Below are 1095449 nucleotides of genomic sequence, written 5' to 3' on the forward strand. Positions count from 1 at the left end.
TCCACACCTGGGCTCTGCAGCCCTCAGCGTTTCAGGCTGATTGGCAACCTTCAGTACTGCCTTGGGAAATCCGTCCTCGGGTTGTGTTGGTTTTTGTTGTTGTTTTTTGCTGGATCAATAATTTTAAATTTTATGTATTTAAAATTGAATGATTTGAATTGAATATAATCAATTATTTCATTTTGGGTTTTTTGTTTTTTAATTTTTTATTGAGGTATAGTTGATGTACAATATTATGTAAGTTACAGGTGTACAATATAGTGATGCCCAATTTTTAAAGGTTACCCTCCATGTATAGTTATTGTAAAATATTGGTTATATTCCTTGTGTTGTACAATATATCCTTGTAGCTTATTTTATACATAATAGTTTGTACCCATTAATTCCCAGCTCCTCTATTGCCCCTCCATCCTTCCCTCTCCCCACTGGTAACCACTAGTTTGTTCTCTATTTCTGTGAGTCTGCTTCTTTTTTGTTATATTCACTAATTTGTTGTATTTTTAGATTCCACATATAAGTGACATCGTACAGTATTTGTCTTTCTCTGTCTGACTTATTTCACTCAGCATAATACCCTCCAAGTCCATCTATATTGTTCCAAATGGCAAAATTTCATTCTTTCTTATGGCTGAAGAGTATTCATCTAGATCTATCTATCTATCTATCTATCTATCTATCTATCTATCTATATCCCACATCTTCTTTATCCGTTCATGCATCGATGGACACTTAGGTTGCTTCCATATCTTGGCAATTGTAAATAATGCTGCTATGAACATTGGGGTGCATGTATCTTTTCGAATTAGTGTTTTTGTTTCTTTCGGGTATATACGCAGGAGTGGAATTGCTGGGTCATATGGTAGTTCTATTTTTGTTTTTTTAAGAAGCCTCCATACTGTTTTCCACAGTGGCTGCACCAATTTACATTCCCACCAACAGTGTTCAAGGGTTCTCTTTTCTCCATATTCTTGCCAACAACCGTTATTTGTGTTCTTTTTGATGATAGCTGTTCTGACAGGTGCGAGGTGACATCTCATTGTGGTTTTGATTTGCATTTGCCTGATGCTTAGTCATGTTGAGCATCTTTTCATGTGCCTGGCTGGTCATCAGGGTTGCAGTAGTTTATTTATTTATTTAGGCTTCACTGGGTCTTAGTTGCAGCAGGTGGGATCTTCGTTGTGGCATGTTTAGTAGCGGCATTGGAACCCTTAGTTGTGGCATGCACGTGGAATCTAGTTCCTGGACCAGGGATCGAACCATCCATCAAAACTCCATCTAGCCAACTCCATCAAAACTACTGCAACCTGGTGATTTCACTGGTGGTCCAGTGGGTATGACTCCACACTCCCAATGCAGGGGGCCCAGGTTTGATCCCTGGTTTGGGAATTAGATCCCACATGCATGCTGCAACTAAGAGTTTGCATGCTGCAACTAAGAAGTCCGCATGCCGCAACTAAAGATCCCGCATGCCGCAATGAAGATCCTGCGTGCCGCAACTAAGACCTGGCACAGCCAAAATGAAAGAAAGGAAGGAAGGAAGGAAGGAAGGAAGGAAGGAGGAAAGAAAGAAAGAAAGAAAGAAAGAAAGAAAGAAAGAAAGAAAGAAAGAAAGAAAGAAAGAAAGAAAGAAAGAAAGACATCCTCTTCCGTAGGGATGGTGGCTCAACTCATACCTAAGCCTAGGTTGATGGCACTACCAGCATCTCCTCCCACTTCTCCCATATCTGCAAGGTCTCCTGGGCACTATGTTCCACCCTACTCAGTCAGCTTAGGTAGACTAGGAGAAGAAAGCTGGCCTTAGGCGAGAACCACGGTTAAGAAAGCGTTTCCACCTTTCTTTCTGTGTCCCTTCATGGAGAAGAGGGGTCAAGCGAAAGAAGGGAGAGGTCTGACTAGAAATGAAAGTGAAGGGGTTATTGAGCATCTGCTGGATGTTCGGTTACATTCCAGGAACAGACACTGGATACATTGGGTGAGTGGGTCAGTCTGTGTGTACGATGAAGAGAAAAACAAATCACACAATAATTGGAACAGAGAAAGTTTACTACAAAGACATATTAAGTATAACAGCGGATTGGAGTAATGAGGGATTGGCTAGTAAGAAAAAAAACTCTAAAGAATATAGGAATAACAGCTGTGAGGAACAGTTACTACCTCTAGGGCTGATAGTGGGCCCAAGAGGGCACAGCTATGACTGAATGATACAAATCACTGTGCTGCTGTACTGGTGGAACTTGCTGTAAATCGACCCTCTGGAACTTGCCGGCAATATGCCCTGTAGGATAAAACTTGTTCCCTCTACAATCTCTGTCCAGCACCTCCTACTGAAAGAAGCTTAAACTGTGCTACTGGCAAAGGGAAAAATTAAGGGTCCATATCCATTTCCACAGAGCAGGCTAAAAGGTGAATGTGAAGTTGAAAGGGAGTACCAGTGTCAAAAGTTCAGAAAAAAAAAAAGTGAAACCGATGAATCACTGAGGCAGTAATTAGTAAAAAATTTATTTTGCACACACCAAAAGGACAGTTTGCAAACCAGGAGCACTGAAACTGAAACACGGAATCAGACTCAGAAGTATATTGTTATAAAGCGGCTTATATAGTGTGGAGGCAGTGGTTTTCTTCACAGTGATTGGTTATAATATTAGAATTTTCTTAAATGAAACGGAATTGGTTAGTGGTCACCTCATCAATTTTGGGGAATAACTTAAGTTTCACCTGTGATTTTCAGAGGCATAAGCAAGAAGTGACCCAGGTTAAGTTAGCCTCACTTGCTTTGCAAAATAAACTAAATTAAGCTTTGCTTGTGTGACTGACCTGGTTTTGTATGCTCAGGGAATTTTCAAGACTGGTTTCTGTTTGTGTTTGATTTTAACACCAGCATAGTGCATCCTTTCTATTACTCAGCTTCCCTGAGCACCCTCTTACACATACTTACCCTCCCATACCCCAGTGAAGCAACTCGACATTTCTACCCAAGGAGTGGGTAGAAACTTACGAGTGAAGAAACTCTCTCTCACTTTTCCCCCCAAATGAGGAGATGCACAGTGCCAAGACGCACTGTATAACTGCCACAGTGAAACGGAACCAAAATTCCAAGCACTGTGGTGGGCGCTCTATATTTTATAACGTTTAATTCTTAGAACCTTGTAAAGGAAGTGCCATTTAAATATAAATAAGATGTGGTGCTTCTCTCCAGGAACTTAGGCGAGAAGACTGTCTACAAAGATTTCTAATAACAGGCAAAGTGACTTAAGTGCTAAAAGGAGGTGACAGGAACCCACTGTGGAATCCTAGAGAAGGAGCTACTCATTCCTTACCAGGGGGCTGTAGGAAAGTGTCTTGGTGTAGGTTTTATTAGAATAGATGTCCTACTGGAACAGGCTTCAAGGGATATGAGAAAGTTCCAGAAGCAATTGAGCAGGAGGTAGAATAACAGGGGATGCGAGCATGTGCTATGGGGTGGGGGTAATACGTGTGTTCAAATGATAACTCTGCCACTAGCTTTGTGGCTTTGAGCAAGTTAATGAAACTATCTAAGCCTCAGTTTTCTCATCTTTAATATGGGACAGTAATACTGACTTCTTACAGTGGAAAATGCCAAATAGAGAGTGGTGCTGCAGGGCAGGGTGGCACAGATTTAGTGGGCCTTACTAAGGGCACTTTTCGAAAGATGGATTATTCCCGGATTTGTTCCCAAAGCTGGTGTTGGATATGAGTACAAACCCCAGAAAACCTTAGACAAAGTCTGAACTCAAATCTCTTACATTCTACACTTTTTCTATGATGAGTTGTATGTGAAGAACATTGTGGAAAGGGTGGAATTACCCTGGTGGCTACCAGTTCACATTGCTTTTTGTATGTGTGGAAAAAAGTACACTTAGGGCTTCCCCGGTGGCGCAGTGGTTGAGAGTCCGCCTGCCAATGCAGGGGACACGGGTTTGTTTGTGCCCCGGTCCGGGAAGATCCCACATGCCGCGGAGCGGCTGGGCCCGTGGGCCATGGCCACTGAGCCTGTGCGTCCAGAGCCTGTGCTCCGCAACGGAAGAGGCCACAACAGTGAAGAGGCCCGCGTACCACACACACAAAAAAGTACACTTAAAAACATCTACATATAGGTAGAAAGTGAGGGAGGCAGGGCACCACACTTCCCGTCGCGCATTCAGCCCCCCCCCCCTTGCAGGCGAGTGCAGACGCCCGGCGCTACTGCGCAGCCGCAGAAACCTGGGGGGTTTGCGCGCCTTCTTTTCGCCGCCTCAGTCTGTTTCAGTCTTCCGGTGTGAACAGTCGCGAAACGGTTGTGGCGCAGACGCCTAGTCTGAGGCACTCAGAGCTGGGCTCCCCGCCTCACGATGTCTGAGGAGCAGGGTAAGGGGCCCTCGCCCTCCCCGAAGCTTCCCCAATAGCTTCTGCCTCTCCTCACCCCACCCGGGGAAAGGCTCTAACAGGTTTCGAACCCAGCCCACCTAGAGGGCTGCGCAGGTGACCGCGGGACTGGCTGGTAATCGGCCACGGTGCGTCAGGTGGTGACCTCTCGAGAGGCTGCGGTCCGAGCTTGGTCAGGGCACACGGGGGAACCCCGGTTTTGCGGGCAGAGTCGGTCCAGGGCGTCCCTGAGGCTCGAGGCATCCCAGGAACTCAGGGTGTACCCGAGGTTCATGGCGTTCCAGAGGCTGAAGCTGGTCTTGGGGCTTTTGGGGTCAACGGTTCATGGTGTCCCAGGGACTCGAAGCTCTGGGACTTTCGAGGTCCCAGGGTTCATAGTTTCCAGGGGCTGGCGGCCATCCGGGGCTTTCGTGGTCCCCGGGGTTCATGGCGTCCCTGAGATTTGAGGTGATTTGGGGCTTCAGGGGTCCCGGGATTCATGGGCTCCGAGGGGCATGAGGTAATCTGGGGCTTCTGGGGTCCCCGGGGTTCATGGCATCCCTGAGGCTTGAGGCAATCTGGAGCTTCCGGGGTCCCAAGGTTCATGGCGTCCCAGAGGCTTGAGGTGATCTGGGGCTTGCAGCGGGGCACAGGATTCATCTCAGGGGCTGGAGGCGTTTTGGGGCTTTCGGGGTCCCCGGGGTTAATGGCGTCCCTGAGGTTTGAGGCAGTCTGGAGCTTCCGGGGTTCCAAGGTTCATGGCGTCCCAGAGGCTTGAGGTGATCTGGGGCTTGCAGCGGGGCACAGGATTCATGGCATCCCAGGGGCTGGAGGCATTTTGGGGCTTTCGGGGTCCCCGGGGTTAATGGCGTCCCTGAGGTTTGAGGCAGTCTGGAGCTTCCGGGGTTCCAAGGTTCATGGCATCCCAGGGGCACGAGGGGATCTGGGACTTCCGGGATCTCACGGTTCATGGTGTCCCGGAGGCTTGAGGTGATCTGGGGCTTGAAGCGGGGCACAGGGTTCATGGCGTTCCAGGGGCTTGAGAGGAACCTGGGGCTCGAGGTGTCTGCAGAGTACATGGCGTCCCGGGGGATGGAGGGGATCCTGGGGCTTTCAGGTCTCCAGGGTTCATTGCGTCCCTGGGACTTGAGGTGACCCCTAGCTGAATCCGTCCCCGGGGTTCTCGTGGTGCCAGCACGTGGTGAGGCCCGGCCTCGTTTCCTGCATGAGGGTGGTGTTTCCTTACAGGACCTCTAGTGGCCGTAGAACAGCCGTCCTCACGCAGGAGGGTGGGCCACCGCAGTTGTTTCCTGCGCCCTCCAGAGGGCGGCGTGCCACCCTTTAGCTCCAGAGCAGTTCTGTGCAGCAACGGTTTTTCCTTTGAACTTTTTTTCAAGGCCTCGTGCGCATACGCCACAAGCAGCTGCTGAGCACCGCTTGTTGCTCCAGGAAAGCGATATGGCTTAGCGGCTGGGACACTCCTTCGAGTCTGCATTTGGCAACCTCAAATTGCAGCAGCGCTGCGGGGGGTGGGGTGTGTTTCCCACCATCTCTCCCGGGATGCCAGAACGTGTGAGCTTTTGAGATTTGGCTACTTATTTTTTAAGTACTTGGTGCTGACTTTCTGGGACAAGTTGATCCTTTATCCTTTCTGTTTCCCTGTCGGAGGAGGTAGGGGTCCAGGAAGGACCAAGACTCTCAGACGTTATATAGAATTTTTTTTTTTAATATTACAACTTTATTTTTATTTCTTTTTAGATTTGCTTTTCATTGAGATAACATTGATTTATAACATTATACGTTTCATGTGTACAACATTATATTTCTGCTTCTGTATACCCTACAGCATGCTCACCACCAAAATTTTATATAGAATTTTGAGTTTAAAGAATTGACAAACTAGCGAGTTGATTCATTATAACATTTTTTTTTCATTATAACATCTTTTGAGATTGAGACGTTGATTTTGAGGCTTAGATTGTAAGTGCGTTTGACCAAAGACAGTTTGGGCAGCCTTGTTGTTTTATAGTAAATATGCAAATGAGGAGAAAGAAAATAAAGATGTGTGTGTGGAGAAATTCCCGCGCATAGAGCCAGTTCTTTGCTTCAAGAGGGCAGGTGCGGGAGTCAGAACACTGCAAAATGAATGTGAGGACCGCTGTAAAGCAGGGGAGTCCTTCGGTGCGAGCTCCAGGACCCATCCCGCCGGCAGTATGGTTGAGCACGGTCGTTCGGTAGAAAAGACTCTAATTTAGTCTGCTGGGGATCGCTTCCCTCCCTCTTCTACCCGGTTCTCCCCGAATTAGGACTGCTCTGGGGTTTTATGACACGAAGTGGTCAGCTGGTTCAATGTTTACAAGTAGAGATTTTACAAGCAATTTTTGTACGCTTTGTTTTATAAAGCAGGGCATGGGTTCGATTCACTTTCAAGCCTGCCTGCAGCAAGTGCTGGGCGATGGGACACATTTTGGTGGTATTATCCCCCAACGGGCCAACTTTGTAGTCTCTAAAGTTTGACTAGGAGAGTAGAAGGGCTGCTTTTTAGAGTCCTGGGCAGTGGATTTAGAAAGTGATTGTTCAGTGTACTGAGGCACAGTTTTGCTAAAAAAAATCGGAATGATCTGGCCATTGTAATCTGCCCTGTTTTGCTGTGTATATTCTTTGCAGTAGTTGTCATGTGAAACGCAGGTTTCAGCCCTCACCATTGTGAACTATGCCTTATCTGGTAAGTTCATGGCAACTTAGTTCTTTGCACCTTGGGAGCATAATCTTCAAAAAACTTCTAAATATTATAATGTCTTAAAAATTGCCTCTGAAGGCTATGCATATACCTAAAGGAATTAATTAGAATTTTGCGAATTAACTGAGAAATCTTTGTGGAGTTGTCAGTAGCTTTACTCATACTAGTTTGAAAGATCAGTTGATATACAAAAACTTGTCTTAAAAATAAAATTTCAGTTGCCTTTGTTATTTTCTTTTGATTATAAAGTCTAAGCTTTACTGTAGAGAATCTTAACAAATACAGAGAAGTCTAATGAAGATAATTTTGTCACCCAGAGATAGTGACATAGAGATAACCATTGGTATGTTTCCTTCTGCTCTCAAAGTTAAGATTATGCTGTATTTTTCTGCTTTGAATCTTACCCCCCTTTAAGAAGCAAGCATTTCACAAGCATTTCTAATATTAATAAATGTTCTTTGAGAATGTGCTTCTCATTGGCAATATACCATTCCATCATATGAAAATACCATAATTTATTTAACCAGTTTCCTTTTGTTTGGATGACTAGGTAGTTTCTAATGTTCTATTTTTTTTTTCCATGAAGACTATTAAGTCTTGGGACTTAATAGTTGGGACTCTCCAACTATTAAGTTTTATGGATGAGAAAACAGTTTTATGGATGAGAAAACAGAGGCAAAAGAGTAGATGTATCTGGCCCGAAGTTAATACCTCTGGATAGCTAGAGAGCCTAAATTGGAACCTACACCATGTGATTCCTAATTTAGTACCACTTTCACACCACGTTATACTAGCTAGTTATTTTATTCTAATACTTTGGTCTATTGCAAATAAATGTACTGAATCCAAGATATGCAATGTAAAAGTGATCTACGAGTTAATACTTCAAGCTTAAGCATGTTCTTTTTCAGATGAACTTTAAGAAATAAAAAAGCCCATTTAGAGACCATACATTTTGCATATTGTGCTATTTTTCATATTCATTAAAATGGTTTGCCAAGTTGATATTTCACATCTGGTTTACCTGTAGTCATCTATTTCACATTTTGTGAGATTCAATTTGAATTTAATTTGCTTGATAACAACATTTACTTTTGTACATTATTTCTGCATTATTTATTATAAGGATTGATATTGATTTTTATATTTTTATTTTTAAATGTCACCTTTAAAAATAAAATTTTATTTATTTATTTATTTTTGGCTACATTGGGTCTTCGTTGCTGCGCGCGGGCTTTCTCTAGTTGCAGCAAGCGGGGGCTACTCTTCCTTGTGGTGCACAGTCTTCTCATTGTGGTGGCTTCTCTTGTTGTGGAGCACGGGCTCTAGGTGCGTGGGCTTCAGTAGTTGTAGCACGCAGGCGCAGCAGTTGTGGCTCTTGGACTCTAGAGCGCAGGCACAGTAGTTGTGGCACGCGGGCTTAGTTGCTCCGCAGCACGTGGGATCTTTGCAGAACAGGGCTCAAACCTGTCTCCCCTGCATTGGCGGGCGGATTCTTAACCACTACACCACCAGGGAAGCGTGATATTGATTTTTAGAGAACAAGTTTGGGAATTCATGGTCACCACAAAGTGTGGTTGTGTAATACCAGTTGTATCCTTTAAAAGATAAAAGCATATCATTGAACAGATAGTACATGGGCCAGGTGGTCCAGTTTCTTTTTTTTTTTTTTAATTTAATTTTATTTATTTTTTTAAACAGCAGGTTCTTATTAGTTATCCATTTTATACATATTAGTGTATATATGTCAATCCCAATCCCCCAATTCATCACACCACCATCCCCCCCTCCCCTGGCCACTTTCCCCCCTTGGTATCCGTATGTTTGTTCTGTACATCTGTGTCCCAATTTCTGCCCTGCAAACCGGTTCATCCATAGGTTCCACATATATGCATTAATATACGTTATTTGTTTTTCTCTTTCTGACTTACTTCACTCTGTATGACAGTCTCTACATCCATCCAAGTCTCTACAAATGACCCAATTTCGTTCCTTTTCAAGGCTGAGTAATATTCCATTGTATATATGTACCACATCGTCTTTATCCATTCGTCTGTCGATGGGCATTTAGGTTGCTTCCATGTCCTGGCTATTGTAAATAGTGTTGCAATGAACATTGCAGTGCATGTGTCTTTTTGAATTATGGTTTTCTCTGGGTATATGCCCAGTAGTGGGATTGCTGGGTCATATGGTAGTTCTATTTGTAGTTTTTTTAAGGAACCTCCATACTGTTCTCCATAGTGGCTGTATCGATTTACATTACCACCAACAGTGCAAGAGGGTTCCCTTTTCTCCACATCCTCTCCAGCATTTGTTGTTTGTAGATTTTCTGATGCTGCCCATTATAACTGGTGTGATGTGATATGTCATTGTAGTTTTGATTTGCATTTCTCTAATAATTAGTGATTTTGAGCAGCTTTTCATGTGCTTCTTGGCCATCTGTATGTCTTCTTTGGAGAAATGTCTATTTAGGTCTTCTGCTGATTTTTGGATTGGATTGTTTGTTTTTTTAATATTGAGCTGCATGAGCTGTTTATATATTTTGGAGATTAATGCTTTGTCCGTTGATTCATTTGCACATATTTTCTCCCATTCTGAGGGTTATCTTTTCGTCTTGTTCGTAGTTTCCTTTGCTTTGCAAAAGCTTTGAAGTTTCATTAGGTCCCATTAGTTTATTTTTGTTTTTATTTCCATTACTCTAGGAGGTGGATCAAAAAAGATCTTGCTGTAATTTATGTCAAAGAGTGTTCTTCCTGTTTTCCTCTAAGAGTTTTATAGTGTCTGGTCTTTCATTTAGGTCTCGAATCCATTTTGAGTTTATTTTTGTGTATGGTGTTAGGGAGTGTTCTAATTTCATTCTTTTACATGTAGCTGTACAGTTTTCCCAGCACCACTTATTGAAGAGACTGTCTTTTCTCCATTGTATATCCTTGCGTTCTTTGTCATAGATTAGTTGACCATAGGTGCGTGGGTTTATCTCTGGGCTTTCTATCCTGTTCCATTGATCTATATTTCTGATTTTGTGCCAGTACCATATTGTCTTGATTACTGTCGCTTTATAGTATAGTCTGAAGTCAGGGAGTCTGATTCCTGTAGCTCTGTTTTTTTTTTTTCCCTTCAGGACCGCTTTGGCTATTCGGGGGTTTTTGTGTCTCCATACAAATTTGAAGACTTTTTGTTCTAGTTCTGTAAAAAATGCCATTGGTAATTTGATAGGGATTGCATTGAATCTGTAGATGGCTTTGGGTAGTATAGTCATTTTCACAATATTGATTCTTCCAATCCAAGAACATGGTATATCTCGCCATCTATTTGTATCATCTTTAATTTCTTTCAGCAGTGTCTTATAGTTTTCTGCATACAGGTCTTTTGTCTCCCTAGGTAGGTTTATTCCTCGGTATTTTATTCTTTTTGTTGCAGTGGTAAAGGGGAGTGTTTCCTTAATTTCTCTTTCAGATTTTTCATCATTAGCATATAGGAATGCAAGAGATTTCTGTGCATTAATTTTGTATCCTGCAACTTTACCAAATTCATTGATTAGCTCTAGTAGTTTTCTGGTGGCATCTTTAGGATTCTTTATGTATACTCTCATGCCATCTACAAACAGTGACAATTTTACTTCTTCTTTTCCAATTTATATTCCTTTTATATCTTTTTTTCTCTGATTGCCATGGCTAGGACTTCCAAAACTATGTTGAATAATAGTGGTGAGAGTGGACATCCTTGTCTTGTTCCTGGTCTTAGAGGAAATGCTTTCAGTTTTTCACCATTGAGAATGATGTTTTCTGTGGGTTTGTCACATATGGCCTTTATTATGTTGAGATAGGTTCCCTCTATGCCCACTTTCTGGAGAGCTTTTATCATAAATGGGTGTTGATTTTTTTTTTTCTTTTGCAGTACGCGGGCCTCTCACTGTTGTGGCCTCTCCCGTTGCGGAGCACAGGCTCTGGACACACAGGCTCCGTGGCCATGGCTCACAGGGCCAGCTGCTCCTCGGCATGTGGGATCTTCCCGGACCGGGACACGAACCTGTGTCCCCTGCATCGGCAGGCGGATTCTCAACCACTGCACCACCAGGGAAGCCCGGTGTTGAATTTTGTCAAAAGCTTTTTCTGCATCTATTGAGATGATCATATTGTTCTTCTCTTTCAATTTGTTAAAATGGTGTATCACACTGATTGATTTGCGTATATTGAAGAATGTTTGCATCCATGGGATAAATCCCACTTGATCATGGTGTATGATCCTTTTAATGTGTTGTTGGATTCTGTTTGCTAGTATTTTGTTGAGCATTTTTGCATCTATATTCATCAGTGATATTGGTCTGCAATTTTCTTTTTTTGTAGTATCTTTGTCTGGTTTTGGTATCAGGGTGATGGTGGCCTCATAGAATGATTTTGGGAGTGTTCCTTCCTCTGCAATTTTTGGAAGAGTTTGAGAAGGGTGGGTGTTAGCTGTTCTCTAAATGTTTGATAGAATTCATCTGTGAAGCCCTCTGGTCCTGGACTTTTGTTTGTTGGAAGATTTTAAATCACAGTTTCAATTTCATTACTTGTGATTGGTCTATTCATATTTTCTATTTCTTCCTGGTTCAGTCTTGGAAGGTTATACCTTTCTAAGGATTAGTCCATTTCTTCCACGTTGTCCATTTTATTGGCATAGAGTTGCTTGTAGTAGTCTCTTAGGGTGCTTTGTATTTCTGGTGTCTGTTGTAACTTCTCCTTTTTCATTTTTAATTTTATTGATTTGAGTCCTCTCCCTCTTTTTTCTTGATGAGTCTGGCTAATGGTTTATCAATTTTGTTTATCTTCTCAAAGAACCAGCTTTTAGTTTTATTGATTTTTGCTCTTGTCTTCTTTGTTTCTACTTCGTTTATTTCTTTTTAAAAAATAATAATTCTTTTTTATAAATATATTTATTTATTTTTGGCTGTGTTGGGTCTTCGTTTCTGTGCGAGGGCTTTCTCTAGTGTGGCGAGCGGGGGCCACTCTTCATCACGGTGCGCGGCCCTCTCACTATTGCGGCCTCTCTTGTTGCGGAGCACGGTCTCCAGACGCGCAGGCTCAGTAGCTGTGGCTCACGGGCCCAGTTGCTCCGCGGCCTGTGGAATCTTCCCAGACCCGGGCTTGAACCCGTGTCCCCTGCATTGGCAGGCAGATTCTCAACCACTGCACCACCAGGGAAGCCCCCTATTTCATTTATTTCTGCTCTGATCTTTATGATTTCTTTCCTTTTACTAACTTCAGGTTTTGTTTGTTCTTCATTCTTTAGTTCCTTGAGGTGTAAAGTTCGATTGTTTATTTGAGTTGTTTGTTGTTTCTTGAGGTAGGATTGTATTGCTATAAACTTCCCTCTTAGAACTGCTTTTGCTGCATCCCATAGGTTTGGATCATCGTGTTTTCATTGTCATTTGTCTCTAGGTAGTTTTTGATTTCCTCTTTGATTTCTTCAGTGATCTCTTGGTTATTTAGTCACGTATTGTTTAGCCTCCATGTGTTTGTGTTTTTTACGGTTTTTTTCCTTGTAATTGATTTCTAATCTCATAGCATTGTGGTCAGAAAAGATGCTTGATAGGATTTCAATTTTCTTAAATTTACTCAGTCTTGATTTGTGACCCACAGTATGATCTATCCTGCAGAATGTTCCGTGTGCACTTGAGAAGAAAGTGTAATCTGCTGTTTTTGGATGGAATGTCCTATAAATATCAATTAAATCTATCTGGTATTGTGTCATTTAAAGCTTGTGTTTCCTTATTAATTTTCTCTTTGGATGATCTGTCCATTGGTGTAAGTGAGGTGTTAAAGTCCCCCACTATTATTGTGTTACTGGCCATTTCCTCTTTTATAGCTGTTACCAGTTGCCTTATGTATTGAGGTGCTCCTGTGTTGGGTGTGTATATATTTATAATTGTTTTATCTTCTTGGATTGATCCCTTGATCATGAGGTAGTGTCCTCCCTTGTCTCTTGTAACATTCTATATTTTCAAGTCTGTTTTATCTGATATGAGTATTGCTACTCCAGGTTTCTTTTGATTTCCATTTGCATGGGACATCTTTTTCCATCCCCTCACTTTCAGTCTGTATGTGTTCCTAGGTCTGAAGTTGGTCTCTTGTAGAAAGCATATATATGGGTCTTGTTTTTTAATCCATTCAACGAGCCTGTGTCTTTTGGTTGGAGCATTTAATCCATTCATGTTTAAGGTAATTGTCGATATGTATGTTCCTATTACCATTTTCTTAATGTTTTGGGTTTGCTTTTGTAGGTACTTTTCTTCTCTTGTGCTTCCCACTTAGAGAAGTTCCTTTAGCATTTGTTGTAGAGCTGGTTTGGTGGTGCTGAATTCTCTTAGCTTTTGCTTGTCTGTAAAGCTTTTGATTTCTCCATTGAATCTGAATGAGATCCTTGCTGGGTAATCTGGGTTGTAGGTTCTTCCCTTTCATCACTTTAAATATGTCATACCACTCCCTTCTGGCTTGTAGAGCTTCTGCTGAGAAATCAGCTGTTAACCTTATGGGAGTTCCCTTTTATGTTATTTGTCGTTTTTCCCTTGCTGCTTTCAATAATTTTTGTTTGCCTTTAATTTTTGCCAATTTGATTACTATGTGTCTTGGCATGTTTCTCCTTGGGTTTATCCTGTATGGGACTCTCTGTGCTTTCTGGACTTGGGTGGCTATTTCCTTTCCCATGTTAGGGAAGTTTTCGCCTATAATGTCTTCAAATATTTTCTCGGGTTCTTTCTCTCTCTCTTCTCCTTCTGGGACCCCTCTAATGCGTATATTGTTGCATTTAATGTTGTCCCAGAGGTCTCTTAGGCTGTCTTCATTTCTTGTCATTCTTTTTTCTTTATTCTGTTCCGCAGCAGTGAATTCCACCATTCTGTCTTCCAGGTCACTTATCCGTTCTTCTGCCTCAGTTATTCTGCTATTGCTTCCTTCTAGTGTATTTTTCATTTCATTTATTGTACTGTTCTTCTCCGTTTGTTTGTTCTTTAATTCTTTTAGGTCTTTGTTAAACATTTCTTACATCTTCTAGATCTTTGCCTGCATTCTTTTTCTGAGGTCGTGGATCATCTTCACTATCATTATTCTGAATTCTTTTTCTGGAAGGTTGCCTCTCTCCACTTCATTTAATTGTTTTTCTGGGGTTTTGTCTTGTTCCTTCATCTGGTACATAGCCCTCTGCCTTTTCATCTTGTCTATCTTTCTGTGATCCAGTTTTTTAAAGGAGAAGAAATTTATTGCTCTATAGAATTGGAAGTCCTAGATATAATACTATTTGTGTGTGTGTACATATACATATATCTCAAAGCTTCATACTAAGCTGTTGATTTCTTAGCTAACTTTCAATTAGAGATATGAAAATATTTAATGTATTTTGTTTTTAGCTAAAATGTTTTTTAAACACTCCGTAACTTTTCAAGGTAGTTTCCTCTAGAAACTTTTAATTTAATGTGGTATCTAATCTACCCTTTCTCTTTGCTTCTTCTTAGCTTATATTACTGTAACTATTGGAGAGGACAGTGATGCCAGTGATGATGCTGATGTTGTGACAGTACACGATTCTGATACAGATGTTACTGAGAACACAGTTTCCAGTGATGATATCTTGACTATACAACCAGATTTTGAAGGCGACAATGATACCTCTGCGGAACCATCCCAATTGTCATATGGTAATTTTGTTAAATTTCCTCCTGTGTGAAATTTTGCTCCCTGGTCCTCATTTCCAGTAAATTGCTTAAATATTCCTCTAATTTTTACATTAATTAGTTATTATCAGAGGGCGAAGCTTTGTGGTAATAGCACAGTGTTTACTTGTGCTTTCATGTTCTCTTCATTTAAGCTTTGTCTTTTTTTTAAAAAACATCTTTATTTGAGTATAACTGTTTTACAATAGTGTGTTAGTTTCTCCTTTACAACAAAGTGAATCAATTATACATATACATATGTTCCCATATCTCTTCCCTCTTGCGTCACCCTCCCTCCCACCCTCCCTATCCCACCCCTCTAGGTGGTCACAAAGCACAGAGGTGAACTCCCTGTGCTATGCGGCAGCTTCCCACTAGCTATCTAATTTACTTTTGGTAGTGTGTATATGTCATGTATCCTTTTCTATTTTTGTTCTATGGGGAGTGGGGAGGTAGCCTTGGAAAGTGTTGGGGAGAATATATTTTGTTTCTGAAAAATTATTTATACCTGGCAACTAAAATTATAAATATTTGGGGGCAAAGCAAAAACTGAACTTATGGGAGAAACATCTTGGGCCAAGAGTCCATGGAACAGATGACATGATTGTCTTTGTTGAAGATCTCAAAGAATCAACAAAAAACTCCCAAGCAAGTGTAGCAAGATTCTCAGGATACAAGGTTAATATGCAAAAGTCAATCCCTTTCCTATATACAAGCAGTAAACAATTGAAACTTGAAATTAAAAACACAGCATCATTTACATTAGCACCCAAAAAAGAGTCCCTGAAAAATAGAATCCTGCAACCAGAACTCTAGCTACTTGTCCTTCCAGTGGTTGCTTCTCAACCACAGTAACAAGGAAATGGGAGGCCATTCACCTCCTCACTTATACACAGAGCCAAGAGACGTTAACCCCTTGGGAACATTCCTTCAGTAACTATATGATAGTATGCTCTTTGCCATTTGCTTAGAAATTGGAGTTTCCTACTCTTTAAAACATTGAAATATTGTTGCTTAGATTAGAGGTCAGGAAACTTTTTATGTAAAGGACCAGATAGTAAATATTTTAGGATTTTCAGTTGTAAGGGCTCTGTTGCAACTACTCAGCTCTGCTTTTGAAATGTGAAAACAACATTATATTAGCAGATGAGTATGGCTGTGTTCCAGTAAAACTTAATGGACACTGAAATATGAATTTCCTATAATTTTTCCATTTCATGAAATATTCTTCTTTTGTTTGTGTTTTTTAAAAGTTAAAACTTAAAAATGTGAAAAAAACCCCACCAAAAAAATAAAACCATTCTTGGCTCCTGGACTATACAAAAACAGGCAGCAGGGTGGGTTTGGTCTACAGGCTGTAGTTTGCCAACCCCTGGTCTAAATGATGCCAAAAGTCATTTGATACCACTTGTTATCAGTTCTGGTTTTAAAACTATATTCAAGATCAACAGGATGCTTTCTTAGTGTATTACAAAACATCTGACTGACTCCTCAATAGTGGGGAAAGAACTAGAGGAGAATTTTCAATTGTGGATGCCCTTTGACATCTCATTTCTACTTCTAGGAATTTACCCCATAGAACTACTTGCAGAAATGCATGACTGTTCAGCAGCGTTCTTTGCAAGAGGGAAACTTTAGGAGTAACTTAAATATCCATGAATTGGGGACTGGTTAAATAAATCATTCATGGCCTATCTGCATGATAGGAAACTGGGAAGCTGTTAAAACTGATTGCAGTATGCCTAAAGGTATTAGTTTGGAAAGACTAATACATGTTTAGTGGAAAAAGGAGGTTGCCGAGCAGTACTTATAGTCTGATCCCTTTTATCTATCTAACTGACATAAAAATTCAGAATAGGAGATTTCAGAAAAGGTGGCTAGGTAATTTTTTTATTGTGGTAAAATATATATAACATTATATTTATCATTTTAATCATTTGTAAGTGTTCAAAGTAGCATTTGACAGCCTAATAGCTCTGGCTAAAATTTTCAGTACAATATTGATAGCAGTGGTGAAAACGGGCATCCTTGTCTTGCTCCTAATCTTAGAGGAAAAGCTTTCAAATCATTCACAATTGAATGTGACGTTAGCTGTGGGTTTTCATAAATACCCTTTATCTAGTTGTGGAATTTCCCCTCTGTTCCTAGTTTTCTGAGAATTTTTATAATGAAATGATGTTGGATTTTGTCAGATGCCTTTTTGGCATCAATTGAGATGATCATGTGTTTTTTTTCCCCCTTTATTATATTAATGTGATGTGTTACATTGATTGGTTTTCTCATGTTGAACCACCCTTGCATTCCTGGGATAAATCCTTCTTGGTCATGGTGAATAATCTTTTTTTTTTTTACATTTTGACTGTGCCACATGGTATGCAGGATCTTTGTTCCTCAACCAGGGATTGAACCTGCAGCCCCTGCAGTGGAAGCACAGAGTCTTAACCACTGGGCTGCCAGGGAAGTCCCAGAATAATACTTTTAACATGCTGTTGGATTAGACTTGCTAATATTTTATTGAGGATTTTTGCATCTATATTCATAAGGGATGTTTGTCTTTTTCTTTTCTTGTAATGTCTTTATCTGGCTTTGGTATCACGGTAATTCTTCAGTTTTCTGGAAGAGTTTGAGAAGGATTGGTGTGTTAATTCTTCTTTAAATGTTTGGTAGAATCCAGCAGTGAAGCCCTCTGGTCCAGACCTTTTCTTTACTGGGAAGTTTGTGATGATTGATTCAATCTCTTCACTTGTTATAGGTCTGTTGAGATTTTCTATTTTTTCTTGAGTCAGTTTAGATAATTTTTTAAATTATAAGGATAAATTGTCTTCTCATATACCAGCATCAAGCAATTTAGAAAATATATAGGAAAAAAACCCAATTGATAATGGCTACAAATAAATATTTAAAATTATAAGGAATAAACAAATAAAAAATAGCGGAACCTATATGAAAGGAAAGCAAATACTTTACTGAGGGTCATAAAAAAAGGCTTAAGTGGAGAGACACAAAGTGTTCCTGGATGAGAAAAAATACTTCAGTGTGCCTTTTGAAAAAACCTTGGGAAAACCTGTTTAAGGGACAGGTGGTAATTTACCATATCAAATGGACAAAAAGTTTAAAAGGACAATTATCGAAATATTATGATACTAGTTTTGAAACAGGGAGCCAGATTTAATGCAATAGGAAGATCATAAACAGAACAAAGAATTTAGAGTTAATATACTACAGTATATTAATATGAGAAACATATTACATAGTAAATCATGCTGGTACAAATGGTTAACTATTAGGAGTAGGGAAACCCACTGAATTTTGCCTCATGTCACACTTAAATAATTTCAAGATGGATTAGAGAGCTGAATATCTAGTAAATGAAAGTATGGAAAACTAGAAGAAAATATAGCTGAATGTTTTTTTCTAATCCCAGTGAAAGACTGAGTACAGAAGTAGTTTGAGAAGTCACAAAAATATTAATGAATTTGATGAAATTAAAAATAAAGAACCACTCCCTATCTCAAAAGCATCAGACTTCAAAAATCACATCACTACCTGGGAGAAGTATTTGCCGAAAATATACATTTTCCAGAGTTATTATCCTTAAGATAGCAAGACCTCACACAAATCAAACAGGAAACACTGAAACATTGCCCAATAGGGCAATGATCAGAGGACATGAAAAATAACAAGTCACAGAACAGGAAATCTTAATAGATAGCAAACATCTGAAAAGTATTCAACTGCATTAGTAACAAGAGAAATGCAAGTTAAAATGGGATACAAAAATGGGATAGAACAACTTTCATCTATCAAATTAGAAATTTTTAAATGATTCATTTTAGTGATACTGGAGAAAAACCATTGTACTTCAGTTTTTTATGAATGTAAATTAGTACAACCTTTTTGGACATTTTGGCAGCACCTATCAGGAGCCCCTGAAATGCTCACAGCTTTTGACCTACTGACTCTCCTATATATCCATTATAAAGAACTATTTAGAGATGTACATGAATATTTACATTTGAATGTGTACACATCATTATAGCAAAATAATGAGCAACTGGAAGCCGTATTAATGTCTTACAACAGAAAACAGATAACATAACCTATGGACATACACATGATGGAATATTATGCAGGCATTTAAAATTATAAATGACATACAAAATTGCTCAGAATACATGTAGAATATGAGTCAAAGTACTATATAAAATATATAGAGGGCTTCCCTGGTGGCACAGTGATTAAGAATCCGCCTGCTAATTCAGGGGACACGGATTCGAGCCCTGGTCCAGGAAGATCCCACATGCTGTGGAGCAATTAAGCCTGTGTGCCACAACTACCGAGCCTGCACTCTAGAGCCTGCGTGCCACAACTACTGAAGCCCGTGTGCCTTGAGCCCATGCTTGGCAACAAGAGAAGCCACCGCAATGAGAAGCTCGTGCACCGCAACGAAGAGTAGCCCCTGCTTAGTGCAACTAGAGAAAGCCCATGTGCAGCAACGAAGACTCAATGTAGCTAAAACAAATAAAATAAATAAATATATATTAAAAAAATAAAACAAAAATTAAAAAATAAAATATATAGATAGTAAGAAAACCAGAAGGAAATACATCTAAGGGTTATGATATTTCTTAGTGATGGATTACTTTATTTAGATTCTGAATTTTTTATAAAGAGTTTAATTTTAGGTTGACTTTTTATAGAAATCTATCACATACAAAAATATGCACAAATCATAAATATGCACCTTAAATAATTTTCAAATTAATGCACACATATAACCAACACTGAGCCCTCCAGAATCAGCTCTCACCTCCCTTTCAGTCACTACTCTCTTGTAAGGTAGCGCTATCCTGACATCTCCCACCATTGATTATATTTGCCTGTCTTTAGATTGAGCTTTAGCTCAATTGAATCATACACTATTCTTTTAGGTTCCTGAACCCAATTCCAATGTGTGTGTTGGGGCTACCCACACAATAGCAAGCAATTCTCGGACACCCGCAGGGTGTCTGAGAATTCAACTCAATTCTGACACTATCTATTGTAGATAGTGTCAGATTCCACAGGTTGAGGGCTCAGTCTTACAAGACTGCCCCCTGCCACCCCTCCTCACGCCAGTCACAAGCCCAGGCTGTTACCTGTGCTTCTGACCTACTTGCTGTAAATCAGAGGTTCCCACAACCTCCTGCTTGGGTTCAATTAATTTGCTAGAGCAGCTCACAGAACTCAGAGAAACATTTTACTTACTAGAATAACAGTTTATTATAAAAGGACATAACTCAGGAACAGCCAGATGAAAGAGATGCACAAGGCAAGGTAAGGGGAAAGGGCACGGAGCTTCCAAGCTCTCTCCTAGCTCCACTCTCCTCAATCACCATGTGTTCACTAACCTGGAAGCTCGCTGAACCCTGTCCCTTTGGGTTTTTCTGGAGGCTTCATTACATAGTCATGATTGAGATTAAATCATTAGCCATTGGTGACTGATTCAACCTCTAGCCCCTCTCCCCTCCTGGAGGTCACGGGGATGGGACTGGAAGTTCCAATCCACTAGTCACATGGTTGGCTCCTCTGGTGACCAGCCTCTATCCTTAGGTGATCCAGGGGCATTCCAAAAGTAACCTCAATAACATAACAAAAGATACCTTGATCACTCTCATCACTTAAAACATTTTAAGGATTTTAGAAGCTCAGTGCCAGAAACCAAATATGTATTTCTTATTATAAATCACAATATCACAACTATATTCTCTCCTTTTAAAAATAATTAATTAATTAATTTTGGGCTGCATTGGGTCTTCGTTGCTGCGCGTGGGCTTTCTCTAGTTGTGGAGAGCAGGGGCTATTCTTCGTTGCGGTGTGCGGGCTTCTCATTGTGGTGGCTTCTCTTGTTGCGGACCATGGGCTCTAGGCACTAGGGCTTCAGTAGTTGTGGTGCACCGGCTTAGTTGCTCCGTGGCATGTGGGATCTTCCCAGACCAGGGCTCGAACCCTTGTCCCCTGCATTGGCAGGCGGATTCCCAACCACTGTGCCACCAGGGAAGTCCCAGTATATTCTCTCTTTTGTGTCTAGCTTTTACTCAACGTTATTGTTGTGAGGTTCATCCTCATAGTGTGTAGCAGTAGTTGGTTTATCCCATTGCTGTGTAGTCTTTCTTTGTATGAAAACACCACAGTTTAATTATTTATAGCTTGCATTAGTCAGAAAAAAAACAACCAGTTTAAAAAATAAAAATTGAAGTTACAGCTCAAATTGGAGGTATTTCATAATTGAATTTTCCCCACAATATTAGTCTGCATTTATGTAACTTAAGAGTCTTTAACTCCTCTGATTTCTTGCTTCTGAGCCTTTGTTCCTTAGTATCTCCACTACAGAATGAAAGGGAAACAGGAAAGGAGGTAAAACTCGAAACCCTTCATTCCGCCTCATTTCTGCCCTGGCTCAGGATGGATAAAGGGAACCTAGCTCTCTCGTTAACGCCCCTCCCAGTACTGTGATGCCAGCGTTCAGATCTACTACAAGATATGATATGACAGCATTGCACTCAATGTCTCCTGGTGGCAGAGATGAATGACTCAGAACCATAACCGAGCCCACATAATTCTAGAAGAGTTTTTGGCTTATTTTTCATGTACAGTCCTTTAGATTTAATATAAAATTTAACTACGGAAGCAGTCATAATCTTAGCGCTGAAATGACCTTAGACGTAATCTCACCCAGTTTTCACCGGGTAGGGGAGGAGGCGATGTCTTTAGGGGTCTTTCCAGGCCACACTGTGGTGGGCGGCCCAAGCCAGAAGAGACTCCTGACTCACATGTGGAGGCCCGCAGCCTCCCTGAGTAAAAAGCCTCTGAGCTCCTTAACAAAAGCAGTTGTTAGGACTCATGCTCTGCTGTTCATTTGTCTCCAGCACTTACTCTGTAGCCTTTAGGTTGTGGAGCATCCGCTTCACAATTTGGAACTGTGTTTGATCTGGGTTCTTATTCCTACGTGTGGGCAATAAAGCCCTTCAGTTTTTAAAGGTTTATTCTAAATCACTAATGGAAGAATTCTCATTTTGTCGCTCTCTCAACTTCAGCCAGGACTCCAATTCAACTTGAGTTGGTATTCTGAGAACATATCCGTATTAAGTTTATTAAGGTGGTAAGTGGGTGAAGTAACTTCTTTATGCGTTGCTTTTCAGGAGTTGAAGGTTTAGCAGAGCTAGGTGACCAAGCAGTTTCACAAAGGAACCGTCTAGCAAATTTAAGAAGACATGGCGCCTACTCAGCGGAAACGGAGTTCATCCCGTTGTGCAAAAAATGGCGATCATGTATTCCAGGAGAGGATAACATGGATTGTATGGTAAAGAGAAAATCATTCTGCTTTATTTCTTTTTAGTAGATTGAGTTTAATTTCATACAGTGAAATGCACAGATCTTTAAGTGTATACAGTTCAATGAGTTTTGACAAATTTGTCCGTTCACCCCTCATCAAGGTAAGAACACTTCCATCATCCCAGAAATTTCCCTAATGCCTATTCCCAGTAAGTCCCCACCCCCTGAACCTTGGTGAAATACCATTCGGATGTTTTTTTCCATCATAGATTAGTTTTGCCTATTCTAGAACTTTATATAAATAGAATCATATAGTACGCACTCTTTTGTGTCATGGTCTCTTTTCCTTAGAGTAATGTTTGGAAATTCATCTGGTTGTAGCAATATTTCATTCCCATTTATTGCTAAGTAATATTCTGTTGTATGAACATCCATGATTTGTTTATCCCTTCTCCTTCTGATGGACATTAGGGTTGTTTCCAGTTTTCGGCTATTATGAGTAAAGTGGCTGTGAACATTATTATGGAAATCTCTTTGTGAACATATATTTACGTTTAATTTGGGTAAATGCTCAGAGTGGAAATACTGGGTCACAGGGTAGATTAAAGTTTATGAGAAACTGCTAAACAATTTTCTGAAGTGGTTGTGTTGTTTTACATTTTCATCGTATTCTGCTGTGCTTCTAAATCTTTGAAGTTGAATAAAATAGATTATTAAACTATATATAATTAAGCTTAACAGAAAATGCATTTATTTACTTACATAAGAATGAGGATAGTAATACCACCTAATCAGTATAGGCAATTCTCCTAACTTCTATCAGCCCCAATATTTTAATCTTTGGGGGGATAATGTTATTTGCCTCCCAAGAGCCATGGTTTCTGACATAATTATGTGAAAGCCCTTTGAAAAGCATAAAGCATTATAGAAGGGTAAGATGACAATATTGTTTTTATTATTACTAATCTATATTATAATTCCATATAAGTTTTACTGCCTAATAAGTTTGTAATGCAGGCTAATTCAGATAATTTTTTAAAACAAAGACATTGATAACTACTTGGTATGTTTCTATTAAAATTATCCTTATAGTCCATAATTCATCCTTAAAATAGTTATTATCATTAAATCAAATGGTTATTTGCTGTCTGTTCATTTATTTATACTCTATTTTATTCCAAAAGAGGATTTGAGGTGTCTTAGAGATTAATCTATTAAGAAAAATAGGTGCTTATGTGCTTCCTATTTTGTCCACAGAGCGTCACTGTTGGATTATTTGAAAATTAAAAGCCATATAACATTTGGTTCTTTGTGGTTAGAAATATTTGCTTTTAAAGCAGTTCTGGTGCCGGATTACTAGAAGACTAGTCTTTCCATCCTGAAGTACATAAGGGGTTAAGCTTGATGGAAAATGTTATCTTAAGTGTAGTTGACTTAATGAGAAAACAGTTCTGCAAATATCTTTCCATGTTGTTGTATTTGCAGGGGGCAGAGGTCCTTTAGGCTTTTGGTGCTTCTTTTTTTTTTTTTTTTTTTTTTAAATAAATTTATTTATTTATTTATTTTTTGGCTGCGTTGGGCCTTCATTGCTGTGCATGGGCTTTCTCTAGTTGCGGCGAGTGGGGGCTATGCTTCATGGCGGTGTGCAGGCTTCTCATTGCAGTGGCTTCTCTTTGTTGCGGGGCACAGGCTCTAGGCATGCGGGCTTCAGTAGTTGTGGCTCTCGGGCTCTAGAGCGCAGGCGCAGTGGTTGTGGTGCACGGGCTTAGTTGCTCCGTGGCATGTGGGATCTTCCTGGACCAGGGCTCGAACCCATGTCTCCTGCATTGGCAGGTAGAATCTTAACCACTGCGCCACCAGGGAAGTCCCCCTTTGGTGCTTCTTGAAAGCAAAATTGAAATCCTAAAACTTTTCTTTCAGTTCCTTCTTTTATATTTCCTTTTGGTTTATTAATAAATCCTTCCTATACAAAAACATGAACACCTCATTGTAAAAAAGGTGGAAGTGTCATTAATGAATGTACATCAGACTGAATATTTAAGTAATATTAATTTATAATTGCCAAATATATTTACATTTACTATCATAAAGAAAATGATTAAAATTCTTTTTCAGCCTTCACTGACAATGGAGTAACTCTGAACTTGTGAGCCCAAGGAAATATTTCTCTCACATGACCAGTTTACCATTTTATTTTCCTCTTTTCCTTATCTGTTAGAAATTCATAGTAGTTTTGTACCCTGTTTCAGTAGCTTTTCTAATTTTTGAAATACTTTTAGATTTATGGAAGAGTTACAAATGTATTACAAAGAGTTCTTGTGTATACACTTCACTTCCCTTAATGTTAACTGACCTATATAATTTAAAGTTATGGTAATTGTTTAACCACAGTACAGTTTTCAAAACCAGGATATTAACATTGGTACCTTACAATTAGCTAAACTGCATCCTTGTTTGAATTTCACTATACCCCCCAAAATGTCCTTTTTCTGTTCCAGGATCCGATCCAGTATCCCAATCCAGTATCCGATCCAGATGGAAATTAGTTGTGTCTCTTTAGTTTCTTCCAATCTGTGACTACTCCTTATTCTTTCCTTGTCTTTTGTGACCTTGACATTTTTTTTTTTTCCCATATGCGGGCCTCTCACTGTTGTGGCCTCTCCCGTTGTGGAGCACAGCCTCTGGACGCGCAGGCTCAGCGGCCATGGCTCACGGGCCCAGCTGCTCCGCGGCATGTGGGATCCTCCCGGACCGGGGCACGAACCCGTGTCCCCTGCATCGGCAGGCGGACGCTCAACCACTGTGCCACCAGGGAAGCCCGACCTTGACATTTTTGATGAGTGTACCCATCAGTTATTTTGTAAAATGTCTCTCGATTTTGATATGTCTGATATTTTCTCTTGAATAGATTGAGATTATGCATTTTTGGCAAGAACGCCACACAAACCATGTTGTCTCCTCATTGAATCGTATCAGGAGTATGAGATGTCCATATATCTTTTTACTGGTGATGTTAACATCAATCATCTGGTGTCTTCTGGATTTTTTTCACTGTAAAATTGCTATTTTCCCTTTGTAATTAATAAATATCTTGGGTAGGAGTGTACTTTGAGACTATGCTAATATCCTGTCCTCAACTTTTTGCCCTGTGTTGAGTTAGCTCATGGATCTCACCTGCAACATTCAGTACTGTGGTGTTTGCCTAATGGTGACTTTCTATTTCCCTTTTTCCTTTGTATTTATTAATTGGAATTGATTTGTAACGAATAACTGTCCTTTCTCCCCTATTTATTTATTCATTCAATTACATATTTTATATCAATATGGACTCATGGGCATTTATTGTATTATATAAATTATAATCCAATATTATCACTATTTTATTGATCAAATTTTCCAGCTTTGGCTATCGGGAGCCCCTGCCAGTTGGCTCGTGTGACCTTTTGACATGCCCCCACTTCTTTTCTGAGCAATTCCTTTTTTTCTGACATCACAAGGTGTTCTAGTCTCATTTATACTTTCCCTGTTCCAGCTCGGGAATTCACCTCTCTTCAAGGAGCCTGGGAAGCCAGGCCCACCATTTTTTAAAGAGTTTATTTTACACAGTTTTGAGGGGATTTTGTAAAAGATGACATGTTGGTGGAGATTAATAGAAGTATATAATTATCAAGGATTTTGTGAGCGGCATACTCTACAAGTAATGAACATTTATAAACAAATACATGTTTCTTAACATATAAAAAAGTTTCTTGAATACAATGAACTAACATACTTTGAAAAGTAAAAAATGTTTATGGGAGTCTTTATCATTATTGAGAACAGCAGTGGAATACTTAAAGGGAACATGTCTTGTCTTCCGGGGAAGGATGTACAGAGAGTGGGAATGCAGGGACGACGTAGGGAGTTCTGATTTTTGAGCAGTGCTCTCCCCTGCTTGCTTTACATCAGCATCCATGATGAACTGGGTTGACACTGCTCTGCCAGGGCCTTCTCAGCGATTGTGCAAGATGTGGTGGGATAGAGTATCTCCGCTAAGACATGCCCAGGTTCCAAAGTCACAGCTAAGGGTTGCTCTCCATTTCCCCTAATGTGCTAGCTCCCTCCTTTCTTCAGCGCCTTCCCTTACCAGTCTAGACCACACGGTGCAGCACTTCCACCTGTTCTTTTGTAATCCTCGCCCAGCACCCCGTTTAGTAAAACCCCAGCCCTGTCCAGGCTGGGAAGCAGAGGGGAGGACCTCCACTGGGGACTGGTGATCCTCAGACAACCCCAATCCTGTTCTCTTATTTCGTGGAGAAAACGGAGGGTGTGGAGCAGAAATCCCCTCCAAGTCCTGATTCCTCTCCCCACAGCCCTCACACTTGCCTGGATCCATCTCTGACGACCTCCTTCCTGACCACTGGAGTGGGAAAAGTGTTTCCTCTGTAAGGCTAACACCTCTGCTGGTTTCTGCATCTGACCCTCTTTCCCTGTGCTCAGACGCCTCCCTTCATCCCCCTGTCTCTTGTGTCTTCAGCCTCTGTCTCCATCACTCTCAGCATAGTCATTCTCCCACAGGTTTGAAAAACCACTTCTTTTTGCCTCCCATCCCTCTATAGAGAGCTGTCATCCTCTCTCTCTCTCCTTCCCATCATAACCCAGCTCTTTGATCGTCATTTATGTTCACTTGCTAAACATTTGACTTCCTGTTTTCTGTTTGGGTGTTTTAAATTTTTTTTTTATTGAAGTATAGCTGATTTATAATATTGTGTTAGTTCCAGGTGTAGAGCATAGTAATTCGGGGTTTTTGCTGATTATATTCCATTATAGGTTATTATAAGATTTGGGGTATAATTCCCTGTGCTCTACAGTAAATCCTTGTTTATCTGTTTTATGTATAGTAGTTGATAGCAGTTAATCCCATACTCCTAATTTGTTGGGTATTTTAGAATATACTGCTCCTTCCGCCCTGTATGCTCCTCTGTACATCTCTGCCTAGTGAACACCTTCTCATCTTTTCATTCTCAACGCAGATGCCTCCTTCTTTGCAAATCCCGCCACGACTGCCGGCCTGGCTTAGGGCTTGCTCTTCTGTGCACGCTTAGCCTCTTGTTCGTATCTGTATCGCGGCAATAATAATACTATAGTAGATGACTGAGCACTATCAGACCAGTCATCATGTACTGTTATTATTATGTTGGTATTAATACTGTAGCACGTTGTTTTGTCCTCAACAGAACTGAGAGAGGTTTTCATCCAGATTCTATCTATAAGGAAATTGAACAACAGAGAAGTAACTTGAACCCACGTTACTTGGGTTCCCCCAGAGCCTGTGCTAGTTATTCAGGGCTGAGAGCCAGTGGGTCTCGCGCTTCATCGTGCATCAGAATCACCCAGAGGGCTTGTGAAAACACAGATCACTGCCCTCGATCTCAGAGTTCCCAATTCAGTAGATCTGAGGTGGGAGATTTTTCATTTCCAGCAAAGCTAGTAGATGGCGTTGATGCTGCTGGTCCACGGAGCGCACTGAAACCCACTGCACCAGGCTGCTGATCACTTTCTCTGTTGACCTTCGCTCTTTACTTGTCTCTCTCAGCTAAAATGGGAGTTCCTTAGGGTAGGAGCTGTTTTTTTTTCCTTTTTCTTTCTTTTTTCTTTTTAATGTCCACATTCCCAGCATCTAGCAAAGTAGTTCTCACAGGTGGTAGGCCTTCAATAAATGTTTATTTAAATGAATAATGTAATGGTTCTGGCCTTTTAAGTGTATTTTCGCCCGAATGAAATTTCTGTGTATTTCAAGAATTCTCCGGTTTTATCAGTCACATACTTGATTGGCATACAGGGGCCGTGTACTCAAAGGTTTTGTAAGGTTGTTAATTGCATGACTTTAAAATACTCTGAAGCCAAAGGTCACATCCGTTGTATTTGGCTCACTGTTCTTTCCAGAGTGGACCCCTCACTGCCTATTAGTTTATACCATCATTATATGGAAAGAGGCTCTTTGGCCTTTTAGCAGATGTGAAAATTTCTTTCCTAAAATAGCACCTTCCTTGATGTAAAATGACTCCATCATAAATGTGATGGCTTATAGGAATTGTGATACATTTACTTCCCAGTATTCAAGCTTCTTAAAATGCCTGTGTGACATGGAGTAGTTGAGTGGGAGGTTTGGGGCGCCTTATCTCAGCCAGCTCGGCTCTGGGTCACCAACAGCCAGGCATCAAGTGGGAAACGAGATTTCTGACGGCTTGAAAACTTTCAAACTTTGACTTTGGCTTAGTGGTATTTTCTTATATGTTACTTTTGTTTCAAAATAGGAACTACTAAAATTTTTTTTTATTATGACAGGATGTGCAAGAACTTATTGAAAACACGAATGGGCAGGTTAACCACCTTTGTGGAGTCGTTTCACAAATGCAGCATTCTTTGGAGAAACCATTGTTGCCTAACTATGTTATAAGAAGATTTCTACTACTTCCATAAACCTCTAGTTCCTAGAGATACCAATCAGTTAGAAGTGAGAGAGAACTAATAACTCTGAGATTAGCAAGACTGATCTATACTTACTTTAGCAGTAGGTTGGAGAATAACCTCTCTTGGAAGACTGCTGAAGTCTAGGTTTGAGACATGATACTGAATATTTTTATGTTTGTAACCATAATGTATAACATGCAATCAAAATGTAGGGTTGAAGAGGATTAAAAATCATATAATCAAAATTCAGCATTTATACTTGACTATGGAAAATGATGTTGCAAGGAAAACAGGTATTAATGCTTTTACTGACGTTTCAATTCTTATTTTTACTCACAGATGATTTATACTGAATTTGTGTCATTTTAGAGGTCATCTGGATTTACACAAAAAAGTTTTGATTGTATACTTCATGGAGAAATTACAGAAAGGAGCTTAACCCATTCTGTTCTTTTACCCTGGACAGGGAGATTGTAGCCCATCTTTACCTGTGGAAAGGCAGGAAGACAATGCCGGGACCAACCCTGTAGGAACATCTCTTCAGCCAGCAGCACTCCCTGAACTGCAGCAGCCGGTCCTCAGGGAGAGTCCACCACTGCCCAGAATTGTCTCCACATACTCATTAGAGCCGTGTTTAACACCACGCAGCCCGTCTCTTGGGCTTCCTGTTCTATCCTCCTATCTCAGTGAAGGTGCCGAAAGTACCAACAGTGTTGTCTCATCTGCCCAGGCTACTGTAGCAGTACCTGTAGCAGTTCTGCCACAAGGAGAACCCAGTCTGGCAGATACCTCTGAGACAGTGCACTACTCAACTATAATGGGAAATAACAGCATGGGCCCAGACACTGCCTTGCCATTTCTCTGCATCCCTCCCAATACTGGTGAGTTTGAAATGGCACACATTACAAATAGCATCCTGTAATCTATATTCAAAAGCATCCTTAATGCAAACTAGTGATAGCTATTTTTTAATTAGAAGTTTTATATTGAGATAATTATAGATTCACATGTAGTTGTAAGAAATAATACAGAATGATACCCTTTACCCCAATTTCCCTCAGTGGTAGCATCCTGTAAAACTATAGTAAAATATCACAACCAGGATATTGACGTTGATATAACCCATGGATCTTATTCAGCTGTTCCCAGGGGAACAGCTTGTATTCATTTGCGTGTGTGTACTTTTAGTTCTATGCAGTTTTACCATATGATAAAGTTTGTATGTCCACCACCATAGTCAAGGTACAGAATATTTCCATCACAGGGATCACTTTTGTTGCCTTTTTATAACTACCCATCACCCTCTGGTGACCCTGCTCTCCCTATTCCCCTATCCCTAACTCTCCCTATTCCCTTATCCCCTTGGTACTCAGGCAACCACTGATCTATTCTCCATCTCTAGAACTTAGTCATTTCAAAATTGTTATGTATTTGTAGGCATATGGTATGTAACATTTTGATATTGGCTTTTTTCACTAAATATAAGTCCCTAGAGATTAAAGCAAGTTGTTCACTAGTTCCTTCCTTTTTATTGCTGAGTACTGTTACTTGGTATAGATGTGTCATAGTTTAACCATTCATCTGTTGAAGAAAATTTGGGGTTTTGTTTTCTAGTTTTTCACTATTAGGACTAAGGCTGCTATGAATATTCATGTACAGGTTTTTGTGTAAACAGAAGTTTTCATTTCTCTGACATGAATACCCAGGAGTGCAGTTGCTGGTTATATGTTAACTGTGTGTTTAGTTTTATGAGAAACTACCTGTTTTCCAGTGTAGGTTTACCATTTTGCATCCCTGCCAGCAATGTATGAGTGATCCAGTTTCTCTGGAGCCATATTTCTGCTCTTTCCATTGTTCTTTCTTCCTGCTGATGCTTCCTGATTCCTTCTTTCATCATATCCTATCTGGTAGAAAATTTTCTTTCTTCTTTAAGAGTAAATCTGCTGGGGACAAAAATCTTTTTTTAAAAAAAACATCTTTATTGGAGTATAATTGCTTTACAATGGTGTGTTAGTTTATGCTTTATAACAAAGTGAATCAGCTATACATATCTCCCCATATCTCTTCCCTCCTGCCATCTCCCTCCCTCCCACCCTCCCTATCCCACCCCTCCAAGTGGTCACAAAGTATATGCGGCTGCTTTCCACTAGCTATAGATTTTATTTTATTTTACTTTTTTTCCCCCCCCTGGAAAATTTATTTTATTATTATTATTATTTTTTTAACATCTTTATTTGAGTATAACTGTTTTACAATAGTGTGTTAGTTTCTCCTTTACAACAAAGTGAATCAGTTATACATATACATATGTTCCCATAACTCTTCCCTCTTGTGTCACCCTCCCTCCCACCCTCCCTATCCCACCCCTCTAGGTGGTCACAAAGCACAGAGGTGAACTCCCTGTGCTATGCTGCAGCTTCCCACTAGCTATCTAATTTACATTTGGTAGTGTGTATATGTCCCTGCCACTCTCTCACATCGTCACAGCTTACCCTTCCCCCTCCCCATAGCCTCAAGTCCATGCTCTAGTAGGTCTGTGTTTTATTCCCATCCTACCACTAATCTCTTCATGACATTTTTTTTCTTAGATTCCATATATATGTGTTAGCATATGGTATTTGTTTTTATCCTTCTGACTTACTTCACTCTGTATGACAGATTCCAGGTCTATCCACCTCATTACAAATAACTCAGTTTCATTTCTTTTTATGGCTGAGTAATATTCCATTGTATATATGTGCCACATCTTCCTTATCCATTCATCTGTTGATGGACACTTAGGTTGCTTCCATGACCTGGCTATTGTAAATAGAGCTGCAATAAACATTTTGGTACATGACTCTTTTTGAATTATGGTTTTCTCAGGGTATATGCCCAGTAGTGGGATTGCTGGGTCATATGGTAGTTCTATTTGTAGTTTTTTAAGGAACCTCCATACTGTTCTCCATAGTGGCTGTATCATTTTACATTCCCACCAACAGTGCAAGAGTGTTCCCTTTTCTCCACACGCTCTCCAGCATTTATTGTTTCTAGAGTTTTTGATGATGGCCAACCTGGCCGGTGTGAGATGATATCTCATTCTAGTTTTAGCTATCGATTTTACATTTGGTAGTTCCTTTGTGTGACAATGTCTTCATTTCCCCTTCTTTCTGAAGGATAGTTTCACCCAGTACGGAATTCCTGGATGAGAGTTCTTGTATTACAGCTGTTGAAAACTTTTTATTTATAGAAATGTCAGGAAAGGCAGAAACCAGCCTTGGAAACAGCACTGAGTCAAGGTACTCTCCAACTTTTGGGGGGAAGGACAGTGGCCAGGATACTGCCTCTTCATCTATCTTCATCCCTCCCAGTTTTGGTGAGTTTGAAATGACACATATTACAAGTAGCACTGTTTAATTCAGATTCACTAACATCCTTAATGCAAGTCAGTGGTAGCTCTTTTTTAAATTAAGCTTTTCATTTTGAGGTAATTTTAGATTCACGTGTAGTTGTAAGAAATTATACAGAGCTCCTGTTTGTGCTTTACCCATTTTCCTTAATAATACCATCTTGCAAAACTATAGTACAGTATCACAGCTAGGATACTGACATTGGTTAAATCCACATTTGTGTGTGTGTGTTTAGTTCTATGCAATTTTATTCCATGCCTCAGTGTATTTGCCCACCATCACAGTCGTGATACAGAACATTTCCATCATTACCACAAACACCCTTCATATTGCCCTTTTATTAACCACAATCACCTCCCTCTGGTCACCCTTTCCTCCCACCCTGCCCCATCCTAACCCCTGCAAGCCCTGAACTGACTTCCCTTTCTATAATTTTGTCATTTGAATATTGTTATTTAAATGGAATAAAATACTATAGAACCTTTTGGGCATGGCTGTTTTTTTAACTGAACATAATTTCCTGGACATTTATACCAGTTGTTGCTTGTATCAAGAGTTCCTTCCTTTTTATTGTTGAGTACTGTTCCATGCTATGGGTGTATAACTGTTTATCTGTTCGCCCATAGAAGGACGTTCGGGAAATTTCCAGTTTTTGGCTATTACAAGTTCAGCTCTATGAACAGTCCTTTACCAGTTTTTGTGTAAACATAAGTCTACATTTCTTTGAGATGAATGCCCAAGAGGGCAATTCTGGGTCATATGTAATTCCATGTTTAGTTTTAGAAGAAACTGCTAAAATTATTTTTCAGCGAAGCTGTATAATTTTACCTTCTACCCATAATACATGTGATATAATTTTTCTGCATGCATATTTCTTCTCTTTCCATTGTTCTCTCTTCTTGATACTCAAAGATCCATTCTTTTATCATATTCTTTCTGTTTGAAGATTTTCCTTTAGCCTTCCTTTAAGGGTAAGTCTGCAAGAGACAAGTTCTTTTAGTTTTCCTTCATGTGAGAATGTATTTATTTCCCATACATTAATGAAGGATAGTTTCACTATGTATAGACTTAATGACTGAGAGTTATTTTCTTAAGCACTTGAAAAATGTTTTTCCTGTAGCTATGCCAGAAACAGCAGAAACCAGCCTGGAGAACAACCCTGAGACAATGAGTTACCCAACTTTATTGGGAAATGACAGTGACCAGTGTTCTTCTTTACCTGTCAACCTCCCACCCAGTTTTGGTGAGTTTCAAATAATGCATACTATAAGTAGCACTGTTTAATCTAGATGTATCAACATCCTTAATGCAAGTTAATGGTAGCCCATTTTTTTAATTAAACTTTTGATTTTGAAATAATTTTAGATTCACATATTTGTAAGAAATAATATTAAAAGATCCCTTTTACACTTCACCCTTTTCTCTCAATAATTACATCTTGCAAAATTAGTAAAATATCACAACTGGGGTATTGACATTGATATAACACACAGATGTTATTGAGATGTCTCCAGTTTACTTGTAGTAATTTGTGTGTGTTTATATTTATTTCTGTCTGATTTCATCAGGAGTAGGTGTGATATTCACCAACATGGTCAAGATCCAGAAACATTTCCATCACCATAAGGATGCCTCTTCTTGCCCTTTTATAGCCACACCCACCTCTCTCAGGTCACCCTTTCCTTCCCCACTGTTTGTTCCCCAGCCCCTGGCAAACACTGGTCTCTATAATTTTGTCACTTCAAGAGTGTTATATAAAGGGAGTCTTACAGGACATAAACTTTGAGGATTTTTTTCACTCAGTATAATTCCTTGAGGATTCATCCATGTTGTTGTATGTATCAAAACATCCTTCCCTTTAAAAAAAAAATTTATTTTTGGCTGCATTGGGTCTTCATTGCTGCACGCAGGCTTTTCTCTAGTTGCGGCGAGTGGGCTTCTGATTGCGGTGGCTTCTCTTGTTGCAGAGCACAGGCTCTAGGTGTGTGGGCTTTAGCAGTTGTGGCTCATGGGCTCTAGAGCGCAGGCTCAGTAGTTGTGGCACATGGGCTTAGTTGCTCCGTGGCATGTGGGATCTTCACAGACCAGGGTTCGAACCCGGGTCCCTTGCATTGGCAGGCAGATTCTTAACCACTGTGCCACCAGGGAAGTCCTGCCTTCCTTTTTTTTTTTAAAAAAAAAATTTATTTATTTATTTATGTCAGTGTTGGGTCTTTGTTTCTGTGCGAGGGCTTTCTCTTGTTGCGGTGAGCAGGGGCCACTCTTCCTGGCAGTGTGCGGGCCTCTCACTGTCGTGGCCTCTCGTTGTGGAGCACAGGCTCCAGACGTGCACGCTTGGTAACTGTGGCTCACGGGCCCAGTTGCTCCACGGCACGTGGGATCTTCCCAGACCAGGGCTTGAACACCGTGTACCCTGCATTGGCAGGCAGATTCTCAACCACTGCGCCACCAGGGAAGCCCCCCTCCTTCCTTTTTATTCATGAATAGTTTTACAGGATTTCGATATGCAGTAATTGTTTTTAACCATTCAGCCATTGAAGGACATTAGTTTTTTTTCCCCTTAGTTTTTGGTATTAAGAGTAAAGCTGGGCTATCCTGGTGGCACAGTGGTTGAGAGCCCACCTGCCGATACAGGGGACGTGGGTTCGTGCCCCGGTCCGGGAGGATCCCACATGCCGTGGAGCGGCTGGGCCCGTGAGCCATGGCCGCTGAGCCTGCGCGTCCAGAGACTGTGCTCCGCAACGGGAGAGGCCACAACAGTGAGAGGCCCGCGTACCGCAAAAAAAAAAAAAAAAAAAAAAAAAGAGTAAAGCTGTTATCAACACCCATGTATTGGTTTTTGTATATATGTAAGTTTTAATTTCTCTGTCATGAATGCCAAGAGTGCAATTTTTGAGTCTTATGGTAATAGCATGTTTAGTTTTATAAGAAAATGCCAGTAGAGAGGCTGTACCTTTATTTTTTTTTTTTTGCGGTACGCGGGCCTCTCACTGTTGTTACCTCTCCTGTTGCGGAGCATAGGCTCTGGACGCGCAGGCTCAGCGGCCATGGCTCATGGGCCCAGCCGCTCCGCGGCATGTGGGATCTTCCCAAACCGGGGCACAAACCCATGTCCCCTGCATTGGCAGACGGATTGTCAACCACTGCACCACCAGGGAAGCCCTGTGCCATTTTTCTTTTTACTTTTTGGTTTTTTTTAAAAAACATGTTCAGGTTTTTCCTTCGCTTTATTTTTTAAAAAGATTTATTATTTATTATTTATTTAACTTATCTTTGGCTGCATTGGGTCTTGGTTATGGCACACGAGATCTTTTGTTGCAGCACGGGCTCTTCGTTGCAGTGCACGGGCCTCTTTCTAGTTGTGGTGCATGGGTTTTCCCCTCTTTAGTTGTGGCGCGCAGGCTCCAGGGAGCGTGGGCTCTGTAGTTTGCGGCATGCAGGCTCTCTTGTTGAGGCGCGTGAGCTCAGTAGTTGTGGCACGCGGGCTTAGTTGCCCCATGGCATGTGCGATCTTAGTTCCTGACCAGGGATTGAACCTGCGTCCCCTGCATTGGAAGGTGGATTCTTTACCGCTGGACCACCAGGGAAGTCCTGAGGCTGTACCATTTTTCATTCTCACCAGCGATGGTCCAGTTTCTTCACATTGATGTTTCCATTCTTCCTATTGTTCTTTCTTTCTTCCTGATGCTCCAGATTTCCTTCTTCATCGTATCCTTTCTGTTTGACAGATTGTTTTAGTTTTCCTTTGTTTCAGAATGTTTTTTTCGCCTTTTACTTGAAGGATAATTTCACTTCATGTAGCGTTCACGGTTGAGAGTTCTTTTCTTTCAGTGGTTGAAAAACACATACTTCTAGAAGCTCCAGGAACAGCAGAAACCAGCCTGGAAAACAGCTCTCAGACAATGTATTACCCAGGTTTACTGGGAAACATCAGTGGCTCAGATACTGACTCTTCATCTCGTTACCTCCTGTCCAGTTTTGGTGAGTTTGAAATGATATATATTAGGAGTAGCACTGTTTAATCTAGATCCATCCACATCCTTAATACAAGCCAGTTGCAGCTGTTTTGTTTCGTTTTTTTCAGTTGCAGCTCTTCTTAAAACTTTTTGGTATAATTTAAGATTTACATGCAGTTGTAAAAAATAATGCAGAGAGATCCTATTTATGCTTTACTTATTTTCCCCAATGACTACACGTTGCTAAACTATGGTACAGTATCACAACCCAGATATTGACATTGATACAACCCACAGACGCTATTGAGGTGCCTCCAGTTTTACGTGTATGTGTGTGTGTACACTTTACGTGTATATTTAGCACTATGCAATTTTATCACATGAATGAGTCCATCACAGTCAAGGTAGAGATCATTACCATCACTCAAGGATCCCTTGTTATTGCTTTTTTACAACCACACCCGCCTTCTCTTCCTCCAAGACCCATCCCTAACACCTGGCTACCATTGATCTCTTCTCCGTTTCTATAGTTTTGTCTCACGTTGTTATATAAGTGAAATAACACACTGTGTAACCTTTGGGATTGGTTTTTTTCACTCAGTCTAATTCCCTAGAGACTCATCCAGTTTGTGGCATGTATCAATAGTTTATTACTATTATTGCTGAAGAATATTCCATGCTATGGATATATAACATTTTAACTCTTCACCTGTTGAAGGGCATCTGTTTTTTTTTCAGTTTTTAGCTATTAGGAGTAAAGCAGCTATAAATATTCCTGTACACACTTTTATGTAAATATCAGTTTTCATTTCTTAATAGTTCCTTTCTATTAATGAAGAGTTTTCCATGGTATATATATATATGCAACAGTTTTTTTTTTTATAAAAACCATTCACACATTGAAGGACATCTTTTTTTTTTTTCTAAGATTTTTGATACTACAAGTGCTGTTAACATTGATGTACTGATTTTTGTGTAAATATAAATTTTCATTTCTCTGTCATGAATGCCAGAAGTGCAGTTGTTAGGTCTTACAGTAATAGCATGTTTCTTTCTTTCTTTTCTTTTTAAAAAAATTTTTATTGGAGTATAGTTGATTTACAATGTTTTGTTAGTTTCTGCTGTACAGCAAAGTGAATTGGTTATACATATACATATATCCACTTTTTTTAGATTCTTTTCCCATATAGGTCATTATAGAGTATTGAGAAGAGTTCCCTGTGCTCTACAGTAGGTCCTTATTAGTTATCTATTATATATATAGTAGTGTGTATATGTCGAAAACTTGTGTTTTTAATTCCAAACTTTCTCATCTCCTCTGGAAGCATAGCATGTTAGTTTTATAAGAAACTGCCAAACAGTTTTCCAGAGAGGCTGTACCATTTACATTCCCAGCAGCAAGGTGTGCGTGATCCAGTTTCTCTCCATCCATATTTCTGATCTTTCCATTGTTATTACTTCTTTCCTGATGCTCCAAGATTCCTTCTTTCATAATATCCTTTCTTTTTTGAAGATTTTCCTTTAGCTATTTTTAAGGGCAAATCTGCTAGGGAAAATTAAAAAAATCATTTTTCCTTTGTGTCACAATGTCTTTATTTCTCATTTGTTCCTGAAGGATAGTCTCACCCAGTATAGAATTTACAATTGAGAGTTGTTTTCTTTCAGGATTTGAAAAAGTTATAGTAACAGAAATGCTGGGAAAAGCAGAAACCAGTGTGGAAAACAGCTCTGAGACAACGTATTACCCAACTTTGGTGGGAAATGACAGTGGCCCAGATGCTGCCTCTTCAACTCTCTCCATTCCACCCAATTTTGGTGAGTTTGAAATGATAACATATATCAGGTAGCACTGTTTATTCTAGATCCATCAACATCCTTAATGTAAGCCAGTGATAGCCCTTTTTTAACTAAAATTTCAACTTTGTGGTAATTTAAGATACTCATGTGGTTTTAAGAAATTAATACAGAGTGATCCTGTTTATACTCTACCCATTTCTCCCAACAATAACATCTTGCAAAACTGTAACAATATCACAACCGGGATATTGACACTGATACAATCTATAGATCTTATTGAGATTTCCCCAGTATAATTGTATTGATTTGTGTGTATATGTGTTTAGTTCTATTTGATTTTATCACATGATCAGGTTTGCTATCCACCATCCAGTCAAGATACGGAACATTTTTGTCACAATAAGGATGCCTCATCTTGCCCTTTTGTAACCACACCCACCTCAGCATGATTCCCTGGAGATTCATCTGAATTACATCAGTAGTTCCTTCTTCTTTATTGCTGAGTACTGTTCCATGGTGTGGATGTACCACAGTTTGTGTTTTGATTCATAGTTGAAGAACATCTGTTTTTTTTTTTTCCAGTTTTTGGTATTACAAGTAAAATTACTATGACCGTTCCTGTACAGGTTTTTGTGTAAACATAAGTTTTGATTTCTCTTAGATAAATGCCCAAGAGTGCAAATGCTTGGTTGTATGGTAATTGCATGTTTACTTTTGTAAGAAACTGCCAAACAGTTTTCCAGAGTGGCTGTAGCATTTTACTTTCCAGTCAGCAATGTATGAATGATCCAGTTTCTCCATATCCATATTTCTGTTGCTTTCATTGTTCTTTCTTCCTTTTTCATGCTCCAAGATTTGTTCTTTTTTTTGTCACTTTGAAAAAGAAAATTTACTAAATGAAGCAGGAGGTTGGAGGGAATGGGTTATAATTTTTTTTAACATCTTTATTGGAGTATAACTGTTTTACAATGGTGTGTTACTCTCTGCTTTACAACAAAGTGAATCAGTTATACATATATATATGTTCCCATATCTCTTCCCTCTTGTGTCTCCCTCCCTCCCACCCTCCCTATTCCAACCCTGTAGGTGGTCACAAAGCACTGAGCTGATCTCCCTGTGCTATGCGGCTGCTTCCCACTAGCTATCTGTTTTACATTTGGTAGTGTATATATGTCCATGCCACTCTCTCACTTCGTCACAGCTTACCCTTCCCACTCCCCATATCCTCAGGTCCATGCTGTAGTAGGTCTGTGTTTTATTCCTGTCCTACCCCTAGTCTCTTCATGACATTTTTTTCCTTAGATTCCAAATATATGTGTTAGCATACGGTATTTGTGTTTCTCCTTCTGACTTACTTCACTCGGTATGACAGACTCCAGGTCTATCCACCTCATTACAAATAACCCAGTTTCATTTCTTTTTATGGCTAAGTAATATTCCATTGTATATGTGTGCCACATCTTCTTTATCCATTCATCTGTTGATGGACACTTAGGTTGCTTCCATGTCCTGGCTATTGTAAATAGAGCTGCAATGAACATTTTGGTACATGACTCTTTTTGAATTATGGTTTTCTTATGTTATATGCCCAGTAGTGGGATTGCGGGGTCGTATGGTAGTTCTATTTGTAGTTTTTTTAAGGAACCTCCATACTGTTCTCCATAGTGGCTGTATCAATGTACATTCCCATCAGCAGTGCAAAAGGGTTCCCTTTTCTCCACACCCTCTCCAGCATTTATTGTTTCTAGATTTTTTGATGATGGCCATTCTGACCCGTGTGAAATGATATCTCATTGTAGTTTTGATTTGCATTTCTCTAATAATTAGTGATGTTGAGCATTCTTTCATGTGTTTGTTGGGAATCTGTGTATCTTCTTTGAAGAAATGTCTATCTAGTTCTTCTGCCCATTTTTGGATTGGGTTGTTTGTTTTTTTGTTATTGAGCTGCATGAGTTGCTTATAAATTTTGGAGATTAATCCTTTGTCAGTTGCTTCATTTGCAAATATTTTCTCCCATTCTGAGGGTTGTCTTTTGGTCTTGTTTATGGTATCCTTTGCTGTGCAAAAGCTTTTAAGTTTCATTAGGTCCCATTTCTTTATTTTTGTTTTTATTTCCATTTCTCTAGGAGGTGGGTCAAAAAGGATCTTGCTGTGATTTATGTCATAGAGTGTTCTGCCTATGTTTTGCTCTAAGAGTTTGATAGTGTCTGGCCTTACATGTAGGTCTTTAACCCATTTTGAGTTTACTTTTGTGTATGGTGTTAGGGAGTGTTCTAATTTCGTACTTTTACATGTAGCTGTCCAGTTTTCCCAGCATCACTTCTTGAAGAGGCTGTCTTTTCTCCACTGTATATCCTTCCCTCCTTTATCAAAGATAAGGTGACCATATGTGTGTGGGTTTATCTCTGGGCTTTCTATCCTGTTCCATTGATCTATATTTCTGTTTTTGTGCCAGTACCATACTGTCTTGATTACTGTAGCCTTGTAGTATAGTCTGAAGTCAGGGACCCTGATTCCTCCAGCTCCATTTTCCGTTCTCAAGATTGCTTTGGCTATTCGGGGTCTTTTGTGTTTCCATACAAATTGTGACATTTTTTGTTCTAGTTCTGTAAAAAATGCCAGTGGTAATTTGATAGGGATTGCATTGAATCTGTAGATTGCTTTGGGTAGTAGAGTCATTTTCACAATGTTGATTCTTCCAATACAAGAACATGGTATATTTCTCCACCAATTTGTATCACCTTTAATTTCTTTCATCAGTGTCTTATAGTTTTCTACATACAGGTCTTTTGTCTCCTTAGGTAGGTTTATTCCTAGATATTTTATTCTTTTTGTTGCAGTGGTAAAGGGGACTGTTTTCTTCATTTCACTCTCAGATTTTTCATCATTAGTGTATAAGAATGCCAGAGATTTCTGTGCATTAGTTTTGTATCCTGCTACTTTACCAAATTCATCGATTAGCTCTAGTAGTTTTCTGGTAGCATCCTTAGGATTCTCTATGTATAGTATCATGTCATCTGCAAACAGTGACAGCTTTACTTCTTTTCCTATTTGGATTCCTTTTATTTCTTTTTTTTTCTCTGATTGCTGTGGCTAGAACTTCCAAAACTAGGTTGAATAAGAGTGGTGAGAATGGGCAACCTTGTCTTGTTCCTGATCTTAGTGGAAATGGTTTCAGTTTTTCACCATTAAGAACAATGCTGCCTGTGGGTTTGTCATATATGGCCTTTATTATGTTGAGGAAAGTTCCCTCTATGCCTACTTTCTGCAGGGTTTTTATCATAAATGGGTGTTGAATTTTGTCAAAAGCTTTCTCTGCATCTATTGAGATGATCATATGGTTTTTCTCCTTCAGTTTGTTGATATGGTGTATCACGTTGATTGATTTGCGTATATTGAAGAATCCTTGCATTCCTGGAATAAACCCCACTTGATCATGGTGTATGATCCTTTTAATGTGCTGTTGGATTCTGTTTGCTAGTATTTTGTCGAGGATTTTTGCATCTATGTTCATCAGTGATATTGGCCTGTAGTTTTCTTTCTTTGTGACATCTTTGTCTGTTTTTGGTATCAGGGTGATGGTGGCCTCATAGAATGAGTTTGGGAGTGTTCCTCCCTCTGCTATCTTTTGGAAGAGTTTGAGAAGGATAGGTGCTAGCTCTTCTCTAAATGTTTGATAGAATTCACCTGTGAAGCCATCTGATCCTGGGCTTTTGTTTGTTGGAAGGTTTTTAATCACAGTTTCAATATCAGTGCTTGTGATTGGTCTGTTCATATTTTCTATTTCTTCCTGGTTCAGTCTCGGCAAGTTGTGCATTTCTAAGAATTTGTCCATTTCTTCCAGGTTGTCCATTTTATTGGCATACTGTTGCTTGTAGTATTTTCTAATAATCTTTTGTATTTCTGCAGTGTCTGTTGTTATGTCTCCTTTTTCATTTCAAATTCTTTTGATTTGAGTCTCCTCCCTTTTTTTCTTGATGAGTCTGGCAAATGGTTTATCAATTTTGTTTATCTTCTCAAAGAACCAGCTTTTAGTTTTATTGATCTTTGCTGTCATTTCCTTCATTTCTTTTTCTTTTATTTCTGATCTGATCTGATCTATATGAGTTCTTTCCTTCTGCTAAATTTGGGGGGGGGGTTTTGTTCTTCTTTCTCTAATTGCTTTAGGTGCAAAGTTAGGTTGTTTATTCGAGATGTTTCCTGTTTCTTAAGGTAGGATTGTATTGCTATAAACTTCCCTCTTAGAACTGCTTTTGCTGGATCCCATAGGTTTTGGGTCGTCGTGTCTCCATTGTCATTTGTTTCTAAGTATTTTTTGATTTCCTCTTTGATTTCTTCAGTGATCACTTCATTATTAAGTAGTGTATTGTTCAGCCTCCATGTGTTTGTATTTTTTACAGATATTTTCCTGTAATTGCTATCTAGTCTCATAGCGTTGTGGTCGGAAAAGGTACTTGATACGATTTCAGTTTTCTTAAATTTACCAAGGCTAGATGTGTGACCCAAGATATGATCTATCCTGGAGAATGTTCCATGAGCACTTGAGAAAAATGTGCATTCTGTTGTTTTTGGATGGAATGTCCTATAAATATCAATTAAGTCCATCTTCTGTAATGTATCATTTATAGCTTGTGTTACCTTATTTATTTTCATTTTGGATGATCTGTCCATTGGTGAAAGTGGGGTGTTAAAGTCCGCTACTATGATCGTGTTACTGTCGAGTTCCCTTTTATGGCTGTTAGTATTTGCCTTATGTATTGAGGTGCTCCTATGTTGGGTGCATAAATATTTTCAATTGTTATATCTTCTTCATGGATCGATCCCTTGATCATTATGTAGTGTCCTTCTTTCTCTCTTGTAATAGTTTTAATTTTAAAGTCTATTTTGTCTGATATGAGAATTGCTACTCCAGCTTTCTTTTGATTTCCATTTGCATGGAATATCTTTTACCATCCCCTCACTTTCAGTCTTTATGTGTCCCTAGGTCTGAAGTGGGTCTCTTGTAAACAGCATATAAATGGGTCTTGTTTTTGTATCCATTCAGCCAGTCTGTGTCTTTTGGTGGGAGCATTTAATCCATTTACATTTAAGGTAATTATTGATATGTATGTTCCTATTACCATTTACTTAATTGTTTTGGGTTTGTTCTTGTAGGTCTTTTCTTTCTCTTGTGTTTCTTGCCTAGAGAAGTTCCTTTAGCATTTGTTGTAAAGCTGGTTTGGTGGTGCTGAACTCTCTCAGCTTTTGCTTGTCTGTAAAGGTTTTAATTTCTCCATCGAAGCTGAATGAGATCCTTGCTGGGTAGAGTAATCTTGGTTGTAGGTTTTTCTCCTTCATCACTTTAAATATGTCCTGCCACTCCCTTCTGGCTTGTAGAGTTTCTGCTGAAAGATCAGCTGTTCACCTTATGGGGATTCCCTTATGTTTTATTTGTTGTTTTTCCCTTGCTGCTTTCAATATGTTTTCTTTGTATTTAATTTTTGATAGTTTGATTAATATGTGTCTTGGCATGTTTCTCCTTGGATTTATCCTGTATGGGACTCTCTGTGTTTCCTGGACTTGATTGACTATTTCCTTTCCCATATTAGGGAAGTTTTCAATTATAATCTCTTCAAATATTTTCTCAGTCCCTTTCTTTTTCTCTTCTTCTTCTGGGACCCCTATAATTGGAATGTTGGTGTGTTTAATGTTGTCCCAGAGGTCTCTGAGACTGTCCTCAGTTCTTTTCATTCTTTTTTCTTTTTTCTGCTCTGCAGTAGTTATTCCCACTGTTTTATCTTCCAGGTCACTTATCCATTCTTCTGCTTCAGTTATTCTGCTATTGATCCCATCTAGAGTATTTTTCATTTCATTTATTGTGTTGCTCATTGTTGCTTGCTTCCTCTTTATTTCTTCTAGGTCCTTGTTAAATGTTTCTTGCATTTTGTCTATTTCCACGATTTTGGATCATCTTTACTGTCATTATTCTGAATTCTTTTTCAGGTAGACTGCCTATTTCCTCTTCATTTGTTAGGTCTGGTGGGTTTTTACCTTGCTCCTTCATCTGCTGTGTGTTTTTCTGTGTTTTCATTTTGCTTACTGTGTTTGGGGTCTCCTTTTTGCAGGCTGCAGGTTCGTAGTTCCCATTGTTTTTGGTGTCTGTCCCCAGTGGCTAAGGTTGGTTCAGTGGGTTGAGTAGGTTTCCTGGTTGGGGGGACTAGTGCCTGTGTTCTGGTGGATGAGGCTGGATCTTGTCTTTCTGGTGGGCAGGTCCACGTCTGGTGGTGTGTTTTGGGATGTTGGTAGCCTTATGATTTTAGGCAGCCTCTCTGCTAATGAATGGGGCTGTAGTCCTATCTTGCTATTTGCTGAGCATAGGGTGTCCAGCACTGTAGGTTGCTGGTCGTTGAGTGAAGCTGGTTCTTGGTGTTGAGATGGAGATCTCTGGGAGATTTTTGCCGTTTGATAGTACGTGGAGCTGGGAGGTCTCTTGTGGACCAGTCTCCTGCAGTTGGTTCTCCCACCTCAGAGACACAGCCCTGATGTCTGGCTGGGGCACCAAGAGCCTTTAATCCACATGGCTCAGAATAAAAGGGAGAAAAAATAGAAAGGAAAGAAAGGAAGGAAGAAAGGAAGAAAGGAAGGAAGGAAGAAAGCAAGACAGGAAGGAGGGAAGGAAGGAAGAAAGGAAGGAAGAGGAAGAAAGGGAGGAAGGAAGGGAGGAAGAAAGGAACAAAGGAAGGAAGGGAGGGAGGAAGGGAGGAAGGAAGGGAAGAAGAAAAGGAGGAAGAAAGGAAGGAAGGAAGGACGACAGGAAGAAAGAAAGAAAGAAAAGATAAAATAAAGTAGGATAAAATAAAGTTATTAAAATAAAAACTTATTAAGAAGAAAAATTTTATTAAAAAAACCGGTTCGGTCAGAACCCTAGGACAAATGGTGAAAGCAAAGCTATACAGACAAAATCTCACACAGCAGCACACACATACATACTCACAAAAAGAGAAAAACGGGAAAATAATAATATATCTTGCTCCCAAAGACCACCTCCTCAACTTGGGATGATTCGCTGTCTATTCACATATTCCACAGATGCAGGGTACTTCAAGCTGATTGTGGAGCTGTAATCCGCTGCTCCTGAGGCTGCTGGGAGAGACCTCCCCCTCTCCTCTTTGTTCGCACAGCTCCTGGGGTTCAGCTTTGGACTTGGCCCCACCTCTGTGCATAGGTCGTCCGAGGGCGTTTGCTCTTCGCTTAGACAGGACGGGGTTAAAGGAGCAGCTGATTTGGGGGCTCTGGCTCACTCAGGTGGGGGAGGGAGGGGCACAGATGCAGGGCGAGCCTGCAGCGGCAGAGGCCGGCGTGACGCTGCACCAGACCAAGGCGCGCTGCGCGTTCTCCCGGGTAAGCTGTCCCTGGATCCTGGGACCCCGGCAGTGGCGGGCTGCACAGGCTCCCGGGAGGGGAGGTGTGGAGAGTGACCTGTGCTCTCACACAGGCTTCTTGGAGGTGGCAGCAGCAGGCCTAGCGTCCCACGCCTGTCTCTTTTAAGCGGCGCGCTTAATCCCCTCTCCTCACGCCCCAGGAAGCAAAGAGGGAAGAAAGGTCTCTTGCCTCTTCGGCAGCTCCAGACTTCTCCCGGACTCCCTCCGGGCTAGCCGTGGTGCACTAGCCCCCTTCAGGCTGTGATCACGCCGCCAAACCCAGTTCTCTCCTGGCTTCCGACCGAAGCCTGAGCCTCAGCTCCCAGTCCCCGCCCGTCCCAGCGGGTGAGCAGACAAGCCTCTCGGGCTGGTGAGTGCTGGTCGGCACCGATCCTCTGCGGGAATCTCTCCGCTTTGACCTCCACATCCTGTTGCTACGCTCTCCTCCGTGGCTTCGAAGCTGCTCCCCTCGTCCGCCACCCGCAGCCTCCGCCCGCGAAAGGGCTTCTAGTGTGTGGAAACCGTTCCTCCTTCACAGCTCCCTCCCACTGGGGCGAGTCCCGTCCCTATTCTTTGTCTCTGTTTTTTCTTTTTTTCGTTTGCCCTACCCAGGTACGTGGGGAGTTTCTTGCCTTTTGGGAGGTCTGAGGTCTTCTGCCAGCGTTCAGTGGGTGTTCTATAGGAGCAGTTCCACGTGTAGATGTATTTCGATGTATTTGTGGGGAGGAAGGTGATCTCCGTGTCTTACTCTTCCGCCATCTTCTCTCCTCCCCCCACGATTTGTTCTTTCATCATTCTTTTCTGGTAGAAGATTTTCCTTTAGCCATTCTCACGTGTAACTCAGCTAGTGACAAATACTTTTAGCTTTCTTCATGTGAGAATGTCTTTATTTCCTCTTCATTGTTTTTGTTTTAATAATTTGGATGTTCTTTTCTTATTTTGAACTTTACTGAGGGATAGTTGACAAATAAAATTGTAATATATTTAAAGTGTACAATGTGATGATTTAATGTACATATGCATTGTGAAAGGATTCCTGCCATCGAGTTAATTAACAGATTCAATCCTTTCATACATTTACTTTTGTATTTTTTTGTGGTGAGAACGCTTAAGTTCTACTCTCTATGCAAATTACACAATATAGTATTATCAACTATAGTCACCTGTTATACATTAGATCCTCAGACCTTATTCACGTTATAACTGAAAGTTTGCACCCTTTTCCCAGCCTCTTGCTATTTCTCCCACCTCCCAGCCCCTGGCAGCCACCATTCCACTCTCTGTTTCTGAGTCTGAAATTTTTTTAAAGATTCCACATATAAGTGACACCATGCTGTATTTGCCTTTTTCTATCTGGCTTATTTCAGTGAGTGGAATGCCCTCCAGACTCATCCATGTTTTTGCAAATCTGCTTCATTCTTTTTAATTTTTAAAAATTATTTATTTATTTTAATTTTAAATGGTCCAATTCTTCTAAGTTATCAAATTTATGAGGGTAAAGTGGATTGTAGTATTCCCTGTTATCCATTTTGTTTTTTAAAAAAATTATTTATTTATTTATTTTTGGCTATGCGCAGGCTTTCTCTAGTTGAGGTGCGTGGGCTTCTCCTTCTGGTGGCTTTTCTTGTTGTGGAGCACGGGCCCTGGTGTCTGGGCTTCAGTAGTTGTGGCACGAGGGTCAGTAGTTGTGTCTCGCGGGATCTACAGCGCAGGCTCAGTAGTTGCGGCACACGAGCTTAGTTGCTCCGTGGCATGTGGCATCTTCCCAGAGCAGGGCTCCTACCCGTGTCCCCTGCATTGGCAGGCGGATTCCTAATCAGTGTGCCCCCAGGGAAGTCCCAAATCTGCTTCATTCCTGAAGGATTGTTTTGCCCCATATAGAATTCATGGTTCAGGGAATTCTGTGACTGTCCTGTGGTTAAGACTCCGCACTAATGCTGCAGAGGGCACAGGTCCAATCCCTGCTCTGGGTACTAAGATCCTGCATGTTGTGTGGTACAGCCAAAAAAAATAAGGCAAAATAGAATTCATGGTTGAGAATTCTTATCTTTTAGTACTTCAAAGTGTTTTATTTTGAGAAATGTTATTAAAAGCTCAAACTACCTAGAAAAGAGCCATGAAACAACAAATTATCCACTGTTACTGGAAAACAGCAGTAGCCAAGATATTTCCTCATTATGTCACTGCATTCCTCCCAGTTTTTGTGAGTTTGAAATGATACTTTGACATGTAGCGTATTGAATCTAGAGTCATCAGTCTCCTTAGTGTAAGATAGTGGTAGCTCTTTCTAATTAAAGTTTTTATTTTCAGAAAAATTTAGCTGCACATGCAGTTATAATAAATAGTAGAGAAGGATCCTGTGTTCTCTTTACCCACTTTTCCCCAATGGTATTTACAACTGTAGAATGGTGTCAACTTGCAGACTGAGAAAAAATTATCACAACCAAGATAGTGACATGATACCATCCACAGATATTTTTGAGCTGTCCCTAGTTTCACTTGCATTAATATGTGTGTGTATGTAGTTCTATACAGTTTTATCATATGTGCAGGTTCACGTACCTTCTACCACAGGCAAGCCCTGAGACAGTCCCGTCACCACCACCATCTCTCATATTGCTCTTTTATAACCACACCCGTCCCCTTCCAATAAACATTTGCCCCTACTCCTACCCTCTGCCCTGTTGCATGATAACTATGAATCTCTTCTCCAGATCTATTATTTGTCCCTTCAGCGTTGTTATATACATGGAATCGTGTGGTGTTTGAGATAGGCTTCTTCCCTCCGTGTAATTCCCTGGAGATTCATTCACACTGTGGTATCAGTGGCTCCTTCTTTTTTATTGCTGAGTAGTATTTCATGGTGTGGGTATATCAGGGTTTATGTTTCTGTTCATCTGTTGAAAACCTTTGTGTTTCGTGTTGTTGACTGTTAGGGGTAAAGGTGATATGAATATTCATTCATAGTTGGAAATTTTCCTTCATTTCACTCTTTCACACAAATTTTCACTTCTCTGGATGAATGCCCAAGACTGCAATTTCTGGGTCCTATGGTAACTGCACCCTTAGTTTTATAAGAAATTGTCAAACTGCTTTCCAGTGTATCTGTACCATTTTCCCTTCCTGCCAGCAATGTATGAGCAACCTACTTTCTCCTCATCCATATTTCTGTTCTTTCTATTGTTCTTTCTCCTTCTTATTGCTCCAGAATTCTATTACAGATTTTCTGCTAAAAGGTCTTCTTGGGCTTCCCTGGTGGCGCAGTGGTTGAGAATCCGCCTGCCGATGCAGGAGACACGGGTTCGTGCCCAGGTCCGGGAAGATCCCACATGCCGCGGAGCAACTAAGCCCGTGAGCCATGGCCGCTAGGCCTGCGCGTCCGGAGCCTGTGCTCCGCAACGGGAGAGGCCACAACAGTGAGAGGCCCGCATACCGCAAAAAAAAAAAAAAAAAAAAAAAAAGGTCTTCTTGTACCTATTTTTTAAAAAAATTTTATTTATTTATTTATTTATGGCTGTGTTGGGTCTTTGTTTCTGTATGAGGGCTTTCTCTAGCTGTGGCGAGCGGGGGCCACTCTTCATCGCGGTGCGCAGGTCTCTCACTATCGCGGCCTCTCTTGTTGCGGAGCGCTGGCTCAGTAATTGTGGCTCACGAGCCCAGTTGATCCGCGGCATGTGGGATCTTCCCGCACCGGGGCACGAACCTGTTTCCCCTGCATCGGCAGGCGGACTCTCAACCACTGCACCACCGGGGAAGCCCATGTAGCTATTTTTCAAGTATAAGTCAGTTAGTGACAAATACTTTTGGTTTTCCTCTGCCGGTCAATATCTATTTTTGCTTCATTACAGGAGGATAGTTTCATCAGCTATCGGTATGAGGGTGGGAGTCTTTTCTCACAGCATTTGAAAAACGTTTTCCTTACAGAAATGTTGGAGAAAGCAGAAAGCAGCCTGGAAGATTACACTCTGATGAAGTACCCAGCTTTGTTGGAAGGTGACAGTGGTAAGTTACTTCATACTTCTTCATCCCTCCCAATTTTGGTGAGTTTGTAATGATACACATTACAAGTAGCACGATTTAATCTAGGTTTATTAACACCCTTAATATGAGCTAGTGATAGCTTTTCCTAATTAAAAATTAAAAGGTTTACTTTAAGACGATGTTAGCTGGGCATGCCGTTGTAAAAAATAATGCAGAGAGATCGTGTGTATACTTTACTCGGTTTTCCCCAAAGATAACACCTTGCAAAACTATAGTACCATATCACAACCAGGATATAGACATTGATAAAATCCGCAGATTTTTATTGATATGTCTTCAGTTTTATTTGTATTTGTGTGTGTTTATGTTGGTGTGTGTGTGTGTGTGTATTCAGTTTTATATAATTTCATGACATCCTCCATCACAGTGAAGTATCAGAACGTTTCCATCACCACAAGGATTCTCCCTTTTGCCCTTTAAAACCACACCCACCGTTGTCCTCTAACGCTCCTACCCCTACCATGCCTGTCCCTGCCCTCAGCAACTACTAATCTGTTTTCCTTCTTTATAATTTTGTCATTTCAAGAGTTTTACATAGACCCACATAGTATGTAACCTTTTGGGATTGCCGTTATTCACTCACTGTAATTCCCTGGAGTGTCATCTAGGTTGCTGTGTATATCAGTCTTTTATTTTTGAGTACTACTCCACGGTGTGGGTGTACCATGGCTTGTCTGTCTGTTCACCCGTTGAAAGATGTCTGGGTTGTTTCCCGTTTTTGGCCGTTTGGAGTAAAGCTACTGTGAACGCTCATGGATAGGTTTCTATATGCACATCAGTTTTCATTTCTCTGGGCTAACACCCAAGAGCACAGCAGCTGGGTCCTATGGTAATAGTAAGCTGAGTTTTGTAAAATACTGGCAAAGTGTTTTCCAGTGTAGCTGTACCATTTTACATTCCCACCAGCAATGTATGAATGATCTAGTTTCTTTGCATGTGTATTTCTGCCCTTTCTTTTTATTATTCTTACGATTAAAAAAGTTCTTTTGGCTGCACCACGCAGCATGTAGCATGTTAGTTCCCTGACCAGGGATGAAATCCGTGCCCCCTGCAGTGGAAGCGCTGAGTCTTAACCACTGGACGGCCAGGGAAGTCCCTGTGGATTTTGTTCTTTCTTCCTTCCTCATGCTCCAAGCTTCCTTCGTTCATTATATCCTTTTGGTCAGATGAGTTTCCTTTAGCCAGTTTTTAAGGGTAAGTCAGTCAGTAACAGTTTTTTTTTAGTTTTCCTTTGTCTGCGGATGTCTTTATTTTTCCTTCATTCCTGAAGGATAGTTTTGCCTGAAATAAAAATTACTGTTGAGTTTTCTTATCTTTCAGCACTTGAACATGTTTTACTTACCAAAATGTTGTTCAAACAGAATCCGGCACAGAAATGGGTTGTGAGACAAATAGTTATCCAATGATACAGGAAAATGACAGCGACGAAGATACTGATTCAGAAAATTCCTTCCTCACTCCTGGTTTTGGTGTGCTTGAAATGATCCCTATTATGATACACTGTAACCTAGATCCATCAGCATTCTTAATATTAATTGTTAGTGACTGCTTTTTCAACATTAAACTCTTCAGTTTGAGATATTTCAGAATCACATGTAGTTGCAAGAAAAAATCGAGAGATCCTGTGTACCCTTTACCCAATACCTCCCAATACTAGTATTCTGCAAAAATATAGTAAAATATCACAACTAGATTTTTGACATTGATGTGATCGACAGATCTATTCAGATGTCCCCAGCTTTACTTGTGTTCGTTTGTGTGTGTGTCTGTGTGTGCATGTAGTTCTCCTCACTTTTATGACGTGTTTAGGTGTAGGTATTCACCACTACAGTCATGATACAGAACTGTTCTGTCAGTTCCAGGAACCCTCTTTTGGCTTTGTATATCCAGACCCACCTCCTTCTTGTCTTGTCATTCCTTCCCTGCCTTCATCTTTAATCCGTACAAATACGAATGTGTTCTCCATCTTTATAATTTTGTAATTGCAGGACAATGTTCTATTGATGGACCCATATAGTAGTTAATATTTAAGGATTGCCTTTTTCTCACTCAGCATAAATCCCTGGAGATTCATCCAAGTTGCTGCATGTATCCGTAGTTCCTTCCTTTTTCTTGCTGAGCACAACCATGATTTGTTTATCTGTTCACCTCGTGAGGGACTTCTGGGTTGTTTCCGGACTTTAGCTGTTAGGGGTAAATTTGCTGTGAACATTCACGTGCAGGTTTTTGTCTGAACGCAGTTTTCATTTCCCTGTGATAAAGGCCCAAGAGCAGAGTTGCTTGGTAGTATGATAATTGCCTGTCTAGTTTTGTAAGAAACAGGCAAGCTATTTTCAGAATGAGTGATTTTACATTCCCACCAGCAATGTATAAGTGATTCATTTTCTCTGCATCCTCACCAGCATTTGGTGTTTTCAGTATTTTAAAAATTTATCCATTCTGGTAGGTGTATAGAGTAATAATATTTCATTGTGGGTTTAGTATGCATTTGCCTTTGGATAGTGATGTACAACATGTTTACATATGCTAATTTTCCATGTGTATGTTCTTTCTCTGAAATATCTGTTCTGTCTTATAATTTGTTTTCATTTTATTACTGCTGACTTTGGGGAGTTGTTTAGATATTCATGGATACTGGTCTTTTGTGGATATGTGGTTTGCAAATATTTTCTTCATTTCTGCAGGTTTCCTTTTCATCCTGTCTACAGGTTTTTTTTTTGGTTTTGTTTTGCAGAGAAAGTTTTTAATTTTTGTGAGGTTCCTGCAGTATTTTCCTTTCATGGATTTTACTTTAGGTATCGCGTCTATGAACTTTTTGTTTAGTTGTTGATCCCAAATTTTTTCTCCTTTGTTTATTTCTAAAGGTTTTGTAGTTTACATTTCACATTTGTGTTAATTTTGTATAAGGTGTGAGATGTAGGTCGGGGTTCTTTTTTCTTTTTTTCCCTATGGCTATCCAGTTGCTGCAGTACTATCTTTGCTCCATTGAATTGCTTTTGTACCTTAATCAAAAACCAGTTAGGCATATTTGTGTAGCCCTATTTATGGTATCTCTGTTGCGTTCCACTGATCTATGTTTCTACCCCCCTGCCAAACCACAGCCTTGTGATTATTGTTTTTATACAGTAAGCCTTGCCATCAGGTAGAATGATTTCTCCTACTTTTCTTCTTCTTTTTCAAAAGTATTTTAAATATGGTAGGTCTTGTGCCTTTCCATCGTAATTTTATTTTTTACTTTTATGTATTTATTTTTAAACATATAGTTATTTGGTTGTACCGTGTCTGAGTTGTGGCAGGCATGCTCCTTTTTTGCCGCACGCGGGCTACTTAGTTGTGGCATGCGAACTCAAACGCTTAGTTGTGGCAAGCATGTGATTTCTACTTCCCTGACCAGGGATTGAACCCGGGCCCCCTGCTTTGGGAGCGCAGAGTCTTAACTACTGAGCCACCAGGGTAGTGTCCCTCATCCTAGTTTTAGAATAAGCTTGTTTATGTTTTCCCCCAGAATTGGTGGGATTTTGATGGGAATTGTGATAAAATCACAGATCAGCTTCAGAAGAACTGACATCATGCGTATATTGAGTCTTCTCCTCCATGAGCACTGTATGTCTGTCTGTATGTATTGAGGTCTTCTTTGATTTTTAAAATCATCATTTTGTTATTTTCAGGATATAGATCCTATACATGTTTTAAAAATAAGTGTGTATTTGGCACTTCCCTGGTGGTGTGGTGGTTAAGAATCCACCTGCCAAGGCAGGGGATGTGAGTTCGATTCCTGGTCCGGGAAGATCCCACATGCTTTGGAGCGAATAAGCCCATGTGCCTCAACTACTGAGCCCCTGCAGCTAGAGCCTGTGCTCTGCAACAAGAGAAGCCACAGCAATGAGAAGCCCGCGCACTGCAACGAAGAGTAGCATTCGCTTGACGCATGTAGAGAAAGCCCGAGCGTAGGAGCAAATACCCAGCACAACCAAAAATAAATAAAGAAGTAAAATAATATGGAATAAAATAAAAATTAAAAGAAAATCAGATTTTGCTGAAGTATTCTATTTTTTTAGAGATGCAAATGGTATTACGTTTTTAATTAGGGTTACACGTGGTCATTGTTAGTACAGTTGACCCTTAAACAACGTGGCTTTATACTGTGTGGGTCCACTTACATGTGGATTTTTTTCGGTGAATACTATAGTACTATAGAGCCCGAGGTTGGTTGAATCCACAGATGGGTAACTGCAGATACGACCACCATTTATAAAGTTACATGTGGATTTTGACTGCGTGCAGAGTCGGTGCCCCTAAAGCTCACATTGTTCAAGGGTCAACTGTATATGGAGTGGAGCTTAAGTTTAGAATGCTGATCTTGTATTCTGTGACCTGGATGAACTCACTTATTAGTTTTAAGAGTCTGTTTTGAGCAGTTCCTTGGGATTTTCTACATAGCCATCCTTCTTGCATTATGCCAGCTGTAAGTGGGGACCATTATATTTGTTCCTGTCCAATGTGTATGCTTTTTGTTCCTTTTTTATTGCAGTATTGCAAGTGGCTGGAACCTCCAGTATTATGTTGAATAAGAGTGGTGAGAGTGGACATCCTTGCTTGGTTTCTGATCTTGGGAAGAAAGCATTCAGTCTTTCACCACTTAATATGATGTGAACTCTTGGTTTTGATGGATGATCATTATTAAGTTGGGGTGGTTTCCCTCTCTTCCTAACTTGCTGAGAGTGTTTTGCAAATGTTTTTTCTATGTCCATGATCACATGGTTTTTGTTCGTTAACCTGCTGATACGATGGAGTATATTGATAGGTTTTCCATTGTTGGACCAGCCTTGCATACCTGGTTAAAATCCTACTTGGTCATGGTGTATAATTCTTTGAATACATAAGTGATTTGGTTTGCAAACATTTGATTAAGAATTTATGTGTCCAAGTTCATGGAGGATATTGGTGTGTAGTTTTCTTTTTTGTGTGTTATCTCTGTGTGGTTTTGGTATCAGAGCATAGTAGCCTCATGAAATGAGTAAGGATTTCCTCTTCTTGTATTTTATGGAGAAGTAAATGATAAATTAGTGTTAATTCTTTAAATGTTTGGTAAAAATCTCCAGTGAAATCATCCCGGCGTGGAGATACCTTTTTGGGAGCTTTTTAATTGCAAATTTAATATCTTTGACGGTTATAGGACTCTTTAGATTATCTGTGCCATCTTCGTTGAGTTTTAGTATGTGGAATTTTGGAAGTATTGGTCCATTTCTTCTAAGTTATCAAATTTATGAGGGCAAAGTGGATTGTAGTATTCCCTATTATCTTTTTTTTTCTTCTTTAAAAATTAATTAATTAATTAATTTTTGGCTGTGTTCGGTCTTTGTTACTGGGTGCGGGCTTTCTCTAGTTGCTGTGAGCGGGGGTTACACTCTGTTGTGGTGCGTGGGCTTCTCCTTGCGATGGCTTTTGTTGTTGCGGAGCACGGGCTCTACGTGTCTGGGCTTCAGTAGTTGTGGCATGAGGGCTCAGTAGTTGTGTCTTGCGGGCCCTAGAGCTCAGGCTCAGTAGTTGTGGCACACGGGCTCAGTTGCTCTGCAGCACGTGGGATCTTCCCGCACCAGGGCACGAACCTGTTTCCCCTGCATCGGCAGGCGGACTCTCAACCACTGCACCACCGGGGAAGCCCCTTTCTCCTTCTTAATGCTCCAGAATTCTATTATAGATTTTCTGCTAGAAGGTCCTCTTGTGGCTATTTTTCAAGTATAAGTCAGTTAGTGACAAATACTTTTGGTTTTCCTTTGTCGGTCAATATCTATTTTTGCTTCATTACGGGAGGATAGTTTCATCAGCTATAGGTATGAGGGTGGGAGTGTTTTCTCACAGCATTTGAAAAACGTTTTCCTTACAGAAATATTGGAGAAAGCAGAAAGCAGCCTGGAAGATTACACTCTGATGAAGTACCCAGCTTTGTTGGAAGATGACAGTGGTAAGTTACTTCATACTTCTTCATCCCTCCCAATTTTGGTGAGTTTGTAATGATACATATTACAAGCAGCCTGATTTAATTTAGGTTTATTAACACGCTTAATATGGGCTTGTGGCAGCTTTTCCTAATTAAAAATTAAAAGGTTTACTTTAAGAAGATTTTAGCTGGGCATGCCGTTGTAAAAAATAATGCAGAGAAATCATGTGTATACTTTACTCGGTTTTCCCCAAAGATAACACCTTGCAAAACTATAGTACAATATCACAACCAGGATATAGACATTGATAAAATCCGCAGATTTTTATTGATATGTCTTCAGTTTTATTTGTATTTGTGTGTGTTTATGTTGGGGTGTGTGTGTGTGTTTTCACTTTTATATAATTTCATGACATCCCCCATCACAGTGAAGATAGACCATTTCCATCACCACAAGGATTCTCCCTTTTGCCCTTTAAAACCACACCCACCATTGTCCTCTAACGCTCCTACCCCTACCATGCCTGTCCCTGCCCTCAGCAACTACTAATCTGTTTTCCTTCTTTATAATTTTGTCATTTCAAGAGTTTTACATAGACTCACATTGTATGTAACCTTTTGGGATTGCCTTTTTTCACTCACTGTAATTCCCTGGAGTGTCATCTAGGTTGCTGTGTATATCAGCCTTTTATTTTTGAGTACTACTCCACGGTGTGGGTGTACCATGGCTTGTCTGTCTGTTCACCCGTTGAAGGATGCCTGGGTTGTTTCCCGGTTTTTGCTGTTTGGAGTAAAGCTACTATGAACGCTCATAGATAGGTTTCTGTATGAACATCAGTATTCATTTCTCTGGGCTAACACCCAAGAGCACAGTAGCTGGTCCTATGGTAATAGTAAGTTGAGTTTTGTAAAATACTGGCAAAGTGTTTTCCAGTGTAGCTGTACCATTTTACATTCCCACCAGCAGTGTATGAATGATCTGGTTTCTTTGCATGTGTATTTCTGCTCTTTCTTTTTATTATTCTTACGATTTAAAAAGTTCTTTTGGCTGCACCACGCAGCATGTAGCATGTTAGTTCCCTGACCAGGGATGAAATCCGTGCCCCCTGCAGTGGAAGTGCTGAGTCTTAACAACTGGATGGCCAGGGAAGTCCCTGTGGATTTTGTTCTTTCTTCCTTCCTCATGCTCCAAGCTTCCTTCGTTCATTATATCCTTTTGGTCAGATGAGTTTCCTTTAGCCAGTTTTTAAGGGTAAGTCTGTTAGTAACAGTTTTTTTTTTAGTTTTCCTTTGTCTGCAGATGTCTTTATTTTTCCTTCATTCCTGAAGGATAGTTTTGCGTGAAATAAAAATTACTGTTGAGATTTCTTATCTTTCAGTACTTGAACATGTTTTACTTATGAAAATGTTGTTCATGCAGAATCCAGCACAGAAATGGGTTGTGAGACAATCAATTATCCAACGGTACAGGAAAATGACAGCGACGAAGATACTGATTCAGAAAATTCCTTCCTCACTCCTGGTTTTGGTGAGTTTGAAATCATCCCTATTATGATACACTCTAATCTAGATGCATTAGCATTCTTAATATTAATTGTTAGTGACTGCTTTTTCAACACTAAACTTTTCATTTGGAGATATTTCAGAATCACATTAGTTGAAAGAAAAAATCGAGAGATCCTGTGTACCCTTTACCCAATACCTCTCAATACTAGTATTCTGCAAAAATAGAGTAAAATATCACAACTAGGAATTCTGACATTGATATGACCACAGACCTATTCAGATGACCCCAGCTTTACTTATATTCACTTGTTTGTGTGTCTGTGTGTGTGTGTAGTTTTCTGCAGTTTTTTTTTTTTTTTTTTTTTTTGCGTTACACGGGCCTCTCACTCCTACGGCCTCTCCGGTTGTGGAGCACAGGCTCCAGACGCGCAAGCTCTCGGCCATGACTCACGGGCCCAGCCGCTCCATGAGGCATGTGGGATCTTTCTGGACCGGGGCACGAACTCGTTTCCCTGCATCAGCAGGCGGACTCTCAAACACTGCGCCACCAGGGAAGCCCTCTCTGCACCTTTCTGTAGTGTTTAGGTGCAGGTATTCTCCACTACGGTTATGATACAGAACTGTTCTGTCACTTCCAGGAACCCTCTTTTGGCTTTTTATATCGACACCCACCTCCTTCCTGTCATTCCTTCCCTGCCTTCATCTTTTTTTTTTTTTTTTTTTTTTTTTTTGCTGTATGTGGGCCTCTCACTGTTGTGGCCTCTCCCGTTGCGGAGCACAGGCTCCGGACGCGCAGGCCCAGCGGCCATGGCTCACGGGCTTAGTTGCTCCGCGGCATGTGGGATCTTCCCGGACCAGGGCACGAACCCGTGTCTCCTGCATCGGCAGGCGGATTCTCAACCACTGCGCCACCAGGGAAGCCCCCCTGCCTTCATCTTTAATCCGTACAAATACGAATATGTTCTCCGTCTTTATAATTTTGTAATTGCAGGACAATGTTCTATTGATGGACTCATATAGTAGTTAATATTTAAGGATTGCCTTTTTCTCACTCAGCATAAATCCCTGGAGATTCATCCAAGTTGCTGCATGTATCCGTAGTTCCTTCCTTTTTATTGCTGAGCACAACCATGATTTGTTTATCTGTTTATCTTGAGAAGGACTTCTGGGTTGTTTCCAGTCTTTAGCTCTTAGGAGTAAAGTTGCTGTGAATATTCACGTGCAGGTTTTTGTGTGAATGCGGTTTTCATTTCCCTGTGATAAAGGCCCAAGAGCAGAGTTGCTTGGTAGTATGATAATTGCCTGTCTAGTTTTATAGAAACAGGCAAGCTGTTTTCAGAATGAGTGATTTTACATTCCCGCCAGCAATGTATAAGTGATTCATTTTCTCTGCATCCTCACCAGCATTTGGTTTTTTCACTATTTTTAAAAATTTATCCATTCTGGTAGGTGTGTAGAGTAATAATATTTCATTGTGGGTTTAATATGCATTTGCCTTTGGATAGTGATATACAACATGTTTACATGTGCTAATTTTCCATGTGTATGTTCTTTCTCTGAAATATCTGTTCTGTCTTATAATTTGTTTTCATTTTATTACTGCTGACTTTTGGGAGTTGTTTAGATATTTGTGGATACTGGTCTTGTGTTGGATATGTGGTTTGCAAATATTTTCTTCCTTTTTACAGGTTTTCTTTTCATACGGTTTACAGGGTTTTTTTTGTTTTGTTTTGTTTTCCAGAGAGATAGTTTTTAATTTTTGTAAGGTTCCCGCTGTATTTTCCCTTTATGGATTTTACTTTAGGTATAGCGTCTATCAACTCTTTGTTAAGTTGTTGATCCCAAATTTTTTCTCCTTTGCTTTTTTCTAAAGGTTTTATATTTTACATTTCACATTTGCATTATTTTTGTATAAGGTGCGAGATGTAGGTTGAGGTTCTATTTTTTTTTTTCCTATGGCTATCCAGTTGCTGCAGTACCATCTTTGCTCCATTGAATTGCTTTTGTACCTTAATCAAAAACCAATTAGTCATATTTGTGTAGCTCTATTTCTGGTATCTCTATTGCATTCCACTGATCTATGTTTCTACCCTCCTGCCAAACCACAGCCTTGTGATTATTGTTTTCATACAGTAAGCCTTGCCATCAGGTAGAATGATTTCTCCTACTTTTCTTCTTCTTTTTCAAAATCATTTTAAATATGGTAGGTCCTGTGCCTTTCCATACTAATTTTATTTATTTATTTATTTATTTATTTATTTATCTTTTAAACGTGTGGTTATTTGGTTGCACAGGGTCTGAGTTGTGGCAGATGTGTTCCTTAGTTGCGGCACATGGGCTCCTTAGTTGTGGCATGCAAACTCAAACGGTTTGTTGCGGCATGCATGTGGGAGCGTGGAGCCTTAACTACTGAGCAACCAGGGAAGTGTCCCCCATCCTAATTTTAGAATAAGCTTGTGTATGTTTCCTCCCAGAATTGCTGGGATTTTGATGAGAATTGTGTTAAAATCACAGATCAACTTGAGAAGAACTGACATCTTGTGTATATTGAGTCTTCTCCTCCATGTGCATTGTCTCTGTGTCTGTATGTATTGAGATCTTCTTTGATTTTTTAAATCATCATTTTGTTATTTTCAGAATAGAGATCCTACACATCTTTTAAAAATAAGTTTGTACTTGGCACGTCCCTGGTTGCACAGTGGTTAAGAATCCACATGCAAATGCAGGGGATGTCGGTTCAATCCCTGGTCCCGGAAGATCCCAAATGCTGTGGAGCTTCTAAGCCCGTGTGCCTCTACTTCTGAGCCCGTGCACTAGAGCCCGGGCTCCGCAACAAGAGAAGCCACAGAAATGAGAAGCTCGCTCGCCGCAACGAAGAGTAGTGTCCGCTTGACGCGAGTTCAGATAGTCTGCGCGTAGCAGCGAAGACCCAACGCAACTAAAAATAAATAAAGAAGTAAAATAATATAAAATAAAATAAAAATTAAAAGAATCAGTTTTTGCTGAAGTATTTTATTGTTTTGGAGATGTAAACGGTATTATGTTTTTAATTTGGTTTACACGTGGTCATTGTTAGTACAGTCGACCCTTGAACAACATGGCTTTGAACTGTGTGGGTCCACTTACATGTGGATTTTTTGCAGTGAATACTATAGTACTATAGAATCCAAGGTTGGTTGAATCCACAGATGGGTAACTGCAGATACGACCACCATTTATAAAGTTACATGTGGATTTTGACTGCATGCAGAGTCGGTGCCCCTAAAGCTCACATTGTTCAAGGGTCAACTGTATATGGAGTGGAGCTTATGTGTAGAATGCTGATCTTGTATTCTGTGACCTGGATGAACTCACTTATTAGTTTTAAGAGTCTGTTTTGAGCAGTTCCTTGGGATTTTCTACATAGCCATCCTTCTTGCATTATGCCAGCTGCAAGTGGGGACCATTATATTTGTTCCTGTCCAATGTGTATGCTTTTTGTTCCTTTTTTATTGCAGTATTGCAAGTGGCTGGAACCTCCAGTATTATGTTGAATAAGAGTGGTGAGAGTGGACATCCTTGCTTGGTTTCTGATCTTGGGAAGAAAGCATTCAGTCTTTCACCACTTAATATGATGTGAACTCTGGATTTTGATGGATGATCATTATTAAGTTGGGGTGGTTTCCCTCTCTTCCTAACTTGCTGAGAGTTTTTTGCAAATGCTTTTACTATGTCCATGATGACATGTTTTTTGTTCACTTACCTGCTGATACGATGGAGTATATTGATAGGTTTTCCATTGTTGGACTAGCCTTGCATACCTGGGTAAAATCCTACTTGGTCATGGTGTATAATTCTTTGAATACATAATTGATTTGGTTTGCAAACATTTGATTAAGAATTTATGTGTCCAAGTTCATGGAAGCTATTGGTGTGCAGTTTTCTTTTTTGTGTGTTTTCTCTGTGTGGTTTTGGTATCAGAGCATAGTAGCCTCATGAAATGAGTAAGGATTTCCTCCTCTTGTATTTTATGGAGAAGTAAATGATAAATTAGTGTTAATTCTTTAAATGTTTGGTAAAAATCTCCAGTGAAATCATCCGGGCGTGGAGATACCTTTTTGGGAGCTTTTTAATTGCAAATTTAATATCTTTGGCGGTTATTGGAGTCTTTAGATTATCTATGCCATCTTCGTTGAGTTTTAGTATGTGTAATTTTGGAAGTATTGGTCCATTTCTTCTAAGTTATCAAATTTATGAGGGCAAAGTGGATTGTAGTATTCCCTATTACCCTTTTTTTTCTTCTTTAAAAATTAATTAATTAATTAATTTTTGGCTGTGTTCGGTCTTTGTTACTGGGTGCGGGCTTTCTCTAGTTGCTGTGAGCCGGGGTTACTCTTTGTTGCAGTGCGTGGACTTCTCCTTGCGGTGGGTTTTGTTGTTGCGAAGCACGGGCTCTAGGTGCCTGGGCTTCAGTAGTTGTGGCACGAGGGCTCAGTAGTTGTGTTTTGCGCGCTTTGGAGCTCAGGCTCAGTAGTTGTGGCACACGGCCTTAGCTGCTCCGCGGCATGTGGCATCTTCCCAGAGCAGGGCTCATACCCTTGTCCCCTGCATTGGCAGGCGGATTCCTAATCAGTGTGCCCCCAGGAAAGTCCCAAGCCTGCTTCATTCTTGAAGGATTGTTTTGCCCGATATAGAATTCATGGTTCAGGGACTTCTCTGGCGGTCCTGTGGTAAAGGCTCTGTGCTAACACTGTAGGGGGCAGGGGTTCCATCCCTGCTCTGGGTACTAAGATCCTGCATGCCGCGTGGTGCGGCCAAAAAAAAATATGGCAAAATAGAATTCATGGTTGGGAATTGTTATCTTTTAGTAGTTGAAAGTGTTTTCTTTTTAGAAATGTTGTTAAAAGCTCAAACTAGCTAGAAAAGAGCCCCGAGACAACAAATTATCCACTTTTATTGGAAAACAACAGTAGCCAGGATATTTCCTCATTATGTCACTGCATTCCTTCCAGTTTTGGTGAGTTTCAAATGATACTTTGACATATAGCGTATTGAATCTAGAGTCTTCAGTCTCCTTAGTGTAAGATAGTGGTAGCTCCTTCTAATTAAAGTTTTTATTTTCAGAAAAATTTAGCTGCACATGCAGTTATAATAAATAGTAGAGAAAGATCCTGTGTTCTCTTTACCCACTTTTCCCCAATGGTATTTACAACTGTAAAATGGTGTCAACTTGCAGACTGAGAGAAAATTATCACAACCAAGATAGTGACATGATACCATCCACAGATATTTTTGAGCTGTCCCTAGTTTCACTTGCATTAATATGTGTGTGTATGTAGTTCTATACAGTTTTATCATATGTGCAGGTTCACGTACCTTCTGCCCCAGGCAAGCCCTGAGACAATCCCGTCACCACCACCTTCTCTCATATTGCTCTTTTATAACCACACCCGTCCCCTTCCAATAAACATTTGCCCCTACTCCTACCCTCTGCCCTGTTGCATGATAACTATGAATCTCTTCTCCAGATCTATTATTTGTCCCTTCAGCGTTGTTATATACATGGAATCGTGTGGTGTTTGAGATAGGCTTCTTCCCTCCGTGTAATTCCCTGGAGATTCATTCACACTGTGGTATCAGTGGCTCCTTCTTTTTTATTGCTGAGTAGTATTTCATGGTGTGGGTATATCAGGGTTTATGTTTCTGTTCATCTGTTGAAAACCTTTGTGTTTCGTGTTGTTGACTGTTAGGGGTAAAGGTGATATGAATATTCATTCATAGTTGGAAATTTTCCTTCATTTCACTCTTTCACACAAATTTTCACTTCTCTGGATGAATGCCCAAGACTGTAATTTCTGGGTCCTATGGTAACTGCACCCTTAATTTTATAAGAAATTGTCAAACTGCTTCCCAGTGTAGCTGTACCATTTTCCCTTCCTGCCAGCAATGTATGAGTGATCTAGTTTCTCCTCATACATATTTCTGTTCTTTCCATTGTTCTTTCTCCTTTTTTTTTTTTTTTTGTGTGGTACGCGAGCCTCTCACTGTTGGGGCCTCTCGCGTTGCGGAGCACAGGCTCCGGAGGCACATGCTCAGCGGCCATGGCTCACGGGCCCAGCCGCTCCGTGGCATGTGGGATCTTCCCGGACCGGGGCACGAACCCGTGTCCCCTGCATGGGCAGGCAGACTCTCAACCACTGTTGCACCAGGGAAGCCCCTTTCTCCTTCTTAATGCTTCAGAATTCTATTATAGCTTTTCTGCTAGAAGGTCTTCTTGTAGCTATTTTTCAAGTGTAAGTCAGTTGGTGATAAATAGTTTTGGTTTTCCTTTGTCTGTCAATATCTATTTTTGCTTCATTATGGGAGGATAGTTTCATCAGCTATACGTATAAGAGTGGGAGTCTTTTCTCACAGCACTGGAAAAACTTTTCCCTTACAGAAATATTGGCCAAAGCAGAAACCAGCCCGCAAGGTTACACTCAGATTAAATCCCCAGCTTTGATGAGAGGCGACAGTGGTAAGTTGCTTGATATTTCTTCATCCCTCCCAATTTTGGTGAGTTTGTAATGATACATATTACAAGTAGCACAATTTAACCTAGGTTTATTAACACCCTTAATATGAGCTACTGGTAGCTTTTCCTAATTAAAAATTTAAAGGTTTACTTTAAAAAGATTTTAGCTGGGCATGCCGTTGTAAAAAATAATGCGGAGAGATCGTGTGTATACTTTACCCGGTTTTCCCCAAAGATAACGCCTTGCAAAACTATAGTACAATATCACAACCAGGATATAGACATTGATAAAATCCGCAGATTTTTATTGAGATGTCTTCACTTTTATTTGTTTTTGTGTGTGTTTATGTTGGTGTGTGTGTGTGTGTATTCAGTTTTATATAATTTCATGACATCCTCCATCACAGTGAAGTATCAGAACGTTTCCATCACCACAAGGATTCTCCCTTTTGCCCTTTAAAACCACACCCACCGTTGTCCTCTAACGCTCCTACCCCTACCATGCCTGTCCCTGCCCTCAGCAACTACTAATCTGTTTTCCTTCTTTATAATTTTGTCATTTCAAGAGTTTTACATAGACACACATAGTATGTAACCTTTGGGGATTGCCTTTTTTCACTCACCGTAATTCCCTGGAGTGTCATCTAGGTTGCTGTTTATATCAGTCCTTTTATTTTTGAGTACTACTCCACGGTGTGGGTGTACCATGGCTTGTCTATCTGTTTACCAGTTGAAGGATGTCTGGGGTGTTTCCCGTTTTGGGCTATTTGGAGTAAAGCTACTGTGAATGTTCATGGATAGGTTTCTGTATGCACATCAGTTTTCATTTCTCTGGGCTAACACCCAAGAGCACAGTAGCTGGGTCCTATGGTAATAGTAAGTTGAGTTTTGTAAAATACTGGCAAAGTGTTTTCCAGTGTAGCTGTACCATTTTACATTCCCACCAGCAGTGTATGAATGATCTAGTTTCTTTGCATGTGTATTTCTGCTCTTTCTTTTTATTATTCTTACGATTAAAAAAGTTCTTTTGGCTGCACCACGCAGCATGTAGCATGTTAGTTCCCTGACCAGGGATGAAATCCGTGCCCCCTGCAGTGGAAGTGCTGAGTCTTAACCACTGGACCACCAGGGAAGTCCCTGTGGATTTTGTTCTTTCTTCCTTCATCATGCTCTAAGCTTCCTTCCTTTGTTATATGCTTTTGGTCAGATGAGTTTCCTTTAGCCAGTTTTTAAGGGTAAGTCTGTTAGTAACAGGTTTTTTTAGTTTTCTTTTGTCTGCAGATGTCATTATTTTTCCTTCATTGCTGAGGGATAGTTTTGCGTGAAATAAAAATTACTGTTGAGATTTCTTATCTTTCAGCACTTCAAAATTTTTTTACTAATCAAAATGTTGTTCATACAGAATCCAGCCCAGAAATGGGTTGTGAGGCAGTGAATTATCCAACGGTACAGGAAAATGACAGCGACGAAGATTCTGATTCAGAAAATTCCTTCCTCACTCCTGCTTTTGGTGAGTTTGTAATGATATCTATTATGATACACTGTAACCTAGATCCATCAGCATTCTTAATATTAATTGTTAGTGACTGCTTTTTCAACATTAAACTCTTCAGTTTGAGATATTTCAGAATCACATGTAGTTGCAAGAAAAAATCGAGAGATCCTGTGTACCCTTTACCCAATACCTCCCAATACTAGTATTCTGCAAAAATATAGTAAAATATCACAACTAGGATTCTGAGATTCATATGACCACTGATCTATTCAGATGACCCCAGCTTTACTTGTGTTCGTTTGTGTGTGTGTCTGTGTGTGTGCATGTAGTTCTCCACACTTTTATGACGTGTTTAGGTGTAGGTATTCACCACTACAGTCATGATACAGAACTGTTCTGTCAGTTCCAGGAACCCTCTTTTGGCTTTTTATATCCAGACCCACCTCCTTCTTGTCTTGTCATTCCTTCCCTGCCTTCATCTTTAATCCGTACAAATACGAATGTGTTCTCCATCTTTATAATTTTGTAATTGCAGGACAATGTTCTATTGATGGACTCATATAGTAGTTAATATTTAAGGATTGCCTTTTTCTCACTCAGCATAAATCCCTGGAGATTCATCCAAGTTGCTGCATGTATCCGTAGTTCCTTCCTTTTTCTTGCTGAGCACAACCATGATTTGTTTATCTGTTCACCTCGTGAGGGACTTCTGGGTTGTTTCCGGACTTTAGCTGTTAGGGGTAAATTTGCTGTGAACATTCACGTGCAGGTTTTTGTCTGAACGCAGTTTTCATTTCCCTGTGATAAAGGCCCAAGAGCAGAGTTGATTGGTAGTATGATAATTGCCTGTCTAGTTTTGTAAGAAACAGGCAAGCTATTTTCAGAATGAGTGATTTTACATCCCCACCAACAATGTATAAGTGATTCATTTTCACTGCATCCTCACCAGCATTTGGTGTTTTCAGTATTTTAAAAAATTTATCCATTTTGGTAGGTGTATAGTGTAATAATATTTCATTGTGGGTTCATTATGCATTTGCCTTTGGATAGTGATATAAAATATGTTTACATATGCTAATTTTCCATCTGTTTGTTCTTTCTCTGAAATATCTGTTCTGTGTTATAATTTGTTTCCATTTTTCTTACTGCTGAGTTTTGGGAGTGTTTAGATATTTGTGGATACTGGTCTTGTGTTGGATATGTCGTTTGCAAATATTTTCTTCCTTTTTGCAGGTTATCTATTCATACTGTCTACAGGTATTTTTTGTTTTGTTTTGTTTTGCAGAGAGAATGTTTTTAATTTTTGTAAGGTTCCTGCTGTATTTTCCTTTCATGGATTTAACTTTAGGTATTGCATCTATCAACTCTTTGTTTAGTTCTTAATCCCAAATTTTTTCTCGTTTCTTTTTTTCTAAAAGTTTTATACTTTACATTTCACATTTGCATTAATTTTGTATAAGGCGTGAGATGTAGGTTGAGGTTCTATTTTTTTTTGCCTATGGCTATCCAGTTGCTGCAGTACCATCTTTGCTCCATTGAATTGCTTTTGTACCTTAATCAAAAACCAATTAGGCATATTTGTGTAGCTCTATTTCTGGTAACTCTATTGCGTTCCACTGATCTATGTTTCTACCCCCCTGCCAAACCACAGCCTTGTGATTATTGTTTTCATACAGTAAGCCTTGCCATCAGGTAGAATGATTTCTCCTACTTTTCTTTTTCAAAATCATTTTAAATATGGTAGTTCCTGTGCCTTTCCATACTAATTCCATTTTTAATTTTTAATTATTTAATTTTTACACGTGTAGTTATTTGGTTGCACTGGGTCTGAGTTGTGGCAGGTGTGCTCATTAGTTGCGGCACGTGGGCTCCTTAGTTGTGGCATGTGAACTCAAATGCTTAGTTGCGGCATGCATGTGGGATCTTGTTCCCTGACCAGGGATTGAACCTGGGCCGCCTGCATTGGGAGTGCGGAGTCTTAACCACTGAACCACCAGGGGGGTGTCCCCCATCCTAATTTTAGAATAATGCCTGTGTCTGTTTCCTCCCAGAAATGCTGGGATTTTGATGGGAATTGTGTTAAAACCACAGATCAACTTGAGAAGAAGTGACATCTTGCGTATATTGAATCTTCTCCTCCATGAGCATTGTATGTCTGTATGTATGTATTGATGTCTTCTTTGATCTTTTAAATTATCATTTTGTTATTTTCAGGATATAGATCCTATACACCTTTTAAAAATAAGTGTGTACTTGGCACTTCCCTGGTGGTGCGGTGGTTAAGAATCCACCTGCCAATACAGGGGATGCGGGTTCGATCCCTGGTCTGGGAAGATCCCACATGCCGCGGAGCATCTAAGCCTGTGTGCCTCAACTACGGAGCCCGTGCACCTAGAGCCCGTGTTCCGCAACAAGAGAAGCCAGAGCAATGAGAAGCCAGCGCACCGCAAGGAAGAGTAGCGTCCGCTTGACGCAAGTAGAGAAACCTCGCGTGTAGCAGCAAAGGCCCAGCGCAACCAAAAATAAAGAAGTAAAATAATATGAAATAAAATAAAAATTAAAAGAAAATCAGATTTTGGTGAAGTATTTCATTTTTTTGGAAATGTAAATGGTATTACGTTTTAAATTTGGGTTACATGTGGTAATTGTTAGTGTAGTTGACCCTTGAACAACATGGCTTTGAACTGTGTGGGTCCACTTACATGTGGATTTTTTTCAGTGAATACTATAGTACTATAGAGTCCAAGGTTGGTTGAATCCACAGATGGGTAACTGCAGATACGACCACCATTTATAAAGTTACATGTGGATTTTGACTGCGTGGAGAGTCGGTGCCCCTAAAGCTCACATTGTTTAAGGGTCAACTGTATATGGAGTGGAGCTTAAGTTTAGAATGCTGATCTTGTATTCTGTGACCCGGATGAACTCACTTATTAGTTTTAAGAGTCTGTTTTGAGCAGTTCCTTGGGATTTTCTACATAGCCATCCTTCTTGCATTATGCCAGCTGCAAGTGGGGACCATTATATTTGTTCCTGTCCAATATGTATGCTTTTTGTTCCTTTTTTATTGCATTATTGCAGTGGCTGGAACCTCCAGTATTATGTTGAATAAGAGTGGTGAGAGTGGGGCTTCCCTGGTGGCGCAGTGGTTGAGAGTCCGCCTGCCGATGCAGGAGACACGGGTTCGTGCCCTGGTCCGGGAAGATCCCACATGCCGCGGAGCAACTAAGCCCGTGAGCCATGGCCGCTGGGCCTGCGCATCCGGAGCCTGTGCTCCGCAACGGGAGAGGCCACAACAGTGAGAGGCCCACATACAGCAAAAAAAAAAAAAAAAAAAAAAAGAGTGGTGAGAGTGGACATCCTTGCTTGGTTTCTGATCTTGGGAAGAAAGCATTCAGTCTTTCACCACTTAATATGATGTGAACTCTGGATTTTGATGGATGATCATTATTAAGTTGGGGTGGTTTCCCTCTCTTCCTAACTTGCTGAGAGTGTTTTGCAAATGTTTTTTCTATGTCCATGATCACATGGTTTTTGTTCGTTAACCTGCTGATACGATGGAGTATATTGATAGGTTTTCCATTGTTGGACCAGCCTTGCATACCTGGTTAAAATCCTACTTGGTCATGGTGTATAATTCTTTGAATACATAAGTGATTTGGTTTGCAAACATTTGATTAAGAATTTATGTGTCCAAGTTCATGGAAGATATTGGTGTGTAGTTTTCTTTTTTGTGTGTTATCTCTGTGTGGTTTTGGTATCAGAGCATAGTAGCCTCATGAAATGAGTAAGGATTTCCTCTTCTTGTATTTTATGGAGAAGTAAATGATAAATTAGTGTTAATTCTTTTTTTTTTTTTTTTTTTTTTTTTTTTTTGCGGTACGCGGGCCTCTCACTGCTGTGGCCTTTCCCGTTGCGAAGCACAGGCTCCGGACGCGCAGGCTCAGCGGCCATGGCTCATGGGCCCAGCCGCTCCGCAGCATGTGGGATCTTCCCGGACCGGGGCACGAACCCGTGTCCCCTGCATCGGCAGGCAGACTCTCAACCACTGAGCCACCAGGGAAGCCCAGTGTTAATTCTTTAAATGTTTGGTAAAAATCTCCAGTGAAATCATCCCGGCGTGGAGATACCTTTTTGGGAGCTTTTTAATTGCAAATTTAATATCTTTGACGGTTATAGGACTCTTTAGATTATCTGTGCCATCTTCGTTGAGTTTTAGTATGTGGAATTTTGGAAGTATTGGTCCATTTCTTCTAAGTTATCAAATTTATGAGGGCAATGTGGATTGTAGTATTCCCTATTATCCTTTTTAAAAATTAATTAATTAATTAATTTTTGGCTGTGTTCGGTCTTTGTTACTGGGTGCGGGCTTTCTCTAGTTGTTGCGAGCGGGGGTTCCGCTTTGTTGCGGTGCGTAGGCTTCTCCTTGCGATGGCTTTTGTTGTTGTGGAGCACGGGCTCTAGGTGCCTGGGCTTCAGTAGTTGTGGCACGAGGGCTCAGTAGTTGTGTCTTGCGGGGCCTAGAGCTCAGGCTCAGTAGTTGTGGCACACGGGCTTAGTTGCTCCGCGGCATGTGGGATCTTCCTGCACCGGGCCCCGAACCTGTTTCCCCTGCATCGGCAGGCGGATTCTCAACCACTGCGCCACCCGGGAAACCCTTTTCTCCTTCTTAATGCTCCAGAATTCTATTATAGATTCTCTGCTAGAAGGTCTTCTCGTGGCTATTTTTTAAGTATAAGTCAGTTAGTGACAAATACTTTTGGTTTTCCTTTGTCTGTCAATATCTATTTTTGCTTCATTACGGGAGGATAGTTTCATCAGCTATGGGTATGAGGTGGGAGTCTTTTCTCACAGCATTTGAAAAGCGTTTTCCTTACAGAAATATTGGAGAAAGCAGAAAGCAGTCTGGAAGATTACATTCAGATGAAATACCCAGGTTTGTTGGAAGGTGAGTGGTAAGATACTTGATATTTCTTCATCCCTCCAAATTTTGGTGAGTTTGTAATGATACATATTACAAGTAACACGATTTAATCTAGGTTTATTAACACCCTTAATATGAGCTAGTGGTAGCTTTTCCTAATTAAAAATTAAAAGGTTTACTTTAAGACGATGTTAGCTGGGCATGCCGTTGTAAAAAATAATGCAGAGAGATCGTGTGTATACTTTACCAGGTTTTCCCCAAAGATAATGCCTTGCTAAACTATAGTACAATATCACAACCAGAATATAGACATTGATAAAATCCGCAGATTTTTATTGAGATGTCTTCACTTTTATTTGTTTTTGTGTGTGTTTATGTTGGGGTGTGTGTGTGTGTTTTCAGCTTTATATAATTTCATGACATTCGCCATCACAGTGAAGATTCAGAACATTTCCATCACCACAAGGATTCTCCCTTTTGCCCTTTAAAACCACACCCACCGTTGTCCTCTCATGCTCCTACCCCTACCATGCCTGTCCCTGCTCTCAGCAACTACTAATCTGTTTTCCTTCTTTATAATTTTTGTCATTTCAAGAGTTTTACATAGACTCACATTGTATGTAACCTTTTGGGATTGCCTTTTTTCACTCACTGTAATTCCCTGGAGTGTCATCTAGGTTGCTGTGTATATCAGTCCTGTTTTATTTTTGAGTACTACTCCACGGTGTGGGTGTACCATGGCTTGTCTGTCTGTTCACCCGTTGAAGGATGTCTGGGTTGTTTCCCGTTTTTGGCCGTTTGGAGTAAAGCTACTGTGAACGCTCATGGATAGGTTTCTATATGCACATCAGTTTTCATTTCTCTGGGCTAACACCCAAGAGCACAGTAGCTGGGTCCTATGGTAATAGTAAGCTGAGTTTTGTAAAATACTGGCAAAGTGTTTTCCAGTGTAGCTGTACCATTTTACATTCCCACCAGCAGTGTATGAATGATCTAGTTTCTTTGCATGTGTATTTCTGCTCTTTCTTTTTATTATTCTTACGATTAAAAAAGTTCTTTTGGCTGCACCACGCAGCATGTAGCATGTTAGTTCCCTGACCAGGGATGAAATCCGTGCCCCCTGCAGTGGAAGCGCTGAGTCTTAACCACTGGACCACCAGGGAAGTCCCTGTGGATTTTGTTCTTTCTTCCTTCCTCATGCTCCAAGCTTCCTTCCTTCATTATATCCTTTTGGTCAGATGAGTTTCCTTTAGCCAGTTTTTAAGGGTAAGTCAGTCAGTAACAGTTTTTTTTTCATTTTCCTTTGTATGCAGATTTCTTTATTTTTCCTTCACTCCTGAAGGATAGTTTTGCCTGAAATAAAAATTACTGTTGAGATTTCTTATCTTTCAGCACTTCAAATTTTTTTTACTAATCAAAATGTTGTTCATACAGAATCCAGCACAGAAATGGGTTGTGAGGCAGTGAATTATCCAATGGTACAGGAAAATGACAGCGACGAAGATTCTGATTCAGAAAATTCCTTCCTCACTCCTGCTTTTGGTGAGTTTGAAATGATCCCTATTATGATACACTCTAACCTAGATTCATCAGCATTCTTTTTTTTTTTTTTTTTTTTTTTTTTTTTTTTTTTTTTTTGCGGTACGCGGGCCTCTCACTGCCGTGGCCTCTCCCGCTGCGGAGCACAGGCTCCGGAGGCACAGGCCCAGCGGCCATGGCTCACGGGCTTAGCTGCTCCGCGGCATGTGGGATCTTCCCGGACCAGGGCACGAACCCGTGTCTCCTGCATCGGCAGGCGGATTCTCAACCACTGCGCCACCAGGGAAGCCCCATCAGCATTCTTAATATTAATTGTTAGTGACTGCTTTTTCAACACTAAACTTTTCATTTGGAGATATTTCAGAACCACATGTAGTTGCAAGAAAAAATCGAGAGATCCTGTGTACCCTTTACCCAATACCTCCCAATAGTAGCGTTCTGCAAAAATATAGTAAAATATCACAACTAGGATTCTCACCGTCATATGACCACTGATCTATTCAGATGACCCCAGCTTTACTTGTGTTCGTTTGTGTGTGTGTCTGTGTGTGTGCATGTAGTTCTCCACACTTTTATGACGTGTTTAGTTTCAGGTATTCACCACTACAGTCATGATACAGAACTGTTCTGTCAGTTCCAGGAACCCTCTTTTGGCTTTGTATATCCAGACCCACCTCCTTCTTGTCTTGTCATTCCTTCCCTGCCTTCATCTTTAATCCGTACAAATACGAATGTGTTCTCCGTCTTTATAATTTTGTAATTGCAGGACAGTGTTCTGTTGATGGACTCATATAGTAGTTAATATTTAAGGATTGCCTTTTTCTCACTCAGCATAAATCCCTGGAGATTCATCCAAGTTGCTGCATGTATCTGTAGTTCCTTCCTTTTTCTTGCTGAGCACAACCATGATTTGTTTATCTGTTCACCTCGTGAGGGACTTCTGGGTTGTTTCCAGTCTTTAGCTCTTAGGAGTAAAGTTGCTGTGAACATTCACGTGCAGGTGTTTGTCTGAACGCAGTTTTCATTTCCCTGTGATAAAGGCCCAAGAACAGAGTTGCTTGGTAGTTTGATAATTGCCTGTCTAGTTTTATAAGAATCAGGCAAGCGATTTTCAGAATGAGTGGTTTTACATTCCCACCAGCAATGTATAAGTGATTCATTTTCGCTGCATCCTCACCAGCATTTGGTGTTTTCAGTATTTTAAAAATTTATCCATTCTGGTAGGTGTGTAGAGTAATAATATTTCATTGTGGGTTTAATATGCATTTGCCTTTGGATAGTGATATACAACATTTTTACATGTGCTAATTTTCCATGTGTATGTTCTTTCTCTGAAATATCTGTTCTGTGTTATTATTTGTTTCCATTTTTTTTACTGCTGAGTTTTGGGAGTGTTTAGATATTTGTGGATACTGGTCTTTTGTTGGATATGTGGTTTGCAAATATTTTCTTCCGTTTTGCAGGTTTCCTTTTCATACTGTCTACAGGTATTTTTGGTTTTGTTTTGTTTTGCAGAGAGAAAGTTTTTAATTTTTGTAAGGTTCCCGCTGTATTTTCCTTTTATGGATTTTACTTTAGGTATAGCGTCTATCAACTCTTTGTTTAGTTCTTAGTCCCAAAATTTTTCTCCTTTGGTTTTTTCTAACGGTCTTATAGTTTACATTTCACATTTGCGTTCATTTTGTATAAGGTGTGAGATGTAGGTTGAGGTATTTTTTATTTATTTTTTGCCTATGTCTATCCAGTTGCTGCAGTACCATCTTTGCTCCATTGAATTGCTTTTGTACCTTAATCAAAAACCAACTAGGCATATTTGTGTAGCTCTATTTCTGGGATTTCTATTGCATTCCAGTGATCTATGTTTCTACCCCCCTGCCAAACCACAGCCTTGTGATTATTGTTTTCATACAGTAAGCCTTGCCATCAGGTAGAATGATTTCTCCTACTTTTCTTCTTCTTTTTCAAAATCGTTTAAAATATGGAAAGGTCCTGTGCCTTTCCATCCTAATTTTATTTATTTATTTATTTATTTATTTATCTTTTAAACATGTAGTTATTTGGTTGCACTGGGTTTGAGTTGTGCAGATGTGTTCCTTAGTTGCGGCCCGTGGGCTCCTTAGTTGTGGCATGCGAACTCAAACGGTTAGTTGCAGCATGCATGTGGGATCTTGTTCCCTGACCAGGGATTGAACCTAGGCCGCCTGCATTGGGAGCGCGGAGTCTTAACCACTGACCCACCAGGGAGGTGTCCCCCATCCTAATTTTAGAATAATGCCTGTGTCTGTTTCCTCCCAGAAATGCTGGGATTTTGATGGGAATTGTGTTAAAACCACAGATCAACTTGAGAAGAAGTGACATCTTGCGTATATTGAATCTTCTCCTCCATGAGCATTGTATGTCTGTATGTATGTATTGATGTCTTCTTTGATCTTTTAAATTATCATTTTGTTATTTTCAGGATATAGATCCTATACATCTTTTAAAAATAAGTGTGTACTTGGCACTTCCCTGGTGGTGCGGTGGTTAAGAATCCACCTGCCAATACAGGGGATGCGGGTTCGATCCCTGCTCCGGGAAGATCCCACATGCCACGGAGCATCTAAGCCCGTGTGCCTCAACTACGGAGCCCGTGCACCTAGAGCCCGTGTTCCGCAACAAGAGAAGCCAGAGCAATGAGAAGCCAGCGCACCACAAGGAAGAGTAGCGTCCGCTTGACGCAAGTAGAGAAAACCTGCTCGTAGCTGCAAAGACCCAGCGCAACCAAAAATAAATAAAGAAGTAAAATAATATGAAATAAAATAAAAATTAAAAGAAAATCAGATTTTGCTGAAGTATTTCATTTTTTTGAAAATGTAAATGATATTACGTTTTAAATTTGGGTTACATGTGGTAATTGTTAGTGTAGTTGACCCTTGACCAACATGGCTTTGAACTGTGTGGGTCCACTTACATGTGGATTTTTTTCTGTAAATACTATAGTACTATAGAGTCCAAGGTTGGTTGAATCCACAGATGGGTAACTGCAGATAAGACCACCATTTATAAGTTACATGTGGATTTTGACTGCGTGCAGAGTCGGTGCCCCTAAAGCTCACATTGTTCAAGGGTCAACTGTATATGGAGTGGAGCTTAAGTTTAGAATGCTGATCTTGTATTCTGTGACCTGGATGAACTCACTTATTAGTTTTAAGAGTCTGTTTTGAGCAGTTCCTTGGGATTTTCTACATAGCCATCCTTCTTGCATTATGCCAGCTGCAAGTGGGGACCATTATATTTGTTCCTGTCCAATGTGTATGCTTTTTGTTCCTTTTTTATTGCAGTATTGCAAGTGGCTGGAACCTCCAGTATTATGTTGAATAAGAGTGGTGAGAGTGGACATCCTTGCTTGGTTTCTGATCTTGGGAAGAAAGCATTCAGTCTTTCACCACTTAATATGATGTGAACTCTGGATTTTGATGGATGATCATTATTAAGTTGGGGTGGTTTCCCTCTCTTCCTAACTTGCTGAGAGTGTTTTGCAAATGTTTTTTCTGTGTCCATGATCACATGGTTTTTGTTCGTTAACCTGCTGATATGATGGAGTATATTGATAGGTTTTCCATTGTTGGACCAGCCTTGCATACCTGGTTAAAATCCTACTTGGTCATGGTGTATAATTCTTTGAATACATAAGTGATTTGGTTTGCAAACATTTGATTAAGAATTTATGTGTCCAAGTTCATGGAAGATATTGGTGTGTAGTTTTCTTTTTTGTGTGTTATCTCTGCGTGGTTTTGGTATCAGAGCATAGTAGCCTCATAAAATGAGTAAGGATTTCCTCCTCTTGTATTTTATGGAGAAGTAAATGATAAATTAGTGTTAATTCTTTAAATGTTTGGTAAAAATCTCCAGTGAAATCATCTGGGCTTGTAGATACCTTTTTGGGAGCTCTTTAATTGCAAATTTAATATCTTTGACGGTTATAGGACTCTTTAGATTATCTGTGCCATCTTTGTTGAGTTTTAGTATGTGGAATTTTGGAAGTATTGGTCCATTTCTTCTAAGTTATCAAATTTATGAGGGCAAAGTGGATTGTAGTATTCCCTATTATCCTTTTTAAAAATTAATTAATTAATTAATTTTTGGCTGTGTTCGGTCTTTGTTACTGGGTGCGGGCTTTCTCTAGTTGTTGCGAGCGGGGGTTCCGCTTTGTTGCGGTGCGTAGGCTTCTCCTTGCGATGGCTTTTGTTGTTGTGGAGCACAGGCTCTAGGTGCCCGGGCTTCAGTAGTTGTGGCACGAGGGCTCAGTAGTTGTGTCTTGCGGGGCCTAGAGCTCAGGCTCAGTAGTTGTGGCACACGGGCTTAGTTGCTCCGCGGCATGTGGGATCTTCCCGCACCGGGCCACGAACCTGTTTCCCCTGCATCGGCAGGCGGATTCTCAACCACTGTGCCACCGGGGAAGCCCCTTTCTCCTTCTTAATGCTCCAGAATTCTATTATAGATTTTCTGCAAGAAGGTCTTCTTGTGGCTATTTTTTAAGTATAAGTCAGTTAGTGACAAATACTTTTGGTTTTCCTTTGTCTGTCAATATCTATTTTTGCTTCATTACGGGAGGATAGTTTCATCAGCTATGGGTATGAGGTGGGAGTCTTTTCTCACAGCATTTGAACAACGTTTTCCTTACAGAAATATTGGAGAAAGCAGAAAGCAGCCTGAAAGATTACATTCAGATCAAATACCCAGGTTTGTTGGAAGGTGAGTGGTAAGATACTTGATATTTCTTCATCCCTCCAAATTTTGGTGAGTTTGTAATGATACATATTACAAGTAGCACGATTTAATCTAGGTTTGTTAACACCCTTAATATGAGCTAGTGGTAGCTTTTCCTAATTAAAATTAAAAGGTTTACATTAAGAAGGTTTTAGCTGGGCATGCCGTTGTAAAAAATAATGCAGAGAGATCGTGTGTTTACTTTACCCGGTTTTCCCCAAAGATAACGCGTTGCTAAACTATAGTACAATGTCACAACCAGGATATAGACATTGATAAAATCCGCAGATTTTTATTGAAATGTCTTCAGTTTTATTTGTATTTGTGTGTGTTTATGTTGGTGTTTGTGTGTGTGTGTTTTCACTTTTATATAATTTCATGACATCCTCCATCACAGTGAAGTATCAGAACATTACCATCACCACAAGGATTCTCCCTTTTGCCCTTTAAAACCACACCCACCATGGTCCTCTAAGGCTCCTACCCCTACCATGCCTGTCCCTGCCCTCAGCAACTACTATTCTGTTTTCCTTCTTTATAATTTTGTCATTTCAAGAGTTTTACATAGACTCACATAGTATGTAACCTTTTGGGATTGCCTTTTTTCACTCACTGTTAATTCCTCGAGTGTCATCTAGGTTGCTGTGTATATCAGTCCTGTTTTATTTTTGAGTACTACTCCACGGTGTGGGTGTACCATGGCTTGTCTGTCTGTTCACCCGTTGAAGGATGTCTGGGTTGTTTCCCGTTTTTGGCTGTTTGGAGTAAAGCTACTGTGAACGCTCATGGATAGGTTTCTATATGCACATCAGTTTTCATTTCTCTGGGCTAACACCCAAGAGCACAGTAGCTGGGTCCTATGGTAATAGTAAGTTGAGTTTTGTAAAATACTGGCAAAGTGTTTTCCAGTGTAGCTGTACCATTTTACATTCCCACCAGCAATGTATGAATGATCTAGTTTCTTTGCATGTGTATTTCTGCTCTTTCTTTTTATTATTCCTATGATTAAAAAAGTTCTTTTGGCTGCACCACGCAGCATGTAGCATGTTAGTTCCCTGACCAGGGATGAAATCCGTGCCCCCTGCAGTGGAAGCGCTGAGTCTTAACCACTGGACCACCAGGGAAGTCCCTGTGGATTTTGTTCTTTCTTCCTTCCTCATGCTCCAAGCTTCCTTCCTTCATTATATCCTTTTGGTCAGATGAGTTTCCTTTAGCCAGTTTTTAAGGGTAAGTCAGTCAGTAACAGTTTTTTTTTCATTTTCCTTTGTCTGCGGATGTCTTTATTTTTCCTTCATTCCTGAAGGATAGTTTTGCCTGAAATAAAAATTACTGTTGAGATTTCTTATCTTTCAGCACTTCAATTTTTTTTTACTAATCAAAATGTTGTTCATACAGAATCCAGCACAGAAATGGGTTGTGAGGCAGTGAATTATCCAACGGTACAGGAAAATGACAGCGACGAAGATTCTGATTCAGAAAATTCCTTCCTCACTCCTGGTTTTGGTGAGTTTGAAATGATCCCTATTATGATACACTCTAACCTAGATGCATCAGCATTCTTAATATTAATTGTTAGTGACTGCTTTTTCAACACTAAACTTTTCATTTGGAGATATTTCATAACCACATGTAGTTGCAAGAAAAAATCGAGAGATCCTGTGTACCCTTTACCCAATACCTCCCAATTCTAGCGTTCTGCAAAAATATAGTAAAATATCACAACTAGATTTTTGACATTGATGTGATCGACAGATCTATTCAGATGTCCCCAGCTTTACTTGTGTTCATTTGTTTGTGTGTCTGTGTGTGTGCATGTAGTTTTCCACACTTTTATGACGTGTTTAGTTTCAGGTATTCACCACTACAGTCATGATACAGAACTGTTCTGTCGGTTCCAGGAACCCTCTTTTGGCTTTTTATATCCAGACCCACCTCCTTCTTGTCTTGTCATTCCTCCCCTGCCTTCATCTTTAATCCGTACAAATACGAATGTGTTCTCCATCTTTATAATTTTGTAATTGCAGGACAATGTTCTATTGATGGACTCATATAGTAGTTAATATTTAAGGATTGCCTTTTTCTCACTCAGCATAAATCCCTGGAGATTCATCCAAGTTGCTGCATGTATCCATAGTTCCTTCCTTTTTCTTGCTGAGCACAACCATGATTTGTTTATCTGTTCATCTCGTGAAGGACTTCTGGGTTGTTTCCGGACTTTAGCTCTTAGGGGTAAATTTGCTGTGAACATTCACGTGCAGGTGTTTGTCTGAACACAGTTTTCATTTCCCTGTGATAAAGGCCCAAGAGCAGAGTTGCTTGGTAGTATGATAATTGCCTGTCTAGTTTTATAAGAAACAGGCAAGCTATTTTCAGAATGAGTGATTTTACATCCCCACCAGCAATGTATAAGTGATTCATTTTCGCTGCATCCTTACCAGCATTTGGTGTTTTCAGTATTTTAAAAATTTATCCATTCTGGTAGGTGTGTAGAGTAATAATATTTCATTGTGGGTTTAATATGCATTTGCCTTTGGATAGTGATGTACAACATGTTTACATGTGCTAATTTTCCATGTGTATGTTCTTTCTCTGAAATATCTGTTCTGTGTTATAATTTGGTTCCATTTTTTTTACTGCTGAGTTTTGGGAGTTCTTTAGATATTAGTGGATATTGGTCTTTTGTTGGATATGTGGTTTGCAAATATTTTCTTCCGTTTTGCAGGTTTCCTTTTCATCTTGTCTACAAGTATTTTTGGTTTTGTTTTGTTTTGCAGAGAGAAAGTTTTTAATTTTTGTAAGGTTCTCACTGTATTTTCCTTTTATGGATTTTACTTTAGGTATAGCGTCTATCAACTCTTTGTTTAGTTCTTAATCCCAAATTTTTTCCGCTTTGTTTTTTTCTAACGGTCTTATAGTTTACATTTCACATTTGCATTCATTTTGTATAAGGTGTGAGATGTAGGTTGAGGTACTTTTTTTTTTTTTTTGCCTATGTCTATCCAGTTGCTGCAGTACCATCTTTGCTCCATTGAATTGCTTTTGTACCTTAATCAAAAACCAACTAGGCATATTTGTGTACCTCTATTTCTGGGATCTCTGTTGCGTTCCACTGATCTATGTTTCTACCCTCCTGCCAAACCACAGCCTTGTGATTATTGTTTTTATACAGTAAGCCTTGCCATCAGGTAGAATGATTTCTCCTACTTTTCTTCTTCTTTTTCAAAATCATTTAAAATATGGTAGGTCCTGTGCCTTTCCGTCCTAATTTTATTTATTTATTTATTTATTTATTTTTTAAACATGTAGTTATTTGGTTGCACTGGGTCTCAGTTGTGGCAGATGTGCTCCTTAGTTGCGGCCCGTGGGCTCCTTAGTTGTGGCTTGCGAACTCAAATGGTTAGTTGCGGCATGCATGTTGGATCTCGTTCCCTGAGCAAGGATTGAAACCCAGGTAACCTGCATTGGGAGCACGGAGTCTCAACCACTGAGCCACCAGGGAAGTGTCCCCCATCCTAATTTTAGAATAAGCCTGTTTTTGTTTCCTCCCAGAAATGCTGGGATTTTGATGGGAATTGTGTTAAAACCACTGATCAACTTGAGAAGAACTGACATCTTGCGTATATTGAATCTTCTCCTCCATGAGCATTGTATGTCTGTATGTATATATTGAGGTCTTCTTTGACCTTTTAAATGATCATTTTGTTATTTTCAGGATATAGATCCTATACATCTTTTAAAAATAAGTGTGTACTTGGCACTTCCCTGGTGGTGCGGTGGTTAAGAATCCACCTGCCAATACAGGGGATGCGGGTTCGATCCCTGCTCCGGGAAGATCCCACATGCCACGGAGCCTCTAAGCCCGTGTGCCTCAACTACGGAGCCCGTGCACCTAGAGCCCGTGTTCCGCAACAAGAGAAGCCAGAGCAATGAGAAGCCAGCGCACTGCAAGGAAGAGTAGCGTCCATATGACGCAAGTAGAGAAAGCCCGCGCGTAGCAGCGAAGACCCAGCGCAACGAAAAATAAATAAAGAAGTAAAATAATATAAAATAAAATAAAAATTAAAAGAAAATCAGATGTTGCTGAAGTATTCTATTTTTTTGCAAATGTAAATGGTTTTACGTTTTTAATTTGAGTTGCATGTGGTAATTGTTAGTGCAGTTGACCGTTGAACAACATGGATTTGAAATGTGTGGGTCCACTTACATGTGGATTTTTTTCAGTGAATACTATAGTACTATAGAGTCCAAGGTTGGTTGAATCCACAGATGGGTAACTGCAGATACGACCACCATTTATAAAGTTACATGTGGATTTTGAACTGCGTGGAGAGTCGGTGCCCCTAAAGCTCACATTGTTTAAGGGTCAACTGTATATGGAGTGGAGCTTAAGTTTAGAATGCTGATCTTGTATTCTGTGACCTGGATGAACTCACTTATTAGTTTTAAGAGTCTGTTTTGAGCAGTTCCTTGGGATTTTCTACATAGCCATCCTTCTTGCATTATGCCAGCTGCAAGTGGGGACCATTATATTTGTTCCTGTCCAATGTGTATGCTTTTTGTTCCTTTTTTATTGCAGTATTGCAAGTGGCTGGAACCTCCAGTATTATGTTGAATAAGAGTGGTGAGAGTGGACATCCTTGCTTGGTTTCTGATCTTGGGAAGAAAGCATTCAGTCTTTCACCACTTAATATGATGTGAACTCTGGATTTTGATGGATGATCATTATTAAGTTGGGGTGGTTTCCCTCTCTTCCTAACTTGCTGAGAGTGTTTTGCAAATGCTTTTTCTGTGTCCATGATCACATGTGTTTTGTTCGTTAGCCTGCTGATATGATGGAGTATATTGATAGGTTTTCCATTGTTTGACCAGCCTTGCATACCTGGGTTAAATCCTACTTGGTCATGGTGTATAATTCTTTGAATACATAAGTGATTTGGTTTGCAAACATGTGATTAAGAATTTATGTGTCCAAGTTCATGGAAGATATTGGTGTGTAGTTTTCTTTTTTGTGTGTTATCTCTGCGTGGTTTTGGTATCAGAGCATAGTAGCCTCATAAAATGAGTAAGGATTTCCTCCTCTTGTGTTTTATGGATGAGTAAATGATAAATTAGTGTTAATTCTTTAAATGTTTGGTAAAAATCTCCAGTGAAATCATCTGGGCTTGTAGATACCTTCTTGGGAGCTTTTTAATTGCAAATTTGATATCTTTGACGGTTATAGGACTCTTTAGATTATCTATGCCATCTTCGTTGAGTTTTAGTATGTGGAATTTTGGAAGTATTGGTCCATTTCTTCTAAGTTATCAAATTTATTAGGGGAAAGTGGATGGTAGCCTTCCGTATTAACCTTTTTAAAAATTAATTAATTAATTAATTTTTGGCTGCATTCGGTCTTTGTTACTGGGTGCGGGCTTTCTCTAGTTGTTGCGAGCGGGGGTTACGCTTTGTTGCGGTGCGTGGGCTTCTCCTTGCGATGGCTTTTGTTGTTGTGGAGCACGGGCTCTAGGTGCCTGGGCTCCAGTAGTTGTGGCATGAGGGCTCAGTAGTTGTGTCTTTCGGGCTCTAGAGCTCAGGCTCAGTAGTTCTTGCACACGGGCTCAGTTGCTCCGCGGCACGTGGGATCTTCCCGCATCGGGGCACGAACCTGTTTTCCCTGAATCGGCAGGCGGACTCGCAACCACTGCACCACCGGGCAAGCCCCTTTCTCCTTCTTAATGCTCCAGAATTCTATTATAGATTTTCTGCTAGAAGGTCCTCTTGTGGCTATTTTTTAAGTGTAAGTCAGTTAGTGACAAATACTTTTGGTTTTCCTTTGTCTGTCAATATCTATTTTTGCTTCATTACGGGAGGATAGTTTCATCAGCTATAGGTATGAGGGTGGGAGTCTTTTCTCACAGCATTTGAAAAATGTTTTCCTTACAGAAATATTGGAGAAAGCAGAAAGCAGCCTGAAAGATTACACTCAGATGAAATACCCATCTTTTTTGGAAGGTGACAGTGGTAAGTTACTTCATACTTCTTCATCCCTCCCAATTTTGGTGAGTTTGTAATGATACACATTACAAGTAGCACGATTTAATCTAGGTTTATTAACACCCTTAATATGAGCTAGTGGTCGATTTTCCTAATTAAAAATTAAAAGGTTCACTTTAAGAAGATTTTAGCTGGGCATGCCGTTGTAAAAAATAATGCAGAGAGATCGTGTGTATACTTTACCCGGTTTTCCCCAAAGATAACGCCTTGCAAAACTATAGTACAATATCACAACCAGGATATAGACATTGATAAAATCCACAGTTTTTTTATTGAGATGTCTTCAGTTTTGTTTTTGTGTGTGTTTATGTTGGGGTGTGTGTGTGTGTTTTCACTTTTATATAATTTCATGACGTTTGCCATCACAGTGAAGATTCAGAACATTTCCATCACCACAAGGATTCTCCCTTTTGCCCTTTAAAACCACACCCACCGTTGTCCTCTAACGCTCCTACCGCTACCATGCCTGTCCCTGCCCTCAGCAACTACTAATCTGTTTTCCTTCTTTATAATTTTTGTCATTTCAAGAGTTTTACATAGACTCACATTGTATGTAACCTTTTGGGATTGCCTTTTTTCACTCACTGTAATTCCCTGGAGTGTCATCTAGGTTGCTGTGTATATCAGTCCTCTTTTATTTTTGAGTACTACTCCACGGTGTGGGTGTACCATGGTTTGTCAGTCCACCAGTTGAAGGATGTCTGGGTTGTTTCCCGTTTTTGGCCGTTTGGAGTAAAGCTACTGTGAACGCTCATGGATAGGTTTCTATATGCACATCAGTTTTCATTTCTCTGGGCTAACACCCAAGAGCACAGTAGCTGGGTCCTATGGTAATAGTAAGCTGAGTTTTGTAAAATACTGGCAAAGTGTTTTCCAGTGTAGCTGTACCATTTTACATTCCCACCAGCAGTGTATGAATGATCTAGTTTCTTTGCATGTGTATTTCTGCTCTTTCTTTTTATTATTCTTACGATTAAAAAAGTTCTTTTGGCTGCACCACGCAGCATGTAGCATGTTAGTTCCCTGACCAGGGATGAAATCCGTGCCCCCTGCAGTGGAAGCTCTGAGTCTTAACCACTGGACGGCCAGGGAAGTCCCTGTGGATTTTGTTCTTTCTTCCTTCCTCATGCTCCAAGCTTCCTTCCTTCATTATATCCTTTTGGTCAGATGAGTTTCCTTTAGCCAGTTTTTAAGGGTAAGTCAGTCAGTAACAGTTTGTTTTTCGTTTTCTTTTGTCTGCAGATGTCTTTATTTTTCCTTCATTCCTGAAGGATAGTTTTGCCTGAAATAAAAATTACTGTTGAGATTTCTTATCTTTCAGCACTTGAACATGTTTTACTTACCAAAATGTTGTTCAAACAGAATCCAGCACAGAAATGAGTTGGGAGAAAATGATTTATCCAATGGTACAGGAAAATGACAGCGACGAAGATTCTGATTCAGAAAATTACTTCCCCACTCCTGCTTTTCGTGAGTTTGAAATGATCCCTTTTATGATACACTCTAAGCTAGATGCATCAGCATTCTTAATATGAATTGTTAGTGACTGCTTTTTCAACATTTAACTTTTCATTTGGAGATATTTCAGAATCACATGTAGTTGCAAGAAAAAATCGAGAGATCCTGTGTACTCTTTACCCAATACCTCCCAATAGTAGCGTTCTGCAAAAATATAGTAAAATATCACAACTAGGATTCTGACCTTCATATGACCACTGATCTATTCAGATGACCCCAGCTTTACTTGTGTTCGTTTGTGTGTGTGTCTGTGTGTGCATGTAGTTCTCCGCACTTTTATGACGTGTTTAGTTTCAGGTATTCACCACTACAGTCATGATACAGAACTGTTCTGTCACTTCCAGGAACCCTCTTTTGGCTTTGTATAACCACACCCACCTCCTTTTGTCATTCCTTTCCTTCCTTCATCTTTAACCATCTAAATACGAATGTGTTGTCCCTCATTATAATTTATCATCGCAGGACAGTGTTCTGTTAATGGACTCATATAGTAGTTAATATTTAAGGATTGCCTTTTTCTCACTCAGCATAAATCCCTGGAGATTCATCCAAGTTGCTGCATGTATCCGTAGTTCCTTCCTTTTTATTGCTGAGCACAACCATGATTTGTTTATCTGTTCACCTCGTGAGGGACTTCTGGGTTGTTTCCAGACTTTAGCTCTTAGGAGTAAAGTTGCTGCAAACATTCACGTGCAGGTTTTTGTCTGAACGCAGTTTTCATTTCCCTGTGATAAAGGCCCAAGAGCAGACTTGCTTGATAGTATGATAATTGCCTGTCTAGTTTTATAAGAAACAGGCAAGCTGTTTTCAGAATGAGTGATTTTACATTCCCGCCAGCAATGTATAAGTGTTTCATTTTCTCTGCATCCTCACCAGCATTTGGTGTTTTCAGTATTTTAAAAATTTATCCATTCTGGTAGGTGTATAGAGTAATAATATTTCATTGTGGGTTTAGTATGTATTTGCCTTTGGATAGTGATATACAACATGTTTACATGTGCTAATTTTCCATCTGTATATTCTTTCTCTGAAATATCTGTTCTGTCTTATAATTTGTTTCCATTTTTTTTACTGCTGAGTTTTGGGAGTGTTTAGATATTTGTCTATACTGGTCTTTTGTTGGATATGTGGTTTGCAAATATTTTCTTCTGTTTTGCAGGTTTCCTTTTCATACTGTCTACAGGTATTTTTGGTTTTGTTTTGTTTTGCAGAGAGAAAGATTTTAATTTTTGTAAGGTTCCCGTTGTATTTGCCTTTTATGGATTTTACTTTAGATATAGCGTCTATCAACTCTTTGATTAGTTCTTAATCCCAAAATTTTTCTCCTTTGTTTTTTTCTAAAGGTCTTATAGTTTACATTTCACATTTGCGTTCATTTTGTATAAGGTGTGAGATGTAGGTTGAGGTACTTTTTTTATTTTTTTTATTTTTATTTTTATTTTTTTTATTTTTTATTTTTTTTTTTTTGCGGTATGCGGGCCTCTCACTGTTGTGGCCTCTCCCGTTGCGGAGCACAGGCTCCAGACGCGCAGGCCTAGCGGCCATGGCTCACGGGCTTAGTTGCTCCACAGCATGTGGGATCTTCCCGGACCAGGGCACGAACCCGTGTCTCCTGCATCGGCAGGTGGATTCTCAACCACTGCGCCACCAGGGAAGCCCTTTTTTTTTTTTTTTTTTTTTTTTTTGCCTATGGCTGTCCAGTTGCTGCAGTAGTGTCTTTGCTCCATTGAATTGCTTTTGTACCTTAATCAAAAACCAACTAGGCATATTTGTGTAGCCCTATTTCTGGGATCTCTATTGCGTTCCACTGATCTATGTTTCTAGCCTCCTGCCAAACCACAGCCTTGTGATTATTGTTTTCATACAGTAAGCCTTGCCATCAGTTAGAATGATTTCTCCTACTTTTCTTCTTCTTTTTCAAAATCATTTTAAATATGGTAGGTCCTGTGCCTTTCCATACTAATTTTATTTATTTATTTATTTATTTATCTTTTAAACATGTGGTTATTTGGTTGCACAGGGTCTGAGTTGTGGCAGATGTGTTCCTTAGTTGCGGCACGTGGGCTCCTTAGTTGTGGCATGCGAACTCTAACGGTTAGTTGTGGCATGCATGTGGGATCTCGTTCCCTGACCAGGGATTGAACCCGGGTGCCCTGCATTGGGAGCGCGGAGTCTCAACTACTGAGCCACCAGGGAAGTGTCTCCCATCCTAATTTTAGAATAAGCCTGTTTCTGTTTCCTCCCAGAAATGCTGGGATTTTGATGGGAATTGTGCTAAAACCACAGATCAACTTGAGAAGAACTGACATCTTGCGTATATTGAATCTTCTCCTCCATGAGCATTGTATGTCTGTATGTATGTATTGAGGTCTTCTTTGATCTTTTAAATTATCGTTTTGTAATTTTCAGGATATAGATCCTATACATGTTTTAAAAATAAGTGTGTACTTGGCACTTCCCTGGTGGTGCGGTGGTTAGGAATCCACCTGCCAATGCAGGGGATGCGGGTTCAATCCCTGGTCCGGGAAGATCCCACATGCCGCGGAGCATCTAAGCCCGTGTGCCTCAACTACCGAGCCCGTGCACCCAGAGCGCGTGTTCCGCAACAAGAGAAGCCAGAGCAATGAGAAGCCAGCGCACTGCAAGGAAGAGTAGCGTCCGCTTGATGCAAGTAGAGAAATCTCGCGCGTAGCAGAGAAGACCCAGCGCAACGAAAAATAAAGAAGTAAAATAATATGAAATAAAATAAAAATTAAAAGAAAATCAGATTTTGCTGAAGTATTTCAATTTTTGGAAATGTAAATGGTATTACGTTTTAAATTTGGGTTACATGTGGTAATTGTTAGTGTAGTTGACCCTTGACCAACATGGCTTTGAACTCTGTGGGTCCACTTACATGTGGATTTTTTTCTGTAAATACTATAGTACTATAGAATCCGAGGTTGGTTGAATCCACAGATGGGTAACTGCAGATACGACCACCATTTATAAAGTTACATGTGGATTTTGACTGCGTGCAGAGTCGGTGCCCCTAAAGCTCACATTGTTCAAGGGTCAACTGTATGTGGAGTGGAGCTTAAGTTTAGAATGCTGACCTTGTATTCTGTGACCTGGATGAACTCACTTATTAGTTTTAAGAGTCTGTTTTGAGCAGTTCCTTGGGATTTTCTACATAGCCATCCTTCTTGCATTATGCCAGCTGCAAGTGGGGACCATTATATTTGTTCCTGTCCAATGTGTATGCTTTTTGTTCCTTTTTTATTGCAGTATTGCAAGTGGCTGGAACCTCCAGTATTATGTTGAATAAGAGTGGTGAGAGTGGACATCCTTGCTTGGTTTCTGATCTTGGGAAGAAAGCATTCAGTCTTTCACCACTTAATATGATGTGAACTCTGGATTTTGATGGATGATCATTATTAAGTTGGGGTGGTTTCCCTCTCTTCCTAACTTGCTGAGAGTTTTTTGCAAATGTTTTTTCTATGTCCATGATCACATGGTTTTTGTTCATTAGCCTGCTGATACAATGGAGTATATTGATAGGTTTTCCATTGTTTGACCAGCCTTGCATACCTGGGTTAAATCCTGCTTGGTCATGGTGTATAATTCTTTGAATACATAATTGATTTGTTGTGCAAACATGTGATTAAGAATTTATGTGTCCAAGTTCATGGAAGATATTGGTGTGCAGTTTTCTTTTTTGTGTGTTATCCCTGTGTGGTTTTGCTATCAGAGCATAGTACCCTCATAAAATGAGTAAGGATTTCCTCTTCTTGTATTTTATGGAGGAGTAATGATAAATTAGTGTTAATTCTTTAAATGTTTGGTAAAAATCTCCAGTGAAATCATCCGGGCGTGGAGATACCTTTTGGGGAGGTTTCTAATTGCAAATTTGATATCTTTGATGGTTATAGGACTCCTTAGATTATCTATGCCATCTTCATTGAGTTTTAGTATGTGTAATTTTGGAAGTATTGGTCCATTTCTTCTAAGTTAGCAAATTTATGAGGGCAAAGTGGATTGTAGTATTCCCTATTATCCTTTTTAAAAAATTAATTAATTAATTAATTTTTGGCTGTGTTCGGTCTTTGTTACTGAGTGCGGGCTTTCTCTAGTTGTTGCGAGCGGGGGTTACACTTTGTTGCGGTGCGTGGGCTTCTCCTTGCGGTCGCGTTTGTTGTTGTGGAGCACGGGCTCTAGGTGCCTGGGCTTCCGTAGTTGTGGTACGAGGGCTCAGTAGTTGTGTCTTGTGGGGCCTAGAGCTCAGGCTCAGTAGTTGTGGCGCACGGGCTTAGTAGGCGGATTCCTAATCAGTGTGCCCCCAGGAAAGTCCAAGCCTGCTTCATTCTTGAAGGATTGTTTTGCCCGATATAGAATTCATGGTTCAGGGACTTCTCTGGCGGTCCTGTGGTAAAGGCTCTGCGCTGACACTGTAGGGGGCAGGGGTTCCATCCCTGCTCTGGGTACTAAGATCCTGCATGCCGCGTGGTGCGGCCAAAAAAAAATATGGCAAAATAGAATTCATGATTGGGAATTGTTATCTTTTAGTAGTTGAAAGTGGTTTCTTTTTAGAAATGTTGTTAAAAGCTCAAACTAGCTAGAAAAGAGCCCCGAGACAACAAATTATCCACTTTTATTGGAAAACAACAGGAGCCAGGATATTTCCTCATTATGTCACTGCATTCCTTCCAGTTTTGGTGAGTTTCAAATGATACTTTGACATATAGCGTATTGAATCTAGAGTCTTCAGTCTCCTTAGTGTAAGATAGTGGTAGCTCCTTCTAATTAAAGTTTTTATTTTCAGAAAAATTTAGCTGCACATGCAGTTATAATAAATAGTAGAGAAGGATCCTGTGTTCTCTCTACCCACTTTTCCCCAATGGTATTTACAACTGTAAAATGGTGTCAACTTGCAGACTGAGAGAAAATTATCACAACCAAGATAGTGACATGATACCATCCACAGATATTTTTGAGCTGTCCCTAGTTTCACTTGCATTAATATGTGTGTGTATGTAGTTCTATACAGTTTTATCATATGTGCAGGTTCACGTACCTTCTACCACAGGCAAGCCCTGAGACAGTCCCGTCACCACCACCATCTCTCATATTGCTCTTTTATAACCACACCCGTCCCCTTCCAATAAACATTTGCCCCTACTCCTACCCTCTGCCCTGTTGCATGATAACTATGAATCTCTTCTCCAGATCTATTATTTGTCCCTTCAGCGTTGTTATATACATGGAATCGTGTGGTGTTTGAGATAGGCTTCTTCCCTCCGTGTAATTCCCTGGAGATTCATTCACACTGTGGTATCAGTGGCTCCTTTTTTTTTATTGCTGAGTAGTATTTCATGGTGTGGATGTACCAGGGTTTATGTTTCTGTTCATATGTTGAAAACCTTTGTGTTTCGTGTTGTTGACTGTTACGGGTAAAGGTGATATGAATATTCATTCATAGTTTCAAATTCTGCTTCATTTCACTCTTTCACACAAATTTTCACTTCTCTGGATGAATGCCCAAGACTGTAATTTCTGGGTCCTATGGTAACTGCACCCTTAATTTTATAAGAAATTGTCAAACTGCTTCCCAGTGTAGCTGTACCATTTTCCCTTCCTGCCAGCAATGTATGAGTGATCTAGTTTCTCCTCATACATATTTCTGTTCTTTCCATTGTTCTTTCTCCTTTTTTTTTTTTTTTTCTGGTACTCGGGCCTCTCACTGTTGTGGCCTCTCCCATTGCGGAGCACAGGCTCTGGAGGCACAGGCTCAGCGGCCATGGCTCACGGGCCCAGCCGCTCCGTGGCATGTGGGATCTTCCTGGACCGGGGCACGAACCCGCGTCCCCTGCATCAGCAGGCTGATTCTCAACCTCTGTGGCACCAGGGAAGCCCCATTCTCCTTCTTAATGCTCCAGAATTTTATTATAGATTTTCTGTTGGAAGGTCTTCTTGTAGCTATTTTTCAAGTATAAGTCAGTTAGTGATAAATACTTTTGGTTTTCTTTTGACTGTCATTATCTATTTTTGCTTCATTACGGGAGGATAGTTTCATCAGCTATAGGTATGAGGGTGGGAGTCTTTTCTCACAGCATTTGAAAAACGTTTTTCTTACAGAAATGTTGGCGGAAGCAGAATCCAGCCCGCAAGGTTACACTCAGATTAAATGCCCAGCTTTGTTGGAAGGTGACAGTGGTAAGATACTTGATGTTTCTTCATCCCTCCAAATTTTTGTGAGTTTGTAATGATACATATTACAAATAGCCCTATTTAATCTAGGTTTATTAACACCCTTAATATGAGCTAGTGGTAGCTTTTCCTAATTAAAAATTAAAAGGTTTACTTTAAGACGATGTTAGCTGGGCATGCCGTTGTAAAAAATAATGCAGAGAGATCGTGTGTATACTTTACCAGGTTTTCCCCAAAGATAATGCCTTGCTAAACTATAGTACAATATCACAACCAGAATATAGACATTGATAAAATCCGCAGATTTTTATTGAGATGTCTTCACTTTTATTTGTTTTTGTGTGTGTTTATGTTGGTGTGTGTGTGTGTATTCAGTTTTATATAATTTCATGACATCCTCCATCACAGTGAAGTATCAGAACGTTTCCATCACCACAAGGATTCTCCCTTTTGCCCTTTAAAACCACACCCACCGTTGTCCTCTAACGCTCCTACCCCTACCATGCCTGTCCCTGCCCTCAGCAACTACTAATCTGTTTTCCTTCTTTATAATTTTGTCATTTCAAGAGTTTTACATAGACACACATAGTATGTAATCTTTGGGGATTGCCTTTTTTCACTCACCGTAATTCCCTGGAGTGTCATCTAGGTTGCTGTGTATATCAGTCCTGTTTTATTTTTGAGTACTACTCCACGGTGTGGGTGTACCATGGCTTGTCTATCTGTTCACCCGTTGAAGGATGTCTGGGTTGTTTCCCGTTTTTGGCCGTTTGGAGTAAAGCTACTGTGAACGCTCATGGATAGGTTTCTGTATGAACATCAGTTTTCATTTCTCTGGGCTAACACCCAAGAGCACAGTAGCTGGTCCTATGGTAATAGTAAGCTGAGTTTTGTAAAATACTGGCAAAGTGTTTTCCAGTGTAGCTGTACCATTTTACATTCCCACCAGCAATGTATGAATGATCTAGTTTCTTTGCATGTGTATTTCTGCTCTTTCTTTTTATTATTCTTACGATTAAAAAAGTTCTTTTGGCTGCACCACGCAGCATGTAGGATGTTAGTTCCCTGACCAGGGATGAAATCCGTGCCCCCTGCCGTGGAAGCTCTGAGTCTTAACCACTGGACGGCCAGGGAAGTCCCTGTGGATTTTGTTCTTTCTTCCTTCCTCATGCTCCAAGCTTCCTTCCTTCATTATATCCTTTTGGTCAGATGAGTTTCCTTTAGCCAATTTTTAAGGGTAAGTCAGTCAGTAACAGTTTTTTTTTCGTTTTCTTTTGTCTGCAGATGTCTTTAGTTTCCCTTCATTCCTGAAGGATAGTTTTTCCTGAAATAAAAATTACTGTTGAGATTTCTTATCTTTCAGCACTTGAACATGTTTTACTTACCAAAATGTTGTTCAAACAGAATCCAGCACAGAAATGGGTTGTGAGACAAATAGTTATCCAATGGTACAGGAAAATGACAGCGACGAAGGTTCTGATTCAGAAAATTCCTTCCCCACTCCTGCTTTTGGTGAGTTTAAAATGATCCCTATTATGATACACTGTAACCTAGATCCATCAGCATTCTTAATATTAATTGTTAGTGACTGCTTTTTCAACATTAAACTCTTCAGTTTGAGATATTTCAGAATCACATGTAGTTGCAAGAAAAAATCGAGAGATCCTGTGTACTCTTTACCCAATACCTCCCAATACTGGTATTCTGCAAAAATATAGTAAAATATCACAACTAGATTTTTGACATTGATGTGATCGACAGATCTATTCAGATGTCCCCAGCTTTACTTGTGTTCGTTTGTGTGTGTGTCTGTGTGTGTGCATGTAGTTCTCCGCACTTTTATGACGTGTTTAGGTGTAGGTATTCACCACTACAGTCATGATACAGAACTGTTCTGTCAGTTCCAGGAACCCTCTTTTGGCTTTTTATATCCAGACCCACCTCCTTCTTGTCTTGTCATTCCTTCCCTGCCTTCATCTTTAATCCGTACAAATACGAATGTGTTCTCCATCTTTATAATTTTGTAATTGCAGGACAATGTTCTATTTATGGACTCATATAGTCTACGGGGTTCTTTTGTTTTGTTTTGTTGTGTTTTGCAGAGAGAAAATTTTTCATTTTTGTAAGGTTCCTGCTGTATTTTCCTTTTATGGATTTTACTTTAGGTATCGCGTCTATGAACTTTTTGTTTAGTTGTTGATCACAAATTTTTTCTCCTTTGCTTTTTTCTAAAGGTTTTATGTTTTACATTTCACATTTGCATTAATTTTGTATAAGGTGTGAGATGTAGGTTGAGGTTTTTTTTTTTTTTTTTTTTTGCCTATGGCTGTCCAGTTGCTGCAGTACCATCTTTGCTCCAGTGAATTGCTTTTGTACCTTAGTCAAAAACCAACTAGGCATATTTGTGTAGCTGTATTTCTGGGATCCCTATTGCCTTCCATTGATCTATGTTTCTACCCACCCTGCCAAACCACAGCCTTGTGATTATTGTTTTTATACAGTAAGCCTTGCCATCAGGTAGAATGATTCCTCCTTTTCTTCTACTTTTTCATAGTCATTTTAAATATGGTAGGTCCTGTGCCTTTCCATCCTAATTTTATTTTAAATTTTTATTCATTTAATTTTAAACGTGTATTTATTTGGTTGCACTGGATCTGAGTTGTGGCTAGTGTGCTCCTTAGTTGCGGCACTTGGGTTCCTTACTTGCGGAATGAATGTGGGATTTTGTTCCCTGACCAGTGATTGAACCCAGGCCCCCTGCATTGGGAGCGCGGAGTCTTAACCACTGAGCCACCAGGGAAGTGTCCCCCATCCTAATTTTAGAATAAGCCTGTTTCCGTTTCCTCCCAGAAATGCTGGGATTTTGATGGGAATTGTGTTAAAACCACAGATCAACTTGAGAAGAACTGACATCTTGCGTATATTGAATCTTCTCCTCCATGAGCATTGTATGTCTGTATGTATGTATTGAGGTCTTCTTTGATTTTTTAAATTATCATTTTGTAATTTTCAGGATATAGATCCTATACATCTTTAAAAAATAAGTGTGTACTTGGCACTCCCCTGGTGGTGCGGTGGTTAAGAATCCACCTGCCAATGCAGAGGATGTGGGTTCGATCCCTGATTCGGGAAGATCCCACATGCCGCAGAGCATCTAAGCCCGTGTGCCTCAACTACTGAGCCCATGCACCTAGAGCCCTTGCTCCGCAACAAGAGAAGCCAGAGCAATGAGAAGCTCGCGTACCGCAAGGAAGAGTAGCGTCCGCTTGACGCAAGTAGAGAAACCTTGCGTGTAGCAGCGAAGGCCCAGCGCAACCAAAAATAAATAAAGAAGTAAAATAATATGGAATAAAATAAAAATTAAAAGAAAATCAGATTTTGCTGAGGTATTCTATTTTTTGGAAATGTAAATGGTGTAACGTTTTTAATTTGGGTTACATGTGGTAATTGTTAGTTGACCCTTGACCAACATGGCTTTGAACTGTGTGGGTCCACTTACATGTGGATTTTTTTCTGTAAATACTATAGTACTATAGAGCCCGAGGTTGGTTGAATCCACAGATGGGTAACTGCAGATACTACCACCATTTATAAGTTACATGTGGATTTTGACTGCGTGCAGAGTCGGTGCCCCTAAAGCTCACATTGTTCAACTGTATATGGAGTGGAGCTTAAGTTTAGAATGCTGATCTTGTATTCTGTGACCTGGATGAAGTCACTTATTAGTTTTAAGAGTCTGTTTTGAGCAGTTCCTTGGGATTTTCTACATAGCCATCCTTCTTGCATTATGCCAGCTGCAAGTGGGGACCATTATATTTGTTCCTGTCCAATGTGTATGCTTTTTGTTCCTTTTTTATTGCAGTATTGCAAGTGGCTGGAACCTCCAGTATTATGTTGAATAAGAGTGGTGAGAGTGGACATCCTTGCTTGGTTTCTGATCTTGGGAAGAAAGCATTCAGTCTTTCACCACTTAATATGATGTGAACTCTGGATTTTGATGGATGATCATTATTAAGTTGGGGTGGTTTCCCCCTCTTCCTAACTTGCTGAGAGTTTTTTCCAAATGCTTTTTCTGTGTCCATGATCACATGTGTTTTGTTCGTTAGCCTGCTGATACGATGGAGTATATTGATAGGTTTTCCACTGTTGGACCAGCCTTGCATACCTGGGTTAAATCCTGCTTGGTCATGGTGTATAATTCTTTGAATACATAATTGATTTGGTTTGCAAATATTTGATTAAGAATTTATGTGTCCAAGTTCATGGAAGCTATTGGTGTGTAGTTTTCTGTTTTGTGTGTTATCTCTGTGTGGTTTTGGTATCAGAGCATAGTAGCCTCATAAAATGAGTAAGGATTTCCTCCTCTTGTGTTTTATGGATGAGTAAATGATAAATTAGTGTTAATTCTTTAAATGTTTGGTAAAAATCTCCAGTGAAATCATCCGGGCTTGTAGATACCTTTTTGGGAGCTTTTTAATTGCAAATTTGATATCTTTGACGGTTATAGGACTCTTTAGATTATCTATGCCATCTTCGTTGAGTTTTAGTTATGTGTAATTTTGGAAGTATTGGTCCATTTCTTCTAAGTTATCAAATTTATGAGGGCAAAGTGGATTGTAGTATTCCCTATTACCCTTTTTTTTCTTCTTTAAAAAATAATTAATTAATTAATTTTTGGCTGTGTTCGGTCTTTGTTACTGGTTGCGGGCTTTCTCTAGTTGCTGCGAGCGGGGGTTACGCTTTGTTGCGGTGCGTGGGCTTCTCTTTGCGGTGGCTTTTGTTGTTGCAGAGCACGGGCTCTAGGTGCCGGGGCTTCAGTAGTTGTGGCATGAGGGCTCAGTAGTTGTGTCTTTTGGGCTCTAGAGCTCAGGCTCAGGAGTTGTGGCACACGGGCTTAGTTGCTCCACAGCACGTGGGATCTTCCCGCACCGGGGCACGAACCTGTTTCCACTGCATCGGCAGGTGGATTCTCAACCACTGCGCCACCGGGGAGGCCCCTGTCTCCTTCTTAATGCTCCAGAATTCTATTACAGATTTTCTGCTGGAAGGTCTTCTTGTGGCTATTTTTAAAGTGTAAGTCAGTTAGTGACAAATCCTTTTGGTTTTCCCCAAAGATAACGCCTTGCCAAACTATAGTACAATATCACAACCAGGATATAGACATTGATAAAATCCGCAGATTTTTATTGAGATGTCTTCAGTTTTATTTGTATTTGTGTGTGTTTATGTTGGTGTGTGTGTGTGTGTGTGTTTTCAGTTTTATATAATTTCATGACATCCTCCATCACAGTGAAGTATCAGAACATTTCCCTCACCACAAGGATTCTCCCTTTTGCCCTTTAAAACCACACCCACCGTTGTCTCCTCGTGCTCCTACCCCTACCATGCCTGTCCCTGCCCTCAGCAACTACTAATCTGTTTTCCTTCTTTATAATTTTGTCATTTCAAGAGTTTTACATAGACTCACATAGTACGTAACCATTTGGGATTGCCTTTTTTCACTCACTGTTAATTCCTTGAGTGTCATCTATGTTGCTGTGTATATCAGTCCTCTTTTATTTTTGAATACTACTCCACGGTATGGGTGTACCATGGCTTGTCTGTCTGTTCACCAGTTGAAGGATGTCTGGGGTTTTTCCCGTTTTTGGCTATTTGGAGTAAAGCTACTATGAATGCTCATGGATAGGTTTCTGTATGCACATCAGTTTTCATTTCTCTGGGGTAACACCCAAGAGCACAGTAGCTGGATCCTATGGTAATAGTAAGTTGAGTTTTGTAAAATACTGGCAAGTGTTTTCCAGTGTAGCTGTACCATTTTACATTCCCACCAGCAATGTATGAATGATCTAGTTTCTTCGCATGTGTATTTCTGCTCTTTCTTTTTATTATTCTTATGATTTAAAACTTCTTTTGGCTGCACCACGCAGCATGTAGGATGTTAGTTCTCTGACCAGGGATGAAATCTGTGCCCCCTGCAGTGGAAGCGCTGAGTCTTAACCACTGGACCTCCAGGGAAGTCCCTGTGGATTTTGTTCTTTCTTCCTTCCTCATGCTCCAAGCTTCCTTCCTTCATTATATCCTTTTGGTCAGATGAGTTTCCTTTAGCCAGTTTTTAAGGGTAAGTCAGTCAGTAACAGTTTTTTTTTTCATTTTCCTTTGTCTGCGGATGTCTTTATTTTTCCTTCATTCCTGAAGGATAGTTTTGCCTGAAATAAAAATTACTGTTGAGATTTCTTATCTTTCAGCACTAGAACATGTTTTACTTATGAAAATGTTGTTCAAACAGAATCTGGCACAGAAATGGGTTGTGAGACAATGAATTATCCAACGGTACAGGAAAATGACAGCGACGAAGATTCTGATTCAGAAAATTCCTTCCTCACTCCTGCTTTTGGTGAGTTTGAAATGATCCCTATTATGATACACTCTAACCTAGATGCATCAGCATTCTTAATATTAATTGTTAGTGACTGCTTTTTCAACATTAAACTTTCCATTTGGAGATATTTCAGAATCATATGTAGTTGCAAGAAAAAATCAAGAGATCCTGTGTACTCTTTACCCAATACCTCCCAAAAGTAGTAGTCTGCAAAAATAGAGTAAAATATCAGAACTAGGATTTTGACATTGATATGACCACTGGTCTATTCAGATGTCCCCAGCTTTACTTGTATTCTTCTGTGTGTGTCTCTGTGTGTGTGCATGTAGTTCTCTACACTTTTTTTTTTTGTTTGCGGTATGCGGGCGGCTCACTGCTACGGCCACTCCTGTTGCGGAGCACAGGCTCCAGGCGCGCAGGCTCAGCGGCCATGGCTCGCGGGCCCAGCCGCTCCGTGAGGCATGTGGGATCTTCCCAAACCGGGGCACAAACCCGTTTCCCCTGCATCGGCAGGCGGACTCTCAACCACTGCGCCACCAGTGAAGCCCTCTCTGCACCTTTCTGTAGTGTTTAGGTGCAGGTATTCACCACTACAATCATGATACAGAATTGTTCTGTCACTTCCAGGAACCCTCTTTTGGCTTTGTATAACCACACCCACCTCTTGTCATTCCTTCCCTGCCTTCATCTTTAATCCATCCAAATACGAATGTGTTCTCCGTCTTTATAATTTTGTAATTGCAGGACAATGTTCTATTGATGGACTCATATAGTAGTTAATATTTAAGGATTGCCTTTTTCTCACTCAGCATAAATCCCTGGAGATTCATCCAAGTTGCTGCATGTATCCGTAGTTCCTTCCTTTTTCTTGATGAGCACAACCATGATTTGTTTATCTGTTCATCTCGTGAAGGACTTCTGGGTTGTTTCCGGACTTTAGCTCTTAGGGGTAAATTTGCTGTGAACATTCACGTGCAGGTTTTTGTCTGAATGCAGTTTTCATTTCCCTGTGATAAAGGCCCAGGAGCACAGTTGCTGGGTAGTATGATAATTGCCTGTTTAGTTTTATAAGAAACAGGCAAGGTATTTTGAGAATGAGTGATTTTACATTCCCACCAGCAATGTATAAGTGATTCATTTTCTCTGCATCCACACCAGCATTTGGTACTTTTACTACTTTAAAAATTTTATCCATTCTGGTAGGTGTATAGTGTAATAATATTTCATTGTGGGTTTAATATGCATTTGCATTTGGATAGTGATATACAGCATGTTTACATGTGCTAATTTTCCATGTGTATGTTCTTTCTCTGAAATATCTGTTCTGTGTTATAATTTGTTTTGTTTTGTTTTTTTTTTTTTTACTGCTGACTTTTCGGAGTTGTTTAGGTATTTGTGGATACTGGTCTTTTGTTGGATATGTGGTTTGCAAATATTTTCTTCCCTTTTGCAGGTTTCCTTTTCATACTGTCTGCAGGTTTTGTTTTGTTTTGCAGAGAGAAAGTTTTTTATTTTTGTAAGGTTCCCAGTGTATTTTCCTTTTATGGATTTTACTTTAGGTATCGTGTCTATGAACTTTTTGTTTAGTTGTTGATCCCAAATTTTTTCTCCTTTGCTTTTTTCTAAAGGTTTTGTATTTTACATTTCACATTTGTGTTAATTTTGCATAAGGTGTGAGATATAGGTTGAGGTTCTATTTTTTTTTGCCTATGGCTATCCAGTTGCTGCAGTACCATCTTTGCTCCATTGAATTGCTTTTGTACCTTAGTCAAAAACCAGTTAGGCATAGTTGTGTAGATCTATTTCTGGGATCTCTATTGCCTTCCACTGATCTATGTTTCTACCCCCCGGCCAAACCACAGCCTTGTGATTATTGTTTTCATACAGTAAGCCTTGCCATCATGTAGAATGATTCCTCCTACTTTTCTTCTTTTTCAAAATATTTTAAATATGGTAGGTCCTGTGCCTTTCCATCCTAATTTTATTTTTATGTATTTATTTTTAAAATATGTATTTATTTGGTTGCACTGGTTCTGAGTTGTGGCAGGAGTGCTCCTTAGTTGCGGCACATGGGCGCCTTAGTTGTGGCATGCGAACTCAAACGCTTAGTTGCGGCATGCGTGTGGGATTTCGTTCCCTGACCAGAGATTGAACCCGGGCGCCCTGCATTGGGAGCGTGGAGTCTTAACCACTGAGCCACCAGGGAAGTGTCCCCCATCCTAGTTTTATAATAAGCCTGTTTCTGTTTCCCCTTAGAAATGCTTGGATTTTGTGTGTGTATGTGTATTCAGTTTTATATAATTTCATGACATCCTCCATCACAGTCAAGATTCAGAACAGAGAAGCCCCAATGCAGCTTTTTTTACAAGAATTGTTGGTGGGATTGGGCTGTGGACTCTAGTTTGCTGATCACATCCTAGAGGAGGCCCTTTTCCTTTAAATAATTGTAATACCGAAACTAGAAGATACTTGAAAAATTGTGGTCTTCATGTACAATGGGCACTGTGGTATGCTGTTGTTAGAAGTATAATTTGGTGAAAACTCTCTGGATGGTAAGTTTTTTAAAAATCCATAAAAGTATTTATTCTAGTTGACTCAGTAATCCCACTTCTATCCAAAGGTATAATAAAAAAGATTTGTATTAAAATTGTGGTACAAAAATTGTTTTTTATAGACTCATGAAAAATTGGAAACCGTCAAATAAGCAACCATAGGGAATTAGTTAAATGACTCCTGGTATACCACGGTATGTGAGGCAGTAAGCATAATGGTTAAAAGCATTGGCTACTTAGTCAGACTGCCTGTGTTTAAATGCTGGTTTTATGTTTACTAACCATGTGACCTTCAGTCACTTGTCTGACCTAAATATTAGTTTATTCATTTGTGAAGTGGCAAAAATTATAGTACCTACTTTATAGAATTGTGAGGATCAAATGCGATAATTCATTTAAAGCTCTTAACACAATGCCCAGAACATAAGTGCAACACAAATGTCACCTGTCAGGAAAATTATGATGATAGGGATGCCGATATGGAAAAAGAAAATGGAGAAATGTGCAAAATATAATGATAACTGAAAAAGCAGGATTCAAACTATATATAAGGTTTGGTTTCAATTTTGTGTTTTAAAAAAAGATATAGAAAAAAGATATAGAAAAAAGAATAGAAAACATTAGAAGAAGATTAATGGTTCAAGGCACTTGGCATATAAACAGAGAGACTTAGCTTTTAAAACTGGCTGTATAACTAGCAGTGTGATCTTGTTCAAATAACTTACCTTCTCTGGGCCTCAGTTTCCTCATCTGATAAGTGAGAATAAGTTTTTAGGATAATGAAACTGAGCTTATATATGTAAAATATTTAGCACAGTGCTTGACATATAGTAGATACTCTTTAAATGCTAAATATTGAAAAATTTTTAAAATTATATACACCCATATTTTCTAAATTGTCTTCAGGGAACATATACTCAGTAATATAGCTCTGAATGTACTTTATATATATATATATATATATATATATATATATATATATTTTTTTTTAAATATTTATTTATTTATTTGGTTGCACCAGGTCTTAGTTGAGGTAGGTGGGCTCCTTAGCTGCTGCTCGTGGGCTGCTTAGCTGTGGCACGCGGGCTCCTTAGTTGTGGCATGTGAACTCTTAGTTGGGCATGCATGTGGGATATAATTCCATGACCAGGGATCAAACCCAGGCCCCCTGCACTGCGACACCAGGGAAGTCCCCCCTGAGTGTACTTATAGAACGTAAAAGGGAGCAATGGGATCACACAGCAACATGGTTACATATACACTTGTGGCCTCAGAATTAAATTTATTCAAGACAATGAACCGATTAGTTCAAGTACAGCAAATTCAAGACTAGCAAAGGTGAAAAAATGCTAACAGTTGTGCAGATGGCATCAAAGAGACTCATTTAAGGAAAAGAAGAGATAAGTATAGAAAAAAATTCACCCAGGTAGAAATTTGTGAATTAGAAATCAATTAGTTTAATTTTCTTGGGCACTTTCATGGTAGCCTTGCATGAAAAAACAAGGATTTTAATTTTTCCCTGTATTTTTAAAGCATATCTTGGTGATCCAAGAAGAAATGTCAGGATGCTTGATATTCATTTGATGATTGCACAGAAGGAGGCCAAACCTAAGCATGCAGCCCGCTACTTGGTTCATATTTTGTTCTCCGAGGAAATCATGATTTCCAGCTCTGTAGCTGTCAATTCCCAAGGCCGTCAACCCTTGGATCCAAACAAAATGGCTGCAATAAGAGGTATGTAGGGACTTCCCTGGTGGTCCAGTGGTTAAGACTCTGCACTTCCACTGCAAGGGATTCCCAGTTGGGGACCTAAGATCCCACATGCCGCATGGAGTGGCAAAAAAAAAAAAAGTATATGAAGTCATTATGGAATCTTTTCATTTGGTTATCTGATGAGTGTCATTGGTAGTTGAAGAAATAATGATGGGGGCTTCCCTGGTGGCGTAGTGGTTGAGAATCCGCCTGCCAATGCAGGGGACATGGGTTCGATCCCTGGTCCTGGTAGATCCCACATGCAGCAACTACTGAAGCCCGCTCACCTAGAGTCCGTGCTCCACAACAAGAGAAGCCACCACAATGAGAAGCCTGCGCACTGCAATGAAGAGTAGCCCCCGGTCACCGCAACTGGAGGAAGCCCGTGCGCAGCAACGGAGACCCAACGCAGCCAAAAATAAATAAATAAAATAAATAAATTTAAAAACAAAAAGAAATAATGATGAAGTCTGTGTGAATCTTAGAACTGTTCATTTTTTCACCTAAACCAGACTTTACAATTTAGTAGTATGTAATGGGTAACAACTTCTAAAGAACAAAACTTGTCCATAGACTGATGGAATAAGGTAAACTTTATTGGTTATAGTTGCTTATGGTTAGTACTAGGTCAGTTCTTCAGTGCTGAAACTTGGTACTAAAAAAAAAGAAAAAGCAAAAAAACAAAGTGGGAAAATAAAGCACATTTCACTGCTACTAACTGGCAACACAGAAATAGTGTCTCATAATTAATCCATTCTAGCCTCCTGCTTTGTTGTGTTCCAGAAATGTGTATGGAGGTCCTAAAAGTCATAGGCACTAAGGATACAACGATTAATAAGTAGTTCTGCCCGCAAGGAGTTCACAGCCTAGAAAGGGACACACTGAGGGAAACAGATCAATTCTAATCCATTGTGGTAATGTGGAAGCTCAGAGAGCAGAGCACCTACTTTGAGGGTATTAGGGAAGGCTTACTAAGGACAAGACATTTGAGCTAGATTTGGAAGGATTCCTTAGCTACGTAAAGAAAATAGGAAGAGTACTCTAGACAGAGGAAATAACTTTTGGGGAAGATAGACATGTTTTGTCCACAAATAACTGGGCCATGGTGTAATAATGTTTGCAATAACACTATTTTCTCCTCACAGGTTTCCTTCTATTTTTAGATCTAATTTATCCATAGGGTTATTAAAGGGCATTAGCACCTGAAATAGTTAACTTTTTATTATACATTTTTTTCTAAATCACCAAAACCTCATTATGGGCTCCCTAGGTCAGTGTTTTAGGGAATTGCATATTAGAAGAAATGAGATATTCAGCTAAGCATCCTCTTTGAGTAGAATTTCTAAACTCTTAGAAACAGAGAAAAGGATGACAATTAAAAATAGAAAATTTCAGTATTTTAGATAAAAAAATTTTTGTCGGTATCTTTGTTAATTTTTTCCCTAATTTTTATGAATACTTCCCACTATTTGCAGAACATCTGGCAGCAATTTTTCCCAACCATGATTTACGTGAATGTGGAAATGACTGGCAAGACTGTATTTCTGATATCAATTCTCTGATCTGCTATTTACGTTCCCAAAGAACACCCGTAAGTTATTTTTCATTTAAATACGGTCATTGCTGTATAAGTGCATACTGTATACAACTCTAGAACTGATGGCATGTTGTACAGGATTTGCAGTCCATGTGCTCAAAATCTTGTTTATGTAATTTAGGGGCAGGGTGTGTTCTCTCAAAAGCATACTGCCTATTTATTTCACTCTTGGACATTTTGTGCCCCATAAAAATATCCTAAAGATAAAATAAATCAATTATGGTGTAATAATTAGTATATTTGAAGCCAAGGGCTATACTAGAAAAAATGTCAACTACAAAGATATTTGGCCAATCTTCTTCAGGATCCCAGTGAGTAACACATAAAAGAGCAGACTGTGGCGCTACTTAGCTGTTGTAATAGTAGTTAAGGGTGGCACAGGAGAAAAGGAAGGTACTTCATTATTCGTTCACTTTCAGTGATGGCAGAAACTGGTGAAAATAATGCATGTCATGAGGTTAAGTTTTCACAGATATTTTGTAATCTGTATAGTTACATGGTAAGCGGGAATCTGACTTCTCTCTCACCCATCCTATCTTCAGAGTGCATTAGAGTTTTGGTTTTTTTAAAAACACAAATGGGTCGCTAGGGAAGAGAGTCATGTCTATTGCCTTCTCCTGATGAAGCATTTAACATAATGACAATTCCTCATTTCCACCCACCTCTTTAAAGCCCCCATTTTATTCTCACCGTATCTAGTCACTCCTGTGTCTCTAGAATAAGTTTCTGGAAACTATTTGCCAAGAATATTTGTAGCTGAGCTTATGTTTTCCTGGTGAACGGCTTGATTTCAGTGATAGCTCAAGCACCATCTGTATGAAACCAAATTTGCTTATTTTTCACATTCCCTTTTATATCCTACAAAAATTGCACCTTAAACATTTGAATGTAAAATCATGATACTGCTGGGAAATGGTAATTTGCATATTGCTTAGGCATCAGAAGAGAAGTGGCATCTGCCAAGTGCCTGCTGTGTCCTTGATTAGGAGAGGGATATGTCCTCACTACTCAAAGTCGGTCTGCGGACCAGCGGCAGCAGCACTGGAAAGCTCGTGAGAAATGCAGAGACTTGAGTTCCACACCAGACTCACTGAGGCAGAATTTGCATTTTAGCCAGACCCCCCAGGTTATTTTTGTGCACATTGAAGTTTGAGAAGCCCCAGCCTAGGGCAGTGCTTGTCAACTCTAGGTATATATTAGAAACGTGTGAGACACTTTTTAAAAAAGTTTGTAATGCTTGAGCTCTCCCACTCCCTCTACCAGAGATTCTGGTTGAATTTGCCGTGAGTGGGTCCCCAGCACAGCTCAAAAAACCCCACAAGATCCCTAGGGTAATTCAAATGTTCAAATGTGCAGCCAGATTTGAGGACCACCGGGGAAAGAGAAAACAAAAACGCTAAAAAAAACACCCCAAAGTTGTCATCTTTGAGAAACTCATGTATTCATTTATTTATGACATGTTTATTAAGCACTTATTTGTGCCAACAATTATTCAGTCCGTTAGACAGCTACTAAGTCCCCCAAGAAGCAGCGAGTCATGGCAGCTGGAAGAAGAATCCACCTACACATCTTTTATCACACCAAACAGCATTCGTGGGCTTCAGCCCACCTTATTAGAAACAGTTGCTTCCCCACCAACCTGGGGGTCCCTGGTAGATGATGGAGCATGTCCCTGTTTTCCCACTATGGGACTTTGTTTATAGGTACAATTTTGTGTTTCAGCAGAAAACTGTTAACAACAATATAGAGCCTACCAACCCCGATACAGATTCGAATGATAAAAGGGATGGTGATGACAGTGAAAGTAGTTCCCTGTTACCTCAGCAAGCAGCTGGCTCAGAAACAAGAGACAATGGGAATTCTCAGCAGAACAGCAGTGCTCTCGCTGAAGGAATTAAAGAACCTTCCACTGATGATTCAACGGTATCTTATGAAACACTGGGTGAGTTTTAAAAGAAGTTCTCTTAATGATAAATGTTGAATCTGGATGATGGATTTGTGGGGCTCGTACTATCCTCTCTACTTCTTTGTACATTTGAAATTTTTCAAAAGAAATCTAAACAACTTAATCTTTTATATTAGTGAATTAATGAAATATAGATACCTAGTTCTGAGACTGATAGTTTTTTAACTATAAGCTAAATCTATTATTTTTCCTTTGGAAAGTAGTTCTCAGCCGACTCCCTTGACTAGTGTGAACTCTCAGGTTAGTAACCTTTCTCCGCAGGTAGAAGAAAAGGAGCTACAGCTGGATGGGCCAGAAGCAATTCAGGGGTCTTGTTCTCTGTGTGCCAGGCACATTGCAGATACTTCATAAAGCGTTTGTGCATGAACTAATGAATCCCATTCCTCAGAATATTGTGCCCTCACTGCTAGCTATCTGCTGCAGGCATATCCTGCTTCACTAGTGTCAAGTGACAGTGGGTTCTGTAGGTGACTGCCATCTGCCACTGCCACTTCCCAATGCCTTTCCCGAGGATGCTGGGATTTAGTGACACCTGAGGTAGCAAAACTATTTTCTGTCTCTCCCTTGCCCCCATATCAACCCTAAGTAGAATATTACCTGTGAACCTGATCAAGTAAAATTATTTAAATAATGTATCTTTATAGTATATTTTTTCCATTATAATCGGGTTATATGCCATAGAAACAGACTCTGTTCAAATTAAACCACCACAACAAAAATCACTGGATGATCCTAGATTAAAAGAAGCAAAGAACAAACAGCCACAGGCAGGAGCCAGAGCAGCCCTGAGACCGTGGCATCTGGGGTCCATTGAAGTCTCTGAGGCTCTGTGTCTGTAGCTTCCATGATTTTTAGGTTTTAGTTTTCTCTTGTCACTGTTCTGATTCCCAGGAGAAGGAATCCAGTTTGGGGAGCTTGGGTCACAGGTCTCTGACCCTGACTCAGCTAGAATCAGGGGACAGGGCAACGAAGCAAATTGTAAGCCAGGCAGCCCCCACAATTTGTGTGTAGTCTATGCCATTTTATTGAAAAACTGGAAAATACTTAGGAGGGAAGAAGAGTTTCCACAATCAAGATACCTTAAAAAACTATTGTGAGGACTTCCCTGGTGGTCCAGTGGGTACGACTCTGTGCTCCCAATGCAGGGGGCTCGGGTTCGATCCCTGGTTGGGGAGAGTTTGCATGCTGCAGTGAAGATTTCACGTGCTACAACTAAGACCCGGCACAACATAAATAAATATTTTTTAAAAAAATCAACACCTCAGTAGGGAAAAAAACCTATTGTGGACATTTTCATTTTCTTCCAGTTTTTTTTCTTATGAACCTTTTAAAGAATTATGGTCTCCAGATAATTACTCTTCTTTTTAACATGTTTTTCCTTAAGAATCTCCAGTCTTCACAATCATTGCATTTAACAGGCATATAACATTCCACTGAGTAAGTAAAATGTAATTTATTTAACTACCTCCCTCTTTTTGTTATTGTTGTTATTTTGGTTTTTTTTGTTGTTTTGTTTTTCATTTGTTTGAGGAATTTTTTGGAGAGGATTATCAATCATGCAAATCATGCCGTGAAGAAAAGAATTGTACGTATTTTGGATTCTTTTAAAATAGGTTCGCAGAATTCAACTTACCAGGTTAATGAGTATTTACCTTTTTTTCTGACTCTTGATAAATACTGCTAGATTAATCTTATAGATGTTAAGTCTTTGGACTCACTGAGTGAATTTTTAAAATAGTTTAATCTCTCTTGCTAAATGTTGGATCTGGGTGATTCAACAATTTATACTCTCGCCCATTAAATGATGGATGTTCCAAGATGAAAAATATGTTTATTAACTTGTAAGAATCATATCGTATTTGTCTAATATATTTTCTTACATAAGTCTGTTATATGTACAATATAATATTTTTAAAGTATGGTTAATTTGAATCACTATGGACTGAAGAGAGATGGTGATGATTAGGCTGTAGAGTTGAGAAATAAAAACAGGCTTAAAATTTATTTTTCAGTTCAAGTAAGTTATCTAAAATATGATATTTTAAGATGAGTTTTTTGAGTTTTAAATGATAAATTTAATACCAAATAAAAAACCTACATTTAAAAAATTATAAATATTTTAGTAAGAATCATGGTTCTTAATTTTGAAAAAGCCTTTTCTATAAGTAGGAAAACAATTCATTAAAACTACTTAGAGTTTTTGATACAATAAAAATTAATTTTAAGAAAGCTACTTAGAACTTGTTACCAAATGTAATGTTAAAGCTGATTGTATTCTAAAAGGTAGCAGAATACTGAATTGTCCTCTTGAACAATCAGAGCACATGTAATTACATCAGAAGTGATTCCTGTCTCATTTTTCATGCTGTCTCGTGATACACTAAAGACTTAAAGCTTTAATTTTTTTAACCTCAAATTCTTGAGCCTAAAAATTCAGAAAAGTCAACTTTTCTGTTACAGCCTTTTAAAAAACTTGAACCTAACATTTGCCATGAAAATTGACATCTTCTTTCTCTTTTGCTTCTAGAATATCTTGGAAATCCGTGTAGAAATATACAGATGCCAGAATCAGTTCTGAATATAGCAAAAGCGAAGTCTCTCCCAGAGCTGGCAGCCAGATACCTTATTCGCAACCTGTTCACAGAGGAAGTCCTGATAAAAAGTAATGTCTCTGGCACTCTGGGGCGTGGCACATACATCCTTAACGCCAATAAGATGAACGCTCTCCGAGGTGTGTTACATGTCGAGTATGTGAGAATAAATAGAAGCAAAGTGTGTTAGAGAAGGACAGAAAGAAAAATTCATTCAATGTGTATTTTGAAGAGAGGGAGCTCTTTTACTAATTCCCTCATTTGGGTATAACAGCAGCAGGTTCACGAATGTGTTTCTTTTCGCATTTGTGTTCTCAGAGCTAATTGCTCTGTCTTGAGCAGCTTTATTAGAACGGGAAAGTCATTATTGACTGTGGCTCCTGGTATGAACTGCCAGATGTATGGAAACTCAAACACCTTCATTTCAAGGTCGAAGCTGCTGGGCTTTGTCAATTTGCAGAAGTGTCAACAATAGCACAGCAGGTTAATTTGCTAGTTTTTCCTTGTGCACATGAGCACAGTGTAGTCTTTATTTATGACATAAATAGATGAAATAATAAAGCTTCCAGAAGCAATTCTGTGAAATTTTAAATTTAGACCAAGCAGGAAGCAGAATATTCCTTACTTGTGTCACTGGTACCCAGTAAAGATATAGTTCTGAGCCCTGGCCTAATTTCAGTTGGCAGGTTCCTGCCTTCATATCACACGTTTCACATCCATCAGATTTGAAGAACACTTGTGTTTCACACTAAACTAAAGAAATCTGGCTCATAGCACCTTTCATAAGCATTTGCCATCATCTAATCCAAATGGTTTCAATTTTTTTCCCTACAACCCATAGTAAGAAATATATTTTACACTGTGACTGAGTATGTGTGTGATTTTTTAAAAACTGAAGCAAAAATTTCACAAACAGTACTTACTCTTCCTATGAGAATTACATTCCAATGTTTTCTATTACTTTTTTTTAAGTGCTGCTATCACTAATTTCATGACCTAGTAATTGGTCATCATTTGCAACTTGAACATCGCTGAACTAACCCACCACGCAGAAAACCACAACCCAATTCCTCTTACCTTATAGTAAGAAAAGAACACAGAGTTTGTAACCAGTTTGGAAATGAAGGTGTTTATAGAAGAAATAGTGTCTTTCTAATTAAAAAAATTTTTTTTAAATGAGAGGTAAAAGGTGACTTTTAGAGTTCTTTAATGTTTGGAATAGATTAGTTCCTTAAAAGTGGACTAAAAATATTATTCTATGTATTTTGTTTTGTTTTATCCCTTAATGAATTATATTACAAATCAAGAAGATGTCTCTTGTAGTGAAAAATATTCAGCATGAGTTTGACATACTATCCACTTAGGGCATATTTTAACAAATTTCCCATAAGACTCAAAGTTCTACTCCTTTGTAGAAGGGCAGCCATGTAAGTCATTTCAGCAAAGAGAATGCAGTAGAATCATCATTGTTCTGGGGGGCACAGCCAGGCCCAGGGAGGAGAAGCTGACAAGAAAGCATGTTTTACTTTAATATGAGGACACGATGAATTTGGAGAATGAAAAGGCTCAGAGTAACAGCTGAATGACCAGAGATGTGAGGAGAGATTCCTGCATTAGTAGGAGAACTAGGTTTTATGGGCTGTAACATAACATCTTTACAAGTATTGGTTCAGTATCAACTATTTAAAACATACAGAAATGTATAGAAAATAATATAGTAATAAATTAACACCTGTCTACCCAGTATAGATATATTTTGCTTTTTGTGCTCTAGTTTTTTTAAAATAATAAATCATTACTGATACCATTAAAACTCCATCCCAACATCTGTTTCCCCTGTCTTTCTCCCCCAAAATAATCACAGTCTTGGAGTTGGATATATCATTCCCAGGCATATTTTATACTTTTGCTACCTCTGTTGATATGTAATATTGTTTTGTAGTTGTTTTAGTGTACATAAATGGGAATATATAGTACGTATCCTTTTGAAATTATTTTATCACCCAACGTTATGTTTTTGAGATCTAACTCATGTATTTTAACTGCTGATTGGTATCAGCAGTTGGTAAACCAGATTATTCTTCTATTCTAATATCACTTCTTATCCTAAGATTTTATTATTTGGGGGGAACTCTTCTGGAAATTAATAGTCAAAGGTAAATATGTCCAGTAGCCAAAGGTATTGATTTCACCTAAGAAACTGTTATGTGATGCTCTCTGAGAGTTCAGTTATCACTTAAGGTCTCTTTAAAGAATGGTCCATATGGAGAAAGTTAGTAGGCTGCAGATTTGCAATCAGCAAGCAACCCTTACTCCTGCCCCCTCCCCTCCATTTCTGAACATAACAGAACTGTAAAATCTTAGCAGGGAGTACATTAGGTCCTCTAATACAGCTTCTCACCCAGGGCAGGAGTTCCCATCTCAGCTTTGGCATATAGTTGCCTCCCCTTGGCTTGAACACTTCTGTTGATGGCAGTCCACTACATTTTAAAAGGGTTCTAATTCATAAGAAAGTTCTTCTTCCAAGTGTCTCAAAATTTACCTCCCTGCGAGTAATGCACATTTGTCCTACTTATTCCTTCTAGAGCTAAATTGGGTGGATCTAATCACTTTTCACATGATAGGCCTTCAAGTATTTAAAGACAGCTATCACTTTCTGCTGTATGCGTTAGGAGAGAATAGATATACCCTCTCCTCCCACTTTCAAGTTCAGAACCAGGTGAGTGACACAGCCACTAGAATCTGGCAGGTGGAGATTAAAATATCAGCTTTATTTTTGAATCATACATGCCCAGTTCTTCTAAACTTTCCCATTTAGAGATCCCTCTACATCGAAGTGTAAGGATTAGAGACTAAGGCTTTGAGGACTGGAGAATAAGTGTTTGAGGATTGGAGAATAAGTGTTATTCCTAGCTTTTCCCCACAAAGTCTTAAACTTTTACGGTTAAATATCTCCATTTTGTTCAGTAATTCCTCATATAAATATTGTCCTAATTTTTCATGATCTCGTTCAGTGACTAACTTCATATGTGCTCAAGTTAACCCAGAATGCAATAGTACTATTACCTACAGGGCTGTTAATGCAGCCTAAAATGGCACTTGCCATTTAAAAATTTATGGTTATCTAAACCCCTAGATCATTTTTTTCTATATACTGACATTTATGCAATACTCGGGCCTCTCACTGTTGTGGCCTCTCCCGTTGCGGAGCACAGGCTTCGGACGCGCAGGCTCAGCGGCCATGGCTCACGGGCCCAGCCGCCCCGCGGCATGTGGGATCCTCCCGGACCGGGGCACGAACCCGTATCCCCTGCATCGGCAGGCCGATTCTCAACCACTGTGCCACCAGGGAAGCCCAATCCAATACTTTTTATTTTATTTTATTAACTTTTTTAAAATGAAAGATTCTTTAAAGTCTGTAGTGCTTTACTATCCAGTACTTCTATTGTTAGTGTTTAGGCTGTTCCTATTTATACTGTTAGTATTTTTTTAATGTAAATGTAGGATTTTGTATTTATTCCTCCTGCAGTTTATCCTGTTAGTGTAGAGCAGCATTCCCCAAACTATGTTTCTTAAAGACAGCTGAATGTTAATAGTTTCTTCCTGAATAAAGTGCTTTTTAGTCAAATGGCTAGGAAAGATCTTGATCTGGCACCCCAAGGGCCTCAGTCCATAGATCTGCTTCCTTTGACTCTGTTTTAAAACATGTTTTGAATGCCTTTAGGTGTCCAGCCTGCCTAGATCTCTATGGTCCTGACCCTCTGTTGCCTTACGTGTTACCACCTCCCTTATTTATGTGCCCCACCAAATCTGCATCTGTCACCTTTGATTCAGCACGTCTCTCATTTTTAAAATAAATAAATAAATAAATAAATAAATAAATAATTTTTGGCTGTGTTGGGGCTTTGCTGCCACACGTGGGCTTTCTCTAGTTGCGGTGAGTAGGGGCTGCTCTCTGTTGTGGTGCGCAGGCTTCTCATTGCAGGGACTTCTCATTACAGTGGCTTCCCTTGTTGTGGAGCTCTGGCTCTAGGCGTGCGGGCTTCAGTAGTTGTGGCCTGTGGGCTCAGTAGTTATGGCTCACGGGCTCTAGAGCGCAGGCTCAGTACTTGTGGCACACGGGCTTAGTTGCTCCGCGGCATGTGGGATCTTCCCGGACCAGGGCTCAAACCCATGTCCCCTGTGTTGGCAGGCAGATTCTTAACCACTGCGCCACCAGGGAAGTCCCCAGCACGTCTCTTTACTGTGGGATTTTTCAGTGGAGACTAACTCTGGAGTTAAGCATTTCTTATTTGCATAACCAGAATCTTTCCCCCCTAAGAAACTTCTTTTATGACTAATGTTTCAGAGAATACATTTTAGGAAACACCAACCAATTGAGGTTCCTTGTTGCAGTCTATTGAAAGCTTTGCAGGTACTTGTCTTCCAGTCTGTTAGTTATCTGTTCCAGCTTTGCTGTCATTGGGAGATGGGGCAAGCCTGCTTTCCATAACTTCTTTTTTGTTAATAAAAATGCACAGCAGGATAGAGCTTGATACTGAATCCAGTGACATATGACTAAAAGCCTCCTTCCAGGCTGCCAACGATCTGTTAGACCTTTGAGTATGAAAGCTTTTTAACTTTGTCACATGACTTGCTAAAATTTACATATACTCTGTGTTTATGGCATTGTCCTGATTTCCTAGCCTTAATCCTATCAAAAAACAAATGACATTAATGTAGCCAACTAATGCTGGCCTGTAGTGATTGCCAGATCCTTTCCTAAGAGCTCGAAGGTACTTAGGAAATTACCTAAGAAACTATCCAAGAGTAGCTCTGCTCTTCTAGTTAACACCCTCTTCCCCACCTTTCCCTTAGTCCTCCCACTTTCTCTGAGTGCTCCTTGAGATATGTTGCTCTGTTATAGAAGTTTTCATTTAACTGCAAGATCTAAAGACTCTTATTCCTTTTGTCTGAGATAAACCAAGCAGTGCCAAAAAATTTAGCAGTAATAGCTTCTTGCCTTTAAAAGTATGAAAGACATGGCAGCCTCTAGTGTACTAGAACTTTATTAGCATGTCTCTATTTGATATAATGAATAACATACTAGATGCGTGTTTAATAAATTTAAGAATAAGAAAAGTTTATGTAGGGTACTAAAGAGAGCAGATCTTGCTACATAACCAGATCATGGGGTATTTTGGTGTTTTTTTGTGTGATTTAAGAATGGTGCTATTTCATATTACTATCCTTTCTGATGAAAAGATTTGTTCAGCTAATTTAATAATAGCTATAGTCCATGTGTTTTAATTAATTAAAGTCTTAATGACCCTTTCACAGACATAGCAATAATACTAAGGTTGAATAAATTCATTTCTCTGAGAAGTGATTTCTAATTAACTGTTATATTTTTGGACTTTACCACCAGAGTTTCTCCAAGACATCTACCCGACTTATGATCTATCAGAAACTGGATATGACTGGGAATTGTGTGTGACAGCTATCAATAGTTGTATTCGTAGTCTTAGATATGACCACAGGAAGTCCACATCCCAATCACAGCCGCCTCCAGCAACGACTCCTTCGACAGAATCAGAGCGAGATACCGGCTTAGCTGACTGAAGTACTTGAAAGTCAGTCATCCAACTTTTTTTTTTTTCACTATTGTACCATCGTTTAAGTTTCTCAAGTTATTAATTCCCTAATTAGCCTGATGTAGTGGCATTGTAGTTCAGCGTTCACACCTAAAGAAAGAACCTATGTTCTTTGTTTGCCCACAAGGGAGGCAGAATTGCATTATGAAGATGTGTAATGTTTCATCTCATGAATAAAGTGATGGGCAATATTGCAGTAAGAACCTCTGAATGAAGGAATGGTTGTAAACCCCTAAAGATAGTTTTTATTGCTGTTTTAATGTAGAATGAGAATAGTACATTTAGCTGTTAATGACAGATGAAATCTGAGTGTCAGTGATACAGATACAGGTAGTGATGTAGAGAGCCACAGTTGGATAGGCAAATCATAATTCCGAGCATAGGAACTTGCAGGTAACAGACACTCAGTATGTCAAGTGAATCTTCAGTACAGAGCTTAGGTTAAGCTACACTGATTCAGAAGGGTGGTATGGTTTACATATAACCAAAACATACGTGCTGGCTTTTTTTTTTTTTTTAACATCTTTATTGTAGTATAGTTGCTTTGCCATTTAGTTTCTGCTTTATAACAAAGTGAATCAGCTATACGTATACATATATCCCCATATCACCTCCCTTTTGCATCTCCCTCCCACCCTCGCTACCCCACCCCTCTAGGTGGTCACAAAGCACCCAGCTGATCTCCCTGTGCTATGCAGCTGCTTCCCACTAGCTATCAGTTTTACATTTGGTACTGTATATATGTCCATGCCACCTGGCTTTCTTATACATCCATCCGTAGGGAATTCATAGGATTGAATCATGTTGTTTAACGTAAGCTTTCCAGAGATGAGACCTATGTTCTTTTGATCTACTTCTGATAAGAACAGAATTCTTTTAATTAACTCCTGATAATATTTTATCACCGAAGTTTGCTAAGAGTTAACATAGAAAATCATATTAGGAGACTTTCTGGCTCCATTTAAGTAATTTAAATTTAAGAATATATCACTATTAATATAAAGAATCTGACAAGATTTAGACACTAACTTTTTTTTTCTGAAATGTCTATGTAAAGGTTTTAATATGTTTACTGTGTTTTTATGATTAATTCTAGTTGAAATGCATACAAGTTTAAATCTTACAAAGTTTAAATGAAAAAAATTTTTTATCAGGAATTCAATTAGAAAAAAATGATCTTAAAGGATATTGGGGGGATTACTGGAGAATTAAAAAATCATTCCATTTTGCTCATAAATAGATTTTTTTTTTTTTAATACTCAGGGTGCAATCCATCGGCTCCCCAGCTTGGCCACTCCTGCCTCTGCTGCCTACTGTCACATCTGAATCCTCACACTGAATGCCACTTCCTCCATGAAGGCTTCCTGCTTACTCCCTTCCTAGGATTTTTTCTTTTATTGAAGTGCAGTTGATTTACAGAGTTGTGTTAGATTCTAGTGTAAGGCAAAATGATTCAGTTATACATACACATATATTCTTTTTCAGATTTTTTTCCATTATAGGTTATCAAAAGATATTCCCTGTGCTGTACAGTAAATCCTTGTTTATTAGGATTTTATTTTTAACTTAAGCACTTTATTTTAAAGTTCTTGAATGTTTCAGCCATAGGAAATATTATATAATTTCATTGTTTGATCATTTGTGTTTAAGAAACATTTTGTCAGTTACAGTGCCATCTTTCAGCTTTCAACCTGTTGAACAGTCCTCAGTTACATTTGTTTTATAGTGTTCCTTGTTATTGTGCAAAGAGCAAATTTTTTTCCTTGTGATAGTTCAATCTTTAGTTATGGCCATTTGCTTGTGACCCATGGCTTTGTCTTAGATAATAGACATTAAGTTCTGTTTTTTAATAAGGCAAAGAAGAAATTCAACAGAAAGTAATAAGTAGGTCAAACAGGATAGTTTGTGTGAATTCTTGTTATTTTTGTGACTTGTTAGATAGTTTAAGATGGTTTTATGTGATCAGTTGGTAGAATAGATACATATTTTCATATATCTTTTGAAAATTAAATTTAACTTTGAGTATTTAGTGAAGTATAATATAGTTTTATAAAGATAAGAAATAAGATTTAATTTTTAAGACACTGTTCTTCAAATAAATAATTTGCTATTAGTTGCCTTTAGTTTAATAAAACTATAGTATTTCTATGCATATCTTTATATGTTTAGGCTATGCCTACAGTGGTCTTAAGAAGTAGATAACTGAAGCCAAAAAGTCTTCCAGACTTTTAACTTCAGATTAATTCATCTAAATTAGTCTTTGGCTTCACCATTCAGTTTCACAAAAAATTTTACGAACTACTAGTAAGAGAGTTAATATAGAAAAGTAAATTTATATCCTAGGCAAGATTAAATTTCAAATTGTATATGGAGATTTCAAATTTGATTTGTATTTTGTGGTATCTGAAAGATTCCCTGGATTAGAAGCAAAATTACAAAAACAAAAACTTCATATTTACAGAAGTTTTTCAAGATTTATATGATTAACTTTATTATGGTGGTTGCTTATGTAAGTTATTTGACCAGCCCTGTCCAATAGAACTTTCCATTCCAATAGAACTTTCCATTATGTTGGTAATATTCTATGGTAATAACTAGCTACACGTGGCTTTTGAGCACTTGAGATGTGGCTAATTAGATAGAGGAATTAGATTTTAAATTATATCTCATTTTAGCTAATTAAAATTAAAAGTCACATGTGAATAGTGGCTACTATACTGGATAGCACAGTTTAGAATGCACTTTTTAAAAAGTGTTTAAAATCGTCCCCACAGTTTGAGTCATAGTAATATACACATAACTTCTTTAAAATCACACTGAGCAAAATAAGTTTCATAAAGGTGTTTCAGATCTTATTTAAACTAAATTAGACCTTTTCTAGCTACAAAATTTCACAGGTCAGTTTTGTTATTGTATCAGTCCAACGTTAAACACTTTAAATGTCGGCTCATAAGACTTGTTTTTGAAAAATTTATCGTTAATATATTTTGTTTTCCAAATAAATACAATGAATAAACATTTAAAATATTAATACAGACGCTTATTATTTTTTTAATGTAGTAATTTTATAGAATTTTTACTAATGTCATCTATAGTGTTTTTAATTTAATGATAACATTTTCCAGCCAGTTTCATAAATGTGGCACAGTGAGAATGTTTGCTTTCTTGCTTGATAAGAAAAACAGAAATAGTTTAACCCAGTAACGGTAATTGTGGATATAATTGAAAGGATGTTGAAAACTTTGGAAGTGTTTTGTCCTTCGTGGGTAAAACATAAGTGTTACTAAAGCGTATTATTTTATACTTTAATATTTATTAAAATATATGCCAATATTTTAATTTTGGTCAGCAAGGCCTCGATGTTCAGCTCTGGTTTTCGCCTTTCTTTATAGCCCATATCCACATCGAGTAAAGTATTATCTTTGCAGCATTCTGCAACAGTAGCAGTCTAACCACATTCACTCTTGTGTAGGACTAAAAAGCACTTGTCACTCCTTCCTTCACCCTAACTTATTTTAGTACGTTAAATGTGCAATGAATTTTTTTCACCATGATAAAAAAGATCTGCTCATCCACTTTGAGATGGAATAATTGGTAATCTCAAATAATTAGCAAAATTAATCTGAAAGATTGACGGATGACAGGTTTAAATCTCAGGACACCAACACAGGTGGGCAAGAAACATTATTTTTCTATAACAACGTAATTTCTATTTTGATTACACAGCTTTCAGGTAATCTTTCCAGCCCCTTTGGTCCAATCGCCCCGCCCCGCCCCGCCCTCGGGAGTCACAGTGGGCAGGGCTCTGTTTTAGCTCACTTGCCTTATCAGGACCGGGTGGGGTAACGCCAGGCTTTCCAAGCAGGGTGGGCCGGCAACTACTGTCAGCCTCGGCTCTGAATTAATTCCCCCCATTTGGGCGGTAGCACGGGAAGCCGCCACGCGATTCCGGCTTTTCTCGGGAGGCTGTCAGCCCCGCCCACCCACCACTCAGCTCCCGCGCTGTTGGCCGCGCAGCTTCCAGGTGTCCGCTCCTCTGGTGAGACAGGGTCGGGAGACGCTCTCCTCAGCTCCTTGCCTGGGTGGGCAAGTCAGGCCCTAGGGCCAGCAGAAATCCTCGTTTGAGAGTCCCACCGAGTTCCCCGGTCAGAGTGCTGCGGCTGAGCAGAGCGGCTGCTTGGGACTACTACTCAGGGCGCTGCAGGTACGAACTCAGCCCAGGTCCAAGTGCTGGTTGTTGCCAGTGCCTCGGTCACAGGCAGAGTCCCACTGGGCAAGCCCTGGGGAGCGTCACTGGAGTAGGGGCTCCCACACAGTGACCCACAGTGCTGGGCGAGCTGGCTTCTCCCCCCACCCCCGCCCTTTTCGCACTGGAGGACCCGGAGGCTCAGTGGAGACGACCGTGTGGGGCTGCGCTGGCCTGGGGGAGGGGCAGTGTGGTTTGTGTAGCCGCTTTCCTGACCTTTCTATGCCGTCTGTCTTGGTCTCTACGGTGTAGAGGGGTGCTTCCGCCTCACCCCCGCGTTCTAGGCTGCTCTCAGTGGTGTCCAGTTCACCAGTGGTCGTTGGTTGGTCCTGAGAGGGTGAGCGAAGTCTGAGTGGGGTGTGACGCCATCTTGGTGACGTCACACTTAGTCTCGGATTTCAGCCTCCACGTGCTGGAGTGGAAACTTAGCCTTAGTCATACAAGGCTCGTGAGTTTCCCAGAACTACAAGGAGAGACCCGAGGACGTGAACGGAGATAGGTTTGGGAGAATACCAGCTGGCGGGGATTTTCATCAGAATTGCTCCTATGTTGTAGGGGGTCTTACACAGTGCCAAGGCTGGGGGGAGGGTTTCAGAATCAGTTTCTGTTCATTTTTCTTAGTCATCAGCTGAGATAGTTATTTGTCCCATCTGCTCCTTAGTCGTTGGCTCAGAACCATCCTCATTTCTGTCCACAAGACCCATCACATGGAGCAGCTCTTATCTCTGCTCCTTCCAGGTTCCCCTGAAGCTCATGGGAATTGTTTTGTTGCCGCTTCGTTATTTTGCATCACAGGAAACGGATTTTACCCAGTTTTCCATATGCTTCTGTTACCGAATTAGGTCGTCTGGACCCCCACTTGGGCCCTAGCCCGGCCAAGGCCCCCCTGCCTCAGGGGGAAGTTTCTTTTTCTGTTTAGGTTCTGACAGCCAAAAGCTAAACCCAAGCTGAGATCGAAGCTGAGGGCAATTATGCTTGAGGGCAAACATAATTCAATGGCCCAAGGATGGAGAAGCGGAGAACTTAGGTCGCCAATCAACTCACCTGGGTGAGGGTTAAGACAAGATTTTAAGGGCAAGGTTAATGAGAGGGAGTCATATACATTGCTTTTTCTGGGAATAGGTGGGGTTCTTCCTGGAACTGGGGTGCCACCTCTCTTCTGCCCTTGTATGGTCCTTTGGCATTTGGGTCTGAAGCAGGTCAAACCATCATGGTGAGGACAGGTGGAGATCTTAAGATTACAATGAGATGGTAATGAGCTGCAGGGCAACCTTTGTCCCACTTTTGAAGCTGAATAAGTTTCACCAGTTTTCTTGTGGATGGACTCTTTTGTTCCTGTCCTGTGAACACAGCTAGAGGATATGCTTTTCTGCAAGTTTACTTGGTTCTGGGGCAACAGCCTTGGTAATACTTTCATGCAGGACCAGCTACATAATTCGCAGGGCCCAATACAAAATGATGAATTCAATTTTGATACCAATTAAATAGCACGGTTTTAATTTTTAACATTTTGGGATAATTTTGGATTTACAGAAGAGTTGCAACAATAGTACCGAGAGTTTCCATACACTCTTCACCCAGCTTCCCCTAATGTTAACAGCTTCCGTAAATGTGATACAATTATCAAAACTCACAAAGTAACATTGGTACAATGCTATTAACTCCAGACTTTATTTGTATTTCACCAGGTTTTCTGTTAAAATTCTTTTTTGCTTCAAGGAGTCAATCCAAGATACTATATTTTATTTAATTCTCATGTCTACTTAGTCTCCTCCCATCTGTGGCAGTTCTCAGTCTTTCTGTTCTTCCTGACCATGACACTTGTGAAGAGTACTGGTCAGTCATTTTGTAGAATGTCCCTCAATTTGAGTTTGTCTGATGTGTTCTCATGATTGGACTGAGGTTATGCTTTCTCGGGAAGAACACCCCAGACATGATGTGCTCTTCTCAGTATCACAGCCTTTCGAATTTTTCAGTGAAACAGTTATAAGAAGGTTCAGTGGTTTTCCTCAAATCATAGAGCTGCTAGTGCCAAAGCCTGGGCTAGACCTCAAGTCTCACTTTCATGCTAGGGTTGTTAGTACAAACCTGTAAATCCTTTCATGTATTTTTCAGTACTACTGAATTATTTAGCAGTTGCCTTCTAGGATTGTGACTGCAGAGTCCCTGTTTGGCCTCTGCACAATGAAGTATGGGAAAGGGGAGACTGGACAATCAATGGACAGAAATCCTACAAGAAAAATGGTACAGTTGACCCTTGAACAATGTGGGGGTTAGGGGCTCTGACCCTCTGCAAAGTCAAAAACCCATGTATAATTTATAGTTGGCTCTCTCCGTATACCTGGTTCCTCTGTACATGCAGTTCCTCCAAATCTGAGGTATCGCATCTGCGGATTCAACCAACCGTGGATTGTGTAGTACCGTGATATTTACTATTGGGGAAAATCCACGCATAAGTGGACCCACACAGCTCAGACTTGGGTTGTTCAAGGGTCAGTTGTACTTTCAAATGCTGGGAAGTTGCACACTTGCTCAGTGTCCCTGCCACTTCATGGACGGCAGAGGTGATAGTCACCACGTAGTGAGCCCCAGCTGTGTGCCAGGTCTCAACTCAGCATCACCACCTCCCCCTTCTAGAATTTCTGCTTTGCAGAAGAGAAGCTGAGAACCGCATTTCCCAGAACTCCTGTCTCAGTATAGTTCTGGTTTAGAGTTTGTTGATGAGAGGAACTGGCTTGAAGTTTGAAGGTAGAAGAAAAGAAGCCGTTTTTCTCCACAACTGGGACATATGGGCAGACTGAGATTTACAGAAGCTTCCTGAAGAACTCATGAGAATCACAAACTTCACTGCTGCAGACGCGTCAGGGTAGGGTTGGGGATTTTCAGAGATTCTTCATCAGCTTCCAGTAATCTTTCGAGAATTTTCCACCTTCGTGCTTCAAGCTGAGGTCTCCAGTGTCTGTTTGCTTGATCTTTGGTGGCACCATCTTTGACCTTGTCTTTCCTACCTCTTTTAATAGTCCTGTAAACCACTAATTCCTGAGCTTCTTGAAGGCAAAGGTTGTGTCATCAGTGCCTAACACAGTAGTCTGGGATTAGTAGATGCCCAATAAACAAAGGCATTCCTCATTCACCTTGTCTTACTATGCTTGAAATTCTACCATTAGTTTGATTTCTTTGGTTTGAGCCTAATTTGACCTTTCCCCTTGTTACAGTACAAGTTCTGTCTATTCGTCTTCTGTGCCTTCATGTAGCTGAACTTGTTAAATCCATTCCTCAAAGTTGGTTTGATTAGGAGTGTGAGAGAGCATGAGGACTTCTTAGTCTTGAGACTTCTCTGCAGAGATATATGTGCAGTAAGAGTTGCAGCATCCTCTGTAACAGGATAAAAAATTAGAAACAATGTGTTAAAGAATAATTTTTAAAAAGGTAAAATATGCCTCATGTACAGATATAAAAGGAACACATGTTAGAGATTTTATTAACTCATGACTAATGAGGGAACTCGTTAGATGTCACAACCATTTTAAAGGACAATCCAAAGAACAGACACATTTACATATTAGAAATATTAAAATTAAAGTGCAAATAAAGAAAAAATTGGCTTTCCCCATAACTGGGGAGGAAAGTCAATTGAATCTTCACCAGGCAATTTATTTGCACATCTATAGATAAGAATTATTTTGCATTGCTATCAGTTATATACAATTTATAGAATGGAAAATCAGAATCAGATAACCAAGAGCAGTGTTCTCTAAACAATGTACAGTTTTCCACTGAAGCTCAAAATTTTCCCTATGAGTATAAATATCCATTAATAGATAATGGTAACATAAATTAAGAAACTGCTACTACAGTGGGAAAAATGTGCATCCATTAAAAAGAATGTGGCAGATACTAATGTGAAAAGCAAGCCCTAGACTGAAAATATTCACAATACATGTGTCTGATAGAGGACTTGTATCCATTATATGTTAAAATTTCTATAAATTGACAACAAAACGATGAGCAACCCAATTTTTAAATGGGCAAAATTCTTGAATGAGCACTTCATAAAAGAAGATATAGGAATGGCCAATAAGCAAGTGAAAAAGTGCTCAATATCACTGGTCATCAGGAAAATGCAAATTAAAATTGTAAGGCGATACCAGCATGCATCCACCAGAATGGCTAACAATACAAAGGACTGACAATGCAGAGTGCTGGCGAGGATTGGAGCAATTGGAACTCCATACACTGTTGGTAGGACTATAAAATGGTTTAGTCTCTGTGGAAAAATGTTTGGTAGTCTCTAATAAAATTAAACATACACTACCTATGATCCAACAGTTATAAGTATATTCTCAAGAGGATTGAGTGCACATGTCCACAGAAAAGTTTCTAAAAGAATGTTCACAGTAGCTTCATTCACAAGAGCCCCAAACTGAAAACAGCCCCAACTGTGGTGGGAATACCACTCAGCAACAAAAACAAAAAAATGCAAAACTACCAATATGTGCAAAAACATGGATGAAACTCAAAGGTATTATGTGGCATGAAAGAATCCAGACACAGAAGAATAGTTACTATATGAGTCCATGAATGTGAAGTTTAATAGGAAAACTAATGCTTGGTGTTGGAAGTCTGAGTAGTGGTTACCTCTGTGGGCGGTGGTATTGACTTGAAGGGGCATAAGCGAATCCTTCTCAGGAGGTAGAAATTCTACATATTGATCTGCATGGTGGTCACACGAGGATATACAGTCCTCAAGCTGTACTTATGTGCATTTATTGTATATAAATCTTTCCTCAACAAAGTACTATTGAAAAAAAGAATGCAGTCAGTCTACATAAACTGATTTAAAATTTGTCCTGACTCACAAAGACATATCTCTTTAAGTTCAGACAGCAAGTCACAGAACAGTAAATGTAATGCAATTCTATTTGCATTATTAAAAACCATTTATGTGTGGTTATGGGTAATACGTGAATGCATCACAAAAGGCAGAAGATACTTGTCTGGATGTTTACTGTGGCTCTTCTGGGCAGTGGATAAGAGTAGGTGTGGAGAGGCTTTATTGTTTGGATCATTTACAATGTAAATGTATGCATAATTTTAAAAGGCTTATTTTAATTCAGGTAATATTCACAGAGAATGGAATACGTGATCTAAAAGAAAAGTGCTGAAAGGGACAGTTATGCAGTTGGACCAGACTGGCCCTGAGATCTCAGCTGGACATATTTTCAGTAAAGGTTCCATTGGCAAATAGAGGAATTTTAGTCAGCTCTAAGTAAAGCCAGAGCCAAAGATCTTCTGTGAATCCACTCTAGTGCAAAAATACAGTTTGGGTTTTGGCCCTCTAGCATTGTGTCTTTCACACTGCAGGTCGTTTCCCGTCAGTGGTGGTGACCTCAGTTTAATGAGTTGGGACTAGCATTTTTAAAAAATGAAATAGAAAATATCAGAGGGCGGTATTATTTTGGAAAATGTTTGTCTTAGTTTGTAATCTATACTGTATTTAGGAACTGGGTTGCCATGTAAAATGTGGTTTCTTATTCAGGTCACAATTCAAAAATATGTGGAATCTACTGGGTCTAGTAACTTTAGCTCTGCTCTGTTTAGTTCACTGCATTGACAAGTGCAGGGTGACTGGTTTTTCCCTTAACTGGTAATTTAGAGAGATTTGAGGGACAGTGCTTGGGAAGGGGAATGACTTTCCCTCTGGCTACAAGGAGAGCACTAGCCTCCCTTCAATCTGAGTCACGAGTGATACCATCAGGGATGGTCTTTGGCATCCAGATCAGGCTTGGGAAGCAGGGGCTGGACCACAGTGGGTTGTGTTTAGTGGAATGAACTTCCTTGTTCTCACATTCTACCTGTCACATGACTCTTGAAATACTTGCTTTTTAATCCTTGAAATCCATGTTGTTGTTTTAAACAAAAAAAACAAAAGTTATTTTAGATGTCTGTTTAAAGGAAATGCCAGCTGCCAGCCTTCAAGATGTAGGCAACGGTAGGTTTCTTTTCTTTTCCCATCTCAAACACAGGAAGAGTGATGTGTGTGCGCGCGTGTCTGCACGCATGTGTGAGGAAGCACGCGCGCGCGCCAGAGTGGGGGGGGAACATATATATGCATGCTCATGGTCCAATATATTATCCTTATCCCTAAATGGCCAGATAAAGGCCCTGCCTAACTGAGATATCTGACTTGGACAGGATCATTCAAGCCCAGCTTGAGGAGGCACTTGTACATTTGCGTTGCTAACATAATCATTTCCCAAGAATGTTGATACTTCAAGTTTTAAATGGCACCATTTAAGTGAATTTCCAAGTAAGTCACTTTCTTAAAAGTGATGTTCCTGAAATAAAATGTACATTTTAGTGGATATCACTTTTCTCTATTAGTGCTTTTGTTTTCAAATTAATTGGTTTACTTAAGTGATGAATGATGTCTATTTAAGGAAGATATAACACATTGATATGTTTTTGTGGTGCCTGACAATGCAGTATCCTGTACTTATACTTACTTGCTGGGCTCCTAGAGTAATTTTTGTTTTAACACCCTTTTCATCACCTAAGAATACTAATAAGAAAAGCTGTTACCAAATTTACAAACTGTGGGCTTGAAAACAGAAGTGTTCACATAGGCACACTTCCCAGCTTGTCAATTACTAAAGGATATTAACCAATTCATAGACCTTAGCATGTATCTGTGTATGCAGGTAGGTATTCTAATGCGTGATGGATGTGATACACTAGGCTATAGAATACTGTTTGGGTCTGTTGCTGGGGGGCAGTGGGAGTCAAGCTTTGTTAGTTACTCTTATATTAAAGATGGATCCTTTTTTTTCTCAGATGGGCCTGTGCTTTCTAGGTTATTACTCTAGAAAAGTGGTTTTCAAACTTCATTCTAGGAAACCCCAAGGGTTTCACAAATGTTTGATTAGAGTATCATTGAAAAAAAAATTGAAAAAATTTAAACCTGTCATTAATGCAATTATTGTTAATTTTCTTAGGTGTGATGATAGCATTGTGGTGGTGTAGATTGCATTTATTTTTGAGTGATGCCTACAGAAGTACTTAGGAGACAAGGGAGATGATGTCTTCAAACCTACTTTCAAATGGTAAAGGAAAAAGAAAAGATAGGGGAGAGAAAGTATGCTAAAATGCTAATAATTATTGAATCTCAATGGGAGTATGTGAGTGTTGGTGGTGTTAGTCCTTCTGTAGGCTTGACAATTTTTGAAGTAAAAATTTGGGGAAATATGTGTGTGTGTATATATGACACATATATATGTAATAATATGTATATATGGAGAGAAAGAGTTAAAATATAGCAAAAGGAGAGTACTTGTTGGATCCAGGTGTAGGCTACATGGGTATTTGTTGCATCTTCAACTGTCTGAGATGCTGAGACAGATGTTTACCTGCAGAAGTTAATGGTGGAGTGCTCTTGTGGGGGAATGAAGGCAGCAGGATTCAGCAGGGGGAGGAGTCAGTCACTACTAAGGCCTCAGCTCAAATCATGGGAGCTCTGCAGCTGGGATGGCCCTTCCCTGTTGTCTTCCCTGAGGCAAGGGGGTCAAGGCTTTATGCCTCCTCACCCACTGGTCATTGGATGTGTGCTACCCACTGTTGGGGGTGTGACTTTGGGTGAGGTGGCTCTCTTTCACTGAGGGCAGTTCCCAGATGGAGCCTCAGCTGAGAGCTGTCAGCCTCAAACACAGCAGCTGGGGGATGAGCATGTCTGTCCTGAAGGCCAGGGATGGTGGCTCACCACAGCATCCACCACACCGCTTTTCTTTCTGGCATGTTAATTTGTTTATTGGAGTCACATTCTTTTTTTTTTAATTAAAAAAATTTTTTTTGGCTGCGTTGGGTCTTCGTTGCTGCGCGTGGGCTTTCTCTAGTTGCAGCAAGCGGGGGCTGATCTTCGTTGCGGTGCACAGGCTTCTCATTGCAGTGACTACTCTTGTTGCGGAGCACGGGCTGTAGGTGTGCGGGCTTCAGTAGTTGTGGCACGCAGGCTCAGTAGTTGCGACTCGCGGGCTCTACAGTGCAGGCTCAGTAGTTGTGGTGCACCAGCTTAGTTGCTCCACAGCAGGTGGGATTGTCCTGGACCAGGGCTTGAACCTGTGTCTCCTGCATTGGCAGGCAGATTCTTAACCACTGTGCCACCAGGGAAGTCCCGGATTTCACCTTTTAAAACATGGATACACGAGGAGCTCCAAGATGGCAGAAGAGTAAGACGTGGAGATCACCGTCCTCCCCACAGATACATCAGAAATACATCTACGTGTGGAACAACTCCTATAGAACACCTACTGAACATTGGCAGAAGACCTCAGACCTCCGAAAAGGCAAGAAACTCCCCACGTACCTGGGTAGGGCAAAAGAAAAAAGAAAAAACAGAGACAAAAGAATACGGATGGGACCTGCACCGGTGGGAGGGAGCTGTGAAGGAGGAAAGGTTTCCACACACTAGAAGCCCCTTCACGGGTGGAGACGGCAGGTGGTGGTGGCGGGGGGAAGCTTCGGAGCTGCGGAGGAGAGCACAGCAACAGGGTGCGGAGGGCAAAGCAGAGAGATTCCCGCACAGAGGATCGGTGCCAACCAGCACTCACCAGCCCAAGAGGCTTGTCTGCTCACCCGCCAGGGTGGGCGGGGGCTGGGAGCTGAGGCTCAGGCATCGGAGGTCGGATCCCAGGGAGAAGACTGGGGTTGGCGGTGTGAACACAGCCTGAAGGGGGCTAGTGCGCCATGGCTAGCTGGGAGGGAGTCCGGGAAAAGGTCTGGAACTGTCGAAGAGGCAAGAGACTTTTTCTTGCCTCTTTGTTTCCTGGTACGTGAGGAGAGGGGATTAAGAGCACCACTTAAAGGAGCTCCGGAGATGGGCGAGAGCTGCGGCTATCAGCGCGGACCCCAGAGACGGGCATGAGACACTAAGGCTGCTGCTGTCACCACCAAGAAGCCTGTGTGTGAGCACAGGTCACTCTCCACACCTCCCCTCCCAGAAGCCTGTGCAGCCCGCCACTGCCAGGGTCCCGGGATCCCGGGACAACTTCCCCAGGAGAACGCACGGCGCGCCTCAGGCTGGTGCAATGTCATGCCGGCCTCTGCCACTGCAGGTGCGCCCCGCACTCCATACCCCTCCTTCTCCTTGGCCTGAGTGAGCCAGAGCCTCCGAATCAGCTGCTCCTTTAACCCCGTCCTGTCTGAGTGAAGAACAGAGGCCCTCAGGTGACCTACACACAGAGGTGGGGCCCCATCCAAAGCTGAACCCTGGGAGCTGTGCGAACAAAGAAGAGAAAGGGAAATCTCTCCCAGCGGCCTCAGGAGCAGCGGATTAAATATCCACAGTCAACTTGATGTACCCTGCATCTGTGGAATACCTGAATAGACAATGAATCATCCCAAACTGAGGAGGTGGACTTTGGGAGCAGCGATATATATATATATATTTTCCCCTCTTTTTCTCTTTTTATGAGTGTGTATGTGTATGCTTCTGTGGGTGATTTTGTCTGTATACCTTTGCTTTTACCATTTGACCTAGGGTTTTGTCTGTCCGTTTTTTTTTTTTTTTTTTTTTTTAGTATAGTTTTCAGCACTTGATATAATTGGTGGATTTGTTTTTTGTCTTGGTTTTCTCTTCTTTCTGTTTTTATTTTTATTTTTTATTTTTATTTATTTATTTATTTTTTAAATTTTTTTTGTGGTACACGGGCCTTCCATTGTCGCGGCCTCTCCAGTTGCGGAGCACAGGCTCCGGACGCGCAAGCCCAGCGGCCATGGCTCACGAGCTCCGCGGCATGTGGGATCCCCCCGGATCGGGGCACGAACCCGTGTCCCCTGCATCGGCAGGCGGACTCTCAACCACTGCGCCACCAGGGAAGCCCTGTTTTTATTTTTTTAATAATTATTTTTTGTTTTTTATTTTAATAACTTTTATCTTATTTTATCTCTTTCTTTCTCTCTTTCTCTCTTTCTTTTATTCTGAGCCGTGTGGATGACAGGCTCTTCGCGCTCCAGCCAGGTGTCAGGGCTGTGCCTCTGAGGTGGGAAAACCAAGTTCAGAACATTGGTCCACCAGAGACCTCCCAGCTCCACGTAATATCAAATGGCGAAAATCTCCCAGAGATCTCCATCTCAACGCCAAGACCCAGCTCCACTCAACAAAAAGCAAGCTACAGTGCTGGACACGTTATGCGAAAAAACTAGAAAGACAGGAACACAACACCACCAATTAGCAGAGAGACTGCTGAAAATCATAATAAGGTCACAGACACCCCAAAACACACCACCAGATGTGGACCTGCCCACCAGAAAGACAAGATCCAGCCTCATCCACCAGAACACAGGCACTAGTCCCCTCCCCCAGGAAGCCTACACAACCCACTGAACCAACTTTAGCCACTGGGGACAGACACCAAAAAGAATGGGAACTACGAACCTGCAGCCTGCAAAAAGGAGACCCCAAACACAGTAACTTAAGCAAAATGAGAAGACAAAGAAACACACAGCAGATGAAGAAGGAAGGTAAAAACCCACCAGACCTAACAAATGAAATAGGCAGTCTACCTGAAAAAGAATTCAGAATAATGATAGTAAAGATGATTCAAAGTCTTGGAAATAGAATAGACAAATTGCAAGAAACAGTTAACAAGGACCTAGAAGAAATAAAGAGGAAGCAAGCAACGATGAGCAACACAATAAATGAAATGAAAAATACTCTAGATGGGATCAATAGCAGAATAACTGAGGCAGAAGGACGGATAAGTGACCTGGAAGATAAAATAGTGGAAATAACTACTGCAGAGCAGAAAAAAGAAAAAAGAGTGAAAAGAACTGAGGACAGTCTCAGAGACCTTTGGGACAATGTTAAATGCACCAACATTCGAGTTATAGGGGTCCCAGAAGAGAAAAAGAAAGGGACTGAGAAAATATTTGAAGAGATTATAGTTGAAAACTTCCCTAATATGGGAAAGGAAACAATCAAGTCCAGGAAGCACAGAGAGTCCCATACAGGATAAATCCAAAGAGAAACACGCCAAGACACATATTAATTAAACTATCAAAAATTATATACAAAGAAAACATTTTAAAAGCAGCAAGGGCAAAACAACAAATAACATACAAGGGAATCCCCATAAGGTGAACAGCTGATGTTTCAACAGAAACTCTGCAAGCCAGAAGGGAGTGGCAGGACATATTTCAAGTGATGAAGGAGAAAAACCTACAGCCAAGATTACTCTAACCAGCAAGGATCTCATTCAGAATCAGTGGAGAAATTAAAACCTTTACAGACAAGCAAAAGCTAAGAAAATTCAACACCACCCAACCAGCTTTACAACAAATGCTAAAGGAACTTCTCAAGGCAGGAAACACAAGAGAAGGAAAAGACCTACAATAACAAACCCAAAACAATTAAGAAAATGGTAATAGGAGCATAAATATCAATAATTAACTTAAATATAAATGGATTAAATGATCCCACCAAAGGACATAGACTGGCTGAATGCATACAAAAACAAGGCCTGTATATATGCTGTCTACAGGAGACCCACTTCAGACCAGGGACACATACAGACTGAAAGGGAGGGGATGGAAAAAGTTATTCCATGCAAATGGAAATCAAAATAAAGCTGGAGTAGCAATTCTCATATAATACAAAATAGACTTTAAAACAAAGACTATTACAAGAGACAAAGAAGGACACTACATAATGATCAAGGGATCGATCCATGAAGAAGATATAACAATTGTAAATATTTATGCACCCAACATAGGAGCACCTCAATACATAAGGCACATATTAACAGCCATAACAGGGGAAATCGACAGTAACACAAACATAGTAGGGGACTTTAACACCCCACTTTCACCAATGGACAGATCATCCAAAATGAAAGTAAATAAAGAAACACAAGCTTTAAATGATACATTACAGAAGATGGACTTAATTGATATTTATAAAACATTCCATCCAAAAACAACAGAATACACATTCTTCTCAAGTGCTCATGGAACATTCTCCAGGATAGATCATATCTTGGGTCACACATCTAGCCTTGGTAAATTTAAGAAAACTGAAATCGTATCAAGTACCTTTTGCGACCACAGTGCTATGAGACTAGATATCAATTACAGGAAAAGATCTGTAAAAAATACAAACACATGGAGGCTAAACAATACAGTACTTAATTACCAAGAGATCACTGAAGAAATCAAAGAGGAAATCAAAAACTACCTAGAAACAAATGACAGTGAAAACACGACAACCCAAAACCGTTGGGATGCAGCAAAAGCAGTTCTAAGAGGGAAGTTGATAGCAATACAATACTACCTCAAGAAGCAAGAAACATCTCAAATAAACAACCTAAAGTTACACCTAAAGCAATTAGAGAAAGAATAACGAAAAAAACCCAACGTTAGCAGATGGAAAGAAATCATAAAGATCCGATCAGAAATAAATGAAAAAGAAATGAAGGAAATGATAGCAAAGATCAATGAAACTAAAAGGTGGTTCTTTGAGAAGATAAACAAAATTGATAAACCATTAGTCAGACTCATCAAGAAAAAAAGGGAGAAGACTCAAGTCAGTAGAATTAGATATGAAAAAGGGGAAGTAACAACTGACACTGTAGAAATGCAAAGGATCATTAGAAATTACTACAACTGTATGCCAATAAAATGGACAACCTGGAAGAAATGGACAAATTCTGAGAAATGCACAACCTTTTGAGACTGAGCCAGGAAGAAATAGAAAATATGAACAGACCACTCACAAGCACTGATATTGAAACTGTGATTAAAAACCTTCCAACAAACAAAAGCCCAGGACCAGATGGCTTCACAGGGGAATTCTGTCAAACATTTCCAGAAGAGCTAGCACCTATCCTTCTCAAACTCTTCCAAAAGATAGCAGAGGGAGGAACACTCCCAAACTCATTCTATGAGGCCACCATCACCCTGATACCAAAACTAGACAAAGATGTCACACAAAAAAGAAAACTACAGACCAATGTCACTGATGAATGTAGATGCAAAAATCCTCGACAAAATACTAGCAACCAGAATCCAACAGCACATTAAAAGGATCATACACCATGATCAAGTGGGGTTTATTCCAGGAATGCAAGGATTCTTCAGTATGTACAAATCAATCAACGTGATACACCATATCAACAAACTGAAGGAGAAAAACCATATGACCATCTCAAAAGATGCAGAGAAAGCTTTTGACAAAATTCAACACCCATTTATGATAAAAACCCTGCAGAAAGTAGGCATTGAGGGAACTTTCCTCAACATAATAAAGGCCATATATGACAAACCCACAGCCAACATCGTCCTCAATGGTGAAAAACTGAAACCATTTCCACTAAGATCAGGAACAAGACAGGTTGCCCACTCTCACCACTCTTATTCAACATAGTTTTGGAAGTTCTAGCCACAGCAATGAGAGAAGAAAAAGAAATAAAAGGAATCCAAATTGGAAAAGATGAAGTAAAGCTGTCACTGTTTGCAGATGACATGATACTATACATAGAGAATCCTAAGGATACTACCAGAAAACTACTAGAGCTAATCAATGAATTTGGTAAAGTAGCAGGATACAAAACTAATGCACAGAAATCTCTGGGATTCTTATACACTAATGATGAAAAATCTGAGAGTGAAATTAAGAAAACAGTCCCCTTTACCACTGCAACAAAAAGAATAAAATATCTAGGAGTAAACCTAGCTAAGGAGACAAAAGACCTGTATGCAGAAAATTATAAGACACTGATGAAAGAAAGTAAAGATGATACAAATAGATGGAGAGATATCCCATGTTCTTGGATTGGAAGAATCAACATTGTGAAAATGACTCTACTACCCAAAGCAACCTACAGATTCAATGCAATCCCAATCAAACTACAACTGGCATTTTTCACAGAGCTAGAACAACAAATTTCACAATTTGTATGGAAACACAAAAGACCCCGAATAGCCAAAGCAATCTTGACAACGAAAAACGGAGCTGGAGGATTCAGGCTGCTGGTCTTCAGACTGTACTACAAAGCTACAGTAATCAAGACAGTATGGTACTGGCACAAAAATAGAAATATAGACCAATGGAACAGGATAGAAAGCCCAGAGATAAACCCATGCACATATGGTCACCTTATTTTTGATAAAGGAGGCGAGAATATACAATGGAGAAAAGACAGCGTCTTCATTAAGTGGAGCTGAGAAAACTGGACAACTATATGTAAAAGTATGAACTTAGAACACTCTCTAACACCATCCATAAAAATAAACTCAAAATGGATGAAAAACCTAAATGTAAGGCCAGACACTATCAAACTGTTAGAGGAAAACATAGGCAGAACAGTCTATGACAGAAATCACAGCAACATCCTTTTTGACCCACCTCTTAGAGAAATGCAACTAAAACCAATAATAAACAAATGGGAGCTAATGAAACTTAAAAGCTTTTCCACAGCAAAGGAAACCATGAACAAGATGAAAAGACAACCCTCAGAATGGGAGAAAATATTTGCAATTGAAGCAACTGACAAAGGATTAATCTCTAAAATTTAGTAACAGCTCATGCAGCTAAATATCATAAAAACAAACAACCCAATCCAAAAATGGGCAGAAGACCTAAATAGACATTTCTCCAAAGAAGAGATACAGATTGCCAACAAACGCATGAAGGAATGCTCAACATCATTAATCATTAGAGAAATGCAAATCAAAACTACAATGAGATATCATCTCACACCGGTCAGAATGGCCATCATCAAAAACTCTAGAAACAATAAATGCTGGAGAGGGTGTGGAGAAAAGGGAACCCTCTTGCACTGTTGGTGGGAATGTACATTGATACAGCCACTATGGAGAACAGTATGGAGGTTCCTTAAAAAAGTACAAATAGAAGTACCATATGTCCCATTAATCCCACTACTAGGCATATACCTTGAGAAAACCATAATTCAAAAAGAGTCATGTACCACAATGTTCGTTGCAGCTCCATTTACAATAGCCAGGACATGGAAGCACCCTAAGTGTCCATCAACAGATGATTAGATGAAGAAGATGTGGCACATGTATACAATGGAATATTACTCGCCATAAAAAGGAACGAAATTGAGTTATTTGTAGTGAGGTGGATGGACCTAGAGTCTGTCATACAGAGTGAAGTAAGTCAGAAAGAGCAAATCAAATAACCATATGCTAACAGGTATATATGGAATCTAAAAAAAAAAAAGGTCATGAATAACCTAGGGGCAAGATGGGAATAAAGACACAGACCTACCAGAAAATGGAGTTGAAGACACGGGCAGGGGGAAGGGTAAGCTGGGACAAAGTGAGACAGTGGTAGTGTGTATATGGACATATATACACTGCCAAATATAAAATAGATAGCTAGTGGGAAGCAGTCGCATAGCACAGGGAGATCAGGTCGGTGCTTTGTGACCAGCTAGAAGGGTGGGATGGGGAGGGCGGGAGGGAGGGAGATGCAAGAGGGAAGGGATATGGGGACATATGTATATGTATAACTGATTCACTTTGTTATAAAGCAGAAACTAACACAACATTGTAAAGCAATTATACTCCAATGAAAACGTTTAAAAAATAAATAAATAAAACATGGATACAGAGAGTGGGCAGGTTTGCCCAGACAAGATTGCTGCTTTCATGGAAGGTCTCCAGAGAACGACCAGTCCCCACTGAAAGTGGCAGCGATGTTTGGTGTTACAATTCCCACCTGGAGACCCGACTGCAGTCTCAAGGTGCCTCTGGAGATTTGACCTGTGCAGCTTTTTTAGAGCATACATAGGCAAATCATTTGTGAAAACCAAAATATGAAGAATTGCTAACCCCTCCCTGGCTCCATGTCCTTACTAAATTCCAACCTTAAATAGTCTATTCTTCGTTAGTACTTTCTCCCTCTGCAGTAGCATAGTACAGCCCTTACTCAGTACTGTAAGTGGTGTTGTATTGTAAATAAGGCTATTAGTACCCAGCTGTGCACACTGGGGTGCTCCCTAAATACCATGTTCATTGGTTATATTTTACCATGAATTCCATACATTTCAGAAGATCAAAACCAAATGTTAATGACTCAGTTTTCTCTGACATTAAGCAATAGGTAGAAATTGTGCAAAACATGGTGTAATTTTTTTTTTAGTGTGAAAGATTGTCCTAGTTTGAGTTCCTGTGGAAGTAGATCCCAGGACAAGGATTCAAATGCAAATCATTTAATTGAGAGGTTAAGGAAACACTGGCGTGGGGTGAGGAAATGAGCCAGGCATGGGAAAGAGCTAATATAGGGTGCTACCGGAGCTTCAGCCTGCGGGGATCTCTGGGAGGTGGTGTAGGAAACTCAGAGTTCTCCCACCTGAGGGTGAGGAAGCTGAAGCATTTCATATACAAATCCTGTCAGCTCTGTGTTGAGGACTGTTGGGGGAACCATAATTTCATAGCACTTTCAGCCTGCTGCCCTGGTGGCAAAAATGGGCTTTATGCTAGTGGGTTAGGGATATGGGTGGGTGCTACAAAGATACTATTGGATATCCAGAGTAATATTGCAGTATTTTTCAGCAAGGTCTGGCACTTCTATCATTAAAGAATTGTTTTTTCTGATGATGGGCAAGAGGCTGGTTTCGTTTACTTGAGTTTAGTAGCTAAGAATGTTAATACTTTTTCAACCTCACAGGTTTATTGTGAGGATGAAGTGAATTAGTACTATCTGTGAAAGTACAACAGAAATGGAAAATGGCAGTTGAAATTATTTGATTGTTTGCAGTTGGATAAAAAAATGAACCAAGGAAAAACAGTAAACTGGAAAATAGAACTATCACAGTTTTTTTCTCATTTTATTGTGTTTTAAGTGGTTTTGCTTCTGAATCCCAAAATGTGGAGTTTCGCGTGATTTAGTTTATTTCATGTTTTCTGATTCATCAGAAAGCCTTCTTGGAATCTGACATGTTATCACTTTGGGAACATTGGCCAGCTGCCCCTGACTTGGCCACGTGAAGGCTCAGGCTGTTCCAGTCTCTGAACTGAAGAGGACCAACACTGTTAGCGTATCTCTCACCACCATAAATGCAAGGTTAGTATTCTTTTTGTAGTCAATTTTTGTAAATGTTACATGTGATCTCAAAATGAGTGTGTATTCTCTATTCGTTGAGTGCAATATTCTGTGTATGAATATTAGATCAAGCTGTGTTTTTAGTGTGGATTAAATCCTCACTGTTTTTAATGTATGTATATATATTGCCCACCTTATTGATAACTTTTCGAGAGAAGTTAACTGAAAATATTCTATGATGGTGGATCTGTTATAAAAATGTTGCTTTATGTACTTTGAAACTACATTATTCAATGCATACAGGTTCCAAATTGTTATAGCTTCTTGGTAGATTGTTTTTATCATCTAGTGAGTTCCTGCTTTATTTTTACTGTCTTTCTGCTTTAAGTTCTGTTTTGCCAGATATTAATTTTGCTAGATAGATTTTTGTTGTTATTTGTCTAATATATATTTCCCATTCATTTTATTTTAGCTTATGCATGTCATTGTGTTTTAGGTGTGCCTCCTATAAATAGCCTATGTCTAGTTTTTGTTTTTCACCCACAAAATATAAATAGATTTACTTATCTATTAAAGATTAAAAGCATAGATTACTGCTATATTTGGGTTTAATTTTTGCTTTCTTGTTGTTCCTATTTATTTTTTCATTTTTGTTTTCTTCTGGTTTGGAAGTTATCGATTCTGTTTCTTTATCATTCATTTCTTACTCTCATTTTCCATTGCCTTTTGACCTTTTATGTTGCTGATGAGATGTTTTCTGCAAGGTTGTCTTTCCTTAGCTTGGAAAAGAGTAAAAACATGATAAATATTTATCTTCTGGAATAACATTCACTCCATATTTGAGGGTTGTTGCTGTGTACCTAATGACATATAGTGTATATGTTGCTTTACTCCCTGCTCACAGAGGGTATGGGGAAAATTAGTGAGATCTTCCCAAACTTTCTTTGGCATTTCTATCCACAGTACTTGGCTGACCCTCCCTCTTCTTCCCTTTCTCTTTCCTCATGGTTTTTCTCGTGGCCTTTAAAAGGAGCCTTAAATAGTGACAGGAGTTGAAAGAGGTAGCATGAAGGGGAAAGTTCAGTATATCAAGTTATGAAGCCTCAGCTACCCAATTCTGTAAAGTTAATAGTTTTTAAAGGGAACCTCTTTTTTTCTTTCTCTCCATTTGTGTGACAGCTTTGTCCTGTGACACATGCACCTTCAGCTGACTTTCGAAAGCCTTCTATTTTTGAGGTCATAATTTTGACTGATGGGCCTATAATTAGTAAGTGCTCATTAAGTACTCTGTCCTCAGTATTTCTGTGGGATGGTAAAGAATGTTCTTAGCAGCTGCCAGGGTGATAACAGTCCTGCCAATTGGCATGACTCCAAAAGTAACCAAAGAACTTTATTAAGATTAAAAGCAAACGAAAAAAGCAGCATAGCAGTAGCTATAGCAGCAACTATGGCAAAGGAGAAAATAGTGTGAAGGCCTCCTAGTCACCAAATCCTTTTTCTCCATAGTGTTCAAAGCTTGATACACTCTCAGTTTTCCTCCCACCCATCCGAAGTCATGCCTGTCTCTACTGACTCTTTGTCCTCCTGCCTCCTAGTTACAGGTGTTTTCCACATGTTGATCTGGAGTCCTTTTGTTTCTTCTGTGATCCTCCCCCACACAGAGTACTCCATTACATTGGCTTCTAATATAAACTTTATGTTGATGCCTCCCAAATCCACATCTCAGGCTTCTGCCTAAACTCCAGTTCCACATCTTTAATTGCCTGCTAAATGTTTTCCCCTAGAGGTCCTTCTGAATCCTTGACTCAAGTATGACTTGAATATGACTCACCTAAAGTCATCCTCTTTCCTTAAAACCAGCTTCCACACTCTATGACCCAGCAATTCCACTCTTATATATGTAGCCAAAATAAATGTGTGCACAATGCACCAAGAGACATGTGTAAGAGTGTTCATAGAAGATGATAGAGACCAAATAGAGATTGATTGACTCAGGAATGCAAAGTTGGGTTAAAATGAGAAAATCCAACAGTTTAATTCATCATATTAATAGAACAAGGGGGGGGGTGAATCACATGGTAATTTCAATAGCTGTAGAAATTCATTTGATAATATTAAACATTCTTTAATGGTAGAAACTCTTAGCAAAGTCAGAGAAAACAGGAACATCCTTAATCTCTAAAAGACTTACTGCAAACATACTAAATGATAAAATGTTGAAAACTTTCCCTTGGAGATCAGGAACAAGACAAGAATGCCCTGATAACCACTGCAATTCAACATTGTTCAGAGTGTTCTGGCCAGGGCACAAAGCAAGAAAAAGGCATGAGAATTGTAAAGAAAGAAACAGAAAACTGTCATTATTTACATATATGATTATATTCATAGAAAATCCAAATGATTTGGCAGATAAACTGTTGGAATTAATAAGAGAATTCTAGCACAGTCCCTGGATGTGAAAGCTCAATACCCCAAAATCCAATATGTTTCTCCATACCAGCAAGAAACAGAAAATGAAATTAATATAAAATACCAAGAAATAAATCTAATAAAGGATGTGCAAGATTCTACAGAAAAAAATGATAAAACCTTATTCTCAGACATTAAAGGAGTATAAGAACAGGGAGATACACAGTAGAAAATATGAGAAAAAAAGATGCCCATTCTCCCCAAATTCATTTCTAAATTTAGTGTAATACCAGTTAATGTTTTTTGGTGGAACTTGACAAACTGATTTTAAAATTCATATGGAAATATAAAAGGCCAAGGATAGGCATTACCCGTTTGAAGCAGAGGAATAAGGGAGAAAACTTGATCCATTCGATAAGAAGACTGTTATAAATCTATAGTAATCAAGACAGTATATTACTTTTTCAGGGATAGAAAAATAGACCATGAAATAAAATGAATAAGCCAGAAACATATCCACATATAAGGTCAATATTTGATTATATGTTGCACTATAGAAGAGAAATGTCAGTCCTTAGAATAAATAGTACTGAGACAATGGGTAACTGTAATTAAATTAAACCTCTATCTCACACCATATCCCCACATCTATTCTAGGTGTACTGAAAACCTAAACATGAAAAATCAAAAAGCTCCTAAAAGATAATATAAAATATCTTCATGAGGTTCAGGGGTAGGGAAGAATTGCATAAACAAGATACAAAAGATACCTATTCATAAGGAAAGGGGAAATATTGATAAATTAGATATTTACTTTAAGAATTTCTGCTTATTAAAGAACACTGTAAGAGTGAAAAGGTAAATCACAGGGTGAGGGAAGGTATTTGCAGCTCACGAAACTGACAAAACTGGTATTTTGGTGTATTAAGAAGTCTCATGTAGGTAAGTCCTGGGGAAAAGGATGGGGGTGGTGCTGACAGACAAATTTGGGGAAAACTGAGACCAAGGAACTTTTGCCTTATTTACTGCTTGAAAGTTTTAGAGGAGTCTGCTGGACGGAGACCCTTTGCCAACATGGGATGGCTCAGCCTAGTAAAGAGAGACATTGTCAGACATAGTGAGTGTCTTAGGTCATGTTCACTAGAAGCAGAGCTTGAGACAGGGATTGCAGTGCATGCTCTTCATTGGAGGAATGCTCTCAGGAGAAGGGGAATGAGGGAAGTGGGATAGGGCAGGGGAAGGTGCTAATCAAGGATGTGTTCTTAGCTTCAGCCTGAACCCATAGGGAGTTCTGTAGCATGAATTGCACCACAGAGCTGTTTCCCCTTGAGGCAAGGAGGCCAGAATTCCATACCTCTATGGCATTTAGTCACTGGCTGTGGGCTGTACCCCAAAGGTGGGGGTGAGTATAGCTTCCTAAGCAAAAGCAGCTCCTGCTCACCTGGGGGAAATTCTCCAAAGAAGGGGACATTTGTAAGCTATTAGCAACCATCACACAACATCTGGAGGCATGGGTGAATTGGTTTGTAAAAGGCATCACTGTGGAGCACCATGAGTGTCCTCTGCAGTGAGTACCTGGTTAGCATGTCTGAGTCAATCTCAGTTCCCATGTGGTGTGGATCGTATGTTGGAGCCCAGAAGCCTGCGTGAGGCTGGACCTTACAGGGCACAGTGATCTAGAGCAGAGGATAAAGGGTGAGCTCTGTTCTCAGAGGGTGAGGAGGAGGTTGCGACAGGGACTCAGAGGGATTTCTAGAGATGAGATTGAAACAGCCACAGGGAGAGGGTCAATATTCTCCTAGAACACTGAGCCAAAAAACAAAATCAGAAACAGATCACAAGTTCACCAGCTGCCAATGCTGACCTTAAGGCCTGCAGGGAACACAGAGCAAGAGAATATAAGGACATCTTCTCTCTAAGACCAACCCCATTTTCATCATCCAGGCTCTAGCCTCGAGAAGACCCTAGGGCTTGGAAATAAGTGCCGTTGGGGTTTGTGAAGAATAATATATGAGGTTTTTAAGAAATAAACTACATTTACACTGCACATCTGAATTGTAGTGTAAGTGAAATTTCAACACCCACTTTAAAACACGTTATATCCACTAGATTGTTACAGTCAGACACATAAATGGAGTAAACAAAAGTTTGATCTTTGACAACAAGATTGTAAACCCTTTGAGAGCAAAGTGGTGAAGCCCACACAGTGAAGTGTTAGATAATTCTCTTTTTATCTCATATTATTTCCCCTAATGAGATTTGAAACTCATCCTCTTTTGTTTCAACCCACACCTGTTACCAAGAGCCACTGGTAAAATTCAAAAGACACCGTGGAAAAGGAAACTTGACTAGAAATTGCATTGGGATATCTGTTACTGATTTAGAGAAAAATCATTTTAGACCCACGCCTTATACCACAGTTCCAGATGAATAAAATATGTATAAGAAATTAATTCATAAGGAAAAACATTGAACTTTATGAGGTCTCTGGCATTCTCTATAAGTTTTATAAGCTTTTGAAAAATTTTTATTTTTTTAGTTATTTATTTTGGGCTGTGTTGGGTCTTCGTTGCTGTGCGTGGGCTTCCTCTAGTTGCGGCGAGCGGGGACTACTCTTTGTTGTGGTATGCGGGCTTCTCATTGCAGTGGCTTCTCTTTGTTGCGGAGCACAGGCTCTAGGCACGCGGGCTTCAGTAGTTGTGGCATGAGGGCTCAGTAGTTGTGTTCCACAGGCTCTAGAGCACAGACTCAGTAGTTGTGGCACACAGGCTTAGTGGCTCTGCGGCATGTGGGATCTTCCCGGACCAGGGATCGAACCCATGTCCCCTGCATTGGCAGGTGGATTCTTAACCACTGTGCCACCAGGGAAGTCCCAAGTTTTATAAGCTTTAAAGTGAAAAAACATCACAATTATAACTGACAGTTTCTGACTACATAAAAATTTAAAGCTATGTATACAGGAAACTAAAAAACACAGGGGAAATATTTTTAACAAATATGGAAAACAGGTTTAATATCTTAGGAAAATTCAAAAGAAAACATTAATACCCCAATAATAAAGAAGAAAGACTGGCAATTCCGAATGAGGACCTATGCTAAGTAAAGAAATATATGGGAAAGTGTTAAACTTTTTACTTCAACCTTAAACAAGTTCTTATTGAGTATAATATTATGGGCTAGATACAGTTCTAGGTAGTAGTCATTGAAGAATACAAAGCAAATTACTAATTTGATACTAGCAAAACTGATACTTTCATACACTGCTGATGGAAGTAAAATTACACAATCCCAGTTGAATTTGGCCATACCTATCAAGTGATAGTATTGTTTTAAGTCAGGAATTCTACTTTGGGGAACATATCTCCAAAGGAAAAAGTAATCCCAAGAGGGGAAGAAAACATATGCCTGAAGATGTTCATCACATTGTATTTTATAAAGGGGGGGGAGAGAGAGAGAATATATATGAAAGTGCTTAAAGTATTTAGCATTTTTATTGAAGGTTTCTCAAATTAATTTTTCTGTATAATCTTTTTTTCATAGAATATCTATTAAGTTTCTTGAGAACATGCCTTCTGGAAGAAGGGAGCCCCTCATTTTGGTGATCTTCCTCTTAGGGTTATAAAATTAATGATGTGGTTCATTTGGCAATAAGATTTCAGTTGGGTGAAAAGTTTGGAGCTCAGGCCCACCTAAGCACTACCCTTTCACCAAGGAGAGAGAGAGCTTCTAGAACATAAACAAAGAGAATGAAGTCCCTTGATTATGTACTCTTCTAGATTTTCTGATGTGTGAGCACCTTATGTGGCCTTTAGTAAGGCTAGATAAGACAGCTCCAACCTACTACTGGACACAGGCCCTGAACTTCTCAGAAAGAATGAGAATGAATATCTTATTCTATAGCAACTAAGACATGAACAGAAAGGACAAGACCCCTTTATCAGCTAGAGCGGTCAGAAGGAAGGGCAAACTACCTGATTGGGCCTCAGAATAAATAATCTCAGAGCAATGGCACTCACCAGGATCTCTCCAAGGTCCTGAATCACTGCCTGCATCTCTCTACAGCCTAATAGAACCTTCCTCTCACTAGTGTCTCTCACCTTAAGGATTCACTACCTCTGCTTGCCTTGGCACTTGCCCTCTGGCCTCTGACTCCCTGACACAATCTGTCTATGACCATACCTAATGGTACTTCAGTCACTTTCTGTCCTCTGCATGTACTGGCAGCTTCATTTATCAGGTTCTTTCTAAAGGAAGTCTATTTGAGGCTATGTCAGTAGTGGAGAATATATGCTTTATTAATTCTTGGTTGTACTATCAGGAGGAGAGGGAACACAGGAGAGGTGATTTGCAGATATGAGTGCTCTTAGATCAGTAAAGCCTAGTACCTGTCACTGTATTTGGTTGTTGCTGGGATGCTTGGGAAAGGAACTACAAGAAGATCACATAGAGGGAACAAAAAGAGGAGACCATCAGAGAGTGGAGAGATATAAAGAGCCTGTCATACTTCTCAGTCCTTCAATTACTGGATTACAAACAGGGTGCCTTACATATGGTTGGTGCTGTAAACAAATGAATATTAAACTAAGCACTAGAAGAACAAAATTCTAGTTCTCTCTCTCTCTCTTTAAAAACTAACTATTTGTATAACATTGGGTAAATCATTTAAGTTCTCTGTATTAATGCAGGGTAACTGCTGCAACAAACCACCCCCAAATTCCAATCACTTAAAACAACATAAGTATTTTTCTCACTCACACAACAATCCAATACATATTCCTGGTTGACTGGCTTTCCTGGACAGCTCTCTTGAGTCACCAAGTGGTGACTCAAACTTCTTCCATATTGTAGCTTTGCTGTCCTCTGAGTTCTTGGAGTAATTGTCATTCAGTTAGCCACTGAGGAAAGAGAATAGGAAGCTTATATATTGGAGGGTTTTATGGGTCAGGCCATGAAATGGTACACATCACTTCTACGCACATTCTATTGGACAGGAATCATCACATGTTCACACCTAACTTCAAGGGATCATGGGAAATGTAGTCTTGCTATGTGCCAAAAAGGAAAAGGAACACAGTTTGGTAAATAACTGGCTAGTCTCTACCATAGTCTCTGGGTTCTGGTTTCCTCAACTGTAAAATGATGCAAATAATATCTGCCTTTCCTTCTTCGTTGAGTTATTGTGAAGATCAAAGGAGATTATCTGTGTAAAAATGGCTTGAAAACTGTAAATCAACATACACAGGAAGGGAATAATTATTGCTTGGCTTACCTATCTTTGAATGTTAATTTTAGGAGTGAAAGAAAGATGTTCTTTCTTTGGTAAGACTCTTTATAGTTGATCCCAGTATATACCAGGTACAAGTATATGTAACAGGGTAATATATTTTTTCATGTGGAGTAAAAATAGAGATTGTAAATGGACCTTTGACATTTCATAATTTGAATCCCTTTTAAAAACATCTTTATTGGAGTATAACTGTTTTACAATGGTGTGTTAGTTTCTGCTTTACAACAAAGTGAATCAGTTATACGTATACATTGAATGCCTTGATAAAAGTATACTAGGATGAAATTAAGGGAAAGTGCCATTTTGCATTCAAGCCTAATTTCTTGCCAGGCTCCTTAAGATGCTATAACCTCCCAGACAATAAAACTACCACAGGATTCATAATGTATGGTAAGTTCTATCATCGTTGACATTCTTCCCTGGACTGGTTATTGGAAGTAGGATATCTATTATGACTTTTGTATATGACATCCAATTATCCACATATAAACAATGAACATGCACACACAGCTCCTTTTTAATTTCTGAAGCCCTCACCCTCAGCAGCCAGAAGCTCCTATTTCGTCTAACTTTCCAAACAAGCAAACAAAGAAAATAAAAACCAAAAACAAACAAACAAAAAACGAAAAAGCCTCCTCCAACTTCTCCTCTCCATCTCAGGTTTGCCATGAAGCAGAGGATCTGATAGAGTTGCGTTATGCTTACACACCCAGCAACATGCCAAGGATTTCTTTTTTTGTTTTTTAATATTTATTTATTTACATCTTTATTGGAGTATAACTGTTTTACAATAGTGTGCCAGTTTCTCCTTTACAACAAGGTGAATCAGTTATACATATACATATGTTCCCATATCTCTTCCCTCTCGTGTCTCCCTCCCTCCCACCCTCCCTATCCCACCCCTGTAGGTGGTCACAAAGCACCGAGCTGATCTCCCTGTGCTATGTGGCTGCTTCCCACTAGCTATCTGTTTTACGTTTGGTAGTGTATATATGTCCATGCCACTCTCACTTCGTCACAGCTTACCCTTCCCCCTCCCCATATACTCAAGGCCATGCTCTAGTAGGTGTCTCTTTATTCCCGTCTTGCCCCTAGGTTATTCATGACCATTTTTTTTTAGTTTCCATATATATCTGTTAGCATACGGTTATTTGTTTTGCTCTTTCTGACTTACTTCACTCTGTATGACAGACTCTAGGTCCATCCACCTCACTACAAATAACTCAATTTCGTTCCTTTTTATGGCGGAGTAATATTCCATTGTATACATGTGCCACATCTTCTTCATCCAGTCATCTGTTGATGGACACTTAGGGTGCTTCCATGTCCTGGCTATTGTAAATAGAGCTGCAATGAACATTGTGGTACATGACTCTTTTTGAATTATGGTTTTCTCAGGGTATATGCCTAGTAGTGGGATTAATGGGACATATGGTAGTTCTCTCTGTAGTTTTTTGAAAGAACCTCCATACTGTTCTCCATAGTGGCTGTATCAATTTACGTTCCCACCAACAGTGCAAGAGTGTTCCCTTTTCTCCACACCCTCTCCAGCATTTATTGTTTCTAGATTTTTTGATGATGGCCATTCTGACCGGTGTGAGATGATATCTCATTGTAGTTTTGATTTGCATTTCTCTAATGATTAATGATGTTGAGCATTCTTTCATGTGTTTGTTGGCAATCTGTGTATCTTCTTTGGAGAAATGTCTATTTAGGTCTTCTGCCCATTTTTGGATTGGGTTGTTTGTTTTTTGTTATTGAGATGCATATAATTTTTGGAGATTAATCCTTTGTCAGTTGCTTCATTTGCAAATATTTTCTCCCATTCTGAGCTTGTCTTTTGGTATTGTTTATGGTATCCTTTGCTGTGCAAAAGCTTTTAAGTTTCATTAGGTCCCATTTCTTTATTTTTGTTTTTATTTCCATTTCTCTAGGAGGTGGGTCAAAAAGGATCTTGCTGTGATTTCTGTCATAGACTGTTCTGCCTATGTTTTCCTCTAAGAGTTTGATAGTGTCTGGCCTTACATTTAGGTCTTTCATCCATTTTGAGTTTATATTTGTGTATGGTTTTAGGGAGTGTTCTAATTTCATACTTTTACATGTAGCTGTCCAGTTTTCCTAGCACCACTTATTGAAGAGGCTGTCTTTTCTCCACTGTATATTCTTGCCTCCTTTATCAAAGATAAGGTGACCATATGTGTGTGGGTTTATCTCTGGGCTTTCTATCCTGTTCCATTGATCCATATTTCTGTTTTTGTGCCAGTACCATACTGTCTTGATGACTGTAACTTTGTAGTATAGTCTGAAGTCAGGGAGCCTGAATCCTCCAGCTCCGTTGTCAAGATTGCTTTGGCTATTCGGGGTCTTTTGTGTTTCCATACAAATTGTGAAATTTTTTGTTCTAGCTCTGTGAAAAATGCCAGTTGTAGTTTGATAGGGATTGCATTGGATCTGTAGGTTGCTTTGGGTAGTAGAGTCATTTTCACAATGTTGATTCTTCCAATCCAAGAACATGGGATATCTCTCCATCTGTTTGTATCATCTTAATTTCTTTCATCAGTGTCTTATAATTTTCTGCATACAGGTCTTTTGTCTCCTTAGGTAGGTTTATTCCTAGATATTTTATTCTTTTTCTTACAATGGTAAATGGGAGTGTTTTCTTAATTTCACTCTCAGATTTTTTATAAGGATGCCAGAGATTTCTGTGCATTAGTTTTGTATCCTGCTACTTTACTAAATTCATTGATTAGCTCTAGTAGTTTTCTGGTAGTATCCTTAGGATTCTCTATGTATAGTATCATGTCATCTGCAAACAGTGACAGCTTTACTTCATCTTTTCCAATTTGGATTCCTTTTATTTCTTTTTCTTCTCTCATTACTGTGGCTAGAACTTCCAAAACTATGTTGAATAAGAATGGTGAGAGTGGGCAACCTTGTCTTGTTCCTGATCTTAGTGAAAATGGTTTCAGTTTTTCACCATTGAGGGCGATGTTGGCTGTGGGTTTGTCATATATGGCCTTTATTATGTTGAGGAAAGTTCCCTCTATGCCTGCTTTCTGCAGGGTTTTTATCATAAATGGGTGTTGAATATTGTCCAAAGCTTTCTCTGCATCTATTGAGATGATCATATCGTTTTTCTCCTTCAGTTTGTTGATATGGTGTATCACGTTGATTGATTTGTGTATTTTGAAGAATCCTTGCATTCCTGGAATAAACCCCACTTTATCATGGTGTATGATCCTTTTAATGTGCTATTGGATTCTGTTTGCTAGTATTTTGTTGATTATTTTTGCATCTAGGTTCATCAGTGATATTGGCCTGTAGTTTTCTTTCTTTGTGACGTGTTCGTCTGGTTTTGGTATCAGGGTTATGGTTGCCTCATAGAATGAGTTTGGGAGTGTTCCTCCCTCTGCTATCTTTTGGAAGAGTTTGAGAAGGATAGGTGTTAACTCTTCTCGAAATGTTTGATAGAATTCTCCTGTGAAGCCATCTGATCCTGGGCTTTTGTTTGTTGGAAGATTTTAAATCACAGTTTCAATTTCAATGCTTGTGAGTGGTCAGTTCATATTTTCTATTTCTTCCCCGTTCAGTCTCGGCAAGTTGTGCATTTCTCAGAATTTTTCCATTTCTTCCAGTTTGTCCATTTTATTGGCATACAGTTGCTTGTAGTAATTTCTAATGATCCTTTGTATTTCTGCGGTGTCTGTTGTTACGTCTCCTTTTTCATTTCTAATTCTATTGATTTGAGTCTCCTCCCTTTTTTCCTTGATGAGTCTGGCTAATGGTTTATCAATTTAGTTTATCTTCTCAAAGAACCAGGTTTTAGTTTTATTGAGCTTTGCTATCATTTCCTTCATTTTTTTTCATTTATTTCTGATCTGATCTTTATGATTTCTTTCATTCTGCTAAATGTGGCGTTTTTTGGTTCTTCTTTCCCTAATTGCTTTAGGTGGAAAGTTAGGTTGTTTATTCGAGATGTTTCCTGTTTCTTAAGGTAGGTTTGTATTGCTATCAACTTCCCTCTTAAAACGGTTTTTGCTGCATCCCATAGGTTTTGGGTTGTTGTCTCTCCATTGTCATTTGTTTCTAGGTATTTTTTGATTTTCTCTTTGATTTTTTCAGTGATCACTTCATTATTAAGTAGTGTATTGTTTAGCCTCTATGTGTTTGTGTTTTTTACAGATATTTTCCTGTAATTGCTATCTAGTCTCATAGCGTTGTGGTCGGAAAAGGTACTTGATACGATTTCAGTTTTCTTAAATTTACCAAGGCTAGATGTGTGACCCAAGATATGATCTATCCTGGAGAATGTTCCATGAGCACTTGAGAAAAATGTGCATTCTGTTGTTTTTGGATGGAATGTCCTATAAATATTAATTAAGTCCCTGTTGTTTAATGTATCATTTAACACTTGTGTTTCCTTATTTATTTTCATTTTGGATGATCTGTCCATTGGTGAAAGTGGGGTGTTAAAGTCCCCTACTATGATTGTGTTACTGTCGATTTCCCCTTTTATGGCTGTTAGTATTTGCCTTATGTATTGAGGTGCTCCTATGTTGGGTGCATAAATATTTACAATTGTTATATCTTCTTCATGGATCGATACCTTGATCATTATGTAGTGTCCTTCTTTCTCTCTTGTAATAGTTTTAATTTTAAAGTCTATTTTGTCTGATATGAGAATTGCTACTCCAGCTTTCTTCTGATTTCATTTGCATGGAATATCTTTTTCCATCCCCTCACTTTCAGTCTGTATGTATCCCTAGGTCTGAAGTGGGTCTCTTATAGGCAGCATATATATGGCTCTTGTTTTTGTATCCATTCAGCCAATCTATGTCTTTTGGTGGCAGCATTTAATCCATTTACATTTAAGGGAATTATCGCTATGTATGTTCCTATGACCATTTTCTTAATTGTTTTGGGTTTGTTATTGTAGGTCTTTTCCTTCTCTTGTGTTTCTTGCCTAGAGAAGTTGCTTTAGCATTTGTTGTAAAGCTGGTTTTGTGGTGCTGAACTCTCTAGATTTCCCTTGTCTGTAAAGGTTTTAATTTCTCCATGAAATCTGAATGAGATCCTTGCTGGTTAGAGTAATCTTGGCTGTAGGTTTTTCTCCTTCATCAGTTTAAATATGTCCTGCCACTCCCTTCTGGCTTGTAGAGTTTCTGCTGAAAGATCAGCTGTTCACCGTATGGGGATTCCTTTGTGTGTTATTTGTTGGTTTTCCCTTGCTGCTTTCAATATGTTTTCTTTGTTTTTAAATTTTCATAGCTTGATTAAGATGTGTCTTGGTGTGTTTCTCCTTGGATTTATCCTGTATGCGACTCTCTGTGCTTCCTGGAGTTGATTAACTCTTTCCTTTCCCATATTAGGGAAGTTTTCAATTATAATCTCTTCAAATATTTTCTCAGTCCCTTTCTTTTTCTCTTCTTCTTCTGGGACCCCTATAATTCGAATGTTGGTGCGTTTAATGTTGTCCCAGAGGTCTCTGAGACTGTCCTCAGTTCTTTTCATTCTTTTTTCTTTATTCTGCTCTGCAGTAGTTATTCCCACTATTTTATCTTCCAGGTCACTTATCCGTTCTTCTACCTCAGTTATTCTGCTACTGATCCCATCTAGAGTATTTTTCATTTCATTTATTGTGTTGTGCAAAGTTGCTTGTTTCCTCTTTAGTTCTTCTAGGTCCTTGTTAAATGTTTCTTGCATTTTCTCTATTCTATTTCCACGATTTTGGATCATCTTTACTATAATTATTCTGAATTCTTTTTCAGGTAGACTGCCTATTTCCTCTTCATTTGTTAGGTCTGCTGGGTTTTTATCTTGCTCCTTCATCTGCTGTGTGTTTTTCTGTCTTCTCCTTTTGCTTATCTCACTGTGTTTGGGGTCTCCTTTTTGCAGGCTGCAGGTTCGTAGTTCCCATTCTTTTTGGTGTCTGTCCCCAGTGGCTAAAGTTGGTTCAGTGGATTGTGTAGGCTTCCTGGGGGAGGGGACTAGTGCCTGTGTTCTGGTGGATGAGGCTGGATCTTGTCTTTCTGGTGGGCAGGTCCACTTCTGGTGGTGTGTTTTGGGGTGTCTGTGGCCTTATTATGATTTTAGCCAGCCTCTCTGCTAATGGGTGGTGTTGTGTTCCTGTCTTTCTAGTTGTTTGGCATAGGGCGTCCAGCAGTGTAGCTTGCTGGTCATTGAGTGAAGCTGAGTGTTGGTGTTGAGATGGCAATCTCTGGGAGATTTTAGCCATTTGTTAGTACATGGAGCTGGGAGGTCTCTTGTGGACCAGTGTCCTGACATTGGGCCTCCCGCCTCAGAGGCACTGCACTGACTCCTGGCTGCAGCACCAAGCACCTTTCATCAACACGGCTCAGAATAAAAGGGAGAAAAAGTAGAAAGAAAGAGAGAGAGAGAGGGGGAGGGAGGGAGAGAGAGAGAGACAGAGAGAAAGAAAATAAAATAAAGTAAGATAAAATAAAGTTATTAAAAGAAAAAATAGAAAATAATTATTAAGAGAAAATTGTTTTAATTAAAAAAACAAAGAAAAAAAATGCACGGACAGAACCCTAGGACCAATGGTGAAAGCAAAGCTATACAGACAAAATCTCACACAGAAGCATACACATACACACTCACAAAAAGAGGAAAAGGGGAAAAAATAATATATCTTGCTCTCAAAGTCCACCTCCTCAATTTGGGATGATTCGTTGTCTATTCCGGCATTCCACCGATGCAGGGTACATCAAGTTGATTGTGGAGATTTAATCCGCTGCTCCTGACGCTGCTGGGAGAGGTTTCCCTTTCTGTTCTTTGTTCACACAGCTCCCCGTGGTTCAGCTTTGGATTTGGACCTGCCTTTGCGTGTAGTTTGCCAGAGGGCATCTGTTCTTCGCTCAGACAGGATGGGGTTAAAGGGGCAGCTGATTCGGGGGCTCTGACTCACTCAGGCCAGGGTGAGGGAGGTTTACAGATGCGGGGCAAGCCTGCGGCGGCAGAGGCCAGCATGACGTTGCACTAGCCTGAGGCGCACCGTGCATTCTCCCGGGGAAGTTGTCCTTGGATCCCAGGACCCTGGCACTGGCGGGCTGCACAGGCTTCTGGGAGGGGAGGTGTGGAGAGTGACCTGTGCTCACACACAGACTTCTTGGTGGTGGCAGCAGCGGCCTTAGCGTCTCATGCCCGTTTCTGGGGTCCGTGCTGATAGCCGCAGCTCATGCCCATCTCAAGCTCCTTTAAGCAGTGCTCTGAATCCCCTCTCCTCGCACAGCAGGAAACAAAGAGGGAAGAAAAAGTGTCTTGCCTCTTCGGCAGGTTCAGACTTTTTCCCAGACTCCCTCCTGGCTAGCCGTGGTGCACTAACCCCTTCAGGCTGTGTTCACACCACCAGTCCTCTCCCTGCAATCCGATGGAAGCCCAAGCCTCAGCTCCCAGCCCCCGCCCACCCCGACGGGTGAGCAGACAAGCCTCTCAGGCTGGTGAGTGCCAGTTGGCACTGATCCTCTGTGCGGGAATCTCTCCACTTTGCACTCCGCACCCCTGTTGCTGTGCTCTCCGCCGAGTCTCTGAATCTTCCCCCCTTTGCCACCCACAGTCTTTGCCTGCAAAGGGGCTTCCTAGTGTGTGGATACCTTTCCTCCTTCACAGCTCCCTCCCACTGGTGCAGGTCCCGTCCCTATTCTTTTGTCTCTGTTTTTTCTTTTTTCTTTTGCCCTACCCATGTACATGGGGGAGTTTCTTGCCTTTTGGGAGGTCTGAGGTCTTCTGCCAGCATTCAGTGGGTGTTCTGTAGGAGTAGTTCTATGTGTAGATGTATTTCTGATGTATCTGTGGGGAGGAAGGTGGTCTCCGCGTCTTACTCTTCTGCCATCTTCCCCCTCCTCTCTACTTTTGTTTGTGTTTTCATTACTCTAGTAGGTGGATCAAAAAAGATGTTGCTGCAGTTTATGTCAGAGAGTGTTCTGCCTGTGTTTTCCTCTAAGAGTTTTACAGTATCCCGTCTTCCATTTAGGTCTTTAATCCATTTTCACTTTACTTTTGTGTATGCTGTTAGAGAGTGTTCTAACTTCATTCTTTTACATGTAGCTCTCCAGTTTTCCCAGCGCCACTTACTGAGAGACTGTCTTTTCTCCATAGTATATTCTTGCCTTCTTTGTCATAGATTAGTTGACCATAGTGCATGGGTTTATCTCTGGGCTTTCTGTACTTTTCCATTGATCTATATTTCTGTTTTTGTGCCAGTACCATACTTTTTTGCTGACTCTAGCTTTGTAGTATAGTTTGAAGTCAGGGAGCCTGATTCTGCCAGCTCCATTTTCTTTCTCAAGATTGCTTTCTCTATTCGGGGTCTTTTGTGTTTCCATACAAATTGTAAAAATTTTTGTTCTAATTCTGTGAAAAATGCCATTGGTAATATGATAGGGATTGCATTGAATCTCTAGATTGCTTTGGGTAGTACAGTCATTTTCACAATGTTGATTCTTCCAATCCAAGAACATGGGATATCTCTCCATCTGTTTGTATCATCTTTACTTTCTTTCATCAGTGTCTTATAATTTTCTGCATACAGGTCTTTTGTCTCCTTAGGTAGGTTTATTCCTAGGTATTTTATTCTTTTTGTTGTGATGGTAAATGGGATTGTTTCCTTAATTTCTCTTTCTGATCTATTGTTGTTAGTGTATAGGAATGCAAGGGATATTTGTGTATTAATTTTGTATCCTGCAACTTTACCATATTCATTGATAAGCTCTAGTAGTTTTCTGGTAGTGTCTAGGATTTTCTATGTAGAGTATCATGTCATCTGCAAACAGTGATGGTTTCACTTCTTCTTTTCCAATTTGTATTGCTTTTATTTCTCTTTCTTCTCTGATTGCCATGGCTAGAACTTCCAAAATTCTGTTAAATAAAAGTGGGAAGAGTGTACATCCTTGTCGTGTTCCTGATCGTAGAGTAAATGCTTTCAGTTTTTCACCATTGAGAATGATGTTAGCTGTGGGTTTGTCATATGTGGCCTTTATTATCTTGAGGTAGGTTCCCTGTATGCCCACTTTCTGGAGAGTTTTTATCATAAATGGGTGTTGAATTATGTCCAAAGTTTTTTCTGCAGCTGGTGAGATGATCATATGGTTTTTATTCTTCAGTTTGTTTATGTGGTGTATTACATTGATTGCTTTGTGTATATTGAAGAATCCTTGCACCCCTGGGATAAATCCCACTTGGTGATGGTGTATGATCCTTTTAATGTGTTGTTGGGTTCGGTTTGCTATAATTTTGCTGAGGATTTTTGCGTCTATGTTTATCAGTGATATTGGCCTGTAATTTTCTTTTCTTGTGATATCTTTGTCTGGTTTTGGTATCAGGGTGATGGTGGCCTCATAGAATGAGCTTGGGAATGTTCCTTCCTCTGCAATTTTTTGGAAGAATTTGAGAAGGATACGTGTTAACTCTTCTCTAAATATTTGGTAGAATTTGCCTGTGAAGCCATCTGGTCCTGGACATTTGTTTGTTGGAAGTTTTAAAATCACAGTTTTAATTTCAGTACTTGTGATTAGTCTGTTTATATTTTCTATTTCTTTCTGGTTCAGTCTTGGAAGGTTGTACCTTTCTAAGAATTTGTCCATTTCTTCTAGGTTGTCCATTTTATTGGCATATAGTTGCTTGTAGTAGTCTCTTATGATCCTTTGTATTTCTGTGGTGTCAGTTGTAACTTCTTTTTCATTTCTAATTTTATTGATTTGAGCCCTCTTGCTTTTTTTCCTGATGAGTCTAGCTAAAGGTTTATCAATTTTGTTTATCTTTTCAAAGAACCAACTTATAGTTTCATTGATCTTTTCTATTGTTTTGTTTGTCTCTATTTCATTTATTTCTGCTCTGATCTTTATGATTTCTTTCCTTCTACTAACTTTGGCTTTTGTTTGTTCTACTTTTTCTAGTTGCTTTAGGTGTAAGATTAGGTTGTTTAATTGAGATTTTTCTTGTTTCCTGAGTTAAGATTGTATTGCTTCCCTCTTAAAACTGCTTTTGCTGCATACCATAGGTTTTGGATCATCATGTTTTTGTTGTCATTTGTCTCTAGGTATTTTTAAAATTTCCTCTTTGATTTCTTCAGTGATCCATTGGTTGTTTAGTAACATATTGTTTAGCCTCCATGTGTTAGTGTTTTTTACATTTTTTTCCTGTAATTTATTTCTAATCTCAGAGTGTGGTCAGAAAAGCTGCTTGATGTGATTTCAGTTTTCTTAAGTTTACCAAGACTTGATTGTGTCTCAAGATGTGATTTATCCTTGAGAATGTTCCATGTGCACTTGAGAAGAACATGTATTCTGCTGCTTTTGGATGAAGTGCCCTCTAAATATCAGTTAAGTCCATCTGGTCTAATTTGTCATTTAAGGCTTGTGTTTCCTCATTGTTTTTCTGTCTGGATGATCTATCCATTGGTATAAGTGGGGTGTAAAATCCCCCCACTACTATTGTGTTGCTGTCAATTTCCCCTTTTATGGCTGTTAGCATTTGTTTTATATATTGAGGTGCTGCTATGTTGGGTGCATGTATATTTACAATTGTTATATCTTCTTGGATTGATCCTTTGATCATTTCATAGTGTCCTTTTTTGTCTCTTTTAGCAGTGTTTATTTTAAAGTCTATTTTGTCTTATGTGAGAATTGCTACTCCAGCTCTCCAGCTTAGTTTTGATTTCCATTTGCATGGAATGTCTTTTTCCATCCCCTCACTTTCAGTCTGTATGTGTCCCTAGGTCCAAAGGGGTCTCTTGTAGACAGCATATATACGGGTCTTGTTTTTGTATCCATTAGACCAGTCTGTGTCTTTTGGTTGGGGCATTTAATACATTTACATTTAAGGTATTTATCGATATGTATGTTCTTATTCCCATTTTCTTAATTGTTTTGGATTTGTTTTTTTGGTCTTCTTTCTTTTCTTTTGTTCTCATCTCTTGTGGTTTGATGAGTATCTTTAGTGTTTTGTTTCAGTTGCTTTTTCTTTTTTGTGTGTGTATCTATTGTAGTTTTTTGGTTTTCAGTTCCCATGAGGTTATGATATAGCAGTCTATAAGTTTATAAGGTTGTTCTAAGTTGCTGGTCGCTTAATTTCAAATGCATTTCCCATTTCTTGCATTTGTACTCTCCTCACAATTGCTGGTTTTGATATCATATTTGTGTGTGGATGATAGCATAGTTTTACTGTATGTTTGCCTTTACCATTGAGCTTTCCCATTTGTGATTTTCTTGTTTCTAGCTGTGGCCCCCTCCCCCCATCCCCCCACGTAGAGAAGTTCCGTTAGAATTTGTTGTTAAGTCTGGTTTGGTGGTCCTGAATTCTCTTAGCTTTTGTTCATTTGTAAAGCTTTTGATTTCTCTGTCAAATCTGAATGAGAGCCTTGCTGGGTAGTATTCTTGGTTGTAGGTTTTTTCCCTTTTGTCACGTTAAATATATCCTGCCACTCCCTCTGACCTGCAGAGTTTCTGCTGAAAAATCAGCTGATAACCTTATGGGGATTCCCTTGTATGTTATTTGTTGCTTTTTCCTAGTTGCTTTTAATATTTTTTCTTTGTATTTAATTTTTGTTAGTTTGATTACTATGTGTCTTGGCATTCCTCCTTGGGTTTATCCTGTATGGGACTCTCTGTGCTTCCTGGACTTGGGTGACTATTTCCTTTCCCATGTTAGGGAGTTTTTGGCTGTAATTGCTTCAAATATTTTCTCAGGCCCCTTCCCTTTCTCTTCTTCTTCTGGGACTCCTGTAATGCGAATCTTGATGTATTTAATGTTATCCCAGAGGTCTCTGAGACTATCCTCATTTTTAAAATTCTTTTCTCTTTATTGTGTTCTGTGGCAGTGATTTCCACCACCTTGTCTTCCAGCTCACTTATTCATTCTTCTGCCTCAGTTATTCTGCTGTTGATTCCTTCTAGTGTATTTTTCACTTCAGTTATTGTGTTGTTCATCTCTGTTTGTTTCCTCCTTAAATATTCTACCTCTTTTTTAAACATTTCTTGTATCTCCTCAGTCTGTGCCTTCATTCTTTTAACGAGTTTTTCTATCATCTTTATTATCATTACTCTGAATTCTTTTTCTGGTAGATTGCCTACTTCCTCTTCATTTAGTTGTTCTTGTGGGCTTTTATCTTGTTCCTTTGTCTGCAACATATTCCTCTGTCGTCTCATTTTTTCTAACTTTCTGTGTTTATGGTCTCCTTTCTGCAGGCTGTAGGATTGTAGTTCCTCTTGCTTCTGGTGTCTGCCCCCTGGTGGGTGAGGTTAGTCAAGGGTCTTGTGCACGCTTCCTGGTGGGAGGGACTGGTGCCTGCCCTCTGGTGGGTGGAGCTGGGTTTTGTCCCTCTGGTGGGCAGGACCATGTCAAGGGGTGTGTTTTCAGCTGGCTGAGAACTCAGTATGACTTTATGCAGCCTGTCTGCTGATGGGTGGGGCTGTGCTCCTATCTTGTTCGTTGTTTGGCCTGAGGCTTTCCAGCACTGGAGCCTGCAGGCTGCTGGATGGGGTTACCTCTTGGTGCCAAAATGGGGACCTCTGGGAGAGCTCATGCTGATCAGTATTCCCTGGGGCCTCCACTACCAGTGTCTTTGTCCCCACAGTGGGCTACAGCCAACCCTCACCTCACCAGGAGACCCTCCAAGACCCCTAGGTAGGTCTAGCCCTGGTTCCTATGGAGGTACTGCTTTCTGCTGCATCCTCGTGCATGTGAGGTCTTGTGTGCACCCTCCAAGAGTGGAGTCTCTGTTTCCCCCAACCTTGTGGAGCTCCTGCACTCAAGCCCTGCTGGGCTTCAAGGCTAAATGTTTTGAGGGTTCTTCCTCCCAATGCCAGACCCTCAGCCTGTCTTGGAGAGCTATTTTTATGTGGGAATGTCCCTCTGTAGCCTGCATGTGTTTACTATTTTTTGGTCCAAGGGCTGTTTTTAGAATGGATGTCTGCCACCTCTTTCCTCAGTGTAGGCTGGCCTTTATCCCCTTCATCGGAGGTGTGACTGATGTTGTGGTGATCAGAGCCTGCACTGGATATTGAGCAGGGCCTTCCCTTTGCTCTTTGGTTGTCACTGCCCTGTCAGGAGCAGGTTCTCCTCCCTAGTTGTTGGAGTAGAGGCCCCCCGATCTGTTCCCTAGCTTTGTTTCTGATCTGTGCTTCAGGGTAGGTGGCATTGGAGCACTCCCACTGGGAGAGAAGCCACTGAGTATTCCTCCTTTGGAGCTGTTCACCTGTGGGTGTGCTCTGTTGTGTCACCTTTCACACTGTTACACTGTTGTTGGCCCTGCTTTTGGCCTCACTTTAACTGTGGGTGTGTCAGCAATTGGTCCTGGTGTCTCTGAGGCATTGTTTCCACCAGGCCAGCAATGTAGATATACTTGTAGTAATCATGGATCTGGACCCACTGTGGGCACTATGGAGGCAGCTCAGACTCTGGCCTGGCCCAACCCCCGCATGTACCTGCCCACAGATTCCACAGGTGCTAAAGCTAGACCCATCTCAGCTGCAGGAGCATTCATTATCCTTTCAGATGTTCTGTAGGTGCTGAGTTTACAAAGCCAGTTGCCAGGGTATAAACCCATGGTTCACACAGCTGCGAGGGGAGATTTCAGCTCTTCTTCCTTAGTCATACAACCCCCGGGGCTCAGCTGTGGTTTCAACCCTGCCTCTGCATGTGGGCCACCGACAGGCATCTGCTCCCGAGACTGCCCCGGAGCACGTGAGCCTGCCTGGGTGGGAGGTGGCAGAGGAGGCGGCGGCAGCTGGGGGTGTGCAAACCCACTCCAGCGGGAGCCCTTCCTAGTGCCTGTGGAGGCAGGGGCCTGCACATGGAGAGAGAGGCTGCAATGGCGGACCCCGCCCTTTGCACATCACTCAACAATGGCACTTTGCTTCTATGGCTGTCGTGGCTTCCTCCACAAGCATTTCCAGTTGCAGGGCTCCTCACTCTCATCCCCTCAGACCGTCTCCTCACAGCTGGCAGCAGCCCTCTCCCTGGGTCTGCTCTCCAAACCCCCAAGTTCCAGCACCCAGTCCCTGTGCATACTGGTGGACACATGTCTCGGGCTGGGATGCACAGGGCTGTGGCACACACTGCTTGTGCAGGTTTCACTCTGTCCTTCCTGCCACAGACCTATTGCTGCACTCTCTTCCTGGTTTCTGAAGCTCCACTTCTGTCCCAGCTGATCTCCCCACCAGTGAGGGGTCTTTCCCAGTGCAGGAACCTCTCCTTCAGCTTCTCCTCGCAGGGGCACAGGTCCCATCCCGCTTGCTCTTCTCTTCCTTTTCCCTTCTTCTTTCCTTCATTGTACCTAGTTACACAGGGATCTTTCTTGTCCTTTTGGGTATCCGAGGTCCTCTGCTAGTGTTCAGCACATGCTCTGTGAGAATTCTTCCATCTGTAGATGTATTCTTGCTACATTTGTGGGGAGAAGTGAACTCCACATCTTCCTACTCCTCCACCATTTTGACTCCCCCTCTATTCTGCTATTTTTGGATGAAGTTGTCTATAGATGTCAATTAAATCCAGTTGATTGGTGGTGCTCTTGAGTTCAACTATGTCCTTACTGATTTTCTGCCTGCTGGATCTGTTTCTGATACAGGGGTGTTGAAGTTTCCACCTGTAATAGTGGATTTGTCTATCTCTCCTTTCAGTTTTGTTTTTGCCTCACATATTTTGATGCTCTGTTGTTAGGTGCATACATATTATGTCTTGGAGAATTGACTCCTTTATTATTATGTAATGCCCCTCTTTTTCCCTGATGACTTTTCTTGCTCTCAAGTCTGTTCTCTCTGAAATTAATACAGCCACTCCAGCTTCCTTTTGATTATTAGTGTTAGCGTGGTATGTCTTTCTCCATTCATTTACTTTTCTATATGTGTTGTTATATTTAAAGTGAATTACTTGTAGACATATAGTCGTCTTGTTTTTTTGGCCCACTCTGACAATTTGTCATTTTTTTTTCTTTTCTATCTTTTTTATTTTATTTTTTTGAATCTCTAAAATGATTGTATAACCTCACAAATTCAAATATTAATTTTCTACTGGGGGGCACATTTTTCTAATTAATCCTGAAAAGGTGAAAGAAAATTGGGGCTGAATCTCAGATGTGGTATCACTGAAGGCAGTAGGGGAGGAATGTGGACTGTCCTCTTTGGTTGGTGAAAATGAGGAGGGGGAACATTACCTTTCAAAAATTAATAAAGCAACACATTAAAAATGCTGTTCATATTTTCTATTTTTTCCTGGTTCCATCTTGGAAGATTATACCTTTCTAAGATTTTGTCCATTTCTTCCAGATTGTCCATTTTATTGGCATACAGTTGCTTGTAGTAGTCTCTTAGGATGCTTTGTATTTCCGTGGTGACAATTTGTCTTTTAATTGGTGTATTTAGACCACTGATGTTTAAAAGTGATTATTGATATAGTTGAATGACTATCTACCATATTTGTTACTGTTTTCTATTTGTTGCCCTTATTTTTTTTCCTATTTTTGTCTTTCACACTTTTTCTTCCTTTTGTGGTTTTAACTGAGCACTTTGTATGATTCCATTTTCTCTCATTTTTAGCATATCACTTATACTTCTTATTTACTTTTTTAATGGTTCCTCTAGAGTTTGCTGTATATATTTACAGCAGATATGAGTCCACTTTCAGGTAACACAATACCACTTCATGGGTAGTACCGGTACCTTATAACAACTAAATAGTCCTAATTCCTTCCTCCCATCCCTTGTATCATTACTATTATTCATTTCATTTATACATAAGCATATGTGTGTGTGTGTATATATATATATATATATATATATATGTATATATATATATATATACGTATATATATATATATACGTATATATATATATATATATACACATGTAAGCACACATAGTTGAATACATTGTTGCTATTATTATTTTGAATGAACTGTTATCTGTAGAGCAGTTAAGCATAAGAAAAATAAGAGTTTTTATTTTGCCTTTTAAAATTCATCCTCTGATGTTCTGTCTGTCTTTATGTAGATCCAAGTTTCTGACCTATATATCATTTTTGTTCTCTCTGAAGAACTTCTTGTAACATTTCTTGCAAGGGAGATATTCTGGCAACAAATTCCCTCAATTTTTGTCCTAGAAAATCTTTATTTCTCCTCACTTTTGAAGGATAATTTCAAAGGTTACAGAGTTCTAGGTTGGTGAGTTTTTTCTCTTAACACTTTAAATATTTTGCTCCACTCTCTTCTTGCTTGCATGGTTTATGAGAAATCAGATGTAATTCTTATCCTTGCTTCTGTATTGGTAAGATATTTTTGCCCTCTGTCTTCTTTCAAGAATTTTTTCTTTATCTTTGACTTTCTGCAGTTTGAATATGATAGACCTAGGTGTAGTTTTTTGGGCATTTATCCTGCTTGGTGTTCTCTTGAGCTTCCTGGGTCTGTGGTTTGGTGTCTGACACATGCCTCAGTTAATCCATCTGTAAAGTGGGGATTATAATAGCAGCTACTTCCTGAGGTAATTTTGGGAATTAGGATGAATTCAATGTGTGACAAGCACTTAGAAGAGTACTTGGCATGTAGTTAGTACTACATAAGTGTTAGCTAATATTTAATAGACACTTGCTAAGCAGCAAGCTAAGTCCTTTTCATACAGGATCTCGTTTCTTCCTCACAACAATCCTATCCTCAGGAGGTACTTATTAGCTCCATTTTACAGATGGGGAGACTAAAAGCTTAAAGAGAGTAAAGGTCTTTTTTTCTTTTTCTTTTTAAAAAAATTAATGTTTGGCTGCATTGGGTCTTCGTGGTTGTGCTCAGGCTTTCTCTAGTTGTGGGGAGCAGGGGCTACTCTTCATTGTGGTGCACAGGTTTCTCATTGCGGTGACTTCTCTTGTTGTGGTTTATGGGCTCTAGGCGTGCGGGCTTCGGTAGTTGTGGCTCGTGGGCTCTAGAGCACAGGCTCAGTAGTTGTGGCGCACGGGCTTAGTTGCTCCGCGGCATGTGGGATCTTCCCGGACCAGGGCTCGAACCCATGTCCCCTGCCTTGGCAGGTGGATTCTTAACCACTGTGCCACCAGGGAAACCCAAGAGAGTAAAGGTTTTGTCTATGATCACACAGCTAGTTAAGTAGCAGCTCTGCAACTCCAACCCAGGTCTGTCTGATTGCCAAAACCACATGTTAAATTATCAAGGAGTAGCATCTCAGAAGGGGGTTGGATTCTAGTTAATCTCTATGATCCCTTTCAGTAATAAAATTCTATTGTATGAAGTTTGAAATAATGCCAGAATAATACTGTGGTAAAGTGCACAGGCTTGGGAGTTGGAAAGCCTGTGTTTAAGCCAGTCAGGCATACTCTCTGCTTTCCCTACTGTGACATGAAGCTAATCCACCTACCTTTCTTCTTGAGTTGTTTTGAGGATTTAAAGAGCTGCTGTATGTAAAACATTTTTGCGCAGTGCTTTGTAAGTTGTACTGGCACATTGTAGGTGCGCAAAAAAGTTAGATAATAAAATAGTTATAATTTTAAAATCTTCTCTAGTAGTTATATTATTGGAAAGAATCGTGAAATGCATTGATTTAGAAGCTCCCAGGTTGTCGAGGCAGGAGGGCATATGGTAAAAAACTGTTGATATGGAGCTTGGCTAGAAGAGGTCAGAATAACTTGCATAATAGAACGCAGCCCTTGGGCTGCACAGAAGCCGTCCTGCAGAAGAAGGTGAAATGACTCTGGTATGTGGAGATTTTATTTCTAATGCTGGCAGTCATAAGAGAACTGGGACACTCTTGGGCATTATGGCAAGGCTCTTATTTATGATCAATCTCATTCGCAGGAAGGATTAATTTGGAGGGAGTATTCCCAGCATGGCTGGTCCTGATTAGAGAGGGACCAGATGGCCTTTTAGCTGGACATCAGCCATGCCAGACAATGTTAGGACTGCCTGCTTTCTGAGCTTCTCAGAGTGAAAGGGCTGCCATAGTGATGTGACTCGGGCATGGCATTTCTTAGAGTAGCGTAAAGGGATATATGATTGTTAGAATTAGAGGTGACAGCTGCTGTGGGAGCCAGACCTATGGGTGAAAGGGACGAAATTCCTGTCTCTCACATTTCTCTGTGTGTTTGTGTGTGTGTGTGTGTGTGTGTGTGAATGATTCTATTACTGCTATTTCCATCTCCTCTGAAGTAGCAATTCTACTCCCTTTCTTTGGCTGCCCAAGTAGCCCCACCTCCAAAAATGTGAATTACAATCTCAAAGCCCCTTGCTAGCCTTCTTCAATAATCCCTGCTCATCACACATCACATTTTACACTGCTACAGTTTTGGTTTTCAGATCTCTCCCCTTAGTCGATAAGCATGGATGGAAGGCATATTAGGTGACTGGAACTGTGTTACGACCTGAGGATACAAGAAGAATGATAGAGTTGAGAGTGCTTAGGGTGATAGGGATGTTTAAACAGAAGTACAACACTATGTAATGGGCTGTGAGAGAAGTGTCGTAATTTGGGTTTCTCTCAAAGCAGGCCTGTGCAACAAGGATTCGAATGCAAGTAATTTATTTGGGAAGTGATGCTAGGAAACACTGGTAAAAAAGATCAGGGAATTAAGGCAGGGAACAGAAGAAAGCTGATCAAGGGTGCATTTTTAAGCTAGTTACTACCATAGGCAACTAGGGTTCAGTCTCTCTGGGGAACTCTAGCAGCCGGTGTAAATATGCCTCATTCTCCCAATCAAGGGGCCACACAGCTGGGGCAGTTAGCCATCAGATCCCTCTTCATCAGTATTTGAAGGCTGTCTGGAGTGGCATTAACTCCCTAGCACTACTCCCAGCACCTGGCCAAAGGTGCGTTGGTGGGCCAACATGCAGCCCCAGGTGGAGTGACAGGTGTTCATAGCAAGCATCCTTCTGTGTCTTCCTTGTCATAGTAAGCATCTCTTCCAAGGAGATGTAGGCAGGGCCCCAGCAGCATCTGCTAAAAGAAGTATGTTGGGTTTATAGGGAGGGCACACAGAAAGGATTCGCCATTTCTAGTTTGGGTGATCAACAAAGAGTTCCTAGAGAAGAGCTTTCCAGGCCAGAACAAAAGCACGCAGTGTTTGGGAGAATGCAGTGAGTTCAACATGGTTGGCGTGGATGCTGCCAGGGAGAGAGCTTGGAGTGCGGGAAAAGACAGTGCTTGTGGGCAAGCCAGGACCAGCTCTAGGAGGCCCATACAACAAGCTACACGCCACACTCTGCTGGAGATGCAGAGAAAGCCACGGATTTAAGAAGGCTTGTGACCTGGCCGCATTTGCTTTTTAGAAAGATCCGTGCGGCAGGACAGGTGGCTGCTGTTTCCTGTTTGCTTCCTGTGAGTTTAATGTCTATTTCCTGTTGCTGTGAGCATCACCCTGGCACTAATTGATTCCCATCCAGTTTGCATTTTCCCCAACACTCTCATAATCAGCCTCATTACATCCCTTCATAGATGGGTGTTGTCTCCTCTCTGGGGCTCTGGGTCACAACCCCATGGGGTCCCTTCCCCAGGCTTCTAAGTTCTGATAACCTCAACCTCTTCCCTTTGTTCCTCCACATCCCGGGGAGGCCACTGATTCCTGTGTTATCTCAGCGTCCTCTGTCTACCTTTTGAGTTCTTCAGTGTCTTTTTCAGCAATTTCATCTCCCATCCCTGGTTTACCTCTGTTGAAATAACTGGTGCTTTGTCTTTCTGCCTGGATCCTGGTTGGTGGAGTACACCGATGGCATACCAATGGAGTACCTGGGGAGTGGGCTTAGCTTGGAGAACATGAGTTTGCAGTCCACACACTTGTTTGATTTTCCCCAAAACTCTCAACAGCCAGGACACAGGCATGGAGAAGTCAGATAGTTGGGCTGATCAGACTTTGGGGGTTTGAAGAGGAAGATGTTCAAGAGGACATATAAGGGCTTCCCTGGTGGCACAATGGTTGAGAGTCCACCTGCCGATGCAGGGGAAGCGGGTTCGTGCCCCGGTCCGGGAAGATCCCACGTGCCGCGGAGCGGCTGGGTCCGTGAGCCATGGCCGCTGAGCCTGCGCGTCCGGAGCCTGTGCTCCGCAACGGGAGAGGCCACAACGGTGAGAGGCCCGCATACCACAAAAAAAACAAAAAACAAACAAACAAAAAAGAGGACATATAAGCATCACAGGCAGGTGAACTAGATAATAACAACAGCAGCAGCAGCAACAATAATAATAGATATACATAAAATTTTGTTTACTGTGTGCCAGGCACTGTTTTAAGTGCTTTATGTATACTATTATTTAACTTATCCCCACAACAACCCCAGGAGATCTGTATATACTTTTATTCTCCATTTTGCAGATGAGGACACCAAGGCACCAAGAGGCTCAGTAATGTGCCCAAGGTCAAATAGCTAGTAAGGGACAAAGTTGCTATTTGAACCTGGGCAGTCTGCCTCCATAGTTGGGGCTCATCATCATTACACGGGGTGAATTGCCTCCCCCACAGTTCTGACTGCACGGATATATGACTTAATGCCTCTGTGACACTGCAACTTGGCTGTGAGGTTTTAGTGATGATGACACATTTCCAAGAAGCCCTTGCAGGAAGTCAGAGAAAGCTGAGCTTAATCTACAAAGATGAGACTGAAAAGAAAGCTGGAAGAAAAGGCATGGACCACTGGGCGTGTGGAGCTCCTCTTCTGCAAAAGCACGGGTGGAAACGAGACAGAGGAGCTGAGAGTTTATCATTCACTGAAAGCTTAATTAGGTCATTGGCGAGGACAGAATATTAACAACAAAAAAATCCCATCAGCTAAAGACCTGTGGGATTTAATTCCCTCATTCCTACTCCTTAGTCTTAGAATACATGAAGCCTTTTCCTCGTTACAAAAATGAGGTTGAGAAATGATTGATTGTCCTAATGAGGAAAGCGAACAGCTGCCTGAAGAGCAGATGTAACTTTGATAATCATTTCCTCTTCATTGGTTTTCTCCCTAATGACCCCAGCACTGATGGTAGTATTTAAGAAGGAGGGGGTGTGGTGGGCAGAGGCCTGGAATGAGCAGGAAGCTTTGGGCAAAGAAGTAAATGGTTGGCCTGAGTCCCTCGTGATTGGCTGCATTAAGTTACGGCTATTCATCAGGCTGGTTGAAGACAGCATAACTAGAGTTTGCGGCAACCCAGTGTCCCAGGACTGAGGGCCAGACCTGATAGAAAAACCACCCACGGCTACCACATGTACTTAAATCTGCTCCAGCTTCACTAAGACCCTAGGGTAAACAGTCATGCAGAGAGGAACATCCCCACCAGGGGACATTTAACAGCAAGCCTGCAAAGAAACTGAAATGTGATAGCATAGGCAGCAGGCATGGTGGTTAGGAGCACGGGCCCCGACAGCAAAGACTGTAGTCATATCCTGACTCTACCACTTACCAGTTGTGTGATAATGGGCAAGCCACTTAACCTCTCTGTGCCTTGGTTTCTAGCTGTGTGACCTTGGGCCAGTTTCTTAACATCTCTGGGCCTTATTTTACGGTTTCCTAATCTGTAAAATAAGGATGATAAGAATACCTATTTCATGGGATTGTTGACGGGATTAAATAAGTAAATATAAAGCACTCAAGTGCAGTGCCTGGCATTATAGCAAGTCTATTTACATGCTTCTTAAATATCGTAAATGACCTGCCACTGGCAAAACTATGAATCAGCCAAGTTTTACGCTATCTGCAAAAGTACGATGCAGCCAAGTTAGTCTTCAGTGCCCTCCAGATTCTTGGACTTCTTTCTCTGTCCCTTCACTTCCATGGCATGTTCCTTTATTCTGTACAAGTATCGCACACAAATCTCAGGCGGGGCTAAGACCTCAGTTTATGGTGAGGTGCTAGTGACTGTTAAGCTTCATCGTGTTCCTCCTCTCAGCCTTAGATCAAGGGGCTCATGTGGCATTTCAGGCACTGGCCAGAAGTGGTGGACCTCTTGGGGCCACTTGGTGCTCATTTTGAAGATCAGTTTTGTGTGACCCTCCTGGTGTCCCTCACCACAGCTCAGAAGTCTTGAGCTTACTGTTCCCCCAGCTGGGACTCCAGATCCCAGCACATCCTGTTCAGGCAGTCCTGACCTTGCACCCACAAAGCAGTCATCTCTTTGGCCTATGGGTGTAGCCATTGCTGGTTCTGGACGTGTTGGATCAAAGCTGCTTGGTAATACTCTTATCCACATATCAGGGTAGCTGTCCCAAATTTTGGTTTGGTTCAAGTAGATATAATTACCCCTAATGTTAAAGAGCAAGATTTCTTCTAGTCAAAACATTTGTCTTCATTTCTTTTAGCCTGCTTTTCTTTTAGCCTCATCCTATCTCCATTTTGCAAGTGAGAAAAATCAGGTTTGGTTGTATATGCTAGGAACCCGATCTTAAAGTGTCTTCAAAAATATGGGAAGTTAATTGCTCCAAGTAAATGATGAGCCCATTGGCAGGGCATTGGTCAGCTTTGGTCCTATGAAGACCATCTTCTCTTGAGAATCTTTCAGCTCTCCTCCTCCACAGGGTGGCTTGATTCTCAGGCTGGTAGAAGGTGCTACGGTACCCCTGGGGCTCAGATCCATACCCCAAAACGCCCGATGAAGACAGGAAGCATCTTTTCTGGTGGTTCTCTTTAAGAAGCACCCCAAAAGTGTCCTCTTGTGCCTCATTGGCCTGAATCTGGTCATACACCAACCCCTGAGTAATCATGGAGGCTGGGAGGATGCCATGTGCTAACTGGCTTAGGTGTGGAATTTTGAGCCAATCACTGTCAAAGGGGCTGTAATTACATTTAGCTCTATTAGTCTCGCCAGTGGTATCGGGGAAAGAAAGACACCCAGACAAGTCTGTGGTTTTGTCAGGAAGTGGTCACTGTCAAGATGCTGGATAGGTAAGCAGGCAGTCAGCCTATTTAATGGCCTCCACTCATTCTTGCCTCCTGGTAGTCACACCCCTCCCCTCCCCTCCCCTCTCCTTCCCTCCACCACTGAATAGGGCTGACCTATGTCACCAATAGGATGTTGCAGAAATGACAGTGTGACTGCTGAGGCTAGGTCCTAAGAAGCATTGGGGCCTCTGTCTTGGATCCCTCCCTCTAGGAGAAGCCAGCACCATGCCATGAGGACACCTCTGTAGCTCTGTGCAGGGGCACACAGAGAGAGGAACTGAGGCCTGCAGACAACAGCCTGTACCAATTCGCCAGCCATGAGTGTGAGCCATGTTGGAAGTAGATCCTGATCCAGTCCCAGACAAGCTGACATCTTAATGCAATTGCATGAGAGACTGAGCCAGACTCACCAGTTAAGCTGTTCCCAGATTCCTGAACTTCAGAAAACCATGAGAGGTAATAAATGATTCTTATATTAAGCCACTAAGCTTTGAAGTGATTTGTTACACAGCATCCTACAACCGGAATGGTGACCTTCAATGGACACTGCAGCGATTTATTTTTAGATCCAAGAGGTTTCCTCCTCCCTTTCCTTTTCTTTCTAGATAATTCAAGTAAAATGAGTGCTTTTAAAAGAATTCCCTGTCTTTGCTCCCCATTACTTTCACTGCTTCAATGAACAGGTAGCTACTAACCAGATATGTTTTCTGAGGAATTTCGCTTGAGTTCTTAAAAAATTCAGAACTTCTAAGTTGTGCCACAGACAAGGCTGGCATGGAAAACATTGAACTGGGAAGTTGCCTGAGTAACAAGGTGAGAAGTTTACCAGGCCCACCGGGATAGCTGACTTAGAGTCAGTCCTTAGCTTATACAGGCTCTGCTAAGTCGGAAACAGAACATTCAGCTTTACGAATAATCAAGATAGAATTTCCCCCTGGAAATATGGTAAAGCTAAAAAGGATTATAACATTTCATTTGCTTTTTTCCTGATTATAAAGGTAAAAACTTTTAAAGTTAGAAAATGTGGAGGATAAACACTGAAAAGAATAAAGAAGAAACTAGAAACCACCCATAATCTCACTACAGAGACTACTACTAACATTTCTTCATTGCATTTCACTATAAAATTGTGACATGAAATATACAGTTTTATATCCTGCTTTTTCCGTTATGTTCTGAGCATTTTCTCGTGTCATTAAATATTCCTCAAAAATGTGTTCTTTACTGGATGCTTAAGGTTTTATTAAATAAGTGTGCCATCATTTATTTAGCCATTCTTCTAGGTGATTCCCAATTTTTTCTATTATAGACAAAGCTGGGGGGACAATTCTTGTACATTCATCACTGCCCACTTTTCTGATTACCTCTTTAGTAGCTATAAGTCCTAGAAGTAGAATTATTGGGTCAAGTTCGTGGTATTTTCTAAAGCCATTGATCTATATTGCCAGATTGCCTTTCAGGAAGTCTTAGCAGTTTATAGCATTCTAAGAAGGTAATGAGACTGTTCATGTCATTGCACATTTATCAAAACAGAGTAGGACAATTTATAAATGATCATTTCTAAATTATTATCAGTTTGAAAGGTAAAAATAGTATGTTTTAATTTGCATTCATTTATTAGTGGGAAATTGAACATTCTCTCGCACATTATTAGCCAGTTTTATTTCTTCTTTTGTGAAGTGTCTATCACAATCTTCACCTCTTTTTTCCATTAGGATTTCATCTTTTATTTATTTTTTCATGTTCTTATTTTTTTAGGATTTCATCTTTTAAAAGACACTAATTTTTAAAGTATTTAGGTCAATAATATTAAATGTAGTACAGATATTTTCCTTGCTTGCTCATTTGCCTTTTAATTTTATTTCTAGTGTTTATAGATGATCATATTGATTTCTTTCTCTGCTTTTATATTTTGGAAGTTTGTTACCATGTCAATATGATTTCAGCATTTGTTTTAAAATTTGTGTTTCTGGGGCTTCCCTGGTGGCGCAGTGGTTGAGAGTCCGCCTGCCGATGCAGGGGACACGGGTTCGTGCCCTGGTCCGGGAAGATCCCACATGCCGCGGAGCAACTGGGACTGTGAGCCACGGCCGCTGAGCCTGCGCATCTGGAGCCTGTGCTCCGCAACTGGAGAGGCCACAGCAGTGAGACGCCTGCGTACCACAAAAAATAAATAAATAAATAAAATTTGTGTTTCTCTTTTATTTTATTTTTTTTTTGCAGTACATGGGCCTCCCACTGTTGTGGCCTCTCCCGTTGCGGAGCACAGGCCCCAGACGCGCAGGCTCAGGGGCCATGGCTCAGGGGCCCAGCCGCTCCGCGGTATGTGGGATCTTCCCAGACCGGGGCACGAACTCGTGTCCCCTGCATCGGCAGGCGGACTCTCAACCACTGCGCCACCAGGGAAGCCCTTGTGTTTCTCTTTTAATTATCAACCCATCAAGAATTTATTTTCTGGTATGGTGTGAAGTAAGAATCTAACTTTGGGGCTCTTTTTTTTCTGATTTAGTCAGCTAGTTGGCCTGAGACAGTTTATTTAATAAACCTTTAGTTCACCACTGATTAGTATGATGACCTTTGTTGCATACGAGATTCTTATGTATATATGTCTAGCATGGTTCACTATAGCTTTAGGTAGGGTACATTTAGATAAAGTCTCCTTTTAATATTCAAAATATTAATAGGGACTGACCCAGTTTCTACTGGACTCTGTGTTCTCTACAGCAACAGAAACAGAATTGGTGGTTTACCAGTGAGTGAGATGGCACCTGAAGTTCTCTTTTTTAGGGGAGCTGGAAGCTGGGCTGGTCCATAAGCTCCTGGGGTAAATGGGAAATTTAACTGGGGCTGTTACAAGAGAAAGATACTATACGTCTCGCTCAGCCATGGGAGGGGGAGAAGGATAAGGGAGAATGACTCATGCAATAGTCATTATTTCAAGATAAAGTCTTGTTTGAAAACTTCATAAGAAATGGTGTCTTCTAACATAACCCTTGTGACAGAATCTTCAGGGTCTCCTGAACAGTTGAAGAGATGTGTTACCTCAATAGTAAGTTTTTAGTGTTGGTGATTCAGGTTTCTTTTGAAAGCAAGCACCTTTTAAAACTTCACTGTATTAGTTAGGGAGATTCTAGCTGCTGTAAAAAGTATTCCCCCAAATTTTAGTGGCTTAGCAGAATAGAATTTATTTCTTGCCTTCATAACTGTCCACAGGGAGTTCCTGGTCAGCAGACAGTGTTCCATGCAGTCATTCAGGAACCCAGGCTCCTTCCATCTTGTGTCTCTGCTGTCCTATAGGGCATAAGACTCCACTGCTTAATCCTTTGTATCTAGCTAGCAGCCAAGTGAAAGAAAAGAAGATGGAGAAGGCACACCTGCTTCCTAACCACCTGAGCTCAGAAGGGGCACACCTCACATGTGCTCACTTTCCTTTGTCAAAAACTAGCCATATGGGGCTTCCCTGGTGGCGCAGTGGTTGAGAGTCCGCCTGCCGATGCAGGGGACATGGGTTCGTGTCCCGGTCCGGGAAGATCCCACGTGCCGCAGAGCAACTCAGCCCGTGAGCCATGGCTGCTGAGCCTGCGCGTCCGGAGCCTGTGCTCCACAACGGGAGAGGCCACAACAGTGAGAGGCCCGCGTACCTCAAAAAAACAAACAAACAAAAAACCCAATAAACTAGCCGTATGGCTCTACCCATATGCTAGAAATATAGTACCTGACAGATAAACCATTTCTAGCAACAATTTTATACCATGGAAGCAAATGCATGAATTTTATCGTATGGTTAGCTGTCTCTGCCATATTTGGTAACTAACAAAATTTTCAGATATATAATTCATGGGGTTGATGAGACATTGGTATAAGAGAGTTTATCAACCTCATCACTGTTGACATTTTGGATTGAATAAGTCCTTGTTGCAGGGGCCTGTCCTGTGCATTTAAAGATGTTTAGCAGCATCTCTGGTCTCTACTCATTAGATGCCAGTAGCATCCCCCTAGTCGTTACTGTTTTCTGTTCATTGCCCTTGTCCTTTGTTTGTTTGTTTGGTCTTCTACTTTTTTCTGTCTTCTCTTGTCTTAATTGAGCATTTTATATGATTCCTTTTTCTCTCCTCTCTTAGCATATCAATTATACCTTGTTTTCAAAATAACTTCTATTTAGTGGTTGCTCTAGAGTTTTCAATATATATTTACAATGATTCCAAATTGACTTTCAAAGAACACTATACCACTTCATAGGTAGTGCAAATACCTTATAACAAAGTATTTACAATTCCTCCCTCCCATCCCTTATAACCTGCTGTCATCTGTTTCACTTATTCATAAGTTACATTCACTGAATACATTGCTGTTATAATTATTATGAACTGTTTTGTGTTAGGTTAATTGAGAATTAGAAAAAGAAAAATATTTTACCTTTATTTATTCCTTCTATTGCACTCTTCTTTATGTAGCTCTGACTTTCTAACCTATATCATTTTTCTTCTTCTAGAAGAATTTTTTTTAAAAACATTTCTTGCAAGGCAAGTCTACTGGCAACAAATTCCCTCAATTTCTGTTTGTCTAAAAAAGTCTTTATTTCTCCATCACTTTTGAAGGATAATTTGACTGGATACAGAATTGTAGGTTGGTGGGTTTTTTATTTCAATACTTTAAATATTTCACTCCAGTCTCTTCTTGCTTGCATGATTTCTGAAGAGAAGTCTGATGTAATTCTTAACTTTTCTCCTCTATAGGTAAAGTGTTTTATTTCTTTGTCTTCTTTCAATATTTTATGTCTTTGATTTTCTGCAGTTTAAATATGATATGCCTAGGTATAGATTTTTAAATATTTATCTTTTTGGGTGTTCTCTGAGCTTCTTGGATCTGTGGTTTGGTGTCTGTCATTTTGGAAAATTCTCAGTTATTATTACTTCAAATATTTCTTCTCTTTCTACTCGAGCTGGTATTTCTATTATGCATATATAACACTTTTGTAATTGTCCCATAGTTCTTGGTTATTATGTTCTATCTTTTAATTTTTTCTCTCTTTGTATTTCAGTTTTAGAAGTTTCTATTAACATATCACTGATCCCTTCCTCAGTCATGTCTAATCTGTTGCCGAGCCCATCAAAGGCATTCTTCATTTCTGTTAGTGTTTTTGATTTCCAGCATTTCCTTTTGATTCTGAGAATTTCTGTCTCTCTGTTTACATTTCCATCTGCTTTTGCATGTTATCCACTTTTTCCATTAGAGACTTGAGTATATTAATCATAGTTGCTTTAAATTTTCAGTCTAATAATTACAAATCTCTGCCATATCTGAGTCTGATTCTGATGCTTGGTGTTTTTTTTGCCTTTTGGAATGCCTGGTAATTATTTGTAGAAAGTCACACATGATGTAATGATAAAAGGAACGGAGGTACATCTCCCTCTAGTCTGAGGTTTTTATGTTTTATCTGCTTAGGAGTTAAGTTGTGCTTATTGTTTGCCGTAGCTGTAGGTATCAAAAGCTAAAATTTCCTCTGATGTCCTTATTTTTGTATCCCCTGTTGTCTTTGGGTTTCCCTAGAGTCTTCTTAAATAATGTCTGAGATGTGCAATTCTCTCAGTTGTATTACTTTATTATTATACAAGAACCCATATGTATGTGGTAAGGTGTGGGATATAGTCTATAATCCTATGATTAGGTCTTAGTCTTTTAGTGAGTCTGTACCCCCTACAAGTGCCCTTTATCCCCCCCTCAACCTTAGGTGAGATAGGAAGGCTAGAGGTGGCTGGAGTTGGGTGTTTCCCTTCTCCCAGGTCAGTTAGTAAAACTCCAGTTGGTAAGGCCCTGGAAAAATAGTTTTCTTGAGAATAGGCTTTGTTAAGAAGCACAGAATGATCTAGGCATATTTCAAAATGGCCATGTTGGGGCTTCCCTGGTGGTCCAGTGGTTAAGACTCCACGCTCCCAATGCAGGGGGCCCGGGTTCAATCCCTGGTCAGAGAACTAGATCCCACATGCTGCAACTAAGAGTTCGCATGTTGCAACTAAAAGATCCCGCATGACACAACTAAAAAAGGTCCCACATGCCACAACTAAAAAAAGATCCTGCATGCCGCAACTAAAAGATCCCACATGCTTCAACTGAAGATCCCACACATGGCAATGAAGATCCCACATGCCATAACTAAGATCCAGTGCAGCCAAATAAATAAGTAAATAAATATATTTTTTAAAAGGCCATGTTTCCCCTGCCTCTGCTAGAAACATGAGGAAATTTCCCTTTAATCTTTAAAAATAACACAAAGACAAAAGAGCATATGCTTCACATGCCTGATTCGAAGGTCAAGACTCATTATGTTTTAACCTTTGTAAATTTCTCACTACCTGATTCTGAATTAATGCCTTAAGTATGATGAAGGATAAGCAAATTAATAGGTTATACATAAGTTTATATGGGTCAAGAAAGGCATGTAACCCATTTAAACTCTTTGGGAAACAAACCATTTTCAAGTTTTTGGCAGCATTAAGTGGTAGAAAAGGGACTTCCCTGGTGGCGCAGTTGTTAGGAATCTGCCTGCCAATGCAGGGGACACGGATTTGATCCCTGGTCCAGGAAAATTCCACATGCTGTGGAACAACTAAGCCCATGCGCCACAACTACTGAGCCTGAGCTGTAGAGCCCGCGAGCCACAACTACTGAGCTCACGTGCCACAACTACTGAAGTCTGCCTGAGTGCCGCAACTACTGAGCCCCTATGCTGCAACTACTGAAGCCCATGTGCCTAGAGCCTATGCTCCACAACAAGAGAAGCCACTGCAACGAGAAGCCTGTGCACCGCAATGAAGAGTAGCCTGTGCTTGCTGCAACTAGAGAAAGCCTGCGCACAGCAACAAAGACCCAATGCGGCCAAATATAAATAAAATAAAATTTTAAAAAATACATTTTAAAAAGTGGTAGAAAAGTATATTAATTAGAAATAACTTACTAAAGCAAGTCTTTGAGAAATTCTAATGGTAATGTTTAGTTAATTGCTTGTATTATATTAAAGGACTGGAATATCTTTTGAATATTTAGAACTTCCATGAGTCTAGACTTCCTTTGCTTCAGTTGGTCCTAGTTAATGTGGTTTTATGCTGCATCTTGTACTTCTGAAAACTGGGTTTTTGTATGTATTGAGGCTGAGGAACCTTGAGAACTGCCACTAGCCGACCAATGGCTCAGTAATCATCAAGACCATTGGGAGTGGGAAGGTGGTTAAATGGTGCCCTTGAGTGACTTAATGGGAAGGTTCTTTATGAGAGGTTTCCTGAATAAACGTGTAGTCTTTTCATTCCTTTAGATATGCTAAAATTTTTTCTTGGAATCAGCCTGACCCTGAGATAGCTCTTCATGTAACTTGTTATTTTGGTCCCAGTAGAAGTGCCTTTGCTGATTTGTGTTTAGCTGTTGCAATGCTGACTGGCATTGAGAAACTTGATATCATATTAAGTTCAAGGTTGTTATTTCTCCCTCTATCACTATTTTATGTAGTATCTGCATTATGAGTACCCGATGAAGAAGCTTCTCTGAAATGTCACTAGCTAACAATAGACAAAGTGAGTCATAGAACTCATTGAGTTTCCCACTATGGGTAGACAGCTAGGAAGCTCAGAACTGAGAGTGAACCCACTTCTTACACAAGACTATGGGATCATAAATTATGCATCTGTTTTTCATATCGTTATTCTTCCTTCCCCTCATTGTCCCCTCTCTCTCCCTTCAGTCTTAACTGTGAGAACCTGATAGGGCTCCTGGAGGTAAAATTCAGAAGAGAGTGGGGCTCCCTTAAGGCTGGGACCCTGTGGCATTTTAAATTCACAAGCTTGTCCGTATTGAGCTTCCAGCTTTTGTTAATTAAAGCTTAGATTTTCCTATCCTGTACTGGTTCCAGTAGTGATTTCTGCTTCTGATGGTAAAACATGATTCCTTGTATCTGTCTGTCTTTCTGTCCAAATTTGGGGGCAGTAGTTTGCCCTATGACCTCAGTTCTCTGGAGAATCTAAGAAGAGTTGTTGAATTTCACTTTCTTCAGCCTTTTTCTTATTGTGGAGCTGGGAGTGATGATTTCCAAGCTCCTTATATGCTGGACAAGAAACCAGAAGCTTACTCTGCCTTCCAGTTGTGACTACCAAAAATGTCTCCAGACATTGCCAAGTGTCCTCTGGAGAAGAGTCAAAAATCACCCTCAGTTGTGAATGACTGCTATTATATCATGTAGAATACTAAATATGATATTTAATAATATGTAATTATATAGTTAATAAAAATAGAATTAGGTGAATGAGGCTTCTTGGCGATTTGATGGAATCGAACAGTGCGGTTTCTTTTGGTATGTGGCTGTGGCAGAGACCGGCTAAATGCGCGTCAAACCCATTTCCTCTTCCTGGGCACTCAGTTGACTGTATTCTCTGCCCCCTTGCGTCTAGGCGGAGCCATGTGACTAATTGAATAGGGGTGGAAGTGGTGCACCTCATTTCTAGGCCCCTAAACCATCCCATGTGCTCTTCTATATTCTCTCACTTTATTCATCAGTCAGCCAAATTCAGAGGATCCAAAGCATGTAGGGGATGACAGGCTTACAAGGGAGAAGGAACCTGGACCCCTGAATCAATGCTTGAAGAAAAGCCACCTGGGAGCCTTTCAACTCGAACACCTACAATAAATTTTGTGTGAATGAGAAATAATCTCTATTAGAATTGGGAATTAATTCACTGCTGTAGCATAGTGTAGTTCAACCTGAATAATTCAGGGGCTCAAAACATTTGCTGTTAAAGAATAGGGTGACGCTAGAAGTTTGGAAGACTTGAGGAAATGTAGGGACAGACCTTAGTGTTGATGCCTATCAGTTAACAAAATGCATTTATTCCCATTACTTTAAAATGATGTATTATAAATAATTCTAATTTCAGAAAGCTGTATCAGCAAAATGATAAAGTCCTTCAACAGTCCTCAGTTCTGCAGAGTCTACCTGAGGCTCTAGTGTCTCAATTAGACACCTAAGGGTCTGGGTAACTGTAAGGTGGGACCCACACTACTTCCCCACAGTCTGATTCTGATAATGCTGACCAGTACATTCTTTTCCAAGGCAGGAGTCAGAAGAAATTTTCCATTTTGGTGCTTTTCATAGAATTTTGAAGAATGACAGTAACGGACTCATTCAGCCATATGCGGACAATAAACCAAGCCAACCGAATGGCAGATATTAGCGGGAAGCCAAACATCCAGATGTTTAATCCTTCCCATTAATTAGAATAAAAATCCTGTGGAATGTGAAGGGTTGGAGGTTACTGGGTTAAATTAATCTATGGTTTTTCTTAGACTACTTAAGAGAATTCGAAGTTGCTGTCTTAAAAATGCAAATTGTGCTGCACTATTTACATATTTTATGTGGGAAGTGGCAGGTTTTAATTTTAGCTGCATACCACTGTCTCATTTGTTCCCTGAACAGAGTAGAAACTTAGAGAAAATTAGATGGACGGAAAAAAACGATAGTAAAATGAGAAACTGATATGAGTTTAAAGTTCAAAGTGCATTCCAAAGTGCTGGCACGTTCTGTAATCCATGCACATTTGATCAGGAAGACGACATGGTCTCTTATTAGTGTTTTTGACTGCCTGAAGAGACTCAAAGCAAGGAAAATTCAATGTAGAAGAAAAAATAGACTCATGCTATGCATGAAGAGATGGCTCTAGGGTTTTAAGAATTTCTTCCAATCTGATAGTAAACTCTTTAAGAAGAAAAAAGGGGGGGTTGGTTTTATGCTTTAGCCTTCCTTGGTTTTGTGCTTTGGAATAGAACCTATCTTCTACTTAAATTGTGTGAAGGAATGTTAAATGACAAATGACAGATAAGTTTAAATCTTGAGCCACGTGCAAAAAAGAAAAAGCCTGAAAGAAAGGATATTTTTTCCTTTTTTTTGGTCAAGTTCTTCTGTGTGCAGCTTCATGAATTGAGGTGCCTGACTTCAAGGTGAGGACATAACTCTTGGAAAAGTGACCTTATCACTTTAGAGAACGCTTTCTTCAGGCAACATTTATAGACATCTGCCTTCTGCTTGCGTTAGGCTCTCTGCCCTCTCTCACCGGATATATTATATTAGTCAAGATAGATAGGCTGTACTGCAGTAACAAAACTGCCTTTCTGAGCAGTGTGAAAACTGCCCTTCTCTTTCTATCAAGAGACATTCCTCTCAACCAATCCTGCTTTCTCCTACAAAATGATGTTTTTCCTGCGGGCTTCAAGTTCTTATTTTGGACAGTAGTATCTGAACATCTTCTCTTTGCATTCCCCCTTCAGTAGTCCTCAAGGCAACATGGATGCCCCTGACTGTCCAGATGAGAGTCACTGTAAGGAAGTGCAGAAAAGAAAAACCGCAAAGTGAATTTTAATTCTCAGCGATTATTCCTGTAACACACTGCTTCAGTTCTTGGTGTTCACGTGTAATTTTGTGACAAGCTTTTGAGTGCAGGGCACTTGGGCTCAGCTCTGTGTCCCCCTGGGCTTGTGAGCAGTATGTGAGGAGATGTGTGCAGGCCTGGAGATTTTTTAAGTCTCTCACTAGGCATTCACTTTCTAATCAAGGGCTCTTTCACAAGAAGCTCAAATATACTCTTAGGGACAGCAATAAGGCATTAAAGTGTGCTGAAAGATATGTCCAACCAGCATGTTAATAGCGGTGCCATTTTGTTTATAACTATTGGAATGTTTTTTTTTTAATTGAGGTATAGTTGATGTATGATATAAGTTACAGGTGTACAACAGTGATTCACAATTTTTAAAGGTTATACTACATTTACAGATATTATAAAATATTGGCTGTATTCTCTGCATTGTATAGTATATCCTTGTAGCTTATTTATTTTATGCATAATAATTCATACCTCTTAATCCCTACCCCTTTCTTGCCCCTCCCACCTTCCCTCTCCTCACTGGTAACCACTAGTTTGTTCTCTGTATCTGTGAGTCTGTTTCCTTTTTGTTAAACTCACTAGTTTTATTTTTTAGATTTCACATATAAGTGATATCATACAGTATTTGTCTTTCTCTGTCTGACTTATTTCACTTAGCGTAATACCCTCCAAATCCATCCACGTTGTTGCAAATGCAAAATTTTATTCTTTTTTATGGCTGAGTAGTATTCCATCATGTATAAATATATACACCACATCTTTATCCATTCATCTGCTAATGGATGCTTAGGCTGCTTCTGTATCTTGGCAATTGTAAATAATGCTGCTATGAACATTGGAGTGCATGTATCTTTTCAAATTAGTGTTTCTGTTTCTTTAGGCTATATATCCAGGAGAGGAATTCCTGGGTCATATGGCAGTTGTATTTTTAGTTTTTTGAGAAATGTCCATACTGTTTTCCACAGTGGCTGCACCAATTTACATTCCCACCAACAGTGAACGAGGGTTCCCTTTTCTCCACATCCTTGCCAACATTTGTTATTTGTGTTCTTTCTGATTATAGACATTCTGACAGGTGTGAAGTGATATCTCATTGTGGTTTTAATTTGCATTTCTCTGATGATTAATGATGATGAGGATCTTTTCATGTGCCTGTTGGCCATCTGTGTGTCTTCATTGGAAAAATGTTTATTCAGGTCTTCTGCCCATTTTTTAATTGGGTTGTTTGTTTTTTTGATGTTGACTTGTGTGAGCTGTTTATATATTTTGGATATTAGCCCCTTATCGGTCATATCATTACCAAATACTTTCTCCCATTCAGTAGGTTGTCTTCTTGTTTTGTTGATGGTTTCCTTTGCTGTGCAAAAGCTTATATGTCTAGTTAGGGTCCCATTTGTTTATTTTTGCTTTTATTTCCTTTGCTTTAGGAGACAGATCAAAAAAAATTTCGCAATGATTTATGCATATTAATGGTTACACCATTTTGTCTGTAACTAGTGGAATGTGTTGGTTTTTTAAATAATGTAAACATTTTATATATAGGTAAGAAACTCATATTAAATGTTTATACAGATCAGCTTGAAAATCACTGCTTTATTAATTAACTGATAAGGCTCTTTGTAAAATCCTGATGATGTGAACACATGATAGGGAAGCTGTGATGGAACAGGGAAGGACTAGCAAAGCGGTCAGAAAGTTCTTGGTTCTGAAATGTTGCATTTGTCTTTGGGGGAAAGCAAGACAATGGAAGATGAATCCTGTCAGACCAAGAAGACCCATTTAACAAACTACTGACATTTTCTTCCCAGAAGGTACAGAACTACTTCAGTAATCACAGTAATATGTTAACTAGCAGCCCTTGGATAAACTTTAATTTTAGTACAATTGTTGCCTTGGCTGTGGGTGATGCGGGAAGGTACCCAGACTCTTCAAGGCTGTGTCCCAGAGTCTGATACAAGGAGAAGAGGAACAGAGGGAGGAAGTGGGGAGAGAACGAAGGGGAGGGGGAGGAGACGGTATGGCAGAGACCTTGGGGCATTCTTGTGAGTGCAGCTTCGGAGGGCGTGGGCCCAGACGTGGACACAGGGCCTTACTCCCAGGGTCCTAGTCACTGAGGTCAGGGAAGGCCCAAGCTGCAACCACAAGCTTTTGTGCCTCTGGGCCAGGGATATTTCCTGAAGAGAAGCCAGAATGCTGGAGTGTGGTTTCAAAGGCCAGGAAGCTGGAAGCCAGAGACCACCCCCAAAGGAGAAGCCTCGTTGCCTCAAGGGGAAAAAAGGAAGAAAATGAGTACCTATCTGCTATGGTCTGAATGTTTGTGTTCCCATACCCCCCAAATCTATATAATGAAACCCTAACCCCCAATATAATGGTATTAGCAGGCGGGGCCTTTGGGAAGTGCTTAGTGCCTTTGGGAAGTGGGTAGAGAAAAAGATGAGTGAGTGGTAGAGTTAGACCAAACAGAGCTCTGTCCTTGGCTGGGGTTTTGAGGTCCATGCTGTGTGGGCAGTCAGAGGTGGTCAGGAGGTGGGAGGCATGGAAGTGACCTAATAGATGCTGCTAGAAGAGGGGCTGGGACAAAGTGGCCAGGTCCTGGAGGTGGGGTGGGAAAGAGTGGTTGAATATCTGTGGGGTGGAGACTGCTGGCATTTACCTCCCTGATTTCAGAAACTCCTCAGGGCATAGGCTGTACTTTGGGAACATTCTTTTCTTTTTTTCCCTCTTCAAGGCTCTTGCTGACTGTTTAACCACTTCTTACCTAAGAACAGTTCTGGGAGTGGAAAGGGTTCCCTCATAGTATGATTTGCCCCACACTGAAGAGTGGTTGCTGGGGCCTTACTGTGTGTGAGTTGGGACTGAGGGCTGCCCAGCCAAGAAGCAGAAACTAGACAGGGCTTGCATTCTTCCTAATTTCTCCAGACATGCTCTTCTTCACTGTTCACTCTTCTCACCTGCTTATTCTTCAGTGTAAATGCTACAATCAATTTGGCAAGTTAAAAAAATTCCAGTGAGATTTTTAAAAATTAATTAATTTTTGGCTGCATTGGGTCTTTGTTGCTGCGTGCAGGGTTTCTCTAATTGCGGCGAGAGGGGGCTACTCTTCGTTGCGGTGCGTCGGCTTCTCACTGCGGTGGCTTCTCTTGTTGCGTAGCATGGGCTCTAGGCACGCAGGCTTCAGTAGTTGCGGCACGCGGGCTCTAGAGCGCAGGCTCAGTAGCTGTGGTGCACAAGCTTAGTGGCTCTGCGGCATATGGAATCTTCCCAGACCAGGGCTCGAACCCGTATCCCCTGCATTGGCAGGCAGATTCTTAATCACTGCCACAAGGGAAGTCCCTCCGGTGAGATTTTGATTGTAATTGTGTCAAAGCAATGTATTACTGCTTTTCATTAAAACTGAATTTGAGCCTAAATAATAAAGTACTTTTTTATTCGGAAAGGACTTTTTTTTGCTCATTCATTTATTTAATTACCTAGCAATACATATTGAGCACTTAGGAAAGTTCTAGAAAAGTGGCCCCATTATCTAGTGACACTGAGAGCCACTTGAGGCAAAGGAAAGAAGAAGGACAGTCCTTGTACTTGCGCCACCCACCTTCCTCACCTTGCCCCAATCCCAGCCCTGGTGGAGCCTGTTATTGAAAATTTTGATATCATCTTCATCATGAATTTTTGCATTAATTTTAATTTAGAAATATTGTATTAAAATATTTATCTTGATTACTGAGTTTTTTTTGACATCCCTTTAAATTTTAAACCCAAAGTGAGTGCCTTGCCTGTCTCCCCCATGTCCCCAGTCCATGGAGTTCTTAACAGCAGGTGAGAGTAGAGAGGGAACAGGGTTGTAGACTGCTCAGGGAGCCAGGATGACTGAGTCCCAGGAGGGAGAAACTTCTCTGCTTAACTCCTAAACAGAATCATGCAGCGCTTCTTAGCTGCAGTGTAGAGATACCTATTCTCTGAAGGGCTGCCCTGACCACAAGTATGGCAGGTGGCTTGCAGCTGAAGAGGAGGAGGACACGGCTCAAGCATTGCCATCGCAAAAGGAGTACTGCAGTGTCCGGTATGGGAGCCGCCAGCCAATTTGGCTCTTAAGCACTCGAAACATGGTTAATCCGAATTGTGATGCGCCATAATTATTAAGTTTGCACTGGATTTTGAAGACTCAGTATTTTAAAAAAAGATCATATATCTTATTAAAATTTTGTTTTATATTGATTACCTGTTGAAATGATAATATTTTGGGATACATTAGTTTGAATACAACGTATTATTAAAATGAATCTCACTGGATTTTTTATTCTTTTTTAATGTGGGAACTAGCAAATTTTAAATTTCATGTGTGGCATGTGTTTGTGGCTCATAGTATTTCTGTTGGACAGCACTGGTCTGCGTGGTAGCAGGGATATGTCCTTGAACTCATACAGGGGTCCTGATCACAGAGCCCTTGGGAATTTCATCACACATTGAGGCACTTCCTCTAACCTCTTCTGTGTGACTGGGTGCTTAGCATGTAACCTGTATTAAGAGGCCGCCAGCTAGGCAAATGTAAGTTGGAGTTCACAGGTAGTCAGAGATAGGGCCTGCTATTATGGCAGTAGGGGAGGGCGCTGGAGAGTGACGGATAAGGAAGTGTAGTGGAAATCCTTGTTGACCTAGCACCTTTGAACACCTTTCTAATATTTGGAAACTGCCCCACAGTGGATGAGATTCTTACTCTCTCAACCTCCTTTGCAGGTAGGGATTAGGGCTCAGCCAATCAAACACACACAGGCCACATTTGAGGTGATGTGGAAGCAGCCAGTGTTACTGCATGAATCCATGAGGTTGAGGTTGGCAGCACCAGCTTCCAGGAGCAGGGAGGCGGAGATTCAGCATTAGTGGGTGGGTGATACCAGCGGCTATGGTGCTGCCCAGGAGGTGGCAGGAGTGTCTCTACCAGACCAGTCCTTGGTGAAATTTGTGGCATTGTTCTTTACTACATAACCTTTAAACTGGTTTTCTGGTCTTTCAGAGATTCTCTGTATCCTTCCAGTTTTTCCTAGCTAGATTGCTATTGTCTGCAATAAAATCCTGACTGATATACAGTGGTTTCTACACCTGCTGTATAGTAGTACCCAAATACCCAAATGGTGCTTCAAGCAGTCAACTACTCTTACTTGAAGACCTTCTTTGTGTTTAGCACTGTGATAACAGCTGGAGGGACTCAGAAAAAAATGAGCCTTCATTGCCTTGTTTCAGTAACTCACACAGGTGATGTATGGTGATTGGCATCCTGGTGCCAAGGTCTTCCCCAGGGCAGAGGAGAACAGGTTCTGATTCCTCTTCAGCTTAGAGCTACATTTAACTCTTCAATTTGAATTCTCTAAAAATAATTGGCTGCCTTCCCTCTTTCCTGGCATCTGTTCTCAAATCAACCTTGAGACCAAGGCTGCTCTGGACACACACAGAGTCACAAAATCTCACTTACATCACTGCCTCTAAGTGAGTTTACTACTCTACTTCCTGCTTCCAGGAAGTAAAATGATGGGGTGTGTGTTCCTTGTAAAAAGGAGGACATATTTTCAAATCATACACTTATAATTTTGCAAACGTCAACTCTAGTGTTTGGGTTCCCCCAAAGCTAGACTCTGAGATGAGGATTTAGATGCAAGTTGTTGATTTGGAAGGTGATCCCAGGAAGCACAGGGAGGGAGCAAGGAATAGAGGGTGTGTTGATGAGCAGGTTATTGCTGTGAGCACCTGGGCTCCGTCCTGCTAAGGATCCTCCGAAAGACTGCGCAGAACGTAACTCAGAACCGTCCCACCAGGGGACAAGGAAGTTGGGGTATTTATCTGTCAACTCCCAGCCCTCATGATTTGAGAGTTATTCCTGGAGGTGTTAACTCCCCAACACTTCTATTATAGTTTGCCCTGCATGGGCAGAGACTGCTACTATGGCCAGAGAAAAGTCCTCAGGTAGAGAGACCCAGGTGCTTGAGGCTGCAATCTGCCAGTGTGTGTGGGGACTGTCCACCATAGCTGTGGATGACCTTCAGGTGGGCCAAGGGCATATTGACTATATTGGTTGGCTACATCTAGTTAATAAAACTTTCATCATGAATTCATTCTTGCATTAAACATATATTTATAGAGCACCCAGTATATTCCCAGCATGCATTTTGTCATGGCGATATAACAGTGACCAAAACAGATGCAAAGCCCTCCCTTAATAGCTTATTCTAGTGACTATTCTCAGGAGTATCAAATTCTACCAACCACAAATGCCTAACAGATTTTCAGTAACATATGCATTCATTTAATACTAATATTTCATATTGTACTAATTGGATAAAATATGACACTTTTTGTTATCTTTCTTTGTTAAGAAAACATAATTTCAAAGAATGTGGGAGCTTGAAGTGTTCCTAATGATAACTGAGGCATGATATATATGGAAGTTAAAAAAAAGCGATACTGATGAACCTAGTGGCAGGGCAGGAATAAAGATGCAGATGTAGAGAATGGACTTGAGGGCACGGGGGGAAGGGGAAGCTGGGATGAAGTGAGAGAGTGGCATGGACATATAGACACTACCAAACGTAAAACAGAGAGCTAGTGGGAAGCAGCCGCACAGCCCAGGGAGATCAGCTCGGTGCTTTGTGACCACCTAGAGGGGTGGGATAGGGAGGGTGGGAGGGAGGGAGACGCAAGAGGGAAGAGATATGGAGATATATGTATATGTATAGCTGATTCACTTTGTTGTACAGCAGAAACTAACACAACATTGTAAAGCATTTATGCTCCAATAAAGATGTGGAAAAAAAAGATAACTGAGGCATGCAAAGGTGAACTAAACTTTCCTAAATACACATAGCAGAACCAGGACCAAAACTTCAGGTTTCTTCACATATTTCTGAAATAGCACCACATTGTCTGAGACTGATGATTTTTTACAGCAAAAACGAAAAAGCAGTTTGAGTGCACCCTTATACATTGTGGTAGGAGTGGAAATTGATGCAAACTTTTTGTAAAACAATTGGCAGTAAGCATAAGCACTTTAGAGGTAAACATTCCCATTGACGTAGTAATTCAGCTTTTAGGGATTTATCCTAAGAAAATAATCAGAAAATTGCAAAAGATTTATATACAAGAAATATTAATTTAGTCAAAAAGTATGTTTTAAAAATATTTAGTTTTATGGGAAAATACAGTACAATACTTAGTGATGAAATGAGAATATACAACTTCATATGCTGGATGTCTAATTTTTTTCAGAAAGATACACACAGAGAAGAAAATAATAGCAAAGCAGCTGTTATATCTTCATGGTGGGACCATGGAATATTTGTTTTTTCTGTATTTTCTGCAGTGGACATGTGTTACTTTTATAGTCAGGGGGTAAAAATCGAAACATTCTTTCGCCTAATATTTCACCTCTAAGCATTTTGCTGAGTGCCGGGGAAGTGTTAAGCAGATATTTTTGTGTCCCTCTACCTTGAAAAAAAATCATAGTTTAAAACTAGGCTCCCAATGTTCAGAAGCCTTCCAGCCAGTATGGCTGTGGAGGGGATACATTTTGAAATGCCTTCCCTCATGGCCCTGCATTCCCCTCTGCAGCGTCATCTCCCTTCACTGGAGTGCTTCCTTTCTCCCCATGCGTGTCCCATGGACATGGGTCCCTTGTCTGCATCCTGCTAGTGTATTCCTGCTTTGTGGCTTCTATTCCTTTGTTTCCTTCTTCGCCATCAGCTCCGCCTTCATTGTGTTTCTTTCGGTTCCTCTTAGAGAAGCAGAATCCCGTGCTGCTGTTTCTCAGCCTTTCTCCCCTCTTAGTTTCAGCTGCAAAGTGTGATGGGGACTTCATCTCATTTTACCTGCTGTGTCTTGCCTTTGGGATTAGACACTTACTATGAAGATGAAAGAAAACCAGCCGCCTATTAAATATATCACCTTTGGACTTTCCAGAGCCTCCAGCTTTGCCAAACACCACGGGAGCCTTTGGCCCCCTATGGCAACACTTCCCGAAATGCATGCTCTCTTCCAAAGCAACTGAAGAACACAGACCCCCTTCTTTCTCCCAAACAAGGCTGTTGTTTTTATCTCCCAGGTTGCTACCATGTGGGAATGTCGTTGTGTGAGAAAACATCAACACCCAAAATGCAGATCGCACTTGCTTCCCATCAACTATGAAGGGGCCATTAATCATTCTCCACCCTCCCATCTTTCCCCGTCTTTATTACAGAGAAGCTGTTCTTGTAATTTCTGAGGAGTATCTGTGGGTGGTGACTAACCTTTGGCATTGTCCATGTGGTCTGATAGGAATGGTCTCGTGTCTCCTAGCATCAGCCTGGAGAGTTCAAGGGCGTTTGAGGAGGCCCCATGGCAAGGTGCAGCCAAGCAGAAGGAAATGAAGATGTTAGGATGGGAGCAGCCTGAGGCTGGCTCCCTTAGGCCTGGTGGTGATGCATTCTTGCTTCTTTGTTAACTTAAGCTCTGAAGGCGTTTGCTTTTTTAAATTCCTGGCTCAGCTGAGTAAAAAATGCTGTCTGGGCAACATTTATTAGAAAACCTCTGCTCACAGGGGTGCAATAAATATCATTCTTTTTGGAAAACCTGTGGTACTTATATGGGTGCTACTATAGTTCAAGCCCAGGAGAGATACCATGCTGTAGGTATTGGGGTTCAGTGCTAGAAACAGAAACCCCTTTAGGTATTTAAATAGAAAGGTTTTGAGTTCAGAGAATAAGGGGCTTACCATATTGTTGGAAGGGCTGGAGAAACAGGAATGATTGCCAGGGTATCACAGAACTGACCAACCCCAAGAAATCCTACCTCTGTCACAACTAGGAAGGTGGAGGGTCAGAGGCTGCTGCTGGAATACACTATCCAGGGTCCAGGAAGCCACCACTGTTGCACTTCTTGACACCCCAGAGGTGCAAATTAAACATTGGAAATCTGCTTCAGAAACTCCACATCTCTGCTTAAAGGCAGAAAAGCAGGAAGATGATCTCTGCCTCATGTATTCTTTCCCATTGGTGAAACCTGTTTATGTACAGAAGCCTAGCTGCAAGGGAGTCTAAGGAATATAGTATTTAGCTTTCTGGATTTCTTAGTGTAGTAAGACACAATGGAAGGAGGTGGGAATGGAGGCCGAGTGCCAACAGACCATACCTTATAAACACACATACGTTACAAAATGGCACTGGATTTAGAGCATGGAGGGGGCCCAGTTGGGGATGGTTGAGTCCCAGTAGGGTCTGAGACCAGAAACAGTGGGGTTAACAGAATATATGGTAGAGTTTCTTCAGGGAAAAGAGAAGGTAGAATCCATCACAGAATTGTCCCTGGTCTGATTTTTAGCAACACAAAGGAAATAAGGAGACTGTATCCCGGCTAGGGAAGTGGCTTGACTTTTGGCTTATGGGAATTGCTGATATTCAGTGTTAAGTGCAGATAGCATCATTACCTGGGACTTCAATTAGATGGGAGATGGAGTGAATCATAAACAAAGGTATAGTTCTTGGAAAGAGCTGGTGATGGAGGCAGGTCTCTGGCAGCCAACTTCCCTGGCATGGAAAGAGCTGTGGAATGGGGTTTAGGGGAAGGCACAGCAAGAATTCTAGGGTCCTGGCAAGACCCAGGGAGAATGAGGTCAGATGATTGGGTGGGCTTTTTGGATCTGATACCAAAAATGGGCCTCTGTACATCAGCACTGAATTAAGTCTCAGAGACAGAGTTTGGGTGAAGTAGAAAAAAATAGCTTTATTGCTTTGCCGGGCAAAGGGGGCCACAGAGTGCTCATGTCCTCAAAGCTGTGTGTCCCAACCTGGGAGGGTCTGTGAGAAGTCTTATAGTCAAGGGGCAGGGTTGCTCAAAAGGATCAGGGTGTGTGCAGGGCCTGCATTCATTCAGTCTAGAGATCATCTGGTGTCAGGTGGTCTCATGGTGGGCTTTTGTGGTTCTTGAGGTTATTGAACTGTGACCTTCTCTCTGAAATGAAGAATGGTTCTTCAGGTAGTTAACATCTTCCATTTAGTGGGGGTTTTAGTTCTGCAGAAGAGCTCAAAGATATTGTCACGTATATCCCTTGAGGAGGAACCAGGACCCTGCCCCAAGGCTGCACTATTGTTTTTTGACTGCTTCTCCCTTGTCTCCACATCACCTCCCTTGCCTGATTAGCAACTGTTTGAATTGTCCTTTGGAACTCACAGAAGATTGTGGAGGCTGGATGAAGCCTACTTCCTACAAACAAGAAATGGGGGACACAGAAAGGCTTTTGTGCCCAGGAGCCCCACAGGGTCCTGCTCAGTTTCAGGCCCAAGTAAGCAGATGGAAGATTGTGGGAAGTTGGCTTAATTAGCCCCAGTTCTGCATCCCTCCCTGTATCCATGTCCTTTGCCTTGTAATTTTGCATCTTCTCTTACAAAAGGCAAAATGGGTTTCCCTACCCCTTGATTTTGGGCTTGGCCTCGAGACTTACTTTGGACAACAGAATAGGGGAAGAAGCAGCACAAGTTCGGTTTTGAACCAAAGCCTTAAGAGGCCTCACATGTTTCTATTTTCCCTCTCTCATGCTTTTGCCATGTTCATGAGAAGAGCTTCCCCTGGGTTCTGCTTATTCAGCCTAGGCCCAAGAATTAACCCATGTGGGAGAGACTAGAGCCCAGCCCATTACAAGGAACCAATCCCAGTGGACCTACAGCTTGAAGGAGGGCCTTCTAGCTGAACTCAAGCTAGTTCTACTGGACCCCAGGCAAACTAATGGTGTGTGAGAAATAAATGCTTATTTTGAACACTGAAATATTTGTGATTGTATAATAGTTATGCAGAAATAGCTAGCTGATACAGAGACTGTCACTGAATACCAACGGGTTTATCATTTCCAGGTATTTCAATGAAGAGTATCAGGAGGATATCTACAAATCCCAGTCTGGCATGTGCAAGCTCTGAGGAATGGTGGAATAACCCCAATGCATCTGGGTGACCTTTGGAGACAGCTGAGGTAGAACTACAACAGGGCAGTGGCTGACACCCAAATCATAGCCTGTCTTCTCCAGGTAGGCTTTCCTGATTGGCCAAGCCCACAGAGATCTCTTCATCCTCTACTCTCATCACTTATTGCCTGTTTTCCTCCTTCAGCTCTGATCATATGCCATCACATTTAGAGTGACCTAATTCCAAATCTCTCCAGATAAATGGATCTACCTCACTTTATTTTTTATCTAACCACATGTCTATATTTTTTCTGTGTAGATATAATAAGGGACTGGTTAAGCATCTTGTTCAGATCCACATGCATTATGTTTAAAGCAGTGGTTTTTGAGATTCAGTCACTTCTGAACCATCTTCATGATGTTTGTCTATTTCCATGTATAACCAGGGAACAGTGTCTAGCGGGTGAGAGATTGTAGGTGAGCTGAGGCTGTGACTGGCTGGGACTCATAAAGGACTAGAATGCTGAGAGAAGAGAAGAGTCTTAGAAGGAGTTCTGTAAGGGAGAAGGGGAGGCTGGAGGAGGCAGAGGACTGGGCTAGAATTAAAGTGCAGTAGTAGTTAAAGAAGGGTACTGAGAAGGAAGCCATTTGAGGGCAGCATTAAGAACCAGGAAGGAGCACTGTAAGAGGTAGAGATGGGAAGGTATAGGGGAGGGCTGCAGAGTCAGTGCTGAGGAGTCTCACAATAAGACAGGGCAAAGGGAAGATGGTGGAGGAGAAGCAGGAAGATGTCAATGTTGGGCAAGTGAAGTCTGTGGACCATCATTGTGCCAAGTAAAATCATCTTGTTTTCCATGTGAAGAGATGTCTCTGTATTGAATACCACACTGAGGAAACTTTGGTCTAAATCAGTGGGCTTCCAAATCTTTTTCTGCTTGCATGTCCTCTAAAAGAATTTTGAAAAACTACATGTTCCCTCACACTTTTAAAGTTGATATCTAAAATCCTTTATAAGTTTAAATATTGTAATTCTAAAAGATGTAATATACAATAGTATATTATAGCTATTGAAATTTAAAAATGAAACTCATACTGTACTTGCTGGTATCAAAACATCATTATGGGTGGGGACCTTCAAGATGAAGGAGGAGTAAGACGTGGAGATCACCTTCCTCCCAACAAATACATGAAAAATACATCTACATGTGGAACAGCTCCTACAGAACACCTACTGAATGCTGGCAGAAGACCTCAGACCTCCCAAAAGGCAGGAAACTCCCCACATACCTGGGTAGGGCAAAAGAAAAAAAGAAAAAACAGAGACAAAGAATAGGGACGGGACCTGCACGTCTGGGAGGGAGCTGTGAAGGAGGAAAAGTTTCCACACACTAGAAGCCCCTTCGCAGGCGGAGACTGCGGGTGGCGGACGGGGGTAGCTTTGGAGCCGCGGAGGAGAGCACAGTAACGGCACGGAGGGCAAAGCGGAGAGATTCCCGTACAGAGGATCGGTGCTGACCAGCACTCACCAGCCTGAGAGGCTTGTCTGCTCACCTGGCAGGATGCGTGGGGGCTGGGAGCTGAGGCTCAGGCTTTGGAGGTGAGATCCCAGGGAAAGGACTGGGGTTGGCTGCGTGAACACAGCCTGAAGGGGGCTAGTGCACCACAGTTAGCTGGGAGGGAGTCCAGGAAAAAGTCTGGAAGTGCCTAAGAGTCAAGAGACCATTGTTTCGGGGTGAGCGAGGAGGAGGGATTCCTTCCCTGTCTGCCCACAGAAGGCAGAGCACCGCCTGAACAAGCTCCAGAGACAGGTGCAAGACGTGGCTATCAGCACGGACACCAGAGATGGGCATGAAACGCTAAGGCTGCTGCTGCCGCCACCAAGGAGACTGTGTGCAAGCACAGGTCCTATCCACACCTGCCCTCCCGGGAGCCTGTGGAGCCCGCCACTGCCAGGGTCCCGGGATCCAGGAACAACTTCCCCAGAACACATGGCGCGCCTCAGGCTGGTGCAACATCACGCCGGCCTCTGCCACCGCAGGCTCGCCCCGCATTCCGTACCCCTCCCTCCCCCCGGCCTGAGTGAGCCAGAGCCCCCGAATCAGCCGCTCCTTTAATCCCCTCCTGTCTGGGCGAAGAACAGATGCCAGAGGGTGACCTACATGCAGAGGCGGGGCCACATCCAAAGCTGAACCCCAGGAGCTGTGCGAACAAAGAAGAGAAAGGGAAATCTCTCCGTGCAGCCTCAGGAGCAGTGGATTAAATCTCCACAATCAACTTGATGTACCCTGCATCTGTGGAAAACCTGAATAGACAACAAATTGTCCCAAAATTGAGATGGTGGACTTTGGGAGCAACTGTGGACTTGGGGTTTGCTCTCTGCATCTAATTTGTTTCTGGTTTTATGTTTATCTTAGTTTAGTATTTAGAGCTTATTATCATTGGTAGATTTGTTTATTGATTTGGTTGTTCTCTTCCTTTTTTTAAAAAAAATATATAAATATATTTTTTTCCCTTTTTTTCTTTTTGTGAGTGTGTATGTATATGCTTCTTCCTGTGGTTTTGTCTGTATAGGTTTGGTTTTACAATTTGTCCTAGGGTTCTGTCTGTCCGTTTTTTTTTAGTATAGTTTTTAGCGCTTGTTATCATTGGAGAATTGTTTATTGGTTTGGTGGCTCTTTTTTTTTAGTACCTTTTGATTTTTTTATTTTAATAATTTTTTTATTTTAACAACTTTGTTTTTTCTTTCTTTTTTTTCTCCCTTTTCTTCTGAGCCGTGGGGCTGACAGGGTCTTGGTGCTCTGGTTGGCTGTCAGACCTGAGCCTCTGAGGTGGGAGAGCCGAATTCAGGACATTGGTCCACCAGAGGCCTCCCTGCCCCGTGTAATATCAATCGGCAAGAGATCTCCCAGAGATCTCTGTCTCAACACTAATACCCAGCTCCACTTAATGACCAGCAAGCACCAGTGCTGGACACCCCATGCCAAACAACTAGCAAGATAGGAACACAACCCCAACCATTAGCAGAGAGGCTGCCTAAATCATAATAAGTTCACAGACACCCCAAAACACACCACTGGACCCAGTCCTGCCCACCAGAAAGACAAGATCCAGCCTCATCCACCAGAACACAGGCACTAGTCTCCTCCACCAGGAAGCCTACACTACCCACTGAACCAACCTTAGCCACTGGGGGCAGACACCAAGAACAACAGGAACTACGAACCTGCAGCCTGCAAAAAGGAGACCCCAAACACAGTAAGATAAGCAAAATGAGAAGACAGAAAAACACACACGAGATGAAGGAGCAAGATAAAAACACACCAGACCTAACAAATGAAGAGGAAATAGGCAGTCTACCTGAAAAAGAATTCAGAGTAATGATAGGAAAGATGATCCAAAATCTTGGAAATAGAATGGAGAAAATACAAGAAACGTTTAACAAGGACCTAGAAGAAGTAAAGAGCAAACAAACTGATGAACAGCACAATAAGTGAAATTAAAAATTCTCTAGAAGGAATCAATAGCAGAATAACTGAGGCAGAAGAACTGATAAGTGACCTGGAAGATAAAACAGTAGAAATAACTACTGCAGAGCAGAATAAAGAGAAAAGAATGAAAAGAATTGACGACAGTCTCAGAGACCTCTTGGACAACATTAAACACACCAACATTCAAATTATAGGGGTCCCAGAAGAAGAAGAGAAAAAGGGACTGAGAAAATATTTGAAGAGATTATAGTTGAAAACTTCCCTAATATGGGAAAGGAAACAGTCAATCAAGTCCAGGAAGCACAGAGAGTCCCATACAGGATAAATCCAAAGAGAAACAACGCCAAGGCACATATTAATCAAACTATCAAAAATTAAATACAAAGAAAGAATATTAAAAGCTGCAAGGGAAAAGCAGCAAATAACATTCAAGGGACTCCCATAAGGTTAACAGCTGATCTTTCAGCAGAAACTCTGCAAGCCAGAAGGGTGTGGCAGGACATATTTCAAGTGATGAAAGGGATGAACCTACAACCAAGATTACTCTACCCAGCCAGGATCTCATTCAGATTCAATGGAGAAATTAACACCTTTACAGACAAGCAAAAGCTGAGAGAATTCAGCACCACCAAACCAGCTTTACAACAAATGCTAAAGGAACTTCTCTGAGCAGGAAACACAAGAGAAGGAAAAGGCCTGCATTAACAAAAACAAAACAATTAAGAAAATGGGCTGGAGAGGGTGTGGAGAAAAGGGAAGCCTTTTGCACCATTGATGGGCATGTAAATTGGTGCAGCCACTATGGAGAACAGTATGGAGGTTCCTCAAAAAACTAAATATAGAACTACCATGTGACCCAGCAATCCCACTACTAGGCGTACACCCTGAGAAAACCATAATTCAAAAAGAGTCAGGTCCCAAAACGTTCATTGCATCTGTATTTACAAGAGCCAGGATATGGAATCAACCTAAGTGTCCATCATCAGATGAACGGATAAAGAAGATGTGGCACATGTATACAATGGAATATTACTCAGCCATAACAAGAAACGAAATTGAGTTATTTGTAGTGAGGTGGATGGACCTAGAGTCTGTCATACAGAGTGAAGTAAGTCAGAAAGAGGGAAACGAAAACCATATGCTAACACATATATATGGAATCTAAAAAAAATGGTTATGAAGAACCCAGGCGCAGGACACGAATAAAGATGCAGATGTAGAGAATGGACTTGAGGATGTGGGGAGGGGGAAGGGTAAGTTGGGATGAAGTGAGAGAGTGGCATGGACATATATACACTACCAAATGTAAAATAGATAGCTAGTGGGAAGCAGCCGCATAGCACAGGGAGATCAGCTCGGTGCTTTGTGACCACCTAGAGGGGTGGGATAGGGAGGGTAGGAGGAAGATGCAAGAGGGATGCGATATGGGGATATGTGTATACGTATGGCTGATGCACTTTGTTATACAGCAGAAGCTAACACACCATTGTAAAGCAATTATACTCCCATAAAGATGTTGAGAAAAACACATTATGATATGACAGCCACCATCGTCCATTTAAAAAGTACAAGACAAGCTCTTTAACAATCAGACATTATACTTCTTTCCTTTTACTCCTTGAAATTATATTTCCATTTCACTTCTCCCACAGAATTTTATCCTGATGTGATACATTGATATCTTTATGCCTGACAGTCTTTTATTGATCAGTCTCTCATGTATCACAGCAACAAAACATGTATGCAAATTTGTTTAAAATTTGTTTCCTATAACCGTAAATAATAAATAATTATTAAATATAAGAAGTAACATTTTATTGGAAAAACATCTCTTAATGAGATGGCTGGAGTAGGGGAGGTAGGTCATGGTCCCTCCATTAGAGGAAACTTGGCCAACGCTGGTGTCCCGAATTGTACCTTCCTTAAGCATTTCAGAGGTTTTTACACCCAGGGCATCGTGTCTTGGTCAGGTTTGGAACCTTGGATATGGAGACATCTGTATGCCACCTGTACTAAGACAATGGCGATGGTAGCTGCCATCATGGTAAACTGAAGATCCCCTTTGCCTATTTCCTGGGTATCAGAGAAGCGTCCCAGATCTTTGTGTGATTCCAGGGCAAGGCAGGGGGGGACCCAATAATGCCAAAGATTGGATTTCCTGCAGGCATGACAGAATGGGCATTTAGAGCCTTATTTGCTTTGATTCAAAGGATACAAAGAAATGGGGCATTTTTGGTACAGTTGAATTCCTCACATTCAGCTTCATGCCTACTATGTGGGGAGGAGGGGGAGAGAGCTTGGGACTGGGTGATCATCAAAGCGGCGGATATCTGCGTCTGATTGTCCACGTGTAAGATGGGATTGAAATCTACTCTGTGCATCCTCCTGTGTTACTCTGAGGCTCGTATGACATCAGAGGATGCTTGTGACATCATTTTGTGAACTGTCAAGAATTCTTTCTTATTTTTATTTGTAAACTTTTTATTTGGAAATAATTACATGTTCACAGGAAGTTGCCAAGACATGTCCCGGAAGGTTCTGTGCATCCTACAATCCACTTCCATCAATGCTGACATCTTGCTTAACTACAGCATAATATCAAAACCAGAGCTTATTCACATATAGCCAGTTATCGCCAGTTATACTTGTACTCATTTGTGTGTGTGTCGCTTCTGAAAATTTATCACGTGTGTAACTTCGAGTAATTACCATCACAGTCATGATACAGGACACTTCCATCATCACCAGGCTCCCTCGTGCTTCCTCTTTATAGCCACATACTCCTCTCTCACAATCCCTAACCCCTGGTAATGACCCTGTCCACCTCTATAGTTGTGTTATTTCAGTAATGTTATATACATCAAATCACAGTATGGAGTTGTTTGAGATTGCCTTTTTCATTTGGCGTAATTCCCTTGAGGTCCGTTTCGGTTGTCACCTGTATCAGTAGCTCGTTCCTCTTTATTGCTGAGTTGTATTCCATGGTATGGGTGCACCACAGTTTGTTTAACCATTCACCTATTGAAATACATTCAGGTTGTTTCCCATCTCTGGCTATTATGAATATAGCTGCTATGAACATTTGTGTACAGGTTTTTGAGTAAACATAACTTTCCTTTTCTTTGGAATATGTGCAATTCTGGGTTGTATGGTAAACGTATATCTATGTTTATAAGAAACTGCCAAACTTTTCCAGAGTGGCTGCACCATTTTACATTTCCACCAATAATATATGAGTTATCAATTTTCTCTGTATCCTCATCAGCATTCAGTGTTTTCACTATTTTTTATTTTAGACATTTTCACATTCCCATAGGTGTGCAGTAATATCTCATTTTGGTTTTAATTCACATTTCTCTAATGGCTGATGATATTGAACATCCTTACATGTGCATATTTGTCATCTTTAAACACACCTGACTCCATATTGGATCTATTCCTTTAGCTCCATCCTTTGTGCTCTGTTGCCTGTGCTTAGTCATGCTGGCTCTGCACCTTCCTAAAAGAATGTTGCCTAGAGTCTGAAATATACATAGAGCTCTTTTTCAAGGCTCTGCCTCCCAGGCTTGATCTTCATATAGAGATTAAAAGTTGCATAACAGAAAATAAGAATTATCTTGTTGGAGGTTTACAGGAACGTTGTGACCAGACCTATGTGGACAGCTGCAAGAACAAAGGATTATCACGTACCCTCCGGGGTCTGGCCAGCACCAGGAAGTTTCCAACAGCAAGCCACATCCCCTCCCCTTTGTCTAGGCCTAGATCCCAAAGAATTTCTCCTAATTTTTTTTCTAAAAGTTTTATAGCTTTATGTTTTGCATTTAAGTCTGTGATCCATTTTGAGTTAATTTTTGTCCATGGTGTGAAACTTAGGTTGAGGTTCATTTATTCTGCCTATGGATATCTAATTTCTGCAACGCCATGTGTTGAAAAGTCTATCTTTCCTCCATTGTATTGCTTTTGCACCTTGGTCAAAATCAGTTGGGCACATTTGTGTAGCTCTCTTTCTGGGTTCTTTGTTCTGTTCCATTGATCTATGTGTCTGTCCCTCTGCCAGTATCACAGTGTCTTGATTACTGTAGCTGTATAGTAAGTCTTAATATCAGGTAAAGTGTTTCCTCCAATTTTATTCTTTTAAAAAATTGTTTTAGTGATTCTAGGTTTTTTGCCTTTTCATATAAATTTTACTATAGTCTTATTTATGTCTCCAAAAATCCTTGCTAAGATTTTGATAGTAATTGCACTAAGCCTATAGATTTCAATTTGGGGATAATTGACAGCATCCATTTATTTAGTTCTTCTTTGATTTTTTTCATCAGCATTTTGTAATTTTCAGGATGCAGATCCTGAATATGTTTTTCTAAGATTATACCTAAGTATTTCATTTTCTTTGTAGTGAGTGTAAATGGTACTGGGTTTTAAATTTTGGTTTCCTTATGTTTATTGTTAGTATATGTAAATGGTATGAGCATTTTTGTGTGTTTATCTTGTATCTGCAACCTTACTGAATTCACTTATTAGTTCTAGGAGTTTTTTTGTAGATTCTTTGGAATTTTCTGTTTAGAGAATGTCATCTGCAAACAGGGAGTGGTTTTCTATCTTTCTTTCTGAGCTGTATGCAACTTATTTCCTTTTCTTGCCGTGTGCTTGCTAGGACTCCTGGTACTGTGTTCAATAAGAGTGGTTAGAATGGACATCCTTTTCTTGTTCCTGATCTTAGAGGGAAAGCATTCAGTCTTTCACCTTTCATTAAGTATGATGTTAGTTGTAGGTTTTTTAATAGATGGTCTTTATCATGTTGAAGACCTTTACCTCTCTATTCCTAGTTTTCTGAGCTTTTAAAAGAATTATGAATGGCTGTTTTCAAGAACTTTTAAAACGTCATTTTCTTTTAGTACTTTAAAAATGATGCTTAAATTGACATCTTGGTTCTGTGTGAAGTTCTGATAATATGAGGGCACATCATTTTCCTTGTCAGCTCTGCCCCTCCTGGGTGGACTGGGAGGACACAGGTGACGGAAGGGCTTGTTGTTGGATGGGACTGCGGAAAAATGGAGGGGAGAGATCTCGAGGCGTTGCCCGAAGGGGTCTGTTACGAAGTTATCCAACAGAAAACCATGGTGCTGAGAGGGTTATCAGTTTCCCAGGGCTGCTGTAACAAATTGCCACAAACTTAGTGGCTTAAAACAGCACAGATTTATTCTTTTACAGCTCTGGAAGTCAGAGGTCTAAAATCAAGGTGTTATCAGGGCTGTGTTCCTTCTGGAAGCTTCAGGGAGAGCCTGTTTCCTTGCCTTTTCCAGCTTCTAGAGGCTGCCTGCATTCCTTGACTAGTGGCCTCTTCCTCCATCTTCGAGGCACATCTCTCCACCCTCTGGTTCCATTAGCACATCTCCTTTTTTCTCTTTGGCCTTCACTCTACAGCCTCCCTCTTTTATAAGGCCTCTTGTGATTGCATTGAGCCCACCAGGAAGATCCTTAATTACATCCGCCAAATCGCTTTTGCCATATAAGATGACATAGTCACAGGTTCCAGGGATTAGGATGTGTACATCTTTTGAGGGAGGGGGCATTATTCAGCCCAGCACAGAGGTGTGACCATGGACATGATGATGAGGTATTCTAAAGGGCAGCACTATGGAATTATACTGTGGTTTGAATTCGCATTCCAGGTTTACAAGCTGTATGACTTTCAGTCAGTTTCTTATTCTGGCTAAACCTTTGTTCACCTGCAAAACTGTAACCCCTACTGTGATAGAGATGACAACTGCCCATCAGAAATTTACACAACTTTTCCAGAGTATGCAGTGGTGACTGGGAAGCGACTTTCCAGACAGGAACTACATTTCTCTGTACCACGTGCATCTAGGCGAGGCCCATATGACTACCAATGGGATGTGAATGGAAGTGATATGTGTTACTTCTGGCTGAGGGTACTTATGAAGAAGGGGTGGACACCTGTGTGGGCCTATAATATGAGCCAGAAATAAATTTCTGTTGTGTTACGCTGCTGAAATGTTAAGTTTATTCATTCCAGCAGCCAGCATTATCTTAAGCAGTAATCTACCTTGCAGACCATTACTATCCCCTGGAACTATAAAATGAAATCCTGTGTGTAAACCACAAGTGGAGGGACTGAGGGACTCACAGATTAGAAAATTATGAAGTTTTCTGCCTAGAGCAGTGGTTCTCAAACTGGGAAGTGCATCAGAATCCTGAAGGGCTCCTAAAAACACGGATGCGAGGCCCCATTTCAAGAGTTACTGATTTGGGGTGGGCCTCCTACACCCAGAACTTATCCTTAGGCTTTTCTCTCTTGCCTGTGTTTTCTGCGTGGCTGTCACCTCCATGAGGGCGGGCACTGGGTCTAACTTCTTGGCAGTTCCATTCCAGAACTGGCACAGTACCTGGCAAATAAAAGGCCCCCAACCAGCAGTGGAGGAAGCAAAAAGGAACACATTGGCAGTCTGTGGCTCCAAGGGCTGAGTTAGAGGCAATATGCTTCAGTTAGAGGTTTGACGATTTCCTCATTCTTAACTAGCCTCGAGTGGGATTCTTTGCTCCTCCATCATCCTGTTAAGGTGAGAAGAAGCTGCCGCGGTAGTAGCCTGTGCTGTTGTCTGCCAAGTAGATTTTCCCTTTTGCTGGTATCTCTTTGGAAGAGCTCCTGGGATTGATGAAATATTTTGCATCCCAGAAAGTATATCCATTCTCCTATCAGGCAAACTTTATTTTGCCTTTACATTCTGGGGGCGTATTCACTTGATCGCGCTGGAGGATTTCATTTCAGAGAGCTGCTGCCCATTCGAGGAAGCGTATGGACTATGTTTCCTCTCAGTGGAGCTTCCCTGAAGAACATAAAGCGCCCCGTGCAGAGGCTGAGGAGGTAGCCTTCTCCTGGTGTGAGGAAAGGCCTGGGGGGACGGGTGAGCCCTTGGAAGCAGCTATTAAAAAGCAAATGTTAAAAAAAAAAAAAGCAAATGTTATCTGGGAAAGAGGGAGATGGGTTTAAAGAGACAAATTCTGTGTAGTTGGCGATTTTGCCCATGGCGAGCTCTGAATTCTATCTTTCTGTGAAGTTAAGAAGTTTGGTAATAGAAATTCCAGAGTCATTCGGATTTCAGCAGCTTTGAGAGCTGACGGTGGGCCAGGGGTGGGGAAGCAGGAGTGTGTGGGGCTGCCAGAGGACCAGGCGTAGGCAGGAGGCTGGTTGCGTTTGGTTTACCCTCCCAGAACTCTGGCAAGACAGGGCAGCCTCTCCCGGATCACCGCCCGCTGGGGTCACCTTTGGAGGCCTGAGCTAAACCCAACTTCAATTTCTTGGGTTAATTTATACTCCACTATAAACAAACTTTGTAAAAGCTGAGAACCAGCAAGGGTAAAGAAGCTGTTTTTCCATTACAGTCTTTCTTCTGATTGGTTGTGAAATGAGTTTTTGGATAACATAGACCCCACATTTTGCTCCGGGCATCTGGAGGGTGTGTACTGGGGAGGAGGTGAGGGGCAATTCAGCACGAGCCTGCTTCGTGCTTGGCTCTGTATTGGGGGCCTTCACTTGTATTGAAGCGAGGGGAGGGGCAAGTTGTGCCCTGCCCCCCAACCCCTGTGACCTGGAGTTTAAACGTAATCCACAGTGTGGTGCAGTGTGGATAGTGTAAACAGGGCTATGTGGCCAGCCTAGGCCTCTCAAACTCAAGTTCATTGCTGCCTAAATCTCCTTGCTCAGCTGATGTTTCAGTATCAAGCTATTCTCTAATTGAAGTTTTAAATTTTACTTGGAGTATTTGGGGAGATGTGGTGTCTTATGTGGTAATTTTCTGAGAACTCTATTTTCCCCATTTCAAATTGTTGCTAATGTAGCATATTTGGGCGCCTGTATGGTTTTTATTCATTAACCTCATCAGAACCGCTCAGCTGAACTGATCCCAGATCATCTCCACTCTTCTGCGTGCTTTGTTTCTGTTTTCTCATTTTCATTCCAAACCTTTCAGAATTGGTTTTCCTGCTCTCGGTTCTGAGTACCAGGCATGCCAATGATTTGGTTCATATGTAGGTTCATTTCTTTGTGTCGCCAGTTAGTGTCCACTGATGGAATTGTGGGAGATCTGATTCTCAAAAGCTTATAATGACTTGATTGCATTTTAATTTCAGATTCTTTCTTCCAGATGTGGTAGTAAAAAGAGAGGTTATGAATAAGCACGCGTGGTTTTTTATGTATGTAAATAAATTTGGGGTTTATGATTGCTGAGAGATTACCTTTCAACTTTCTCTTTTAGTCTCTAGTTAAATGTAGTTTATAAATAGTTGCTATGGATTTTGCACCTTTAGAATATTCAAGTATGAGCTGAGATTTTTTTCAGCTTTACTGAGGTATAATTGACAAGTAAAATGGTAAGATATTTAAAGTATACATTGTGATGACTTGATATATGTATATGTTGTGGAAGGTTTTCCCCATCTAGTTAATTAACACATCCATCACCTCACATATTTATCTTTTTGTTCTGTGCGAACATTTAAGTTCTATTCTCTTAGCAAATTTCAATTATACAATAAAGTGTTATCAACTATAGTCACTGTCCTTTACATTAGATTCTCAGACCTTATTCATCTTATACTTGAAAGTTTGTACTCCTTTACTAGCCTCTCCCTACTTCCCCCACACCACTCCCCCCAGCCCCTGGAAACCACTTTTCTGCTCTCTGTTCTTATGAGCTTGACTTTTTCTAGATTCCACTTATAAGTGATAGCATGTAATATTTGTCTTTCTCTGTCTGGCTTATGTCACTTAGCATAATGCCTTCAGGGTCCATCCATGTTGTCACAGATGGCAGGATTTCCTTCTTTCTCATGGCTGAATAGTATTCTTCTCTGAGTGTGTGTGTGTGTGGGGGGGGGGCACATCTTTTGTTTGATTATGCAGATCACTTTATTTAACACCTCTGATGTGGAAGGACAGTACTAGGTGTTATGAGGATTTGGAGATTAATAAAGACAAGCTTAGGGAGCTGACAATCTAGTGATTATGTGACACCAATCATAACAACACCAACAATATCTAATATTTCTGAGCATTAAAAGTGTGCCAGTGTACTAAAAACCATTGAGTTGTACACTTAAAAATATGTGTCAAGTGTTGTCATAACCTGTAATGGAAAAGAATCTGAAAAAGAATATATCTATATCTACATATCTATATAACTGAATCACTTTGCTGCACCTGAAACTAACACAACATTGTAAATCAACTGTACTTCAATTTAAAAAAATATGTGCCAGGCATTCCACGTACATTTCTCATTTATTTCTTTATATCTCTAAAAAAAAAAGTAGATATAGTTGACATATAACATTATATTAGTTTCAGTTGTACAATAGAATGATTTGATACTTGTGTATTTTTCGAAATGATCACCATAATGTCTAGTTAACATTCATCACCACACAGTTATAGAATTTTTTTCCATGTAATGAATGTTTAAGGTCTGCTGTCTTAGCCACTTTCAAGTGTACAATACAATATTATTAATTATAGTCCCCATGTTGTACATTACATCTTCAGGACGTATTAATTTTATAGCTGGGATACCACATCTTCTTTATTCATTCATCCGTTGATAGACACATTGGGGGCTGAGAATATTTTTAATTCTAAACTTTATGTCAGTAACAAATTGTCACACGAATAGTTTCCTCTAGGGGCAGTGAATGCAGGTTTGAGTTCGTATAAAATCTAGGAAGAAGAGACAACATTTGAGGGGCAGTGAGTGTCTGTTGTCTGGCTTGTTACTCCCACCCAACACACCCATCCCCCACTTGCAGATAAAGACCAGTCAAAGTCTGTTTGCAATCCTTTTTCTGGGCCCTTTTCACCTGTTTCTGAGTTTTCTACACCTGAAGCTTGAAGCCAGTCCTGATCCTTCTTGGAGCTTCCTCCCAGGTTCTGTCCCCCTCCCCATGTCATCTATGATGGTAGGAGTCTGGCCTGCGCCAGTCACTTGGCTAGTGCCTCAGTTAATGCAGGGCAGAGGGGCACAGCCCTTTGCCCAAAGGAATATGCTACCAGGAAAATTTTAGTTCACAAGGGCCTAGGCTACTGGAAGGCAGACCCTTATTCTTATGGCCAAGGCCCAAGGAACTGTCAAGATAACCTATGTATTGGGCCCCAACAGTCATGAAGGGGGCCTGGGCCTCTTCTGGCTGAGGGAGAGAGACTCAGAGCTGGGAGGTATTTAACTCCATTGTAAGACTTCACCGCAAGTGTGAAAGAACTATTATACTTGATGATGGAGATAAACTGGAGGTGATAGAATGTATTTTATACAGTAACTGTGCCCAGTTAGGAATTTTGAAAATGATATCAAATTGACCTAGATATATATATATATATATTTTAACAGCATGTTAATTTTTGGCTGACTGAAACATTTCATTAAAAAAGAACGTTCTATGACCTTGATACTCAAAGGAAGGTCTGTGAACAGCTTCGGCATCGCCTGGGAGCTGGTTAGAAAACACAGTCTCAGGCCCTGTCCTAGCCCTACTGAATCTGAATCTGAAGCTTAATAAATCCCCCAGGCAATTTATATGCACACTAAAGTTTGCATGTTTCCTCTCTCTACCCCCTCTCTCTTTTGCTTTTTCAAAAACTTTTTATTTGAAAATAATTATAGATTTACAGGAAGTTGCAAAGATAGCATAGAAAGGTCTGATTAAACTCTTCACTCAGTTTCTCCCAGTGGTTATATCTTACATAATTATAATATTATCACTTCTCCACAAGACTGCAAAATCATTATGCTTCCCCACTGAAAGCTACTGTACCTGTTGGCACTCATCTGGCTTTGAGGCCACCGTACTGCCTTGTTCTACTTGGCAGGATTCTGTAAGTAAAGGAGCTGGTGCTGCCAGGTGCAAGGTGGGGCAGCATGGCTCACAGAGGGATGTGTGCTGGTGCTGTGCAGTTGTCCCATTGTGGGTTCCGTAGTGGGGCTTCAAATGGTCAATGCCAAGAGGGGAGCTATGGGGCTGGACATGGGGACTGGGCTGAGGCCAGACACGAGAGCCGGAGAGATGGGAAAGTTAAGCCAAGTCATCAGACCCTAGGTAAGCACAAATGAGGAGAGGTAAGTTTGAATATGAAAGCCAAGGTCTTTGGGACAAACCTAGAATCAGTGTTGATGTGGTTGGAGATGGGAGAGAAGGAATTGACAAGATCATCCCAGTGAATTTGGGTGCACAGTTTTTGGTTTTACAAGGAGTCTCCTTTGAAAGCTCGGAAGGATCTCCATTGGCCCTAAAGGCGCAGAACTCTGAACCTGAGTGAATCATTTTATTAAAACAAGGTGAATTTGGGACCAGAGAATCTGTGTTTAATGGGCCAAGGTTGACAGCAGGTTGAATAATCGGGAGAGGGCTGAGCTTGCCAGAGTCAGGTAGAAACAGAGGCATGAAAACAGGAGGCCACACAGCACTGAGGACAAGGCAAGGGAGGTTGGGCTGAAAACCTGAGCCCCAGTTTAGCAGGAGTGGGGCCAAAGGCAGGAGGAAACGCTGCCTGCGTCTGGTTCCAGGAAACCCAGAGGCAGAGACGACTGGAAGAAGCTAAGTTATAGGGGGACCCAGAAGCAAATGGGCCCAGGCCAGACTTCCTGCCTCACCTTGCATCAGAGGGCCTGCACCCTCAAAGTGCTAGGGGTTGCCCATTTCCTGGGAGGGAATAAAGACCCTGTGGGTGCTGAACTGAGAAAGCTAATGTGCACTGGGGATGGCAGCAGTGTCACTTACAGCCACCGTCTGTCTCTCCTCTGATTTTGAAAGCCACACAGCTTATTGCCTTGCTGCTGAAGTATGGTGGGGAACCAGCCTCAGCAGCAGCAGCAGCTGGGAGCTTGTCGGAAACGCAGAACCTCTGGCTCCACCTTAGACCTCATGCAGTAGAATCTGCAGTTTAGCACAACCCCACCGTTCTGGCTACTTCTTTGCCCTTTAAAGTTAGAGAAATGCTAGCTTATTGCTTTAGCACACATCCCGAAGATCTGAATTCTAAATCCTCTGCCAACAGTCGCCTATTTGTGGATCTCTAAGTGTGTTTCCTGCCTCTTGAGAGTGACCTACTTTCTTATAAGGCAGTGGTTCTTGACCGTGGCTGACCCTTAGAGTAAGTTGAGGAGCTTCTTAAAATACTGATGCCCAGGCCCCACCTAGGGTCAACTGGGATGAAATGTTGATTCAGTTGGTCTGGGTGGGGCTCCTCGGGTGATTCTAATGTGCAGCCTATTGGAAACCTGGGAACTGAGGTGAGAGGAAAGGGGAGGCAGCACAGGGCTATCTCTGTGACAAGGGGACCAAGACCTCGAAGTGGCCGCAGTAAAAGGATCCTGCATCTCATGTATCATTACTTCATTCCTTTTGGTTGCTGAGTAATATTCCATTGAATGGCTACGTCACAATTTGTTTACCCATTTTCCTGTTGATGAACATCTAGGTCGTTTTCATTATTTGAATACTAACAAAGCTGCTGCGGACATTCACGTACAAGTATCTGTATGGATGTATGCATTCATTTCTTTTGGGTAAATACACAGGAGTGGAATGCCTGGTTTTATGGCAAGTATATGCTTAACTTTTTAAGAAATGGGGCAGTTAAAAAAAAACACCTCATTTTTAGTTGTCAAGTCCATATCTTATGTCAGTAATTCCAGCTTCCTGTTCCTGTGGTCTGCTTGGAAAGAATATTGTTTTAAGAGTCGGAAGTCTGGGGATTGGCCTGAGCAGCTTAGTTTTCTAGACTTGGGGTTTGAAAAAGGGGTCATTTAGCTTCTCAGAGCTTCAGTTTCCTCATCTTTAAGTTGGGGTTAATAGTTTCTTTTTTCTTTTCTTTTCTTTTTTTTTGGCCTCACCATGCAGCTTGTGAGATTTTGGTTCCCCAATGGGGGATCAAACCCAGGCCCTCAGCAATGAGAGCACGGAGTCCTAACGACTGGACTGGCAGGGAATTCCCAATAATTTCTATAACAATAAAAAATTGGAAGTAGTCTCAGAATTCATTAACAGGAGACTGACTGGTCAAGTAAAATACATTCCTAAATTAGAATACTGTGTAGCCAGGGGGGTGGGGGAGGGACGGATTGGGAGTTTGGGGTTAGCAGATGCAAACTGGTCTATATAGAATGGATAAACAACAGAGTCCTACTGTAGAGCACAGGGAACTATATTCAATATCCTGTGATAAACCATAACGGAAAAGAATATTTAAAAAAAGAATGTATATATGTATAACTGAGTCACTTTGCTGTACAGCAGTAATTAACACAACATTGTAATTCAACTATACTTCAATAAAAAATAAATTTAAAAAAGAATACTATGTAGCCATTAAAAATGATGATGTAAAATTCTAGTAATTGATGTGGAAAGCTCTTTTCAACATACTCTGGTTGAAGAAAGCAGGTTAGAGAAGCAGGTATAGTATGATAGCATTTAGGTGAATTATGCAAATGGAGAGATATATGAAAAGCATATTTACTAAAATATTAATAGTGGTTATCTACGGGTAGTGGGACTTAGGGTGTTTTTTTACTTTATAATTTTCTATATTGCTTAATTTTATTTGCAACAAGCATGTATGAGTCCTTGCAAAATACTAAAGCTATTAAAAATATAAACTAAAGGAAAAAAAAAGGATCCTGCATCTTGAGAGTCAGGAGTTCTGTGGATAGGGCTCAGTGCAGAGCAGTCCTCCAGCAGGAATGCCCTTCACCAACCCACTGACCAAGGGTACTGGGTCCTTGTTATCCCCAAAATGGCAGGTTGTGGATTTGGGCCACTTTGGGTGGGAATGGGGTATGAAGGGAGAGCCTTTCCTCTGAAGCAAGAGGGGCCTGATCAGAACCATTTGGAAAGCCAGAGCAGGGGCCAGGGAGACAAGTTGGGAGACTCATTGCTGAGACTCAGGCCAGAGATGGTGACTAGGATAGGGTGGTGGCCGAGGAGATTTGGATCATGAGAAGGTCAGGACCTTGTCTTAATCCAAGCCCTACCCTGACTCCCTCCTCCCTATAGTATGCCTGGACCCCATTGGCTGGCTCAGCCTGTCAAGGTCAGAAGACACTTGAGTGCTTGTCCGTCAGTGTTCTGTGGCTGTGTGACATCCAGCCTGGATCTGCATCCTTCATCTGGCTTTCTGCCTTGATTTCTGCTCTCAACATGCTGAACCCTGCTCAGGACTCATTGCCTCCTGGAACTCGAACTCTGCTTGCTTGTACTTGTCCTTCTCCCAGTCTCTTCACCTCCTTACCCAGCAGCCAGCCTATCTAGATCAAATAGAGAAATATATGTCCAGAAACTGCAAATTGTCCCCCAGAATTCACTCTCTCTTTCTTTAATAATAAGAAAACTGTTGATTTTTAGTAAGGTTCCTTTCCCAGGTTTCCGTAAATCTGGATGTGGCCATATGACTAAATTCTGGCCACTAGGGTATGAGCAGAAGTGACATGTCCCTCCTCCCTCTTGCTGGAAAGTGGGTCTGGTGAGGAGCCATCTTGGTGATGGATCAAAAAGAGGGGTGAAGCCTGGGTCCTTGATGAGTTCATTAAGTGGAGCCACCACACCAGTTTGCACTTCTTTGTGAGTCAGAAGTAAACTGTCGTGTTTAGGCCACTGTCATTTGGGGTCTCTTTCACATGCTGTTGAACTGATTTCTTACCTCATAGAGTTTAATGTCATAACCCTTTCTGAGTGCCTATATGTGCTGGACACTTCTACAAGCTTGAGATCACAACACGCTAAAGCTTTGAGGTAGACATATATCACCACCATATTTACACATGACGATTCAGTCTCAAGGGTCAATGAAAAGATCTGAGATTTCACCTAAGTCTGTGTGATCCCAGATCTCTGGCCTTTGTGCATTAAGCCTCATAGGAGTTGATACAAATTCAGGCCTTTTGAGTTTGATTAAGTATACAATATGGGTGGAAGCCAAATGGAAATTCAGATTTCCAGAAGGAAGTCTAGGCTCTCAGAGGTGAACTAGCGCAAGGCATCGCAAGCTGGAATGTGCATAGGAGTCTTTGGGGGATGATCCACCCCTGCCTAGAATTGAAAGAGGCAGAACAAAAAATGTGTGGGCCCAGTCTTTTCTGCCCCTGGTGTTGGCCTGAACAGCCCATGGCTAATTTAATAACAAAACCTTGTTTTCTGATTTTAGTAACACTTTACAGCGATACTCCTGGGATGGCGTTAGTTTGAGTGGATTGATGTAGAGCAGAGGCTCTCAAAGCCTGGTCCCTGGACCAGAAGCATCAGTGTCACCTGGGAAATTGTTAGAACTGTGGATTCTCAGGCTCTGATCCAGAGCTGCTGAATCAGAGACTCTAAGGATAGGGCCCAGAACGCTGGGGATTTCTCCAGGGGATTCTGACGCACGCTGACGTTTGAGAAACACCGCTGTAGAAGAAAAACCCGGGAAGAGGCAGTTATGGTATAATGGAATAAAAGCCTTCAGCTGGAAATTGAAAAAATCTTTCAATCCTAGCTGTCTCTTTGTTCTTAAATGGAGGTGGAAGCACTAACTTCACTAAATAATGTGCACTATTAAACATAATGATATTTTTGCTATATACCAGTTAAGAGCACAGACTCTAGAGCACAGCCTGGCTTCACATCCGAGCTCTGCAATTTTTACCTTGGACAAGTCGCTCCTTCCTCATCTGTTAAAATGGGGATAGTAATAGTGTACCGCTCTCATATTTTTACAAGGATTAAGTGGGTTAGCATTTGTAAAGCCCTTAGAAGAGTATCTGGGACTTCCCTGGTGGTCCAGTGGGTAAGACTCCACGCTCCCAATTCAGGGGGCCCAAGTTCGATCCCTGGTCGGGGAATTAGATCCCGCATGCATGCAGCAACTAAGAGTTCGCATGCCGCAGCTAAGAAGCCTGCATGCTGCAGCTAAAAAGCCCACATGCCACAACTAAAGATACCACATGACGTGACTAAGACCCGGCACAGCCTAAATAAATAAATAAATAAATAAGAGTATCTGGCATTGAGTAAGTGCCATATATTTGTTAAATAATGATAATAATAGTCATAATAATAATAAATGCGGTGCTTGTTGTACACAGTGACTGCTCTGAAAGTACTTTTGGTTTAAGAAAGAAAATGGAGCAAACTGGGATTATGGGGAAAGGAGATTAGAAAGACTCCCAGGGAATCAGTATTCCTGAAACCAGAACCGAATGCCAACTGCTTGAGAACAAGAGAACCCCCCCTTCCCACTTAAATCCCATCCCCATCCCCAGGGAGACTGTCCTGGCACAACCCAGAGATGTGTAAGAACTATCTGTCTGCTGTGGCGGGATTCAGCAGGCTTTTGGTGGGAATTGTCCCCCTGATGGCCCGGCATCTCTGCACAATGTCCACTCAAGTTTAAGGGTGGTGGAAACCTGGCCAGTGCAGTAGAAGGTACCCCTACCAGCCCTCCAGGGAACTGAGTGGACTGTAGGGGCCTCACGGGGCTGAAGACCACAAAGGGACCCCAATCAGCTGAGCTGGAGAAAGGAGTGGCTCGTGTTATGTAAAATGTAACTCTTTAACAATTTTTATTAATTTTTTAAACAGTGGTATTGTGGTATACTTTACATACCATGAAATTCACCTTTTTTTTTTTTTTTTTTTTTTTTTTTTTTTTTGCGGTACGTGGGCCTCTCACTGTCGTGGCCTCTCCTGTTGCGGAGCACAGGCTCCGGACGCGCAGGCTCAGCGGCCACGGCTCACGGGACCAGCCGCTCCGCGGCACGTGGGATCCTCCCAGACCGGGGCACGAACCCACGTCCCCTGCATCGGCAGGTGGACTTTCAACTACTGTGCCACCAGGGAAGCCCCACCCATTTTTTTAACCTTAAAATATTTTTCCTTCTAGTTTTACTGAGATGTAATTGACATACAGCACTGTATAAGTTTAGGGTGTACAGCATAATGATTTGACTTACATACATTATGAAATGATTATCACAATAAGTTTAGTTGAACATCCATCATCTCATACAGATGCAAAATTAAAGAAGTAGCAAAAAATTGTTTCCCTTGTGATGAAAACTCTTAGGATGTACTCCCTTAACTTTCATGTATCACACGCAGCAGTGTTAATTATATTTATCATGCTGTACATTACATCCCTGGTACTTACTTATCTTATAACTGGAAGTTTGTACCTTTTGACCACCTTCCTCCAATTCCCCTCACCCCACCCCTCTCCTCTGGTAACCACAAATCTGATCTCTTTTTCTATGAGTTTGTTTTGTTTGAAGTTTGATCTGCAACACTTGTTAATTCCTTTTATACAACATAGTGATTCAGTATTTCTGTACATTTCAAACTTATCACAATAAATCTAGTTATGATATGTCACCATACAAAGATGCTACGTAATTATCAACTATATTCCCCACACTGCCCACCCATTTTAAGTGTACAATTTAATGACTTTTTAGTAAATTTACCAAGTTGTGCAACCGTCACCGTAGTCGAGTTTTTTCTTTTTTAAAAATTTTATTTTATTTTTATTGAAGTATTGTTGATTGACAACCATAGTCCAGTTTTCAACATTCTTATCATCCCCATAAGATCCTTCATACTCATTTATAGTTGATCTATCTTCCCACTTCCAGCCCAGGCAACCACTAGTCTACTTTCTGTCCCTATAGAGTTGCCTTTTCTGGACATTTCCTATAAATGGAGTGGCTTTTTGCATCTGACTTCTTTCATTTAGCATCACGCTTTTGAGTTTCACTCATGTTCTAGCATGTATCATTATTTCATTCCTTTTTATTGCTGAATAGTATTCTCTTGTTATGGTTGTGACACATTTTATCTAGCCATTCACTAGTTGGTAGACATTTGAGGTGTTTCCACCTTTTGCCTATTGTGAATAATGCTACTCTGAACATTTACATGCGAATCTTTGTGTGGATGTGTGTTTTTAGTTCTCTTGATTAGAGAGATACCTAGGAGTAGAATTGCTGGGTCATAGGGTAAATTTAGGTTTCAGCTTTAAAGAAGTTGCTGAATGGTTTTCCAAATTGGCTGCACCATTTTACATTCTCATCAGCAATGTAATGAGGGTTCCAGTTTCTCCACATCCCTACCAATGCTTGTTATTGTCTTTTTAAAATTATTATCACCATTTCAGTGGGTGTGAAATGGTGTGTCATTATGGTGATGATTTGTATTTCTCTGATGACTAATGATGTCGAGCATCTTTTCATGTGCTTATTGGCCATTCATATATCTTTTTTGCCAAAATGTCTATTCAAATCTGTAGAATTTTTGTGTTTAAAAGTAGATATGAGATGGCTACCACCTCATCCTGCCTCTGGGCACCCAGACAGGAGGACTCTTTCCAAGATGAGGTCAAGTCCCTCAGGCTGGTGGTAGGCTGGGGTTTCCAGGAGACAAGCTCTTGTATCTGTCACTTAAAACCTTTTCACTGGAGGATTAGGGAGCAATTCTGTAAACTGCTGAACTAGAAGAAAAGTGAGTTGGTTAAAGTAAATGCTTGGTTCGTTTTCTGTGAATTACATTTTTCCTTATTTTTTTAAAGCCAGTTAACCTTGTGTGGAAAAAAAAATCACCAAGCTAAGGTTAAATTTATTTAGCTGTTATTCAGATTGTACATATTTTAAAAGATGGGGATTTCAATTGTTTTCTATTTATGCCTTTTCTTTTTCATTCTGAATAACCACATTGCCAAGTGAATTGGAAGATTCCAAGTGATTTTCATTTGTGTGAATCTGATTAACAAATGATGCCACTAAAAAGGGCCCTGCCACTTTCTTGGATGAGGAATATAGATGGCACATAGTGAGTAAGAATAAATTTCTGACTACCAAATAGCAGTGCGTCATTAGTGGGATGGCACGTAGAGCTAATCGCATTAGGGATAATGGAGAAGGGGTGATGAATGGGAGCCAATATGTTTCTTAGAGATTTGCAGTATGGTCCTGATAGGCTCAGCAGGAAAGCCTGTATTACTGGAAAGCCCAAACCATTCCCTGGCCCTTGTAGAGAAGCACCACAGAGTTTACACCTGATTTTTCAGAATGGCCTGTAGCATGTTCTAGGTATCTTGCTGTCAAACCTGGACAACTCAGGGGCTCAGAATGTGAAAAAAAACCCTGTGATTTCAGTAACTATCAATACCAGGAGGGTGCAGAGTACCGTTATTACTTGAGTCAAAACTACCTTTAGTGGCCAGTGGTGGTCACTGGTCAGCAGAAGGATGCTATAGGAATATAGGCTGAGAGCGTCTGGGTTCCAGACTTCCTCCTTACTCCATCCATCTTGTCCCAAAGATACTGAGGGGTATCCTTTCTCCAAAGGGACACGAAGAGGACGGCCCTGGTTACAAAAGATTCCTGCATAACTTGGTTTTTATTCATTTGTAAAATGAACATAACAATAATCATGTAGTAGAGCTGATGTGAGATAAAATGTATGCGTTGTGCCAGCAGAAAGTAGGCACTCAGTGAACAGAGGCTGTTGTTATGCTGTGTTCATACATTTTGAGTGTTTAGCTTGTAGGCAAGACAGTGCACATGGTTGCAGTTTTCCCAGCCATTGATCGTGTCATTGATGGAGTCATTCCTCAACACACATTTTTGAATACCTACTAGGAAGCATCGATTGTTCTGGATACAGGGCATGCAGAGGTACAAAACAGGGTCTCTATACCCAAGTTGTTAAAAATCTAGTCAGGAAATTAATTCTAGAAGACTGTGTGAATGACTGTGACAGAGGGTTTATAAGGTTCCATTGGAGGACAGGAAAGGAAGTGATTCACTGTGCCTGGGATTAAGGAGGGAGCAAGAGTCATGGAAGGTGTTCCAGAAGAGGTGATATTTGAGCTGAGCTTTGAAGGATGGATAAGAGTTCACTAGGTAGAGATGGCAGGCAGAGCGTTTCCAGAAGACAAAATAGGAAACAGCATGGAACTAGTCATAAGGGTGTGATGTGTTTGGAGAACTTTAAGTATCCTACATTGTGGGTGCAGGATTGGGTGGTGGCAGGGTTGGGAGGGTATGGACTGAAAATCTACTTCACAGTGAGATTTCAAAAGGCCCTAATTGGGATTTGAAGGACTTTAAGATAAACACTGAAGGCAAAAAGAAAACAGAATGGGTTCTGGCAGGAGTGGCATGACTATTTTCCCCAATTAAAACTGTTTTTCAACTTGCTGGGCACATGTCAACTAGTAAACATAACCCAGTTGTCCAGTCTCTGTAGAAAAATGACTTATGGAAGGGGAAATCCAAAATTTAATCAGAAACCTGATAGATCACCTGACCTCTGACCATCGATTTAAAAAAAATCCCATTACAATAAAAACCATTATAAAGACTGCCTGCTACATTGCTATTTCTCTCTCTAGGCAGATGGCTTAGAAAGACCATTTTCTTTTTATCTAGTCACAATAACTTATATAGAATGGATAACCCAGTGCAATAAATTCCAACTTTGTTCCCTACACACGTAACAGTCCCTTTTCTGCAGGGAAAGCAACTGCTCCTGGACTGCAGGCGGGAAGAGGAGGCTGAGTTGAACTGTAGTTGAACTCCATTTAGTTTTCCTCTTTAGCTATCGATCCCCAACTATTCTTTGACCTCCCTTTACCACCTCCCCACAAATATTTCAGTCCCTTCATCCAGAAAAGCTCATTGAGACTCCCAAGCCACCTACCCAACTTCCCAAACAAAACACTCTAACCCCAAATATCTGCAGCTCAAAAAGGAACCCCTGCTGATTTCCAAATATGGTGGATTCTTGGCATCTGAAGATTCAACAACTGCCATTCCAACTCTTCGTGAGTGACCCTGACAGTCATTTCTATTTTTGGTGGGGCATGGATTTCGGGCACTGCAACAAGCCTCCTTCTAAGGGAAGTCCAGGCAATTGCTAGCCTCCACATCTCAAGGTGGTTTTGTTTTCTCTGCCTGTCACATACACGTTTTTGCTCAGGAAGTTCTGTTTCACTGCATTTGATGAGAGATGCTGTGTTCTATGGATATTAACCAAGTCAAGAATTCATGGAAGGTCTTAAGGTTAATACCTTAGGAATGTTAAAGACCTATTCTGCTTCTAACACTTGCTGATACTGAACGGGGATATGGTCCTTGTGTGTGCGTGTGTGTGTGTGTGTGTGTGTGTGTGTGTGTGTGTCTTTTTAAACCTTATTTATGAAAAAAATTAAACCTACAGAAAAATGATGGAAATAGAATAATGAACTTCCACAAACTTTCACTTAGATTTACTTATTAACATTTTTCAGACAGTAGGACAATAAGGCCAAGTAATTGATGAGACAGAATATTAGTTAAGGTAACTCTAGCTACTCTAACAGACCTTCAAATCTCTCTGTCGTTGTAGGTATAGTTATCATTATTGACCTAACCATTTGAGACTAGTATGCAGACATCGTGACCCTTTTCCTCTAAATATTTCAGTATGTAATGGCATTGTCTTACACAACCACAATCCAGTTATCCAATTCAGGAAATTGAGCATTGATATTCCACCATTAGCTGGTATATAGAGTCCATATTAAAATTTTGCTGATTGTTTCAATAATGTCCTTTAGAGCAATTTTTAAAAATTTGTATTGGAGTATAGTTGTTACAATGTTGTATTAATTTCAGGTGTACAGCAAAGTGATTTAGTTATACATATACATATATCCACTCTGTTTTAGATTCTTTTCCTACATAGGCCATTACAGAGTATTGAGTAGATTTCCTTGTGCTATACCGTAGGTCCTTATTATTTATCTATTTTAAACATAGTAGTGTGTATATGTCAATCCCAGCTTCCCAATTTATCAGTTATGGTTACCCCTGGTAACCATAAGTTTGTTTTCTAGGTCTGTAAATATGTTTCTGTTTTGTAAATAAGTTCATTTATAACATTTTTTTAGATTCCACATATAAGTGATATCATATGATATTTGTCTTTCTCTGTCTGACTTACTTCACTCAGTATGACAATCTCTAGGTCCATCCATGTTGCTGCAAATGGCATTATTTCATTCTTTTTTGTGGCTGAGTAGTATTCCATTGCATATATATATGTGAATACACACACACACACACACACACACACACACACACACACACCCCACATCTTCTTTATCCATTCCTCTGTCGATGGACATTTAGGTTGCTTCCATGTCCTGGTTATTGTCAACAGTGCTGCAATGAACATTAGGGTGTATGTATCTTTTTGAATTATGGTTTTCTCCGTAGAGCAATTTTTTGTTTGTTTGTTTGTTTATACTGCAGGTTCTTATTAGTCATCCATTTTATACACATCAGTGTATCCATGTCAATCCCAATCGCCCAATTCATCACACCACCACCACCACTCCCCTGTGGCTTTACCCCCTTGGTGTCCATACGTTTGTTCTCTGTATCTGTGTCTCAACTTCTGCCCTGCAAACCGGTTCATCTGTTCCATTTTTCTAGGTTCCACATACATGTGTTAATATATGATATTTGTTTTCCTCTTTCTGACTTACTTCACTCTGTATGACAGTCTCCAGGTCTGTCCATGTCTCAAGAAATGACTCAATTTCGTTCCTTTTTATGGCTGAGTAATATTCCATTGTATATATGTACCATAACTTCTTTATCCATTTGTCTGTCGATGGGCATTTAGGTTGCTTCCATGACCTAGCTATTGTAAATAGTGCTGCAATGAACATTGCAGTGCATGTGTCTTTTTGAATTATGGTTTTCTCTGTGTATATGCCCAGTCGTGGGATTGCTGGGTCATATGGTAGTTCTATTTGTAGTTTTTTAAGGAACCTCCATACTGTTCTCCATAGTGGCTGCACCAATTTACATTCCCACCAACATTGCAAGAGGGTTCCCTTTTCTCCACACCCTCTGCAGCATTTGTTGTTTGTAGATTTTCTGATGATGCCCATTCTAACTGGTGTGAGGTGATACCTCATTGTAGTTTTGATTTGCATTTCTCTAATGATTAGTGATGTTGAGTAGCTTTTCATGTGCTTCTTGGCCATCGTAGAGCAATTTTTAAAAACAGTCCATGTTCCAATCCAGGCTCAAGCATTGCATTCAGTAGTCATGTCTTTAGTCCCCTTTAATCTAGAACTGTTCTTCCATCTGTCTTTGTGAAGTTTCATGACACTTATTTTGAAGAGTACAATCCCATTGTTTCATAAAATGTTCCTTGATTTGGGTTTATCTAATGCTTCCTCATGAATGGATTCAGGTTATGCATTTTGGGCCAGAACTTTACCTGGATTTTTTTTTTACTCTAGTCAATTAAGAATGTGATTTTTCAAACAGTGCAGTCATTATCAAAAAATTCTCCTGCCACAAAATATCATGGGTGGATTCCAAGGAAACTCATTTTAGTGGAATTAGTGCACCTTTACTAACACAGATTATGAAAATCACTTCCCAGGTTGCTGATGTGGAGTAGAAGTCAACCCAGCAGACAGTTCTTCTGGTGGGTCACTTCCTTTCGACATTGCCAGTCTGTTCACGGAGTCTTGGTGCATTGCACTGCTGTCCCTCAGTAAAGCATCTGAAAGTCAGTAATGGAGGGAGTGTGCAGGCATGGAATGGCATTTACCAGCAAACAGCTGGCAGTGACTCACATTACTAAGTCTTCATTACTTTTACAAAACACACCACAAAATATAATAAACAATTCACCTTAAACTGTGCTTATCAAAACATGAATAGTTCATTGTATGATACAGCACCTTGGGTTGGATAGTTGTATATTCTCAATTATTCACTAAATGGACATGGATTGATGTCCACTCACTGACACTAGTAAGAATTGAAGAGCTTTCACTGATTCAAATGTGGATTGCTGAGCCTTGTAAGATGGGATGCAGAAACAAGATAAACTTAAATGTGTACTTATTTCTTCCTTCTTTCATACACTCAACAAAATGTGGGCTGAAAAACTACTTAGTGTCAGGCTTTTAGGGATTAAAGATCTAGTCCTTGGCCTCAGGGAGCTCTTCTTAGAACTTGATATTTGGACTCAAAAGCCGGAGCCCAGGTTATCCTCTTGCTTAATGGCATCACTTCACATTGTGTCCTAATTTAGGTGGTGATAAGGCAGAGAGCTTCCCCGTGGTAATTTCGTGACTCTTGCTTCATCCTGTTGGCTCAACGTTGCTGCCATCGTATACAGGCATGTCCCTGTACCTTCCCAACAGCTAAGAAGCCCCCTTTCAAGGTTGTCACATGGCATGACCCTGTTTTCTACCTGCCAGTGACCTTTTTAGACTGCATTCTCCCAAATTTCAGTGGCCCTCAATGCCTCTCTGTGTTAAGGTCTGCAGAGGTGTACTCCATGCCTTGGATTATGCCATGTAGATGTATTAACTCATTAAAAATCCATTACAGTGTGAACCTAGTATAATAGAAGTAACACTGATCTTGGATTCAAGTGATACGGTTTTCTGGCTGTGGCAGGGATGGGCCAGTGTTATTGACCACAGCTGTGTTCTCCTCTTCTTGGGTGCACAGCTAGTCTTCATTTTCTGGGCTCTGTTGCAGTTAGGTGTGGCCACGTCACTGAGTTCTAACCAGCAGAATGTGAGCAGAATTGATATTTATGTATATCACTTCTAGGCCTGACTCATAGAAACATCTGTTCTGCCATGCTCTTGCAGTTCATGCCTTTCTTACAGGGAAGCCACATGGTGGTGGTAGAGCCACAAGGTACCAGGCACCTAGATCCCTGAATCACCATATGGACCCCTGTTTTTCCCAGTGAACAGGGATACCCACCTTGGATTATCCTAGAACCAAGAAATACATGCCTATATATTAAGTCCCTGAGATTCTGGTATCTGTTACTTAACAAATACCGTCACACCAACACCTTTGACTTGTCTTTACGTTCTATCTACCCTTGGGCAAGTCACCTAGCATTTCAGAGTCTCCATAACCTCCTCTGTCAATGGGGTAATAAGATAGGCATTCTTGGGCTTCCCTGGTGGCGCAGTGGTTGAGAATCCGCCTGCCGATGCAGGGGACACGGCTTCGTGCCCTGGTCCGGGAAGATCCCACATGCTGCGGAGCGGCTGGGCCCGTGAGTCATGGCCGCTGAGCCTGCGTGTCTGGAGCCTGTGCTCCACGACGGGAGAGGCCACAACAGTGAGAGGCCCGCATACCGCAAAAAAAAAAAAAAAAGATAGGCATTCTTGGCCCCATTTTACAGATGAAAGAATTAAGTGAGGTAACATTTGCAAAGATAGTTTGTAGATGTTTTCACAAATGTAAGATGGTGCTATTATTATTGTATCTTGTCCCCATAGGTAGCTAATATAATGTTTTCCATTTGCATACCTCTATTCCTTCCCTAACCAAGTAACATTTCCTGGTAAATGTATAGCTGGGGCTCTCGGGCACCTGTACTGATCAGCCATATAGATCACGGTGAAGGAGCACTCAGACCTTGCTGACTCCCTCTGACACGTCAGTTTGCGGACCATGCCTGCCTTAGCCAGCACTGAGTGCTTCCTACTGCCTAGGTGATGTTCCAGAGCTTGAACTCCTAACCAACTAATTCCTGTGGTCATCTAAGGCCCAATCATAGGCATCAGAACTGTGAATTTCCCAAGGTTTTCCTGGATCCCTAACGGTCTCATTATAATAGCAGACATAATATCGAGTGCTCCTGATATACTATTGTTGCATGCATTACCCCAGGTCATCTTCACAACCACCCAAGGAAGAGATTCTTTCTCACCCCCATTTTGCATCTGGTAAAGCTGAGGCTTACAGAGGTTAAGAATTTCACTCGAAGTCACTCATTGTAGATGTATTCAAACTTGTGTCTCTGAAAGACCTATGCTCTTAACCTCTACGTATCCAATGGTTAACTCTTTGCTTCACAGCCCAGCATTGCCCATTCCCTCGTAAGAGTCTCATTACTGAGATAGCCAAATCTCCCTGTAGGAGAAAAGGATTTTACTTTTCTTTTAACTTTCTTTTTTTACATTTTTGGCTGCGTTGGGTCTTCGTTGCTGCGCGTGGGCTTTTCCTCTAGTCGCAGTGAGCGGGGGCTACTCTTCGTTGTGGTGCGCGGGCTTCTCATCGCGGTGGCTTCTCTTGTTCTAGAGCTTGGGCTCTAGGCATGCTGGCTTCAGTAGTTGTGGCACGCGGGCTCAGTAGTTGTGGCTCACGGGCTCTAGCGTGCAGGCTCAGTAGTTGTGGTGCACGGGCTTAGTTACTCCACGGCATATGGGTTCTTCCAGGACCAGGGCTCGAACCCATGTCCCCTGCATTGGCAGGCGGATTCTTAACCACTGTGCCACCAGGGAAGTCCAGGATTTTACTTTTTGAAAGGAGCCAGCAACAATTATCCCTTTGGGTGTTTCAAGTGGACACTAATATTCCTGTACACTTTCCTCCATATTTTATTTGCAGTATAGTTAATTTGCAATGTTGTGTTAGTTTCAGGTGTACAGCATAGGGATTCAGTTTTTTATATATATATATATATATATATATATATATATATATATATATATATATATATATATATATTCATGTATATTCTTTTCCAGATTCTTTTCTATTACGGGTTATTACAAAATACTGAGTATAGTTCCCTGTATTATACGGTAGGTCCTTATTTACCTTTTTTATATGTAGTAGTGTGTATATGTTAATCCGCAACTCCTACTTTATCTCTCCCTCCACCCACTGCTATCCCCTTTGGTAACTGTAAGTTTTTTTCTTTTTCTTAAAAATATTTATTTATTTATTTATTTTGGCTGCTCTGGGTCTTAGTTGTGGCACACGGGATCTTCATTGTGGCATGAAGGATCTTTTAGTTGCGGCATGTGAACTTTTAGTTGTGGCATGCATGCGGGATCTAGTTCCCCGACCAGGGATCGAACCCGGGCCCCCTGCATTGGGAGCATGGAGTCTTACCCACAGGACTACCAGGGAAGTCCCTAAGTTTGTTTTCTATATCTGTGAGTCTGTTTCTGTTTTGTAAATAAGTTCATTTTTATCATTTTTTTAGATTCCACGTATAAGTGATAGCATGTGATATTTCTCTCTCTCTGTTTGACTTACTTCACTTAATAGGATACTCTTTAGGTCCATCCATGTTGAGAGGACAGTATGGAGGTTCCTTAAAAAACTAAAAATAGAGCTGCTGTATGATCTAGCAGTCCCACTCCTGGGCATGTATCTGGAGAAAACTCTAATTCCAAAAGATACATGCACCCTACCGTTCATAGCAGCACTATTTACAATAGCCAGGACATAGAAGCAACCTAACTGTCCATTGACAGATGAAGGGATAAAGAAGATGTGGCACACGCACGTGCGCACACACACACACACACACACACACGCACGCATGCGCACACACTGGAATATTACTAAGCCATAAAAAAGAATGAAATAATGACATTTCCTCCAAGTTTGTTACTTATCTTAGTCATTGTACCTTAATCTGCCTGCAAGCTATATTAATGCAATTTTTTAATGTTAAGGAAGAATTCTCTGTGGGCAATTGCACAACAATATTGTGGCACCAATGTTCAGCATCTGAGAGAAAGTGCAGGGGTGGGTGGTCTTCCTACTTGCATAGGGCCAACTGCCTTCAACAGGTTCTTTGTTGGCATGGGAACTTAAATCCATCCCAATGTGCTGGTCAGCACAGTGCACGAAGGGTATGCCCCACACATTTCCTGCTCTACCAGTTGTGATTGCCTGACAAGGGGTAAAATCATTGGTTTATTTCACTTGACATCTGATGGGGACTTAACATTCCAGATTGCACGTCTGTCTGTGCTGAACCAGTATCCCATGGGATCTTTCTATACTGATTCCCAGTTTGTGCCCTATCACCTACGGAAGCTGAAGAATTCAGTTTTCAAGCAAATGTTCTGTGTTGTTAAGGAAAGGCAGTATGTGACAGTTTGTTCTTATGAAGTGTATAAAGTCAGGAGTGAACTAGGTCTTAGCTGAACTCTTGAAATTTCAAAATGTTCAATCTCTCTGAAATTCTGAGAGACTAAATCTCATCTTGACATCTTCATTATCATCAAAAGTTTCAACTCATGAGGAAGGAAACGCTTCCCATGGGACAATATCACTGAATTCATCAGTGCAGTCAAAAAGAAAGCAGTACTGGATCAGCCAATGCTTCATGTAAATACATCTCCCCTAATTCCCCAACCACTTTTCAGGGTAGGTCTTAGCTCCATCTTACAGAGGAAGAAGCTATGCTAAGCAGACCTAATTAACTGGCCCAATATGCACAGCTAACAAATGGCAGATCCAGGCTTTGAAGCCAGACAGTCTTGGCCTCACAGCCCACATCCAGCGACCTCTCTGCTCGGAACACATCTGTTTCCTAAGTAAGGAATTCCTATAATCTAAACATCCATAGGAAGTTGTTATGAAGGGACTACGAAGCAAGAAACAGAAGGCCTGCTTTGTCAGAACCTTTCTGGTCAGCTGTTGTGAGCCTGCCCTCTTCATTGTGCGTTCCCTACAAAAGAACCTCGCTGATGCCAGAGCCAGCCCCCCCCCCCCCCCACCAGGGAATGAAAGAGGACCAGGCAGGGGAGATCTTAGTGAATATCGGGAAGATGGAGCCAAAGAGACCCATGCACTTCTAATTAAAGAGCACGCCTTCCATGGCCCGCTCAATGTCCTGCCCCTTCTGAAGGCGTACCCAGAGAGTTTCAGCTTTGGCAAAGGCCTGTGAGATTTCATGCTCCTTTTCCCCATGTAATAAAAAAGTCATTTTTGCCTCAAGCTAAGGAAAACACTGGCATTTTTAACTTTTAAATGTTTGGGTGAGGGTTTTGTTGTTGTTATTGTATTTTATTGTTGCTGTTGTTTGGAAATCTTGTGGACATTTGCAGTTTCTGGTTCCCTTGCTGAACTTTTCTGGAAACTTCTATTGAAAGGAAGGTTAAAAGCAGAGGAAAGAGGTTGGTTTTTAAACTCCAAGTCTTCAGGTAGGTGGAAGACTTTAAAAACTGTGCCTACTGGGTTTCAGATGGCATACAATTTAGTCCTGGCCTTGGTGGAGAGCAGAGGACTGGCGAGAATGCCATCTTGCTCTTTACTCCTTGTAAAAACTAGGGTAAGATGCCCCGTTCTGTGTTCACTGACCAGCCTAGGGGAGGTTTTACCCATGTGCACATCTTCATTTGCTTATTAATTCCCCCTAAAAGGAAAGAAGGAAAGAAAGATCCAACCCTTCATAATTCGAACCATTCAGGGAAGAAGCAAAGCAGAGCCTTCACCAAGAATTTAGATGTTCAATGTGGTGGTCAGACCTCACCACACAGGCTCCAAATTCCAAATGAGCTTTGCCTGTTTCCCCATTTCCTCTCTCGCCATCTTGGGCCTACACCAAAATATGTCGCCCTTAGCTGTTTTGCAGCCCACATGACTGCCTTGTACAGCCTCACCCTCTAACGATATTCCCTTTCTGCTTTAAGGGTCAGGGAACTGACCCTAAAATGATATCCTCTTTAAAAATGCCCCACCCTGTCCCTCCCAGCACCATCCTCTCTCATCCCAGTCCAGTTGGACCCCTCCAGTTTTTCTTTCTTCCTCTCAGTTTCTGAGGGTAGAAAACACTCCATTTTCCTCTTTCCTTTTGGTGACTTGAATGTCTCAGAGGATATTTATGAGGAAGTCATGCATGCCCCACTCCACCTCCTACTCACGTTTCCAGATCCTGAGGCTTCTTTGGTAGGACAGCATCTGCCCCATCTCCAAAATCTTCCAGCCTTGGGACCCAAGTGAAGGGAGTGAGTCATTCAGTCAGTCGACAGATTTCTGTGCAGTGCCCACCAAGCGCTAGGCCCTGGAGATGCAGTGGGGGAAAGACATAGTCCTGCTGTCATGGAGACTCCTCAGTTACGTGGCAGGCTTGCCACCATCTAGACTCCTCTGTCGCCCACCCTAATCCCAGCCCCAGAGGATCATATGTAAGCAGTGCCAGAGCCTTCCATCCTAACTTTGACTCCCCACCACCTACCGCCATCGCTTCTGCCACTTTCATAGTGTGTCCCAGAGCTCTCCACCTAACTGCACACTCACATTTGGGGGTGCTCATGAACATCCCCAACTCCTAGAGTCTGTGCACTTAAAAAAAAATTTTTGGCTGCATTGGGTCTTCGTTGCTGCACGCGGGCTTTCTCTAGCTGTGGCGAGCTGGGGCTACTGTTTGTTGCTGTACGCAGGCCTCTCATGCGGTGGCTTCTCTTGTTGCAGAGCACAGGCTCTAGGTGTGCAGGCATCAGTAGTTGTGGCACGCGGGCTCAGTAGTTGTGGCTCGCGGGCTCTAGAGCGCAGGCTCAGTAGTTGTGGAGCACGGGCTTAGTTGCTCCGCGGCATGTGGGATCTTCCCAGACCAGGGCTCGAACCCGTGTCCGCTGCATCGGCAGGCGGATTCTTAACCACTGTGCCACCAGGGAAGCCCCCGTGCACTTTTCTAGCCTCTTTCTTACACACATGATTTGATAGGTACATTTGGGCTATGCCAGATCTGGATTCTTGGCGGTTCTCCCCAAGTTTATGTGAGTCAGGTAAGTGACTTCCAGTTAAGAGCAGGTCACTATATCCTTAGTTTCTACAAATCTCTCTCCACACATTCTCCTTTGATTTAGGGGTTGACTAGAAAGAAAATGATTATCTTAAATCTTATTTTGCACGTCACAAAATGGAGATTTATGCCAGATACAAGCATGCATTCTTAATTATAATCACAGCATTGATCTGAGCCAAGTATAAGATATATGGCTGCAAGTTGCTGGTGGTTTTGCATTACCATTTTAGTGCAATTAACGTCTACCACTAAAGCACCATCTTACGCATAAGACAAAATTTAAAGGAAGCTTGAAAGGTTATATCCTATCCAGGAACTGTTGTTACTATTGCATTTTAAAGATGAGGAGTTAAAGTTTTCATTTTTAATTACGTTACTGAGTGATTCCGCTTAAGGGAACCTAATTGTGAAACACAAACCTACTAGAGCATGAACTTGAGGATATGGGGAGGGGGAAGGGGAAGCTGGGATGAAGTGAGAGAGTGGCATGGACATATATACACTACCAAACGTAAACTAGATAGCTAGTGGGAAGCAGCTGCATGGCACAGGGAGATCACCTCTGTGCTTTGTGACCACCTAGAGGGGTGGGATAGGGAGGGTGGGAGGGAGGGAGACGCAAGAGGGAAGAGATATGGGAACATATGTATATGTATAACTGATTCACTTTGTTGTAAAGCAGAAAGTAACACACCATCGTAAAACAGTTATACTCCAATAAAGATGTTAAAAAAAAGAATATAAATTACTTTGCAAGTTTATGGTGAGGGACTAGTAATCCTTTTGGGAAGCAAACAAACAAGGAAATTAGAATTCAGTAACATTCAATAGTAAAGTGTAAAATTTCTGTCTGGTTGTAACTCTTTTAAAAAGCCGTTTTACAAGAATATTGTAATAGATAATTTAATCATTCATGAAGCATTTTTGCTGTGATTCGTGGGCAGTACAATGGCAGAAAGCTTGTACAGCTTCAAGGCTGCTGCCACCCACCCCTTCTAGGCCTGTCTTCTTCCCTGAAGTGTTCCCTCTCCTCTCACAGGGGCCCGATCTTCCCAGAGCCCTCATTCTCCAGGGCAGCGCTCCAGGTTTGCCAATTCTCCTTTCCTCTGCTCCCTTCAGAGCTGCTCTTCTTTCCTCCAAGCCACTCAGCTAGCTGTTAGAGGAAAGAGGCCGATTAAACAAAGTCGCACTCCAGTGTTGATGAATAAAAGCACTTAACGCTCCCTGGGGTGTGTAGCTGGGACTGTGAGCCTATAATGGCGGAATTTCAGGCTGTACTACAGGCTGGTGGGGATATAAGTTTTGGTGTGTTTTGATGCCACTCAAATCATACCACCTGTAGATGCTAAAGGAGCTGCCATAAAAGGATTTCATAAAATGACATTTTGCCTAAGGGCTTTCTTCTAGACCTTCAAATGATCAGGAACAGGCTTTAGTGCTCTCCTAGTCCCAGGAAAGTTTTGTTTGGGTCCCATCCATCTGCCCCTTCTTGGAATTACTCTGTGACCTTCAACTGTAGATGCTGCCTCGAAGAGCTGTAGCAATGTTCCTTGTGCCGATTCATTCCCCACGAATGGCATCCTGACTTCAGTAGAAAGATCCTTAGCATTTGCCAAGGAGGCATTCCCAGGCCTTTTATTTTCCCATGAAAAAAAGTATAGTATAGCTTCCCAGGTGTTAATACGCATGAGGATAACATCAGACGTTTCCTCTGTTTCCGGCACTGTCCCGTGTGCTCTCCATATACACAAAATGAATTCAGGACACTAAAGTGTAAAACTAATTTATATAATTTAACTTTTGAGTGATGGTTTTTGTGAGTTTGTAGCATTTATACTTCTGAAATTATTAAAGCTTAAAGTGGCACTAACACTTTCAGGTCATCCTGTATTAACTCATTTAATCTTCATGACAATTTTAACACGTAGGTAGCATTGTTCACCCCATTTCATGGATGGGAAAACAAAAGCACTGGGAGATTAATTTGTCCAATGTTAAATAGCTAGTAAGGGACAAAACTGGGGTTATAAACCCAAGCAGTGTAATCCCAGTGTTCGTGCTCTTAGCCACTATGCCATACTACCTCTTGGTAGTCACTAGGAGACAGCAGAGATGCTGCCATGCCTGAAGGACAGCTAGACGCAGTCATTAATCAGATGTTTCACTCTCCACCCCAGCCTCAAATGGTCATAATTGAACTTCAGCCATAGCAACATGGCACCTTCCCACATGTCATGGATTATCAGGGCCCTCACTGGAATCAAAGCCATGAATGACAAATCTAGGACTGCTAAGGGTCCCCTGTATCCTCCACTCTTGTGTTTCCCACGCTTTTACAAAGCACGATCCAACCCACACTTGTTAAATTGAATTAAATGGAATTGCCAAGACCCTTCGGCATTCCATAGTGAGTTTGCACAGGTCCTCCTGTCTTGCCCTCCACTTAATTCCAGACCTGTTGGATGGCCTTGGCATGGCCCGTTTCCCTCCTACATTCTCCTTGTGCATCAGGTGGCAACTTTCTCCATAAACCCCCCACACTTGCCCCAGCCTAGAGAGCCATAGTGAGGGCCTATTACTGCTACGTAATAGCCCCCAAGGCTGCTATATCCTCTAATGATAGACAAGGCACAGTGCTCTATTTTGGGGAGCCAGTCCCATCTGGGCCAGAACTAGACCTGAAACTGTTTATGCCTGTGGTTCAGGCAGTCAGTCAGCCTCCTCTAGCCCATTCCAGGGGCCTCATTTGTTCTTCCCAGACCACCTGCGTCTCCTTTCCCAGACTCACTGGCCTCCAACTGACCTTGGCTGGGGGGCCCTGGTCTCCTCACCCTGTTTTGTTGGCAGTCCCAGCCCTTGTGACCCTGGCAAGCAGGAGTCATTAACACCTAAGATCCAGGGAGCCTCATCTGTCTTTCATGGCCCACAGACAGAGGGCCTGCTTGTTGACCTAACTTTATGGCACTGTCCCTGGCACCTGGAACCCCCTGAGACTGACCTGGTCCCATTCGCCAAGGCTCTATCAACAGTACTTTATTTCTTGCTGGCATTTCTGAAAACTGAGAGGTTGCTCAGGGATTTCTGAGCCTTGAGTTGATTAGCAGTTAATGATGTGTGTTTTCATGAGAAAATAAAAGATTTTGTTTATCCACTTGAGAGGAGGAAAATTAGGAGTAAAAATGAGAGAAGGGAAAAACACAGATTCTCAGCTTTTCAATGGGGTTTTAAGTGGTTTGGGTCTGCTGAGTTCCCAGTCAATGCTGGAAAATTCTCTGGTTGTTGATTTTATGTATCAGCTCTCAGAAAAATTCATGAAGTGTTCAGCTCTGCCTAAAGCTGTCAGGAGACACACAGAAGGCCAAAAGGGCTGCCGGACAAGCCATTTTACTATTCAGAGAATGCGTGGATACAACCAGGAGGTGCATGTATACTTCCACTTGCAGCAGAGGCAGAGAGGAGCCCACTGGGACCAGAGGCAGTTCCCAGCGTTGGGCCTTCCAACCAGAGCCGCGGTTCACAAGGATGCCCCCAACTGGGTCAACGTGTACAGAAAGGGTGTTTTCTGAACTAAGTCTTGGTCCACCATTGTTTAAGTCATGGGAGCATGCAGAGGGGCTCCACAAAGGCAGGATGTGGTAATCTAAAAGGAATAGGCTTTGGAGTCAAACCAATCTGGGTTTGAATCGTAACTATTCCAGATTTCTCAATCTCTCCGCGTTTCATTTCTCATTCATAAAATGGGCCAGTACTATTTATTAACTTGTAGAGTTGCCACAAGATTAAATGGTTCAATAAGTGAAATTAGCACAGATTTAGCCTCCCCACCCCTTCCCTTTTTTCCTATAGAAAGTCTGCCTTCTCCCGTCTCTAGAGCGCACATGGCTTTTATCGGCTGACATTCAAAACAAATAGAACAAGGTGGTTAACATCTTCTGGGGGCTTGGGCTGTTTTTTGCAAAAACAACTCACTGGGGAACTAGTAATTCATAATCCTCCCTTTCAGCTATCCCCTGATCAAATCAACAGAGTGTCCTTTATTAAGTGCTGATGTTGGAGTTTTACAGACGGCTTGGGCCAATAAACTCAGTTGGCTGGAGTTAGGCAGTCAAAGCCTTGATTTCTAAATGTGTCCATATAAGGGCTGTTCTTTGACATTAGTCTTACTTAGACCAGTTCAGCCAGTCACGTAGCAAATAAGTATTGACGGTTATATGTGGAGCTAGGTGAGAGGCAGGGTGAGTGTCTTTCCCTATCACTATTCCTAAAATGACCACTTGGAGCACATCTTATTGGCCAGCGCCATTTCCTTTGCTTGGCAAGACCAGTCCATGGGGTAGGAAGTGCCCTTTGGTGAGAATATGTTCTGAAGACTTTATTGATGTTCATGGGTAGTCCTAAGTCTGAGGGCAGATGACGACATGAGAGGATCTCAGCTCTTCTGGAGTAGTCTCCTCTCACTAAACTACCTTTGCCTATGGGGTTGGAAGAGTCAAACTTGTGACTTGGGTCATCTAGAAAGGAGTTATTGAGGGAGCAACTTATATGTGGGGTTAAACACTGTAAAGATATTGCCACCACCCAGTAGAAGATACACCAAGGTCATAGACACATTTAACAGCAGGTCAAAAAAAGAAAGCCTAAGACTGCAGTCTAATTATTCTTTATTTCTCATTCTTCTTTATTTCTGGTCTTTGAACACATTAAAATTGTGTTCTTTCCACTTGGAGGGAATTTTTCAGTCAAGGTTAGGGGCTTATCAGAACTTCCTTTCCATTCTGGCACCAATACAATTCTGTAGGATAATTTTAATGGAGGAGTTGTTTCCCAGTTAAGCAACAATTTTCAGGAACATCTCTGGGTTTAAGGTAGCTTTAGTATGCCTGTAAAAAGCCAAGAGCCATTCAAAGCAGCTGGTTATGAATTCCTCATGAGATGGGTGATAGTGAGTTCAACACTAACATTGGCAATTATTTTTAAATGAATTTATTTTATCTTTATTTTTAGCTGTGTTGGGTCTTCGTTGCTGTGCGCGGGCTTTCTCTGGTTGCAGCAAGCGGGGGCTACCCTGTTGCGGTGTTCAGGCTTCTCATTGCAGTGGCTTCTCTTGTTGAGTGCAGAGCACAGGCTCTAGGCGTGCAGGCTTCAGTAGTTGTGGCACATGGGCTCAGTAGTTGTGGCTCGCGGGCTCTAGAGCACAGGCTGAGTAGTTGCGGCGCACGGGCTTAGTTGCTCCGCGGCCTGTGGGATCTTCCCAGACCAGGGCTCGAACCTGTGTCCCCTGCATTGGCAGGCGGATTTTTAACCACTGCACCACCGGGGAAGCCCAACGATTTCTTTAAAAATGAAGAAATGCACCTTGGAATTGCTCAAAGTCCTAGAAGGATAAAAGAAATGGCCAGGTTTTCTCACATGAGGATGGTGGTGGTAATGGAAGTGAGGGGGGCTGTCACCTGCAAACCAAAGGACATAAGTCAATTGGGAAGCATTTGGGGTGAGTGTGACTGAGGTCAATATCATATGGTGAAGCTCAATGGGATATTTTATTTCTTGTTTGGGGAGAGATGGACAAGAAGATTTTCTTCAGCAAAAGCTAAGCCTCTCCATATTCCCTAAAAGCTTAGAGGTATCATCCGCAACCCACCCCAAGCCAGGAAATAGAACACTCCCTCCTGGTGTCCAGAGGCCCCTTGCATTTGTCCAATGAGGGAATTGCCTCCTGTACACAGCAGTGTGAAGTGATATTCCTGCAGCATGTTTGATCCTTCCAGAATCTTCTTTCTAAAGCCTTTTGCGCAGCTACTGGTGTGGTTCTTTAAAAGCTGCCTGCAAGACAAGATCCACTGATAGGGGCTAAAATTAGTGGGTGAACATTTGTGGAGAAACAGGCTCTCTCTCTCAAGGTATTTATTAATTACAAAGGGAAAAACAGTAACAGTGTGCAGCCAACGTAACAATCACACCACAAGCAAGTGATCAAGGTTAAGGTCACTAATAATCAGGTGTGTCAACACCATGTACCCTCTGATATGATGTCCTGAGAAGGGTACATTATTGCTTCTCTGGTATTCTTACCCCAAATGCATAGCAGCTTTAACTTAATTATGAGAAAACATCAGACAAACCCAAATCGAGGGAAATTCTACAAGATAACTGGCTAGCACTCTTCAAAAGTGTCAAGGTCAGAAAAGACAGGGAAAAACTGAGGAGGTGTCACAGATTGAAGGTGTCCAAGGATGAGTAGATTCTGGAACAGGAAAGGGACATTAGCAGAATAACTGGTGAAATCTGAATAGGGTCTATAGTTTATATGATAGTACCTGTGCTAATGTTAATTTTCTGGTTTTGATGATTGTACTACGACTATGGAAGATGCTAACATCAGGGAAAGCTGGGTGAAGGGTATATGCATATGAATGCTCTGTACAATTTTTCTGACTTTTCTGTAAGTCTAAACTTATCTTGAAATAAAAAGGTAAAAAATAAGTTTCCTGGGGAAAAAACCCGACCAAGCAGCATAATATTGCCCTACGAAGTGCCTCAGAGAACCAGATGGGGGTGCATAATTATCTTCCTTCACATTCTGTGTTTGATTTCCACAAGTTCTAACTTGTGCAGCCTCTCTGTATCCCGTGGGTAGTCTAGGAAAATGATATTTCATGTTTCAAGACTAAAAGGGTAAAATTGAGAAGAGCCTCTCCAACTTGGTTTCACAAGCTTTATTACTTGTGAGAAATGTGTCTGTGAACAGGGAAATACCAATGATGTAAAAAGATATATATTTTTAAAGGCTAAAACATGAAAGAGGGAATTTAAGGCAGGAGGACTGCCAATTATTTGATTTTTTTCCCCCTTAAAAGCTATGTACTTCTTTGGAGTCAGAATCTAGTTGTTTCAAGTCTTCATTAATCAGTGACACCATTCATCAAATGGACACATTGGCATAACGAGCTCTCATAAATACAGTGTTTGTGATCTTTCTTGAATTATTAGAGTGAGGAATGGGGGTGGAGTGAAATCACACAGTACCCCATCTACTTAGTCTAAAACATACTTACATATGCCACACCAAATTAACATCCTGTCATGTTTTCTGTTTCATCTCTCTCTCTCTTGTCTATTTCTCTGTCTCCCTTCCTTCTCTGTCTTGCATGTATAACGAGCAAACCAAGGGCACCCCCCAATCCCTTAATTGAGGCTGTTCAGGTCAAATCATGATTGTTAATGGAAAGAAACCAAATCATTTGTCACAGAGCTTAATTTCGCCTGCATTGCCTGATTTCCTGCTGTTATTATACTTACAATAGATGATAAAAGCAGTTGGTACAGCCTCTTCACAGGAAAACAAATCCCAGCTGCAATCTGAATCAAAGTACCTGAGGCTGTGGATCAGCTGAGTTTGAACAGCTATTTTTCCAGCCTCGGTTGCTCCTCAGGTTGATGGAAATGAACAGCACCAGTTTTGAATGAAAGTTAACACCCTTATTTGCAAGACTATGTTTAGTCTCAAATGAGTGAGTATTTGAGGTCACTCCTGAGAAACTATGGAGGCCCCAGGTTTCTGAAACTGCAGTTCACAGGCTTGGAACCACTTGTGTGTTAAGATGGAGATTAAGCTGGGTACACGTTGAAAATTGGAAAGCCATCACCAAGAGGCCGGGAGAACAGGTTCTTCTCATAGAGAAAGGATAAAGCATTTGACTGAGCATTTGTAGAAATGATAATTCCCTGGAACCCCATGATTTCAGTACTTTCTCCAGTTTTCGCCTTGCTAATGGCCTGTTGACTACGGAGGTGGTGCTGTCTTACAGATGGACAAACAGGTATGACAGGCATGACTTTACTCACAAAGGAGGCTCAGAAATAACATGATAGCTGCTGGTCATGATCAGCCTTCTGGCCAGCCATGTCCACCACACATGGGGCTCCCCTGGGGCCACCCTAAAATGCACATCAGTAAGAGTGTAATCTTCCCTTTCTAGAACCCAACCCTGGCCATGGCTCTATCCAGGCTGTGGTGTGTGAGTAGGGTATGTGTGTCCTGCATTTATGTGTGAGTGGGGCGGAGTGTTATTTGGCATGAGAGAGGACACAGCCTGAGAGGAGAGATTGAGGGATGCCAGGCATACCCCTGAATGAATCAATTGTAACTTCCAAAACCACTGCCTTTGAAGATTTGCTGTAGGTCAGAGATTTCCAAGTCTGGCTGAACATCTAAGTCACCTGGAGAAGCTTTAAAAAATACTGATCCCAGGACTTCCCTGGTGGCGCAGCGGTTAAGAATCTGCCTGCCAATGCAGGGGACATGGGGTCGAGCCCTGGTCCAGGAAGATCCCACATGCCACAGAGCAACTAAGCCCGTGCGCCACAACTACTGAGCCTGCGCTCTAGAGCCCGCTTGCCGCAACTACTGAGCCCACGTGCCACAACTACCGAAGCCTGCGCGCCTAGAGCCTGGGCCCCACAACAAGAGAAGCCACCTCAATGAGAAGCCCGCGCACCGCAACGAAGAGTAGCCCCCGCTCACTGCAACTAGAGAAAGCCCGCGCGCAGCAACGAAGACCCAAAGCAGCCAAAAATACCAAACCAAACCAAAACAAAAAACAGATTCCAGGGCTCATCCTAGGGGAAGGGCCGAGGAAAAAGTCTTTCCCAAAAGCCCAGCAGGTGACTCAGACCATGGTCCAGGTCTGGGAGCCACTGGTCCTGACTACTACTAACCAATCACTATCCACTGACTATATGGGATACTGTGAATAAGTAATAGTAACTTAATGTTTATCAAGCATTTGCTCTATGTACAGTGCTAAGAGCTTTACATGCATAGTCTTATTTAATCCTTACAATAGCCCTATGAGAATGGTACTATTATTCCCTTTTTAAAGATGAGGAAACTGAAGTTCAGAGAAATAAAGTAACTTGCCTCACATTTCACAGCTAATAAGCGGAAGAACCAGGATTCATACACAAATGGTCTGATTTATGAGTCTCGGTTCTTACTTACTAGGCCATAATACTTTGGGATGCTGAGTATTTATTCTCTTAGATAATTTTGGCCCTAGGATGAGGGAGTGGAGGAGGGAAGTAACTCTATCAAAAAAGAATGAAGCACAGTGTGTGTGTGTGAGCCCGTGTGTGCTTACACACATGAGTGTTAGCAATGTGGGGAGCAGATGGAGAACTGAAGAAACTGATAGATGGCTGAGCCTGAGGGAAGAAGAGTACGATGCGAGAGAGAGACAAGAATGAATTTTGGTGCCAGAGAGTTAAGTGTGATTCCCGGCTCTGCCATTTGCTAAATGTATGACTTTATGCAGGGCATTTAACCTCTTAGGACCTTTGGTTTCCCTGTCAATAAATAAAAATAATAATACCTATGTTGCAGGCTTGTAGATTGTAGATAAGGTTTATAAACTGCTCTGTGCAGAGTAGATCCTCAGTTATGGAAGTCATTATTAGATGTTCCCATATTGCCAAGATAAAAGGGCAACAGTTCTCAAAGGACTGATGTCCTGACCCCAAACTGAAAGTTGTTATCAGAAATAATCTGACTGAAGACATAATTCAAAGTGGCTAGCAAAAGTTCAGAACAAAATTCTTTTAGAAAACTGCCTGGGAGACATTGAATCTTTAGATGTGGGGGGGGGGGGGTTAGAAAAAAGTAATCCAAAACACAGTTGTTCTCTGGTCCATATGAAGAGTTATAGGAAAAGTGGGGGGTTGATAAAGACCTGAAGAGTGGATCTAAGTGCTTTCAAGTATCATGATGCTTATAAAGGATTAGTTGATTTTCTCCCCTCTTAGCATCCTCTTCTCAAAGGTGGCCTTGTGTTTTTAGACAAGACAATGCTGGTTCTAATCCGGGGGCACCAGGGAAGAGACCTCAGGGAAGAACAGATTCTTAGATGAAGATTGTGTACAACCCACTGTGTGTCCTTTGGCTGGACATGGTCCTTGGAATTTTGCTGATGGGTTTGGACCCTGAACTTGAAAATGATGGCAGAAGATAGGAAGACATTTAGAAGTTGTTCTACAAAAGCAAGGAGAAAGGCACTACTGCCAAAAGCTGACTAAGAGGGAACAATAATAGTCTTCTATCATTGGAAGAATATAATGGTCCCAGGGAGAGTAATTAGATTACATAAAAAGGATTCTTGGGAAGGAAAATTCAGACTCTCAGGAACATTTTCTACATGTCAGGACTTGTGAAATAGTGTTCCAAAAGAAGAGGCAGAAACTGTCTTCACTGAATCATGAAAAGTCAAGTGAAAATTGAACATGATAAAACACTCCAGCTGGGCATCTCCAATCTAGTACTTGAAGATGCATTTGACATGATATAGATTTAAGAAAGATTTTGAACTATAGCCACAAGAATGAACAAGCTATTGCTGCATGGAAAACATAGATAAGTCTCATTAAGTATAATGTTAAATAAAAAAAGCTAGACACAAAGATGCATACTGTGTGATTCCATTCATAGTAAGGTCCAATAGAGGTAGAACTAATCTATGTGTTAAAAGTCAGGCATCATAGTTATCTTTGGAGTATGGTGATTGAGAGGAGACACAAGAAAATTTTCAGGGGTGCTGGTAACATTCTGTTTCTTGATTGGGGTACTAATTATGTGGGTGTGTTCAGTTTGTGAATATCCACTGAATTATATACTCATGGTTTATGCATTTTTCTGTATGTATATTTCAATAACTGATAAAATAAAGCGTTTTTTGGGGAATTTTTATTTCTCCTTTTATTTTTTATTTTGTGAACAACTTTACTGGAGTATAATTTACATTGTTGTGTTAGTTTCTGCTATACAACAAACTGAATCAGCTATACGTATACATATATCCCCATATCCCCTCCCTCTTGCGTCACCCTCCCACCCTTCCTATCCCACCCATCTAGGTGGTCACAAAGCACCAAGCTGGTCTCCTTGTGCTCTGTGGCTGCTTCCCACTAGCTATCTTACATTTGGTTGTGTATCTCTGTCAATGCCCTCTCTCACTTCATCCCAGCTTACCCTTGCCCCTCCCCATGTCCTCAAGTCCATTCTCTACATCTGCGTCTTTATTCCTATCCTGCCCCTGGGTTCTTCATAACCTGTTTTTTTTTTTTATATTCCATATATATGTGTTAGCATATGGTATTTGTTTCCCTCTTTCTGACTTACTTCACCCTGTATGACAGACTCTAGGTCCATCCACCTCACTACAAATAACTCAGTTTCGTTTCTTGTTATGGCTGAGTAATATTCCATTGTATATATGTGCCACATCTTCTTTATCCATTCATCCGATGATGGACACTTAGGTTGATTCCATCTCCTGGCTATTGTAAATACAGATGCAATGAACGTTTTGGTACCTGACTCTTTTTGAATTATGGTTTTCTCTGGGTATATGTCCAGCAGTGGGATTGCTGGGTCATATGGTAGTTCTATTTGTAGTTTTTTAAGGAACCTCCGTACTGTTCACCATAGTGGCTGTATCAATTTACATTCTATCCAACAGTGCAAGAGGGTTCCCTTTACTCCACACCCTCTCCAGCATTTATTGTCTGTAGATTTTTTGATGATGGCCATTCTGACCGATGTGAGATGATATCTCCTTGTAGTTTTGATTTGCATTTCTCAAATGATTAATGATGTTGAGCATTCTTTCATGTGTTTGTTGGCAATCTGTATATCTTCTGTGGAGAAATGTCTGTTTAGGTCTTCTGCCCATTTTGGGATTGGGTTGCCAGTTTTTCTGATATTGAGCTTCATGAGCTGCTTGTAAATTTTGGAGATTAATCCTTTGTCTGTTATTTCATTTGCAAATATTTTCTTCCATTCTGAGGGTTGTCTTTTCATCTTGATCATGTTTTCCTTTGCTGTGCAAAAGCTTTTAAGTTTCATTAGGTCCCATTTGTTTATTTTTGTTTATATTTGCATTTCTCTAGGAGGTGGGTCAAAAAGGATCTTGCTGTGATTTATGTCATAGAGTTTTCTGCCTTTGTTTTCCTCTAAGAGTTTTATAGTGTCTGGCCTTACATTTTTAATATAAATTTATTTTCATTTTTGGATCTATTGGGTCTTTGTTGCTGTGCGTGGGCTTTCTCTGGTTGCGGTGAGCGGGGGCTACTCTTTGTTGCAGTGTGCAGGCTCCTCATTGCAGTGGCTTCTCTTGTTGTGGAGCACGGGCACTAGGAATGCGTGCTTCAGTAGTTGTGGCACATGGTCTCAGTAGTTGTGGCACGCGAGCCCTAGAGCGCAGGCTCAGTAGTTGTGGTGCATGGGTTTAGTTGCTCTGCAGCATGTGGGATCTTCCCAGACCAGGGCTCAAACCCGTGTCCCCTGCATTGGCAGGCTGATTCTTAACCACTTTGCCACCAGGGAAGCCCTACATTTAGGTCCTTAATCCATTTTGAGTTTATTTTTGTGTATGGTGTTAGGGAGTATTCTAATTTTGTTCTTTTATATGTAGCTGTCCAGTTTTCCCAGCACCACTTATTGAAGAGACTGTCTTTTCTCCACTCTATATTCTTGCCTCCTTTATCAAAAATAAGGTGACCATATGTGTGTGGGTTTATCTCTGGCCTTTCTCTCCTGTTCCATTGATCTCTATTTCTGTTTTTGTGCCAGTACCATACTGTTTAGATTACTGTAGCTTTGTAGTATAGTCGGAAGTCAGGGAGTCTGATTCCTCCAATTCCGATTTTCTTTCTCAAGACTTCTGTGGCTCTTTGGGGTCTTTTGTGTTTCCATACAAATTGTGAAATTTTTTGTTCTAGTTCTGTGAAAAATGCCAGTGGTAGTTTGATGGGGATTGCATTAAATGTGTAGATTACTTTGGGTAGTAGAGTCATTTTCACAATGTTGATTCTTCCCATCCAAGAACATGTAATATCTCTCCATCTGTTGGTATCATTTCTAATTTCTTTCATCATTGTCTTACAGTTTTCTGCATACAGGTCTTTTGTCTCCTTAGGTAGGTTTATTCCTAGGTATTTTATTCTTTTTGTTGCAGTGGTAAATGGGAGTATTTCCTTAATTTCTCTTTCAGATTTTTCATCATTAGTATATAGGAATGCAAGAGATTTCTGTGCATTAATTTTGTATCCTTCTACTTTACCAAGTTCATTGATTACCTCTAGTAGTTTCCTGGTGGCATCCTTAGGATTCTCTATGAATAGTATCATGTCATCTGCAAACAGTGACAGCTTTACTTCTTCTTTTCCGATGTGGATTCCTTTTATTTCTTTTTCTTCTCTGGTTGCTGTGGCTAAAACTTCCAAAACTATGTTGAATAACAGTGGTGAGAGTGGGCAGCCTTGTCTTCTTCCTGGTGTTAGTGGAAATGGTTTTAGTTTTTCACCATTGAGGATGATGTTGGCTGTGGGTTTGTCATATACGGCCTTTATTATGTTGAGGAAAGTTCCCTCTATGCCTGCTTTCTGCAGTGTTTTTATCATAAATGGGTGTTGAATTTTGTTGAAAGCTTCATCTGTATCTATTGAGATGATCATAAGGTTTTTCTCCTTCAATTTGTTAATGTGGTTTATCACATTGATTGATTTGTGTATATTGAGGAATCCTTGCATTCCCGGGATAAACCCCACTTGATCATGGTGTATGATCCTTTTAATGTGCTGTTGGATTCTGTTTGCTAGTATTTTGTTGAGGATTTTTGCATCTGTTTTCATCAGTGATATTGGTGTGTAGTTTTCTTTCTTTGTGACAACTTTGTCCGGTTTTGGTATCAGGATGACGGTGGCCTCATGGAATGAGTTTTGGAGTGTTCCTCCCTCTGCTGTATTTTGGAAGAGTTTGAGAAGTATTGGTGTTAGCTCTTCTCTAAATGTTTGATAGATTTCTCCTGTGAAGCCATCTGGTCCTGGGGTTTTGTTTGTTGGAAGATTTTAAATCACAGTCTCTATTTCAGTGCTTGTGATTGGTCTGTTTATATTTTATATTTCTTCCTGGTTCAGTATCAGAAGCTTGTGCTTTTCTAAGAATTTGTCCATTTCTTCCAGCTTGTCCATTTTATTGGCATAGAGTTGCTTGTAGTAATCTCTCATGATCCTTTGTATTTCTGCTGTGTCAGTTGTTACTTCTCCTTTTTCATTTCTAATTCTGTAGATTTGAGTGTTCTCTCTTTTTTATTGATGAGTCTGGCTAATGGTTTATCAATTTCGTTTATCTTCTCAAAAAACCAGCTTTTAGTTTTATTGATCTTTGCTATTATTTCCTTCATTTCTTCTTCATTTATTTCTGATCTGATCTTTATGATTTCTTTCCTTCTGCTAACTTTGGGATTTTTTTGTTCTTCTTTCTCCAATTGCTTTATATGTAAGGTTAGGTTGTTTATTTGAGATGTTTCTTGTTTCTTGAGGTAGTATTGTACTGCTATAAGCTTCCCTCTTAGAACTGCTTTTTCTGCACCCCATAGATTTTGGTTCATCGTGTTTTCATTGTTATTTGTCTCTAGGTATTTTTTGATTTCCTCTTTGATTTCTTCAGTGATCTCTTGGTTATATAGTAGTGTATTGCTTAGCCTCCATGTGTTTGTATTTTTACAGATTTTTTCCTGTAATTGATATCTAGTCTCATAGCATTGTGGTTGGAAAAGATACTTGACATGATTTCACTTTTCTTAAATTTACCAAGGCTTGATTTGTGACCCACAATATGATCTATCCTAGAGAATGTTCCATGAGCACTTGAGAAGATTGTGTTTTTGGATGGAATGTCCTATAAATATCAATTAAGTTCATCTTCTTTAATATATTATTTAAAGCTTGTGTTTCCTTATTTATTTTCATTTTGGATGATCTGTCCATTGGTGAAAGTGGGGTGTTAAAGTCCCCTACTAATTGTGTTACTGTCAATTTCCTCTTTTATGGCTGTTACCATTTGCCTTATATATTGAGGTGTTCCTATGTTGGGTGCCTAAAAATAGTGCTGCAGTAAACATTCTGGTCCTTGTCTCTTTTTGAATTATTGTTTTATCAGGGTAAATGCCCAGTAGTGGGATTACTAGGTTGTATGATAGTTCTATTTTTAATTTTTAAAGGAACCTCATAGTGTTCTGCATAGTGGCTATATCAATTTACATTCCCACCAGCAGTGCAAGAGGGTTCCCTTTTCTCCACACCCTCTCCAGCGTTTATTGTCTGTAGATTTTTTGATAATGGCCGTTCTGACCGATGTGAGGTGATACCTCATTGTAGTTTTGATTTGCATTTCTCTAATGATTAGTGAGGTTGAGCATCCTTTCATGTGTTTGTTGGCAATCTGTATATCTTCTGTGGAGAAATGTCTGTTTGGGTCTTCTGCCCATTTTTGGATTGGGTTGTGCCTTATGTATTGAGGTGCTCCTATGTTGGTTGGGTGCGTTGGGTGCATAAATATTTACAATTGTTATATCTTCTTCTTGGATTGATCCCTTGATCATTTTATAGTGTCCTTCTTTGTCTCCTGTAGTAGTCTTTATTTTAAAGTCTATTTTGTCTGATTTAAGAATTGCTACTCCAGCTTTCTTTTGATTTCCATTTGCATAGAATATTTTTTTCCATCCCCTCACTTTCAGTCTGTTTGTGTCCCTAGGTCTGAAGTGGGTCTCTTGTAGACAGCATATATATTAGTCTTGTTTTTGTATCCATTCAGCCAGTCTATGTCTTTTGGTTGGAGCATTTAATCCATTTACATTTAAGGTAATTCTTGACATGTATGTTCCTTTTACCATTTTCTTAATTGTTTTGGGTTTGTTATTGTATGTCTTTTCTTTCTCTTGTGTTTCCTGCCTAGAGAAGTTCCTTTAGCATTTGTTGTAAAGCTTGTTTGGTGGTGCTGAATTCTGTTAGCTTTTGCTTGTCTGTAAAGGTTTTAATTTCTCCATTGAATGTGAATGAGATCCTTGCTGGGTAGAGTAGTCTTGGTTGGAGGTTTTTCCCTTTCATTACTTTAAATATGTCCTGCTACTCCCTTCTGGCTTGCATAGTTTCTGCTGAAATATCAGCTGTTCACCTTATGGGGATTTCCTTGTATGTTATTTGTTGTTTTTCCCTTGCTGCTTTTAATATTTTTTTTGCATTTAATTTTTGATAGTTTGACTAATATGTGTGTTTGCATGTTTCTCTTTGGATTTATCCTGTATGGGACTCTGGGTGCTTCCTGGACTTGATTAACTATTTCCTTTCCCATGTTAGGGAAGTTTTCAATTATAATCTCTTCAAATATATTCTCAGTACTTTTCTTTTACTCTTCTTCTTCTGGGACCGCTGTAATTCGAATGTTGGTGCATTTAATGTTGTCCCAGAATTCACTGAGACTGTCCTTAATTCTTTTCTTTCTTTTTTCTTTATTCTGCTCTGTGGTAGTTTTTTCCACTATTTTATCTTCCAGGTCACTTATCCGTTCTTCTGGCTCAATTATTCTGCTATTGATTCCTTCTAGAGAATTTTAAATTTCATTTATTGTGTTGTTCATCATTGTTTGCTCTTTAGTTCTTCTAGTTCCTTGTTAAACGTTTCTTGTATTTTCTCCATTCTTTTCCCAAGATTTTGGATCATCTTTACTATCATTACTCTGAATTCTTTTCCAGGTAGACTGCCTATTTCCTCTTCATTTGTTTGGTCTGGTGGGTTTTTACCTTGCTCCTTCATCTCATGTGTGTTTTTCTGTCTTCTCATTTTGCTTAACATACTGTGTTTGGGGTCTCCTTTTCGCAGGCTGCAAGTTCGTGGTTCCTGTTGTTTTTGGTGTCTGCCCCCTGTGGCTAAGGTTGGTTCAGTGGGTTGTGGAGCCTTCCTGGTGCTGGAGACTAGTGCCTGTGTTCTGGTGGATGAGGCTGGATCTTGTCTTTCTAGTGGGCAGGACCACGTCCGGTGGTGTGTTTTGGGGTGTCTGCGACCTTATTGTGATTTTAGGCAGCCTCTCTGCTAATGGGTGGTGTTGTGTTCCTGTCTTGCTAGTTGTTTGTCATGGGGTGTCCAGCACTGTAGCTTGCTGGTCGTTCAGTGGAGCTGGGTCTTAGCGTTGAGATGGAGATCTCTGGGAGGGCTTTTGCTGTTTGATATTATGTGGAGCCGGGAGGTCTCTGGTCGACCAGTGTCCTGAACTTGGCTCTCCCACCTCAGAGGCACAGGCCTGACACCCAGCTGGAGCACCAAGACCCTGTCAGCCATATGGTTCCAAAGAAAAGGAGGAAAAGAAGAAAGAAAGAAAGAAAAATAAAATTAAATAAAGTTATTAAAATAAAAATAAAAAATCATTATTAAAAATGAAAAAAAATTAAAAGTAATAAAAAAAGAAAGAAAGAAGAGAGCAACCCAAACAAATCACCCATTGATAACAAGCACTAAAAACCATAATAAAAAAAAATGAACAGACAGAACCCTAGGACAAATGGTAAAAGCAAACCTATACAGACAAAAATCACACAAAGAGGGCTTCCCTGGTGGCGCAGTGGTTGAGAATCCGCCTGCCGATGCAGGAGACACGGGTTCGTGCCCCGGTCTGGGAAGATCCCACATGCCGCGGAGCGGCTGGGCCCGTGAGCCATAGCCGCTGAGGCTGCGCGTCCGGAGCCTGTGCTCCGCAACGGGGGAGGCCACAACAGTGAGGGGCCCTCATATCGCAAAAAAAAAAAAAAAAAATCACACAAAGAACCATACACATACACACTCACAAAAAGAGAAAAAGGAAAAACATATATATATCATTGCTCCCAAAGTACACCACCTCAGTTTTTGGATGATTCATTGTCTATTCAGGTATTCCACAGATGCAGGGTACATCAAGTTGATTGTGGAGATTTAGTCCGCTGCTCCTGAGGCTACTGAGATAAATTTCCCTTTCTCTTCTTTGTTCACAGAGCTCCTGGGGTTCAGCTTTGGATTTGGACCCGTCTCTGCAGGTAGGTCGCCTGAGGGCATCTGTTCTTCACTCAGACAGGATGGTGTTAAAGGAGCAGCTGCTTCGGGGGCTCTGGCTCACTCAGGACGGGGGGAGGGAGGGGTACGGATGCAGGGCGAGCCTGTGGCAGCAGAGGCCAGCACGATGTTGCAACAGCCTTGGGCGCACTGTGCATTCTCCCGAGGAAGTTGTCCCTGGATCACGGGAACCTGGCAGTGGCGGGCTGCACAAGGCTCCTGGGAGGGGAGGTGTGGACAGTGACCTGGGCTTGCACACAGGCTTCTTGGTGGTGGCAGCAGCAGCCTTAGCATCTCATGCCCGTCTCTGGGGTCCGCACTGATAGCCACAGCTCGTGCCCATCTCTGGAGGTCGTTTAGGCAGTGCTCTGAATCCTGTCTCCTTGTGCACCCTGAAACAATGGTCTCTTGCTTCTTAGCCCTGTCCAGACTTTTTCCCGGACTCCCTCCTGGCTAGCTGTGGCGCACTAGACCCCTTCAGGCTGTGTTCACGCAGCCAACCCCAGTCCTTTCCCTGGGATCTGACCTTTGATGCCTGAGCCTCAGCTCCTAGCACCCACCCCTCCCGGCGGGCGAACAGACAAGCCTCTCAGGCTGATGAGTGCTGGTCGGCACCAATCTTCTGTGTGGGGATCTCTCCGCTTTGCCCTCCACACACCTGTTGCTGTGCTCTCCTCCGTGGCTCCGAAGCTTGCCCCCAGCCACCTGCCATCTCCGCCAGTGAAGGGGCTTCCTAGTGTGTGGAAGCTTTTCCTCCTTCACAGCTCCCTCCCACTGGTGCACGTCCCGTCCCTATTCTTTGTCTCTGTTTTTTCTTTTTTTCGTTTGCCCTACCCAGGTACGTGGGGAGTTTCTTGCCTTATGGGAGGTCTGAGGTCTTCTGCCAGCGTTCAGTACATGTTCTGTAGGAGTTGTTCCACATGTAGATGTATTTCTGATGTATTTGTGGGGAGGAAGGTGATCTCCACGTCTTACTCTTCCGCCATCTTGAAGGTCTCTCTACCACGTCTTCTTTATCCATTCCTTTTTCGATGGACATTTAGGTGTCTTCCATGTCGTCTTAGCTACTGTAAATGTGGTACAATGAACATTTGGGTGTGTGTAACTTTTCGAATTAGAGTTTTTATCTTTTCTGGATATATGCCCAGGAGCAGGATTGCTGTATCATATGGTAACTGTATTTTTAGTTTTTTAAGGATCCTCCATACTGTTCTCCATAGTGGCTGTACCAAATTACATTCCCTCCAACAGTGTAGGAGGGTTCCCTTTTCTCCACACCCTCTCCAGCTTTTTTTTTTTTTTTTTTTTTTTTTTGCGATACACGGGCCTCTCACTGCTATGGCCTCACCCGTTGCAGAGCACAGGCTCCGGACGCACAGGCTCAGTGGCCATGGCTCACACGCCCAGCTGCTCCGCGGCATGTGGGATCCTCCCTGACCGGGGCACGAATCCGCGTCCCCTGCAACGGCAGGCAGACTCTCAACACTGCGCCACCAGGGAAGCCCTCCAGCATTTATTGTTTGTAGATTTTTTGATGATGGCCATTCTGGCTGTTGTGAGGTGGTACCTTATTGTCGTTTTGATTTGCATGTTTTTAATAATTAGTGATGTTGAGCATCTTGTTATGTGCCTGTTGGCCATCTGTTTGTCTTCTTTGGAGAAATGTCTATTTAGGTCTTTTTTTGGTTGGGTTGTTTGGTTTCTGTTACTGAGTTGTATGAACTGTTTGTATATTTTAGAAATTAAACCTTTGTTGGTCTCATGGGTTGTGAATATTTTCTCCCATTCCAAGGTTGTCTTTTCATTTTGTTGATGGTTTCCTTTGCTGTGCCAAAAGTTTTATGTTTTATTAGGTCCCATTTTTTTATTTTTGCTTTTATTTCTTTTGCCTTGGGAGACTGACCTAAGAAGATATTGCTATGATTTATGTCAGAGAATGTTTTCCCTATATTCTCTTCTAGGAGTTTTATAGTGTCATGTCTTATATTTAATGCTTTAAGACATTTTGAGTTTATTTTTGTGTATGGTGTGAGGAATTGTTCTAACTTCATTGATTTACATGTAGCTGTCCAGCTTTGCCAAAACCACTTGCTGAAAAGACTGGCTTTTGTCCATTGTATATTCTTGCCTTCTTTGTTGTAGATTAATTGACCGTAAGTGTGAGTTTATTTCTGAGCTCTCTGTTTGTTCCACTGATCCATATGTCTGTTTTTGTGCCATGGTACTAGCTGTTTTGATTACTATAGCTTTGTAGTATTGTCTGAAATCGGGGAGGGTTAGAGGCATTTCTTTGTGTGTGTGTGTGTGTGTGTGTGTGTGTGTGTGTGTGTGTGTGTGTGTGTGTGTGTGGTACGTGGGCCTCTCACTGTTGTGGCCTGTCCCGTTGCAGAGCACAGGCTCCGGATGCGCAATCTCAGAGGCTATGGCTCATGGGCCTAGCTGCTTCGTGGCATGTGGGATCTTCCCGGACCGGGGCACGAACCTGTGTCCCCTGCATCGGCAGGCGGACTCTCAACTACTGTGCCACCAGGAAAGCCCGCATTTCCATTTTTGATGACAAATTTACAAAAAGGGCAAGCAGAAAAATGTGACATCTCTTAGGGCCTATGCTCAGAACTGTCACATCATCCCTTTTGCCCATATTGGCAAAGTAAATTGTGTGGCTAAGACCAGTATCAGTGTGGTAGGAACATGTACTTGACTTCTAGTGGAGCTACAAAGTCACATGGATGGCAAAGGTCATAAGTATATGGAGGAGTAAGGATTCAAGGAATTAAAGCAATCTGCTGGAACTGGAACAGAGGTGGAGAGCCCCTGTGTTGAGAATGACGCAAAGGAATTGGATTAGTGTGCTTGGGCTGCCATAACAATACTGCAGACTGGGGTCTTAAACAGCAGAAATTTATTGTCTCACAGTTCTTAAGGCTTGAAGCACAAGATGAAGTTGTGGGCCAGCTTGGTTTCTTCTGATGCTTGCAGATGGCCACCTTCTTGCTGTATCCTCACATGATCTTTTCTCTGTGCGCACGCATTCCTCATGTCACTCTGTGTCCTAATCTCCTCTTCTTATAAGGACAAAAGTCATATTGGATTAGAATCCACCCTAATGGCCTCATTTTAACTCAGTCACCTCTTTAAATTCCCTATCTCCAAATAAAGATTCAATTCTGAGCTACTAGGGGTTAGGACTTCAGCATATGAATTTTGGGAGGACATAATTCAGCCCATAGCAGGGATTGTCTTCTAAGTAGCTTAAAGCACTTTATAGAGGAATTTACTGAATTGGTTGTTACATGGTGAGGAATTTAGAGACAAGGGGAGTGGGATGGGTCTAGACATGGCTATTATGTGAATTAGACCAACTTGAGGAAGTCACTACAGAATAAAGATTTGAATACATTTCCCTGTGACAAATGCCTGGGATTTCCCACTGCCTGAGTCCACCTGAGGTGCCTGTCACTGAAATAAGTCAAAGAAACATAATAGGGTGATAAAACCTGCTTTTGACAACAGGGGTCTTTGCATATTTTAATCCCACTGACCTCAGAATCAGTACAATTCAGGCCAGGTGTTCTGGTCATTTTGTCTTGATCACCTCAACCAAAATTACCTGCCAGCAGTAGGAGAGAGAGAAAAATCCATTCTGCAGCATGAATATTCCTAGTGGAAAGGTATAGGAAGCCCCTCTACCTACAAGTCAGGAAGCCCTGGTGGACTCATTCTTTGTAAAACAACAAAATCTAAAAGCATCATCAACAACAAAAACCCTTAGTAAGACCAGTGATTTAAACTTTACCCCAAAACCCCAGATGAATACATTAATGTAACTAGTAATCTGCTTTATTGTTCACTTGGAGGAGATTTAATCTGTGTGGTTTAAAGATGTTAGCTCCTTTCTTACTTTTAAAGAGAAACTCTCAGTGGAGTAGGGGCTACTAATGGATTTTCTAGTAATGAAATTAGTGTTAATGGATCTAATATCAAAAGGCAATAGGAACCATTTAAAAGCAAAGGAAGCAGAACTCTATGATCACAGACTTCTAAACCTTTTTGAGCTAAGTTTCCTCTCTTGTTCTTAAACTCACTGTGCTTTTTAACTCTTGAAACTTGTGAGTTAATGAAGTGGGGAGTGTAGAGATAATGGTAGATTTCCAATTTGCAAAGTAAACATATCTCTTTCTTGTTATGTAATTCAGGGATGTCAAGCATCAAGATTCAAGTGAACACTGAACAGCTTTTCTTTTCTTCCTATTCTTTGGGGGGGTGTTAGAGAAAGGGGGAAACATAGAGGGAACCTTTGATTTTAAAGCAAAAATAAAAATTTTTAATGAAACGGATGCACATTGAATTAGAAAATGGACTGAAATAATGCTTATAGCTTAGGAGTGTGCTGCAAACCAGCAGTTACCGTGCATGGCAGACAAGGGTGGCTTCTATTCATTCATTCATTTATATATTCTTTGTGAATATATGTATTTATTTTTATTTCCCTATTTTGATGACTTCTATCATCATGGATGCTGAATTCTCAGGAGCCACTTATGCTAACACTCTAAGCATATCTCCCAGGGAGAAAAACTTTTCTTATAGTTGCTGGGCATGTTTGAGTAACATCAAATTAGATAGGGTTTCATCAACAATCTGGCACCAAATATGGATACACAAAACAGCTCTATTTTACATATCATTTGTCCCTTCCTTCTAGCCTAGGCAACCCGATTCCAAGCTGTCTAAATCAACACAAAACTCAGGTCAACACAAAAACATTTATTTGGTCATCCATTAAACCAATTTTTTTTCATCCTTTTAGGTTGTCTTTCTTTTTTTATTTTAACATCTTTATTAGAGTATAATTGGTTTACAATGGTGTGTTAATTTCTGCTTTACAACAAAGTGAATCAGTTATACATATACATATGTCCCCATATCTCTTCCCTCTTCTGCCTCCCTCCCTATCCCACCCCTCTAGGTGGTCACAAAGCACCGAGCTGATCTCCCTGTGCTGTGCGGCTGCTTCCTACTAGCTATCTATTTTACGTTTGGTAGTGTATATATGTCCATGCCACTCTCACTTTGTCCCAGCTTACCCTTCCCCCTCCCCATAACCTCAAGTCCATTCTCTAGTAGGTCTGCATCTTTATTCCTGTTTTGCCCCTAGGTTCTTCATGACCATTTTTTTTTTAGATTCCATATATATGTGTTAGCATATGGTATATGTTTTTCTCTTTCTGACTTACTTCACTCTGTATGACAGACTCTAGGTCCATCCACCTCACTACAAATAACTCAATTTCATTTCTTTTTATGGCTGAGTAATATTCCATTGTATATATGTATCACATCTTCTTTATCCCTTCATCTGTTGATGGACACTTAGGTTGCTTCCATGTCCTGGCTATTGTAAATAGAGCTGCAATGAACATTGTGGTACATGACTCTTTTTGAATTATGGTTTTCTCAGGATATATGCCCAGTAGTGGGATTGCTGGGTCATATGGTAGTTCTATTTTTAGTTTTTAAAGGAACCTCCATACTGTTCTCCATAGTGGCTCTATCAATTTACCTTCTCACCCACAGGGCAAGAGGGTTCCCTTTTCTCCACACCCTCTCCAGCATTTACTGTTTGTAGATTTTTTGATGATGGCCACTCTGACCAGTGTGAGATGATATCTCATTGTAGTTTTGATTTGCATTTCTCTACTGATTGATGATGTTGAACATCCATTCATGCGTTTGTTGTCAATCTGTATATCTTCTTTGGAGAAATGTCTTCTGCCCATTTTTGGATTGGGTTGTTTGTTTTTTTGATGTTGAGCTGCATGAGCTAATTGTATATTTTGGAGATTAAGCCTTTGTCAGTTGCTTCATTTGCAAATATTTTCTCCCATTCTGAGGCTTGTCTTTTCACCTCATTTATGGTTTCCTTTGCTGTGCAAAAGCTTTTAGGTTTCATTAAGTCCCATTTGTTTATTTTTGTTTTTATTTCCATTTCTCTAGGATGTGGGTCAAAACAGATCTTGCTGTGATTTATGTTAGAGTGTTCTGCCTGTGTTTTCCTCTGAGAGTTTTATAGTGTCTGGCCTTACATTTAGGTCTTTCACCATTTTGAGATTATTTTTGTGCATGGTGTTAGGGAGTGTCCTAATTTCATACTTTTACATACAGCTGTCCAGTTTTCCCAGCACCACTTATTGAAGAGACTGTCTTTTCTCCACTGTATATTCTTGCCTCCTTTATCAAAGGTAAGGTGACCATATGTGTGTGGGTTTATCTCTGGGCTTTCTATCCTGTTCCATTGATCTATATTTCTGTTCTTGTGCCAGTACCATATGTCTTGATTACTGTAGCCTTGTAGTATAGTCTGAAGTCAGGGAGCCTGATTCCTCCAGCTCTGTTTTTCTTTCTCCAGATTGCTTTGGCTATTCGGGGTCTTTTGTGTTTCCATACAAACTGTGAAATGTTTTGTTCTCATCCTGTGAAAAATGCCAGTGGTAGTTTGATCGGGATTGCATTGAATCTAGATTGCTTTGGGTAGTAGAGTCATTTTCACAATATTGATTCTTCCAGTCCAAGAACATGGTATATCTCTCCATCCGTTTCTATCATCTTGAATTTCTTTCATCAGTGTCTTATAATTTTCTGCATACAGGTCTTTTGTCTCCTTAGGTAGGTGTTTTCCTAGATATTTTATTCTTTTTGTTGCAGTGGTAAATGGGAGTGTTTCCTTAATTTCTCTTTCAGATTTTTCATCATTAGTATATAGGAATGCAAGAGATTTCTGTGCATTAATTTTGTATCCTTCTACTTTACCAAGTTCATTGATTACCTCTAGTAGTTTTCTGGTAGCATCCTTAGGATTCTCTGTGTATAGTATCATGTCATCTGCAAACAGTGACAGCTTTACTTCTTCTTTTCCGATTTGGATTCCTTTTATTTCTTTTTCTTCTCTGGTTGCTGTGGCTAAAACTTCCAAAACTATGTTGAATAACAGTGGTGAGCGTGGGCAGCCTTGTCTTCTTCCTGGTGTTAGTGGAAATGGTTTTAGTTTTTCACCATTGAGGACGATGTTGGCTGTGGGTTTGTCATATATGGCCTTTATTATGTTGAGGAAAGTTCCCTCTATGCCTGCTTTCTGCAGTGTTTTTATCATAAATGGGTGTTGAATTTTGTTGAGAGCTTTATCTGTATCTATTGAGATGATCATAAGGTTTTTCTCCTTCAATTTGTTAATATGGTTTATCACATTGATTGATTTGTGTATATTGAGGAATCCTTGCATTCCTGGGATAAACCCCACTTGATCATGGTGTATGATCCTTTTAATGTGCTGTTGGATTCTGTTTGCTAGTATTTTGTTGAGGATTTTTGCATCTGTGTTCATCAGTGATATTGGCGTGTAGTTTTCTTTCTTTGTGACAACTTTGTCCGGTTTTGGTATCAGGATGACGGTGGCCTCATGGAATGAGTTTTGGAGTGTTCCTCCCTCTGCTGTATTTTGGAAGAGTTTGAGAAGTATCGGTGTTAGCTCTTCTCTAAATCACAGTTTCAATTTCAGTGCTTGTGATTGGTTTGTTCCTATTTTCTATTTCTGCCTGGTTCAGTCTCAGAAGTTTGTGCATTTCTAAGAATTTGTCCATTTCTTCCAGGTTGTCCATTTTATTGGCTTATAGTTGCTTGTAGCAGTCTCTCGTGGTCCTTGTATTTCTGCAGTGTCAGTTGTTACTTCTCCATTTTCATTTCTAATTCATCGATTTGAGTTTTCTCCCTGTTTTTTCTTTTTTTAAATATCTTTACTGGAGTATAATTGCTTTACAATGGTGTGTTAGTTTATGCCTTTCTCCCTTTTTTCTTGGTGGATCTGGCTAATGGTTTATCAATTTTGTTTATCTTCTCAAAGAACCAGCTTTGAGTTTTATTGATCTTTGCTATCATTTCCTTCATTTCTTTTTCATCTATTTCTGATCCGATCTTTATGATTTCTTTCCTTCTGCTAACTTTGGGGTTTTTTGGTTCTTCTTTCTCTAATTGCTTTAGGTGTAAGGTTAGGTTGTTTATTTGAGATGTTTCTTGTTTCTTAAGGTAGGATTGTACTGCTTTAAACAATAATTCTGGGCTTCCCTGGTGGCGCAGTGGTTGAGAATCCGCCTGCCGATGCAGGGGACACGGGTTCGTGCCCTGGTCCGGGAAGATCCCACGTGCTGCGGAGCGGCTGGGCCCGTGAGCCATGGCCGCTGAGCCTGTGCGTCCGGAGCCTGTGCTCCGCAATGGGAGAGGCCACAACAGTGAGAGGCCCATGAACCACACAAAAAAATAAAAAAAAAATTCTCCATTCTCCCCTCCCCCCAGCTACTGGCAACCACCATATTATCTTCTGTCTGTATGATTTTGACTATTCTCAGTACCTCAGATAAGGGGGATTATAGCATTTGTCTTTTGGTGATTGGCTTATTTCACTTAGAATAATGGCCTCCATGTTTTACCATATTGTAGAATTTCCTTCCTTTTAAATTTTAAGTAATATTCTGTTGCATGGATAGACCACATTTTGGTAATCTATTCATCTGTTGATGGACACTTGAGTTGCTTCTTGTTTTAGCTATTGTGAATAATACTGTTATGAACATGGGTATACAAATATCTCTTTGAGGCCTTGCTTTCAGTTCTTTTGGTATATACCCAGGAGTGGAATTGCTAGATCATGGGGTTCATATAAATACAATAGTAGAGTCACTACTCTTTTGTGTTTGACTTGTTTCAGTTGAATTTTGTTGGTGAGGTGTATCCATATTGATGTCTGTAGCTATGTTTCATTCATTTTGGGAGTCTCATTCCGTTGTATGCATATGTTACAGTTTATCCTGTGTACTCTTGATGGATCTGTGAGTTGTTTATAATTCGGGTCTACAGTACTACAAACAGTGTTTCTGTGAACATTTTGGCAGGTGCCTCTGCTGCACACATTTCTAATTTGTATGCACCTAGAATTGGGATTGCTGACTCATAGCGTGTGTACCTTCAGCCTTAGCTGACTTGGATTATGTTACAGTGAAGAGAATGAGAAAACCTGAGTTAAACAGATATTGTTTTGAATTTTATTTTTAAAATCCTTTCAGAAGATAATTTCATTTTTTAGGTCTTTTGCTCTTGGTAGATGTATACTCCACATTTTGTAGTGCAAGGTTTCTGTGTGTGGGCTATGACCCATAGGACACAGAAGGATGATTGTTGATGTCCCCTAGACATCCAGAACAGGGGCTAGCAAACTAAATCCCCATAATCTGTTTTCATAAATGAACTTTTATTGGCACACAGCCACACCCATCATTTACATGTTGTCTATGACTGCTTTTGTGCTACCATGGCAGAGTTGAGTGATTGTTGCAGAGATTGTATGGCCCCCAAAGCTCACCCCAAATCTCCTAAATGGCTATTGCTGCCATGACAAATTACCACTTATATAGTGATTTAAAACAACACAGATTTCTTATTTTACAGTTTTATAGGTCAGAAGTCTCACAGGGTCTCACTGGACTAAAATCAGGGTGTTGGTAGGGCCAACATTCTCTTCTGGCAGCTCTAGGGTAAAATCTGTTTCCTTGCCTTTTCCATCTTCTAGAGGCTGCTTGCATTCCTTGGGTCATGGCCCCCTTTTCCATCTTCAAAGCTAGCAATGTTGCATCTCTCTGTGCCTTTCTTCATTACTCACATCACCCTGTGACCACTGCTGGGAGAGCTTATCTGATTTTAAGGACCCATATGATTAGATTGGGCCCTAGACTACTCACATAGTCCAGGATAAGCTCCCTCTCTCAAGATCCTTAATCACATCATTGATGTTCCTTCTACTATGTAGGCTAACATATTAATAGATTCTGGGGATTAGGACAAAGGCATGTTTTGGGGCCCTTATTCTGCCTAGCATACTAGTCCTTTCCAGAAAAAGTTTGCCAACTCCTGATCAAAAACAAAACGTTGAGGAATTTCGAGTTGGAATCTAATGTAATCTGATAGGAATATAACTTCCTAGTCAAGAATTTGGCACTTCCATAATCTTTAGCTTCTCCTGCAATCTACCTAAAGTCATCCTGGCAAATGAGACAAGTGGCAGGGCTATATTATGGACACTTGAGCACAGTGGAGGAATTAAAGTACAGACAATCCCTTGATGCCTTTCTCTTGCAAAATTCTATGTTCTCTGACTTTCCCAGTGGACTTAAACAGCATCAGATTCAGTAGCAATCTCTCCCAACAGGCCAGCAAATCCTCATTCATCTTCTAGTATTCTGACAGGTATTAGCATTTTCCAACTCAGCCGAAAATGACCTCACTGAGATCACATTATAAAGTTCTGTTAAACATGATTGGCAATATAAAGTGATCAAGAGCTACCTTTCCCATATTTACTGAACATATTAATAGTCTGAAATGATTCTAATATTTTAGCTACCTGGTATGTATATATACAGTGGGATAGATAATAAATTTTAGAGCAAGTTTTTGAAAGACTGAAACATTAGGATTTCATGTTTTTTGAATATTTTAAAAGGTCTCTGGTGGGGGAGGGACAAATTGGGAGATTGGGATTTACATATACACATTACTATATATAAAATAGATAGCTAATAAGGACCTATTGTACAGCACAGGGATCTCTCCTTAATTCTCTGTAATGGCGTATGTGGGAAAAGAATCTAAAAAAGAGTGGATATAGGTATATGTATAACTGATGCACTTTGCTGTACATCTGAAACTAACACTAACATTGTAAATCAACTATAACCAATAAATTTTTCTTTATTAAATAAAATAATTATCAAAGAAAAAAATTTTTTAAAGATCTCTAATTGAATTTTTCAATCAAAATCTATAAAAATAAATCCAAAATTCTTTCCTATTATGTGCAATTAAATGAATGTATCTTGAATTTAACCCAGCTTTTTTGTGTGCACAATATAAATATTTCTGAATAAAAATTCCACACTAAGTAAGACAAATTCTTGTTATCATATAAGACAGCCCAAGAAATAGCATCTCCCAGGGAAGTCACTAGTGTGGGGCCAAGGGGCTGGCCACTGGGGCTTTCTCTGAAAATGTAGAAGGCATGAATGTCAGTTCTGCACCTGACCTGAGTCTGTGAGGGATCCCAGGTATCCAAGGGATGTACGTTCAACCCATAGGTATTAGCTGGGAAGCTGTGGCTACAGCTGCAAGATGATGGTTGGGGGTAGCCAAAGGCTGTCACTAGTGAATTGCCTATCAAAGCCTTGAGTGATAAGGGCTTTGCTGAAAGTGTCTTTCATGGTGAGTGGGGTGTGGGGTTGGGCATATATGAGTGCTGTGCTAAAAAGTCTTGATTAGCTTTAGTTAATCCAGTGTATTAATCAGGATAGGACAAGTTATGCTGTAAGAACAAACATCCATCAAATGTCAGTGGCTTAAAATAACAAAACTTTATTTCTTTTTTTTTGAATTTTATTTAATTTATTTTTTTATACAGCAGGTTCATATTAGTTATCCATTTTATACATATTAGTGTATATATGTCAATACCAATCTCCCAATTCATCACCCCCTCTCCCCCGGCCCCTTCCCCCCCTTGGTGTCCATACGTTTGTTGTCTACATCTGTGTCTCTATTTCTGCCCTGCAAACCGGTTCATCTGTACCATTTTTCTACGTTCCACATATATGCGTTAATACACGATATTTCTTTTTCTCTTTCTGACTTACTTCACTCTGTATGACAGTCTCTAGATCCATCCACGTCTCTACAGATGACCCAATTTCCTTCCTTTTTACGGCTGAGTAATATTCCGTTGTATATATGTACCACATCTTCGTTATCCATTCATCTGTTGATGGGCATTTAGGCTGCTTCCATTTCCGGGCTGTTGTAAACAGTGCTACAATGAACATTGTCGTGCATGTGTCTTTTTGAATGATGGTTTTCTCTGGGTATATGCCAAGTAGTGGGATTGCTGGGTCATATAGAAATTCTGTTTTTAGTTTTTTACAGAACCTCCATACTGTTCTCCATAGTGGCTGTATCAATTTACATTCCCACCAACAGTGCAGGAGGGTTCCTTTTTCTCCACATCCTCTCCAGCATTTGTTATTTGTAGATTTTCTGATGATGCCCATTCTAACTGGTGTGAGGTGATACCTCATTGAAGTTTTGATTTGCACTTCTCTAATAATTAGTGATGTTGAGCAGCTTTTCATGTGCTTCTTGGCCATCTGTATGTCTTCTTTGGAGAAATGTCTATTTAGGTCTTCTGCCCATTGTTTTATTGGGTTCTTTTTTTAAAATATTGAGCTGCATGAGCTGTTTGTATATTTTGGAGATTAATCCTTTGTCAGTTGCTTCATTTGCATATACGTTCTCCCATTCTGAGGGTTTTCTTTTTGTCTTGTTTATGGTTTCCTTTGCTGTGCAAAAGCTTTTAAGCTTCATTAGGGCCCATTTGTTTACTTTTGTTTTGTTTCCATTTCTCTAGGAGGTGGGTCAAAAAGGATCTTGCTGTGATTTATGTCATAGAGTGTTCTTCCTATGTTTTCCTCTAAGACTTTTATAGTGCCCGGTCTTACATTTAGGTCTCTAATCCATTTTGAGTTTATTTTTGTGGTTGTTGTTAGGGAATGTTCTAATTTCATTCTTTTACATGTAGCTGTCCAGTTTTCCCAGCACCACTTATTGAAGAGACTGTCTTTTCTCCATTGTATATCCTTGCCTCCTTTGTCACAGATTAGTTGACCATAGGTGTGTGGGTTTATCTCTGGGCTTTCTATCCTGTTCCATTGATCTATATTTCTGTTTTTGTGCCAGTACTATATTTTCTTGATTACTGTAGCTTTGTAATATAGTCTGAAGTCAGGGAGTCTGATTCCTCCAACTCCGCATTTTTCCTTCTAGACTGCTTTGGCTATTCGGGTTTTTTTGTGTCTCCATACAAATTTGAAGATTTTTTGTTCTAGTTCTGTAAAAAATGCCATTGGTAATTTGATAGGGATTGCATTGAATCTGTAGATTGCTTTGTGTAGTATAGTCATTTTCACAATATTGATTTTTCCAATCCAAGAACATGGTATATCTCTCCATCTGTTGGTATCACCTTTAATTTCTTTCATCAGTGTGTTACAGTTTTCTGCATACAGGTCTTTTCTCTCCCTAGGTAAGTTAATTCCTAGGTAGTATATTCTTTTTGTTGCATTGGTAAATGGGAGTGTTTCCTTAATTTCTCTTTCAGATTTTTCATCATTAGTGTATAGGAATGCAAGAGATTTCTGTGCATTCGTTTTGTATCCTGCAACTTTACCAAATTCATTGATTAGCTTTAGTAGTTTTCTGGTGGTATCTTTAGGATTCTCTATGTATGGTATCATGTCATCTGCAGATAGTGACAGTTTTACTTCTTCTTTTCCAATTTGTATTCCTTTTATTTCTTTTTCTTCTTTGATTGCTGTGGCTAGGACTTCCAAAACTGTTGAATAATAGTGGCGTGAGTGGACATCCTTGTCTTGTTCCTGATCTTAGAGGAAATGCTTTCAGTTTTTCACCATTGAGAATGATGTTTGCTGTGGGTTTGTTGTATATGGCCTTTATTATGTTGAGGTAGGTTCCCACTTTGCCCACTTTCTGGAGAGTTTTCATCAGAAATGGGTGTTGAATTTTGTCAAAAGCTTTTGCTGCATCTATTGAGATAATCATATGGTTTTTATTCTTCAATTTGTTAATATGGTGTATCACATTGATTGATTTGTGTGTATTGAAGAATGCTTCCATTCCTGGGATAAATCCCACATGATCATGGTATATGATCCTTTTAGTGTACTTTTGGATTCTGTTAGCTGGTATTTTGTTGAGGATTTTTGCATCTATATTCATCAGTGATATTGGTCTGTAATTTTATTTGTAGTATGTTTGTCTGGTTTTGGTATCAGGGTGATGGTAGCTTCAAAGAATGAGTTTGGGAGTGTTCTTTCCTCTTCAGTTTTTTGGAAGAGTCTGAGAAGGATGGGTGTTAGCTCTTCTCTAAATGTTTGATAGAATTCACCTGTGAAGCCATCTGGTCCCAGACTTCTGTTTGTTGGAAGATTTTAAATCACAGTTTTAATTTCAGTGCTTGTGATTGGTCTGTTCATATCTTCTGTTTCTTCCTGGTTCACTCTTCGAAGGTTATGCCTTTCTAAGTATTTGTCCATTTCTTCCAGGTTTTCCATTTTATTGGCCTAGAGTTGCTTGTAGTAGTCTCTTAGGATGCTTTGTATTTCTGCTGTGTCTGTTGTAACGTCCCCTTTTTCATTTCTAATTTTATTGTTTGAGTCCTCTCCCTCTTTTTCTTGATGAGTCTGGCTAATGGTTTATCAATTTTGTTTATCTTTGCAAAGAAACAACTGTTAGTTTTATTGATCTTTGTTATTTTAGTCTCTATTTCATTTATTTCTGCTCTGATCTTTATGATTTCTTTCCTTCTACTAACTTTGGGTTTTGTTTGTTCTTCTTTGTCTACATCCTTTAGGTGTAAGGTTAGGTTGTTTATTTTAGATATTTCTTATTTCTTGAGGTAGGCTTGCATTGCTATAAACTTACCTCTTAGAACTGCTTTTGCTGCATCCCATAGGTTTTGGATCATCGTGTTTTCATTGTAATTTGTCTCTAGGTATTTTTGATTTCCTCTTGATTTCTTCAGTGATCTCTTGGTTATTTAGTAACGTATTGTTTAGCCTCCATGTGTTTGTGTTTTTTACGTTTTGTTCCCTGTAATTGATTTCTAATCTCATAATGTTGTGGTCAGAAAAGATGCTTGATATGATTTCAGTTTTCTTAAATTTACTGAGGCTTGATTTGTGACCCAAGATGTGATCTATCCTGGAGAATGTTCCATGTGCATTTGAGAAGAAAGTGTAATCTGCTGTTTCTGGATGGACTGTCCTATAAATATCAATTAAATCTATCTGGTCTATTGTGTCATTTAAAGCTTGTGTTTCCTTATTAATTTTCTGTTTGGATGATCTGTCCATTGGTGTAAGTGAGGTGTTAAAGTCCCGACTATGATTGTGTTACTGTCTATTTCCCCTTTTATAGCTGTTAGCAGTTGCCTTATGTATTGAGGTGTTCCTGTGTTGCGTGCATATATATTTATAATTATATCTTCTTTTTTGGATTGATCCCTTGATCATTATGTAGTGTCCTTCCTTGTCTCTTGTAACATTCTTTATTTTAAAGTCTATTTTGTCTGGTATGAGTATTGCTACTCCAGCTTTCTTTTGATTTCCGTTTGCATGGAATATCTTTTTCCATCTCCTCACGTTCAGTCTGTATGTGTCCCTAGGTCTGAAGTGGGTCTCTTGTAGACAGCATATATATGGGTCTTGTTTTTGTATCCATTCAGTGAGCCTGTGTCTTTTGGTTGGAGCATTTAATCCATTCACGTTTAAGGTAATTATCGCTATGTATGTTCCTATGACCATTTTCTTAATTGTTTTGTGTTTGTTTTTGTAGGTCCTTTTCTTCTCTTGTATTTCCCACTTAGAGAAGTTCCTTTAGCATTTGTTGTAGAGCTGGTTTGGTGGTGCTGAATTCTCTTCACTTTTGCTTGTCTGTAAAGCTTTTGATTTCTCCATCAAAACTGAATGAGATCCTTGCCTGGTAGAGTAATCTTGGTTGTAGGTTCTTCCCTTTCATCAATTTAAATATATCATGCCACTCCCTTCTGGCTTGTAGAGTTTCTGCTGATAAATCAGCTGTTAACCTTATGGGAGTTCCCTTGTATGTTATCTGTCATTTTTCCCTTGTTGCTCTAAATAATTTTTCTTTGTCTTTAATTTTTGCCAATTTGTTTACTATGTGTCTCGGCGTGTTTCTCCGTGGGTTTATCCTGTATGGGACTCTCTGCACTTCCTCGACTTGGGTGGCTATTTCCATTCCCGTGTTAGGGAAGTTTTCGTCTATAATCTCTTCAACTATTTTCTCGAGCCCTTTCTCTCTCTCTTCTCCTTCTGGGACCCCTATAATGCAAATGTTGGTGCATGTAATGTTGTTCCAGAGGTCTCTTAGGCTGTCTTCATTTCTTTTCATTCTTTTTTCTTTATTCTGTTCCGCAGCAGTGAACTCCACCATTCTGTCTTCCAGGTCACTTATCCGTTCTTCTGCTTCAGTTATTCTGCTATTGATTCCTTCGAGTGTATTTTTCATTTCAGTTATTGTATTGTTCATCTCTGTTTGTTCTGTAATTCTTCCAGGTCTTTGTTAAACATTTCTTGCATCTTCTCAATCTTTGCCTCCCTTCTTTTTCCGAGGTCCTAGATCATCTTCACTATCATTATTCTGAATTCTTTTTCTGGAAGGTTTCCTGTCTCCACTTCATTTAGTTGATTTCCTGGGATTTTATCTTATTCCTTCATCTGGTACATAGCCCTGTGCCTTTTCATCTTGTCTACCTTTCTGTGAATGTGGTGTTTGTTCCACAGCCTGCAGGATTGTAGTTCTTCTTATCTCTGTTGTCTGTCTGATTGTAGATGAGGCTGCCTAAGAGGCTTGTGTAAGTTTCCTGATGGGAGGGACTGGTGGTGGGTAGAGCTGGGTGTTGCTCTGGCGGGCAGAACTCTGTAAAACTTAAATCTGCTTGTCTGCTGTTGGGTGAGGCTGGGTTCCCTCCCTGTTGGTTGTTTGGCCTGAGGCAACCCAACACTGGAGCCTAACTGGGCTCTTTGGTGGGGCTAATGGCAGACTCTGGGAGGGCTCATGTCAAGGAGTACTTCCCAGAACTTCTGCTGCCAGTGTCCTTGTCCCCACAATGAGCCAGAGCCACCCCTGCCTCTGCAGGAGACCCTCCAACACTAGCAGGTAGGTCTGGTTCAGTCTCCCCTGGGGTCACTGCTCCTTCCTCTGGTCCCACTGCACACACTGCTTTGTGTGTGCCCTCCAAGAGTGGAGTCTCTGTTTCCCCCAGTCCTGTTGAAGTCCTGCAGTCAAATCCCACTAGGCTTCCAAGTCTGATTCTGTAAGAATTCCTCCTCCTGTTGCTGGACCCCCAGGTTGGGAAGCCTGATGTGGGGCTCAGAACCTTCACTCCAGTGGGTGGACTTCTGTGGTGTAAGTGTTCTCCAGTCTGTGAGTCACCCACCCAGCAGTTATGGGATTTGATTTTATTGTGATTGTGCCCCTCCTTCTCTCTCATTGTGGCTCTCCTTTGTCTTTGGATGTGGGGTATCTTTTTTGGTGAGTTCCAGTGTCTTCCTGTTGATGATTTTTCAGCAGTTAGTTGTGACTCCGGTGCTCTTGCAAGAGGAAGTGAGTGCATGTCCTTCTGCTCTGCCATCTTGAACCAGTCTCTCCAAAACTTTATTTCTTATTTATGCTATGAATCCCTCAGGGATCAATTGCGGTTCTGTTTTTGTCATCATCAGACCTAGGTTGAAGGGAGAATCACCATGTAGAGCACTGCAAGCTACTGGAGCAGAGGGAGAAGAGAATATGGCAAAACATGCACTTGCCCTTAAAGCTTCTACCCCAGAGATGACACATACCCCTTCTGTTCATGTTCTATCAATCAAAGTAAAGGGATGCAGTTTTGAACTAGATATGAAGAAGAATTTTCTGAAAATTTGAATAAAGCCACCTGCTGGTCATGGCCTGTAAGGCCCTGCAAGATCTGGCCCCTGTTGGCCACTCCAATCAAATCTCATGCCCTTCTTTCCTACCTGGCTTGGTTCTAGGCATGCTCACCTTTCTAAGAATGCCAACAACACATCAGACTCTTTTCTGCCACAGGACTTTTGCACTTTCCGTTCCCTTTTCCTGGAAGGCCCTTTCTTTACCTTTTTAATAGTTAGCTCCTTCCCATTCTTTTGGACTCAGCTTCAGTGTTGCCTCCACATGGAGGCTTTCCCTGACCATTCAGTCTAAAGTAATACCCACCTCTTGTCACTTATTTTCTCTCCCAGTACCCCCATACCTCAGTCTTAGCATTAGTCATAATGTATAGTTACTGTATGTATGTATGTATGTATCTATCTATCTATCTATCGATCTTCTGACTCCATCCATATACAAGCTCCATGTGAGCAGAAAACTTATCTATCGTTTCACCACTATATCTCTAGCACCTTTACATACTAGGTGTTCAATACACGTTTACTGAATGAATAATAGGCTCTCTTATGGATTTTTTTTTCAAGCATACACAAGAGTAGAGAGAATAATATAATGAACTCTTACATCCTCATCACCAACCTTCAGCAGTTTTCAACCCATGGCAAATCTTGCTTCATCTAGATCCCCAGCCAGTCCTCTCCCGAATTATTTTGAAGCAATCTAAGATATCATATAACTATTATCTGCAAATAATAAATGTTTCAGTATGTATCTCTAAGAGATAAGGATTCTTTTTAAAAACATAACCACAATAAGATTATCACACCTTCAAATCTTATCAGTACAGCTTAGAGCTGTCCATGAAGAGCACAGGCTGCTTCAGAAAGATGTAAACTCCTGGTTGGTTGACAAATGTTTACTGAGCCCCTACTCTGTGCCAGCCATAGATTTCGAAGTGAATCATACAGACAGGGTTCTAGGAGCTGATGTTCTGAAGAAAGGGCAACAGTTAGAAATGTGAGCTGGGGCCTCCTTCCCTGAAGAGCTCCCCAACACGGGCTGTGTCCAAGTCAGTCTCTGTGAACAGGGATGTAAAGATGTCATGGTGAGGAGTTCTGCTTTACAGGGGGACTGGTGCATCTTAAAGTTTATGGATTCTTATTTTCATGCTGTTTTTGCTTTCATTTGACCCAATTCCTTATTTAAGTCTCAGAATATTTGTATGAAAAGCGTTTTCTTTGGTTTCTCTTTGCAAAAAGTGACCTGGATTTTTCTCACTTCTCTGTGATTTACCCATTATGTTTACCAAACAGGTCACTAAGGGGGTGGGTGGCCAGGACTGCTCCTAGCCCATATGCCATCTCTGTATGAATGTAAAAGGCATGGCTTGCCCTGGACAGAGCAGCCTATATTAGGGTACAAGGCTTGGTGTGCAGACCATGGAGTTGAATTTTAGACCCTTCTTGCCGCCTCAATCAAGCACTCACCCTTGTGAGTAAACCACCTCTAAATCAGTACATGGCAGGCTGGAAGGTGGTTATCTGTTCAGGGTGCTTTCCTGACTATTTTAATTCTGTGCAACTTATGTTCTTGCCCCCAAACACAAGTAATTCAGTAAAACCATTAAATGCAAAGCTGAGAAATGGCATGTGATTTGTGACAGATATCTGCTGTTCATTTGTCAAAATCCAACTCTGTGTGTGAGGAACAGTTAGTGGGACGATAGCGTTATGATTATAAAGCATGGTATTTTACAAAGTCCTCAATTCTACTGACAGCCAACTATGTGAATCATTTCATAAAAGTGTGGTATTCCTGTCTCATTCTGATGTATTTGTAAAAAATGATACATGGATAATAAATCCAGGGTTTATAAATTTACTTCTTGTCAAGAACTAGATGTCATTATAATGTCCATTGTCATGGAAATAGTTGGGATTTTTCAGACATATGAGGCCACCTCAATAGGTTTAAAATGTGTAGATATGTTACACTCCTTCTGTCCCTTAAATTTTCTTCAAATTTTTCCTATTGGAGGAAAAATCTATTGCAAGAATAAAAAAACCTAAAACATGTTGAAATAGCACACTTTCAATTTGGGAAAGCTAGTTTTCCCCCACTATTTAAGCAAATGAAAAGGTAGTAGTTCTGGGTACCAAAGAACTAGCTGAAGTTCTGCACTTCTGTTTAGCATGGTATAGAATTTATATGACAAGAGGCTGGAGGAATGTTATGTGTTACCTTGCTCTGTACTGGAACCGGCAGTTCAGTGGTGTTCTGTCCAGTGTGTCGGCCACAGCTACGTGTGGCTACCGAGCACTTGAAATGTGGCTAGTCGGAACCAAGGTGTGCCATAAGAGCAAAACACACCCTGCATTTAGAGACTTGGTTTGAAAAATAATGTAAAATCTCTCATTAATAATTTTTTAATATTGACTTCATGTTGAATGGTATTTTAGATATGTTGGGTTAAATGTTATGATATTAAGATTATTTTTTACCTGTTCCCTTTCATCCTTTATAATGTGATTACTAGAAAAGTTTAAATTATCTATGTGGGTCACAGTGTGTATTTTTATGGAGAGTGTTGATTTAGATATAAACAGTGCCAGCATGATGCCTAGATGTCTGGTCAACGGTGACAATCAAAAACTCATCCATTCCTGTGAATATTTTCTCTGGCAGCCAGCTAGACTGCTGGCCTGATTTTCTCTGAGCGGACACAGGCAGAGAGGAAGGTATTGTGGAGATGGGGTGGGGAGGGGCACATGCATTATAAAACAGGTTTCCAGCGGCATACTTACTAGGTGAGTTGAGGCCAGCTGCAATGAAACCCCCTTGACTGCTCCAGCCAGACCTCCCCTCATGGTGGTCTGCCTGACCCCAGGTGTTCTATTAGTCTCTTTGGAGCAAATCACATTATCTAAGACATTTAACTATTTGGAAGAATTTGTCATTACATGGTAAGGGCTGTAAAATGCATATGGATATTTTATTTTATGGGGAATTTTTGGCCAGGAAAAGAACTAACCTAAGTCCAATGAATTTGGAAAAGGTGGCAAACTTTTGGCAGAGTCCTGGGTGATATACTTCATTGCAAATCCATCCACACTATCTGAAAGTCCAGATTTCTCTTATTAGGGTTTATAAGGTGTAACTCTCTTTTTAAAGAGAAAAATCCCTGCTGCTGAAATTCCTTCGTGATACCCATGTATATATTTGGATTCAGTTAGTGTACCACATTTTCAGCAATTGCTGAATGCCTCCTGAATGTTGGGTCTTTATTTATTTATAAGAAACAAACTATTTTACCATATTTTTGCAAGGTAGGTACTTTGATCCCATTCTACAAATGAAGAAACTAAGATTCAAATGCTTATGTAAGTTTCCCAAGGCCTCAAAACTGCTCAGTGGTAGATGGACTGAAGATTTGAAAACAGGTCTTTCTGGCTCCAAAATTTAAGTTCTTTCCTCCAGAACTCACTGCCTCCTTTTAAAACACGGAGCAAGAATTGTTACAGAGCCACAAAATTCTACATGTAAGCTGAAGGCTTGGGTCTGCTGTAAAGGCTGGGCTTTATTCTAGATTCTGAGAGGTCCTCAAAGTGGGAGGGGCCACTGCCAAGGACAAATGGGCAAGGAGGAAATCAGTGAAGACTTCAGAGAAAAGCAATAAAGAGAACAGGACTGTAAGCCAAATGTCAAACTCTTCATCATTGGCCTTCAGACCCTGGGCAGATCATTTAATTTCTGTGGGTCTTACTGCCTTTACTTGAAAAGTCGAGATGGTATTTGTCCACTCTGCCTCCTTTAGGGGTCACAATATGGACCAAATTTAGATATTGTCTGGAAAGTGCTTTGTAAACTCTAAAATGCTCTACAAATAATGTATTATTAAAGTAAAAGTATGTTTTCATATTGTTCTTTTTTAAAATTTTAAAAATTTTTTCTAAATTAATTAATTAATTTTTTTGTGTGGCACGCGGGCCTCTCACTGTTGTGGCCTCTCCCGTTGCGGAGCACAGGCTCTGCACGTGCAGGCTCAGCGGCCGTGGCTCACGGGCCCAGCTGTTCGGCGACATGTGGGATCTTCCCGGACCGGGGCTCGAACTCGTGTCCCCCGCATCGGCAGGCAGACTCTCAACCACTGCGCCACCAGGGAAGCCCTTTTGAAATATTTTTTTAATATTAATTCATTTTTTAACATCTTTATTGGAGTATAATTGCTTCACAATGGTGTGTTAGTTTCTGCTGTATAACAAAGTGAATCAGCTATATGCATACATATATCCCCATATCCCCTCCCTCTTGCATCTCGCTCCCATCCTCCCTATCCCACCCCTCTAGGTGGTCACAAAGCGCAAGCTGATCTCCCTGTGCTGTGCAGCTGCTTCCTAATAGCTATCTATTTTACAAAAAAATTAATTCATTAATTTTTGGTGCGTTGGGTCTTCGTTGCTGCATGCGGGCTTTCTCTAGCTGCGGCGAATGGGGGCTACTCTTCATTGCAGTGTGTGGGCTTCTCATTGTGGTGGCTTCTCTTGTTGCGGAGCACGGGCTCTAGGCACTTGGGCTTCAGTAGCTGTATCTCATGAGCTCAGTAGTTGTGGCTCGTGGGCTCTAGAGCACAGGCTCAGTAGTTGTGGTGCATGGGCTTAGTTGCTCCGCGGCATGTGGGATCTTCCTGGACCAGGGATTGAACCCATGTCCCCTGCGTTGGCAGGCGGATTCTTAACCACTGCCCTACCAGGGAAGTCCCTGTTCTTATTTTTCATATGGGATGATACTTGATTGCTCTTCAGTGGATAATTGTCCACTGAATTTTAAAAAAGCTTATTTGTTTGGGTATATTTCAAACAGAACAAACCTAAAGTTCATCCTCTAGAATGGTCATGAGAGGGAATGAGTTTTAAACACTTCATAGTGGTAATACAAAAAGCTCAATGGCTAGAAACTAATGCTCTGTGGCCAGAAAGGAACTTAAGGTCACTCTGGTCAATACCTGGAAATCTTCTTATTCCTAAGTGTAGAAGACATATTTGAAATTGACTATACAGGTTTTACTGAGGGACATGAAAATAAGACCTGAGTGAATTATAAAGACATACTGTGTTCTTGGATGGGAAGATTAGAAAAACAGTAGTTCTACCCATATTAATTGATAACATTAACATAATCCCAATCAAAATTCCCATGAGACATTATTGATCATTTAATGCAATTACTTTAAATTTTATGTGGAAAGATACTATGTATAAAATAGGTAACTAATGAGAACCTGCTGTGTAGCATGGGGGACTCAACGCTGTGCTCTGTGGTAACCAAAATGGGAAGGAAATCAAAAAAAGAGGAGATATATGTGTACGTATAGCTGATTCACTTTGCTGAATGGCAGAAGCTAGCACAACATTCTAAAGCATCTCTACTCCAATAAAAATTAATTTAAAAATTTATGTGGAAAAATAGCCAGGATAATTCGCAAAAGAGGAGTAATAAGTGGAGGGTTGGCGTTTAGGGTAGATCCCTATATTCCTATCTTGGCCCCAATTCCTCACCTTCCCTTTGCAGCTCCATCATTCATCATGTGACTCTGCGTTTCTTCTAAAGGCCAATTAGTGTGGAGTTTAACCATGTGACTTGCTTTGGCCACTGGAATGTCAGCGGGAGTGCTAAGAGTCAGTTCTGAGCTTAGGGCTTGTGAGGCCTCCCAGGTTTCTACTTGTTTGTTGCATCTCTCATTGAGCCACGAAGAATGCACCTTGGCTAGCCTGCTGGTTAAAGGAGGATGAGGGATGCATGGAGCAGAGCCGCCTCATGTGACTTATAGACCTGCAGTGGGAAGCAGATCTCCCCAGGCCGTTGCAGCCTGAAGCAGACCCACCTAGATAAGTTGAACTCCAGTCAATCTGCAGACGCCTGAGTGATAATAAATGATTGTTGTTTAAACCCTTGGATTTTAGGGTGGCTTGTTACACAGCAATAGGTAACTGATACGGCCTTATAACAGATGAAAATCTTTTGTATTGTTATAGCCAGTATGAAGTGGAAACAACATTCAATTTTGGGTCTGTTTTACTCCAAAGACCACATCTTCCTTTCCTGAGAAAGTTAATTCAAGGTTTGTGTTAAAAGACAATGGCCAGGGCTTCCCTGGTGGTGCAGTGGTTAAGAATCCGCCTGCCAATGCAGGGGACACAGGTTCAAGACCCAGTCCAGGAAGATACCACGTGCCACAGAGCAGCTAAGCCCGTGTGCCACAACTACTGAGCCTGCACTCTAGAGCTCGACGGCCACAACTACTGAAGCCCCAAAACCACAACTACCAAAGCCCACGTGCCTAGAGCCCGTGCTCCGCAACAGGAGAAGCCACCGCATTGAGAAGCCCATGCACCACAATGAAGAGTAGCCCCCACTTGCCGCAAGTAGAGAAAGCCCGCATGTAGTAACAAAGACCCAACGCAGCCAAAAATAATAATAAATAAATAATAAATAAATTTATTTAAAAAAATAGACAGTGGCATACTACCCAACGCAATCTACAGATTTAATGCAACCTCTGTCAAATTACCCATGACATTTTTCACAGAAATAGAGCTAATAACCCTAAAATTTATATGGAACCATAAAAGACCCAGAATTGCCAAAGCAATCGTCAGGAAAAAGAACAAAGCTGGAGGCATAACCCTCCCAGACTTAGACAATACTACAAAGCTACAGTAATCTAAACAGCTGGTACCATGGCACAAAAACAGACATATTGATCAATGGAACAGAATAGAGAGCCCAAAAATAAACCCACACACCAAGGGTCAATTAATCTTTGACAAAGAAGACAAAAATATACAGTGGAAAAAAGTCTCCTCAGAAGTGGTGTTGGGAAACCTGGACAGCCTCATGTAAATCAATGAAGTTAGAACACTCCCTCACATCATACACAAAAATAAACTTGAAATGGCTTAAAGACTTAAATACAAGACATAACGCCATAAAACTCTTAAAAGAGAACACAGGCAAAACATTCTCTGACATAAATCATAGCAATGTTTTCTTAGGTCAGTCTCCCAAGGTAATAGAAATGAAAGCAAAAATAAACAAATTATATGCTTTTGCATAACAAAGGAAACCATCAACAAAACAAAAAGACAACCTCAGAATGGGAAAACATATTCACAACCCATGTGACTGATAAGGGCTTAACTTCCAAAATATAAAAACAGCTTGGACTTCCCTGGTGGCACAGTGGTTAAGAATCTGCCTGCCAATGCAGGGCACACGGGTTCGATTCCTGGTCTGGGAAGATCCCACATGCCATGGAGCAGCTAAGCCTGTGTGCCACAACTACTGAGCCTGCGCTCTAGAGCCTGTGAGCCACAAGTACTGAGCCTGCATGCAGCAACTACTGAAGCCCACATGCCTAGACCCCGTGGTCTGCAACAAGAGAAGCCACCACAATGAGAAGCCTGTGCACTGCAATGAAGAGTAGACCCCACTTGCCACAACTAGAGAAAGGCCTCTCGCAGCAACAAAGACCCAATGCAGCTAAAAAAAAAAAAAGGTTCTATATTAAAAAAAAACAGGGACTTATCTGGTGGCACAGTGGTTAAGAATGTGCCTGCCAATGTCGGAGACACGGGTTAAAGCCCTGGTCCAGGAAGATCCCACATGCTGCGGAGCAACTAAGCCCGTGCACCACAACTACTGAGCCTGTGCTCTAGAACCCGTGAGCCACAACTACTGAGCCTGTGTGCCACAGCTACTGAAGCCCGCATGCCTAGAGTCCGTGCTCTGCAACAAGAGAAGCCACTGCAATGAGAAGCCCATGCACTGCAATGAAGGGTTGCCCCTGCTCACCACAACTAGAGAAAGCCTGCATGCAGCAATGAAGAACCAATGCAACCAAAAATAAATATAAAATAATAAATAAATTTAAAACAAAAAAACCCAAACAGCTCATACAACTCAATAACAACAACAACAACAAAACAATCAAAAAATGGGCAGAAGACCTAGATAGACGTTTCTCCATACAGATGGCCAATAGGCACATGAAAAGATGCTCAACATCACTAATTATTAGAGAAATGCAAGTCAAAAGTACAATAAGCAATCACCTCACACTGGTCAGAATGGCCATCATTAAAAAGTCTGCAAATAATAAATGCTGGAGAGTGTGTGAAGAAAAGGGAAGCCTCCTACACAGTTGGTGGGAATGTAAATTGATGCAGCCACTATGGAAAACAGTATGGAGGTTCCTTAAAAAACTAAAAATAGAACTACCATATGATCCAGCAATCCCATTCCTTGGCATATATCCAGAAAAGATGAAAACTCTATTCAAAAAGATACATGCACACGAATGTTCGTAGCAGCACTGTTTACAATAGCCAAGACATGGAATCAACCTAAATGTCCATCAACAGATGAATGGATAAAGAAGATGTGGCATATATATATATATATATATATATATATATATAATAATAATACTCAGCCATAAAAAAGAATGAAATAATGCCATTTGCAGCAACATGGATGGACCTAGAGATGATCACACTAAGTGAAGTAAATCAGAAAGAGAAAGACAAATACCATATGATAACACTTATATGTGGAATCTAAATTATGGTACAACTGAACTTATTTACAAAACAGGAACAGCCTCACAGGCAAAGTTATGGTTACCAAAGGGGAAAGGGGGTTGGGGAGGGATAAATTAGGAGTTTGTGATTAGCAGATACAAACTACTACATATAACAGTGGTCCCTAACCTTTTGGGCACCAGGAACCGGTTTCATGGAAGACAATTTTTCCACGGACTGGGGGGTGGGGGAATGTTTTCGGGATGATTCAAGCTCATTACATTTGTTGTGCACTTTATTTCTCTTATTATTACCTTGTAATATATAATGAAATAATTATACAACTCACCATAATGCAGAATCAGTGGGAACCCTGAGCTTATTTTCATTTGCCACTCACTGATAGGGTTTTGATATGAGTCTGCAAGCAATTGATTTATTATGGTCTCTGTGCAGTCAAAACCTCTCTGCTGATGATCATCTGTATTTGCAGCCGCTCCCCAGCACTAGCATCACCGCTTCAACTCCACCTCAGATCATCAGGCATTAGATTCTCATAAGGAGCGCGCAACCTAGACCCCTCGCATGCGCAGGTCACAGTAGGCTTTGCACTCCTATGCGAATCTAATGCCACCAGTGATCTGACAGGAGGCGGAGCTAAGGCAGCAATGGGAACAATAGGGAGCGGCTGTAAATACAGATGAAGCTTCGCCCGCTGGCCTGCCTGCCGCTCACCTCCTGCTCTGTGGCCCGGTTCCTAACAGGCCGCGGACGAGTAGCTGTCCGTGGCCCGGGGGTTGGGGACCCCTGATATATAAAATAGAAACAACAAGGACCTACTGTATAGCACAGGCAACTATATTCAATATCTTATAATAAACCATAATGAAAAAAGAGTATGAAAAGTTATATATCTCTGAATCACTTTGCTGTACACAAGAAACCAATACAACATTGTAAATCTACTATAGTTCAGTTAAAAAAAGAGAGAGGGAGAGACACTGGGCATAATACAATCATTGTGCACTATAACCAGGCCATTCCTTATATTGCTTAGGAATGATATCCAAAGACCCGCTTTGTTGTGAGACATTTAACATGAATCACATCGCTGAGACAGGGGAATTGATAAAAAATCAATCCATGTGCCCCAAACCTTCCAAGACCATAAATGGTTTAGCTCCCTTGTTAGAAATTCAGTTCAAGGCAGATGCAACAAAATTACACTTCTTTGTTATGAAACTCCCACTCCCTTCTTTCCAGAAAACTAACCTCTTTAGGTACCTTCTCCCCAAGAGGTCCTGAAGGTATCTTGAAAACCGTGGACCTGCTAGGAAGGGATAATGCACAATATCTCGGGCAATAATTCATGACTTATAGGGGCAAAGCTTTTTAGTTTAAAGAGAAAGAATGGCTTCTATGTCACCATTCTACACAGACTGCCAGAATCTTTCAGTAAGCTCCCATTGTCAAGTTCTCAACAACTTGTAATGACTCTTGGCTCCCACACTACACATTTCTGTGGCTGCTCAGCAGTATTTCAGCCTCTTTCAGTATCTCATAAAAATCACAGCTAATAAACTCCAGTCGGCACCTGAAGGAAGGGGTGCTTGCTTCTCAGTGTTAATATACTGGCCTCTGCAGCACTTCAAAGGGCAGGCGGCTGCTCAAGTCTACCTTGCCCTGGTTTCCATCCCTAGGTGAAGATTAACCATATGTGCTCTGGGAAAATTTGTTCTGAGTTTGCCTTCAAGTGTTTCGTATCCGTTTATATCAGCTGCTCAATTTGACAGCCCACTAACATAGGCATCGTTTTCAGTAGGGGAACGGCACACGCTCAGTTTCCATTTGATATTTCAGTTTCCTCGTGTCCTCTCTTACCCATCTCAGGCTTCTGATTTCTTCTTTTCAGAAGATGGAACATGTATGTCCATGAGAGAAGCTTGATAATTTGAAAGTTTAATGATAAGTCAACACTAAATTTGAGAGTTATTGGGTGCCTGGCTCCTGATATTTGAAAATACTTTGTTCTTAGCTAAGGTTGGGTATCAGATACAAGATGATAGGGTAAGTGATATAAATGTTTATGGAATTTCAACTGAAAAAAATTTTCCTGTGTGTCCAGAGCCTTCCCCTCTGAACCTTTCATTGTCACTGTAGCTTTATATTGAGACCTCAAAGTTTGGGTTCTTTGAAAACACCTTGTGAAAATGCACGGACTATTTTTTTAAATAGCCTATTTAAAAATATCGATTTGTTCTTTCACCACATCTCAGAAATGTGAAGAGGGTTGCTGAACCCTGGAAAAATGAGAGAGCAATATTTATTGACCAGAGTAAAATTACTCCGAAATGATATGTGATATATATCACAGAGTGGGTGTATTACTTAGCGATTTAGGGGAAAACTTTCCCCTAAGTTTTAACCACATTTCTCATTCCTCTCAAGAGAAAACATATTTCCCAACTTGCATCCACATGCTTTTGACGAGGTCAAACAACTTAGACCCCATGTTCACATTTTAACATCTCTGAAATCGAGATGTGCCTAGTTGATGGTGCCTTATCGTTGTCAGCCAGGCAGTAGGCATTGTCTGCCCCCATGCAAACTTAGACCAAAAACCTTGTGTGCTTCCTCCAGGTAAAAATCTAGAAAGCACACAAACACTGAAACTTGCAGGATGGGCATCCGTGACTTGGAAGAAAGCCCCAGAGACAATAGTGGAGCCCACTTCTATGGAAAGCTGTGTCATCAACTGTTCATGAAAGAAAAAGTGTAGATGGTCAGGAAGTATTATGTTGGCAATGTTTTTACTTCCTGGTGGCACATAAAATAATGGTGTATCTTGTAATCGTTGGCATCTTAGATTTGTTGAAATGCAGTATTCCAGTGGGCCACGTTCTTCTTTGTTCCTCTGATCAGTGATGTCCAGCCAGGGAAATCTGGCACTTACAGATGTGAGTTTGATGCTGGCGCCAGCCTATGGTCACTCCTGGCATAGTTCACCCTGTAGCTCAGTGGTTAACAGGCAGTAGGACTTGCGTCCTGCTGTCTCGTCATTGCACTGTGGGTGCCCGAGTCATTGGATGTGGGATACAGACCCCACCAGCTCTACATGCATTTATTTTCCACTTTGTCAGATATTTTCCTCTCTGGTCAAGCTTCTTTACTTGGAATGTGCTGTTCAGGCCAAAAGTGTCTTCTGGGAGGAGAGAGAGTTTAGGGTCACCGACCAGTAATCAGACCTTTCACAGTTTCAGTTGTCTAAAACAGAACTCCAGACCTAAGAGTGTGTGAAAATGTCCTTCAAGTGGCAAAAAGCTGTCACAGGGTTCTAGAACAGGAACACAGAGCCTCAAGCCTTCTCTCAGATAATTAGGCACAAAATAAATTAGGAGCTTAGGGGCAATAATATACACAAATTAGCAAAAAGCAGGAGCCAAAGCTATGAAAAGGAGAAAAGAAAAAGAGCTATGAGAGTTAATCTTTGTCTAGAGTTGTGGAGAAATCTGATAGCCAGAGACATGATGGACAAGTCTTTTCACATCTCTAAGTCTCAGTTTTCTTATCTGTAAAGCGGGGTACACCTACCTCATGAAGCGACTGGAGGCATTAAAGTGCTTTCAAAATGCTTGTGTACGATATCATCACATTGAAATAATTATACATGCTAAGAACACCATATGACTTGATAATCTCTGAATATACATGCCCGAGTGGATGTAAACAATGGCCTTAAGTCATGAAGTAAGATGTTCTGAATAATCTGTTTAATGAAGTGGTTGCTGGGGGTGGGGGTCAGTGGTGGAGGGATGCAGGCCATTTTTAAGAAAGATTTCCCTCAAAAACACTTGTATAGGGGCTTGCCTGGTGGTGCAGTGGTTAAGAATCTGCCTGCCAATGCAGGGGGACACGGGTTTGATCCCTGGTCCGGGAAGATCCCACATGCCGTGGAGCAACTAAGCCCGTGCACCACAACTATGGAGCCTGCTCTCTAGAGCCCACAAGCCGCAACTACTGAGTCTGCGTGCCACAACTACTGAAGCCCATGCACCTAGAGCCTGTGCTCTGCAACAAGAGAAGCCACCGCAATGAGAAGCCGGCGCACCGCAATGAAGAGTAGTTCCCGCTCACCGCAACTAGAGAAAGCCTGCACGCAGCAACGAAGACCCAACGCAGCCCCCAAAAAAAGAATAAATAAAATTAATTTTAAGAAGATGTGGCACATATATACAATGGAATATTACTCAGCCATAAAAAGAAGTGAAACTGAGTTATTTGTAATGAGATGGATGGACCTGGAGTCTGTCATACAGAGTGAAGTAAGTCAGAAGGAGAAAAACAAATACCGTATGCTAACACATATATATGGAATCTAAGAAAAAAAATGTCATGAAGAGACTAGGGGTAGGACGGGAATAAAACACAGACCTACTAGAGCATGGACTTGAGGATGTGGGGAGGGGGAGGGGTAAGCTGGGGCAAAGTGAGAGAGTGGCAGGGACATATATACACTACCAAACGTAAAATAGAAAGCTAGTGGGAAGCAGCCGCACGGCACAGGGAGATCAGCTCGGTGGCTTGTGACCACCTAGAGGGGTGGGATAGGGAGGGTGGGAGGGAGGGAGATGCAAGAGGGAAGAGATATGGGAACATATGTTCATGTATAACTGATTCACATTGTTGTAAAGCAGAAACTAACACACCATTGTAAAACAGTTATACTCCAATAAAGATGTTAAAAAATATTTTTAAAAATGCTTGTATATATTGAAACTTATCAGTACATTTTAGTTATCTGAATAATTCACATATATGAAAACCTCATCTTCAGCAATGCTGCATAAATGAAGCATTGTGGTAAAAACATATTCTAAGATCTCCAAATCAGGCTTTAGAAGGATTTAGTGCTATGATTGATAAAAACCATTGTAAGTCATGTAGTCAAAAAAAGGTCTTGGAAACTTGGCCTTTTTTTTTTTTTTTCCCTTGGTATCCATATAAACAAAGGAAACCAGGACTGTTTTAGCTACAGATTCTAACAAATACTTAAAATGGAAGTGTAAGAGTAGAGCCCCATAACGGGCACCTCTCCTAAGGTTGCCTTAAAGTTGAATCCAAAAACCAATGATGACCACCTGCTGTTATTGCACGTAGGAAACTTGTATGTAATTTTGCCTTTCCAAAAGTGGCCAAGAAAAAGTGGGTGGATAAGATGTGGAGATGCACTAAAATAATTAGAGTCAAAGCCCTATGTGATTGATTTACCTTCTAGCACATTTCCCGGCTTCTCTCTCATCTGTGTTATTCATTAAAATCACCTAAAGTGATATTTATGCAGGTCATCCAGCCCTGCCATCATCCTCCAGTGAGAGTTCTGCAAATAGTCTGGCTACATGGGGAGACCACCCTGTATATAAGGTTCCCTAATGCTGAGTACGTTTTTTATCTTTGAAACTTAACCAAGTTTGTAATGTTCTAAAACAAGCTACTCTGTTTCAGACAGTATTTTCAATTTAAAGGCATAGAACTAGACTTTCAAAGAGCAAAGAGCGAAGAGTATGTTTTGCAATTTTCCTTGGGAGGCTTTCTAGGGCTTTACCATAAGACAGTTGCAGGGAAGGGATTTCTTCTAGACCTGTGACACTAGCCATGGTAGCTTACTGAGCCCTTGCAATGTGGCCAGTCTAAATTGAGATGTGCTGGGAGTGTAAAATACATACCCAGACTTCAAAGACTTGGTTGAAAAAAAAAAACGTTAAATATATCATTAATATTTTAATATTAATTACATGTTGAAATTAAGATATTTGGGGTTGAATTAAGTATATGGTTATAATTCATTTCACCTAGTTACACCCCCTTTTAAAAATGAGGCTACTAGAAAATTTACGATTACGTATGCAGCTGGTATTTATGGCTTGCATAATATTTCTCTTGGACAAATAGGTCTAGGGCATGATAGGGTTGGCTCACCCTAGTCTGGTTCCCTGTATCAAGTCCTTTTAGGACTAAGAAACTGAGAGTGACAAATAGGAGGCACTGGTCCCAAGCGAAGCTCTGACATTAACCACGCCAGTCTCCCCTGTGCTCCAGAATCCGGATCCATGGTTTGGAGTAATATAACCTGCTCTCCACACCTCACGGGTTGGCTGTGAAGATAACATGAAATCATGTATGAGAAAGAAGCCATTGGCAAACTGCTCAGGACTGTTGGTATCATCTAGAATACTCTCGACACAAAATAGTCGTCAGAAGGTTTTCTGAGGCTACTTGTCCTCCCTATTCCAGACCTCAGGGGACATCATATTCCATGTTACATGGGAACATCACTACATCCACAGCTCACATTTACTGTGTGCTTCTGTGTGGTGGGCATTGTGCGAGGACTTGATACACATGAGCTCATTGAATCCCCAAAACCATCCTGTGAGATTGACACTGTTATTACTGAGTATCAGAGCTGCGCGGTGTTTAAGATGCGGGGCTCTAGAGCCAAACGATTTGGATGCATAACTGAGAGCCACCACTTAAGAGCTGTGTGACATTGGGCAAGCTACCTACCTTCTCTAAGGCACAGTTTCCTCATCAGTATGATGGGGGAAAATAATAAGACTGCATTAGTTAAGGTACTGCTAACTGGTATAACCAGCAAAATCAAATGGGCATGATGGCTCACATAAAACAGAATATTTGCACATGTAAAGCACCTGTAAGTTGGATATTCCAAGCAGGGATCCAGGAATGCAAGCTGCTTTATGTCTCCTTCGAATGACTTTCAAAGTCACTGAGCTTGTCTGCATCAAGCTAGAAGAGGAGAGAGTACAGAAGATGATGTATGGAAGGAATCTGAGGCTCAGAGAGACTTGTCCTAGGTCATACAACTAGGCAGTCGAGGCTTTGAGATTCACACTCAGCTCTGTCTGGTTCTGGAGCCTGTACTGACTGCACAGGTCATAACCCTATTGTTAGGGACACCAGTTCGCTGTGTACAGAGCTGAACTACCACCAGAAACGGGGGCACAGTTGACCACTTGCCTTGGACTCTACATCTGAGAAGATGGAGAAGGATCTGACCAACAGCTACACTGGCTTCACACTAGATGGTGGAGTGGAGAATGTGCTCTGCGCAGGGAGTAGAAATCGGACACCACGGCTGGTCCTCCTGGACATCGCCACTGTTGCCACCACAATCACCACAATCTTTTCTTTTTCTCACTGCCTGCTTTCACTTCCGTTTGGAACATTACAAGCCCTTCATAAGCTTGAAAAAACAGCTCCTAAGACAGAGAAACAAAAACTATTTACAAACAACTGGGGCAATGAGCTGGAGGTTAAGGGCTCTGGTTCTAATTGTTGCTCACTTACCAAGTGTGGAAGATTTCTTCATAGTTCTAATTCTCTACTCTTTATTGTATCCATGCTGTTTGCCATGTGTCTTTTTAGTTCCTACCACCAGTAGCAGAGAATATATCCCTGTCCTGTCAGTGTTGGACTTGGCCGTGTTACTTGCTTTGGCCAATGAGCTATTAGCAGACATATTGCAAGCAGAGGCTTGAAGTATGCTTACATCGTTAAGCTTCTTCTCTTGCCTGCCTTACTTTCTCCGTTAGAAGAACGAACTCTGGCTAGCCCACTGGTCCAAGTGATCAGAGGCACATGGAAAAGATTTGAATTCAACTTGCATCTTGGAGCCTAGCCCAGCCGAAATCAATCAATCCCTAGCCAGAGAAGAGTGAATGTTTTAGGGGACTAAAGTTTGGGGTAGTTTGTTACACTCATTATTTTGGTAATAAGTGACTGATATATCAACCTTGATTACCCTCAGCAAGTCATTCCTCTCTGGCACTCAGTTTACTTCTCTAAGCAATGAAAGCATTGAACAAGATACCCTAGAGCCCCTTCCAGCTGTCCTGAAGACAAAGCCAAGCTATCTTACCACATTATTTTCCTAAGGCTTTGGGTTCAGGAACGGAAGTGGAGCTGTTAAGTGAGTGTCCTTTAAATATGATAATTAGGCAACTCTCTCATTATAATTTTGAGCAATATGGCATTAATTTGTTTTCATTAGCTTTCAAACACCAAAAGCTTGCTTTACTAGCCCCTTGTCCATAGCCAGCAGGGGCTGTTTCTATGGCCCTCCTGGCAGCTCAGAAGGTAAAGCCTGGAGGCTGCTGAAGGGGTGGCAGGTGGTCTCCATTCAGTCTCCAGCCTTGAGGAGATAGAAGTCTAACTTCAAAGGTAGTAGAGACATCCAAGCAGTTGTGAAAAGAGCTTACGTCCATTCACCCCTTTTCCAAAGGTGCTTATATTGGAGAGAGGTCCAAGGAGATATATAGCCATGGAATGTACATATGTGCCTTAAAAATTGGTCCCTCAGAACTGGCAGTGATTGTGGTAGTAGATTTATTGTGTGTACCACAGGTCAAGGTTCACAGGTTACTTTCCAAATATCCTTTACAGGTGTCTGAGAATTCCTATAAAAATATACATTATGGTACAGAATACTGTGAGGAAAGTCAGTTCATTACTTGCTCCACTTGGAGCCCAAATGAAAATAAGATAAATATTCTCTCTGCGGTCTCCAGGTCCTCAAGTTTCCTGATGAAGTTTCTGACACTAACTGCCAAGGGCCAGATGGGCTAGAACTCTATTCTGACTGGAGTGGATGCACCTGACATTTTTTCTGACACCTACTGATTCAGCAAAATAAACTGAATCTAGTCATCCTTCCATTTGAGTAAAAAGAATGGTTTCTTCTTGTACCCATACATAAAAGTACATACCAGGAGAGACATTGTAACCTTATTTTCACGAGCAAAATATTAGAAATGACAGAAATGTCCACCAATAGATGACTGGTTAAATAAAGTAGCCACTGAAGTGGTCTAGGGTAGTGCTTAATATCAAAGTACCTGAGGTCAAAGACCTGAATTCAAATCCCAGTAGCATTGATCATGCACTTGGGGTATTGGGCTAGTCATGTAATATCTCTGTAGTTCAGTTCCTCATCTGTGGAGTGGGGATGGTATACCTCTATAAAAAATGTTTAAGGTTAGTGGGAATTAAATGAGCCAAGATATGTAAGACACTTAGAACAATGCCTGGTACATAGTAAACATATAAATATATGTTAGCTATTATTATATTGTTAAAAAGAATGAGGTAGATTTATATACTCTATTGAAATGGAATAATCACCCCAAAATTTAGTGGCTTAGAACAACAACTGCCATTCATTATTTCTCATGATTCTGAGAGTTGACTGGTAACTAGGGGACTAGGGGACTGAGCTGGGAGATTGACTTAATTTTCACTGTAACTTGCATTGTTTGGATTATTTTCACCATGTCCATATTTTATTCAAAGCGAATAAATAAAAATGTAAAGAATCAGCAATAATATCAATGTTTCAGCTGTTCCTAGTACAAGGGGAAATCATTCCTAGAGAAAGCAGTTTCATGAAATCAACCTTTCACTCTCCTGCCAGTTATCAATGATGAATAGCTTTGGATAACTTTGAATTGTCCTCACTGACCAGAGAGGCTCCCCCAACACACACGCACACGCACACACACACACTACTGGTATGGTTTTTTTTTTTAAACCACCAAAGTAGTGCGTGTGCCTGTCAGGTTCTCACTAAGAATCAGGTTACTGGATACTCGAAAAACATTTTTCCATTCCAATTTAACATCATCATTTATTTGTGACTAACATAACATCTCATTTATGTCTGAAATCGAAGAGCACAATGACTCCACCGAATCGGGAATCTATAAACACAGTATCATATTTTGATAGACACATAGCTGTGGATTTCCGCGTCACTGTTGGGTAGCTGTGGTTTTATGCTATTTCTCTGTGGTATTAGATGGTTGCAAGGAGGTTTCAGTTCTTCTTTTACAAAGAAGGAGCAAAACCAGAAAGTACGGACACAAATTCCCAGCCATCTTATGTGCCACAGTAAGGAGAGCCGTAAAGTCGTTCCAAGGGGAGGGACAGGAATGTTCTGTCTGCTCTGCTTCTGCTTGATGTGTGAGACCCTCTTGTCCTAAGAGCTGGGTAGTGGTGCCACAGCTTACGTGCATCTTGTTATTGCGATGTTTGGCTTTTCATTCTGGGCATGGGCTTGCCCATAACAGAATCTATTGAATTTCATTTTTAAAAGTCTTATTCTAACTTTATGGATATGAAAGCAAGCGTTCCAAATTTTTCACTTTCATTCTCTATTTTTTTTTTTTTTTTTTTGCCACACCACGCAGCTTGTGGGATCTTAGTTCCCCAACCAGGGATTGAACCTGGGCCCTCGGCAGTGAGAGTGTGGAGTCCTAACCACTGAACCACAAGGGAATCCCCTCACTTTCATTCTGAATTTTTCAAATATCCATTTGCACTTCCATTTGTGACCCCATTTAGCACGAAGTTTTGAATCAAGGCCAGCCAGACTGAGCACTAGTGAATTTCATGAATGAATAAATCAAGCAAGAGTCAAAGTGCAATTCATAGGGAATTTTAGAGGTCAGATTCACTTCCTCATCCCCTCTTGCCTTTAAAAGGACATTTGGGGGGGTATTATAAATAGTCAACTTCTCTATAGTCACCAACATCATTATTCGGGGCTCACAAATTTTGTGACACAGTTGTGCTTATAGACATAACATTTTGAAGCAGAAAGGAGCCTTAGAGATCATAATGAAGAAATACGAGTTCATACAGGTCAAATGACATGCGGTCACATAGGCAGTTAGTGAAAAGTTCCAAATAAAACTTGCAGATTTTTGCAGCTCCTAATCCATTGCTCCTTTTCCTGCACCACGATATTATAGTTATTATTGTAGGGTTCAATGTCACCCTTGCCTTCAGCATGTTTAGGGTGTAGTGAAATGCACCAGGAATTGTGCTACTGGGCCATTGGGCAAGGCTGGGGTGCATGTGGGGAGGGGATGATTCTCTACTGAAGCTTCAACAAAAACCACTCTACTTACGTCCTTATTTGTTCATGCTTCTGGCTAAGATTTTGTTGGAACAAAGGGTTCCACGACTAAAGCATTTGGAAACCACATCAATAGTCCAATCCAAATTTAATGCAGGGTATAGGTTTAATAAAACATGTGTAAAGCGTGCATACGAAGTGGATTAACATGTCAAAAGAAGTCAGGTTTGTGACTGGGTACAGTGGTGGATCAAGTCAGAATTCTGAGTTAAGTGAGCAAGTCCTTTTTCATTACTCTAAGTTATAATGTCCTCTTTCTCTTCCATCTAAGTCAGCAGTTCACAACTAGGGGGGGTGATTTTGACCCCCAGGGGACATTTGGCAATGCCTGGGTACATTTTTGGTTGCGATAACTGGGGGGGGGGGTTCCTACTGGCATCTAGTTGGTAGAGGCCAGGGATTCTGCTGAACATCCTTCAATACAGAGGACAGCCACACAACGGAGAAGTATCTGCCCAAAATGTCAGCAGTGCTGAGGTAAGAAATCCTGAACTAGTTAAACCCTACTTATTAGTCAGGGACAGATCAAGGCCCACTGCTTCTCTTTGATGTTTTCCTGGTCTCCACCAATCCTTTTCGCTCTGAGATTTTATGGTTTCTACTCCCCATTTTAGCAGTTAGTTTAATAATTATCTTACTTGCTCATAATTTTTCAAGCCAAGATTAGTTTTAGCAGCTCAACTAGGTTATAAGTGTCTCGTGAGAAGAGAGAGTGTTTTATGAATGTACTCATTCTGGGTGCCTTACAAGCACCTAAACTTGGCTAAACATATAGGAAATGCTTTTCTGGGGGAGATGTAACAGGGGGAAAGTTCAGAAAAATGTCTCAGGTGCCCAGAGGAGCTACTTAAACAAATATCAGGAATCACTAGTAAAGAAAGTCAGCAGGGACTTCCCTGGTGGTGCAGTGGTTAAGAATCCACCTGCCAATGCAGGGGACATGGGTTTGATCCCTGGCCCAGGAAGATCCCATATGCTGCAGAGCAACTAAGCCCATGCACCACAACTACTGAGTCTGTGCTCTAGAGCCCATGTGCCACAACTACGGAGCCCGTGTGCCACAACTACTGAGCTTGCATGCCACAACTACTGAAGCCTGCGCACCTAGAGCCCGTGCTCCACAACAAGAGAAGCCACCGCGATGAGAAGCCTGTGCACTGCAACGAAGAGTAGCCCCCACTCTCCGCAACTAGAGAAAGTCCGTGAGCAGCAACAAAGACCCAACACAGACATAAATTAATTAATTTGGAAAAAAAAGTCAACAGATCAGCAGGTTTTTCTAGTTGGTGTGAGGATAAGGACAAAGATGGTGGTAAAAAGCAAGAAGGCATGGGGAAGAAGGTGGAGGCAAAATGGAAGGGGATTTTGAAGCCCACAGAGGACTTAATGATAGAACAGGTAGATAAAACAGATAGATAAATGAATCTAAAGATTTCATTCACCATTCATCCATTCAACAAATACTTATGCAGCATCTTCGAGGTATGGGTACTGTTGTAGGCATGGTAACCAGCAGTGAACAAAACAGGGTGTCTGAGGGCTGATATACTGGTGATACTGATATCTGATGGAGGGAGGGGAAGATCATTAATAAACTAATGATGTAATATAATGTATTATCTATGCATGCTGTATACATACATACAGCTTATACAATGTAAAAGCCACATATATGATGTAAATCCAGATAGTGATAATCAGTGCTATGCTAATAAGGAGTTAACTGCTGACTTTAGGGGTGGGGAGAGCCTAGATTTATAGCATTTGCCAATTTCCATGGTATAAATACTCTGACCGCAGATGATTTTAAACTACAAATGTGAGGTTACTGAGCAGGGAGTTGGGAAGAGATGCGTATAGTACCATAAAGAAGATAACAAAGCATGTTTAAGAGACTGAGGATGACAGGGATGGTATTTTCTTTTTTTAAATTGAGGTACAGTTGATGCATAATATTATATAAGTTTCAGGTGTACACCATAGTGATTCACAGTTTTTAAAGGTTATATTCCATTTGTAGTTATTATAAAATATTAGCTATATTCCCTGTGTTTTACAGTATATCATTGTATTTTATTTATTTTATGCATAGTAGTTTGTACCCCTTAAACCCCTACCCCTGTCTTGTCCCTCCCCACTTCCCTCCCCCGACTGGTAACCACTAGTTTGTTCTCTGTACCTGTGAGTATGTTTCTTTTTTGTTATATTCACTAGTTTGTTTTATTTTTTTATTTTTATTTTTATTTTTTTTATTTTTTTTTATTTTTTATTTTTTTGTGGTACGCGGGCCTCTCACTGCCGTGGCCTCTCCCATTGCGGAGCGCAGGCTCCGGACGCACAGGCTCAGCGGCCATGGCTCACGGGCCCAGCCGCTCTGCGGCACGTGGGATCTTCCTGGACCGGGGCACGAACCCGTGTCCCCTGCATCGGCAGGCGGACTCCCAACCGCTGTGCCACCAGGGAAGCCCTGTTTTATTTTTTAGATTGCACATATAAGTGATCTCATACAGCGTTCGTCTTTCTCTGACTTATGTCACTTAGCATAATGCCCTCTACGTCCATCCATGTTGTTGCAAATGGCATTATTTCACTCTTTTTATGGCTGAGTAGTATTCCATTGTATGTATGTGCCACATCTTCTTTATCCATTCGTCTGTCGATAGATGCTTATGTTGCTTCCGTATCTCGGCAATTGTAAATAATGCTGCTATGAACATTGGGATGCATGTACCTTTTCAAATTAGTGTTTTTGTTTGTTTAGAATATATACCCAGGAGTGGAATTGCTGGGTCATATGGCAGTTGTCTTTTTAGTTTTTTTGAGAGACGTCCATACTGTTTTCCACAGTATGCAGTAGGCTGCACCAATTTACATTCCCAACAGCAGTGCGCAAGGGTTCCCTTTTCTCCACAAGCAGGGATGCTATTTTTGATGCTTCAGAAGATCTCTCTGAGGATGTGACATTAGAATAGTGCAGTTTCTGTAAAAAGCTGTGATCTTTGTTTTATCAGTATGTTTAGTGACTCATGATACTGCACCTATTTCACCTTCTCCCTGTAGGGCTGTGAATGTGGGCAAAATTGCGCTTCTGCCAAATCTTCTTTCTCTCCCTCAGAGGAGCAGCTGGTGAGATGCCTCAGAAGAGAAAGTTGAAAAGAGCTCCCTTTCCCACATCACATCTCCTGGACCTAGCATGTGCTTGGAAGTCTCTGTAAGAGTAAAGACTGTCACCATATCTGTAGGAGTACCAGGGTCCTACCCAGAGCTGGCTGGAAATCTTGCCTCTTTCCCAGAGATAGATTGTAGATTTTTCTAGGAGTCACTCCACAACGTGAGCCTGGGATACTTGGCAAGGCAGTCCTACTTCAAGTCATAACATTCTCCACATGCTTTCTGGGTTGTTGTTGAAAACATAATGTCATGCAAATAGGATTTTCCATTTTCAAACAAATGCCCACAGATCTCCACAATTACAAACTGGTGCTGCCTAAAAGAGTGGCGGTTTGGTTGAGAAATGGATTTCAGTTTGTAACTTCCAAGGGTAGATGATATATTTCTAGGAGTAAAAAAGCTTTAAACATTAAGGAAATGTTTTCAAACTATCCTCAACCAAGCCACTGATATAAATGAAAAAAAAAAAAAAAAACTTCCCCCGAATGCCAAAAAAGCATACTTCAGATGTCCCCGTCAACTGTGAGACAGTTGCTTTCCCATGAAGACCTGCCATATGGACAGTATGAGAAATCTCAAATTAAAATAAATTGTTATTCAGAGAGAGCCTTTCAATAGAGCCAAGACTCCCAACTTTATATTTTACAGCCTTTGCCACACTATTATGAGGTCCAGTTGGGTCGTTTAAAATTTGTGTAGTATTTAATCCCCCAAGTGCAGCAATCTTTGTTTTAATCTCTCTACAGTTCAGTGGCCCTGAAGCCAGTGTGAAAGAAAACAGGAGCCCCGGACGCCAACTTCCAGCCTCCTGGTTTCCCTTCACCCACTCCGGCTTCGGGCCTCAGGCTCAAGGCTGGGCTGCTAAGCCCTACAGGATTCAGTCCTCCTTTAACATGTTGGGCTGGCTTAGGCGGGCCCATGCAGGACAGAAGAGAAGGTGGGCTGGGTGGGACACTTGGTTCTGATTGTACAGTCAATATGACTGACAGGGACATTGCTTCAGCCTCTGGAGATTTTTACTGGGGAAACAGACTGGTCTTGCTTTGGTGACATTGGCATCAGGAAGGGGGACACTTTATTCTCCCCTTTCATGCTGCTCGATGCTTATAGGTCAAGCTTGCCCTCTGGGATTCTTCTCCTTCGGCCCCTCGCCTCTGATGGTTTGGGGGGGGGGGTGTCATTGGAAATGGAAGTGGGAGGCAAGTAAGCCAAGGAAAAGGTTAAAGCCAGTTGTGTTCATTTGCTGGGGCTGCTGTAACAAGCTGGTGGCTCAGAAGATTCTTCCTTGCCTTTTCCAGCTTCTGGCAGCCCCATGTGTTCTTTGGTTTGTGGCAACATAACCGAAACTTCTGCCTCCATCTTTATATGGCCTTCTTCCCTCTGTCTATGTCCAGATTTTTCTCTTCTTCTAAGGACACCGGTCATATTGGATTGGAGTCCGCCCTACTGCAGTATGACCTCATCTTATCGTCACTAATTATATCTGCAACCACCCTATTCCCAGCAAAGGTCACATTCGGAAGTACTGGGGGTTAGACTTCAGCACATCTTTTTGGAGGGAAACAGCTCAACCTATGACACCACTGAAGAAAGGGAGATTTTTTTTTTTTTCCAGTAAAGATGCTCCACTCTTAACACATGCTCAGTGTCTCAGCGTAGACGGCATCTAGGACGCATGTGAGCAGGAGGAAACAGCCCGCTGGTCCAGGCCTAGATGGCAGGTCACAAGCCACAAATGTCAGGGTGTCGGGGACAGACCCCTAGTTTGGGAGTCTTAACTCCAAATTTCCCAACTCCTAGAGGTGTACTTGGACCTGTAATGCTATTCTAACCGCGTCATTTGTGATTTAATACAGTTTATATATGGCCTGGATATCTGATCAGAAGCCAGATTAAGGGCTCTTCTTCTGCAGAGCTCACCCTACCTAGGGAAGGAGGCTCGTGGAGGTGAGAGGGTGGGAGCTCCGCAGTGCTGCAAGGGTCGCTGAAGAAGGCTTCACGGTCAGAGTCCTCTCTCTGTTTCAGCAGTCCTGACAATCCTTTTCTCTTACTTACTCTGATCTTGAGCCCAATTTTTACCCTGGGGGCCTTCAACGATCTATCTCCCTTGCAGCTAAACAAGCTGACCTGATGGAGTTTGACACATAGAGGAAGAGAGAGGGAGGTTCCTCTTCTTGCCGTGATTAGAGGTGGAAGGGGGCTTCCTGGATAATGGGATAACTTACTTTTAAGTCAGCTGCAGAAACAAATGATCTCCATTCATTCTCTGGGCGGGGGACAGAGGGGGGCCAATATGCACAATGTAGACATTTCTGTCAAATTCACACAGCCGCAACACTCAAACCCATCACACGGATAGTCTCTCCTTAGGTGTGCTCAAAATGCAGATGCTTTTATGACTGTAGGCTAAACAAACAAAGGAAAAGCCATACCAAACACTCCCCACACCTCGATTTGAGGCCTCCTTAAATTTCAGACCACTCTCCACAAAACTGACATACGTGGGCCTAAGTTGGCGGTTCCTGTCCTCATTTTGAGATATGGAACTCTTTGGAGACCTGGGGAAGACTGTAGATCCCTTCTCAGGAAAGTGTTTTGAAATGCATTAAACACAATGCAGAGATTTACAAAGGAAACCCGTTATCTTGAATATAGTTACCAAACTATTAAAAAAACAAAATGTTGGTATAATATTATTTCTGTGCGTTTGTTAATGCTTTAAGTTCTAACAGCAGTAACCATGGTAATTTCTAAGTGATAATGACTGTAAGAGATGATATTTTAGGATATCTGAAACAACAATAATGTGAGGTGAAAAAGTCTGTGATTGCTGTCCCTGGTGTGGTTAATACTACTGAGATGTGGCGTCTGTATTCCTTATCGAAGGACACACTCAGTTTCATCTAGAGCTGAGTAAAGACAAAGGTGTAATTTTTTCCCATCTAAGTTCACAGACCCTTTGGGGATCTGTGGACCAAGATCAGAAGCCCTGGCCTATGGGACTTCGGGGTCTCCTCAGCCCTCTCCCACCCGAGGCCTCCTTAGCGGTCCATGTAGATAACATTGTCCATACTTACCTTCCCTCCCTGTCGCAGGAAGCTGAGCCAAATTCTGAGCCCTGCCTGAAAAGGGCAGAACTCAGAAAGTCTGAATAAGGCTCCCTGAGGCTGGGAGTTTGCGTCTTCAGACACTCCGTCTGCCTCTGACTTCTCTCTCTGCAAATGCCCTTCCTCTCCCTCTCCCTTCCTCACAGCCAAGGGCATGGTCCTGGGAGGTCCCCTTCCTACACTGTTCCTCATCTGTGGCTCCTGCAACCAGACCAGGGTTGGCCCCTGCCTCCCGGTGTGCTGGCCTGCCTGATGCCACCTCTGTGAAATGGGCCGCTCCCCTAACACCATCCGCCACGGGCCCCTCTACACCTCTCCCTTGCTCTTCTGCCCAGCTCCCAGCTCAGCCTGCTGCCCACAGAGCGTTCTATCAGCCTTGTCCTGGTTCATACAGAACAGCAAGGCCTCTGTACTTGAACCAAACAATCAGTAAACTCCAGATCTTTCACCTGTTCCAGAGCACCCTTGGTCAAATTCCTTTTTAACCCAGTCTCCTCAACACTCACCACATATTTAATAATTGCCCCCCTCATCTTGGGAAAAAGATGGAAATAGTAGAGTCCTTGTGCATGTTGAATCACAATTGCATTTCTTTATTTTGAGAAGATCTAATGTAGCACTATGATGTTCAGGAACAGTTCTATATACTTTACAAATATACTATAGCATTTAATCCTTGTAACAACCCTATGAGGTGGGTATAGATGAAGAGACAGAGGAAAAGAGTAGGGTTGCCAAATTCAGTAAATAATACAGGATGCCCAGTTAAATTTGAATTTCAGGTAAACAGCAAATATTTTCAGTTTTTTATTTAATATGCCCCATGCAACATTTGGAATATATTTATACTAAAAAGTTTTTTGTTGTTTATCTGAAATTCAAATTTAACTTAGTGTCCTGTATTTTATTTGGAATCTATACAGAGAGGTGAAGCAACTTGCCCAAGATCACACAACCAGCAAGATTCAAACCAGGGTAGTCTGGCTTTGGAGTCTTTGCTCTTAGCCATCTGTCTCAGAGAGATGAAAGTCACATTATTGCAATACATGGAACATGTATTCCTCGCAATGGTTCTGGGAAGAATCTCTGTTCCGAAATCAGGCCAGCTTGCTGTTTGAGATTACTGCTAAAGAACTAGTCTAGTGGACCCACTTCAAATGAGGTAATGGATGCCTGGTTACAAGCAACAACTTTCTGTGTTGGCCCCATTAAATGCTGGATGCTTTGGATCTGAATGTGCAAAAGGAAGGCTTGACTTGCCCTCCGGCTGCTAGGAAAATCTTTTCAAGGATCAGTCGTGGAGTCCCACAGAACCATCCAGTTTGTACACCTCTTCTTCTGCCTGATTGGAAAGAAGACAGCAATAGAAGGCATTTTCCACCCACCACCCTGTCAGGCACCACTGGTCTCCAGCGCTCCTGTTAAGATGCTAGTGGATGGTCTGTGATGAGTAGTCTCTCTGACTGTCACCTGCCCTTCACAACAAAGATCTGAAAACGGGGTTCATTGAATTGCATTTCTTAGTAGAGGGCAGAATCTTGGATACCTTGAACGTGTAGTTTCTGCAGTCAAATGCTCCCCATCAGAAGTAGACACTCTCATAGATTGTGGAAGCATAACATTGGTACAACTCTTATAAAGGGCAAGTTGGCAAGATCTATCAAAATTAGAACCCTTTGAACCAACAATTTCCCCTCTAGGAACATTTCCTACAAATTCACTCTTCCACATTTGTGCAAAGTGGCGTGTGAACAAGGTTGTTCTCTGCAACACTCTTGGTACTAGCAAAATATTTGAAACAATGTAAAGCATCCTCCAAAGGGAACATAAATTATAGTACATCTGTATGGTGGAATACTATACAGCCATGAAAAAGGAATTAAGAACCTCAAGCATGAATGTGAAAAGCTCTCCAAGATATATTGTGAAGTGTGGAAAAAGAAGAGTGGAGTTTGTATTGTGTACCACCAGCTGGTCAAAAAAAAAAAAGAAAAAAAAAACTTTGAGAGGGGAAGCATATGCAAATATATGTGCATGTATATTTGCTTGTATATAAAGAAAATATCTCTGAAATGAAACATAAGAAATCGGTCATAGTAATTACCTACAGTGATGTAATACCTACAGTGATGTAGGTAGTAATTACCTACAGTAATTACCTACCTTGGTGGCTGGGGGACCGAGATGGAAGGAATGTTCATTGTATTATCTTTTATACCTTAAAAAAGTTGGATCATGTGTATTCATTTTTAAATTCAAAAAATATTATTAATAAAAGGGGAAACTTCTCCCCACCATAGACTAAAACATCACCTAACCAGGGCAGGGGAGGGAGACAGTGGGAATTGGGCGCTACAATTCTCTTGGTAGATTTGGAGATTAAAAACGTGATCTTGTTTGACTTCGTGGAAGTTTCCTTCCAGTTAGCACCTTCCTGCTTTTCCACAAAGAAAAGAAGGGGACATGCCCCCAGACCAAATGAACCCTTCACCTGTTCCAATACCTTTGGGGAGGCAGCAATATATTTCTCCTTGGTGTTTTCTTTTCTGCCTTTCAGAAATCCTACATGCTTCGGTTCACTGTCTCCCATGGGTTTTTCCTTGGAACAGCTAACGTGGAACCAAAAATCCATCTGGGATGGCTGCCCCTTATTTAGAAAGATCAAGGTCATTGTTAGTCCCACAGTCTAGCAAAGAAAGGGATAGAAGCCCAAAGTCCAACAGTCGGGAATTTCCTTGTGGAGTAGAGTCGGCTTCTGTACAGCCTCCTTCTTGGTTATTTTCACCAAGGGTATCTGGATTTTTCCACAGATGTGGAGCACAGGGACCACTATAACAAGTACAGTGTTGCTCATGTGGGGTTCACCTCCCTGAGGCTGTGATCTGAGATGGCACACCAAGTCCCTGGGGAAGGGACAGAAGCCTCTTTGGTAGTGATCGCCTCGAAATTTAGAAATTCGAGTAGTTGGTGAAAAACAGGTTCTGAGATACCATACAAACGAGGATTTCTATTTATTTGTCTTGCAAACTCATGTGTGGCACTTTTATGTGGCAACACTGTTACTCGCCTCATAAATATTAATTTGCTTAATTTTCATGACAACACTATCAGGTAGTTACTATTAATATCCCCACTTTACAAATGAGGATACTGAGGTGTAGAAAGGTTAGGTCACTTGCTCAAAGTCACACAGCTTAGTGATTGACAGGCTTGGAATTCAAATCCAGAGGTCTAACTCCATAATGCATATGTTTAAACGTTAGCATAATGCAAAGTGGGTGAGTTTTTGATATCAGATGTCTTGAGCATTCCCTAAAAAGGCAGATTAAGGCCATGTAACGATGAAGTCTATTCTAGGGGTTCAAGATCTGTCCAGACAATTAACTGAACAATCAGTAAACAATCAGTAAACTCCAGATCTGGGGTATTCTAATGCCTGGGGTATTCTTGGTTGCTATCATGGAATTATTCTGCCTGTTCAGGAAATTCTCAAGACATCTGATTTTGAAATCTCATCAATTTCCCACTACTCTAGTGGTTTAAAATGAAAATATTTGGGGAGAACACTTTTATCTCTACCAACAACAGCCTAAGTAGATGCTAACATGTAAATAAATGGTTTTGTAAGGAATGGCCGGGGTGCTTGGACCTATGAGAGAAAGATAGGAAAGTTTTAATTTTGATTATCAGCATCCACAATGGATGTGAGACCCAGAAAATGACTGCTGCTTAGTAGGACATGGAGGCACAATCTCTGCCAAAAGATATGGCACATCAAGAGTTAATTCAGGCTTTTCCTGAGCAGTCTCAGTCATATCTCTTCTTTTGCTCTCCTTCTAAATTTATTTATTTTATTTATTTATTTTTGGCTGCGTTGAGTCTTTGTTGCTGTGTATGGGCCTTCTCCATTTGCGGCGAGAGGGGGCTATTCTTTGTTGTGGTGCGCTGGCTTCTCCTTGCGGTGGCTTCTCTTGTTGCGGAGCTCGGCCCGTAGGCGCGCGGGCTCAGTAGTTGTGGCTCGCGGGCTCTAGAGCACAGGCTCAGTAGTTGGGACGCACGGGCTTAGTTGCTCCACTGCATGTGGGATCTTCCGGGACCAGGGCTTGAACCCGCGTCCCCTGCATTGGCAGGAGGATTCTTAACCACTGCGCCACCAGGGAAGCCCTGCTCTCCTTCTGAATGCTGAAAAATTGAGACAAAGGTAACAGTTTTCCCATGAAAATCACCATCCCTCCTCCCTCTTTCCCAAACAAGGGGGAACATCGAAACCTTTCGCTGCCACCCTAGGATCCCACCAGGCATCATGACCACTGCCTTCTGGTTTCCCCACCATAAAGTAGCTTCCAGAAGATGTGCTGCACGGAGCTAGAAGAACGCTGGCTGCAAGGGCTATTTTACTGTGTTGCATTCTGCGACAGCATGATGCATTGGCTGATCTTTGGAACACAGTATAGTAAAAAGAATTGGCCCCTGCTGGTGCTTAAAAGGTGCTGGAAGGGGAATGTTAATTTATTGCTAATATACACTGTGTTAAAAATAGAAAGAAAAATAACTTTTGTTCCCACTTCGCCTTTTGGTGCTCTAGAAGTGGGGTGGGGGGGTCTAGTGGCCATGATTAGAGGTCATGTTTTGGTTACAACTTAAACCTGTACGATTATTGAGACATAGGGGAATGAAATCCTTTGTTGCACGCCTGCCAAGAAGCTTCCCAAAGGAGCTGACCTCCGCAGAGGCCAGAACACACTTGCCACGCTAACGCTGGGGACATTTATCTCCTGGCCCCAGATCTTTTGAACCTGCATTTGCACTTTCTGCCTGTCCACCCGATGCCACACGAATGGGCTCTGGAAACCTTCTGTGGTGGATCAGGTCTGCTGGCCGCAAGCAGAGTGGAAACAGGCTCGAGATCCCTGAAACCTCATTTCAGGGGTCTGGAAACAGAGGCTGAGAGAGAAAAATGGGCCTTTGGTGAGGCGCCCAATAAATAGTCTTTGGATTGAAGAGTTGTGGACTCAGAGTGGTCAGATGGGAGCAATATTTAAGGGAGATGCAAGGAGGCTCCTGCGAGCTTCAGAGAGTGGATTCCCTCCTGCACTTGGGTATTTTTATTTTCTCATTTTCTTATGATACCCAGAAAGATTATCATTTATGTTTTTATTCCAGTTTATTTATAATTGACATAGAGCAATGTGGAAGTTTAAGGTGTACGGCATAATGATTTGACTTACATATATCATGGAGTGATTATCACTACGTTTAATGAACATACATCATCTCATATAGATGCAAAATTAAATAAATAGAAAAACATTTTTCCTTACATGAGAAGCCTTAAGATTTCCTCTAATAACTTTGATGCTGCAGCGGTGTTAATTATGTTTATCATGTTATACATTGCATACAGCACTTATTTATTACATTATAGTACTTATTTATCTTATAACTGGAAGTTTGTACCTTTTGACCACCTTCCTCCAATTCCCCCTCCCCTTAACCCCCCATCCCTACTAACCACAAATCTGATTTCTTTTTCTGTTTGTTTGTTCTTGAATATATTTTTAAAAAAATTTTATTGAAGTATAGTTGCTTTACAATGTTGTGTTAGTTTCTATTGTACAGCAAAGTGAATCAGCTATATATATACATATATCCCCTCTTTTTTGGGTTTCCTTCCCTTTTAGGTCACCACAGAGCACTGAGTAGAGCTCCCTGAGCTATACAGTAGGTTCTCATTAGTTATCTATTTTATCCATAGTATCAATAGTGTATAGATGTCAATCCCCATCTCCCAATTCATCCCACCCCGCCCCTTTCCCCCTTGGCATCCATGCGTTTATTCTCTACATCTGCACTTGGGTATTTTAAAAAAATTAAAAAATTTTTTTTAACATCTTTATTGGAGTATAATTGCTTTACAATGGCATGTTGGTTTCTGCTGTATAACAAAGTGAATCAGCTATACGTAATGTATATCTGCATATCCCCTCCCTCTTGCGTCTCCCTTCCACCCTCCCTATCCCACCCCTCTAGGTGGTCACAAAGCACCGAGCTGATCGCCCTGTGCCATGAGGCTGCTTCCGACCAGCTATCTATTTTACATTTGGCAGTGTATATATGTCCATGCCACTCTCTCACTTCGTCCCAGTTTACCCCTCCCCCTCCCTGTGTCTTCAAGTCCATTCTGTACATCTGTGCCTTTATTCCTGTCCTGCCCCACATTCTTCAGAACCTTTTTTTGTTTTTTTAGATTCCATATATATGTGTTAGCATATGGTATTTGTTTTTCTCTTTCTGACTTACTTCACTCTGTATGACAGACTCTAGGTCCATCCACCTCACTACAACTAACTCAATTTCGTTTCTTTTTATGGCTGAGTAATATTTCATTGTATATGTGTGCCACATCTTCTTTATCCATTCATCTGTCAGTGGACACTTAGGTTGCTTCCATGTCCTGGCTATTGTAAATAGAGCTGCAATGAACATTGTGGTACATGTCTCTTTTTGAATGCTGAGTCATATGGTAGTTCTATTTTTAGTTTTTTAAGGAACCTCCATACTGTTCTCCATAGTGGCTGTATCAATTTACTTTCCCACCAACATGCTCTTGGGTATTTTTTTTTTAAATTTTTTTTTGGCTGCGTTGGGTCTTTGTTGCTGTGCGCGGACTTTCTCTAACTGCAGCGAGCGGGGACTACTCTTCGTTGCGGTGCGTGGGCTTCTCATTGCGGTGGTTTCTCTTGTTGCGGAGCATGGGCTCTAGGCGTGCAGGCTTCAGTAGTTGTGGCTCGCGGGCTCTAGAGCGTAGGCTCAGTAGTTGTGGTGCACGAGCCTAGCCGCTCCGCGGCATGTGGGATCTTCCTGGACCAGGGCACGAACCCGTGTCCCCTGCATCGGCAGGCGGACTCTCAACCACTGCGCCACCAGGGAAGCCCCCCACTTGGGTATTTTTAAAAGATGCTTATGGGTATTTGGGCTGCAAGAAACGAGCATAGCCAGAGGGGAAAATCAGCAGAGCTCACCAAGACTTTCTGGAAGATGTGACAGCCGGATGCTGTTCGGCTCCTGGGTCTCAGTCACCAATTGCTTCCTCTGTCCCCAACAGTGCCAGCTCCTAAACTGTCCTTCATTTTGAGGAAGCCAGTAAACCCCCTAGGAATCGTGCTTGGCTGCAGTTGGAATCAGTTTCAGTGATTAATTAAGTTAATTAACATATTTGGAGTTTTGACCACCTTTAATATCCTCTACCTCTATAAAAGCTCCTGTGAATTAAGGCAAATATTTTTGTGGAAATAGCCTCCCTGGCCTACTTAGAGGAGGGCAAATGATAGTTGCCTGGATCTAACTACCTCTTTTGCTCTTTAAGGGATTTCCAAAATATATGATTCTTTTTCCTAGAGAAAAATTTAAGTACACTTTTCTTCATCTGATTCCCTCCCTGTTCTCTCCCTTTCCCTCTCCTCCCACCCCTTCTGATTTATCAAAATCCACTGGAAATGGACTGGCCCAGCCCACACGTTGAAAAAGGGCAGGTAGATGGAGCGCTCGGTGAGAGACAGCGGGGAGAATCAGCAGTCTTCCCCACGGGGCCAGGAAGCTGCGAGAAGACAGTTAATTTCTTAGCACTAAGTGTCCCTTCCCCTGGCCTGCCTGCTTGAGAGAGACCCACTTCCAATTCAGTTGTGTTGTGAAAGGTCACCCACTCAGCTTTCTGTGCCACGAAGAGAAATTAGTCAGGGCCTCGCTGAGAGTGGACCCTTGGCTGTTCATCATTTGGGGTGAGTTCTCCAGCTTTGCAGTGGCCCAGCGTTTTATTAAGCAAAGGCATAGCTGGTAGCCTGGGGCTGCGTAAGAAAGCTATGTGTTGTGTCCTTTTAGGAAGAAGAGGGGTAAGGGTGAAGCTTTAGGAAGAAAAATGATACAACCAAAAAGTAAAAATAAATATGGAATAAAGACCATAGTTAGTTCTGTTATTTTTCTTTATGTCATACAGTCAGAAACCACATTTGAAACCTTCCTCCTCCGGTAATAAAAATGTGCATGTCAATCATTGCTGGGCAAAATCCTTTTTTTTTTTTTTTTTTTTTGCTGCATTCCGTTTCACCAGAAGTCTCAGTGACCTTTGAATCTTAAATTGCAGCCAGGTAACCTGGCGTCAGCTGTACAAGCTTATTTTCCTTTTCTTCTTGTCCCCCCCTTCATTCCTACAGAAATAGAGTGATCCAGACCTACCGGAAGTTCAGGTAGGACATTAATCAAAAACCTAGTAGAAATGAGGAAGTCCTTCCAGCAGCAGGCAAGAGATAGAGCTGTGAGCCACGACATTCAAGTTTGCCTTTAAACTGACATGAAAACAAAAATCTTATCCTCATGGGTCAATCTGTTAACTCGTGTTTAGCATCAGTAACACTCACTGCCTCCTATCCCCCACCTGCACCCTGGAAAGAGCAATCTGTGTTTAGAAACTGTTTCGTTTATACAGATTATATATAACTATTTCATATATTTGCGTTTGCTATTTCTGCGCCTCTTGTACTCATAGTTGACACACACACAGCACTCAGAAAGAAGTTCTGAAAGACTTATCAAAGGACAGGAAGAGACAAAAAGAAAATGGTGAAGCAGCTTCCCATGAAGATGATAAATTGGGTTGGTAGAAAAGCCTTTGCTTTATTTTCCCATTTTTACCCTCTGATACGCATGAGATGTATGGCTAATTATAATCACTCTAAAGCTTATGGCAGTGAAAGGAATAGAATGTTTGAAGCCCCTTGGTCCTGGCTGCCTTTGGCAACCACACTTAAAGGGCTTCAGTACGGAGCATTTAACAGCTGTGAGCAGGGCCAGCCCATGAAATGAGCTGGTGGGATTTTTTGCCACCGAGGTATCATGGTGGGGGAAAATTCGATGCCGACCAGGACAACTGGTCCGCCACGGCTCTGGCTCTCTCTAGGATACTGAGCAGGTCATAGTAACTTCGATAGAACTTGGGTTCCTCATCTGTAAATGCAGCAGTATGCTATTCAAAGAGCTACTAAGTCCTTTCCATTGGAATATTCTAGGATTTTGGAGTAGAATAACATTTTCCTTGACCTCATTTTTCTTCTAGGGAGATGTAAATAAAGTTAAATGTGACAATTCAGTTGAAGTGTTAGATGGCGTCTTTCTGGGCCATAACTATGATGTCAGGGAGATGAACTAGTCAGTAGTTTTAACCTTTCGTGTATCATGGGGCCCTCTGAGAGCCTGATGAAAACTCTCGATCCTCTCCCCAGTAAAACACACATATGCCTATTTATGCTCTCTTCGTACAAAGGCCACATCAGGGATGGTGGATTTCCAGAAGGGCATCATTGGATCCCAGTCAACAACTGCCAGGCAGGAGATGTTAAAGCCCCACCCAACCTCTAGAGGTCTGTAGCTCCATTATACAGCTCTAGGCTGGACAATATTTTTAGCATTTACAAGTTCGTTAGGCATTTTAGCTTCCAAGATCATCTCAGGACAGAGGTGAGGGACAGCCCTCAAACATCTCCTCCCTCTCCCAGATCTTTCCTGCTCTTCCTTCCTCCTGAGTTATACCCTGGTTAACATGATTTATATGTAACAAATACTTATTAGCACATACCATTATATGTGGCAGACACCTATATTTTAAAAATTAATGGTTTAATCCTTGCAAAAACCCTACGACATAGATAGTATTGTCATTTCCATATTATAATTGAGAAAACGAAGGGACAGAGACGTTAAATAATTTGCCCAAGGTCGTTGAGTTAGTAAGTGGTGGCTCTGGGTTTCAGAGCCAGCAATCTGACTCCAGAGTCTGTGCTCTTAACCACTGTGACTATTTCTCAAGTATTTGGGTAATGGAGATTTCAAAACAAAAACCATTCTGTGAAAATTCTTCAAGTTGTATACTTATGATTTGTACATATTTCTGTGTGTATTATACTTCAGTTTTAAAAAATTACTTGACAAATCTGTGTCGACTGGGAATACTTTTGGCAGCAAGAAAAACCTCTTGAATAGTGGACCAAACTGGAGGGGTATTTAGTGTTTATTTAACAAGGAAGTAGGTGGTCTCAGAGTTGATTTGGCAGCTTGGTTGCGTCCCAGTGACTCCGACTCTTTCCGGTTTCCCTCTTGCCCATTTTCAGTGTTCTGGCAGTGTCTCTCCTCCTGGTCACAGGTGGCTACTATGTCTCCAGCCGCCACATCTGTATAGGAAGGGATGGGCAGTGAAGGAGGTCTGCTCACATACTTCTCTCCTCTCCTTTTGCAAAACCTCCTGGCACACTGTCCCATTAGTCTCATTGGTCAGAATTAGGTAACATGGCCACTGTCGTATGAGGGAAACTGGAAACCTGAGTCTGACTTTTCCGAGCCCCTAATGGGCTGTGATGGAGAAGGGAGAAGGGGTGGGAATAAACGTCGGATCTCTCAACAGTGTCTGCTACACAGTCCCTAGGGAAAAATACTTCTGCGCTGAGACAGGAGGAGAGGAAGGGAAGGGAAGGGAAAGCCTTCTTTGAGATCAAAGGTAGCCAATTAGTATTTTTTTCCTCTAGATTAAAAAAAAGCCTCATACTGATTCCTTGAGAAGACGTAGAATATAGCAAATTGGGACGATGAGCTCTTAATCAGTGGCTTAATTTGAATCTTTGAAAAATGGCCATTTCATTACCTTCTTTAATGTAGTATACATCAAATTTAGCGTGTCTCCTGAACACCAGGCTAGGTTTTGCCAGATGGTGCAAGTTTTTCAACCTTCTACTAATTCTTGCACATTTTTAGCAGTTAAAATGCCCAAAGGGACTACCGTTCCAGTAGGAGGAGAAAGAGCAGTTGCTTAAGTGGTCTTGTCCACAGCTTTGTACCTGAATGACAATGATCCTTCCTCTGTCCACGTTATCTACCAAACTCCTTAAAATTCCTGTCTGTGGAGAGAACCATTTTCCTGCAGCCTTCAAGAACGCTATCACCACAGTGTTTGGTTTGTGGGGTTTTGTCTTAGTTTAAATTCACCCAGAAGATGATGTGAACATCAAGGATTCTGGTATAAAGAGTTTCTTTGGGTGATGAAGGAAACACTGGTGGGAGAATGGGAAAGTGATCCAGGGAAGGGGAAGCAGTGGACAAAGGGTGCACTAGCAAGTAAATTACCATGTTGATCGAGTGGAACTTGATCTCTCTGGGAAATTCTGAGGTGATAGCGTAAAACACATAGTTTAGGGTTCTTCTACCTGAGGGTAAGAGAGCTGGGGTATGTATATTCCAACTCCCCAGTATTACTGGAGGAGGCTCCTTCCAAATGGTGTTCATTCCCTGGCATTTCTGTCCTGCCACAAAGGCAGACAAATCTTCTGACTTCAATGGCTACAGGTAGCCCTCAGACAAAGCAAGGTAGGTGCTGGCCTTTGGAAGTGGTGAACGTAAGGGGATGTAGATTTCTTAGAATTAAAGTCCAGAGCCCTCTGTTATTCCTTCCTTCTCCTCATTTTATAATCAAAGTAAATATGGTCCAGATACGTAAAGTCTCACACCTAGGCAGTGGCTGGACTACAACGAGAGCCCAGGTCTCTCACCTTTTCATCTCAGATTCTTTCATCCTCACCATGTTATTCACAAACCAGGGGGGGGATACTTAAAATAATAAAAGATTATGGCTCTGTTGAATTATCTTGAAATTTAGAAAATACTTTTTCTTTGTGTAATATTAAGAAAATATCATTTTTAGAGACTTCCCTGGTGGTCCGGTGGGTGAAACTCTGTGCTCCCAATGCAGGGGGCCTGGCTTCCATCCCTGGTTGGGGAACTAGATCCCGCATGCATGCTGCAACTAAAAGATCCTGTGTGCTGCAACTAAGACCCGGCGCAGCCTAAATAAATAAATAAATAAATAAATAAGTTAAAATTAATAAATTGGTTATGGAACAAAATAAAAATAATCACAAACACTCCTTTCTCTGTACATATCCCTCTTGGATGTTAGATGATCTTCCCACAGCTGTGAGCAAGACTATTCTCAGCTCTGGGTCCTTCTGCTATGCCCTTTGGATATTCTCTAAGGTCTTCTACTTAAAGTCTGTCCATATGACTATTAAATACAAGACCATATGATGTAGCCAGCCCCATCCTCTTGTAGCACTACGCTTCTTAAAAATACAATGAGGAAAGATTTTGCAAAACCTTCTAGTCCCACAGGGAACTGAAGAAACCCTGCAGGTGTAGCTCTAAGATATGGGAGTGTTTAGGAAAATCTTAGGGAAGAACAAAGCTCAGCTTCACAAGAAGGTCTGAAGTAGAACATTTGGCCAGTGTTTCTCTCCAGACGCTCTACTCTCCGAGCTACATAGACTGTTCTTCACACACTTCTGGGAGCTCCTAGGGCTATTCAGCGTCTCTGCTCCATTCTGATTTTACTCCTTTTCTCTAATCTTCTTTTCATCTCACTCACCCATTTCTCCTACTCTAGGAAGGGCTTAATTCTGTCTCAGAGATCAAAATAATTGGAATAGAAGCAAGGTGTTCAGACTGACCTCTTTTTGTTAAGTAGGTTTTGACATCTTTGTACCCAGAGGTTCATGGCTGGATTTTCCAACTGACATGATTTAGAAAGAACTCCTCTGCAGCTTCTCTTTCTTTTGTTTAAATCGTGGAATAATATGCACAATGTAAAGCGTAAAAATTTCAGGTGTACAGCTCAGTGAATTTTAACAAAGTGAACACGTCCAGGTAACCACCACCCAGGTCAAGGTGTACATTATCAGCACTAAGAAGCCTAGTTCGTAAGTACCCAGTCATTACCAACACCCTCAAAGTAAAGATAATCTTTCACCATAGATGAACTTTGCATATTTTTGAACTTCATGTAAATGGAACCACACAACATGTACTCTTGTGTGTCTGGCTTCTTTTCCTCAACGTTAGGTCTACAAGGTCGTCCTTGTGGTTAGGTCCTCCATGGTGCATCCATGGTGTTGTGAGCAGAAGTGATTTATTTCTTCTTTCATTGCTGTGTAGTATTCAAGTGTGTGAATCAACTACAAGTTATCCATCCATTTGGGTCGTGTACAGCATTTTTAGTACTGAATTTCATAAGGTCATTGGGATGGGATGAGATCATAATTATATTAGACATTCATGCCTAAAAACATTCATTGCCAGGTTGACAGTGGCCTGTCAAGTCTATTTATTTAGCTAACATGTATGTGGAGCTTACTATGTGTCAAGCACTGACCTAAGTGCTTTATAAATGTAAGCTCATTTAGCTTTCATACCAACACTCTGAGGTAGGTCACTGTTATTGTTCCCATTAAACAGATGCAGAAGCTTAGACACGGATTGGTCTGGTTAAGTCACTGCCTAAAGTTACACAGCTAATCCAGCAGACAAGAAAGTTCTGGCCAGTGGGACTGCCTTAGATCATGTCTCTACTGTGCCCCTTGGATGTATTCTATTACAGCACCAAGAACATTGTAGTATATGTCTTTATTTACCTCTCTTTTTGCTCCTCTGGACCATGAGCTTGAGCGCAGCTCCTGCGTCTTATTTTTGCCAGTATTGGTTCAATGGACAAGCCAGGGGCTTTGCTGAAGTGAATGCTTGTATGCGGAGGGAGTTGAGCGTGAGGCAATGAGCTCACGGGCACCTTTTGTTAAAGTGCCTAAAATTTCTTTATATTTTCCTGGTGAAAACTGGGGGAGCAGGATCAGCGAGGAGCTAGGGGGGAGAGCAGGAAAGGGGAAGAGGAGAGGGTGTGTTGCCCATGGCTTGTGGATCAACCATGCAAACTGCTCAGTACTGTTTTTATAACCTAAACCAGAGGAGAGGGTGAGGAGGGAGAGCCCAGAGCTGTGCTGACCAATAGAAATAGAACACGAGCCACGTGTGTAATTTTAACTTTTTTAGAAGCCACATTTTAAAAAGTGAAAAAGAGGGGAAATGAATTGTAATAATATATTTTATTTAACCCAATATATCCAAAACAGTATCATTTCAAAATGTGATCAATATAAAAATTATTAATGAAACATTATAGATTCTTTTTTACTAAGTCTTTGGAATGTACAACACACCTTAACTCGGATCAGCCACATTTCAAGTGCTCGATGGCTGCCTGCGGTTACTGGCTACTGTGCTGGACAGAGTAGGCCTCGAGCCTTGCTACTCAAAGTGTGGTCCTTGGACCAGCAGCATCACGAATGGAAGTTTGCTAGAAGTGCAGAATCTCGGGCTCCATCCCAGCCTCACTGAATCAAAACCTGCCTTTTAAAGAGCTCCTGGGGTGGTTAAGACTCTGCACTTCCAATTCAGGGGGTCTGGGTTCGATCCTCCCCCGTGCTGCAACTAAGACCCAGCGCAGCCAAATAAAGAAAGAAATATTTTTAAAAATAAATAAATAAAGAGCTCCTGGGGTTGATTTGTTTGCACATCAAAGTTTGAGAAGCCGACCTAGTGATCAACTGCATTGAAAGGGTATTTTCACATGAATGGCATACAGTTCCCTAACCCTGAACTTACAAGCACAGGGTCTCTAACTTCATTTGTTAACTTCCCTCCCTCCCTCCCTTCCGGCCTTCCTCTCCTGCTTCCTTCCCTTTTCAGTCAATACCGCCCCGTCTCTCAAATGACAGCACCCAGCTCTGAAATTCTGCCAGCTCATCCTTTGTGAATGAAGGGAAGTGGATTCAGCCACAGTCCTATCTTTCTGCCATTATCCTGTATTAAGTGTCCTTCAGTTAGTGTGTGCTGTGGGTCCCCTGCGAGACCCCCTGCTGGTTTATGTCACTTGTGCATTAGCCTCATTGGTTACCAAGCATCCCTATTATTAAGGCTTTAAAAGCCAGTCTTTTCCACCTGCCAGTCCTTTAATTTCCTTTTCCGTCTCCTGGACGATTTTCCCAGATGGAAGTTTTGTGAGTCTCTCCACATCCATCTTCTCTTTTATCTTGCAGGAATTTATTTCCTTGCAGCCCTCTCTTCTTTCTCTTCCTTTCCCTTTCTCTGTCCCATTCTTCCTCTCCCCCTACAGTGTGCTGTCTTTCTGCAATTCTTCACTACCACTCTCGCTCCCCAAGAGAAGGTAATTACTTGGTTAGGAACAGGTTGGTTATAGCTATGTGTGCATTCACCAAGCTGGAGCCTCGTCAGCAAAGCTGTTTCCAGCCCCTGCTGGCTCAAGCAACATTTGGCAAGTCATCGCTTTCCAACCCCATCCAATTGTTTCTGCCAATTTGATGAAATTGTGAAGCAGGTTGCAATATTGGCAGTTTGAAAACGGATACTGCATAGAGTTATAGAACCATAATTTGAAAACTTGTTTTTGTATAACTTGTCCACCTTACCTGTTTGTTTTTGTTTGTTTGTTTGCTTTTTTTTTTTTTTTTTTTTTGCGGTACGCGGGCCTCTCACTGCTGCGGCCTCTCCCGTTGCGGAGCACAGGCTCCGGACGCGCAGGCTCAGCGGCCACGGCTCACCGGCCCAGCCGCTCCGCGGCACGTGGGATCTTCCCGGACCGGGGCACGAACCCGTGTCCCCTGCATCGGCAGGCAGACTCTCAACCACTGCGCCATCAGGGAAGCCCACCTGTTTGTTTTTAAAGAGCAGTGCGATACAGTTTTAGCAATGTCTGTATAGTATTAAGCTTGAATTTTTAGAGAGAAAATTCAGGATGCAGATAAAAATGCTCAGCCCATGGGAATGTGCTTTATTTTCAAGCTGACATTTCACCAAGGAGGCAATGGAAGCTTTTCATTTTGTTCTCCTTGCTCTGGTGTCTCGGGTTGCCTATAGTAGGAAACAGCCAACAATGGCTGGTGGGCCAAATCCACCTGCCTCCTATTTTTGCATGGCCAGTAACTAAGAGTGGTTTTTACGTTTCTCAATGGTAGGGGAAAAAAAACCACAAGTATTTTGTGACACCTAAAAACTACATGAAATTCAAATTTCAGTGTCCATAAATCAAGTTTCCTTGGTCACACTGCCATGGCATTCATTTATTGTCTGTGGCTGCTTTTGAGCTATAATAGCAGGGTTGAGTGGTTACGACAGACTTTATGGCACGCAAAGCCCAAAATATTTACTCTCTGCTGCTTTACAGACAAAGCTTGCTGACCCCGTGTCATGTGAGCACTGATTCCTAACTTGGGCTGCATCTGGAGAGCTTTAAAAATACAAATGCATGTGTCTTGCCCCTAAACATACTGAGTTAATTATTTGGGGGTGTATCCTAGTAATTGGTCATTTAAAAAACTCCAGGCGATTCTCCTTTGTGGCTGACATTCAGAACCACATAAGCCAATATAAGGAGATGTAAAACTTTTTTCATTCATGATGATTCGAGGACCTAAAGACTATTTACTCCCTTACCTAACATGGAAATACTAACTTCATTTCCTCTCCTTACTCTTACCGGGCTGTTTATGATTCTTGCCCACTTGCCTAGTTCTGATTTCTTTTCTTTTGACTCTCTGAGTGTCTTTTATAGCTCACATGTTTCCAAACACCATTGAAGAAAAGCAAGGAAAACAAGGTTGAATGCTGGTCACTCCTAATTTTAGAACTACCCCGTTGGGGCTTTTTTTTTTTTTTTTTTTTTTGCGGTACGCGGGCCTCTCACTGCTGTGGCCTCTCCCGTTGCAGAGCACAGGCTCCGGACGCACAGGCTCAGCGGCCATGGCTCACGGGCCCAGCCACTCCGCGGCATGTGGGATCTTCCCGGACCGGGGCACGAACCCGTGTCCCCTGCATCGGCAGGCAGACTCTCAACCACTGCGCCACCAGGGAAGCCCCGTTGGGGCTTTGACGGGTAATTCATGGTTCCTCCGGGTGGAGGAAAGCCATGGTGTCTGATGAGTGCATAGCTGAGAAAGTTCCTTCTTCCCTGACCACCTAGCAACATTCCGTTCGCCCCTCTTCGCAGGTGAAGCTTAAGAACTGACTTCTGGGCTTCCCTGGTGGCGCAGTGGTTGAGAGTCCGCCTGCCGATGCAGGAGACGCGGGTTCGTGCCCTGGTCCGGGAGGATCCCACATGCCGCGGAGCAACTAGGCCCGTGAGCCATGGCCGCTGCGCCTGCGCGTCCGGAGCCTGTGCTCCGCGACGGGAGAGGCCACAACAGTGAGAGGCCCGCGTACCGCAAAAAAAAAAAAAAAAAAAAAAAAAGAACTGACTTCTTACGAAATCCATTCTGTCCACTCCCCACTCCAGACCTGGCAGAATTGTCCCCTCCAGCCTCTGCATCCCCACTGCAACCCCCATGGACTTTTCCCCCAGCAGCTGGGACCCCATCTGCATTCACTGGTTTTCTATGCCTTGCTGCCTCCACTAACGTGTTGTTTGCTTGAGGGCAGAGCCATGTCTTATTAATCTCTGTGGCCCTTGCTCCCAGCATCACGCTTATTATCCATTAGGTACTCGGTAAATATAACGAAGGAGGCAAGGAGGTAACGAAGCTCTGTTTCCTCAGGAATTCGAGGTGTCTCCTGAAATGGCTTTATCGATGCTGGCAGTTGCAGGCTGCAAACATAATGTGTTGTTGGAGACGGCATCTTAAGGCAGATCACTATAAGATGAGCTCGTGGTTTTAGCGGAAAGCTAAACATGGCAAGGAGAATCATACGGATCTTTATTGACTAGTATCAGATGAAATGGGACCAGCCGCCACACTGAAGACCAGGCTTTACAGAAGATAGGACCCTTTCAGAGAGGGGCTCATCAGGGGTCCGGAGTGGCCCCACTGGAAAGCCTGCTTCGCTCAGGAGAAATTCTTGGCAATTACCTGTAATGAATTCAGCTAAAATCTTACCCATCCTTTGGTTTGAACCAGCCCTCTGAATTCCAGCTCAAATGGTCAACTTGCCCTCTCTCTGAATCTTCAGTTCACCTCTGTATACATCTTTGCTGTTTTTCCTCTCCAATGGTCTAATTACTCCACGAGGTGAGAGATCGTGTCACTTAATTCACCCCTGAATACCTGTACAAAACACGGTGCCAAACACATAGTGGGCGTGTGACAAATAATTGTTGATTGAATGAATGAATGAATGAATCTGCTGGACTCAAAGCTCCAGTTTCCTTCATCTACTGTGGTGGGTCTTGGTGTTCAACCCCCAACATCCAGACCAGTTCAACTGATGAGTCTAAGTTCCAGATGTTCTTAACCTTGGGCCCATGGACCCTTAATTGGTCCATGGATAAAATTCGAGGAGTCTATGACTGTGCATGGAAAAAAATACTTCTTTATTTTCACTAATCTTTAACGGAAACATAGCTTTTCCTTTAATTATAAATGTAGGCAACAAACCATAGTAGTATATTAGGAGGAGCTATGATTTTTGTCACCAGTGGAATCCTTTATGCTCATCAGCAATTCAGAATTATCGTAGCAATTATATCTACCACCAGATTTTGTTATTTAGTGTGTTAATAAAGAAACACACATACTTATATCATGAATTTATTGAATGACCAAATTAATCTTAATTAACCTGAATGAATGCATTAAAATGCTAATAAGATTATTTCTAGATAACTGGATTTCTTTTTATTCTATGTATTTTACTTTATACATTTAAAAAATTCTTAAAAAGAGTCCCTAGGCTTCACCACACTGCCATAGGATTCCCTGGCACAAACAAGGTTAAAAATCCTTATCATCTAGTAGTCGTTATAGAGGTGGACCCAGTTTGTAAAAAATACATCAATCTCTACGCATATTTTGAGGTATATTATACTTCAGTAAAATGTTTTTTAAAAATTGGTCTGAACCAATCATGGCAATCTCATATGAGTAATTAATTTAATAAAGGGTATATGTCCCAGTCTGGGCCAATGAGACATAAGAGGAAATTCTGACACTGAGACTGGAAAGGAGACAAAGAGAGAGAAGTCTCCTCTTGACCTGGACTTTGTTGTGTCTGCATGTTATATCTCGGGCTGCTGTGGCCATGCCACATAGGTGGACAAAGCAAAGTGGAGCTGGAGATACAACATAATGTGCTTGGAGTCTGCCCTGACCCTGGACACCTTGTGATGAGGCTATTTGCTCATTGTTTAAGTCCATTTGAGAGCAATTTTCCATTACTTGCAACGCTGTGCGTCCTTACTGATGCACAGGTGGGGACACAGAAAAGTGAACAGTTCTACTCATACCATACACAGACAACACAAACACAAGCATGGTTAGTCCTCATAAAATTAATAAGATCATTTTCCTCCAATGCTGAGTGTAAAACATTTACCAAGCATAGGTGATGGCCGAGTCTCCTATAAACAGCCTCACAGATTCTGCTTCCAATATGGGGTGGTTTTTCAGCTCAGGAGCTGATTCCCTGCTGGCTACTGATCTCCTGTTCACATCTTAGTGCATGGAGCTTGGTTGACCACCCATGGGCCACAACCTGACCAACCACACAAGTGAGCAGCTAACATGCACTGATAGAATAGTCTGGGCCCTATTCAGTATCCATTCAAATTCCCTTTTGTGACATTGGCATTACCCAAACTTTGATGTTCCTCTCTGGTCCCTGGACTTGGAAAGCTGTCTGACATCCTCTATTGTATCAACTGTATTAATCTTTGCAAAGAACCGACTTTTAGCTTCATTGATTCTTCTCTATTATTTTCTATTCTCTTGATTTCCTTCCTCACCTTTATCATTTCCTTCCTTCTCTCTTCTCTGGATTTGATTTGTTGTTCTTTAACTTTTGTAATGGAAACATAGATCATTGATTTTCATCCTATCTTTCCTAATACATGCTTTTAAAACTATAATTTTGCCTCTATGCCCTTCTCCATCTACACCTATAAGTTTTGATATGCAGTATCTTTCCTTATCAGTCCAAAATGTTTCCAATTTCCCGTGTGATTTCTTCTTTGACTCATGGATTATTTAGAAGTGTATTGCTTAACTTTCAGTCAGTTTTGAATTTTCTAGTAATCTTTTTGTTATTGATTTCTAGCTTAAGATCACTGTGATCAGAGAATATACGTACTCTGAATGATTACCATCCTTTGAAATTCGTTGAGGCGTGACGACCCAGTATATAGTGAATTTTGGTAAACATTCCTTGTGCACTCAAAAAAGAACGTGTGTTTTGTTACTATTGGGGACTGCCCCTGTTTTGAACCTCTCTCCATACTCTGTTACAGTTTTGACTGTTCTATCTTTTCAGCCTCCAGTATCTCCTGCAATGGGACTCCCTGCTGAGCACTCCCTCATCTCCAACACCAAGGCCACTGAATGCCTCCTCACCCACATTCAGGTGAGTTGCATGGAATTTGGGCAACCAGTGCCTTTTCTCTAGCTCTTAGCAGGCAATCAGGGCAATCACCCTGCATCAGGGAGAATTACCTTAGCACTTAGATCTAGCAATGGAGCAATGTCATGAGAAACTGCTTCACTTCCACAGAGGGGTCCAAATGCCCACCTCCCACAGAAAGACACACTTCCACATATACGCGCCGTTTCCGTCTGGGGCTAGGTGGCGAGTGTCACAAATGCCCATGGAGGGGGTGTGCTTGGGGAACTTGGGCTCTAGCCCATATATCACTGCCACATATGCAAGACGAAGTACACGTGGCAGCGGCCACATGGTTATTGCAAATGCCTCTGGGTGGCTGTCACACTGAAACCTAAAGATAAACTGAAGTAAAAGTAGATCCGCCGTATATGTTTTCCACAATCAGAATAATTTAGGGTAAAATATGCACAAATTGTGAGTCAGTGCTAAAGAGAATAATTAGAGAAGAAAGGTAAGGGAGCTAAAGTAGATGACAAAAGATCAGTACGCCACCTAGGGTGATATTAGGGAGACTGAGGCAAAGCAAATTAGGGGCTCAAAACTTCATTTCCATGGAGGCAGGTGTATGGAAGATGGGTTCTTGATGTGCGTGACCCTGGAGACCTCAGGTCAGAATCAAATCTCTGTAATCTCACTTGATGGGACTTGGGAGGGGATGACAGAAATGGTTCTGGGTAGTCAGGGATTTTCCCTTCATAGCTGACACACAAATTCACTTCTCTGTACAGGTTTAGGGAGCAAGCAGTGAGTCCAGGGTACGAGTGGGTCTTTCTTCCTGAGGGGAAACTTAGAAGAGAGAGATTAACGTGCCAAACTCCAGTCTCCATTGCTGCAGTTGGACTTGGGGCTGCAAATGGCGTTTGCTATCTTCCTGTTCCACCGTCCTTTCTAAATTCCCTTCACTCAAAGCTGCCGTCTCCGCTGGTCTCAATGGCTTGCCCGGTAACGTGATCCAAACCCTCACTCCCGAGGAGCCTAAGGCTCGGTATCTATTCCCTTCCCAGACTGAGCCTGGTGCACATGTCTGGTCGCAGTCGCAGCCGGGTGAGGGGGTACCGCGAGGCGCGCGCACGGATCACCCGGGCGTCACGCGTGCTGCTCCTTGCCCTTGCCGTGTAAAAGTAGCCCAGCCTTCTCCTGCTGGCCAGGGTCAGTTACCCCGGTAGGATGGGTGACTCGTTATTTGCTTGCTGGACCTAGGACACAGGGAACACACGGGGACCGGTGTAGCTGGCTATGTCTTCTAAAGGGGAACTTTGGTGGCAAGAGTACGCCCCCTTTGGGACATACTAATCGAGAAGAGCCAAAGTGGAAGGGATGGAAAGCACGAAGTCCCCCAGTGGGTCACTGGCAAAAATGGCAAGAGGAATCCCTCCCACTTCCACTTCTGGGTTCACAGATCCATGGGCTTTTCCTGTGGGGGATGTAGTGCCATATCGACGCCTCTGTTTCGCTGTGTATACTGAATCCTGGGGGAGGCACTCCATCCTTGCCGGGTCTTGCCTCTGAGCTGGCATTTCAGCTGTGCCTTCAGCAGGCAATGCTATTGCTCTGTGATGTCCAGCCGTATTCTGAGTGGTACGTTGTGTGATACAACCAGTGCATCCCATGATTATGCGCCCACTGCCCCACCTCCTGTGCTGGGAAATGAAGCATCCTGGTCACGTGCTATGTCAAACGCTGTCAGGCATTTTGCAAGCCCCTGAATAGTGGAGCCGGTTGAGGCTGTGCAGGCAGATAAGGCAAACCCATATCTGGAATAAGTATCTATTTCTGTGAGAATGAACAGCTAGATTTTCCAGGATGGACGGGACTCACATGAAGTCAGTTGCTATCAAGTGGCCCATCCGTATCCTTAAGGACAAGTGCCATATTGGAGGCTCAACATTGGTCTATGGTGCTAACAGGTTGGGCAACTGAGATGACAATAATAGATTCCTGCTGGGCCCCCGTGTGACCTCCATCTCTGACACCATGGTTACCCCGTTGTTTCCATTGTGCCAGTTCTTTGGTGGCCAATGAAAAAAGCTGGATGGCATCGGTTGGCTGGATCATTTTGTTTACTTGGTTGTTCAGTGCCTTGTGTCCGTGGTCGATGCTTTCTGGTGGGTGTTAACCTGAGAATCATGGATCTTCACACTTTGTACCTACTTCCATATGTCCATCCGCATGCCAGAATTAGTCACCAGGCTCACCTAAACACAAGGGAGCCAAGAAGTGTATTCCAACTCATATGCTCAGAAAATAGAGAGCAGGAAATATTTGGAGAATAGCAGTAACGACTACCACAGTCTGCATTTGTTATACTCTGCTAGAAGGGTGTCAAGGCATGTTCTTTCTCTAATATTCTACAGTTTTAGAGAAAGTAAATGTTTACTTACAGCTTTCTTTCCTCCTAGAATCCAAACAATGTTTCCTTAGGGCTGGGTTAGAGACAGTATAACTCTTGAATTTTACTCGCAACACTATTCCCTTATACTTTGTTACTGGTAAAATTATGTTATTCCTGATTATTTTTGTCCTGTTATGGAGGGATTTTTTTAAAGCAGCTGTTCAATACTCATACAAATAGGCTTCCAGTGAGCCCACCCAACCAATCTGGCCAGTCACACCCATGCACATCTGAATCCCACAGAGGCACAAATCTGGCCTGCCACTATGCTTATAATACCATTTATATTTTTTTGGCCCTCAGTTGATTCTCTCCCCAACTACTATATAACCTCCTTGAATGCTGAGACTTTCTCTTTATAACCCCAGTTCCTAGGATGGTATCCTACCCACTTAAAATGCTTTGTAATATTTGTCATTGGTGATGAAATGATTCTAAAAAGCAAACAAAATGGGTTTTATGACAAAGATAGCCACCCATGCAAATAATACAAGGCAAACAGTTCTCAGAGGATAAACAGGACCCAGAATGCCTTTTACCCAGGGCGCCCACTGCTCTGACCTGTAGCAAACAGAAAACTCTGCAAGTTAGAGCACCGTGTTGACATTTCATGTGGCAAATGTTCAGAGGATCGCAGCTCCTCAGGAAGGCTTTATTGAATCTGAATCCCAGAAAGTAGGACAACCTTAGCCAAGTCTATGTTAATTAAAAGACTATAACCATTTTATTTTATGTGGAAGACCTTAAGGTGTTAAAGGCCACCATTTTCAAGTTGAAAAAGTGAGTCTTCAGGGCCCTTGCTTGCTTTCTTTTTAACTATCTACTATCTATCTATCTATTAACATCTTTATTGGCGTATAATTGGTTTACAATGGTGTGTTAGTTTCTGCTTTACAACAAAGTGAATCAGTTATACATATACCTATGTCCCCATATCTCCTCCCTCTTGCGTCTCCCTCCCACCCTCCCTATCCCACCCCTCCAGGTGGTCACAAAGCACCGAGCTGATCTCCTTGTGCTATGCGGCTGCTTCCCACTAGCTATTGATTTTACATTTGGCAGTGTATATATGTCCTTGCTTTCTCTTTCTATTCCTTTCTCCATTTTAACTTCTACCCCCAACCCAGAAGCACAAACAAAATGCCTTCTATTTGGGGAAACCAAGAAATTGTTTTGATATTTTGTTTTATGACCCAAACCTATATATTACTGGCTGCTGAGGCATTATTTCTCCCTATACACCCATCATTCATAGCTCCAGGGGTGACAATATTCCAAAATAGTATGTGATGTCTGTTATACATTTAGATGCATAAATTTTCATTGTCAAGATGGTGATTTAATAGAAACATATAGATTCATAGTAGAATATTTTTAATGCCTAGGTTTTTTTAAAAACAACGTGTGTGTGTGTTCTTTTCTCTCTTCTTGGAAATGTTATTTCTTCGTAATATAGTCTTTATTGATCATGTATGGGTCTAACAGATTTTGGCAATAGGCTAAAGAAAATGAAGGAACAAGCATTTATTCTCTGAAGAGTAAGGAAGTAAAGCATCTTGATTTCACATCCATCATGTCAGTAATAAACCCAAGGTCTCAGGTCCTGTAACATCAGGCATTTAAGTTGAATATGGGATTTCTCATTTTAAGGTATTCTTTCGTTGGGATTGTAAATCACAGACATTGGATTAGCCTCCCTGAGAATCCAGGTTTGGGCCAGCCTATAGTATTTTGAGTATTTTGAGTCTAATTTGAAATTTTTATTTTTAGTGCTTTTAAAAGTATAGTTTCTTTCTCTTTCCCTTCCTCTCCCTCATTCCTGTGCTCATGTCCTCACTCCCGCTCGCTCTCAGTGTTAGTTTGATGTTACTGATCTCCTCCACTAATCCCCTCACTGGTTTTGGCAGGAACTTCTTTGCAAAGAAATATAATCACTCCTCTTGGCTGTAAAGTGACCTTGACCCAGTAAGATTATATTGAAGGGGAACCTAAGTTGTTCCTCAGGTGTCACTAGAAATAAGTTGTCTCTCTCTGTTTTTAGAACCGTGGTCATAGTTTCAAGCTCCTGAAATCAAAGTCCAAATTTTTTATCCTCATGTAGGTAGTCTAGAATGAAAGTCAGGAGATAAACCGTAAGATATTTTTCAAGTAATTTGGATAATCCCTCACTGGGAATTTAAGTTGTAAATGCCTTTGATGCATTCTTTTGAAAGTTGGAACAGGAGTGAGTTACAGTAGTAAACAGCTGACATTTCTGTGCAATGGAAAAGGCAATGGTTATTTTACTTCATCGTGTGTGGTAATTCATCTTCAGGAACTGGGCCCTTCTTACCAGCCGAGGCTATAGGGAGAGGGAGGGAAATCAGACAAGAACGTGACTAGAAATTGTGCTGTGTCTCATCCATTGACTCTCATCTCAGACTTTGGAAAACACCACCTATGCAAGATAAGCAATCAGAATATTGTAGAATAATATATGATTGGAGCAAAGAGGAGCTATAAGGCAGCGCAGTCCATTGGAAGTATAATGCGAACCACTTCTGTAATTTTAAATTTCCAGTAGCCACATTAAAAAAAAAGTGAAAAGAAACAGGTGAATCGAATTGTAATAACATTTAATTAACACAATATATCCAAGGTGTTCTCATTTCAACATGTGATTAATATAAAAAATATTAACGAGATACTTTATATTCTTTTTGGCACTCGGTCTTCAAAAAGTGGTATTGTACATTTCTAGCATATCTCAGTTCGGACTTGCCACATTTCAAGGGTTCGTTAGCCACACGTGGTGAGTGACTACCACAGCAGACCAAGCAGGGATGGATAATACCTCATTCAAAACCCTCTCTGACAAATAAGGACTCAGGAACCAGAGAGGTTAAGTCACTTGCCACATGCAAACTGCTGTGTCAGAGAGCAAGACTCAAAACCAGATCTTCTAATTACCTATCAAGCCCACTTTCCACTACTTCAAGAGGTTTTTTTGGCCTGAAATCTTATGGACTTCCTCCCCCAAATTTCAATTTTATTTCGCCTCTGCAGTTTCTATCAAGAAAGAAATATTAAAATAGGAACGGGGGAGCAGACAGATTCATATGTGAGACTTCAGCAGCGTTCTCATACAAGGCTTAAGAAGGAAGTGAAGAGATATTAAATAATATTTTAAAATCTCCTATCTGCTTTAAATGAGTTAAAAATCTTGACGCCTAGGCAAATTATATCTGGGATCATTGAAAGAATGAGATGACATAACAGAACTGCTATTGGTTACCAGGAAAATGATGGACAGGGGAAGAAATGCTAGAGAACTGGCGCATATCCAGATTTCTCTAACTGGAAAAGGCAAATGATACTAGTAGCAAACATGTACATAGTACTTACTAGGTGCCAGGCGCTGGTTCTGAGTGCTTTACACATGTGGCTTCATCGGTTCCTCACAATAATCTTATGAGGTAGGTACTCATACTATCTTCACTTTTTAGATGAGGAAACTGAGACCACAGAGAGGTTAAATAATCTGTTTAACGTATATTGCCAGTAGAGGGCAGAGCCAGAATTTGACTCTGGAGTCTAATTCTTTGGATTCGCATTTGCACCATGCTGCTCACAGATTTAAGATTTCAGTATCTGTCTAGTTCCCTGCCCTCTTATTCTCCCTTTCTCCCTGGCTGGGAATCATCTGATATCCTCTTAAAAGTTCAGCCCAAGACAGGTTCTGGGGCAAGAGGTGACTTCAGTGAGAGAAGTCCTAGTTTGATGCTTTGGAAGTCACCATCATATGCTATTGGCTACCATCCCCACCATGACCTTATGTCTCAGTTTGGGGCCCTGGGTCCTTCCTTGTATTATGTATCCCTAATTTAAGTATTGGAGTCTGTTCTTGGACCCTAGCTTACAACTTGTGGACAGAAGACTCTGATATCCCAGTCACCTCAGGTCACTGTACAGAACCTTTCCTTGCCTCTACTTGCCTGCCATTTCTATTCCCTGTTACCTCTTTTTATTTTTTTAATACTTATCGATTGACTGATTGATTTGGTTGCGCTGGGTCTTAGTTGCGGCTCGCTGGCTCCTTAGTTGTGGTGTGCGAACTCTTAGTAAGGGCATGCATGTGCGATCTAGTTCCCTGACCAGGGATTGAACACTGGCCCCCTGCATTGGGAGCGCAGAGTCTTATCTACTTTGCCACCAGGGAAGTCCCTATTCCCTGTTACCTCTTGAGAGACCTCCATGACAACAATTGCTTTTGCCAAAGCCTTGTGTGAAATTATACTCTCTACCCACCATGTTCCACCTATGGGTCAGAACTTCCTCCTATCACTCAAATCATTTCCAACTCCCCATCCATTCCAGTGACTGAATCTAACTTTAAGAATCAGCCTCTCGGGCTTCCCTGGTGGTGCAGTGGTTAAGAATCCGCCTGCCAATGCAGGGGACACTGGTTTGATCCCTGGCCCGGGGAAGATCCCACATGCCACGGAGCAACTAAGCCCGTGTGCTACAACTACTGAGCCTGCGCTCTAGAGCCCGCGTGCCACAACTACTGAAGCCCGCATGCCTAGAGCCCGTGCGCCGCAACAAGAGAAGCCACCACAATGAGAAACCTGCGCACCACAATGAAGACACAACACAGCCAAAAATAAAACCAAAAAATAAATAAATTTATTAAAAAACAGACAAACAACTGTTCTCTTTTTAAAAAAAAGAAGAATCAGTCTCTCCCAGTTTGCTTGGTTTTCTGCACAGGTGAATCCTTCCAGTTATGAGTGAAACAACATACTATCAAGTCATTGAGGTGGGCATTGGTCCTTGGAAAAATTATAAGTGTATTATTAAATAGTTGATTTGGAAGCACTTAAAATGGAAAGTGATTATTGTTAAGAAATCCTTCTAAAACCAAACTCAATTCTTCTTCCCCTCATCTGGATAGTGTTCCGAAAATTGCCAGTGAGAAGAATGCCTTAGACATAGTATATCTGGATCTCAGCAAGCTATTAAACAGGGCTATCATATTTTTTGTAGATGAGAAGTAAAGAGATGATAGAATAGATATATGAATTCACATCTGGTCTTGAATGTCAACTTTGAGCTAGATTCCAATACTGTTGTAAGAGCCTTCCTCTTAACCCTGTCCTACTCTACTTCTTATTAAACACTCTAATAAACACTTAATGAGGAAAGCTCAGTGAATGTGTAGAAGATGCAGAATAGAAACGAATAGATTCCATAGCCAGTGACATGTTCAGAAGTCAGAGGGTTCTCCACAAGGTAGAATGAAGAGTTAAAATGAACAAGATTAAATACAATAAGGGTAAGGGTGCATATAAATGTATGTATTTTTGTTTAAAAAGTAAACTATACAAAAACAGTATGAAAAAGACATGGACCAACATTAGTATAGTGGTGGTAAAGGGGGAGTCTTAGGATCTTTATATATTGTAAACTCACTGTGAGCCAAAGTGTGCACGGCTGCCAAGGATCGAATGTGATCTTGGACTACATTAATTATAGTATAATGGGAAGGTTAATTCCATTGTACTTGGTACCTGCCAAACTCAGCCTGGGTTTTTGTACTCAGATCATGGCAGGCTGACAAACTGCAGTGGATCTGGTACAGGCAGCCAGGGTGGAAAAGGGTCTGGAACTAATGGTATGCTGGAGCCAGCTGGTACTCACTTGCTGGAAATTGCTAGATATTCAGGAATTTGGTGAGCTGGTTGTTAAACCCTTAGTAGCTTGAAACGGGCCATGGTGAGAGCATTTACACCATGGTAACCAGCAAATGCCATAAATCAAGACTTTGTTTTCCAGACAGTGGGTCTGCCAGGGTACCACTGTCAGTAATTCCCTGGTATGAAGAATGATTAAAGACAGACAGAGTCTTACATTCAATCAAAAAAAAGGAAAGAAAAACTATAGTGGGGAGAGGATAAGGATTTCAGAGCAGTCTTTAAATACTTAAAGAGTTTAACTCCCATTTACCATTGCAACAAAAAGAATAAAATACCTAGGGATAAACCTACCTAAGGAGACAAAAGACCTGTATGCAGAAAACTATAAGACACTGATGAAAAAAATTAAAGATGATACAAACAGATGGAGGGATATACCATGTTCTTGGATTGGAAGAATCAATATTGTGAAAATAACTATATTACCCAAGCAATCTACAGATTCAATGCAATCCCTATCAAACTACCAATGGCATTTTTCACAGAACTAGAACAAAAAAAATTCACAATTTGTACAGAAACACAAAAGACCCCGAATAGCCAAAGCAATCTTGAGAAAGAAAAACAGAGCTGGAGGAATCAGGCTCCCTGACTTCAGACTATACTACAAGGCTACAGTAATCAAGACAGTATGGTACTGGCACAAAAACAGAAATATAGATCAATGGAACAAGATAGAAAGGCCAGAGATAAACCCATGCACCTATGGTCACCTTATTTTTGATAAAGGAGGCAAGAATATACAGTGGAGAAAAGACACCCTCTTCAATAAGTGGTGCTGGGAAAACTGGACAGCTACAGGTAAAAGAATGAAATTAGAACACTCTCTAACACCATCCACAAAAGTAAACTCAAAATGGATTAAAGACCTAAATGTAAGGCCAGACACTATCAAACTCTTAGAGGAAAACATAGGCAGAACACTCTATGACAGAAATCACAGCAAGATCCTTTTTGACCCACCTCCTAGAGAAATGGAAATAAAAACAAAAATAAAGAAATGGGACCTAATGAAACTTAAAAGCTTTTGCACAGCAAAGGATACCATAAACAAGACCAAAAGACAACCCTCAGAATGGGAGAAAATATTTGCAAATGAAGCAACTGACAAAGAATTAATCTCTAAAATTTACAAGCAGCTCATGCAGCTCAGTATCAAAAAAACAAACAACCCAATCCAAAAATGGGCAGAAGACCTAAATATACATTTCTCCCAAGAAGATACACAGATTGCCAACAAACACATGAAAGGGTGCTCAACCTCGCTAATCATGAGAGAAATGCAAATCAAAACTACAACGAGGTATCACCTCACACCAGTTAGAATGGGCATCGTCAGAAAAACTACAAACAATAAATGCTGGAGAGGGTGTGGAGAAAGGGGAACCCTCTTGCACTGTTGGTGGGAATGTAAATTGATACAGCCACTATGGAGAACAGTATGCAGGTTCCTCAAAAAACTAAAAATAGAACTACCATACAACCCCGCAATCCCACTACTGGGCATATAACATGAGAAAACCATAATTCAAAGAGGGCTTCCTTGGTGGCGCAGTGGTTGAGAGTCCGCCTGCCGGTGCAGGGGACGGGGGTTCGTGCCGCGGAGCAGCTGGGCCCGTGGGCCATGGCCGCTGAGCCTGCACGTCCGGAGCCTGTGCTCCACAACGGGAGGGGCCACAACAGTGAGAGGCCCGCGTACCACAAAAAAAAAAAAAAAAAGAGTCATGTACCACAATGTTCATTGCAGCTCTATTTACAATAGCCAGGACATGGAAGCAACCTAAGTGTCCATTGACAGATGAATGGATAAAGAAGATGTGGCACATGTATACAACAGAATATTACTCAGCCTTAAAAAGAAACGAAATTGAGTTATTTGTAGTGAGGTGGATGGACTCAGAGTCTGTCATACAGAGTGAATTAAGTCAGAAAGAGAAAAACAAATACAGTATGCTAACACATATATATGGAAACTAAAAAAAAAAAAAAGAAAAAAATGTTCTGAAGAACCTAGGAGCAGGACGGGAATAAAGACGAAGACGTAGAGAATGGACTTGTGGATATGCGGAGAGGGAAGGGTAAGCTGGGACAAAGTGAGAGAGTGGCGTGGACATATATACACTACCAAATGTAAAACAGATAGCTAGTGGGAAGCTGCTGCATAGTGCAGGGAGATCAGCTCGGTGCTCTGTGACCACCTAGAGGGGTGGGATAGGGAGGGTGGAAGGGAGACGCAAGAGGGAGGAGATATGGGGACATATGTATACGTATAGCTGATTCACTTTGTTGTAAAGCAGAAACTAACACACCATTGTCAAGCAATTATACTCCAATAAAGATGTTAAAAAAAAACTTAAAGAGTTTAGATTTCGTTTCTCAGCAAATCAGAGCAATGTTCTCCAACACTCCCGTCTTTAAGGACAGAACAGCCTGAGCTCTCACAACCTCTCCACCCGTCCAGACGTGTGGCCCCAAACTGCCAGTCACTGGTGAGTTTCTCATATTATCTTTGAAAGCTATGCGAATCTTACAGTTTGCTCCATAAATGATCCATATCTCTGTGAATATAAAAATAATGGATTGGAGAGGCACTTCTCAAACTTTTCTGTGTATGAGTCACCTGGTGATCTTGTTAACATGTCGGTTCCAGTTGAGTAGGTCTGGAGGAAAGACTGAGATTCTGAATTTCTAATAAGCCCCCAGGTGGTGCGAGATCTGCTGGTCTGTGCATACTCTGAGCAGCAAGGGTTTAAATTATGGACCAGTCTCTTTCCTTGCCTTCTTTTCCCCCACCTCCATCTCCCAGTAAATTCGGCACCAAGGGTGTTTAACCTGCATCTAATGTCTGTCTCCGATAGAGACACAAGCTTCTGGGGGTATACACATGTGCCTCTGAAAAACTCGGAGTTAAAACTTTTTAGACTTACTTGTATTTCATTATTTGTCCTCGTGTAGAATTCCTTTTTATTGAACAGCACTTCAGCCTTTGTCCTTTCTGTCCATACTGAGTATCATTATGAGAAACTGTGGAGGAAATTCATTCTTTGACCCATTGTAGGAAAATCGTCAAGGGCGCCATCCACTTTGTTACGTTCTGTTCTCTGTTTGAGGACTCGAAGGAACTTCAGTTTTATTTCTAGCAATTGCTTCTTCTGAACAATCTATTCTTTTTGATCTTACCAATACCCTGAATCTCGTAATTGAATGCATTTTCCTCTTTGACTCAACATTCATTCAACATATACTGAAGGAGCACCTGCATGGAGACACAGCAGAGAACAAAACGGACACATGTTCCTGTTCTCATGGCGCCTTTTTGCAGTTTCTCTTCCCTCCCACTGTCAGGGAATATCTGACTGCTAGGAAATACAGAACCACATTGGAGGCCACCTCCAAAATCCCTAAAAGACCTGGTAAAAAAGACATTTGTGGTTTGAATCTGGCTCCTGGGTGTGTGAATTTCTAACCCTCATTTTCTCTTTACTGGATTCTCTCAACTTTTCATTTTTCTCTTTGGATAGCCTGTGCATATTATTAGTTGTAAGCTGCCTCAAATCCTCTACGGAATGAGACAGTATATAAATAACTCATTAAATATGTGGAGCTGGAAAAATCAGAACTAAAGCCAATGCAGTAAAGTTATAGGGAATCACACTTGAGCCTCATGTACAAATAGTCTAATGTCTTGAAAAGAAATGGCTTACCTTATAATATAGTGACGTTTTGGACACTGATATTGGCAGTTCACCGTCGGGGAACTTTGACGTGGTGCTTCGCGACATGAAGGGCATTCGTACGAGATGATACCGCAGGTGCCTTTCAATAATCGGATTGTATAGAAATGTCCATGATTTCAATTCTTCTGCAGACAACAATGGCTCCTCCTGCCCCTACTAGCCCCAGTATCTTTTGGAGAAGATGAAATCTCTAGGGAAGATGGTGGGCTCTGGGGAATCCCACATGTCGGGGTGGGGGCAGTTTTGGAGACGGAGAGGGGCTTCTGCCAGAAAAGCAGCCCAGGGCTCAAATCCTCCCCCTGGGGTGTCTTTTGTGACACTCACTAAAATCTAAACTCCTGCTTTTTCTTCTAACTTGTCTTGATCCAATTCATGGTTTTCTTCAGATGAATAAAACATCCCTGTATTTATAGTGGATGCCGTAAACCAGCCAGCCATCGTATTTTTTATATCATAAGCAGCTGCTGTCTGAGCCAACACAGAGTAAGAGAGGCCGATTTGTATTTTTACAACCAGATATGAAGCCAGCTTTCAATAATTTGGGAAGCACATGCTGCCGCTTGTGATCCTTAGGATGCTAATGTTTAAACGAGTCCCTAAAGTTTGCAGCGACTACAATTAATATAACGCTGAAAGGTAGCCCCATTTTAGCCACTTACTCGAAAACAGGAAATTTTAAAGAATTAATTGATTTTAACTTCAATATGAAATATTGGTACTTGTGATGATACTACTCTGTGAGTAGATAGAGGCAGCATTTATGACCTTTTTAACTACATTCCATTCACTGAAAAATGACAGCTATGCTAAAGAAATACTTTCCTCCTTGCTGCCGGCTTCTCCCAGCGAGAGCTTTTAGCAAAGGGCATAGAAAGTCCTGCCAATAAATAACAAAAATTTACTATCCCCACCATCATTTTACAGTCTTGCCCTCCCACAAGAGGAACACAGAGAGCAGAATAGATGAAATCAACCTGCTTTGCTCAGCACCAAGGACATGTCATTACTCAAACTGGGCGACTAAGCGGGGGGGTGGGGGGGGGCGGATTACTCTAGAAGAAATACACAGACTGAAAATGATGTTGCCCCAGACATGTTTTGTGGTGATTGTTCTCGTCATAGTCATTATTCCAGTTTTCCACCACTAATGGCTATCTGCCCCAATTTTTCCAATGCCACAGATATCAGAATTGTCTTCACCTTCTGAAGACACTGAAAGACAGAAATCCCTTGAGTCGAAAGCCATCTAGAAGGAATCATTTCTGTATTCCTTTTGTGGGACTGAACATTCCCCTTCGGTACGAGAGAGACTAGGATGCTTTAGAAAGTGCATCTTCAGACTCCTTGAATTGAGGAAGGAAAAGAGACAGAGCCAGAAGGAGCTTAACTGGAATGAAAAGCATTTTCTTGGACACTGCTCTCCCGAATTAATCAGGTCCAGCATGGGCAGCTTAAAGAGCTTCTTGGGGGAAAATTCCTTTCTTGTATGACTATTTCTAGCCAGGCTGCATGCAGAGGAGTGCTTTCTAGCCTTTGGTCCGGGCCATTGCAACCAGAATCCAAACAACTGTTTGTTATTCCTATAAGGAACTTTGATCATGTGAAAGGAAAGAGCAGGATGTACGAAAAGACCCACATTTCTCTCCATTAGTGGTTTCAAGGGCTCTTGGTATAGCAATTCTTGAAATTACAATTATAGTTCATGAAGTTTCTCAGACAAAGCCCAGCTATTAGATTTGGTTTAAGAAAAGGAGCAGGGAGGGAGGAGCTCATCTTCTATTTCAAAGAACCTCAGCTTTACCCTTCTTGTCTAAGTCCTGAGGAAAATAACTTGCACTGGGGGGGGTGGAAAAAATGTATCTCTCTTCCTTAGTAAGCACATCTTTTATGCGGGCCTCTCACTGCTGTGGCGTCTCCCGTTGCGGGGCACAGGCTCCGGACGCGCAGGCTCAGCGGCCACGGCTCACGGACCCAGCCGCTCCGCAGCATGTGGGATCTTCCCGGACCGGGGCACGAACCCACGTCCCCTGCATCGGCAGGCAGACTCTCAACCACTGCACCACCGGGGAAGCCCATAAGCACGTTTTTTTTAAAACTTGGCCCAAGTTCTCTCTTTTTCCCCATGATCAGGGGCTTAATTCCCATATGCAGGCTATTATTGTCATAGCTAATCCCTTGCTGCTCTAAATACATCTTTTATAATGCTGCAGATTTCAATAAATTCATATTACTCTTTCAGTTACAGCAGTGGTATACCCAAACGCTCCCCAAGCAAGACATGCACAGGAGCAAGAGGCAAGGCACCAATGATTAGGTGGGTGTCTATGACGAATCAGGCACTGGGCTAGTGTGAGACTGGTGGAAACTTGTAGTGGCCTGGTGGAAGCCTCCATCCATATGCTGTAAGGATAGTATAATGGGCCGCACCTTAGAGATGAAGGAACTGAGGCTCCCTTTGCAAGGAGATTCAGCCATTCTCCCAAGTTTCTACAATTTGAACGCAGATAGTCTGACCTCAGAGCCCATGCTTTCTGATATGCCAAACTGCCTCTTGCTGAGGACAGATGATATAGTCTCCATTTAGCAGATGGCAATATTTAAGGCTAAGAAGGTTTTTAACTTTCCCAAACTCTCACAGTAATCCTTGCCAGGTTGATGTTTCTGGAAGTCTGTTTACTGTACCAAGCCATTCAGTACAGGAACTCAAGACAGATAATCTGGCTGAATCAAAGTGTTGCCGGCGCAGTGTATAGACTATTTAAGAGATTCTCCAACTTGATTATGGAACCTATCAAAAGTCATCTTATACAGGGACTTCCCTGGTGACGCAGTGGTTAAGAATCTGCCTGCCAATGCCAGGGACACAGGTTTGAGCCCTGGTCCAGGAAGATCCCACATGCCGCGGAGCAACTAAGCCCATGCGCCACAACTACTGAGCCTGCTCTCTAGAGCCCGTGAGCCACAACTGCTGAACCCCACGCGCCTAGAGCCCGTGCTCCGCAACAAGAGAAGCCACCGCAATGAGAAGCCCGCGCACTGCAACGAAGACTAGCTCCCACTTGCCACAGCTAGAGAAGGCCCTTGCATAGCAATGAAGACCCAACGCAGACAAAAAAAAAAGTCTTATACAGTCTTCCCTCTGTGTCCGTGGGGGGTTGGTTCCAGGACTCCCACGAATACCAAAATCTGCGGATGCTCAAATCCCTTATATAAAATGGCTTAGTACACTCGGTCCTCTGTATGTACGGGTTTTGCATCCGCAGATTCAGCCAACTGCAGATCAAAATACCAAGTGTCGACTGTACTCAGTGTAAAGAATAGCCTCAGATCAGAGCTTTCCTTGGAGATGGTAGAATCCTTTCACTATGACATCTACCAACTTGGTTATGTTACTGTCTCATTGGTGGCCTGCAACCATTCATCTTTACTATTTTGTTGCACTAGCTCATTACAGGGGTTTCCTATCTTCATGACAGCAATGTGGGATTCTGATTTCCCTCTTGAGCTATGCAAGCATGGTACCCATTAGTACTGAGTCATGAGTCAAAAGCTGTGTTTCTACACTATTCCTGGAACCACAGCACAGAGAATAAATATGGACTCCAGTAGATCTCATCATAGCTGTTCCTGGATACTGCAAACCATACAAGGTTAGCAGAATGGGACAAGGATACCTCCCCATTACTTATACAAACCCACCCTGGGCATCTGTGTCTGGGGAGGACCCCCTGGATTTCTACATACCTCATGGGAGAGTCAGGTCAGGGCAGTAGATAGACTCTAGTAGGGGACCGTGGTGAAGGCTAATATCTGGTCACTAAAATCCATCCTCCCCATCTTCCATAGTTATAGAATTGTTGCCAGACACGTTGAATACCTCTCCCATGTTCTTGCATTTGAGCCCCTCTGTACAGCCAGCAGTATATTTAAATGTAACTGCCTAGCTACACATTTCCTAGCATTCCTTGCAGTTATTTGTGGCCATCTGACTCTGCTCTAGACCAGTGGTTCTCAAAGCATCATCATCATCTGAGAGTTGGTTAGAAATGCAAGTTCTTTGGGGCCCCACCCAAGAAACTCTGGGGTTGGGGCCTGCAGTCTGTATTTTAACAAGCCCTCTGGGGGACTCTGATGCAGGCTAATGTTCTTGAAAACGTAATGTGAGTAGAAATAATGTGTGTCCCTTCAGTGCCTAGGTCTAAAGACACTGAATATGCCTCTTCCATGCTTTCTTGCTACTTCCAGGCTAGAACCAGACAAGCTTTAACCATGCAGGTAGTGACAATGCTTTAGGGAAGGTTTTATGCTAAGTTTTATGCCAGTTTGATGAAGCTAAAGGATCTTTCAGACTTAAGTTTAAATGCATAGAGTGAAAAACATAGGATTAAAAATAATTTGTATTGGGCTTCCCTGGTGGCGCAGCGGTTGAGAATCCGCCTGCCGATGCAGGAGACACGGGTTCGTGCCCTGGTCCGGGAAGATCCCACATGCCGCGGAGCAGCTAAGCCCGTGAGCCATGGCCACTGGGCCTGCGCGTCCGGAGCCTGTGCTCCGCAATGGGAGAGGCCACAACAGTGAGAGGCCCGCATACCGCAAAAAAAAAAAAAAAAAAAAAAAATAATAATAATAATAATAATTTGTATTTATCAAGTCTATGAAATTATACTATATGTATATTTTTAATAATGCATTAACTAACAATATCTGGTAGTGGGTCTAATGACTTCCATAAATCCAACATATCTGCAACAATTGTAATATGATATGGAGAGTATCTGTGATTTCTATTAGTGACAAGGTCCCAGGTACTGCTAATACTATTATGGGTTGTTGTCTACATTCATAGTGTAAGGAAATGCTGAGTTTTAATTAGGGATTTGTGGTAGGCTAAATAATGGTCCCCAAAGGTATCCATGTCCTAATCCTCAGAACCTGTGACTTTTACCTTACGTGGTAAAAGAGACTTTACAGCAAATGTGATTAGATTAGGATACTGAGATGGAAGATCATCCTAGATTATTCAGGTGAGCCCTAAACATAATCACAAGTGTCCTCCTGACCTCCAGAACTGTAAGGGAATAAATCTGTGTTGTTTAAAGTCACTAAGTTTGTAGTAATTTGTTACAGCAGCAGTAGGAAACTTATATAAGGTTAGTTAAAATAATGGTAATGTTCCCCCATCCAAGTTCATGAACCTCCAGAATTCTATCCATGGGCCCCCCAGGTTAAGAACCCATACCCCTAGGGGTTTGGCAAACTACAAAGTGGAAGGAACCTGGGTCCCTGAATGACTCTAGGGGACAGAGCTGCTTGGGTTCTCCTTGTTATAGTACCTTAGCTTCCCTTAACTATTATGGGGAGTAGGAAATTCCTCAGGAGGAGGTAGGGAATAGATCTAAGGAAATCATATATGGACAGGAGAAAGAATCCATAGCACCCCAGCCCATCAGACTAAGGAGCAAACAGTGCTGATGAGCAGTCAGGGCTGGAAACCCAACAACCAGAAAGTTCAAACATTAGTCAAATGTGAAGAAATAAAGAAAAGAATATCTAGTTTTAATTATACAGTTTAATTTTTTTCATATCAATGAATGGAAAATGTCTAAATTCACTCTGGGGTAGAAATATATAAATTATTATTAGAAGGTGATTATAATTTAATTACAGTTTTATTTCATTTAATGCCTCAAATGCTCTCCTGGAAAGTTAGGGGAAAATCTATCAATTTTTTTCTTGAATATAATTATGATTTTGGAGCTTCCATCAATATACAAAAGTCAACTTGATTTTTATACATCAGCAGTTTTACCCCTCAGGAAAATAATTTTTTAAAAATACCAATTATAATGATAACAGAAGTATATAAGGTATCTAAGAATAAATCTAACAAAAAGATATAAGAATTCTGTGGAATAAATTATAAAACTTTATTGAAAGGTGTTAAAGACCTAAATAAGTCATTTATGAACATACTATGTTCATAGATAGGAGGATTCTACTCTCCCCAAATTGATCTACAAATTCATTGGAATTCCAACAAGCTTGATCTTGGCATGCTGTTTCTAAAACATACATGAATAGTAATGCCCAAGGATAGCCCAGATGCTCCTAAGAGAAAGCAGGTGGAGAAATTTGACTCCCCAAATATTATGACTTGTTATGTAACTATAGTAAAGACAGTGTACTTTTGACAAGGGCTAGACAATGGAACAGAAAAGAAACCCCTGACACAGACTCATACATATATGAAAACCTGATATGACAGTTATAATTGAAAATTTGGAGGGAAAAAAAAGAACTATTCAATACATGATTGTGGGAAAATCGCCTATTCCTAAGGGGAAGGAATGGAAATGAATACCTACCTCACCATACACCATATGAAATAAACCTTTACCTTATTATACACAAACATCCATTCTAGATGGATTAAGAACTTAAATGTGAAAGGCAAACCTTAAAAACTTTTAGAAGAAAACAAGAAAATATTGATATGACCACCCTGGGGGTAGGGAATGATTTCTTAAATAAGACACAAAAAGTTTAAACTTCAAAGAAAAAGATTGATGCATTTGGTTACATTAAACTTCAGGACTTCTTTATATAAAAAGTCACCATTAATAGAGTGAAAAAATAGCTACAGTTTGAATGAAGATATTTGGCATGCTGTTTCTAACAGTTTTTTGTTAGAAAACTAACAAATAATTCTTTTTTAAAAAAACATCTTTATTGGAGTATAATTGCTTCACAATGGTGTGTTAGTTTCTGCTGTATAACAAAGTGAGTCAGCTATACGTATACATATATCCCCATATCTCCTCCCTCTTGCATCTCCCTCCCACCCTCCCTATCCCACCCCTCTTGGTGGTCACAAAGCACTGAGCTGATCTCCCTGTGCTATGTGGCTGCTTTCCACTAGCTATCTATTTTACATTTGGTAGTGTATATATGTCCATGCCACTCTCTCACTTCGTCCCAGCTTACCCTTCCCCCTCCCCGTATCCTCAAGTCCATTCTCTAGTAGGTCTGTGTCTTTATTCCCGTCTTGCCCCTAGGTTCTTCAGAAATTTTTTTTATTTCATATATGTGTGTTAGCATACGGTATTTGTTTTTTTCTTTCTGACTTACTTCACAATGTATGACAGATTCTAGGTCCATCTACCTCACTACAAATAACTCAGTTTCGTTTCTTTTTATGGCTGAGTAATATTCCATTGTACATATGTGCCACATCTTCTTTATCCATTCATCTGTTGATGGACACTTAGGTTGCTTCCATGTCCTGGAACAAATAATTCTTATCCAGAATGTATTGTATGTATATGTTATCCATTTTTTATACAAACACACACATCTTTGTGTATGTGTGTGTGTGTTTTCTATTGCTGTGTAACAAATAACCCCAATACTTAGAAGTTTAAAGCAACACACATTTATGATCTCACAGTTTCTGTAGGTCAGGAATCTGGACAAGGTTTAGTATCATCCTCTGCTTCAGGCCCTCTCACAGGTGGCAGTCGTCTCAAAGACTGACTGGGCAGGATCCACTTCCAAGCTCACACTCATGTGGTTGTTGGCAGGATTCAGTTCCTCGCGAGTTGTTGGACTAGGGCCTCAGTTCCTCATGAGCTGTTGGCAGGAGGCCTCCCTCAGTTCCTTGACATGTGGGCCAATCCATAGAGCCTCTCACACATGGCAGTTGGCCTCATCGGGGGAGCAAGCCAGAGGGCAGGAGAGGGTGCCAGCAAGAGAGAGCGTGCTAGGAAGACACAATCACAGTGTTTTGTAACCTAATCTTGGAAGGGACAGCTTATCACTTTTGACATATTCCATTTGTTGGAAGCACATCACTAGGTCCAGTCCACACTCAAGCAGAGGGGTTACACAAGAGCATGAGTATCAGGAAGTGGGGATCATTGGAGGTCATCTTAGAAGTCTGCCTATTATAATACATATTAACCCAATAGAAAATTATGCAAAAGACTTTAAGAAATATTTTACAGCAAGAGAAACACAAATGACCATACACAATTGAAAAACTGTTTATTTCATTAATAATTAATCAATTAATTATTAATACCACAATGAGATACCATTTCATGCCTACCAAAATGCAGAATTGAGAAGTGACCATAACAATTGTTGATTATTTCTGTATCTTGGAGCAATACTGTTCCTTATACACTGTTGATAAGTGTGCAAATTGGTACAGCAAAATTTTGGAAAAGAATTTGGCATTACCTAGTAAAGTTCACATTCAGAAACCTTCAGCCTGCTAATTTTACTCTAAAGAAACCCTTGTGCACGTGCCCCAGGAGAGATGTATAACAATGTACATAGCAGCCTTATTTATGATAGGCAAAAACTGAATAAGCAATGTCCAACACTGGTAAAATGAATAAATAAATTGTGATATAACCATACAGTAGAATAATATACAGCGGTGAAAATGGATAAATGATATCTATACACATGAGCATGAAGAAACATAAAAAAAAGCATAGCATTGAGTGAAACGAGCAATGCACAAAAATACAGTATGATTCCACTTATATTAAGTTCAAGGACAAGAAAAGCCAAATAGTTTATATATCTATATCTCTATCAAGGATGTGATTAACAAGAGTAGAATAATGGTTTTCTGAGGTGAGGGATAGAATAGTATCAGGGAGGAGACACACAGGAGTTTCAAAGGTGTTGGGCAGTGTATACTTAAGTGGTTTTCTTTATTTGTTATCTCAGCAGTGAACCCACAATATGTTATTTTGTGTATATGGTTTTTTCAAGCTAAAAATGTATGGAAAAATAACCGCAGCTAATGTTTATTCAGCATTCCTCTGTGCCAGCCACTTTGCAGATGTTCTTATTGAAAGAATGAATTCTGTGCTTTTATTTTTATTTATTTATTTTACTTTCAGGAGTGTTTACCTAAAACAAAATAGAACATATTGTGTTTAAAGCAAGGGTGAAATGATGCAATAATAAAAACAATGAGGAAAATGCTAATACCCAGTTCAAGAATAATTTTGCCTTTATACAGAATACAGAATTTTAAACCATTTAATCTACCCATAGAACCCTCTGAACCAAAAGTAGCCACATGGACAATCAGCCTAGATTAGAGTTTCTCCACCTCAGCATTACTGACATTTTGTGCTGGATCATTCTTTGTTGTAGAGGGCTATCCTGTATACTCTAGGATGTTAAGCAGTGTTCCTGGCCTGCACCCACTAGAGGCCAGTAGGACCCCTTCCCCAGTTGTGACAAAAATGTCTCCAGATACTGCCAGTTGTCACCTGGGAGGCACAATTGTCCCTGGTTGAGATCCACTGAACTAGATGGTCTTGACATGTTCAGTGGAAGTACATATATAGGGAACCTATCACATGTCTATTTCATATTCCCTTAGTAGTTCTTGTTCATTCATTTATTTGCCCAACATTTACTGAGGTACATTCTCTGAGAACTAAATGTTAAGTAGCTTTAGTAGTTATATCACCACTCCAGGTCTCTTGAACATTACTCACTTGCCAGCAGAGATGCCAGCTCAGAAAGTACCCAATAGTTTATAATCACCATTCTGCACTTTTTTTAGTTTCAAGTTTATTTAAAAATAAATAGAAAGGTAGACTTCGGCAGGATTCAAAGATGTATTAGTGACCAGTAGGTTTTTACTGACCTTAAAGGGGGCCACTTATCCCCTCCACAGCTCAGGGCTAATGCAGTTTCTTCGAAGTTTTGTTGGGTTTAGCATATGAGGAGCTTCCAGCGATGTCAATTCAGTGGCTGCTTTAATTGATTAAATCATAACCTGAGCTAAGTGGATATGCTGAAAGCAAGATTGACCTGTATTAAAAATTTAAGGGGGCTTCCCTGGTGGCGCAGTGGTTGAGAGTCCGCCTGCCGATGCAGGGGTCGCGGGTTCGTGCCCCGGTCCGTGGAGATCCCACATGCCGCGGAGCGGCTGGGCCCGTGAGCCATGGCCGCTGAGCCTGCGCGTCCGGAGCCTGTGCTCCGCAACGGGAGAGGCCACGACAGTGAGAGGCCCGCGTACCGCACAAAAAAAAAAAAAAAAAAAATTTAAGGGAAGGACATTTTAAAAAGTTAATGCACGCACTTAGATGCATGCATAGATATTTTTTCTACTCTCCAATGAGAAAGATTTTCAATATCTCTGTACATATTAAGTGTTGGCTGAAGACTTTATCAAGCCCTTTGGATGTTCATTTTGTTCGCTTAGTCATTTTGAAGACTCTCCTCTAGCTGTGCATGATTTGCTCTTTCTCTTTCCTTGCTCATATTTTTAAATCGTGCATTTACAAGGAATAAAAAGAAACTCCTAACTTGCAGTGTAATTGTGCATGAGGAGTGTATTTTGGTCCCTGCCGCTATGTCAGAGCCTCAGAGCATGGATGCTGTTGCCATAGAGACAGAGATGTTGAGCTGGTTTCATCACCTTTGCCCTGCTATTTAAAATCATACTCACAGCAAAGCTCTGACAGACATAGGGCTTTCTCTGGTAGGTCAATCACCTCCTCCCTTTTTCTCTTTTAAAAACAACAACTTGGCAGATTAATGCCATTTTCATTTATGACTGTTATAAAACGTAATGTAAATATCCTCCTGTACGGATTGAATGGGTAGCTCTTTGTGTTGTTTTGTTCCAGCATGAAACTGAAATTCCTTGAGAGTTTGCCAAAACCAGTTCCTTTAAGGGGTTCTGCTTAGGGTTCTACCCTCTCTCTTGGCTCTCTGACAGTACCAGAGCAGTGGGTAGAGAACAGAGAGATGCCAAGGACATTACGGGATGAGGCGAAAAGCAGTAGAAAGGAAGTTAATCACAGGCTTTAAAAATGTTGTTTAAACAAAGCGCATTGTGTTTGGGGGTAGGCACTCTCTTACACTTGTGGTGGATGAGTGGATCAGTACTGCCTTTCTGGAGGCAATTTGCTAATACATATCAGAAGCCTTAAAAATGTCCTTTGCCCCGTCAGTGACAGTCCTAGCAAGTTTTTCTAAGAGAACATACGTGAATGTAAACAAAGATTTGCATACAGGATTATTCATCACAGTTTTATTCATTTATTAAATATGAGTGAAGTCATATTTTAACAATTGAAGGACGTTAATTAAGTTAATTAAAGACCTTCAGGTTTTTTGGGGTTTTGTTTTTGTTTTTGTTTTTTGGTTGTGCTGTGAGCCTTGCAGGATTTTAGTTCCCTGACCAGGCATTGAACCTGGGCCCTTGGCAGTGAAAGTGCCAAGTTCTAACCACTGGACAACCAGGGAATTTCCATCACAGTTTTATTTATGATGGTGGAAAACAAGAAATAATCAGTTTCAAAAACATGTCCGTAAAAGGGGATTAGTTAAATTAATTTTAGTACATCACACAATGGAATACTAGGCAGCTGTATTAAGTAATAGTGCAGAAGCTTATTTATTAACCTGAAAAGATGTTCAAGTGATACTATTTAATAAAAAAAAAGCAGGCTGCAAATCACTAATACTAAGTATGTTTGTATTCCCTAAAAAATAATTGTAAAAACATACACATATACATTTGGGGAAACTGGAAGGTTATATGCCAAGTTTTGGTTCTTTGAGTGTTGTTGTAATTTCTTCTTTTTACTTCTCTAATTTATAAGTTTTACAGTGACCTTCCATTACTTGTATAATTTTAAAAGTCTATTAATAAATAACGAATTTTACTTATGTAAAATATTTTTTAATTTAAAAAAGTTCTAGAAGCTTTCCTTAAAGAAAGCAAATTTTTATGCAATGTCCCAAGAATTCCAAGACTAACTCACTGTCTTCTGTTCTCAAATTGATTCTTCACAAATTTGGTGGGGGGTGGCAATTTATTATTTTGGGGCCCATGAAAGACAGCTAGTTAAATCCAGTTGAAAGCATTGAACCTACTGAATTTTTGAGCTACTGTCAACCACTGTCCAGAATAGCCCCCAAGAAAGCATGTCTCACACTATCACCTCACAGAACTCCCGGGTCCCCAAGTAACGACATCTGTGAGGGCCAGCTCTATAGAGGGGAGGCGCCAGCTGCCGTGAGAGCTAAGCTGAGCTGCAGATGAAGGGATTCAATAGTCCCATCTCTGCCCTCTCAGAACCCTGCCAATGGAGATTCAGGGATGAGGGTGGGGAATAAACCTTGAGCAAATCATAAATAAACTTCCGGTAAGGGTGAGATTTGAACTCTCCACGCATATTCTCTCTCTCTCTCTCTCTCTCTCTGTCTCTGTCTCTGTCTGTCTGTCTGTCTGTCTCTCTCTCTCTCTCTCACACACACACACACACACACACACACACACACACACACCCTGCAGATGAATATGACATTACCAATGGCAGCTTTTCCCAGTATGAAGGAAGGAGGATGGTGGTGAAAGAGTCTTCCATTGTCACCTGTATTTATTATTTCCTTTCCTAATGGAGAAATTTTTGTGAGTCCAAAATAATGTGCAGAAGCATTTGATGTGAACAGTTGAGACACAACTTCGGTGCTCATTACTCAGGTAACTCTCCCCCACTCCAATTTTCTCAACACTGTCACAGCAAACCAGATAAACTCTTGGGGCACAGCAAAGCATATGACAGCCTGAGCGAGATTTCCATGAACGCACTGTAAAGCGTGGGTACCATTATTAACTGTGGAGAGCTGCAAACTGCCTGGTGGGAGGAGTGGCCCTTTCCAACACCCCTTTGCTGCGCCGCACCCCCAGAGGGGCGTGGCCTTCATTCTCTGCCAGGCCAGGCAGGGAAGCTGAGGTCCCCGAGTTCCCCCTGACCTGCCTCAGAACTTCACCCTCAGGTTTCCATTGACTGCCTGCTCGCCGGGAGTCCAGAGATGGCGCTGACGCTGGACAGGCGAGGCAGATCAAAGGCATAACGCCTCCTCAGGTTGCCACTAACCGAGAACTTCAAATGGTAGCCTTTAATCACAAGAGCAGCATCTGCATGGGCTTTGGATTTTGAAAAACAATATTGGCCAAAAGGTACCAGACAGAAAGTTCTAGAAAACAGCACTAAAATACAGTGGAGAAAAGATATGTCCATACTAAATATAAGGCAGGCCATTGCTTTTTAATTTCCCCAATATTGCTTTAACCGAACTTTACTTAACCTCTCTGTGCCTCACTATCCTCTTCTGTAAAATGGTAATAGAAATAGAAAATACCCCATAGGTTTGTTCTGAGGGTGAAATGAATTAGTATGTGTAACCCCCTCAAAGCCCCTGGCATGTGGTGAATGCTCAGTAATTACCATTATCATCATCACTGTCGTTATCATTACTAAGCATCCCTTACTACCAGGCCCTCTGCTGAGAGTTGTATGTGTAATAGTTGAATCTTTTTTATTGAACTGTATCATTCCACTGTATGAACACTATTTATCCATTCTTCTACCAATGAACACTTGTACTTGTCCTTTGCAGGACATATGCACCCATTTCTTTGGGGTACACACCTTGGAGTATAATTACTAGATCACAGTTCAGCTTCAGTAGATACTGCCGAATAGTTTCCAAAGTATTGCCGATACTTATTTATTAAGCACTTATTTTGTGTCAAGCATGGAGCCATGGAGCTACAGGGTAAACAGGACACAGAGTTAGAAACACTCCCCCCCCCCCCGAATAGCACTCGAAACATCTTGGCTTTTACTATCCCCCTTTATCTTCCCATAGAACATAATGAGTGCCACAGAACTGATAGAAGAGCTGAGAAGCAGAAAATATCAGCAATGTGCTTACAATCTCCCAGATCACAAAGCCAGTGAGCAGCAGAACTGGAATTAGTAGAGGAACAACAGCAACAAAATTCCACTCTTTGGTCTGTACAACTTGGTCATAAACCTTCAAAGGGAAGCCATCCTCGGGTTTATGCAGTAGTGGGCAGTTCCTGCCCCTGCCTGCCTTTATGAGACTAATGTGCAGTACATTAGCAGAGCGTATCTGGGACCCCAGGGAGCTCCTGAAATCCTTCTCTGTGCTCTTGAAAATCCCAGAATTGAGCTACCTGAGCTAATCCTTAGTTTGGCTCCAGGAGAAGGCAAACAAGAGGAACATCAGTTGCTACCTTTCCCTCAGCGTAAGAAAACTGGATATCTTAAGAAAAAAGAGAGAAATAAAACATTCTGGTACCTACAGTTAAATGTTCTCCTTGCCACAGATCAGTACATTCTCAACTCAGCGTGGGGATGGACGGATACGAAGAGTCCTGGGTAGAGGGGACAGACCAGGGTTTCTCCACCTTGGCACTAGTGACGTTTTGGTCTGGATAACTCTGCGTTGTTGGGGGCTGTTCTGTGTATTGTAGGACGTTCAGCAGCACCCCTGGCCTCCACCCATAGATGTAAGTAACACCCCCTAGCCCCAGTTGTGACAGCCAAAAATGTCTCTAGACATTGCCAAATGTCCCTTGGGGGGCAAAAGTGTCCCTGCCTGAACCACTGGGATATACTGATGTTAAGAATGTAGGACAGTTGAACTTTTATAGTTTTCATCATTTCAAATCCTGAACATGTAAAGATTGTAAAGCAAAAGGGCTGACATTTAATATCACAGAACTTTGATACTCTCTAGAGAAGTGTCAGGAACACTTAGTCTTTTACTTCTTTAAGGGAAATACACTAGAATACTAAAAAGAGTAATAAACAGAAAATCCCATTTCAATTCTTGAAAAGTCTGAATTACTCAATTTTTCAATATGATCTTATTTCAAATTCGGCAGAGTGAGTTCTTCAGTTACCTCTTTGTTGAATAATAATTTGCAATTGCATATCGGTTATATATTAATAGATATTTCCAAAGGGCTTTAAGGTCTTTGAAAACAATTTCTTCTCTTAAATGCCTAGTTCTTGTTGATGTTATTGATATATGTGATTTTCTCTATCGCTGAATAGAAGCTTTGGTAAGCAGATGCTAAAATTTTGGACCTTGTCTAATTATGTCAGCTGGGTCAGAGGATTATTTATTCCAAAGAAGGAACTTCTTTCCCATTATGACAAAGGTGTAACAGTTTGTATCTCTCTTATTCATTCATTCAGTTAAAGAAAGTAATTATTGAGCACTTACTAGGTGCTCTGCCCTGGGGATATAATGATCCACACGACAGGCTCAGAGAGCATGCTGGTGGTGGTAGGTGGAAAGGGTACTACTGAGCCATCAGTAGTGGCAAGTTCTTAGTTCTGATCTGCCAATGGCCAGCTCTGAGACCTTTGGAGGGGCACGCCGTCTTTCTAGAACCATCTATTAAATGAGATAGGTAGATTAACTGAAATGGCAGACAGTACCAACTCACATCAACTGCTGTTGGCTACCCAGAGCAGTTGATTTATGAGGCTCCCGCTTCACTCAGTGGCAGAGAAGGCTATCAGTGATTACTGATGTCTGCCATGGGCACACTATGGGAAACGGATAGCACCCCACATGAATTCACCATCCCTGGATTCCTAAGCCTTCAGATTCTATGATTTGCAAGAAATCTCCCTTCCCGCTTCAGTATAGTTTAACGCGGGAGAGCAAGGTTATTTAAGTTTCTTACTTTGGAAACAGGCTGTATTCTCCCTTTTCCTTTATCCTCCGCTTCTAATTCTCTTGGTCCTAGAGAAGAATTGTAAGTTATTCCACAATATAATTCCCTCTAAGGTTAGTCTTCAATATTCTCTGACATCTTGTTCTGTCTTTGAAAAGATCAAATTAGGGAAAATTTGACCTCTCTTCATTCAGGGCTGTTTTGGGGAAATGATTTTTCAGTTCAGTGAGAGATGACTGTTTTCTTAATTTTGAGCAGATGAAAATAGACACCAATCAACAAACCTTTGGCTAAGGGGAAAAATCTTTTAAACTCACATTTTGCTTTAATTACATTGAGGACAAAGGAGCGCATTGCACCCTGTGCATGAATAGATGCTCCATTATTCAAAACAACATCAACGAGCATTCCGTCCCCTATAGAAAATACGCAGTCACTGTTTAATTCAATGGTAGGATGCAAATTTAAATTCCCAGAAGGGGAAGACTGTTAATGCCATTTAAATTGGTTGTAAATTACAGATAATACGCTTGAGACCCCCGAATACAGATTAGTGGAGTATCGCTTTAGGAATTCAGTTCTAGTTTGAACTTACAGTATATTTATCTGTGAAATATAAAGCCATGAAGGCTTGTTTACAGCTACATTTTATTGCCTATCTTTTTTATTTCTGAAGCAAATATGTCACTTTTAAATGGCACAGAGATGGTTCAGCGTACTATAAGGAAATGCCATGATGTTAAAGACAGATTAGCACTCTCAGAGGCAGCTCCTCATTAAAAAACAAACAAACAAAACAAAACAAAACAAACCTAACACGGGGACACTACAACGGAATTTAATCAAGATATCATACTAGCTGACTCTTCTTTTTACCTCGTTTCTATTGGTGTTCCTGCAGTTTAAAAATCCCAGAGTCACAAGACAATCATGAGTTTCAGAAATTAGGAGCTGGCTGTGATTATCTCTTGCTGCTAAAGTATATTGGCCACTTAGAGGTTGTTTCTCATTTTTACAGATTAACTAATCATGAGTGGGATTCCTGATGGGCGAGTCTTTGTTGGAAGAATTATTCCTTAAAAACAAGGGCTTTTCAGAAGGAGAAAGTGTTCGATAAAAATGGACACTTTTCAGCAAAGGTTTCAGGGTTTCCAGCTTGAAGAGTAGCAATTTCCCTCCCAGTTCATAGAAATAAAAAACGGTTCCCCCCTTGATGTGGTTTCATGTCTCAGGTAGGAAATAGGTTACTCAGGGTGATACAAATAAATCAGCTTTGAGCTCGTGTTCTTTCTCCGGCAGCCTGTGGGGCGTGTTTTTATTTTGTGTGTGTGTGTGAAACTGAAAGGTATAAAGAAAAAGTCACCATTGATATATATACAGAGAATGGAGCCAAGCTACGGAACAATGGAGGAATGCCTAATTCATTATGCCAGAAAATGGATTGTTACCATCAATACCACATGGAGTTAATCATTTCCAAAGAACTATAATGCCAAGTTATCCATAACACTGCACCTAAATGGAAGAATGTTTTATTTTTTCTTTGATCTGTCAAAGGTACTTCAAGCTTTGCCAGGACCTTAGTGACACTATCAACATTTCATTGTATAGTTCCTATGAATTACACAGACCTTGTGATATCCCAGAGGTTAATGGAATTTTTAAAATCCCTGGCATTATCTTTTTTACTTGTCATTTGTTTATGCGTTGTAAAATAACACAGAACCTGCCCCCCTTTTCTTTTTCTGGCTATTTGCAATTAGCTTAAACAGGAGTCTTTTTCTCTACACCTAAGGATAAGGATGAAAACAGCCAGTTGAAACCCAAAGCTTCAAAAAAAAGGTGGATGAAATTCAGGTAATCTCTGCCTGTGTTAGGAGACTCTGACACAGTGTGTGTACGTGTGTGTGCGTGTGTGTGCGTGTGTGTGTGTGTGTGTGTGTGTGTGTGTGTGTGTGTGTGTGTGTGTCAGTAGTGGCGGCGGGATCTCTCTGCCTTTTCCTTGACAAGATTTGGGTTAGAATAGTCCTGATGCACGTGAAGTGGATGATGAGACTCTGGATTTCATTCTTAAGTCTTCGGTCCTCTGGGCATCTGTATATCTTATCAGATGAGGCTGGAGGCTGGCTTCCAGTGCTAGCTGTGTCCACCTGCGCCAGCGGGGAATGATCAGCACAGCAATGGTCATTTATCTTTTCTGTCTGTCCTGGGGGTGGGTTTGGGACATGCACACTCTTTCTGGGAGAAGCCATGGACCAGTGTTCCAATACGGTGGGTGGGCAGCGCCAGCCTGCTGTAGGTCCCCATAACCTGGCCCCCAACCTCCCAAGCTAACAGGAACAGAGAAGCAGGGCAGAACAAGTGCCAGACTGGGGGCCAGGTGACCTGGCTTCTTGCCTGGCCTCTGTCATCTTCTTTATCAGATCACTGGGTCTCAGTTGAGAGCGATGAGTTTCCTCATCTTGAAAGCAAGGAGGGTCATTCATTTTAACCAACATTTGGTGAGCACTTAACACCTACTAGACTCTGCCCTGAATCCTGGACAAAAATAAAAGTAAGACATGATTCCTTTCCTCAAGGGGTTTAAGGTGAAGAACCAGAGTGGGTGTAGACAAACTTGTAGACAGATAATAGCAATCAAATGCGGTCAGTTCTTAACCCCAGTATAAACAGAATACTGTCAAAGCCTAGAGGGAGAACCACCAGGTAGAGTTAAGATCACTTCAGCATAGCCATTAAAAGCATGTACTTTCAAGCCAGACCACTTGGGTTCAAGACCTGGCTTTGCCTTTATAAGCTGTGTGACCTTGGGCAAGTCACTTAACCTCTCTGTGCCTCATTTTTCTCATCTTTCAAATGGAGGTGATAATCGTACCTACCTCTTCGGATTATTCAGGCAGTTATGACAGTGCCTGGCACGTAATGAGCCCTACCTATATTCATATATTATGATAATGTTCTAGAATTCTCACAAGTCCACGGGGCTGCAAAGGAACTAGTGAATGAAAGGGAATCCTTAACTGAAAAAAAAAAAATCTAACTGCATTTCATAGAGAATGAAGATACATACGCATATTACATGCTTATTAGGCGTCAGTTGGTTCACTAACATCCCTGCGCCCATGAATGCCCATGAGTCAGGGCCCAGGCTACCAAGCAGGAGCGTTTGGCATGGTTAGGGGTGTTCTGCATTAGGACTAGGGAAGGACCGTTCTTTGATCTGCAGCGGGCTCCCGGGGAACACACACAGAGACGCTAACCATCCCTGGCCCACCCGGCTCAGGCAGATGGTGGGAGAGAACATTTTCAGGCAGGAACATTTTCGGGCCTCGCTGACTCCAGCGCCTGAGAAGGAAAACAGGAGGGTGAGTGGGTGTTTGTGCTTGGAAGTTGCAATGAAGGTAGAACTTGTCCCTGGAAGGAACGAGGGCCACGGGGTTGGCTGGATATAAGAGGACTCAGGCCAAGTGTGGGCAGCTGTGGGCTGCTTGGAAAGGTCCTTCTGGGAAGTGGGTGTCAAAAAGAGAAAGGGCAGAGAGACGCAGGAGACTGGGCTGAGGTCTTGATAAGGAACTTGAGAGGAAGAAGACCATGTTAGGCCTTGGAGATACAATAGTATCTCCAGAGAAGGACAGGAAAATAAGTCACATTCAGCACACACCTGAGACATTCATGGAGCAGAGATGGTCAGACTCATGGGAATACGGGTGCTCTGGTAAATATTTAACAACTGTCTCCCTTTGGGGAAGAAGGGCAGAGAAGGGACTCCTTTATAGAATTTGCTGATTTCCCTAGTGTAAACACTACCACCGTGGCTGACTTCAAGCTACCAATGTGATGTCACTCGATGTGGAGTTGGGAAGAGTTTCTGGGTGGCACCCTATGAGACATGCTTTCCCCCCTACACATGCAGGAGAGATACAGGTAAGCTCAAGTGCCAGGATAAGAGTAAAATGTCATAAATGGATTAGGAAGTGATGAGTTTTGAGTATTTATTACCTTTGTTTGAATATAATTTATCTAATTGTAAATTTCTATAATTTCATTTGAAATAATGACCATCATTTATAATGGGCTTCCAAAATTCCTGAAAATTTAACAGTTGGCCCTTGGAAGAAGGTTCAAGCTAGCTCTAAAGCATATCAATTTTCTCCATGGTAAAATAGGAGCCTCCTTCTCATCGTACTGTCTAGATCACAGGGTTCTTGTGAGGGTCAGAAAAGTATGTGAAAGCATTTCAAGAACTGTAAGCAGCATATAAATATTATATACAAATAAAAATTATCCTCATGGGAAGAGTATAACCTAGTGGTTGAGAAGGCAGTTTCTGGAAACAGGTTGCCTAAGTTGAATCTTGGCTCTACTCTTTTTTAGCTGTGTGACATTTGGCATATCCTTGCCCTCTCTGAGCCTCAGTTTTCTCATCTGTAGAATTTCTGAGAGGCTTAACTGAGTTAATATTGTAAAGCACATGGAATCGTGTCTAGCACACAGTAAGCACCATTGAAACATTGGCTAAAATTGTTTTCAACTTGAGCAGCAGTAAGCCTGCAGTTCTTCCAGAACCAGAAAGGCTTATAATTGGGGAACCCAAGAGCCTGGCCTCCACCCCACTGCTTGGTTTTAAAGGGACAGCTCTCCTCTATGGTAATGGAATTGCTACTTTGCTGACAGCCAATGCTTTTTAGATAATGAACCCTGAGGCCTATTGCAGAGATAAAGATGCTGCTAGAATCAGATTCCGTGGCCACTCACCGCAGTAGTGGGGGGCGCTGGGGGAGGGAGCAGGGAGAGTTATCTTATTACATGCCTGGCTGGCTCAATTACTTCAGTCCTGACCTAGGCAGAGCCCCAGAGTTCCAGGGACCATTAGCTGCCCCGCAGAACCTGGTCTCATTTACTATCTCAGGACAGGAAATGGAAGAAAAGCCTGCTCACCACAGGTCCCAGGGCTGGCCAGGATAAGAAAGTAGACAGATGGGTGGAGAGCGATGGAGGACACCTTGAGGCAGGGGACAGGAGCCATGGCTGCCACAGCAGCCACAGACTCCTTCAAGGAGTCTGGGACGTGAGGCAGACGGTTCTCAGGCAAAGTCAGGGACAGATTTGGGGGTGGGGATGGGGAGGAAGGTGGTTGGAAAGGTGGTCAGGGTCTCCTCATCAGCGACGAAGAAGTCAGGTGACTCGGAATGAGACTAGAATGGCAGAAGCGAGAAAGGTTTAGTCCACAAGGAGGAAAAACATTAATGCAGGCTGCTAGGGCCAGGTTTTTCCAATTAAGGCTTTGCAACCATTACCGAGTCCTGACTCCCATGGAGTGGGTCAGACAGAACCAGCATTCCCTCTCTCTTAGCAAACTAAAATAGAAGAGACTGTGGCATATACTGTCTGGGTGCCCATCAATCCCACTTGCTCTTCCTTGGGTGCTCAGACTATGTTTCCCTGTGGCCCTTACAAGTAGGTGCAGCCTTGTAACTATGGCCGTGGAGTGTAGACAAAAGTGAGATAAGCCATGAAATCCCCTGGATGACTCTGTGTGTGTATGTGTGTCTCTGTCTCTGTCTCTCTCCCCGTCTTGCTCCTTTCTACCCCAATCCTGTGTTAAAGATGGTGGCATCATAATATGGAAAGAGCCTTGATCCCTGGAGGGGGAAGGAAGCCACTAAGCAGAGCTGCCTAATCTGCACTGGGCTAGGACATGAGCAAAAAATAAACTTTTATTTTGTTAAGCCATTGAGATTTAGGGCTTCAGAGCCTAGCAAGCATTGTCCCGACTAAGAAAAATAACAGAATGAAGTGGAATGGAGTGGAAAGGAAGGAATATAATGGAATAAATTAGAATAGAATGGAATGGAATACAATAGAACAGAAACTATCAGAGTACATTGCAGTTAGTAAAAAGGAAATTGGTTTGTTGAAACATTTGTTTCAGTTCATATATAGACTACTTTTTAATAAAAGTTTTATTTTTTGCTGGCCAAAGAGGTTAAAAGTTTTGAAAATCACTGCCTTAGAGCTAGAAAGAGATTTGTGGGGTGTGATAGAAGGAAAAGCTTTAGGTAAGATGGGGATTGCATATTTACCACCCTTTGAAAGAAGGTGCTATAGACTTGCTGGGCACCCCTATCTTCTGTCTAGTTTTAGTGCAAGTTTGCTATTTGTGCCTGCCAGTCTACTTTCACTTCCACTGGGAATAGCATCTCAGTCTTAGTCCATATAGTTTGTTTGGGTCTGGCTCTACCCCTTTGAGATCAAGGTGGAGGACACATGTATGAAGCCTGGAAAATCAAAGTGTTTCATTCCTGAAGCCACAGTGATTGGTTCAGGGATGAACACAAGACCCAGATTGGTCCACTCAGAGCTAAAACTGGGACTTTGGCTGGAGTGATGAAAGTAAGTGCTTTGTTTCCCCTGGTTTTGGAGCTGTGGAGATATAAATCTGAAGTTGCTGACGGCTGTCCTGCCATCACAGGGGAAAACTTGCCAGAGAGTAGAACCATCATTGAAGAAGGCAGAGCTAGAGATCAAACAAGACCAAGTCCCAATGACATCATTTGAATCCCTGGATCTAGCCATGCCTGAAGTCATCCATGTAGTTTATAGTTGAGTCTAGAAATTCAGTTCTTGGCTTTTTCCAAATTGGGTTGAGTTTTTGACAGTTGTAACTGAGTCCTGAGGCTGTGGTCTTCCACATTTTTGTTTTGTTTTTTTTGCGGTACGTGGGCCTCTCACTGTTGTGGCCTCTCCCGTTGCGGAGCACAGGCTCCGGACGCGCAGGCCCAGCGGCCATGGCCCACGGGCCCGGCCGCTCCGCGGCACGTGGGATCTTCCCGGACCGGGGCACGAACCCGTGTCCCCTGCATCGGCAGGCAGATTCTCAACCACTGTGCCACCAGGGAAGTCCTCACATTTTTAAGATGTCTCTTCCTTGGTAAAATGGGCCTCAGGAAAGAACTGAAGTGGAAAACAGCTGGTCCTCAGGCTCCTCCAGGCTTTGCCAAGGAAGAGTTTCAATCACAGAAGAATCAGGCTTCCACATGAGGAAAAACTATAAGGTAAAATCAAGGAGAAACTCATTTTTTCTTTTTTTCTGTTTTCAGAGGATAAAGAACAGATGAATGCCATTACAACTACTAATATATTTCTCTTCATTTATTCAACAGATATTTATTGAGCACCTTCCATGTGCTAAGAACTATGTTAGGCCCTGGAGATACAACATTGAGTAATAACAGAGCAAATTCTTATTAAGAGCTTACTATGTGTCAGAAACTGTTCTAGGAACTTTATGCTTATTAATTTTATTTGCCCTTTATATCTACCCTATCAAGTAGATAACTATTACTATCTCCCATTTTATAGATGAGGAAACTGAAGCACAGTGAGATTGTTAGGAAGAAGCCTTGAACCACACTGCCATAGTCCTTACTCGCTGAAAGCTCATGGTGGTTTCTACAAAGGACCATCCCCCAAAGTCTCTTAGGCTCTCTGCTCTGAATTAGAATTCACTTTAACAAAGTCTGACTTTGACTTGAACTACAGCATCGCTTGTTGAATTCCATGCACTGCTCAACTTACCTTTGGGAAATTAGTCTATTAGCTATTAAGAGGTGTGACCCAGGGTGGGGAAGGGAGAATAAAAGGTCACTTAGAAACACAGTTTAGTCTAATGGTTAAGAGCACAGTTGGGGAACTCAGATACTGGGTTCAAATGTCTACTCTGCCATTTTCTAGCTGTGTGACCTTGAAGAAGTTACGGACCCTCTCTGAGCTTCTGTCTCTTCATCTTGGAAATTGGGTTAATGATTCCAATTCATCTGGTGGTTGCACAACTGGAATAAAGTAGTGAAGTGCCTGGGGCCGAGTCAGCACCCAGTAAATGCTGGTTGTTATAACTCTTCCTCTTTGGCTCCCATCTCCCTGTTTGTTACTGGAGGAAATGGGCAAGATGCTCTCCGAGGTCTCTGCTGGCAGATGTTTGTGTGACTAGAGTTTTCCAAGTGCTAATTTGGGAATTGTAGATTCCCATTGTCATGGTTTTTCTTCTTAAAGAATTATTTTCTGTTGTGTCTCTGTAAAAATTGGGCTTTTTGTGCTAGTCTGCAGCCACAGGAGCTTTAAGCCTTTCATGTGACATCATAAGTTGGTGCCCAGAAAAGCAAGGAAACACCATATACCAAAGCAGTGAGGAAGAGAATTCCAGGGGCCGATGGCCCTAATCCGAATCTGGACATGCTCTAGGGGAGGGGGATGTTGGCTTCCCATTCCTTGACTCCTCTAACAGCTCTGGAGACACTCCCACCCCCAAGCTAGAGGATGTGGCATTGGAGGGGGGCACTGAGTAAGGAAGAGCAGGGGAGGGGAAAAGAAAGACAGCAGGACAGGGAGGGGTGTGGAGAGGGGAAAAGGATGGAAAGGCTAGAAGTCAACTAGGAGAATACAGAGAAAGAAGAGCTGGGCAGGCAAATTGAGGAAGTCAACTCAGACCTCACCATGAAATATTCAATCTCTTCTGGTAGAACTTGATTTCAAAAATGTCCTATTGGGATAATGACAGGATTGGTTCAAGATGGCAGAGTAGAAGGATGTGCTCTCACTCCCTCTTGCAAGAGCACTGGAGTCACAACTAACTGCTAAAAAATCATCGACACGAAGACACTGGAACTCACCAAAAAAGATACCCCACATCCAAAGACAAAGGAGAAGCCACAATGAGATGGTAGGAGGGGTGCTATCACAGTAAAATCAAATCCCATAACTGCTGGGTGGGTGACTCACAAACTGGAGAACACTTATACTACAGAAGTCCACCCACTGGAGTGAGGGTTCTGAGCCCCACGTCAGGCTTCCCAACCTGGGGCCCTGGCAACAGGAGGAGGAATTCCTAGAGAATCAGACTTTGGAGCCTAGTGGGATTTGATTGCAGGACTTTGACAGGACTGGGGGAAACAGAGACTCCACTCTTGGAAGGCACACACCAAGTAGTGTGCGCATCAGGACCCAGGGGGAGGAGCAGTGACCCCATAGGAGACTGAACCAGACCTACCTGCTAGTGTTGGAGGGTCTCCTGCAGAGGCAGGGGGCGGCTGTGGCTCACCAAGGGACAAGGACACTGGCAGCAGAAGTTCTGGGAAGCGCTCCTTGGCGTCAGCCCTCCCAGAGTCCACCATTAGCCCCACCAAAGAGCCCCGGTAGGCTCCAGTGTTGGGCCGCCTCAGGCCACACAACCAGCAGGGAGGGAACCCAGCCCCACCCGTCAGCAGACAAGTGGATTAAAGTTTTACTGTGCTCTGCCCACCAGAGCAACAGGCCAGCTCTACCATCCACCAGCCCCTCCCATCAGGAAACCTCCACAAGCCTCTCAGATAGCCTCATCCACCAGAGGGCAGACAACAGAAGCAAGAAGAACTACCATCCTGCAGCCTGTGGAACAAAAACTACGTTCACAGAAAGACAGACAAGATGAAAAGGCAGAGGGCTATGAACCAGATGAAGAAACAAGAGAAAACCCCAGAAAAACAACTAAATGAAGTGGAGATAGACAACCTTCCAGAAAAAGAATTCAGAATCATGATAGGGAAGATGATCCACGACCTCGGAAAAAGAATGGAGGCAAAGACCGAGAAGATGCAAGAAATGTTTAACAAAGACCTAGAAGAATTAAAGAACAAACAAACAGAGATGAACAATACAATAACTGAAATGAAAATTACACTCAAAGGAATCAATAGCAGAATAACTGAGGCAGAAGAACAGATAAGTGACCTGGAAGACAGAATGGTGGAATTCACTGCTGCAGAACAGAACAAAGAAAAAAGAATGAAAAGAAATGAAGACAGCCTAAGAGACCTCTGGGACAACATTAAATGCAACGACATTCGCATTACAGGGGTCCCAGAAGGAGAAGAGAGAGAGAAAGGACCCGAAAAAATATTTGAAGAGATTATAGTCAAAAACTTCCCAAACATGGAAAAGGAAATAGCCACCGAAGTCCAGGAAACGCAGCGAGTCCCATACAGGATAAACCCAAGGAGAAACATGCCGAGACACATAGTAATCAAATTGGCAAAAATTAAAGACAAAGAAAAATTATTAAAAGCAGCAAGGGAAAAACGACAAATAACGTACAAGGGAACTCCCATAAGGTTAACAGCTGATTTCTCAACAGAAACTCTACAAGCCAGAAGGGAGAGGCATGATACACTTAAAGTGATGAAAGGGAAGAACCTACAACCAAGATTACTGTACATGGCAATGATCTCATTCACATTTGATGGAGAAATCAAAAGCTTTACAGACAAGCAAGAGCTAAGAGAATTCAGCACCACCAAACCAGCTCTACAACAAATGCTAAAAGAACTTCTCTAAGTGGGAAACACAGGAGAAGAAAAGGACCTACAAAAACAAACCCAAAACACTTAAGAAAATGGTCATAGGAACATACATATCGATAATTACCTTAAACGTGAATGGATTAAATGCTCCAACCAAAAGACACAGGCTTGCTGAATGGATACAAAAACAAGACCCATATATATGCTGTCTACAAGAGACCCACTTCAGACCTAGGGACACATCCAGACTGAAAGTGAGGGGATGGAAAAAGATATTCCATACAAATGGAAATCAGAAGAAAGCTGGAGTAGCAATTCTCATATCAGGCAAAATAGACTTTAAAATAAAAACTATTACAAGAGACAAAGAAGGACACCACATAATGATCAAGGGATCAACCCATGAAGAAGATATAACAATTGTAAATATTTATGCACCCAACATAGGAGCACCTCAGTACATAAGGCAAATACTAACAGCCATAAAAGGGGAAATCGACAGTAACACAATCATAGTAGGGGACTTTAACACCCCACTTTCACCAATGGACAGATCATCCAAAATGAAAATAAATAAGGAAACACAAGCTTTAAATGAAACATTAAGCAAGATGGACTTAATTGATATTTATAGGACATTCCATCCCAAAACAACAGTATATACTTTCTTCTCAAGTGCTCATGGAACATTCTCCAGATAGATCATATCTGGGGTCAAAAATCAAACCTTGGTAAATTTAAGAAAATTGAAATCCTATCAAGTATCTTTTCCAACCACAACGCTTTGAGACTAGATATCAATTACAGGAAAAAAATCTGTAAAAAATACAAACACATGGAGGCTAAATAGTGCACTACTAAATAACCAAGAGATCACTGAAGAAATCAAAGAGGAAATCAAAAAATACCTAGAGACAAAAGACAATGAAAACACAACGATCCAAATCTATGGGATTCAGCAAAAGCAGTTCTAAGAGGGAAGTTTATAGCTATATAAGCTACCTCAAGAAACAACAAACATCTCAAATAAACAAGCACAACTTACACCTAAAGGAACAAGAGAAAGAAGAACAAACAAAACCCAAAGTTAGTAGAAGGAAAGAAATCATAAAGATCAGAGCAGAAATAAATGAAATAGAAACAAAGAAAACAATAGCAGAGATCAATAAAACTAGAAGCTGGTTCTTTGAGAAGATAAACAAAATTGATAAACCATTAGCCAGACTCACCAAGAAAAAGAGGGAGAGGACTCAAATCAGTAAAATTAGAAGTGAAAAAGGAGAAGTTACAACAGACACGGCAGAAATACAAAGCATCCTAAGAGACTACCACAAGCAACTCTAGGCCAGTAAAATGGACAACCTGCAAGAAATGGACCAATTCTTAGAAAGGTATAACCTTCCAAGATTGAACCAGGAAGAAATAGAATATTTGAACACACCAATCACAAGTAATGAAATTGAAACTGTGATTAAAAATCTTCCAACAGGGCTTCCCTGGTGGCGCAGTGGTTGAGAGTCCGCCTGCCGATGCAGGGGACGCGGGTTCGTGTCCTGGTCCGGGAGGATCCCACGTGCTGCGGAGTGGCTGGGCCCGTGAGCCATGGCCACTGGGCCTGCATGTCCGGAGCCTGCGCTCCGCCACAGGAGAGGCCACAGCAGTGAGAGGCCCGCGTGCCGCAAAAAAAAAAAAAAAAAAAAAAAAATCTTCCAACAAACAAAAGTCCAGGACCAGAGGGCTTCACAGGTGAATTCTATCAAACATTTAGAGAAGAGCTAACACCCATCCTTCTCAAACTCTTCCAAAAAATTGCAGAGGAAGGAACACTCCCAAACTCATTCTATGAGGCCACCATCACCCTGATACCAAAACCAGACAAAGATACTACAAATAAAGAAAACTACAGACCAATATCACTGATGAATATAGATGCAAAAATCCTCAACAAAATACTAGCAAACAGAATCCAACAACACATTAAAAGGATCATACACCACGATCAAGTGGGATTTATCCCAGGGATGCAAGGATTCTTCAATATACGCAAATCAATCAATACACCATATTAACAAATTGAAGAATAAAAGCCATATGATCATCTCAATAGATGCAAAAAAACCTTTTGACAAAATTCAACACCCATTTATGATAAAAACTCTCCAGCAAGTGGGCATAGAGGGAACCTATCTCAACATAATAAAGGCCATATATGACAAGCCCACAGCAAACATCATTCTCAGTGGTGAAAAACTAAAAGCATTTCCTCTAAGATCAGGAACAAGACAAGGATGTCCACTCTCGCCACTATTATTCAACATAGTTTTGCAGGGCCTAGCCACAGTGATCAGAGAAGAAAAATAAATAAAAGGAATACACATTGGAAAAGAAGAAGTAAAACTGTCACTGTCTGCAGATGACATGATACTATACATAGAGAATCCTAAAGATGCCATCAGAAAACTACTAGAGCTAATCAATGAATTTTGTAAAGTTGCAGGATACAAAATGAATGCACAGAAATCTCTTGCATTCCTATACAATAATGATGAAAAGTCTGAAAGAGAAATTAAAGAAACACTCTCATTTACCATTGCAACAAAAAGAATAAAATACCTAGGAATAAACCTACCTAGGGAGACAAAAGACCTGTATGCAGAAAACTATAAGACACTGATGAAAGAAATTAAAGATGATACCAACAGATGGAGAGATATACCATGTTCTTGGATTGGAAGAATCAATATTGTGAAAATAACTATACTACTCAAAGCAATCTACAGATTCAAAGGAATCCCTATCAAATTACCAATGGAATTTTTTACAGAACTAGAACAAAATATCTTCAAATTTGTATGGAGACAAAGCAGACCCCGAATAACCAAAGCAGTCTTGAGGGAAAAAACTGGAGCTGGAAGAATCAGACTCCCTGACTTCAGACTATACTATAAAGCTACAGTAATCAAGACGATATGGTACTGGCACAAAAACAGAAATATAGATCAATGGAACAGGATGGAAATCCCACAGATAAACCCATGCACCTATGGTCAACTAATCTATGACAAAGGAGGCAAGGATATACAATGGAGAAAAGACAGCCCCTTCAATAAGTGGTGTGGGAAAACTGGACAGCTACATGTAAAATAATGAAATTAGAACACTCCCTAACACCATCCACAAAAATAAACTCCAAATGGATTCGAGACCTAAATGTAAGACCAGACACCATAAAACTCTTAGAGGAAAACATAGGAAGAACACTCTTTGACATAAATCACGGCAAGATCCTTTGTGACCCACCTCCTAGAGAAATGGAAATAAAAACAAAAGTAAACAAATAGGACCTAATGAAACTTAAAAGTTTTTGCACAGCAAAGGAAACTACAAACAAGATGAAAAGACAACCCACAGAATGGGAGAAAATATTTGCAAATGAATCAGTGGACAAGCAATTCATCTCCAAAATATATGAACAGCTCATGCAGCTCAATATTAAACAAACAAAACAAACAACCCAATCCAAAAATGGGCAGAAGACCTAAATAGACATTTCTCCAAAGAAGATATACAGATGGCCAAGAAGCACATGAAAAGCTGCTCAACATCACTAATTATTAGAGAAATGCAAATCAAAACTACCATGAGGTATCACCTCACACCAGGTAGAATGAACATCATCAGAAAATCTACAAACGGCAAATGCTGGAGAGGGTGTGGAGAAAAGGGAACCCTCTTGCACTGTTGGCGAGAATGTAAATTGATACAGTCTCTATGGAGAACAGTATGGAGGTTCCTTATCAAACTAAAAATAGAATTACCATATGACCCAGCAATCCCACTACTGGGCATATACCCAGAGAAGACCATCATTCAAAAAGACACATGCACACCAATATTCATTGTAGCACTGTTTACAATAGCCCGGAAATGGAAGCAGCCTAAATGCCCATCGACAGATGAATGGATAAAGAAGATGTGGTACATATATACAATGGAATATTACTCAGCCATAAAAAGGAATGAAGTTGGGTCATTTGTAGAGACATGGATGGATCTAGAGACTGTCATACAGAGTGAAGTAAGTCAGAAAGAAAAAAACAAATATCATATATTAACGCATATATGTGGAACCTAGAAAAATGGTACAGATGAACCAGTTTGCAGGGCAGAAACTGAGACACAGATACAGAGAACAAATGTATGGACACCAAGGGGAGAAGGTGGTGGTGAGGGGAGTTGTGGTGTGATGAATTGGGAGATTGGGATTGACATATATACACTAGTATGTATAAAATGGATAAGTAATAGGAAGCTGCTATATAAAAAAATAAATAAAAATCAAAAAAATAAAATAAAATGTCCTGTTGGAAACCATGGAACAAATCCCCAAATAGCAGACTATATGGGGTTGAGGAAGAATTAATGACCATAGAATGCTCCTTAAGAGCAAAAGTGTCATAATACCATTGCCCTTATTTTCCACTCTGCAGGTCTTTTACGTACCGTGATTTATTTTATTGTTGAAATAAAAAAACAAATGCAATGCAAACAAAAAATAAGTGAAAAAGACTAAATGTCTATACTCCTCAGAGATACCCTCTCCAATGGGATAACGTTTTCTTCCTTCATTCACTTATTCATTGCTTTATCTACCAGTCACTTATTGGGTCTCTACTCTGTGCCATGACCCAAGTTAGATGGTAGGGATTCAGAGATAACTAAGACACAGTTCCTGCTCTATAAAGAGGGAAAATGCAGCACCAGTTTTGACACTCCTGCCATCTAGAGGTGGGGGACCATATCGCTTCCCCTTGAATCTTATCTGGTCTTAATGACTCACTTATAACCAATAAAATGAAGTGGAAGTAACATATAAGGTTAAGTTATAAAAGATGATAACAGCTTCCGCCTTGCTTTTTTTTTGAATTAATTTATTTTTGGCTGCACTGGGTCTTCGCTGCTGCGTGCGAGCTTTCTCTAGTTGCGGTGAGCGGGGGCTCCTCTTCGTGGTGGTACATGGGCTTCACATTGCAGTGGCCTCTCTTGTTGTGAAGCACAGGCTCTAGGCACGTGGCCTTCAGTAGTTGTGGCATGCAGACTCAGTAGTTGTGGTGCACAGGCTGAGGTGCTCGGCGGCATGTGGGATCTCCCCGGACCAGGGCTCAAACCCGTGTCCCTTGCGTTGGCAGGTGGATTCTTAACCACTGTGCCACCAGGGAAGCCCCCTGCCTTGCTTTCTGAAGCATTCACTCTTAGAGCCTTGAAGTGCCATGAAAGAAGTCCCACCATCATGAGACCACCATGGTGTGAGGAACCCCAAGCAGTTGCATAAAGAGGCCATATGTATATGTTCTGATAAACAGATGTCCCAGCCAACAGCCAGGATCAACTGCCACATGTGAGTGAAGATCCTCCAGGTGATTCTAGCCCCCAGCCATTCAGTCACCTGTAGCAACTGAATCTTCCTAACTTAGGTCGCAAACAACACGGAGCAGAAGCAAGCCGTCCACTGTGCCCTGTTTGAATTACTGACTCGAGAATCCATCCGTGGCCATAATAAGTATTGCTTTATGTCCCTAAGTTTTGGGATAATTTGTTATACAGTAGTAGTAATTGGAACACTTTCTAGTGATTGTTAAAGCCCCAAATAAACATGAAAACACAGTTATTAAATTAAACCACCATGATCGTCATCCCCAGAGGTGTTCATCACTCACCCATTTGTGATATTCACCAGTGCTTACAAAGAGCATTTTATTTTATTTTATTTTTTTAGTTTATTTTTATTGGGGTATAGTTGCTTTACAATGGTGTGTTAGTTTCTGCTGTACAACAAAGTGAACCAGCTGTACATATACATATGTCCCCTTCCTCTTGGACCTCCCTCCCACCCGACCCCCCCATCCCACCCCTCTAGGTCACCCCAGAGCACCGAGCTGAGCTCCCTGTGGTATACAGCAGGTTCCCACTAGCTATCACAAACAGCATTTTAAAGAGAGTTACTGTCTTCAGGAAGTTGACAGCCTGAGATGGGCAGACCCACCCAAGGGGCTTAACACTTGAGAACCCAGAATGTGTCAAAGGGACTAAAAATCTGGCCCTTCAAGTTCAAGGTCTGACTTTATTTTTCAGTTTTAGATCTGTAACCCAGTTCATCCAGTTGGCATTGGTATTTGTACGTGGTGTGTAAGGGGCGGAGACCCGTTATGGTTTACATATGGCTATCCCATTTATCCAGCACCATTCTTTGCAAAGACTGTCCTTTTCTCACTGCTCTGTTGTGAATCATGCATCATAAATCAAGTGCTCACATACATGTTCTGGATGCTTTATTCTGATCCATTGATCTATTTGATTTTCTGGGCGCCAAGACCCACAATGTTTTATATATTAGAGCACTGTAATAAAGCGTAATTTTTAAGAGTAAAAAAAACACAAGTTTATCAATGCAACAGCCTGAAAACGACAATGAAAGCCCTTCTTATACCATGATTCAGAAATATGCCAACTACTTAATTGGCAGTTAATCAATTTCATATTCTACCAGTCGATCTTAGGCCCCAGATAGCCACCCTTGATAACCATGCATGAAAGAAAATATGGTTCCACCATAGACTCATAGAAGGCTAAACCTGAAGGAGGTCTACAGATCGGCTGGTCCAACTCATACACAATTATTGAGATCCAGAAAATGGGGTGCCTTTTCCAGGGCAACACAGCTAGTTAGTGGCCAAGTGCCAGGGGCCAGGGCCCCGATCTCTGAACATCAGGGAAAGCATGGTACCCAGGCTGGCATCGTGTAGAAGTTCCAAACACAGATCACGGGGTCCTTACTGACCGTGTGAGTATGGCCAAGTTACTGAACTTCGCCAAGCCTCTGATTTCTCATCTGTAAAATGGGGGATAATTATGAAACTCACCAACCAGGGTTCATTATGGGAGTTCACTGAGTTGATGCACTTATAAAGTCCAGGTCTCTCAAGAATGAAACATTCTGGTCTGTCCCTTAAAGAAGTGGACTCTAAGCCGAGTGCAGAGGTTTGGTTAATTGTTTTCTAGTTTGAGGATGATCAAAGGTTGTCCAGGCTGGCACTGCCACCAGCCCTCTGGGGGAAGTAAGTGGCTGCTGGCCTCACCTGAGTACCTGTGAGGTTACTGCATACGCACCTCTCTTCCCTGAATACCAACAGATAACTCCTTGGCTTGTCCCTTCTGAGACATTTCCCTCCACCTGTGAATGATGGTTCAGCTCCTCCAGGCATAATGCACCTCGATCTGCTTCCTTCCCCCCTCGATTCTCCTTGTCACCCCTCAGAGTTGAGGGCTCTCTGTGGATGTGTGTAAGGGGCTGCGATGTCATCAGCTTTCTGCCTGCTCATGTCAGCAAGCCGCACGATGCACCCTTGGGGCAATAAAAGCCCACCTGCTCAGCTTTGGCACCTGGCACGTCAGAGCACCCTGGCGACCTCACATCCTGGGACAGCCTCCAGAGCTCAGCTGTAAATCAAGGGAGAGAACTGCTGGGGGCCCAAAACAGGAGCAGCTGAGAGGACAGCACAAGCGAACATTCCCATCCAGGTGTGTGGAACAGATCTTACACCAGGAATGGTACCAATTACTAGAGAGAGAGGGTTACATCTCCTTTGGGCTTTCTGAGGCCCTGGCAGGCGTTCACAAACAGCGTGCCAGGCATTCTCTTAAGCCCACAAGTGGGGTACAAAGATGAACAAAATGGCAACATCCCCGCTGTCTATGCGCTCTCAGTCTTCTGGGAGAAGCCAGACTCAGAAACAATGACGGCATAGCGTGCTCAGTATTGAATTTGCTGCACGAGTGCCAATAGCAAGGTATGCAGGGGACGCCGCTGTTGGAGGTGGAGGGAGGGGTGAGCAAGTCTTCATGGCAGAGGTGACGTTCTAAGTGGGTGCTCGACAACGACTGGGGGTTGGCTAAAGGGATAAGTGAAATTCAGGCCGAAGGAACAGCATGTGCAAAAGAGGACAGCGGTCTGAAAGAACCTAGAGTGTCTGGGAGGTGGTGGAAAAGGAGGGTAGAAGTTTGTCCTTTATTTCATAGGCATAGTGGAGCTACTGACGATTATTGAGCAGGGGAGTGATAAACAGTTTTGTATTTCGGAAGGATAAAGCTGCTCCCGGCGTGGAGGGTGAAGCAGAGAGGCCTGAACTAAATGCAGGGAGAGCACTCAGCCGGCTCTGGCTTCATCTAGGCTGGACGAGGTGGGATCTTCCTTGTGGCCAGGCCCCTCGGGGCAGCGGCTGGCAGAGTTCTATCTAGCAACAGCCTGACCAGACTTACCTTACACACGCTCCTTCCATATCCCCCAGACTCTTGAGTAGCAGTAAGCGGTCCATATACACTTGTTAAAGGAACGCACAAATGTGGGATGTCCTGTCCCCCAAGGATTCCCCATGATGTGGCTCAGCAACCTCGCGAGACCCCAGACTGTGCTTGGATCTTGACCTCCTGACGTGGAACACAGAAGGTTCAGTCTGCAACAGGGCGCACCGGAACTGGTGTTGCTCTGCTCCTGTCACTCTAGGTAACAAAAGGCTCATTACTTAGGAGGAGCGATGGGAACAGGCTATCAAGGTTGCTCATCATCCACAGATTTCGTACAGAGGTCAGCAGAAAGGGAGCAGAAAGCAGTCAGATGATTTAGACAGTCACTCCAAAATGCTACAGATACAGGGGTTTGCTGGCCTCCACACTTGTCTCTTACAGTGCCAGGGTCCATTCACAGCTGTTAGATCACCTTTGTGTCTTTTACATCCCGAGGGGTGCCCTCAGACAAAAACTCAAATGCAAGTTGGTTATTTGGAAGGAGGTCCCAGGAAACACTGGTTGGAAAGTGGAGGAGTGAAAAGAGAAGGAAAGGGAGCCACAGCTGCATGTGATAATAAGCAAGTGCCCATCATGGGCTCTTGGAGATCAACCCCAGCAGGGACCTCTTGGAGAGAGTGTTGAACACGTTCCAGAGTTATCCCACCAGTGGGATGAGGAAGCTGGGGTATTTCTCCGCCAACTCCCCATCTGTCATTGTTTGAGGGCTGCTCTCAGGGGGACTAACTCTCCAGCACTCGCGTCTTGCCCTGAGCGCCAGCTACATGTGTTCTCATCGATAGTTACAGATGTTTGCAGCAAGCAGCCTTGGGTGTGTAGAGGGAGGAGGAGGATGTGTGGAGGTGCCAAGAGGGTCTGTTACAGGTGCTTATAACCACAGGGAGGGCATCCAGGCTCACCCTCGGGAGATTCTTCAGTCCTGAGTTGAGAGAGGAAAGGGGGCATGCTAAACACTGAGGTTTAATGGAAATGCATTGAGTTTTCGTATGGGGTATTGAGGTGCATGTGTCAGGAGCCTGAATTTTTAAAAAGTTATCTTTGTGTCTCATTCAAAGTACAACTCACATTATCCCTTGGGCTTCAGCATCTTTTCTAGCTTGTAAGGGGGTGGGCAGTAGGGTAATACCATTACATGGCATGGCTGGGGGGTAGGCTTTAGTATCCCCATAATTAACTTCCTCCAAAGCCGCATTTTGGGGGGAGCTGCTTGGTCAATACGTTTATTACTGTCTTTATCTGAAAAATCTTCATAGAAAAGTGTGGTTTGGTTTACTAGCTCTCAGCAGCCCATTCCTGAGCTCTGAGGAAGCTTGCCGTCTTCTGAGCTACCTGATCTTTGTTCTGGGCAAGAGACTTTTTGGGATGGTTCCTCTTCTCCTTTTTAACTTCTTTCTTAGGCTTCTTATCACAGACCGCATTCTCTCATATAGCAGCATGAGCTTTCTTATACATCTCCTCCATCATGTCTGGAGTTTTGTTCTTTATGTATTAAGAAAATTGTTTCTTATAAGCATCTTCGTCTTCTTCAATTAGGTAATGCATATCATCTGCAACTTCTTTTTAACATCTTTATTGGAGTATAATTGCTCTACAATGGTGTGTTAGTTTCTCCTTTACAACAAAGTGAATCAGTTATACGTATACATATATCCCCATATCTCCTCCCTCTTGCGTCTCCCTCCCTCCCACCCTCCCCATCCCGCCCCTCTAGGTGGTCACAAAGCACCGAGCTGATCTCCCTGTGCTATGCAGCTGCTTCCCACTAGGTATCTATTTTACGTTTGGTAGTGTATATCTGTCCATGCCACTCTCTCACTTTGTCCCAGCTTACCCTTCCCCCTCCCCATGTCCTCAGGTCTATTCTCTAGTAGGTCTGAGTCTTTCTTCCCGTCCTGCCCCTAGGTTCTTCATGACCTTTTTTTTTTTTTTAGATTCGTATGTATGTGTTAGCATACGGTATTTGTTTTTCTCTTTCTGATTTAATTTCACTCTGTATGACAGACTCTAGGTCCATCCACCTCATTACAAATAACTCAATTTTGTTTCTTTTTAATGGCTGAGTAATATTCCATTGTATATATGTGCCACATCTTCTTTATCCATTCATCTGTCGATGGACACTTAGGTTGCTTCCATGTCCTGGCTATCGTAAATAGAGCTGCAATGAACATTGTGGTGCATGACTCTTTTTGAATTATGGTTTTCTCAGGGTATATGCCCAGTAGTGGGATTGCTGGGTCGTATGGTAGTTCTATTTGTAGTTTTTTAAGGAACCTCCATACTGTTCTCCATAGTGGCTGTATCCATTTCCATTCCCACCAACAGTGCAAGAGGGTTCCCATCTGCAACGTTTTGACCCAGGATGTGCTTCCAGTGTACTTCTGTGTTGAATGCCTTGTTTTCTGAATCATAACCAGGGAACCATTTGGTACTGGGAGGGATAGACAAGCCTCCATCCACAGCATCCTTCAGGGCCCCCAAAACTTTATTTCTAGTAGTAAATGTAGCAGGCCCCGTATCCACATAGCAGGTAAAGGCACCAGGTTGACCATCAATGCTTTCCACACTGTATTCATCGCTGGGTACGTCCACATGGCCTTCATAGATCTTGTCCATGCCAAACTGATTGAGAAGCCTTTGGGCCATCAGGGGACCAGCACAGTGTGCTGCAGCATAACTTGCCAGGCCAACCTTGACGCCATACTTCGGGAGTTCATGAGCATTAGCGCCCCAGACTGTCATATCCCCTTCTCTACGGGCATAAGCAGTCTGACAAATGATATCTCTGTTGGTTACATGAACTCAAATACAGGGTATTTGGGTGTATTGTGCTTATTTTTATCCTGGATTACCAAGCATTTCCCAGCATAATGATCAGTTTTACCCTCTTGTCTTCTTCTACATTGCACTTGGTATCTCTTGAAGTAGGTCTTATTCTTTACAACCTTAACAAACCCCATCCTGCGGAACAGAGACCCGTGTCCACAGCTTGTCACAGACCTGCAGCCTCCAAAGCCACTTTGAACAAACACTCAGGTACCATGGAGCAGCCAGATGACTGCTAGCCAATGCAGCCAGACGTGTCTCCTAGCCCACCTCCGACCCTATAGAACACAGTGCCATGCCACAGCCTAAGACATTCCAGAGCTGCCACTCCTCAGAAACTTTGGACCAGTGCTGGGCAAACCAGTGAGACTTAGAATCACCTGGGGCATGTGTTTAAAAGGCAGTTCCTGGGCTGTACTCCTGAGATGCTGATTCAGGAGGTCTGGAGTAGGACCCTAGTAGGAATCTACATTTTAGACCAGACTCCCAGGTGATTCAAAATAAGGTCCAGAATGTTCAAAGATCAGAGGCTATGAAACCTTGTCTACAAACTGGGCAACAAGAGAAGATATCAGTAGACCCTAGTTAAAAACATGGGGTTGGTGGGGGGGAATCCTGCAAGTTTAACACTCGCTTACCTTGGATGAATATTCCTACCTCCTAGCCGCGTGCTTGCTTCTTGGGGAAAAGGGACTTTGTGTGGTGGCTCCACACTCCTCCACACCCCTTCCAGATGAACATGCTACACCCGCGTCCGCTCTATTAAAAGACACTAAGCAAATGGAAAAGCTCTGTGTCAACCCTAGCTTAGAATTCAGGCCATTCCCAACCTCTGAAGAGGAGACAAGACACCTTCCTATGAATAATAAACTCTCTGGAGATCCTTAGTTCCACCCAGTAATTTTCAATGCTTGGGACAGGCACGAGCCACTGTCTCATATTTCCAGGCCTTTGCGGAGTCCTGCAGGCCCCCCCCAACCCCGCAAAATTTTTAATTGCCCGGGCATTACCATGGTTTTGCTGGACGTAAACTCTCAGGAAATGTGAGATGAGCTAGAGAAGAACTGCTTCTCAGTATATAAAAAAACAGGATCTCCTTAGTCCTATGCCATAAATTAGGCTGTTGGAAAGGAACATGGTAGCTCTTTTAAGTCACCAAGATATGCTTTGGAGCTGTACTTATGCAACAGGAGAAAGACAGCTACTTAATAAATCTCAGGTGGGGGCTTCCATTCAGCTTCTTCAGTCCACCGATTTGATTCTATTCATTCCATGTTGTCCATGATATGCTTGTACATTGACATTCACCATCTAGTATGAGCTCTTTACTTTTGCTTTCACTTTATTAATCTGCATCCATGAATTACCCACAGATACTCAGATCTCTAAATCACAGGGTGAATTAAGGTCATGGATTAAATTAGGAATAGGACGTTGAAGGTGAATCTCTTAGAGCAGCTCTTTGTAATAATTTGAGGGGCTCCCAGGCCCATATGAAAAGCCCACAAAAGCAGTAAACCCTCTTCCCAGAAAAATACACCTATAGACAACATTTTGCATATAATTGTGTAGACCCCTCAGGTTAAGAATCCACAACTCATACCCGGAAAAAAAATAATCCCTATGAGATGTAAGAGGCTAGGGTGGGAGGAAGGGGAGGGCCAGAATAATGAAGAAGAGCAAGTCCCAGGTGAGCAGCCCCTGTGTTAGTTGAAGTGGCATAACACTAGCTGCTGTAACAAACAGCTCTCCAAAGTTAAGCGTCTTGACACATAATGGTCCTGGCCAGCGACTGAGTGACTTTCCCATGGCAAGTGAGTGACTCAGGGACTCAGGCTTCTTCTACCTTGTACCTCTACCATCCCCCAGAGCCTCAGTCCTGTGCAAACAGCCAGCAGGAGGAGAGAAACCATGGTTAAGGTACATTGACTTCTTCAAAATCCCAGCCCAGAAGTTCTGCCTCTCACTTCCAGTCATATTTCATTGATGGGAACTGGTTACAGGGCCACATATGGACGGAAACGGGGCTGGAGAATGTATCCCCTCTCAGGGCAGCCATTTCCTAGCAACAACACCAGGGAAAGGGGAGCATGACCTTTTGGTAGGCAGAAAGCTATATCTCTTCCTAAGCATTGCATGCAAGTGAATTCGGGTTAAAATAAATGGCAAGGATGGCCTTGAGCGGGAAAAGAAGCCACCAAAAGACATTATGAAGCCCCAGGCATGTGTACAATAGGGCAGCTGTGGCTCCACCTTATTGGTAGCAAGTAAGTGAGATGGCAGATAAATTGCCTTCCAGTCTCAGAACTTTCTAGAACCAGATGGTCTAGCCCCTCCTTCTCTCTAGCTCTATCCTTCTTTCATCCTACTTGTGAACAAAAGTGCCAGTTCAGGAGCAATTTCCAATTTATAATGGATGCTTTGTACCCATTCATCTGAACCAGAATTTGGTTGGTTAATCGAAAAAAAAAAGATAGTTAAAACAGGGAATCATTGAAAAAATGGTATATACAAACTGTAGATATTTTATTTAACTTATAACATGTAAATATACATTCATTCACTAAACTTTTGTTGTATAGCCAAGTCATTTTCTTTGAATATAAATCTGCTGATAGGAGTTGCAGGCTTTCCTTCTCTCATGAAACTGTCCCTAAAATGCATTGTCTACGATTTCCAGTTTTGAAAGTGGAGCAAGAATGTAAGACATTTGTGAAACAAGCTCAGCGCATAATCCTCCCAATTTTTTAAATGATTTTCAATCTTCTACAGTTGTTTGGCACACACACAATTCAACAGTAATTTTTGTCTATTTTTAAATTGAAGTATAGTTGATTTATAATGTGTTAGTTTCTGGTGTACAGCAAAGTGATTCAGTTATATATATGTGTGTGTGTGTGTGTGTGTGTGTGTGTGTGTGTGTGTGTGTATTCCTTTTCATATTCTTTTCCATTATCATTTATTACCAGATATTGAATATAGTTCCCTGTGCTGTACAGTAGGGCCTTGTTTGTATCTGCTAATCACAAACTCCTAATTTGTCCCTCTCCCACCCCCTTTCCCCTTGGATAACCATAAGTTTGTTTTCTGTCTGTGAGTCTTTTTCTGTTTCATAGATAAGTTCATTTGTATCATATTTTAGATTCCACATGTAATAGATATCATATTGTATTTGTCTTTCTCTGTCTGATTTAGTATGATCATCTCTAGGTCCATCCGTGTTGCTGCAAATGACATTATTTCAATCTTTTTATGGCTGAGTAATATTCCATTGTGTATATACGTACCACATCTTCTTTATCCATTCGTCTGTTGATGGGCATTTAGGTTGCTTCCATGTCTTAGCTATTATAAATAGTGCTGCTATGAACATTGGGGTGCATGTATCTTTTCGAATTAGGGTTTTCTCCAGATATATGCCCAGGAATGGGATTGCTGTCAATAGATTATATGGCAGCTCCATTTTTAGTTTTTTAAGGAATCTTCATACTGTTCTCCATAGTGTCTACACCAATTTACATTCCCACCAACAGTGTAGGAGGGTTCCCTTTTCTCCACACACTCTCCAGCATTTAATATTGCGGACTTTTTAATGATTGCCATTCTGACTGGTGTGAAGTGATACCTCATTGTGGATTTGATTTGCGTTTCTCTAATAATTAGCGATGTTGAGCATCTTTTCATGTGCCTGTTGGCCATCTGTATGTCTTCTTTGGAGAAATGTCTATTTAGGTCATCTGCCTATTTTTTGATTGGGTTGTTTTTTTGGTTATTGAGTTGTATGAGCTGTCTATATATTTTGGAAGTTAAGCCCTTGTAGGTTGCATAGTTTGCAAATATTTTCTCCAATTCCATAGGTTATCTGTTCGTTTTGTTTATGGTTTCCTTTGCTGTGCAAAAGCTTATACGCTTGATTAGGTCCCATTTGTTTATTCTTGCTTTTATTTCTATAGCCGTGGGAGACTAACCTAAGAAAACATTGCTGTGATTTATGTCAGAGAATTCAACAGCATTTTTAGCTACCCGTTACTATTACATCTTTCCAAAATTTTCAACTTTGTTCCCATAGAAACGACTCCCTTTTGCATTCATATTTCATTAATTCACATGTTGTATAAATCACTAAATTTTAATAAAAAGAACAACTGGAACAATCATTATAAGCAGGTTTGCAAGCAAACACAATCAACTCTTAGTAAGTGTAGGACCCAGCTATTGGGAGCAGAAGTGTATGCTGTATTAGAGTGTGGCTGTGAGCATTCAGTGGGCCATGGACCTCAGTCTTTGTGTTTTGCAGAAGGACTAGGGCGCCTTGGCTTGTTTGGTGTGGTCACCAGCTTCCAAGATGACCCACAATGACCCTTGCCTTTTGGTATTCACACCCTCGTGTAGTCTTCTCCCACAGTGAACTCATGGTTGGTCTGTGTGACCGTTAGAAAATGGCAGAAGTGTCAGTTGTGTGACTACTGAGGGTAGGTCGCAAAGGGTGTTGGGACTTCTGCCTTGGTGCCTTAGATCCCTCACATTGGGAGGAGAGGCCATCATGCCAGCGGCATTGGCGTCACCTGGGAGCTTGCTGGAAGTGTAGCATCTCATGCCCCACCTCAGGCATCGTGGCCAATCTGCCTCGCTCTTGTTTGCTTTAATAAGGCAAATTCATCAAAACCCAATGAGGTTTTCACACTGCTTGAGGGTATAGATATGGCTCCAGGGGAAAAACATACATTTTCCTCTGATTGCGGTATACCTAGGACACATGGCTTCCCAAGAGGGTGAGTGGGCAGACTGCTGCCTCCTGTTATTTACATCCTGAGGCTCTCGGTGGGGTGGCAGTGAGACAAGCCCCTGTGAGCTGGAAGGCAGAATTTTTAAAGAGCAAACAGGAGACTGGAAAAGTCATTAATTATGTTATCACAAAAAATATTTGGTGCTTTTTCTTAACATTACAGCTACCATGCTGCTGGTAATGCCCTTTTATTTGTCCAGGGGGGTTTGCTCCCATTAGATTAGATTAAGTGTCTCATCTAAGGCACAATAACAGATTTGGCCCCATGCTTTAGCTGCTGGCTGTGGTTGACTGATACCCAAGCTTTTGACTCCCTGCTGAGTATCTAAGCGGTACAAGCTGCAGTCAATGCATTTAATCTACATAAAAAGAACACAAATTGCACATTAGCCTTTTTGAGTTCAGTAATCAGGTTCCCCCACACACACCTCTCTCCCTCCCCCCACCCCTGCTCTACTGGACAATTTGAGGCACGCTTGTGTCACAAAATTTTTTTTCTGAGTCAGGTAAAAAGAAAAGTCTTTTGCATTTTAATTGCACATGATCTGCTCATTGAATGACCCCTGTAATGTATATATTGTTCATAGTCTTTCTGCAGTCCTGCTGTGCAGCTGATAACATAATTCACAGGCGCACACCTTGGGCTCTGTGGGTAGTGGCTTGGCTTTTCCGTTCTTTCTGAGTTTGCGAAATTCTCTCGCTCGTCCTTCAGATTCAGGCTGCTGCAGCTGATGTCAGTCACTGTCTGCTTATGCAGGTGTAGCGAAAAGGCCACTCAGTGAGCCCCAGCCTTCTCCTTTGTTTACATTTAAAGATTGCCCTACCCTAGCCAGCCGGCTACACTGTTTGCAGACCAGCTGGCTGTTTGTGACGCAGCTTCCTCCAGTCCCTCCCTGGATCCTGCAATGAATTGGCTCAAACGAGAGCTGTGAAAAGAACCGCAAACACAGGTATCATGCTCTCACAGGCTAACTACAGAGGCAGTGACATACGAGACAATCAGTAAATATGAAGGGCATAATAAATAGGGAATGCAGAGATGGCTTTTTTTTTTGGTACATTAGATGGTTAGCTTTTGGGAAGTAGAGCCATGCTATCTTGTGATTTGGAAAATATTCTAAGCACTTAAGGCAAATCTGTGAGAAATCAAAGTTCAGTTTCTGCGAAATGTTTAGGTGTTTAATCATTTTATTTGCTTTGTAGTCACATTGAAGCTGTATTCCACACATTCTCCAGAAGGATAAATGACGGGGTTGAGTTGGATTATTTTGGCCCATCTCAGATTTTGCTTTAGTGGTTTTGCTCTCAGAAGGTATGAGGGGTAAGAGGTTAGATCCTGCTGCTCAGAGTATGGTCCGCGGCACATCTGCGTCGTCCTCACCTGTGAGGTTCTTAGAAGTGCAGAATCTCAGGATCTGCATGCCAACGACATCCCCAGGGGCTTGCACCCACAGTTTGAGAAGCACTGAATTAGACAATCGGGTCTCAACCCTGGCTGCACATTCAAGCCATCCGAAAACCTTTAAGAAAATACTGATGCCCGGACCCCAACCCCAGAGATTCTGATCTGATTGCTCTACAGTAGAACTAGGCACTGAGGGTCTTTACAACCTACTCACATGATCTAACATGCAGCCAAGGGCCAGAATCACAGGATTATGCAAAACCTTAGAGAAGCATTCAAAACAAACAGTTCTAAGCCTAAATCAGTGCCCCACAGACATTTCCAAAATCCCCCCGCCCAGGCTCCCTGGGAACCAGCAGGATTTGCAGTACAACTTAACTCAACAAGTATTTCTTCAGTGACTCTTCTGGGTACACCTTGCTACACCCCAGAGGTCCACTCAGACAAGCCAGAAGGCAAAAATCACCTTGTGAGCGAGGCAGAATTTTCTGTAGAGTCCCGTGCGCTGCGATACTGAGAGATCACCCCGTGCGTCTGCTGATGGCTCCATGGGACTCTGAGAAGGTGGGTTGTCATAGAGCTCCGAAACATGTCCCTTTGTAGAAGTTATAGGACACACCAGTCTAGGTTCCTCAGAACCAGTTTCAAAGAATCCCAATTTCATGGGAATGCATGATTTACTCTTTTGACATCTTTTCTAGCATATGTTTAGCAAACTTGCTGATTTTTTTTTTTTATTAGAAGAGAGGCGTGTGGCCCTTTGGAAAGGAATTTGGAATGGAATCAGAAGACCTGGGTTCGAATTCTTATTTCACCATGAAGCAGTTTGTTATAATGACTGAGATTCATGTTAAAATTCCTCCCCAATTATGAGTGACATTGTGTGCCTCAAATTTAGGTTAAGTAATAACCCAGATGTGAATCAAGGATGAACACCCCAGGGCTGGTCTGCGGGCATTCTAAGCAGAGGGGCCCTCGTCCAGAGGCTGTGACTATATCCATTTCCGCTATTGAGATCACCCGGGTTTTGCTAATGAGCATAGCAAATGTCACAAAGAGGTTTTCTTTGTGAAATGAATGACTTGTTAATTAGCATGATGAATGACCTCTCACTGGTGAAATCACATGAATTCAAGATATGTGGACCTGCCCATATATTTTAGCAATACTCTCTATTCTTGCATGAACCAGGTAGAAGAGCCTAGTGACAGCTACAGCTTGTACCCTTAGGGATGGCCCCCAAGAATTGAACCCTAAGTGGGCCCTTGCCCAACCATTGGTTAGGAGGATTTCTTATAGCCTGATGCTGGCTGTAACGAGAACATAATCCCTGTCATGCTGTGTTATGGTTGTTGTGTCTATTTTTGAGTAAACCTTTCATGCAAGGCAATAGAATATGGTTTGAGAATTGCTTTCTTCATAGCCTTGTCCTGAGGCTGCAGTGGAGTAGCTAGCTCTCATTCACTCAGACCTTTTCTGCGTTTACCATTAGCTACCAAAAATATTCTAATAGTTGAGAATGAACAAATAGGCATGAGTTAGCCGCAACCCAGTTGTGTGACCTTGTGTCTCACATCTAGCTACTATATGTCTCTGGGTCTCAGTCATTTTATTAGAAACAAACAAACAAACAAAAAACCTGGGAGGATCATCCTGAAGATTTTTTTTCTGGATTAAGATTCTAAATTTAAAAAAAATCTAACTTGAGGAAAAGTCAGACAGACCAAGATACTCTATGCTGCTGTAGATCTTGCTTTTGAGTCCCCTGCGTTCCCCCTGTCGGGCCCCCTCAGTTGCATCCCATACCGTGTGACTCTTTTCAATAATCCCAAGCCCCTGGGAAACTTAGACCATGCTTGCCATTCTCTCTGTATGGTCCCAATTAAGTCTGTGGACTGTAAATATGGAATTCTGACAAGGCTCTGAATGTTGCTAAGTTAATAGAAATTTCTGGCAAAAAGCAGAGTGGAAGAGATGATACTTTACAATTATCTCACTTAGCAGGCTCCTTTTATTCTGAGAAACACTGGCAATGGGGTTGTTTCAATTTAACATTTTTCTTCAAGGGAACCTAGCAGTGGCACTCATCTCCCAGTGTGTCTTAAATGAAGCATCAAGTCTGATGACCCCGTGGTAAGCCCCAGAATCTCCTGCTTGGTGCTTTGTGGGGTCAGTGAAGCTATTGCAAGAAGCAGACCCCAAATGGTGAGGCTCAGTCACTCGCTTGTTCCAGCAAAGGAAGAAGAGCATCTTTAACTGACCCGTTAGTAGGTAGTTGTTTTTATTTCATCCTCCTAAACAGCCTTGGTATCTTTCTATTGTGGCTTCCCAAGGATTCCTGGCGTGGAGCCTTTTATAGCTCCTAATGAAGCTATTGTACTATTTTCAGTCAAGATCTGTGGCATGAAACAAAGAGGGGACTTGACAGAGCTGTTTCCAGCGAAGTTATTGAAAATAATCTCAACCTATTGGGGCCAAAAACAACAGAGATCAAGACGGAGATGAAGCTATTGTTGCAATGTTGTGCAATAGCAGCTCCAATGAAAAAACGCTGGGCAGCAAACCAATGGAGACCGTTCATCGCAAAGAATTTTTCTTAGAAAAATTCTTCAGGAATTTTTCTGGGGACCTCTGGCCCCCAGCTCTGAAGTTTTGTTTTGTGCTATCTAAATGTTTGTTGGGTTTCAGCTTTGCTATGTGTTTTCTAAAAGAACTTACCTTTCTCTTAAAAGACAGTGTAAAGTGAATGACACATTAAGGGCTTCAAATAGGTTGTGATTGCCTATTATTGTATCTGACTTGTATTTTCAATAATGGGAATATTAAAATGTGAGGATCAGAAGTCTTGGTTAAAATGAAAGATAACCAGGAAGGGTTGACGGGTATTTCCTTAAGGTGATTTGTATTTTTAAAATCTAGTATTTGGCTACTAATAAGTTCATTTGTCTGCAGTTATATAAAACTAAAAAGAACACTTAGTCTGTTTCTTTGAAGGAGTCTGAATATTAAACCCCAGTGATCTTAATGTTTTCCTCAAACCAAATGCAGTGCTCCTTGAACTCAGGTCAAGACTTTTTCTTACATAATTACATGCACGCCAATGTTCGTAGCAGCACTGTTTACAATAGCCAAGACGTAGAAGCAACCTAAATGTCCATTGACAGATGAATGGATAAAGAAGATGTGGTACGTATATACACAGTGGAATACTACTCAGCCATAAAAAAGAATGAAATAATGCCATTTGCAGCAACATGGACAGACCTAGAGATTATTATATTAAGTGAAGTAAGTCAAAGATAAATACCATATGATATCACTTATATGTGGAATATAAAATATGACACAAATGAAATTATTTACAAAGCAGAAACAGGCACACAGACATAGAAAATAAACTTATGGTTACCCAAGGAGAAAGGGGTGGGGGAGGGATAAATTAGGAGTTTGGGATTAACAGATACAAACTACTATCTATAAAATAGATAACCAACCAGGACCTACTGTAGAGCACAGGGAACTATACGCAATATCTTGAAATAACCTATAGTGGAAAAGAATCTGAAAAAGAATACACACACACACACACACACACACATCACTTTGCTGTACACCTGAAACTAACACAACATTGTAAATTAACTATACTTCAATTTAAAAAAACACTATATATAAAATAAACAACAAGGACCTACTGCAGAGCACAGGGAACTATATTCAATATCCTGTAATAAACCATAATGGAAAAGAATATGAAAAAGAAAAAATATATATATATATATATAAAACTGAATCACTTTTCTGTGCACCAGAAACTAATACGACATTGTAAATCACCTATACTTCAATTAAAAAATAAATTAAAAATTAAAAAAAATTTTTCTTAGATAAACATTAAATGAGTATCCACTATATGCCAATTACTGTGCTAGATTAGAAGTATACCCTCAAAAAATTGTAAGGAGGTACAAATACCCATTTGAGAACCACCAGCTACCACTCTGATTTTGAAATGCATGATCAAGCTTTGAGCAATGGAAAGTGCTAATGTCAACCATCCAGTACCCTAAGAGACCAGTAGAAATGTGATGCAGGTGCAGTGGCCTAGAGCTTGGAAGGAGGAGGGGTTGGAAGGCTCAGGGGTTCAGCTTCTGAATTCACCCCATTCTCTTCTCTTCCCCCTTGTTCTTCTGTCACTGAGGACATGGGTCTCTAGTCAGGAGTCAGTCAGTGTGTCATTACATCAAATGTCTCAGCCACGGCTGTACTTCACAATCATCTGTACAACTTAAAAAAAATACGGATTCCCCAACCCCTGCCCAGATTTCAGAATCAGAATTACTAGGGTGGGGCTAGGGATTCCACATTTTTAAAGCATTCCCCTCACAATTCTGATGCACATCCAGTGTTAAGACTTACTGGACATAGAACCGATGTATCCAGAACATTTTGTGCTAAAGGGCCAGGGAGCCATGAAAGAAATTGAAAGCCAGGTCTCAGCCTACGAATGATTTCTCACCACCAGAGGGGAACTTTAGGGAGAGAACAAGAAAATAATAGAGGAAGTGAAAGGAAAACAAGTAACCCAGAAGGAAGGCCACGGGATTGTGTGCCACATTTGCTGTTTCAGGTGTTGGAAGTAGTATTTCAGCTTTTATACAAGCAACCTCACTGCTGATATTTGTAAGTCCTGAAATCAGAGTACAAATGGATGCCCAAATATATATCTAAATACTTAAAAGTTATAGAGCTAATAAACTGTTATTCAAAACATGTCCATCCTCCTGCCTTGACAAATACACCTTTGCAAGACCTGGAAGACCAGGTTTGAATTTAAAGTTATTGCACTTCTTGGAGTTCCACACTGGACCATAATGGCACGGGGAGAGGAAGCCTGGGTCACCAGCCTGTAGCTCACCCACCCATCTCTTCCCTCATAGACCCCACCTCCTGCTATAAGGAGCCTTGTGGGCACATGGACCAATGGGCTGGAGTGTCCACCTAAATTCTATTCACGCATCCCTGCAAACAGCTACCCCATGGCCTTACCTCTAGCATATGGTATTCATACTGGCTACATAATCTGCCTTTGGGAGGAAGGCCCCAGGGAAGAAGCCCATGCAGGTTTTGGAAGCTGGCTTGAGCCATCTGGTCAGGGAACTCCAAGGTTCCTGTCACGTAAACCATGTTCTAGAAAATTTTGACCTTGCTGGCTCCTCCTACATCCTGCAGGAAGGGGCCCAGCCAGAGTGGGGTTCTTTAATGGTCAAGACCAAGGATAGGGCCCCTCTTGATGGGATCAAAGAATAGCACTGTGTACAAGCAGGATAGTGGATGAGTCTCACAAACTATAGGCTTGGCCCACAGAAACATGAAAATCAGTATGTGGAGAATAGTCCTAGAGAAAAATAAGTTTAAATTATTCCCCATACGTTTTGTCCCAGATGTGGGTTGAAATTTGGATCTTTCAGCTACCCTTGTCTCAGGGTTTTTAATCAGTTAGGATTAGGTTCAGATGGAAAGTAGCAGTAGCATTAGGCTTAGCCAAAAAAGAAGAAAAGCAAGTGGCATAAACAAGACAGAAGTTTTTCTCTTTCACATAAATGTAAGCAATAAAGTCTACTGTAGCAACTTTAGAATCAGGGTCACAGGCTTCTTGTATTTTGATGCTCTGCCATCCTTAAGACTTGGTTTCTACTTTGTGGTCCAAAAATGGCTGCTCAAGCTCTACCCATCGCATCCGTATTCCAGCCAGCTGGGGGGAGAAAAGCGTATCCTATTTAAAGATACTCTCCAGAATTTGTATAGCACACGTCCACCTCTGTCTCATAGATCAGAACTTAGTTATGTAGCCACAAGTAGCTAAAACTTGCGCCCAGATAAAAATGGAGATTCTGTTCTAAGGAGAGAAAGGAATTGGGTGACAACTAGCAGTGTCTGCCAAGGGGCTTTTGACTTCAAACAGTAGAAGCTGACTCTGGAAAATTTAAGCAAAAGGAGAATTTACTGAATAGCTGTTGGCTGCTTCAGATATTTGACAGGCTGAGTAGGAGGTCAGGCTCTGACAGTGGGCAAGTGATTTCTCTAGAACACCATCATCAACCCAACACTCAGAGCTGCCAACACCACGACTCTAAATGCTGCCATCGATGCTGTGTATAATTTCTCAAATGTCCCTGCAGCTTGGCATCCTTCTGTCTAGAACCATGCTACATGTGGCTAGTGATACCATATTGGACAGTGCAGATGTAGGACATTTCCATCACTGCAGAAAGTTTAACTGGACAGTGCTGTTCTAGGCTCAAAGTCCTAGACCAAGGCATCAAGTTTGACAAACTAGTTTATGTGCCTACCTCTGGGCCACCAGGAGTTCCCCCACCAAGATGCAATAGAACTCATTCAAAATAGGAAGGGGGTTTTGATGCTGAGCAGCTAAAAAAGCAGGAAATGTCCTCCGCACACTTACTGACAGTGTTATCTTGGGCTAAATACTTCTCTAGCCTCAATTTTTGCATTTGTACAATGGAAATAATGATAACTGCCTCTTAGGATTGTTATAAAGATAAAAAGATATGAAAACTACTAGGACCATCGGGGTTAATAGAGTGTCAGATAGAATGTCTTGATTGGCCCCTGGTTTGAACAACCAGCTGCAAAAGACATTTGGTAGACAATTACAGGAAATTTTAATATAGAATGAGTGTTAGATAATATTAGGGAATTATTGTTAATTTTGCTAGGTGTGATAATGGCATTGTGATTATATAGGACGTGATAAAGTTTTTAAGGGTAAAATATTATTATGTCTCTAATACTAATTCTAAATACAAAATAGATGAAACAAGTATGACAAAATGTTAATTATTAAATATAGATGATAGGTAAATGGATGTTATTCTCCTTAGTCTCTGTTATTTTTGACTTTTTTTCATAATTTATTCAAGAAAGAAAGAAAAGTACCAGGTTCATAACAGGAGTTCAATAAATGTGAACTTCTCTTCTTCTCTCTATATTCTTAGGGACCTCAAGTCTTCCCAAAACAGTTGGAATGCTTCCCATACTTTCCCACCCAGTATGCACCACTTTTCCCAAGGCTTCACCTACTTAAAGGCTTCCTGCCCTTTTTGTGACAGCATACTCTCTGTATCTGCAGAGACCTTTGAATACAGGAGTAGTTTGCCCAGTAACGGAAGGAGCCTTGCAAAGAGGCACTTGTTGACGGCACTGATACTGGATTCGAAGTTTTCCCCCTTGTGCCATAGCAGGGGTTCAAAGAAAGAAAAGTCAGTATACCAGTGTTTGTTTTCACATTTGTCAGATCAGCCTCCGTTCCTGATGCCTAATCCAGAAAGAAGTGGTGTTGGGAAAGAGAGAGATGTGGCAGCCCATTTTTCATTTTTAGTTGAGTCACTTTTTCGGTAAATGTAGAGGAGAGAGGGATAGAAGTTTGGAAGGTTTGAGAGAGAGGGATAGGAGTTTGGAAGGCTTGAGTCATCTCACAAAGATCAATAGTGGGAGATGTGGAAATGGATCTAGAGTGGACCGCCTGATTTTCTCTCTGAGTGGCAGTGAGAAGTGACTTCTCAAAAACGTGGATTGTAAAGCATTTGGTAAATAAACAGAAAACTATGAAGGCTAAATAATGTCTTCCTGTAGTGTTGAAATAGCAACAGTTTCCCTGTGTATGTGAGATTAAGTCAAGTGGAATGCTAGCCTCCTGGCCAAGATCATCAGTGCAAAGGCAAACTAACTCATGGTACAGGATCTATCTTTAAGTACCATATACAAAAACATCAGCTTTGTACACAAGAAGCAAGCATCTTGAAGCCTATAGCCACTCTCAATATTAGGGCTGATAAATTAGTGACTAAATAAGACAGCTAGTTTTATATTTGGCGCAGTGCGTGAAACAATGAATAATGGCATTTATTTTTATTTTTTAAAAATAAATTTATTTATTTTTTGCTGCGTTGGGTCTTTGTTGCTGCACACCGGCTTTCTCTAGTTGCGGCGAGCGGGGGCTACTCTTCGTTGCGGTGCATGAGCTTCTCATGGCAGTGGCTTCTCTCCTTGCGGAGCATGGGCTCTAGGCGCATAGGCTTCAGTAGATGTGGCGCGTGGGCTCAGTGGTTGTGGCGCACAGGCTTAGTTGCTCCGCGACATGTGGGATCTTCCCGGACCAGGGCTCGAACCCGTGTTCCCTGCATTGGCAGGAGGATTCTTAACCACTGAGCCACCAGGGAAGTCCCTGGATAATGGCATTTAAAAACCAAATTTCCCCCTAAAACAGTATGTTTCAAAGTTTAACAGTGAACCTTCTCCTTCCAGCAATATGGTGGTGGTGGGGTGGTGGTGGGTGTGTGGGTGGTAGAAGCAGTGCTCTGAGGAACTGTCCCACTGCATAGCAGCTATGTCCTGGATATAAAACACTCTTCAAGGCATTTCTGGTCGTGGAAGTGGTTGGAGAGATTCCCAAAGGCTTCCACAACAGCTACCTGCCAAACAAAACCTAATCCAAACCTGGACCAGAGCAGGACGCCTTAAACTGCAAGCAGTAGTTGTGGAGGGGAAATGCCCTGGGAGTAGATACCAATAGCAATACTTACAGGAATACTGAGATATGGACCAGCATTCAGTTGCGCATGCTGATCCTGGGACCCGTTTACTAAACTAAGAGCCTCACAGTGGCCAAAGTGGTCTTAGATCAGAGGTGTCGCGAACTTTCTGCTGAAGCAAATCCTCCTTGGAAAAAACGTACCCAACTGAGACCTAGAGGACTCTCACAGATTAAAAATCAAGCAATAAGTTCACAACATGCTAAGGCAAGCCACCATGAGCCAGAGGTGGCATAAACAACATATAATAGATTTGGATCTCCACCATGATTGGACATACAGAAAAGTTCAGACACAGACTACAGAACAGCTATGTATGAAGTGTTTAAAGACATAAAAGATGCAATCACACAGATAAGCAGGCAACAGTAGGCTAGGAGAAATAATCAGAAAGATTTTTTTAAATTAAAGTATAGTTGATTTACAATGTTGTGTTAGTTTCTGGTATACAGCAAAGTGATTGTTATACATGTATATACGTATTCTTTTTCAGATTCTTTTCCATTATGGTTTATTACAGGATGTTGAATATAGTTCCCTGTGCTATACAGGAAGATTTTTTAAATGGAGCTTCTATAAATAAAAAAACAATTATTGAAACAACACCCCAAACGGACTGGTTAAACAGTAGATTAAATCCGGCTGAAGAGAGGATTAGAAATTACCCGGAATGCAGCACAGAGAGGGAAGGAGATGGAAAATATGAAAGAGAGATTAAGTGATTGGAGGCTAGAATGAAAAGGTCAAACAGGAATGTAAATGGAGTTTCAAGCTAAGGCGGGGACGAGGGGAGGGAGAAAGAAGAAAGAGAGTGATTGATTTGAAGAGATAATGTCATGAATCTTCGGAGACAGATGAAAAATGTAATAACACATACACAGGAATCATGATTCATACCAAGAAGGATATTTTTAAAAATGAAAATTCGGGCTTCCCTGGTGGCGCAGTGGTTGAGAATCCGCCTGCCGATGCAGGAGACACGGGTTCGTGCCCTGGTCCGGGAGGATCCCACGTGCCGCGGAGCAACTAAGCCCGTGAGCCGTGGCCGCTGGGCCTGCGCGTCCGGAGCCTGTGCTCCGCAACGGGAGAGCCACAACAGTGAGAGGCCCGCGTACCGCAAAAAAAAAAAAAAAAAAAAAAAGAAAATTCGTGCCTAAACACATCATAATTCAACTGCAGAACACCAACTGCTGAGAGATCTCAAAGGGGGCCAGAGAGAAAAGATGGATCATGCTCAAAGGAATGACAATTAGACTGACCGTTGCCTTCAACAACAATGGAAATCAGAGGACAGCAGAATAATATTTCCCAATTGTTGAGAGAAAATAACTTAGAGCTTAGACTTATGTGCTCAGAAAATCATATTTCAAGGAGGGTAAAATTAAGATATTTATAAATACACAAAAACCAAGGGATTTGCTACCAAAAGATCTTCACTAAAGGAACATCTAAAAGTTATACTTCAGGAAGAAGGAAAATTATGTTGCAAGGATGATCTGAGATGCAAAAAGGAATGGCGAGCATTAGAAACATATATACATATGAGCAAACATGTAAAAATGTATATATATGAACAAATAATATTTGGGAAAAAAGGAATGCTGAAGTTGAATTTATAGAGTTAAGAAAAAATGACAAAAATAAACTATTGGACAGTAATCACATACAAGTCAGGAGAGGGAAGTTAAGATCTCCTAAAATCCTTAGGAATAATGTTAGAGAACAGGGGTTGGCAATTTTTTGTCTGTGAAAGGGCAGATAGTAAATATTCTAAGTTTTGCAGACCATACAGTCTCTGTCATGACTGTGAAACTCTGCCATTGTAGCATGAAAGCTGCCATAGACAGTATGAAAATGAAAGAACGTGGTTGTGTTCCAATCAACCTTTTTTACAAAGACAGGTGATGGGCAGATTTGATCACTGGGCCACAGTTTTGCCAATTCCTGTTCTTTAGGGAAGTCAAAATGCTGTTTAGTTTTTGACTTTGTAAGTTAAATATACATGATAAAATTTCAAGAGTAATCACCAAGAGAATAAAGAAAAGAGTCTATAAAGTCCAAACAAGTAAAAAGGAATAAGGAAACAAATAGAAAATAAGCCGCAAACAATCCAAAAAATGGCAAGAAATGAGAAAGAAAAAGAATCACAGAGAAAGCAGGACAAATAAAAATGTAAAAATGGCAAGCCAAGTCCAAATATAATAGTAACTATTACTCACCAAATATGCAAGTGAATTAAACTAGACAATTAAAAAACAAATCGTCAGATATAGGGTTTTTAAAAATATAGCTATATGTCCATTCCTAGAGCCACATTTAAGTCATAAGTATTGAGAAAGGCAGAAAGTAACAGGATAAAAAAGACACACCAGGCAATTACTAACCCAGAGAAAGCTACATTGGGGAATATAGACTTTAAGATAAAAAGCATTATCAGGGTTAGGAGGGGTCACTAGATCATTAGAAAGGATTCAATTCCTCAGAAAGATAAAACAATTCTAAACGTATGTGCACCTAACAGAATAGCCTAAAATGCATAAATATTGGCAGGGGAAGCAGCCCATTGGGAGATCCTAGGAGTAGGTGATGATTTTAGGAGCTTAATGAGATTGAGCCCTTAAGTAACCAGGGTCACAGAATCATGTGCTCCCTATCCTTAAGAGCAGAGCCACACCCCCCAAATAGAGTAGTGTTAAGGCCACCTAACACCATGAGAAAGAGTACTTGCGAGTGAGTGTGTTTTAAACTTAATTAATTAGAGAGATTCCCCAGGGAGTGTCGGGGTGCTAGAAGATTCCTATTTACATCATAGCCCAGGGGCTGGCTGGATTCCATTATTGGATTCCCTGCACATGTGCCCTGGAAAAACCAAGCAGAAGCGAGACCATATGGCCAGCATGAGAAGAGGGCTAGCGGGGTCAGTTCACCCTACACAAAGGAGATCCACCCCAGTTTCCTTTATTTCAGGAAATGGTGACTTGGCTGGCTAAGGTAGATATTAGGAACACTGGGAAGAATCTTGTAGGGAAAGAAAACCCCAAACACTCAAAACACAATTCTGAGGTCATTAATCATTACCCATCATTCTCATCATCATCATCAATCAGTCAGTTCAGGCTGCAGTGGGGTGTACATAATATTGAGAATATCTGCTCTTTGCCTTCAGAGATCTGCCCACTTCCTTTATAGGATAAAGGCAAGAAATCAGTGATAAGGCAAAAAAATGTCCATCTCTTTATGTACATGACGCATCTCTAAAAGGCTGAGTCCAGGACAGGCGATGGCTCAGAGGCTCTGGGCGTGGCAAGGCCGAGTCCCCTAGAAAACAGGTGGTGGGAGGGGCTAAGGGAAACTCACTAAACATGGCTGTTCTGAGAGTCAAGGGTGGGTCAGAGAGGTGGGGCTGAGGGCTTGGAAAGCAGGATGCTTTAAGCTTTTGGTTGCTACAGGAGTAGTGAGATGTGTGGGTTCTCTTCCTTTGCCTCACTCCCACCCCACCACCACCACCCCAGTTCCCCTGCTAGATCAATTCCCCACCTCTCTCTGCCTTACTCTGTGCCTGGGGAAGTCGAGCACTGTGGATGGCCTCGCCTGGGCTCACTTGCTGGCCAGCTTCCCATAGAGACTAAGCAGGAAGGCGGAGGGCAGGAGAAGAAAGCAGTGAGGATCCTTCCTCCTTGTTTCCTCTCTGCTTTGGCAGTGAATCACTTCAGCACTCTGTTGAACCTCCGAACATCCTTTGGCTATAAACAGCCCTACTGTAATGGTAATGGCTAGCATTTATTGAGTGCTCGCTATGTTTCAGTGTTTGCTATAACTCAGCACATTCTACAGATGAGCTTATTGAATCCTGCCAGCAACCCTGTGAGGTAGGTCCTCTATTTACAGATGGATAACCGTGACACAGAAAGGTTAACTAACTTGCTCAAGGTTAATCAGTTTCTTGGTACAGAGCTGGGATCTCAACGCCGGCTGTTTGGCTCAAGGGTCTATATTCCTAACCCCCGGTAGAAATATAACACAAGTCACATGTGTAATTTAAAATTTCTACTAGCCATATTAAAAACCACAAAATGAAATAAGTGAAACTAATTTTAGTGATATATTTTATTGAACCTCATATATCCAGAATATCATCTCAACGTGTAATCAGTGCTTTAGAAATTATTAAGATACTTAACTTCCTTTTGTTTTGTATGAAGTCTTCAAAATCTGGTATGTATTTTATACTTGTAACACATCTCATTTTAGATGCTAAATTTTCACTGGAAATACTTGATCTCTATTTAGATTTCCTAAAATTTACAGCTGGAAAAGTAAGTTAACATACTCAAGTTGTTCCAAACATACTTAAAAGTTTTCCAATAACTGATTTGAATAACAGTTTTGTTCTTTATTTTTATTTTAAATAAGGTTTTTACTTTAGAATAATTTTAACATTTACAGAAAAGTTGCAGAGATGGTACAGAGGTTCCTGTATATAACTCATATGTTTCCCTATTGTTAACATCTTACATTACTATGGACATTTGTCACAGCCCAAAACACAACACTGATACATTACTATTCACTAAACCCCAGTCTGTATTTGGATTTCACCAATTTTTCCACTGATGTCCTTATTCTGTTCCAAGATCCAATCCAGGACACCACATTGTATTTAATCATGTATCCTTCCTTAGTCTCTTCTGGTCTATGATAGCTTCTCAGACTTTCCTTGTTTCTTGTAACCTTGACAGTTTTGAGGATTACTGGTCAGATATTTTGGAGAATTTCCCTCTATTGGGGTTTGGCTGATATTTCCAAATGGGATTTGGAGAGGGAGACCACAGAGAGGAAGTGCCATTCTCATCCCATCATATCAAGGGTACATACTATCAACACGACTTATTACTGGTGATGTTGATCTTGATCACTTGACTGAGGTAGTGTTGGCCAGGTTTCTGCACTCTAAGTTAGTTTTTCTCTCCCTTTCTATACACTGTTCCTTGGAAGAAAGTTACTAAGCACAGTCTGAGCTGAAGGATGGTGGGGGAGGGGCAGGGATAAAGCTCCAAGTCTCCATTTTATTTTTTATTTATTTATTTATTTTTTTGTGGTACGCGGGCCTCTCACTGTTGTGGCCTCTCCCGTTGCGGAGCACAGGCTCCGGACGCACAGGCTCAGCGGCCATGGCTCACGGGCCCAGCCGCTCCGCGGCATGTGGGATCTTCCCGGACCGGGGTACGAACCCGCGTCCCCTGCATCGGCAGGCGGATTCTCAACCACTGCGCCACCAGGGAAGCCCGTCTCCATTTTATTTTATTTTTATTCTTTTTAACATTTTTATTGATGTATAATTCACACACCATGCAATTCACCAATTTAAAGTGTACAATTCAATTATTTTTAACATATTACATTATTTTAAATAATTATGGTATTATATATAACATTAAATTTGCCATTTTAACCATTTAAAAATGTATAATTCAGCAGCATTAATTACATTCACAGTGTTGTGCAACCATCACCACCATCTATTTCCAAAACTTTTTCTTCACCCCAAACAGAAACTCTATAACCATTCAGTAATAACTCCCCATTTTTTCTTCCTCCCAGCCCCTGGTAACTGCTAATCTACTTTCTGTCTCTGATTTTGCCTAGTCTATATATTTCATATAAGTGAAAGCATACAATATTTGTCCTTTTGTATCTGGTTTATTTTACTTCACGTATTTTCAATGTTCATCCATGTTGTAGCATGTATCAGAACTTCATTGCTTTTTATGGCAGAATAATATTCTACTGTATGGATATATCACATTTTGTATATCCATTCATCTCTTGATGGACACTTGCGTTGTTTCCATCTTTCGGCTGCTGGGAATAATGCTGCAGTGAATATTGGTGTACAAACATCTATTCAACTCCTTGCTTTCAATTCCTCTGGGTATATACCTAGGAGTGAAATTGCTGGGTTGTTTGGTAATTCCATGTTTAGCTTTTTGAGGACAAGTCAAACTGTTTTCCACCATGGCTCTACCATTTTACATTCCCATAAGCAATACGTGAGGGTTTCAATTTCTGCACATCTTTGCCAACACTTCTTGTTTTCTGTGTTTTTTAAAAATAGCCATCCTAGTAGGTGTGAAGGGGGTTACATTTTGGGTTTGATTTGCATTTCCCTAATGACTAATGATGCTGAGTTTCTTTTCTTGTGCTTACTGTATACTTTGCAGAGATGTCTATGATAGACATCTCTGTCTAGACAGAGATGTAGACAAGTTTCTTGTCTATCTTTGAATTAGGTGTTTGTCTTTTTGTTACTGAGTCGTAAGAGTTCTTTACATTAAACCCTTATCAGATATACAATTTGAAAATGTTTTCTTTCATTCTGTAGGTTTGTTTTTCACTCTCTTGATAATGTTCTTTGCTGCAAAAGTAACTCTGTTGAAGTCCAATTTATCTAATTTTTCTTTTGTTGCTCTTCCGTTTGATGTCATAAAAATCCATTGCCAAATCTAAGGTCCTGAAGATTTACCCCTATGTCTTCTAGCAGTTTAATGCTTTCAGGTTTTACATTCACATCTTTAATCCATATTAAGGATATTTGTGTATGCTGTAAGAAAGGGGTTCAGTTCTTTCTTTTGCATGTAGATATCCAGTTGTCCCAGCACTATCTGTTGAAGAGATTATTTTTTCTCCTTTGAATGAACTTGGCATCCTTTCCAAAAATCAGTTGACCATAGATGTATGTGTTTATTTCTGAGCTCTCAGTTCTATTCCATTTGTCTGTATGTCTATCTTTATGCCAGTACTATACTGCTTTGATCACTATACCTTTGTAGTAAGTTTTGAAATTGGGAGGTGTGAGTCCTCCAACTTTGTACTTCTTTTTCAAGATCGTTTGCCTATGTGGGGTCCCTTGCAGCTCCATATGAATTTGACTATTGACTTTTCCATTCCTACAAAAAAAGCCATTGGAATTTTTTTTTAACATCTTTATTGGAGTATAATTGCTTTACAATGGTGTGTTAGGTTCTGCTTTACAGCAAAGTGAATCAGTTATACATATACATATGTTCCCATATCTCTTCCCTCTTGCGTCTCCCGCCCTCCCTCCCTCCCTATCCCACCCCTCTAGGTGGTCACAAAGCACCGAGCTGCTCTTCCTGTGCCATGCGGCTGCTTCCCACTAGCTAGCTATTTTACGTTTGGTAGTGTATACATGTCCATGCCACTCTCTCACTTTGTCACAGCTTACCCTTCCCCCTCCCCATATCCTCAAGTCCATTCTCTAGTAGGTCTGTGTCTTTATTCCCATCTTACCCCTAGGTTCTTCATGACCGTTTTTTTTTTTTTTCTTAGATTCCATATATATGTGTTGGCATACGGTATTTGTTTTTCTCCTTCTGACTTACTTCACTCTGTATGACAGACTCTAGGTCCATCCACCTCACCACACTGCTGGGCATATACCCTGAGAAAACCATAATTCAAAAAGAGTCATGCACCAAAATGTTCATTGCAGCTCTATTTACAATAGCCAGGACATGGAAGCAACCTATGTGTCCATCATCGGATGAATGGATAAAGAAGATCCATTTTATTTTATTTTATTGAGCTGACACACTATCAAGCAGTATGTCTTATTTATTTATTTATTTATTTATTTATTTATTTATTTTTGGCTGTGTTGGGTTTTTGTTGCTGCACACAGGTTTTCTCTAGTTGCGGCGAGCGGGGGCTGCTCTTCGTTGTGGCACACGGGCTTCTCATTGCGGTGGCTTCTCTTGTTGTGGAGCACGGGCTCTAGGCGCATGGGCTTCAGTAGTTGTGGCACGTGTGGGCTCAGTAGTTGTGGCTCGCGGGCTGAGTTGCTCCACGGCATGTGGGATCTTCCTGGACCAGGGCTCAAACCCGTGTCCCCTGCACTGGCAAGAGGATCCTCAACCACTGAGCCACCAGGGAAGTCCCCAAGTATCCATTTTAAATTTAAATTTATTAAGATGAAATAGGAAGTTAGTTCCTCAGTCACACCACCCATATTTCAAGTGGCTCATGGTGACCGTATTGGATAGTGCAGCACTGTGCATGACCACGTTTCCGTATGTGAGGCAAGAGGCAGCTGGTGAGGAGATGAGGTGCTGAAGAGGGCGCTGAGGGGCCTACGTTAACAGGAAGGAGGAGTGATGGTCAGAGATGAGGGTGTCCTAAGCAGAAGTGTTGAAGAACAGGAGAAGGTCAACTCAAAAGATAAGTTAGCTAGAAGAATTAACATAACATGGTGTATGTGTGTGTAGAAAGTGGAGAGGGTAGGAATGGAGAGATGTTCCAGAGTCTATACACCCTAACCACGTGTGCAAATTGAGCCCTGATTTTGGTTAAAAAGTTTGAACTCACAAATCTGAGCTCATGTTTTAACTGTGCCATTTCCTAGCTGTGTGATGATCTTGGGTGAGTTACAAATTCTCTAAGCTTGTTTCCTTATCTGTAAAATGGGAGACGTTGTGAGGATCAAAGGATATGTGTGTTTCAAAGCTCCTCATACTCTTTACTGTAATTTACAAATGGAACCATGTTGTGGGATGGTGCCAGTGGGACGTGAAAATAAGCGGTTCTGTTGGAGAATTGAGATGTGTTGGTTCCTGTTTTGCCCCTCCCAACTCCTAGATCCGTTCTCTGCCCCTCTCTGCCCTGTTCTGTGCCTCAGGAACTTATGCACTGCATCGCCCAGTCTCCTTTGCCACCTGGCATACAGCTGGGGCCGGCCAGTGGGAGACACCAGCAGGAGACCTGAGTGGTGGGAGAGAGAAGCCAGGGAATTTCTTCCCTGCTCTTTCCATGCTCTTTCCCTGCTTTGGCATCCTGTGTCTGATAGTATCTGCAACCCTCAGAATTACCTCTTCCACAGGGAGGCCCCTCCTCCGTGATTCCAACTCCCACCAGGCTTCAGTAACACTATTTCCTTCCCTCGTCCCTTCAGCCCTAGGGTGGCAACAGCTTCCCACTATTACTGGTTCCAGAGTGCCTTGCCTTCTCAGTTTGTTCCCCTAACCCTGCCTCTACTTCAGGGTGTTGTTCCCTCAATTGAGTTTTCTTAATTTAAATCATCTGGTATGAATTCTATATCCTGCTTGGCCCCTGACTGTGGTGGAGAAACTGGTGAGGAAGAGAATGTCGAGAGTGACATATAGGGTCAACTGAAGGAGGTGAGAGTAATGCAAGGACTGTGCAGATTGAATTGGGGATTAATCAGGCTCTGGACCAACACGTTGTCAGTGAAATCAGAGGAGAAAAGGCATTTTGGAGTAAAGTTGTATAGAGAAGCATGGAAGATGCCAGTGGTGTGGGTGAGTTAGAGAACAGAGAGAGAAGAGTTAAAGGCTAAATTGAGGTTTCCATGCCAAGTGCACCAAGAAGTCAGCCAGACCACAAAAGCCAAAGACACGTGGCCCTCAGCCAAACAGGCGGTACTACCCACAATGACGAAGACATCAAGAGGCCATACTTGGTTTTTGAAAAGAGTGTAAATATTGGATTCATACAAGTGTGGTCCTGGTTCCACTACTGACTGGCTGTGTATCCTTCGGATATTTAACTGACCTCTCTGTGCTTATTTTCTCATATGGAAAATGAGGTAGAGTTGCAAGACTTAGATAAATAAAAGTCATTCATTCATAGCCTACAAATATTTTTTGAGCACCCATCATGTGCCAGGCACTATTCTAGGCCCAGCAGTAAATGAGACAGATAAGGCCCCTGCGCTCATGGAACATTCTAGTGAGAACTGACAATGAACAAGTAAATGTTCTTAAGTCATGTTCCCTGGAAACGGACTGCAATGGAGATGTGCACCCAGGAAGTTGATTATGGATGCTCCTAGGAACAACACTGGAAGGGGAGGGAGGGAAGAGAGACGGCAGAGACTGTCAGGGAGAAGTTGAACTGTAATGCGGGTGTAGCAGCGGCTTCAGCCGCCCCCGCAGAAGCTCTGGAACTGGGATCACACTTTGGAGTTGCCCTGAGGCAAGACAAGCATGTCAGCCCTTATACCCCTACTTTGACCAGTCATTAAATCCAGGCTGCCCCAGGGAAGAGGTATGATCAAAGGCCAAGTGGTCACTTCCAAGGGCAATTCTTGGAGGGACACTCAGCTGAGAACACGCAGCGGCCATCACTCGCAGTGCCTGGCGGAATGAAAACTAGTCCAGAAAGGAGGATCCAAAGGGCACAACACAGCATCCATTACATAAATTAATAACTGAACATGATAATTTCCAGTAGCAGTAACTGCTATGAAGACAACCAAACGGAAATGTGATAGATCAGGGAGCGGGACACTTACATTACATTAGGTAGTTAGAGAAAGCTGTGGCTCATCTCTAGCTGCTCAGTAAGAATTGGTTTCATTGCTTTTCCTTTTGTTTTGTTGGGAGATATGGATATCAACCCATCGTGAGAAATACATGGTGCCACTTCTGAATGAGGCAGACTCCTGGGTGCTATGGAGGTTGCAGAGGTGTGGAAGACATTATCTCTGCCCCCTAGGAGCTTGCAGTGGAGTTGAGGAAGATACGGGCTATAGAAAATTAGCAAACAGTACCAGGTGGTGTAGCATTAGTGCCAACAAATGGTACAAACCAGGTTAGGAGTGTCCAGATCCTTTAAGCCTAGGTGGAATTTCACAGGTGGAAAAGAGTCTGGAGGGCAGTTTTGGTCAAGAAAAATAACTGGAAGGGCGTGCGGGGTGGGAGGGATTGGGAGATTGGGATTGACACATATACACTGTTGATACGATGTATAAAATAGACAACAAATGAGAACCTACTGTACAGCACAGGGAACTCTACTCGATGCACTGTGGTGACCTAAATGGGAAGGAAATCCAAAAAAGAGGGGATATATATATATACGTATGGCTGATTCATTTTGCTGTACCGTAGAAACTAACACAACATTGTAAAGCAACTATACTCCAATAAAAAGTAAATAAAAAATAAAAGAATAACTGGAGCAAAAGCCAGTGATCTGGGAATGGGCCTGGAGTCTGAGTGTTTGATCTTTGGTTTGGGATGAGCAGAGGTAGGCCGTTGTCCTTCTCCTTGGCCTCTGTTACTAATGTCAGTGTCACTAAGACCAATACCAATGTCACTAAGACAAATTTCTTAGACATGTGAGATCTTGCAGTGCTTTGGTGGGTGGTGATTGTGTGGGCGTGGGAATGACAGAATGGGACCAGGCGCTTCCAGGAGCTTCTTAATAAGGAGCAAAAGAAGCCTGAGAGTTTAAGTCCAGGCTACTATGAGAATGGTGGTCTGACCCATGGAGGTGGGACTCGTAGGCAAGTGGAGTGTGGCATCAGATTCCTTGAGAGAGGCTGGGAGTGAGATGTAGTGTTGGAATAATATCTGTAGAGCTGATGTCTTAAAACCAGGAAGGAGGACAAGAGCCCCAAGAGAGAACTTGTGAGAAAAGATTGGAGTGCTGGAAGGCTTTGAGAGGCACTTGGAAAATGGATCCTGTATTACGACAAGAGGGACAAACTTTGATCCTTGAAAATGTGTGTTCTGAAGTGTTTTCAGAAGATCAGGATGGTCACCAAGACTCATAGGCATCAAGAAGAAAGAGAAATGGCAGCAGTTTCAGAGACTTAGCTCTAGTACATTTTCTGTTTCCTTGGTTTGAAAGACTCTGTTGGCAGCAGGGGTCTGTGCATTCCAAGGGTTGGAGCTTGAAGGGTATGTCATTTTTGTTAACCTTTAACCAAGAAGGCAATCAGGGAGGAGATAAATTATCTGTTCAAGGAGGAATAATGGTTGCATTCAAAGAGAGAATAGAAGATTACTGAGGCACTACTGCGAGTGACCCCGCGACCCTTCGCTTCATGAGAGGATTGATGGAGAAAAGGTTCCCCCCACTTCTTCTCTGGGCACTAAAGGTGAAGTCCCAGGAGTACTAAGGAAGGGGTGACAGGACAACGTGAAAAATTAAGCAGGATATGAATCAACTAAACAAGGAGGCATTTATCCAAGACTTCTAAAGCAACTAAAGAAAATGTATTAACCTCCTAATGAAAATATTGTTATCCAATTCATCTTTGGAAACAGCTCTTTTGGTAACTGCTGCATTTACCACTTTAGGAAGTTGCTTAGCAGGATCCAGGATCTTGGGATTTCGTCTGCGAAGCCTACCCATTATTGGTCAAGAGGCAGTGATAAAGGATTTGGATTAGAAGGAATAGAATTTTGTTCCCCAGTTGTGAAGTGTGGTTGGGACAGTGGTTGAAGGTGCGCAGTCAGTACGTGCTCTAATGGGGTGGACACTAAGAGTTAGTGATCCAAGTGGCTAGTTTAGACTCCTCCTCAAAGATCACTAGAGACAGGGAGAATGGAGGCCAGAGGACTGAGGAGAAGTAGAATGGCAGATTGGTAAGTACTTTAAAAGCATAAAGCTGAATAAGGTCAGTAGTCTAGGTAGCAGCACTGTAGCAACATCAGTTTCCTGGTTTTGATATCGTACTAGCATCATATTAGATGTCACCATCGGAGGAAGCTGGGTGAAGGGTACATTGATTGTATTGTACTATTGTTATTGTGCTATTGTTACAACTATGTAACAATTGTTACATGTTGTACTATTGTTTTGTACTGTTGTATTGTACTATTGTTACAACTTCCTGTGAGTCTATAATTATTTCAAATAAAATGTTGCAAAGAAGTCTTGCCTGGGTGGGGTAAGGAGAACAGTTCTCATGCACTGTAATGAATATTTGTGTGGTTCTTTACAGTTTTTAACGCTTACACATATGTTTTCTCATTTACACCTCCCAACAACACTGTTACGCGGCAGAGGTGTACTATTATCCCTATTTTATAGGTGAAGAAACTGAGGCTCAGAGAGATAAAATAATTCACCCATGGTCACAGAGAGCAAATGGCAAAGACAAGGCAAATTCGTCTCTTTGAATTCTGATTGCTATGATTCTTTGAGTCCAAACCCATCTGGCCTAGGTTAGGTCACAAAGACACAGACCCTGAATCAAGGATTTAAGGACAGGAAGTTTATTTGGGAGGTGATCTGAAGCTCCGGTGGGGTGCAGGGAAGCATGGCAGAAAAGAGTACATTATGCAGCATATCGCCTCCGTGGGCTCCTGCCGGGGAGCTCAGGGAGTTATATCCAACTGAGGGGCAAGGAAGCTGGCGTATTTGCCTCTCAGTCCATCCAGTGTCGAATGAGGGCTGCTTTCATGAGGTGTTGCGCCATGGCCCCTCTAGATTCCTCTATGCTCAGGCCAACAGAAAACCTCAGACAGGGAATCACAGACACTGCTTGAAGCAGGACACTGTCAGCATATACGGGAGAAGTTAGTGCACAGGGGATGTGGGCAGGGCCCCGACTAATAGTGACTGTCCCTTTATGCAGCATCCATACCATAAACCTGCTGCCATGCAGACCGTTTCCTCTCATCTCAGAATATTCTCTAACCCCACACACATCCAGATAGGTTGAAACAAGGGAGGCAGGGGGTGCCCTGATCTTGTTTGTTGGGCCCAGGAGTTAGCAGCTAAGAGCAGTAAAGTGCCTGCGTGTGCATGGGGACTAGATGTGTGCATATCTGGGTCTTTGCATATCTTGATTGTTATGATCTTACCAACTTATTCCAAAAGCAAGGCTGAGGAGAAGATATAAATGTTGGTGTCCACTGGGTCAGAGGTTAAGTCAAAAGTCAAAGGTTAGTTGGCATTTTCCATTATACCAATATAAGCCTGGTCCATCTATTGGGACTTAACTTAAAAGGATCTAAAAAGGACCAAAAAGAGCAATTGGCTAAGGGACGGAGTTGCAGATTGTATTTTATTTAGTTTGGTGGATACTACAGAGGAAGGTAATGGGATTCTGCAGAAATGAGCTAGTTAGATGATCATGTGATTGGAGGGGTAGCAGCAATCAGCAGAGGCCTTTCTCATGGTGACGCCACTTACTAAAGAGTTGATTGGCTCATTCCTGATTCATATGGCGTTTCTTCTCCAGGATACATGCTGATATACTCTTCATCTCCCCGGGCTAATTTAATCATTATGTGTGCACTCTAGAAATTAGCGCCATTTCCCCTACTTGTGCCTGAAATAGACATTTCAGACATTTATAACTCTCAGTCATTTTAATCTAGTCGTTTGCCCAAGTATGTTCCCAATTAGGGCCATTTTGTTCTGTGTTTGATACCATGAAGTAGAACACGTTCTGATCTTTTAAAAAAATCTTTTAAATAGCAAAGGTATACTGTGTTTCCCCCATTATAATAATTCAAAAGCAGCTGATGGAACCTTTCTCAGCTGTTCACACAGCCATAAAAATTTGACCATTGAATTAAAATCAAATAAAAATACCCAGGGGATGTAATGCCTTGAAATATAGAGCATTTTTTATCTGTAGAAGGCTTCCACAGCTTTAATTCATTATATCCTAACAGGTTTTTTTTTTTTCTTATTTAAAAGATGCCATAAGGTTGTGATACCAAGTCATAAATAATAAAATAGTGTTCAGTTTGGGTTCATGTTACATCGCTTTGTTTCCCAATTTAGCATCATTTCCTTCTAAATCATAGCCATATACATGCATTAATACTAGCACATTTCCTATGCCTACATATAAACAAACATAAAACCACTTTAACCTAGAAAATGCGCTTGGATTTATTCATATTTTGACTCCAAGCTTCTCCGTGCTCTTCAGACTTCGGGGTTTTGTTTTTTTGTTTGTGTCTCTCCCATTTTCTCATCATAAACTGAAAACCACATCCATCCACTGACAGCTTGATGCTTTTCCATCAGGTCTGCCCCCTTTGCAAGGGGCTGGCGATTTAAGAGGGACTGTCTCAATGCTGGACTCACCAGGAGTCCATTTGTTTCTGAGGTTGAGGACCGAAGGTACAGGTCTGCCTCCCTTTACAAAATAAAATTTCTCTGACATCAGAGAATGGAGAGGAACTTAGCGCAAGTAATGCTTACCAGGTATAAGCATTGGGAGAGTTACACTCCTGTGCCAGTAGCATATCAACGTAGAAACTTAGCGGTGGTGGTTTTTCAATAATTTACCACCAAATGGATGCAGCTGAATTACTAAACACAAAATGAATAAAGGATACTCCAACGCGGTGTTAAATGGCAGAGGCTACAATATAGCTATGAACAAATAGTAAGCAATATCAACAGAGCCTGCCATGTAACTTAATTTTAAAAAGTGATTTGGGATGTGATATGACAGTTCTGACTTTGCCGAGAAAGGACTATTCAAAAGCAACCTGACCATCAACCAACGGACTCAATTCATCAAAGAAAGGCCATTTGAACAGTCAAACAGTACCAGAAGTAAGCTCTTTATCAGTGCCTGAAAATATAGCAATGCCCTTCTAGAAAAGGTGGCTCTTTATCTCAGTGGGACCCAAGTTCTTGGAGAAAGGGATGGGTGAGACCAACTGTCTTAGGGGAAGGTAGAGACTTCACCCTCAGCCCCAGCTTTTGATTGGGCGTTTTCTACCTGAGAAGCTAGGAGTTCCTGGCGAGCATAGCAGTTTGTCTTAATCCAGAGACAGAGGTCCTCTTAAGTTGCCAGCACTTTGCAAATCCTCTTTATTCTGAATTTTTATAAATTACTTTTCTTTTTGGAGGTCTACTTACAGGAGAGTGCACGGTTCAGTGAATGTTTACCTATGTCTACACCTGTGTGACCTCCATCAGATCAAGATACAGAACATTTCCAGAACCCCAGAAAGCTCACTCTTGCCCCCCCTCAGCCAGTGCCCCAGAGTAAGCGCTATTCTAACCTATAGCGCCATAAAGTGGAATTGCTTGGACCATAGGGGATACGCACGTTTAGCTTTACTAGGTACTGCCAAACCATTTGCCAAAGTATCGAACCAATTTACAATCCTAACCAATCACTTTTTGTTTGCCCAGAATTTCTGCTGTTAGCACTGAAAATGCTGAACCACACTTCTCTTGCTAGTTGCTTGAGCTAACCCGTGACAAGTTTTCATTCCCCCCTGGGTTCTTAATGGTGTGCAAGCCAATATGGCTGTCATTTGTCATTTGCTTGTGGTGGCAACAACAGCATGAGCAATATGGTGGCACACGATGATCTCCCAGTTATTGCAGGTGTTATGTGGATTTCATGGTAACTCTCCACAGACAAAACAAGGTCGTCTCAGTAAATCTCAACAAATTGTGATCCGTGGTGCTACCTTATGAGCACCCAAAGCCTGAACTCTTGCTTCTCCCAGGCAAGCAGATGCACAATTCTCAGAAATCCCCCAAGAGCTGTTTGGAAAACAGTGGATTTTAAAACCCAGAAGGAGTGTGAGAGGAACCCAGGGGCTTTGCCAATGGATTGTCATGATTCAGGCCCCATTTGGAATCTAAACCAGCTCATGGTGTCTCTTTACTATTGTGGTTTTGTTTTTTGTTTTTTTCAAAATTATAGTTAGGCTTAAAATTTTGCGTTCCAGCTTTTATTCAGTTAGTCTTGGAAAAATGTGTACTTTTAAAGATCTGGAGGCTTCTCTGGTGGCACGGTGGTTAAGAATCCGCCTGCCAATGCAGGGGACACGGGTTCGAGCCCTGTTCTGGGAAGATCCCACGTGCCGCGGAGCGGCTAGACCCGTGCGCCACAACTACTGAGCCTGAGCTCTAGAGCCCGTGAGCCACAACTACTGAGTCCACCTGCCACAACCACTGGAGCCCGCACGCCTGGAGCCCGTGCTCCGCAACAAGGGAAGCCACCGCGATAAGAAGCCCGCGCACCTCAACGAAGAGTAGCCCCCCCTCGCCGCAACCAGAGAAAAGCCTCAACGCAGCAAGGAAGACCCAACGCAGCCAAAAATAAAATAAAATAAACAACTTTTTTAAAAAAAGATCTGGGCACAGCTGACAGAGAGTGTGTGACACAAATATTCTGTTTGGTATTCGTGTCATAGACTATTAGTGCCATTTGTTCAGAATTTGGTTTTATTTTAAACATTGCTCGGAAAAAAAGAGAGACAGCAAAACACCAAATGTAAGTTTATCTGATCCGCTAAAAAATGTTACATTTAATCGAATCCTTTTCTAGGGATTTAGAAATGAAATAAATATGTAAATGCCTACCAGAAAACACCTCTGCATTTTCTTGCTGCTGACCAAGCTAAGACTGCATGCGCCACGATAGGAAATGTTATCTGAGGATTGCTTTATTAACAGCCAGTGAAAGGGGAAGATGGAAAGGGGAAAGCAGATGAAGCAAGACTGGCCGAATATAGATAATTGTTGAAGCTGAGTGATGGGTACGGGGGTTCATCATACTATTCTCTCTACATTTGTGGGTTTGAATTTTTCATAATAAAAAAATTTAAACTATGTATCAACAATAACAAAAGCAGTCAAGTTAATAATATTGAAGGGGTATAGAGCTGTAGAATAAGCAGAATTTAAAAAATAACTTCTGGAAATATGAAAATGGACTGGCTGTTTGCTTGTGTTAAGGAATTATAATCATGGTATCGTGGCTATGTTTTTAAAAATAATCCTTATCTTTTAGGAATATGTCCTGAAGTTTTTGTGAATGAAATGATATGATGTCTGGTTTTCCTTCAAGATGATATAGGGAGAGGGCAGGAAATGGGCGAGATTGGCCATGGGTAAATGGTTATTGCCGGTTGACGGGGCTATGGGGGCTCATATACTGCTTGAGCTACCTTTGTATACATTCAGAAATAAAGTAAAAAGTATTTAATGCATAGGAATTCAAAGAAAACAGATCAGTACTGTGAAATTGCAGATTTGTTGTTTTCTTCATCCTTAGGTTATAAAAAGCTTAACTTGAAATGCTTTAATGAAACCAGCTATTGTATAAAGCACCTCTGAAATTATTCTTTCATTTGGGGAATGCATTAAAACCAATAAAAATTAAAAGTGCAAGTCTAAACAAAAAGGTAATTGTAGGGTTCAGATAAACATCACCCAGTGGACTAACAAATCCCCGTGGTTCCAAGGTTACAGTGCAAAGCTGCCTGGGGAGTAGGGCTTCTGGAGCTCTCTGGCATGGCCTCTGAATCACCAGTTGACAGGCTGGGTAGGGCAGAGGTGAGACCCAGCTGCCAGATGGTGCTTTCCCAACCCTGCCTCTTCTAGAAATTCACAGACCATTGTATGAGGAATGACCTTCTTTTCTGAACCTGTGTCAGAAGCTACAGTCTGGCAAAAGCACTGGCCCACATGGAAACTATGGGAATGAACAACGGTGCAGTAGTGCAGTGGTTAGGGACACTGGCTCAAAAGCCAGACTCCCTAGGTTTAAATCCAGAGCTGTGTGACTTTGGGTAAGTTACTTAACCTCTCTGTGCATCAGCTTCCTCATCTTTAAAACAGGAGTGATTATAACAGTGCTCCATCCCATGGGGTTATTGTGAGGCATAACCAAGGTCAAGCTCTTAGGGCAGTGCCTGTTATGTCGTAAGTGCTTCACAAAAGATAGGCATCATTATCGTTATTCGTTAGTGGATCTGTCCTAAAACATCCTTGAATTGTGATCTCTTTTCCCATAGAACAGCAGGCAAGTGCTCAAACAACTAACAGCCACGCCTCCCGTTCTTTTTACCCACGGAGCCCCAGCCGCAGAGGAAGGACTGCTTACTGCAAGGAACTCTGGGAGTATAGTCTGAAGGAGTCCTCTTCCAAGTACAAATCTCTTTAAAGTTTAACGTTTTCACTTAAAATCCCCACAGATTTTTGCATCCTGCACCATAATATAGCAGAATTGAGAGTCAGGAGAGATGCTTCGTGTTCAGCCCGTGGCTTTCCTGGTCCTCTCGATATGCCTCTCAGTTGGAGAAGCTGAGACATTTAGAGCCATTTGATTTAGTTAATTTCCCAGATCCTCCTCCCAGACATCTGGTGTACTTTCTTCCAGCTTCTCCTTAGTACCACCTTCCATCCTCCGAAGGGCACTGCCTAGCTTTTTACCTGATGGCCTTTTATGGTCAGGGTACTGGGTCACATCTCCTCCTGTCCTGGTTTTCCCGGCCTCCTCTGTGACCGTTGACTCAGTCCTTTTTGAAACTCACTGAGTTGGTTTCTGGGACATCACTGGCTTCAGGATCTTCTCCTACTGCTCTGGCCACTCCTTCTCCGTCTCTTTCGCGGGGTTGTCTTTTTCTATTCATCCCCCCCGAGTGTCGTGCTCTGAGTTACAGGCCCGGGCTCAGAAATAGACATGTAACCCGCAATGTACCAATCATAGACTTCACTGAGACTTTTCCACTGCAACTATCAGAAGAACGAAACCAAACCAAAACAAAAGCAAACTTCTGCTGAATTGTTGAATGAATACGTGTGAATCGGGGACTTTGGGATTGCCAGGGGCCATCAAGCCCAAGAAAGTCCAAGAGAGGAAAAAAGAAGACAGAAATCCAATACTGTCACTTAAACCTTTGGATCCAGCTATGCTTGAAGCTGGAGAAACAACCCTGAACTTTTTGGTGTCCTCAGCCAATGAATTCCCTTACTGGGTTTTTCTGTTGTTGTTTTCTTGGTTTTTTGTTTTTTGGTTTTTTGGGGGTTTTTTTTGGTCACATACGGCTACCCATATGCTCATGACTCCCAAATCTACATCTGTGGCCAAGGCTTCTCTCCTGAGCAACAGACTCATAGAAATAACATGCAGTTAACCAACCCTCACACAGATGTCCCACAGGGACATCTCAAACGTAACATGTTATTTGCTAAATATGGCAAACCTAATCACACTATAAATTTATATTTGTTAATGTTTTAAAATCTTCCACCAGAATGTAAACTCTGTGAGGACAGGAACTTTGCTTGTTTATTCGCTGTTGTGTCTCCAGCACCTAGGGGAACACACACACAGTAGATATTCAATAAATATTTGTTGAATGAATGAATGAGTCAGTAAATGAATGAAAGCTAGGAATTTTCCTTGACTCCTGTCGTGATATCATCTACCATACTCAATCAGTTACTAAGTTCTATAGATTTTGACTCATGAATATCTCAAATCTCATATCTGATCCTGTCACTGCACCCTACTGCTTACTTCAAGCCCATGTTGCTTCTTGCCTAGAAAATGGGAAGTCTCCTAATTCCTATTCCTGGCTCCAGCCACCCTCTACATAATTACCAGGCTCTTTCTAAATTAGAAATCAAATGCTCTGGGCCTCTGCTTTAAATACATCCGTGATGCTGCAGAGTTTTTCTGGCCCAAATCTTGGCTCCTGCCTCCCTTTCCAGACTCATCTCCTGGCTCTTTCTTCATACAGCTAATGCCTAAGGAAGAGGGAATCACTTGGGCTCTCCCAAATTCATTCGCACATTTCCTGCCTCTGCATCTTTGCACATGCTGTGGTCTCCTCCCACGCTCCGCTTTTCACCCTCTTGATTATCCTGCAAAATTCATGTCCTGTCCTTCAGAAAGCCTTCTCTGCTCTCTGTCTCCCCGTTCTGATTTAGAAGTCCCCCCTCTGTGTTCACAAAGCTCTCTGTACACCCCTTTGTCTACCAAAGCACTTATGTGGCGCAGACGATTTTAGTGCTAACTAGTATCCATATTTTACTTTTTTCCTCTTGGGCTCACGGCTGGACTACATTTGCCAGCATCCTTTGCAGTTAGGGGTGGCCGTGTGACTGAGTCCTGACCAGTGGAATGTGGATGGAAGTGATGTGCACCAATTCCCATGAACGGGCCCGGCCCATTGAAACCTCTCACTTGTGGTCCTCCTTCTCTTTCCCCTCAGCTGAGTAGAGAGGACTCAGAATGTTTGGGAAGGAGGAGCCTCAAGGTGGATGGCGCCACTGCACAGTTCTGCAACTTGGGGTACCTTGGGGTCAAAACCGGGAAATAAAAGAGGAAGAAAAACAACAACAAGAAATTCAACATAGTACTGACTTCTTCAAGTTTTATTTCCCTCTCCAATCTGCCTGCTGTTATGTTATTTTCCAAGTCCTCAGTGAACTGTGGTCGTAGTTATTTTTGTCTCCTGTCTAGAGCTTTCAGTTGTAATCAGTGGGGCAGATAGGATGTAGAGGGTTTATCCGTCTTGGCCAGCACCGCTCCCCACTTCATCTTGTTTCTGTATCCAAATTCCTGTTTGAATACCTGGTTCATAGTTGGGACCTTAACAGTGGTTTGCTCGGTGGACTTTTAAATTATCCAGATTCATAAAATCAACTATGGCATGCTCTTAGCTGAACAGTATTTCTTATTCTGAGCTTTACAATTTATACAAGTGTGAAAATGTTTGAAACGGTTCTCAGGAGAACTACAGATGTGATTGAGGATGGAAAGTAGATGCTCCAAAGAGAGGTTACACTATGTGGTATTGATATTACTTAACTTTCCTGGTGGAAGAAGAATGAGTAGTGGTAATTTTACATATAGAGCTTCAAATTAATAAAGGAAGGAAACTTGCAGATCACTCTTTTGTAAACTGTGGTTTGTTTCTTGTACCTTATATATGTATTTTAGGGAGATAAGAGTTCTGTACTCATATGTATGTGCAAATTGAGAATCTAATTTGTAAATTTTTGATTCCCTAAAAAATAACATTTACAACTCTTTATTGTTGTTTATTATAAACAAATATATCACTCAGTTAACACATATTTGTTAAGACCTTCTACATGCAACGCTCAACGAGGGTTAAAAGAAGCATAAGAGTGAACTCCTGATTAAAAGAACGATGAGAAAGTCCTGGTGATGAGAACTTGACATTTTACAAAGCACTTTTATTCTTCTTATCTAATTTTTTCCCAGAGAGGTGGGTTTTAGTCCCATTTAAGAGAGTCTCCAGAGGCTCAGAGAGTTTGAGGAATCTGTCCGTGATCACATAAGGGCAGAATTGAATCTTCTACCCAGGTCTTCTGGTTCCAATTTCTGTTCCCTTGTCATTATATCTCAGTCTAGCTGGGGAATAAAATATACCATCCACAAACAGTTATCCAATGGTTCAAGGCAGGCTACGACACATGCCAACGGAATGACCAAATATAGCAGGGAGCACACTTTCCTACCTCCCCTTCCTAACTCTTGTTAAGGAAGGCAGCATTCTAGAAAGGATACCATTAACCTGATTGGTTAATTTTGAGCGCTAAACTCGTAGTTGCAAACGTTCTTACCAATCCCAGTGAGGTTATTTTATTCAGGATTTAATACATAAAGAGTGCCAAGAAAAGACTGAGAGAATACGTAAGCCCAATCTGTGAGAGTTAGGCACCTTTAAGTCAAAGTGTGTATATCGCAGACTACAAACAGTACACAAGGTGGTTCCATATTCACTTTCAATGCTTCCTCACCAAGGAACTATGGAAAGCTTTAGCTAATCATTTTTTTCTTTGTAAGTAATTAGGTGTATTTTAAAATTTTAGATATCAAATTAAAGATGTGCCAGAAGAAAACTAAGGTAGGGTGAGAGTCAGGAAATGGAGGATTGCCTGGAAAGGGGCATGAGGGGCTATTTGGGGGCAATGGAAATTTGCTATAGCTTGTTTTCAGTGGTGGGTGCTCAAATGTCTACAGTTCATAGGAAAGCGACCCTTCAGATCTGTGTATTTTATTTTTTATTAACTACACTTCCATTTTTAAAATGTGGAAAAGAGTGTACAGTTTCTCAAAATTCTTTTAAGGGTATGTTAGCAAGAAGTTTAATAACCATTGTTCTAGGCATATGTGGAATAAATCTCTCTTCTTTCAAGATTTTTACTCTTTCTTTAGGTTTCTCAGAACCATGTAGCTTGACTGTAAGGTAAAGTCATCAGGAGCATGTCACGTTATTTATGGTTTTTGACTATTACCTTTAGTGTTTTTCTCATAGCCACCTTGGATTTTTATGCCTAATGACATTCTCCAGTGGCATAGAAGTGTGGGGAGTAAAATTAACTAGGGAAAAGGTTAATCTCCATTGTATATATGTGTATATATATGTGCCACATCTTCTTTATCCATTCATCTGTTGATGGACACTTAGGTTGCTTCCATGTCCTGGCTATCGTAAATAGAGCTGCAATAAACATTTTGGTACATGACTCTTTTTGAATTATGGTTTTCTCAGGGTATATGCCCAGTAGTGTGGTGAGGTGGATGGATCTAGAGTCTGTCATACGGAGTGAAGTAAGTCAGAAGGAGAAAAACAAATAACGTATGCTAACACATATATATGGAATCTAAGAAAGAAAAAAAAAACTGTCATGAAGAACCTAGGGGTAAGATGGGAATAAAGACACAGACCTACTAGCGAATGGATTTGAGGATATGGGGAGGGAGAAGGGTAAGCTGTGACAAAGTGAGAGAGTGGCGTGGACATACATACACTACGTAAAATCGATAGCTAGTGGGAAGCAGCCGCATGGCACAGGGAGATCAGCTCGGTGCTTTGTGACCACCTGGAGGGGTGGGATAGGGAGGGTGGGAGGGAGGGAGACGCAAGAGGGAGGGATATGGGGATATATGTGTATGTGTAACTGATTCCCTTTGTTATGAAGCAGAACCTAACACACCACTGTAAAGCTATTATACTCCAATAAAGGTGTTTGAAAAAAAGGTTAATCTTCAGAGAGTTTGGTCAATGAATGTATTTTCCCGTTTATCTTTGTAATTACTCCCCCCCCACCCCCGAACCTTTTTTTGAAGAACAATGTAGTGATTAAAGTAACTTTTCATGTAAATGGAGTCCCCAGATTGATAATCTAGCTTTAAAGAATTGCTCTTGAAATCCATGTGAATTTAGAAAGGGAAATGCATGGATTGCATGAACCAATGAACGATGGATGACACCCCACGTCACACTGAGTGGAGATGCGCAGTGCTGAGGATTTCATCCTGGCCGGGCCCTGGTCATCGTTTCCCTGCAACCCACTGATTCAGCGTGGCCATAAAATCGTAATAACCAGCGGAATCTTCTTGCAAAGAGGGCATGATGCCCCAGGCTTCTTTAATCTTCTGGTGCTGTGACAAGTGACAAGGTGGCCTGTGCTTCCATGAATAATATTCCCATCTCATGGGTGCTTCTCACCCATGCTACACGGCTTCTAGAGATTGCTCTCTGCCACGAAAGGCCGCCTGATTGTTCTCCTGCGCTTGAGATGGTCTGTGGGCTTTCAGAAATGTGAGCCAAATCCGAGAATTCCTCTGAGCTACAGAGATCAAAAAGTTTTGTGTGGGTCTTCCCTTTTTATAAGATCTCTGGCCAAAATGTTTCTTTGGCACTAAGTGACGTCAATTCCTTCATTTTCCTTCTTTCCGGGTGGGGCAGTAATAACAGGAATGAAGAGCTAATGGGTTCGCTTGGCACAGTTCGAATACTGATCTTTCCTCAGCGCTCAGCATGGAAACACCTCTCGTTTGAAGAGTTGGATTTCTTGCACTTAGTAACACTACCACTCATCCTCAGAAGCAACTTCTCCATCGGTGTCAGTACATAAGGATGTAGCGTTCCCACGATCATTTTTCTCTATTTCCATTACCTTTTGTCACTTCCGTTCCATATTGTTTTTTTTACTTGTTTCATCTGTATTAGCAGCTTCCACTTTTATTCCAGCATTTAACTGCTCTAAGACTGACTCATTCAAAATCCACACGTCACCCTGAGTGCCTAAAACAATGTAGGACATATCTCCCTCTCTAGGATTTCTGCTTGTATGTGGTGAGGTCGGCAGCCTAGGGATACCAACCTCTTCGGTTCTCTTCCTGGTGTTGGAACCTTGCTCTGCATGTTGCTTCAGTTGGTCTTGGCTTGGAATATCCACGCTGTAGCCCTGGAGTGGTGGTGACGGGATTCCTTCTTAGCTTGTCATAGAAAGGACTGGGGTATTTCACAGAGAAGTGCTGATGTCCAAGTAGTTCTCCTGAAAGATCTCCACCACAGGATCCCTGAGCCTGCTTCGCCGGTATATGCTGACCTGGATATTGCCTGACCACTTGAACCGTGCACGAGTCACCTTTGTACCTGCCACCTGCAAGATCCTCAGAAGTGGCAGCTTTATCGTACCTGTTGTACACAAAAATCAGTCTGGTCAATTTGGTCTGGGGAGAACCTGCAAGCGCTATCAGATGTTCAACCCTGGACGGAGGTGGAAAACGCTGTCATTTTGGCACTGAGGAAATTGCAGTCCGTTGACCCGAATGTCCAGCTACTCCGTGGGTTGCCTGCTGCACCTCCACTGCATCTGGAGGGCGTCGGTCATGGCTCCAAAGGCTTCAGCAGTATTTCCAAACAGTGAGCAGCTGAGGAGTTTTCAGAGACACTTTCTTCCCTGAGACCATCTCTATGCCCTTCTGTTCTGGGTTGAATAGCATCCCCCCCCCCAATTCATGTCCACCTGGAACCTCAGAATGTGACCTAATTTGGAAATAGGGTCTTTGCAGATGTAATTAAAGAGGAATCCATCTATACTGGACCAGGGTGGGCCCTGAGGCAATGAGTGGTGCCCTTTTAAGGAGAGGAGAGGACACAGAGAGACACAGAGTGGAAGGCCATGTGATGATGGAGGCAGAGATGGGGTGACGTGTCTGTAAGCCAAGGAACATGGAGGATTGCTGGCGACCACCAAGAAGCCAGAAAGAGGCAACGAAGCATCCTTCCCTAGAGCCTCCAAAGGGAGCATGACCCTGCCAACAGTGCGAGCTTGGACTTCTGGTCTCCAGAACTGTGAAAGAACACATTTCTGTTATTTTAAGCCACCCGGTTTGTAGTACTTTGTTGCAGCCGCCACGGAAAACAAATATCTTTTCTTTCACTGTCCACACTCTGTGTCATTTGCAAATTCTTCTCTAAGTCCCACAGCAGCAAGAAGAGTCTTAGTGTTGTGGTTCAGTGTGGTGATTCCGAAGCCAGATTATTTGGGTTTGAATCTTGACACTACCATTCGTTAGCTATGTGACCTTGAACCTTACCCCACTGCCCTGTGCCTCAGTTTTTGTGACCTGTAAAATGGGAGTTAAATGAACGAATAACGTTAAGAGCTTAGAATAGTGCCTGGCACGTAGGAAACGCTATCGTGTGTTTGTTATACGAAAAGAAAAAAGTCTGTTGGACTGCAATGGCCACATGGAAATGGGAATGGTTCCGTAGAAGAACTAGGACATGAGCTTGAACTTCAGAAATTAGGTAAGGTTGGTCAGAGGCCACCCAGCTGGGAGAAACAGTGTGAGCAAAGGCTTACTGGAAGTGTGAGGCAAGGGGGCAGCAAGACTCGATTACAACAGGACTTCTCGCCCTTTTCTCCATGGTGGTCAGTGGCGAATCTTAGAATATTTGCATCCACATGGTGTCAGTGAGGCTGCTTGCAGCTGGACCCTGGAGGTCGCTGACCAAGTTCCTGAGAGCTGAGGGGGGACAATACCTTGGCACATCTGAAACCCATTGCCAGCACCTGTGGGAGGGTCAGGATTTGAGCAGCACTTCCCAAACTTGAACGTGCATTAAGATGCAGATTTTGACTCAGTTGGTCTTGGGTGGGGCCTGAGAGTCTGCATTGCTAACAAGCAGGGGATGCAGAGGCTTCTGGTCTAAGGACCACCTTAGAACCATGAACCAGCAGCAAACCCTGGGAGCTGGTTAGAAATGTTGACTTTCTGGTCCACATCACCCCACCCCAAGCCTACTGAATCAGAATCTGCATTTTAATCAGGTCCTTAGCTGATTAATTTGCACATTAGCATTTGAGAAGCGCCAAAGTAGAGGACTGGGCTTGGGGGTAGCCCAGCTTGCTAGAGGGGAGGACCTAGCCACCTCGGTTCTCAGACCCAGCTACACAGTAGATCCGTGTGGGCGGCTTTGAAAAATCCTGAGGTCCAGATCAGAGTGACTTAGTTAAATCGAAATCTGTGAGTGGGGCCCCGGGGAATGAGTATTATTTTTCAAACTCGTTGCATGAGTTTAATGTGCGCTCAGGGTTCAAGAACCACCAGGCTAGGGAAAAACCCGTAAGCAGGGCTGGAAAGAGAGACTGAGGCCATGCAGAGTTCTTGCCCGGGTTCAAGGTGCTTTCCCCAGCAGAGCACAGCAGTTTGAAGGCGTGGGTTCTGGAGCAACGAGGGCCTGCCTGGGTTCAAATCCTGCTTTGTGCCACTTGTCAGCTGTGTGATGGGCAAGGTACTTAACCTCTCTTTGCCTCTGTTCCTTTACAATGGGGATGATAATAACAGTAACTGCGCCACAGGGTGTTTGTGTGGATTAAATGAGTTGGGATGTGAAGTGCTCCTTACGGCGCTTGGCACGCAGTCAGTGCTATGGAAGTGTTTGTTTATTTAAATACACGTTTCATTCTTTCTGACGCGGAATTGTGGAAGGTTTCTCCCTTTCCTGTTGCCCTACCCCATCCTTGGTGCTAGGTTCTTGGGCAGCGGTCACACCTCTACTTAGGCGCTCAATACATGTTTGAGGGATGCACGAGTGAACGGTTACCATGCCCCCGTGTGTGTTCAGTGCGAAGAAATAACGAAACATACAGTTGGTTCTCCACACTAGTACGGACAGCGTGACCAGCTGTTCCGGTTTGCCCAGGAAAGAGAGGATTCCCTGGGCATGGGACTTATGGTCGTCAAACTGGTGAAGTCTGGGGAAAACTGGGACAAGTTGGTCACCCTCAGTATGGGTACCACCCAGATGTCCATTTCCTCAAAATACTGTTTCCAGGTAAGCATGAGGAGAGACCCCCAAGGCTAACTCATTTATGTGCACGCAACCAAGGCAATGGCAATTCGCTTCCTGGCCATTGTGTGTGTGTGTGTGTGTGTGTGTGTGTGTGTGTGTGTGTGTGCGTGTGTGTGCGCGCACGCGCGTGAAGGCACCCACATACATACATGTACACCAATAATAATAGTAGCCAGAATATAATAACAGTATGACACATGATGTGCGCTGCGGTGAGCAGTTCACATGCTTAACAGGGAACATCAGATGGCCATGATTCTTAGCATCTCTGTGCCTCAGTTTCTCCATCTGCAAAATGGAGATGATACCATTACTCACCTGTCAGAGTTGTTAGAGTAGATGTGTTCATCCATGTGAAGCATTTAGCAGAGCGCTGGACACTTCCTAAATTTGATCGATGCTAGAGATGATCACTATCACTGTCATTAACGGTACCAGGCAACCTGCACCCCTCCTCTGCTTCTCTCCTTTTCTCACCTCCCAGCTTCTCCCCTTTGCTGTGAGCCCACTGCATCCTGCCTTCTGTTTCCTCCCCCTGCTCTCCCCCTCCCCCACCGGAGGGGCCATCAACACTTTTACCCTGCTTGGATGAACAGAGCCCCCAGTCCACGCTCAGACACACAAACTGGACACAGCCTTATGCTGTATACCACTACAGCATTATGAATCTGTGTTAAGCCTCATTAAATGCATATAGAAAACCAGTATATCCATTTTTATCCTTTCGTTGGCAGATCAGTTAAGAAATAGATGGCAGTGGATGTGAACTTCAGCAGACATGTGGTGAGTTCTGTCCCTACAACCTTAAAGACGAGATGGAGAATCCTAAGCCGATCACTATTAAAGGTAAGGTATTAATGTTTAAGGAACGAGCAAGAGTACCAGGTTTCTGGTAGAGCGGTAAGACGTTTCTCAGTCTTATGCCATTCGCTGTTTCTCACCCATAATTTGGATGAAAGTATAGAAGATACACATCAGATATGCAGGAGATTAGACAAATAACAAATACTTTTAATGGAGTGTAGGGATATGAAAATATCAGGACCCTTGAAGCAATGGGTGAGATATAACCAGATGAAATTAACATGGATAAATGTAAATCTTGTGTGAGGGTCCAAATAAAACCCCACTTGGACATATATAAATTAATACATGATATTACATGATACATCATGTAATTAAAACATTAATTTTTGAGTTATTGTATTATAGTTATTGTATTACTATAATGTTCATATATTATATATAATTATAAAATGAATAATATAATGGCATATATTACTATATATGTATAGCTTATGATATTGCATATCCTTTGGACCCAGAAGTTCTACTTCTAGGAATTTATCCTAAAGAAAAGTTATTTGTGTGTGTGGGTGGAGGGAATGATAAAGAGAAAGCCTAGAAATAAAGTCAGTGCAGAACTAATAATAATATTAAAAAATTGGAGAGTAGCCTAAATACATGTCAGTGGGGATTGGTAACTAAACTATTGTAAATGTAAACAAAAGAAAATGAGGCAGTTCTTAAAAATTGTACTTTACCAACAGTATTTCTCCAACTGCAATCCAAAAAACTTTATGCATTAGAGTTTTCTGGGATACTGGTTAAACTTACAGGTTCCTAGGCCCTCCCCAGAGTACTAAATGAGTGTCTTTGAGGGAGGATCCAGGGAAATACGTTATTAACAAGTGCCCTCAGATAATTCCAATACACACTTAGAATCTGAGAATTACTGTAGAAAAGAACATTTAATGGAATAGGAAAGTGTTCATGACATAAGTGACAGAACAAGTTCCAAAACAGGGTGATCCCTTTTATGTAAAAATACTTATTTGTATAGAAGAAATTATGGAAGGATAAAAGCCAAAATGATAACCATGATTAATTTAATGTTATATGGCATTAATAAAAAGACGGTGTGCTGATGGAGAGTTCCACTTTCTTCTGCACTTGTCGTATAATACCTGGAATGTTCCATTTGAGGAGGTAAAATCTATTTAGATTAAAATAGTATTGGTTGTAAGGACAGCAGAGAGGAGGAGTCAAAGATGGATCCAAAGTTTGGAAGAATGGTCATGCATCAATGGAGCAAGGACGTCACAAAGAGAAGCTGGTTTAGGAAAGAAAGTTGAGTTGGTTTTGAACATGGCAGGTTTGAGGTACTGGTGGCACATCCATCAGGAAACAATCAAAAGGCAGTTGGAATTCTGGGTCTAGAATTCAAGAAATTGGGTGGGGCTAGAGATGTAGATTTAAAGACAATAAAAATTGTAGGAGTGGATTAATCAAGGAGGAAGATCAAATAGAGATAGAACTGGCTGGAGATCAGCTCCCTAGAAAATGCCTTTGATTAGTGGAAAGGAAAGGAAGAAAAGCCAGTAAAGGAATAAAAGAGAACATGGTCTGAAATGTAACGGGTGAACCAGTAAGATCCAATGTCACCAACCAGACAGGGAGTTTCAGGGAGGAGGAGAAGGTCAAAGAGGATGAAGACAAAGAGTTGGCCACTGGACTGGACAACTGGACAGTGAGGACCTTCTGCAGAGTTGTTTTGGAGAGCGGTGGCGTCTGTAGCCAGGTGGCAAGGAGTTAAGGAACAATCAAGTGGTAAGGAAGGCCTGAGAGCTGGTGCAGTCATTGCCGCATTTTTAGGGCATGTAGTAGCCTCTCCCGTTGTGGAGAAATGATCTCATGGTTTTCCTGCTCCTTTCAAGCTGAAGCTGGGACCATTTCCCCCAGCATTCTTTCTCCCAGAAAAACTGCACTGGAATTTGGGTTGTTTGTCCTTTCATGGAATTTTCAGTCACTGGGTGTAGTATAATTTTTTTGAGAGATAATTTGTATTTCCGCTCCCTGCATTTTTCCATTTCTTTCCCCACTCTTCTTTCTTGTCCTGGTGAAGGTTTGGGGCTGGACAAAGGGTAGACGTTACTTACGTTTTCCTTCCTGGCATTTGTTTCAAAAAGCCTGGGTCCCTCCAGGGAATTGTAATGGTGTCCTAGAGTATGAGACAAGGGAGAGAATATTTTTGAGGAGAGCAAGAAGGATTTCCCTAAGGCTGAAAAGAAATTCCTCTGACTTGGAACGGGGAAGGTGTCTGAAAGCCTGGCGAGCCACAGATCCCTATAGTCTTCATCCTGACAGTACCAGCAGAGCAGGCCAATTTTTGGACAATAGAGCTGAGGGAGGGAGGACCAAGGCCTAGGCTCCCAGCCAACCAGGGAGTCCCCAGCCCCCAGCACAGACAAGAACCTGCAGCCTGGGGAGCTGAAGGGTCCCTGTGGGCTGGGTCTTTGACATCTTGATGATACCTCTGTACCTCCCTGAGATTCAGAAGGTCACCCTGAGATATCTTAGCACTTTCTGAGACCCAGAACCTTGGCACCCCGGAAGAGTGGGGGAAGAGCACTCAAGAATGTTTGGGATTGAATTTCCTGCTTGGCAGGATGGGGCTGGTCTCTTTATTAGAAAATAAAGACATGCAGTGTTTCTCGCTCACCTGAGTTTGTGCATGGAGATTTGTGTCTGCCACACAGGAAGAAATCAGGCTTGCATCCTCAAGCAAGGTGAGTGCTTTCTCCACCTGGGAAGAAAACCGAGGTGGTGGAATGGGGATCTCTAGATGATGTGACAACTGGTGTATAGGTGGTCATCAGTTTGGTAGGATGTGTGAAGGAGGGTAGAAAACAGTGACCCCATTGTCAGAGAAAATGGGTCCTAGTCATCTCTGCTGCTTGAGCATCCTACAACTTTGGCCATATTTCATCTCCCTGGGCCTCAGTTTCCTCATGTGCAAAACGAAAGCATTAGATTAAGTGAATGCTAAGGCTCCTCGCACATTCTGAGAGACCATTTGGCTTGGTTCTCTTCTGTCTCAGGGTAAACTTTCTTATCTCTAAGGAATGAGGTGGATTACACAGTCCTATAGCCGCTGAGCTGCAGTCAACTTAGCCTAGCACTCGTGAGGAAAGCAGCAAACTGGGACACCTTGCATTACTAAGGAGGCTACAAGTGTGTGTTTTAATCTGCACAGCTCTGGGATTTCAGATGCGGTGTATGAGCCCCTCCACACTTAATTGAAGGGGGCAGAGGGTGATAAAACTACCAAGTTTGCTCTTTAAGGTTGGGCCATCCAGTGAAGATGGGTTTGCATACTAGTCTCAGAGGGCTAATTTATCACTCTGGAGAGCAATTTCTCATTAATACAATGTCAATACTGCTGGGGATTGGCTGTACCACCTTTGGAAGAGGTTAAATTACCTTTTAATCAGTGTATGGAAGAACAAAGCTTCTGCTCCATCATGGCATGGCAGCCTTGCTAATTTGACATCTTACAAAAGCCAAGGCAGTTCTAACTATACTGGTGTGATATGACCAGGATTATTTCCAGAGAGGCGGAAGACAGGAAAGGAGGGTTTCTGTGGCTGTTATCCAAACTGGCATAATTGATGTGGGTGCAATGGGTTATAGCTAATGGTCTGTGTTTAATTATGGAGGCAGTGACACAAGGGCTGGAGGATAAGGCAGTAACCAGATGATGTACCGCTATTACAGTAGGAGCTCGCTGAATAGGGTCAGTAGAGTGGTAAGGTGGTCTAAATTCCATGTTTCTCCTGCGATTTGGGCTTGGTCCCCGAGAGGCACAGGGCTATATTCATAAGATGTGTCCAAATTCACACTGAAGAGGTCTCCTAGGAGAACAGTCAGTCACACAGGCCCCAGATGAAAGTGCTTTGAAATCCACTGCTCTAGGAATTCATTCCTCATTTACACCAGGATCATTTGCATTGATACATTGATATATATCTAAACCTCACCAGCCACAGTGGAAAGATAGGGCTTTTCATCTTCTCTCATTCCTCAGAGCAATAAAACAACAAACAATTCTTTATCCACTAGCCTGAAAAATAATGACAGTAACTGTTGTCAAACTGCATATTATCCACCATATCCATTATCAACTTTTAGCAACAGAGCCTTCAGGTTTTGGCTGGACACGTGGCTGCCCAGCCAGAGTACATTTCTCAGCCTCTGTGGCAGCAGTGGGAGACCATGTAGCTTAGTTTTAACCAATAAGAAAGGAACAGAAGTGATGTTCCTCCACTTATTCCTTTCTCCTTCTTGTGGGTAAGAATGAGTTTGTGTCGGGTGGTGGTTTACTTTCAATCTACAAGATAAGAAAGGACTTCCCTGGTGGCACAGTGGTTAACAATCCGCCTGCCAACGCAGGGGACACGGGTTTGAGCCCTGGTCCAGGAAGATCCCACATGCCGCGGAGCAACTAAACCTGTGCGCCACAATTACTGAGGGTGAGCTCTAGAGCCCGCGAGCCACAACTACTGAGCCCACGTGCCACAACTACTGAAGCCCTCACACCTGGAGCCTGTGCTCCGCAACAAGAGAAGCCACCGCAAAGAGAAGCCCATGCACTGCAATGAAGAGTAGCCCCCACGCACCATAGCCAGAGAAAGCCCACGCGCGGCAAAAAAGACCCAACGCAGCCAAAAATAAATAAATAAATAAAAGATAAGAGAGATACCTGTTGGGATAATGGAACAGTAACAGAGAAGGAGCCTGGGCCCCTAGATGACCTTGGGAAACAAAGTCATCCTACCTCCATCCACTGCCTACAAGCTTGGACTTTTATAGAGAACTAGATCTTCTGTCTTATTTAAGCAGTTGCTATTTTGGTCTCTGTTACAATAAATACAGTGATTTACATGGGTAAAGGACCTTGCAGTTTGCAAAGCACTTTTATATGTTTTGTCTCTCAGCTTCACAAGTAGACAGATGGGGAAGTGATCAGAGCATCTACTTGACAAGGAGGGAAACTGAGGCTCAGAGAGGCTGTAACTTTTGTCCTCAGTTACATACCTATGCAGTTATGGAACCACATCTTGAACCTAGGTATTCTACCTCCTTCTCCAGTGCTCCTTTTGCTATAATATTGCCTCTTGGTCCTTGGAAACCTTAAGACATAGTCCGATATGTGCATGAGAGGGGAATCTCCATTTATTAAAACTCTTGCTGTTTGATGGGTTAAGCATCTCCATCTAGCTCTTCTCCTCTCCTTCCACCTCCTACATACCATGCCCCAAACAACAAAAAAAGCAAAGGTCCATAAAACAGGGTTTTTAAAAACGGTTGATGGACTTGCTTAATATCAGAGCTGCCAAGGTTCTGGGGGGAAGGGAAGTTGCAGTGGGAGGAGTATTTTATCAGTGACATTGTTTAGAATTGTCAGCACATGGGGTAATAAAAAGCACGACATCTTTTAGTCAGTTTTATTATTGTTTTTAAATTCTCTACAGACGTTAAATTGTTTTTAAATTCTCTTATTACCTGTACCCCCTTTTTGCCTGCACCTTGTATGGACCACTTCTATGATCCCCTCACTAGTATGCCACAAAATAATAGTAATGAAGGAAAGCAGAATCATAAAATGCAAAATCCAATTGACTCTTGCCGTGCTCTCTTTGATGTGTATACATGTCCAGGAAATGGCTGGAGTGTTTGTACCAGTTGTCGCCTGTTACATTTAGAAGAGCTTGAGCTTCTGCAAAGAAAAGGAAAGCTTGTCTGTTTCCTTGGGCTTTTCCTACCCTCTTATTTCCGTAGTTACAAAAGTTGGTTCTGTGCATTTTTTTTAAAGCTGGCACCTTGCCCAACTCAGATTGATCATAAAGGTTGGGAGGGACAGTTGAGATCTGCAGCTTGATTCTCCAGTAAGTTGGCTGTTTAGAAAGATAGCATTGACAGCCGAGACAGCCTGCAGATGGGAAGGCAAGTCTGGAGATTCCCTTGTTTATTACGGAGCCACTGACTGACTCACTAGGTTGGGCTCTTCCTTGGAGGAACACAGAAAGATAAGTGCCTGGGAGAAATCAGCGGAAAGGTTCTTTCCTCAAAGGCTTTACAGTAGGGTTGCCAGATTAAATATAGGACACCAGTAAATGTGCATTTCAGATTAACAGCAAACACTTTTCTTGTGTGTAAATATGTCCCGAAATATTTCATGGGACATACTTACACTGAAAACACAGGTGCTTGGTTACATTTACATTTCAGATAAACAAGGAATAATGTTTACGTATAAGCATATCCCATGCTTATACGTAAACATTATTTCTCATTTATATGAAATACAAATATTTTATAATCAATTATTCATTTTATTTTTTTAACTTGAAATTTAAAATTTTTAATTTAATTTTTATTTTATATTGGAGTATAGTTGATTTACAACACTGTGTCAGTTTCAGGTGTACAGCGAAGTGATTCAGTTATGCGTATACATATATCCATTCTTTTTCAGATTCTTTTCCATGAAATGCAAATTTTAACAGGGCATCCTATATTTTTATTTGCTAAATCTGGCAGCCCTACTTATAGAAGTCTAGCAGGATTTTATGAAATGTTCTCTTTCAATTCAGGAACAGCCAATACTGTTTTCCTCTTAAAGGATTATGTAGGCTGTTGGTTTTATTTATTGGCAGGGTGGAGACATACAGGGGAGAAGGTCAAGGGGAAAGAGACTGGACTGGAAGACAGGAGACTGGGGTCTGAGTCTTGTTCTGCCAGCAAACGGCTGTGTGAAGTTGAACAAGGCACTTCACCTGTCCAAGCCTTAGTGTCCTAAAAGAAGAGGATTGACTAGTCCTTCTAAGGATAAAATGATTCCATTGTCCTATGTCATTCCCTATGTTACAAATATTATGATGGAATTCATTTTCCCAGGAGATGATACAGGGTGGCACTGTCCAATAGAAAAAAAAAATGCACACCACACGTGTAATTTTAGATTTGCTAGTGGTCACATTATAAAAGTACAAAGAAACAGGTGAAGTTAATTTTAATGATATATTTTATTTAACCAATTATATTAAAATATTATCATTTTAATATGTAATCAATATTCAAAGTATTAATGAGGTAACTTACATTCTTTTTTTTGTACTAAGTCCTCAAAACCTGGTATGAATCCTAACAGCACACCTCAGTGTGGACTAGCCACGTTGAAAGTACCGATAGCCACATGGGGCTACTGTACAGCACAGGTATAGGCTAAATAAATACCTAGATAGATAAATAGATAAATAAATAAATTTTAGCAAGTTAGATTCAGAAATGAGCAATCTGTAGTGGGTTATGGAGAGAACTTAGGCTATTGGGGAACATGTTCATAGGCTTTTAAAAATTAATATACAGTTGATCCTTATTATTCATGGATTCCATATTTATGAATTTACCTAGTCACTGAAATTTATTTGTGACCCCCAAGTGAATACTCATGACACTTTTGCGGTCATTCGTGAGCATGGCATGTGCACGGGGTAAAAAAATTGAGTTGTCCACCGCACGCATTCCCAGCTGAGGTGGAACAAGAGGAAGCTCTGTCTTCTTGTAGCAACTCTCATACTACAAACAAGTGTCCTTTTTGTGGTCTGTTTCGTGCCAAGTTTGGGGCATTTTTGTGCCTTTTGTGAGTGACATCGCTGTTGAAAATGCTCCGCAAACATAGTGGTGAAGTGCTGTCTAGTGGTCCTAAGTGCAAGATGGCTGTGATGTGTCTTATGGAGAGAACACATGCGTTAGATAAGCTTCGTTCAGAAGTGAGTTAAAGTGCTGTTTGCCACAAATATTTAATATTAATGAATCAACTGTATATTAAATGAAGTGTCTTTAAACAGAAACACACGTAAAACGAGCTTATGTATTGATCCGAAAATGTTGTGACCAGAGGCTCTCAGCTAGGGGTAACGGCTCAACATGCACCAATTCAGTGTTCGTGGAGACGCTATAAAACATAACTGTCAGAATACTGAGAATTGACTGTACTCTATTGTTTAGAATAGTTTTAGATTTATGGAAAAGTTGAGCAGACAGTACAAAGATTTTCCATACACCTACCTCCTGCACCCAGTTTCCCCTATTATTGACACTTTACATTAGTATGGTACATTTGTTACATTTAATGAACCAATCAATACATCATTATTAACTAAAGACCATACTTTATTCAGATTTCCTTTGCTTTTACTTAATGCCCTTTCTCTGGCTATCAGGATGCATTACATATAGTCATGACATCTCCTTGGGCTCCTCTTGGCTGTGATGGTTTCTCAGACTTTGTTTTTGATGACCCTGACAGTTTTGAGGGGCACTGGTGGTATTTTGTTGAATTCCACACCACCCCCAACACTGGGATGTGGCTGATGTTTTTCTCATGATTAGAGTGGAGTTATGGATTTGGGGAGGAAGATCACAGTGATAAAGTGCCATTTTCATCACATCTTATCAACAGTATATACTGTCCACATGATTTATCACTGTTGATATTGGCCTTGATCACCTGGCTAGAGTAGGTCTAGTAGGTCTCTTTTCCAGGTCTCTCCACCATAAAGTTAGTGTTTTCCCCCCTTTGCATACTGTCCTCTTTAGAAGGAAGTCACTCTATGCAGCTCACACCTAAGGAGTGGGGAGTGAGGCTCCACCTCCTTTAGGGAGAGAATCTACATAATTTATTTGGAATTCTTCTGCATAGGAAACTTGTCTCTTCTCCTCCACTTATTAAGATATTCAATCATTTATATCGGTATGGTTTCAGGGATATTTATTTTACATTTTGGGTTCTAATCTGATACTACTTTATATATTTTGTTACTCAAATTGTTCCAGCTTTGGCCATTGGGAGCTCTTTTACTTGACTCCTGTGACCCTTTGACATACCCCTTCGGGGTGTGTGTGTGTGTGTGTGAGTGAGTGTGTGTGTGTGTGTGTGTGTGTGTGTGTGTGTGTGTGTGTGTGTGTGTAGCTGAACACTTCCTTACGTTTTGGCTCTACAAGATGCTTAGGCTCATATTGTGTATTTCCTGCCTCAGCCCTAGAATCTGCCATTTCTCCAAGGAGCCCTGGTTCCTTTTATTGGAGAATGGTGTTAGAAACCAAGGTCTGGGCACTAGGCTTTGTTGTTACTGGAGTGTCATTCCTTTTAGGCCCTCTCAGCTGAAAGAGTAAAGAAATAGATGTGTGTATACTAACCCATGCATACATACATATCTGTAAATATTTCTTTATATATCCATCTGTATCTATATTAAGCTAAACATGAGTTCATACCGACGTCTCCAACTAATCCATTACCACATGGATCATTCTAGCTCCCTGGCTGATCTGTAAATTTCCACTCCAACAGTGGAAAACCTGGCTCCCACCATCCGCCATCCATTTACTTAATTGTTCAATTCCAGTGAACACATATAAAAGTATTAGCTAGACATGACTATCATAGGCTTTTATGAAATACATTTATTTCCATTATAAAAATAATACATGTTTAACAACGAAAATTTGAAAACTAGAGACAAATTGGGAAAAGCATCAAAAGCAGGCCCCCTCACCCAAGCACAACCTTTGCTGATGTTTAGGGTTATTTCCTTTCTCAGTGACCCTTTAATCCAGCCAAACTCTCTCCACACCCCCTAAAGCTGCTCTCTGCTGATGTCATCACATGTCCACAGGCTGTCACTGGCTACTGAAATGAGAGGAGAGCCAGCTTTTCAGGCACCAGGCACAGAGATCCCAGAAGAATTCATGATCCTAGATGGTTTAACCATAAAGTGAGTATAAAGTGAGAAAGGAAAAGTTAATGTGGCATGTAGAACAAATAAATAGGGGAAGTGGAGAGATGGGATGGTTTCTCCACAGGCACTGACTTAGTTAAGCAACATAAAAACTTCTTGATTTTTGAGAACAAAACAAAACAAAACAAAACCAGATGCTCTCTAACTGCATGGCCTTTTGCGTGACACTTGACTGCTACGGGGTTTCGTTTATGCAAAATGATGATGTTAGCCCAATTGTTTCAAAAGTGTCTTCTATGATCCTATGACCTATGAACTATAGAATGGTAAGGAGCACTTCCAGAGCCCTGAGAAAAGCCTCCTGTTACCTATCTTCATCTGGCTGGTGGCTACACACATGTGTTTACCTTGTAAAAATTCATTGAGCTGTACACTTATGATTTGCGCACTGTCTTTATGTATGTTAGTCTTCAATTTCATAAGTTTACAAAGGAAATAAAAAAGCCTGTCACCTTATCCATCCCTCTTCAAATATGGAGCCTCACATAGTTTTTCAGAGTCCAAGAGTCATAGAAACGGCAGAGCCCACAGAAGGCAGCCATGAAGCCATGAGCTACCAATGAAAAGGTCCTACAACTCCATTCCAGATCCCACAAGGCCACCTGTACTGCCTTTCCTTCAGGGTGTAAGCACAAGATCAAGATCACTGTGACCTTTATTTAATCTCTCAGTTCCTCCGTGCATGAAACAAGGATAATAATAATAATGCCTATTTCTTAGCATTTTGTGGAGATTAAATAAGTCAATACATGTAAAGTGCTTGGAATAGTACCTCCCACCTACTAAATGCTCGGTAAACATTTGTTAAATTGATGGTGAAGAGGATGATAATTTTCACAAGTGTTCTTAGGCCCACAAGACCCAAGGCCACTGGAGTGACCCTGTAAGTTTCAAACAAGACTCTAGTTATTTTAACAGGTATTTTAATTCCAAAGGGTATGGGTCGGTATTAATTCCACGCTGGCCTTACCTCCGCTCAAACTTTGCTTCCAAACACAGTCTAGTGTCCTCTCTCGAGGCTGTCCTCTAAAATGGTTGACTGCTTAGTTTTTTCTTTTTAAATTAATTTATTTATTTTTGGCTGCGTGGGGTCTTCATTGCTGCGCGCGGACTTTCTCTAGTTGCGGTGAACAGGGGCTACTCTTCGTTGCGGTGCGCGGGCTTCTCATTGCGGTGGCCTCTCTTGTTGCAGAGCACGGGCTCTAGGCGCCTGGGCTTCAGTAGCTGTAGCACGTGGGCTCAGTAGTTGTGGCTCGCGGGCTCTAGAGCGCAGGCTCAGCGGTTGTGGCGCGCGGGCTTAGTTGCTCCGCAGCATGTGGGATCTTCCCGGACCAGGGCTCGAACCCGTGTCCCCCGCATTGGCAGGCGGATTCTTAACCACCGTGCCACCAGGGAAGCCCTGGTTGACTGTTTATTGTCGTGGCTATTAGTGGCTTCACCACCATATGAAGGGAGCCTGTGGATGTTTTAGGCACTAGAGAACTTCTGGCAAGCTAGAAGCGCAGGAACCTTACAGCAAGGCTGATCTGAGCAGTGAAGAAGGAAGACATGTTAGGTATACAGATGTGAACTTGGAATGCAAAAATACCTTTTAAGATGAATGGTAAACTGGAACTGTGTGCTCCATTGGTACAGCATCCTTGTTTTTAATTGAAGTATAATTGACTTACAATATTATGTTATTCAGGTATATAACACAGTGATTCAATATTTTTATACATTTCAAAATAGTCACCATGATAAGTCTAGTTACCATCTGTCACCATACAAAGTTATTATAATATTATTGACCATATTCTCTGTGCTGTACATTACATCCTATGACATTTATTTTATAACTGAAAGTTTGTACCTCTTAATCTCCCTCACCTATTTCACTCCTCCCCCCACCGCTTCCCTCTGGCAACCACCTGTTTGCTCTCTGTACCTATGAGTCTATTTTGGTTTTGTTATGTTTGTTCTTTTTTTTTTTTTTAGACTCCACATATAAATGAAATCATTCAGTATTTGTCTTTTTACATCTGACTTATTTCACCTAGCATAATACCGTCTAAGTCAGTCCATGTTGTCCTAAATGACAAGAAATCATTCTTTTTTATGTCTGAGTAATATTCCATTGTGTATATATACAACATCTTCTTTATCCATTCATCAAATGACGGGCACTTAGGTTGCTTCCATATCTAGGCTATCGTAAGTAATGCTGCAATGAACATAGGGGTGCATATGATCCAGAATTCTAATATATGTCCGCCTCCACTGAAACCCTGACATCTGGAAGCCTGCCAAAACGCCAGGTTGCCAGGACTTCTGGGAGAAGATAATTGTCTTAGCTTGGGTTCCTCCAGAGGCTGAGTCCCAAACAGGGACTTGAGCACACAGAGCTGATTGGAGAGTAGGTCTGAGGAAACACAGTAGGGGGGCAGGAAAGTGAAACAAGGAAGAGAAGGCTGCCAGTCAAGAGTGTGGTATCAAGCCAGTTATCACTGTGGGCAATTGGCGTTAATTACTCAGCACTTCCGGCCTACCACGTGGGAGGGCAGCGCAGACTTCAGGGGCCAGAAAAGGCAAAGAAATGCAGGTTCTGGCACGTGGAAGTCAGGCTGGAATGTGCTGAAGTGGTAAGGGCAAGGGGACACAGGCCAAACCCTGACAGTGTCTGCTGCAATAGCCCAGGCCTCGTTTGAGGTTGTGGCTACGGGTGCACTTCTGGAGATCAGGTGGTTGTCTTACAGGCCATACTGACAAGCTGCAATTTGTCATTTTGCAAATCATCTGGCTTGAGACAAATGTGATGGTTCTCCTAAGATGGTAATTGCGTTTTCCTGGAAATCAACCCGGGTTTGTTTATATGCCACTTGGATGTTGCAGCACACAGCACATGCAGATCTTGAACATCTTGAAAAAGCAGTACAGGGACCCAGCACAAGTCTGTTCACAGACCTGCCCAGAGGACACCAAATGGTATGTTATTTCCTCCTCTCAACTGCATGTCACCAACAAAGGAACCCTACATTCTGGAAGCAGTGCTTTTTGGAGATCTTGCAGCAGGCTACAGACGTGAGATTTCTGTCAGTGACAGGTCTGGCATCCTTTCTGCAGTGTGTCAGTGGCACGGATGAATACTCAGGATGGGGACAGTTGCTATTTTAATTTACATGCTATTGCTACCCGTTTTGGCTGGCTTACCCAGAATGCCCCAGATACCTATTTGAATGGGAAGTGTTCCATATTTGCAAGACAGACCATCTTGTGGAAATTGGTGTTTTGTCACTCTCCTGAACCGTGTGAAGTTAGGGAAATGGCTTGTGTGTCTTGTTTGTGTTACAGAATTCTGGCATTTTTTTCTCCCTGTCTTTCTTATCAGCATCTTTCTCAAGGGAGCTGGGAAAAGCCAAAAGGATCCTTTTTACCATTTTTTCAGAACCATCCAACATGAAAAATACAACCTTCTGTTACGCCCTAATTATTATTTCATTTTTGTTTTTGAGAATTTCTTCTTTTTATTTTTCTCTTGGAATATTGATAAAATAAACAAAAGTGATCCTTTGTCCAAGGCCTGATTTGGTCTGATTTGCTTGAGATATTTACTCTTAGAAGCCATATAATTTCTTCTATATCCTATTATTTTTGCAACGTATTTCTATGAATTATTGAGTTATCATGTTTTTCTTCATTTTTATATGTGAATTTTGTTTATAGAACGCTCAAATTGCCGTATATAATATACATGCATATTTAAAATGATCAAGAGAAGCATTCAAAATCTAACAAGAGTCTCATATAATTGCAGTGATGTAATATAATATAATGCAATAAAAATGCAACTTATCTTTGGCAGAGTGCAAAGGTCATTGTTTTCTGACCCTACTTTTCAAGCTACTGTCTGACATTTACATTGTATATCATTAAGAGCATACACAAGTATATCATGTCTTTTGGGGACTAATTTTACATAAATTATGTGTCTCTATGATTTCTTTGCATGATGGGGTATTCAGTCTATATTAGGAATGTCACACAGATCATCCTCCAGTCCCCTTCCCACCCCCGTCACAAGAACGCTGGAAGTAAATCAAAGTAAAGAGATTGGAGAGTTCTTCTGAGACATTCTAAAAAGAATCAGCAGCAGACTCCTTCCAACAGTAAGACAGACTAAGACCTTTCTCCTATTACTAACACATAGTAATGCTGTAAAAACATATCCCCAGAATTTAAATACATATATGCGCTCAGAAAAGGATAAAAGGGCAATCCCCACGTGCCAGACAGGAAGAAAGGAATCATAGAGTAGTAAGGCCAAATAGGTACCACAGCAGACCATGAAGATTTCGCACCCGGATACAGGACCCAGAGACTGGAGACTGGGGTTCTAATACCTATATGGTACCGGAAACGAGGATCCAGGCCTTGACGACGCAGGGGAGCCACCATCTCAGACAGCTGTTCCATCCAGGTTCTGAAAAGGGGACTGGGAAACTTGCTAGGGAAGCAACCGCGGCCCAGGGAATTTATGAAGAGGCTGGCATCTGGGACCTCGAGTAGAAAGAAGTCATCTGCAGGAAATGAAAAACCCAGCACTGCACCCTACTCAATATTGTATTCACATTCACAGTTCCTGTATGGCAGAGGAAACCCAAGCCAAACAACTATCATTAAAACGTATCTAAAACCTTTGAAACCTCCAGAATTCCCAACTGAAACAAAAGCAAAACCAGTCCACAGGTCCATTCTCACACCTAGCGGCTCACAGGACGCCAGGAAAAAAAAAAATAACCTGCTAAAGAGAAATTCACAATAAAAGATTATGGATGTATATAGAATAATGCGTCCATTGTGAGGGACAGATAGAAAACTCAGCAAATAAGAGAATTAGCACCACATATTAGGTATAATAGATTAATTTTAAAGACACCATAAAATAAATATATTTTAAATAGTTGAAGACATAAAAGAGAGAAACCAAAATGAAAGCCCAAAATAATATGAAAAAAGACCAGAGAGATTTGAATGAGAACCGAACAGTTTCTAGTAATGAAAAATATAGGCATAGAAATTAGTCAACAGATTAAATAGTAGTCTAGACAATGGTAAGAAGAGAATTAGCGAACTAAATGATATGTGTAAAGAAATTACCCAAAACGTGGCACAGAGTCGGGGGAGGGAGAGAGAGAGAGAGAGATAGGGAGAGAGAGCGAGAGAGAAATGAACTATGGTAGTAATTTAGAGGAACTTCCAACATATGTCTAATCAAAGTTGCAGAACGAAAAATTAAAAGGAAATGGAGGAGAAACAATATCCTAAGAAATAATGGCAGAACATTTTCTAGGACTAAAAAAAGACATGAATTTTTAGACTAAAAGAATATCATGTCCCAAGCAAGAGAAATTAGAATAAATCCACACGTGGAAAAATGTAAAACTACAGAGCATTCCAGCAGAGGAGAAAAATCTCAAAATAAGCCAGAGAGGGAAAAATAAACAAATAACCTGCAAAGGAACCACACAGGTTGTAATTTAGTCACATGACCAAACTAAGAAACTGTGTGTTTGAGAAGACAAGAACATAACTTTTGGAGACCAGATACCATCTCTAACATGTATACATGTGGCCCTCTGTATCCATGGGTTTTGCATCTTTGGATTCAACCGTGGATGAAAAAAATATTTGAAAAAAAATCTTCCACAAAGTTCCAAAAGGCAAAACTTGAATTTGCGGCTCACTGGCAGCTATTTACATAGCATTTACATTTTATTTACAGCTATTTGCATAATATTTGCATTGTATTAGGTATTAAATGTAATCTAGAGATGATTTAAAGTATACGGGAGGATGTGCGTAGGTTGTACGGAAACACTGCAGCATTTTATATAAGGTACTTGAGCAGCCGCGGATTTTGGTATCCACAGAGTTCCACTGTGGAACTGGTCCCCCAAAGATACTGAGGGCTGACTTAATTATCACCTTCTGAGTGTTGAGCTCAGACTTATGGGAGAAGGGAAGAAGAAGGATGCTCTTGGGAAATGAAGCCTTTCCAACTATCCCCAAATCATGGGAATCACTACACAGAGCACGGGAACTTTCTTCTCTGATATTATTTTGGCTTTACTGTTGCAAGTGGTGGTGAAGGAATTCTCCCTCCCAGGCTGAATATAACATGTTCTAGAAATGAATCTTGTCCAACTTAAGCTCACAGAGAAGGGTGAAAATTTGGATTTGTTTCTCAAACATTGAACTGAGCCCCAGGCCAATGCACCAAGAGTAACCAGTGTTTGTCTCATTTGTGTGTGACGCGTAACAGACTCCGCGAAAGCCTATTGAATACATTCACTGATTCTTACATTCAACAAATATTTGTTGGATGGCTACACTGAGCCATTGTTCTAGATCCGCCCTGTCCGATAGGATATAGCCATTAGTCACACATGGCTGTTTAAAGAAACTAAAATTAGAAACTCAGGTCCTCAGTCACACCAGCAACATTTCAAGCGTTCAACAGATACCCGCGGCTAGTGGCTCCCACACTGGACAACACAGATGTATAATATTTCCATTGTCACAGAAAGTTCTATTGGATAGTGCTGTTCTAGATGCTGGAGATACGGTAGTGAACACAACAGACATTTCCTGTCTTCATGAAACCTAAATGCTATGTCATATCGTAATAAGTTTATGGAGAAAAATTAAGCAACAGTGGAAAATAGAGAGCAGGAGTGGAGGGGAAGTAGTTACAATTTTATTTATTTATTTAATTTTTTTTTTTTTGCGGTACGCGGGCCTCTCACCGTTGTGGCCTCTTCCGTTGCGGAGCACTGGCTCCAGACGCGCAGGCTCAGCGGCCACGGCTCACGGAGCGGCACGTGGGATCTTCCCGGACCGGGGCACGAACCCGCGTCCCCTGCATCGACAGGCAGACTCTCAACCACTGCGCCACCAGGGAAGCCCCAGTTACAATTTTAAATACGGTAGTTTGGGAAGCTCTCACTGAGAAAGTGACTGTATTAGTTAACATAATGGTAGCTGATAGAACAAATAATCCCTCAAATCTCAGTGGCTAAACACAATAGTTTATTTCTTGCTCCAGTCAAGGGTTGTAGGGAGAGACTGTGGAATCATTAGATGGAATCTGTTCCATGTGGTCATTCAGGGCCACAGGCTAACAGAGGATCTGCCGTCCACAACCCAGAGCTTCCAGAGTTGCCCTGGGCGTCACCATCAACCCAGCAGATGGGAGAAGAGAAAGAGTGTTGTTTAAGAGGTTTCTGTGGTCTGTGGGTCAGGCCTGAAAATGCTGTAATCGTTGTCACTGGCATTCACTTGGCCAAAACTTAACCACATGTAGGGTGACCAGCTGTACCAGTTTGCCAGTTATTGAGGGTTTTCCTGAAATACGGGGCTTCTGGTGCTCAAACAAGGCAAGTTCCAGGCATACTGGGATGACTTGGTCGCCTTAGCACATATCCTGACCTAGATGCAAGAGAAACTATACCACTTTCTACACTATTGAAGGGGAGCATGAATTTTGGTGAGCAGCTAATGTCTGCCATAGTGACATTTCCCTCAAAGAACTGAGGAAGCCAGCATGCAAATCTTGGCGGGGGGTGGGGGGAAGAAGAGCATTTTAGCCAGAAGGGACAGCAAATGCAAAGGCCTGAGGCAGGGGTGTATCTGGCACAGAAGAGGGGAAGAAAAGCAAGGGGGCCCAGTAGTGCTGGAATAGAGTAGGTGAGGTAGAGTATCCTAGAATATTCTTTCAGGTTCCCGCTGATCCACCAGCAGCGCTCTTGAGATGTGATTGTTCACTTCCATCCAGTTGGCCATAATTTGTTTATCAAGAAATGATGGGCTTCCCTGGTGGCACAGTGGTTAAGACTCCACCTGCCAATGCAGGGGACGTGGGTTCGAGCCCTGGTCTGGGAAGATCCCACATGCCGCGGAGCAACTGAGCCCATGCGCCACAACTACTGAGCCGGTGTGCCACAACTACTGAAGCCCACGCACTTAGAGCCTGTGCTCCGCAACGAGAAGCCACCGCAGTGAGAAGACCGCACACCACAAAGAAGAGTAGCCCCTGCTTGCAGCAACTAGAGAAAGCCCGTGTGCAGCAACGAAGACCCAATGCAGCCAAAACTTAATTAATTATTTTTACAAAAGGAAATGATGAAGATCTTGGCTAACTCCTTTGCTGAAATCCAGATACACAGTCTATGGCCTTTCCCTGGTTTAATAGTTTGATAGCCCTAGCAAAAAAATTTTTGCAAAATTTGCAAAAATAAGATGTTCTGACCACAGTTGGTTAAGTCCTCTGTCTCAAGTTCTTACCTCCACTTCACGTCTGGTGCTGTTGAAGTGGCCATGGACATTTTTGAGATCAGGCTGGGTAATCTGAGTTGGGGGTCCACTTAGTTTACTCTCAGCGGGAGATATTTATGTGGCTCACAGTGACTTGGGTGTATAGTTAGTTTATTGCTGGCCATCCCATTGTAAGAGTGATTCTGGAATCCTTCCGCTACCCACTGTGCCAACACATGCAGCCTCGTGACACGAAGACTCAGGTTATGATATGACTCCTGGCCGTATTGAGATATCAGCTGGACCTACAGCACCTAGTACCAGAGATATGTGAGTAGTGGATGAGGAAGGTTTGGAAACTTTGGTAGCTTGATGTTGTAGAAGACTCTTCCCATCAACAGACACAAGTGGAGGGTTCAGTTCTTATTGATGCTTAATCAAATTGGAAGTTCTCATGGATGGACCTAGAGACTGTCATACAGAGTGAAGTAAGTCAGAAAGAGAGAAGCAAACATCGTACATTAACACATATATGTGGAATCTGGAAAAATGATATAGGTGATTTATTTGCACAGCAGAAATAGAGACACAGATGTAGAGAACAAATGTATGGATACCAAGGGGGAAAGAGGGGGGCGGGCTGAATTGGGAGATGGGGACTGACATCTATACACCACTACGTATAAAATAGATAACTAATGAGAACCTACTGTACAGCACAGGGAACTCTACTCATTGTTCTTTGGTGACCTAAGTGGGAAGGAAATCCAAAAAAGAGGGGATATAGGTATACGTATGGCTCATTCACTTTGCTGAACAGCAGAAACTGACATAGCAGTGTAAAGCAACTATACTCCAATAAAAAAATAATAATAATAAAATATGGAACTTCTCCTGACAGGGATATACTGGATGTGCTGGGTTGAATAGTGTCCCCCCAAACTCATGTCTACCTGGAACCTCAGAATGTGACCTTATTTGGAAATAGTGACCTTGCAGTGTCATTAAATTAAGATGAGGTCATACTGGATTACAGTGGGCCCTAAGGCCAATGGCTGATGTCCTTATAAGAAGAGGAGAGAGGGGGCTTCCCCGGTGGCACAGTGGTTGAGAGTCCGCCTGCCGATGCAGGGGACGCGGGTTCGTGCCCCGGTCCGGGAAGATCCCACATGCTGCCGAGCGGCTGGGCCCGTGAGCCGTGGCCGCTGAGCCTGCGCGTCCGGAGCCCGTGCTCCGCAACGGGAGAGGCCACAACAGTGAGAGGCCCGCGTACGGGAAAAAAAAAAAGAAGAAGAAGAAGAAGAAGAAGAGGAGAGAGGCACACAGACACACAGAGAAGAAGGCCATGTGAAGGTGGAAGCAGAGGTTGGAGTGATGCTGCCACAGGCCAAGCAATGCCACGAGTCACGGGGACCTGGAAGAGGCGTGGAAGGATTCTCCCCTACAAACTTCGGAGGTATCATAGCCCTGCTGACGCCTCGATTTTGGACTTCTGGCCTCCGGAACTGTGAGAGAGTAAACTTCTGTTGTTTTAAGCCACCCAGCGTATGGTAATTTGTTACAGTAGCTCTAGGAAATAAATACACTTAAGAAATGCAATGTTTACAATTATAAGCACGTAATATGTCTTTTTTCTTTTATTAATTGGAAGAAATAGAAATAGAATTCCTGTGCTTATTTCCATAAGCTTGTAGCAATACTCTAAAGGATAAGAAGGCGTGTGTGAAGTTGCATGTTATATGTACCCCAGCTGTCAGTCTTTTTATGGCGTATTTCATTTGGCCATGATGGAAGTAGGCTGAATTATTTCTATAGAAAATGATATGATAAAATTGTTGTCACATGAAGATGTGATCAAAGAGGATCCAGCACAAAATGGAAGGAAAAAATATTATAAATATATTTCAGGAAGTTAATTAATACAAAATATTATCTTATTTTTATTGATCTTTGTTTGGGATATTTATCTCTCTTTTTTTTTTTTTTTGAAATGTACAGTTCGTTGCGAGTTTTGTTCTCATTCTTAATAGATATTTATGTATGTTTGTACCTAATTCGGTATCTGCTATTTTGTATGCTTTTTAAACCATCTTCCCTCACCAAATTCTGTAAAGCTTCACGGCCCCCCAAAAACCTTGTCTGTCGTTGGGCATGAAAAACTGACTCCAGTTCTTGCATCAGCATCTGTTCACAGCATGGTTTTCAGAAATCTACCAGCAATTTAAGCCTTCTGGAAGCTTATATCCTAAGCGAACGCAGTAATCTCTAGATTTACAACTATCCTGCACAACAAGGATTTTCACGAGGTCGTGTAAACAGCTCGAAAATCGCTCGTGCTTCTTGTGGTTTTTCAACAGCACTTTGAATGACATCTTGGGTGGGACAAAAGTTTGGTGTTCCAGGCTGTCGTATGTGTGCAGACATTTGGCATCCCGGCCCCGTGCCCACTAGATACCAGCAACAGGCTCAGAATCATCCTCAAACATCACCAAACTCCCCCTAGGCTTGTTGTGGGGGAGAAGTACTGTCCCCACTGAGAACCTCTGGATGGCAGATGGCCCTGAGATATTCTTTGTAAGTCCCATTTTATCCAATTAAAATCAAATTAGAGTTTAATGTGAGGGCAAGGCCCCTTGCTCTGTATCTCACTTACCAGGCAGGGCCTCCCCAGCATTTCCAAATCAGCCCCGCTCCACCACAAGTGAGGCCTGGGAAGCATCTTAAACCCATGTGATTCTGACATCCACTGAAATTTGAGAACACTGGTTCACAAGTGATGGTGATTTTGCGCCCCCGGAGGACACTTGGCAAACCCTGATCTAGGCATTAGGTGGGTCCCTGAAATAGTCTATTTCAATCCCATTTTAATAAGTCCTATTGTAACAGTATTGAGAGACTTGAGTCCACCAGGCTCTCTGGCTTTCAACCAGCTGACTTGCCTGGGAACCATAAGTAATGTGCCTGTGGCATTCCTATCATCCCCCTGAATTGTTGGGAACCCTCCGGCTTTGCTCCCCATCCCTTTCTCACATCTGTCAGGCTGCCCCAGCCCTTCTCAGGTCTGACGGCATTGGTCTGAGCTCTCAGCGGGTCCTGGTCTTGCCGAGCCTCTCTAGGTAATTATGACACAGCCAGACGATGAGTACTCAGCGGACTGTCTTGTTGGGTATGCAGGAACCTTACATTTCCCAGCCTCCCTTGCAGTTAGCTTGGGGGCCATATGACTGAGTACCAGCCCATGAAATGTGGATAGAAATGACACATGCCCTTTTCCTGGTGATCTTGGCTCTAGGATAGCAGGGAAGGCTTCCAGAAGGGCCCTGTGCAGCGGTCCCCAACCTTTTTGGCACCAGGGACCGGTTTCGTGGAAGACAGTTTTTCCACAGACGGGGGCGGGGGCGGGGAGAGGATGGTTCAGGCGGTAACGCGAGTGGTGGGGAGCGGTGGGGAGCGGCCGATGAAGCTTCGCTCGCTCGCCTGCCGCTCACCTCCTGCTGTGCGGCCCGGTTCCTAACAGGCCGCGGCGGACCGGTACCGGTCTGCGATCTGGAGGGTGGGGAGCCCTGCTGTAGAGGGAAGCCAACAGTAGCGTTGCTGCTGGCTGGTGAGCCCACCAGAGGCGGTGCTCTAGGTGGGGGCACAGTGACCCCAGGACTGAGGACTGCAAGGTGAACCCCAGACCAGGCGCCTTATGCGGGCCCAGCTGGACTTCGGGGGATCCACAGCCCGTGTAAGAGCCGGGAGAGAGGATGTGGGGCCCTGAGTGGCTGAGTCCCAGTTTTTCCAGCAGCAGAGACAGCAGCGTGAACAGGGGCAAAAGAACAGGGATGTTCTTGCAGTTGAGGCCTGCAAGGACTTGATGAGTGTCATGAGGACATGGCAGGTCTCTGACTCCCTACCCACACCCCCATCCCTTGAGGATGCTGAGTGGAGGGACTTTTCTCAGATCTTCCCCCAAATTTTTATTTCTAAAATTGTTAAACGTTAAGAAAAGCTGAAAGAATAATACAATTACCCCCTGTAAACTCTTCACCAAGAGTCCCCTAACATCTCTCCATTGTTCTAACATTATTCCATTATTCTCCCCCCATCTCTCTCTCTCTCTCTCTCTCTCTCTCTCTCTCTCTCTCTCTCTCTCTCTCTCTCTCTCTCTCTCTCTTTCTTTCTTGCTGAAACATTTGAAAGTAAGCAGCATAATGTGTGTTATAATCCCTTCCTGTCATTAGTCTTTGTGGTGGTTAATTTTATGTGTCAACCTGACTGGGCTAAGGGATGCCCAGATAGCTGGTAAAACATTACTTCTCAATGTGTCTGTGAGGGTGTTTCTGGAAGAAATTAGCCTTTGAATCAGTAGACTGAGGAAACAAGATCCATCTCACCCACGTGGGTGGGCACCATCCAATCCCTTGAGGGCCTGAATAGGACAAAACGGTGGGAGAAGGGCAGGTTTGCTCTCTCTGCTTGAGGTGAGCCCTCCGTCTTCTCCTGCCCTCAGTGCTCCTGCTTCTCAGGCTTTCGGACTCAGACCAGGACTTACACCGTGGTGCCTCCCTGGTTCTCAGGCCTTCAGACTTGGACTGAATTCCACCACTGTGTTTCCTGGGTCTCCAGCTCACACATGGCAGGTTGTGGAGCTTCTTGGCTTCCATAAGACCTGAACCAATGTCTACAATCAACCTCTTGTTGATCTATTCATCTTTCCTATTGGTTCTGTTTCTCTGGATAACCCTGCCTAATACAGATTTTGGTACCAAAAGTAGTACTAGAGGAACAGAATTTTAAGGATGAGTTTTCTGAATTGGTTCTGGGGTTTCTGGAACTGGCTCTCTAACCTGATTAGATTTAAAGATGCTAATGACTCTATTTCCAGTAGTAAAGAGAGTAAATGTAGTTTTATCACTTATTGCCAAATTCCTGTCCATAATGGCTGTACCATTTTTCACTTTCACTCACCATGTAGAAGAGTGCTTGTTTCTGTACAGCATTGCCAGCAAAGTGTTTTGTCAAGCTTTTGGATTTTTGCCCAAAGGATGGATGTGAAATGTGTAGTTTTAACTTATCATGTGTGAAGTTGAGCATATTTTCTTATATTTAAGAATCACTTGTTCATATTTTTTCCTGGACTGTCTATTTATTTATTTATTTATTTAATTTTGTGGTTCGCGGGCCTCTCACTGTTGTGGCCTCTCCCGTTGCGGAGCACAGGCTCCAGACGCGCAGGCTCAGCGGCCACGGCTCACGGGCCCAGCCGCTCCGCGGCACGTGGGATCCTCCCGGACCGGGGCACGAACCCGCATCCCCTGCATCGGCAGGCGGATTCTCAACCACTGCGCCACCAGGGAAGCCCGGACTGTCTTATTTATATTTGTCCATTTCTTAAAATTTGCTTTTGGTCTTTTTCTTCTTTAAGAGCTCTTTCTAGATGTGAAGGAGATTAACCCAGAAAAGGGTTTTTTGTTTTTTTTTTTTTAACTGAAAAGGAAGTTTTAAAACTGGGGGAGATGAAGACATGATCAATTAAAAAGTCGAACTTGCTCCGCTAATAAACAGGAGGGAACATGAGGATGATTAGGTCAAATACAGAAAAATAAGATAGTTTTTCATTTTTCCCCCGAATGACAGTGTAGTGTGAACAGAGCCGTGATGCACTACATATGCCTGATGCTCCAGGAGAATTTCAAATCAAACGGGCCTTCTCCCTGGACTTCCTAAAAGTGAGACCAGTTGCTGATATATGTAGCAAATGTGCCAGCCAGCTCCTTTCTTAAGAACATGATGATGTTGTGATCTCAAAAAGAAAACTTGTAAAGACGACGACACGTTTCTAGCTTTTAGAGACATTAACTGGTGCCGATTTGAATTTGGGGGGTATGTTTAAAGTAGAAAATAACAATAGAAAAATGTGGAACTCAAACTATTGTCCCTAGAGAAACATCTTGCAAGCACTGATAACTTGAGAACGTTCTGAATTCAGAGTTTCAACGCTGTCATGCTGCATCTGCATGGGCATTCTGTGTGATGGGAAGTAAAGGGAAGAGGAAAATAAGTCAACCACTCTAAGGGAAGGCAGCTTGATTCTTCCTTCGAGTCTTTGCTGTGGCTGAGCTGTTCTCCAAGAAGAGAGGCCTTGGGTGGGACAGGTCCCAGAGAGATGGATCCAAGTTCCATCCTCAGCCTTAGAAAGAGACAGCAACAGCTCTAGTGGCAGCCCTGTGAAACCACCCTTGCAGGAGCGCTCGGTGAGCTGCACTGGCAGGGGGGTGAGAGGGAATACGGGAGCAGCGGTTTCAATGGAGTGACAGACAAAACCCGATTGGAGTGGGGTCCAAAAAGAGGCAAGTGAAGATGGCAAGTATAAACAACTCACTCTGGGGGCCTGGGTGAAAAGGGGAGTGGAACATTAGGGCAGTAAGTGACATTGGACGTAGAGCTGAGGGAGGTGCGAGTGTTTTAAAAGTTTTGAAGTATTTTGCAGTGTGCTTATAAGCTGGTACTGCATTCTCCTGGACAGAGGGGGAAACTGACGAGAGAAAGGCTGGGCCGAGTCCTTGAGAAGGCACGTGGGTAGGACTGGCATCTGGGCCTGCAACCCATGCAGGTGCCCAGGGCCCCATGCTCAGGAAGGCCCTGTGCTCGGTTTAGTGCCCGCCTGTCACCGTCTTGAAATTATTGATGATTCTCCCTTTGTCAATAGAGTCTAAAGGATCAGAGGAGGAGCACGTGCCAGGGCTTGGGGTCTCGGCTCACACACAGTCCTGCCTCCTCCAGCTCCCTGGAAGAGGTTCTTAGACACCTGCTCCCCAGCCCTTTCGCGCCCCAGGTCCCATCTGGCTTCCGCCCTCCCCAGTCCCTGCCCCGCGAGCTCACCGCCCTCTGCCTGGGATGGCGGCTGGGTTGCCTTGCGGGCAGACGGAGGGGGACCCGATTTCTGCTGTCTTCCTCCACCCGCAATGGGGCCTGGGGACAGGGTGGTGGAGCTCAGGCTTGCACACCCCGGGGAGCTTTAGGGCAGACTGTGGCGGTAGCCGGCTTGCCCCAGGGGTGGCACCGCCGCGGCATGTCCAGGCAGCTTAACAGGCTGCATCTTGGTGGGGACAAGCCTGTCGCCCACTGCTAATCCAGGTACCTCGTGTGCCCTGTTGCACAGGTTTAGATATCCTTAAGGGTCATCCACCTGCCTCGGATCAGGGACACAAACCCATGGGGAGCTGGGCTGGACTTCCTCAGAGCTCACCCCCATCTGAGTGCAGTGGGTAAGCATGGAGGTTAGTGGGAGGGGGAACCCGGCAGCCATCAGGCCCAAGTGTGTGCAGTAAAATTTCTGCTACTAACTTAAACCTTGGACCTTTCTCTTTACCTAGAACGATACTGAACAGCAAATAAAAGTGCCATGACAAGTTGAGAGAGAGACTGAGGAAGAAAGGAAAAGGCTTTATCCTTGAGTACCTTTGCCCCTGCTTTCCAAACAAGGTGGCCCATATTTTCACTTTGAACCGGTCCCCACAAATTTTGTATTGAATACCTACTCTATGCCAGGCACCGTGCTAGATATTTTTTACGTCAGTGACCTCATCTGATTCTCCTGGTAATTCTGCCCTAATGACACTGTTCTTAGAGCTGAGGAAGAACATCCTTGAGTGAGCTCCATGCTTAAGGAGGGCAAGGACCTCAGGTCTGTCCTTTTCCTGGGAAGCACCTTGAAATTCTCCAGCCAGCAGAAGTGAAGCAGTATCTTGCCTTGAGCCTTTATCTTACTATCAGCTCTTATCAATTTTAGTAGCCACCTACTAATCGCTAAGGCGTTCTGTCTGTAAATCTTTCCTTTAAAAACGTGTAAGGGCTCAGCGTTTTGAAGAAGCATGGGGCCTTTTGCAGGTGGGACGGTGTGCAAGATCCAGAATGTTAGATGTTTGTAGTCGGAAGAGGACGGGCAAGATGGCTTCATCCGTCCTCCCTTCTCTCCGGTGGAGTGCTGGCAAATGTTGAACAAACAGCTCTTAGTAAAAATTAGAAACCTGATTTATAGCATTTGCCAATTTCCATGGTATAAATCCTCCCACCATAGCTGATTTCAAGCCACCAAGGTGATGAGGAGCTGAGGAGAGACACACAGCAGGCAGCACAGCATTATATACCATTTCCATCGTACAGACGCGAGACATTAAAAATCCTGAGGAGCACAGATAGTATAAAGTATAATCAAATGAGTAGTCAATGACGAGCACTGAGTGTCTAGTACCTTTGTTTTTAATATAATTTATGAAAGTGTATGTTCATTCAATTTCATTTTAAATAATGGCTGTTTCAATCCCGAAACATTGAACAATCGGCTCTCGTGAGCCAGTGTGCGCTGGTGTAAGCACTGTGGGCAAGCTCTTGGGGGCTGGGTGCCCAAGGAGGTGGGATACGGGGATCCCTGTGTCAGAGCTTTAGCCGTGGACCTGTCCCACTTACTCCCATTGTACGCACTTTCCTTTTCGGTTGCTCTGAAGAGCTTGCTCCATCTTTCTTGCCCCTTTCTCCAGCTTTTTCCCAGCTGTCCCCACTGCAGCTCACAGGGAACTACTTCTGCCCTGCCCACAGCTGGAGGGGCTTCACAAGCCCTACCTCCAAGGAGAGCCCTGGGCCTGATCCTGGGGCTGAAGAAAGCCTCCCTCCCCTTGGGCCAGTTTTCTTTCTTGCTGTGCACATCCCAGGGCAGAGACGGAACCCCAGAGTGGGAAGGGCCCTGGGAAGCTGCTGGGCGCCTGCCCATTTTACAGATGTGGAAATGGAGCCCGAGAGAATGCAAGGGGCTTGCTCCCAGTGCACTGCACCCCTGTGGACCTTGAGGAGCTTGGGCAAGCTGCACGTCTTTTCCCCCACGCATTCAATACAGGTTTTGAGGGTCAGTTCTGCACCAGGCACCATGCCGGGTGCTGGAGACTCACCAGTGACAAGCGTGTTATGGGGCCTGTGTCGGGGGTCTGCTTGGGACATGTTAAATAAGAGGCAGGTTCAAACCAACCTAGGTCTGACCTTTGACTGTGCCATTTAGAAGCTGCATGACAAGTCACTTCAGCTCTCTGAGCCTCGGTTTCCTCTTTTCCTATAGGGACAATGTAGCACTTTTCTTGGGGGATTGTTGTAAGACTTTAACAGGGCGATGAAAGTGTCTGGCCTGGAGTAAGAGTTTACCGTGTGAAGAGAGAAGATGGGCACCCGTGAGACCATGTGGGAGCTGCTGCAGTCGGCCCAGTATCCTGGGCTCCCCTGAAGGGTGTGGGGTGGAAGTGCTAGGCCCCACTCTCCGTGCTCTGCCTGCATTTACCAGACAGCATGTGCTCCTCTAGGTGCCTAGCCCTGGCCCAGTCGTCTTATCTCTGGAGCAGGGCCTGGCGCTGGCCATGTTCCTGGAGGCCCTGCCCATTCCCCTCTACCACACAGTACCTCCTGGGGGTCTCCCGCCACATGCTTCCCTAGCGACGGACAGCATGGGTGGGGTCTGCCTGACCCTTGTCCTTAACTCCCTTGCTGTGGCCCGGCAGGGTGGACACTAGTTCTGTCCAACTAGGGAAGCATGAACACCATGGGCCCTCTGCCTGCCCTGTCACCACCAGGCCCGGGTCTCCCAGGGAAGACGAGCAAGTCCACAAGTACCGCACCTGCACTGTGGCCAGTCCTGCCTGAAGCTCAGCATTTAGGAGAAGCGCATCCAGTGCTACACACGCAAGAGGTCATGCCTGTGGCATCGATTGTGTAACCCCAAGCAACCTGTATAAGCACAGGCAGATCGAGATACACCTCAGCAACTCCAGCTGTCCTGAGTCTGATGGGGACAGGGTAGCCTCCCGGAGGAGGGAGACAGGCTGAAGAGACACTCAGAATGGAGGAAGGTTGATGGGGCACCAGAGGGACCTCCTTCTCCAGGCACCCAGGGTGCTGGGCAGTGTCCAGTGTCCACCACGCATCTGCCCCTTGCTGCTAAGAGCCTAGACCTGAAATCAGAAGCTGTTCCCTGCCAACAGGGAACCCCTTTGGACTCTAAACCGTGGCTTCCCCTGGGTTCCTCCTGGCATAAGATGCCAGAGTAGACATCTCTGATTGCCTCTAAGCCTTGGCTGTGGCAGTGACAGCAGACAACATCCCTGGAGAAGTCCTGGGACAGACACCAAGGCATCAGAGGGCAGGCTGAGAAAGAGAGAGGGCACAGACTCAGGCCATCTGCCCCACTCCAGCAGCGCAGAGTGGCTGCTGTGCCTGCAAGGGCTCCTTCCATTTTGCTATCCAGGCTCTGGAGCCCAGCGGAGGAAGCACACGGCCCTCTGCTCGGCCCTTCCACCTGCACTCCTCTGGACAAGTCTTCTTTCACTCTGTTTCCATTCAGTTCTCCACTCCCATGGAGTGCATATCAGTCATCAGGAGCAACTTGCTGCTCTTCACCAACAGCAGCACCACATGATACACCCTTGGAGTCCTTTGGAGTCTCCTTAGCTTCTTCTTGGGTTGTCCTGAGACATGCAAGGCTGAGGGCAAAGGAACCCCCATTTCATTCTGTGGCTACCAGGCAGTGTCTCAAGACCCCAGATGGCAGTGGCTCCCTGCTGGCCACCTAGCCGTGGCTTTCTGGGGGTCTTTGCTTCTCTGGAAGACAGTGCCTGTTCCCCAAATTACCTCCTCAGGTTACCTCAGAGAGAGAGACCCACTCACCACTGCCAGGATTCTCTCTGTGGGAGAGGGTGGCCCAAGGAATGGGCATCCTTTCTTGGGCCAGGGATGGAGGCCAGTTTCATGGACGTGTGACCTGTGTGGTCACACAGGACTCTGGCCTCAGAAGGGCACCATGTTTGGCTCAATGTTCCGCTGTTGGTGTCTTGACATTTTTAATAATTTTTGAATAAGGGACCCTGCATTTTTATTCTGCACTGGGCCTCCCAAATTGTGTAGCTGGTCCTGCAAGTGGGGATGGTAACCAGTGCACAAGTGAAGGGTCAGCCTTAGCTAAGAACGGACAGTTCGTCCATAGTGGAGGAGAGGCACAATCAAGGTAGATTGGTGGATGTATCAGTGGTGGGAACCTGCGGGGTTTCTCTCTCACTGCTTCTACCTTTCCAGTGGAATAAGAAACAAGGTCATCAGATACTACCCAAGGCAATCTACAGATTCAATGCAATCCCTATCAAATTACCAATGGCATTTTTCACAGATCTGGAACAATAAATTTTTTAATTTGTATGAAATACAAAATACCCCAAATAGCCAAAACAGTCTTGAGAAAGAACGATGCTGGAGGAATCACACTCCCTGACTTCAGACTATACTACAAAGCTACAGTAATCAAAATAATATATGGCACAAAAACAGACACATAGATCCATGGAACAGGATAGAAAGCCCGGAAATAAACCCACACATACACAATGGAGAAATGACAGTTACTTCAATAAGTGATGCTGGGAAAAACTGGACAGCTACCATGTAAAAAGAATGAAATTAGAACATTCTCTAATACCATATACAAAAATAAACTCAAAATGGATTAAAGACGTAAATGTAAGACCAGATACTGTAAAACTCCTAGAGGAAAACATAAGCAGGACACTCTTTGACATAAATCACAGCGGTATTTTTTGGATTTGTCTCCTAGAGTAATGGAAGCATAAGCAAAAATAAACAAATGGGACTTAAGAAACAAGGTCATCAGGTGTAAGGAAGAGAGAGAATGGTTTGTGATTTGAAGAAACAAGATATCGTGTGAAAAAGTAGTCTGTGAGAGTGGGCTGACTTGGTCCTTCCCAACGTCTGGGATGATTCATGGGCCCCTCGGGGGCACCATGTTTAGAGGGTCTGAGAGGGTCAACTGGCCAGGAGGGACTTCCATTCCACCCAATAGACAGGCTGCTGGAGCCAACCTTGACAGTGTTGTCCAGTCTGGGGAAAGAGCTTCAAAACAGTCCCACCTGATTGAGGTGAGAGCTGATCAAGCTGTCTCAGTGGCCCCCACCAGTCCCCGAATGGGAACACACGATGGTCTGAACTGCAGGTAGCCAAAGATAAACCACTGAAACTGCTCTTATCAAGGATGCTAATGACCTCCATGTCGCCGAATCCCATGGCCAGTTCTTAACCCTCATCCTGCTTAACCCATCAGTAGTTGTGACACAGTTGACCACCATCTCTTCCCTAAGTTCTTATTTTGTCGCTGAGACACCACCCTCTTTTGGTTTGCCTTTTCCTTACTGGATTCTCCTTCTCCCTCTCCTTTCCTCTAGTACTTCCTTACCTTCCCGACCTCTAAGTTTTGGAGCACCCCCAGGCTTGATCTTCATGTCTTTTCTCATTTCCTTCACTTCCTAGTTATTTTTATCCAAGCCCACAGCCTAAAACACCTGTATACTGATACCTCCCAAATTTGTAACTCAAGCTCAGGCCTCTCTTCTAAACTCCACATTTGTATGTCCACCCGCCTACTGGACATCTTGACTAGGAGGTCTAATACACATCTCAATTTAACTGAGCCTGAAATGGAGCTACTGTTATTTTTCTCAAACCTTCTGTCATAAAGACTTCTCCCTCTCAGTGAACACCCAAAACTCTGCCACTGCTGCCTCCCAGACAGAATTCTTCCTCCACCACCCATCCCCCAGACCAATTTTGCGTGGAGCCCACTCCCTTCCGTCTTAAATCCTGATTGGCAGAGCCTTGTGCCTGCTCCCCCCCCCCCCCCAGCTGCACTGGAGGCTAGGAGAATGAATTCTGACGTGTATCTTGAGAAAGGTAATTTTCCAAACCTAGGAAGGGTTTTCAAAAGATGCTGAATAGTCACAACTTATAATTTCCTCATATTTTATGAGGAAATCTGAGTACAAACTCTTTTGAGAGTTTTTAAATATTCACCTAATATTTTACACCTGAAATCTACTACATCCAAACCAATAGCCTTCTTTTTTAATCCCCAGCAACTTGCCTTAATCAAGTCTATCCAATAACTCTCAGGCTTCTTCTAGTCTTTTTTCCATCAGTTTAGGTCATATCTAATTAGATTACAGAATTCTAATGACAGCTACAAGCATAAACAGGTTTGGGGACAAATTCAGCTCACTCTTGCTAAATATACAACTCAACCAGTGGGAACAGAAGTATTCTGGCATCTTAGAGAGTAGCCTTCTAGCCCTGAGCAGTTTCAGGTCCTGGGCATCAGTGTTATTTCCAGTGGAGGGCATTTGTTAATCAGGTGAATCAAGTAAGCAGAGAAGGGTTGAGAGCTTCTGCATGCTTTACTTACTACTATTATGGGAGTGATTACTTTACACTTACTGTCTATCTGGATTCCCACCCCCCTTCTTTTTCTTTTTGGCCACGCTGTGCGGCATGCGGGATCTTAGTTCCCTGACCAGGGATCGAACCTGTGCCCCCTGCACTGGGAGTGCGGAGTCTTTTTTGGGCTGTGTTGGATCTTCGTTGCTGCGTACGGGCTTTCTCTAGTAGCCTCCGCTCACGCGGGGGCTACTCTTCGTTGCGGTGCGCAGGCTTCTCATTGTGGTGGCTTCTCTTGTTGCGGAGCATGGGCTCTAGGCGCCTGGGCTTCAGTAGTTGTATCACGCGGGCTCAGTAGTTGTGGCACGTGGGCCCTAGGGTGCGTGGGTAGTTGTGGCTCGCAGGCTCTAGAGCGCAGGCTCAGTAGTTGTGGCGCACGGACTTAGTTGCTCCACGGCATGTGGGATCTTCCCGGACCAGGGCTCGAACCCCGTGTGCCGTGCATTGGCAGGTGGATTCTTAACCACTGCACCACCAGGGAAGTCTCTGGATCCCCTTTTGATGTTGAATACTTTGAGCTCTCATGTGTTCCCTGCCCCATACTCAGGGAAAGGCCGGTTCTTTTCTCTTGCAGAACCCTTTGCCGACACATCAGTCTATTGCCTCCTGGAGGAATAATGTGTACTTCCACCCTGATTCGGAAACAATCTGATTGCAGGGAGAAATAAATCATATATACATGCATACTTATTTGTTTGTTTGTTTGTTTATCAACTAACAAGGACAGTTTTGAGAGTGAATAAAGCGGGCACTATTAAACATTAGGATGGAACAACAGGTTTAAAAACTGAGATGTTTGTCTTGGTAAAGTGGAACGTCTGATAACCCTGATACATAAATGCTCATGCAATGGCAGTCTTCTCCAAAGCTCACAGAGAGGCTTGTAGGGATTGTCAACATGGTAAAATTTGCTGGAGGATGCGGTGACTTTGGGGGCGGAGATAAACCGTTTTATCTGTGGTACAGTGGCATTGCCGAAGGACAGACTGCTTGGGATAGACACACAGGGATAATATGACCCTATCTGGTAAGATTCTGACCCATACCTGGAAAACCAACATCTGCTTTCTGGTTCCAAACCAGTGAGTTCTGGTATGTACTCAGACTGTGCCAACTAAGAGAGTTTGAGGGTGATGGATACCACTTTGTTTATACTTGAAAATACCGTACCCTGCAATTGCATTGTGTATTGTACAACTCCAAGATTGATGAGGTGTACCTGGACCAATGGTTTGAGTCTTCCCAGCCCAGGTGCCAGAGTTTATGAATGAGTGAGCTTTCAGATGATTTCAACCCCCGCCATCTGCATCCACCTGAGAGATCCTGGGCCAAAACCCGCCCAGCCAACCAATCTCAAGTTCCTGACCCATAGAAACTATGAGAGATAATAAATTATTGTTATTGTTTGAAGCCACTAAGTTTATGGGGTGATTGGTTAGGCATTAATGAATAACTAGAACAAGTACCTATGTGCTGTCTCAACAGAGTATCCAACAATCAATAGATTTCATGAATTAGAACTTCAAGGGAGAGCTCAATGCTGAAAACGATAATTTGGGGGGAGAATCTGAATATATATAATGGTTAGAAGGACTGAAGATGAAACCAGAGGCCAGTGCACACATGAAAAAGGTCAAGGAGGGATAGTCAGAGAGTTGAGCCTTGGTTTCCCAAACCCCACTTTCTCATGGCCCTCCTCTATCTCAGTGGCCATTGTTTCTCAGGGTCTTTGCTGCTTTCTCCTCATTTCTCTGGCCTCTAAACTTTGGATTCCCAAGCTGCTTCTCTCCTATACGTATTACCTAGACAATCTTATCTAAACTCATGACTAAATATGATCCTTGTGCTGATGACTCCTCACTTTGATTGCCCAGATATAACCTCTGTTTTTCACTCCAGACACATGTATCCAACTGCGTGCTATACGTCTCCATTTGGAATTCTACTAGGAATCTCAAACTCAACAAATCCAATACCAAACTCTCGACTTCCTCCAAAACATGCTCCTCTTTCAGTCTTCCCCATCTCAGTAAATAATGAATCCATCATTTAGATGGCTCAGGAAAAATTTGGAGTCATGTTTGAATTCCTCCATTTGTTTCACATATTTGGTCCATCCACAAATCCTTTTGGTTCTACCTTCAACATACACCCAGAAACCACCCATTCTCACTATTTTCACAACTTCCTCCCTAGTCTAAGTCACCATTGACTCACACCTGGTAGATGACAGTGATGAAGAGAGATAGTGAGTGGTACAGCCAGAAGATAATGATTCAAAACAGGAAGTTTATTATTTTGTATGTTTTTATTAAATTAAACCCTTTATTTAAGATAATTGTAGATTCTCATGCAGTTAAGAAATAACACAGAGAAAAAAAAAAGAAAGAACACAGAGAGATCCAGTGTTTCCCCAAAGGGTAGCATCTTGCAAAACTATATAGTACGATATCACAACAAGGATATGGACCCTGATATGGTCAAGATACTGAACATTTCCATCACCACAAGGATACCTCTATTGCCCTTTAATAACCACACCCAACTATATTTCACGCCTCCACCCCACCCCTAACCACTGGCAACCATTACTCAGTTCTCCATTTCTAAATCCTTGTCAGTTCAAAAATGTTATATAAATATTATCATACAGCTTGTAATCTTTAGGGATTGGCTTTTTTCACTCAGCATAATTCCTTGGAGATTCATCCAGATTTTTTTTTGTGTGTCTCAATAGTTTGTTCCTTTTTGTTCTGAATAGTACTGTAGCTTGTTTAACCATTCCTCTGTGGTAGGGCATCTCGTTGTTTTCAGTTTGTGGCTGTTATGAATAAAGCAGCTATGGACATTCATGTACAGGTTTTTTTGTGAACATAAGTTTTCATTTTTCTGGGATAAATGCCCAACAGTACAATTGCTGAATCATTTGATAGTTGCATGTTTCATTTTTAAAAAATAATTGCCAAACTATTTTCCAGTGTAGCTGTGCCATTTTACATTCCCATCAATAGTTTATGAGTCATCAAGTTTCTATGCATCCTTGCCAGCATTTGGTGTTGTCACTGTTTTTTATATTAGCCGTTCTGATAAGTGTAGTGATAGCTCATTGTGGTTTTTATTTGTATTTTCTTTAGTTGCTCACGACGTTGAACACATTTTCTTGTGTTTATTTGCCATCTGTATACCTTCTTCCGTGAAACGTCTGTTCATGTCTTTTGCCCATTTTCTATATGGATTGCTCGTACTTCATTGCTGAGTTTTGAGAGTTCTTTATATATTCTAGACAATAGTCCTTTGTTGGATATGTGGTCAGCAAATATTTTCTCCCAGTCTGTAGCTTGCCCCTGTTTCCTCTTGCAGGGTTTTCGCAGAGCAAAAGTTCTTAATTTTGATAAAGTCCAATTTATCAGTTTTTCTTTTTATGGATCATGCTTTGGTGTCAAGTCTAAGGATTTCTTGCCTAGCTCTAGCAAAGATCTTCTGCTGTGTCTTTTTCTAATATGTTTTATAGTTTTACGTTTTGCATTTAAGTTTGTGATCCAGCACCATTTGTTAAAAAGGCTATCCTTCTTTTGGATTGTTTTTGCACCTTTGTCAAAAATCATTTGGACGTATTTATGCGGGTCTATTTCTGGGTTCTCTCTTCTGTTCCATTGACCTATGTGTCTATCTCTCTGCCAACCACACTGTTCTGATTATGGTAGCTCTTTAGTAAGCATTAATGTTATGTAGAGCTATTTCTACCAATTTATTCTTCTTTTCCCAAATTGTTTTAGCTATTCTAGTTCCTTTACCTTTCCATATATATATTGTAGAATAATCTTATCTATAGCTACAAAAAATCTTGCTGGGATTTTGATAGGAATTGCATTAAACCTGCATATCAATTTAGTGAGCACTGACATTTTTTCTATTTTGAATCTTTCAGTCCATGGACAAGGTATGTCTCTCCATTTATGTGTATCTTGTTTGATTTCTTTCATCAATGTTCTGTAGTTTTCAGCATATAAGTCCCACACAGGTTTTGTTAGATTTACACGTAAGTATTTACTTTAGCTATTGTAAATGGTATTGTATTTTTAATTTCAGTGTTCATATGTTCATTGCTAGTATACAGAAATGTGACTGACTTTTGTATGTTCACTTTATATACTGCCACCTTGCTGAACTCATTAATTCTAGGACCATTTTGTAGGTTTCTTGGGATTTTCTACATAGACAATCATGTAATCTGCAGATAGGGACAGTTCATTTCTTTCTCTCCAAACTCTATGCCTTATTTCTTTTTCTTTACTTATTACACTGGTAGAACCTCCAGTACTATCTTGAATAGGAATGAGAAGAAAAGACATTCTTACCTTTTCCCGGATCTTAGAAGGAAAACAGTCATTCTTTCATCATTAATGTAATATCTACAGTTTTTTAGTAGGTGTTCTTTATCTAGTTGAGGAAGTGGCCCTCTATTCCTAGTTCTGAGATTTTTCATTTATTATGAATGGGTGTTGAATTTTGTCAGTTGCTTTTTCAGCATCGATTGATATGATCATATGATTTTAATTCTTTAGCCTGTCATTATTATTGATTTTTGAATATGAACCAGGCTTGCATCCTTAGAATAAGACCCACGTGGGCACAATGTGTAATTCTTTTTGTATACTGGTGAATTTATTTGCAAAATATTGTTAAAGATTTTTATATATATATTTATGAGAGATATACTTTTTTTGGGTACTGTCTTTGTCTGGTTTGGTATCATAGTAATACTAGTTTAATAAAATGAATTAAGAAGTGCTCCTTCCTCATCTGTTTTCTGGAAGAGGTTATGTAGAATTGGTGTTAATTATTCTTTACACATTTGTTAGAGTTCTCCAATAAATCCATCTGGGCCTGGAGATTTCTTTGGGGGGAGTTTTAAAATTATAGATTCAATGTCTTTAATAGTTATAGGGCTATTCAAATTATTTATTTATTGTTGGGTGAGTTGACCTGGTTTGCACTTTTTTTTTTTTTTTTTGCTGTATGCGGGCCTCTCACCGCTGTGGCCTCTCCCATTGCGGAGCACAGGCTCCGGACGCGCAGGCCCAGTGGCCATGGCTCACGGGCTTAGTTGCTCCGCAGCATGTGGGATCCTCCCGGACCAGGGCACGAACCCGTGTCTCCTGCATCGGCAGGCGGACTCTCAACCACTGCGCCACCAGGGAAGCCCTGGTTTGCACTTTTTGAGGACTTGGTCCATTTCATCTAAGTTGTCAAATTATGTGCGTACAGTTTTCCTGGTATTTCCTTATCCTTTTATGTCTGCAGAGTCTGTTGTGATAACCCCGGTTTAATTCCTGATATTGGTAATTTGTGTTTCACTCTTTTTAATTTTTCAGTCTTGCTAGAGGTTTGTCAATTTTATTGATTTAAAAAAAAAACCAGCTTTTGTTTTATTAATTTTCTCTATTGTTTTTCTGTTGTCAATTTCATTGATTTTTGTTCTTATTATTTCCTTCCTTCCTCTTGCTTTGGGCTTATTTTGCTTTTCTTTTTCTAGGTTCTTTTTTTTTTTTTTTTTTTTTTTGCGCTACGCGGGCCTCTCACTGTTGTGGCCTCTCCTGTTGCGGAGCACAGGCTCCGGACGCGCAGGCTCAGCGGCCATGGCTCACGGGTCCAGCCGCTCCACGGCATGTGAGATCTTCCCGGACTGGGGCACGAACCCGCGTCCCCTGCATCAGCAGGCAGACTCTCAACCACCACATGACCAGGGAAGCCCCTTTTTCTAGGTTCTTGAGGTGGCTATGCATAGTATTTTTTTGAAGTTTTTCCTCTTTTTTAATGTAAACATTTTGTGCAATAAATTTCCCTCTCAGCTTTAGCTGGGTCTCACATATTTTGATGTGTGTATTTTCATTTTTGTTCAGTTCAATGTATTTTTAAAATTTCCCTTGAGACTTCCTTTTTAACACATGGATTATTTAGAAGTATGTTTGATTTCCAGCTGTTTGGAGATTTTCCCATTATCTTTCAGTTATTGATTTCTAGTTTGAATCCATGATGGTTGGAGAACATACTCTGTATTATTTCAATTATTTTAAATAAGTTGAGGTTTGTTTTATGGCCAGGATATGGTATCTTGGCATATGGTCTGTGGGAACTTGGAAAGAATATGTATTCTTCTGTTGTTGGGCAGGGTGTTGTATAAATATTAGATCCTGTTGGTTGGTAGTAGTGTTGAGTTCTTCTATATCCTTCTTGATTTCTTGTCTAGATGTTCTATCAATTGTATTGTAGTTTCCAAATATGATTGTGGATTTGTTTATTTCTCCTTTCAGCTTTATCATTTTATTGCTTCACAGATTTTTCAGCTCTGTCATTTAATGCATACACATTTAAGATTGCTATGTATACTTGATGGGTTGACTCTTTTATTGTTATGTAATGTGCCCCTCTGTCTCTGGTAATTTCCTTTGCTCTATTTTATCTGATATTAATATAACCACTTCTACTTTCTTTTGACTGTTGGCATGATATATCTTTTTCCGTCCTTTTACTTTCAACCTACCTATATCATTATATTTAAAGTTAGTTCCTTGTAGATACCATATAGTTGTGTCATGTTTTTTATTGATTATGCCAATTTCTGTCTTTTAATTGGTGTTTAAATCAGTTACATTTAGTGTAATTATTAGTATGTTAAGGCTTAAGTCTTCCATTTTATAATTTTGTTTTCTATTTGTTCTCTATGTTTATCATCTCTGTTCTTCCTGCCTTCCTGTGTGTTACTTGAACATTTTTTAGAATTAAATTTTGAGTTATCTATAGTGTTTTGAGTATCCCTGTATAGCTTTTTTTAGTAGTTGCTCTACATATTACATTATATATACATAACTTATTGCAGTCCACTAGACATTTTACCATTCAAGTGAAGTACAGAAACCTTAACTCCTTTACCCTTCTTCATTTATAATTGTCTTAAATAATTCCTCTGCATACATTCAGAAACACATCAGACAGTTTTATAATTTTTGCTTTAATCATGAAACATAATTTAGAAGACTCAAGAGAAGGAAAATGTATTTACCCGTATTTTTACCTTCTGTTGTTCTTCCTTCCATCCTTCCTGGTGTTCTAAGACTCCTTCTTTTATCATTTCCTTTCTGTTTAAAGAACTTTCCTTAGTCATTCTCTTAAGTTAGGTCTTTTAGTGATAAATTCTCTTAGTTTTTCTTCATCTGAGAATGCCTTTATTTCCTCTTCATTCCTGAAGGATATTTTCACTGGATATGGAACTCTGAATTAAGAGTTCTTTTTTCTTTCAATGCTTGAAAAGGGTTGTGCCACTTTATTCTGGCTCCCATGGTTTATGATGAGAAATCTGCTGTTATTTAAATTGTTTTTCCCCTAAAGGTAATTTGTTGTTTCTCTCTCACTGCTTTCAAGATTAATGTTTGGCTTTTGTTTTCAGAAGTTTGACTATTACTTGGTGTAGATTTTGTTGGCTTTATCCTGTTTAGGGTTTGCTCAGTTTCTGGAATATGTAGGTTTATGTATTTTACTAAATTCAAAGAGTTTTAAGCCATTTTTTCCTTGAGCACTTTTTCAGTCCCATCCTCTTTCTCCTTTCCTTCTGGGATTCTAATGACCCAGATGTTAGATCTTTTGTTATAGTCCCACAGTTCCTTGAGGAACAAAACAGTTCATGTTTTTCAGTCTATTTTCTCTCTGTTGTTCAGATTGGGTAATTTTTATTCTTCTTTCTTCAAGTTCACTAGTTCTGTCCTCTGTCTGTCCTTCTGTCTTCTGTCCATTCAGCTATTGAGTCCATGTATTGAGTTTTTTTTGTTTTTTGTTTGTTTGTTTGTTTTTGTTTTGTTTTGGTTTGGTTTGGTTTCTTTTTGCGTTATGCGGGCTTCTCACTGTTGTGGCCTCTCCTGTTGCAGAGCACAGGCTCCGGATGCGCAGGCTCCGTGGCATGTGGGATCCTCCCGGACCGGGGCACGAACCTGTGTCCCCTGCATCGGCAGGAGGGCCCTCAACCACTGCGCCACCAGGGAAGCCCCGAGTTTTTTATTTTGGTTGATGTATTTTCAGTTCTACAATTTCCATTTGGTTCTTCCTTACATCTTCTCTTTCTTTGCTGAAACTTTCTACTTTTTCATTTGTTTCAGGCATGTTTGTAGTTGCTCATTGAAGCATTTTTCTGATGGCTGCTTTTAAGTCTTTGTCATATAATTCTAACATCTCTGTCATCTCAATGTTGTCATCTGTTGATTGTCTTTTTCATTCAAATTGAGATTTTCCTGATTCTTTGTATAATGAGTAATTTTTTTTAAATTGAGACCTGGACGTATATGCTGTAGTACTCTGGCTGTGATTTAAACCTTCTGCTTTAGCTGGCTTCCTGTGACACTGCTCTGACAGGGGAAGTAGGAATGCCATTTTGTTCCTGACAAGTGAGTGCAGAAGCCCAGGTTCCCCACCTAGCCTCTGTTGTCATCCTAGAGAAGTGCCAACTCCCCACATAGCCTTCACTGACACCTGGGTGGTTGCTTCACTATCACTGGGTAGTGGTGAAAGTCCTGACTCTCCACTAGGCCTCCCCTGGCATCACCCCATAGGGAGGGGAGGGCGAGGGGTGTCTCATTACTGCTAAGTGGGGATGGGGGTCCACGCTGTCCACATGGTACCCACTGACACTGTAAGGGAAGTGTGTTTGTTACCACCCAGCAGGGATGAAAGACATGGCTCCCTACTCAGCCTCCTCTGACACCCACCCTGGTAAGAGGGTAGTCTAGACTACAGTTCTTTTGGTGGTGTTTCTCTCAAGTAAGCTTGTTATTTTCTAAAGGTTCCATGTTGCTAGGCTGTCCTTTCCCTGGTACTTTGGCTGGAGACAGCAGGCTTTTGTTTGGACTTTTTTTTTTGTCTGCACGTGTTTGTGTTCCAGATTGTCAGCTTCTTCAGTTCATATTCTGTGATATATGAGACAAAAAGAAAACCCAGAGAATTCACCACCCTGTTGTTCCTCAGGTCCTGAGGTCCCTAGCCAGTCTCCTTTCCCGTCTCCACCTTTCAGACTCTCCTTATGTTTGTTTCATACATAATGGCTAGGGGTTTTAGTTGTACTTAGTGAAAGGAATAGGGAAAAGTACATCTATTCCATCTTCTTGGAAGTGGAAGTTCCCCAGAAGATTTTTATATAAAGGTAGAGGAACAACAGTTTGGAGGAAGGACAGTTGGATGATGATGATAATTTCCATGAAACCCAGTGGAATAAACACTATCTGCCTAAAGGAGCTTTAGGAAGTAGAGCTTCGTGGGAGAGCCAGAATTCATTTACCACTAGGTGATGGAGGAGTGGCAGTGCACAGGGCTACTTGCTATGGAAGGGGGCACTGGAGTTCCAGTGGACACAGTGTACAGGATTGAGAGGGACAGGAAGAGCAAGAGAGGTGATAGGCAGAGCAAAGACATCCTGGGCTGAAAGTATGAGAGGGGAGAGATGACCTGTGGGGCTTATATTTGCGAGGTGACACAGGTGTGACAAGCTGGATTGACTGCCTCAGCAGTCACAGATAAATTTGGTGTCACATCGGAACCCAATCACAGTGCACTCTTGATCTCTTAGTGGCTGGGAAATGGCTCTTGCTACAATGGGGTGCATGTAGGTGAGAGCAGGAGTGGCACCTGCAACCTTTGGGTTCCATTTTCTCATAGGCACAGCCAGCCCTCATACAAATAACCTAATGAAGGGTTTAATTTCCAAAATGTTCTGGAAGAGTGGTAGACCACTCATTAATTGATTCCCACCCCTCAGTTTTCATTCTAGTAAGGTTGTCAAGCAAACCAGGATTATTCCTTTGCAGCAGGGCACTGTCTGGTATAAACTTTTGGAAGATTTGAATATTGAGGTTGTCACTTTAAAATAAATTATTGTTGCTATTGCAATAATAATAAAAATAGTAAATGTATTAAGTGCTTACTAGATACCAGGTACTATTCCAAGTGCTCGAAATGTTTTAAGTCATTTGATCCTTAAACCACCCTATAAGGTAGATACTAATTATTGCATTCACTGCATTTTATGCATGAGAAAACCAGGGATGTGGCAAAGGAATTAGAAATATGTTCACAACCTCCATTGAGTTAAAACCTGGCATAGCCATCTTCTTTGTTACCACATTCATTCCATGAGAATCACAAAGAATGATGTTTTCCAGTGCTTTCGCAAATAATTGCTATAATCCAGTTCTTGTATTTATTTCAGTTGCTGGGATAAAAAGTAACGGTGCTAGTCTCATTCATTTCATCCCTGGCAAATCACTCGATCCATTATCCCTATTTTTCCTGTCTTTAAAATTGGGGCAGTCGTACCAGGCCACCACCCCTCTAGCCACAAAGAACAAAAGCAATAAGTTTTTATTGCAAAACGTTTTGAAAAATATTGAACTTGTACTAAGTTATTATTCAACCCGTAGGGAGCTGGGTGGTGGCTAAAGAAGGAGAAAAGCAGGAAATGGGAGAAAAACCACAGAGGAGAAGAAGGGTTGTCTAGTGAGGTGGAACCCAAGAAAACAAAGGATCCCGGACATTTCCAGCTACCAGAGTTTGTTTTCAACTGTGCCCACCCCCATCTTGACTCTCCACTCCTTCAGGCATCCTCCAGGCAGGGCCCGTGGGCTTACCTTGGGGCCTCACAGATGGCTACATCAATGTTGAATAATGACTTGAGAATAGATAAAGCTTCCTACTATTGTTTCCCAAGTCTTCCCCCTTGTCTCCCATTTCCTCTTCCATCTACCTTTCCAAAGGTTCCCAACAGATGTTTCTCAGGTTCGCCCGTATTGATTTTGCTTCATGCAGAAATATGCCCGAGCATCTCTCTCAGAGCAGAGACCTGTCCAGTGCTCAATGGTGTGTGTGTGTGTGTGTGTGTGTGTGTGTGTGTGTGTGTGTGTGTGTGTATCTCCTCAGAGCACAATTTTCTTGTTTCATGTAGTATCGGTGTCACACACATTGCATTTATCTTCACAGAGGAAAAAAAAGAAAATTTCAATGTGATCTTACTATAACATTTTTTTCAGTTTTATTCACATAAATGACATATAGCATTTATAAGTTTAAGCTGTATAGCACAATGATCATTTCACTTATATACATCACGAAATGATTATCACAATAAGTACAAACCATTTTTGAACACTGAAAATTCCCCCTTCATGATGCACTCCCAGGGTGGGGCAAATTTGGATCTTTCTTGAGTCAAGACTATAAACAGAAAATTCCTCACTCCTGGGTTGAAGGCTACCACGGATCAACTTACTGCTTGAAAATCTGCAGATTCTCCCATCAAATTGGCTCAGGTTCAGAGCAGACTTGAAGATTTCCATGCTGTCACTTTTTAGGAAAACTTGAATAATGGAAGACCAAAGCTCAAATTCCATTTGTTTGCCTCTCTCTTCTTTTCTGAGAGGAATGCTGGCCTAAGCTTCTCACCAAACTTTAATTCCCCGAGAAGCACTTCTTTCCTCACCTCTGTTTGGAAAGAACACTATATAAAATAGACTATTAAACAACTTAAATAAATTCACAAGCTCTTTCATATACTTTCTGTGTTTGTCTCTTCCTCTCCCCTGCTCCACACCATGGAATATCCTGCAACCAGATTAAATAGTCCTAAAATAAGGTTTCCATCATGTCCTGTTCACCACTCAAACACATTCATTTACTCCCAGGTGCCTGCAGGATGAATTCCAAAATCTTCAGACAGACCTTTACATCCTTTTCCCCCAGTCTTCTTTTATACAATCTCTTCACTTCAGAATCCTCCTAGGGCTTCCCTGGTGGCGCAGCGGTTGAGAGTCCGCCTGCCGATGCAGGGGACGCGGGTTCGTGTCCCGGTCCGGGAAGATCCCACGTGCCGCAGGGGAGAGGCCACAACAGTGAGAGGCCCACGTACCGCAAAAAAAAAAAAAAAAAAAAAAGAATCCTCCTAAACACGTCTTCCACTTTCCCAACCTTATTCCTCCTAACACTTCCTCATCTCAACCCTTGACATAGACCATTGGTGGGTCAACTACCAATGACGAAAGCAGGTCCCAGAAAACTCTTGACTTAGGAAGGTTTGTTGGCCCAGTTCTGGCGACTTAAGACCAAAGGTCTGTAAATGGTATATCAGCAAGGTCAATGTGATCAACCACGAGGACCCTGTGGCTCTTGCCCACCCCCACCCTACTCCCTGGGGAAGTGACCCTTCTCAACATGGAGGGCCTCATGGCCAGACATCATGAGAGGTAGCTCGTCCTGTCTCAGGAGGTAAAGTGAGGGCCCCACCCTTTCAATACCATCTTCTTCTATAATTTTCTTCCCTTCTTGCCCACCATGAACCCTGCATTCTGATATTTTCATCTGCAAGACAACCTGCTCTTAAATTCCATGATGCCCAAAGAGGAGTTAACCAACCAAGTTGCAGGAGCTGTGTGAGAACAGAGGGAGAGAGTCCTTTGTAAGACGCTTTGGGGCAAAAAAAAGAGGGTTTGTGATTTTTGTTCTGAGACTCTACTATGGCCTGAGGTATTTCAACAGGATGTGTGGTGAGTGCTCATAAACCATTCTGAGATTCCAACCCCGCTTAGAGGGGTTGGAATCTAAAAGTCTGAAACTCTTCTGATCTAAAACTGTTTGGATCCAGGGCACCTGTATCAATAAAAATATTTTGTGCATGAAGCACCAATACAGACATATTTGTTTCTAAATTTTGTGTGTGTACTCCTGATCTAATGTACTATGTGCATAATAAGTCACATACAGAAAAATATACTTTGAAAGAATGGGGAAAAGGTAATTGTGTTAGCTTCCTACTGTAATTTTCTAAAACGTCAGGAACTTATACAGAGTCACAGAAAGGTTGGTTGTGGTTACAGGTGCTGTCAGTGTCCAGCCAAGATCCCCTGGGCCCTGTCGGTCACCTGCAGAAGTTTCCTGTATAAGCAACAGCTTCCTGTGTCTCTCTTCATGAGAGCATTCTCTGACTATTAAAGCATGGTCAGTATGCACAGGAGAGGCTGGACGTGCCAAGGACCTAACACACCCTAGCAATGACGCTTAACCAATGAGGGATGAGAGTCAATGGATAAATAGCCCGACTTCCGTAAACAGCAGAGGGGCAATTTTGTTCCACAAAGTCCCTCAGAGGGTCCCCAGCAGGACAGAGTCCTGGTTCCCCAAAGTAGTGGCTTTGCTGCCTTGCCTTTGCATGTCACTTCCCCACTCTCTCACTGTACATCCTGGAATCACCTCCCAAGTAAGATATTTGCATCTAAATCCTGGTCTTAGAGTCTGTTTTGGGGGGACTCCAAATGAAGATAGTTGTTAATAACATATTTTTAAATGATCTCCTTGACAGTTTCTACTTTAAAGTAATCTGAAGGAATTCCCTGGCAGTCCTGGGGTTAGGACTCTGTGCTACCTCTGCAGGAGGCCCGGGTTTGATTCCTGGTCGGGGAACTAAGATCCTGCAAGCTGTGAGTTGAGGCCTAAAAACTAAATAAATAAAAAATAAAGTAATTTGATAATCTGAGTAGAATTCCTTTTTTTTTTTTTTGCGGTACGCGGGCGTCTCACTGTCGTGGCCTCTCCCGCTGCAGAGCACAGGCTCCGGACGCGCAGGCTCAGCGGCCACGGCTCACGGGCCCAGTCGCTCCGCAGCACGTGGGATCCTCCCGGACCGGGGCTCGAACCCGCGTCCCCTGCATCGGCAGGCGGACTCTCAACCACTGCGCCACCAGGGAAGCCCTAGAATTCCTTATTTTATGTAATATGCTGAGCTATTACTAGGATGGGAGAATTGGCAGCGCTGCCAATTTCCCTCTACATTTGTGACCTTGAGTTAATGGTAATATCTTGATCTATGGTTTCTTTGCAGGGATTTTTTAAAAGTTACTTGCCAGTTTTGAAAGAGTTATTAATTAAAACTGGATAACCTAATCTGTAATGCCACCTGACCAGGAACATGTAAACTGTAATACTTTGCGATATGCTGAAAGGCACAATCACATGAGGGCTCCGTTGTCAACCATTCCCAGGGTGGAACGTGCACTCCTTCCTCAGGACACCTTGTAAAACATGAAACGTATGACCCTCTCATACAGACCAAGAGAGGGCACTGGTGACACTCTATATATTAAATAGTGGTAAAACGGAGCCTATCTACCTATTCATGCGGACATTTGTTCCCTATACCCCAGTGTATTATCTCACTCACTCCTGGGGTGTGCTCACCCCATTTTGGAGACCACTGCTCTAGAGACTCTAAGGCCATGTCTAAACGGCCAAAGCCAAGTGGAGGACTGAGGCCAATGAAGAAGCCACTGTCTCACCGAGAATCACCACTCGGGGCACAGGGGCATGGTAGGGTGGGCAGTATTTCTCTGAATTGATGTCCATGAGTCCTTGAGTTCTGTATCTGAAGGAAGAAAGAAGAATTCGATGTATGACGTGTGCAGGTAGAGAAGGGTGGAGAAACGAGAAATGAGTACAACAGATCAGAAGGCAAGATTTTTGTTCTTGCCTGGTTTGGTAGGACGGTTTTGAGCCTTCGTGGAGAAAGGTACTATTGAGATCCAACACGGAAGGAGCCATTTTATGAGGCAGTCTGATGAGACTGAACACAAGCGTCTTTGTTTGGGAGCTCAGGCGACAAAGAATACCATACCTGGACCCTTTAGAGAGCGTGGCAAGAGAGCACACTCCTTGAGGAAGTCGGAATTCTCACCAGCAGCAGCAGTAACACTGGGAAGGGGTCGTCACTCCACTTTTGAGCAAGTGAAACTGACACAGGGAAGCCGTGGCAGCAGAGGAGCAAAATTTGATCATAGTGCATGTGTGGGGCTTGTAGCTGACACACCCTGTGCAATCTCCCAGGGACATCCAAGAATACTTGATTGGGAGGGGGCTTTTCCAGAAAGCAGTCTGTTTGGGCTGCTATAACAAAATATCATGCACTGGGTGGCTTATGAACAATAGAAATTTATTTCCCACAGTGCTGGAGGCTGAGAAGTCCAATATTGGGGTGCCAACATGGTCAGGTTCTAGTGGAGGTCCACTTCTAGGTTGCAGACTGCTGACTTCTTGCCGTGTCCTCACATGGTGGAAGAGGTCAGGGAGCTCTCTAGGGTCTCTTTTATAAAGCACTAGTCCCAGTGATGAAAGCTCCGCCCTCATGGCCTATCACCTTCCAAAGGCTCCAGCTAGCTCCTAATGCCATCAGCTTGGGGGTTAGGATTCAACATACGCGTTTTGAGGGGGACAAAAATATTCAGACCTCAGCACTGGTGGCTCTGAATCAGCAGGTGGAGTTAAGAGCCAGGAAGTTTGGATTAATTTGACCTCATTCATATCCCCCAGGAGACGTTTGGTTCACAATAATAATTTGGGCTCTTTTTACTATCAAATAAGTAAATGATTATTTAACGTCAAATAATCATTTCTTCACTTGGCTTTGGCACTGCAGAGCCAGCCACACTGCAGAGAAAATAACAGTGACTTTCTACCTGTTCACTTCACATGAGGGCAGTATTTGGTGCAGGAGAATATTGTGAAGCATCAGTTGATGATATGATATTGAAGAACAAATGAAGAAGAGAATTACTAATATTACTGCTTCATCCAAGCAAGTTTGCAAGGCCAGACTTGCTTCCTGCTGCCCTGAGTTGCAGAATTATAGGTGTTAGAACTTGCCCTATGAATGACTGTATCTCTCCTCTTGGTGCATCCCTTGTACATCGTACGAGTGATATTTTGTGGCTCTGAACCTTAGATTCCTCCAGGTTGAGTAATAATTTATACTACTGGATGAATTTTTGTACCTCTAATTTATAAACTTGATCATTCTTACCCAGATCCTCGCCATCTCACCTCCTCATAGAGTCATGATTTAATAGCTCAGCTGTGAGGTAAGGTCTCAAATTACCAAAGCATTGTAACTTTTACTACAAATACTACAAGACATGCAGGAGGAAGTTAAGACCCCCCAAGTCAGTTACACCTCATATATAGGTGTCAGCTAACTGCATGTGGACACTTTTGGAAGCTCGGTTCACTTTTTGGGGATGCTGGGAAGCCATTTAACGCACCAGAAGGAACTTGGGGGTGGGTGAGACGGCATCCTAACGTCTTAAAAGTTAAGGGATTTTCCAAACGTACCTTAATCCATTTCCAGTGAGTAGTAAGTGTAAGGAATGCTCACTGCCCGACCACACTGAGCCAGATAATAAAGCTGTTGTATTGGGCAGTGAAGAGCTAAATTTCATCCAGGATGCTATCTGCAGTTTGATTTCATTTGGAGGTAGTTTTCCTGGAGGATGTGGGGGGGCGGGGGGAAGAAGGTCTCTTGTCTTGAGTTTCTTTTGGTTTTTTTTAACGTCTTTATTGGAGTATAATTGCTTTACAATGGTGTGTCAGTTTCTGCTTTACAACAAAGTGAATCAGTTATACCTATACAGATATCCCCATATCTCCTCCCTCTTGTGTCTCCCTCCCACCCTCCCTATCCCACCTCTCTAGGTGGTCACAGAGCACCCAGCTGATCTCCCTGTGCTATGCGGCAGCTTCCCACTAGCTATCTACTTTACATTTGGTCGTATATATATACGTCCATGCCACTCTCTCACTTTGTCCCAGCTTACCCTTCCCCCTCCCCATATCCTCAAGTCCATTCTCTAGTGCCGTCTGTCTCTTTATTCCCGTCTTACCTCTAGGTTCTTCATGACCTTTTTTTTTTTCTTAGATTCCATATATAGGTGTTAGCATACGGTATTTGTTTTTCTCTTTCTGACTTACTTCACTCTACAGACTCTAGGTCCATCCACCTCACTACAAATAACTCAATTTCATTTCTTTTTATGGCTGAGTAATATTCCATTGTATATATGTGCCACATCTTCTTTATCCATTCATCTGTCGATGGACGCTTAGGTTGCTTCCGTGTCCTGGCTATTGTAAATAGTGCTGCGATGAACATTTTGGTACATGACTCTTTCTGAATTATGGTTTTCTCAGGGTATATGCCCAGTAGTGGGACTGCTGGGTCTTGAGTTTCTTTTAAAAACAATTTCTCTCTGGGAAAAAATCTGAATTTTATATATATAAAAATGTGTGTGAGTCTTTCATTAGATTTCTAAAAGTTGACCCTGAAAAAGGCAGAAATATAGATACCATTATATATAGAGAAAGACTCTAATGAAAGATCTAATGAAGCACATTTAATTAGGACATGGTCAGCTTTTATCTGAAATCCTGTATATACCATTGGGAACAAAGGTTTAGTTTATATGGAAGTGACCATGGGCAAATGAAACTCGGAAATGTGACATTTTAGAAGTTGTCAAGGGTAAATTCTAGAAGTCAGAAGCTTAAAGAAGGACAAGATACAGTTTCACAAACTTATCCAAATGCCAATTATAATTTAATACTCTCCTTCTAGGAGTAAGCACTCCATTGGTAATTATTATCTTGAAATGAATTCATGAACATTAATTAAGACCCCTCCAAGCAGGATGATTAAAAGACAGTTAATAAAAGACATTTAATACTTGTCAAATTTACTAAACATTTGTTGCTATTGAAACTTTTTGTTCATTTGCCAGATAGGTAAAAGGTACTTGACTGTTGCAGTATATCTTCTAGCAAAGGTTGTGTTTGGAGTTTGAAAGCGGCACCCTGGGAAACAGTGTGCTGTTACCATGGTCTTGGAATGTCCTAATCCTGAATTCTGCAACCATCCGGCAGCCAAATGCCAGAGCAATTTTGGGCAAGCCACCTAATGCTTCAGCTCCTCTGGTTTCTAATCCCATAATAAAACAAATATAATAATAACCTCTCTCAGCTTCTTAACACTCTTTCTACCCTTGGCTTCAAGGCCCTTCTTCAAAATCTTTCTAATCTCTCCTTTTACTTTGCTCACTCTCAGTGGCAAAGCTAGTATATTTGACACCTGGACCAGATCATTTTTTAAAATGCCCTTTATTTCTATGCCAAAATTATTTCTGGTATCAGTCATATAATAATCACAATGATCATCTTCTTCCATTATCTTTGGTCTTAAAATAAACAATTAAAAGAAATTTTGGTCTGGGCAAGATAGCTCGGACCCATTTCTCCTTCATTCCCCCTGCTAAGTACAACTATAAACCCTGGAAAGAACTTAAAAGGCAACCAAAGGAGCACTCTGAAATGTGGAAAGAGGAACTGTTTAGGGATCCCAGGAGAACAACACAGCAGCAGGATATCTTACATCTGTACCACCCCTCAACAGAAGAAGGCAACCCAGGCCTAGCATTTCCAGACTCCCAACCTAGTAACACAGGGTAGCCCAGGTAGGCTCGTTCCTCCATCAGATGAAATAATAGGTCCTCTGACAACACCAGGTGAACCTGACAGCACGGGCACGGGGGACGGATCGGGGGCCCCACTAAAAACAAGCAGCTAAAGGAAGTGCTCCTCTCTTTTGCCAGACCTGAGACTCCTCTCTCTTGCTAAGAGACACCTAGTGACACAGGTTGGCACTGGCAAGAGAGATTCTGCCACACACAACAAGCTGCCTGGCCCAGGAAGCACTCTTCGTCCCTATGGGCCCCCTGACTCCCTTCCTCCATGTAGAGACATCAGATGGCCCTGCCCGGAGCAACCCCTTTGGCCCTCTCAGGCAACACCATCAGGGACCAGTGGGAGCCCCAGCAGCACCAGATCAACCAAGCACACCAAAAAAATACTGCAGAGGCTGTAAAAAGTAAGCTGTCATTCAAACCACAATCCACAAAAGTAGGTCAGGACCTGCATGCGAAACCTAAGCAGGTGACTACCTGCTAAAATAAAACATTTAAATAGGAGCGGGAATTTAAATAGGAGCTAGAGTCTTACAACATAATAGTAAAAATGTCCAGGACACTATTTTTTAAATAACTTTTATTTAGTTATTTAGTTATTTTTGGCGGTGTTGGGTCTTCGTTGCTGCGCGCCGGCTTTCTCTAGCTGTGGTGAGCAGGGGCTACTCTTCTTCGCGGTGCGTGGGCTTCTCATTGCGGTGGCTTCTTTTGTTGCAGAGCACGGACTCTAGGTGCACAGGCCTCAGCAGTTGTGGCTCGCAGGTTCTAGAGCACAGGCTCAGTAATTGTGGAGCACGGGCTTAGTTGCTCTGCGGCATGTGGGATCTTCCCGGACCAGGGCTCGAACCCATGTCCCCTGCATTGGCCGGTGGATTCTTAACCACTGCGCCACCAGGGAAGCCCCAGGATACTATTGAAAATCACTCATCAGGGAATTTCCTGGTGGTCCAGTGGTTAGGACTCTGGCTTCCACTGCAGGGGGCACAGGTTCAATCCCTGGTCAGGGAACTAAGATCCCACATGCTGTGCATTGCGGCCAGAAAAAAAAGAAAATCACCCATCATATCCAGAGCCAGGAAAATCACAATGTGATGTTGGAATTATCTGACAAGGAGTTTAAAGTAGCCACAACAATAACAATAACAAAACTTCAACAAGCAATAACAAATTCTCCTGAAACAAATGAAAAAATAAAAAATCTCAGCAAAGAGCTATGTTATGGAAAAGAATTAAATGGAAATCTTCTAACTGAAAAATATACCAAAATTTTAAAAACTTGCTTGATGGACTCAATAGTGGAGTAAATATGCCAGTAGATAGAATCAATGAACTTGAGGAAAAATTAATAAAATTTACCCAATCCGAAAAAGACAGAAAATAGATTAGAAAAAAATGAAGAGACTCTTGGGGACCTGTGGAACAATAAGAAAAGATCCAGGGCTTCCCTGGTGGCACAGTGGTTGACAGTCCGCCTGCCGATGCAGGGGACACGGGTTCGTGCCCCAGTCCGGGAGGATCCCACATGCCGCGGAGCGGCTGGGCCCGTGAGCCGTGGCCACTGAGCCTGCGCGTCCAGAGCCTGTGCTCCGCAGTGGGAGAGGCCACAGCAGTGAGAGGCCCGCATACTAGAAAAAAAAAGAAAGAAAAGAGCCAACATTCATGTCATTGGAGTCCCAGAAGAAGAGAAAGAGAGTGGGGCTGAAAGAATATTAGAAGAAGTAATGATGTAAAACACCCCAAATTTGACAAAAGAAAACATAAAGATACAAGATTCTGAGCAAACCCCAAACAAGATAAATTCAAAGAAATTCATATTCACACACCATAGTTAAACCTCTGAAAACTAAAGGCAAAGATGAAATCTTGAAAGCAGCCAGAGAGAAATGATGATTACCTATCATCAGGGAACACCAATTCGAATGACAGTGGATTTCTCATCTGAAACCATGGAGGACAGAAGGAAGAGGTACAATATATTTCAAGTTCTGAAAGGAAGGAACTGCCAACCCAGAACATCCTTTAGGTGAGAAGGGGAATCAAGACATTCAGAGATGAAAAATATTAAGAGAATTTGTTGCTACCAGACCTACTCTTAAATATTGGCAAAAGGATGTTCTTCAAGCAGAAATGAGCTTATAAAAGAAGGAATCTTGAAGGATCAAGAAGGAGGAAAGTTAATTTTGTATGCTGAAACTTTACTGAATGTTTATTATTACTTCTAACAGTTTTTTGGTGGAGTCTGGGATTTTCTATATATAGGATCATGACATCTGCAAACAGAGACAATTATACTTCTTTTTCTCCAATGTAGATGCCTTTTATTTCTTTTTCTTGCCTAATTTCTCTGGCTAAGATTTCCATTGCTTTCTTGAATAGAAGTGGTGAGAGTGGGCATCCTTTTCCTATTCCTGATCTTACAGGAATTGCATTTACCTTTTCACCCTTGAGTATGATATTAGCTATGGGCTTGTCATATATGGCCTTTGTCATGTTGAGATACATTCCTTCTATACCTAATGTGTTGAGAGTTTTTATCATGAAGGGATGTTGCATTTTTTCAGATGCTTTTTCTATATATGTTGAGATGATGTGGTTTTTATCCTTCATTCTGTTAATGTGATGTTTATCACACTTGTTGATTTGTGTGTGTTCAACTGTCTTGCATCTAAGGGATAAACTCCACTTGATCATGGTGAATGATCCTTTTAACATGCTGTTGAATTCGGTTGCTAGTATTTTGTTGAAAACTTTTGCACTGTGTTCATCAAGAATATTGGCCTGTGATTTTTTTTTCTTGTAGTGTACTTGTGGTGGTACTTTCTGTGGTATCAGTGGTGATGTCTCCTCTTTCATTCATAATTTTGTTTGAGTCTTCTCTTTTTTTTCTTAGTCTAGCTAAAGGTTTTTCAATTTTATATTCACAAAGAACCTCAGTTTTATTGATCTTTTTATTGTTTTTCTAGTCTTTATTTCATTTATTTCTGCTCTTTTCTTTATTACTTACTTCCTTGAACAACAGAAAGAGCAGAATATGGATGAATACAATAGACTGTCCTTCTCATGAATTTTATAAGTTATATTTTACAATTGAAACAAAAGTCATAACACCATCTGATACTCAAGACAAAGATATTTCAAAGCAATGTGAGTAAAAGGGACCTAATGGAAGTAAGATTTCCACACTTTACTTGAAGTGGCAAAATGCTGATCTTTGACAAAGAAGCAAACGCAATACAATGGAGTAAAGATAGTCTCTTCAACAAATGGTGCTGCCGCTATGCTTCCAGAGCCTAAACAGTGCCTGGAACACAGTAGGTGCTCAACAAATATTTGTTAAATGAATAAATGAATGATTAAAAAAGGTCAAAGAATGAACCTTACTCCAAAGCCAATGGGCAATCCAGAACTCTAATCCAATCAGCAGTCCACTAGGCTTGAAAGATTATACTCCCTAATGGTGATTATTCTGTAATAAAATCATTTTTAAATTCTAAACAAAAACAAAAACAAAAAAACCCAAATGGTGCTGGAACAACTGAACATCACATGCAAAAAAAAAAAAAAAAAATCACACAGACCTTACACCTTTCACAAAAATTAACTCAAAATGGATCCTAGACCTAAATGTAAAATGCAAAACTATGAAACTCCCAGAAGATGACACAGGAGAAAACCTAGGTGCCCTTGGAAATGGCAATGGCTTTTTAGATACGACACCAAAGGCACGATTCATGAAAGAAATAATTGGTAAGCTTCATTATAAGTTAAAAGCTCTGCTTTGCAAAAGACAATGTCAAGAGAATTAGAAGATAAGCCACAGCCTGGGAGAAAAGATCTACAAAAGGCACATCTGATAAGGGACAGTTATCCAAAATATATAAAGAACCCTTAAAATTCTACCATAAGAAAACAGCCCAATTAAAAAATTGACCAAAGACCTTAACAGACACTTCACCAAAGAAGATATATAGACGGCAAATAAGCATACGAAAAGATGCTCCACATCGTATGTCATAAGGGAAATGCAAATTAGAACAACAATGAGATACCACTACACACCTGTTAGAATGGCCAAAATCTGGAACACTAACAACACCAAATGCTGGTGAGGGTGTGGAGCAACAGGAATTCACATACACTGCTGGTGGGAATGCAACATGGTACAGTGACTTTGGAAGATAATTTGGTGGTTTCTTACAAAATTAAACGTACTCTTACCGTAGGATCCAGCAACCCCACTCCTTGGTATTTACCCAAAAGAGCTAAAAACTTATGTCTACACAAAAACCTGCACATGGATGTTTATAGCAGCTTTACTCATAATTGCTAAAACTCTGAAGCAACCAAGATGCCCTTCAGTAGTTAAACAGATAAATAAACGGTGGTACATCCAAACAATGGAATATTATTCAGCACTAAAAAGAAGTGACCTATAGGCCATGAAAAGACATGGAGGAAACTTAAATGCCTATTATTAAGTGAAAGAAGCCAGTCTGAAAAGGCTAAATATTATATGATTCCAACTATATGACATTTTGGAAAAGGCAAAAACTATGGAGACGTTAAAAAAATCAGTGGTTACCAAGAGGTCAGAGGAGAGATGAAAGGTGGAGCACAGAGGATTTTTAGGACAGTGAGAATACTCTGTATATTTATAACGATGGATACATGTCATTATACATTCGTCAAAATCCATAGAATGCACAACATCAAGAGTGAAATCTAAGGTAAATCATAGGCTTTGGGTGATTATGATATGTCATTGTAGGTTCTCCAGTTGTAACAAATGTACCCCTCTTGTGGGTGGTGTTGATAATGGCAGAGGCTATGCATGCGTGAGGGAAGAAGGTATATGGGAAATCTCTGTACCTTCCTCTCAATTTTGTTGTGAACCTAAAACTGCTCTTACAAAAAGTAAGTCTTTTCACAGACCTACTAGAGAATGGACTTGAGGATACAGGGAGGTGGAAGGGTAAGCTGTGACAAAGTGAGAGAGTGGCATGGACAGATATACACTACCAAATGTAAAATAGATAGCTAGTGGGAAGCAGCCGCACAGCACAGGGAGATCAGCTCGGTGCTTTGTGACCACCCAGAGGGGTGGGATAAGGAGGGTGGGAGGGAGGGAGGCGCAAGAGGGAAGAGATATGGGAACATATGTATATGTATAACTGATTCACTTTGTCATGAAGCAGAAACTAACACACCATTGTAAAACAATTATACCCCAGTAAAGATGTTAAAAAAAGTCTTTTAAAAAATAAATCAATGAAATCTATCATATCAATAGAATAAAGAAGAAAAACCAAATAATCAGTATTAATTGATGCAGAAAATACATTTGACAAAATTTAACACTCGTTCATGATACAAACTCTCAGCTTTGTTCTTTCTCAAGATTGCTTTGGCTATTTGGGGTCTTTTGTGGTTCCATACAAATTTCAGAGTTGTTTATTCCATTTCTGTAGAAAATGCCATTGGAATTTTGATAGGGATTGCATTGAATCTGTAGATCACTTTAGTTAGTGTGGACATTTTAACAATATTAATTCTTCCAATCCAAGAACATGGGATATCTTTCCATTTATTTGTGTCTTCTTTAGTTTCTTTTCATCATTGTCTTATAGTTTCCCATATATAGATTGTTCACCTCCTTGGTTAAATTTATTCCTGGGAATTCCCAGGTGATCCAATGGTAAAGACTCCACAGTTTCACTGATGAGGGCCCAGGGTTGGTCCTTGGTTGGGGAGCTAAGATCCCACAAGCCTCGTGGCACAGCAAACAAACAAACAAACAAAAATTATTCCTAAGTATTTTCTTCTTTTTGACTCTATTGTAACTGGGATTGTCTGCTTAATTTCTTTTTCAGATAGTTTGTTGTTAGTGTATAGAAACACAACTGATTTTTATACATTGATTTTTTTATCTTGCAACGTTACTGAATTTATTAACTCTAACAGTTTTTTGGTGTAGTCTTTAGGGTTTCCTGTGTATAAGATCATGTTATCTGCAAACTGAGGCAATTTAATTTCTTCCTTTGGGATTTGGATGCCTTTTATTTCTTTTTCTTGTCTAATTGTTCTATCTAGGACTTGCAGTACTATGTTGAATAGAGATAGTGAGAGTGGACACCGTTCTGTTATTCCTGATCTTAGAGGAAAAGCTTTTAGCTTTTCATTGTTGTGTATGATATTAACTGAAACACAGGAAAAAAGCTCCTTGACAGTGGTCTTGGCAGTGATTTTTTTAATATGACATCAAAGCAAAAGCAATAAAAGCAAAAATAAACAAGCAGGAGTACATCAAACTAAAAAGCTTCTAGACAGCAAAGGAAACAATCAACATAATGAAAAGGCAACCCGTGGAATGGGAGAAAATATTTGCAAATCTTATATCTGAGGTATATAATATGAGAGGTTAATATCCAAAATATATAAGGATCTCACACAACTCAATAGCAAAAAAAAAAAAAAAAAAAAAAATCACAACCTGATTTAAAAGTGGGCAAAGGATGTGAATAGACATTTTCCCAAGGAAGACATACAGATAGGCAACACATATATGAAAAGATGCTCAACATCACTAATCGTCAGAGAAATGCAAATCAGAACCACGAGATATTGCCTCACATCTGTTAAGACAGCTATTATAAAAAATACAGCAGAGGGCTTCCCTGGTGGTGCAGTGGTTGAGAGTCTGCCTGCCGATGCAGGGGACGCGGGTTCGTGCCCCGGTCCGGGAGGATCCCACATGCCGCGGAGCGGCTGGGCCCGTGAGCCATGGCCGCTGAGCCTGCGCGTCCGGAGCCTGTGCTCCGCAACGGGAGAGGCCACAGCAGTGAGAGGCCCGCGTACCGCAAAAAAAAAAAAAAAAAAAAAAATACAGCAGATAACAAATATAGGCAAGGGTGTGGAGAAAAGGGAACCCTCGTGTACTGTTGGTGGGAATGTAAATTGGTGCAGCCACTATGGAGAACAGTATGGAGTTTCCTCAAAAAATTAGAAATAGAACTATCATATGAACTATCACTTCCGGGATTTGTTTGTCACTATTATGACATACATTTATTTTATATGAAATAAAAGACACACACATAAATGAAATGCAAACATTATGATTTAATTAATAAGTGAGTGAAAGCAATAAACTCACAATTCCCTTAGGTATACAAGTAGAAGGCACACAAATAAAAATGGCCCATCTCCCTAGAATCAGTGAAATATAATTTAAAACAAAATGAGACAAATATTTTGGTGTAGGCTAGTAAGTACTCATAAGGCAAGGACTCTCAGAGCTCATATTTGGAGTTGTAAGTGGAACATCCTTTTTAAAATCAGTTTGGCAACATGTAAGTGTTTCTGTGTCTGCCCCAGAAATATTACAGCTGTGTATTTATTCCGAGAAATAATTATTAATAGGAAACATTGATATACACAAAGATACTAATTGTAGGGTTCTTTACAACAGCAGAATTTGGAAATAGCCTACACTTCCAAAGTAGGGCAAAAGCTAAGTATATGGTGATGAATCCACTTAATAAAATTATTCATTGAACCACTGAAAATGTTTATTTTGATTATGTAATATTATTAGAATGCTATGGGAAATACTTATTAGTTGAAGATATTAAAAGACAAAAGCAGGACTAAAATTATATATAAAATTATTTCACTTGAGTAAGTGCTATAAGGAGAAAAAATTGAAGGGAATATACAGGTATTTGAGAGTGGGTGTGACTGAATGTTTATACTGAAGATAGAATAGCCTTTTACGCTTATATTTAATTTTTAATGAATGTTATCATGAAAAATCATTTTTAAAAGAATAAATTATATGTATTGTACAGTATTTCTACGTTAAACATGAATATTTTCTAAAGCAATAATGTATTTTTTGAAAGGTCGCCTCTATTTGCAAATAAAATGTTCGTTCTTCAAAAAAACAAAAACCACCACTATAAATCTCTAACGAGGACCCATCTAATAGGACTGAAAGAGATAATCCAGGATGGTGGTAGTCTGCAATTTATGAAATGCTCTTGTCAAGTTTGGGGGCGGCCTCTTTAAGGCAGGATGTCAGTGAATGAGAAACCAGCTCTATCCCATACAGACAGCAATGTGGACCTCAGAGACTGACAGGGATGCTGGTGAGTGGGGTTTGGTGGTGGAGCTACCTTTCCAATGCAAGTCATGAGAGCTATGCAGAGAAACAGACCCAGAAGCCTAATCCTAGGGCTGGGGCCAATGTGGGGGAGGGTCGTGGAGAGGACGAAGTGGTAAGTGCTGTGACCTGGTGAATGTGGCTGAGCATTGCGTCAGGGGCACTGGGAGAAGGCAGCTTCATCTCAGATCCTCACACTGGTGGTCTGGCTCAGAAATTAGGCAGGGATAATCCTAGGAGTGAAGAGTATAGAGATTCACCTGGAGGGGCCAAGGTAGGCAGGGACTGATGGAGAGTAATCTCGTGAGAGCACTTGGATGTTGACCCGGCAGAGAGGCCACAAATGCAAAGGACAGCGATGAAAATGCTAGCTATCCTAGCCAGAGAGATTTTTACTCTTGCTCTCTTTGCCTCCTTCTATAAAATTGTTCTGTTCATAAAATTCTGTGATTTGAGAAATTTCCCAACTGAAGAAAAAAGAAATGATTCAGGTCCCTTCTGGATTATACATTGATGTCCCTTCTGTATTATACATTGATGTCCTGTTCAAAATGAATGACCTTGCAACTCCTTTTGCCCTTGAAATTGGAGCAACAGAAACCTTGTCAATTCTGTTGGAGAGACTTGCCACTCTTGAATCGGACAAACTTGACAGTCCATCCACACACTGGAGCTGCAGGAGTGTGCAGTGCATTTTGTGGCATAAACCATTTGTGAAATTGATGGCTGTGTTCTAGTTTGTTTATAAGCTGCATGCTAGCTAGGTCAGATAGGGTGTATCTGTGGGAGAGCTAGCTAATCACTCCCAACAGCCGATGGTTTGATGGCTGAGAAGGCCCTCAGTTGCTCTTCTTCCAAGAGACAACTGCAGAGGTAGAATCTGGTCCTGACCACAGCACCAGGCACAGGGGACTGTGGTTTCCAGTGACTGGGGACAATAAGGGGCCACTGTTTGTTGTCCCCTTTAACACGAACACTCCTGCCTTGGAGTGTCTCAGCAGTTATTTTTTAGGATTGTTTTGGCTAATATTCTAATTGTCAATGCTCAGTTACTCCAGGGCAACTTTGTCGATTTTTCCTTTCTTATTGGGAGATCAGTCTGGCTCATTTGTGAATGGATTTTTAAGAAAGGAAAAGGTGAGTCTGACACCTGGAAAGAGAAGAGGAGTTGGCAGGTGTAAAGGTGTGTATGTGTGTAGTTCTCTGAGCATCATTTTCCCCGTCGAAAGGCTGGGCGGTATGCGACCATCTCTGAGCTGGCCGATCCTTGGTCCTTCGTGTGCCAGTATTTCAACCACACTCACGTCATAGTTGGCATTGTTATACCATCCAGCAAATTAAGTTGCCTCTCCAAAACCAAATCTGGGTCTGTTTTCCACTTAACCAAAATCCACTGCCTTATTGTTTCATGCCCCTGACTCCAACTCTCTCTCCCAGCTATAATTTTTGTTTCTGGTCCTTTCTTGGTGACGAATATGCATGCTACTCTGTCTCATGCAACCTGGCTTCTCACTTGGCTTGTACAGGGCTCTCCATCGATTTGGACAAACCCTGAAAGCCTCAGGTGATAATCACCTGGCTTCAACCCCCAAACTCACTCAGTCCACATTCTCCCTCCACATGGACAAAGCAAGTGTGTTTGACAGCTGTAAGACTTGTACAAGATGGGGAATATTGACGCTCCTTAGTAATAAGACCAAAGCACTTACTGAGTGAGGGGAGATAATCATAGATTTAACCGTTACTTTTTTTTAGATTTATTTTTAATATATTTATTTTTATTGAAGTATACTTGATTTACAGTGTTTCCGGTGTACAGCAAAGTGATTCAGTTATGCATATAACTGTATTATATACATATAATATAACTATATATATATTCTTTTCCAGATTCTTTTCCGTTGTAGGTTGTCACAAGATATTGAATATAGTTCCCTGTGCTATACAGTAGGCCCTTGTTGTTTATTTATTTATACTTAGTAGCGTGTATCTGTTAATCCCAAACTCCTAATTTATCCCTCCCCACCTTTCCCCTTTGGTAACCGTAGTTTGTTTTCTATGTCCGTGAGTCTATTTCTGTCTTGTATATAAGCTCCTTTGTATCATTTTTTGAGATTCCATATATAAGTGTTATCATATGGTATTTGTCTTTCTCTTTCTGACTTACTTCACTTAGTGTGATCATCTCTAGGTCCATCCATGTTGCTGCAAATGGCACCATTTCATTCTTTTTCATGGCTGAGTAATATTCCATTGTATATACGTACCACATCTTCTTTATCCATTCCTCTGTCGGTGGACATTTAGGTTGCTTCCATGTCTTTAACAATTACTTATCAAAGTCCTCCTACATAAAGAGAACTAAAGTAGGTTCTGTGGGAGATGTAAGCCATGGGTCCTCCCTTGATATTGACAGTCAAGTCAGAAAGACAAGACATAAGGGTGATGGCGGCTACTGCTGGTACAAGGGATCCAAGTCCAAAGAGAGAACCTTGATGGCTCAAAGCCACTCAGAGCAGTGAGAGGACAGGAGATAGAAACAAACTCTCCTGACCCTGGGCGCAGGACTCTTAGCGCTCTGTCAGAGACAGGAGAGTGCCTCCAAGGCGCTGCTGGTGTGAAAGCCACCACATGCACAGTGGGCTTCCAAATTCATCAGAGCCATGTACTTCAACCATGTTCTAGTTCAGATCATTTTCTGCCCTTGTCTTCAATCAAATTAAAATATCAATTACTGACCTACTTCCTCCCTCCACTTCTTTTTGTTAGATCTCTTGATTTCAGAACAGCCCTTACCCCTTATCTGGGACTCAAGCAAAACAAAACAAAACAAAAACAATCCTGTAATCCTGCATGTACGTCTTGGGACGCTTTCAGTTGCAAGCAGTAGAGACCTGACTCGAAGAAGCTTTGAAGCAGTGAAATGATTTACGTAATAGGAAGCACAGGTTCAGGTGGCTCCAGAGGTGGCTGGTTGTTCGAGCAGTTCAGTAACATCCTCACAGTTCCAGGTTCTTTCTCCGTTTCTGTTGTGCCGCCTTGAGCATCAGCTCCCTCCAAGCATCATAGTGACCATGCATCCTGGTTTGCTGGGAAAGCCCAGTTTATGCCTTTTGCCCTGACGTAATTAGTAACAGCAACCCCTTTCATCCTCGGTAGCGTCCCTGTTTAGATGATCAATTATATGGTCACCTGCCTCGTGTTCTTGCTGCCAGTTGCAACTATGGTTACATTGTCTTCACGTCCATTGGGAGAGGGTGGTATCCTCTCCTGGAAAACGGTAAGAACTTACCCATAAAGCCCCCAGCAAATCTCTCCTCTCATCTGTTTGGTCCAAGTTATAGCAGGAGGGATGCAATTAGCCTCAGATCAAACAGACCCCACCCTAAAGTTAGGATCAAATTTAAGGTACATGATTTCATAGGAGAGGGATGGATACCTGAACAGCATTAGGTTTCTATTAGGAAAGAGGAATGGAGAATGCAGAATGGAGCAGCCACAAGCAATGCCCTTTATAATAAGCCTCCTTCTTACTCTTAACAATTTACCCAAATCCTCTGAAATCAAATGTCCTCCTGATTGAGACTAGACAGAGCTACAACCGGACTCTGAGAGACTTCAATGCCTGGCAGTGACGGTACCAGATTACTCTGTGTGTTGTAGCATATAGCTTATTACTGTAAAGTAACAGCTGTTTGAGATATGCTTGTCGATCGCCTAACCGAAGGACCACTCACAAACCCTTTGATTCACTCTTTGCTAAAATTATCAAAGATTTCACATGGACTCTCCTGTGGTCTTTGGATAAAATCGGGGCATGAGAAATTTCATATGAAATCTCTGAATGAAGAATACTGAAGCCCCCATGCCGACCACATTAGAAGTCTCTGTTCTATCAAAATAGTCAAAACCTTTCCCTTACCCTGTGGCTCTGTATATTCCTTAGGTTAAAATGTCATTGCAGCTGGACTGTCTCTCTCAATGCTCTCCATCCTCTTTCCTGGAGCTTGGGTTGGACTTCAATCCTCTGTGATTTAATTACCCCTTGCATTTTTTTACCAGTATTTGTCCCTTTTGCATTGTGACTATGTTTTCAAATGCCTGCCTCATTCAATCACTTAATCATCCAGTAAATATTCTTGACCACAAAAATTTTTTTAAAGAGCTTCCATTTTAAACACAGTATTCAACTTCAGTAAAATACAGACCCCTTAAGAATTTCTTTTAAGCAGTGGACCCTTTCCCCCAGTCACATTCACACCCATGAGCATTAACTGACATCAACAACTTCATGGCTTCCAGGCACTCGTACAGAAATCCTTGACAGCGTTCATGCAGATCAGATCAAGTCACGTCGGCACGGCCCAGGGTGATGGGCTCAGCCATCAGCTTAAGTCACGTGTGTCTTCTGCAGAGCTCATCAACACCCACTGCTTCGAACAACACCCAGAGCCCAGTAACTCCCAAATCTAGGTCTGCAGCTTAGATTTTGAACCCCCAAATCTAGGCAAATGCCTATTGGACTTCTCTATGTGGCTACCCAACGAGTACTTCTAACTCCGGATGTCCTATCCAGAGCTCCCAGGAGCGCGCACTGACGGTGCTCCACCCCGCTCCCTGGGATGCTACCTTTTTTTTTAACATCTTTATTGCAGTATAATTGCTTTACGATGTTGTGTTACTTTCTGCCTTACGACAACGTGAATCAGTTACACATATACATGTGCTCCCATATCTCTTCCCTCTTGCGTCTCCCTCCCTCCCAGCCTCCCTATCCCACCCCTCTAGGTGGTCACACAGCACCGAGCTGACCTCCCTGTGCCATGCGGCTGCTTCCCGCTGGCTATCCATCCTGCGTTTGGTAGTGTGTATACGTCCGTGCCACTCTCTCACTTCGTCCCAGCTTACCCTTCCCCCTCCCCATATCGTGCTCCACAGACGTCCAGCTGCCAGTATCTTCTCCCTGTACCTGAGAAGGACTCGCTGCCCATGCTGGGTGGCAGGTCAAAAGTGCCAGAAACTCAGCACCCCCTGGGCCCTTAACCAGCTTCCTCGCCTCTTGATGGAACAATTCTGAAGTGAGTGTTTTTCATCATGTCCAAGAGTTTACCTGTGGGATTAAGTTCCAGCTGCCCATGGTAGAAATTGGCCTTGACAACATCCCCACTATTGGCTGCCGCCTCTCTCTCTCCCTTCTCTACTCCCCTACCAGTGTTTCCTTCACTTTCACGTTCAGGATCCGCTTCTGGGGAACCCTACAGCATTCATCATCTGCAGCCCCAAATCTGCTTCTCTTCCTAAGGACCTCTATCTCAGTGATCACACCCTCACCCACTCTGTCACCCAGTTCAGAAAGTCAGGCATGAGTTACTCCAACGCCTCCTGTTTCCTCCAGCACTTAAGTCCCGTTGATTCTGTCTCCCGAGTATCACTTGACTCCAGTTCTGATCCTTCATCTCTGCTGGCACTGCCTTGACTCAAACTCCGATCATTTGCCACAGTCTCTCTCACCTGGTCTCTCTGCTGCCAATCTCTCCCCCCTCCATTCAGCCCTTGACATCCAGCACCAGAGTGATCATTCCTCAACCCAAATCTTGCCTGGTCACTCCCTTGCTTCAGGTCCTTCGGTGGCCGGCTCCCCATCGACCACACGAAAAAGCTCCTTTACAGGACAGACCAGGGACCTCAGCTGACCCCTAGCTTCCTCCGTCCCTCTTTGCTGCTGTTCTTCACAGCCCCTCCTCCAGCCTCACAGAGTATCTGCAGCCTCCAGAACGTGCTTTGCATCCGAGCTTTGGCGCCTGCTGTTCACCTGTGATGACTTTTCCTTACTTTGGAAAACTCCCATCATCTCTCACTGCTGTGCTCTTATCACCATCTCTGACTGCCCTGCCCCATGCCACTCTCTATGCCTTCCCACACAGTGATGGGCCCACTCCTTCGGGGTTCGCCTAGCCCGTTTTATAACTCCTCATGGGCATATAGTGTCACATTGTTGTATTAATAGTTTATTTACTGGCCTGTGAGCTCCTTGAGGTCGGCAGCATATGTTGACCGTCTCTCTCACTGCAGTCCTCAGCTCAGTGACTGGCATACAGCAGATGCTTCATAGATGTTTATTGGACACATGAATGAGTCACTCGTCTGGCAAGTATGTGAAAACTAGATTATTAATAGATGCTATATTAGAGAAGCAGGCTATAGATCAAGAATCAGATCTGAAATGGGAACTTTCCTGAGTCCTTTTTTAAAATCACCAAGTGTTTGAATTATAGATCTCAGAAATCACCCGGATCAACCCTGAAAGATTGTTTTTGGTTCTTTCCTGCTGCTTGGCCGTGTCCTTTCCTCCCTCCATTTTCTGTATGAGTGCAGTTCTTCCCTATTAATGTCCTATTTCTGTCCCCAAACATCTCCTCCCCCCAGTCCAGACCCTCCCTTATGGACTCCTCTTTTCCCCTCCTCTCTGCAAGGGCAGCCACCGTGAAAATACAGAGGGGTGCCACCTCACATTTCTCTGGAAATGGGGGCCATGATGCCTGTTTATTATGCATTAATCTGAATCAATATAGTGCTTCCTGAAAACACCAGCACCTCAAAGGGCAGCAAATATGAATCACAACTGCCAGTGAGGATCAAACATTAACCCAGGGCCGTGATGAGGCCAACAAAAGAAATAGGCTAGTAATTGCCTTCCAGGATATCAGTCCCTACCTTATACACACATACCCCCTCAACACACACAAAACCTTTATGGATCTTTCATCCATGAACTTGCCCGATTATAATTGCCCAGCTGTGTCTTCAGTTGTATTCAGGCTATAGGTCCCGGCAACCGAGACTGCACATACCTGACCCAAAGACTCAGTTCTGAGATCTATAGAGGAAGGTCTTTGGTTTCTGAAATGGTTGAAGGTAAACTCACAGACAAATATTTCCACAGGTACCATTAGTGACTTGGAGCTGATTTAAAACTCCCAGAGCCTGACTGAAACAAGTAGGAACTGGTTCTTTGTGTTGATATTCATTTCTATCAATTCTTAAACTTGCATTGTGTGTCTTTCTGCCCTTAAGTCGATTGGGTACTCCTTAGTTCAACTCTTTTTTTTTTTTTTTTTTTTTTTAAAGAGGAAATTCAGTATCAAGGAATGGTACCACCAGGGCTGACTTCTCCCTTAGGACCAGTAGGCATGGTGCCTGAGGCCCAGAATACTTTTCAGGGCCTCAGGGAAATGTTTTCATCTCTTTTAAAATCAGGAGAAAATGTGATCTTTTAGGTCGATGAAGTTGTTTTAAAATATAATATTAATTCATTCGTCTTCACACCAATGCAGTCGTAAACTGTAATTTCTACTCTTTTTTCTATGGAGGAAAGAGTCCACAAAGGCAAAGGGCCCACGAAAGGTATAACGTGGTCCTGGTTTCTACCACATTATGCCTGCAACACGACGAGGTTAGAGTAGAACCTTTCAAACACAAGTTCAGGTTCCCATACTAATCATGAACTTGCCAGACTGCTCTCTATGTACTGTACCCTCTGGCCACCCCAGATTCTACAAGAGGGAAGTCATAGACACTACTCATGTGAGTGTTGAAACTCAAGGAGGTGTGAACACGCAAAGGACAGCTAGATTCAGACTGCTCTCAGCTCTGATTCAAGTAATTTCTTCTCTGCCCTTCTCTCTCAAATATCTGCATCCTGTTTGGATTACCAGAAAAAAAATCTTTTCACCTTTCGGGACTAATTAAACCAATGGAGTTGCTTCCTTTGCCCTCTTAAAATATTTATAGGATTTAGGGTTTTTGACTTTGTTTTAAAATGATCAATACTACTACTGACACCTATGATTTATTTACTGGTTAGCGGCCACGCAGTCATCGTCTCTGTAACGCCAGTTCTTAGCCCAGTGTCTGGCAAACACTAGGTGCTTAATAAATGTTAGATTAACAGATGAATCACCTTTCAGGCAAGTATTCGGAAATGAGATTATGTCTGTAGGCTAATTTTGTCTTTAATAATCTCACACCTTGCGAGAAGGATCTCCGACCTGTATCACAATTGACATTTTAGGAGGTGGTCGCTGGGCCCTCACCACGTCTCCCACCTCCATCCACCAGCCACTTCCTCCCTCCTGGGCTACGTTCTCTCTCCTCCGCATCCTGGGGTCTGAAATGGTCCCCAGCCCGCCGGGAGGCAGCAGGGTCCCCGCTCCGCCGGCTCTCCCCGGCGTCGGCCCCGCCCCCCGCGCCCCGGCACCCCTTCCTCCCGCCACCCCGCGCCTCCGACAGCCACGCCCTCCCCGTGGGCGAGATCACCTGTCCCTCCTCCGCCGCCTCCTCCTCGGGTACCCTTTCGCCCCCCTCCTGCTCCCCCTCCTCCGCCACCTCCCCCAAGCCCTCCCCTTCCCCGCCTCCTCCCACCCCTCGGTGTATATAGTAAAGGCCGGGCGCCGCACGCAGACACACTCGTCTGGACACAGGCGCACACACGCTCACGCACGACCGGCAGCAGCGGCGGCGACAGCAGCTCGGTGACAGCGGCGACGGCAGCTCTCACCGCTGCGCACCCCCTTCAGGCGGCCGGCGGCGAGGCCAGACCGGAGAGTTCCCGCACCCGCGACCACCCCTTGGCTTCCTGGAGGCGGCGGCCGCGATTGCAAGGTAGCGGCCGCGACGCCCCCGTGCGGGCCGGGGTACCCCCCCCCGTGCCCTCCCCGCGCGGACCTGCCACCGGGACGCAGGGGGCGCGCCGGGCTGGGCGCGCCTGGCGGGGCCCGGCGCCCGGGGAGGGGCCTGCTCCCGGAGGCAGGACGGCGCCCGGAGGCCGGAGCCAGCGGGGAGGGCCGGGCGGGGGCGGGGACGCGAGCCGAGGCCGCCACCCGCGCGGCGTCCCCGGGCCCCGCTCCTGCTCCCGGCGCCGCGCACTGGCCGGCGGGGCCGGGGCCGGCCGGGGAGGCGGCGCCGGGCGGCGGGGCGGGGGCCCCGAAGTGGGTTTCGGGCCGCCACCGGCGCTGGCACCGGGCGCAGAGGGCGGCGCGCGGCGGACTCCGCGCCCGGGCATCGCACCGGGCCGCCTTCGGCTCTGCCGCTCTGCCCCGGCCCGGAAAACCCGGCGCCTTCCAGGCCCTTCGAAAGATGGATTCTGTTGACGTATCTGGCGGCCCTGGCGAGCCGGGTGGAAAGTTGGGTTTTGCCAGATCTCACTGGGCTCGTCTTTGTGACGCTTGGCCAGCCCCGCATCCTCCCGGAGCTGGGTGAGTGTGCGTCGGCGCCCCGCGAGCCTTCGTGCCCCCCAATGCCCAGACCCGGGGTGGCCGCACCAGCTCGGGCTTTCTGCCATGTTAGGCACCGAGCAGCCTTCTCGCTGCATTTTTGCGTGCGTTTCAGCGGTGCCTTTTGCTGCGGAGGGAGTTCTTGCCTTCCTCCGCGTTGGCTTTTTCGGGGTTGGGGTTATGCTCTGTGTGTTTGCTTGTTTGCCGTTTAAAGCCCGACTATTGTTCAGGATAAGCTCCGCCTGGGTGGGGAAATGGCATCCCACCACAGTTGCCGGCGAGGGGGTAGAAATGTTGCCAAACAGCTGCTGCTTTGTTTTTCCCTGTCAGAAGTCCCTGGAGTAGGTTTGGGGCACGACGGATGGATGCAGAGAGGGATGGGGCACGGAAGAAGAAGGTGGCTGTGGAGGAGCGAATTGTCACCCACCCCAAGGCACGCAGTCAGCTTCCCTCTCTGCCTGCCAAACTTTTATGAATATTCCTTTTGTGATGGGGGAAGCTTAATGAATTCAGCCCAGTTTTCCAGGGAAAAGCAACCCGGCTTTAACAATGGTTTGAGAACTTAATCAATGAGAAAGGCAGGGGGAGGAGGAGGAGACGCTGACACCGTATCGGGGATGTGGCTGCTTCCTACAGAGTCAGGTAGGGGAGAGGTGGGCAGGGCAGGGCGCAGCGCCTGCGTGGCCGGAACTGTCAGCAGCTTTTACCTGTGCCCGCTGGAGCCACCCACCGTCGTTACCCACCTCACGGTCTACCCAGAACTCGGCGACGGGGCTTGAGGGGCCGCTCGCGGCAGTGCGGGGGCGGCCCCCCTCATCTGGCGTTTTTAAGGATGTGTAAATATTTTGCTGAGGATAAGTGACATCAACAGAATGATATTCCGCAGAGCCCGGGTGTGCAGCGATGATAAATAGATACGGCCAAACAAAGTTTTGATAACCGCGGATTCTCAGGCTGGCTCTGTTTCATTTGGGTCTTTGTTTTTGTTGGTTTAGCATTATCTCTCATCCTCTAGTGTGATCCCTTCATTTAGCTGATTCTTGGAAGCTGCTCTTTAGAACAGAGAGAAAAGCAGCCAGCAGGGAGAAAACAATTCCTAGCCTTGCATGCACCGGGCAAGGTTTTGTGTGCTTTTCCCAAGGAATCTCCCACCGTTTTCTAGACGTCTCTCTTCTGCCTTTTGCGTCATCAGAATCGTTTGTTGATTGACTTTTGATAACTTTGAAAATGTGTTGTGGTATGCCTTTGTCACAGTAGAGGGGTGGCGGCGTGGGAGGAGGGCAGTGGGGCGGCTAGTGAATGGGAGCCGCTCGCCCGAGCAGCGTTATTGCCCCTGCCCACTGTTTTGTCCTCGGTGTTTTCTTCTCAAAGGGGAACACAGGGAGCTGTGCTACTTTCTGAAGGCGGGGTGGCTGGAAGGCTGTAAGCCCGGTGGCATCCCAATTTCTCTGCCCCTTGGAAGCCCAGAGAAGCCACCTACCCCCCACCACACACACAATATCCTGTGGATGGGCGCTTCCGCCTCATCCTGACAGATGCCCACTAGAAACGTCGACACGGTGGCCGGGCACCATGAGCCAAGTCAGACTGGATCTTGGGGTACTGGCTGCCTTGGCACCAGCCCATGGTACCATTCAGCCAGCCAGGGAGGTCCTTTATCATGCAAAGGAGCCCCAGACCTCCAGAGGTGAGTTTTGGCCCAGGAAAATCCGCCCATCTCAGGAACAAATGAGAAAACAGCTTTCCAGGTGATGCCAGTTGCCAATATGAGGACTTGGTTGGTGGGCATTTGGTCAAGAACTGTAAAATAAATGAAAAGTCTTGTAGCCAGAAAGCAGAGCCACCAAGACAGGACCCCTGAAATGGAAAGAAAAAAAAAAAAACAAGAAAGAAAGAAAAAGGCTGCAAGGTGTGTGACGAGGTGTTGCTGGAAGTGCTGTAACACCAGAAGACCAATATAGCCCTAGCTGTAATGACCCGAAAACTAGATAGGACTGGTCTCCCCAGAACCATTTGACCCAGAATGGAGGTACTCTGTATGTGGAGACATCCACACACTGTGTGCTCTGAATCTACAGTAAGAAAATAGCAAGTGTCTATTCTCTGGCTCCTTCTGTAACCTTAGATTCAGGGAAGGAGGGTAGTGGAGGGAAATAAGTCGAGAAGGAAATTAACATTTGTTGTTGCCCTCTGTCTGCCAGACACTTTACATGTGGGAAACCATGATGTAACAGAGGCATTATTTTACAGATAAGGAATCTGAGGCTCAGAGAAATTTCCAGTTGAGTGTCTGATTCCAGACTTCAGTGGTTATGACTTAAAGGGGCAACATGTTCCTCTGCCCTTCCCCCAAGTCTCTTGTTTATTTCTCCCAGAGACCGGAGTCCTCAGCCCCTACCAAATATAGTACCTAACTGGGGGAGGGGGGCACCAGTGAGGCAGCCCAGCCACCCAGGGTACATGCTTCTGTGCCAAGTAGATAGACCCCAAATAGTCCTTAACTATTTCACATGGAAAGACTGTGCCTTTTCATCTTGGAATTCCCAACACCCAACCGTTGCTTAATGAATGAGCGTTGAGTGACTAAATGACGAAACTGATGGAGTGAATGGTGGTGGAAGGGAGCTGTAAGTTATTTTCAAGGGAGACCAGCAGGGAGAAATCCAGAGATTTGTGTTTGGTTGGGGTCTCGGAGCACCTGGTGTCATGCTGCCGTTCTAGCCCTGGGTAGTTCCGAGACGACGAGCCCATGTGAGATGAGCATCTTACACAGGAGGAAACCGAGCACGAGACAGACTAAGTCATTAGCCTGAGTCCATAGTGGGCCCAGAGGGTAGGTAAGGTATATCTGACTCGTAACCGTCTGAAATAAATAAACTCTAAATAAAAATAAGGTGGGTTCTTGCTCTGCAACTGCACCATCAAAGCAAGTCTTTTAGCCCCCTTCCAACCAGATGGTGGCCTTTAACCCCCTAGAAATTCTGGGGCCACTGGGAGAGCCAGGATTTGAACCCACATATGAGGCGTTTCTGACTCTGCTGCCTCCATGATCAGAATGTGAGGGGGACCTCAGAGAATGAGGCTCTTGAGGAAGGGGAAAGATGGCTAATTGCACTCTCCCGTGCACACAAGCCTGTGTGGGACCCTGAATTAAGCTTGATTTGGAGATCAGGGTGACATCCTTGCTGTAGAGTTGGCAGCGCTTGTCTTTGGAGAATGCCTCTGATGGCCACTTCTCCCTCCCACCTGACCGTCTGCCCGGATGCCCATCGTCTCATTCTTTCCAGACTCAAGGCATCTCCGTTGTGGCTCGCAATTTCTGATGAGCCTTTCAAGGCTACCGCTCTCCTGTGTGCTGATGGCAGCTGCTGGGGAGGTGATTTGGATGGCCACATTAGTACTTCTGGATTTCGCACATGACCCTCCTTCTCTCTCCAGCCAAGAACACTCATAGGAACACACATACACGCGCAGACACAGGCGCACGTAATTTGATCATGTTTCTGTATCTGCTTCACCAAATTAGATTGCAAACCCAGAATTGTTATTGAAAGAACATACGTGACTTTGGTGATCTTCTCTCCCAGCCGCTGCTTTAAACAGATCCGAAGAGCTAAGATACAGGCTGCTCAAGCAGCAGATGCCTTAAGTAATGATTATACTCGCTGCCCTTGCCACCTCTGTGAGGGCAGCCCGCAGCCCCCAACCATGTCGGCACGGGCCCTGGGCCTTTCGTGAGAGCCCATTTTAATCTCCAGTTAGGTAGGGCTGGGCTTCTAGGACATCCCAATCCTTGTAGTTCCCATTTCTGCTGTAATTCTTATCGCCCATCCTGCTCTCACATGTCACTGTTCTTCCCACAGCTTTTTTGGTCTTTCAGCCCGGCACTGTCTTATAGAACTTTCTACGATGACAGAAATATTCTATACCTGCACCATCCCATATAGTAGCCACTAGTCACATGTGGCTTTTCAGCAGGTGAAAGGTGGCTAGTCCAAATCACGGTATGCTATGATGATAACGTATGCACAGGATTTCTAAGACTTAGTACACAGAAAGAATGCAAAATAGCGCATTAATAATTTTTATATTGATTACATGTTAAAATGATAATATTTTGAATATATAGCTTATTTATTAAATAAGCTAGTGTTAAAATTAATGTCACCTGTTCCTTTTAATCTTTTTAATGTGCCCACTAGAAACTTTAAAAATACATACTTATTTCTGTTAGGCAGCTCTGCTCTACCAGCCTGTGCCTTCAGCCTCATAGCACCTCCAGAAGTTTTGGGGGGCATAAACGCCCTCCATCCCCATGGCATGTGAGAGGCATGGGACTGACTCAAGAGCCACAACTGTCTGGCATCAGGCAACTTTGATTATCAGTAGCTAAGGTGCCATTTTGGGGGTCCCCATCAAGCCTACCCATGAGCATGTTTGCTCAGTTACCTTCCGTGAGGAATGTGGGCTCCTGCAACTGAATGGAGATGAGAGAGCAAGACAGGGCTGGAGTGGGCAGGACTGGCCGTCCTTTCCTCCCCGCCCCCCAGCCCGCCCCAGGCCAGCGTCCTTGCCCATTGGAGAGCTGTCTCCCTCCTGAGCGACTGATTTCCTTGACACCTGCCCTAATAATATCCTTCCCGGGGGCGTGCGTTTGGAGAATAGTGTCCCAAGTAGACATCCTTGTGCTGTGCGAGTGGGTTATTTGGGTCTGGGGCCAGTCTTAAAGAAGAGAAAGGAAAATAGGGGCATGCGCATAGTTATTTTCTGACAGCTCGATGAAACCAAGAGCAAGGGAATAAATGCAGTTTCTGCGAGAGAGACAGGATGAACACCAGGAAGGCCAGTTTTACACACACGTGGTGCCACCGAGGAGGAGCCCTGAGCAAGGGGCAGTTCAGGAGGGTGGGGGAAGGCTCAGAGGAGGCACTGTGGTCTTCCTGGGCCCTACCCTGGGCCCTGGGCATGGCCCGAGGAAACAGAAAGAGCTGGAATAATGAACTTGGGGCTTCGGTGATTTATAGGTCAGGCGCCTGTGGCTCTGGCTCCTGAGGGGGCTGCCCCCACAGGGGACCCTTGGCTGACCTCCTTGAGCTCCTCGGAAGGAGCTGGTTTTGTTTCCCATGGCAGAAGCAGTCTGTTTACTGGAGCACAGGAAGAATCCGACATTCTGGCGAAAAATAATTCATTAACAGCCAGGGTATTACCAGTTCCCTGGAAAAGCTCCTCCAGCTGCACTGTAGCAACTGTTCTTTCTCAGCAGTGGAATTGGGCCTCTCTGGCAGCCAAGGCTGGGTATGCTTGGGCGTTTTTGTCATTGCTGTTATTTTTGCCTTTGTGTGTATGCCCACTTTGGCCTTATAATTCAGGGAAAAGAACGGTGGCCTGGAAGGGTCGAAATGCTATAGCTGTCAGCCATTCTTTCCTCCACGGTTTTAGCCTGTAAGCTCTAGGCCAACTCTAGGAACATGCTTTTTTTCCCTGCCCGAAGCCCATCCTCATGCTGGGGACACCGCACAGCCACACAGAATGTTCTAGAACTAAAGGAATTTTAGAGAATCTCAGCACCTGCTCTTAAGACTTTATGGAAACAGTTGGCTGAAGGACTCCCACACCCACCTCACACACACACACGCGCGCGGGCGTGCATACACACACACACACACACACACACACACACACACGTGCACACAGTGGGGCCACAAAGTATGTGGTTCATCATCCCAGTTTTGAGGGTATTTGGAAAGCCAGGCAGGCATAACCAACAGAATGGGCTGTGTGTTATGTTCACTAAAGAATGATTGAATCTATAGTAAATAAAATAGAATGATTCAGAAAGCTTTTTATGATCTGCTTAAAAAGGGGGGGGGGGCTTTGTCTGCTTGTTTGCTTTCTAATGCCTCATGCTCAGAAATGTGTACCCAGCTAGCAAGAAATGGGAAAGAATGGCATTTCCTTGGTTTAGTTGTTTAAAACACTAATTGCAGGTTAAGTAAGATGCAGTGTATTGATTTGGGGTTTGTATGGAATGTAACTAGATAATCATTTTATTTTATGAGATATTAATTTCCATCCATTTAGACTGATGGACTGTGCATTTAAAATGCACCCTGCCTAGCTCCACCATCATCACAGTATTTCTTTAATGTTCCCAGATTCAGATTGAGAACCTGTTTCATTTATTCGGAAAGGAGTAAATATGTCCTTAGTACACATATATGTGAGCCAACGTTAGATTTCAAGGAAAATGGGATTTTTCTCCTTTGATGACTGCCAAAGATACAAATATTGAAGGCCAAGCGTATTTGCCTTTATCCAGAGCACAGTTTCTCCACCTTGGCCCTGATGGCATTTTAGGCCAGGTCCCTCTGCTGCGGGGCTGCCATGTGCACTGTAGGCTGTTTAGCAGCATCCCTGGCCTCCGCCCCACAGATGCCAGAAGTGTTGCCCCCCTCCCCACCCCAGTTGTGGCAGCCAAAAATGTCTCCATATCTTGCCACATGTCCCCCCTGGGGCAAAAGGGACCCTGGTCGAGAACCACTGGTCTAGACCAAGATTTCATAGGTAATTTGTGGCTTTTGGAAATTTTCAGTCCGAAATAATAAAAGACACAATTTCCCCCTCTGACTTATATATACAATTCATGGGGGTGATTAATTAACAGTCGGAAGTGGGTCATGTGCCTGATTTAATTTTAAAGTGGGTGGAAGGGGTCTGTAAGATTGTATAAGAGATTTTACGGAGATTTTTTTTAAAGTCAGGTGATCAAATAAGTCCTAGGTTATTGGGGGACACATTGTAACAACTAACAGCTTCTCGGTTTCTTCATGAAGAGAACAGGTTTATTTCTCCCCGATTTCTTTTTCATACGCACCTGATTCCAGGCCTGCCTTCAAAGCCACCAGGCATCTTCCTCTACCCCACCCCCTCCCCACTGCCATTTCTCGTGTAGCATCGTAAGCCCGAGCCAATTAATTTAGCCCTTTAGTGTACTTGGGAGAGCTCTGCTCATAACACTGTAACAGACTCATTTCAGATCGTAGCAGCGCTTTACCCACCACTAATTTCTGTGTTTTCCAGGACTGTTAACAGAGAGAGAAAGTCAATGGTGAGGAGATGGAGCATTTTTCAAAATTATTGGACATTCAGATTCAGGTGGGCCTCACCACCCCTCCCGGTTTTTCCCGCTCTTACACACGTTTATGTCCCTGCAGCAGTTCTGCTTGGGGAAGAGAACGGCAGCAGGGCTCCTCCAGCCAGCTCGGTGCTGGTAATGCCTGCAGTGAACAGTAACAGATGGAATGCTGCCGCTGGAGGAGCCCTCGGCCATCTTCTTACGGGTGGTCCCTGGAAAGGCTCGACGTGGGGTGGTCATGCCTTCACGGGGAAGGTGTCATGGGGTTGAACCATTCCCTGCCCATCCGCGGAAATGGGATGGGCGCTTGGGGGACAGAGAGAGAACAGAGGGGTGGATTGCTCGTTCCACAGGACAGTGTCCCAAGACCACCGCTGCCCTGACAGTCTTTGGAGGGTGATGGGTGTTGGCGGGTGCTCAAGGGTATGGCCAGGTGCTCGGCGCAGGCATCACTGGGAGCCACTTCCTTTTGCAGCCATCCGAGGCGGGCCGACCTTTTCCAAAGAGTGTCCGAAGGAGTTCCAAGTGTCGATTGTAGAGGGATTCCTTTGCAGGCTTAGCCAGTGAGGAAAGATGGAAAGGTGAGCATGGAGGGGGTGGCCGAGCCAGCAGTTAGACCCCCATCGGTGAGTTCTAGGCCTCCCTTGAAGAGCAGTTTGACTCTTCCTTGTCAGCGTGAAGGAAGAGGCAATGAGCTGGCAGACATCCACCGAGTGCTGGGTCCAGGCAGATAAATAACTGATTTGCAGCACGTGACTCTTGGTCATTCTGGATTGCCCAGCCCTTGCAGGGTAGGATTTGGGTGATGGCTGCAGCAGTGGGAGAGGAAGCAGGATCATAAATCGGGGCTTTGGAGGCCAGTTTCATGGTGCAGAGCCCACTGGGGCCACCACTGTGTGCTGCAGAAGCCAACAGACAGGGCCGAGTGGTATGTTGTTCCTCAAAATAATGGCAATGGAAATGGCTGTGAAAAACATTTAGACCCTTGTCATAAAAATGCAAACAGTCTTCCTGCTATAGGGAAAAGCTAAATAAACTCTATTGCAGCTGTATTAAGTAGAAACAGATTTGAAAATCGGGTGTTTTTTTTTTTTTTTTTTTTTTTTTCCTGAGACACTTATTTATAGCAGGTTGGGCAAAGGCTGCCACTATCTTTCGCGACTCCGGAAGAGTGTTTTCCAGATGGTCCTTGCTGTTTTTCTCTTTATTAAGCTTAGCTGAACACAGCCTCGCTTGGAAAGGTTCGGAGAAACTGGTGTTATTTTTTTCAGATTACAGTGGCCATTGATTGGCCAACAAATCAGTGGATGGGAATGGATTGAGCCTGTGCCGATGAACTTCCTTTTGCATTTAAAAATAAGAAAAATGTCACGGAAAGCTCAGAATAGAGGCGCTATTTCGACTGTGTACATTGAAGCTTTGAAAACCATTCAGGACTGCATTTTCTATTAATTTACATTTGCATTTTTTTTCCTAAAATAATGCCCTCCTCTTTGCTAAAACTCTGCAATGTTACCGTTTCCTTTCCAACATCTAAACAATGTCCAGATACATTTCAGATTGAGCAATTAGCTCTGGCTGCAATTTCCTTTTGTGAAAAAGAGAAATCACTAACCCGCTAGACTAAATATGAAATTATTGAATGTGAAAATATCAATATTTGTTCTAGGATCTTTGTGGCTTATCACTTGCATTTTAAGAAGGCTAGAGGAGACTGATTCTGCCTGGCCTTTCCATGTTAGACACACCCACGCCAGAAACCTTAAGCCTTGTTTTTGCTCTTTGGAGCTGGGCAGTTGGATTTGGGGTCATCAAGGCTGATTCTTACAGCCCAAACTGTACAGGGAACCGTTTTGGAAAGTCACACAAACCCGTGATCCCCACAGACCAGGCTTGAGGGCTACCACCCCCGTATGGGACAAAATTTCTACCCATTCACAGTTAAATGGAAGAAGAGTGAAAATGTACTCAGTCTCTTTTTTAAAGCTAAACCTTTTCCATTTTATAGAACTTCCCTTTATTCTAAAATGGCCTTTCCCACTTTTCTTAGTGTTAAAGTCTCTTTTATGAATGATGACATTTGTAGTTTAACATCTTTTTTTTGACAAAGTCAGAAGTTGTCCAGCTCATGTTGGATCCTCCTTTTTTTTTTTTAAATGTTACTCATCCAGAACATTAGAAAGTCTGGGATTCACCCAGGAGGCCTGAGTAGATCAGGGAAGGGAGCCTTTGTTATGATTTCTAAGCCAGAAAAAGCAACCTGAGCAGGGGTCCTGCTCCCAGCCCCTTACCTGACTCTTCTGACCCGTTACCCACAGAGCTGGCTTTGTCCAGAGTCCACGTGAAGAATGGAAATGCTTCTCCAGAGGAGTTGTTTTTCTTTTCTTTTTGGCCACACTGTGCGGCTTGCAGGATCTTAGTTCCATGACCAGGGATCGAACCCGGGCTCCCTGCGGTGGAAGCGCAAAGTCCTAACCACTGGACCGCCACGAGGAGGTGGCCTCCAGACTCCCTCCAAAGGAGTTTGAAGGGGAAAACTGGCCTCTTGGACATGATGTCTGAGCATGCAGCCTCGATGCTGGGAGCCTGGACCCTTTACCCCTGGCTCCCCATGTCAACTCTGCTGCAAGTTCACATGGGCTCGACCCGCCGTCCTCCTCTCCTCAGCCCTGCCCGCCGCTATCGGGAGCACAGGCCTCAGCACGGCTCCCCTGGCAGTGTCCTCAGTCTCCTTACTCCTCTGCCCCACTCCTGTCTTGCTCGCCCAGCTGCTCTTCCTCTTGCTAAAGCAACCCTCTAACTTCGTCACTCTAGCTCCAGAACATTCAGTGACTCCCTATTTCCTAATTAGAATAAAGCCCCATATGAAGTACTGTTCCCATTTTCGCAGCCCATTCTCTCCCTCCTGACTGCTCTTTAGCACAGAAGATGTCTCCAGGTTGTACACGTGCTCTTGGCTGTGTGTGTGTGTGTGTGTGTGTGTGTGTGTGTGTGTATGTTTTATTGAAGGATAGTTGATTTACAATGTTGTGTTAGTTTCAGGTGTACAGCAAAGTGATTCAGTTGTATATATATATTCTTTTTCAGATTCTTTTCCATTATAGATAATTACAAGATATTGAATATAGTTCCCTGTGCTATACAGTGTGGCCTTGTTGTTTATCTGTTTTATATACAGTAGTATGTATCTGTTAATCCCAAACTCCTAATTTATCCCTCCTGCCCCTTTCCCCTTGGGTAACCATACGTTTATTTCCTGTGTCTGTGAGTCTATTTCTGTTTTGTAAATAAGCTCCTTTGTATCATTTTTTTAGATTCCACATATAAGTGATATCTTATGATACCTGTTTTTCACTGACTTCACTTAGTATGATAATCTCTGGGTCCATCCATGTTGCTGCAAATGGCATTCTTTCATTCTTTTTTATGGCTGAGTAGTTTTCCATTATATATGTGTGTGTGTGTGTGTGTGTGTGTGTGTGTGTGTGTGTGTGTGTGTGTGTGTGTGTATACATGACACATCCTTATCCTTTTGGACATTTAGGCTGTTTTCATGTCCTGGCTATTGGGAGTAGTGCTGCTGTGAACACAGGGGTACATGTATGTTTTCAAATTATAGTTTTGTCTGGGTATATGCCCAGGAGTGGGATTACTGAATCATATGGCAACTCTATTTTTAGTTTTTCTGAGGAACCTCCATACTGTTCTCCATAGTGGCTGTATCAATTTACATTCCCACCAACAGTGCAAGAGGGTTCCCTTTTCTCCACACCCTCTCCAGCTTTTATTATTTGTAGACTTTTTGATGATATCTCGGCTGTGTTTTGTTTGCTTTCTTTATGGGGGAAGGTTTGCAAGAAGGTTACAAGATCTCTTGGGCATCCTTCTAGATGAAGAACACTTAAGCCTTGAGTCTAATGTGTTGGACCCTTCCCATGGATTGTGACATTAGTGGTTTAAAAGGAAAAAGGAAAAATCTCCACACAGGATGAGGCTCTCCGACTTCAAGAATTGTAGCCTTACTACAAGTCTTCTACAGCACTGCTTCTGGATTAGAATGCCCCATTTTTTGACCTGCCAGCAAATAGGTATTGCTTCAGGATGGCACTGCTGGCTTGTCCTGCTGAAAACAGGGCCACTCACACAAGCTTCGAAATTTGCAGTCAAAACGTAGTGAAAGGAGTCCATCTTAGCCAATGCAGATTGTCCATTCTATTAGAAAATGTCTCCAATGGTTGCTTATAAAATCATAGTAGCAAGAGTATTACCTCTTATTTATCAAGCTCCTGCTATAGCCTGGACAGTTGTGCCCGGTGATTTGCATTTATTATTTTAGTTCCAGCTCCATAACAGCCATATGAGGTAGGTGGATGTTATGAGCTTTATTTCATAAAGGAGGAATCGGGGACTCAGAGACGGTTAGTAACTTACACAAGGTCACACAGCTCAAAGGAGGTAACTGGGATTCTCTACAGTGTGGTTCAATAGAACTGTCTGCGATGATGGACATGTCCTACGCTGTCCAATATGGTAGCCACTAGCCGTAAGTCGCTATTGAGCACTAGAAATGTGACTGGTGTGGCTGAGGCCTGGCTTTTTAATCTTTTTTGTAACCATCTTTAACTGTACGGTTCAGTGGTGTTAACTACATCCATATTACTGTGCAACAATAAGCACCATCCATCTCCAGAACCCTTTTCATCGTGCAAACTGAATCTCTGTCCTCATTAAACACTAACTCGCCCTTCACCCTCCTCCCCTCAAGCCCTGGCAACCATCCTTCTATTTTCTTTTTTCTTTCTTTCTTTTTCAGTCTCCCCTTTTCCCCCACATCCCAGCCTCTGGTAACCACCATTCTACTCTATGTTACTATAAATGTGGATTTGTGGTTTTTTTCAAAATATTCTACATTTGAGTGAAATCATGCCATTCTGCCCCTCTGCTCTCACTTGATGTGCACCTCTCCTGTACCACGCAGTCGCCTTGCGTCTCTCTTCCTCCCTCCCAGGCCAGCAGAGCTCCTCCCTTTCTTGGAGGCCTGCAGACCAGTGGTTCTCAAGCTTTAGCGTGCGTTAGAATCATCTGGAGGGTTTGTTAAAACACAGATTCCTGGGACCCGCTCCCAATGCAGGCCTGGAGTGGGGCCCAAGGATCCGCGTTTCTGACAAGTTCCTAGGTGCTCGGGGGCTGCTGGTGCTACAGGATCTTTGGATGAACATTATCCATCGGGGCTTAAGGACTAATTCCTGCATCTTAAAGTGGTGTGGCCTGGGGCTTAGCTGTTACCTCCCGGTCCGCAAGGAGCACTGGTTGCTGCCTCACATCAGCTGGGAGAATCCTCCTTCCTGCTCCTGTCCTGAGGACCTGGCCCTCTGTCAGTCCCCACTTTACTTGTACCACTGTTAGCTTGGGTCACTCCCTTGGCAGTTGTCCTGGAGTGCATTCATTTTAACTTGGGGCTCCTTGGGAGGGGCTGGAAAGCCTGTCAGGGGGAAGGAAGAAGCATAATCTCTAGGAATTGCCTAACCATGTAGGGCAGGCCTGGTCAGAGAGGCCCACTTACTGTCCGAGCTGCTGTTCTCTGCAATTAAACGGTGGCAGAAAACTTAACCAGGAAAGAAAAAAAAAGTGAAGCAGGTAAGGCAGACAGGTGACAAAGCTGAGTCCCCCTATCCTTGCATGTTCACTCTAATTAAGGTCTTTGTCCATTTGGGAGGGCAAAGGCCAAATGCCCTGGGGCAGGATTGGAGGTGAAGTGGTGGGAATGGCCAGGGGGCCAAGAGAGGTCCCTGGAAAGGGTGCTGTCATGTTGGCTACCTTGATTCTTTTTTTAAAAAAAAAATTATTTATTTATTTATTTTTGGCTGTGTTGGGTCTTCACTGATGCGCGCGGGCTTTTCTCAAGTTGCCAAGAGCGGGGGCTACTCTTCATTGCGGTGCGCCGGCTCCTTGTCATTGCGGTGCCTTCTCTTGTTGTGGCTCACGGGCTCAGTAGTTGTGTCTCGCGGGCTCTAGAGCGCAGGCTCAGTAGTTGTGGTGCACGGGCTTAGTTGCCCCGCAGCATGTGGGATCTTTCCGGACCAGGGCTCGAACCCGTGTCCCCTGCATCGGCAGGCGGACTCTCAACCACTGCGCCACCAGGGGAAGCTCTGGCCACCTTAATTCTTGATCTAGCTTTCATCGGGGCTGAGAATGTTGTTCTTGTTAAAAATAAATACGCATGTAAAGAAGTAGCTGCTAGGCTGTTCCGCTTATGAATATTTGTAAGATTTAAAAAATCATTTTTTTCCCTAAGTGCACACATATCCATGTTTTCTCCCACAGAACCTGAGCTTTTTTTCTTTTCTTTCTGTGTCTGTTTCCCCCTCTTTGTTTTGTTTTGTTTTTTGAGAGCAGGAATCATGTGTCTTGTGTGTGTGTGTGTGTGTGTGTGTGTGTGTGTGGCTTGGTCTCAAACCAGCATTCATTCTCTTGAGCCAGGCAGCACTTCCTAAAGTTCATTTTAATCACCATCTAGAACAACCCAACCCTCCGTGGCTCCTGGCAGTATGCTCCCTAGTACTTAGATGCTGATAATATGTTTAATTAAAAAAAATTACAACTAGGCAAATTTCCCCGTTTGTCTGTTTCCAAAAGCAAGTCTTCAAAGGCATGAACTCAAAGCCTCATTTCTGTTATTTACAGGGGTCTGTCCCCATTAATCGGTGGTGAAATGTCAAATTCTTGTGCTTTGAGTCCTTCCATCTTCCCACTTAGCTCTGTGCCGTCTACCCGTGTGTGACTCAGCAAATGTGAGCACCCCAGTGGGGCCTCACCCTCATCCCTCTTGTTTTTAATCACCACCACTCACCCCACCTTCCTCTGTTCAACTGGACCCACTCTCAGCTCCATCTCGGATGTTTGGAACACAAAGCTCTTAATCCCCCGACTGTATGGAATGCTTCTTCCCTTCCTCAAATCTGTTGCTTTCCCCCCTCTCTGTGATGGCCAGTGCCAAATGCCCCATTCCTTTTTCCACTTCTGTGGGTGGGGTGAAGATTCCAAGTTCTCCAAATCCATGATGGAGCTGAAGCATCTGGGCAAGAATTTAATTTACTTGCTCTCACTTAAACTGCACAGTAATATTTAGAAACAGCTGTTTTCATTTGCAGATGAGGAAACTGAGGTGGCAGAAGGGCAGGTTATGGAGGAGAGCAGAAAAGGTGGGCGGGGTCCAGATCATAATGGGTCTTGTAAGCCTTGGTAAAGAACTTGGACTTTATCCTAAGCAGTTTCACAGAAGCCAGTGACATTATTTACTTTACATGTTTTGTTTTTTCTCCCTAGTGGAGAATGAACTGGGGCAGGAGGGAAGGTAGACCACAAAGGCTCCTTTGCAGAAATCCAGGGAGACCAATGACCTTGACCTTGAGCTGAAGCGTCATGGTGGCTGTGAACGGGGAAGCAAGTGGCCGGATCCCAGAAGCATTTAGGAGGCTGGCTCTGTGGGACTTGGTAATGGCCGGTAGACAGTAACTTGTGACAACACCCTGGTTTCTCTCGTTTAGGCCCCTTGACGGGCCAGGAGCAGGGGGAGTTTGGGCACCTGGGTCCCACCCTCCCTTTATAGCCAGGGATGGGGCGGCCCAGATACAGGCGAGTGGTCAGAAAACCTTGGCACTGGCCCACGTAATCATATAAGCACCCAGTTCTGCAGGGAATATGATGAAAACAGTGAATGAACCCGAAAATGGGGGAAGAAAGGAGACCTGACAGACGTAGTCAACAGCAAGGAGCGCCTTCAGTCGGCAGCTTTAAATACACTTTCCAAACTCCTATGCTTTAAATAGGTCAGAATTTGTAAGCACTGGGGGACATGGGTCGTCCTGCTGGTTCAGGCTTTGACTGGGCCCAGCTGGTAGAGAGGAGTTTGGCTGGTGGCCTGCCACCAAGGTGACCAGCTGTTCTGGTTGGCCTGGGGTTGAGGGGGTTCCTGGGACTTTCAGCTTTAAAACCCGGCAGTCCTGGGAAAACTGGGACAAGTTGGTCACCCCACCTGCCGGGGGAGAAGTTGCAGTCTGGACAGCCAGGCTGATCAGGGCCAAAGCCGTGGAGACTCAGTTCAGCCTGGGGACTCGGTATGGGGATGCCACCACCGAGCACAAAGGGAGCTTGGGAATGGAAAAGGCAAGAACATATCCTGAGCCCTTTCAGATAGCTTCTCTGGGTCTGCATGAAATGCTTCTCTTAAAATAGGAGCCTGAGCGCTCCATTCTACTTGCCTGGAAACTAGCCTATGCCTCGTGCACCTTCTAACCCTGCCCATGTGGGGATTCAGCCGGACATTTCCAGTGAACGTTAGGTGAGTGAACAAATTCTTTGGTCCTACTGGCATCCGGGACTTGCAGGTCCTTAACCAGATGTGGGAAGAGTTAAACTGGGTCCCGGGTGAGCAGAACACTTTCTTTACATAATGTGTTCCTATGTCCAATGTAGTTAGAAAAGCCTTTTTATTTTTTTTTTTAAGCAGCAAAATGCAGAATCATTTGTAGCAGTAGAACATTCAGATCTTTTTTTATTTGCAAAGCGACCATAGCCCTCCATTATTCATAACTCTTTTGAAACCAAATGACAATTTTTTTTTTGTCCTCAAAACTTCCCTTCCCCACCCCCATCCCAACTATTTCTCTTCCAAAATAAACCTCAGTAAATAAGCCGACTGCGTGTTGCAAATGGTAGGACAGAGGAGCACTTGGAATAGGAAACTGACGAAACAGATCTTTCCTTTGAAGGCCTGGCCTGACACAAGCCTTCCACTCCATTCAGAAATGCAGAGAGAAATGGAGGGTGAGGTGACACTCATCTGAGGACACCAGTGATACCAGTGACAGGGAAAAGTATCAGAGTCCATTCTTGTGATGGACAGCAGCAGCAGGAGTAAGGAGAAATTCCGTGCAGGGAAATGAAAGAGAAAGAAAAATAGAGGAAGATGTGAAAAAAGTAAGGATGAGATTCCTCAGCCCACAAGGCTCAGACAGCATAGGAGCGAGAAAGGCCGCAAATGGGACTTGGGTCTTTGGAAGGAGCCTCCAACAATAGCCTGTCTTAAAATGAGTCGGAGAGTGAAAATGAGCTTTGTCGTTTCCCTGTGCCCTCTGGATCACTTTCTGAGGAGTGGATATTAGTTGTAGCAAAATTGCCTACAGTATATTCTTTCCCAAGCATAAAGGACTTGGTGGGTAAAAGCTTAAATGATAGTATCAGCATTTTAAAAAGGTTTTCTATTTCACATACACTTTAAATAGGTCAGAATTTTTAAGCAGTGAGGGGATAGGGTTTATTCTTTTATTAGCAATGTTTGACTTCTAAAGCCAGTTATGTGGATGAGAGAAGTCCTAAAAATTATCCATCACAGATTTTTATTTTCAGATTTTTGTCTAAACTCCTAACATAACATACAGGAAAGCGCACGTATTATTGAAGAATTTTCACAAACAGCACACTCACATCACCAGCATCCTGGTGGAGACAGGGGACCACACCAGCTCCCCAAGGCCCCCTGTGCCCTCTTCGTTACCCCTCACCAACAGTAAGCACCATCTTCCCACAGCACAGATGAGTTTTGTCTCACACAAGACTTTTTCAATCCGAGCTTTGTGTGTATGAGTACCAAAAAAAAACCAAAACAAAAAAATCCCCAAAACTCCCAGTAATTTTTTTAGGGAGGAGGGCAGAAATTCTGTTAACAGTTTCCTTTCTCTAGCTGCTCTGAGTTAGGCCTGTTAAACAGGAAGTCTCTGAGCTGGGGCCCTGCTAGCGCAGGGCTTGGGGCAGTCTGGTCTCTGCTGCCCAGAAAGATGCCCAGGCTGCAAGCCAGTTGCCTGCCGTTGGCACCACCTCTGCCAAAGGCAGCCACCGAGCTTGCCTTATCTGCCTCCTTAAAGCCTCTGTCAGATCTTGCCGTGACACGTGTCTGGAAGCACTGGGGACAGCACAACAAAATGGCCGAAAGTTCCCTGAACGTATTGGCCTTCTGCAAAGGAAGGCCAGGCACCACTAAGACAGCTTACCCAGCACGCTCATTTTTCTCCAACTTCCAAATGAGAGCGTGATTGATTAATTTCGCTTCCTGGTAGGTTTCGATGTGCTTTCTGCCTCCTTTTCTTGTTGCTGCAGGAAGCAAACAGGATGAATGCAGGAATAAAGCTATGGAACATACATCGTAATGTTTCTGGAGCGGCATCAGAAAAGGACTTATTTGTTCTCCTGGGTTGTGTAGTGCCGAGTGATTGAATGCTCGCCAAGCTGTCAGTTTTATGAAACAAATTCCCTAACCCCCTTGGCCCAGAGCTTTGCTCAGCCTGAGATGGAAAAGAAATAACTTTTAATAGAAAACTCATTGCTAAAATCTAAGATAAGATTTCAGAGTTACTTCTCTCCTAAGAATAAAATGAAATATTGAAGAAAGCATTTGATGGGGGACTCTTAGGGAACGTTATTTCTCAGTTCTTGGTTAACAAACTATGTTAATAAAAATATTTAGACCTTCGTGATGCATAATGCATTTTTATTCCTAGTGAGCTGGCCTGTTTGTATACACAGATGTTTCCTGTGGTCCTTCTATCATTGCTTCTACTTTTTCTGAAACAATATTTCTAGCAGGAAACAGAATCTTATGTTCAGATCCTAAGTCCCTCACAGACCCTGTTAGTTCGAGTGAGGATATTTCCATTTCTATATTTGATATTGGTGGGGGAGGGGCGGTAGGAATCTTCTTTTATTCAAAAAACGTGGAAGATAATGCATCGAATCCACCATACTGAGACATTATTAGACAATTCTTCCTTGGCTCCTAAATTAGACCTGGCCGATTTATCCGGGCACATTCATTGCTGAAGGGCTGGATGGCTTTTCAGTCTCCGTTCTCACTGTCAAAGGCACCGTGAGTAATGCCTGCCCTTTCATACAAACCTTAGGTGTGTTTGACTGGATTTTACAGATTTACCAAGGCATTGTTCTCACAGAGCTGCAGTTTCCTTTCCAGCACCAGGAATACTGTGGCAACACAGCTCACCAGCCCAGTTTCTCTGCCAGTCTTAGCAGCACTTGGAAATCAATTAAAAATAAAATCCATAGGCCAGCGTGCTAAGGAAGAAAATGAGGTTTTACACATCAGCACTTCTCAAAAAAAAAAAAAAAAAAGATGAACCTGTCTTAATAGAAAAATGGCACAATGCCCTAATGAAAAATTAAGCTTCAGGACTCAGTCCCTAATAACTCAGTGCTGAGCGTGTATTTCCTCCTGTGGCTACCCCTGCGAGTTAATTCTGAAATAATCAGGCAGTGTGTTGAAATAAGATATCATTCCGCGTGACTCTAGCAGCGAAGCATCACCCTGTCTGGCTGACTTGTCAGTTACTGCCTAAATGCTAGGAGAGGAAGGTTCTGGTTCTTTTGAAGTTTATTTTTCTTTAAGATTTTAGTAAATTTGTTTCTCTGTGATTATAAAAGTAATAATACTTATTTTATAAAATTTACAAATATAGAAAGGTGACAAGAAAAGAATAAGTATGATTGTTTTTGGTTCTTGTCCTTAGGAGTCTTTTTTTCCTATGTGTATGTCCTTTATCTTCTCCAGGAGTTGGGAAGATATAGTCCACAATTCAAAGTGTTCTTGTGCTTAAATTGATTCCCCCCCCCAAAAAAAACTCTGTTAACATACATTTCTCTAATTATCGACATCAAGAACAAAAAGCCATCTATTTATTACCCCTTCGTGTGTGACAAAAAATTTTGGCTTATTCACTTCCCCCTCTTCCACTGTCCCTTCCCACCTCACTTGTTCACTGCTGTATCCCCAGCACCTAGAACAGCGCCTGGCACCTAGCCAGCTGTTGCTTGATAAATTTGTTGAATCAAATCAGTGAATGAATGGTGAGAGCTTATCCTCACATTACTTCCAGGAGGTGCGCAGTGACCCCTGAGGCCGACCTCTTTCCCCACCTTCCTTTGCTGCCTCTCCCGACCAGTACATTTAAGCCGTGGGTCCCATGGCTGTCGGTTGGGTCTGCTTTCCCTGATCATCCACGTGGGGAGGCAGTGAGGGGTGGCAGTGAAAAGTGCCCAGTCTGTGGAGTCAAACAGACCAAATCTCCAGGTCTGCAGATTACTACATAATGGGGCAAGAGTCTTAATCTCTTGTGGGCCTCAGAGATACTATCTGTAAAATGGGCAGTGATAATACTTTCCTGACAAAATCATTGACAGGTAGGCATGATATTTGGTACCCAGGATCCAAAATCTGTAGCTCCTAGTATCGTTCCCGCTTCTTTTTCCAGTGACAGCATAAATAAAGAGCCCATGGCGCCCCAGAACACTGCCTTTCTCCTTGCATTTCCAGTCATTTCATCTAATGAGCATAGGAGGCTTTCTGATGAGTTACTTTATGCTTCTGTGCCCAGTAAATCATCAATGGCAAAGAATCAAGTGGCCTTTCTAATAATCCGTGCTTCCCCTCCAGCACGCGTCTTGGTGCATTGTCACTGTGTGTCTACCTAGCTGACTCCCTCACTAGACAGTGAATGGGTGGGCCTTCCATCTTGGTACCCTCAACCTAGGACCCACAGTGCTGTAACTGAGGAGTCACTCAATATGTATTTATTAAGGGAGTGAATGAATGAATGGCTAGTATCATGTTGTACACTTGTTGCCATATCTCAACCACACCTGTGGGCTTTCTATAATCTCCTGGATGACAAAAGTAAACCGAACTATACAATTAAGCTTCTAGCCCTCTGAATCTCTAATGTAAGCTTCTGACAGACGGATGCAATACTTACTGGTTCTGCGGAGAGCCAGCTTAAGGAAAAAAATTCTAGTTCCCATAATTAAGTCCATGGATTCGCTGGCTGGCGTATAATTCCTTTAGAAGAGGAGAGATGCTACTGTGTGCACGGTAAAGCTCATGTCTGCAGCTTTTAGTTTGACTTATGTGTGTTGGCATCTCTTTCACACAGAATCTGCTGAGTTGGCATTTATTTTTGACAGCATCTCAAATCTTGTGAAAGTCAGAGCTGGGGGCTGATGATGTTTTTTAGTAATATCTCAGACGGTGGCAGAACAATCTTGATAATAAAAAAGAGAGGTTTAAAAAGATGTCCCCTTAGAGTTCTTCCGGAAAACTAAAAGTTCAGCAAAGAGCTTTGGAACTTTCCGGAACAAAGGCTTCCTCAGCATTGGAATTTTGCAGACTGGACACAAACACACACACACACACACACACACACACACACACACACACACACACACACACACACACACAGAGTCTCTGAGGTGTGTTTCCTCTAATTCACTGTGACAGCACTTGCTGGTTAGTCCCCCAAACCTGTTTTGTTCATCTTCCCAGGCACCCAACTAGACTACATTTCCCAGCCTCCCTTGCAGTTTTATGTGTGGCCACATGACTAAGTTCTGACCAATAGGATGTGAGTGAAAATGATGTGTGCTCCTCTAGTCCAGTCATCAAAGCTTTCCAAGTTTTCCTCCATACTCTTTTCTCATCCACTGGCTGTCTGGGATGGAGCAAAGTCCCAGGGTAACCTTGGAAGGAAGGTGGCTGAGCCTCCTCTGCCTGTGGAGGATCACCGTGTGAAATGCAAGTGCTTGATCCAGAGCCCTCACCCTAGACTGTTACATAAACAAGAAATAAGCTTCCGTTAGTGAGACACTGCAAGTGTGGAGCGATTTGTCAGGCAGCTTATCCTACCTTAACTAAGTCATACTCTATGGATATTTTTTTTAAAAAGAATAGCCAACAGTTTTCAAAGGCCTTTTATTTGCCAGGAATTGTTTATGTTAATAATAATCCTTTCATCAGACCTGCAAAGTTACCCTCATTTTTTTTTTTTTTTTTTGGCGGTACACGGGCCTCTCACCATTGTGGCCTCTCCCGTTGTGGAGCACAGGCTCCGGACGCGCAGGCCCAGCGGCCATGGCTCACGGGCCCAGCCGCTCCGCAGCATGTGGGATCTTCCCGGACCGGGGCACGAACCCATGTCCCCTGCATCGGCAGGTGGACTCTCAACCACTGCGCCACCAGGGAAGCCCCAAAGTTACCCTCGTTTTACAGCCATAGGTACAACTCCAAGTGGGAAGGGGGTGAGGATTTTGTCCACAACGATGGTCCTCAGAGCTGGCACAGAAGGTGGCATTGAGTAGGCTGTCAGTGAGGCTTGTTGATGATGGAGGAAAAGAAGGCTCAGCGAGGTGAAGTCACACGCCCAGGGTGCACATCTGGAAAATGCTGGACTCACTATTTAATCCTGGTGTGCCTGGCTTCAAGGTCCAGCTTCCTCTGAGTATCTGTAACTCAAGACTTTAAAAAGAATGGGTGGGGAGCCAGCGATGGGCCCTTAGAAAAAAGGTTTTAGTCTCTCATCTTGTATTTCAGATGGGAAAAAGTAACATATTTTAAAAATGAAAACATTATAGACATCTAAAACAAAGAAAGGAACACCCTCTGTAATCTTACCAGAGAAAATTGGTACAAGCTTGGTTTTATTCTTTACGTTCTGAACGTATACACACATTTAACAAAAGGAAATCTAGGTTCTCTCCCGCCACGTGACCTTTTCACTTATTTTCCCCTTAAATAATTTCTTGGACATTATTTCCGTGTCAGGACATACCAATCTGTATCATAGTTTGCAATGACTGGTAGTACTCTGTATTACCAGCAACAATCTGCAATAGTTAACCAGTTCCCTCTTGGTTATCATTTAGGTTGTTTCCATCTTTATAATACAAAGGAACTGTGATCGACATGCTTGTGCGTATCTCTCGGGTAGAAGCCTAAGAGGGGAGTTGTGGGTACACCGACAGGCACATCTCATTTCCTGCCGTGTGTGGAGACCTATTTCTGCAGAAGGTCCAGATGGTCGACAGATACTGAAATGGACTTGGTGGGTTTAGTTCTTCAAGTGAAGGTAACAAAGAACAGCGGAAGCAAGGGTTTCTAGCATCTCCGAATGTGGCAGGTATGCTCCAAGCCCGTGGCAGAGATTAACAGTGAGGAGGCACTGGCATCCCATCTACCCATCTAGAGGCGGTGGCACCTGCTGGCCATTGGCTGCTTTCCCTGCCACCTTCTGGCAATGAGATCAGCATTGTCTGCAAGGCCAGGGCTGATCTGGGCCCCAGGGAAGATACTGCCCTGCACAGAAGTGAAGCAAGGCTTCCTTTTGAGGGAGGGGGCAGTGGCCAGTAGGCCAGGGAGAAAGGGAGGAGGAGGGTGTATTGACATCGCCGCAAGGTTCCTGCTGGGGCTGAAGCTGGAGGTGACAGGACACTCATTCCTCAGGACCAGACGTAAACCTGATGTGCCTGGACAGCTTTCGGGGCGAGCAGGCAGCTCCAGGCAGATGTCTTTGTGGGCACAGCTGTGTGTGCGCTGAGATGTCCTGTCTGTGAGGGATGTTCCCGGAACGATGGTGATGATGATAATGATGATGACAGTGACCTCGGTTGGCAGGAGGAGGAGGAAGATGATTACCCAGACAGCGCTGGAGCTTTCAGAGCTGAACCGCTGAGAAGGGCCCCTCCCCTCTCTATGTATGTGTGTGTGTGTGTGCGTCTGTGTGTGTGTGTAATCCCGTGTGGTATGAGCATCTGCTGTGTGTGTGTGTGTGTGTGTGTGTGTGTGTGTGTGTGTGTGTGTGTGTGTGTAATCCCGTGTGGTATGAGCATCTGCTGCGTGTTGGGGGGGGTCTGTGCGGTGTGCTGTGTATGTGAGTGTGACGTGTACGTGTGACGTGTATGTGTGATGTGTACAGTGCTCTGGGTGTGTATGACCGTGTGGGCTATGTGGGGTGTCCCAGTGGTCGTGTGTGAGTGTGCTGTGTGTGGATGTGTTTGAGGGGGTACCGATTAAGTCCCCCGAGGTATTAGTGTGGCCTACCGGAGACTCCACGCTTCTCACTTTGAGTTTTTCCTCCTGTCTCCCCTGCTTCCTGTGGCAAAAATGCCAGCTTCACCCAAGAGAACCCTCTTGACCTTTCTCTCCCTAAGGAGGCCAACCTCTAGGGAAGCACTAGTTCCTGCTGGTCAGTGCATTACCTGACAGAGTTAGAGAAAGGGAGGCAGTGTTCTCTAGAGCCGTCTTAGTTTATTCTTTTTCGTACTTACTGTTCTCTTTCGCCTTTTCATTGAGGTACATATAACACATAAAGTGCACAGAGCGCACAAATCTGATGGTTGTTTACATGTGTAGCCACCCCTCGGATCAAAACAGATTCCACCTCCAGCACCTCATAAAGCCCCCTCGTGCCCTTTCCCAGTCAGTATCACCCAAAGGCAACCATGATTCTAACTTCTGTCTCCATAGGTTCGTTTGATCTATTCTAGAACCCCGCGGTGTTTTGTGCTTGGCCGCCTTCACTTCACACAGTGCTTTTGAGACCCGTCCGTGTTGCCGCGTGCATCAGCGTGCACGTCTCTTTATTGCCTTGTAGTATCTCATTGTACGGATGTATCACAGTTTGTTTATCTGTTCTCCTGCTGACGGACATCTGGGTGGTTTCCAGTTTGGGGCTATTGCAAATAAAGCTGCTACGAACATTCTTGAACATGTCTTTTGGTGGCCATATGTAGAGCTGTCTTAATGTTGCCTGTGAGAGCATTTGACAAAGATAGAGCTTGCAGAAATCAAACAACAACAACGAAAGCCCCAACTTACTCCAGCAGGTTTCCCGGGGAAAAGGAAGCAGTCGACTTGCAGGCCTTGACTCTGACCACTCCTCCGCCTTTGGGAGAGTGGCAGGCTGTCTGGGCTCAGACTCTGCTGCAAAACAGGCATCACCTCTGAGGACAGCACTGTTTCCGCAGCCGGGTTTCCCAGCGTAAAAGTTACTCCTTAGGGGTAACTTGGGTAAACTTTAGTCTTTGAACGGGCCAATGGCTGCTGCAGGTTCTGGGGGCTGTGATGTGGGCTCCAACGCCAAGATTTTCCTGCTGGGAGCCCTGTAAGGCTGGGTCCAGACAACTTCGAACGATGCCCAACTTACTCCGAGGGTGCTGGGACCTGGGCAGAAGCCAGCTTGCTGCCTGACCCCGGGACACAGGGAGGGGCTTCAGGGGCCGAAGAAAGGAACCAACGGGCCTGCGCCTGCCCAGTGGCCCTTTCCGACGTTCTGGTTTCTGCAGCACCTACACTCTAGCCACGCTCTCCAGCGGAAGCTCTGGGGTGACCCCTGCGTCCCTGGCACTCCTTCCACCTGCCTGTGTGCACACCGCCGCACCGCTCCCCCAGGGCTCTCCGCCGCAGACTTCAGGGGCCCCGGGCGCGTGCTTGGCCCAGAGGCAGAGCGAGCAAGACGTGCTGGAGTTTCTGTCCCCAGGGGCAGCCCCCAGCCAGTGGCGCGGTGGGAGTGGGAGGCAGACCCCGTGGCTTCCCCATCTCAGCGGGGGTGGCCCTGAGGTTAGATTAACTCCCAGAGGGACTGAGCCCCCGCCCGCCCCGGCTCCCCGCCCTGGGGCTACCTGGGACCCTTCCCACATCCGCTGGCTGCCCTTGTGCCTCTGTCTCAGGGTCTGCTCCGCGGGATCCCAAGCGAAGCCGTGCCTTTCCCCAAACCAAACACGCTCTCTGGCACATACATTCATTTTGTCTGGGAATTTTGCAAATTCCATGGTGCCTTTTGAGCACCCACTCTGGGATTCAGCCAGGCCAGTGCCCGTTACCTTTGCTGTGGAGAAGTTTGAGATCCGTGGCTGACCCAGGGGAGAACAGTGATAAACAGTATTTCATTTTCAAGCTGCAGTGAAGACGGACAACCGGACAACCTTCTTCCGGTTGCTCCCCAGTCCGTGTTGCTCCCAGCACTGTGCGCCATGGGCGTGGTGGCATTGTGGGAAGTTGCGGTGAAATGAGGTCATTTAAGCCACCCACGGGGCGTGTTGGGAGGACGGAGGTGTAAGGAGTAGGATGGGGGATGGGCGTTGCTATTTAAGGAGATTCCAAGCCCCTCTGTAGCCCCGAGGAAAATGACTTATCATGAAACACGGAGCGAGAAAGAACGCCAAAAATTGTCTCTGCCACGATAGGTTGTTTCCTTAAAAACGAAAACAAAATCAGATAGTTTCGATCTGTTGGGGGCGTAAGACTCCTGAATGAATTTTTCCTTTTGTTTTTGTTTTTGCAAAATGCAGTTGTAATGTAGGTGTGAACATCTTCAAAGAATTCTAAGATGAATTGTTTGGGGAAGAAAAATCATAATGCACAAAGCAGCAGTTTCTTTGTGATGTTTTCTTGGAGAGGTATTTTTCCACCTAACTGAAGAAGGGAAACAGAGGAGGAAGGTGGCGTTGGGGACAGCGAGGTATAATTAGATAGAGCATTCGATGATTTGAGTTTGAGTTTGCCGTTCTGAAAGGATAAACACGCGGACCTCTCCTTGGGGTCTGGGCGATGATCGGTGGTCTGCAGCACTGAGGGAGGGCAGGGGGTGAGGCCGCAGATACAGACGATAGTGCGTCTGTGTGGAGCGCACAGATAAACTCACCCTACAGGGACCGCATGGTGGAGGGGCGGGTGTGTTCTGGGTTCTGAAGGACTCCCTTTGGCTTGGTTCTTTCTCCGCACCGCCCCTCCCGGGCACATTTAGAAGCACGCAAGCCGTTGAAGCTACATTCTGTTAACCTTTCCCCAGGGCTGTATTTGCCAGCGTTGATCCAGCACACCACCACACACATTTTCTAAACGTTCTGCTGTTTCACTGATTGTGGAATTAGAAGCCTCCCCTGCCTGGTAAAAGTAGGTCAGGGAAGTTCCTGACTTTGGGATGCTGCTAATAGATTTCTGAATGGCAGCGTAAGGGCGCCTGGATGTGACATTTGAGCAGAGCAATGGTGATCACACACTGACGATTTTGAGCTTGAGTCATTTGTTTCTCCAAAACAAATGGAGAAACCCACACAGGAGCATCTGTGGGTGAGGTCCCACAGATTGCAGGTGCTGCTGAAAAGTAAACTGGCCCCGGACTGTTCATTTAGAAGCGAAGAAGTGCTTTTATCCGCGCCTTATCTCTCCATGTCCCCCCTTCTGGGGGCTCTCTGCCATTTCCCTTTCCCATCAGCACTCCCCTCCCTGGACCACGGCCACAGGAACCTTTTCTGTAACTCGTCATCTGGGGTAGCGGTAGCCTTGTGCAGGATCCCGTGCTATCGGCCCTCCGTCCCATCCTGTAAGCTCCCATGGCTTGGCCATCTCCCCTCTCTTACCTGGCCTTCTCCAGAGCTTCCTTCTTCTCTTGGTGTTTTACTCTCTTCTCATATTATTCTAGCTTTAGGATAGTGTTGGCCACGCAGAACCCATAGAAAATGGCACTGCATAGCCTTATGATAAGATAGCTAAGCCTTTAGGTTGCCCTCAGGAAAAAAGTAAATTGAATCAAATTATTAAGACCTAGACATTGTCAAATTCACCATCTGGGCCTTTCTACTGTGGAGTAATTATTTAGACAGGGCTTGCTGTGGGTGTCTCTCTTGCTTGCTCTCTCTCCTTCTTTTTAATTTTTAATACGAACATTTGTTTGTTTAAACCACTTCTCTCTTCTAGTAGACAACGGCGATCATAATCGTGTCCAGCTAAAACATATTGCTCGTGTGTGTTCATGTTTAATTTGAAAAATGACAACAGTGATTTCTTTGAAGTCTCATACTCACCCAGAGCTAGCCCGCCATTGGTTGCTTTAGAATCCAGAATTTCCTAGAGGAGGAGAGAGAATTAATCAACATAAAATGATGTAATAAAATCCTCTTAAATAACAACCAGGTAGTAAATTAACATATACACGACCTTTGAAATGATCATGTACAGGGAAGTCGAATGCGGCAAACAGCTGGCTGGGTGCCTGTCCTTGACTAATAGGCTGAGAGATACAGCTGCTGGAAAGATTTTTGAGAGTGAGTTCTAAATGCAGAAAGCTGTCTTTTATAAAAAATAGAAAAAATCAGATCTTTCATTTGACAGACCCTAATTTCATTGAGATTGACAGCACTGCCTTTGTCGAGCGTACATTTAACAAATGAGATTGAACAACCACAGCGCTCAGTTTCATCTAATTTAATTTGACAACCAAAGCAGGTAGGTAGAATAATGTACTTACAGAGGGGGTAAGAAAGCTTCCTGGGGTTCAATGACAGGGCTTGCTGGATCAGGCTGAAAGTGGAGCGCTCCTCCGTTGCTTTTGTATTTTTGTTGTTTTTGTTTCCTTTTACTTCTTTAATTGATGTATAAAAAGTACATCAAGCGAGTTCATCTTAAAGGTACAACTTAATAAATGTTTGTCAATGTGTATGTTTACATAGCCACCATCCAAATCAAGATATAGATCATTTCCATCCCTGCAAACAGCTCACTTCCCAATCAATATAACCCCTCCTCCTGCCCACAGGGTAACCACTACCCTGACTTCTAACAGTTCTTGAAAACAGTCGCCTGTTTTTGAACTTCATATAAAGTATATCGGGCAGCACGTCCTTTTGTGTCTGTTTTCTTTCACTCAGTGTGAAATTCATCCCTGCTGTTGTTCATATCAGTAATTCACTCCCTGCTCTTGCTCTGTAATATTCTGTTAAGTGAATATAGCAGCAGAGTTTATGTATTATCGATGGACACTTGGGTTACTTCCAGTTTCCCCCTTGCCTTCAGATTTAGCTGATTTTTCTACATAGTCTATAGAAGGGCATCCTAGAAATAAGCAAGAATGATATGCCCATGGGTGAACTTGTTGCAAACTGGTAGCAAAATCTACTCACCATCCCATAAGCAAGTGTCCTGTCTCCCGAATGAAAGCACAGTCTTGGGTTATCTTCCTCCTAAGAATCAAGCCAGCTTCATGTTCTCTCATCCCATCCTCCACAGCACTGTGGGGCGAGGAGGCTGCTTCATCGCCTTGCCTCCTTTAACCCCGAGATGGAGGAAGGGAAGGTGAGCAGGGCCTGCGGCCAGTTATGATGAGACAGCTTAGCAAACAGATGGGAGGGTGGGCCTTGGAGTGGGTTTGAAAGCAGCGAGGAAGGGAGAGGAGCAGCTTCTCATCTGGAGTGCCTGTGTATCTGGCACCATGCCCACCTTTGGGGCAGACTCAGGGACGCAGCTTAAATTTGGGCATCCTTCCTGATCATTCTGACACCTTCCCATTCTCTGAATCTGGGAAATAAAGAAACCATTATCATCTCTCATAAAGAAAGCGATCACGGGCTTCCCTGGTGGCGCAGCGGATAAGAATCCTCCTGCCACCGCAGGGGACACGGGTTCGAGCCCCCGGTCCGGGAAGATCCCACACGCCGCGGAGCGGTTGGGCCCGTGAGCCACAACTACTGAGCCCGGTCACCTAGAGCCCGTGCTCCGCAACAAGAGAAGCCACCGCGATGAGAAGCCCGCGCACCGCAACGAAGAGTAGCCCCCGCTCGCCTCAACTAGAGACAAGCCCACGCGCAGCAATGAAGACCCAACGCAGCCTTAAATAATTAATTAATTAATTTAAAAAGAAAAAAAAAAAAAAGAAGAAAGTGACCAGGCAGTAGGGCTAGGGTAGGCATTTGTCGTTGGACGGAAATGGAGCACAAAGGGTTGTCATCTTAGAAGGCCGCCCCCGCCCTCCAGCTGATGGATGGGTAAGGCCAGCAACTGTATATACAGGTGCGGCAGGGCTGAGACCTTCTGGGCAGGGCAGGTTTGCCAGCTGGATCTGGTGATGTGGAAAGGAAGGGAGAGGGTAAGCCGTTTAACAGTCTCTTTTGCCTGGGCCTGTCTCAGGGTGAGCGCTGAAAATCCCAGGTCCTGAGCAGCCCCTCAGTCCAGGATGGTCGGTCACCCTTAAAGAGGAAGAGCTTTGCACTCACTCACCTGTGCATTCAGTTAACGAATAATATTGAACTTTTGGTGCAGACCACGTACCTTGCAAGGTTTGGGGGTAGAGTGCTAACCAACAAGGCAGTAGTGATGCCGGCCCCCCTTCCAGAGTACTTCCTCTAGAGGGAAAGGTGGGATTTAAAGAAGTGATTACAGGGGCTTCCCTGGTGGCGCAGTGGTTGAGAATCCGCCTGCCGATGCGGGGGACATGGGTTCGAGCCCTGGTCTGGGAAGATCCCACATGCCACGGAGCAGCTGGGCCCGTGAGCCACAATTACTGAGCCTGCGCGTCTGGAGCCCATGCTCTGCAACAGGAGAGGCCGCGATAGTGAGAGGCCCGCGCACCGCGATGAAGAGTGGCCCCCGCTCGCCACAACTAGAGAAAAAGCCCTTGCACAGAAACGAAGACCCAACACAGCCATAAATAAATAAATAAAAAATTAAAAAAAAAAATAGGTTGACAACAGCAACATAAACAGTTACTTTCTAATAATAATTTAAAAAAAAAAAAAAAAAAGAAGTGATGACAGTCCAGTGCAGTGCTCGCTTTGATAGGAATAATAAGGCAGTGCTTTAATTGGGAAAATACTGGAGGCTACGGAAGCAGGTGCGGAAGACGGTGCACCAGCAGATCCTTTATCTCCTCTGCATATCCACAAAGTTCTTGAGCTGCTCAGAAAAGCCATTTCCAGCAAGCTGATGCGTTCAAAATGGCCATGGAACAAAAAAGGTGGGGCTGGGGGGTGATAAGGAAGTAGACAGATTTAGGTCTGCTCTGTGATCCTCCGAAACCGCTCAGACCTCCAGGCATTTCTCCTCCGGCTCAGAGGGCGCCTGTTGGGTGGTGCAGAGCCAGCAGTTGTGTGGTGAGATCTTGGAGTTGTCCGTGCGCGTGCGCGTGAAGCCACACTGATGAGCAAGGCCTGGTAAACCTTCTGCCATCTTTTTGGGTCGTGTTGATAAAAATATTGTGGGGAGGGGGAGGGGGCAGGGATGATGTACTGGGGTCAATAATTCAGTACGTTTGGAAACAGGGCTCTAGGAGTGAAAAGTTAGTGCCAGAACAGAACAGCATGTACTTCTAAGTATGTAAAACGAATAGACATGTGTTCTTGCCTAAGAGGCCCAGTTATTGTTGGTTTACAAAGAAAAACAGTTTAATGCATTAGAAATATATGGCAGCTGTTGTAAGATCGGAAAGGCTAGCCCCGTGCAGGTTTGTTCATTTTCCATTCATTTCACAGATACCTACTGACATATATGCCCCCGAATATTTTACTTTCCACCCAGCCATCACATAGCACCAACAAAACAATCCCCCAGACAAAAGCCCTTATCTCCATGAGAAGGTCCAAACATGTAGTCCATTGTCAAAGACGCAGCCAGGCAGGATGGGTCTTGAATCTTAGAGTCTTTCTTACATCTCTCAGCCTAGATGGTGTCAGTGGTGTTTCTGTAAGGTGTGTCCTTTTATTGGTGTCTCTAGAAGAGATAGGGGTGGAGGATTTTTTCTCGAGGGGAATTTTCATCGTGTGTTAGCACAGATCTGTTAGGTGAGGGTTTGCTTCTTTCTTTTGTTTTATTTGTTTAGCTTCTTGCCCTGCGTTTGCCACTGTGCAATTAAAACAAGTCCTTCCAAGCGATTTTTTTTTCCTATCACATGGGAAGCAGTGTACCACCCACGTGCTCTGAGTAGTGACCCTTGGGGGTTCCCAACTATCATTCAGCCCTTTCCCGTCGAGCTGTGGCGGGTTAGGGAGGGAGCACGACACCCTCCCCTAGATGACCTCCGAGCTTTCCTTCGAAAGGAAGCAATAATGGAGACTTACCCATGAGGAACGAAGTGCCTCTTCCCTTTACAGTTTGCCGATGCCTTCCTTTGTAGCTAGTTCAGCACACTTGTCCTGATTTATGATTTTTTGCCATCTGGTTTATTTCTCTTGTTGTTTTGTATTGTTTTAAATACGCCCAAGGCCATCTTTGAGTCTTTTCTTTAAAAAAATACAAATTGAAAAAGCAAATCATAGGAGTGTCATTTGAAGGTTAGGGATGAAAGAGAAGTTTAAATAGGACTCAGATCTTCCCTGTGAAGTTCAGTAGCTAAAAATAAAGTTCTTTTTACTTTGTTGATTATGTAATAGAACACATTCTCAGATGTGAACGCTATGGAATGTCTCGGTTGTTCAGAGAATTCTTGTCTCGGTTTTCTTAAGCAGAGGTGCAAGAGTTCTATCAAACAATTGAATTCATTCACTTAGTGATTGAGCACCTATTGGGTGGAAGCCACTGTGGAGGATCACTTTGTGATGCTGATGAGTTTTAACCAGAGGCAGGACTTGGTTTTTGCTTGGTCTAAGAACCTCAGTTTTCATTCTCTTGAACTAGGTTACTCTCCCTAAAGAAAAACTTGTTCCAGGAGGGAGTAAGGAGGTAGACCTTTTGTAAGAGGAAAGGGTGCATGCAGTTGGGTGGGGGCAGTCTTCATTTTTATAGCAGAGAAGCGTCTCTCTGGGTGCTGTGTGCTGTGTTTTGGGGTGACCTGGATAACGATGTTTAAACCATGTTATTATTAAAAACAGCAGTTCTGGCTTTCCCAGACAAAGAAATTCTGAGACAATTTTGGAAATACATTCACAAGAGCAGAATTCATAAGTGGAACTGTACGGCCGTCAGCTGCACTGTTTAGACATAAAGTTGGATGAGCAAAGGGGGAATTTTACAAGTATGGATTCAAAGCTTTTAAATGAACTCGCCTAATTGGTAGTAGTGATGTCGAGCATCTTGCTGGAAGGAAAACAAATCCCGTATCTAAAAATGTTCTGTTAGATGTAAAAGCAAACGCAGCTTCAAACAATGCTTGGGAAGTATCTTGGTTAAGGATTTTGAAAGTGATTTAAGGATCATGGCTTAGTGCCTGGCACTTGGTCAGTTGCCTCACACAATTTAGAAACCTCATTAAGAGGTTCCTAAATCCAGTCGACTGACCTGAGAATCACCTGGCGGGAGTTTGGCACCTGCACGTTCCCGGACCCCATCAGACGTATCGGGCCAGGCTCTGGAGGGTCACACAGAGAATCTTGTGTGCTCAGAGAGGTCTCCTAGGGATTTGGATGATTAGCCCAATTTGAGAACTGCTGGCCTAGTCCATTCCTCTGGACAGGGTCCTATCTGTGCCATCCCAGACCATTTTTTGCCACACAGCTGGCCATGGAATAGCATCTCTGCAAATGCCGTTGACTCTGGATTATACGTTTATTCATTAGCCGAAGCCCAATTTTAAAATCCAATGAACTATATGATTCCTTTAAATGACTTTGAATCAAGCCACATACAGTGCTTCTCAAGGTTTATTTTTGTTTGATATCATTCTGCTGAGTACTCAGGACGTCTGACTGCTCCTGGGTTGGCGGGCTAGAGAGATACATAGCTTTTGGATCCCTCGGGTGTCGGGATGGTTAAAAGGATAAATGGTGGTAGCTGGCGAGGGAGCGAACAAACGTTTGACGAGGCTCCACTCTCCTGTGCACAGTGTGGGCGAGGTCGAGTGATGACCCAGGTTCCAGAGCTCAGGGGGCACAGCCAGCATTGAAGCCAGGCCTTCGGGATTTACCCCGACCTAGTTCCCCGACTCTCTCCAACCCCAAGTCTGCTGCTGCGTTTTCTTCTCGTTGTCATCTATAAAGAGCATTTTCAATAATCTGTGGTTCTGCCCTGGGGTCCAGCTTGGAGATCTTGTTCAGCCCAAGCCAGGTTCTTCAAGGTCCGCTGGCTTCTCAAGAGACCTTCATCATTTGTTTGGAGGAACGGCACGTTCTGTTCTGATTTGGCCTGTTTGAGAGCCGTCAGAGGTACGCTGCCCTTCAGCTCTCGAATGTAATTAAGAAAAAGGGCTCGAGGAATACCAGGTTCCAAGCCAAGAGTCTTACGAAGCTGCCAAAGGAAGTAGATATTAGCAGCCTCTGCTGTGAGCCGGGTGGGCCGGGCTGCTCCTAGCTTCTCAGCAGGAGGGAGCGGCCACGGTGCCAGGAGACCACAGAGAGGAGGGCGCGGGGGGGCGGGGGGGGCGCTGGCCTGCCCTTCAGACTCGGTAGAGGTGAAGCAGGACCCAGGCGGCGTTTCTCAGGGATTCCCAGATGGGCTTTCCCTTGCCGGCCTTGCCACCGTGTTCGTGAGTTTTCTGCAAGGTGGTCTCTGGATCAGCAGGGTCCCTCCCCCTTGGCACTGTGGACATGGACCAGCTCTGTCTTCGTTGTAGGGCCCGCCCTGGGCACATCCTGTAGGATGTTTGGGCAACATCCGGGGCCTCCACTCCCTAGATGCCTTAGCACCCTCCTCTCACGAGTTGTGACAACAAAAAAATGTCTCCAGACATTGCCAGATGTCCCCTTGGCAGCAGGTTGCAAAACGCTGGCCGAGACCTAGAGAAGAAATAGGAAAGGAGGAAGAGATCTCCTGGGGGGCAGGGGCCCCCCAAATTCCATCTCCCCACCTTCCCTCAGTCATATAAACCCTGCACCCCTTTCTCCTTGCTGCCCTCCCTCCCACCTGTCCTTGGTACACGGTGCTGTGGCCCCAGTTCAAAGCCCAGCTCTGCCACTGAGTAGCAAGTCCCCTGTTCTCTCCGTGCCACTGTTTCCTCATCCGTAAAGTAGTGAGAATAACAGCGTCTCCCTTGTGGGGTTGTTGGTGAGGACTGGATACTTACAAGCATTTAGAAGAGTACCAGCACATAATAAGCACTTTGTGTAAGTGTTCTGTAAATAAAACCTAAATAATCTGGATGCAGAACCTCTGTTAAACACAGCCGTTCAACACATGTTTATTGGGCGTTGAACAAGGCCCCACCCCTACCTTCCAGGTGCTCAAGAGTTCGGCCATGAGCCAACAGTAACTTAGGTGTGTTAAGTCAGGAAGTAAATTAGTGAGAAGCACTGCCCTGGCCATGCTCTCCTATATAGTCCCCAAGGAAAGCCCTCAGTATCCCAGTGGACACACCATCCGGCCTTAGCACCCCACGTGGTGCTTCTTGTTTATCATAAGTGAAACCCTACTTCACCTTGCCGTCAGCTCAACGCTCCATTTGACAGCGACTCAACTCTGTATGGCTTCAGCTATAGCCCAAATACATGGAACCCATTATTCAAAATTCAGCGGCACCTCTGTGAAGAATTTGAGGTATTCCAGTCGTTAGGTACACTAGTTGGGAACACTGTCCTCCCTCCCTCCCTCTCTCCTTCCCTCTTCCTTGCCCTCCCTTCCTTTCTCCAAGTAGTCACTGAGCACTGTCTATAGACCGAGTGGTATTCCAGGTGCTGGGGATACTGCGATGAACATGGCAGATGTGGAGCTTACCTTCCAGATGGAATGGAGGAGACAGGCTATAAGTAGTAGTCAAGGGGAAGAAAGATAATTTGCAAACGCTGAAGGAGAGACACGTAGAAGTTGATGTGAGAGCGAAGAGCTGGGATGAAGTTGGGGGCTTACAGATGGTCATAGAATCTTCTCTAACGAGACTGGTTTTCAGACTTAAAGCCTGACCGGGAACCAGCTGTGAAAAGGACGTTCCAAGCCAAGGCAACCGCCAGTGCAAAGGCCCTGAGGCAGGAAGGAGTGTGGTAGTTCTAAGAAAAGAAGTATTCTGATGGAGGAGGAAAGTGATAGGAGCAGAGGTTGGAAAGGGGTAAAGTGGGGCCAGTCTGATAGGGCTTTGTAGGACTTGGCTTTTAGTTTAAAGTCCAGTGAGAAGCCAGTGAGCTGAGTAAAACACTCTGATTGACGTTTGAAAAGAAGAAAGGAATGGCCAACTGTGTGGAATGCTGTAGAGATGAGTAACATGAGGGCTGACTTAGTGGATCTGGCCACGTGGTCAACACGACGTAGTAAGAGCACTTGCAGCGGAGAAGTAGACAGCAGCTGCGCCCTCTGTCTTTTGGTTTTAGAACATACAGTCTCACCACGGAATAGGCATTTGCATTGCAAGGGATCAATAATTTGTTAACAGTCCTTAAGACTGCTTTGGTCAGCTTTCACGGAGTTGATTTACCTTCAATTCTCTCAACTAACAGCAATGGTCACAATGATGTTGGTGGTGGTGATGTCATCCTTGGTGTCCATGACATCACCAAGTGTCTGCTGTCAACCTCTTTGGTGTTTCCGGTTGCAGGACAGTGCCAGCCCAGCCACAAACAGCCTCTGGGCCTCTGGGTGATCCATGACCCAAGTTCATTGCAGAATGGCTGCCCGAGGCTGGGGGCTGCCTGTGACATGGGAGAACTACACGGACCCCTCCTAGGTGGGCCACGCAGGGCTCAGAGTGGTGGCCTGAGCCTCCAGTGCCATGTTCTGACGGCTGTCCTCTGTATGGCCTTTCACTTCTAAAGTCCACCCACCTCTCTAACCTTGCCTGAACTTTTAAGCCCAAGAATTGTAGGAAATCCCTCAGGATAAATCCTTAAAGAGGCATTTGACAAAGCATATATAAACTTACACTTGCTGAAAAGTGACTGTAGAAAAAAAGTATGTTTAGCCCAAGCTTAAATATGACCGTGCTTTTTCTGCGGTCTCCCGCAGCATTTTGGAACCCTGACATTTTCCCTGACTGATCGTTCCCTTTGATTTTTTTTTTTTCCTCCACTGCTTTGATTTTGTAACACAAGAATAATATTTTTTCTGGACTAAACTTCTTATAAGTGGTCTTACCCGGGGAATGTTTTTAAATTTAAAGATGATTCTGTTTTTTTCTTAAGTACCAAGAAGTACATACACATACAAACACGTTTAATGGCTTCAGAGGGGATAGTTTGACTTTTTAAAGGCATATTTGCAAGCTTTGTTCTTCTTGATTGCAGCTCCTGATTCAGAGTTTCATTATTTTAATGCCCTTGCACACCCAGTGTAGAAGATCCCTCATCACCTGCCCGGTAGAGGTTCCGTCCTGAGGGGCAGACCTTGGTTCTGGACAAACGGACTCACCCTCATTTATAGTGCCTTCAAGACGAACTCAAAGGCGCATCCAGCCTGTCTTCAGAAAGGGAAGGTTTTTGACTCCCTCAAGGCAAATAGCCGTCTTCAGTGTGTTAGACAAGGCTTCAGAATGCCAGCTCCGTTGTCTTTACCGCCTGGCAGGACTGGGTCCCGTCAGTAACCGCTTGGGGGCACATTTTGTAGCTCACCCGTCCTGGGGTTGGGAGGGGCTGAGAGGGGCCGCTCTGCTCACAGTCTAACATCGGGCCCTGCCTTCCTGTGATTTTTTTTTTAATAGCCTAGGTGACTGGCTGCTGGGTTTCTGCAATCGCTCCCCTATGTAGGAGAACCTCTCTTGTGCTTCCTCCACTGAACTCTGGGGGTCTAGGCTGCGTTCTTAGCTGAAAGTCTGTGCAAGTCTCAGTCCCCCATGAAAGGAAAAAAAATATTGGCCTTGCCTGAGGGTGCCCTTCCCCCACCTTCCCACGGAAGTGGAATTTCAAGAGCATGGGCGCCCTGGACTGTCCACCCTTCCTCTCCCGTTGCCCACGGCTCTCTCTTTAATCAGAACTGCAGGCACTTGGGAGAAAAATCCAGCCAGGGCCTTCATTTCCTTGGAGTGATGCCAAGAAGTAGATTTTCTGGGTCAGTGGGTATGAATGCTTTTAAATTGCCCTCCAGAAAGGTTTTAACCAAGTTGACTTCCATATCAGCAGACATTTGCTATGGTGCAGTATTCCCTCCTTCATTCATTCATCCATCCATGTGTCTGTTTACTCCCAGCCACTGTGGACTCATCCACAAGTACTAACCGGCTCCTGCCCTGGATGGGCTGCTGGGTTTTCTCTGTCTGTGTGATGGGAATTGAGACTGTGTGTCTGGGCGTCCTGAGGACTGACCAGGAAAGGCGCTCATTCACGTTGGGAGGTGGGTGGGCAGACCTGAAGGCGGCGTCCTCGCCCCTGGCTACACATTCTAATCACCTGAGGAACTCTAACGGATCCTGACCCCCGGGCCGACCGTGGAAGATTCTGGTTTCATGGGTCTGGGATGTGGCCTGGGTACCCGGATCTTCCAGAGCTCCCCAGCCGAGTTCCCTCCATACTCTCCATCCCGGGGCGTCTGGCCTAATGGAAGCCCTCCATCAGGCCCTAATGCCTCAGCTCTTGACCTTGCACTTGTCACTTCAGACTTACGGCAGTTACTGTTCCTTTGCACACCTTGTGCCCACCGTGGCCAGCACCGTGCCAGGCTTAAAACTGCTGAGAAGAAAAATCACCTTCTTGTCATCTCATCTATTGCTCACTTAGACTTTAAAACGAAATTCTCACCTCATTTATTTAGTGTTCCACAGTGAGGGAGGGTCCTTTGGCTCCCTGTCTTTATTATAATAATAGCTCGCCCCTATTGAGCGCTTGCTGTGTGCCAGGAACTGTCCTAAGTGTTTTGTGTGGTAACCCGCTCACTCCCTTTCACAACCCTGCAACGCAGATACTGCTCTGACCCCGTTGTACAGATGAGGACACTGAGGCGTAGAGAGGTTCAGGAATTTGCTCCCGTACCCACAGCCGGTCCGTGGCTGAGCTGGGCATCTGCAACCGATTTCATTAAGTGAGGCTCTTCTCTACCACTCGGAAGGGATTGTCTTGGATTCGTTATGCTTCAGCACTGTATTTTCTTTCTCAAATTGGAGCTTCGGGGTGTGAGTGAGGGTACACCTGTGAGGTCTACCAGCGTCTCGATTCTTCCACAGTGGCAAAGAGTGGCTTAGCACGGGGATCATCCAACAGCTTTTCAGCCAAAAGTCTGAGTCACTTGAGTTGCATCCACCCTGGAGACACAGCTTAAGTAACTAAAAGCAGACGGTTCTTACCTGCGCCAAAAGATGTCACGCCCCTCTGCCATTAGCGCCCTCACATCTGTGTACTTTCAGGATTGTCCTCACAAGAAAAATGAGAGGCAGAGAAAAGCCTGGCCATGATTCCGAAACAGGCTGAATTTGTCTCTTTGAAAATACGGAGAGCTTCTCGTCTGCTTATCCTCCCGGGAGAAGTCAGAGGCTCTCGGAAGTCAGTAATTGTGATCTCTTGAGTCATAATTTCTGCAGTTGTATCGGAGCTCAGTGTGGGGACACAGGATGGAAACAGCACGTGGGTCTGTTGCCACAGATGAGTCGCAGAGCGGAGGGGCTGAAATCTCCTCCTAGAAGGAAGGGATTAGCCGGTCAACGAGGAAAACAGATTTGAGAAATCCATTTACCCTGAAGGTTTAATAGGGAATGCAGGTCAGCCTGACTCCGGTGTCTTTCGTCACGCCACTCCATCCCGGTTTTATCTTGTACCCGGCTCAGAGTTTCAAAAGAAGAGGGTAGGTGAGCCTTTAAACTCTGACCTTAATATTTCCATACGTATTTTTAGGAGTAAGAATTTTTATGTGTTGAACTGAAGGGATGGCATTAAAATACATGTAAAAGTATTAATCTACTACTTGTATATTTCTCACTTATTTGTAGATTATTAAGAAAAATTCTTTGTCCTGCTTATGTGGCCATAGCACCCACCTCAGATTTCAAAGAACATCACCAGCGTATCCTTGATTTTTCTCTGCGAATATCACCCGTGATAAGAAAATACCTTGGAAATATTCGCATGGATTTTGACATGGCCCTAAGGCCGTTACAAAATGTCAGAATCCTAATAATCTTTCTTGCAATAAAGAACTTCTGGTTGGAAGAACACCATTTCAATATGCTGCTTGTCGCCTCATTACCTGAAAGCCACGTGGAGGCGTTTGAGGGCCCAGAGGAACAGTGCGTTGCCAGGAACATCTTGCCAGGAACCATCGCCTTGAACAGAGGGGACTTTGAATTCGAGCCATAGTCTTGTCCCAGGCTATGTGGCCTGGGGCAAGTCACCTTTTCTCTACCTTTGTTTCCTCATCTGCAAAATGGGTTATACTAGGTAGTCTTTGTGAAATGAAAAGTAGGTGGCCAGGCGTGATCCAGTCCCTTGCCTTTCTTTTCTATCACTCAAGGACTTGCTTACTCCCCTCCTCTGTCTCCCTATCTCTCTGTCTCCCTATCTCTCTGTCTCTCTATGTCTCTCTCTCTCTCTCTCTCTCTGTCTCTCTCTCTGTCTCTCTCTCTGTCTCTCTCTCTCTCTCTCACACACACACACACACACACACAGAGTTCTTGCAGCACTGGAAAGTTGCTATGCCTGAAAGATGAGGCTTTACTCCCTGAAGTACTCTCTCCCCCACCCCATTCCCCTGTGTCACTAACCCTGATTTACTTTCTTCTGAGCACTTAGCCCCATCAGAAAGTATAATTAGACACTCTGATGCTGGTGCAGGGGTAAACAAAGGAACTGAGAGAATACAAGGTCCAGAATCAGACCCACATGTTGTTGAGTGGGCCATGCCTTCATGAGTGTTTATTTTGTTATTTTAAATATTACAATATTAAAAATAAACCAAAAACAGGGAAGCCATGCATGGAACAGTGTTATGAACCAAAGATGATGGTTACACACATTCTGTGCACCTGCAGGCCAGAGATTTAACAATGAATGCTAATTCGTCTGCAGGAGATCTCTACTCCAGTCGAGAGTTTGGCACAGATGACCAGGAAAGACCTCTGGAGCCCAGACACAGTTCTACATTAATTACTGGGCACCAGGCGATATCTACTTCAGCAGCAGTAGGCGTTATTTTCCCCCATTTCACAGGCAGGGAAACTGCAGCTCAGAGAGGCTGAGTCACTTTCCCAAGGCCACAGAGTTCTGAAGGGGCAGAGCCAGGGGTCGGCGGCAGGCCTGATTCACAAGCTCAGGCCTGTGCCAGTAAGTCAGAAAGCCGCCCTGGGCTATTTGAGGGCTGAACACCACGGTGAATGGGCGAGACTGCTGTGGTCTCTTACTAGGGAAATAGAAGATGCCTCTCTCCCATGCCAAATAGATCTTTGCCCTTAATGAACTTCCAACTTTACCGCTCCTGCCCAGGCTTTTCTGGATGCCCCACCCCAGAGACCCTTGGAGGGGATCTCGGTAGCAGCACTTTGAAGCTTCTCCCACAGGGCCCCTCAGTCGGGCAGCAGTTGTTGTGCAAAAACCAACACGTTTTGGCTCTTGCTTGCCTTAATACTCCCTCCCTTTCCCAAACACAAAAATATTGGCATTTCCTGGAAAGTGGTTTTGGCTCAAAGCCTGATAGCTATCCCACACTCTTGGGCCAGCTTCCTTTGGGGCCTCTGTTCTTTTATTTCATTGAGCATTTGTTTGGAGGCTGACGCTGCCTCCTTCGATTGTACCTGGGATAAAGGGCCCCTGGCAGGTGCCCTGGGGGTAACCTACTCCCCCTTACTAGCAGAATCCTCTGCTCCATCTTACCCCCCTTCACTATGCTCAGAACTGGTCAAAACTCACCATGTATGCACACAGAACCATTTTGGGTGTTTTTTTTCTTTTTTGCAGTTTGATAGTATTTTCAATGTCTAGTTTCTTAAATCAAGGGACAATTAACGTAAAATCAAATGATTCTTAAGTGGTCAGGTACATCAGTGTTGACTATTGTGTGCATCTGTGTAACCACCGCCTGAAAAAGGCTATAAAAATTTCCATCACCCCAGGAAAGTCCTTCCCCCTCCCCACTCCCCAGAGCAACCACTTTCTGATTCCTATCATTATACATTTTTTGGCTTGCTTTTGAATTGTGTCAATGAAATATTATAGCATGTACACTTTAGTATCTGGCTTCTTTTGCTCAACACAGTGTTTTCAAAACATCGATGTCATTGCTTGTGGCAGGAGTTCTCTGCTTTTTATTGCCAAGTAGAGGTCCACCGTGTGGGTGGACCCATTGTGTTTAGCCATTCACCTGTTGACAGACATTTGGGTTGTTTCCAGTTTGTGGCTCTTATGACCAGACTGCTATGAACATCTGTATACAAGTCTTTTGTGAATATATGTTTTCGTTTCTCTTGGGAGGATACCTCAGAGTGGAATCGCTCAGCCTGAGGATGGGCAGTTGTTTAACCTCATTAGAAACTTCCAGACTGTTCTCCAGAGTGGCTGTGCCGTTTTACCAACAGCGTAGGAGCGTTCCAGTTGCTCCATATCCTCACCAACTTTTGGTGTTACGGTCTCTCTTCTTTTAGTCATTCTAATGGATGTGATATGATCCTTTAGGTTTTTCTTTTAAAGGACATTTTAAAGAATTTTCAAGCATGTCAGTCAACGCCAGCTCAGGCACTGCAAAGGTCCTGTGGAGGGGAAGCAAAGTGTTACATTTCTATGGTGAGGAGGTTTCTGCTTATCTTCCCTGTCCCTGAAGCCGAGTCTTTGCAGCCCTGAGGGCTGTGTCTACAGACTGCCGCAGGGCAAGCCCCAAGCCAGAGCCCCAGCGGGGAAGGCAGGACAAAGCAAGAGGCCGGCCAGGAGTCAGAGTGGAGGAGTGAGGGAGGGGCTCCCGCGAGGGGAGCTGGGAATGCCACCGTGACAACCGCAGGGGGACAGATCGTGCCCCACGCGCGCACTCACGCACAGACGCTGAGAGTCGAAGCTTTAAGTAGCCGGCAGGCACAGGCCGCCTCACAATCCCGCCGTCTTTTCAGCTCCTGTGATCACACGTGGTATATGAAAGCTCCACTCAACGGGGATATGACATTTCCCATTTCTTACCTTGTAGTTGGCCTAGGCGACTGGAAATCCTCCAAAACCAGTTGCCAGGCATGGGCCCACTTAGGTGGCGAACAGCAGAACCATCCCTGGGGGTGCTGGTTCCAGCCTTCCTGACCTCTGCAACCCTACCCATACGAGGGTGGGGAGCGCCTCTCAAATACTTTAGTGCATCTGTGTATCCTGACTGTCACTAACTTCACCCATTTCTAACAGTCATCACGCTCGTTAGCAAGCCACCCATTTTACCGCCAAAAGAACATTTCTAATATCCCCTGTGCTCTGCTAGCCAAGCTTCGAGTATTGCTAGAGATGAAGGGATAGCTAGAACTCCTCCGGTAGCGGCCCGGGGTTGGGCCTCCCCACAGCCCGGGGGGAGAGTGTTGATGACGAGGCTGGCTGGCTGGCTGCGTCAGGGCTTCACTTAAGCCAAGTCACGGGCAGGAAATGTCCCACTGTCGCTTAGGGTGCCCGTGCCGTGTAGAAGGTATTCTCACCAGTCTGCTCCGGTGAGGCAATGCCGCAGAGGCTTTAGACGGATGGGTACTTTGGAGAGAAACCCAGAAAGAGGGCGGTAATGTCAAACGTCGCCCAAGAGCTTGCTAGTAGTGAAACATCAGTGTCTGCTGGAGGGGAGGAGACTTTTGAAAGGGCAGTCTTTGCCTCGACAATCAGTGATGTAGGGCACCAAGGGAAAGCTGGCCGAGCCCCTTGAAGCGTGGATGGTGGACCCCCCCGAAAGGAAGATCCACAGGGACCTTTCCTATAGAGAATCCCGTGTGGCTGGGGAAAGGGCAGAAGTCCCAGGCCTCCCTGCTCTTCAAACCAGCAAAGCATCCAAGGGTACAAAGAGAGAGGGGGGTGTTACGGTCCTAGCAGATTCCGGTGGCCAGATGCCAGGCCCGCCGGCTTCCTGGGTCTGTTTGTCTGCGTTGAGCCAGGGCCCCGCTGCTTCTCCCTCCCACACCCCTACCCACTCGTCCGGGTGGGCCCCTGGGGGTCTCCGGGACGGAAGGCTGCTAAAAGGCTGGCCTCCTCTGCTCTCTGATGGCAGCTCCACTCCCCCTGGCCTCTCCCGACCCCGCCAGCTCTGTGAATGCCAAGGAAATGGACTCTTTCAGTGGAGACTTATGCAGGAACCAAGCAAAGAATGGCCCCGAACCCATGTTCATAAAATCGATTCAAGTCAGGAAGAACAGCCAAGGGAGTCAGTGCTGTTAGTGCAGAAAAGTTTGCACGTGGAGGCTCGGAGCTGGGCTCTGAGCACTTGGGCGGCTCCTGCCGTTCTGGTTTTCAGCCAGTGGGGCTCAAGTTGCTCGGAGGCTGCAAGTGTCCGAGTGCCCCCAGCACCCGCCGTGCACAGAGCCGTCCCGGGAAGCACGGTGTCGGGTAAGGTGATGCTAGCTGCTGTTCTGAACAAGTCGAATGTGTGTTGCAGCTCAGGTACAACAGGAGTTTGTTCCTTCCTCACATAAAGCCCAAAGTGGCTGTTCCCGATGGCCAGGTGCCCTCCACCAAGCCATGAGTCAGGCGTGCACATTCCATCTTGTGGCTCCGCTGGCTCCGTCAGGCGGCCTCCAGGAGGTCCCTGTGCATCAAGGTGAGGGGAGGAGGAAGAGGTCGGAGCATCGTGTATGGAGGGTTTGTAGGAGCCAGTCCTGGAAGTGCCGGACATCACTTCCACCCACATTCTGTTTGCTAGAACTCAGGTACGTGGCCACACCAAACTGCTAGGGAGACTGGGAAATGTAGTCCAGGCAGATGAAGAGATGGGTACGGCGAACAGCTGGCCAGTTGGCCACAGATGACATACTTTTCTGGGAAGGGTGGGAATGAACCCTTACCTGGGTGGGAGTCATTGAGGTTCAGGAAGAGAGAGTTGCCCTTCAGGGGCCAGGGGTGGCTGGTGCAGGGGCAGTGGTGGAGCAGGGAGCTCAGGTTGAGGCCTGCTGCAGGGGCAGAAGGCGGCCAGGGAGTTCCAGGCTCCGGTCAGAGGCAAGGAGACACTCCCCCTTCGCCACCCTCAGCAGCCCCCCACGTGGGGCCCTCTCTTCCCCTCCCCGCCCCCGCAGACCTGCCTTCCCTGCACTGTGTCCTTCGCATGCTTGGAAAGCTCTGTCCCTTCCTGCCATCAGAACAACCATTCCCTGGGGATTCACAGCTCAGTTTGTGGGGGAAAAAGAAAAGCGAACAAACCAATCCAAACCAAGGTGGTACTGATCCGCCGGGGCTGCTGAGAAAGTGGATGAGAAAATGAATGTGAAACGCCTAGCAGGGCGCCTGGCACATAATAAGCAAATGCTTAGTAAATAGCTTATTATTCTCATCTTGTGAGTGTGAGTGTGTGTGTTTGGGGGTGGGGTGGGGAGGGGAGAGCTAGCCAAGTCCCGCAAATTAAGCTACTCACTCTTTTCCTCCCTATCTAATGGTCTCATGACTGAATCATGACCTTGTGTTCAGCAGGGCCTGTGGAAACATCAGAAATGCGTTGGTTGAGTCAGCAATCCTCTGGCACATGGGTTCATTGTTGAAGGGCAACTTTTAACCCCCTTTGGAGGAGCCAGACGCACCTCTCACGTTCACAGCACCCTGTCTCTCCCTCAGGCCCTCCCCAGCCCCGGGCCCCAGGCCCCACACCTTTCCTCTTGCGCCTTTCCTCGTGCTCCTGGACTGCCGGCCCCGCTCATTCCACTGTCTCCTCTACTGACATCCTGCCCCCGTGGTAAGACCCAGTTCACATTGTCACTTCTGGGAGTGAAGGTTGAATGACTGGATCTCAGGGGTGGAGCAGGTGAGGACAAAGGAGAATTATCATGGATCCTGGTTTGGGGACCCCTCTGAGTGTTAGACGGGCGACAGGTGGACTCGTTCCTGCTTGCCCACCGTGGGGTGTATGCACGTGTGTGTGTGAACACACGTTCCAGAACTCCTCCCCGAAAGAAAATAGGAAATAACACCTATAATCTTCATTGCCAACTAGCCAGCTGTTACACTGCAGCCTTTCCTCCCCGTACGGCACCCTTGCATTGTTTATGCTATATTAGCCACAACCACGATACTTGCTTTAAGATAAATGTAGTGCATTTCTAGACTTTCCAAAGACTCACCAACCCAAAGATTCTGCAGAGCGCCTTGTTCTGTTCTTGAGAGAGCTTGTCTCCAGGCAGAGGGGTGCTTCTGACAAAACAGAATTCCAGAAAGAAGGCTCCCTGTTGAAAAGACGAGAGCGCTCTCCACCCTCTTCCTGCGTTGTCTGTGTACTTCTCAGGTCGAGGTTACTATTATTATTATCTTTAGGCGGTAGGCAGCCGATGAAGTGAAGTGGCATTTGTTTATTTATTGTTTTTCGGGCCCTGAGTTGGAACACAAGATCACTAGAAGAGAAACTCCCTCTATGACTCACCCCAGGAACATCTTGCATTCCGGCCAGCACAAATATGATTAAAAGAACTTTCTTGAGGGCCCAAATTATATTCTAGCAAAGGAGCACATTAGCCAAGCTGAGCATCTCTGGATCGTTTTGCTTTTGGAAAGGGAGCTGTCTCTGGCCTCGTCACGTGCCTGGCTCTTTATGACATCTCAAGGCACGCTTCTAGCCGATTCCTCTGTGGCTTGGAGATTGTTACCATAACAGAGTGTCTTCTTCACAGGGGTCATAGAAAGTGCCACCAGTTGGGGAAACACCTGGTCATGGTGGCCTGAATTGGTGACATTTGGGTCGTCTCATAATAAGCACTAGAACTTTCCAGGGCATGGCTGGTGTAGCAGACATGGTTGGACATCCTGTCCCCATGCCCTCTCCGAGTGACCCAAAGGCTGCTCACTGAAAATACCTGTGGTTTTCCCTCAGGCTTTTTTTTTCTTAGTCTCAGGAGTGCACTAGGCCCGCGTGCTGGGCTGGCTGGAAGTGCCAAGGAATGAACACATCGTCCAGGAGCAGGCCCTTGACGTCTGATGGATGGGGGTTGGCGAATATATGCCCCAGCTCCCGGGCAGGTGTTCTCCGCTGTCTCCCAGCGGTACCTGTGCAGCTGAGCCCCAGTCGCCCACAGTGGTAACTTACTTGATAAGCTGGCTTCCTTCCTTTCCAAGTCTCACTGCTTCACTTCTCTGCTGGTGTTTTCTAGATCTTCTGCCAAAGAAACTTCTCGCAGTCAAGCCAGTCTGTGGAGGAGCCCAAACTAAGATAAGGAGCCAATTGGGATCATCAAAACCCAACAGCTTTCCCCCTCCCCCTCCCCCTCCTTACAGTGTCTGCCACAGTTGGTGGTCGTTAGGCTTCCACCGTGGCTGTGACATTGCAGTAGCATGTGCGCATGGGGGTGCAGTCCTTTGAGACCCCTAACCTCTGCGGAGAAACCTGGTAAGACAGAGACCAGAGCTGGAGGGGAGGTAGCCAGTTGAGTAACGGGGCCCTGTGGAGACAGGTGCAGATATTGCTAAAACCTCTGGACCCAGGGGCCACATACTCATGTGGTTCCTGGCATGTGAACAGCAAGTGTTTGTTGACTGAGTCTAGGAAGGAATGAAGAATTGACTCGCATTCACTTCCTCTGTAAGCTCTGAAGGCTTAAAGGTTGAGGCCACGTCCCATACCCTTTTGGCACGTCAAGTGCCTTTTTTTTTTTTTTTTTTTTTTTTTTTTTTTTTTTGCGGTATGCGGGCCTCTCACTGTTGTGGCCTCTCCCGTTGCGGAGCACAGGCTCCGGACGCACAGGCTCAGCGGCCATGGCTCACGGGCTTAGTTGCTCCGCGGCATGTGGGATCCTCCCGGACCAGGGCACGAACCCGTGTCTCCTGCATCGGCAGGCGGATTCTCAACCACTGCGCCACCAGGGAAGCCCTCAAGTGCCTTTTAATGGAGCCAGCAAACTTGGTCGTAGCTTTAGGCTCTCATCTCTATGGAGGGATTTCAAGACAAGTAAGATTTCTCCCTTTGGTTGGTATCTGAAATCGCTCAGTTAGGATTTCATTTCTTTGTCCATAACATTATCACGGACTGAATTAAGTTTATTATACCAATAAAGGAAACATAATTCTCGGACCTATTAGTCATAGACCTCGTTGAGAATGAGTTTACCAGCCGCATTCTGGAAAACCCAGTGTTGATAGAGGAAACCCAATTCTGACTGCGCAGGGAGGGCGTGAGAGGTAGGCAAAGACGGAGATCAGGCACCAGCAGGAGACTAATCTATGTTGTTTTCTACGACTGACACCTCATGTCGTAAGTGAACGTGCTTGGTGGTTTTGAAAGCATGGGAGAAGCTTTCCCCGAATTTAGATCACCTTTCTCATGTACCCCTGGTGCTGGTGAACAAGTTCCTGTTTTCCCTCATTTTACGGGGAAGCTCCACTCCCACCTCTCCCTCCACCAAGCTGCACAGCAACCAAGCGGCTGTAGCTCGACGGCGATCCCTTTTGGGTAGCTGAATAAAGCTCATTCCGCGTTTTTCTCACAGCTTGTTCCTCAGTTTCTCGGTTTTCTCTCTTCCAGCTGAGCAACCTTCTTTCCTTCAACTCTTGCCCAGTTAGCTCAGAAAATGCCTCTGCTTTCTCTCTCCCTCTTGTCCTTACCCAATTCCTCTCCTCTTCCACCCTTCCCTTGTTTTTGAGAAAATGCCCCTAATCTTGCAGCTAAGCAGGAGAGGAGAGCTATTTAGGCCCTTCCGTCACGGAGAAAGAAAACTGTCGGATCTGAAGTGAAATTATGCATCATGGCCAATCAGCGATAGCTCTGGAACGTCACAAATGCTCGTGAGTCCATACTGCAGATACAAAAGGCTCTTCTTTCTCCCCCAGCCTCTCGGCCTGAATGAGAAGTAGATTTTTGTATTTATTGAATTGTTTTCCCATTGTCTTTCATTTCCTGTAGGGCAACAGTGTACTTTTCTATTTTCACTACAAATGTTCAGTATTTCAGCTATGCTGGGGGTTGAGTGAGTTTTTGTGGAAACCTCGCCATCAGATGCAATATTAATTCTATGGTAAATGCCTTCCCAGTTCCTAGCAGCTGATTTTAATACGAACCTCTGAACAAACAGGGCTCTAACTCAGAAACTGAACGTCCACACCCATTGGGAGCGTTTGTAATGCTACTTAAGACGCTGAGAGGAAGTATAGGCGGTGGATCTGATAATGATGACAGTGATGCTAGTGACAAGGGGACAGTAATGACGGTGATGATATGATGGCTGTGACAGTGAGAATGATGATGATGAAGCTGAAGACAATGACAGTGGTGATGACCATGGTGACAGACAGTAGTGGAGATGATGATGTCAGCCATGTTATTTTTAACATTATCACCAACTTTTTTTTTTTTGGCTGCGTGGGGTCTCCGTTGCTGCGCGCGGGCTTTCTCTCGTTGCGGCGAGCGGGGGCTGCTCTTCGTTGCGGTGCGCGGGCTTCTCATCGCGGTGGCTCCTCTTGTTGCGGAGCATGGGCTCTAGGTGCCGGGCTTCAGGAGTTGTGGCTTGGGCTCTGGAGAGCAGGCTCAGTAGTTGTCGCTCACGGGCTCAGTTGCTCCGCGGCACGTGGGATCTTCCCGGACCGGGGCCCGAACCCGTGTCCCCTGCATTGGCAGGCGGACTCTCAACCACTGCGCCACCAGGGAAGCCCTAGCCATGTTTTATTGGGCACTTTCTAAGTGCCAGGCCCTGTGCCAGGTACTTTACACCGATTATTTCCTTTCATCCTTTACAACCGCTCTAGGTCTTCCCGCCACCCCAGGTCTTTTCTAACCTCCGTTTTGCACAGAGGGAAACCGAGGCTCAGAACTAACTTGCCCAAGGTCACACAGCTAGCAAAGTTAGGCAGAGCTGAAGTTTGAACCTAGGCCTGTCTGAGTTCGAAGCTTGTGCTTCTGACCTCTCCCGGGAGTGGGGGGCAGGGGCAGTGCCCAGGTGAGGCTGGCACAGTTTTCATGCCGAGAGTTGCTGAGGGGCTCATGTGCATTAGGATAAAGGGGAAATCTGAACTCCAGTCCTTTGCACCTCGCAAATCTGCACCCCTTCCTCCCAGTGACCCCTCGGAGGGTCTATTTCTGGCACGCTAGTCTCTGGAAAATGTCCTGCTAATGACACGGGATTATAAACAGTCCTTTTCCCAGAACAAAAATTTAACCTTTGTATCTCAATCTAATTAGAAGTGTTTTCTCTTCCAGGAGCAGGTTTTTTCCCTCTTTGTTCCTTATCTAAGAGGTTTCTTTATTGCCAGAAAAATCTCCAAACACCGTAGCGTTTTAGGATGATAGACCCTGGCCAGAGACCTTGAACATGACTGTGCACGAGATGGCCTCTCCGGCCCCAGCACCTGAGGGTGTTCGGGCGCCGTGTGTCCAGCTTAAGGCTCTGGGACCTTGGCCGAGTGCAGGGCTGGACACTCCTGGGCTCTCACAGCCCACCCCCAGGTGAGTGTCCCCTGCCACCACCAGCAGTTCTTTATGATTCTCTCTGGTGATTCTGATCAGCGTCTCTCCCCTTCCCCTGGGCTCACCAAGACTTGAGGAGGGTGCTTCTTTCCTCTTAGTTTCAGGGGCAGCCCTCTCTGGACAATAAGCGTTTCTCCTCTACCTTAGAAGGGGTCCTCTCACTGACATCTCTTCCCATTGCTGTCTAGGGCCTGGCATTCTTTTTGTGTGTGTGTGTGTGTTACGCGGGCCTCTCACTGTTGTGGCCTCTCCCGTTGCGGGGCACAGGCTCCGGACGCGCAGGCTCAGCGGCCATGGCTCACGGGCCCAGCCGCTCCGCGGCATGTGGGATCCTCCCGTACCGGGGCACGAACCCGTATCCCCTGCATCGGCAGGCGGACTCTCAACCACTGCGCCACCAGGGAAGCCCGGGCCTGGCATTCTTTTAGAGACTTACTCCTTTACCTCTGCAAGAACTGTGCACCTTGAGGGAGCGCTGTTAGAAGCAGATCGCCCTGGGAGAGAATCAGTTGGTTAATCTTTGGGGAATTGAACTGAGGCTAAGACAGTGAGCCTGTGGAGAGGACAGCGTCAGGGCGGAGGACTACGAGATGCGCGCCTCGCACGCGGTAAAGGTACTCAGATAGTTTCTGAAAGAATACACACATGAGTGGACGTGAACCTAGTGCTGTCTTCCGGCCCCGCACCCAGGCCTGCAGCCCAAGGGCCGCCATAGGTCCTCTGTGGGCAGGCTGGAGGTACTTGGGAGTGTAAAATGAGATCAGCAAGGCAAAGACATCCGACAGTCTCCACCTGGGCCAGAAAGGAACCAGGGCAACTGCGTGGCACCCTCCACAGCCAGAGCCCCAGATCCCTCCTGTGCTCTGGTGGAATCCTACCACCGTCGTAGGGGCGTTTGGGGCATCGTGGGTTCCCCAGAGCGCTGTGATGTCTTCACCCCACAGACACTGCCCTGCTCTGGAAGTCGAGTCCCAAGAGAGAGAAACCATGCTCTGACTGAAGCCGAAGGGTCTTCTTGCCTTCTCCCTTCCTTTTGGCCTTCTCTTCTCCTCTCGCCTGGTTTCGAGATGAACCAGAACTCCCAAAAGAGCCTGCCTCCTTTCTCTAACCTTTCCCTCTTCACCATTCCTGGTCCCTCCCTCCAAGCTGCTCCCCTCACCCGCCGCTGTGCGCTTTGGAGTTGGGAGGATAGGGAATGGAGTCTTGGGGGGCGGGGCATGGGAGTGGCCCAGAAAGACCCGCCCCCATTCTGTCCTTCCCCCACCCCCTTGTGCCCTTTCCCTCTTCCATCCAAGTCTCTTGAATTCCCACACCTCCCCATCCCTCAGGACCCGCAGCGATTCCTACAAGACCGGGTTCGACTCCTTCCCGGCAGGCAGCACTCACTCGTGGGAGGCCTCAGTTAACTTTCCACCCCACCGTGAGAGGGGGGCAGTAGCCCACGTTACAGAAGAGGAAACTGAGTCCCAGGGACACAAAATGACTTTACCCGAGTCACAAAGAGCTCGTGTGTGTGTGTGTGTGTGTGTGCGTGTGTGTGTGTGTGTGTGTGTGTGTCTTGACTCTCATCTTTTACTTCTGTTTCAATTTCTTGTCTATTAGGTATCATGGTCTCGAGGGTTTATTTCATCTTTTTTATCAAGCTCCTCACCCATCAGACTCTATTTGACAGTTTGATGGTTGAACCAGACCATCCCACATACTTTGGTGTTGGACTCTGGTTAAGGGATACAGACGTAGCAGGGGGACCCCTTTGCCTCAAGTGAAATTTGAACCCAAGGCAATGGCTGAGGGACTGTGCTTTTGAAGGAGCACAGGTCTGAGAGTCTTGCACGCTACCACCTGTGAGCCTCACTCAACCTCTGAACGTCAGCTTCCTGCTCTGCAGAATGTGAGGGGTGGCCTGGGCCAGTGACGCCAAGACTCGTTCAGGCAGGGGGGGACCCTTGGAAGTCTCCCTGGGCCTTGGAAGCCCTGTCTCTCCTGCTGAGTTCCAACTTTCTCATGCTTGCACTCCTATCAGAAAAAAAGAGAAAGAATTGAACACCCCCTCAACACATACACATTGTTAAATTATATATGTCTTCCTGTATTTATTTATTACATATGCCATACAATAGAAAAATGGGAGTAAAAAGGATGAGATGGTAAAATGGACATCAATAAGTTTTATGACGACTTTACCCTGCTCCCCGGGAAGGCCTGGGAGTGCCCTGGTGTCAGTGGCCAGTTTACGATGCTCAGGCTCGCTGCTTCCTCTGCCTGATTGTCTCACAGCTCCCACTTTTTCACCAGTATCACATCACATCAGAGCTAAGATCTATCTGCACTCAGTCCTCTCTGGCAGAACTCCCCACAGCCGCTGCCCACTTTCACGAAGGTGAGACTCAGTCACCAGCTGCATGGCCACCACTGTTTTAATAAATGAAGTAACATGTTGGGGAGCTCGTTCCCAAAGCTAACTTGGGTAGTCATAGTCCTTTTGGAGGGCCGTGTAGATCTCTGCGTGTAAAAGGCAATCAGCTGTAAGCCAGGTGACTATTTTGTGTATTCTCCGTATTGTAGCCGATTGGGGAATACATTCATGTGATAATTACGTTCACAGCTTCAGTAGAAACGTCCTGTGCTGATGTTTGAAGCTCAGAAAATTTAATCACTGGGGCAAGTAATTGACAATTATTACACCCTATGGGGAGAGCAAAACCGTTTTTTACCCAGTTGGAATTAATTCTTAGATATTTAGTGCATAGCAGGTCCTGAATGGTGAAACCATATCTACGTCGTATTAAAGGATGAAAGTTGTGCTTTGCTCATTTCACTCACAGTAAGTGGCTGGTGATTTTTATACAGAATTAGGTTGATCATTGAGGGTGTAGTTTGAAGTGCTGGATCGAAAGCAAGAAACAGATTTAGAATAGGGTGCAGTTGGGAGGGGGAGGATGCTTACAGAGGTCTCTGGGAAGTCAGCCTTGCAAGAAGGAGTGACACCTCCCTTTTCCCCGGGGGCGGGGGCACATGGGAAGACTCTGTGATGGCCAGGGTGGAAGTTGAGGGAATTCCGGACTTGATGGCTTTAATCTTTTCTGTGAAGTAAGAAGCAAGATCAGCCACTAAGAAGAAGGTTGGCTGACCAGGTGCCTTGTTCTCTGGCCTTTGGATTAAGGCCATTCTGACTGCATAGTAGAGTCACCTGGGGAATTTTTCAAAACTCCAATGCCCCGGCTGTACCCCAGACCAATTAAGTCAGAGTCTTGGTGGTGGGACCCAGGCATCAGTATTTTTTAAAGCTCCCGGGTGATTCTAATGTGTAGCCAAGTTGAGAACCAGAGCTCAGCCAGCCCTTGTCAGATGGGAGCGTGCGCACAGATCATCCCGGGAGCTTGTCGAGATGCAGGTGCTGCTTCAGGTGGTCTGGGGTGGGGCTCGAGACTCTGCATTTTTAGCAGGCTCTCAGGTAACGCTGCTGCTGCTCCAAGGACATGGACGATCCAGTTCTGACCTGAAAAAATGATGGCTGCCTACAGGCTCCATAAAAACCAAAGCTGTTGATATTTTACAGTTGGAAAACACATAGTATCAGGATATATTTTTAGAAAATGAATGTCTCTTTTAAAATTTATTTATTTATTTATTTGTGGCTGCTTTGGGTCTTCGTTGCTGTGCGCGGGCTTTCTCCAGTTGCGGCGAGCGGGGGCTGCTCTTTGTTGCGGTGCGCGGGCTTCTCACTACGGTGGCTTTTCTTGTTGCGGAGCTCGGGCTCTAAGCACACGGGCTACAGTAGTTGTGGCTCGCGGGCTCTAGAGCGCAGGCTCAGTAGTTGTGGAGCGCGGGCTCTAGGCACGAGGGCTCAGTAGTTATGGCTCATGGGCTGAGTAGTTGTGGCTCGCGGGCTCAGTAGTTATGGCTCACAGGCTCAGTAGTTGTGGCGCATGGGCTTAGTTGCCCTGCAGCACGTGGGGTCCTCCCGGACCAGGGCTCGAGCGCGTGTCTCCTGCGTTGGTAGGCGGATTCTTAACCACTGCGCCACCAGGGAAGTCCCGAAAATAAATGTATGTCTTAGAGGAAGAAATTTATCTTGATAAAATATCTAGGTGAGGCTGACTTCAGGGGAAGAGGAGGGAAGGTCACATCTGTAGGCTGTTCGGGCTGAAGGGGGTGTCCCCAGGATCGGGACCAGGGGACTCCAGAATGGCCCGCCCTAGAGCATCCAGGTCCTGGAGGTGGAATCTGCCCAGATCACTAAGACTGCTTACCCTGAGGCTGAACTCACTTCCCCGTGACCTTACTCCAGTGGTCCCAGGGTCCTCACAGGGCTCCCAAGCAGCCAGTGGCCCCTGGCTTGCGTTACCACGAGGTGACCCTGCCCACCAGACCTCAGAACACAGTCCTCAAGCATTTCCTCAGGGGCGCTTGGCGCTGCAGACCAGGGGCCTTGTGGTCGTCTTGATAGTTGTTTCTGTGGTGAAGATGCTCTCAATTCACAGTACAAAATCAAGCCCCTCTCTAGAAGGTGATATAGGGCTCCTGGCATGCCCCCAGGGCTTTTGTCCAAATTGCCAGCTCAGAAATCAAGCTCTGCGTGAGGCGGTCTCGGGGATCCTGTCCTGGGTTAGAGTGGGGTCACAGTCATTCTGAGCTTCCTTCAGTTGGAGTCGGTGCAGGCTCCCCAGGGGGTCCCCATGGGATCACTTAGTATGTAGCTGAAGGTATTAGGTTGAGTGTGTGAGTGTGTGTGTGTGTGTGTGTGTGTGTGTGTGTGTGTGTGTGTGTGTGTGTGGAGAGAGAGAGAGAGAGGGGGAGAGAGAGATTAGGTGTTAAAGGCCCACAACAGGAGAATAGATGGACTCTACGACCTAGAGAATAGTCTAAATTATCTGAGTGGTCAACTGTTTTCACCTTTGAAATTAAGCTATAAGTGAATCCTCGTCAACAGAATGTCAATCTGTATGGAAGCCTGTAAGGTGGATTGAGTCCTTTGTGCAACGCTCTGGGGGCAGGAGGCCTGGGAGGCAGGCCCGGCTTGCAGGGCACCCAGTGGGGTGCAGATGTGGGGCGGGTCACTGACCGACTGCCTGGGAGTTGGGCCCCAGGTTGGCTTCTTCACAGACGTAACTCCTTATCGGGAACACGGCACACGTGTCGCTTTGCTTTGGTTTTCTTTGTGTGTGTCAGAGAAACACGGGACCCTAGGGTGAATCCATTCACAGGTCGCCCTGACAGACTCTTCACTGTCCGCAAAGTGCTTTCGCATCTACCGTCTCGTCTTTGGAGTCTCGCCCTGGCTGGTGAAGGTGGGTGACTGCCACGTTCCCCTTCGTGGCACCTGTGGGCCTGACCCTCTGCTCTCTCCACAACAAGAGCATGGTGACCTCTGTGATAACTGGCCTCTGGCAAGTTTTATTCAGCCTCTCTGGGTCATGGTTTCCTCATCTGTAAAAAAGATCGGGAAGAGGATAGAGATATAAGCTTTAATGTCCCTGCCAGTCTTGATATGCCATGATTCTATAAATGTGACAAGACGCTGGTTATGAGGACGCCGGGCTGCGAAGGGCCTAGTTACTCATTCATGCCCTCCTTTCTGAAAGGATTCACCAGCTACGCTTATAAAGATGAGCACGTGAGAAAGTTGTTTCTCATACTGGCAGTGCCAGTATGAGGGGGAGGGTCAGGACTAGACAAGGTAAGTTGGGGTCCTGTGGAGCTCAGTGGGGTTGGGGGAGATCTCAGAGGATGAGACTCCAGAGTCTTGACAGGTGAGCAGGAGTTGGCTGGGTGAAGGTCAAGGCCCAAGAGGGTTCCAAGCTGAGGGGCAGATCCTAGGGACAGTGTGCTCCTGGTATCCTTAGATCTTCGTGATAGTTAGACAGGGGGTTCAGGTGGCACTTTTGTGACCCCACAGGTCTCTGAGCCCAGTTACTGCCCCAGACAGTCCTTCCTCACCTCCCCAGCTGCTCTGTGCCCTGGGGCTTCTCGCCGGAGTCTCCATCTGGGGGGCACATAGGCAACTGGCCACGGGCCAAGGGAGCGAGGGTCTCCAGCAACCGCAGATCCAGATCACGCCCATTACACCCCGCCTGGTACCCCCACAGGCAATGCGTGCAGGCCGAGCGGATGGCCGATCTCATTTAAATCCATTTGCAAACAATGTTTTGAAAAACCCAAACAAAAGGCTCCCTGCCGCCTCTGAAGAAATGGCACCCCCTCTGCTTGAGCATTATGTGGTGGCTTCTGGGACACGAGCTCTCCAGTCAGCATCTGGCTTCTGGCTTGTCCTCAGGGACACAGACTTGCCCTGTGAGCCCTCATCTCAGGAGCTCGTTGTCCTCCTCAGGGCATCCCCGGGGCTTCCAGCAGCGGCTCCTGCAACAGTGACACCCACTCCGGCCCCCCAGCTGCTGACCCAGAGTCGGGGTGCCTGCTGGCAGGGTGAATGAGGGGAGGAGGAGAAGGGCGGAAGAGGGGAAGAGCCCCCTGGGAGGCGGGAGGGTGCTTGATGAAGCCGGTGCAGCCCTGGGCCCCGCGTGATACCTGATGGGGAGCGGGTGCTCGGTCCCCGGTCCGGAGCGGCAGGCATCGTCTCAGCAGGCCTCTAGGTGAGGGGCTGGGGCTGCTTCCCGGGCCTGCTTGGCTCAGTCGTCAGGCAGGTCCAAAGCTGTCACGTGGGAGGAGGCAGGGGTGGTTGTCCGGCCCTTGGCCCCTGAGATGCTGCGCACAGCCACCCGCATCCTGGCCTGTCCCGCGTCCCATCTGGCTCGGGCCCAGTTCCCGGAGGCTTGAGGCCCCCGACCCTTCCGGAGGAGGCCCTGGGCGCTCAGGACCTTCGAAGGGCTGTCCGTGAGTGGCCGACAGAGCTCTGTCCTGCCGAGGCTGATGTCCCTCCTGGCTTGGCTCTGAGGCCTTCTCGTGCCAGCCAGTCTCTGTCCGATCAACGGCATGCACCCCCAGTAGACTCTAATCCGCATGAAAGCAGGAGCATCTCCAGGATCATGACGGCATCTCCAGCCCCCAGCAAAGCGTTGGGCAGGCAGTAGGCATGCAGCAAATTGATCGGTTGGGTGGATGCATGAATGCATGGAAGAATGCATAAATGGCGTATCGGAGGCATGGAATTTTCTGGGCCGGTTCAGGGAGCACGTCTCTCGGGAAACACCAGGCCCTTCAGCTGGGGCAAGCCCCCTCAGGCTCCCTGGGGACAGGCTTCCTCCCTGCTGTGCCCCAAGGGCATCATTGGCCACCACGCTCGCTGGGCCACTTCGTGATCATTTCTGGAGCGCACCTTGCCCCTGAGGAGCTGGGCTCTGGTGCCCTCCCTCAGAGGCTCTGCAGTGTGCCCTGCCGAGGGCATCCCCCGCTATTCCTTCTCCATAAAGTTGTTTTCACAACGTGCTTCCGCTTGTGCTCCCCTCCTCCTGCTTCAGAGAAGCCCCTTGTTCTCTGCGTTTGACACGTGATTGTCTGGAAATATCACAGAGTTGTTCATTTCTTAAAGCTGCCTTCCTGTAGTGAGGCCTCGGTTGTTCACTTCTAATCCCATGGTGTGCTGGACCGCCTCTCTTGTTTTGGAGGTTGTGTTGGTAATTTCGGGGTGAGGAGAGAAGGACAAGTTGACCCCAGGACGAAAGTCTAGACGGCCCAGACAGGTGAGGTCAAGAATCGGAGTTGCCCAAGGCCTGCCCAGCAAGACTGAGGATTATTGAATTATTATTGAGTCCAGCCAGACTCCAGGGCTGCACAGATCCCCGAGTTAGACATGGTGCCTGCCTTCTCCATGGTAACAAGGCTAAATATGGACGCGTTTCCATGGAGAGCCATATCGCAGCTGCAGCCCTGCTTCCTCCAGGAAGCACCGGCACTGGGCTTCTTTGGCTTCTCAGGAGGTGGCCCAGTGGTTCCGCGGACATCAAGAAAGTATATCTCACCTTTGAGGATGTTTGTTTCCAACAAGGGTTCCGTTTCCCCAGCCCTAGATTCGTCAACATCTGTTCCTCTTGACGGCTAGAAGTCAGGAGCAAGAGGTCACGGGTCAGGCAGACGGAAATGGGGAAAGTGACGCTGGACCCAATGAGCATTCGTGCAGGTTACCCTGTCTTCACTCCTCGGAGTGGCTTTTCCTATTACTGGAGGAAAGGGGGTGTCACTGGTTGCAGGCAGACAACTGTAATGAGCCTTGTATAAATACACTGCTGTTCCTCTCATCAAGCCTCTTTCGGAAGAATTATTGCTGCTACAAAGAGTTTTTTAAATGCTTTCCATAACTGGGATGGCCCCCTTCCAATTTCATACAATCTCCTAACGTGACAGGGTTCTATTTGTTTTCTTAAAGGAAAGTAGGTCTTTGCTGCATATTTGAATTTGAACAAGTCCAATCCCCGCATATCTTTATTTGAGTTTGAACAAGTCCAATCCCCGCATATCTTAAGTGTCCGACAGAACAATGTGGAATGAAACTTTGTGTTTGTTGCCGGCTAAACATATAAGCTGAGTGAGTATTCGGCTTCACAATCCTCTGTTTAACCTCACTTGGCTATTTAGTCATTACATCATCGGTGTTTATGGTTTAATCGTCTGTTAAATTGGGGCTGTCCACGCACAGCTGATCGTATGGGTGTGTTCGTATATATTAGGAAATATCTGTAACATGTATGTAGACACAGAGGGATGGGTGCGCTCCCCGGGTAACTTAAGATGTGGAAACTTTTAAAAGACGCAGAGAGGGCTCTCGAGGCCATTATAAAGAGTCTCGGAAGGCAGCTTCATATGGCGTGTTCTGTGTTGCAGGCCGAGTGGCATCAGAGCCGAGTGATGGACGACCTGCAGTCCCAGAACCTCTCCATGGACATGAGCGACTCCTCCCCTGCCCTGACCAGTAACAGACTGGAGAACGGCATGGCCCAGCTCATCACCACTGAGGCCTGGAACATCAACTCGGCCGACCTGGTCAAGAAGGCCCTGGTGACCGTGCCGGCCCCGTCCATTCTCAGCCCCCCGGCCGAGCCCCAGGGCGGCGTGGCTCTCAAGGTAGCGGCCACCGTGCTGCAGCCCCTGTGCCTCGGGGAGAGCCCGGTGGTGATGCCCATTCACATGCAGGTGGAGGGCAGCTCCGCGCCGGAGCTCAACCCTAACGGCAACGCCACTTACGTCATGACCACCCAGGGCCCCGTGCAGCTGCCGGTGGTGCTGGAGCAGCACGTCTTCCAGCACCTCAACTCCCCTCTGGTCCTGCCACAGGAGGCCCCGTGCTCCTCCGGCGCCATCCACAACAACCTCTTCCAGGGAGCCGAGGACCCCGAGGCCCAGCCCCAGCTCCTGGACCTCAGGATCCCCAGCCAGCCGCAGGAGCCCACGTTGCCCCTCGAAGCCGTGCTCCAGAATTTGTTTCCTTCGCAGGGCGCTCTCGGCCCTCCACCCTGTCAGCCTCCTCCGGGATACGCCCCTGTGCCCCCGCAGCCCTTTAACTCGCCCTTGTCCCCGCTGGTCCCGCCGGCCACCCTCTTGGTCCCCTACCCTGTCATCGTCCCCTTGCCTGTACCGGTCCCCATCCCCATCCCCGTCCCGGTGCCTCAGAGTTCTGAATCCAAGTTCAGCCCCAGCTTCCGAAAGCCGCCGTCCCCCTTCGGCCCGCTCCCCTTTAAAGGCACCCAGGCCCCTCTCCAGAAGGAGGAACTGAAGCCCTTCGACCTCCTCCCGCCGAGGGAGTACTTCCAGCTCGGCCGCCACACCGTCATCAAGATGGGGAGTGAGAACGAGGCCCTGGATCTCTCCATGAAGTCGGTGCCCTGGCTCAAGGCTGGCGAAGTCGGGCCCCCGATGTGCCCGGAAGATGCAGCCCTGGACCTGTCACTGGCGGCCCACCGGAAATCTGAGCCTCCCCCCGAGACACTGTATGACAGCAGCGGGTCAGTGGACAGCCCGGGTCACACTGTGATGGAGAAACTTCCCAGTGGCACGGAAGTGCCCTTTGCCCCCGCCACGCCCCACGAGGCCTGCACCGTGATGGATAGTCACATGGGCAGCAGCGACGCCGCCACCGAGCCGCCCAGCCAGCCCAGCAGTGAGGTCAAGGCTGAAAATAACATTGAGATTGTGGGCGAGTCCCAGGCGGCCAAGGTGATCGTCTCCGTGGAAGACACCGTGCCCGCCATCTTCTGTGGCAAGGTCAAAGGCCTCTCGGGGGTGTCCACCAAAAACTTCTCCTTCAAAAGAGAAGACTCCATGCTTCAGGGCTATGACATCAACAGCCCAGGAGAAGAGTGCATGGGAAACACGGAGCCCCTTAGGAAACCCGTCAAAAACCGGAGCATAAAGTTAAAGAAAGTGAACTCCCAGGAAATACACATGCTCCCAATCAAAAAACAACGGCTGGCCACCTTTTTTCCAAGAAAGTAAATAATGGCTTTTTAAAATTTTTATGATTATCGTATGGGGAAAGGTGCATTGGTTTTATAAAAAGGCATTTAAAACAAATTATCTTTGTTAATTATTTTGGGGAGTAGCTGGGAAGCGGGAAGGCAAATTGGCTCTAGAGGCCCTGTAAGCAAGTTTCATTTTCTTTTTTAATTTTTGACTTTTCACAAATGAGTAAATAAGAGCAACCTATTTTTCAAGCAGATTGCACATTTTTTGCAGCTTTAATGGAATATTGGGTGAATCAGAGGGGTAAAAAAGCTATTTTCATTGCCACAAAGTGCTTTGATGATGTAATACCTAATAAAGGGTAGGATGAATATTTCACAATAAATGTTTGTTTGCACTAACTGGTTGCAGTATTCGATCATTTATAAAATCTGCATTCCTGAACTGGCATGGTTTGGCCAAAACTGTCGCTTGTGAAGCACTGCAAGTTACCTGTGTTTAGAGACAGAAGCTCTTCAGGCATATTGGGCAAAGAAGAATCATATTGGCCTATGTCCTCAGAAAAGGAGGATTGGGGCAGGACAGGAATAAAGATGCAGACGTAGAGAATGGACTTGAGCACACGGGGAGGGGGGAAGGGTAAGCTGGGACAAAGTGAGAGAGCGGCGTGGACATATATACGCTGCCAAACGTAAAACCGATAGCTAGTGGGAAGCAGCCGCACGGCACAGGGAGGTCAGCTCGGTGCTTCGTGTCCACCTAGAGGGGTGGGACAGGGAGGGTGGGAGGGAGGGAGACGCAAGAGGGAAGAGATATGGGGATATATGTATATGTATAGCTGATTCACCTTGTTGTACAGCAGAAACTAACATGCCATTGTAAAGCAATTATACTCCAATAAAGATGTTTAAAAAAAAAAAAAGAAAAGGAGGATTAGGAATATGTATGACCTTGAGCAAGTCATTTCCCCTTCTGGCCCCTTTCTTCGTTTGTAAACATGTGGCAAAGGGAGGGGGTGGGGAGGTGAGTTTCAAGTACCCAATCCCCCCTCTAGTTCACAGAGACCCTGGATGTGCAGAATTCTGTCTGAAACCTTCCACAGACTAAAACAGACAAATGTCTCTAAAGGGAAATTTACCTGCTTCTTTTCCTCCCTCCCAAAATTTAGCTGAAAGGACTTTCTCTTCAACGGAAGTAGGAGCACTGTTCTGAATGACTAACAGTCTTGCAAGTCAAAAGTATTACCAAAGGCCACTCAGAATAGGAGGGAAGTCCAGTGGATTAGGAGGTGTCTCATGCAAGCTCCCGGCCCAGGGCAGAGAGTGATCCAATGCCCGTGTCCACAGCACTGAGGCTGAGAAGCCGCCGTTAAACCGTCTCCCGGTGGACAGGATGCCCCTGGAAGGAGAGAACAGCGCGAAGCCATCCACGCCAACGAGGAGCTGTGAGTGTACGTTTAAAATTGACCTGCTAGGTGGCACAGCACACTTGGGTCTGAAATGGTGCTGGCGAGACACTGATTACAGCGTGCCTGCTTTTAAACTTCAGCCTCTTTCTTTCACTTCTTGCAGTTAGTATGTATCCAGCTGTTACCGTGAACACGAACAGGAGGGAAAGCAGTTGCGAGACTGTTCTTTTGTTACCAGGCCCTCCGTGTATAGGGTTACAGTTTTAGCTGGTCCGGTACCATACCCCTGTAATGGATTTTCTTTTTCCTGCTCTTTGCCTGTGTTGTTAAAATTTCTCTTTCGAAGTGTGACCCGATGAGAAATAACCAAATAGTTGTTTCTCATGAGGCTCACTGGACCCACTCTCTTACACCAGCCAGGCTCCATCCTTTAAGCTTCTGCATGGGGCCGTCTTTTCCAGTTGTACTCCCATTGCGGGTTTCTGGCCATGTTTCCTGAGCAGGGCGTGTGTATTCCAGTTTCATATACAACCAACACAGGTGTGCTTAGGGGCTAGCATTTCCCATTCACCTGCTGTCCTTTTCTCACCATGTTTGCGGTTGTTTCTGTTGCCCCTGCAGTGCTCGGTGGCCTTTCTGCACCGGCCAGCAGGGCCCCTGTCTTCACAGTGTGCTGGGAAATCTTTGAGGGAACAGAATTCTCAATTTGCCCTTTAGAAGCAAGCGTTTAAAGCTGACTGAGTGACATCTAGGTGGAAAGGAAGGCACTTGTAACCTGTAATCACATTATAAACGTGAGGCTGCGAATTTCTCTTTGCTGTATCTGGAGATGCCCTTTTCTCTTCAGGTGTCAGCTCTGGTTGGGTGAGAAATGCGGGCTCCACCGCCAGCCGTGGGTGTGGAGCCAGCGTGGGCCATCCCCCGGCCCTGGCAGAGGCCTCTGCTCCCACCCCAGCCGGGCCCATCCATGGGCCTTGCCAGGCACTACTGGGATCTTCGGAGAGGGGCCTTTGTGGTGGGGACTGGCCGTCGAGTTGGGAGACTTGCTCAATGAGATCTGTGAACCCTAGACACAAGAGTGTTGTGTTGGGACCAGGGTTGCGCTACAGGGGCAGTGACACCCTCTGCCTGCCCCCCTCTCAGCCTTTGGTGGAAACCAGCATCTACTTTGCTAGGGAATCAAGAGAAGGGCGAAGGGCCTGCCGTTGCACCAGACTGAGCCTAGGGTTCACCCCTGGTGGCTCAATTCCGCTCTCGCTTCCTAGTCAGAAGTTTGCAGCCTTCCACGCAAACCTTAAGTAAGAGCCATCATCCTGGACCCATGCTTCCTGGTCTGAGACATGTGATTCCCACAGGGCGCAAAGAGGAGGCCGCTGGCAAACTCAGGCCCCATCACGGTTCTGCTCGATTCGGCCGGCTGTGGTCACGAGTAGTGCCCCATGCCTCACAACCGTCTCCAGCTAACCTACTTTCAGGTTGCAGCCATGCAGGATTTCCATCAGACGTCTTCTCATGACTTAATTTCCCATCTCTTCTCAAAAAAATGTTTTGGCCAACTAGCCTAAAGAACAGCTTTTCGGGGCTTCCCTAGTGGCGCAGTGGTTGAGAGTCCGCCTGCCGATGCAGGGCACACGGGTTCGTGCCCCGGTCCGGGAGGATCCCACATGCAGCGGAGCGGCTGGGCCCGTGAGCCATGGCCGCTGAGCCTGCGCGTCCGGAGCCTGTGCTCCGCAACGGGAGAGGCCACAACAGTGAGAGGCCCGCGTACAGCAAAAAAAAAAAAAAAAAAAAAGTAAAAAGGGGGCTTCCCTGGTGGCGCAGTGGTTGAGAATCCGCCTGCCGATGCTGGAGACACGGGTTCGTGCCCTGGTCCGGGAGGATCCCACATGCCGCGGAGCAACTAAGCCCGTGAGCCATGGCCGCTGAGCCTGCGCGTCCGGAGCCTGTGCTCCGCAATGGGAGAGGCCACAACAGTGAGAGGCCCGCGTACCGCAAAAAAAAAAAAAAAAAAGAACAGCTTTTCGGAGTCTTTCAGGAAATATGATTAGTCCCCAGGAATGTTGACATTTGCTCAGACTTGTCAAGATGGCTTCAGTTGGCTTCAGTTCAGAAATGAAAAAACATTGGAACAAGTTACTAACATTCATCTTTGGGGGGGGTAGTGATCCTCCTGGTAAAGTAAAAACTAGTTGATCTAGAGGGGAAAAAAGAAAGATTTAAAGAGGATACAGTTACTCTCCTAACCAAGGAAGTCCTTGACAGTGAGTAGAAAATTCTAAAGTGAGGTCAAACATTTGTTTAGATTCAAAGGCAGAACTCTCACACTTGAAGCATGAAAAAAAATATGTCTGCAGTGGTAAAAACTCCCAACTCCAGGAAGAAGGAAGGGAGGAAGAAGGTTGCCGATTACTGAGGGAGTATGTCAATATAGTCATTATCTTTATAAATAGCCTAATTAATAAAGCAGGAAAGGATTTAGATTTCATTTTACAAGTGAGAAAATTGAGGCTCAGAAGAGTTTTTTCTGCTTTCAGTTTTTAAGCATCACCGACTGAAAAATATGTACTTTGCAATGATTCTTAAATATTGGGTTTGAAGCCCGATGAACCCACAGGAATTTGGATCCTTTGGGGGCAAAAACCAGTATGAATTAATGAAGAGTCTGAATTACAGATTTTTTTTTCAATTATTATCAAGACCATTCCAGTTAACTGGAACGCCCAGAGCACTTGGCACAATGCTAGAGGGGAGATTTCAAGCTGAAGGGTGCGGATGCCAAGCCTCTAAAGGCCACACTCAAAAGCTGCTAAGCGGAAAACTTTAACAGCGGGGGGGGGGGGGGGGGAAGCGTTAGAGGTCATTCTGGCTGACTTTACTCCTCATTAAATAGAAAAGGCAATTTTCCAGAACAGCCCACTACCTACCACCAGGTCAAATAACCGACCTCCCGCATCAGTGAAACAAAATAGGGTGTATGTGAGGTCTTCAGGGTGCCGTTTTAATAAATTGAGATTTTATTTAAATTACCATATTGGTTATTTTATAGGAAGTAGTATGTATGAGTACTTGAAAGAACTGGTTCCAAAATATTGCAAATAATCCATCTGCAACTGTTACTAGGCCAGGGGATTTTTCAGCAAAGTGAGATTTTAGCTATGCTCTGGCAAAATTATGGACAAGTTCAAGTCAAAGGGGATGAAGTGTTGAGGTTTACTATATTAACCCAACTTGTGGGTTATTTTCCAACCAACTGTATTCTGTATAGACACCCAAAAGCATGGGCTCATGCTGCTGATGACGATGGTAGAGGCCATCGGGATGCTGTCCTCCCTCTGTGAAACCGGTTTTTTAAATCTAAGGTTTGATAACCCAGTCAATTAGTAAGAATGCGATGAGCCCCTTTACATCGCTAGTAGCATGCTGTCAGTCCCAAATGGTGTCAGGAATTCAGTTTTATTTATAAGTCTTCAAATAAGGAACTTGAAGAGTTTCTTCACTGCAGAAATTTTCATTAGGACACATTTCGGGCCATATTAAGAAGCACCACAACGAACAGACCGAATTCTTTGCGAGCAGGGACTGAAGCTTGTGTATCTCAAGGTTTCTCCACCTCGGCACTATTGGCACCTGAGACCGGATGGTTCTCTGTCGTGAGGCTGTCCTGCGGGATGTTTAGCAGCACCTCTGGTCGCTCCCCATGAGCTACCCCTCTCACCCCTTCCACGGAGCCAACCGTGAGCACACCAGTGTCTGCAGACATTGGCACGAGTATCCTGGGGGCAAAGTCACCCCTGCTTGAGAACCACTACTTTATTTCTAGGATCTGTCTAACACCTAGCCCACAGCAGGAGCTCAAAAATTCTTTGAAGAATGCATTTAATCAAGAAACAAGCAGAAAGAGAGATCTGTAGCTCTGATCTCTGGGTCCCCCACTCATATTCTCCGCTTTGCTACCTCAAGGCTGATCTGACCAGGAAACTGTCATTGGGAACTTCCATTCATCCATCCAAAGGGCCATCACTCGTCCAGCATGTAACACGGTCATCTAGAAGCTTCTGTCAACGGGGTTCAGCAAGACTACTCCGTGTCACAGAAGGGGCAGGCACTCACTCAGCCAGTCCTGAAGGGATGCCTCATTACCTTACCAACACCATGAAACCGGAAGGGGACCCCGTGATGGCTGTTCATCGGTCTTGTTTCCAAGGGCAGCATAACCCAGGAATTTACACACACTGCCAGGAAGCTGGGTGTGTTTCTTTCCCCTTAGGTTTTACCTAAATCCTTCTTGCTGTGATCCAGCCAGTTTTTTGTTTGTCCTTAATGGAAACAAAGGCCAAATCTCCTCCTTTGAGTAGTTTCCTATTTAAACACCAGATCTTTTCTCAGCGTCCTGCCCTTGAACTCAAAAGCCCCATTTCCTCTCACACTCTCTGAGCTCCAACTTTATACTCCTTTTGTCATCTTGGTTGCTCTTTCCCCAATTTCTCCATCTACTTCGTAGAGTCAGAACTCCAGGTAGTTGGTGAAAATGTTCTACAACTGATTGTGGTGATGATTGTACGACTCTGGGAATATGCTAAAAAGCAGAACAAAACATTGAATTGTACGCTTTTCACGGTTGAATTGTATGGCATGTGAATTCTATCTCAATAAAGCTGTTATCTCTTTAAAAATAATAAAAGAACCCCAGATAGAAATTGGGAAGTGCGTGTGGGTCGCAGCAAAGCCTCCTAGAACTGAATGGTTACTGCCTATCTTTGATCAGTTATATGCCTGTAATACGTCCTCGCTTCCCTTTGGGGCCCACCCAGCCGACCCTCCCAGGTTTTGCTTTACAGTCAGAACTTTGCTTGGAACATCATCCACCATGCCTCATTTCTTGGAATCTGGAATCCCTTCCTCCAAGTGGCCCACCTGGAACAGGCCTTCCCAGTCCTTCAGTTTGGTCCTCACCATTTCTCTACCAGGGTTCAGACTATATTTGGCCACAGACCTCTTACTTCAGAGGAAATCACAAGCAGAAGACCTGTATATTTAAAAAAAAATCACAGAGCAGCAGCTGTGCCTGTCTGGGGTCCCACCTGACTGGCCCCGGCCCTGCAGGGCCTGCCCACATGGCTGAGGAAAGCTGCTACGCGATGGCGGACCCGGCGGGCCCTAGTGCGGCAGCTTTCCCCATCCCCCTCAGCACCCGATCCATCAGGACTCGAGATCTCAGGGCACTGTGCCTTCTGCTCTTTCATCTTACGTCCTATCCAGGAGTACGAGGGACGTTCAGGCCACGTATGGTCTAATAGTCCCTGCCCCGGAAGGGGAGCTGGGTTCCAGACCAGAGAAACGGTCAAGGATCCAAGGATCCAAGTGCTGTCCTTGCAAAACAAAAACTCACCCCGTGATTACAGGATGTCGGCAGGTGTCAGCCCCCAAGGTGGCTACACACCGGAGACAACCAAAATGGCCTCAGGAGTTCATTCTTCCTTGAGGCAAGGCCAGCACTTGGAGTTACTGGATTTTGGGTAACAAGTGATTTTTTTTTTTTTAAATGCAGCTTTATGATTGCAAGCACTGCAGTGAATGGAAACCACCCAATGAGGTCTTGCCTGACAGAAGTCCTTGGGGGAATCGTCTTAACACAGGGATAACATGATTTGTAAAGAGGGTATCAACTCTTTGTAAGTGAATGATATTCCTAAGGTACTTGAGAGTGGATGAGAACTGTCTGTTTTCTTTGCGTGGCTGGGGAATGCCACTAGCAGGCAGTGGGCGAGCCCGATACCGAAGGGCTGATTCTTTAAGCTCTGAGACTTTTAATTGCAACCGTTTTTCTTTTTTTTTTTTTTTTTTTTGCGGTACGCGGGCCTCTCACTGTTGTGGCCTCTCCCGTTGCGGAGCACAGGCTCCGGACGCACAGGCCCAGCGGCCATGGCTCACGGGCTTAGTTGCTCCACGGCATGTGGGATCCTCCCGGACCAGGGCACGAACCCGTGTCTCCTGCATCGGCAGGCGGATTCTCAACCACTGCGCCACCAGGGAAGCCCTTTTTTTTTGCAACCGTTTTTCAAGGGGAATCTTTTCAAAATGCATCAAGCATCTGTCAGAGGAAGGCCTTCCTTAACTCAGTCATTGTTCCGCCCTTGGGGCCTGGACTGGGCCGGAAGGCCACGATGCCCTCCAGGGAAGGGAGGCTGTTTGTCTCCAACAGCGTTGGCCCCCCTGTCCCCGTGCCCTCTCCACACTGGTGGCTCTCTTCTTTTTCATTAAAAAAAAAAAAAAAAAAAAATCTCTTCCAATTGTGTCCCTTCTCAGCGTCCAGGACAGCAGGGCATATGCCTGGACAACTGCTGCTGGCCAACTGGCTGTCATCCAGAAGCTGACCTACGGCATGAAACGGTCCCCACTCTCCAGGCAAGTATCTCCTCGCCGCCCTGCGAGGCCTGGCCCCAGTGCCACCTCTGGGAACGTCCTCCCCAGCTCCTTTCTTCGCATGCTTCTCTGAGACCCACTGCAGGGGAGTTACGCTGCTAGGGAAGACCTCTCCCACCTTACCTATCAAGTCTCCGGCCCTCAGGCCGCAAGCTCCCCGAGACAGGCTCTTGACCTGGAAATGATCGCTGGGTCCTCCGCTTCTGGCCCACGGCGCAGAGCAGCTGGGAAAGCCTCCACAACTGCTTTTGGAAGTGAAACACAGAGTGCCTTCTTTACTTGCTTATTTGTCACTTGATGGCTATACTGGCCCCTGCCCTGGGCTTGGCCACTGTCCGGCCCTTCTGCTTTGGGCCTCTTCTGGATCTTGGTCAAGGACGGTCAGTAGAAGCACCAGACAGACAGGACACTGTGTGTTAGACACTCCACTTACAGCCCACCTGTCCTAGTTGTTTACTCTTTAGACCCTTCCCGTGTTGCCACCATGAAGGTTAAAATCCAGTAGAGCCCACTTGAGACATTGCAAATTTCTAAATTAATAAAGTTTTAATTAGTGTTTTACTGAAGCTCCTTCTTTCTCCCCTCCCTTCCTTCTTTCCTCCCTCCTTCCCTCTCTCTCTCTCTTTCTTTCTTTCTCCTTCCCTCTCTTTCTTTATTTCCCTTTTTAAAATAACTCCCAGAAGTGCTGCTTCTGTTGAATTTGACAAGTGACAGTAATTACCGAGGGACCCCTGGGTGGGTCTCGGGTCTCATCTCCCTGACCCTTCAGAGGTATGGGACGCTCTTACCAAGCCCTCTCTCCCTCCTTAGCTTTCCAGGCACGTCTCTCTCTGCGTGCTCTGGCCTCTCCGACTGTCTCTTCCTTTGGCCTCTCCTCAGATGCTGCTGCTGACGTCCCACCTCTTTCTCTTTCTCCCTCCATCGCAGGCTCTGCCCCGGGCCCACAGCTCTCATTCCCGCGCTCTCCCGCGGGGACCTCATCCGCTCCCCTGGTCATTTCCGACATCTTGACTGCGTTTATTCCTCCCTATCTCTAGTCTCGCCCTGACTTCTCCCGCCCTCTCTCCCTTTCTCATCCTCTCTCTCCAGATTCAAATACCCAAGGTCCAGCTCACCGTCTTCACAGGGTGGTCCTAGAGGCACCTCAGACTCATCATCCGTAAAACCTAACTCAGCTGCTCTCTTCCTCGCCGCGGCCCGGTTCCCACCGCGTCGCCTGTGCTCTGCTGCCGCCTCCTTCCTGCCCAAGTGGGGAACGCGGAACCATCCTCCACGGTTCCTCCTTCACCTTTACCTCCCACATGCCCTGTCTTGCTGACTTTGCCTCCTTGATATTCCTCAGATCCATCGCTCCTCTCCTCTACACTTCCTGTCCTTGACTCAAACCACATGATCCTCTGCCCAGATGAAATTTAGGCAAAGGCCATTTCAAAATGGCCTCCGAACTGGGTGGGCCTGTGCCTCCATCTTTAGCCACCACCACCACCACCCACCCTGCCGCAAATCTCTCTTCTATACCTTCCCCAGAATAGTTTTGGTAAAAAACAAGTCTCACCATATCATTCTGCTGCCTAAAAGCGTTTGCTGTTAGATGTACCCTCATACGCCGCAGAGGCCTCCCTCGCCAGGCTTCCCGAGAGCGGGCTCCAGACCACCTACCTCTGTGGCTGGAGCTCCCCGCGTGCCCCCTCCCCCATGTATAAGCAACAAGAACACAGGAGGTTGACAGTTCCCAGCACAAGCCTCTGTAGTTCTACTCTTGAGTGGCCTGACACTCCCTCCCCACCTTCTTACTCTGTCTAATCCTTCAAGATTTAGCTCCAAACAACACCTCCTCCCGAAAACTTTCCAGGCCGTAAGCTCCAGCGGAAGCTAAGAGCCGGCCCGTGCTCCTCACAGCAACGTGTGCGTACTTACATCGTCTTGTCCACCTCGTTCCATTGACAGCGTGTCTCTGTCCACCCCGCTACACCATAAACTCCTCTAGGGCCAAGGTCAAGTACCCTGTATCTCACATGCCTAGCACAGTGCTTGGCGTTTAGGGGGCCCTCAGTAAATGTGCGTGGACTGAACGGAACCCACAGGGATAGTTAGTACAAGTATGCCTTTCTGAACTAGCATGTGGAAATCCAGGCATGCAACATAGAAATATCTGGAATCTGTAATTCACTGTGCAAAAAAAACGATGTCCTGATTGATTCTTTTAAATCATCTGGTTCACTATGCTTCAAAACAAGGTGGCTTCTTCAAATGTGCTTTCTACACTCTTCTAGAAATATATTTAGAACATAAAGCAAGCCATCGTCAAAACCTCATCAGTGGTGTACAAAGAAAATGTTTTGGCATTCACCTCCTCAGAGTTTGTGGATTTACTTATAAGTTACAGGCAGGGACTTTAAATGCGTAGATTATAAAATAGGTGCAGAAATAAAAATTTTGAGAGAATAAAACAAATATAAGGAGGTTCAATATTTTCTTTCTGTGCCCCAGTTCATCATCTTATGTACCCCCCTGGGTTATAATATAATGAGAATGTTCTAAATCTTTCAACTGAATGAGTGAAACTTTAAATCCAGGCATCACTCTGTCTTGAAATGTGGAAAATACCCAAGCACAAGGTGTTTCTGTATCAGCACCAGGAACAGTTTGTGTCACTACATCTAAGCGACAGGGTGGCTGAGGACCCTGGATTCCGTTCCCACCTCCGCTGTCTCCTAGCTGTGCGACTTTGGGCAAGTCACTTAACCGCTCTGCCCCCCATTTCCCAATCTGTAAAATGGGAATAATACAGTATCTGCAAGCACCCAAATTAGCACATTCGGGGCACCAAGGACAGAGTGCCCAATTAGTGAGTTCCCATTATACTTGTTTACGGATAGTAACAGAGAGCGAGGCCATCAAAGGTCATGGAAATGCCTAATTTTACAAAGCCTTTCATTGCAGCAAGTTCCCCTTTGCTCCACAGAGGGGGGGGTCTCTAGCCAGGCACTTTCATGCCTTCCTCCAGAATACTGACTAATCGTTGAAACAACATAAATGTCGTCTCATTGTCCTTCCTTTGGGTCTGAGACAGGGGTTGATCACTTGGCCATCAGCAGGAAAATGGACTAGTTAGAAAAGGAGAAAAAGAGACCCTGGCTGGGAGAGAAAATCTCAAGGGCAAGACTGGCCACAGAATCAGTGGTTTGTGCTCTCAGGCCTCTGCTTTGGATTCCTCGTCTGTAAAGCCATGACTCGGCTGCCTTTCGCGTGGTGATGGCCTGTAAGTAGGAGGCGCACACGGGCCACCTTTCCTCAGCGCATAGGCCCCCAGGGTGGGTACGGGGCTCGGGGCAGGGTGTGGGGAGGGTGCGAGGACAGGCCCAGGGACTGTCCAGGGGAGGGGGCCGTCTGAGGGGCGCCGCTCTGCACTCCACGTGGTGCCGGCCCAGCATCCTTGCCCGGCTTCTGTTCTCTTCGTAAGGACAGGAACGGGAGGGTGCCGCCCAGCGCCAGGGCCCACGGAAGGCCATGCCCCAGGGGCAGCTCCGTAGTGGCCCCATGGGACTGTGCAGCCCCCAAAACCTGCGGGCCTGGTGAGCAGGGTGATGGGACCTTCCCCCAGGTAACCATACAGAGCTGTACTCCCTTTTATCAACCCCTCCCTATAAATGTTTGAGGTCTCAGAGAAGAGAAATCTTTTATTTGAATTAGAAATACAAATTTACTTTACAAGAGATAACAGAAGTTTCTTTTTTCAGTGAGAGAGCTTTCTTGAGTGCCCTTTAAGCACAGTCTAGCGGGGCAACCTCTCACCAGACAGATTTGGGGCAACTGTATTTGAAATAACTACAGAAAAGGGTTTGTGAGGTGAGTATAGAAAAGGAATCCCTTGCTCATCCTGTGTCAGAGCTGCTGATCCCTCCGCCACAGGAAGAGGAGCCTGTGCAGCAAAGGAACTGTCAAAAAGTCAGAACAGCGGCAGCTTCTGTGCGGGCCTGCTGGGGAGAAACCCCCGGTCCCCACTCCGCCGGCGCTGGGAGGACAGAGCCCTCTGCCGGCGGCCGCGGCGACAACCACGGGGCCCCGCCGCGCAGCAGCGGTCCTGACACACACAGGCACCAGGCTAGCGACCTCGGTCCTCTGGAGGAAGCTGGTCTGGGGGCATCCGAGGACATCCGTGGGAAGGATCCAGACTGAAAATCCTCGAGGGCCCAGGTTTGAAGGAAGCAGGCTCCTCACTCTTTAGTGACGGAAAGCTGTGTTCCAGCCAAGCCAGCGAGAGAGGCTCGCGGGCCCAGGCCTTTCTAGTTTCCCCTACAGGCGAAAATACGAGCCGAGGGACGCCGCCCGCTGCACAGTGTGTGGAGCTGAAGCCACGATCTCAACGTTTGCGGGGGTGCGAAAAATAGAGCAGGGAAAGGTCGGCGGGGCTCTTGGGATGCAACAGAGAGGAGGACGGAAAGCACGGTCCCCAAGGGAGCTGGAGAAGCAACAGTGAGCGCCCTGGGGAGCAAGGGGCCCAGACTCCAGCCCTTGCTCCCAAGGGAGGGCAGCCAGGGCACTGGTCCCCGTCCTCACTCACTGTTCCCGACCCTGGCTGCGCCCGGCATCGTCAGGGGATCTGTAACAACTCCCGAGGGGCGTCGCTCTGCAGTCCGTGTGGTGCCGGCACAGGATCCTTGCCCGGCTTCTGTTCTCTTCGTAGAGACAGGGAAAAGCCCAGGAGAGGCACAGAGCACAGCCTGCGCCCCAGCGGTTATGAAGCTGGATCCCATTGGCTCATTAACGCCGAGATGTGCGTGTCTGTGCGCGCGCATGCGTATACGTGCACGTCGGGGGGGATGTGCGAAAGAGAGAGATGGGGGGGAAGATGGGGCTACGATGGCGGCTGAGAATAGGAAAGACACTCGACGGAGGACACAGAGGTAAATAAGAGCCAACCCCTCTCCACTGCTGTGTGACCTACAAAGAGGTGGTGGCGTCGGGCGAGGAAAGTGTGACAACAGCTTGTGTGCCTCCCAGGCTGAGCCTGGGCCTGGGACCCCGGCTCCGCGCAGCAGTGCGGCGCCCCCCCCCCCCCACCCACCCAGGTGGTGGCACAGGACTCGGAGCCTCTCCTCACGTGCCTTCTTTCTGGCGGCGACTCGAGCCCCACGTGGCTTCCTGGCCGCGGTGCGTGGCTCCTGGGCGCCTGGGTGGGGTGGGGAGACCCGTCCACGGCCCATCACCCTTTCGTGCCAAGAAGCGGCCGCAGCGCACGCCGCCCTCCCCGTCGGGCCCGGAACTTTCCGCTCCTGAGCGCGGTGCGTCCGGGTCGGCAGCGTGGAATCCAGATGGCCGGCGGTCGAGGCTTCTGGGTGCCTTCCTGGGTTCTTCCCCGGCCCGAAAGCTCACCTAAGACCCCTGCCAAAAGCTGGCCTTCCCAGACCTCGGGCGATCTGGAAAGTAACCGCTAATATCATTTGAAGGGAAAAGGTGGTTGTGCTGGACCGTCTGCGGGCTGTGCTGAACCCAACAAACAACTCGGGCCGCCCTCAGAGGGATGCCTACGCCTCTGAGAAGAGCTCAGAAAAGGTGGAATGAAATCGCTGGAGTCGCCCCCAAGGACAATACGGTGGATGGGATGACATGGAGGGCACAGCGCACCGTGGACGATCGGTTCCCTTTGCTGAGAGCTCTCCGCCCCGCCCCCGAGAGCTGCAGGTCTGTGTGACCCCTCTTCCATTTATAATCTTTTAATTGCCTCCCACAGCCCTTGAGATTCCTTTGAAACTGACACACGGGCCCTCCTGTTCCAAGTTCATAACGACTCCCCAACACCCATCCCTAGTTCATTCTTTCTCAACACTTTGTGGTTTCCCAAATGCCTGAAGATTACAAAGCCTGGCAATGACCTGGAATGCAAGGAATCTGTTGTCCTTTAAGTGCAGCTCCAAGTGCTCCAGCGGTCAGCTGAGCCTGTGCAAGGACTGTGCAAGGACGCAGGATTTGAACCTTGAACCAGGGTGGGCTTGGGGAATGCTCACCGGCAGAGCCAGATTCTTCGAAATGTAGCCCTACCTCACAGATAAATAAAGGGCCGCTCAAGATCCCAAGTTCCTAGGCCAAAGAGCTAATTAAGATCTTAATGTTGGTGGCACATAGGTCCAATGAGACCTGCGATCACATTTTGTTTGGCCTGTGTTTTCATATACTTCAGCCTACATTTTTAAATCAGGACATTTCACATTAAGATCTGCTTTTCCACTTGCTTTTGAAAAATTGGAAGAACTGTAACATTAAGACTCAAAATCTTGCATGGCAACGGTTGGGCTCCCGCCAGACACAGCCCCTTCCAGTCACCTGTGCACACCTGTGCACTACACCCAACCAGCTTCTCCCAGTTAGGCCACCAACCTGGCCCAGCCCCAAAGCATGTCTGCAATCATTTTAGCCTGAAAACAATGTTTAAACCCTTGTGGTAGAAACAACGTTATGTGTTTACCAAATCTTCCATTTTCTTCTTCCTCTTCTTGAAAACGCCACTCTACCCAACTCTCTTGCACTTAAGCAGGGCCACGTAACTCGTTCTAACAGTAGGCTCCAAGTAGAAGTGCCATGTGTCAGCTCTGGGCAACAGAAAGATTCTTGGGGGCCATGTGTTACATGGGCAGAGTCACAAAAGAAGCGGTAGCTCTCAGGACTTCCCTGGCTTAAGACTCTGCACTTCCGCTGCAGGGGGCACAGGTTCGATCCCTGGTCGGGGAACTAAGATCCCACTTGCTGCATGGCAAGGCCAAACAAAAGAAAAAAAAAAAAAAAAAGCAGTAGCTCTGGAGAGTCAGACTTTGCCTGGGAGGAAAGCAAAACCACTGAGATTTCAGGGTTTGTTTGTTACTGCAGCAAAGCACAGTTTATCCTGGCTGATATAAGCGTAGTCACCAAAACCACACTTAAATCAGGCAGTTTACTTATTACATAACAATAAAGCTTAAAATCCTTTGCACAATTGTCACGAGTGTATCCATTTAGCAGGTACTATAAACATTGGCAATGTCTGGATGCTAATTGCTGCCATTGCCCCCCCGACCAGGGCCTGTTCATAGTGCCCAGATGGAGGGAGGTTCATATGTCCCTGACTAACTCAAGCATTTCAGGAAAGCATTGTATCAGGACACTCTTTTCCGACCAGAGCCATTCCTTACGTTCTTGCACTTTTTCGAACAGCAATGTTGCTATTGATTTTGCCACATCCATGCTAACTTCTGAAATATACTGATACAAAAACTAATAAAGCCAGATGCAACGTTGGAAACCAGTAAGCCTCATTTAATGAACACTTCTAAATGGTGACACTCATATGCTGCTTGTACGTTATAGATCAGTTTTCCACATAGAAACGAGATATATACTCCTGTGTGGGGAAAGCAAGCAACAACAAAATATTTTTAAAGTAAGAAAAGGCAAAGAAAAAAAAGTAGAAATCAATCTACATGGACATACATAACTTCCCCTTAAAGCATATGCCGTAACTCCTTCTTTCTGGGAGTTGACACTGAGTCACACACAAACATTGAAAGACAAGTGAAAACAAGACCCAGGCACTCATCAGAGATGAGATCTAAAAATAACTACTGGAGCAGGTTGCACATATCAAATATTTCATGCACCAAGAAGAAACTTTGCATATTTTCCTTTTCAAGGAAGAGCAGTCACTCCCTCAAAATCTCACTGGGACTTTTGGCGAAGATTTTCACACTTCAGATTTGAGAGATCGGGACTTTAAACAGAACACTGCATGAATGTAGGATGATAGAAGGGAATTGTTAATTTTTAAATAAACTTTTAATTGTAGAACAGTTTTAATTTACAGAAAAGTTGCTAAGATAGTGGAGACAGTACTCACACCCATTTTCATCCATTAGTAGTATTTTATATTGTGGTACATTTACCACAACGAATGAATCGATATTGGTACTTTATTATTAACTAAAGCCTACAACTGTACTCGAATTTCCTTACTTTTCACCCTTTTCTGTTCCAGGATCCCATATTATGTTTACTCATCATGTCTCCTTGGGCTCCTCTAGACTGTGACAGTTTCTCAGACTTTCCTTGTTTTTGATGACCTTGGCAGTTTGGAGGAGGACTGGTCGGGTGTTTTGTAGAATAGAATGTTCCCCAATTGGGATTTGTGTGATGATCTTCCTTGTGATGAAACTGGGGTCATGGGTTTTGGGGAGGAAAACCTCAGGGATAAGGGGCCATTCTCATGCTATCGTATCAAGGGTACATACTATGAACAGGACTTCTCGCTGTTGATGTTGACCTTGATCACCTGGCTGAGGGTGTCTGTCAGGTCTCTCCCCTGGAGAGTTCCTCTTCTCCCCCCTTTCCATACTGTCCTCTTTGGAAGGAAGCACATACTTCTCTGCACAGCACACACTTAAGGAGTGAGGAGTAATGCCCCACCTCCTTGAGGGTGAGAGTCTACATCATTTGGGATACTTCTGCACAGATTTCTCTCTTCTCCCTATTTACTTATTCAATCGTTGATTTACAGCAGTATGGACTCAGGGTTATTTGTTATACTTTGGGTTATAATCCAATACTGCTTTACTTTGTCGCTCAAACCGTTCCAGACTTCTTGGCCACTGGAAGCTCTTTCAGTTCGCTCCTGTGTCGCTTCGACAGTCCTCACTGTGGTGCTTTCTTGGAGCACATCCTTCGACACTTACAAGATGCTCCAGACTCAACGTGTGTATTCCCCATCCCAGTCCTAGAATCGGTCATTTCTCCAAGGAGCCCCGGTTCCTCTCATTACAGCACAGTGTTAGAAAGGAATTATTAAAGTGTGATAATGGTATGGTCACTTTTTTAAGTTTATCTTTTAGGTATGCATACTGACCTATTTATACATTAAATGATCTATCAGATTTGCTTCAAAACAACGTGGAAATGGGAGATGAGAGTGGGAGTGTGGATGAAACAAGATGGGTTATGAGCTGATAATTATTGGAGCCGGGTGGTGTCCCTTCACTAGCCTTATTTTCACGTGTACTTGAAATGTACGACAATAAAGCTTTTGTTTAAAGTAGTTGATAGAGCTAATATTTGCTCACTGAGTCAGGTGTTTTACAGGAGCTGTCAACAGCGAGCACAACTTTGACCTTCTGTATTTATATTTTTAAATTCCAACTCCAAAGCATGAAAAAGGTGGCTCCTAAATAGGAGAGGAAAATATTAGCCTGGCTCAAGAAACATGGAACCACCCAGCAACTGGTTTGCAGACATAAGATATAAATTGTCAGTAGGACATGGGACAGCTTTGTTAAACTTAAGCGTTTACAGCTCACAGTGACATCTTCAAATCCTAGTTAAACACACACACACACACACACACACACGCATGCAAAACACCAACAGATTTATTGAAAGCACTCCGTTTGTGTCTCTGACAAATCTTTCAGCATATTCATAAAGATGAGGGATTTTTTCAATTCTCCTACAACAAGCCCCAAATCTCTGGGCCTAACTGCCTTTGCCCTGAGAGCCCTCTGGATGGGCCATCTCCCATTACCGTTCAGACACATCTGAGCTGCTCCGTGGTGGTGGCGGGGAGCCACGCTGCGTTAATGAAGTACAAGCATCAATAAAAACGATTTTCTTGTAAACTGGGAGAGGTACTGGAAACGGCCGTGTTTCTAAGAAGAAAATTTGCTTTTGTGTTCTTTTCCGTCAACCAACACCTAAGTATCTATTATGTAGGAGACGGTATGCTAAATCCTGGGACTACAATAATAAATAAAAGTATCAGCCCTGGAAGGGCTCATAGGAAAGAAACTGAGCATTTCTCAAGTGGCATCTGGCAGCAAACTCGGGAAACAAGAGATTGCGGGGCCCAGACAAGAGAGAGCCGTGAGAGGTAGGATGCCTGGGACCAGGTGATGTCAGGGCTGTGGTGGGCTGTGGACAGTGAGGAGCTGAGGCCAACACTGGCAGTCACGCTGTCAGGTGCCCGCACGCATCAGTGGCTGAGGCGCTCTTAAGGCAGGGACTGGAGAGGGGCACATCAGCCAAGGAAGATGGGGAAAGCTTCAGGTGTGACGAGGAGGAGACGCTGTGGGCTTGCAGGTGGAGACATCAGTAGGCAGGGACATACCCAGGCCTAGAACTCAAGGAGAAAGTTCAGGAAAGAAGCTGTGGCTACAAAGGTAGGGGTGCTTACTGTTTTTCTTGTTAGCATTTCAGAAGTATCTCATTAACTTCTGAATTTTATGTCCCAGGCTAGATAGCCTGTCCTAACTTTGTTTCCTGTGATTCAGTGTTCTATGTAGCTTAGTATGTACTCAATTTTGTGAAAGCTCCATGGATTCTTAGCAGTGAATTTTCTTTTTGAATCTAATGTCTATCAATAATGCCTTTTTAATTATACTAGTATGTGCCCTTTAATTTTGCTTCCTTATGTCAAAGACTAAAAGATACAATAAAGTCTTTCTTTTTTCTACTGCAATTTTATTAAATTATGCATATGGACTATCTGGTTTTGCTTCTATGTAACTGGTTAAACACAAGTTCATGATCTGTCGTCCCTGTACTTGAACCTCTTACCAGCATAAGGACTCCTGATGCATTGACTGCTTTTTGCCTGTAATTCTACCTTGCTGGGATCAGTAGTATCATTGTGGCCTATTTTTTGTTTATTTGCAGATGAATTTCTGTCCAGTGTTTTCTTTTTTAATGTTTAAAGCAAATGACAAGGTAGGTAAAAGCATATAATTGTTAAGATCCACCCTTGAATCTTTTTTAATATGGGCGTTTAATCTATTTATACATGATATTAAATTAAGTTGGTCTTCTGACACATTATGCTTTTTTCTTAGGTTTTGCTCTTTCTGCCTCCCGCTAAATGGCAATGTGGTATTTTCCTTTTATCTTCCACAGTGATGTAAACATGATATGGCCTGTGTATTTGTAATTAAACAATTACTATAAAGGCAATACACTGCAGACAAATCAGAAAGATAAGGAAAATGAAACATACTCAGAATCCTACCTACCCATACACGCCCTCTGTAAACATGTTTGTATCTATCTTCCCAAATGTCTTCCCGATATGTAAGCACATCTATATACAAACACACAATAGAATCCTCTAGAGATGTCATGCTTCTCACGGCTACTTCACCTTTGCTGCATTTTATACACTCATCAGTTACCCAAATATTTGTGTTTTCTAATGCTGTCTTCCCAGATACATAGGAAGCAATCTAAGGTAAGGGGTTTCACCTATTTTGTTTCATATGCCGAGCTGCCCGTCATTTAGTGCCTTTCTGGGTGTACTTTCTCCTAACTCAACTTTTTAAAATACATTAAAAAAAACCCACACAACCATTCCCAGCATGTGCTCCTAGCAGGGCTCTTCTCGGTCCACCTACAGTGCTGAGCCTGTGACCCACAGGTCCGCCTCTATGGATAGCATCAGTCTTCTCTGCCTCCTTCCCTATGGTTTGCTGGGGGTGGGGTGGGGTGGGTTGGAACTGATGTCACCGAAGGAAAAAGCAAGAGGTAGAGCTTGGCTAAGCCACAAATGACCATACCTCATGGGGATCAGTGTATACTGGCAAAAACGAACCACGGGGGGCTTTTTCCGGTATATGTGAGAGAGTTGCTTATATTTATAAGTGCTCCGAGGCTGATCCAGGGAATGGGGAGGGCTCTAGGGCAGGGAGGACGTGCAGACCAGGGCCCACCTTTGGAATGCAGGGCAGACAGTTTGCTTCTGCTCTCTCGCAATGTGATGTTTCCCCTGTTTTGTCCAGCCGCTTGGATGGAATCGAACCTTTTCAGACAAAGGGATTTATTTCCTTTTCCCCTTATATCTTAAGGCTCTCCCCTCAGTGCTGATGGCACCCCTAAAGCCAGAGAATGTGGCCCTAACACCAGAGTTGCCTCTAGTATAGCAGTGAGAGTGGGCAAGCTCGTCTGAGGATGTGCTCACTGTGGAGAGCTGCTTTCAGGGTTCAACTTCACCAAGCTAAAACAGGGGAAACATCGCGAGTCCTCAACCTCGGGGGACTTGTAAATATAAGCAAGTCCCAGCACCACACTGCAGAAACAGCCGCAGAAACTTAAACACACCTCATTTGTTCAGCCAACTGTGACTACAGTTCCTTATGCAGCTTGAAAAAGCAGCACTTTTCCTCCCATCATCAGTGTTCCTAGTCATGATGTTTAATTTTTAATTTCTAATATTGTTACAGAAGGGCATGGCGTTTTCATGCTTGTAGAGGGAGTCTGTATGGTCGGGCCACCCAAGATGGCTGTTCTCTTGCTCTCTGTACATCGCCCTGCTGGGCCAGTGCCTGCTGCATCTAATCTTTAGCAAACATCTCCACCTGATAGCTCATCAAAGGGGAGGTGAGGGGCGTGCCCCTCGGCTGGTTTCCCTGGTAACTGATGAGCCAACCTGATGTCAATTTCCACTATAACTGAGAACCTCCCCCTCTCCTGGGGAGCGAAGCTTGCCGCCATGTCCTGCCCGCCGGTCGCCGCACACAGTGGGGTGTTGCTCCAGGACCCTTCAGACAGGTAGGCTCCCCCGTCCACTAAACCATGATGTCTCCGTCGCCGACTCTGGGCCTTTTCTTTGGTGTTGTAGCTGGGCAAGTACAGGCCTTGTAGGCCTGCGGGGTGCAGCCCAATTTGTAGAGCCAGCGGGGAGACGGAGGAAACTCCTGTGAGCGCCGAGATGTCAGGAAATAAGGACGCGCAACGGAAAGTTGCAGGGGCGTCACCTAGCATGAGGGGCCTGAAAGTTCCAGGGGTGATCCTGAAAGTTGCAGGGGAAGTCCCGGGGTGGCCGTCCGCTAGTATGTGGGGCTCTAGGGTGGCTGGCCTTGGTGAATGGGGCTGCCAAGACAGTACCGAGGACTTCCGTTAGTATGTGGGGCTCTAGGGTGGCTGGCCTTGGTGAATGGGGCTGCCAAGACAGTACCGAGGACTTCCGTTAGTATGTGGGGCTCTAGGGTGGCTGGCCTTGGTGAATGGGGCTGCCAAGACAGTACCGAGGACTTCCGCTAGTATGTGGGGCTCTAGGGTGGCTGGCCTTGATGAATGGGGCTGCCAAGACAGTACCGAGGACTCATAGTCACCCCAAGGCCATGGCGGAGATATTGGCGCCATTACGGTGGGAAAACGAAGTGGCCGCAGCTGTGGGCTGCCAGGTGCTTTTTATACCGAGAAATGCCACGGAGGCTGAGCTAACAGCTGAGGTGAAGGTTAACTTGAACGCTGGTTCTTTCTCCTCTGAAAGTGAGGCATGTGCATGTGAGTGACTGATACGTGTTATTGCCTATTACTGTTGTTTAAACTGAATTGGCTTTTTAGTAACTGAAAAAAAAAAAAAATCCCTGAAAATGTCCACGATGGGACTCTTTTGACATTCTAAAACTGGTTTTTGCATCTGCCCTTAGAGGAAGTTAGCTTTCTAGAAGGAATTGGTATTTCTCTTCCTGCGCCTTTGCGATGTAAATGATCTACCTGGGCTCTCTGGAACTTTAATCACCTGTTATCTTTTTTCTTTTTTTTAGTTGAAGTAGAGTTGATTTACAATGCCGTGTTAGTTTCAGGTTTACAGCAGAATGATTCAGGTGTACATTTATGTGTTCCTTTCCAGATTCTTTTCCATTGATTTATTGCAAGATATTGAATATAGTTCCCTGTGCTCTACAGTAGGACCTTGTTGTTTATCTATTTTATATAGAGTAGCTTGTGTCTGCTAATCCCAAACTCCTAATTTATCCCTCCTCCCCACCTTTCCCCTTTGGGACCCATGTTTGTTTTCTATGTCTGTTTGTTCATTTGAACCTTTTTTTTGGATTCCACATTGAGTGATATCACACGATATGTCTTTCCGTCTTACTTCACCTAGTATGATGATCTCTAGGTCCACCCATGTTGCTGCAGATGGCATTATTTCATTCAAAAAGAGGCCTTTTAAAATTTTAGCAGGAAAACTGTGAGATCTGTCTATATATATAAATGTATGTCTCTGTGTACCTTATAAATATGAAGTGTCTGCCTCCAAATGGCATTGCCAAGATTGGTTTGTGGATGAGCTCTGTTTAATTGGCTTAAAAGAAATTAAACGCTTATGTAAATTCTCAGAAATAAAAAAAAGACTGGCTTGAATGAATTCCAGGTTCATGTGACCTGGGAAATATTCAGTACTGAATTGGTATCTGGTATTGAAGCTAGTATTGAAGCTGGTATTGAAGCTGGTATTGTTGGTTTGATTAACATAGACATGTCTTTAGAATCATCAGTGTTAAGTATGACACTTCTGTTGTGCCCAGGTTTACTAGAGATCAAATAACACCTTACTGTATCTGTTGCAAATACGTCAGCAAGGAAAATAACTTGATATGATGAAACTTTAAGTAAACATAAATAAGAGCTTTTAGGTAAACTCTATAGGAATAATTACATTTGGGGAAGGTCTATCTAAAATAGTCTTTCCAGATTTTGGTAACTTGAGACTAAACCAAGTTAAGAGAATTCATTGACTACCTGCATCATTTCACACAGGATAAAATATTGGAACATTAATTGCTGGGCAGATCTAAATTTACCTACCTTTGCTTTCTTAGGAGAGGAAGACTAGAGCATAAGTTTTCCAATCCGAAAATGCTGGTATGACAAACAGTTCACAATTACTTGCTTCTTGGTTTTTGCTGGTGATGAAGGTTTTTGAGGGTTGAGATTATCACTGGTCATAATTTTAGTTATTGTGACCAAGTTTCTTTATGGATTACATGGTAGTCAGATGTTTAACCGTGCCTTTTTAAGTCTTCTGTCATTTATAGGAACTCACTGTTGTACCCTGATGCTTTTGCGAAAGCATTTCATCTTCAATATGATCAATAGGAAGGCCCTTTTGACAAGTACAGGTCTCTGATAAATTTTAGATCATACCGCTGAACTGGGTAATATATTAAAAAATCCTAATGGAAAACTTGAGGCTTCATAAAAAGTTAATGGATCGGTTACTGAGTGAACTGGTGAATATGGTTATAATTTTTTATGGTTTTTGTCTGGAATATTACTGGTTTTGACCTGTGTTTTCCAGACACAGGGAAGTCCTTCCCCTCGTTAGTTTTGGGTAGAATGGAAACATTTTTCTCTTCTGCCCGGCCTCTCCAGACATTGGAGACTCCTGGGTTGAGCAGCCTTATCAGGTGAATGGGAAAGACTGCCTCTTGGCATGTGCAGGAATCACGATGTTTTAGGGATTCTCTAGAAGGGAGAAATCCACTGATGTGCAGGCTAATAGCAGGCCTTTGGCATGGCTTTCCTGGCTTTGAGAGGCCTTTTGGGAATTCAGTCTGAGACCACTGAAGAATTCCACCACAGCCAGTTTGAAGGACCCTATGTGGTCAATTGACCAGACTTATTCTGTAAACGAATTTAGTCTTGATTTGGCTGTTTCATGGAGATGAGGGTAATTTTAGAGAGGAAAATTTGTTTCAGTGGGTGTTAAATTCTAGTTCTGCTAATTGTGTGCGTTAATGCAAGTTACTGTGTTAGCCATGCTTTTGCCTTGATATTCAGGATGGAGAGAGAACTCCCTATCTAGTGAAGTTGTCACAGAGTATAACTACTCATGACATGTATCACTGCTTGCTCTAAGTCTTCAAGCAAGTAAAATCAAATCTGAGGCTTTGACATTAATGGTTGTGGTTATTAAACTTAATTATTATTATTATTTATTTATCTGCGGTACGCGGGCCTCTCACTGTTGTGGCCTCTCCCGTTGCGGAGCGCAGGCTCCGGTCGCGCAGGCCCAGCGGCCATGGCTCACGGGCCCAGCCGCACCGCGGCATGTGGGATCTTCCCGGACCGGGGCACGAACCCGCGTCCTCTGCATCGGCAGGCGGACTCTCAACCACTGCACCACCAGAGAAGCCGTAAACTTTATTATATTTTAATATCTAAAAACTGTAAAACATAGTATTTATACAAACACCTGAGGACTGTTCAAGTGGCACAGCACCTTCACACAAACAATTTGAAAGAAGGACAAGTTTAAATAAGAATCTTGTCTTATAACACAAAAGAAATAACATGGACGAAAAAGCCCTTTAAATTATATACGCCCAGTAAATAGCTGCATTTGCTTATAAAGTACACTTGGTTTTCTAAGAAGAAAACGTACAGTCTTACCCCTGGTGAATGTCTTATTGGCATTTATAACAAATGGCTAATACAATTAGCACCATTTCTCATTGCTTATAACATTACACTAAATATTACACAATATAACGATGTAATAAATAAAACAACAATGAACATGTTCCATGTGAAAGTTCTGATTTTTAAAATAAAGTTTAAAATGACAAATCAGAACTGACTGATGTACCTTCCAAAGTTTAGTAGGATGAATGGCTCAGAAAGGAAATTAACTAGAAACACTGCACAAGACAGAACTTCCCTGTATGGAAACCCTGAAGTGTGAGCTGAGAGGTACCAGTGATGTCAAACGATGTGCATATGTTTTACAGAATAAAAAACCTCACTATATGTAGAGCTGATCTTTACCTCTGTGGAAGTGTAAAGTGCCATTTTAAATTTAAAAAGAAAAGATTTACTTGTGTGTATACTTCAGACACAAAATAAGATATAAATATGAAACAGCACCCATATGAGGAATAAACAGATAATAAAACATATCTTTAAACAACTTGGACATAGGCATCTTCATGGAGAGATGTGAACAATGAATGCCTAGTTAAATGTTGAAGCTTAGACAAAATAAGGAAGTTTTAAAATAAAACATTAATTGCAAAGAATATAGTCAGACTCCATCCAACCCACCCTTGTAGTGTAATATCTCTTGCATAAAATGACTATCTACCTTATAATTTTAAAAAACTGGTAAGAACACTTCATGAACTCTTAAAAGGCTGCGTTTTTTTTTCTTTAAACAGGAACACGTAAGACATGCAGTGAAATAATAACAGAAAGGAAAGTGATTTATGTGGCTATTCCCTTTCAGGAAGGTGATAGAACATTGCAGCAACAGATATAAAACAGCTGAGAAAGAGGTGATAGCCACAGTTGCACCTGTAAATTCTCTTCTAAAGAAAACTCCTCATGGATCTCCTTAGAGAACCCCTCAATCCCTCCCTGACTACTTTCCCCTTTGGGATGTGGCTGTTTTGGCTTTACATATAAACATTAACCAAAATCAAAGGTGTTTCTCTGTTTCCTGCCTGAAGTGTATCTGTGAACTATGCAATGAAAATAATGCAAAGATACAAAGAACAAAGCCCCGGTTTAACTATGCTAGTGCTGACGTGTTAAATGGCTTCTAAAGAAGTAGACTGGATTTTGGATACACCGTATTTTAAAAGGAACCTTCTACACAACAAAAACTTCTAAGGGCAGAGAAAAGATGGCATTGGTCTCCCTAGAATTAAGTCCAATCTAATCGACACACTTAAAACTGAAGTATCCGTCTTTCGTAAGCCTTTCAATGTAGTGGCCCAGCTTCACAGCTGTCCCCAGCTTCAGCCCCATGTACTTCATCATCATGTCACTCTTGAGCAGCAGCAGAGCCTTCCCGTCAATGTCCTACAGAGAGAAGGAAATGAAAATAATTCATAAAGCTTTCATATTTTATCAGAATGGTTATTCCATTCTATGTAAGAACATGTAACACCAATTAGAGGGCAGCTCATTCCAGATGTATATTCTCTGAATATGCAACTGCTTGATGGAAACTATTAAAAATCTAATTTGTACAGTGAAGCATCACTTAATCATCTGTAAACTTGCTTCAAATTTTAAGAAAAAGGAAATTTAATCTAATATCTTAAAAATGTCCTAAGCATCTAACTACCTAATTTTAAATATCGTGTGTTGAACAAAATACTGCCTAGCTGTGACAAAAAGTAAAAACTATGAACGGTAAAAATGAATTTCAGATGGTCACTTTCTTAGAAGGGCTGGAAACATGAGTATGTCAGCTGTAAGTGTGCTATACAGTGCTGTCTTAACAGTGAAAGCTAATCAATCAGTTGTCGGACGCTAATTAGATGCTAAAACGGATTTTCTTACCATATTGAAAAGGGTACATCAGCTATGTGGGCACTAATTTTATTCATTAGGAAACACTATAAAAAAATTACTTGATAGTCACAAGGTATCCTCCAAATGTAAAAAAGAATTAATTGACCAAATGATGCTGCTGAAGCATATTATTTGGTTTTCACAAGTTCTGGTTTAAAAATAAAACTGGGGCTTCCTTGGTGGCGCAGTGGTTGAGAGGCCGCCTGCTGATGCAGGGGACATGGGTTCGTGCCCCGGTCTGGGAAGATCCCACACGCCGCGGAGCAGCTGGGCCCATGAGCCGTGGCCGCTGAGCCTGCGCGTCCGGAGCCTGTGCTCCGCAACGGGAGAGGCCACAACAGTTAGAGGCCCGCGCACCGCAAAAAAAAACACACACACAAAAAAAAAAAAAAAAAAAAAAAAAAAACTGTACCGAATCATATATCACTGGCTGAAGGGACCTGAAATCCCTCACAGTACTGCCTTTGTCAGGTACCATCTATAAATTTTCTACTAAGTAAAACTAGAAATTAAAGAAATTAGAACTTAAAATTTAGCCCATGATGTTACTTTGTAAATGGCATAAAGGTGTCAGCATCCCAAATCATCAATAACCATATAAGGTCAACAGAACTGAGCCAAATGGAATCAGTTGCTGCATTCATTGGGCATCATAACAAGGAAGACACCCTGTCAAAGCTGTGGTCACCCCTCCTACTCATGGTCCTGGGGCCGAGCAGGGAGCAGGTGGGGAGGAGGATCCTTGTAACTGTTGTTAGAAAGGAGAAGACACCTGAGAGTGGCCATGCCGAATCATCTTCTCTTGAGAACTTGAAGACTTGCAGTATTTTAGGTACTCGGGTACCCATTTAAAGCACAGATCCAGCCTCCACCCTTTAAGGCTCTAACTTTGGGCAAAGTAAACTTTCTCACATATGGAAAAATCAGTTGATAGGGTTCCCCTCCCTCCCATCCACACTAATCAGTATCCAACTGAAGGGCCTGCACAGAGGTCATACAAAGTCATTACAGCAGGAAAACCAGATCAAAAGATACATTACATGTTGCCTGAAGAGGCGGGGGAGGACGCTTGACATCTGAGGATCTACATGTTCCAGAAACAGGATCACTTCATCCACAGACCAGGTTGAAGGGTCATCAGGGAAGGGTTGTGTGAAGTCACCCTGGTCATTTCTAACTGGTGAAGTTGGAGCTTCAATGGGGGGGAAAAAAGACAAATCATACTTGACCTGATCATTATCCTGAAAGAAGAGATGTTAGGTAGGGAGGAATTGTCTCATTCCTAGAGCCTTCTGTTAAGTACCCTGGCATGGACTCAGAACTCCAAGGTAAAATCCAGGGAAAGCCTAGATAAAGATGACCTGAGGATGGCTACTCAAGAATGTCCCACCTCACCTCCCCCAAACAAAAACAGCAGCTTTGGAAGACACCCTAAAGCTTCCAAGATCATAAAACAGACTGAGCGATCTGAGGCCTCCTGGGCCACAGGCAAAATACAGCAAAAGATCTGTTACTTGGGTTAAATTAGGTTAATCTAAGATAACCTATTGCTCTTACTTTGAGAGAAATTCTTTCAAATACTTAATCTCTGTCCTCTTGGTCTCTCCAGACGAGGTTTATTTTACTAGCTAATTGAAATGGAAATCCCCAGAATTTAGTTTTAGAATTGCTTAAATTTATTCACTTTAATCAATGAATTTCAATAACCCCCTTTATCTTTGAGAACCAAATCAGTTCTTTACTGAATCTCTTCCATGGCTTTAAAATTCATGTCTCTCAAGGCTTAAATGTGTATCTGAATTTTGAAAACAACAAGACTTCTGCTCAGCTAGGTCAGAAGTAACTTTAACATTACACCGAATGCCTCTTTCAAGTTTCACTGCATAGTAATAGATACTTTGGTTGAAGGTTTATGTTTCAAAAAGAAATACGTGAGGCATGCAAAAATTTAGGTGCTCATACCTCAAAGCGTTTTAGGTGTGCTGTTCACTACGTTGTACTGAAATTTCTTCGTGTCCAGACAGGTATTCATTTACTCAGCCAGAGTGCTCAGACTCCCTAAAGTTAGCATGTGGTAACGGAAGTGGCTTTTTGTAATTCGCCGGACCGTCAACACAAATTTGACCTTTGTTCCTGTGAATTAGCCTAAAGTGTACTTTTTCTCTCCTGTCATCTGGGCTCTGGCCATTTTAGGAGCATTTTAATTATTTACACAGGGAAAGGGTAAAGAAAAACAGAAGATAAGAAAACTCACAATGGGGTCATTATGATTATTAGTGGAGAAGAGGCGTGTCAGCTGACCCGCACAGTGCACGCACATCATAGACACTCAAGAAGTCTTAGTCATCGTTCCGAGTGCTGCCCCAAACTAGCCCTCAAGATGGGAAACAAACAGCTTCCACAAGCTTGCACCAAGGGTGTTGAGGAATATAGGGTAAATAATGCTACTTGTAACATGTGTCAGTTCATACTCACAGTAGCTGGTCGGGTTGTAGAGAGGTGAGCCAGCATGGCTGAATCTACCGTTTTCCAGTGAAGCTGGGTAGGCCATCATGTCAGGGTTACGCTCTGGACTGCGTTCACTCTTGGTCAGCACGGTTGCAGGTTCGACTGCAGCGGACGGGATGGCTAAGGAATGACTGCAGGTGCCGTGGGCCGCTGGACCGTGGAAGCAAGGCATGGAGCACTTGGGCCCGTAGTGCTGGTAGGAATGCGGGAAGACGGAGGGGAACTTCGGGCTCTGGTTGAGGCCTGGCTCCTGCTCCTGCTCCTGCTCCTGCTTGGGAGATGCCTTGGACTGAAAAGATGTTACTATAGGGTCGCTCTGGGAATCATTTTCTGGCCTTCGTACTGGCACAGTAGGGCTGTAACTTGCAGGGTAAGAGAATGGAGAGGAAGGGTCCTTCTTCCTCATTTTCTGGTATTTGATCTTTCTAGAAAGCAGGTAACTATAATTTTTATATGCATATCCAAGTGGCTTCTGAAATGACACAAACCCAGCATAAACCAACTGTGAGTGAGTGAAAGAAAAAGGAAATAAATAGTAAATACATTCATAATCACTTTCCACGGACAATTGCTTTATATTATTAAAGATAAATGCTCTATTTTGATTACATGATTTCTATTCCTCTTCAACCCTACATTTTAATTGCACTTTATATATTTATGGTTACAAACATAAAAATACCTGTTGTCATACATTTCTCAAACCTAAACTTCAGCATTTTTCCAGCAGAGGTTTAGTCTCCCATCTGCTGCTACAGCAAGTATAGATCAGCCTTGCTCATCTCACAGTTACTAGTTCTCTCTCACTTCTGACTGGCATCTTTAGAAACCAGAGGTTTACTATAGTTGTGAAAATATTTTTATAACACTTACACGATTTTGCCACAATGACTTCACACAAAAACGGTGGATTTTTGTAACCTTTCCATGAATAACATCAAACTTCTTATCCAGGTTTTGAATAGCATCATAGATGACCTATTACAATACAGACTATTAGTAGTTTCTACTTCAAAAGGAAAGGAACATAAAAAATACCACTTAACCAAAGTCAAAGTTTGAAAGTTTTCAAGCCGTCAGAAATCTCGTTTCCCACTTGATGCCTGGCTGTTGGTGACCCAGAGCCGAGCTGGCTGAGATAAGGCGCCCCAAACCTCCCACTCAACTACTCCATGTCACACAGGCATTTTAAGAAGCTTGAATACTGGGAAGTAAATGTATCACAATTCCTATAAGCCATCACATTTATGATGGAGTCATTTTACATCAAGGAAGGTGCTATTTTAGGAAAGAAATTTTCACATCTGCTAAAAGGCCAAAGAGCCTCTTTCCATATAATGATGGTATAAACTAATAGGCAGTGAGGGGTCCACTCTGGAAAGAACAGTGAGCCAAATACAACGGATGTGACCTTTGGCTTCAGAGTATCTTGCAATTAACAATTAACTTTACAAAACCTTTGAGTACGCGGCCCCTGTATGCCAATCAAGTATGTGACTGATAAAACCGGAGAATTCTTGAAATACACAAATTTCATTCGGGCGAAAATACACTTAAAAGGCCAGAACCATTACATCATTCATTCAAATAAACATTTATTGAAGGCCTACCTCCTGTGAGAACTACTTTGCTAGATGCTGGGAATGTGGACATTAAAAAGAAAAAAGAAAGAAAAAGGAAAAAAAACAACTCCTACCCTAACTCCCATTTTAGCTGAGAGAGACAAGTAAAGAGAGAAGGTCAACAGAGAAAGTGATCAGCAGCCTGGAGCAGTGGGTTTCAGTGCGCTCCGTGGACCAGCAGCATCAACGCCATCTACTAGCTTTGCTGGAAATGAAAAATCTCCCACCTCAGATCTACTGAATTGGGAACTCTGAGATCGAGGGCAGTGATCTGTGTTTTCACAAGCCCTCTGGGTGATTCTGATGCACGATGAAGCGCGAGACCCGCTGGCTCTCAGCCCTGAATAACTAGCACAGGCTCTGGGGGAACCCAAGTAACGTGGGTTCAAGTTACTTCTCTGTTGTTCAATTTCCTTACAGATAGAATCTGGATGAAAACCTCTCTCAGTTCTGTTGAGGACAAAACAACGTGCTACAGTATTAATACCAACATAATAATAATAGTACATGATGACTGGTCTGATAGTGCTCAGTCATCTACTATAGTATTATTATTGCCGCGATACAGATACGAACAAGAGGCTAAGCGTGCACAGAAGAGCAAGCCCTAAGCCAGGCCGGCAGTCGTGGCGGGATTTGCAAAGAAGGAGGCATCTGCGTTGAGAATGAAAAGATGAGAAGGTGTTCACTAGGCAGAGATGTACAGAGGAGCATACAGGGCGGAAGGAGCAGTATATTCTAAAATACCCAACAAATTAGGAGTATGGGATTAACTGCTATCAACTACTATACATAAAACAGATAAACAAGGATTTACTGTAGAGCACAGGGAATTATACCCCAAATCTTATAATAACCTATAATGGAATATAATCAGCAAAAACCCCGAATTACTATGCTCTACACCTGGAACTAACACAATATTATAAATCAGCTATACTTCAATAAAAAAAAAATTTAAAACACCCAAACAGAAAACAGGAAGTCAAATGTTTAGCAAGTGAACATAAATGACGATCAAAGAGCTGGGTTATGATGGGAAGGAGAGAGAGAGAGGATGACAGCTCTAGAGGGATGGGAGGCAAAAAGAAGTGGTTTTTCAAACCTGTGGGAGAATGACTATGCTGAGAGTGATGGAGACAGAGGCTGAAGACACAAGAGACAGGGATGAAGGGAGGCGTCTGAGCACAGGGAAAGAGGGTCAGATGCAGAAACCAGCAGAGGTGTTAGCCTTACAGAGGGAACACTTTTCCCACTCCAGTGGTCAGGAAGGAGGTCGTCAGAGATGGATCCAGGCAAGTGTGAGGGCTGTGGGGAGAGGAATCAGGACTTGGAGGGGATTTCTGCTCCACACCCTCCGTTTTCTCCACGAAATAAGAGAACAGGATTGGGGTTGTCTGAGGATCACCAGTCCCCAGTGGAGGTCCTCCCCTCTGCTTCCCAGCCTGCACAGGGCTGGGGTTTTACTAAACGGGGTGCTGGGCGAGGATTACAAAAGAACAGGTGGAAGTGCTGCACCGTGTGGTCTAGACTGGTAAGGGAAGGCGCTGAAGAAAGGAGGGAGCTAGCACATTAGGGGAAATGGAGAGCAACCCTTAGCTGTGACTTTGGAACCTGGCCATGTCTTAGCGGAGATACTCTATCCCACCACATCTTGCACAATCGCTGAGAAGGCCCTGGCAGAGCAGTGTCAACCCAGTTCATCATGGATGCTGATGTAAAGCAAGCAGGGGAGAGCACTGCTCAAAAATCAGAACTCCCTACGTCGTCCCTGCATTCCCACTCTCTGTACATCCTTCCCCGGAAGACAAGACATGTTCCCTTTAAGTATTCCACTGCTGTTCTCAATAATGATAAAGACTCCCATAAACATTTTTTACTTTTCAAAGTATGTTAGTTCACTGTATTCAAGAAACTTTTTTATATGTTAAACATGTATTTGTTTATAAATGTTCATTGCTTCTAGGGTATGCAGCTCACAAAATGCTTAATAATTACATACTTCCATCAATCTCCACCAACATCTCAATTTGGTGACAAATGGTGTTTGCCAAATCACAATTCGTTTGTCAAATCACAAATCAAGAAAATCCCCTCAAAACTATGTAAGATAAACTCTTTAAAAAATGGTGGGCTGCCATTTTGTTTCAATTGAGATTATCTTGACATGCATTTAGGCACATACTAAGTTTTATCCAAATCAGCCAACTTCCTTTAAAGATTCTGTAGGGGAAATTAATTCAGTATTGAGCAATTTAGATGAAGGAGACATAACTATTATACATTTGATCAGTTAAGGGCTTTTACAAAAGGCTATGAAACCTCCATATTGCTATTTCAAAACTTCACCTGAAGATGCTATTCTAACTAGAAATTGTTAAAAAAAAAATCATCACAATGAGAGCGATAATCATAAGCAATTTGATACAGCAAAATTTCAACTGTACACCTCTTTACATGAAATAAAGAGAATTTAAGCGTAATATTTTAGAAAACTACATTTGAGAGACAGAACTTTTTGTACCTGGCAGTGAGTAAGGACATCCAGAACTGTTTTTTGTTGCTCTTCGTTGTAGGACGTGTTAGACATGACACTTGCCTGCTGATATTTTAAAAATTGAGTAGTTAATACTTTACTTCTATGAAAATCAAACTGAACAGTAAGTGGGAAAAAAACAGTATTTATTTAACTTGCTTTTATTTTTCAACAACTTTTCAAAGAGTTTCAGAAATCTAAAGCAGAGACAAAATTAAACACCTCATGTTAATATGAGAATGAAAATGACCACTGCTAATTAACAAAGGGATTAAGGAAAGAATTTATTATATGAGAAGGACGGAGGTTTAGAGTTTTGCACTGAAAAAATGAGATAAAAACTGCTCTGAATTTTCTACTCTACAAGGAGAAGAGGGAAGTGAAATGGTTAATTGCTCACTGTCCAATGAAGAAGACAAATTCAGGAGAGACTAATGTTTTCTTGAGTGTGAGTTTAGTGGAAATCTAGTTTATGGAAAATTTTTCCTTTAAAATGGTTAAGTGTTAATATATTTGGCAAATGGCAATTAACATTACTTACATTATTGAAATATGCAGTATTTGGTTCATATGCATAAAGAACAGTGTTATCATCATCATAAGCAGGGATTCGTGTTCTTATCTAAGGAAAATTTATTAATAAAAGGAAAGATGTAGAACTTAAAGAAAAACTGAGGACTTCAATTTCACTTTCAAGAAGCTCCAGAAGCCAATTTGTGATATCAAGGGACCTTTGTAAATACTATGACTATAGGAAAAGATGTCCTTGCAAAACTGTTTTCTCATTAACTTAACCACACTTAAGACATAGTTTTCCTCTTGTGTACCTCGGGGTAGGAAAGACTATTCTAGTGATTTGGCACCAGAACTGCTGTAAAAGCAAGTATTTCTAACTACAAAGAATCCTGTTCATGGCTTTTGATTTTTAAGTAGACCAACAGTACCACTCTGTGGACACATTAGGAAACACTTAAGCACCTATCTTTTTTTTTTTTTTTTTCCCCTTCTTGTAGGCTTGTGGGATCTTAGTTCCTCCACCAGGGATAGAATCTTGGAGTGTGAAGCACTGAACCACCAGGGAATTCCCCACACCTATGTTTCTTGATAAATTAATATCTAAATCACCTAAAACATATTGGGGGGAATAAAACAGGGCACAAATAAGTAAATAGACATTTAAAAGCCATTACATTTTATTTAATAACTCTTTATTCTAAGAATGGATGATGAACTATTGGAATAATTTTAAACATACATAGAAGTATGTATGTCTGTTTCAAAAGACAAAATAATGTAGAATTGGGCTATATATTAATACTTATAAAAATATACCATGTTACCTTTGTATAGGGCCTTATGCTTTGCAAAGTGCTTTCACATAATTATGTGAAAAGAGTCAGGAAAAAAAGGACTCTTGGTAGTTAAAATTTAAAAACTTGCACACAAATGTTCATAGCAGCTTTATACAGCACTGTCCAAAACTCATGAACTGTATATTTACAGTCTTCTGCATTTCACTGTACAAAATTCAATTCAATTTAGAAAAAAAAATAGAACACAATAAAAAGAACAAAGACAGATATTCAATTTGAAATACAAACCACATCGACTTCACTGGAGCAGCTAGACATTTTTTGTGCAACCAGAGCAACTCCGCTTTCTCTGAGTTGGGCCTAATTATTTTTAAACTTGCTGGAGGGTTATTTGCAAAACTGCTTGGTCACTTAGGACTGGTAAATCTTCAACTCCTGAAAAGCAACGCATAAAGAAGTTACTTCACCCACTTACCACCTTAATAAACTTAATACGGATATGTTCTCAGAATACCAATTCAAGTTGAATTGGAGTCCTGGCTGAAGTTGAGAGAGCGACAAAATGAGAATTCTTCCATTAGTGATTTAGAATAAACCTTTAAAAACTGAAGGGCTTTATTGCCCACACGTAGGAATAAGAACCCAGATCAAACACAGTTCCAAATTGTGAAGCGGATGCTCCACAACCTAAAGGCTACAGAGTAAGTGCTGGAGACAAATGAACAGCAGAGCATGAGTCCTAACAACTGCTTTTGTTAAGGAGCTCAGAGGCTTTTTACTCAGGGAGGCTGCGGGCCTCCACATCTGAGTCAGGAGTCTCTTCTGGCTTGGGCCACCCACCACAGTGTGGCCTGGAAAGACCCCTAAAGACATCGCCTCCTCCCCTACCCGGTGAAAACTGGGTGAGATTACGTCTAAAGTCATTTCAGCGCTAAGATTATGACTGCTTCTGTAGTTAAATTTTATATTATATCTAAAGGACTGTATGTGAAAAATAAGCCAAAAACTCTTCTAGAATTATGTAGGCTCGGTTATGGTTCTGAGTCATTCATCTCTGCCACCAGGAAGACATTGAGTGCAATGCTGTCATATCATATCTTGTAGTAGATCTGAACGCTGGCATCACAGTACTGGGAGGGGCGTTAACGAGAGAGCTAGGTTCCCTTTATCCATCCTGAGCCAGGGCAGAAATGAGGCGGAATGAAGGGAAAAGTAACTCTCAAGTTAGACAAATGCAGTCTAATAATGTGGAATAAATTGAAGTTATTAAATACCTCCAATCTGAGCTGTAACTTGAACCAAATTTTACTTTTTTAGACTATGCTTATTTTTTCTGATTATACAACTAATAGAAGTTATGAATACTTCAACTGGTGTTTTCATACTAAGGAAGACTACACAACTATGAGAATAAACCAACTACTGCTACACACAACGAAGAGGACGCATCTCAGGAATCTCAAAACTACAACCTTGAGTAAAAGCCAGACCCAGAAAAGAATACAGTTATGAGCTCAAAAAGAGGCAAAAGTAAAAGAAGTCTTTCTAAATTAATACCTTTAGATATACCGCAGTCACTTCAACAACTTCTTCGTTTCCTATCTTGCAAATAGGCCATGATTTACTTAACTCGTCCGTCCCAAGTCATGGATATTCAAAAGTCACTCCTCAAGTCTTGCTCTTACAAAGAACACTGCAGAGCAGGCTCCCACCTCTACTTGAACTCACACAGAAAGAGAATAGTGAGTTAAAGTTTCCCAACTCTAGGGACCATTTCTTATACTCTGACTGTATTTCTAACAACTTTGTTTTAGAGATTTAAATACATAATTTTTCTTTAAATTTGAACTATACCACGAAGTATAGATAATAGCATCTAACAGATTTTACTGCTTATTCTGTGCCAGGCAATGTTCTAAGCACGTGATGTATGTTAATTCATTTAGCATTCCTGACAACCCTACAGAGCAGGCTCTATTATCATCCCCATTTTCCTTAAGAGAAAACTGAGGCAAAGAGACTTTAAGTAACTTACCCAGGTCTCATAGTAAGTAGTGCAGTACGACTCCAGAGTCTATGCGCTTTAACTTCATTATTAAAATCACCTGGAATCCCTTTTCGACCAAGAACAAAATAAAATCCAAAACTCCTACCATGGCCTACAAGGTCACACTGCTCAGAGGTCACCTCTTATCACTTGTCCCTTTGCTCTAAGCCTAAGATACTTACTAGCTGGCCTTTTACAAACAAAGTTTGCCAACCACTGTTAGAGACTCTGACAGTTCCCTAATGGCTTAATTATAGTGCTGCTAAAACTCGGCTGTAGACACAGAGGCAGCATACATGGAGTCTCCCAGCAGACGCCCACCTGGTACCTCTCTCCCTCTCCAGGACACTGACAAATCAATGCGACCTCGCACTCTTTGAACCTCTGCGCCTGCCACGTCCTCTGCCCTCAATACCCTGCACCCCACAAGACCGCTCTGCGTAGGAGAAGCAACTCAAAACTTCAAGGCTTCATTCAACTTCCATCTCCACAAAGCAAAGGTGCTATGTCACCCCATCTGGAAGTGACACTGCTCTTCCAGAAGTACCAGAACACTCACACTTTAATGCTTTTAAAACAACTGTCACATGTTGGCTAGTTACAGGAGAGGCAACATCATATAGCATTAAGACCTTAGGATTTGGGTCCCAGCTCCTCCACTTACTAGGTGTGTGACTCTGGACAACTTACTGCTCTGTGCTTTTTAAAAATATCTGTAAAATGGGGATAATAGTACAAACCTTACAGAGTTATGAGGATTATGTGAATTCATATATGTCAAGTGCTTAGAACAATGACTAGCATAGCAAAGGCACGCACTCTTGGCTACTATTATTTTATTATTTGGGTAGTCCCCACATCCTCCCAATGAATCTGTCATGGAGCACATGGACTGCAAATTCTCAGGATCATAACATGTAATTATCGCTCACATTGCACCCTTCACTGCAGATATAGCAACCATTTCCCTTAAATGAATTTTAAGTAGCAAGGCATTGTGCAAAGAACTGGGCTTTAAGAAATACCTGAATCTGAATCTCAATCGCAAAATTCGCTATTTTGCTTTAGGCAGGGATTTAACCCCTCTGTGTGTCTATTTCTTAACCTGTAAAGTTGGAATAATAGCTACTTCACAGGGCTGTGTTAAGACCAAATGACAGTTAAGCACTCAGCATCATGTCTAGTTCCCAGCAGCAAAGCATACGTTTTAGTTCCCCTTCACTTCTTCCCGCAAGGTAAGCAAAGTTTCTGCAACATTTTCTTAGAGCCCAACTATGACTAGATTATGCGAAATTAATATAATTCATTGAATTCAAAATCCTGCAAAAGAAGTTTACTTAGGGTGAAGCTCATTTACATTTTACCACAGGAAGTCTAGACTCCTGAAAACCTAAGAACAGGAAACCATCTGGTTTTTAAAAAGACACATTTTAGACATTAAAGACATTTCAAAGACATTTTTCAAAAGTCACTTGAGGATTCTGCTCCCAGGGTGTAAGGCATTCACTTGCCATCAACTTATCACGACGATGAGGGATAAAAACAGCGTTTCACCCAAAAACCACTGCCAAGGAATACTCGGCAAAACAGGGTAGACTGCAATAGCCAGACCCCTCCACATTTTTTTTTAAAACAAGACCGTGTCAATACACTGTTCACGTTCTAAAAATCCTGTCAGGACTCTCAAAAGCAGCCCTTCTGCTGTCCGTATCAAACTTCAGCGGCTACAAAGTCGGCCAGACGGGGTGGGGGATAATGCCGTCCAAACTATCCCCCATCACCTAACAGGGAATCGAGCCTATGCCCTGCTTTATAAATCCCCGTGCAGAAAAGTTGCTTGTTAAATCACGATTTGTAAACATTAGGCCAGTTTAAAACTCTAGAGCAGTCCGACTTCAGGGAGAGCCAGGTAAAGGCGGGGGGAAAGGGTAGTTTGATATCTTCGTCTCCCCAAGAGACGAAGATATCAAACTACCGTGCTCAATCCACATCTTTACTTTGTTTGGCCTCGCGTACGTATTTACAACAGATAGGCTGACTGTCTTTGATCAGTCACGGTTACCATGAAAGCCTCAGAATCAACGTTTGCCTCTAAAAAACGTTACAACGAACCAACTCCCTAGTTAATAGATTTTTCCAAACTCAAAATTCTAACAAGTCTGAGAGCCTTGGTCGTTCGTCGCCCCCTCACCCAGCAAGGAAGAGAAAGGATGAAAAAGAATCAGCTCTTAGAAAGTCGGCACGAAGTACTCAGTAAGCGGCCACATCTCAAGCGCCTACGCGCTGGCATCCCGGGAGAGGCGGTGGGAATCACCTCGAATCATCCCAAACCGCAGCGCGGCTGAAATTCCCGAGTAGACTCGGTCTTTCCGAAAAGGCAAAACCCCCCCTCCCCCGCCACCCCGCTCCGGAGCCCCACAGCCGTGAAGTAAAATCGCTCCTCACCTGCTTCAGGCGCACACCTCAGACAAAGTTCAAAGGGAAGAAAAAGTGCCACTTAACAGGCCTTTGCAGGCGCCAGAGCCCGCCAAATCGGCCTCCGGAGGGCGCGGGAAGCTAGCAGCAATGGCGCCTCTTCCCGGCGGCGACCGATGTAACGATTATCACCGCTCAACGCCTGTAACGTTCCTCGCGCCGGAAGTAGGGCCCGCCCACGTGACGCGCCGGCCTCGAACTCCACGGAAGCTGAGGCGGAACGCTCGTACCGGCGAGCACCCGAGTACTTAGATTCCCACGCGCGCAGCCGGCCGCTGACCAATCAGCGGCCGCTACAAGGCACGCCTGGGTCGTCAGCCGACCAATCCAGCGGACCTCTGAGCCGTCGCAGGGGAGCGGGCGTTGCTAGAGCTTTTGCTAAGGGGAGAGGCTTTGGTTACCTCAGCGCGGCCGCAGTTCCGGTCTCCGAGCCCCTGTAGCTCAGTGTTCGTTCGCGGGGGCTGGTGGGATCGGAAACCCGTGCTAGACTGAAAACACGCGCCTCTAAGGCTGAGAGGAGTTTAGTGCGGCTGCGCAGGAGCGCCGGCGCGCGCGACTCTCACTGTGGCGTAGCGGGTTTAAGGAGGCGGCTCGCTGGGGTGAGGCGTTTAGGTGCGTGGCTTCCCCACTCTCGTTGGTTAGTTCTTTGAAGCTTTTTTTTTTTTTTTAATGTAATCCCCCCCCCTTTCCCTACTCCCTCTCCGTTTCTCTGTGACGCACCACAGACGTCGACGTTAACTCAATCCTAGGCGTGCACGTCAGTGCTCGAATGCGAAGGGGGAGGAAGCGGGGCTTTAGCAATTGTGGTTTGGTACACACCGGGAAAAGTTATTTTAAAAAGTTGTTATCTTTCCACAGGGTGAGGTAACAGAGACCTTGGAGCCAGATTTACTGGGTTTGTACCCCAGCCCCAACAGTTAAGCGCTCTATGGCTTTGGGCAACTCAGGTAAATGGCTCTGTGCTTCAGTTTCCCCATCCGTAAAATGGGCACAACGTAGGGGGGTGGTGCTTCATGAGTTAGAGTAGGCAAAGCACTTAGAACAGTATCTGGCACATAAATTTGCGTAATAAAGGGTACATGACATTACTTAGTGGCACATCGAGGTTGCTCATCTCAGGAAGGAGGCACAGTCTGAGTAATTATCAGAAGCAAAGCAGGTAACTTTCAAGTAAAGCCATAAATATTTTCCTGGCCTGGAGAGGTACGGGAAACTATATTGGACATTGGAAATGTATTCTTTCTTCTCTCAAATACAAAGCAAGATTGGAGCCGGTTACAGAGACAGTATTCATTATTATCATTGTTATTTTGCTCATACCTTTGCTATAGTTCCCCTCCCATATGTCCAGTCCCCTGTAAAACACTTGCCACTTGCCGTTTGTGAAACCCCAGGAGTGCAATTACATAGCGATGAAGAGAGCAGCCAGTTGTTGAATTGCAGTCACGTTTATTTGCAGTTTCTATACACACTTTCTAGGTAATCAAACTTTTCTGGTACATTTTTTTTGAGAGGGGTTCACAATGAAACTGTCACCATTTTTACTAAAAATAAATACAAGACTTGAAGTGTTGCACAGCTCTAAAATATACAAAGGCTTGAATTGAATGTAAACGTTGAAAACATCTTACAAAAGAAACCGTTTTGCAACGATTTAAAAAGTTCATATTTACAAATATTACAAAAATACAAAATGGAGGCAAGTCCATAAACCATTGTCTTTCGGCCAGCATGAACTGGTTCTAGTACCAAAAGAGTTACGCTGTAACCTTCCTCATAGTTGTAAATCTTTGTCATGATCTAGTTCTTTCAGTCTGCCACCACTGCAGCAAATGTACTCACTGAACTTTGGCAAGAGCAAACTGTGTTTTGTTTGCTGCAACTAGCCCATGTCCTCTACTTAGCCAAAAAAAATCAAAAAATCAAAAAAAAATCAGGAAACAAAATTTCCCCCACACGACATAGACATGTTATATAAACACGAAAGAAGAAAAAATTAGCATCAGTGCAAACAACAGAGGAAAAGTTTGGGTTGATGTTCCTCACAATACCTAATGTGTGTACCCTGCTTTAAGACGGCAGTGATTTTGAAGACAGCCTTCTAAATCTTGGTCTTATGTGCTATGTGATAAAGCCATGTAAGATTACTAAGGAATTTCTTGCCTTTTTTTAAAAACTCGGTTTGTTACTCAATACTCCTTTGCACAGTGAATTTTAAATCCATCTTTATCTGGGTTTTTTTTTAAATCTATGAAATATAAAATAGAGAAACTCTGTTATAGATTTTTAGAGTAAACAAAATAAGTAAAACTATATTCTAAGGGTTAGTTCTGTGATCATTACATATAGACGGTATCTTATTGCCTCACAATTCAAGTCAATATGTATTTTAAAATATATATAGTACCATTACTTAAATTAATGTCAATAATAAGGTGACATATTTGTTAAAGCCAATTTGTGTGTTTTCTGTTCAAGATTTAGAATCACTTTTAAAGCCTACATACCTTTCTTTACGCTTAAAAAACCCCTAACTACACAAAAGCCGTACTGCAAACGAGCTGCTTTTATGAAGATTACAAAAGATCACCTATTGTGACTGGAAATGACTTTTTTTTAATTGCATTTGTCTAAAAACCTTACTTTTAAAAGTTTGCCAAGTGTACTTTTCAGAGTATGAGAAAACGTTATTCATGTTCCCATGTGGTGTCAAACCATGCTGGTTTTCTTAACTAATGGGTTCCAATGAGAAATGATGGTCCATTTTTTTTCAAACCCCCAAACATTTTTCTTTTAGTAAAAAGTATAACACTTCGTAAATATTCAAATGTACGCTCTACCAGGTAGCTTATCTATCCCTGTACAAGCACACGCTTACACACACACACACACACACACACACACACATTCTCCCTCCTCTACCCCGCCACCCCCAGCACCCATTTTACATACAAGGATGACAAGAAATTAAGAAACACAATTTGATAGTGAAAACAAATAGGAGAATAAACCAGACTTTTTTTTTCTTTCCAAAGAAACAGACAAAAACCCAACAGCAATCAGATTCTGTAATTCTTACTCTGTAACATCTTAGAAAGTGTTTCTATTGAAAGATAGCATCTTCTTAGACCAGGCTTTCTCCTTCATATTGCATGAATTAAACCAAAACCACAACCCCCCTTTCACACATCCTACTTTCCCAAATACCACGTGCATAAGCTTAGAGCCAGCTGCTTATCAATTTCTTGGTAACTCTGGTATGTTTTATCACTCTAATCACATTCTATTCTTTTATAGGCCGTATTCCTTCTTAGTTCTCTACTTTCTACCTTCTTCCATTCAAAACATTCCAAGTACGTAGCTGCTTATATTTCCGACATATCATTTCAAACATTAGTATCAGTTCATGTCAAAATCACAGGTGTAAAACCCATTTGCAGATTTCAACTTGTAACTACATTTTTTTTCAGTTTTAAGACGAGAAAATTCAAGTAATTTCAAGTAATTCAGCTTGTTTCCCTGCCTTCATTTTATCAGAGCACTTGCCCTGACATTTCCTTTCCCACCCACCACCCTCCCCTTTTGCCATCAAGCAGATAGAGTAAAATCAGACAAAAACTCAGTTATATGTAGCGTTGTGAACCAGAGCTGCTCCCCATTCCCAGTTTAACAGTAAATATAAATAATGCATATACACATACGTATTTCCCAACTACGTTGTTCACAGTGTCATTTCTGTTAATTTTTAGGTAGCATGAATCTCATCAGCACAGAGAAAAAGCTTCACTGAAAACTCATTGCAGGTACTTACTGATAAATCAACAGCTCTGTGGCATGCTTATGTTTTATTTTCGTTCGTTAAGGAACCTGGAGCTAATTGCTAAGCTGTTTAAGGAGTTTAAAGATTATATTCCTCAGATTAGGACTGTGTATGTCCCCAGTAGTGTAATATAAAACATAACCTAAAATTAACTACTGTTTTCCCTACTCATTCTCTTTAAAGCAATCCACTGAAAAATTGAAGTTTAAAGGATACTGTCAAGTGCTGTTGTTCAGGGCTTTATGTTGAGAATGATGATTTCTCTCACTGATTTTTTTTTTTTTAAATCAAAAGCATGCTTTTCATTCTGTCCAAATTACCACATGGCAAATCACAGCCACGTGTTACCAGTAGTTTGTTTGGTGCTGCAGTTTGTCACAAAAATGGTTAAGTCTGAATTCATTATTTTAAATTAATCACATTTCACTATATGACCTCGAGATTTCCTTTATTTCACCAGTTTAAAATTCATATTTTGAGGTTTATCACTCAGAAATCGTATTGGTGGACATTTAAATATGGTATTTGATACGAAAATGGTATTCACAGAATACAATTATTACACTTTATTTGTTGTGTTCTATAAGCAGTTGGTGTGGTAGATAATTGGCCACATGTCCACTCGTCATCCATAAATCTATTTACACATTTTTATCAAAAATATGGTATTTACATGTGTGTAGTTCTTCTAAATTTTGCTTTAGTTCATTTTAATGTAAAAATATACCAAACCTCCAGAGTATTTCATCTTCTTAAGAATTATGACAGTGAGGGCTTTGTTTTCTGAATAGGCAGCTCTGGGAAAACTTTTTCTAGGTTTCATGAAAAGCAGACATTTCCAAATTCTCTATTATCAAAAGGAATGAGATTGGGTAAATCAAACTACCCTAAAGAAACATATGAAAGACAGTGCAGCTACTTAAAAATATGGAAAATAATCAAGACAGACCAAACCACCTTCCGTTTCCCCAGCAAACACTTAGGAACTCATTGGTAAGCGTGATGGTACCCCACCATGTGCTGACTTCTCCCCACTCTTCCGTTCTGTTCCTCCATCCTCATATGACTAAGGTTTTGGCCTTTGACAGCCAGCCTGGCATGGACCACCTATGTTGAGCTCTGGGAGGATCGGTCATCATGTGGGCTCCCATCGGAATTTTCTGTCTCGCCTTCGGAGATGGCCTGCATGGGCGCGTTGTACAGCCTGCAGCGGACACTGTAGCGGCTGCTGCTGGCCGCAGGGGGAGCCCGGGAACGTCCAACCCTTGCCGATGCCGGGGTGGCAAAGTTCTTTGAGGATAACCCTTCTGCATTAACCCGTGGGGAGCATGGAGAGAGGGGGGACAGCGCTTCAGTTCCCGGTGTCCCCTGATGGGCCTCATGGGTGCTTTGGGGGGACTCGGCTGTGAGTTCCCCAGGAGGTTTGGGCAGGATGGGACTCTTCAGGATCTCAGTAGCAGACATACGGTAACTGGAATCTGAGCGACTGCCTTTCTTGAGGAGTAATAGCTTAAACTCTTCATTCGATGTGTTGGACTTTTTGGCATTTCGGTAGATGAGGCCAGGAGACCTCTGGCTGTTTGGGGTGGTCACATTGCTGTTGGTTGAGGTGACAGAACCAGCACTGTTGCTGCTACTGCTGCCCAGGGAAGCTCTAGATTTACTTCGAACAGACATGTCCCCAGAATCTTTTCTTCCAAGTACTTTCCTCTTGGACCTTTTAAGAAAAGGAACAATCTCAGTCCACATACACTTTAATGGAACTAAAAGTGTTACGTCACACTCAGGCATCTCCTTAAAGAGCAATTTGTTGTACCGTGTCTGATGGGATACTAAGCATTAGGGCTGTAGGGGTGAGAATTAAGATACGTTGTTTGCCCTCGTAGCACTCACAGCCTGAAGGAAATTCTCCAATAACCCGTGGACATGAATTAAGTTTTGGAAATGACCATTTCAAATAATGACTAATGTGGAGGCTAGAGGTTCTAGGGGAGGACTTACTGGGAAGTTTCACAAGAGTGCAAGAAAATACTGCTCTCTGACTCTTGGTTAGAATGTAGGTGGTGAAGGACTGTCACTTTTATTCAACCTGTCTCTGCAATACAGATGAAATCCTCTGATGCCTGGGATTGGCTTCCAGTGAATACGAGGAGAGCAAAGTGGAAGGAGGTATGGATGGGACAGGACTGGCCATAGGCTGATGGTTGATAGGCTTGGGGGATGGATATGTCTGTGTGTGTGTTTGGCTGGGGGTGGGGGCAGGCAGTGGTGCATTATACTCTTCTGTCTACTCTTAAAATTCCTCCATATAAAGAAATTTCTTACATGACTTCTTGAATAAGTCAGTCCATTTTGGCTGCAGATACCATTTGCCACAGCTGCCTAGGGATATCTGTCTACAGTGTATTAAATCAGTAAGCCAACTTTCTGGAGGAGCTGGAAACCTAGACCACCTCTGGAGCTCTTAAAGCTCTGTGCACTATAAACTCTCAAGAAAAGAAAATTTTTATTGTCACCGTGCTGCACATAAATAAGTAAACAAACAAACACACAAATTCTGCATAAATGTAAATCTAAGATTACCAAACTCTGTAAGTCTACCAAACCTAGGCACCCATCCATCATTATTATATTATTTCTTTTGATAAATAAACAGGCATAAATTTCGTGAACTTAGTCACTGAGTCAGCATGACTCAGTTCATTGCTATGTACTGGCAGCATGCTTTCTCACCAACCTAAATACCTGCACGTTAGAGAAAATGTCAGTTTTGCAATTGGACACCAGCCTGATTTTGGTTCACTGAAAGCTTTGTGGTTGCTATCTTGTGTATGCCAGTGTCTGGCACTCTAATAGGGTAGGGATTTCAAACTAATGTCTGCTTTTAGCATCTACCATACTGTAGACACAGACATGATATTTTATCATCAAACCTGAATATGTGAGCTATAGGTATCCCCATTTACAGCAAGGGAAATAGGTACACAGGTTTTAACTGACTCAAGACTGGACAGGAAGTGGCAGCATTGGGATTCAATTCCAGGTCTTTCTGACTCTACTCCGTACATTCTGTCCGCTCTTCAAGACACTAGCATTTGGTTCTTGAACTTCACAGCATTTAATAACTTGTCCTAAGGTTGGGGATAAAAGGGGGTGAGGAGAATATAATCAGGGACAAAGAAAAATAATGATTCTTCACTCTCTGAGTGGAGAGGTGAGCCTGTTAAGGTCTACGCAGAACGTGTTTGTGACTGGCTCCTTTAAGAAAAAAAGTTGTTGAAGGGCAGTGCTCCTTCTTTATGACAGAACCACATCAACAGAAAACACAAGTTCCCCTAAAAAGTAGGATCCTGGGAAAAACCAGTGGTAAGCTGCTTGTAAAGAGCTTGCTTCAAAGAATATAACTTCATGAGGTAGACAAGACAGTCCCCTAGCTTTGTCCCTTGGGAATCGTATCTAGGTCACCAAGGCCTAGTGAAGTAGGCAGTGGCAGCTGTGAAAGGAGTAGCCACGTTATGACTGGATAGCTCAGTCTGATACGGTTCAGTTTTCAAGGGCTAGTTCCCGTTTCGTTCTTCGATCACAGGTTGTAAGGAGTATTCTTGCAAATAGGGACCTTGATCACAGGGGTCCAGGGGGCAGATGAGAGAATATGAATGGTCAGCATGCATACAACACTATCCTGGAAAAGCAACCTAGAGGACATCCCCTATTCATGGGATATGGAGCATTAAATTTAGAGAAGGCCAGTGTTATTAAAGAAATGTAAGTTTTAGGAAGAGAGGGAAGAAAGGGAGCAGTGATTAGTTGTTGTGAGCTATGAAATGGGCGGGTTTATATACTGTTTTGTCTCAAACTTGGGGCTATGTTTAGTGAGTCACCTTACCTTTATCTCTGCTAGTGTAGGATTATAGCTTTGAGCATGTGTTTTTAGGTTAAGGAATTATTTAAATGTCAGAGATTACACTAGAGTTTGAGCTTTCACCCTTAAGTTACCTGACCACAAATTGTTTTCAAATTAAACACTTGTTTCAGAATGTCTTTCCTAGGGAAAAAAAAAAACCAACAGCTTCCCTCAGCAGTTCTTAGGAAAGTCTCTCAATTGAGGTCTACCTAACTGTATATAAGGCCACGTATTTCCCAACTTGAATATGTCTATCAATTTGATTTGGAAAAATAATTTTTCTTTGCTTGCTTATGTTTTGTGCTGAATGTATTACAAGTACCCAAGGCTTTTCCATATTTGCCTTTGATGAGAAGCACGTAAGAAGCAAAACCTTTGGTATTGTTGCCTCACCTGTGAATGACTGCAAATAAATCCTCCGTTGTTCGAGGTTTATTTGGAGACACAAACACACTTTCTGCTTCAGCCTGAGAGTCTTCACTTAGTGGTGAAATCACAGAGTCATCACTCGGTGACGATTCTTAAATTAAGAACAAAAGCATCTTTAGGAAGAAGTCACCCAGCACGCTGCTGGGCTTCACTGACTCAGGGAACAACTAAGCAACAGTTACCTGACCACCATTTTTTTTTTTTTTTCTTTTTTTGGCGGTACGCGGGCCTCTCACTGCTGTGGCCTCTCCCGTTGCGGAGCACAGGCTCTGGACGCGCAGGCTCAGCGGCCATGGCTCACGGGCCCAGCCACTCTGTGGCATGTGGGATCCTCCCGGACCGGGGCACGAACCCGTGTCTCCTGCATCGGCAGGCGGATTCTCAACCACTGCGCCGCCAGGGAAGCCCCCGACCACCATTTTTAAAATGAATGAGCTATCTGTCACACTTAGTCCCTCCATGATAAAAGCTTTTATCTTAATTGTTTTAATAAGTGAAAAGAAGGAGGGAAACCAATACCCAGGGCTGTACTGTATTGTGGGGAAGGTAAGAAAGAAAAACTTCAGGAAGTGCCACGAGACACCTTCCCATTGTGACAAAGGCGTCAACAACTGACCTTTCAGTGAAACCTCATCCACACTTCCTTGGGTCTCCTCTGCTCCGCTGTTATCAGAGGCACTTTTGGCTGAAATACCTGAAGCAACTTTTTCCTGCTCAGAACATTTTTCAGGGCATGGATTTACAGTTGATATCTCTGCTTCATAGCTGATATTCCCAGGCACTTTGTCATGGTGGCGGCTCATCCCAAGTTGATGCTTAAGTTGATTGCTTATGTCTGTGACTCTAGTTGGTGAGTTTGACTGAGATGTGAGCACGTCCACAGACTCAGGGTATGCAGCTTCCTCCCGATCTACAGAAGATACTTTCTGGACCTGCGCTAGGGCACCATCTGGACCAGCTCCACACTGTAGTATTTTACCATCCAAATCATTTGGGCGAGCAGCAGAGACCCTCTGAAATCCTTCTGTGGGAAAGTCACAACTTTTACTTGGTGTGTTTTCTGGAATAGGCTCACTCTCCATATGTATTTGGTCTTTTGTGACCCTTGAATCTAGAAGATTGGTACCAGCTGAGGTTACTGTTTCTGGATCACAGTGATTCTTCACATCAAAAGAACGGGTTTTTTCTAATTGTAGTTTATCTGGTTCCATCTCAACTGCAGAGGAGTCTAAAAAGGACAATATGCTATCTTCAGTGGAGTACTGACATGATAGTGATTTCTTAGTCATATGTGGCCTAATCTTACCTGGAGACAGGGCAGCCATGGTGAGAGTGCTTTCCTCTAAGGGGAGCTCTGTATTGTTGCCTTCTTTTTGCTTAACTTCTTCAGACCTACTGATGGACCTAAGGTTAACAGATTTCAGGACTGTTGGTGTAATTGCAAGAGACGGTGGAGGATTTGACCTCAGGGTTTCTCCTACTGCGTTTTGCTTATTATGACTGAAAACATGCAATGGGTGACGGTGGTGGAATGGTTTATTTAAGACATTATGAAGAGCACTTAGGTCAAGATGGGTAGGAGGTATAATTGGAAGTTCAAGGTCTTTACCCAGTGATAGAACTCCATCTTTTAAAGAGGGTTGCTGTAGTGAGGATTTCCTTTCTGGGACTTTTGGTTTTCTTTTGCTACCTCCAGGAGACAATGGGCCAGAAAAGAAAGCTGTAGGGAAAGAGGACGTTGGCGTTTCAGACTGGCTTGAGTAGCCGCTTGATGGAGATGCCAAGCCAGCCAGCTTTTCTGGTGAAGCCAGTTTAAACTCATTGTCAACAGAAGGAAGGGAGGGGGTGGTGGCTCTAGATTCTGACTGGGATGTTTGGGATTCAGAGCTCTCTGGAGATTTGATGCATTCGATAACTGTGGTACCCGTAGCAGTGCTTGAATTAGATAAAGATCTGTAAGGATCATTTGTTTTCAAGTCATTTAGAAGCCAGAGGTCTGCATAGTGAGTTGATTCAGCACCTTCATCTTTGAATGGTGGAACATCTGGAGTGTCTAACTGAGGTTCCTTAATGCCATGTTCACTCTGGTTCATCCAAGAAGGTTCCTGCTTGGTGGGCAAATTGGCATTTTCCATTCGAGAAGGCGTGTTGGAGAAATCAAGAGGCAGCTTCATTTCCCTGGAACTGTGAGGCAGGAGCTGGCCACTGCTTATCTTTGGTTCTTTCTTCTCAGAAATGTCTGCATTTCCATCAGACTTCCTCAATGATGAGCTACGTTTAGGTGGAGTCGGCTTTGCCTTTGGTTTCCGGAAAGAGATGCTTGGTCTCCCCTGTCTCCTGTGGTCTAAGTAGTCCTGCCAGGCACAGTCTGGAAGAGTAGGAGGAACCCCGACACCCTGGCCATTCTCTGGGCCCAGGGCTGCATAGTGACAGACATAACTCTTACTACCTTTGAGACCACAGTCAAAGTGCATGGAGGTGTAGTATCCTTCTGTGTCCACCGAAAAGTGAGAGCTAGTGTCTGCTTTGTCCGATGGAGACTTTTCCAGAAAGCTGTCGTAAGTGGCCATGCTTGTGAAGCTTGGGCAGCCCAGGCTGTCTGCCTTGGGACGCTCAGGACTAAAATCCTGGCGGCAGGAGGCATCGTGATGGTGGTGTAGGTAATTCCACTCGCTGTCACTCGTGTTGCTATTGTTGGGGTCATCCAGCAGATCTGCCACAGTGGAGGTAAAGGAGTTTGCTCGGTGACCCCTCACTTTATCCAGGTGGTCGTACTGCTCTGTCACGAAGACACTGGCGTCCTCATTAGCGTGAGGGGCTGTGTTTAGTGACAACTCCGAGTCACAGTGTGAAGAGCCAGTGAGGGGAGGAGAAGCTGCGGGAGGGATCGTCTCTGAGGTCTGTGAGGGGCATGTGGAGCTGCTCCCACTCCAGTTGCCACTGGACGACTGGTGGTCATCTTTCTGGTCCAGGTGGCTGCTGAGGAGGACGCCAGCCGTAGCGATGCAGTGGATGGGGCTCCCGAAGGTGTCCGAGTTGGAGGAGATGTCACAGCTGCCAGAGTCGGCAGCCATCCGGGACAGACGGGACCTCCCTCTCTCACTTAACTTGTGCTGGGGGCTGTGAAGATGTTGAGAACAGGCCAGGCTCAAAGCAGGCTGGTGCTCCTGTGCACTCGGGCTGCTGGGGGCGTCACTGCAATCGTTAAGGGTTCTTTCTTGGTCTCCCACGAAAGGCTCCCCCTCTTCATATGCTGAGGGTTTAACAGCAACTTTGGGCTCAGCGTCCCCACCTCTGTTGCCCTCCCTGGGAAGGCTCCGAGATCTTGTGCGGCTGCTCACTGCAGGAGTAAACGTGGTGTCGCCTTTGTCTGCCAATGCAGAAATGTTGCCAGCAGAATGAGAAAGGGAAGCTGCAATGCTTTGACCCCTCTGAGCTCTGATTCTCCTTCTGGATGGAGCAGCGATCAGAATATCCTCAGTTTGGCACTCCGAGTCCCTGGTTCCAGACCTCCTATTGACAGCGTTGGAAGGATCTGGATTTGTGTGCACAATCACATTCCTTTCCCTGGCCACGGGCGATTCATCAGAATCTAGGGCACATGGAAAGCACAGTGAGATACTTTATACATCAGCAGATGAACAGACATTCTGAGAGATGTCCACAATTCTGGGTGCCGGCATGTTGGAGCTTTTTCTTACAGAAAAAAAAAAAATCAGCATATAAAATTAGGAGCAAGTTAAAATGCTTTGGGCGGTCTCTCTCTGTCCCTTTACCTTTCTCTCTCTCTCTCTCTCTCTCTCTCTCTCTCTCTCTCTGTATATATACACAAATACACACTATATGTATGTATGTATATATACGAAGAGAAGATAAGCTCTTAGATCTTTTGTGAATTCTCTCTCTCTTCACGATCAAATTACCTTGCTCCAATAAGTGTCTACTATTTTTTTTTTTAACGAAAATACATCTTATTTTCTTGGCCACTATACACTTTCATTTCTCAGTATAAACATAATGAAATAAAAATCATAGAATGCATTATATGAAGTAAAAATCTTAATTACAAGAGATGCTATCATAATAATAATTTTAAAAACCATAGGAAGAGATATCTTAAACACACTGAACAGAAAAAATAGAAAAAAATGTCACCAAGGGTATCATATTATGAATAGTCAATATTTAATTGAGTATGCTTAAAGTTTACCTTTTAAAGTAATTAATGCCATAAAAGTATATATCTCTCCAGATAAATGTATATTTCTCTAAAAGAATCTTTCACTGAATCTTGTTAATGTATATTTCTCTAAAAGAATCTTTCATTGAATCTTGTTAATTTTTACTTAATTTCTGCCTTAATAATACTTTTAAAACATAGCAAAATATTCTATTTCAGCCATAAAATCTGAATGTATATGGCTAAATCCATAAGGTCAAGCCTTCACAGTCAAGAATGGAGATTTAAAAAGTAATACCACCTGGCTTACTGAACACAAAGCAAGTACACATCATTTCAAAACCTCTACGAGTTACAACATTGACTGTTTTTAAGGAAGCTGGTTAAAGGCTGGCTTCCATTTCTTCTCCTTATAATCGGCACTGGACAGAATGTTAACCATTAATAGTTTTATACCACACCTATTTCTTGTTGGACTCTTCTGGGGATACCCGAGATGGTTTTCCTCCTCCTCAGTTTTCGTCTCCGCTGTAGTACGGATTGTGAATGAACAAGAGAGCAGCGTATACTAGCCTCTCTGTCAAAACCAACTCCTGCAACCCACAAATAGGTCTCATTAGCCTTTAGAAATGGCAAACAAATTTTCATTTGCTTGGAACACAGTGATATTTATTGATTGGAACTAAAGGAAGAGTTTGGATTAAGCCTGTGAACAAATATAAGGGACCCCTTATTCAGCTCTTACTTAAATTATGCTGCAGTACATTAAGCTTTACTTCTAAATGCAGCTCTCCACAACAGCTTGCACTGCCAAAAGTAACAAGCAAAGAAGGAAAATCAAAAGAAAGAGGAGAGAAAAATAACATCAAAGAATCACTCTCACACAGAAATGGCTCCTTAAGGACTTAAAACCTTTAGTTACTACTATTTGCTGGTCTCTTTCTGGGCTCTCTGAAGCTGATATCTTTGCATAATAGATACATAGCCAAGATGTTAACCTGAATTATTTCAGCTAACATATCCTGACCCATTTCTGCATTAAAAGTGTCATTATGAGGGGTTTTTTTCCCCTCTACCCACTCTGCACTCTGCCCAAGCCCTACACACACACACACACACACACACACACACACACACACACACACACGCACGCACGCACGCACACAATCAATCTCTCTCTCTCTCTCTCTCTCTCTCTCTCTCTCTCTGGAAACAACACCCTAGAGATGTGTTTTTAAAATCATCATGTAACTGTCTACTTTCCTCTGCTGACTAAATTGGACACATTTTGGCTTAGCAGCAGTGTCTTATCAATATAAAATAAAAGGCAGTCCTCAGTTCTTCACTTAAGTGGACCTACCTTCTGTACCAATTGTAAGTAAAGCTGGAATTCCCAGTCTTTACACGTGTCTGTTTTCTTTTGTAAATACACGGGGGAAACCATGATGCTTGTTAGTTTATCTTTCCATAATTACATTACTGACACACTACATGCAGTCCTATCAAAACTAGAATGATGAAGGAGGAGGTGAGGAACTTGAACTGCCTGGCACAGGCATGTACCAGGACTTTTTCAGAGTGAGCACTGCTTCAGAAAGCCATAAGCCAAAAGTGCTTTGGAATCTGGTTGCTTCATCATGTATCCTGATTGTTAAACATGGGGTAGGACGGCATGTTAAACTTTGGTTCAACTATACAGTAAAGTAGTTTGAGTTCTGCTTAGCTTTACAGTGACAACAGTTTGTAGAACTCATGTTGAAAAATCTGTATGAGATATCATATGATGAATAATTTCAATACTATCAGAATTCATACTAATGAAATTTTCCTCTTTTAGTTCTAACCAAAGATTAAAATCCTTCCTTTTGATCTTAATAATTATGTTACAGGCACAGGTATTTTGTGTCGTATGGACATAGTTAACAACTTTCTCATTAAAGCTCTTGAAATCAACATATAATCTAGGCTTTAGTATGAGAGTTCCTGAAATAAAGCAGAAGGAGATCTTCCCTTTTCCTGAATCACAAGTCCCATAATCGAAAGACTAAATTTGAAAACAAGATTTTACTTACAGTGCCATGAAGAAAGCAGGTGCTGCTAATAATCAGATGTTCCCAGAACTGAAAGTTAGTTTAAGAGGAGGCCAAAATGATTCATTTTGACAGCTGAACTCCCCTAAGCCATCTCATTTAGATTACGGAGATCAGATAAAGTGCACATCTTTAGAATACTTTATCCTACAAGTTGAGTAGGTCATCAGGAAAATTAAGTCCCAGCTCACAACCAGCCGATCAACTAGAACTCCTTTTGTCAGGAAGAAAATAATATCTACCCTGATACCTGGTCACCATTTGCTCCCCACTTTATATGAGACAAATTTCAGTGACGTTAATAATAGCCATGTCCAAAATGCATCTCGAGCAACATACAGTCTTTAGTTACAAGGTAGCAGGATGGAAATCAGTCATAAAATGGCCATTCTGAGATTTTCAATGTAAGAATAAGTTAGAATTTAACTATTAGAGGTGCTTAAAAAAAGCCCAATGGGTAGATCATTTAATTTCTATCTTTGAAAGTTAGAATATTTATAGCATTATTTTACTTACAACTAAGGTTACCACATTCTAAGATCACCAATTCTGGATTTTATAATTGCTGCCAGTAAACTTTTCAAGAAAAGTCCACACAGGCTTGCCTTCGACCTAGACTAATACCCAAACTCTCAATACACAGGAGGAAGAAAGCAGAGGGTGAATGGAAGCCAGGCTTGCTGCGTTTAGAGTAGAATTCAGCCTTCACCTATGAATCCATGTATTTTTTAGGTCAAAAATCCCCCAAATCAATGCAGAAGTCTAGATGATCTTTTAAACAAGCCTACCTCCATCCAAGGAAGCATGAAAACAGATTTTATACTTGGTCTACAGGATCATTACTTGCGGTTTTAGAAACCTGGGGCTTGCTGTTTGCTGTCTTGCAGTGCCACACATCATTATCATATGAGTAATCACTGCCGCTTTCTCCATTATTTCAGTCAGCTATGGCCAGAGAGCTATTTGGTGACTTTTTTTTTTTTTTCAAAAAGAAACTGTCCATCATTTACATAACAAGCAGCCCCGCGGAACATATGCAAATTGATGTTCAAAACCTGATAAAAGCATATTGAACATCTTCTGGGTCGTATTCTGATGAAAAAGGTATCATTTGTTTACAAAACGTATTCTTAACTGGTACACCAAGCAGCACAGATTTTGACCATATTTGATACGTGGAATATTCTGACCCGATTGCCCCAAAGAAAAAAACAGAACGATACCAGTGACATTGATGGGAATAATGCAAGAAGAAATCACTTGGGCATCTTGTTTCATCTTCTCCTCCGGCGTCGGGAGAGGTAGTGCTTTGCGCCAGTTGGTCTGCTTGTCCAGTGTTGAAGGGATATTGTGTACTGGGTTTTTCGGCCTCTGCCCTAGCATGACATCTGTATCTTCGTCCTCCGGGGGATGGGACTGTAAACGAAGTACATTCAGATTCAGACTCAGCCATCAGGATTTATACATAAGCACATGTATATTTCAGAGTTAAGAAAAATGAGGTCAGAAATAAGCTTTCAGGTCAAAGGAAGAATTCCTAGACGTAGTTAGTAAGTACAACTAATTGAAAGTTACGATTTCAATAGTCAAGCAACACAAAAGAAAAAAAATAGGCTAAACATGCTTTTCGGGTCAAAGGGAATTAAGAGGAGAGACAAGGTAGCCAGAAATCCCCAAATTTCAAACTGAAGAAAGATGTGAGTCTCTAATCCGTTGAGAGGTAGATTCACTTTCTGGATAGCTGTCTCACCATAAATTCCTACTCAAACTCTTGAAAGCTCTAGGTGAGTAGGATCAAAGGGAGAAGATGATTTAGATGCCTATGAAAAGGTTTGGAAAACTGGCCAGAAAGCCTGGAGTCAGGAGACATTCCAGAACACATAACCAGAAGGACAAGCTGACCTAATCTGAGAGGCCAGATTCAAATACATGGAGTTAATTTTACTGCAGGATGATGGCATTTGTGAATGACATTTTAAAAATGCAGTTTTGTCAACACTATGCACATGGAAAAGCAAAAGTGAAGAATCGCCTCCCACCGACGATAGTGGAAAATACAAATACTGTTACTGGGGGGAAAGATTCAAGTGGGTTTGATTTTCAAATTCCGAAGAATAAAAGAGTCCTAGTTTATTTTCCTTCAGCTTCACAGTGCGAAGCTTTTCTTCCAGCTGTGTATTTAAAGACCTTGACTTCCATGGGATGTTTGCAAATTCTCCATCCAAACCTTTGATCGATTTTAATTTTGTCTAACTTTTATTTCAGGGTTGGGCTGCTAGCCCAGATGATTAAAAAGGTTCCATCCCAAGTTTGATTTCAGGGTTGGGTTTCTAAACCAGATTATTAAAAGACTTAGTTTTTGCTGCTGAACCTAGTTTTATTTCTTCCCACAATTTGTTGGAAGGTGGCTGTTTGTGTAAAATAAGCATATTTTCCTCTTATTCCAGTTAGGTTTTAATAATATTGTCCTAAAATCAGGTTCATTAAAAAAAATTCTCATTCTCACATTTAGAAGCATCGTGCCCTGTTGACTCAGGATTTCACGTATTGTCAGTCCCCTTAAAGAGAAGCTTCCAGAGCCACTTGTTTTAAACTAACCCCCAGCATTTGCTTACCTTGTCAGAGGTATCTGCAAAGCCCCCCAACACACCCAACAGGATATGATTACCCCCCTTGAGAAAAAGGTGTTCCATGAACATTTTTAGTAAAACACTGCAACCTTCTTTCTCTCTTCAGCTTTTGTGCAGATTCCCAGCAAAGCAAATAGCACAAATAAAGTTGGAGCACAAAAGACTTTGTTTCCTAGGTAACTTCCAAAAAGGAAACAAAAAGGTTTGGTGTGTGCGGAGAGACGGAGAGGGGGAGAGAGCAGGAGCTGGAGAGAACCTCCTGCCGGCCACCACCACACCACAGTCCACATTTTGTAGGCGATTCCTTCCTTGGATAACAATGGACTGGGAAACAAAGAAAGAATAGTGACCTGACTGCAGGCTCTGGCCGGCAGCCAAAAGCACTTTTTATTTAATGGTGACAAGGACAGTTGGCTGACGGAGAATCCTTTTGTCCTCTTCTCTTTTGCTTTGAGAAGCTGAACCTTTACAGTTCTAACAAATATAGGGCAAGTTGAAATTTCTTTTCTCCGAACTACAGAGTCCAGGGATGGTGTTAGGTGATGCCTTGAACAGAGCCTTAATTGCAGCTTGGAGGGGGGGGGGGATGTAAAAGCCAATGATTTTACTGTCTACTGTATATTTTATTTAATTCAAGTTAGGAAAATACCACTCTTTAAATTGATTTAAAAGAATACCTGTTAGTTAGTTAGAAACAACACAGTTTGCCATAAAGAAAGAGAGAAGAAGAAAGTGAAAGTGTATAGAGAAAATGGGATAGGCTGTGACGGAACATTCTCAGAACCAGTACCTTTCTACTCCATGGGGTCATGTGGCAACATTCAGTGGGGGAGGGCGAACGGGTGCTGTTAAACTATGAACATGAAATGCAAAAAAAAAGAAAAAATTAAAAACATGCACACAACACACAGTATCTGGTTAAGTCAAATCTGTGATATTAATGAATGAATATACTGGGGTCACTCCCTTCCTTCCTTCGGAATGCGTCTTGGTTTTATGAGAAGTAGCATAAATAGTGGTTAAGAGCACAGATTCTGGAGCTAGACTGAGTTGGAATCCTGCTTCTACCACTTATTTGCTGTGTGACCAGAGGCCGTAAGGTCAGTTTTCTTGTCCTTAAGATAGGAAAAGAATAGTATCTACCTTCCAGGGCCATTTTGAGGATTAAATGAGTAAATATACATAATAGGCTTAGAAGAATCCCGGCACTTAGGAAGCTTTATGGGTAGTATCAGCTACTGTTCCTATTATTATTATCCTTACCGTGTAGCTGTAAAATATCTGTGAAATTGTCTTTGTAAATTGTAACTTTATATCTTTTAGATCCCAATCCCATTTGCTAATTTGGGAAAGACCGAATTATCTTCTTAGAGTGAGTTTGTTTTCCTGTGAACTCTTTGGAAGAAAATTTCTTGTGTATTATTTCCTCCTCTGGACTGCTCAAAACTTGCCCCTTCCTCATATTCATAGTCTGTATTTGAAGACAGGGCCGGTTTCATGGGCATGTGACCTCTGTAGTCACATAGGGCCCCACACTCAGGAGGGCTCCATGCTTGGTTAGATGCTGTCACTGTCTTGAAATTCTTAGTTGTTGAGTAATGGGTCCTGCATTTTCATTTTGCACTGGGCCCCACAAATCATGTAGCCAATCCTGTTAGGAGACTAATCTAGTAACCAGAATCCCCTTTGCAGGATCTACTTGAGAAGGACAGTGAAACTCTTTTAAACTCTAAACCATGTTAGCTTTGGATTCAGTTAGCCCTCTAGTACAGCACTTTCCATATAGCATTGCTTTACTGTAACATGAATTATCCCTGGATGTGTCTTTTCATCTATTAGATTAGGAATCCCTAGAGGTCAGGGGCCACGTGAATGATACCAGCTCTGTGTGTCTTAACAGTGATGGGAAACCCAAATAAAGTAAGGGTCATGCTCAAGATCTCAGGAGGAAGCAGACACCACAGACTCCAAGGGTACTTACCATCTTAGTGCAAATAGGTGAAAACAAATAGAGGAAACCACAAGGAATGCTCGGTTCCATCAGAGGCTTAGCATTGGTATATGCAGTTCTAGTTCTTCTTAAGCCTATGGCAGACATGTTTCTGAGGGGAGGAACACTCAAGGTCTAATTCTGTTCTAAGTTTCTAAATGTTAACTGACAGGGTTGCTCATTACCTTTTAAGCAAAGCAAATGCCATCTCCTCAGGCCCAGTTAACTTTGATCTAGATCTTATTTAAGAAGATAGTTTCATAGCGTCTGTGGCTCCCACATTGAAAGCGATCATTTTGACAGATGTGGTATATGTGGCCAGAGACTAACTTGGCTCTGTCATAAGAATCAGTCATAGGTAGTGACGTGCAGGTCTCGAGTAAGATGCTGTAGTGTGCAAAATAGAGAGAGAACTCATGGAAGTAGGAAAAGGAACCTGAATGCAAAGCCTACACGGAAAGCGAACCTGTTTCCAAGAAACAAAAGGTGACTCATGAAAGGATTTCAAAAAATTACACAGGAAGAAACTGCAAGGCAGAAAATATATTAGTGATATTAATATAGTAATTTTGGTAGTTTGCCTTAAATCTCCTTAGTCAGCTTTCCTGTTGAGTATTTTTTCCAGGAGTGAGGGATGAGGAGTGGTTTTTATTTCTCATCTGTTTGAGAAATGCCCCCATCCCATTAAACAAGCGTGAGGTAACACCTGGAAATGACTAAGGATGGCAAGTCCAGAGAGAGAGCTCAGACCATTCAGTTTTGGTCACCATCATTAAATCAAGGTCTGCATGGGTTACACTCCACAGAAGATTCCTTCTCAGCTAATCAGCCTCTCCACTCTTTTTTAAAATTTAATTTAATTTTTTAATGGAAGTATTTACAATATTGTGTTAGTTTTCAGGTGTACAATCCACTCTTTGGATAGTAGCTCCAACCTCCAGCTTGTGAGGGCTGAAACTAGGTACTCTTGAGCTCGTGTGTGGAAGGATTGTGTTCTTCGGTTCCACCACCTAGACACAAGCACTCAAGCCCCTGCAGATGGTCTGTCTATATAGAGTATTTAAGTTTATAATATTCACGTGGGCTGTGGTTTTATTCTTGCCATGAATTAGTAACTGCCTTAGCATAGTGTTTTTTTAATATACATTTTTATTTATTTATTTATTTATTTTTGGCTGCATTGGGTCTTCGTTGCTGCACGCGGGCTTTCTCTAGTTGCAGCAAGCGGGGGCTACTCTTCGCTGCAGGGTGCGGGCTTCTCATTGTGGTGGCTTCTCGTTGCAGAGCATGGGCTCTAGGCGTGTGGGCTTCAGTGGTTGTGGCACGTGGGCTTAGTTGCTCTGCGGCATGTGGGATCTTCCCGGACCAGGCTCGAACCCGTGTCCCCTGCCTTGGCAGGCGGATTCTTAACCACTGTGCCACAAGGGAAGTCCCTAGCGAAGTGTTTTAAAGCATCCTCTTTCCTAGGTATTTGGTCAAAGGAAATAAAATCATTCTGATGATTTCTGATTAGGTTTTTATATGGCGAATACAATAGTCAGTTCATACAGTTTTTTCTTAAATTATCTAAGAAATAAAACTGCAAGAGAACTGCTACCTTGGGGTATCTCTGCATGGCCCACATGCTATTCCTTAACATAGATGGATAAGGTTAGGAAAAGCTACATGCTGATCAAACTTGTGTGAACTAAATTATTCTTTAAAGTCTCTATTTAAATTAATCCTATTGCTTATTCAGACTAAGACTTGTAAGGGCAGGAACCATTTCTTGTTCATAACTGTATTCCTACTGCCTCAGTAATACTCAGTAAATATTTGTTGTACTGCCAACACCCCCGTGTGCCTGGCATAAGCAAAGAAAAATCTTCTATAAAGAAACTGGCAGGGCTTCCCTGGTGGCGCAGTGGTTGAGAGTCCGCCTGCCGATGCAGGGGACACGGGTTCGTGCCCCGGTCCGGGAGGATCCCACGTGCCATGGAGCGGCTGGGCCCGTGAGCCATGGTCACTGAGCCTGCGCGTCTGGAGCCTGTGCTCCACAACGGGAGAGGCCACAGCAGTGAGAGGCCCGCGTACCACAAAAAAAAAAAAAAAAAAAAAAAAAAAAAAAAAATTACATAAGAAACTGGCAAATTATTTCTACATATAATTTTTCAGTATAACATCCAGCACAAAGTCAAAGATAACAAGGCAAGGAGGAGACAAATCAGCATGAACAAGAAGCATCCAAAACAACAGATGATAGAAGCAGACCCATGGGGAGATCTGCTTTTGGAATTATTACTCCATGCACGAGTAACAGTGAACAACATTGGCTTCCCCAGAATAAGTGTGTAGCAAGATTGTAAGACCACTCATTCATTCATTCAAAAGCACTTCTTTGATGAGGGTCAAAATCAGCCCCAGTATAAACAAATTGTCAGATGAAAACTAATATCTCCTTCATGAGTTATATGCATGTTCACTGTATGGTTCTTTTGACTTTTCTGTACTTTTCATGAAATTTTTCATAACAAAACATTGAAGAAAGGTGCAGAAAGAAATATCTCCTTCCTTTTCCAGGCTTCCACTCTGGCCCTCCCACTGATTTTGAGAGGCCTCAGACTCCACACTGCACCATTTTAGAATCAGCCACCACCAGTCATCTTGTCCCTGATAAAAGATGCTTCTTTGATGCTTTCACTGCATTTCTGTCCCTGCTGGCCCCATTAGTTATAGGCTCAAACCGTTACCCTAGCTTCCTATGGAACTGCTTCAACAAAAGCTGGAGTTATAACCAGTGTTCAGAACAAGAAATAACAGACATTATACTCAAAGCTGTCAAAGAAATTTCTTTGGTGAATAATGAAGGAATATTTTCCAGACCCCAGTTTCTCCTTGTGGTGTGTGTGTGAGAGAAAAGTTCATTTCTCCACTTTTGTGGCTATGAACAAGTATTTCTCCAAAGATCTCAAGACTCTCCAATCTTTCTCTTACTGCCAAAAGAGAAAAAAAATAATCCGTCCACAGTTTACTTTCTTTTTGGTTTTATTTCATACGCTGATGGGGGCTTGTTTTGCTTCAAAACTTTCCAAAAGACATCTGTTAAAATGTTGTGGTAATTCCAGCAGGAAGTGTTTTGAAAAATTGGCTTTGGTTTGTGATCTAACCGATACCACATGGCATTTATACCAGTAGACTTTCAGAGCTGATTTATTACTATCATGCTGTCTTAAACATGAGAAATGTTTACTAGAGAACGGATGCTGTGGCACATTTGAATACAGGAATAAAACCTTAGAGTGAAGATGTCCATTGCAAGCCACTCTGGGTTCCTAAGTAGGCGATCTGAGATCTTATTCTCATTCTACCCTGGGGCTTGTTGTCCTTAGACCGACTCTTTGCATTTCTGCACATACTATGGCCTGTCTGTGAGATAGAGGGGAACTTGGCTGCCTCAGATTTTTCTTCACTGGAGTGTGTGTATGTGTTGTACATAAATATGAAGTGCTTTGATCTTTCTGGAAGGCTTAAAAGAGTCTGGCAATACCTTCTTCACATATCGCTCTTACTGCTACAATTACATAGCACTGTTATTCCCTTGAGAATGTCCCAAAGTCTCCTACTGGCTCACACTGGGCTCCTATCTTCCAAACATGTTCAATAACATCATGTTAAACTCCTACTGTGCTTTTCCCTTTCCTTTCTTCTCAACTCCAGCCTTTACCAAAGTGTACAACCATGGGGAAAACAAAACGATGAGGTAAGTCAAAGTTTAGGGCCCATCCTAGGCTTTCCCTGTCCCTTTCCTGGTTCCTCCTTTGTCACCACTCTTTCCCAGGCAAAGCAAGGCCTTCACACTTCCCCAGAGGGCCTGAATGCAGCACCCCACGTGCCCAAACCCTTCACACCACTCTCCCAGCCAGTTGCGAGGCTGGAAAGAAGCCTGCAGATGAGCTCACATCAATGTGCTGAGAACTCCTGGTGATAAACCCAAAGGAATAAATCTCTCAAGCAGAATTCTGGACAGTGGTTGTAGGCTAAGAGGAAGATATTTGGGAATAGGTGCCTACTGAGTTCTTCCTCTAACCACTGTATACACTAATATCTACCTAAAGTGCTAAAAAACACAAATATTCAGGACTGGGAAAAGTGGCCTTATCATTGTCATGTCTGCTTTTCCAAGTCATACCTTTATTTCTTTTATTTATTTGTTTATTTATTAAAATATCTTTATTGGAGTATAATTGCTTTACAGTGTTGTGTTAGTTTCTGCTGTATAACACAGTGAATCAGCTATACGTATACACATACCCCCCCATATCCCCTCCCTCTTGCATCTCCCCCCCTCCCACCCTCTGTACCCCACACCGCTGGGTGGTCACAAAGCACTGAGCTGATCTCCCTGTGCTATGTGGCTGCTTCCCACTAGCTAGCTACTTTACATTTGGGAGTGTATATATGTCCATGCCACTCTCTCCCTTCGTCCCAGCTTACCCTTCCCCCTCCCTATGTCTGCAAGCCCATTCTCTACGTTTGCATCTTTATTCCTGTCCTGCCCCTAGGTTCATGGGAACCATTTTTTTGGTTAGATTCTACATATATGTGTTAGCATATGGTATTTGGTTTTGTCTTTCTGACTTACTTCACTCTGTATGACAGATTCTAGGTCCATCCACCTCACTACAAATAACTCAGTTTTGTTTCTTTCTATGGCTGAGTAATATTCCATTGTATATATGTGCCACATCTTCTTTATGCATTCATCTGTTGATGGACACTTAGGTTGCTTCCATGTCTTGGCTATTGTGAATAGAGCTGCTATAAACATTGGGGTGTAAGTATCTTTTTGAATTAGAGTTTTCTTCAGATATATGCCCAGGAGTAGGATTGCTGGATCATATGGTACCTCTGTTTTTAGTTTTTTAAGGAACCTCCATACTGTTCTCCATAGTGGCTGCACCAATTTACATTCCCACCAACAGTGTAGGAGGGTTCCCTTTTCTCCGCATTCTCTCCAGCATTTATTATTTGTATCAATAGAACATATGTCTACCTTTAAATTCCCTCTTAGGTATATGCGAGTAAGAAATATGAGTCTGTCCACAAAAAGCCTTTCACAAAAATATTTACAGCAAGTTTATTCATAAAAGCCCCCCCCCCCCCAAAAAAAAAGCCCTAACTAGAAATATCCACCAACAGCAAAAAGGATAAACAAGTTGTGGACTACTGTGTTCATACCATGGAATACTACACAGTAATAAACAAGAACATGCCATTGATGTATATGACCTTGACCTCAAAAAACTCATGTGGAGCGAAGGAAGCCACACACGAAAGAGTACCGCGCTCATTCACTTTTGAATCCCATTCTACTGCAAGATTGACAAACATTTTGTGTATGAGAGATGTGCCCCTACTGAGCAGAGCTTGAACAGCGGTGGCAATGGCAGTGCAGTTTTCACCCTAAGAGAGCCTTTCTGAGAGACTGTGGAACTGCAGAGAATCTCCCTTCTTTTGATCTCAGCTGGAATTGAACAAAAATTCTTAGGGTGATGGAATGCAAAATGATTTTATGTATTTCAAAGTTCAGCAACACTTTGTTTAATGGCATTCTATTAATGAAGTAATTTAAATGTGCAGAGCACAACAAAACTGCATTTTGATGCATGTGTGGCAAGTCGTCTCCATGCGAATGGAAAGGAGGACTACAGGGAGGCTGGGAGGAAGCGCACTTCCCACCGCTGCTCAGTTGTTTATTCACGGGCACTGCCCTGGACTGTCAAGAACACAAAACAAGGCTCACTGGACCACAGTCACTGTGACGTTGCTGCCAGTGAGTATCTTATTCATCCCCTGTGGCCAGCTTTGCCAATTAGTGGGGCCACTGCCGAGGTCCACTCAGCGTCAATCCTCAGAGGTCGCTAGCACCAAATAAAAGACATGAGTGGGGGAAAAGCAGGCCAGGCTTTGAAGTGCAGGGAAGAAGGAGGCTTTGAACTGCTGCAAACAGCACAAATACCCTCCCCTAGATCACAGGAGCTGGCAGTGTGAGTCCCACAACAGCCCAGAGGAGTGGGGAGGTTCCTCCCTCACCCTCTGTGCCTTGCCCTCAGCTGGGGGCTCCGAGGTGTGTGGTAACCGAAGTGCTGTTGAACATTCGGTCTCACGCCAAGGGCCACTTTCCTCTTGTAACTCAGGCCAGATATGGCAAAAAGCTCCATAGAGTCATATTTGACGTTACCACAGCAGATTTAAAAAAAAAAAAAAAAAAAAAAAAAAGGCAAAACCTTCTCGCACACAAGCCATGCATGCTCCTTCTTTACCTTTCCCCTGTTTTTTTCTTTTTTTTAATTGACTCTTTTTTTGAGTACAGCTCTATGAATGTTATCACATGCACAGATTCCTGTAATCCTACCACAGTCAAGATTCAGAACATTTCCATTATCCCAGCAAAGGCCCTCCTGCTATCCCTTTCTGGTCCTACCCCTGGCAACCCCTAGTCTGTCCTCCATCACTATGGTTTTGTCTTTTTGAAAGTGTCATATAAATGGAATCATACCTTTTGAGACTGGCTTCTTTCACTCAGCATAATGCCTTTGAGATCCATCCTTTTTTGTGTGTATCAGTAATTTGTTCCTTTTTATTGCGAGTAGCATTCCATTGTCTGCTTATACTTTGAACAATGAAATGTCTCAGGCATGCAAGAGAATGTCAACCTGAGAATGTTCTGTAATGATGTGTACAAACAAGTGATTTTATTGGCTGTTCCACAGTCAGGCTAATGTTTTAAAAAGAAAGAAAGAATTCCAAAACTAAAGTCTGCAATAGGGAATTTTCTTTATTTCTCATAATATTTAACATGAACCAGACTCATTGGCTAATTCTTTCCTTAGCTGTTGTGCTGGCTATTAAGCTGTTGTCTGTCAGCTCCAAATCTATTCTTCCATACTCTGCACTGTTATTGCTGGGACTCTGCAAACATTTCTGCACCAGCTGCTCCCTCTTAGGTTCTGCCCTCAGAGTGTCAGCTGCTTTCTGCACTCACTATATCTGTGTCACCTCAGTTTCCCATTTGCCATGTCAGTCTTATAATACCTTCACTGTATTGAATTCTCTCTTTTAAAATAACTGGTGTGGTTTCTGCTTTCCTGACTGGACCTAGACTGATGAAGTACCAGGCTTTTGCCCCTGGCTTGCTTGTGTCTGAGGCATCTGACGTGCTTGCTACTTCCAGTTCCTCAGTCGAAGGAGGAAAACATGAACAAGTGTGATGTTCCGTGGGGTGTCAAGATGATAATGATCTCTGCAGTTTGTGGCAGAGAGCAGGAGAGCTGACATAGTGCCAAAAGCAAATTGCTTCTGATGACCCTTGAAAATGGGTATAGAGGGAAAAAGTATTTGCTAGGGTCAGTAGCTGTGTTCCACATGCTAGGTGCTGTGCTGATTTACTCTAAGAAAAATACCATATTGGAATAGCAGCTACAGAGCCACAAACTACTTATAGCCAGTTTCCCAGATCTGTCTACCTGCTGCAAAGACCAGACAGGTGAGTTAAATGGAGGGTGTGATAGGCATCCCCACTCCTGCAATCCTATATTTGAAACTCAAGTCAGGCTTTTCTCTCCCTAGTATACCATGAAGGAACCTCTAGAAATGGAGGAAATTAATCCTGTACACACAGCCTCATATCTTCATAAAGCATTGCTCTTTCTGATCATGTTATTTCTGTGCTCAGAACCCTTCGATAATTTCCTCTGCGTATGGAATAAATTCAAACATTTTTATCTGACATTCAAGATCCTTCAAGATCTGGTCTATTGAAGCACTGCAGCTCTCCCGTTGAGGAGCACAGGCTCCGGACGCGCAGGCTCAGCGGCCATGGCTCACGGGCCCAGCCGTTCCGTGGCACGTGGGATCTTCCCGGACGGGGGCACGAACCCGTGTCCCCTGCATCGGCAGGCAGGCTCTCTACCACTCTGCCACCAGGGAAGCCCTGAATTTATGTTTATACACTTGATTTTCTCCTGCCTCTGTGTGCTTGCTGTCATGGTTTCCTCGGCCTGTAATCTTTTTCAGAATTTGACCCCATCCTTCAGGGTCTTCTCAAATGCTACCTTTTCCATGAAGTTTAATCCTAACATTGACCCCATTCTGACACCCCACACCAGTTAGGTCTTAACACCTGATATTCAATACCATATAATTTCCTCTAGTAGTCATGTACTCTGGATGGCAGAGATTATGTCTCATTCATTTTTGTATCCTTCTAGTACTTATTAATAGTAAGTGTTCGGTTAAAATTTTTTTTCAAAATGAAGGAATAAATAAGCTATAATAGGGGAAAGGGCATTCCAAGTGGCGATGTTGTTTTTGAGAGTGCAGGATATTTTTCTAGAGAAGCACATGGAGTTTGGTTTGGCTGAGGTCTAGGGTGTGTACAAAGGACTTGTGGGAAATCCATCTGGAAAGGTAAGTTAGGACCAGATTGTAGAGGGGTTGGAGAGTAGTTGGGCTAAGGATTTGAAATTATTTCTTTAGGCAGAATGGAGAAATAGAAGGTTTGTATGTCAGAGGTTCTCATACCACAGTTAGAATTTTTCTTAACTGGTTTAAACGAGCAAACTAGATGAGATAAAGGGAAATACCTAAGCTGAAGCAAGAGAGACTTAATTTGGATAGACAGTACCATTTTGAAAAAGGTCATAAAACAACAGAATACTTCTGAGAGAGCCTGCAAAACTATGAAGATATTTTGTAAAAGCAAAACGAGACTTGTCTGGGACACTGTGGTATATGTAATTCTTTAATAGCAAAGGAAAGGCTTGGTAGCACTTTTTAGTCCTAACTCTTATAAACCACTAGAATATTGAAAATCTCTAATGTGGACCCATGGAGAAGGGGAAGGAGGGGAGAGACTGGATGAGAGAAGACGGAGCTGGGGATGCGAGAGAGGGTGAGGCAGTGAGAAGGTCTTTATCCTAGGGCAGGTAAATACTACTGAAATACCCTCTCCTGCCGGCACTAGTCTTTAATGTCTCCTGGCTCGGAACTCTATTCTCAGCCTTCTAGTTCTTCTGTAAGCTAGTTTTGTTTTTCTCAGAAGCTGCCTACTGGTAAGGCCTTTTTTTTTCTTCTCGATAGAAAATGGAAGAGTAAACATCATCATTGTTTATAGCTCTGGACTATGACCAAAGGGGTCTGGGTCCGAATTTGAGTGATGACCTCCATTTACTTCTGAATAAGGCTGTTGGAATGTCCCCTGTCCTGCAAATGCATCCCCTTAATAAGAAAAGTATGATTTGACAGATTTTTATTTTAATATCCCTGGATGCCACAGTGTGATAAGTTAGAAAACTACTGTCAGGCTATGAAATGACAAAGAATCTCTGATATTCTTTCCTGGTTCATTTTATCAAGTCTGACAAAGAATATTACTGTGAATACGATTGGAATAAGTTAACTGTCACTCCTGATGATAAGGATTTAGGCCTTAGTGTTTCTCTGGAACCTGATCAACTTTTGCCATCAGGCTCCATCTCATGTCAAGCATCTTTATCTAATACCACAGGGACCATTAGACATTCTACCCTGGATCACTGATGAAGCTTGGAGAAGGACTTGGTGAGACTGCTGGAGTCTCTTCCCATATTTGAGGAAGGGTGACTTCCATGCCTTTTTTTTTTTTTTTTTTTTTTTCCGGTACACGGGCCTCTCACTGTTGTGGCCTCTCCCATTGCGGAGCACAGGCTCCAGACGCACAGGCCTAGCGGCCATGGCTCACGGGCTTAGTTGCTCCGCGGCATGTGGGATCTTCCCAGACCCGGGCACGAACCCGTGTCTCCTGCATCGGCAGGCGGATTACTCAACCACTGCGCCACCAGGGAAGCCCCTTCCATGCCTGTCTATCTGGACATCAGAATCTAAGCAGGGACTCAGACCTCAAGAGTCCCCATAGACCTGAGTGCAGGCCGAACACAGCAATAGATGGTTCAGCTCAAGTGCTGACTCTGATCAGTAGGGGCGGTGGGAACTATGTGGGAAAGAGTGCTATAATCTCTTGGGAATGCCTGCCTTAGGCTTACGCAGGGGAAGAGCATGTGAATATTCCAAGTATTCGCAGATCTGGGCCTGGACCAAGGGCCCTGACTGATGAGAACAGATAAGCTGGACATTCCATTCAGCAGGGGATCAGGGTGAACTGCTATGATAAACTGACTCCACAGTCTGAAATGGGAATCTATGCCATGATGGTACGTTAAGGGCCAAAGTGTCATATACCATGGCAACTTCTAATTATTTGAGATTAGATTTTCTCTGGTCTTCTAAATTTTGCTATTGAAAGTAAAGAGTTTCTGAACTAAGTATTTCCTGGCTGAACCTACCTTTTCCTGAAGCCATATATGTATCATAGGCATTGGAGTGTAAGTCCCAATTGTGAAATATCCATGGCTAAGAGTTTACATGTATTTTTAACTTTATATTTTGAAATAATTTTATACTTAACAGAGAAGTTGTGAAAAATAGTAGAGTTTCCACATACTCCTTATCTAGGTTTTCCTAATGTTAACATCTCACATAACCATAGTACATTTATTGAAACCAGGAAATTAACATTGATAAATACTATTAATTAATCTATTAACCTTAGTTGGATTTTGTCGGTTTTCCCACTAATGTCCTTTCTCTGGTCCAGGATCCAGTCCAGGGTCTCACATTGTGTTTAGTTGTCAAATCTCCTTAGTCTCCTTCAGTTTGTGATAGTCCCTCAATCTTTGCCTTACATGACCTTGATACTTTTGAAGTGTACTAGCAAATTATTTTCTAGAATGTCCTTCAAGTTGGAGTTGTCTGATGTTGTTTTATGATTAGATTGAGGTTACTCATTTTTAGCAAGAATCCCACAGAAGTGTTATCTCAGTGCATCATGTCAGGGGGCTCATGTATAGGCATGCCCTTTTACTGCGGATGTTAACTTTGATCACTTGGTTAAGATTGTGTCTGCCAGGCTTTTGCAGTTGAAGTTACTATTTTCTGTTTGTAATCAACAAGTATCTTGTGGGGCGAAACTTTGAAACTATGCAAATATCCTGTTTCTCAACATAATTTCACCCAACTATTTTAGCATCCAGTGATGATTACTGTCTGTAAAAAATTTTTGCTGTCATATTTGGCTAACAGTGATTTTTAAAAATTTCCATCAGTATTTCTACATTTCTTTTTTTTTTTCTTTTTTTTTTTTGCGCAGTACACGGGCCTCTCACTGTTGCGGCCTCTCCCGTTGCGGAGCACAGGCTCCGGACGCGCAGGCTCAGTGGCCATGGCTCACGGGCCCAGCCGCTCCGCGGCATGTGGGATCTTCTCGGACCGGGGCACGAACCCGTGTCCGTCCCCTGCATCGGCAGGCGGACTCCCAACCACTGCAGCACCAGGGAAGCCCTCTACATTTCTTAGTTAGAATTCTTCTGTAAGGAAGAGGTACCCCACCCCCATGTATTTATTTACTTATCCCAATTACTTATAGACAGTATAGACTCACAGATAGTTCTTTTATACTGTGTGTTATCATCTATTACTGTCATTATTGTATTGTCCCAGATTTGGCCACTGGGAGCACCTTCAAGTTGGCTCCTGTGCCTTTTTGACATGCCACTATTATTATTTATTTTAGTACTTTCTTGCTTTCTGGCCTCTCAAGATATTCCAGGCTTATCTTCTCTTTTCCCTGGCCAGCCCTGGAAAGGAGTCCTGGTTTCTCTTATCAGAAAGTGGTATTTAGAAACAAGATCTGGACAGTAGATGTGCTCAGTGTTACCAGAGTGTCATTGCTTCTAAGGCACTCTCAGGTGACAGAGCTAGGAAATACGTTTGTATACTCATACATGCACATGTGCACATATTTATTTTGTGCCTCCCCACCTGCATATCCATGTATGTGTGTATGTGTGTGTGTGAGAATATATGTATGAATTTATACTGATACTTTAGATTCTAATCCAACACCACAGGATTCATCCTTGACGTCCTTCTTTCCTTATTTGTAACTCCTTTCTCCAATGGTGACAAACTGTCATTATCCATAACATAATTATTTATTTGTTCCATCCTAGTATACACAAAAAGTAGTTTCAGAATTTCTAACTCATTCTCTTGTAAAGAGCAAATTTACTAACTAAAGTACAATATTTGTGTACAGTTCCTTTTGTCTTTCATCTACATTGTTGCTTTAGCCGCGGCTGCTCCCCCGGAAGCTCCCGCATGGGGTTGGGATCTCAGACTTCCATGTTACTGTGGAGGGAAGAGCTTGAGGAGATCAAGATGGATACTGACTTTTCCCAGTACACAGGGCGTTACAGAATGGCACACCCAGTCTATTTCTCTTCACTACCCATTCACCAGTTCCCCATGTATAAATATCATTCCCCCAGTTATGCTGCTGAATGCCATACATCCATCCAGACTGAGAAAGTGAGAGAGGGACTCAAGCCAAGAAGCAGCCAAACAAGCTCTTTCACGGATGCCGACTGTAGCCATGCTGCTTTCCCTCCCGCTGGGCCTCAGCAGCCTCCTTCAGCCTTTCCCAGTTGTCCTTTGCTTCCTGTTTCTCTGTCACCCAACCCACCATTCACTAGATCTTTCAGTCTGCATGCTCTTTGTTACACCTCGGAATCCCCTCACTTCTACCAGGCACCCTCTTAAATATATGTCTAACTAGACAAGATGGTTCTGTGGTCTGGTAGTTTTTATTTACCTTTGCTCACAAATGAGCCTCTGGGACGTTCTCTCCCCAGGAGCAGCTCTCTTCAGAAGAATGTGACCATCTGTTGGTCCCTTGTACTCTGCTCTGTCATCAGAGGGCCGCTGGATGGAAATGTTCTTCTTAAAATGTGTCCAGCCATCTCTACTAGGTGGCTTGCCCAGGTCACTCGACCTCTGGCCTCTGATTCTGCACACGTAGGGTGGCTACTCTGTGGCTACTCTTGTTAGTACAGGGTTGGTTCTTCAGTAAATAGCCATATGCCTGCTGGTCTGGTCAGCTTTGGGGCACTGTCGCCACCAGAAGAGCCGCCCTGACAATCTGCCTGGGGACTTTCTCAAGGCTCTTTGAACAAGGAGGCTGGGCACCCTAAAAGCTTCCTCTGTTACCACCTCTGTAGCATGGCTTATACCTCAGTGTTGCATGCCCTGGGATGTTTTTCACTTCACGTTTCCAAGTAGAAAGATTAGAGTTACGGAGCTGCCTTAACTCATCCTGTCCAAGAGATTTCAAGATCGTCCTTAGTATCCTGAAGGTTTTTGCACTTGGCAAATGATTATGTCAGAAGCCACAGTCAGCTCCCAGTAGAGGTCCAAAGCATTGACTGTACTGTCACATTAGCTGCCTGGTTACATTGGCTTCCTACCTCCACTGCTAATCACTTAGAAACGTGGGGTCTGGCAATGGTGGCACAACCTGAGGTAGAACTGTAGACCTTTCAGTGAGCCAGGAGCCAGGGCAACTTCTTTGCCAAAGTCAGCTTAGTTTAGACCTCACAGAATTAGGCTGTTGCCATCCTAACACCTAAGTCCATTCATGCATGTATCTGCCTGTGGTGGATATTCTCTGACTCACTACGTGCTTGCTTGCTTTCTTGCTTAGGAAGAAGCAATTCTTTAGGAAGGGAATGGCCAAAGAACACCACTGCAAAGGGAAGGGAAAAGAATGGGGGACAGAGGAGTGGCCAGGTGAGATGGCTCAAGTATAAATGAATGAGGAATTCTGTATGACGTACCATTCTGACTTTAGGATCAAGTGATGTAACACAGGAATTGTGTAAAAGGGAAGATTGTCTGATAATTTTCTATTCAGTACCTCAGAAGCTCTTTGACTTGAATATTTAAAGTTCCCAAGTTTATGCCTTTGCCCTCTTTTGGCAGTATAGCACACTGTTTTAATCCATAGCTGTGTCTTATTGCTCTATTTAAAATTATATTCATCAATCCGTCAATAAATATTTGTGGTTAAAACAAAACAACAAAATAAAAATACTTCTTTCCAAAGTTACTTAGGTTAGCTATTTTCTTCCCCATCTCCTTCAGTGTGGTTAGGATATTCACTTGTAATATAGTTAGGTTTATTTGTTACTGCGTGTTTTCCACTTTGGATTCTTCTTACATTCTGGCTGATGTTAATTATTTATTTACGGGGGGGTGAGGTATGTGAAGCATTACCCTAGGTTCTAAGGGTTAGAGCTCCCCAAAAATGTACTCAGAGAAGTGTCACGCTGCCTTGATCCTGCTACCTCCTTCCCATCCCCCATTCTTTCTACCCCATTCCCACCTATGCCCTGTTGGTAAACCAATCTCATTAGTTTCTGGTTTATCTCTCCTATACAGTCAGTCCTGCTGTAACTCTTGTTTTGAAAAAGTGAATTTGTTCCAACGTGATTGATATCTTAGAGCACAAGTTGAGCTTAACGTGAATTTTGCATCTGTTAAGGCACAATTTCACGTATGAGAAACTCTAGGTGAATGCGGAAACTGCACCCAGCTGACCTGAGCTGTGTAAAAACACACACCTCAAAGACCTGTGTGCCCCCTCGATTCACCCCGTCTCTTAGCAGCCACGCCTGTCCACATCTATTACAGCCTTCCTTCTGATGTCAGGTACCCCTGCATCCACCCCGTCTCCTGACGCCCACTCCACAAGCAAACTTCAGGGCCTTTTTTAGGGAAAGTGACACATGTATTATGTATTTCTTAACCATTTCACATGTGTAAAATTGTGCTACTGTTTACTTATTAGGTTCCTATCTTTGTGTGTGTGTGTGTGTGTGTGTGTGTGACAGAAGCTTTTTGAGTGTTGTGCTGTTTTCTCTATAAACCCTCTGGTTTTTATTGTGCAGTTCTGCATAATGTAGAGATTTATAAGGATGGCTATGTTGTGCTATAGCAGAATTGACTATTTCTTTTACACAAATAAGTGGATACCTGCATATTTTCACATATACCCTTCTGTGTAACATGAAGGGTAGCATACTGTAGACACTCTTTTGGGCTTTACCTCTGTCACTTAAGAGTATGTCCTGGAAATCACTCCTTATTAGCTCATAAAAATCTTCCTCATTTTTTTAACAGCTGCATAGTACTACATTATGTGGATGTCCTATAGTTTATTCCATCACTGCATGTACATAACCACAGAAAAAGGGTTTATATCACTAATGGATAAATACTTCCATCTGTGTATAGGCACCATGGTTGTTTCCAATATCTCATAAACAATACTGCAATGAATAACCTTTTTGTATTATTGGAGGTGAAGGTTTGGTGGGATTGCTAGGGCAAAAAGTGAGTGCATATGTAGTTTTGTTAGATACTGCCAAATTCCCTTCCAGATAGGTTGTCCAAAGAGTTTGCATTTCCACCAACATTGTATGTGAGTACCTGTTTTTCCCGCAGTTTCACCAGTAGAATGTTGTCATATTGTTTAATTTTTCCTAATCTAATAGGTGATAAATGGTATTTGTATTGTTTGCATTTCTCTAATTATGAGTGAGTTTGAACAATTTTCCGTAAGTTTAAGAGAGATTTTAATGTTTTTTCTGGATTGTCTGTTCAAGGCTTCCCTCCCCACCCCCCCGCCATTTTTCTACCAGGTTTTTGCTCCTTTCTTTGTCCCTGAATTCTAAGAGGTATTTATCTATTAGGGATATTAGTCCTTTTTTATTTCTGTGGTGTATGTTGCGCATATTTTCTCTCAGTTTTTAGTTGTCATTTGACTTTGTTAATGGTGTTTGAGCATGCAAAAACATTTAATGTTCAAATTTATCAATATTCTCTTTTATTGCCTCTCTTTTGAGTCAGAGTTAGAGAGCCTTTTCTTAGACTGAGGTCAAAGAATAATTCACCCCTATTTTCTTCCAGTTCTTGTATGGTTGCATTTTTTAATGTTTAGGTCTCTGATCCCTTTGGAGTTTAATCTTGTGTATGGTGTGAAGTATGGCTCTAATTAAATGGTTCTCAGCCAGGGGCGATTTTGTCTCCGCAGGGGACGTGTAGCAGTGTCTGGAGATGTTTTGGGTTGTCAAAACTAGGGGGAAGAATGCCCCTGACATCTAGTGGGTAGAGGCCAAGGATGCTGCTAAACATCCTACAGTGCACAGGACAGCCTCCCACAGCAAAGAATGATCTGACTCAAAATGTCAATAGTGTCGAGGTTGAGAAAGTCTGATAAAATGTTTTTCTTCAACAAGTGGCTACCCAGTTGTTCCAGCATCATTTAAAAAAAAAAACAACCCTCCAGGGGGCTTCCCTGGTGGTGCAGTGGTTGAGAATCTGACTGCCAAGGCAGGGGACATGGGTTCGAGCCCTGGTCCGGGAAGATCCCACATGCCGCGGAGCATCTAGGCCCGTGAGCCACAACTACTGAGCCTGCACGTCTGGAGCTTGTGCTCCGCAACAAGAGAGGCCGCGATAGTGAGAGGTCCACGCACCGCGATGAAAAGCGGCCCCCGCTCGCCACAACTAGAGAAAGCCCTCGCACAGAAACGAAGACCCAACACAACAAAAATAAATTAATTAATTAATAAACTCCTACCCCCAACATCTTTAAAAAAAATTTTTTTTAAAAACAAAAAAACCCCAACCCTCCATCTTTTTGACTCAGTGTTTAGAGATACGACCGTTATCAGATGTTTTCATATATACTTGGGTCCATTTCTGGACTTTGTATTCTATCCTGCTGGTATATTTGTGCCAGTACCACACGGTTGTAATTATAAAGGCTTTAAAGATATTTTAATATCTGTTAGGGCTAGTCCCCCCCTTATAGGTTTCCTTTTTCAGTGTTTTCCTGGCTATTTTTTAAAAATTTAATATTTTTTTAATTGAATGAGTCTTAAAATACTATAGAGCTTTACAGTTTTCAGAAGTTTCATACACATGATTTCATATAATCCCATAATAACCTTTTTTTCCACCCACCTGTATATTACCCCTCCCCCTTCCCCTTTCCCCATGGTAACCACTAGTTTGATTTGTCTCTGAGTCTGCTTCTTTTTTTGTTTTATTCACAAGTTTGTTGTATTAATATTTTTTACATTCCACATGTAAGTGATATCATACAGTATTTGTCCTTCTCTGTCTGCCTTATTTCACTTAGCCTTCCAAGTCCATCCACGTTGCTGCAAATAGCAAAATTTCATTTTTTTATGGCTAGTAGTATTCCATTATACATGTATATGTACACCACATCTTCTTTATCCATTCTTCTGTTGATGACACTTAGGTTGCTTCCCTATCTTGGCAATTGTAAATAATGCTGCTGTGAACACTGGGGTGGGTGTGTGTATCTTTTTGAATTAGTGTTTATGGATTTTTTGGATATATGCCCAGGAGTGGAATTGCTGGGTCATATGGTAGTTCTACTTTTAGTTTTTAGAGAAATCTCCATACTGTTTTTCCACAGAGGCTGCACCAATTTACATTCCCACCAACAGTGTATGAGAGTTCCCTTTTCTCCACACCCTCTCCTGCATTTATTATTTGTAGACTTTTTCATGATAGCATTCTTATTGGTGTGAGGTGATACCTCATTGTAGTTCTGACTTCCATTTTTCTAATAATTAGTGATGTTGAGCATCTTTTCATGTGCCTGTTGGCCATCTGCATTTCCTCTTGGAAAACTGTCTATTCAGGTTTTCCGCCCATTTGGTAATCAGGTTGTTTGGTTTTTTGATGTTGAGTTGTATGAGCTGTTTATAGTTGTTAGATATTAACCCCTTATTGGTCATATCATTTGCAAACATCTTTTCCCATTCAGTAGGTTATCTCTTCATTTTGTTGATGGTTTCCTTTGCTGTGCAAAAGCTTTTAAGTTTAATTAGCTCCCCTTTGTTTATTTTTGCTTTTGTTTGCTTTAGGAGATGGATCAAAAAATATATTGCTGTGATTTATGTCAAAGACTGTTCTGCCTGTGTTTTCTTCTAGGAGTTTTATAGTATCTGGTCTTACATTTAGATCTTGAATCCATTTTGAGTTTATTTTTGTATATGGTGTTAGAGAATGTTCTAATTTCATTCTTTTACATGTAGCTGTCCACGTTTCTCAGCACCACTTACTGAAGAGACTGTCTTTTTTCCATTGTATATTTTTGCCTCCTTTGTCATAGATTAACTGATCATAAGTGTGTGGGTTTATTTCTGGGCTCTCTATTCTGTTTCTTTGATCTATGTGTCTGTTTTTGTGCCAGTACCGTATTGTTTTTTTTTTTTTTTTTTTTTTTTTTTTTGTGGTATGCGGGCCTCTCACTGTTGTGGCCTCTCCCGCGGCGGAGCACAGGCTCCGGACGCGCAGGCCCAGTGGCCATGGCTCACGGGCTTAGTTGCTCCGCGGCATGTGGGATCTTCCCAGACCAGGGCACGAACCCGTGTTTCCTGCATCGGCAGGCGGATTCTCAACGACTGCGCCACCAGGGAAGCCCGTGTACCGTATTGTTTTGATGACTGCAGCCTTGTAGTATAGTCTGAAGTCTGGGAGCATGATTCCTCCAGCTCTGTTCTTCTTTCTCAAGATTGTTTTGACTATCCAGGGTCTTTTGTGTTTCCATACAAATTTTAAAATTATATGTTCTAGTTTTTTGAAAAATGCCATTGGTATTTTGATAGGGATTGCAATGAATCTGTAGATTGCCTTCAGTAGTATGGTCCTTTTAACAATATCAGTTCTTCCAATCTAAACATGACAGTTTTACTTCTTCCTTTCCAATTTGAGTTCCTTTTATTCCTCCTCCTTGTCGGATTGCTGTGGCTAGTATTTCCAAAACTATGTTGAATAAAAGTGGCAAGAGTGAACATCCTTGTCTTGTTCCTTATCTTGGAGGAAATGCTTTCAGCTTTTCACCACTGAGTACGATGTTAGCTGTGGGTTTGTCATGTATGGCCTTTATTATGTTGAGTTATATTCCCTCTATGCCAACTTTCTGGAGAGGTTTTTTTTTTTTTTATCATAAATGGATGTTGAACTTTATCAGAAGATTTTTCTGCATCTAATGGGATGATCATATGGTTTTTATTCTTCAATTTGTTAATGTAGTGTGTTACAATGATTGATTTGCAGATATTGAAAAATCCTTGCATCCCTGGGATAAATCCCACTTGATCATGGTGTATGATCCTTTTAATGTAGTGTGGATTTGGTTTGCTAACATTTTATTGAGGATTTTTGCATCTGTGTTCATCAGTGATATTGGCCTGTAATTTTCTTTTTTCGTGATATCTTTGTCTGGTTTTGGTATCAGCATGATGCTGGCCTCATAGAATGAGTTGGGAAGTGTTCCTTCCTTTGCAGTTTTTTGGAATAGTTTGAGAAGCATGGGTCTTAACTCTTCTCTAAATGTTTGGTAGAGTTCACATGGGAAGCCATCTGGTCCTGGACTTTTGTTCTTTGGGAGTTTTTAAATTACTGATTCAATTTCATTACTGGTAATTGGTCTGTTCATATTTTCTATTCCTTCCTGGTTCAGTCTTGGGATAGTGTACCTTTCTAAGAGTTTGTCCATTTTTTCTAGGTTGTCCATTTTATTGGCATATAGTTGTTCATAGTAGTCTCTTATGATCCTTTGCATTTCTATGGTGTTGATTGTAACTTCTCCTTTTTCATTTTGATTTTATTACTATGGGCCCTTCTTGATGAGTCTGGCTAAAGGTTTGTCAATTTTGTTTGTCTTTTCAGAGAGCCAGCTTTTACTTTCATTGATCTTTTCCATTATTTTTTAGTCTCTATTTCATTTATTTCTGCTTTGATGTTTATGATTTCTTTCCTGCTACTAACTTTGGGTTTTGTTTGTTCTTCTTTCTCTAGTTTCTTTAAGTGTAAGGTTAGTTTGTTTATTTGAGATTTTACTTGTTTCCTGAGGTAAGATTGTATTGCTATAAACTTCCCTCTTAGAACTGCTTTTGCTGCATCCCTTAGGTTTTGGATCGTTGTGTTTTCATTGTCATTTGTCTCTACGTATTTATTCCCTCTTTGATTTCCTCAGTTAGCCATTGGTTGTTTAGTAGCATATTGTTTAGCCTCCATGTGTTTGTGTTTTGCAGTTTTTTTCTTGTAGTTGATACCTAGTCTCATAGCATTTTGGTCAGAAAAGATGCTTGATATGTTTTCAGTTTTCTTAAATTTACTAAGGCTTGTTTTGTGGCCTAGCATGTGATCTATCCTGGAGCATGTTCTGTGTGCACTTGAAAAGAGTGTATTCTGCTGCTTTTGGATGGAATGCTGTATATATCAATTAAGTATGTCTGGTCTAACATGTCATTTAAGGCCAGTTTCCTTATTGAGTTTCTGTCTGGCTGATCTGTCCATTGATGTGAGTGGGGTGTTAGTGTCCTCTACTGTCACTGTGTTACTGTCGATTTCTCCTTTTATGTCTGTAAATATTTGCTTTTTGTATTTAGGTGCTCCTATGTTGGGTGCATATATATTTACAATTGTTAGATCTTCTTGGATTGATCCCTCGATCATTACGTAGTGTCCTTTTTTGTAATGGCCTTTATTTTAAAGTCTATTTTGTCTGATATACTTATTGCTATGCTGACTTTCTTTTGATTTCCACTTGCATGGAATACCTTTTTACATTCTCTAACTTTTAGTCTGTGTGTGTCTCTAGATCTGAAGTGAGTCTCTTGTTACAGCATATATACAGGTCTTGTTTTTGTATGCATTCAGCCACTCTGTGTCTTTTGGTTGCATAATTTAGTCCATTTATATTTAAGGTAATTATTGATATATATGTTCTTACTGCCATTTTGTTGCTTTGGATTTGTTTTTATAGGTCTTCTTTTCCCCTTCTTCTTTTGCTCTCTTCTCTTGTGATTTTATGACTGTCTTTAGCATTATGTTTGGATTCCTTTTTGTGTGTGTGTGTGTATATCTATTACAGATTTTTGGTTTACAGATACCATGAGGTTTTTGTATAGCAGTCTATATATCTGTGTGTGTGTATGACTGTTTTAAGTTGCTTATCTCTTAATTTCAAATAAATTTTAAAAACCCTGCATTTGTATTCCCCTCCCATCATGATTACTTTTTTTTTTCTTCTTTTGGCCACAAGGCTTGTGGAATCTTAGCTCCCCAACCAGGGATAGAACCTGTGCCCCCTGCATTGGAAATGCAGAGTCCTAACCACTGGACCACCAGGGAGTTCCCACGATTACTATTTTTGATATCATATTTTATATGTAATTATTTTGTGTATCCCTTAACTGCTTATTGTGGATATAGATGATTTTATTACTTTTGTCTTTTAACCTCCCTACTAGCTTTGTGTGTGGATGATTTCCTACCTTTACTGTATATTTGCCATTACTGGTGAGCTTTTACATTTTGTAATTTTCTTGTTTCTAATTGTGGCCTTTTCTTTTTTCGCCTAGAGAAGTTCCTTTAACATATGTTGTAAAGCTGGTTTGGTGGTGCTGAACTCTTTTAGCTTGTCTGTAAAGCATTTGATCTCCATCAAATCTGAAGGAGAGCCTTGCTGGGTAGAGTATTCTTAGTTGTAGGTTTTTCTGTTTCATCACTTTGAATATATTGTGCCAGTCCCTCCTGGCCTGCAGAGTTTCTGCTGAAAAATCAGCTGATAGCCTTTTGGGAGTTCCCTTGTATGTTACTTGTTGCTTTTCTCTTGCTGCTTTTAATATTCTTTCTTTATCTTTAATTTTTGTCATTTTAATTTCAGTGTGTCTTGATGTGTTCCTCTTTGGGTTCTACTGTATGGGACTCTGTGCTTCCTAGACTTAGGTCACTTTTTCCTTTCCCAGGTTAGGGAATTTTTCAGCTATTAGGTTTTCAAATATGTTCTCAGGCTCTTTTCCTCTCTCTTCTCCTTCTGGAATTTAATGTGAATTTTAGTATGCTAATGTTTCCCCATTAAGTTATATACTGGCTTTAGGACTAAGGCATATACATTTTATCCTGTTAATGAAGTACCATTGAATTCCTATTTTTCTCAAGTCTTTTTATAAAGAATAGGTCTTGAATTTTATTTAAGGCCTTTCCAGCATCTGTGGAAGTAATCATATGGATTTTCCCTCCTTAGATCTATTAATATAATATATGATACTAATAGATTTCCTAATATTGAACCAACCTTCCATTCCTGGAATAAATCCCATTTAGTCATGGTATATTAATTTCTCAGTATGATATTGTATTCTGTTTGCTGACATTTAATTTAGCATTTTTGCATCAATAATCATGAGTTTATATTGGTCTGTCCTCCCTCCCTCCCCCTCCCTCCTGTCTTTATCAGGTTTAGGTATCAAACCTTCAGAAAAGGTTCATAAAAGAAATGGGAAAGTTCTTCTTTTTCAATGTGCTGAAACAACTTATAGAGCGTTGAGATTATCTGGACTTCGAAAGTTTAGTAGAATTCCTCTGTGAAACCATCTGGGCCTGAAATCACCTCCTTTGCCACCCTTAATGAGGGAGGACTTGCATATGGGCTTTCATTAGGAGACACCCCTTGAATTCTCAGCTTACAGAGCTGGGATTTAAACCTAGTTAGACCCATGGTCTTATCACTAGATCACTGATACCTCAGGGGCTTGGATTGCCTAATCATAACAATGATGATGATGATGTCTAACACATATTAAGTGCTTTTTATGTGTCAAGTACTGTTTACATGTATTAACACATTCAGTCCTTGTTTTAAACTTATAAGGTACTATCTCTCATTATCCCCAAGACACTGAAATGATTAACTTGTCCAGGGTCACGTAGCTCATAAATGGTAGAGCTTGGTCTTCAATTCCAGGCAGTTTGGCTTCACAGACCATGTCTTTAATGACCAAAGTACAGTATAACAGTTTATAGAGTTGTGGACGAGTGTATATCAGAATCTCATTATGAATGCTTTTTTAAAGGGAAAAAATGGTTTAACTGAAGTCTCGTAAAGGCAAGAAGAGTTGCTGTTTACAAAAACGTCTGTCTAGCAATTTGGCTACACATTTCCTGTCCCTATACCTACAGCCTTTTCTCTTGCAGCAGTATACAGCCTTTGTAAGCTTAATGTATAGAACTGTGTTATAGTCTGAGTCAGCTCCAGGTCTGAGGGATTCAACTTGAATGGAAATCTTCCAGAGACCTTGGTGACTGAAACTCAATCAAACAAATGAAACAGTTAAAATTTCCCCAAATTACTTAGAAATACTAAATATTATTGAGATGGGTAAATTTTCTGGTTTACATAAGTATGACCTCTTATTAATGTTTATTGGGAAAATGAAGCACCCTCATTGCTATTCATTATTTTAAGCTTTTTCCTATAGTCTTATTTTGGTATTTAGACATTATTAAAAATTACACAGATTAAGACAGAGGGTAATATTTTTATGTCATTTCTGTAAATGCTTAACATTCTTCTCTCCCCCCGCCCCCCCCCGCCAAGAAAGCCAACTTAATGAGCCACAAAACATATTATGATGAATGGGAAAAATATTTTTAGCATTTTTATGCAGAAAATGCCTCATTAAAAGCAAATGCTTCAGCAAGCAGATTTGAGCTTAATAGGAACTTTTGTCGAGCAGGGCTTTTATGACAAATCACTAGCATGTTGTAACTGCTCTATATAAAGACCTAGAAAGCCATAAGAGACTCTTACCTTCCTTTCTTATCCCTGGGCTGCAATGCAGCAGTATGGTGAGTTTGACATGGCACTTAGTGGACACTTTATGAGCCTGAGGGACATGAAGCCTTCTGTCCAGCCACGAGTAGGAAAAATGTCTGTGTACTGTTCAATATCACTCACTGTTTTATCTGGATATATCATGAGAGTCATTTAGGTGAAATCTGTTCTCAGCTTGGTGTATGGCATCATGTGACCCAAATATTTTGCATCTAATTTGCATATTGTAAAGGCCATAAGGGTATAGGGTTTATAATCATATGTACAACCTTAATTTCAAATAAAAATCTCACCTTCTACCTACACTATTGTAACTTCTTTAGACTTAGGGCCTCAAACTGGCATGACAAGGGAGCAGGGGTCTACCCATTCAGGCAGGCTGTGTGGGCTGATTTGGTCACAGAAATCATAGTCTCTCACCTCAGTGATGCCCTACTCAGAGGCACAAAGTGCTCACCTGTCCCCACTGAGCCCTCAGAAGGCACACCTGGGGTAATGGTGTTTCCAGGTATTCTGAGCTGGTCTCAGCTTCATCATCTCTGATCCATACTTGGGGGCTTGAGCTGAGTTACAGCCACACCCACCCAGGCAAGGCTGACATCACCAGTGGTGATGACATCACTCTGGTAACTGGGTACTCAGAAGAGCACCCTCCCTTATAGAATGGGGGAAGCCTGAAATTATGAGATGATTCATCTTCAAATGGTAATTTTTCACATCATGTAAGTTCTTTCTCAGTTCACCCTACCTAGTCAGCCACACTATCACCTGACTAGTAATAATAGTAGTGGTTGCAGCAGTTAACATTTGCTGAGGTCTTACTCTATGTCAGGCATTGTGCTAAGTTCTTTCCATGCCTTATCTCATTTAACTCTCAAACCCTATAAGCTAGTTACTAGTAATATCCCCATATTACAGATGAGGTAACTGAGGGCAAGGAAGGTAAGTAAACTGCTCTAAATCTTTCAGCTTGTATGCAGAAGAATTAGGATTTGAAGCAATTTTCCCCTGATTTTATTTTATTTATTTTATTTTTTTATTGAAGGATGGTTGATTTACAATATTATGTTAGTTTTGGGTATACAGCACAGTGATTCAGTTTGATATATTTTTTTTTCCTCAGATTCTTTTCCATTTTAGGTTATTACAAAATATTGAAAAGAGTTCCCTGTGCTATGCAATAAATCCTTGTTGTTTATCTTTTTTATATATAGTGGTGTATATCTGCTAATCCAATATTCCTAATTTCCCTGAGTTTAGAGTCCTTAACTATTATTGCTTTACTGCATTGTGCAGCCAATTAAATTTAAAAAAAAAAAATCTGTATCCCCACTCTATTCCCCAAAAAAGAGGCGTTCCTTTCAGTCTCCTTCAGTAGGAGGAGGGAAACTGACACCCAAGACCCACATATACTTCCTGCTGAGCAGGTACAGGGCTGCGGCCTGGCCATCAAGCTCACCGTTAAGAAGTGCCGGTCCTTAAGTTCGCGTCTTCTCTGGCTGTGAGCTGGGGGGTAGGCGGGCAGTGGAGGAGCTACTATGGAAAGGGGTACAGCAGCTCTCTGCTCCCGGCGATCGCTCCGGCTCCGGTGTTCTGGGTGCAGAAAAAGCAATAATACAGAAACATACTTGGCATTTTCAATTTCTCTTTCCCCCTTGGGAGGATGAGCAAAAGGCTGGAAAAAAGTGAGTTTTTGCTAATCCAGCTCATTTCTGTACCAAATAAGCTTTTCAGAATGGTTCTGAACTCAACTTTCACTTCATATGAAGTTGGACATCTACATTTCAGTGGGTCCATCTCATAATCATTGTACAAGATGGTTCACTCTAAGTTTGGAAAAAGTAGTATATTTCTCAACATGCCTTGTTTCAAAACAACATGAGCAAAAAAAAAAAAAAATGTAGAACAGTGGTGCAAGATCTGCTGACATTAGTCCTGGAGTGGACCGTAGGCACAGACACACCAGAGCCTCCCAGAGAGTGGTAGCGACAGATGCTCCAGCCATCCAGTGGGTGATGGAGCCACCTCACAGTGGCTCAGGGGCCCGGATTGCTATGTGTTCAGGAATTTTTCGAGCCAGTTTTTAAACTGTTGGTAGCTTGAAATAGGCTATGGTGGGAGTATTTATATCACTGAAACTGGAGAGTCCTACACATCAGGGCCTTATTCATTTATTTCTTTACTACATTTTTTAAAAACAGAGCCTGTGGCCTGCACACCGTTGCACCCATCTAAGCTCTGTCACCCACAACCCTCAGATGGCTTTCAAATCCTGGGTTCCTAAGAAAGTAAAGAAATCCCAATGGTGACAGTTGTCTGATTTAGGAATAAAGGTATTTCTGGGAAAAACCAAGAAATTTTCATGTGTGCGATAAAGTGGTCCTGACCCATTGACAAAAATCACTGAGACATCAAGAGCACAGCTTAGCTTTCTGGGTGTCTGAGTGAGCCCCAGAGCACATCCTACCCAACATACTGGCCACACCAAAGGCTTCCCTGCCTGCCAAAACCAAGCCCACACTCATGCCTAGGGCCTGAAATCTCGTGATTCCCACCCAATATGACCAAGGTAGAAATTTGTGCAGCAGATCTCTTAATCTGTCTTCTGTTGTTTAAAATTGCCATTACTCAGCACATCTACGATAATAATTATGATGCCCAATATTTATTGAGCAATTGCCATGCATCAAAGATACTTTGCAAAAGCTTTTAGGTGCATTATCTTGAGAACTGCACGAAGTAGGCACTGATAGTGTTCCTCTCGTGCAGATGCGTAAACCAGTCAGGGAGGCTAAGTCATTGCCGAGCTGTCAGTGGTACACACTTGGCCCCAGGGCTCTGCTCTTGACCACTTCTTGACCTGTAAGCTCTAGAAGCTGGGATTTGATAGTATTTGATTATAATTACATTTTATCACATTCTAATTCTTTGGACATAGATAATATAGAATATTTGGCTACTCATAAGACACTAATTCTTCTCCCCGTGTTAGGAAACAGCTAACTACACTGACCCTCTCAGGTGGCGTCAGATGCCCTTTCTCTGAAGGCCCTGTAGTGCCACTGGCCATTTCATCTCTGTCACTGTATTGATAAAAATCAGGATCTCTCTATATGTCTGCCTCTTTTATAGAAGGCTGCCCCTGGACAACAGAGATTATTTTCAGCTTTCTGTCACAGTGCCCTGCTGTGCCTGTGATATAATGGGTTCTCAATAAATGTTTGTGGAGTGACTGAAAGGAAGAACAAATTAATGCTTTCATTAAGGTCTGCTTTTGTAGCAGTAGAATGCACTCTAAAGCCCTACTTTTCCCGTGGGCTGTGTAGTTAGTGCCCTCGCTTTGCCCTTGCTGTTAGGTCCTTCTCTGGTCCTGTTGCCTATTTACACTGGCCGCCCTAATGCTGGCCCCTTTCCTCTTTGCTGTAGTCAGTGTGCTGTACTCTAAACTAGTACCTGAGCACTCTTGAGCCTTCTGATTTCTGTCCATGTCTGACTGGCCTGTCTGTGGGCCTCCCTGCCTCAACTGCCGACTTTGTGTCAGGAACATGTGGCAGTATTTCTCATCTACCTTTGCTTGGGATTCTTTAGACAAATGTTGACTCCCATTCACAACCAGAGAAAAGTCCTCATCCCCACACAGGTGGTCTTTGCTAAACTGCCACCATAGCCATTGTTCATCAGGAAGACTTTAAAAAAAATAACTATATATCAACTATAGTTGATTTACAATATTGTGGGACTTCCCTGGTGGGGCAGTGGTTAAGAATTTGCCTGCCAATGAAGGGGACACGGGTTCGAGCCCTGGTCCGAGAAGATTCCACATGCCACAGAGCAGCCAAGCCCGCGAGCCACAACTACTGAAGCCCACGTGCCTAGAGCCCATGCTCCACAACAAGAGAAGCCACTGCAATGAGAAGCCCACGCACCACAACAAAGAGTAGCCCCCACTCACCGCAACTAGAGACAAGCCTGCACGTAGCAATGAAGACCCAATGCAGCCAAAAATAAATAAATTAATTAATTAAGGGAAAAAAACAATGGAATACAATATTGTGTTAGTTTCAGGCATACAGCTTCAGATTCTTTTCCAATATAGGTTATTACAAGAGACTGAATATAGTTCCCTGTGCTATACAGTAAATCCTTGTTGTTTATCTTTTTTATATATAGTGCTGTGTATCTGTTAATCCCATACTCCTAATTTATCCCTCCACCTCCCCTTTCCCCTTTGGTAACCATAAGTTTGTTTTCTATGTCTGTGAGTCTGTTTCTGTTTGGTCCATAAATGAATTTGTATTTTTTTTTTAGATTCCACATATAAGTGATATCATATAATATTTGTCTTTCTCTGTCTGACTTGGTATGATAGTCTCTAGGTCCATCCATGTTGCTGCAAATGGCAATATTTCATTCTTTTTTAGTGCTGAGTAATATTCCATTGTATATACGCCACATCTTCTTGATCCATTCATCTATTGATGGACTCAGGTTGCTTCTATGTCTGGGCTAGTGTAAATAGTGCTGCAATGAACATAGCAGTGCGTGTATCTTTCTGAATTATAGTTTTGTCTAGGTATATGCCCAGGAGTGGGTTTGCTGGATCATACGGTAGTTCTATTTTTAGTTTTTTAAGGAACCTCCATACTGTTCTCCATAGTGGCTGCACCAATTTACATCCCCACCAACAGTGTAGGAGGGTTGCCTTTTCTCCACACCATCTCCAGCATTTATTATTTTTAGACTTTTTGATGGTGGCCATTCTGACTGGTGTGAGGTGATAACTCCTTGTAGTTTTAATTTGCATTTTCCCAATAATTAGCAATGTTGAGCATTTTTTCATGTGCCTGTTGGCCAACTATATGTCTTCTTTGGAGAAATGTCTGTTTAGGTCTCCTGCCCAGTTTTTGATTGGGTTTTTTGTTTGTTTGGTTTCTGATACTGAGTTGTATGAGGTGTCTGTATATTTTGGAAATTAAGCCCTTGTCGTTCTCATCGTTTGCAAATATTTTTTCCCAGTCTGTAGGTTGTCTTTTCATTTTGTTTATGGTTTGCTTTGCTGTGAAAAAGCCTATAAGTGTGACTAGGTTCCATTTATTTATGTTTGCATTTACTTCTTTTACCTTGGGAGACTGATCTAAGAAAACAGTACTATGATTTATGTCCGAGAATGTTTTGCCTATGTTCTCTTCTAGGAGTTTTATGGTGTCATATCTTATGTTTAAGTCTTTAAGCCATTTTGGGTTTATTGTTGTGTATGGTGTGAGGTTGTGTTCTAACTTCATTGATTTACATGAGGCTGCCCTGCTTTCCCAACACTACTTGCTGAAGGGACTGTCTTTTCTCCATTGTATGTTCTTGCCTCCTTTGTTGAAGATTAATTGACTGTAGGTGTGTGGGTTTATTTCTGGGCTCTCTATTCTGTTCTTTTGATCTACATGTCTGTTTTTGTGCCAATACCATGCTGTTTGGATTACTGTAGCTTTGTCGTATTGTCTGAAATCTGGAAGGGTTATGACTCCAGCTTTGTTCTTTTTCCTCAGAGTTGACTGGGCAATTCTTGGTCTTTTGTAGTTCCATAAAAATTTTAGGATTATGTATTCTAGCTCTGTGAAAAATATCATGGGTAATTTGATAGAGATCATATGAAATCTGTAGATTGCTTTGGGTAGTATGGCTGTTTTAACAATATTAATTCTTCCAATCTAAGAGCATGGGGTAGCTTTCCATTTCTTTGTATCATTATCAGTTTCCTTTATCAGTATTTTATAGTTCTCAGCGTATAGGTCTTTCATGTCCTTGGTTAGGTTTTATTTATTTATTTATTTAGCACAATTTTATTTATTTATTTATTTAAATTTATTTTATCTTTTTGGCTGCTTTGGGTCTTCATTGGTGTGTGTGGGCTTTCTCTACTTGCAGCAAGCGGGGGCTACTCTTTGTTGCGGTGCACGGGCTTCTCATTGCGGTGGCTTCTCTTGTTGCAGAGCACAGGCTCTAGGTGTGCAGGCTTCAGTAGCTGTGGCATGGGGGCTCAGTAGTTGTGGCATGCGGGCTCTAGAGTGCAGCCTCCGTAGTTGTGGTGCACGGGCTTAGTTGCTCCACGGCATGTGGGATCTTCCCGGGCCACGGCTCGAACCCATGTCCCTTGCGTTGGCGGGCGGATTCTTAACCACTGTGCCACCAGGGGAGCCCTTTGCACAATTGTAAACGGGATTGTTTTTTTACTTTCTGATACTACATTGTTAGTATAAAGAAATGCAACAGATTTCTGTATATTGATCTTGTATCCTTCTACCTTGCTGAATTCATTTATTTGTTCTAACAGTTTTTGTGTGGAGTCTTTAGGGTCTTCTATATAGAGTATCATGTCATCTGCATACAATAACAATTTTATCTCTTCCCTTCCAATTTGGATACCTTTTATTTCTTTTTCTTGTCTGACTGCTGTGGTTAGGACTTCCAATAATATGTTGAATAGAAATGCTGAGAGTGGGCATCCTTGTCTTGTTCCAGAATTTAGTGGGAAGGATTTCACCTTTTCACCGTTGAGTATTATATTGGCTGTGGGTTTTGTTGTAAATGGATTTTATTATGTTGAGATATGTTCCCTCTATACCTACTTTGGTGAGAATTTTTATCATGAATGGATGTTGAATTTTATCAAATGCTTTTTCTGCACCTATTGAGATGATCATGTTGTTTTTGTCTTTTCTTTTGTTGATATGGTGTATCACATTCATTGATTTGTGTATGTTGAACCATCCTTGTGACCTTGGAATGAATCCAACTTCATCATGGTGTATGATCCTTCTTATGTGTTGTTGGATTCAGTTTGCTAATATTTTGTTGAGGAATTTTCCATCTATATTCATCAAAGATACTGACCTGTAATTTTGTTTTTTTGTAGTATCGTTGTCTGGTTTTGGTATCAGGGTGATAGTGGCTTCATAAAATGATTTTCGGAGTGTTCCGTCCTCTTCAGTCGTTTGAAATAGTTTGAGAAAGATAGGTATGAGTTCTCTTTGTTTGGTAGAATTCCCCAGTGAAGCCATCTGGTCCTAGACTTTTGTTTGCAGGGAGGTTTTTTGTTGTTGTTGTTGTTGTTGTTTTATACAGGTTCTATTTTACTTCTAGTGATCGGTCTGTTCAAATTATGTTTCTTTTTGATTCAGTTTTGGCAGGCTGTATGTTTCTAGAAACTTGTCAGTTTCTTCTAGGTTGTCCATTTTGTTGGCATATAACTGTTCATAGTTTTTTTCTTATGATTTTTTGTGCTTCTGCGGTACTGGTTGTTGTTTCTCTTTCATTTCTTATTTTGTTTATTTGGGTCCTCTCTCTTTTGTTCTTGGTGAGCCTGGCTAGAGGTTCATTGATTTTGTTTACCCTTTCAAAAATCAGCTCTTGGTTTTATTGACTTTTTAATTATTTTTAATTCTATTTTATTTATTTCCTCTCTGATCTTTATTTCCTTCCTTCTGCTGACTTTAGGTTTTGTATGTTCTTTTCTAATTCTTTTAGGTGGAAGGTTAGGTTGTTTGAGATTTTTCTTATTTTTTGAGGAAGGCCTGTATTGCTGTAAGCTTCTCTCTCAGGACTGCATCCCATAGATTTAGGATGGTTGTGTTTTTATCTTCCTTTGTCTTGAGGTATTTTTTTAATTTCCTCTTTGATTTCATGGTTGACTTATTGGGTTTTTTTTTTTAGTAGTTTGTTGTTTAGTCTCTATGTAATCATTCTTTTCCTCATTTTTCTTTCTGTGGTTGATTTCTAGTTTCATGCCATTGTGGTCAGAGAAGATGCTTGAGATAATTTCTTTTCTCTTAAATTTGTTGAGGCTTGTTTTGTGTCTTAGCATGTGGTCTATCCTAGAGAATGTTCCATGTGTACTTGAAAAGAGTGTGTATTTTGGTTTTCTTGGATGTAGTGTCCTGTAGGTATCAATTAAGTCTGTTTTAATGTGTCATTTAGCGTCTCTGTTGCCTTACTGATTTTCTGTTTGGAAGATCTGTCCATTGATGTCAGTGGGGTGTTAAAATCTGCTACTATTGTATTCCCATCAGTTTCTCCTTTTATGTCTGTTAGTATTTGTTTCATGTCTTTAGGTGCTCCTATATTGCATACATATGTGTTAATGAGTATAATATCATCTTCTTTTTATATTGATCCTTTTATCATTAATACAGGGTCCTTCTTTATCTTTATTCATGGCCTTTGTTTTAAAGTCTATTTTGTCTGATATGAGTATTGCTACCCTTGCTTTCTTGTCATTTCCATTTGCATGAAATATCTTTTTCCATCCCCTCACTTTCAATCTATGCATGTCTTTCACCCTAAAGTGGGTCTCTTATAGGCAGCAGATTGTAGGTTCTTGTTTTATTATCCAATATGCCAGTCTATGTCTTTTTATCAGAGCATTTAGTCTATTGACATTTAAAGTAGTTACTGATAAGTATGTATTTATTGCCATTTTAAACCTTGTTTTCCAGGTGATTTTGTATTTCTTCTTTGTTCCTTTCTTCTTTTTGTTTTTCCTTTTGTAGTTTATGGTTTTCTTTTGTATTATGCTTGAGTTCCTTTCTTTTTGGCTTTTGTGAGACCACTGTATGTTTTTAATTTGTGGTTACCCTGGTTTTCAATTATGTTAAACCATAACTGTATCTTCTTGCTTTAGACTGATAATCATGTAAGCTCAAACACATTCTAAAAAAACTACATATCCTTACTCTCCTCTCCCACATTATGTGATTCTGATGTCCTCTTTTACATCTTCATGTTTATCCTTTTGTTGTTCCTTATAGTTATAATTGCTTTCACAAATTTTTTGATTGTTTTTAAATTTATGTACTGGTTTCTTTAAGTGATCTTCAATCCTTTTATATATTTGCCTTTCCTGTTGTGATTTTCCCTTTCCTATAGATTCTTGCTTCTTTTCTGTTTAGAGAGGACCTTTCAATATTTCTTTTAGGATAGGTTTAGTGTTTCTATATTCTTTTTTAAAAAACTTTTTATTTTATACTGGAGTATAGTTGATTAACAATGTTGTGTTAGTTTCAGGTATACAGCAAAGTGATTTAGTTATGCATGTATCTATTCTTTATCAAACTATTTTCTCATTTAGGTTGTTAGGTTATCTATTTTAAGTATAGCAGTGTGTACATGTCCATCCCAAACTCCTTAACTATCCACCCCTGCCCTGGGACCATAAGTTTGTTCTCTAAGTCTGTGAGTCTGTTTTGATTTTAAAAATAAGTATATTTGTATTATTTTTTAAAGATTCTGCATATAAGCAATATCATATGATATCCATCTCATTTTCTCTGTCTGACCTCCTTCACTCAGTATGACAGTCTCTGGGTCCATCCATGTTGCTGCAAATGGCATTATTTCATTATTTTTAATGGCTGAGTAATATTCTGTTGTATATATACACCACATCTTCTTTATTCATTCCTCTGTTGATGGACATTTAAGTTGCTTGCGTGTCTTGGCTATTGTCAGTGCTGCAGTGAACATTGGGGTGCATGTGTCCTTTCGGACCATGTTTTTCTCCAGATATATGCCCAGGAGTGGGATTGCAGGATCATACGGTAGCTCTGTTTTTAGTTTTTTAAGGAACCTCCATATACTCTTCTCCATAGTGGCTGTACCAATGTACATTCCTATCAGCAGTGTAGGAGGGTTCCCTTTTCTCCACACCCTCTCCAGCATTTATTGTTTGTGGACTTTTTGATGATAGCCATTATGACTGGTGTGAGGTGATATCTCAATGCAGTTTTTTTAATTAATATTTACTAATTTTTATAAATTTATTTTTGGCTGTGTTGGGTCTTCGTTGCTGCTCACGGGCTTTCTCTAGTTGCAGTGAGTGGGGGCTACTCTTCGTTGCGGTGTGCGGGCTTCTCATTGCGGTGGCTTCTCTTGAGAGCACAGGCTCTAGGCACGTGGGTTTCAGTAGTTGCAGCACGTGGGTTCAGTAGTTGTGGCACAGGGCTCTAGAGCACGGGCTCATTAGTTGTGGCACACAGGCTTAGTTGCTCCGCGGCATGTGGGACCTTCCCGGACCAGGGATCGAACCCATGTCCCCTGCACTGGCAGGTGAGTTCTCAACCACTGTGCCACCAGGGAAGCCCTCAATGTAGTTTTGATTTGCATTTCTCTAATAATTAGTGACGTTGAATATCTTTTCATGAGTATTGCTGTATTCTTTTACTTTTTTGCTCGTCTGAGAAATTCTTTCTCCCTCCTTCTATTCTAAATGATAATCTTGCTGGGCAGAGTATCCTAGGTTGCAGGTTTTTTCCTTTCAGAACTCTGAATATATCTTGCCACTGCCTTCTGGCCTGCAAAGTTTCTATAGAGAAACAGCTGATAGCCTTATGATATTCCCTTGTAAATGACTGTTTTTCTCTTGCTGCCTTTAGAATCCCCTCTTTATCTTTCACTTTTGCCATTTTAATTACGTGTCTTGGTGTGGATCAGTTTGGGTTCATCTTGTTTGGGATGGTCTGTGATTCCTGTACCTGCCTATCTGTTTCTTTCTTTAGGTTTGGGAAGTTTTCAGCCAGAGTTTCTTCAGGTACATTTTGGATCCCTTTTTCTCTTTCTTCTTCATCTGGAATCGTATTAAGTGTAGGTTGGCACACTTTATATTATCCCATGGATCTTGTGTGTTGCTTTCACTTTTTTTCTCTTGTCTTTCTGTCTGCTGTTCTGATTGGGTGGTTTGTGTTATTTTATCTTCCAGATGACTTATTTATTCTGCTATTTAGACTTATTTAGTCTGCTGTTTATTGACTTTAGCTCGGGTTTTATCTTGGCAATTGAGTTGTCTAATGTTTTTTAACACCTTTATTGGAGTATAATTGCTTTACAGTGGTGTTAGTTTCTGCTTTACAACAAAGTGAATCAGCTATACATATACATATGTTCCCATATCTCCTCCCTCTTGCGTCTCCCTCCCTCCCACCCTCCCTATCCCACCCCTCTAGGTGGTCACAGAGCACCGAGCTGATCTCCCTGTGCCATGCGGCTGCTTCCCACTAGCTATCTGTTTTACGTCTGGTAGTGTATATATGTCCGTGCCACTCTCTCACTTTGTCACATCTTACCCTTCCCCCTCCCCATATCCTCAAGTCCATGCTCTCGTAGGTCTGTGTTTTAACTCCCGTCCTACCCCTAGGCTCTCCATGACATTTTTTTTTCTTAGATTCCGTATATATGTGGTAGCATACGGTATTTGTTTTTCTCCTTCTGACTTACTTCACTCTGTATGACAGACTCCAGGTCTGTCCACCTCATTACAAGTAACTCAGTTTCATTTCTTTTTATGGCTGAGTAATATTCCATTGTATATATGTGCCACAAGCGTCCATCAACAGATGAATGGAGTTGTCTAATCTTGATTGGCTCCTGTTTGGTTTCTATTGAATAGTTCCTTGTTACAGTCATCTACATTTCTATCAGTAGTGTTCCTTAGGTTCTTTAGCATTTTTATTACCTCCTTTTTGAACTCAGGGCCTGGTAGACTGGCGAGGTTTGTTTCATCGTTCTCTCAGGGGATTTCGCTTATTCTTTTAAACTGGGAGTAGTTCCTCTGCTTTTTCGTTTTACTTATATTTCTCTGACTCCACGAATTTAGGAGAAACAGTTATCTCCTGTGGTCTTGAAAGGCTGTCTTTATGTGGGAGTGTCCTGGTGTTGACTGTGTGAGTCCAGTATTTTTGGTGTGAGGGCTCTATTTGGTATGGATGCCTGCCACATCTTTCCTCAGCACGTGCCGGCCACTGTCCACCCTTGATGGGGGGTGTGTTTGGCGTTGTGCTGGCCAGAGCCTGCACTGTATGTCGGGTGGGGCCTCGTCTTTGCTTTGTGGTTGTCACAGCCCTGTCAGGGGCAGGGTCTACTCCCCAGCTGTTGGAGTAGAGGCCCTGAGATCTGGTTCTCAGCTGCAGTGTGAGGTAGGCGGGACCGGAGCACTCCCTCCGGGAGCCGCTGTGTGTTCCTCCTCAGGAGCTGTCCGCCAGGACCTGTGACTCTGTGAGGCCTCCTGCCACCCGGTGTGCACACCCACAAAATCTGCTGCTGCTGGTGCTGCCCTGAGACCCGTCTCGGCTGTGGGAGCGCTGATCATTGGCTCGAGCGTCAGCCTTGCCTTTGAAGCGTGCAGGTTCACAAAGCATGAGCTCCCAAAGCCTGCCGGAGCTGCGCCCCATGGTGGGAGTGCTGATAGTTGGCTCTGACGTCTGACCTGGTGCGTGCGTGCTCCCAAAGTCTGGCGTGGCTGGAGCCGCACCCCACAGCGAGCACACTGACAATGAGGCGTCTGGTGGACCCGTACCCGGCCCTTCACGTGTTGATAATGGGGTCCTTTGGCAGACCTGTGCCCCGTCCTGTGTGCACCCCTAATTGCAGCCCAGACCACACTCCAGGCTCTTCAGGATGTCTCTGCGCAGCCAAAGCAAGTCCTCTTCCTGTGTCTGCCCACTGAAACCTGAGTTTCAGCACCCACGAGCTGTGCATACCAGCAGGCAAGCATCTCAGGCTGGGAAGTGTGGCAGCATAGCAGCTGTCAGCCGGTCCCTCTGTAGCTTGCTTAGCAGCAAGTCATCCTGGGCACACTCCTCTCTTGCAAATTCCAGGCCCCTGCAGCTCCCCTGTCCTGGCGGACCTTCCAGCCAGCGAAGGAGGTTCCCAGGGTGAGGGGAACCCTTCCTCTTTCATAGCTCGCTCCCAGGGGTGCAGGTCCCATCCTGATTCCTTTTTTTTTTCCTCTCCTTTCATCCTACCTGGTTATGTGGGGATCTTTCTTGCAGCTTTGGTTGTATAAGATCTTTTGACAGCTTTCAGCTGGTACTCTGTGAGAATCGTTCCAGATGTAGCTGTATTTTTTTAATGTATTTGTAGGGGGGAAGTGAGCTCCATGTCCTACTCTGCCACCTTGATCTCCCTTCCAAGAAGTCTTTTTGAGAAAAACGTCTTCCATGTTAAAGTGCCCACCTCCAGCACCACCCTCGTTTTTCTCTGCAAAGAAACAGTGGGCTTTTCTAAATGGGCAGTGTAAGGAAAAGCTTTTATATTCTTAAATGCATAATGACGAGTAAAATATAGGTGTCACTAGTTAGGAAAAGGTAGAAGGAAGGGGGGGGGGGAGTCTGGAGGGAGATATCAACTCAATTTCCCATTCAATTTCTCCCCTCCTACTACCCTTTCATTTGCCCCAGGCCGGGAGTAGGCAGGTAGATTAATGGGTCCCTAATACTTCTTTCTGGTGGTGGTGTGAGGAGAACATTCGTCATGTAGAGCCTGAAACTGCAGTAGACTCTTGGTGCTTATTCCCTTAGACCAATGAAATTTAGACCCCAGCCCTGAAATGTGAAAGGAAAGGAAATATAAAATATAAATCTCTCTTTATAGCCTCTTAGTAATCTCTGTCTCCCTGTCTCACAGACATAAACATTGGCATCACTTCAAGCCATTATTGGCTCTGAGCATAAAGAACTGCTAAGAAAAAAAGAGGAATCAGATTCTAAATAACTTGAAACCCATTAAGATGCTGCTTCCTCTGAGGAGCCTTCCCTGAAGCTCCATGGCATCATTAGTGCCTTTCTTCTGAGCCCCCATATCACTGTGTTGAAATTACCTGGTTACTTGCCTGTCTCCCTCACTAGACCAGGAATTCCTTGTGGGCAAGGACCACATACTACTGCTCTCTGAATCCTAGGTGTAGCACGGTGCCTGGCCCTCAAGAGACTTTGTTGAGGGGTTTGCTATTGAGCAGATCTTGAAGGTGGCCAATTTCTCGGTTCTGATCTCAGTCCCCCAGCTCCCTCCTTATAGCCCCATTTCCAAAAGGAGCATGCTGCTGCTGCTGCCGCCACCACAGCCTAGCTTGTCTGTGCGCCATCATCCACTCCCTCCTGGTGGAAGCCAGGACATCGCAGCTGTCCAAATACAGAACCTACAGGGAAGCTCATTTGGGAGCAAGGCCTTGTCTGATAGGTCAGTATTAGTCATGGCCACCAGATGGCAGAAGTGGTATTCTGATGAATGCACTACTAAGCTACTGTTTCTTGGACAAGGGTTAAAAAAAAAAAGTCACTTTCTAATTTTAATTCTACACTGCATGTTTTTAATTCTCCGATGCCTATAATTCCTGTTTATGGCTCTCTGCAGTGCTATTAAAACTACTACACCCAAGATTTGCTATTTAGACAACCACAAAGCAAGCCTGTCTGTGGAGGGCAAAATGCAGCTCCTCCGTCTTCCTTACAAACCCCAGGAGGCCCCATATCCACCTCTCAGCCCCCAGGAGGAAGTTCTGAGAAAATTGATATTGGCTCTTGCTGTTCCTTAGTTCTGCCGTTAAGTCCAAACCTGACAACACAGTGAAATGTGATAGCTTACGAGCGGCTTAATGTTATCTGGTTAAATCTGGAAAAATCTAATCAGAGATGACTTATGAATAATAATAAAGGGATAAAAATAATTATGTCTAAAGGGCTAACGTTACTCAAGCTCTCTAATGATGGGATCAGAGAAAGTATTTAGTGAGAATGATTAGATTCCTCTGTTGTCATTCTCTGCCCTCAGTACTCAACCAGTTTTCTGCAGAATTTGATTCAGTTGTACAGACATTCATTGAGGACCTACTATTATGTCAGGGTCATGCTGAATGCTTTGAATAAAAAAAATTTATGGGAATTCCCTGGCGGGCCAGTGGTTAGGACTCTGTGCTCTCACTTGCGAGGGCTGGGGTTCAACCCCTGGTCCGGGAACTAAGATCCCACAAGCTGCGTGGTGTGCCCCCCCCCCAAAAAAAAAAAGTAAAAAGAAAAAAAATTTATAAGATATCATCCTTGTCCTTGAGTTGCTCATGGATTAATGGTAGAAGTCAGGCCCGTAAGTGGTTAGTTATGATGTAAGCTCACAAGTGGCACAGTGGGAGGATGCACAGGCGACTATGGCAAGGGAGCCTCATCCAGGCTGCAGAAGGACAGTAAGAGTGTGAAGGAAGCTTTCTGGAAGGTGGCTGGCACTAAAAATTTGGTAAAGAACTCTTCAGCCAACTATAAAATTGAAGTGAATAGTAAGAATGCCAGCGATAGGTTGAGAGGATAGTGACTGTCACCCTTCATTATAAGGGTCACAATATCTGCTACTAATAACCAAGGGGAATTTTTAGAAACAATTGCATTAGGGATATTAGTAGGTTAGCTTTTTCATTAAAGGGAAAAAAGACGAGGGATGGGCAAAAGGGAGGAGTCATACACATGAGGAAGAAAAAAGCTGAAAACAACATTTGTCATTTTATTTCTCCACCTTGATAGTGACATAAAAATATTTTATTTGAATTTTAATACTCTCACAAAATACCAGTCCTTAAAGGAGCATAGGGAATTTGGAACAAAGACACTGAATGTACAGACCCCATGTGTCTCCCTAGCAAACATCTAAAGGCCAAAAAAGCTGGCATGCCAACTTCTGACACCAATGGAGGGGACTCTATAAAGGATGATGCCAGTTTTTAATCTCCTTGTCCTATTTAGAGTGGCTTTAAGGCAGTGAAAAGTAACCAGTGGAAGAAGAGGCTGTATCTTCTACCTTGAATGCTGTGTGCCTATCTCCGGCTTTCTCAGGACTGTGAGAGAACTAGAACTAGAACTAGAAGTATTTATTTCCCTAGGACACAGCGTATGGTGCGGAGGAGAAGAGCTCTGGCTGCGGGGTCTGGGTCCTGGCGCTGTACCTAACCTGCTGCGTGTGACCCTCAGCAAGTGTCCTGACCTCTCTAGGACATGTGCTCTGCTGTAGCAGATCACCGGTTCTCAAAAGCAGCAGAAGAACCCCCCCTGGGGAAGGTTCGGGTTGGTTGGTAGATGATTGGGCTGGAGCCAAGGATGACATCCATCCTACTATGCATAGTACAGTCCTGAACACTGAAACAGTGCCCCCGGTGCCACAGATATCCCGCCAGAATTTCTTGTAAGGGAAAAGCCTAGAACCTACTTCTGAGTCAAAGCTAATTCTCTTTTAATTAAAATCCAGAGGGTTTTTTTTTTTTTTTTTTTTTTGCTCATGTACAGTATGTGCTGAATGCACCAGTTTCTATGGTTGTGTCCTCCTGCCCCCTGACTCTCTCATCTCTCTGTGCTTTGTGTTCAGAATGACTTCTGTCTTTACTTAATCCAAACCTACTTTTTTGATAGGCACAAACATCTGACTTCTTCATTATGTCTTCTAGTGCAGCCGTGCCTGGGCATTTGCGTATTGCAAATATTATTATTATAAATAATTTTCCTTTTAAGTTCTCTTTATTATCATATTCAGGCCATCATGCTATTTTTAGTTACATCAATAGGCAGGTTATGTTACCCATGAATTTCATTTCAGGGTAGAAAAGGGAGCATTTTAAAGTACTTGCTATAACAAGGGGAGGTGTTGGGACCGATGGGACAGAAAACAACCCCTTGATGGGACGAGCTCCAAGTTCTCTCCCCGAAACACCCCCAAGCCCGAGATCAGTCACCTCTGCGCAGGGCTTGCAGGCTCTGCCGGGCGTGGCGGTGCAGCTCCTCCACGCAGGGCGGCCTGGTGGCCGGGAGGAAGATGTTTCTCTGCTGGTGCCACGGTGCACGGTAGTACACGCTCAGCTTGCTCTCGATGTCCAGGTTGGAGACGGCTGCAAGACAAAAGAGGAAAACAGGGCATTATCCATCCGAAGCTTTCAGTTGTGCATTTGGCAGACCCTGGGGCGGGACAGGGGTGGAGTCTGGGTGGAGTGGAGTAGAAATCCAGACTGCTGCATTCACAAGAGGAACTTGCTTAAGGCTGGAGAAAGGTTTGAAGTTTACAATACAGATAGGACAACCTTTGCCCCCAAGCCAAGGGACGGGAGACCCTGCGACACCAACCATCTGTCCGCGACCAGCCAGTTTCCTCTCTACACCCTCACTTCTCAGTCTCTGACACAGTTGTTCGTGAACCTGGACAAGCCCCTGGCCAGCCATGCTTCAGGGTGGGGTGAGGTCCTGCCTTCCAAGAAGGCAGAGAAGAGCCTCAGGAGTGAGTGGAAAAGCTTACCCCAGCTCCAGTCTTCTGGCCGCAGGCCCTCAGAACTATAGTTCTGCACACCTGCTCCTGATGCCCACCTTGAACTTTGCCCCTCCCTTGCCCTGCTTTCTGTCTCCTGTGACCCCTGGCCCCCGACCCTCACTACTGAACATCATCCTGCCCTCTACTTGGCATCTCCACTGTCTGCCATCTTTCAAAGCATTGCTTAGCTTCCCTAGTTTTGCCCAGGGAAGAGCACAGGCATTAAAGAACCCATTAAGGGGTGACTGGTGTTAAGTGACGGGGAGGGAAACCACAGACAGTGCTGGTGAGGAGAGGGACACGGCCCTTACGACTCCTCCAAGAGATCAAGGAAGAAGGCCTCCTTCCCCCAAACACAGCAATTAACCCATTATGTCTTCTTCATGTACACACTGAGCCTAAGATGGAGATCACCCGTCAGTCAAAGATAAATTCTTATGGAAGGCACTGTTCCTAAGCAGGAAGAGTCTGGTTAGGAAGTTACTGCACAGAGGAACTCCTGAGCACCTGGGCAGCCTGCCAGCCTCAGGAATGGTGAGAAGTGCCCCCGTCCGCCTGACCCTCCAGACCTACTACCTGGACCTCCCAGTCTCGTCCTCTTCTTCTGTGTTTCCTTTTGTTCCCAGGGTGTGATTTGGGGGCACTGTGTCCCACCGTTTATTCCTGTGCCCCAAACAAACTTCTGGTTCCTGTCCGATCCTTTTCTTTTTGAAATCTGGTCTACCATTTCACTTTGTCTGGGAAGCCTTACATAAAACATGACACTCTACAGATAAAGCAGGCAGGCAAACGTAAAAGAAGGGAAGATACTTTTGTAGAAGGGGGGGGCAGGTATAGAAGAAAGAAAATAGGGAAAACGCAGCCTTTTGATAATTAATCCCCCCCGTTCCCCGGCACTGCATTTACAGCAGTTGGTTTTGTTTTCGGTTTTGGTTTTGTTTTCTTAAGCAGTCTTCAGCAGTGTTGTTGTTGTTGTTGTTGTTGTTGTTTTTCCCGTAGAATAATACCTCCTAACCATTTCCAAAGATGCTAAAGAAACATCACATGGACAGGGTCAAAGGGACAGTGCTATCTATGCCTCTAAAACAGTGCCATCGAATAGAACTCTGTGATGATGAAATGCTGTATTAGCTGTACAGTCCAATGTGGTAACCACTAGCCACACTGGCTACTAAGTACCTTTAATTTTATTTAATTTAAATTTAAATAGCCACCGGTAGCTATTGTATTGTACAGCCATAACCAGATCTATTATATTCTCACACCCTCAGCTACAGAGCAGATTACTCCCTTTGACCTAGATTTATTCTCACTTGGTGTTTTATCTCCAAGAAGACTTCAAGCCCAAGGGTTAGAGATCACAGGATTATCTTCCTGGGTAGAGGAAGAGTATTTTTAGGGGACAGTTCTATGGGGCCAAGAATAAAGGCAGCAACTTTTCTTCCTTGCATTACTCTATAACCTCAACCCTTTCATTGGAAACCATAAGTGCTTGGCGAACCAGTCAGGGGTCATTGAGTCCTGAGGCCTCTTCAGGCCTCAGATGAGGTGTGGGAGGCCTTGGGGTAGAAAGGGTGGGCCACATCTGGATCAGAGCTCTCCTTCTCTCATGTGTAAAGTAGGGGGAAGTGCTGAAGACAGAGCCTTTATTTAGCCCCCCTCAGAGGAATGCTCTGGTTCAGTGACCAGGACTGACTGAAAAGTCAGCCTCTCCCTGGATGCAGAGGTCAGCTCCCACCCAACAGGGCAGAGGTCATTACCAAACTCAACGGAGATGGCTGTGAATTCATGTGCTAGGGACAGCTGGGAGAAGGGACAGAGCAGAAAGCTTGCCTGGTGGAAAGAAGAGGCAGGAAGTTCAGTGGATAGTCCCTGAAGTAGAGGGACGTCTGAGCACCTCCTCTCCCAGGCTCATCTTTTCAGCAGGAAGGCAGAAGCCAGGATTTGGGGCTGGACCCAGGTGACTTGGGGGTAGCCCAGAGAGTCTCACAGCCCCTCATTCCCTCAGCACCACAGAGCAGACGCTCAGGGTCTTATATTTTGATAGCCCCTCAGAAACGAGGTTGAGTGGCCGTGGCCCCTCCATCTTTGTGTGGGGAACAGCTTTCGCTTTCAGTTTTGTCCTTTGGCTACAGAGCATTACCTAGCACTGTGTGTCCACCAGAGGCAGGCAGACAGGCACTAATGGAGCTCTTCTGGGGAAAACTACCCCGTTTTCCTTCTTTAAAAAATCAATTCCTTTTCCTAAATAACAGTTTAACAAAAGTTGAATCCACTCATTCATAAGCTCACTGTGCCACTGTCGTTGCAAGGTTGGCCCACATCTTCAGGTTCACCCTGCCCCTTTTGCTTCCCTGTTTAACAATTTCACCCTGGCTGAGCCATGCAACATAGTAGGTTTAGTTCTCTTACTTAATGTTTGCTCTCATAAAAATAATACAAAGAGAAGCAAGAAGGTTTCTCCTCAGCTTATTTGGGTATATCCAGGGAACTGTCCGGTAGGCAGAATTCTTGGGGTAGCCCCCAAGATTCCTGCCTTCTCGTGTACATAACCTATATAGTCTCCTCCCCTTGAGTGTAGGTGGAATCTGTGAATTATGGGATTTTAAGATCCCTCTTCAACTGACTTTGAGTTGATCAAAAGGGAGATAATTAGTGTGGAGTATCTGGCCTAATCAGGTGAGCCCTTAAAAAAAAACAAGACAAGCCGAAGCAGCGATACTCTCCTTCCTGTTGGCCTTGAAAAAGCAAACTGCCACATTGTAGAGAAGGCCAGGTGGCAAGTAACGGGGCCTCTAGGAGCTGAGGGCCTCAGTCCTACAAACCTCAAGGAACTGAATTGTGCCAACAACCCAGAGGCCCCTGAGCCTCAGATGAGAACTCAGCCCCAGCCAAAACTTTGATGGCAAGCCAAGGGGCCCCTGAGCAAAAGACCCAGTTAACCTGTGCCCAGATTCCCGAGCCACAGAAGTTTCAAGATCATAAATGGGCACTGTTTTAAGCTGCTAAGTTTGTGGCAATTTGTTGTATGATATTAGAAAAGGAATACACCCTCCCACTATTTCATCTGCTTCCCTAGAGCCAGTTGCTTGCCTTGCCTGGTATTTGTCCTCTCCTTCCTTTGTTACTCCTCCCAGGGAAGGGGCAGATAATGGCACAGGTTACAATGGGAAGTAGGGCTATATGTCTTGTTTTTATCCGCTACACAGGAAAAAGGTTATGTGCATGTATCAGTTTTCCGGTCCAAGACTGTAGGCTCTTGCAGGGAGCTCCAGCCATATGCTAAGCACTACGCTAGGTGCGTTATGTTCATGGTTTCTTCACACCACCCAAAGATTAAAGTAGTGCTCCCATTTTACCCATAAGGAAACAGAAGCCCAGAGAAAGTGAGTAAATTTGCGAAGTCACACACCTGGCATGTAGAAGATCTGGGATTAGAAACCATCTCTGGCTTCCAAGCTGCTGTTTTTTCCCAATCCAATATTGAGATAAATTTGCCTAAACTAAGGCTGATTGGGGGAGGGGGATGTGAAGCGGCTGTCTGCCACATGAAAAGTATCTAGGGCTTCTCAAAGAAAATAAAGGATTCGTAACTGCTGCTCTGTCATCCGTAGCATTAGGTGTGACCAAGAACTGAGTGAATCTTTCACAAAGTGCCCAGGAGATGTGTCATATTCCAGAAATACAAACAGCACTACAAACAGATACCATAAAACCAAACTGCTGAAAGAAAATGCCATTGTAGGAAATGTCCACAGGGCAGTGAAACGTCTTTCTAGACTGAACTTAGGTGATCCCCCTGTCAAACTCTGGAGATAATGGGACTGTCTAGACCTTGATTCGTAGTGATGTATTGACAGCATGGATATGGTCACTGGGTTCATTGGAAATGAGCTGACTTGGAAACCGAGGAAGATTGGCGTCTGCCCCTCTCTTGGAAAGGCCAGGGTCATTTCTCTTTTTTTTTTTTTCTTTTTTAAAGTATGTATGTATATGTATGTATGTATTTATTTAGGCTGTGCCGGGTCTTAGTTGCGGCATGCGGGATCTTTTAGTTGCGGCGTGCATGCGGGATCTAGTTCCCTGATCAGGGGTCGAACCCAGGCCGCCTGCATTGGGAGCGCAGATTCTTAGCCACTGGACCGCCAGGGAAGTCCCCAGGTTCACTTCTAAGGACAGGTAGAGGCTCGGCTTTAGGAATTGTTGGGAGGGGGTAAAAATCAGGGGTGAGTAGCATCTTGCGCCACGCCTCTCCAGCCCCCAGTCTAGGGCTGGTACTTGTTCAGTACTGCCTTTCCTGGCCTCATGAGCTGATCACTCCTTTAGAGCTTTACTGCCCTTAAGAGGAGTGCAAAATGCTTATTCTTGGCCTCTCTTCCTAGAAGGCCCCTCTACGCCGAGTCCCCACACCTGCCGCTGGGGCTCTCCACAAGCTACTCCTTCTTCCTTCTCCCAGGCTCTCAAGAATTTAAAAGGGGAAGGTGACAGCTGAAATCAAAGTCTGAATGTTACATGGCGTGAAAATTTCAGAATAATGTGCAAAGTGACTCTGACAGGGAATTTCTACCCCTTCAGGGGAGGGGAAGGAATTTTTTAAAATGTTCTTAGAGTGTCTACAGGACTAACTACCCACATGTACCTTGCTAACCTTCCTTCCTGCCCTTCCACCCATCACACCGCTTTCTTGCTGGGGACACAAACCATCCATCCCAATGCCCTCTGACAGAAAGCAGCAAGGAACATGTTTAGCACATCACTATATTAATGAGCATCTGAAATTGCATCATCATAGATATGTCGGCGGTTTGCTCTCTGGGTCCCTGCTAGGCTGCAGCCGATCCTCAGCAGTCACCAGCTTGGAAAGCAAAATGGAAATCTACTCAGGGTCTCTGGTGCTGCTGCCTGACTTCCCAGATCCATTAGGAGGGAGCAAGGGGGAGGGGATTTCACCACTCGAAACTCTTCATTCTCTCCCTCCCTCCCTTCCTTCTCCTCGCCAACTCTGCTTGGCAGTGTGCAGAGGGAGCAGGGTAGGGAGCACCCAGGCTCCTGCTACCTGTTGAACAACCCAGCGCCAGAGCCAGGTGCCCACAGTCTGCCCCTGCTGGGCTTCCTTTTCCGCAGGACCACAATCATTCAGACTTGTTCCCCACTGTGGACAAAGCATCCAACGTGGACCCCTCAGCATCAGAAAAATCTAGGCTTCCTGACAAGCTCTAGCACCCACAGAATAGGAGAATGTGGCTGTGTATTTCTTCATGCACGAAAAGGAGCCAGAACGACTTTTCCCATATAAATATTTCTCTAACTTCTAAAAGGAAATGATGCTTCACATTAGGAGTACTGTTTAATTATTGCTGCTGTTGTTTCAACGTTCGACATCCTGCGGAAGGACCACCAGAAGCCTGGGTTCTACTCACAGCTCTGTGCCCTTGGGCAAGTCACTGAACGTTCCCAGGATTCAAGTTCCCCATCTTTACAAGTCAGGGTTTGGCCTTCCTGCTGTCTGATGGGAGTCCTGTCTGCTCTGTTTATGCCTCTGCTTTCTACCAGTCAACCAAAATTAAATAAGGTTGCATCATCCCCCCAGGAAAGATTCTGTATTCAAGCTAGGGCAGGATGCACTGGGGCAAAGACCCTGGGCTCTGGGATGGAACGATGGGGATTCAGCACAGCAGCAGTGGATCCAGAACAAGTGACTGAAATCTCTGGGCCTCTGTGAGTGGGGATCCTAGAGCCTTCACAGAATGGTTCTTAGGATCCAGGGAAATGATGAAGTCCTTGACATGTCCCTGCTTACTAAATATTAGTTCCCCTTCCTGTGGTGGCAACAGAAAAAGATGAAGAAGCCAGGATTGGGGTCCAAGTTCAAAAGACGAAAGTCTGGAGCTGTCCAACTTCCTGTTTTCTTTCTTTTCCTGTCTTCATGGTGAGTCAAGTGTAAACAAAAATGAGGCTACTAGAGATCACTCTTGGGGGGGGGGGGGCCGGTATCTTACAATCTGGAAACTGAAAAGAAAGCTGCCTACAACCAGGGAGCCTGTGACCTCTCTGACAGGTTGGATGGGATGTCCCCGGTCTCTGATGCTGGTTGACTTGGGCAGCATTCAGTGTAATGACTTAGAGATCCTAATTCTCTGAGTCACTGTCAGAGCTGCAGCACTATATGTTCTCCTTGGAAACGGTTTATAATTTTCTTGTTTATCTTTGGGTCATTCTGCTGCCATATTCTACACCATGCACGTCCTCCAGAATGTAAGCACGTAGCCATCTGTCACAGCTCAGCTATTGTTTTCAGAAAATTCCTTTAGGCATCTAGCAGAGTCACTGGATTCTACTACTGAAGAGACCTCGGAAATTATGGCGTTCTGTGTTTTTTTTTTCAAACCACAGGGCGTGACCCTTTAGTGGATTGTGAAATCTGTTCAGCAGATCAAGACTAGCATTTTTTTAAACAATGTAATAGAAGAGAGTAGAAAAGAAAATGCCACAATGCACCTCATGTAGTATTGTTTTGTGACGCTCTTGGTTCTGTCACATATGTGTGCATTTGTATGTGTGTATGCCGGGGTGTGATGTAAACATGTATTTCTTGCTCTGGGCAGCAGTCAACACACTGAAAGCTACTGTTGTTGAGGCCACCCCTCTCAGGTACTGAGGAGGAAATCAAGGTTCAAAGATATGACCCAAGATCACAGAGTTGATTTTTGGCAGAGGCAAAAACAAAGCTTAGGTCTCCTGACCCCGGGTCCGTGCACTTCCCTTGGCTACGTTCAGCCTGGCCGCTGCGCCCTTCATCTCTCTCAGTGCTTATTTGCTATCTATCACATCGATCAGGATGTCCTTCCGAAAACAAAACCCGAAACTCACAACACACGCTTTTCACCTGTCATCTAAGAAACTAGCCATTTTCCTTTTGGGATGCCAGAAACGCTTCGGCCAGGGGAGCAAAGAACATGTTTTCCGGGGGTGCTCCTGCTCCCAGTCAGCAGACCACACACGGGTAGCACTAGTTTATAGATACTGAGGCAACAAGGTACGCATTCGATTGAACAATATTAAATTAGTGATATTCAACTGTTTCGCTCGACAAAAACCATCTCAATAGCGCTGTCTAATAATTAGATCAACCCCAAGGTTAGCTTTACCAGAGGGGCCATGATGTTCTCAGATAGTGGTAAAGCGCCTGCTTTCCAGCAAACCTGGGCTGAAAATGACCAGTCCATCACCAAGCCATGACACCTTTGTGGCAGTTTTCAAGACTTGCATGCCTGAGCTTAAATCAGAGTGGGAGCCTGGCTCCACCCTTGCCTCGTCAGCCCCACACCCCTTAACGAGACACTGGCAGTTTTACATGTTTGCAAACAAGTTAACGTATAGAAAAGATAATACCGATCAGAAATAAGGAATTTGATCTTTCAGGAGAGCCAGATGGATAGCTAAGGAATACTTCAAAGATTCAGAAAAGGGTGAATCGTCACAAAGCTATTTTCATTATTTGCAGAGAACCAGGTGATGCTGGTTACAGGGAAGACATGAGTATCGGCTTTTGGTATTCTTGGTTCCTTGAAAGCAGGAAAGTGGAGAGGAAGGAAGGCACACTATCCACAAAGATGAATACAGTGTATTAAAGTTCCTTCATTCCTGCTCAAACTACAGATGTGATGTTATGAACACAGGTAAGGTACCTTCGACATTCCAGGGAAGAAAGTGGAGCTGGAGTGGGAGAGGCAGAGCAGAAACAGCATGTGAAAATCACCTTTCTATTCAGGAGACACTGCATACAGCCACTGGATGTAAGAGGAAAGGGTTCTTTCTGTTTCCATGATGGTGCACAGAGACTCTCTGGTCCTCTGGGACAGATGCCCTTGGCTTGGTTAAATCATGAAGCAGTAAAAGGCAATTAGCACATGACCACCCAGTTACACATGCCAATAAATCTCTTCTCCTGCGTAGAGGTTGGTCTCTTAAAATGTACTTAGAGATCACCAGCAATGATGGAAAATTTAAAAATACTTACAAAAGGTCCCACATTACCACCTCGGCTGCACTGCACTTAGAATTACTTACTTGCTAATTAGCATCTTCATAGGTAGAGAAGTGATGCCCTTTATTGGGCCAACAAAGAAGGAATAACTATATGAGCCTGCAAGCCAAAAGGCATTCTTTTCCAAGGACCTTTCCACTCCCAAAGCCAAGACGTTCATAATGAGTTGTGTGCTCTCTATAAAAGACACACATAGTTAACACATGATATATTGAATCTGGAGTCAGAAAAGATGTGTTGTCTTTTGACTCAGCCTGAGTCTAGCCGAGTGTGCAGCAATACTGAAGGAGGCCCACTCTTCATGGACAATGGCTCTTTCTCTATCTGCCTGGGGAAGACAGGCTCAGAGAATGGTTCTCCAGGACAGGCATTGAGGCAAAGGTTCAGGAGGTGATACTAAGAAGCTACCAGTAGGGGGAGGAGGGAAGTGAGAAAGGGAAGGGAAGGAAGCCAGTAAAGGTTGTACGTATGAGCATGTTATCATGGTGGGTAACTGGGGCTGGATCCCCTTCGGGGAGCTAGTGCAGAACACACCCCTTAGAGGCGAGGGAGTTGGGATATTTATCTACCACTTCCTAGCAATCACTGGTTGAAGGCTGCCTAGGTGCCAGAACAGTATTTCCCTGGTACTTCTAGAAAAGCAGGCTCCTTAGTCAGAGAAAGAATGCAAGTCGTGGGAGCTGTAAGTCAGGCTGCTGTGCACTAAACTAATAAGGGTGAGGGAATATGCGCAGAGCACTAATAGTCTTGGGGGTTTTGGGAATGTGACCCTTCGAGAACAAGCATTTGCATTTCAGATTTGGGATGTCTTGACTGCTCACCTGGCTAATTTTTAAAGTTCTCCAATGCCAAAGTAGCTTAAAATGGATTTGTTGTCAAAATCCCCCAAGAGTGGCAGTGAAAAACCCCTGGTCAGACAACTCTGGATCCTGGTTGGAGCATTAGCTGGGAGGGCCATGGCCTGGAGGCCTGGCTGAGGGCAGGCTGCCTGCTGTAGAGCCATGGACTAGGTGCCCTGGCTATGCCCGGGGTCCTGCCTCCTGTGTGGCATTGAGCAGGTCACTGGACCTCCTACAGTCTCTTTCCTCCTCTGGAGTTTGAGGCATGATATGGTAGCCCAGGTTCCTCTTGCACATTTGCTGCCCCAGACCTGGAATGAGCCCTTTCCCCAAGAAGTCCTGGCTCTTCTCGGAGGGAACAGGCTTTAGAGACCACATTCTGCATGCCAGGGGTATTCATTGTTGCTGGGTTGTCATTGACTCTAAGCTTCTTCAATAGACAAGACTAGAAAATATGTAAATTCTAGAAGGTGAAGATAAATCATGAGTTGAAACCGCTATTTCCAATTCAAATCTAAGATTACGGGTTTCAATTTAACTTTCTTGATTTTATAATTGATCTCTTTCCTCTTATGCTGAAAATCTTGATTCTTAACGACAGTGGCATAATTTCTTACTTGAGTAGTCTCAAAATGACCACAGTAAGACAACTGAATTCAGTTTTAGATACCTTTTTGTTTTGCTTTTTGTCTTTAGGATAGTTTCTACTAGAGATGGACGGTAAGGAATACTTTGTTTAAAAGTCACATGAAGTGACTGAAGGTGTTGAATACAATAATTGTTAAGGTTCTGTATATTCCTTTGGGTGCATGAAATGAGGAAAACAAGAGAGGCTCCTGACTGCCCCATTCAGGTGGATCTGGTTCGTAAATAACTAAAATCCGTCTAAAGCTTCTGCATTTTTAATTTACAGCTTATTTGAGAAAAACATACAAGCCTTCTTGCCGTTCACGCCCATCTGCCCCATGTGTTGCCATATTTAGAAAACTAGGAGTTCCTTCCCTTCCCTCCTGGTCTCTGGGGTGTTCTGCCACTGGCCCTCGGAGGAGCTGGGCGGGCTGTGTTGAGTAACAGCACAGAGAAGCCCACGTGGTGATGAGGAGAGCCTTTAATCTCCAGAAGACTTGAAAACTCAAGCTTGGAGGTCTTGACATTTAGCCCAGAGATCAAACACATATGTTGGTACCTGCAGGGAAAAGGGAAATGAACTAGCCATTTTTGAATCCAGAGCCTCTGATGGAAACTCCATAAGCAATGGCAGAATCTGCTGAAGGCCATGGGCCCAGCAGAAGCTGAGTAGCCTGTCTAGGGAATCTCTCTAAGGATGTGGGTGAGCGGACCACACACAGGGATCAGACTGCTTCACCTATGAATGTCTGTAAATGAGCCCAAATACCAAGACACTAAGCTGTACCATATGAAGTGGATATTTTTGTAGGTCAAAATAGTTAGAAATATTGTTGATTTCATATGGTTCAATTGTATAGCTCTTAAATAGGCAAATGAGAATCCAAGAACTCAGCAATCTTTCAAAATAGATAAATGACACCCTACTTCTCCCTCCCAGGTTTAAGGCATTTGTCATGTTTCTCTTCTCAGGTTGATTTGCTAAGGAGGCAAGTAGAGTGAGAGGAAAAGAGAGAAAAAAGTTATAGCAGGCAACTGGTTCTAGAGGGTCACGTTAGAGGACAAGGGACTTGGACCCCAGTGCTGGCTGGTACAGTTCAGTGGCTCACCAGTAGATCTTGATCTACTGGTACGCCAGATCTGGTACGCCGAGCGTACCAGAGTCCCTGTCTAATCACACTTGGGTCTGGGAAATGGAATGTGTAACCTCTTATGAAGTTCAAGGTACATACTGTGCAGATGTACTTTAAAGAGAAGGAGATGCCATCAGTGCCCTCAGGAATTTCTAACCTGGTAGCCACATTAGACAGATTAGATGATGAGCCCAGTGGGATCAAGTGTGCCCCCTGAGAAAGGTACAGAGGGCCATACAGGTCTAAGAGAGACGCTGTCTGGTTCGGGAAGGGGTACAGGGAGAGGTAGTCTTGAAGTGGAGGCAGAGTTGATGGATAGAGTTAGCAGGGAGGTTGGAAAACGCTGGAAGAGAACCGTATGAAATTTCCATTTTGAGGTAAGAAACGTCTGAATATTGGCAATTTCCTATGAGGCAGCCCAATATGAAGGTTGGAAAGAGTGTCAGTGCAGGTCCCAGGAGGAGTTTACTGCCACTGGACCAGGGACTGTGTGAAGCAAAGGGGGCAGGTTAGGGGCTGCCAAGAAGGAAGACAACGCTACTTAGTGAGCATGACGTACAGGGACCAGACACTGAATTAGGCTCTGGATAATATCATTTGGTTCCCACAGTCAGGAAACACATTTGATTATCTCTAATTTGCTGAATAGGCATAGAGAGGTTAAGAAATTGCCCAAGGCCCCAAAGATTATAAATGGTAGAGCCAGGACTCACAGTGAGTACGTCTGAGTCCGAAGCCCCATACCACTTTCTACCTTGCTACCCTGCTTTCTAACCCACACCACTGCCCCACACAGGAGCAGATACCTGTGTGGGAAGACCACGGTCATCCTGGAAAGGAAGACTGAAGTCATTCAGTGGAGAGCCTTGCTGGCCGGGTTTAGGAACCTGCTATATAACGGGGACTGTCTTAAGTGCCCCAAAGCAGAGGAAGACAAGCTGTTTGTTTAAGGATAGAGGTGGGCTTCCTTGTTGCGTCTTCCAGCTAAGCAACAGTCTAGAATATGGATCTGTGTGTTACAGGAGCTCAAGTATTTTGCTTGAATGGATGTGATTCAAGTCCATAAATGGTTCAAGCTGTATATCTGTGTGGCCCTTTCTCTCTCCTTTAATCTACCTTCTTTCTTTTCCTGATCTCTTTCCTCCCAGATAAATTCTACTCAATGCCCAGCTCAAGTTGTACCTTCTCCATGAATCCATTCAAGATTCATGGACCCCAGGGCCCAATAGGTTCATTCATTTATTGAGCAATGCGTGATTAAGGACTTCCCATGTGTCAGGCACTGTGCCAGGCGCTGCCAGCGATGAACATGACAGACACAGTCCTTGCCCTCATGGAGGTCACATCCAGGAAGGAGGAAGGCTAGGAAGTAAAAATTGACTGATAAGGAAGGATGTAATCAGGTAATAATAGGCACTCTGATGAAATAAAGCAGGGGGTGGGGAGAGAGAGCAAGGCTACTGGGAGGCATGGCATGGAGTAAATGACAGTAGATGACCAGGAAGGCCTGAGATTCTCAACTAGGCATCAGAGATACCAAAGTAAGGGAGAGAGAGAGGGTACCTGTCCATATGGCGCTGACCTCTAGAGGAATGACCTCTTCCTCTAGCTGAGTGTGGCAGTCTGGCCTAGCTAGTTACCAAAGTCATTTCCTCTTTTTCGGCACACAGCTGGACTACATTTCCCAGCCTCCCTTACAGTTGGGCGTAGCCATGTGTTGAGGTCTAGCAGTAGCATGTGAGCAGAAGTGATCTGCACCACTTCCGGCATAGCTCATAGAAGTCTCCCACATGTTTTCCTTCATGTTCTTGAGACCTAGAAGCCATATACTGAAGATGGTAGTTTCACAAGATAAAAAAGAGCCTGGATCCTTGAACTCCGGCTAGGAGAGCAGCTACCCACCAGTGAAGAAAAACCCATTTTGGACATTATGCAAGTGAAGAGTAAACCTGAATTTTATTAAGCCAGTGAAATATTGGGGGTTGTTGGGACAGCTCACATTACACGAATTCACTGAAGTCACTGTATCATTGCCATGGCTATCCATTTGACCCCTTCTCAGCCTAGGACGTGGTCTTATCGTATTACTGTTTACCAGTGTACTCTTAGTTCACTTTTTCTTTCTGTAGGTCACACCCCCTCAACTCAGATGGCAACAGTGCAGTCAGAGGCCTGCCCTTCTAAGGTGAGTGCTTTGATATCTTATCTGCTCATTAAAGTGGGATTCTGCTTTCACTGCTGTATCATGTCAATGGATGCTTTTATGGCCCTTTGAGTCATTTGTAATTTTAGGTAGGGGAATGATCGACGTTTTCTCTTTTAGTGGGCTTAGAAGACATGATTTCTAGACTACCACAAATACAATCCTTCCCCAAATTATGATCATTTCCGAATTGGTGGGGCCTGGGTCAGTATGACAGTTACTGCTTATACAGCTGTAGCTGCTTATTTCCCTGTCAGACTGTTTACTTTTTCAGGACAAAGAGTATTTCTTGTCTATATCTCAGCACGAGGCACAGTCAGGCACATAGTAGGTGCTCAGAAAAATGCTTGCTGAAGGAACGGATAGGGAATAGGGTTATTTAATGTTGTTAAACACACTGATGTGCTATGGAAATAATCTGCACAAGTTTTTGTTCTTCAAGAAGCATCTTTAAAGCCACCCCGTCAAATTACAGTCAGCATTAACAAAAGCTTTTCCTTGAAAACCAAATGCATAGAAGTCAGGCTGAATTCCAAGTCGCTCCTCCGGGGCGTCCACAGAAATGAGGATTGTGCGGGAGGGCACACTAAGTAGGACTCTGCTTTCCTGCTGCTTTGCTAAGTGCTGGCTTTTCCCCACCTTTGTTCTTTCTTCCCAAACTCTACCTCCAAATTATCTCTGGGAGTCTACAGGCAGAGTCATTCTTTATGCTGACACACGCCTCCCTAAGTCACCTGCCCAGTGAAAGCTGCAAGCACCCACTTAGCCAAAATACTGGGCTCGATTTCTCTCCAAGGCCAATACCCAGGCAATGCATGCGCAGCTGGGTATTGGCCTTGGAGAGAAAGGCAATGCCTTCTCAGTGCCCTCAGAGCAAGTCGCCCAGCCCCACACAGGCTCTCGCCTTCACACTGCCCTCCTGCTTCAGATAGCAACTTTCTTTGAGTGTCACAAAGCAGAGCTTCACTGGTCAGAGACACCAAGGCCAGACCGATACGGCAAAAGAGCAAGATCAGGAAAAGAACAGGCTATACTATAACCTTGAAGAGTAAAGAAATTCTTTTACTGTTGTTTTTCTTTTACAGCCTCAGACCCAGGCAGCAGTGCGAACTGAAGGTTAAAACACAGATGCCACTAACCTGCACACCAAATGGCACGAGTCAGTGACACCAGCTCCGAGACCTGTTTTGAGCCCAGGCAATGGTCCAAGTCACAAGTAGGTCACCTTGCTTGATCTAACAACAGATCAACCTCAGAAAGAGGCATTTTTGAAAGAATTTCACCCACTGAAAAAACAGCTGGCTAGTCCGTTTCTTTTCCCACTAATAAATGAGACGCATTTATTATTTTATTACACTTACCCAACCCATAGACCACCTTCTAAACTGGCTGTTTCCTGAAAGTTGCCAGTGAATTCGAAGGTATAGATTGATTCAGTCCTGTGTAGACATAGGACAGACCCCTTTTAGTGGGCTGTCATGGGGCCCCCTTCTGTCATTTTTGCAGGGAATTAGATATTAGAGCAAGGATGTTTACATGAAGAGGTGAAGATAGTGGAGAGAAGGCTAGTAGTACTTAAACAAAACGTGGCGATCTCATTTTAGTTAAGAATGAGGTTCAGCCAATTTTTTTTTTTTTTTTTTTTTTTTTTTTTTTGCGGTACGCGGGGCCTCTCACTGTTGTGGCCTCTCCCGTTGCGGAGCACAGGCTCCGGACGCGCAGGCTCAGCGGCCACGGCTCACGGGCCCAGCCGCTCCGCGGCACGTGGGATCTCCCCGGACCGGGGCACGAACCCGCGTCCCCTGCATCAGCAGGCGGACTCTCAACCACTGCGCCACCAGGGAAGCCCAATGTTCTCTTCTTTTAAAAAAAAACTTTCTTTAAAGGCTGTCAAAGCAGTAGCTTTGGTGAGCACAACATTTATTTACCTTTTATCCACGCGTAAAGGTTTGTTCTTTCCAGAACAATAGCCACCTGGGACAAGTGACATGCAGAGGTGTTCAGATTCCCATCTCTCTCACCACTGTGTTAGCCTACCAGTGTGCCCTCCCAGGTCTTCTTCAGATATTGGCTACTGGCTAAAGCCCATTCCAGAAATACCCGTGTCCTGTGTGGTAGGGTTTTCTGAAAACCCACAGAAAGCAGGATCTACTGGGACTTTCCAGGCAAACTGCCTTTCCAGGGGTAGCAGACTCCAGAAGTTCCCTCCTCCTGGGGTGCATTCAAGGCAGTGGCTCGGAGCAGACCATTCAGGGTCTGATCTGTAGGACTGTCAGGGCCTTTCTAGTAACAAGTATGGACTTGAGCTTTTGTATTTATTTGGGTAGACCCCAAAAGGCTCATCTCAACGGTTAAGAAAATCCTAGTTGAATATTTACTTGTTAGCTAGGACTCACAGACCGTTAGGCCCTCCCTTCGCCTCCTGCTTCCCTGGACTGCACGTCTCCATCACTCGCTTACTCCACTTCCTTTCTCTGTTCCCTTCACACTCCTTGCCCTTTTGTCCTGGGCGAGGGCCTGGGTCTCTAACAGACCAAGACTAGCCTGCCCTTTTTGGATATGTTACATTTTTCAGCCTGTAAAGAAAGTCCTGGTGGTGCTGTTTTGTTTTGTTTTGTTTTTTTCCATTTGGTGTACAGGGCCAAAGTAATAGCTATTATAGCCATGACAAGAATGAAATCATTGAGTACTGAGAAAAATCAAACCAAGAAAGGAATGACTTGTCATTCTCTGATCTTCACTCTTTATCCATTCACACACACACACACACCCCCCCCAACAAGGATGCTCACGCAACAGGTATTAGTCAGGCACCTGCATGGCCCGCCACTGAGTAATGTTCGCCTTTGTTCCTACAACTTATTTCAGGCCTGCTTCTCCCACTTTCATGTGTGGAGGATAATCGTGATTTCGACAATAACTTGCCATCTTTCTCTGAATGTTCATTCAACAAATAATTACTGTGCATCCACTGAGTGCTATCCCTGCCTGAGGCACTGAGGTAAGAAGTCTCTGTCCTCCTGGAGCTTTGCTGTCTTGTAGGAGACAGAGGGGACAAATAAACACATAGATACGATATCAGGTGGTATATGTTCTGTGAGGAAGCAAAGAAGTGGGGTAAAGGACTAAAGAGTGGTGTAGCAGACGAGCTCGGTGCCTTGCCAGCATCCCCGCGGCATTCACCTGGGCACGCCGAGGCTGTTTCCCGTGAGCCCCTGAGGCCCTCTGCCTGGGGGCAGTTATTTTCCTGGCCATGGGAGAATGCTTGGCCCACAAGCAGGGTAAGCAAGAGGTATTAGAGAACGTCTTTCTCACTTTCCTCATCTCATAGTTACGATATCTCCTTTAATCCTTTCTTTCACTATTTCCTCCAATTGGTTCACTTCTCATTTCTCTGGTGGCTGTTTTTCTGAGAGTTCTGCCATTTAAATAAAATGCGTCTACCACTGATTGGGGCAGGGAAGCTGGACTGTCCACAGCCCTGCTTAGGGAGGCAGCCTCCAGGGGAAAAGCAGCAGGCTCCCTGCAGTGGTGCCCCCCTCCCTCAAATTTTTTTAAAAGACGGGAGACAGATCATTTTCCCCTGCTCCATCGCCATCATCATTGTCAAGGACACCTTCTCCTGAGAACCCATTATGTGCTGAACTTCGGGCCATTTGTTCGACCTTTATCATCTCTGACCCTCACACCAACTCTGAAAACCAAACAGTAACTATAGCCCAGCCCAGGGAGGCAACCTTCCCTCCTACGGCAGACGAGGCGCTCCCCTCATGCCTCTGGCTACACGGGACACACCGCAGCAGCGATTCCCGTGGCCACAGTGCCCTCACCATGCATTCTGGGCCCTGCCAAGGCAGCTACTTTGATCCTGAATAGGAGACTCCAGATCACAGGGGATGTGGAGTTCTTTTTAGGCAGCTGGCATGAGCTCAGCACAGATGCCTCCCAGAGCAGAACTGCTTTGCTGCCTCCTGGGAGGTTCATCATCAAAACTTCCTGCCCTGACCCACATTGTGACTCTCTCCATTTGTGCTTCTGGCTGGAGCTACCAGGTAACCGACATCGGAGTCTATTAGCGCTTCATTTGGCACAGAGTTCCTTCTGGAGGAGTTGGCATCTAAAAATTGGTTAGCAATAAGCGAGCCCTAGAGGTGATAACTGTTAAGGCCTGAAAGGTAGGCAGAAGTCGTCAGTGGTCTGTGTGGGTGGTCCCCAGGAAGTCCCTTAGCGTCTCTAGGATTTAGGTTTCTCTCAGGCTGGAAGCGATCACAGATAGTTTTTAGGGCTCTGTTTTACCCCTTTTTTGTCCTTAGTGCTTACCAAATGTCTATGTGTACATCTACATTTTCAGCTTCCTGTGTAGTCAGACTGAGGCCAAATGACAGAGTGTCAGCTACTAGCCAGTGGGACACAGGCAGAATTAATGTACACCACTTCAAGGCTTGGTCCTTATAAAACTTCCCAGGAGCCTTGCTTCTCTCTTTTCCTCCACTGCTTGGGAACTACACATTCTAGGCTTACATCAGATTTTGTGTGAGGAAGAAATAGAACTATTATTGTATTAAAACACTGAGCTTTGTTGGTTTATCTGTTAGCATAGCATAGTGTAGCCTATCCTGACTAATACATTTTCTTTTATTCTGCCTGTTCATTCATTCATACATTCATTCATTCACTCACTCGTACTTTCAGATGTCATTCATTCACTTGATATTAATTACATGCCTACTACATGGCTAGACACTAGTACTTTAGCATGAATAAACCTTGGGTTCTTCCCCTGGAGAAGAGGTGGATATCTAGGTGAGGAGATGGAGATGGATATGGGAGCAGAGACAATAATAATAATACAGGGCTTCCCTGGTGGCGCAGTGGTTAAGAGTCCGCCTGCCAATGCAGAGGACATGGATTCATACCCCGGCCCGGGAAGATCCCACATGCCGCGGAGCGGCTAGGCCCGTGAGCCATGGCCGCTGAGCCTGCGCGTCCGGAGCCTGTGCTCCGCAATGGGAGAGGCCACGACAGTGAGAGGCCCACATACCGCAAAAAAAAATAATAATAATAATAATAATAATAATAATAATACAGTGTGATAAGTGTGTACAGGTTGCATAACATTGTGTTATGTGCAGAGAAATAAATATTCAGAGGCCTTTACCTCTAGAAAACTTCAACTATACTCTTTCTAGTTTCATTCTTTATCCTTTTTTTCTAGACGGCGCTCACCCCTGCATACTGTGCCAGTTCTAAAAAAAACAAACAAATTGCATTTAACACCACTCTGTCCTTCCTACCAGCCCATCATTCCAAGTCCATCTTCCTGAAGTACCATTTCTATAGGTCATGCCCCCATCTGAAAATCATTCAGGGGTCTTTCTTTCAGTGCCCACATAAGGTCCAAACTCCTTAATTTGGCATTGATCCCGTTCTGAGCTATCTTTCTGACATTATTTTCCTCTTCTCCTTCAACCAGATTGGCATAATCCACGTCCAACAACCCACACCATCGGTGATCCCACTCCCACGTCTTTTCTCACACCACTGTTTCCTCAGAACTCCCCTCCTTGGCTGCCTAAGGCTCAGAACTCCCCTCCTTGGCTGCCTAAGTCCCTTCCTCTCTTCAGAGTCCCACCTCAAGTGCTATCTTTGGTCTTTCTGTCTACCCCAGTCTATAGTATTAATATATTCAGCAACTTAGCTGAAATGGACAATTCCTTGGAAAAAAAAAAACTAGCAAGGGACAGAGAAAAGAGAAATAGTCCTATATGTCGTAAAGAAATTGAATTCTTAATCAAAACCTTTCCCACAAAGGAAATTCCAGGCCCAGATGGCTTCACCAGTGAATTCCATAAAACATTTTAGGAAGAAATAATCCGATTTACAAAAATTCTTTCAGAAAATAGAGGAGAACATTTCCAGTACATTGTATGAAGCTTGTATAACCTTGATAACAAAACCTGATGAAAGATGCTTCTAAAACATCTATAGCTAACATCATATTTAATGGTTAAACATCGGCTGCTTTCTCTAAGATTGGAAAGAAATCAAAACATCTACTTTCACCAGTATAATAAGACACAAAGATACGAAAGGAAGTAGCAAATACTGTCATTATCAGCAAAATGATTGTGTAGGTTTAAAACCCTATGAAATCTACAAAAACCGCTAGAACTAAAGAGTAAAATTAGAAAAGTCACTGGATATACGGTCAATATATTAAAAAATCAATTGTATTTCTTTCTATATATACATACTAGTAATGAAAACGTGGAGAATTAAAAAGGAATACCATTTACAATATTATCAAATATATAAGTCTAACAAAAGACTGCGTGTCCTCTACCCTAAGAACTGCAAAACATTCCTAAGAGAAATTATAGAAGCCTATGTGATCAAAAGCTATACTATATTCAGGGATTAGAAGACACAACATTGTTAAAGATGTCTATTCTCCCCAGATTCATCTGTCGATTCAAATCAGTGGCCAATGAAAATCCCAGCATTTTTTTTTTTTTTTTTTGCGGTATGCGGGCCTCTCACTGTTGTGGCCTCTCCCGTTGCGGAGCACAGGCTCCGGACGCGCAGGCCCAGCGGCCATGGCTCACGGGCTTAGCCGCTCCGCGGCACGTGGGATCCTCCCGGACCGGGGCACGAACCCGTGTCCCCTGCATCGGCAGGCGGACTCTCAACCACTGCGCCACCAGGGAAGCCCCAATCCCAGCATTTTTTAAAGAAATTGACAGGCTGATTCTGAGGTGTATGTGAAAATGCATAGGTTCTAGAATAGCTAAAATCATCTTGAAAGAGAAGAACAAATTGGGAAGATTTATGCTACCCGATTTCAAGACTCAGTATAAATCTACAGAGGTCAAGACAGGGTGGTTTTGGCAAGAGAGCAGACATATAGATCAATGGGGCAGAACAAAGGGTCCAGAAACAGACCCATACACGTATAGTTGATTGATATTTTTGGAAAAGGCGTTAAATCAATTCAATGGGGGAAAAGAAAGGTTTTTGGTTTTTGCTTTGTTTGCTTTACAAATGGTTCTGGAACAACTGAATCTACGTATGGGAAAAAATTAACTTTGACCCCTACTTCACTCCATACACAAGAAGTTATTACATAAAGATCACAGACCTAAACACAAAAGCTAGAACTACAAAATCTCTGGAACAAAATACATGACAAAATCTTCGTGAACTTAAGGGAAGCGGATTTCTCTGACAGGGTTCATAGGGACTATCCACACAAGACAATACTGATGAACTGGACTTTGTCAAAATTTAAAAAATGTCTGCTCAGCAAAAGAATGCCATTTAGAAATAAATTGTCAAGGCACAGGCTGGGAATAAATATTTGCAATCCATATATTTGACAAAGAACTTTCATTCAGAGTGTATAAAGAGCTACTACAAATCAATAATAAAAAAACAAAGAACCCAATTAAAAATGAGGAGAAGGCATAATGATATTTCAGAAGAGAAGACAGATATATGAATGTCTAGGCTCATGAAAAGATACTCAACATTATTTGTCAGCAGAGAAATTCAAATTGAAACCACAATGAGATACCATTTCATATCCACTGTAACGACTACTGACGTACCGAGTGTTAGCGGGGGTACAGAACAACTAGAGCTCTGATACATTGCTGGTGGGAGTGTAAAATGGTACAACCATTTTGGAAGAATCTCTGCCAGTTTCTTATAAAACTAAACATACACTCAACCCTATGACTAAGCATTTTCCCTCCTAGATATTTACCCAAGAGAAATGAAAATGTAAATCTACAAAAAGACTTGTACAAAAGTATTCTTAGCAGCTTTATTCATAATGGCCCCAAACTGGATACAGCTCAACTAAATAGGTACACTGTGGTGTATTCTTACAATGGATTACTGCTCAGCAGTAAGAAGGAATGAACTACTGATACATAAAACAATGAGTAAATTTCAAAAAGTATTATGCTGAATGAAAGAGGCCAGATATTTTTTAAAAATCATACTGTATGATTCAATTTACATGTAGTGCTTGAACGGGCAAATCTAATCTGTGTGACAGAAATCATAATAATGGTTGACAAAGGGGGTGGAAGGTTGGAAAGGGGTACTAAAATTTGGGGGGTGATGGAAATGTACTATATATTATTTTGGGAGGTGGTTGCACAAACGTGTATGTCAGAGCTCATTGAACTCAACACTTATAATGTGCACACAACTTAATTGTATGTTAAACCATATCTCAATTTTAAGATTACCCCTTCCACCACCCCCAAAAACCATGTTGGGTGCTACTGTAATGTACTGTTATTATTTTCATATGCAGTTATCCATCTTAAACTTTCTTAGATCCCTCGGCAGGACCCGCACAATACTTGGGACTCCATATTTGTCGAATCAATGAATGAGTAATAATCAGACAGTGTAAAAGAGCAATAAAAGGTAAAGGAAAACTAGAATACGACACCATACGTAATTCCACTGTTTCCATTTTTCCGGGAGTCAACACCATTGCAAACGCAGGTCCCTATCTCCCAACACACAACAATAACCCAATGTCTAAGACATCTTGCTTTTGTTTACAATAAAAGAGGCAAGGATATAAGAGAAAGCTTTTGTCTCCTACCTCCTTTTGAGGTAACACCACATAATTATTACTCTGTTTCTTAACTCTAGTGCGATAGACCAAAAGACATCTGATGAATCACCTTTTCATTCATAAAACCCTGCTTATATCTTTCATCGCTTTTATCCTCCTAGAATAATAGCAGAGAAACAGTACTTGACGGGCCTACATTATCAGACTCTATTGGAAAAGTCTAGATAAGAGTGCTGAACCGCCTATTAGTATTCTGCTTGCAAACCCTTCTCCATAACCCAGAGTCATCCGTATCCTGGCAACCCTCAGAATTTCATTCTCATTGAATTGCTAGATCTTTATCAAAATATAATTATAGCCTTAATTTGAAAGATAAATTTTGATTGCCAGTGCCATGCCCAAAGGAAGAAATAATCAGGTGGGAGAGCGCTTAGGCACAATTGTTAACCATATAATCAATGTCATGAATCACCCATCCCCTAAAAAACATAACTTTGGGGGAAGTTGTGAGGGTCTAGTAGAGCAAGGAGGGGAAGAAATCACTGAGGCACCAGACTTACATTACATTATGTTTGCTCGTTTTCTCATATTGTTGCTTAAGTACTTGTCATCTCTTCCCAACTGGAAGAGTCTGGGGAAGGCCCGTGCTGTGTGTCCTGCTTCTGTGTGTGCTCACAGTGGCCCGGTCTGTGGCAGGAAGTAAAGTGCTCTACAAGCCTCCTATCTCGGGTCAGGTTTCCTGGAAGCAGACTTTGAGATAGACACTGGGGTGTGTGAAGCTTAGTAGCAGGTGCTCTTCAGGTCAAGACCTATGGAGGGAATTAAGCAGGACTGGGCAGAGGGAGAAGTTGGGCTGTGATACAGTCACAACAAAGGATCAGCCAGCCCCACTGGGGGAGCTCTGGAGCTGGGATAGCTCTGCAGAACTGTCCTGCATTGAGGCAGCATTGTGACCAGTCACTGGATGTGCGCTGACCTGGGAAGGGCTGTGACCTTGGGCCAGGTGGCTCTCTTCAAGGACAATTCCCAAAGAGGGACTTGGCTGTGAGGCGTCAGCCACCAGTGCCCGGCTCTGACGAATGAGTGCTTGGGGAACAAGTGCTTGAGTCCTGATGAGGAAGGGGGATGTAGGTGGTGCATCAAAGTAGCCACTGCGCCCCCCACTGGCTGTAGTGACTCAAGGGCCTGGGGAAGATGATCCGAAATGGAACCCTGACAGATGGAACCCACCAGCCCATTGCTACAGGAGAGCAGCTCTCCATCCTGTTGTGCATGCTAAGTCACCTCAGAATGTGTGACTTGCTGGGAAAGAGGAGGTGGAGATCAGAAATAGTCTTGTCCCTCTGATCCAATTGGCATGCTCCTGACTTGAGGGTGGGTACTGATACTTTTTTTAAAAATCAATACCTCTGAGACACAGTCTGTGAGGGGCAAGAGAACAAAAGTCACACACCTCAGTCCCCTTTGCTTTGGGGCAGTCACACCTGCAGCCTCACTGCTTTCCTGGTCATAAGTGGTTCATTAGTTTGGGGATGGAGAAAGAACCGGGCATATAGAACTGTCTTTCTCCATTGGAGTAAAAGCAATAGATGTATTTAACCTACATTTTAATGTACAGTCAACTTCTGAGACCTTTGGGAATTCTCAAACCTGTAAATACAGAAGCTTCAGAGTTCACCACTGTGGTAGGTAGTCTGTTTCCACCCCTCCTGGTATTCACGCCCTTGGTTAATTCCCTGCCCTGGAGTCTGGGCTGGTCCTGTGACTTGTGTCATCCTGTTGGTAAAACAAGTCACAGGCCCAGCCTTGAGAAGGCCTGGAAGCTTCTGCCTTTGCGCTCTTGGGGACCCTAAGCCACGAGGTAAGAAGTCCAGCTACCCTGCTGGCAAGGCCACTTGGACAGGCCCCGAGACTACTACACAGAAAGAGACAGAAGCACAGCCAACCAGGCATCCCAGTGGAGCCTGGCCCCCAGGTGACATAGCAACTGACTGGCCAGCGGCAAGACTAGCAGAAGAACTGCCCAGTGAGCGCATCCGACACTCTGCAGAATCTTGGACCAACCGATTGGCTGTTGTTTCTTAAGCCATTAAGTTTGGGGGTGGATTCTTACACAACAATAGATAAACAAAACAACCCCAACTAGCAATTACCTCCAGTCAAGTGGCTATGCTGGCCTCGCCCCACCCCTATCAAGTCAACTGCCTTTTCAGGTTGAACTGAAGAGACCTTCCTCATTTGATGGCCGCTTTTCACAAGGAAACAAACATTCTTATTACTTCATAATAGTTACTGCCTACCCAGTGATGAATAGACCAAAAAATTTTTAAGGAAAAAAAAAAAAATCCTCACTAGGCTGTCGAAGCCGGAGGTCAGGGATTGGGCTCTCTCACTAGCTATGTAGCTTAATCCTGTGTATCATTTTCATATGCTGGGGGCTCAAATTCATGCCTCAGTAAATTTACAAATGGCTCCCTGTCATGGACCTCCAAAGTCATTCACTAAGAGAAGAAACTCAGAATATTAAATCCTGAGATTCAGGGTCTGTGTTGATTGGACACGCTAGAGAGAGCTGGACATGGAGCCCACCAGGTCAGAGATGGATGGAGTGTAGCAAGATGATCCAGGGCTGGATTCTGGAGCCAGATCACCTGGGATCAAATCCCAGCTCTGTCACTTGTTAGCTGTGAAACTCTGGGCCAGTTACTTAACTTCTCTGTGCCTCAGCATCCTTATCTATAAAGTTGGGATAATAATAGTCCCTCACTCGCAGGGTTGTTGTGAGGATTAAGTGAGTTAATAATATATGTACAGGGCATAGACCAGTGCCTGGCTCATCTGAGCCTAACTCTAAGTGGTTCTATAGTAAAAAACAAAAGAAAGAAAAAAAAAAAGAAAAAAAAATTAAACAACTCACATGGACTTTAAGTTATACAAATAGCTGTTTTTAGTGACTGTACAAGATGAAGGCTATCTAGGGACTGTATATCAGCTTTCTGAAACTACAGCCTATATAACTGTTTCCATAAGAGGGCAGAGTGAACAGAGCATGGCAGAAGGAGCACTGTGCCAAGAGATGGAGACCTACATTCTAACTGCAGCCCTGCCGTGACCTAGCTGTGTCGCACTGGGCAAGTGATCTATAACATGGGGGATAATACAATGACCTTGCCTAAAGAGGCTAGACCAGATGGTCCCTCTAGGAACCTTTTATGTCTCAACAATACCTTTCCAAATCCTGAGACAGGAAAGGGCAAGTGGAATTACCACCGTTTTAAAGATGGAGATATGTATTTGGCCACGTGACTTGCCCAGAGCCAAATCCAGTCCCAAAGTAGAGCAAAACAGGGGCATCTTCCATGCCAGAGAGCTTACTGCTGCGGCACAGACTACATGTCCCAGCTTCCCTTGCAGTTTGATGTGGCCATGTGATTGAGTTCTGGCCAGTGGAATGTGGGTGGTGATGAGGGGTGCTATTTCCAGTCCTCCGTGCTGTGCTCTCTCTTTCCCCTTCTGCTGGCTAGATACAGAGGAACCCAGGAGGGACTCCAAGGCCCTAGGGGATAGCAGAGCTGCAAGAGGGCATGAGACCAGGTTCCTGGTCATCACAAGCCAAAAGTTGATTAGACTCTATATGATTAAAAAAAAAAAAAAAACTGCATTGTGTTAACATCCTGAGATCTGGGACTTACTTGTTACAGTATTCCCTAATCCGTACACTCAGTGTGAGTCTCTAGTTAATTGCTGATTCAGGTTCTGAGCTTCAAGGAAGCAGCCTTTTTCTGTTTAAGCACAAGAGATCACTGACACCTTATTTGTACAGGCAGAGCCAAGACAATGAAGTCTTTAGGAAATCTGAATCCCAACTCATGGCCCTCCCATGGGCTCTTCTCACGGTGCCACAGAGTTAGCTACTGTTGCACTGGGCCTTTTGGCTACACTGAATCATCAGTAATCTTGCATCTTCTGTAGGGAACACAAAGATGAGGGACATTTTAAAGATAAACCAGCAAATATTCTCCAGCCTCTAATAGAAGACTAATCAGGAATGATTAGAGGATTTATCAGAGGTGCTTTGTTTCCTGGTCTCTTCCTTCTCCCAAATCAAACTCTATTTTAATATTGTCCCAATGATTATATTTCTGACCTACCTACAGAAAATAAAGGTAAAACTTTAAAATCAAAATTCTCTTTGAAAAGGAGGAGAGAATCACCCAGTAGGTTCCATCTTGAATAGAGAACTGATGGTGGTAATTTACACCTTCCCTCCTAAATTCCCACACTCTTTAGTTTATTTCTTTCACGGTTAAAAAGTTAGGCATTTACATTTTTTTTTCAGCCGTTACCAATGCATTTTTGCAAAAAAAAAAAAAAAAAAAAAAATCCCATCATTCAACCAGATCAAGAACAGATGGGGCCTTTTTTCTTCAAGCTGGACTTTGCCATCTTTGCTGCCAAAGAAAAGGCGAACATGGGGGAAATTAAGGCTTTTGAAAAAATAAATAACGGGAGAGCCCTGGCAGGCTCAAGGGATCCAGAACCCACAGGAGGAGATCTGAGCTTCCCACCATCCACTAGGGTCAATGAAGTCCTCAGTCCCTTCCTGTCTCCCTTCCATGTGGTACCTTCCCCATCAGCTGGGGGCGGTCCCCTTCTGACAGACTGGGTACCTCTCAGTTACCAAGAAGAGATTCCTCACTCAACTGTCCAGGGATTTCCATCTGGAAAAGAAAGAGCGGCACCCCAGCTACTATCTGCACCCAGGAAGCTGGCATGATTTAAGCACCACCTGGACCCTTTGGTCCCTCTGTATTCTGGGCCAAACTCCTTTGGGGGGAGTGGCCTGCTGGCTCCTAGGCACAGAGGAGGAAGCCCCACATATGGCTAGGCAGAACTCAGAGGGAATGTAAAGCTGCAGATACCCATGGCTGGGGGCTGGGGAGGGGTCTCTGTCTGGACTCCCATCCCCCAATCTTGCAGCCCAGTTGCTTAGGACCTCACATAGGGATGGATGGGCTGCTGCTCTCTCACACAGACCAGCTTCCTAGCATCCCCACCCTGTCCTGAGACTGGTGGCCGAACTGCTCTGAAGGATGTGTGGACCTGGTCACAGGCTGTCTGGGGGCCCAGTGTGGCTCACCCTCGCGCAGCTGGGAAGGGAGACCCCATCCCCGTAATAGTGGGGTCAAGCTAAGCTGCATCTCCAGCCACAGGGTATTTTTAGACGCTGTTATCTTTGTCTTGCACACAAGCAGCTGTGAAAAACAAACTGGTGACCAGGAGGCACGAAACTATAAAATGAAAACCTCATAAAGCAAGAGCTCCCAAACTCAAGAGCAGAGGACACTATGGCTAAAACACTGCGCACCATCATGGCGGGCCTGCTTAATCTTCCCCTGAGGGGGCACCAGGTGGGGCTTTGCTCTTTTACTGTCCACCCATTCCTGGCCTGGCAGGCCCTGGGCAGGTCCAGCTTTGGCCCACCAGCCGGCAGGGCTAGTCAGCCAGCAGCCCTACTCACGCCCACAGACGGTGACCCCGGTGGACAGGTGTGCCAAGGGAGCAGGCTTGATGGGTTTAACACTGCCACAAAAGGAAAAGCTCCAGCTCTCTCGCCTCTCTTTTCCAGCTCATCCTTAATAGTCCATTTGCCTTACAGCATCACAGCCAGCTCCATGACAGTGAAACCCCTGCACAGGCAGAATGTCACCCAACACCAAGTGGCAGGGCAGGAAAACAGGATGGGACACCAAGAGGTATCTCCAACTTCTCCCTAGCCCTCAGAGCTCTTGGAAGGCCGAGCCTCAGGGTGCCCTCTCACTTAACAGTGCCCTCGAGTCCCTGTCGCCACCAGACCAGGCAACCCCTGCAGCCCCCTCCACCCAGCTAGTAAAGACCCTGGCAGCCGCGTGGAAGAGTGCCGCCCCTCCCCAAAACCCGGGCTGGGGGGTGGGGAGGAGGCGGCAAACTTGAAAACTGCAGCTGCAATATGCTTTTAAAAAAAAATTAAAAGACCCCTGAAAGCCAGAGAGGCTCCCCTCCTCCCTTGGAGCTACGTGCGGTCCACCTTGACCGGCCGCTCACCCTCACTCTGCTCTGCCAAGGGAACCCGGCTCTCACACCTCAGCCGGGGTTATTTCCTCTGAGGCTAGCGCGCGGCGGGGCTGTAGCTCTTCCTTCGTCCGTTCCCTAAGTTCACCCACCACCCAGAGGTGTGAAAAATTAGTTTAAAATGATGTCACCTACCCATACTCCCTCCCCCCCCCCCACGCTGGTCCCATCTCAAACACACCCGCGTGGCCTGGGCTGTGAGTCGCAGAGCATCCCGGGGGGTTACGGTGGGGCGCCGCGCCGAGGCTAGCCTCCCCGGGTGCCCGATCAGGCTCAGGCTCGGGCTCGGCCCTGGGAAGCCCGCCGGCGCATCGTTCCCCCGCTGCAGAAATCCTACCGCCCGTGCGCCCTGGGCGCGCCGCCGGGCCCCGCGCCGGCTCCCCAGGAATGCGGCCGTCAGGTGAGGTAGGCATGCGTGCCGGCTCCGCAGCGAAGCAGCAAGCTGGCTGGGGCGCTGGGCTCGCGATCTGCCTCTTCTCCCTCTCCCGGCAAAGGAGAGGCCTCTCGGGGGCTTTTCAGCGCCTCGTTGCGTTAGGACCGCATTCCCCCTTCCTTTTCCTTGTTATCTTAGTATCTGCTTCAGATGCAAAAAGGGAGATCGCAGGAGTCCATGCCCAGCTCCAGCCAAACTCGGTCCACAGGCTGACAGAGAATTATGAATGGATGCTGCCTTCTGATGAGGAAGTCGACTGGGGAGGTCTCTGCGCACGGCGCACTCCATCAAAGCCGGGGCATTGGCCCCTCCACTGCTTGAATGCTGCAGGCAGAGACACCTAATTGACCACTGGGAAATCAGGTGCCGGGAGACCTGGGCGGGACGTAGCCCCAGGGCCACGCTGGGGAGCGCCTTGCCTGTGTAGACAGCTTCGATTTACAGCCCAGTGAATGGAGGGGACTGCGGCAGCCAAACCTCCCGGGCAGCAGGCACGGCTGCACCAACGCTCTGCAGACAGCCGCCCAGCTCTGTGAGCATCTCCTGGCTCCACTGGGCTAAAGGGAACCTGCTAAAAATAATCCGTCCCCTGCTGCCAGCCGCAGTGAGCTGCAGGACTCAGACCCCAACCCCAAACTCGGTGGGCGCGCGGGAGCCGGCCACGACGCGGGCCCTGTACACTGAGACGAGCGGGGGGCTGCGGAGGATCCCGGATCCGGATTTCTGGTACCTGTGCGTTTCCTTCTCCGGCAGCGCGACCGCTGGTGCTGCGCGTTACCCATGCCCAGAGTGGCGGCGGACTCGGCACATCACCATCAAGCTGGACCGACCGCGGCTGCTCAGCACCGCACCCCCGTGGCTCCCTTCTCACCTCCCGGCTCCCTGGTCTCTGGCCAACATCAGCGGCAGAGGAATCAGAGACGCCGATCGTGCCAACTCCTCCAGCCGGGGCAACAGGGAGGACAGAGACTGGCGTGGAGCATGTGCCCACGCGCTTAACAGGATTAGAGCGGCCCGAATATTGTAACATTGCGTCCCCTCCCCCTAGTCATCTCCGAAACCTCGCAGACTAGACACAAGTCACCCTGCCCAGGCTTAAAAACACTGCAAAGACAGTGCCTTCCCAGCGACGTGCTAATCTCCAGGGAAGGGTAATTAAACCAGTTCTGAGGATGAACCAGGGTTAAAAGCCATGGCAGTGTGTGCCCGTGCCTTAGGCTGGCACGTTCTCTATATAACAACCACATGCACAAGACAGAGAGCCATTTAGGGCCACGTAAAACACAACACTTATGGGATATATCCTAATATATAACAAGGGAAAAACCAGTGAATGAAATTATCCAAAATGTGCCTTGTGGGAGGCAGTTGTTGGTAATTTGTCTTGATGCCTTGGAAACCCATTTAGGGAAAACTTGACTATTTTTTGACCAGGCTACCTATTTTCAAATGGGGAGATTTATGCCCTGGGCAGATTTGCATGCCAGAGCAGTACTGCGTCCACGAGGCCCCTGACTCTTCCATAATTCACAAATTGTGGTGAAACACTCGACTTGCCAAGGTCACAAGAAATCACAGGGTTTGCGCAAGCACTGGTAGAGAGTATTTCCTAATTGGCATTACTATGAATTATGACTGTGGTCACATAAAGTACCACATGCAACCCAAGTTAGTCTGGGTTGGCTGCTCTCCTCTGACCCCACTCACACCAACCTCCTCGGAGGGCTGCCAGCCTCCAGCAGAGACTGGAGAATGTGGCTGGAGTCCTCCCTGGAAGACAGAGCGTGGCTAGGTCAGGAAGGATGAAGTGGGAGGAGATGGCACTGTCACTCCCCCAGTGAGGCTGAGAAATCATGAACCCCAAAGTTTAAGGGGTGGGTAGGCAAAGGAAAAGAGCCCACCAGAGAGAGAGACAGAGAGAGAGAGAGAGAGAGAGAGAGACAGAGAGACAGAGAGAGAGAGAGAGGAGTCAGAGAGACAGCAGACAAGGAGGGAGGGAGGGCCCCCTCTTAGAAACTGAGGGACCAAAGGGTTTCATGAAGGCAGCATGAGCAAGCATGCCAGACGTCACTGAGGGGTCAGTGGGGGCAGTGCCCACCACTCCTTAGTCTCCAGGAGCCCTAGTGGAGTGGCCACGGGGGCTGTGGGGTGGGCGGGGAGGCTGGTCAGAGCTGCTGAAAAGAAAAGGGAAGTCTTTCCCTTCGACTTGCTCATCAAAGGACCAGCAGCACCCGGGAGCCCGTTAAAGGTGCACAGAGAGCTCCGGGACAGACTCCACTAGGGCATGGGGAGCCCCGCCATGTGTGGACTCAAACCGCTCAGGCCCTGAAATGAGAGTTTATGTTCAGACAAGCAAAATGGCCACCCTCTAGGGCGATCCCTGGCAAGATCATGGGCAGCTGGGGGCCAAGGAGATGAACCGCGTTGCTCCGGGTTTTCGGGGCTGCTCTATCGAGGGAGGGCCTTGGCAGGGAGGCCTGCAGAACTCTATTAAGTGATCTTTACAATAGTGAGGTTGTTGTTAACAGTGGTGATGAAAATAATGATATAACTAGATTACTTACATCTGGATAAGGTTTTAGCAAGTCCTGTGGTATAGAGAAAAAAAAAAAAAAAGAGAGAGAGAGGAAAAAAAAAAAAACCCCAAACAACCCTGGACTTTGGTCCCAGAAAGACTCGTGTTTGAATCCTAGCTCCTCCACTCTTAGCACTATGGCCTTTGGAAAATCATCTGACTTCCCTGAACCCTGGTTTCCTCACTTGTAAAATGCAAACAGGAATGCCTAACTTATAGGGTTGTTAGGAAGAGGAACTACAATAATAGATACAAAGCACCATGATGGTGCCTGGCACATAATAAAAGGCCAGTGAAGGTAGCTCCTTCCTTGAGACCTTCCCGCACATGCTCACATTGTAGCTTTTCTGAGTTCCCTACCCCCTTTATGGTAGTTAGGGTCCCTGATGCTTCCTGTGGCTTGACGGTCCAAAAAGAAGTATTTATCGAACATCTCTTAGATGCGAGCTACTGTGCTGGGTTCTGGCGGGGACGGAGCAGACTCTGGGCCCTGCTGGAGCTGGCATTCTAAGGGCGGAGTTTACATCCCAGCCCATGTGGGTGTCCTGCTTGTTTTTTTCTGTAAGCCAAGGGTACCAGGTCTCAGGAGGAAAAGAACTGCAAATGTGTCCTCCCTTTAGGACAGTGATGATCTAGAGCAGGCATCAGCAAACTCCTTCCGTAAAGGACCAGATAATAAATATTTCAGGCTCTGCAAGCCATGTGATCTCCGCTGCCGTGACTCCACTCTGCTGTTATAGCTCAAAAAGCGTAAATGAATGGATGTGGCTGTGTTCCAATAAAATTTTATGCACAGAACAGACGCGTGTGGGGGTGGGGATTTGGCCTGAGGGCCCTGGTTTGCCAGCCTCTGATCCTTCAGTATGACTCAGGACAGGACTCTTCCCTTTAACTAGTATTACCAGGAAGTGTGTAAGTCTACATAGGTGATTTTCCATACAATTCAAGTTTATCCAACCAAGAGCAGTTTACTGAAGCTCCTTGTTGTGTTAGAGCATAGTTTATACTTTCCCCGGGAAGAGACTGGCTAGTTAGTTGTTCAGCAAACTGTCTCTGTATTTCTCCTCCAGCCAGGCTCCCTCACACTCAGGTGCAGCCGTGTAACTGTGTGCTAGCCAGTGGGATGTGGGCAAGGGCTGTGTGCCTCCAGGTCTGGCGCAGAAAAGCTCCTGCCCGTTCCTACACACACTCCCTTCTCTCCCCCGCAGGAGGAACACAGAGGCTCTACAGGGTGGAAGAACCCCAAGATGGAAGGCGCCTGGGTACCAAATGACTGCATGGCGCCCTGCACTGGACTGCAGTGTGAGAAAGAAGCCACTGAAATGTTGGGGGTGGATTACCAGAATTAGCCTACCTTGAACAATTCACTTTCCTATCTCTTTAATCAGATGATACAAAACACAATTTAATGCTTTGCTGATTACTTAGGGTGTTTATTAAGAAGGCTTATTATTGGTATCTATGGCAACGCATTTCAAAAACTCCTTTCTGGATTTCCAAGCTCTTTCCCTGATGTTTCGTCTCCACTGTCATTCCTCTCTCACCCTTCTTCTAGGTCCTTCCCCATAGTTTGAACCCACGGTGGGCTGAGGAAAACAGACACCACGGCTGGGTCACATCTGCCCATTGAAGAAGAGTTACTAGTGGTCTGAGCGAGAACCTAAGTGAGAGAGCACGTGGGCTTGCTGACCACTATTTGCAGACTTGGGAAGCGCCTTCCACTTACTTTCAGGCTTAGTGCTGTGTTCCAGAGAGCTGAAGTTACCGGAAGCTCAGCATCTCTGAAAAGAGTGGGGCATTTTGGTACTGTCTAGCCTACAGATTTTCAAAGCTTTAATTCTAGTAGTCATCTTGGGGGGAAGCTACAATAAACGTTCTAATTCTGTCCCTTGACATTCACGGGCTATTCAACTTTCAAAATACTGTCACTTCCTGATTTTCTACACATAGAGGATATCCGTCATATGCCCCAAATCTGTTTTAAACTCACCTTTCCTGCTTAATTATTTTGTTGACACCTATCTTATAGGAACTGGAAGAATCGACTGGAAAAGGCTCAAAAATTTTACTCCTGTTCCAGAGGTGGTATATTATCTTTATATCTTGGGACAATTTACCAAGGAAACCCACCCAGCTGTGCTTTAGACCTGGTCTTTGGATTATTCTGATAGGTGGGGATGCGGTCCTTTCCCAGCATGAAGTGGGCAGCAGGAGACACACTAGTGGGGCAGGTCAAGGGGAGAGATTTGGGGAGAGGCCTACAGATGCCACATACCCTGACAGTCTGATTTCACTCTTTTATTGAAAGAACCAAGATGACCGTATGTAAGTGATCCTTTTGGTCCGTTTCTTCATCTACGGAACAAGGAGGGTGGAGATGATCTGGGAAGTTTTCGCCAGGTCTCTTGCGCCGGAAGCCTATTGTTCTATGAAACCTGGAACCAGCACCACCTTCTGAAATGATTCCTCATCATCAGTTCTGATTTCTTCTTGCCATTTCTGCTACTCATCCAGAACTGACCACCCTACACGTAAATTTCAGCACCAGCAAGGGCGATGGTATGTTCTGGGATCCGCCCAGCCTGGGTAACCTTTCTGCCCCAGGCTGCCCTTGTTGGTGGCCTTGGGGATCCCAATTCTAGCTCCACTCTCCACGATACACACCCTCTCCATGTTTCCCTAAGGCTTTACTCTCTTTGGCTCCCATGCTAGAAACCCAGTTCGGCCGGCCAAGTTGATTTCCCTGGAGCAAGTTGGAGGTCCCTGCACAGCCATGGTTGCGGCGGAGCCTTACTCCTCGTCTCTCCTATTAGCAGCGGCAGCCCCCGCTCACTGCTCACAGGAGACCCCGCGACTTGCACAAGAAATCACTGCTATAAAGTGGCTCACTCGCTCATAAGGAACTATGTGTTTATTCATATATATTTTATGTCATAACACATGTAAATTAATCTCAGGGCCCAGCTACCCAAGCTAGTATCTGTATGGCTGCCTGTATAAAATTTCTCTCTCAAAATTCTCAAAACCATCTGGCATCAACTACTGTATTGTGACCTGTTAAAATAAGTAACAGCTGTGATAATCCCTCTCGATTTATGGCAAGCTATAAAGCTTTGCATATACTGGCAATGCATATAAAATAATAAATAAAACCATTATCATTCTGTGCTGTCTTGATGGGAATTATGATGATTTCGCCAAAATGGAGCCCCGTGGAAGGCATTAGAGAAGCACAGGTTTTGCCCAGTCTGGCCTGCTTTAAGCCCCCAAAGACCAACCTCACTATCTAGAGCTCCTAGATGTCTGCAAGCTTTATCCAATGTAGATGCATCCTTTCTGAGAGAACATCATTCCCATCATCATTTCAAAGCCTTCTTTTCTGCAGGTGAGTTTCCAGAATTCCTCAGCGTATCCAGACCGTAAAGAAAACCAACCTATGCACAATTCAAAAATGTGAAATAATTGGTAGCACCAAAACTAAGAATTGTCTTGGAACTGGTAGCTGTAAGCTTATGTTTACAAATACTGCCAAGATCCCAGGTTGAGAAATACTGTATCACGGTCATCTCTCTAAAATATACAGTATGTGGAAAAAGAAAAACTGGTAGCTGGCAGAGAAAGCAACTGGGCAGCTTTGAGTCTAAGTCGAAGTTACTACATCCACTGCATATGAATTTCAAAAAATTAAGGGGATGGGGAAGGAAACTAGCATGAAATGGCTCTTTACTATGTACCGGGTGTTATACCATAACCTCATTTAATCCTCACAACAGCCCTATGCCTTAGGTGTTACTATTCCTGTTTTATGGTTGAGGAAGCTGATGCTTAGAGAGGTTAAGTGACTTGTCCAAGGCCATCCGGCTAAAAGTTGGGGAGATGGGAGTTTGAACTTGGATCTGTCTGATTCCAACGTTCATGCTCCTTCCACCTCACCACACTGCCTTTTGGAGAGCTGTTCACAATCTTTTAACACTATGACCCACATGGTAGATAGTGTTTACACGGATCACTCATTGTCATGGCCACGGGCAATTCCTACTCCTTCTGTCCCACTTACAAAGTCTATTTGAATGCAGGTGAGAGCTACCTTATTACTGGAAGAACTCTAAATCCATTTTTTTAAAACATCTTTATTGGAGTATAATTGCTTTACAATGGTGTGTTAGTTTCTGCTGTACAACAAAGTGCATCAGCTATATGTATACATATATCCCCATATCTCTTCCCTCTTGCGCCACCCTCCCTATCCCACCCCTCTAGGTGGTCACAAAGCGCCGAGCTGATCTCCCTGTGCTGTGCGGCTGCTTCCCACTGGCTATCTACTTTACATTTGGGAGTGTATGTATGTCCGTGCCACTCTCTCACTTCGTCCCAGCTTACCCTTCCCCCTCCCCGTGTCCTCAGGTCCATTCTCTATGTCTGCATCTTTATTCCTGTCCTGCCCCTAGGTTCTGGGCATATACCCTGAGAAAACCATAATTCAAACAGAGTCATGTACTACAATGTTCACTGCAGCACTGTTTACAATAGCCAGGACATGGAAGCAACCTAAGTGTCCATCGAGAGAAGAAGAGATAAAGAAGATGCGGCACATACGTACAATGGAATATTACTCAGCCATAGAAAGAAACGAAACTGAGTTATCTGTAGTGAGGTGGATGGACCTGGAGTCTGTCCTACAGAGTGAAGTAAGTCAGAAGGAGAAAAACAAATACCGTATGCTAACACATATATATGGAATCCAAATCCATTTTAATTTACATATTTTAAAAACTGCAAATTTTAAAATTTGCTCTTCCCATCAAAAGGTGGAATCTATTTCTCCACCCTGAATCTGAGCAGGCCTTGTGACTTAATTTGGCCAACAGAATGTAGTGGCAGTGACATTGAACCTGTTCTGAGCCTAGGCCTCAAGATGCGTTCTAACTTCTACTTCTGCTGATCTTGGTGCCTCTACCCAGGCTTACTGTCAGAAGGCTGGGCTAGGCTATTCCGTTGCTTGACGAGACACATGGGGCCCACTTTCCCCCGCATTCTGACCCATAGCCTGCTAACCACCAGACATGTGAATGAGGCCACCCTAGGGCATCTAGTGCCGACTGAGTGACTACAGACACAGAAGCAAGCCCTGCAGGGCTCAACCATAAGGACCACCCATTAAATTTTCAGCCACTAAATACTGGGGTGTTTTGTGACACAGAAAAGACCAACTGAGGCAGCTCATTAAATGTTTAACCACTTGTCAAAACAGATACTAAGGGTTGAGAATTGTTCATTTAAGTGCAGATATCAATAAACGAAAACCTTCTGTAAAAAAACTAATTTCTTTTTGGTGGGTCCAAATATTGCCATAGCTCAAAGTCTTCACATCATCTCACTTATTTGTCACGGCACTCTCATCCCGTGAAAATGCCAATTCAGAGACGCTTCCTATGAATAGCCTTCAGTCCCAGAAACCCACCTTCCCTCCTCAGTCCTGGGCTTGTCAGGCTGATGTTGGGTCACGTGATTTGGGGAAAAGACTCGCCAAGGGGAGTGGCCCAGAGCCACCCTCAAGAGTCGATCAGTGGATAGAAGAAAGTGAAGGAGAGAGGATGTGTTCAACCCCAGAACCCCCTCAGGGAAAAAGAGGAGTAACGCCCTGGAACAAGAAGAACTACAGTGTATTAGGGTGCGGTGTCAGTTTTGTAATATTCAACAACAACGGTCATGGCTGTCTTCTTAAGAAGACAGGGTATCCAAAGACACAGGCGGGCAGGGGAAAGAGATGCATACCCTTCTCCTTCCCACACACCTGGGAAAGTTACAGATGGAGACCCTCAAAAGGAAAAAAAGAAGGGCTTCCCCGGTGGCGCAGTGGTTGAGAGTCCGCCTGCCGATGCAGGGGACGCGGGTTCGTGCCCCAGTCCGGGAGGATCCCACATGCCGCGGAGCGGCTGGGCCCGTGAGCCGTGGCCGCTGCGCCTGCGCGTCCGGAGCCTGTGCTCCGCAACGGGAGAGGCCGCAACGGTGAGAGGCCCGCGAACCGCAAAAGAAAAAAAGCCCTTTCTTTTGAAGAAAATGCTGGAACGTTACATATGAGTTGATTATTCAGCTATCTTCACATGTGGATGCCTGGGCTTTTTTCTTTTCTAATTTTCTTAGTAAACCTGGGAACCTTTGAACTTTGACTAATTTTTCTTTCTCTCGGCGTCCTCTAGTTATACAAACACAAAAAATAATTACAGAGGCAGTATTTACATCTATACACCTATGGTTTTTTCATTTGGTATTTACAGTGCTGAGTGGATGAATTAATTTAGTTTATTTTACTTCTTGGGAAAAAGTGTATGTGATGAAAAGGGGTCCCTGTTAGTTGACTCTGGCAAGGTTTTATAAGGAGCATATAAAGGAAAAGGAGAAAGAAAGAAACCTTCTTTGTAGCTCTGTGAACATATGTTGGTCTGTACCCTCAATGATTTTTCTACATTTGTGGTTCAACACGTACTAATTATGTTCCAGGAAAGGGGATGTTTTACCGAGAAACTTTATGAATTAAAAAAAAAAAAAAAAAAAAAACCTTCTCTATAACAGTGTTTGAAGCTTCTCCCAGGTCAGGTTCTGACCCTGCTTCCCAAAAGCTTTGCCCAGTTTAAGAACATGGATTCAGGCTCTGGGCTGGGACCTCCATGAGCTGCCTTCCAGGTGGAATCAGAACTGAAACATCCAGATCAGAGGCAACAGAAAAAATAGTTATTACGTGCCCAACTGGGAGGGAAGGTTTCTTCATTTAAGGATGGGGTCAAGTTGAACAACAGAAAGAGAAAAGACCGGGTGCACTCCCTATGATGTACCAGAAGCTACACTAGAGGAGCCAGCTGGAGTGTGACACAGAGGACAATTGAGGCATGGTTTGGCCTGTTCTTGCAGGGTGTTTCATTTCTACGAAGAGTAACTGATTTCTAAAGAAGGAAGGGTACCACTGGGAAGTTTCTGAAGAATCATCTCATAATAAATGGACCATGTGTTGAAAGTTGCTTTGCACAGAGGAGCTCCTTTGCTCAAATATTTATTAAGAAACTTAAGATTTTTTTAAAAAATTTTTTTAAAGGAGAGATAATAGATGCTTCAGGTGTTCATTTGTCTGAACCTGAGAGAAACAAAGAGTTTTAGGATCATACAGAGGCAAATGTCAGTAGGATGTGTAAGAATGAATGTTTCTGGCTTCCTGGGATGTACATTACACACCCAAAGTAGCCCAATGATGATGCTGGTAGAACCCGAGAGACCCGAAGGAAGGACCCATCTGAGGTCATCCCTGACCACTCCAGTGATTCTGGATGTCACTTTGTGACTCTGGCTTTAGGCCTCCTTCCCCTTCCCTCAGGCTGTGGGCAGTAAGCCCTATAAACTGAAGCTTGAATACAGTCAGTCTCCAGCCTCAGAGTGTTCCAGAGCTCATCTCTAAGTTTTTCTTTTTAATTCAACACAAATTTTCCCATGGAAAAGAAATGACAAATAGCGTTTAGAGTTCCAAGTTTGCCCATCAAGGCTTCTTTCTTCCACAGTATTGCTGGGGAAATATGCATTTGCCATGAACAAGAGTGGAAAACAATACCGGTATCATGGTAGTGAATAAATGTTAACATAACTCCAGAAGATGGTTTGAAAAATTAATCTTAAATGCCAGTGCCCAATGAAATGCAAGAATAACTAGACAGAAGAGTGGGCTGATGGAGACCTTGGGGTCTACAACTGGAGTGTCTTATCTCTTTGAGGATTAATAACACTGGTTCTATATTATGCCCAAGATCACTAGAAAGATTCATTCAAGAAAAATTTTTTGAGCATCTAAAATCTTATAAATATTATAGCAGAGATGGAAGACCTAGTCCCTGCTCTGAAGAAGCTCATAGAACAGCCGACTAGAAAGACACTGTGCTATACACGGTTTTCAGAGTGACCTACACGTACTCCCGAGATACAGTGTGTTGTGTCTGAGGGTTCAGGAAGCCACAGGATAAATGTGGGGACTCTTCCTGGACCACTAGTTCTACTCAATAATTATTTGGGGGGAGATTGTTTTATATTAAACAATGTAGAGAAGAGTGCAGATTTTATAGATGCATACAATTGCAAAGAAATCTTAAAGATCTCTGGAAGGCTGCTTTGGGCTACGCCTGAGTCTACCCGTCTCCATCTCCACCTTAGGGGTACTAGTTTATCCTCTGCCTGCCCTTGGAAGCACCACTAAAATATAGGCATGTAGAGCATACGGGCTACGGAAGGAGAGATGTCAAAACCCCCCTGGGCAATTTCTGGAAGGGCTTCCCAAGGAAGGTGATGCTTAAGCCAAGGCTTCCAAATGGACTCGGATGAAACTGGTCACAAAAACATTCTAGGGAGGGAACAGTGTATACCGGCCTGGGGGTGTGTGAGACGGTGATGTGATGAGAAAATGCAAACAATTTTGCACGGCTGAAACTCCCGGCTGGTGTAGGGAACTTCAGAGACACATGCATTTTCAACTCAAAGGGCTAGAAAGGCTGATGAGTCCAGGAGTTCTCTGTTCTAACCAACAGGTAGTGCTGTCAGCACAGAGCAGCTGGGTAGCTATCCAGAGCAAGTGGCCCTGGGAACTCTGGGAAAGCAGATGATGGTACGAAGATGGCCACGTGTAGAAGGGAGACATTTACAATCAGATTTTTGCAACTCCAGGAAGAGCTGTAATCATACCTGCTACTTGTTACTTAGCTCAAAAACTTTGAATGAGGTAAAGTATAATAATCCCTGCAGACACCTTCACCGGGTCGCTGAAGTCAGGACATCAGAGGACAGACTATCCCCTTTCGCACCACTGAGAAACAACATCTGAACTACTGACACTTGCAAGCAGCGGTGTGGGAAAGCCTGCATTGTAACTCCTTGACCTGCCACCACCTCTAGCACTTGTTAATCCATCACCTTTTATGATTCCAGAAGACATTTACAACCCTCTCCTAGGAAATGAATATTTGGACAATATGTCCCTGATAAACAATGCTGCGTAATAAATATATCGGTTACAGGCAGTCAAGTTAACTAGCTTAGGAACTGAACGAGAAAGTCAAAGGCCTTACCTACTCCACTCCTGTTTTCTGAAGACAGGGGACACTACTGGTTCTGTCCCTTGTCTGACACCTCAGCTCACAGTCTCATATTTTGGTCGGGGCCATCTCTGCTGATCGGTTTTTGCTCCTTCAAATAAAAACTAAGTTTCCTTCACTTTGGATGACCTAAGCAGAGACTGGAGCGTAAGCCATAGCACATCTTTTAACTCTTAACCTGTATGATAACCTGAAAACATCACTCCCACACTTAGTTCGGAGTCATTATTTTCAAATCCTTACAGGCAGTAAAACCTGGTGGTAAAAAGCCTGGGCTTTGGAACCAGACAGACATGCGTCCAAGTCCTGGCTCTGTATCGTCTGAGCTGTAATCTTGGGCAAGTTATGTAAATACCCGAAGCCTCATTTTCCTCATCTAGGGAACGAGCATAATTGTGCCTGCCTCAGAGGGTTGTGATGAGGAGCGACCGTGACAGAGCACACAATAAGGGGTCATTAAATGACTTTTAATATTAACATCCTGGTTTTCCCCAACCTCTGGGCCCCAAATCTCCTCAGCCCCCAATGTCAATGGACAGACCCCTCTCAAAAACATTATATTAACCATTTATGATGCAAAGTACTTAGCCTTCTATTGTAACTGCTAAACTTTAGAAGAAATAAGTTTCATGGCTTCTTTCCAGAAATACCTCTCCTTGGTGACCCAAATGAAACCACAGGAGGATAAACAGATTAGAAGAAAAAAAATATCGAGTGAATATTTTTTGAAGTTGCTGAAATGAGTTGTTGAAAACAAAGACCCAAGAGAAATGCTAGCATAAGCCATTGGTTTTATATTTATACCTCCACGCAAATATCCACCCACTACAGAAAGTATAAACCAGTGTATAAGGTGTTATATTGAGAAATGGAGTAGCGTTAAAAACGTCTGTTGATACTTGGTTGAATCTGCTTTCATTTTGCCAGAGGTGAACTAATATTGACCAAAGTCGGCCAAGATATGAAAGATGAGAGTCAAGTCTCAGAAAAAGGGGTAAAATTAGAGGGTAAAGGACCTCTAATAGCCTCCCTTCCCTAGGAAGGACCCTGCAAGTTTTACTCATGACACCATCTCCGGATGTGCTCTGTGCCTTATTTTCATTACATCATTCAGTCTTCACAACAAGCCTACGAGATTTTGCAAAGGAACCTCAGCTTAGAGAGCTATGACCCTGGAATGCTTCTCCTGGCCAACAAATTCCTACCAATCCATCAAAGTAAATCTCACCTCCTTCAAGGAGCCTCCTTCCCTTTCCCTCTTCACCTCCTCCATCCCTCATTCACTTTCTCTTCAATCATTCTGAAGCTTGGTTTGTTTGTTTGTTTTTTAATAGACAGGCTTGGACTCGTAGTCATACACCAGTTTGGTTTGACTGCTCTTTCACCGAGTGCTGGTTGGGTCTTTGGATGTGGCTACAATACCTTAAAGGTAGGGTGAGTCCTCAGTTTTGCCCCCAATATAGGGCAGGATGTAGGGAGATTCTGTACCTACAGAGTCTGATCCAGGCCTAGATATCTATTAAACTGCAATGAGTTGGATTTTCGCCTTTTACCAAGTTTCAAATTTCATACTTATTTTCTTCTTGATACTCTGGACCAAGGGTAGAGAAATGTCACCGTTGTACAGAGAGTTCCAGCCACAAGAATGCTGTGGAACAGGAAAGGAAGTCATTTTTTATCATTGAACTCAAAAGCTTCTCTTCTTATATGAATCAAGGGTATATCTTATCTGCCAGTGATTTCTTTTGAGTCCATGAGTGGCTGGGTGTAAAAAAAAAAAAAAAAAAAAAAAAAAAAGCAGCGGCAGCAGCAGAAGCAAGTAAATGCCGTGAGGAGAGAGGCAGAAGGGAAAAATAAAAAGGCTAATCAAGAAAAGCTACAAGTCAACTTCTTTTCAAGGAAAAGCATTCAACACACAATTAATCTTAATTCTCCCAGCTGGCCATTTTGCTTGCTTTCCAAGGTAGCTGTGGAAAGTACCAGAAACCCGTGGCCCCCATCATCACCCCTGACTTTCGGAGCAGGAGCTACAGGCTTGCATTCATTGGGATGAGTAATTTATTAACCATTTCAGCCAAGGGCCCTGTGGCTGTTGATGTGTGCCCCTGGCCTGTTCTCAAGCATATCCTTACTTCAAAATTAATCATCCAGCTCTATCTTGCTGGTGAAGGTTTCCAGGGATCAAAACTTAGATGGAAGGGGGATATCCTAGTTGTTAAAGGCCAAATGCCATCCATGGCAAGCATAACACAACGACGAGGTGGTGAGAGAAGAGTGATTTACTCTATCTTTACGAATAAATCAAAACCTCTTCCTCACTCTGTTGTAGAGTGGGGGCCAGAAGTGAGCAAAGATAACATTCCTGGGAGGCCTCAGTTCGTCAAAGCTGAGGAAACATTTGCATCTTTCCCCTTATTGGTGTTTGACATTTGGCCTCTGGATGCTGAAGAACCAGTCCTGTGATTCAGATGTGAGAGGATATGGCTGAGATGAATTCCCTTCCACATCTCCTTTCTGCCATTTTGGGAGCCAGTGGTTGTTACCACACTCAAGGTCAGTGAGTTACAGCCACATGCAAGGCCAGCATCCCTCAGGAGAGGAGACTTTCTCAGTATCCCCGCTGACCCAAAAAGAGGCACCCAGGAGGGAGAGAGCCAGGCTACCCGACAGAGTATTCAGAAGCACAGGTCAGCTTCAGAGAAGACCCAAAGATTCTGCCTTAATCACAGACAAGTAACTTCCACGTAAGTTTACATACAGACGGGTTGTGCAGCGTAGAGTGTGGACAGCAGATTACACTTGCTTCTGGCTTTCTGCAGCCTTAGCCCTCCCTAATCTTACCATCTCCTCTACCTCCCCGTCACCCCCCCCCCCCGCCCCGCCTTAGAGAAGGCAAGAATCAATCCCAAGCAAATAGGCTTTGATTTTCTGCAAAATACTGACTCTATAAAAGATGTTTCACTTGGTTTTAGAAACTAGGTACTTCTTTTTTAGTTTTGAAGATCATCAGAGTGACCTCATTCTATCGTGTTCTCAAAAACAAGACAAAACACACAAGCAAACAAGCAAAAAAAAAACCCCCCACAAACAAAAATCCACCCCAAACTTGATACACCTTAACCTATTTACCCTAACGTAGTCAGTTCAAAGGTCCCCTGCTCCATCGGCTACACTTGGCCTGCCATGCCACACCCGACGAGGGAGACTTGTTCCCTTCATCCTGTGGCTGGGCCCTGAGGTACTGTGACCAGCCTTTCTGGTGCTCATGGGTCAGTATCCTCCTGACTTGGAAGTGCTCAGGGGCAGAACAGTGTCTTAGTCACGTCTGAGGCCCACAGCCAAGCCTGGTGCCCTGCACAGAGATGCTGCTCCATAAAGTTTACCTCCCCCGGTGCTCGCCTCCTTCAAGGCCCTGGCCATGCCAAGCAGTCAAGGTCCTTACAGAGCGGGAAGTGACCTAGTTGGGTAGCCGGGAAAGAAGCCAGGTCTGGGACAGAGCAGCTCAAATATTCTACTGAGGAACATTCCACAAGGGACAGAGACTAAGAAATTTTGGAGGAATTTCTCAATGGTGAATTTCTGTGTTATGCCGAGTTTTTTCCAAGCTAGCCTCAGCATGTCCAGTGTAACACTTGGCTGCAAGCCCTTCCCTAGGCACACTGTTGGTATTTTCATGTCCCATCTGCTAGCGCCTCTGGAGGACATTAGGATAAGTGGGTTGATCCAGAAAAGATGCCCACTCTCCTGGCCCTCTGCCTAAGACATGCAAATAGAGAGCAGCTTCCCAGCCATGAAGCTTTTGCCTGTGCCACAGGCATGTTATTTTAAATAGGATTATTATCCACAGCTACTATGGATGGAGCAGTTACTAGGTGAGCTATGCTAAGTCCTTTGCCTGCATTCTTTCATTTCATCCTCATTTAAAGAATACACAAGGCAGATTTTCACCATCTCTATTTTAGAAATAAGGAAGTTGCAATCCTGTAACTTGACCAAAGTCACACAACTGATAAATGGCAGAGTACGGATTCAAATCCAGATCTGGCAGATACTAAAGCATCCCCACACCATAGGCTGCCTCTCATAAAACCTAACTATCTAGAGGATGAAACCCTTAACAACGAGCCCACAGAGTAAAACCAATGGAAATTACCAAAGCTGTACTCTGAGGTAAATTTATAGCTATCAATTCTCATATTTATTTCTTAAATTAAGGATTCAACTTAAGAAATAGAAAAAAAAGTTTAAAATCTCAAGTAAGTGGATATAAAACCAGATAAATGAATTAAAAATGGGAAACACCAATAAAATGGACAAAACAGACTCTGTCATAAGATGGCGGCAGTCTACACCTCACTCCCTCTGAATGTGGAGTTCCCAGGAACGAACCAATGGACCTGAGCTGACATTCATACCGATGTGAAAGCTTCGCTACTGGTAAATATGAACGCCCAGAGATCGGGGCATAAATAATGGCAATAGCTGTTGGGCCCTCTGGCCCCTGACTAGGGGTTGGCGTAGGGGTCTGGGCCCTAAGAGCTTGCCTGACCAGCTTAAGTGGTTCTCACACCTGCCCAAGCCACCATGACACCCAACAGGAGCCTGAAGCTTGAGTCCCACTCTCCTCTCCTCCTGAAGACCACACTATCCCATTGAAGTCTACCCAGATATAGCTTATCAGCTACAGGATCTACCATGGTCAGCACATGGCTGTGCCTGCCTCTGGGTTGGGGAGATTCAGCAGGGGCTGAGGAGGAAAGAAAGCAGAGAGTTTTATTTTTCCCGGAATTATTCCTGTGCTTATAAGGCAATCGTATGAAACAACTGTTCCATGGCTTTAAATCTAGTAAATAAAACTCTCTTTGAGATTCCCGTTTGAAAGACGGGGAAGAGGAGAGTAACCGTACTGTTTACGTAATAAACACACACCCCAAGCGATTACATTTTTAGGATGAAACCTGGTGTAATAAAATTTGTGTTGAAGCAAAAGGCAGTCAGTTTCCCCCCAGCTTTTATTGTGCCGAATGCAATATCTGCCAAGTCCTACGTGGAGGCATCTTTGATTAAGAGCCTGGTCTCCCCACTTGTGAGCTGTCCGCAGCCGGCGGGGGTGCTATGACCTTGCTGCAACTAATGCCAGAAGATGGCCAAGTTCACAAAACGCCAGCGGCTCTGAGAAGTCTGAGCCCTCTGCCATGTGGCCCTGCAACCTTCTCCAATCCCTCCGTGGCCTGCCAGCAACCCCCGTGCCTTGGAAGTTTCCAGTCTGTGCTCAAGGAGAAAGATGGGGAAAAGACCTTTAGGACGGCTTGACCCAGTTTTCCTTGGAGACCTGAAGATCTCCCTTAGTCCTCTGACACCCCCTCCCATTACTCAGTCCTTCCAGCCTGGTGACCCTACCGGGCTGTTCACTCTCCCCAGAATCCACTGACCCTCATGAAAATGTGTGAAGTTAGGTCCTGAATTGTCTCACTCGGTCCCCCGAGGGAAAGTGGGGGGTTAGAGTGGGAGCGAACTTCTTCCTCCTTACCTAAGGCAGCGGTTCTCAACCCTGGCTAAACACTGGACTCCATCGGGGGAGCTTTGAAAGAAACGCACTGATGCCTGGGTCCATCCCCAGAGGTTCTGACTGAATTGGCCTGAGGTGTGGCCTGCACATCAAATAATGCTTATTTATCGTCAGCGTATACGATATTTGAGATGCGGATTGAACAAGGCCGCCACCCCCCAAATTCGGAAGCCGCGACGCCCGGCCGGAAGCAGCTGACACGGGTTCAGTGGCGCCCACCAGAAGCTGCCTGGTCCACAGGCCTGTTTCCGCCCCCTCAGCACACCTGGAAAAGCAACTCAGACGGACTGCTGTCAGCCGGCAGGGCGGAACACCACTGTCACCCCACTGTCACCGCGCAGGGCTGCGGGCGCCCATGCCGGAAGTGGTCAGGCCGACGCGTGGTCCCTAGAGCGTGGCCACGCACTGCCTCAGTCTCCGCAGAGACAGTGGAGGCAAAGGTGCACTCAGGTGGCTAGGCCGGGCCAAGGAGAGCGCCGGCTGGAGCCGTGACGTGACGTCGTGACGTCATGACGTCACTCAGCCGCCCCTGCTCTGCTGAGTGCTCCCCGTGACGAGGATGGTGGTGGCGTGTCTAGAAGAAATGTAAGAAACGCACCGTCCCTGCCACGCAGGAGCCCGAGGTAAAATGGAAGGAGTAACCACGGTGCGGGACGAGTGCTGCAAACAGTTCAACACTTTTCCAACGGGTTCAGCTGGGTGGCGGACCTTATGTAGCGAAGAGCTATCGGGAAGGAGGGTTTAGGACCAAAGAAGTCAAGATGGCCCCGAGTAGGTTAAGGCCACTGAAGGTGGAATAGAAACTAGACATTGGGGAACTCGGGTCTGGGGACTCCCCGTACAGGGCTGTCTGGGGGCCACAGGCAGAGAAAGAAATCTCTGTGTGTGTGATCTCAGGGAGAGGGCAGGATACTGAGGAGTTCCAACAAGACAGCGGGGGCGGGGTGATGGAGGAGAAGCGAGGGCCCGGCAGGCCAGGCCCAGCGCCAGCCGGTGCAGGACGCGGGGCCGAGCCGAGCTGAGCCTCCCCCCGCCGCCCAGGCCAGAGCGTGAGAGTCCTGCCCTGACCGCACCTTGGGATACCCTCTGGGCCCTCTTGGAAGACAGGCCACCGTCAGAGCAGAAGAGGAGGAGGAAGAAAGGCTTGTCCTCTCTGTCTGAAGTGGTCCGGCACCTCAGAAGGAACCCAAAGTTGCCAAGTTGGCCAGCCAGAAAGAACGACCCGAAGTCCCCAGAGCTTAGGAGCCGCTGAGCACAAACATGAAGGTCATCCCTGAGGGTCAGGCATGGCCTCCCTTGCTCACGTCTGTTCCTCTGAAAGGGCTCGCTTTCTCCTCGTTCCCCCCAGAATAGGACGCTGCTGCAGCACGAGCCCCTCTCCCATCAGGCCGGCCTCTCCCCCCCCCCAACACGCCGGCTCCCCTTCCCCTTTGTCTTGCCAGGAAATGCTGCAAACCCCAAATACCTGCATTCTTGGGCATGCAGCAGGCGAGAGGCATGCTTGGATTCCCGCTCTGCTTCTTAAGGACGGGCCTTTTCTTTCATCCAAAGCCCTCCTGGAGTCCCAGGGAGCTGAAAGCTGATCTGCTTAAGTCGGCAGGCAGAGCAGGGGGGGTGGGAGGGCGAGAGAGGGCAACCTTCGGCAAGGAGGGTGGCAGATTTTCACACAACATCTGCGCTGCCTCCGGGACTCCCCCCTGGAGGGGGAGATGGTCTCACCCAAGTGCTGGGCCAGCTGCTAATCCCTCCGGGGTTCACTTGAATGGCAAATCAGGACTCCAGGGCAGCCTCGACACACCCTGTCTCCAGAGGAGGGGCTTAGCTGCACTCTCCTTCCTCAGCCCTGGAGGAGTTCCCAAAGCAGTGGTACTTTTTTACAGCCTCCCTGCTCCAAGTGCAATATAGGCCAGGGAGTCAGCAGCACTGGCCTCACTTGGGAGCTGGCGAGAAATGCAGACTCCCAGGCCCTGCCAGTTGGAGAAGCTCTGCCACGTGCCACGTGGCTATGGCAACTGTTAGCACGCCGCCAGAGACAGGAAGCTGGCCAAACACTAACACTCAGGGAGCCACAGCAGCCCAGCCCCGGTGCCAACTGTCCAGCCGCGAGAAGGGATACACCCCATCCCATCACCCCACGGCTGCCCCACGTCGCTCCCCTCCCCCCACCCTCCTCACCAGGCTGGGGCTGGTTCACTTGGCTGTGAAAAAATGCTAGGTTGGTGCGAGGCCGAGCCCTTCAACAGGTCTGCAAATATTTGCGCACACGCTGAAAGGATGAGGGGCAGGATACAACTGAAGTCTGCTCTTTGCAGGTTGCAAATCAATATCGGATCCCCTCCCAGGCCCAGCGCACACACCACCTGTATCAACATGTCAGACTCTTGCGAGGCCAATAACAACAGTAATAGTACATGGCAAGTATCTGCGAGCCCTTTCACAGACATCAGCCATCCTGGAGCCTGTTCAGATCGTCCTCTTGGCAAGAAAGGGAGAAGTCAGAGACTTCGACCGCTTTGCTCTCACAGCCTTTATGTCACCCCAGCACATGATTCACCACCCCGCTGAACCCAGCAACTGAATCCACGCACAAAAGCTGGAGGGAGGAGAGAAACAAAGGAGAGAAATGAAGGGAACGTCCGAGAAGGGCGTTTGTTCTGCAGTCCAGAGAGAACGCTGAACCCACCAACAGCGTCAGCTGCCCTCTCCTGCCCCATAACCATGAGGAGCGAGAGCTAGGATGGGCGACTTCGTGTCTGAAGAGGAAGTGCTGGGTGCGAGGCTTGGGATGCGCTAGGACAGCCCAAATCAACAGAGAGTCTGCCTGGAACCCGGAGCCACACCGATTCCTCAGCCTTCCAAGCACCTGTGAACAGCAGCAGTGTCTGGCCTGGCCCTCGCCCTCTCGAATCCTGAGCGCTGGACAGAAGGGAGAGGGAAAGCCAGCCAGGGAGGAAGAGAGGGAGCAGAGAGGGCGGAGGGTGGCCCTGCGCCTTCCCGGGATTCGCGCGCGCCCGTAAAAGCGCTCACGGTGGGCTTCTGAGTCGAAAAGCAAGCTAACAAAGTATTTAAAAACCTCTGGGGGCTTCCCTGGTGGCGCAGTGGTTGAGAGTCCGCCTGCCGATACAGGGGACGCGGGCTCGTGCCCCGGTCCGGGAAGATCCCACGTGCCGCGGAGCGGCTGGGCCCGTGAGCCGTGGCCGCTGAGCCTGCGCGTCCGGAGCCTGAGCTCCGCAACGGGAGAGGCCGCAGCAGTGAGAGGCCCGCGTACAGCAAAAAGAAAAAAAACAACAAAAAAACCACCTTTGGATTCCCAGTCTTGCCTCAGACAACAATCACTCATAAAAAGACTCATGGATGGAAGGAAATGAGGCCGTTGTTTTATTTTCTATGGGAAGTCATATAAGAGTTCTTAAAAGGTTAGTCTCCTTCTCAGCCCTGTTTTTTCCCTTCCAGTGACCCCAAGCTGAAAAGGAAAAATATTTGCACTTGGTGTTTAAAAACCGCAGTGAATTAGCTTTTGTTGTTCATGGCAAAGCCACTATTTAGCGGCCCAGAATCAAACCAGATGTCAGGGAAGAAAGAAGGCCCCGTATCCTGTGAACTTGCCTTTCACCTTTGCAGAAGGGCCGAGGGGAAGGCTGGGCTGAGAAGACAAAACGGGGGAAGTTCAGTGGTCAGCAAACCTGGCACGTGGTCCTGAAGGAATTGTTGCTTAGCTCTCCGTGGGCGTCTGCCTGTGGGACTAGAATGCAACAGCCCTGGGACCCCGGGCGCACAGTGCCTCTGGACTTCCCAAAGTTTCTTCTGTGGACAGTAGGCCAACGGCACTATTCCCACAGGTGGCAGAGACCAAGATGAGAAATAAAGTATGGAGGAGAGAATGAGGAGACAGGAAAAACACAAGAAGACGTCAGCAGGACTTGCTGGGACACTCAATCTATCAGAGAAGGTGAAATAAAAAAACCCTAAAAGGAAAAGAATATATGCTCTTTCTGTGGCCTTCCAGGAGAGTATGAGGAGAGATGAGTGTTCAGTTTTTTCAGTCTTGTTTCTCTTTACCACACCACCCACCACAACTCACAGCTTAAATCAGGCAAAAAAAAAAAAAAAAAGTTCCTATGGGGCCTAGTCTGTTTCTCAGTTTCCTAAATCTGGCAGCATAAGAAAACAGGAAGTTCTCTCCACACCAGGACCCTTTTTAACCACTCAACAAACATTTACTAAGCCCCCTCTCTTTGGTCAGTAAGATATGTGGGTGATACCAGAGGCCTTGGCTACTATTCCTGCCCATGAGAAGTTTACAGCCTATTGGGCAAGACAGACATGTTCAGGATAACAACGGCGATAGGTACCATTTTTTCAAAACACAATGATGTGCCACTGACTGCGCTTTCCATATAGTATCTTATTTAACCCTTACAGTAACCCTGTGCAGTGAGTTTTACTATTCCCATTTTACAGATGCGGAAACCGAGGCTCAGAAAGCTTAAAGAACTTGATCAAGATCACACACCTATTAAGCTAGCAGGAGTCTTTGGTTTTTTTCACTGATGAAGCCCAAGTGCCTAGAACAGTGCCTAGCACATAGTAGGTGTTCAATAAATATTTACTGAATGAAGAAAGCAGCTTGGGGCGCAAGGAGGGGCTTTCTGGGGCCTTGGAGATGAGCTGTGAAGCACGGCTGGGATATTTGCAAAGAAGAGGGTGAAAGGCACACTGGGAAGAAAACAGGAAATGAATAAATGAACCTCTAAGGAAACACAACTGTTTTACAAAATAGCAAAAATAGCAGGAGGGAGTAGCAAAAGGGCAGGAGGGAATAGTAGTTAAGACAGGGACCCTTGGACTTCCCTGGTGGCGCAGTGGTTAAGAATCCGCCTGCCAGTGCAGGGGACATGCGGTCGATCGCTGGTCGGGGAAGATCCCGCATGCCGCGGAGCAACTAAGCCCGCGCGCCACAACTACTGAAGCCGGCGCACCTGGAGTCTGTGCTCCGCAACAAGAGAAGCCACCGCGACGAAGAGTAGCCCCTGCTCGCAGCAACGAAGAGTAGCCCCTGCTCGCAGCAACTAGAGAAAGCCCCCGTGCAGCAACGAAGACCCAACGCAGCCAAAAAAAAAAAAAAACCAAAAAGAAGAGAGAGGGACCCTCGAGTCAGAGATTGGGGTCCTGCCGTGGCTCTGCCGCCTATGAGTTACGTGAACATGGCTAAGTCACACAGTCTCTCAGTGCCTCATTTTCCGTACCTGCAAAACGGTGATAAGAATATTACCTACTATGGCAGAAACTGTTCATTTCCTACTAAATCTTCCATATTTGCCTTCCCTTTCAAGTTCATAAGACCTCAGTTTTTTTTAACATCTTTACTGGAGTATAATAGCTTTAAAATGGTGTGTTAGTTTCTGCTTTACAACAAAGTGAATCAGTTACACATATACATATATCTGCATATCTCCTCTCTCTTGCGTCTCCCTCCCACCTTCCCTATCCCACCCCTCTAGGTGGTCACAAAGCAATGAGCTGATCTACCTGTGCTGTGTGGCTGCTGACCTCAATTTTTTAAACTGGGTCCACTGCCAGACAACCAAAAGACTCCACGTCCAGGCCTCTCTTGTAACTAGGGGCTGCTATGTGGCCAATGAGATCAAAGCAATTGTGCTGTGGGATTTCTAAAAAGTCTCTTTAGAACACAAGAGCCATGCTCCTGCTTTCATTCTCCTGTTTGGGCCAATGATGTGATGGCTGGAGCTCCAGTAGCCATTTTGGATCGAGAAGGTGAGGACCACAAAGATGTGTGGAACCAAGAGCTGGAAGGAGCCTTGGTCTCCATACCAGCCCTGGACTTCTTTTACATAACAGAGGAATAAAGTTCCATCTTTCTGAAGCCCTGTTAATCCCCAATGGATATATCTACCTCAGAGAGTTGCTGGGAGGATTAAAAAGATAATACAGACCAAGTAATTAATTAGTGCTGGGCCTTATACATAGTAAACACTCAAACAAATCTTAGCGATAGCAAGTTTTGCTGCTATTCTTATCACTATTATCATCATTATTGTTGCAAAATCCAGAATGTTCCCTTATTCTGCATCAGGCTGAACCATCTTCTTTCAGTTATTTAATTAATGAGTTTTAAAAAAAATTCCTCAGTATTGTGTCTTTCATGAGAACCTGTTCATGAGCCTTTCTATCTCAGGGTCCCTGATAACAGAACAAAGTATTTCTCTCTGAATTTCATCCCCAAATCATCCACACAACCAATAAAAGAAAATCTAGGCCTCTTAATGAAACAGGGAGGGGAGGGGTTCGGATGTTAATACTTCTGAGCATGGTGACTGGAAAGCCTTAATTAAATTCTAAGTTCGGTCAAGTGCCCCTTTTTGGAAAGCTCCATGGCAACTCAGTGCCGCAAAAGAGACTCCCTTTTCCCAACCAGACAGACCTTTACGTTTCAGGACACACACGAAAAAAATGTAAAGATACTATTTGCTGAAAAATTTCTGAGAGTCAAGCATAGTAGGCTGGACTTCAAGAGGCTTGCCAAGAACTGTGGATCCTTTTACTTAAATCTCCCCTTCTTAGTGCCTTTCACAGATGATGTGGTTTGTTCCCGAACTCAATCAATAAATGTTTCCTGAAAGATCTAAGGAAGGAAATAAATGCCATGAGTTAGAAGGCGTGGTTCCCATTGGTCAAAGGACTGGCTGTATTCAAATCACCAAGGATCCACTTAGGAAAACTACAGTATCTCAGGCACCACTCCACTCTAGTCCCACTGAATCAGAATCTCTGGGTGTTGGGCCTAGGAATCTGCATTTTTACAGCTACCGTGGGGATTCTGATGTGTAGTCAGGTTTGGAACTGTTCTGAAATGCCCCCCCTTCCCCCCAACTCTCTCTCAGGTTGGGTTACTTAGAAGAGACGTCTAGGATGCGGATTCTTATTCAAATGAAGCATGGAGGGGGTACTCTCAGTGGAGGGGCCACAGGGAAGCAGGATGCAGCTGGGGGGTGGGCACAGGACTGGGCAAGGACGTGGCCTCAGCTGGAGATCTGGTTCAGCCTGATCCCGCAGGGAGCTCTGCAATACAGGTTACTCCATTTGGCAGACAGCCATTCTCTGGGGAAGGCAGCTGTAGCCTTCGGTGGCCAACACTCCCAGCAGCTGGAGGAGGAGTGCGCCAGTGGATAAAGGAGATACAGGCAGGGCACCGACAGCATCCACTTCCAACTCCAACCTGCCAGACTGGAGCGGAGTTGGCCTCCGTACTGTTGTGGCTTTGCTCTTCGTGGAAGCCCTCACGTTTACACGGCCATTGCTGACTTGGCCTCAGTTTTCCTTTTACACAAGGGTCTTGGAGCCAAGTTGAACCTGTAGGAAGGTTTTCAGAATCCGACATGGTCCTCCTCAAGGATCAGGCTGCCTGAGCGGGCACCCCAATTACCAATGCATCTGCTGGGGTTATCATCTGCTTGCTAAGTTGCGCCAGGAGCTGGCCCAGAGTCAATGTCCTAGAGTCCTTCTCATGAGTTCCAGCCATATTCACTCATATGCTCCCGAACAAGCCACTCAGGGACTCCAGCCGCCTGGCGGTCCAGCCCCTCTCTATTCTCCCCTGACAAATCAAGATGAGAGCTACGGAGCTTCCTTTGGCTTGTTCTCAATGGCTCCTAAATAGGTCAAATCACTTTGGAGACTGGCCGAAAGCTCATTCTGTATTCACCACTGACCTGTTTCTTTCCTCTGGCACTTCAGGAAAAAGTTGGGTGAATGCCTTTTCGCCTTGTTTAAATCCCCATCCCCTGGAGCGAAATCTGCTGCCCAGGCCGCCGTGATTTACTCAGACCTACTGCTACCTGGTCAGCGGATTGCTACCCAAGCTTGCTCGCTGCCCAGCTGCTGGCTTCTTGTACATATGTGCACATGTGTGGAAAATTGAAGGCCCAGTAGGCCCCAGTTGGAGCTGCCTGGCCCCAAAGCTGTTCCAGTCCCCACCAGGCTTAACGCCAGCGTCTGCGGAAGGAGTCCTTACCACGTGGTCAAGAAATGGGGAGCATCAATGATAAGGCACACCTCAGTTCCCCATCTCTCAGTTGCTTTTCATCAGGAGATGAGCCAAGTGCAGTGTACGTAGCGCTCCATCCCCCTAAAGAGCCCCACCGCGAGCCAGTCTCTGCTCTCATCAAGGAAGTGCCACCATTTTGGTTTCTTACATTGGAGCAGAATTCCAGGAAAGGAAGCAGAGAAGGGAGTGAAGGGTGAGGAGTGCTAAAAAAAAAACAAAAACAAAAACGGGGGGAATAAGATGTTTTCTTTTTGTGGTTCATTCAAATCCAAGTAGAAGCTCAACACTTCCAACCAAAGCCTGCAGCTAGGAAAACGAAAAACCAAGGCCTGGCTCCACTGTCTCTCCAGCAGCTGCTCCGTGGCAATGCCTTTATTTAATTGTGAGATGTCAATCTCCCTCTCGGTCTCATCCCAGATGTCATCGTTTGTGTTGTTTTGAGACATTTAGTTGTTTTTCCTTTCCTTCATAAACTGAGAGCTCTCTGCAGCTGAATCTGCCCGTGGTTCCTAACAGGGCCTCTCTCCACTCTGCTCACTAAATCTAAAGCCACCACGTCAAGTTGCCTCATGGTGATAATTGAATGATGATAAAATGAATATTCTATTCATTCAGCAGGTATTTATTGAGCACCTACTAGCTGTCAAGCATTATTTTATTTTATTTTTATTGTTTAATTTTTTTTAAGCATTATTTTAAATGCTTTGTATGTGCTATTGCAGTGAATTCTCACAACTATTCTATGAGCACAGACTCACCACCTCCCATCACTCACATCCCAAACCCAAGTTAATAATGAGGCAAGACCAGGGTTGAAATCCCAGCTACCCACAGGAAATACCTGTCACTTGCTTTGCTGAGTGTTTCAGGAGGAACATTTATGTGCAGATGGAGCTCTGTGTGTGTGTGTGTGTGTGTGTGTGCGCGCGCGTGCGTGTGTGTGTTTAAGTCCACGGGTGTGTGCTGCATGGGTGGCTACATATACACTCCTACGTAAAGCTCTCCCTTGAGCCTGGATAAGTGTTTCCCATTCATAATAAAGTTGAAAAGAAGACCCTGACCTCCCTCACCTTGCATGGCTCCCCACTGCTGTTTCCACAAACTGGGAAGGGAAAGCCACTAACATACCCCTCTGGCAAGGCTGGGAACCCTCACCCTGGGCCTGAGCTGCCCCGCAGTACCAGAACCTTCTACTTGGCACGGGCTCCAGTTGACAAGAACAATTATCAAGTACCTGGATCTCCACAAGGAGTCTAGGATACATTCATACAAATGCAAATGTTTGGGGAGAAGAGGCCAGAGTCCGTTGAGTCCCAAGTAGGGCCTCCAAGTTTCCATTTTGGGTCTCTTTACCTTTCACGCTGGCACTGCCTCCTCCTCTCTCCGACCCCCTGCCCTTATTGAATCAAAACTAACCATTCCTTACTTTGATCCTTCCCAGCTCCAAAGTGAAAACACCTCATAAAGGTTTAAGCATTAGCCTTTCCTACTGAATCTGCATTTTAATACCAATTACAGGCCTAATGCTGAAAGGATAAGCCTGAAAAGTCAGCAGGTGGAAGAGAATTGGGGCACGGAAGGGGAGGAGAAAGCACTGGGCTTTCTATAGTTCTAGAACGAGCTAACGCTTCACTTAAGATTTCTTGAGGATCTGAGCAAAGGTAAAAATTCCCAGGAAGGCGAAAGAACACTAAAATGGTCTTAAGAGCAAGATCATTCAGGGACCGAGAAAGCGCATTAGATAATCTCCAAGGCCCCTAATCGTTCTAACATTCTGATTTCACTTTTTTTTTTCTTTTCATCTTTTTATGACTCTGGCTCCTTAGTGTAAGGGCTGAAGAAAAGACTTGGCTTCCCCAAATCCAAATGTGTTCAAGATGGCGGCACAAGTGCTGTCTTAGGTAATTCTTGACCCTAACAGTTGAGTGTGTGAATTGAAAGGCATTTTGTGGACCTGGAGACAGGAGAGTTAGGGCACCCAGTTCCATAAGGAGCCAGTGTCATTTAGTGTGAAATCACTTCAACCAGAATGGTGCTAGCCTTCACTGAGCTCCTGATGGATGTGAATTAAGTTTATTTAGTTTGGCTACCTCAGATAAGTAAATTCCAGAAGCTTTCCAGTTCCTTTTAGATTTATTAGAAATGACATCATGCACTCAGATTCAGGATTCCTGAGTGGGTCCAACACTAGGAGAATGGATACGATGGAATGATAAAACGGGCTAAAAGCTTAAGCAGTCAACGTGGGGAAGGAAGAACATGTGAAAGAGATGAAAGTCATTTTTCTCTTTTGCTCACTCAATGACAAGAATCCAACACCTGACCAGCCACAAAACTTGCAGTAATGGGACCAAATGGTTAGACTTGGAATTCTAGACTTTTTCATCTGGGGAGTACAAGTAAGAGACTCCCCCAATGTGTCAAAGGGGGCAGCTTTTCATTCTCCTGAATTTGAAATGGTTTGGAGATGATGTATCAATAATTCACCAACAGAACAAAGTCTTGACTTTCTTTGGCTCTCTCCTTTGAGCCTTGTTAAATTACTTTTGCTGCCTTTGAATGATAAGATGCTAACCTCAGGGCTGCATCTTTACCCTGCGTCCGTCTGGCCTGGAATTTCATTCCATTGCTTTCTTTTACCTTTTGGAAAGCACACCGATGCATGAAGACAGGAAGACAAAGGGCGAGCAAACCTGCCCTAACTTTCTGACACTGATGTGGAGTTCATCGCTGAGAACGTAGCAAACTCCAGGGCTTGGTCCCAACAAGCACATCAACCTAAGGCCTTCATGGTGGCATCCCATTTAAGCTTCTGCCATGTCCAATCAGAGAGAGATCCATTCCAGGGCTGGCCGTGGCCAGCAGTATACGTCACAGCTGCATCGGTAACAGAGTGACATTATCCTACACACGTGAAAACATCAAATGAGAAGGTCCTGGAAGCCAAGCCAAAAGGGAATCTGCCTCCGCTAGCTGTGGCTGCAGGGTGCTTCTCCCAAACGCAGCTGCCTGTCAGACATCCTAACCAGCCTATGAAGAAACCCACTGGGGTGCCAGCTTCCTAGAAGAATAATCAGAATGATTAACCTTTCCTAACCAGGCTTCTAAGCACTGAAGAACCGCAGGATGGGATGGATAAGGGAAGCAGAGGAATAGTTGAGAGCGGCTCTGCCCAATATGACAGCCACTAGCTATATCTGGCTATTGAGCACGTGAAATGTGGCTACTGTGAATGAGGAACTCAATTTTTTTAAAATTTATCTTATTATTTTTATTTTACTTATTTATTTATTTTGGCTGTGTTGGGTCTTTGTTGCCGCACGTGGGCTTTTCTCTGGTTGCGGCGAGCGGGTGCTACTCTTTGTTGCAGTGCGCGGGCTTCTCACTGTGGTGGCTTCTCTTGTTGCAGAGCATGGGGTCTAGGTGCCCAGGCTTCAGCAGTTGTGGCACGCGGGCTAGGTAGCTGCGGCTCACGGGCTTAGTTGCTCTGCGGCATGTGGGATCTTCCCGGACCAGGGCTCGAACCCGTGTCCCCTGCATTGGCAGGTGGATTCTTAACCACTGCGCCACCAGGGAATCCCCTGAATTTTTTGTTTCATTTCATTTTAACTTGAATGCTCACACTCCAATTGTTGGAAGAACTTGAATATGAACCTACTTTTCCAATTTTTGTAGAACTTCATGAAATCTAAATAAAGATCAAGTATTTTGGATGCAAATGTAGCATCTAAACTGAGATGTGCTATACATGAAAATACGCACTGGATTCTGGAGACTTAATACGAAAAAAGGGTGTAAAAACATGTCATCAATGTTTTGTATCAATTTTATGATTTGATTTTCATATGATGTTTTGTTGATTTTGTATGCTGAAATGATACAAAATATTTTATAAATATTGGGTCAAATAAGATACATCATTAAAATCAGCTTCACTTGTTTCTTTTGCACTTCTTTAGGCGGCTACTAACATTTTTAAATTATGTAAATGACTCGAATTGTATTTCTAATGGTCACTGCTGACTTTGAATGAACAAAGTCAAAACGTTCCAAATCACTGCTTGTCAAAGTATGGATTATAAGTCAAGAAGAAAATATGAGTTTTTAATCAGCGGAAGTGAATTAACTCACGGTGGTTTGGAGTAAATTAGCAAAACCCCTCGGTGAGTGGGCCAACTCGGGGCACCAGTTCACTAGAGGTTTCCATGCTAAAAGCCGGGCTGGCTGGAATGTTCTAGAACAGCGGTCCTCCAGTCTTGGTCAGGGTACCCCTAGGGGTCTCTGAAACCCTTTCAGGGAATCTGTAAAGTCAAAACTATGATCATAATGATGCAAAGACATTCCTTGCCTTTTCTACTCTCATTCTCTCCTGGGTGACATGTGATACCATACCAGCTGGAAGGCAGAAGCAGATATGAGAATCCGGCAGTCTTCTACTAAGCCAGACTTCTATGCAAGATATTTGCAAAAAAAAAAAAAAAAGTAAAAGAATGTCACTCTTCTCACTTACATTCGTCTTGGAAAATATAATTTTTTTTCTTCAAAATATTTTATTTATAAACATGTAATGTATATAAATGTAGAACATGTACTTATTATTGTTAATTTGGAAATAAACTACCAAGTAAATCTTTTTACTTCTCAGTTTTAATTCCTAATAAATAAATAAAGATCGGTATTAACTCATAAGAGCTAAAGCTCTTTGGGGTCCTCAATAATTTTTAAGAGTGTAGAGGCAGAACTTCACTGGCGGTCCAGTGGCTAAGACTCCGCGCTCCCAATGCAGGGGGCCCGGGTTCGATCCCTGGTCAGGGAACTAGATCCCGCACGTCTCAACTAAAGATCCCGCATGCTGCAACTAAGACCCGGCGCGGCCAAATAAATAAATAAATTTTTAAAAATATATATATATAATTTGCAAAGATTAAAAAAAAATAATAAAGAGTGTAGAGGCATCCTGAGATCCAAAACTTGGAGAACCGCTATTCTAGAAGGACTTGGTAGCACGTGCTGCCGACGGCCCATCCCACAGCGCCTCGCCCACCTCGGAGGCCTCCTGCAGTTGCCGTGAACACTCTCCCACTCAAACACCTGGCGCGCGCCCAGGAGCACGAGGAGCGCGTGAACACCGCTGAGGGGCCGTTTCCGCCTCACGGGGACTCCCTCCTTCCTTCCTGGAGAGCCAACAACACTTGGCAGGGGCCCTACAAGAGAGGTTCCCCTCTGCCCAGTCACCTGGCCTCTGGCCCCAAGTCTGCCGCCCGCTCAACCTCTCAGACCTTCCCTGGATCCGCAGCCAGCAGCACCCCGACACCCACCATACCCTACGTCTGCCCGGATCCTTGTGGCTGGGCCACCACGGCCGCTCAGTGGCATCTCTGCTTCTGCCCGGTTCACCCCCTGTGCCCCCAAAGCCTGGACACGACGCCCGGGCGGGGACAGATGCTGCGTCAAGCCTGCGCACGGTCACACCGTGAAGGGACGTGACAGCTGCCCGACGTTCCGCAAGCCGATTCCGTTCGGAAGTCCTGACTCTGGTCTGGGCTGGAGGAGGGAACGCTGCTTCGGGAGGACCAGAGACACCGTTGGGAGCCTGTCTTCATCACAGACAGACCCGTTTTCTCCCGTCAGCCACTGAGACACGTGTGCCCCGACGCCGGGGCTCATAAGCATTCGTGGGCCTTTAGGGGGCCCTCGACGGGGCACGGATCACTGAGCTGGCATCTGCGTGCCGGCGGCTTCAAAGCCGAGGTATGTTTTCTCCTCGTATTCCCAAGACTTTGAAACCTCTCGTGCCCTCAGTAAATGAGATTCGGGGAGCGCATGGAAGGGTGGAATGAGGCCCGTGGACTGGGGCCTCCTCACGCCCGCACCGGAGCCTGAGGAGTTCAGATGTGCTCAGTCAGACGGCCAAGCTTGCAAACCGAAACGAAGCGGGGAGGCTTGTGTGTGTTTTTAATTGAAGCCCAACAGCTGCGGCCCACCCAGCCCCCTGCCGGGCCTCACACAAAAGAACAAAAGCTCTTCTCTCGCAGGTACCCGACGGCTACCGTAGCAGCTCCCACACTGCGAGTTCTGGAAGAGGGGGGCGGCTCGCTTCACCCCGAGGGCCGAGACAACTGAGAATCAGAAAACGTTGCGGCTCCAGGTACTCTTCAATGCAACCCCCTCATTGGAGGGGTGAGGAGAAGGAACCTAGATCACACAGCTAGGGGACAGCAGAGCTCGGGGCTCCCTCAACCCAGGCCGCAGCCAGACTCCAGCGGCGCCTGACTCATCGGTGGGGTCCAGGCCGTGAGCCAGCCTTCGGGGCTCGCTCCTTAGAGCTGCCGAAGGGGGAGGAACCAGGCAGCAAGACCACGTGAGGGGAACGGGGGAGGCCTCTGCGGAGAAAAGTCACGGGCTAGAAGCGGCGTGGAGGCCACAGGCCGCCAAGACGGGGGGGCAGACCAGCATCTCACACCAAGTGAAGTCAGGCAGAGAAAGACAAATACCGTATGAGATCCCTTGTATGTGGAATCTGAAATGTGATACAGATGAACTTCCTTACAAAACAGAAACAGCCTCAGAGACACAGAAGACAAACTTATGGTTACTAAGGGGGAAGCGGGGGGAGGTATAAATGAGGAGTTTGGGATGAACAGATACACACTGCTATATATACGACAGATAAACAACAGGACCTACTGTAGGGCACAGGGAACTATAGTCAATATCGTGTAATAGCTTATAATGGAAAAGAATCTGGAAAAGAATATATATATATATACTATATATAGATAGATAGATAAGATATATCTTATCTATAGATAGATATAGATATATCTATATAGATATATCTTATCTATAGATAGATATAGATATATCTATATAGATATATCTACCTTATCTATATATCTATATAGATATATCTATATAGATATATCTATAAATCTATAGATAGATACATCTTATATATATATCTTATATATATATCTTATATATCTTATATATCTATATATATATATCTCTGAATCACTTTGCTGTACACCTAAAACACTGTAAGTCAACTATACTTCAATCAAAAAAAAAAGAAGGGGGCAGACTAGCTTGGAGAGGCAGAAATGACGCTTCAGCGTCTTGAAAAGGAGATGGGCGAGGAAGGCAAAAAAAAAAAACCCAAAAAAGGCAGATGTCACCTAAAATCAAGCGGCTACGGTTCAGAATCTGACCTCGAACTTCCTTTCCTCGTGTCCCTCGTCTTCGTTAACTTAACGTCTGTGTGATTGCTTACTCAGAACGCGCTGCTCTCCTCCTGGCCTAGCCGCATGTTCAGTTGTCTCCTGCATATTCCCTGCCGGCAAGGCTACGGGGGCCTCCGATTCGCCCTGTCCAGGACCCCTCAGTGTCCCGTGCACAGCCTTTCCTCCCCAGGGTTTCCTGTCTCAGAGGAGAGCACCCCCATGTCTACATCCACGGCCCAAGCCGGACCCCTGGGAACGCCTCGGCCCCCACATCCTATCTATGTCCGGGCGCCGTGAACCCCATCTTCCAGGGAGCTCTGAAACTGGCTTCTCCCTTTCACAACTTCCGCCGCTCTCGCTACTCAGGCCTGCACTTGGGGGCTTGGGGTGCGGCAGATTTGGCACAGAACGGCCGATGTGATGTTCTTCCTGAAACACGCAGCTCATCTCTCTCCCCCGCTTAGTCTGTCTCACGGCCCCCACTGCCCACAGGCTAAAATCCAGACTCGGAAGCAGCGAACAAGGCTCTCCGTAAATGGCCCTCTGCCTCTTTCTCTTGCCATCATTCCCTTTCCATTCTCACTCCCCTCCCTCCGCACCAAACACACTCTCTGCTCCTACCACTCAAGTCGGTTTCCTCGTCCTTGACAAGCTACTCTCTACCCTCAGGGCCCTTAGCGTGTCCCTTTGCCCAGAATGTCCTCTTCCCTATATGGCTGGCTCCCTCCTGTCATGCAGGCTTCAGCTTACATGTCATGGGAAGACCTGTTTCCCAGAGGCCTTTCTGACCACTGATGCAATCTTCCCAACCTGGGCGTTTTCAATAATGTTGACCTCTTTGGATTTTTTTCACGGAACATTATCTCCGTCTGACATTTTCTTGGGTGTTTACTGTTGCTCTGTCCCCCAGTCAAGTGGAGCTTGGACCGCTCTTTGACTTGTGCGCCACTGTGTCCCAGCATCTGGAAGCAGGCTCTGTGCCCTGGAAGAAGCTCAATAAGTGCTTGGCACATGAATGCATGAAAGTGTAAAACATCAAGATCTGTCCTGGGCCTTAAACAAGGTGGCTTGGCTCTAGCTGCTACTTGTACGTTTGTTCGCAAATGTATTCACTAAGGGACTTGGGCCATCAATTAACTGAGCTCCAGCTCTCAAAAGCTCATGGCGCCTGAGAAAAATGAAACCTGGAAATAGATCCTGCTCTTGTTTCCAACACAGTACCGATTTGTGTTTTGACTGTGGATGAAGCTGAAGTCAGTTGACCTCCTTACGTTTCCGGTTGTTAAAAAGGAAAAAGTCTATCCAGCCTGTCTTACTTAAGTGGTCTGAGGACCAGCTCGTGATGACCTAAGGCTATTGCTCGTCCCTGATAAGGGGAATCACGCTGTCATTCACTGCCTTCATCACTCAGTCAGCTGCACGTATGTGCCAGGCACTGGACACAATGCGGCGGGGGGGGGGGGGGGACAAAACAGAGAGGCAAGTTGAAACAACCTCTGGCAGTTCACGTGGTCTACAGGGGGAAGAGGGGCAAGCTCAAGAGCGAGACATTAGCAGCCAGTGAGGCAAGAGTCTGATGAAGGCACATGCGCGGTGACAGGACCACAGAGTGGGAAGCATGGGAGGCAAGCTAAAACCTGAAGTCCTTGGTTAATTCATACGGATTTCGGCACCCTCCCCACCCTCGTCTGGGGAAGCTGCTTACTGAAATGATCAGTTTCCACTACATGCAACTGTCCATGGTTGCATGTGCCCCAGATAAAAGGTTGACTCAAGCCGGAAAATCACAGTAGCCATGTGGCTTAATTGGACATGGTGATCAAAGAGCCACAGGGCTCATTGGTTACGCATTTTCACAACCTACTGTTCCACACCAGCGACATGCTCTGCCCGTCCCATGCCCCCTTGAAAGCTGTGGAACGTGTAGAAAGAGAGTATTGATTCTCTGCTACAACTATGAGAATACTAGTTAGGGTAGGCTAACTTGTGTCACAAACCCCCAAATCTCACTGGCTTTACACAACAAAATTCAATTTCTTGCTTATGTCACACTCGAGACAGTTCAGCTGAGATGCTGTGCTCCATGCAGTCATTCAGGGAACCAGACTCCAGTACTGTGGTCCCACCGTCCCCCAGGGGCCTGGGGTCCTCCACCAGCTTCTCTGTTCCTAGGTAACGGGCAAAGGAAGAGAGTGTGTGGAGGATGGAAAGGAAAGATGTTAAGGCCAGGGCGGAAAGAGGATTCGATTACTTCTGCTCACATCCCACTGGTCATAACTCAGTCACAGGGGTCCATCTAACTACAAGGAATGCTGGGAAATGTAGTCTATCTGTGTGTCTGGGAAGAAAGGAAAATGAGGTCGGGGGGACACCTAGCATTGTCTCTGCCACAGGGACACTTAACAGTGAGAAAAAATACAGAATGGGTCGATGTAGTGAAAATAGAATGGTGGTATTGTGTAAACCGAACCATTAACCACTGACCAGAGAGAATTAAACCATGAGCGACTGCTTTTTCCAATTGGTGAGTTAATCCAACTGACAACTGGAAACAGTTATTAATTGATGAAAATAATTTTTTCCATCTAATGCACAGGATGCAACCCTAAAAATGTTCTCGTGTAGAAAATTAGTAGAAGAAACGAATGCTTGGCCATATTCTCGAGAGCATACCTGACTCTGTATCTAATCACTCCCTCAAGGGATATTTATTAAATATGTCAAGCCAAAGTTAAGCCTGCACGTTACATGTCTATATTCCAAAGTGAACACATAGAAGGCCATAATTTTTCTCGGCCTGTTGAAAAAACCCAGCACAAATAAACACACTTAAACGTACATGGTTCCCTGAAGATACCTATTTGTACTTACAGAAATAAAAGTTTGCAGAGGACCTTGCTATCTTCTCATGAAAGCTGCTCTCTAAGCACAAAGCATTATTGGATGTTGGAACAAAATCATGGAGCAGGGTGAAAGACTCGAGATGCTGGGAAGAAGCCAAGAATTAATGATGTAGATTTGGCTGTAACTGTGCCCGAGAAGTTTTCATATTGGCGGCACTGCGCTGACTTCTATACTGAGCACTTACATATCATCAACTCCTAAACAAAGCCAAAAAACCAGATAGCTCCAAGGGCAAGAAATGTGTCAGCAACACACCATCACAGATCACAAATCCAGACCACCCTCAGGATGGTTATTTGGATATGTAATGAAATAACTGACAAAAGCGATTCCGAGGGCTGGGACTCAAATGCGGCAGCGGATCTGAATGGCTCAAGCTCATGGAGCTCGGTAGCACAGAGGCCGGCACACATTTTTCACATTACGGAACAGATGAAAGCTGTAGTTCCCGCCATAGCTCAGGGATGCCTTGCACCCGACAGCAGCAGATAATAAGCTCACTTGGGGAGAAATCTGCCATGTTCATGCAAGAGCTCAACGAACTGCCGCCGAAGTACTCATCCGGCTGTGGACAGCACACTTCCCGGAGGAAAAGAGACGCCGCACGTGTTCCAAAACCCTTAAGGGTCTAGAGTCACTTGAAGTTTCCCCTTAGGCCTCAAATGTCACATCAGAGCCAGCCATGGGGCCACGCCTCACACTCACAGAATTCTGGGGAAATCAGTTCCTAACCCCGGTTTCCTAGTATAAATAATGCCGAATGCTTTCACGGCTTTACATGAGACACAGCGGCTGGATACTGGGGAAGGTGACACACCTCATTTTCCTTTGTTCCAGAACATTTTTGCTCTCAGCTTTTCAAGCTTTAAATTGGTCTCTGGGGTACCATTCAATGGGAAACTTGAAGGAAGAGGAAACGATATATTCGGCTATTTGGGATTTGGAAGATATGCTGTTTGGCTGAGAAAGGCGTTTTCCACATATTTGATCACTCCAAAGCAGTTCAGCACTGAAACTTCAAACATGTTCTCATCTGATAAAAACCGAGGGCATCGAAAAACGTCTCATCCCAGTGCTGCGGATAAGGCATGCAAGCGACACGTGCTGTCGGACGCTGGTGTAGACCTCGACTGCACAAGGAAGCACACATCCGTGTGGCTGTGGGCGCCAGCTGCTGTGTAGACACAGACCCCAATCCTCAATCCAGCCTGGCCAACAAGCCTTGGAATTACACGGGTCATTTCACCCCTGGATTTTCAAGGGCTTCCTCGGCAGAATCCTATTACCCTTCAGGGCAGCCCCAGGAAGCCAGCAGGCAGCAGGCCCCAGTTTCATGAAGAACTTGCGGGGCAAGGCTGGCTAATCGAAGGTCTTTAATAGCTCTCTCCCTCACGTTTTTCTTTTTGAAAAATTAAGCTGTGGAAGAGGAGTGAGCAAAACGATACTCGGCAATCTTTGTACCCGAGGGCCGCGAGTCTCAAAATGGTAGCCATTCGACACACTTGGCTATTGAGCATTTGACATGAGACAAGTGCAACTGAGGAATGGAATTTTAAATTTCTATTTAATTTTAATTAGTTTAACTAGTTTAAACTTAAAAGCTGCTGTTAAGTTCACTTACTGGAAAATTGTAAACACATTTCGAAGAACGTGGATATGCGAGTCTACTTTTTCAAGTGGGAATTTTATGAAATCTAAACACAGATCAAGTATATTCTGATGAACATGTAGCATGTGCATGAAGATGTGTCGTAAGTATACAATGCACACGGCATTTCAAGACTCAGGACCAAAAAATGTGAAACATCTCATTAATAATTTCTAAATAATTGTTGCACTCCGAAACAATAATAGATTTGATGTATTGGGCTAAATAAAATATGAAAATTAATATCACTCCTTTTTGCTTTTCAAGTTGGAGTAGTAGAAAATTTTAAATTACGTCTATGGGGACTCGGTGGCGCAGTGGGTAAGACTCCGCGCTCCCAATGCAGGGGACACGCGTTCGACCCCCGGTCAGGTAACCGGATCCCACGCGCATGCCGCAACTCAGGAGCCCGCGTGCCGCAACTCAGGAGCCCATGCACAGCAACTAAGGAGCTGGCGAGCCGCAACTAAGACCCGGCCCAGCCAAATAAATAAATACGTACCTATTTTTAAGACATTACATCTATGGTTCACATCGTATTTCTATGGGACGGTGCTACTCAAGGGTAGCAGTGGATGCTAACCCCTCTTTACCTCCCACACTGGGCTATCATTCACTCACTCAGTTCATTTATCAAGCTCTCCTTAGGGCCTGGTCACTTGCTAGATGCTACAGCAGGGCCCAGAGACACATGAGACATCAGCCCCAGGCTTGCAGTCTAGTTGTTGCCATGCATGTAATTAACTAACTAGGCTGTTTTCTAGTTAATTATTTCCGGTTGAAATAAATGCTGAAATTGAGCTCCCGTCAAAGGGCTCCAGAAGTACAGGATGAAGACTGATGAGTGGGGATCAGGGTGGGCTTTCCATGCAGTAGCGTGTAAGATGCACCTTGACAGACAAGGAGGATTTTATCGGTGGGGAAGGGGGAGGAGGCATCGCACATGATGGAAACAGCCCGAGCCCAGGAAAGGACGTGGGTTAGTGCACGGTGTGTTCAGAGAATGGTGAGGGGGTAAAGGAGGAAAGTCCTAAAGGATGAGGTTGGAAATGTCCAAAGAGGCCAGATGATCAAGAACCAGGTACACCAAACGAATCATTTGGGACCAGTGTGCTTTTCGAAGACAGGAATGACAGGCTCACGGAGATCGGAGCATTACTCCAAGCGATAAATGTCTGGAGCCTGCCCTGGGACAGGGGAGGGGAAAATGGCAAAGAGGGGGCATATTGCAAAAGGCACTGTGGCCGAAGACCGGGCTATCGTGACAGTAAGGGAAGAGAAGATGGAGTTAATGGTGGTGTCCTGAAGCAAGAGCAAGGAGCATGGGAGGAAGAAAACATTTGACACAATGTGTAAAAATGCAGCACTGCAAACTCTTTGGAAGAAAGCCTGGGTTAACACAGGACGCTGATAACAGACCCACAGACCCATGTATGCCTAGTGCTGGCCTTGGCTGTTACCAAAAACTTTTATCACACAACGAAGATGGGAAACGGCCAAGGGGGGAAAACCTTCTTTTTGGAATTTCCTGAGTTAATTTTCAAACAGGAGGTAGCATGAGTGTAGATTGCCGACACTTAATACGTGAAACATTGGAAATAAACACACGTTGAGCGTGGGTGCAAGAGTCCCAACAATACACCTATAATCAGTCAAAAGTCAAAGCTCTGCCCTTGGAAAATGTAACCCACTGTGATGAAAGGATTATGTAATTTTTGCGGGGTCAAAATTATCAGAGGGATTGCTTGTACAAGTGGAACAGACACCAACTGCCCCGGCTGCCCACTCCCACAGCAACAGGAGCTCAGGTTTCAAACGCGAGCTTTTGGCCGAGCCCTCGGGCAGAGGTTCTGTGCTTTCAGATTGGCTTTGGCTTCAAGGGAAGGCAAGTCCGTCGTCGTCCCCCCCACCCCCGCCCACGTCTGCTCTCTGAACCAATTCCAGCGTTTACGGCTGAGCCTTGGGGCCCCTTGTCTGCTGACCATGTGGGTAGCTTCAAAGTCTTTTCGATGTGATTATTTGTTCTGTCAACAGCTCCATGCCTCTGCAAAGTGAGGGCCACTGCTTCCAGTGATCACTCATCCCCTCTATCTCCCCGTATCACTTCTCAACAAGGCAGACCTTCTGGAGAACGCTCAGCATTTTAACAGCACCTCGCCACCCCGATCAATACTAACTGATACCAGGCGTCTCTTTTAATCTCACAAGAACAAACCAAACACTGTGTTCCTGTTCCCACCCCCCAAAGAAGGAGTCTGTCTTCAACAGACTCATTGCTCAGAATGATCCAGTTGACCATTAGGCAAAGTGAAAGTCCCAAGAGCTTAACTTGGTTCTTCGCATTTTTCCCACTGTCACAGTCAACCTCAAATACTTCTTTCAAAGGACATCTTGAGAGGAACTGAACAAAGCCAATGTCCTGTGGAGGGGAAGGGTCTTCTATGAGGGGAAATTATGAAACAGAAGTTGGGGGTGCTTGAAACATGGACTTGGGTTGAAGTCAGACATCAGGGATCGTTTTGCTCTCACTGCTGTGCCGCCTTTAGATGTGCCCTCAGAAACTCAGTTTTTCAAGCTCTAAAAAGGGGGCTGGAAAATGCTGCTTTCATCACAGGCAAAGGCAGAAAGAAAGAGCACTTGTTCAACACATGTAACAATCAGAACAAGTAGAAGGTCTAAAGGAAATGAAGCCCGGTCCCCAAATGAACCGAATCTGGGGGAGTTATTACTTTTGGTAACAATGGCCATTCAGATCTTGATTCTGGAATCTGGAAGCAGTGCAACACTACCGTGAAGATGGAGAGTGAGACTCCGCCCTCACCAGCCCCTTAGCACGGGCAGTTTTTGGTTCAATGTCATTACCGTGCCATTCCTATGAGATGTGTGCAAGAGTGATGACATCACAGGCTACTTCTGAAAAGTAATCACTCAATACATCCATACGGCCTACCTATTACCCACATGCAGCAGAGGGGATGCATCTAGTCGGGGAGATGAGACACGTACATGGGGGAAAGAATGACTTGCAAGGCTTCGTCTGAGGGTAACCAAGGGAGTGGTACAGGCGGTTAGAGCTGTAATTTAAGGGGAGATCACTTCCAGCTGTGGAAGCCCGGGCTGGCCTGGAGAAATGCGTAGAATTTGGTTGGTAGCGACAAGAGGAAGGCACCTAAAACATGGGAAACAATGGCCTAGAAGTGGGAAGATTCAAGGCATTTCCAGGGTGCAGTGGGGAATGGCACAGCAGTCTGGGCGTAAATATGGATCTACTTTTCCATCTGTAAAATGGGGATAATAATCACCTTCCTCGTTGGACTGCCGTGAGGATTAAATGGGATAAGAGGTAAAAAGTGCTTTGCTTGGGGTCCGGTACAGGAAAGGCACTCAACAAATCTGGGGGCAGAAGGGCAGTGGCAGCCAAAAGGAACAGGGAAGGCTGGGAGAAATGTTTCCAAGGGAGACCCGTCAGGACCTAGCTGGACATGGGGAAGAAAAGGACAGGGAACAGCAAAGGTGGCTCTGAATTTTCAGGTCTGGGAAGGCCGATTAGCAGAACCTGGAGGAGGGGGCGGAAAGGGTGTGTTTCAAAGACCTGCTGCTCAAAGTGCCAGAAGGCGATGTTTGTCTGTTTCAACAAGATGAATAACCATGTTTTCGCGATAATAACAAGCACCCAAAGCCTCGTGGGGAAATACACAAAGTAAATGTGGTATCTGTCTGAGTCCATCCGATTTGAATTCCTGCTATTTGCTCCAGTTAGGTGATGCTGGGTACTCTGGAAAACCTGTGCTGTTTGAAATTTTGCGTAATAAAATGCTGGGGGCAGGGGAATCGGTCCTAGAAGAAACAAACTGTTGTTGAATCTCATTGACCGACCACGCATCTATGTCCTCCTGAAACGTACACTCTAGTTTACTTCCAACGCACAGGATCCGAACAGCAATGGAGACTGACATCATTTGCTTCCCTGACAGTTCTCTAACTGGCCGTGTCTGTGCTCCCTGAGAACATACAAATCTGGCAAGGTCCCCTGCTTGATGGCTGGACAGCGTGGATTTGAAGATCCCTGCCTTTCACCCCCAAGGGGACACACCCTTTCACATATTCACGTAGAAACCAAGAGAAGCGCTCTCTGCTGGTAAAACAATATTTCAAAACTTAGCCACCCGCTAAAGACTCTCCTCTCTTCTTCTAAGTACCTGGGTATGGATAATTTGGCTCCTGTTTGCTGAAAATATTGCAAGTTTGAGAATTTTGCCCTACTGTCTTCCTTAAATTCCCAATGAATGGGAACTTAAATGGAACTAACATTGCTGGCTCAACTTTATGAGGAAAATTCCAAGCGAGGTTCTATTAGGTAAAAAGAAAAACTTAAAAACATGTTTCTTTCCCTTTGATAGTTCTTCCCCTCAACTCTTGTTTTAAACCAGGCAATCGAATGTGACGTTTGACAGCCTGCGGCTGTCCAAGAGCCCAGTTTGCCCTCTGATCTAGGTCCCTGTGTGCCTCTCCGCCGGCACAGCCCTGGGCCTGGGTGCGGGAGAGGTGCTTCTAGAACAAGGAGAACAGAGGCTGGGGGAGGAATCCAGTGAATTGTGCAGGTTTCCCCTGCCCTCCACTGCGTTCACCGGCTTCCCTCACATAAATGCAAGTCTGGAATTAGTTCTTAAATCTGACAAGGTGCCTAATGACAGGATACGGTGGGAGATCAAATAACCAACCAAAACAAGGAGTCTGTTTCACCTCAGCCACTCAGCATTTTGCTTTTATCTCGCCTATTTGTTTCCTGATAACTTTCAAAGGAGTTGGCTGATTCTGATCAAATGTGGGGCATGGCTAAAGGGTTTCAAGATACATCTTAAGCTCAATTTGTGGTTCCGCCAGCCATCCTGAAACAAAACAGTAGCCAGTAAAAGTTCCTAAATGGGCATATCTGCTGTAATCTTTAGCAGACTTCACCAAAGTTCATACACGAGGAGCGGTTACAGATCTATGTGATTACACGGAGTGAAGTTTGCAGATCGCAGACGAAGGGATCTAAATTCACTGCATACAATGCCTTCTCACAGCCTTTCCAGAAACGAGCGTTATCTCTGCTTAGACTAGGGGGAATGAAAGCCTTAATGAAGAGGGACAAAGTTACATCACTTTGGCCATATCCAGTGAATGATTCATGAGAGAAACAGTTCAATAGATAGAGAATCCAGCCCAGTAGAAACAAGCAAAGCTCCAGTAGCTAAATCTCTGCAGTGGAAACAAGATCTTCAAGAAGCAACACAGCCACTGCATTGATAAATCTGGATGCTAGCGAAGAAATTGTTCGGCCTGACATATTGGAACCAAGTCTTTATCATGGTGGCACCAAAGGACAGCTTAGAGGGGTGTGAGTCCCTCCAAATCGCCATCAGCTCCCAGCAAAACCCTCCCTGAAATGAACAAATAATAATTCGGCCTCTCTAAACCATTTAAGCATCGTCTGAAATGAGAACAAAGTGCATAGCTACGCGTTTTCATTAACCATGTCTGTTTTCTGCATTCTGTGTTGATCAGTACTGGGCGGCTGGTGACGTCACTCATGTAGGAAGTAAAGAACTGTGCTCTGGTAATATTTCTATAATGATTTATTTTATATTTGTCTTTTTCCTTGCCCTATTTTTATAAACCTGTAATACACGATTCAGTAAAAAGCAACGTGCTTCCTATGCAATAGCGCTTCCAGAGAAGCCCCCTTCCAGCCAGGCAGTCACCTTTAAGTCCTCTTAGATGGAAACTCTGCAGTCACCATGGGACCTTGGTTATTTGACTGGCTGAATGAGGAAAGTCAGTCAAGTATAACAGATCATTAACAACTCAGAAAGAACTGAAATAGAGAAGACTTCATACCCAATCGTAGGGCTGGAATACGATGCTGATGGGTTTCCAACCACCTTCTGGAGGAAGCACCTCCAAAGTCTCCTCTCCAGGGCTGAAAATCCCATTTTCACCCAAGGCTGATGCATCTTAGTTAAGAATGTCCACTTCCACCAGGTCCACTGAGCTGGAATCCTCAGAACCACCTTCATCTCCTCCCTGCCTTCCGAATCCAATAACGAACCACTCTGGATCCTATCTGCTAATGGCTCTCCACTCTATCCAGCTCCTTCTCTCTGTTGCCTCAGCTGCTGCCAGAGGCCAATGGTCCCCGTAATTGTCATGGTAACTGTTGCCTCCTCACTGGTTTCCCTGACACCGGTCCATCTCTCCCCTCTGATCGCTCTCTCCCATGCCTGAAAATGTCATCTTCCTTCAAATCAAAGCCTGCCATCACTTATGTGCTAAAATAAACTTTATTGGCTCCCTGTTGCTTACAGAATTAAGTCTATTTCTGGCATGACATTCCAAGCACATCAGAACATGACACCGACATAGATCTCCCACTTCATCTCCTATGGGACTCCCCAACCCCGATCACCACCATCCAAACTCTATGCTCCAAACACGTGGCACTTGTAAGTCCTCTCTCCTGTTTCACACCTTGGGGCTTTCACTTGCTGCACCTTCTGCCTGGAACGCCCTGTGTCCTGATGAACGTCTACTCATCTTTCAAGACCCAGATCAAATATCACTGTCTTCTTCACACTTCCCTGATACCCCCATGTCAAAGTAAAGACCTCCTCCTCCGGCCTCCCACAGCTTTTTATAAACACTTCCATTTTAGCATTGGCTCAGGTTTTTCCATCAGGTAATTATTTGTTTGCCTATCCGTCTCCCTCACTGTCGGACTCAATTTGATGTTAAATAAGTCAATAAGGGGGTGGCTCAGTGCCTTCTCACTGAACTGATTTCATTTCCTGGAGGCTGGGCACAGCCATGATATTCAGGGGTGATATTAAAAATATTTAGTAACTGTACAGCATGGGCACTGACCAATCAAATGGGTTCCTGGCTGGGCTGGGGCATCCCAGCTAAAGATCAACCTTGGCCACAGCCCAGCGATCACGTCTGATTCAGTCTTTAAAAACTGCTCAGGTTTCAAGCTGATTAGGTCAGCTAGGGCCTGACGCCTTGAGTACTGCTGGTTAAATCCTTCAGGATCCAACAAATTGCCCTGAGCGTAGACACAAGGTGAAAAAAAAAAAAGTTACTCTCACTATACCCAGTCTCCTGGGATAAACCATAATGGAAAAGAATATTAAAAAAAAGAATGTCTGTATGTGTAAAACTGAGTCACTCTGCTGTATAGCAGAGACTGGTACAACACTGTAAATCAACTATACTTCAATAAAGAAAAGAAAGATTAAAAAAAGTTACTCTCAGTGTTTTTACAAAGACTGGAGCCAAAAAGGTGGGCAGCATCTGATTGCTTTGTAGTGACAAAGGCTTCAGCACACACACACATATTCCTCCTCCCCGCAAAAGCTTTTTCATTGTCTGTGCAGTCACAGTATAGCCACACAAAGCGGGCTTTCATTTATGTCTCCCTCTCTGGGAAGCCAGGCTGGAGAGTAAAAGATATCTTAATGTTCTCTTTCAAGGCTGCTGTGATTTAGAAACAAAGATTGGTAGGATGCTACAATATCGGCCTTTCTTTCACTCTCCTCCTGCCCTTTCTCTTACCTTCCACTTGCCTTTTTTTTAAAAAAACAATTTTGAAGCAGCTCCTGTTTTACTTAGCTACCTGGAAATGTGTTCAAAGTAAGTAGCAGTGGGAAGAAATTCAACTCTGAAGAGAAAGACTGAATTGGGGGTTTTGAGGCCCATGTCCATGGATTTAAGTTTTAATCCAACAGCGCACATTTGAAAGCTGCAGCTCTGGCCCCCTACTCAAACTTTTCCTGGTGAAATTTAGGAACTGAGAATCATCTAGACGGGGTTGGAAAGAGGGAGCTTGATGCCATGTTCAGGCAGGCAAGTTCTAGGGCTTGTGCAGCCCACTACAGAAGCCACTAGTCACACGTGGCTCTTTCAAGTTTAATTAAAAATAAATCGATTTAAAATTCAGTTCTTCAGTCACACTAGCCACATTTCAAGTGCTTGAGAGCCACTTACAGCTAGGGGCTACTCTATTGAACAGCACAGATGAAGAACACTTCCATCACCCAGAAAGTTCTATTGGGCAGTGTTACCAGTGATTTGACTTTGTTTGGCTTGGGGTGGGGGGATGGGGGTGGGAAGAGTCTTGCTGGGAAACAGAAAACTCCTTATGGGGGGGGGGGGGAGGGGAGAAACAGAAACTCCTGGAACATTTCTCCTTCCTCCTCTTTCCCTGCTTCTCTACTTCTTTTCCTACCCGATTCTCCTCTTCCTCATCTTTGTGGATGGGAGGATCTGATCAGGATGTACACCAGAACGGAATCTCCGCCAGGGCAGCGAGCTGGAGCGCTCTGGTTCACTGTTGTAGCCTTTGCAGCCAGTTCAGTGCTTAAGGGCAGGTGCTGAGTAAGTGTTGGTTGCATGAGTGATCCCAGTGGGGTGGGATGTCGCTAATTTCCTCTACGAGGCAGGAAACTAAAACAACTTCCGCTTGGTGGTGGGGCGGGGGGGCGGGGAGCTGCTGTTTGGACCCACCAAGAACACCAGGGACCACCAGGGACACTCTCCAACAGCCTCCACCCTCAACTCCCCAAGGCTGGCCCAAATCCTGCCTTCATTGTGACACTTGGAGGGGCAGCTTGCCGTAGGAGTTGCAAACTCGACTCCGTGGGTGTGAACGTTGGCTCTGCCACTTACGAGCTGCGTGGCTGTTGTTTACATGTTAATCCATGTCAAGCACTTGGAGCAGTGCTGGGCTCATCATAAGTGCTCAAGACACGTTAGCTATTGAACTGCTCCTGCCAAGCCCATCCTGCTCAATGAGGAGCCGCAGTCGGAATCGTTGCCAATGAACTCACAAGAGCAGCAGAGCTGACTGTACTGAATAAAATGAAAACGCTGAAAATCCGCTCCAGCCACCCGAAGCATGTATGTTAGGAGGCTTCTGGGAGGGCTGAGGTATTTGAGAGATTTAGAAGCAGAAGGAACCACTCCACCAAGAGGAAACGTAAAACTTTTAGAAAAACCGAGGGTGGAAATCCTTTTCTGTCCCTCCAACTGGTCACTTGTGTGCCAGGAAGAAAAATCCACTGGGTTGTTTTGAATGGAAACGGGCTCTGAATATCTTCCAGTGACAGAGGAAGGACTCCCCGCGAACTGAGATTTGAAGGGCCAGACCAGCCGGGGTTCTGAAACCTGGCAGTTAGGCAACAGGTCACAGCAGCCCCATAGGCCACACCGCGGGTGGGAGTCAACTCAGAAGGAAACTGACGAGGAGCCGCCACTGGCCAGCGGGGCGGCCCCCGGCACCGACCCCTCCTCGTGTGTGGAGGTCCTTACAGGTGCTCACGTGCTGCCCGGGGGCTGGTCTCTGGCCCCGCAAGCAGCAGCTCACGTGCAGACAGACAAGATGCACGTCAGACGGGGCAGGGTCCGTCTTGGCTTACAAGCCCCCGGCCCCCCACGGGAGCGAATATCTAATATAGTGAGCAACCAGAGCTTCCAGGCGCTCCAGAAGGGACAGGCCAGTACCCAGCGCTGCGCACTTGGGGAAGCCCCAAGCTACGGCTTCCCGCCAGGTATTCAGACTCGTTTACGATCCTGCTGCACCAGAAGCAATTTAACGATTGGGTCATTTTTACCATAAGCAATATTGCCCGGTAACACAGCTGACATTCCACCTTTACCACGTTTCCAGGGCAACAGGGCTAGGAAGTTAACACAGGGACCGATTTCCACAGGGAAGGGGAAAGGGTTCTGTTAACCCTTTACGCACAGTGATAAACTTCGAGAAGGAGGCCTGCCAGTCCCTGCTAACTGGCGCGGGGACAGGATGGAATGCAGAAAAGCTGGACCCCACCCCGGCCTGGGGGCAAAGGGTGGCCGCTGGAACCCCTAAGAGGGATGGGGCTTCCTCGGCAAGGAACGATGAGGATTGGACTTAGGGCTGATCCCATGAGAGAAAGACCACAGGTGAGAGGTCTTTAAGGCTCTGCCACACTACTGGCCCCTAAGAGGAGGAAGGATCATGACTCTCACCCAAAGGAAAACATGAGGAACCCCAAAGAAAGGAAAGCATATCTACGTTAATCAAGCTACTCACCGACCTGCATTTAAGGGTCATGGGACAGACTCTTTACCTACTTTCCTGGCTCAGCGTTTGCCTGGAGGAGGGTGCACTTCCCTAACGTCTGCTACGGCAGGCTCATCGTTTTTTTTTTTTTTTTTTTTTTTTTTTTTTTTTTTTTTTTTTTTTTTGCGGTATGCAGGCCTCTCCGGACGCGCAGGCTCAGCGGCCATGGCTCACGGGCCCAGCCGCTCCGCGGCACGTGGGATCTTCCCGGACCGGGGCACGAACCCGCGTCCCCTGCATCGGCAGGCGGACTCTCAACCACTGCGCCACCAGGGAAGCCCCAGCCTCATCGTTTTTGTTCCACGCTAGAGCACGCATTTACAGTTCCTAGTAAGCAAGCTATTTCCTCTCTCACTTGAGAAAGCGTATCAAAATCGGATGAAAGTGATGTTAGCTGTACCCTTACATCCACCCTAATTTATATTTAAAAGTAAATCGTTCCCAAGTGTCTGTCAGGAATAACAAAGTGCTTGAGGCTTACAACTTGAGCTTACGAGTGACACACGGATGTGTCAGGGGACCTGCGTCTGAGAACCAATGTCCCGTGATAGCAGCATGGGACAGGGGGACTGTCCCCGTGCTGCCCTCAAAGCCCACCCCAAACTGAGACCAGACATGCTTTCATCTTTCCCAAGTCAAAGCGGGAAGCATCAGGCACCTCTTGGCCCAGCCTGCATTGCTCTGGAGTATTTTATTGGGGTCAGGCTACAGTTCTAGGACACCCAAGGTGAGCCAGTTCTGGTATTTCTTCACCTGATTTGGTCATCTATCTGGTGTATGGGATCCCAACTCCTCAGGATGCATTTTATATTCTCATACGACCCCTTGGCTCAAAGGATAATCAGCATCAGCTGGTGCTTGGCTTAACTCATTCATTCATTCATTCATTCACCCAACAATCAAGTATCCAAGGCTTACGCCAGATGCTGGTAAGAGTGACCTCAAGCGGTCCTCATGGAGTTTCTGGCCTCAAAGAGTTCAAGACCTTGCTAACTCAGATACCTGATCACCCTCTTTCCCCAACTCCTTCCCCTCTTCCTCCCACCGAGAAGTCCCAGCAATTCTTTATTGCTGGACGCTTTCTAAAACAGCTTCTCCTGAAATGTGTTGCATGCCACCCAAGACTCAAATGTGTTAACAGACCCCTATGGTCAAATGAATTTCGGAAATGCTTCATGCTTGGGCCTTTTTAGAGAGTCACAATGTACTTCAGGATATGAAAGGCTCTCACAGGTTCTGCAATAAAGCAACGTTTTTTTCTGTTTTAACTCATCCAGTTTTCTCAAACCTTCTTGACCACAGAAATGTGTGTGTGTGTGACCTACTAACATCCTGAGGAACCCACGTAGTTTGGGAAACACTTCACTAAGACGATGCACCCTTCACTTGTCTCCCAGTCTGGAGATGTATGTATGTATTTGTTTATTTTTATTATTTTTGGCTGTGTTGGGTCTTCGTTGCTGTGCACAGGCTTTCTCTAGTTGCGGCGAGCGGGGGCTACTCTTCGTTGCGGTTCGCGGGCTTCTCATCGCGGGGGCTTCTCTTGTTCCGGAACACGGGCTCTAGAACACAGGCGTCAGTAGTTGCGGCACGACGGCTCAGTAGTTGTGGCTCGCGGGCTCTAGAGCGCAGGCTCAGTAGTTGTGGTGCACGGGCTTAGTTGCTCCGCGGCATGTGGGATCTTCCCGGACCAGGGCTTGAACCCGGGTCCCCTGCATTGGCAGGCGGATTCTTAGCCACTGCGCCACCAGGGAAGCCCTGGAGATGTACTTATTAACATATACTTGTACATACATAAAATGCCGTACATTATTGTTAACTTGACCAATGTCTTTTAACTCTTATTAAAAATACTATTAACATAGTTTATTATCAGGACACAAATACTGTCTACGTGAGATTCTTAAGGGCCCAGAGTAGGATGCTGTGGGGTAGAGATACTAAGTCATCAAAGAGGCAAATTCATGGCCCTCAAGGAATTTACAGTCTTCTCTGAGAGGTCACTGAAACCAAGCCAATTTGTTTTCCTCTGGGGCCATGGGTCCCAGGGGCTTGGGTAAAGAAAGTTCTAGTAGCTTATTAAAATATGTGCCCCTCTCTTACTGCCACTTGAGCTTTGGGTGCCAACCAGAGTTCGGACTAAAGAGGCTGAATGACTTGCCCATGGAAGCAGTAACATTAGGATAGTGTTGAGCCGTGCTGTGAAGTCACAGAAACATCTTTTAGCACTGATAACTATATTTTATTATGTTGTTTGAACCATTTATTCATGGGAATGGGAAGGACTGAATGAATGTCTAAGTATACAGTAGGTTTGGCAGGCAGTCGTGAGAAGCTGCGGACTCTGGAGAGAGGAAAAAAGAAAGCAAATTCCTTTTGTTCTATTTTTCTGAGCTCTGAAATATCTTGGAGACAAGTCTGACAGTGTTACAAGTATCAATTCAGTGTCCCCAAACGAAGCCAGCATGTTTTGTCTGAGGCTGTTCTGGCACTTGGCTGACGTACGTAGTTGTTGAATCCTGCTCTTCAGAAAGAAGGAAAGTGGTTTATCTTGATGTACACACCCAAGCCTGAAATCACTGTTGCTCGGTGCCTGAGGAAAAAAAGTGCAAGCGTGTGTGCGAATGTATGTAAGAGTGGAAATTAAACGTTTAATGAGTTTATCGTGTTAACAGTAGCTGGGGTGTTGCCAAGTAGCCTTATGCTCTAAGGGACTCCCACACAGAGAAGAAACCCCACTTAGAGAAGTGTAAAGAATTTTCTTCTTTGAACTTTCTTCTTTCCTTAAACACTGTTCTCAGAGAGAGAAGGGGAAAGGTGACCTGCTTAGCAAGCAGAGGCGAACTTTCAGCATCCGTGCTAGGCCACCCTATACTGCTGGCCATCATGGCCACAGGTCCCTCCCCAAGGTACATCGTCTCCAGTGACAGCAAACACACTCCGTTTCTCTCGTGCTGTCTCACGGCACCTTCCTTCCTTCCTTCCTCCCTCCCTCGCTTCCTTCCAGTGTACTGGGCCATCTCCAGTGGAGCAATCTTCTCTTTTCTTAGCCAGAAGCCTATCTGACCCAGTTTGTGATGAGGTTCAGGAGGCCTCTTTAGTTACTACCAAAGACCAGAGGCCCATGTGGCAGGAAGCTGTGACACGCCATCCGTTTTCTGTCTCACCAATTCTAAGAATTCAGGATGCTTTCCTGGGAAGACTCAAAAAGGATTTCTCAGATTCTCTCTAGTGCACCAAGGAACAGCTTGAGAATCACACAGGTCTGATTCTCTGGCTGTGTTTGTGTGTGTATGTTGCGTGTGTGTGTGTGTGTGTGTGTGTGAGAAAGAGAGAGATAGATGTTCTTTAGGAAGCCTAGCTTGCATTATTTAGAAGGAGGAATTGTGTTTGCTGTCCTACCCAGTAGCTCTAAGCTCCTCAGGAGGACTTTGCTACTGGTCCTGTTTCCTTCATTGTGGTGGCTTCTCTTGTTGCAGAGCTTGGGCTCTAGGTGCGTGGGCTTCAGTACCTGTGGCACGCAGGCTCAGTAGTTGTGGCACACGGGCTCAGAAGTTGTGGCTCACGGGCTCTAGAGCGCAGGCTCAGTAGTTGGGGCACACAGGCTTAGTTGCTCCGCGGCATGTGGGATCTTCCCAGACCAGGGCTCGAACCCGTGTCCCCTGCATCGGCAGGCGGATTCTCAACCACTGCGCCACCAGGGAAGCCCTGGGTTGTTTTTTTTTTTTTAACGCGTTTTGTGACTTGAGACAGTGACTTAACGTCTGAGTTGAAATCTCCCTCTTCTCACGGTGCTAAAAAGACCTGTCAGCTTGTTGATCTTTTCCCAGGATACGAGGGTGAGGTCAGCGGAAGTACCAGTTAACAGCAAACCCTTAAAAAACAAGTACCTGTGTTCATCCCAGGTGGAAATGTTTCTGTAAGTTATCGTTTGGGGACTGTGCTCCTTCGGCCACTTACAAATTTAGGTGGGACTGCTGCTATCCAGGCCAACCCGAAGGAGTTTTTCAAGCAAGATTTTCTAACACAGCACAGAAACATCTTTTAAAGCTCCAGACATAATGTTCTCCTTCCTCACCCAATAATTATGTAATTTTGAGGATAACGGCTCTTTTCCACCATCAAATCCATTTATCTTGATTTAAGACGTGTAAGCTGCCCACAGCAAACAGTTCTGCCATGCCCAGGTCTTTTACTATTTTCCTTCAGGGTTTATTCTTTACTTCGATAGGGAACTAATGCTCATTTACTGGCCTGAAATGGGCAAGATAGTGCTTTACGTGCCCCGCCCCTCCCAGCGCCATGAAAGACAAATACTCTCCACCACGCCGAGCTATTCATTCGTCAGATCGGCTGAGTCTACAAGCTGGGGTTTTCCAAGCAGCTTAAAAACTGAATCCCATACCCTTCCTCTCCTCCACAACCTGCCACCACCCCGTACGATGCCACCACCTCCCATGGTCTCACCACTTCTTGATGAGTGACAACACCAGCACCCACGATGATTTCCCAGCTGCTTCCACCAGAATTGAGCACTGACCTACTTTCTCTCTAGTTTCTTTACACTTCCCTGTACCCTGAAACCAGTCTGACAAATTGCTTCTTTTGGAGTCCCTGTAAATTTGTTCCTGGAGGTTTGGTCTTGGCATTTATTATTATATGACTGCCACCTTTGCCTTGGGGTCCAGCACGCCGCATGATGTACCAGAGTGAAAAAGCTTATAGGCGCCCGCTCACCTTCTCCTTCGTTCTCTTTCCTTTTTTTTTATCCCCCCTCTCTCCTCCAATCCCCATTCACTTAATTCGGTCTCTCTAAATGCCACCTCTCCAGGAATAGAGCCTGACAACACCAGACAGCTGAGATCTACTGGAAAATACTAAAAATAATTGCCTTTTGTTATTAAAGTCAGGATTGGGGCTGCTGTTCCCTCCCAGGAATTTGTAAAGTTTCCTGCAGGGATTCAGAGGTCTGTACCCCAGTGTTATTTTTAGAACACGAAGGGCTGTTTCAATAAACATGCCATGAAATTGACGACATCATCTTAAATTAATGGGTATTGTCTCTTGTCCCATTTAGCTCTGTTGCTTTTCTGGAATTTGCCATTGGAATATTTTACACACTGATCTCTTCCTGCTGTCCTCCACACCCTCTTTGACATGAAAGTTCCTTTTAAGATTCCAAGAGGGCCAAGAGCCCTAACTCTCGGCCTAAGCTTCCTTACCCACTGGGGACCAGCTGCACCATTTATGTTTTCTGGTGCAATCTTTTTTAGTCAAGGTCTTGGGAAACCTAACTCAAGAGTCATCCTCCTTAGGACGCTGGTATTAATAGGCTGCCTTTTTGCCCAAAAGCCTTTATTTTATGAAAATAAACACAATGTGAACCAAATGAGTGTCTTAGTACTAGACGCCCAGGCTGGAAAATATGCCCCCTGGATTTAAAACAATATCAGCACTATTAACTGGGCTTCATTTTCTATGTCTAGAACACAGGCTATAAGGATTTAGAGTGCATTAGAACCACCTGAAGTTTCTTGTTCAAAAGGTACATTCTTGACCTCCAACCCCAGAGGTTTTGATTCTTAGTGTGGGATGGAGCCCAAGAACTGGCAGTTTAACAGGAGCCCCATGTACTTCTACGGTCCATGTCTGGAGAATCCCCAATCAAGAACAATGATCGTATGTGGTTACATATATGCAGTGGAATATTACTCAACCATAAAAAGGAACGAAATTGGGTCATTTGTAGAGACGTGGATGGATCTAGAGACTGTCATACAGAGTGAATTAAGTCAGAAAGAGAAAAACAAATATCGTATATTAACGCATATATGTGGAACCTAGAAAAATGGTACAGATGAACGGGTTTACAGGGCAGAAATTGAGACACAGATGTAGAGAACAAACGTACGGACACCAAGCGGGGAGAGCAGCGGGGTGCGGGGGGTGGGGGGACCAATTGGGAGATTGGGACTGACATGGATACACTGATGTGTATAAAATGGATGGCTAATAAGAACCTGCTGTAAAAGTAAATAAAATTTTAAAATAAAAAGAAAAGAACAATGGTCGTAAAGGTTTACACCAGGTGACAACGTCCCGCATCATCTGGTGGGTTTGACTTTCTCAAGCAAGGGATTCACTAGCGTTATCAACCCACCTCTGGCCCGTTTGAATAATCTGACTGTGAAACTGTTACCTAACAAGTCCTCAATTTGACATTGGGAGAAGATATTAACACTGTTAATCCATTTCTCAGGTGTGTTTGCTGTTTAACAAGCATTACATGAAGGATAAGGTATCAATACTGGTTCAATCATTGTAACAAATGTACCATAATAACATACGGTGTTAATAGTAGGGGAAACTTGGGCACAGAGTATATGGGAGTTCTCTGTACCATTTCTCAATTTTCCATAAGGCTAAAACTCTTCTATAAATAGGCTATTTTTTTTTTGAAAAGCGTGATACATGCCACCTGCCAGAATGGCTAAAAATAAAAAGACAGAAAATTCCAAGTGTTGGCAAGAGTGTAGGGCAACTGGAACTCTCTCACAGTGTTGATGAGATTACAAGATGGCACACCCAGTCTGGAAAACTGCTTGGCAGTATCTACTAAAGCTGAATATTTGTATTCCCTATGATCTTGCACTTCTAGGTATATACCCAACAGAAATATGTCTGTGAGTTCACCAAAAGATGTGTACATAGCAGCACTATTCATAACACCCCAAACTGGATATTAACAAAATGTCCATCAATAATAAAATGGACAAATCGATTGTGATATGCTCAAAAGCTGAAATACTACATAGCAATGAAAACAAATACATTTCAACCATATCCAATAACCAAGTTGCTGCAGAGGGAAAGAAATCAGACACGGAAGAAATCATACCACATGATTCTATTTGTATAAAATTTTAAAACCAGTTCAAACTAATCCATGTTGATAAAAGTCAGAATATGGGTTATCCTTAGGGTCAACGTAGAGGTGAGGGGGCTCCTCTGGGCCTGGTGGTGTTCTGTTTGTGGGGGGATATTGGGTACTTGGGTGTGTTCAGTTTGTGAAAATTCATTCAGCTGTATAGTTAGGATTTGTGCATTTTTCTGTATGTGTGGGATACCGTTTTACAAAAGCAACACACGTATTCTTTGGGGAGAGCACATATAAAGAGTTGGCCTAGTTGAGTTACAAATACAGACTCTGAAACTACATGGCCTTGGTTCAAGTTCTAGGCTTACTACCTATAAGCTGCATGATGTTAGGTAAGCCATTAAGCCTTTCTTACCTCTATGTCCTCACCTGTAGAGAAAATAACAATACCTATGTTATGGGGTTGTTGTGAGGATCGAATGAGTTAATATTTGTACAATACTTAGAATAGTGTAAGGCCCAGAGTAAGTACCATATAAAAGTGTTTGTTAAACAAATAAAACAGTTTTCTTGGGAGTGGGTGTACTTTAAAAACAAGTCTTTTAATGATCACCACTCTACAGGAGATTGAAGAAGAGTTAAGAAAATAAGAGGGGTTGAACTTCTTTCCTGGGCAGAGTTCTTAACTATGAGGGAAAATATTATCTTGGTGCCTAGCCAATTAATTCTGTTCTTTACTGGGAGTCTGGACTTCCAACAGGCTCCTGGGAACCAGTCCAGAGACTTGACAACGAGCCACATTTGGGACTGCCAGAAACTGCCACAAGAGAGCCCGCCCCAGAGGGCCTGTGGGAATTGCTGGGGAGGGAGAACACGATGCAGTGAAGAGCCACACCAGGCCCCACGCCAGGTTGGAGGCCCCCTGACGCCACCTGAGCCATTGCCTCTCCTCCAGCTCCCGGCCAGAACCTTCCCTTCCATCACAGGTCTCCTCCCCCCAAAAGCTGACAGGGACAGGGCTGCATTCACAGACAGGAAAAGAAAAGAAAAGAAAGAGGAGAGAGAGAGAGGTAATAGAGAAGGGGGTCCTAGCCTTCCAGAAATGAGCCTGTGCAAGTCCCAGCCGCCCTCTCCATTGAGTCTGTTCTTCCCAAAACATCCCTAGTGAAGGAGGGGCCTGGGGAGCCTCCAGTGCTACAGGTCACCCCCCGAGTCCACCACAATTAGGCGCCCGCCACGGGGCTCGCCCCGCTCTTCTCACCTGGGTACTTTCTGACTCAGCTGGGTCCTCAATCAAAGCACATTTCCCTCTCATCTCATCCTTTGCTTCAGGAAGTTGAACTCACCCTCTAAAGCCTGTGCCTGAACAAAATAACCCAAATGAGAACAATTTTTATCTCCTATTATGAGTGTAAGTGAATCTACTCTAACTTGGCAACTCTCCTGGAATAGCCCACTAACTGTTAACTAGTTTCTTGCCTGCCCTCTTTCTTGGCTCTTTCTCCAGCTTTCTTCCAAACGCTTGCTGGAGGAGAGAATCCCCCCAACTCCCACCCTTTTCCTTTTCTTTTTTTAGATGAATGGTCTCAAGTTCTTCAAACCATGTGCGGCAGACTGGCTGCTTTTACACAGAACTGTTTCCCTTTACGTCTCGGGCACACAGATTTCCCGGCCTCCTTTGCACGGCTGTGGGGGTCATGTGACAGCTGCAGCCGGAATACGGGCGCGCCCGTAAAACTTCCCACGCCACCCACCATGCTCCCTCTCTTTTTTAAAAATAAATTGATTTATTTACTATATTTAGTTTTGGCTACGTTGGGTCTTCGTTGCTGTGCGCGGGTTTTCTCTAATTGCGGCGAGCGGGGGCTACTCTTCGTTGCGGTGCGCGGGCTTCTCATTGCGGTGGCTTCTCTTGTTGCGGAGCACGGGCTCTAGGCACGTGGGCGTCAGTAGTTGCGGCACGACGGCTCAGTAGTTGTGGCTCGCGGGCTTTAGAGCGCAGGCTCCGTAGTTGTGGCGCACGGGCTTAGTTGCTCTCTGGCATGTGGGACCTTCCTGGACCAGGGCTCAAACCCGTGTCCCCTGCTTTGGCAGGCGGATTCTTAACCACTGCGCCACCAGGGAAGGCCCCATGCTCTTTTTTGCCTCATCTGCTGGCTGGATGCAGGAGATCTGGAGGTAGAGAGGACTAGAAGGTCCCAGGGGAGAGTGAAGCCATAAAATGGAAGGAGTCTGGGTCTCTGAATGCCTGCAGGAAGGCAGCCCCCTTTCCCTTGGAACGTGACATGAGCAAGAAATAAGCCTTAATTTGTATGAAGCCCTGAGACTTGGAGTAGCTGGCAAAGCAGTTTGCCTACCTTGACTGTGTACCAAGTTCCAGACTCTCAAACTTCTTTCTACCAGGGTGGACACTCCAGTCCTGTCTCTCAGTGGTTCCCTGTGCAGGTGTCTTTGACTCTCTGTGTGGTAGGCTGTACCTGGAGTATTAACATCAGAGTCCCAAGTCCTGACCCTCCACCTGTAACCATGGTTCATGTTTCAACTTTTAAATATGGTTTTCTGCCTGTTGATTAAAATGTCCTTGTTGGAAGTGAACCGAAAGTCTCAGAAATGGTGACCATTATTCCCTTAACTGAGTCTTCAGGCCATATGTTCTGTGTGTCCACATGGGCATGTTCAGGATATTTGAATTAGTCCTGCTGGCTGCAGTGTAGACAAACAATAAAGAGGTTGGAAGCTGCCAACTCCCTCCAAGCTGGACAAGTTCTCCCAAGCCACCCTTCCCATTCTAAAGCAGAATAATTACAAGCACATTACAAAGAACAAGCCGCTCAGCATCTTGGCTTGTCCGGTGCTCTGACTTGCATCCATAATGACAAGAAACAGGCAGCTTTGTGGTAAACAGAGGCTGACACAGCCCTACAGACTGAGAAACTGAGTTGATTTATTATATCTGACTTTGTGAGTTTGGGGGCTGCCAGATTTCAATGAACAGTCGCGAGTATAACAAATCTTCAGTGTTTTTGCTTGTTTGTTTTTGTTTTGGAGTGGGGGAGTAGGTGAGTAAATTATCTGTAGTTTAAGCCCACCTCGGGGCTCTGAACATCCTTCTGTCAGTTCTCACTTGGCAGGAAATTGGAGCTCTTAGAGCTACACAAAAATCACTTTTCCATTATTAAAGAACCAACACAAGCAACTGTTTGACTCAACATTCACTCCTTGGAATAGGTGATGGGTAAATATTTACCCACTGGCATAGCTACTGACTAACTGCCCATTAAGAAAGTTAAATGTTAATCACTTATTTCTGAATCGAATAATTTCACAACACTCCTATGACTAATCCTTAAGGTCTAAAGGCAAGGAAAAAAGTCTACATCCGTTGGTTTCTTTCAATCTTGAGCATAAAGGAAAGGCACACTCTTAGGAACTGGACACACAACTAATATTCATTCCCTTAGCTCTCCAAGCCAGCTTGATTGCTTTTTCATTGCTCTTCCCCAAAGAAACCTTGAGCCCTGGTTAAGTATTAAGAGGAATAGAGAGGGAAGGGTTGCATAGGAGTTTCGCCGGAGTATGGGGAACACGTCAACTAAAAGGAGAAATAAAACTTGGGAATAGAAGGTGTCACCTAGAAGTAATGATGTTGGCTGTCCTCCATCAAAGGGGACCGTGCACGACAAATGCCATTAGAGTAAAAACCCTAGGATAGACTTAACCAAGAACATCAAGTTTCAGCTGAGTCTGGGGGTGGGGGCGATCCCAGCAGCAGATGGCCAATAAAGAGTGAGTGGGGAAAGTCTCTAGACTGGCACGCTGCTGGCAAGGATCCTTGCTTGGTACCACCTCTCCTCCAGCGTCAAAGGATGAACACCCAGGTGGACTATCTCAACAAGTCAGTCTCCATGTGCATGAGAAGGGCAATGGCCAAGATACCTGCAGAAATTCCGCATATACTCCAGGCCAGCGGGAACATAGATGGCGCTTGGCGGGTGTAGTGGATACTGTTGATGCCCCACCCAGGTCCCCTTAAGTGGGCTGAAATCCCCTTCCCCGGCTGCTATGAGTGTTGGCTGATAACGGCAGCTCATGGCTGATCCCTTCTCTGGAGAACTGTCCTTAGTCGGTGAGAGTCACCCAGCCCAGGAGGTTATGCCCCCTTCTCCAGGGGCAGCCCGTAGCTAATGACTGACCAATCCGGTGAAAAGAAGGCCAGCACTTGCTTCGAGGTGGGATCAGCGCTGCGGTGGTCTCTAGCTAAGGCCACAGACGTGCTCAGATCTTTGCCCTTTGCCCTATCCTGCTCCCCTTCCTCCCCGTCTCCTGAGAGCACGCCCTGGATGAGGCACATGCACAAAAATCAATGTCTTCCTTTCCGCTCCTGTGCTGCTCCTGTTCCCGAATCTGGTTCAAGGACAGTAGGACAGGCAAGACGTCTGGTCCCCTTTCACTGGCTCCAGGCTGCCTGAGAATCTGTTTGCAGAGGCTGCCCCTGTGGGCAGGTGCAATAGCTTCAACCCAGAGGTACCCCAGGCAGAACGGAGACACAGGAAACCACTTCACTCCTTCCAAGCAGCGACTGAGGTCCACGTGGAGGAGAAGCCTGAGAGCATAAGACTGGCGGATACCTCTCTGCTCCTCTCATTGATCCATGACCTCCTCTCATCTGCTGCCCACCCTCCAATGTATATGCGAGTGAAGACTCTCTTTCTACCACTGGACTTTCTTCTGATTAGTGATCCCCTGCCTCTTAGCAACGTGTTTGGGTTAGTGACTTTCTTCCTCACTTCTATATCAATGGCTTTTGCTATAATGATGCCCGCATTGCATGACGTACAGGAAGAGCATGGGCTTACATGGTACATGAACTTGGGCAAGTTCTTCAATCTTTCTGAGCGTGGATTTCTTCGTCTGTAAAATGATATTAATAAGGCCAACCTCACAGAATGTTGGGAGGATTAAATGATACAAAAACTCAGGGCTCACTGATACCCTACCCGGTACACAAAAGGCACCCAGTGGTAGACTATCTGGTATATCATAGGTTCTTCTTAGTGAGAATTTTTAAAAAAATTTTATTTATTTACTCATTTATTTAATTTTTGGCTGCATTGGGTCTTCGCTGCTGTGCGCGGGCTTTCTCTAGTTGCGGCGAGCGGGGGCTACTCTTTGTTGCGGTGCGCGGGCTGCTCATTGCGGTGGCTTCTCGTTGTGGAGCACGGGCTCTAGGCACACGGGCTTCGGTAGTTGCAGCACGCGGGCTCAGTAGTTGTGGCTCGCGGGCTCTAGAGCGCGGGCTCAGTAGTTGTGGCGCACAGGCTTAGCTGCTCCGCGGCATGTGGGATCTTCCCGGGCCAGGGCTCGAGCCCGTGTCCCCTGCATTGGCAGCTGGATTCTTAACCACTGTGCCACCAGGGAAGCCCAGAGAGAATTTTTTTTTAAAGACAAGTAAGGTATGAAAAAGAAACTGAAAAATTAAACCCTACTCTTGGAACACAGAGACAAACAGGCATTTTTCCCCAGGTCAGTTTTAGGGCTCAGTTCCACACTGCGAAATCATTTATTTTAGAAGTTCTTCCTGTGTGTAGGATTCTTGCACTCCCATCCAATGAAATGACTAGGTATCCCTTGGGATTTGATGGGGAAACTCTCCGCCATTAAATTCTTGTTGCGGCCTACAAGAGGCTCCCAAATCATCATTGGAACTGCTGGGCCGGTCCTCCCTGTGTGACCCGAGAGCTCCTGTTTCCCTGAACACCGAAGGAATAACTGCTCTCAAACATGCTCCCTCCCACTGGGCCCACTGGAATCCACTGGGACTCTTAATCCACTTAGAATATTAATAAAGAAAAGCAGGGACCACTTTGAGGGAATGCCTACCAAGACCAGGTAGAATTCTAGGTGGTTGACATATGTTAATTTCTCATGGTCCCAACAACTCTGAGTGGTGGATGTTTATTCTCATTTTATAGCCAAGGAAACCAAAGGTCAGTGACTTGCCCAGGGTTTTGGAGCAACACACATGATTTGAACTCATGTCCTCCTTCAAAGTCTGTGCTTACGATAACCTTTGTGCTATGGTGTTTTAATAACTACAGTCTTGTATTAAGTATGTTGTTTTTTTTCTGCCACTTACTTGTTAAATGACCTTGGCCAAGTTTCTTCTATTTCTTTTTGGAGGGGGGGCAGTTTCAGTTCTTATGGAGAATTTCTAATTTATCCCCAAAGTAGATAAAACTGAACTGTGAAACTCCATGTACTCATCACACATATACAACAGCCATCTAGGGTCCATCTGCCCCATTCACACCCCCTTCCCCTTCACCCTCCTATCCTGGCGATGCCAAAAATCAAACCCTGTAGGTCCGGCTCCCAAACCCCTTGCCATGCTGGTCTCTGCTTTCTTTCGAGCACTGAGCACTATTACAGCACTTGCCAGGGCCCACTTTATCTGATCATTCTTATGTATCACTCTCTCTTTTTTAAAGAAAACTTGTCACAATTGATATATTTGATAAAATATTCTAATTGACTGTAGAGAACATTTCAAGGCTTAACCGCAGACTTCCAACCACCTGGCAAAGTTCTAAGGTGCCATCACTAAACTACCATGGCGATTGTTGAGACTACTTTTGCTCTAGCAAAAATAAATATATAACCAAATACTTGGCTTGCCAGTTGGGCAGTACAAATTGTTCCTTTTCCTTCCCTTAATTACCTCTCAATGGAATACCCCAAGGGTAAGTTCCCACAAATCTTCAGGCTTCTCTAAAAGCCAGTGCCAATACAAAAGTTAAATATAGAACATATCCTATAAACAAAGTCCTGAGTCTAAGGACCCAAGTGATTCTGACGTTATTCTTATTCATGGGTTACAAAGAAAGTACAATGAATGGTGTCAATGGTCCCAACACCTCTAGAGAATATTATATTGGAACACAAAAGACACAGAAGATCACTTTCAAGGAATTTATAATATGGTTGAGTGTACAGAATACGCCCAAATAAAAAGATAGAGATACACAGAAATACACTGACAGTTACATACATAGACTTACGACTGCACAGTGCTATGCACACGCGTGTACACACACACACACTCACAGGCTGACCACCCCATCTCAGACGCACACAGTCACAGTGTGATGCAAACATAGAGAAACACAAGATGATCCAGGGACAATGAGAGTCTGAAGCCTTAGTTTGTGTTTCAAGTTGGCGACCTTGGTTAAAGGCAGCCTCAGGGAAATGCGGAAGTCTGCTGGACAAAATTCTTAAGATTGGAATATGTTCCATTCCTGGGTCAGCCAGTAATGAGTCATTCTTTAAGCCGCTCGACTTCATTAGAGCTCAGTCTCTTTGGTTCTAAGGCTCCTTCCAGCTCTAACATTCTATGATGCTAGCAACACCCACTTGAAAAAATAACCCACAAGGGCAATTTCCCACAGTATGGACTTCTGGGACAAGCACGTAGTCAAGGCTCACACATGAGTTGGTGTGCCTTGCGCGAGTTAAGAAACAGCTATAACAAAACCAAGCAGTGGTGGGATAGGGAGGGTGGGAGAGAGGGTGATGCAAGAGGGAAGAGATATGGGAGCATATGTATATGTATAACTGATTCAGTTTGTTGTAAAGGAAAAACTAACACACTATTGTAAAACAATTATACTCCAATAAAGATGTTAAAAAAAAAAAAAATACAGCCACTATGAAGAACAAAAGAACAACAAAAAAAAAACAAAAACCAAGCAGTGTCAAGTGACTTTGACACGGCCAGGAAGTCAGAGAAGGTGCCCACTTTATCTGACAGATACGGAGGGTTCCTCCTTCATAGGAAATGCTATGGGAATCATGGAGACAGATGTTTTTCTACCCATTATGAGGGCTTGAAAGTTAATCTGCAAGTATGCAACAGTTTCTGAACATTCTGGTTTGGCCAATAGATCTTGGGTTTAGTTCTGGGAGTACAAAACTTGTTGCGTTGACACCTCTTGGCCACCAGAGAGCTCCATGCATCCAGCCAGAGGCACCTATTTGATCAGCAAGCACACGTTTTTAAAAAGCAGGCTGCTCTTCAGTGCCTGCAGCCTGGAGCACGGGTTCTACCGCAATTTCTTATACCAGCAAAATTCACTCATCTGCCCCACTACCAGGAACTCTGACCTTATCACTCTGCCTTTGAGAATGTGGGACTTGGTGTATTCAGGAGGCATGGTAATTTTCTTTTTCTGCTCATAAAGATAATATATGCCAATCATGGAAAAGGAGGAAAATACAACCTAGTATAAAGAAAATGGCAATAATCCATCATTCCATCATCCAGAAAAAAATCACTGATAAGATTTGGACATATTTCCTTCCAATCTTCTTTTTATTTTAGGAGGTGTGGGTATTCTTGCATAGCTAGGGGTCAGTGTACTCTGCTTTTGAGGGTAAGTTTTCTAACCTGATATTTTCTCTTAAGTGTATAAGTGTTTTTCCTTGTCATTACGTGTGCCGTGCAAGACAATTTGGAGAATTCAGAGCAGCGCAGAAGAAAATAAAAACACCTTGTTTTTCTGGTACCCGGAGATAATCATTTTCACATTTTGGTGTTTTACCTTCCAGTCACTTTTCTAAGCATGATATGTATTTACTTTTACAAAACTGAGAGCATATTGTATACACTGTTCTAAAGACTGCCCTTTTTACATAAGTATTATATCATGGCCATTTCCCCCATATCATCAAATATCTTCCAAAAACATGAGTGCTAATATCTGGGTAATATTAAAATACATGAATGGAGCTTAATTCATTTAACGACCGTCTAACATTGGCCATTTGTGTTGATGCCCATGCTTTTAATTCCAAATAACACCAGGATGAACAACTTCATGAAATTATACCCTATGATCACATCATTCGTTGTCCACCAGGCATATATTCTTAGATTTTGAATTACTGGGTCAAAGGGTTTGAACATTTTAAAGAGACAGATTCTAATGGCCGCACTATCTCCCGGAAGTGACATTATCAGGTCATATTCTCACCAGCAGTCCCCGAGAGCCCCTGTCCCATCACACTCTCAACCCACTCTGGGAATCACCAATTTAAAAAACCGTTGCCCATTTGATATACACACACACTAACACACACAAAGTTATTTCACACTGAACATTTAAAACTTTGTATATTGGCCATTTGTATTTCCTTGTGCATTACTGAGATCTTAATAAGTATCCAGCACTACGCTACATGTTTAATAACAACTAAGTCTTCCAAAGAACCGAGCAAGAAAAAATACCATAATCTCCATGTTACAGGTGAGGAAACTGAGGTGTGGCGATCTGAAGCATCTCCTCAAGGTCACACAGCGAGTAAATGACAAAGTTTGGTGTTCCATTCAGATCTATGATTGCCTGTCTCATGCTCTGCCTACAAAACCATACTGTTTCCCTGAGAAATGTTTGAAATGTATTTTTATGGAGGAGGTAAGATTAAAGAACGACTCCGCTGTCCATGTAAGCAACGGTACGAGACTGCCTGGCAACGGCTCCCTAAACCTGGGGAGATAGAGAAGGAATGAACGAGAGCACGTTGGAGACCTTTTTACAACTACAGAATCCGACTGCCTCATTTTTATAAATGAGGACTGAGACCCTGAGGAGTTCAATGACCTGCTAGAGGTTTGACCAAAAGATGGGGGGGGGCTTCCCTGGTGGCGCAGTGGTTGAGAGTCCGCCTGCCGATGCAGGAGACACGGGTTCGTGCCCTGGTCCGGGAAGATCCCACATGCCGCGGAGCGGCTGGGCCCGTGAGCCATGGCCGCTGAGCCTGCGCGTCCGGAGCCTGTGCTCCGCAATGGGAGAGGCCACAACAGTGAGAGGCCCGCATACCGCAAAAAAAAAAAAAAAAGATGGGGGGAAGGGGTCAAGAGAATACAAACAGCACAAGAATCTGACAAGCTCTTTCATGCCTCTATGTCTCTGCCCATCGGGGCTCCTGATTGGATTCTCTCCCCATCCACCTGGGGACTCAGCTCAAACGTCAGGTCCTCTACAAAACCTTCCATCAGGGCTTCCCTGGTGGCGCGGTGGTTGAGAGTCCGCCTGCCGATGCAGGGGACACGGGTTCGTGCCCCGGTCTGGGAAGGTCCCACATGCCGTGGAGCGGCTGGGCCCGTGAGCCGTGGCCGCTGAGCCTGCGCGTCCGGAGCCTGTGCTCCGCAACGGGAGAGGCCACAACAGTGAGAGGCCCGCCTAGCACCAAAAAAAAAAAAAAAACCTTCCATCAGTTTTCCGGGTAGAATTAACTGTCTCCGTAGTCTACACATCTGTACTTACTGTGTTATGAGCACTTATGGTATTACGTGGCAGAGATGTCTCACTGCCCAACAAACTTTTAAAATCCCTTCCATAGGGATGGATCATAGGGACTGAGTTGATGATGGAAAGTGGCTGCCCAGCCAAAGGGGATTTCTAGGCAACCTCCCCCTTTGCGGGCAGGTGTGGCCAGGTGATTTGTTATGGTGAATAGCATGTGAGTGAACAAGATCTTCTACCGCCCCTGTCTTTTTTTTTTCTTTTTAATTTATTTATTTAATTTATTTATTTCTGGCTGCGTTGGGTCTTCGTTGCTGCACGTGGCCTTCTCTAGTTGCGGCGAGGGGGGCTACTCTTCGTTGCGGTGCACGGGCTCTAGGTGTGCGGGCTTCAGTAGTTGTGGCGTGCAGGCTCAATAGGTGTGGCTCACGGGCTCTAGAGCGCAGGCTCAGTAGTTGTAGCGCACGGGCTTAGTTGCTCCGCGGCACGTGGGATCTTCCCGGACCAGGGCTCGAACCCGTGTCCCCTGCGTGGGCAGGCGGATTCTTAACCACCGCGCCACCAGGGAAGCCCCATACCGCCCCTGTCTTGCTTACTGCTTATGAGCTCTGTCGTTTGAGAATATGATACTTGGAGCAAGACAATCATATTGCAACTATGAGACAACAAGCCTAACACAAAAAGCCCACATGATGAGGATGGCAAAGCAAAAGAATGGGAAGAGCCTGGTGGGAAAGACACTGTCAAATCATTGAACCAATCCTAGAACCATCTACCTTCAGACGGTATATTTTCTAAGATAATTAAATATCTTGATCATTTCAGCCGCCATTAGTTGGGTATTCTGTCAAAGCATCCTACTACTGTGTTTGATTACTCACCACTGTCTTTCACTAGATTATTGACTTTTAAGGGCATCCTTTGTGTCTAATTTATCTTTCTATCCCTGTTCCTCGGGCCTATCGCAGAGCCCTCCAGGGGCTCAGCAAACACTCCCTGAACTGAATCCACCAATTATGTTCAACTTCGATAAAAGATAGCGCTATGCCCAATAATACTTGATTTCCACTGGCCAATTCCTATAAGAACCTATTAACTTAAAACCAGACCCTCCCAACTGAGGCTCCATGAAGCTCTCTGCCATTCCTACAGTCCAGTGCAGAATTTGCCAGGCAAGGGTTCATTTAGTACTTGTTAATTAGTCAAGTGCTGAGGGCACCACATGACTCATTTTACACTACTCGCACAATGGCACAATTAGCATTTTAAAAGGTTTTCTAGGAGGCTGGCCCGAGTAAGTGTACCTTGAAAAATGTCACAAAAAGAAAAGAATAATTAACAAATCAGTTCCCAAGCAGATTTAGTGGACCACTGGCTTCAGCCCAAAAGGCACTGCACCGAAGACTCACTTTTAGTACGTGGCCAAGGAAGTGATTTTTGGTAGACTCAAACCTTGAGGGTCCTATCCCCTACCCGCCAAAGCAGCAGACCTGCTGAGGAGGGGAACGGACTCATTGTGCTAGGTGGTTTATTATGCGGTTTTTATACTGCTGAGTTCAACAGTTAACTCAGGCACCCGTTTGACTGACTCCAATTCCAACTGGACAGTTACCAGTTGGGTAGTGTGTTTTTGGAAGACGCTAAAGAAGAGTATGAGAGGCATGCCATCTTTATCATTAAGTGAAAAAATTTGCATTCTTTAATGTAGATTTGCAGTTGCTGCATAAATTAATGACTCAGTAAGTTAATATATATCAATGTATTTGTATCTTCCCCTAGGAACACCAACTTACTAAAACAGCACTGTCTTGGGTATTAGGAAATCCAATGTTTTAGGTCTTAACCCTCCCCCCCAACAATTCTCTAATAAACCAGTCACTCAAGAAGTTCAGAGAACAATCTTATTAGCATCCCCTGTCCTGTCAACCTCAGAAGTTCAGAAAAGAAACATCGTAAGTCTACGCAAAGCCTACAGCGTAGCGAAGGATTGATTTCAGGGCTACTCCGCCATCTTGCCCATAGAGCAGCGCGCCTATGCTTCTCACTGGTGCTGCAGGCTTTTGTTTACGGCATCTCAGCCTGGCCTCCCAAAGCCCTGGTAGACAGGCAGCGTTGATCAGAGGGCCAAGTCATGGATTCTGGTCCTATCAGAGGTCAAGCGACATCGGGGCCACTCTCAGACCTCAAGTAAATGGCTGTGTTTGTTCACAGAAGATGGCCAGGGGATGTGTGGCTCAAACGGGGAACCTGATCTCTTTACTGAAAAAGCAACTGACAAGGTACCCTGTCACTCTGTCAACTCCATGTGGCTTTCCAGCCATATTTTCTCTCAGCATCTATCGTCTTATTCTGAAATATTCTTGTGGTGACTCTCATTTTATCCTTTGCCTTAGTAAGTGTTCAGGCAGCTTTTATACCTGTGCTTTGGGTTCTCTTTGTCTCTAAGGCCCTTGAGGTCAGTGGCTCGTCTTCTGCTTCTCCTGTAGCCCTTCTAAGTCCGGGCACCCACAGTTCCCCACACTGAGAAGAAAGCCTCCAGGAGAGAATGGACAGATACGCCCGCACTCACCCAACAAGGTGACAGCGTGACCCACTGTCACATCTCTCATTCCCCCCAAATAGCACTTCTAGCCTCATTTTCTTAAATAGATGAGACGCCTGGGCCCGGAGAGGTTAAGTAACTCGGTCCAGGCTGCACATGGTGGAACAAGGCCAACGAGACAGGTTCTGACTCCTTCACTGCAAAGTGATCTGATAACAAATGCCCTTGGTTTTGGAGAGAGACACAAGCAAGCAGGCAAACAACTCTCTCCAGTCTGGTCTTGCCTTTTGTCAGGTGTACAACCAACCACACAGATACAGTCTTACTGTGTCTTTCATCGTGAAAGTGGCAAAAAAAACACCCCAAAATAGATCTTTTTGCCCACTTCATTAAAAAAAAGAAAACAAAACTAAAACCGCAAATAATTTTCCATCAGCTCATCAAGTACGAGGTCTTGGGCCCCTCTTCTTTCCATCTAAGTCGGTCTGAGCTACTCTTTTGGCTATCAGTCCCGCGGCATATTTCCGGGAAGTGACGCCTCCTCTGGGTGATGGCACCCATGTTAAGACCTCACAGGGGGTGACAGGGGAAGGAAAAGCGTGGTCTGTGAGGTCCCTCTTCGGAGCCAAAGGCCCATTCCGAGTTGTCCCCTCTCCTACTCAAGAAAGCTTGGCGTTTCTTAGAAGCCATGAAGAAAACGGGAACCACAGTGGATCCCTCTAGAGACAGCCAAATGGAGGGCGGGACTTCTTCACTTACACGGGCCCTATCCTGAGTGAAGATGCTGTTGGCATAATACTGCTCACTGAGGCTTGGCCGTACCCTGAAAGGTCTGAACCCAGGAAAGATGCAAAGTCAACAATGATGGACAGAAAAAAATGCATACTACTGACAACAGCAGCTAATATTGGTCTAGTCAGAATATATGTCAGACGGTGTACTAACTCCTCCCAATCACCCTATGAGATGAGTACTAACATCATCCCCCTTTCGTGGACGGAGAAACTGAGGCACAGAAAAGTCAGGCATCCTGCCCCAAGGATACACAGAGCTTGAGCAAGAAACCATGGTTAATGCTGGGGAATGGTTTGAAGAGAGTCCACTCTCCACTTTTGAAAACTTGTATACCTTACTGTTTTATCTTATTATATTTTTTTGCCACAAGCAAATAACTATATTACTTCTTTAGTTAAAAAGAGGTAACCAAACTGTAAAGTGAGCCTACTGAAAAGTAACCGGAAAACGGTAAGTCCTTGTCTTAGAGATGAGCATAAGATGTGAAATATTACTTTCAAAAGTAGAGTTTTTCATCTTTAAGTGTCGAGGCCAGGCCATCCAAGTACCGTGCAGGAAGGCTTCCTTGGGCAGCTATTTGTTTGTGAAGAGGTATATGAAAGTAAGGACCCATAAGGGACTGCGGATGCTTAAAACGCTTCCTCTTATAGAAGCATTGTAAGCATTCTCTCAGCACTCCCAGCACTATTCTTTTTCTGGTTCTCGGTGAGCCAACATCTCAGATGCCACACGAGTGGCCTCCGGTCTAGTAAGTTTTGTTCGTGTTACAAGGACAGAGCAGCTGAATAAAATTCACGAATCACTGCCAAACCCAACTGCAAATGCCTCTGGTGTCACCTCCTTTTGTGAAACACAACTTTGTGCGGCGGCCATCTTGTAGACACCGACGTGCACAGAAGGCAGTGAGAGGCCCACAGAGGCGTCCAGCGAGAGGGGACGGAGAAACAGGACACCAGCTCCTCTGCCCAGGAAGCGGAGCTGCAGTCACCCGGAGCAGCCTGTGGGGCTGGGCTGGGCGCCCTCTGCTTTGTCCTCCCCTCCTCGAGCCTGGCTGCGGTGAAAGCTGAAACCCAGAGGAAGCTCGACCGTGTGGGGATGCCGTTACTTAGGAAGGACAGACTTCCTTTGAGGCCCTGATTTTCAAATCAGAGAATCTGGAAAACTCGGCCACCCCACCTCTCCACACTGTCCATCATCCCCTCAAAAGGAAAGCGTCCTGTCTTCTTACACAGACACAAATGGCCTGTCTCCGAGACGAACTTATCCATTTTGATGAGGGCCTCCTCTGTGCCAACTTCCAGCCCTCTCTGAAAACAAAGAGGAAGAAAGAATCGGGGACACATGCATAACTGGATCAATAATCTCCATTTCGGAAATGGCCTAAATATACTTTTACATGAACGCTGTCCTGAAAACTCAGTAAGAGTCAACTTACAACTCACTTAAGAGCAGAGAATACTCACTAGAGAGAGGATACCCCAGTCCAGCGCAATAAAGGAAACTGTACAGGGAAATCTACAATCACATGGGGGTACCTTTGGCCTGAGCACGAAGAGGGACAGCCTGGGTGGCCATGCCTGGCGGACACCACTGCGCTGAACGACTTTGACTCAAGATTAACTGTCCCGGGTCATTCTGTTGAACGCAGAATGCCTAGTTGGGGGAGGAAGGGGCGAAGGATGATTTGTGGAAACACTTGGAGGTCAGGCAGCTCTTCAACTGCTCCCTCAAGACCTTCTGAATAAACGAAGGAATGAATTTGAAGGCACTGCTTGTTGAGAGATGGACTTGGGACATCTTTTCCATAGCACTCCTGACACACACCACCACCTGACACAGTTTACTGTCTGCTTCTCTTTCCTGGAATATAAGCTCTATGACGTCAGGGACCTTATCTGATTAGCAACCTATTATATCTCCAACACCTAGAATTATGTAGTAGGTCCCTAATGAATATTTGCTGAATGATACTCATGACTACATTAGCTACGGGATATCGTTGCAGAGTGGCATCCCAAATGGCATGAAGAAAGAGCCTCATGGAATGTTCTATTCCAAAGGCCATGAAACACATGTTCAGATGCTCCCCAGCACAAGTCATGATCCAATCCATGACAGGAAGTCCAGTAAGTCAATCAGCAGGTTGACACGTGGTGCCAGCAGAGTCAAGGCATGGTCTCGATGCCAATTTGATCCTGACCAAGGTAACTCAGCCTCACGACCACAGCCCCTCGTAACCTGGCAAATGCACTAGCATATGCATTCACACGTGGGTACGTGTGTCTGCCCGTGGACACACGGGTTTAGAACTTGGGTTTATTATCTTTATTGTACAGGAGATGTACACAGAGACTAGTGACTAGACACGGCTCATGCAGCTGGCAAGTTGCAAAGATAGGATTCACCCCTGAGCACTCGGCTACCGCTGTATTCACTTAGCTGCACCCACCTAGACAGCAGGGGACCAGACAGTGCACCCAGGAGGCCTCTCTGTGCAGAGTCTGGCTGGGCCCCGGCAGGCCCAGGGAGAGCGCTATCCTCCTCCTCCATGTCTGAGGAAAAGCTCAAAGGTCTCTCTCTCTCTCTCTCTCTTCTTCTCAAAGCCACCAGAAGAGCAGTCCTTGTCAACCCTCCCTGCCCCCTACCCTGCCCCCACCAGCTGGACATCCCGTCTCACTTCCAGGCTTGCATGGAGTCGAGACGGAACACTGCTCTATAACCTTTTTTAAAAAAATCCCCTCTGGGGTTTCAGCCTTTCTTGGAAAAAAATACATCAATTCTTACTCATCCCTCCTAAGTACCAGGGCACAAAGAAAGCCACAGAATTTTCTAAACTTTCCTTTTGGCCAGCATTTCAGCTGCACTTCCTACCAGATCTTCTTCCCAGAGGGATCCCAAGCAGCAAAATGACTGACTGACTTGAGTTCTACTTCTTCATCACATTTCCCCCATTGGGTGGGGGGGTGGGGGGGTCTAAAAACTGCAGAAATAGACAAAAACGCAGGTAATGGCAGAGAAAAAGAGGATGCAAGGCAAGTGAGAGGACTGAATGAAAGCAAGGTCTAAACACCAGCCCCTGAAAACCCAACCAAATTATTGACAGATGCTGGCCTGACAGGCCCAGCTTGGTAGCCCCGTGAAGAGAGGGAGCCGGGGGCGGAGGGGGGGCGGGCAGAGCCCTTGGCAACTTTCAGCAAAGCAAACAACACAACTTCCTCACTCTGCAAATCCTGGACCCCACTTTTTTTTCCCTTTTTTGGAAGAGAGATTAACGTCACTAAATAAGAGAAGACCTACATTCTCGAAAATTTAATGACTGTCCTACATCAAGCAGCTGTCAAATTTATTTGCTTGTTTTCCTGACAAAGTGTTTCATCCTAAACGTTCACGGAGGATCTTGCCTTGCCTGTCTCAAGTCACTGAGAGGGGACGGCGGGGGGTGGGGGGTGGGGGCTGGGGTGAGAGGCAGCTCAAAAAAGCAGGAAATCCCCATTTCCTAATTAACCCCTGAATTTCGAAGACTAGATCAGCCTGCCTTTCCCCCAAGCGATCCCACAGAAATCACACAGCAGAGGATAAACCAGACAATCTCATTTTACTTTTCTGGAATTATTAGTCAATTCCAACAGGATTCTGTTGTGTCTCTGACTTGACCCTCTTCCTGCAGTTTGCTTCACAGCTGGTGGTCTCAGCGCCCCGAATACCCTCCCTCCCAGGTGGCTTCTTTGGTTCCTCTCACCCCCGTCACACACACACACACACACACACACACACACACACACACACACACACACACACACACACACACACCGGTCTTCTTTGGTCCCTCTCACCCCCGTCACACACACACACACACACACACACACACACACACACACACCCCGGTCTTCTTTGGTCCCTCTCACCCCCGTCACACACACACACACACACACACACACACACACACACACACACACACACACACACACACACACACCCCGGTCTTCTTTGGTCCCTCTCACCCCCGTCACACACACACACACACACACACACACACACACACACACACACCGGTCTTCTTTGGTCCCTCTCACCCCCGTCACACACACACACACACACACACACACACACACACACACACACCCCGGTCTTCTTTGGTCCCTCTCACCCCCATCACTCTCACACACACACACACACACACACACACACACACACACACTCACTCACTCACTCACTCACTCACTCACTCACTCACTCACCCTGGTCTCTCTTCCCATCTACGGCCAGCCCTTCGGGGCAAGTGGCCACTCCTGCCCCGGCACCAGCCCGCCATCTTCCTCCCCAACCACCGACCTGGCCCAGTTCTCTTTCCACACTTCTCCGCCTCTCTGGGAATAACCCCAGGAATAGGGGCTATCATAAGAAACCCGAGCTCCGTCCTTAACCACGGATGCCGCCCTGTGGGGAGGGATATGAAAATTGCCCCCTGCTCCCTGTCTCCTTGGTAACCACGTCCAAAGCTGCACCTTTGAGACCAGCCCTTTGTTCCAGTATCATGTACGCCTGGTCCCAGGAGGCAAGAGAGGGTGAAACTCAAATTTCTCCACTGTGCACGAGAGCTACCCCCAACGCCCCCGTCCCTGAAACTAATCATTAAGCTTCATTTGTAATTACGGGGGCTGGGACTAGGCATGCGCTCTCACTTTCTCCCTGCCCTTCCTGCCCTAGCAGTCCGGGCTCTGGCAAGGCTGGCCATGAAAGTTCAACTGGGCTTCAGACAGAGAGGCAGTTCCTGGCACGCATGCGTCACTCACTGACCATTTCCTTCTTGGTGGAAATACATCAATTCTAACACAGGAGTGTTAGCCAAGCTCCACGTTATGAGCGAAGAAGTCAACGTGAGCAAGAAACTTCATCTGCAGAGAAGAGAGACATTTGTTTCCTGTCTTCAGCTTCTCCTTGGAGGCTGATTTGGAAAATGAGGAGAAAGAAGGGGGCTGCCTGGAGGCGGGGGGCAGCTGGTCCCAGAATCAAGCTCCACCATTTCCCCTCTGCAGGAGACAGAAAAGTGACTGACAAGCCAAGTTAAAATTGCAGACAGGACCCCTGTCCTCAACGATATAATGCCAGCATCCAGAATCGTATGTGGTACATAGTAGGTGCTCAATAAAGATTTGCCGAGTGAATTAATGAAAACCAGCAGCCAAAGAAACCTTAGCTTCAGAACCTAAAGAGAACTGTGCATTCCACATTAGAGTATGGCATTAAAAATGCTGCAACAAGAGGGACCCGATTCTAGCTATACATAGAGTCTTTTCCCATCTTTGATTCTGGCACTCAGACAGCGTGGGGAAGGGGGACAAGGTAAGGCATATAACTGGGTAAATATTTTTAGGTTCACGTCCTGTTTGGGGTTCCCCAAAAAAGCAGCTCCTGAATGGATGATTTAGGTGAAAGAGGTGATTCTGGAAAGCCCAGCAAGAGTGGGCGGGGGGCGGGAGTGAGACAGCGGAAGGAAGGAAGCCAATGCAAGTCACCGTGGGTGATGGGGGCTCAATTCTGCAGTGGACCCTCTGAGAGAGGGTGGAGTGCATCTCAGGATTGTCCCACTAAGTAGGGAGGAGGAATCTAGAGTAATCTTCTACCAAATCTCCCTACTCTTTGGGTGAAGGCTGCTCTGTGTGTGTGTAGAGGTGTGGAACACACTCCTGAGAAAGCCCTCGGACAGAGAGGCTGCAGTGGGTACACTGCAGTCAGAAGCTGAAGTGGGCAGCGGATTGTCTACTGAGCTACAGGTGACCTCCGGGTGGCCCAGTACACCTACATGAAGAGGCGTAATTGGTTTTGTTCTTTGTTAGCTGTCACAACAGCCTGTCTCTCATTAGCCCAGTTGCCTATTGTTTAGATTTTTCCTCTCCTCGTCAATACAAGCAACTGAAGTGTTGCCTTTGGGAGGAAAAAAGAGAGCGAGCAAGAGAATGGAATCCTGTGGCGGTTGAAAAAGAGGAGAAACAAGTCTGCTTCCAAATCAAAATAGCATCAAGACAAAAAATAGGAAAAAAAAATTGCCTGCAGAAAGTTCCACGCTTTTTTTTTTTCCCATTCATTGTTAACACTCTAAAATAAAGCACGCTATAAATACGGAGCACTGGGATGTTTGCAGAACATCAACCTACTCAAGTTTAAAACATGACACACATTCCCGAGAAGCTAACTGTAAATTGTGTCATGTACCGAGAATTATTTTTTTTCACTTTTTACTTGCTTTGAAAATGCAAGATTTCCCGGCCAAAACAATCTGATCGGGGGAAATGTTTCTTGCCTAGAAATGGCAATACATGTTTAAAAGGAATTTGAATCTCACCAGGCTTACAGATCTGAATTTGATTGCCTACAACGGAACTTCTGGCTGATCTCAGCCACGACACACACACCTTGTCCACGGGCACACACTCACACATGCCCGCACGGATCGGGGGGCGGGGCGGCAGCATCATCTCTGGGCTCCAGCGAAGCTCTTAAAACCTCCTGTCCAACACTGCAGGAAAGGGAAGCAGTATCGCGACATAGATAACGGCTAGCACCTCTTGAACACCTACTATGTGCCAGGCACCACTGTAAACAGGATCTTCATTTTTGACAGAGACACAATTTACTCATGAAATATCTTAGACAGATCTAAGACCTGGCTACAATACTGGTTTTGATTGTTTCATACTGCCAATTGATTTTAGGCTGTAGGTCAGAATGCATTCTAGCCTTACTTCTAGTTGCTAACAGCTGTTATTAAATATGAAACTAGGGCTTCCCTGGTGGCGCAGTGGTTGAGAATCCGCCTGCCGATGCAGGAGACACGGGTTCGTGCCCTGGTCCGGGAAGATCCCACATGCCGCGGAGCAACTAAGCCCGTGAGCCATGGCCGCTAGGCCTGTGCGTCCGGAGCCTGTGCCCCGCAACGGGAGAGGTCACAACAGTGAGAGGCCCGCATACCGCAAAAAAAAAAAAAAAAAAAAAAAAAAACAAATATGAAACTATACTACTTATGCTCTGAGCATTTCGATATGTCGGAACTCACTTAATCCACACACCCTATGCAACCAATTACTCTTCTAGTCCCATGTGATGGAGGGGGAAAGCAACACACAGAGAAGTGAAATAACTTGCCCTAAGTCACTCAACCTGTATGCGGCAGAGCCAGAATTTGAACCTGGCAGTTGGGCTCCAAGCCCACTTTCCTGACTATCAACTAACCCAACGCTGGGACGTACGAGGGCTGGATCCTAGTCCAGACTCAACCTCTAGCCACGTGTAACCTTGACGTGGTAACGAATCCTCTGGGCCTCTGTGTCTGGAGCATTCTGCAGTTATTGGGTGCATACACTTCTCTCATCATTTCCAACAGCTGGAAAATGCTAAGTCTTTAATATGAGATATCGAATGTTGGCAAAATTAAACAGCATCATTAAATCTAGCATCCTTCAGTGTGGCTGGTATAACATCAACTTTGCACGCCCTCCATCAGCATTTATGGAGTGCTCGCTACATATTTGACAGACAGTTTATACCCTTTCTAGGATAAGAATGGCATCTCACTCATCTTTTTATCTTTCTTGACTAGCACAGTAGGACCTAACCAGCACTCAGGCAAATTTGTTAAATGAATGAATAGATGAGAGTTAAATCAAGGCAGATATTTTCTCAGCACTATGGTACTGCCAGAGTCCCTAGACATACCCTAATCTGACTCTCTACTCCCAGCCCTTTGTAGAGATGAGGAAATAGAGTTTAATGAAGTTGAGAAGGTAGGGGAGGGGAGAGAAGACAGGTTTCCAACTCCACCTGACTCGGTTCCTGCCATTTCTCCATGATGGTATTTGAAGCCAACGTTCAGCGTGTCAGCTAATAGACCAGGGACACCTTCCAAAGTCAAATGTGAATAATCTCTGAGGTGTTGGCAAGTTTTTGGCTACTTAAAACTTTTTTATACATATACTTCACTGAAGTGTAGCCGATTTACAATGTTGTGTTAGTTTCAGCTGTACAGCAAAGTGAGTCAGTAATACATATATATATATGTCTGGTTTTTTTTCAGATTCTTTTCCCTTATAGGTTATTACCAAATATTGAGTACAGTTCCCTGTGCTATACAGTGGGTCCTTGTTGTTTATCTATTTTATATACAGTACTGTGTATCCATTAATCCCAAACTCCTAATTTATTTTTCCTCCCCCTCTCCCCTTTGGTAACCGTAAGTTTGTTTTCTACGTCTGTGAGTCTATTTCTGTTCTGTAAATAAGTTCATTTGTATCATTTTTTTTTTTTTTTTTAGATTCCACATATAAGTGATATCATGTGATATTTGTCTTTGGCCACTTTCTAACAGTACGAAAAACTGAGGTTGGAATTGTATTTCGTTCATTCTAGACCAAATTTTGAAATTTAGGTGACTAAGGACATAGAGATGTTAGAATCTAAGCCCGCTTTAAGATACTCATCGTATTTCATTCCCTGATTCAGGCACATGATAGAAGAGGTATTTGACCTAATCAAAACGAACAAGGTTCCATTTAAAATTTAAATAGTGAACTCCCAGTAACCCTAGGAATATACAGCGTGGAGGTTCCAGAATGCTGGCCTCTCCAGAGGTCATCTTTATTTCCTTGTGTATCTGAACCTCTTCTCAAATTAGGTCCATGAGGATTTCAATGGATCCATCACAACTCCCTAGGCTCCTAGTTACCATTCATGAATTCTGATTATGGTCCATACCAACTTATAAAGCTACTCACTGAGACACTAGGGAAGTTGATGGACCCTGGAAGTCTTGGGTTGCGGGCTAAGGGAAGAAACACCGGCTATATTCAATAACTGTAAGGGACAGTCATGTCAGTTCCAATTGCTCTTCCCACTGGCAGGGCAATTAGGAGAAGGAAGAAAACCAGAGAAGGATGTCACGTCCAAAATCCCAATCTTGGGCCACTGAGGTCTACCAGATAACCTTTTCTTTCTTTTCTCGTTTGTTTTCCTGCCTGTGAGCTGGGAGGAGAATGAATACACTATTTGTTTTGTTTGCAGATTTCCTTCTGATGAGAGATTCTGGGAATGCATCAAGGCTAGATAAGTGCCCAGCCCTCAACCTTAAGAAGATGTAAGCGGAACAGGCCTGGATGGGGTCCATCGTGTCGCCTCTCCCCGTCACTGCTCCCTGTGAAAGGGAAAACAACTGTGTGTTTATCCTCACTGCTGACAGTGTGCAGATGTGTTTGCTTAATGGCACTTGCAACACATTTATTTACCCTCTTTGCTGCTTGGATCCTGTGCTTTTCACATCTTTTCCAGCTGTACAGGGCAAGTCTGTTGGTAACCTTCTATTTTTTCAGACTGATTCTCTTACCCTGGATGGTTTGTTTTGTTTTTTAAGTAACTTAAACCACACAAGTAGCCCTTGGGAGAAGGATTATTTAATCAAGGGAAAGTTGTTTAGAACACCACGCCTGAGATCTTCCCATAGTTCACCCCTTGGCCGGGACAAAGGTGGGGGGAGAAGAAAAAAATGAGATTTGCCTTGTATCAATCTTTCTAAGAAAAATTCAAGGAATGTCTGGAAGGTGGACAGAGACTAAAATCTATCCACCTCTTTACTTTTATCAGAGAACGTCTCGAGTAACACAAAGGAGAAATTAACTGCCCATGGTGCCAAGCTAAGCTCTCAAGTGGACACTGAAGTTTAGGTTACTGGTTCACGTTCTGTACTATTATTTGAGGGAGAATATGAATATACACATGACTGACTACGGTGTGGGTCTTAGACCCAATTCTTTGAGGTGGCTGAGGATAGCGAGGGAGGCGCATATTCGATATCTCTAAATGCTCGTCAGGGAACAGCATTTCCTGGATACTCCGGACAACAAGAGAACTACTGAACTTCTAATATCCTTCTACCCCTCGCTCTGCATCCTGCCACAGGCCAAGAGAACCAACAGCCACAGACACCCTCTTTTCCTGCCATGCAAGAGATCTGTGGGCTCTTCCCATTGAAATTCCAATGAGTGCACAGCTCTCTGGAATGAAAGAGGCCCACACTCGGGTCTGAAGCACATGATGGCACGCGACAGTGCGCGAATAAGACTTCTGGCAGCCAGGGAAGTGAAGCGAGGTGATCCCCAGCCAGAGCCTGTCACATCTCCAAATACACATCCCAGACATTCCAGATACACCAGCCATTCGTGTACCAACCAATACTGACTGCACACCTACCAGGAGCCAGACCCCATGCTAAGGGCTGAGGACACAAGAGCAAACAATATCAGCATGATTACGAGCCTGCAGTTTAGTGAGGGGAGTAGAAGGAAAGCAAGGACATAACCAAGCGGATAAAAATACTTCTCGGGCTTCCCTGGTGGCGCAGTGGTTGAGAGTCCGCCTGCCGATGCGGGGGACGCGGGTTCGAGCTCCAGGTCTGGGAAGTTCCCACGTGCCGCGGAGCGGCTGGGCCCGTGAGCCGCAACGACTGAGCCTGCGCGTCTGGAGCCTGTGTTCCGCAACGGGAGAGGCCGCGACAGTGAGAGGCCCCCGCCCGCCGCTACTAGAGAAAAGCCCTCGCACAGCAACAAAGACCCAACACAGCCAAAACCAACCAAACAAATAAATAAATAAAAATGCTTCTCAACTGTGCGAAATCAAGGGAGGATAAAAAAAGAGGGTGCTGCGATAGAGAAAAATGGGAAAGGAGGCGCTACTGAAGGCTGAGCAGGCTTCTGACAGATGAAGTGATGGGGAAAACAGCAGAGGGAACAGCATACAAGAAAGAGCTTGTGTGGGGCTTCCCTGGTGGCGCAGTGGTTGAGAGTCCGCCTGCCGATGCAGGAGACACGGGTTCGTGCCCCGGTCCGGGAAGATCCCACGTGCCGCGGAGCGGCTGGGCCCGTGAGCCGTGGCCGCTGGACCTGCGCGTCCGGAGCCTGTGCTCTGCAACGGGAGAGGCCACAACAGTGAGAGGCCCGCGTACCGCAAAAAAAAAAAAAAAAAAAAGAGCGAGCTTGTGTGGATTTAAGGACTGCTGACAGGCCAACATGGCGGGGGAGCGTGGATTTCATTCCAAGCACAATGGGAAGGGAGTGAAGAGCTTGTAGAGGGGCGGGCCAGTGTGTCGCCCATGAGAGGACACAGGCCAGAGAGGAGGTGACTTCTGTGGTCCAGGCCAGAGGAGGTGGTGGCCTGCTCTGGGGCAGTGGTGCCAGAGGGGGAGAAAAGGAGGCGGATGGGAGTGAGTTCTCTTCTGCCTTTGTTGTCCCCGGCTCGCCTCGTGATGAATGGATGCCACGTTAAAACAGAGCCTCAGGTCTAGATCCTGGGAACGGGGCTATTCTGTGCCTCAGTTCCCATGTGTTACAAGAGGATGAAAGAGCTTCGGCTAGTGTCTGGCACATAGACGGTGCTTTAAAAAAAAATTGTTAGCTATTATTATGGTGCTATCAGGTCGTAGGAACTAATAGTTCCTGACCACTTCGTATGTGCCATATGCGTGATATGGATGATCTCGCTTCGTTTTTACCCTAAATGGTACCAAAACACATGGCAGACCACGTGAGCTCCCCACGGCGCTACTACAAACATTCCACCCAGCTTGCGTGCAGGGCGAAGGCCCGCTGCACGACTGCCTTCTACACGGGACAGGGCACCCAGGTGACACTCTGGGATTGCAAGAGTCGAGACCCGGCCAGTTCTGTCCGGCACGCCCAGCGACCCACCGGTGGTTTTCAGGTGAGCTGGCTGACACCCCGGGAACATGGGATCCTGTCGCCTGGACCTTTGCGGCCACGTGGCAGCGCGGCAGAGGGGCAGCTCCCGCGGGGATGACTGATTTATCTGCTGCTTTTGAGGACAGATACGGGGGCGGGGGGCGCACCTACCACTCCATCTGGAAGGACAAGGACGGGAAATTGGGGGGGGGCAAGATACTTTTATAGCTTTAGTCACACTTTGACAACTATTTGAGTCACCCCTCGGCCTTCTTTCAAGGGGCTCTCTTTTCCTCTCTCCCTCTCCCATCCTCTTCCTCCCCCTCCCCGACGTCTCCTTCCCTCTCTTTCTCTCCCCGTCTCTCTTTCTCTTCTCTCTCGCTCTCCCCAGGTCCCCAGGTCCCCCTCTCCCTCAGTCTATCTCTCTGTCTCTGTCTCATGCGCGCACGCACACACACACACACACACACACACACACAATGAGAAACAGCTTCGTTTCTTCCCTGGCTGCCCTCTCCCTGGGGCTTGGGGCAGGGCGGCACGGAGGGGAGGTGGTAGAAGCTGGGCCTCTGCGACAAAGGGCAGGGTGGGCGCAGCTTGTTTATTTATTTTTCCCTTCGAAGCTATAGATCACCCTTGAGCAGAGGAGACAGCGTGTAACCCCAGTGCAGTCTGCCAGGGACACAGCCTGTTTGTGTGGGAGACCGAGCTGAGGGGGAAGGAAACCAACTGTCTTTCTCATTTAGGTCATCAGAGGAAAGGGAGTGAGAGGGTGGCAGAGGGACACGCAGAGCTCCTCCCGTTGCAGCTTCGCCTTCCGCCCAAGGCTGCAGGGTCGCCCCAGTCCCATCCGTTCAAGCCTCCAGCGTACAACTGGTTACTGAGAAACACGGAGAATCAGCCCATTCTTGGCCCGCATGGGGACACTGCTTTTATGCCTTCCGTAATTATTTTCAAAGTCAATGAATTAACCATAAGCCTCACCCTTGAGGCCAAATCTTCAGTTCAGTGTTAAGTAGGATCAAGATGAGAACTATTATTATTAGCTTCATAGCAGAAAAGGCAATTTTGCTTTCCCGTTCTGCAGCACAGAAGAGGGCTTGGCTTGCCAGGCAGATGGAGAGTAATACTAACGTAACTCAGGGAGGTACGTCTGGGGTCTGCTCAGCGCCCGGGTGGGCCTGGCTGCCCCTCTCAGGGCCCAGCAGGGGGGCAGGAGCGGGCTCCCAATGGCACCAAGCCAGCCCAAATCAGGGATGTTCACAGCGCGCCCCACTGAGCCCAAGAAGGAATTCTCAACGTTTCCTCTCCCACAGTCACAAGCTGTGACAGATCAGATAATCAGGTGTGTCAAGTGGCTTTTTAAAGGAATAAAGTCCTGGAATTAAAAAAAAAAAAAAAAACAAGCGCTAATCCTCTCTGAATCTCAGCGTCTTCACTCATCAAGCAGAGCAGGAAATAGAAGGCGATGAATCCCAAGCTCTCTCCCAGATCGCAGCTTCTCTAATTCACTCATTTACTCATCCATCCATCCACAAATGTACTGAGGAACGAGCAGGAGTCAAACCCTGTGCTCTGTGTTGGGGATGCCATGAGCAAAGAGAAGGACAGAATTTCTCTTCTCATGTAAGTAAAGCCCAGTGGGTGCTGGTATGTGCCACAGTAAACAAAGAACTCACAAAGAATTATTGTCGTGAGCGCTAACTACAGCTTTATTTAGATAATAAAGAAAGGGCTTCCTAAGGCATCTGCTTCAGACCAAAAGCAATATTCATTGAAAGCATTACGATAAAAAGTCAATTAATGCCCACCATTTGTGAGGAAATTCTTACAAATGTTTGAAATATCCCCTTCCAAAGTGTGACAGTGGGAAATGGAGGCTGAAGATATTTTCCATCACATAACCATGCCTAGGAGATGTACCATGGTCAAGCAGAGCATGGTGAAAGTGGCTACATATGTGTGACATTGGTACGTGGCATATATGCAGGAGCCAGACACTGAAGCATCCCCTACATACAGACGCTATGCAGGTCATCATTGGGTACAGTAGACACTGGCCTTTGTAACTTTTACTCATAAGTTTTTGACCCTTTCTTGTGGCTTCCAAATATAGAAATCAGCAGTTTTCCTAAAGAATGTGACCCACGGGGAGGCTGGTGTGAGTGCCTGAGACACTTGGTTAGTGAGTGATGTCAGCCAACCAGCTGGCAGTCCAGGCGAGCATGGCTTTGCTGCTCTTTATTTGAAGTCACGCTCTCATAGATTGTTAAAAACTATAAAAGTGCCAGTAGGTGTGTATCAGTTATCAACTGCTACGTAACAAACCACCCCAAAACTTTGCGGCTTAAAACAGCAATGATGGGACTTCCCCGGTGGTGCAGTAGTTAAGAATCCGCCTGCCAATGCAGGGGACACGGGTTCGAGCCCTGGTCTGGGAAGATCCCACATGCCACGGAACAACTAAGTCCGTGCACCACAACTCCCGAGCCTGCGCTCTAGAGCCCACGAGCCACAACTACTGAGCCCACGTGCCACAGCTACTGAAGCCCACGCACCTAAAGCCCGTTGTCTGCAACAAGAGAAGCCACCGCAATAAGAAGCCTGCGCACCACAACAAAGACTAGCCCCCGCTCAACACAACTAGAGAAAGCTCGCGCACAGCAGCTTGCAGCAACGAAGACCCGATGCAGCCAAAAATAAATAAATAAATTTATTTTTTAAAAAAACAGCAATGATTTATCATTTCTCATGATTATGTGGATCCACTGGGTGGTCCTGCTGGTTTCACCTGGCCTCACTCATGTGACTGGATTTAGCTGGGAGGAGTAGACCTTGAAGGTCCAACATGTCCAGCAGGTGGTGCTGGCTGTTAGTGGGCTGTCTTAGACCTCCTCCACGTGGCCACTCATCCGCCAGTAAACGATGCCATCTTCCTTCCAGGGAAGTCTCAGGACAGTGGCCAAGAGGGCCAAGGCAGAAGCTGCGAGGCCTCTTAAAGGTCTAAGCTCTAGAACTTGAACAACGCCACGTCCACCAGATTCTGTTGCTCAAAGCAAGTCACAGGGTCAGCCCAGAGTCAGCTGGGTGGAGCACAGACGCCACCCCTTAATGGGAATCACTGCAAAGAATCTGTGGCCGTGCTGAATTCACTGCAGAGTGAGAGCGAAATCTGGAGGGGAGCTTTGCGGTGTGGTTAGCTTGTGGTATGAGGCTCTGCATGGAAAACATTGGCCTCACCTTCGAAATGTGCCTGAGAAGAGTCCTGAGCCTAAACAAACCTTTCCACATTCCAGAACTGGGGAGTTTGGAAAGGTGTTCAGGACATAGCTCTTAAGACTGTGTGTTTAGGCTGAACCATATGAAAACTGCTTGATACCTGACCAATTGAGCCTCAATAAAATGGCAATTTCATAGGCTCTAACCTAACCCATGCTGGAAAAAAATGCCATCTGATTTCGAGCTGTTGGAGAACGGAGTGCCTGCTAACACGAATCTCTTGGTGGGTCGTGGGAACACTGCCAATTCTCTCATGCACACCACACGTGGAATCGTGCCATTTAAACGCGACTGATTCGGAAGATATATGAGGCACCAATTGAACCCCCAAATTGCACAGAGCAGCACAAAGAGCGTTGGATCCTAGGACCCACTAGGCCTATATCTAGGCTAGTGGCTCTCAATTAGGGACGATTTTGCCCCTCAGGGGATATCAGCGATGTCTGGAGGTAGTTTCGAACGCAGCAACTTGGGGGAGGTGATACTGGCATCAAGTGTTTAGAGGTCAGGGATGCTGCTAAACACCCATTCCCAAGACAGTCCACCACAGCAGAGAATTACGTGGCCCTGAATGGCACTAGTGCCAAAGTTAAGAAGTCCTGGTCTAGGTCGATGAGAGGTCAATTTCCAGGTCCGGGCTCCATTTCCTCATCTTCAATAGGAAACAACACAATTGCTTTGCAGGTGCTCCGTCTACTTCTAAAATTCTACGTATTATGTATGTGCGATGACAACGCACTTCTTCGAGTTTTCTGAGCATTTAGATTTCGTACGAATAAGTTGCCTAGGGGGGTGTGTATCTAAATGGCCAGATGGTATCGTATGACCAGTAGATTAGCTTTAGGAACAAACCCAGTAAGAAGACACTGAGTGTGGGAGAACACAACCTGTTGGAAAAACACACATCTGTGCCAATTTTGTAGCATAAGCACACCGCTGGCCTACGAACGTGACTCACAGCTACACACTGCCTCAGCCTCTACCCCTCCTAGGGCACCTTTGCTCTCCTGCCCCATCCCACCACCACACACACTCGCCACCCACAGAAACCACACCTGGCCCCTCCTTCTTGGCTTTCCATTCACCCTCTCATCACCCACCAATCCCAGAGAATGACAAAAATTTTCTTGCGTGACTGATCGACCCTGTGAGGCTTTTGTGGTTAAGATATAAAGTTCCTGAAAAAACCTTCCCGAATCTGAACAGGACTGCGGTGACATCAAAGCTTTTCCCTTTCGATGCCTTTCATCTTTTGCAGCCTCTGGCGTTCTCCCCACCAGCGTCAAGTCAATTAATTGAGAAGTCATTACAAAGGCCCTCCGCTGTGAAGGCCCACCTCGTCAGCTCCAGATCTGGGGCTTCTGACAAAGAACAGAAGGGCCCAACGGCCTCCACTGTGTCGCTGCTTCTCCCATCTCCACCCCTGTCTGTTCTCAGCTGAGGCTGGTCCCAGGAGGTATTAGTGAGCTGGAGGGAATCCGCTCATCCTGTCAAACATTTATTGAGGGCCCACTATGTACCAGGCATCGAAATTGAACCTGGCCTAGAGCCCATCCTAAAATGTCATCTTGTCCTTATTTCCCTATCCAGCTGTGGCCTCATAAGATCAGACCCTTTGTCAGTTTCTTCTGCCTTGCAGATGTCTGACCTGTGGCCTCAGATATGGAACCCCTAGCCACTGCTTTCACAAAATGCAGCCCGCAGTCACCAGGAGAACTTAGCCATGGCTGCCTGGGCACGAACCATGGCACAGAAGTAGCTGAAGGAGGCTGCTTTGTTATGGGGGGGAAGTCACTGATTTGCCAGCACCCCAATTTTACCTGATTGTAATTCTAGAGCAAAGGCTTCATTTGTTGGTCCACAGGCAGAATTTTAAGGATTCAGGCAAGTGTACCCCAAATATGCAAGAACTAAGGATTCTACTGAAAGGTATTAAAATCTAGAATTTCGCACTTGCTTCTTTTTATATTTAGGTATAATTCACATACAGTAAAATGCACAGATTTGAAATGTACAATAAAAGTAATTTGGACAAATGTGTAAATATATACCACGGAAGAACCCATACCACTATCCTCTGACTTTTGAAAATCTTTCTTCAAAAACGTTTTCATTTATTATTCCAAATCTTCTATTATATCTAAGCCAAGGGTAGAAATGTTTATAGATACCATAACTGTGAGAAAGTCCCCCTCCCCAACAATATATAATACATACCTCTATGTGATTGTAGCAGCCACTGCCGGAGGCTCCCCTCCTCCCCATAGCCCTTGGACCTCTCACCTCGGTGTACTGCACCTGACCTCCAAAGCTCTCTATCTGCATCTCTGTATCTGGATTTTCTTTCCATAACTGAGGAAGGCCACTCTATCCACAGGCTCGCCCAGAAATGCTGGGGAATTAGCAACCCCCAGGAGCATCTCTAACGAATGATTATTCATAGTTTGAGTATAAGTACCCCAGCTCCCTCACCCCTTAGGTGGGAGCACTCTGGAGTGTTCTACACTCCTGGCATCTCCCTTGGGATTCAGCTCCAGTTGCTCACAGTGGTAATTCGCTTAATAACCCTTTCATAGCTTCATTTCCTTCCCCATCTCCCTTACCCACTCTACTGCCAAGTGTTTCCTTCACCTCTCAAGTAAACTACTTGCACGTCAGCCTTTGTCTCAAGGTTTACTTCTGGGGAACCCAAACTAAGATGATCATCCACAAACCATTTATAGTATTTGCCACTTGGGAGCAGTAGCATAGGGTTTTTCTACATTCTGTGCACATACACACATATTAGGGAAAAGGCTGAGAACAAATTGCAGGAAAGATGAAAGCCAGACACTTCAGACCCTGGTTCATCTGGACTATGATTCTGTTCCTGACCAAAATACACATTCAGATCTCTTCTATCATCATCCAAGATTAGACAAATGTGCCCTCAACTCCCTAATCTTTCCTCTCACAACCCCTTAAAACCTTTTCAATATTTCATTGTCCTATTTGGGGAAATTAACATCATGTTTTCTGTTCCCAGGGAGAGGGTCTCTTCCCTGACTGCTTCAGTGCCTTTTATTTCTCATTAGAACTTTGCCCATGAGCCTGGGTTATTTCTTTTCTTTCTAAAAGTTGGCACCACAGAGTGGGCAGCTCTCCAAGCTCTAATCCAGCCCTGCCAAGCCAAACCATGCTTTGAGAAGGCAAGATTTGTGTGTGTGTGTGTGTGTGTTTGTACACCTGCGTGTGTGTAGACCTCAAAGTGACCCTATCCACTGGCTTGAGAAGTCAAGAGCTGGGAATGCAGGAAAGAGGGCTCCTCTTTGCTCTCACTCCCTCCAAGGCCCTACAAGAGAGGACTTTTCATTGCAAGACACTCATGACACTTGTGTGAACCCTCCTCCCCTTCCCAGACAGTGGAGTGGAGACATACCTCTGCACCCCTCCCAAGTGGGTGATCTGGCAAAAGTTAAAGGAGAGGCCCATGTGGGTTGGGAATGAGGAAACAGCAAGAAAAAGGTTCGTATTTCTGCCTGTCCCATCATCACAGATACTGTTTTTCACGACTACACAACCATGACATCAATCCAGCTGAGCAATATGGAGTCAGTGGGAAATTCAAGGGGACTTAGAGCAAGACAAGGCTCGTGGACCTTATGCCCTGGATGGTACCTGGCAGGGAGAGGGATGCCCAAGGCTTTCCCTATAAACCAGGCCTCACTGGACATCCCTCTGCTTCCGTTTCATCGCCAAGGGAATAAGCTGTTTGTATATAAAGACATGCGAGTTATTCTTGAGCAAGGCTAGTGGGCAGCCTTTGTCAAGTTCTTAACTGCGTGCGGGCCACTGCTTTTCCATCTGCACAAGTTTTCTCACGTATTTAATCCTCCAGGAACCCTTGAGATGGGTATTATTCTTCTCATTTATTGGATGAGAAGACTGATTTTCAGAGAGTGTAACTTTCCCAAGGTCATGTAGCTGGTAAGGGATGGAATAGACGTCAGGACCCAACTCTGGATAGAGAGTTCTCCTCAGATGAGTGCTCTGGGACACTGTGCTCAGGACGGCGAAGGCCACCTCACTGCAAGGCCACTGGGAGGCCCTGGGGAAAATGTTAGCTTGTGCTGCCCCGTCAGCCTAGCCGAGCCAGCAGAGTGGGCCTCTGCAGTTCAACTGGTTAAGGAGCAACTCACATTTGAATGGCTGAAAACATGTGATCACCTGAAAGACAATAGGAGGCTTTGTTCCCCGGAAGAGAGAAAATAAGGGAGTATTCTGCCCTCCCAAATCTTTATCCTGAGGCCAATGGCATCTGTTTTCAAGCTGAAGGCTGTGTGTGTATGTTTGTATGTCTGCACAGTGCTGAGCCATGTGTTGGAGCTGGACAGAGAGGACCATGGGTTTCCCAAGGGCAGCCAAGCATCTGGGGGCAGCTTCTCCCTGATTCTGAACTTGGAGATTTCTTTTTACATCATTGGAAGTCCAAGGTACGGAAATTACTCTTTCAAATATAGGAGAGTCTCGCAACCAATCCTGAAGATCTCTCAGTCGGGTAGCCTGTGACCCCCGAACTGCCACCTGAAATAAGTCAAACGGGTCCTGGAAGCAGGCACCCACGGAGAGAGTGCTGGGACAACCACCTCGTGACACCTCGCGAGACTGGAAGGGGCTAGCTCCCAGCTTCCTTAAACCAGTGGCCTTCGCAATGCAGAGTGCGAGCAAAGAAAAACATCAGGCCGTGGATGTGTGTATGTATGTTCGTCTCCTCCTTCTGCATTTTCTATCTTTACATGTGTTTTAAGATGTAACTGTTTTAAAATATAAGTAAATTGGCTTTCTCTAGCAGACTCAGAGTCAAGGATTCAAGGGTAAAAAGTTTATTGGGGAGGGGCAGGGCACCCCCAGGAGGGCCGTGAGGAAGTAAAACAGAGAAGGGAAGGAAGCCAGTCAAGAGAGAGCGAGCAAGTAACTGGCGCTCAGTCTCCCTGGGAGACTCGGCAAAAGTGGCAGAGAACCGACACCTCCAAGGGAGCTGGGGCATTTATACACCAGCCCCCATCATTAATGGGATGAGAGCTCTCCAGGGGTATGTGAATCCCCTCGCACTTCTGGCCTGCCCAGAGAGCAAGCAGAGGGGTCTTCCGCATCTTTAGAGAAAGCCCACAGGCAAAAAGATGGAGAATCTGGCAGCTGGCTATCGGAAGGCTTGCCCTAAGTGTGAAGGCTCAGGGAGATGGGCAGGGACTGCTACAGAAAGCAACATATTACTACAGCTACCCATGCATATAACTTCTAAATAAATACTATGGGCTCTATTATTTTCACGTTGATCAGTTTGCACGGAGGCCACTGTTTTAACCCATGCTCTGTCTAAGAGCACCTCTCTTTGCCTCCGCTGTGAGGCCAGAATCAAGCCTCTGCTTAACGGTCTCCAGCGTCAAACATTACAACCTCCTTCAGATGCCAAGGCCAATGGCTAGCTCTTGGTCAACGAGCAGGGATGGTGGGCATCATAGTGGCAGGCAGGGCTCCCCAGAGAACACGTCTACGTGGACTTCTATCCACAGCGCTGCATTTCCTTCAGGCCATTAGCTCCTGTCCTCTGCTAAGCAAAAATCCCAAAGGCCAGCATTCATTGGAGCATCTTCACTTCCTAGAACAACCCTACCCAAGTAGCCGCACGGAAAAGAGGTAGATCGGAGCCACTGCCGATGCTTTTGCTACCCTGGACATGAGGAACTGCCCACCAATAAGTCAGATTCCCTTTCCCACCCCTGGGAGATCAAAAGGCATGCGAGTTTTGAAGAAGACTGGTCTCCCCTCTCTCCAAGAAATACTATTTGTTGAATGAGTACAGGAATGAACAAACAACCAGTGAATAAACGAAACAAACTTCAAGTCTACAGTAGGAGATTCACCTTGAGATCAAATGAGAAATTATGATGAACACCTGGTCTTTTTATGGCATCCCCACCTCGTCACCTTCCAAAGCATAGTTTGCACAATGTGTGCATGAAGTGGGCGGGAAGAGGTCTGCAGAAACCTTTCCTCACCTCGTCAAGTTCTTACTGCGTGCTGGGCGCTGCTCTTCCAACTGCACATGTCTTTTTTTCTCATGTATTTAATCCTCCAGGAATCCTTGAGATGGGTATTATTCCTCTCATTTATCGGATGAGAAGACTAATTTTCAGAGAGTGTAACTTTCCCAAGGTTATGTAGCTGGTAAGGGGTGGAACAGGGGTCAGGACCCAACTCTGGCTGCAAAGCTCATGCACACCCCACTGCCCTGGCCAGTGGGGAATCTGGGAGGACAGAATTCTAAAATAGTAATTACCGACTTAGCAAAAGTATAGTTGAAGAAATGAAAAGCACTTTTGACATGACACTGACATCTCTCTAAATCCAGTAATGAGAAAAACATCGTTACATGATTTCGTTGTTGATTAAGATGTCCTCTGGGGAGAAAGAGATGGGGGTGGGAGCCTGGGCAAGATTTAGCAGTAGCCAAATATGTGGCTACCACAGAGGATTAGAGAGCTTATAATGCCAGCAATCAGTTATATCTCACCTGTGAATAGATTTTTCTTTTAGAATTTATTATAAGATATTTCAGGCATATTACAGTAAGCAAACCTCTTAAGATGTCCCCAATGTCCCTCACCTCTTGGTATTCACGCCCTTGTGTAATCCCCTCCCCTTGAGTGTGGGCTGGACCTAGTGACTGGCTTCTAGTGAAATGATGAAATATCCCATCCATAAATAGGTTATAAAAGATTGTAACTCCTCCCACCCCCTCCCACCCTCTGTCTCTCAAAACCCTCTGATAAATCTGCCTGCCATGACATAAGCTGCCCTCTGAAGTGGGCCATGTAGCAAGGAACTGAGGGTGGCCTTTGGGCAAGAGCCAGCGAAGAGCCGAGACGCTCGGTCCAACAGCCCATGACAATAAATTCAAATCCCGCCAACAGCCACTGAGTGAGCTTGGTGGCAAACCCATCCCCAGTTGGGCCTTCAGATGACTGCAGCCCCAGCTGACACCTTGATGCTGCCTGCGACAGGCCCAGCTAAGTTGTGTCTAGATTCCTGACCCACAGAGACTAAGATCATAAATGCTGTTGTTTTAAGCCACTAAATTCTGGGATGATTTGTTATGCAGCCATAGATAACTAGTACAAAGAGGTATAAAGAATAATATAGTGAATAGGTGTCTACTGCTCACTGAGCTTAAGAAAAAAATTACAAACACACTTAAAGTCCCTTTTGTATTTTCACCTTAATCATATTCCCTTCCTGGCCTCCCACCCCAAATGTAACCACTCTCTGGAACCAGACTCTGGAAGGCAAGATATATGTATGTATGTATGTATATATATATGTGTGTGTGTGTGTGTGTGTGTGTGTGTGTGTCTATCCCTTAACAAAATATAGCTTTCTATATATTCATCTGTATATAAATTGTATTACATTCCCTGTATCCTTCTGCAACTAGATAGTTTGATCAGTAGTATATATACATTTTTTGATCAGTACTATATTTTTATATACAACCATTTTAAGTCATTAATGGCTTAAAGTCATCCATTTTTTATTCCTTATAGAAATCCACCATTTAATTACATCACAATTTATCCCCTCTCCAGACAATGAACTCATATATATATATGCTTGCTACATGGCCCTCACACACGCGCGCACACACACACACACACACACACACACACACACACACACACACACTCTCTCTCTCTCTCTCTCTCTCTCTATATGTATATTTGCATATATACACACATTTGCATATATATGTATATATACACATACATTTGCATATATGTATATTTGGTTGAGCCATATGAAATTGCCAATATTCAACCATCTTTTTAACCTACAAAAATAGCTCTTTCGTGTGATTCAACCTAATACATTTTCATACATGTAAACTATGGCCCTTTATTAACAATGATAATGCTAGTCAGACGGCTGTGTGGCTTTTCGAAAATAGCTTCTCTTCATTTGCTTCATCTAAAACATGGAGATAATGATAGTACCTCCTTTATGGAGCTACGTGAGGTTTTAATACGATGCTGTGCATTCAGCCAGGTACATGCTGAGAACCCAATAAACAAGAGCTGGTGCTGTGGTTGTTTCCTTAATCATCCCCGTGATGGGTTTACCCTGACAGTGAGCCATTTCCACCCCAAGGGCCTTCAGAGACAGCCTCTGGGGTGTGGCCATTGGCATGTGCGTCCTTCACTCTGCCTGGGGGCTCTTACTGTACCTCCCCCTGTGGCCTTCCTCAGGATTGAGCCTCAGGTTTTGGCTAGAAATCCCAAGGGAATATCCTCTCTCTCCTCAAATGAGACTTCTAAATCAGCCTCCTCCACAGCAGACGCAAAAAGCTCGAAATTCTAGGAACAATCTTTTCCTGCAGTGTAAATGTTTCTGTCACTTCCAGTCCCAACCTAGGAAGTATTTCAAAAGAAAAATGAAATGAAAATAAAATCCAGCCTTGATTCTCCTCCATAATCTAACTCCAAGCCCCTTTAAATGCAGCCCGGGACTGAAGGCCAGGTTCAACAGAATGTGTATTTTATCCAAACCCGTCTGCTCTTCTCTCTTGCCAGCAGCACATTTTTTTAAATCTAATCTCTGTTTTCTTTACATGAATCTAGACCAAATGTGATTTCTCCCCTGCATGTGAAAATAAATTATTTCAAATGTAATTTTCTCCTCCGGTTTGTTCCTGCTCCTCCAGAGACCTTTGAAGGGTGTAACTCCAGATGCAAACTGCCTGCTACTGCAGCACCAGCAGGAACTCCCGGGCCCCCAAGGTCCCCTGGGGGGGGGGGTGGATGGGAGGGGGAGCACGGGGGGGCGGCCAGGCTAAGCCCCTAGCACCTCAGATTCCCAACTTCACACTCCGAAACGGTATCTTAACTTCCCCCCATAAACGAGGATTGGGGGAGTGGTAATGAAGCGCGAGGCTCCAAAGGAAAGGAGTTCTTCTTATCCTGATACAGTCAATCCGTGCTACGGGGGTGTGGCTAGTGAGGGGAAAAGCGCTGGGCACCTCTTTGGAGCCACTGCTACTCAAGGTGCAGTCCCTGGCCCAGCACCCTAGGCATGGCCAGGGAGCCTTCAGAAATGTCCATTCTCAAGGGATAGTTAGCGAGTTTGGGATTGACATGCACACACTGCTATATTTGAAACAGATAACCAACAAGGGTCTACTGTGTAAAACAGGGAACTCTGCTCAATATTATGTCACAACCTAAACGGGAAAAGAATCTGAAGAAGAGATACGTGTCTATGTAAAACTGAATCGCTCTGCTGTACCCCTGAAACTGTCACAACATTGTTCACCAACTATACTCCAGTATAAAATAAAAAGTTAAAAAAAGCTGTCAATTCTCGAGCCCCACTCCAGGCCCACTGGATCTGAATCTCTCAGCGTGGGGCTCTGCAACCTGGGGGCTGCCAAGCTTTCCAGGTGACGGAACAGATGAACTACTGAATGTGAATCAAATCCAAACCAAGGGGCGAAAGATCACGGTTCACTGCAGGCCCTCCCACTAGCTCAGCAGCCCGCAGGCAGCCCCTCGCTGTAGCCACATGACGCGCTCACTGACAGGAACGGTCTGCTGACTGGTGGAGGATGAACGGTCACCACGGTCGTAAACACGGCCACTGACCCTGAGCTGTTCCTCACGGTACTGCAAACAGCAACAAATGTCTTCCAGTTGGGTTTCAAACTCTTAAGAGACCAAACAATGAAGAATCAGACAGCACTTTATCTCACCGGATCCCAGTCAGTGAGAAGTGGCTCCTTCTAGAATGGTCCTGTCGGGCCGACCACACCGCGGTTCCTAGCTCTGCACGACAGGGAGCTTCTGCAGTCCGGCGGGAGACTTGGCGGGCGCTGCCCTTGTTCCATTCACCTTGTCACCCCTGGCCATCATCATGGCCTATGTCCCCCTGCAGCTCTGGCCTGTGTGTGGGAACGTGGGACACTGAAAAGGTCTCTGGGGCTTCCCTGGTGGCGCAGCGGTTGAGAGTCCGCCTGCCGATGCGGGGGACGCGGGTTCGTGCCCCGGTCCGGGAAGATCCCACGTGCCGCGGAGCGGCTGGGCCCGTGAGCCGTGGCCGCTGCGCCTGCGCGTCCGGAGCCTGCGCTCCGCAACGGGAGAGGCCACAGCGGTGAGAGGCCCGCGTACCGCAAAAAAAACCAAACAAAACAAAAAACACCAGTAATAAATTAAAAAATTAAATAAATAAAAGGTCTCTGTCTAGTTTTCTGAGGAAAGGCACTGGAGAAACTCAATCACAGAAGCCTGGCTCGAGGAACTACGCCCTGATACCCCACAGCTGTCTTTCTAGATGGCAGAAGAGAGTCTGAAGCAGCCCAGCAAATTCTACAGCAAGGCTCCTGGCTGCACCATTTGTCTGGATCCAAAACATCGCTCAGACAAGAGCAAAGCAGTTAAGGGGACAAATACAGAGGCACTGGCCTCAGTGAGCTAACTTAAGGGCCTGGGGACAGTACTCTCTGTCCTTAGCTGTGTGGCAGAGAGCCACAGAGCTCCCATGGAGCGAGCGCGCTCACGATCAGAACGGTGGCACTAAAGGACCGAATCCAAGTTCTTAAGGAAGTCGCCCCGGCTGCTCTGGCGTGTCTCGCCCCCTCCCACAGGTGGCGTCATACAGAAGTCCGAGCGCGTGGCACTGTGTGTCCTGCCGAGTGGCTCCCAGACACCGGGCTTCAGTAGCCGGGCCCCGTCTTCTCCTTTCCACTCCAGCAGGCCCGGGGCACATACTTGTTAATGGAGCGTGAGGCCTGAGAAATCCGTCGGCCCCCCCACCCCGAGGCCCCACAAACAGGAGTTTCCGGGCAGCCACATGGGCCGCCCAGGGCACGAAGCAGGAGGCTGGAAGGCAGGAGGGGGAGGGCTCACAGGAGGCTCGAGGTCAGGAAAAGCTGGGTTTTTTCCACTAATAAATCAGATCACTCCAGCTCATTCATGTTGCTCTTGGCTGGCAGGACTAAAAAATATCTCTGAGTCACCAGTGCGACTCATGACAAGTGCTTCCTGTGTGGGATTCAGGCATTTCTCCTCTGTTTTCTTGGCAGAAGGAAGAAAGCGACACGAAGGGGTGGAAGAAGGGAGTGAGGAAAGAGTTAATCTGCTGTGTTACCAGGTTCTTAACCCAAAGCCCATTCATGCTGGCTGTTGATGTGCGATCAAGTCCAGTAATGATACCTCCGAACCACCCGGAAAGAAAGCCCACCGGGTTCTTAAGCGTCTCCTCGCCAGATCTCCACGCCTTCCCCCAGGAGGGCGGGGCCTCACCGTGTTCCTCTGCTGAGGAGTCCCAGCCCAGGCCTCGTTCAATCCCATATCCCAAGCGAAAGGCCTTCTAGCTGTCTTTCCTGACCTCTGCGAGGAAGCTTTCTAGGCGTTTAGCTACTGGCTCCGCCTTCGTAGAGGCAGAGCGAGAGAAGGAACCCTCCGTAGACAAGAGCTGATATAGGGTGGTTTGCGCAGGCCTGGGGAGTCTCTCAGGACATGGGACTGTCTGTGCTAAAACCTGGACAGCCCTGGGCAAACTGGGATGTCGGTCATCCTAGAGCTGAAAGCTGTGAGAACGTTGGTGGAGGTCAGGGAGAAGATCCCATGTTCTTGGTCTACGCTCTAGAAACAGCACTTCTCAAACACTGACGTTCACGTGTATCACCCAGGCACTGAGCTCAAATACAGATTCTGATTCAGAGGGTCCAGGCTGGAGCCCGAGATCCTGCATTTCTAAGCAGCTCCTAGATGATGTTGACGTCATCCTCAGGGATCTAGAATCACTCCCTATTTGAGGAAGGTCACACACCATATCAGAGCATCCCTGTGCCTTCTAATTCCTCTTCCACACTGCAGCCCAGGAGGACAAGTACGTCCCATTGCCTTGGCATAGCCAATAAATAACGGGACGCTGCTGGCCACAGGGTCTGCTGAAAATGCTCCCGGCCAGGAAGTCGGAAACATTGGTGTGGCAGGCACTGCTGGTCCACAGTTCCCTCTCCAACCTTCGTCCTTGTTGCCATCCATTTCAAAGCCTTGAAATTTAAAATACTTCTTTCCAGTCTACACTTAGGGGTGCCCCTGTGCTCGAGCTCTGATGGATGAATCATGAGCAGAAATCTTCTGGGAGCTGGAGATGGAAGACCGGGAAAGTTTAGCTTTCATGATAAAAAGGGAACCGGTGTGACTGGCACCCCCCCCTTCCCCGTCTCCTCTCTCCCTAGAACACAGATGTGATGGTTTGAGCTGCAGCAGCTATCTTGCACCAATGAAGAAAAGGCCAAGAGAATCTGAGGCACTAAACCCAGCGCTGTTGAGCCACTGACCCAATCTCGGCAGCCACCTACCTCCAGACCTTTGCCTGGGTGAGAAAACCAAAACCCCACACTGTTCAACGCCCGCGCCCCTCAAGAGTTCAGCTTTTTTATTCCTTCCAGTGCGATGCATTCCTAACTGATACAACCAGCCTCTCTAAGCCAAGTACTACTCCAGCAGATAGGCAGGGGGGCTGTGTCCTCTAGAGAGCATCATTCACCATGCCTCTGGAGTTGCGCAGTGCACCACCTGCATTCCCGTACAAGGCAATCTTGGAGGTCATGCAGCGCATGGTGTTTGGAGCCAGACCTTGGTAGAAACCCAGTTCCATTACTTGCTCTCCTAATTGGCCCCGGACCAGCTATGTAACCTCTCTGAGCCTCAGTTCCCTCTCTTTAAGGAGAAATAATAATGCCTCCTCAGGAGGATTGTTGTAAAGATTAAAGATATGTGTAAAACACCTGGCACATAGCAGATACACTATAAATAGCAGATATTATTACAGAAAACGGCACTCGATCTGTGCTGGCGTCTGTTTGGAGCACCTGCCTTGAATGAGGGCAGCCAAGATAAGGGTCTCCTGCCCCCACAGCTGCAGTGTGTCAGGCCCAGGCTCCTGCCGGGGACATCTGTGAAGGGGTGCGGGGAGGGCGAGGGGGCGTGCGGGGAGGAGAGGGATGTCTATACATCAGGGAGGCCCGTTCCGAGGCTGCCCTACTCCATTTGATCACCTACCCCGGAGCGTCTAGGGTGTGCTGCCACTTATGGGGACAGCCGTTTCCTCACTGGAGCCCTTGCACCCCACTGCTGTGAAGCTGTGAATTCAGGCCATGTCCTGGGGAAACCGCCTCATTCATCAGACCTAGGAGTTCTAACAGATGCCATGGAAACAGGCTATCCCTCTTTGTTCCAAGAGGTGTGGCCACGGGAGCTCTGAGAAAGAGCTTGGCTTCTGCAGCTCAGGAGAAGCACCAGCATTTATGACCATTCTAGTGCCACCCCGAAAAGCAGCCTCTGTTGTGGGTCCATTCATCCTTTCTACGAAAATTTCTTGAGCTCCTCTATGCACCAAGCACTGTCACAGGCCTTGCCGGTACAGTGGTGAATAAGACAAAAATCTTTGCCCTCACAGAGCTTACATTCTAGTGCAGGAGGAGAATAAAATACAGGCGTAAAATATACACAGTTCGTTAGATGGTGATCAATGCTATGGAGAAAAATTAAGTGAGGAAGGGGGATGGCCTAGAGGGTGGTCAGGAAAGACCTCACTGTGAAGCTGAACTGTGAAGGAGGCGACGGAGGGAGCCATTCACACATCTGGTGGGAGCGTGTTCCAGGCAGAGGAACAGCGAGAGCGGAAGCCCTGAGGCGGAGGTGCTGGGTGTGTTCTGGGAGCGGCCAGGAGTCCACTGCAGCCGGAGCAGGAGAGCGAGGGCAGCGGGGGAGAGAGGGACGCCGGGGGCCACCACGCAGGGCTTGAGGGCTGCCCCAAAGTAAGGGTTTGGGCTTTACCCTCAGTGAGACACGTGACTTTTGAAAGACTTTTCAGCAGAGGAGGGACATGATGCGACCTGTTTGAAAAGGCCTCTTCTAGCTGCTGTACGCAGAATGAACTAGATGCAGGCAAAGGCAGAAGCAGGGAGACAGTTACGAGGCCGTTGCAGTCATCCATGGGGCCAGATGATGGCGCTCTGCGTGACCTCGCTCTGCTAAGCCCCAGAGCTCCAGGGAGTTGGGGTAGAGCTGCGGCAACCAGAGGAGCCCTGTGGGCATAAAACCAGACCACCTCTGTCCCTCCAGGCGGGACCCCCGCAGGCTCCATCTGGAGCAGATCACCTCCAGACCTGGGTGTCCAATGGCTACCCTGTGACTATGTGACAGCAAAAGCCAGGTGCCCCAGGCCACATCGCGCCTTGGACTGTTCACTGCTGCAACCATGGTACCACCAGAGGCCGACCCCAGCATCTGCCGGCCCGATCTTTAACCAGAATCTTGACAGGCACCCCAAAAATAAAGCAGTCGTCTCCCTAGGGTATGACCTTGAGAGGTGATGCCAAGTCCAAGGAAGGTTTATAATTTTTAAAAAGGAAGAGTTAAACGTGTGGTCAGGAAGAAACTCAGAAGGTGAATTCCTTTCTGTCTCCCAGAGCTGGTGTGTGTGTGTGTGTGTGTGTGTGTGTGTGTGTGTGTGTGTGTGTGTGTGTGTGTGTGTGTGTGTGTGTGTGTGTGTGTGTGTGAGTGTGTGTACACGAACGCACACACAAGACGGTGAAAGAACTAGAGAAAATAGTTAATGTCTCTGGGTATCAAGAAATCACCTCCTTACCTGTTTCTTTACATTGATTTTTTTTTTCCTCTTAAGAAAAACCATAGCCCTATGCTTAGCAGCCCAAAGGCCCAGCATTTGAACTTCAGTTCATTAGTACTAATGAATTCAGTGTTTCTTCCAAAGCCTTCGTGGTGTCTATCTCACTCCCCTTCCAGACCCAACAGGTGTTGCTCAAGTCCTCTCCTCCAGACTAAAGATGTGGCCCGATCTGAACACAGTTGTTCCTGAGCCGGCGTTTTATAAATTCTCTCTCTCCACTACCCCTGCCCCCGCAAGTTCCCCACCCCAGCTGCTTCCCCGGTGCTGATATCAGCGGGCCTTCCACCTCGGAGAAAATCAGCTTCTCCCGGGAGAATCCACAGTGCCCGTTTCTGTAAGGGAGCGTGGCCGCAGCTGCCACCCTGTCCCCTCTCACTTCCGCCAAACGGGACCTTGCTTTCCTGCCGTCGGCGCTCTCACACTCACCACCGCCAAGAGCGGCTGTAAAGCCACTGAGTGCTGGATGGAAGATGACACTCCGGTGAGCTGAAAACCTCGAGAAACACAAGCAAGAGGAAGGCCCCGAGCTGCCTTTCTCTTGCATGCAGCGGGGTAAGGCCCACATTTTGACTGACGGGTGTCCGGGACGATGAGACCAGGGGAGGACTTACAGGAAAAAACGTAGCCCCTCGGGGCAGCAGGGACAAGGCTCGCTGGCTTCCCCATTTTCCAAACGAGCCTATTATTCAAAGCCACTAACGTAACTGCTCACCGCAGCCCCTAAGAGAAAGCAGGCACTGAAGTGGGCTGCTTTTCTGATGCTAATGTACAGCCTGGCCTTTTTTTTTTTTTTTTTTTTTTTTTTTTCAAATGAGGGGCTACTCATCTTGAAACCTTTTTCAATAGGTCTCCTCCCCTTTTTCTTCCCGCCCCACCACCCCGATTCTCTGTTATCAGCATGAAGACTTGTTCTCCCCAAATGGATCCATCGAGGTGGGAAAACTCATTTAAACACACGTGTCGACCCTGTTCTTTAAAAAAAAAAAAACGGGACAAGTCTCATACACAAAAATGTACTTCAGGAATCATTCTGTAGAGCAGAGCGTGGTGGTTTCTTGAATCAACGTTCAACCTCAAGAAAAGAGGGGCCGCTTTCCCCCGGGGCCTATTGTCCACCCTCTTCCCTCTCCTGTCCGCGCAGCCTGCTTTTGGTTTGGCAATTCAAGGATCCCCTACGACCGGCTTCTGTGAGTCCTCTGAGACAGTCTGGAAGGTCGTACATGCAGGTACACACCGCGCATGTGCGTGGTGTTTGTACGCACGTGCGGTGTGTGAGCACGCAGACACGTGGCCGCGTGGCCATGTATAGGGGGCTGAGCACGCACGTGTAGGGCCCATGCACGCTTGTGCCTGTATGCAGGTGTGGGTACGTGTGCGCACGTGCTACATGTGCCTGTGTACACGTGTGTGTCTCTAGATTCCAGCAGGGTCTCAAGTTTCTCATCTCTTGTCCCATCATCTCCATGGCAAGAACTCTGTACGTTTCCACTACATTACTGCCTCCACCTCAGCCTCTGTCCTAGGGGATCTGCAGATCTGGCAAAGAGACGGCGCTCAGGAAGTATGTGTGCAATGACTCCGAGTAGGCTGTTCGTAGTGGTTGAGACTCATCAGCACCCCCAACCCGCGAAGAAACTAAATCTCATTCGGCGAATCTGGTCCTTGCCCTTGACACCATCACAGCCCGCGTGTCTCTCACTGGCCCCCACTTGTAGACAAGGCGCCAAAATGTCTCAAGCGTCTCTTACCTCCTGTGGGCAATATGGCCCTTGGGTCATCCCCACCCATGCTGACTGTGACTTGGCCTTGCCGCCTGCTTTGGTCCAAGAAGCAACAGCAAATCTGACTCAAGGAGAGAGAGGCAGAAGGACCTGGAGGCTTGCCCTCTCTTGCTGCGGGGGGCCTTCCCCCACCACGTGAACCAGCCTGGGCTAGCCCCCTGGAGGGTGAGTGTCACGTGGGGGAGGGGGCCCAGCTACCACAGCTGTCCAGGCTGACACCCCAGCCCTGGGAGTGGGTCGGCCTAGACCTTCCAGCTCTGGCCAGGCCAGCCCAGAGCAGATCTGCCCATTGACCTCCAGGATCATGGGAAAGAATAAGCGTGTGTGCCTGGAGGTCACTAAGTTGCAGCAGAAGTTAATAGATAACCTCCACTCCCTCACCACAGCCACCACCTCTAAACCTGACCTCATTATTTTCTAACTCAGATCAAAAGTCTACAGAAAAAACATTAGATCGCACTGGGTTATATATTTAGAGATTGCCTTGATTGAAACGAATCAAATTATAGGAAATCAGGACCGTCTCAGAAATGCTAAGTTAAACAAGTCACCATAACAACAGCCTAGAAATGATGCAGTGCGTGGCACAGAGTGAGCCCTCAGTACATACTGGCTGGATCCTGAACTATCGATAGTATAATCTGACTTCCCATTTTAAAGATGAGAAAACAGAGGCCCAAGGAGGTGAATGGCTTCCGTCAGTCCGAAAACCAATGGCAGGCCTCGTCTGCAAGATGACACTCATAATTTTGATAAAGGGGGTGTCTGCATGACTTGTGACTTTCCTGCATCAGAGGGGTGGGGGCGAGCCTCGGCAGTACACACCATCCACGGATTCAAACCCATAGGCTCTCTCGTGTTCTTTGTCACTGGCACACAGCAGGTGCTCAATCGATGTCAAATGAGGACATGAATGTGGAAAACTTAAAGGAACAATCTACCGTTCATAACCGCAGGGCCCTTCCTCTCCCCTCACACCGAGTCACAGAAAATGCACCACCTTCCCAACGTGTTGGAAACAATTTAGCTCTGAATGCTCAGCAGCAAATGCCTAAAAGATGCAAATCAAAGGGACAGACTCCTCTGCGCACCCCAGGGAGGAAAGCACAGGCTTCCAGGAGGCCAGCGAGCACTGACTGCCCTCATTTAATTTCCACTTCTCTCATTCTGTTCGGTCACGGTCAGCCTCCCCTTGATTTGCCCCCTGAACAGGAAGGCTGCTCGCTGGAGGGCAAATCCAGGCAGCAGAACAATCGATGCTCTCCATGCCAGGCCAAGGCCGTGCTCACTGCCGCTTTCTCCTCCTCTCTTTTCTCCAACGAGAAGAGCTAAACTCACTTCCACACAATCCTCTAATGGAGGCAGCGAAGAAGAACCACACTCTGCTCTCGAGCCCAGGCGGCTTTCAGCGCTTTGCTCTTCCTTTCCTTATTTATACCACGTGTGTGCGTGCCTGCGTACGTGTACACACATGCATGTGGTGTGAACTCCGTGTGGGCAAGAGCTTCCTTATTTATAGCTCTATCCCCAATATCCAGCACATGCCTGGCATGCAAGGATATGTGTTCAGTGAACCGATGAATGAATGGACTGTACTTGGAGGTCTCTCTGAGTGACCCTGTGAGATTCCACCGTGGTTGCACCATGTAACCAAGACATAAATCATGTGAGCTTGAAACAGAAGCCCTGGCACCAGTTATTAAGTTACTGTCTCTCAGTTCCAAATCCACCCTTTCTATACCCTGCCCTGTAATGCTGGAGCTGGGACTCCGCACACCTCCTTTCTGCTTTGCCAGCTGCTCCCTGCTGGGCTCTGCCAGTAGGGGGAGCTAGAGGGAGACCGGCGACTGCGGGAAGAAGGGACTTGTGCCTCTTGGCTTCCGGTTTCCAGGAGCATCCCCTTAGTAATAGCCCTTTATTAGGGCAGCGGCCACAGGTTCCAGAATCAGGCTGTTTTGTTTTGTGTTAGCAATCCCGGAACCAGCCTCGCACACGCCCCTGACACACCAACAGTAGCCAGGCAGCATTTCGTCCTGAGGGCTCTGGGTCTCAGTTCTGCTGAGTATCACCTCCAAACTTCTTTTTTTCCCCACATCTTTACTGGAATATAATTGCTTTACAATGGTGTGTTACTTTCTGCTGTATAACAAAGTGAATCAGCTATACATATACATATGTCCCCATATTTCCTCCCTCTTGCGTCTCCCTCCCACCCTCCCTAAACCACCCCTCTAGGTGGTCACAAAACACCGAGCTGATCTCCCTGTGCTATGCGGCTGCTTCCCACTAGCTATCTATTTTACATTTGGTAGTAAAGGTAAGTTCATGCCACTCTCTCACTTCGTCCCAGCTTACCTTTCCCCCTCCCCTTGTCCTCAAGTCCATTCTCTATGTCTGCGTCTTTACTTCTGCCCTGCCCCTAGGTTCTTCAGAAGCTTTTTTTTTTAGATGCCATATATATGTGTTAGCATACGGTATTTGTTTTTCTCTCTCTGTATGACAGACTCTAGGTCCATCCAGCTCACTACAAATAACTCAATTTTGTTTCTTTGTATGGCTGAGTAATATTCCACTGTATATATGTGCCACATCTTCTTTATCCATTCATCTGTCGATGGACACTTAGGTTGCTATCATAAATAGCAATTGTAAATAGAGCTGGCTATTGTAAATAGCTATTGTATTAGAGCTATTGTAAACAGAGCTGCAGTGAACATTGTGGTACACGACTCTTTTTGAATTACGGTTTTCTCAGGGTATATGCCCAGTAGTGGGATTGCTGGGTCATACGGTAGTCTGATTTTTAGTTTTTTAAGAAAGCTCCATACTGTTCTCCATAGTGGCTGTATCAGTTTACATTCTCACCAACAGTGCAACAAGACGGTTCCCTTTTCTCCACACCCTCTCCAGCATTTATTGTTTGTAGATTTTTTGATGATGGCCATTCTGACCGGTGTGAGGTGATGCCTCCTTGTAGTTTTGATTTGCATTTCTCTAATGATTAGTGAGGTTGAGCATCCTTTCATGTGTTTGTTAGCAATCTGTATATTTTCCTGGGAGAAATGTCTATTTTGGTCTTCTGCCCATTTTTGGATTGGGTTGTTTGTTTCTTTGATATTGAGCTGCATGAGCTGCTCGTACATTTTGGAGATTAATCCTTTGTCACGAACTTCTCAGTTTTGATAACCTCGACCCCTTCCCTTTGTTCCCCCAGTCCTGGGGGTGGTCACTACTTCTTGCAGTTCCCATCTCTGTTTCACTTTTTGCCTTTTCAGTCTTCTAATGCCTGTTTAACCAATGGCCTCGGTTAAAATAACCAGCATGGTCGCTCTTTTCCTGGCTGCATCCCGACTGATATGGGAACCAGGGTGTGTCTAGGGGCAGCAGCGCCTTGTGCACTCCCCCTCAAGATTTGAAGTCAGGCACAGGGACCTCTACGTAGTCTAGAGTAGGGCCCTCCAAATTTGGCTCTGACCAAAAAGACACAAGACAAAACTACCTCATGCCTGCCGCCAACAGGACACACACGGCCATCAATGGGCCTGACGCAGCAGACACTCCAAACATATTCATTGAGCAAACGAATGTGCCTGTACCTGAGACTGTTATGTGCTCCCCAGGACCTGTGATCTCTTCTTCTCCAAACACAGCTGGACTACATTTCCCAGCCTCCTTTGCAATTATGGTGGCCATGTGACCAGGCGCTGGCCAATGGAAAATGCAGATGTGATCTGTGCCACTTCCAGACCTGGCCCACAGACATCTCCCATGGGTGAGACTCCCCTGTCCACTGGTCAGATTTACGGGATAAGGAACACTGTGAGACAGAACCACAAGGGGGAGGGGCCTAGTCTGAGACCAAGGGGAGGATCTCCTACCGAATGTGGAAATAGAAAACGATGAAATGAAACTGTCAGCTGAGCACACAATACATGCCTATTGCACTAAGCTGCGGAGATCTGAGGGCCGCTTGCTGCAGCAATAAACCCTAACCAGTAGAGGCCAAGGGCACGAGTTTGATCTCTAGGCCTGGACATCCAGCTCTCTGCCGTAGGGTTTGGGGCATGAAGGTGGCTAAACAGGAATCTGGGTGATCTGCAGAAGCTCATTTTAACAACTGGAAGAACAGCTCAAAGGGCACAGCCTCCTGACAGCAGGTCCCTGCCCAGCAGGAAAGCACATGATTACAAAGCGTCCTTCCATCCAGATAATGGAGTCAGCCCCTTGCAGGGGCCTCATGCAGGTAAATCGACAGAATGATTAACCAAACTGACGGGCTCCTGCTGAGTTTATATTCCTGGGACCCCTCACAGAACCACACAAGATCACCTGCCCGGGATGACTTCAGACGCTGAACTAGGAGGAAAGAGACTGAGCTAGTGATTTTTCTTTCAACTCGTAAGTCTATGTATGGTCAATTCATATATGGTCCTGGGAAAAGTAATCAGAAAATCAGAACAGAAGGAAAAAGCGCACAGTTGTAGGACGGCACCATCCAGACAAATCAGTGTCAAAATGCGGATGTGTTTGCTTCCGGAATTTTTGCCTGGCTTATATTTTTTATGTGGTTATATAGTTATATACAACTGAAGCATTATGGTTAAAAACTGAGTTCAAAATATCAGATTTGAAGCCTATCTTGGCCCCTTCCTAGCTCTACAGCCTCAAACAAGTTACTTCACCTCTTTGTGTCTCCATTTCTTCACCTGTAAAATGGGGACGATTCACACCTCGTTTCACCTCGTGGCAAGAATTCAGTGACGGCATATGCTTGAAAGCGCCTAGCACAGGGTCTGCCTGGCTGAGACAAAGCACTTGTGAAATGTCAGCTGTTGCTGTAGACTATGTACAGAATTACCAATCTTGATTGAAAGAAAAGAGTAGTGAGGCTTTCTGATTATAAAAGTGATACTTCCTCATGGTAGGCAATTGGGAAAACGTGGCAAAACATCACAAAAAAAGGAACCATGATTTCTGGATGCCCTCTAACTCCCTTTCTCTTGCATTTTGTGCTCAGGGAGATCCAAATTCAGGAACTCCCCGAATCCAGGCAGTTGTGAGTTGAAGGAGCCTCTGGTGTTAAGGGAAAACAGGCAGGATATGGAGAAGAGAGCAAAATCCCCAACTCTGCGTGAAGGCGCTGCATAGGAAGATGTAAGGGGAAACTGACAGGACACTGAGGGCAATCTAGCCCTTTATTTTGATAGGCGTGGTATTTGATTTGCATGACTCATAACTACAAAAGAAAACAAAATCAAGAACTGCCCGAAGAGTATTTCTGAAGCACTCTTATTTTCTTCTCTGCACGAACCCTGTGCAAGAAAAGCAGATAAGAACACAGTCCCTCCATCGGATCCATCTGCATTCCCGGAGAAGGGGGACCCTCACTTCTCTGTGACGAGAATATGCTCTGACTCCTAAGTACGTTCAAGTTCAGAGCTGGAATCAGCCTTCAAGCTCTCAGCATTTCTTAGTTATGTCAGTTCTTCTCGGTATTAGCTTCTGCCTTCCTGTCTTATCAATGCTTAGGACAATGTTAAGCATGAACTCTGCAGCCGAATGAAATAGGAATTGCAGTCAGGTCAAAGTCACATGGTTCCATGTGTAGCCTGTGGCGTGGGCTAAGATGAAATGCATTTGCATCCATCCGTCAAAGCTTCAGAATATCCACTGCAGATACGGATAATGCTGTCCTATGGTTTATACCAATGCTACTCAAAGTATGGTCCGTGGGCCAGCAGCACCAGGACCTTGATAGAAAGGCAGACCTGTGGAATCACAACCTCGGAGGGTGAGGCTCAGAAATCTGCATTTTTACCAACTCTCCTGATGATATTCTCTCTCTCTCTCTCTTCAGGACTTCCTCGAGGAAAAGTTGGCTGAGGTATCACCGTGTTGGATTCAGACACCTGAACAACAGATGCTGACCCAGGAAGCCACAAATGCTAGGAACACAGGAAGCTGTAAGGAAATGGCCAGCCCCCTCCAGTCTTCGCTCCCCGGCAGGCTGCTTTGCCACAGCAGGTCAGGCAAGCGGCAGAAATGTAAAAAACTGCCTCTCGCAACTGGGGAGCGGGTGTGCAAGTACAGCGAACCCTGGCAGGCTCTCCGCAGGCTGCTGGCAAAGGCTCTGGCCGCCTTGCACGATGGTGCTGGAAGGGCACCAGGGTGGAGATCAGTTCGCAGCAGGCCCAGCTCCGGAACAACTAGCGGGCGATGCCTGACCACACCAAGAAGATTCAGCTCTGTTCGCCACACCTCTCTGAAAAGGTTTAGATGGCCCTACAGGCGTGTTTTTCAATGTCTCCTCTTCTCACCCTTCCCCGTTGCAATTGGGATTATCAGCTACTGGGTAGAGTTCTTTTGACCTTTGGTATTTTGCTTTCTCAGGTCATGTTCTACAGAAAGCAGACCCCAAAAGAATCCTGAAAGAAGATTCATGTGCATGTGATTTATCGAAGAGATGCTCTCAGGAGAGACAGGTAACGCAGAAGAAGCAGGACAGAGAAGGGGAAGAGCCGAGCAAAGGTCGGGTCTCGGGCAAAGCGCCTGCGAGGCTGTGGGGAACTCTGGAGGGGAAGTGACAGCTCAGAGCTGTTGCAGCTTGTGGCAAGGGAGCTGGGCTCTTGTCCCCTTCTTCGGTCTTTAGCTAAAGCCTGTGTGTACGTGGGCATGTCCATCTGTGCAGGCACGTGTGTGTATATGTCTCTGCCAGCCTGTGGGCAAAGCAGGTCTAGGAGCCCAGGGACGGTCCTTGGAAGATGAACCAGGGGTGCGTGTCACTGAGACAGCCATCAAAGCTGGAGTGTTGGGGGCGCCCGAAAAGAATTCTGGGGACCTAGACGGAACACCTACATTCTTTACCACATACACCTTTCCTCCCATTTTATTAACATTTGATAAGGAAACAGAGAACAGACTGGTGGTTGCTGGGGGAGAGGGGGTTGGGGGAGAGATGGAGTAGGAGTTTGGGGTTAGCAGATGTGAGCTTTTATATACAGAATGGATAAACAACAAGGTCCTACTGTACAGCACAGGGAACTGTATTCAATACCCCTGTGATAAACCATAATGGAAAAGAAGACGAAAAAAAAGTGCATATCACTAAATCACTTTGTTGTACAGTGATAATTAACATTGTAAATCAAGTGTACTTCAATTAAAAAAAAAAAACGTGGTAAGTATTACCTGTGAGGTAAAAATCATCACTATCGTTATCAACATTTATGAGCATCTTTGACCACGCTCACTGAACTGAGTGACAGGCTACCAACTGACCAAGCTGTTCATCTTCACCATGCACCCAGGAGGAAGACACAAGACAAATCCCAAGTAACCCCTCTTCCAGAGGGAAAGCAAGAGAGATTTCTCCATTAAAAGCATTCTACTAATCTCGTGAAAAGCCTTGTGCAGTCACCTGATGCATTATAGAACCACCGTCACCTTCACACCTCACTCGGAAGCCAGAGTGTCTGGGTTTGAATCCCAACTCTGCAACTCAACTCCAGGAACTCCAGGCAAGTTGCTTAACCTCTCTGAGCCTCGATTTCCTCATCTGTGAAATGGGGATCATAGCATTGTCTCCCTCGGAGCATGAGGTGAGTCAAGTGACCCACCGAAGCCAAGGTGCTGGCAAACAGTGAACATTCACTCAGTGGGAACTCTTACAGTTGTGATGATGTCATTATTCACAGCCTCTTCGGAAATGCCTGGTACAGCCCCTAGGAGAACAGTATGGAGGTTCCTTAAAAAACTAAAACAGAATTATCATGTGACCCAGCAATCCCACTACTGGGCATATACCCAGAGAAAACCGTAATTCAAAAAGGCACATGCACCTCAATGTTCACTGCAGCACTATTTACAATAGCCAGGTCATGGAAGCAGCCGAAATGCCCATCGACAGATGAAGGGATAAAGAAGTTGTGGCACATATATACAATGGAATATTACTCAGCCATAAAAAGGAACGAAACTGAGTTATTTGTAGTAAGGTAGATGGAGCTAGAATCTGTCATACAGAGTGAAGTAAGTCAGAAAGAGGAAAACAAATACCATATGCTAATGTATATATATGGAATTTTAAAAAGTGGTACTGATGAACCTAGGGGCAGGACAGGAATAGAGACACAGATGTAGAGAACGCACTTGAGGGCACGGGGTGGTGGGGAAGGGTAAGCTGGGACGAAGTGAGAGAGTGGCATGGACATATATACACTACCAGACGTAAAACAGATAGCTAGTGGGAAGCAGCCACATAGCACAGGGAGATCAGCTCGGTGGTTTGTGACCACCTAGAGGGGTGGGATAGGGAGGGTGGGAGGGAGGGAGGCGCAAAAGGGAGGGGATATGAGGATATATGTGTACGTATAGCTGATTCACTTTGTTGTAAAGCAGAAACTGACACACCATTGTACAGCAATCATACTCCAATAAAGATGTGAAAAAAAAAATAATAAAATACAGCAAAAAAACCCCCAACAACAACAACAACAAAAACCAGATGCTTGGTAGTCCTGGTCTGATCAACTGATTTTTTCCCTCGGGCCAACAGTCCACCTTCTCAAATACCGAAGAAGTCACCTGCTGTGTAGCCCCAGATGTCATATCTAACTGTCCCAGCCCAGACTGCCTTAGTTTTTATCACTCACAATCGGTCCTGCCATTCTTGGTGATAATCTCTTCGATCTAAAGAATCCAGGTCAAGGCACAAATTCACCAAGAAACCCCCTGATGCTCTGATAGTCTGACATCATGGAATCTGTTTCCTCTTCTGACTCCAAAGGCAGCACGCTATTTCCCGCTGGACGAGATAGTATATCCTCCCTAGGGCTACCGTGGAAGTCACAAGTTAAAGAATGTGCACTGTCGCCCATGCAACGCTGCCTCCCCCATGTTGAATATCTGCCTTATGGTGCAAAGACTGTTTACTTTGTGAATGAGAAAATAGGGGTTCAGAGTGAACTGACTTACCTACAACACTACCACTAGTACCTGATGATATTAGTTGGGATAGGCTAGGTCATGTTGCAATAACAAGTTATCCCCAAATTCAAGGTTTGCTTTCGCCCATGTCGTATGTCCAAAGCGAGAGAGTGGGGGCTCTGCTCTACATCATTACTCCGAAGATCCACCAGCTCCCCATGTTGGCATGAGAGTTTACTGAGGCAGGTGACAGGGCACATGGAGGCTTCACACCTGCTCAACTATAGCTCCGCCAGGAAGTGACAAGCCATTTCCACTGAAAATCTATTGGCCAGAAGCAGTCATGTGGCGCTGCCCCATTGAAGAGTGCTGAGGAGTGTAATCTTCCATGTGCCCGGGAGGAGAGGAGAGCTGGATACTAGCGAGCGAGTAACATCTAGGACATTGAGGAAAGTGGGCTCTGAACCGAGAGGTTCCAGCCAAGGTCGCTGGGCTCCCAAAGCCTCTCCTCTGTCTACTGCACGAGGAGAAGCCTCTGTGGCGGTTCAGCTTTAGGGCAGAGAGGGCCTGTGAGCCTTCCAGGCACTGCACTAGGAGCTAGAGAGGGGGAAAGGAGGAATGTCGTCTAGTCTGCATGGACCCCCATGGTACCATTCATTGGGTCAACCATTTTGTTTCACGTCTACCACGCGCCAGGCACGGTTCTAGGCGTTAGGGACGCAACTGTGAACCAAACAGACAGCGGTCCCCGCCGTCATGAAGGTTATATTCTAGAGAGGCCACTCAGACGAGGAGATGGGTGAGGCGAAACCGAACAAACGCATTCTACGGCGTGCCGCGGGCACTGAGGGCTACGGAAAACAAGCAAGCAGGGGAGGAAGACAGAGGAGGCGAGTGGTTGTGTCACGTTTTATTTTATTTTATTTATTTATTTTTCACAACTCAGGCCCTTTAACTCTTTTTTTAAAAAATAATTAATTAATTTATTTATTTATTTATTTATGGCCGCTTTGGGTCTTTGTTGCTGCGCGCGGGCTTCCTCTAGTTGCGGCGAGCGGGGGCTACTCTTCGTTACGGTGCACAGGCTTATTGCAGTGGCTTCTCCTGTTGTGGAGCACGGGCTCTAGGTGCGCGGGCTTCAGTAGTTGTGGCGCATGGGCTCAGTAGTTGTGGCGCGCGGGCCCTAGGGCGCAGGCTCAGCAGTTGTGGCGCACGGGCGCAGCCGCTCCGCGGCATGTGGGATCTTCCCGGACCGGGGCTCGAACCCGTGTCTCCTGCATCGGCAGGCGGATTCTCAACCACTGCGCCACCAGGAAAGCCCCACATTTTATTTTATTTTATGTTTTAATTTATTTTGTGTGTGTGTGTGTCGCGTTTTAAATGAAGGGGTCAGGAAAGGCAAGCTGAGAGTGACGCCCTGAAGAGGACGGGAAAGTAGGGGAAAGGGCTCCAAGCAGAGGGAACCAGAGGGGCAAAGGCCCTGAGGCAGAACCTTGTGTATTTCCAGCAATAACAAGGAGGCAGTTCAGTTGGGATAAACAGGACAAATAGGCGAGCCATGCAGGTGGAGGCCTCTGCCGGGCACGCAGCCTTTGTTAAAGCTTGGCTAAAAGGGAGGCAGGGAGGCAAGGGCAGTGGCTGGAGGGAGAGTCGCTGGACGTGTCACTTGAACATCTAATGTGCTCCCAGGAAGAGAGGGGCGTGCACCCCGAAGAGCACAGAAAAGCGCTTTTGATCTGTGGGGGTGTTGAACACTCAAGAGATGTGCTTGCCTGGATTCAGAAAGGCCGGCCTCCCCGCTGGCAGAGGGGCTGGCAAGAGCTTGCCTAGGACCCCCCCAACCCAGCCCCGGTGAATCCTCCCCATCCTGGACACGCCCGGGGCACCTGTGACACTCTGCCCGAGGGCTTTCTCTGGCCACGGGAGCTCAGAAGTGCCAAGGGCTCCAGGCCTCTGAGAGCAGCTCTCAACCGACCAGGGCCAGGAATTGTGGATCAACTGGCCCCCTCCGGGTGGGAAGCTCTGAAGCGTGTGCTGCTCCGTCTTCCGAGGTCCCCAGCACGTTGAGCCCCGGTTGCCCACTGGGAGCTGCTCACGACCGTGGGGACCCTGGTTCCCCTCCCCACTCCCTGCGCGGCTTCCTGGGATCGCCTCCGAACGCACGGCTCGCACTCCACGCGGTCCCGTGTCTGTCTTTAGAGGAAGCCAGTCGGAGACGCTGCCCGAGCCAGGAAAAGCATTTCACTTCCGAGTCTCAAAAGTTTCCTTCAACGCACTTAAAAGGAGAGTGTGGGACTGGATTAGCCAGGGGGCCACTTTCTGCTCTACGTCCTAGGAGGCCAGGAACCTCCCCAGCCCCCCGATGAGGCCATGGCACAAACCCCCTGAAACGTGAGCTGCGGGACAAGTTCACGGACCTGGCTGCAAAGCGGGCAGAGCCCCACAAGCCCCGGGGAGGCTTTGTCTCACACGAGATGGGGGCCCAGCGGCCACCCCACCCCCCCAGCCGGGCCACGCAGGAAGCCCTCCTGCCGGTGGCTGGCTCTGCGCCCCCCCCCTTCCTGTGGATGTGCTGGGAACAGCTTCCCCTTTGTTCGCCCCTCTGATCCCCATCTGCTCAGCAACTGCCCAAATTCAATCCCGGCGTCGTGCGCCTCCAGCCTCCAGTCCGGCATTGTCTCTTAGGAACCACTCCAATCCCCCCAAACAAAGGCCCTCAAATCTGAATAAACCCTGTGACATCAGCCTGGCGGGTCAGGACGCTGAGCAGGACAGTCGTCATGCCCACGGCTTTGAAACCCTTTGGCTTTGCTGACCTCTGTCTCAACGCACCCCCCCTGTCACCACCGGGCCAGACGTCGCATTTACTGGTGGCGTGAGCCCCTGTGCTGAGCCTCCAATTTTTGTGAGCGGAAGCCTTCCTCTTTTGAAGTTCGGCTTTGTCCTTTTGCAGAAATTAACCTCCTCAGGGTTAATTAAAGAGTTGTGAAAAGTTGACATCATCAGGGTAACACCAGGCAGGACCCTGCCTGGGACAGACTAGGAAGCACGTTTTCCAGAAAACCTTCAGTTTCTACATAACCGAGTTCTAACGCATTTTGCTTTCTCCTCCTTATGCAAAGAGGTTCTGTCTTGTTCTACTTCTAGAGGTAGATCTGTCCCCCACTTGAACTGGCCGTCATAGCTATTTCATCATTCATTACGCTTGGAATCCAATTGAAAGATCAAGCTTCTCCAGCTCCCCGTGGCGCTTTGGCCAGCGCTCGGCTGGTGAACTTCGCTGATGCCAAAGCCTAACAGAACAGGCAAAAGGTCTCCCAGAAACTCCATTTCAAGGTTGATGCCATATGCCTGCCTGAAAGATGGGAGCAAAACGCCCCCTTTTTTCTTCCCCTTTTGCGTTGGCCCTTGTCTTGCCTGGACATGACAAGAGTCATTGCTTTGCTTCCTATCTGGCAAGACTTTGCTACTATTTCAATAAGGTTTATGACTCACATTTCACTTCATCTCCACAATGCAATCATTTTATGGAAAATCAAGATAAAAATTCCCCTAGACTTTCCCTCCTGGAAATACTAAGCTCACGTCACACCGAAGAAGCTTGGGAGCGTGGTCTTCCAATGCCGTTTCAGAATGGAAAAAAAAAATCTTTGCAAAGAAAAGTTCTCCAAGGTTTCATGTAGTGAACAACTTCATGAAAAGTTTCCGACCTGTCAGACAGTGGCTAGGTGTGTGTCATAACAAGGCCACTCTTTCGCACACCGGGGCATATTTTTAGATTTTCTTCAAAACAAGAAGCAATTGATTGGGCTCCTGGCACCCTCTTGTAAGAAACGAAAAGGAAAATGGCGGTGGCCCCAAAACACTCCAGTGGTAGAACAATAAATGGCTCGGGAATAAATCGCAAATCTGACTCTGCTTAAGGCAAAGCCAACCTTCTAGAACTTTCTCCCTCTCTCTTCTTCTATACTATACCTGTGGGTCTCTGACAAGGTAGAGATAACCAGAGACACTGTTACCCAAGGGTGAGTCTGCTCTGAGAAAGAACCAATGCAAGCTTTTAAAGTTCCTCACTGACTACAAATGAATAAAGGGGAAAACGGGTCAAGGAATTTAAGGAGGGAGAGGGACCGGGTGAAACGTTTCCTTCTTCAACGTTTTAAGGAGGAGGCAAGTCAGTGGTTATATCTGACATCACACAATCTACTCCAGAGTCATCACTGAACCACACCCCGCAACTGAAATATGCCATGGTGGATACCGCTCCACGTCTGAGGTTCTCAGTGCATAAACTAATTGGAGAATGTCCAAACTAGAAAGGACTTCAGAAATGATCTAGGAGCAGTTCCCGACTGGGGGGTGGCGCTGCCTCTTGCAGGTATTTGGCAGCGCGGGGGGTGTTTTGTTTCACTATGACTAGGGGAGGGCCTCCCACTACTACTGGTTTTAGTAGGCAAGGCCAGAGATGCAAGATGACCTGGGATGCCCAGTTCATCCCACACAAGTCACTGTCCCAGCCAAGCCACCTCTCGCACCTCAGCTGAAGCACCCCATGACCCTCATTTACAGAAGGCGAGATCTCAAGAAATGAAGTGAATTGCCCAAGGCCAGAGACAGCAACGTGGCTGGGACTGGTAACCCAGGTTTTATACTATACTGCAGTAAACGAGATCATTACTTTTCTCTTTTAGGGGCACTCTGAAATGTTGCCTTAGGATGGATTCCCCCTGGGAATCCTAAGACAAAGATTAGCCAACCCCAAGGCAAAGATTCAAGTGTAAGCAATGTATTTGGGAAGCACGGTAGCGCAGTGGGGAAGTGACACAGGGAAGGAAAGGCAGCCATAAAGGGTAGGTTATCGAACAGATTCCCACCATGGGCCATGGAGGTTCCATCTTTTGGGGGGACTCTGGGGGGATATTGTAAAACACAGTTCAGAGGTGTCCCACCTGAGCAGTGAGAAAGCTGGCGCATTGATCCTCCAATTTCAATCTTTATTGACTGAAGGCTGCTCCCAGGAGCATTGATTCGCAGGCTGAGAAAAAGCTCTCAGGCTGAGAATTGTAGCTCCTTGGAGTGGAACGCTGTCCAGGTATGTACCGGAACAGCAGACATTAAGAACACACGGGTGGGGACTTCCCTGGTGGCGCAATGGTTAAGAATCCACCTGCCAATGCAGGGGACACGGGTTCGATCCCTGGTCCGAGAAGACCCCACATGCCGCGGAGCAACTAAGCCCGTGCGCCACAACTACTGAGCCTGCGCTCTAGAGCCCACGAGCCGCAACTACTGAGCCCACGTGTCACGACTACTGAAGCCCGCACGCCTAGAGCCTGTGCTCCGCAACAAGAGAAGCCACCGCAATGAGAAGCCCGCGCACCGCGAGGAAGAGTAGGCCCCGCTCACCGCAACTAGAGAAAGCCCGTGTGCAGCAACGAAGACCCAACGCAGCCAAAAACAAATAAATAAATTTATTTTAAAAAAAGAACACATGGATGGGCACCCGTAGCATCTGCTAGAGACGCAAAGACCTAAACCGAACAGTGCGCCCAGTCACTTATTTAGTACGTGAATCAAACAACCTGGGCTCACAGAAACTGCCCAGAAGATTATTTTTTAAACACTTGCCTTTATGTGTGGAGCAGTTTATCCCGTTCAGTTTTGGACCCCCAAAGCAGATCGGGCCAAAGGTCCTTCATGAAGCCCCAGGCACCGGGGCGTTGCCTTTTATGGGGCCGCTAGAGCCATAACTGCACTTTTAATTTCTCTCTTTGAAGTGGCTGGCTTTCCCAGCCCCAGTCCCTAGCTTTCGAAACAGGAGAGCTACAGCAACACAAAATCCAGCAAAGGCCACCAACGTTTCTAACCACACTGGTTCCTGAGGGCGTGCGTGTGGTGAACAAAGGTAGCCACGGGGTAGGGCGAAGGAAAACATGGCATCGCCTCCCAGAAGCCAGTGTCCCAGGCACCAGTAGCCACATTGGCCTCCTTGTGACAAGGAGGCATCCTCTAATGTTCTGTCATCGAAATATACAATTCTTGGCTCATGAAATTAAGTCATGGTCCCAAACCTATAGAAATCCTTCCAAAGACCCATCAGCTGCCAGGGTGTCATGAGTGTGTCCTGGGAAAAGTCTGTTAACGTGGAAGTGGACACACACACACACACACACACACACACCTTTTCAGACACACTCTGCAGAAGCCTTTCTTTCCCTCGGAGCGTGAGAGAAATCATCATCAAAAAGAGAACATAGTAAAATGCCACACTCACACACTCCCTTAATTTGGTTTTGTAATTAATTCTGTTAAGTGCTGACAAGACTTCTGCTTAGAGAAAGGGCATATTAATGGGAAGAGAAGAGAAACTGACAATTGATTGGACAGGTTTTTTAGACACTTTTGTATCTATGTCATTGACTGCTCAACACAGCTCTTGGACTAAGCATTAATGTAAACCACACTATGCAGGCCACACAGCCCAAGGGGTTGCGTCAGGTCACAAACCCGGTTCTCTGAGACCCAAGGCTGCGCCCGCGCCTCAAAGGCCCACCTACCTTCCGAGCAGGAGTCGGCACTTTGTGCTCAGTACTTACTTGCAAGCGATGATTCCCTCGCGGCTTTAGACATATTTTTTTTTAATCCATAATTTTACAAGACAACAAGAAGCCTTACAAAAAAGGTTGTTGAAAAATTAAGTAAAGGACTTAGAGTAATAAACTGTGGAAGCGCAGGGACTCAGGCACTAGGGAAGATGCCACGGAAAGCCACGTCTGTGACCTTCACTGTTTCAAGAGCTTTGACCCGCCTGCACTCCTTTGATGCCCCAGCAGCCCTGTGTGGTGGGCAGGGCAGATGCCTGCCAGCAACTTCATAGGCTGGGTGATGGCTGCTGTTCATCATAGAAAATTCTACATAAGTCTTTGGTAGGCACTGCTCTGCAGGCATGAAATGGATCGTGACAAGACATCCAGCATCTCTACCTACAGGCGCTGTGCTAAGCGTGCTACATGGATCGTTTTGTTTATTCCTCACCGTGGCTCACTGGGTAGATATTATTCTCATTTCACAGATGAGGAAACTGAGGCTCAGAGAAGTCCAGAAAAGTGTTCAAGTTGGGCACCGGTGAGCGACAGGGTCAGGATAGCTCCCCAGTTCCAGCTGCTTCTCTAGTCTGGGCCCCTTCCGACAATGCTGACATTTTCACGGAAGTACCCAAATCTCACCCCCTCCCTCAAGACATTCTGTAGATTTCTCATGGTGACGGCTCAAGCTCTCGCAAACGCACAGTGACGGGAGCGGAGCGCTAAGCTTGATGCTAAGGTCAAAGTACGCTTCTGACGCCCTCGTCCATAGTGTTACCGAATTCCACCCTGCGATTAAACTCTCTGGGGCCTGCCACCTGCCTCCTGGCCCCTCCAGGGCAGAAAGTGCATAATTCAGCTCCATCTCCATACAGTCAGGGCTGAAGCGTACATCGATGGCCTGGTTAATTCACAGAGAAATGGTTTCCGCCTGGCCTAATTAAAGCCAGAGCAAAGAAACCTTCCTGACTTCGAGGGCCGCCTCATGCTACCAATTATGGAGACATTCACAGCCGAATTCTTATATATGTAAGACAGTTTTTAAAAGGCAGTTGTTACAAGTTTGGAGGGGAGTCTGGTTTTTGTTTCTCAGTATCGTATTTTAGGAGACCTGTACTCCCCTACAGCCCCTACACGAGGCGGACAGTCCACCCGAGATGTGCACAGCGTGTACGCCACTGCACCGAGTTGCAAAGGATGCCACTGGCTTCATCAGCAGCTATTTACTGGGTGCATTCTGGACGCCCGCTCCGGAAAATACAGGGACCAACACAAATGAATCAGGTCCCTGGCTCCGCAGAACTCACAGTCCATGAGCAGAGACACCCACTGATTCAATCATGACGCTTTGAATGTACAATCTCAAAGAGCAAGAAGGACTCTGAGGGTGAGACCGTGGGTCTGTAACAAAGGAAACCCCGCAGTTGGGGAGGGGTCACAACAGGCCTCCCTGGAGAAGCGTGGAGAGTAATCTGAAGGCTGCTGAGGCACTAATCAGGTGAGGTTGCCGGGGGGAGCATCTCAGCTTGTGCAAAGGCCCCGTGGGGCCTGACAGTAGGCTAGTGCGGCTGGAGCAGAGGGTGGAGCAGGGTGAGTGCAGCAGGGGCCACCCGCAGTGACTCCTGGCCATGCTCGGGATTGTAGGCTAAGATCCCCATTTCACAGATGAGGCAATCGAGGCACAGGGAGGTTAAGTGACTTGGCTGGAGTTAAATGGCAGAGGTGGGATTCAAACCCAGACAGTCTGGCTGTAGAGTGAGGTGTGAAGGTGACCATGCTTCTGTAACATATCAGGCAGCTGCACAAGGCTTTTCTATGAGATGTGTAAAATGCTTTCCTGGACAAATCCCTCCGTCTTTCCCCCTACAGGAGGGCTTAACTGGTATTAACCGATGGTTAGCCACTGAAAGGGCCGAAGCAGTGGCAGGGGAGGACAGGGAGTGATGGTGAGGGAGACTCTAAAAACGTCATTGGGACTTGCGGCTGGAAAAAAAAAAAAAAAAAACTGGATGAAGGCAAGAGAGGCCACAAGCAGACCACTTGGAGGACTCCTGCCAGGGAGACCACAGTGCAGGTGGTCAGGGTGGACGGGAGGCGCTTGGGACGTGAAACAAATGATCTGGCGATAGATGGGGAGGGAGGTCCACAGGGAACTTACAACCTAACTGGGAAGTTGAGGGCACTGGAGAAGAACTGGGAAGCTGCTGGACGCGGAGGGGAAAGCTCAGAGGGATCGAGAAAGGTGAGGTGGGCCTGGATTCGCTGGCACGAAGTGGGGAGGTTCTTAAGGGGGAGGAACTTGCCTCCCCAAAGAGGGGAATCAAGGGGACAGAGAAGGGGGGGCCGGGTTACTGTGGATGATTTACAAGGAGACGGGAAACACAGGCTGCGCGAGGGTCCGGGGGCCTCCAAGTGTGGTCCTCGACCCTAGCGCCGCACCGTCACCAGGGAACCCATTAGAAAATGCAGATTTTCAAACACCGTATTGTATAACTGAACTCTGCTGAGACAGTAGAATTTAAATGTGCTCATGAAAACAAAAAGAAAGATAAATATGTGAGGTGATGGACGATGTTAATTAACTAGATGGGAGGAGTCCTTTCACAGTGTAGAAATATACCAAATCACCATGATGTATACTTTAAATACCTCACAATTTTGTCAATTCCACCTCAGTAAAGCTGAGTAAGAATGAATGAATGAATGAATTCAGATTCTCGGGCCTTGCCCCAGACCTGATGGATCTGAGAGCAGGGCCCAGAGATCCATGTTTCAGCATGATAGCTAAAGCGGGTAATTCTGATGTACACTCAAGTTTGAGAACCACTGCTCTGGACCAGTGCTTCTCGAACACGAATGTTTATATGAATCCCCTGGGAATCACGTGAAACAGCAAATCCTGACTCTGTTAGTCGGGGGGGGGGGGGAGCCTAAGATCCCACACGTCGAACTAGTTCCCAAGGTGATGATTCTACTAGCACCAGGACCACACTGTGAGCAGCAAGGGTCCAGGGGTCCAAGGTGAGCAGACCTTTCATCTGCTCACCGGTGACAAAAAAGCAGTCAACGTAAAGCCAGATCATCATCTCTCCAGAAACCAGAAAGACGACGAAAAGCCCAACACAGGCCCCTCACACTCAGCAGGGCTGGAAAGCCACCCAGCAGATCAGAATAACCCACCCCATCCAACAGCCTGGCTGGAGAGGAGATAAGAGATTTGAATCCAGAGATTACTAGGTGTGTTTGCTGAAACTCACTTTCAAGTTCTCCTCGAGCTATTTTTAAACCATTAGGTCCTTTAAGAGGGGAGTTTCATTAGTTCAAGTTTGGAGAGAAAGCATCTTTGCAGGGAAAGCATCTCTGTTCTTTCCTCTCTGTGGCCCAGAAATAGAGTGATCCAATCCCCCTCGGCTGCCACCAAAGCGCCAAAAGCCACAAAGCAGCACGGCCATCCAGGGAGCCTGGAAGCAGAGCGAAGGGCACAGGCCAACAGGAGACACAAAGGGAGAGAACAAACAAAACAAACAGAGAAACAACACAGGTAAACAGAAAGCAGGTGAGTTTTAGCTGACTTCCTGTCCTGTGAAATTCACATTGGCATCTCCCAAACATGAAATCTCCTGAGAATGACACTTACAAGTTCTCTCTTGGTGGAATCCTGATGAGAAGGTTACCTTCCTGCTGCTTAACAGCTACTGTAAACTGATTTTCCTTTCTTTCTTTTCTTTTATTTTTTTATTTTATTTTTTTTAGGGAAAACGTGCAAAGTGGCAAGAATTGAATAGATCATTCAAAGACTCTGAGTTGGAGTCTCTGTGGACTCCGGGCGGCTGGGTCTCATTTCGGTTTTACGCTGCTTGTCTGCAGTGGGAATGTAGAGGGAGCGGATTTTTTCCCCTGGAAAACCAGCGGGTCAGCTCTCTGGGCCAGCTCAGAGCGTTAGCCAGACTGGAGCCAGCCGAAGCCTGCACGCTGCCGAGCGGGGATCAAGCCATCCACCCGTGCCCCTAGCCCTCCCTGTGTCTCTTCTGATCGCTCTGGTGCCGTGCTGTCCTGTGTTTGCAGACATCCACACATGGACAGCTCACGGGCAACTTTTTTTTTTTTTTTAGCTCTCTGACACGTAATAAAGGCATCCGTTTCCAGCGAAATCAGGTCTTCTTCTGTTCAAAGTGTTTTCCCTACAAAATGCGGCATCTTCTAATTTAAAAACTCAGCAAGCGGCAGGAAGGGATAATGTGGAAATCAGAGCAGCGTTTCAGCTTACGTGGCACCCTTCCTGACAAGCAGCCCATGGAGGTTGACCGGCTTCAGAAAGTCAAGCTGTGGTCCCTTCGGGCTGATGTGCTAAGAAAGGGAGGGGGAGAGGGGCCCAAACCCCTGCTAGGTCCCTGTTCTCCGGACCCTAGCATCTTGGGGGGCTCTCAAGATTCATCAGTCTACCCCAGGAAGACAAAGGGTGACTCTACCTCCCGTGACTCCCTTCCCTGGAGGGAACCGACAACAGAGCAGCACACCGGCCGTGGACAGAGCCTGGGAGCCAGAAAGGACAGGCAAGTCTAAGCCACCCGCGTCTCTCTCGGGTCGCGGCCATGACCTCGCAACTGGCTCCCTGCCGGGGCCCTGGCCTCCCGATGTCTAGTCTCCACCTGCCAAAGTGCCCCTTCCGGGAGGCACAGTTGGCACGTCAATCCCCACCGCAAAGCCACCACTGGCCCCTCTCACGCTCAGAGCCAACACCCAAGCTCCCGCCCCTGGCCTCCCAGGGCTGAAGATGTGGCTCCGGCTCTGCCAAGCACGCCCCCACCTCAGGGCCTTTGCCCTTGCACGTCTGTCCGTCTGCCCGAATGCTCTTCCCCAGAGAGCTAGCCACGCCTCATTCCGGTGTCTCCTGAATGTCACTTCCCCTGAGAGGTCTCCCTCATCCGCTCCTCACCACGTTCTGTCCCCGTTCATGGGAGCGCTCAGCACTGCCCGGCTGAGTATCACTCAGCACTATCGTACCACTCATTCTGGGGATCCTGCACCGTCTGTCTCCCCCGCTAGCATGGCAGCTCCAGCTGGGCAGAGGCTCTGACGGCTGCGTTCACCGCCGCCTCTCCAAAGCCTCCCAGGGTGCCTGGTACACAGCACGCACGCCACAGATATGACTCGCCCTTTACTCAAATGACCCTAGGACAGGGGAAGACGGGGCAGCTATCCCGGGAGTGGCCATCTCCCAGGCAACACTGCTGCCGGGCTGGTGTCAGGAAAGGCATGGCCAGCTCCAGGGCCCAGGGCTGCATCGACACGGGTCAAACCACCACCACCACCCTGAGCCTCCCTCAGCTGTCAGTCTGGGGTTGGTTACAGTACACCGTGCTTACAAACAAGGATGGTGGCCCGGGGCTGGCTAACTTTTGCAAATGACAGATCTGGAACATTCTGAGGAGACCATATATTTATAAATATTTGAGAAATGGGGCATTTCCAGTGTAACATATATTCATAGGGGTCGCCTTGAAGTGTGGGTGTCTTTATTTTTATTTCGTCCTTTTTGTGTTTTTTTTTTTTTTTTTTTTAAAGCCAGCAATCCTACCCTAAAGCCACACAAGCACTCTTTGAAGAAGGGGTGAGTTAGTCAGCACTCCCAGAGACAACTGCTTCCTCAGAGCAGAGCCAGAGATTAGCCGCCATGAGGCTCCCGTCGGGGGCCGGCCCAACACAGCTGCCACCCCAGGCCACCCAGAACTGGGACTTCCGCTCCGAGTTCCTAGTGCTGATGTGACCCAGTTATTCTTATGGACTTCGGGATTCAAGGGTCAGCCGCACCCTGAAGGGAATATTCCCTCCTTCTGGGGCTCTAACTTGGTTAAAGGCTGGGGTGGGGTAACCCACCCAAGACACAAGAACAGTCCTCTCCTGGAAGGAGGGGGCGAGGGGCCGCACCGGAAGTGGAGGAGAATCAGACCCCAGCTGGGAAGCAGGGCCCCAGACGGAAGCCAAAGGAGACAAGAGGGAACCAGTCACCAGGCAGCAGTCGATGCGGGCGGGGGTGGGGTGGGGACATGAAAGAGAAGGAAGGAAGAAATACGGAGAAGGAGCAGAGATGGAAGGAAAAAACACACCGATGCAAGGAAGACCTCACAGGCTTCAGCCAAGAAGAATTCGAATTCCAGTTCAACTTGCAGATAACACCCAGGGAGAGGAGAGACTTCCAACCCAAGAAGTCACCGGGACAGGCGTCCCTTGGAAGGTAGCCGTGCCTCTGTGAGGAGGCCAAAGGGGCAGAGAAGCCAATTAAAAAGGGAGTGTCTCAAAGGCTCAGCAGATAGCTTATCAAACTTACTTGAAGAATTCCAAGCAATAAAAAGACTCCAAGCGCCAGCCTGAATGCTCCTTTCTTTAAACTTGAAGACTAACCACACTTTCTGTCAACACATAGCATCCTGGAGTGATTAAAGCGAAAGGGAGCACTCCCTCTATTGTGTCTGCTTTTAATCCTCCGAGAATGTCTTCTAAACACACACACACACACACACACACACACACACACACACACACACACGGTGGGGTGGGGTGGGGGCGTGGCACAGGGACGGCAGGGGAACCGCTGAGACCAAGAAGTGAAAGAGGGGCAGAGAAGGTTTCCTTCCCTGGCCCCCGCCTGGAGTCAAGAGCGCTGGCAGAGTTCAAGGGCATTTGGCTGTGGTCAGTGGACTCCTCCCCCGGGTGCTGGGAAGGGACAGGAGGCCTGGGGAAGCTGGCAAGGCCACCCCCTCCTCATTCAGGAGCCAAATCAGTCACTGGAAAGTTAGGCGCCGCCTTCATCAAATAACAAAGGAGCCTGCAGAGCACTTAATAAAGGCTAACTAAATAAGCAAAGAAGAAGTCTTGAGAATATAAAAACCTTCACACCTGGGTACCCTCTTTATTACAGGCTCCAGTCTAGCAATAACCCGCCAAACTCTGACCTCTGTCAGAAACAAGCCAAACAGGGTGAACTGGTCAGAGAAGGTGACACTGGACATCCCTTCCAGCATCCGGCGCCCAAGAGGAAGTTGTCTGCTCCTCACTCACTGTTGCTGCAATGCATTCGATCATCCATTCTGCGGACGTATCTGAAGCTTGTTCACCTTGTGTCAAGTGAGTCCTCCGCTTCATTTCTAGGTAAGGCTGCACGCCCATTCATTATAAACAGTAACGACAACAACATCAACACTCAGAGAGCACTTACTGCACGCCAGTTCAAAGCGCTTTACTTGGATTCACTCATCAGATCCACTCCGAAGCTTTTTACATGACTTCTGTAATTATAAAGTATCTGTATCTAATTTTCCTCCTTCCCTATGCATTTTCCCAAATGCAGAAATGGAGCTAAAAATAATAGCCAGTCACGGACTGAGTTGGTCTCTGCGCAAGACTGCGAAAAAGGCCCCCAGCATCCCTTCCCGGCATCTCCAGCCCTTTGCAAGGAGAACCTTGCACGCCGTCCCATCAAGACATGCAGCCTTTCTCTGGTACCCCCGGATCTAGGCTCGGTTACGGGACTTGCTCGGGCCGATACGCTGCGGCCGAAGTGGCGTCGCGTGAATTCTGAGCCTGAGTCTCAGCGGGGCTTCTGCCCACGGGCTCGGCATCCTGTGACCAGCTCGTGAGTAAGCCCGGGCTAACCTGCTGGAGGTTGAGCGAACACCTCCAGGAGAAACACCCTGGACGAGGCCAGTCGAGGTCAGTCAGTCCCCAGCCGACCTGCCAGTTGACTGTGGACACAGGACAGACCCAGCCAAGAGGGGCCAGGCCCGGACAGGAGCCACCCAGCTCAACCACAGACGAGATACATGTTTGTTGTTTCTAGCCACTAAGTTCTGGGGTGCTTTGTTCCCCGGCAAAGGCGTACTGTACCGTCCAGAGCACTGACTGAGCTCTTTTCCCTGCTGATACTCCGAGAGGGAGTTAGGACTTGCAGCGTTTTTGAAATGTGTGGGGCCACACGCTTCCTCTCTCCTTCACTTTTCTCTCTTCTCCATGGCCACACATATGCACATCCCACGGAGCACAGGGGAAGGACTGCTCCAGAAGGACACACATCACGGGACTCACTGGTGTTTGTTCATCTGTAGGTTTTATGGAAAACAGCTGCTTCTCCTTCATGTCCACTTTCAGCTTTCACTGCTGTTCTAAAAAGTTACCTTAATGGGAACTGGAACGCCCAGTGTTATAGCAGCACACAAGAGCTGAGAAACCTCCCACACAGTTCCTTTGTTCCTTCCATAGGCTATACGGAACTATTTGAAAAGGTAAAACTCAAGACCAAGAACCTAATATTCCAGCCCCAGTAAAACAACAGAGGTTCTCCCACAGAAACCCCTTTGCAAATAGCAGTAAATGGCTTGCAAAAACTCGAGCCAAACAAACGAGCTAGATACTACTGGTTAAGCATTCATTTTGAATCCAATCAATAAAAAACCAACATTCTTAGCAACGCCATTCACTGCTTCACCCCCCCTCCCCCTCCCCACCAACAGAGCTCCCACACAAGCATTGTAAAGCGTTCCTGGAAGTTCATGTTTTACTTAATTCATCTGCTTCTAATAGCTAGTTTTCCTTTCCAGTGCAACCCTCCTTCTCAGAGTTCAAACAGTCTCTCTAATTTCCCCCCTTTCTCTGGAGCAGGGTGCAGATGGTGAGAAGGTATTAATAATACTCTCTTTATGATCAGATTTCTGCTGATCAACACTTGGTGTAATTTTACCAGCAGATGCCACAAAAATAACTTATCACACATGTGACCAAAATCCACCCTGTTTTGTAGAGCATTTAAAGTCATTCCAACTTATGTAGTGATGTATGTAAATTCCTTCTCAATAAAACTGGGAAAAAAAAAAAAAAGGTTATTCCAAAGTCATCTGGTATCCAATAAGTATTTCCAAAATGAGTTACCACACATGTCACAACACACCCAACAGACCAGGACTGCTTTACAGGGCCCAAGGAGGATGTCAAGGCCCTTCCTCCCCGTGAACTCAGCTGTTAAGCTCCACAGGAGGGATTCAGAAAGATAGCAGGGACGATGGATGCAATCATCAGAGTCAAGCATCATTCAGGCAAGAGCTATCAATGAGCAGTTAAGAGGAGGTGCAGAGAACTGGAGGAGGAAAGGGGTATTTACAGAGTGTCAAAGTATCTTCCTACAAAGTATACTTGTTCATTGCAAAAGGGAAAAGAGTGACGACACAGAGACCACCTTAACCGAGTGATCAGACCTGGCATCACCAATAAGGGGCAAATGGACATCTGCGCCTCTCGATATGGCCCCCCCAGAGAAGGACAGATCACCTACGTCACTTACGTAGCATTCCAGCCAAAGATGCATATATCGGAATCGAAACACAAGGAAACATCAGAGGACCGTAAATTAAGGGACATTCTATAAAATAACTGGCCAGCACTCTTCAAAAATGCCAGGGTCAGACATGACAAAGGAAAACATAAATTGTTCTGGGTTCAGAGAAACGAAAGAGCAGGACAATCAAAATGTAAATGTGGGATTCGGAACTTGCCGGCAAACCACAAGAAAAGTGTTATAACAGGCATTATTGGGACAAAATTGGAATATGGACTCTGGATTAGACAAAAGGGTTAATTAAATCAACAGTACATTTCCGAAATTTAATAGCCGTTTGTAGTTACGGAAGAGAATATTCCTATTCTTAGAAAATACAAGGGGGAAGGGAGCTTGATGTCAACGGCTTACTGGCAAATGGTTCGGGAAAAAATTTACATATATACATGAATACGTGTGTGTGTGTGTGTGTGAGCACACGTCCGCGTAAATGGAGAAAGAGCGAGAAAGGGCGAAGAGATAAAACAGGAATGTGGCAGTGAATCCAGGTAAAAATATCCAGGACTTCTGTGTATCGTTCACGCGACTTTCCTATGAGTCTCCTAGAAACAAAAAGTAAAACCGACAAACAACATCACAAACTCGGAGGTTTGCCGGTGGCGGGCACGGCCAGGTTGGACCCACCGAGCAGTCGACGGGGAGAGCAGGCTGCCTTCCTGGCCACCTTCCGAGGTGCTGTCCAGAGCCTTCCCCAGAAAGCACCCCCTCTTCGAGTCTTCTGAGATGGAGCCTTTGTGACCACAGGCCCCTGGCACTCTGGGACGATGTGCGTCTTGAAAGTCAGGAAATTGAAACCACTCCAGGCCACAGTTCGATTCCTTTTGAACATTTTTCTTCCTGTGGCTTTTCCATGGTGGTGGTTGGAGGCTGTACGGCTCGCGTGCTGGCACCGCTGTGAGAGAGACTGTGCTTCTACGGAGGCGCAGGGGGCCTGGGCAGCCGAGACAGAGACGGGCTGGAACTCACAGGTCCCAAGATGGTCCCCTGGGGCGCTGGATGCTGCCCTGTCTCGACGGCCTCCTACCTTTCACGGAAAGATCCGCTGCGGGCAGCTCATCTGGAGTAACTGTCCCCATTACTGGCTCTGCCGCTGGGCCATCAGGGGCCTTGGAGGTCTCATGGCTGCTCAAGTTTTCTCATCTGCTCAGTGGGGATAAGCAATGCTGCTGTGTGGGCCCTGCCACCCTGGCGCGGGGTGGGCCCTGGAAGAACATCCCCGCCAGGAGAAGCAGGTCTCTGTGGCTCAAGTGACACCTGCTGCTGAGCCTCCTACCGGCCTCTGCGTCCCTCAGTCACGTGACTGGTTCGCTACCTCAGTTTCCTTCCCAGCGCTCCTGTGTCCTGCCGGGCCCTACAAGTCAGCCTGGTGGCGCTCAGCGCTCGCCCAGCTCCTGGCAGAGCCACCACGCGTGGCGCGCTTCCTGCTGTCACCCCCCTCTCACCAGACTCCACCTCCGTGAGTTCCCCAGCCCGACTCAGGATGCTCAGACAGTGCCGGAAGCATCTTGCTGGCTGCGAAGGTCAACCAAAAGGTCAACCCTTCAAAGGACGGTCACCAACGTGAGAATTTTTCCCACGTTAAGTGTCTTCCCTACCCATTCTTTTCCTAACAAGCCTTGGATCGAGTAACCGCAGAGATGGCCCCCGACCTCTAGAGTCTTACTGCCGTGCAAACCTGACTTCTGGGTGGGGCCAGGCAGGCACGAGGAAAAAGATCCATCATAAGTGCACCAAGGGGCCGCATCACCGCCCCAACCCCGGTTACTGGGGGCTCAGTCGCTGGGTTCTCACATACCTTTGAGAGGCATTGTTCTAAGAAAGATTCGGGGCGAGTGTCACAAGACAGCCCCTCGCGGGCCAGCAGCCAGAGCCAGAAGGTAACGTTCGGGGCCCCTCGACCAATGCTTCCCAAAGAAAGGCTCCCCCTGCACCAGGCAAAAGGCCGCGGCTGCCCGAGCCCGGCCTGAGCAGCGTCCAGGCCGGGTTTTCCAGATGGCAGTAGCAGGAGCTTCGGAAGAGTGGCCAGGGCCGCTGCTCCTGAGACCTGGGCCGCTGCTCCTGAGACCTGGACGGCAGAGGGTTCTGGGCGGCTTTGCAGAGGCTTCCGGCTACTCTCTGGGAAGACCCCCCCCCTGCCAAGAGGCTCCCTTCAGAGGCCACGGCACCCAGCAGGCCAAACCATCCTGACACAGCCAAGGCCACAGCATTCCCAAGTCAGTCCCCCCGCGGCCCACACGTCCGACAGGACAGCCTGGTGGCTGGAGGACTCCCTGCGCTTCTCTGAGGCCAGAATCCAAACACTGATGTGACAGCTTGCTCCAGGCGACTCAGGGGCTGGACAAGGTAAAGATACGGGAAGAACGACCTTACAACGCCACGGAGAACAGTGGGCTCCGGCTCCTGAATGGCCCGGGGGCTGGAGGTGACTGCAGCCCGGGAGCCATCTGTCTCTGTCCTCCGAGTCCTCCGCAGCCCCCAGCGGGGCAGAGACTGAGCTGTTCTGCTTTCACGAAACACAGTTATGGGCCAAGCGTGCGGGCTGCTTCCCCTGCAAAGCACAACGCAGCAGTGAGGCACCCGTCCAGAGAATGGGAGCCAAAGCCCGATCCGCCAAGGCCATAGAGCAAAACGGAGGCCATTTCTTAATTTTCCACTTTGCTTCAGCTACGGGCACCCGGCCTTAGCCAGCTTGATATTCAGAATACACTAGTAGCAAATAAAAATATATTTGGTTTTGCCAAATGAATGAATGAACGGACAAAGAAAATTCAGCCAGCAAAAGCACCATCTCTTCCCAAAGAAGCACTCTGGGAAATATATAAGGCACCAGACAACAAATATCTGCGTGGCAAGGGAAGGGGATGGTCTGCACGGGACTGAGGTAGAACTTACTGGAGATTTCCTCGGTGGCAGAAACAGAGAACTGGGAGAGCCCAGTTTAATTCTGCAAGGTCTCACGGGTCATAGGTGACAAAGAGAGGAGCCTCCAACTCATCCGCTGCCGCCCCCTGCCCACGCCATCCCTCCAACAAGGCTTTCTGAGGCACAGCGCTCCTATTTCCACCTCGGATGTGAGGTCACAGAGCACGCAGCCAGCCCCTCGCTCCGTGCTCCTCGCGGAGGGCCCATTCGGGCCCCTACGTGGGACGTGACTGAGTTAGGGAGAGTCAACCCAGCAAGAGAACCCTCCGTGGCTTTCTAAGACTCCCAAGAGCAACGCCTCCTAGACTGTACTGGGCACGCAATCCACGCAGCCCAGGCTCTTGTTGAAATGCAGGTCCTGATTCACTGTGTCTGAGGTGGGGCTGAGAGCCTCCACTTCTCACGATCTCCCAGGCGATGCAACGCTGCTGGTTCCACTGACCCCACTTTGAGAAACCAGGCTCTAAACTACAGCCAGCAACGAAGGGGATAAGGGCTGCGGAGGCGCTCTCCCCTTCCGGTCTCTCCGCCATCTTCCAATTAAACTTTCAATTACGAGAGAGGGGTCAGGCTTGCAAAATCTCATCCCATTACTGAGGGCGTCATTCGGGAGGGACGGAAATGTGTTTCTGCTTTCCAGTCATTCTTCGGAAAACTCCACGTACAAATTGCTAATTTCCTTCCATCCACCCTCTCCCTCTCTCCCCCCTACAATTCCTCTCAACGCGACCTTAAACTTGATGTCCTGCAGCCAGCCCAGTTGGAGGGCCGCAACTCTAGAAGCAGTTCCTAAAAGGGGTAAAATACTGTGGGTCCCGCAGCTCTCCTATCTGTCTAAATAGAGCGTGAGCCATCCAGGCTGTGCGCCGAGCCAGCCCCAAATCCCTACAGAGCCGGCTGTCTTGGCAGCCGTGACACTATCACTGTCTATGCTTTCGTCATCCACTCTTAGATCTTAATCATTCCGAGACATTCCTCTTCTCCATGTTTGGGGGGGGGGGCACGGAAGAAAAGCAAAGTGAAAAAAACATCTTTCTCACCAAAAGCCCACAGAAATCAGAATTTTATTGGTCATCTGGCCTGATCCTTCAGGGACTCCTGAAAAATTGTTCCCTCGGGCCGATTCGATGGGCGCAGCCGGGTTTTAAATGTCTACAAAGATGAGATTTCCCATCAATTCATAAATGTCAAACGGAACGAACTCTCTGATGTGTGTATCATACGCAAAGAATTAGGAATGACCAGGAAATAGTTCCTGGAAACAGAAATATAAGTCTTAACACTGACTCATTAAATTATTTAAAGCTCCAGAACCAAAAATGGGGTGGTGGGGTGGGCAGGGACACTCATCGCGGGAACTGAGACACTGAGAGGCAAGGAACTTCCCGAATCAACATTCAAAGGCTGAACAGCCGCGCAGGCTTATTTTTAAAAGGAGTAAAGGATGATGGGAGGTACCACAGTGACAACCTCCCCCCTCCCTAAGGGAAGTCTCCCAGAATGGTGGTCCCAGCGGGTTATCAGTAACCACAAAGACACATGATCAGATCAGAAGCAAGTGGTTAGAGCGCTTTGAAGCTGGTCGCCACCCAGCCTCTTCCCGGCACTTCTCCTGCGTCCTGTTTAATTTCAAAGTGAAACCCAAACACATGCAGGAACATCCGGGGAACAGTGTGCGCGTGCAAAGCACTCCTGTGGTCCGAGCCCAGCTGGCTGGGGACGGCCCTGGGAGGAAGGGAAACGCGCCCCGCGCCCCACATCCAAACAGCCCGCTCACTCATGCGGGCAACTCAAACGAGCAGCAGAGCCACGGAAAGACATTTCGAAATCGCCGCTTTTCATTTTTTTTTTTTGCCTTTGAACATAAAAGCTTCCCCCCACATAAGCCCTCCGGGCTGCATACGGCAGAGAGGGCAGTGAGGGCCCAAGGAGGTCCCGACCTGTTTTTCTGCTCTGAGGCCCTGAGAAGTCACGGAGAGCTGAGAGCCACCTTCATTACCTTAAGCCAGACCATGGCGAAATGCAATCATGTTGACTAGCACAGCATGGCTTTTACAGCACCCCATTCCTTCATCAGCCAACCTCTGAGAACAGCTGGATTCTCCAGAAGGCGCTGGGGCAGCACGGGAAGCAAGCTGCAGCATGATAATAATAACCCCGACAAAAACAAGACATTACACCGATCAGCCGGCAGCGCCGGCTCAAGCTACAACGCTTACTGCTTTAGTCACCTCTCATATAATCACCACCACCAAAGTCTACCCAAACCATCAGCAACTACTTCTGACAACAGCGGGAATCTCCAGACACTTCTCTTTCGACTCTAACATCTGTGTTCGAAGTAGTTACCACCTTCGGGATCATTAAAGGAGAAACTGTGCTTAGAGGGGAGGAAAAAAAAAAAAAAAGAAGTCACGGAGTGGAGAAATAAAGTAACTTGGACAAAAGTAACACAGCTCTGAAATGGAGAAGTCAAGTTCGGAACCCAGGTCTCAGCCGGCACGGAAGCAGGTGCTTTGAACCAGAGGTCCTCAGAGTTTGCATTAGAATCACCCAGGCCCAAGCTGGGGGTAGGATTTAAACGTGAGTAGTTTGGAAAGCTCCTCAGGTGACTTTCGGGGGCAACCAAACTGGAGAACCGATGTCGCCCGCCATCACTCTTCATTGCCTCTTCGGAAAAGAAAGTAGAGCTGAATTGGCTGGGCCCGGCCTAGGTCTCTGTTCAGGTCATCAGAAAATCCATGTGGAGAGCAAACAAGTCTCTTTCAGCAGATGAAAGGACTTGGGAAAGGCCAAAGGTCAGCAGGGGCCAGGCTGACAGGAGTTACTGCTGTAATAGGCCTCAGGGGCTCTCCTTTGGTGTGCTCAGAGTGAAAGTGAACTCTAGTAGACCAGCAGGGGGAAAAAGAGAGGCGGGCCATGCCAGCTATGAGCCAACCTCAGATTGTGGCCACTCGGGCACCACTTGGGTAGATGGGAGTTTCGCACGCTTCTTACTACAGCATCTTTTGCTGCTGTGATAGGTTGTATTCTTGTTCTCAACCTTATCCCTGAAGAAGGCTGTCACATCCCCATCTCTGCTATGTTCAATTCAGAGCTGGCCTGGCCACATGACTTGCTTTTGCCCATTAAGTGTAAGCACTAATGTTGTGTCACTTTCCAACGTAAGCATTAAAAGCAAGCGCACGATAGCCATTTTCTCTTTCCCCCATCTACCACTCGGATCAGCAGGATTCTAGGCAGACAATGACACTATCGACCTCAGCCCTAGCGTGAAGGTGGTGAAGGACACAGCTGCAGCTGACTCACGAACGACATTTTTCATGAGCTGGAAAATCAATTTTTACTGTTGTAAGCCACTGGGATCTGGGGGTCACTTGTTACCAGGCCTATCCTGACTGATATAATCAACTACCTTTAGAATACTCTGATTTCATCTCTGCTTTAGAGTTGATGAGATACACCAGAGCATTCTCTTCTCTATGAAACTCTTCCCGGGAGGAAGGGATAGAGACATTCAATATTAGTTCCCCTCCCCTGATACCTTACATCCTTTCTGAGATGACAAAGGGCCTAACTGAAATTAAATTAAAACAAATGGATTTTCTCTAAGTACATTATAAACAAACAGCATTTGAAATTAGATACCTCCATGCCCTACTTCTCTCTCCCTGGTCCTTTAATTTTCCACCAGAAAAGGGAGAGCTCATTTCTGACACCAACAGCCTCCACCCCAGAGATTCTGATTTCACTGGCCTAGAACCGGGCCTGGGCATCAGCAGGCCCTGGTGTCTCTATTGTGCATCCTGGGTTGGAATCGAATCCCACTCCCCTTCCTTACCCCCAAGGCCCACAGGGATGGAGGTCAAATAGCTAGTTAGTGGCAGAGGGCAAGACTAAATCCTTTCGTCCATGATCTTCTCACTGGAGTATGTTGTTTCTCAATTATTATGAATGTTTTTCTAAAAGAGCCACTTGCTCCCATGAGTTTAATCAACAGAAAGATGACAATACCAATGGCTAGTGCTCTTGTTGGCCTGTCTGAGTGTTCAAGGGCACCTCTGTGCATTTTATTCATCAATCAGGGATTGCTGTCTTCTGCTAGAAAGATACACAAAACGCACTTGCTCTTCATGACGTTAATAAAACAACCCTGTACTTTTCTGAGTTGATGTCTTTGACGAAGCTTAGCGTCATCATTAGACAAGCATGGGAGCTCTGCTGGAGTTCTGAGCTAGCTACACAACAATCTGGTTTGTCCTTTAGGCTGTAAATCCATACACTCCCCACTGCTGGGTGTGTGTGTACGTGTGTGTGTGTGTGTGTGTGTATGTATATATGGGTGTGTGTGTGTGTGTGTGTGTATGTATATATGGGTGTTTGTGTGTGTGTGTATATATATATGTATATGTGTGTATGTGTATATATATATATTTTTATATAAACATATATAATAGAACATATATTCCATTTAATTTATATAATATATACTATATATTTATATAATATATATTAATTTATATATCTATATTTAAAAATATATATTCCATTTAGATTGCACTAAATGGGGCCAGGATGGTAGTTATGTGAATGTTGAAAGGTCAGCCAAACAAAGAAAAGTATCATGTAGTACAAATAAAACATCTCTCCCTTCCTGTACACTTGTATTAAATCCTCAATCCAATGAAAATGAAAATGACTACACTGATGACAAAAATGGTGTGTGTGTGTGTGTGTGTGTGTGTGTGTGTGTTTGTAAGTTCAACTCCCTTTCAAGAATATTCGTCGGCAGTTAAATACTGCTGGGTGTGCAAAAAAGAGTATAAATGCTCGGGCCCATTTTCAGAAGCCTGCCCCTGGACAGAAGTAGCCACAAAACTGTCAAAATATGGAGAGACATTTAACGTCTCTCTCTGACTTGAGCTAAGCAGGATTGGAAAATCACCTCTCTGTCTTTTCAAAACTCATTTCAACTCACTTTTCAAAGCCTAAAGGTTCTCATCAAATGTCAGCTAAGGCCACACATGGCTTCTGAACACGTAAAACACGGCTTGTCCGAATTGAGAAGTGCTTAAGTGTAAAACATACAGTGGATTTCAAAGGCTGAGTACAAAAGACAAATGTAAAATATCTCACTAATACTATTCTATAGTGATCACATCTTGAAATTGTAATATTTTAGCTATGTTGAGTTAATAGAATATATTCTCAAAATAAATTTCACCTGTTTCTTTTTACCTCTTTAAAAAATTTTGTTCCTAGAAAATTTGCAATTACATATGTGACTTGTGTTCTACTTCTACTAGATAGTGTTGGACTAAGAGAATCATTTTACTGTTTGTTCCACTTGGTCCAAGTCACAAGTGACAAACTGTTGACGACACTTGAGGAGGATGAGGCAGAATAATACTCTTGTTTTTTTTTTTTTTTTTTTTTCAGTACGCGGGCCTCTCACCGCTGTGGCCTCTCCCGTTGCGGAGCACAGGCTCCGGACGCGCAGGCTCAGCAGCCACGGCTCACGGGCCCAGCCGCTCCGCGGCACGTGGGATCCTCCCAGACGGGGTCATGAACCCGTGTCCCCTGCATCGGCAGGCGGACTCTCAACCACTGCGCCACCAGGGAAGCCCAATACTCTTGTTAAGAACCCCGACTGCCTGAGCTCCCATTGGAGTTTGGCCCCCTGGACATCTGTGTATCCCTGGAATTTAACCTCATCTATCTGTAAAATGGTAATTATCGTACTTCTACCCCACAGGGTTGTATTAAATGAGCAAAATAAACAGATGATGTTTAGAACAGCACCTGGCAGGTGTGAGTGCTCAACAGATGTCAGGTATTAGAATTATCGCAACCATGTTGACATTTCCAGAATTTTAAAAGATCCCAAAGTGTTTTCCACACTTTAACAGGCTACCGATGAAAGAGGTTCCACCTTCAAGCTAGGACATACACAAAACATTTTAATAATAAACATGAACTTGTAATATATCACTAAGTAGCACTCCAGCCATCCTTCTTTGTAGATTATCTGACAAACCTCATCACTGCACAACAGGCTTATAATGGAGATACATATTCTTTGGCATACGACAGAGACGCTATACGTGAATTACCAGTTTTCCAAAACTCATGGTACAATGGAATGCTCCCAGTGTTGAAATGACACAAACTCCTCTTTGATGATTTAGAAGGTGCTTCCAGATCTTTCAGTAAGCAAGGGTGAATAACAAATGAAGCGCGTAAGTCCCAGTGCAGGCCCTGTCCTAGGTGACAAATAGGGCTAGCTTTCACTGTATCATGCACGTATCAGTGAGGTACTAAAAATCGACTACGTTTGACAAAAAAAAATCTACACACACCGGCAGCAAGGCCCATCCCTGCATCTCCAAATTTGTGGTATTTGCTCTAACTCTGCAAGAGCCCTTAATCTCCAGGATGACTTGAGCTGACCTGATTTACAGTCCAACTCCTGGATGCTGGAGAAGGCATCTTTAAGAATCAGCTGTCAGGGCTTCCCTGGTGGCGCAGCGGTTGAGAGTCCGCCTGCCGATGCGGGGGACGCGGGTTCGTGCCCCGGTCCGGGAGGATCCCACGTGCCGCGGAGCGGCTGGGCCCGTGAGCCGTGGCCGCTGAGCCTGCGCGTCCAGAGCCCGTGCTCCGCAACGGGAGAGGCCACAACAGTGAGAGGCCCACGTACCGCAAAAAAAAAAAAAAAAAAAAACAATCAGCTATCAACCCCACCTGGAACCACACTGATTCCACCTACCTGAAGCTGAAGCTGCCAGGCTGTCCAACATGCTCATCCAGAGAACTCTGTCACTTTTAAACCACCCAGATGTGAAGAAACCAAGGCAAATAATGACAAAGGAAACAGCCCCGTAAGTTCAGCCAACTCTGGAGAAATCCCTAAGGGTCCAGACGGGGGGTTCTCAATCTTGGCGCTATCGACATTTGGAGCCAGATCCTTCTTTGCGGTAGGGCCGTCCTGCGCACTGTAGGACGTTCAGCAGCACCCCTGGCCTCCACCTACTAGATGCCACTAGCACCCCCCTCTGACTTAGGGCAACCGCAGTGTCTCCAGACCCGGCCAAATATCCCCGGGGCAGCGGTGTGAGGGCAGAGCCGGCCCCAGTTGAGACTCACTGACCTCAACCTTTGAGTTGCAACGTTGAGCGCACAGAAGCACCATTTGGTAGCTTGCAGAAAAGGTACATCCCTGAGCCCCACTCCCAAGATATTTTGATTCAGGCGGTCTGGGGTGGAGCCCAAGGAGCTGTGTTTATAACAAGCTCCCTAGGGATTCTGATGTGGGTGGTCTGAAAGTCCACACTCTGAAAAACATTGATCTTGCAGCCTGGGTGCACGCCCAGGTCAAAAATCAAGGCTACAGAAGGTATGACTCTGAAACTAAAGCAGGGCCGGTTAAACAAATAAGCCATGTGGTATGAAGGTTGCTTGACTGTGCACAGCTACATGTGGGAGAAATCAGGTAGTACTGAGATTAAAGAAGTTGTAGAACAGAAAAGAACCCATTTGTAATCTACCATGGGAAATTAAGAATGAGCTGAGCTCATGCTGTAATTTTACCTCCTGGGAAACACTGAATGCAGGTGAATAATGTATCTACCAAGGTTCTATGTTAATCTTTCTTTTTCCTAATAAAGAAAGGAACTGAGCATCTGCAGAATTCTGCTCTAGCTCTAAATAATCTGACAGTTGATTTCAGGTTTAAATCAGTTGCAAGAAACTGCAAATAGGCACCCAAGATTTTGAGGACTTGTACAACAGGGTCGCAGTCCCCTAGTGACTTACAAGACAGTGGGTGGGCGACACCATATGGTTTGGGGGTGCAGAGCCTCCTGTGGGGACATTTTGGCTGGAGACGCCACTTCCTACATCCAGCCACAGTCTCTGTTGAACTCATCTGGGTGTGAAGGGGCTTGTGTTTTGAGAGCAACTTTGTTCAACCCAAGAAAGGTCCAATTAAAAAATAAAACCAACATAAAGCTGCCGTTAATAGATATCTTACTTTTGGTTTAGAAACAAGCCCTGCAACCAGGAAGCCTATGCAAGTACAGTCGCTCTGCTTTAACCCTTGTCTTGAAAACACAAATCTGTTCCAACTTGACTGATGTATTAGGCAAGGATTTGAACAGCACGCAAATTTCGTATCTGTTTATGTGCAATTTTGTCTGCAAGAAATAGTAGAGGAACACAGAAAAGTGCACTCAGCTGAATGGAGCCACGTTTACGAAATGCACACACCTCAAACATCTACCAGCTCCCTCAGTTCACATTAGGATCCCCTGCCATCCGCACCTGGGGTTACAACTGCCCGTCTGGTTCCCAATAATCCTCCAACTACCCCTTCACAATAACCCTTCTGATGCCCACTTCTGCAAGCCACCTGCAGGGATTTTTCTAGGTAGAGCACCACAGCTATCGTACTTATGCATCTCTGAACCGTACAACACGTGCAAAACCGTGCTATCATTTTTATTAGGTTCCCATCTTATTTTTTTTTACGTGCTACTAAGTTTTTAAGTGGCGTGCCCCCAGTCTCATTTATCCTATAAGCCCCGTGGTTTCTATTGCACAGTTTTGCACAGCATGGGGATTTTTCTAGGAACTCATGTCATGTTATAGTAGACCTGACTGGAGAAAATTTGAGAGGCAAAAGGGGAATGCTGGTAAGGAAACGAGGAAGCGAGACAGGAAGCAAAGGCAGCCTACAAAGAGTGCGCTGTCATGCACGCTACTACCGTGGGAGACCGGAGTTCAAGCGCAATGGTACAAGATGCCGCTCAGATTTTATGCCACCTGAGAGGCGAGGGAGCAGGGGGTATGTATACACCAACTCCTCTCCAGTCCCGGGTGAGGGCTGCTCCGGGGGGGTGCTAATTCCAGCCCGTTGAGCCCTCGGGAAGGCAAGAAGATGCTCTTATTGACAGATGGAAATCCCCCGGGAACACACTGAACTGCTAGGACCCAAGGGATGTGAGTCATCTCCCTAGGAGCCACGAAGGCAAAAAAGGGGAAAAACACTGCAGAAGAAAAGCAGACAAGAGCGTGGTGTCGCACATTTCAAAGGTTCTGACTATAAGCCAGCATCTTCCAAGCATGCCTGAGACAAGGAATCACCCGAGGCTTGTTAAAATACAGATTCCCGGGTCCCAGCCCACATCTGTGGAACCAAATTCTCCAGAGGGAGAGGCTACGGAGCTTCTTTAGGGTCCACAACACTCCCTCCGCACCACTGCCACCCTCCAAAGGTGACTGTCTCGTCGGCAAGCTCGGGAAACTTTGCCAAAGCAGCAATCCACTAGTTCTGCCAGATTCCTTCTGGCCCCAGAAGTCCCCATGCTGAGCCCCAGGGACAGAAGAGGGACTAGAAATGACCGTGGCAGAGGCCACGGTGAGGTGAGGCTCAGCCCCTCCGCCCCACCCCACCCCCCACTGCACCCACTCTCAGAAGACAATGAGGGGTGGCGGGCCAGCTGTCGTCGTTCGCCTCTTCCCTTAATCTTCCACGGCACTGAGTGGCTTATGGAGAGCGAGAGAACAGGCACGCGGGCCTCCCGCCCAAGGTCACATCCTGCCCACCCACAAGCAAGGTCACTTAAGGCCCCAGAATAGCTCCTCTCAACCTCGAGATAACTCAGCTTCAGGAAACTGCTGTCCATGTAATCTTCTAGAGCTTAAGGCCAAGGCAATCGCACCTCACTACCGTGGTGAGGCACAGAGTTGGAATTCTGCAGACCCATCTACCACCAGCTTCAATCTCGGGTGCAACTGCTTCAGTTCCTTATTTTTCCTTAACCCAAACTACGGTTCATTTCCAAGCCTGATCAAGCGAACAGACTCCTCATCTATGGAACGGGATGAAATAACTGGATGGAAAATGTTGCTCTCGAGTTGATAAATAAATAAATCTAGGCCATCGGTTAAACTGGCCATCGAAGCCTTATGGCTGCATCCAAAAAGTCCAGAAATAAAATGTCAGAGTAATGAGGCTGGCGTTTATTTTTACATGCAGCAGTGCATGAATCAGCAGGGCAGAATCGTCCCTCATGGCTAAGGGAAGATGGAGAGACCAGCCACTCAGGCTCCTTTGGGAAAACCTAAACAGCTTCACCACTCAATTTATAATCTCACTACTTAAGTACCACCTCGGCTGCTGCTACAGAAACAGTGCTAACCTTGGCCATGTGTTTGTGTTAGGCACCCTGGAAAGCAGTGCTTTCCCCGTTGCTCATTAATGGCAGTTCACCCCACAGAACCCACTTCCGTGCGACATCTTCTGAACATATATGCCAACAGGAAAGGAGGAAGTGGGTAGCAGAAGACCAGCAAACCTGCCATGAGGAACGAGACAGACCAGAAGCTATGGAAAAGCCCATGTCCAGTACTTGGGGTGAAGTGTGGTGGGACTGGCCCTCCACGGGAAGGCAGAACAATCTGGCAAGTTCTAGAAAGGCACCCGGAATTCTGAATCCAGCTCTTACTGCCCACCTGATGTCTCTCATTTCCAGGGTCCTCATCTCAAAAAGGATGTGGTCCCTATGAGCTGAGAAAAGTGGAAGATAGGGGGAAGGTATTTAAAAAGAGAAAAAAAATAACAATTTTTTTTGTTATTTATTTTTGTTAAAAGTAACTACGGTTTGTAGTCAAACCGTAACGTCACCAAGGGTGAACAGCTTCCAGAGATAAACTCTGAGATAGACCCTGGGGTACGAGGTGTACCTTTTGGGGCTGAGAGCTTTCATGATGTTTATTTTGGATACTAAGGTGCTGATGAGCACATGTTGGCAGAAGGTTACTGTGCTGGATTATATTTGGTGCATGAGCATAGGTACAGATCCTGGAACCGTCTACTGCTATTATTATATGGCATGATTGCTTTAAAATAACATTCCTTTATTACAGCTGGCTTTTGATTTAAAGAAGGCAGTTTGTATAAATGCATGGCACAGCGGAAAGACCACAGAAACGCAGCATAAGCCGTGGCTCACCTACCTTTAAGCTGTGTGACCCTGAGCAAGTTCCTTAACCTCTCTGAGCCCCAGTTTCTTCATTTGCAAAACAGAGATGCAAGTTATAAAGCTGGCCCTTCCAACCTCAGATGGCTGTTATAAGGGCCAAATTAAAAACCCTATGCAAAAATCTTTAATAAAAGTAACTGGCCATATAGATTCAAATTAGTTTTAACTACTAGCTGAAGTTCAAGAATAAATAAAGTAGGATGCCTCCCAACAACACTTTTTCCTGGAGAGCAGTGGGAGCTTTAAAGGGATCCCACGTGAAGTCCTTCCACTGCCGCCAGACTTTCAACGTCAATGCTAAAGACATTCTGCTGTGGGCAAGTTAGTTCCCCAGGAAGGATGCCAGGGACAGCACCGCAGCGTGGATGCGGAAAGCAGCATAACATGGCAGTTAGGTGAAGGCCCTGGGTTTGAATCCTGTGCCCAGCCCTTATTAGCACACGTGGTTTCTCTGTACCAAGTTTCCACATAACATACTGATAAAAATAATACCAACCTCACATATACCCCAAAGAAATGAAAACTGGTACGCAAACAAGTACCCGTGCACGCATGTTCGTGCAGCACTCTCCACGGTAGCCACAAGGCAGAAAGAGCTCAAAGGGACATCAGTGGATGAACAGATCAAGAAAACACGGTCTCTGCATACAATGGAATCTTGTTCGGCCATCAAAAGGAATGAAGTATCGACACAGGCTGCAACATGCATGAACCTGGAAAACACCACGCTCCCACGAAAGAAGCCAGACACAAAGGGACAAATACTGTTATGACTCCAATTCTGGGAAATGCCCAGAACACGCAAATGCAGAGAATTGAAAAGCAGACTGGTGGTGGTTGCCAGGGCTGGGGAGAAGGAGACACGGGGACCGACTGCTTCATGGGTATGGGGTTTCCTCCGAGGGTGAAATGAAAATAGTTTGGAACTAGATAGAGGGGGCGGTCGCACAACACGGTGAGTGTGCTAAACGCCACCGAATGGTTAACTTTAAAATGCTGAATTCTGGGCTTCCCTGGTGGCGCAGTGGTTGAGAGTCCGCCTGCCGATGCAGGGGACACGGGTTCGTGCCCCGGTCTGGGAGGATCCCACGTGCCGCGGAGCGGCTGGGCCCGTGAGCCATGGCCGCTGAGCCTGCGCGTCCGGAGCCTGTGCTCCGCAACGGGAGAGGCCACAACAGTGAGGCCCGCATACCACAAAGAAAAAAATAAATAAAATGCTGAATTCTGTGTTATGTTATTCACCTCGATGAAAAGAAAAGATGACTCGAAAAACAGTCACAGTACCACCCTCGGGCTGACTATGTAAAAACACTTAGCACTAGGCCTGGCACAGAGGAAACACTCAATAAATGCTGGCCTTTATCACCTGCCCACACCTTTCAGAGGAAGAGGGTGAAATACTTAGCAAAGCGGCACCGTGAGAGATGAACTAGATTCACAGTGAATGTCGTTGCTGGCGCCTAATAAAAAAGGCTACTCTAACGTGTACTCTACAAACAGATGAACACACCCCTTTACCTCACCTAAGGAATCCCAGAGTCCTCTAGCGGTTTTGCTAAGTCTTGGGCAGGCGCCAATATGGCAGTGACCAGGTACCCCAGGTAAACCAGGGTGACAGCAGGCCGGGTCTCCACTCAAACTCCTCATCTACAACAGAAAAAGAAGCAACTGGTTTTTTACAGTCTGAACGGAAAAGCCCTTTCTGGCAAGAAGCATGGAGAATCCCCAGGGGCGAAATTTTCCGGAGATTTAAAGACACACCTGGGATGTCTTGCCATTCTTCATTTTTTCACTTTGATCTTCATTACAGTGCGGTGAGGTGTGGTTTTAGGTATTTGTGTTGTGTTTTGTTTTTTTTTTTTCTTTTCAGCTCAAAGCAAAAATCCAGCACAAGTAAAGACCGGGAAAGGTGTGACAGACAAGTTCACAGGAGCGTACAAGTCACGGTAGAAAAGATGTCATCACATAAATACCCCAAATGTCAAAACAGCAATAAAACCCTCTCTTCACTCATTTCAGGATTGTTAATGACCCATGAGCTAAGTATCCATTTATGAAAGCCCATGAAATATGGCATCTGAAGATGTCACATCACCTTTTACAAATGAAAGGGTAGCCTTTTTTTTTTTTTTTTTGTACCAGTTTTGCTTATTGGCTGTTAGGGGATTGTTTGTTTTAGCAAAAAGCCTAATAAGACTAGCCAATGGGATTGTAGAAACTGAGATACAGCCTGAAAAAAAACAAACTATAAAAGGTAGGAAGGAACCTTAAAAGTAGACACTTCAAAATACACTCTATCGTGTAAGATTGGTCATCTAACATGAACGGTGTTTTCCTCAGGCTTAAGTGTGTCCAAGGGAAGATACAGCTCAGATTTATTCCCTAGAAACCAGTGAATCTGAAGAACCCCCAGCAGATTCCAAAAGGCACAGCTACATCTACTTGACAAAATCTAATTTCCCGCTAGGACCCCTGCAGGAGAGTTTGACGAATGTAGTTTCGAGCTCTCCAGCGTCTCCAGTACAGGACAGGAAGGCTTGCTAGAAGGAGGTAAAGCCGGCTGCCAGGGGCCACGGCACCATCTTGTCAAAAATCAGCGAGACAGAGACTCCTGTAGCTCCCCGCTCTCCAGGAATTACCAACAGTCACAAGGAGAGAAGAGGAGAGATGAAAAAGTCCCCAAACGTTCTCCAGTGCTATCAGCGCAAGGCTCACCTGCCTTTAATTACGCGTCGTGTGTAACAGTCTCATCTTTCTGGCAAATACGTTTGTGAGAATGAAAGACGGGACAGGCAGCCTGTGTACGCTGCTTCTAGGACTGAGTGCCTTGGAGATGGGAGGTGACAAATTTCTTAGATCGTTCTACCTTAAATTTCACACGCGGCACTTAATTTCCTATTTCCTGGTTCTATTTCGGTGGGATCCACACGGTGATCATCTGGCTGGAAGTGAGATGAGGAATAAGAATGCTGGCGTGAGAATTAAAGCGGATAACGTAGAGGGAAGGACCTGAGGCTCAAACGTGAATTTTGCAGGGTATTAAGGGGAACGGTGCGGAGCACAAGAGAAAGAGCCTGTGTTCAGCCATCTTCCTTTCCACCCTCAGCCCTGCTGGAGGGACAATGCAATTTAGGGAAAACAAATTAAATCTTGAGGCAGGAAACCTGGTTTTGATTCTCTGTTCCCTCAGTGCTTGGCTCTGGCCAGTCACTTTCCCTCTCTGAGCCTCAGCTTCCTCGTATGGAAAATAACAGTAGGCCTAACATCACTATGCATTCTGCAGATTAAACAAGAGAATGGAGTCGGAGGTATTCTGGAAAGGAAATCACCATAAACATGAGAGCTGTCATTTGAAGTGGGTCAATATTCCTGGCGTCACCTATTTCAGGCGAGCAAAGGTTAATAACACCTTGGTTAGACTCACAGTTGCTGCAGGTTGGAGCAAAGAAGGCTCTCATCCACACAGGGGCGAAGCGTCAATAGTCAACCTAATCGGAGGGCAATTTGGCAGTATCTCTCCGGCGAGAAAATGTAGCACCCTTTGAACTGGGAATTCCCAGATAATACTTGCAAAAGGAAGCCAAGTTCTAAGTAAAGGAACATACAATGCAGCAACAATGCTGGTGACAGAAAATGGAAAATCTTCTCTCTATCAGTGGGGACTGGTTCAATAAATTATAGAGTTGTAAATACTAGACGTCTGATGAAAAGAATAAGTAGCTCATGTGGACCTGGAAAGATGCTGAAGGTTGATTATTAAGTTAACTCAAAAGCAAGATAATGAAAACCGTGTGTAGTATGAGATAGATTGAGAGATAATCATGCAAACACACACACAGGCAGTTGAATAAGACCTGCCTGGAATGACACATGTGAACCTGTTATGGGTGTTTATCTTCGGAGAGAAGAAGTCCAAGCCAGGGGAGAGGAAGGCTTTCACGTCTCATTTTATTTTCTTCCTTTCTTTGCAGTCGGAGGTTTTCTTTGTAATCCTGTGCACCTACTTTATTTTGTTTTCAATTTCAAATTGCACAGCAGAAAAGAAAACCAGCAAACGGAGTAAAGAAGCCCTTTTTGCATGTGGGCGTTGTAAAAAAATAACAAAGAAATAGCAAATGGAAACACCAGGGTGCGGCTCAAGGTGGCGCAGGTTCAGGGTTTAGGAAACACTCTTCTCCCACCTGCCGGTCCTCTCTCCCCGGACACCCTTGTCCTCGGGAATCCTGAAAGGTAGAGGCGGCAGAGGGCAACTGGAGTGCAAAGCCAAGGAAAATAAATATGGAAGGAGCCCAGGAATAAATGGGGAGAAAATAAGGTGTAAGAAGAGGGTGAGGAGGAGTCAACAGAGAACCACATTCTCAAGCTGACGAGCCTCGGGGGACAAACTTCACATCTGAAATGTACCATTTGTATGTAAGCGACTATTTTCACCACAAGGATGGCTGTGGGTGAAGCATACATTTCTTGTTAGCTGAGAATCCCAAGAAGTAGCAGATATGTAATCTTTTTCCAGAAGACTCCTGTTGTTCCTAGTACTTATCCAGCTATATATACACAGATGGGCACCAGCGCAAAAGAGGTGAACTTTCAAATCCTTGCAGAGTCAAAACGGGAGACACCACTTACAAAGAATGAGGAAGCCACGTGTCCCCAGAGCCTGCCAGAACCCCAGCTCTGGGGGACATTAATAAAACGCTACCCAAAGATTGGATTCCACGGCAAAACAAGGATGGTAAACACTTGAATAATCAAAGTGGAATTGGCTTCTCAACTGTGGAACATCTAGGTTCCTTTAACAAGTTCACGCGCCCTGTGAATTCCCAGAGGGTGAGACGGGGCCTGCAGCGCTTCCCCGAATTCCTGCCTGGGAACCCTTTCTTTGAAGCCTGGTGCTGGATTAGTGAGCCTCGGAAGGAGCTCTGAGAAGCCAGTTCATTCAGGGGTTGTTTCTCCTCCTCAACGTTGAGATCAGACGACGGGTATGGGAAGTAGAAACTATGCCACAGGATATGGTACCTGAAAGCACCATTTCAACATGTGGATTGGGGCCAAAATGATGAAAGTCAGGTGCTGTGGCTAAAGAAAGCCTGGGAAGCTATCACTGTCCTCCATCACATCAGTCCTACAACAGAATTGAGAAAGAATGTGGCTCATCCCCGAATTCATCGTACAAATAAGGAAATGGAGCCCCAGATAATCCTCGAAAGGGAACAGAGCCAGCGGTTCAGAGCCGGGACTCTGGAGCCAGAATGCCGGGGTTCTAACCCCAGCATCCTGCAGGACCTCGGGCAAGTTACTCGACCTCTCCGGGCCTCCCATTTCCTTATCTGAAGAATGAAGATAACGGGAGTCTCTGCCACAGAGGACTGAGATGAGGATTCAGTGAGCTGTTATTTGTAAAGCACATGATAAGCACTGCTTTAAGCAAAAAGTTATTGGGCCCTCGGGGTCCAAAACAGGGGCACCCTTATTCCAACATTACCATTCTTCCCCAACACCTCCCCTCTCGTACAACAGTAATTTTAATAAGTGAAACCCAAAGGACAATGGGTTGGCCATCATCAAAAAGTCAACATTCGTGGGGAGTTAATAGGGACACCATTGCCAGAGCAAATCTCAAGAACTCAGATAACACTACTCCCTCTAGAAACACGTACTGTGTGATTAAAAATATATATATAAGGGCCAGAAAGGCAAAGGATACATTGATTTATTTTTTTCTTGCTAGGCTTAAGGTTCTAGAAAGATCTGGTCATTTTGAAAAAGGATGTTCACAGCCGGCCCTGGGGATGGGAGGGTGGGAACTATAGACTCAGAACACAGGCGGGACGGGAGAGCCAAGAGGCAAAGGTGGGGTTAGTGGAGCCCAGAGGGAAATGGAGGTGTTCCTGGCAGCAAAGTGGATAAAGTCAGGAGCTGAAGGTGGGCTGGGGTTCCTCCCTCCCCATGCATTTGTTTTCAGGCGGGTGTGTTGGGCGCCCTGCTCGCCCTCCCCAACCGCAGAGTGAAAAGCTGGGCAAGGATGACAAACTGCTCCAGGGACCTCATTCACCTGACCGTCCTTGGGAAACGGGTCCCTCCCGAGCGTTGAAGGCGCTTCCAAATATTCGGTGAGGAGAACGGGAGGTCAACCAACGCAGACAGAAAAAGATGGCAGGAACCAGAGACAAATGGGCTTTTTTTTTTTTTTTTTTTTTCCCTGAGCTGAAACGGGCATCCATTTAACCTGGTGCTTAACAGGCTGGCTTATGATATTGAACATTGAGGTTAAAAAAAAAAAAAAAAAGGTATCAACTGACTTACATGGACTCTCCACCAAACAATTGCAAGCAGAGTCCTAAACACCAAAAGTAACCCCATGAAGAAACTGCTTTCTTTGAAGACGCCCTAAGGACTCCTAATATTCCCAAGCAGGTTGGTCCGGAGCTGCATTTTCCCCACAAGAACAGTGATCATATTTTACGAACCCCAAATCTGTACATCTGGTTGCCCACTGAGGCAGAATGTCTGAAATCGTAACTGTCCTGGAATATTCGAGACATATGGCCACCCTGCCCACACATCTGGATGGGATGCCTGTGTCCTGCCTTTTTCCTGCCGTGGCTGGGTCTCAAAGGAGACTCTCAAAATATCCCAATACCTTTCTTGGTCTCTCCAAGAAGGGCCGTGAACTCTGGTCTATGTCTACGCTCCCATAAACCAGGAATGCAGCAGAACTTTCTTAGGAAGGCATCCCAGCTGCCACTTATTGAGTATTTACAATGTGACAGGCAATTTATACACATCTAACTTAATCCTTCACCCCCCCACCACCACCCCAAGACAGGTATTATTTTTCCCACTTGCAGGTGCAACAATAGAGTCTGGGAGCAGTGAAGGGCCTCGGCTAAGGAAGCTCCCACAGCTAAGTGGGGGAACCAAGGTCAAGACCAGTCCCCACACACTCGTCCTGAAGGAAGAGCTGAAGATATCCGCGGAGACTTACTTTCCCCACTGAGTCGCCATGGAATGCTCACAGACTCCTTTCCCTCACCTCCCACAGAAAGGGAGCCGCAATCTTAGCTCTTTACTTCTAGTGCTGCTTCTTCAGAGTGGAAGTTCTAACCAAATAGCCCAGGAGGAAACACGGCCACACATTTACAACAGGGAACAACGGGATCTCAGCCGGGACATTTCGATGAACCCTTTCCCCGCCTCACCACCGCCAGCACAACCTCCAGCTCACAAACAAATGATAAGACACGATCAGAATCAAAGAAGCCTCCCAGAAAAATAAAACCTGACCTCGGCCCGGCAAACATGCACTTCAGTTATCTGGGTTGCTCAGGTTTATGGCTTACGGAAGTGACTGCATCCAAGGCTCCCGGGTTTGCTGTCTGCTTTCCAGGCCTCAAAGCACCAGCTTGTGAATCACCTCCCAGCTTGGGAGCCCAGACTAGGAAAGGCAGTGGCCTTCCTTTCCCATCCACTAGGGGATTTATTTCAACATGACACTTCCGGTTCTCAGTTCCCACGTGTGCCTTAGAACGCGTTTCAACATACAGAGTGGCTCGTAGGCACACTCAAAGTCCCAGACTCAATTCCAGGATCACGATGAAAATAGCAAAGCTACACTCGGATCTGGAGCCTGAAGAAAGATGCATATTATTATTATTATTTTTTTTTTTTAGATTTTTTTTGATGTGGACCCTTTTGAAAGTCTTTGTTGAATTTGTTACAATATCGCTTCCGGTTTTTTATGCTTTGTTGGTTCTTCTGGCCGCGAGGCATGTGGGATCTTAGCTCCCGGACCAGGGATCGAACCCGTGCCCCCTGCATTGGAAGGTGAAGTCTTAACCACCGGACCACCAGGGAAGTCCCAAAGATGCATTTTTAAACATAGTCCTTTCACTATGTCCACGATAGGAGATGGCGCTTCCTATTGCCTACCTACACGAAGCCTGTCTCCTTGCAGAGCCCCGCACGACAGTACGTGAGAGCTGGGTGTGTTATCATCTGTTGCCGGTCTACCGGGTATCCCGGGGGTCAGTAGGGCCAATGGTGCCCCACCCAGATGTTCTTTACCGGCCTCAGCAGCCATCCTCTAGCTGCTGTGAGTGGGAGCTGCTAGTGGCTCCCAACTGCCCCCTTCTCAGGAGAGGTGCCCTTGGCTGAGCAAAGCCACCTGGCCTGGGAGGTTAGGCCCACCCAGCCAGCGACTGCCTGAGAGAATGTACACAAGCCCTGTCTCTAGAGACCAGAGCAAAGCCGGGCTCTATCTGAGAGCACGCTGCAGCTTGGCAACAGCCCCTGCCCCGTCGTGCTGCCCGCACACCCTCAGCCGTTTGCCCTGAGAGCCCTCCCCCAATAAACCCCCCCCCCACTAGAATCCCTGCCTCGGGCGCTGCCTCTTGGGAGCCTGCCCCAAGACACAAAGTTAGAAGCAACCGTTAAGCAGTAGAGTAAAACCCTACAAGGAGGCGCCCCAGGATAACGAGATTCTGTACGCAGTGCAGTTGGTGATGGGTTCTGCCTTCAAACAGAAAGGCAAAGTTCTCATTCGGGGGGTGAGGGATGGACGGAATACAGACGGGAAGGTGAGGCCGGACCAGGAAAAGGTAGGCAGCTGTGTCTCAGCAAATGACACAGGGACGGGGGAGGAGAGTTAGTCCTCCGAGACCCCAGGATTCTGCTGGTCTAGTCTTGGCAGGCCAATAAAAGAGGTGCCAAGTCACCGGCAGATTCCTAGAATACCCAAGCCACCCAGGGGACCCAGAACGGTCCCTGGTGACATTTAAGCCAGGGAGGGCCGCTGCCACCAGAGAATGCCACCAGACACTGCACTGGGACAGATCCGGATCACAGAGTCAGACTCCTTGAATGCCTGGCCGGGTAGTTATGTACACTCGCCCCATTTTTCCTTAACTTCATTGGCCCAGGAGTTTACATGTTGGAAGCATTTTTGAGGTCCTCACGTGCATACCACGAGGACGTTTACTCTATGAGGGTTAAGGTGGCTAAGTTCAAAGTGGAAAACAAGGACAGCCTCACCAATTGTCACCCGTTCGATTTTCCAGATCTTCACAAGCCAAGAGGGAGGAGGATAGTACGAGCTTTCAGTGTGTGAGCAGGTGAGAAAGCCGCACCGAACGGTCCATAATGCCCAGAGAGAAAGAACATCAGGGCGAAAAGATACGTGTACGCTGCCAGGGTTTGAGAAAGGCCACGACTGGGCTCTCTTTGATGTGCGTCTGCAATTGCTCTGATGGAACCACCACGGAAGTCTGGGCCCGGCTGAACGTCCCGTTTCTCCAGCTGCAACACCAGAGCCACCTGGCCTCTGCCCTCTGTTATTTGGTCCCCCCCGGACGAGACAACACAGATGAGCGCCAAACCACACCCTGAAAAGCCTCTTCGACTATACCGAGTAGCAGGGATGGCAGGAACCTGGTGACCACAGCACCTTAAGTTGCAAAATAATGTGGTATTTTAGGTGCCCCAAGCTTTGAGTTACGCTTTGTGAGAACAGTTCCTCCTCTGCAACCTTGGGGCGAGGCAAGATTTTATCAGGGTATGAATCAGGTAGAGGCAGGCGTGGGAGGCCATCAAAGGGATAGCTCTCTGTCTCCTTGGAGATCCCCGAGGGGACAAGATCAATAAAGTCTACAGGAAGAGATGACGCCACGGGGACAAGAGACCTCATACTCTGCTGGTGCCCTCGCCACTGGAAGGACCACTTTGGAGGGTAATTTGGCAACATCTACAAAGCTGAAGAGGAACAAACCCTTGGATCCATGAATTTGGTTTCTAGCTGGCTACCCTAAAGCAACGGTTGTCAAGGCCGGCTGCACGGTGGAATTTTCTGGGGGAGCTTAAAAAATATACAGGTGCCTAGTTCCCAGCCCCGGTGATGTGGATTGAATTGGGCTAGGTGAAGCCTGTCCCAGGGACGGTTCAAAGCTCCCCCGGCAATTCTGATATGGAGAGAAAGGTTGAGACCCAGCGCCTCGAGACCTTTTTTCTCCCATGTGCCATAAGGACATCTGACATAATTGCTTGTGGCAGCATTGTTTGCAGGAGCAAGAAATGGGGACTAACCTGAATACCCGTCAATAGGAGGGGGCATAAAAAAACTGCACTGAATTCCTCTATCAGCATTCCTCAGGGCGGTGAAAGATGAATCCAGTAGAGCCATGCGGACCAATACGTTTGAGTCCTAAAGCAAGTTATAGAAGGACAAATACAATATTATATGATCTATGCAAATTTTGAAACGGGTCAGTACTGTTTTTGAATATATACATATGCAGTGAAAGTATTAAGACAGATCGAGGCAAGGACTGATCAACACCAAAATGAGGATAATAGTTACCATTGGGGAAGGAGGGGGTAATCAGCTTACAGAGGGGACATAGGGGCTTTCAATCCTAACTGCAACGTTTTCTTTCTTTACACAAATATAAAGCAAGCACGGGAGAAACGTTAGCTTTGATAGAATTGGATGGTGGGTACATGGCTCTTATGTTTTTCTTGGTTTGAAAGCTTGCACAATAAATACTTAAAGCTACAGAACATAAAAATGATCAAGCTGATAAAATGACTCAACATATACATAAGCCCGCAAATTCATCATAAACTCAACAGTACAGAGAGAGCAGGTAGTAACTCCTTGAAACAACTGAAACCAAACAAAACCTCGCACAGACTTCATTACTGAGGCTTCATTAAATCCTCAGAACAACTCCAAGACATTGGTTGCTTGCTATCAAATGCTGCCATGTGTATTTAAAACAAAAAGGCACCTGTCAAAGGAAATGAACAAGGTACTGTACATTTTGCACGTTCCCATCCACTCAGCGAGCATTTCTTTTTTGAGAACCTATTGTGCGCCTGGCCCTGAATGAGGTGTAGGGTTTCCCTTTTATCTCTTCCCAATCGTGAACCCAAATGACCACGAGTTTCCCTTTTCATTGCTAAGAGTCCACAAAACTGTGCTACGAACCACAGAAATGATTCTTCTTACGCCATTTTGGTTTAAGGGCATCAGATGTCTCCAATTATCCACACAGAAGGTTCTGGAATGGAGGGGGGGGGACGTGTCCGGCAAACAAGCTTACCTTTACGAGAGAAATACAGATGGAAAACGGAGCCCTGGGGGGTGGAGGGGGGTGGTAAACAGAGGGCGACAACAAGCTTACAAAATCCAGCACATGGGGAGAGGGTTTTACAAAACTACAAAGGTTGAAATGAGTATTTTGATCGGGCGATTTAAGTGGTATCCAGAAGAATGGGCGATGGATGCCAGTCCTTGGGGCCTATCAGCTTGTTGCCAAACCAGTTCTCCTGGCGGGGCATCTGGCAGCGTTGTCGTTGACATCTGCTTGCCAAGATACTCACTGACGCAGTCCCTTGTGGGCTCACTGGAGCTCTGGTCTCCATGTCCCAGAGCGACAGAAGTTTCTGTCTGGGCCTTAAATGTGTAACTGGACCCATCTAAACCACTTTCTCTCATCTTTGCAAGCTAGCTCCTTTTTTTTTTTTTTTTTTTTTTTTTTTGGCCCTGAAGAGTAGTCAGAAATTGAAGGCTGCCAAACCTGCTGGAGAGGGAGGAAGGTCAATGGGGGCAGGTGTCACCCAGAAACCAGGGGGAATCGGGGATCCTTGGAGGAGGAAAACCACAAGCCTAGTTCTGGGAGTATACCCATGCCTAGGAGTAGAAGATGCCACGCTGGGCTTGTTCCCCCCAGATCCATTCCTCATCTTCCCCTGCTCTGCTGGGCATCACAGGGAAGCCTGTGAGGAGGCTGGAGGGCGGAGGAGGTAAGAAGTTCTCTGGCTTCCCTCGTCACTCTCTATTTGGCTTCTCAGCTCTTCCACAGTCAGTGTAACCAATTCCCTGTATTAAATTCTCTCTTTGTGAAATACCTAGGACGGTCCCATTATGCTGGTTAAATGCTGAATGGTACACACACTTTGAGGCAGCTCTGTACCAATGCGTTTACAGCTGGCTTAAACGTTACTCTTGGCTGATGTGGCATTTGGTTGTGAGTCAGAAGACCTAGGCTCAGTTTCCTGCTCTCACTGCCAAGGGCTGTGACACTGGCCATTTATATAACCTTTCTAAGTCTTAATTTTCTCATTTTTTAAATGGAGCTAACAGTGTCTACTGGATTGACTGCTGAGAAGCTTAGATGAAATGATGTATAGGAAAGGGCCTCTATATCTACAGAATGCTAAAGAAACCTAAGCAAGTATTACTATACTCTCAGCAATATTGTTGTTATTAAGTTTTGGTCTACGGGTAACATTTTTATACAACGATTCATTTTATAAATATGCAATGTTTGCTCTTTCCTATCCACTCACCTCTAAAGGGCAATTTTTATAAGATATTTTAAAGTGAATATTTCCCTTTCTTTTATAGAAATGTTTACCATGTAAATACACGGCCAGGCCCAGCTAGAAGTAGGATTGCTGAGCTCTGTTGGAACAAGCCCTAGGTAAACACAGTGTATCATGTAATGGATGTGTGAGGCAAGCGCGGGGAGGGGTGGGCGGTGGGGAGGGCAGTGTGAAACATTCACCTTGGCCGTCACTATTCCCTGGAATCATTAAAAAGCTTGAGTTCTTCCTCCCTGCGTGGCTCAGTCGTATAGAATCCCTCCAGATTAGAAAAGGGAGAAGTTGCCCCAAACTGTCTGACTACCCTTGAGCTGAACTGACTCAAACTTGCTGATCCATGGTTCCAGCTAAAGGCAGACGTGACCATCAGGACTCATAACACCCAGGGCCAAAGCGGGCACCTGTCCATGGGATGCGATTCTACGCGCACGCGCGCGCAAAGTTATTTTTTTTTAACTTTTCCCCCCACCAGTCTTCTGATACCTACATCAGGGGAAAAAACAAACTTTAATTCCACGATCAAGGACCCAAAGTTCTTAGGGAATGGAATGCTTTGTGATCGCTGATATAAGGGTGTTTTGCCTGGGAGCAGGCTCTTAGGAGACAGGATGTGTGATGTCCCGGAAGGAGAAGGATGTCACAGAAAAGGGGAAAAGACGCGAAAGTGAGAGGCTGGGGCACCCGAGCCACGCTTCCCACTTCACAAGTTTGCTAAGCACTCTCAGTTACCATGATCAAACCAGAGGGGAAAAGATTTCCAAAGCAAGTCAAAATTATCAGAAATCAAAATTATCGGAGCTTTCGAAAGATGTCATTCCCTCGTATTTTGGAAAGACAGCCAAGTGGAATTAGCCCAGGAGTTATTTACAACCTGCTCTGTACTCCATACCGCAGTTACTGCCTCACTTAATCCCTCCATGATATCTCTGGGAGATATGCCTCATTCACCCCATTTTTGACATGAGAAAATAGAGGCCTATGGAACCAGTAAGTGGGCAAAGGTGAGCTCACACCGGGGATGCCTGACTCACAGGGGAATGCGCTCCCCGCCCCTCCTGGTGGGTGAGGTCTTTGAAATCACAGTGGGGAGCTCTTCCTGGTCAGCATGCTCACTCTTCCAAGTGAAGGGGGCAAATCAGTGTCCCTTAAACTGTGATGTGCCTATAGTGTCACCTGGAATCTCATTAAAATGCAGATTCTGAGGCAGGAGGTGTGGGGTAGGACCTGAGATTCTGGATTTCCAGCAAGCCTTCCGGATGCTGTGGTCCAGGGAGCCCACTTTGAGTAGCAACATCATACATATCCCCATCGCCTACTTTTCTCTTTCCAGCCATTCACTCATCCAAAATGTCCTGTGATTACTAAGCACTTACTCTGTGCCGGGCACCGTGCTGGGAGCTGGGGGTGCGGCCATGGACAGGTAGACCAAGCCTTTTCTCTCATGGGGCTTACGTTGTGGTGGAAAGAGACCAAAAAAAACGTCTGGGATTTGCTTCAAAATAATATGGGAAGGGTGAGGGTACGGGTGAAACATAACTGACTGGAGTCAGTAAGAGTTGAAGTTGGGTGATGGACACCTGGGGGAGGGTCATTGTACTGTTCTGCTTACTTTATTATATGTTCAACGTTACCCAAAAATTGTTTTTAAAAAACAGAATTAAAGTATGTAAGTGGTTTGAACATAACAGCTGCCCTCAAAGAACTTACAAACCGCCATGCAACCTGATTCTGCATCAGGGGTTCTTAACCTAGAATTCAGGGGGTCCAGGGGCCTGGAAGGGAGTTTGACATTTTACTTCACTCATCTCTAACTAAAGGGTTGAATTTCTTTCAGTTATGAACGCAGGCAGCAAAGCACAGCGATATTAGCAGGACTCGGTCACCAAGAGAAACCAGAGGCATTTTCATGTCATAGTCACTGTCCTTCCAGGGATCTCAAAATACCACTCTTCTAACCCTTCAACTAGATCTCAGTAATCAGTGAGGTAATAAGAAGCTCGCATTTTACTACCTCACAAATTCCTATGTTAATATTTTAATAACCCTGTTTCTTTAGTCACGCTGTTTAGTACCTGCTGGTCCCTTGTCATTCCAGATGTTTTTACATTTTCAAATCTTAGTCGGGGAAGGGTCCCGGTTTCACCAGGCCACCACTGGGGTGCATAGCAAAGAGAAGGTTAGGAATCCCACCTCGAGGTCAGGACACAGAGGGACGGCACACCTGCCCCGGGCAGCACTGTCCCGCCCCACGCCCCGGCGCGCCCGCAGCGGGCCCGTGCTGCCCGCAGCGGCAGTAAATCTCCCGCCCCTTCCCCCTCCAAAAAAATGCAGGTCCTTCAGCCCTCAAGCCCAAATGTCATTGTGACTGGAGCACTCAAAAGGGGGGAAGGGGGCTGGAAGCATCTGGAAGCCTCCGGTGTCTTGGAGATAAGCCCTGCCTCTAGTATGAAAGAGAATTCAGGCAATGGGTTAAGAAACGTGGCGCAGCGGGCCAAAGAAAAGTAACATGCTTCTCTGCTTGCCCTTTCTGGCTCGTCTGTGCCTTATCGACGGGGATCTCTGCCTGTAGCGAAGACTCCAGAATGACAGGGGTGTCGCAGTCAGACTGTGACAGAAGTTGGGAGGTGGGAAGGAAGGGCCAGGTGAGCCGCCAGCAGACACAGGTGAGGAGAAACACTTGCACCGGGTGTTTTGCCGGCTCGGAGATGCTTTGGAACCGGCTGCAAGCTGACCGGTAGCAGGTACAAGGTTATGTTCCAAGCTGCCGGCGTGCCCTTTGTTTGGGGCTTGGGAGCTTCCAATTCCCTGGCGCTCCCCCAAACCGGTGGCTTCGGATCCTCTCCTGTCTTGGGGGTGAAAACATTGCTATCTCCTCAGCTCCAGGAGACAGAGACTTGTGGCCTGGGGACACCTGTTAACACGACACAAAGAGCCCCTTCGCTTCCCCGGCCTTTCACCCGGCACTAAAATCACAGCCAAGCAACTGGCTTCGCCCTTCGGAGCCTGTAACCGGACACCCTGGGACAGCCAGGGCTGCCACAGTACTTGAGGGAGGAAGCCAGCCAGGGCGGGGTGCACGGGGGAGGGCCGGGGACACTCAGGGATATGCCATGTCATGAGAAACTAAGGACTTGGAGACCGTGAGAACTAACGCGCAGCTCTCTGGCCACGGCACACAGCCCACGCCAAGGCACCGGGGCGCGATGCCCTGGCCGGAAAATAAAGAAAGAAGTAAAGTACAAGGCTGCCCTGTAGGGTGGGAGCCCTAAATCAGAAGCCTCCCAAGGACCGAAGGCAGAAAAAGCCGCTTGGCAGCCGCCGAGCACGCCCCTCATCCAGAGGAGGAGGAGTTCCTGCCAGGAGCCAGGCCCAGGCCGCTGTGCTGGCTCAGCTGCTCGCCAGCTGTGTGACTTGGTCAAGTCCCTTAACCTCTCTGAGCCTCAGTGTCCTCATCCATAGTAAACACGGAGAGCAAGACCTCCGCTACCTGGGCTCCCACAAAAGTTAAATGAGCTAATACCTGTGCTAGCATGCAGCCGACCTGGAGGCGCTCCAGTGTCGCTGAGCATGCCTCCTGCTGTCTGGAGTGGGAGACCAGGGCGGGGTTAAGAGAGCAGGTGTTGTGACTGGACTGCTGGGCTGTGAATCCCGGTGTGGCTGCCTCCTACACGTGTGTCCTTCTGCAAGTTCGTGGGTAACTCTGTGCCTCAACTATCTTATCTGTAAAATGGAGCTTAAACTCAATGGCTCCTACCCCCTGGGGCCATCATGATGGTTAAACGAGTTTCTTTATATAAAATGGTTAGAGTGGCGCCTGGCACAGAGAAACAGTCAATAAACGGTTACGCGGGCCTCTCACTGTTGTGGCCTTTTCCGTCGTGGAGCTCAGGCTCCGGACACGCAGGCTCGGCGGCCACGGCTCACGGGCCCAGCCGCTCGGCGGCACGTGGGATCCTCCCGGACCGGGGCACGAACCCGCGTCCCCCGCATCGGCAGGCGGACTCCCAACCACTGCGCCACCAGGGAAGCCCAAGGGAGTCTGAATTATTGCTCAGTGATCACCCACTGCCCTCATGGTCCCACTGAGGGCAGACTATACTTTACCACCTATGGCTTTGGGGCTTGGCTATATGACTTTCCCAGCCGAGGGGAAGTTGGAAAAATCTCACGTGAGCTAAAGCTTCAAATGTGCTTGAGCTGCGGGGCTTGTCCTCTTGTGCTTCTGCCACGGCTGTGAAACGAATGAGCCCTGGTTAGGCCACTGGTCCTGGAGGGACAAAAGTCAGGTGAAGCCGACTGGAATCAAACCTGAAAACCAGAGCCAAGCCCGGACAAGATTAGCCGATTTGCAGACCTGCAGCTCAAAGCAGAGTCACCACAGCTGATGTGCACAACTGAAAGCCTAAGAATAACACTAATTGTTCTAAGCTACTGAGTTTGGGGGTTATTTGTTACTCAGCCATGGACGACTCATAGTTATTATCAGTAGCTCTGCAAGTCAGCTACAGCTTGGATACTTTGGAGGTTTTAATGCGAAACCTTAAAACACTCCATTCTGTTTTTGGACAACACTCATTCTAAAAAAGAAACAAGAAGAAGAACAGTTGTCTTTCTGCTCTAGGATATATCACACATGCATCTGTTCTTTCACTCAGCCACCATTTACCGAGCTCCTACTACACACAGGCACCACACTAGGTGCTGCGGAAACATATGCTTCAGCACCATCTGCATTTCATTCCTGCAGCGAAATCATCCTCCACTGCCTAACATGCTGATTCTTAGAAAGCCAAATCGTGCCCTGTGACGCCTGAGTCCCGGCCAGGGGAGGAAGGCTGGCATGCCATGTCACCACTGGAATCCACCAAAGTCTTTAGCCAGGCATGTGTCTGCCCAGCCGGAAGGCTGTCAGTGTCCAGGATCCTCTCAGCCCTGTGGAAAGTTCTACAGCCTCCAGCTCACACCTGGGATGGGAAAGGCGGTAAGTTGTATTTCTCTCCCTCCCTGAGGCTAAAGCAATCCCGGTCTTTAACAGCCAACTTCTTTTCTGAGGCTCGGGGGGGGGGGGGGGGGGGAATTGCAAAGCAGTCCATCTGGAAACTCCTCCAATAAATGATGCTGTTTAGAACCTGGCAGGGGCAGGGATCAAGGGCCAGGCCGCTATTTTATCATCCTTTCCATGTAGGCCATCTAAGAGTCCACTATCCAACGTGCGCCAACTGGCGAAACTCCAGGTCAGCACATTTCAGAGTCAGACGGCACCTGAGAAGCCATTTCACCCGTGCTGCCCTCGCTGCCCTCGGCCTCGGCCCTGGGGATAAAGAAAGGGTTTAGTCTGCAGATTATTCCATTTGGACTCCACTCTGAGCCCTGGAATAATGGACCTCGAGTGCAGCATGTTTACAACTCTCTAGAAGGCGTATTTCTCTTCTTAAGCGCGACACAGAACACGGGAGCGTGAAAATAACCGGTGAGTGTTTCTTTCTTCTAAACACTCACTTGGTTTCCGGAAGTGTAAAATGTCTGTCCCCTGAAGTCTGAATCAATGCACACAGAAGGCTGAGGCTGCGGACCTCATAGGCCGATCACAGCACAGTTACCTCAAGCTTTAAATTGGCCGTAAACCTCCGCGCGTACTTTCTGTCATGCTTCTTACGAGGACGGCTGCAGCTGCCAGTGTGTGCAACATGAGACATTCTCACCAGCGGAGGCTCAAGGCGGCAGGCGGGCATCTCACGCCACTTATCTGGAAACCACGCCAAGCTACCGCTGCTGCCTTCCGCTCTCAGGACAACGTGGGCTTCTGTATTAGTCATGCCTTCTTACTCTCTATTTCTGATGCTTTGACATCTTGGGGGCCTTGATGACCCTGGAGGGACTGCCTCTCCCAGGGCTCGCTAATTCCTCGAGACAGTCAACAACTCCCGTGGGAGTCCATCTCTCCGACGCAGGCTAACCAATCCAGAGCTCAGACTCGCACCCGCCTCCTTTATGGACTCTTGCTCTCCAGGCCGCTCTCCACCTGCCCTCACAACCCCAGGTCAACTAGGGACAGCTCCTATACGCTAGAGCCCGGGGCAATTAGTCCAAGTGGCCAATCCTAAATCTGCTTACTCGGTCTCACCCGTGCTTTCCCTTGGAAACCACAGTAAAAGCTCTTGCCCACCGCCTTCCCCTCTCCTTGAGCAACTTTGGTACGGCATTCGTCTTTCTCTGATTTATTTCCCTAAGCCTAATATTCTCTAGGCCTAGCCCCATTGCTGTAAACGGCAGACTTTCTTTCTCTCTTTATGGCTCAGTAGCATTGCATCGTATATTTCTACCACATCTTCTTTATCCATTCATCTGCTGATGGGCGCTTGGGCTGTTTCCACGTCCTGGCTATTGTAAATAGAGCTGCCGTGGACACTGGGGTGCGTGTCTCTTTTTAAATGAGTGCACTTTTGATCCTGGAGAACTCTCTGGCTATAGTCAACACATCAGCCTGGGATACTGGCCTTGAAGAGATGAAAGTGCCGGTTGAGTTGACGACTCGGAGCCAAAGGATGCCTCTGTCAGCTGAGTTACCGTGACTAGGGCATCAGCTGCACGGAGACAACCCTTCCTGGTCGCTTGTCACCCTTTCTTTCTCCTAGGGGGATGTGTCACGATGGATCATTTCAGCTGAACTCTACGGTGCCCTGAGGTGAGTGGCCCAGAGTCTGCCCCTCGGTGGCCTCAGGCTTCCTGCTTCCAGCTTCAGCAGAAAACCCCAACCTCCTTCCTCCCATGTGACTTTCAAACAGATCAAGAACATTCATCACAGCGTTCAACCTCTGAGTTGCCCACTCTAAAATTCGGATAGATTCACTGGCCTTCTCAGACCAGATAGAAGCATTATCCAGAATTCTTCTGCAATTTCCAGCGGTGCTTTCGAGCCCACAGAACGCCTTGTAACTATTTCCTTTCCCGAACAGTGGCATCTATTTTACTTGACATATTCATGCACTGAGCGCCAGTGATATGCTAGTGAATGTGTAACCACTGACGTCCCATGGGAAAAAGAAAAAGCCCTACCTTGTAGTGTTTGCTGATTTCTGTGGCGTAAATACTCACACCTTGGCTGATTTCAAGCTACCAAGCGGACGTCACCGAACGCCAAGTTGGTAAGATGTGCACGGTTGGCGTTTGTGAACCGGTACAAGCTGACTCCACGACACCACGGCCCGGGACCCAGCACCCAAACGTGTTATGAAAAAGCTCATCCTTTAATAGTTCGCAGAATACCAAAAGCTCACTACGGGTCCGTGATGAATGACAAGTGATTAAGGGTATGTGAGACCCAGCTGAGCAGCAAGATGTGGGGAGCTGATAGCATTGTACCTCTTCTGTTCAAAGCCAACTGCTAGGGCAGCAAGTGCTGGGATCAGGCAAAAAAAGACCGGGCATCCACCACAGGCATGAAAAGCGTACACAGAAGGCGCAAAGCTCATTCCGCTACCTGGCTGTCAAGCACTTTATACCTGGAAAGTATCCCCCCATGGTTTATTCCTCAACATAACTGTGAGGCTCATACCTGCAGCTTCCCCAATGCCTCTGAGATGAACATCAGCTTAGAGTATGCAGTTTGGGGCCTCGGTGTTATTTCCCTTGGATCATATTTATTATTTATTGACTTCATCCTATGCTAGATATTAGTGTTTTCTCCTGTGACACAGGTCAAACATCTGTCCCTTAGTCCACAAGAGAGCTAACAGTCTTCATCATCTAATGATGTAAGAAGAATCACCACCTCTTTCCCTCAGATTTACTTGAGCGAGAGAAAAAGAATGGAGGTGGAAAGAAATGGGAGAGGGACGAAAGATAAGCACTCACGTAGGTGGGGAGACAGTCTGGGAGAGTTTGCGAGAACTGAGAGGAACTGAGGGCAAGGAGAGAAAGAACCTTTCAAGATGCTTAGGTGTGTTTGAGAGATGAAAAGAGGAAGGTTGGGGGGGGGGGCTGTGTATGCTTTGAGAACTATTTCTGTGAGTTATAACTTGGATCTTCTTTAACATTTTGAGAAACATTTTGAGAAGAATTATATTTAATCTTCTAGTTGCTAGATAGTTTTTATCATGACAGTATACCAAGACTGGACCATGTGGAGCCCCAGTTATACCGGGTGTAAAATATATTACCTCTGTAAAATATATTACTTAAAACGGTTCTTCAAGGTAGACATTTTTATTCCCGTTTTCTGGATGGTGAAACAGAGGGTCAGAGAGAACGAGCAACTATTCCCAGACCACACAAACTTATAAGCGACCGAGCCAAGATGCAGGCTCCTACTAGGAAAATAATAATAATGTGGAAAATAATAAGAGTAGTAACACTCTGTTTTCAGAATGTTAAAAACAAAACCAACAAAACCAAAACACTACTGGGGAGACTATGTGTATACAAGCGACGGGTGAACACCATCCATGATTAGTAAAACAGTTTCGGTGGGATGGCTGGTTTAACTGCTCCAAGGAGTCAGGAAAGTTCTCGGAGGTTCTCCTGGTCCAGGGCGTAAAAGAGCTGAACATTGACACCTGCACTCTTATTCCCCCTACTGGGGTGTATGCCAACCCCAAGAAGTAAAGCTGTGGCAGAGACTTTCCATAATATCTCAGTATCCACCCCTCAGCACGAGGCTTCTCAACACAAAGATGACCTCTGGCATTTTGGGGGAGAGTGGTAGTAAATCGAGCTCTGGGGCATGCAGCCTCAGTGGAAGTGATGTGCCCCGATCTCAGGACGTGTGTCTTTGCAGGGAAGGTGCATGCTGCCGACTTCCCCCTTTGTACCCCCATCCTTTAGCCTCGAATGTGGGCGTGGCGGTCAGCCATCTTGGGCCACCAGAACAGGAAAGGACAGAGTACCCCCATGGACAGACCCTGCGTCTCTGACTGCCGTAAGAGGAAGGAAGAAGTAAACTTCTACCTTGTCGAAACCACTGTTAGATGGGGTCTTTGTTAGAGTAACCAAACCTTCCTTTTAATCTGACAACCCCGTAACTCCACTTCTAGGTATCTACCAAAAGAAAGGAGGGCAGAAGCCTATCAGAAGACAGGTGCAAGAATATTCACAGCAGCTTTGTTCACAATAGTCCAAAGCTAGAACCAACGCAAACATCATCCATTAATGGGGAAATGGATAAATCAACTGTGCTATATTCATATAGTGGAATACTGAAGAGCAATTAAAACACCAAGGACTGAGCCACACAGCAACATGCATGAGTCTTACGGACAAAATGCCGTAAAATACATTTTGTGTGATTCCATTTATGTGACGTTCAAGAACAGGCAAAGCTAAGCTCTGGTGACAGATGTCAGAATAGTTACTTCTGGGTGGGATATAGGGACTGGCAGGGGACAAAAGAGAAGCTCCTGGGAGCGCTGACAATGTTCTCTGTCTTGATCTGGGAGGTAGTTATACACTTGTACAGAGCCGTGGTTATAGGTGTAGTTATATATGCATCTGTGTAATATTTTTTAATCTGCTTTCTTAAATCCTCTTATTTCCATGTGTTTTTCTTCTAAACAAGGTGGAGCAAATTCTATATTGAGGAAAAGCACGTGCAGACATACAACACGGACATGCATACACATGCACACCCCTCAAAACAAGACAAAGTTCAAATACCATACAAAACATACTCTACTCACTACAAATAACTGTGCCATCAGACACACAAAGGAGAAATTAATTTGTGGCTGCGTATTGAAAGAAAAAAACATAAATTCCAAAACCCAAAGAACACAATATGTCTCTCAGGAGACAAAGTTTCCATGGATGCAAGGCCGTAAGTCAAGAGGAGAAGAAAAAAAGTCACGTCAGGAGCAGCCAACTTTGTCTTTCCTTCCTCAAATGTCAGTGCCCATTGACCACTAAATCACTCCCACGGCTTTTAAAGTAAATGTCACCGAAAGTTACGTACACCACCTCATTCATTAAATACACTTGAAGGGCTTTCTGGGGGAGAATTTTTTTTTAACCGAATAGGTTTGCATTGCAGCAGGAAGATTCTAACTCACCCCGGCTGGGAGGTCATTCCTAACACGGAAGGGGTGTTGGATGAGTTTTCATTCTCAGGCTGTGCTCAAAATAGGAAGAATGTGATGTTTAAACTTTAAGCCAGTGCATTCAACCTATCTCCCCCGGCACTCATGAGCTCACAAGAGTACACGGCAGCGTGTGCTAAGGAGGTCGGGCATACATCTCCCCTAGACCATTTTGCTCCACAGGAGAGTATAATACTCAAAATCACACACATATTATAAATGCAAAATCATCGTGCATTTTCCAGCTAAGACTTCCAAGTAATTTTGTAGTACTTGAAAACTTGTACCCCCCCCAAACCATCAAGGAATTAATTCTCTTTTGTCTACCACCAGGAACACTTCAGGGGAAAAGTTTGAGAAGTACTATCTAGAACTGCACAGCCTACTCTGGTATTTAAGTTCAAATTTAAATTAAAATTTTAAATAAAATTAAGGCGAGTTCAACATCCAGTTCCTCAGTTGTGCTAACCACATGTTAAGTGCTGAGCCGCCAGAAGTGGCTGGTGGCGACCATATAAGCGCAGATATGGAACATTTCCATCACCACACAAAGTTCTATTGGACAGTGCTGGTCCAGATTACAAAAATCTGGTTAATCTACAGAGCTGCTTCAAGATCCTTCCCTCCTATCTTGAGAAGAAGAGGGGAAGGTCTGAGGTATCAGCGAGACTATTGGAGAAACTGACCTCAATTCCACGGTCACATTAATTGAAACTCTACCAGCTACTAGGTGTTGGGAAGAAAATCAAAGAAACAGGTACAGACCTTGGCTTCAAGAAACTTAACCATCAAGTACTCGAATACAGGAACCTAGGACCAGACCTTTGCTCAACACGACGTTCAGAATACTAGTCTCTACACAACACAGAGAACAACCGCGAACAGCTTCAGTTCTCAAATGAAGCCCATCCATTAATGAAGCAGGTAGAAAAGGAGTATTAATAACTGGCACAGAAATCATGGTGGGGGTTAGGGTTGGGGGTCCTGATTTAGGTTGGGAAAAATCCCTTGGAAGCTACTGGAAGTGAATGGGGAGATTCAGTGCAAAGCGGTCAAGAGCAAGGTTACTGAAGATCTGGCAAAGTGCTCTCTGTGACACAAGGGATGGGTGTTTGTTCTCAAGAAAGGAGGACATGGAGGCCTGGAAGAGACAGCAATGAGAAGGGAAGAAGGAAACTGACAAAGGGACATGTCACAGGGCTAAAAGGAGCAAAGCAATCACGTGGAAATGCTTTTCCAACTTGTCCCCCGCCCCCAAACGCATATCCACTGGCAGAGACGGTCACCGTGGTCTACAGTGGACAAGGCACATCTTCCTGGACCTTCCACTTTACTCCATCATAGGAGGTGCGGTGGCCCAAGGAAGTCTAAGAACAAGGATATTGGAAGTTCAACATGACATTGTCTGCCACGGTAGACTGTGTGCCGAAAGAGTCACGATAATTTCCCTTTCCTGTCTCCACAACCCTATACAAAATGACTCTGCAGCTCCTCCCATCAAGAGGTGACACCATTTCTCCTTCCTTTGAATCTAGGCTTATTTTTTGACTTGTTTTAGCCAACAGAACGCAGCAGAAACCGTGTCATGCCACATGTAAGCCTCAAGAGGTCTGTTCTGACGCTTAACTTTTATTCATTTATTATGCAGTAAAATGGAAGGTTCTAGAAGATGTGCTTCCTGATGAGCCTCCCTGCATCCATCCACCCCTGCCCTGCCTTGGTATGTCCTCAACACAGTAACATAAGGCAGAATACGTCCCTTCTTTACTAAAAGCCCTTCGATGGCTCCCCATCTCATTCCGAGTAAATGGCAGAAGAAATACTAAGTGCAGAGGTCCTGAGGCAGGAGTGTGTGCCTCTGCTTGGAACCGTTTGCTCCCGGATATCCACATGATTCCCTGCCGCCAGGTTCTTACTCACATCTCAGTGAGGCTTCCCCCCATCGCTTGATTTAATACGGCACCCGCAGCAACCCTCATCCTCCATCTTTATTCTTTTCATGGCATTCTCACCCCCTGACAAGCTGTATAATGTACGTATTTTGGTTATGTTGGCCTCCTCACAGTCTAGTCTCCTGCCTAGACTGTAAGTTCTCTGTCGGCAGAGGTTTGCATGCGTTTTGTTTATTGCTCTATCCTCAACACTTAGGACAGTGCCAGGGACACAGAAGCGGCTCGACAAATATTTGTTGAGTGAATGAATGACCCTGTCAGCGCTCCGTGCCTATCAGACCTTTCAGGTAAGTGCCAGTAGATTTCCAGATGCTGGCGCCTGCACCTCTGAGCCTGAGGGCCAATTTGCCTGAACCAGTATGGTGCCCACTCATGACGTGGCCTGGAAATGCTGGGGAACTAACGCCCCCACAAGCAGCCCCCAAGCAAGGACTCAGGAGGCTGGAGTATAAATACTCTGGCTCCCTCGCCCCTTGGGTTCTCCTGCAGGACTAAGCTTGATAATGCCCCTTTACTGGCTTCCCCGCTTCCCTGTATCATATCCTCATGACCTACTAGCGTGCCTGAATCCCCCAGGTAAACTACCTATACCTGGCTCACCGTCTCGAGTTTATTTCTGGGAGAACCAAACCCAAGACAGCTGAGAGACCTGGCTGATGACACCCTGAGCGAACATTTTCTGAGCCCCCACGACGTGCCAGACCCATGCACTGAGCCCACCAGAAGAGGTCTAATTCCTGCCTGACGAGCGGGGCACAGGGAGACATGAGGCTGTTAAGTCATGAACTATACGACCATCCACACCACATACGACTTTGCAGGAGGAAAAGGGAGAGAAGGATTAAAGAGCCCATCGTAGCTTTCCTCAACCGCTGTCCCAGAGCCCCAGGGATGTGTCTGCAGCCCATCTGTAAAATTAAATAAAGGCTGCCCTGCTTCTTCTTTAGACTACTGATGAAATGCACTACATTCATCACGTGACCTAACCCGACCAATCCAAGCATCCCAAAGCTGTGAACACTGACGTCGCTCCCTGTCATTTCCGCCCGCCCCCCCCCCAACAGCCACTCCCTCTGGCGGATAAATCAGAGCTCCGAATTCCCTTGTGATGCTGTAACAAGCTGGCAACGGGCACGACGTGTAGCAGGGGAGGGCATAGGACCCCCTGAATCAGAAATAATGAGATTTCTCTCTCAGAGGCAGCGTGAAATGAGAAGCAAAGAGCGAGGCGGCTGGAGACAGGAAAGGGACGAGGAGGGCAGGAAGGGAAATGAGGTAGCTGAGGGCAGCTTTAACCCAGTTTGCACTGGCACACTTTTAGAGGTGTGTACGAGTTAGAATGTGTGCACCCCTGTGTGAGCACCGACACGTGTGACACGCCCAGCTGCTAAATTATGGAAAATGAGTCGGAGAAGCGGAAGAGGCCGATGGGAAAAATGCTCCTGTCCAATGAGCACAGGCTACTGGGCATTTACAAATAGGCAGGGGAGATGCTTGGGAAGAAGTAGTACCATGATGTAAACTTGGCCCGGGGGACAAAATAGAAAAGAGGAAACAGAACAATCGGATGGATGGATGGACAGACAGACACACAGACAAAAATCAGAGTCAAGCTCTCAGGGCCCAGGTGGTTCCTAAGCTCTTATTTCCACTGCAGCAACGGCGGGTCACTCTCTGGAGCCCCTGGGGACCGGGACCTGCTCTCTTCCTTGGCTTGTCAGCTGAGCGACATCCGTCCTCCGTGTGGCTGGAAGCCAGTGGACTACTAGTGTACACTGAGGGTCTTGATTTCTTTCTAAATGGATCGGGGCAGGGTGTCTGCTCTGGGACCAGTTTCCTCCTTGCCCGTCCTGCCCCACGTTTCTGACTGGCTGCTGGGCTGGGTCTAGGAGGATGGCGCTTGAAAGGCGTGGCATGGCGGAGTCTGGCTGGGGGCTGATGCTTAGAGCAAGACTGCAAACATGGTGGTGGATGCTGTGACGTGCCACCGAGACACCACGTTCTAGATGGAGCGACTCCTTCCGCCAGCTGCTGGGAGTGTGGGCTGCTGAGGGCTCACAGCTGTTTCCTGCTCTGGGAACTGCCTCCTGTGGAAGGGAGCTGCCTCCCTCAAGGTTCATTCAGTCCCCTCCTCCAGGGGCAACCTGCATCCAAAGACTGGTCAACTGGAGGACACAAAGGGCCAACCTCCCTGCCTCGATCTGGGCCAACTCGCCTCCAGAACGGACATCTCCACTGCACTGCATGGCCGTTCAGCTCCTCCCCCAGGCCATTCCCTTAACTGCCCTCCATCCTGTGTTGATCCCACAGACAAGACACCCTCAGTAAGCTTCCTGTACACACACCTCCGTCTCAGAGTCTGCCCAGGGAACCCAGCCTAAGAGAACTGCTAGGAAGAAGCCCAGTGTCCTGAAACCCTTTACCAACTAGATTCTTCACTGAGCTTAAGGCTTAAACATTGCACCAGAATCCAGTAAAACCTAGCTTTCTCCTCACACAGAGATTTGCATTAGATAACTCACCTAATGGCTGGGTTCAGAGAACAGAAGGAAAGAGCAGGGCAAACTTTCAGTTCCACGTGAGGCTAGAGGGGCCACCGTTTTGCTGAGATTCCAATTCATTGCAATCTTCAGTGGCAAAGCTAGCCTTAAGCATCAGATGCAGTGCCTAAAGCACTATCCAATTGAGCTATAATGCAAGAAAACGAGCCACACATGTCACATTACTTTTTTCCAGTAGTCCTATTTTAAAAAGTAAAAAGAAAGAAAAACGTAAAAGAATCAGGTGAAATTAAGTCTAATAATGGATTTTAGTTAGCTCAAAATATCTAAAATACTATCATTTCAACATGTGATCAATGTAAAAAAATTACTAATGAGATATTTTCAGTTCTCTTTTTCATATTAAGTCTTTGAAATCCCATGTGTTTTTTATACCTAAAGCACATCTCAATTTGGGTGACCAATTTTCGTCAGAAATACTTGAGCTGTATTTTGATTTCATGAAATAGACAGTTGGAAAAGTAGACTCACAATATCAAAATTGCTCCAAAGATACTGAAACTTGTCCAACAACCGAATCAAGTGTCATCCTTTTAATTTAAATGAATTAAAATGAAATAACATTTAAAATTCAGCTCTTTAGTTACACTAGCCACATTTCAAGTATTCAATAGCCACCAGTGGCTAGTGGCTGCCATTTTGGACAGCACGGCCTTCGAGTTCTTGACAACTGAATATTCTGGGTCGATAAGAAACTAGTTATTTAGCTGAGGAAAAAACTATCAGGTTACTCTTCTGATGGGAAGAAGTGTCATCCGTCTCCGTGAACTGGCTTTTGCTTGTATACGTCAAAGAGAAACCTTCCAGTACAAATGGGCTACTGTTCAAGAACACTACACTTATTTCTACATGGGCCCTATAAAAAGAATTCCATCTATCACCACTGATTCTTTCCCACCACTTAGTAAGCTGGGTTCTCATTTTCCTTCTGGTATTTGTCAAGGTTTTACTGGCACACTCATGCTTCCTGGCCTGGCTTGATAGTCTCGATATAGTGTGGTGAATAAATCATGTGTGTTTACATTGAAAGTCTTCACTCTCTGCCTATCATTGGAAAAGTTCAATCTTCTTTACTCAGACTTGTACTCAATACACTCTGTTCCTTTGACACCTTTGAAAAAGTAGAACATACCCTTTTCCTCCTGCTGCAGCTGCTATCTGGAACTTAAATTCCATTTGCTAAAAGGAAACATCGCCTTAGTATCACACACTGAGAGGGACTGACCAGTGAAAGTAGCTCTGCATATAGTGGCTACACCATCGCGCTGGATCAGCACACCTGGAGTCCAAAGAATCCAGACTGACTCTCACTGGACTGGACAAAGTCCCTTATCCTGGATCTATGACTGTCTAGACACTGGAGCCAAATACCCCTGTACACAGAACCTGCAGGGAACACTTCCTGTATTCACAGTTGGACGGCACTAGGTGACGACCACTGACCTTTGACCTCTCAAGGTATGCCGAAAGCTATCCTGTCTCGCAGACAATGTGTTTCTTGTATTTGGAATCAAAGGAGGTTCCAGCTGGAAGGAACATCAGGAATCAACTCACCTCTCACTGTGCACCTCAATGGTGGGAGTCCGAAAAGTTGGACTGGGTGAAATTTTCATCTTTAGGAGGGCAGTACAGACCCACTTTTTCATTATCCTGAACAGCCCAAATGTGTCCGTCTGTTGCCGTGGCTCCCACCCTTGCTCTTTACCTCTCTCTCCCCCTTTCACTTTCTCTTTAGTTCTTGCCCCCGATTTCCCCTCAAGTCAGAGATGATCCCCCCCAAGATGCAGAATCCTTGGTGCTTTCCCTGATCACGTTTCACGTAGCAACTACATGCCTTAATCTTAACACAACTGGACATGGTGTCGGGAGACTCCCGGGGAAAATCAAGCCTATCGGATTGCAAACCAAAGCCAGAATGAGACATACGAACCTCGGAACAAATTTATGACCACTTCTCCACCGCTGTATAAGGGCGGGGTTCATCAGATGACATTTTTCCTGTGAAACCATTCAGTGTTCTCTGGACCAAGATTTCACCCCAGAGGTTAAGCGCTTTAACTAGATATTAGGCTGCCATCAATCGCTTCCCTGCCCCTCAAGCACACGTCTCCACCCCTGAAGGTCCGTGCACAGGATTCTCCTTGTCCACATAGGTTTTATTTGCTACTGGCTTCCGTATGCACTGGGAGAAGCATCCCTTAGCAATGTACCTTCCTACCATTTCATTCTGACTCTGCTCATTTCCTAATGATAGAGATAGATTTTCTGTCTTGTTACTCTAACATAGTTAGATTTCACTTAGAGCCAGAGAAAAGCGCCTCAAAATGTGGTTTGAACTTTTTCATTCCAGAGTCACCTTCATCTCCCCATGAATATGTTTTAATAACAACAGTAAAATCATACAAGGAACACTGCAAATAATAGAAGACATTTGTTAGAAGGGAATTAACAAATGATACGATAATAGCAATCATACTCGCAGGTCAGAAAGCGATCCATATAGCAATTGAGATGTTGTTTAAAAATAGCTTGGTTGAAATGATAACTGGATCATCTGTTCCTTTTTAAAAATCTAAGTGTTGCTCTTTTCCACTCCAGTGGCTCATGTAAAACCAGGAGGGCAGGAGAAGAAGAGGCCTAAAGCATCGACTTCCAAACATGGAGGTTCAAGGTCTAACCGAGTCAGCAGGCCTCATCACAGCTGTGGTTACCTACGGCCTCAGCACTCGAACAACCTTTAATGTGCGGAGATAAAACAGACATATACAAACCAAAGTAAATGAATACAGAGCTGAACAAGAAGAAAGGCACAGAACAAAAGGCTCAACCAAACCAAAAGCTGGTTCTTTGAAAAGCCTAATGAAAAGATAAACCTCTGGCAAGAATGATCAAGAAAAAAAGAAAAGAAGAACGCAAAAAGAAATAATATTGGAAACGTAAAAGGATATGGCACATACCAGTTTCCCCCATTAAATATCAGTTCCAGCTACCCTCTTTGGGTATTGATTTTCTGAATTTTAAAGCCAGTTTCGTTAATTCATTTAATATTTATTGGTGTACCAGGGATGCCCCAAGATCTAAAACGTCCCAGCCCATCTGAAGCTCATATACAACAAACAAAGCAATCAATATATCAGATGCCAGGTAGCAGAAATACTTGAAAGAAAAGTAAAGCGGGTCAGGAAGTGGAAAGCAACGAAGAGTTAATTTTATACAGGGAGGTCAGAAAAGGTCTCTTAATTCAGTGACTTTCAGCAGAGCCCTGAAGGAAATGAGAAAGTGAGCCGTGAGAACATGTGGGAAAGAGAATTCCTGCTGGAGGGGATAGCAAGTGCAAAGGTCCTGAGGCATACTGAGGAGGCCAGTGTGGCTAGAGTGCACTGAAGGGGCTGAGGTATCTGAGCAGGGAGAAGGGCAAAATAAGGGCTAGTAATATTTATCATGCTTATCTCCCAGGTTTTGAGCAACAATCACAGAGGACTGAGCATGTAGAAGGGCAAATACAAAGGGTTAGTTAGGTTCTGCTCTGAAATAGACTTGGGGGGGGGAAAAAGCTAGTGGGATCGTTTTTATTTGGGCCTGTCCCTATTATACCGTGGCTCCTTAGGCAATAGCTTTACCAGAGGAATGAAAATTTGGACCCAAAGGGTCAACCACCGTCACCATAATGTATCACACAGGCCCCTGACAGGCTGTGAGAGACTGTGAAATGGGCAGTGCACGGGAGCAGACTGTTCTGGTTTGATTAATTAAGGACAGGAGTCCTCGAGTCAGGCTGCCTGGCTTCAGCTCGCTTTTAGATGTGTGTCTGTAGGAACGTCACCTAACCGCTTTGCCCTTCGGTTTCCTCACCTGTAAACTAGGGAGGAAGCCGTGGCAGCCTCACAGGACTGAGGTGAGGGCTGAGCGAAGGAAAAGCCAGAAAGTGCCAGCACTGTCCGGGCGCATCGGCCCTCCCGAGGCTGCCACGGAGGCCTGTTTCCCCTCTCTTAACCAAAATCACCTGTTTCCAAACTCATTTTTTTTTTTAAACTATAGAACTCATTCTTAAGACAAGATATGGTGTGGAATTCCAACACTGTCTCTGAGCCAGATAAAAGGGCCACTGCTCCGAGGGACCCACCCAAGTTCCCCCTCCCCTCACTGAAGCCCCTGAGCTCTAGAGCACAGGGGTGGGGCAGAATCAGAAAAACACCAGCCCTAAGTACCTTCACCTATAGAAGATGATAGGGGGGTGGGGGGAACAAAAGGTTTCTGGATAAATGATCCCTCTTGAGTGATCCAGAATTTCCTCTCTCGGATATATATCCATCCAAAAGAAATATAAACACACGTTCTCCAAAAGTCACGGACAAGAATGTTCATAGAAGCGCTACGAGGAATAGCCCTAAACCACAAAAGACCCAAATGCCCATGGACGATAGGCTGCGTAAGTAAATGCACCGCAGCCTACTTACACGATGGAATGGCACACAGCGGTGTGCATGAATGAGCCCTGCTCTACCCGCGACAGGCTTCAATCTCACAAACATATGTGGAGAAGAGGCCAGATACAAGAAGGCACACACTGTCTGATTCCATTTATATGAAGTATGAAAATAAGCAAAATGAATCCACGGTGTTGTTCGTCAGAATATGATTTGCCTGTGGGCAGGGGGCGAGGGGACGGTGTGTGGATACAGCCAAGGAGGGCGTCTGGGTGCTGGTAACATTCTGTTGCTTGGTCCGTGTTGAGCTTGTGAAAATTCAGCAAGCTGGACTTTTAACTGAGGTCCCTCTTCTATGTTTAGGTTCTACTTCAATTTTAAAATGTACTGGAAAAGAATTTTTGGTGAGGCCGAACTGTGATGGAACTAGACCTTCATGTGAGCATCCGCTCTAGTGCCACCTCCAGGATGTCACCCTCTCCCAGGCCCTTCAGACACTGTGCTGGGAGTGAAAAGGACAGCAAGCCCCACCCTGACAGATACGTGCTTCTTTCAGGCCACCCTGTACCTGGCTGAACCTGCCAAAGGCTCACACCTCAAGAGGAAGGTGTTAAAAGTATTATATGAACTGCGATGGATGGTGAGGGCGTTTATATTTTGATGCCATGGAGAGCTTATTCCTTATCTCTCTCTCTCTTTTTTTTTTAAGTACCTTATCTTTTTAAATTAATTTATTTATTTTTGGCAGCATTGGGTCTTCGTTGCTGCGCACGGGCTTTCTCTAGTTGCAGTGAGCGGGGGCTACTCTTCGTTGCGGTGGCTTCTCTTGTTGCGGAGCAAGGGCTCTAGGCACAGGGGCTTCAGTAGTTGTGGCACATGGGCTCAGTAGTTGTGGCTCGCGGGCTCTAGAGCGCAGGCTCAGTAGCTGTGGCGCATGGGCTTAGTTGCTCCGCGGCATGTGGGATCTTCCCGGACCAGGGCTCGAACCCGTGTCCCCTGCATTGGCAGGCGGATTCTTAACCACTGTGCCACCAGGGAAGCCCCACCACTTTTTAAATACTGGCAAACAGCACCATCAGAAGAGCCAGCAGTGGATTGGGTAGGTGAAAAGAGTACGTGTACCGATTCCACGTTATGTCTAGAAATCACATGGCTTGATTTCCTCGGTCTATTACAGTAGATCAATGAGTCCAATTTTATATGTTCATAATATAAGCAGAAACAGCCCATGCCCAAGTGCCCAGGGTAGGAGTGGGTATGCTGAGAGAGAAAAATCAAGATGATGATTTATATGAATGTGTTCAAATCTGCAAACGTGTTCTTTCCCATGAAGAGTCTGTAAAGATATTTCATGTGCTTTTAATTAACCCCCAATTTTAAAAGCCAACTAATTAGATTGAAATCTTGACTCCTATCAATTACAATGATATGTCTTTTTCTCAAAAATTTTTAAAATCCCAGTTTCACCTACATAGTACAGATTTTAATGTCTGATCATTCCAGAAATATTTCTAGTTAAGAAAAAATCCTCGTGTAGATTTTGTTTGGTCTTGGTTTTGTTTTCTTTTTTGCTTTTCCTGTTAAAATCTAGACTATTCAATTTGGGGGTTAAGAGCCAATTAAGTAATTAATTAGTGAAATGGTAATTAATGTAAAAATTTTAAAAGTGTGTCTAGGGGAATCACTTTAAGTGAGAAAATTCAGGTTCTTAAAACATGGTTGATTATAATTGGTAAAATTATCATTTTGAAGAATGGTAAACTGTAAATCCAACTTTAATTACTATGAAAGCTGATGTCACCCCTCTATGACCCCCCACCCTCAAGAAAAAGTCCTGCAATAGTAGGAACCCATAGGCCCAACTCTTATTACAATGCAACCTTAGTAAGTTCATTTGTTCAGTTTGAAATGAAACCAAGAGATGAGATGCATATTTGACACCAAAGGGAAGGAACAAGAGTTTGGGGAAACGAGATGCAGCCCCTGTAGTAAGTAAAAGTACATTTCTGTGTCTTCTTTTGAAATTTAAAGGAAAGGAAAGGCAACTTCCATAGGACCACCGTCGTTCCTTAGGAGCATTACGGTAATGGAGGGGGCAAGAGGAAGGAGGAAACAGAGCGCAGAAGAAAAGGAGCACCGGATCAGGAACGGAGGCACACCCAGGAGCACTTCCGCCGTGCCAACGTGGCTAAGATCCAGAGGTCTGCAGCCCTCCCAGGCCTTCTAAGCTCTCCAGCCCTGGAACTAGATGCTGAGCGTGGGCGCTAAGAGAAAGAAAGCCTTCACTCCAAGTGGAGCCACTGGCCACAACCCCTTAACAGCTGGGTCACAGGGACATCCGGGGCTTACATGTGACTGCAAATGTGATTTCTTCAACAGAAGCCCATGAAAGGAACCCCTGAAGACGGCATGCTATTGCTTCCATCATGGGATCAAACACATCAAATAAGCTTCCATCACCTCTAAAGGTACAGTCAATAGCATCCAAGTTGGATGGGTGCGTGGTCCAGGGCGGGAAGGTCTACGATTTTGGACTGCATCAGAACCCCCCTCAGAGACGATAATTTAAAACGACATATTAGGGGTCTGACGCTGTATAACAGACCTACTGGCAACAGCTCCTTCCCCAGCGATTCAAAGCAACTTTCTGTTCCTCCCTTCCATTTTACTGTTGACGAGATTACAATAAGATTATTTTCATACTTATTTCTTTCCACTAAGAGGTGCCTGACCACCCCAAACTCTGCCTAATAGACAGACCTACGAGCCTTTCCGCTGACCCATCAGCCCCGAATGAAACAACATTATTCAATGGTTAGCTATATACCAAGCCTACCTGGGAAGTTGCTTTGGATCATCTAATTCTAACCCGGCTTGGGCACTGAAATCCTTTCTAACACCTTAATGTCAAGACATTCCTTAAAATACCCGAGGACAACAAATTGGATTTTTCCAGACTTCCCCCATCTGTTTTCCAACCACTTCCATATGGCATCTCAAACTCCCCCTCCCCATCCTTGCCCGCCTGCCCGCCCCACTGCAGCTCTCGCGGTCGATGAGGTACACGTGATGCCCGGCCAGGGCAGGAGGGCAAAACTTTATTTGATTAGCCCCACAGGAAGCATGTGTGTGCTCATGTCTTTGCAGGAAGGCACATGCATGTGGATACGTGTCATTTTACAGCACACTCGTGCACAGCCGGTGTCACGGCTAACTCCCATAGGCCACACACTCAAATCCCATTATATACCAAAGGCAGGCCATACGCGAGAGAAAGGACAGGTAAAAGGCCGCTTCGCCTGGGGGCCAGAAGGGCGCTGCGGGATAAGCACCTAGCCAGATTTCCACTCCACCAGGAAATGTATATGAAACAGTTTTGGTGGGCTGGATGCTGCTCGTGATGAACTAGCGCCATACACCGAAAAACCTGATGCTTTAAAAACAGGCAAGGCGAACAGACCGATGGAAATTTCTGCACATACAAGTATAGAAAGGTGAAAAACAAGAACAGAAAAAGGTGTGTTCCCAGAGAAAGAAAACGCTCTCCCAGGTGCTAGCCTCCACTGTGTAAGGAGTACATTTTTTTCCCCCCGGGGGGATCAGATTCTTCCGAGATTCCGGCAACCCGGTTCTTGAGCCTCCATCAACTGCTCCAGCAATCTGAGAAATTAGCTGAAGGGAATTTCGTTTTTTCTTCGCCTCCACAAATATCATTACAAGGATTAACGATGAACAAGCTCACCCCATCTGAGCCCCACACCGACAAGGGCACCAAGAGCCCTTTCCTTTCATGCTGTCTGCTGCTCTCTTGACCACATGTGACACACAGAAAAGAAATTTCAACGGAGGCCTCCAAAAGGCTCCTTTAATTCTTTCCATATTTCTGGCTCTGGGGCATTTACGAAGACTGTAATGAGCTGAACAGCCAAGTGCATCGTTTAGTACCATCGTACTTTGACCAAACCCACCCAAAAGCTCCCGAGTTCTGGTCCAACTCTGTACCGCAGACACCTACAATCCACATTTGTAATCGCTCAAACACCACCTTACCTTGAAACGTGGGTCTCCTTTCTCTCCCGGCCCCACTGAAGACGCACATGTGCATCCGTGACTCACCAGCTGCTGAGAATGCTTCCACGATCCGGTGGCGAGACTGTGCCCATCTTCTGTTCTGCACCTTTCATGCCAGGAACTGAAGGCATTTTGCAACATAATACCAGTGTCCAAATATTGCCAGCCAGACCATCAGACTCTATCTGCCTTGAAGAACTACCCCGAAGGCCAGGTGTAAACCCTCCTGGTGGGAAAGCAGCCACCTCTGGAGTCAGAAAGCTGCTTTTGCACAAGTCTTAATGCTCGTTGGCCACCGCCTTGATCCCTGAGAGCCTTCACTCATCTTCATTTAGAATTACATCCACCCTGCAGAAACCCAAGAGGAAAAATATGAAAAGTCGAAGTGACCCCGAGAGGCCACTGCAACCCTGAGATGTCAGTTTCAATAAGGTCTCATTTGCCTGCCATCTCAGGGTATGAGGCGCTCCACCCAAGAAACATTAATCTCATCGCCATCATCCAGGACAAATCTTTCAAAATTACACTCTTTAGTTCCTCCCTGATCAAGAAAGCATCTGGGGCTTCCCTGGTGGCGCAGTGGTTGAGAGTCCGCCTGCTGATGCAGGAGACACGGGTTCGTGCCCCGGTCCGGGAAGATCCCACGTGCTGTGGAGCGGCTGGGCCCGTGAGCCATGGCCGCTGAGCCTGCGCGTCCGGAGCCTGTGCTCCGCAACGGGAGAGGCCACAACAGTGAGAGGCCCGCGTACCGCAAAAATTAAAAAAAAAAAAAGAAAGCATCTGAATGTAACCTAACCTTGTTTCCTCTCTAAAAACCAACTACTCTACGAAGTAGTAAGACGGTGACCCCCTCCCAGGAGCTATGGAACTTTTTCTGGGCTGTTTGGCCCTACACCAACACCCCCAAACTCTCGTACTTTGAGTTCTTGTGCTTTCGGTAAACTAGTTCTTCTGACTCTTCCTTTACTGTCCGACGGTAGTGCCCTTACAAGCTACTGTCAGACTTTTTAACCTAATCCTGTTTTATTTGCTTCCCTAATCTCTCTACAAGGTAGAAAACCAGATGAGTGAGCTTGTGAGCCTCGTGAGGGCGCCACATCGCACCCTCTGGTGCGCCCACGCGAACGGTGGCCCTGGAGTGGGGACAGTGCACAGCTGGCTCCACTAGGCACAGTGGACTGCGAACTAATAAACTCCCCTGGCAAATGCGTGGGCTTCGTGATGACAACTCTAGCTGTCTTTTCTTCCTCTTCTTTATTATCATCTATGTTCTGGAGAGTTCCCAGATCCCCCTCCTCCACCACTGTCAATTGAGACTATGAAATAAAGTCTGGGTAAGTGAAATGATGCTGCGAATTAGATAAGAGTGTAGACGCTTTGGAGAGTTGCATGGTAGCTTGCCCATGTACAAGCTGTGCGGCCTACGACATATAAATTACTTCCCAGAGCTTGGGTTTCCTCATCTAGAAAATGGGGATAAAAGCAGTCCTTGATGGAGCAGATGGTCATGGGAATGAAATGCCACCATATGCGTACAGTGCTCGGAACAGAGCCAGGCATATCCTACGTCTTCAATACATGTTAGTAAATGTTAGTCTTCTTCCTGTAGTTCGGTGGCACATCAACTAAATTTCACTAAGCCTGTAACGGGCAAGATGGCACAAGATGTAAGAGCCCACGGGCTCTGGAGCAAGGCTGCCTGGATGAGAATCCTGGGCCACCTCTTACTACTTGTGTGACTTTGGGCAAGTTACTTATCCTCTCAGAGACTCAAGTTGTTCCTCTGAAAAATGGGGGCAATGGTTAACACCACCTCTCAGGGCCACTGTGTGATTGAAATGACTTAAGATACATATATAAAGGACTTCTAATAGTACCTGCAGCTTGTAAGCATTTAGTAGATGTTGGCTAACCTTATTTCTATTATATGCTGTGACTTTGAGAATGATTACTAAAATGGCCACAGATTCATCCTCTTCCTGCATTCATACCCTTGAAATATGACACTGCAGATCTCCCATCAAGCGGTGGAGCTCATTTTCCCACTCCTTGAATTGGAGCTGGTCATGTGACTTGCTTTGGCCAACGGACCATTAACAAACACTATGCTATGCAGCAGTGGCTCGGAAAAGCGCTTGTGAACTGGGACTTGCCTTCTGTTGCTGCTCTTGGGAGCCCTGTGTCCACCTTGTGAACAAGCCTGAGCTAGCCTGCTGGAGATAAGATGCCACATGCAAGAGAACTAAGGCACCCTAGCCAAGAGCCAAACCCTGACTAAAAGCCTGCCAAGAGCCAGACTTGCGGCCCAGTCGTGAGCTGACCTGCCTGCTGGCCACAGAGACATACATGAGGTAAGCTGAGCCAGTCCAGAAAGAACTGCCCGGAGGAGCCACAGAATTATGAGCCAAATACATGGTAGTTGTTTTAAGCCATTAAGTTTTGAGGTGGTTTGTTACACAGCACAAGCTACCTAAACCAGGCCTTCTAGAGTTTAAATGCAGTTCCATGTACTATTCTTCCTCCTGAATCCTTGTCTGCCAGGCTTTGGTGGCCAGCCTAAGAACTGGATGCTGTAAGGCATTTTACAATAAACACACACACACACACACACACACACACACACATCAAGCCCTGTGCCTTGGCTAACCAGTTTTTCTAAAGAGAGCAAAACCCCCTCAAGACATTTCTATTAAAAACAGCTTAAGAGGAAAAGCTCCTTGGTATAATTATAGACACACAGATGGGATCTAAAAGTTGGAACATAACAAGCAGAAAACTTTGTGGGTGGAAGGGACATTAAAACATAGTGCGGGTTCTCAACAATTACAAGCTTCCACTCATGCAACTTGGGACTGATTAGGCCAAGGGGCTAGAACTGGCTCACAGCCACGGCCTCTGAAAAGTTGTCCTCAGCTCTTCTCACTGACCTCGGCCTGTTCTTGTTGACTTCCTCTACCTGGAGTACGCATTTAGGCTTTAGATCATATATGATCCCATGTGGCCGTCGGGGAGCTACGTTACCACGTGCATCTGAGTCTCATCTACCAAGCAAAATGCTAAATTCTTCGAAAGCAGAAACTCGTCTCCATCCCTCACAGCACCTAGTCAAGTTCCAGGCACAAATTACGCATTCAAGAAAACCTTATCAGATTGAATAAAACTAAGTATTACAGTTTGAGAAATTCCGTGGTCGTTACATAAAAGAAACTCTCCAAGTTAGAAATGAAGACATATTTTGTACCCATGGAGAGGCAGCACGGCAAGAGACTAAATAAGAGCACAGACTCGAATGCCAGACTGCCTGGGTCTGAATCATTACCCTCCGAAGTACTAACTGCACCTCAGTTTCCGCATCTGTGAATCGTGAGGAAGAACCGAGGTAATAGATATAAAGCACTGTTACTATACCACAGAGTACTATTTGGCAATAAAAAGGAATAAACTTCAGACACGTTACACTCAGCGAAAGAAGCCAATCCCAAAAGATCACATATTACATGACCTCATTTATACGACCTTTCTGGAAAAGGCAAATTCACAGAGGCAGAAAGTAGGTTTGTGGCTGCCCGGTGCTGGGGGTGAGATCGGGAATTGACTGTAAATGGGCGCGAGGGGCGAGAGGAATGTTCCACAATCAGATCGTGATGACGGTAGCACAATTCTGTAAACTTACTAGAAAGAAATCATTGACTGGAACCCTCAAAACAGGTGAATTGCATGGTATGTAAACGACACCTCAAGAAAGCTGTTTAAAACTATGCAAAGGGTTTAAAGAAGAGTGCCTGGCCCAGAAGCAGCACTAACTGAAGTGTTCATCAAATCACATAAATAAGCCTTGTTCCTGGGAAAACCTAGGCAGAGCAGTGTTCCCAAGGATGCTGAACCAGCCGAGTCTTTCTAACCCCTTGTTCACCCCACCTCCTCATCCCGGGGAGCTAAACTCAGGGATCCTCTTCCCAGGAGTCCAGGATGCTGTGAAGCCCGCCATATGTGTCTCTTTGGCTGCTACTGGCCCACCCACTGCCAAAACGCTACGCAGTTTATTAAATGTCTCTTGTTTATGTAGCTCCTGATGCCAAGCTGTGTTTTCTTATACTGAGCCAACTGCTCTTAGGCAAGGTTTTCCAGGGGGGAGGGGGAGGTGTTGGGAGGGGAGGACGATCACATTGTTGAAGGAGGGAGATTCCTTAAACCCATGACTCCGCAAGCAGCTGCTGATTACTCACAGAAGCCCCCACACCCCTGCCCTTGACAAATGTCAGGCCACAGGGTAGCTTGAGTCCTCACCGAACTCTGGGCAACAACGCCCTCTTGGGCAGGAAGGAGGAGGGAGCTGGGTAGCAACGGGAGAGTCCAAGAAAGTGAAAAGGGAAAATGGTGCCACACAGGCAAGAACAGGGGAAGTTTAATTTGCGATAAGGCCCTGGAACAGACAAGAGCCCCAAGCATACAATTCTTCTCCGCCTGTGGCTTTAGCATATTGTCCCAAACCATGTGCATGGAGTTCTCACTCTGCCCTGTTCTATCTCCTGGCCTTCATTATAAACTGGCCCAGTCACTCGGTCCCCATCGGGTCACATGCTCAGTTGCTCCTCGATGCTGGTGGAGTCGATCTTCCCGGCCATTTAGTGCATCCATCCAAATTTTTTGAGAGGGAAAGAAATATGACTCCATCTCCCCATTGCCTCTTCGTACTTGGCAAAACGGATACCTGGAGTCCTGCCCAGACCCAGTAAGACCAACCCAGTTCCCCCACTCGATGTCAATATGCATGCAATCATTCCAAGATTATTTACGGAGCGCCCACACGTGACGGGACCTGGGCTCCCTACCCTAGCAGCTCATCTAAACTTGAGCACGCAACAGGATCGCCGGAGAAACGGAAAAACACAAATCCCCGCACCCTACCCCCAGAGCTCCCAAGTCAGTAAAAGTCTGCGTTTCTAACCAGCTCCCAGGTGATGCTAATGCCGCCGGTGTGTGGACCAAACTTGGAGCAGCACTGTTCTAGGGGCAACAACGGTGAATAACATGTATACAGCTGGCCTCCAACAGCCATGAGCGTCTTGGTGGACACAAGACACGTACGCGCACATGACCGTGCACAAAACAAAACTCTAATGCCGTGTAAAACGCGGTAAGTCTTAGTCTGAGGAGACACCCAGGCAGCAAGTGAGGGAAACGGAGAGGAGAGGTTGGGCCGAAGCCATACCTGTGTGTGCACATTATGTCTGTGTGCATCGACCTCCAGACGTGAGTTCTTCGCAGGCAAAGACCCCATCGTAGTCATTTCTCTACTTCTAACACCTAGTACAATGCCTGGTACACATGCTCGATGGAATGTTTCCGGACTGAATGAGTGAATGAATAAGCATCCGTCCATTAAATTGTGCGTAACAAAAATCATCCTGGTAGTGCATCTCTCTGCCTTGTCAAACCTCAGTGTGGGTAGTTCCTGCTTTCCTAAAGCTGAGAGTCTCAGGCTCCTCTGCACCTGACGTTCTCCATACTTGAGTCCAGAGCACACTGGAGCCTTTTCTGAGACCTACCCTCTGGCTGGATGCCACAGTCCCTGGGTCTGAACCCCGGCTTGCCGGCTCTGGGTCTCCGGGTAAGTTACTTAACCTCTCTATGCTTCTGTTTCTTTATCCCTAAAACGGCGATAATAGTAGAAACCCTGTGAAAGGACCAGAGTACAGATGGAGGTGCACTGAGAACAGGGCCTGGTGCACAGAAAGTGGTTGTTAAGTGCTCACTTATTTTTATTATCATTATTATCCTCAGCAGCATTACTATCTTCATCATCATCATTATCCTCATCAAAAGCTGACACTCTTAGCAGCACAAGATGCTATTCAGCTTGTAAGGTGTGAAACTGAGAAGTGGGGAGATAAAGCCAACACGCCTTCCGAGCCTGCAAAGGCCCAGCCCAGCCTTACCGCTTCCTTCCTCCACCCTTATTTTTCCTGTTCGCCCCCAATCGGCTCTCGCAAAAGCTTCTGGAAACACCCGACCCGTTCAGAAATCAGGGCCACTGCCGCGATGGCTCGAGTCCAGGCCCAAGCTGGCAGGGTCAAGACAAGACGGGCCTCCTCATTCAGCAACACACAGTGCACTTGTCACCCTTTTGGAAACCAGTGACTCCAATGTAAGTCTCCTGCGAGGTGGCAGCCGGTGGGCTTTGGCGAAGTACACAAAGGGCGCACATTCTCTCTCCCAGCGACCCAGGGCATCCAGGAGAAGGTCTTCACACGGCTCCCATTCAGGCTTTCGCCTAATTAAAATGGCATTACCACTTGCCGTGGCGGGCCACTGCTGCCAGCGGCAAGCGGTTCTCTCCTCTGGAGCTTTTTCGTCCTGTGTTCACAGTTTATTGATCCCCACCATGGAATTGAGGACAATTAGATTAAAAGATAGCACCTCAGCCCTCCTCCCTCTCTCCCCTGCCCTGTCTGAGATCCCAGGTCTGCAGACAATTATTTGCCATCTCTGTTTATCTCAACGGGCTCAGAGGCCTCGCCACGGGCATGTTTTTATAAACCTACAGGCCAAACTCTTCTGGGTTAACAAATGGACTTCATTTTATAATTTAGCATAAGGCCTCCCAGGGGCCAGGAGCTCACGTTTGATACAAACCAAGACACTCTTGGCCTGCCCGCCTCAAAAAAGACAGTGTCCAGCCTGGTATCTGGCCAGCCGAGATGACAGGTAACAAACTGGAACTCACATTCTCTCTGCAAATTCTACACTCCCTCCTCTCACGAGGGGGCTACTTGCCTGTATATATCGCCAGGAAATTCTGTGAGGGACTCAGTTCTGCCTGCCGTGGCTACAAACTGAGCACCACCCTCAATCCAAGGCTCAAGAGCCCTTTAGAAGCCACATGGTAGCATTTAGGGAGGGGTTCAACTGCCACAAGAAGCAAAAGCAGGCACACTCTGAGTTGAGATTTACAGGAACCAAGCGACAGCGTTTATACTATTTGGGATGGGAAGTGAAGAGACAACAAAAGAATAAATGACACCTCAGTAAAACCACTACTACTATGACCTCCAGTCCTTTTTCTTCCCCCTGTGGTATTTATTCTTTTATCCATTTGCCCACGTGTTCATCACACTTTAGTCAAGTACCAAAGAGACCACATAGGGCATTATGGTTGAGGGCGGAGGCTTTGTGTTCAAGCAGACCTGCTCGATTTCCAGTTCTACCATTTGACCAGCTCTGTCCTTGGACAAGTCCTGTGGCTTCTCTAAGCCTCAGGTGCCTAAGTGCAGTGGAGTACAGCTGTGGGAGCTAAACGCCACTATGTATGTAAAGCACCTGGCACAGTGCCCCACACAGGAGTCAACTGTAGAATGTGTGACGATCCTGATGATAATGTGACGATGATGAGAATGAGGAGGAGGTTTAGGAGGAGGAGGAGGAGGAAGATTCCATTCTGCTCTTCACTGTTACCCATGATCCGCTCTCCTCTGGGACCCTCTGTGATGGCCAAATTGGAGCCATAAATAGAAGGGAACCCACCCACTCCCCAACCCTCATCCTCAAGCTTGGTGCTCAACCCGGTAAGGGGAGAAACCAACAGGGACCCTGTTGTAATTAAGCATAAAATGAAGGCCTTTCATTGTAATTTGGCAGCTGATCACTAGAGGTATTCCAGGCAGAAAACAAACCTCAGGGCTTTAGACTCTTGTCTTCAATGAACACTCAGTGGAAAGACAAGATTCAATCGCCATGAGGCTCTTGTGATGGAGCCCATAGGTGCCTTATGAGATTCTCTTGTGCTCTCGCCAGGTTCTGTTCTTCTCCCCGTGTTTTCGTATCCTTTGGTGCTCATAAGAATCCTAAGCAGGGCCCTGATGGAACTCATGTATCAGATGAGGGAACTGAAGTGGACAGAGGCAATATGGCACTCCCAAGATCACACAGCTGTCACTAGAACAGGAAAAGTTAGAACCTCAGTCTCCTTACACCAAACTTGTGCTCCTTTCCCCCAGGAAACATTCAGCTGCTGAACTGAGCTTATAAACTCCTCACCAGCAGAATGAGAGGATGGATCGCTTGTGACTAGAATAGGGGAGAAGCCAGTAGCCCTGAGTGTAGGTATCAGGGGGACCTCAGAGCTAACCTACATGAAGGTGCATCTGGGATCGGCAATGGCCAGGGACACTGACAAGATGGTGTCTGTGAAAAGTTCTCAACTTGCCTCCAACCCATATCTTCTGTGGCCCCTTCTGCCCTGAGTTTATTCCTTCATGCCATCCCACCCAGTAGCTTCCCTTATGTGGCTCTCCAATGGCTAAGGCATGGATAACCCAGCCCAAATGAGCTCTAATGACACCAAATAGCCTATGAAATTAACAAAGGTCCAAAGACTCCGACTTGGGCTCCTGAACAAAAATGTACCCACTCTACTCCCTTTTAAACCAGGAAAGAGAGGCAATTAAAGTCCCAGTTCATTCCATAACACAAAGCATACGGGGCCAGTTAATGCCAGACAAGAAGACATGCACTCCGTGGTGCATGTTCATACACGTACTATAGGGTGAGTGCATCAGGGTGACTTTAATGAAAGGCTGCCTGCCACTGTCCTCTTTAAGTCATTGTTCCACTCCTTGATAGCTTTGTCCCTAGACTGCCAACCACCTGAATCATGCTCCCCAGGACCATGGTAGGATTTCAGCTTCAGTCTTTCCCTCCTTCAGACTGATACACACCAGTACAGCTCTGATGAATTAGAGACCCCGGGGCGAGCAGCAACCTCCACAGTGAGTATGTGCATCAGAGGATTACTTCCTTTAGCAGGAGGTCCTAAACCTTGCTGTGCCACGCCCCCTTCGACACACTGGGAAAGCCCTCCTCAGAATGCTTTATGCGTAAAATAAAATATATAGGCTCACAGAGCAAATCAATTATATCAAAAATGCAGTCATCTGAATACTAAACAGAAAACTGGTCATAGAGTATTACGTGTGCTTGTTTCTCTAACACATGAGATAACAAGATCTAATGGCGAGTCTAATACCACCATGATTTTGAAGTAATGAGCCTATTTTGAGATCTCTCTAGTAGCTGAAACACGATACAGAAATGTCTATGATTTCTATTAGCAACCAAGTACAAGTACACTCCTCTGGTTTATGGCTTTATTCAGAATTGAAGGAAATACCAAATTTCAGGTTAAGCTTAGTCAAACTAAAGATGTCATTTCTTCCCAAACTTCGTGAATTCTATCCACAGACCACTTTAGGCAGGGTCATTCCAGGTTAGGATCAACTCTTCTCCCAGAGAGGGGCTACCCTGATGGATTGCTGAAGAAGATACGGATGAGCCATGTACACCAATAAGGTGTATGCCAACAACTAGCTGCTGTTGGAGAGGGTAGGGGGACAATTTCTAAATATTGAACCGAGCCCCTGACAATGAAGAAAAGATGATGTTCTGGGGCATGGCATTACAAGCATGGTGAAACCACAGCTAAAACAATCCCAATGCAAGGGATGCAGAGACCTGCCCTGGTAAAATGAAAGAGGGAGGATTCTAACTCACTCACTTGTTATCCATTATATTGTTTCTCTTGGTATTAAAAGAACTTTCTAGATCAGTGATCAGGCCTGCCATGCCACATCCTTGGATAAACTGTCCAACCCACCACAGCCCAGAAAAGGTATATATGTAGGAGGGTGACTGTGGCGGCCATTGTTTATACCATGTCCCCACCCCTCCTCACGCCATGGTTGATTGGATCAAGAGTGAACACCAGCTTCAAGAGCAGCCTAACTACTGGCTGGTCAGCAGCCGATGATATGGCTTGATTTTGTGTGTGTGTGTGTGTGTGTGATCTGCGTCAAACAGTCTCTCTTTCTCATGCTCTGCTCAAGAATGTGGACCGAGACACACTGTAAGGAGGTAATTCTAAGTGGGAGTCAAAGCTAAAAGAAAACATAGAAGCAAGCCAGACTTTGGCTCAGGGTCATAAGAAGGAAGAACCCAGAAAGAATGTGAGTCCAACTGATGGTGGAGCACTGCACTGGAGACCATGAGCCCCAATGATGGGCCTCTACGGTGGCCTCAGATTCATCCTGCCTTCCACTTCTGTCCGCAAAGTAAAATCTCATGAATGGAATTCAGAGGGTGCGTGGGGGGCAAAAAAAAAAATCACATTTTAATTTTCACTAACCTGGAACTGAAACTTAGCATTTTCTTCCCCTTCCTCTGGGAGGCAAGCCTTCTGTAAACTCGAAGATCGGGTGAGGAGGTCCAACAATGTGCTCCCAAGCCCCTTTCCCCTCCCCTTAACAACACAGGGACAATGTTCACTGTAATGCCTACGTATCTAATCTCTATCTCACTTCAGACCGTAAGTTTTTTCGTGGGCAGGAACCCCGTTGGTCTCCTTTGGATTTCCAGGGCTTGGCACAGTAAATGTCCTACAGTATATACTGTAGTGCAGAATTTTATTGAATCCATCAATGAATGAAGTTTCTACAGGAAGTCATAGGGATATAAAAATAATTTAATGATGGAAGCTTAGTGACCTAGCCACAGCTCTAAAGAGGAAAATAATGGAGCAGATACCAAACCCTACAGGAGAATATTAGAATTCAGGCCTCTCACATAACAGTTGTTAAGGCAATGCACTTCAATGAACGTTTACTGTGACCTACCGTAGGTCACACCCCCTTCCCGTAAGGATTTAACTAATATGAGAGAGTAAGACAGGGAGAAACATCTCCAACACAATGCATATACCATGAGATGCATACATACTGAGCCATTTCCACAGACCATTTTGGGGAAAAACTATCATTAGCGCTAGAGTCAGAGGACATATATCCAAATCCCGGCCGCACCACTTATTACTAACAGAAACTTACAATAGGTGATTCTCTTTGCCCCTCGCACACACTCCCCAGCCGTTTGCAAAATGCCTAGACGAGCAGGGACCTCAACAAAACCAACAACCACGCCGTAAGGGGCACAGAAGACTGGAGTTTTCCTCCAAATGTGCAAGTAAAAATAAAACACCTTGCATTGCTAGTTCATCTACGATAGCCTCGCTTTAGTTGGAACAATGTTCTTCACCCCTCTGCAACCTTTCCACTTATAAACCCTGAGCCTCTCACCTGGGAAACCTGCCTATCTCTCAGATCAAGGAACCCTGTCCAAGACCATCCAGTTCAAGGCCATTCAGTACAGCACAGTGAGTCTGAAGCAAAACTGAGAACCCAGGCACTGGATTCCCAGTTGGTCAGACCACTAGACCACACTACACCATCAGAGCAAAGACAAAATGAGGGTTGCTCCAGGGCGGTCGCTGTTTATGAATGTGTTTGCAGCCTTTCTGAAGCCCTGATGCCCTCATTTCTTTTTCCCGTTTGCAACGTGGAAGCATTTCTGTCTTCCTTTCCCCTTACCGAACCTATTTATATGATCGTTTTTACTCTTTTGTTTGAAATGGATTCTAGGAGCAACTAAAGAATAAAATGACAAAAATAAATAAATAAACTTAGACAAGTTGCTGGACCAAGCCTCCATTTCCGTGTCTGTACAGTGGAGCTAACGATGCTTATTTCATAGAAGAGTTAGGAAGACTAAATGCAACCATTATGTGAAAGGATTTGGTACACTAACTGGTACGTAACATTCATTAAAGGTTTAGATCTTTTCCCTCATATACAAAAGTTTTTTAACTGTACATAGCCAGCAAGGTGGTGGTAGCGGGAGAAAACAGGAATTTGCTCTGTGGCATGTTACTCCTGAATCCATTCAACCCGTGACTCTGCTGGAACCAAATTTTACTCTACTTGGAACAGGCTGGAAAGAAGCTTTAGGTCAGCACCCGAGAGCAAAACAGAAATACAGCATGAACCGTACATAGTAATGGTAACTCTTCCAGGAGCCACAGTAAAAAAAAAAAAAAAAAGTGAAAAGAAACAGGTGAAATTAATATTTTTTCTTTAACCCAATAGATCTAAAATGTTATTTCAATATATAATCAATATAAAAATGTATTGATGATATATTTTACATTATTTTTCTCATACTAAGTCTTAGAAGCTGGGTGTGTATTATACACGTACAGTGACATCTTCTAGATGCGTTTCAGGTGCTCAGTGGTCACGTGAGGCTAGGGGCTGCTATACTGGTCTAGCTAGCATGGTGAGAGCTATGCGGACCGCCCCACTGGAAATCAGACTGTCTACATTTTATTTACACAGTGGATAAGAGCTCAGACTCTGGAACCAGACTGGGTTCAGAGGCTGTCTTGGTCACTTACCAGCTGCCTGACCTTGGCCAAGGGACTTCATCTCCCTGTGTCTAACTTCTTCACCTCTAACAGGGCAATGGCAATACCAGCTTCCAGAGTTTAGGGGTAAATGAACTAACACATGCAAGATGCTTAGAACTGCATCAGGCACATAGTAAGCTTTCAATAAATGTTAACGCGTGTTATTATTACAGCTCCAGAGGGGGTCGGGAAGACATTAGCAAAGAAGTATAAAACCTATAGAGGATTAGAGGTTAGCTACTTCCCTTGCGGTGTTACCCAAACGGAGTAGGCAACTCTGCTGTTCTCTCGTACAGGCCAATGCAAGTGAGAAAGCTGGTACACGGCGTCCCCGAGGGAAATGGTCCCTGGAAGGGCGGCGGGCCCTCAAGTTTGTAATCGAGAGGCAATCTGAGGAGCTATGGTTCCAATTAGGAAGGCAAAGCTGGCCCCAATACCATTCCCCACAGCTTGGCAGGAAAAGCCATTTGCAACAAACCAGACCATGTCTCCCATTTTCTGTCTTTGTTTCTCTGTTCAAACATTTGTCAGTCATTCCGAATTTGGGAGAGGCGGCAGGAGCAACCGTTTTAAAAGGCAGAGCCAGGAGCAAATGAAGACAGGCCAGACACACAAGTGGTCAGGGGCGTCAGAAGCCAGAACACAAATCATGAAAATAAAGAAGAAACTGAGAGCAATAAAATTCGCGTCTGCTGAATACAAGCAATTCTGTCTTCCCGGAAATACCCTCCGATTCTTACAGATGAAGAGCTATCTGCACCTCTAAACTCGTGGCTCTCAGATAACGTCTACTTCTCCTCCCTGGCATTCCTTGGCCAGGCTTCAACAATATTGTCACAGGTCAGTACAGACCCCTCCATTCTTATTTACTTTTTTCTTGAGGTATCACTGACATAAATTTTATTCGTAACCACTCCTCTGACCTCTCTCTCCATAGATGAGCTTTGCCTGGTTTTGAACTTCATAGAAATGATATGCCTCCCTTCTCTTTCCGGCGTCCTCGAGCACGTACTTAAGCAAATTATGGCAGAGAGGAGGAACAAAAGGGAACAGCAGAAAGTGACCAAGGACACGAGGTCTGTCTCGTTTTTACAACCTGATACCCCAATAGGGCACCGGCAAAGCAGCCCTCGAGAGGATGACATCCCAACGGGACAGCTCCTCTCAGGCCCACTGACTCCAGTGCAACGACACACTGTCCTAGGCCTCCCGGGTGTTCAAGTGCACTGTTGGTATTGCTCTGGAGGACGTCATCCACAGGCAGCAGGTGCTGAGCTGCGGCGTCACACAACTCCACTTTATCTGGGGAAAGGTGAGGAGGCGTTGCTTCTCCTGAGGACCTCCTTCTCAGTCGAGCATGCAAGTTAAGAGCTGGGGACAGCCAGCCTGGGTTTGAAGCTGGCTTGGCCGCTTCCTAGCTGTGTGACCTCAGGTAAGTTTCTTCACTTCTCTGTGCCTCAGTGTCCTCACCCGAAAAATGGGGATCGCAACAGTACCTACTTCATCAGGTGTTGTAAGGATTTAATGCCTAGAACAGTGCTTGAAACGTGGTACTTCATAAAGATGAGCTATTCTGATTCTTCTTATTATTATTATTAGACAATATCCTTCACGCCTTCAGAGACATCTGGAGGGTACAGTATAGACCAACGAATGTGCAATTTACACAAACACCTGCAAACAGGTGTACAGACAGGTGCGTGTGTGCACACATACACATGCATACAGATATGCACACACGCATGCATGTATCTGCACACGAATACGCACCTTCAACTCCCCTCATCTCAGGATACAGATGACAAAAATTCTCCCAACCTTCCTAGAAAGCTCCTGCTCATGAAAATCCAGAGGCAAAAGATCAAAGTAAACAAAGCGTAAAACAGGGAGAGGAACCTCATTCATAAAGGAACGTATTTGCCATAAGCAGGTCTGGGTAACGCAAACGTCTCACTCCCTGAATGTATGCTGGGTTCAGTCGTGCTGAGGTGACACTGCGTGAGCTGGAATTCACAAAATGGCCCTAAAATACTGGCGGGAGACAAGACTCCTGGCCCCAAACCAGAGCGGGTATTCATAAGAGGAGAAAGGGAAGTGGGTTATTCTCATTCGCACGAGAGCAAACACTAGATCTAAAATCCAGTCGTCCCAGGATATCATCTTAGAAATTCCATCCATCTCTAGAACTCCATACCACCTACAAAATGGCCCAAAGCCCCAGGGCTGGAGAGAGACGGGTAAGTGGCATTAGGCAGCATCAAGGAACATTTAACAGCTGTAAAGATTTTTTTTCTAGACAGCAATGAAAATTTTCAGAGGTGCTATGAACAAAGTAAGAAACTTCCCTACTAAAACATTTTCTTTTCTTCTTTTTTTAAAATAAATTTATTTATTTATTTATTTTTGGCTGCGTTAGGTCTTCGTTGCTTTGGGCGGGCTTTTCTCTTGTGGTGAGTGGGGGCTACTCTGCATTGCGGTGCGCGGGCTTCTCACTGCGGTGGCTTCTCTTGTTGCGGAGCATGGGCTCTAGGCACGCGGGCTTCAGTAGCTGTGGCACGTGGGCTCAGTAGTTGTGGCTCGCGGGCTCTAGCACGCAGGCTCAGTAGTTGTGGCGCACGGGCTCAGCTGCTCCGCGGCATGTGGGATCTTCCCGGACCAGGGCTCGAACCCGCGTCCCCTGCACTGGCAGGTGGATTCCTAACCACTGCGCCACCAGGGAAGTCCAACATTTTCTAGTATTATTACAAATGTCCCGTAACATATTTCTCTCGGGCATCTCACCCAGCAGGTGAGCATGGAACAAAAACATCCTGTTATACTTACTGTCCAACACGGTCAGAAGGAAGCAACTCAAAACCCAACCTCAAAGGGGCACGGGTTGGGGGAGGGGGTCGGGGTGATGGGACAGTGACGGAGCTTAAAGACTCCTGAAATCCCAGAAAGGCCGGGTATTTATTGTACGAAATTTTAAAAGGCCTTTCTAAGCAGAAATAGTTATACCTCTTTAGGACACACATAAGGAAGAGCCTCAACGAATTTCAGAACTAGCAGTTTCCTCTTGTTTTATGATTCATGGAGAAAGGACTAAAACCTTCTCATTCCCTCTCTCTCTCTCTCTCTCTCTCTCTCTCATCCCCAGCCTGGCACCGTGTGCGTGTGACCACATCCCCAATCGTACTGTTGACTCAAGATCTTGCTAATACTGTGTCTGTCTGGTCTCAAAGCGTTGACAGGAGCCAAACTGACATGGACTTCGGCCACAGCATGTGTATAAAGACAATGAAAGTTTATTTCCTTTTGCTCATCATTAATGAGCTTATTGGCTCAAAGTGCTTTAAAGTCCTCCGAAGTAGTTCCGTGGTTTATAAAGATTCTAACAGCATCCCTAATAAAAACGACAACGTCCACCTGTCCGGCCCTCAGTTTAGCAGAGCGCATAAGAATTAGCGATCTGATTACCATCCAGTCTCTTTCAGGGAAAAGGGAAAAGGGCAACCAATGCCCACAGGTGCTAGGTAACAGAGGCGAATAATTTCAGAAAATTACAAAGGTGTGCCTTCAAAATGAGAATCTTGTGACCCTGATGCCTCGCGGACGCAGTCTGACTTACTGGCAGGCGCGGATGAGAAAAATTCCTAATGCCAACCTAAAGGTGAGTCAATGACAAATCACCCCTTAGCTCTTTACTTTCTGAAAATAACCAGAGATCAGGATACTACACACCTAATGCCGGCCTTCATTTCAGAAACACATGGAGACCTTCTCATTTTGCGGCTCCGCCCACCCAGCTTCTCGCCCCCCAGCAGACGCCAACCGGTACCCAAAAGCGTGGGGCAAACACGTCATTAAGAAACAAAGTAAAGCCTGCTTTCCTTCAAAAGAGCTGGCGATGTGACTTACTGATGACATTTCTTAGGACAATAAAAGCTGTTTAAGGCAGCTCATAAACCTCACGCCAAAAACAATTTTTTTTTTTTTTTTTACTATATTCAGCCTAATTTTGCTCTACAAAGAAAAACGATGGAACCATTAAAGAGGATGTTACAGAAGAATATTTGGTGACACACAAAGGTATCCTTATTCGAATAAGTGAAAAAAAAATCAGTTAACAAAGCAATACGTAGATTATAAGCCCATTTTATTAAAATACGTCTAGGAAAAAAAAACTGGAGGATACACACTAAAACATTAAGAGTGATTCTCTTTGGGTGACAGATGTAGAGATTACTCTTCTTATTTTATTTTGTTGATCTTTTAAAATTTGGTTCATTTTGCAGGTCTTAGGCTTCTATACTAAGAAAAAAAAAATGTAAACGCTGCTACATTTAGTTTTACTCGAGTCCTAACTCCGCCGAGAGTCCAAGATCAATAGTTGGTTGAAATTTTTCCCGACTACAACCTACGACGGCACACGGTGAAACTCACCAGCACACGACCGAGCAGAAGAAGCCAGACACAAAAGCGCACCAACCGCATGATGCGTTTACCTAAAACACGGAAACAACGCTATGATGTCAGGAGTTAGGGCGGGAGTTACCCTTGGGCTCAGTAAGTCCTCAGAGCATGATTTAGTGTCCTGCAGGGTTTCTAGTTGTACCCAGTAAGGGAGGAGCTGGGAGAGATGAATCTCTGCCAGCTCGTGTGGGCTGCCCAGGTCAGGAGTCCTGTTTAAAAACACCTGACCCACCCGCTTATAAAAGACAGATCTGGTGGCCAAATGACATGCCTGCTGTGCCCTCGGGGCTCTGATCTACGCCAGGACCAGCCAACGACACGCACATCCGAAGTCTCACACACACTGCATGAATCTGGATTCCAGTACAGGTACCAGGAAGGGAGTCTTTCCAGACTCGTTCTTCTCCACGCTTGGGTTCCCACTGGCTGGCTGTGCAAAATCCCAATAGATAAATGAAACAGGGATGCACACACACACACACACACACACACACACACACACACGAACAAATGAAGCTTTTGCTGTCATGCTGCAAAAAAACACAAGGACAGCCAACAAGACAGTTCTGGATGAAAATCATGCCTACAGGTTCCTGGATGCTTCTCAGCATCGGTTGCCAACATTCTCACACTCAGTGTCCAGGCAGCTCGGAGGATTTGGGGAATTGCAACCCCCCCTAAACACTGGGGGACCGAGGCGCAGCCCTTAGGGTAGTGCTTCCTGACGTTGGCTGTGCGTTACGATCGCCCAGGGAGCTTTAAAAAATCCCGATATGCCCAGACCCGACTCCATCCAATGACCTTTAAGGCTCTGAGGGTGGGGGGTGGGATGCAGGCATTAACATTTTTAAAACCCTCCAGATGAACCGAATGCGCAGCTGAGGTTGAGAGCAACGGTTTAGAGCACTACGTAAAAAACCTTAACGTGTCTCCATCGCATAGGCAAAGTCAGATTCTGATTCAGTAGATCTGGGGCTGCTGGTGCCCTCCGCTCCTGATCCCCACTTGGACCTGCGAGGGTACAGACCACAGCCTCTGAGGCCGCAAGCAACTTACGGAGTGCGCATTTCAGAAAGGCGGAGGGGACGCTCCTCAAAAGATCTTTGCTAGCGCCTTATGCCCACGTACGCACGATGGGATTCCAAGTCTGCGTCCCTCTGGACTAAAGCGGATATGCGGGAAGCTTCTGCCCTCCTCTGCTTTAGAGAGAGGCCAACAGAGGTGGAGGACACCAAGGGTCTGGAACGTCAAGTCAGAGAACGGCAGCCAGCCCCCCTCCCGGCTCCCGACTCATTAATCACTGGAGGCTGCTCGAGAAGTGAGGGCTCCCTGCCGCTTGGTGGTTTGCGAGGGCCTTCCCTGTGTCCCCCGATTTGACAAGATATGAGCCACAAGCCAGACCAGAGTCTGCATTAATGAGACCCACGTGGGACTGCTTAAGAGTAAACACTCACTTAATCCTATGTAGCTGAACACTGTAACAAACGAATTAGCTGGTGGCATCCACTTAGGATACACGATCCAATTTATACTGTGATTTCTTTCGAAGGGCTGAACTGATTTTGACACATATAAAAATGTGGTTTCAATCACCCACAATTGCACCGTTTGAACAAGGGGGAGAGAAGGGCTTTGAAAGGGCCCAGACCTGAGGGGAGCCAATAACAAGGTGAAGTGAAGGAGACGTGCACTGGTGCCGGGATGTCGGGGGGGACCTTCGGGCATCAGTACTGCCCTTGAGGAGCCCAGGAGACTTTCCTCTCTGCTGCTAGGTCCACTGATCAAACAGGCAGGCGCAGCGCGGAGGAAGAGCTCAGAGACTTCCTCGCTGCCTCCTCCCACAGACTGAGTTCATGTCCATCGACAGTTCAGGGCCCTCTCTGAATAACTGAAAGGCACTCAAGTTCTGGGGAGCGGGCAGCACTCTGCCAGGCCGAGGCTGGTCACCCTAAGATCAAACAGAAGCTAAGGGGTTCATATGCCCCCAAGAACCTCCATACTGGCCTCAGCTAATGACGCCAAGAGGGAGAAATGGCGGACGAGGCAGTTCACGAATCTTTACCCCCTGCCCCTCAGCAGAGGCCTTAGCTTTTTCTCCTCCCATCGTCACAACAGCCACAGGAGGTGGGTAACATGATTAGCCCCTTTTCACACAGGAGGAAGCCGAGGAACAAACATTCCAGGCAGTGCAGCTCCAAAAGCCAAGTATGAAGTGAACCTCGCTGTGGACTCAGGCCTGGGCTGCGCCCTCGGGCCTGAGTCCCTGGGCTATGTCTGTGGCGTCACGCTGCAGCCTTCGGGACAGCCGCCCAACTGCTGAGATGGGGCTTGTGCCTATGTTCTGTGAAAGCTGAATCCCACAGCTGTCCACGGGAAGGGGCTCCCAGTGCCACACGGCTGCGGTCCGTCTGCCCATCTAAGCGCAGGAAACACGGAAGTAACTACCCTGTTGTTATGCGCTTCGCACTGGGCTAGCGACTTTCACATCTCTCATCCCAATTTTTCTAAGAACAAAAACAGGTACAGAGAAGTTATATAACAGTTTTTCAGTGAAGAGCATCTGGGCCTAAATCTGGTGATTATTTTTCCCATCCTGCAGCTCCACTATAATGATGCTAAATAATGATCTGAACTGTCTGCAGCGTATTTCCTTGGAAGAGCACGAAACATTCATTTATTCTCTCGCCGTGAAAGTTCCTTTCCCGTCAAATCAAGTTCTCTGAGGGTCCTCAAATAGGCTGTGGCAAAGACTGCTGTATAGTCATTCTCTGTTCCCTTTTTTACCCAGGCACTCGGCTGAGACACATTTCCCAGACTGCCTTGCAGTTAAGCAGAACTGTGTGAGTTCTGGCCAATGGCACGTGGGCAGCAGTGACACATTTCTTCCTTTAGGCCTGGCACATGAAAGTCTTCCGCACAATTCCCCATTTTCTCTTCTCTCAGCTGCTGGCTAGATTCAGATGCTCCGATGCAGGACTGCAAGTCCCCAGGGAGTGGCAGAGCCACAGAGCCAAGGAGTCTGGGGCCCCTGAATGCCTGCACGGAGCGGAGTACTCCCTGACAAACCCACACCAGACTGTAACAAAACAAGAAATAACGCGTTACTGCATTACCCGGAGGAGACTCCGGGGCTTGTTTGTTACGAGAGTTAACCTACTGACTAATATACAGATCACGCTCATTTCCTATTTCTTGCACTTTTCAAATTCTTACCCATTGTTTCAGTCAGTGATTTCCCAAGCGTGGTCCCTAAACAGCAGCAGGAGCTTGCTGGCAATGCGAAACCTCAGGCCTCACTCCTGCCTACTCAATCAGAAATTTGCTTTGGGGACCGGGGGAGTGGGAGTCCAGTCATCTGTGTTTTAACAAGTCCTGCAGATGATTCTGAAGCACGCTCAAGCTGGATGCCCATTGGTTTAAGTGAACTGAGATTTGCTAGTGAAATCTACAAGGCTATCTCTAAGCCTCATCCAGCTCCCTCCTCCTCTGACTTCTGTGCCCTCCACTCTTTGCTGCCCTTTACTGCACATGCTTGACCACACTGCTTCCCTTGTGCTTATCCCAAATACCCATGGGTAGAGACCGTCTCCCTTACCTAGTGGTAAATGCTGGAAGGAAGGGAGAGAGGGGCATACCCCTGATACAGAAGAGGGCAGTACAGCCAAGTCATTGATCACCCCTATTCAACAGATGGAAGATGTTAAGAAGCTAAAGACTAGGTGATGTGTGAGGCTGTAATTCAGCAAAATGCTCGCTTTGGGAGGCTTGATGTCATCACAATTGCAGAGAGAGGACACTGTAAGGAGTTAAGTACTCAGTACTAAAGCCAGACTTTCTGGGCTCAAATCTGAGCTTTTGTACTAACTAGCTGTGCAATTTCAGGCCAGTTATGTAACCTTCTGGTCTCTCGGTTTCCTCACCTGTAAAGTTGGGATATAAATGGTACCTACCCTCACTGGGATAAGGATTTAAAGAGGAACTGTGTCCGGTGCGTAGAACAATGCCTGGTGTACAGAAAGTGCGCTGTGAGGCTAGGAGTGATATCCTAGAATGACCTGGGCAAGTCACCTCTGAGCCTCAGTTTCCTCATCTATAGAATGGGGCGTTGTAAGGATCAACCGAGATGGTGAATGGTAGGGACTGGCATGGACGAGGGGCCAGGTCAAGGGCTCAGGGGTTCCCTCCCCTCCAAACCTGCCTTCTCCGCAACTTGAGGTCTTGTTTGTGCAGTGCTGGGGGGAGGAGAGAATACACAGGTACACATTTCCAGGAAAAAAGGGTGCAAGTCAGCCAGCAATCTAATCACAGAGGGCTTGGCCTTCCCACGGGGGTTTAGGACTGGAGCGGGAACTGACCAGGCTCCCTAAATTCCTGCTCCATTTCTAAACAAGCAACAACGATGGAACCATTGCTGATGACCCAGAGAAATTTTTGTCCAACTGTGAAAACCTGAGCACGGCAGGTCCAGAGCAAAGGTTCGACACAGCTCTCGTCAGACTTGTTATTACTGGATTCCAAAAAGGAAGGGGGCTGCTTATTTATTACCTCCTTCTAGCTCGCCTCTTCCTGAACTGAGGCGAGAAAGACAGGAAGACGAGGAATTTCCTTCTAAACTTTTTTTCTTTTTTAAGATGAGAGGCAAATTTACAAGGTCACCCCCACCCCCACCCCCACCCCCGCCCACAATGTCTACCTAGGGTTGGAAAAGCAGGCAAGACGAGCCGGGACGTGGAAACTGTCAGCTTTTTTTCTTATTCATCCTCCAGCTTCCCTCTGACCTTGGGGTCCTTTTTTCCTTGAGCTTTTAGACTTAAACACTCACAGAAGTGGGAACTGGAATACTTAGAAGAGGAATTTGGCAAGGTCTACCAAAGCCAAAGATACACACAGCCTCCAACCAGCAAGCCCATCCCTAGGTTGACCATGATCCGCAGTGAGTTTAATGTCGTCGAACTTGTTTCAATGACAAGGTAAGTGCGTGTCAAAGTAAACTATGTCACCTTGTCATTGAAACAAGTTTGATGAAAGAGCGACTCCTCTTAACCATGGGGAACATATTCTGATCTTTTCTAATGTGTCTGATTCTATTTCCGATTCGATTCCGCTTTTTTTCCGTGCCAGTTACAACCCATTGGTTTGAATTCATGACCCATCAACGGGTCACAACGGACTCTGAAAAATCCTGCCCTGAAAAACTAGCACCCAGCTGGTGCTAGGTCCGGGAAAGATAGGGAGACCATGCTGCAATTCATCGAGGATCTGAGAGGTGTGTTGGCAGTGGAAGCCGTTACTCCAGCGAACACAGTCTAAAAGAGCTGCAGAATCTAAGCCACGAAGTCTGTTGTCGATCAGCGCCGCCCCTAACGATGCATATGGCATCCAGCACCTCGTTTCCAACTCTACAGGGATTCTCAACGCTCTCCCGTCTCGCTTGAGCTCAGGCAAATGCTGCTTTGGAATACATTGTACTGGCTTGACCTTCTCTGTTTATCGCCAAGGAGAACGCTGAACTAAAAGAGGATATTTCTTGACGAAGGCCTATCTATTGTGTAAACGGAGTGATTGATTTCTAAGATTTCTGTCCTCACAGCTCGAGTTAGAACCTAACAAATAAACGGAATCATCTGGCTGGAAGGAGTTTTAGACCAGCGCTCCTCCAATGTTAACATGCAAGTGAATCCCCTGGCGATCTTCTTAAAACGCAGCTTCAGGTGCAGGAGGTCTGCGGCAGCCCGGTGATGCAGGGCCGAGGACCGCTCCGGGAAGAGCAAGAGTGATACACTAAGCTGCCATTTTCTTTAAAAGGTGGGAGAGCTGCCAAGGCCGAGGGATAGAAGGGACTTGCTCAGTCGCCCTCAGTACTTTGCCAGGACGAGACTCTGGCTTGTCAGAGCTGTGCTTCAGTACTGGCCCATGCAGCTACAGCAGGTCTCCACCGCAGGATACACCAATCCAGCAAACTGGCCGTGCAGTTTCGGGCTGCTCCAAACTTACAGGGCAGCGCTGGCCTATGGTCCTCTGAACTCTTGCTTCTCAAAGTGGGGTCCACAGACCAGAAGCACCACCATCCCCTGGGAGCCCCCCTTAGAAATGCAGAATCCCAGGCCCCCAGCCCAGTTCTACTGAGTCGCAGTGTGCATTTGAAGCAAGATCCCAGATGACCCGCACGCATGTTAAGGTTTCAGAGACACTAGCCTTACCAATATGCAATTTCGTGTACTCGACAGCAATCCTCCAGTGTCACTGCCTTGGAGTACTGGCGACACTGTCTCAGCCGGGTGGCTGAGAGCATTGTTTTGATTTCATTTTCCACTCCCTGAAAGGTACAGTAGAGACGCCGAGTGGAACATTCTAAGGCCACGAGTTCTGTTGGGCCTCGTTCAGAAGCGTCAAGAGAAAGTGCCCCGGGAGGCTGAGAAGCCTCTGTTGCCCTCCCGCAGGGCTTGCCTGCGGGGCCGGCAAACGCAGCTGTCAGGTTACCCTGAAGAAGCTTGGCTTACACTACCAGAAGACGGGAGGCAACAGCAGCTCTAGAACCCACTCTAAAAATAAAAACACAGCACGGTTTTAACAGCTGGAGACAAACAGAAAGTGCAGCAACGCCTCTCAACTACACCCGACGTAGACCAAGCTAATGACTCAGGGCACTTCTTCTTAGTCAGTGAATATTGAGCCTCAGAATCCTTCTCAACACAGTGTTTCCACAACCGCTATCAAATGAGGAACACAGGCATGCATTTGAAAAACTTGCCTGCCATCCCCGTTCAGGTAATGAATCATCCCTGAGCTTCAGGAGACCAGGTTTCTGGTCCTGGCTTTGCCACTCAACAGTTGTCTGACCTTGGCCCGGGTCGTTGACCTCTCAGCTCTTCTGTTTTTCCATGTGGCAAGTGGGAGAACTGAGACGTAAGTGCCCTTGAGTTGGAGAAGGGGGTTGTTTCTGGCAGAGAACCCAAGTTGACTCTGCTAGACGTCTTGGATTCTAGCAGGTGTTCCTGTCCGCCACGGCTCATTCTTGCTGTCTGGCAACGGTGACCCGGGCAGTCAGCTGGGTGTCACATTCCAATATCTGAGAAAGTCCAAGCCAGGCGCCATACTGCCGTAGTGGCTGATCACCCATAGTGGAAACTGATGGGAGAGCGGGGCTTGAGTTTTTTAGCCTAAATGTTTCCCTGAAATCTTCTGGCCAAATGGCTGTAGTATATAATCACTATAATTTTATTTTAAGGCAGTCGTTAGATATTCATATATATCCACAATGTGAGTACCCAGATATAGACCATTTGCAAACCTTTTCCCCACACGCAGCATCCAGGATGCCTGGAAAAATGTGTGCCCAAGAGGACACCATGAGAGGGCAAAATGGGTCTAAACCTTGCCTTTAGTTTTTATTCTTAAACAAGCTCGCCTCTACATTTGGGATGAATCCCCTCAGACCTCACAGCCTTCGGAGAGACACAGTTCTGACTGATTCCATACCTGGCCCCAGCATTTTTATGCCTCCAATTCTGTAGTTTGGATGATAAAACTGTAAGGTTAATAAGGCTTTGTGCTTTCCAAAAAGGAACACAGTTTTGCTTTGCATGTTAAGGTAACTCTTCACGGGTGAGCAGGTGCATATCTGCTACCAAGGATGTTCCAGGGGCTTCCAAATACATGAGCAGAACGGTGCATCCTGGAGAAGACATGAGGCCTGCTGAACATGCAGGCCTAGGGCCCAGGGCCTCTGTGATTGCCTCATTTCTGAGGAAGCAGACTGGCAGGCCCGAGAGTGGGCTAGAAACAACAGCCTGTGAACCCCTCCACTAGGTGCAGGACCCCATGCTGACCAGATAAATCCCAATGGGTTCCTTCTAAAGGAGCCCTTTCCCGCAGGCTGGCCAGCTTGCTGAATGGTGGGCCCACAATTCCGGGGCTGCAGGTGCCCCCGGCCCCCCGGGGAACACACGCTCCAGCCGGCGGCGGGCAGGGCCTGACTTTGGCCCTTCTCTGCTTAAGAAATCAGAGAGAGAGGCCGATTTTTCGATACTCCATCCTTCCTCTGGCCCTACGTTCCCCCAAACCACCAAAGGCGGTGAGTTCACTAGGCCCTGTGAGGCAAGTCTGGGGGTCGGGGGAGCCCCGCAAGAGCTCTGGGGAGAAGTGAGCCCTCCCTACACCCCAAACAAACAGCTCCTGGGAAGTAGCTTCTCCTCAGCTAAGCATTTCCCCCCTCTACCCTGCTCCCCGCCGACCCCGAACCTCAGCAAGGAAGCAACTTCACTCTAAAAAGCTTTCAGTCACTCACACACACACACACACACACACACACAGGCCGGGCACGTGGACGCTCTCCTCCTGGTCGCTCTTTGAAGCTGCGATTCTAGTGGCTATTGACCTTGGCTGTGCATCAGAATCATCTGGGAGCTTCTTCGAACGAAAAAAACTGCTTGGACCTACGCTGCCCCCAAGACTCGGACTTACTTGGCCAATTCTAGCACAAATGGCTCCAAAGTACAGTGAAGGCTGAGACCACTGGGCTATATTTCCTTCTGCCTGGCACGGCCTCCCCCACACACCCTGCCCTGCCTTCCCTCAGCCGGCTAAGTCTTAGTACCCCCTCCTCCGAGTCTCGGCGTAAATGTCATCATTTTCCAGAAACTTCTCTAGCTCTCCCAGACTGGCCTAGGTCTCTAGCCATGTGCTCCCAGAGCACCCCAACTTTCCCCTGTATAGTCCTCATACTGTGTGGAATTCGCACACTCAGTTGCCTGCCACCTGACAGGTGCCAGCTCCAAGAAGACAAGGACTGATTCTGGTACTGCTCACCATCACGGCCCCTGGGCCCAAGAGGGTGCCTGACCCCGGGTAGATGCTTAACAGAAAACTGAGTGAACGATTGCCCTTGGTTGCATCACTGCTGGCCCCCTTCCCTAGGACACACTGGGAGCAAATTGTAAATCAAGCGTCTTCCAAACCACAACGAGATACCCTGACCTTCTTCAGGGCAACTGAGAGGGGAAGTTTCCAGTTCGGTTTTGGTGGCAGAGACTGACTATTTTTTTTTTTTTTTTTCGGTACGCGGGCCTCTGACTGCTGTGGCCTCTCCCGTCGCGGGGCACAGGCTCCGGACGCGCAGGCTCAGCAGCCGTGGCTCACGGGCCCAACCGCTCCGCGGCACGTGGGATCTTCCCGGACCGGGGCACGAACCCGCGTCCCCTGCATCGGCAGGCGGACTCCGAACCACTGCGCCACCAGCGAAGCCCGAGACTGACTATTTTTTACCAAACCTCTTCCCTTTCCTCTGGGCTCACTGCTAGACCACGTGTCCCAGCCTCCCTGTGGCTAGGTGTGGCCAGGAACTGGGGCTGGCCACTGGGGTGTGGGGAGCAGCGAGCAATGCCATGGCCAGGCCCAGCCCATAAAAACTGCTTTCTCTTTGCCCACACTCGCGCTCTCTCGTCTCTTGACCGCTGGCGGAATTGGGGGATCCAGTGGAGGCCTCTGAGGCCCTTAGGGCGGGTGGAGCCACAACACAGAAGGAGCCTGGGACCTTGAATGACTGCAGTGTGAGTGACAAACATTTACCGGGATAAGTCACTGAGGTTCGAGGGTGTTACATCAGGCAGCTGACCATGGGAAGCACGCAGCTGACCCTTGAACAGCGCCGGGGATAGGGGCGCCGACACTTCCCGTGATCAAAAATCCCCGTGTAACTGACACTCGGCTCTCTCTGTCTGCAGTTCCTCTGCATCTGAGGTTCCGCATCTGCAGATTCCACCAACCACAAATCATGCAGCACTGTAGTATTTACCACCGAAAAACCTTCCACGTGTAAGTGCAGCTCAAACTCGTGTTGATCAAAGGTTGACTGTACTTGAAAATTGTTTTCACCGGTTTACCAAAACTTCAGGGTACATGGAATGCATAAATGCAAAGGTCAAAATGAAGAAAACTCGCCTTACTCCATACTGCTGTTCTGATGTACAGGCTTCTTTCCGCAGAACGTGTGGGGTCTGGTTCAGGGTAACTCACTTCTCTACCTCCCAACCTGGCCAAGCGTTACCTGACCCTAAATAAAACGGGGAGGTATCCTCAGGCATCACTGGCATCCACCTCCCTTTGACCTATCACGTGTCCTCTGGGAATCCGGGAAGGACCCCGGCCTGCATGGGGACCAACTCTGCCCTATTCTGCCCCACTTGTGTTCTCTCTAACCAGCTATGCCCAAGAAGGGACAGGCCTTGGCTCCCAACCAGATTACCACAGCATTCCCGACCATGAACTAAAGAGGCACAGCAACGGTGATTAGCTTCAAAATCCAGAACCCGATGCAAATAATCCATTAGTTTTCAGAGAGAACCAAAGGATTTTTATGTGCTTTTATTTTTTTTTTTTAACGCAACAGTTGCAGGAGTTCAAAGCAGAATGAAACCTATATATTTTCTAAAATTGCTAAACTCTAATAAAACTTGAACATTCAACCTGTTCTTTGAACTGAACTCACATTTTTATTTATTATGAGTCTCTGGCCCCCACTGTCACCCACCTCTTTAACTTTTACCTTTTTCACTTCCTTTAGCAAAAAAAGAAAGCAAACCACATGCCATGAAATTGTTCGAGAGATACCCTCTCTGTATGCTTACGTTTCTGTGTTTGCATCCAGTAAAAAAACAAAACAACAACAAAAAAAACCACCCAGCAATTTAATGGCTTAAGACCATCACTTCCAAAAGGGATTAATTCTTTACCAAATATTTATTGCCCTCCAAGCAAGGCCTCCCAGGAAATACCAAAATGACTGACCCAGGCTCCACTCTCTAAGGGCTGACCATCTGGATAAGGGAGTTACATTTAGAGCACAATTAACTCCAATAAAGGTTAAATGTGTAAAACGCCATAAAAGGACGTAGAGACAAAGTGGCAGCAAAGCCTCGAGGAGCACTGGCTTGCTCCCAGAGAGGAAAAGGCAAGCATTCATTCAGACAACAAATATTTATTGAGCATTTATTATACGCCAGGCACCACGTTCGGTGCTGCACACGCAGCAGAGAGCCAGAGACAGACACACGCGCAGGCGCACCTCCATAGAGGAGGCGGTACCTGAGCTGGGCCAGTAGCCATCAGTGGATGGAGAAGAGGGTAATAACGACAACAACAGAGGCAACTGAGTACTACCTAAGCACGTTCTAAGTGTCTTACATCTGTCAACCTATTTAATCCACCTGACCACTGCATGAGGTAGGTATTTTTCTTCACATTTTACAGAGGAGGAAATTGAGCTCCAAGGGGTTAAATTACTTGCTCAGGGTCACCGGGAGTCGATTAGCCCCAGGCAGTCTACTCCATGGCCTTCACTCTTATCCACCACACCCTAAATCATGAATGGTCTGGAATTCCAGGGCAAAGAATTTCAAGCCCAGTGTTTGCCATGATCTGAGCCAGGGCTATGCATGGGATGAAAACACATAAATGAAACTTGTGTAAACCTGCCAGTGGTGCAAGTCAGGGAAGGCATTCCGCACCCAATTCAGGACGATGCAACAAAGCACAAGAAAACTGTTCCATGTGGCCCAGAATGTAAGTGATGAAGGTCTCACTTGGCGCAGCCACTGCCATGGAAATCCATGCCAGGGGGGCCATTTAGCAGTGAAACTACACTACCAGACACTTCTGTCATTTTAGTCATGAAAGGCCCTGGGAAGGGGGTCCTGTATGGAAAGCAGAGGTGTTTCCAGCCTGATCTGATTCTGTTTTAAAGGTGATTTCTCTTTGGTGCACCGTGTGCCCCGCACCACTCCACACACACACACACACACACACGCGCACGCACACTCCTCCCATTCTTCATGGAATAGATCAATCACTGGATTCCATCAAACATCTTACTAAACTGTTGAGTTTAAGAGAAAGCGTGGCCCTCCAGACAAGGCCCAGACACCAAACAAATAACAGGCTATGAAACGAAGGACCCAATTAAAGGGGGCTGGCAACTGCAAGGCTATCACTTGGGCCACTGTTTGGGGGGGACCTACCAAAGGCACTTGGAGATAAGACGGGAGCTAATGGAGCTGAACAGCTAGCTGGTTTCTGCTCCCCACAGATACGGGGCTGACAGTCCATCAAGCACTCCAGGGGGTCGTGTTTCACAAGCGTGCCTCAAGAGAGGTTAAAAATAAAAAAATCCCTAGCTCTGGCCAGGGTCACAGACCCAGGAGGGTCGTTTAGTCTCTGGAAAACGAGGTCATGAGGGGCTGAGGAAGATGGGCTGGAGATGAGCACAGCCAGTCTGGGCGTGGCCGAGATCCACCAACGTCTACACGCTATATAACAACTTACCCTCCCCTTTCCTCCCTTCGAGCCTCAGTGGACAAAAACGGGTCAACACTGCATAACGTGTTCCTCCGGAAGTCGTTTGGTGCTACCGTACGACCCAGCAAGTCCGCTTGTAGACACAGACCAAAAAGAAACGAAAACATGTGCTCCCACAAAACCTTGTACACAAATGGTTATAGGAGCATTGTTCACAATGGTCACGAAGTGCCAAGAACGCAACCCAGCAGCTGACTGGATAACCAAACCGTGGTGGATGGATGCAGTGGAATGTTAGTCAGCTATAAAAAGCAATGAGTGGGCTTCCCTGGTGGCGCAGTGGTTGAGAGTCCGCCTGCCGATGCAGGAGACACGGGTTCGTGCCCTGGTCCGGGAAGATCCCACGTGACGCGGAGCGGCCGGGCCCGTGAGCCATGGCCGCTGAGCCTGCGCGTCCGGAGCCTGCGCTCCGCAACGGGAGAGGCCACAACAGTGAGAGGCCCGCGTACCGCAAAAAAAAAAAAAAAAAAAAAAAAGCAATGAGTTACTGACACACGCTGCAACATGGATGAACCTTGAAGACATCATGCTAAGTCAAAGAAGCCAGACATAAAACGTCACATATTATGTGATTCCACTTACGTGCAATGTCCAGAATAGGCAAATCTATAGAGACAGAGAGAGATCAGTGATTGCCAGGGGCTGGGGGAGGGGCAAATGGGGAGTGACTCTCAATGGGTACAGGGTTTCTTTGGGCGACAATGACAGGTGTCTAAAATAGATTGTAGTGATGGTGGCACAACCATGAATCTACTAGAAAGCAGTGAACTGTATGCTTTAAATGAGTGAACTGAATTTCATGCAAAAATACCAGGCAAACTCCAAATAAGGAAAATTCTATAAAGTAACTGGCCTGAACTCGTCAAAAATGTCCACGTTATAAAAGTCAACGTCAGCGTCAGGAAAGGGCCCTTTGTATTATTCTTGCAACTTCTCTGTAAGTTTGAAATGATATTTTTAAAAAGTTAAATTATCAAATTAAAGACAAAGAAAAAGAAAGAGAGCCAGCAGGAACAGCTTCTGGCCTCTAGGTATTTAACCATGCCCAAATGTCCACCCCCTTACAGCCCTGGGCTTCCCTCATGAGCTCCCCAGCCCTCGGCCAAGTTAACCAAAGGGGGCGAGGGCAGAAGGCAACAAGTGCCACAGGCTGGGTTGCAGTGGCAGGCGCGGCGGGGAGGGGCCTGGGGCCAGGGGGCCCCCCGAACAGTACTGGCGAGAAGTTCTGTGTTGCCGTCCAGAGAACATTCTCCCTACAAGCACCCAAATAATCTCACCTTCGGTAGAAAAATAAAAGGGCCATTTTACAATTATTAATGCTAACAGCCGCTAAGCAATAACCTGACCCCAGGACCAGAGCTGACAAGTTACCGTGGGTCACAGCTCAAGGAGGGCATTAGAGTCTCTGGCAGACAAAGCCAGGATCCTGCTGTCTTCCCAATCAAGCATTTGCTTCTTTTTCGCATCTTAAATCTTGTGATTGGCAGGATACATGCCTAACGGGTGATAAAAGATTCTGTGCATGTTTGTCTCAGATGGAAAACAGAATGATTATAAGATTGGCCTAAAAAACCAATAAAGTTTCCCTTCTCCAATTTGTCTGAAGGTCTTACTGGATTTTGATTCCCAGCAAGGCTCCTCGGATGCCTTGGAATTGCCCGCAGAAACACTTGATGTTACCGTGGATCAAATCAAAGGGAATTAAACATTAAAGCACTCGGATAACATCGCAGGTCTGATGCATTTGAGCTACAAGGCACACGCATGTGCACACGTGTGCGCGTGCGTACACACACCCACACACACACTGGAGGGAGATGCATCTTTTCTCTAAGATACTTCATTATCCCTTCTTGAGGAACCTCCCCCAATAAGGAGGTTGGGCTGCTAGGGTAACGATGGGAGTTTCTTGCCATCCCTTCTTTCGGAATCCTATGAAAATCTCTGTATGATTCCCACAACTGTTTCCATACTGGTTACTAAATGATGACTGTCCCCGTGTATACGTTGGTCACCTCTACATCGCCAATGCATGGTGCAGTGCCTGATGCCCCAGCAGGTATTAAATATTTGGTCAATTCAATGGAAGTTGGGATGCAAGAGCAGATGGGAGAAAAGGCAGAAGCTTTCGTCCTGGTGAACTGGGGCTAAATGTCTTTGGTTTAACATACTTGTACATGTGTGCATATGTGCGTGGGCACATGTGCACACACACACACACACACGAATTCAAGGGCAGAAGGGAGATTAAAAGGTTTGAATCCAGAAAGTTCCACAGGGGTATCAAGAGTCTCCAATTCAGTATATCGAAACTGAGGTTCACCTACCACTGGGGTCCCCAAAGACTTTCTGGCAGTATACTGGGTACGCAGATCTTCAGCTTCCATTTGTTTGCCTCCCTAAAGCTGACCTGCCAGATCTGTGGTCTCCTGCTTCTCTTTACCCCTCCTTCACAGTTCCCCCTCCACGCTTCCTAAAGAAATGTGTATTGCCCACCTATCCTCAACCTTACCACGGTGCATTATCCCAGGGAGTAGAAATCTCCTGGTACCCAAACAAAGGGAATCATTTAAGACAGCATCAGTTTAGAGGGACAATCCCAAGAGTCAAGCAAAGGAAGCTTCAATAAGAAATACTGAAGACTACAGCGCCGTATTTTATTCAGGTGACAAATTCACAGCAGAGCTTTGTGCCTCACATATTTATCTAGCCAATGCAGCCACCCACCCACCCTAGAATCAGAACTCAGAAGGGAGAAGATTGGCCAAGCACACCCATTAACACATTCACGTGAATCAACAAAGAAAGTCAATTCTTTTTACTGACTGAAAGCAAGTCTAGTTTGGCTGACTGGTTGGACAAAAAGAAATGGCTTCTCCAATTAGGGCATATAATAGACCTTTCTTCATAAATTGAAAGGTTTTGATGAAGATGTACTTAAAGCATGTATGTGACACCAGTGCTTCTTTAATGTGCATATAAATCACCTGGAAATCTTATTAAAATGCTGATTCTGACTTAGCGGGTCTAGGGAAGGACTCAAGATTCTGCATTTCTAGCAAATTCCCAGGGGCTGCTGATGTTACTGGTCCATGAATCACACTTTGAACTGTGAGAATATAAAATGTGCTGGGAGATACACTTTTTGCAATGAATTCAACTCATTTAAAAATTCAGATATCAAATATAAACTGTACAAGGGGTGCTTGATTTTTTTTAATATATTGAGGAAATATTCCTAAAAGTTTGAGGACCTCTGATCTGGGCCACTGTTGGCCGTCTGAGGATAAGAGGTTTGCATCCAGCCTCTGTTGTCTGTGCAGGGACGAACTCCACTTTTCCTCTGAAGTTGAATCCCAGAGGAATTTACTGCTTTGCTAGCCCTTCATGTAGCTTATGTTTCTGGCGGCAGACTCAGTGGCCCAAACCTTCAGGTGTGGGAATCATGGCTGCAGCTGCTGAATGCAAACAGCCTTGTTGGGATGGCAGGGTGGGTAACCAACCTTGCAAACAGTCAGTAAAGCACTCAGGATTCCTGATTCAAGAGAACGTGGCCTCCTGGGCATATGTCTGGAAAAGATGAAAACTCGAATTCGAAAAGATACACGCACCCTAATGTTCAAAGTAGCACTATTCACCATAGCCAAGACGTGGAAGCAACCTAAATGCCCATCAACAGATGAATGGATAAAGAAGATGTGGTACGTATATACAATGGAATAGTACTGAGCCATGAAAAAGAATGAAATGATGCCATTTGCAGCAACATGGATGGACCTAGAGATGATCACACTAAGCGAAGCAAATCAGACAGAGAAAGACAAGTATCATATGAAGTCACTTATACGTGGAATCCAAAAACATGATACAAATGAACTTATTTACAAAACAGAAACAGATTCACAGACATGGAAAGCAAACTTATGGTTACAAAACGGGAAAGGGGCAGGGAAGGGATAAATTAGGAGTTTGGAATTAACAAATACACACTACTATATATAAAATAGATAACCAACAAGGACCTACTGTAGAGCACAGGGAACTATATTCAATACTTTGTGATAACCTATAATGGAAAAGAATCTGAAAAAGAATATATATGTATATATGTATAACTGAATCTCTTTCACTTTGCTGTACACAGGAAACTAACACAACACTGTAAATCAACTATACTTCAATAAAAACAAAAATTTAAAGAGTGAATGGCTTCATAAACACAATCACAATAACAGCTGGTATGAACTGGCACGTGTCAATGTGCACATCTGGGCAGAGAAGGCTCATCCCATGGACGTATATCTCTGCAAGTGCTGAAATACGGGCCTCCATGTCTTGACAAGATTCTTAGCAAAATCGCAAAGCTGCCCGAATCTGTAGTCAGTCCCAACTTCCCCACCAGTCAACCTTCTCTTTCCAGACACCCGCCCCGTTAAGTCTGCCCTCAATCCCCCATACAAACCCACACCACTCTTTTTAAAGAAATTTGAAGAGAAAGCTTTATTTAAACATGTGTTCCAAAATCTTCTGGACTAGCAAAAACCTATTCGAGCGTATTTCCACTTCAGAGAGATGGAAAATATACAGAACTCTGCTGGCAAGTCAGCCAGGCCACATTATCTGGGGTTAGAGACAGCCGATTATTCTCAAAACTGGAACTTCTTTAAGACCAAGAAGTAGCCTGTTTTCTGATCATGAGAAGAGAAGTCACTAATTCCAGACCCTCAGTTCACTACCATCATAGACCCCTTGCAACACAGGTACACTCATGCAGCCTTCCTCGGAGACGGCTGTTGCCTTGAAAGTGCTTTGACACCTCCAGAGGAAAGGAACTAAGTACCCACGTTCTCACCTGGAGCAGCCCCCATTCATTCATGATGGAGGCAGAAGTCTAGCCAGAAGTGAAAAGATTGGGAGCCCAAAATCTGGCAAGAAAACAAGAGAGCTTTGAAGGGTCCCCAGCCTTTAAAAGACATGCCACTTCCCAGCAGCTGAGCCCTCACTGAATCACCGAATATCAGAGCTAAAAGGAAACTGAGCGACCATCTAATGATTCAAATTATTTTTATTACAGTGAAGAGGAAGCTGAGGACTAGAGAGGTATAATGACCTGTCACGCAGCTTATTAGTGAAAGAAGCAGAATCGTCACCCTGGTGATCTTCCGCCACACAGCCCCACCCTGCCACCCTCACAGGCTGAGTACTGCAGATGAGAGAACAAGGCGCCGTCCGCCTGTACACAGCAGGTACACACAATGAGGCCAGAGCAAAGGGAATCTCTTCCCTCTCAGCTAACCAGTCCCATAACTGAGGCTGAGGGGGTGTTGGGAGTGGGGATAACTTCCTGTTTGTGCTGGTAGACATTTAACAACCAGCCTGGGGAGGGGGGGAAACCCTGACGTACACCACGTGTCTATTTCTGTGGTATAAACACTCCCTCCATGGCAGATCTCAAGCTACCAATGTGTTGTCATTGAACACAAGTTGGGGAGAGATGTCTGCAATCAGCTCTCGAGGGCTGGTGCAAGCTGACGCTGGCACGCCACTGGAATTTCTGAGAAGTCCAAATGACTGGGACTGGAAGATGGAATGACCTTTCGCCTCACAAGGCAAAAAACATCCAGGTTTGTAAGAAAAATTCTAGCAGCAGACCCCCTCACTCGTTGAACCCCAAAGCCTCCAGTTCCAATGTCCAAGGGACCCAGAGAGAATCACTCTTGAAAAGTCACTCGCATCTCTGATGACCCCAGGCAGGAGCGTTGAGAGGTGGATTCAACATTACCTATCTTAATGCTCTGGGCAACCAAGCATTCCTTTCCCAGGAGCAGTGGGATCCGGTTTCCAAGGTGATGCATGAGCTCAGACCTCCAAGTTCGCCAGTGTCAATGGAGGTGCTTGCATTCAGTTTGGGCAGCCCTCCACAGGGCTCATAAGTAAGCAGGAAAACATGAAAAGCCAAAGTCCTCTCAATTTCCTTTCGTTGAGAAGAGCTCCGGGGCTGCGGTTAGCAACTCATCAGGCAAAGTTCTTAGCCTGTGCGTCCTCTCTGCCAAACATTGATTGGCTAATGGAGAAAAAACGATGGTGTATAAACGAAGGTGGCTGATGACATCCGAGGGTCTGGAGCAATTCCTCTACGTGGCTCTGACAGCTAACAAATGGAAATAGCTCTTGGGGAGCATGTTTAAGGAACAGATGGAATATGTAATGGACATTTTTCTGCGAGTTTGACAGGTTGAGCTCCATCACAGTTGAGCTACACTCACCGGACACCGATCAGAAGGAACTCTGCCATTACTTGGAAGGTTGCCAAGAGGCCGTTGAAGCGAAGGGAATCTGGGGCCTCGGTTTTAGAAATGGAGGAGAATAAATACCAGACAGATCATAAGCAGACCTGATTTAAAGAGAAAGACCTATAAATGCCACTCTCTCAGCTTTCTCCCTGGTTTCTTGACCCTATGATCCACCCCACCAAAATGACATACCTGCAACCCTTTCCAGAGGGTCACTTGGGGGGGAGATCCTGCCATGTGTTCCCTATTGGTCTTTAGTCTCATCTCCCCACACACCCATGACAAAGTCAACAGATCTAAGTTCCTGAAAGATACAGAATATACCAGATACTTTGCCTTATACAAGGATTCCCTGTAAGCATCATTTAACTGACCAACTCCTATGGGACCCCTAAGATAACCTGATTAACCAAAATCTGGTCTGCCCTCAGCATTTCAGGAGCATACTCATTCTCTAAAGCAAGGTGGTCTTCAAAATCAACCACCGCAGAAACCTCTCAGAAGAATGAGATCGAATTTGTAAGATGACAATATTCAAATCAAGTACAGCTGGTACTACTACTGTTCTTCTTTTAGGCTCAAGGGAGTTATGACAAACAACAACATGCCTAGAAAAGACCCTCGGAAAGTTGCAAGATCTAAAGAAGCCACCTGTCCAAGAGTAGGAGACATACTTCTCAACACAGCCCCGTCACCGTGAGCTCCACCCAGATACACAAACCTCAGGGCAGCAAAGGACGAATTGATTAGCTGCAATAGTCACGACCAATCAATCCCCTCATGGTCTGGGCACCCGCGTGGAATCCCTCTTCTAAGTCTGGGCTAGGAAGGAGACATTCACCTCTTGAAAGACATCATCAGAAGGCATGACAGCCCGGAGAAGGGACAGCGGAAGTCCTAGGGCTGTTTGTAAAAGTGAGGAGGAGAGCACAGAGCATTTTCCCCTCAGCGTCTCTCTCCCTGGCCGTCGTCTCGCCTTTCATAACTTCAAAACGGACCTCCATTTGGAGAGAACCCTCCACCCCAAAGGAGATGCAGCTCACCTTGGATAACCACCAGAACTTGACGATCACAACATTCCGAGCGAACAATCTTCAGAAGGCGTATGCCAACTGATAAGCCAAATGAGAACCAAGGCATAAAGCAGAGCGGCACTGTCTTTGTTCTCTAGTGATCAGCACCCCGTCCTGCCCACCAGGCGGCACTTTGTGTCATGAAACACACTTGAAAGTCAAGAGACACGCAACCCGCTGAAAAGAGAATGGGGGAAAACAAGGGCACTTCCAACAGGCACTCTCTGCCTTTCCTTAAGACTACTTAGCATTTCCACAGGCTTTTTCATCTTCAAAGCACTTGAGGAACATTAGCTAATTAATTCGCGCAACAGCCCTGCAGGGTGAGGAAGGATTATCTCCATTTCACAGATGGGGAAATGGAGTATTCTGAACACGGGCATAAAACCCAGGGACAGGGCTTCCCTGGTGGCGCAGCGGTTGCGAGTCCGCCTGCCGATGCGGGGGACGCGGGTTGGTGCCCCGGTCCGGGAGGATCCCACGTGCCGCGGAGCGGCTGGGCCCGTGAGCTGTGGCCGCCGAGCCTGCGCGTCCGGAGCCTGTGCTCCGCAACGGGCGAGGCCACAGCAGTGAGAGGCCCGCGTACCGCAAAAAAAAAAGAAAAAAAAAAAACCCAAGGACAGACAAAATTGCCACAAACCGGGCTGGGCTCCTTCCCAGTGTCTCTGATGCCCACCCAGGCCCGCCAAGGTATCTCATCCCCAACCTGGGGGCTGCCAATGGCTCCCAACCAGGAGGGAGCCGAGCAGACAGAGAGTCAGGCAAGGGAGACAAGACTCTGATGCTAACCCTTCCAAGTCTATAATTAATTGAGTTCACTGAACTGTCTGGTTAGGGCAGGTCCTTTTTGAAGGTTAGATGGAGGAGGAGGAGGAGGAGGAGGAGAAGATGGCTCTCCAGTCGTCTTCTGAGCCATGACTCTGATGTCCCTCTCTCTATATCACCACCCCAGTGGGAATTTTCCACCAACGCTGAAGACGGCATATGCACTGCTGGACAGCCGCCCTAAACCCGTCCTGGAGCCAAGGCAGGTTCTTAACAAATACATGAAGAGCCATCAGCATGGTGCTTTTATTACCCAAGTTTTCTCCCATTTGAGGACCAGACTTTCTCGGACCAAACCTCAGCTGCAAAAGCCAGTTGGAACCCTGGTCAAAACCTCATAATTAAATGCAGTATAGGAACTTTATGTCTACCCCAGGCCTATTACTCAAGGCAGAACTCCAAACTGTGGTGGTCTCAGAAGTTCTTGAATTTTCAAAAGCTCTAAAAATCTCCCGGAGATTCAGACTGCCGGCACAGTTTTGAGAATTGCCGCTTTTAAGTTTGACCGTTTGCCCTGTCGACAGCCGCCACCCAAGCTTACCAATTGCTACCGTCGTGCTTTTCTTCACACTGTTCTGCAGCCCTAGAAGTGAACTCTGCGCGCTTCGCACACCCAGGTTCGTGACAAATGGAGAACGTGGAGACCACCCTCCCCGTTCCTCCAAGACCCCTCGAAGGTTCTTCCGATTCCAAGCGCACAGTAAGTATCCAAAAAGGCCTATGAACTAAAAGGCAGGAAGCAGCAGCAGTATGTTGAGGTCGGTGGTTTTCAACTGAGGGCTGTCATCTGGCAATGTCCGGAGACATCTTTGGTTGTCATGGCTGGCATGGGGGCATGGCATGGATGCAACTGGCGTCGAGTGGACAGAGGTTAGGGATGCTACAGTGCACAGGACAGCCCCGACAGCAAAGAATGAGCCAGCCTCCAGAGCCAAGAGTGCTGAGGATGAGCAACTGAATTAGAAGAGAACCACCTCGGTGAAGCACATGCTGAGCACATCGTAAGTGGGATTTCAATAAAAACCGACAGCTTGATGGACTAGACCATGAGCTGCCTCTGTCAGTGGGACCAACCCCTGCTGTCACGACAAAATAAAGAAATCGGACAAACCCAACTAAGAGCAACACAGACAGCAATTCCACACTCTCAGAACCGAGGCAGAAACCTTGATCATTCTGTCCGGGAATGAACGCATATAGTTTATCTACTTTAAATAAACGATGAGATATTTGACGGTAGGGATCACGGCATATACTTCTTTTATCCCCAGTGATGCTGGATACATAGTAGGTGTAAAGAAAATTTGTTCATTGATTGACGATCGTGGACCATAATTACATCCTAAGGGAGGGGGGCAAACAACCGAGTATAAATGGAAAAAGAAATGGAACATTTTAGCTCAATCTCAGTATGGTTTTAAGATAACACACCCAGGGAAGCTGTCAAAAGTCAGTCATTGTATAAAAATACAACCCAGCAAACTGCCCCTCCCCGCAAACGAACAGCTCTTCAATACACAACAACAAAGATGGATTACAGAGGTGTAATACTGATCAAAAGAAGCCCCGACACAAAAGATATATACTGTATGACTCCATTTTTATGAAGTTCAAAAATAAGCAAAATGAATCTATCAGAGAGGTCAGAATAGCGGTTATTGTCGCAAGAGGTGGGATTTGACTCGTGACTGAAATGGGCACAAGGGGACTTTTTGGAACAGTGGAAATGTTCTACATACGGATCTGGTTGGTGGTCAGATGTGTGTGAACACACAAAAATTGATCAAGCTGTACACTTAAGATCTGTTTGAAAAGGAAAACACTAATTAAAGACACAAAGTACAAAACTCAGCCACAGTATAAAAGTTTGAAACTATGGTTTTAAACAGGTAGACTTATGTTAACAAGGTTCTTTCCAACGATAAATGTGCACAGCTTTCATCCAAATTTCAGCCGCAAGAGTTGTCTTTCTTAATTAAATTGCAAATATAGACTTGATCACTAGAAAACAAAGCAGGGGGAAAAAATGACTCTCTCAGCCAGAAAGAACACACTAACTTATTTCCCATTCAAACAATGAAATTAAGTCCAAGTCTGACAGATCAGGTCTGTCTCCAAGATCCAAGCCAGCACCACACACACACACACACACACACACACACACACACACACACACACACACACACACAGCACTGCCTTTGATGTGGCTGCCTGGGGCAGCTCATAACAAAAATACTACTACTTAAAATCTAAGCAACTGCATTTCATAATTCAGAAACTGCCTGTGCCCTCTCCCTCCCAAGAAACAAACCAAAAAATCACTGCTTTCCTGCTACTGAAAAAAAGATGGTCTTGTTAAAACCAGTAAATCCTCAGCTATGTCCCCCTAATCAATTCCCACATTCCAGTAGCCCCTTACCACCATGTAACACCTGCCTCTCTATTTCTCATCTCCATTTTAAAAGCATACTTTGTAGATCATTATAAAAATGCTCGACGTGTATATAAGAAGTCAGAGAGGACAAGAAGAGAATATTCAGTTGCCAAAGGCAACCTTACTACTGTCTTTTAAAACAATAACTATTAAAGAATGCCCAATATACATTTATTGTGATTACGCCTCCGTGCGTTTGAAGAATGCTTTTCCACTCGTTTAAAATCTTTATAAAGAATTCTTTTACTTATCCTGTCTCCCCCACTCAGATTTTGAGCTTCCAGAGGACAGGGACTATTTTGTCAACTTTGCATTTGAGGTACCAAGACATGGGAAAAACCATCATCAGCCTTCAGCATCTGTCTGGTGAATGATTGATGGATTGGACGATGAACAGATGAGGGAAGGAGGGATAAAGGGATGGGGGGATGGGGAGAGGGAAGGATGAAGGGATGTGGAGATGGATGGATGGATGGATGCCTGAGTGGATGGGAGAGCAAGCGAGGCAAGAGAGGATGCCCGTCAGGCTAGTGGGTGGATGGATGAACGAACAAAGTGCTATCAAATGGATTATATACTCGGGCAAATTATTTTCAGCTTCCCATATGGTTTCCATAGACATCTACTTACAACATTTCTCAGAGTCAGGTTCATAGTAGGTCCTTAGTTAACACCTGTCCATTTTAAGAAGTAAAATACAACCATATTTGACGGAAGTGAAGGAACGAGCAGGTCGCATACTGAGATAGAACACCATGACACCGCGATGTTAAAGAAATAGTCTACGGCATACCATTCAGCTATCAGATCTGTTGAAGAAAGCCAAGGTTAATACAACGGAAATCTATAAATCCGTAAAGTACCTGAATAAAGTGTACACAGATTGCTCCCCACATTTAGAAATATTAGGAACACTTTGCAGAATCACTTCTTCTAAAGTGTGTAGAAGCAGGACACTTAAAGAATTCAAAACGAGGAAAGAAGGTATCGTAGGCCTCACCTTTAAAAGCGACCTTCAGGGAACGTTACCTTTTCATGGCACGTGCCTTAAAGGTAGTCGATGGCAAAACCCTGGGCTGGGCGGACCGTGGTCGTAACCAATGGTTTCTCACCTTCTAACCAGTGATCGCTTATACACTAAAGCTAGAGATATTCTTTCTATCACACACGCTCACACATGTGAGCGTGTGAGACGGTTCTTGAGGCATCAAACCAAGTTTAAGTAACATTACATAAGCATAAGCGGCCCACAGCCAATACCACCCAGGTTTCCCACAGACATTAAAGACAACAGTTATTGTCTTTGCATGTTTTATACCTGTGCACTGTGTCTACATTTTTGCTCTCACTTCAAGCCAGAAATGGTAGTTCTCCCAAAGCTTTCTTTAAGTGTTACTATTCTGAGAAATGTGCTAGATGATTGTGGAAGTTTACACCCAAGTTCGGAAGTTCCGCTTGAAAAAGAAAAAAGTCTCAATCGAGAATTTTAATGCAAACCAAAGCTAAGGGTTCAGAATCCAGTTTGAAAATGTTCCTGGTGCTGATGACAAGTCATGATAGATTTTAAACAAAAGATCTGCCCAGAAGAAGGACCATGCTCTTTACATTTCCAGGCTCCACGCTAAAAAGAGAAAATTCTGTTTTTAGAAGTCTATACCAAAGCTTGCTGCCTTTAAGATATAGTCATCAAAGGAAAGATGTACGCTGAACCACGAAGACGCTAACATAAAACTGCAACAAAAATATTTACAACTGAATAGTCCCACTTATTTGTGGTCCTAGCCACAAATACATGTACATGAGCCAGGAGAGGTCCCTGCTCCGAGAGCTTTAGCTGTGAAATTCCTGTTTACCAGTCACCAGCCTGAACATCAGTGTTTTCTTCTATTTGCCTCTTGCTGATAGATTTGCTCTTTCTTTCCCTCCTCCTCCTCCTAGTTTTCCTTAATCATTCTCAGACTTTCAATCTCTTTCCCTCACTTACTATTAGATGGGCTGCATGAGTATCATCACAAAGGCAAGCCCTGGCAAAACGCACTGGGAAGAACCCTTGGCCTAGGCCTTCAAGAAAATGTATCATAGGCTTCAAGGCCACACAGAGATTTGAGGATCAACAAATCCTCAGAGGGTAGAGATGTTTCTTTCTACAAAGTTGGCGTGAACGTGCAAGAAGCTGAGGCAATTTCCCAGCCTCCTCAGCACTGGATTGAGGGCAGCCAAGCGTGAGACGAGACTCTGGTGTCCTGAAAGACTGGATTTGAGGCCTCTGAGGACAGGCTCCAGGCAGGCCCAGCAGAAGAAACTAGGACTCCTGGCAGTGAAATGACACAGACCAGCCTGGGCCAGGCAGGTAGGGGCCCTGGGCAGAGCAGGCACGCCCTGGGGAGGCCGGAGCACCCTGGAAGGGACAAGCAGGGAAGGGCCAGCCCCTGCTAGGGTGACGAAGAGGTCATCTTTACACCTCCGACCCTTTTTTAAAAAATGAGCAGTAGTGAAAAGACTCTAGTACTCAGGGAAGGAATGAATTCTCTGAATGCACCATCTTGCTTTCTCATAATATTTAGGCATTAACACATTCATTCATCATTCAGCTCCTTGTCGTTTATCTCTTCTTTTTGCATTGATTTCTTACTGCTTCGTGTTGTCAGAAGCTCTCAACGTACAAGAGAAGGATAAAACCTTGCAAAGATTCTGCAGTGAAGTCAACAAGCTCCACGCGTAAGTGGAGATGCGAGCAGCCCCGTGATAAATAGGAACGTCAAAGCCCACGCTTCCGTAGGACTTGCCATTTCCGGACTGCTGTCCCCGTGCTCTCAGGTGGCACACGTGACCCAGACCCGAGTTGCCTAAAACGAGGCGTTTGTGAATGTGGCTGCAAAGAAAGGCCACAGCTGACAAAACAAGAAATTGCAAAATTAACCAAAGGCACGACACTGACGCACAAAACCCACGGTCCCTTATTCCTCATCCAAATGCACATCGCTAGAGTGGTTCACGGCATACTCTGCAACCCTGTTACCAAATATGCAAATACCCTGACCATGCAGTAACTTCTACAAACAGAGTTTTGATGCCCAATTCTAAACGTTCTGATCAACACGATGCCAAAAAGAAACAGTCATCTTCTCTGGAAAAATTCATCTTTCTCAGATAAGCCAATGTTTAACCACTGCAAATAAGAAAATGAACCGTGGAGGGCGTAAGTAAGTAAACTTACTGCCAAAGACTTGGATTTTGTATTGCATTTTATTTTTACTTGTGGCAGTTTGAAGAATTTCATCATAAATATTTGTGGTTCACATGAAAACAAAACTGATTCCAATCTCCTGATCACCCATTCTCAGGGCATTTGCTCCTGCTGTATCTCCCTTCATGTGGTCTATGGAGTCCCAAAAAGTTGCAGGAAACAATAATTTTAAGATAAAGTCACTGCTGAATATTCACTATTCAAAAGCAGAGAGTTTGTATGTTAATTTAAAAATCTTTTTTAATTACGTTTTGTAAATTATGTATCGTCTACGGCTGCTTTCTCTCTACAAGGCCAACTTGAGTAGTTATAAAAAAGACTACATGTCTTGCAAAGCCTAAAATATTTACTATCTGGCCCTTTACAGGAAAAGTTGGCTGACCCCTGGTATGTAATAACGCAATGAAACACAATGTCAATTTGTGTGTTTTTTAAACCGAGAGTTTGTGTATGTGTGTGTCTTCTGAAATTCACACAGACCCACAAATCTCAGTACAGAAGCATTGTGTCATCTCCTAGCAATACTGGGTGTCTGTCCAGAAGGCTGATAAAGAGGGTAGACGTAATTTTCTTGCTATTTCTTGAAGGAAACAACCCGTCTTTCAATGCTCATTTCAAGAAAACTATGACTCTTGTAATCCTGTAATTAGATGACAACAATAATCACAGTAACTTCTCTCTCTCTCTCTCTCTCTCTCTCTCTCTCTCACACACACACACACACACACACACACACACACACACACACACACACACTTCCACATTTTCCTCACGGGCCCCATTCATGCATTCAGTAAATATTTACTGAACGCCCACTGGATGTCAGGGACTATGCTAGGCCCCGAGAATCCAGAGCAGAAGAAAGAAGACCTGGCCCCCGCCCTCACCAGGCTGGCAGCAACAGGCATGCCACAGATAATGACGGCTCCATGTGGTAACGACTGTCCAGAGGAGTATCTGTAAAATATGAGAAAATGCTGGCAGCAAAAAGGAGGGAGAGAACAGATGCAGAAATTAGGGAAGACTTCAGAGAGGAAGTGACATTTGGCTTGGGGCTTGAAGTCTGAGCAGGACTTGTTTCCAGTAAAGAGGAGAACAAAGGGCTCGGAAGCAGTGGGCGCAGCCTAGGCAGGGAAGTGGAACAGACATGGTGGGCGCACGGAGGCACACTGTGTGTGCGGGTTGGAGCTCCGGGACGCAGCAGACTTCAAAGGGATGAGCTGAAAAAGTGGGCTGGGGTCACACCTATGCCCTGCTAAGGAGTCTCGCCTTTATCTTTAAAGGTGGGGGCTACAGGCGTTTCTTAAGCAGAGGAATGACAGGCTCTTTCTGTTTTAAGATGATAACACTGGAGGGACTTCCCTGGTGGTCCAGTGGTTGAGACTCTGCGCTCCCAATGCAGGGGGCACGGGTTCGATCCCTGGTCAGGGAACTAAGATCCCGTAATCCGGCATGCTGCACAGTGTGGCCAAAGATTTAAAAAAAAAAAACCATAACATTGGAGATGAGGTGGAGGAGGATGAAGGGGGAGAGAGACGGAAAGCAACATCTTCCCAGATTTCTCAGTGTGTGTCCACCCACGAGCCCTCCCCAGCACACCCAGTGAAAGGGCCTTCATAAATGGAAGCTATCCTAGTGCCTGGGTGAACCGAAGAGAGGGTTCACGTAATCTGTTCGTTGGAAACTACAGGACAGTCACAGCGTGCCAATTTCACTTCATAAGAGGCAAAAACCCTTCTCCCTACTGTTGCCGTGTGTCTGAAAATGCCCAGTATCCCGAGCAGAGCCCTGCAAATGGCAACAAAAGTAGACAGAAATGCCACAGTTACCGGCTTTTGTACTCGCGGTCAAAAAAGAATGAACACTCTTGTTTCCAAGCCCCAGAAACATCGATTATGACAATATCCCGATCGCAGCCCAGACATCTCCAACTTGTGGAATGTTTGCTCCACTCTCCCTTCAGAAATGCCTCCTCATTATAGAATTCTTGCAAAAGTGAAATAATTCCAGCTACTGTTTTTCCCATAAAAGGGACCACTGTGCTTCTGCTACTTTCCCCCAGCATGTTTCTGTAGGTGGTCATTTCAACAATAAAGGAAGTTCAAGGGTTCAAACAGATTTCCACTGTTACAGCCCAAAAATCTGAGGTTTTTTCAAGGAAGTCCCCCCCTACCGAGCAATTATGCTTGAATTCAAGGCTGGCTCTTTCTTACCAACGCTGTGGGGAGAGGAGGGCAGAGGGGACCGGGGTGAATGGGGTGGGGGAGGAGGAGATAAGAGACTAAAGAAATCAGAGCACTCAATCAGAAGTAAATGGTTGCAACCAGCCATCCGACACCATGGAGACTCAGGAAGGGGGAGGAGAGAGGAGTCTGAGGGATTGTTTCATTCCCCACTCTTATTCTTGGCGAGATTTTACTTTGATGAATTGATACACTGAACTGGGGGGGGGGGGGGGCAGTCCTACAGGGGCCATAAGGGGACTAGAGACTGCCCCAGGGACCACGTTCAGAAGGTGCTAGAAGGAACCAGGTAGAGCCGCAGTGTCCAGCAAGGAAGGTTCGCTCGTTCCCGGCCCGGTCTTGTGATCACCACACTGCTTAGCCCTCCCCAGCGAGGTGTCCACCCCTCTGTGATGTCCCGTGACCTCCCCAGGGCAGGGCAGGCCTGCTCCCAAGACGCCAATGCCCCACCCCGCCCGCCACCTCCTGCAGTGTTGCCAAGGGCAACAGAGAACTGCTGCTGCGCCATTTTCTTTTCTTTTTTAATAACCATTTCTCTAACTGAAGTATAGTTAATTTACAATGCTGTGTTAGTTTCAGGTGCACAGCAAGTGATTCCGTTACACATGTATATATACATATACAACTATTCTTTCGCAGATTCTTTTTCGTTAGACCTTATTACAAGATACTGAGCAGAGTTCCCTGTGCTGTACAGTAGATCCTTGTTGATGATCGATTTTACATACATAGTAGTTTGTATCTGTTAACCCCGAACTCCTAATGTATCCTTCCCCCTCCCCCTTTCCCCTTTGGTAACCCTAAGTTTGTCCTCTATGGCTGTGAATCTATTTGTTTTGTAAATAAGGTCTTTCATACCATTTCTTTAGATTCCACATGTAAGTGATATTATATGCTATTTGTCTGTCTCCGTCTGGCTTACTTCACTAAGCATAATAATCTCTAGGTCCATCCATGTTGCTGCAAATGGCACTATTTCATTCTTTTTTTACGGCAGAGTAATATTTGCCATTTTCTCTTCCGCCTTTCTACCCCCTTTTCCTGGAAGGACGAAGATTAAAGATGGCTCCAAAGACCCACGACTGAGGGCACCGCTGCTCTACCCGGAATCTCTCATCTCTTTCTTCAGCCTCAGTGTGTGCGTCTGTCTGTCTTTCCCTCTGTGTTGCCCATCTCAAAGTGGAATTCATCATCCTCACCTGCTTTGCAGAGTGGATGCGCGAAAACATCAGAGGCTAGACAAGTCCTTATTTCCCTTTTTCCCTTCTGCTAAAACCGCTGAGGCCCCGGCCGCTCAGCCGCCCACCTCTCGGGTCCCAGTGGATCCCGTTCGTTCGCGCAAGCTGCAAGGGTGCCATTTCCCTGCTGCTGCTAATGAGCACACAGCGGGGAACCTCCTGGAGCCAACAGGCCCCGCTAAGAAGAGGCACCCTTTTCCACGTATTACCCAATTATTTCACGGAGGGGAGAAAACGTTGTGAAATGAAAAACTTGAAAGCGCAGAGAGCACAGGAAAGCGCACCACTGCCAATGATGAAAGGATTGAACTGTCACACTAACATCCGTAACTGCACGTGCTGAGGGGATTTACGGAGGCACCACTGCACCCGGAGCCACAAGGATTCATTTCTCTCCTTCCCTCCTCAGGTGACTTTTACATCTTTGCTTGCTGCCGCCTTATGCTAAGGATTAGCTCATTTTACAAAGAAGCGGACTAAGGTTAAGGGAACGTGGGTGGTTTGGCACAGAAGGCAGTGAGGGAAAACAAATTCTCCTCTGGACACTGTCTGGGCCAGCCCCCCCCCTAATAAAACCTGGTGGAGAAAATGCCCAGAAGTAGTAGCCCGGGCCCCAAGGGGTGCTAACATTTTAAAAGGATGCGGGAAACGGAGGGGGTGGGAGGAATTGGGAGATTGGGATTGACACATATACGTATCAATACATATTGATACTATGTATAATATAGGTAACAAATGAGAACCTACTGTATAGCACAGGGATCTCTACTTAAGGCACTGTGCTGACCTAAATGGGAAGGAAATCCAAATAAGACGGGATGGACTTCCCTGGTGGCGCAGTGGTTGAGAATCCGCCTGCCGATGCAGGGGACACGGGTTCGTGCCGCGGAGCAACTGAGCCCGTGCGCCGCAACTACCGAGCCTGCGCTCTAGAGCCCGTGAGACACAACTACTGAGCCCACGCGCCTAAAGCCCGAGCTCCACAAGAGAAGCCACCCCAATGAGAAGAAGCCCGTGCACCGCAATGAAGAGCAGCCCCCACTCGCCGCAGCTAGAGAGAGCCTATGCACAGCAATGAAAGCCCTACGTAGCCAAAAATAAATAATAAAATTAATTAATTTTTTAAGAAAACAAATAAGAGGGCATCTATGTATACATACATAGCCGATTCATTTTGCTGTACAGGAGAAACTAACACAACGTTGAAAAGCAACTATACTCCAATAAAGATTAATAATAAAAAAGGATGAGCCAATGTCATTTGGTGTGGCTTTCCAGGCTTTCGGTGGAGATGTGAGGTGCGTCAAAAGGAAATGAGGAGATCAATAAAAAAAATTATGAGAATGTTTCCTCAGGCTTGCCCATGTTAAGAAGTGTCTAACTGGATTTCATTTAGATTTTGCTAAAATGAGCTCCCTCCCATGATGAAGGGGTTATTCTGTTTCCATATGCCTTTTGACGGTTTTTTTGAGGGGTGCCTCAAAAAGGTCTACATTAACTCTTCTTTTCGTTTTTCTTTTTGACAATTTGTGTGTGCTTTGTGCTACCTTAGAAAACTCAGATGGTATCTGTTATGGCTGAAGGCGGGGAGGGGGGCAGAATACCCCTTCTTGTAGGGAGGGGATCTCAAGAAAACTCTTTAGGAAAATAAAAGGTCATTTCCTAGAAAGAAAATGTAAATGATATCGGCATTTCTTATTTGAACTTTTAAACTTACCTGCCCTGTCATTTGGTGAGTGAAAATCATCCTTTTAACTTAAATTCTTCCTATTTAGGAAAACAAATCAGTTATTTCTTGGGCAAAAAAAAAAAAAAAAAAAAAAGATATGTTTAGTCCAAGAGTTAGAAAGTAAGACCCGCTGCCTGAATCTCTTTAAAGACAGAGCTTCACAAACACAAGGCAGACCCAGCTATAAAAAGGCACAGTACATCTGACTGCCCGACTCTCGTAAGGAGACGCTCCCGGATGCTGATCCAGCACGTATCTGAAGTAGAAGAGGCATTTTTTCAAAGCTTATCAGCTTTTTTTAGTCCAACTTTTGAAACTGTCTATCACTTCAACGTTTCCAGTGTAAAAGGATTAATAAAGAGTGATAGTTCCCCTGAGGACAAACAGGTGAGCAGGTAAGTACAAGCCAGCTTTATCATCCCAATAAATCCACTTCTCAAAGCAAACAGACTGATCATGGAGGAAAGCATTGTCCTCTCCCATTTCTGGGCAAACGACTACAGTTTTTTGTTGTTGTTTCTTCTGGGAAGGAAGAAAAGTATTTTGAATAGAGTCTGAAAAGGCTGATCAATCTGACCAAACCCGTGGTTTCGTTTCAATGAATGCCTCCTCGACAACTGTATAATGACATCAACAGGGAATGACTCACAACAAAGGCGACTTGCATAGCCCACATTAAAAAAAAAAAAAAAAAAAAACAGCCCATGTGAATAACATCACCACTAAAGAGTATTAATTAAGCAGCCCCTATGATCATGATGCAATGAACTTGAGAGGAGAAAAGGCAACGATGACAACACTCCATGAACTTTAGATGGATAAGGTAGCCACAATCCCAGAGAGAATCCGAATATTTATTTAGAAAATGGGGCATGTTTATTTACTGTAAGACAAAATTACATACACAGGAATTCTTCTAGACTGATCTTAAAAAAGGCCTCTAAATACTCCACCTTATTCTTGTGTGTTCTTGTGTGTGCACCTCACTCGCACACACACACGTTTGGGTGCACTTGCATGCACTAAATATACAGGAATTCTCATATTCAACTAGGTGCCACCTATACATTGCTTTTCAATTAGGCTATACTTAAAAAGCTTCCTCGTTAGAGATCGGGGACTGACAAACTTCAGGCCACCAGCCAAACTGGCCCATCATCTGTTTTTGTAAATAAAGTTTTATTGGGACACAGCCGTGCTCACTCACTCACATATTGTCTATGGCTGCTCTTGAGTCACAATGACAAAGTTGAGAAGTTGCAACAGAGGCTGTAGAGCCGGCAAACTTACAAAATTTACTATCTAAATCTTTACAGAGAAAGTTTGCCAGTCCCCGATGACGACAACGAATACCTTCTCACTCACACTTAAGTCAGCCCGTACTCATTGTTCAGGTCTGATTCAACAAGCTCTAGACGTTTTTTTTTTTTTTTTGGTTTGTTTGTTTTTTCCCCAAATTACTGGAAACTGTCGTTAAGTATCACGACAGGCTAAGAATTCGGGTAAGAAACGTTTGAGACTTAGTATAATTACTACCTTTATTTTGAACCTTACCTTCTTTGGAAATGTTTTTGAGCTATGTTCTTGATATAATGCTATAACAGATATATATTCCTTTAACATATAATATGTACTATAAATACATTATTTAAGTGTATAAATATCATTGAAATGGAGCTACCCAAATATTACTCAAATGTGTTTCAAGAGCTTCATACATGCACAGGGTTTTTCCTATTATTTCATATGGACAGAGGCATACAACTCCATAACTACACTTACTATCATTCACTATCATTTCATTCTGTCTCAGTGCAAAATTCAGGAAGATGTATAACAATCAGGGACCGCTGAACAGCCAACTGAAACCCCCTGTCACCAAAAAGTATGAAGCTAAGTGTAATTCTAATACCACTGTGAAATACATTTCGCACATACATCTTTCCTGGGTATAACATCCACTTACCCCTTACCAGATGAGATTATCCTATTTCCCCCCAAAATTACTTGTTCTTATCGCTCACGTTCTTTTTTCTCGTGTGCTGGGTTTAAAAGTGCACTTGGGGCGAATATAAACATGGGGCAGGCAGCCAGGGAGAGGAAACGGTTACAGAATCTGGTCACGACTTATTCTATACTGTCTGAATCTATTTCAAGGAATATTCCATTTTCCTCTCTATTTCTAAATTTAACAATTCTGATTTCATTTCTCACACAGAACCCATTAATTATCCCTAGGTGATACGAAATTATCTTTTAAAAAAAATCTAAAGGTAAGGCTTTGACTGTCTGAGGCTAAGGGTAGCAATGATTGGGTTATTCGGTACGTAGATGCAGACTGTCACATTCATGGTTTGGATCAAGGGTACATGACCTCATTCCATAGGTAGTCAACCTAGAGCAAGTGTAATTTATGGGAGCCACGAGGCCTCACTATGACCTGGCATTCAACACAGGCCATTCCTCTTACTGAAGCAACTCCTCTCACAAAGCAAAATGCTTGTCACGTAAGAAATCTGTATTACTAGTCTTCATTTTACTGACAAGGTTTCTAAGGTAGTGGAAAGAAAATATATCGCCCAGGGTTTGCCAGTCCATTACAGAACATATTAAAATGACTGCATATTAAAACGATTATGCAAAATGAATAAGGGAAAAATCATTCACTTGAAATCTCATCGGAATCTTTGGCTTTGGGGTAACACTTTTATGACACTTAGCCAAAAGCACCATCTCCCGGGAAAAGTTTAAGCCGCTGTTGCTTAACTGAGGATGCCAAAATATCCTTAAATGTCTTGAAAGCCCCTTGGAACTATCATTTCTCGTTCCGAGTGGAAGGACCCCATCCACACCACAACGCTTGCTAAGTTTCACTCAAAGACAATACGGCAGGCTGGCTCCTTCCAACGATCCATAATGGGCTCTTTGAAGGACGACTGCAAGATACAGGACAAGAGGCAGAAGTTTCCTTTGACTAAGTGACAGCATTTTTGCCTTTTGATGTAAAGACAAAATTGAGGAGTGAGGAAGAGGTGGGAAAGAGTGTGTAAGAATGTGGGAGATGTAAGCTAATAACATTTATTCGTGGGCTTATTTGAGATTTTTCCAGGAATTTTCCACTATAAGTAGTTTAAACAAAGGCAGCCACTCCAAAATGAATGGGCGTGAAAGGCCTGTGTATTGGGGAGGCTAGGGAAGGGGAAGGGAGGGTGTCAAAAGGAACAATAATTTCCTTACTCACTGGTGTTCTAAGGTCTGTTTTTTAAAAAAATGGAGCAGAGAGTTGCTGTCAGAAAGGTCAGTCTAGTCTCCTTTCCAGGCTGTTGCTGAAAGCCTGTACGACCTTTATCTGGGTAGATAATGAACTAGTTATTATCTCAACGGAAGGTCTTGACTCTTTCTCCGCTCCCCGTCATCAACTCACCACGCTTAATTCAACCTGTGTTTATGCAGCTCAAACGTAATCCCACCAGATTCAGCCATCCCCTTCCAGACAGCGATACTCTGCTAACATCACACTGGTATCACTTTCAGGAAGGATGGGGAGAAAGCTTTATCATTACAAGGAGACCACCCTCAGACGTGGCCATTTTTTTAAAAATGTTTTGGCATGTTTGGGGGTTTTCATTTCTCAGTGGATCTGAGATAAGCCACCTGGAGAGCTTTTAATTGTTTCTTTGAGGCTATTGTTATTTATACTCTATGGGCACTTGAAAGGCAACTCTCAAGATCTCAATGAAAAATGGTTTCATTCTCTGGATCTCATTCCAGGCACAGAAACGCTCAGCTAGGCAAGAAATCCTAGCTGTGAGAGCTCTTTTGCAAACAGATTGGTTTTTTTTTTTTTTTTTAAAGAATTTTAAAACTTCTCATTTGTGCCACAAATTCTGCTCAAGTTCTGTCCACATTTACCTAAGCCTCATGATTACCCCATTATAAGGATATATCCTTTTTGAAGCACCAAACACTTTAGCTTTCCTCCTTCATTTCATCAATCTCTTTGCGGTTGGATGTGGCCATGTGGCTTACTTTAGCCAATCAAGGATAAGCATGAAGGGGAAACCTTACAGAGGCAGTACGCCATTTACTACGCTCCCCTTTGTGACACATGTGTCAAAATGGAACCTCCGTCAGCCTGGATCCCAGAACAATTACAACTAGCAGAGCACCCCTGTTGACACACCTTAGACATGGAGTGGGAAGGAAAACCAAACATTTGTTACGGTGAGCCGCTGGGATTTGGGGGATGTTCATCATCACAGCATAACCCAGCTTATCCTGACTTTCCTATTCCACTTCCTTTCACTACTGCTGCCCTGTCTCCAAAACATGAGTATCTTTCTGCAGTAGACATGTTCAGGAAAATTCCCGTGGATTCAAAAAAAATTCATAATGAAAGGAAAAGACAAGGGCGTGGTAAAGTTAGGTTCAATCAACCACAGACTTTCTTTAAGTGCTCCTACCTGACTCCTTTGAGACCTCTCATGCAAGGTACTATGTTTATTTACAGGAACAGTCTAGCACTGTGTTTAATTTTCATCACCCTTTTCTTGACCAGGAAATTCCAGATGTTACATTAAGCAACAAGTACATTGTGTTATCAACTGAATGCTTGTGCCCACGCCAAATTTGTATTTTGAAGTGCTAACCTCCCAGTGTGACTCCATTTGGAGACGGGGCCTCCAAGGAGGTAACTGAAATTAAATACTGTCTTAAGAATGGGGCCCTGATCCAACAGAATTAGTGTCTTTCTGAGAAGAGACACCAGAGAGCTCTTTCTCTCCACCATGTGAGGATACAGTGAGAATGGGGCCACCTGCAAGCCAGGAAGAGAGTTCTCACCAGAAACTGAATAGACCAGGACCCTGACCTTGGACTTCCAGCCTCCATTACTATGAGAAATAAATTTCTGTTCTTTAGGCCACCCAGTCTGTGGTGCTTCGCTTTGGCAGCCTGAGCTGACCAATACACACTGGGACTAGTCATAAGGGCATACGATGAGATGAGTTAGTGATCACATGAAAGGAATTTCTCTCAGGACTAAGACACTAGGATGAAAAAGGGCTCAACATAAGGAAGGGGGGATTTCAACAATCCCCAACAGACAGATAGGTGTTCTGTGGAAGCATAATAAATATTCATTATGTGTCAGGCACTGGGCGTGGAGCTGGGGACACAAATGCCAACGATACATGGGCCCTGACGCCAAAGAACTCAAAATCTAATGGAAAATACATTGAGCAAACATATTACCGTACTTCAACCCCACGAACACTAGCTGAGCACCTACCACGAGCTATTAAACATCGTGCTGGGAGTTGAACCAGATAATACATAATTATCGATCAACTCATTTGTTCTTCATAGAAGCGCACCTACTGCTCAACCATGAGCAGAATCAATAACCAGTGGGTAGGATGGGGGACAAACACCCTGTGGCCTTCTCACCACATGGTCTTCAGAATCTCACCATCTTCTCCCTGAGCTGGTCTCGGACTGGCTGACTTACCCTGGAAGATCTCGAAAGGAAGGAGTCTGACCAGTATGGTGCCCTGTAAACAGCAGGTGCTCGCAGAAGATGAACTAGTAACAGCCTCATCCTCAGCTCCATTAGGCACACGTTCGGCTCGCAGAAAAGCTTCTATGATAACGTGTCTTAATATACAATTCAAAGCAAGTGGTCATTGCACAGCACGTAGCACAGTACCTGAAGTAAGCACACCATGAGGTGGTCAGGAAGAGTGACAGAAGCACCTTTGAATTCCTACCTGAACGGGGTGGCAAAATACTCCCTCCAAAAAGCAGTATCAGTGTTCCTCAAAGAGAGCCTGCTATTCAGAGCCTTTCCTCAAATCTTACGGACCAAGCAATACTTCTTCATGTCAACCTCACACAAGGGACCTTAGGCCAGATCATATAGACCTGTAACTTCTCCGTTAGATGAAGCACAGATGCCGTCCAAATTGTTCGGGCTTTTTATTACTATTAGGAAAAGTGAGAAACTGGAGGAGGGCTTCAAAATAAGGTTTATTGGGATGTGAGGGGACAGCAAAAAAGGAAAACAGAAAATAGTGGTAATAAACAAGTCTCTGACGGCAGAAGAGGAAACATCACTATCTCCCACTAACACTGGATTTACTACATGAATCTTTTAACATGGAAAGGGATTTGCTGGGACAGATACCAACATAGATTCTATTAGATGGTGCTCATGCTCTGCTCCTGAGAAAACAATGCATGGGAGACCAGGTCAGAAGATGGGGATTTCCCAGGTATACGTGAGCCAGTGGGACGGAGGGAGGGAGGTTTAGGAACTGACATGAGCCATCCTTTCCTCCAGCAAGATACCTTCTTTGCGCTGTGAGGATTCTGATGGGAGAAATTCTGCTTTAGGTTCTGTGGGGTAAGGAACTCATCCTGACCCCCTCTGCCCCTTCTTGCATCCTCCCACATTATAGCCAGCCTTCAGCTTTTCCCTCTTCCTCTGTGCTGGCAAAACCCAGAAACCAGATTACGACAGACTCGTGCAAACTATAGCCTTCACCTTTAATTAGATAGGATAGCAAGGTTAATGTTGGCTTTCCGTCTGAGTGAGGTCAGGAGAGAGTGCTGAAGACTCCTGGGAAAACAACACTCATGCTTGCCAGCAAGCGTGCACGTGGACAGCTATGGAAACATCCAGCTCTGGGCATTTGGTTCGGCTGTGTTTTAATAAGAAAGAGTCCCAAGATACAACCCCATCTAGCCCCTGTTTTAATTAACTGGGGTGTGGGGCGCGGCAACAAGGAAATGGTTTTCGCTGTCTTTGCTTTTCTCTGCCAGCACTCGGAGGGAGGTCACAATCCGCAGCACACAGGATCTAAACACCGAGGAGGATCGCGTGGTAGCTTCTTGCAGACCCGCTTGTTTAGACAGGAAAACACACGGGCAGCGTTGAGAGGGAAGGTCGGCCATCAGACATCCTTTCCAGTCTCCCGAATCGCAAGCTATGAGGGCATCTTCTGGAACACGGTGTGCAGATTTGAGCAATGGGGCCCGAGATGGAAAGGGCCAGCGTGGAACAGCAGCCCCATGGGCTTGAGAAAGTCAGCCGAGGTATGGGAGCCTCGGTTTGCTCATCTGTAAAGCAGACATAATCACCCACCCTTGGCTTTTCTGACCTCACCATGTTGTGATGAGGGTGAAATGAGATCAGGTGTGGGAAAGTGCTTTGGAAGATTCTAGAGCCACCCACGGACAAGGAGTTATTATATCCCAGCCCAAGCAGAAGGTGAGTCTTTGGAGGTTAATTTGCAAACTAAATTGTTGGTCACCGGTAGCTATCACCACGTGGTTCTCTAGCATCTTCCTATCCGCTTGGGGAATGAGGTTTTGCACCCGTAGGGGGCTGGGTCATAGGAGAAGCCCAGGTGGACACTTCAATCACAAGGGAGCGTGGCCTCAGGGGTGTTCTGACCGTGCAAGAGAGAATGGCCACGTCACATACGTTACACACCTGCTCCCCCTGGGGCAGGAGAGAGAGAGGCAGCCGGGCACATGCACGGGCACGCCACGCTCTTCCTCCATATACACCTAGGAGCAACGTGTGAAAAAAGCTGACACCATTACCTCCTACAAAATTAAAGAAGCAGTCCTCACTCCTCCTCTCTGTTATCTCCTCTTTCGTTCCCTTTGAGAGAATAACTTTTAGTGTTAATAAAAATCTGTCCCCCGGAGGACTTGGAAGGGTAGCACCTCGCCGTCTGGGTGCCAGATTCCCAGACTACACTACCCTTCCCTCTGCCGCTGTCTGTAACACTTCCAGGGTGCTCGGACCCCTGGAATCCACTGGGCTCTTTCTCTGTGATCTGTTATCACATGTCCCTCCTGATGAGTAAATTAAGAATCACCTAAGAATCAAGATGGAGCCTAGCATACAACGTTCACCCGTTCAACAAATCCAACAAAGATTTACTCACTTCCCACCAGGTGCGAGGCAAGCACCGGGGTGTCAGAGACCAGCTACTTGCTCACCCAGCCTGCTCACTGCTGGATGCCATTTCCCAGCATCCCCTGCAACTATATGTGGTCATGGGACTGAGGCCTGGCCAACGGAATAGGGGTAGAAATACCCAACTTCCAGGCATGACCCATAAGAACACTCATATAATCTCCATCGTCCCTTCTCCCATTTGCCTGTCAGAGGTAGACTTGGATAAAGAGAACAGCCCTAGGGGATGAGAGAGCTACAGCAAGAAAGGGGCCTAGATTTCTAAGTAACTGTGTGGAAGGCCATCTACGGGACACCCACAATGAATTGTCATGTGGGCAAGAAATTAGTCACTTAGATGTCTGGGGTTGTGTGTTACAGAAATCAGTCCACCCTGACTAAAACACTTGGGAGTACGATGGGGAAGGAGACATGGTCCCTGAGCCTATGAAGTTTTCGGTTTCGTGGAGGAGCACAAAAACAAACAGGCAATTACAACAGGGCGAGATAGCTGGCGTGGAGAGGGAGACACAGTGCAGTGGCTGCTGACTCAGTGAAGGCGTTAGTCAACAAGGCAACTAGGAGAAAGGGGCACGAAGGCCAGGACTAGACGAGGCTGAAGGAGCTAGAGAGCTCTGCATCTACGTGGACCCTGAACAATCTTAGAACTGGGACCAGAGCGATGTCTAGGGAGACAGATGGAGAGATGAGGCTGGGACCAGACTCGCATGATCTCGAAAACCAATTCATTGAGATGCTACCGGGAAGAGCCATAAGAAGCCATGGAAGAACGTGAACCGGGGAGTGATGTGACTGGATTTGTGCCTCGCGCTCTGCAGGAGTACAGACAACGGATCAGGGGAGAACAAGACAGGCCAACACAAGTGACCAAGCGGAAACCTCTTCCATGCACCAGACCCTTGGGCACTGACGTCAGCCCAGACCCCAGCCACCATGACCCCAAAGCTCGGCCACTGTGATTTGGACAGTTAGCCTTCTTCTCTAAGGGCCCAATCTCAGCAGACTCACTCTCCCTGACCCTGATGTCCCGCCTTCCCCTCTTCTTGCCAGCCTGTCCTCAAGGTCCTAGCATGCCTTTCAGCAAAGCCCACAGGGGCTGATGCCACACAAGAAGGGGCTGTCCTAGCCCGTCGTACGCCCTCCATAAGCAAAGCTCGTTAAACATCCAGCATTACACCAAGAGACAAGTGCCACTGAAAACAAGGACAGGCCAGTAAAGGTGACTTTCACTATGGCCTTAGCAGCCAGACACAAACAAACAGGCTGCCAGAAAGACAGGCAGCACTTATCTAGAAGGGCAGGGACAGTCACTACAGAAATGTCACTAAAATAGCCGGCCGGTCATGGCAGCCGTGAAAACGTAAGGTACTTGGAGGAGGGCGCTTCCATCGGAGGGATCCGCTCAGGCGACCTGGTTCGCAAGCAGAGCTCAAGTCCCTCAGCCACAAAGGAACAGATGTGCCTCGGAGTGAAGGACACTCCGAGCAAGCCAAGAAGAAAAAGATCACGAAGGGCCTGGGGCACATTTCTATTTAAAGCACAATCTTAAAAGGGGACAGATTCTTATTTTTATTCATCCCATGTCCAAGTGCAAGGAAACAGCAGTTTATTTCCCACATTCATCTCTTGCTCCCCCCTGACCGACAATGTGGCTTTGTCATTCCATTGGTGAGATGCTAAAATGCAGCACGTTGCCCTGGTCTTCCCGTCCTTCCCCAGGCGTTACTAATGGAAGCCGGGCTGCAAGCACCAGCAGGAACGTGCCCCGTAGCGGGACTGTACCACCAAGAAGACCGGGGGGGGGGGGGGGGACGGGACTTGGCAGGCCTACTCTCAGTGGTGACCACAAACCCATGCCACCTCCAGCTGGGCTCTGAACCTGCCTGTCACCTCTCTCCTTGCCCTTGGTCAGCCCTTGTGACAGAGGCTGGCTAGCTGGTTAGCACACCTGTTTCCTTTTTCTTCTCAGACACACGAGCAGATGGTATGCGCCAACCACCCCCGCAGGGAGGTGTGGTCATGGGACCCAGTTCCGGCCAGTGCAATGTGAGTGGAAGAGAACTCCCAGCTCCTCAGCCAGGCCTAGATCACAAAGCTCTCAACCCTCCACTCTCCTTTCCCCAGCCAGCAACTGCAAGAAGAGGGCGCCCAAGTTCTCAACGAGGGCAGAGACAAAAGATGGAAAGAACCTAGGTCCCTGAGGCACCACGTGGAGAAGAATCCCCACCAAGGAGGGTGACCTGACTAGGGTCAGACAACTGGATGCAAGAAACTTTTCTTGTGCTCCGCCACTGAAAGTTGAGGGCGGCTGGGTGCTGTAGCTGACCTAGCATAACTCACACAGCTCTTTCCCCCATTCTTTTGAGTGAGGATTCCAAATTGTTACCATTTTCCCCAAGTTTCCTAACATCCGCTACCCCTCACAAAGAACTAAACCTTTTTTTTTTTTTAAATTGAAGTATAGTTGGTTTACAATGTTGTGTCAGTTTCAGGTGCCCAGCAAAGTGAGTCAGTTATCCATTATATAATATATATGTATGTCTCTTTTTCTTATTCTTTTCCATTATCATTTATTACAGGATGTTAAATATAGTTCCCTGTGCTCTACAGTAGGACCTATTTGTTTATTTTATATACAGTAGTTTCTATCTGCTAACTCCAGACTCCTAATTTATACCCCCCCCCACTATCCCCTTTGGTAATCGTAAGTTTGTTTTCTATGTCTGTGAGTCTGTTTCCGTTCTGTATACAAGTTCATTTGTACCATTCTTTTTAAAGATTCCACATATAAGTGATAGCATATGATGCTGCTATGTCACTTTCTATGTCACTGATTTTAACAGCTTTACTGAGATATAATTTACACGCAACAAAAGTCACCCTTTAAAATGTACAATTCAATCGTTTTGAGCACATTCACAGAGTTCTGAAACCACCACCACTATCTAATTTTAGAACATTTTCACCACCCCTAAGAGAAACCCTAAACTCATGAGCGGTCACTTTCTATTCTCTCTAACGCCCAGCACTAGGCAACCACTAACCTGCTTTATGTCTCAATAAATTTGCCTGTTCTGGACATTTCATATCATCGGGACCGTACAGTACATGTTCTCATATGACTGGCTTCTTTCACTGAACACAACGTGTTCAAGGTTTAGCCATGGTTTATCCATGTTGTAGCATGTGTCAATCATTTGTATTCTCTTTTACCACCTTAACTGCCAAACAGTAATCCACTGCATGGATATACCACATTTTCTTTATCCATTTCTCAGTTGAGGGACATTTGGGCTATTCTGACCCTCTGACTACTACAAATAATACTGCAATGATCATTCATATACATGTTTTTGTTTGAACATATGTTTTCAGTTCTCTTGGGGATATACACACGTAGGAGGAGCATTGCTGGGTCATAAGGTAACTATGTCTAACATCTTCAGGAGCTGCCAAAACTGTTCTCCAAAGCTACTGCACTGTTGACCCTTCCCACCAGCAACGTACAAGGGTTCCAAGTTTCCACATCCTCATCAACACATGACTGTCTTTTTTCATTTTAGCCATCCTAGTGGGCACGAAATGATATCTCGTGGTTTTGATCGGTATCAAGCATCTTTTCGTGTGCTTATGCCGACTTTCATGTCTTCTTTGGAGAAACGTCTATTCAAATCCTTTACCCATTTAAAAAATTAAATTGTCTTCTTCTGTTGAGTTTTAAGATTGTTTTATATAATTCTAGATACAAGTCTGTTGTGGGTTGAATTGTGCTTCCCCCCACCCCCGCAAATATGTTTTTATGTCCTAACCCCCGGTACTAATGAAAGTGAAATACATTCTTTGCAGATGGAATCAAGTAAAGATGAGGGCATCCTGGATTAGGGTTAACCCTAACTCCAATGACTGGTCTTCTTAGAAGAAGGCCATATGAAGACACAGGGACACTGAGACACACAGAGGGCAGAGTGCCACGTGAAGAGGGACACAGAACGGAATCGTGTGTCTACAAGCCAGGGAACACCAAGTATTGCTGACAACCACCAGAAGCCAGGACAGAGGCAAACAAGGATTCATCCTTAGAGCCTTCAGAGTGAGTGCAGCCCTGCTGACACCGTGATTTTGAACTTCTAGCTTCATAAACTGTGAAAGAATAAATTTCTGTTGTCTTAATCCACCCAGTTGCTGGTAGTTAGTTACAGCAGCCCTAGGAAACTAATACAAAGTCTCTTCTCAAATATGTGATTTGCAAATATTTTCTCCCATTTTATGGGTTGACTTCAGTTTTTGATGGTGTCCCTTGAGGGCCAGAAGTTTTTAATTTTGATGAAGTGCTATTTATCTGGGTTTTTTCCTTTTGTCACTTCTGCTACTAGTGTCATATCGAAGAAATCACTGCCTAATCCAAGGTCATGAAGATTTACTCCTATGTTTTCGTCTAAGAGTTTTTTGTTTTGTTTTGTTTCTTTGCGGTACGCGGGCCTCTCACTGTTGTGGCCTCTCCCGTTGCGGCGCACAGGCTCCGGACGCGCAGGCCCAGCGGCCACGGCTCACGGGCCCGGCCGCTCCGCGGCACGTGGGATCTTCCCGGACCGGGGCACGAACCCGCGTCCCCTGCATCGGCAGGCGGACTCTCCACCACTGCGCCACCAGGGAAGCCCCCTTCTAAGAGTTTTATAGTTTTAACTCTTAAATTTAAGTCTGTGATCCATTTTCAGTTAATTTCTGTTGTAATAATGTGGGGGAGGGAGGGGTTGAACTTATTTTGCATATGGCTATTCAGTTGTCCCAGAGCCAACTGTTATAAAGATGATCATTTCCCACACTGAATTATCTTAACACCCTTGTCAAAAATCTAATGACCATAAATTAAGTAAGGATTTATTTCTGGACTCTTGATTCTATTCCATTCATCTATAGATCTACCCTTACACCACTGCCACACTGTCTTGATTACTGTTGTTTTGTTATAAATTTGGAAACTGGGAAGTGTGAGTCCTCCAACTTTGTTCTTTTTCAACCTTGTTGTGGCTATGTTGGGTACCTTGCATTTCCATATGAATTTTAGAATCAACTTATCAATTTCTGCAAAAAAAATCAGCTGGGATTTTAATATAGATTGAAACCAATCGGTATATCAATCGGAAAATACCGTCATCTTAATAGTATTAAGTCTTCTGATCCATTAACATGGAATGTCTTTTCATTTATTTAGGTCTTCCTTAATTTTCTGTAATGATGTTTCATACTTTTTAGTGTACAAGTCTTGCACTTTTGTAAAATTTATTCCTAAGTATCTTATTCTTTTCGATGCTATGTAAAAGGAATTGTTCTCTTAATTTCTTGTCCTTGTCTAATTGGTCCTTGCTAATGTATAGAATACAACTGATTTTTGTATATTGATCTCGTATCCTCAAAGCTTGCTAAACTCATTTATTGGTTCTAATGGCTGTGTGTGTGTGTGTGTGTGTACGTGCGTATGGATTCCTTAGGAATTGCTTTATACAAGATCATGTCATCTGTAAATAGAGATACTTTTACTTCTACCTTTCCAATCTGAATGCCTTTTTTTTCTTTCCTAATTGCTCTGGCTAGAATCTCCAGTATAAGGTTAAATAGAAATGGCAAGAATGGACAGTGTTGTCCTGTGTCTCGTCTTAGGAGGAAAATCATTCAATTTTGCACTACAAAGTATGATGCCTGCTGTCAGTTTTCATAGATGTACTTTATCAGGTTGAGGAAGTTTCCTTCTATTCCTAGTTTGTTAAATGTTTTTTTCAAGAAAGGGTGCTGAATTTCCTTGAATGTTTTTTTCTGCATCTACTTAGATGACCGTGTGGCTGTACCTTCTACTTACAAAGGTAATAATGACCACTAAAAAGAAATACAACTTCCAGCCCTCTTCCCTATCATATTTCACTATAATAATCTGTTTACCCTTCCCCCTTCCCTTCCAGACTGTGAGTTACCTGAGGTTAGGGGCCCACCTTAGACGTATTTATATCCTCAATATCTAGTCATGTGTCTGCTACATAGGAGTCACTCAATAAATATTTATGGAAATGATGAGAATCACAGTAACCAAGAGCTGAAGGGTCCTTTCCATGGAAAGGGCTGTTGATGCAAAGACTGTGACTGGGATTAAGGTAGGGATGTTCTTAAGGTACAACGTCCCTTGCTACAAGCAGTAAATACCACCTGTCTCAAACACTCAAGTCAGCAAGAGGCCTCATAGTATATAGCAAGAGTCATGACTATGGTCTTCTTATAAAGATGGCTTTGGAACTAGATAGTATTTTCAAACACACATTTTTCCAGTGCCCAAATTAACAAGAGAAGACATGGTAATAACTCAGTATTCTTGTGGTAGATAGCAAAAAGGGCAATGGTTCTTCCCTTCCTGTAACCACAACTCTTACAATTCTCCAATGAAGAAGTAGAGTCTCTTTCTCCACCTCCTGAGTCTGAGTTTGCTTTGACCAGCCCTAAGCCTACGCCTCAAGAGGTCATGGATATTTCCCTGCTGGAATCCTGATCATGAGAGATTCTGGACTCAGGTACTGGCTTACCCCAGCCAATTCCCAGCCATCCCTTGGACGGAAGGCCATCTTAGACTGGCCTGTTCTACCGCGACTTGCCAGTGGATCAGCAGCTTATCACCAACAAGAGTGAGCTCAGCTGAGACCAGAAGAACAATCCCAGCTGAGTCTAGCCCAAATTGCCAACTCATAGAAGTATGGCCTAAATAGTGGTTGTTTTAAGCTACTAAGTTCGGGGGTTATCTGTTACAAAGCAAAAGCTAAGTGAAGTAATGTATTTTTGCCCACGTAAATTAGGAGACCAGGTCTATTCCTGGATTGTTAACTAACCAATTTTAAAACCTTGGATGAGTCACTCCACCCTTTTTGGCCTCAATTTCTAAACCAGAGACACAAGGAAAGATGGTGGACTGCTCCAGTGTTTTGCCAACATCATTAAGCAGACAAGGCCCTTCCTCAAATGATGCTCTGCAAGGAACCTCAATATATGAAACAGATTAAAAAAAAAAAAAAAAGACCTGCTCTGGTTCTCAAAGAAGCTAAACTTCACTCCCTGAAGCGGCAGCCCACAACTCTGTGGACAAAGTCTGGAAAGCACTGTGCCATTCAGTTTCTCTAAGGCTTCCCTCGGGCTAACGGGGAGACTTAGTTTTGCATGAATCAAGCCAGGTTGGCCCCTCTGGTAGCACCGCCCACACTCTGTGGTAATTGGTTGTTTACTTGTCTGTCTGCTCTGCCAGACTGGGAGCAACTCAACTACACAGACCGCTCTTCCCCCTTTTACAGTTCCTTCCCTAACCCCATGCCTGCCGCCTGCCCCACAGTACAAAGCATCTGGCCATGTAAGCGGATGCTTAGATAAATGGATTGGTAGATGGGTGGATGTATGGCTGGCTGGATGGAAGAAAGAATCATTGAACAAATGACTACATGATTGGATAATTCATCGGATAATAAAGGAATAAATAAATGAGTACCTGAATAACGTTGACATGTCATTCACCATCTTTCAGAGACAGAATGAATGATAGCCTTCTCCCTTAGTGGAAGTCCAGGGCTCCAAATAACCTTTTGAGCATTGTCAGATTACTCTCGGCACGGTATGAAACAGCAGTAACTAAATGAGTACCTCTTGGAAAGCAACCCCAGTTACTTTCTCAGATTTCCTATCATTAATTCCTTTCAAGGGCAGGAAGCATCTCTCATGCCCCAGCTCTGAAAATGTCAGCCAGCCTCTCCCCAGCCCCAACCGTACTGCTCAGCCTCCCCCACTTGTTGGCACACATGCCCAAAGATTTACTTGTGCCCTACATAAACGGAACCTTCTGCAGAAATCTCTGCCTCACTTGTCCACTGTTTTCCCGGAGAAAGCTCACTTCGTATGCTACCCACTTTGGTTGGGTGGCCATGGTGCAGGTGGGTCTGCAGATTTCCAGCTGTGTGTTGAGAGCAGGAAGCCCACAGGGAAGTGCACTGACTCGGCCCAGGGATTCTTCCTGTCCTCCTTTAAAGCTTCTGCTTCCTGCTCTAAGTTCTTAATGACTACTTTCTATTTAAAAGCATCTTTAGCTTTAAAGGAGGCTAAGTTTGACAGTGCTGGAAGCCAAGATAATCTGGCCAGAGAGTAGTCTGATGAATTTAATATCTACTTCTTTTCAGGTGGGGAATGAGCATAACCGAGTGCAATCTGGAACAGAAACAGAGATAAATCCCGGAGAACTGATGCAGCGTCTCTGCGGTAAAACGCTAAGCAGGGACGCCTGGTGACCTGCTGAGTTTGAAGAGACAAGGCCACGTTTCATTGTCTTCTTCATCTATTATTTAAACTCTGTGCCTCAATGGATATATTTGTCCTGCCATAAAGTTCTTGAAGGTCCCCAGGACACTCTGCATGCCCAGTAATTGTGGTGTACAGTACGCATCTTATTTTATACAATCAATACATTCCTTAAAAGTTGCAGGGTATCAATTTGTTTTTCAATGGAATCGTTGTCAATTTAAAATTTTCATTGACCTTTGTAGTACATAAGCCACATGGAAAAGCAAAAGGGACCTCCCTTCTCAAAAAGAAAAAAAAGTTAGCTAGCATAATCCCGCCTGCCAGAGATCACCACTGTTAACATTCCAGAGCAGTGTTTTTCAAACTATGGCTTGTGGCCCATCAGGAAATCATGAAATCAACGTAGTGGGTCATGACCAGCATCTTAAAAAATGAAACAGAAAAAAAAGGAGACGAGGAAGAGAATTGGAATACAGTCGAATACAGGAGGGAAGGATAGAATAATATAGTAAAGAAAGGAAAAAGTAAATACATCAGAACGCATTACATAGAGAAAAGTAGTATTGTTGCTAAAACTATTGTCTCAGCTACGGGCATCTACTGGATCCCAAATGTAAAACATATTTCTCACTGTGGATCATGATCAAAACATGTTTTTTTGTTTTGTTTTGTTTTGTTTGTTTGTTTGTTTGTTTTGCGGTATGTGGGCCTCTCACTGTTTTGGCCTCTCCCATTGCGGAGCACAGGCTGCGGACGCGCAGGCTCAGCGGCCATGGCTCACGGGCCCAGCCGCTCCGCGGCATGTGGGATCTTCCCGGACCAGGGCACGAACCCGTGTCTCCTGCATCGGCTGGCGGACTCTCAACCACTGCGCCACCAGGGAAGCCCAAAACATGTTTTAAAAGTACTGATTTGGTATATATCCTTCCAGACATTTTTCCCCTATATTCTTACATCTTCTTAATAAACATGCAATAATCTGCATACTATTTAGTAGTAAGAGATTTTTAACTTTGGAATATAACATAAACACAATTTGGAGTTAATAAATATCTATTTGTATCATTTTAATGGCAGTAGACTATTTCACCATTCCAGCATGTAGTAATGTTGTCTGCCGTACTAATGTAGAGTAATGCTGTTTGTTCGATCAATTTTCTATTGCTAATCATTTAATGTATTTCCAATAATTCTTAATTATAAGCAGCACTGAGGCATCTATACATTCTTTTACTTCTATACTTATTTTCTCAGGTTGAATTCTGAAGTGACATCTCTGGCATACAGCTTTTTTGTATATTAATTTCATAAAGGCCAACTGCTTACTAGAAAATGTACACCAATTCCACACTTCCGTCAGCAGTGTCTGGAAATTCTACCAATTCACACTTCCATCAGCAAAGTCTGAAAGTATCCTCATTCCCACCCCAAACCTGACCAGTATCAGTATTCCATTTTGGCCTACGTGAATAAATGAAAAAAATGGCAATTTATTTTATTTTGGCTTGATTAGTTATCTGAATTGAGGTCACTCACAGTTAATTTACTCCTGCCTTCAAGCAACCCTATAGAATACAAATAGGCAACCACTGAGCTAGCAAAGAATCCTGTGTATCCAGGAGGTGAATCTTCTGGGTCTAGGCAGTAAAGGCCTTGATACAGAAGATGACTCCTGCTACAGCCAATACCTGATTTTACCCAATCTACTAAGTTATCATCAAACAACGAATTAGTTACAGCCAGACACGTAGCCACTGCCTGGCCCCATCACATGTGTTAACATCCAACAAAGCCATATGCCTGCCGTCAGATGCATGGCTGGTACTCCTTGATTCGTGAACCTTTCTGTCCAGACGTCCATCCCAATCCCAGACCTTCTGAGCATCCAAGGTCCCACCTGGACATCGTCTGTATGTCTTTTGTTTTTTTATGCCTCTGCTTCCCCATCATGAACTGGAGACAGAAGGCTATCTCAGTGGCGATAAGGAGCTGGGCAGGGTAAACAGAGGACCAAAGCTGAAGACAGACAGCTATGTCTGGATCCTGGCTGAGGCCCTTTTTTTTTTTTTCTTTCTTTCTTTCTTTTTGCGGTACGTGGGCCTCTCACTGTTGTGGCCTCTCCCGTTGCGGAGCACAGGCTCCGGACGCGCAGGCTCAGCGGCCACGGCTCACGGGCCCAGCCGCTCCGCGGCACGTGGGATCCTCCCGGACCGGGGCACGAACCTGCGTCCCCTGCATCGGCAGGCGGACTCTCAACCGCTGCGCCACCAGGGAAGCCCGTGAGGCCCTTATAAGCAGTGTGCTCTTAGAGCCACCAGGAGAGCCTCCGTTTCCTCATCTACAAAAAAAAATCCCATTTCCATCACAGCATTTTGAGGGGTTTGTGAAATAACATGAATAACATGTACTAGCAGAAAGCAGTCACACAACACGTTAAGGAAACGTGAGTGTGCTTGATGTCTGCCTGAACACGTCCAGAAGAATCTCCTTGATGACAGTCAGCTCAGACAAAAGTTCAGCCATTTTCTAAAAACTAGGGGCAGGGCTGGCCACAGAAAAAAAAATTTCAGGGGTGAAGAAGAAATTGTAGGCCCTGGTCTCGGCTGTGCCCCCCAAAAGAGAAGGGCAACTCGAGACAAGCAGTGGATTTAAGCAAGAGTTACCCAGGTCCTCAGAGTAAATTTGGATTTTTAAAGGCCTCTTATTCTGCATAAAGCTCTTTTGCATTTCACACCTGGTTCGAAGAGAAGAGCATATCCTGGCACCAGCTCCAACTTCTGACCTCACAGAGCCGCCTTACCAGGCCTCCAGTTTTTAAAAGCCAAAAGTCAGTTACAGTCTCCTCTGCATTTGAAGAACATCTGGGTTAATGGTCCAAAGCAGTTCCCTCATGGAAAAAAATCACCTCACTTATCCTCTAGCTGGGAAAAGGAATATAGCAAAGTACAGTCAAGTTGAAAACCGTGTTCAAATTTATCCAAAAAAACCCCCCCTTTCAAAGGCCCGGCTGTGTGTCACTCGGCAGCAGGGTTCCCCGGGGCCTTTTCACAGCCATTTTTCAGGCTTAACTGTAAAGGCGTCACACACCTTCACACCCAAAGGAACCAAACGTTCCATCAAAACACCAGGCGGACGTAGGGCTGCTGGAGCCCCCAAGATGTTTCGGATATTCCCAGGAGGCTTGAAGGAGAAGGCTCAGACTCAAAACAGTCAGGCCTCAATTCTCCAGTCTTGGTCATTTCAAACCAAAGAGTGAGGAAGCCTGGGGCGCTGGGGTGGGGTTAGGGGGGTTACGCTACTCATTGAGTCCAGGACTTCTAGCCTCAGCAATGGAGTCTGGGAAGCTGAGCCTGTATCGGAGGTTTGAAAGAAAGTCCGGTGGGCGGCTTTTTAGAACTTGCTTGAGGCCTTTTCAACCCTCAGAATCCACAAAGTTCTGTCTAGCCTGGGTTGCTACTTTGTGGATCAGATATCCAAGGCCCTGAAAGTGGAAGGAAGCAATCTGAAAATCCCAAAGGATTCTCCTTCTCACAGAGGAAGAGCTGAAGCAGCACCAGTAAAAATTCCAACGTCAAACTCTGATTACAAGGAGTTTCCAAGTGATCTGAAACATAGCTTTGTGAAAAGCCCTGGTCTGAGAATCAAAAGGCTCCATGGCTATGCTTTAATATAAAAAGAGGCGGAAAAAAGGTCCTTTGAAGTAAATCACATTTCCTTCATTTTAGACACCCAAACTTTGCCATTACAGATCAGGCATAATCTTTACATTCCAGAAAAGTAGAACGAAACTTTTGCTTAGCCTAGAAGCCAAGAGACGGCAAGGAATAAGAACAGTCACTGTCAGAGCCTTGAAACATCTTACTAAGAGAGTTTTGTAAAACTACAAGGCAGGGAGTTTTCACTCAAAAGAAAAGTGTAGGTACGTTCACCAAAAGATAGGAACTAGAATGTTCATAGCAGCATTATTCAGAATAACCCAAACAGGAAACTATCCAAATGCCCATCAACAACAGAAGGGACAAATAAATCACGGTATAGTCATACAAAGGAACACTATACAGCAATGAAAATGAATGAACTACACTTACATACAACACAGATGGGTCACACAAATATAATTTTAAGCAGACAAAAAAATCCATATATAAAAAAGCACATACTGGATGATGACACAACAGACCAAAACAGACTGTTAGAAGTCAGGATAATGGCCAACTGGGTGGGGAGCGGGGGGCATGCTTGGAAAGGAACTGTCAGGATTGCCAGAGGGTTGTGTGAATGCCGTCTTATGCCAGGTGCTGGTGAAAGAGGTATGTTCAATGCGTAAAGATACATTGAGCTGTACATTTATAACTTGTACACATTGCTTTGTGTTATAATTAGCTCTTAAAAGTTTTACAAATATATGTATATCATTTTTATATGGTGGGAGAGAAAGAGAAAGAATATGAATGAATTCTTTTGCTTCCAGGTAGCAACATTTCTCTAGAAACTAGAACTGTTAACAAGTCTTTATTTCCATTTGCTTCCTTGAGGAAAGCTGTTACACTGCTCTGGGCACACACAGAAACTCTTTATGTCTCTCAGGGAAAGAAAAAAAAAACCTCTACATTTAGAGCCCCTTTTATTCCGTGAAAGTATTTTGGAGTACTTTCGTCATCTATTCATTTTCAGGAAAACCAGTCGTTTTTTCTCCCTGTGCTGTATCTCTACATCAGTCAGGATCAGCTAACTGCTTTAACAAATATCCCGTAAATCTCACGAGAAAAGTTTACTTCTCCCTTATATGAAAGCCAATCAGGTGGTGGCAGACAGCCTTTTATGTGGTGATTCTGGGACCCAGGCTCCTTCTGTCTGGTGGCTCTACCATCCTTTAGGGCCTTGGAGTCCTCCCATGGATCCTCTGCATGCAACCAGCACAGTGGGGAGGAAATAAACTGCAGAGGATCAAGTAGGAGCTTTTATATGCCCATCCCAGAGGAGAGCAATTATTCCTCTCACATTCCATTGGACAGAACTCAGTTACATGGTCCCACCTAACTGCAAGGGAGGCTGGGAAATGTAGTCTAGCTGTGTTGCCCGGGGGGAAAAGGGAAAGAGTTGGTAAACACCTTAGGTATCCTCTGTCATGGTCTGCCCAAATCCATCATCTCCTTTCTTCTGCTAGCTGTTCCATGCCTGGTGTCTGACTGCAAGGCGCAGAAGACAAAGCCCTGGGCAAGTCATTACCGGACACGATACAGATAGCCCCAGAAAGTGAGGGCACGGGTGTATGCACCCAGCACCACTTCCACAATAGGACACGTCCTCAGCCACGCCTCCCCCGCCAGCAGCAGAAGTCCACATCCCCCAAAACAATGAAGGTGGAATGACAGCCGATGCTAAATTGTTCTTGCAGGATCCCCTGACATGAGTTAGGCTAGCCAAGCCAGAAAGCGGGCTGAGATTCTTCTGCGCTCATTTGCACCTTGCATCCAGCCAGCCAGAATATTTATGCCGCTTGAGGAGCGACAGAGGCTGGGTTCTATCTATTTTCACATCTCTTTCCTTTACCCAAGCCCCCTGATAATAATAATGATAAAACAACAACAAAAATAGTAGCATGGATGGCATGCAGGCATTCACTAGCACTTACTATGTATTCTGTGTATATGTCACACACTGCTGGAGCTGTCTACGGATTGATTCGCTCAGTCCTCACAACCATTCTCTGTGGTGAGTCCTAACACTATCCCCATTTCACAGATGAGCAAACTAAGACAAAAAGACTACAAATTTGTCGAAGGTTGCATAGCTGGCAAGTATCAGAACTGAGAGAATCAAAGGCCTTTCACTAGAAAGGCAGCTGCGATTAGGAAGACAGCCTGCGATCATGACAAAAAATCCCAGACCCTCAGGGTACAAACCTTGAACCCAAGCTTGAACCCAAGCTTCCTAAAGAGGGCTTGATCCAACCAAGGTGAATAGGCCACAGAAAAGCGTATAGAGCAACTTGGAAACAAAGTCCAACCTGAGAAGTAAAGGAGGGTGTCTCTTTGGTTGGGGTTTTTTGGTGGTTTTTTTTTTTTTTTTTTTTTTTTTAAATTTTCCTTCTCGCTCAACCGCTGTTAAAAACTGAATTAGCAAATCAATCAAGAAAACCCAAAAGGGCTTCAAATTAACCTTGACCAGCCAATACTCTTAATAGGCTACACCACTCACTGTCTTTACTCAAATGAGTGAGTAAGTGAATCTCATTTCTCACTATCACCTCCCGCCCTAACACCAGCCTGAGATTGGCCGGTCTTAGGCTACAGGGAAGGGGTTAAAATAAAGCCACACAAGCAGCAACCTTATGCAGTATATTTTCCTTCGTGCAACTGGATTAGTTTTAATTAGCGAAAGCTCAAACTTTGCCAGATGAGCACTAGTGACATCTGATACCTGAGCAAGGTTCCAAAATCTCTTCTCTCACACTGAAGGCATTTAACCCAAGTGAAACTCTCCGAAAACCTTCCACGACATCCTTCCCGGCGTCTCTTCTTGCTTTGCCCACTTTCCCCCAACACTGCCCCAAACTTTGAAGCATCCTTCTCTCCTATTTATGAAGCAGAAAGCCCCATGACTCTCACATGGAAAAGGATTTCTGTGGTATTTATTCATGCTGCGCTCTCCCCGCCCCCAAAGTTCATCCCTAGAATCAAAGTCTCAAGAAACATGTGCCATCTTGTAAATGGGAGCACTTCCGGGGGGGGGGGGGGCAGCTGGCTGAGGCGGCAGAACTTTGATGTGAAATTCACATGGAAAATACAGCTTTACTCGTATTATTAAAATATAAATCCATAGTGGGGAGCAGCCGCATAGCACAGGGAGACCAGCTCGGTGCTCTGTGACCACCTAGAGGGGTAGGATAGGGAGGGTGGGAGGGAGACGCAAGAGGGAGGGGATATGGGGATATGTGTATGTGTGTGGCTGATTCACTGTGTTATACAGCAGAAACTGACACACCACTGTAAAGCAATTATACTCCAATAAAGGTGTTAAAAATATATATATATAAATCAGGCTCGAGGAACAGAGTCCAGATGCACTCTGGAGAGAAACATAAATACTGATATATTCTAACGAACGTTGTCTCGCAGGCTGTCATCCTTCCTCATAGCTCCTATAGCTCTTTCCTCCCTCAGCTGTCTAGTAGTAAAAAATCAAGAGTAGCTGAACTCCAGAGTAGGGCTTCTTATTCCACAAATCTAAATGCACTTAGACAGAATAATTAGAAATCACTTTTTAAACAACTCGCTTCATCCTCCAGCCAGGCTTCAAGCATCAGCTGATAACAGTTACAAATTAGCATTCCCTGCTACTTAAAAATGTGCTTAAGAGTAAAAAGTTCTTTTTTTTTTTTCCCATCTCTTTTTAAATGTTATTTTTAGCTTTATCTTAGAAAAACTCCTACTTCTAAGTTACCCCTGGGGCGTCTGAGGCCAGATTCTTATCCTTGGGTCAAGCGGTGCCCTCCCTAGAGCTCGGCACCAAGATGTCACAAACAGTCAGCACCGTCAGACCAAAGCGAGGAAACTCCACGGTCCCAATTTGTGTTAGAAATCTTTTTTTTTTTTCTTTCAGTCTTTTTTTACATTGGGATACAACTGCCATACATTATATTAGTTTCAGGTGTAAATCATAATGGTTCAGTGTTGGTATATAGTGTGAAATGAGTGCTACAAGAAGCCTAGTTAACATCCACCATCTTACACGGTTACAGTTTTTTTCCTTGTGATAAGAACTCTGAAAGTCTACCCTCTTAGCAACTTTCAAATATACGTTATTATTGACTATACTTACCATGCTGTGCATTACATCCCCAGGACTTTTTTACGTTGTAACTGGAAGTTTGCTCCCTTGCAAATCTGAAACATGGAATCGCTAGTTCTTAGTCTGATGCTACTGGATGGTCCAGAAGTTTCTGAGGAATTCTTATCTTCCATGCCCATATTCATACAACAGGCCTGACAGGGGCTGGTGTGCGGGCACCAGAGTTCAAATACTGTTTTCGAACCTCAGAAGAGCCCTCTGTAGCTAAAGAGAGGGAAGAGTCTCCATCTTAATACGAGGGCGGGGTGCTCAGGTGAGTACAGTTGTTAAAACTCACCAAACTACACGAGAGCTGTAGATTTCACTGCCAATTATACATTAACTTTTTTTTTTTTAACATCTTTATTGGAGTATAATTGCTTTACAATGGTGTGTGAGTTTCTGTTGTAAAAAGACTATTCGATAGGACACCTTTTCAGTTGTTCCAAGACAGCAAAATAAGATTCATCAACAAGACTCTAAGAGAAGTGCCTGCCTCGACATTCAGAAGTGGCTTTGCAAAACGCATTAGACACGTGGGAGAATTTGCTTTCGCTCTCCTCCGAGCAGGAGCGTGACACGTTATAACAATGGCTTCCCTTGGAGCAAGTCCGGCGCAGTAAGGCGTGTGTGTGTGTGGAGGGGGGGGGGGTCCTTTCCTTTTCAATTTTATGCCCTTCTGTGTGGGCCGAGGTGCCCAGCCCTGAACACGAAACAAAATATGCCAACAGCTCTAAGCTCGATCCAACCGCTTCTCGTTATTTCCACCAAACTACCACTGTCTCTCACCAGGACAGCCTCCCGCTTGGTCTGTCTGCTTCTACCCCTGCCTCTCCCACAGTCTCTTCTTGACCCAGTAGCCAAAGTGATCCTTTTATTTTCTTGTTTGTTTTGCGGCAAGCGGGCCTCTCACCGCTGCGGCCTCTCCCGCTGCGGGGCACAGGCTCCGGACGCGCAGGCTCCGCGGCCATGGCTCACGGGCCCGGCCGCTCCGCGGAATGTGGAATCCTCCCGGACCGGGGCACGAACCCGCGTCCCCCGCATCGGCAGGCGGACTTGCAACCACTGCGCCACCAGGGAAGCCCCAAAGTGAGCCTTTTAAACTCTAAGTCAATCATGTTATGGCTAGCGTCCAGTGAGTCCCCGCTTCACTCGGAGCAAAGGGCAGAGGGCTCACTCACAATGGCCTACGACACTCTACACCGCCGAGCCGCCTTCCAGCCCCCCTCCCCGGCCTCCTCTCCTCCCACTGTCCTCCCTGCATGCCCCAAATCCACCACACTGGCCTCCTTACCAGCCCTCCAGCACACCAGGCATGCTCTCACCTCAGGGCCGTTGCGGGACCTCTGGTTTCCTCTGCTGAAACACGGCCTCCAGCTCACTACCTTATTAACTCCCTCACCTTTTCCCAATCTTCACTCCAATGCCGTTTCGTCAATGAGGCTCACCTGGCCGCCCCACTGAAAACCGCAGCCTCAGCCCGGCCCTCATCCTGGGCTGGTCGCTTTTCGCCCATAACACTTAACACCTGCTACCGTGCTTTGTAATCTCCTTAAAAGTAATACTAGGTTTGTTGTTTATGGTTTCTCTCTCTCTCCTCTGTCAACTGTTTGGAACTTTTTGTTCACTGGTGAAACTCAAGGGCCTAGACGAGTGCCTGGAATACAGTCAATGAACGACTCTGGATGCTAAGATCATCGGTCATTTTATTTTGATACCTCTCTGCATAACAAAAAGAGGCCACCAAGAACACAGAGATCTTAATAGCCGTCTGACCACACAGAGGGACGGAGCACCTCCTGGTCAGCTGTCTCCCTCCGCCTGACCCAGCATTTCCCAGATTCAGGCACAGGTTTTTACACCTGCTTGGAAAGATTTAACACAGGCCTCCCACTCTGCATGATCCAATTATAGTACCAATAAAGTAACAGCCAATAATTACCAGGGGCTGGCCAGTGTGCCAGGCACAGCTCTAAGTGCCAGAACACCTGACTCCTTTGGCCCTGTCAACAAGCTGATGTAGCAGGTACTGCTTTTATCTCCATGCCGTAACAGAAGAAGACCAACGACGCAGGACTGGAAGCACGTGGTCTAACTTCAGCATCCATACTCTTAAGCACGTACTAGCTTCCTCTCGACAATTAGATAAACCAGATACCGGACAGCCTTGCTCAGACTGAGCCGAAGCAAACTCCGAAGGCTGTGAATTCCAAACCTTTCTCAAAGAAAGGCGGGAAGCAGCACTTGGATCCTCTGCCTTGGACAAACCAGGCACTTTGGAGCCAGAGGAATGGACTCTAGGACCCAGAGAGTCCCCTTGCCGTCCAGCTTTACAGTCCTTCGATGGCTAACAGCAAAGCAGGTTCCCCCAAATAAACTCTTTATCCATCATACACAAGAAAATTTAAATAGCCCCTCTGATGGCTGTGAGTCCAGTTTGAGCCAGACTAACCTCATCTCCCTTTTGAGTAGGGTTATTACACTGGGAGATCAAAGGCGTGCTACAGACATATGGTATCATGATTTCAGCAAACCATTTGACAATCACTCATGATGACAGATCTTGCGGGCAAGGTGGAGAAATGTGGTTTGAATGGGAAGGTGGGGGGAGCATTCGGGGCTGCTGCAACAGTGGTACCCAAGGAACAGTGATTAAGAGACGTCAGCTTGGAGGGGTGTTGTTAGCGCCGCCTGCCAGTGGGCTCTGGCCTTGAGTCCCTCGGAACAATAATTTTATCAAAGATGTGGGTGATGGGGTAGCATCGTGTTTAGGATGTCTGCGAAGAGCAAAACGCTGTGGGCAGTAGCTGACACAGTGAATCAAGATTTTAAACCATCACCACTGATTGGAAATGAAAGAGCAAAGCAAGCAAGATTCAATTGAACAGACACAATGGGGGAGTCCTGTGAAATTTAAGTTCAAAATACCAACACAAATGGAATAGAGGAAGCCTCATGTAAAAGAACTGCCACCATCAAGGAAAGGGGTTTGTTGGGCTATAGGAGCAATCATGCACCAGTGGTGTCGTGCAAAAGGTTAAGGTAACAAGGGCCCCCTTAGCCCTAGGGGGGCCTGCAGATGGAGAAAGGAATGGGGATAGGAAATGTGGCATTAAGATTCCTGGTTGAAGGAAGTGAAGTTGTTTCACCTGGGATGAAGAAAGCTTAGAAGGGACAATAACAGTCACCTCTAGACACTTAAAGATGTCCCAAGAAAAGAGATTATAAGCAGATTCCATATGGCTCCAGACGGCAGATTAGGACTGAAAGGCAGGCACTGCCAAAAGACAGATGTAGTCTCAGTGTAGATAAGGATTATTTGAGAATGGGAAGTATCCAGCAATAAAGTTGGGGTGTGGGTGGCCACTCCTAGGAGACTCAGAGGGCATAGAAACTAGATGGGCTTCCACTGGGGACATCTTTCAAAAGAGTCCCACCCTGAGTGGGAGGTTGGATTTGATGGACGCTAGGGTCTTTCCCAACAAGACTGTCCAACGCTTGTTAACTTCATTTTGTTCTTGGTTAATTTCACTTTGAAGGACTTGGGCGTTTCATAATTAAGTAATTTTTCAGCATACGGATGCCTAGGTCCTCAGATTCCTGTGTCAGTACACTCAAACCTTCTCATGTTCCGTAATAGATTGAGGGACAGCCATTAGCGTCAGAAAGAAAAATTGACCCCGTCTGTCTCAGTCATTTACAAAGATGAGCTAGACAGGGTCTCTGCCCTTTGTGGGCTTACGCTCTGGTTAAGAGTGCTCTCCAAAACCTTATTTCCACAAATTTAGACCTTAGAATGAGAGCCTTACATTCAGAAACCATTCTCGCCTCATTATCTTCTGTTTTCACTTACTATCAAGATGTGATCCATGAGGAATTCTTGGTGCAAAAAGAACGTGCAGGAATTTTTGTGACTGAGAGTTTGGTCTTGGGATACTCTTCTCATGATCGTTTTTAACCGAGTGTCCCACAAAATCTTTTGGTTCACGATTTTTACTAGAGTAAAAAGAAATTCAACTGAACTATCAAAACAAAATTCCAACTGTATTTAAAATTGTCTTTGTTCTAAAATTTCAAAGCATTGGGAATTACCTGGCAGTCCAGTGGTTAGGACTCTGCGTTTCCACTACAGGGGGCGAGGGTTCGATCCCTGGTCAGGGAACTAAAATCCCGCAAGATATGGATGCGGCCACAAAAAAAAAAAAAAAAAAATCAAAGCATTATATGAAGTCAATGGATCTTTAAGACGTTTGCGCTAACATGGGACAACAGGAAAGATGTCATATGTGATTGGAACTTAAAGGTGATGCCCACTGTAGACCAGAAGCCCTGAGACTGAAGATGTTTCTGAGCGCTTACGTGGAATTCACACTTTCCTGATGGCATTGTGTGGAAAACGCCTCCACAAACAGGAAGAGAGGAATCTTTATTGTTACCATCTTAGCAACATCAGCCCAACAGGACCTCAAGGATTTCCTATGTGGTTTGGTAGTTTACATTTAAGAGCTCAATCCAGAGACTTCCCTGGTGGCCCAAGTGGTTAAGACTCCACGCTCCCCATGCAGGGGGCGCGGGTTCGATCCCTGGTCAGGGAACTAGATCCCGCATGCACGTTGCAACTAATAGCCCACATGCCGCAACTAAGACCCGGCACAGCTAAATAAATAAATATTAAATAAATAAATAAATAAATGAATACCCAATCCAGTACAACAAGAAAAGTCTAGAAAGAAATGTGCTGCTGTTACTGGCTATGAGGAAATTACACCCATGAATTATTAACCCTTGCGAGGTTGCTTTTTTTCTCAGTAGCTCCGCGATGGGTTTAAAAGCAGCTTTCCATGGCGCTATTCGGATATCATAATGCCTCAGAAAAACTCACTGAGTAGAGCCAGGAGGAAAAGATACCTAACCACAGATAACGAAAACATTCCCGCCCCCCCAAAAAAAAAACCCACATGAACCAGACTGCAAAGGGTTTTTGTGAGTGGTAGAATGAACAGAATCGGGAGGAAAAGGGTCATCCTTCCAAAAGCAGGCTGAACCCACAATTCGCACTGCCATACCGACCCCAAATGCCCGATTCACCCCACGTGTAACTTCCCAGTCTACTTCTGCGTTTAGCAGTTCCCGGATCTGCTCTGGCTGAAATCACGCATCTCACACAGGGAGTGTGGCTCTCTCGGGGCCATCGTCACTGGCCCATTCCACAGGACGATAAGCAGTACTCTCAAAGCCTGGCCGAGGAAACCGTTGAGGAACTGAGGGGGTGTGTCTTGGTCACCGTGGACCTGAGCTCCTTTTGAGCCTCTTCTCACCTCTGAAGCACTGGCGATCTCCTCCTACGCCAATGAGAGGTTAGACTGTAAGCCCACTAAAGGGTAGTAAGTTATTTCCAGACCCAGCACAGAGCGTCTGGAGGGCTTGGCCATGTGGCGAATCTAATAACCCTCGGGGGAGGAGTTTAGGGAAAAAGAATGAGAGGCGTCACCTCTACCACACTCCCAGCCCTAGGTCTTTGTCCTCACAGTTCAAAGATTACACAGGTTGTTTTGACATGGGTTCTCCCAGACCTGATGAGTACAAGTGCAAGTTCAAGTGCAAGAAGTTTTTGTGGCAGGCGACCCCAGGGAGCACCCATAGGTAACTGAGAAGTGAGACGGAGAAAAGAAGGCAGTGAATACACAGTGCGTTTTCAAATAAGTCACCGCTGTGGGCAACTGCAGCTCAGTCCCCTGGGGAACTCTTGAGAGATGGTATAGAACGTGTCTCAGGGCTCTCTCATCCAAGGGGCAAGGAAGTGAGGCCACTGGTCCACCAACGTCCTGTCCAGCACTGGCTGAGTACTACTTCAGAGGCAATGATTCGCTGGCACTTCTGGCTTTCTCTGTGTGCAAGGCCCAGCGCGGTCCATCAGTCAGAAAAAAAAAAAAAAAAAAAAAAAGCCCTAGGCAGAGTCACAGGAGTTGGCAGTAAGGAGCCATCAGAATGAGAGGTGAGGGCTGAAGGAATCTAGCAGGGCGCCAACACGGTCTGCTGTCCAGAAGGAAGAAAGCTAAGACAAAGGTTAGCCCAGAGTTCTAGAAAACTCGGAGGCGGGAGGTGGCAGGCAAGGAATCAGGTTCCACTTCACAGAGAAGATGACGTGTCCACTGATTATCAAAGAAAGAGCAGAAATGAGCCAGTGACATGTTCCAGAAGAAGAGAGTAGTATACACATTGGCCTGAAGAATGAGAAAGCCTGGCGAGGTGGGGAACAGCCAGGAGTTCAGTGTCACTGGACTGGGGTGGAAGGTGGGGGAGGCAAGGGGGGCACATGTCAGGTGGACAGAAGCGTATCGAGAAGGGCCTTGATTTTACTGTTGTAATTCCCCTGGATTTGTGCAGCAACGTGTGGGAGAAAAGACCAGTGTTCGGGAATACAGTTTGTGCACTCAGACCTGGACCCTAATTCTAGGCTCCAGCACTTTCTAGCTGTTGCTACCCGGAGCAAGCTGCTAATCCTCAGTAAAGTCGGAAAATAACTCTCATCGAGTCACTGTGAAGATTAAATAAGATGATTCATATAAAATCTTAGCATAGGGCCTGACATAGAACAGAACTGAATAAATGTTAACTAAAAATAAAATAAATGTACTCGCTAGATGACAAACGTGTTACTGCAGTGAAATGGGGAAACGATGGTCTTTTCAGGACATGGCAATGGATTAACTGTGTATCCACATGGAAAAGAATGCATCTTGACCCCTACCTCATACTATTTGTAAATATGAATTCCATGTGAATCATGGATCTAAATGACAAAGGCCAAACAAAAAAAAACTTCTAGAACATAGAAGAATATCCTCATGACCTTGGGGTCAGTGAAGAATTTAAGAGCAAACAGAACAGAGCACGAAGACCACTAACCATAAAGAAAAGGATCCATAAACTGGACTACATAAAAATAAGAACTTCTGCTCACCAAGAGGTAACACTACGAGAGGGAAAAGGCACACAACAGAGAGAAGGTAATTGCAATGTCTATAGCTCACAAATGACTCATATACACGATATATAAAGAACTCCTACAAGACAAGAAAAAAACATACAAAGAACCTTACTGAAAAGTGAGTAAAGGCCTCAAACAGGTAACTCACCAAAGAGAATATTCAAGGGGTCAAAAATATATGTGAAGAGGTGTTCAGCCTCACAAGCCATCAGCAAAATGCAAATTAAAACCACAATGAGATTTGTATTAGCTACCCAGAGAGTAGCTACAATTAAAAGACGAGACCATACGTGTTCTCTCTTCGTCCCTTCTTATGTGGCCTTCCTCTCCACCCCTCCACTGAAACAGCACTTAGCAGGGCCACTCATTGCTAACAACGTACCAAGCTCAATGGTCTTGCCTCAGCGCTCACCTTCCTCTCAGAAGCATTTGACCAAAATGATTCCTCCTCCATTCCTGAGACACCTTCTCCTGGCTTCCATCACACCATGCTCTCCTGATTTCCCCTCTAGCAGCTGTCCAAGGATGAAGCAGCATGGAGGATGGTGACCCGGGTGGGAAGGCTATACAGGGGGTATGGAGGCACCCAGACACATTCAAAGGGAGAGAAAAGAGAACTTCGGTCACGTCCAGGCTCCCTCTCCCTCTGAAACTCCCCTAGGCCTTGAGCAATGCTAAAGGGAGATGCAGTGAGATAGCGGATGCCACTGGTACTCCACCCACACACAGCCCCTCTCCCCTCCCCAGGCAACCCCTGCAGACATTCCCGTACACACCATAGGCTTTTGGCATCTCTCTACCTGGCCTGGGAGCCTGCTGAGCCCACACCTGCGGCAGAGGCCCCGGGAGCCAGGGAGTTCAAGCTCCAGGTACTCTCCATCAGTGAGGGACGGAAGTTGGTGGAGAAATACCGTAGCTTCCCCACTCCTCAGTGGGACACTTCTGAGGTGTGTGCTGGATTGAACCCCAGTTGCCCACTTCCCCACTCCCTCCCTGTGCTTTCTGGGATCCCCTCTCAAATAAACTCCTTCACAGAAATCCTCGCCTCCGTCTCTGCACACTGGGAAGCCCAAATTAAGACACATAATACCGTGCTTTTCCTCCCGAAGGTAATGCCTTTTATGACATTAAACAGGAACAATACCATCCTAAATTTATCTGGACAAGAGAAGAGAGAGGTCTGTGCACAAAGTATGGAGATACCGTTTTAGAAAGAAGTAAAAATAATAGATTTTAAGTCTATCCCTTGTCTTATATGAGCCCCATCTTCATTTATTTATTCATGTATAAATATGCACAAATAGAGTATATGTTCATCGATCGTATGCACACACCAAAAATCCCCTCTTTTCTCCATTCACCATTAGTTTGTACTCCAAACAGTGAAAAGGATTATATTAAATTCTGGGTACATAACTACCCACTCCTGCCTCTAAAGAAAAAGGGGAGAAGAGAATTCATTCTGCTCCATCGCTGAGTTTCACTTGTGAGAAATCTAATTTAAGGTGCAGTGGGTCTCTCTCTCACACACACACACACACACACACACACACACACACACACACACACACACACACACACACACACGGGAAATGTATGCACCACTCAACAGTCTGCAAAACTTCCCTCCACTTCTTTTGAAGTAAAATCACCACTCACCCTGACCACACTCCCCAGATATCAGCGCTGTTGAAAGTGAAGGGCCGGTCCCTGCTGTGTGGTTTGAGGTAAAAAGGAGGCAGGATTAAAGCGCTCATTTCAAGTCCCAAAAGTAAAATACGACTTGGCCTACGGCAGTCCTAATTCTTTCCAGAACTCATCCCCGGAATTGCCCTTTTAAACAACCAGTCATTAACCCAACTCCGGGTCCTTTATAGCTGCGAAAACCGATCGCGCACATCATTTATTCATTACGCTTATTATTATTGTTATTGCAGAAAAGCAGCGAATTCCCGGGCGGGGTTCAGAGGGGTTTTTTTGGGGGGAGGGGTACTGCGCGAACGGGGTGGGGGGGGGTGGGGGGGGTCGGTTAGGAGGCTGTGCCGGGTTGAGGGACTGAGGTGCCCGGAAGTCCCCGGGGAAGGATGCCTTGAGGGCGCCCCCGCCCCGCGCGCTCTGCGGCCACCGCCACCGGCGCAGCTGCTGCAGCAGCAACCGGGGAAGCTTCTTATGTAAGTCAGAGCCGCTGACATCACCTTCGCTGCGAGCGTCGCAGCCGCTGGACTAGGCGCCAAAGGACCGGCGTGCTGGCTTACGGCCCCCGCCCACCGTCCGGTTGTTCCTAAATGACTCCAACGCCTCCCGATTTAGCCAACCGTGCGCCAGGGGACTCTCCTGAGCGCCAGAATGACATTTATTGGGAGCCCTGGGATGTCGCAAGAGTGAAGTTAACGGGCAGCAAAGGTGCCCAGGGGTCTTGTACACACGGGTGAATTGGGGCGACAGTCCACGTTGGGGGAAGGGGAGGGGGGCGGAACCCCTCCGAGATTCTCGGAGGGCAGATGGCACAGAGAGCCATTTAGTAGGAACCCTGTTCTGTTCAGGGCAGAAGAGATGCCCAGGGGTCTCATCGATCTCCCCAGGGCCCGGGACACTCCTCCATCCACGCCCCTCCCAGGCCAGAAGGCTGGAGCAGAGTGCTTCGGAGTTCACTCCGGGAGGCGAATGGCGCCGCGCTACGTCGCACACAAACGCAAGGCACAAGTTCGGGGCTTGGTGCAGCCCGTGAAGTCACCGTAAGAGGGACAAAACCGCCACGGCGTTGCAGAAGCCCTAAAAGGACACTCACAGCTCCTCGAGCGGTCCAAGCACGCACTGGGGTGGGGGTGGGGGGACTACAGGGCTCCGGGATGGGCTGCTGGAAACCACAGAAGTTGCACCAACCTCCCGCCCCGCCGGGGAGGGACCGAGAAATCGAGCCCCAGAGGTGAATGACAGGCCCCTCTGTCTCCTATGTCCCCATAAATGCTCCCTCTCAGCCCGCGGCTGCCTTCGAGTCCCGAGACTGCCCCTTTAACTTTCTCCCCTCCGCGTCTGCGTCCCTGCCCCGCACTCCGGGAGGCCCGGGGTGGGTCTCAGGGGAGGCAAGCGTAAGGTGCAAAGCTGCAGCGGGCGCGGCGCCGGGATTGCGGCGACCGCGGAGGGCGCGAGGGCGCGGCGCCGACGCGGAGCGCCGGGCGGGCGGGCGGACGGCGCGGGTACTCACGCACTGCCTCCTGCTTGGGGTCCAGCGTGCCGAGCACGCGCTGCACGCCGCCGAGCTTGCCCTGCAGCGCCCAGACGCGACGGTGAGTGAGCTGGATGTCGCTCTCGAGCTCCTGGAAGAGGCTGCACGCGTGCCGGGCCACGTCCGAGAGCTGCCGGAGGACGCGGGCCAGCGCCGCGTTGCTGACCGCGCACAGGTCCAGCATGAGCAGCACGGCCGCGGCCGCCGCCGAGGACGCCTCGCCGGCCGCTGACGCCGCCTCCAAGCCCCCTGCCGCGCTCTCCTCGCCCGCCGCGGGCGCCTCTCCGTGCGGCGGCAGCGCCTGGTCGGTCGGCGCGGGCAGCGCGCGGGGCGCGCGGGGAGGATCCTCCGGCCCCGGCGCCACGGCCTCGTCCCGTCGGCCGGGCAGCTGCAGGGGCGGCGGCGGCGGCGGTTCAGCGCTGCCTCTGTTCGCGTCCTCCGCCGGGTCAGGCGCCGGGCGTCGCTGCCGGCACAGCCACTGCGGCTCCACGATCCGCTTCGCGAAAGGCATCCCGCGCAGCCGGGCCGCGACTTTCTGGTCTCCTTAAAGCGCCCCGGGCGAGCGGGGAAACGGGCGCGCCCACCTGGGTGGAGAGGGGTTAGGAGTCGGGCAAAGGCGCGTTCGGGGAGTCCGGATACGCAGGGGGCTCCTCGCTCACCTGGCCTCCTCCTCGTCCCCGCCCTCCCCCTAGCAAATCAGTCCAGCCGCTCTTCCTCCGCGTGCACCGTTCCCTGAGGAGGATGACAAGCGTGGGGCACGGAAATCCCGGGGCGCGCCTTGACTCTCCTCACTTGCTTCCAACCCGGGTCGGCTGGCTCAGCTCCATCATTCCTGCGCTCGCCGCCGCCGCCCCGGCCGCTGCCGCCGCCACCGCCTATATAAATGGGCGTGTGTGTATGTGTGTGTGTGTGTGTGTGTGTGTGTGTGTGTGTGCGCGTGTGCGTGTGTGTGTTGTGTGTGTTCGCGCGCGCGCACACCCGCGCGTGTGTGTGTCTGGGTGGGTGGGTGTGCGCGCGCCTCAGTTTGAAAGTACCCCGGCGCAGGCCTCTCCCCGCGCGCCCCTCGGCCGCTCCGGGGAGCAATTGCGCCCGGGATCTCTCTCCCTCTCTGGGCTGGGAGGAGGTTTCGGAAAGGCGCTTTGAAAACCCGGAGAGAGGAATCCGCCTCCAGCCCAGGCGCAGGAGGCGGCGCGGGGGCGGCGGGGCGGACGCAGGGCAGGGGAGGGGAGGGGAGGGGTGGGGGGAGAGGCCCGGGCGAGCGGGGCGCAGCGCCCTGTGCGGCCGCTGGGAGTCACTGGTGGCCTCGCCTCTCCAGGCTTGTTCTGATGCAAAGCCACTTCCTCGCATCCGAGGGGCGAGGATTGAGACTGTCAGCGCGGTGAGGGCGGGGAGTCGTCAAGTTGGGGTTGCCGGTGTGGGTGGCGAGCAAAGAGGCAGGAGGGTGGGGTATTGGGGATGCGGCAGATTGGACGTGTTGGAGCAAGTTGCTTCGCCGAATTCCAGCTCCGAGCAAGTCCTTTGGGTTCTTAGCTGGGAAAAGTGGGCTGACCCTTAGAGTGCCCTGGGCTCTGTGAGCGCTGTGACACAGCTGGGGAGGGTGACGGGGCGTGGGCGCATCTTGGGGTGGCCAGAGTGGGCAGGACGCTATTTATACCCCTTCCCGGGCATCCCTCGGCTGCTGCGCTTGGCCAAGGTCTCTAGAGAACATCATGAATGAGACCCAAACCACCCATGAGCAAAACCCCCAGAAAACTGCCTGCAAAACTCATTGAGGCGTTAGGTAGGATAAGCCAGATTACCTCCCTGTCACCCTACTCTGCTGATCAGACACGGGAATGTTAAAGTTCTCCATCAGAGAGCTGATGATTCACAGAAGAAAGGAAGATTTTCCCCTTTGGTTAACTGAAAGGTGTAAGTTCTAAAAAGGCATGTACGCTATTTCGATTGCAGCAGTCGAAGGCTGGATGCTGTCAGCCTAAAACCTAAAAAAGAGTTTGAGAAATGTTAATAAAATGCATGCTTTCATTCCTCCAAAAAGAATACTGTAAAAATATTTTTTATTTTAAAGCCACAAGCCAGATCTCGGGAATGCAGACTTCATGTCATGGGTCTAAAGAGAACATGGAAAAAATATGTTTCACGGCAACAATAAAGTCCTCCAGCCCAGTGGTGGGGCTCAACACTCGGCACTCTAGACTAAAGGCCTCGACAGACCCCCCTCCCAAAAGAAAATATGACAAAATAGGCAAATAGCGAGTCTAGGTAAAGGGCATATGGGGATTCATCGTACATTCCTTGCAACTTTAAATTTGGGTTTGTTTCCAAATGAAAAGTGGAAAAAAAAAAAAGAATATTTTGGAAAAGGGTCTTTGGGGGTTGTTTTTTCATCTCACAAATCTAAAGAGCTTAGAGCTGGCTGTTTTCAAAGCTAGCTTGACTTTTTGAATATGTTCACAATTCTGAACATGAGTTCTGCTAGGTAGCCAAGCCACGGGCTCCTCCCTAAACACACTGAGGCAGAAAGAACAATGAGGGGTATTTAAAGGCCTCCAGCTAGAGGCCCTTGTGGCAAGTCTGCCCCACGGCTCACTGCCCCTCCCCCGGCACTGCCCTAGTCCCAGCATCCAGGGGTCCTGGCCACCAGACAGAGGTGACTGATGGGGAGGACGGAAACAGTCCATGGGAGGGGGGCCCTACTCTGGACCCAGCAGGGCTAGGATTCCAAGGGGGGCAGTTAAGTTCTAGAACACGCTCGCTACCTTGGTGTCTGCCCCCAAATGGCCGGCAGAGACTCGAGTCAAGATCTCAAAACGATTCAAAGTACAGTAGTTCAGCGGTGGAAAGAGAGAAACTCTTTGTAATCTCCTGGCCTCCTGGTCATGTGCTAATAAAGCCACGTGGGCAAAATAAAAAGCTTTGGTTGTGGCTTTTGATCTCCTTCGTTCTCACTGCCCCTGGACCCTCTTTGGTAGTCGGCAGGGACCTCTCCAAGGTCACTTCAGTATTTTATTTTTGATGACTTTGAAGGACAGCTTTCCTCTCAAAGTCACCAACAATAAAACGAATACTAATTAAAATATGCACTAACACGGTGGGCTGATGTGTTTCTCGGTCCACTGGAAGGTGTGAATAAAGGCACTTTTAGAGAAGTGATCGTTCAACATCCGAGACGCTGTCTAAAAAACTGTGCGCTGGCCTTGCAAGGGCAGCTTCAGACCACCTGGGGGCCTCACTGTGGCTCCACCCTCTCACCCTACGCCCACAGCTGCAGTGTGGCTGCTACTTTATAGACCCGAAACATTTAAACCATGTCACGGTGATGGGGTGCACGAATATTCTTCGTGCTGATGAATTTTCCATACATCCAGGAGCTCTGTCGCTCCTACTCAAATCTCGGATTGCCCCATTTGACTCCGAGTTTCCCCACAAAAAGCTCTGATGAAATCGAGGTTGACATCTGAAGCCAGACTGTTAACATCTACTTATGTGTGTGTTGATCTCTCCAGATCACATACCCCCCCCCCCACCATGTACACATATTTATCACCATGAGCTTACAGCCAAAAGGGAAAAGAAAGGCAGCATTTTTAAATGACCCCATTGCCTAATTCCGGGCAGTCATTCATGCAGCTCAAAGGCCAGCACAATTCTCCCATAAACGCGAATGTTCGGTCAGTATATACCCTTTGCCATTGTAAAACGAACGAACGAAGTATCCTGTGTCACCACGCCCCACAGTTACACTCCTGCCTGCTGCAGCCCAGCGGGGACAAGGTCTTTGTTGAAGGAAAGGACTGGCATTGAGAAGCCACACGGCCCCTCCGCCCTCAGCCTGGCTAGGCTCGGGCTAGCACAGAACCATCGTCAAGCAGCCTCTGGAACCTCCCAAGCAACAAAGCAGAGATTCCTGAAAGATCCTTCACCAAAAATGTCTGTTCTGTCTCAAATATCCCAGCATAGACGCTGCACCACCATTATTTATACTTGAAAAACATTTCTTTTGTCCAAGAAATTCCAGGAGACACACGGGCTTGTTAGCATAATCATGTAATTACAGTGGCTGGAGTCTCCCTTCCTTCACCCAATTGTACCTATTCCTCGCTGAATCACTTTAATTCACTCCAAAAAGCCCTGCCGCTAGGTAAAAAACCATTTTCAGTAATTTAATTGGGCAAAATTATGAGCCTCCCATCCCAACCCAAGTTACCCAAACCATTTCGCAGATAGAAAAATCTATCAAGTTTACATAAGGGAAAAAGCAACAATTTGAAAGTGAATGAATGTAAACCATAAAATGTAATGTGAAAATATCTTGTAATGGAGATGCCTTACACTTGCTAGAGGCAGAAGCGCAGATTTCAGAGTCTGTAGCAAGGGCTGGAGAAGAAAGGAGAGGTTGCCATTCTTGGGAAACTACTGGAGAGTCGTATGGTTCACATTCAAGCAGAACACTTTTTGGAGCTCATCGTTGTCCTATACTCAAACTGTACCCTCAAATAAAGTTAGAGCACAGAAAAACACCTTGGGGGCGAAATAAAAGCTGAAGATGAGAGAGCCGTGAAACATATGGGAAGAAGACATACGCACAACCAACAGAAAGGCTGCAGAAGATGTTACTGGCCCCTCTCCCCTGCACATCAGTGCTCCCGGGGAGGCTCTCCCCAGTGTTGCATTCGTTGCTGAGCTCTGAGATTCACCAGCTCCCTCTCTGCTTTAGCTGTGCTGGTTCCCAGGAGGAAGCCGGCAGCCCGTGCTTCCATGCCACACTGTCGGAGGGAGCATGCTTTCTCCCAGATCTGTGGTTCGCAGTGTGAACGCTATGTCCAAAGTCTTCATGGCTTAGCTGTTGAAATTCAAAAGTCCAAGGTCTTCTAGTTCAGGGACCTTAAATTTGGTCTTGTGTACCCGTGTTCCCAGGAACCACCAGGGGAAAAAACTCACTAAATATCAAAATGTGAAGCCACCGTACAAATAAGTTCAAGTACCTGCCTGTTAACAACTATTAAGTGTATAGTTTCCAGGGGGGGGAGAAAAGACTATATACCACTACAAAAGGGTTTCCTTTGTTTTAGTTTGTGCTTTTCTTCCTCAAAAATCCTCATCGACTCTATTAAGTATGCAGGACAGAGGTTTTTCTCTGCATCTTACTGGCAGGGAAACATGGGGAGAACAAAAAATGATGCTATTAAATGGTTTTCCCAAAATGCCAAAGACAGCAAATCCAAAGATTGTTCCAACCAGCCTTTTTATCTTCCCTGCAAAGAACTGTTGATTACTCACATTGTTTCCAACGGGAGAGATTTTGACTTCTTTCTTATCTTCAAAAATCCTAGCCTCACATTTTACAACTGAATATAATTTTAAACATGCCAAATCTGGATCTAGTCAGAACTGCAAATACATCAAAATAACGGACAGAGTTAAAGCAGATGGAGCAAACAACAAGGGAGTTTCATTCACTTATTCGGTCCTCTGGTTATGCAACAAACATTCACCGGAAGCTTTATTTACTGAGTGCAAACATTTATTGGGTGCTCAGGCCTCTGTTTGCTGCCAGGGATATAAAAGGAAAGAAGACACAAACATCGGCTTTCAAAGGGTGGAGTCTAGTAGGGTAGATAGACATGTAAACAAACAATGGCAGGGCAATGCCGGCAAGCTATAATAGAGATAGGAATTAAGTGCTGCCCGGAATCCCAGAGCGATTAACACTGTCTGCGGGGAATACAGACTGGAGCAAGGATTCTAAAAGCAACATGGGTTTCAGTGCTGCTTCTCACAGCTTAGAAACGGGAAGACTGAAGCTGAGACGAAGCATCACCACATGGTTAAAAGCAAAACACGGTGGCCAAAACTGAGACCCTCCAACCAGCTGCAAGAGAAGATGAGCTTTAGACTAGTATCATTAAAGGGCATTTCCGACAAATCTTTTCCAAATCCTGCAAACCAGTTGGTAGGAGAAAGAATGTGGAAATTATGTCGCTTTTTTTTTTTTTAAGCTGACATGAAATGTTCGCTCTTTGGCAGGGCTCGGTTTAGAAAGAGGAAGTGGATTTTTAATATATTTACTATAAAGCAGAGTCTGCCATTGGGTAAAATGAACCACAGTCTCTGGAGCACATGGCGCTAATAAAGTGAAACAGCCATTCCCCAAGGGTTCATAAGCTTCCCGCCTCCCCACTCACTCCCTGCACCTCCTTCTTTTTTTTTTTTTTTTTTTTTTTTATAACTGTTCAGAATTTGCTCTCCAAGCACCCTTCTGTGATGAAAACACCCCGTGCTGGCCTTGACCCAGAGGAAGTGCTTTGCACTGTGGTGGTCCTGAAATAAATCAGCTCTTTTTGAGAGGAACTTGAGGGAGTGAAATCTACAACTCACGATATCAGTCTGGGATTGAGTCCTTGTGAACTGCAGAGGCAGCAAACTTCAAACTTTATCAAGATCGTCGTGCTCATTAAGGAAGTGAAATGAAGCCAGATTTGAAGGAAAGCACTGGAGTAATTACAGAGTTATGAAGATTTAAAAGCTATGTGCCTGGGCACGCGGAGCGCAACGTGTTTCCTTTGGGCTCAGAGACACCGCAATTACAGGGCTTAGGGGTAGCAGAACACTGAATTAGAACTCCCCCATTAGTTTGATTAATCACTGATGTTAAGTGCAGGCCCTGGAAATGGCTATGGCTCAGCCTGATTTGTGTCTCTTCCTCGCCTCCCCCTCCCCATTTTCCCCTCTATTTCCTTTACGAGATCAGGGGGTCAGGGAAGAATACGAACCTTGTGTAAATGATAAGAAACTGGGTGCAAGCAAGTTAAAACTTCCTGAAGCGTAATGATTTCCCTACATCGGGGTTGGCTTTGCCAAGACTTGTATGATAGTGTGTTCTGTCTGCCTCCCAGGCTGTTAAATGGTAATGGTACAGCGGTGACATGTTGGTAAATCTAATAAGAAAACCAGAGAATAAAGTATTTTATGTGGGTGTAGGACAAGTTAACATCCCCATAGGAAGCTCATCGAGATAATAATATATGATATTGCATTCGACTGGCTATAGCAAACAAACGGAAAACCCCAATATCTAGCCAATGAGCAATGATGGGCGAGAGCCTGGCTCTTCGGAAGGAACTGTTACACCCTTCAGCTAAAACTGGCTTATAAATCTACTTGCAGAAATGGTGTCTTGCCTGGCAAAATGATGCTGCTGGTGTGAGGTAGGTACTTTGGGGTCAGGATGTTTGACTTGGTGCCTCCACATCAATATGGCCAAAAAGTACAGCCAATGATTTTATGAATGGGGAACGCAAAGGCTGAAAAAGGTCACTGCACTAGTTCACACCCAGCACGACCACTCAGCGAAAGAACGCTGTAAAGAAAAATCCAGAATTCTTGGCACAAAGGCACTTCACTGGACAGGCCAGCCTTTAAATTGTGCACCAAAATGACCCTTGGCGGGAAAGGTGATTTTGTCAGCGGGAGATTTTTAAATAAAAAATGTCACTGAAATTTACTTCCATGGCCCTTTTCATATTTGTGCGTGAACTACAGGGCTCCTGGGATCAAAGAGGAGACAACCGGCCAGCCATGCCTCTTAAATTATTTTTCCGGAGGTGTTTTCTTTCTCCACCTCAATTGTAAAGATCCAGGAATAACAGCCCAGTGAACAAAGTAGACATTTTTATTTCTCATCCTGTCTCAATGGTCTCATAATGGGTTCAATAGAATCTGGAAATAATGAAAGCTTCTCCGTGCAGAAACACAAGACTCACCATAAGAAACAGCAGCTCCTAGGAGTCTCCTATAGTAACGGCAACGGCAGCAGAAACCTTGCAGCGGTCCGAATTTCCTCCTTAAAAGAAAAGGAAGAATTTTTTTTTTTTTTTTTTTTTTTTAACATCTTTATTGGAGTATGATTGTTTTACAATAGTGTGTTAGTTTTCCCTCTACAACAAACTAAATCAGTTATACATACACACATGCTCCCACATCTCCTCCCTCTTGCATCACCCTCTCTCCCACCCTCCCTATCCCACACCCCCAGGCGGTCACAAAGCACAGAGGTGATCTCCCTGTGCTATGCAGCAGCTTCCCACCAGCTATCTAATTTACATTTGATAGTGTATATATGTCCCTGCCACTCCCCCACTTCGTCACAGCCCACCCCTCCCCCTCCCCATATCCTCAAGTCCATGCTCGAGTAAGTCTGTGTTTTATTCCCGTCCTACCACTAATCTCTTCATGACATTTTTTTCCAAGAAAAGGAAGAATTTTAAAGGTGATCGTCATCCACACTCACTAGTGTACAGATGGAATATCAGGCCACCAAGACAAAGATAAAACAGTTGTCCGAGAATTCTGTTGGGAAAAAAAAAAATGCTAAGCAAGAGTGCCTGGATTATAGGCTCATTTTGATTTGTTTTGAAACATGTTTCAAGTATTTCCTATGGACTTTGGGAAGAACTTCAGCCCTGGTTACTAGGAAAGTCAAAATAAAAGGATGGGGAAAGAGCAAAAGAGAAAAAAGGGATTTGAGGTTTTTAAATTATTTTCCATTTTTATTTGAATTTTGCCTTTATTTGCTCTTGTGAAAGTGTTCCTTTTTAAGCACTCACAGCCTTGCTCAGTTTTGCTACAGTGACAGACACTGTCATCAGCCTCCCCACTAACCCCTTCTCCTTTTCTAACAGAATCTCAATTTTGTTCTGGGTAGCAAGGGCCCCAGCCAATCTCCTACCCATCCTAGACTCCCTTGCATTCAGGATCGGCCAGATGATGCAGTTCTGGATAGGCTTCCTTCTTCTTCTTTGGCCCTGGAGAATGGACTCGAGGGTGACAGAGAAGGGCTGTCCTGCGACTGTGACGTACGTGAGGATGAAAGCAAAGGGATAAGGCTCTTGGAATGTAAATGATGGAGCAGAGTGCTGCCCCAGATCCAGCCTCACCCACTCCAGAGTTCTTGTATTGTGAAAAAAATAACCCTGTATTCGGGTCCGCGACTACACATGGTCAGATGCAGTTCTGACCGATTGGATTACCACTTCCTTACAAGGCACTGCTCTAACGTTCAGAATACCAGGGCTCGGGGTCTTCCTCATTCATTCATTCCTCGGATGTCATTCAAAAAACAAATACTGTACCTACTACGCGTCTGTGACTCTTCTAGGAACCAAGGAATCATCTTTAAATGAAACAAAACAAAGACCTGCCCTCAAGGTGTTTCCCTTCCAGTTAAACAGCATTAAATAATCATCGTGCAATAACAAAAGTTTATGTATTCAAAAGATGGTTCTGGCCCAGTTCTAAGAGAAAGAAGTACTAGGGATGTAATGTACAACCTGACAAATATAATTACCACGGCTGTATGTTATATATGAAAGTTAAGAGAGTAAATCCTAAGAGTTCTCATCACAAGAAAAATACTTGTTTTCCATTTCCTTAATTTTGTATCTATATGAGATGATGGATGGTCACGAAACTTACTGTGATAATCATTTCATGATGGATGTCAGTCAAATTACGATGCTCTACACCTTAAACATATACAGTGCTATACGTCAATTATACCTCAATAAAACTGGAAGGAAAGAAGATGACTCTACTGGGTTCATATACTTAAAATAATAAAAAGAAGTGAATGTCTGTAGCAGACGATGCTGAATTCCTTACAGAATTCCCTCACCTGGCTGGGGCACTCAGCCCCACACTGCTGTGGAGGTTGGCTGCAACCTGCTCCAGAGGATTTCCTGTATCTCACCAGAGCTACCGGGGAAGTTACAACCGTCCAGAAGGGCAGCCCATGGCCAATGACTCATTGGTACAGTGTGGAACACACTCCGTGCCAGTATCCACACCCCAGAGCTCTTTGTAGGACCAGGCTGAGGCTGCCTTGTCCTGAAGCCACATCTCCGCTTAGCTCCTTCCCCTGCCAACTCTGCTCTCCCTCACTACATCATCTGCACCAAACACTCCCCACCTCAGGCTCTGCTGTTGAGAACCCCACCGAAGACAGGGTCTGCCTCCAGTTTTCTTTAATTATAAAGAGTATAATGTTTTCATTTCCCCCATTTGAACAAACTGTCTGAAAACTTTCTTGTTTGAATTAAGGTTCATAGATATTAGAGGGGCTGACTTATAACTCAGTTTATTATTATTCAGCTAAATACAGCTAGCCACCATGTTGGTTCTGACCAGTACAACATCCTAATTGTTCTAACAATAGCAAACCATTTACGTTTCACCTGCAGTTGACCACCAGATAAGAAAAGATGCATAAAGCTTCTTAATGTTGAAATAGAATTTCATGAGAAGTATAAAAACAAGAAAAGTTATGAAAATTTCCTCTAGACCAGTATTCAACTGATCCAACTCTTATGCACACATCAGGATGTTGCTGGTACCTCAAAAAATAATAAAGTATCATGATGATTATATCCATTTTGTATTTGCATTTATTGGGAATAAATAGTATGCACACTGTGATTTGTTATACTCGTAAATAATAGCACCAAAACTTTCGTATTACGTCTTAGTCTGCCCAGGCTGCCATAACAAAATCCTATAGAGGGGGAGACTTAAGCAATAGTAATTTATTTCTCACAGTTCTGGAGGCCGGGAGTCTGAGAAGGTGCCTGCATGGTTGGGTTCTGGTGAGGACCCTTCTCCTGGCTTGTAGGCTGCCTTCTCGCTGTGTCCTCACATGGTGGAGAGGAAGGGCTTCGGTCTCTTTCTCTTCCTATAAGGGCACTAATCCCCGCATGGGGGCTCCACCCTCATGACTTCATGTAAACCTAATCACTTCCCAAAGTCCTCACCTCCAATATTATTTTTAAAACCCCCCTGGGAGTTCCCTGGCAGTTCAGTGGTTAAGACTCCGTGCTTCCAATGCAGGGGGCGCAGGTTCGATCCCTGGTAGGGGAACTCAGATCCCACATGCTGTGCGGTGCAGCCAAAAGTAAAAAAACAAAACAAACAAAAAAGAACCCCAACAAATATGTCACAAATAAAAAGCACAAAATGAAAGAATTATTAAAATCATGTCATGAAAATAGTTTTTGTCTATTTTGATGCCTGAACATCAAATTTTCACTAAACTTTAATACACATTCAGTCTAAAACCACATATGAAACAATATATCAATTTAAAATGAATTTGTTAACATTCTTCTATAAGCAACTTAGGGTAAATAAAATTGTGTCACTCGTTAAATAGAAAAATATCAAAATTTATCTTTATAGATTTTGAATAGTGTTAAAATTGCTTTAAAATGAATTTCCTAGTCTAACTTTTAATTACCTGTTAATCCAAAATTAAACAGTATTTGCTTAAAATCAGATATTTTATCATCCACTATATAAAAAAGATAAAATGATTTTTTAACATTTTAAGGCACTGAAAAGATGGCAGGTCACTTTCAAAGAGGTTCAAGTGTCCATAAAATGGAAATGCTGAAATAGTTGCTCTCTGGAGTTGCATATGATCTGAATAGCTATGATTGTCCTGTCATAAGTTGAACTGGGAGCTGTAGCATGCCTGGGGACCTTTATTTATCTGCCATTATATTAGGAGGTAGTAAGATAACAGTACTTAGGTAATTAAAAACAGGACATTTTCCCACTCTGCCCCATTCTTTTATTGCCCACCTCTAAGGTAACTCCCTCGTTGGTCTCCTACAACTCATGGAGCCTTCCTCTGCCCTAGAACGTATCTTGTCGTACCGTATTTTTTGAAACAAGAATACTAGACTTACTCAAGGAAAAAAGTACACTAGGATGTGAAATGAACCAAACAATACAAGTCTCTTGACTGGAGAAACCCTGGACTGAGTTTATGGATTCTCCAGCCCTAGAGCTATTTTAGAATGTCTCCAAACTCAACATCTTGGTGTTTAAACATTCAAATACCTAGAGGGAAGGAAATGAACTAAATGACCCTTTCAATTCTAAGATTACATGTTTCCAACCACTGATGCTCAGTATTAATCCAAGCCAAGCTCTTGCATGCTGCTCGATTATCTTCCATGTTAAAATACATGAAATGCACATTGTAGACAGTGTCTAGACCACAAGCACAGAGCAATGCGTACAGTGAAGATAACCAGAGAAAACTGTGGTCTGGAAGATAAGAAGATACAGAAATCAAGTTTCCATTTGGGGCAACTGACTCATCAGCTTTACAACAACTGGTGTGGTTTTTCCCACCCAAAACACAGGATTCCATCTTATTAAAGCTTATTAATAAACCCATCTTATTAAGCCTTATTAAATCTGTATGACCTTTCTTCCTCCTTAGTCTCTTTCTCCCACATATGTCAACTGAGCGGCTAAAACCTAGAACTAACTGACAGGTCTGCCCATGCACTGCCATAGCTCTGCAAACCCCCTCTCCCTGGGCAATTCTTTGTAAATAGAGGTACTGATCTATTTTAAAGATAGTATTTTGATTAAACACTATATTGAGTTAGAATACCTAACTTAAGTACTTTATATGAGTTCTTTGTATATGAATGCTGACATCTATTTATTATATATGTTGCAAATAGACAAAAAAAAAAGCAAATCCAATTCTGTGCTACTGAAGGGTGGTTTACTTTCCTCTCTCCTCACATTTTAAGACATCCTATAATGGATTGAAGAAGTTGTCACTGTAAAGACTTCAAATGGTATGAAGTTAGCCCCCCCACCTCCCATGGTTAGGGTAGCATCCAAATGGTGGAGCCTGGGACTCAGAATGAGAATGTCTTTTAGCACAGCAACTCTCTCTCAGTGATTTCAATGACACTCCCTGGGCAAGCTACTCATCCTTTCTTTTCTTGCTTCTCTTTCAAGTCATAATTCCTATCTTTACATATGGCAGTTCCAAAACTAAGCCTCAACCAAGGGGCTTGGCGATTTGGGGGTGAACTGAACCACCAAGTACTGCGGTCTCCAGCATGATGCATTTCTGGGAGAAAATGACTCCTATAGTCTTTTCACCATCACTGTCTAAAATGGTTTCCTTGGTAAGCACAACTGGAGGTCTGTCCATTTCAAATGGCGCAAACCAGAGAATCCTCCCTAAATCTCTGGAGTTACTCTTCTGTGGTCTAAGAGGGTCATTAGGCAATGGCTTCCCGGTAACCAGTCCCAAACACATTCCCATTACTTATTTTCTTCCAGTGCCTCCACCCACCTTACAAAACCGTTGCTCTGCCTTCAGGGTATACTTTTGAAGATGAGCACATGCTGGTTCTTACCACGGTGTGGTCCCAACCCAACATGAGGACGTGCCCCCCTCCTCCCGCAGCTGTCACTATTTCTGCACAAGTGAATTCAGTGAGGTTTTTTTTATTTCTCTGAGTAATTTTCTATCAGATGCAGTGTGAGCAACAGGACGCTACCTTGGGCCTACTTCAAGATTTAATGTGGCTCTCAACCTTGTCTGCACGTTGGAATCACCTGGAAAGCTTTAAAGAGGATTGATACCCGGCTTCCTATCACCAACCCCACCAAGAAGGTCTGGTGTAATTGGCGTAGGGTGCGGCCTGGGCAACAGAATTTTTTAAACTCCCCAGATAGTTCGAATATTCAACCAAGGCTAAAAATCAACCGGATCGAGGAGATTTGATTTAAATACTGCCACTAATTAGCTCTGTAGCCTTGAGCAAAAGAAATATTCATGTGTCCAATAGGTATTCCTTGACAGCTCGTTGTATGCAAGACAGTGCTAGGGACCTTATCTCTCCGGTTTCCAAGATAAGTGGATTGGACTTAACAATTTATTCATTCATCTGGCAAATAAGTATAGAGCGCCTACTACCAGCCAGGCACCGTGCAAGGCATCAGGGGTACAGACTCGAAGGACAGACTCCCTCCCCTCGTGGAGCTTACAGTTTAGTTGGGGGAGAGGTGACCATCTACAAGTAGTGAAAATTAAATAGCAATGTCACATAAAGGATGGGAGGATAATGAGAGGGACCGGCCGCCAACGTGGAGGCAGTGGGGAGTGGGGTGGAGAAGGCGGGCATGGAGAGAGGTAGAGAGGTTCCAGAAAAAGTCAAGGAGGTAACATCGCCAGGACTTGGTGATGGATATGATACAGGCATGAGAGAGAAAAAGGGAAGAAGGCCAATTCCCAGGTCCCAAGACTGAGGGGTCATTCACTGGGGCAGAATGTGAGAAAAGAACCTTAGCCACCCCAGGAGGCTGTGAGGGTCTAGAGCCAAAGCACGTGAGACTGGGGCAATGAAACCAACCCCCATCTCAGACAGAGACCAGGGCAGAGGAGGGACCTTGGCTAAGAAATGCAATGGCTCTCACGAGTGGTCATTTCAGTACCTGGGCTGGGTTTTCAGATAGCTAAAGGGGAGGCCACTAAAGAGCCTGTTGCCACGGGCCCAGGGGAAAAGAGGGTGGGGGGAGAAAGAGAGAGAGACAAGATCCACAGCTACTGCTGCATAATGTGAAGAGTAAACGCATGTGTGTCCCCCTCACCTGGGAGGCAGATCTGGAGGAACAGTGGACAGACCACCACTGCCTGACTGATTCACGCGGGGGAAAAGGCCCCACTGCGGGAAAAGGAATGTATCCTGGTGTGAGAACAGCTTCAGTGGATAAACATTTCCAAAAGGCGAGAGGCCGAGGTAGAAGGAGGGTATTCCACAGAAAGGAGCCAACTTGAGGGCAAGGGAGCAAGCTCAGGAACCGGGGTCTGCCTCCAAGAGCCCCCTTGTGAAAGCTGAAAGTCCTCGCGGGTTTCTGAGGTTTCAGTCTTTCCTTCACATATGGTTTTTCCCCTCTGATGCTCCGCGAACCTTGAGCACAGACTGACAGACCCGCATAAGGGTGTGGCTGTGCAAGGGAGGAAAGTGAGAGCTGGGCCTTCCAATTACTTCCTAAAGCTCCCAAAGAGCCTTGCAGAGGGAACAGCAACTTACCAAGGGGAAGGTCCTCCCGAGCGCCGGACCTCCACCCCCAATGACGTTTGCAGCGCCCCCTGGTGGAGTCGGGAGTAACCCACGACGCAGAGAAGCGGAGGGACGCCGGTGGACAACTTGAGAGAGCGCTGGGATTCAATCCATCCCTTTCTCAAATACGGTGGGGAAGCAACCCTGAAGAGTGAGATGGAAACTTCCATTCGATGTACAGAGGCAAAACACCAGGCACAGTGCCTGGTTCAGAGTTGCCAATCAGCAATTGGCAGCCATGATGGTGATTATGATGATTATGATGATTGAGATTCAGTTGCTATAGATATCCCGTGGCCTTAAATGATCCCAGAATGGTTCACAGAGTAAGAAGTCCCGCAAGGCTCAGAACAAGTAGATTGTAATGTGGAGGGTTTGAGGACAAAGTCAATAATCCAGCTCCGCATCAATCCTCAGCCTTTCTTCCCAGCAAGTATATGTTGGGCGACTGATGTTCGTGTGCCGTACACTCAGACCACTGCCTGAGGAGTGCAGAAGATGCTGCAAGAGAAAAGTCAGAGCCAAGAGGTGGGGTGGGGATGGAGAGGAGAGGAAGACAGGGCCACTCAGGGTCCCAACAGGAAACAGATGGCATATTCAAATGAGGATGATCTGAAGAGGGTTCTTTAACAGAGGGACTAATTACACGGTCGGCAGCGACCAATGGCAGTGGGTGGGAAAATGCGGGATCTCGGGGCAACAGGCAGCGGAGCTGTTACCACCCCTAGGCCTACAGAGATGAGGGGAGACAGGTTTCCAGAAGAAGTGAATCACGCAGGCTTCCCTGAAAGAAGCAGTGGCCTTAGGTCAAGGGACAGAGTCAGCCCAAAGAGGCAACTGAGAATAGATGTCTGGACCTCACTGGCCCTCCACCTTCTGATCTAATTCCAGAGCTCCCCATAATTTAAAGCCAGCTGGAGGTCTCTGCACAAGGGAACCCTGTCGACAGAATCCACATAGCACCCAGGCCACAGAGCAGGCTGGAGACGGCCAGCAGCAGACAGCTGGCCCCGGGGTGAGGAGGAACACAGCTAAGGATGAGGACAGGCGGCCCCACCGCCGCCCCGCCCCCCGCTTAGGGCAAGTTCGACTTATGCCACTTTGCTTTTACAAAGGGCCTACATCAATACCTGTTTTCCCTAACCAAAGGAAATCCAAAGAGGATTCTCACTTTTACGAAAAAAGGTGAACGTCGAAAATAGCACTCGGCGTTTGTTTTGCAAGCAGCTGTCACAGAGGCAGCGCCCCGTCCTGAGCAGCGAGAACGGCCCCGCCAAGCTCCTTCCCGGGGACTGCGCTCAGCATCGCCTCAGCATCCAGCCGCCATAGCTTTCACCTGTGCTGTATCGCGATTCATTCTGTGCATCCCTTAGCAAGGTGTGTCCGAAGGTAATCGCTTCTTTGCTCTACACCATTTTTTGCTTATGAAAGTTTTCGTAGAACACTCTACTTTCAGATGGTGGGGAAACTGTATTGGGATTTTTTGGCGCGCGCGCGCACGTGTGTGTGTGTGTGTGTGTGTGTGTAAAGATAAGACCACAGGTCCATCAGCAGCAGGATAGGCTGACTCGATCTCAGAAATGATGATGGGTTTATATTCACCCTCCAAACCCTCTCTCCGCTCTTGGGGCAAAAAACAAGCCTCATTTTGAAAACAGCCACATGCAGGAGTAGGAGTAGGAAGAGAAAACCCTGGCAAAGAAGTCAAAGCTTTCCCCGGGGCTGCTGACAGGACCACAGGGAACTAGATAAGGTACTGTCGGGTCAAGAAAAGGTGCCAGGGTGGAGGGACAGGGCGGAAGGGCTCATAAAGGAAAACAAATATTGGGCAGAGAGTAGCATGGAGTAGCAGGCGGCTGTACAACGTGTAGCTGGGGTCTGTGATAAAGGGCCTCGGCCTGGAAATCGGGGGTGACGTGCGGGGGTAGGGAATGGGGTCCAGTTGAGATAACACATTTCTCATAGTCCAAGACTCCACTTCCTTCTCTTTTCACCCAGTGTCCTTCTGGAAGATGGACAGAGCTTTCACTAACACCGCAGGGTGTGTGCGTGTGCCTGTTTTCACTGGTCACTAAATGATCTGCACTCAGTGAAACGCTTCTATTTGGGGGGCATTACCATCTTTAAAACAAGACGGAGAAAAGCAGAGAGGGGGGCCAGCTATAGGGGCCGCACTCAATCCTCTCCAATACCGCAGCACGGAGGAAACCGGGGAATGAAAACATAGTCATTTAGAAAATGGTTTATGAGTCACTGATTGGCACCGGGTGGAGAAAACGCGAAGTTGTTATTCATTCAGAGTATGCCTGGTCTTTAAAAACAGGCTCCTCACCCTGCTGGAGGGGGCTTTAGAGACTGAGCGGGTGGCAGAGGGCAAGGGCCGGACGCACAAGGCAGGGAGAACCCTCCCCCGCTATCTCCCTGCACCTCGGCCCTTGAAAACCCTCCAGCTTTAAGAAGCAGAAAGACAGCTTAATGCCGCCTTGTTCCTCTTTCTTGAGGCCTTAATAATACTTTTGGGGAAACCTCGGCTTCAGAGGAACCAGGCCAAGTAGAAGAGACGGCACTTTTGGGGACCATAATTTTGCCAAAAGACCCAACCCCCCCCCCATTACGCATTTCACCATGGTGAAACGTACACTGGGGGAGGAAAATTGAAGTCCCGGGCGAGCAGAGCTTTGGGGACAGCCTGGGAATTTTGTTTCTGTACGTGTGAGAGAAAAATAAGACAAAACACAGAAAAAGCCTGCCTGCTAAGGGGTCTACCTTTGCCTGATAGTTCTTGGGCCTTAACGTGCAGATCGGGGCAATGCGCGAGGCACTGAACCAAAAAGCACTTGACTGCTTCACAGTGAGAAGGGCAGAAAAAAAGAATGCATCTAGAAGGGGAAAGAGGGCAAAGGCCAGGTCAGACTGAGTAGGAGAGAAAGCCGAGGGATGCTGGGAGAGAGACACCCGGAAAAAGATGGGCAAATTCGGGGCTGTAAGGAAATGGAGCTCTGGGGAGAAAGACAAGTGAAGAGGAACTTGGCTGTGCGCTACAAATGCGACTCCTGCTTTACGTTTCGTTGACGTGACACGAAAAATTTTTTTTTTTTTTTTTTTTTTTTGTATGCGGGCCTCTCACTGCCGTGGCCTCTCCCGTTGCGGAGCACAGGCTCCGGACGCGCAGGCCCAGCGGCCATGGCTCACGGGCTTAGTTGCTCCGCGGCATGTGGGATCCTCCCGGACCAGGGCACGAACCCGCGTCTCCCGCATCGGCAGGCGGACTCTCAACCACTGCGCCACCAGGGAAGCCCACACGAAAAAATTTAAATAGCTTTTCAGTTAGTTTGGGTTGTTGGAGTGGTGCTTCTTGTGAACGTAGCACTGACCCGAGGTGGACAGGAGGGTGGCTGGGCTTTACGCACGTTCCCCCCACCCCCCATCCCACCCCCCATCCCACATACAACTGTTACAACATACGCTTAATTTTCTTACTTATATTTTGGCTTGTCACTGGCTTAGTTAGTTGTCCTTGCTCATACTGGGCTAAATTTACCTACCCTAAGTAAAGACAAAGGAGAAAAGTCTCGAGTTGCATCTAGTTTCAGAAACGTAGGCAGATCTGCAAGACCCCAATTCACCTTAGCTTGGAATTCTATCTTGAATATTCAACTTTCAATATCCAGGATCTTCCAACTTTTCAGTCGCTGTATTCTTCGAGAAACTGCTAAGGTGCTGGAGGTAAAAGAGAGACTCAGTGGCCTGCGGGCTGTTGAGGAATGTTCCCATTTTGTTGGGAGCCTACAACAACAGTTCCTTCTCATACAATGTTATTTTAAACATTATTGTACGTATAATATACAATTTTACATATTTTTTTCTTTATCAGAATAAGTAATTTGCGTTTTAATTTTATGCACTTTTTTTTAGTACCTCAAAATCCTGAAAATGACTTTAGTCATATACACCGTCCTTTTGTCTCATCAACACAGAGCTCTTCTAGGAAAAAGAAAATAGAGCAATATACTAAAAGAATTATACATCTTAATCTAGCAGGATTTATTCCAGGATTGTAAGGTCTCAACAGACATCTAAGAAGCATCTGATAAGACATAATGCCCATTCCTGACAATAATTTAGTCAACCAAGAATATAAGGACACTTCCTTAACAAGATAAAGAATCTCTCTCATAAACCAACAGCCAACATCATGTTGAATGTTACCAAATAAAGGAACAACAAAAGAGCTAGAAGCGTTTCCATTAAAGCAAGGAAGACACAAAGAAGTCCTGATATCACCATTGTTGTTCACTGTTGTTCACTGTCCTTGAACATTGCCCTGTAGGTTCTAGCCACTATGATAAGACCTTAAACAGCAACAAGTTTGGAAGGAAAAACTTATCAACATTCCCAGATGATTTACTTGTTTGCCCCGAGAAACCAAAGAATCTAATGAAAAGCCAATGGGCCAAATAATCAAATTCATTAACATGGGCCGTTTATAAAACATATACGCAAAACTCATTTCGATCATTTTTTCTATAAATTAGCAATCTCCAGTTAGCAAATATATTGGGGAAAAGATCGCATTGTTGATAGTAACATATGTTTTTAAAAGTTAGTTTCAGGAGCTTCCCTGGTGGCGCAGTGGTTGAGAATCCGCCTGCCGATGCAGGGGACACGGGTTTGAGCCCTGGTCTGAGAAGATCCCACATGCCGCGGAGCAACTAAGCCCGTGCGCTACAACTACTGAGCCTGCGCTCTAGGGCCCGCGAGCCACAACTACTGAGCCCACATGCCTAGAGCCCGTGCTCCGCAACAAGAGAAGCCACTGCAATGAGAAGCTCACGCACCACGACGAAGAGTAGGTCCCGCTCGCCGCAACTAGAGAAAGCCGCACGTAGCACCAAAGACCCAAAGCAGCCAAAAAAAAAAAAAAAAAAAGTTAGTTGCAATGTGCACAGTGTGCTCCACTGCGCGTTCATCTGTGACTTCTAGCAACAGAGATGATCACTTATTGAGTATTTACTATGTTCCAAATGCTGAACTGAGGCAGAGCTTCCCAAAGTATATATTACAGAGAAAAAACCAGCACATTCAGTCTGTGGTTTCACAGATATCTCTGCTTAGGACACACCATAAAAGTTGCCTTTTTAAAGTAACTATATTTCAGTTAATAAAAGGGGGTTTGTGTTAAAGGGGGAAATGGGAAAATGCTAATAGAGGCGGTGAGTGGCATTGGTTCCATTGGCTCCTCCCTATCCACCCACTCTCCTGGCTCCTCCTCCCTGGAGGCTGGTCATATCATAGGCTCCCTTGCTTCTGGCTGGGTTCAGCCAATGGGGAGCCCGAGCAGGAGATGCTGGGGCAGGAGGAGAGTGAGGCTGGTGTACGAGTTGAGTCCCCTGCTTCCTCCCCAGTGGGTGTCGCTGCAGTTTGCTTGGGCCCCAGTCTTGCGGCCCTTTCTATATGCTCCCCCGTTCTGCCCACGCTTGCTTCTCTTGCCCCCTTCGGGCCTGGCATGATAAACACCTCCCCACAACTGCTAGTCTTGGATCCTTGCACTATCCCTTAGCCGGTTTCCTTGCACCCTGCCCACACATTTGTAACAGATTCCTTTACGAAACTTTCATCAAAGTTGCCCTGATTGATACAGTGATATTTGTGCATGACTCAAGTTTGGGAATCTGAACTGTGCTATTAAGTCATAATAACAACCTTTTAAGATGAGTATCGTTCTCCCTATTTGACACAGGAGGAAAGTGCAGCGTAGACAGTCTAGATAGCTTAGCTAATGTCACCAAACTACTAAATGGCTGGATGGTCTGGGTTCGGTGTCTGCTGCTTCAGCACTTCACCACACAGCTTCTCAGGTAAACCGAAAGCTGTATCCCACCTGCCAACCCAGCACCTTGTCAGTTTTCCAAGCAAAGTATAATAGTAACTCTAGCCAACTGTGATGTAACTCCTCAGGTTTCTTTTTTTTCAGGCCAAATGCTTCAGAAGGCCCTGTTCTGAGGAGTGGTTGGTTATGTATCCTTGCCCTTAAGATCTCTTCAACTAGCTAGCGATTTAGGGGTTTGGGGAGGAAAAGGAGCCCTATACTAATCTTTAGGCTCCCACAGAGCTGACACTGCTGTCGTTGGCTATGTCCCACTTGAGGTGATAAAACTAAAGCATAATAAGCCTACATCCACCCAAGAATGGCAGGCTCCTGAGCTGATTCCTGCCCTTCTGAAGCCACAAGAGGTCTCACAAAATTTAAGCCAACTAATAATGACTCATGTTTTTCTCTAGCCTTCCTTGGATTTTAAAGGTTTCATAAACAACGCAACACTTCATAAAATCATTTGGGTGGCAGGGATGAGGACTTACACTTTGCTTTTTAGATAGAGGGAGGAGATTTTTAAAAATTTAAATAACTTGACGAAGCTCATTTAACATTTTGCTGAGGAAAATCTGGGCAATCTTAACCTATTTTGTGCTTCCTTTTTGCTTTCTTTCTGGCAGGACAACTATTCTTATAGATTTCAATATTGAATTGTTTTTTAAGGAAAAATTACCTTTTCAGTATTTGATAACAGTGAAATAAATCCCAATCCTCAGATGGTCCTTAGAAGGAAGTGTAGCACTGTAGGCAAGAGCTTGAACTTTGGTATCAGCACCCCTGAGAATGACTCCCCGGCTGTGTTATCTCAGGCAAGTTTCTTAACCTCTCTGTGTTTCAGGGTCCTCATGTGTAAAATGAGACTAATGATGGTATTTGTTTGGTAGGGTTACTGGGAGAAGTAAATGACCAAGTCATGTGGTGCTTAACGTATAGTAAACACTCAATAGTCGCTACTGATTATTATTACTATGTTGAAACTTCTGTGAGAGGCACTGAGGAGGGTCAAAGATGAAAGAATGTCTGCATGCAAGTGGATTATAATTTTATAGAGAAAAACGAGCATAAACAACGATCATACGAGGCAGAACCAATGGATGATCTGATTGGAGTACAGAATGCCACAGAAATACAGAGGATGGAGAAATTCTTTCCAGTCTTGTATTCTAGGGAAGGCTGCGTGCCAAAGTGCCATTGGGATTGACCCAGAAGATGGTTGGGATTTTGATAGCTGCATTAGGAGGGAAGGGAGGCAAAGGGAAACAAAGGGGACCAGAGGCCCAGAGGAAATGGGGGCAAGGTTGTGACTGGGAAGAGTGGATGTAGAAGCTTAGCTGGAGTACAGTAGGCATTAGGGACGACAGGGGACCAAGGGACTGGAAGGATGGATGGGACGGGACGAGGCAGATGGGCCGGCATGTGGGCCTGTACGAAACTGAAGCCAAGAATGGAAGGAGAGTTGGGATGGAGTCAGCAGCACTCTGGCTGTTCTCCTCCTGATTTTCTATTCATTGGCTCACGAGACCTCTGCGTTCGCTTGCGTCATTTAGGAATGGAGAACGATGGACACTGCTATCTCCTTGAGGCTCTGCTTTCGATTCTTTTGGAGATATCTCCAGAAGTGCAATTTCTGGATCATATGGTGGTTCTATTTTTAAGATTTGGAGGAACCTCCATTGTGTTTCCATAGCGGTTACGTTGCTTTACGTTCCCACTAACGGCGCACAAGGGTTCCAACTTTTCCACATCCCCACCAACACCAGTATTTTCTGGTTTTTAGACAGCAGTTGTCCTAACGGGTGTGAGGTGATATCTCATTGTGGTTTAGATATGCATTTCTCTGATGATCAGTGATGTTGAACATCTTTTCATATGCTTGTTGGCCATTTGTATATCACCTTTGGAGAAATGTCTATTCGAGTCCTTTGCCCATTTTTTAATTGGGTTACTGGATTTTTCTGTTTGTTTTTGAGTGGTAGGAGTTCTTTGTCTATTCTGGATATTAACCCCTGATCAAATATATGATTTGCAATATGTCCTCTCATTCTGCAGGCTGCCTTTCCACTTTGTTGATTATGTCCTTTGATGAACAAAAGTTTTTACGTTTTATGTTGTCCGGTTTATCTAGTTTTGCTTTTCTTGCCTGTGCTTTTGGCGTCCTATCCAAGAAATCATTGCCAAATCCAATGTCATGAAGCCTTTTCTCTTCGTTTTGTCCCAGGAGTTTTATGGTTTTGTATGTCACCAGCCCCAAAACTTACCCGTTGCACAGGGCCTTGGCTTGCAGTGAGAAGCCTGAGGACACCAGAGGTGGCTACAGCAGGAACACGTGGGGTCCAGACACCAGCAGCAAGAGCAGTGTGGCAAAGAAGATTGCGGATGACACCTCGGGACACAAGCACCAGCTCCAACACCCAGGCCCAGAGGCTACTGTGGCTGCCATCATTTTCATGCTCCTCCAAGATTCAGTTTTATGTATAAAAGCATGATAGAATGAAACTCCAAGAGTCTTTCTAGCTCTAAGCATCCTCTCGTGGGTTAATTCAATCTACACTTACCATGCATCATATATGATAGAAGACATGGTTCTAGGCACCTTGCATGTGCTCTTTTCATCCTCAGGATGCACTAACTAAGCATCTACTACGTGCCCAGCAAAACTGCAGGCACTAGGGATTAAAGGTGATCAGGATACACCCCACATGCTCAAGGAATTCACCATCTAGCCAAAGTCACCAGGGTTTGTTTGCACTTTCCTATTTCTCCTTCTCCCTCTCTTTCTTATACTCTGGCTCTTCTTTCTCTCTGACTACTCTTCCATATAGCTCAACATATGTCAGGCTGTCAACATACGGCATATTTTGCAAACAGATAAACAGTGGCACATATGCAACCGTATATTCCTGGCATGCAGATGCCCCAGCTTGGCTTCGTCAGCCTCAGCAGAAAGCACTTGGTAAGACTCTCAGAAATTCCAGAATGCATGAGCCACGCATGTATGCTCTGACAAGCAGTTAAAAGAACTTATTCCTCGTCTGAAGTGCGAAGGCCTGAACGCTGCTTTCCCGCCCTTTCCATTCAGAGGCATTTAATACCAAAGGCTCTGTCCTCACTCTCCACTGTCTGGGATGTTCTGACCAGAGGTCAAGTCGCCCATTAAAGATCCTTTTGTTTTTCCATTTGGCAGTGAGTGATTATCTCCTCTGCGCCAGTAGATCAGCCCTACAAGGACGTGGATGGGCCGGACACTAAGAGTCTTAGGTCTGTTTTGTCCATTTGAAACTAAAGTGTGTGCAGCAGACGCTGTAAATGCCCCACCCATATCCTTCCACGCTGGCGTCTCCCTGCACATCAGTCTGAGTGCCTGCATCTGTATTTCTTTGTCTGAGGGCGTTCTCGGCTCATGCACGCAGTAGGCCCTGTACTGCCTCTCCCCCACCATCCCTCAACCAACGACTGATGAGAAATGATGGATAAATGGCCCAGCTTCCTCACCCTTCAGTGGGATAATTCTGAGGCAGTGGCTCCCAGAGCTCCCACTGGGAAACTGGCTTGACAGGATATCTTAATAGGCTTCCTTCTTTTTCCTTCCTCTTCCCCACCACGCACTACTGGTGTTTCCTGGAGTTACCCCATGAACAAAGTACTTGCACTTGAATCCTTGTGTCAGGGTCTTCTTCTGCGGGTGCCCCGATTAAGATACTCTGGAACTGAACTTTGGAAGAAAAGGTGATCAGAGAAAACACAGGATCTCCTCAAACGTGGACTTTTGACTGGTGGCCCCGGAGGCAATCTGCACCTTAAAAGTGCTCCAGGATAGCAACAAAAGCAGCAGCCAGTCCCGTGCTGTTGGAAATACTGTGCCCAAATTGGACTGGGTCACTGGATCTCATAAGAATGTGTCTCAGCAGCTAAGCCGAACGGTCCCGCCCTGGCCGTGTGGAAATTGGAACAGAAGAGAGAGTGAGCTCTTGTAAAGATTAAAATGTACACAAACAAGTAGGTCAGGGAAAGCAGCAATCGAAGAAGATGACTGTTGAGTTGTTGTAATAGTTCACTGGAAGCTCAGAGTATACTCAATCTGAGTTAACATTTAACTGCTAAAAACTCAGGTTAGACCCAAGGAGGCAAAAGTCATTTAACGAAGGTAACTCCACACAGCAAGCTTAAAAATTATCTTTACATGACTGTCCTTTAACTACCCTACTCCACATTTTTCAGGAAAGTCCCAGTGGCAAAATTTATAAGCTGAATATAGGAGGGAAGAAAATGAGAGTTTGAGATGAGAAGGAGGCCCATTACATCTTGACCCTTGATCCATTCAGTAAGCTCTAGTCAGCACTGTCCAACAGAACTTTCTGTGATGGTGGAATGTTCTAGAGCTACACTGTCTAATACAGTAGCTGCTAGCCCCATGTGGCTATTGAGTACTTGAAATGTGGATAGTGCATTCAATATGTATTACACTTATTTAAATAACTCATATATTATTATATATGCTGTTAAATATAGCTTTATAATCATATTATAATTAAAAGAATGGTTATTGCAGTGCCAGCATTTTCCCCAATCCCCTTTTCCTTCTTCTCCCTGGTGAAGCCCTGGCTTGAGCCCATTTTCCTGTCTTTGACCCAAGTAGCCCCTTCAGGATTGACTTTTTGCCTGTTCTCCAGACCTGCTCGCTGCCCACCACCTCCCGGCCTTTGGGATCTGTTGGTGGGGTTGCCCCAAGAGGAAAGGACCACAGAGCTCTCTGTCTTCAAACCAAGCTCCTCTTTAACCTCTTTCCTACTGACTCATCCAGGGGAGACACCGGAGAAAAGATGGTGACTTGCCGCCAACCTTACGCCAGGGACATAGTACCCCTCCTTCCCTTCATCCCTATGCCTGCTCTGAATTTGTGGAGAGATCTTGGCAAACTATCCCTTGTTTAATAGTGAGGCAGATGCTGTCAGAGGTCTGCACATGTCCCCTTAGAGGCCTTCACCATCTTTAGGCACATCTGTCACTCCCCACCCCCCTCCAGCTGGAGCCCGCCTCTCTTTGTTGGAGGAAAGCCCTCAGGCTGCTAGAACGCGCTTTGCCCATGCAAGGAGGTACAGAAGTGCCTGGGAAGCTATGGTGCAGTGAGTTCTGATCCACTGATTATCATGGCAGGGGATGGGGGCCTATAACTACTCCAGCTCCCTCCTCCCCTGATGAGGAATTACACTATCCCCAGACCAGGACTGAGCGAGGTTACCCTCCCGGGGACTTTGCTTGATGTATCACCCCTCCTTGGAGTTCTTCCCTTTCCAGTTCCATTTCCGTACTGGTTTTCATGAACCTTCATCTCAGAGTCTACTACTGGGGAATCCAACCTAAAACAAGGTTTTGTTTTTGTTTTTTTTTTCCAGTACGCGGGCCTCTCACTGCTGTGGCCTCTCCCGTTGCGGAGCACAGGCTCCGGACGCGCAGGCGCAGCGGCCACGGCTCACGGGCCCAGCCGCTCCGCGGCACGTGGGATCCTCCCGGACCGGGGCACGAACCCGCGTCCCCTGCATCGGTAGGCGGACCCTCAACCACTGCGCCACCACGGAAGCCCAACAAGTATTTCTTGAAATAAAAAAACCCAAACCCTGAAATCCTCTAAAGCTTCTTCTCCTTGTTTGTTTTTTGTTTGTAATCTCTCTCTCTCTCTTTTAACTTTGTTTTTAAAGAGACGAGTGGGCAGCAATATCCAGTTAAACATTTTAAAATATTTTGAGCAGAAGAGGTCAGCGTTATCTTACATTTATCTATTTATTTATTTTGCTGCATTGGGCCTTCGTTACTGCGTGCGGGCTTTCTCTAGTTGCGGCGAGCAGGGGCTACTCTTCGTTGCCGTGGGCGGGCTTCTCGTTGCGGTGGCCTCTCTTGTTGCGGAGCACGGGCTCTAGGCATGTGGGCTCAGTAGTTGTGGCGCACGGGCTTAGCTGCTCCGCAGCATGCGGGATCTTCCCGGACCAGGGCTCGAACCCGTGTCCTCTGCATTGGCAGGCGGATTCTTAATCACTGCGCCACCAGGGAAGCCCCCAGCGTTATCTTAAACTCTTGAAAATGGTGTTCTCTATCCAACAGATATGTTCGCCAAGGTCCTCGATCTAAACATTTGAATCAGTAGCTCAGGGTCAGGCCCTCAAAATAAAAAGGAAAGAGAGGGATGCTTCTCGATTCAGCAAATATTTGTTGCAGGTGTATAGTGTTTGAGGCATCTGTGCCAGATGGAGAGATGAAAGTAACAGGGTACCCCAACCTGCTCTCAGTTTCACACAGCTCTGGAGAAGGAGTCTGCTAATCACATTTGCCGCTGTGGCAACATACTTGGTGACAAGGACTTATTAAAGATGGAACTGGGCTCTTCAAAATCTTTTTAAAAAAATGACCAAAGGGATACTTCATGGCCTAGTTTCTTTATTAAGTAATAATGTATGGAACGTCTTGTTTTCCATCCTCAGCGGCTGCCAAAATCTGAACATATCAAATCTAAGAGATCATACCATCCGGGAGATCTATTAATAGCAAGATAATTTTCAAGTCCACTGTAGCGAGTAGTGTTTTGTTTTTTGGTTAGGCATATAATACATTCCATATCACATCTACTGAGCTGTGTTTTGAGGTCGCATTTTAAAAAATAAATCAGGCTTGTTTTACATTAGGGCCACGATAAATCCATCAGTGTTTGGCATTTTGGCTTGGGATATTGGGGTACCACAGATAATATCTAGGTTTATGGAACCGAAATTAAAACACACTTGTCTCTTTTATGTTCTTGTACTGTGTCTCTGGGTGTTCACCTGGAATCACAGAAGTGAACGAAAGAAAAGAGCTCTTTGGCAGGGAAGCAAGTTGGAATAATCCCATGAAGCATATTATCTCATACGGATTCTGCTCTGCTTGGGGGCACCTCACAAGAAGGGGAAGAAAGGCACAGGTAGGAAAACACAACATTTTCCCCCTGTTCAAACCATTTATCAAGGCCTGTGTGTATGTGTGTGTCTTGTTTAAAAATCCTTCCCTACCAAAGGGTCATAAAGCTATTGTGATGGTTAATTTTTCAACTTGGCTAGGCTGTGGTGCCCGGTTATTTGGTCAAACGCCCGTCTAGATATTGCTGTGAAGGTAGTTTACAAATGTGATTTGACATCTACATCAGTAGACTTTGATAAAGGAGATAAAGAAGATCCATAGTGTGCACGGGCCTTATCAAATCAGCTGAAAGCCTTAAAAGACTGAGCTTCCTCAAGGAAGAAGGAATTTGGTCTCCAAACCATCTTCAGATTCAAGACTGTAACACAAATTCTTGCCAGAATTTCCAGCCTGCTGGCCTGCCCTGGGGATTTTAGACTTTCCAGTCCCATCCCTAGAATTGTGTCAGTCAATTACTAAAAATAACTAAATCAATCTCTCTCTCTTTTATACATACATATATACACAAGCACACACACGTATATATATCACACACATACACCAATTGAGTATTTACATACACACACACACACACACACACACACACACACACACACACATCCTACTGGTTCCATTTCTCTAGAGAACTCTGACTAATACAGATATTCTCCTGTGTGTTGTTCTAAAAGTTAAGTTTGGGATTTCACAACTAACCTTTTAACCCATCTGGAATTGATTTTGTGGATATATTCTTAATTTATTATTTCTTCAATGTCATGTGTTTAGGGAAATAAAAAGAGATAAATGTGTGTATTTGCAGTCCTCTGGACTGTAAGTTTGCGTTTCTTTTTAAAAGCATAAACATCTAGTTCTCATTGTACAAATTCTGATTCAACAGGTCTGAGTTGGGGCCTAAGCATGTATATTTTGTTAATACAGGCAATTTTGAAGCTCTGTATAGAAGAAAATAAGCGTGAATATTTTTATATCCTTTAGATAGGAAACATCTGAGAATGATATTACAGACAAAATCCACTAAGAAAAAAGCATGAGATATTTGACCATATTCAATATTCCTAAACTGTATACAACTATCAGTTATAAGATGAATAAGCTCTAAGGATCTAATGTACAACATGGTAACTAGTTGATAATACTATATGGTATAACTGAAATTTGCTGGGAGTAGAACTTAAGTGTTCTCACCAAAGAAAAGGTAAATATGTGAGGTCGGGGCTTCCCTGGTGGCGCAGTGGTTGAGAGTCCGCCTGCCGATGCAGGGGACGCGGGTTCGTGCCCCGGTCCGGGAGGATCCCACGTGCCGCAGAGCGGCTGGGCCCGTGAGCCGTGGCCGCTGAGCCTGCGCGTCCGGAGGCTCAGATGGTATCATTTTTGTTGTTATCATGGGTCAGATTGGCAAGGATTAAAAAGACGGACGACATCGATAGCTGGAGAGGTGATGGGAAACAGACATTCCCACACACTTCTCTGTGGCTTATATTTAGTATGGTTGTAAAGGTAAATAACAGTTATCCCACCACTAACCACCTTGAGTACCACCCGCTACCCCCGCTGTAAGGCCCTCTCCCTTGGGACCTGGAGCTCCGAATCTAGCAATTAAAGGATTCCCTTCAGGACACTACTCCATGCTAAGGTCAGGATCTACCATGTTGTTGAGTATTTTGAATATTATCTCTGGATGCAATCTTTCAGTAGGGTATTCTTACAATATGTCAGAGGTCAAAATATGTACACCAAGGAACTAAGGAGGAAAACGTAGAAAACTCTACATATTCAGTTTATTGCAAAATTGGAAACAACCTAAAAGTCGTACAAGAGACTTTCGTTAAGTATTTCATGGTAAGTCTATACAATGTAATATTATGCACACCTTAAAATGAGGACATTAAAATGACCTTAGGAAGTAATCAATGGGGGGATAAAAGTTACAAGACGTTTAATAAGATCACTTTTGTTTGGGCATATATTCTTCCATGTATCTGTATGTGTGCAACACATGTAAATGTATAATACACACATACACATACATGTATTTTATATATATGTAATTTTAACAGTATTTATCTGTAGTGAATTGCTAAAAGTAGCCATAAATTTCTCCTGTCTCTACATGCCTGTACCTCTGGAATGTGACTTTGGCTCTCCTCAGATCAAAAGGTGAAATCTCTGTCCTGACCCCTTGAATTTGTGCTCAGTTAGCCATGTAGCTTGTTTGGCCAATGGGACATCAGCAGATATGGTACTAGCAGAGGCCTGAAAAATGCTTGGGCTCTTGTGCTTAGACTCTTGTTGCTGCACTTGGAACCCTGAAACCACCATGTGAAAAGGAAAACAGTCTGTTTATTCTCCATCACATGAATAGGTCATGTGGAGGAAATCTGAGTTGCCGTGGCCAACAGCCTGCCAACTGCAGGCTGTGAGTGAGGTCATGCTCCACCATCCAGCCCCAACCAAGCCTCCAAAAGACTACATAGATACGCTAAGCCCAACCTGCCAACCCACAGAATTATGAAGTAAAAATTGATTATTGCTTCAAGCCACTAAGTTCTGGTTTGCTATATTTAAATATTGAACACTGAAAAATTTAAGGCTATTTTTTATGACTGTATTTTCTATACTTTTACAATGAACATGCATTACTCTTAAAACCAGAAAAAAAAAACGCCTTTTCTATTTAAAAGTTTTAAATTTCTTTTTCTTCTCTAATTGTTACGGCTAGAACTTCCAATACTACTATGTTGAATAAAAGTGTCGAGGGGCTTCCCTGGTGGCTCAGTGGTTAAGAACCTGCCTGCCAATGCAGGGGACACGGGTTAGAGCCCTGGTATGGGAAGATCCCACATGCCGCGGAACAACTAAGCCCTTGAGCCACAACTACTGAGCCTGCACTCAAGAGCCTGCAAGCCACAACTACTGAAGCCCAAGCACCTAGAGCCCATGCTCTGCAACAAGAGAAGCCACTGCAAGGAGAAGCCCATGCTCCACAACAAAGAGTAGCCCCCACTTGTCACAACTAGAGAAAGGCCGCAAACAGCAATGAAGACCCAACGCAGCCAAAAATAAAATAAATAAACAAATAAATTTATATTTTTTAAAGTGTCGCGAGTGGGCATCCTTGTCTTATTCCTGATATTAGAGGAAATGCTTTCAGCTTTTCACCATTGAGTATGATGTTAGTTGTGGGTTTGTCATATTTGGTCTTTATTATGTTGAGGTATGTTCCCTCTATGCCCACTTTCTGGAGAGTTTTTTTTTTATCATAAATGGATGTTGATTTTTGTTAAAAGCTTTTTCTGCTTCTATGGAGATGACCATATGGTTTTTGTGCTTCAACTTGTTAATGTGGTGTACCACACTGACTGATTTGTAGATACTGAAAACTCCTTGCATCCCTGGGACAAATCCCACTTGATCATGGTGTATGATCCTTTTAGGGTATTGTTGGATTCAGGTTGCTAATATTTTGCCGAGGATTTTTGCATCAAAGTTCATCAGTGATACTGGCCTGTAATTTTCATTTTTTTGTGATATCTTTGTCTGGTTTGGGTATCAGGGTGATGTTGGCCTCGGATAATTAATTTGGAAGCATTTCTTCCTCTGCAATTTTTTGGAATAGTTTCAGAAGGATAGGTGTTAACTTCTCTGAATATTTGGTAGATTTCACCTGTGAAGCCATCTGGACCTGGACTTTTGTTTGTTGGGAGTTTTAAATTACTAATTTAATTTTATTACTGGTAATTGGTCTGTTCATATTTTCTATATCTTCCTGGTCCCGTCTTGGGGGATTGTACATTTCTAAGAATTTGTCCATTTCTTCGTCGTTGTCTATTTTATTGGCATATACTTGTTCATAGTAGTCTCTTAGGATCCTTTGTATTTCTGTGCTGTTGGTTGTAACTTCTCCTTTTTCATTTCTGATTTTATTGATTTGGGCCCTCTCCCTTTTTTTCTTGAGGAGTCTGGGTAAAGGTTTATCAATTTTGTTTACCTTTTCAAAGAACCAGCTTGTAGTTTCATTGATCTTTACTTTTGTTTTTTTAGACTCTATTTCATTTATTTCTGCTCTGATCTTTATGATTTCTTTCATTCTACTAACTTCAGGCTTTGTTTGTTCTTCTTTTTTTTTTAATTCCTTTAGGTGTAAGGTTACATTGTTTATTTGTATTGCTATAAACTTCCCTCTTAGAACTGCTTTTGCTGCAATCCACAGATTTTGGATCTTTGTGTTCTTGTTTTCATTTGTCTCCAGATATTTTCTGATTTCCTCTTTGATTTCTTTAGCAACACATTGGTTTTTTAATAGCATATTGCTGATAAAAGCAATCCAAATTGGAAGGAAGAAGTAAAACTGTCACTGTTTGCAGATGACAGGATACTATACATAGAAAATCCTAAAGATGCCACCAGAAAAGTACTAGAGCATATCAATGAATTTGATTAAGTTGCAGGATACAAAATTAATACCCAGACATCTGTTGCATTTCTATACGCCAACAATGAACTACCAGAAAGAGAAATTAAAGAAACAATCCCATTTACCATCACATCAAAAAGAATAAAATAACCTAGGAATAAATCTAAGGAGGTAAAAGACCTGCACTCAGAAAACTATAAGACAGTGATGAAAGAAATTGAAGATGACACAAACCATTGGAAGATATACCATGTTCATGGACTGGAAGAATTAATATGATTAAAATGATCACACTACCCAAGGCAATCTACAGATTCAATGCAATCCCTATCAAAATACCAATGGCGTTTTTCAAAAGTCTAGCACAAATAATTTTAAAAGTTGTATGGAAATACAAAAGACCCTGAATAGCCTAAACAATCTTGAGAAAGAAGAACAGAGCTGGAGGAATCATGCTCCCTGACTTCAGACTATACTACAAAGCTAGAGTCATCAAAACAGTATGGCACTGCCACAAAAACAGACACATAGATCAATGGAAGAGGATATAAAGCCCAGAAATAAACCCAGGCTCCTATGGTCCATTAATCTGTAACAAAGGAGGCAAGAATCTACCAATACAATGGAGAAAAGACAGTCTCTTCAATAAGTGGTGCTGGGAAAACTGGACAGCTACATGTAAAAGAATGCAATTAGAACATTCTCTAACACCATATACAAAGATAAATTCAAAATGGATCCAAGATCTAAATGTAAGACCAGATACTATAAAACTCCTAGAGGAAAACACACGCAGAATACTGTTTGACATAAATTATAGCAATATTTTTTTGGATATGTTTCCCAAAGCAAAGGAAATAAAAGCAAAAATAAACAAATGGAACTGAATTAAACTTAAAAGCTTTTGCACAGCAAAGGGAAACATTGGCAAAACAAAAAGACAACCTACTGAAGGAGAGAAAATATTTTCTGATGATATGACTGATAAAAGGTTAATATCCAAAATATATAAGCAGCTCATACAACTCAACATCAAAAAAACAAACAACCTAGTTTTAAAATGGGCAGAAGACCTGAATAGACATTTTTCCAAAGAGGAAATGCAGATGGCCAAGAGGCATATGAAAAGATGCTCGACACAGTTAATCATCAGGGAAATGAAAATCAAAACCACAATGAGGTATCACTTCACACCTGTCAGAATGGCTACCATCAAAAAGAATGCAAATAACAAATGTTGGCGAGGATGTGGAGAAAAGGGAAGCCTCTGTTGATAGGCGTGCACTGCTGGTAGGAATGTAAATTGGTGTGACTACTGTGGAAAACAGTATGGAGGTTTCTCAAGAAACTAAAAATAGAACTACCATATGACCCAGCAATTCCACTTCTGGGTATATATCCGAAAAAAATGAAAACACTAATTCGAAAAGATACATGCACCCCAATGTTCATAGCAGTGTTATATACAATTGCCAAGATATGGAAGCAACCTAAATGTCCATCAACAAGAGAATGGATAAAGATGTGGCATATATACAATGGAATATTACTCAGCCATAAAAAAGAATGAAATTTTGCCATGTGCAACAACATGAATGTACATGGAGGGCATTATGCTAAGTGACATAAGTCAGAGAAAGATAAATACTGTATGATATCGCTTACATGTGGAATCTAAGAAATAAAAGAAACTAGTGAATATAACAAAAAAGAAATAGACCCACAGAAATAGAGAACAAACTAGTGGTTACCAGTGGGGAGAGGGAAGGGGGAAGGGGCCATATGGGGGTGGGGGATTGGGAGGTACAAACTATTATGTATGAAATAAATAAGCTACAAGGATGTGCTGTACAGCAGAGAATATAACCAGTATTTTGTAGTAACTGTAAATGGAATATAATCTTTAAATTGGTGATCACTATGTTGTATACCTGTAACTTACATAATATTGTACATCAACTATACTTCAATTTTTAAATGAAGGAAAAAATAGAAAAACTACAAGAAAATCATTAGCCGTTTGAATGATCTTAATGTACATAAATCAATATCTAAGTGACAAACTTATTCCAAAATATACCTACTGTACAACCGCTGGATGCTAAATGAATCTTTCTAAATAAAATAATTGGCTGCCACCAAGAACATAAAAATTTTTTAAATTACTTTTTAAATTTTTTAAATAAAAAAATGAAACCCTATACCTGATTTAAGCTGTTTAACAGAGTAATAGTATTAATAGCTAACATTTAAATAGCACTTGCTATGTGCCAAGGCACTACATGTTTTGCATTCTTTTGCAAAACAGTATCCGTTTGCAAAGAACGCTACTATCATTTCGTTTTTCCGGCTGAGGAAAGTGAGGCTCAGAGAGGTTTAATAACTTGTGCAAGGTCACACAGCTAGTAAAATGACAGATCTGTGGTTGATCCCAAGCAGTCTGTTTTCTGAGTCTGTGCCTTTAACTGGCATAAGACAGAGGCAAAACCATATGTAAATATGCAAGGGCATTTCTTGATGATTCGGTATCTGAAAGTTACAGCTATGGGATATCCATCATGCTCCCTGGTCTCTCTTGGGTTTCCTAACCATACAATTTCATCAAGCAATAAAGTGCGAGGGTGGATGTGGTGGTGAAGATGTGCTAGCTGTCAAATGGTTCCATCGTGTTGCTTGCTATCAACTCTCTGAGAGGGATTTGTTGAGGGAGGTGGATGGTGTGAAACCTCTACCTAAAAACAGGTTTGTCAGTTGACAAGGTTCTTATAATTTCTGCTTTCCCTCTCCACCAAGACCACCACCAAGAGAAAGCTATTTATAAGGCTGTTTATCCCATATTCTACTGTACAAGATGGCATCTTTTATACCGCATTTCTAGCACAGTTCTGTACACTCTACAAACAGCGAATGCTCAACAGAAGTATAGGTGAGGAGGAGGAGGAGGAGGCTCAGACATACCTAGCAAGCTCTCAGAAGGGTGGTGGTGTGGCTGACTCATTAAAAGCAGAACTTCAGAGTCAGATTAGATGTGGGTTCAAATTCTGTTGCCACCATTTACAAGTCCTGAGTCCTTGGGCAAGTTAGTTAATCTCCTGGTGTCAAATAGAGATAAGAGGGCATTGTGAGGACTAAATGATACGATTCTTGTCAAGAACTTGGCAAGAGCTGCTACTCTCTATCACCATCATCATCTCAACTTAGCAATACAAAGTTTAGAAACTATGATTTCATCACATTCTAAATTATCCATAGACTTCAATGTCATCCAAAGCAAAGAAATAGGAGATCTCTGCCATGGAAGATAGAACTGGGAGTCCAAAATGCTTGGTGACAAACCTTTCTTGTGGTCTTGATAGTATAAGATCAGTACAAGATGGTGGCCTCAGGTGATCGAATGGAATCAAGATTGGTAATACCATCTGAAGTTACCTAATGATCCTTGATATTTCCTGAGAAATTACCCCCAAATACTGTTGTGACTTAGAGATGCGATCCATTCTTAACTCAGCATGGCCACAGCCATCGGTTGTCAATGTGTGAGGACAACAGAAAGCAGGCCTGGGTCTATTCTGCCTATTCATTATTGCCCCCCGCAGCCATAATTACCCCACATGACAGGCTTCTTTTCTTCCAACAGACAGGATTAATATGTGCAGGCTTAGATAATAATTTGAAGTCTGCAACAATTAAACAGAGTCATGTTGAAAAAAGCCAAGGAACAGAGTTTGTTAAATAAAAACAAGTGAAACTAAAGGAAAGGTCATCGTTTTTGTATTTCTGTAACGAATGCAATCTAACGATAATCTGTATCTGCGAGAATGCCTGTGTTTTTTAGGTTGTAATTAAATTTCTCCTTGAACAATCATCTTGCATACTTTCCTTAGGGGAAACTGTTTACATTTCATCATATCTTTGCAAATGTAATCAATCTCTATTTTAACCAAGCTTTCCTATTTGGATCATTCCTTTAAAAGGCTGATGAACACGTCTGTGTTTAAAAATACAACTCAGTAGGGGCTTCCCTGGTGGCGCAGTGGTTGAGAATCCGCCTGCCGATGCAGGGGACACGAGTTCGTGCCCCGGTCCGGGAGGATCCCACGCGCCGCGGAGCGGCTGGGCCCTTTAGCCATGGCTGCTGAGCCTGTGCTCCGCAACAGGAGAGGCCACAACAGTGAGAGGCCCGTGTACCACCACCAAAAAAAAAAAAAAAAAATACAACTCAGTAGTGAATTCGACTGGTATCAGAGGTACTGTAAGCCAGTAGAGTTTTAGAGATAGTTTTGATAATGAATGGCTATGATGCCCAAAAGTACCTGTGGCAGATTGATGTAGCAATGGCTCCCAATTTGTTCAAGTCTCTCTGTATTCATACCCTTGGGTGGCCTCCTTCTACTCTGACTCTAGACTTGGCCATGTGATTGTCTCATCGACAGCACAAGAGCAAATGTGATGCTAGCAAAGATTTGAAAAGCACGTGCACATTGGGGCTATCCCTCTCTTGCTATTCTTAGGACTCCTGTTATAGCTGCCACGTGAACAAGCCCATCTAGGGCTGCCTGATGAATAAGAGCAAACCATGGCTGGAACTCAAATGGCTGCCTCAGCTAACAGCCAGCCAACATCCTCGCTGACCCAGCAGCTGCCTGCAGACACATGTGAGTGACGCCTAGTTGAGACCAGCAGAAGACTCATCCATCTGAGCCCAGTCCTAATTGCCAGAGCACAAAATTGTGGTTGTTGTTTTAAGCCACTAGGTGTCCGTGGGGTGGTTTGTTACACAGTGAAAGCGAACTGACCCCGTGTCCCAGTGAGAGCAGGGTTGTAGCGCCAGCATTGGGGCAGAAGTTGGATCCCATCAGAATGATTTTGTTTATAAACAGCTGTGATGGACATCGACATTAAAAACAACAAGTGAGCAAACACCAGTTGGTCCATCCATCCACAGACACACCGTTACATCACGGTGACTATGAAAACAGGAACAAACATAACTACAGAGAAGGGGGATGGGGATGGGCTAACCCCTTCAGCATTTGGGATCCGACACTTGAAATGATGAGGATTTTAGCAAGAGTGAGAGCCTCCAGTTCAGCACCACCTAAAACTTCATTTGTTTGCTATTTTGCATTTCACGCTTTGCACAAAGCTCCTGAAGCCTTTGTTTGGTTGGATCAGGTCAACTGGCTCATGAAACTGAAACTTGCCCTATGATTTTTTTTCCATCTACTTTTCCTAAGTATATGCTCTGTATAATCTCCCTTAGGAAAAGGGTTCCGTGGTCATATAAATTATTGGATACTCTTGATCCTTCTTGAAATTTCACAATGTACCTTGGCATATTAAAGACCCGTTTGTCTTCACTTATTCCAGTGCTGAGATGTATTTGACCGTAGAATCCTTTTTGTGAGTGACATATATTAAGACCTCATTACGCAATGTTTCTCAGAAAACACTTTGAGAAAGTTGTTTTGAAAACTTTCTTACAGTGAAATACAGCACGCATATGGAGAAGTACGTGAAGCACAAACATGCAGCATAATGAATTACTGTAGACCAAATACTCTTTTAACTACCATCCTGCTCAAGAAGTAGATCATTGTCAACACCTCCACTAGACCCCTGTGCTTTCCTGGGCCATGACAATTTCCTCCTTCCTCTCTAGAGGGAACCATTTCCCGGACTTTATGGTAATAACTTCCTTGCAGTGTTTTATTCTTTTGCCACCTAGTATATATACCTAAATGATAGACTTGTTTTGTCTATTTTTGAAGCTATAAAAATGGAATTACACAGTATGCATTGGAGGGGCAGAGGGTGTAAGCATCTACAACTGCAACAGATGTCAAACTCTTTCCCAAGTTGAGGGAAAGGGTACCACCTGACACTCCTATCATCAGTGCCCGAGAGTTCCAGTTGCTCCACATCCTAGGTTAGAGTTGGTAATGTCACATGTTTTCATTTTTGCCAATCTACTCAATGGGCAGTGGAGTTTTGAATTTGCGTTTCCCTGTTCAGTAAGGAGGTTGAGCACATTTCATTATGTTTACTGGTCATCTGTAAAGCCTCTTTTGTGCAGCTCATGTTCAAGCCTTTTGCTCATTTCTTTAGAGAGTTTCTATGTCTTTCTTAATGCATAGGAGTTCTTTATCTATTCTAGATAGAAGTCCTTTGTTGGGTACAGGAGTTGCAAATGTATTCTCTTGCTCTTCGGCTTGTTTTTTCTCTTTCCTAATGGGGTCTTTTGTTGAACACAAGTTCTTCATTTAAACGTAATCAAATGTATCAGGTGTTTTCCTTTTATGCTTAGTGCTTTGTGTGACACCTGTAATAATAACTGTCTCTATGTCCAGTGGTATTCCAAGGAGCTAGACTTGAAATGGTCAAGTCATTGGTCACTGGTAGTGGTCAAAGCCGAAAACTGTAGGCTGGAGAAGAAAAGGGGAGTGGGTGGGAAGGGGAAGGGTACAAGGCCAGAGGAGGAACAAGAGGGGTTGTCAAGAAGGCAACAGGGGCGGATGGAGGGTACGATTGCAAGTGGATTAAATGTCACTTTCACCATATAGCTCTTTATGCATGGAAAGGAAGTAGGCAGCATCATCAGAAAGAACAGAGAATCAGTTAAGAAGATGTGTGGGGAGAGTGGTGTACATATCAACATCTCCAAAGGGAACTGTGCTGGGAGAATCATCACTTTGGCTGGACCCGTGAATGCCATCTTTCAAGCCTTTGCTAGGATCATGGATGCACTGGAAGAGGACATCAGCACAAGAGCACAGCTGCCAGCAGACCTTGGTCACCCTGAGCCTGGTGGTCCTTGCTAGCAGTGTGGCTCTCTCATTGGGAAAGGAGGTTTCGAGATCAAGGAAATATGACGAGAGAGTACAGGGGCTCAGGGCCAGGTGGCAGAGAATAAGCCTCCCGACTCAACTGAGCAGGCCATTATAACGGCTGGCGTTGGGCAAGCCATCATTGAGTGTGTCCAACAAGCCTATCCAGTCATGTTGGAGCCACCCTGACCCCACAGGCCATCCAGCTCTCTGGTCATCTTTGCAGGTGGTCAGGACACATACCACACAGGCAGCAACGGTGTGGGCTTTCCTCATGCCCGCTCCCCACCCGTCCACGTGCCTCAACCATGACCTAGAGGAACTCTCTCTGGAGGCCGGCAATGCGACAGTCTTGTTTTCCTATGATGCATGGCAACCCTGGATTCAGTCACATTGAATCCACTCTCCAGAGGTGAAAGGCTATTGGGCAGGTTTGGATGGATCTACCGAGACGACTCATGAACTCACCATTTCAAGCATTTTAATTGGCTGCACAGTGGGGCATTAGGATGTGCAGATCAATAAGAGCCACCAGACGCCTGGGGCATAGTTCATCACTGCAAACCCAGTGGAAGGATCTACTGTTAGGCCGGTTTCCATCATTGGATCTGTTGCCAGCGTTAGCCTGGTTCCATATCAAATCGTCTGACGGTTCTCAGAGACAGGTGGCGCGGGGAGGCGCTAAAGCGATGCAGATCCATCTACAATCCTCTCTGGCTGTTCACCACTCCTCACCCATCTGTGTCCTTTCTGAACAGTCAGCAATTCCAGGTTTTAAATAGTCTGTAAGTTTCCGTTTCTTTACACTTCACATGCACTTGTGATTTTTAAATTATTCGAATTCCTTTCTCCATTCAGCTGTTAGAGCTGAGTTCCATATTTAGTTTTATAAGCTTCTCCCTGTTTTGTTTTACTTTGGGGTTTTGTGCTCATGCATTTTTTTTCTTTGTCATAGAACTAGAAGACTAGAATATTAATACGATGCAGTTTCGTCCATTATGTCAGAAAGTTCTCAAAAACTAATTAAAAGATGGACTGGGTACCTGTTTGCTCGATTCTCCCATGACAAAAGCTTCAAGGACAAGAACATTACATTCTCTTGGTAGTGACTGTGGAGCAGCCTTTTGGAGGTCAAAGAACGGCCATCTATTGGTTTACTCCTATCCGCTCAGCATTGTACTGAGCCGTGGACCTGCATTACGTCCTTAATTCTCTCAGCCATTCTGGAGGGAGGTATTTTTTGCCCTCAAAATAAGTGGGCAAATGAAGATTCACTGAGGCAAAATCACTTCAGCAAGGTCACACAGGTCAAGCAGCCAGTCAATGGCAAAGGCGGGATTTGAACTCCAGACTGAATCTCACCCCAAAGTTCACGGCTTTCCCACTGCAACATGCCGCCCTCCAGTCAGAGCAGGGGACATGGTGAAGTGCTTCTGTGGAAAGGAATTATAAAGTGTCGCCTTTGCTGCAGGATAATTGGTGAGGAAAAATCTTTCCACTGACTCTCTGTCTTGGTGTGGGTTACCCTAGAAGCAGCAGGACCTAAGACAAGGATTTGAGTGCAAGTCGTTTCTTTGTGTGGTGATCCCAGGAAACAGCAGTAGACAAGTGAGACGAGAAGGAGAGGCAGCCAATAAAGGGACCGTTATCAAACACTGGGGTCACTGGAGCGAAGTCCTGATGGGGAACTCCCAGAGCCCCCGGTTGCCCTCTACCTTAGAGTTACCCATCGTTGCTCCAATGGAGGGGTTAGGAGGCTGGGTTTTTATCCACCAATTCACACCCATCATTACACGAGGGCGGCCATGGAGGGATTAGTTCTCAGGAACTCTGGGTTTCCCCTGAGGGTGGACCCACATGCTCCCAGGGCTCAAAAAAGGTCCTGCTGGCCGAGGCTTGCAGCTGTTTGTAGTAAAGAGCCTTTGGTGTAGAGGTGGGTACCGAGGGGGTGTGGCAGAAAACCAACACTGTCTGCTCCACCCTCTGCTAATAAAAGCTAAAGAAAAAGAGAAATAGACACGAACGAACTCTGGTGAAGGAGAGAAGGCTATAGAAGAGGTTTACATCCCTCCACAGAGCTGTGCAATGTAATATTCCTGAGACGTTCACAGTGGCACCTTCCAATCTAATTTGCCACACAGAGGAAGGGACACCCACCACACTACAGTTTAATAATTTAGCTATTATTCCAGAGCGATCCTATTAACAGTCCATTCATTTTCTCCCCAGCGGCTCAGCCATTGAAATTCACCCACTGTGTCTTTTGACTATTAGTCATACTCTGGGAAGTATTCTTGAGGAGCGCGTACCGAAAAAGATTTGACAAAGATTTCACGTGCAACCTGATACGAGAGAGATGATTTCCGAATTGGACTGGGGAACGGGCTGGGCTGGGTTGAGGCTCAGACATTCTCCTTATAGCTGGAGTTTTTCCAGCCCACTTTCCCATTCACAAAATGGGGGGAGGGGTGGCCAGCAGAGGCAGTGTTTCGAGATTTTAAATACCAACTAAATCAAGAGCCTTTTAAATGCTAATTAACCCACTTAATCCCTTTCAGAGACTAGCACTTTCAACAGCTTTAAACTAGAAGAAAAATGTAATAAACGGGGAGGGAGGGAGGAGCTGACTATTGAAGAAGGCGACCACAGATGTTAACTCGCACTGACTGTGGAGGACTCTGACGCCGGCTAGGTTCAGAAAGAGCAAACATCCCAAAGAAAAACAGTACAAAACTGTTTCAGAATTTTCAGTTTCTGGTTCAGATCCTCGTTCAGTGTCCTGCCTTGTACAAGGCTGCTGCAATTTAATTCATGTGCTCTTGTGAAAGTAGTTTTACACCAAGGAATAAAAGTAAAATTAGGCTAAGCAGTTATCAAAGCGGTCACTCTTTTCTTAACTGTGTCCCCCACTACACACACACACACACACACACACACACACACACACACGCCTCCACACACATACCTTTCTGAAGACATCTTCTTTCTTAAAGATGAAATAATTTCTAAGGTGTTTTTCGGGTCAGCTAAATTGCTTGCTGATCCTAGCACTAAGGATGGAATCAGGCTGACCTAAGTTAGAGTTCAGGTTCTGTCACCTAACTGGTATTAGTTTTTTTACTTGTAAAATGGAGCCCATACTGATATATTCCTTATCAGCTCCAATGGAAAACAATACAGTCTCCATAGCAGGGAGGTCAAGCAACCTTTCCTGTAAACAGCCAGAGAGTAAATATTTAAGGTTTTGTGGGCTACCTGGCCACTGCTGCAGCTACTCAATTCTGCCACTGGAGCATGGAAGCAATCACAGGAAACACACAAATGAATGTGCGCGGCCGTGTTCCCATAAAACTTTATTTACAAAGGCAGGCGGTGGGCTGCATTTGGCCCATGGGCTGTAGGCTAGAGCACACCTTTCTCAGTTGGCATTGAGCCATTTTTCAACTCTGGATTTGCAAAATTGTTCTTGTCTATAGACATGCAAATTCTGTCCATTAGAGGTTCGATCTGATGTGCCGACCAGACCACCCCATGGAAGAGATCAAATTTGCCTGTGTTTGTATATTCATTTCAATAGTCCTGATCTATAAATGTGTCTGTTCTTGAACAGGTTCTACCATCCTACCAGTTCCCTCACTAATGAATTAAATTAAATATTTCATATCATTGAAGAAGAAGTTATTCTGATAGTTGTTAAAATGGTAAGGAAGACTTTATTCAACACTATTGCAATAGGTGTCAGGACTATTACAATAGTGGAGAGAGGTCGGGCTCAACTCAGAATATGGCAAAGACAGCTGGGGATTTAGAGCCAATGAGCAGAGTGAAGGAGGCAGTGGGTCTAAAATTACTACGAGGAAACATCAAGTATAGGAGGATTCTTGGTGAAGGCAGGTCAGGCGGATGAGATATCAAGGACGGAAGACAGGGGAATTTGATCAGATATCAAGGGTGATCAGATACCAGGAATGGAGCGATTCTCACTAACCTGATTTAGCAGGATTCTTGCTAAAACTGGACTAGGCAGGCCAAAGGCAAGACCCGAAGATGAGGCCTAGTCAAAAAGAGACCTCAGAGGAGCCTGTCTCAAGTTTGGTCAAGGAAAGAGTCTTTGTCGTGTTCAAGAAAAAATTTCGTGACACTTATTAAAGGCAGTAAGTCAGACTTTATCCAGGGGGATTACTACAACGAGGTTTTGCACAGGGAGAGAGATCAGACTCAACTCCCAAAACAAGGACAAGTGAAGGTTTATAGCCAAAGGTGGGGCGGGGGGTGGGGGCGGTCAGTGGATGGAAAACTACTAAGGGGGTCAGGGATGAGGGAGATTCTGGCTAAACCAATTTGATAGGAGTCTTGCTGAAGGCAGGCCAGGGTCATACGATACCAAGGGAGAGGGGGTGAGAAATATGATCGGATACAAGAGCGGTGGCATTCAAACAGTGGAGGGCTGTGGCTAAACTGACTCAGTGAGATTCTTGAATAAGCAGACCAAGGACAGCGCCCAACGTTGGGGCCTTGAGGACTTAGAGGAGCCTGACTAGAGTTAGGTTGAGGAGAGAGTCTTTGTCAGTCAACATGTGTTCACTTTACATCCGTATGAAAGTCATAGATGAGGTTTTCTTGAAAATTAACCTTTATTTTTTATTTTTTTAACATCTTTATTGGAGTATAATTGCTTTACAGTGGTGTGTTAGTTTCTGCTGTATAGGAAAGTGAATCAGTTATACATATACACATGTTCCCATATCTCCTCCCTCTTGCATCTCCCTCCCTCCCACCCTCCCTATCCCATCGCTCTAGGTTGTTACAAAGCACCAAGCTGATCTCCCTGTGCCATGCGGCTGCTTCCCACTAGCTATCTAATTTACTTTTGGTAGTGTGTATATGTCCGTGCCACTCTCTCACATCGTCACAGCTTACCCTTCCCCCTCCCCATATCCTCAAGTCCATTCTCTACGTCTGTCTGCGTCTTTATTCCTGTCCTGGCCCTAGGTTATACAGAGTGAAGTAAGTCAGAAAGAGAAAAACAAATACCGTATGCTAACGCATATATATGGAATCTAAAAAAAAAAAAGGTTCTGAAAATTAACCTTTAATCCAGCCAATGTTTTTGAAGGAATTAACATAGAAACTGGCACATGGCAAACACGTAATAAAGTTGTGGTTGAGTTGTTACTGCCACTTTTGCTGTTATGATTATATGAATGAGAATTCCAACAAGAAACAGAACTCAGCCCAAATGGTTCAAATGAAGAGGTTCCAGTGAAGGGAATACTTTGTGGGCAGGTTAAGGGAACCAATGAGAGATGTTAAAGTCCACAGACTATGACAAGGTGCCATTACCGTGTGCTGAAGGGGACAAAGGGAGGACACGGCATCACTGGATTGCAGTGAGAGCTGGGGCTGAGGGGCCACAGGTCAGGTTCTGAGGTCACGGAGGGACCCGGTTCTCGCCAGAGATGGAGCGCTGAAACAGGCAAGGACCAGGGAAGCAATATTTCAGCCTCTCTCTCCTCCTGTCTTCTGATCTCTTGCTGGGCCCACCCATTGGCAAACCCCATCAGAAGTCAGCTGCCAGGGAATCTGGGCGATGTAGTCTGCCTCTAGGGGCACAGAACCAGGCAAAGAGGGTGGAGGATGCATCTTGGGGGTGGGGGTGAAGAATAACCAGCACAATTATTACTCTTATGTTTTCCAGCGCTCAAAACCCACACAATGTACAACACCAAGAATGAAACCTAACGCAAACTACGGATTCTGAGTGACAATGAAACATCAATGTAGGCTCATCAATCATAACAGATGTACCACTCTGGCGGGGGGCACTGACAGTAGGGGGAAGCTGTGTGTGTGGTGGCGGGGAGCAGGGATTATATGGGAAATCTCTGGACTTTCTACTCAGTCTTGCTGTGAACCTAAAACTGCTTTTAAAAATAAAATCCATTGTACATCAACTATACTTCAATTAAAAATATATACATAGGGACTTCCCTGGTGGCGCGGTGGTTAAGAATCCACCTGCCAATGCAGGGGACACGGGTTCGGGCCCTGGTCGGGGAAGCACCCACATGCTGCAGAGCAACTAAGCCCGTGCGCCACAACTACTGAGCCCGCGTGCCACAACTACTGAAGCCCACACGCCTGGAGCCTGTGTTCCGCAACAAGAGAAGCCTCCGCAATGAGAAGCCCACGCACTGCAACGAAGAGTAGACCTCACTCGCTGCAACTAGAGAAAGCCTGTGCGCAGCAACGAAGACCCAACACAGCCAAAAGTAAATAAATAAATTTACTAAAATATATATATATATATACACATAATTTAAAAGTCTATTAAATTTAAAAATATTGTATAGTGCTTTATATTACCTAAAACCTTTGCACAGAAGTTGTGAAGAGATAGGGCAAATACAGTATCCTCCTGCTACAGACAAGGAAAATTAAGCTTCAAGTAATTCACGTCCAAGTAACAAGTGGGAGAGCCTTCTGACTCTAAGTTCAGTGGGCAGAGAACAGAGGTCAGTTTTGTGGGATGAAATCCTAGGGAAGCTGAGGAAGAAAACAAAGAGAAATTTTCCTGATTTGCACATTTTGTCACTGATAGAAATGGGAGTAAACCCTACTTACTTCTGGCTAACCAAGTATGTCCGAGTAGGAGGATGTGTGTGTGGGGGGCACAGCCTCTTGTGGTCACCTCTTGATGGTCAGCCTCTTGTGATCACTGTCTATAATTCTCCTCCCAGAACTCTTGTGTGTTGAGTTGGCTCCATCTTCAGAGACTCTGCCTATATTTCAACCTCCCTGCTTCCACACACCTGCCTCTGCTGGTTTCTCAAGGGCAGAGGGGTCCACAAGGATGCCTCATGCAGAGTGGATCCGAAGCGCAAGGGTAGAACAGAGGCATATCAGTGTGCCAAGTTCAGAACCTCCCTGGCAATCTTTAGAACCTGTGCTGAAAAACCTCCGCTCTCACCTCTACCCGCTGTCTGACGAATCTTTCTCTGTCGGGCCTCAATTTAAAGGTTACTTCCCCCAGAGACGCCTTTCCTGACCCTCAATACAAATTAGGTTTCTCCCATTATTCTTCCAACCAGACTAGGGATATCAAGATGCCAGAGGGGTGGGAAAGGATTTGGGAATCAGGACAGATTTTAAAGATGGTTATAAAGACCTGGGCTTGTTTTCTGAGTGATATGGGGAGGCACTGGAGAGGTTGGGACATCTTTAGCTCCTCCTCTGCTTCACCTTGCACTCCCACCCATCCCTAGTGACTCACAGTAGGCATTCAATAAATTTGTTGAATATAGTAAGTCCCCTACATACGAACAAGTTCCATTCCGAGAGCACATTTGTAAGTCCAATTTGTTTGTAAGTCCAACAAAGTTAGCCTAGGTACCCAACTAACACAATTGGCTACAGAGTACTGTACTATACTGTAATAGGTTTATAATACTTTTCACACGACTAATACATTAAAAAAAACAAACACAGTAAAGTACACAAAAGCGCAACCATTTGTAGAGGATGCACGCAGGTGACAATGTACGCCAGACACGTGAACTAATTTATGCATGTAAATTTACGCATTTACTAATTTACGCATGCTTGCATCTTTGAAAGTTCGCAACTTGAAGGTTCGTACGTACGTAGGGGACTTACTGTAAATGCATGAATGCATGCGTGCATGGATGCATGAATGAATAAAAATATGATCTCTGTCCCTAAAGAACTTATGAGTGTTGTAATAAGATACAATTCATATTCATGGAATTATTGTAGCATTCCAGGGATGGGAGGGGGTACAAGGCACATGCCAGGCTGCAACCAGATATTTGGTGGAAGAAACTTGAGAATCACATTTCTTTATTTTGAATTAGTTCATTGTCTGTCTTGTCTCCACTGTTTCAATTATAAACAGCTTCAGAGCAGAGCCCAAGCTTACGACTGATTCAGATCCCTGGGGCCCCAGGACAGAGCCCAACGTCAAGAGGTGTGCCAAGAATACTCTTCCCGTCCTCATACTGCTTCAGCAGGTTGGATTAATTGTTCGGGCAGTGCATTTCACATGCCAGCCCTCTACCTAGATGTTGGGTGATCCCTCTTGGGGAGTTACCCTATGTGGTTCCCGTCATGTTGTACAGCCAAGAGACAGCTCTGAGGAATCTAGTCTTTCCCTTCATTAGCCTAACTCTCCAGTCCAGAGGTGGGAGCGGTGGTGCTTGGTCTAGAATCACTGGCTTTTCTTTCTGTACAAAGACTAGGGGTGGTGCTCCAGGGTCGTGGAAAAAGCACCGGACTTGTTTTGAGACTCAGCTCACTATCTGTGTGTCTAGAGACACATCGCTTCATCTCTCTGGACCTCAGTGTTTCTCATTCATAAAATTAGAGGGTGGAGGGTGCATAAGAGAAATCCTAAGATCGCCTCCTGCTCTTCTAGGATTCTAATTCCTGATGTGACATGAGAAAATGATTCCTTAAATGGCCATAATCCATCTTCTAACTTCCGGAGTACTCCTAAGCCATATACGTACTGTATCTCTGGACCATTTCCAGAGATTTCAGATTTTACTCATCCTAAAGGTGCTCTTATTTCTGAAATGCCAGACACCGATCAGTTTAGTAACGAGCTTATTTTTACTTTTTGGCGTTGGGTTTCTGACATCTGTAACAACTTCCTGTCAGATGTTAGAAGGTTCCCTCCCAGCGTGTCTTCAACAGCAGCAAACAATTTACACCCACCCAGGACCCATCATGCCTAAGATGTCTTGGGGCATCTTACTGCAATTAGAAGAAAATGAAACCAGGAACTCCGTCTGATGAAAACCGAGGTTGGAAACTAGTATTAAAATAGAAATCATTAATGTAGGCAAAATGTAGCTGAAAGTGCCAATTCATGTGAGGCAGCGTGTTTGGGAGGGCGAGGAGAGGGCGCCAGGTAGTAATGTCTGCAGTTCTGTGGGACGGGACTAACTCAAGAACAACATTAAGCATCTACATATTGGTAAATGTGCCAGAGATTCTGATGAGCTGATACAACAGGAAAATCCATTGAAAGGCTCCTCTGCATTGATCCAGGCACAGACTCAGAAGAGGATGGGAGTGAAGTAGTTTACATAGGAAGTGATCCTAGAAAGTACCTGTAGGTGAATGGGGAAGTGAGACAGGGAAGGGAAGGAAGCCAATAAAGGGAGGATTCTTGAGCAGGATACCACTGTGGGTGCTGAGGCTCAGTCCTGCTGGGGAACTCTGGGAAACAGTGTAGAACACGCCTTAGTGTGCCACCTGAGGGGCACGGAAACTGGGGTATTTATCCTCCAACTCCCATCCATCGCTGGCCGAGGGCAATTCCTGGAGGCATCGTTGGCCTCCCTCCTGCAGGTCGATAGAGAACCCTAAGAGGAAGAGCTATGGGTGCTTGAAGTAGGATGCCTTCAGCATGTACTAGAGTGGTACGTGCTGAGGGGATGTGCGTGGGGCCTGATAGCACCTGCTACATTAACCTTGACCACGGTCCACGTGGCTGGGTAGTCAATTCACACAATGAGTCAGGTGTGGGGGGGAAATCACAACATCTTTGAGATGAGTGCACCTTACTGATCTCTGGCCTACCCCACCCCCATTCTCCAGATAAGCAAACCAAGTTTAGAACAGCACTGTGCAATAAAAATATAATATAAGCCACCTATGTAATTTTTTTTAATGTTAGTAGCACCTTTAAAAAGTAAAATGAACAGGTGAAATTGATTTTAAGAGCATACTTCATTCAACCCAATATGCTCAAACTATTAGAGTTTTACCATAATCAACAGAAAAATGAATACTGAGATATTTTGCATTTTGGGTACTACAGCTTTGAAGTTTTCCACTTCCAGCACACCCCAGTTCTGACTGGCCACATTTCAAGGGCTCAACACCCACCTGTGGCTACTGCCCACCATACTGAACAGCACAAATCAAAACATTTCCATCACTGCAGAAAGTCCTATTGGACAGCACTGGTCTAGTTAGTTTGTGTCATTTGCTCCAATTTAGAGCACTTGTGGGTGGTAGAGGTAGTTGACAAGAAGCCAGGAGAGAACCCTAGGATCTCTAGTTAGGCCGGAACCCTGGGCTTGAAATCTGCCCAAAAATAAAAGGCAGGAAGTGGTTTTGATGGCCCCTCAACGTGTTGAGCACCAGGATTAACTTGGCTGGTTGCACAACCTCCCAGACTTCCCAGATATAAAAAGATCCTGAGGTCAAGCTCAGGGAGACCTCTGGAGGGAAAGGTCAGGTCTCTCGTCCATTACCATGTCCCCAGCCCAGGACCTGGCCCATAGGAGGCCCTCGAGAGAGAGCTCTGGTGAATGGTGATGAGAAGCATCCTTCGGGCAGCAGTCACGGACCATCAGTAGGTAGGGGCCGGGGAGCAGCTGTGAGGTGAACATCGTCACCATTTTGGGAGTCACCTGGGTGAAGCAGTCATGAGCAAAGCAGTAAAGGGACAGTTGGACAAAGGAACCTAAAAAGGAATCAGATATCTGCCCACTCACTGATCCTTTCTTAACAACCATTTAATATGCCATCCTACAAAGAGAGAAACAGAGGCACAGAGCAGTTGAGAGAATCTTCCAGCAAGACCACTGTGTTTGTCTGTAGTGAACTGCTTTGACACTGGGCTCAACACACATATTTAACAAGAGGCAATCTGCCCAGGGTTTTATTCCCACAATAAATCTGACCATTTTTGGCTCCTGAGGCTGCCTCCTCCTCTCTGCGTTACACTAACGGCTCCCTTTCCCAGCAGGGGTGGCAATAAATGGTGTGCACACAATGTAGACGGTAAGGTTTCAAGGTGAAGCCTTTAGAAGCGACTCCTTCATAATTTTATCTATGGCCATGCCATATTTCACGGTGCAGCTCCCTAACACCATGGTGGCTCTGGTGTGTTCCGGAGAAAGGGACAGTGAGATGCATCCCCACCCTCCAATCTCACACACCCCTCCCAGCGGAATTTGGAAGTTAAAGCTCCTCCCGGGTTTTGAGAGGTGCTCACATGGAGCTGCTTGCTAGCCAGCCAGCCGCAGTAAGAGGTGTTGGAGGTGCGGCTGCTCCAGTAAGCCTCTTCTAAGCCATTCTGCCCACCGTGAGGCCCCATCCCCAGAACTCCTACAGCACACTGTCAAGCCAGTCCTTTGTCTTCCGTCTGCCGTGAGACAGCCATTTCTCTGGACAGCTGCAACTCAGGAAGGGGTTACTTTCCTGCTTCCTTCCCTACTCCATACATATCGCCCAGCCCCACCAGAGCACTGGTGATTGGCTGACTGACCTAACAACTGAATGGCAACCTTCATCTTTGGTGCATTAAAATCACCCAGTTAGTATGGCCTCTCTAGCAGGCAAACAATGCAACATGATTGGACCACCTCGTCCAAGAAGAGGCCCAGAGTCTTACAACCGAGGAGGGAAGAAATTCAACATATATGTTTGGGGTCTAGATCAGTTTCAAGTTCTGTCTGAAACGAAAGCATAGCCTGACTTTGCACATAGACTCCTCCAACGCCCCCCTTTCACCCACACCCACACCCACACACGATGAGAGATCCTATAGGACTTTTTGAGGCCACACTCCTCAAATATTCTTTACCTGGTACATAGTAGATGCTTAATAAACATTTGCTAGATAAAAATCAATGAAGGTGGACACCATGACTTGGTTATCCTGGGGAGGCTGCATGATCAAGTGGGGAGAGCATGGGCAACAGACCTGAGTTTAAATCCTGCCTCCACCTCGAGCTATCCGCATGGGCTTGGGCAAATGCCTTAACCTCTCAGAGTCTCAACTTCCTCATCTGTAAAATGGGAATGATAATATCTACCTCCCAGAGCTGTTCTGATGATTACATGAGATATTCTCAATAAGACTCCTAAGTACCTAATAGGCGCATGGGAAACATCAGTTACTTTCCCCTCTGTCTGGAATATTCTTGCTCCTGTGGCAGACTCCCAGGCACCCTCTAAGACTTGCCTTGAATATAACGGACCAGGAAGAGGCAGTCCCTCCTTCTGCCCTGCTTTTCTCGTACCTCTTCGGGCAGCTATTATTGCACCTCTCCCCCCATATTGCAGTGCTTTGGGTCACTGTTCTCCAACCTTGAGGTCAAGACCAAGCTTCCACCATTTTGTATCCGCACTGCTTAGCATACTGCCTGGCATGTAGTAGGCCCTCCTTCCTCTTCCAGATAGGAAAAAAGATAAGAAGGACACACACCAAAATGTAACCATGGTTATCTATAGTTGGTGGGATTATGGTTGGTTTTCTCCTTTTTTTGGGGGCGGGGTTCTCTTCTATATTTTAAAAAAATTTTTTCCCTACAATGGTTATGTTTTATTTGAGTAATGATATGATTCTGTAAAAATTAATAAGTGCATACTCAATAAGATGGGTGGATGGATGGATGGACGGACAGATGGAAGGATAGATGTAGTCAATACATTTAAGCAGTTTCCATTCCACTGATTCTCAGTATCTGGGTCTGAGGCAGAGTTTGCTGTCGGGTGAGAACAGAGGTTTCCATGTCCCATGAGCCAGCTCCCTATTTCCTACCAAAGGGTTTTGAAGCTCCATCCCTTCTGTTCAAACTCACATTTTTCTGAACACCCATTCCAGGAAGGAAAAATGAGCCCCGCTTCACCATGTCAGCACTCAACAAACATTTTCTATAAAGGGCCAGATAGTAAATATTTTCGTCTTTGGGGGCCGTACAGTCTCTGTTCACAATCTCTCAACTCTACCATCATAGCGTGAAAGCAGCCATAGACAACAGGTAAGTGAATAAGCATGGCTGTGTTCCAATAAAACTTTATTTACAAAAAACAGCAGGCCAGGTTTGGCCCAATGACCACGAGTTGCCAATCCCTGGTCTGGGACTTTGCTAATGTTGCTCCCCTTCCGGGAAGACCCTTTCTCCCACCTGCCTACTTAAATTCTGTCCATCCTCCTTATCATCTACTGTCTTAGGCTGCCGTTACTGCGCTGCAATCCCATGTATTCCAGTAGGTGCTAGACAAATACTGAACCATTTGCTAAGAAGTGTTCTACTTTGGGGGGCATTTTCAAAGAGGGTATGTTTTGGAATTGTGCTTGGAAAGAACCGGAATGGGAAAATGTAAATATTCCTAAGAATAGTCTGCAGGGCCTCAGCCTTATAATGATATGGTCAGAACAGTCATTCCCATCTTAGAAGAAAAAGACACACCAAAAAAATTCAAAAGTCAAGCAGCTCTACTATGACCTAATGGCAGAGGTACACAAAGAAGCCAGGTATTGGGGTCGGCCCCAAAGTTCGTTCGGGTTTTGCCGTAAGATGTTACAGAAAAACCCAAACGAACTCTTTTGCCAACCCAATCCTCAATTTCTAAGCTCCACAAGAAAAATAATCATAGAACCTTCTGTGAAGGAATTTAAGACCCAGGCGCAAAGGCATTTTCAGTGTCTTTGGCCAAGCTGGGGGTGATAAATCAAGCCCCACCGCTGGAGATGCTGAAGTCTCCCTTCTAAATGAGCCACCATATAAGAGTCTGTGCAGAACTCTGGCTTCAGCTTTCGGGTTTCATTTTTCCTGCTCTGCCGAGCGCTGAGCCTGTGCTCTTGGCTCCGGGAGATGGGCTAAGGTTTACGCTTAAGATCACGTGGCAGTCCCAGCAGCTCTCGGCAAATGCGACGGAGTAGTCCATAAATGGTCCTTGTCTGGTGGCAAAATGCTTGGCTGCCTCTGCCTAAAAAGGCAATACTGAAGAAAAATGTACATCGTGGTCACCGTGCTGCCGAGAGGACAGTTTCCTGGCTCGCAGACCACTTGCTGACAGAGCAGAGCCAGGGCGAGCAGAGATGCCAAGCCTGCTGATGCACGCACGGGGCTTTTCAGAACGTGTGACAGCCCGGTACTCGCAGCAGCGGCAGCTCTGTGAGCACACACCATCTGGCCCCAGAGCCCTGCAACTAAATGAAAGGAATCCATTTGAATAGAGCTTTGACCTGGGGTTTGAAAACCCGCCTCCTATGGCTTCCTTTGGAATTAGAGACTTAAAGACTTCCCCCTTCCTTCCCCTTTGGTCATTGCAACCATACCACACCTTTCCAAGCAGAGCTGGTGTATTCGTTCAGCAACGCAGTCGTTCATTCGCTCACTCGTTCATTCCGTAAGTCAGCATATACTGAGCGCCTCGCAAACGCCGATGCTTCAGCTCCAGCGGTGTCAAAGTCACACGTGGTCCCCGTCCTCCCCCGAAGTTACAGGTGAGTAGACAAGACAGATGTTCAACATTTACGATTCCAAGTGAGGAAGGTTATGTGTGGGACAGTACAGTGTGCTGGAGGTGGGGGGCGGGGGTGACCATGTAATTTGCTCTCTGGACCTGGAGGCTTGTGGCAGCAAAAGGAGGTGCTATTAATAACTATTCCAGAACAGCAGGTTAAACTAGGATTGTCCTGGGCCAGCCGGGTCGCATGGGTCCGCTAAGCTTTGGCCATGCAGCCAGGGACCTCAGTTCACAGGTCCGCTCCCCTCCCCTCCCTCTGTGACTCTGTCTCATCCTGCTGTCGCTCCTTTATAGGGGAACAGAATGAGGTGGCCTGAGTGACAGAGCCCACTGAGGTCTCTGCTTTAAATCCCACACTTGGCAGTGCTGCTGGGCGTTGAGCTGTCATCATTTCCTCCTACTCCGGGCTACCCTGAGAAAAAACTTCACCACACGGAGGCTCCACATCGTGACTCCTGCCTTTGATTCCAGCTCCCTTCCCATATTTCACGAATGTGGCCGGACCCTCTGCCCAGGGCTGTCCTGTGATTTTATACTCTTCAGCAATACAAGGAGCAGGCTGGCTTTGTTGTTCTGGAAGCTCCTTCTTCAGGGATGATGGGGTCCTAAAAGCCCAAAGCTCATTGGTCCAGCGGTCACCTAGAGGGTGTCCCAAAGCTATAAATACCTCACCAACAACCTCTCATTTCGGTGTCCCTGTAAGTCTGAGCTGTGGAAGATTCCTGTTTTCATTACTAAGGGTGGACCTGCAAAACCATGACATTAATGACAGCCTTGGTGCATGTGGCAGATGCTAGTGAGGCTCTGTCCCTTAGTCCCTAGGTCCACCTCCGAGTTCACCTACAGCCACATAGATACTTCCCAGCAGGCTGGTAGCTTCTTACCACAAACACTCTGCCTGAGGCTTCACCTGCCCTTCCTTGAGCCTGCTCAACCCACACAGGGCAACCCTCATCCAAAGAGGGACGAGAGACAATGGATGTGATAGCCAGGCTCCAAGACGGCCCCAGTGATCCTTGCCTCCTACTATTCATGCCCTTGTGCAGCTCTCTCCCACAATGAATATGGCTAACCTGTGTAAGCAATATAATACAGAGGAAATGATGGTGTGTGACTTTTCAGGGCAGATCATAAAAGGCATTTATGCTTCGATCCTGCTCTCTTTTGGATCACTCACTCTGGGGGAAGCTGGCGGCCATGTCATGAGGACACTCAAGCAGCCTTATGGAGAAAGTCATGTGGTGAGGAACTGAGGCCTCCTGCCAACAGCCAGCACTGTGCTGTCAGCCAGGTTAGGGAGCCATCTTGGAAGTGGATTGTCCAGCCCCAGTTAAGCCTTCAGATGACTATATCCTGACCAATATCTTATGAGAGACCCCATGCCAGACCATCCAGTTAAGTCAGCCTCAAATTCCTGACCCTTAAAAGTGTAAGAGATAATAAAAGTTAATTGCTGCTTTAAACTGCTAAATTTAGGGTAACTTGTCACAAAGCATTAGATAACTAATATGGTGGATAAATACCCCAGCTTGCCCAGAAGCACATTCCACATGGTTCCTCAGGCAGTCCTCAGTGGAACTGAACCCTGGGTGTCCACAGTGGTAATCTTCTCACTGCATGCTTCTAACTTTTTTCTTATTGTTTTCCCCTCTGTGTCTCATTCTTCCTACTCCCTCAGTTCTGCTTCTTGGGATCATCTCCCCAATAAACTACCTGCCCCGAAGTCCTTGCCTTGGCATGCTCTTTGAGGGAACCCAAAACAAGATAGGGCATCTTGTTTCTATTCATGGATCAATTTTTCAAAGGAAGAGTAGCTCTTGTGAATATTCTTACGCCTTTAGAAAACAACTATTCTAAGTCTTTATCAAAAATAGCTCTAACATATATTTTATGATTCCATGTATATGAAATGTCCAGAACAGGCAAATCTATAGAGACAGAGAGTAGATTAGTGGTTGTCTTGGACTGAGGGAGGGAATGGGGACTGACTGCAAATGGGCACAAGGTAACAGAAATATAGGGTAACAGAAATATCCTAAAACTGGATCATAGTGAGAGCTAAGACTCTATATATTTCCTAAATAGTAACAAAGTATGCACTTTAAACAGGTGACCTTTATTGTATATAAATTGTGCCTCAATAAATATGAAAACTGATTTTCACAGCTGAAACAAGTATAGAAATGAGAAAAAAAGAAAGAAGTAGGACAGAGGGAAATGCAAAGGAAAGGATTCCTATTGCCAGCCACTTTAGAGCCATAAGAACTAGATTTACTACAGTCTCTTCCAAAATAAAACCAACATATTTGATACAGGACAAGTAGTAATGAGGCCAAACTGTGCCTCCTCAAATACAGAAAACTAATATTAAAGACAGAATCTCATAAGGGCTTTGTCTAGCCAAAGAAGACTCCCCCAGAAATGCTACATCTGTGGGTTTAGGAACCAATATCCCCGTCTGATATATAAGAACACTCCTAGGGAAGTTGTCTTAAGAAAGCCATCAGCAGCGACCAATCCTTATGGGGTGTGAGGCATAGTGAGGGAGGTTGTGAGATACTGGCATCTCAACCCCACGACGAGAAGGAGGAAAGCACGACTAGTTATCATCCTCTTCCTTAAAATCAGAAATACTTAGGTACACGCACATACCTTCCTTCATCTCTCCTGCTGAGAGAAGCAGTGTTCCCAGGGAAATGAGTGGCATGGCCCATTCTAGGTACCTCCTTCCTTCTGATTAGCCAGGTCTCTGCCTGGCTAGGATCAAAGTTCAGCAGCCTGGGACAGGAGAGGGATGAGCGTATTGATCACTGAGTCCTTCTCTACATGTTTACTTACTGAGCTTGGAGCTCCTACAGAGCATCTGAATAAAGGCCTTACCTGGACTACACTGATTTCAGAGTATGTTGGGAGCCTCTCTTATGCAGGTGGGGAGGAAGATGTAAGAGACATACATACAGATACACAGAGGCACAAACACACACACATGTACAAACACACACATACGCATGCTGGTGACTTGGTTGTATCAGTTAGCTTTTGCTACATAACAAAACACCCCAAAACTTAGCGGCTTAAAACAACCACCATTTATATAGATCATGATTCTGGGGTTTGTGCAGGTAGTTCTTTTGGTCTGGGCTGGGATTTCTCACTTGCCTGCAGCCAACTAGACAACCTGGGAGTTACCTAGAGGCTGGGTGATCTAGGACGGCCACACTCACGTGTCTAGTATTTGGAAGCTACTGGCTGGAGCAACAGAGGCAACCACATGTCTCTCGCCATCTGGCAGGCAATCTTGGGTCTCAGGATCCTGGGAGCCACAAGAGAGAAAGCCCAAAGCACAAGCACATTTTAAGCCTCGGCTTGCTTCCTGTTTGCTAATTTCCCATTGGCCAGAGCAGGTCACATGGCCAGTCTAGACTCAAGGGAAGAAGACATAGATTCTACCTCGATGCAAAGGGCTGCCATGTCAGGGGCAGGGGAAGTACTGGGGGCTATCATTTATATAATCTACCATACCTGTTTGTTTTTGTTTGGTTTTTTAATTCTCTTCTCATTTCAGATCTGTGGGTTGTCATTCTTCTCACTTGCTGGAGAATGTGTTTTGTTCAACAGCTGTTCTAGCAGCTAGAGAATATAATTTATTTTGAGATGAGCCATTTTGCCCTGAGAAAAATTGAACTCTAGCTCTTTCTCTTGAAGAGAAAATTCTCTGTTGCCCTAATCAGCTACTGACTGCTATGGAGACACCCCCAGAGTCTGGTTACAAGCCAAATATAAGAAGCCATGCCAGGGAACCTGTTGACAGGGTGGATTTGGCTCCCGGGTCATGGTGGGCCTGAAGGAAAGAAAAAGGGCAGTGCCAAAGCCATGAAAGAGGAGAGGAGGAGAGGGAGGAAGGAAGTGAGAGGAGAGGAAGCACTCAGTTAACAGAACTGGCATTGGTGTCACCCTGAAGGAACACCCAAGCACACACCGCTTAACACCTCAGGAGGAATTTGTAGCCTGGAGAACATAGCTGCATCTTTTTAAGGGTTGATTCAACTACATCTGAGGTAAAGGTTGACTAATCAGAGTGGAGGAAAGATGCTCTGTGTTCAATTACATACTGTCACAGGCAGTCAACACTGTTGGGGTCTGAGAGGGAGGAAGGCAGAGAAAAGATTGTTGGGTAACAGAAGTAGGTGGGGAAGGGCACATCTGGCACGGCAGGATTTTTCCAGGGAAAGAGAGAGATTTGAGACTTGACTCTCAACTCCCCACTGTGAGACAAACATGAGGGGGAAGGAACAGAGCCCTTCAGCTCACCCCCCTCCTGCTTTACTCAGCGCCTGAAACACAGTTTAACTTGGTATCAGCCAGCTGCTCAAGAACTAGCAAATAACCCTCTTGCCCAAAGCCTGGTGTGAGCGCACACACACAGTGCAGAGGTGGGGTAGGCCAGAGTAGCCTAAAGAATGTTGTTCTTCCCTCAAAGCATGGGTGGAACAGTCCCCCAGGTAGCCCTTTGGGGGATTTGAGAGCTTGCTCTTTGGGATGAAGGTTGCCAGCTGCCCATTACAGTCCAACTTTCCCCTTCTTACTGGGCACACAACTTGACTACATTTCCCAGTCTCCCTTGCCATGAGGCTTGATCATGTGATTGAATTCTGGCCAGTAGGATGTGAAAGGAAGCAATGCCACCTCCAGAACTGGGATTTAAGACAGGAGACATGTCTCCTCTGTGTTATCTTTCTCCCTCCTACCACTGGGAACTCCCCGCAATCTAGCTTCAACCACACAGATAGCAACAATACCCCAGGGGATAGCAGAGCCACACAACAGAAGGAACTCGGGTTTCTGACTGACTGGGGAACAGAGCTGCTTCACTTAGCTGAACCATGCCCCTCTGAATTGTTATCTGAAAGACAAATAAACCTCTTGGTTCTGTAGGCTACTGTGTTGTTAAGTCTCTTTGTTACAACAACTTAGCCTTTTACCCTAATTAATATTTTCATTCATTCATCCTCAGTCTTGTAGGGCCCCTTTGGGAGATTCTCCTCTGGTCTTGCGGTCACCATGAGGCCAGTCTTAAACACTAATGAATAAAAAAAAAAAATCAAAATATATATGCAACTCTGAAAACACTGTAGAACGATGGCTGCTTTCCCTGAAAAATTCTTTTTTGGGGGGTGGTGTATGTGCAGAGGATGTGATGACGTTGCCATGGCTCAGCCAAATTGCTTCAGAACAGTTTTTTTCCTCCCCAAAGTTTATTCCCTATGGCAACTATCATCCTCTGTGTGTATGTCTCTCATTCTTTCTCTTGCTCTTATGCTACACACACACACACACACACACACACACACACACACAAACACATGCAAACCCCCCTACTCCTCTCAGGCCTGTCTTCCCCTTTTGCTCTTTGCTCTTCTTCTGCAGCCTCCCCCTTCTTCTAGCCTTAGCTCTCTTGTATCCCCCTCCCCCATTTGTGTCTCTATCATCTATCCACGTCACAAAAAACAAAAGATCATCCTGAGCATCAACCCTTATTAGGAGGCAGAAAAATCCGTGAAATAGAAACAATTGTCATGTTTTCGAAGTCAGGAGGAATAGAAAGAATTTAGTATCTGTCTCTGTCCTGCCTAGGCAAACAGTTTCTAACTGAGCAGCTACTATGTACTCACAGGACAGATACAGAACCATCGGGAAGGAATCCTGAAGAGCAACCAATGAGAAAACCAAAGTTCAGAAAATTACTTGCCTGGAACTTATTAATGGAAGAACCAAGAATGGACCCTGGTCTGTGAACCACTCGTGCTCAACTTCTGGCCCCATGCTCCCTCCTGCCCTCACCCCCACTCCTTGCTCGGAAACTTGGAGGGAAGTACCCGAGGCCCCTCCACAGAATTCTTGCTGGAGCTTCATTCCACTAGACCCACCAGAGGGGCAGGAAGGCAGGCCAGACAGAGGGCAGGGGCAACAAGCCTGCCACAGAGGCAGCCAGGGCAAAGGCTGCATGCCCACCCTGTGAGCCAACAATTTCACTCCTAGATGTTTACTCAAGAGAAATGACAATACATGCCTGTAAGAACACTTGTCCTGGAATGTTCATGGTTGCTTATTCATAATAGATAAAAACAGGAAATAATGCAAATATCCAACCTGATGAGAACTGGTAAAGAAATTATGGCACAGTCATACAAAGGAACACGATCCAGTAATAAAAAAGGAATGAACTGGCCGTATCACTGTTCTGAAGGCCAGCTATTACAAGATGGCATGGAACAAAGTAAGACAAATATGGTAGTCAGTTTTCAAGATGGCTCCCAATGAAACTGCCTCCTGGTATTACACTGTACATAGTCCCCTCCTATGTTGTACCAGACTAGAGTTGTTCTGTATGAACAACAGAATACTGCACGAATGATGGTACGTCACTTCCAAGATTAGGTTATAAAACTCTATGGCTTCCTGTTGGCCTGTCACTTGACCTGGGAGAAATCGTGCTATGAGTAGCACAAAGGAGAGTTCCACATAGCAAAGAACTGAAGTCTCGGGCCGACAGTCATGTGAGTGAGCTTGGGAGCAGATCCTCAAGAGATACATTCATGAGAGACACTCATGAGACACCCTGAGTTGGAACCACTAGCTCCTCCTCAATTTCTGACCTCCAGAAAACGTGTTGAATAGTAAATGTTGTTTTACATCTATTTTTAAAAAAGGAACGAACTGCTGATATACACAAAAACATGGATGATCTCAAAAGCATTGTATTGAGTGAAAAGAGCAAGGCATGGAAGAACACACACTGTATGACTTCACTTGTGTGAAGTTCCAGAAGAAGGAAGACAAATACACGATGACAGAAATCCCAGCAATGACTGCCTCTGCTGGGGGGTGGGGACTGACTGTAAAGGAGCACAAGGGAACATCCCACGGTGATTGAAATGCTCCGTACCTTGATTTGTGAGGTTAGGGTTGCCTGTGTACATTTGTCAAAGCTCATTGAACAGTACATTGAAGAACTGTGTATTTCACTACATGTAAATTATACCTCAAACACACACGCACACGTGCTAGTATTAGCAGAAAAAAGACTATTAAAGGGAAATGGATACATTAAATTGTAGCTTTTGTTTCTTGCCACAAAATGCACAAAGCAGATCTTTCCCAACCTCATTCTTCACTCATATCTCTTGGCTTCATCTAGCCTTCACCTTCATTCCATCTCTGATAACTAGCAAAATCTCTTCCCCCGCCCATCAAAACCATCATGCCAAATCAGTTGGATGCAAATGTGCATCTTCACCTGGGACAGACTGAAATGGGCACCCTAGGCTCATCCCTGGGTTGCGTGCTTCTGGGTCAGGCTGTGGTTGAAAAAGACAAGAGCAGGGAGATGAGGCAAGCTCTTTACCAAGTCCTAGAGCTCCATCCCACTGGGGAACTGTGGGAGAGAGTAAGGGATGATCCCACCCAAATGATGAGGAAGGCGAGGCATTTATACACCAACTCCCATCAGTCCCTGGCCGAGGCTGTTCATAGGGGTGCTACTTCTCCAGAACCTCTGCTCTACTATGTGCACAGGCAAGGTGGGATCTGGCAGACAGAGAAAGCCCTCAAGCAAAGAAATGCATAAGTTGGCAGCTGGAATTCAGATCCATACGGACAGGAATGGTAAGGCATGAAGGGTTAAGGGTAGGGCATTATAACTGTCTGCTATAAGACGGAAACATAGAGGACCAGTAGCGTTCCCCGATTGGGTCTGGGGTGTTAATCCAGGCCCCTGTACTGGTTAGCTTTTGCTGTGTAACAAAACACCCCAAACCAAGGTGGCTTAAAACAATAGATGTTTTGTTCAACTCACAATTCTGCGGGTTGACCAGGTAATTCTGATCTGGGCCAGCTCAGCTGATTTCTGCTTGGCCCTCTCATATGTCTGTAGATGTGAGTTAAATGAATGGTTGTTTTAAGCCTCTCAATTTGGGGATGGTCACACGGCAAAAGCTAACCGATACACGGGCTGAAGGAGCGCTGTTAGCTTATTAGGTGGTCGGGTAAAGCCTCACTGAGAGGGCCCATTTAAGCTGAGCCTTAAAAGATGCCAGGGAGATGGGGATGCTAAGAGGGGGCAGGGGGGTCAAGGCACAGAGGACAGCAAATGCAAAGGTTGTGGCAGGAAAGACTTGGCGTTTTGAGGGAATTGAAGGAAGATGAAGAAATACCACCAGGGCTGAAGGGCAGAGAGAGAGAGAGAGAGAGAGAAAATTAAGGCGCTCAGGGAAAACCTATTCCTACTCTAACTCATGAGAAGAAAGGAGTCATAAAAATATGCTCTTTGGGCTTCCCTGGTGGCGCAGTGGTTGAGAATCCGCCTGCCGATGCAGGAGACACGGGTTCGTGCCCTGGTCCGGGAAGATCCCACATGCCGCGGAGCGGGTGGGCCCGTGAGCCATGGCCGCTGAGCCTGCGCGTCCGGAGCCTGTGCTTCGCAACGGGAGAGGCCACAACAGTGAGAGGCCCGCATATCACAAAAAAAAAAAAAAAAAAAAAAAAAAAAAAAAAAAAATGCTCTTTATTAATATCCTTCATTAATAGAGCCTTATTCAAAAATGTATTCTGAATACAGAGCCTTTTGATTATCTAATTAATAGAGGATACGCTAAGAAAAATTATTCATGTTCTTTCTCCAGTCTTCTTGTGCTGTTCCTGCCCTCCACCCTTCTTTTCTCCCCAGGCTCGGGCAGCTACGGGAGGAGGGGGCTGGGGTGGGAGCAGATTGAATATTCCTGAAAACGAAGACAAAACGAGACCCCGTCGTCGACTAAACAAAGGAGTTCACCAGAACAAGCCGTTGGTGTGAGATTGCCACTCAGAGAGCTGGCCACGTGGCCCGCTGGATCCTGGAAAACTGGCTTCCGGCTTCAGCACTCTGAAAACTTCCAGCTCTTCCCTCTCTGTGCGTTAGTCAGTCTTCTCAGAAAAAAAAATAGCCCAGTGAAGCCCAAGGCCCTGGTGAAATGAGGTTTTATGGGACCCTAGAGTTTCACGGGGTTGTGTGTGGGCGTGCAGATGAGTACGCAGAAATTAATTAATCTCAGATGCCAGAAAAGTATGAAAAGAGAAAGGGAGTGAGAGACCTTGGAGGTTGCAGAAGAGAAAAGGAGGCGGAAGGCATTCACTGGGTCGTCTTGAATTGCACCAGATTCTAGTTCAACAATCAACTAGTCCTCCGATTTTGACATCTAATGCTTGGGCAAGAATGTGTTTGAACAGGAGAATGCATGTGGAGATAGACCAGAACTGAAACCCTTGTCTCAACAATCAACTGAATTCACCAGGCAAATCCCTAAATAAGCTTTGTTTCGTTTTGTTTTTGTAAAGGAAGGAAGGAAACTCTACCACATCTGGCACAGAAGCAGACTTCCTGGTAAAAAGAGGGGCAAATGTGGAAAGAAAACTAAAGAGGTACATCATGTCTGAGGCACTAATTGAGAGACCAAGGAATCAGACCTGCTTCTGCTACTAACTAACGGTGTAAGATGGAGAGAAACACATCATCTTTCTGTGCTGCAGTTTCCTCTTATGAGGACGTGACTGGATGGCAGATGGAAGAACGTTAGCACACGTGACACCAACAGCTCTGTCCAGGCCACCAAGAGACATCAATCATCAGCGGGCACAATCTTTCCTGTAACACCGAGACACGTTCTCAGAATCCATCTCAACACAGGGCTTCCAGTGACCACTACCAAATGAACAAAACTGGCTCTCAGAATTAAACCTATCCGCTTTTCTGAACTAGACCACTAGTTCCCAAGCTTCGGGCTGCACTCTCCTGGGAGGCTGTGAGGTTGCCGTTAAGTCATAAGCTCACCAAGCCTTGTCTCTAGGATCAATGAAGTGCTGTCTTATCAGTGTCTTCCTTCCCCAAACAGGGAATGGGAATATCTGGCCAAGAGCATTTCAAACTCCTCTTCTGCTCTGGGACTCTCTATTCTGAGGCTGAATCTCTCTCTCTCTCTCCTCTACCCACTTCCCTTCTACTTCCTTGCCCCCAACCCAAGATCATCTAACAGTAACATGGTTTCATTTGGTCAGGAAGGAATCTCCCAACCCTGGTGACAGATGACAGCAGGTGAGTGACAATAATGATCACTGCTTTGTCCTTGTGATGAGCTGTGACCAACTGGAGGGTCACCTGCCCAAGCTCCCTCCCGACTTCACCCTCGTATTGCAGGTCATCTGGCCAGGGTCCTTCTTTCCATATCATTTCCCAGACTTTCGTAGAGATTTAATATCATCCCACGTTCAAGTCTAGTTTCTCCTTCAACAATTTGGGGTGGAGAGCTAAGACCCAAGGCAGTACGGAGGATAAGCTCGGGCACCGTCGCTTACTAGTTGAATGACCTTCAATAGCTTTCTTCATTTCTTCGAGCCTCAGTTCCCTCATCTATAAAGTGGGATAGCTGTGGGGATGAAATAAGACAATGTAAGTAAATCACCTAGTACAGTACAGAGCCTGCCGCCTAGTAGGTATTCAATAAATGATCATAATAACAGTGATAGGTAAGTTTCTTGGACACTTCCTACGATGTCAAGGATTCCGTTAAGCATGTTACAGACAACCTTTTTCACCAAATATATTTCCCTTTGGTGACAGGTTACAACAGTAGCCGCAATCCTTTGCAGCTTCTGTATCTCCACTTCTGGATTCCAAGTATTGGCCAATATAACATGACAGAAACTATACTGTGTGAGTTCTGAGCCTACGCCTCAGACTTTATGGACGTCTGCTGTTGCTCTGGGGACTCAGCCCAGCTGCCGTGTAAACAAACCTGGCCTGGTCTACTGGAGGGTGACCCACAAATGGAGTAAAGCCATGCTTTCCTAGCTAGAGCCATCCTAGACCAACCAGCCCCCAGCCAACACAGCAGCTGACCTCATCTGCATGAGTCAGCTGACCAGGCAAGCCTGACTGAGATCAGCAGAACTGCCTAGCAGATCCCAGCCCACATTGCTGCCCCACAGAATTATGAACTAAATAAAGGATGGTGCTTTTAAACCACTATGTTTTGTGATGACTTGTAATGCAAGCCATTTTCTTCTTGAGTACATAGCTAGACTATATTTCCCATACTCCTTTGCTCCTAGATTAGCCATGTGACTAGTTCACCCCCATGAAATGGGAGGAGAAAGTGGCATGTGTCGCTTTCGTGCCAAAGCAGTTTAGGAGATGGTGCGTCCTCTCACTTCTTTTTCCTTTGTCTACTGAATGGATGCACAGGCTCCAGCAAAGGGCTCCAAGGCCTTAGGGGATGTGGAACCACAATACAGTAAGAACCTGGGTCCCTGAAACACCACACGGAGGAGAGCCACCCACCGACTGAAAATATCCACTTGGACTTTATACGATCAAGTAATAAACTCCAACTGGGTTAAGCCACTGAAGTATGAGAAGGTCTCTGTTATGGCAGTTAGTGTTATCTTAACTAGCACAGGGATTATATATTTAACTTATTCCCATTTACCAATAAAGAAACTGAGTAAAGAGAAAATAAGCTAGTACGAATCTGAAAAAAAACCTAGGCTGTCTGACTCACAGCAAGTCCACATACTAGCTTCCCAAGGTTGCTGTCATAGTCAAACTTACTAATAGTCCTTGAGGCTTTCATTTATGAGTTACTGGGTAGAGATGCAACAATACAAGCCTTTGCCATTTCTTGCCCTTCCCCCATTCCCCAAACTCCACAGCCTTTGACGTTGGTGTGGAGGGAGGAATTCATATTCATGTCCCTGTCTCTCTCTTTTTTGTAAAAAAAAAAAAAAAAAATTTATTTATTTTTGGCCGTGTTGGGTCTTCCCTGCTATGCGCGGACTTTCTCTAGCTGCAGCGAGTGGGGGCCACTCTTCCCCGCGGGTGCACGGGCTTCTCGTGGCGGTGGCTTCTCTCGTTGCGGAGCACGGGCTCTAGGCATGTGGGCTTCCATAGTTGTGGCGCGCGGGCTCAGTCATTGTGGCTCGCGGGCTCCAGAGCGCAGGCTCAGGAGTTGTGGCACGCGGGCTTAGCTGCTCCAGCGGCACGTGGGATCTTCCCGGACCAGGGCTCGAACCCGTGTCCCCTGCACCGGCAGGTGGACTGCCAACCACTGCGCCACCAGGGAAGTCCCTCCCCGTCTCTTCAGACTCCAGCTGCCCCGTGTGTCATAGTCAGAGAGAACGGCCTAAAGACCCTGCACGTACAGAACTTTTCCCTAATGAGGGAGCTGCCTGCGTGCAACAGCTTTCTGCAGAGCTCTGCATCTACCACAAGGGGCATGCGCCTGTGCATTTCAGCGCTCGCCCCTGCTCCCCAGGCCTCTCCCTTCCTCGACACCACAGCCCCTCCCCGTATTTCAAGGATCAATGCAGTGGAAGGGACAACAGAAGGTTTGTTCCCTGCGCTTTCTTCCAACAGCTACTCGCTGAACACCTAATATGTGCCATGTATTGTGCTGGGCCCTGGCCGTACAAGGAAAAAAACCCGTAGAATCCCTGCCCTCCCCAAGCTTATATCGGTTGGGAAAAGGAAAAGCAGTAGATGGGCCACTGACCGAGGTGCGAATCTGCTTAGAGGTCAGTGACTAGCCAGAAGAGGTGGATGGCGGTGTGCACGGTGATTATTCTGCCAACACCCAGGGCAGCAGTTCTTCACGTTAGCTTGTATGAGAATCATCCAGAGAAGCTTGCACTTTAAAAGCACACCATACAGCCGGATCCTCGGAGATTTTGATCTGGGAGATGAGGAGTACGGACTCAGGAAACCTGCACTTTTAACAAACTCACTGGGAGATTCTAATTCATACTGCCCTTTGAGAAACTCCAGTCTGCGGTAGGGGTGGCATTTCCACAGAACCCTGTCGATGTGATACCGGAACTCATGGGCAGCTCTAGGCCAGGCCTGTGAAGCCAAAGGCTGGGGGCACTGGGTAGCAACGTGGCCAGTGGTGCCCAGAGCTGCTGGCAAGTCAGCACCACAGAACGCCCAGAAGAACGGAGAACAAAGACTCCAACTAAATCCATTGAGTCCCCATGAAAAGATGGAGAGAAAGGGCAACTGTCATCAGTGAGGTGACAAATAACACGCTGAATGTGAGTCCTCTGCTTGAATTAAGTAAGCAGAAGCCTTTCGGGGAAGCAGCTTGCGGGAACACATTAAAATAGCATAACAAACTGCAGCACTTTCTGGGAAACTCAGACTTTTCTTACTTTAAATCAAATCTTCAGGGAAGAATTCGTACCCCAAACAAGCAGCACTGAACTGTTTCAACAAGAGGCGCCAATTACAGCTGTATCCCCGGCCAAGGCCCAGCTCTGCGAGCAGACCACTGTGCTTTAATAAGAGATTTGGGTCCTGAGGACACAACAAGGATGGGAGGGCAGAAATTATAGGAAAAAGGCAGAGTTCAGCTTGCTGTGAGCAAGAACTTTCGAATAATGTAAAAATGGAACAGGTTGCCTTGGGGGGCAGCAGACTGTTATTTGAAGAATTCAAGCCAAGCCTAGATGTACTGCTGTATATTTACCAAGCTCTGTTTCTGTCTAGAGATATAAAAAACAAGATTAAGACACTGTCCTTGGCCTCAATAGAATCATATTCTAGTGGGACAGACAGACAAAGAAACCCACGACCCTAAATATGGTACAATGAGGCCATGACTCCAGTGTCCCTGGACACTGCAAGAGCGCAGGGGGGCAGGTTCTGGCTCAGATGGAAAGGTAGGGGAAGGCTTCCTAAAGGCAGTGACATGAGATCTGAATGCTAAGCCACTCAGCAATAAAGAGGGAATGGCTTTCTGGGCAGCTGTAATAGCACAGGTGAGGGCCCGGACACATGACCCAGGCATTGGGGGGAAGAGAAAAGGCAGGAAGGTGAGCAGGATGCAGTGTAGGGTACGAGAGGAAGGAGGTGGGACAAATAGCTAGAAAGGCAGGCACAGATCAGCTCATAAGGAATTTATTGGGCTAAAGTGAGAGGTTAATTAAATCTCGATAATGGTGAGGAGCCATTGAAGGTTGACCTAGGTGACTTCTGGAGCCCTTTTCGATAAAAAATTTCTTTGAGTCTAGAAAACCATTTGCTTCTTCCCAAATTACTTTATAAATTACGACTACGTATGTAAAATCAATGCAGTTTTAGTCACAATCCAGCATTTATAGGATCTTGGTATGGGAATGAGGTGGTGTTATAAATCAGGAGAGAAAGCAGACACTATTAATAAATAGTGCTGGGACAACTGGCTAGCCATAAAGAAAAAGATCAAATGAGATCCATACCTCACCGTATCCACAAGCATAAACTCCAAACGGATCAGGTATCTAAATGTTAAAAAAAAAAAAGCCACAACCGTCCTGGAAGAAAATATAAGTGACTGCCTCTAAAAATCTGGGTGTAGGGAAAGGCTTCTTAATGATGCCTCAAAATCCAGAGGCAGTAAAAGAAAAGGCTGACAAATGTGATTACTTAAAAACAAAATTTGGGGGCTTCCCTGGTGGCGCAGTGGTTGAGAATCCGCCTGCCGATGCAGGAGACACGGGTTCGTGCCCTGGTCCGGGAAGATCCCACATGCCGCGGAGCAACTAAGCCCGTGAGCCATGGCCGCTAGGCCTGCGCGTCCGGAGCCTGTGCTCCGCAACGGGAGAGGCCACAACAGTGAGAGGCCCGCATACCACAAAAAAAAAAAAAAAAAAAAAAAAAAAAAATTTTGCATGGCCAAAAACACTATAAACAAAGTCAAAAGACAACTGACAAATGGAGAGAAAAATTCTTAAAGGTATCATAGAAAAAGCATTACTATTCCTAATATATAAAAACTCTTGAAAATGGGAGGATAAGGGGCTGGGGGAAGGGCCTAATGAGGAGTTAATGCTTAATGGTTATAGAGTTTCTGTTTGGGATGATGGAAAAGTTCTGGAAATAGATATTGGTGATGGTTGCAGAACAATATGAATGTACTTAATGTCAATCAACTGTACACTTAAAAATGGATAAAATGGCAAGTGCTGTGTTGTATATATATATATATATTCAAATATAAGTATATATATAAATATATACATACATACACGCACACAGATATATATAATACCACCATTAACATTTTTTAATCACTGAAAAAAAAATTGAAGGGAAAAGGACAAAAAACCTGACGGAAAAAATCAGAAAAATACATGAACAGGCGATTCACAAAGAAGATATAAACATAGTCCTTAAACGTAAGAAAAGGGTTCAAACTCATTCATAGAGAAATACAAAATATAGCAATACTAAGATATGATCGCTCACCTATCAGATTGGTAAAACTTTAAAAGTATGACAACAAATTATATAGACGTGGCTGTGAGGAAACAGGCACTCTCATACATTATTAGTGGGACAGCAAACTGGTACAACTCTTCTGCAGGGCAGTTTAGCAGTATGTACCAAATTATACATGCAAGTTTGCTTTTGACCCAGCAATATCTCTTCTGGAAAAAAATCCCCAAATACAAGAATACATATGCATAAGGTTATTTGTAATTACAAAATATTGGCAACTACCTAAATGCTGATTCATGGGAGAGTGGTTGAATAAATGAATGAGGCATCTACACAATGGAGCACTATATGCAGATGTAAAACAAGAACGAGGAAGATATCTGTGAACGGATGTGGAATGAATTCCAAGACGTAACGGTAAGTGGGGGGCAAAAAGCACCGTGCAAAAGAGTACCCACAGTATGCTCCCCTTCATGTGAGAAAGAAGAGGAATAAGAAAATACACGTGTATCTGCTCAACTGTGCAGAAGAAATAGAGAAAGGATAAACTAGAAACTGAGGATATTGGGTAACTACGGGGGACGAGTGGGAAAGATGAGGGAATGGCAACAGCGAAGTAGAGATGAGAGGGAAGTGACATTTTTATGAGCACACATAGTTGTTTAGTTCTGGCTTTTAGAACTTTGTTAATGCTTTGATTACTGTAAAAAAATGATTAAAACCAGGCTGTGAAGAGAGCTCAAGATGGTATGCAACCAGCAACAAACGAGTCTAAGTTGTTACAAGTGAACAATATAACCACACTGAAGGGAAAATAACTAACCTACATAAAATTTTTAAACAGTAGTTTGATTATATACCTTAAGGTTAAAGACAGAAAGAACTGTATATTATTCTCTAGTTAGTAAATTGTTTTTCCTGGGGGTTTAGATTCGCAATTCTGAAACTACTTTATGTGTGTACTAGGACTGAGCACGTACATAAATTTATCATGGATAATGAGAAACAGGTTTCTCACTGCTGGGGAAAGGAATTACAAATAAGAACAAGAGGAAAGCTAGAACGAACTCTGTAGCATTGGACTGGGGGAAATATCAATAGGAACACATGTTTTTTAATACACGTACATAATGCGATGCAGAGAAATACATATAGGTGTGTGGTACCTGTGTGGGCATGTGTGCATATATTCCCTACCTCCATTTACTGACACCACAAGGAATTAATGACGCCCCAGAAGCAACAAGCATACCTAAGCCCCACATCTTGGTTTCTAAATACCATTTTCCAATGAAAGGAACCAGAGCTCCCTAGAGAAATGGTGATTTCAGAGCTGGGGCAGGAAAAATATAAGGTAAGCCTGGCATACCTGGTGGTGTCAGAAAGTAATGAGGTGCTCAGAAAATGATGGGGCATGTTGAAAGGACATGGAACCAACTCAAAGGAACTTCCAGTGGTCAAATCTGGGACAATTTGACCAATAAAATAATGACAGTAATGGATTATAACCTACAGGAAAAGATATCTATACTGATATAAATAAATACATAAATAAGTAAGTAAAATAGCAGCTCCGCCTTGCAGTAGAACTCTGATCAATAAATGTAGAAGAAATGTTGCCAACTGAAAAAACACTACTTGGCAAAGACCACAGCAATACTTGTTGCAGGTAAGAATCATTGACGGATACCATTATGGACTGACTTGTGTTCCCTCAAAATCCGTATGTTGAAGCCCTAACCCCAATGGGACTGTATTTGGAGACAGGGTCTTTAAGGAGGTAATTAAGGTTAAATGAGGTCATAAGAATGATGCCCTAATCCAGTATAACTGGTATCCTTACAAGAAGAGAAAGACACACGTGGGACGCACACACAGAGAGAAAAGGCCACGTGAGGACACAGTGAGAAGGCGGCCATCTGCAAGCCAAGGAGAGAGGCCTTAAGAGAAACCAATCTTGCCGGCACCTTGATCTTGAACTTCCAGCTTCTAGGACTGTGAGAAAATAAATTTCTGTTGCTTAAGCCACTCAGTCTGTGGTATTTTGTTATGGCAGCCCTAGCAGACTAATGTGGATAATAAAAATTAGTGTGCAGAAGTAGCATGAGAAGCAAGATACTTACATCATCTCAATGTCTCTCCTCACATGACACTTTTTAACTGCAAGGGTTAAAACAGTAACTTTACAGTGGAGAAACCCTGCAGATCCCACCTTAATCAAGTGATCACGGTTAACATCACTAGTAATGAGACACTGACATCATGAACCCCTGATACAACAGACACATCATTTCTGTTGAATTCTTGCCTAAAATGCATCACCTCCATTTTTTTAAAAAATGAAAAAACATTAGACACATCCAGATTTAAGGACATTCTACAAAGTAACTGACTAGTACTCTTCAAAAGCGCAAAAGTCATGAAAGACACGGAAAAACTGAGGAACTGTCACAGATTGCAGGAGACTAAAGAGACAACTAAATGTTATGTAGGATCCTGGATTGGATCCTAGGCCAGAAAAAGACATCAGTGGGAAAACTGGCAAAATCCAAACAAAGCCTATAGGCTAATTAATAGTATTTATCAATATCAATTTCCTGATTTCAATGGAACTTGCAACCACGCTTATGCAAGATGTTAACAGCAGGGGAAGCTGGGTTGAGGGTAAATGGGAAATTCACACCATTTTTGCAATTTCTCTGTTGATAAAAAAAATGCAATTTTTTGATAATCCTGAACAGGCTAGTGTTCAGCCTTAAATCTAAAATGATTTCAATGTAATTTTTTAAACCCCTAATGTTAAATTAAACAAGAGTTCAGAATGTTACACTATGAGTCTGTTAACATAATCTTCTAAAATACAGACACATATAAGCAATAAAATGCATTGTTCATAGATAGATACACATGTACCAAAAAAACATACAAACGCGAGCTAGACAGTGGTTTGGTTCTCAGTCTTGTCTGCACAGTGGAATCAACTTGGGAGCTTTAAAAGCTACTGATGCAGGCTATGTTAAAAGAAGGTAAGCTATAGTCCTTCCCTTTGTCACCTAGCACTCCCTAGTTTCAAGAAAGAAAACTAAGACCTGTCCACATCTACATTAAATAGGGTTTTCAAAATATATACAATAACATGCTTAGGAATCTGGAAAATCATACTGAAGTAGAAAACAAGAATCTCTCTGACTTGGGAAAAAAAAACTAACTGATGCTTGAGTTCTCCCCTTCTTACCCTTCCCCCCTTTTCTAATTTTATCTGTCTGGCATGAGATCCAGGCATCAGGGGTTCCTAAAAGATTCCCAGATGATCCCAAATGTGCATCCAGGGTTGAGAACCCCCGGGCCTGAAGGAGACATAAGAAATCTGTGTTGGTTGCCTGGAGGAGGGAGGGAGAAGCATGGAATTAGCAAGAGGTAACCAACTTTACTTCAAATCTGACGGAAAAAATTACTTACTAAACGTTACGATTTGTAATTCTGGAAGGTGAGACCACAGGTATTTGTTACATTATTCTTAAGTTTGTCTCTATTTCTTTAAATTTATAACATCTTTTAATGAATAAAAATAAGCTTATTTGTGAATCTATAGGAGTGTCATTTTGATGAATGTAAGGTATAATCAAGAAACATTGTTGGTTTCATTTTATAGAGACAAAGGAACAAGGAAATAAACACAGGCTTCAGATTTGCAGCTCTTGAAGGCTCATTGGAAGTCCCATCAATAATTTTAGCATCTTCTCCAGACCTCTTGATAGCTGAAACCCATTAATCCTTGCTCTAGGGGTTCACCCTTAATAAATTTCTGGTCAATGCTATAATTTAGTGGCTCAATAAAGTAGAAAAACAAGTGGTTCAATGGTAACAACAACAACTGCAATGTTGTTTATAAACAGAAATTATTTTTAAAAACTAAGCACTTGCAATTTTTAAATAATCCTGAACAGGCTAGTATTCAGCCTGTCTGCAATAGCTTTGGCTGTGTCAGTTGTTCCCAGACTGACTGGCTGGTTGCCATGATGCACAGTTGATAAAAATCTGTAATTCCCACCTTAGTCTTGTTAGTCTGTCTGTACCGATCTATTCGCCCTCTCTCATCTTGTTCTGCAGTGGGTCCAGTAGCCTACCTCAACAAGAATGCCACTGCAGCCAGAGAACAGAGCAAGGCTGACAGAGGGGGCCCCTCTCTCAGAGGGGCTCGAATCCATGATCATTAGGAAGCTTTGTCTAATCAAGCATAGAGGAGGTACTCCAGCAAAAAGAACGTCAATTAATGTAAGGAAGGCTACTGTAGGGGAAAACTATGGATATATTCAGTGCTGGCAAAAGGGGGAAAAGAATGCTGAACAAAGGACAGAAAACGTGAGTTTTAATCCCATTTCCACTACAGTGGCTATGACGTGTCCTGTTTTTTTGGCTTTGTTTTGTTTTTTTGGCCGCACTGTGTGGCACGTGGGATCTTAGTTCCCTGACCAGGGATCGAACCCACGCCCCCTGCAGTGGGAGCGCGGAGTGTTAACCACGGGACCGCCAGGGAAGTCCCGACGTGTTCTGTTTTTATTCCTCCTGTTATTGTCATTCATCGTCCTTCTTCCTTCCTTTTTTAAAGATTTCACTCAACAAACATTTATTTATCCAAAAGGAAGTCTAAATGTTTTTGGAAATAGTTTGGCTTCTCTGACATTATCAACAACTGCATTGCCACGCAGTAGGAGAAAACCTCTCCCCCATAATGAATGGGATAAAGGCAACTTCATGAAATGGTTGTTTTTCTAAATTATAACGTGTTTCTTTGGTGCTGTGCGCTCAGGCTAATACTGCGCAAAACTTGCATTATCACACATTCATTAAGCTGACAGCCCCCTCTGCACCTGAATTTACCTGTTCAGTGCCTGTATAATCATGTCGAGTGCTGGTTAATTTCTGATACATCTGTCTTTCTACCAAACCATGGGTCCCTCAAAGGCAAGAATCTTGTCTTACTCATCCGTGTATCCACAGCGCCTGGACCCCAGTCAACACTGACATTTTTTTTTTAATTGGCTAGAATCAACACTAAGAAGGAGTAGATTAGTATGTCGCCTGTCGCTGGCTCACTTCTAGAGAAAATTCTTTGGTTCTGTTTCTGGGTCAGTGCCGTGGGGGCCGTGCTGTGCCTTCCCAGTCCTCCCTCCAGGATTGAAGTACTCACTCCCCCCCGCTGACTGGAGGGCTGGCCACCCAGCAATCGCCACCTGATGGAAGAGAGCCGCCTCAACAGTGACGTGCCCCTTACCGGGGGACCATGCAGAGATATGAAGACCTGGGCCCTTGCCCTAACCCCACACAACTCTGCAAAGGCCATGCCCGCTCCAGAGCTCCCCACGGGATCAACAGAGGCCTTTGTGGCGACTGCACTGCAGCTCAAGTTATCCCCTGCCTCATCTAACTAGCTTCTCTTCTTTCCCAGCTGTTAACCCCAAGAGCACCCCCAATAAACTCTGCCGACTGATTTCTCGGTCAGAGTCGGCTTCGCGGGGAACAGGGCAGCCAATGCTCTCTAACCTCTGTTACAGATGGGTCCTTCTCAGGCCTGAGCCATAAAGCACTGAATACCTGTCAGAGCCCGGATCTACTTCGGGGCTGAGCCTTCACTAGAGAGGCCTGGCGGAGAAGGAGAGGGTGCCACAGTCTCACTCACAAGACACTACTGTGTTCTCTGGTCTCCCCCCCCTTCCCGCTCGGCTACAAACGTCTCCACATCCCTACTCGGAGATCCTGTTATGATCCAAACAGATGAAAATCCCCTCTTTGGGTCCAAAGTAACTGTAAACTGAACACTGTGTAGTTGAAACCGAATCCCTTTATGGGGCGCGCCTGCTTCCAATATCTTTTCACAACTGAGCACATCCCAAGCCCAAATCCCAGCCTCACAAAGCAAAACGGCTCGGCGGCTGCTCACCTGGCTTCATTCGCAGAGTTGCCGCAGCTCGGGTTTTCCACCACCTGGAGGAGCTCCTCTTAGCTGGGCATGGCTTTCGGATTCCTAGGGAGGAGGTGGCCCCCGCTGGGCGGAGCTCAGCCTGGAGTTTTTCCAGACTAGCCCAGCCCCGATCCAACCGGAGATGAGGATCATTGAGAGGACTGAGGACATGATGGGAGCTACCAAACACAGACGTGACCTGCTGGTTTTGACTGGATCGCTAGGGCGGCTAAGTCCCTTGACTCCTACCCTGGCCGGGTCCACCATCTTGTCGCATCAGATGCCCGCGGCAGACGCAGGACGGCAGTCACACAGTCGGCTGGGCATCACTGGGCAAACGTCTCCTTATTAGTCATGTAGGCCTTTTCATCTACGTTTCCCTCTGTCTGTGTAACATTCTCTCAAGCCCACAAAAAAAAAAAGAAAGCCTTCTCAGGAGGCTCTAACATTCCTCTTTCAACCATCCCCGTCCCCAGCAATACAGTTTTTTCTTTGTATTTGATAGAATCAAAATCAGATGCATTGCCATCAGGATATGATAAACTGTACTCTTGGTGTTTCATCGTAATAGCAGCTTTGGGACCAAAGCCAAACAGTGGCAATTTCTCCCCTTCAAAGAAAAATTGCTTTCTAAAACAACTACACCCCCGATACAATAAATAAATACATAAATTCCGTCTATTCCAAAATGTATATTCATAATACCAACATAATGATAAAACTCTGCAATATGAACGGAATCAAAGGTGATACGAAAAGAAAAAGAAAAATTGCTTTTAAGAATTGAACAACATTTTCCGTCCTCACACCACCCTCAATAGACCCTTCCCCAACCCATGGTACACTAGTTTAGGAGGAAGACCTTTTTGTAGAATATCTTGAATGTTTCCGTATTTCAAATCAATGCATTTGATGCCTTCAGCAAAAATAAATAAAGTGGAGGCTTTAGCAAATCATTTCAGAGTCACAGACCAGATAAAATGAAGGTGAAATCTGGCCTTAAAGAGGAATGTTTAAAAAAACACAAGTAGATGTGGAAGAAAGACTACACCGCCTTGCTCCGCAAGCAGGGAGAATTGGTCTGGAGTGGAGAGTTGATGGGCTTTCATCTTACCCCCGGTATTTGGGGGCCTTCCCGCACCCACACATTTTTGTCACTCAGTGTTTACAAAGAACTAGAGAAGCAGCAGCAATTCAGAAAAAGATTTTGTTTCAGGATGGAAACAAGTAATCAAGAAGTCATGTGGTCTATTATTATGCAGCAAGAAGTAACCGACTTATAAGTAAGTGGTGAAAGAAATGACTTCGTCAACAAACCTTTGTTTCCTCCAAGAGGAAAAGAGGAAGAAGAGCTAGAGACCATTTCAGGGCTTCTTAGGAGGTGAGATTTGAGGTTTGATCGTTTCTGCAGACCTCCAGAAGGGTGGGAAGCCCTTCGGAAGCTGTCATAAATATTGATTGTATAACCGCTTTAGATTTCCTCTGGGGTTCTTGAATAATTTTCTCAGATTGAGGTTTGGTCAACCAGTATCGCTGTCAGTTAGCCTCATCTAATGGACATAAGAGTGACAGCGATGACGGAGATGAGAGTGACGAGGCGGAAGGGACGGGATGGTAACGGAAGCAGTGACGGTGCTGTGGCGACGGTGGGCTGGTGGTGTGTGGAGGAGGTGGTGACGATGGTGATACAGGAGAGGTGATGATGCTGTAAGTGCGACAGTGACAGTGACAGTGTGGTAGAGACAGTGGTGACGTTGATGCTGATGTGGTAAAAGTGGTGACAGTCATGGCGGTGGAGATGATGGTGACAGTGATTGTTCGTGGAGATTGTGGCGGGCCGGTGATGCTGATGGTAGCAGTGGTGACCGTGGTACTGAAGGTGATGAGTTCCTGATGGGAGCAGTGGCGGTGTGATACATACAGAGACAAGACCAGTCTTTTGCAGAGATTATGCCCCTGTTCCAAAGGCTGCAAGATCCTAGAATTCATTGCTGAACTTTCTTACTGAGTCTTCCCAGTAATAGGTGGACGGATTTATTCTGTCATTCAAAAAGTACTGATTCAGCACCCACTATGTTCCAGGCACTGTTCGAGGTGCTGATGATACAACAGTAAACAAAACAAACAAACAAAACTCTGTGCTCTCAAAAAGTTGGTATTTTAGCCAATGAGACAAACAATAGACCAAATAGAGAAATAAAATATGTTATATATATAGGGTGATGATAAGCCCTAACGAGAAAAAGCAGGGAACATGACATAAGGAGTACAGGCAGGGCTGGGGTGTGTGTGTGTCTGTCTGTCTGTGTGTGTCTGTGTCTGTGTGTGTGTGAGTGAGTGAGAGAGAGAGAGAGAGAGAGAGAAAGAGTGATGGTTTGGATGATGGTGCAGCAAATATTCTCTCCCTTCCCCCCTCCCCCTGTGAGCAGAGTATACGTCCCTAACTTATTAATGTTGGGCTTGGTCATGTGACTTCCTCTGACCAATAGAAAACGAGCTGAGATCATGAATTGGCTCTTGGACCCTGGCGAGAGATCAGGAGAAGAACATGCCTTGGGAGCCAGTGCCCCTTCATTATGGGCCTTAACACAAGCACACGAAGAGCAGATCTGAACCCTACCCCCTGCAGCCTACAGCAGAGCTGACAAGCCCATCCCAGAGCAATCACGTCTCAGTCGAACCCAGGAGTATGGAAGTAAGAGCTCATTTTGCAAGCCACTGAGTTTAGGGGGCGGGGGGGGCTCACTCTGTGGCCAAGTCCCGGCAACAGCTGACTAGCACAGAGCAGTCACAATTTCGAATAAGGTGATCGGGGGAGGCCTCGCTGGGGAGACGACATCTGACAAAAGATCTGAAGGAGGTGAAGCAACACATAATGCCGGGAACTCGTGAAAGGTCGTTCCAGGCAGAGGGAACAGCAAGTGCGGACGGAAGCTCGGAGATGCAAACGGAGATGACATGCTTGAGCAAGGAGGCCAGGGTGTCTGGAACAAAGTCCAAGAGGGGCGAAGTCACAGGAGAGGAGGCCGGAGGAGTAACGGGGGTGTGAGGCAGAGCGCGTAGGGCCTGGAAGGTCATAATAAAAATACTGGGAAGCCATCAGAGGGCTTCGAGAAGAAGGGTGGCTCAGTTTCACTTGTAGCTTGAGAGGCTCTATGTGCTTCCAGTGACAGTGAGCAATCGGCTCTGCGGAGCCAAGAGCGGAAGGCAAGGGCTGAGGCCCCAGGGAGAGATGCCCGGGGCTCAGGTGGGGCACGGAGCGGGGTTGAGTCACAGGGGCGACTTACTGCCTTGGACCAGCTTGATGGGATGGCCCGGACTCTTCATCCCCCCACCCCAGGAGCCAAGGAAACCGAGGCCATTAGGGTCGGACTCAGGGGTAGTTATCGGTAACGGTAGCGGAGCCGAGATGAAAGGCCCCTCTCCCACATGGCCGATCTGTTGCTTAGCACAGTGCGCGTCGCCACTCCATCCCTCTATTGTGTGTGGGGGGATCTTAGCGATTCACAAACGGAGGATCTTTTCAGAACAGCTCAGGCAGATGCAAATACAGCCTGACAGCCCAGCCACCGTCTCGTGTGCGTGGATCCTTCTTGCTTTGTCCCAGTTGGCAACACGCCTTTTATTCCAAGCATCAGATGAAGAGCTTGCCTGCATCCTAGGGGCCCCAGTGGCACCTAAAGGGCTGGGATGCCTACGTTCTAAAGCTCCTTAGTTTTAGAGGCTCCAAGGGAAATGAACTTGTTTGGCTCAGGCACTCTGATACCCCTCTACTTCTACTTCCCCGCTGGTACCATATCGTCCTGAACCAACTGCTTCTCCACTTGGCCTTGGACTTCTGTGCAGTAATCAAAAAGGCGGACTTAGTCCAGCATTTTCCAAGCTCTGTGTGGGATGTTACTCTTTTATTCAAGTTTCATCTGATTATATGGGAAGGTAGGTAAGGGGGGGGGTGTGCAGCTATGTGTATGTAGGCGTGCTAGGAGACGATATTGCACAGAATATTGATTTGAGTGTTATCAAATAAGATTTGATTATTATTATCTGAATATGATTAACTTTGTGCTCCCTGTCGTCTTCTTTCCTTGGCTCGAGTTCAAGCACTCACAGAATATGTTTTAGAAGATAATTTTTTCCAAGTCAAAAACGGCCTAAGATAAATGCATCCCTCTGCAAGAATATTTGAAAAGATTAGCAAATTGAGCCAAATGGGCTCCAGTCCTCTCTTATTTTGTCAAGTGGCCTCTAAGAAAAAAAGCGAAATTTTTGTGAAAAGGTATCAGAGCAGCTAAATACTTTGTTCCGTGTTAGTGAATCATGGGGTTTGGAGAAATACTTTGTTCTGACCTTCTGTAGCCACGGATGTGAGACCATTTACCTGGATTTAGTGTCGACCTCAGGTCGACCTTTGGCTGCAGGTTACCATGACAGCAAGCTCCACCCTAGTGAAGGAGGAGGCTCTCACCAAGGGAAAAACTCCAGCCAGACATGTTCTTTTGCTTTTTGGAAGGAAAGCTAACTCCATCAAGAATCTAAGCAGACACTCGAGGTAGGGGTCACAAGACTACCTTCCAGCATCATCATGGGCTGGGACTGGAGAGCGGCTCTGGGAGTGCCAGTTGAGCCACCCCATTTTACAGATGAGGAAACTGAGGCCCAGCGTTGGAAGTCGCCAAATCTGGTCCCCAGTACAGTCCTTGGGAGGTGGAGGTGCAGTTCCTAGTGAAGTTCAGTCGCAAATATAAACAGATATTTGATCAGAGGTGCAGAAGAATTGCTCATTGAGAAATTACACTCCATTATGCAAAAAGTCGCTGTGGGGTGTCAAATCTGTCTCACATTCACGATGCGTGAGGACTGGATAAAATGTTGAAGCTGGGCCACTGCCCTGTTTGGATTCTCTTCAAGGACTGTATTTGAGAACAAACCAAAAGTATAAAACTGGCTGAAAAAGAAAAAGGAATTGGGTGGTTGCCATCAGTCGACGGTGGCCTGCAGGCACTAATGAAGTGCCCCTGCCTGACTCACCCGCCCTCACGGCCCGGCTTCCCAGGCAGGGCTGTGGACCTCCTGACTTTGCACTTTCCTACCTTTGCCTCCAACGGTATTTCTTAAGCCACGTAGCCTTTCATTAACGGCTGTCATTGTAACTGACCCTGAGATTTTTCACGTATTCTTCTCATTCTCTTCACTTAGCAAAACAAGTCTCAGGGAGAGACAAGTTCAATGATTTGCCCAAGGTCGCATACTTGTAAGAAACAGAAGCGAGTCTTGGGACTAGAAATCCAGTGCTGTCTCCATCAACTCTGGCACTCACCAAAACAATGTTACAGATTGCTAACTGGATGGCACAGTTTAATGCTAGAAATCATTAACAAGTGGAAATGCCACAAAAATGCAACAGTAAGGACAATCTGTAAGTGAGGAAAATAATTGCTACAAGCTAGGAGAGAGACCGAACCCTCAAAGAGAGGAAAAAATACATAACTACTTGATTATCTGGACAGGCGGTCAATGAAAAGGAGGAAACTGAGTGGAGCCAGCCTCAACTGCTGTCAGATCATGAATCTAAGAGAGTAAAGCAGAGGCAAGTGCCGATAAATACAGAATTTTGTAAGGGAAAGACTTCACTTACAAAAGGCAAAACTAAATAAAATGCATACGTTTGAGATGGGCCTCTTCTAGGAAAAAAATTACAACCCTCTACCATGTGACTGCAAGCAAGAGAAGAAACCCAGATTATCTTGGGCAAATGAAGGAATTAACTGGCAGGCTGTCAAGGGCTAACAGAACCAATGGGAAGCTGGAGAAGGCCCGGGATTAACCAGCAGAACCCAAGGCTGCTACTGAAGTCACAGAAACCATAGCTGAAGCCCAAGTGCTGCAAGCACAGCGTTTTCTTTGTTTCTGCTACCACCGCTACGTATCTGATTCTGAACTTTCCCTACATCTTTGTGCCCCTTGTTTAAGATTCAGTATCCCAGGATCGAGTGTCTAACCATTTATTGAAACCTTAGCGTACCGGCGGCAGAGAGAAGGAGGAGCTGTCCCCTTTGCCTTCAGCAGAAGGACGAGATAGCTATTGCCCTCCTACTAAAACCATGCCCGATGGGGATATATTAGTTGGGCAACACTAACTGCTGTCACAAACCCCAGGGTTTAATGGCTTAACACAACAGAAGAGTATTCACCAGGCATGTAACCGTCCAACACAGACATTCCTGGTTGGCAGTCAGCCTTCCCGGGATTGTTCATGACCCGGGCTTCTCCGTCCATGTTGTGGCTCCACCCTCCTCTTGGGCCTCAGAGTCCTTTGCATTCAGCTGGAGAACGGATCAAGACAACGAAGGTAAGCTTCTTGAGCAGACGACACGTGCATCACTACTGCTTCCATTCCATTGCTGAGAACCAGTCCTGTGGCCTCAACTACATGTAAGGAGGCATGGAAAATGCAGCTTCTGGTAGGCTGATGCTTACAATCAATAATTCTACACTCTGCAAAAGGGAGTCCAAATCTTCTATGGACAAAAAAGCGTCTCTATCATGGGAGACCTCCTACAAAGAGAGATGGGGGCCAACAGAGAGGGAAGGGGTAGGATGTGTGGCAGCCAGACCCTTGTCAGGAAGCCTCTATTTTAATTTAAATGGATTGGCTGTACCTCCTTCACCGGAGTTTATAACTCTTGGGCTTGGATGTTACCCTGAGAGGTCCACCTGCTGCCCAGGTTAGAATTCCCCTCTGGCATTCCTGATGACGAGGCAGTGTTCAACTTGTATTCCCAAACCTCCTCAGAAGCACTGTATCGACTTAAGATGCTTTAAGCTATACATGATGGAAAACCCCAACTACAGGTGAAATCCAGAGCTAGAGGAGCTTTCCAGCATAGGGTGATCAGCAGCTTAATGGACAGGTTCTTTCCACCTCTCTGCTCTACCATCCACAGTGCTAGTTTCATCTTAAGGCTGGTTCCCCTCATGGCCACAAGATGGCTGCCAGCGAGAGTCAAAACTAATGAGTCCCGATGCATGTCCAGCAGTAAGGAGAGAAAAATCTCTTCCCCAACCATGAGATACAGACCTTCCTTTAGGTCTGACTGGGTGAGCTTAGGGTATATATCGACCACTGGACCAGTAAGAGCTACAAAGAGAATGCCAGGTACTGAATGGCTGTGACTAACAGGGATCTATCCCTGGAGCTGGGGATAGCGTCCCTCTCCCATAACCACATGAAGATGATACTTCAACAAAATTGGGGTTCTATAGTCAAGAAGCCGGCGGGGGTGGAGGGGACTGGATACTGAGTGGTGAGTCGACAGCATCCACTAAAGATGGAGAAGGCTTTACCTGGTAAGAAAGGCCAACCATGAGATACAGACCTTCCTTTAGGTCTGACTGGGTGAGCTTAGGGTATATATATATATAGGTTTAGATTTCTGCTGTGGAGTTCCAGAGAACAAAGCTAGGAGCAAGGTTTGGGCTCAATATAAAGAAGAATCTTCCAGTAATGAGCACTGCCCCAAAGTGGAATGACCTTGTAAGTTTTACAAGACAAATACTGTATATTCTTACACCCAAAGTTTTCTCTTCTTTAGGCTGAACCCGGCTGAACCCCCTTTTATCCTCCCCAATAGATCATTTCCCACCTCTTCATCACTCTTCTTTCTCATTTATGTACATGTTCCAGTTTGACAAAATCCCTCTTCCATGGTCATGTCCCAGAAAGAGCAGCAAAGCGACACCCTCCTTTGTTTTTCCTACAACCCCTCTACTAATACAGCCAAAGACTAGATATTGTAACTAAGGTAATGAAAGCTACTGTAACAAATAAACCCCCATATCTCAATGCCTTTTTACACAATAGAGGTTTATTTCTCACGCACATGGAGTCCTGGTTGCCAGGTAGCTCTCCTCCAAGCAGTGGTGACCCATGCCCCTTCCAACTTGTGGCTCTGTCATAGTCAACACACAGCGTCCAAAGTCACCCTTTCTATCTGTAACAAACTAGGAGGGGACAGGACGTAAAGGGTTGTGTGTGGGCAGCATTTATAGGCCAGGAAACAGAGCACCTCACATTCTGTTAGCTAGGGCTCAGTCACATGGCCGCACCTAACCGCAAGGGAGGCTGGGAAATGGAGTCTAAGGATTTCTGCCCCAGATATTGAGCCACTGGGCACCTGCATCCCACTGATGGTTCTTCTTGAGCGTGCTGTTGCCCAAACGCTACCAGATTTCATCTTAATGGGCTGCTGCTAAGATGGCCTCCCTGTCCTCTAAGCACTAGAATTCCTCATTTGAACCTGGGGCACGGCTGCTCTTCATGGCTCCCGCTCATTGCCCGCTGCTTCTACTACTTTTCTCCCTTTCCGGAAGGTCTCTTTGAGCACTGTATAACTAAGACCCACCTACGGAAAAACAATTTCTAACTGAGTGCAATCAAATTGGTATAAGTCAAGCAAGGGTGCTGACCCGTTTCAAGGATATCAAGGGCCCGAGGGAGTTACTAATTAATACCTCCAGTGAAAATCATGTTAACATTGTCACTTTCTATATCCTTTTTGCCACTGTGGGTTTTTTTTTTTTTTTTTTGAATTTACAAGTAGATTTCCAGATCCTCTGTCGGTTCACCCTTCTGTGTCTTAAGTGCCACGCGAAAAATTGTATGTCTGCCCCTGCTCTGCGATGCTGGGAATTTTGAAAATGAACTTCAAGCTGATGTTGCTTTCCTCGCTTTTTGAGGCTTTGTGGGCCAGATCATTTGCTCTGTGTATCTATTTCCAACTCATAATGCAAGACATGTAATTAGTGGTGCCTCCGCCCCCTCCCTGGCAAGCTCCATCGGGCAGAACCCATCCACATGTACCACACAGACTCCTCTTCCATGGCAAACCAGGGCGGATGTTTCTTACTCCAAGGAACCATTTTCAAACAATTCTCCAGCCAAAGAACCATCACTGGGATGTCACTAAATGGTATTTACTCTGGAGGAGCTCACATTAATTAATAGGGTTATTAAATACTGGACAAAGTGTTGTATGTGGCTAGAATTCTGCTACCATAAAGCTTCAAAGGAAATAGTACCATATAGGTCCCCCCAAAATCTCTTAAAAGACCCCTTTCCAAAAGCCAGTGTGTGGTTCAACCTCATGCTGTCACAATTTTTTTAGACCTGAAAGGAAGCTACGGATTTACCCATGCATTCAAGGATTTACTAAGCGTCAGCTGGGTGCCAGGCACTAGAGTGGGTGAGAGAGATGGAGATGAGTCCCTGGCTAGATAAGCTTCTAGGCCAGTAGGGAAGACAGACACACATCAGCAGTTTGATATTTTAAAAGAAGAGATTAACGTAAAATTCAGCTGAAAGATATTAGACCTGGATGAGATCTCACAGATCATCAAATCCAGTCTTCGTCAGCCTTTTAGAACCAATACCCCCTTTTATATAAAAACAAAACTCTCTAGGCCACCGTTCAGGAAACTACAATACTGTCCCCCACTCCCAGAAGATATGAATCTTTTAGGAACATGGAGTTGGCTTTTGTGGATCTTGCCCCACCCAGAAGATGTGTTCCTACTTTGCTTTTCCGGTAGTTTTATTTTCTAAAAAAATCTCAATGTTTTCTAAATATTGAAATGCTCTTTCAGAACTCCTCCCCTCTGCCCCCAACATCCACCACCCCAGGTAGCTTATCTCACCCGAGTGCCCCATTTCGCAGATGGAGACACTGAGGTCCAGAGACGGGAAGAGCAAAGGCTCAGGCACCTTGGTGCCTCCGGTGTGCTTTGGGGTTAACAGTGATGTGGGAGGATGAAAGAAATGGCATGACTTGCTGAAAGGACAGCGTAGCCTCTGCTTCTCAAAATATGACCTACGGACCAGCAGGATCAGCATCCCCTGGGAGCCTGTTAAAAATGCAGACTCTCAGGCTCCACCTAAGACCTACAGAATCAGAATCTGTGTTTTAACACGACCCCGGGTGATCTGCATCTCCACTAAAATCTGAGACGCACTGCTGCGGCCGTCGCTGCGGAGGACCTCACGCCGTGTCTCGTCTGTCCGCCTGAATTCATCCGCAGATATGGTAGATGGTTTCCAACAGGCCAATAGCCTCAAATGCCTGCACCTTAACTCCTTGCAAGTCTACCGGAGTTGATGCCACCGGGTAAACCCACAACCAACGAGGGACTGAAGCCAGCGGATAAAAGCGCCATTCTCCCTATCCCTCTTTAAAAAAATGTTATTTATTTTGGTTTTTGGCCGTGCCGCACGGCATGTGGGATCCTAGTTCCCCAACCAGGGATCGAACCCGTGCCCCCTGCATCGGAAGGGCAGAGTCTTAACCACTGGACCGCCAGGGAAGTCCCCTCTCCCCATCCTTTAACCAGACTGCTGATTAACCCCCAGCTGGTATGGTCTGTCCAATGCTGCAAACACCTTACCAAAAAGAATTCCAAATAAACCTGAAAGATTCTGTCCCAAAGCTTACTGGAGGATCACGCTGACTCTTATCAAGATCTACTTTGTTCAGGTGATTGTTTGGTTTTTTTTTCCCTGGCGCCTGGCCATTCCTCTGCCTCCTAGTCATCTCCCATGACTTAGGATTACCCCGGGCATGGGAAAGTAGCACCCAGGAATTTCTTGCCAACAGACTCCACCTGCTTCTTTCCTACAGGTTCCCCATGTTGCTTTGGGAATTCATCCAACAGTCTCTACCTTTCAAAGCTTTGAATCAGACACCCATCTGAGCGAGGCTGGAATTTCAGGGCACTGCTTTCTTTATTTGGATTGGGTTTTAATCATAGGCTTGCCCTTCTCAAGTCACACTGACCATTGTCCCTCGGGGTCTCTAATTTACGTATTTTACTTACTCTTTCTAAGAGGCAGGCCTCCCATGGATGATGAATGTTGATATTCTGCCACCTAGTGGAGGAACTGGAACTGCAGGGACGGAGCCTAAAGGCTGCAAAGAAGGAAAATCAATAATTTAACAACCACCCTGTTCCTCCTGAACGTTTATTATGTACAGACCACTCTAAACATAGGCGCTCATTTAATCCTCATAGCAACCGTACGATGAAGACGTGCTCTTAATTGCACAGGCTTAAGAAAATTCAGCAACTTGCGATAGCGACACAGGGAAAGGACAAAATCCAATAGGAGAGCTCATTAACAAATGGGTTACAGCTCCGGGCAACTGGGGCTCAACTCTGCTGGGGATTCTTTGACAAACCTTTGACAAACTCTCCCATCTTTGCATTTTCTTGTTCAGTAGCACCAAGATACAAACTGTTACCAGGGAAAGAGCACGGGCTTTCACCAGACAGACCGGGATTTCAGTCTGAGCTCTGCCATTTCCCAGTTGAATGAACTTGAGAGGATCATTTGACTTGCCTGAGTCTGTTACCTCATCCGTCAATGGGAGCTGATACTATCCCCTTAGGATTGCTGGGGTGATTGGACAAAATCATGGGTATAAAGTAGCCCACGATACCAGGCTTTGGGTGGCACTAGTTTATTTGGGAGGCGCAGACAAGACTGGCAGGGAAGCAGGGGAAGTCAAGCCAGGAAGGGAGGACGGCCAAGACAGGGCGCATTGCTAAGCTGGCTACCACGGTGGCTCGCTGGGACCTCATCCTGAAGGAAAGCCCTGGGAGACAGTGTGAGGCCCTTAGCTCAGAATTACGCCCAACAAGGACTGAGGGAACTGGTGTGTCTGTGGACCAATCCCTGAGAGTCATTTGTTGAGGGCTGCTCCATGCGTGCACGGAGATGTGGACGCAGGCAGGAGGAAGGGCGCCAGAGTGCCCTCACGGGCCCGTGGGTCCTAAGCAGGGCGTCACAGCATCTGCTCTCATCAGCCAGCCTGTGCCTGGCACGGCCCTGCTCCCCTGCCCCTTCGCCATCCCATCCCCCTGCAAAGACTCTCTTCTGGTTTTCCCTGGTGGCACAGTGGTTGAGAGTCCGCCTGCCGATGCAGGGGACGCGAGTTCGTGCCCCGGTCCGGGAAGATCCCACATGCCGCGGAGTGGCTGGGCCCGTGAGCCACGGCCGCTGAGCCTGTGCATCCGGAGCCTGTGCTCCGCAGTGGGAGAGGCCACAACAGTGAGACGCCCGCGGTAAAAAAAAAAGACTCTCTTCTGCCATTTTGCCGAATACAACGTGTGAGGCACTTGCCATCCTCCTCCTCTGTCATCATGTTCTGCTTTAATCCTGATGCAACATTCTTTTTAATTTAATTTTTATACTTGAGTATAGTTGATTTACAATGTTGTGTTAGGTGTACTGCAAAGTGACTCAGTCATACAAATACATACAACCATTCTTTTTGAGATTCTTTTCCCATATAGGTCATTACAGAATATTGAGTAGAGTCCCCAGTGCTGTACAGTAGGTCCTTGTTGATTATCTATTTTATTCACTGATGCATCATTCTTAATCTCTTTTCTGCACTACGTTCCTCTCCCCTCCTCTCCCTCCCAACCTATATAACTATCCTCTTCTCCTCACAGTCTTTTGCTCAGTTCCCTCACGTTTGAGCCATTATTCTTTGTTTCCCACTCTCTGGCGACCATCAACTTCCTTCCCAACTGTTCAGGAAACAGCCTTTGTGCTATTTCAGAAGTCCCTTCTCCCATGACTTATGTTAGCAAAAGCATCTCCATCTCTCTTGCTCCATGAAAGGTCAGGTTACCATTCAAAATGAGTATTAAGGAAAAGAGCGCAGAGGCAGACACTGGATTGCTCGGCCAATGGCCATTCGATCCCCTTCTTCTTACCAAGAACACACTGATTTTTTTTTTTTAACCTTCCAGAAAAAGGCATGTCCTTCAGAGAGGTCAAGACCAAAGAAATACTTTTGGGTCTAAGCCAATCAGGGCTTAGCCTTTCCCTTGCAAGTGACCGATTTAGACGCTGTCCGGTTGGGCAATGCTGGCTAAGAAAAACTAGGGAATGCCCAGGGCAAGGTCTGCCTTGCTTATGAAAAGGGATCTTTTTTCTTCTGCTTCTGGACATTGTTACCTGCACAGAACACCCAGAATTGCCATAATCCTCTCAAAACCATGAAGAAAATACAAGAGAAAATGAAAGAAGTGAACTAGGGCCACCATATTGCTGAGCCACTGATTATACCAACCCTAGAGCCATCCTATAGGACTGTATAAGTCCATTTCAGTTGAGACATCTGTTGCTTGCAACCAAAACCACACTGAAATGATATGATAAAGTCCTTAGGCTTTAGAACTTAGTTTTTTTTTTTAAAAAAAAAATACTTATGAGAGAATGATTTTAATATACAGATGATCTGCTCACAAATGTTCTTAATGGCCCATACAGTTGCACTGGGCTTGGCCACATTCTCTAGCATAGTGTCACTATGTATATAATGCCTGTAAGAATCAGCCTGGACAGACCAGGAGCACATCTAAATGAGCCCATCTGGCCTTTAGTTAATACAACTCCTAAAAAGTCGGGTGGAAACTGAATTTTTCCTATGTTGAAGAGCAGGTGAACTAAATTAGATAATGTTTTGGGAAGTGTTCTCGATAAACCTGAGGTCGTGGTAGCTTATGAATCACTTTCAACAATAAGATTTCCTTTACATAAGCAAGCCTACGGCAAATCCTTTTAAGTTCAGAGGAATTCTCTTTTAAAAGTATATATTCTCCCTGTGATGAGTGATTCCTTAAATTGGGGTTTGGCTTCAGGGAATCTGTGAATCCCATGAAATTAGAAGCAATATTCTGTGTCTATGTGTAAAAGTGAATTTCTCTGAGGAGAAGATAACTAAGCTTTCAGCAGATTTTGAAAGGCGTTTATAACTACCCTCCTACCTCCCAAAAAAAAGGGGGGGCAGTTAAGAGCCACTGCTAATGTAGGTGTTTTCAAAACCTGGATTTTCTTAAAGAAGCGTATACTTGCATTTGAAGGCAATCTGACGGAGGGCTAATGTAGCATTTTGAGGAACCAATGTTCATAACCAATTTGTAAATTCTCAGATGTCACACCAGCTGTCCTTATTTTCATGGGGGCCCTTAGGCCCTATGGGAAAAAATATGTGAAGGAGATTTTGGAACTAGCTGCCATGCCTCGCATTCTCAGGAGATGTGGGAGACTATTACAGTAATGGCCCCCATTTTTTTTCTCTAAATGTCTCTATATCCATCCACCCCTTGGGTAGCCATCTCCAATACTAACTCTGAATTTGGCCATGTGACTTGCTTTGGCCGAAGGAACAACGGCAATTATGACAGAAGCAGAGACTTGAAAAGTACTCAAATACTGGGAATTTCCTTCTTTTTTACCCTTATTGGAGTCCCTGCCACCACCTCCATATGAAACAGCCTGAGTTAGCCTGATGGATGATGAGAAACATACGATCCAGTCACCCCCACCATCCCAGCCTACAGTCAGTCAATCCTCAGAAGCAGAACACATATCTGGGAGGCAGCCGACTGCAGGCACATGAGTGAGTCCTGTCGAGACAGCAGTAGTACCACCCTGCTGAGCCCAGCCCAAACTACCAACCCTGTAAGCTGAGTGAATAGCTTACTGTTTTTAAGGCACTAAGTTTGGGGATGGTTTGTTATGCGGCAAAAGCCAACTGATACAGGGGGGAATACAACGGCTCTTTTTCCTGGGTGCCAGCATCCCCTGTGGCCATGCATGGTGGAGACAGCAGGTAAGAAGACCAGACCTGCTGTAAGGCCATGTTCCAGACCACGGGGAGGCTCCGTGACAGCCCCACAAGCGGTGGTCGGCAAGCCAGGCCGAGCAGGATGGGCGGCCAGTGAGCAGAGGGGAAACGGGATCTGTACGCTGGGTCCTCACTGCCCTTGGCCTAGCTGGAATTATCTGGGCCCCAGAATAACTACTGGGCTCCTCCCTTCAGTCACTCTCTCTCCCACCAAAGGAAGGCCTGGAAAGGTGAGGCTAGAAAGTGGTTTTTAAGGGTGACTCGGGCCCATTTTTTCCCCCATGCTTGGCACAATTTGAGAAAATGAGAATTATACGAGATTAAGTAGGAGAAAAGAACATCAGGAATTGAGTGTCAGAGAAGGAGAAAGGGACTCAAAAAACAAAGGAAAGAAAAAAATATGAGAGAAAAAAACAGAAGAGAAAGAAGATGCCAAATATCACCCAGACTCGGTCATAAAGAGCACGAAGGAAAGCATGTGATTATGACGTTCAGGGGTTTGCACGCCCACTAAGTCATTTAACCTCCCCAACTGTCCTGGGGAAACTGAGGCTCACACGGGCCATGTAAGTTGCTCTAACACTATACCGCCCCAAGTGGCAGGACCAGGACTTGAGCCAGGCCTCAGCCCACGAGGAAAAGCACACTTGATGTGGATAATAACAAGAGACCACACTCTGGGGTGCTTACTACGTGCCACACACTATCCTAAGCGCTTTACGCGGTTCACTCGTTTGATACTCACAACAGCCAGGCACCAGGACTGCCATCATCCCCAGTTCACAGATGAGGAGACAGAGACACAGAGAGGTGAAGCAGCTCGCCCAAGATCACTGAGCTCGTAAGTGGTGAGGCCAGGTTGCGAATCCACGGAGTCCGGCTTCAGAGTCTGCACTTGGAGCAACGACACTGCAATGCCTATCGGTGCGCTACCAGATTCCAACCCCACCGTGGCTGCCGCCACGCTCGGGGCTTTTGAGTGGCCCAGGGGATGGGCTCACGGTACCGGGACAGGCCTCCGATGAGGACTGATCACAATGTAAAGATCTGTGAAGGCAGGAACTCCAGGAGGAGATCAAGTGGAGCCCCCCTCATTTTACAGAGAAAGGCCTGGCTGCCTTGTGCCGTATCCAGAACCAAGCATCCCTCCTGGAGAGAAACGCACGCAGCGCGGGATCTGAAGGCCAGCCCAGTGCACTGCACTTCGTGGGAAACAGCTAGGAATGGCGGCTTCTCATTTTGATGTCTGGGCCTTTGGAAGCTGGAAAGAGACTTTGCTGGAAGCTGTCTGAGGAAAGAATGAGGGGTTCCGGGGGAGGGGGGGCGGAGATGAGAGCACAGAGAGGATACGGGAGAGACAGGTGCAGGGGAGGGGAGCCGGAAAAGAGGAGGCTGCCCCACCCCCCGGGGGCGTTTTTACGTTACTGATTGCATGACGGGTACATTTAAGTCCCCTGGGAGCCACAGGTGTATCCCAGGTGCACCCAACACGAGTCTGGTTCAGAACTTGATTCCCTAGCAGCCTCCCACTGTCTAGATCTTAGATAATAATCCCAGGAGGAGAAAGGCTGGAAGATTCCACAGAGCAAAATTTAATTCAGAAATCTGTTTAGCTTTTGAAGTGCCTCTAAAAGAAAATCAGTCGCCTTTGTCTCCCATCTCCACTAGCCCTTACTCTTTTCTGAGGTTCTTCTCGGTCACAAACACGCATAAGGCACTTCAAGGCGAGACACAGCAGCAATCAGTTTAGCAGGAAGACTCGTTAAAAAAAGAAAAGAGAGGGGGGGCTTCCCTGGTGGCGCAGTGGTTGAGAATCCGCCTGCCGATGCAGGGGTCACGGGTTCGTGCCCCGGTCCGGGAAGATCCCACATTCCGCGGAGCAACTAAGCCCGTGAGCCATGGCCGCTAGGCCTGAGCGTCCGGAGCCTGTGCTCCGCAACGGGAGAGGCCACAGCAGTGAGAGGCCCGCATACCGCAAAAAAAAAAAAAAAAAAAAAAAAAAAAGAAAAGAGAAAAGAAGAAAGAAAAGGCTTTCATGTTGGTGGCAATGCTCATTTGGGGGATATGAACCCAACTGAAATAAGGAGATGGTAGCTTTGGCAACCTGAGGGGTCTTCTGTGTCTTTTTCGCGGGAAATTTCTGGATCTCTGGGCTTCGGGGCGTTTCAGCATCAAATCGTCGACCCCCTTTCCACAGAGGACAGAACAAAGGCAGTATGCAGGCCTTGATTCTCTCCTCTGTGGTTTGAGGTGTTCCTAGGGAGAGTGTGAAGACTCCCGAGAACCCTAAGGTGTGTATTTAAATTTCTGAGAGGGAAGTTAAAGGTAAGGAAAGAACACAAGGTTTCCAAAGGGAAAATTCCAGAAGTAACCATGGAAACTGTTCCAAGGTCTTCAGAGTAGTGTCACATGGAGCCGAGAGACAGCAAGCCCCATTAGTGGGAAATGAAACCCTAAAGCAGAGAAGCTGAGCAAAGCAGTGAAATGAATCGAAAATGAATGAAGCGATTTTTTAAAGCCAGGTGACTCAAGTCTCCGGAAGCAATGAAAATCAAGGTAGTGAAAATCATCGGCTTCTGTACATGGAAGATGCAAACACACGTACGCTCTTAGTAGCCCTTCCTCCTGGGGGCTGTATTCCAATCACATGCACACCCCTAGGCTTTCCACATGTACCAGCGGCAAATTTCAAGACTTTCTTTATTCTCATACATGTATTCATTAGTTCACTCTTTCGTTCAGCAGATGTTATAAGGTATCTGATGCTACAATTACACATTCATTCATTCAATATTTATTGAGTACCTACTATGGGCCAGATACTCTATTAGGTATGAGATATGATCGTAAACAAGACAGATATATCCCCTGCCTTTACAGAGCCTGCCATCTAGCTTATGCTGTGCTCAGTAATATGAAGGATTCAGAGAAGCAAAGGAGTGAGTTGGCTGATCTCAAGGAAGCCACAGTTTCTTTAGGAGGAAGAAAAAAAAACATAGGCACAGTAAGAATTAAATACCTCCACAAGAGCTAGATTAGAATTCCGGGCAAGAACACAAGCAATGAATGTCACAGGCCATATATTTCCATTCCCCCCTTTTATCCCTGACCAAGCTCATCTGCAAGCCTATCTCCAGCTATTTAATACACTGTGAAGTTCCTTTATGAGGGGAATCCTTAATGAGGTATCTTGAAGTAAATCTACCCAATGCCTGTATACATTGCATTCATCCCTTAACCTACATCTCCAGAGACAAATTTGGTCGTAGGTGAACTTCCAAATCCACCTGACAGAGGGGTAGAGGGAGGAGAAATAGATCTTTAAGACCTGCTACTTTGACGGCATCATAAATGACTGGTCCGCTTTGAATTAGGTTCCTGAGTCAGCTCTCAGCCTTTAGGAACTCCCCATTGAGTCTTCGCTCTCACCTCTGGAGTTGGACCAGTACTAGACAAACCTGCAGAATTCAAAATAAAAGCTCAGCTTCCTGCCTTCTAGAAGACCAGGAAAACGTGTGGGCCTTCCGAGAAGAGAAAAAGTGGAATATGATCATCAACCTTGACCATGGATCTCACACTGATGACCATGTGATAATGGCTCAGAGTCAGGCCCCGGGGGAAGGCAGCCCTGCCTCCTTCCTCTCACTGGGCATCAGGCATGGCCCCCTCCCCTTCCTTTTTTTAAAATAAATACATACAGGGCTTCCCTGGTGGCGCAGTGGTTGGGGGTCCGCCTGCGGATGCAGGGGACGCGGGTTCGTGCCCCGGTCCGGGAGGATCCCACGTGCCGTGGAGCGGCTGGGCCCGTGAGCCATGGCCGCGGAGCCTGCGCTCCGCAAGGGGGGAGGCCACGGCAGTGGGAGGCCCACGTACCACCAAAAAAAAAAAAAAAACATACATTTATTTATTTACTTATTTTTGGCCATGTTGGGTCTTCATTGCTACGCGCGGGTTTTCTCTAGTTGCAGCGAGCGGGGGCTGCTCTTCGTTGCTGTGAGCGGGCTTCTCACTGCGGTGGGGTCTCTTGTTGCGGAGCACGGGCTCGAGGCACGCAGGCTTCAGTAGTTGTGGCTCGTGGACTCTAGAGAACAGGCTCAGTAGTCGTGGCGCACGGGCTTAGTTGCTCCGCGGCACGTGGGATCTTCCCGGACCAGGGATCGAACCCGTGTCCCCTGCATTGGCAGGTGGATTCTTAACCACTGCGCCACCAGGGAAGCCCCCCTTCCCCCTTTTTGAATGACACAGATGACTGATCCATCGTTTGGGAAGACAACTGTGCTCATTCCAAGAAAGTGACCACTGGCTTGTTAAAGTGAGACCTGTTTGAATCTTTGGCTGTTTAACCCTCAAGATGGGCTGGTGGAAAAAACTACATGATAGGTGAGGGGACGATTATTATTTGGGGAGGGAATATTACCATGGAGTGTGTTCCCTTTCTCTTCTGTCCCTAGTTTATTTATCACTGGCAGAGAAACAGAACTTGGTGGACAAAGCAAAACCATGATCCTGGGCTATCGTGGATCCAAGGATGGCTAAACTTGAAGAGAGCCGGGTTGGAGGGCAAGTCCCAAGAGTCTAGGGCAAGGCCGACTGATGGACTCTTCTCAGGCAAAACTGTGGTGGTCTGGATGAAGAGAGAATGCTGATTCTGGTTCATTTTCATTTCCTTCAATTTCTCCATGAATCAAAATCATTTTCACTTCATTGAGTTTTGATGGTAATCGGGTGATAAACTACTCATTTGTCAAAATTTTCTAATTAGCATGGAAAGAAAAGGAGTCTTTAACATGGCTTATCTCTTTGCCTTCCTCTAAGGCAGAGGTCATAAATTTTTGCAGTTGGCGACCTTCACAGTGGTTTTTTGGTTTTGTTTTTTATTTTACTTGGTAGAGGGAAGACAGGAAATAAGGTCTCCAGTTCTGACACAGGCTCACAACTTTACACCTGGCCTAACTCTTACCACTCAAAGTTGATAGCTTAAAATAACAATCACGTATTAGCTTGCTATTCTGTGGGTCAGTGATTTGGCCTGGGATTTGCTGGACAGCTCTCTTGGTGGTCTCATCTGGACTTATGCATACAGCTGCCATCAGCTAGAGGACCGACTAGAGGCTGGTCGGTCTAGGGTGGCCTTATTCACATGTCTGGTGGTTGGTGCTGGCTTTCGGTCGGGACCGTGTGGGTAACTGGGCCACACATCTTCGGCAGGCCAGCCCCAGTTTATCCAGATGATAGAGTTCTCAGGGTTCCTAGGAGCATCAAGAGAGGATGAGCCCAGTGCAGAAGCACTTCTCAAGTTTCTGCTTCCACCATGTTTTTCGAATACCCCACCGGTTAAAGTAAGTCACAAGGTCAAGTCCAGATTCAAGGGGTGGAAAAATAGACTCCATACCTGGATGAGAGTTGTTACAAAGTCACACTGCAAAGGGAGGGGGTGCATGCAAGAGAGGACAGAGTTATTGTGGCCACTTTTGCAAATCATCTCCCAGAGCCCTGTTGCCGTTTGAGACAGCAGCCCATGCAAGGAATCTCTTTTGCCTCTGGCTGGCAGTTTAACAGCCTTGGTTGGACTCCGTGTTTCATGTTTTTCCTCTGGAAAAATGAAACGGTTTGGAGGAGACAAAGGAAAAGATGTGAAGTGCTTCAAGTTGCCAGAGGGTATTGTTTCAATTACATTTCCATATCTCTACAAGAACAAAATCACACACATATGTATATGATATGTATGTATATACACAGAGAAATTATGTATATACACATACATACTGCATTCTTGTGATAACTACGCATGCTAGTGCAGAGTCTGGGCACCTCTTTTTTTGTATGTGAAAGCAGTGTTGATAATATCTATCAAATAAATAAATAGCCCCAACTTTGACTTATTCATCTGAGAGAAATAGAAAGTTTTCACATCAATCTGTAAGCTGATCCATATAATCCCCTATAAAGTACACGCACACACAAACACACACATTATATTTTTAAGCTAAATAATAAGTATGTAGAAATGCTAAGATTTTCTTTTCACTTTCTTCCTTCTATGACAACATATGTCGAGCCACTCTGTTATTCTGTGTAAGGAGCATATACCAAAGGTTACAAAAACAATGGTGGTGTGAGTGGAAAAGGTACTGTATAATTTATCTAGGTAGGAATACTATACATACTATATATTTTTTTAAAATATATTTAACCTACAAGGACATAATAACATAATGGTTGAACATATATTTCAACTGTTTGATCAACTTCATCATAGAAAGCAAACACAGGGATTATAAAGACCCTATATCATATATCGGTCAGGGTTTGGTCAGGAAATCATAAACCACTCTAGGTACTCTGAGAAGAAAAAGATTTAATGCATAAAATTAAATGCTTACAAATCCTGAGAAAGAAAAATGGAGCTGGAGGAATCAGGATCCCAGACTTCAGACTATACTACAAATCTATAGTCATCAAAACGGTATGGTACTGGCACAAAAATAGAACTGTAGATCAATGGAACAGGATAGAAAGCCCAGAAATAAACACACGCACCTAAGGTCAATCAGTCTATGACAAAGGAGGCAAGACTATACAATGGTGGAAAGACAGTCTCTTCAACCAATGGTGCTGGGAAAACTGGACAGCTACATGTAAAAAAATGAAATTAGATCATTCTTTGACACCATACACAAAAATAAGCTCATAATGGATTAAAGACCTAAATGTGAGACCGGACACTATAAAACTCCTAGAGGAAAACATAGGCAGAACACTTTGACATAAATCACAGCAATATCTTTTCCGATCTGTCTCCCAGAGTAATGAAAACAAAAACTCAGATAAACAAATGGGACCTGATTAAACTCAAAAGCTTTTGCACAGCAAAGGAAACCATAAACAAAATGAAAAGACAACCCACAGACCGGGAGAAAATATTTGCAAATGATGTGACCAACAAGGGATTAGCCTCCAAAATTTACAAAATGGCTATCATCAAAAAATCTACAAACAATAAATGCTGGAGAGGGTGTGAAGAGAAGGGAACCCTCCTACACTGTTGGTGGGAATGTAAATTGGTACAGCCACTATGGAGAACAGTATGGAGGTTCCTTAAAAAACTAAAAATAGAGCTACCATATGACCCTGCAATCCCACTCCTGGGCATATACCCTGAGAAAACCATAATTCAAAAAGAGTCATGTACCCCAATGTTCACTGCAGCACTGTTTACAATAGCCAAGACATGGAAGCAACCTAAATGTCCGTCGACAGAGAAATGGATAAAGAAGACGTGGTACATATATACAATGGAATATTACTCAGCCATAAAAAAGGAATGAAATAATGACATTTGCAGCAACATGGATGGACCTAGAGATTGTCATACTGAGTGAAGTAAGTCAGAGAAAGAGAAATATCATATGATATTGCTTATATGCAGAATCTAAAAAGAAATGATACAAATGAATGTATTTACAAAACAGAAACGGACTCACAGACTTAGAGAATGAACTTATGGCTACCAGGGGGGAAGGGTGGAGGGAAGGGATAGTTAGGGAGTTTGGGATTGACATGTACACACTGCTATATTTAAAGAGGCTAACCAACAAGGACCTACTGTGTAGCACAGGGAACTCTGCTCAATGTTATGTGGCAGCCTAGATGGGAGGGGAGTCTGGGGGAGAATGGATACATGTATATGTATGGCTGAGCAGCCGCACAGCACAGGGAGATCAGCTCTGTGCTCTGTGACCACCTAGAGGGTGGATAGGGATAGGGAGGGTGGGAGGGAGGGAGACGCAAGAGGGAAGAGATATGGGAACATATGTATATGTATAACTGATTCACTTTGTTGTAAAGCAGAAACTAACACACCATTGTAAAACAGTTATACTCCAATAAAGATGTTAAAAAAAAAAAAAAAAAAGAATCCACTTGCCAATGCAGGAGACACGGGTTCCAGCCCTGGTCCGGGAAGATCCCACATGCCTCGGAGCAACTAAGCCCGTGCGCCACAACTCCTGAAGCCCGTGTGCCCTAGAGCCCGTGCTCCACAACAAGAGAAGCCACCGCAGTAAGAAGCGCGCACACCACAACGAAGAGTAGCCCCAGCTCACCGCAGCTAGAGAAAGCCCGCGCGCAGCAACAGAGACCTAATGCAGCCATAAATAAATAAATAAAGAGGAAAGATTGCGTGCGGCAACAAAGACCCAACGCAGCCATATAATAATTAAATAAATAAATTTATTTATTTTAAAAAAGAGAAATCAGGAACTTGCAAAAATTGTAGAAAGCTGCCATTCATGTTCCTGGCGGCAGGCACACTGAAATGGGTAATTTACAAGAGAATATCTAGAAGCTGCTGGAAAACCTCACATCTACTGCCTGGCAAAGCCCACACAATTCCTACTGCACTTCTAATGACTTCTGCTTCTCTTCTGCTTTCCAAACCTTGCAAAGGTCCCTATCATTGGAGGACTCTATTCTGAAAGCTGGCTGGCAAGGGTTTCTAGGAGATGTAGCTACTAGGCTTCTAGCCCTTCAGTAGAGTGGAGACCATATAAAGAAATGGGGATGAATACTTGTCAAAATAAAACCATTCACGGGCTTCCCTGGTGGCGCAGTGGTTGAGAGTCCACATGCCGAAGCAAGGGACACGGGTTCGTGCCCCGGTCCGGGGAGATCCCACGTGCCGCGGAGCGGCTGGGCCCGTGAGCCATGGCCGCTGAGCCTGCGCGTCCGGAACCTGTGCTCCGCAACGGGAGAGGCCACAACAGTGAGAGGCCCGCGTACCGCAAAAAATTAAAAAATAAATAAATAAATAAATAAATAAAACCATTCAGCACAGACCGCCAAGTCCTCTTAACCTTACAGCATCCACTGTTCTTAAGACTGCGACCCCATATTGTATGGATATATTGTAACAAATGCAATCAGTCTATACATACTAGTTTTGTGCTCTTTTTTCCTGACTTTACTGATGTAGCCATATAACACTCAAGACCCATGAACTGATCATTTTCATGGTAGTAATATATTTCTTTTATTTAATATATGTAAGCACCTTTGAGTTCTTACACATGTGGATTTCTAATATTCTTTCCTCTGCTATAAGAAGTTACTTTACACAAATATCTACTTTCCCTCTTTTTGAGTTAATTTCTTAAGTGTCATTCCCCAAATGAATTAATGGGTCAAAGTGCATAATCAGTTCCTTAAAAGATACTGTCTTGTTAAAGCTAATGTAGAATAGTAAATTGTATAAATAAACATTATGCAGTGTAATCTTACACCGTATGGCATTAATCAATCTGTTACTAGCTTTTATTTTCCTCTGGGTATACAAGGGATTAAAAAGTATAGCTTCACACTAAGACATCTGGCTTCAAAACCATTTAAGTCACAAAGATGTGTGTGTGTATGTGTGTGTGTGTGTGTGTGTGTGTGGCTTTCTCACCATTCTTCTCTGAGGCTTACAATCGTACTCTCAGAATTTTTGGCTAATCCCTCCAAAAAAGTCCCCCTGTCAAATTTTTGATTACTCCTATCCTTCCATCATTTATGCAGTGTAACCCCATGTGGAACTCTCTATCATGGAATGGGAAGGGTCCCTGGACATTACAGGCTATATCTCAGGGGTCCTGAGAGGCCTGGCGAGTCAGCCCACACTCCAGAACTGCTCTTTGCCTGAAAGCGGGCCAGCCCTCCCTGCTCCAGGACTTCTAGGGAGAGTGATTAGGTCACCACCACACCTCAACTTTTACGTGGAGCTCTCTCCTTCAACTCTTGACTTCTTCGACCACTCCCCTGCATTGCCCTCTCCCAGCCCCTCAGAAGGTCAAGACTGTGGCCATGATTCGAAGGCCACATCCTCTAAGAGGCCTCTCTGATATCCCAAATAAAAGAGATCTCTCCTTCAACTCTTGACTTCTTCGACCACTCCCCTGCATTGCCCTCTCCCAGCCCCTCAGAAGGTCAAGACTGTGGCCATGATTCGAAGGCCACATCCTCTAAGAGGCCTCTCTGATATCCCAAATAAAAGAGATCTCACTGCAGAACTGCCATGATACTTCATCTGTACTAGTTCTGATACAACTTTCTTTTTTTTTTTTCTCATTTGTGAAGTGATTCATGCTCGTCGTAGAAGAGTTGAGAAATATGGAAAAGATTAAAGAAAAAAAATCACTCAGTCCCACAACACACAGAGATAATCATTGTTAACATTTTCCTGTGTTATCCCTTTAGCCTTTTCAATGATTTTTTTTTAAAACATAATTGAGAGCATACCGTGGATACAGTTTTTTTTTTAACCTAACATTTTATCATGAACATATTTTCATGTCATTAACTTTTTGATGTCTCATTTCAACAGGAACATAAATTCTATTGTGCAGATGTACTGTAATTGACTAATTCTCAGTTGTTCCGTATTTGTGTAGTTTCCAGTTTTATACTATTATACATAATGCTGTGATAAACATCCTTAATAATAAATCTTTGTCTACATGTCTATTTCCTTAAGATGTGTTTCTAGAAGTGGGAGTATTGTAATGAATTAACTAATGCTTTTATGTAAGAATTAGACAAAATTAAGGATCCTCTTCCCAGAATAATGCAATCAAACATATAACCACACTTTTGCATACACTTTCTGGACGTTTATCTGAAGCTCACATGTGGATTTCCTAGGGGTCCAAGGATCCCTAAGTTAAACATATTTGAATTACCAGGTCAAGAGAGATGAAAAAAGTTAAGGATACGATAAATAGTCCTAACTTTTTCCCAGAAACATCTATCTGTCCCACTTTTATGGTACAGATAATACTTTATACCTTCTACCATTATTATTCATGTCTTATCACCCTGCTAGACTGTAAGCTCTTTGAGAGAAGGGTCATCTCTGATTTGTCTCTAAATTTTCCACAGGACTGAGAAAAGTGCCTAACCCACAATGGATGCTCAGTAAAGCGTCACTGAATCCATAACTCAATTTCAAAGTCAGGAAGGAAGAGAAAGTTCCAAGTTTGATCATGTGGAAAGTGATTTGGGATATGCCTCATACCCATGACAAATGACACCAAGAGACGGGTCGCCGGAGCCGTCACCAAGGCTGCTAAGCAGGATGGGCCATGCTGCAAATAGATCTTCAGATTTCAGTGCAAGTGCCAACTGCTCCATCTCTGCAGTGTGGATGGTGACTATTTCCTGTCTCTCAGATACAGAGGACTCTGCACCAGAAACTGGCCATCAATTACTTGCCAGTGAAATATTCCTAAGAACCATAATGACCTATTAACCCTGGGATTAAAATTATTATTAAATTTAAATTAAATTAAATTTAAATTATATGTAAGTCATATTACCGACCTCAGTTAACTCCTTGCACAGTGCCCATTTTCCAGGCAATGTGGAAGGACATCTTGTGGCAGACACGCGTAGGGGCCTATCCCACCGCCCCCCCCCCACCTTCTCAGTGAGAAGACGCTCACTCTAATTTGGTTTGGGTTGGCAATGTGCCCAGGCCTAAAGGGCGACTATGAAAAATGAGAAACCAATCATGGTAATTCCATCCCCCCCGCCCTTTCCAGGTACTGATCTACCTCACATAACGACTGTTCAGTTCATGACTTTTTGCCATAAAGACTCTTGAAAAGATGTACCACTTTGTGAACAATGACTCCCCTTTTTCCCCCAAAGACTGACTTTTTCCACCTCAAAACACACTAAACAAATATGCTATAAGAAGTGATATGACATCATCGAGGCCCCAGCCTGTGTCCCGCTCACCAATTTGACTCAACATGCATTTACTTGTCAGAGCATATCATATGGAATGAATTTGGAATAAGCCTCGTGTTTGAAGGAGCCCAAAATGTCCTGCTTTGCGTATGGATACCAAGCGAGGCGGACGAAGAGGGGTCATCGCCATCGCTTCAGCCTCCGCGCCTGCGCAGTTTCACAAGCTTCAAAGCACTCTCGTGTTTACCTTTTATTTTGTCCTAAAGATCATTTCTAGGCTGTAACTTTATACTGAAGTGCACCGAGAGGGCAAAGTAACCAAGAACTCCCTCTCTAAAAGCTGGAAAGCTGGCGAGACAATGGTGGAGACGAAAGAATTCACCTTCCGAAGAATGACGGCTCCAGCCTCTCCACCGCCATCCCTAGCAAGTCTCCTCTTTCTACATTATAGTTTGTGTACAAACTGCAGTTATTTACTTCCAAATTGTTCTCCACTTCTTACGAAAACTTGTTTTCACTGTTCACTCAATATATCTTCTTACCTGTGAAAATTATCGGGGTATCTTTGATTGGGACAGACCAGGTTATCATTTTTCCCACAGAAATTAATGGAATTTTACAAAAAATGAATAGCTTTCCACCCAGTGGCAGGGCTTTCAAGAATGAAGGAAAGTTGCAAAGTGAGAGACTAGGGCACTTACTTCTTAGCCCACCTGGCAGCTAAGGATGGAAATGAGAGTAAGTTCCGGTCAAAGAGAGGGAAAGTCTCCTGTGGGTAGAGGGGATGGGGGCCTGGGAAAGATTTTTCTCTGCGTTACAAGGAGAACACTTTTCTCCCATCCCCGCCTTCCTTCCGTGAATTTTAAAGTGTTTCAAAGACTGATTTGACTAGAGCTATGGCAACCTTCACGTGAACTTGAGGAAGAAAAGCAACAAGAGGATCACACAATGCTAAACCAGCACCCTGACCTGAGAGAGCGGAAGAAACGATCCTCGACCCATTCACCAGACACGTTTCTGCGTGAAGCTGACGTGACTTAAGGTTTGCGTCTACGCCACAACAAGGTGAAACAACGTAGAACTGACTGTCAGGTTTGTCTTTACAAAATATTGAGGCCACCCCTCCACGTTATTTAGCCCGGCTGCTTGTCTTCTAAACTTCCTTGCCTACCCAGTTTGGGGGTCATCATCTCAGGGTTGCCCCCCAAACCCAATTCCTCTCACAATATTATGCAAAGTCATTGAGCTCTCGACACCTCTACCGGGCAGGCAGCCACTTCCATACATCACTGTTCCATGTTCTACTACAAAATGGGCCAAACGCTCCACTGGCAAAGGTAGTGAACCATCCATCCTTGCCTTGTGCCTCACTTCACAGACTCTCTGATGAAAGGGAGCAGAGATTGCATTCTTTATTGCTGTGAATTATGCCACCACTTTAGAAGGCAGGGCTGGATACAGTCAGTTTGGGTTGTAAATAATAATTTTGTTCTCAGTTTCAAAAATATTGGGGTTGGGAAAGACATTGCAATAGTGTGTTTCAAGAAGCACAGAACTGGAACTTGGAAGACCTACGTTTTAATCTGACTAAGCTCGGCTATTTACAAGCATCTCAGGATCCCAATGTCCTTGTATGTAAAAACACGGGGGAGGGATGCAGTAAATAATGTCGGAGGGCCCATCCTGCTCTAGCAGTTTCTAGATGAGCTATCTGGGGCCTGAGAAGCCAGCTGACGTAACGTTTAACTTACCACCTCTGATCAACCTCTTCTCTATTTTTAGTTCTGAGGCTTCGTTTATCAAGGTTAATTGTATACTTGATATTTTGTTCAGATACTCTATTTCCTTCCCTGGCTTCCAAAGTTACGCTGATCTCAGTATACTGACACTGCAGGCAGAAGGGGAAAATGAAAGGTTATGAAATAAAACCGAGTGAACAGACAGAGTTACATATGTGGGGGACAATGGGTATACAGAGCTGTTCATCGCAGCTTTCTTTGTAACAGCAACACAGTGGAAACAATCTAAACGTCCATCCCTAAAAGACTGATTTACCAAATTGTGTCATATTTCTAATATGGAATATTAGGCAACCGTTAAAAAGAACGAGGCAGATCTTCATGTACTGATATGAAAGGTGCTCCAAGATAGACAGACAGATCGAGAGATCGATAGACAGAGAGTGCGTGTGTTGTGGTCCTCGATAACGAATATACCATGCTGCCATGATGGAAAAAATACATATATATGCTTGACTACATATAGAGTCTCTCTGGAAGGATATACCAAAAACGCAACAGTGGTTGCCTTCTGGAACGGGAAATAAGGATCTGGAGGATAAAGATAAGAGGGAAACTTACCCTTTATTGTTTATTCTTGGCATCTTTTAAATTTTGTACTGTGTGCATGCCTTGCTGTTACAATCTAAGTTAATTTTTTAAAGATTCAAAAATCTTGTGATGAGAACTGGAGAGTTAAGTGAGGTGTGGGAGTTACTGGTGGGTTTCAATTGCCCACACGCTTCCTCTCCTACGCTGGTAACAGTCCTCCACATCGTACACCCAGGCCTAGAGAACATTCCATGACCCAGAGTTGCGATGGTCAGTGGCGCCCTGCTTTGCACCCCTGCCTGCGCCTCGTCCTCCCCGCGGACCTCGGGTACTGGCTTTGAGCTCATAAGAGAAGAGCCAGTGTCCCCTCCTTGGGACTGGCAGCCATCACTGCTACTCGGCATCTCTGCCGTTTCCGGGCCACAGTGGGAGGCAGCCCCGGATTCCTGGTGGAAAGCTCATGGGTACTGGAGTCAGACAGCCCTGATTGGATCATGAGATTTACCTTCATAGCCAGATGTTACCTCCTCATCTGTACAGAGGTGATGGCAGCTTCTTCACAGGTTGCTGTGAGACTTTGAGCCACATAAGCAACGCACACGGTGGGGGCGGGGTAAACGTGCATCCCTCGTCTCCCTGTCTCTTCACTTGCTTCGCTGGCGCCCATTCATCATCACCCTCCTCAGAGTGACTCCCGAGTTGATGTTCCCTGAACCGTTTTTCTAGAGCAGTGGTTTTCAACCAGAAGCCACTGTGCCCCCAGGGGCCACTTGGTAGTGTCTGGAGACAGTCTGTTGTCACAACTGGAGAAAAGGAGACTACTGGTGTTGTGTGAGTAGAGACCAGGGATGCTGTTCAACATCATCTTACGCAAAGAACAACAAAGAATTATCTGGTCCAAGATGCCGGTAGTACTGAGGTTGAGATACCCTGATTTAAAGGAGTTTATAAAGCTCCAGGTGATTGTTCAAATTGGCAGGGCACTGCATTTAAGAAAACAATTTGATTTTAGAGAAGCCTATAACTAAATTCACTAAGGACAATTTCAGTAGTTACCACCTTTGCTGTTTCCAAGAACATGAGTCTATCTTTAAGCAAAGGAGAATGGAAAATTAGGGGGAAATCATTGCTAGATCTTTTATTCCAAGAACTTGAGAAACTTGCCTATGCCCTTTTAGACTATGAACTGAGGTAGCTTTGTATCACTGATCTATTGCTGTCTAGCAAACCACCCAAAATGTAGTGATGTATAACAACAACGAGTATTTAGTTTACATTCTTCGGGAGGGTTCTCGGATCTGGACCAGACTCAGCTGATCTCAGTTAGCCCAGATAAGAAAAACCACCCAGGAGGGGCCAGTCCAAATTGCTGACCTGCAGAATCACGGGTTGTTGTTTTAACTGCTAAGTTTTGTAGTTGCTTGTTACACAGCAGAAGCTAACCGAGAGAACGAGCATTCAGTTTGGGGGTCTTGGCAATAGTGCTGCTATGAACATTCTAGTACACAACTCATCCACATGTGTATGCAGTTCTGTTGAGGGTAGGAGTGAAAATGCTGGTGGATCTGCTTCATCTTAAAGTACCAAATTATTCACACACGCACGCACGGACGCATGCACGCACGCACAGAGCTTCATTTTCTTTTCATAACTTCTCTTTGTTGCCTTCAGTTGCAGCAACTGCCCTGAGCCCATTTTCAAAAACAAAGAGCAACTGGCAGGAAGCTAGTTCATGATGATTTTTCACGGCCAGGCTGGGAGCTCAAACATCCGGTTCCCTGCCTACTGTCTCTCCCACCTTCTTCCATTAAAAAGCAAAAACACCTGCTTCCATTAAAAACAAACAAACAAACAAACTTTTCATTTTGTCTACGCAAAGAACCATTCCCAAACATTTCTGCACATAAGAAGGAAATGACCAAGAGCGCACAATAGGAAAATAATCTCTCGGGCATGTGAGAACATAAGAGCTATTGTGGTTTTTTACAAAGCACACTTCGGGGCTTCCCTGGTGGCGCAGGGGTTGAGAGTCCACCTGCCGATGCAGGGGACGCGGGTTCGTGCCCCGGTCCGGGAAGATCCCACGTGCCGCGGAGCGGCTGGGCCCGTGAACCGTGGCCGCACAAAAAACACTTTAATGAACAGGACAGAAGTTTTGTTTGATTATGACTCAGGACCTTGAGGCAGTACATGGGTAAGAACTGCTAATTCCTGTGGGGAAGATGAATACATGTCAGGAAGAAACGTCCGGGTTGTTCACGTAATCAATCAACAAATATTTCTTGAGTGCCAACTATGTATGGAGTCCTGCACTTCCTGCAAGTCATTTGGACCTTGAGAAAGAAGAGGAGGGTCATGAGCTCAGCCTGCGGTCACAGGTACCAGGACCGTGAAGCTCCAAGCCAGGAACTGGCCCCACCCAGTTCACGCTTCTGTCATTTCACCCTGGTTCAGTTTTCTTCTGCTAGTGTTACTCAGTTTCTTCATTTCAAAAACTAAGAAAAAAAATACATGCGCATAGGCAGTCCCACACTTCTGAGGAATTTACTAGATAATGTCATTAAATCCAGGAGGCATTTTTCTGTTTTCCTCTGACTTGACCTCACAAAAGCTGTAGCCACCACGGAACACTCACTACTTCTCAAAAGCTTCACTTCTCTTGGCTTCAGTGAAGTAACACCCTGCTGGTCTTTTTGCTTCCTTCCTGGGCTCTCTGTCTGCTGGCGAGGTTGGTCCTCTTCCACCAAGCTGTTAGGTTCTGGGGTTCCTCAATCCTTGGCCCTTGACCATCTCCTGTTCCCACTCTCCCTAAAAAGGCTCATCCACGCCTATGCCTCAGACACGTACATGACGATGGCTCATACATCTCTTCTCCATCCCAGACCTCTACCAACAGCCTATTTGACACCTCCTCGTGGGTACTCAAGGGCACCCCAAACCAAGCACTTCCAAATCAAACTCCTAAGCGTCCAGAACAAACCTCATCCTTGTGGGTGATCTATTCCCTATCTCAGTGACTCGCACCGTCGTTCAGCCAGGGATACAGGGCTGATGCCAGGCAGCTATCCTTGGCATCCTTCACTCCTCCCTCTCACCGAAGCCTCAAGCATTACCCCATCCTGCTGAGTTCCCTCCTACATCTCACTCCCACCCTTCCACGCCTCTCCATTGGCAGCTACTACAAGCTATCAGCCTTGTTCACCTCAATTACTAGCCCCTCCTGTCCGTTCTCCACACCCTTACAATTTACGAGAATATCACATACGTATTTTATTTAATCCTCAAAACAATCCTAGGAGGTAGATTCAGTGGAATGTCTTATCGTCGTTTTATATAAGGAAACTGATGCTAGTAGGAATGCAGTGAATTGCCCGATGAACCGCAGCACCCAAGAAACAAATCTGGATCTCAAACCCAGCCCTTGAGCCTCTGAATGCCTCCACGAGTGCCACCGCATCGTGGCCCACACTATGTTATGTCCCCGTGGCTTTAGCAGGTTTCTTCATTACAGTGTTGAACATGCTTTTGGTGGGTGTTGCTCATCTCCATGCAGCAGCTCTTAAACTGGCTCAAGCCGTCCCACATTAAGGGTACTGTGTGTAATTCTGTAATGCCCCAGCTCTACTTTTTATAGAGTCAAAACAGCTGCTGGGACTGACTCCTTAGGAGAACAGAGATTGTGAGGGAGATGAAGGAATTGGACATGATTCCAGTGTAGGACTACGGGAGGGTGTGACTGAGGAGGGGAGAAACAAGACCACTGCAAGAAGGAAAGCCAAAGTACAGAGAGGCAGACTACTGGAAAGGTGACTGACATGGTATGGAAGTCCCCAAGGATCAGGACAGGAGCAGTGTCAGCGAAAGTGACGGCGAGGAGCATGTAAAATCTTAGAGGAAAGAAGGAGCATGACACAGGGTTGCCAAATGACTGTAACCAGGAGGAGAGGTGGCTGGTACAGTCTGATAACCTGACGTTCAAAGGTGGAGACAGAGGTGCTATTAGTGAGGAAGAAGAGAGAATGGTCTGGGAAACTAGAAATAAATAGCAAGGAAAGGTACCCATCCCGCCTTCCAGTCCAGGGATCTGAGGAACGTGAGAGAAAACAGCCACCCCTGAGAAGATGGTAGGAAAAGCTGTGTCCTCAAGACAAAGTCAGGTTTCATGGCGAGCAAGAAGATAAAGGAAATATTCAGAGAAGAGATCTAGGACAGAAGGAATTTTATTGACAACTGGCCAGGAATTCCAGATGGCACAGTAGAAAAGTTTAAGGAGCTGGGGAAGGGTGGACAAAAAGGTCAGGAAGCGGGCTGTGTGAGCTAGTCTCCAAGGATTCCCCGATGAGTCCTGCCTTCCCTCTCTGCTCATTGAGAGGTGGACAGCCTCTTTCCTCTCCCCTTGAATTGCTGTCCCTTGACCCAAAGAGTACTGCTTTCCTAGGACTACTCCCTTCTGCGACTCAGCTACTGCGCTGTGAGAAGTCCAAGCCAGATGGAGATGCTACACGGAGGGGAGCCAAGGAACTCTGGTCAAGTGCCCACTGGAGCTTTCTGTCAAAGCCTACCTCAACTGCTAGCCATGTGAGCAAGCCATACTGGCTAGTCCAGTCCAGTCAAGCCCCCGGACGACTGCTGCTCCAGCTGACATCATGAGCAGAAGTGAGACCGGAAGAAAGAGGGCAGGGCACAACCCTGAAAAGAATGACACAACCACTGAGGAAAACGGGACACGACAAAAACTGCTTAGCCCCGAACTCCTAATTTCTCTCCCCCCATGCCTCACTATCCCCCTTTGGGAACCATAAGTTTGTTTTCTATGTCTGTGAGTCTATTTCTGTCTTGTCTATAAGTTCATTTGTATCATTTTTTTAGATTCCACAAATATAGCACAGGGAGCTATATTCAATATCTTGTAATAATCTATAATATAATGGAAAAGAATTGAAAAAGAATAGAATATATATATGTATTATATATATATATATAACTGAATCACTTTGCTGTACACTTGAAACTAACACATTATAAATTAATTATACCTCAATTTTAAAAAATAAAATTTGATTAAAAAAACTGATTCGAACCTACTAGGCCCAAGATGGTGGAAGATTCAACACCCCGTAGACCTTGAGCCTCACTATATGCTCATTGTAATACATTAGCATATGCTAAGTGACACACACACAGGCGCCATGACAGTTGGAAGCTGATCGTAAAAGGCAAAAAAGTGGGCTGTGGCCCAATTCCTAGAAACCCCACCTCACCGCCCCTTCCCCCAAATAGAATATTCCTCCCACTCATTAGCATATGAAATTACCCAGCCCATAAAAACTAACCACCCTGTACCCCAGGGTGTGTGTCTCTCTCTCTCTCTCTCTCTCTCTCTCTTTCTGTCTCTCTCTGTCTCTGTCTCTGTCTCTCTCTCTCTCTCTCCCTGAATAAATCTACTTTCACTCTACTTTGGCTCCCTCTTGAATTCTTTCCTGAGTGAAGCCAAGGGCCCTCAGTTGGTGGCCCAAATGACACCTGGGATGCGACCATTCTCACGCGCCCCCTTCTCCTACAACAAAAGAGCCACCCAGCTTGGCTCAGTCAACCCAGTAAATCGCGTGCAATAATAAAATGCTTGGTATTTTAAGCCATTAAATTTCTGAGTGGTTTGGGTACAGTAGATGGCTGAACCAGGGACACACAAAGTCATCTGGGGCTTAGGGTAAGTAAGTGAGGCACGACTGAGGAACCTGGAGTTTCTTTTGTGACTGACATCATCAGGGGTAAAGGCTTAAGGAGCTGAACTTTTTTTTTCCCCCTGAGCAACTGGAAGAATGGAATTGCCTTGGGAAGTGCCCCTTCGCCTTAGAGTCTCTGCGCTGAGTTACTGCTCAACTCCTTTTCTGCCTCAGGACATATACTCTGCGCATAGGCAAGACACGGAGCTTCAACCCCGGATTGGAAGAAGAGGTCTCCAGATGAACTGTGGTTTCAGGCTGCATCTTAGAAATTGTTTCTGCTTTGGAGGTGCGTTCATCTAAAACCATCACCCAGACCCTGAGAATTAGGACTCTGCCTCACCCTTCACGTATGATTCCCCTTCCCCTTGAAGGAGACTCTCTGAGTTAGTAGGAAAGAAGCGTGAAGATGCAAATGAACTGAGCAAGCATGACAAACAAAGACGGGAAGGAAACAAAGCAAACCAATTATGCCTATGCAAATTCTTTCCTGAACCGGCAAGGTGAGAGAGAACGGACTGTCTGTCCGCAATAACGTCTAGTGGCCTATGACAAATACAGAGTTAGGGCTAGTGGCGCCTGTGGGGGCAGCTGTGGTCAGGGAGAAAGCTAGACCTTCACGAGTCACTCCTACATGTTCACGTTCACAATGGTGGCACGTTTGGGGGCGGGGTGTACGCACACGTGTGTATGTTTATTGAGCACCTATATACCAAAGACTTTAAGAAAAGGCATGCTGTACTTCACTTAATTTTCTTCAGTTCTGGCCTTCCTGGACTTGAGCATCTGAGACGTAGCTCCACCATAGAAGCCCTTAACTCATCAAAGTGCCCTTGGCATGGGGTCGAGCAGTCCTTCTCCAGTGGTAACGTGTGTGTGAGTCGCCTGAGCGTCTCGTTAGACTGTAGATTCTGATTCAGTAGGTCTGGGGTGGCCCAGGATTCTGCATTTCTAACAAGCTCCTCCAGGAACCGTACCCTGAGAAGTGAAGGTAGAAGGATAAGAGTGTGGGTCCTGCGTCCAGACCAGCTGGGTTCAAATCCTGGCTCCGTATATCAGCTGTGTGACTTTTAACAAGCTACCTGGCCTTCCTGCACTTCCTTATTTGTAAAATGGGGATGGTAAAAATGGCAAAGAATAGTGTCTAAGGGTTCTTGGGTGACCTAAATGAGTGTATGTATTTAAAATGTTTAAGCAGTGCCGGGCATGCAGTAAATATTAACTATTGTGATCTTTTTATGAGTTACCCACCAATGGAACATTTTCTGCATACTGGGAATAATGTGCTATGTGCTTTACCTGGATCATAGATATTACTTCTCACAACTCTGTGAGAAAATTGGTCCCACTTCACAAAGAAAAACAGGTTTCGGGAGGTCATGGAGCTAGTTGGAAGGAGAATTTGAAGGCAAGCTGCCTGATTCCAGAACCCACAATATCTATGCTCTGAGTATCATGAGAGAAGAAACTGTAACTATTCATGACTGTATCCTCAGGGAGCTAACACAAAAAATATTTGTTGAATGAATTACCTAATATGTATTTTTGCCCTGAAGTTAGAAATAAGTAAACTGAAGTTCAAAAGAATTTTAAAACAAGCCCAATTATGCCACGAATGGGAGAGCTGAGATTGAAACCCAGATCCCTTATCTATAAAGGTAGTGGACTATTCTCATCACAGAAATAATCTTGACCTTATCCACTGGGAGAGATGAAAGTGAGTGAAGAAAACTGACCGATGAGCAAAGCATTCAAAAACTCCCAAACTCAACCAAGGCTGCTTGGCTTGTTCTGAGGATAACGGACCAATGGAAAGCTACAAGTGAATGCATTGGCTCACGTGGAACTTCTTTGCCAAAGTTTCCCCCCTCTGTCAGAGCCTCTAAAGGCTACCGGAATCATGGACCCATGCTTCCTTACTCTTACAGCTAGTGGGTTAATGGAAGCTTCTTTAACGGTCTTATGTAAGGTTTAGAGGGTATCTTAGTTTGGGTTCCCCCAAAGAATGCAGTGCAAATAGTCTATTGGGGAGGTTTGGGGAAAGTGAATAGGAGAGTGGAAAAGTGATTCAGAAAAGAGAAGGCATCCAATAAAGAGTACATTAGCAAGTCATCTACCTACTATAGATAATTAGAAATGAATCCCATGAAGATGTTTGGGAAACGGTATAAAACACAAGTCTCAAATTTATCCTACATGCGGGGAAAGGGAGCTGAGGTATTTATACCCCAACAGCCAAGAGTCAATGGTTGAAGGCTGCTCTCAGGGGTGTTAATTCCTTGGCACTTCAAGCCTGCCACACACAGGAGCATGGTGGCCCCCACTGTTCCAGAAAAAGCCATCCGGCAACGAGATGTAGATGCTGCCATGTGGAAATAGGTGGAGAACTCTGAAATGACAGAGTTCAAGGGTTATGGATAGGGAACCCCCGGAGTCTGCTAGGAAGGAGCTCCTTTTGCTGCTTCCTACGACAGCAGGTCACCGAGAGGAGAATGCAGTTGTCGGGAAAAGGGGATGTACGTCCTATACACTATAGGCTAGGCCTCGTACAGTCATTTCCCAAAAAGAGGGATGCAGGAGACAATGGACTACACCTAGTGGGTAGAGTGTTGATAAGCAGCCCATCTCGGTACCTCTCAACCCTCAATTCATTTAAACGCATTCTTCAACTTGCTTGTGGCAAAGGGAATAAGAGGATCTGTACTTGGACGCTGGGGGAATGGTAAGAGAAGGCTCAGAGGGGGCGTCCTGTATGTGTTGCTAGATTCATTCTTAATCCCAGAAGGAAAGAATACATATATTTTCTCAAATATCAGTGTTCTCCAGAATCAGTGAGGTCATGGAAACCCTAATCTTTGCCATGTGCTCTCACAGCCACAGTTATGCTAATTAAACCAGGGGGCTCTGGTGAACCCGGTGAAGTCAGACCTGAGTCAGTGGGCTGGAGGGGGATGGGAAAGCACGTGGCGGCATCAGCAGTTGTTTTTGCATTCAAGGCTTAGGTATGAGGCCAACAGGCCCCTGACCTTCCTTTTGTTTTCCCAACACCTGGGCCGTGGAAGCCGCCCATAGCACATCCAGAGTGTGGAGTAGCAGACAGCAAGATACGCCATCACCGTTAACCTGAGCTGTCATCACCAATGACAGGGGGAAATCATTCTAGAAGGGCTTTAAAACTGGGTTTGTGATCTAGAGGACTTCAGATGTTGTTGCTATTTTGATTCAATTTCTTAAACAAAGGGGCTCGGATGCTACTGTGCAATTACGGGCATGCGGACCTCAGGAAGGCACAGCAGTCATTCCCCAGCATTTGGAGCTCTACTTCTAAAGGGAGAGTTAAAATATTCAATGTGCTTTCGAGTCACCATACAACATTTATTCCAAAGACATCTAAGAGCCTAGGGAAGGTAGATTTGCTGTGTGTCTCTGCAATCCTGACTCTTTCTTTCTGTTCCCTCCTCCTTCCTGCCACCCCTGGTTCTCCATATAACAAATGTCTTTAAGGCATAGAGTGGGTCTGTGTGTATATGCATAACAGCAGTCCTCTGAATAAAAATAAATCCTGAATAGATTGCTCCATTGTATACATGTACGGGTATACATGTCACATACATGGATTTACTTTTTCCAAGAACAAATGTCTCAATGTTTCTCTTCCTTGAGAAAAGTTACCAACTGCCAGATTCTCAAATTCCACGTGGAGCTTTGTAATAACAGAAAATATATGTTAAAAGCCACAAAGAAATAAAATATAGTGAAGACAGATTTTTCTTTCAAGTAGCCCTGAATTTCCAAAGACTTCACAAGTCAAGTAGAAGACAATTCTTGGAATGGTTTTGTTCACCTCTACAGTAGGTGAATAATCTTTGGGACACTGGCCAGTGATTAAGTGACCAAGGTTCACTCTTTCTCTGAAGCAAAGAGAAGCTATGGCCACAGAATTCCTACAGAACTGTGGGAAGCACAGCTTTGGAAACTGACTGTTCTGAGTTCAAATTCAAACACTGCCACTTACTTGAGCGTGTTTCTAAGCCTCTTAGCATCCATTTCCTCTTCTAGAAAATGGGGGCTATTGACACCTAGACCACAGGGTTATTGTGAAGATTAGCCATATTGTATGTGGAGTGCGTGGCACAAGGTAGGTGTCAAGAACTGTAAAGGGTAAGAGCTTACCCTGCTTGCAATCTAACAAGCTAGCCTGCCACAGTTTTATGGATGCCGGTAGAAAACAAAGACTCCTGGATCAGAGACGAAGGACAGTTTCTTACAGCAATAATAGTAGCCAGATTATCAGCAGTTTTTCCATCAGCTTCCCAAGCCCCAATTCCCCCAGAGGGATGTGAAGAGGACCAGGTGACACCTGCATATGCAAGCAGGTTTTATTACAGGAGAAGAACTGGGGCAGGCTGGGGTGAGGAGAGGTGGATCAAGAGGATGTACAGGGAAGTGAGCCCTGAAGGTACAGAGGAACACTCATTTTGAAAGAGGGTGGAAACGGGAAGAATGTGGAATAAGACCCCAGTAAAATGCGGAGATGGAGAGGAAATGGGTTGAAGGGTGTCTAATGGCTTCTAGTCTTGTACTGAGAAAGGGAATAGACCTCTGAGGCAGATGATATTTTCCAAAAATGGCCTTAACAATATTTCCAGTTCCATATACTTTTCCAAAAACTTGCCATTCCCCCCTCCAGAGGTGGAATCTATTCTCCCTCCCCTTCAACCTGGGTGGGTCTGTATAACTGCCTCAACAAACAGAATGCAGTAGAAGTGACATGTGACTTCCAAGAGTAGATTAGAAAAGGCAATGTATCTTCTACCCGCTTCTCTCTTTCTTGGGATACTCGTCCTTGAAACTGAGCTACCATACTGTGAGGAAGCCCAAGCTACCCAGAGAAGTCATGTGTAGGCGTTCTGGCCAAGAACCTCAGCTAAGGTCCCAGACACGTTAGTGAACAAGCCTGCAGACGATTCTAGCCCCCGGCTGTCAGGTCATCATCACCCTCTGGGGCCCCACTGTGTAACAGAGATAAACCATTCCTGCTACGCCCAGTCCAAATTCCTGACCCACAGAACCACAGAATCCATGAGCATAATAAGTGGTTGTTTGATGTCACTGAGTTTGGGGGTAATTTATTTTGCAGCAATAGATGACCATGACAACCAGGCTGGGGAGTGGGAAAGCCTTCATAAACAGAGCTGGGGGAAACTGAACTTGTGTGTTTTAAGAAATGAAGAACTTTCACTGGAAGGGAGCCTACCTGAGGAATGTGAAGCACAGATCTGTAGGCACAATAGGCTCAGTGTGTCAACATTCCTGAGGCCAGCTCACACCCCAGAAAGAGTGGGTGGTAGTATCAGGCGGGCAGAGCGCAAGAAGGCCCCTGCCCTCCCAGCGTCTCCAACTCGTTATCCCAGCAGCACCTCTAACCACGGTCCCGGGCCCACGGCCACCCCATCTCCTTCTGCCAATTCGCATTCGTCCTCATTTCCGGTTCATCCTCATTTCCGGTTTTGGCAGCACTAACCGGCCACCCAGACAGGAAATTGAGGAGTAGCCCTCAAACTGAAGCCCTCTTCTTCACTCCCATGCGTTTGTCACAACTCTTATGCCCCTTCTTCTTTGAATAAATTATACTTTAAAAAGTGTACCGCTATCAACATTTGAAACTCACACACTGGGGTGTACAGAAATCTAACTTTATTTCTTGCTCTGAAGCACCTGTCTCCATTGATGGAGCTGATTATAGACATCTCGGTTTCCTCTTGCTTTCATTGCTTCTTTCGGTAGTTACTTAGTTTTTCAGAATTTTGCCTCCCTATCAAGGATTCCTCCTCCTCTTTTTTTTCTGATATGGCGACGAGGTGCATTTTTATGGTTGGGGAAAGATGGCCTGGTCCTCCTGCTCTTCTTGAGGGAGGTGGGGTAGCTTGGCTCACCTGATCACTTGGCATCCTGCCCTGGTCTCCACTGAGGGCTGGCTGGTCTTTGGTCATTGTGCCAGCACCCCCTGCTGATGACGGTGGCCCTTGCCAATGCTTCCACTGTAAGGTCTCCAAAGTCTGCGAGGTCTCCTCAGGCCTTCTCGAGTACCTCTGCCCTCTCGATGCTTCCATGCCCGAGTCAGGAGCCCAGGAACTCCCTCTTGCCTTCTGGGTGCGAGTACACAAGGCTGTGAGGTCGATGTCGCCTCACTTCTTCCTCGTCCAGGAGGATGCAACCCAATGCTGTCACAGGTTCCTGAGATGCTCGTAGTAATGCAGAATGTGCCTGGTGAGGTGGTCACTTAACCCAGTGCTTTCAGGTTCTCCCAAGCTTAGGTGGATGTTTCTACCACCCCTTTCTTCAGCCTCCATGCCTGATTTGGAGGGTGAGAAGGCTGGGGACATAGGGGGGACATTTGCTTCTTCCAGCTTCACCTCTCAGAACTGGAAGGGTGTTCCCTCTCCTGCATGTGGTGGCCCCCCTTCCTTACACTGGGTCCTCATCCTTCCTACTCTATGCCTTTTCCATGGTCAACCCTCTAAGCTCCGATTTCTATTTTATAAGAGCCCAACTTCAGGAATCCTGAGAAAAGCCTTTGCTTGCCCTTGTTAGTCTGCCTTTCAAGATTATTATCCTAGGAAGGACTTTTAAGAATCTAGTTGAAATGTCAAGCTAAGCAATGATCATGTGTCCTATGCCATACCCACCTCTTCCCAGGACAGTAAGCCTCCATTTCATGGCATAATCTTCATGACAGAACAGCGAGTGATTCTTTTTCTCTTTCTTTTTTAAAATAAAACCTACCTACCAAACACAGAAAACACATTTAGAAAATATTTTAAAATACTCTTCTACTATCTAAGCTAAGTAGAAGAGTAACGTCATGAAAAGTTGTGGTATATTGGCTTTTATTTTAAATTCTATCTATTCTAAGAAAATGAAAATTGGTTTGCCGATAATTAAAACATTGAGTTATTTTATTGCATTTTGTATAAATCTGAATTCAACTTAATTATCATTATCCATGGAGGAATTTTGAAGCCAGAGGGAGAAATCTTTAAATATTACCTCCAATACACCAGATACAACATTTGAAAAGTGTTTTCCCAGGACAGAAGCAGCAAGATCATGAATTTAGAAGACAAAGTTCTCATCAGCAATCATCATCTGATAGATCTAGAACACCCACCAGCAGTCACATTTGGGTTAATGACAAGCTGATTTCTCAATGTTTACACACCCTTACACTTTTGGGGTGAGTTTTTTTTTTAACCTGAAAACATACATTTGGGAAAAGATGAGCTTTGTGTGTGGATGAGATTAGAGTGGGCAGGAGGTTCTGTTGGGCTATTTGAACAGAACCAGGAAAGGTCCCCATCCCTAACTGCCTTCCCCAACCAGGTGCCAAGGTGTGGAACATTTCACCATTAGAGAGTTATTTCTCTAACCTAGGAATTACCCTCATCAGCAATCCTCTTTTAAAATTTTCCTATGAGCTTTACCAAATATTTAAAGAGCACTATATACAAGTCCCTATACTAGGGCTCAAAGACGAGTTGGGACGGAGGGTAGGCAGAGATGAGGGAGAAGCAACAAAATTGATTAAAAGTCAGCAACACCTTAGTGTGACTTTTTCCAGAAGTTTTCCTTCCTTTGGGAATTAGGCTTAATGAGAGCTTTGGGTATCTGAAGAGAGAACAGGAAGAAGAAAGAGAAACAGAAGATGGAAGTTGGGGGAAGGGTAGAGAAGCTGCTAGAAACTATCATATTTCCTTGATTTAAGTTATCATTTCTCCCTCCCTCACACATTTTAATAATTTCTCAAGTCAGGATTTATCCTGCAATCTATATATAGATTTAATGAGGCAATGCATTTCTTCTTTTTTCTTAAGTTATTAAATTGAGCTTTCATTAAATAGTGCTTCTTATAATCCATAGCAGGTAATACTAAGAGATCAGTAGTATTTTAGGTGAAATTTTAATTGAGATAATTGTAGATTTACATGAAGTCATAAGATAAAGTACAGAGATATCCTATGAATACTTTATCCAGTTTCCCCCAACGGTAACATTGTATAAAACTATAGTATAGGGCTTCCCTGGTGGCGCAGTGGTTGAGAGTCCGCCTGCCAATGCAGGGGACACGGGTTCGTGCCCCGGTCCGGGAAGATCCCACATGCTGCAAAGCGGCTGGGCCCGTGAGCCATGGCCGCCAAGCCTGCGCGTCTGGAGCCTGTGCTCCGCAACGGGAGAGGCCACAACAGTGAGAGGCCCGCGTACCGCAAAAAACAAACAAACAAACAAACAAACAAAAAACTAGAGTATAATACCACAACCAGGACATTAACATTGATACAGTCCACAAATCTTAACTGGATTCCCCCAGTTTTACTAGCACTTCTGTGTGTGTGTGTGTGTGTGTGTGTGTGTGTGTGTGTGTGTGTGTGTGTTTAGTTCTATGCAACTTTATCACATGTATAGGTTCATGAATCCACCACCACAGTCAAGATACCACAATATACAAACAGCTTATACAACTCAATATCAAAAAACCCACAAACAACCTAATAAAAAAAAAGGGCAGAAGACCTAAATAGACATTTCTCCAAAGAAGACACACAGATGGCCAACAGGCACATGAAAAGATGCTCAACATCACTAATTATTAGAGGAATGCAAGTCAAAACTACAATGAGGTATCACCACACACCAGACAGAATGGCCATCATCAAAATATCTACAAACAACAAATGCTGGAGAGGGTGTGGAGAAAAGGGAACCCTCTTGCACTGTTGCTGGGAATGTAAATTGATACAGCCACTATGGAGAACAGTACAGAGGTTCCTTAAAAAACTTAAAATAGAACTACCATATGATCCAGCAATCCCATTCCTGGGCATATAACCAGAGAAAACCATAATTCAAAAAGACACATGCACCCCAATGTTCATAGCAGCACTGTTTACAATAGCCAGGAAATGGAAGTAACCTAAATGTCCATCAACAGAGGAATGGATAAAGAAGATGTGGTACATATATACAATGGAATATTACTCAGCCATAAAAAGGGATGAAATTGGGTCATTTGTAAAGATGTGGATGGATCTAGAGACTGTCATACAGAGTGAAGTAAGTCAGACAGAGAAAAACAAACATTGAAATATCGTATAATACCTCTTACATGTGGAATCTAGAAAAATGGTGCAGATGAACTTATCTGCAAAGCAGAAATAGAGACACAGACGTAGAGAACAAACATATGGACACAAAGGGGGGAAGGGGAGGTGGGATGAATTGGGAGATTGGGACTGATATATACACTGCTGACACTATGTATAAAATAGAGAACCTACTGTATAGCTCAGGTAACTCTACTCAGTGCTCTGTGGTGACCTAAATGGGAAGGAAATCCAAAAATGAGGGGATATATGTAAACTTATAACTGATTCACTTTGCTACTCAGTAGAAATTAACACAACATTGTAAAGCAACTGTACTCCAATAAAAACTAATTATTAAAAAAAGAATAACCATGATCACAAAATCTACAAACAATAAATGCTGGAGAGGGTGTGGAGAAAAGGGAACCCTCTTGCAATGTTGGTGAGAATGTAAATTGGTGCAACCACTATGGAGAACAGTATGGAGGTTCCTTTAAAAACTACAAATAGAACTACCATACGATCCAGCAATCCCACTCCTGGGCATATATTCAGAAGAGATGAAAACATGAACTCGAAAAGATAAATGTACCCCAACATACATAGCAGCACCATTTACAACAGCCAAGAAATAGAAGCAACCTAAGTGTCCATGACCAGATGAATGGATAAAGGAGATGTGGTGTATATAGATATATACACACAACGGAATAGTACTCAGTCATAAAAAAGAAAGAAATAATGCCACTTGTAGCAACATGGATGGATGTAGAGATTATCATACTAAATGAAGTAAGTCATACATAAATATTATACAATATCATTTAAATGCAGAATCTAAAACAAATAATACAAATGAACTTACTGACAAAACAGAAACAGACTCACAGACATAGAAAACAAACTTATAGTTACCAAAGGGAAAGGGGGAAGGGATAAATTAGGAATATGGGATTAACAAATACACACTACTAAATATAAAATAAACAACAGGATTTACTATATAGCACAAGGAACTATATTCTATATCTTATAATAACTTATAATGGAAAAGAATATGAAAAATAGTATATATATACACATATTTATAAAACTGAATCACTTGTTGTACGCCTGAAACTGACATAATTTGTAAAACAACTATACTTCAATTAAATTAAAAAGATACCACTGGGCTTCCCTGGTGGCGCAGTGGTTGAGAATCCGCCTGCCGATGCGGGAGACGCGGGTTCGTGCCCTGGTCCGGGAAGATCCCACATGCCGCGGAGCAACTGAGCCCGTGAGCCATGGCCGCTGGGCCTACGCATCCGGAGCCTGTGCTCCGCAACGGGAGAGGCCACAACAGTGAGAGGCCCGCATACCAGAAAAAAAAAAAAAAAAAAAAGATACCACAAAATTCCTTCATGGTACCCTTTTACAACCACACCCACATCTCTCTCACCTTCCACCCCCACCCCAACCCCTGGCAACCACTAATCTGTTCACCATTTCTAAAATGTTGTCATTTCAAAACTGTTATATAAATGGAATCACACATTATGTAACCTTTTAGGGGTTTTTTCTCTCAGCATAATACTCTGCAGATTTATCTAAGCTTTGTGTGTATCAGTAGTTTCTTCCTCTCTTCTGCTGAGTGGTTTTCCATGGGATGGACATAGCATGGTTTAGTTAACCATTCACCTGTTGAAGGGCATCTGTGCTGTTTCCAATTGGAGTTACTACATTAGTAATATTTATTGAGCAGCTATTATGTATGTTAGGCACTTCTGGATCTGTTGTCCCAACTAATTTTTACCCCCAAAATCCTGTGAAATAAATATTAGTATCTGCATTTATAATATATATTAAGAAATTGAGGCTCCATTATGCCAATTAACATGCCAAGGTCACACTAATGGTAAGTGACAGTCAGAATTCATAACCAGGTCTTCAAGTGCCAAGCCCATGAGTGCTATTTGCCAGTTGATTTGATGGTTCTTCCCTTGGGCTAGCTCGGGTATCGGGGCTCGGGCTGGCCAAAATGAGCTCAGAGTGAGAGCACTTAGGGCTGTTTATGCAACCCCAGGTTTCTTCATTATTTTCTCACCATAAATCAGAACAGACCTAGGGAAACGGGCAGTGAAATGCCTGGTATCTCACCTGCTTGATGGATTTCTGTTTTAGAGGAGCGTGTGCTCAGGGGCTCATCAACAAACCAAATAAAAAGATGAAGGTGAGATTTGGTTTCCCCCATCTTGATCAAGATTCAACTGTTTCTTGTGCTCTTTTCCCACTTTCTCTGCCAATTGACAAAGGTATCAGGGGAGTGGTAGTTAAGCTGACACACTGTCATTTTGAAAACAAATGACTGGAAATGCCACGCCAGCTCATGTAGTTCCAGAAAAAGTCTCAGAGCACCCCGTCTGCCCAGGGGAGGGACACACTGTGCCTGTCATAACTGAAGCAAGTCTCCTGGAAGAATGAGTATGCCTGTCAATAATGAGCCAGCTCTCTGACAGGACAGCCTTCAGGAAAAGAGGCACATGGATGTTACCTCCTTTGGGACTTCAACGTTGGGGCAATTCCTAAGCCCTCTCTCCTATTTAAAGTGCTTCTCCCATCAGCCCATGGCCTACAATTGCCATGCCCACCCCATACCCCTGAAACCAATCAGAAGTTCTGAAATTGTGGCAACAGTTTCAATCAGAAATTGTGACAACAGTCAGGGGGCATATGTACATTTCAAGGGGGAAGTGAAAATCACAGTGAGAGACCACCACACACCCACCACAATGGCTAAAACTAAAAACACTGACAATACCAAGTGCTGACAAGGGGCAAAGCAACATGAGCTCTCATACACTGCTGACAGGAACACCAAATGGGACGACTGCTTTGGAAAACTGTTTGGCAATGTCTACTAAAGCTATAATATGCATCTCTTAGAGCCCAGCAATCGACTTCTAGACGTAAATTCAAGAGAAATGAATGCTCATGTCCACCAAAAGACATGTACCCAAATGTTCACAGCAGATTTATTCATAATAAACAAATGTCCATCAATTGGACAATGGATAAATTAGTGAATATTCATGCAATAGAATACTAAAGAGCAAAAAAAATTACTGATATTTACAACCGAGATGAACCTTACCGAGGCTGAGCTCAAGAGTACATACTGTGTGATACCATTTACATGAAGTTTGAGAACAGGCAAAATTCACCTATGCTGACAGAAGTTAGAAGAGTGGTTACCTCTAGAGGGAATGGGAGATGGTTACTGACTGAACAGGGGCATGGGAAGCCATATAGGGTGCCTCATCTTGATGTGGGGGGTGGTTGCTTGAGTATATACATTGGTAAAGATTCATCAAGCAAAACACAAGATCTGCCCTTTCCTATATAAATATTACTGCCAAAATTTTTTAAGTTAAAAAAAATACAAGGGAGAGCTGCTCCCCATTCACCTCAGGGGACACTGGACCAGGCCACCCTTCTTTCCTGCCTTCCTCCTCCTCATCTACAGATCTGGTGGACATGGGGATGTGTCACAGAGCCAGTTGACCGCTCCCCCCAGTGGATTATTTGGGGAAGCCAAATTGATACAACAGTAGGGTATAATTAGTGGGAAAGCAGATGAGAGATTGGCACAGCAGTCGGAGGCAGGATAAGCACTTCATGCTAAAATGCCTCCAGAGAATTTTCCTGTCTCCAGCGAACAAAAGGGTGACTCATGCTGAGGCGGAGATGGAGGAATTATTTGAGCATGGATGATTTCCGCTCCCTTGGAAACTTGAGCTGGGGACAGACACACACACAGACACACACACACACACACACACACACACACACACACACACACACACAGTAATCTACTTCTGACAGGCAGTGATTCCAGAGGGATTTAAATATTCAAAACGAGAGATAGAGAGTTAAGAAAAATCAGCAGGGTGTGCCGACCTCACTCAATATATGCATTTATTCTTTTTATTGATCTAATTGGCATGCAGTAAAATTTACTCTTTGTAGTATATAGTTGTATAAGTTTCAACAAATGCATATGGTTATGTAACCACCACTACTATTAAGACAGAACAGTTCTATCACACCAAAAAATTCCCTCGAGGTGCCTCTTTGTAATTAACCCCTTGTCCCACCCAGCACTGGCAATGCTGATCCCTTCTACAGCCCTATGTTCCCTACAGTTTTACCTTTTCCACAACGTCACATAAATGGAATCATACAGTATGGAGCCTTTTGTTTTTGTTTACAAATATTTGGTAATTCTTTGTTTTATTTTTTTAAAAGATTTATTTATTTTTGGCTGCATCGGGTCTTAGTTGTGGCGTGCGGTATCTTCTATTGCGGTGCGGGTGCCCTTTGTTGCAGCGCGGGCTTCTCTCTAGTTGTGGCGTGCAGAATTTCTCTTCTCTAGTTGTGGCGTGTGGGGTCCAGAGCACGTGGGCTCTGTAGTTTGTGATGCACAGGCTCTCTAGTTGAGGCACATGAGCTCAGCACTAGTGGCATGCGGGCTTAGTTGTCCCACAGCACGTGGGATCTTAGTTCCCTGACCAGGGATCAAACACACGTCCCCTGCACTGTAAGGCGGATTCTTTACCACTGGACCGCCAGGGAAGTCCCATGGAGCCTTTGGGTTTGACTTCTTTCACTCAGCATAAGGCCTCTGAGAATCAGCCATGTTGTTGTGTGTATCATCGTGTGTATCATTGTTGTGTGTATCACTGTGTGTATCATTGTGTGTTCATTCTGCTTTATTACTGAGTATTATTCCATGGTATGGATGGAATACAGTTTAACCACCCACAAAAGGACATCTGGGTTATTCTTAGTTTTGGGAAATTATGAATAAAGCTGCTACAAACATTCACATATAGGTTTTCGTGTGAACATATGTTTTCATTTCTTAGGAAAATACCTACAAGTGGGAATGCTGGTAAGTGTAGGTTTGACTTGATAAGACATCAACAAACTATTTTCCAAAGTGCTTGAACTATTTTGCTTTCTCACTTGCAATGCATGAGCGTACCACTTGTTCTACATCCTCACCAACATTTGGTATTTTCACTTTGTTTTTTACTTTTTTTTATCTGAACTTTTGAATTTTATTTTATTTATTTTTTTTATACAGCAGGTTCTTATTAGTTATCCATTTTACACATATTAGTGTATCCATGTCAGTCCCAATCGCCCAATTCATCCCACCACCACCACCACCACCCCCGCCACTTTCCCCCCTTGGTGTTCATACGTTTGTTCTCTACATCTGTGCCTCTATTTCTGCCCTGCAAACCGGTTCATCTGTACCATTTTTCTAGGTTCCACATACATGCGTTAATATACGATATTTGTTTGTCTCCTTCTAACTTACTTCACTCTGTATGACAGCCTAGATTCATCCACGTCTCTAAAATGACTCAATTTCGTTCCTTTTTATGGCTGAGTAACATTCCATTGTATATATGTACCACATCTTCTTTATCCATTCATCTGTTGATGGGCATTTAGGCTGCTTCCATGACCTGGCTATTGTAAATAGTGCTGCAATGAACATTGGGGTGCATGTGTCTTTTTGAATTATGGTTTTCTCTGGGTATATGCCCAGTAGTGGGAGTGCGGGGTCATATGGTAATTCTATTTTTAGTTTTTTAAGGAACGTCCATACTGTTCTCCATAGTGGCTGTATCAATTTACATTCCCACCAACAGTGCAAGAGAGTTCCCTTTTCTCCACACCCTCTCCAGCATTTGTTGTTTGTAGATTTTCTGATGATGCCCATTCTAACTGGTGTGAGGTGATACCTCATTGTAGTTTTGGTTTGCATTTCTCTAATAATTAGTGATGTTGAGCAGCTTTTCATGTGCTTCTTGGCCATCTGTATGTCTTCTTTGGAGAAATGTCTATTTAGGTCTTCTGCCCATCTTTGGATTGGGTTGTTTGTTTTTTTAATATTGAGCTGTATGAGCTGTTTATATATTTTGGAGATTAATCCTTTATCCATTGATTAGTTTGCAAATATTTTCTCCCATTCTGAGGGTTGTCTTTTCATCTTGTTTATGGTTTCCTTTGCTGTGCAAAAGCTTTTAAGTTTCATTAGGTCCCATTTGTTTATTTCTGTTTTTATTTCCATTACTCTAAGAGGTGGATCAAAAAAGATCCTGCTATGATTTATGTCAAAGAGTGTTCTTCCTATGTTTTCCTCTAAGAGTTTTATAGTGTCTGGTCTTACATTTAGGTCTCAAATCCATTTTGAGTTTATTTTTGTGTATGGTGTTAGGGAGTGTTCTTATTTCATTCTTTTACATGTAGCTGTCCAGTTTTCCCAGCACCACTTGTTGAAGAGACTGTCTTTTCTCCATTGTATATCCTTGCCTCCTTTGTCATAGATTAGTTGACCATAGGTGCCTGGGTTTATCTCTGGGCTTTCTATCCTGTTCCATTGATCTATATTTCTGTTTTTGTGCCAGTACCATATTGTCTTGATTACTGTAGCTTTGTAGTGTAGTCTGAAGTCAGGGAGTCTGATTCCTCCAGCTCCGTTTTTTTCCCTCAAGACTGCTTTGGCTATTGGTATTTTCACCTTTAAAAAATGTTAGCCACTGTAACAGGTGTGAAGTAATAGTACATTGCAGTTTTAACTTGCATTTCCTTAATGACGAATGAAGGTGAGCAATTTTCCATATGCTTATTTGCCATCCTCACACCTTCTTTGGTGATGTGTCTGTTCAAAATTTTGCCCATTTTTTAAATGGGATGTTTATTTGCAGTAATGCTGAATTTGCGGAAATCCTTCTATATTCTGGACACCAGTGCTTTGTCAGAAGTGTGATTTGCAAATATTTTCTCCCAGTCTATGGCTTGTCTTTTCACTCTCTTAAGAGTTTCTTTCAGAGAGCACAAGTTTTTAATTTTGATAATGTCTAATTTATCAATTTTTTCTTTTACAGATCATCATTTTCGTGTCATATCTAAGAACTCCTTGGGTCAAAAAGCTTTCCTCCTATGTGTTCCTAGAAACTTTACAGCTTTATTTTTATGTTTTATATTTGTATATATGATCCATTTTGAGTTAATTTTGGTATAAGTTGTGAAGTTGGATAGAGGTTCATCTTTTTGCATATGTATGTCCAAATGTTCTAGTATTATTTATTGAAAAAACTATCTTTTCTCCATTGACTTGTGTCTGCAACTCTGCTGAAACTCAACTGACTATATTTGAGTTGGTTAATTTCTGGACTTTGTTTTATTCCACTGTTCTGTGTTTTTGTCCTTTCACTAATACTGCACTGTCTTAATTGATGTAGCTTTATAGTAAGTTGTGAAATCATAGAGTCCACTGACTTTGTTCCTTTTCAAAATTGCTTTGGTTAATCCAGTCTGTTTGCTTTTCCATGTAAATTTTAGAATCAGCTTATCAATATCTACCCCAAAAAATCATGCTGGGGTTTTGATTAGGAATGCATTGAATCGATAGATCAATTTATGGAGAACTGACATCTAAACAACATTGAGTTTCCCAGTCCACGAACATGCTATCTTTTCCCATTTATTTACATCTTCTTTTATTTATTTATTTATTTATTTAATTTTGGCTGCGTTGGGTCTTCGTTGCTGCATGCAGGCTTTCTCTAGTTGCTGTGAGCAGGGGCTACTCTTCGTTTCGGTGCGCAGGCTTCTCATTGCAGTGGCTTCTCTTTTTGCCGAGCACGGGCTCTAGGCACACAGGCTTCAGTAGTTGTGGCTCGCAGGCTCTAGAGCACAGGCTCAGTACTTGTGGCACACGGGCTTAGTTGCTCCATGGCATGCGGGATCTTCCCAGATCAGGGCTCGAACCCGTGTCCCCTGCATTGGCAGGCGGATTCTTAACCACTGCGCCACTAGGGAAGCCCCCTAGATCTTCTTTGACTTAGTTCTCCAGTGCATTATAGCTTTCAGCATACATCCTATGTGCTTTGTTACACTTACACTTAAATGTTTCGCATTTTTTGTTGCTGTTGTAAATAGCACTGTTTTAAAATTTTGAATTCCAATTGTTTTGTTAATACCATCGTTTATTGTATATTTGCCTTGTAACCTGTGACCTTGCTAAACTTACCCATTAGTTCTAGGAGCTTTTTTGGTAGATTCTTTGGGATTTTCTACATAGACAATGATATCGTCTATAAATAGAAAGAAGTTTATTTCTTCCTTTCCAACCTGGAAGCATTTTACATACGCATTTTAAGGTCAATCCCATGGCTGGTTAAAATGTTTGCCTTCGAAAAGCCAAACTTTGCAGTTCTTAAGACGTTGCCTCTCTCTCATATTGCACACTAATAAGTAAAATTGGGGACCACTAAACTATAGCAGTCAGGATAGGTTAGGTTTCGCTGTAGTAAAAAATAGCCCTGGTGCCTCAACAACAAATACCTCTTACAACGGAAAAGTTGTAAAATCTTGCTCATAGTATATACCCATTCCTGGTTGACAGGAGGACTCTGCCCTTCATGGCCTCTCAGGGACCCAGGCAGATAGACCAGCCACTGCCTTAAATGTTATCTGTGACTGTGCCAGAGCAAAGGAGAATTCCAGAAATTTGTTCACAGAAGATTCAGCCCAGAAGTGACTCATACATTCTGCTCATGAGTCATTGACCAGAACAGAACAAGTCAAATGACCGCACTCCACTAGAAGGGGGCTAGGAAATACCATTCTACCATATGCCCAAAAGTGGAGAGCCAGAAATATTTGGTGAAGAGCACTAATAACTATCAAGGCATACATACACACACACACAAAGATACACACACACACACAAAGACACACACACACACACAAAGACACACACACACACACACACACAAAGATAAGATATAAGAATCATTCTAATGCAAGGTAGAAAGTGGTATGCCCCTTTAGAGTGGCACAGAGAAAGTATACATGGAATTAAGAGAAGGTTTCTCTTGTATGAGCTTAGGGGAGGCTCCAGGTGAGGCTCCAAGCAGCAGGAATCTTTAAAAATAAGCTTTGTAAGATGTTAGAAATCTGATCTTCAGTATGTTTACATTTCATAACGTACTACAATCACTAAGGGCAGGGGTTCTGGAGACAGACTGTTCAGGTTCAAATGCCAGATCTGCCCAATACCAGCTGTGTGACCTTGGATAAGCCACTTAACATCTCTGTGCCTCAGTTTCCTCACATATAAAATGAGGAGACTAACAGAGCCTGCTTCATAGGTTGTTGAGGATTAATGAGTTAATATTTGTAAAATTCTAGAGTAGTGCCTGGCACATAAGTACTATAGATGGGCAAGTGCATACACACACACACACACACACACACACACACACACACACACACACACACACTCACACATCTTCAACCAATTTTAAATCCGTGAGATTTTTAAATGCAGATACTAGATAACTAATTTCCTATTTTTTCCTATTTTTTTCTTATCTGTGGTGAAATTTCCCCTTGGTTCTAGTGAGTAAGGGTTGCAAACTGACAAAGCCACCCATTCCCTGCCCCCCTGACCCGGAAGCACTGAGCAGGGTTCCTCCTGTGTCACTCATAACCAGCAACTCAGACCAGACTTCTCAGCTGTAAGTCAGCATTCTCCCTTCCCTGTCCAGAGCTACATCAGCCCAGCCTTTCTTAGATTTTTCCTCTCTGACTGTGGAGACCTAAACGCCATTTAGGAAAGTCCTTTCCCCAAGCTGTGTGGACATAAACCTTCGTTCATCATCTGCCTGGGGCACAGCCCCACAGGACAGTAAGAGATTTGGCCAAAGACACTCTTTCAGGAAAAGGATGGAACTGGCACTTGGAGACCTCCACATCTCCCTGAAGATGAGCAACTAAAGAAATATTTCTACTGTAAATGGGAAAATAGTAAATCTCATAAGTAGAGTGATAATGAAAACTCATGGGTTTAGCGCGTCTGCGCAAGTAAAGCCCTTTGGGGTATATTCTCCTGTTTGAGTCTCATAAACAACTCTGTCAGGAATGCAGTCACTCTCATTTCACAGAGGAGGAAACAGACTGAGAAAGGTGATGAGAATTGCCTGTGGCGTTGCAGACTGTAAGCGACACAGGAGAAACTTGAACTCAAGAGCTCCTCCTCATGGTTACCTCTAAGGCCCTGTTTTCCAAAAGATGAAAGGCACACTGCCAGCGGGGTGCCAAATGATTTCATTTTATATTTGATATATTGATTAGCAAAATGTAAAAACAGAACAAACTAGGGATTTGAAGCTTCCCTTTTCAACTCATCCGATTTGTTTAAAACATTAGGCAGTTTAAAGAAAATCTTAAGCAATCAACGGCACAGATGGCGCGCGGACGTGGCAAAAATAGTGAAGATGATCCTGAAAGGGATAAAGGCTGGAAACCCTGCTGTATGGTGCTTGGAAAGAACAGTGACTTCAGGATCGGTGCGCTAGGCCTGGCTCTGTCACTAAAGAGCTCTGTGACCTTGTGCTAGCCATGACCTCTCTGAGCATCGGTCCCATCCTGCCAAGAATGAGAGGGTCCGTTGCAGTCATTCCTGGAGCCACTCCAGCAGGAATCGTCTAGGTGGAAGCTGGGTGTTACGTGCAGAGGTGTGCCGGGCTGGGTGACTTTGGCCCCCTTCTTCTGCAGTCTGCTTTCGTCGCCTGAAATAAAGCCGGCAGGACGTCAGTTGCTCACGAGCTTCCAAGGAGGGCCAGATTCTAAAGTCTCCTGCCCCTCTCTGGCTGTGTGTCCTGGGCTCCGCGGCCCGCCTAGGAAGAGAGACCATGACGGATGGGGGAGGGGAAGAAAGGGGTTTCCGCAGAGCCATCCTCCAACAAGGAAGGAGCGAAGGGGAAGCCTTGTAAGAATTCCAGCCCGGAGGGGATTGAGGGCAGCAAGAGGAATGGAATTGACAACAGGCCCACCCTGAATGGGATCGGGGTCAGTGGAAAGGTTTCTCGGAAAGAGCCAGGATTCCCATTTGAGTGCGTCTTGAAGGTACCTGTGGGTGGACGGGTGGCAGTTCCCCTACCACTGAACCCGATCAGCACCCAGAACAAGAACGTACAAGAGGGTCACCATCAGCTCATGAAATTATGAGGAAATCCAGGGCCACCCTGACCTGCCTTGTGACCTTGGGCAAGAGCTTTGTCTCTCTCTGCCTCAGTTTCCTGATCTGTGACATGGAAATAATAACTATCTCCTAGGGCTATGGTGGGGATTAAGTAAGATAATACATTTAAAGCCTGGCACGTGGCAGGAATAAATGTTACTGTTTACGTGTACCACTGAGAATCTGAGATGGGGCAGCCCGGATGGTGTTCCAGCTTGGAGTTAGACAAACGTGGGTTGAAATCTTGGCCTGGCCACTAATCAGTGCTGTAACTTTGGGCTGCAGTTTCCATTGATAAAGTGGTGATACTAACAGTATCCACATCAAGAGAGGGTGGTCATCAAAATTCAACTGCGTGATCGCACAAAGCACTGGGCAGAATGCCTGCACGTTTCAATTACTCAATAAATTACAGTTGTGATACACGTGGAGCTGTGCATGCCACATCCTCCCCGGAGGACAGCCTCGTGACCCCAGCTGCGGGGAGTGCGACCCGCAGACCGGGCCACTGTCGGCGCCTTCGGGGCCTGTGTGACCCTAGTAGGTTCTCTGAAGACAGAACCTCCCACTTCTTGGTGTTCCCCGGATACGCGGCACAGCGCTGCAAATATACGAGGTCAGCTCTAGATACTTCCGGACGGGCTGACTCATTAAACGGCTTACTTCTGAAACTCGGGATGTATTTCAGTGGTGTCTACTTTGAAACCTTGCAGGTGAGAAGAGGGGAAATTTCGTCCAGGGAGACTAATTCCAAGTCCACGGCAGGGATGAGGCTGCCCTTGCCGGCATCACTTGCCAACTTAGGAGGTTGCTTTCCTTTCTCTCTTTATTATTATTTTTTTAAGATGGGCTACCGAGCAGGGGCTTTGGGGCATGCAACTGAGTTCTCATCAAAATCCCTCCCCTCTGGGCTTCCCTGGTGGCGCAGTGGTTGAGAGTCCGCCTGCCGATGCGGGAGACACGGGTTCGTGCCCTGGTCCGGGAAGATCCCACGTGCCGCGGAGCGGCTGGTCCCGTGAGCCATGGCCGCTGGGCCTGCGCGTCCGGAGCCTGTGCTCCGCAATGGGAGAGGCCACAACAGTGAGAGGCCCTCATACCGCAAAAAATAAATAAATAAATAAATTAAAAAAAAAAAAAAAATCCCTCCCCTCCCTCCCCAGGCCTGGCTGCCACGGAGGACCCTAGCTCTGCGCTGACCCCGTTTCCAGGCAAGGTTGCCCGTGAAAGTATAGTCTTGGCAGATGTGCCCTTTCGAGAAGATTTTTATCTTACAGAACTTGACAGATTTTCGGCCTCACTCTTTCATTTGAAGTTTCTCATATTACCCCCTCTCCTCCTGTCATTCTGGCTGGGGTAATTTTTCTCTAATGCGCCAGTTTCTCAGTTGGTGGTTGCATTCCGGAGTGGGTTAATGTGAAAGGCGGAATGGCCACATCTTGAATAACTTAAACCAAAGGGAGGGCTGAGTATGGGATTGACCAGAAGCTAGCACAGTCCTGTTGAGCAGTACTTGCCAAACACCGGTCCATGGAGCAGGGCCAAGGCCCCAGTCTCAAGGAACTGTATGCCAGTGGGGGTGTGGCCACATGCAGTAAAGGCTGCTGTACTTGGCAGCTCCCCTCATCAAGAGGTGGGGTCCATTTCCGCACCCCTTGAATCCAGGCTGGGCTCGTGACTTGTTTCACCCGTGGAACGCAAGAGAAGTGACCCCGTGTCGATGCCTGGCTTAGACTTGAAGAAGCCTCGAAACTTCCACTCTCATGCTCTTGGAACACTCTGACTGCCATGTGAACAAGCCTGCACTAGCCTGCTGGAGGATGAGAGAGCATGTGCAGAAAGGCCCAGTGCCCCCGCCTTCCCACCGAAGGCCCTTATAAACCAACCAGTCCCTGCTGACCCAGCAGCTGACAGCAGAAGCATGAGAGGCCTGGCCCAGATCAGCAAAGCCCAGCACAAGCAGAAGAACAACACAGCTGAGCTTAGACCAGATTGGCAGCTTAGAAACTTATGAGCAATTAAATAAGTAATGATTTACATCACTGAGTTTTGGGCTAGTGTGTTCCATAATAATATTGCTAAAGGGGGAGACAGTAAGCCAGGAAGGACACAAATTTTTAAAAAGACCAAGATAATACAAATTGTGACACGAACAATAAAGGAAGCAAACAGGGTTGTGTGATGGACAAGGACTATGGGTGACAAATTTGGAAAGTGGGTCAAGGGAAGACCTCTCTAAAGAGGTGACATTTTTGCTAAGACCCAAAGGAGGGGAAGGAGTGAGCTAGGTGAAGGCCTGAGGGCACAAAAATAAACAAATGGGATCTAATCAAACTTACAAGCTTTTGCACAGCAAAGGAAACCATAAACAAAACAAAAGACAACCTGTGGAATGGGAGAAAATGTTTGCAAATGACGCAACCGACAAGGGCTTAATTTCCAAAATATACAAACAGCATACAACTCAACAATGAAAAAACAAACAACCCTATCCAAAAATGGGCAGAAGACCTAAACAGACACTCCTCCAAAGAAGACAGACATATGGCCAACAAGCACATGAAAAGATGCTCAACATCGCTAATTATTAGAGAAATTCAAATCAAAACTACAATGAGGTACCACCTCACACCAGTCAGAATGGCTATCATTTAAAAGTCTACAAACAACAAATGCTGGAGAGGGTGTGGAGAAAAGGGAACCCTCCTACACTGTTGGTGGGAATGTAAGCTGGTGCAGCCACTGTGGAGAACAGTATGGAGGTTCCTCTGAAAACAAAAAATAGAGTTACCACATGATCCAGCAATCCCACTCCTGGGCATATATCTGGACAGAACTATAATTCTAAAAGATACATGCACCCCTATTTTCATAGCAGCACTATTCCCAATAGCCAGGACATGGAAACAACCTAAATGTCCATCAATAGTTGATTGGATAAAGAAGATATGGTACATATATACAATGGAATACTACTCAGCCATAAAAAAAGAATAAAATAATGCCATTTGTAGCAACAAGGATGGAACTAGAGGTTATCATACAAAGTGAAGTAAGTCAGAAGGAGAAAGACAAATACCATATGATATCACCTATATGTGGAATCTAAAATATGACACAAATGAACATATCTATGAAACAGAAACAGAATCATGGACATAGAGGACAGATTGGTGGTTTCCAAGGGGGAAGGGGTTGGGGGAGGGGTGGAATGGGAGGTGGGGGTTAGCAGATGTGAGCTTTTATATATAGAATGAATAAACAACAAGGTCCTACTGTATAACATGGAGAACTATATTCAATATCCTGTGATAAAACGTAATGGAAAAGAATGTTTAAAAGATGCATATACATGTATAACTGAATCACTACGCTGTACAGCAGTAGTTAACACAACATTGTAAATCAACTACACTTCAATTTTAAAATATGGACAAAAACTCCAAAAAAAAGACCTGAGGGGAGATGAAGCTGCCAGCACAACCTCGAAGGTGTGTTTTCAAGAAAGGGAACCAAGGCCAGTGCTGCTGGAGCCCAGGCAGAGTGGGAGAACAGGGCCAAGGGGAGTCAGAGAGGTGGGCAAAGCACAGCAGCAAGCCACGGGAGGGTTTTAAACGGAAGAGAGACACCATCTGAGCCCCATCTTTGAAAGGTCTCCCTGGCTGCGGTGTGGGTGTAAGGTGCCAAGAGCAGGAGGCTACTGCAAAAGCCAGGCGAGCCAAGACGCTGGCTTAGACGAGGGAGCCATCAGTGGTGGTCAGAGGATGGGGTCAGATTCTGGAACTATTTTGGAAGGAAAGTATCCTTACGGCACATATGCTGGCTTGAAACCAAAGTTTGTTATTTGAGCCAAATGTCTAATAAACTTCAGGTCATTGGTATTGCTTTACTCTCCACATGCTTACTCTAAAACTTTTACTGAAGAGTTTTTAATAAGTGTTTAATTTACTCATATTTTATACCAGTGTTTATTGTTAATTATTAATAGGTGCATGAGGTTTTCCCTATACTTAAAAGTGGATGAAACCTAAATCCAACATCTGTTTGCACACAGAATGGAGTATTTGGTTCATAATTCTTACACTCACGATTTTGTGAACAGGATTAAATTTTTTTTTTCTATTCAGAAATCATTCTGCACCTTTTAAACCAGAATCCCCATTATCATCTCCCAAGATATCAACATTCACTTATAAACTATTTCCTTAAAATGTTAGTTGTCTTAGAAGTTAATGTGGAAACATCTGTTTGACAATTATTGAGAAAGAGTACAGTTCAGTGATTAGAAAATCAAAGACTCTGGAGCCAGTCTGCCCAGTCAAAATTCGAACTCTGCCATTTATTACTTGTGTGATCTTTGGAATGTTTTTCACAGTAAGGCAATAATAGCATTTCCCACGGGCTACGTGTCTTTGTTGGCGTAACTACTTGAAAGGTGCAGAATAACATTTCATTTAAAAATGAACTCCAAAAATCACATTTCAGGATTTTCCCTAACCCAGCATTCGCCTCCTAACTTTCTGTGTCTGTGAGTTCGGACTATAGGTTGTCCACTCACGCCTGCTTTTCACGCTCACCGTCCGCTAGGGCAGCACCAGCGTTGAGTTCTCAACTGTGGATTCTGTAGGTCAGAGCAACCACATCAGCAGCACGGCGCTGGGTGACTATGCCAGACACGGTCGTGGAAAAGTTGCCTGCTGCTCCAAAAGAGGTGGATGGAGAGCTAGTCCTGGGGTTGCACTTAGAGAGGGACTGGGACTGAGGTCATCTTGCAGGCTTATTAGGTCAAATGTCTAGAGCCTGGGTTGGGAGGATGTGGCCAGCTGGGGCTCCTCGGGCATCTCTATCTCTATGTGGTCTCTCCCTGCGGCTTCCCCAACGTGGCGGCCACAGGGTAGCCAGACTTCCTATATGGTAGCTCAGGATGCTAACGGTGCCCGTAGAGGGGTGGAGAGGGGGAGCAGGGGAGGTGGGGCATGGGGGGGGGAGGGAAGGAGGGAGAGAGAGCACACATGTGCCAGGCAGACACTGTACTGCCTTTTATGACCCAGCCTTGGAAGTCACATACTTGTCACAACTAATACTGTAGTCTACTAGTTGAGGCTGTCGGAAAGGCCCACCGGATGTTCAAGGGGAAGGAACTTAGACTCCACCTCTGGATGGGGGAGTGGGAAGGTTCTGGAAGAACGCGTGGGACTGGAAATTTATGGACATTTGGGGAAAATATGCTCTGCCACGGAGGGCAAGAGTCAGTCAGTTGAAGCATGACCTGTGCTGGCCCAGTTGATGATACCCACCATGAACAAAAAGTCACAGGTCCACCTGAGCCAGTGTACTTTGTAGCTTGACCTGAATGGCCCTACTTTCATCAGGTGAAGAGAAAGAGTGATTATGGAGGAAGGGGAAGGGGAAGAAGGACACTCATATTTGTTGAGCCCCTATTATGCCTGGAATGCTTCGCACAAAGCTGACTGTGGATCAACCACTCAGTCCATGATTCTTCAGGAAGGCGATTTGCATTCGACTCAGCTGGCCAGCTTTTCTGCCCTACACCAGACTCAGCTGAGAGCTGGGCTGGCTGGCGCCTCATCAGCATCATCAACCAGTTGAGAGATGAGGCACCTCGGTTCTCCCCAACCTCGTCTCTGTTCATATGATGGAAGCAATCCCCATTACACGGGCACTTTTGAAGTGTCTTCTTACATCATGATTGCTATCATCCCAGGGCCCCAATCAAGTCACGTGACCAGACGAGCTCCACAAACGTTGCAGGAGTGGGGACGCAGGGAAGGGAAGAATTTGCAGCTATTTTTTGCAGCGTACCCAAGCCTGAGAAGTCAAACTTCGTTCACCAACTCCACCATCATCTCTCACAGAAGAGGAGCACAGTGAGAGAAGGGCCATGCTGAGACTCCTTAGGCTTTGCCCAAGGAGAGCCAGGGAGGACCAGGAGCAGCGTCTCCAGAATGGCTAGGCACACTAGAGCAGCCGCACGTGGTCCACAGGCACAAAGAGACACCCAGGGGCCACCTCTAGCCTGGGATGACAGCAGCATATTTTGAGACAAGGAGGAAGTATGAATGGGAGAAGAGTGAGGGGAAACTTGGCAGTAATGAGGACTTGAGAGGTAGAGAAAGAGTGAATTTTGCTGTGTCACTGAGAGACAACATGGCTGAGAACGGTTCTGCAGCCAGACTGCGTGGGTAACAATTCTGGCGCACTGCTGCTTAACTATTTTTGACCTTGGGATGTGATAATACATGTAAAACACTTGTTCCTGGCACATCGTCAAGGATCAATGAATCATCATGGCTACCATCATCTGTGTGGAGGTTACAGAGGGGAAGTGATAGGACAGAGGATTTTGATGAAGTTTTTTGTAACATTTCACTTGCCGCCAATTCCCTTTTGATATTTCCTGGAGAAAGATAGAACAAAAGCCTTAAGTATTCATTTATTTTGAGTCTGCCAGACTGTGTTTCTTCAAATGGGATGTCAGCCAAGACTGGAGATGTGGAGCTGCGTTTCCATTGGGATTATTCACAGAAAATGATGTTCTTATTTCATCCTCACAACCATTCTGCAAGGTAGGTGTTACTCTTCCTTTACAGGTAAAGAAACAGAAACCCAAGGAGGTCAGGAGGATGGCTCTAGGTTACTTAGTACATGGCAGGCCCAGGATTCAAGAGTAGATCCGTCAGAGTTCAAGACCATGCCCTTCCTTCCTTCCTTTCTTAAACTGACTAGGAAGTTTATTTTCCCCGATCGCATTTCTTTTCTTTCAAAGACAACATGGGCCCACTGTAATCCAAAGGTGTGTAAAGTTAATATCTGTACCCCAGACCCTCTTCTCCTCAGGATCACCATCATGACCATGGTCCCTGCCTGCCCCACCTCCATCTTGCTGAAGTAACCAACATTATCAACATGGTGTGTATCTTTCTACACATTTCTCCATACTCCTATAGACATATAGATGCATGTATAGAGGATGTTAACTGCTATTAACCTTTACAAAAATTGGATCATATTATAAATTATTCTGCAAATTGCTTCTCTTAACCATACATCAAAAAGCAGTCTTGGGCTTCCCTGGTGGCGCAGTGGTTGGGAGTCCGCCTGCCGCTGCGGGGGACACGGGTTCGTGCCCCGGTCCGGGAGGATCCCGCGTGCCGCGGAGCGGCTGGGCCCGTGAGCCGTGGCCACTGGGCCTGCGCATCCGGAGCCTGTGCCCCGCAACGGGAGAGGCCACAACAGTGAGAGGCCCGCGTACCGCAAAAAAAAAAAAAAAAAGCAGTCTTAAGAAAAATGGAGCTGCAGGAATCAGGCTCGCTGGCTTCAGACTATACTACAACACTAAAGTAATCAAAATAGTATGGTACTGGCACAAAAAGAGAAATATAGATCAATGGAACAGGATAGAAAGCCCAGAGATAAACCCAGGCACCTATGGTCAACTAATCTTTGACAAAGGAGGCAAGGATATACAATGGAGAAAAGGCAGTCTCTTCAATAAGTGATGCTGGGAAAACTGGACAGCTACATGTAAAAGAATGAAACGAGAACACTCCCTAACACCATACACAAAAATAAACTCAAAATGGATTAGGGACCTAAATGTAAGACCAGACAATTTAAAACTCTTAGAGGAAAACATAGGCAGAACACTCTTTGACATAAATCGCAGCAGTAGCTTTTTTGAGCCATCTCCTAGAGTAATGAAAATAAAAAGAGAAATAAACAAATGGGACCTAATTAAATTTAAAAGCTTTTGCACAGTGAAGGAAACCATAGACAAAATGAAAAGTCAACCTACAGAATGAGAGAAAATATATGCAAACAAAGCAACCAACAAGGAATTAATCTCCAAAATATACAAACAGCTCATGCAGCTCAATATCAAAAAACAAACAACCCAATCCAAAAATGGGCAGAATACCTAAATAAACATTTCTCCAAAGACATACAGATGGCCAAGAGGCACACGAAAAGCTGCTCAACATCACTAATTATTAGAGAAATACAAATCAAAACTACAATGAAGTATCACCTCCCACCGATCAGAATGGCCATCATGAAAAAATCTACAAACAATAAATGCTGGAGAGGGTGTGGAGAAAAGTGAACCCTCATGCACTGTTGGTGGGAATGTAAATTGGTACAGCCACTATGGAGAACAGTATGGAGGTTCCTTAAAAACTAAAATAGAGCTACCATATGATCCAGCATTCCCACTCCTGGCATATATCCAGAGAAAACCATAATTCAAAAAGAGTCATGTACCACAATGTTCACTGCAGCTCTATTTACAATAGCCAAGACATGGAAGCAACCTAAATGTCTATTGACAGAGGAGTGGATAAAGAAATTGTAGTACATATATACAATGGAATACTACACAGCCATAAAAAATGAAATAATGCCATTTGCAGCAACATGGATGGACCTAGAGATTGTCATACTGAGTGAAGTCAGATAGGGAAAGACAAATATCATATGATATAACTTATATGTGAAATCTTTTAAAAAGTTACAAATGAACTATTTATGAAACAGAAATAGAGTCACAGATGTAGAAAACAAACTTACGGTTACCCGGGGAGGGAAGGGGGGGAGGGGTAACTTGGAAGATTGGGGTTGACATATATACACTACTATATGTAAAATAGATAATAAGGACCTACTGTATAGCACAGGGAACTCTACTCAATACTCTGTAATGACCTATATGGGAAAAGAATCTAAAAACGTGTGGAGATATGTGTGTGTGTGTGTGTGTGTGTGTGTGTGTGTGTGTATACCTGATTCACTTTGCTGTATACCTGAAACTAACACAACATTGTAAACCAACTATACTGCAATAAAATTTTTTTTAAAAAACAGGAAAAAAACCCAATACATCACAGACATCCTTCTAAGGCAACTAATATAGATCTAAATAATTCTTTGTAAAAACTGCACAGCCTACACACTGTGACTAGGATACACAATTTATGCAACAATTTTTCTATTGACTGGTGTTCTGGCTGCTTCAAGAGTTTTTTCCCCCTACAGGCAAGACACAAGTACCTCTTTATAGATCTACTTATATACTGATGACTGTGTGTCTATAGAATATATACTGAAATGTAGGTCTTTTGGGTCCCAAATGTTACAGTTACCTATTACTGTGCAACAAACCATCCCAAAACTTAGTGGCTTAAAAAATAACAATAATTTCTTTTTGACCTCAAATCATCTTCCATTCAGCAAGGAGTCGGAAGGGATGGATCACCTCTGTTCTCAGTGGTATCAGTTGGGTCAGTTCAACTGTGGGCTGGGAGATCTACTTTCAAGATGGCTCATTCACAAGACTAGTAAGCGGCTGTCAGCTGTTGATTAGGAACTCAGTCAGGACTATGCGTCAGGGGCCTTAATTCCTCTCCACTTGGACCACCACTCCACAGGCTACTTGGGCTTCCTCACAGCATGGTGGCTGGCTTATAAGCATGAGTGTGTCGAAAAGAACCAGGCAGAAATTGCATTATCTTTTTATAACCTAACCTCAGAAGTCATGCAGTATCACTTTTACCACATTCCATTTGTGGAAATAGTCACAAGTCCACCCAGATCCAAGTGTAGTGGAATTAGACTCCACCTTCTGATCTTCTGACGGGGGTGGTGGAGGGGCAAGGTTTTGGAAGAGCATGTGGGATGGAAGATATTGCTGCAGCATCTGTGGAAAATACAGTCCTACCAAAGATAACACTGCTAATAAGTAATGGAACTAAGACTAAAACCTTGGTCTGTTTTTTATTTCATAAGGTGATGCTGTGTTTTAGTGGCATTTGGGTGGAGCCATCTCCTGAGGGTTAAATTTGGCATATGCAATCAAGTCAAGGAAAGACTGAACACAGGGGCCAAGTGTGCACTAAACCTTATGGTAATAACCTACCAGGATTATCCAATGACTTCAAAAGCCCCTGTCTGCAGTGAAATGCCTTTCTGCCTATAGCATAACAAGGTTAAGGACAAGGTGGCTAAGGAGCCACAGGGACTTCCTAACGGTTTTGGCAACCAAGCCCCTTCCAGAGGATGTCTGTCTAGCACTGCTGCTCCCATTCATCATTTACCACCTATCCCAGAAGGGAGTTTTCATTCAGCCTCAATACATTCATACTGTCATGAGCAAGAAAGTAAAATGACTCAGTTCTGCTTTTTGTTCTGCTTTTCTTCTTTTTACATTTTTGTTTGGACAGAGTGGAGCAGTTCAGACCAGGAGATGAAAAGAACAAAAGGTCAGCTGGAGCAGGAAAAGCTACTTACCACACAAATGGACATGTTTACACAGTCAAAGCCCGAGAAGTAAGTGTGTTATTATTGTGCAGTGTGAGGCATGAGTGCATTTCAGAATATTAAATTATCTTTAAAAAATTGTCCTTGGGTCGTTGACCTTCTTTATTTCTTCCACTTAGATGCCTCATTTATTTACCCCAAACATAAACCACAGCCTTTTTCTGAGGCTTCATGTATTTTGGGGGGTTAGTATTTAACTAAGCTATGAACGATTTGTCTCAAAGAACACTCAATCCCCAATCCTCACCTTCCATTCTCCTACCCCAACCCCACAGCTTGGCCACTAACCCCTTAATGGAGTTCCAAATCCCTGTTCCTCCTTCACTCAGGAGGATTAGGCTTGTGGAATTGAGACAAGACCCTGACAGCAGACACACTCTAGGCCAAGGTCTATGGCAACTTCTCCCCAACTCATGATATCCTTTCAGAGTCATGTGAGCTGCAAGTAGGACACTACTTGATTCCAGGACGGCTTCTAGTTGTTTCCAAATTCGTGGGCCTGGTAGCACAGGTAGGATATTAGCAACCCCAAATATACATTAGGTTGCTAGGGCTGTGAGGAAGAATCTGTTCCAGGACTCTCTCCTAGCCTCTGGTGGTTATCTGTCAATCTTTTTTTCTTTCTTTTTTTAATTAAAAAAAAATCTATACATTTTTTAAAGCTTACTTTCCATTTACAGTTGTAACAAAATATTGGCTATATTCCCTGTGCTGCCCAATACATCTTTGAGCCTACCTTACACCCAACAGTTTGTACCTACCACCCCGCCACCCCTATAATGTCCTTCCCCTCACTCTCCCCACTGGTAACCACTAGCTTGTTCTCTACAACTGTGAGTCTGATTCTTTTCTGTTATATTCACTACCTTGTTGTATTTTTTAGATTCCACATGTGATACCATACAGTATTTGTCTTTCTCTGACTTATTTCACTTAGCATAATGCCCTCTGAGTCCATCCATGTTGCTGCAAATGGCAAATTTTCCTTCTTTTTTATGCCTGATTAATACTCCATCATATATATATATATATATTTATTTATATACACACCACATCTTCTTTATCCATTTTTCTCCTGATGGACACTTCGGCTGCTTCCATATGTTGGCAATTGTATATAATGCTGCCATGAACATTGGGGTGCATGTATCTTTTTTTAAAAAAATAAATTTATTTATTTTATTTTTGGCTGTGTTGGGTCTTCGTTTCTGTGTGAGGGCTTTCTCCAGTTGCAGCAAGCGGGGGCCACTCTTCATCGCGGTGCGTGGGCCTCTCACTGTCATGGCCTCTCCCGCCGCAGAGCACAGGCTCCAGACGCGCAGGCTTAGTAGTTGTGGCTCATGGGCCCAGGTGCTCGGCAGCATGTGGGATCCTCCCAGACCAGGGCTTGAACCCGTGTCCCCTGCATTGGCAGGCAGATTCTTAACCACTGCATCACCAGGGAAGCCCGCACGTATCTTTTTGAATTAGTCTACAAATAACAAATGCTGGAGAGGGTGTGGAGAAAAGGGAACCCTCCTACACTGCTGGTGGGAATGTAAGTTGGTGTAGCCACTATGGAAAAGAGTATGGAGGTTCCTCAGAAAACTAAAAATGGAATTACCATATGATCCAGCAATCCCACTCCTGGGCATATATCTGGACAAAACTATAATTCTAAAAGATACATGCACCCCTATGTTCATAGGAGCACTATTCGCAATACCCCAGACATGGAAACAACCTAAATATCCATCAAAAGATGAATGGAGAAAGAAGATGTGGTACATATATACAATGGAATACTACTCAGCCATAAAAACGAATGAAATAATGTCATTTGCAGCAACATGGATGCAACTAGAGATTATCATACTAAGTGAAGTACATCAGAAAGAGAAAGACAAATACCCTATGATATCACTTATATGTGGAGTCTAAAATATGGCACAAATGAACCTATCTATGAATCGGAAACAGACTCACAGACATAGAGAACAGACTTGTGGTTGCCAGGGTGGGGGAGGAATGGAATGGGAGTTTGGGCTTAGTAGATGCAAACTATTACATATAGAATGGATAAATGACAAGGTCCTACTGTATAGTACAGGGAGTTATACCCAATATCCTGGGATAAACCATAATGGAAAACAATATAAAAAAGAATGTATATATGTGTATAACTGAGACACTTTGCTGTACAGCAGAAGTTAACACAACATTGTAAATACTTCTATTAAAAATAAACATTAAAAAAGAAATAAATAAAAGGAATCCAAAAGGAATCCAAACAGGAAAAGAAGTAAAATTGTCACTGTTGGCAGATGACATGGTACTATACATAGAAAATCCTAAAGATGCTACCAGAATGCTGCTAGAGCTCATCAATGAATTTGGTAAAGTTTCAGAATACAAAATTAATATACAGAAATATGTTGCATTTATATACACAATGAACTAGCAGAAAGAGAAATTAAAGAAATAATCCCATTTATCACTGCACGAAAAAGAATAAAATACCTAGGAATAAACCTACCTAAGGAGGCAAAAGAGCTGTACTCAGAAAACTGTAAGACACTGATGAAAGAAATTGAAGATGACACAAACAGATGGAAAGATACACCATGTTCTTGGATTGGAAGACTCAATATTGTTAAAATGACCATACTACCCAAGGCAATCTACAGACTCAATGCAATCTCTATCAAAATACCAATGGCATTTTTCATAGAACTAGAACAAATAATTTTAAAATATGTATGGAAATACAAAAGACCCTGAATAGCCAAAACTATCCTAAGAAAGAAGAATCCCTGCCTTCAGACTATACTACAAAGCTACAGTCATCAAAACAGTATGGTACTAGCACAAAAATAAACACATAGATCAGTGGAACAGGATAGAGAGCCCAGAAATAAATTCATGCACTTATGGTCACTTAATGCACAACAAAGGAGGCAAGAATATACAATGGAGAAAAGGCAGTCTCTTCAATAAGTGGTGCTGGGAAAAGTGGACAGCTACATGTAAAAGACTGAAATTAGAACATTCTCTAACACCATATAAAAAAAGAACTCAAAATTGATTCGAGGTCTAAATGTAAGACTGGATACTATAAAACTCCTAGAGGAAAATACAGGCAGAACACTCTTTGACATAAATTGCAGCAATACTTTTTTTGATCCACTTCCCAAAGTAAAGGAAGTAGAAGCAAAAATAAACAAATTAAACTTATAGCCTTTTGCATAGCAAAGGAAACCATAAACATAATGAAAGGACAACGTACTGAATGGGAGAAAACATTTGCTTGCAATCTCTGATGTTCCTTGGCCTGTAGATGCATCACCCTGATTTCTGCCTTTGTGTTCATATGGTTGTTCTCCCTGTGTGTGTGCATGTGTCTGTGTCCAAATTTCCCCATTTTGTAAGGACACAGTCATATCAGATGAGCAACCACCCTAATGACCTCATCTTAATTTGATCATCTGCAAAGACCCTACCTCCAAATAAGGTCACACTCACAGGTACTGGGGTTAGGACTTCAACCTATTTGGGGGAGACATAATTCAACACACAACAGATGTCTATGTACTAATCCCTGGAACCCATGAATATGTTACATTACATGGCAAAAGGAACTCTGCAGATGTGATTAAGGTTACTCAAAAGATTTTGAGATGGGAAGATTATCCTGAATTGTCCAAGTGAGCCCTATAGCATCACATGAGCCCTTAAAGTAGAAAATCTTTTCCAACTATGGAGAGACAGATATGTGAGGTTGGAAGAATGGTCAGAGAGGTGTGATGCTGAAGGAGATGGAAGAGGGCCCCAAGCCAAGGTATGTGGCAGCCTCTAGAAGCTAAAAAAAAAAAGAAAGAAAGAAAGAAAAATCAAAGAAATTGATTTTTTCCTAGAGCTTTCAGAAAGGAATGCAGCCCTGCCAACACCTTGATTTTAACCCAAGGAAACTTATGTCAGACTTCTGACCTACAGAACTGTAAGTTACTAAAACTGTCTTGTTTAAGTCACCAAGTTTGTGGTAATTTTTAAGGCAGCAATAGAAAATTGGTCTCAAGTCATGTTCCCTAGAAGCAGAGCCTGAGATGAGGATTTCTGTGCAAGTGATTGGGTGGGGGGAGCAGGATAGGATGGTGGGGAGGGAAGCTAAGCAACGATGTGGTCTCTACTGGAGACTGGCTTCAGCCTGATCCTATGAGGAGCTCTGGATCACAAATAGCACCACCAAGTAGGTCAGAATTCCAGAAGGCTTTTCTACCCCCATGCCAGTCAGTGATTGATCAAGGTCACGGGGGTTTGGGGGAGAGGTTTAAGTAAGGGAGGGGCAGAGCTTGCAGAGACAGGAGCAGCTATGAGTTATCAGCCAAAGCTCCCAGTAGCTGGGAAATGAGGGTCCTGCAGATAACCTTTATGACCTTCAGCTGCCTCTAGTATAGACCACCAGGACAATTTTTTTCCCACAATTTTAGGGCACATTTTTTCCTGTGCCTCTTCAAGGACATGACCTTGCCCTGGTCAGCCCAAGGCCTCTATCTACTGGGAGATGGGGTGGGGCAGGGTGAGAGATTATTTTCCTCTAGAGGGAATGGGGTGAGAAAGACCCAAGTAATATTTGGCTTTTGACATTCAAAATTGAAATATGCAGCAGGCAAGGGCCTTGCAAGCCAAGAGATGGTCTTCAGGAAAGATTTTCCGGAATCCTCTGTCACCTCTTGGAGCCAGTCAGCAAATGAACGAGGATGACTCTGCTTCTGAGTTTTTACTACGGTGGAAAAGGGGAGACCTTTGTCTGCCATGAAGGCATAGCTGGAGTCAGGAAGAAGGAAACATGACAAAAGGGAAATAAAAGCCTACCCCTTTCCCAGCCTACGAATTTGTGAAAAGTAGGAGAGTGTGAGGTGAGCAAGCAGTCACAGGGGTGTGTCCTGAGCGCCCCTTCCTGGAACGTGCAGTAGCCACACTGAGAAACAAGAGGGGCTCAGACAAGCCTCAAACAGTCATCTTAAAGTCAACTGGGAGGTAATGGCATTGAGCACAGGGGTCTCTGGTCTCCCCAAGCTGCCTTCGTTCCCGGGAGGGTATGACACCTAAGTTAAGAGCAAGGGGGCCCACTGCGAGCCTACCTTGGCAGGACGAGGTCACCCTGCAGACCCAGGGGGCTGCAGCCAGCAGGAGCCCCGGGGAGGCCTAGTCATCCCGGGAGGGCCACAGGCCTTGACCACCCCCAGAGAATGGTCCGAGCCCAAGTTGCACCAGCAAAAAAGACATTGGTCTAGTCTCCACAAGAGGCTAAGGAACCTGCCCAAGTCCCTTTCCTCCTGGAGTTGGGAAAGTGCTCTGAGAGACAAAGTTTTCACCAATTCAAAGTCTGAGTATCTCCTCAGAGGCCCATTTAATGATCACAACTGACTGCATCAAAACCAGATTGGACATTTCACGCACGTTTTTCCCCACCAACAAGCAGGTGGGGCCTTAGCACACTCATTAAGGATGAAATAACTTTTCGGCGCAGCCCCTGCACAGGTGTTTTGATTCTGCCATGCGCACCATGACGAGGGTGAGCCAAATGGCCCTCCATGTGCTTCCTAAGCTTAACATTTGGGGATTGTGACCTGCCGCAGCGGGAGGCTATGGGCGTGGAGAGCAACTGGACAACAGGACCGCCCTGGCTCTCCATGGCCCGAGGCAGCCCTCTAGCCCGACCCCTCGGCCTGGCTTCTGGGGCGGAGCTGAGGGCCCTCGCTTCCATGCTGCAGCCCCAGGCCCGGGCCCTCGCTTCCATGCTGCAGCCTCAGGCCCGGGCCCTCCAGCTCACCCTGCTCCTCTACTGTTCCCCCCCCCCCCCGCCCCACATCAGGAACTTTGTGCTTTTCAGGGCTCATTAGCACCTCTGTCATGGGAGAGAGGGCAAAGGGCAGAGGGCTAGCCTCTTTTGGTAGTTCTCAGGAAAGGTTTGGTGGAGGGAAGGCGAGGAACCCCGCCGAGGTTACCATGAGGTTCAGAGATGGTCAAGGTGTTCCAGCGGCTCGAGCAACACCAACTGAACGCGACATTCTAGAACATGCCGGTTCTGCCCCCATGATCACGGCCTCACCTGCTTTTCCTTTCACTTTGACTGCTTTTCTGCAAGGGCATGGTTCCTCCCTCAAGCCCCGCTCAAATGCCACCTCCTCAAGGAAGCAAGCCCTGACAACTCCACGAAGAGATGCCTCCCTCCTCTGGGCTACATTTTGTCCTGGCTGCTAATACAGAATAAAGTCCCTTTCGAGGGTTTCTGCCTCCTTTATTTATTTATTTATTTACTTACTTACTTATTTATGGCTGCATTGGGTCTTCGTTGCCGTGCGCGGGCTTTCTCTAGTTGCGATGAGTGGGGGCTACTCTTTGTTGCGGTGCGTGGGCTTCTCATCACGGTGACTTCTCTTGTTGCGGAGCACGGGCTCCAGGCACACAGGCTTCAGCAGCTGTGGCACGCAGGCTCAGTAGCTGTGGCGCACGGGCCCAGCCGCTCCGGGGCCTGTGGGTCCCTCCCAGGTCAGGGCTCGAACACGTGTCCCTGCATTGGCAGGCGGAGTCCCAACAACTGCGCCACCAGGGAAGCCCCTCTGCCTCCCCTTTTAGACAAAATTTCCAAACTCAGGTGCTGCCTTGGTCTCAGTTCTGTGTCCCCAGGGCCTGGCACATTGAAGACACTCAACAAATGTTTCTGGAATGAAGGAGAGCCAGGAGGTGTGTCCCCGGACCAGGGCCATCATCGTCACCTGGGAGCTTGTTAGAAATGCAGAAGCGCAGGTCCCGCCCCCGGGTAATTCCTATATACGGTAATGCTTGAGCACCGCTGCCTCACACACCGTGGACTCAGGGACCCGCTGCCTGCAACGTGGGCAACGTTCTTCCTCAGCGGCCTGACAGTAAATACTTTCAGCTATGTGGGCCACGTACAGTCTCTGTGGCAACTACTCAATACTGTCATTGCAGCACGAAAGCAGCCATAGACCATGTGTAAATGGGTGAGCAGGGCTGTATTTCAATAAAACTTTATCTACAGGAACAGATGGCTGGCAGGATTTGGCCTGCAGGCCAGTTTGCCAACCCATGGTTTACCAGAAGGAAAGGTGAATGTGCTCATGGAAACAATACTGCTTTGTCCCAATCTCCCCTCCCACCTATGCTTCCACACTGAGCTTCTAAAAGGGGAGAAATTCCCAGTAACTCTTAGAGAAATGAGTAGCTTGACTTCTTGGCAGCTGAGCCCTCTTGCAGAATATCCCTTGCTTTTCACGGCGCCATTCGTAATTTGGAAGCGTTTCTTTTTGTGTGAAAGTTTTGAGAGGAGAGATGCTTCAGAACTCTCTTTTATTTTTTTAAAATAAAGTATCAATAAAAATGTGCACGTACAGAAGAATGTATAAAACATATGTACAGCCTACAGAGGAGCAATGAGCTGATCACCTATGTACCATCACACGGCCTAAGAATTCAAACTTTATCTTCCCCCAGAAGCCCCTGCACCCCCATGTCCATCTATAACTGAACTATCCTGTCCACCACCCCCACCAGAGGTAACTGTTATCCTTAATTGTGTATTAATCTCCCTCTTGGTTTGCTTTCTATTTTTTTTAATCATCTGTGCAGTTATTCTTAATTTTTTCATTTCCCCTTTGTTGAACTTCAGGCAAATGGAATCATTCTGCATGACTCCCTCTGTGACTTACTTCTTCCCAGCAACATCTAATTTTTGAGATTCACCCATGTTGATGTAGGTAGCTGTAGTTCCATCCTTTTCACTGCTGTAGAGTATGTCATTATATACACTATGCTACCACAATTCATTCATCCATTCTGTTGTTGACAGACACGTGGGTTTTTTCCAGTTTGGAGCTGTTACGCATCCGTGAACGTTCTTGCACACACCTCCTAGTGCATGTGTGCAAGAGTTTCTCTAGGGCATATGCTGTGGAACGGGACTGCTGCTTTGTAGGGCGTGCACGTGGGCAGGTCTACTTGGTAACACTGAAGTCTAGATTCAGCCCTTCTCCCACAAGCAGTGGGTGAGGCTTCCTATTGTTCCACATCCCGGTCTCATGGATTTATTGATTCCAGATCTTGCCATCCTTTTGTCTCCCTTTCAGTCGTGGTTCTGGCCTCATGATCTTGGCTTTCTCCTTGGGTAACTCTTCAGTTCTCCCACACAATTCATTCATTCAGCACCTACCCTACATCCAGACAGCAAGTTGGGGGCTAGAGCTTGGACAAATATCGGATGTAGACTCTGCCCTCAAGGAGCTCAGTGTACTGATTACAACAGACATGTAAGAGTTGCCATATGATCCAGCAATACCACTCCTGGGCATATATCTGGACAACATTATAAGTCAAAAAGATACATACACTCTTATGTTCATAGCAGCACTATTTACAATTGCCAAGACGTGGAAACAACCTAAATATCCATTGACAGATGTCCGGATAAAGATGTGGTACATATATACAGTGGAATACTACTCAGCCATAAGTAAAAACGAAATAATACCATCTTCAGCAACATGGATAGACCTAGAGATTTTCATACCAACCGAAGTAAGTCAGAAAGGGAAAGACAAATACCATATGGTATCACTTATATGCGGAATCTAAAATATGACACAAATGAACTTATTTACGAAACAAAAACAGTCTCGCAGACAGAGAGGACAGACTTGTGGTTGCCGAGGGGGAGGGGAGGTAGGGGGAGGGATGGAGTGGGAGTTTGGGATTAGCAGATGTGAGCTATTCTATATAGAATAGATAAACAACAAGGTCCTACTGTATAGTGCAGAGAACTATATTCAATATCCTGTGATCAACCCTAATGGAAAACAATACGAAAGGGAATGTGTATATATATATATATATATATATATATATATATATATATGTATAACTGAATCATTTTGCTGTACTGCAGAAATTAACACGACATTGTAAATCAACTATTCTTCATTTAAAAAAAAACACAGACATATAAACAAATCTTTGTAAAATAATGTGGTTCAGGCAACGACAGAAATGCTTGCAAGGCAATACGAGAGTTCTGAGGAGGGACACTGCAGGGCTGGGGTCCAAGAGGCGAATGGCTCTGCAGACGGGGTTGGGTGGAGAGGAGTGCCGGCCCCGACGCCGTCAATGTGGATTACTGATGCGCACGCGTGCGCACACGCACACACACACACACAGATTCCCACCCCCAGAGTGCCAGCTCAGCTTAAAAGGCTGTCAAGTGTCAGATCTGAGATTCCAGTCTCTTTCCCACAGTGAAAGGAATGTGAATTAAGCTGAAGTTTCCTTTGAAAAAATGCTTCTAAGTTTCTAATGGCCTGGCTCTATGTGCCGGGCCACTGCCCTGTACAGAGAGGAGCTTGGGAAGCCCCACACCTACAACAAAGCATCTCCCCAACCCAGGCCAAACTCACTCTGTGCTCTTAGGCTAAAGTTGCTATTAATGGCTGTTCCATGAGGGAAAAGCGGCCTCCAGCTGGGCACAAAGTCGGTGATGTCACTCATCCACCCACACGCCCTCGGAGCTAGTCCCCGTTTTGGCACATGGCACCTGGTGCGCTTTCCCACCCAATCACCAGTACCTGTGTCTCGTTTGGCGGGCTGCTCTGATCATCGACAATGAGCTGCCCAGAGACAGCGTACGGGTGACGTACTGATGGGTGAAGGGTGTAAACACCTCTCGTCCCTTAACGCGGACACAAACTCCAGAGCACCGTTGCAGGCATGAGTCAGTTACCCCCATGGGCTTTGCCAGCTGCCTTGCCCTTCCCAGGCCCCCTTCCCTCTCCAGCCCCACTTCCCACTCCCCTCCTGGTCTTTAAATAACAGCGCCATCCCATGAAGCCTCAGGCCGGGGTGTGCTTTAGGGAAGCCATCCTAAGACAAAAGGCGAGCAGGACTTGGGGTGGCTGCCGTTGGTTGCCTCGGGCTTGATTTCGGTGAGGGCCGGGCGGGGGCAGCTGACCTCTTAAAGCCTCCGACCTCTGTTCTCAACACCTGGTGACAGGCACCCAGGCCAACGCTGCTCCTTCTCCAGGCTGCCAGCCACAGTGTGGCAGGGCTTGGCTCCCCTCACCAACGGCCCTGTCTCTCCCCAACGTTGGCGAGGTATTGCAAGCTCACCAAACTTTCTGGGCCAAGACCTTCTCTGCGCAAACGCTGACAGGTCTCCTAGAAGCCATCGAAAGTAGCTTCCTCGGTCCACGTTGCTTGGGCTGGCCCGAGTGGTTCTGTCAGGTGTCAGGGTGACAGCACAGAGGTTTGAGTGCTAAGCACTCATCCTGGGGTTACAATGGGAAAGGGTGTGGGAGCACTTCTCCCGTGGAGGGGAGACGACCAAAGAACTCTCACTCCACCTGGAGCCTCTCCTGCCCATGCTTGTTCTGAAGGAGATTCTGTTAAGAGGCGTCCTTGACCACAGAGGATCATGAACAAGGGACTAAGGGACCATTTCTCATCTGAATGGAGCGCCTCTACATCATGCATCTTGGCCGCACAGAGCCTGCTGACTCGGGATGTCCGAACTGGCAGGTGAGAAAACTCCCTACCCGCCCATCCCTGCAAACCTCATCTTCCCCCTGGGGTCCGAAGCTAGCAGAGCTGAGGAAAAAGAAAACGCATCGGGGAGGAGACCCTGCAGGAGAACCAGCCAGGGCTTTCGGATTCAGAGACGCCGACATTCATCATCATTAGACAAATGAAGAGTTAAGCCAAGGGTCGGCAACCTACATTACTGGCTCCCTCCTCGGAAGGGCTGGCAGGAAGGCAAGCCACGTAGCTGGTGAGGGGCCCACGGACTGTGGCCCAGGTGCCTCGTGAAGACCTTCAGCAAAGCCGTGGCCAGGAACCCTTGATGCTCCTGCCCCGATCTCCGCATCCTAGGCAGAAACTTGCTAGGAGGCCCTTGTCGACCCGAGGAGGGCGGACACGAAGCACAAGATGGGGTTCTGGAGAGGGCGTAGAGAGTCGCAAGTGGGAGAGGGCTCAGGGAGGAAGAGACCCCCAGGGGCATGTGGGGCTATGGCCAAGGCTGCGACGTGTTCCCTAAATCCCTTTCCTGTCTTCACTGGCACACAGCCGGATACATTTCCCAGCCTCCCTTGCGTTAGGCACTGACAAGTGACTGAGTTCTGGCCAACGGAATGTGGGCAGAAATGTGGACGACTCGTCCTGGTCTGGCCCACAGAACCTCCTCCGGGAGCCCCTGCGCTCCCCTCCCCCGCCTGCCTTCCAAAGGCAGAGGATCTCGCAGGCAACAGCGAAGCCCGGGAGGGCGGAGCCACGCGGGGAAGGGATCTGGGGCCCTGCATGACCACGTGGAGCCGGACTCCCTCCCCACATGGCCAGCTGGGCTTTGCGTGAGCCACACACCAATGTCCCCTGTGTGAAGGCCCTGAGATTGACGGGTTTCTTTGTTACAGCAGCTGACATTACCTCCATTAATTCAGCAGGGAAGCTGAACCATGAGAAAAGCAACCTTTGATGTTTCACAACTGGGCCAAGGACGGCGGGCCCCACGGACAATAATCGTCACAAGAAGCAAACAAACCAACAGAAAACTAGCTACCTGGATCCAAAAGTCCCCTTCCCGGTCTGAGAAATCGTGTACACAGACCAAGTGCTATGCAGGCTGACAAGACGAGATGTGAATCTGGCTTGGTCACTGGCTAGTCGTGTGACCCGGCAAGGACGCTTCACCTCTGAGGCACAATCTCCTCACCTGTAAGCTACAGAGAACCACATCTCGTTTCTGTAGTGGTTGTAATGTTCAGATTCAATGAGACGACACGTCTACTGTCCACACAGGGCCCCCCTTAAATATGAGTTTCCATTCTCTTGTCTGTCTCTGGAAACTTCTCAGCACTACCAGTTTTCCCCATAATCACTGGGTGGTGTCTGACCTCGGTGAAATCGCCGAAATACATACCTCTTGCAATTTATCAGGTGCAGGAGAAAGACAGGGCCTGGTACTGGTCTGCTCTGTCACGCTGGGGCAACCGGACCAAGGCTTTCATTCCACTGATGGATCACGTTCATTTCAAGCTGCGTTTGGCTGCTCAGAGCAATTCATCCCCAGTCCTCACAGTGAGCTGGAAGGCTGGCCTGGCCCCAAAGACACCTCAGCAAATCTGCTACCCAGCTCCAGTGGCGGACAGCCAGGCGTCTGGTCCCTCGGCCTCAGTCGGGCAGCTGTGAGTGACAGGCAGCAGGGAGCTGAAGATCTGCTCTGGCTTCTAGAAAAACAGCGGCAGCAGCAGCAGGCTCTACCGGAAAGCAGCCCTGCCAGCACGGCTGATGCAGACGCCCCGCTGCCCAGGGACCCACACCGGAGGGTAAAACAGCAGGTAATTGATGGCTTCCCAAACTAACTTAGCAGACTGAGTTGCCTCTGAAGTTTAAGACAGAGGTTTGATTCCAGCCCGACCCTAGTGGGCCATTTCCTGACAGCTCGGAGCAGCGAGCGGGAGCTGACTGTTGCTTCTTCGGCTGCAGACACAAATAATGCCTTGCAAGTGGCGGCGGCTCTAGTCGTGGGTCTCGGCGCTGCCTGCACAGTGGAATCACCTGGGAGCTTTAAAACACGCCCGCTGCCCAGGCCGCTTACGTCAGTGTTTCCGGGGCTGGGGCCCAGGCATATGGAGGTTTTTAAAGCTTCCCAGGTGATTCCACTATGCGTCGAAGGGCAAGAATCACTGGGCTACAGCCTCCAAGTTCTCGCCCAGGCGTTAGCTCCCTTGATGTTGGCCCCATTTGACAGAGCAGACAATAAACTCAGACAGGAAAAATCACTTGCTTAAAGTCATATGCTTGGTAAGTGAAGGAGCTGGGACACGGCCCAGGCCTTTGGGTATTTATTTTTTTGTTTGTTTTTGGGTTTTTTTTTTTGCGGTACGCGGGCCTCTCACTGTCGCGGCCTCTCCCGTTGCGGAGCACAGGCTCCGGACGCGCAGGCGCAGCGGCCACGGCTCACGGGCCCAGCCGCTCCGCGGCACGTGAGATCCTCCCGGACCGGGACACGAACCCACGTCCCGTGCATCGGCTGGCGGACTCTCAACCACTGCGCCACCAGGGAAGCCCGGCCTTTGGGTATTTAAATCAGTCATCCTTCTCTTCAACCCTTCTGGCCTCATCTTCCTTTTCTATAAAATGAACATATCCTTAACCTACCTCACAGGGTTGTTGTGAGGGTGAAACAGCTCGATTTTCTTTATTTATTTTACTTTGTGTCTACGTGGGGCCTTCCCCTGTGCCCAGCACGATTCTAGCACTTTGCAAATAATATGAACTCGGCTAAGTTCACTAAAATAGCCTCCTGTACCTTCCTACAGGCCTGCGGGGAATTGCTCTAGGGAGCAATTTAGCAGCCCTAGCAATTGCCTTTAAAATGTGTGAACTTTTTGACCAAGCAAAGTCTCATAAGTCATGCAAAGGAAATAATTAAGGATGTCTTTGAAAAAATTTAACCACAAGGGTGATCACTGCAGTTTTTATAATGACAAAATGGAAACACTAATGTTCGAATATAATGGACTCATTAAATAAATGACAGCACATCAAAAAAAGTGAACTCGCATGGCTCAGTTTTAAATGGTGTGTGGCACGCCCTTCCATGTTATCTGACTCTGATTCCACAGGAGCTATTTTACAACTCTTTAAATTGTATAACTGATAGCGATGGGAAATATCTCTTGCTTAGAGACATGCATATCCTGCCCTGTCCTGTCCCACAGAGGTTCAAGTGGCTGCCCTCCCCCACTGTGGAAGAGGCTGGTTTTGTCTCCATTGGCGCATTCATGCCAATATTCTTGATCTATAAATGTCTGTTCTTTGGATTTTCTTTTGAACTGGTTATACCATATTCCTGGTTATTCCATATTCACTGATTAATGAGTTTAAAAATCTTTAACAAGGGTAAAATAAAATAAAATTTAACCAAAAAAAAAGTGGGCAGCAAACAGATTCTAGGGTAGTTTCATGTTCACACCCTGCATAATCCCCTCCCCTTGACTGTGGGCAGGACCTGCAAATTCTAACCAATAGAATATGGCAAAGGTAGACTTCCCTGGTGGTGCAGTGGTTGAGAATCCACCTGCCAATGCAGGGGTCACAGGTTCAATCCCTGGTCCGGGAAGATCCCACACGCCGCGGGAAAACTAAGCCCGTGCACCACAACTACTGAGCCTGTGCTCTAGAGCCCGCGAGCCACAACTACTGAGCCGGCATGCCACAACTACTGAAGTTTGCACATCCTAGAGCCTGCACACCACAACTACTGAAGCCCACACGCTCTAGGGCCAGCATGCCGCAACTACTGAGTCCACGTGCCGCAACTACTGAAGCCCGCGTGCCTAGAGCCCATGCTCCACAACAAGAGAAGCCACCGCAATGAGAAGCCCGTGCACCGCAACGAAGAGTTGCCCCCGCTCGCCTCAACTAGAGAAAGCCTGCACGCAGCAAGGAAGACCCAATGCAGCCCAATCAATCAATCAATCAATCAATCAATAAAATGGCAAAGGTGATGAGATGTCACTGGTGTGGTTAGATTATAATAATGATAGAGAGAGAGAGATGTACATGTGGATATAGACATAGGCAGAATACTGATCTTGCTAGCACACACTGGAGAGACTCTCTTGCTGGCCTGGAAGAAACAACCGCCGCGTTGTGAGCTTCCTAAGGAGAGAGCCACACGGCGGGGAACCACGGGTGGCCTCTAGGACCTAAGAGCAGCCCTTAGCCAATAGCCAGACAGAATCTGGGTCCTCAGACATACAGCCTCAAGAGAATGAAATCTGCCACCAACCTGAATGAGCTGGGATGTGGATTCTTCCTCATCAAGCCTCCAGATGAGAATACAGCTGGCCTACACCATGACTGTAGCCTTGTGAGACCTCAAGCAGAGGCTCAAGCTAAGCCAGGCCTGGACTCTTGACCCATGGAAACTGTGAGATAATAAATGTGTGTTATTTTAAGCCACTCAATATGTAGTAATTTGTTACACTGAAATAGAGACTAATAGAGGTGTCATGGAAGAACATTCTCTTACATGAAAGACATTTACAAAATATAACTAAATTATAAACTCAGATTATAAAGCCATATGATCCAATACCCTCCCCCCCACACAGAGAATCTGGAAAGCAAATATAGTAGAACTTGGGGTGACTTTTATTTCCTTCTTTTCGATTCTCTCTTTCTTCTAAAGCTAATTGCATTATTAGTATAACACTAGAAAACATTGAAAATAAAAATACTGAATAAAATATTCAAGTGTTAACAGTGGTTATGTCAAGGTGGTAAAATTGTGGTTGAATTTTATATTCCAGAATTCTAGAAAGTTATTTTAATTTTTCTACTTTGAAGAGTTGACATTTCTTGGTGTAATTAAACAAAATGTCAATCAATAAATAACTCCCAATTATTTTTTTCAATTACTGAAAAAAAAATTCCACCACCACTGCTTCCAGATTGAATTAACAGAGGAAAACTAGCCACATAGAGTCTGTCTGCCACACATAGAGATGCAGGATAACCTAGAGTTAACAGCACTAATTCTAGAACCACATGACCTGGATTCCAAGCCTGACTACCCAATTGCTGTGTTTTCTGAAGTTGGGCAAATTATTTAGCCTCATCTATAAAATGAGAGAATAATAATGTCTACCTAATAAGGTAAGGATATCATGGAGATTCTATAAGATGGTGTATATAATTTATTTTTAAATGAGCCTGGTATATAGTAAGTGGTCAGTAAATGTTTGTTAGTGTTTACCATCATCATTATTATTATTAACCAAGCTGCCATTGTAGGGGTGGCCAATATTTCAGTCCTCGTGTTGTTCTTAGGTTCAGCTTTTAAAACAAGTGCAAAAGATAAACACAGGAATTATAGTGATGACATATTAATTCAGATATTTAAAGGAATATCACAACCCTTCAAAGACCTAAAGCAGATGCTATGCGGTGGGTTGCTGAAGACACATTTTGCCCACTTCAATGGTAGAAAGAGGTTCTTAAATACAATTAGCGTTACGTTCTGCTGGGTGACGTGGGGTGAACTGGCCCTTTAAGAATCTGAGTCAAGCTGGTTTGAGGTTGATTGCATGCTACATTAAACTGGTTAGTTATGGTGTGAGGTGAGCCAACTCTAGGTCAACTCTCTCTCTCAACATTCCAGGGGCCTCTGGGCCCTGGGTGGGAGGTGGAAGCACTCCAAGGCCACCATGAAGCACAGCTGAAGAGCTACAGCTGCCCTTAGGATAGTGTCAAAATCTGGGCTGGCTGGGGCAGACCAGGCCCAGGAGACTTGACAAACAGGCTGGAGCAGGGGAGGGGCCAACGTCACGGACCTACATGCCAGGTGTCCGGTTGTGCGGCCACAGGCAATAGGCAAATGGCCAGCCAGTGCTGGCAGATGGAATCAGGGATGTCCTACAAAGTTGTCATTGTCTGGGACGGAGCTGGCCTTGGGTGTCTGGCAGAGCCTGGTGGGCAGAGGCTAGGCCAAGCCACTGACAGCACAAGGGAGCCAAGCTGCTGGTAGCAGTGCCACAGCTAGGAGATGCTAAGGATGGCCTGTGGTCCAAGGAGCAATTCTAAGGTATGAGTCTCCCTCAGAAGCATGTGGCTCCAAAACACTTCCAGGGACAGGCGTGGAACTACTCCCAGGGAGAACAGGGTGGAAAATGAAATCCATCGAAATCTTCCCCAGGAAAACTCCTAAAGGATCCTCACATTTCCTCAGGAGGACCTGTCTCCGCACTCACAAGGAACTAAGCAGTGAAACAGAGGCATCCACCTTGTTTAGATTAGGAGCTCAGTAGCACATGGGGAGGAAGGTGCCACTTATGCCCAGGCTTGGAGGAAGAATAGTGCCTCTCTGGTGGGTCAAGCTTCTTCTTCATCATCATCATCATCATCCTTAAAAAAAAAACCCTCCAGATGTGTTTATTTTTGAAAAACCGGCCTTTTCAGATTCCAATCCTAAAATACCAGGACCCTTTTTCTAATTCACAACCAAACAGGTGGAAACCAATTTAGGCATAAGTATTTTCCTGTGTATGTGGGAATGTCCACGATTTAACTAGTTTCCTCCCCTGGAAGGAAGGAGTCTAACTCGAAAGGACTATCTACTTTGGTGCTATCCTTTTTGCTCTTACGGCCAAGGCCACATCCAGATAATTGTCTCCTTAGACCCAGAATACTGCAGGACCCTTTGTACCCTGCATTTGGCTGCTAAAGCCAGCATCCCCAGATCACTGCTTTGAGGGTTCCAATACCCCGACTCAAAAGCTTGCAATGGTGCCTACATTAGTCTGGGTGAGTAATGCCAGATGCTGTAACAAACAACGCTCAAATCTCAATGACCTAAAAGTTTAACGTGATAAAGTAAAGTAGGACATGATAAAAAAAAGTTTATTTCTTGCTCATGCAAGGTCCACTCTGCTGAGTGGTTCTCCTCTAAAGGGAGACTCAGGAATCCAGGTTGTATCCATCTTGAGGTTCTACCATCCTGTGTGTTCGAGGCTGAGCTGATATCACCAGCTGCCAGGTGGGGCATAGAGAGAGCGTGGAGGATCTCATACTTAATACCTGGAGGCAACACATACCCCTACCACTCACATCCCACTGGAGACAACTAGTCATGTGAAAAGAGAGCTGGGAAAACATGGTTCCTGGCTGGGCAGTCTGTTCCCGGCGACAACTCTACACTCTACACTCTGCAAAGCGGAACACCGATGTTTGGTCATCAGCCAACCTTCTATTCCACAGCACCTCTCTGCCCAGTGAATTACTTTCAAACTCTTTAGGGTGGCATTCAAAGCCTACCCCAGGGACTTCCCTGGTGGCACAGTGGTTGAGAATCCGCCTGCCGATGCAGGGGACACGGGTTCGATTACCTGGTCCGGGAAGATCCCACATGCCGCAGAGCAACTAAGCCCGCGTGCCACAACTACTGAAGCCTGCACGCCTAGAGCCCGTGCTCTGCAACAAGAGAAGCCACCACAACGAGAAGCCCGGACACCACAACGAAGAGTAGCCCCCGGTCGCCGCAACTACAGAAAGCTTGCACTCAGCAACAAAGACCCAATGCAGCAAAAATAAGTTTAAAAAAAATTTTTTAAAAAGCCTACCCCAACTTGGCTCCAATTCAAGTCATGAAGACCATCTTCTAGCCAATCAGGATGACCCAATTTTCCGCCAGACATATCGGTTAGCTTGTGTTGCAAAGCAAACCAGTCAAACCTCAGTGGCTTAAAACAACCACCGTTTATTTAGCTCACAATTCCTCAGACCGGCCGTGTGGGTTGAGCTCAGCTGAGAGATTCTTCTGGTCCAGCGGTGCTCACTCATGTGTCTGTGGTCAGCTGCCAGGTTGGCTGGGACTTTGGGTCCAGAGGGTTTCTCAGCTGAGCCGGCTTGCCTTTGCTTCATGTGGTCTCTCATCCTCCTGCAGCCTAGTCCAGGTTTAGAGACACAGCAGCGGCGGGCTTGGAAGAACGAGAGCAGACTGGGTGGAGACACCTAAGGCCCACACTCCCAAGTCATTCACTTTTGCAGCACTTTATTGGACAAAGCCAGTCACAAGGCCAGTGCAGATTCAAAGAGCGGACAATAGATCCCACCTCTTGATCGAAGAAACTTCAAAACGACTCCACCAGATATGTACTGTACTCTCCATGCCTTCCACACAATGCGCCATCTACCTAAAACCTCCCCTTCCTCTTCGTCTTTGCCTGCGGACCACTCCAGCTCAAATGCCTCCTATTCCACGGTGGCTTCTGCCTTGGTTTAGGCTCTCCCCCAAACAGTCTGAGACAAGGGCTTGAGTACAGATATCGAGTGCAGAAGTGGGAGGAGTAGAACAGAGATGCAGGAAAAGCCAATATAAGGATGCTTCACTGAGATCACTGCTATGGGCATGGGAGCTGATTCCACAGGGATCCACTCAGCTACGGGAAGCCTCTCAGAACTGTCCACCCTTCAAAGTGGAGGTGGAGCCTTTATCCACCAGCTCCCATTTTTATTGGTTGAGGGTGACCCCGGAGAGCCGTATCTTCTCTGCACTTTCAGGCTAGCTCTTGCATGTGGACTGAGCCAGCTCCACAGCAGGAGAGGAAAGACCCCGGGCAGAAAGATACACGTGCAGGCTCCAAGTGGGATGCTCTCAGCCTGAGCCCCTGAGCTTGCCTGGAACAGTCCACTACAGCTGTGTCTGAAATCAGAGACCAGCGAGTGTTTTGTGAGGTACCAAAGAGGTTAAGTATGATTTCTCTAATGTCTGCTTGGAGGGGATTTCTCCCTCCTCAGGGATCCTGTGCTCTGGAATCCCCATCATCCTATGGCACCAATTATACACTGTTTTTAATTGCAGACATTCACATATGTGCATAATCTCTCCTGCTGGACTACAAGCTCCTAAGGACAGTGGCCACATCGGACAGAACTTTTTAGACCCCTGTGCTGCCCCCTAGCTCAAAGCCCTATGAGTTTTGCTGGCTTAGTAAGAGAAGAAACTTCCTAGATCCAAGACATTGTCATCTTTCACTCAGACACTCCTTCAACAAGTTAACTGTAGGTACCTACCATGTGCAGTGCTACAAGGGTCGTAAAAAAAACAAAAGCCAGCACAAGATCCACAGTCCCCAATATTGAAAAAAATTTAATTGGGTATATAAAGCACACATCCACCATAAAGTCTAAAAGTAAGCACGTCCAAGGCAGTGCCATGGGCGTAATCTGGGGAGACAATGGTTATGCAAGGAAGCCTCAGTGGAGGTGGTGTATTGGTCTGGAGGCCATAGCGGAGGCTGAACGGAAGAAGGAGATGACACAATAAAAGGAGGCGCCATTTTCACCAAATTGTTCACTATCTCTACAACGCCCTTCTGACCATAAATATGATACATGCACACTACAGGAGTTAGAAAAGCCAAAAAAGAACCCCAAAGAATAGAGCTACCACCCCTTCACAATCCTACCACCCAAAGGTATCCGCTAAAAACATTTTGATGTAGTTCCTTCTCACCTTCTTCCTACACGCTCATGTTCCATGACTGAAGTCTTTCCTGATTTATTTAGTATGAGAGCCAGAAGAGACAGAGAAAATCGAGCTCAACTTCTTCACTATATAAATGAGAAACAGGGGGCTTCCCTGGCGGTCCAGTGGTTAAGACTCCACGCTTCCACTGCAGGGGGCACGGGTTCGATCCCTAGTCAGGGAACTAAGATCCCGTAAAACACATGACCAAAAAAAGAAGAAGAAAGAAAGAAAGAAATGAGAAACAGGAGGCTCAAAGAAATCAAGGGACGTAGGAAGGGCCTAGAGCTTGAGACCAGAATGGAGGTCCCCCATTCCCAATCCAGGGCCCTTTCTTCCTGCTGCTGCCTCTGTTTAACTCTTCTTCCTCCCCACACGATTGTGAGTACAGGCAAGGAACTTATGTTCGGGGCTTGCAATTCCCCAAATCAGTATGTGTTCTTAAAATTGTCTGTCTCCATAGGTAAACATTGCTGGGGAGAGAGATCACGGCTGCCGACAGAGTCACTGTGAGAGGTTAAGGTGACAACACAGATGAGAAAGCGCCCCGAGTGCAGCAGGGGCCCCGGAAGTGTGGTTGGGCGGACACGTGACTGGGGCGGGGTGGGGGCCGGGGGACCCCGTCTTCTTCCACACGTCCTTGGGGACGGGCTCGCGGTGTTCTGCTGCCCACGTCCCAGGACAAAATAACCAGCTTCTCAGCCAGAAAGGTGGTTCTGCCAGGTCCCCTCTGTGTCTGGGTGGATTCATTTTTCTATAAACTTCATGGTCCTTTGCAAAGAATGACTACAAGGGCTGCAGATGTTGCAGGCTCCTGTGAGCAGATGTTCACGCCTGTAAAAATCTCAGGGAAATTATACCTCAGCCTTTTAAGTGAATGAGCTAAAACCCGACAGAACTTTCTGGGCTCATTTATTATTTGCCCCAGTACAGCAGGCTGTGGATTAGTAGCCAGGAAACAAACACACTTCCTGGGGAGTAGCCCATGGTCACTGGGGTCACAGAGAAGATCAAGCTCTCGGTGTCTTAGCCGCTCTTCTGGGCTTTGCTGATGACACAAACCCTCCAGTGTCAGAGGAGAACTACATCCAGGGACGCTGTGGGCGGCAAAGAAAACAACACCTCCCCACGAGCCGCTTCCAAATCCTCCACTGCCATCATCACCCATGCCAGGGGCGAGAATCAGAGCGGCCAACAGAGAGCTTGGCAATTATTTAACCTTCCTCCTGTGCTGGAAGCCGGTGCGGTCTTGGAAAACAACATGTATAACAATCAGGAAGGCTTAAAGGAATTTTAGAAATAGAGCATTAGATGAAGTCACAGCTTGCTTGCTCTCTGTCTTCCTTTCTTTTAGTAAATGCAAGAACATCTCTTTTGGAGTGGATATATGTATATGTATAACTGAATCACTTTGCTGTACAGCAGGAACTAACACAATATTGTCAATCAACTATACTTCAATAAAATTTTTTAAAAATTCAAATAAAAAAAAGAATCAGTGGAGCACATGGGAGAAAAAAAAAAGAACATCTCTTTTGTTGACCTATACCTCGGCGTCTAAACACACTTTTGTGGAGAGGGATCAGGTTACCTGCGTAAAGCAATGCATCATTTCTCTTGGAGAATAAGGCCAGGGCATAACCTTCTCATCACCATGAGCAAACAGGCACCCAGGCTGCTCTCTTTCCTCCCTCCCACCCAACCTCGCCTCCCTCCATACGGGCCCCCTGCCCAAGCGTGGAGGTCAATGAGTGATGAGTAACAATCTCCCTAGCATAACGTTCTGACATGAGGACAGGGCATTGCAGATGGCAGACTCCAAGGAACTTTCCAAAGCAGAGTCTGTTCGAATGAAAACACACTCCACTCCTCCCTCAGGCAACTCACAAGGGTGCAGGTTGGGTCCCAACCAGAATCCCCTCAGGGGTAGAGAGAGAGCGACATCCTTTGAAACAGAACTTGGAGAGAAAGAGCCACATGAAAATGTTGGGCTCACTTTAAATGCACAAGGGGAGACCAAGATTCCCAGGCGTTGAGAACCATTTCTAACCAGCAAACAAATAGGCACTTCATCGTTGAGCCCGCCCCAAGCGAGGCAGACAGGATCCAATCTGGTTCTGTTGGTAGCAGCGGGCAAAGGTCCAGGTTCCCTTAGTTTCTCCCAGTGGTTTGTCCATCTCTCACTTAAATGTGCAGAGTTCCTTTTGAAAAGGCATTACCAAAGGCTTCTCTCACAGTCTGACTGACTCACCGGATCTGTCTTCGGGTGGAGTAAATCAGGGCTGTTAGTAAGTTTGGTGGTCAGAAGCTGAGGAAGTTCCCATCTGATGCTTTCTGGTTTCTCTAGGAAAATGATGACAAGTTTATTTCCTGCAAATTCAATGCAGGTGGTGTGTGCGTGTGTGTGTCTTGGTGGAGGGCACTGTGAAGAAAATGGAGAAGTTTGAAAATAACTCTGGCAGAAAATGGGGGAGAGATTTAAGGACACAGAGAATGACTATATAACAGTTTTGAGGCCCCAGTTAACTTGGACTATCTAACTTTGTATATGCCATTGTCTGAACTTTTTCCCATGGGCGCAGCTACAGATTGAATGAGTCAGCGCCAGACTGACCCAGGGTGGGGTTCTGTCAGGCGGGTACAATTAAAGGACAACGAGGACATGGGAGTTGGGGATATTTTCAAGAGAGTGAAGAGTAGCTAGAGGGAAAATCAGGAACAAGATGACCTAGAACTCATACAAGGCAGGATACAGCACCCATTCCACCAACCAGAGTGGAAAGTCTCAGAATTCACGGGGCATCAGGTACAGTACTCAGAAGCCCGTTGACTCAAAAGTGGGAAATAATGAGCCTTAAACTAAATGCTGCCCAGTCCTGCCTAGCAAATCTTAAAAGCAAGACCCAAAAGAATCAAACTGTTTCTAAGTAATTTAACCACATCCCAGAAAAAGGGAAAGCAATTTAGAAGAATGCAAACAAATATCCAACACCCAACAAGGTAAAATTCACAATGTCTGGAATCTACTCTTAAAAAATATCGGGAAAGCAAAGAAGCAGGAAAATCTATCAATTGAAACTGACCGAGAAGGGAGAAATGATTGAATTAGTACACAAACTCATTCAAACAGTTATTATAACTGTATTCCATACGTTCAAGAAGCTAGACGAAAGAGCACAAGTTAACTAGAGACAAAAATGGTAAAAATATAGGCAAATCATAGTTCTTTAAAGCATGTGTGAAGGTTGAAAGCAAAATACATAACACTGTATGATGGGGATCTCAATATATGTAGATGTAATATATAAAACTATAGTATAAGGGGGAAGGAGAGAGGGAGCCATATGGTCGTAAGGTTTCTACATTTTCATCGAAGTAGGAAAACACTGATTCTAAATAAACTGTGAAAATTTAAGCATGCATTCTGCAATCCTTAAAGCAACTACTAAAACTCAACTGTTTAGAACATACCATAGCACTGACCCGATGAAGGAAATACTACCTCTGCTGCACCAAAAAAGCTAATAAAATATCATAAAACTACCATCACCACAATTATTGCTCTAGGACAGGGGGTGAGCAAACTATGGCCCGTGGGCCAAATTTTTGTAAATAAAGTTTTATTGGAAAACTGCCATGCTCATTCATTTATGTATTGTATATGCTGGTTTTCATGCTACAATGGCAGAGTGGAATAGTTGCAACAGAGACCACGTGGCCCTCAAAGCCACAGATATTTACTATCTGGCATTCTATAGAAAAAGTTTATTCAAATATCTTCTGATATCGCTTATATGTGGAATGTAAAAAAATGATAAAAACGCACTTACTTACAAAACAGAAACAGACTCACAGATTTAGAAAATAAACTTATGGTTACCAAAAGGGAAAGGTGGTGGGGAGGGATAAAACGGGGGTTTGGGATTGACATATACTGTCAATGGGGACCTACTAAATAGTGTGGGGAACTCTACTCAGCATTCTGTAATAACTTAAATGGGAAAAGAATTTGAAAAAGAATGGATATATGTACATGTATAACTGAATCACTTTGCGGTACACCTGAAACTAACACAACACTGTAAATCAACTATACTCTAATATAAAATAAAAATTTAAAAAAAGGAAAAAGTTTGTTACCTCCTGCTCAATTACCATACAGCCTCAATGAAACAAAAGCCCCATGATCTGTCCCTCGACACCCATGAAGGGAGGGCTTCATACAGGGACCACTGTAAATGCTGCTGCAGAGAAACAAAACTCTACAACTGTGTGTGCCCTGAGAAGCACGGTGTCCACCTCATTTCCACTTAACAAATCTCTCAGGGAGGTTATCTTCATGGCAAAACCTAGGACACATATGGAATCCAAGCTATAAGAGAAAATGAGAAATGACTTTAGCTTTCAAATCCCCAGCATGCAGTAAGGCGCGCTGTAAAGGGTTGGAAGGGAAGTGAGTGGGCAATTTGTACTATCTGTCAAACCATCCACCCTGGTGGTCATTCACAATAAGGAATCCACAATCAAGCCAACAGAAGAGGGACCAGGAGAAGGTGTAAAGTGGAGAATAAAAGGCACATTACTTTTATTATTTAATTTTTATTGAGATATAACTCACATACCATAAAATTCACCCTTTTAAAGTGTATGATTTAGTGATTTTTAGTAATGTTCACAAAGTTCTGCAACCATCACTACTATCTAATTCCAGAATATTTTATCACCCCAAAGAGAAAGCCCATGCCCATTAACACTCACTCCCTATTTGCCTCTCCTTCCAACCCCTGGCAACCGCTAATCTACATTCTGCCTCTATGGATTTGCCTACCGTGTACCTTTCATATAAAGAGACTCATGCAATATGTGACATTTTGATTTGCAGCAACATGGATGGACCTAGAGATTATCATACTAAGTGAAGCAAGTCAGACAGAGAAAGACAAATACCATATGATATCACTTACATGTGGAATCTAAAATACGACACAAATGAACTTACCTACGAAAAAGAAACAGACTCACAGACATAAAGAACAAACTTATGGTTACCAAAGTGGAAAGGGGGTAGGGAGGGATAAATTAGGAGTTTGGGATTAGTAGATACAAACTATTACATATAAAATAAACAACAAGGCTCTACTGTATAGCACAGGGATCTATATTTAATATACTGTAATAAACCATAATGGAAAAGAATATGAAAAAGGATATATTCTTTTTACATATATAACTCAATCACTTTGCTGTATATCAGAAACTAACACAACATTGTAAATCAACTATACTTCAATTTTAAAAAATACATGGCAGTTTGTGTCTGACTCCTTTTACTTAGCATAATGTTGCAAGGTTCATCCATGTTGTAGCCTGTTTCCTTTTATGGATACGTATAGACACACCATATTTTGTTTATCTATTCTTTGACTGATGGATATTTGGGGTGGTTCCACTTTCGGGCTACTATAAATAATGGTGCTATGAACATTTGTGTACAAGTTTTTGCATGGACATATATTTTCAATTCTCTCGGGTATATGTGTAGAAGTGGAATTGCTAGGTCACATGGTAACTCTCTGTTTAACTTTCTGAGGAACTGCCAAATTGTTTTCCAAAGGAGCTGCACCATTTTACAATCTTAACAGCTTTGAATAAGGGTTCTAATCTCTCCACATTACTGCACAATTTATTTTTTGCTTTTTCTTTCCTATTACCAAACTAGTGTGTATGAAGTGGTATCTCATTATGGTTTTGACTTGTATTTCCCTAATGACTAATGGTGTCAAACATTTTTTCACGTGTTTGTTGGCCATTTGTATATCTTATTTAGAGAAAAATCTATTCAAAAACTTCACCCATTTAAAAAATCGGGTTATTTGATTTTTATTGTTGAGTTGTAAGAGCTCTTTACATATTCTGGTTACTGGCCCATTATCAGATAAATGATTTGTAAATATTTTGTCCTATTTTGTGAGTTGTCTTTTCACTTTCTTGATAGTGTCCTTTGAAGCACAGAAGTTTTTAGTTCGATGAAGTCAAAGTTATCTATTTTTTTCTGTCATCAGTTATGTTTTTGCTATCATAGCTAAGAAACTATTGTCTAATTCAAGAATATGAAGATTTATTTATGTATATACTTTCTTCAAACAAAGCAGCTAAGATTTTTATAGGGACTGTGCTGAATCTATAGATCAATGTTGTAATCTTAACAACATTAAGTCTTTCAATCCATGGACATGAGATGCCCTTCCATTTATTTAAGTCTTCTTTAACTTCTTTCAGTGATGTTTTGTACTTCCCAGGGTACAAGTCTTACACATCTTTTGTTCAATTTACTCCTAAGCATTTTATTCTTTTCATTTATTTTGTAAATGGAATTATTTTATTTTACTTTATTTTATTTTTGGATTCTTCATTGCTAGTGTATAGAAATACAATTGATTTTTTAATATTGATCTTGTGTCCTGCAATTTTGCTGACTTGTTGACTGGCCCTAATTGTGTGTGTGTGTGTGTGTGTGTGTGTGTGTGTGTGTGTGTGTGAGAATTCCTCAGGATTTTCTATATACAAGATCATGTCATCTGCAAATAGAGATAGTTTTACTTCTTTTCCAATCTAGATACCTTTTATTACTTTTACTTGCCTGACTGCCCTGGCAATAATGTCCAGTTAAGTGTTGAATAGAAGTAGCAAGAAGGGGACACCCATCTTGTTCCTGTTCTTAGGGAGAAAGCTTTCAGTCACAAGTATGGTGTTAGCTGTGGGCTTTTCATAGATGTCCTATACCAAGTTAAGGAAGTTCCCTTCTGTTCCTAGTTTGTTGAGTGGGTTTTTTTTGTAATGGAAAGGTCTTGGATTTTGTCAAATGCTTTTTCTTTGTCTATTGAAGTGATTATGGGGTTCTTGTTCTTTATTAATATGATGTATTACATTGACTGATTTTCATACATTGACACCATTTTGCATACGTGGGATAAATATCACTTGGTCATAGTGTAAAATCCTTTTTATATTTGGATTTGGTTTCCCAGTGTTTTGGAGAGTATTTATGTATCTATAATCATAATGGATATTGGTCTATAGTTTCTTTTCTTGTAACGTCTTTGGTTTTGGTATGAGGGTAATACTGCCCATGTGGAATGAGTTGTTAAGTATTCCCTCTTTTCTATTTTTTGGAAGAGTTTGCAATAGCTTGGTGTTACTGCTTCCTTAAACACCTAGCAGAATTCATGAGCAAAGTCATCTGGTCACGGGACTTACATTGTGGGAAGTTTTTTGTCTTTACTTATATTTAGATTTTCTATTTCTGCTTGAGACAGTTTCAGTACTTGTATCTTTCTGGGAATTTACCCATGTCATCTAGGTTATCCAATTTGTTGGCATATAACTGTTAATATTATTCCCTTCTAATCCTTCTTATTTTCATAGGGTCAGTAGTAATGTCCTCACATTCATTACTCACTTTAGTAATTTGAGTCTTCTCTTTTTTTCTTGCTCAATCTAGATAAAGGTTGGTCAATTTTGTTAATCTTTTCAAAGACCCAGCTTTTGGTTTCACTGATATTTCTCTATTGTTTTTCTATTTTCCATTTCATTAATTTCCACTCTAATCTTTGTCATTTCCTCCCTTCTGCTTGCTTTGTGTTTAGTTAGTTCTTCTTTTTCTAATTTCTTAAGGTAGAAAATTAGGTTATTTCTATGAGATCATTCTTTTTTAATATAGGCATTTATACCTATAAAATTCTCTGTAAGCACTGCTTGAGTTGCATTCCAGAAGTTTTGTCTATTTCTCCCTTCAATTCAGTCAGCTTTTGTTTCATGATTTTGGGGAGTCTGTTGTTACATGCACATATATTTAAAATTGTTCTATTTTCCTGATGAATTGACTCTTTTATCATTATAAAATATCCTTCTTTGTCTCTAATACCAATATTTGTAATAAAGTGTATTTTGTCTGATATTAGTATAGACACTCTAATGCTTTTAGCTTACATTTTCATGCTATCTTTTTTTTTTTTTTTTTTACTTTCAGCCAATTTGTGTCTTTGGATCTAAAGTGTGTCTCTTGAAATAAAAGCAAAAATAAACAAATGGGACCTGATTAAACTTAAAAGCTTTTGCACAATAAAGGAAACTATAAACAAAACAAAAAGACAACCTACTGAATGGGAGAAAATATTTGCAAAGGATATGATCATAAGCAAAATATATAAGCAGCTCAAAAAACTCAACATCAAAAAAAAAAAAAAACCCAAATAAAAAATGGGCAGGGGCTTCCCTGGTGGCGCAGTGGTTGAGAGTCCGCCTGCCAATGCAGGGGACGCGGGTTCGTGCCCCGGTCCGGGAAGATCCCACGTGCCGCGGAGCGGCTGGGCCCATGAGCCATGGCCGCTGAGCCTGCGCGTCCGGAGCCTCTGCTCCGCAATGGGAGAGGCCACAACAGTGAGAGGCCCGCATACCAAAAAAAAAAAAAAAAAAATGGGCAGAAGACCTGAATAGACATTCTTCGAAAGAAGACATACAGATGGCCAACAGGCACATGAAAAGAGGCTCATCATCGTTCATCATCAGAGAAATGCAAATTACAACTACAATGAGATATCAGCTCACATCTGTCAAAATGGCTATCATCAAAAAGACCACAAATTACAAATGTTGGCAAGGATGTGAAGAAAAGGGAACCCTCCTGTACTGTGGGTGGGAATGTAAATTGGTGCATCCACACTGGAAAACAGTAAGGAGATTTCTCAAAAAACTAAAAACAGAACTACCATATGTCCCAGCAAATCCACTCCTGGGTATTTTTCCAAAAATAACAAATATAATAATTCAAAAAGATACATGCACCCCAATGTTCATAGCAGTGAGTGTCCATCAAGAGATGAATGAATAGGTGTGTTCCTTCCCCATAAACACAGCCCATCCTGAACTCTCCACAGACTGGCCTGTAACTTGCAACACTGAGCCTTCCAGAATTGCAGTTCCTCTGCTATTCCCCAGTAAACTCAACTTCAGAAACCCCATTAAGGCTCTGGCCCAGAGTTTCCTCTTGCTCCTGTCTTTGCCACCTGACCAAAACCTGGACCTTCCTCTGTGGCCCTGCATAGCATGCAGTGACTCCCCTCTGGTATCTCTGTGTGGCTGACAGGGTCTTGCTGTTCCGGCTGGGTGTCACGCATGAGCCTCTGATGTGGGAGAGCCAAGTTCAGGACACTGGACCACAAGAGACCTCCTGGCCCCAAGTAATATCAATCAGTGAGAGATCTCCCAGAGACCTCAATCTCAATGCTAAGACCCAGCTCCACTCAACGACCAGCAAACTCCAGTGCTGGATGCCCCATGCCAAACAACTAGCAAGACAGGAACACAACCCCACCCACTAGCAGAGAGGCTGCCTAAAATCATAAGTTCACAGACACCCCAAAACACACCACCGGATGCAGTGCTGCCCACCAGAAAGACAAGATGCAGCCTCATCCACCAGAACACAGGCACCAGACACCTCCACCGGGAAGCCTACACAACACACTGAACAAACCTTACCCACTGGTGGCAGACACCAAAAACAATGGGAACTATGAACCTGCAGGCTGCAGAAAGGAGACCCCAAACATAGTAAGTTAAGCAAAATGAGAAGACAGAGAAACACACAGCAGATGAAAGAGCAAAGTAAAAACCCACCACACCAAACAAATGAGGAAGACATAGGCAGTCTACCTGAAAAAGAATTCAGAGTAATGATACTAAAGATGATCCAAAATCTTGGAAATAGAATGGAGAAGATACAAGAAACGTTTAACAAGGACCCAGAAGAACTAAAGAGCAAACAAACAATGGTGAACAACACAATAAATGAAACTAAAAATTCTCTAGAAGGAATCAATAGCAGAATAACTGAGGAAGAAGAACGGAGAGGTGACCTGGAAGATAAAATAGTGGAAATAACTACCTCAGAGCAGAATAAAGAAAAAAGAATGAAAAGAACTGAGGACAGTCTCAGAGACCTGTGGGACAACATTAAATGCACCAACATTCGAATTACAGGGGTCCCAGCAGAAGAAGAGAAAAAGAAAGGGACTGAAAAAATATTTGAAGAGATTATAGTTGAAAACTTCCCTAAGATGGGAAAGGAAATAGCCAATCAAGTCCAGGAAGCACAGAGTCCCATACAGGATAAACCCAAGGAGGAACATGCCAAGACACATATAAATCAAGCTATCAAAAATTAAATACAAAGAAAAAATATTAAAAGCAGCAAGGGAAAAGTAACAAATAACATACAAGGGAATCCCCATAAGGTTAACAGCTGATCTTTCAGCAGAAACTCTGCAAGCCAAAAGGGAGTGGCAGGACATATTTAAAGTGATGAAAGGGAAAAAACCTACAACCAAGATTACTCTACCCGGCAAGGATCTCATTAAGATTCCACAGAGATATTAAAACCTTTACAGACAAGCAAAAGCTAAGAGAATTCAGCACCACCAAACCAGCTTTACAACAAATGCTAAAGGAATGTCTCTAGGCAGGAAACACAAGAGAAGGAAAAGACCTACAATAACAAACCCAAAACAATTAAGAAAATGGTAATAGGAACATACATACTGAGAATTACCTTAAATGTAAATGGATTCAATGCTCCAACCAAAAGACATAGACTGGCTGAATGGATACAAAAACAAGACCTGTATATATGCTGTCTACAAGAGACCCACTTCAGACCTAGGGACACATACAGACTGAGAGTGAGGGGATGGAAAAAGATATTCCATGGAAATGGAAATCAAAAGAAACTTGGAGTAGCAATACTCATATCAGACAAAATAGACTTTAAAATAAAGAATGTTATAAGAGAAAAGGAAGGACACTACATAATGATCAAGGGACCAATCCAAGAAGAAGATATATCAACTGTAAATATTTATGCACCCAACATAGGAGCACCTCAATACATAAGGCAAATGCTAACAGCCATAAAAGGGGAAATTGACAGTAACACAATCATAGTAGGGGACTCTAACACCCTACTTTCACCAATGGACAGATCATCCAAAATGAAAATAAATAAGGAAACACAAGCTTTAAATGACACATTAAACAAGATGGACTTAATTGATATTTATAGGACAATCCATCCACAAACAACAGAATAGACTTCCTTCTCAAGTGTTCATGGAACATTCTCCAGGATAGACCATATCTTGGGTCACAAATCAAGCCTTGGTAAATTTAAGAAAATGGAAATCCTATCAAGTATCTTTTCGGACCACAGTGCTATAAGACTAGGTATCAATTACAGGAAAAAATCTGGAAAAAATGCAAACACATGGAGGCTAAACAATACACTGCTAAATAACCAAGAGATCACTGAAGAAAGCAAAGAGGAAATCAAAAAATATCTAGAGACAAATGACAATGAAAACACGACGATGCAAAACCTATTCGATGCAGCATAAGCAGTTCTAAGAGGGAACTTTATAGCAATACAATCCTACCTCAAGAAACAAGAAACATCTCAAATAAACAACCTAACCTTACACCTAAAGCAATTAGAGACAGAAGAACAAAAAACCCTCAAAGTTAGCAGAAGGAAAGAAATCATAAAAATCAGATCAGAAATAAATGAAAGAGAAATGAAGGAAACAATAGCAAAGATCAATGAAACTAAAAGATGGTTCTTTGAGAAGATAAACAAAATTGATCAACCATTAGCCAGACTCAAACAGGGAGGGATTCCCTGGTGGTGCAGTGGTAGACAGTCACCTGCCAATGCAGGGGACACGGGTTCATGCCCCGGTCCGGGAAGATCCCACATGCCGCGGAGTGGCTAGGCCCGTGAGCCACGGCTTCTGAGCCTGCGCGTCTGGAGCCTGTGCTCCGCAACCGGAGAGGTCACAACAGTGAGAGGCCCACGTACTGCAAAAAACAAAACAAAACAAAACAAAACAGGGAGAAGACTCTAGTCAACAGAATTAGAAATGAAAAACGAGAAGTAACAACTGACACTGCAAAAATACAAAGGATCATGAGAGCTTACTACAAGTAACTATATGCCAATAAAATGGACAACTTGGAAGAAATGGACAAATTCTTAGAAAAGCACAATCTTCCGAGCCTGAACTAGGAAGAAACAGAAAATATAAACAGACCAATCACAAGCACTGAAGTTGAAACTGTGATTAAAAATCTTCCAATAGGGCTTCCCTGGTGGCGCAGTGGTTGAGAGTCCGCCTGCCAGTGCAGGGCACACGGGTTCGCGCCCCAGTCCGGGAGGATCCCACATGCCGTGAAGCGGCTGGGCCCGTGAGCCATGGCCGCTGGGCCTGTGCTTCCGGAGCCTGCGCTCCGCAACGGGAGAGGCCACAACAGTGTGAGGCCCGCATACCGGAAAAAAAAAAAAAAAAAAAAAAATCTTCCAATAAACAAAATCCCAGGACCAGATGGCTTCACAGGCGAATTCTATCAAACACTTAGAGAAGAGCTCACACCTATCCTTCTCAAACTCCTCCAAAATAGAGCAGAGGGAGGGACACTCCCAAACTCATTCTATGAGGTCACCATCACCCTGATACCAAAACCAGACAAACATGTCACAAAGAAAGAAAACGAGAGGCCAATATCACTGATGAACACAGATGCAAAAATCCTCAACAAAATACTAGCAAACAGAATCCAACAGCACATTAAAAGGATCATACAACATGACCAATTGGGGTTTATCCCTGGGATGCAAGGATTCTTCAATATACGCAAATCAGTCAATGTGATACAACATATTAACAAATTGAAGGATAAAAACCATATGATCATCTCAATAGATGCAGAAAAAGCTTTTGAAAAAATTCAACACCCATTTATGATAAAAACCCTCCAGAAATTAGGCATAGAGGGAACTTACCTCAACATAATAAACGCCATATATGACAAACCCACAGTCAACAAAATTCTCAATAGTGAGAAAATGAAACCATTTCCACTAAGATCAAAAACAAGACAAGGTTGCCCACTGTCACCACTATTATTCAACATAGTTTTGGAAGTTTTAGCCACAGCAATCAGAGAAGAAAAAGAAATAAAAGGAATCCAAATTGGAAAAGAAGAAGTAAAACTGTCTCTGTTTACACATGACATGATACTAGACATAGAGAATCTTAAAGATGCTACCAGAAAACTACTAGAGCTAATCAATGAATTTGGTAAAGTCACAGGATATAAAATTAATGCACAGAATTCTCTTGCATTCCTGTACGCTAATGATGAAAAATCTGAAAGAGAAATTAAGGAAACACTCCCCTTTACCACTACAACATAAAGAATAAAATACTTAGGAATAAACCTACCTAAGGAGACAAAAGACCTGTATGCAGAAAACTATAAAATACTGATGAAAGACATTAAAGACAATACAAACATATGAAGAGATATACCATGTTCTTGGATTGGAAGAATCAACATTGTGAAAATGACTATACTACCCAAAGCAATCTACAGATTCAGTGTAGTCCCTATCAAACTACCAGTGGCATTTTTCACAGAACTAGAACAAAAAATTTCACAATTTGTATGGAAACACAAAAGACCCCGAATAGCCAAAGCAGTCTTGAGAAAGAAAAACAGCGCTGCAGGAATCAGGCTCCCGGACTTCAGGCTATACTACAAAGCTACTACTATACTACAAAGTAATCAAGACAGTATGGTACTGGCACAAAAACAGAAATATAGATCAATGGAACAGGATAGAAAGCCCAGAGATAAACCCACACACATTTGGTCACCTTATCTTTGATAAAGGAGGCAAGAATATACAGTGGAGAAAAGACAGCCTCTTCAATAAGTGATGCTGGGAAAACTGGACAGCTACATGTAAAAGAATGAAATCAGAACACTCCCAAACACCATACACAAAAATAAACTCAAAAGGGATTAAAGACCTAAATGTAAGGCCAGACACTATAAAACTCTTAGAGGAAAACATAGACAGAACACTATGACGTAAATCACAGCAAGATCCTTTTTGACCCACCTCCTAGAGAAATGCAAATAAAAACAAAAATAAACAAATGGGACCTAATGAAACTTAAAAGCTTTTGCACAGCAAAGAAAACCATAAAGAAGACTAAAAGACAACCCTCAGAATGGGAGAAAGTATTTGCAAACGAAGCAACTGACAAAGGATTAAACTCCAAAATATACAAGCAGCTCATGCAGCTCAATATCAAAAAAACAAACAACCCAATCCACAAATGGGCAGAAGACCTAAAGAGACATTTTTCCAAAGAAGATATACAGACTGCCAACAAACACATGAAAGGATGCTCAACATAACTAATCATTAGAGAAATGCAAATCAAAACTACAATGAGGTATCACCTCACACCAGTCAGAATGGCCATCATGAAAAAATCTACAAACAATAAATGCTGGAGTGGGTGTGGAGAAAAGGGAACCCTCTTGCACTGTTGATGGGAATGTAAATTGATACAGCCACTATGGAGAACAGTATGGAGGTGCCTTAAAAAACTAAAAAATAGAACTATCATACGACCCAGCAATCCCACTACTGGGCATATACCCTGAGAAAACCATAATTCAAAAAGAGTCATGTACCACAATGTTCATTGCAGCTCTATTTACGATAGCCAGGACATGGAAGCAACCGAAGTGTCCATCGACAGATGAATGGATAAAGAAGATGTGGCACATATATACAATGGAATATTACTCAGCCATAAAAAGAAACGAAATTGAGTTATTTGTAGTGAGCTGGATGGACCTAGAGTCTGTCATACAGAGTGAAGTCAGTCAGAAAGAGAAAAACAAATACCGTATGTTAACACATATATATGGAATCTAAAAAAAAACAAAAAAAACGAAAAAAAATGTTCTGAAGAACCTAGGGGCAGGACAGGAATAAAGACGCAGACCTAGAGAATGGACTTGAGGACACAGGGATGGGGAAGGGTAAGCTGGGACGAAGTGAGAGAGTGGCATGGAGATATATACACTACCAAATGTAAAATAGATAGCTAGTGGGAAGCAGACGCATAGTCCAGGGATATCAGCTCAGTGCTTTGTGACCACGAAGCAAAGGGGTGGGATAGGGAGGGTGGGAGGGAGATGCAAGAGGGAGGAGATATGGGAATATATGTATATGTATAGCTGATTCACTTCGTTATACAGCAGAAACTAACACACCATTGTAAAGCAATTATACTCCAATAAAGACATTAAAAAAATTTTTTTAAGTTTAAAAAAAAAAGAAGAGATGAATGAATAAAGAAGCCGTGGTATATATATACAATGGAATACTACTCAGCTATAAAAAAGAATGTAATTTTGCCATTCGCAACAACATGGATGGGCTTGGAGGATATTATGCTAAGTGAAATAAGTCAGACAGAGAAAGACAAATACTATATAATATCACTTATATATGGAACTGAAAAAATAAAACGAACTAGTGAACTTAACAAAAAAGAGGCACACTCACATATATAGAGAACAAATAGTGGTTACCAGTGGGGAGAGGGAAGAGGGGAGGGACAAGACAGGGGTAGGGGATTAATAGGCGTAAACTACTAAGGAGTATAAGATAAATAAGTAACGAGGATATATTGTTCAGCACAGGGAATATAGCCAATATTTTATAATAACTATAAATGGAATATACCCTCTAAAAACTGTGAACCACTATGTTGTCCACCTGAAACTTAAATAATATTGTAAATGAACTATACCTCAATAAAAAAAGAAGAAATACATATGTGAAATGGAAAAGCAAGCTTTGCAGATTGATAAGGTGATAGATGGCAATACCAGCTGTTAAATCAACTGAAAGTTGACTCAGATAAACATGACACACACACAAAAATATATTCTGGGGCTTCCCTGGTGGCGCAGTGGTTGGCAGTCCGCCTGCCGATGCAGGGGACACGGGTTCGTCCCCTGGTCTGGGAGGATCCCACATGCCGCGGAGCGGCTGGGCCCGTGAGCCATGGCCGCTGAGCCTGCGCGTCCGGAGCCTGTGCTCCGCAACGGGAGAGGCCACAGCAGTGAGAGGCCCGCGTACCGCAAAAAAAAAAAAAAAAAAAAAAAAAAAATATATATATATATATATATTCTGCTCTTTTCAAAGTCCTCTTGTCCCCACTAAATAGCTGTGATCTTGCACAAGTTGCTAAAATTGGGAAAAGTAGTGATATCAATTATAGCAGCAGTAAAATTATTATTAGTTTACTAATAATATTAATGTTTAATAAAAATATTTGCCTCAAAAAGATGAAGTGTGCCTGTTGTAGACAGCATATCATGGAACATTTTTCAAATATCCATCTGGGCTTCCCTGGTAGCGCAGTGGTTGAGAGTCCGCCTGCCGATGCAGGGGACACGGGTTCGTGTCCCGGTCCGGGAAGATCCCACATGCCACGGAGCGGCTGGGCCCGTGAGCCACGGCTGCTGAGCCTGCGCGTCTGGAGCCTGTGCTCCGCAACGGGAGAGGCCACAACAGTGAGAGGCCCGTGTACCTCAAAAAAAAAAAAAAAAAAAAAAAAACCACAAATATCCATTCTGCCAATCTCTGCCTTTTGATTGTTTAATCCACTTATATTTTATAATATAGGATCTACATCTACCATTTTGTTATTTGTTTTCTAAATACATGAATTATGTCTTTTTGCTCCTATATGCCTCCATTACTGCCTTCTCTTGTGTTAAATACATATATTTAATGTACCATTTTAATTCTCTTTTTATTTCTTTTATTATATTTTTTAGCTATTTTCTTAGCAACTGCCCTGGGGATTATAATTAACATCTTAACTTCCAATTGCCAAAGAGAAAACAATTTGAACAACAAAATAACTAATGATAGAATTGGATTTTAACCCAATAAATAATATCCATGAGTCCATACTGAATTAAATAAATGATTGATTTGCATTTCGCTAATAATTAGTGATGTTGAGCAGCTTTTCATGTGTTTGTTGGCAATCTATATGTCTTCTTTGGAGAAATGTCTATTTAGTTCTTCTGCCCATTTTTGGATTGGGTTGTTTGTTTTTTTGATATTGAGCTGCATGAGCTGTTTGTATATTTTGGAGATTAAGCCCTTGTCAGTTGCTTCCTTTGCAAATATTTTCTCCCATTCTGAGGGTTGTCTTTTCGTCTTGTTTATGGTTTTCTTTGCTGTGCAAAAGCTTTTAAGTTTTATTAGGTCCCATTTGCTTATTTTTGTTTTCATTTTCATTACTCTAGGAGGTCGGTCAAAAAAGATCTTGCTGCGATTTATGTCAAGGAGTGTTCTATGTTTTCCTCTAAGAGTTTTATAGTGTCTGGTCTTACATTTAGGTCTTTAATCTCTTTTGAGTTTATTTTTGTGTATGGTGTTAGGGAGTGTTCTAATTTCATTCTTTTACATGTAGTTGTCCAGTTTTCCCAGCATCACTTATTGAAGAGGCTGTCTTTTCTCCACTGTACATTCCTGCCTCCTTTATCAAAGACAAGGTGACCATATGTGTGTGGGTTTACCTCTGGGCTTTCTATCCTGTTCCATTGATCTATATTTATGTTTTTGTGCCAGTACCATACTGTCTTGATTACTTTAGCTTTGTAGTATAGCCTGAAGTCCGGGAGCCTGATTCCTGCAGCGCTGTTTTTCTTTCTCAAGACTGCTTTGGCTATTCGGGGTCCTAAGACAACATTGTAAAGCAACTACACTCCAATAAACGTTAATTTTAAAAAATGAATAAATTGAGAAAAAATGATCGAATAATAAATGGGGATGAAGAAGCAAATATTCCATACAGAAGAATTTCAAATGCAGAAAGAACGAGAGAAAGAGAAAATCACCCTTAGAACACCACAGCAATACCTGCTGCAGGCAAGATTCACTGATGTGTATGCATATGTCAAATTCATCCAATTGTACACATTACATATGTGCAGTTTCTTGTAGGTCAATTATACCTTAATATCACTGGAAAATGTATTAATCTAATGCATGTTATTCTCCAGTGAAAAGTTAATTTGGTGCTTCACTCAACTAGAGAAGGTAACCTTCTGTAGGCAGAGGAAGTGTTCCAATACCTATAGCTCAGGTACCAGAGCATACCCAGGCACTGTTGGTGGTCTGCCCTTATGCCTACACCCTTACCACTTCCCACTTCCAACAGCCAGCAACTGCGTTTGCCTGATGGATTTCTCTAGCTTCTGAAGCCTAGTTTGCCTGCCATATGTCAGGCCAGAAGTGCCATGAAATTAATGGCCCCAGAGGAACTGCCTTCAACCAGTGACTGCTAAGAACTGATTGTTATATAAGCTGCCTTCAACCAGCTTTCTGAACCCTTGGGTGGAGTAACTGAAATGCATGTTCCACACCATTTTCCAGAGTTCCACAACAAGATGATGCTCTCCAATTGCCTACAGAACTACCTGACTTGATAATGTATCCTTTATTGGCTGCCTTCCCATACTTGTCTCACTTCCTCACTTCCCTACTGGCATTTGCTTTACTTCCAAATAAACTACTTGCACTTGAATCCTTGTCTCAGGACTGGCTTCTGGGGGTACCCAAACTAAGACAAATATGTAGTGGGCACCTTTAGTGAATAATGAGCATCTCTTAGAAATCTTTCTAACATACTCCTCTTGAATAGCAAAGCTACCAAGAACTTCAAGAGCCTAAAATTTGGCTCCTCCCCGTCACGTGCAGGATGCATGTGCAGAGGCATCCTGAACAAGCGCAGTGAGGACCACGTTGCTTCGGAACATCCTGCTCACCGGTACAGCAGGGATTGGGAAAACCGCATTAGGCAAAGAACTTCCATCAAGATCAGGACTGAAATATGTTACTGTGGGTGATTTAGTTCGAGAAGTCTAATCACCATATATCATGGAGTCTGGCAAGATGGATTCCGCCAAGAGCATGCCGAAAGATACACAGATGATGGCACAAATCCTAAAGGATATGGGGATTACAGAATATGAGCCAAGAGTTATAAATCAAATGTTGGAGTTTGCCTTCCGATATGTAACCACAATTCTATATGATGCAAAAATTTATTCAAGTCATGCTAAGAAAGGTACTGTTGATGCACATGATGTGCGACTGGCAATCCAGTGTCGTGCTGACCAGTCACTTACCTCTCCTCCTCACAAGAGATTTTTTATTAGATATTGCAAGGCAAAGAAATGAAATCCCTTTGCCATTGATGAAGCTATATTCAGGCCCTAGACTGCCACCTGATAGATACTGTTTGACTGCTCCAAACTATAGATTTAAGTAAGTCTTTACCACAAAAAGTACCTACTTCTGCAGGAAGAATAACAGTTCCGCAGTTAAGTGTTGGTTCAGTTACTAGCACACCAAGTACTCCCCCACTTGGCCCACCAACCCAACAAACCATGTCTGTGTCAACTAAAGTAGGGACTCCAGTGAACCTCAAAGGTTTACAGTACAGATGCCCACTTCAAAATCTCCAGCTGTAAAAGCATCAATTCCTGCAACATCAGTAGTTCAGAATGTTCTAATTACTCCTTCATGAAATTAGGTTCAAAATCGTTTTCATTACAACTAACATGGTGTCATCACAAATACTGCCAACGAATCATCAAACGCATTGAAAAGAAAATGTGAAGAAGATTATGACATGACTATGATAATTTGCAATCTAGCCTTGATGCATGTAATATGTATACTTGGTTTTGAATCCATTGCACTTAGATTAAACATGCGTGCTGGCTGTTTCCAAGTTGTGTTTTAAAAAAACAGTATTTAGGGCTTCCCTGGTGACGCAGTGGTTGAGAGTCCGCCTGCCGATGCAGGGGACGCGGGTTCGTGCCCCGGTCCGGGAAGATCCCACGTGCCGCGGCTGGGCCCGTGAGCCATGGCCGCTGAGCCTGCGCGTCCGGAGCCTGCGCTCCGCAACGGGAGAGGTCACCACAGTGAGAGGCCCGCGTACCACCAAAGAAAAAAAAAAAAAAAAAACAGTATTTAATGAGTAAATATGGTTACCATATTTTTCATCTGAGATGTTGTGTTGGATTTTAGTAGGATTAGAAATGGTTTTTCGTCAGCCTTTAAGTGTAAAAAACAAATAAGTTGTAATTCATCAGTTTGGGGAAAAAAGAAAAAACCTAAAATTTGTGGGGTTTAAAAAAATTATTTATTTTATTTATTTTTATTTTTGCCTGTGTTGGGTCTTCGTTGCTGCGTGCAGGCTTTCTCTAGTTGTGGCGAGCGGGGGCTACTCTTCGTTGCAGTGCTTGGGCTTCTCACTGTGGTGGCTTCTCGTTGCGGAGCATGGGCTCTAGGCACGTGGGCTTCAGTAGTTGTGTCACATGGGCTCAGTAGTTGTGGCTCGCGAGCTCTAGAGCACAGGCTCAGTAGTTGTGGCTCACGGGCTTAGCTGCTCCACGGCATGTGGGATCTTCCCAGGCCAGGGCTCGAACCTGTGCCCCCTGCATTGGCAGGCAGATTCTTAACCACTACACCACCAGGGAAGCCCCAAATTTGTGGTTTTTTCAGCCTAAAATATGTTTATAATTACTGTCTATAAAACCAGTGTGATTAAAAATAAGCAATAATATATGCAACTGACTTAGAGTTGATTTGCTCCTCACCATTTGTGACGGAGAACTCAGGCCATGTTGGCCATCACTCAGTTTTTTCTCAGCCTAACAGTATATATTTGTCTATTTGTCAGCAACTCTTCACCCCCGGAGTTTTTGCTTTTGTGATCCCTTACTCATTTGTTTTCATAAGATACCTGAGAAGAAAAGACGAAAGCAAGCTCATTGCACAAAACTGCAGCTTTTTAAGGCGATGACTTATCCTAATGAGAGGGGGTGCTGAGCTCAAGGCTTGAACACAGTGGTCTTGACAGTGAACAATTTGCATCGTGCATTAACGTGACAATTAGAAGCCTTGAGAAATCTAGATACTGGAAATGAAATGGTTCTGGAAATAGCAGCAGCTGACATGGTTACTTAACACCTCTGAGGGGAGAAGGTTGGTAACTGTGAGAGACTGCAAAACTTGCCCCGATTCTTTACCCTTCCCTGTATCAATATTCTCTTTGCAAAGTAACTTTGCAGTGTTCTGCTGTGCCTTGGGGCTCAGCCATGTGGCTTACTTTAGGACAACCAGATAGAGATGAACAAGACACAAGCAGAGGCTTGAAAAGAGCTTCCATGATTGGACTGGCTCGCTCCTGCCTTCTGCCGACACCGTGAGAACGTGCGCAGGATGGCCTTCTGGTAGATAAGAGACGTGTGGAGCAGAGCCGAGTAACCTCACTCATTTTAGCCAAGGCCATCATGGACCAGCTGACAGTCAGCTAATCGCCAGATAATGTGAGTGAGCCCAGGCAAGACCAGAGATACTGCCCAGCTGAGCCCAGCTGAAATCACCAACCCTCAGACACATTAAATTTTTAGTTAATATTTTAAGCCACTGAGTTTCACAGTGATTTGTTACACAGCATTTTGATGGAGATAATTAATACAGTAAGGATGGAGACTGAGGAGTATATCCTTTCTTGGGCAATAAACCCCCAAATTCCCATAAAATGGATAAATTCAGCATGTCATCTGAATACTCATAAATACCTAGGTAAGTGATGGATGGATGCTAAAACACCCAGATCAGCGGGTGCAAACTGGTGGCCCACCATCCATATCCAATCTAGAGATGCGATCCCATGCCATGATGAAACCACGATCTCTTATCTTCTTTTAAGCCAGCAAGAATAATTGAGTCTATATTAGAGAGCTTACCTCCGTTCGTTTAAACTTCTTTCACTGCTACGAATAGGATGTAAAAGCTAAAGCTAAAACCTGCGATCAGGAAAACTAGACTCTGTGTATCAGACAGGGTTCAGTCAGAGAAACAGAACCGTGCGGAGTGACGTAGAGTAGGAATTTATTATATAAATATTATAGGGATATATTATATATATTTATTATTATATTATATATTATATATATTATATTATTATATAATATAATAATATAATATAAATATTAATAACATAATATATTATTATATATAATATTTTTATATATTATTATATTATATTATTTATTATTATATATTTATTATATAAATATTATAGGGATTTGACCTTGAGCAATTATGGGAAGAGGGGAAACAGCCTCGGTTTGGTTGCTTCTTCTGTGTCTGGTACAGAGCCTGGGGTCAGCTAGGCATGAGGTAGGAGAGAATAGGGGCCACTGGAACTGGCGAGGAACAAACTGGAACTTGCATTGATCTCCAAGCCTCCAGCCGCGCTGCTCTGGGTGATGAGCAGGAGAAGCTGGTGCTCTTGCCATGAAGCCACACTGACACCTGATCCAGGATTTGCAGAAGCTGAGGAAAGCGATCTCGCGGTAACTGAATTGTGAGCCTGACTGCTGCTCTGGAAACAAGAGCAGGAGATCCAGGAAAATGTGCACTCACTGTTAACAGGGCCTGACCCATGCTGAGCTTCTGAAAGCGAACATGGCGACTGCTTCACTTCCCCTTTGCAAACCTCCTGCAGATGTCTCCTGTGACCAACTCTAACTCGAAACATACAAGGAAGGGAACTCTGAGAAATGTAGTACCAGCTTTTAGCTAAGTCGACACATCACAAAGCCACCACATCTTGACACTTATTTGAACAAGTGAAAACTGGACTGGAAATCAGGAGGCCAGCCATTATATCCTAAGCTTTCAATTTCTGGATAAAAACTAGAGAGACAAGAGCCATCCAGTTCACACTGTGTGTCTCGGGAAGCTTTTGACTGCAAGTGAGTCAAACTGGCTTAAACGTAGGGAGACATCTTGTCTCACGTGAGGAGTTCAAAGGTAGAGTGCTTTCAGAGAAGGCCAATTAATGGCTCAATGATTCCATCAGCATCCTTCACATCTTCTTGTTCACCATCCTTAGCATGTTGCGCTTGTCCTCAGCTTTGTCTCTTCGTGGTCGCAAGGTGTCTGAAGCAGTTACAACCCTCACACCCTCACACACTAACATTCAAAAGTGTCTGTTTTTGACTTGTGAGGAAACCTTTCCAAGAAGTCTCCCTAGCAGACCTGTCTTGACATCCCACTGGACAGACTGGCCATATGTCCACCCTAAACCAATCACTGGCAAGGGGGTTGGGGTGACGAGAATGTTTTGTAACTACATAAAGGTGGTGGTTGAAGAACATTGTGAATGTACTGCCTCTGAATGCTTCACTTTAAAATGGTGAATTTTATGTTATGTGAACTTTATGTCAATTTTTTAAAATCTAAAAAGTCATAGACACATGAGAGAGAGTAGCTTTTCCCACCTTATTGTTAAGAATAAAGTGGTTGGGACTGGTAAAGCCACCCTGTGGTCAGGAAGAGACAAGTCTGAGGAATTACAACCTTCTAAAGACGGCAGGGCAAAAAGATGGCAGGAACCTGAGTTCTGGATAGGTTGTCAAGCCATTTAATCGATCTGCCACAAAACCACTCTTGCTTAGGACTTTTTATTTTGTAAGATAATAAATTCCACTATTAAGACGTCCTAGGGGTGGGATATTTGCCAACTGCTTTCATTTTTTTCTCTTTTATTTATATTTGCTGCCTAGAAGCTGGCAGGCTTCTGGAAATTTCCCTGAATGATTCCAGATACTCCCATAATCGTTTCCCGGCAACTCAGCTTTTGGAAACGCTCCTTTTCTATTTACCTGCAGAAACCAGACAGGTACCATTCCTGCTGTTATAAAAGTCAAGCCCTGTGAACGTAACCACTTACAGAACCTAACCATTCCAGCCCTCCCAGAAACAGAGACCAAGGTAGGACAGAACACAGATGCATCACGTCCAGATCCTACCTGCTGTCCACAGGCACTTGAGATTCCCCAATCAGGAGGAACCGGACCTTCAACAGAATGGATCTCTCTCTTTTTAGTCCCAATCTCACGTCAATTAATTTCAGTGTTTCCGTACACGCTGTGGGGGCCTCCTCCCAGTCCCACCACTATACCTGTACACGCATGCACAGGTGCACAGCTCCTCATACCGTGCTCCTGGAGAAATGGTTTTTACCTGAAAAATCACTCAGAAATCAAAATGCCACAAATCCCTCATCGTAGTACTACCTCAGCTTCCCCCAGCCCTCCCATGAAAACCACACTGGGTGGAAGTGGAAAAGAGGTAGGAGGCAGCTTTCCACTTCCTGCCTCTGCCCCACACTGGAGCCATGAAGAAGGGAGTGATCCTCTGGGATACTGGAGATACGGCTGTGGGGGGGGGGGGGGGTCCCGTGTCGGCAGCCGCATCTGCCATCAGCAGGAGCCATGGCAGGGTCTCTTTTGTACTCTCCAAGATGTTTTGTATGAAGAACTCAACTGATGTCTGTTGACTCAAGTTTTGTGTCAGTATCACAGTTGTCACAAATCCCAACCGTGACTTATGTGATGCTGTACAGCTGACAAAATGCTTCCCCGTGCATCATGTTATTTAAGTGGGGCTACAGCTCCTTAAGGTGGGTCTTCTCGTCTCCACTTTATGATCGGAAGCCAAGGAGAAGTTAGGAGAAGTGAATGTCACCCAGCCACAGCCTGGAAGTGCTCATCGAACTTCCGGCCCAGATCTCTTGTTCTTTCTCTTTCTGTTCTGTGTTGTGGACATCTGGGGCCCAGGAGCCAGTACTTGGCCCTAGGATCCTCCTCTGGAAGACGTGGGAGTCTCCAGGGACTCCTAACTCCCACCCCACACAGTCCGGCTATCTGATGCCCACTTTCCTAACGTCATTGTTACAGAATCTATTTATAACTGTGCTAAGAAATGCTGCTTTCACGGCCAGGCTCACGAACTGGGGAGTAAATAATAACCCTGCAGGACTGATGTAGATAGGAACAGAATCTCCTCTAGAAACCCACGAGAAGAACCCACTGTACCTCTACGACCTTTTTTTAAACTTTTCAAGACAGTCTCACAAAAACTATGAATGCTGGGAGAGGTCAGAAAGGGCTTTCTTTTTTTTTTTTTGGCGGTAGGCGGGCCTCTCACTGCTGTGGCCTCTCCCGTTGCGGAGCACAGGCTCCGGACGCGCAGGCTCAGCGGCCATGAAAGGGCTTTTTATGTTTTGGCCCCTCCCCTTTCCCTTCCTACTCCAAAGCCAGGAAATTCTTGGTAGAATACGGACTTCGTATTAGCTTCCTATCACTGCTGTAACAAATTCTGACAAAGTTAGTGTTTTCAAACGACATAAATTTATCATATTACATTTCTGGAGATCAGCTGTCTGGGTACAGCATGGCTCAAGTGAGTCTTCTGCTTAGAGTTTCTCAAAAACAAAATCAAGGTATTGGCAGGGCTGTATTCCTTTCTGGAGGCTCTGGGGATGAATCTGCTTCCATGCACAGTCAAGGTGTTGGCAGAATCAGTTCCTTGTGACTACAGGGCTGGGGTCCTTGTTTCCTTGTTGGCTGGCAGCTAGAAGGCTCTCTCAATTTCTTTGGCCGCCTGCGTTCCTCATCACATTGCTCCTTCCACCTGCAGGTCCTTCTCATGCTTCACATCTCTCTGTCCTCCTCTTCTGCCTTCCTCTTCTGCTTTAAGAGCTTATGTGACCATATTGGGCCCGTTGGATAATTCCCCTACTTTAAAGTTAGCTGATTAGCAACCATAATGACAACAGCAAAGTCCCCTTTACCATGTAACATAACTACAGGGCTAATACCAGAGGGCTAGGATCCTTGGCGCCAAAATTCTGCTTAGCACAATCCACCCTCTGGTGGCCCCCATGACTCCCATCCATTCCACATGCACCCATTCCTCATGGCCTCCCAGTCCAGATTTCTACTAAGTTTCTCTATGGAATTTAGGCTTTCTCTAAGTTGATTTAGGCTTTCTCTGTAATTGTCCTTAATCCTTCTGAGTACCCACCAGCATCCTTTAACATCTGTATTTCTACTAACAGTCTGTTCAAGGAAATCTAGGCTTTTCTCTATCATGTTGCCATGTCCTAAGTAAGTTACTTCACTTCTCAGGGTTAAACACTTCCTCATCTGCATAATAATTCTAGTTTTACATTTTAGGAGAGAGAATACTCCACAGAATGACCTTAATCATCTTCTGATTGGCTTTGGATTTCAGCCATTACCAGGCTCCACAAGAAGAATGTCATCAAACGACCCGGTGGTCACATTTTGGCCAGTTCGAAGAAGGGGGGAGCGGTTTGGCCAAGCTGTTGGCCTATCTTGAAACCAGGGCTTTGGGGCTCTGAGCTGATCTCTGAGATAGCAGCTCCTGTGCCTTCTACTTTCCGACACTGGACACAATGCCAAGGCCTGACAGCCACCAACTGTCAATTTTTAATTTAACAAACACATGTCTAATGCTTACTAGGCACTATTCTAAGTGCTTTATATTTATATTAACATATAGGCACTATTATTGGTAACTTATGGATGAGGAAGCGAGGCACAGAGAAGCAAGTAACTTACTTAAGATCACACGGTTATCAAGAGACAGAGCCAGACATGAAAAGATGCTCAACACTGCTAATTATTAGAGAAATGCAAATCAAAACGACAATGAGGGCTTCCCTGGTGGCGCAGTGGTTAAGAATCCACCTGCCAATGCAGGGGACACGGGTTCGAGCCCTGGTACGGGAATATCCTACATGCCGCGGAGCAACTAACCAAGTGCACCACAACTACTGAGCCTGTGCTCCAGAGCCCACGAGCCACAACTATTGAGCCCAAAGTGCTGCAACTACTGAAGCCTCGCACATACAGCCCGTGCTCCACAAAAACAGAGCCACTGCAATGAGAAGCCTGAGCACCGCAACGAAGAGTCGCCCCCGCTCGCCGCAACTAGAGAAAGCCCGCGCGCAGCAACAAAGACCCAGCGCAGCCAAAAATAAATAAATAAATAAATATTTTTTAAAAAAACTGCAATGAGGTACCACCTCACACCAGTCAGAATGGCCATCATTAAAAAGTCTACAATGGGCTTCCCTGGTGGCGCAGTGGTTGAGATTCCGCCTGCCGATGCAGGGGACACGGGTTCGTGCCCCGGTCCGGGAGGATCCCACGTGCCATGGAGCGGCTGGGCCCGTGAGCCACAACGACTGAGCCTGCGCGTCTGGAGCCTGTGCTCCGCAAGGGGAGAGGCCACAACAGTGAGAGGCCCGTGTAGTGCACACACACACACACAAAATGCCTACGAATAACAAATGCTGGAGAGGGTGTGGAGAAAAGGGAACCCTCTTGCCCTGTTGGTGGGAACGTAAATCGGTGCAGCCACCGTGGAAAACAGTATGGAAGCTCCGCAGCAAACAAAAAATAGAACTACCGTACAATCCAGCAATCCCACTCCTGGGCATATATCCAGACAAACTATAATTCAAAAAGATACATGCACCCCTATGTTCACAGCAGCACTATTCACAATAGCCAAGACATGGAAACAACCTAAATGTTCATTGACAGATGAATGGATAAAGAAGATGTGGTACGTACATACAATGGAATACTATTCAGCCATAAAAAGAATGAAATAATGCCATTTGCAGAAACATGGATGGACCTAGAGATTATCATACTAAGTGAAGTAAGTCAGAAGGAGAAAGACAAATACCATATGATATCACTTATAAGTGGAATCTAAAATATGACACAAATGAACCTATCTATGAAACAGAAACAGACTCACAGACATAGAGGACAGACTTGTGGTTGCCAAGGGGGAGGGGGTTGGGGTTGGGGTTGGAGGAGGGACGGAGTGGGAGGTTGGGGTTAGCAGATGGAAGCTTTTATATACGGAAGGGATAAACAACAAGGGCCTACCATATAGCACAGAGAACTATATTCAGCATGCTATGGTAGGGACTTCCCTGGTGGCGCAGTGGTTAAGAATCCACCTGCCAGTGCAGGGGACATAGGTTCAAGCCCTGGTCCAGGAAGATTCCACATGCCGCGGAGCAACTAAGCCCGTGCGCCACAACTACTGAGCCCGCGCTCTAGAGCCCGTGAGCCACAGCTACTGAACCTGCATGCCACAACTACTGAAGCCCGTGCGCCTAGAGCCCGTGCTCCACAACAAGAGATGCCACTGCAGTGAGAAGCCCGTACACTGAAACGAAGAGTAGCCCCCGTTCACCACAACTAGAGAAAGCCCGCACGCAGCAATGAAGATCCAATGCAGCCAAAAATAAATAAAATTTTAAAATAAAAGAAAAATTTAAAGGAAATATCCTATGATAAACCATAATGGAAAAGAATATTTTTTTAAAAGAATGCAAATGAATAAATAAAAGAGATGGCGCCAGGATTTGAGTCCAGGCAAACTCCCGATCTCAGGCTTTTAACCACTATGCTATGCTGCCAGAATGCCATCCTTCAGGCTACCTCTTCTTATTCATTCTAACAGTGGGATCAGAAGAGGTGACAATAGGAAATTATCCTCCCACCCGATGCCACTGCCTCCAACTGGACCATCAGAGAATTAAGGAAGAGTGGTGCTTGGGAGAAGAATAAAAGGAGGAGGCTGAAATCAGAGTTAGGGAAGGAGGTCGAAAGTAAGGAAGTTGGACATTAATGAGCTCAAAATGTTAAAAGTTTAAGCTGTATTTCTCCACGTCTTCTGCCCCACTGCAGCTTGAAGCTGACTTCCAGGGATGCTGAGAAAATTTAGAGTTAGAGAGCAGAGTGAAAACCGGATCAGCTGTGGACTTCACAGAGCCCACCAGGCTGAACACAATTAAAAATACTTGATCAAACTTATGGCTACCAAAGGGAAGGGGAAGGAGGGATAAATTGGAAGTTTGAGAATAACAGATACACACTACTATATATAAAATAGATAAACAACAAGATCCTACTGTATAGCACAGGGAACTATGTTCAATACCTTGTAATAACCTATAATGGAAAAGAATCTGAAACAGAAAAATATATATATATACGTATACATATATATATATATATCTGAATCACTTTGCTGTACACCTGACACTAACACATTGTAAGTCAACTATACTCCAATTTTTTAAAAAACTTGATCAAATCATATTTTAAATATTTTTTTAAATTATTGTGTCTATCAGAGGGAGGGAAGTGCTACTTAGAAGCTAAATTCATTATCAGCCATTCTGCCATCAAGGGAAAAATTCTTATTATTGAGAAATAGATCTCTACATTGTTTCTTCCGCTTACAGAGGCTGGCAAGGAAAGAATGAGAAAATACGGAAATGTGAAAGCTTCTCTCATTCTCCTATGCCGCTAAAGGTGAGGTTGCAAGCTGGCCACGCAGGGGCCGAGCTGGCTCGCAGACATGTTTTGCTTGGCCTGCAGGGTGTTAGCCTGCACAGTGGGGTTTTTTTCCCCCTCAGTGTTTTAAATTGGAAATAGTGGCCAACATATTAAAAAAAATAGGCACGAATCCTTTGACAGATGTATTGCAAATAAGTTCTAATGTTCTGCAGTGTGCCCAAACTGTCTTAGTTGTGAATTTTGATAAACAGAAGTTCCTAATTTCAATGAAATCCAGTTTATCAGTCTTTCCCTTTACGGTGACTGCTTTGTATGCTCTGTTTAAAAAAAAAAAAAACTTTATGAAATTCATGAAGATATTGTCGTATGCTTTCTTCTAGAAGCTTTATTGTTTTACCTTTCACATTTAGATGTAAGACCCGTACTGAAATAATTTGGGGGCATGGTAGGGCCCCAGGTTCATTTTTTGCCATGTGGATATCCAATTGCTCCAGCGCCACTCATTGAAAAGACCATTTCCCCACCACCCCCTACTGGATTATGATGGTGTCTTTATTGTAAATCAAGGGATCATATATGTGTGGATGTTTCTGGCCTCTCTATTCCGTACCATTGCTCTCTTTGTCTAACATGTGCAACAATGCCACATTCTCAATTACTGTGACTTTCTAGTAAGTCTTGAAATCTAGTACTATAAGTCTTCCAATCTGTTCTTCTTCAAGATTATCTTGACTACCCATTGGGATGGACACATAACATTGGTGTATGTATGTATGTATGTATCAATGTTAAGGCTCAATGAAAAATAACACAAAAGGGACTTTCTGGGGGTTAAGGGAGATGAGATATTGAGCCTCTCTCAAGGAATCAGAAATCTAGCAACACAGAAGCCTGTATGGCAGTAGTCTAGAGCTGCCTTTCTAGACTCGGTGTACAAGCTCCCATCTGTGACAGGCCCCACCTACCGCTCCCCGCCACTGAGGCAGATGGGCCAGTGCCACCTCTCACCTTGCTCTGGACTTGCTTCACTCATTTACCTTGCTGCTTGGATCCTGGGTGTATTTGAACGAATGGACTAGTTCAGCAGAGCCTGGTGCCGTAGCTCTGACCATGTGAAGAGGCGTTCCTGGTGATGGTGAAAAGGCTGCATAGCTCTGGATAATTGAGGGAGATAGAAGGGCGGCCGAGGGGCTCCTCCAGAGCAGGTTTCTCAATATGGACACTACTGACACTGCGGACCGCATCATTCTTGGTGGTGGGGCTGTCCTGGGCATTGAAGGACGTTCAGCAGCATCCCTGGATCCCACTAGATGCTCTCCCCAAGTTGTGACAACCAAAAACGTTTCTAGACGTTGCCAAACGTTCCCTGGGGCCGGAGGCAGAATCGCCCCAGAGCAGAAACAGGAAAAAGGAAGGGAGATGTGCAGGGGGCACGGGCCCTGGGTTAGGGGCACAGGCAGGACCCCCACCGTGCCCGCCTACCCACCTGCCCTCAACAGGCAGAACAAGAGGCCTACAAAGAGGGAGAGGAAGACTGACAGAGAAAGAGTGGATGGTGCCACGGGAAGCTGTGAGCAGGACGGCGGCTTCACAAACTCCAAGGGGCATCTTCTGTGTAAAATATAAGAACGATGTCCCCGAGAGTTGTGCAATGTGTGGCCCTAGATATAAACTATTTAAAAGATCCCATCTCTCTAAATAGTCTATAAATTCTGCCCCTTTCCCATTCCGAGCGACTAGGATAAAAACATCAGCTCCTCCACCGTTACCTCTGCCTCTCAGAATCTCCAGAAAGATAAAGATGCAGGCTCTCAGCACACGTGGGTTGAGGTTCAAGCCAATTTCATTTGCATTTCAAAGGTCCTGCACCACTATTCTCTGTATCTGTCTTTAATTTGCTTTGCTGTCCCTTTATTTCATTCCCCAAGCATTATCTTTCTTCCCCTTGGCTTTCCTTCAGCCTCGTAGCTTTGATGAAGTCTAATGCAGGGGTGGAGGCCTGGACCCTGTTCCCCAGTGATGTACCAGGATGGGAGTGGTCCACGCAGGTACGAGAATAAGGGGTACATTTTCGGTAGAAAATTTAAAAACATTAATAAATTGGACTAAAAGTCAGTCTGCTTTTATTAATCAGCGTGTACCAGCACTTCCAAAATTGTTTAGACATTTGTCAGTGATAAAACACCCCTCCCCCCGCCCCCGATTCTCTTGGTCTATGTTCTAAATGATTACTGTCGTTATTCTTTTTTAATATACATATTTATATTTATATATCATAAGCATAAGCAACATCAGCAGAGAACATAAATATTTTACACACACACACACACACACACACACACACACACACACTATTTATGTCCTCTGCTGATGTTGCTTTTGCTTACAATGCTACGGGATACTCACAGGTGAACCTTAAAAATTTTATACAGCTTCTGTGCCAATTCCTTTTTCCTGCCAAATCTGCTAAGAGGATTTCAGGGCAAATAAAGGAATGTATATCTGGGTTACAATCGTATTCTCAAAGATACTTTTCATTCAGTGTTTGAAAGAAAAATGCAGGGAGGGGGAAACCACTCCAATACCTGCAGAAACTAAAGCTGGCTCTTCAAGAACACCTTATATTTACAAAACAATATGGCAGGGCTCTCTGAAGTTGCATTTTGCCATTGAGATGCTATATTTGGAGCATTTCCCCCCAGGCTCAGGGATTTTTCAAAATTGTTAAATAAACTCAATGAGAATTCTTATTCAAATGGAATTGGATATTTCAGCTTCATTTCCAAACTCTTCATTTCTGTACTTTGATAAGCCTTCTTGCCAAAAAAAGGGGGGAGAGGGGGACCTTGCACCTCTCGGTCACCTCAGAGCCCCTGATATCTCCCCCAGCCCCCAAAGAAAGAGTTGAGGATGCATAAAGTCTCATGTCATCCTGTAGGACTCCGGCCTACCAGGGCTTAGGCTTTGTGTTCTGGGCTTTGGCCCTTTGTCCAAACACATGCCAGAAATGTAACAAATCAAACTAGCAGGCTTGGTTCATGCCAGAAACGCTAGTTTACAGTCTTCCAGTGAAGCATTTCGGGAGGAGGTTGGGAAAAAAAAAATTGGGAAAATACAAACCACTCCTTGAATATCAGTGAAGTGACTTCATTCACTGGGCTTAAATTTCAAAGGGGGCTGCAATGGCTGGGTGCTTTATGCCTTCCTGGGACATGCAAGGCCTTCTCTTCTGGCCCTGTGCCTGACTCTGGCCACTTCCTCCCCTCATTCCATCCAGAGGAGACTCTTTTGCAGTTCCCAGAAGGTGGCACGCTCTTTTCCAGCCTTGCCTTAGCACGCACAGCTCCCTCTTCCTGGAACACCCTCTTTTTCTTGCTTAACGCTCCCTCTTTCAAGACTTCCATGAAGCCTTCCTGGATTGCCACAGTCTGGATTAGATGCCCCTCCCGTGTGTTCTCAGAGCCATCTGGCTTTGTGCCTTCTGGCGGATGCTGTGTTCACTGCAACTTACTCCTCGTGAGCTCACAGCTAGACTACATGTCCCAGTCACCCTTGCAGTTAACTCTTGTCACATGACTGAGTTCCAGGAAATGAAATATGCATAGAAGTGATGTGTGAAGAGAAAGTGTCTCCTCTCTACAGTTCTCTGTTTCTTCCACACACTGGCTAAAAGGAGAAAACTCTCTGGCCCTAGAGGAAGACGGAAGCACACATAGAAGGGGCCTGGGTCCCTACACAACCACAAAGAAAAACGGCACAACTATGAACATCCACTCTAGACTATACATTGAGTGAGACACTTTCATTGCGTCAAGCCACTGAACTCTCAGGGCTCTTCATCATAGATAGCAGTTAGCTGGCACCTACCCCGCACTGCCTTGCAAGTCATCTGGTCTCTGTGAGTTCCTTGAGGGAAGGGATTCTGTCCTATAGGTCTCATCTCGAGCTCTTAACATAGTGTTTGATACAGAGTAGGGCCACAGTAAATATCTGTGGAAGGAAGGTCAGGAGAGGGAACAAACTTATGAATGGACACTGTAGCACAGCAGAAAGTTGGCCCTGGGAACATTCTTACCCTTTGCTCTAAATTAGCTGAGACCCTAAATGAGTCAATTTTGCCGCTGTGCACCAGTGTCCCTGGCTGTAAAAGGTGGCTAGCAAGATCAGTAGTTCAGTTTTAGTGAGCAATCACTGTCCCCTAGAGGGCTTGTTAACAGAAAGATTGCCGGGCTCATTCCCAGGGTTCCTAATTCAGTTGGCCTAGGGTGGGTCCCAAGAATTTGCATTTCGAGTAAGTTCCCTGATGATGGTCTGGGGACCAGACTTGGGAAC

At 44.3% G+C, this 1095449-nt stretch overlaps 3 protein-coding genes, 1 long non-coding RNA gene and 4 pseudogenes across 26 annotated transcripts; 4 read left to right on the top strand and 4 right to left on the bottom strand.

The window, feature by feature from the left end:
• The first annotated feature begins 115819 nt into the window (after nucleotides 1-115819).
• Nucleotides 115820-520294, top strand: RAI2 (retinoic acid induced 2). 13 transcript variants are annotated; one of them, XM_067023119.1, is made up of 8 exons: nucleotides 115849-116197; nucleotides 133175-133322; nucleotides 185142-185312; nucleotides 237175-237216; nucleotides 300859-300948; nucleotides 393149-393260; nucleotides 509327-509519; nucleotides 518319-520294. In XM_067023119.1, exon 8 carries the CDS (start codon nucleotides 518343-518345, stop codon nucleotides 519924-519926), a length of 1584 nt encoding a protein of 527 aa, XP_066879220.1. In that variant the 5' UTR covers nucleotides 115849-116197; nucleotides 133175-133322; nucleotides 185142-185312; nucleotides 237175-237216; nucleotides 300859-300948; nucleotides 393149-393260; nucleotides 509327-509519; nucleotides 518319-518342; the 3' UTR covers nucleotides 519927-520294. The 13 variants fall into 13 exon arrangements, 11 of the variants coding, with proteins under 11 accessions (XP_066879211.1, XP_066879220.1, XP_066879217.1 ...); XM_067023111.1 differs by lacking the exon at nucleotides 509327-509519 and adding an exon at nucleotides 164070-164314 and having other exon boundaries at nucleotides 115874-116197; XM_067023110.1 differs by lacking the exon at nucleotides 509327-509519 and having other exon boundaries at nucleotides 115820-116197.
• Nucleotides 348372-350059, bottom strand: LOC131748680 (large ribosomal subunit protein uL18-like; annotated as a pseudogene).
• On the bottom strand, nucleotides 388621-389846 carry LOC131748223 (protein Mdm4 pseudogene; annotated as a pseudogene).
• Nucleotides 520295-543654: 23360 nt separating the features above from the next.
• Nucleotides 543655-558568, bottom strand: SCML1 (Scm polycomb group protein like 1). Of its 5 annotated transcripts, none has more exons than XM_059050867.2 (8): nucleotides 558289-558568; nucleotides 554085-554231; nucleotides 553025-553105; nucleotides 552472-552549; nucleotides 549199-549303; nucleotides 548293-548797; nucleotides 546858-547009; nucleotides 543655-545319 (listed from the first exon to the last, which is right to left on the bottom strand). In XM_059050867.2, the coding sequence occupies exons 2-8, from the start codon at nucleotides 554112-554114 to the stop codon at nucleotides 545173-545175; spliced, it is 1098 nt and encodes a 365-aa protein (XP_058906850.1). In that variant the 5' UTR covers nucleotides 554115-554231; nucleotides 558289-558568; the 3' UTR covers nucleotides 543655-545172. The 5 variants fall into 5 exon arrangements, with proteins under 5 accessions (XP_058906850.1, XP_066879047.1, XP_066879050.1 ...); XM_067022946.1 differs by having other exon boundaries at nucleotides 552472-552546; nucleotides 558289-558473; XM_067022949.1 differs by lacking the exon at nucleotides 553025-553105 and adding an exon at nucleotides 555354-555510 and having other exon boundaries at nucleotides 558289-558438.
• A 616-nt stretch (nucleotides 558569-559184) lies between these two features.
• On the top strand, nucleotides 559185-632110 carry LOC131748687 (uncharacterized). 2 transcript variants are annotated; one of them, XR_010838546.1, is made up of 3 exons: nucleotides 559185-559265; nucleotides 562068-562121; nucleotides 625598-625679. It is a non-coding gene; the product is annotated as an uncharacterized lncRNA (long non-coding RNA). The 2 variants fall into 2 exon arrangements; XR_009333090.2 differs by lacking the exons at nucleotides 559185-559265; nucleotides 625598-625679 and adding exons at nucleotides 630869-630924; nucleotides 632028-632110 and having other exon boundaries at nucleotides 562067-562121.
• Nucleotides 559760-902824, bottom strand: NHS (NHS actin remodeling regulator). Of its 6 annotated transcripts, XM_067022943.1 has the most exons (10): nucleotides 902205-902824; nucleotides 617528-617680; nucleotides 602462-602595; nucleotides 576162-576224; nucleotides 573965-574157; nucleotides 571113-571244; nucleotides 567778-570063; nucleotides 567088-567699; nucleotides 566436-566562; nucleotides 559760-563855 (listed from the first exon to the last, which is right to left on the bottom strand). In XM_067022943.1, the coding sequence occupies exons 1-10, from the start codon at nucleotides 902734-902736 to the stop codon at nucleotides 563246-563248; spliced, it is 4842 nt and encodes a 1613-aa protein (XP_066879044.1). In that variant the 5' UTR covers nucleotides 902737-902824; the 3' UTR covers nucleotides 559760-563245. The 6 variants fall into 6 exon arrangements, with proteins under 6 accessions (XP_066879044.1, XP_058906755.1, XP_058906757.1 ...); XM_059050772.2 differs by having other exon boundaries at nucleotides 567088-570063; XM_059050774.2 differs by lacking the exon at nucleotides 902205-902824 and adding an exon at nucleotides 664820-665120 and having other exon boundaries at nucleotides 567088-570063.
• A 38197-nt stretch (nucleotides 902825-941021) lies between these two features.
• Nucleotides 941022-941871, top strand: LOC131748224 (poly(rC)-binding protein 2 pseudogene; annotated as a pseudogene).
• A 138897-nt stretch (nucleotides 941872-1080768) lies between these two features.
• Nucleotides 1080769-1081584, top strand: LOC131748225 (transcription initiation factor TFIID subunit 9-like; annotated as a pseudogene).
• Nucleotides 1081585-1095449: the final 13865 nt, after the last annotated feature.

Source organism: Kogia breviceps, chromosome X (assembly GCF_026419965.1).
Source record: "Kogia breviceps isolate mKogBre1 chromosome X, mKogBre1 haplotype 1, whole genome shotgun sequence".
Taxonomy (NCBI): Eukaryota; Metazoa; Chordata; class Mammalia; order Artiodactyla; family Physeteridae; genus Kogia; species Kogia breviceps.

Coding starts and splice junctions, on each gene's coding strand:
- RAI2 (XM_067023110.1), top strand. CDS start 393,165: ATGGCAGTGGATGTGAACTTCAGCAGACATGTGGTGAGTTCTGTCCCT. Junction 393,261..518,318: donor TAAGCCGATCACTATTAAAG/GTAAGGTATTAA, acceptor TCTGTGTTGCAG/GCCGAGTGGCATCAGAGCCG.
- SCML1 (XM_059050867.2), bottom strand. CDS start 554,114: ATGTCTAGCTGCTCCAGTGAAGTCGATGTG. Junction 549,304..552,471: donor ATGTCCTTACTCACTGCCAG/GTACAAAAAGTT, acceptor GTATTGTAATAG/GTCATCTATGATGCTATTCA. Junction 545,320..546,857: donor CCCGCCTCTTCAGGCAACAT/GTAATGTATCTT, acceptor TTCTCTCTGTAG/GACATTGACGGGAAGGCTCT.
- NHS (XM_059050772.2), bottom strand. CDS start 902,736: ATGCCTTTCGCGAAGCGGATCGTGGAGCCGCAGTGGCTGTGCCGGCAG. Junction 571,245..573,964: donor TATTCCCATCAATGTCACTG/GTATCGTTCTGT, acceptor TGTGGGTTGCAG/GAGTTGGTTTTGACAGAGAG. Junction 566,563..567,087: donor GGATGAGGTTTCACTGAAAG/GTCAGTTGTTGA, acceptor TCTTAATTTAAG/AATCGTCACCGAGTGATGAC.